The following is a 1,153,433-nucleotide window of genomic DNA, read 5'->3' as shown; positions in this document are numbered from 1 at the left end:
ACCAACTGTCGGAGCTGTATCCTACCGCATCGTAATCGGCTCCTTAGTGTTTGCCATGTTAATAAACAGTTATTTCAGAAAGAATCCCCTAATGTACGCAAAACCTATATTTGCCCAGCATACTAATATGGAGCTCCCCAAACTCAAACCCGCACAACTATCTAGTTTCTTTTGAAGGTGAAAATATGGAATCTTATATTCTCGACAGATATAATTAAAACGTTCGGCTACAATTTGAGGCGTCTTATAGCGCATACGCTTCGGTAGTCCGGGGATTGTTAAAAAAGGGGCCAGATCTATTTTAGCTATTTTTAACCTTTTATGTAGATAATATTCTCTCCTACTGATATCTTTTTTAAAGCGAAACTCAACCAGTTTAAAAGTGTAGCATGATAGTAAGCTCTAAAACAAGGAAGAGCTAAACCTTCCTCTTTTTGAGTAAAAAAAAAGGGCCAAAAGCTTGGATCTGGATCGTTTCGATTTCCAAATAAAAGAGCGCATCTCACCTTCCGAGGCCTCAAAAAAAGCCTTAGCTTGATCAGCAGATTTGAAAAGACGAACAAAAACAGAGGTAGTAAATTCATTTTTATTAGCGATATACGCCCAATGATTGTGAAAGGAAGTTTATCCCAGCGTTTAAGTAATGCACAAGCTTTAGTTAATAAAGGTGCATAGTTTAAAGTATAAGAGTCAGTGTCGTTTATAGTCACCTTAATCACAAGATATTTAATCGGGTGTGTAGCCCAAAAGGTCGTCTGCATAGTTGTTGGTAGTATATTAGTGGAGTTATTAAAACTTAAGGCTTCAAATTTTGCTTGATTAATTTTATAACCCCTGATTGCCGTAAAGTCAGCGATCTTGTTGAAAGCTAGTTGAAGATTATCCTTGTCGCCTCTAAATATAAAACAATATCGTCGGCATATATCTTAAGTTTTGGCGCTACACTTACTGGTGTTTAATAGCTTAATCTTGACGAAGAGCGCAAGCCAATGGTTCTATAAATAGCGCAAACAAGATCGTTGACATACGGCACCCCTGACGATTGGCGCAATTAATTTTGATGTGTCCTGCTGGTGAATTATTAATGACTGTAGCTGCCTTAGCCCCTAAATATAACATTGGTAGCGTACGCAAAAAGCTTACAGCAAATGCAAATTTGCAAAGGATTGCAAAAAGGCCTCTCATTAAACTAAGTCAAATGCTTTTTCAGCATCCAGCATAATGGCAATGGCGTTAATATTTTGAATCAAAAAGAATTCTATAGCTTGTGTCAGAAAATTTGTATTGGAAGTTATAAATCTCCCAAGAAGAAAACCATTTTGATCTCTATGAATGATATGTGGTACTACAGCTGCAACCCTATTAGCGATGATTTTGATAGACAAATTATAGTCGCTATTAAGAAGACTAATGAAGTGATATGAATTCGGATCAAGCACCGATTTGTCTGTTTTTTTAAAAGCTAATCACTATAGACTCTGAAAATGAACTGGAAACACTGCATCCTTGTAAAATCTGATTGAATAAGCGAACCACCTTGGGCGATCGTCAGGGTCAGGTCTTAAATACTCCCTAACCATCCCTCAATTACCTTGTGAGAGCTGCCCAAAGCACCAGCATACATTTTGGCATAATGTTGGTAAAACATCTGAGCCACTTCTGACGGATCTAGTCTAGTATTATTCAAATGGTCTTTTATTGTTTTAATACAATTGGAATTAATTCTATGTTTTGTTTACCAAGCCTGAAAACTGCCTACAAATTTGCTTTCCTCATATCTTTGTTGAAGATATGAGGAGTGGCTCAAAGTTTCTTTCGCAAAACAAAATTTATGAAACCTCTGTTTGGCTTCTGCCAATAATTTCTGCATCTTACTGCTTGGGGCTAGAGTATATCACACTGTGGCATTATCCGCCGTCCTACTCAAGTTAACACATTGTATTTTCTCCTCCTGTTTATGAGCGGCAGAAAAAGCAATGACTTACCCTCTGAAAAATGCTTTTAATGCTTCTCAAACCGAAACTGTAAACCAAATTTACGGCCTCCACATTGAAGCCACCCATAATACCTCTGGCATCTATCCCTATACCTGAGCTGCCACCCTTGGTATCATGGCAAAGTTAGAGTAACAGTATTTACTGTTGCAAAGAGGATGAGTAGCTAAGATAGCACATTCGCTATTATCAACCACATATGCCTGTATAGCAAGTTCATGGTGCTAAAGCCAATGAAACTTTGTGTTTTAAAAACTACCTAGACAATTGTATGTCGCACCACAAGAATAGGAAAAGAGGCTTCCTAACAAACAAGGTATTCAGGGAAGCACACTCACATCTCCATTTGTATATAGTAAGATAAATCAACTGTAGAAAATAATGTTTTTTGGATAACGTGTATATTAAAAAAATGCTTCTTTGATCACATTGTTCGAGGAAGTCTCCATTATTTTGATGGGCTTTTACTTCTGATGGGTGAGCAACTAAAAATGTTTATGGTTTTTCTGTTTTTACAAAGTCATAGGTTGACAAAACACTTCTCAGTTGTGGTGCGAAACATGAAATCATGATGGATCAAGGTTAAAAGATATTTTTTAATACACAAATGTTATCCAAGAATCATTATTAGTTGTTTAACTCTCTAATACACGACAGGGCCAACTGGGACTCAAGATTGCTGCTGGTTTTTAGGACTCCCAAGTGAGTCCCTATTTTTTGCACCTGTGCCTGGATCTCAGGCACTGCTGAGCTGCCAAAACCATAGCACGAAGGCTGTTTTTGATGCTGTGCCTAGGATGGTGACAGTTGTTGAGCTCTCATTTCCTGGGACCTTGGCAATGGGCCAGTTCTCTTCCTTTCCTTCTATGAGAGTGGCGCATGCATGTCGACCACAGCAGCGAGATGATGGCAATCCTCCCAGTGACTATGCCCTGAGTTAGGGGGTGGACGGCTGGGGGAGCATTGAGTATTTTAGCGGCTGGGATGAAGAGACAGACACTGTTTGCCCTTGAATCGTGGTGATTCCAGGCAGGCCTTGGGCATGTCAGGTGCGTGGGGTAACCAGTCCAAGAATGAACTGGATCCTTCCTAATGTTGAGCAGTGCCCCAGGCTATCAGGGTGCCAGAGACTTGCTACTAGGATCCCCCACTGAACTTCAACTACTGCTGGTGGTGCTCTCCAGAACTGCGTGTTACAAGATATTGAATGGAGAGCCTGTGCCTGGCTGCCCTAGAATACTGTTTGACCATTGCAGCAGAAAACTTGAAAGCACTTAAAAGGGTAGTGGAAAAAATGGCCAGAGTGACACGTCTTGTTCTGCACTCCCCAAATTATATCAGGCTGACTGCAAAGACTCCTTATCAGAGTTAGAATGGCTGACAAGCGGAGAATGCACATTGTTGCACTCCCTTTCGACACTACGCTCTGACTTGGTGGAGAAGACTGGGTCCAATGAGGCACTAGTGGTAAAGAGAGACAGCTCTCTGGAAAGCCTTAGCGGTGACATCTGGGGAGTGAAACAAGCTGTGGATGTCACCACGAACAAGTGAAAACCCTGGAGTTTACAACATCCAGCGTGAGTGTGGATATGAGGGAAATGGCCACCATTAAAGAATGCACCACAGAGGCATTGATTAAGTTGGATTTATTGGATGTTGTGAGGCAAGGTGCAGGGAGTCCCACCTGAGATCCCGCAGGACTTTCTCCATGACTGGGTAAACAGTATTTCATGATCTGAGTATGGGGTGATGGTGAGAATTTACAGACTACACACTTGACCAGAAGGGGCACGAACAGGCACAGTAAAGGATGTGGTAATGTCTTGTGGTTGCATAGACTGGATTCTGAATATAGCCCCTTAGATGAGGGCTGTCATGGCTGGAGAAAACGGACTGTTCCAGAAGAGGGTTGTCCCTGCTGGAGCGAACAGACTGTTTCTTTTTGCAGAACTTGGTGTTGATGCTCCAGTGAGAAATGAGGTGCTAATGGCCATCAAGAAGAGCATATTCGGTAGGGGTATCACTGCCTCTGTGGGCTTTCCAATAAAGCTTAAGGTGGACCATCAGGGAAGAAGCATATTTTTGGGAAGACTGACTCTGCAAGAACTTTTCGGATGGGTTGCATTCAGATGCATAATGACTATATATGGATTTGTATAAGGTCCTGCTGACTTGGAATGGAACTTTAGAGGTGGGAGGAATGCTGGGGCGAGGTTGGATTTGGAGAGTCACTATCCAGGGGAATGGGAAGTGAGGCAAGGAGTTTAAGTGGCCCTAAATGTCTGGTAAGTAGATTTTCTTCTGCTGTTGTTCTGCTTTGCTTTTCCTTTCGCTATGATCTGTCAGGCTCAGAGTTTTAAATTTGGTATTTCTTGTTCGAAGCAGTGACTGGTGTATCAAGGATTGAAAAAGTCTTAGTTGACTATCTGGAACATAAAATCATTATTGTACACAGCACTTAATGTGTGCTGATTGTGGCAGGTGGGGCCCACTGGAACTCATTTTTGGGGAATTATTTGTCATCATCGGATGCTGATCTGGACCGAGAGAGAGAGGCAGAAAAAGGGATAGAATGAGAAAGAGAAAGACAGAAAAAAGTGACACTGAGAGAAGGCAGAGATAAAAAAGAACCTGAAAGAGTGTGATAAAGAGACAGGGAGTATGGAATGGCAGGTGAAGAGGTATGAGTTTGAATCAAGATAAGACCGCCTTGGTACTCGCAAGCCCAACTTTCTGCAAAGACTGTGGTGGGCTTCAGGGAAAGACTTTCGGCCCGGGCACCTATTCTTTTCGAAATGAAGCACTGCATCTACAGTGATGGCATTGGCTGTACTTTGTTATATTTGTACTGGATCCAGCTAATCAGTTTGATTTAAACCTAACTTGGCACTATACAAGCGTGGGCTTCAGTGTGCTACGTCAAAAAGGGGAAATGCATAATTCAGAACCAGTCCCCTGTCTCCAGCTGAAGAACCGTGAAACCTGAGCTTCCGCTGCAACACAAAATAGTCTCTGGTACATAGACCACACTTGTCTACGCTCTCTCAGAACACCTTTAGTCCCTAGCTTAAAATGAAAATGTACATTACGTCCTTGAAAATGCTCACTGAAACATTTGCAATAGCACCTTTTTTCAGTAAAAATGCATATTTTTCTTGCCAACGTCTTCAAGGGGCCCATGTACTAAAATATAAATACAGTTTTTATTCCATTTATGTATGTTAACAAAGTTGGCAATGCCATAACCTTCTGTCATACTCCAATGTGGACATGTATTGCTTATTTGACAGATGACACATTTCTTTTCCAATTTGGACATTCTGGCCCAGAAGTTATATCGCTGTTGGCCCCCCTGCCCTGGTAGTGATGCCACCCATAGACCTTGACATGGAAGTAACGTCACCCACAGACTATGACCTGAGAAGTGATATCACGCACGTCTCCAAACCGTCGCCTCCACCCCTGGCCAGGAATTGATGTCACCCCACGTCCGTGTTGACACTAATTCAAAAGTAACTACACCTAAGGATCCTGACACAAAAGTGACTTCATCCATGCTCTTCGCTTCGAAAACTGTATTTTAATTGCATTTATATAATGTAAACTACCCCTAATGAGGAATTCAAGCACTTTATGGCGAGTAGCACGCCTACCCCAAGTATCCCACCACAGAAGTGACCTCGCCTGTAACCCCATCCATAGATCGTAGCCGTAAGTGATGTTACAGGGAGAGATAGCTACGTCTGGGTTCCAGTTGTCGCGTCACACTCACCCTTCCAGACATATCTCCATGCAGGGGAGATGATGTGACTCCAACATCCGGTGTCCAAGGGTCCTAGCACACTCAATCTTCACCCCAACTTATCATGCACTACTCAGGAGCTAACTTTGTAGAAAGTGAGATCAGCGTTTTTAGTCCTTTTTGTAGCCGTTCCACGACTCACTCAGTCTCCTCCTAATCATAAGAAAAATGAAAAAGAACACCTTTCTGCACAAATAAAGAACATGCGGAGAAAGAACAGCCTAAAATTAAGCAGGTGAGTTTTCCTCCCACAGATGCCTTTCCAGAAAGCCTCAATGTATCCTCTGGTGGAACTTGCTGAGAAATACTAACTGAGGCAATCTTTGCACCTCTGCGTCAAGGTATCTTTAGCACCAAGACTTCAGTCTTGGTCCCAGTATTGTCTCTTGCTCCTTCAAAGCTGGTCTCAAATTTGCATCTGAAGTGTGCATTCTCTGTCGGAAAGTGATTCATATGAACAACGTAGGGGCTGTGATGGACTGTAATTAGACATCTACGAACATGAAAAATCTTCTCATTCAGTTGCATACAAATCTTAGGTTAAGGGACATATGTGGAATATCAAACCTAAAAACCACTATCACGAGACATTTATGATTATGGCGTTGCTTCCACCTCAATTCAGCCAATTTGCCTGTTCTAGTTCTTCTACAGCAGACAATTAAAGGTGGCAGACCTACTCCAACTGTGGATGCCCTTTACATCACTGTAATCAGTCTTACTTTTGGGAATGACTGACTTCCTGTTCAGTCCACTTTTGTGAAATGTTTTTGACTCAAGACGCCTTTAGCTTAGGTTCACAAATTGAGATCCAGCTCTACAAATCTTGCTCTGTTTTCTCAAAGCTTTTCTTATGAGTGCGTGACCTCATCTTCCATAGGATCGCAGTGTCTGGCTTACTTACGCTTCTATGGACTATTTAAAAACATTTATAATGTTCATCAACATAATTATACAAATAAAAGATGAACCTCTTCACAACCTCAATAGTCAATCTTTAACTTGCAAATATCTTGAGATGTGCTTACCTTACACCAGACCACAAAAACACGTATTTTTCTGCCTCTACCCAATAGGTTTTTTTTTTTGCTGCAGAGAGCAAACATTAAGCTGGGTATTTATAAAAGTGTTTTTCATTATTAACGCTTGTAGCCCACAAACAATAACTTTATAAAAGTGTTTTTCATTATTAACGCTTGTAGCCCACAAACAATAACAGATGCACGCAACTTACACTGGTCTTGCAAACTGGGGCCTCTGCTAGTAGAAGTATTAGTGGTGTTCTAAAATGCCAAGAATTATTTTCCAATATTCTATCAGTGCAAGTGTTCCACTCTGACTAAGCGTTGTTGTGTTAAGAATGCTCACAATACATATAAAGTATTCCCAACACTATTCCAGTGCACGCAGACCACAGGCTTGGAGCTTACTGTGCCAATAATGCTCAGCACATGTCAAGAATGATCACCATTGCGCATGCTGAGATGTGTCCCATTACTCAGTAATCCTTGAGCCATTTTCTGGTGTGCACCAGCGCTCATTCATTCTTACTGTGTATTTAGATGAATGCCTTTGCTCAGTAATCATTAGCACATGTTTACGCTTGCTGTTTTACTCCGGAATCCTCGGTGAATATTCCGATTTGCACCCTTTCATCCAGAATCTTGTATATGATTTACACTCAGAAGGTTGGAGTTTCGGCTATACATTGCTTCGCTACTTGGAAGGCTTGGCTGAATGTCAAGCGTTTAGAACAGGGGTCTCCAACCCTTTCTGTTACAAGAGCTACTTCTGTTCAATGAAGATTATCCCGGCCCACTAATACTATTAGTGTTGTAATAAGAAACACATCTGATAAGATTGCATTGTAGCACAGTATGCAGTATTAGCATCAGTGATCATTTCAGGGCATCGGACAGGGTTGCAAGAAGCAATGTTAAACAAGCATTGAAAATGCAACAGGTCTCACAATGGTTTGATTTAGAGCTATTGGCATTGTAAATATTAATGTATATGTTGGGGGAGTGAAAGGCAAGGACAACGGGAGGGAGGTAGGGCGGGTGGGGGAAATAAGGCACCAAAGCAATGGAAAGGAACAGATCCCAGAATGTTGGTGCTGAAATATATATACTTTAACCCCATGTAAACAATAAACCCCATGCTGAAAAAATAACCCAAGTGAGAATTAAAGGTAAAGGTGCAAAATAAATAAATAAACGAACAGTGCTTCCTAACTTTTACATTTTTCACTGCGAAAATAGGGAGCATATTTAATCACAATAAAACCAAGACAATTGTGCTCCAGACCCACTATTCGTTCATAAACCCGTTCTGGCTCGTGCAGGTGAAACTCATCCATTTAAACACCCTGTGTAGTTTCACAACATCTGACTGTGAAATCTAATCCTAAATAAACATAAAAGAAATATGTGAACACCCACCGCATAACCTACTGTGCTCACATGCAACTATGTGAAATTTTAAAACACGTCAATGCCTATCTTATATCCTAATTAATTGGATAACTTCTGTAAAACGATTTTAGACAATAAAAGACCATAAATATTCTTTGCAAACTATGGACTGTTGTGTAGACTTAATATGAAATAAGTAGCGCACAGAAAAACAATTGTCACTGAATAATCAGCCTATATATATATATATACGTAAAAAAGTGAAATCACTTCCCAAAAAGTAGATATGTATCACTTCCACGGAAACAAATGTTAACTGAAGCTCTAGGCTTGCTTATCATTGTAGGTTTGCCTAAGTAAGCTCTGTGGTTAAAAACAAGCAACTAACTTACACAGGAGTTTTCCTAAAAATATCAGCCGGTATATATACGTCAAAAAGGGAAATCACTTCCAAAAAATTCGATATGGTTTGTATCACTTCCACTGAAAACAAGCATTGGCAAAGCCAATAGGTCTCACCTTTGGCCCCACTGGCTTTGGCAATTCTTTTTGCCACGTTGAATAGCATGCTTTTGGAGACGCAGTGAAAAAGAAAACAGAAAAAACATACATTGTGCCATCTGACAGCTGTTACCTAACAAGTCATAAACTGCGAGGCAGTGGTGTGCTTAAACGGAATAGAAGGTGGAGACCATTAGGGGCTTTAATGTAATTAACTCACATACTCAGCCACCACTTCAACTAAAGGAAGTGATAAAAAAAAATATATATTGTACATCTAAACATATTTGCATTTTGAGGTGATTTAAAATATGTATGGAGTCAGACAGAGATGGCAGCAGTGAAAAGAGGGAGCAGGCTGCACAAAGGTAGCGCATAATAAAGAGGGAGCATATGGGGCAAAGGGAGAGCAGGGGATGCAAAAGTGCCACCTGTGATGTACAGCCCATTGGTGCTATATGAGGGCTTTTTCCTTCTGTCTATTTGTGTAATATAACTGGTGCTCCTGTAAAATGGTCCAATACCTCCAACAGGCCTCGCCTGTATAATGTGAGTGCTAATATATTGGCTTTGCCAGTGCTTGTTTATAAAACATTGTTTATAAAGTAAAAGAGAAAACATTTCAAAACACTGGAGGAAAAGCAAACACATAGCTTATGTAAGGTATTAAGGTAGCTCAAAATTGTACAGCAAATTCAATATTTACAATCTTTAAAAATAAGGGGGCTTCAGAGATCTGTAATATCTCAGCAACGTGATGTTATGTAATGTTAGGTTGCATGCCCTGCAAGAAGCCAGGGCTATCTGTGTGCGGTGTCGCAGATCACACTTGCCCTGTATGTGGCGTTGGAAGGACGCCAGATCCGGGCGGTACGCAGGGTGACCAGAGATACCGAGACTCTGCTGAGCGGAGCCTAGCGAGGAGCAGGCAGCTTTCGGCACACATCTCAGAGAGACCTGGGAAGCAGCGGGAAGCCATTGCCGGAGCAGCAAACCCTGACCCAGCATGCTCTCTAACAGCCACGGCGGCGAGTCTACTGCAAGGATTGTGTAGTATGTGGCGAGTCCCCAGAGAGGGGCCAGAAACTGCTGAGCAGGACGCACCCATAAAGCACTTAATAAATGCACACCACAAATGTGTCCGTACAGCAGCCCTGATACTGTCTTTAGTAGACATGCAGACGAAAAACAGGACCGTATTAACTACTGTACTCTCTCTTATAAAGGTGCATAGATACATATATTGTACCTTTGTAAAGAGAAGCGTAAATAATAACAAGAACTGACGTGTGGCAAGGCGGGGAGGGGTGCAGACACAGACAAACATGAGCAGGTAACACAGCCCTGTCAGCACGTCCCGGCCCCTCCTGTGTTCAAATGCCTGAACGTAAATTAAACAAGCAATTAGGGGAATAAGCAATTTACGAATGACAGGAGTTGGCCGGGGGCAAGGACTGGCATGTGGCGAGGCAGGAACTGGCGTTTAACGGGCGATACACACGCAGTCACTTTACGGATTTCAATGAAAAAATAAACTAGAATGTAATGCAGACACACACCACTTTGTTAATAAGAAGCAATTCATGTATAAAATGAATCGCACACACACGCCTACTTTACAGTGTAAAGTACAAGAAACACAAAATAACAAGCATTGGCCGCGCGGCAGTAAAAGTAACGCCGCGCGGCCGTAAAAGCGAAAGTCATCGCGATCGCTCTGAAAGTGATCGCGATCGTGATGATGCGCTAAAGAGCACGAGTTTTCAAAGTGTTGCTGAAGGCTAGCGGTTCGCGCGTGTACGCTCGCGTGAACGCAAGCGCTAGGCCAGCCAGCAGCACTTTGAAAACTCACCTCCAAAATGTCTCTCCGAGCCAGCGCATGCGCTGGGCTCAGCGAGACCTAAAAATGTTAACTGAAGCTCTAGGCATGCTTAATATTGTGGGTTTGCCTAAGTAAGCTCTGTGGCTAAAAACAACTTTCAGGGTACATTTGCAATGCAGTAGTGAAGGTCTCATAAGAACACAATGCACCACTTGTGTTTAATTCTTAAATATGTCATAAATTCCAGTTCGGAAGTCTAGTCCGTAGGGAAGGTTACACTTCAGCACAGCAGTAAAAACACGAACTGTCTGCCCAAGATACCCGCCCCCTGGAGGTTGTTTACCAGAACTCTTGAGATGACGTTATATATCTTCAACACCCTGCAGCCAAGTACGGGGAGGCACGTCGCTATTAAGAGGAAGGACGACCGAAGCCACCTTCAGTGTAACGCTCCGTTCACGCACCATTAATGAAAGCTGTTATTGCATGAGAGTCCCAAAGCACGAGATCCCTGAGCTACATGGTTGAAACATTTCAATTTGGCACAACTTTGTTTTGAAAAAGCTTGTCTTACAAACTAAAGTTTTTCAAAATATACTTTTCATTGCGTGACAATATATTATTAAGCAGAGAATACATCTTTGAGCTAAAAAGAGAGAAATATGTAATCTCTCCACTTTATCCAAATAGGCAGCCAGTGAAAAAGACAGACTCATAGCCTCTTAGACATGGCCGCCGTGTTCGTGAGACTCTGTTTTTCTTCCCTGTCATTGACCACTGTCACCCGTACTTGATTAAAGGAGACCGTATCACTCCGCAAATAAAGGATCCAGTCCGGGTGGGCGGGACCTAAAGTGGACAGGGAGGTAACAAGGAGGGACTAAAAAGCCTCCTTCACAAGAGATAGCCAGCGTTTAGCCTAAGCTATGACGCAAGCCAATGGGAAGAAGGGGCGGGGCTTCAAGTCCCCTTCGGAAAACGTATTGATTACAAAAAGCCTCACCAATGCTATAGAATATATCAATTAAATATCAGTTTTAAATACATTTTGGAAATTCAACTATTTTTCTCCAAACATCAGCTTACGAGGTCTAAAAATAGATTGTCTTAGATACAAACTCTTCAACTTTGGTATTCATATATTAAATCAACCTAGAAAAAGGTTAAAATTTGGTAGGAAGGCACACATGAGAGCTGCTTACAGTTAGGCGGAGAGCCACGAGTAGCTCACGAGCTATTCGTTAGAAAAGCTTGCTTTAAAATGTTTCGCTTGGAACCTTTTACTGAGAACTGCAAGTGTTTCCCTTATCATTGGTTTGCACATTTCATTTTAGGATCAAGTGCTGGTATTTTCTCTGCATGCTTCATAAATTTGTTTGATATCATTAGACCGATTTCTAATTATTTTGGGTGCAGCACCTCAGGCGATTACTCGTAAGCAGAAAGGGTTCAATGCTCCAAGTCAATATACCAGTCACTCTATAGTCAGCAGAAAGGGTGCAGTAGCTCAGGTCATCGCTACATGTCCCTCTAAAGTTAACTGAAAGGGTGTTCAACCATATTTGGTTACCAGAGGCCCTTTGCATCTAGAAGCCTTTCATTTTTGCCACTCATGTTGTAAGATTTAAAAAGTAAGTGTTCTCACCGATAAACAAAATTACACCCACATATACATTTGAATAATTAAAAAACTATTGGTACACATACCTTTCAGAAGCTCTTTATGCGTGTGCTTTTAGTTGCTTCTTTCTCCATTGTAATAACAGCTTAATAAGTATTTTTCAAAATAGTCTCTTACATCCAAAGATCATGGTCTCAAACTCCTTGTGATAAAAGTGGATGGCACTTTTGTGTGACACTGCACTCCTGTATGAAATTCAGACTAGTATATTGTGATTTACTTGAGGATGATTGCAACAGCACACTTGAGGTAATACATACTAAAATAAACAGCATTAAAATATAAAAATAAATGCCATTCTAAGGTCAAGCTTCAAAATTGGCAGTCGGCAGAAAAAATCCTGGAAAAACCCCAATACCTTAGCTGTCAGAAGTATGCTGTGGTTGGAGGTTCTCTGCTGCTCTGTAGTCCCAATGATACAAGAGAGAAGAGAAAAAGGCTTAATGTACTTCGAAGGGAAACAATAAGTGGTCTGGTTATGTTGGGTTTGATTCTGTGAGGTACCTACAGTAATAAATGCGGGAAGCCAAACCTCATTTCAGATAGGTGGGAATTTGGTGTCTAATGTGTGGATGTTCCAGTCGTGTTCCTGTGTTTGGGTCTGTAATTGCCTTGTCGTGCTGCACACATATATTTTATGAAATAGTCATTGGATTGTGTAGATTACATGTGTTCTTTTTCAGTTAACCCATCCACAGATTATGTGTCTATAGCTAATGGTAAAATTAAGGTAATTTACTTTATCCTCCAGTTTGCAAATGTAGTAGTTGTGGCATATATAAAATCCCCTGAGTTTGTCCATGAATGTTTAATTTGCTTCCCCTTGTCTTTGAAAAATTATATACACAGTTTAGTTTGAGATTTATTGCTCGTCTGTAGCCAATTTGGGTATATGAAAGGATTCTGCTCTGTATCGAGTGGTTGTTACTCAGTAGGTGCTTATGATTATGTAGTTTTCTCCTTATCAGGTGAAGGACGTTATTTGAGTTGGTGATGAGGAATCATATATATATATTTTTTTTTGGTTGAGTATTGAGGTGTGGCTTTCTGGAATAGTGCTGATCGGTCCATTTCAGATATTTCTGTCACTGCCTTTTCAAGGAATTATTGCTCGTAGCCTCTGTTTATGACCCGCAGATATATTTCCTGGGCTTTTGTGACATATGCTTTGTTTGCTGCAGCTTCTTTGGGCACAAAGGAGCTTACCCCTCGGAGTGTTTCTTATAATATTTTTTAGGAGGCAATTATCAGCATGTAGTATTGAGTTTGTTGTAGTCGCTTTAATGTCAATTTTGCTGTACATCTGGTTGTCCTCGGTATAGATGGTGGGGTCCAGGTAATCAACTTGTTGTTTGGAGATGTTGGAGGTGATTGAAATGACCCATGTTTTGGACGTCAGTTGGCCCACTTATTCTTCTAAGATTTTGAGGGGTCCATGCCAAATTACTAGAATATCATTTATGTAGCGTACTCCCATTACAGGTTTATTGAGGTATTGAAAGCATTCATTCAAAAGCCAATACTTTTCAACCTTGCCCATGAATATACCAGCTTAAGGTGGGTCAAATTGGGGCCCCATCATAGTCCCTTGGTTTTGCAGAAAGATTTCACTGTTCAATGTAAAGACATTATGGGTGAAGCAGAATTGGAACCCTTCTATGATCATCTGATTGCTTTCCCTAAAATCAGCTGATCTTGTTCACTGCTTCAATTCCATCTCTCTGTTTTATTGATGTGTATCGGCTAACCATATCGATAGTCACCAGAATGTAGTCCTTCTGCTAATCCAGATTCTCCAATTTTTGTAGTGCATCCTTTGTATCTCATAAATAGGAGGGTAGGTTTTTCATGAGAAGTTGGAGTTGGTGATATATAATCGCTTCCTTCTATGATTTATCTTCCTTTGCATGGAATTCCTGGGTCATGTATTTTTTATGAGTACTTATAGTGTGGCCATCACTGGATGTTGTATGAACAGGTACTGTCTTTCTTCATATTATAATAGATTGTTCTGGTACCAAGCTTCCAGATGTGTTGATAGCTTCTCTTGTATTCTGTGGGATTCCCTGGAAATTTCTCATAACACATAGTGATCTGTATCCATGTCTGGTTGATGACCAGTTGGTTAGAATGTTACTATTACACTATTGATAAGGTGTGTCTCCATGACTTCTCCATAAGCTGCAATCACCACAAGCAATTGGAAACTATAAAATCCTGACTACGGACAGGTCCCAATATCCAAATAAAGCACTAGGGAGATGTTTCAGCACCATGTATAAGCACCCACATCCTAGGGGAGCAAACCAGTAATTATTCTCCCTACAAGACATTTAGGAATCTCCGTCATATAACAAGCTCCGTTATGCACTTCTTTCCCTCACTCTCCCATTATTTCTACACATAGCACTAATCTAGAGTGCCTGTGCCCTAGTCAAGATGAAGAAGGAATACCTTTGAACATACCACACTTTATCATGCAGTGCATGTATATAAATCTAAAAAATTATAGACTTCATATACAACTATTAGAACCTCTTTATTTTAATATGTATGGTCTCAAGTGGGTTATCATAATCAACAACTAGTCCAAATTCGAGTGCAGTATTACAGCAGAATGCCATCCACTTTTATCACAAGGAGTTTGAAACTGGGAGCATTTGATGTAAATTACTGTAAATGATTGTCATCTACAGCCTTGAAAAAGCCCCAGGCCTGCGCACCAACATGGGGCAAAACACATATTAGCCGTTCCACTTCTATCCACTAATCTATTATCCCCATGGACAAAGAAGCAAGCAAAAGCACACTAATAAAATGCAGTTTTTTTTAACCCAGCAGAAAATGTATTTGTAAAACTAATTTTACATTTATTCAAATGAATATGTGAGTGAAACTTTGATTTTAAGTGATTTATTCATCACCTGTGATATAGTAGGTCCTACCCACTTTCTTGCTGATGCAGTTTCTCACCACTAATACCTGCTCCAAATAACCAGGTGTTTTCTGTGGCACAAAGATTTCAAGACCTTTACTTGTAAAATTGTAATGTAGCTCTGTGTCAAGTAAGCAGCCTTGCAAGGAAAACGGTTTGAGAGTTGTGTCCACTGCTTTCATAAAAAAGTTGAATTAAACATCAGGCATTGCTCCTATGGGCAGGAATAGTGCGTGGAGCTATCATGGCCCACAGTGAATTGTAGAAGGAGGATCAAAGAGCTCCTGGAAAAGTTGTGCCAAGAAGTTGGACAGTTCCAAGAGATGGTGCTCTTGAATTTTGCATCATGTCATGTTCATAAGCATACTCCCTTGTGGCTTCTAAAGTATCTATGAGCTTGAAAAAAGCATGTGCACAGACTCAATAAAAGTGGCAGTGTCTACAAGAACACTGCCTAGGCACAGCAGGCAAAGCTCAGATATAGTAATATTAGTTGCCAACACCCCTTTATTGAAATCTGCATCCTCATTCATTTTACACAATCATGAATCCTTTTAGTTAATTCTTTATTAGTATCTGGAAAAACCTTTTAGTGTTTAATATGCTAGATAGAGATCATGCGTCAAGTGTTACTTGCTTTACCATGTGTAGTGTAGTTTTGAGATTGATACACTGGATCATTACATTGTACATTGTAAACATATTGCTTTATCTTGTAGAAATAAAACCAACATTTCAAATCTCAGCTTTTCCAATTAAACTTATGATTTTTCTATCTATTCTTATTTCGCAATCAAAGAAAATATTTCATAACGTGTACATCTTTGAGGTATATGTTTTTCTGTTTCTGTGATTTGAACCTTGAAACAATAAAGTTCTTAGGTGGGCGTCCCTGTGTACCAGTAGTGATTAAATTTAAGTTGAAGTTGAAGTCCACAAACATCAAAAGGTTAAGAAAGATGATCTAAATAAGTTTATAAAAACACTATGATAATTGCCAGGTATTCTTTTCCAATAAAGTAACTTGTGTTGTATTTTTTTGTAATATTGTTCACACAAAAAAACATTTTTTATTGAAAAATAACACCTGATAAATATTGTAGTGCTGGCACATGCTTATTTACATAATACTTCAAGTAAGCACTTGGTTATCATACAGAATGTGTGCTATTAGTGTAGGATACCTTCTTATCCCTGCCAGATGCTGGATGCAGTGCACCCCATGCAAATAGAAGCTCTTCATGGAAGGTGGAATAATGCACCAAATAGCCTAGAGCTCTGAGAAATGCCCTGGGCTTATCTGCGGTGTGGTTGACTCTTTGGGATCAACCCAAGCAACTAATGACAGAAGGGGTCTGGCTGAAAGACCAGTGTGTATTTTCCAGGCCTAAAAATTGCACTTTTATATATAATTACTGAAATTAGGTAACAGAAGTTATTGTTGACAGGGGAATAATACGGAGTACTACAATGTCCTAACTAGGTGCTACTTTAACATTAACTCTCACTCATGCTGTCATGGGTGAAAGATGTAAATGCAGCATAACTAATTGACCTTTTTGATGAATCTTTAAGAGTTTGTTGATAGGTGACCCTTAAAAATATCATAATTGCACAGTTGTTTGGTTGTCTTTTTTATATGGGTATTTCTTTAAAGCATATGTGAGTAAGGACATTATTTTTGATTTGTTTTCTTCATGTGTTGTCCTATATCATTACATAACGATTATATGAAAGTTTATGGTTGTACCTGTGGTATTGTATTATACTGATTGACATTTTTCACAAGTAAAAGTACAATTGCTTCCATGTGTGTTCATTCTTGATTTAATTACTGATGACTTAGCTGGTCAAATTGTTTTGTTTCATGACCCTGTTTCTCCGAGGAAGATTAAATATAAGTCATGCCGCAGCATTCTGGACCACCTGAAGTCTATGAAGATTAAATACTGTAATCTCATTTGTAGTCTTGTGTACATCATGAAGGTTGTTTCCTCTATTTGCCTGTTGGAATAAGTAAGCTTGCAGCTGTAGCCAGCAGGTTTTTGCTTGCTTGGCTCAGTGATGGGAGTAACTTTCATTGGAAAGCATTGTCAGTCACTCTGAAATTAATCTGTCTCCAGCGTGTCTATTATTTGTTGCCTATTGATTGCAAGGGGCAGTTTTCTAAATGTTCCTGTGGTACTGAAAACTTTTATTTGATGTGGTTTGTTCTGAAGCTTGAGCATGTGGTATGTAGAATACCCACAAGTGCCTTCAATAATGTTTATTTAATTCATATTTTATTGCCTTTCTCATATTGCATAAATTTGTAAATATGTCGTGTGACTATGTGTAATTTTGTATTGTAATATAAACATAGTAAATAGAACTCACTAATAACTAACTGTACAGTGTGTTGTTCAGTACTGTCCCATACATCATACTTTTTTGTGAACAGGAACTTATGTTTGAGATGCTCCAGCTCCAATAATAATGTTCCCTAATATGCTTATGTTTCTAGGAGTTACGGCCTCACAATATCTTATACTGTAATACTTTGACTAAATTAAATTGAACTAGTACTGATTGCCATTTATTTTGCATTGTTTGTTATCTTGCTGATATTGAATAGGATAATTGAAAGGTTTTTACTAACCATTTAATATTTTACTTTTAGTCTATTGGAAACCATGTCTCATTACACAGATGAGCCGAGGTTCACCATAGAGCAGATAGACTTGCTGCAGCGGCTGCGACGCACTGGAATGACCAAACATGAAATGCTTCGTGCTTTGGAGACGCTAGACCGGCTTGATCATGAGCATAATGACAAGTTTGGAAGGAGGTCCAGCTATGGAAGAAGTTCATATGGCAACAGTATCAAAAATGTCCCAGCTTCTTCCTCTACAGCCACAGCTTCTACACAGACTCAACACTGTGGTATGTCCCCATCACCAAGCAACAGTTGTGACACTTCCCCTCAACCATGCACTACCAATCAGAATGGGAGGGAGATTAATGAGAGGCTGTCAACCTCCAATGGAAAGATGTCTCCCACTCGTTATCATACAAACAACATTGTTCCAAGATCCTACAGTTTTGAAGCTTCAGAAGAGGATCTTGATGTTGATGATAAAGTGGAAGAACTGATGAGGTTAGTTAAAACAAAACTTGTATATTACTGCGTAATACTGTCTGACAACTGGCCTCTTATCTAACTAGACTACATATTTTTTTATTTAGTACGAACAGTGGTTAATAAAACTAGCTTGTGGTCTAAATTAATTTCCCTCCTTGATATGTGATTTCCTGCTATCAACCTTAACTTTCTATTTAAAAAAATGTCTATGGCGGTTCTGTTAGTAAATCATTTTCTTGAAGCTTAAGACAGTGTTACTCATAGCCTCCCGAGCAACAGCATACAGCCACTCCTGATTATGTTGTTCTTTTGTATTGGGTGGGTTAGATTTTGAGGAATCTTTTTTTCTTAGTGCATTCTAATTGAGTAACAACTCTTAGACTAGTCAGGTTGGATTTCCAATTCCTCCTAATATTTGCACAAAGCTTTTCTTTCACTATTTAAATCTGTTGCCTGCGATCTCGTACATGCCCTTTATCCAGTATTTAGGTGAGGAAAATGGCATACATTTCTCTCTGAAGGCCTATAATATACCATGGGCTCTCACAGAAAAGAATCTTACTCTTCTTCGCTGGCGTCCGATTGGCTCACCACATTAAGGGGGTGATTACGATGGAGGGCGGACTCGAGTCCTCCTGCCACCATAGCGGTGACTGGGGCCGTCTGCGGTCCCGTACCATGGATTACGATTCAACCGCCACCATGGCGGTCGCATCCAGCCCATTTAACATTGCGGAGGGTGCTGCTGGCTGCAGCACCTGCCGCAATGCTAAAGAGCCATGTCATGCATTTCCTTGCTCTATGTGGCAGGCACTATGCGGTGCCTGCCACTTAGTGCAGGGAAATGTAGGGGGGTACCATGGGTACCCCCCAGTGCACCACCACCACCCCAAATACAAGGGGGGCCCGAAACTGGCCCCCGAAGTCAATCATTGAAATTTGGCGGATGGTGCCTGCTAGGCACCGCCACCATTTTCCACATGCCGGCCGGTCCACCGCGCAATCGGAACAATTGCCTGTGGAGGAACCGTGGTGGGTGGTCTTTGCAACCGCCTGGTAACTGAACGATTCCCACTGCAATCGTAATATGGCGGGGCCAAAAATTGCTGTCCGTTGGCGGAGGGCCCACCACCGCACGGTTGGTGATGGCGGAATCACCCCCTACGTTTTTTGCATTGGCCAGAAGAGATACAAATGATGTCTCTTTGTTTTTACTCTGGAATATCTGACAATGAAGCACTGTGGTTTGTGGTATCCAATCTCAGTTATATCTGCGTTCACTGAATTTAACTGAACATGAGTGATATCAAAGATTGTAGCCTGACTTGTCTTTCTGCGATCCATTAGATCTCGTTCAGATTCTATCACGGGCAGCTCAGATCCTTACACTTTAGTTCCAATTGGCTTACACTGTTTACCTTTGGAAACCCCCCAAAACTATTTTCAGTGTACCAAGGCTGTCTGTTCCACTGGAAAACACTGGAATGCATTATTAAATACTAATTCTGTTTCTCAGGAATTGGATTAGCTAGAAATATAATTAAGCAACTATATTTAATAGTTATTAAAAATTCAATTCAATTATGAAGTCTTATTTTTACTAAATATTACGGGAAGGTACCTTTTATAAATTTACCTTTTTCCTTCCCTGGAGTTACTGAAGACTAATCTTCATTTTGCTCTTCCACTTCTGCCCGCTAGTAATTAACATTTGAATAGGTGTTAATAAGTCTCCTCTGTCACAGTCCAATATTCGTTGACGCCTGGGCAGGGCCTTTCTTTTCTCTCCCCCATCTGGCAGGCTCCCATCACACAGTGGGTCTCTTTTGACATTATAGTGTCAAAGCCTGCCTGACAGGTCTGCTGGCTTTACATATAACACTTGGGGCACACTTCAAAGGATGGAAACAAAATGCCAAAACAATTCTTGTGTATCAACTGTCTGGATGCTGAAAAACTCTGCTTTGTTCTGTTAGATTTATGTTTCTGGGCATATTGGGACCCTTGGCTACTTCAACCTGCATTTTAGTTTTCGATGTGGGAGGACTCTAGGATTACACATATCCAGTCCTCAGAGCTCAAGGTTAGATGTTTGCCATCTTGAAAATGGCCAAAGTTGGTAGGGTTAGCCCCTGGAATATTTACCCCGTCGGTCAGGCCATGCCCAGGGGTCATTCCCCTCAACTAGCTGGAGCAAGGCATAGATCAGGCATGTTAAACCTAAAGGAACCGAACAAGAGGCTTTTTCCTGCAACTGCCCAGCTGATCAGTAGCAACTAGACTTGGACTGAAACCTCCTGTTGGCCTCTGTCTGCCACCCTGTGAGTTTCTAAGGTCCTTGGGTTGCTTTAGAAGTATACTCCTGTGGTAGATTGGGACATTAAGGACTAAAGTCAGAAGGTAAAATCTTTGACCAGGACGAACCTGGTTAGTGTATCCAACCCTCGTTCCATCATGATCGGCGTCCGATTGCACCCAAGTCCTGTTCTGTCGCAACCTTTGACTGTCATTGGCACTTTGTGCTTCTTGGCGTTATTTATAATTAAAACTTTTAAAATTCTAATCTCCAGTTCCTCTTGTTGAATTTTTAGATCAAGCCTGGTCCGCGCATGCGCTGCTCTGCGAGGCATGCTGTATTCAGGTAGGGACTTGAAGCTTCGCCCTTTTTTTCTCATTGGTTTGTATTCTTAGTGTGAGAACAGAGAGACCAGCTTTTGGTAGGCTACCTAACAGGGCATGTGATTCTGCTACCTGTGAAGTAGAATCATCTAAACATTTAGTGCTTGTCGTATTGCTTAAAGTTATCCTCTTCAAAGGTTTCCTGCACTGAAGCACAAGTGGCAGAATATGTTTGTTTAGTACCCACCACTGGCTTTGCAGAGCCGTCTTTACACACTCCTGTACTCATGAATTGGTAAAACATTAGGAGTTTGTGGAACATTTTGAGTGTATTGCAAAAATTCCTGCATGCGGACTGTAGGATCATATTCAAATTTTATGTCAAAAGCATTTTAAAGAAGAGGGTGACGGCACCCAGCGCAGGTGTAAAGCACAAGCATTTAGAATACTCAATTTTGTCACTGCCTGTAATGTAGGTTTAAGGGAAACTATATTGATCTGTTTCCCATGTGCCAAAGGGTGCTCTTTTAACATGCCATCTGCAGCACAGTAAGAGTTTTTTTCTGTATGTGTAATGCTCCCCTCAGCAGGGTTCAGATACGATCTGTAAGCTACAGTAGTTGCCTGATCTTCATTGTAATCTACACAAGTATAGCCTTAGGTACTATGAACAACTCTAAATATTATATTTTATTATCCCTAGTCTGTAAATATTGGTCTCTAACATGTCTGCTTCCAGTCCGTGTAAGATAGATGTTTGCTCTTTTTTCCAATGTTTTCAGAAAACAACTGACAAAATCATACAAGGACTACACTCGCTTAACATATTATGGCAAGTAACCTCTCCCGAAATTAATAAATCCCATCAGGGCTTGTACTTTTCTTAACATGTTTGCAATGAAGTAAGGAGCCTACCTTTACCCTAACTGGATAGCTTGTATACGAGAAAGGTTACATTTAAGTACGTAATTTTGGATTTTTAAAAAATGTATTTGATACCCTACTGTCACTATTCCAGGTGTTCAGTCAAGTCACCATCTGTATGTGTCATCTGTATATGTTATCACCTCGAGATCTACTTGTAAAGTTATGCGTTTCCTACAAATATAGTAAGGCTGTGTATTTGCATCAACAAAACTTCATAATACAGAGACTGAGTCTTCTTATATAATCAGTAAATGTTGGTTTGCTTGGCTACCTCAAAGTACCACATCTAAACCCCAAACCCTACAGAGTTATAGATGTATTATTGTTATAAGCATTATTAGAATGCTGCATAATACAAACAATTCAACCACGTTAATTGTTCATAATATTATTAAGGTTACTCCTATGTACCACTAGTTCATCTACGCTAAAGAGAACGTGTCAGGAGTACCCTGTTGGAGTGACTTGACCCCATACGTTGGTCCTCTATGTCAAGAAGCCAGCCTCTGTGCATTAACAGATGCATCTGTCCGAGTGTGCATGCCTGCACACTCTTCTCGCACATCTATTTTCCTTCCCAGGATGAAGGTTGGGGACAACGGAACTGCATCTCAATCACAGCTCACAGCAGCATTTCATGATGACTCTGGCACGAAATGAACCTCTGATCAAATTCAGCATAGACGCTGTGTAAATAGTAAAATGTCAAGTTTATCCCATTGTGCCAGAGGTGCAAAACATCTTTAATTAGTCTGGTGAGAAATAGTAATCTGCTAAGAGCAAAATTAAAATCAAACAAGGCATTGTAATCTAAATCATACAACCCTTGAACTAAATGTGCAGGTAACAGTGTCTACCAGGAATAAGTGTGTGCATGGCACATTCTCACATTAGAGAAAACACTTGCAAACCACCATTAGAAAAAGATGCTAAATTAAAACGAGAATCTAAAATGAAGACTATATGTAAATCCTACAACACCCTCCCCTTCGTTGGAGAGCCGACTCATAAAAAATAAGCAATAGCAATGACTATATCTAAAAAAAAAGCCTTGCATTTTACATGAAAACACTTTTAACAGCATAAGCAGATGCAGAAAGCTATATAAAATAGCAAATTAAAAAAAGCCCAAACTACTAAAAAATGAAGAAGAATTTAATAAAATCAAAAAGCCAATTAAAGAGTCTAGGAGACATCCAAATTGAAATATGGCATCTCCATAATGTCCATATCGATCTCCAGGGTGTCGTCGGAGCCCAAGATTGAACCCGTATCCTCAGACAACACATCAACAAGGACCCGAAGAACAGGATCTAAAGGACAAAGAGAGTCACCTCCAGTCCATTCAACATAAGTCGAAGACAACAGTGGCAGGAGTGCAGCCACCGTAGAGGAAGCAGATGCCAGGAAACCTAAATTCGAAGGAGCATCCAGCATTGGCAAAGGTGCTTGCAGCAAAGGGAACAGAGTCACTAGACAACACAACTGATGCAACTGCAAATGACATACAAGTTGATTTATGTCCGAAGACTGGAACAACTGCATAGCAAGGCACAATTTAAGAGCACACTCGAAAGAGCACTATAGGAAGTGAAACACAGGCTGCAGTCTCTGAAACCACAGGGGTCAGAAGGACAGAGACCAGTTCCCATTCAGTTCCAATAACAAGGTCTCTCCAAAATACTGCCACATGCATTCACTACACAGGAGGACCTATGGCAGTTCCATTACAATCAGGCCTTGTTGTGGGAAATCATTGCGGAGCAACAATAATAGAACGAAAATAGCAACAAGAAGAAATAGCACTATCGGAATGCCTTCAAAAATGCTTGAAAACAATGGATGTACAAAAGACGGGATAACTCCAAGCACAGTCAGAAAAGCAGAAACAAATCCAGACCCCAACACTTTAGAAAAAAGTCTGTGCCTCCAGCGGTTAGAAGCATTGAAAATATGGTTTACCACCTCACAGAAATGCTGCTGTAATTCAGGCTGCAATAGTGATTGTTCCTCCGACAAGGAACGAGCCACTTAGAGATCAAAAGTTGCCCAGGCAGATGTTAAAGTGACATCTCTTTGAAACAAGGCTTTCAGTCTGCTTAATTTTTCAAAATTAATTTGCGAAATAGGGACCTTCTGCCACAAAGTAACTTCCCCCCAAAAATGTGTGTGAGGATATAAGATATTCATACAGAAAGTCACAACCGTAGAAACAGTGACTACATAGGGGGTACCTGATTTCATCCCACAGTAACTCTAATCACTTAAAAGTAAGTAGCGTCCATTGGAAGGCAACACAAATTTGGGCTTGATTAACTTTATGTTACCACCCTTTAAATAAAACAAAAGTTAGCCATGGGCGCATTAGAGACTCCATGGAGTCTTAACACTTTACAGATGAAGGAGGGACCCAAAGAAGTTCTAAGCTCATGTGAACTAACAAAAACCTCTTTGTTCTCGTGTATGCATCTGTACTGAAAAGGGTGAAACCAAGCTTCATGTAAAAAACATCTACTTATTTCCCCATAACTACCCACTGAAAAATATCTAAGGCGTGACATGAAATGAAACAATGAAATAAGAGGAGTAATGAAGTAGTGGAAAAGTCAGACGGTTGATGGAGTTTCCGCAGCAGCAAAAGGCAACTTTTCTAAACGTTCTCTATTAAGCATATTGTGTGTTGCTTCCTCCCTAGTGATAATTTTCTTCATATGTTTCAAATTATAAGGCATGAAGAATTCAGTTGCATTCAAATATTTCTATTGCACTTGATTTGATTTCAAAACCTGCAATGTCCAGCTCAATTGTAAAATTGATTTTTTGTATGATATCAAATGCAGGTGAAACAATATTATTGAATGAATAAAAATGTGTTGACTGTGTGGTCATCCTGTTACCGACAACTGCCACAGCCTTTTCCAAATTTTACTTATCAATTTGTCGCAGTGTCTTGTTGAGAAATTTTCCATATTTCATTATAAGTGGCATATATAAAACTTTTAGAACATGGATATCTAGAACCCAATGAGGGATAAATGGTCTTTAACTGCTGTTACTGTGGAATGTTCCAACCATTGCTGGCATGATTTTCCTACGCTTTAGGTAGTAACTACACCAAAGTATTTTAACTGAATATACTGGGGGTCCGGCCTGCTTGTTGTAATCCTCTTGGAAGAGTTTAAAAAAATGGGCATTGCAGTCATTGATATCAATGGGTTATATTAACTACCCACCTGAACTAGAAAATGACTAATAGCATGTTCCATTTTGCACCATTTCATTGATCTGTTCTTCTGTGAAATTATTAAACTATTGCCAGGTACCACATTTTGCAACACAGGGAAAGCTTAGTGTTTTTACATTAGCAGTGTCCAAACCCAGACACATGGTCTTTTGTACTGTTTTGTATTAAAAGATTATTTGGCGAGGGTGCAGACAAGCCCTAAATAAGGTATCAGTGCCCTGGACCTGCCAGTCTCATGTACTCTATACGGATTAAAGCTCAGTATTGCACTTTCAATATTCATAACCCTTTAGGGCCAGTTGTCAAACAAATGAATTGGACTAAACCAATTTTGTTAGCGTGAGCATATTTTTCTTCGGTAAACTTATAGTAATATGAAGCCAGATCTTTTGGGACAGAAAAATAAGGGAGCTTCTTTAAATATGATTTAGAACTACCCACAAGTGGTGTCAGGCAGTGTCCCCGCTGTGTATAATTAAAAACAACACATGCAGTGCTAGCTCTATGTAAATAGTGATGTACATAATGATGGCAGCAAACCATTTCACTATAATTTGCAGAATTCAAATGCAAATCCTAATTTTCAACTACAGTGCATTATTGTAAATCAGATAGCATATTTGTAACAGTCATAACATCCCATCCATCAGAAATGGAACCTGGGGTAATAGGTCCTCCATAGCAACTTTAAAGCATGTGGAAAGTGCAATGTTTCTGTTGGACCAAAAGTGTCACAGAGAACTTTATCCCAAACAATACCATAATGGAGAGGAAATGCAGTGTCATGTTGTCACATTATAGGGCCAAATAGAAACACCACCATTTTACATGCTCACATTTTTAAGTTGCCTTCTTTTCTTAGACACAATGACATTTGACACACATTTGCTTTCCTGCCAATGCAGGATAATATTTTCTGAAATAGCTTTGCTTAAATTTCCACTTCATAGGCATATTATCAAATAACATGAACATTCTGTACAAGGGCTAAGTACACTTTTCAAAATGTTGTTTGTTATTGTCCGTTCGGCGACTGAGTTGTCACAATAGAATCAACAATAGCTGCCTGCCTGGGACTTTAGCATGGTAACATGGGTGATGTTTATTATATAATAGGAGGACTATTTCGCTGGCACTGAGAGGTCGCCACATGCCGGAATTCCAGCCTAACTTATTCCTGTTTACCTTTTGCTAGGGATCATGCCGAGCTCCCCACCAAGACCAAGCCACTCTTATGACACTTACCGATAGGTAACGGGGGAGTTAGATTGCCCTACATGGATTTGGCAGATTCACCCACCCGAGGCACACTAAGATAGATAGCGCTAGGTAGGAGTAAATATAACAGTATTTATATGCTTGCATATATTCTCTATAAACAGCACAATGGTTGAATTATTCATCTTCTTTATCATTCTTGTATTGCTGATCACGCAATTCTGTTTCTTTTATTGATTATTTCAGGCACATATTTTACTCAAGAATCACAATGCTTCAGTAAACATTGAAATGTTGTGTTGTGTATTTCTTGTGTATCTCTCTGGGTATGCATGAGATACCAAACAAAAATGTTCTACATCTTTTACCACGATTTCCTTGGGGAGTCGGGGTGTCATGCTCTGAGGTTGCAAATTCCACCTGTTACCTTTACTGGTTAGGGGTACAGATGGTGCACTGCGAGCTAGTAGGACTAAGGCCATCATATCCTGATGGCGTGCATAGAATTAGTCTTGCACAGTTTTGATTTTTATGTTGTTCACAGGAGTGTGGAATTTATTAAAATATCTACTTGTCCATGCAGCGGATTGCTTCATAAAATTTACTTGTCCTGTTACAAAATCCACTTGTCCCTTTTGTGCCATGTAATGCGGTGACAAATTATGGCAGCAATCTCATTATATAAGAGCTCTGATATAGCCTCTCTGATTATGCCTGGGCGCATGCCATAGTAGAGTTTGAATACTAGTAATTCCCTTTTGTTGCCACGTTTCCGCAGATCTACATACTGGGACTGAAGATAGTGGTAAGCAAAAGTTCCATGACTGGAATGCCCTTTTGAGTCTGTTCAAACCTACTAACTTGCATGTTTTAAGGGTTTTTACCAGCTCTTCTCTAATCTTTTTCAATACTGAGAAAGATTGGAAATTTCCGCATGACAATGGCAGACATAAAACTTCTTCCAGGGTTGGGAAAAAAGTGGTTGGAGGGAAAGTGAACTTGCAAACACTCAGATTTTCACATGAGCAAATCTACACATGCACATTTGCTCATGCTAAAATGCAGTTCACAAATATTTTCTAGGAGTACCATTTTTTGGCCTACTTTTGTAAATTCTTGTGAATTCACCAAAGCTGTCTATCTGCACTTAATGCAAGGGCATATACCATGGGTGCACTTTTGAGACTTTCTTTAATCATTGGGCACCCTAACTTAGATCTGGCGTTAACCATGACGTTTTGTGTTTATTGAACTTCTGTCTCTCTGTCTATTTGCAGGCTTTACTGTGAGTAACAGCATTCTGCTCTTTCACAAAGAGCTTATCAGCACACAAAGTAGTTTTGTTCCGTGCCTGAAATTACTGTGGCAATGTGTGCTTTTGAGTGCAAAAACTATTTTTGCTTTTGCCAATGTTTGTTATAACATTGAGGGCCAGGCAGTTCCCATACCAAAACGGTTTTACAAAAATGATGCAAAAACGAGTCATACATTGACGAAATCAAAAGGCAAACCACCAATTTCAGAGCCACTGTGCTTGTTTATTTTGATGTTTCCCATATTCTTATTAAAACTGGTTACACTGATTTTCCATTATGAATAATTTTGGGAAATACTAGCATAAATCAACACGTTTTACTAAATGATGCTGCAAAGAAACGGTACCTAAATGTTTACAGTAGTTAAGCAAAATGTTTTTACTTACATTTTTTGTGAAAACTTTATTTTGAAAGCAAAGAATCATCAATCTTGCTTTCAATTTTCTGCAAATATTTGCATCTAATCGGAGAACATTCTGGGAGCATTATACATAGCCTCATATTTCTAAACTTTTGAAACTTATGTACACATTTTTATACTGGGGGACACTGTCAGTAGTGCAGTCAGAGCATACATTTACTTAGAGAGCTCACCCTTATAATAAAGGCTTTACATTAATGAACCATTAATACAAGTTTGAACAGCATTACCACTTGGACACAAAAATGACCTTACTGCAGACAATGTCCTTCCCTGGTCTATAATATGGTATGTAAACTGGCAGGCATAGGGTTTGTGCTGTAGGTGGTTGGGCTTACTTGTCCTAAGGACAAAATACACATGATATCTTGTTGCCCTTGAACCCAAACAATATGTCCTGGGCGTCAGGCTATATGAATTCCACTTCCCTGTGTCCAAGAAAAACACAGAACATATAAGCCGTACAACAGCATTAATGTTCACCAGGGACAAGTCTCTTTGGACCTTATGTGATGAAGAATGGGGTGTAAGCACCTCAGCTACTAATTCTGAGGAAGTATAATCTGGGAGATAGTGTTCTTTCAATAGTAGAAAGAACAACTGTATTAAATACAATACAGAGGAAGGGACAAAGTAGTGAAAGAAAAATCCAGCAGAAAGACCATGGAGGAATCAGCCAAGTCTGTTTTAGCTAAAAGAATAGTGCAATTGCACCACGCACAGAGGTATGCGAAGAGTCAGAAGAAAACTCACCAATGTTTACAAAATACCCAGAAGCAGTCAATGTAAAAACAGGAACCTCAGCATGCAAAAAAGACCCTCCAAAGGTGGTTGATTACATATGGTTTCATTGCAAGGAGCAGCAGTGGAAAATGTCAAACTCATGTTAAAAACATCCTATGGTTTCATCATTAACTAGTTCGATTGAAAGTTCAGCATCTGAAGGTCTCAGCCATGGAGACGCATCATTAGGAATGCTTATTTCTTTTAGGGAATTTCATGCAGAGTAGTGAGAGGTGACAAGTAACTACTCAGAAACCATTGTGTCCTACTATGGAGAACTGGCCATGTGGTCACAGTTCGAAGTACCTTTTTGTTTTGAAGCATATTTTAATTTGTATTTTGTATTAAGCACGAATACATACCCCATTCATGTGTTTTCTGTATTTCAGTTACAATTATAGACATTGTATGAAACTGCGGAACATTATACTGCTAGAAATTCACTTGGTAATTGGCCAACTTCTTGCTAATACATTAATATATCCTATAACAATTCTTATGTACATGGCCTACCCCTAAGAGTGTTCTTATCCACTCCGCTATGGAATTAAATTCTATTTAGACACTGTTAGGCAGGTATCAGTCCATTCCATCAGGTCACAACATTTTTTTGCATGCTTATATAGGAAAGAAACAATAACTACAAACACTAACTGAAATGTATGCCAAACGGTGTATGTGGCTAAGTGTATGTGTCTTACTTGGGGTACTCTGACTACTGTGCCTCATTGTGTGTGCCCGAATGAGCTACTACGGCCCCCCGGTCCACTCTGTTATCCTATGGTCTTCCAACATCTCATGGTTAATTTAAAGATAATTTTACAGTTCAAAATCATGTTCGAACCTATTCTCTCGCTGTTGGGACCGGAGCATTGCAGCCCTATGTGTCTTGTTGTCCTATCCATTTTCGCTCTCTTCTTCCTCTCCACTAGTTTGTGCGGGTTTCTCCCACATTGCCAATGCCTCCTTCCATAGCTCCGCTATAGGGCGTTGCCTCATTCCACTAGCCTCCTCCCATTGTATCGCTCTCTCCTCGGCCCCATCCCAATTAATCACATTTCGGTTTCAACCTGCCACTTTGAGTCCCGCAGCTGACTTCCATTCCAATGCAATTCTCGGCCTGGCCAGTCCCAAGGCCAGGTCTATCAGTCTATTTCCGAACTTACGCTTGTGCGGTCAGGGGAAAAAAGTCCCAGGAGGCATATCCGTACTGTGAGGGCCAGCTCCCTCCCCAGAGCATCCTTAATTTTCGCTAGGACTGCTTCCCGTAATTCATGCATCAACTCACATTCCCATGTTATATGAAGGAAGTCTGCGTCCGGTTGGGTTCACCTTGGGCACTTACGCACCTCCCCTCCATATGTAACGTTAAGGTGGTGGGACGCCATGTGTATAACATTTAATTGTATGTATTTCAGGCGGGTGTTACGGAATATCCTCTTTGGGTACTGCAGTATTTTCCCCCACTCTGCGTCTGATAGTTCCCCACCCACAACCTTCTCCCACCACCACAAGTTAGTCAAAGGGTCGAGCGATGCCCATTACAGTGTAGCGTAAAACCACTGCCCCGCGGAGCCAAGCGTGAGCAGTGCATGCAGCACTGGGTGGGTACCAGGTTCTTCCCTTCCCTTTTCCCACAGCTGCCCAAAGGCGCGGGTCAATACCTCATATTGCGGGAACTTCCCCAGGGGAAAGCTGCTATCCTGCACTAGTTCCCGGAAAGGTATGTTATCAGAAAAGCAGTCCCCCACGTTCTCCAACCCCACTGCAGTCCAGGGCACCAGTTGTTCGGGCGAAAAAGTTGTCCGAGGTATCCCGTGCGGGAGGCCCACCAGTGGCAACAGTGGGGAGAACCTTAGGGATCCCTGTACTTTAGTGAGGCATCTTTTCCTTTTCTGGAAGACTGTGAATTGTAGCATCGAGCGGTACGGGACAGTAATGAATGAGTTCAATAGTTTGGCCTAGAGTAAGTCAGGTAAGCGCCAGGTTCCGACAGATATACACCCTCTTTATTTACTTCCTCTAACCACTGTGCTAACCATTGCAGCTGGGCTGCTAACATTTAGAGCTCAAAGTTCGGTATCCTCAGTCTGCCTTCTGTCATAGGACGTAGAAGAGAATTCAGCGAACGAAACCACCCTGTGGGCATCAGGATTGGTAGATTTACCAAAAAATAGAGAAGTCGGGGTAATATAACCATTTTAGACAGGGAGACAGTTTGAGTACCTTTAACAGCAAGGACAGGCACAGGTGCATGGTAGGACAAACTAAACTCATTTTTTAACTGCAATCTTCTTTCTGACTAGATCCCCAACTTTAGGATTTAGATGCAAATTTTCACTAGACACGGGGTATTCTTGTTTACTAGGGGTATTCCTGTAGGTCAAAAACATAATCTTGATCAGTGCCTGTCAAGGAAGTGCCCCACTAGATCCATCTTGTATGTAAGACTTTTGCGTTCGGAATACTGGCCTTAGTGACAGCCTCTGAGGCCAGAACAGGAGACACCACAATTATGCATTTTCCCTGAGCCAATGGGCGTTCCTTCAGGACAGCTGTCTGAACTGCAGTCAATAAAATTTCAGTGGAAGTAAAACGCATTTCCAATTTGGAATATAAATGCGATTTATAAGCAGTCAGCACGGTTTCTCCTTCATTGAATTAAACATGTGTGTAACCACTAAAGCTCGCAATTATGTGGATCACAAAGTAGTATTAACACAGGTATGTCAGTATTTAGATTCAAGTATGTTCAGTAGTTCAGTGTTTATTAGAAAAATCTGGACAAATGAAATCCTAAAATGGTTTCATTCGTTGTGCATAATCTGGTATGCCTGGTCTATCAAAAGTTAGAAATCCTCAAGGGGATTGAAGCTTTTTTAAGGATTTTGGTGTTTGCATGAGATCATATAAATGTGGTGCTAGGCTTTTGACTTAATTTTTTAACTCGTATCCCAGAAACAGGACGTTGAGAATGGCAATTTTAGATTTTGGAAAATTTAATTTATAGCCATTGTCAGCAAATCCCAAAATAATGCGATCCATTCTGGCCAAATGTTTGGTTAAATCATCATCTGTGAGGAAAATGTCATCACCATAGGATAACGCTTCTGAGTCATTTTCTTGTGAAACTGATGTTACTCAGGCAGAAAACAGACCTGGACTGTTAATATACCCTTGTGGAAGCTTACAAAACCTTCATTGACCTCCCAGCACTGTGAATGCGGTCAAATTGCAGCTTTCAAGTGCTATATTCTGATAGAAATAGCCTTTGGAAATATCCAATGTAGTTTTGTCGTTTTTACGAATAATGTTGTTCATTAAGTCTATGCTGTGTGGATTTGTTACTGGAAAAGGGTGTGTGTGACTGTTTAGTTGTCTACAGTCTAAGATTATACAATAGGAATTATCTAGTTTAAGCACAGGAAATAATGGATTATTCATATGGGAGGGAACTGTGACAGAATCGCCCTAAAAGGGCATTTATCTTCATGTTTAATAGGAAATTGTTGTGCTTGCACCTACAGGCTGGACCTTATAGGTATAACATGACAAGGTGATTCTTTATCCCAACCTGCCTGATTGCGATATAATGCTGAAGCTTGTACAAGAGCTCATTCTATAGCATTTGCTGCTTTAACATCCGGACAATAACGGAAATGAAAGTTAGTATTACATCCTCCACTTCTGGGACTTTCCTGACACACTCTGTTTGCCAAGCTACCTCAGCTAGGAGAAGGTTGTATAAATTAGTTACATTTTTCCAGAATATTACTGTACTAGTACGCAGTATCTCACCCTCAATTTGTATACCCAAATTATAAAGTCTGTGAAAAGGGCTTAACTATTGATCTGGAGTTTCTACTTGTACGTAGTCATTAGTCGGTCTCCTCACCAGAAACTCTTGTGAACTATTGTGACCTCTGCTGCGCTGTCGAGAATAGTTCCCACCACATCTTGTTCTGATGAAAAGTTCTGTGTATTTGTGGCATATATCATGGAAATTGCGGCCATGTCTTCTTTTTGAATTGTGCTTCTTGTGGAAGTTTCTCTTCCTTTTTTTATGAGAACATCAGAAGAGCACTGTGAGTCAGTTTTCAGTTTCCCATACTCCTCCTGTCTGCGGTCACCTCGTCGCCCTCTCTCTGATTGTTTGTCTGGAGAGTCCTGAAAGGAACGAGACGGACGTAAATCAGAATACTGATACCTATCAGGCTCTTTGAGTGTATCACGGTTATGTAAATTATTACGTTTTTCAAAAGACTCAGGTTGCGGAGATTTAGTCTGTGTTTCAGCTTTTTTTTCTCCCAGCACTTTTTTAGAAGACTCCGATGTCTGCTTGGTAATTTCGGCATCCAATTTGCCTTTGAGTTCTTGCTTATTAGGCCTGGGTCCCAAACTATCACGACTTATAGATGTATATGTTTCAGATATTATTTTAAGGAACTTGCTTCTTGATCAGCTAAGGGAGATGAAGTGAGCCGTTGGCATACAGCCAAGGAAGCTTCCTTCCCTTTAATATTACTTAAAATAATTGTGGACACTGTGACAAAGTTGCTAATGAGTTTCATCCCCAAATCCAGGGCAGGGGCTGCTCCGTGTTCAGCCTGAATCTGTTTAAGAACCTCAGGCAAAATAGCATTTGAAGGAGTACCATGGGTGATGGAGTAGATGGCTTCAAATACAGTAGCTCTTGTATTGCACTCCTGAGGGAACCATACAATGTGGTAGACTCACAGTGAGAATTCAAAATGTATCATGGGGTTCCGTATGGGGAAACACTGCCTCAAGCTGATTTGTTTTTTGTGAAATGTAAAATGGAATTTCATCACTTTTGGTAGGGAATTTACACATAATGGAATTATTAGTATAATGACTAATTGCAGGCAGAGATAACTGAACCTGACCAGCTTGAGGAGCCCTTGCTGGGGCAATAGTTATTGTACTCTTAATACACTGAATCAGACGTCGATACTGTATAACCAAATGGTTTAAAAGAGAAAGTGTATTATGCCTGTGCATTAGGCTAAGGCGTATAGCCTGCTAAGATTGGCCAGGTTGCCCGTTCATTACCGAGAGGACCCAGACTGACATTTTGAACTGTATGTGGTAGGGCACCTTGGAACCAATTATGATGTTCTTGGTAAGTTAATGGTATTTCTAAATATTCATACATATATATGCGGCGTATGCAGCTGGAACTGCAGCCTCAGTGTATGTGTGAAATGTGCATGAATTGCCTTCGACTACAGGAAAATCAAACCAGGAATAAAAAAACTTCACATTTATACACTGTGTATGCCTCAACCACTAAGGTAACTTTTACACCGCTATTGGCGAGTTCATATCTAGTTAAGTTATTAGTTACAGCTTGTCTGCAACCAACAAGAATAATTACTGATTGCACCATATTTAATGAATGGAATTCAAAGAAAGGAAAACACTAGAGGGGACAATCCCTTGAACAAATCAAGCTTGATTAACCTACATACATAAACAGGTGCTTCCTATTAAGCTTAGGAGTATGAAACCTTTATTACCATGGACATCTCCTTATAGAGGTAATAAGGGAAATCTACTGAGGAGACCCACTAAATAGGTACCAGACCTTAATCATTGGTGGCGCCATATTATACAGTTCCTGCAAATCTAGTAGGGCTGTGTATTTGGATCAACAAAACTTCATAATACAGAGACCGAGTCTTCTTAAATAATCAAGAAATGTTAGTGTGTTTGTCTTCCTCACATTACCATATCTAAATCCCTAACCTAACAGAGTTATTGATGTTTTTTGATAATCTCGAACACTCCAGTTCCAGAGGATTTTGTGAAACCGATCTAACCCTTTCGTTCGTTACTTTAGCATGCCCAAGAAATTCAGAAAGAAAAGAAACAATATTGCATTTTCAAATGTTTAGTGAAAATCTCTAATACTTACAAAAAACATGAACTGCTATTATTAGAAAGTTGAGGCGCACACAAAAAACCTCATCATTGTTATAAGCTTTGTTAGCATTTGTCACCCCGAGTGGGAAGGGTATGCCCAGACGTGGGTCTTGTGCTCTTCATGCCACTGGACTCAAGTTAGCCTGGCTGATGAGGGGTGATGCCCCAAAACCGGTCCCACGATGCTTGTGTCCAGTCCAGGGAGGACCTGGCCTGGCAGTTGTGGCTGTACTGTTCCCATGGGAAACCGGGTCAAGACTGATTTGCATATGGCTGGGTCCGAACTGGAATGGCATGGGGCGCAAAACAGCGATAGATTTAGTCCAAGATCTCTGTATTGGGGTGAATGTTTGACATTGTGCAGCATTCTGTCCATCAATTGTTCTTTTTGCATTTGTCACCCCGAGTGGGTCGGGTATGCCCAGACGTTGGCCTCATGCTCTCCATGGCACGGGACTCAAGCTAGCCTGACTGATGATGAGTAATGCTTGTGTCCGGTCCTGGGAGGACCTGGCCATTCGGGCTGGACTGTTCCCATGGGAAACAGGGTCAAGACTGATTTGCATATGGCTGGGTCTGAACTAGACTGGCATGGGAAGCAAAAAAAGATGGATTTAGGCCTATTCTGTCCATCGATTGTTCTTTTTGCAGAATGTTGAAAAACCCAATTCAGCGATGTTAATTGTTCATGATATTACTAAGATTACTCCTATCTACTACCAGTTCCTCTATGCTAAAGAGAGCTTGTTGGGACTACCCTTCTGCCAGGCCTATTGGAATGATCTAACCCTATACCTTGGTGTTGTATGTCAGGAAGCCACTCTTCAATAATAAATGCACCTGCCCGAGTGTGCAAGCCTGCACACTCCTCTCGCACCGCTATCTTCTTTCCCAGGATGAAGGTTGGGGAGAGCAGAACTGGATCTCTGTCACAAGCTCAAAGCAGCTTTTTATGATCACTCTGGCGGAGAGTGAACCTCTCACTAACTTCAGAAAGGATGCTGTTTAAATACCAAAACTGCAAGTTTATCACGTTGTGCCAGAGGTGCAGGACAACGTCTGTAGTTAGTCTGGGGAGATACAGTTGGCTCTTATGGGCAAACATAAAATAAAACAAGGTATTGTGTCCTAAATTGTATGACCCTGGAACCTGTTGTGGAAAATTTACAAAACAACGTTGGACACATTAAATGGCTTTTTAGTTTAGTAATCATGTCTTCTCTGTTTGAGTCATAGTTACTATGTCAGGATATGGTGTATATGCAGTAAATACAGGCTGAATGGGCCCCTCATTATTTGGGGGGTCCCATTCTAACATTCTGGACTACATAAGGTAGTGGACCACCAAACCATGCCTGGTGTTTCTGGTGTCCTATAGGCACTTCAAGGTGACCGTAAGATATATAATTAGCTGGAACATGTGCATGTCTATATGTATAGAAGTTCCCTGCATTTCGATCTACAAGATCAACCTCCACCCATAAGTAAAATATTTCAAATTGTTATGTAGCATGTGCATTTATAACAAATGTACAGCACTCCCATGTTGAGAACACCCCTCACAAGGAGAACTTGTGTGATTGATGTCCTTTACTCCTATCTGATAGAGACTTCTAGCTGCGGATTCCTTACCATTGAATTCCCCAGGCGTCAGGCTGGATCCGGAACCTTTGTGTGAGCAGTACCCCTGCTCACCGTTGGGTGGCTCCATTTGGATCGGCATGACGTTATTAGCGTCAGTTAAGATGTCACAGTCACCTATATAGGCTCCACCCAGGTGCACAGACGTCAGTTCTTTTCTTTTTGCGCCAGTTAAGCGCTGATCCGGAAAAGAGCTACCCCTCTGTCTCTTTTTGCTAAGCTTTTTTAGACATTCTGTCAACAAAATTTTTTTTCTTGTGTGCCGATGATGTCATTTAGACATACAGGATTTAAGCCGTGTGGTGCCTGTCACCCTTCATGGCGGTAACAGACCCCCACCTCGTCTGCTTGTGGTGCCTCGAGCATGACCACAACACAAGTTGTGCTCGGACTGCCAGGCCATGGTGCCAAAGGCCTTGCGGGAGCGTTCTTTGAAGTTTCTTGTGGCCCTGGCAGTTGACACCATTGAGCGCGACTCATCGGAGATCCCCGTCCTATTCAAGGAAGAGGAGGTCGCAGGACCACTCCAGGAGCCCCAAGTCGTCCTCTTCTCATTCGAGGTTCTCGGGATACTCGGGGAAGAAGCACAAATCAGACTTTGTCTTGGCCTCGTCTATCGACAAGACAGGTGAGGAGCATTGACGCTCTAGGCATGGTTTTGCAGAGCCAAAGCTAGTTTCAACTCAGCACCTCCCTCCATTTCCGGGAGCTGGAGCGACCCTCGCTCAAATTAAGTCATTCTACAAGGCCTTGTGTGGAGTATTTGAGCGGGCCAACCCCGTCAGTGTGCCTCAGGGCCCCCGCGGGGTCAGAGGATGTCCCACCTGGTTCCACACGACAACTCCGGCAGGTCTCATGGATCCGGTTCTAGATCCAGGTCGTTGCCAGTCGTGCTAACGCAACCTCCACCGATGTCGGACTTAGTCTATGCCTCTGGAGCCGGTATCCACGGGAGGCGCCAGCCCCATTCTCTTAATCGATGACTCGCAGTCGGATTGACATCGGTTGACATCGACTCCGGCACCAACGGAGCCCAGAGGTTCTTCGTTATTACCTGTGCATTTTGAGGGAGTTTGAGGCATGGGTGAGGATTTGGAGCGGTCCATGGACCCTTTATAACAACAACTAGACGCTCGTGTGGAGCAGTTGGACTGGTATGAGGATCTTGGAGAAGCCAGTGAACTGGACACATCTGCAGATACTGGTATGCTCTCTACACTTAGTGTGGCAACGGAGGAGGGCGCATCTTATGCCATGGTGGTGAGGAGGACAACAAAGGTCCTTGGCCTCGAGTTTCCCTTGGTGCAGGTCAGGCTAATCTCCTGAACGAGGTGCTTCAGCCTGAGGTTCCACGTCTGACCCCCTATTGCCCTTAGATGAAGCACTAACAGATTTCCTTCTAGGCACTTGGGGCCAGATGTACATTTTGCGGCCACAAACGGGAGAACCTCCGGTTTGCGGCTGCAAAAAAGGGTGATAGCATGTACAAATGCTATTTTGCGAGTCACTGAGTCGCAAAATAGAATTTGTGACGCTCGCTATTAGGAAGGTAGACACAAGAATAAACCTTGAGGATTTATTTAACTTATTTTTATCAATTAAATCGTCACCGAAGTGAGCATTATTTAGAAGAACTCAGACAAGACCACAATTCATTATTTTGTGTTCTTTTTATATCAAAAATAAATCTTTTTTTGTAATGTTTCAACACTTTTCATTAATCAGGTATAGAAACTTCATTCAATTTCATCATTGGCAACCTAAACCACTGTCTTCTTTCACAATTTAGGCAGTAGTTATTGACACTTTTACACACATATGCACCTAGCACAGTTGGTCATATGACTTTGAACCAATTTCCACATTTATAATGTATGTAACACAACACATGAAAATTATTATTGTTGAAGAAGTGTCACAGCGTCGACGTTTCGGTCTCTTAACCTTCAATTTCTGAGACCATCATCAGGACTCTAGTTGCACTTCGTATATATAGCGACAACCTTCGTCTGCGCTTATGTATTTTAATCTCCACAGAGTCAGCTCTCTTCGTACCGCTCGCCCAACAAATCCGAGAAGCGCTATTAGGAAGGGGCATCCCTTCCTAATAGCGAGTCAACATGCTATGTACCAGTGTTTTGCGACCGCATTTGCGGATGCAAAACACTCGCAGTTTACCACCTACTTCAATTAGGTGGTAAACCAATGGCAAAGGGGAAGGGGTCCCCAGAGTACCCCTTCCCCTTTGTGAGTATGTTGGAAAATATTTTTTAAGAGCAGGCAGTGGTCCTAGAGACCACTGCCTTCCCTTAAAAAACATGAAACTTCAAATTTCATTTTTCTTTTTTAAGTGCATCCCGTTTTTCTTTAAGGAAAATGGGCTGAATTTTAAAAAAAAAAACTGCTTTATTTAAAAGCAGTCCCAGACATGGTTGTCTACTGAGCCCAGCAGGCCACCATCCCTGGGAGGGCTTGTCATTCCCAATGGGCTCGCAAATTGCGATAGGCTCATTAGTACTCATGAGCCTCGCAATTTACAATACTGTTGTACATGCAAAATAACGCCTCGCAATTTGCGATGCGCTATTTTGCAGGTCGTACATCTGTCCCTTGGTCCAAACCTAGCACAGGGGCTCCTGTGAACAGGACAATTGCACGCCGTCATTGCCCAGCCCCAGGTGACCCAAGATTTCTTAGACAACACCCCACTCCTGAGAGCTTGGTGGTTCAGGCATCTACATCCCATGACACATTCCCTTTCACTCCTTTGGGCTGGAATCCAAGAGGCTGGCCGCACTTGGGAAGAAGATGTTTGGTGCTTGGTGAATACAGCGTGCCTTTTTGTGCTGATTTCCACACTTCCTTAGGGAAACGGTTGCACAAGTGCTGCCACAGGTTCAGTAGGAGCCCTGGCTGTGTTCTCCTAGGCAGGGAAGAATGGGAGAGATGCAGCAAAATTCACCATAATGTGTGGCGTAGACACGACTGACTCGCTGGGCAGAGCGGTTTCATCGGCAGTGGCCTTACTGCACAAAAGCCTGGCTGAGAACATCTGGCTTCTCGGGTGATGTCCAGGCTAATCTCATGGACATGCACTTTGAAGGAACTCATCTTTTGGCCTTGGCCTTGGAGTGCTTCAAGGAATCTGGTGCTGCAGCCAGATCCTTGGGCCACTCGATCACACCTCGTGGCCAGTCTAGCTTTCGCTCCTTTTGTGGCAATGAAAGAGGTTTTCAACCTCGTCAGCCATATCCCAGCCACTGTCCTGTGCAGACTCCCCAAGTTGTGTCAGGACGTGGACGCTGTTCATTCTGACCTCCGAATGGTAGCCAGAAGTAATCGGCCACCGAGCCGCCGGCAGCTGCAGCCTCCAAGCATTCCTATGTGGGTTCTACAAGACCATGTTACTCCATTAGGAGGGAGAATTCAACACCATCTACTTCACTGGAGGTCCATAACGTCGAACAAATGGGTCTTGCAGATCATTCAGGAAGGCTATACTCTTCCTTTTCATTCTTTTCCTCCTCCTTTGCAGCCAACACAAGAACGGCTGATGGAGGATCATCTAGTGTTACTCTGAGAGGAAGTTACAACTCTCTTGGCCAAGGGAGTTATAGAAAAGGTTCCTATTTCAGAAGTAGGCAGTGGTTGCTAATCCCGCTACTTTCTGATTCCGAAAAAGAACAAAGGGTTGCATCCCATTTTGGACCTTCGGACTGTCAATCTCATCCGCAAAAAGGAGAAATTCAAGATGCTCATGTTGGCTCAGGTCTGGAAGAATGCATATTTTCACATTCCCATCCTGCCTGCCCACAGGCATTACATGTGGTTTAAAGTAGGCCACAAGCACATTCAATTCACTGTGCTTCCATTTTGTCTTATCAGCGCCCCTTGGGTGTTCACCAAGGTGATGGCAGTGGTTACTGCTCATCGGCGCAGATCAGGGGTATCAGTCTTCCCCCATCTTGACAACTGGCTGTTGAAGGCGTCTTCGCCTCAGACTGTCTTCTCCCACCTCCAGACTATGTTGGACCGTCTGCATTAGCTGGGGTTTTCTATAAACGTGCCGAAGTCGCACCTAACTCCTTCTCAGACGCTCCCTTTCATCAGAGTTGTTCTGGACTCAGTGCAGTTTTGGGCTTATACTCCCGAGCAGCGAGTCCAGGATATTTAGGCTATGATACCGATGTTTCATCCCCTCTCCTGGACTTCGGTGAGAATGTCTCTGAGGCTGCTGGGACTCACGGCTTCCTGCATCCGGTTGGTAAATCACGCCAGATGGCTTATGCGGGTTCTGCAGTGAGACCTGACGTTCCAGTGGGCGCAGCATTAGGGAAATCTCTCTGATGTGGTTCAGACCTCGGAGGAAACTGCAAAAGACTTGCAGTGGTGGTAGACGAACCAAGATTGGGTCAGAGGCAGACCCCTCTCCCTTCCCCAACCAAATCTCACAGTAGTGAAAGATGCGTCACTCCTGGGATGGGGTGGCCATCGGGGAGAGGTGGAGATCAGAGGACACTGGTCTCCTGTGGAGTCGGGGCTCCACATCTCTTTGTTGGAACTTCAGGTGATCCGACTAGCATTGAAAGCATTTCTTCCCTCTGTCAAGGGGAAGTTAGTGCAAGTGTTCACGGACAACACCACCGCCATGTGGTACTGAAACAAGCAGGGTGGGGTGGGGCGTGGACTTTTTGTCAGGAGGCCCTGCATCTCTGGGCATGTCTTGAACAGCAGGGCATAACCCTGGTGCTTCAACATCTGCCAGGTTCTCTAAACGCTAGGGTGGAGAAACTCAGCCGTCGATGCCAAGCGGATAAAAAATGGCATCTCTGAGCGGAGGTGGCGCACGGTTTCTTTCAGCGGTAGGGAGAGCCTTGGTTAGATCTGTACGCCTCCGAAGAGAACAAGCAATGTCAGCAGTTTTGCACACTGGAGTTCCCAAGGCGGCTATCGCTCGGCGATGCTTTTCTTCACAAGTGGAGTTCAGGCCTCCTGTACACCTTTCCGCCCATACCACTTGTGTCCAGAGTTCTGAAGAAGATCAAGAACGACCGGGCCCAAGTCATTCTTGTGGCTCCATACTGGGCACGGAGAGTCTGTTATCCGAAGCTTCTTCGAATGAGCTGGGATCCTCCGATCAGGCCGCCACTTCGTGAAGATCTCCTGGCGCAGCAGCAGGGGAGGGTCCTTCACTTGAACCTGTCAACTCTCCGCCTCCTTGCGTGCAGATTGAGCGTCAACAGCTGATCGATTTCGACCTTAATCCCGAAGTATGTAATGTTATTTTGGTGGCCAAGCCGCCCTCCTGTAAGACGGTATATGCCTGCCGTTGGCAAAAATGTGTAAAATATTGTACAAAAAGGTCTATTGACCCTCTTTCTGCTTCTCTATCCACTATTCTTCTCCTTGTTCTTACCCTTACTCAGCAGGGCTCTGCTTTGGGTACTCTCAATGGCTATCTTTCTGCTCTGTCTGCCCTCTTGTGGCTGCCGGACCAACTCTCTTTATTCAAGTCCCCTATTGTAAATAGGTTTTTAAAAGGGCTTGTACATATGTTACCACCCCGCCCTTTATCATGCTGCAGTGGGACCTTAATTTGGTCTCACATACCTTATGTGTGCTCCCTTTGAGCCGTTGCACAATTGTCCCCTCAGGCTGCTTACCATCAAGACAGCCTTTTTAGTGGCAATAACATCTGACCAGAGGGTGAGTGAATTGCAGGCTTTGTCATGCAAGCCTCACTACATGATGACATTTGTGGATATGGTGGTGCTTCGTACTCGTGCTTCAGTCTTACCAAGAATGGGGATCCCATTCCATCTGGGTCAATCAGTCCTGCTGCCCACCTTTTTTTGCTCCTCCTCATCCCTCTAAGAAAGAGATGCGTCTCCATCGCCTGGACCCAAAAAGAGCATTGTCGTTCTACCTGTACCGCACAAAAGAGTTCCGGTGGACGACCAACTCTCTGTGGGTTATGTGGAAACTCAAGAAGGTTGGGCAGTGCAGAAGCGGGCAATTTCGCACTGGGTCATTATCTGTATTAAAATCTGCTACACCCTGGCAAGGAAGCAGCCTCTTTAGGGCTTATGGGCCCATTCTACCAGGGGAAACGCTGCGACCACAGCGTTGGCTCGGGGTGTCCCAGTCCTGGATATCTGCCAGCCAGCAACGTGGACATCTCTGCACACATTTCCCAAGCACTACTGCCTTGCCTGGACAGTCGGGCCACAGTGATCAGTCCTGCAGGACTTTTTAGTGTACAAAATCTGTCCGAAGCCCACCGCCAGAATGGTATGGCTTGGGTATCTATTCAGAGGTAAGGAATCTGCAGCTTAAAGTCTCTATCAGATGAACACGTTACTTACCTTCGCTAATGCGTTATCTGGTAGAGACAATATCTAGCTGCAGATTTCTTACAGACCTACCCATGTCTCCTAGTCCTGCTGACTCATTTGATAGGGCTAGGGTTGCTACCTTTTCAGGGCCCTAGTTGTGACACACACAAAAGTCACTTCACTTCATGGCTCTGTGCTTCTGGCATGGGAAAGCGAAAAGGAACTGACGTCCCCATGCCTAGGTGGTGCCTATATAGGTGTCCATGACATCATAACCGATTAACGATGACGACAACGTCATGTGGACCCGAACGGAGCCTCTTGACAGTGCGCAGGGGTACTGCTCAATCAAAAGGTTCCGGATCCAGCCTGGGGAATTCAAAGGTAGCGAATCTGCAGCTAGATATTGTCTGTGCCAGATAATGCGTTACGGAAGGTAAGTAACTTGTTCATCATTACAGGAGCTGCCAACGCCATTTGAAGCAAATTCAACAAACATGAGATTCATTTTTCACAGTGATTGAGGTTGTGCATGTTTTATTTATGAATCGAAATGTTCGGATATAGGGTTTTTTACCAATCATCGTTGGGTTGCTAATTCCAGTTCTACCTCTAATGCAATTAAGTCCAAGGTAGACTAAACAATGTCAGTGGCTTTTTAGTAGGCTTCCGAAGCCTGAGCTACAGATCTATCAATGTAGAATAATAGTAATCATACTAATAACTCTTAAAAATTAGGTGCTAAAGACCTTTCAAAAAGATGCTTCATTGCCTGATTGAAGCTGTTCATGGCTCAAATTGAGTGTTTCAACAACTACATTCTGGTTTGGCATATATGAAAGATCGTGCAGGGAATTTGCTTTTCTAATCTTTTTTTGGATCCACCAGTTTTAGGTACATTTATATTCACAGCCACATTCAAAAGCAAGTTCTCGAACTAATTCAAAGTCTATGGTTGTGGCTGTCAAGTGCTTGAATCATTTGTGGTGGTCTCTTTACCCTACTATTACTACTTTATCTGAGCACAGGAATTCATCTAGATTAGAGACCTGAAGATAAAAATAGAATCCTTCTGTATGTAGTGGAAAGTGCCCTTTATGGCAACATCTGTTTTCTACAGTTAGAGCTTACTTGAAATGGGAGTGTGTAGCACAGATGGCAGTGGATATAAATGTGCCCTTTTCATGTTGACGCATTTTCTTAAAACTGGCTGGAACCTTTACACATGTACCACAATTAGCTATCATATTTAATACTTCGAACAACTGAAAAATGTTCCTTATTTTTTCTATAAACTTTGTTGTTTCTTTAATTACATTCATCAGATGTTGCGCGGGTGTCATATACTGTCTTTAATTTTAATTAACATGCCAGTGGGAACCAGACTTTCAAAGAAACCATATAAACCTTGTTCTTACAGGGTCACCTACAATGTTTTAGAAACGCACATTTCAGCTATTTTTGTGTTTGGTATTTAGATTGTTCATGATTAGGACCAGCAAATTAAAGCCTGTAAAAATCCCAGCAAGCAAGGAGAAATCCCCAGCTCTAAACAGGCTACTGTTCTCCTACACTTGCGATATAACAGGCAATCCTAGTCTCACCTTCCTTCAGCCCCACCACAATTGAGTTTGGTTTGGTGTATGATCTGAGTTTAAACCATCTCTGTCCAAATTTCTGCTCTCAGTAGAAAACCGCCCTCTTGCAAAAAGTGGGGACCTCGCCACATTGATCCGCAAGCAGAGTCGGATGTCCTTAGTTTAGAAGGGTAGCAAAGTCCTAAGATCATGTTCCTCCAGTCAGCGAATGGTAATCTATAGAAGACACAAAATGGAGAACTCTTGTCACAGGTCAGTAAATATAAATATTCTTTGCTAATATACTATTAGACACACTACTTTCCTGGTACCATCAACTGTTTTTACTTTTCTCTATATTTTTACCTTTTTTCATATTTGCTTCCCATAAGTGGGTTATAATGCCTTTCACATTTTTTGCTTCTGTGTGTAGTTTCAGCCAATTCACTTTTTAAATTTGTTTCTGTATAAATTGTCTCATCTGCCACACGTAATTTATTCTAATATAAATTTATGAGACTGTGATTAGAGATTACATGAGGTCACAGATATTTTGTTTTCTCACTGGTATTGTGGAACTAAAGAATCGTTGAAATATAGAATTCTTGATAAAGGAGCAAGTCACCATCCCTTTCTTTGTGAGTTTTTGTGGTTTGACTGGTAAGCCTCCAGTTGATGATGAAACTGACAATTCTATTTGAAGGAAATCCTTCTCCCTCTCGATATCTGTTCTTTCTTTGCCAGTTACAAAAGAATTACATTTTGTAAATAAAACTGTTGCATATTAACACATTTTCTCCATGTACCGTTCGCTAAATAGAAGTTAGCTTCGCTTGGGTATTTATCACTGAGGGGACACATTTCCTAACTAGAACTATTACTTTTCTTGCCTAGGAAGAACATGATGTTGAGTAGACCAGCACCACCCACGGCCTTTTCAACTTCTTTGCTTCTTTCCTGGTGAGAAAAGTTTCTTTTAGGAATGTGATATTAGAACGTTAGGTTATGGTTTCCTAAATATAACTAAGTTTTATTGGTGGATGTCGGCCCTGCAGTGTTCCTGGGTGCCTTTCTCCGTATATTAATTGAAATCTTTGATAGAGCGTAAGACCCACAACATTTGTGTGCTCTCCGCAAAAATCTTATTTTGCGATTTCTTTCAAAATATTTTTTGTGCATCAGTTCTTAAGGTTGCGTGACCAACTTCATTGTTCTATATTCTTGGAGTACTTTAATTATACAATTGCAAAATGTGTTTATGTTTAAAACTTTTTATTGAAACAAAACAAACCATGGGGGAGGGGGATAGGAGGCAGGATACATGGAATACAGTCAAAGAAGAGGGGATGTATCTCCAGAGGGTTGGCAATAGGTGGCGCGGTGGCTCAGAGGGAAGAACACAGTGACTGAACGCTAGAATTGCAAGCTGTGGAATCCCACGCGCGTATCCGAGACCCCAAAGCTGAGCAAGAGCATCCCCCCCCATCAACACCTCAACAGAACACCATCCCCCCCCCCCCCATCCCCCATCCTCCCATTAACAAAACAACAACCCTCCCCCCTCCCCCCCGTCCTATGGTCCCGCATCAAAGCAGCCCTAGCCAGGAGCCCCGCACTCCCCCCCCCTCCCCGGGGGTCCCCATCTCACATGTAAGCTAGTCCGCCGGGGTCACCGGCGGCCTCAGCCTGAGAAGCCTAAGGTACCTCGGGCAGGTGAGCTCCCGGAATTCAGTGGACAGCAGCGCTAGAAAGGGTTGCCATAGCTCTTCAAATTGGTCTACCTCCCCCGCAACCGTAAGCGACAGCTTCTCCATCCCCAGCACGTGCCAGAGCCTATGCAACCAACCGGTGATGGAGGGGACGGTGGATGTGCGCCAGTGGACCAGAATGTTCTGAACCGCAGACCCCAGCGCTATTGCAATCTGCCTACCCCTGCGGGACTTCAGTGGGTACATTAGGGCATTGGGGAGGCCCAGCAGGACATACGCCGGGAGACGCGGCAGCTCTATCCCAAAGTGCTCATCCACCTCGTCCAAGACTTCTTTCCAGTAGGCGGTCAGCACTGGGCAATCCCATAGAATGTGTGTAAGGGTACCTTCCTGCCCGCAGCTCCGCCAGCACCCCTTGTCAGTGTGTTTATGCATTTCATACAGTCTCTCCGGGGTGTAGTACCAGTATGTGGACACCTTAGTGAATGTCTCCGTAAGGCCCGTGTGGTATGCAGAGTGCCGAGCCCGATACGCAATTTGGTCCCATTCCTTGTGGCTGAGTGTCCTACCCAATTCCCTGTGCCAACGCTCCCTCCCCGGGTTGTAGTAGTGAAACGGCGGGGGTTGTAGGTGTTTATACAGATCAGTGATCAGTTTAGCGTCGGAGGTCCGAGTAGCCAACCACCGCTCGTACGGTGTAATTGGACGGGCAGCGGTGGCACGCACCTGAGGCTGGAGGGCCCAATGCCGAACTTGCATGTAGCGCAGTCTGTCCAGCTCCGTCAGGCCGAACTCCTGGCGGAGTTGCTGAAAAGGAACCACGCCCTCCGGACCATAGATCTGGAAGAGTGCCCTGCAGCCCGCCCGTACCCAGTGGGAGAAAACCCCCGGCTCCATCCCCGGGGAGAAGTCCGGGTTGCCCGCAATGGGCGAGAGCGGCGAGGGGAAGGTGGTGAGGCCCCGGGTTTCGCAGACCGCGTCCCACACACGCAGGGGGACCCGCGTAACAAAGGAGGCGTAAAGATTAGGGGGGCGGTGCGTGCGGCGCAAGAATGGGACCTCTTGTAAGGTGCGGCCCGCCACTGCCTGGTCTTGAAAAAGCCAATGTTTGTCGGACTCCCACCTGCTCCACTCCACCAGATAGCGAAGCTGTGCCGCCTGAAAGTACTTACGGAGGTCCGGAATGCCGAGGCCCCCCGCTTCCGGAGCGAGCGTGGAGAGGACCCTCTTCATGCGTGGCCTGCGGCCCTGCCAGACAAAGCGGGAGATGTCAGCCTGCATTTGTCGGATCCAGCCCACCGGGGGCTGGAGCGGAAGGGCTCGGAAAAGATATAGTATCTGGGGCAGCACCGTCATTTTGACCGCCGCGATTCTCCCCAGCCAGGACAGCAGGCCTTTGTTCCATCGGCCAAGCTCGTCCTTGATCTTCCTGCTGAGGGAGGCATAATTGGCCGTAACCATCTCCGATAATGTAGGCGCCAGCAAAATCCCCAGATACGGCACCGTGGACGAGGACCACTGCATGGGGAAGAGCCGTTGAAGATCCCTCCTGGTGTCCGCAGCCAGGGACACGTCTAATGCCATCGACTTGCTCATATTCATTTTGAAGCCGGCCACCCCCGCAAAGGCGTCCAACTCTCGGAGGCAAGCAGGTAGCGACCTCCTAGGGTCATCCAGAGTCAGCAGGACATCATCCGCGTAGAGACTCACGGTGTGGACGTACCGGCCCATCCGGACCCCGACAGCATCCGGATTATTACGGATCCTCTGAGCAAACGGCTCCATGTAGAGGGCAAACAGGAGCGGCGAGAGAGGGCAGCCCTGCCGCGTGCCGCGCTCGATGGCGAAGCCACCAGAGCTACACCCGTTTACCCGCACCGACGCTGAAGGATGCTTATAGCAATTAAATACCATGGTGCGGAACTTATCGCCGATTCCCAGTTTTGTGAGGACCCGCTCAAGATACGGCCAGTGAACTCTGTCGAAGGCCTTCTCCGCATCAACGGACAACAACATCCGCTCCCCCGAGATCCTTGAGGCCTTCTCCAGAACATGCACCACTCTCTTGGTGTTGTCAACCGTCTGTCTACCGGGCACAAAACCAGCCTGGTCCGCCTCCACCAAATCGGGGAGGTGTGGACCCAGCCTGGATGCGAGAATCCCCGTGTACAACTTGAGGTCGACATTTAGGAGCGAGATGGGCCGGTACGAGCCGCAGAGGGCCCGATCCTTCCCAGGCTTCGGGATTACCGCGACCGTCGCCCTCAGGAGATCCGGAGGGATGGCTCCCGGTTCGGAGAAGGAGTTAAACAGCCGCGTAAGGACAGGGGCCACGGTCGTGCAAAAAGTCTTGTAGAAGAGCGACGTGTACCCGTCCGGGCCCGGGGCCTTGCCATGTTTCAGCCGCGCGATAGCCGAAATCACCTCCTCCACATGGATGTCCCGCTCCAGGTGGTCAGCCTGAGCCGGGTCCAGTACCGGGAGGGTCACCGACTCCAGATAGCTATCGGCATCCCGTGGCGGGGAGGGCTCCTCAGCATATAGCGCCTCGTAGAAGCCGCGGAAAGTCTCCGCTACCTCCGCGTCCCCGGAGACAACCCCCCCGTCCGCACCCACCAGTTCTTTCACCACGCTGCGCTGTTGCGCGACCCGGAGCCGGTGTGCTAGGAGCTTGCCACATCTGTCCCCCCCAGTGTAGTAGGCATGTTTCAAGCGTAAGGCGGCGTACTCCGCCCTATCAAGATCCAGAGCCGAGAGGAGCTTCCTCGCTGCCTGCAACTGCCTCCATACCCTCGGCGCTCCCGTACGGCGGTGGACCTGCTCAAGCTCCCGGACTTGAGCTGTCAACTCATCCCTCTTCAGTTGCCGCTCCTTATTCTCGGCTGCAGAGATAGAGATGAATTCCCCCCGTAAGACGGCCTTCAGTGCCGCCCATTGTGTCGCCTGCGAAGTGTCAGTGTTGCTGTTGTGAGTGAGATAGTCCCGTATGACCTCCCCGACGCGTTGTACCACCGATTTTTTGTGTAGAAGTGTGTCCCGGAGGCGCCACGCCCCCCGAGAGGGGGAGGCCGCCGGCCACCGGAAAACGCCGGTGACTGGAGAGTGGTCAGACAGGGACAGGACCCCGATGTCCGCCGCCGTGGCAGCGGCACGCATCGGTCCACTCACCAGGAGGTAGTCCAGCCGTGAGTAGGTGCGGTGTGCGTGCGAGAAGAAAGAGTAGTCCCTATCCGTGGGGTGCAGGGAGCGCCAGAGATCATGCAAGTCCATTTCCGCAATCCGGGCCTTCCCATCCTGGGACAGCTCCCCCGTCTGCGGGAAGCGCTGGGCCGATCTGTCCATCCCAGAGTCAAAGACAATGTTGAGGTCTCCGCCCAAGATAATGTGTCGGTCTGGGGAAGCAGTGACATCCACCAGCGCGGAATCTAGGAAGCGCTCCTGATGCTCGTTTGGGCTATAAACGGAGCCAACTGTAAATGCTATGCCTCCCAGGCGCATGCGATACGCAAGGAGCCTCCCCTTCTGTTCAGCACACTTATGCAACACCTCCCCCCGAAAGGAGCTCGCTAGGAGAATGGCCACCCCCGCTGTCTTGTTCGCTGCCGAGGAAAAGAACTGGGTGGGGAACTTAGCTGATCGCATCCTATGGCAGTCTCGGGGCAATAAGTGTGTCTCCTGCAAAAGGCAAATGTCCGCCTGCGTCCCCTCCAGCAACGACAGGATCGCTCTGCGCTTCACCGGGTTATTCAGACCCTGAACATTAAGGGTCACTACCTTTAGGCCCGGCATTCCTCACAGGGATCGGGAGCGCCATGCAATGGGTAGGGAATCAGCGGGCGGGGCGCGCGGGGCCGCAGCGCGGGACAAGCCAAAACAAAACGGGCATAGACAACATCGGACGGGACCTTCCCAACCCCAAAACAACCCCCTCCCCCACCCAAAACCCACCCTCGGCAACTAGCCATCCCCAAACTCAAACACCCCATAGTCTCAGTCAAGCCCCAAAGGGCAAGTCCGTAGAGAAGAGCAAAGTGGACGTCCGGCCACTCACCTCCCCCCGCTCCCCCCAACCCCCCCGCCCCGTGCCAAGCATGTTAAGAAGCTAAAGACATCTCCCCCCGGAGTGCGTGTTAGGCCGTCAAGGCCACGCTAGAGGAGCCGGTTGAGTCCCCGGCCGCCGCCCTCAGGGCGTCAGCCCTGTCCGCCCTAATGGTAGGGGAGTCCGGGCGCCCTGCACTGGTCGCTGAGCGCCGCCTCGTTGACCTCCGCCGATTCCGTCCCTCCGAGGACCTCCACGACGGCGTAGCTCCCTCCTCCTCCGCTGCCGTGAGCCCCAGGACACCACAAATGTCTTGCAAGGAGCGTAGCTGGTGTAATACTCCGTTCCACCGAAAAATCAGGCGGAAGGGGTGACCCCAAGAGTACGGCGTCTCATGCTCGCGCAAAAAGTCAGTGGCAATCCTAAAGGACCTGCGTTTCTGCAGAGTGATGGCGGAGAGATCCTGGTAAAGCGCCACTGGCCGATCCCGAAAGGTCAGGGGCTGTTTCCTGCGGGCTTCAGCCATAATACGCTCCTTTAGTGAAAAGTCGGGCAGGAAGGCCAGAATGTCCGGCGGGGGTGCCGATGGCTGGCGCTGACGGCCAACCCTATGCGCCCTGTCGATGCTGATGGGAAAGTCCGTAGCCTCCCCCAGGATCTCTCGGAACAGGGCCCGCAGGTAGCCCCCCAGATCGGACCCCTCATCCGCAGTCGGCACGCCCCGCACTCGGATGTTGTTCCTCCGAGATCTGTTCTCAAGGTCCTCAGAGTGGGCCTGGAGCTCCACACACTGTTCCCGGAGGCGAAGAACGTCCTGCTGGAGATGGACTATCTCCTCCGCTCGCTGTTGGCCCTCCGTCTCCGCCGCTTCCACACGCTCACCTAGGCCCTCCACCTCTCTGCGCACTTCTCGGACCTCGCTGGCCACCTCCCGCTTCAGCAAAATGTGTTTAAATTTAATTTCGCTTTTCTTTTCTGATTTCGTTTTGGGTCTACTCCCTGAATGAAAAGGGGATATATTCCCACTGTTTGATGCTAGTCTTTTGCTCGGTGACATGCAGGGGACTAGAGTTAGCAGCTTCTACACACATGGTTTGAGTACAGTACTGTGGAATGAGTAAATTGATGGCATTAACCCAACCTGTAAAACAACATGCAACCCATGCAATGACATGTCAGAATGCATTTTCAAGAAGCTGTTGAATGCAGGGTAGGATTAAGTCACTGCACAACTGGGACATGCATTAGAGGCTATTAGGTTATTCAGTCCCTTTAATTCTGGTCTCGAGTCATCTCCAGACTTACCAGGGACTTTATACATTACCTTGGTTCTCAGATGTATATTTATGTACTTATGGTTTTATGCTGTGAATTGTAGCAGCAGGGACTAGCCTCAGGATTTTCTAGGCTCCAACCCTATGTTCCCATTCTTTGAATTATTTTTTGGTTCCCTACTTTATTATATTCTGAGTACCTGAAGCAAATTTGGGCTACCTTTGGGTGATGATTTAAAATTAAAGAAGTTTATTAACATTGTGCTGCAATCAGATGGTGAACCATAGCAGAATAGCCCGAGAATAAATCGTCATTCATTTATAAAACAGTAAATTACTAAAAGCTGCTACCGTCATCCCACTACTTAAGCAACCCATTTTGGATCATGCACTATCATGGAACTTATAGCTAATTGCCACTCTCCATCTTGGTGGAAAGTCCTGTTAACCATAGTCTAAATCAGTGAAGAAGTAAAGTGGAGACCATTCACAAGCTAGAGTTTACATGGGATGCTCAAGTTGTAAAGAATAACATGCAAGTCCTCTAACAGGGGAATAAAGGGCACCATTCAGAGTTGCAGGTTTAATTTGAGATGCTGTGAGTCCACTGTATTTGGGTTGCGTAGTAATAGGTACGAAAGTCGGATGCTCCAAGGCCGCCTTGCTCAATAGGAAGTCTGAGCTTGCCCAGAGTACTAAGCCAATGCCCAGCACCGCATATCAACTTGATCAGTAGCGTACTGAGCTCCGCTCCTGATATACATATGTATGTATACATTATTTAATGGCAGTCGCCACTGGGTAGTTGTAGTTAGGACCACGTTTCCATAGGAAATTGATTTTTTGGTCTACTAATAACTTTGACACTGTTTGAAGAATCTACATGAAACTTTCTAAAACAAAGTCTCATCCACCTCAGCTCCTTACTGGAAAGTTCCTGGATAATACGAGAAGCAGGACGTGAAAAAAAGGATTGGAGGGCCCAAAAATTGTTTTCCCCATGCAATTTTACGTAGGAACTTCAGACACAGAAAATTAGGCAGAAAGCTAAACCTTGTGCTTTGGTGTAAATCTGTTCAGTAGTTTTTGAAAAATGACGGTGCAAAAATATCTGGACGGTTGGGTTCGAGGGACTCTCGTAAGGACAACTTGAAAAAACATTGAGCGTTCTGATTGAAGGCACAAAATGTATGTCCATTCCATGCTGTGGTTTCGCCGTGGATAAGTCCTAGATCCACGGGCTCAACCCTGCAGAGGGTTGGACCAGGCCAGAAGCCAGGCCCTCCTGCCAACCCCACGTCTTGCATGGTATGGTCATCTTACTTTACATTGGAAAAAAAAATCTCTGAAAAAAATAAAAGTTCAAGTGACGTAATAGTCAGGAATTGTAATAATATCTTAACTTTTCATTTTAAAAAACCTTTGAAATTTACTTAAAAGGTTAAAGGGAGGTTATAGTTAAATGAAAATGTCATTTAAATCATAATGTTTTAAACTAACAAAACCACTGAAATACACCAGTTATAGTTATCTCAAGTATAACTTGTGTCTTACGTAACAATAACATGAGTCCTCGCCTTGCACTGCTTGTGCCCTCACATATTACATCACTCATGACAAGTTCAATGACTGCATTGATAATAACACCATGTCATTGTGTTTTTTTAAAAACAAACTTCTATTAAACTGCTTCTACAATAATTTTGCAACAAATATCCAACAGCTTTTTGATGTGTTTAATTTTGCACTAGAGATTCTATTTATTCTTAATGTTTGAAAACATGGTCTCTCTTTCATATGAAAGAGCTATGCGCCAAGGATTTAAGTGGTGAGTGAAAAAGGTGATGGTGTGGCCATGTATTATAGAATAAAGAAACTTCTGCCAAACATAAGGATATAGCATGTCCTCTCAGAGTTCCTTAATCTTATGAAGGAACTCAGCCTTCGGCCTCATTCCTCTCTATGGTCATAGAACATCTTGGTGACTTGCAATAGCTTTATAATGTTTGGCAGGGGGTACTTTATCTCATATATATATCTAAGTATCTGTAGCATGGGGTTTGTCATCTTAATGGCAGGCCTCAAAAACACTCTGCAGAGCTTTTCGCTTGACAAGGTCCACTAGCATTATGTGACAGTGGATTACCAAAGTTTGCAGCACAGTTCTATAAATTATGCAATAACGAAATGCTAATTATGCTGTATTAATGGCTGTATCTCTTGCAGTATTATTTTTTAATTTTCCTTAACATCTGCAAATTATGTTACAAGTGTGGTAAATCCATAGTTATAAAGGAAAGAAGCAGTCACATAATTGCATAATTCGACTATTCCTGTCCATTATTTCATCAACAGGTTGCTCGTGAATGGTAAACAAAACCTAAAACTAAACATCCTAATTGCAGAGCACATTTTTAGACCTCTCGTATCGCACAGCTTTTATCTGTCTGGTTGTGAAAGGCCTTTTGCAGCTATACCAATACCTTACAATGGCCTTAGAGCCCGCCAGTTGCTTCCATTGGTTATGTTTCTTGTTGCTCTTATTTGCTTGCTTTCTTTATCTATAGCTTTCATTCCTCTTCTTGTGTTTATCGCTCCCATAGAGCATAGCCTCTTATCATCCTTTTGACTGGCTAACTTGTATCCTTCTATTGCTCAATTTTAAGAAACTGCTTTCTTCTTTTTTGTTAAGCACTGCATGAGAGGGCATGACTCACCTCACACCTCCCTACTCTCCCATGCTTTTACAAAGCCCTAACTTCCATTCAAGCAGCAAGCCTGCTGGCTGCATGATGGTCATTTCACTCCTTTGTGCTTTTATACACAAATGAACACGTAACATTTACCTTCCTGCTGCTTGTAAGCAAACAGATACCACAATCTTAGATCCACTCTGAGAATCCCTCCTCCACCCACCAGCAGGTCTAAGCACCCGCAAGGCCTCTCCCTTTCCAACTTCAAAGCGTCGCAGTCTGCCTTTAGGTTCTTTTAACACTTTGCCGGACACTGTCTATTTACACCTAACAACATGCTCTAACAATTATACTGCATCCTTCATGCCCTTCCACCACAGACAGCAATTAAAAATGTATACTCTTTCAGGCCATGTCTTTCACCCACTAAATCACACAAGCAACACAAACAGGCCTCTTGCTTTTTATTACTTTTCCAGCCCTAGCCTATACAACATTATATAGTGCACCTTAATTACATTACATGTACTGCGTGCAGTAACACCTTATTCCAAAAATAAGACCAATGTACAATATTAATTTGTTGTTTCGCAATAAAATACAGCTGCATATTTAATTAATCCCACTAAAACTCAGGACACACTACCTCTGCTACAGAGCATTTTTTCTTTAAAATAGATTTGACCTCCTTGCGTTATCACTCTAACCTACGCCACTGTGTTCTTTGGAAACAACAAATCTTCATCAGTAATATTTCATAACACTTAAGGTGCCGTCTCTTTTTCCAACCCTACCCTTTGCATACACACTTCTATGTCACTCTTTCTATTTGTGCAACAGGTTCAGTCGCTCAAGAACAATCTGTCATCAAGGACATATTGAAAACAAATTGCTGCTTCCGTCTGAATATTTTACAGGACACAGAGATACCATTTCCTTCATTTCACAAGGAACCTTGATACACTTCCTAATGCACGGTGCAAGCCTATATAATTTGTATTGTGATCCGTTATTAACTACCAGATATCCTCTCAGAGTACACAAATGAATATATATATATATACATATATATTTGTGGATACACTTTCCTGAAGTAACACATTTTTTATTACCACAATGTCAATTATCAATCAATGGATGTCGAGATTCACCTTATCATAGCTTAACAATACTGCTACTGTGTAAGATTTTGAGGATGCTTTCATGGAACATGTGCCAATCATATGTGAAGTTACGCTTTGTAATAGATACATTACAGAGATTTTATAAAATTGTAAGCAACTATAAATACTACTATATAATTGCTTAAACATTTGTGGATTATTAAGCAAATGAAAACTGTGCCAAAATGCAGTATATTCCTTATTTTGTATGTAAAAAAAGAATTGTTTAAAAAAAATCTCGTTTTGAATGCATACTATTTTACAATAAAACAGTGTGGCTGTTATGCTGAGTAGTTAAAAGCAATATATATATAAATATATATATATATATATATATATATCTAACAGCATTAACCGCATCATAGCACTTTTAAAACTTTTTTCGCCATGCTGCACTGCAGCAGTGCTGCTGTGTAATATGGCTGAAAAAAACATTAACAAACCAAATATATCTTGCATAGGCAATACCAATTAGCTTTGATAATGCTTGTTTGCCTTGTCATGATTCACGTGAAATTTACAAACCCTTTACTTTTGACCTTATGGTCAATGGCGTCACCAGAACCCCTCAGTGGCAATAGTAGAGCATTCGGTATCTTGCACATGCAGAGAGGGAGAGAGAGAACGAGTGACTGTGTTGGCAGAAGGCCCCATCTGGACCTCTTGGGGATTGACAAGATGAGTGAAAATTCCATGCTGCAACAAGTGGCTGTGTAAATTGTGCGGTCTTGTGGAAACTAGCCTACCTCTGCAGCTCCTGGTGGAAAAGCATTTCCTATACATACCATTTTGTGTGTTAACTGCCAGCGAGTAGTCTAGGTGCCATTCTCCTTTTAACCAAGAGTCTGGTGTTCTTACTGAAGATTGGGGAGATTGCTTGCTTTGGGGCTAGTCTCCACTAACCCTTGCAACTAAGACATTCTACAGGTGTTGGCTTCAGCATCCGCGCCGTGGCCTCCTACTACTCCTTGAGGCGGCTTGCCGTGGCCTCCTACTACTCCTTGAGGCGGCTTACCATGGCCTCTTACTACTTCTTGAGGCGGCTTGCCATGGCCTCCTACTACTCCTTGAGGCGGCTTGCCGTGGCTTCCTACTACTCCTTGAGGTGGCTTGCCATGGCCTCCTACTACTTCTTGAAGCGGCTTGCTTTGGACTTCTACTACAACTCCTTGAGGCAGCTTGCTGTGGCCTCCTACTACTCCTTGAGGGGGCTTGCCATGGCCTCCTACTTCTTCTTGAGGCGGCTTGTCATGGCCTCCTACTACTTCTTGAGGCGGCTTGCTGTGGTCTCCTTCTACTCCTTGAGGCGGCTTGCCGTGGCCTCCTACTACTCCTTGAGGCGGCTTGCCGTGGCCTCCTACTACTCCTTGAGGCGGCTTGCCATGGCCTCCTACTACTTCTTGAGGCGACTTGCCGCGGCCTCCTACTACTTCTTGAGGCGGCTTGCCGTGGCTACCCCCTACACCTTGAGGCGGCTTGCCATGGCCTCCTACTACAACTCCTTGAGGCTGCTTGCCATGGCCTCCTACTACAACTCCTTGAGGTGGCTTGCTGTAGCCTACTACTAAAACTCCTTGAGGCTGCTTGCCGTGGCCTCCTACTACAACTCCTTGAGGCGTCTTGCCATGGCCTCCTTTTAGGTCTCCCTTGATTTTATTTGAGTCAGCTTTGATGTAGGAAATGTATTCATTCCAATGTTATCGAAGTGTCTCGCGACCCATCTGGCTTTAGTACACCTTCTGTTGCGGTGGTAGCACAGACGGCGAAACTTCATCTCTTATTAAACTCATTAAATGAAGTGCCTGCTGCAAACTGTTCATGGCGTTTCCAGGCTCGGAGTCTGACACAAGCGTGTATGCAGTTTTGTTTCCGTTACATTTTTCAGCAGTTTCTGCCTTTGCCTTCATTATGTTAATTTTGACTTCTGTAATTATCTTTCACAGGAGGGACAGCAGTGTTATAAAAGAAGAAATTAAAGCCTTCCTAGCTAATCGGAGAATTTCACAAGCCGTCGTTGCACAAGTAACAGGTGAGAAAAGGGTTCCCTTCTTTGTTATAAGCTCTGCAGACTTTCGACTGTTGTGTATCTTCCTGCATTGCAGTGCAAATCTGTCAACTTAATCAAGATGATATATGCCTTGGATTTCATATCTAATGTCTCTTGTGTCATTGAACTCGCTTTGAATCAGAAGTCTGTTTTCAGGCTTTTGCTTCGCTGCTTTGAATATGGCCATATTGAAACCGAAGCTCTCTTTCTTGTACGTTTACTATTGCGAAAGTCGGGTGCTTAGCGACAGTATAGTTCTTCCACATTTCGGGAGATAATCATTCATTTTGTCACAGTATATTAAAACTCTAACTTTGATTCCAATCTTCCCATCAAATGGTGCACTAAGCCTGTGTAAAGGATGAATTAATATTCCGCCAGATGTCTGCCATAGATTACGATATTTAGAAAGTAAAGTATTTTACTGGATGAATTTTTTTAAGTAAATTATTCAATGATCCTTTTTACACAGTTCTCAAAGTATTGGCAGTTTGCAATGTTCTCAAATGTTGATTGCATGTTGTATAACAGGGTGTACAGTCTGCCCCATTTCCCAAAATGTACATGACTGTGCATTGAATTGTCCCAAGCTTGGCGGGTAAGAGTAGTACACCACCACACTGTACACTAATCAGCCATCTTTCAGATTCACTTTCTTCTGCAATGGAATGAGAATTGTTTCTTGATTGCCCAAAAATATAAACTGCAGTTATAGTTTTCATTGGGGATACCTATGCCTCACTATATTTGACTGGAACCCCCACCTTGCCATTTTATTGCCTGCTATTTGGGATAATAGCAGGCACTACTCTCGTCAACATATTTATTACTCATGAACTTTGTCAGTTGAAATGGAGGTACCGCTATATTGATCCTTTACACTGTTACCGACAAACTACCCCTTTGAAGTCTGAGCAACACAAGAATCTAGGGTATGGATCCTTAATTTGGATCGCGTCTAATCGCACAGACAGCCTAGATTGTTAAGTTTCCTTTTTCTGCTCAGCACAATTCACGTCTTGCGTAAGTGTCCCTCAGAGCTCAGCGATCACCCCTCTTCTTTTTATTGTATGCCTGTCCCAGCTCGTTCTTTTAGGCTTACTTGTTACTACTATGTAAATGATTTCCAGTCATCCTAGAACTGGAAAAGCTCTCTGACCTGGACACCTCCGAGCTCGCTCAGTACCTTAAGGTATTAGACTATTAGATGCTACAGAATTTCTTGAATTCCCACTGCTCAAAAAAAATGTAAGGTGTTTATCTGCAAATCATGTGAATAATATGATTTCCCACCACCACAGTCTCTTTGAGTGTACAATCCCCAACGACCTCGAACAAAGTAAAGATCCTGGGTTTGAATGGCCCTGGTCCTGTCACGACTAAAGTATGCCCTTGGACCTTAATCAGCAGATGACAATGAACCCAAAATGGGATAGCCAGACATGGTCTAAATCTTAGCCGAATTGAACATGAAGCTCTTGTCATCAAGACACTGCATTAGCTACCAAATGGAAGATGAATCACTTTCCGAGCTCTCTACATTAGTCACCATGAGATGCATGCAATCCAGACTGAAACTCTAGAGTTAGAAGAGGAACCTCCGACACGTGAATTTCATAAATCTCAGGTTTCGTTTTATTTTGCTACCAGTAATGGCAGTAGATCAAGTACATGTAGATCAAGTACATTTCAGACTTGTTTAGTCATGCAGTTGTCTCTCCCAAGAACTGCTATGCATTTTTTTATTTTTCCATTTGGTGTACAAGATCTTGATAAAGAAGTGCATTAAACCTGTTAACCCTCAGCAGGTTTTATACAATTTAGACAAGATTAGATATACTTTCCAAAGTGGGGCAGTCATCTCCTTTCCAGTTATTCTAAATACATAGATAAAAATTCTGAGGCATAGGCAATTTTTTTTGTCTTTTTAACTGTTTTAGTTTAGTTAATTTTTGTAACTTTTAAAATTTTGGAGACTGTATTATAAGTTTCTATTAAATATTTCACCCGGTGCATGATTTGGATGCTCAATCTTTGCAGATTCCAAAACATTTTAATTGGACTTTCAAATAACCAGCCTTAAGTAAATGGAAATATCCATCAGGGGTGAAATGTAGTCAGAGAGTTTATTTAAAGAGATGAATTGTGTGATGTTTCTGAATTTGTATTGAGCGTTGACCAGGCACGTTGGAATTGGCAGAGCGTTTCATCGAGACATCTTACCAAAGAATCCCAACTTCTGCTCCTGTAACACCAGTATTCCTAATCCATCGGTCCAGCCTTTGGGGGAGTACTAAGCATTACATTGGACACTGTGAGCAAGCAAACGTGAAGAACATTATTATGTCATAAATTCAGTCACTTTAAACATTTCAAGTCAATAACAACAAAAAAATCACATGGACCAAGTTTTGCTTTCAAGAACCAAAGTTCATAATTACTGTGTTAATTCTTTGATGAGGAACAGTTTATTGTTCTTTTCCTTCTATTCTACTGCTTGCCAAGGTGATTCAAATCCTGGGTTTTCCAATACCAAGATGATACTTATGTATCTCATTACTACGTAACGGCTACTGGTTGAATCTCTTGGCTATGACTTTTTAACACTGTGTAGCCCATTCTTACCCAAACTTAACCCCCCACTTCAATTGTCCATTTCTACATCCAATCTTCCATTGCCCCTCCCTCGACTGCATTACAAACAATAACCGAAAATTAAGTAATTTGCACATAAAATAATAATATTGAATGCTGGTATAATTCATTCTGCTCAAATAGAACTGTAAGAGTTGTTGCTGTGCAGGACACTATGGGAGTCTGCTTGCAGGAATTCTGTCTGCGGTCTCTGCTTCTTCATTAAATGTGTTCTTTATTTCATTATCTTCTAGTTGGCCATTATGAAGAACAACATGTACCCTAACCAAAGTATCTATTGGTACTATCAGACAAATATTTTTAATTTATAAAATGTAATTTCATAAAAAATTAATTACTTCCCCCTCCTTCGTTATACCAATATGCAATTGTTTGAGAGAAAGAGAGAGGCAATATTTTCTCGGGAAAAAGTATAGTTAAGGTTTGGTTAAGTTTGATGGAGATCATTATCGGCCACAACACTAAACCTAAATAGAAAATTAATACGTGGCTTATGGTCCTACCTCAACTCCCACCTACAATCATGTCTGAAAGGTTCAAAACTAATGTGAATCCATGAGTATGTCAATGAATGCTTGACAGTTTTAATAGTTCACTTACTAAGTGAGGAAAGGAGACCAGAATTGAATTTATAATTGTACAGTTGTGTTGATAAATGTTGTCATTTTACAAAAGTGTATGACATTCAGGACATGGGCTTAATAGCGTGCTCATAATGTATTCAGTAACATTTTTTAATTCTCTTTATTTCCCCTATGCAATTTTGAGTAGGATTTTGTATGTAGGCAGTCCACATTGTTTGCACTGTGAAAAGAGTGTTTCTTTTTTGATCTGTGTTCGTGAAGCTTAAGAATGATTAATAATAATTGCTGTGGTGAGCAGCATCGCATTCACAATTGTGGCATTGTATGGCAGTAGTAGGTGATAAAGTTTTTAGTTTGTGTTCGTTATTTTTATTTCTTTTTTTTAATTTCAATACATTACAATCATATTTATCGACAGTGATGTTACAGGCTAGCTGGGCTGAATTATTAAAAGAACACTAGTGAACTGACATAGACTGCGGAATGTCCAATCATTGACATGACATTGAGTCACAAAGTCTCTGTAATCAGCACTAGGAAGAGTAGGCATGTATTATGAGAGCAAATAAGAGATATATATCTCACACGTAAGAGGGTCCAAGGAAGAACTAGGCTACATGATAGAGACTTCTATCCTATATGTCTTCCAAAACCAATATTGCTCACACATTATATAGGGTAGCACTACTTGAAAAAATGTGGACAAACCATGAAGCTGGGCATAACCAGGTTATGGACGAAAACCCTCACTCACCCGAGGGTGACATGCTTCATCATAGGGTTCCTCCAAAACACAGAGACCGCAATGTACCCAGTGTGGGCTAGAACTTTAGCCAAGGGGGAAGGAGCAGGAGTGCAACGCACGTGTTGGTTCTACCAACTCGATATGGTAAGGAGGGGCAGAGTGTAAAAGTAAAAAGTGTGTTTAAAAACTACCTACATAGGGGCAACAATGTATTCTTCCTTCCTATGTGGTAGTTAGTTAAAATGCAAGTGAATATAGGGTTAAAAATAAATACCCTATCTAATGATCAACATGTTTCTGCCCAAGTGACAATGTTGTTCAAGGCATTCATCAGGATCAAAAGACAGTCACTCTGCTGTATCAAGTGTATAAATCATAATGTGATACTTAGGCCTCAATTTCTTGACCTTCAAGCGCATATGTCGATCAATATGATAGGTCAGAAGGCTCTGTAAAATGATAATAAAGCCATGTCTTAACAGTGTTCAAAACTTTCACCCGTGTATACCATAGCCCAAAGTAAGTGTCCAAAAATATAAATGCCTACCTAAAGCATATTATGTATGTGTCAACTCAACCTACTGCAGAGTCTCACACCATGTCGGATATGCTATTAGGAAATCTAAATGTATAAACTTGTTAAAATGATGGATATGGCTCATATTACAGACACCACTGCCTTAAATCACCTAAAAACCCAAAATAATGAGCGGTCACCTAGGACTCAAACACTAATTTGTCTTATCAACCAGTAACTTATAGTAATTGCTACATGCTGTCTGATGGCTAAAATATTTGTATATTAGTTCGTCATCTCTGTGTGTAAATTCTTATATAGAACTCTAAAGTGTTAAAGTATTAAACCCCTGGGATGTAAAGAGTAACCTTTAACTTTAGTGTCAATCAATGGCATTTGGTGCTTGTCCGTGAATCTAAGTTTAAGTATAAAAGTGAGCCGATCAGCCGAACGGTAACATAACTGATAGCTTTTTGCTCCGTTGTCAGTCAATGGTAAGTAGCGTTTGTCCCATGAGTTTAAACTCTAAAGTATATCGACCGTACAAACGGTAACAAACAAAAGTAAAATATCTAATAGGTAGGTTGCGAAACCCACTCTAAGATCATTTTTACCAAAATGTCTAGCACCCGCTCACCTTGTAAAATTATGGTGCTAGTTCCGAAACTCTGGAGGGAGCCCCGAGCACTGCCTTCGCGCTACCATTTATCCAGAAGTATAGTCATGGAGCCCGCACGCCACCCGACGTGCGTGTTACGTCATTGTGACCGTGCGTGCAATTGCCATTGAAACAGAGTAAACATGGGCTCCGATCGTAATCCATTATGTTGTGATCTTAGAGTGGGTTTCGCAACCTACCTATTAGATATTTTACTTTTGTTTGTTACCGTTTGTACGGTCGATATACTTTAGAGTTTAAACTCATGGGACAAACGCTACTTACCATTGACTGACAAGGGAGCTAAAAGCTATCAGTTATGTTACCGTTCGGCTGATCGGCTCACTTTTAAACTTAAACTTAGATTCACGGACAAGCACCAAATGCCATTGATTGACACTAAAGTTAAAGGTTACTCTTTACATCCCAGGGGTTTAATACTTAAACACTTTAGAGTTCTATATAAGCATTTACACACAGAGATGAGTCCAGTCAAGTCAATAAAACACAGAGATGATGAACTAATATACAAAAAATTTGGCCGTCAGACAGCATGTAGCAATTGCTATAAGTTACTGGTTGATAAGACAAATTAGTGTTTGAGTCCTAGGTGACCGTCCATTGTTTTGGGTTTTTAGTTGATTTAATGCGATGGTGTCTGTAATATGAGCCATATCCATCATTTTAACAAGTTTATACATTTACATTTCCTAATAGCATATCTGACATGGTGTGAGACTCTGCAGAAGGTTGAGTTGACACATACATAATATGCTTTAGCTAAGCATTTATATTTTTGGACACTTACTTTGTGCTATGGTATACACGGGTGAAAGTTTTGAACACTGTTAAGACATGGCTTTATTATTGTTTTACAGAGCCTTCTGACCTATCATATTGATCGACATATGCGCTTGAAGGTCAGGAAATGGAGGCATAAGTATCACATTATGATTTATGCACTTGATACAGCAGAGTGACTGTCTTTTAATCCTGATGAATGCCTTGAACAACATTGTCACTTGGGCAGAAACATGTTGATCATTAGATAGGGTATTTATTTTTAACCACATATTCACTTGCATTTTAACTAACTACCACATAGGAAGGAAGAATAAAGTTGTTGCCCCTATGTAGGTAGTTTTTAAATACAATTTTTACTTTTCCTTTTGCACTCTGCCCCTCCTTACCATATCGAGTTGGTAGAACCAACACGTGCTTTGCACTCCTGCTCCTTCCCCCTTGGGTAAAGTTGTAGCCCACACGGGGTACCTTGCGGTCCCCGTGTGTTGGAGGAACCCTATGATGAAGCATGTCACCCTCGGGTGAGTGAGGGTTTTCGTCCATAACCTGGTTATGCCCAGCTTCATGGTTTGTCCACATTTTTTCAAGTAGTGCTACCCAAATAATGTGTGAGTAATATTAGCAAATAAGAGATGACATCATAATAAATTGACATACAGCATTAGAAGTTAAATTCTGAAAAAGTAATTATTTGAATAAATCTGCTTAAGCGGATTGATTTTAAAAAGACCAATTTCTGCCACCCAGTTCTAAAACTGGATAACCTGCTTATCCTAGAGTGAATGCCTCTAAAGTATTTACACTGGTTGTTTGATTGTCTTCCTTATTGTGTTCTGTATTTCATTCATTCATATATGTTACAAATTCAACTTGATTTTCAGGTATCAGTCAGAGCCGGATATCACATTGGCTGTTGCAGCAGGGGTCAGACTTAAGTGAGCAAAAGAAAAGAGCATTTTACAGATGGTACCAGCTTGAGAAGACAAATCCTGGTAATAAAATGAGTGCAAATACTGCTGTACAATTTTGTGTGAAGAAAATGTCATATTGTGGCTCATTATTGTACCAAATGTGCTAAATGGCTAAGGGGACACACTAAAAAATGAGATGTTTGTTGTATGTCATTTGTGGGAAGAATAGGTTTTTTTTACAATTTTTTATTATAACTCATCACTTCCTAATTGCGTTTTACCCATTTTAGTTTGTTGTGTACTATATGGTTCTAAGTTTTTTATTGCAATATAGAGGTTGGAGGTAGTATGGAGCATAGCTCATTGAGATCCAGATCCATGTCACTTTTTCAGTATTCACATGAGATCAGTTTATATGCAATTCATACAAATGGGAGACACTCGTGGGCCAGTGTTGGCATGAAGGATTGTCTTTTTAACCTTTGAGGATTATGATTTTATATCAGATATTTGGCTTTTGAGTAACCTATTTTTTGGATTTTGGCTTTTAAATAACCTAATTGGAGCACCTTTGCCTAATCAATCAGTCAATGGTTAGCCATTGTTATTACTTTGGTTTAATGTAGGACAAAACATTACTAAAAAAGAAGTATACACAGCAAAATACTATGCATAGAATTACAAATATATGCACAAATCAGCTTATTGTGACATGGCCGTTTCACATTTCAAAAATCCGGCCTATGGAATTTGCACAACATTAATGGACAAAGCAAGCCATAGTTTTGACTGGGGCAGTCGCATCAAGGCAGGGAGGCCTCATGATGGTGGAGTGCCCTAGAAAAGAGTTTGGATACCCACATCATTCCCTTTCTCCACCAAGTCTTGCTGCCTGCTGGAACTTTCTGTTGTGTTTTTTTGTTTGACTTCATTTTAAAAGCACAGAAATCAGTTCCTACTGTCCCGGCGCTATGAAAATCCAGTTCTCTACTAGGAGCCTTTCCTAAACTCAATGCTGTGCAAACAAATGATGGACGTAATGCTCAACAAATCAAGCATTCAACTCCAGTCAAGAGCTCTGGGTTAAATCCATCTTCTTTTGCACGCCACGCCACCCCAGTTTGGACCCAGCCATATGCAAATCAATCTTGACCCTTCTCCTCTAGGAAACAAGCCAGCATGAACTGCCAAGTCAAGTCGTCCCTGGTATGGGAACATGCATCCTGGGACCAGTTTATCCCAGGGTATTTGGGGTGTCATTGTTTTTCCCGAAGGTGACAGACAGGAAAAAATCATTTATACCATCTACCCTAAATAGGGCAGACAGTATAAAGTCTTTCCTCCAATGGTCCCTACTCCGTCGTAGCAAGTATTCCCTGGCGGAGACATTGATGGCTTAATTAACAGAATATTTACTGTGTGCCGTTTGCAACGAAGTAACCTGTCCGCCAAACTCCAAGTCAAGCTCTCAGTCATCTAGCTAATGTGAAAAACTGTTTGACAATTGACAAGAAGTATAACTATTGGAAACGGAAAGGGGATTTTGGAAGAGTTCTTGGGAATGTTGTGTAGCTGATGCTGAAGATGTAGAAGTATGTGATAATTATGTAGTTCTCTGTCTGAGGGATGGTGGTTCTCAAAAGAACCCAGTTGCAGTTATTTGGTCAGTGGAGTGCCTGTTGCAGTGTAGGTGGATTTGAACCGATGGTATACCCTCATGAGCAAAGGGTTTCTAACTGTGTAGGAACTTGATACCTACTTATATAAATTTCAGTGGTTATAGTGACCATAAATATGAAATGGGAGTTTTTTGAGCCAATGTAGATTTATTAATTGTTTCAATAGAGGAGGACCTGATGTACAAGGTATGTGGCTGCAAAATGTGAGACAATCTTTGAGTGAAAGCACAATGGAGATTTGGGGATAAGGCCATAACCCAGAGCTGGTCCCGATATGTATGTTATCAGCAAAAACAATGTCAAGAATTCCAATGATAACTGTTATTCAGGTCTGTAAAATGAGTTCCAGTATGTATTACAAAATTAAATGGGGAAGTTCCATGGTTTTAAACATGAAGTTATTCTTAATCAAGAAACAGTCCCTATGAGACAACTTATGACGAACGTCCTTTGAAGTACTACTAAAACTAAACTATGGGCCTGATATTGATCTTGGCGGTCTCACCGCCATCCTGCCGAGGCGGCGATCCTAAGAATTCTGTTGAGCTGATGGCGGTCCACCCACCGTATTTAGATGTTGCGGTTAGAGACAGAAGACCGCCGCGGTCTTCTCTGCTGGCTAGCAGCACTCCGTCGCCATCAGGCCAGTGGGATTGCGCCGAGACAATTTAGATGTTCCCGTTGTACGGGTGACAGAGTCCTGACGTAGTGGGATCATTGTGGCATGACGACAGGTAAGTACTATTTATTTACATCTCAATACACATACGTGTTGTGTATATGTCAATATGTACATAAAGGTAATGCGTACTGCCCATTGTTTCTACATATAGCAATGCATACCAACAACATACACACACCATTGACTGTACACACACCCAGCACAAAAGCCTACCTTAGAATCCGAATCCGGTGCCAATGGGGTGGCTGATCGTCATGGTCAAGTAGCAGCAGCACAGCGAGGACCTGGACAATGGTGTTGAAGACAAAATCGGTGATGAGACCACGAAAAAAGGTGTTTTCACCTCTTTTTCTTTGTTTCCACCAATGCGAGCTTAGTGGTTTCCCTGCCCCAGTTGCCTCGGTGGAAAGGCAGTTCATAATCTGGATGGCCGGAATCTTGGCAGGACTCCCTCCAAAGATGCTCCAGCCTCTGATGACATTAAAGTGGGAGACAGATCCTGGCTAAGTCGGCAGGATCGTGGCAATCTTCCCTCCTATGCCCAGCCAACAACTAAATTAGGTGGGTGGACCGGGCGGGGGCAGGAAGACTGCCAAAAAAGTGGCTGGTGACATTTGAAAGTGGTGAGGTGTAAAAGTTGTGGCTGAGTGCAATGTGGCGATTGAGCCTAGCCAACGTGCCTACCAGGATAAGAGGGATTCGGGGTTATCGTCCCCCGAGAACATTTTGAAAAATGAGTGGGTAAATGGTGCATTTTCAAGCAAATTTGAGAAAACCAGAAGGTTAATAAAACAATTGTGAAAGAGCACATACATAGTAATGGCCCTTAACTACTTTGTAAAAATAAAATAGTATCAGTGCCCTTCCTTGTACCCCGAGGTTGTGAAAAGCAGAAAAGGAGGTTGGGTTCTATGCAACCCCGCTCTGTCCAACTGTCCAAACATGTGCACTTCATCAGGCTGTAACAAATGTAGAAAAGGAAAATATTACACAATTAGCGGTGGTCATTATTTCTTTAAGTGGTATTGTTCCCATTCCATGCCCTCTAATTCTACTACATATGCAAATCAGTCTTGACCTTGCCCCCTCCGCATGGGTCAACACCTGGTGACCCCCACCCTCTGAAACCCACCCTCCCCTATGGTCCACGCTCACAACCTCAGCATCATACCCGACTCTTCACTCACCAGGAACCGCCAGATCAACGCCGTGTCCTCCACATGTGTCAACACCCTCCGCATACTCCGCTAGACCTTCAAATGGATCCCCCCCTCCCGACTCCAGGAAGACAGTCACCCACGCACTCATCACCAGCAGACTGGACTACGGAAACGCGGTCTGTTCCGGAGTCAACAAAACACTTCTCTGCAAACTCCAGACCGTCAAGAACGCTGCAGACAGACTCGTCCTCGACATCCCTTGACATGACCACATCACCTAACACCTCCGCAATCTCCACTGGCTCCCCGTTGAAAAAAGAATAACCTTCAAACTGCTCATACACGCCTACAAAGCCCTCCATAACGCCGGACCCCAATACTCCACGAAATAATCTCCTTCCATGCCCCCAAGAGAAACCTCCGCTCTGGCGCCCTAGCCCTAGCCACGGTCTCCCGCATCCACAGGGCCAGAGCAGGTGGCAGATTTCTCCTACATCGCGGCCAAGACCTGGAACGAACTCCCCCTCTGCATTAGACAAAGCTAGACACTGCAGATATTCAGACAGGATCTCTAAACCTGGCTCTTCGGATGACCACGAACCCCCTCCCCTCCCAGCGCCTTAAGAACCTCATGGGTGAGTAGCGCGCTCCAAAAATTCCTGATTGATTGAAGTTGTTTGAACATTGAGCACTTTTGTAAATAATTAAGCAACATCAATGTGAATATTAGAAAATATGAGTTGTCACTACCTGGGATACCATCATTTCAGTGTAGTAATGCTGTGTAGTGGCACCTGATCCACCTCTTAGAATCCACTACATCAAAATAACCATGACTGAGACTATTTGCATAAGGCAGGTATGTCTAAAGGGGAAGAGTGGGTGAAAAAGAATGGCTTCCAATGCTACCCATAGCAATTACCAGTAGTTTAAACTATTTGCAAGCATTTCTCCCATAACCATAAGCCTACTCCATAACCCAACTCTATCCTTTACTCCACACCTAACATTACCCTGGACCCTAATACTATTCCTTAACCTAACAATACCCCACACACTTACAATTATCCTCGTACCTGCTTCATTCTATTTAATGGTGTTTTCAGAAGTGGTATTCTCAGTAATTAGAATTTTTAATGTATTGACAGCCAAGCCAGGGTAGTGGGTTTCCAGTATTAAGGTTGCTTGAAAATACTCCTACGATCTTTGTCACCACATATATTTTCACATGCAGCAAGCAGGTCACTGTTTCTACCTGGTGACTTTCTAGTTGCAAACTATTGTACTGAGTCTTTCTCCATTTGGATTGTTTAAAGTGAATGAAAAATATCCTAGTAATTGTAAAGGAAAGTTTCATTTCAAGTAAGTACATGGAGGCTTATGCCATCACTTTATTTATTCAACAGCAGCCGTATATATAAAACTGTAGAAAACTACATTTCCCATCATACTTGGGGAAATAGGCAGAAAAAAATCTAACATATTGTCTAATTGGGGCTCAGCCTGAACACGCCCTCTTTCTTCCTGCCACCAAAGCCAATGATAGAACACCTCACTCCTGTTTAGACAACGCCAATCCTGCAGGAACCCATACAATGACAAATTCTAACCAGGACATCAGGCGAATCAACAAGTTTTTTTTAGTGCACATTAACACGGAACATATGAAGGAACCAACCATTGAATGCAATTCAGTTTAGAGAACAATTACATTATCTGGACAAAAAAACGTGTTACTTACACCCGTAGCGGAAATTCCGATAATGTTGGGTGGGCGAAGATTACAGAGCAAACGGTAGGGTTAAACCTTGCCTCCGCGTCCTTTAATAGAATTGAAATTTTCCTTTACAATTTCTGGGAAATTTGCCATTCTGTACCTGGACCCAGAGGCGAGGATTACACCAGTTTAAAGCATGTCTTCCACCAAGGTCGCAATGGAGGAAACTGATTTGAAAGGTCGAATCCGAAGACCAGTCTGCAGCGTTCATAATATCCTCCAAGCGAGGCCCAAGGAAGAATGCTTGTAACGCCTTAGCACCTCTGGTAGAATAAGCTCGGAACACCTTTGTGTCAATACCTGCCTCTTGCCTGGCCCAACGCACCCAACAAACAATGATGGGAGAAGAAACAGCCTTATGAGTCTTGCAAAGATCAATGAATAACTGCCGTTCTCCTTGGGGCTGAAGTTCTTCAGTCACTGACTCATACTGTTTGACACAACAAACAACACACAGCTTAGAGAGAGCCCAGGAAGGCCTGATAAGAGAATTCTGGAATTGCACTTCGGCCTCCGGGACACATGGAAGGAAACACCTTCAGGCGTAAATGCGCGGCCGGTAATGCCCATAGCCCTAATATCTGAAACCCAGTGACAAGAGATCAAATATAGCAATGTAGCCAATTTCGCAGACAACTGTTTCGGTGAAAAGTACTTGTTCCGAGGCCAAGGGAGGAACAGATTCAACACTTTCTTGACATCCTAACGAACCAAATATCTCTGTTCTGGAGGAAGAGCTAGTCGGATGCCCCAAAGAAACTTGTGGCCCAGCGGATGCTCACCGACTGAACAGCCTCTAGCGTGTGCATGTCCTGCAGAAATCGCGGGCCTAAAAGTGTTGACTGACCTGCAAGTCAAGCCTTCCGCTGCCAGCTAGGCCAGGAAGTTCAAGATGTGGACAACATCTATCTTCATGGGATCCAAACCCCATTGCGGACACCAACCCACCCACTGAGACCAGGCCGAGTGGTATCATTTAAACGTATTCTCCTCCCGGGGTAGGAGGGCTGCAGCATTGTGCGAAAGCCCTGGGAGTTGTCAGTGTGACCGGTAATTTTCCAAGCCATAAGTGAGAGGAATTCGTTGACCACCAATGGGTGGGGGTTCCCTGGGGGATCCTTGAGGAGAAATCGTTCTCGGGGTAGACGGATTGGAAAATCCCAATAAAGTTCAAGAAGAACCAAAAACCAACTTCCAAATCGGGGTTACTACCATCAAGTCCACCCGCTGTGTCTGCACCGTGAGTCTCATTATCATCGCGAATGGAGGGAAAGCATAGCCCATCTCCTTGGACCAGTCCTGAAGAAAGTTATTAGTTGCTATTGTGTCTGGATCCGGTCTCCAGCTGAAGTACTGTGAAAGTAGATGGTCTAACGGAGATGCAAAGATCAACCGAGAAAGGGCCCCACTATCCTGATAGAGCATGAAACACCTCCAGGATCAGTTTCCACACTCCCATATCTTTGAGTCGATGAGACTGCCAATCTGCCATTGGTTTGGCAGAGCCCAGAAGGTATTCCGTCACCACCGACATGTGATAGTCGAGGCAATATTCCCAGAAGCTCTACGCAAGGTCTGACAGCGCTCTGAAGCGTGTACCTCCCAATGGTTGATGTAGCAGACTGCTGCTACATTGTCCATTTCTAGAAGAACACAACATTGGGCATGTTCTCTTGTCCAACACCTCAAGGCGAAAGAGCCTGCCATCAACTCCAGGCAACTGCAGAGCCTGTTCTGAGGCGGGACATCTGCCTCCTTTGGTAAACTCCCCACCACGTGCCCCCTAGCCTGAACCACTGGCATTGGACTCTATCGCTGTGTCCGGCTGAGAGACAAAAATGGCTCACCCATTCTAGGCTTCTGTATGCGTGAGCCACCATTGCAGCTCGTCCTTGGCTTTGTCTGAGAGGGTAACATGTTGGGAGTATGTGAGGCCAAGATGCAGGTGCAACGTTTTCAGGCTTTGTACAGCACATAAGTGCTCCATTCAAAAATAGCTTGAATGGAGGAGGACAAAATGCCGACTACCCCGGCGATCTGTCTGAGAGCAGTTGAGGGCTTTGCCAGGGTTCTGCGAACTTCGTTGCAAATTTTGGCAATTTTTCTCGAAGGGAGACCCAAGGTCGTTTCTACTGAGTTGATAACAAATCCCAAGAAGATCAGAGTATAGGATGGGATCAGGGCGACTTCTCGTGATTGATGATAAAACTGAGTGACTAGAGGAGCTCCACTGCGCTCAGCAGGTGCAAGTCCAGAGCCTGGAACACTGGTCCATGATGAGTATATCATCCAAGTATACTATTGTGCGGATCCCTGATGCCCTTAGAAACTCGACTACTGGTCTGTACATCTTGGTGAAACCCCACAGAGCAGAGGAGAGGCTGAAAGTAAGTGAATTGAATACAAAGGTCTGGGACTCACATTGGAATTGTAGGAACCGACAATGTGGTGGGAATACAGGAATCGTCCGGTACGGATCCTTTACATCCAGGCGTGCCAACCAGTCGGTGGGTCAGAGAAGGTCTCGGAGAAGGTAAGTACCCTCCATCTTGAAGTGGCGGTAAACCAGCTACTAATTGAACTCCTTCAGATTGATGACCGGGCGTTGTCCAGCATCCCACTTCTCTATGGGGTTAAATTTTGCTTAGGGAGCCAGAAGGGTGAGGGGTGTTCAAAGATATAGCGCCTTTGGCCAGGAGTTCCTGCTTCTCTACTTGAATAAGAGCCACCTCCCTTTCTGAGAAGGTGATTGGGGGAGGAGGGACCATTTGGAAGAGGAAGCCGTAAAAGTGTATGTGGAAGCCCTGTACTGTTTGCAGAACCCTGGCGTTTGTAGTAAGAGTCCTCCAAGCATGTATTAAATTTACCAACCTGGCAACTCACCGTGGAAGTTGGTGGAGGAGCCTCCTCCCTGGGAACTGCTTCCAGATTCTGTGCCTTCAATAGCCTTGGTAGGGGAGAATCCCCCCAAGCGAGCAGGGTCCTGCCATTGTCCTCTCCTTGACGGCTGACCTCTGCCAGGAGCTTGTGATTGCGGCAGGCCGGACGGCCGGCCCAGCGCCCCTTGCCAAGGCCAGCCCCAGTGAAAACCTGAAGAGGATAAAATGCACTTGATTGACGGTTGCACTTTATTAAGCGAATTAAAGATGGAGGCAAATTTATTAAGCTCTCTAATAAAAGGTTCAACAATGAGCCCGCATGCAAAACCTGCCCTGCCTCAGAAGTAGCTAAATCCCCCAGTTTAGGACGAATTTTGACTAGAAGAGATATGCACCTCCTTTATAGATGTGGCGCAGTTTGCATTCTCCAAGAATGTGACTGCCTGTTGGGCCCATCCAGACAGTACTTCACAGGAAAGAAGGGCGCTGGATGTTTTGGCATCTTTGACCATATGAGATTTCTGTTAATGGCCCGTCAAGTCTAGCAGTTTATCTTGGCATGACCGCCAGGAGCGATAAATGCCCTTCTTGGATCTCCCACATATTTGGTGAGGAACATGGCCATTTTAGAGTCGATCCCCAGTGTATCTGTGACTTTACCCTCCAACGCAGGTCAGGGGCATTCCTCCCATAGGCAGTTGCGAATATCTTACGAAGCTGTCCCCCCACGTATGCGGCGACCTTCTCTCTGATCAGGGGCACCTGAGCACCGAGGGGTCCAATATGTTGGACTTTGCATCATCAGGGGTGCTCTTGTGGGGTCAGGGGGGTTCAGCCTCTAAAGTGGTGTTCTGCGGTCTCCAGGGACGATCCTGATCAGAATCACTTCCGATCCCACTGGGGATCCATCAAAGGCAAAGGGGGAAATGGAGGGGACTGGTATGTGAAAATTCCCTGTAGGCTCAGGGGTTGCGGGAACACCTGGCCCAAGAAGGCCTTCTTTAGTCTGGCAAAGGCATCCAGATCTATTTCCCAGGGCCTGCAGGCACTTGTGCGGGTTCTCAGGGTTTTCAGGCAGCCTAGGAGGTAGGTCCAGGAGTTCTTCTCCAAAGGCGCTACAGCGTCTGAGTCCACCCTGTAAATAGAGGCGTCCACTGCCTCACAAAACTCATCTGTCACTGAGAAGTAGGCTACCTCCTCTTCCTCAGTTTAGGCTCCATCGTGCCCAGATAGTGGAGGTAAGTAGCTCCTAGGGGAAGCATCGATATAGACGGCATTCTAGGCTGAATTGCTATTCAATAACATGTTAACAAATCACTATTCGGAATTGCAAATACATATGATTCGGTATTTGGAAGAGGCGCTTTTAGAGCGACCCTTCAAATACAGAATCAGAATCGGATGTATGAATGTTTTGCGACCAAAATGCAATCTCAAAACATTTGCACTTTACCACCAACTCAAAATTATTTTGAAACGTTAAATTGTTTTCTTTTTAACCCCTTGAGTGCTGAGGACGCAATGGTTACGTCCTCGGCTGTGGCGCTGGTGTGCCAAGGACGTAACCGTTGTGTCTCAGCACACCACTGCCTAATCCCTCTGCCTCTGTAGGTGGAATAGAGCTTCCCCAACCTCCTGTGGTATTATTTTTTTTCAATGCAATGACGATCACCCGCACGTCATTACATTGAAACAAACGAACCAATTGACTTGTTTCAGTTTCACTGTTTTGGTGCTTGTGGGGCTATCTTATCCTCAGAGCACCGAAACACACAGGAGTGGTATCGTTGGAAAGGGGAGAATCTCCCCTTTCCAATGGTACCCTTCTCTAGTGGATCCCTGCTTGACACCAGGGAGGGGGGGGGGGGGGAGTGGCTTCCTTGGGCAAGGGCTTTTGCTCCCCCCCAAATTCATTTGGCCGAATTCAGTCTTTCTGCCCCTCCTTTCCCCCGGGCAGTAGCCCCCAATCTGCCTCCCGGGGGTGCAGAAAGCACACTATACACAAGGGATTTTTAGTACTTAGGGGTGGGGGGGCTGCCCTAAATGGGCACTATAATGTACCCACCCCTCCCAAAAAATTGCCAAAGACTTTCTGCCCCACCTGTGGTACAGATGGGGGAGATAGCAACCAGGGATGATTTTTTTGTTATTATTATAAAAGAGGAGTGGGGGCTGCCCACAATGGACATGCGGATGCCCCCACCCCTCAACACAAATGGGGGACAGTGTTTCTGCCTCCCGGGAGGCAAAAAGCAAACTAGACACCAGGATTTTTTTTTTTTGTACTCGGGTTAGGGGGTTCTATAATGCCCCCACGCCTCCCAAAAAATTGCCACAGTCTTTCTGCCCCTCCGGTGCAGATGAGGGCAATAGCCCCCGAACTGCCCGCCATCACCTACCCCGGCGGGGCAGAAACTCCACTAGGCACCACAGCCGATTTTTTTGTTGTTGAATTTTTTTTATAAAAGAGGGGTGGGCCTACCCACAATGGGCATGCCAATGCCCGCACACCCAACACAAAAAGGGGACAGTCTTTCTGCCTCCCCCTGGGAGGCAGATGGAGGTTATTACCTCTGATTTGCCCCCCGGGGGGGCAGAATTCCACCAGACACCAGGGATTCTTTTTGTTTTAGTACTTGGCGATGGGGGCTGCCCTAAAGGGGCACTAAAATGCCCCCACCCCTCCCAAAAAATGCCACCGTTTCCTCCTCCCCAGGGTGCAAATAGGGGTTATAATCCCCGAACTGGGGGTAGAAAGCCCACTAGGCGCCAGGGATGATTGTTTTTTCTTATATAAAACACAAAAGGGACAGTCTTTCTGCCCCCCAGGATGCAGATGGGGGTTATTACCCCCAATCTGCCCCCGGGTGGGTTTTTTGTTTTGAATATGTAAGGGTGGGGGCTTCCCAAAATGGGCATGCCAATGGGACAGTCTTTCTGCCCGCCCTGGAGGGCAGATGCTGGTTATTACCACCAGGATTTTTTTTGTTTAATTAAAGAGGGGTGGGGGCTGCCCATAATGGGCGATGCCAACCACACCTCCCACTATTAAAAATTAGTCACTGTTTCTATGTCCAACCCAGATGGGGGTAGAAAGCCCAACTAGACATCAAAGATATGTTTATGGGCATGTCAGGGAGCGGCCCCTTGGGCAAGGGTTGCTCCACTTTTGTTTATGAATACAATACAATTTTAGCAAAACAAAATCAAGTTTTTCGCACAGTTCTGTGTGGGGAAGTTGTGGAATCACTGTAAGGTCAAAAATTTCCTACCACCCAGCATTCCCACAGGTCTCCCGATACAAATGCTACCTCACTTGTGTGGGTGGGCCAAGTGCCTGTGACAAGAAAGGGCCCAAAACGTATTGTGGAAGCATCAAACTTATAGATCACAAAACAATCTAGTTTTCAGAAATTACTGGATTTGGTATTTTTCCTTAGATGGCCATTGAGCTTGGCACCAAAAGCGCAGGTGACTCCCTTGCAAAACCAGGTTGCTTCGTAAATATAATTTTGATGTCTCCACAATACGTTTTGGGCCATTTCCTGTTGCAGGCACTAGGCCTACCCACACAAGTGAGTAAAGAAGAGAAATAATGCCTCGGGACTAATAATGTAACCTCTATTTTGGTGACGAGATAGATAAATTATCTCCTCCCTTGAGTTGTATATTTCCTCAAAATAAAACTTTGTTTTTAGTATTTTTTGTGATTGTCAAAGGCAAATCCAACCAAGAAATAAATATATTTTGACCATTTAGGTAAAGTATGTCTCAGTATATTTATTTAATACTTTAGTACCAGTATATAAAGATCAATCTTTTAGATATATATACAGAAAACATTTACAATATGTACAAAACTAATTTACAAGGACAAAGAAAAAATGAACATATATATATCAATGAAGCCCTTTCTTTCAAATAGGATGCCTTTGAAGTTAATTTACTAGAGCATTCCTTTCAAATGAAGATCACTCCTAAGAGACACTTGAGATCCTATAATTATAATCTCCACGTTCTTTATAGTACTCTTAAATGTCTAATTAAGATAATAAACAATCCAATGAGCGACTTCAAAATCGTTGTCGACGCGTTTCAGCCATGTAAACCTTTAGGCCTCATCAGGACTAGGGCACATGTACATATACTTTCATCAAGTTCAACCTATAGGAACAAATTAAATATTCCTTTAGTAGTAAGTACTTACTTTCACATATGTCAATATATACATTATATACACATAGGAACAACGGAATAGGTCATATAACCATGCAATTATGTTCAATTCAAGGCACTGAAGTGGCGGGCCAAAACCAAAAATATTGAAAACCACACCTCATTGTGAATAAACACCACTGTGTACGAATTACATTTTATCTTCAATGTGATGGAAAAATAGAAATATATAGAACCAATTCACCTGTAGATAAATCTAAAGCCTTTCCAAACAAAAAGTAATATATGGCCCCAAAATATATTACCTCTTTTCAACTGATTTTTCATTAAGTTACTAGAGGAGTTTCTTTTCTTCGTTCCCTCTATCTAAGGGCGCTGTAATCAAAGGAGTACCTCATTAGACCAGCCTAACATGAAGCGGACCAAAGCGTAATAATTGAATATAATGGACTTACTGGTGGCGGTCACCATTTTATGGTAATATCCTGTGGGCTTTACAAAATCCTTCAGCCCGAGATCTCTCTGACGATTTCTATAACAAATGACAAACCACACGAACGGCTAGATATAAACCTTGTCACCATGTACATCTACCTACTAAAACATGCTCCGTGAGTGATTGTTACATATCATACCTTGTCGGTTCTCTATTCTCCCACAATTAAACGCCTCTTCTCTCTGCTTGGAAACGGGAGTTCGAGGGGGTATCTTTACGCTCCGCCTCTGTTAAAATATCAGGGAGCAGAAATAAGCTAAGAACTCGCTCGTGATACTTAAAACACCATCTATACCTAGAGGGATAGTATTTTTACCTATCCTTACCTTAATATCTTGACATCGACGCTCGTATTACACACAAGTGAGGTACCATTTTTATCAGAAGACTTAGGGGAATGCTGGGTGGGTGGAGGTTTGTGGATCCCCGCAAGTTCGAGAACTTTCCATCACAGAAATTAGAGGAAAATGTTTTTATTTTCTTTTTTACTAAGTTTGATTTTTGCAAGGGATTCCGGGTAACAGAACCTGGTGAGAGCCAGACAAGTCACCCCATCCTGGATTACCCTCGGTGTCTAGATTTAAAAAATGTACAGGTTTGCTAGGTTTCCCTATTTTCCGGCTGAGCTAGGACCCAAAATCCACACCTAGGCACTTTGCAAAAAAAGGATCAGTTTTCTGTGGAAAAATGTGATGAGTCCATGTTATGTATTGGCCTGCTTCCTGTTGCAGGCACAAGGCCTACCCGCACAAGTGGGGTACCATTTTTATCATAAGACCTAGGGGAACACACAATAGTAGGACATGTGTTAATACCAGTTGCCTTTTTATGCGTTTCTAACCTCCGAAATGTAAGACCATGGGTAAAAGAGAAGACATTTTGAAAAATACTCTCTAATTCACATGCGAGTATGGCTACCCACATATTCAGAGATGTGCAAATAACCACTGCTTCTAAACTCCATATCTTGTTCCCATTTCAGAAATACATAGGTTTCCTTGGTGCCTATTTTTCACTCTTTATATTTTACCAAATGAATTGCTGTATACCCGGTACACAATGAAAAACCATTGCAAGGTGCAGCTCAGTTATTGGCTCTGGGTACCTCGGTTACTTAGAGCCCCATATATCCCCACAACCAGAAGGGTCTCACGGACCTAATGGTACATTCGTTTAAAAAATCTGCCGTAGTTAGAAGAAGTTACAGATGAAAATGTAGGCACAAATGGCTGTTTTTTTTTCAACTCAATTTCAATATTTATCTACTTGTCAGAAATGTATAGCTTTCCGGTATCCATTATTGGTTTCACACCCATATCTACCACTAACTGGAAGGAGGTTAATGGCACAAAAAATAGGAAAAATAGCATATGTCCCAGTAAAATGCCAAAACTGTTTTCTGAAAAAAGTCTGACTGTTCCTGAAAACTGAGAAGAATGTGATTTTAGCACCACAAACCCTTCGTATGCAGACCCCGGCAGGCCACCATCCTTGTGATGACTGCAATTCCTAAAGGGTCCACAATTACGACCTGCCGCATTAATATTCAGGAGATATGTTGATTTGCGACCAACTAGGAATTGCTAAATTAAAATCCATGAGTTTCATACATTAGAAATCATGATTTCCTAATTGCGATTTGCAGAAAATCGCAATTAGGAAATTGGTATTCTTAATATTTGTATATCTGGCCCTAAATTGTTAATTAAAATTGTTGTGCATGGTGTCCCAGTGACAGGAAGATAGCTTGTTAGCTCATGGCCACATTGTTATTTATTGTTAATATTATAGGAGAAAAAGGAATACCAGGCCTAAAGTCTCCATTCATTCTTGTTTTTAGGAGCTACGCTAAGCATGCGGCCTGCCCCCATACCAATAGAGGATCCTGAATGGAGGCAAACACCACCTCCAGTCACTCCTACCTCTGGCACTTTCCGGTTGCGGCGAGGTAGTCGATTTACCTGGAGAAAAGAGTGTTTGGCAGTAATGGAAAGGTATGTCTTGTCAGTTAAAATCTGTGTGTAGTCTGCATGATCTTTGTGATGTGGATCGTATATATTATACTGCAAAATAACCTTTTTTGACAAACCATAAATGTTTTCATATTTCAGCAAATCTTTGAAAACCTATAATGGCAGCACAAGGTGTGTTTGCTGCGCCACAGCTTGAATTCATAAAAGATCAACTCTAGATCAATCTCAAAAGAAATCTTTTCTCACATTATATTTATGTATTCAATCTATTACATTTCATTGCAATTCTTTCCTTAAAAATGTTCTTAATTATGTGCATTCCTTCATTAAGAGCAATAATATACTAACAGATTAGGGTGTAGGCTTAATAGGATCACCCCACTGTATCCACTCTATTTATGGACTTCCTGTGCCTTTTTCTGGTGCAGAAGATAAAAGAAAAGGAGATTCTGAAGTGCTGTGGAGTAGGTGAGGGGATCTAGTTATGTTCTCTTCCGTCAACATATAATGAGTTATTTAATTATTTCATAATGCTGCTTTTGATTTAAAAAGGGGAACTCACAGCAGTAAACATTTAAAATATATTGACAGGAGACATTGCCACATGGTTAGATCTGAAACAGGCGAGCAAGTGACAGGCTTATTACTGACACTTTTGCCGTGTATTTTCAAAAATATAAAAAAATATTATAACTATTGATTAGCCTGTGATGGGGAAGATCTGCGTGCATTCATTTCTGAATGTAAGACCCAAAAATTGAAAACTGATCCCAGGTTGGTATTGGAGGAGGATATTGTATTGTTTAATTGCATTTATATAGTGCTTACTACCCCTGACAAGGCGTCAAAGCTCTTTTGGGTGAGCAGCACACCTACTCCAGGACCCAAAAAGGATTAGTGGTGAATTGGTATAGGGAAATATTAAATTAATTTGAGCGGTGGACATGTGAGTGTTTTATGTTGGTTGAAAAGAATAGTGGAGGGATAGAAGAGGGAGGGGCTTGCATTTATATAGCGCTTGGTACCCCTGATGAGGCATCAAAAGACCTTTTCAAGGAGTAGCACGCTACTCCAGAACCCAAATACGATTAGTAGTGCTTTAGTATAATGAAATATGAAATCAATTTGAGTGGTGTACATGTGAGTCTGTTAGTTGGATAGAAAAGGATTGTGGAGGGTGAGAAGAGGGAAGGGTCTAGAAAGAGTTTATTTGGAGATCCTAGCAGCAGGAGTAGGTTTGGGATTGGGATGAGTAGAAGGGGAGGGAAGAGTCTGAGGGAAGGGTTTTGAAAGGCTTGTTTGGGTGATCTGAATAGTAAAAGAGGTTTGAGATGATGTGAGGGAGGAATCTATGTCGTCAATCCGCAGTCTTTTTCCCCGCGTTGTGTTTCCGCATACCATTACTCCGCAAGTCGGAACAACGACTTGCGGAGGGGGGGGCGCTGGATGTTGGAATAGTATAACTTACTATTCCAACTCCAGTCTGTGTGGACACTAGGGAAGGTGTTGGATTTTAAATCCAGCACCTCCCCAATACCCCAACACCTTTCCCCCCCCCCCCCCCCGCCCCCTCCCCCCCCGCCCTCCACAAGTCATTGTTCCGACTGGCGGAGTAATGGTATGCGGTGACCTATATACATGTTAAACTTAGAAAATTATAACTATAACATGTACATTTGTTAAGCAGAACTAATGAAAATCTATATATTTATAAACAAGGTTATTATACACAGTTACATAAAGAAATACACATATCTAGGTACACGTATATAATCCAAATAACTGCTTATATACACATTGATATGCTGTATCTTTATGTTTGAGTAAGGTGGCTACGTGGGTAGGAAACAATTCTTGAGTAGTCTTCTGAAGATAAGGTAGTTATTTGTGGATATTTTGTTTGGGGGTAAAGAATTCCATAGTTTGGCTGCTTGAACAGAAAAGGATGTGCCACCTATGGGTTTTTTTCTTGTATGGTGGGATTTTGAGGCGAGGTGCCAATCTAGAATGAATGATCCTTTGTTGAATGTATGCCCTGTTCATTAGAGCCACTCTATGCTGGTAGATCCTGAGGATCATTTGATCTCTAAATAAACCGCTACACTAAGACATTGTGGCTTACTTAATTGTTCATACTAACCCTGCATTTTAAGATAGCTTAGATAGTTAGCCCCCTGCAGCAAACGTCTGTGTATGTCCAGTTTCAGGATCTAATCACCTGAAATAACTTGGTTAAGGCACCTCTTGGAAAGACTTTTATGAAATTTTTAACAGGTGCGAATGATCATAAAATAGCTCAGAGGTTTAGCATGCCTGTGGCAAAGCACCGCATTTAACTACTATGTCATGCATATCCAGTCTGTGTAAGGTAGCTCAGTGTAAGATAGCTCAGTGAGTAAATGCTTGGTTGCAGAGACCATTCTGCAAACTGCAGGTTGCAAGTTACAGACCAGTCAGCTAGGCACTTTCTGAAAAAAGGTGCATGCAGTCTGAAGGCATGAGTTTTTAGCCAAGCTTTCAATAAAGTAAGGGTGACAAATGGACATTGGGTAGTAATAAACACGTATAATTAAGTGGCAGAACAAGTTTGTAACTCCTGAACACATTTTAAGGGACATTGTTATCACATACCGTCTATTTCTCCCAAAAAATGTCTGAATAAACTAATGCAAGTTTTAGTATCAATTCACAGATGGCTCAAAAATGAAAAGACAATTTGCATCAGAAGCAATATTTTTCAGAGTCATCAAGAAGCTAGTGTCAAATCAATTTTGACAGATGACAGCAGCGTGGAAGTCGGAGTCGTCTGCTGGGCGTGGGAGCAGTAGACCAATGTGATAAAAGGATAAGCCAGCACCTGCATAGGGACTGGCAGTGGGCACACATGCTGTTAATTCAAAGTCATTCATGTCCTGTGTTGCAGACAAGGGCATGGGTATGTTAGCCAGCTTCCTGAGTGACGTTAACCTTTGAGGTCACACTATTGGTGACTAGCGTCAGGAACAATTTACATGGTCGGACTGGGAAATAAAATAGGGCCAAAGTAAAAGTGCCACCGAAACAGATAGATGAAGAGTTGCCCACATTTGCAAACTAGAGCAGCTTTGAACTCAAAGATGCGCTGTACATCTGTTTTGCAAGGTATGGGAAGCTGAATGCATGTGTACTTCCTGCGCTCAATTTTGTGATCCGAAACAATCAGTAGTAAAAATATGCCCCCAGGAACATAGAAATAGTCCACAAACAGCTAAAACTGGACCACCTTTGAGGCCAGCCCGTCTGAGCCTGGGAACAAAAGGAGGGCTTTGAGGTAGAGAGAGTGTAGCCTTAAAAACAGCCAGGTGATAGAAACAGGTCCGCAGGAGTGATAGGGTGAGATAGCTAATAAAGATCCACAGCACTCTGACCCCCACATGACCTTTCCTTCTAGAGAGAGTCTTACTTGCAGTGTCTGCTGCATCCTCCAGCACTCTTTTGGACGATGCACCAGATACACTGCCAGTCTGTTTCATATTGTCTCTTTATCTCTCGCTGCCTTTTCTCGGTTTTCTTTACTGTCCACAATCCCGCCTTGTCACTTTCTGTCCCAACTCTCTTTTGCCAGTCCACTTTCTGACAGTCTGTCCCTAAGCACAGGTGCAAGCAGGGAAATTATCTGGACATAATGGCCTACCAATAGAGTTCCAAATAAAGTTACAGAATTTGTTAGTTGCGTATGTTGGACATGTTCTTATTGTCCATAAATGTGTGCTACCAATAGACCTGAGAAAGGCATCAATAGTCTTAATTCATAAGGAATGATGGACACGGGATAAATGTTCATATGCCGGCCAATCTCGTTGTTAAATGGCAAAACAAAACCTTAAGCTAAAATACTGCTTAATTTTCAGACCCCAATAATTACATTAATGCATCCAATCCATCTAGATTTATGCCCTTGAGATCTACCAGACTTAACTTGAGAAGACTGCATAATAATATCTACATTTCTGGATGGGTAAATAAGCCAATTGCAGTGGAATCAATGGATGCTCACAAAGTGTTCAACTGAGATTAATTGCCCTTATGTTCCTTGTATTGGAAAAGATGTAGTTTGGACACTAGTATATGTCCTTGGTATGGCTACTGTATAAGTGGCAGCGCAGTGGTATTCAATTGAAGAAGTTCCCTTAGAGAAGGGAGAATAGACAGAATTGCCTCTTTGCCCATACCATTTTTGCTAGTAATGAAGCCTTCTCTGAATGGGTATGTGTGGATTCCCTAATAAGGGGGTGGAAATGGACTAACTGATGGGATGAACAAATTTCCCTTCGTGCATACACCCTTCTGCTGTATATCGCAGCCCAGGAAACCTCCCTAGACAAGGCTATAGTCAATATTTGGATATCATTTCTTCTCTTCCCTTTTTATATATGGAAATGAGCGTCTGAGCTGCCCATGTCCTTCAAAATTGAGTCCACACATTTTAAGTATTTGGGGTTTGGATCTCATTGGACCCTGTCACATTTTATGATGATAATACAGACCCCATGCTGCAAGATCTTGGTGTCAGAAATATTGACTTGGAAGGCCTCTTTCAATGCTAAGCAGTTCTGTCTTTCACTCCCGATATTCTTTCGTATATTACAGAGCAAGCTTTACGACATATCAGAGGTGTATTTTAAAGAGATTGGATGTCTTTAAAGTGCTCTCTTAAATCTATCCAATTCCGCAAAATCCCTTGGCTTCTTCTTGGACAACATGTCAATGAAAGAGCACATCAAGAATACAGGAAAAAGAGCGCTGTAAACACTCAAAAACATAAAAAACTTAAACTATTTATTCCTGCAGATGATTTCAAGATTGTGGTGCAATCTTTGGTCCTCTACAAACTAAAGTATGGTGATGCCATTCTCACTGGGTCACCGAAAACTCTTAGATCAGTTCTTGACATGGCAACCCGGCTCATCTCAGATGTTAAATGGTTTGAACACATCACTCCTGCACTCAAGAGCCTCAACTGGCTTCCCATAGAAGGAAGATGTACCTACAAGACTGCATGTATCATCCACAAAGCCCTTCACTCTTCTACACCCAACTACTTAGAAAACAAGCTGTCAAAAGCAGGGACTACTAGATCATTGAGAAGCTCCAATGCACTTCTGCTCCTACCTCCCAATCTAAAACAGTCAGCAACCAAGTCGCGCTCTTTTTCCGGAAATGCTTCAAGCATATGGAACTCCCTAGCATGTGACCTTAGATGCCACCCTTGCTTCAAGAGAAACCTGAAACTCCTCTCCTCAATAAATACTTTAACTCCTAGTTTACCGAACTTGGTTAATTAGCGCTTCATCAGATCTAGACCCTGTTTCAAGCGTCTGTTTATTTGCTTATGCTGTCTATTAGATCCTCTTGAATTGTGTCTCTAGTTGTTGGTTACTCTACGATCAGCTTTGATGTGTACCATTATCTATTGAATTCTCGCCTCATATGTTCATTGTGTGACTGTTTTACTGTATTATATCATGATCATGTGAAGAGCTCTGACGCCTTCGGGTCTAGCAAGCGCTATATACAATTTATATAAAAAAATAAATGTCCTTGTAAGAATTTTACTATGGAAAGATGCCCCTCCAAAATTACTATGGCAACACTCTATAAAACCACTTTCGATGGAGGGATAGCCCTTCCAAACCTTAGGAAAGGTTGTGAAGTAGTGAATCTGATCGACCATATTTGGTGGGTAGTCATCTCGTAAAATGAGTCAGCATTCTGAATAGGAAACAAAGGTCACAACCATGTCTGATGATCAGCTTGCATAACTACCACAGACTCTATGGCCAAAATATGGAATACACTTTCTAAAGAGATGGACTGGAAAAGTAAACTTGAAACACCATTGTGAGTGGGACTAGACTGAGGCATTTGAGTATCTTAAGTGAGTTTATAAGGTGAGACACAATTGCAGTAGCCATTGTAGAGGACGCGTGGAACACCAATGGGACTTTATTGTTACAGCAGCAACAAACTGAATATGCACTCCATGATACACTGACATTTAATTACTTTCGGCTTAGAAATGAACTCTTCTCTGGGAACAGGAAGTCATTAAAGAAAGTAGTGTTAGAGTGTAGATTGCTAGGACTAGCAGTGGAGTAAAAGACTATATTACCAACATATACCATGCTATTAACTAAAACACAAAAGGAACTGACTGTATTGTATTCCCGATGGGAACTAGACCAGGGCAGCATCGATGACGGTTTGTGGGAAGAGGCCCTCATGTATCAACGTGAGATGTCTATTAGGTCAGACTTTAGACTGAATCAGTTTAACATTCTACTAAGAATTAAGTCACTAACGTTCAACTAAAAAAAATTCAAACAAATTGCAAATGATGTTTATTTAGAGAGATATCAACCGACCATTACCCATCTACTAAGGGGTTCCCGCCTAGAAAAACATACTCAGAATGCCGATGTGAACAAGTAAATTTAACATGGGGAAGGCCACTGGAATAAGAACCTCCCATGATTCTACTCAGGATTTGGCAGTAAACAAGAAGTTTCCAGATATCAAAAAAAATATTCTGCCAAGGTCTTATTTTAGCAAAGAGATGTACTGCACAAAAATATGGGGCAGTCGACACCATGTACGATAGAGAAGTGAAACCGTAATATGGGTTAGTATATGGTGGGTGAGAAAATGGTTTATGTGGGTAGAAGCGGCCCAAAGAAATTCAACATGAAACGAGGCGCTTGGGCATAATACAAATCTCACACTCATGTGTCCAATTGTTCTCTCTAAAGTACACATACGTGGTACTCCAGGTGTATGTAACACTGTCAGGTCAAGCTTACTATGGGTTAACAATGCCCCATGGAGGTTGGGGATGCTGGTATGCCTTGTAGTCACCCATTCATTAAGGCATTGCGCTAGCCGGTAGCCTATTCCTGTATCCGCCACCACTGAATGTTTTGATATGGGTACTAACTTGACCTGACCAGTGTTTCATTTACCTGCAGTACCATGTCTGTATACTTTAGTGAGAATGATTGGAGGCATGAGTGTGAGAGTAGTATAACAAAAGGGTTACAGTTCTAAGGAAGGCTACTGGACCCATGTGGTCCCAGTGAGATGGCGGAAACATGTCAACATGGGGTATCTGGGAACAATGACAATCCCTTAGATCCCCCCCCATTCTTGTTTTTAATATACCACAACATTTGACTCCAGAATATAAAGTTTTACTGATGAATATCACTGCAGGGATTTTTATTTACATGCTGATTTCTGTTGATCTCACCAAGAGGTGAGAAACAAAACGATCACGAGGTCTGTCAACTAGGTCGATCGAGCCCATCTGTCCCCTACCTAACTGTTCAGCGGATGTAGACAACCGTATTATAAAGCATGGCACCTAGGTTGGTGTGTGAGTTTGTCTGAATTCTTCCTGACTAACCAGGCATACTCCATTTTGTTTTTGTGATATGTGTGCAACAAGAAGATTGACTGCAAGGATGAGGGTAATTCTGCGTTGAGTATGTAGAACAGGAAGTATCTCACAGAGGTGATGGGAGTTACACAACATGTTCTTCATCACAGGGTTAACGTATTTAATTGCTTTGTGTACAACAAACATGTTTTGAAGTTAATTATGCAGTGAAGGTTGGACTAAAGAGGCACACATAGTCATGCACTAATCTGGCAAAGCAGCATTGGTCAGAATTTCATGTTCAGGCTAGACCTGGGTGGGAGCAGAGGGAGACTTGTGTTAGGTAAAAAGGTCCAGATCCAAGTAGGAGAGGTCCCTGGTAGTATCTGCTCATGATTGATGCATTTCTTTGATCAGGCTTATTTTCAGTGCTTTGTGGAGGGATGGCAGGGTGGGAAGAGCTTGCAGTGAGGGACAAAGGAAAACATAAGAATCACTCACTGATCTTTTACTGTTTCCGCTGGGCTGTTTTCTATGGTATTATGGTGTGCCGACTGGGACTGCTAGATCTGAGGCTGCATCCAGATGTTCATTGAGGGGTGAGGGTCACATTATTGAGGTATGTAGGATCCATTTTCTTGGAAGGATTTAGAAATAACGTCCAACACTTTGATTTTAATTCTTCATTCTATTGGAAGTGAGTGCATATATGAGGTTTAGGAAGTCTTGGGGTTTTGTTCTGTATTGTGCAGAGTTTCTGAACCTCCTCTATTGAAATGCCAAATCAAGCCAACTGTGTCACTGTAGTGTAGATGTGACTTTACTAAAGCTCGTTATTTCCACCTTATGGTTCCGTTGTAGTAGAGAACCATTCTCAGCCTCTTAGGATGGACATCTGTGTTCTTTACAAATGAAGTAATTTGTTGATTGAAAGATAGTGTCCATGAACAAACACTCAGGTTTTTTAGTCTGTGGGTGTGCAGAGTTGTCATGGTTTCCTTTGATCATAATCCCAATTAGGGAACTGTTTGGACACAGGAAGTTTTGTTTCATGCAATAGAATAGATGCATGGGGCCATTTGTACATTTGCTGCAGTATTTCTGGGTTTTTTCATGGGTCTTTGATGAAAGATTTGTGCATATTCTCGGTTCTTTATCTGGTCTTATGGTCCAAGATAGGTATGCAAAGGCAAGTAAGTCATCCATTGCTGGCTGTAGGAAAGGCAAATATTCACAACCCTTCTGTAACCCAATTCTTCAGTAGTAATAATGTGCAAGCCGGTTAGCGAGAAGGACAGTTTTGAAGAAAATTGGAGGTGACTTGAAAACGTTTTGAAAGAAATAAGTCCAGTTTTACGTGATGGCTGCAGTTTAAAAGAAATGAGCTGAACCATTGTGGCATAGCATCCCAACCCAACCGAAAACTCCAGCCGAGGAGATGAATGTCCTGATAGTTCATATCAAAGGCGCCAGAAAGGTCAAAAGTACTCAAGACGCAACTATGACATTTGTTAGTGACTCTGAAGACACATACTCAATTTTTTTTACATATCACAAAAAGACCAAGGAATATATGGGGACCTTTATGACCATGGCTCTGAAAGAAAGCATACGTAGTAAGTGATGAATAGCGAGTCAATGGGATGATTCCTCATGGCACACAGCTAAGGCCTAGTTACATTGACAAGTTAAGGAATACCAGGTTGAGGAAGATGGGGAAATAGTGGGGTCCAGAATTACCCTGTGGACTGCTTGCTGGAAAGCAGTCGATATACAGAATGCTATGCCTCTACTTCTTGTTCCTCCACAGATGTGATAGTGATAATTAACATTTATGGATTAAGTGCTGTAACGTGTCCATTGATGGTCAGATTTTGTATTGGTTTGGTTATCTTGAAAAACCATAAATAACGTTTTTAAAAAGCTCTATAAAACATTTTCCTGGCAGAGAAGAGTTTTTCCATGATGTCATAATGGTAGGTTTTTGGTACCTCTGCATTTTTTAGAATTACCATCAGGGAGGGTTACTTTCACTAGCATGTTTAAAATGTGCCCCTGCCACTATAACGTCACGGACAGATGATGTGATAATCTGTACCGTTGCAAATAGTCAGAAATAAATGCTTTGGCATTACCAAGGTCTTGATGATGTATTTATGATTGTATGAATGTATTCTGAGGCACTAGAGCAAAAGTGTCCACGGAAGATCTGAAGCCTGCTGGAGTTCTGGTGACACGCTGATGGGAAGAGGAAGGTTCCATGTTATCTCTGAAGCAGACGTGAAGTCTTCACAGGGTTGCTGCAAATATGGCATTAGTCATTGGAGATTGGTCAGTGGGCTGAAATCATTTCCTAATAGATACCATTGAGTATGAGTGTACGGGGCACACCTGCTAATCTTCAGCCTGGTCTTAAAAGCGGATGCATGTTGTGTAACCGATATGCAAATCTTCCTGCCCAAAATCATGTGCCCGATTAAGAAATCATTCAGTTTGCACAAGGCATTCACTTGCCAAGCCTTAGTTTGATGGTTTATGTGTAAAGTCTATTGTAACATGCATCATAGAGCATATAAGGAACATTAAAATGTGGTAATTTCTCCTCGTCTACACCCTATTAAACCAGACCTTATTCATCCTCATGAGATTTGCCAGTCTAGTTTCCAGTGTTGGCTACTGGCGTGGTTTGTTTTTTAGAGATTGCCATAGCCGAGAGACCGTTCCTCTTGTGAATAACGAATGAAGTCTACTGCACAGCAGGACTAGCTCTTACCAATCAAATGTTTCTGCATTATGTATTGCCACAAGGCAGAGCGGAATTTGCCTTTTTTTTTAATTGACGTGGATATACCTTTCCCTTGTGACTTTCTAAAAAGGTTCTAGCGTCTGGTTTGTGAGCCTTATACAGAGTGTAGTATGAATTTATCACAGAATAATTATTTCTTGTGTTCTCCCTCGCTCTCTCTCGCACTCTCCACTCTTTCTCTGTCGCTGTCTCACACCTGTTTTCCCTTCACTGCCCCAAAGCAATCAAGACATTCCCCTTTTTTAATCTCTTTCCTCTGCTCTTGTACAGCTCTGGCACAAGCATGCACCCACATCAAACTCCTGGGCCTTCGCTGCTCCTGCATGGAGGGCCCTGTGCTAACACACAGTTTGATGAACAGCACAAGGCCTCTGACAACATCAATCATAAATATATGTATGTAAATGTGTGTGTGTGTGTGTGTGTGTGTGTGTGTGTGTGTGTGTGTGTGTGTATATATATATATATATATATACGGCTGCCATGGCATTTAATGCACTTTATGTCCATTCAGGGCTCAAATGTGCAATTCAGTGTTTAGAATTCAGGGTTTGGAATCATGACCTTGAATAGTTAATGAATAGTCAAAAATGAACGATTTCGCAATGAATTGCAAAACATAGTTGCTTTGAATATTGATTAATGAACTGTATTATAATGATATTATCAGTTGCATTACGTTGGCGCCTCCATCCGAGATAATGTTTTGGAGTCTCTCTGCTATGTTTATTTAGTTTGAACCGGAAACCCTAAGGGTAAACCGGATATAATTCTGTTGTACAAGATGCACTTTGTAAACAGTCGAAAAAGGCGCAAACGCCGAAACGCGTCCTGTGAAACATTCTCGGTGAATAAACTTATCCGAGAACCCTGATTGAGTGCGGTCCCTTCATTTGCGCGGTGAAATTGAATTTTGGGCTGAACATATATATACATATATCAGCGAACGGACCTCCCAAGCACGGTCCGATAATTTTCAAAAACACTTCCCTTCACAACAGGAATGCCGACGCCGTGTCTTTGCACAAAAAGTTATTTTATTTGTCAGCTGAAATTGCTAGACGCGTTTCGCCTGCCCTGCAGGCTTGCTCACTAACAGTTTGCGTAAAGTTTTGCCACCATTTTTAACATCGTGAAGTTACGTGTCACGTGCAAATTGCCATTCAATGAAAAGTGTAAACAGACTCGTAATTCAGTAAAACAATGTCAGTGCAAGTTGTTAAATGCAAACATTTGCATACATTCACAATATGAAACAGAATAAAACAGTCCATAGCATTAAAAAGAATTAAAATGCTTTAATTACCAACTGTTCTATACATTTTCACTCTTAGTTAAAATCGATAAGAGTTAAAATCGATAAGAGTGAAACTCTCGGGCTTGAACCCTGGTCCGTATATTGCACACGTCTATTCATTCATTGGTGTTTTGTCATCCTAATATACGGAGGCTATGCCACAACCCAATAACATGCACATCTAATATATTGTGCATGCTGTTATGTTCATTTAATTATATCCTGCCTCTGGTGTAGAGCCAAGGCTTCATGTGTCATGCCCTAGTGGGCATAGTTAACACATTTTGACAACTATGATACAACTTGTTAGTATTGCACTCATTATAGTAAACCAGTCTGTTTAAAGGGCTCGTGCTACTCTTAAAACCCAAATAAAATCAGTTAAAAAATGGAAATGGGGGAGACAGCAATATTCAGTTAAAATTATAAATGTGTGTGGGAATCTTCCTCAGTGTTGAGGCCCTCGGGGCTCTTGGTGTTGAGCATAATGATATCATTTGACTCAAGTCGTCACCTCCCCGTTCACTCACTGGAACTGCATAAATTACATAATACTCAAGCCCTTTTGTGTTTTTTCCATGGTGTTGGTCGAAATGTCTTGCCACGGGGTACGTTTTATCACCATTTTTAATGGCTCTTCAGGGCTCGAAAAATCTGAAAAATGTTACTAGTCCTGCAGGTCTAGTACCTTGAAAACTCTCCTCGACCTAACAGTAACCTACTTGACCTCCGTCTCTGAAAGCGGAGCAAATGTGACAAGATAACAAGATTTAAAGGCATCTTTATTGCTCATTTGCTTTGTGAGCAATAAAAAGGCCTTTAAATCTTGTTATCTTGTCACATTTGCTTCGTTTTCAAAGACAGAGGACAAAAGTTAGTATGTTTTCCTACTCGCCAGAAAGGGCGAGTAGGACCTAAAAATAACTCGACCTCATTAAATTTACCTCGCAAATGCGAGCGGTCGAGTGGATTTGTCGAGCCCTGCTCTTAAGTGCTGAAGAATTTGCTTATGTACAGGAAGGATAGTGCTGCCCATGTACCTCAAGCCACACAGGCACTGAAGTACGTAGACAGGGTTTGGGTTTAACAAGTGAATCATGTACGTTCATCGGTGATCTTTGGGATTTTGAGTGGGTGGGATGAAAGGCCCATGATGAGTGGTTCTTGTGAAACCTACATCCTGCCTCCGAGAAATCTGAACATCTGTCGGTCTTATCAGTATCTTCTCAAAGCTAGCGCCAAGTCAGTATTTCGATTGCAGGCTGGTGTCCCCTGCATTTCCTAAACCAAAGTCTTAAACGGGCCTTTCTGCGGCAACTAACTGGGAGTAGTCTCCAATCAAACCAGCATGGCATTACGCCGAGATTTACAAGATTGAATAAGGACCTATTTTCGCCAACGACGATAATATTCTCTTAGATACTCGAACACGCCCTGAGGAAGCCGCGGGCCAGATGGCCGTGTAATGGGGCGAAACACTTGTTGGCTGTCTGTTACTTCCTTGTACACCAACTCATTTTTCCTTTAATGAGTGACAACACCTATAAAAAAACATTTTCACAATGAATCAGGCTTATTGGAATTATTCCTAAAATACTATGATTACTTTTACTTGCCCTGACACCCACCTTGGAACTCGCTTAAATTTAGGGGGCTAGGGGTATCCCCCTGTCAAGGACAAGTAACACAACAAATAATATAATATTTTTCTCATTATCCAACGGATAGTAAGGGATCGGGACTCATCACCCCTTAACCTACAGAAATGTGGTAACCATGTCTGTCAAGTATATCCATTTGGTTTTTGGGGAAGTAGGTTTTAGTAGGCTTCTGTCACATTTTGCTCCTCTGTAGCACTGTGGTCATTGAAGACGGCATGATTATATAGTTTGTAAGGCTTCTCCCAGCTGTGAGAGAGGTGGGCAGCATTGGTCTATTTCAGGGTCCTCCAGGGTAAGACCCAAGAATTGTTCTGCTGATAATTTGGAAACGTGATGAGTTTGAGATGACCTCAAAATCAATGCCAAATGGATAAAACCATCAGTATTTGATTTTGTTTTGCTGTAAATACTCAGTAATTGGACAGAACTGTTGTCTTCTAAGAAGTGTAATATCTTGACATATGGAGCATGTATATGCATTGTGGTGTATCTGGTGCATTAATCTTGCGTTGGTAAGACTTTCTCCTTGTAGCGATAGTTTTGAAATTTTTCCAGAGTGGTTCGTGGCCTACTTGAGTTCTCTGGTGGCCCGCTCTATGGATTTTATCCAGGATGACCTGGGGAGGGGCATTACCAGAGAGTGGAGCAAAGAGGTTTACAATTACATTTTCAATATCTGTACCAGCTGCTCTTTCACCAAGGCCTCAGATTCAATCCTGCCCCTTCTTGAGCGATTTTCTAAGTCTGTGGTTTTTCTAATGTTCAATTCATTTTGAGCTTGTAAGGCAAATCACTAGTCCATGACCGGTGGCTTTTTCTCTTGTAGACATTCTATATGGCCTTCCGCTTCTACTTCTCTGGAACCCTCTGAATCAACACCTGATCTTAGAGCTGCATTTTTTCTCCTAGATAGGACCAGAAAGTGTGTAGTTCATGGAGAATGTCTGCTTTTACTTCCTCTCGTTTTTCGGATTTAAAACTTTGTAGGTTTGCCAGGTGGTCCGATTTCGTTAGTGCCATTGTGGAGAATTCTTCAGTGGGACCTACCAATGACAATGGGATGTTTTCTTTAGTAGATGTTTAAGGAGTTTCAAAGAATCCTATGACTTTTTTTGAGCCTGCTTCTTAGGAGGCATAATCAGGACTTGTGACTGATGTGAGTAGAAGATGCTTTATTTATCCCATGACAATTGGTAGGGTAGTGTAGTAAGATTTGCCGGCTTTACATCAAAATGTTGTTTTCCTACTTAGATTATCAATCAGATCGTCAGTGTTGTCTTTCGTCTGTATCCAATATTAGTTGGGCATGACCAGTACATTTCAGATGGTGGCTGTTGCCAAAATGTTGTCTAATATGAGGTTTTATGGTTCTGTTTATAGTTCGCGATGCGGCAGCAGTGTGATGTGTTCACTGAGATTATTACTGTCACGACTGGAGCTCCACCCAACAGAATTAGAGTCAGTAGGTACCTGTGGTTCCTCTCCCTTTGCTTTTGTAGACCCTATTTGGATCCGAGCAGTTTGGGCATGGATAAACCCAAAAGCACACTGCTGATTGCCCGTGCATAAGGCGACACACAACTGATTGGACAATGTATAGATACATTAGTTGGAGCAGTCTCACTGCCTTAGACACTTTGCAATACAACACATATTCACGTGTGACCAATGCATTGATGCATTAGTTGGAGCAGTCGTACTACAATAGACATGTTGCAGTACAACACATATCTACATAGCAGAGTTGGTATGTTGTAGGGATCCTTCTGGTTACTGACCTGAAGGTCGCGCGTGATTAACTAATTTTGCGTGCCATTTTGCACCAGCACCTATAAAAGGCCACACCTTGCTCGCCAGTGTTGAGTTTGGTAAGGACAGCCAGGAGCTCCTGAAGAACTTACCGGCAGCAGTGATTCCTGGGTTTCGAAGGGCCGTAGCTCGAATTCCTCACCCTTCTCCTTTTCGCAGACGCTGTTCCGAGTCCGCCCTGTAATTTCTGAACCTAAAAAGAACAACAAGCATTAAAAATGCAATAGGTCTCGCCTTTCATTAAGTTAAAGCTATTTGCTTTGCTATACAATACCATTAGCAAAGCAAATGGCTTTAACTTAATCAAAGGCGAGACCTATTGCATTTTCAATGCTTGTTTAAACTATGTTTTCGGGTTACAGCAATTAAAAGTCAATATTATCTTTTTCTTGTACCAATAGAAATATTTTCCTGTTATGTGTACTAAAACTAAAAGAAAAAGGATTTTATACCTGCTGAAAATACACCTGCTTAAAAGAAAGCACTGCCCTATTTGTAAATTGTATACGATTTACTATTTTTTTTTCTACATGTGAATGTTTTATTGCAAGCATAAGCTTGCAATGTAGGTAGCTGAATGTTTCTATTTTATCTTTTTCTTTTTGTAGCATTTGATGGAAAAGAATTAAACAATAAAATAACCATTGCATCTGTTTCGCCGAAAAAACAAAAACGAGAAGATGATGTGGTAGGTGCAAGAACTTATGGAGTAGTTCTCACTCCTTTGAGGATTGGGCTGCTAGGACAAGGAAACGAAAGGCAAAATAGGTTTGTCTTTCATTTTAGGCTTTATTTCTTTTAAAGTTTTTTTTACCAATCAAGCTAGACTCCCTCAAAGTGTCCCTTTCGGGTGCATGAAAGACACTGCTATGGAGATCCACGCGCAGAGTCCTGCACCTCTGCAGTTAGTAAAATCATAATGCCAGGCAGTAATGGATGCCTAATTGCAAATTTGTCTGCGGCAGTCCAGATGCCCAGTCGCCCAACCGTTAAGTGAAATGATTACCAAAGGGTATGATTACATTGAACCCAGGAATCGTCTTAACAGAAGGCTTTCGAGGAGAAGACAATGTGCACAAATCAGTCCATTTCCTTTCAATGCGCTTGAGGTGCGAACACTTTCGTCACAGGGCGGATTTTGAATGGACGTTACGCTGAACATGTATCTGAACCCTTCAAGTTTTGTATAAGGCTTCCCGATATTACAGTACCGTCACTTATCGATGATGTACGGAGGTTAATTGACCGCCTGCTTCTGTGACAAGATTTGAATGAATATTGGTAAATAGGAGTGCCTTTTTTAGGAATAAGAAGCGCAATATAATGAAAGTATTCTACGAGAGATTTAAATGGGCACACGTCGGTCTTTCGGGAGATAGCCTATACAGTGACTTCTAGAAAGTTCGCCATTGAGGGGAAAACACCATGGGCATACGGGAACCGTGGATGTCTGCTGGCTGCTGGGTTCAGTCGAGGGTCACTCTTCAACCAGGTCGTTAATGATTCAGGGAAGCGATGTTCCTTAGCGACAGTAAATTATGCAAGGCGCTTCAATCTGCGCAAGAGGCATTTATTCTCTAGCAGAATCGAGATGTGTAAGGAAATTAGGCGGACAAGTTTCCCATGAAGCTCTGCGCAGATAAAGGCTGCCCTAAGCACCGGGGTTACAAGAAGTACGCTGCATACTAATAACAAGCACTTGCTATGACGTATTTGCTCGGCTTTCTCGCCTGCTAAAAGGTTTCTTGTCTTTATGGGGCCATGTGTTTGGCCCCATAAAGATAAGAAACCTTTTGCGACGAACGCAAAGCAGGCGAGGCCGTCCAAATGGGACGGCCGAAAAAGCCGAGCGAATGCGTCACAAGGAACTCTTTTCCAATGGCTGGCCACCGTTTAGCATAAACGGTGACGCCAGCCAATGGAAAAGAGGGGCGGGGATTAATGCCCCTTACAGAAAATACGTCATATCATTAAATCTCGCCAGCGAGACTGCGCATGCGCGCAGCCTGCACCAGGCGAGACCTAAAAAACGAAGGCAGCTAAGTACAAGTTACTTGCTAGTGCATGCACACTTATTACGGACATGCAGACAAAGAAGAGACTTCAAACAAAAGACTTGCAACATAAATAGCTTCACAAAAGAAAGGGAACCAAGCTGTACAGGACATGAAAGAGTGCTTGTATGTAAGAGTGGAATTTACAAATAGGTTGTATGAGTGAGAGCCAACTCAGTATACCTTTCAAAACTATAACTGGATTCTGGTAACCTCAGTAACCCTTCCTCTGCCACGAGACTGAGCCTGGTGACGAATCCAAGGCCCATGGAACTGTTTAGATTTCTTCTCTGGTGGCTAAACGATAAGTTAGCAACTGGCCTTCTCTGAATCAAGATTGAGCTAACAAGCTTATAGTGCGAGGTACTATTTGCAAAACATTCCTCATAAGACAAGCTAACTAAATGAAATTCACTTTTAAGGTTCTGTTCCCACTTAACACTAGCCTTTTCTTTTCACTAGGTAGTTCCTCACGTCACAGGTTAGTTGGAATAAGACTAATTCACAGAGACCAGACATTCTTGAGACCAGACATATGGAGGCAGTTTCAAAAGCAACAGTCTCTTTCCCTCTATTTCTTGTCCTTTCCTCCCACCGTCCCCCCAAAGTGCTTTCTCTAAGTAGGTTTTCTTAAACCTCACAGGGGTCAGTACAGTTGGGCATTGCAGGATTACACATCTCAACATACACATCTCGACATCTCTCATGCTGGGTTCGACAGCATCAGGTTAGTGCATCTGTTGTCTCATTTCTTGAGTTTCCTTACAATTACGCTATGATGAGCATGGGTGGTTTTATTAAAGAAAATTATTTTCCCGCGTTTTCATGCTGAAATCAGATGTTGCTGGACTGGTTATCTGGCCTACCACTGGAATTCGTCCCTATGTAGGCATTACCAGGTCATTAGCCCAAGGTGGCGGAAAAGGGTCTTTTTGTTACAAGAAGCATCTTTTTCCAATTCCACCACAGGGTTCTACCTCTCCTCCACATCCCCAGTAGCTCGGTCTTCTACTCATGTATGGATCTAAAAAATGTTTTGCAGCTATGTAAGCTTTTTACTGGAGTTTTCTCACCTGTAACCACAAAAAGCGGTCACCAGAGTTCATCATGGATATTATTCGCAGGGTGCTCTCTCTGATATTAGTGCAGGGAAGCACTGGGAGGAGCAGTTCAAAATCCCATTTGCTGTAGCGCTTCCCTCATGGGCGCTGCGGGGGTGGGGGAGCTTCTTGTTCCTACCCCCACACCAGTTGGCCAATACTGCTGTAGCGCCCAACTTGGATAGCGTCTCCTTGCACCTTCAATATTCAGCAGAGATTTGAAAGACTGTCACCTTGCACCTGGCCAGAAATCGTGTAAGTGACTTGAGATCTGCTGCTGTTGGGACAAAGACCAGCATCTAGAGGGATGTAATCCTTCATATGCTCTGAGCTGATGTTCCCAGGTTTAGCAGCTCTGCAGCGTCATTTAGGTCCTGGTTGCAGAGCTCACTTATAGAGCAGCCATCTCAGTCTACATCCAAGCTCCACCCTGACCTGCTTAATCAGGTCTACTGGATTTTAAGTTAGAACACTGGGGCTGCACTCAAAAAGAACGTAAACAGGGTGGCAAAATAATTCTTGGATAGCCACTGCCTGGGTGGTGGAAAACCTTGTTTTGGTCTACAAGACTACTGTCTCTGGGTTTATTGTGGGTATAGGGGCTGTTCCAAAATGAATTTCAATGAAGGTGAGGGAGGACATTAGGATTGACATATTCCACTACCCACACACACCCCTAGCTCTAAGAGCCCATGTTGAGTGTGGCTAATGACTTTTGACATCTTGAAAAGGCCCAAAATGGGTAGGGTTACCTCCACAAACGTTTACACCATTGGTTAGGGCATGCACAAGAGTCATTGCCTCCCATTAGCTAGTGCCAGGCATAAATGTTGCCCCTCCAGGCACACACTTCAGAATTCCCTTGGACCTGAGAAAAATCAAAACCTGCTGTCTGGAAACTGAGATGAGCCCAGTACGACTGGACCTGTTCTTTTTTTTAACCCAAGATGAAGAAGTAGACTCCCAGGGTCATAAGGCTGACTCCCATTTAAGCCACAGAGAAATAACAAGCTACCAGAGTCATTTTTCTGCAACTACACAGATGACCAGTGGCACCTGGACTTTGTCTGAGACGGTGTGAGTCTCAAAGTACCTCCCCGGTGACTTTTTTACTCCTATTGTCTATTGGGACATAAAGGACTAAAGTCTGAAGGTAATTCTTTCACTAAGACAAACCTGGTTGGTGTATCCGACCCGCACTCTGTCATGGTCAGTGTCCAATTGTGTATAAGTCCAGTCTACATCAACTTTATGCTTCTTGGCTCTATTCATACTTTTAAATTTTAAAGATTCATATCTCTGGTTCACCTTATTGTATTTTTGTTATTTTGGTGTTATTTTGTTTATTAAATTATACTCAGTTTTTCTAATTCCGTTTGGGATGTTTATTGTTTTGTATTTAGACTGTATTACTGTTGTGGTACTGCATGAATAATTTGCACACTGCTCTAAGTTAAGCCTGTTTGCTCTGTGCCATCCGTAGCTACTAGGGGGTTGAGCTCAGGTTAATTTAGTGTCTTTGAAGGTTCAGCTGACAGGGGTTGTGGTTGTTCCTTAATGCGGGTGGTCACACACCCCAAATAATAATCCAATATTATATTCTGTTGAAGCTCTAAATCCTATCTTTGTGGCACTAAGTGAAGTTAAATGTTGCCTCTTTTGAACTTATTGCTGCATTCGATGTCCATAATCATAGTTTGAGTATGTTTCTGATCAACTAATAACACCGTCCAAATTATACATTCTCAGATGGCTTTTTCAATGAGATTGATGACTTGTTCATCTATACCAGCTGTTGTAACCCCTTCTCCTGGTGGGTGTACACTATTATTTACAGAAGATAAAACCGTCATAGACAGTGAGCCCCTCTTTCTTCCAAAAAACAGGAATTGATCCTTCATCGTGCATCATCCTCACACTTTCCTGACCTCAAAGGTAGTTGTCAAACTGCTCGGTATCTTCATAGCCCAGATCCCAAACCCTGAAAAAAACATCCTTCCCTTTTTAATATTTTAGTCTCTTGCTTCTAAACATTTTGTATTTCTTGCTCAGTCATTGGTTTTCCTGATTATATTTACCATTCAGGGCAAATTTAGTTTTGCTACGCTTACTGCTTGATTAATTAATTGTTTCTGATTCTGCATACCTGATTATCTTCTAATTATTTGATTCCAGGCTAAATCTGCCAAAATGTCTTTTGACAAGATCATTAATAACAAATAAATTGCTAACTGATTATTTGCTTATTTTTTTCTCGGAGGTTCGGTATTTTTCAATATGTTATGCGCTGTTCAGAACACTCCAGGAAGTTTGAGAATATTCATTTTCTTTATTTTTCCTTTGTTGATTCTTTGCACAATGTTTTTTTGTTCTTCCCTTTATTACTTTTTTGCATTTTACAGTTGGGACTCTTGCTTGATTGCATTGCTCGCCACAATCTCTGTCGACTTGGAAATAAGTCTCTGTTCTTCTATCTTTATCAGTATCTTTGAACATGATACTGCCCCTGGCATGGCACTTCTAGCTGACTTATGATAAGTGGGTGGCTAGGTTTCATTTGAAGTGGTCCTACAGCTTTTGTATCCTCTGCAATGAATCCAGCATTCCTACCACCATCTGCAAATCCTGTTACGGATGCACAGGGTCATTGTGCCCATGTGCTGATGTGGGAGGAACTTTCCATCCTAGATGGGATGATGCAGGACCTGGATCATTTCCTTTTTAATGCAAGAGTTTTTATTGAGTTACTAAGTAAAAGAAGATACAATTGCAACAAGATGCAGGACTCCCAGAAGGTGGTAGCAGTCCAGACTGCAGTAGTACACGAAGACTTTAAATTTCACGTATGATATACACAAGTTTCACATAAATTAATCAAATACAGCATGTAATAACCTGATGACATTAACGCTCTTGGTAGTATTTGTAGTAAAATAGAGATCCTTGTTTAATAAGTCGGTCTCAGAGATACTTGTATTGTTGGATGAAGGAAAGAAAAGAAGAGAGTGTGGAGTAATGCTAGTAGCAAGAAAGGGGACATAGCTATCTGCCAAGTTATGCTGGATGTAAGAGAGCTTTATATTAGTGCAAGCAGTGCCCTGCCAGCGCAAACTGCAATACTTATGCCTGTTGATATGATACTAGCAATTAATTGGACATAACATTGTTGTTAGGGTTCAGATCACAAGTAATATTCTTGCTTGATTGTTAATTTCATTTCATTTCCAAAGATTACTGCTTGAACCAACATATCTAAAATCCATTGCTAGAATTCGCATATTCCAGCCATGCATATGTAATTAACACTCTGCTGGACGACATTCTATGCGTAATGCATTCAGGTTCATGTGGTAATTTTAAAAATAGAGTACCAAATTTTAAGATAATCTTAGAGGAATATCGGATGTGACTGGGGACTTCAAGGCCTTTCTCGAAGTGTAGTCTTGTATGTTAAGCCGTAAGATTTCTAAGTTAGGAGTCATATTAGAAAAGAACGGACCAATGTGATATGGACTTCTTTGAGGGTGTTAAACACTATTCTAGCTGCCTCATGAAGGGCAGCCTTTAGAGGTGCCAGGCTATACTTTGTCTTTGGGAGTTCAATGAAAAGTGGATCACCACAGTTGAGGTGGGAGTGCAGTGCGGTCTTTAGGGCTCTACATTTAAGGAAGCATGAAAGTTTGAGTTGTCCTTGCCAAGTTTTAAACTCTTGTCAAGTTTGTGATGTTCCCAACAAGTGCTTAACTTGCTGAGCCCTCTTGTCACTAGATTGATATATTCAGCCAGCATTTGAAACTTCTCTCTGTCAGAGATTGTGACATGTGGGGAAGAGGATTGTTCGTCAGGATGCATGCATACCTCTCCTATGTGGAAAATTAAGTTGGTCTTTCCCTGTCTAAAATAGTCAAGAAGGTTTTGGTCTAATGGAGTCACTTTTAGCTATGTTATATTGAGCAGCCATTCCAGTTATTGCATCTGTCCTTAAGTTTGTCTTGGATGTAAATCAAATATTCTTGAGAATACCCTCAACAAGCCTGTCATCCATCCAGGTGTGGATAAACATGGATTCCCTCTTTTGTGATATGAGCAGCCACCAGGCACATTTTTTTAAATCTCTGGGAGCTAACTAAATGCTATATGATACTGTTGTGAAAAAATAATGTTTGTGACCTATTGTATACTTTTCCATGTGTCTCAAAAGCATCGGTATAAGCAGAAGGGTCCCTCTGATTTATTTTTGCCATGAAGTCTGTCTGCCTGCATTATCAGTGGTTTGATGTCCTTTGGACATATGAATCTTCTTAGTCTGACCCATTTGTCTGAAGTTATTTCCACCTAGAGACTTTGTAAGACCCTCGGTGTCTGACTGCAGGGCTGTGGTACAGGCACCTTTTAGTGCTCTAGACCCATTTCTTCCTTGAGTTGTCTTCATGCCCCTGGTTATGCTTTGTCGGACTTGTTAACCATTGTGACTTTTGCTTGTAACACCTCCTTAATGTTGTCCAGGTCCTCATCCATTTCTTTAGCAAAGCAGGGTGCTAAACTTGCATCAGTACTTGTGGTATGAATGTTTACCCTGTGCCACAACTAACATTAAAGTAGAATCTATACAGTCGCACTTAATGGATTAAGTTTCATCTTCAGCTAAGCAACTCTTTGGTCATATTATTGCCAGTTATCGGATCTTGACTTACAATGTATTATTCCCTCTTAAGATATTCTGATGACAGATTTTCTATCAAATCTCACATGCGTCCAATTGTGTTTGTATTTGTATTGCAACCGTTCTTCATATTTTTTACTAGGAGAACAGGATTTGTGTGTCATTGGCATAGCTCATTGGGTATAAATCAAAGAAGCGAATGTAGCCCACCGCTCCCGAACACCTTGTGCAATTACAGTGAAATCAGACAGAAACAGAGACATGAAAAGTCTGTCGCTGTGGTTTTTAAGATGAGAATTGATCCACAACGGGCATGTCGCTGAATCCTAACTTCAGCTGGTCTAATAAGCAAAGGGTCATGTTTGATGGTCTTGAAGGCTGAGGAGAGATCCAGTAGAAACAAGGCTGAAGACTTACCTTGATCCCTTTATAAACGAAGATCATCCTAGGCTGAAGAAAGCACTGTGTCAGTACTGTGGGTTGGGAAACATTCTGATTCAGTTGCTGCACTAAGGTGCCAACAACGCATCTGAATCCACTATTCTAGTGATGTTAAATTACCTGCTACCTGTGCTAAGGAAGATGCCCTGATGTGACTTTTGAATCTCTTGTGAGTCAGTGGCAATCTAATTATGGACATCTCTGTGGGGGTTTGGGAAATAGGCTTTCATTTTTTCGAAATTCTAGAAATCATTGGTTTATAGGTACCTGTATCAACTTAAAGATAAGTACTCAATGTCTATGGTTGATAACTAGTATACCATATTTTGTCTCTTCATTGCACATTGTCTAACAGTTGGGCTATGATCCCCCTTTCACTAGTCTTGTATTAGAGCTGTCATGTTTTCCAAAACTAATTTTATTTATGTATTTGAGGGATTTTTGCAGCTTTCAGACCTAGTTAGAAGTGCATTGATTTGCTTCACTTACACCTACTGTCATTTTATTTATTTTCCTACGTGGTTGTGTACATTTGTAGTTCTCGCCTACGCAGGGCGCAAGCACTGCTTTGGAGTGACCTCTTGGAATCACTCCGGATGTTTTTGGGAAACTCGTGCATGTTCTTCACTGTTTCCAATGAGCACTTGTGCATGTACGGCGTTTACCTTGCGGGAGCGAGCAGTGGCGCTATCTGATGGTAATTATCGCGCTTGCGCTTTGGAAACAGATGGCGCAGTTGCTGGCTCCTGCAAGGTAAACGCTGTACATTCACTGAGCCTCGAAGCGCGCCCCCGTGCGCATTGCTTTAACTTTCGCGGCCGCGCTTGTCTTTCAGCACTTGTTTAACTCGTTGGCTCGCCCACCTTCACTTAAAACCCTGTACCCCTGCAGCTACGGGCTCACAGGACACAGCCCAGCTTCGTGGCACCCAGAGTTGCCTGCCCCATGTAAGTCCAGAGTGCTAAGTATAGCCTGGCACGCCCCGGGGCGCTATTATCGTCGCACCACGCCTCTTCTCGGCGGTGTTTGTGTCCAGTGTTGTGAGAGCTCTCCCGCCACGTGCACTCGCCAGCCGAACCTCGACAGCTCGCGACACCCCGCAGTCCACCCCGCCCACCCGACTGTGTATATCTCTTAAAATTCACCTGTAGAGGCTTTCCCAGCTGACTTGTGCAGCTCCCGCGGCCGCGGAGCCGCGCTTGTCTTTCAGCGCTTGTTTTCTGTTTGGCACCGCGAGCTGAGGCAGGTGTTTCCTTTGACGGAGCCACACTTCCTAAATGACCGCCCTTTAGATAAAGGATGTACGGGCGTGTTGCTGATGCCCATCACATTGCTGCCAGGTGACAGTTTGCTGCTGCTTTATAGTCTTAGGTAAATGCAGATCTGGTCCACGCCGGTGCTGGGTGACATTCCCTGAAGAGGCGACCACTGCTGCGATACCCGGCTGGAACCTCTGATGTGGGTTGGTAAAAAGCCAAAAGTTGTATTGAAAAACATTTTTTTTAATATAGAAAAGCCCATCTTTTTTGATAGTGTACCATCGACTTTTTTTAATGTGCTCGCCTACTTTAAAAGGTGTTCTCAGCACAACGCCGTTTGTCGTCTTTATTCTTGTTTCTTTTAAACTTTTTACCCTGGTGCAATAATTTAAGCCGCTCACGCTATATATACTTGTAAAGGCTGTAGCGAGGGTTTGAAATTATGGTATAGTGAGAAAAGTGACTGCAACAATTGTGTAATTATTGCTTACTTTTTAAAACACTACCGCAAAGTTGTGTGCTGCTTTTATTGTAATCATAGGGTGTGATGTTCTTTATTTAGACCCCCACTAATCAAATTATTACATGTGATCTGCATTTCCTGTCTAACTCCCGAGCATGGCGCAGTAAGATTTCATTTAATACGATGTGCACTTATTAATGTATTGCTTTCAGATGTCATTTCATTGTACGCAACCGTAATCAATACGTCCGTAGTGAGTTAGATATTGTTCTTCGTGGTAGCGATATGCATCGGCGCTTTGTACTTCGATTTCACAATTTCCTCTCGCTTTTCAGCAGACGTTCAATGCTTTTGGTTATTGTCTCGTGAGGTAACTTCTAACTCGTTCCCTTTTGTGTAATACGGTCCTGTGGGATCTGTGTTATACATCGCCACTCCCCTCTCCCGCCTCCTGAGTGCAGCTGGGTGTTCCCCAAGAGTCTGAGTGTTCCTGGAGACCATAGCCCCACTGGTTTGTACGTCAAGCAGGCTTTTTGCGATTTTGAGACTGGTAAGCTTCCCGGGAAGTATGCAGAAGCACGCAACGAGCGTTATATATTTTTTTACTCACCTGTAAAGAGAAGCAGCCCCCCTCTCGCCCATTCTTCAGGCTGCAGTGCTTGTAAGCGAGGCCTCCTGTGTGTCTCTAAGAGCCTGGACTCCAGGCCTGTACTATGTGTGCAGCATATGAGCTGCTCAGCTAAAACGAAACATCCTTTGCTCCGATTTTATGCCAGAATTAATGTTGAAGTATTGCCCTTTGATGCGAAATAGAGGGATACCCTTCTCGTTGGAGAATTGCATAAATAAACCGGAAAACTTGGGATCAATCCCTGCTTCCCACTCTTGACAAAATTGTGTGATCCTAGGCAGATATTTAATTTAAGCAAGTTCCTTTTACTTCATTACCACAAATGACAGCGAGTTTAAATGCATGAGCTCGGGATGTGCTCTGCACGAAAACCTCTTGTAGTAGACGTTGTACTTTTCATAAGTAATAATGTTGCTCCATGTTTTAAAATAATCGCATATGAAAGGAGTAAGAACCTAATGGAAATCTTGAATTTTCATCCGTCATCGGATCCTATCTTACCCCATAAAGGAACAATACCCTGTCATAACTGTGGTCATTGCAATAACATCATTAAGGGCAATTTCACTCAACATCCCACACAAGGTTTCAAAGTCAAGTTATATGTCACGGCCACTTGTGACTCCAAAAATGTGATTTATATGCTCAAATGCCCGTGTGGCCTTGCCTACATTGGCAAAACTGAGAGGAAAATCAAGGTCCGTTTGACCGAACACAAAAGCAATATCCGGAACAAGAACTTGAAATCGACCATAGCTACACACTTTCTTGCTGTTAATGACTCTCACTTCACCCGTGACTCTATTTATGGCGTCACCATGTCCTCCAGTGACATCTATGGTTCCTTCTACATTACTTTCTTTTCAGCCTCATGAACATCCAGAGACAACATGGAAGTCTCGAAGTGAGGCTTAGTCGCTCTTAGAAAAAGAATAGTACCTGAGGGAAAAATCTGATGCACAATTAAGGGACACTGTCCATGTTCTTAATGGATCAGATTTATACCAGCAATCCCCAGATGGCCAATGTTATAAAGATGACACTGGCCCTTTGCCTTCTTCTGTTGGTTCGGATTTACTGGCTTTTCTGAATGCTATTGGACTGGATATGTCGCCGAAAATTGATATCGACACAGCCTCTGGCCCATCCCTTTCATGTAGTACTCAAGAAAGCGGCTGAAGTTTTAAAACTTTCTCTTCAGTTAGTGGGCATGCCTTTATTAAAGCATTTATAAAACATGATCTTAACCAGCAGTCAAATGATCGATAGTCCAGCACTACAGATCAGCCCCTGGAGACCTCGCTTTCTTGTCCCTGCATGCATTTCCTAATAGTTGGCGCTTCAAGCCTCTTCCACAAATAAATTGAACCCCAGAGCTTTCCCTACTCATCCTTTCAACAGGCAATCTAAGAAATTGGAAGATGTGGGTAAGAAGACCTTTTCTGCAGGAAGCCTGGTGTTACGCTCGCTGAATGCAGTTTTCCTTTTGGGTCACTACACCCACACACTTTGGGACATGGCAGGATTCGTCGTCCCTAATGTACCAGTACACCTAAGTACCACTTTGCAAAAGTAGTCCATGATGGAAAGGATGCCTCGTACCACATCATCAGAGCTGGTCTGGACCATGAGATCATGCATTACCTTAAGAATGCGTGCTTGGCTGCACTCCACAGGCTTTTCAGCAGATGTTCAAAATACATACATTCATAATTCGAAACAGAACAGCTTTTTTAATACAAGGTAGATACCACAGTGAAAGCTCTGTGACTTTAGTCGACCTGTAGGGATTTTTATCCCTTTCAAAGACCCAAGGCCTTTGGCTGAGGATTTCAATACAGACGGGGCCCCCAGTCTACGCCATCTGACCAACATGAGCAGAATTCTGTAGTCCGCACAGAGGTAAAGGCAAGAGACACAGCCGACAAGCCCATCCTTCTACCTCCTTCGCCCCTCCACCAGGGAAGTCTCAGTAGTTCCTCTATGGAGGAGCAAATGATGTCAGTGGGGAGACAGGTAGCCTCTTTTCTACACTGGCACGCTATTACTTTGGACCAACGAGTCCTGCAATTCATGGAAAGGGATATGCCCTGCTCCTCCATCAAAAACCCCCACCATTCATCCACAACACTCCATTTCTCCAAGAGACTATATTCAAATCCATTGAAGGAGGTGGCAGCCCTTCTGCAGCAGTGGAGTTGCTGCCAGAGCAGTAGATAGGGGAGGTATGCTATTCTCTGTACTTCCTGTTTCCCAAGCACAGTCCTAGACCTCAGGGCCAAGACATGGTACCTGTACAAGGGGAAGAACAGGATGCTGCCCCTGGCTCGGGTTTTGCTAACACTTGAGATGCAAAATTGGATGGTATCCCTCCACCTTCAGGATGCACATATTCATCTATCTATGTTAAGATCACAGAAGGAAGTACCTTAGCATTCTGGTGGGGTCTACTCATTGCCAGTTTGCAGTTCTTCCCTACGGACTAACTTCAGCGCTTTGAGTCTCCACCAAGTTAAAGGCAGTGGTGGTGGCCCTTCTCAGGGGGTGGATATCCCAGTATTCCTATATCTGGATGCCTGGCTTCTCAAGGCTGGTTCGCTGTAGATGGTATTGCACCACCTGCAGTTGACAGCTTAACTGCTGCTCAATCTGGTATTTTCACTTAATGTACCCAAACTGCCGCTGCAGGTCTCCCAGCGTCTACTGTTCATATGGGCAGTACTGAATATTATCTTGCTTAGGACTTTCCATCCTCAGAGAATCTAGAATATTTGGGATATGCTCCCAGTGTTTTGGCAAGGAGCTCGGAATCCATTCTTGACAGTCTTGCATCTGCTCGGTCTGTTGGCGCCTTGCACCCACCTGGTCACATATGCATGTTGGCATCTGAGGTCCTACCAATGGTTCTAACATCCTAGAGATCTAGCAGATTCCATCAGGATTTCCAAAGCGCGATCCATTGGATTTGAGCTGGTGGGAATCGGCCGAGGGAAGTCCTTCTGTCCCCCCAACGACTGTAGCCACAGTGGTGATGAATGTGTCTACCTTTGAGTTGAGCGCACATCTGGGAATCTGGAGATCAGTGGTCTATAGTCACTAGACGAAAAGAACTTACATTTCACTCTGCTAGTACTGAGGGCAATCCATCTGGCACTCAAGGCCTTCCCCCCCATCCCTTCAGGCTCGACCTGTTCAGATTGTGACGGATAACACAACGGCGAATAGTATATAAAAAAACAGGGAGGAGTGGGCTCTCGTCTTCTCTGTCAAAGTGTTGAGACTGTGGATTTGGACATACCAACACAGGTTGTGGCTAGTAGCCGACCATATGGCGTGTCCACTCAACGTCCGAGCTAACAGTCTCAGTCAGTGTCATCTGGCCAACCACAAGTGGTGTCCCCATCTAGAGGTGGTTTAAGACATCTTTACTCTGTGGGGCACGTCTTACGTGGATCTGTTTGCATGTCACAACAACACCCATTGTACAAGGTTCTGTGCCCTTCATTATCCGTTGCAAGAAGCTTTAGAGAATGTTTTAGTTGGAGTGGAAGTTTCTGCTTCACTACATGTGTCCCCATACCCTTGATTCCATGAGTTATGACGAAGATTCACCAGGACCAAGTAACTGTCATTGCCCCAGATTGGCTGTGAAGCGTGTGGTATAGATATCTTCTGCCTATGTGCTCCTCTTCGTATCTCGTACAGTGGACCTTGTCGCTCAGTTGGGGGCCAGGTACTGTACGCCAGTCTCAAAGGGGTTCCACCTTGGAGCATGGAGACTGAGCAGGGCAATCTGATGTCCTTTAAGCTTCCACCAGAGATGGGCGATATGGTCCTGTCAACCCGTCGCTTGTCAACGAAGTTGGTCTTTTGCAGGAGATGGAATAAGTTTGTAGCGTGGTGTGCAGGCATACACACTGAATCCTTGAAAGCGACTTTGTCAAACATCCTCCTGTGCGCATTATCCTTGGCTCAACAAGGTTGTGTAATTGGAATAGCTAAGAGGTAGATTGTGGCCATTTCAGTTGTTTTATGTTTCTCAGGCCAGCCTTTTTTATTGAAATTACCAGTGGTTGTTTTTAAAGAGCTTAACAAACTTATTTCCCGCAGTCCCTTTTGCCATCCCACAGTAGGACCTGAAGTTAGTATTGATGAAGGGGCATAATGTGGGACCCACTTCCCCACGTTTGGGGTGGTGGTGGCGGGGGTACCCCATCCAGATGGGAGCCTCTCACAATATTTTTTTATTTATTAGCATTTTCATATGAAAATACGTAAACCCATACAACAGAACGAGCCAGTGCATAGACAATGTATAGCCAGGAATAAAGACTGCATTTACGGTTCACTGCAAAGCTAGTACTGAAAGCGCCTTCATCACGAGTGCTAGTCATGCAAGCATACAACTTATTTCATTGTGATGTCAATCAAGAAATATACGTCTAAGGGACTGCCGTTTATAAATCTAGAGCCTCGGCTTATATTGTGTGCATTTTCATCAGGGTAGCTACATGAAGAGATTAGTGTAGCAAGTTACGGTGGCCCAACGGGTGACCTCGTGTGCAGCAATGTGTCCCCCTCCGATCCCTGCCGTTCCAGGGCCCAGGTGATGAATGGTTCCCAAATGTCCCTAGGTCTAGAGGTGGGGGCATCAGTTCGCAAAATGTGGTGAGTTGGGAGTGGCTGTAGGTTACGTCCCTTATCCATTCCTTAATGGAGGGCACCCTCCTCTTCCCCCAGTGCACCGCCACCAGCCGTTTTGCAAGCAGGAGAAGTAGAGCATGGAGTTTGCATGTCTTGGGTTGCGTGTCTTTAACATAGCTCAGCAATCCTAGTAGGGGGGTGGGAGTTAGAGATGTGCCAATGATCTGATCTATCATTGAGAAGATTGTGGACCACAATGACGCCAGTCTCGGGCAATCCCATGCCATGTGTAATAATGAGGCGGATTTAAACCTGCAGTGCCAGCAGCTATCGTCGTCTCATAGTCCCATACGTTGTATACCTACGGGCGTCCTGTAAAATCTGTGGAGGAATTTGAAGTGAATCAGATGAAGCTTATAATTTGGGGACAGTTCAGTGAGTTGGCGACAACAGTACGCCCATTGATCTTCAGTCAGTGGCACAGGGAGTTCCACGTTCCAGCCCTGCAATGCTTTGGGCTTTACCAATGGAGCTGAGATCTGCATCTGTGTGTAAAGACGTGTGACGAGTTTACGGGGTGAGGGGAGCATTGCAGGCTTTCTAATGCTGACAGTGAGGGAGGGGGCGCCGGAAAGCTGTCATGGAGGGACCAGCAGGTTGCGTGCAATTTATGATATAGGAAGAGTTCAACAAACGGTACCGTGTGACTTTCATCTGCTGTCGGGGGGGAGAGAAATCTGTTTTCGGGATATAGATCAGCAAACGTGCGGAGGGTCATTTTTTGCGCCAGCGGTTTGCTAATACCATCTTTCAAAGTTGGTAACATAGGGTTATGTGCTAATGGTATCGAAGGGGCATACAATACGGGAGCGCCCGGCCGCTGACGCAGTTCATCCCATGCCCAGCATAGGGTCTCCGGGGTATCAATGCCATCTCAAGGGCGGCGATATGGCTGATACATTGCCACATGTATGGGGACAGGTGCAACTGCATCGGTTTCCACAGCCACATGGGGCTGAAAGGGCGTTTGGTGGACCAAGTGGTGTAGGAACTGAGCCTGAGCGCATAAGGCATATAGCTGCATGTCGGGAGCGCCCATACCACCCTGTGTCAACGGGAGTGTAAGCAGCTTCCATGAAACCCTAGCCTGCCCACCTGCCCAAACCAGAGAGACCATCAGCGATCTAAGGTTCTTAAAAAAGGAGTGCGTGAGATGGATCGGGATATTAGCAAATAAATAAAGGAATTTTGGTAAGATAACCATTTTTGCTAGGGCTATTTTCCCTGCTAGGGATAGCGGGAGATTGCTCCATAGTTTTACCTTCTCCTCCAACCAGACAATAGCGCGTCAGTAATTTAAGGACCATATTTCCTGCAGGTTACGACTGATCCAAATGCCCAAGTATTTGACCGTATCGGTCTCCCATCTCAGTGGGAATTCAGAGGTCACGGGAACTGTATTATCCGTTAATGGGAACACAACGGACTTAGCCCAATTGATGGAAACACCAGCCAGCCCACCGAATCTAATAAATTCTCGTAAGAGGGGGTCTAGGTTTGACAAGTGGTCTGTGATGTATAATGTGACATCATCAGCATATAGTGAAATGAGGAGGCTTTTGGAACTGAAACCTATTCCCCTGGCTGTCTGGTGTTGCCTGATGCGCGCGGCAAGGGGTTCCATCGCAATTGCGAACAGCAGGGGGGACAGGGGACATCCGTGCCATGTCAAATAGGCAAGGGTTACTACAGGAGGCCGTTCACTTTGATACGAGCCGTTGGTTTGGTGTATAGCAATCTAATGAGATTGATCACAAGCATTGGCATAGCCAATAGGTCTCGCCTTTGGGACCTTATAAGTGTTTAGCCATGCAACAGCTGCATAACTAAATACTTGTAAGGTCCAAAAAGCGAGACCTATTCGCTATCCAAAGCGGCCGTGCGGCCGCGAAAGTTTAAGTAATTGCGGTAAAGCGCGCGCCCGCGCACATGCACTGTAGCTCTAGGCTGGCCTGGTAGCACTTTTTGGAGCCCTCACAATAAGTCTCGCCAGACCAGCGCATGCGCTGGGTCAGGCGAGACGTAAAAAGGGCGCTAAACCCCATGCGGGCCAAAATGGCAAATAAATACGGCCATTCGAGCGTGTCGAATGCCTTAGTGGCTTCGAGAAAAACTGCGGCAGCTTGTACATCCGGATGGAGGTAATGCAGCACCGAGAAGATCATCCTGAGGTTATGAGAAGTAGACCGCCCAGCGATGAAGCCCGATTGGTCGGGCGCGCAATGAGGGGAAGCAGGGGTTGCAATCTGTTGGCTATCAATTTGGCCAAAATGTTGACGTCTACATTTATTAGTGATAACGGCCGATATTAATCAAGTTCAGTCTCGGGTTTAATAAAGTGATTATGATTGCAACGCGCATGGTTGGGGGTAATATGGCGGTGGAACGGGCTTCTTCATAGAGTGCCAACAGATGTGGCGCTAGTTCTTCCACATATGCCTTATAAAAGGCGGTGGTTAGGCCATCAGACCCGGGGGCCCTGTCTAGTGGGCAAGCTATGTATGACCTGTGTGACATCCTCTACTCTAATCGGGAAGTCCATGTAGTCTCTGTACCGTTGGCTAAACCAGATCAGCTCCAGAGAGTCAAGAAAGGACTGCATACCCTCTGGGCATGTCTCCTGGGTGGCAGTGTAAAGTCTACTAAAGTCTACAATAGAACGAAGAGAACTCATCAAGGATATGTTCCTGCCCCCGTACAGTAGCCCCCTGTGTGTTAATCAACTCGGGGATGTAGGTAGTGGAACGCGAAGTACGGATCATGCCAGCCAATGTCTTGCCCGGCCTTTCACCCTCTCCATATCTCCTTGCCTCTGCATATTTCCCGAGGAACTTGACTTCCTGCTGTGCCTCCTCATCGTATTCAGTGAGTTTGGCCTTCAATAAAGCCAAGATAGTTAGGTCATTAGAGGAATAAAACTGTGTAGCCATCCCTTTAATTTGAGACTCAAGAGAGGCAAGTGTGCCCCGTATGGCTTTCAACACACCAGCCTGACGGGCAATACATTGACTCCTAATGATCACCTTGAATGCTTCCCAGAGGGAGGCTTCCGTATCCACCGAAGCGGAGTTGAGGGTGAAGTAAGCCTCTCACAATACTTAACTACAAAGAACACATCATTCTGTCCAGCCAGACTACTTAGGCCTTTACACGGGCAGCATCCTTGTAAGAAAGGAAACGTTTCCTTATGCCCATCCAAGGAACAGCCAGAGAAATGGCATCACTGGACGTCAGGCACTGCACATCACCGACAGCACAAGCGTTAGGAGGGTGTCACTAGGAGCAGGCTGAAGTACAATGCCTCAAATAGGCTGATTGCAGCAGGGGCTTAGGGCTCGGGCTGCTGAGGCCGTGCTGTCAGTCAATCGGAGGCCATCTGAGTCACCCAAACTGGGCATACTTTCACTTTGTCTTTGTGTTGCACCAGTGCCTACCTCTGCTAAATGTGGTGCACATTTGTGGGGCTGGTGCCCTGGACCCACAGAGCCTGTGCTTTGAAGCAAGGTGGACAGGAGGCCAGTTGACAAGCCGAGCCAAAGGCAACTTCTCGCAGACTTCCTATTCCCCTTCTGTATTTGGAGTGATGAGGGGGCGCAGCTTGTATTCGTGTAGGACGAAGGCCATGTTTAATCGTATTTCAGAGTTTGTTCATGTGCATATTTTCTGTGCATTTATTTTATTGATCTATTTATTTTGGATTTTTTTTAAGTACTACATGCTGCTAGAGGAACACTGACAGGTCTCCGACTGAAACCTTTGGGGATGGAGAGTCTCTGCACACTGGGGTCTTGTACCCAGACATGCAGAAGGTGTTGATGGCACTCAGTCCACAGATTCCCCTCAGGTAAGGGCTCTCTCTTACTCCCACTCTCAGCAAAGAGAGGCTAAGGATGGGACCAGCACAAATAGTTCTGTGTCAGGCCTGACGCACGCTGCCATCTGCCCTTCGGTCAAGACTTATTTGTGATGCCTTCAGCCAGTCCTGTTAAAGGAAGACTGCATGCCCCAGAATGTAGTGTGCTTAAGGATAAAGTCAGGACTGGCTGACAATGGCCCCTTGGCAGCCATTGCATCCTTGCCCGCACAGATGTCACATTTGATAATAACAAAACGTCTCATGAACTGATAGTGCTTTTCTTCTCAGCGGTAGTCATTTTATCAACTCTGAATGGTGGAATTCATTCACCATATAGAGCGAACCTAGGGCCTGTAGATCGCACTCAGATCACTGCAGCTTCTGCCCCGAATGAATCCACTGCTCCACTGGTTTGCACAAGCGCAGGTAGACACATGCAGCACAGAGTGAAACGAATTACCGAGGCTGGCCCAGGTCACTTCAGAGCGAGTAGCTCGCCAGCCACCTGTAAGTAGCTCGCCAGCCACCTCTAAGTAGCTTGCCAGCTACCTGTAAGTAGCTCGTCAGCCACCTGTAAGTAGCTCGCCAGCCACCTGTAAGTAGCTCGCCAGCCACCTGTAAGTAGCTCGCCAGCCACCTGTAAGTAGCTAGCCAGCCACCTGTAAGTAGCTAGCCAGCCACCTGTAAGTAGCTAGCCAGCCACCTGTAAGTAGCTCGCCAGCCACCTGTAAGTAGCTCGCCAGCCACCTGTAAGTAGCTCGCCAGCCACCTGTAAGTAGCTCGCCAGCCACCTGAAAGTAGCTTGTCTGTGTGCATCCTAAATTAGAAGCTTTTGATTGGTTGTGTCCCTATATTTGAGTGATAAATCATGCAGCATTGGGGATACTTATTACTAATATATAAACTTTGTTTTTACATTACTGCTGCCAACCGCGCCTGAAGCGATTATTTCTACTAATCTTGGTATACTCTAATATAACCCTGTCTGATGCAGTCACTTTTATAACTCTAAATATATTAGTAGCTCGTGATGAGCTTCATTAAACATAAGTAGCTTCTATTACAGAAAAGGTTGGTGACCTCATTCCGAATAGCGCCTTCGGTACTTGCTGCACCGCTGGAAGGTACACCCCTGATTCTGCCCAGGTTGAACCTCTCTGAATTCTGGGACTGGAGCTTACACTTCCCACGCGTGTGCTGTACTGGTTCTTTGTGTGTTTTGCGCTTGTCGTGCCGTTAACTGTGCAGCACTTGTGCACTGTGAGTGAAACACACACTGCTGCTGCTGCCTGTGCTGTGTATGATCTCTTCGAAGCCAATTCAATTGAAGTGCCTATTTATATCATATATTACCCATTGATGTCATCGGGGTGGGATGGAGTGGTACGGTACCCCGAGCAGCCTGGGCGAAATTCACGTCATTTCCTCTGCGGAAATCATGCATAAAGTTTAGCATAATGACATGTTCTTGTTTAAATGCTGATTTGACATTTTCATCAATTTTGTTGTGTGATCATATGGTTTAATCTTGGACATTTTGCACAACAATCGTAACTACGCAAGAGTACGCTAGCGTAAATTACATTTCACCTGGCCTCGTACCGGAACACCGAGGAGGGAAGACCAGGAGCAAGTTGAGTGAACGAGAGGGCCCCTCCCAGGGGACTTTGTAGCCCCCTGTGATTTTGTTTCGCCAAGGATTTGATTTTTAGGGGTGCTTCTTCCCAGATAAGCGGGTTTTGCAGACTAAAGCCGATTTCCTACCAAAGGTGGTGTACACCTTTCATCTCAGGCAGATTATTAATTGGCCCACGTGTTATCCGCCACCCCATCCTACCAGTGAGGAGGAGAGGTTACATAGGCTGGAACCCAAATATGCAGTAAGCTTCTATATCAGTTTCACAGAAGCGATCAGGTCTGATGGCCAACTGTTTGTTGTGTACACAGGCATCAAGAAAGATAAGGTGGTTCAAGAGAGAACTCTTTCCCACTGGATTGTACTATATATAAGGATCTGCTATGCACTTTCGAGGAAACAGTTGCCTTTGGGAATCTAGGCACTTTCCACCCGAGTTAATTCTTCCCCTAGTGGTGTACCAGGGGTAGATATCTGTAAAGCGTTGCCGTGGGCTTCCTTCTCACTTCAGCAGAGCTCTATTGTTTGGATTCAGAAGTAAAGAGGATTGTCACTTTGCCCACTCAGTTTGACAGGATTTCGTCTTTTCAAAAAGTTTCCTTCCGATGGAGGGTATTGCCTGGGATCCTGTTGTCAGGTCAGGAATCGGCAGGTAGAAGTATCCATCCGAGGAAAAAGCTACTTGCCTTTGGGAATGATGTTTCTGGTGGATACTCTATCTAGGCAGATTCCTCACTGATCCCACCCTCCTTCGCTAAAGAAAATTCAAAGGTCTTACAAAATGATGCCAATTTTTTTTTAACTGAGTTTTATATAGCGCAAACCCGACCCGGAGATATCAGGTATCAGAGCACTTTACATGAGCACCAGTTTAGTTACAGATGGACACATTCATTTTTCTTAGGCGCGGGGAGATTAAGTGATTTGCAGAGAATCACTGGATGTTGAGCGTCCCTGCGGAGACTCGAACCCGGTTCCCCAGCTTCTAGGTCGACTGCTCTAGCCATAAGACTACATCCGCTCCCCTAATTTAGTTTGTTGCACTCACCTATTTTCATCTAGACAAGTTATTCTCACCCCCACCTTGAAAGATGTGGTAAAAAACAAGGACTACTGACGGCGGGGTGGCAGGGTGGGTGCTATATGGCCCCAGTGACGTCACTACAACTCCGTTTCAAGCATCTGGTTGGAGCCAGCACTCCTTTTGACACTGGAGGGCTATGTCAGATGTTTCTTAATCTAGTCTGGTGCCTGGGATATCCAAAGGTGTGGAATCTGTAGGTACATAGAGTATTCACAAGAAAGATTGTTACCGAAGGTAAGTATGTTTTTTTGCTAATGCCATTGACAGGTGGTAGGATCTCAGATAACTTTACCATATTGCACCATCTCAGACTGACATGCATTTTATTTCCTTGTGTCATAATTGAGGCAATTTATGTTTGATGTTCTGAAAACATATTTTTTCCAGTTATTTCAATGAAAACCAGTACCCGGATGAGGCAAAAAGAGAGGAAATTGCCAATGCCTGCAATGCTGTCATTCAGAAGCCAGGTAAATACTAGTTTTATATTTACGCAAGTAGCAGAGTGGTGCCATGGATAACCAATAAAAGAAAAAAGTAATTTTTGCAATGCTGTTGATTTATATTTTCTTTTAAAGCCCAGTATTCACTGTCATTAACTAAATTCGGTCTGCTCTCGCTTTACTTTCTCAACTAATTGCTTATGCTTTACATTATAGACTGTCTTCCTCTTCCCTTCTTTCTTTTTTTCTTCCCTCACTCATTCTATATTTCCACCCTCTTGTCCTTTTCTCTCTTCTCCCCCTTTTAATTTTTTTCCCCTCCTACGTTTGTTCTCTAGATTTCTTGTCTTCCTTTCTCCCTTCTTCTGCACCATTTTCTCCTTTAGCTCCTCTACTTCGTTTTCTCTCATCCCCATCTCATTTTGCATGGCACCCTTTGCTCTCCATGCCCAGACTACATTTTGTATACCGTTTCATGCAGTGCTCCTCTGGTCCCTTACTAATAAAGATACATAGGCATGCAGAGAGGCTCAGTTTCATCATTTGAAACGTCAGAATCCCTCATTTAAGCATGCTAATACTTTATCTAAGATTCTTAGGGCCAGATGTACAACCATTCACTTTTGCAAGTCGCAAATTGCGGCGAATTGAGACTCGCAATTTGCAAATCGCAAAGGGGAATGTACAACAGTGTCTCAGACATTGTTTGCGGTTCCCAATGGGGTCGTAAATTGAATGCCTCATTAATATCATGAGGCAAGCGCAATTTGCGACCCCATTGGGAATGGCTAGCACTCCCAGGTCTGTGACTGCTTTTTAAATAATGCAAAAAGAACAATTGATGGACAGAATGCAGAAAAATGTCATGCATTCACCCCAGTACAGAGATCTGGGCCTAAAGCCATCGTTTTTTTGCTCACCATTCCATTCCAGTTTGGACCCAGCCATATGCAAATCAGTCTTAACCCTGTGCCTAATGGGAACAGTCCAGCCCGAACTGCCAGGCCAAGTCCTCCCTGGACTGGAAACAAGCATCCTAGGACCGGTTTCGCGGTTTTACCCCTCATCAGCCGGGATAGCTTGACTCCAGTGGCATGGAAAGCACAGGACCCAGGTCTGGGCATACCGTCCCACATTGTGTGTCTTTTACTTTCTCTCCCCAAGTGTGCCGGGTATGCCCAGACGTGGGTCAAGGGCTCACTGTGCCACTGGATTCAAGCTATCCTGGCTGATGAGGGGTAAAACTCCGAAACTGGTCCTAGGATGCTTGTTTCCGGTCCTTGGAGGACCTGACTTGGCACAGGGTCGAGACTGATTTGCATATGGCCAGGTCTAAACTGGGATAACATGGTGAGCAAATGAATGATGGATTTAACCTAGATCTCCTGACTGGGGGTGAATGTTTTGATTTGTCCTGCATTCCGTCCATCAATTGTGTGTCTTTTGCTTTTTTCAAATAAAGCAGTTTTTTTTAAAATGCAGCCCTTTTCCTTAAAGGAAAACGGGCTACATTTAAAAAAGAGAAATGAAACTTTTCTGTTTCATTTTTTAAGGGCAGGCAGTGGTCCCTGGGACCACTGACTGCTCTTAAAAAATATCTACGCACATACTCACAAAGGGGAAGGCAGGGGTGTAACAAAGGTCCCCGCAGCTCCCGAGCTCTAGGGGGCCCCTTCAGCACAGTACCCTGTTAGCAGAGCTTCTGTGTGGGCCCCATCATGCACTTTGTAGGTGTGACCCCTCAAATTTCGTTACGCCACTGGGGAAGGGGTCCCATGGGGACCCCTTCCTATTTGCAAGTGGTGTACCACCTACTTGAAGTAGGTGGTAAACAGAGTGTTTTGTGGCCGCAAATGCGGTCGCAAAACAATAATACATTGCATACCGACTCACTATTAGGAAGGGACACCCCTTCCTAATAGCGACAGTCGCAAACGCTATTTTGCGAGTCAGTGACTCGCAAAATTGCGTTTGTTCATGCCAGGAAAGTTTTTTGCTGTCGCAAACTGGCCGATCTCTCGTTTGCGACTGCAAAAAACTGTTGTACATCTGGCCCTTAAGGTTGTATAAAACATTCCTATCTCCTTTCTGGCTGTTATGATGTTTAAATGCAGAAAGAAAGATGCACATTTTCGAAAATTGTATGCTGTTTTAAACTATTATATCTAGTATGCTGTTGGGCAGAGCAAGAATTTATAAAAATAGTAGTAGCTAAAACAGAGTGCTTATGAAACAATACTAAACATATTGGTTATTTGGCAAAATAGTTCTAAAGGGTGCTACAAAAAATCTAAGTGGTCTGAATAGTTGTATTGGCACAAGTCTGTGTGATATGTGTCAGTATATCATTAACATCTTTTAACTTGACATGCCCACACACGTGACAGATATCTGAAACAGGAATATTCGTTTGTTACTTTTTTATTTAAAGACTACTGGTCTCCACAACCTTTCCTGCAAATTTTGGTTAACATTGAATAATAGTCAGTGGCGGATTTCCAAACATAGCTTTTAAAATGAAAGCTCTGCATGCAATAAATGCTGCTGAAACGCATGTAACATACGTGAAAATATTAATTTGGTAAACATAGCTCTACTCACGAAGGTTCGGGAGAATGACATAGAAGATGGAAGTAGTTTATCTTGCCAAAGTGTTGAGGGTGAATGCAAGAACTGCTGCCTCTCCAATAGCACTTTCTGAATCGACTTTTCTTTCTAGTCTTCCAGGCCATCAGGCTAGTGAGAAGCAAAGGATAAACCACAACTTTAGACTTAAATCGATTGTGGGTCTGGAGACCAGGAACAGGCAGTATAGATCAGTATGATAGTGAAAAAACATAATCAGGCATATATGAGGAACAGAGCTAGTTCAGGTGGAATCAAATGTGTGGAGGTGATGAATTCTAACAAGAAGAAACTTGGTGAGCGAAGTTAGGGCCATCGCAAAAGGACACATTATTTACTATTCCCAATCTTTACTTCAATGAGGTGGTCCTCTTCAGCAGACAGACAAGCTCACGCAATGCTTCAGCTTGAAGACTGATCCTGGACAGGCCCCTTCCCTCTCACGGTAATACCTTGGACCCGGATCTTCCCCTCCTACTGTTTTTAGTCTGTCTCCTTAACATCCTGTGAGCGGTCCTCCAACTGGAGTGTAGTTTGTTTGTCTCCTTAGATGACCAGTTAGCCACTTCTTGGCTCGCCGATGGTTACAACTGGGTCTCCAGTGACAGGGACTATAGCAGACCTAGCCTTGGTTGTTTGGGACTTCACTTTAATCAGACAATATTTACTCCCTTCTAGGCTTGTTTAAGGACTTATGTGTTTCCTTATGATTTGGATCTGCAACTGGTGGTAACGTTTCTCCAATGGCCATTTCATTTGGATGTCACTTCCTCTACTTAGAGCTCACTGGCTGCAGTGAAGCCACTCATTCAAATCAGTTGCTCTCTGGGAATTTTCTCTGGCTCATAGAACTATTTTGTGTGTGTCCTTAACCTTAGCCACCTTTTAAATCTCCAGTCTGTGAGGGAAGAACCCACCGTTAAAAAGTATTTGTCTTGCTTTACATTCTTTGCTATGTATCGTTCTAGTAATAGGTAAAGTTGATTTTGTTTACCTTGTTCCCGACATTCCAATACCCTCATAGCATACAATGACCTTTTCAAACTGCAATTATGGTCTTGTTAAGATTAGGTCTAGGTTGTTTTCTATTTCTAACCCCTGGGAAATCGTGCTGTCACATGAAGGACTTGTAGCAGTTTTTCAAAGCTCTTAAAATAATAGATGCCAGCCAAAAGTACAGATGTCGCTCCACCTTTCCATGGATGGATGTGGGCCAGACTCTGCTTCACTGTTTTCTGGCTTCCAGCCTGGCCACTTACAAGGTTATCTGGTCCTGCAATAGTTCAGTAGTCTGAGGGCCATTCATTAAGTCACATTGACTCATGTTGTGTCTGGGTTCTGACTCCTGAAGTACACTTGTCTGTAAGAATTTTATGGTTCGAGTCTGTTTTATTGTTTGTATTACAAGATACAACCAAAAAAAGTGCCAGCCGCACATATCCTATTTGGGCCATAAGAGTCGGGTATTGTTACACACTATTACATTGACAAAAAGAAGAGAACTAACAAATAACGAGAAACAGTCCCCTCACTCCCCCTCTTTCCCACACTCAAATGTATACCTTAGACCCTGCAAAGTTACTGGCTGGGTTAGAGATGTTTCCCTTTGGCAATCCTCATCTCGCCGGCAGTGCTTGTACCGGGGCATGAGCCTGGTCTCCAAGAATCAGGCGTCGAACCCTTAGGTTGTTATGGCTGGTCAGTTCGTAAAACTCTTTAGAAAACAGTGAGATAAAGGAGCTCCACAGTTCATGAAATGCCTTTGGGCGATGTTCCGCGGATAGGGTGAGTTTCTTCATCCCTGAAGTCCATCACAGCCTATGCAGCTATGTAGTGTTTGCGGGGAGTGTGGAAGTGCCCCAGTGTGTGAGAATGGCCTGCAGTGCTGCTCTGAGTGCTAGCCCTATCTGGCATCCCTGTCTAGATCTCGGCTGGTATCTGAGGAGGTTAGGTAGACCCAGTATTGTGTGTGAAAAAGCGGGGGAATTATGTGTACATATTCGTATCTATGACCGCTAAAATGTCCTCCCAGCATTGGGTCAGTTTGGGATAGGACCACAAGAGATGTAGTACTGTGCCTGGTGCTTTGCAACCCCGCCAACAAGTCTTGTTTTACGTAGGGTTCATTTTGGGTATCCTAGTGGGAGTAAGAAGTAAGTATGTGGTAACCTTAGTGGCTGTTTTGGTGCTTGAAGTGTTACTCGCTGTGTTGGGCTCTGTAGTGTATCTCCCCATAATTTTGCATTCCCTGCGCAGCTGAGATAAGAACTTCTCATTCATTGGCACTTGTGAAAGGAGGATGTAACCACTGCTCACGGTGGGTTGCTTAACCATTGTTGGGCCTGCAGATAACGGTGGCGTTTTAGCCTCTAGGAAACCATAAGCTGTACTTCAGTGGTCAAACGGGATTATCCTGCTTTCGTCAAAGAGATATCGTATCGGTTTGCACCAATTGCTGCCAGGCCGCGAAAGCAGTGGAGTGTAGGCCCGGAGTGAAGTCTATGTTGCCCTGGATGGGGGCAGGATTGTAGCCCGCTCACCCTGGTTCGCTGTAGAGTCTCATTTTGCAATTATGGCCATCGTGACTGGGTTGGAGTAGAGCCCCCATGCCCTGTGTCTGTAGGGCACCCAAGGGGTCCAAGCTATCGGGTGGTCCATGGATCACCAATGTTTCTTTGATGCACTCTGGTGCTATTCTGTGATATAGTGTAGGTGGGTGGTCTGGATATATCAGATCAACACCCTCCATGATAAGCTAGGGAACTGTGCATGCTAGGGCGCCTCCCATTCCACACAAATCGCAGACGTTCTTCCTGTAGGGTTTTTCGTATGCCCTGTGGAGGGTAAGCGGTAGGTTTAAAACGGATACAAAGACCTAGGGAGCATAGCCATCGTGATGTGGCCTAGCCGAGAGAAACGTAGTGTTTCACTTGAGAGAGGTCCATATTGACCTGGCAGAGTAGTGTCCGGTAGTTAAGTGTGACTGTTTCCGTAATCGAAAAGGCTATTTGTACGCCTAGGTAAGAGATAGATGTTTCGGCCCAGGTCAGCTGCTATTGGGTAGTCGTTTGTGACAGGAGGGCTTGTTGAGTGCCTGAGACTTCTGTAGGTTTATTTTAAACTTGGACGCTTCCCTGAAGAACTGCAATTCTTCCAAAAAGGCTTGCAGGGAGTGTGACCAAGACATTATCAGAGTGCAAACTGATTATGTTCATGGCACTAGCACGGTTTGTTTTTTGGGGGGGTTTTATGTTCCTCATCAGAGAAGAGCAGGAGAAAGATAGTCAGAAAAACGAAAAAGAAAAAGATCAGAAAACAGTGACAAAGGGAGAACACATGAATAAACAATCATTGGCAAAGCCTATAGGTCTAACCTTTGTGATCTATTTGTGTTGTATGCCTCAAGCAAAACAACACCTTTTACGCAGCTGCCTGCATCATTTTGTATGGGGGCGCACCAGAGATGCTTATGCATGGCAAAAAGACGCAGCCATTTAACAAACTATTTAGTTATCAATTGTAGTCGGATAACTAAAAACAAAAACAAAATGCACAAACGCATTTTTTTATGATAAAATCTTTTTTTATTGGCAGGTAAAGTGGATTCACAATTACACAGCAAGTCGCCTACAAACCAGACCGTGCTGGGCACGTAGGTTCTGAATGGGTTCGAGATAGAGCAGTGTATACTACATTATGTCCTTGCAATATAACAATAGCGCGACACAGCATGTCACCTACAACCCATTTGTGACTGGCCACATGTATGGGCAGGGTGACGAGAAGCAGTGGCTTGTCAGTGGGGGTGCAGAGGTCTTCTAACTCTGGTGTCATCTCAAAAAAGAAGCCAAATCTTTTCTACTGACAACGTTTTTACCTTAAGACAATATACCGGTCATATTGAAAATGTATAGACCGCAAACTACTATGGGGATTATCCTTATTCAAGACCAATCCGTGTTATAATATTTAACTTTATGATTTGTTTGGTTCTCACGCATGTTTTTCTCTTTTTTTTCCCCCCTTCAGATCAAATGTTACATTATCCCCTGTCATGTAAAGCGCTCTGATACCCACAAGGGTCACGTTCGCGCTATACAAAACTTTATAAATAAACGAAGCCATTGTCTATGATCCGGGATTTTATTTGTGCCCCAGTTTGTCATCAGCAGTCTGTGTGCGGTGTTCAGGGCCAGTGCTATCTGTTTACCTCTAAGTGTAGCGAAGAGGGTATGTGACTGCGTTAGGTAGTCCCAGAAGAGTGTAAGCGGGGAATTGTGGGATCTCTGTTTTAAAGGTGCTGTCGATGTCTCCCAGAACCTCCTCACAAAAAATATAGTAAGCTTGGAACAGTGCCATAAAAGGTGGAGCAGCGGCCCTGGGTTACTGCAGCCCCTCCAGTACAGGCAATCACACTATGCATTAAATTTTTGTATGCGTGCGAGGGTATAGTACCAGTACGTGATAATTATGTATGCTGTTTCAGTGTGCGCTGAGTTGTGTACCGTATGATGCACCCTGTAGAATATGTCCTCCCATTCTTTGTCTGTGAGGGTACGGTCTAGCTCTGATTCCCAGCGAATCTGGCCCTGGGTCTTGATGTTGCGGGGTGTACTCATCAGAGGAGAGGAGTTGGCCTAACGGCTAGGGCGGTCGACCTCGAATCTGGGGAACTGGGTTCGAGTCTCTGCAATGACGCTGAACATCCTGTGATTCTGGTCAAATCACTTAATCTCCCCGTGCCTAACAAAAATGAATGTGTGGCCTCATGTAACGTAACTGGTGCCTTGTAAAGCGCTCTGATACACGATTCGGGTCAAGTTCGCGCTATATTAAACTCTGCAAAAAAAATAAAATAAATAGATCTCAAAGATGAGCTTTTTAGCATCAACTTTGAGGAATAGCCACTTCTCGAAGGGGGTCATAGGTTGGCTCACCCTCGGGTGTTTCTCAGGATTGAGCAACCAATGCGTCAGCTGTGTGTAAGTAAATCGGTCCTTGTCTAGAAGGGAATAGTGTATCTTGAGCTAGTCAAAAGGGAAAAGACCATCTTGGTCAAAGAGGCGGCCCATTCTTTCTCATCTGCCCGCCTCCCACCGCTTGGCGATACCGGGGATCATGCCCGGGGGGAATTCCGAGTTTGTGAACAGGGGCGCCATAGGAGAGAGGACGGATGAGAGCCCCGACGCCTCCACCACCTAATCCCAAACCATCAGCGCTGGACTGGTCACGGGGGACGAGTAGAGTCCTCAGGCCTGGTGGGTGCGGAGAAGCCAAGCTTTGCGCCAAATGTGTGCACCTGCCACCGATCTGGTCCATGAAAACCCAGTGTTTCTCTGTTATAGGGTGATTTGTCTCCATCAAGTAGAGCAGCTGTGCTGCCTGGTAATAGCGTAGGACGTTAGGCCCCGCCAGGCCCCCTCCTGTTTTTAGTGTTGCAACAGCTGCTTTTGCAGTCTTGGCTTCGTTTTCCTCCATATGAAATGCTCTATCTTCCTTTGGAGGGTGCTGAGCACTCCGGGTACTGGGCACGGGAGAGGATATTCATTTTAACAGCAGCTATTCTGCCCAGCCATGAAAGAGATAATCTTTGCCATTATGCCAGGTCCATGCAAATTAGGACCATTAGTCTAGAATAGTTAGCCTAAGCTGTTTTAGTAAGGCTCTGTGCTAGAGCAAGTCCTAGATAGGGGAGGTCCACGTCAACCCTTGGAAGTTGAATTGTGATCGTAACGTTTGTTCTGTGCTTGGTGTCGCGATGAGATTTAAGATTTGCGAGTTCACACAGAAGCACGATGTGCCCCCAAAATCACGTAACTCTGAGATGATGGCTGGGAGTGAGGATCAAGGGTGTGCGATAGAGAAAATAATATCGTCTGCTGATTAAATGCTGATCTGCCCCAAATGTAATGCCCGACACTTGGGGCTGTCTCTCATTTTCTGCACGAACGGCTCCATGTACAGAGCAAAGAGAAGCAGAGAAAGCGGGCAGTCTTGCCTTGCTTGGTGGTGAAACTGCAAGAACTAACACCGTTCAACCGAACCCCTATGCTAGGGGTGCTATAAATGCTTTAGATCCACTTCTCAAACCGCCTGCCCACCCCAAACCGTTCTAGAGTTGCAAACAAATAAAGCCAGTGCACCTGGTCAAACGCCTTGTCTGCATCCACGGCTAGAAGCAAGGCCTCCTCCTTGGAGCAGTGCACCTTATCAATAAGATGGCACATGTATTGGGTGTTGTCCCCACACTGACGAGAGGGGATAATCCCAGTTTGACCCGGGTCAATGAGGCCTGGCATCGAAGGGTTGAGGCGATGTGCCAGTATGCTGGTAAACAGTTTTGCATCCCTGTTTAGATGGAAGAAAGGGCGGTATGAGCTACACAGCTTGGGATCCTTCCCAGGCTTAGGTAATACAGACATTGAGGCCTGAAGCATGGACTTCGTAAGAGTTCCCGTGTCGGCGAAAGAGTTAGAGGCAAGATAAGAATGGGGACAGTTCCCCCACAGAACAACTTATAAAAAATTGCAGTGAATCTGTCCGGGCCTGGCGATTTCAAAAGTTTCAGTCTTACGATTGCAGATATCACATCCTCTATTCGGATAGGTTGGCCTGCTGCCTCAGTTTCGACAGTGGGGAGAGGTGTGACCGCTGCCGCCATCACATAAAGCTGAGGGTTTGGCACCATGTAGGGGTCCCTCGCATATAACTCGACGTAAATGCCTGCAATTCCTCAGCTATGCCTCTGGCGTCGGAGAGCTTAGGCCCGAGCAAGGCTGGATGGACTAGACTGCGTGCACGTATTGCTTGCTGCGCAGTTGGTGTGCAAGCATCCCCCCCCCCCTTTATTGGTCCCCAGATAGAATTTTTGTTTGAGGTGTAGCATTGTAAATTTGGCTCTATCTTGGTCAAGGCGTATGCCGCCTTTCCTTCTCCAATTCACACCATACCGGAGGTGCTCCGGTACGCTTGTGGATAGATTCCAGCTCTAGCACTGACTTCTCTAGATCCTGTCTCATACTATTCCGCAACTTGTTGTCATGTGCAGCCTTCGCTATAACAGCTCCGTGTGCAACTAGTTTTATGGCCTTCCACACTGAAGCGGGGGGGAACGTGCCAGTGTAATTGTGGGCCAAGTAGTCCACTATCCTCTTCTTAAGTGCTGCTACCGTATCCAGCGAGTGTAGAAGTGTCTCACGCAGTCGCCAGGGTAGAGTCTGGGTGTGGGGAGTGGAAGTGAGCATGGTGAGTGTGATGTGGGCCTGGTCAGATAAATAGCGGGCTTAAATGGTGGAGGCCGTTACCCGGTCCCATACTGAGGAGGAGGCCAGAAGTGGTCTAGACGTGCGTAAGTCTTGTGGGCTGCAGAATAAAAAGTGTAGTCACGCTCGTCTGGGTTTTGCGAGCACCAAACATTGCTCAGCCTGCAATTGACAAGCCAAGCCAGCCCCTCAGGTGATGGGGATCTGGTGTTCCCTGTTTTTTGCCCCGAACTGTCCTGTTCCGCATTCATCACTACGTTGAAATCCCCGCCCACCAGAATTGCTGAGTCTGGGGAATGGAGTATTTTTGCTGGGGAGTCAGTTATGAAGTCTTCTTGTTGCTCGTTTGGGGCGTACAACGAGGCTACAGTGAGATGGAGTGCGCCAACTTGCAATCGGAGGGCCAGTAAGCGGCCTAGGACCACCCCGGTGAAGCGCTTAGAGAGAAGGATAGCTACCCCACCTTTTTTCCCTTTCCCTGATGACCAGAATTGCTGCGGGAATCTTTTGGTTCACATTCGGTGTGTGTCTTTGGGAAGTAAGTGTGTCTCCTGGATCAGGCATATGTCCCCTTGTGAGTGTTCTACTAAAGAGAGGACTGCGGTCCTCTTAACCGGATTGTTAATGACTCGAACATTGAGGCTAAGTATTTTATTCCCCAGGTGTTAGAGAAAGGGGAGAAGCTAAATAGTGTTGGGCTAGTGACTCATTGGACAGACTCGGAGAGACATAGGGGCCCACCTGTCGCAGCAGGTACTTGGTAGGCCATATATGTACTGGGCTGCTCTGGTGTGACCCGTCGGAAGGAGAAGCCCCAAACGACATCCCAAAACCCAAAGAAATACCATTAACAGGTTTAATGACAGTAGAGTCCATCATAGCAGGAAGGAACCAATTGGTGGGGACCGCCCGAGCAGAGAGAGATATCAGGGTATGGCAATGCATCGCAACCCCGCCCCGCTAATCATGATCAATCTATTCAGATCTTGGCACAATACCTCATGGGGGGTTCATCATCAGGTTTGCTCTCGCCAGTGTGGTAGTGCAGCACTTCAGACCTCTTTGTCAAGGGCTGCCGGGACAGTGTCATTCGAGCTGTAGGCCTCGTCTTGCTGTGTGGCGATCCTTATTAGGGTTTTTGTTTCCTGTTGGGGTCCTTTAAGAATCTTGGTCCTTGGGGTCCAGGCCGAAAATCTTACAATTCTCCATCAGGAAACTTAGCTGGTGTATCTTGCTGTCTAGCTGAAAGACAAGATGAAATGGGTGGCCCCAAGAGTAAGCAGTACCATTAGAGCATAGGTGATTGGTGACGGGATGAAACTCCTTTCGTTTCTGCAAAGAGGTAGCTGAACGATCCCGGAACAGCTGTTGCGAATGTCTGCGAAATTGTAGTTTCTGTTCCGTTCTAGCAGCCTTGAGTATCGCTTCTTTCTCTCTGAAGTTGTGAACGTAGACCAGGATGTCTGCTGGCAGACAGGGAGGTGCCCTGGACGAGCCATCCTGGTGGCACCAGTCTATGTTGATGTTGTTCGGCGTGGCGTCACCCAGAATGCTACTGAATAGGACCTGGACATAGCCCTCGAGGTCCTTGCCCTCCGCGCCCGAAGGGACTCCCTGGATGCGGACGTTGTTTTTTCAGGACCTGTTTTCTAGGTCTTCGGCATGGGCCTGCAAGTCAATTTGTTGATCCTGGAGTTGGATGATTTCCTACTGGAGGGCTTCTATTTCTTCATCTCTAGCCGCAGCTCCCTCCTCAAGGGCCGCCACTCTTTCCCCTACTTCGTCAATGTCTTGGCGCGCTTCTTTTAGCTCCAGGGCTAGGTCCTTTTTCACTGTCTGCAGGTCCTCGTGCAGCGTAGCAAACAGAGACTCCAGAAACTCATGGGTAACTGAGCCCTCGGCTCCGTCTCCCCCGCAGGGGTGCTTCGATTCACCCGTCGCCATCTTCTCCTGTAGGGCATCCCCAGTGCCTTTTAGCAGCAAATCGTGGACTGAGCGATCTTTCTTTGTTTTTTGATGTGACCATCACTCTGCTGGTGCGGGGTCAAGGAGCCATTTGGTAAGTGACGTGGAACAGTAAGCACAGGCCGCAGCGAGAGTAGATCAGCGCCACACACCCTCCCCCCTTGACGGGCACCACTTCTGTGGGGATCAGGCCACAAGTTTGTCTCTGTTCCAGGGACCAACAGCCCCACCTAAGGAGTGACCGGGTTGCTGCATTTGGCACAATATACCCCAGGGTTGTCCACGGGGTCGCGAGCTGTTGAAGATATCGGTGAATGAAAGGCTGCCAAGTTGCAGAGGTTAGGGTTCTTCTGAATGCCACACTGCTAGATTAATTGTGACTCACTGTCAGGCACCTCGGCCACACTGGAACTCGAGGTTGCTCTGAGAGCCCACCTCCGCTCTATGGCGGGACAACCGAGGCCCCAGTTTGCAGATGTTCCTGTGGCGCATGGTTCAGGCTGATGGAGGTAGCTAAAGGGGGCCTGGGCCCAGCGACTCGAAACTTCTGTTGAGTGTGAGGCCCAGCACCGGCACGTCCGCTGTGTGCTGGAGCACCAGCGAGAGCTTACCCAGTCACTCCATGGCGTGTGCAGGCCAAGTCTGCCAAAGCGTCTAGCCACCTCCGCATGCTTTATATGTTGTGCTGCTGTCTCGGGCCCCCGCCACAAACCTCTGGGGGCTTCAGTCCCAAGCCGGTCCGAATGCAGAAAGGGTGCTCCTTGTGGGCGCCTCCAGCTTTTTTCCCAGTAGCTGCTGAGTGTAGCAATGTTAGTGGTATGGGGAGGCCGCGCTTCGTGGCCCATTGGGATGTCTCTGGGTCTGGCCTGTGTACGGGTCGCTGGTAGGGCACCTCCTGAAATCCCTAATTCCGTGCATTCCTGGAGAGGGAGCGGGCGGCCTAAGGAGTGCAGGTCGCTGCACTTACTTCATTCCGCCGCTGCTCCTCCATCTCCTATCCGCACCTCACTGCCACCCGGCAGAACATGTGAGGAGAGGCAGCCCTCCGGGAAATCCCCGGGGTGCCCAGATCAGCTCCAGCAGAGGACTCGATTTCTCCTTTCGATGGGCCGATGAGCCCCATGACACAGCCCCCGCCTCGCAGACACTTGTCCCGGCATGCTGTGGCGGGCTCCATGGGACGACACGGCCCGTGTTGGGGGGCAGGCCTCGATCCAGTGTGCCTCCTCACTATTCCTCCGGGCGCTCCGATAGGGACTCTGGGGCGGTCGTCTTTGGCTTCTGAGCCTAGCGTTACTCCCCAGTGGATTTTGGTGGACGTGGGATGCTTTTGGTGTTGCTGTAGGCCAGGCGGGGACTGAGCTCCAGCGAGACACGTCCGCTAACGCCGCCATCTTGGCCACATTCCTAAAAGCATTTTTTAAGTGAGTCAGGAGGAACCGAAGCGAGTGGAAGTAACACAGGGGCATTGACTGACAGGGGGACACAGAAGCAACACGGGGATGGTGGGGAGAACACAAGAAACAAAGGGAGGGCCTCAGAGGCAAAAGGAATGACAGTGGGACATGGAAGCAACATGGGCAAAGGTTGGTGGGCAGATTCAACATGGGGAAGCATAATAGGGTGGAGGGTGGCGAGAAGCATACAGGGACAGGAAGCAGCATAAGGAGGAAGAGAAGCTGGAAACACACATGCAGTCTAAGTGCTTACGCAAAAAGAAAAAGGTTGTTCCCTAACATCAAGCACAGACACCAGGCAAACAGTGCACATGGTAAAGAGGCTATGCTCCATGACAGAGACAAACACAAGGTTGAGAAGATGGTACCCAAATATGAAGCAGGCAAATGAGTGACAAAGGAAGCCAACCAATGGTAAGCATGGGTGGGCTCCAAGCAGCTCTATCTTCATGGTAAGCCACAATGCACCTAGCAACAGACAGCGCGTGTGCTATCTATTAGAATCAATCTAAAAAAAGAACCTGCAAGAGTGAGGTAATGAGACAGCAAGTGTAGGATGGAGTCACGACTATGCAACCCTGGTCTTCCGGACAGCACAGATGGCAGACTCCTAAGAAAAGCTTTAGGCCCCTGCACTTATTATTTTGTTTGGTTATTTATTTTCATATATTAAATACTGCTTAGAGCATTCTTTTTTCAGTTTTCACCATTTTCCTGTCAGTTTTGTACTGCCAGCCAGATCTGCTGCCTTGTTCCTTACCTTGTAGCTTCACAGGTCTTCTTCTTTCCTTGTAGTGAGGAGCTTTTTGGTACTGGTGAAACTAGGAGAACTCCCTGCACCAAGTGCACATATACAGCACAGTGATCCTATGCACGCCGTTAGGCTCTCTACTCTTACCAGTATCACCAGCCAGCTCATGTCGGGGTTCTGGGGCCCCTGTGTCTGATTCAAGCTGTCTTTTCAAACGGAACATTTGGCTGTTTGACAGTTTTATAATGTGGGGTTTTCAATTTGTTGGGCTGGACTCGATGGAGTTTAACCAGCGGTGTGAGGTTAAACCATGAGAGGGAACTCAATCTCAAGGGGGAAACTCTGTTCCCCTTTCCCACCCTGGTGCCCTACAACTCCATCTCCAGTATCCAAGGCAGCTGCTAGAGCCTTTACTTAGTATGAATGAATGAATGAATGAAATTATATTTGTATAGCGCATAGCTACCCTGAGGCCTCCTAGCGCTTGGCAGAGCGGAGAGAAAGAGCGAGGGGGCTTACACTAGAGTGCTGAGAGGAAGAGGTGGGTCTTAAGCAATTTCCGGAATGTCAGCAGATCAGGTTCTCCCCGAAGAATGGGAGGTAGGGTGTTCCAGAGGTTGGAAGCATTTAGAGAGAACGAACGTCCACCCCATCTAGATCTTCGGACTTTTAGTGGAGTAGCAAGGAAAGCCGAACTAGAACGGAGGGTTCTAGAGGGATGATAGGGGGTGATCAAGGACTGAAGAATGGGGGGACCAGATTTCCACAGGGCTTTGTGAGCCAGGCATAAGGCCTTGAAAGGAACCCTGGCTCGTATGGGCAGCCAGTGGAGGAGCCTCAGGGCGGGTCTAGCTGCATGTCTACGGGGGATCTGGAGCAGTTGGCGCGCCGCACAGTTTTGGATGACCTGGAGTCTTTGAAGAGTGGACTGGGGGGCGCCTAGATATAGTGCATTCCCGTAGTCCAAGCAGGACAAAATCAAGGCCTGCACCATGATTCTCCTAGCTTGGAAAGGCAGCAAAGGAAGAATTTTCCTAAGTATCTGCATTAGGCCAAAGCATGTGGCCGAAAGCTTGGTGGCTTGATGGTTAAAGCAAAGAGAATTGTCGAGCCACATGCCAAGGCTTTTAATCTGTGGCTTAGGAATGGGCATGGGACCAAGACAAGGGGGCCAAGTGAGTGATGAGGGGGGTGATGAATTTTTACCCAGGAACATAAGTTCCGTCTTATCCCCGTTTGATTTGAGATGGGAATGGTTCATCCAGTGGGCGACCGCCTCTAAACAAAGACCCAGCGTGCTGGAAGAGCCCTCAGGGTGATTCAATGCCACCACCAATTGGGTGTCGTCCGCATAGGTAATGATTTTTATACCATAAGGGACGACTATCTCAGCGAGCGGGGCCATATAGGCATTAAAAAGTGTGGGGCTTAAGGAAGAGCCCTGAGGAACCCCACAGCTGAGAGGCCAACGGTTAGATGACGTGGACCCTTCGAAAACTTGGAACAAGCGGTCTTTGAGGAAGGACTGGAACCAAGTGAAAGCCCCATTTCTCACACCCAGGTTTACCAGACGTTCCAGCAGGATGTCATGGTTAACAGTGTCGAAGGCTGCACTGAGGTTCCTGTGTCCAGCTGGCCATTCCGCGAAGCATCTTCTTGCTGCCCACACCAGTGCTGCCTACCTTGTTGCGCTGCAGTCCCCCGCCGCCGCCATCTCCATCAGCGGCCGCAGTGTGGGGACAGGGTCGGACTACACTCCCCAGCATCCAGTGCGCCACCGGACCCGCTGACGCTGTGTTCGCGCCACGAGGCGCTTAAAAGAGCGCCGTTGCCTCGATGGAGCGGGTTCCTGTGTCCAGCTGGCCATTCCGCGAAGCATCTTCTTGCTGCCCACACCAGTGCTGCCTACCTTGTTGCGCTGCAGTCCCCCGCCATCTCCATCAGCAGCCGCAGTGTGGGGACAGGGTCGGACTACACTCCCCAGCATCCAGTGCGCCACCGGACCCGCTGACGCTGTGTTCGCGCCACGAGGCGCTTAAAAGAGCGCCGTTGCTTCGACGGAGCGGGTTCCTGTGTCCAGCTGGCCATTCCGCGAAGCATCTTCTTGCTGCCCACACCAGTGCTGCCTACCTTGTTGCGCTGCAGTCCCCCACCGCCGCCATCTCCATCAGCGGCTGCAGTGTGGGGACACGGTCGGACTACACTCCCCAGCATCCAGTGCGCCACCGGACCCGCTGACGCTGTGTTCGCGCCACGAGGCGCTCAAAAGAGCGCCGTTGCCTCGACGGAGGGGGTTCCTGTGTCCAGCTGGCCATTCCGCGAAGCATCTTCTTGCTGCCCACACCAGTGCTGCCTACCTTGTTGCGCTGCAGTCCCCCGCCGCCGCCATCTCCATCAGCGGCCGCAGTGTGGGGACAGGGTCGGACTACACTCCCCAGCATCCAGTGCGCCACCGGACCCGCTGACGCTGAGTTCGCGCCACGAGGCGCTTAAAAGAGCGCCGTTGCCTCCGCGTCGCGGGACGCGCGCGGGCGGCGCCGGGCTGAGCCCGGGCAGAGGGCGGGCCGTCTGTGGCCGTCAGGGGCCAGAGGAGGCCGGGTCGGGCCACCCCCCCTGCGTCGTTTCACTGATGTACTGTTAATAATTATCCTGACCGGTCACTGGAAACCATTCACAGTCGGACTGCCCTACTCGGACCAGCTGAAGACATCAGACGGTATTGTGCACATTAACTCCTTTTCATAGCTCATTAACATGAAACCACGTAAAAGTACAGTGGGCACTTTAGATGCGTATCTACTGAGAGCTGAATCCCTACTCATTCAGGAAATACAATCTACCGAAAAAAGACTCTCAATAGAACCATCACTAAGATCAATCAGACTTTCTGACGCTTCCAGCCCACCCTCACCGACTAGATCTCCCATCAGGACAATGGCCACTATGGACCCCCCAGTCCATCTCCCCCCTACGTCACCGGGCCCAAAAGGAATACTGCAGAAAGTCACCTCTCCACAACCAAAAGGACCCTTAACTCGGGGGAAAGCTAACATTAAACCAAGCACTGGGAGGGGGGCGCACAGAAAAGGCCAATCTGTTAAACCTGGGAGGACACTAACCCATTTAACTACTCATGATATAGGCACTCAAACAGATGAACTAATCCCACTCTCCCACGCTCGATTAGATACCCTCGAAGAAATGATTAAGATGACAGCACAAAATAGTATGAAGGAAATTCAAACAGCTGTTAGCCATGACATATAAGAAAAACTGAGCGAAATGATATCTCTACTCTCCTCGGTTTTTGAGGACAAATTTGCCCAACTTACGAAAACCTTACTCGATGGCAGAACACAATCACACCTTTCAAACACCGTGTTTGCATTAAGTCAATCCAACCCCCAGCAAGCACGAAACCCATCTTTACCAACAGAACACCCAAATAATTCTACTGCAATTACTTCCACCACTGTATCAACAGCAAGACCGCCGAGCAAACAGGGCACACAGGGAGTTATCACACCACACATAGCAATGGAACAATCCGTGACACCTCGCACAATTTTAAATCATGAGAGCAGGGTAGACTTGACTACCACCATAATTCCAAACAAAGAAAGTTTACATCTACCGCCAGCTGCCCGACCATATGTCTTGGTCCTAACAAATGTCCCGCCCCTACAAAAAGATCCCAAAGAAACATGGGTCTCATTAAGGAACAAGGTTGCCAACTGGCTCACTAACAACACCTATTTCCACTCCAGGCATATAAATCAGATCCTGATGGTGAGAAGAGTGGGCTGGATAGGGGACCTTAATAAAAATATCCCTGGAGACTGTATAGTCATAAATTTCAGGTCTCCAGGTCTAGTTCGCTCCCTTCTTAGGATCAATAGGGGAACAATACACGAAACCACTAAGATCAATCTGGTGCCACTTGACTTTTTCTATCGTATCGAGCAAACTAAACCCCACAGAGGGAATGGGTCCATCCTCACTCAAAACAGGTACGAACAACTCTCCACGTTAGATGAGGTGGAATGACAGCTGATACCATCGGATATCCCCATTCCCCCAATCTCCACTTTGCCCCGTCCTACATCAAACGAGCATTCTAGCTTACATCCTGACACAAATAAGACCTCGATCATATCTCCCCTTACTTACCCATTACCAACAGCTCAACCGGGGACCCTCAAACCCCGACCACACCAGTGCTCCTGAAAACATCTCGTTCCAAACAGCTAGATCCTGTAGGGTGGACGTCAACACTCCCACAGAGTACACCCTTGTGGGCAAACAAATTACATCCAGGACCCCTAACAGAAGTATCGGAGAAAGCTCCGTTCTAACCATAACATTTTGGAACATTTCGGGCCTTCTCTCAAAGATCCAGAATGAAGAATGGATCAAATTTATGAAAACAACCGAAATAATTGCTCTCCAGGAGACATGGGTAACCACCCCTATCCATATAAATGGTTTCAAGACTTTTTTTAGTCCAACACTCCCCTCAATATCTGGTAGAGCAAAGGGAGGATTAGCCATCTACGTCTCAAACTCAATATCCACCCTGGAAGCCTACCCCCTTAAAAACGAATCACAGTATCAGATCCTACGAGTTACCATAAACAGAATGCCACCAATCCTAATAGTTAACATCTATAATACCCTTACTGATTCCAGCTTTATGGAGGTTATAAAAGAAATTCGTGAATTCTTACAAAAACAACTCACTCAAAGGAAAGGAAATTACCCTATAATAATCTGGGGGGGGGGATTTTAATTTGACACAATGTAAAAGTACCTTAAACGGAAACTGTGGCTATACGGACCATCAACAAAATTATATCCCCTACTTCGTGCACTCACACAAGGGCTCAATCCTGAATGAGACTATGATCCTTTTGCAATTAGCATTTGCAAACGAACACACTGTACCTCTAACTCCCTTTGCTCCAACTTTCAACGGCAGAGGTCTATCTTCCTGCATTGACTATATTCTAGTGGGGAATATTCGCCCAAAACAGATCCTCGATGTCATTACACACGATTGTGTTTTTAGTGACCATTTTCCACTATCCGTTGCCATTCAAATTACCGCAATGCGAGCAAAAGCTCAAACAACACTTCATGACGATTTCCTTTCCATGTCCCGCTTAAACGGCTATGCACTTAAATGGTCAAACATCGACCCCGCAGAAATTCTAAAAATTGTCATCACCACAGCCCGTCCAGCCTTTGAAGTCTGTCTAACAGAAACTTCATCCCCCGCCGAGATAGTGACCAACTATGAAGAAATAATCTCAGCGGTAAGAAACGCCCTGACAGTGCACCCCAGGGGAAAAAAATCGACAAAGGACAAACCTAAGTTCAGATGGTTTAACCCAGCATGTTCCAAAGCCTATAAACACCTTAAAAGATCTCTAAAAAAAATCCCCAGAAACACGCTCGAGGTTCAAATGGCCAGGCAAACTTACAATAAAACAACAGCATCCAGAAAAAAGGAACTAAAAGAGGTACACTGGACTGCATTACATAATAGTTGCCTAAGTAATGACTCGGTCACTTTCTGGGAGATTGTAAATTCCCCTTTCCTGACGGGCACAAAAGGCAGTGGAACGCTTGAGTCGACCATCTCTGAACAAGAATGGGTCACCCACTTCTCAAAAATATTTTCAGCTCCAACAGATCAATCCCCACAGACATTAATCTTATCACCGGCCAAAACTAACCTTGCAGCGATGAATTTCAATCTTGCCGAGGTGGAGCAGGCCCTGAATGGTAGTAGATCAGGAAAGGCCCCAGGACCAGACTTGGTTCCCATGGACCTCTACAAATCAAACACCGACCTCTGGGCCTCCCTGCTACTAAACGTTCTAGTGGCCCTGGGACAAGTAGGACTGCCAACATCCTGGTCAGACTCGATTTTAGTCCCTATTTTTAAAAAAGGAAATAGGAACTGCCCTACGTGCTACAGACCTATATCCCTACTGGACTCTTTTGGTAAAGCAGTAGGTAGAATTCTTTTAGTACAACTACAAACCTGGGCAGAGACAAATAATATTTTATCTGACATCCAGTTCGGTTTCAGAGAAGGAAGAGGCACCACAGAACAGGTTCTTAACCTCACTCTCCTGAGAGGGAAGTATGTCCATGCAAAGGGTGGCAGCCTTTACATGGCATACCTTGACCTATCGGCAGCCTTCGACTGCGTAGACCATAACAAGCTCTGGGCCATAATGACTAAATTGGGAACTGATATAAACCTAGTCAATTACATCAGAGAAATCTACTTGAATACCACCACAAGAGTTAGATTTGGTACAGGGGGCCAGCTTACGTCATCTTTTGGTGTTGAACGGGGAGTCAGGCAAGGCTGTGTCCTGGTGCCTTTTCTTTTTAATATTTATACCAACGGTTTAGAAGCAGCTCTGCTAAAAGGTAGCCAGGACCACCCACATATCCAACTGCGCCCAATCCCCGCCCTTCTCTATGCGGACGACGCAGTCATAATAGCCCGTACCCCTCTGGAACTACAAAGGACCTTGGACAGATACACAAATTTTATGCACACATTGGGCTTAAACATCAACGCCAAGAAAACCTTTACAATGACTTCAGGTAAACAACTGCGAAAAAGGAAAAATATCTACTCAAGTGACTCTAAAATAGAACACGCTACTACCTATCCCTATCTGGGAGTCATAATAGACAAATCCACCTGGAATAGTGCCGTAGAGAATAGAAACTCACAATTCCTAAAAGCCACAACGGCACTGAGAGTGTTTGCTCGGAGACTGGGAAAAAGAGCATCCAAAGAAATGCTAGACATTTACAACTCAAAATGTCTTAGCGTGGCGATTTACGGGGCAGGGATATGGGGTAGCGCACGAGTCACCTCAATTCAAAAAACAGAGAACTCCTTCCTGAATTTTTTGCTGGCAGCTCCGCGATCCACCTCAACTTTTAACATTCACAGCGAACTGGGCCTCCCATTTATCACAGACGTAATACGAATGCAGCCAATTCTCTTATGGCATCGCATCTGGTCTACACCGGAACTAAAATTCACACAGACACTCATTTTAGATTGTATGAAACTGGAGTACGGATCACGCATTACCTGGCTCACTTATGTTAAAAACTTTCTTACTGACTTAGGACTCGAACACTTTTGTACCAATCCCATAAATACTAAACAAATCTCCAGAAAGAAAATACGTGACATATGCTCAACCCACCTAATAGACCTACGTCTGGCACTTGAATCAAACAAAACTACCGTGCAACCGTTTCTCCACATCCAGACAACAGATCAAATAGAGCCCTATCTGAACTCCGCCTTAACCAACTACGAGAAATTCTTACTGACCAGATTGCGCTTGAATATATTCCACCGCTTAATCACATTCCCTGTGACAAACGATTGGTCAGCCCAATTGGCTCTATGCCCCTGTGATGACTCCTCCGTCCAGTCGACCCTGCACACAATCATGTTTTGTAGATTTTATACCGAGGCAAGAAAGCTACACCTGATTCCTATTTTGAAGCATCTGGGCCTAACCCAATGTAGACCAGCTTTTATGACTCTTCAATTGTTAGAAACAGAAATGTTGGCAACTAACATGGCGAAGTTCCTAAAATTTTGCGTGCGACATAGGGCAAATCTCTAAACGAAATTTCACTCAGACGGCCCCTCGAGTCACATAACCATACCCTACGATGAACTGGGATTAGCCCCCCTTGCACCCTAAACCTGCAATTGGGGGTTTTTGTTTTTCGAGCACCGTCTGTACATTTTTATATTTTTAATGTTTTAAAATTTGTAAGGAATTGTGATGAATTATTTTATATGTATATTTGTATGTGCTTTTATGGTATGCAATTTCCTTACCGAATAAAGCTTTTCATTCATTCAGTGTCGAAGGCTGCACTGAGGTCTAATAGGATGATGGCTGCCGAGCCACCTTGGTCCAGAAGTCTTCTAGCTTCTTCAGTAACTGCAAGCAAGGCCGTCTCTGTTCCCAGCTGAGGACGAAACCCTGTTTGAGACACATGAAGCAGACCGTTGGTTTCCAAGTAATTGGTTAGGGTGGAGTTGATATGTTTTTCGATTAGCTTGCTCAGCCAAGGAAGAAGAGAGATGGGGCTGTAATTGGCCAAGTTAGAATGATCCAGATTGGGCTTTTGTAGGAGGGCTCTAACTTGAGCACATTTCCATACCATCGGTACTGTGCCCGACGTGATGGAGGAATTTAGGGTGTCTTGAAAGACAGGGCCAATTATGTTAAAAACATGTGAGAGGTGTTGAGGAGGAGCGGGGTCGGTGGGAGAGCCAGAGATTACTATGCACATAAGAGTGCCCAAGGATTTGGCATTGAGTAGAGGGAACTCTCCTAGAGAGCTCTTGATATTGGCCATTGTACAAGGAGCTGTGGGATCGGGCCTGTAAGGGGAGAATGGCAGACAAATCAGACTAATTTTGTTGTAGAAATGTTCGGTTAAATCATTGCAGCGCTGTGGGGCTTCCTCCTCTCTGGGGAGTTCCTGTGGTAGGGAAGTTAGAGATTTAGCAATATGGAAAATCATAAATCTCTATATTCAATTTTCCTAGCTTCATCATAGTTCTGCCTCCATCTCCTTTCCCGTTGTCTACATGTCTGTTTAAGTTTCCTTAGTTGAGGGGTAAACCAAGGGGAGGTTTTTGTCCTGGCCTTTTTGAGCGATGATATTTTTGGGACTAGCACATCCAGAGAGTTAACAATCCAAGAGTTGAAATTACTGTTGGCCAACTCTGGATTAGAAGTGACAGAAGGTCTGGTTGTACTGAGAGCCTCTGTCCATTGGCTGACAGATAGGTTGGACCATTTCCTCTCAAGGGTCAAAGTGGACTTGGTTAGAGGTTTAGGACCCCAGGTCTCCCAAAACAGGGGGACTAACGAATGGTCTGTCCAAGGAAGAGGGATGGGGGCCCCAACCGAGAGCTTCTGGTCATTACTGAAGACTGGGTCAAGAAGGTGACCTTTATCGTGGGTTGGGGCAAAACCTTTCTGCTTAATTTGAAGCGCAGATAGGCAAGAGGAGAGCTCAGTGGCCAGTTGGTTTGAAGGATCATCCAGGTGAATGTTGAGATCACCAAGGATTGAGAAGTTTGCTGAAGACACAGCTAGATCTGCCACAAATATGGGGAGAGAGATGAGGAATTGGCCGATTGGTCCAGGAGGACGATAAATCAATAGACCTAAGAAGGTGCGAGTGGATGAGATTTCAAGGGAAAAATGCATACTTTCGCAGTCGGGTGGGCCAACCAAGGAGGAGCGGCAGCTGATATTGTCTTTGTAAATTATAGCTAGTCCCCCACCTCTTACGGTCTTGCGATCGGCTCTTTGTATAAGGTAGCCAGAGGGGAGGGTTTGAATGATGACGGGATCGGATCCCTCGTGAAGCCAGGTTTCGGTAAGAAAGAGAACGTCTGGTTTAAGGACATCTAGCAGGAGATTGATTTCCGCCGAATGTTTAGAGAGGGAGCGGCAGTTCAATAGGAGAAATTTCTGTGGAGGACCAGGAGCGGGGGTCTCCTTCCAGCAAGGCGGAAAGCTAAAGCTACACAGAGGGAATCTAGAGGGGGTGAGAGCAATATCCATAGAGTGCAGACAGTTGGTATTGAGATCTCCTTTTAGGGCCATAAGTGACTGAGTGCTGTAACGAAGAATAATGGGGGAAGTGGCAGGGATCGTGGCCCCTGGTCCCGGACGGGTGCAGACGGGCTTGCCTTTGGCGTGCCGCCGGCGCGCCAGCTGCGCGCGTCCGCTGCGCGAATGATTAGGCATCTGTTTATGTAGCCAGGCAGCGCGAGAGTTCGAGCTGTACCTGACCCGGAAGTAGCCAGCCCACGAGTGACTCCACGCAGCCCTCCGCTCAACGGCACTTGCCGAGTCGGACCGGGGCTAAGGAGCACTCGGGGAGGAAGAATCAAGCAGTGAAGGTGTGCAAAACGCAAGTATACAAGCAGCAGCGTAAGTTAAAAGATGTACACGATAGGAGGTCACAATGCAATTCAATTTCAGTATTAAAAGTTTTAAGATAGGTTTAAAATATTCAAATACCATCTAGGCAGCTAGCGACAAAACCTCTTGCTCAGGCTCTGCGCGCGTCAGTATATTTCCCTGCTTTTAACATACAAGGCTGCAACCTGGTCTTCCATACTTACATTTTATTACAAAACTAATTTATAGATTTGGGTTCCTGAGATATGACTGTGCTTTGTAGAGCTTGTGTAATAACAATCGGGAGGCCACCTATTCTTGAGGATAGATCTGGAACAAAAATGGCATTTGATGACCGTGTGTGTGTGTGCGTGCGTGCGTGCATGTGTGTGAGAGAGACACTTACTTGTCTGTCTGCAACTTCAGGAGCATGATGTACGTAAGAAAATAAAAATTGTCTTTTTTGAAGAATGACATTTCAGAGACCCTTAATTAGAAGGTTATTGTAATTTAATCCTCTGAATGACACTGATGCCCCAGTGGTTGGATTAAGCTCAGTTCCTATCTCCAGCGCTTCCCTTCACCAGCAGGCATCGCCTTCTAGACTCCTGGTGTGCCAGATGATCCGTACGTAACCAGGTAGTAAAAGAACGAGCAGTCTCTCATACGCTGTGTTTTCTCTTGCAGGAAAGAAACTCTCCGACCTGGAGCGCGTCACTTCTCTTAAAGTTTATAACTGGTTCGCCAACAGAAGAAAGGAGATCAAAAGGAGAGCTAATATTGGTAATGTATTGGAGCGTGTAACAATATGTGTCTCTGATGTATGGAGTAGCTTGGGTAAGAAGCACACACCCAGAAGGGAAGAGGGAACAGGTTGAACAATGAGGCTAACCTGAGCAAATGGGGTCTTTGTGTTTTTGTATAGTGCCCCAAGTCCAGGGTAGATTGGTCATGCAGATCTGTTTCTGAAACAAGGTATGGTGAGGATTTTTGAATAATGGCTAAGTGTGTGTTTGATGTGACCTAGAGAGAGAGAGATAGTTCTATAAATGAACAACTGCAGTATGGAAAGCCCAGTGTCTCTGGGTAGGTGATGTGAATTCTGGCAAAGCAGTTGACAACAGTCAACCGGGACACATGGTGCACTCAGGTGTGCGCTTGGTGTGGGATTCGTTTTGCGAATGGAAGAGCGCCTTTACCTTTAGCTAGGGTAGCTGCTCCATTTGAGGCGTCCCTACGACTGATATGGAAAACTGGTGATGAAGGGTTTAATTTAACAAAACAGAGATATCAGTTTTAATAGCACTTGATTGCGATCATATCTGAAGATGTCCCGCTTTTCACCCCTTGGCACCTCTTGCCCCTGCAGCTCTGCCCCACCCTCCCTGTGGGCCTTACCCTCCTCCTCATTGTGACCCCAGTCCCTGTTGCTGTATTCCCTCATCTTTTGTTGTACTGCCCACTGTAATCCTCCACCAGGCAGCGAGCTCTCTGTTGTTTTATAGGTAGGTTTGCCATCTGTGCTCCACTACTATACATACTTACCTGATCGACCTTCAAACATATATTCGGAGGAGCTGTAAATGGGCATACTTGTACAGTGCTCACAACGAAAATTCAAATTAGTTGCATGCCGACTCATTTCTACTCTGCTGTAGTAGGCTCTTTTATTCGGAGTCTCTGGCAGGACTGGAATGCCCTGAAAGCTGACATCTTGTGGTCACTGAGCGCGTCCACTGCCCACTGCTTGTCAGGGAGCGGTCAAATCTGGCTATTCTTGGGGCTGATGTCACTTGGTCCTTTGTCTTTTATTTGCCATTAGTAATCAGGAGATGGTTTAGGCCTTAATCCATTTTATTAATCTCTTTACACTGTGTTCTTGGGCTACAAAGTTGGAGTCATTTCTCTGTCTGTTGGAAGAACGTGATTTTCTTTATTTGAGGATCCCTTATTTTACTTTTTGTCTCCAACACTTGATGCTCCTCTAGGCCTGTTTAGATCTCCGCTTCTACAGCTTTTATAGCGATCCATTCCAGAATGTTCTGTAGTGGTACTGATAGATTCCTCTGCCCTCCCTCGGCATCAGAGGGGCATACACGTGGAAAGCAGGATTGTTGTGTGGAGTCTGCAAAACGAGAAGCAAATAACTTTAAGGGATTAGATATAAGTCACACTCGAGTGACTGCTTGGGTGTTAAGAGTAGACATTAGGAATGGGTATTGTGTGAAACGCTCTACTCCACGACTAGCAGAACTATAATCTGGAAATAGTTTACTAAGAAAACCATGACTACGAAGTCTGGGAGGGGAAATTGTTGGGGGGAGGGGGGCAGTGAGCTCACAAGTGCCTGAAGGAAGAATAAAAGGAGTAGTGGTTGCCATATTAATCAACAGATTTATTATGGAAATGTTTTTTGTTAACGGGGTATTTAATTTCACATAGAACCATATGATTGTGTTTGTACTCATTGTTTGAGATGCATAGAATTGGAATTCCTTAAGTGCAAGTTGTCCATCTAACCTAAATACCTGTTACCTTGTCAAGACGATTGATACATATTTATAGCCGAGTCTTTTAGAGCAACATGTTGTGTATGAGATGGTTAGTGAGTTGGGAAAGTGTTTTCTTGATCTCTAGTTACCTCTGCCCGTGTGACACTTCTGCAAACACGTTCCCAAGTTGGCAAGCCTTGAAATGTCTGCTGAAGTGTCTTCACTTACAGGCAGCCAATCAGATCTCTGGATCACATTTTTGAAGCCCAAAGCATTAGCTGATACATATGTATAAATATTTTTTTCTTCCGCTGTTCAGTCAATACAGAATCCAGCAACCTGTCCTTTTTTGGGGTTGATCGTTCAAGTGGTTTAGCTGAAACCTCATCTAGAGTCTCTTTTGAGCTCCTCAAGCCCTTGTCCAACACTTCCAGGCTATAGAACACCCCTCCCCTATGTTAAAAGGAATTCAGAAATATGCTTTCAGTGAATATATAAGACTAAGTCATAGATAAAAAGTTGCTATAACCCTGTCATAACTCTGTAAAATTAACCTCAATGTAGTAATTATGTAGCTGTGGTTAAGTTGGAGTACTCTTCAGATCCGGCATCGCGCTTGCTCTAATTGGTGGCTATGATGGGCTGTTTCTCTTGCTATACCTAGAATGGGGTAGTAGATGGCCCTTTTTCTCTTCTCACTGCTTGGGCTCCAAAGCCCATGAACCCCCAGGTTTTGTTCCAGAGTTAGCTGGTTTCGAAGAAGGACTAAGGGTGTGATGAACCAAGGACGTGATGAAAGAAAGCCATTTTCTCACTCCTTAGGTGTTGAAACGCCTACAAGCGCCCAGAGAATTGTACAGTAGTGAGCTGGTTAGTACTAGTGAGTACATTCAGATGCCTAAGTCTGTGCATTTAACATAAGGTATAAGACCTGGGTGTTCGACTAGCCTCCTCTCCTACTCACCCTAGGCAGACTTAACCCTTACTCCTGCTACAGCACCAGGATGCCATCGCAGGTAGTAGCATGCTCTAAACATATGCATAACATTATCCATGTGCCTTTCCTGAGCCCGGCACCAGGTTACTTCTCCGCAATCCTACTGGGGATCTAAATAAGATGGTTACAAGGCTGCTGCATGTTAGCGCCCTCCTACGCTACTCAGACCTGCCACCCCCTTTAGGAACCGAGCCTACAAGTACGGAGTCAACGACGGCGAATGAGTTTAAGGCGTGTGGTGATGCAGGTTCAGTTTCTGGGTCTTCTGTTAGACACTTCTTCCTTCATTTCTGAAGAACTATACTGACATGCCGTCCTAACAGTACGACACATTTATTCATAATTCAAGTTCGTTTTCCAATTATATAATGGTTTAACGTGTAATAACGTGAATTAAGCCTTAAACAGTAAAGCCCATGGTTGCTTTTGCAGGATTTCAATAGGCAAACCCTTGTTTTGTTGGCAGCCTTCACGTCTACAGTGGCTTTCCCATGGGATGCATACACTTGGGTATACTCTTGCGGCTGCTGTTTCTGCAGCGTAATGTTGTCAAAATATGTGTTTTATCACTAACAGCAAAATCAGTGTAATGTATCAGAAATGTTATAAGTATCTAAGCTGTTTTTTTAAATTTGAAATGAATAATTTGTACAGAGTAGGGCTTCGATTGTTTGGTAATGATTGTAAGTCTCTTTATTTGGACTAATAAGAAATTTAGGGCCTCATGTGTACAGCCCTTTTCCAATATCAAATATTGTGATTCGCCAAAATTACACAGTTTGCAATCGCAGAAGGGTTTTCTTTTATGCATAAAAGCCATTTTACGAATTGCAATATTCTTCCCAACTTGTAAAACGACTTTTGCCCTCCATTTCGGACCGCAAATAGGATGGAACGTGAAAGACTCCCCGCCTCCATTTTCATTTCTGAAATGAATGAATCAGCGGTTTGTGTCTGTAACTGCGGTCTCAGGCCATTGGTGATTTACAAACCCCTGAGCTGGGCTGATAACTGATTTGCACAGGGGGAGGGGGTTCCCATAGGACTCCTTGTTTTTTGTGAATCATGTTGGCAGCCTCAGTACCACGTGAAGTTTTTCTTTATAAACATTTTTCAGGTTTAGAATGTAATCCATAGGGAGGGTGGTCTGCTGGCCCTCGCAGGCCACCATCTCTGTGATTGCAGCCAATCACAGGGGGTTGCTAATTCCGACTTGCCTAATAATTTTATTAATTAGCCTTCATTCTGCGACCCCCTGCGATTCGATGTTTTGTGAACCGGCCTATTACTACATAAGTTGGTTCGCAACACACTGTTTCATTCACAAAAAGTCGATCCACAATTCGACCACTTTTTGCAAATGCAATAATAATACATGAGGCACTCAATTCATAAACTTGAATTGTGGATGATATAGAACTCTAGTTTTAGTCTGACATCTGGGTTCTTATATGTGTTCATTTGCAGGTTTCTGACTCTTTTATGGCAGTGTGGGAATTACTTTGGAGACTTGCAAGATTTTATTTCATCCCAGTGCCGATTAGGAGACCAGCAATTATTCAACAGTTTGTTAAACCTTTGATATATTGGAATCTTGGATTGCTACAGACTTACTGTTTTAATATATATATATTTTTTTTGTGGAAACCTCTTTGTCTTTAAGGGAAGGAAGCAGACACCAACAATCAGGTCCACCCCGAATTTTACCGTAGTGTTGAGAAAATTATGCAGTAAGAAAAAGCGAATTATGTGATGTAATGCGACACATTTTGTGGCAGCATTACTTAATTATTTTTTTGTTTCTACGTGTTAACACTGTCTGGGCAAGATTTGATCTCATTAGCACAATTTTAACTCAGAAATTGAGCAATCAGCAACTGAAAAGCAATGCATTAACTTTTGCAAAAGGCCTTACACTGCAGGGCAACATATGTGGCAGTATTTTTAGTAACTTTTGCTACTTTTGAGCAAGAAACATTTATTTTGTTAATATATGCAGATTATGCAGCAGACTGTGCATTATGTGGCAAATTCAATTAAGCCATAAGTATGCAGAAAATTCTGTGGCTGCAGAGTCTCACAATTTCAGTGGCCTTGCCGAACGCATTGACACCGAGCAAACACTCAGAATGTGGTATTGAGTGAGTTACTGAAATTTGTGTATATTCTTATTTATCGGTGACTTAGGCATTACCGTAGTACACTCATATCCAGTCGTGCGCAAATGCACACAATTTGTACCATATCTAGGTGCAACATACCACGTAGTACACCTCTTATGTTTGCACCTAATTTTTCCCCCCCAATCTAGCTGTGCTTCATGAGGCGAGCGCCATACAATTAGTCCATTAAAACAGCAGTGTTGCTTTTTTGGTGGAATAAAAAATAGGGCATAGAAGGAGACAAGTAGCACAGAGCCACTGCACAAATCGTGTATAAGCGTTTGTGCACGTTTATGTTTGCATGTGCTTGCTCAATAAAACCAGATCCTTTAGCTTTGTCAGTGCTTGTTATTGTGTTTGATGTCTCTAGATTTTCCATTTCCATCTCCAGTTTAGCATAGGTAGAGAGTGCTAAGTCAGGATTTCGAATGGAATCAAGAAGTGATCTGACCAATCCAATTCGAGAGGGTTTGAGATGTGCAAGTCATTTCTTTATGAAAATCTAGTTTATGGGTCAACGATGTAGGGTATATATCCACCTCAAAAGTTTGAGATGCCTACAAAGCAGTTGTATGTGATAAATTGATCTTTATCAGGGCTGGTCATAACCAGAATTGTACTTCAGTGAAAGATCAACTAGAAGAGGACATCAAAGAAAAAGTACGGCAAAGGAGCACAGACATGTTAATGGCCATGAGAGATCTTATGTCGTTGAAGGGGCTGTTTTAACTGCTGCCTACTGAAAAGTGGGAAAGCGCTCTCCTGCGCCCTGAGCAGAGATTTTATAAAAGAGCCAACAAAGCTGATGAATTATTAGTGACTAGACTCAGGATGGCCAAAACTTAGACCAGGATACCTTATATAAGGGCTGATAAATGTGATCTTACAACTTCCAAGCGGATTACACAGCAGGCCTTCTCTTCTTTCTTCTACTGCCTCTCTGTGAGGGAGGAGGTTGATAGCAAGGTACTCAGTGCCTTCTTTGGCAATAATGACGTTCTTGTCCTGTCTCTGCAGGCTAGTAACGTACTGGAGTAGCAGATAACTGAAGAAATTGTCCTAAAGGTGCTTAGAAAGCTGCAACCTAGTGAGGCTTTGGAACAGGATGATTTCAATAGTGCCTTTTACAAAACATTTTCTACTCCAATAGGATCCCCACGTAACAAAGATATGCAATTCCTTTTTTGAATCAGAAGAAGGTTTCACCTCTATCAGGAAGAGAGAGACATACAATGCATTGATTTTTCACTTGATATAGAACACTATAAGAACCAAAACAAATGTACCCTAATCATAATGGGAAATGTCGTTTTTAGGGCATGGATGGGTCTAAACTTCACAAATGGTGGGAATATTGAAAGATAAAACCATATTGAAATGAGATCCTGAGTTGTGCCAGTGATATGCTGAGCTACTCTATCCCTGCTGATCCTGCAATAACAACTCTAGGTTTGAGACCCCAGAGTATGTAAGTATGGCAAAGGCCAATGGCATACTAATGACCCATGTTACTGATAGTTAAACAAATATAGTGGCCTGCTGGAGAAACATGGACTCTCCTACTTCAGTAAACAGAGCAAGATGTTTATGGTAACGTAGAGTGCTTTTTCCAGTATTTTGCCAATGAATGGTAGGTGATTGATGGACCAGTAGTTGGCCAGGTCATCTGGATCTAATGTATGTTTCTTTTAGAGTGGGAGCATGTCTTGAGAGCTTCTGGGAAGATCCCTTGAGTGAGGGAGGCATTGATAATGGTGAGGAGAGGTGAAAGAATGTCCCCAGAGAGGGTTTTAATGATGGACGAGGGTAAGACATCATCCCTTGAACGAGAGTGCTTGGAGAATGATTGAGAGTTTAGAGAGATTGAAAGTTGTTTTGCAGATTCTGTATCGCCTCAATCCAATAATCCTGCTTCAGTTTGAAGTTATTGTTTTTTGGGGGAATAAATGAGAGATTTGTGCTGTGATCCTTAGAGTCATGCCCTCTGTGGGGCAAATGTTTGTGTGACAGAGGAGGTTGGCTGACAGAGGGAGGTTGTATCAAGGGATGATGGTTAAATTGAAGTCTGTTGGTTTAATCCATGATAGATATTGTTCAGTTTCAGCATTGGGGTTACTTTGTTCCAGAGTGTGCTCCAAACTATCTTGATTTATTCTGGTATTATGCTGTCTGATGTCATTCCCCTAAGGGAGAGGGAGGGGGGGGGGGAATTTACTATTTATGTGGGAAAATCACATTCAGTTACAAAGTCATCCTTGTTACAATATCAGCAGGAGAGTGGTATTACATTTGGATGCAATATTCACTCAGTACTGAGTACAAATCCAGTAGCCAAGATGTTATATTAGTGGTGTAAGTTGTGCATCACCAAGGCATCACATTTAGGACAATAATCACATTCAGGTACAGGTTCACGTTAAGGTGCATTTCATCCTGGGGCAATATCAGTAGGAGCACAAATCACATTTAGATGTAAAATCATCATTAGTGAAGCATCAACAGGAGTCTGAAACTCCATTCCAGTGCATAGATCCTTTGCTTCACACTCTGTGCACTGTAGTTTGGAAGCTATCTTTGGACAGACTGAGATATTCCTCTAGCCTCATCTAAAATGTTAATGATTTTTTCCACAAGCAACAGCTGAGAGGACTCACCCAAACAAACCTTTGGATGACGGTGACCCACCTACAGCCACTTTCTGTATGTGTTTGGTGTTGATGACACGTGCTCCCAGCACTCAGCTAAAGCTGTGCTTAGCCAGCTCTAATAAAAGGCTGGTGGTTATAGGTTGCTTCAGTAGGATACAAACCTGATACAGGCAGATCAAAATGCTGAAAGCAACTGTAACTGTTTTGAAAATCTATATAAAGACGGGCAGTCAAAGATTTTATGAAGCAGTGCACCTTATGATATTTGGCTTCCTTTAGCCATAGACATTGAGTTTATCTGCTTAGATTTTATGAAGCTGTGTTGAGGTAAACAGTCCACCTTATGATATTTGGCTTCCTTTAGCCATAGACATTGAGTTTATCTGCTTAGATTTTATGAAGCTGTGATGAGGTAAACAGTCCACCTTATGATATTTGGCTTCCTTTAGCCATAGACATTGAGTTTATCTGCTTAGATTTTATGAAGCTGTGATGAGGTAAACAGTCCACCTTATGATATTTGGCTTCCTTTAGCCATAGACATTGAGTTTATCTGCTTAGATTTTATGAAGCTGTGATGAGGTAAACAGTCCACCTTATGATATATAGCTTGCTTTAGCCATAGACATTGGGTTTATCGGCTTGCTCCAACAGCAGTCTTGTATCCCTCTTCAACTAGGGTTTGCAATATGTTTGTTAATTACTGAAGACTTATTTTGAAGATTTGAAACCTTTACATTACTGTGTCAGATAATTTAGGGACCTATTTGCTTTTTTCGAAGAAGCAGCAATCCTGGAGAGTCATGGGATCGATGTACAAAGCCCTGGTGGTCATTCCAACAGTGATGACGTGGATGGAAACGACTATTCTGAGCAGGTGAGGATCTAAACCTTCTTCTCACGAGTAACACTTGAATGTTAAGGTATACTCAGAGATTGACATGCTGTCCCAGTAGAATCTGGTCTGTGCTCCTGAACCCAGAACCATGAGTGAAGTGGTTTATTCAGAATTCTAAATACGCAGGGTTAACTATCAAACATGCCCTTCCCACAGACAAAGGGTCTATTTCTTTCATGTTTATTTTTTAAGAATATTTGCGGCTGTTAATAGTGTGTGAGAAGTTTGTGGAAACAGGTAAGAAACATTGCCCTCTTCGTTTGGGCTTTCTTTCTGCAGAGGGTGAAAGGAATCAATCACAGAAATGTGGGTAACAACATTTTGAAACGTAAGGAACTACTGTTTAGCTATTATAATTTAAAGCAAATTCTTTTTTAACTTAAGCAAGATTTTAAAACAAATACTAGATGCAAAATTCTATGTGAAATAATGCATTCAAGGCAGTTGTATTGTTAGCAATTTGTGCAATTTTTTTTAACATTGCTGGAGCTTATGGGGAAAAGGGAAATAATTTGCCCAGCGATACCTCTAGTAACTAAAAAGGAGATGTGTTTTATTACTGGTACTCTGTTAAAAAGACACTGTCAGGTAAGGCTTTGAAGTATTTATTCAGCTTAATAGATAAGCCACCAACTCCTGCTGCTAGGCCGCAGTTACTACAGAGGAAAACTGTCTCACAGAATGCAACCATGGAGACAGAATGTAACAGGCTCATGCAGTACAATTTTGAAAGATCACAACACATCCCCTTTACAGATGAAACAACAATAAGATAGAAAAGAACAAAATTACTAAAAAGAAACCATGTAGATAATTCATAACAATTATGCAAAAATCATTACAGAGCATTGTAAATAGAAATATAATCATACATCAAAAGAATAATGCATTTGGTGAACTAATGAGGACATTTCAAAATTCTCATACCTTTTTGGAAGACGATGTGTCCTAAGAGGGTGAGGTGAAGAGTCTCTAAAGGGAAGTGCATCAGGAGAAGGTGAAACATCTGGACATGATGGAAACATAGATTTATCACCATGAAACTTCACCAATCGAGACATACTCCACTTACCACCATTGTGTACAGAGACAACATTTTTGTATACAGCAACAATAACAAAAGGTCTCATGTAATCAGAGATACCTTTCTTGTGCCAGTGTGGTCTCTTAACCCAAACCCATTCTCCAATTGCCCATTTTACATCTTTAGTGGATTTCTTTTCATCAAACCTTTGTTTATACTAGTCTTGATACATTTTGATTTTATCCCTCGCCTCTTCTTCACACAAAATAGGACCTTCAATTGGAGGTAACCAATTTGGGTTGAGTTTAGAGGAAGCAACTCTGCCACGTAATATCTGAAATGGGGACCTCTGCAAAACACAATTAACAGAAGTACGATGAGCCCACCATGTGTCCCTCAAAATTCCTTTTAAAGCAAGTCTTGATACCACAGCTCTTTGCTCACATGTTTTGACAACTCTGTTCATGCGTTCTGCCAATCCATTGGCTTGAGGCGAATACAAGGCAGTTCTCTGATGAACTTTTCCATACTCATTCAAAAATTCAAGCATCTCTTGTGAAACAAATTGGAGCCCATTGTCAGTGACAATGTACTTTGGAACTCCTTAATTGGCAAACTCATCTTTAAGAAAATCAATTACTGTTCTCGTACTCACTGAACTGACACACCTGGTAGAGACCCATTTCGATGAATAATCCACTAAAAGAATTACAAATCTATCTCCAGGGCTTTATAGCTCAAAAGGACCCATCAGATCTAGGCCTAGTTTTACCCATGGTTCCTTGGGAACATCAACAGGAGAAAGTGGGGTATTGTTGACAATCCGAGATTTATCACAAGAGCTACACTCACTGCACTCCTTAACCACTTTCTCAACCTGTCCATCCATTCTTGGCCACCAATACCTTTCGCGTAAGCGAGACTTAGTAAGACCCTGTCCCAGGTGTCCTTCATGAGCTAGATTAATTAGCTTAGGTCTAAGTCCAACAGGGGGAATTACCCTTTCACCGCGCATGAGTTGCCCATATATATCTTTGGTAGCCAGAGACAGGCACTCTTTTATTCATTTTGAAAAACGTGCTGGTAACGACCTAGAAAGATCTATTGTTCCTCACTGGAATGATTCTTTTCCCAGAACATTAGAAACAACTCAGCGTAATTGCAACAATGCCACGAGGAGAGTGTTAAAAATTCACCGTCAGGTAAGGTTTTGAAGTATTTATTCTGCTTCTCTATCAAGCAGAATAAATACTTCAAAACCTTACCTGACGGTGTCTTTTTAACACTCTCCTTGTGGCATTGTTGCAATTACGCGGAGTTGTTTCTAATGTTCTGGGAAAAGAAACATTTCAGTGATAAACAATAGATCTTTCTAGGCCGTTACCAGCACGTTTTTACAAAATGAATAAAAGAGTGCCTGTCTCTGGCTACCAAAGATATATATTTATTGCAACACTGCTTTTAGATGAGGATATATTCCAGAATTCTAACTTGTAATCACTGAATGTAATGCTGATGCTTGTGCTTTGAATCTGGGGTAAAAAGTATCTGTAAAAGTTTCTGCAGTTTATATATGCGACTGAACTATGTTGTTCTGCTTGCAATTAACACCTAACTGCTGACGTTTACATCAGGTTATGGTTCTTTTCAAATTGACACAACATTGAGTTGCTAGCACTTAATCTTCCATTGACATTTGGTGGCCCTGTCCTTAATCCCAGCATAATTAGCAATTTCATGTCATATGTCTCTTGACCCACTATTGGGGTAAATAATTTCCTGTTGACTTCCTTCAGCATGTAAAAGTCCACTGGCTCATAATTTTCATGATCTGCTAGCAAATATGGCTGACAGCTTTGAAGAGCTCATTTAATAATCGTGCTCAAATCTTGCAAGTAGAGTTTGTGTGAGGACAGGAAGCCCCGAAAACAACTGGATGCTATAGTCTTCCTAACTATTCAGTAGCCACCTTGAGGATGATGATGATGTAATGTTTCTATAGATACTGGGGCCCAAGAATGCATCATTCTTTGAAATGTCCAGCTTGCCAGGGAGGAAATAATGTAGGCATTGTTCAGTTAACCGTCACATGGGAATAATTCTAGGCAAGGTGGAAAAAGCCCCAAACACAGTCAGTGCCATGTGGGAAGCTCTCAGGGGACTTGAGTGTTGTGGGGATAATCTGTCGATGTTTGTGGTCCAGAGGTAATCCATAAATATAGATCCTGTAGTGTATATAAACTGAATCCTAGAATATACAATGGTATTCCCCATGATGGAGTGAGTTGTAAAACATTTGAGTAAGTGATGTGAGGCTATGTTTATTTACTTGGTTGAATATAATGGGAAACATGCATTCTTATGGTATTATTTCCTTAATTAAACTCAATTTAGAAAACCTTAGTTTTGTAATACTGAATGGCAACTATACTTCCTTTGCAAAACATTATTTCCTCCACCCAAGCACGAAGTCCAATTTTCATCTTGTTGCTGACAATATGTGTATGTTCATCTTTTACTGTTTACAGCAACATAGAGGGACCCAAAGTAGTTTTGTGATCCTTTCTAGCTTATCTTGTATTTTCAGTGTTTTTAAAGATGCCAGTAAGGTGGTGAGTAGCTATTACCTGATGAGACGAAGTAGCTCTCGTTAACAACTGCCTCTGAATTGTCTTTCCTAAGTCTACAATAACCTCATCAATTGTATTTAGGTCATAAATTAATTTCTTTTTAGGTAACGCCTCTCAATGTAAAGAAAAAGGATTCAACATTTAACATCGAGAACAGCAATAGCAACAGTAATTTTTTGGTTACCTCTGGTCATATAATTATGGAGGGATAACAATGGAAAGCTGTAGAAAAACTTTACAACTCCTGGTTTATCTCAAAGTGTACCTTTGCAAATTTAAGATGTAGTTTGGCCTAATTTACTAATGTAATCAGATTAACAGTGATAAACTGTTCTAATATTCGTCACTCATAGACTGTCAACCACTGTAAAGTCACTGATTGGCTTTCTTTGCTTAATAAAATGGGGTTATCGTCCTTGGTACTCATATTCACAAGGCTAGTTCTTATCCAAATATCCTTAATCAAGCAATTTGGTATTAAAACTCCCATTTTATGCCAAATAAGGCTTCATTTTTCTACTGTCAAAGGAGTATTTTCAGATCTTGTAAAACCAAAAATCCATAGTTAAAATTCCGATCCCTGTTAGAGACAGAAAAATGATTGAGACTTACTTCTCCCCTCCTAGGCTACATTTAATCATAGTTCTTGGTAAAAAGGTGAAATTAAAATCCAGATCAAAATGCCACATGAGGTTTGACCAAGTGCCTTTTATCATCTAAAGTATGTTGAACTGCCTTTATATTTTTTGCAGCTAATGCCCAGGTTTCCTGGATGCAGTCTGTTTGTTTCATTGATCCATTTGCAAGCTCCCTGGTCTATGTAGCTCAATTTATTAGTTAAACCAGTGACATTTTATTGAAGTATCTAGGGGGCAACGTTTTGTGGCACAGAGAAGATGGTGATGCTATGATGGTAAAGGCATCATTCCACTGAAGCAATTGACAATTAAGAAGAGGTAGATGAAGAATTAAGGCAAATAATTAAAACATCTCAATCTTGGAGGTCACCTGCACCTGCCGTATGCTGTCTTCAACTGCACCAGCTTTCTTGGTCTGCCATGTGAATCTGATGACCAGAAGTAGTGTTGGTCTGTCATGGGATTGTGATGACCAAAATATGTAGTCCTAAATTGGATTTTTGAGTGATGGAACTGTAGCCCCATGAATCTGCTTCTTGAAGGTAGCTTACCTTCTAAATGAGCCTAGGTAACACGACCATAAAAAGTGCACCTGATTTGAATGTTAAAACTATGTATACAATGTGGCTTCCACGGCTAGGAAGCCATCCACAATTACTTGAGAAGGTGAACAGCTTTTAGCCATATCAATTGGAACTTCATGTGCTGTACATGATAGTTCTTACGAAAATTCAGTTCTGACACTAGATATTTCCATTTGGAGAGCTGCCAATGAAAGAAGAATGACCCCTGTTTAAAACATTTCCTTGGGTTCCTTTGGGATTTATCTAGGGACAAATAAGTGAGTTAGAACCTTTCAGTGTCCACTGCTGTGAGGTAATTGCCTTCAGGCAGTTCCACAAGGGAAGATGATGGGTTCGGCTGAGTATCCAATTGCTGTCTCCTATAACAAGTATAATATTCCATGTAAAAGTGGGATTTATATTGTGTGGCTTTTTTATGGAGAAGAGGCAATGATGACAGCTTCCAAGCCTATTGGTTTAATTACTCTCAGCAATGCATTACATAGATAGTTTTTGAAAGGAGGAATATAATGAAACCTTACACATAAGGGGATATTGATGTATGTTGAATGTTTATAATTTATATTAATTATAATATATATATATATATATGCTGATGTTTGGAGTTTAATATGATATTTATTACAGTTGTTGAGTGTGGAAATGACTCACAAGAGGGGACAGATAGCATATTGCACTCTGAGCATGAGAGGCCATGACTCACAGTGGTAATCAGTTGCATATTGCACACCGTACATCTGCATATATGACTTATGTCAGCACATTTTTCATATTTATTTTGTTTAAAAAAGATATTTAAACAAATCCAGAATGCAAGGGTTAAAATTGTGCAGTAAGGTGAAATCACACCGAAGAGGCCTTGTGTCCATTCGTAGAATTATTTCCATGTGTTAACTAATTGCAGTATGCAATCTGTGAGGCAGGTAAAAGTGTTTTTCTAACGTGAAACCTGCTGTACTGCAGTAATAAACTGCAATTCGACCTTCGCAGTGTAATATTAATTGCATGTGCGATTATTAATTTTACACCAGCGGCGTAACACAGTCCCCTGCAGTGCAGGGGTCCCCCACCACCCTCCAGAGGACCACAGATCTTCCAATGGGAGCACCACTCAGCCCAAGGCATATGCATTTACTCCAGTATTGGAGCTTTCAAAGATTCACATGCCTGAATCATTCCCTGTCGTCGAGACGGGAGTCTCGACGACGGGGAATGATTCTGGCATGTGAATCTTTGAAAGCTCCAATACTGGAGAACTACAGTTACAGGTAAGTAACTTGTTTTCTTCTGAGAGATATGGGAGACTCTGGGGCCCCTCATTGCATTCTGCAGGGGTCCCCAACTTTTTGCATTACACCACTTTTTGACACTGGTTGCACTAAACAGTGTATTATTGTTCCTGATGCAGTCCTCACCTTAAGTGGTTTTCCTTAACTTTTTTATCATTTTTATTTGATTTCTCATAAAACAAGAACCTTATCAAGATGCGTACACATAGAACAGACAGTAATCTGGAATCATGCTGCTTCAACATCATCATCGCTAGTCATGTTTTCCAGCTCCTCCCCGTCCGCCCGCCCACCCCAGCGCCCATGTAGGCCAGTCATGTAAGTCTTCAACTTCCCTTTCATCAGTTCTGACCGTTTTCATGCAGATATCTTCGACTGGCCAAATTTAGCAAATCCCTATCCCAGGCGACAGTTGCTGGAGGCTTCCATCGGTTCCAGTGAATGGCAAGGCGACGCTTCACCAATGCCAGCACGAGTGATGCAAATTTGTATGGTAGTTGAAAGTGCAGAGGGTTTGGAATTAAATGTAAGAAGCTATCTCATACAGTTCTCAATGGGGACAGTCGCCACATTATTTATTTTATCCACAACCCCCTGCCAGTCATTCACAAGCATACTACAGCTCCAGACCATGTGGAGGAAGTCTGCCTCCCTTCCCCCACATCTCAGACATGTTGGAGGCCTGGGCAGAAAATATCCTATGGGTTTTCTGGAATTTGTAAAGTGAAGCCTACTACCTGCTTCTTAATGTCTCCAAAAATATGGTTTAGTTATTGCGTTGGTTTTCTAATTCATGTGTGTCTATGTCTATAGATATATACATATATGTTCACTGAAAAAACAATGGTTAAAGTGACATTATAGTTCGGTTAAAATGTCAGTTAAAAGGAAACGTTCTAAACTTAAAAGACTAGAAATTCACCTGTTCTGGTTAACTGAAGTAACTATAACTCGTGTCCTTGCCATGCAGTGTTGTCATTAATTATGTCATTTCAGTTGTCATCAATGATTTCAAAGAACTTGTCATGATTCTTGACATATGTGAGATCGTAAGCAGTGCATGGCATGACCGTGAGCCATAGTTTCTTAAGGTAACTATACATAGTGAATTTTAGTATTATTAGTTTAAAATGTAACACTTTAACTGACATTTTCACCTAACTCTAACATTACTTTAACCTTTGTTTTCTTCAAAGGATGTCTCAGTGTTTTTTAATGTAAAGTAAGATATCATAACCGTGCCTATTATGAGAACACTTAAACCTTTGTCTTTCAGTGAAAATCTAGCAGGTTTCTTTTAACGTAAAATAATATTGTATTACCGTACCTAACTAGGCATACCTTGTGGATTTTGTCTGTCTGCGTCATGGCCCTGCCCCCCCCCCCACACACACACACAAGGGATGGGGTCCCCAGGGCCTCTAAAGACTAGGGAAGGGGGTCCATGAGCACCCTTTCCCTATTATTAGTTATTGGCCCCAGGGGATGGATCCTCCAGGCCCTCTTAAAGATTGGGCAAGGGGCCCACACGCTCTTCTCCCCTATGGTCCCAGGAGATGGGGCTCGGGGAGGGGCGCCGCACACCCCCTCCCAAAAATATCTGTTTTTGGCCCCCTGGAATGGGGGTTCCAGGGCCTTTATGGCTCGGGAAGGTGGGACACATGCCCCGTCCCTTATTATTATTCTTTAGCCCTGGGAGATGGTGTCCCCATGGCCTGTTTGGGCTCAGGGAGGAAAGGCAACACACCCCTCCCTTAAAATGTATGGCACCAGGAGATAGTGTCCAGGGGTCCATTTTAACTCGGGTGGGGGGTAGGAGGGACTCACCTCCTCTCCTAATGTAATTATGTTTGTGCCCAGGAGAGGGAATCCCTGGGGCCTCTTAAGGCTTCTGGAGTGGGCTACTCACCCCTTCCCCTATTATTTAGAACTAGGCACTGTGGGATGGGGTCCTTGAGGCCCATTTGGGCTCAGGGAGAGAAGCTATGTGCTCTTTCCCCTAAAAGCAGTGTTTTTGGCCCCAGGGGATGGAGTCCACGGATCTCGTACGGCTCAGGGAGGGAGGCCATACGCCCTCCCTCCCCTATAATTTCTGTATGGCTCTTGGGGTCCCAGGGTCCATTAGGGTTTGAGGAGTTGGGCCATGCATTCCTCTCCCCTAATATAAAAATGTTTGGTCCTGGGGTATGAGGTCCCTGGTGCCTCCTATGGCTCGGGAGTGGGGCCATGCACCCCCTCCCCTATAAGTAGTGTTGGGCCCGGGGATATGGTGCCTATTTGGGCTCGAGATTGGGGGTGGGGGTAGTGGCCTCCCTTCCCTAATATAAATGTTTTTGGCCCTGGGGGTGATTGGGTCCTTGGGGCCAATAGTGGCTTAGGAAAGGGGGGCCACGCGACCCCCTGACTGCTGGCTGACTGTGGGGGAAAAGGGGGGATTGGATGCCGGGCTTGAACATGGGCTAGGCCCTGTGGCCAATCGCAGTCAGCACACAGCCAAAGGTCGTGCCCGGCGGGGTGGCTTTAAGTATGGAATATAATATTACTTTCTGTAAAAAATAAAAACTAGACATTCACAGAAAAAAATGGTTAAAGTGAAGTTATAGTTATGAATTGTAATTATATCTCAATTTACATTAAAAGAAAACCTTAGAAATTCACAGAAAAAAACCAAAGGTTAAAGTGACGTAATAGGGGAAAATTTCAGTGCCAACATAATGTTTTGAACTAAAAGAAACACAGAAATTCACCAGTTATAGGTAGCAGAGCGAAGTATAGCTTGCGCCCCCACCATGCACTGGTCATGACCTAACATATTACACGACATGCTTTATCATATCATTTATGACATCATTGCTGACTTCTCAAATGCCACATTTGTGCAGCTCTCGCCGGAGTAGCACACATTATCCCTGCTCGCGCTCTAGCGGACAGAGAAACTGCGATTATGCCTGTCCGGCATTAGCAAAGGAAAAAACCTGATCCTGCCGGGTGGGAGAAAAGCTGGATCCCGCTGCACCCAGTGTGGGTGCATGCATGGGATTTGGAGGGGCCATGGTCGCCCTAGGGTTCCCCCGTGCCACCAAAAGTTGTATGTGCCCTGGGTGCGCACTGAGGCACCCCCATTATGCCCTAGGTGATGTGGTCCCCGGAGCCCCTATTGGCTCGGGGGGGTCACACATCCCCCTCCAGTTAAAGAAAGAATACGTTCCCCAGGGATGGGGTCCGTGGGGCAAGTATTGGATGGGGAGGTGGGACCACATGCCCCTTCTCCAATATTTAAAAAAAAATAATAATTCCAGTGCTGGCAGGGGGGACCCTCAACTTTGATGAGGGGACATGTATGGGGCTTTTGACCCACTGAAATTTCCAATGTGCCAGTGATTCAGTAAATCTCCATTCTCTTGAATTTATCCACAGCCTATGGAGTTTTACGGGGCCTGACAGTAAAATATTGTGTTCAGGGGGGCTTGCCACAACAGAGTTTGAAGTTCTCTTCCCTAGGCAACACTACCTATGTATGATGCATCATTATACGCTGATGATCTACTGCTGTACCTCAGGGATGCAGCAGCGGACATTGAGTCGATATCCACGACCTTCAGGGACTTTGAGGAGGTGGCGGACCTTCGATTGAACTGGAGTAAGTCGTACGTCTTACCGTTGCGGCGCAATGTACCACCCCAGACCATGTGCCTGGGCGGTGCACCGCTGGCATGGGCGACGGATGCAGTCCACTATCTTGGCATTAGGTTATGCCACTATGTCACTCCCAACAGGACTTGTTTGAAGGGGGGCGGGCATGTGTGTGTGTGTCGGCGTGTGTGTGTGTGTGTGTGTGTCGGCTGTTAGCCCAGCCACGGAGTGAGGTCCACCGCTTGTATGCGGGTCCGTGCTGGCGCGCCACAAGGGTGCTGGTATTTACAGGAGGAAGACAAGTCTGGCGCCATTGCAGGGTGGTGCTGGCTTGAAGAACGCTTCGACTTCTGGAAAGCGGGGCAGGCTCCATGCCAGGACGGCGCGTCAACCCACCAGGGAGTAACTAATGTTTTACTTGGAAGAAAGGACAAGCAGACCCACATGGGGAATACCGTAGCGCACTACAATGCCCAGAAGGCCACGACGATGGCCACGCCCACTGTGGCAGGTAATTGAAATTCAGAATGTGCGCAAGGAATCGTGCTTCCACTCTTCTTAACAACGCCACAGAAGAAGGGATTAAGAAATTCCTGAAACGCGTTTGGCTAAAGAATGAACATTGATGCCAGTACCTGGATGTTTGTCTGCTTGCAAGCTGTCAAAATAAAAGACGTTTGTTACCTACCTTCCTGATGCGTCACTCCTTTGGGGCTTACCGGTTGGATGGATGTGTACGTATATATATATATATATATATATCTAATAACTTGAGATTGACACAGTACAGTACATCTGATGTGAGAAAAACACTTTTTACTGCTTCCCAGAGTGCATGTAAAAATTACTGTACATCAGAAAGCAACTTTCCTAATAGTCACAAGGCTTTTTCAATTTGATTTTATCCTGGTTTCGGTTAAATATCTTCAATTAAAATAAACATGCATGAAAAGGTGCAATGGTTTAAACCATAAATACAGATGTGGAAAGCGTAGTATACTATTTATTATCACTGTTTAGGGAGAGGAGGATAAGTATGACCCACTCGCGGTTTCACCTCTCATGAGTCAAATCCATGTGCAAAAATAGTGATAAATACCATATTATCAGCTGCGCATCTGTGTGTGTGTGTTTATATATTTGTTTTTTTCAGTGAATATATATATATATATATATATATATATATATATATATATATAGCAGAGAACTCTGGGTAGTTCTTAAGTTAGGTGGAAAGCAGCTCCAGTATAGAGCACTCTTAACACCAGCGACACTCTAAATTTGCTCACCTCAAATGTCTGCTTTTCTATCAAAGTCTGTAAGCATAGGATGAGCACAGTGCCATCCACGCCGAGATAGAAAGGGTCAAAATCTTTTACCATGTCTACAGCAAAGTCTTTAAGCATAGGATTAAAATATATATATATTTATATTCACTGAAAAAAACAAATATACATATAAAGGTTACAGGTTTTTTTTATAGTTATGCTCAGATTTTACTTGTACAAAACCATAGATATTCAGTTATCTGAGCTAACTATAGTTTATACCCCGCAATGCACTGCTTATGACCTCACATATTACATCACTCATGGCATGTTCAGTGAGATCACTGATGACATCATCCAGTGAGCGTAAGTGTTTCGTAAATGCTTCTGAGAATAAAAAGATATATATTACGCTACGCCATAAGTTAAATAACTATTCTTTCTGTGCTACTGATGAGTTACTGTTTGTAACATATGTCATCTAAGTGGCTTTGTGACTGTCTGTATCAGTATGTGAGTGGCTGTATGTCTGTGTAAGTGGGTGTGTGAGTAGCTGTACGGGTGAATAAGTGGGGAGTGTAAGTAGCTGTGTGGGTGAATCAATGGGTGTATGAGTAGCTTTATGGGTGATTGATGGTTATATTGAGTGGCTGTATGAGTGAGGGAGTGGGTTTATGAGTGGCTTTATATGTGTGTGAGTGGCTGTTTGAGTGGGTCTTTGGTTTACTGAGTGGGTATGTGAGTGGCTGTATAGGAGAGTGAGTGACTGTGAATGGGTATGTGAGTGCTTGTATTTGGGTGTTAATGGGTATGTACGTGGTTGTGGGGCTGTGTGAGTACTTGTATGGGTGACAATGGCTGTTTTGAGAGGCTGTATGAATGAGCATATGTGTGAGTGGCTGTCCTGGTGAATAAGTGGGTGTGTGAGTAGATTTATGGGTGTGTGTGGCTGCATGGGTGTTTGACTGGTTGTATGAGTAGCTGTATTGATGAGTAAGTGAGTGGCTCTATGGATGACTGAGTGGTTGTGTGATTTCTCGGATGGGTATGTGAATAGGTGAGTGGTTGTATGGGTGTATGAGAGATTGTAGGAGGGTGTGAGTGATTCTGTGGATTATGCTATCAGTGATGTCATTTGAGATGTCATCCGTGATGTCACTTCCCATGTCTTGAGTGATGTTATATTTGAGGTCACAAGCAGTGCATTGCGGGGGAGTAAGTTATAGTAAGCTCAGGTTACTATAACAGTTGAATTTCACTGGTTTTGTATGAGTGAAATCTGAGCCGAACTATAACGCCCTTGTAACCTTTGCTTTGTTCAGTGAATTTCTAAGGTTTTTAGGTCTTGCCTAGGCAGCGCTTGCACGGGCTCTTCGAGACATGATGTATTCAGGTATGGACTTAAAGCTCCTCCCATTTTCCGCCCATCTTTACAATTGGCTCCTCTTCCTTTCCTTTGTAAATGATGGCTTTTGATTCGTGAATAGGCTTAGTAGTCCCTCCTTAGTACCTCTCTCTCTTCTGTTGTTACCTCCCATAAGGACAGCCCCTATTACATGTGTTCTTACCCTCTAGCTTTCATTAGCAGTTAGGGAGCACTATTTGCTTAGTTCATGTCTTGCAGAAGCAGGCACGACAGAGCGCATAGCAATGGCACTGCTTCTTGTTTGTATTTGCAACGTGCATGCCACTTATTTAAGATACAGCATCACACAGCACTCGCAGGACACAGGCTTCTGGAATTGCAGCCGCTTCTTGTTGTATTTGCAGTATAAATGGCAATGTTTTTCACCTAACCATGTTGCATCACCATGGTGGCCAAAAGAGGTTGCATGGTACCTCTTTTGGCCACATATGGTACTGCACCCTGCAACATGGCTAGGTACAAAACATTGGCATTTATAATGCCAATAATTCCAGGTCCAACAAATGTAAGACCTATTGCATTTGCAATGCTTGTTTAAATTGTGTTTCCTAACTATAATGTCCCTGTGACCTTTGTTTTTTTCAGTGAATTTCTACTATTTTTTTAACATTTTATTTCCTAACTGTAACCTGTAAACTTTGAAACTGGGTTTGTGAGTGGCTGTATAGGTCGTTGACTGGGTGTGTGAGTGGCTGTATGGGTCTGTGTGTGAGTGGTTGTATGGGTTTGTGAGTGGGTGTGTGAAGGGCTGTTTGGGTCTGTGAGTGGGTGTGTGAGTAGCTGTATGGGTCTGTGAGTGGATTTGTGTGTGGCTGTATTTGTATGTGAGTGGTTGTGTGAGTGCCTGTGTGGGTCTGTGAGTGCCTGTGTGAGTCTGTGACTGACTCTGAGTTGTGCTATGGTTCTGTGAGTGGCTGTGAGCATCTGCGAGTGGCTGGGTGGGTCTGTGAGTGGGTGTGTTTTAGGGCCTGTGTAGGTCTGTGAATGGGTTTGTGAGTGCATGTGTGTGTCTGTGAGTGGATGTGTGAGTGCCTGTGTGAGTCTGTGACTATGTCTGTGAGTGGCGCTATGGGTTTGTGAGTTGGTGTGTGAGTGGCTGTGTGGGTCTGTGAGTGTCTGTATGTGTCTGAGTGTCTGTATTTGCCTGTGAGTGGGTATGTCAGTGGTGCAATAGGACTGTGATGACTGTGAGTGGGCATGTGAGTGGCTGTATGGGTGTGTGAGTGGGTGAGTAGTTGTGTGGGTGTAGAACTGGATGTATGAAAGCTGAGTGGGTCTGTGAGTTGGTGTGTGAGTGATTTGAGGGTATGTGAGTGGTTGTGTGGGTGTGAGGATGTGAGTGTGTGTGTGAATCTGTAACTGAGAGTATTCTTTTTTTTAAATTGGGGTTTGTATCCGTGGATCCACCCAAATCCACATGGTTAAAAAGGATTTTGGATAATTCTTGCCCATGAGGGGTCTTTCATAGACCTCTCTATTAATCCTTTTGGGGTCAGGGTAGCTCTACCATGACACCTTTCATCACTTTTAACTTTATTTTCCCCTCTGGGAACCAAGTCCCGATGAACAAAATGGCGGCTGCAACATTCCTGTCAGATTGCTGACTGACAATCACGGCATTGCTGTTGGTGTGTGGATTCCTGAATCTAAGGAGGATCCACAGAAGAGCCACGCCCCTCGATGTACAATTTTGATTTCAGTTAATATCTCAAAAACTACTCAACAGAATTACACCAAATAACAAAAAGGGTTCTTCCTGGACCAAGAGCTACCTTTCTGCCAAATTTGGTGTAATTCAGTCGAGCAGTTCGGGCTGTAGTCATGTCTAAAATCTCCATGGAAACTAACATGGGAAAAACACTTTTTTGACACTCCACCGCCCCCCCCCCCCTTTTTTTTTCTCGGCTCCCGCTTGACGGATTACCCCAAAACTTTCCATGCACAACAAGACTCACCGGGGCACTTTTTGGGGGGACATTTGGTGAAGATTTGTCCAAGGGCACCAAAGATATAGGCAAGTCAAAAAATGCTATTTCTGTGATAACATGGTCCTAATTATAACTACCTACAGGCGACCGCCAGTAGGTAATATATATTTTCAATAAAAAAAAAACAAAGGTTAAAGATTAGTTATAGTTGGGAAAAAAGATCCCTATACAAACCAAGCTAAAACGACACAAACTTGAAAAATTGTAAAATCATTGTTCTAACTTTCATTTCCAATTTACTAACCACCCTCAATTTATTATGAGTAGCACATCTTGTTACATACTCTTTTCAGCCTGCTGAACATGCAACACTAACTATTACTTACCACTCAACCATGCACTTTATTGTGACAAATGACGTCATTTGCGAAGTTAGAAGTGTTGGTATCATTGCTACATGCTAGGAGTGATCTGTGCAAGGGTACAACCAGTGCATGGAAAAGGCATGAGTTATAGTTAATGTAGTGTGGCAAGTGAGGTGACAAGACTGTGTTCAGAGGTGCGCGACTTTTTGTTATTTGAAGGTGGTGCGCAAATTATAAATTGAAGTTGTAATTATAACTTTACAATTTTTATTGTTTGTGTATGGAAAAGGTATGAGTTATAGTTAATATAGTGTGACGAGTGAGGTGACATGACTGTGTTCGGAGGTGCAAAACTTGTAGTGTTGTAGTGGGTCTGTATAGAAACAAAACTATACCTGGGACCGCAGGATGTCAGAATGTAGGGACTGAGTCACCATACCACATGAGTACCTATGGGCCCAAATCAGACTAGCTCATAGTGCCTCACCTGCCCCTCCTAACCTTATCAGAGTAACGGGTGAATTGGCACCCCAGAACACAACTCTTTAGTCCCCAGGGGTAACCGTGGAAACAGATCATCACATTTTGTTGTGTCACTCATGCATATCCATAATAAACAACAGAAAGACACGAGGAAAGTTTACAATGTTTATTGAAACTGTCGTGCTCTATTGTTAAACAAATCTGCTGCAACTAGAAAACATATGCATGCTAGCAAAGAAATTAGCATCAAAAGTAAACTATATACGATGAGAAGCCCTAACATGGTAACTGATGGATCTGCCCTAGCCTATCTTCATTACATGGCTTCAGTGTTTTATCAGAGATCTCTGGGATTAGAACTGGCCCCTATACATGGTATTTGTAATTAGGTAATCTGCATCTCAGGTTGCGCAATGTTCTTCTCAGGACCTTTCCCTCTGCAAGAAGCTCCCCTCTCTGTTTGGAAAAGGCAAGTCTTGATGTATATAATAAGAAGTGGTAAACTTGAAAACAGCAGATGTGGTTGTATGTTGTGTCGAAATGCCAAACTATGTTGCCAACCAATTACTGACAGATAGGGGCCCGATGTTGTTTGACCTTGTAAGTGTTCATACAGAGCCCCAGAGAAAAGAACCAAATAACAAAAAAAAGTGCATTGTGTTTCTTAAATAATATTGTGGCTCAAAAACAAGTGCTGTGTGTAACGTGTGCCAAGCAAGGCAGCCTACAGTTTGCAGTTAGGTTAAAATAACAAAGTGGGCCCAAAAGGGAACTCACATCAATAGTAACTTGAAGGTGGTGCTTAAATTATAAAATGAAGTCATAATTATAACTTTGAAATGTTTAATATTTGTGTATTTTAAGTTGGGATTGAATAGAGAGAATACAGAAATTATCCTTAACCTTTGTTTTTTTTTTTTTTAATTGTATGTTAATGGTTTTTATTTTTATGAAAAATGTGTTTGAAATCGTGGTGTGGAGTGTCGTAAAGTGGAGTGTAGCACAGTACAGTGAAGGAGAGTGTCTAGTGTCCTAGATTGGAGTATTTTAGAGTTGAATAAAGTAGAGTGGAGTAGCATACAATGGAGTACAGTGTTCTCCCTTGGAGTGCCGTGGTGTATCATGAAGTATTGTAGAGTAACAGTGTAGCGGTATGTCGAACATTAGAGTTGAGTATCGTGAAAGGGAATGTCATGAAAGGGAGTGTCATTGAGTAGAGAGGCATAGAGTGTAGCGGAGTGTTGTAGAGGGTAGTGGCATAGAGTGGAGTTCATTGGAGAAGAGTCATACAGTTAAGTATTGTTGAGTGCAGTATGTGTCGTGTAGTAGAGTGACGGAGAGTCTCGTACAGTGGAGTATCATTATTTGCGAGAACACAATGCATTGTAGAATGGTGAGTTATAGTTCGTGTTGGCTGGTTCGCGAGCTGAAAAGAGTTTGTAACGAGGTGCGCTACTTATAATAATTTGAAAGTGGGGGATAAATTGTAAATGAAAGTTATAACTATAACTTTAGAGTTTTTAAAGTTTGTGTGGTTTAAGCTTGGTTTTTATAGGGAGAAACGTTTTCTGAACTATAACTAAGCTTTAACCTTTGTTTGTTCATTGAATTTCAATGGTTTAAAAAAATCCTTTTATAAAAATGTGTTTCAAATGGTAGAGTCCAGTGTCACGAGTGGAGTGTTATGTGGAGTGTCGTTCAGTATTGTGCAGGAGCGTGTTGTAAAGTCAATTGCCATAGACTGGAGTATTCTAGACTAGAGTAGAGTTTAGTAGTGTATTGTACAGTGTAGTAAAGTGTTATATAGTGTAGTGGCATAGTGTATCATATATTGCAGAGGACTGAGGTGTCGATAAGTAGAGTGAGGTGTTGCAGACTGTCATAAAATGGAGTAGTGTGTTTTAGAGTGGAGTAGGGTCAACTATCGTGTCGTAGAGTGGAGTATCATCAAATGGAGTGTTGGAGGGTACAACGGCAGAGTGTGTCATAGAGTGGAGTGTCATGTCATATTATGGATTGACGTATCATAGAGAGACGTTGTGGCATGTCGTCGAGTGTCATACATTGTAGTACAGTGTTGTAGAGTGGATGGGCATAGAGTGTAGTACTGGGTAGAGTGGGGTTGCATACAGTGGATTAGAGTGTGGGAAAATGAAGTGGCGGAGATCAGAATATGGTACAGTGGCATGGAGTACACTGGAGTGGGCCAGTATAGAGTGGAGTCAGTGCGTCGTAGTCTATAGTGGCGTGGAGTGCAGTGAAGTGGTGCAGCATACAGTTGAGTAAAGTGTCATAATTTGGAGTACTGTGTTGTACAGTAGAGTGGCGTGTTATACAGTATTGGAAAGTAATGTAGACTACAGGAGAGAACAGTGGCGTTCTGTGGAGTGGTGTACAGTACAGTGTTGTAGAGTGTGGTAAAGTAGATTGACATACAGTGTTGTAGAGTAAAATGGCATAGAGTACAGTACAGTGGAGTAGTGGAGCAGAGTGGAGTACTATGTCAAAGAGTAATGTGGAGTGAAGTGTTATACAAATAGTTGCGTATTCGTGTAGTGGATGAAAGTATTGTAGAGCTGCGTGTAGTAGAGTGTTGTACAGTGGAATACAATATAGTACATTGTTGTACAGTCGAGTGTAGGGGTATAGACATGAGTATGTAAAATGTCAGAGAGTGGCATATAGTGTAGTTGAGTGTTGTAGAGTGAAGCTGCATAGAGTACAGTAGTGTGTCAAACAGGGATCTGCGTAGGGCGCATTGTTGTATGGTAGCTCAGAGTGGGGTAAAGTATTGTACAGTGGAGTAGAATAACATAGTGTGAAGCAAAGTATAATAGACTATCAGCGTGTCGAAGAGTGGTGTGAAGTGTAGTAGTGTAGGTAGTAAACTGTTATAAATTGGAGTGGAGTCTTGTAGAGTGGAGTGCTGTGTTGTAGACTATAGAAAAGTGTTGTGAAGTGGAATATAGTGTTTTACAATGGTGTGTAGTCCTAGAGTGGAGTATACAGTTGGACAGTGGCATGTGTGGGGATAGAGTGGAGTTATATATGGTGGAGGAGAGTGTCATGTACAGTGGAGTGGCGTACCTTGTAGTGGTGTAGAGTGGATTACCGTAAAGTGGAATAGTGTACAGAGGAATAATGTACATTGGAGTGTAGAAAAGTGGAGTGGCATAGAGTAGAGTGGAGTGGCGTAGAATGAAGTGGGGTACAGTAGAGTAGCATAGAGTGGGGTGGCGTGCATTGAAGTGGCATAGCTTAGAGTCGAGGAAACTGTTATAAACTGGATTGGTGTCTCATATAGAGTGGAGTGCTGTGTAGTACACTGTTGGAAACTGTTGTAGAGAAGAGTACAGGCTTGTACAATAGAGTGTACGGGCATAAAGTAGAGTACAAATTTGGACAGTGAAGTGTTCAGGGCTAGAGTGGCATATAATTTTGTAGAGTGGAGTTATTTAGAGTGGAGGAGAGTACACTGGGGAGGCTTAGAGTGGAGTGACGTACAGTGGAAAAGGATAGAGTTGGGTGGTGTTGAGTGTAATAGCGTACAGTGTAGAGGCATACAGTGGAGTAGCGTAGACTGGAGTGGGGTAGTGTGTAATAGCATATACTGTAGTGGCGTATAGTGTAGTAGCGAACAGTGGAGCGGCATACAGTGAAGTGGTGTTGATTGGAGTGGTGTATTGTGGGTGGTGTAGAGTGTAATAGTGTGTAATGAAGTAGCCTACAGTGAAGTGGTGTTGACTGGAGTGGTGTATTGTGGGTGGGGTAGAGTGTAATAGCATACAGTGGAGTGGGTAATCGTGGCATACCATTCAGTAAAGTTGCAAAGATTGAAGTTGTGCACAGTGTAATAGCATAGAGTGGAGTGGCGTACAAAGTAGTGGTGTAGAGTGGAGAAGTATACAGTAGATTGGCATAAAGTGGAGTAGCATACAGTGCAGTGGTGTAGACTGGAGTGGGGTAAAGTGGCATACGGTGGAGTGGCGTCCAATTGAATAGCATACATTGGAGTGGCGTCCAACTGAATAGCATACATTAGAGTGGCGTAGAGTGGAGTGGCATACAGTGAAATAGCATAAAGCTTAGTGGTGTACAGTGGAATGGCATATACTGGAGTTGCATATAGCGGAGTGGGGTTTTCTGCAGTGGGGTAGAGTAAAGTTAGGTACAGTGTAATAGCGTAGAGTGGACTGGCATAAAGTGGTGTTGTGTACATTGCAATAACAGAGTGGAGTGGGGTAGAGTGTAATAGTGTATAGTGGCGTAGCATACAGTGGAGTGGAGTGGCGTTCAGAGGAGTGGTGTTGACTGGAGTGGGGAAGTATGTAATAGCATGCAGCGGAGTGGCGCACATTGGCGTGGCATCCATTGGAATAGAGCAAAATTAAGTGGCGTAGTGGAGATCCATACACTGGAGTGGCATACAGTTGAATGTCGTAGTGTGGAGTAGCACCTAGTGAAGTGGAGTAGCGTCCAGTGGAGTGACGTAGACTTGAGTGGCATAGAGGGGAGTTGCGCACAGTGTAGGAGCATAGCGAGGAGTGGAGTGGCGTATACTATAGGAGCATAGAGTTGAGAGGCGTACAGTGTAATAGCATAGAGTGGAGTCTCGTACAGTGGAGAGGCATAGGGTGGAGTGGCATAGAGTGGAATACCCTATAGTGGAGTTGCGTACAAATGTATGTACAATTTAGCAGCAGTGTAGATTATGGTGTGCAGATTAGGGCAAAATTGCAACTTGCGCTGCCTTGCGATTCTCCAAATTTAACAATCAACGCAGGTCCACGCATGGTGGCCCTGTGTTACTTTGTAAAACTGACTTAAGTATTGTGTTGCCCATGCGACACCGTACGTGACACAAGGGTAGCACAATCCAATAATACAGCTAGGCCTTGATTATATTTTGGGCCATGGTATACAGCGGTAAGTTTGCAGTATACCCTGGTACATGGCGATGACAAGCCAGTATATAATCATATTGTTTTAAGTACACTTTTGCTTTGTGTTCAGTGTTAGGGCCTTAGATATAGGTAAGAAGTAGGTCCCTACCTATAACCACTTTATTAAAGTGGTAATAGGTAGGGATATTTAATTAAACATTTTTTTAACATTTTTTTTAGATAAGTTTATGGCCATGTACCGCGGTAGTTCCACAAAAGTTTGTGTAGTTCTCCAAAGTACAGTGGTGACAGATATAATTACGTTTAAATGTCTTATAACTTAAAACATACTTACCCTACTTAACTGCAGTACCCGAAAAGGAGGATGTGTGCACCATAATGTATAATCCTACTAAATTTCATGTAAATCCTTTCAGTCGTTCTCACTCTACATCAAATACAATAGTCTATGGAAAATGCACTGGGCAAAAACGTGTTTTGGGACCGACCCCCTTTTATCTTTTCACCCCCTTAACTATTCACCACAAAAACTTACATCCTCTCAAAATGTAGAAAATGGTATTAGTCTGAAACGTTTTGTGGTGATTCATCAAATGGGTGGAAAGTTATTGGGGAGCGAAAACGTGAGGATTTCCTATCTCTGGGAATACAAACTACAGAGTGGCAATCAGATTTTATGTGATTTGTTTCTTTTTATCAATTGCATTTGTTATGTATTGGTTTACATAATCATGTGGCCATAAATGTATCTTGTAGTTTTTCATGTAGTATTTCTGAAACTTTACTTATTCAGTCTAGTTTATTTTTGCATTTTCTTGCTACTTTTGAAAGTATTGGGCCACACAGATATCACTAAGATTTTGGTCCTTATAGTTTCATAACCACTTCATAACGTCACTTGCAGTAGCAAAAAGAATCATCTACATAGTCTCAACTACATTTCTGTGAATTTTCATTAGAATCCGTTCATCCATTTTGCCGCTACGTGACATACAAAAGTCAGTGTAAAATGCAACGAGTGTTTTGGGACCTCCCTTTTTTTCTGTGCGCACCCTTGACCAAATGCCACCAAACTTTCACCAATGTAAAGGGTGCAATAGGTCTGCAAAGTTTTGCAAAGATTCTTCCAATGAGTGCAAAGCTATTAAGGGAGAAAAATCTGAGGAATATATATATATATATATATATATATATATATATATATATAAAATATATATATATATATATATATTTATTTTCCGACTGCAACCACAAGTGCCCCTTTTGTTCTACCTTTTTCTCCTTTATAGACCCTATGCCAGTCATGGTACTATGTGTACTGCTTTATTAATTATTAGCAAGTTTTCCTAAGCACTGCAGAAATATCAATACATACACAGCATTTGTGATATGGTTCAAATAAGCAATGTTCCACATTTATACGGAACTTCAATGATCATGAGTTATCCAGGCTGTATCCGGAATTTGTGTATTCTCCTGTTCATTCTCTATTTGTATAAGTCCGAATTCAGTTAGAAAACTTGACGGAATGGCTCTCATGCCTGCAGTGGGCCATCTGAGAAGCTATTATTTGTTTTGGCTGGGAACGTAAATCTAAATCTCTCCATGTCCATGCCAGACCAGTCAGTGGGTGATACATCAATGAGTAGTTCACCTGGAGGCCTTTTGGAAATGTAGCGCTGCAGTAGCCTGGCCTATTTGAAGGACACCAGTGGCTCTCCGTGTCTGTGGGTGAGACAGGGCCTGCGAGAGGCTTGAGTGCCTCTTGGCATCACAGTCCCTTTGCTGTGGTATCACTGCAATTGTTTAAATAAAAGTTCTGCATGTCTCCCAAAATTAGTAATGTTGCTCAGCATCAGACATTCTTTTTATCAAAATGTACAACTAGCTTGCTGTAGCATCAGTGTAATCATGAATGTAATCACTAAAATGAGGCTGTGGTGCTCTAAAACATTTTCCAGTGCTGAACCCTGGCAAACATCTGCTCAAATTAAGCATGGTGCTGGATTGGTCCCCTCACTGAAGGATGAGAAATGCTTGGTAAGGGCAGCCATTAAAAGCAGTCTTACCGGATTGCTATTTAGTGTGCAACTTTGACTGTAATTTGAAAGAAGGGGCAGAGAAGGAACATGAATTGTTTGTTTTGCTGTCATTAAAAGGGGAAGCAGTCCCCCACATATTGAAAGTTGCCGGCAATAGAATGCCTCATTTGAGTATAATAGGAAATACATGCAGTTCAATGCATAATCTTCCCCCTGCTGTCATGCACTGGCTAACAGCAGTTGGAGAGAAATTTTGGTTGCCTTTGTTTGCTCCATATTAAATTCAGAACCTTTTCTCTTTCGATATGCTGCAGCATATGTAATATTTAAAAAAAAAAAAAAAGTATGCAGCAGCCTGTTGCAGGGATGCAGGACCGATATGTATGAATCTTCCTTGTACCACAAGGGCCCCACTCACCCTGTCCAAGCCAGGCAACTATTCTTCCGCCATACTTGTTTGGCGGTTCAAGACTTTGCTGCTCACCACTTTCCCTCTTTGTCTTAATAGGCATTGGTTGAGTCGGCATCGGCAGTCAGTGATCCTTGTCCTTAGGAGGAGCTGGACATTGGCCAGTGTGCCCACCAACCAAAAGGACCTTCAGGTACTTTGCAACCTTTTTGTGGTGCTTTCCTTGGGCCGGGGATAAGGAGTTTGATTACACTTACATTACAGTCTTAGGTTTGTAAATGTATGGCACCACATATTTGTGGGTGCCTAATAGTGAAATGGCTATCACTGCCACATTTTTATTAATAAATGAATTACATTAATGTAGTGGTAGGGCCCTTTATTAATATTAAAAAACCATGCATAAACTAAAATCTGAATTGTAAAATCTAATCAGTTTATGATGATAATAATGTGTTCTTATATTGTGCTTCATACTGCCCTTCAGCTGCTTATTTGCACTGTATTATAATAATGATATTACTATTGCCCAATAGTAACTGATGCTACTGTTGGCCAGTTTATAGTACAATATGGAACTTGGACAGGTCTCAAATGAGTAATTTGCTATATAATTCAACACCCCTACAATCAAGTGCCTACTGAAATATTTTAGTCCGCTGTGATTCATCACCAGCGGTACTTTCACTGATGCAGTACAATTAGGACAAACATCTCATATCCCAAGTACACCACCGCACCCAAACTACCAAGCTAGTGACCTAATGCACACCTCGCCTTTCTTAAAATGTGTAACCACTTGTCTCCAAAAATACTTAGTAAAGTAGCATTCTGCTGTCTTTTTGGGTACAGCTATGAAAACCGAATCCTCCTGGTTTTCTCTGCAACATTTGACAAAATCGAACTTGGAAGTCTGGTGAACATACCAAGGAGAACTAAGCGAGACAGATTCTTTCTGATGAATTAAAAACACTTTACTAAAATTGAGTCATTCGCATGTGTATTAGAGTGCACAGTGAATTTGGTCTGCATCCATGTCATTTAAATATTGATCCACATGAAGAGCTGCTCAACAGACTAAGGCAGAGTGCATGATATTTTATAGTAGGACATGTAGAAATTTAATGTCCATAGTTCCTTACAGTGACTAGCACCCATAAACTATTTTTCACTATGGCAAGCCTAGATGTTCTATATAAGTAAACAGAATACAGATTAAATGCTATTATTGTATCTCCGGAATAGGACTAGCTAGAAAAATAATTAAGCAACAATTTTTAATAGTTATTACAAATCAAATTCAATGGTGGTCGGATTTTTTATAAATATTAAGGAAAAAGTAACTTTTAGAACGTTACCTTACCCCTGCCTGACATTCCTTGAGGCTAAATTTGCATTTTCTCTTCCACTTCTGCCAGCAAGTAATTAGCATTTAACAATGGGTGATAAACTTCCCAGGAGCAAACAATAGGTTGACCTGAATAGGCAGAGATGACTCCTGTGAACCTGAATATGCTGTGTGGGGGTTGTGAGAATCCTTTTTGACATTACAGTGTCAAATCCTGCTTGTGTGTCAAATGCTGCTTGACAGGTCTGCTGGGTTTACATTTAATGCTTTGGGGCACACTTGAAAGGCAAAACAACTCTTGTATAGTCACTGTCTGGTTTCTGGAAAACCTTACTTTTGTTCTACCAGACGCCTGTCTCTTGGTTTTACATTTAAAAGTGGGGGCATCCTTGAAAGGAAGGGAAACAGGATGCCAAAACAATTTTTCTGTCTCCACTGTCTGCAAAACCCCTACTTTTGTTCCACCAGACTTGTCTTTAGGTTTATTGGAAGCATTGGGGGTACAGTGGCTCCCTCAACCTTGAATTTGGTGTTCGATGTGGGAGAACACTAGGATTACCATAGTACACTCCCTACACAAACCCCAGCCCTCAGAGCCCAAGTTTAGTGTTGCTTAAGACTTTTCCCATACTGAAAATGCACAAAGCAGGTATGGTATGGTTGGCCCTGGGGCTTTTACTCCATTGATTAGGGAATGCCCAGGAGTCATTCCCACCCACTAACTTGTGCCAGGCATGCATCTGGCACCTCCAGACACATACTTCAGAACATTCCTGGTCATGAGAAAGAACAGAAGAGGGCTTGACTTGCTGTCTGTGACCTGAGAAGAGCCATGAAGGGCTGGACCTGCTCTCTCTTGTACTCGGGACAAAGAAGTAGACTCGAAGGTTCATAAAGCTGGCATTCTGTTAAAACTAGAGGGACGGGTGTGGCCAAGCCGAGAATGAAGTAGGGCTGGACTCTGCCGGCTCCACTCTCTACGGCCCTTCTTGCCTCAAAAGCACCCCTCACTGGGCTCCATTAGCAGCCAGAACTGCCTCCAGGGACATCTCTTCACCCGGAGCTGCTCCTGGTACCTTAATTGGGTGGAGGACTCGCCGGCTTTGGGGATCGGGATACAACCACTTGCCACTGCTCAAGCAATTCCCAAGGCTGATGGGGCCTGCCGCAGAGTGGAATTTCCCGAAGGCTGGGGTCAAAAGTGCTATGCATGGCAAGCAGTGTCTCTGCATCATCCAGCGGGCCAGACTTCCCCTACCCCAACCTCTGGACCTTGCATCTCCCACCCGAAGGGCACTCACACACTCCAGGCACTGCCTGCTCATGGCCTTCCCGTTTGCCTGCAGCCCGACGGCAGTGGACCCGATCTCGAGACCGGGGACCACAGGATAAAGGTCTGCTGTGTGGCTTGGGTGTTCCGAGCACCCTTCCAGAACTTGGAGCCACATTGTCTGACGCTGCAGGGAGGGCCTCTGCCACACCTGCAACAGGTGGAAATCATCACGGATGATGCAGATGGGACCATGGGCACAGGGTTGTGACTTCCTACTGCCTGGGGCCCTCCATCAGCATTCCCTAGTCAAGAGGTGGGTCTGACTACCAGCGCAAGCCTTTTCCTGGCAGCAACACTTTGGGGTGGCCTTCTCTCCTTACCTGAGCCCCACATTTTGTTCCTGCAGATCCTAGCCTCCTGTTTAGTCTACCACAATTTGACTATACACCCCTGAAATGATAGACGGCCTCTTTATGGGCCCTAAGTGTGCCTAACCACTCCTGCGCTGTCTCACCTTTCCTCCTCAAAGACCTTTATCGCTTAACCATATACTACTGGGATTTCACCACCTATAATTGCTTTGTCAATGCCATAACGAGGGACTTCCGCACCTACCTATCCAACTCTTCTTGCTCCTCTCTATCATCCCCTCTCTTACGCTAGAACAGACCACCTCAGAGCAAAAAAAGCAGTCACCATGATGAACCGCATCCCCAACGGGGGAGCCGCCCAACTTCCTATAACCTGAGAATAAAAGGTGCATTTCTTAGGTGAAATACTCACAGGGATAGCTTTCCTCACATCTGACTTTAAAACATGCCTCTAAGACCAGGAACAGGGGTAGAGAGTGCATGACCTGGAGTGCTCATCTGACTCCCGGGTGGAAGAGTAGGAGATGCTCTGGCATAGACTGCAGCTACTTGTGGAACAACAGGTGGAAATACAACTAAAGCAGGAGAACATGGAAAACAGGAGCAGGCGCAACAGCATTCGCATTTGTGGCATACCCCGTGGGGCAGATGGAAGCGATATACTGACGTTCACCAGGAACCTGCTGGAGTCCATCAGTGGAGACCCTGATGCCCCGCCCCTGCAACAGTACCAGGCCCACCGAATATCGAACGCAGCTTACCAGACATATTCGGCCCCTCATAGCCTCACAAAAGTCTACTTTTTCACAGACAAGGAAGCCATCATGAAAGTGGCCAGAGGAAAAGCGGATTTGGTCTACAAAGGCTCGACTGTGCAACTTTTTCAGAACCTCTTTCTTTGAAAAAACGCAGAGACTTCCACCCCATTACAGACTTCCTAATGAGTCCACCCCTTTAGCCTCATCTTTAGCTGGAACGGAAAGCAACGTCTACTGCGATCCCTCGCCGAGACGAAATCCACCATGGGTCTCGACTTTGACATCGGGGATGGAGACCCCATCAACCTTCAAACCAGCAGCTGCCAGGAAATCTGCCCTGAATGGCACACCACTTGCCACAGACTCAGAGAATTCAAAACAGCAAACAAGATGTTGGCAGGGTCCAAAGAACACATCATCTGCCACCTCCAAAACATGAAGCGCAAACCACTCGAGCAGGACATTCTGGCCTCCACCAACGGCACACCAGTGAACCCCTAGCCCCCAACTCTGGAAGCAACTGCCCACAAAGTGCCCTCGCAGCAGGGCAGAGAAGTGGAGACGGTCACATATACCCCGCGCCCTTCTAAAGTAACAACCCAATACTTCCCTTTTCCCTCATTAAACTCCCCTCGCTCCTACCCCATCTCCTCTCTGCCAGGAAAGGGTTGCTTTTCTTTATGGGATGGACTCCCACTGCTCCCATTATAGACGACTGGAGTAATGAGACTGGGCCCCGTTGGCCTTATATTAATTAACTTGTTGTTTCTCTTACATTTTCTTCGCCCTGGGCTCTGTTGCTTGGGATATGGGAGTATTTCTTTTTTGGACTTCCCTGCCTTTACCACTTTGGTGGTAGACATTCCTTATGTTACAGTGGGAGACACTAATACCTGCACATTGCTATCCTACAATGTACAAGGACTTAACTCACCTAATGAACGCTGGCAAATCTGGAAATATATGCTACAATATATCCTTGACATTCTTTTCCTCTAGAAAACCCATATCCGGAAACAAGATCAATACTGTGTGAGGCACAGCAAATATCTCCTCAAATTCTGGGCTTCAGCCTCCACAAAAACTGCTGGTGTCGCTAACTTTTGCAAAGCACATCTTAGCCCCGACCCCTGTCAGTTCCAAGAGACCCCAAGGGCAGATATCCAACACTCCCTCTACAACATGGTCCAACCATACTAACACTATAGAACATTTATGCCCCCAACACAGCACAGGATGCCTTCCTCAGAGGAGTTTTCAGAGAACAGTTCGGTATGGCACAGAGAGAGATAATTTCAGCTGGAGATTTTAATATGATATGGGATCCTAACATGGACAGGAGCCACAACTCCCAGGGGACAGGAGCGATGTCATCAGTTTTACTTATAAAGGAAGTTTTGGAGCTTGGACTGGTCGAAGTCTGGCGTTATGAACACCCAGACTTAAAGGACTTTTCATACTACTTGCTTGTTCACACATCATATTCTTGCATTAACTGTCTTTTCACTGCTCACTCACTTTTACGTACTATCAACACCGTCCCTGTCGCAGACATTGCTATATTCGACTATGCTCACATTGCCCTTACCTGACAAAACTGCATACACATGACTGGGACTCCCCCATGCCGTTGCCTCTCCCCACATATCCTTAGAGATCCAGTAGATGGAAACACTGTTTCTGAGTGGATTACGGAATATTTCCAACTTAATGCTCAACCTGAAATCTGGCCTCACATACTCTGGGACGGATTCTGAGCTTCCATCCAGGGAACTATCTCCACTGTGGCGATTGCCAGGGCGCTGAAGCCACAGATATTTGAGCAGTCCCTCAGTTCAGAAATCCAGGCACTACAGAGGATAGATAAGCAACAATCCTCGAAATGAGGCTGTCAACAGCTGGCCATCCAGAGGGGCCAGTGCCGCATGCACAGAACCAATCAGACGGAACGCTCCTTACTGTCCCTGAAACTAAAATATTTGACAAGAGCAACAAGGTGGGCACTCCATTGACATGCATACTCCATCTCCAAAGGATTATGGCCCACATAGCTTGTATCCGCAGTGGCCCATTGACTTCGGCTATCTCTGAGGAAGACAAAGAATCCACCTAGCAGAACTTCTACCAAGAGCTTTCCACACAGGCCACAGAGAACATTACAGTGGCTCAAATTTACCTTAGAGGAATGTGATTGAACACCAATTGCAGAACACTGCAGACAGCTGCTTGACAGACCCATAAATGCTGCAGAGTTATGCTTGACCTTGAAGGCCATGCTGCTAGACAAATCGCTGTGACCGGATAGACTCCTGCATTCTTTTATAGGCTATTTCTCCCACTTTTTTAAGATCATTTACTAGATCTTTTCAACTCTTTTACCTTTCGCTCAAGCTTCACCCCCACCATGTGTGAGGCAGAAATTGTGCTGATCCCTAAGCCTTGTAAACCCACAACAGACTGAACATCTTTTTGCCGTATAGCCCTATTTAATACCAATGCTGAACTATACACAAATATATTGGCTTTAAGACTTGACCCTCTAGTCCCCACTTCGGTAGTTCATGGCTAGGTCAGCTTTGTGGGACATCGCCTGGGTGCCGATAACATCTGGCAAATAATGCATGTGATTCTCTGGCTCGATGCCGAGAAGGCGTTTGATTGAGTGAGCTGGACTTATCTTTAAGCTCTACTCAAGAAAATCGACCTTGGCCCTAAGATGAGAAACAAAAGCCTAGCAGCATATGCCACCCCGTTAGTTGTTATTAGCGTTAATGACAAGCCACATAGCCTGTTATGCTCACTAGGGGAACTAGACCGGGTTAGATCTGTCGTCCCTATAATTAGCTTTAGTGATGGAGCCCCTCGCTATTAAAATACGGCAGTCCCCCCTCATCAGTTGAATCACTTTCGGAGGTAGGCCCCACAAGAATAATCTTTTTGCAGACTACCTCCTCCTCACCCTAACCAACCCCTCTGAATTGTTGCCTGCATTATTAGTGATCATGGAAGAATTCCAAAGAATCTTGGGTTTTAAAATCAATATCACATAATCACTTATTCTCAACCTAACGATCCCCCTGTGGGACGTTTCTTCCTTGGACCTAGTATTCTGTTCGGTACCTGGGCCTTAACATCTCCTCTACCCTCAAGGGATGCATTAAAGCTAACTGGCCAGAATACCGCCAACAGATTCTCGAAGACGTTAGGAGGAGGAAACCTCTCTAAATATCATAGCTGGGGAGCATTAATGTCATGAAAATGAGTATTCTACCAAGGCTTCTTCATTTATTTCAGTTTCTCCCCACTTTCATTCTTACCACTGATAATCTATTGCTCCAAAGTGGGCTTCTCTCCTTCGTATGAGGGGGGTTAAAAAAAACAAATCTCAGTGAAACTTCTAATGCTACCCAGGCATAAAGGCAGCTTGGCATGCCTTAACTTGCTAGAATACTGTAGGGCAGCACACTTACGCTGCTTGTCTGAACAGGTAGTTAGGGACAGCAAGAAACGTTGCTCCCACATGGAGAGTACGGTGGCAAGTCACCCCTTCTGGGACCTGGCCTGGCTGACACGCCTCCTCCAGCCAAAAGTGCATACATAGCCACCCCCACCAAAACAGAGCTTGATATCTGTGATCAAATAGCCGTGAAAAGGGGTCTCACCATTTTTCCCTCCCCTAACACACCAATTGCTCAGAATCCTGACTTCCCGCCAGTGCTGGTTCTGACATCATTTTCAATGCGGGCGCATGGCAAATGCAGGATACGAAGTTTTATCTTCCTGAGGGTTGCCATTAAAAATGTTAACCAATGCAAAACTGAAAAACAGCTAACCGAGTTCACAATTGTACCATTGGGCCTTACAAGCCCCTAATGCCCTAGCTGGTACATACAATTTTACACCATTTGAGAAAATGATCTGCTCATTAACTGCACCAAAGGCCTAATTTTCAATACCTACAGGACATTTCAAGATTGCAAACCCCCCACAACTCATCCCTTTCAGACTATGTGGAATACTGCACTGGAGACCCTCATAACAACCAAACACTGAGAGAGAATTTTGAGCAACCCCCCCCCCTAAAACACATAGAAGCATCCCTCATAGGGAAAACGCATACAAGATAATGTTCCAATGGTGCCTTACACTGACCGCTTTGACTTAACAAAATGTTCCCTACCTCCATCACCCTATGCTGGTGCTGTCACCGGAGGAAGGTGCCTTCTTGCACATATGGTGGTCCTGCATTATGATCGAAACATTTTGGAAAGAAGTCTTCGTCTACCCTGTGGACTCCCTTCTCTGTTTTTGATGGCCTTACTACTGCATTGATGTCTCCCACTGGCCTGTACGGATCCTGCAGATTGATGTACCGCTCTTTTCCCTTCCACTACCCCCTGAGCCCTCTCCCAACTTCTGTCGCCCTCCCCTATGGGTGGGGTAGATGAATGGGGGTGGGGGTTCCCTCCCTTTCTCAACTTTCAACAGATAAACAGGAGTACATAGGCCCCCTCTATTTTTTTCTCGTTCTTCCTTCTCTGTCTGTTGGAGAATATTTTGTCTCTGGTTTGTGAAAGGGAAGTTATGGTAATGTCACATATGATCTGCCGCAATAATGCCACATCTTTGTAATGGGGAATGTGACTCTGAGCGACCCAATGCACTCGCATGTGTCCCTCTGTTGTTTACTAAAACGTTTGGTAACCCCATTGTACCTTTTAAAAACGTGACCGATTTGAGTTAAAAAAAAAAAACTAGAGGGACACAAGGCCTTTTCCTGCACTGACCAGTGGCAACTGGATCTGCATTGGACCCTGCTGTTTGACTTCTGCCAGACACTCTGTGAGTCTCTAAGTACCAACCCTGAGGTCCTGTGAATGCTTTAGAAGTGTAATCCTGTGTTGGTTAAGGACTTAAAGAACTAAGTCAGAAGGTAAAATCTTTGACCAGGACAATCCTGGTTGGTGTATCTGATCTACTGTATCTTCGGTTTGGAATTTTTATTGTTTTGCATTTCGACTTTATTACTGTTTTGTACTGCATAAATACTTTACACGTTGCCCTAATGTTAAGCCTGCCATTGCTACCATGAGGTTGTTCTGAGGTTTATTAAGTGATTTCAAGGGTTCACCCTGACAAGGATTGTGATCATTACCCATTATCATTAAGTAGGTAGACACTCGCCCCAAATAATCCAAGTTTCTACTATATATATCAATGACCTATGTGAGGCTCACACTGGGCTATAGAGGGGTGATTATATCAGCTAAGAAAGTCCCATCCTTCCAGATCATTAGAAAATGGATTTACTACTAGGCGTAGATTTCACTTAATAGTACTGAGAATATATATGCCACCCTAAGTGCAACAGATGGTCCCACATAAAATGGGCCCCATAACGTTGGAAGCAGACTCCCTGGTACATATAGTGAGTGGCGATTTCAGCGATATGATGTAGCTTGACTTGGACAGGACGATGAACCCCACACAGACTTCACTAACATCCACACACTTGGCACAACTCGCCCATGCTCTGGGATTGACAGATCTATGTAGATCCAAACAATAGACAGAAAAACTCTTCGCTTATCTTTCAGGGGTCTACAAAATAATCTCCAGACTAGACTACATTGCCACTGTTGCCAACATCTTGTAATATCACATGCTTGTCTGGTTTTTCCTCTGGAGCCATGACACATGCCTAGCCAATCACATTGTTAGCTGACCTTTTCTACTGTTATATCATTTCACTGCTCACCACGCTTAGGACAGGTTCATGATCTACTGTAGCATCCATGGAAGCTCCCACAACATTTTCGGCTTCTTTTTCAATCATGTACATTAAAATTGTCAATTTTGGATTAGTCCATGTCACTAGAGTTGAAACACTCAACAGGTGTTTTTACAGCAACCGACTTTTTAAATATTTTATTTTGGTTGTACAATCTAGCTTCTCATTGCTATCCAAAACATTAGCACATACCACAGATGAGAAAGCACATTATTTAATTCCTTCTTTCTTGAGAGCGTATACGCACCGTGGAACAGGCTATCCAGCTTGCCCAAAAATTGAAATTGAAGTCTGTATTCTTTCCCTGAGAGGACTCAACAAGAGAATGGGAAAGGGTAGGCGTCCACCTTTAAGCAAACCGAACATTTTTACATTATCCTTTCTTCATTAACAAGACCTTGACCATTTCCCCTAATGATAACAATTGGAGAAAACAGTAGTCAAAATTGACCCAGTTGGAGATCAAATTAAAGAACGCAGAGATTATGGCTGGTGAGAGATTTTATCCTGTGTTTTGAAAAGAATGCAAGCTCAGTAGATTCTCCCACATTGCTTTGGGAATTATGTAAGACAGTAGTTGGAGATAGGGTGGAAAACGTAATTGCTCACAAAAGAAGAAAGGCAAAGCCAAAAATCTGATTACTACAGAGGAAAAGATTCTGAAAATAGAGAGACACCGCTTGACCACCAAGACACAAAAACACTTAAGACAGCTAGAAGTCCTGAGAAAAGAATATCATAACGAGACTCAAGCAACACTGTGTCTTTTTAGAGAAAGAGCCTTGGGGACAAGGCGGGTGCATTTTGGCTTGCTTGGAATGTAGGGAAGACGAACAAACCTAGAGAATGCACAAACATTTGCAACGTATTATAGGAAATAGAACTGAGACTGACAAAAACTGCATTCCTAGGAAAGCTAGACATCCAGGATTTGAGTGACAAAGACAGAGAGCCAGCGGAAAAGGATGGCTTACTCAATGAAATATCAGATGCTTACGAGCAAATGAATGAGGGAAGGACCCCTGGGAACCGTATATAAATGATTACCCTCTCTGGTAGTGTCGCACAGTCTCCACATATTTAATGATGCCAAATAGAAAGGGTGAACCGCTCCCAGATCTCCTACATGCCATCATCACAGTCATACACAAAAAGGCCAATCCTAGAAAGCCTATTTCGCTCCTAAATACGGAAATTAAAGTATTAGCTAAGATACTAGCCTCTCTCATACACAATGACGAAACAGGATTTATGTCTAGTTCGCTCAACCAGACACAATCTTAGAAGAGTGCATAATTGGCTAGACAGAATTAAAGTCACTGGACCCCATAGCCATTATATCCCTAGATGTCTAGATAGCGTTTGACTCAATCGATTGAACATACCTTCTGCAGACCTTCAAGAGATTGTGCTTCGCCCAAAACATTTGTAGTTGGGTAGCCTTGACCAGCAGTGGTGGTTAAAGTCAGTGGAGTCCTCTCAGAAATTTTTAACATACAAAATTAACAATTGGGAGCTGGAAGGTTTGGAAACAACACAAGGAACTGAGGTGTCAGAAGATGGCTTCAGATATTTGGATGTAAATATAATTTGTAGCAGAATGGTATTTTTATAAAAATCTGAAATTCATCCTGCATGAGTTCAGTACAGATGCTCAACAATGCGACACACTCCTGCTTACCATAATGGGAGAGGTGGAGATTTTTAAAGTGATCACAATGCTGAAATTGTTTTGTCATGGAAAGGTAAAACACTATGCACACTTCTTTGGGACGGAGGATAGCTTTACAAATATTGTGCAAGTCAGCATATAGTTGCTGCCCAACCTAAGGGCATACTCCCTGGGCTTCCCAGCTACTAGCCATCAATGACTGTTGGAATGCTCAGAGGAAAGACCCAGCGACCAGTTTAGGAAGAAGCCAAATGGAAATGCATGCATACATACCCCAAATATATAGATATTGGACAAAGGGAAGAAACGTGCTCCTGTTACTGACTGACCACACTTCATGCCTGGGATAGAGTCACAGGATACATGGGTTGGCAGGGAAAGATATTGAGAGAAACCCGTTATGGAAGGGAGAAATAATGAAGGAAGTGGGCAAGTTCAAGGGCTTCCAGCATTAGGATCTTCTAGGGATCACTAAAATAGGAGAGAAGGAGGATGGGGTGAAAATGTTTTCCAAATTGCAGAAAGATTATGACCTGTCACATACTCCAGGGTATAAATATTCTCACTTTCCCTGGAAGCAGTTAATTGGAATAAACTTCCAGACAGTGTCCAGTGGAAATCAGAGTGCTGCTAGGGGCAAACAAATAACAGGAGTGGTCTCGCTCATATCCAGAACCTTAGGAGGGAGACTTGGGGCCCAATGTAATATATTGACTGGAAAGTGGCCCTCATGCACCCGAGAGAGTTAGCCATAGAAATGAGATTGATTCATTTAGATGTTACACAGGGCGTAATATAATAGGAGCAGACTTTACAAAATGGGAAAATCCCACACATCCATATGTATAAAATGGGACATGGAGGAAAGCACCTGTGTGTGTGCAGTCTGCAAACTTGGCTTGCTGCTCTGCGTTGCTTGAAAGATTATAAATATGCCTCTAGATATTGGGCTCAAAAACCTCACGCAGAACGGCGCTAATGAGGACTTGTCCACTGATAAATAAGAAAGAAAAATATGAACTTGAAACTGATGTGACGGAGAAAGCATGTTGTATTCGCAAGACTTGATAGGCAATGGGGGTGTCCATAGTACTAAGGTGTCAGGGAGTTGCGAAACTAGTGCATACACAGTCCATAGCATTATATTTTATTATGTTTGAAAAACAAAAAACATTTATTTTTAAAGGAATAACTGTCCAGGTATCTATAACATGGGTTAAAAGAAGAAAGAAAATCTCCCCATCTCTCTTTCAGGTCAATTGAGATTTTTATTTTTCTCCTGAAAGTTTATAGTTAAAAGCTCTTTATCCTTTGGAAACAAAACCCAAAATATTTATTGCCAATATAATTTCCGTCACAGATAATGGGAAATGTTTTACAAGAGTTTCCATTCGTGTATGGCACATATGATGATAATGCCGTCATCTTAGGCTCCCTTTGCCAGGTTGGTGTTATTTCCATTACTCAAAATACGGGGGCGTTTGATCAGGAAAATATGGATGCACTGTCTGCCTGATGCAAGGTGGCATTTGTGTCTGTCGAGGCCCGTCTCAGTCGGGCAAATCCATAAAGTGGCTATATATGTGACCTCACACGCCTTTTGTTAGCTTTGCTTTCTCAATACAACATCATCTGAACCCCTCCTCAAAACTGTATCGTAACAAGTGTGATTTGGGGCTATGGGGTGTTCACCTTCAAACATCTACTCTGCTTGGTAGTCTGTTCACACTAGTTGGGATTGAAAGATCGTACAGTTTAAGAAAAGTTACCTTTCTGCTGAAACTGGAGATCTTGCTGTGTAGATTCCACCCCATTATCAGCACAAAGAATCAACTAACAGTCTACGTACAGGTCGATCAATGTTCTTGAACAAGAGAGTGGGCCCAGAGTATTCTTGTCATTGGATGGGGGCACTCTGCACATATGAAACACAGGTTCTGCACCACTTTGAAAGTTTGAATAACTTGAGATCGTTTTTCAGTGGTACTGGCATCAGTTCCCACTAGATGGTAATGAAAGCGAGCCAAAGTACCGGTGTTATGGGAATTGTTTTTTTAAATGACACAGATGAATGTATACATGGTTGATCTAACTTACGACTGCACACTATGAAGCCAGGAGTTTGACGGAGGAAGTTTGAGTTTAATGTCATCACTCTGTAAATTTTGTAGGCGTTGCCAGTCTTTCTTCTTATTTATAGCGCGCAAAAGCAATGACCGTGGCATTATTGTATGGCCAATATGAAAACTGTAACAACTGAATAACGACATTGTGTTTTTCTTGCTTTCTTAGGATGACAGCACGAGCCACAGTGATCATCAGGATCCCATATCACTAGCTGTCGAAATGGCAGCCGTCAACCACACCATTTTGGCGCTGGCCCGGCAAGGGGTCAACGAGATCAAGACAGAAGCTATAGATGACGACTGATACACGTGAAAGGGAGGGCTCAACAAAGAAGTATCTTAGATTTAGACGTAGCACCTTAGCAGACTTTCCTTGGTCCTTAATATGTGTTCTTACAGTATAACTTTGCAGTCTCTTGTACGTCAGTTAGCTGTTGAGGTCTTGTTCTGTGAAGATGGCATGGTGCCCTCAGCCCTTGCATATACTCCTGTCAGTATTAACTCCTAACAAATTATAATCCGCCCACCTTCCTTTGCCAGCCCAGGTGGCTATCTTGCTGCTCCATTTCCGCATTCCAAGAACGTGCTTCCAGGTATTCTAGACAGTCCTCTATTGCAAGCTTTAGACATCATTACACTCTTTGTATATCTCTAGACCTCATGCATCACACAGTATACTCTGTACGCCTTTTTCTTCTCCAGCACTGAAAAAAGAATGCAAGCTGAGATTGAGGCACCATGCATGCGTTCGTGGACTGAGAGTAAAACAAACAGTGTCAGTGGATTCGATTTTGAGGAATGTCTAATTTTCAATCACAACAGGGTTTGCCGCCCAATTACCTGCTGACTAGTTCTACTGGTAAGTTTTCATGCTGAGTGGATACAGTTGGCGTCTAACAATAGTGTTTGATGCAACATGCTGTCATCTCACATGCGTGACAGGCTTTTCCTCTGGGACCATGACATATACCCAGCCATTCACATTGTGAGATGACATGTTTTACACTGTTCATTCAGATCACATCTGGATTTTATAGCATTACACTGCTCACCCACCCTGAGGACAGGTTCATGATCTTCGGTAGCATTCATGGAAACTCATACACGTTCGGATTCTTTTTTAATTTTCGGTTAAAATTATGTCTATTTAAGATTTGACTTTGCCACTAGAATTGAAACATCAACAGGGGTTTTAGAGCAGCCATTTTGTTTTTTTATTATAATTGTATGATGTAGATCGCCATTGTTATTCCAAAAATGAGCGCAGCACACATCCTATGAAACAGATGTCACATTGTGTACATCCTTGAAACAAACAGATGAGAATTCATATTATTTTATTCCTTCTTCCTTGAGAGCCTGTCCGCACTGTGGAACATGCTATCCGGCCTGCCCAAAAGTTGAAACAGAAGTCAGTATTCTTTCTCTGAGTGGACCCTATGAGAGAATGGGAAAGGGTAGGAGTCCACCTTTGAGCAATCCAAACATTATCACATTGTCCTTTCTTCATTAACATTTCCCCTATTTGTCCAACCAATATCAAAGCAATGAATAGTCCTTATGATTAGATAAACCAACACAGGTCCTGAACGTATTACCAGAACCAGGTTTTTTTTTTTTTTTTTAAAGTACAAGTAAATAGAGAAGTATCTGACTGCTCTTTCCGATTATGATCTGTGGGTACCAAAAAAGAAACTGGTGAAGGACAAGTTTGTAATGGTTAACAACTGAAATAAGGGTTGTCCAATTTGATTTGGAAGGCACCAGAAATTGCTTCCTAAAAATATGGCACGTAATGCTGCTGAAGGTCTTTCTTCTCTTTCTGAACTCCCACAAAAATGATGGATTGAGTGCAGTCTGTGAATGATTCTGTCCAGTCCTTGTATATTTTAGAACTCCTTCTGCCATCAAGCAGCTGCTGCAGTACTTCTTCCACCTTGTTTCTTGTTTAATTGTAAGGTTTAATAAAGGTACCATTGGTTGAGAAGGATTCCCTCCCGAGGCTAAAACCAGGGCTTTCTAGAGGCTTACAGAATGAGAGGCAAATCCATCCGTGGGCGTCAGTGCATCTTGTCAGAGAAGGCGGTATATACATGCATCTACGTGTCTAATGGTGCATCATGTAAAGGTTCAGGAATTGCTTGATAGCCACCACCTATCCACGTTCACACAATAGGATCAATCATTAACTCTTTGCAATGGGAGCTTAAGATGCCCACTGGCTTGCATTAATGATTATTCAGTGTCTTAAATACTAGATAAGTACTAACCTGAAAATGCAGACAGATGATGCATATATGCAGCCACTGAATAACTAGTCCAGCCTTTTAAAACTTATGGACGTCAAAGTAGCTTGGTTTATAAGAGCAGACCTCAGAGCCTACAAAACCGGTTCACAGCCCTAAATTAGACAGATAAGAGTAATCAGTACAAATTAAACTGCAAACTTGTGCAGACTGACATACGTAGAGTTCATATTCATATTGAGAGATAGCAAATGTGAAATTCCTGTATATTTATACTTAGACCAGGAAAGGAGCTGAGCATATTTTTCTCAGATTATGCAGCAAAGTAGTCTTCTTGAAAAATGGGAATTGTGATGATGATGAGGGGACATCGGTTTAATGAATGCTTTAAAGGAACTGTACTGTTATGAAGATTAACTAAAGGTATTTCTCCTCTACACCTTATTTGCCAATCATACGCAGCACTTTTTATTTTATAAAAATATTTATATTTTGATAATCTGTTTATTCCATCAATTTAAAAAATGTATATTAAAAAAGGAAGAAAAAGTTAATACATTTCTATTTGGTTGTGTTACATTGTAACGAAGAGTTCTGTAGTGTGCAACTTTCATCACATCCATTTATGCCCCGGCATTAATAATTTATGCCCAGGCATGAATGATTTTTGTGTGAAGCAACTACTGAAAAAATGACCTGTTTGTGTCCCAAGAAGGCATTTGCTGAGTCAGTAGCAGCATTCCTCTTTTGAAAGCCCAATTTATAAGACGCCTCCAAGTATCCTCAGAGAGCAAAAGCCTATTCAACTTAGTCTTAGTACAAGCAACGATGATGAAAGCAAAGAGCACATTATATGAAGGTCTTTCTTATGCTAGCCCAGTGGGACCCATTAGTTATAGAGAATGTTTACTATATTTGCCCCTCTCCTATAAAATATGTCAGTGTTTCTTAACCTTTTGACTTCTGTAGACCATCCATTAATCATTAGTGGGATCCGGGGACCCCCTAATAACACATAAATGGAAACCAGGGACTCTGGCCTAAGAAATTTCAATGGTTAGAACCTGGAAACAATACACAAAAATGCAGAAATAAATATTCAACAAAAAAATACACAAAGGATGAAATATTTTATTTAATTCACACAAAAATATAAAAAATCAAATATTTTATTTTATTTGGAAGCGTGGAGCTTTTCTGTTTGATGTACTGTTGTACATTCTGAGGATACTTACTTAACTTTAGCCGCCAATTTCGTATTTGTTCACCCTTACAGAACTGTTAAAATTTTTATTTTGCCATTTTATTTATGTATCCTTTATTAATCTGTAAATATTTTTTAACTTTTTAAGCAACGAAAGACCCTCTGAGTAGGCTTCACGGACCCGCAGGGGTCCACGGACCACAGGTTAAGAGCCATTAAAATTGATCATCCAGTAATATCCCTGGCAAATGACTAGCTCCACCTGTGTGCAGGATCCCAAACAATTTAGTGGCGAATGTAGCGGCATCAACCTTTAAGCTTTCCTATTGCTCTTTCTTTAGCAGGAAAACAATAAAAGAAAGTGGGTAGGTAGGTGACAGCTTATCTTTTACGCAGGAGAAATATGCACTTATTAATTGAAGCCCAGGATGATCCTGCTAGTGGGTGGTTCGGTTTTCCATTCTGTGCAATTTGGATGCTGGAACACTGAACCCTGCCTTCTTTTCTTGAGTTGGGTTGTGCATGTTCTGATTCTTTAAACATTGAGCATCTTTTAGTGTCAAAAGTAAATTGTTCGTGTTCTTAATGTACACCTGATTTCTCTCTAAAGGGATGTATCATGCCTTTTCTAATTTTGAAGTGCCCCTCAAGTGACAAGACATTTAGACAAGGCTTTTTGCAGGTAGTGAAGAGAGACAAGCTCTTTGTTTTTGTTTGATCTGTTTATTGAGTTTTGGCATATATGAAATACATCTGTATGGGAAATTTGCGATACCAGTAAACATTTATAGAGATCATAATGTTTCAAGCAGTGTACCAAAATGCAAACAGTTGATGGCTGTTCTGTCTATATTCATGTAGCATGATGGCTTATGTCCAATACAGCAAAAATACATCACATCAAACAAGATCTGCTGCCATTACCATAAAGGGTCAAATTACCAGTGCCTTTGTCACATACAAATTTGTTCCACATGCATCTTTCCCAATACCTCCTGTCGGCCCTGCCGTAACATCAGGGTTGATGATCAAACTGCTTTAGATAGAACCATAGAACTTTTGTCAACAAATCATAAAGAAAAGGATGGGAGAGCGGGGGCCCAAGATAAGGGGAGGCAATCTGTGCATGCCAAATGCCTGTTTGACAGTTCGTTATGTCCGTGTAAGTTTCATACTGCTGCATGCTGGGTCAGGGTGCATTGTGTATAGCTCTCGTTTCACACCATCTCATTGCCAGGGCACACTACAACCCATGTGCAAACTCGATTAATCAGTGATAGGAATGTCTGGGGGTCTTCCGGGATTATTGCCACTTGAAGTGCTGTCAGGATTGTGTTCCAGGCTGCTAAAATGGGGTACTTGCTCAGCCCAATCGTGTCCTCCCTCAACAAATAGACAGCTTCCGCCTTAGCCCAGTTCTGCATAGATTGTATCCCTGCTTTAAGCGGTGGGGGATCTTCTGCCTTCCATCGACGCGTGATTAGTCTTTTGACCACCGCTAGACCCAGATTCAAGAACCTAGAAGATGCCCCATGTTTCTTATCTCTAGAAATGAGTCCTTCAATGCAAGCCTCCCACACGTACAGTAAAACCCTATCTGTGCTCGTGATTAGCAATTGAATCACGCCATGGCAGTATTCTTGCAACTTGGGGCATGACCACAACATATGCAAAAGATGGGCGTCCAGCGTTTTACAGCGCAGGCAACTAGCATCCATTCTATTAAAGTACTTACTCATTACTCATTTTATCTGGGATTAGATATGCCCTGTGAACTATATAGAATTGTGTCAGCCTAAATCTTGCATTTCTGGGAATAAATGTAGGGCTCTACAACAACAGAGCCTATTCTTAGGATGTACATGGTCGTGCCAGGTCTGGCCCCCATCAATGACGCAAGGGTGTTAAATCAGTCATAGTATGTTCGCGTATTGATTCTGCGAACTATTTTATAAGATGCCGTCCCGTGCCCATCACATGTATATACTGCATCAGGAGATATGTCTGGCGTTCCTGTGATATATTGCCCCAATAACGCCCCAAAGTGGCTATCCAATAGGCATGATTCAGAAATTGCCCTGGGTGAACGCCCTCTTCTTTAGACATAGAGAGAAAGGACCGTAGGGCACCTCCCATATATAGGTCTCCTAATGTGCATATATCAGCATCATGCTATTCCGTGAGTTCCACCGCTCTAACTTTGTCCCTCTCTTTCGCATTCCCACGAATGGAATAGTAGGCGAATATGGTATGACATGTCTTGTAAAATACAAAGCTCTCCGGAAACATTTTTGGGCTATCTGCACCAGGAGAGGACGAGAAGTGTGTGACCTAGTGCAAGGAGGTAAGATAAAAAAGAGCCTGTCCAACGTGAACGGGGGACCACATTCAGCTGTGTCTGTAAGATGTAGTTCCGCTGCCCACTTTGCTACCCATTGTATTTGGTACGCCAAGTAATAATGTTCCATATTGGGTAAAGCTAAACCACCCAGTGCTTGAGGTAAGTACAGATTAGCTAGTGCCACCCTACAGCATGAAGAGAGACAAGCTCTTATCAAGTGAAGAGATAAACATCTCTGAGCAAGTGGCAGATCTGTCCGTATACTAATATTGGCACAGTGTATCTCTACCGGGATCATCACTGCTCTGTCGTAGAAGGCTTTAGCCGCAGACCTAAAAGAAGAATGTAATTCTACTTTTCACTGGTAATATGCTATTCGATACTCACACAGATCAATATAAAAGTACAAGTTAATACTATAAAAGCAGTAGAATAACTGTAAATTCCTGTGTGTGAAGAGTCATCTGTGGCTTAGCGCAAGTTTTGTCTCTGATTGATTACTTCCACCATTTACATAGTAAGCATTGCATAAGAAACGTATGCAAGAGTGTATAGTGGACATGAAGGACAGTGCTAAGGACAATGGAAAGACAAATTGAGCCCGATGGTAGTTGCTTTTCAATCCTCTCCACATTGTACAAAAGTTGAGAACATGATGTAGTTCTTTGTCAACAGCTGCTCTCTTCTCAGGTGCTAGTATTAGTTTAAAATGCTTCCATACTTCGATGTGGAGTCCACTTTGATGAGCCTCAGAGGTATTGTCTTCATATATATAAATCTCAAAAAAATCACAGTGGCTCGTGTCCTGTAAATCCAAAAAGTTGATGCGTTCAGCAGAGTCCGCAAAGAAAGTCACAAGTGAGTCACCTTCTCTAATGTTATTGTCAAAGTATTCCATGCCTGAGAAACTCCTTAGACAAACCTTTTCACAACAGCCAAAAACACAAAATTCCAAGAATATGTGTGTAGGTACCCTGAACCAAGTGGAATGCAATTTGGATGAGTTGATCAAGGACATTTTCTGTAAATTTTTCCCACCAGTCCCCTATTCTGAAAGTGATTATGAGGTTCAAGCAATCTACGACCATAATAATTTTAATTGCCACAGGGTGGCAACACCAGTAGGTTTCATAGATCTGCGTCACCCCTCAGAACAAGGTGATCGCCATGCAAATCAAACTTTCTGCCCTGCTCCATATCTTCCTTTTGCTGCAATTAGTGGTCAGGTTTCTGAATTCATACAGTACAAACTTTTAAATGTACCAGTTTTCAGTCGGAAGACATGCGTTTTCTAGTGTACTTAGAGGTACCCATCAACTAGATGACATATTAAGAGCCAAGGTATAGCCTTAATTTATATTTGGCAAATTCCGGCTTAGTGCATTAGGAATTATCACCTATTGAATTAGCCCTTACCAAACCACTTCACTTTTCCAGTAATTTAGGATTTTGGGAAATACGTAGGAATGTATTTAGTCTCCTTGACCCATCCCAAGACTTAATTCTCCTTGGTAACTGAGTATTATGTATTTAAAACTGATAGATGCCCATGTCTGAATTAGGGCACAAAGACAGTTTTTTAAGGTAGATCTGTGAAACTTGTCTGTTAAATAGCATTTATGTGTACCTGTCCACCTACCTTCTACTCTTCTAATCATACGTGTTCCACATAAGAGGATCAGCAAACCTTGCTATTTTACTCAGTGTTCTTGAATATCAGTATAGATACCAGGATGGAGAAGGCAATGTAACCTACTTGTAATCATAGTTCTCCATTAGTGTAATCTTCACTAAATTAATGGACAAACCGCAATCTTCTCTGGGAAGTGTAGAGGTTGTCCAGCCCCACATTAAGGTCTGTGGGCCACATGTACAAAAGGTTTTAGCGGTCGACCCCTATAAAACCTTTTGACATGCACTAAACCTATTTTGCAAGCCAGTAACCTATTACCAATTAGCAAAATAGGGTTTGCAAGTCTGAATTAGGAAAGGGCATCCCTTCCTAATACTGAGTGGCAGGGGGATGTATGAATGTTTTGTGACCGAAATGTGATTACAAAACATTTGCTGTGTACCCCTTCCCCTTTGCGATTGTGGGCACAAACATTTCTTAGGAGCAGGCAGTGGTCCCACTGACCAGTGCCTACCTGAAAAAGCAATTACCGACCTGGTGGTCTGCTGACTCCAGCAAGCCACCATCCTGTGATTTTGACCATTCCCAGTGGGTTACAAATTGCGACTTGCCTCATGAATACTGATGAGGCAGGTCCATTTGCGACCCACTGGTAATTGCAAACAGTGTCAAACACACTGTTGTACATTTCATCTTGCAGCTTCCTAATTGTGAGTCGCAAAAAGTCACAAGGAACCCACAAAATGTAGCAATCTTACATGTCGTCCCATATGCTTTACTTAGGCTCCAAATTAAACTGCAGTCAACTGGCACATTGGTGCTCTGTGTGATAGCTGGATAGCCATAATGGAACAGTCCACTATGTCCCCTTTGCAAGGCTATGCTGCCTACCTATCATTTTTCTTATAATTTTCTGAAGCATTAATAATATTCAATGTGTGCTGCCTCTACATTGCCAGTAAATAGTTAACAAGTGGTCTTTTAAAAAGATGTTTTCCTTTAGTAAACTTTAGAAAACATATAGATTTTCTAGTGCCTTAAACCTGCACAGGTAGAGCAATTCAATGTTCATGGATTTGGTGAAGGTTTCCTTTATAGCAAACTATGATTCCAGCTAAGGAATTTTTCTATCACTCGCTCCTGTCTATATAATGTAAGAGAAAGCTTCCTATTTACAAAGCCATGGAGATGATCTTTCTGTGCCAAGTGGGCAGAGGAGTTTAGATAATTTCTCCCAAGTATTTCACAATGCTGAAAAAAGAATTCATAAGTCAGAACCATTTTAGATCTGAGGACCGTCAGCTGTATTAGTAGGTGGGGACACTAGTAAAAAAACAATCCCTATTTCAGGATGATTCAAGAATACTGATTTTCACACACCTGTAAATCTGCTCTCATGAAACACATGGTGTTTAATTAGAAGACTAAGCAGCTCAAGTGAGAAAAAAGTAACCTTAGTTTGATGCACCTATCTACCTGTGGATTCCTGACCTCTACACACATCTACAGAAGTCATACCAGTTCTATACCAGGGCATTTCTTAAAAATCCGAGATTTTATGATATCAGGAGATGATGTGTTAGTATGCTTCATACTTTGGGTATATGTGCCAGTAGATATGCAATTTGATGTAGGTTTTTTGAGATTTTCTTATTATTTGAGAAGATGGTTCATTTTAATAGATACTTTGTTTTTGCATCACAGTAGTTTGAAAGGAACTAGAGCTACAGTGAACAATTTACATCCTGGGACAGCAAAAAGCAAGGAAAGCCTCTGTCCAACCAAAACAATTGTGCATTCAAATCCAGATAGCACTGTTTAGCAGAGAGCAAAGACACCGTAAAGATTCCCAGCAGTGAGTGAAAAAGTAGTGACTGCTTTCTTTTGCAGTACTCGCTTTCACAGATAATGTAAATTGCAATCTAAAATTTAGTAGGTAGGTAGATTTAGTCTAATGAGCGCCTCATCACTCCAAACATGTGCCAAACAGCCTTTATGGTATCTCCAGGAGGCTTAATCATCAAATCCCCACCAGTTCAGTCACTTCCATGTTTGTTTGGTGATCATTGTGGAAATCACAGCCTCTGGTAGTAATAGGAGGCAAGAACATCCACATTGCTGAGCTTGGGTGCAAGGCCATGACTCTAAAACTAAAGTTATACCTCTCTATTCTCCAGAGGATTTCCTTGTGCAATATTATTGAAACCACATTTTCCGTTTCAGCTGTCTCTATCCTTTGAAGTAAGGAAAGAAGACCCACAAATCATTTATTATGTAGCCACCATCTTGGTGTAGTGAAGAATGTGGAAGTATACAACTTATCCTTCATGATTCATACAACTGTTTAAGAAAATCACCAACAACACCTGAACTGTTACTTGAGTTATGCTAGACTCCATTTTCTGGAGGAACCTTTCTAGGCCACTTTCTTTTTGTTCCAAGGATTACGTAGATTATTTGTCCACTTTTGTGGTTACATATTTTAGGAGGGTTTACCCTGAATCCCTCTTCTTTAACACCCTTTCCAAATTCGCCTTTTGTGTTCAGTGATCCTTTTGTCCCCTTTCTGTCTCCTCTCCCAATTCGTTTTTTTTTGTTTTTTGGGTGGGCAAAGGTACCTACCCTTCCTTATCTCTCCTTATTGCCACTTCCCCCACACGTCAGTATTATATTTTCTGTAATGCATTGGTGTCCCACCCCTTCCGACTTCCCTCTGCTATGCCTTTTCCCAATTCCTCCTAAGTATTTGTTAATTCTGGGACTTACAAACCATTGTATTTGTTTGTTGGATGTTCTTTGTTCCCCTTTAAACATGCACCACAGGTTGGCATAAATAGTAATCGGACTGCCACATCCGTTTTTTTTAAGCTCGTTCCATTTTGACCGTTTCTCGTTCTTTTTCCTAATGAACTATTCAACTTACTATTCCCTTTTGCTCAGGGGTTATGGTATGTTTTTTTTAATTACTGCCAGATACACCACCAATATGTTTTTTTGTTCAAAATCATATACCGTTGACTATAGAAGTGCGGACCAATGTAAATTTAATAGGGATTATGAAAAATAGATCGGTCTGGGTACCACCACACAGGTCTTAGCTCATTTTGTGCACAGTGAGTCTTCAGTTTATATTCTAGAGCTAGACTTTGGGGGAAAGTATTTCAAATGGTCTAAATGCGAGGGAAAGCATTTCTCATAAGAGCCCACAAACTTAATAATTCGGTTAATAACCAGGTTACTTTTTCTTCATTTGTTATGCAGCATGAATGTAAAAATGATTACTTTTAAAACGAGAGGCCCTTTAGCATGGATACATGGACTTGTGAGCGTGGTCACGTGACAAACATTAAGCCAATTAGGTCAGGGTTACACCTATTCTTGAGCACACACCCCTTAGGTTTATAAAATATTCTTCAAACCTGTACTCCTACTTTATCATGTCTGTACCTTTTGGAACAGCAACTTTAAGCAGGCTCTAGATAGTATTAGATTGCATCAAAAAGTAATTGGGGGGGGGGGGGACATTTGTTTGATTTGAAGAATTTTTGTCAAAAACAAATGAGCGGGGCATGTAGTTTGTGATTACTTGAGAGAAATATATTAAAAGCTCCAGGAACTACCTGTATGTTATGAAAGGGCCAAAGAGCATGCATCCACTGTGACTAGAGCAGGAATGATTTGCTAGGTATTAGAGGGACACTAAAGGGGGGAGGGATTATACTCAGAGTATTGTAACCACAGGACACTACTGTCGGTATTGTTGAGTGTCGATTTAACCTTCGCTTTGTATAAGACAGTATGAGTCACACATATTATTTCTGGGAAACCAAAAGTGAACCCTTCCACTCCATGTTGTTGACTACGTTGCCACATCTCGCGTGCCTGAGGTGGACGTTGTACATGTGTCTCAGTCTGCCGTAAGATATTCAGTCTACCTCAAGGGGTAAACCTGGTATCCGCGTCGTCCAATATACAAGGTTCCTTTAATATATACATATGCGCGTGTGCACCCACACACTGGAATGTATAGCTCGCCTACAGCAACCTCTTCACTTTATCGTTGGTGTAACTCCCATGTCTCTTCCTTCAAATTGGGTGCTGCTTTAAAGACGCAAAACCAGTTGTTCAAAACCTATATGAAGCCGAATGAAAAGCTAAAGCCTTGTTGCATATGAGCCAAATGTGCAAAAAGCTCTATATAATGAACTAACCTGCCACTCATATAAATATAAATATATATAAATATATTCAAACCAGACTGTTCAATAAAATTGTGTATTTGTATTTTTGTGTATGTAAAATTTTCTGCTAAGCAGAAGGAGGATGTAGTATAGGATGACATGAGAAGAGATTTTGTTTTTTAATCGCATTTCTTTGTTACTTATTTTTGTTAACATCCAGCTGCCTGTCTTTGTCTTCTGTGTCTACAATGCTGTTCTCCGAGGTGCAGTAACGTTCTCCCTGTCCAGAGCCCATGGTCTACTAACATTAACAATTACATTGCCCCACTGAGACAAAGTGAAAAGTTGGAACCAAACGAGGAAGTGGGGGGAGGTTATAGGATAGCGTTGGTATTCATTTGGGTTTCTGTTTGTGTTAATGTTACTTATGGTCCCTTGAACTCAGAGTAATTCAGGGCACCCTTTTCCATCTTTGATAACTGTTCATAGGGAAAGTTAAGGAGATAATCAGGCTTATATTGGATACAGTGAAACTCTGGTGTTGGTGAATGCATTGTGGTTCATTTTTTGTATGTTTCATAATTTTCAAAATCTATAAGCACTTTCACTTTTAGCTAGCTGTCTGTTGTTAAAAGACCTGTTGTGGACAATACCAATGCTTACTTCTTATTTAATCGCTTTCCTTCCTCTTCATGTCGTTGTCACACCACTGGAACATAGCTTCTTTACCCTGCTTTTGACTGTATCACTTGTATCCTTCCACTGTGTACATTCAGAGAAGTCTTTTTTTCCTACGCTTTTAGCACTCCATGGGAGAGCATGTGTGCTTTTTCGATCTCTGCCTCCCTATGCACCCCCTGCTCCCTCATTGTTGCTCCCATTCCTGTGCTCATTTGTTACTTTCCCCCGCCCCTGCTGGGGCTCCTCAGCTATTTGTTTTAATAAACTAACCCCCCACCCCGCCTCTGTTCTATCACTCCCATGCGCCCTGTTCATGGCTTCCACTAGTTGGTATGTAGTTGCTAGCCATACAAACACCCTTTGCTCCTCTGTTGCGCCCCTACTTGTTACTTTTTTTTTTTTTGTAAGAGGACCGGTCACGTGCAACTTGCTACCTGGTTTCTCTATGACAGAAATGCCGTATAGTGTATTATTTACTGCTCCAAGATGGGTGTCCGCCATCATGAATCAATACATTGGGAAATTAAAAGCAAAAATGTCTGCTCTGTTATGACATGCACGTACATGGTGATGCAAGTGTGCGCACTCACCATCATTCTGTGGCTGCCCTTGCATTGTGATGCGTATGTTCACATGTGTGATAACTTAGGTGTACATATACATCATCATACTGCTGCTTTAGTTTCTTTTTGTTGATGCTAAAGAATATCAGCAAAAAGCATTGATTTAACAAAGTCAAAAGATAAGACCTATTGGATTTGCCAGTGCTTGTTGTGTTAAGATGGTCCGATGAGCTGATAGGGCCAAATATCAGTGAATCAGCATAAAATAAAATGTTTGGGGGACATTGTATACATTGGTACGAGAGATTTGAAGCAGGAGTACTTGTACATTTAAGTTCTTCATAAGATGATGTTCCATAAACTAAAACCATGGAACGTGTAAAAACTAGGAAATGCTACTAAAACAAAAGCCTTCTAAAATGGACTCTCTTTTTTTTATACAGTTTCAACACTTGGTACTAGCCAAGAAGGCCCCTACATTACATTTCTCAAGAAAGAGTGCCAGCAGTAATTATGGTCCGTAGATAATTCACACTGTGGCTCCGATACTTAATGTGAGTTATATCAACCTTTGACTTAAGCACGGGCACTGTTAAAACCATCAGAAAAAGTCTGCGTGGGTTGTAAACCCTTTACAGAATTTTTGGTACATCTGCATTTCTAAGTCTAGGAAAGGCCTCAAGCTTAGCATTTACTGATCTTATGCAGCGTGCTGACTTTGAACCATCCATATTCATCGACTTGTGTGGAATATATCCTGAATAGTCTGTATGTTTGTAGGCCAAAATGTATTATTTTTGGTAAGATTTAAAAATAATACACCAATCACATAGTGTTCAGCCAGTTGTTTTTCTTGGGTGTCTGTCCATTACACACCCTTCCAGTGGTTAATTTACAGAAATATTTGTTATTGGTTATCAACTCTATTTTAGAATGCCTCACAGAACTAATATCTTATTATGCACAACAAAGCACACATTCACTCTGTGTAGACCAGCATATGGATAGTGTACATTGCATGTTAAAGGAAAGCCTAAATCTGTTAGAGGAAATGTTAGATTGTGCTGTGTGAACGTTACTGGAGTAGGTAATGATGCAGCCATGTTGTCTGAAGAGCTTGTCTATAATAGAAGCTAATGGCCTGAGCTGCAGATGAGGGCACAGAAGGAGGGTGAGGGGTTAACTAGCTTTACCGACTGGCTTTATCAACCCAATTACACTCCTGAATTTACTGTGCTGTGACTCTAGCTATTACTCCTGTGGATTAATCGATCAGCTGTCTACGGTTCGAGAGATTTAGCGTAGTCCTCAATACTAGCACGGACCTGCTTTTGGAGCATCACGATTGGCATTTGTTACTTGTTTAGTTTTTTTCCACAATGTTTTGTGACAAAGGCCCACTTGCCTCTAGGGGTTCAAGGGACCATGTCTCGTGCTTGCCTTGAAGCTGGTACTGGGAACACATCCAGCTAATTTGGAGTCCCGTATTTGTATTCAACATTACACCATTATGAACTTCATTCTTAATTGTAAATATATTTTTTGTGAGGTAAACTAAGCAGTGGAGGACTGGCACAAAACAGTTGCCGCCAATTTCAGCTTAAATGACAAGACCTTTATGAACTCACTTTGTAACCTCCAAATTTCGTTTTTTACTTAACATTGCAGACTGACAAAACCGATGAATATTGAATAAGGTCTCTCAAAGCCCAGTCTCTGAACCGGCATGTGGGCAAAACAGACTAAGAGTAAAGCGGAAAGACCAAAGAGACAAGTATAGTTAATGACACCTCCAAGGGCCGATAATCACTAGCAGCAGTGTTACACATCTCACCACCCCTCTTTCCCAAAACAGCAGGAAGAAAACTTTGGTTAAGATCAGTTATGTGGAAACCATCAATCCCAAAACCTTTAACCTCTGCTAAGAATTATGTAATTGGGACCGCCCAATCATCAGTGTGCAAGTCCAAGAAATCACGGACTGCCTCAAGCTGGGTGAAATTTACCAACTTCACCTCCTGATGCCTTCCATCACCTTGAAATCACATCTTGTGTAGCTTCTGTCTCCTGGCCCAAGTGACCTGGCATTGGGAAGATGTGCATTTTCTCTCCGATATATAGACAGCATGGAGCAGTTTGTCAGCCCAGTTCAGCCAATGACTAACTTCACTCTGAGTGACCTCATTCTGCCCTCTCACAAGGAGCACATACAAAGTATTTCATTAAAGCACTGAGACTATGGCAATGTGTGCTTCTTGAGACCCAAAAATATTTTGGCCTTTAACTATTTTTGTTTATAACCATGAGGACGCAGCAAAATAAGCATTGACCAAGCCAAAAGGCTGGTGGCCAGCACCAGGCCTATGCCAGTGCTTGTTTGAAATGGTTGCAGCACTGTGAGCAAGACCTGCCATCCTTCCTCAAGGATTCCAGGATAGAAATATGTAGTTGTCTTCCTTGCTCTTACAAAGCAAGTTTTTATATCATCCGTTTCTCTCTTAATGAAAGTCATCGTAACCTCTGTCTGGTCTGTTATTGATCCTTCTTTGGACATGTCAGTACCTTCTCTGTTTGTCTTGAACGGACCCCAGCCTCCATTTCCTCTATTCCAGTATCTTATATTCCTTTAGCCCCAGTGGCGTGTGGTGTGAAGAAGTCCCTCTTGCCTTTGCTCATCTTCCTTCAAAGTTATACCAAATGACTACATGTCCCACTTCAGCCAAATGTAGCAATGCACTGAATCTGGCAGTGTGGGTGTCAGAGGCTACCAGTTAGTCCCCTGTGAAGACCAACGTCAAGCTCTTTTCGATCTTCTTTTGTGGACAGACTTTGTTTCTGCTTCAATAGGTCACGGTCTATCATGTCTCGTCTACAACAGCTCTTGCCCCTTGACTTAACTCTGCAGGTACAGCAACAGGCAGTGGGGCTCTGGTTACACCTGACGGTGCATCACTGTTCCTTCCACCTTTGATTCTCCTCTAATCTTGGTGCTGAGGATAAATGACTTAAGACATACCTTTAAGACAACTGCACTTACTTGAAACGAAATCTTATTATAGCTGATTTGTGGCCCTAGAAATAAAAACCCAATAAAGTACAATGCTCTAGAACATTAGGGGCCCATTTCTCAAAATAAATGTTTCTTCCCAAAAAATTACCGAACTTACTGAGACACGATTCACAAAGCTATGAGGAAACAACACGTCCAGGTCACTCATGTATAATTTACGCACTAAAGGGATGTGAATAAGACTGACAGTGTGAATGGTAAGACAATGGAAAAAAGAGGTATCAACAAGGGCATGCAAAGCACAATTTGGGAGGGTTACAAAATAGTAATAGCCTTTAGAGACATACATAGAAGTTTTGAAATGCCCCTGCTCCCCTTATGAGGCCACCATATTTTCTCTTGAATGGACCAGGTGTATGTGTGGGGAAGTGCATAAAGGGATGGCATCATCAAACAGAAATAAACGTTAGTTGTAATTTTCAAACCCAACCCATGCAGAAGTCATCAGTAGTGAGAAAGAAATATCTGTAAAAGCAGATTGATTTTTTTGGTAATACCTTTGTGAATCTTGGAAACTTAAATGAAAGCATTTTGAAAAAGTAAATAAAGTTATATTAATTAGAAGGCCAAGTTTCTTTCCCACCATTTGGCAAGATCTTACCATGTCACGTAGTCCAAGCATAGCAGCAGCATTCTGCCATTAGATATGTATATTTAGTCACTTTCATTAATTATTTGGGTCCTGGGGATAAATTGTTGGTTCCTGTAAAGGGATTGAAGAGTATTAAAGTTTAGAGTATAAAAGAAACCCAAGAGCTTAGGTCCACTAAAAAGTTCCGAAATATATATAAGGGCAAGTTAATCAAGAAAAATTTCGAGTCACCAGAACAAGGCAGTGTTAGAAACATAGGCCCAGGTTTATGAGGCCGTTGCATGCAAGGATATAGCTTCAGTAATATTTACAAAGTCACAAAAGGGGGATTTGCACTACCTTGTGTGGCTTTGTAAGAAATGTAACAGCACAGCTGCTCCCGCTGCCTTACACTACAACTGGGGAAGCGTTCCATGGGTGGAATACGGGCTTTCCCATGCATCATCCATGAATTTTGGCGCCTTCTCAGGTTTACTAAAGCTAGTAAACCTAGGGATGCATCAGAATGATGCATCTATCCCAGTGAGAGATAAGAAGGTAAAATATCTCTATTTCTCTTTATTTCCCCTTTCACATATACTGAATTCTGTCGCACACATAGATGCATTTTCCTATTTCTAAGGATTGTCTTTGTGCAGGAAGGTGTGACTTCCTTCACAAATACAATTCTACCTGTAATGCGGGCACCCTTGCACTCCCTTTCACACAATGGAGCGTTGCTTCCCTGTATTGTGTGAAATATTAGTAAATGTGCCCCATAATTCATAAAGACTTTTCTGGTAGTGGCTATATATTTCACCCAACTTAGGTGTGACTTTTTCTGGAATTTTTGGGACGTAGGCATACTGACTGGCAGAACATGCTTTTGTGAGTGGGCCTCAGAATGATTTCTAAAGGAGTCTTGTGAGAACCCTGCAGCCCATTGTGTAAATGGTATCTTTCAAGAACAGGTCCCCACTGGACTCCCTGGCATTACAAGATGGCCCACTTCCTGGATGGTATTTCAAGTGGTTTACAAAGTAAATTTTCTGGTAAGTCGATAAAATGGCTAACGTGTATGTACGTCCGTTTTTCACAGAAGGTCATGTTTTAGAATAGAACGATTAATCTTGTGTTTAAAACATGAGGTTGTCTTACCTGATCAACTTCTCTCTTGGCCAGATATAAAAAGGAAATTCTTACTGACTTTGTCTCAGAGCTTCGGTGACAAGGACAGCCGTTTTACCGTCATGGCATGCTTGCTTTACATCATGGAGCAGACTTTCAGGATTGCTGTATTTTGTATTTCCCCCATACACAGAGGAAGGTTTCCATATTTCGTGCTGTAGTAAATAACAGCTTTAGACTAATTGAATATAACCTAAAAACGTAAAATCATCAATTCATGGCAGACACCTGCCTCCCGATGATGGTTGGCTGTTAGAAGAAAAAATGACTAACATTGCAGGCAACATATCACTTGCACTCTGTCACAGGGACCAAGTGCTTGCTGCTTGCCCTTTTGGTCTAGACCCCTGCCTCGCTTGCTCAAGCCCTCTAGTTTGTCTGGTTACACCCCAGCTCAACAGCAGTGGTCAGCATTATAACAATCACTTGTTTGTTATATAGACATGATAATGCAATTTAGCTCTTTATGACACCAAAAAGACATCCATAAGGGTTATCATCTAAAAGGCACATTTCAGAAAATGCTTCCATTTGCTTATATTTTACTTTGTTTTTATACCTAGTCACAATTTAATATCACTGATGCAGGTGACTTGTTTTACAAGTGCTAATTAAATTTTTCAGTTCTAAATTGTGACTTTGCACTTGTGAGTTATGCATATTTGCATAATTTTTGTTAGCCCATTTTCACCTTGGAAGCTGTTCAAGATTACTCCTGTCAAGGCTAGGATTGCACCTCTTCCCCGGGTGGGAACGTGCATGGAATACACCGAAAATGTATTGAAGGTTTTTCAGTGGGAAACCTATGTTCCTCTCTAAAGAAAAAGGAAAAAAGTGCAATTGAACTGACACACAGCATTTTTGCATGCGCAGTTGTACACTAAGCACATTTAGGCATGTGGAAATGACTTCGCACAAACATTCATTGGAAAATGTGAGGGGGTACTGCTGGAGAGCTGTGAATGTCACAGTTTTGAATCTAATGGAAATATTTGTAAAGCCCAGAAAGTTCACAATCTACTCTCCAACTGAAAGTGTAAACCTGCGAGTGTAGATTTTCGAGTTACTCTGACAATCTGGCCTGTCGATATAATTTTAGGAACAGATTTATCAAAGCGTTGCGGTTGACATATTTACCCACGCACTTGTGCAATAGACACGGATATGCCTTTCTCGCAGTTGGTTTTATACAGAGTGTTGTGGTAAAGGGGGGAGCCTCAGTGTATACTATGTGTGTCCAAAGTTTCTAATTGCTCCGTTAGAAGTCCAGGGCCAGCTGTACCTTCATCCCCACTCTTTCCCATGCCTGGGAGAATTAATATTGGATTTAAAAGACCAGACCAAGCAGAGGAATTTAAGCATTTGGGTGGTGATTTACCAACGTTTTGACCAAGGGCTTATGTGGCACGGAGCATTGAGTTGATTTACTTGAAATTATAAAAGCCAGCGGCTGCAGCACAAAGTCGCACGGCGCCATGTGAGCCCCCGCACAGCCCTTTATAAACCTAGGCCCGCTGTTAGACAAGGCTCCACCTCCTGCAAGTATGCGTTTCTATAAGTTCCGAACCATTAGTAACATTGTCTTAGTAGATCTGATTCTGCCAAAGCATTTGTGCTCATGCACAGCTGCAAAGGTGCAGTTTGTTTGTATCCATTTGACTGGGGATTATGCCCCCGCTGTACCTTTGCAGTTGCTCATTTCCCAAACATTGACAGACTTAACCCCATAAACATTATTTGATTTCCCTTCGTTCTGCTATAGGGAAGACGTTACTGCACCTTTCTTTGTGGGACTCATATTTATGACAATGTGCTATAACTGTAACAAAGTTCCTGTTCCCATAAGTGATGGACAGAGAAGCAAGTGCGCTATCGTATTGGTTAGGTAACATGAGTCCTGTATCATTGTATCTCCTATTCTGGATTAGTGCCTTCTGGACAGTAGACTGTTCTGTAATTAAAATGTAGTATACTGCTTTTTTGTACAGTTTTGTTTTAATAAAACTTTTTTTTATTTTGTGTTTATTTTAGTATTGTATCTATTAGAAAATAAAAATGTATTACTGAACATAGTTGGTTTTGTTTTATTTACTTGCGTTTCATTCATTGTTAATAGAATGTGATAAATTATATTTTATTTTACGTGCTAAGATCAATGAACTATTCATTGCTTGTCGCCTTGTGTCAAATGCTGACTTCTTTATGTTCTTCCAGATGGCTTCCATTGTAAGCTGTGCTTGATGTATTAAAGTTGATGGGTAACAGTGAATTACGGGGATGTTTTTCAGGGTTCTGAGTGACATCAAATAGACAACAAGAGCAAAGCTCAAGTTGTCTATGTCACTCAGACCCCAAGGTAAAAAAAGTCCCTGTAATTCGCTTCTTACCCATCTATACTTTTAGGTTGTATATGGCCCCCAAAATGATCTACCTCAGCTTTCAAATGTTACAGAGGAGTATTGGGAAAGCCATACATAACATGGCCGTTCCTTTGAGTCACATATTTAAATAAATGTACTTCCGATCACCCACTTCCACCACTGCGCTCACCGAGCTCGGCCAGAGCAGCTTGGAATTCCTTTATGACGTAGCAAAAGTGAGTTACGGGATCTATATCCACCGTTGCTACATCACAGCACGGAATTATCACATTTGGAATGTGGCAGTCATGCTAATGTTTTCAGTGAAAGCCATACATAACAATGCTGTAATGTATGCTTTTCATACAGTAATAAAAATCCAAGCCAAGCAAACACCTTTCAACGTGTGTGGCCAAATTCCATTATCAGTTTTGAGACAAGAGTTTAGCCAACCACAGCCTTGGTATACTCTCAGTCGGTATATAATGCCATTGATAGAAGGAGGTACCTGGCAGCCGCACTTATGAGGTATCATCCAGCTCTCACCTTCTCTGTGAATCACTGTACAATCTTTTCTTATGCAATCATATGGACTTTGACGTTATATTCCACACAGGTTTACCTTGTCCTTCCACCATGTCCATCTTGGGCCATGGAAAGAATGCAGCCCGTCTGACAAACTGATTTTTTGGACGGGGGAACCAGAAGAGTGACCCCTCCATGAAAATAGTATGAACACACTTACCAGATGAACAGCTTCTTGCAATTTAAGTGTCATTTAGGTATAACTGGACAGATACAGCCATCATCACACGTTTTTAATATGGTTTCACTCCGGTCTCTCATAACGTTATAACCATCATACACAAAAGAGTGATCAGTCTTTTATTAGATGGTACTAAGACCTCAGGCTTCATATAAAACGCTTAATATCAATAAACCCTATACAAAGTTCGATTAGTGTAATAGCTTTTATTTGGTTAAATTGGTTATGCTCTCTAATGCCTACTTTGGTACCTGGGGACAATCCGGACACGGGTGGGTGAATGACTATTACAAATCCAGATCTTAGGCCTCCAGATCTGTATTTGAATACCAGTATGTTGACTACTTATGAGATCATAAGGGCAATGTGTAGCTTTTGTAAGCCTTGATGGATCACACTGACATTTTTGAAAGCTGCGCTGTAGTAAGTAATTTTCTTTTAGAGGATGGTCACAGCCTTCCAAACAAGTTTCAAGTAATTGACCAGAACAGCCGGTGGCCATTGTTGAAAAGCAGTGTTTCACATAAATGCGAGTATATTTAGAATAAAAAATATACGTACTTTTTATGTTACTGATTTTCAGATCATAACAAATACAAACAGAATAGTGCCCAAACATTTACAGGTATACAAGGATGATTCACCAGTTCTTATACATAAAGTGCGTGAATAAATGGGCTGTATTAACAGTATAGTTAAGTATTTTCAACCTGGTTCTTTGATTAATGTCAATCTGGCATCTTATCATTTTATTTTGCATAGGGTAGATTATATATAATTTCTGCGTAGATCATTATTCAACTTGTTCTAAACAAAAGATTGTCTAGTTGATATTGGGAGATCTGCTGGAAAATTGAAAGTCTAAAGAATCACTTATTGAACGTTTAATCCATTATCTGCACTGTGCTCCGAGTTCTGTGATCTGGTATGTCCTTCTCTCATCACCCACTTTCGTAGTTCCTGGGTTGCCATGAGACCACTGGTACATTGCGTTACCTCTCTTTAAAAGTCCAATATCACAAATTTGGTGGGAGGCGTGCTCTGCTTGTAATCAATATTAGATCATACTCGGAAGGCCAACCCAACATGTGCGAGAGGGTCTACGCCACATTGCTACTTAGAAAGCTTTCAGGATTCCGCAAGACACCCACATATGTAAGAAACAGACCACTTATTCGTGCATCTGGGGCATTCAAGTATTTCTTTCTTGCATTTTTGTAGGCCCTGTGCGCATAAAATTGTGTTAGTTAGGACTAGTTTCTCTGGACACCAGCCCACATTTATTACGACACCCACATCTTCCTCAGTTCATTAATTTCAGTGATCAGTGCAGAATACCTACATGTCGATAAGTTAGTATTTTGTATGCCCAGTTTTGTAAACCAAGCATAGTGTACGAGTAACCATAGGTATCAGGTCTATTTGGGCAGGGGAAAGTAGCGGCAACAACAACAATTTGGATGTGGTGGACAGTCTCCTCTCTGATATGTAATTTAATCTACTATCAAGGGAAGACATACTATAATTGCGATGTGACATTATATCCTTGGAGGTCCAGGACGACAACCCACTTTCTTCATCCCAAGGAAGTGCTGCCCCAACAGTTATGCAGCACTGAGGATAAATCAACAGAGCCGCATTGCATGAATGTAAATAAAAAAACAATGCAGCATAACATTGATCAAGACATGTGCACCAACTAACTCATTAGCTGCACTCAAGCAAAAAATAAATAATTTAAAAGTCTTCGTTTAGCGAGCCATCATGGCGGATGTGTAGTCTGAACTCCGGGCAGTCTACATTAAATTCAACAATTATCCTGCCCGCATCTCACCCGGGTCCTGTGGCACAGACACCGGTATCTGGGGTGCACCACCTGAGGCGAGGTCCTGAGTCCCCAGCTAATGATGGCTATAGACCGTGGCCGTGATTGAGGGTCGTATGTAGAAGCATAGCAACCTGGGCACGGAAGACTGAGCCCCGTATATGCGGCAGACTGAGGCACTAGACACCCCCACCCCTACCAACTCGACTGGGCCCATGGAAGAGGTGACAAGGAACTGGTGTTGTGGATGGCTCAGCAGGCCTGGGGGCAGGAGACGACACGGGTGACTGAATTGGGGCCAAGAGACGGTGATGAGGCCCAGTGGTAGGTGGGGGCATGCTACAGTGGCCGCGGAGGCCCTCTCTTGAGATCTTGTGTCCGCCCCGAGGGCCGAGCGGAGAGAGCCGCCCCAGACCGAGCCGCAGTTTACCATGTGGGTAACTGGAGATGAGAGACCTGCAGTGATTCTGCGGGCAGCGTCTGGGGCAGTCCGCGAAGTGGCTAGATGGTGGGCCTCGTGGCTGGTTGATGGTGTAGTCAGCCACCCGGCCCCTACGATATTTTGCATCGCATTCACCCTCCTGGGCCGGGCTCAGACCAGGAGGTATAAATAAATGGTGACGTCAGCACTCGTGGCTGGTGGCACGAACCGAGCCTACGAGTGGACGTCTCTCATTGTGTGTGCCCCCACAAGTGTAGGCCTTCCCCCATTGCACCCCCATAGATCTGGTCCCACAGCCCTTAAAACTGGTGACGAGGCAGACGAACGCCATCGTGCACACTGCGGTCCCCTACCGTACTGCTGTCCCGTGGCAGTCGGCGGCGAGCTGCGGCGTTGTCCCATTCAGGTGTGGGCCAGGCGCATACTGAATAGAGTGCAGGTCCATCGCAGAGGTGAGGCCCTGCGGCAGGGCAGCCGTGAACTGTGAGGCCCGGAGGGTGAGGGTGAGGGCGCGTTGGTACCACAGGTACGCTCTGAGAGGAGTGAGCATGAGGGCGCGGCCAAGCCTGTGCACGCTGTGGCAGAGCAGCGTGTTGAAGAGAGGCGTGACCTGCCTGCGTGTGCTGTGAGGACGAGTAAAGTTCATGCCCTCCAGCGCTTATCTGCCACTAGTCAGCAGGCAGGGGAAATACCGGCGAAGTGGAAGGCACGTGGTGTGCGGCAGAGCAGTGAGTCTGGCAAGGAGCACAGGGCCCAGGTGGCTGGTGCTTGCAGAGTGAAGAGGGACGGCCTGGCCTGAGCAACCACGTGGAGGAGACCCTGCAAGCGGCGTGCAGTGAGTGACCGGGCATACATTCCTGCAAAACCATGCGAAGGGGCGCAAGAGTGGGTGCAGCAGACACAGCCAGGAACACCACCAGTGTACCTGCATCAGGGCCAGCAGGGACACCACCGCCATCACCTACAGCAGGAATTTGAGGGCAGAAGGAAGGCAAGATGTCCCAGCAAGCGGAGGGAGGTGCTCCAGCGGCAGTAGAACAAGGCCCGCGTAAAACACTGAACGCACTACCGCTGTTCAACCAACTAGCGGATCCGGCCACGGCCGCGCCCAGATGGCGCAAGTGGATTGGCCAACTGTAGAATTATTTCATTGCAGTGAGAGAAACACATGGGGCTGTCATGCTACACATGGGAGGAGACGAATTATATGAATTGGTTCCAGACCTATCTGACACTGGGGATAGGAAAGACTACGATAAAGCGGTGAGAGCATTAGACCGGTACTTTGACCCACAAGTGAATCCTGATTTTTAACACTTCAAATTGTGCAAGGCAAAGAGAAGAGGAGTCGGTGGATATGTTTTTCGCGAGATTGCGCAAGCTGGCTAGTTCGTGCACTAGGATTGACAAACCGCTAGAGATTAGAGCTCAGCTCATCCAAGGCGCAAGTCATCGGACCTGTGGAATCTTATCCTGCAGCAGCCGAGGATATCTCTAGATGACGTACTAGTCCTGGCAAGATATCACAAACTGGCAGATGCATGCGCCAGAGAGATGAGTCAGCCCTGGCAAGAAGAGCAGCCAGAGTAGCGCAAGGGCATGCGGCCGCGGTCAAAGAGGAACGGGTGGATGCCATCAGGAAGGGACCTGCAAGAGGAAGAGGGAGCGTGACTGGACGCTCAGGAGGCTGTGGCAATTGTGGACTAGACAGCCATCCACCGAGAGAGCGTCCTGCACAGGGGAAACCGTGCCTCAAGTGCAGGAAATTTGGGCACTTTGCGAAGGTGTGTATGAGTGCGTCAAGGGCGCCAGGAACAGGAAACAAACCAAGAAAGCATGGGATGCCCAGACAGATGGTCCGTGTAACTGGGGTTGTGGAGGAGTTGGAACGTCAGTTCCAGAACATGAGGATAACCGAGGACGATGAGGAAGAAGAGGTATTTGTTATCTCATACACTGGCCAGACTACCTCCAGGAAACGACCACCACCGATGTGTCTGCTTGGCATAGGGGAGAACAAACTCACAGCGTTGATAGACACGGGGGCCTCCGTGAATATTCTCGACGCAGCGCAATATGACCTACTCAAGCCCAAGACGCCGTTACAGTGCACCAGAGCTAAGATTTTCACCTCCAAGGAATGATCGACGTGGAGGTCATGCATGGAGATCAATCAGCCCTGACCCACTTCTACGGAACGAAAGACACTGCGGGCACATTGGTAGGCTGTCACTGCGCAGAAGACTTAGGTTTAGTAATGTTTGCGAGGAAAATACACCAATCACATGCTGGCAAGATCATGGAAGAGTTCCCCAGCCTTTTCGAGGGATTAGGATGTCTGAAAGGCGTCAAAATGAAGCTACACAGACAAAACGATCAAACCTATGGCATTGAGACACCGGAGAGTGCCATTCCACCTACGGCTGCTAGTGGAGGCTGAACTGGAGATAATGGGGGTGATTGAGAAGGTGTCTGGGCCCACCCCATGGGTATCCCCGCTAGTGATTGCTCCAAAACAACCAGGAGCCATAAGAGTCTGTGTGGAAATGTGCCTACCGAACACCGCCATTAAAAGAGAACGTCACATTACTCCTACAATAGACGAGATAGTGGCAGACCTTAACGGAGAGCAGTGGTTCTCCAAAGTTGACCTCAATTCAGCCAGTACATCACTACCTTTTCAACCCATGTGGGATTATGGCGGTTCAAACGACTCAGCTTTGGGGTATCCTCTGCGGCGGAGGTATTCCAGGATGCCATTCAAGGAGTGCTATCTGGTCTCATGGGAGTGATAAATGTGAGTGACGATGTGCTAATCTTCTCCAAGATCCGCGAGGAAAACAATGAGAGCGTGAGAGCTACTCTCCAACCGCTGGTGGAGCAGGGGCTAACGCTGCACAGTGAGAAGTGCCAATTCCATGCCGAGGTAGAATTGTTTGGTTACCGGTTCTTGAAGGATGGCTTACAGGTAGACCCCGCAAAAGTAGAAGCAATTAAGGCGGCTACCGTTCCACAGAATCAGTCAGAAATGAGAAGCTTCCACGGCATGGCAAATTATTGTGGCCGTTTCATTCCCCACTTGGCCACACTGTCGGAGCCATTGCGGGCACTAACCAAGAAGGATGTGAAGTGGCAATGGATTGGGGAGGTGTCGAAGGTATTTCAAGACATCAAAGGGGCACTGCTGCAGGGGGCCACGGTGGCGTATTTCAAACCAGGGCACCCCACCGATCTGGTGGTTGATGCGAGCCTGGTAGGCCTAAGGGCAGTACTCTAGATGGAGAGGAAGAGTGGGTGCCATTCGCCTATGCCAGTCGAGCCCTAACTGCGGTGGAGACTCCTTATGCCCAGATTGAGAAAGAGGAGTTGGCGATAAGGTGGGCTTGTCAGCACTTCGATATATATCTCTGTGGCCAACGATTCAACAGACCACAAACCCTTGGTCCCCCTGTTCACAGGAATGGCGAGAAGCGGACCCCCGAGAATCGAGAAGTGGGCGGTCCAGATTCAACATTGCAACTTCGAGCTGGTCTATCGACCCGGAGCCAACATCCCGGCAGACTGTCGCGACACCCACTAACCAACTTCACGAGCCAGCCAGCTAAGGTGGATGACGGGGCAGAGTCATTTGTCAGACACATCACCAGAGAGGCTTGCCCTCGAGCTCTGTCGTAGGAAGAAATTCGGACAGCCACTGAGGATGATGAATGCTTGCTGGCAGTGAAGAAGATGCTACGAAGCCATGCCTGGAAGAACTTTCTGGACGGAGCGAGCAGAAGGATGGAGGAGCACAGAGAAATGTGAACGGGGGTCTGGAAATGCCGAGACTAGTTCAGTGAAAGTAGCCAGGGGATTGTTCTCAGAGGAACCAAAATTGTAATGCTGGGCAAGCTATGGAAATGAACAACTGACCTGGCTCACCAAGGGCACCAGGGGATTGAGAAAACCAAGGCACATTTGCGGACAAAAGTGTGGTTCCCCGGCAAGGACCGAATGGTTGAGGAGAAAGTGCAAAGCTGTCATGAATGCCAAATCACAGGAGGGGAAGCGCCAGTTCCACCAATAATCACTGAACAGTCATCTACAAAGCCTTGGGCGTCAGTTAGTAGGGACTTTAGGAGTTTCCCGGACAGGAGATTGACCCTGGTCATAATCGACAGTTATTCAAAGTTTCCCGTAGTGGAGATAGTTAGATCGACAGCCTTCGAAAATGTCAAGCCTGCACTACAAAAAACATTTGCGCTCCTAGGAATGCCAGTGGTAGTGGGCACAGACAATAGACCACCTTTCCATGGACAAGAATTCCGTGAGTACATGGAGCACCATAACATCCGTCACCAGAAAATAACTCCGCAATGGCCTCAAGCCAACAGTGAGGTAGAGAGACTCATGCGGACAATCAACAAGGCTCTTCAAATTGGGGTGACTCGGCAAGAGGACCTTGAAGAGTGTCTGCAGAGGTTTCTAAGGGTGTACAGGCAAACACCACCTAAAGACCGGTGCCTGGCCCAATTTGGCTATACCCATACATTTCATTCTGGCTTTGTGAGGGACTCACGGGGCACAGGTATTCTTATACATTGTAGGGTGCCCTTCAAGACCATTAGAGTGTAGGCGGATGATCATGGTAGATATGTGTTTGTGGCAGGGATGCTTTACCGGGTACCCATCACACTTGGTAGTGTCTATGCCTCACCACCACTGGGACAGACCTTTATGGACCGTATTGTTGGGTTATGGGGAGAACTGCCTGGTGGTCTGTTATCTCGGGTGGACCTTCCAGCCAGGGGACTCTCCCTTGGTGGCCCTTCAGCTTCATGTGGGCCTGAGACGCCCTCCCTTTCAATGATGACTGTCGCCTTGGCACCCGACATTTAAGACTCTTCTTTATCTGTCTATAACAGAATATTTCTCATTCAACAACAGGATGGTGTCCTCCAGGGCAATGCTATGGGAGGCACTAAAGAACAAATTACTTACCTTTGCTAACGATTTATCCGTAATAGATATAGATTAGTTATGGATTCCTCACCTTAGAATTACTCCCGGGCCCCAGACTGGATCTGGAGAATTTTTTCCACAGCAGTACCCTTGCTCGTTGATAGGTGGCGTCGGTCGACTCCGGGTTAGTCGTTGGCACTGTGGTCGCTGGAATGACGTTGCGGTACCTACTTAGACGCCGCCCTTGCACGCTGATGTCAGTTCTTTACACAACATTCCACATCAGAAGCGCAGAGCCATACAAGACACTGACCACTGGTGCACAGAACTAGGGCCGAAGGTAAGTAACTTCATCTGAAAGAGACAATTAGTTATGGATTCCTCACCTTAGAATAGATACCCCAGCAATACCAACCCCGAAGGTGGGTCTGCGAACCAAGTTCACACCAGAAAGTCCTGGAGAACTGAACGGCCACAGAAGCCGTCTCTCTGGACTTGGCTGTCCATGCAGTAGTGTTTGGTAAACGTGTGCAGTGAAGCCCACGTAGCTGCCTGGCAGATGTCAAAAAGAGTGACTCCTCGTCCAAAGGCAATAATGGCTGCCGTCGCCCTGGTGAAATGGGCACGCATGCAACCCCACTGGAGGGTCCTTTTTCGCCACGGAATAGCAGATTTTGATGCAAAAAACGACAAATCGGGAGATGGTTTGGTTTTGCACGTCCTGACCTTTCTTGGCACCTACATAGCAAACAAAGAGCTAGTCATCCACCTGGAATTGTTATGTGCGATCCAAATAGAACGAAAGTGCACGTTTTGGATCTAAATGGTGGAGCCTCTCTTCCTCTTGAGAAGGATGCGGAGGCGGAAAGAAGGTGGGCAAAGTGATGGTCTGTCCTATGTGGAAAGTGGTAACCACTTAGGTAAGGAAAGAATGCCTAGTGCGAAGGACAACTTTGTCCTGATGAACAGCTCGAAAAGGAGGTTTAGAAGAAAGGGCTTGAAGCTCACTCACCCTGCAGAGGTGATGGCAACCAGAAAGGCAGTTTTAAGGGTCAGAAGTCTGAGAGGACAGTTATGTAGCAGCTTGAAAGGAGCACACATAAGATAAGTGAGAACCAGATTGAAGTCCCACTGGGGCATTACGATATGGGTTGGAGGAAACAAGTGAGTAATGCCCTTAAGGAAGTGATTTACAATAGGGGACTTGAAAAGAAAAGGCTGGTCAGGCAGCCGAAGGAAGGCCAAAATGGCTGAAAGATAGCCTTTGAGAGAGCCCAGAGCAGAGCCCTGCTGGGTGAAAGAAAGGATGAAGAGGAGAACCTCTGAAAGTGGGGTAGAAAGGCTATGCACAGCCTTTGCTGTGCACCATGCCACAAACTTGTTCCATCTGCAGGCATATACCGTTTTGGTGGAGGGAAGCCTGGATGTCAAGATAACATTACGGACTTCGGAAGGAAGGTTGAAACCTGTCAACTGTCGCAGCTCAATCTCCATGCAGGGAGGTGGAGGCTGGACAGGTTTGGGTGGAGGACCGTCCCCTGCTGCTGCGACAAAAGATCCTCCTGAAGAGGCAGTCTGATCAGAGGATCGATGGCCATGTGTAATAGCTCGGGATACCAGACTCTTCGTGCCCAATCCGGGGCCACAAGAATAACTTGGGCCCAGCCGTGCTTGGTCTTCTTCAGCACTCTGGGCAGAAGTGGTATAGGCAGAAAGGCGTATAGAAGACCACAACTCCACTCGCGATGAAAAGTGTTGTCTAGCGAGTGCCACCTTGGAAATTCTAACGCGCAGAGCTGCTGACATGGCGCGTTCTCTTTGATGGCGTATACATTTAACCAAAATTCTCCCTGCTGCTGAAAGAAACCTTGCACCACCTACGAGTGAAGACGCCATTCGTGATCCATCATGCACCTGCAGCTGAGTTCGTCCGCGCTGGCGTTCAGAGAACCTGCTAGGTGTTGAAGCACCAGAGATATGCCTTGATGTTCCAGCCATGTCCAAAGGCAAAGAGCCTCTTGACATAGGGTCCAGAACCCCGCCCTGTTTGTTGCAGTACCACATGACGGGGGTGGTGTCCATGAACACCGGCACTACTCTTCCCCGGACAGAGTGAAGTAATGCCTTTAATGCAAGATGAATCGCTCGAAGCTCAGGAAGGTTGATATGGGGCCTGGACTCCACTGGAGACCAGAGGCCTCTGATCTCCGCCTCTCCCATGTGGCCGCCCCATCCCAGAAGGAATGAGTCTGTCACCACTGTGTGAGCTGTTTGCGGAATGAAGAGAGATCTGCCGTTGACCCAATCCCGGTTCATTAGCGACCACTGCAATTGGCGTGCAGTGCCCTCCGAGATCTGGACGAAATTGAAAAGATTCCCCTGATGCTGCGCCCACTGGATCTTCAGGTCCCACTGCAGAACCCACATATGCCACTTGGCATAGTCCACCAGCAGGATGCATGAGGCCCAGTAGCCTCAGGGTCATTCTGACCTAAACCGGGATAGAGGCTGAAAGACCTGAATCATAGCCCAAACATCCCAGACTCGCTGCTCGGGAGGATAAGCCCAAAACCACGCTGTGTCCAGTACCGCTCCGATGAAAAGGAGCTTCTGGGAGGGAATCAGGTGTGACTTCGGCACATTGATGGTGAACCTCACCGAATGCAGGAGGTTGGCTGTAGTCTGGATGTGGGAGACGACAGCCTGTGGCAAGCCCATCTTCAATAGATAGTCGTCGAGATAGGGGAAGACTGGAACCCCTGAGCTGCGCAGAATAGCTGCGACCACCGCCATCACTTTCATGAACACCAGAGGGGCGCTGGTAAGGCCGAAGGGGAGCACGGTAAACAAAGTGCTTGTGGCCTACCGTGAACCGAAGGTAAAATCGATGGGCCGGACTCCACTGGAGACCAGAGGCCTCAGATCTCCGCATCTCCCATGTGGCCGCCCCACCGCAGTAGTGATGCTTCTGTCACCACTGTGAACTCTGGTTGGGGAATGGACAGAGATCTGCAGCTGACCCAATCCCGGTTCATAAGCAACCACTGCAATTGGCGTGCAGTGCCCTCCGAGATCTGGACGCAATTGGAAAGATTCCCCTGATGCAGTTCCCACTGGATCTTCAGGTCCCACTGCAGACCCCACATATGCCTCCTGGCATAGTCCACCAGCAGGATGCAGGAGGTCATGAGGCCCAGTAGCCTCAGGGTCATTCTGACCTAAACCTGGGATAGAGGCTAAAGATCGGAATCATAGCCCAAATATCCCAACTCGCTGCTCAGGAGGATAAGCCCAAAACCACGCTGTGTCCAGAACCGCTCCGATGAAAAGGAGCTTCTGAGAGGGAATCAGGTGTGACTTCGGCACATTGATGGTGAACCTCAGCGAATGCAGGAGGTCGGCCGTAGTCTGGAGGTGGGAGACGACAGCCTGTGGCAAGCCCGCCTTCAACAGCCAGTCGTCGAGATAGGGGGAAGACTGGAACCCCTGATCTGCGCAGATGAGCTGCGACCACCGCCATCACTTTAATGAACACCTGAGGGGCGCTGGTAAGGCCGAAGGGGAGCACGGTAAACTGAAAGTGCTCGTGGCCTACCGTGAACCGTAGGTAACGTCGATGGTCCGGCAGGACCGGGGATGTGAAAATAAGCATCCTGCAAGCCCAATGCTACCATCCATTCTCCAGGGTCAAGAGCAGACAGGACCTGAGACAGGGTCAACATTTCGAACTTCCCCTTCCTGAAGAAGCGGTTGACATTCCTGAGATCCAAGATAGGGCGCAGTCCCTTGTCCTTCTTGGGCACCAGAAAGTAGTGGGAATAACAACCACGACCTACTTCTGGGGCAGGAACTCGCTCGATGGCTCCCTTGGCCAAGAGAGCCATAACTTCCTGTTGGAGAAGGGCCAAGTGATCCTCTGACATGCAATGGGTCTAAGGTGGCATGGATGGAGGGGTAGTCTCGAAGGGGAGGGAGTAGTCCCTTCAGACTATCTGCAAAACCCACCTGTCCAATGTGATGGTGAGCCAGTGGGGAAGGTGCTGGCGAATTCTGCTGCCCACTTGCAAAACATTGCCCTGAAAGGTTGGACTAGGAGAGCTTGGAGGTTGCTGCAGAGGGGGAGCTGGTGGACTGGCCCTCCCGCGGGCCCGCAGACCTACGACGGTGGATCCCACATCCCCGGCCACACAGGGGCTGGACAGCATGTGCGGGCGCTGGACAGCATGCGCAAAGCAAACACAAGGAGATGATGGACGGAGTGCTGAAACTTTTCAGACACTCACCACCAGCCACAGATCTAGGTTGAATCCATCATCATTCTTTAGCTCACTTTGCCACCCCTGATAAGACAGCTATATGCAAATCAGTCTTGACCCTCTGCCTCATGGGAACAGTCCAGGCCGAACTGCCAAGTCATGTCTTCCCTGGACTGGAAACAAGCATCCTGGGACCGGTTTCGGGCTAACAGCCCTCATCAGCCAGGCTAGCTTGAATCCAGTGGCAAAGTGAACAATGGACCCACGTCTGGGCATACTTTGTCAACTTAAGGCGAACAAAGCAAACACACGGAGATGATGGACAGAGTGCTGAAACTTTTCAGACACTCACCCCCCAGTCACAGATCTGCGTTGAATCCATCATCGTTCTTTAGCGCACTTTGCCACCCCAGTTCAGACATAGCTATATCCAAATCAGTCTTAACCCTGTGCCTCATGGGAACAGTCCAGCCCGAACTGCCAAGCCATGTCTTCCCTGGACCGGAAACAAGCATCTTGGGACCGGTTTCGGGCTAACAGCACTCATCAGCCAGGCTAGCTTGAATCCAGTGGCAAAGTGAGCAAGAGACCCACGTCTGGGCGTACCCTGCCAACTTGGGGCGAACATGCGCAGGCCTGTGGCTCTAGGCCGGACGTGGTGAGGCACCCCTTCCATAGCGGGAAGTCGAGGCACATGGACCTGGCCATAGCCCTGGTATCCTTAAAGCGGTCAAGCGCATTGTCCGCCTTGTCGCCAAACAAGCGACAGCCATCAAAGGGCATGTCCAAAAGCGTAGCTTGGCCTTCACCGAAAAAGCGAGTAGACCTCAACCAGGTGTAGCGTCTAAGGGCAACCGACGTGGAAATCGTCCTGCCTAGCGAGTCGGCGGTGTCCAGCACACATCTGATGGCGAACTTCACTGCGTCTCTCCCTTCACCAGCTGCACAGGAGAGCATGGCCCAGGTCTCCTCCAAGCACTGTGGCAGCACCTGCACAACCGTGTCCCACACTGAGTGGGAGTAACGGACCAAAAGACATGCGGTGCTCACCGATCGCAGTCCCAAGCTGGAGGAAGAAAATGTTTTCTTCCCAAGTTGGTCCAGCTTCTTGGATTCCCTATCAGGTGGTGCATTAGGGAATGTGGCCTTGGAAGTCGAGGCTTCGACTACCAAGCTCTCAGGGGTGGGGTGGTGAGACAGGAAAATGGGGTCGCCCGGGGCCAGGCGGTGGCGTCGGGCGATCATCCTATCCACAGTAGCCCCTGTGTTGGGCTTGGACCAAGTGCCCAAAACGATGTCCGTGAGGGCCTCATTGAACGGCAACAGATGCTTCGAATAGGCTGCTGCCAGCTGAAGCACCTCGGTCAGGAGGTTAGTTCTGACCGCCAGCATAGGAAGCTCGAGGTTGAAGCTCGAGGTTGAAGCCCTCGGCCGAGCTATGCAACATCACTGCGTAGGATGCACCCGCCTCCGTAGCCACGGTAGGCGGAGAAAGCATGCCAAGGTCTGGGGAGATGTCCAGACTACTGGCATCACCCAACTCCTCTCTCCAGTCCGGTTCCTCGAACTTGCCTGCTAGAGGTTCCATAGACCCCTCCCAGTCCTCGTCACCCTCCCTTGGTAGACACTCAGGGTGTTGGGGAGAACAGGGGTACAAAAGTACCAGTTGGCGCCAGTCCCGACGTCGGCCGACATCGGTCCGGCTCCAAGTCTACATCGAGGGGGAGACAATGTCGGCTGGGGAGACAAACGGCGTTGGAGGTGTCATCACTTGATTTGGCACCAGAGGAGGTGTCACGAGGTCGACCGGTGCCTGGATCCTTGAGGGCCCTGCGGTGCCGGAGCCAAAGCCACCGGCATTGAAGGCCTAGAGCCCCCAGCCGAGTCCGCGGGGCCCAAGGGCATGCCAGTGGAGTCTGGCTGCCCAAAGATGGAATGTAAGGCTTCGTAAAAGCTGCGAAGCTGGGCAGGGGTCGCCCCCCGGCTCCTGGAGAGGGAGGGAAGGCTGGAGTCGACCCAACAGGCTCTGCGCTGGCTGGTGCGGAAAAAGAAAGAACTGACATCAGCACGCGAGGGGGGCGTTAAGTAGATACCTATAATCAAGGAGAATGTTACCAGGGTTCATGTGGTTCTTTCCGTCATTTAGTTAAAAAACCCTCATTCACGTAAAACAGGTCAAAGGGCGGTATATCTTGATTCTCCGCCTTAGTTCAAGTACCTGACAGCATCATCATAGGGTTTCTTTCATGCTTCCTCCACCCGGAGGAAACCACTGGATATTACAGTAGTGATCAGAAATCAAAAAGTGTTGCTAAACAAAAAATGCTCTTTACTATGGAAACTCTGACATAACTATAACTATATGAGAGATTTGCATTTAAAGAGGTCCTTGGGGTGGGGATAAAATCTGGACTCTTGTTCACAGATGCTTTGACTGGCGCCTTTGAAGAGGACTAGTTAATCCTGATTGGCTAGCCACACCATGAAAAATATGTTGTGGCAGCCATTATATGACTCCAGAATATGGTACCTCTATCCTGGAAATAAAACAAAAAAAGATATATACATGGGCAGAGTGAGCATGCCCTGACCCAAAGTAGTATGTGATGGGAGGAGGCCCAAAAGGACAGTCCCTTGATTGGCTGGCCATAATATGGATATCATCATGTTGTGGCAGCCATTATAGGACTTGGGGACGTGGCCCCCACTGAAATGCATGTAGTGAAAACCTGTTTTTGAGGGTAACAAAAAAAGGAGCACATATAAAAGTTCACAGATTTTAGTCATAGTATAAACCATTTGTTGGAGGTATTATACTAATTTCAGGAATTATGGTGTGCTGTAAGGTGTTTTTACCCTTTGCAAAGTGCTGATCTTCTGCTGGGATTTGCTAAACCATGTTTGAGAGAAACGGTTCTCTCTTTTTTTCTGATATAGGTTATGTAAAGTGATCTATAACATAGGAGGATAGCTCATTTGCTATACAATCACACTATAGTCTTCACCCATGTGAGAATAAAGCTGAATGTTCAGAGTAAAACATGTAAGTACAACAGCAGCAGCTAGTCAGTTGATTCCCCAATGTTATGCTATAGTTTTACCACAGTGTTTTAACAAACAACTAGAATGCTATTATGTATTTTTATGACAAAACTGTGGAAAACCTGAAACCATATGGGTTGCATGACTTTACAACGCATGCCATTACAACGCATGCTTTTACAACGCAAACATTACAAAGCAAACACAACTAAAACGCATGCTTTTACAACGAATATTACAATGAAGTCCCATAGACTAGCATTATAACTACCATTACAAGGCATACCACATAATTACTGTAAACAGTGGAAAAAATGTTATCAGCCTCTTGTACATTTTTGCTAAAACTGTAACACATGATTTTGAGATATCAATTATAAAAGAAATGGAGAATGAACATTTACTGTATTTATCAAGGTTAAAAAAAATGTAATCAATATAACGATGATAGAAAACAAAGCAGATGCATTACACAAAAGGATTTTTTCAAGTGTCCTTTCTCTATTATTACTAAAACTCTGCATTCAGTGATGTCCCAAAATGAATGCCACTCTAAGAAAGGAAGGAAAAACATTGTGTTTGCAAAACTTTACATATTACATATAGTTTGACAGAATCTGTTTCACAATTAAAAATGCAATCTAAATCATATTTTGTTTTAAATTACCATTCACCACACAAAAACGTATAAATAGAGCCATCCACCATTTTGTGCTCAGTGAATCACTGACTTCCCAGGTTTCCACACGCATCGGAGCACGGAGAAAAAAAAAGAGACAGATTGCTTTTGAACACTGCCACCTACAGAGCAAGTAAGTAAAACTGTTACAACAAACACACATCAGATAATACACTAAAACCCCTGAACATTTGGTAATAATTTGTTTTTATTAGTCCACAGACTTCTGCCTGATTATCTATAAAGACACTCAAAAGTAAATGAATCTTAAATAAATCAACTGGTATTAAAAAAAAAAAAACCATTGAATAATTTTTTTATTTTTAAATAAAATAAAACTAAATTACTGAGGTGGTATTTAAAATTTCTAATAGAAGTATGCAATGGGTTGTCATTTAGATCAGAATTTACCTCAAGGCACATACATGTAAGTGAAGGGGGACAAAATTACGAATCCATCTCTGACAAACGTTTGCCTCAGGCAAGGTGCTGGATGGTGGTGTGGGCAAATTTACTATTCCTACTCTGACAGGTTTTTGCCTCAGGGAAGGTGCTCAATGGCGATGGGGGGACTAAATTGACTATTCCTACTCTGACAGGTGTTTGCCTCAGGCAAGGTGCTGGATGGTGGTGGGGGCTAATTTACTATTCCTACTCCTACAAGTGCTTGCCTCAGGGAAGGTGCTGGATAGTGGTGTGGGCAAATCTACTATTCCTACTACGACAGGTGTTTGTCTCCTGGAATGTGCTGGATAGTGGTGGGGGCAAATTTACTATTCCTCCTCCAACAGGTGTTAGCCTCAGGGAATGTGGTTGATGGTGTTGGGGGACTAGAATTACTAACCCTACTCCAACATATGTTTGACACAATATAGTACAATGAGCCCTATCAGTGCTGCCCTGAAAGAAAATAATACAACTGTACTTAAATAAAAATAAGCATAAACAGTAAATAATAGTCACATTTTGCTTTCTTTTCCAGAATTGCAAATATTTTTCCTTGGAAATTAAAGGCTCAAAATCCACACCATACTACAAACAATCCAAAGAGTTTATGAACATTGAAATAGTCTGACAGGGAAAACATTTATACAATAACCTTTTAATTCCATATGGTATTAAACACTGCACCAATATAAGAAGGGACATGTAAAACCAGTGCTAACCCAATCTCAATAGACAAAATAAAAACATATCTGAATAAGTGTAGTATCATAAAACTAAGCACAGAAAAAAGCATAGTCCTTTTTGCAGGTGTAACGCAAACCATCCATCCGCTGGAAAACAAATGGAAATAATAAGATACCATCATGTCTTCTTTACATTTCTCTACAGATCAACCCATATCACACCACCAGTGTGGAGGAACACATCCTCAATAAAAATCAAATAAACACCATCAGAAGTTGCTTATCACACAAGAAGCCAAACATTGAAGGTAAAATTGAACAAAAAAACAATTATCACCAATAATAACTTTCTTTTTGCAGGTTTCAAGGGAAAATACATTTGTGTGCCAACATAGCATTGTCTAACAATTATGAACTTTGCAAGCAATAAAAAATGTTGTTTTTCAAATAAATAATTTCAAAACATTTTTTGTTGCGGGGTAATTTCATTTTTAAAGCAAAACATAAAAAACATTTTTTTGGCTTTCTTTCAGAACAGAACAAGCTATAGCACACCGCCTATCTGAAGGAACACATTCTCAACAAATCAGAAAACCCACACCATTACCTTAAGAAATTACAATTCAGACAACAGAGAACCCTATTTAAGGTAACATATAACAAAAACTCAACTATCTCCAAAAATAACTTTTTTTTCACAGTCATCAACACAAAAAACATTCCAAAGCCAACATAGCAAAGCCTACGAAATTCCACCATTGTTATCAAAAGAAAATGTAGACTGTGATACAAGTAATCTCAAAACTTTTTTTGCTTGCAGGATAATTTAAAAAAAAAAAAAAAAAATTCATGTACCAAATCACTACAACAATGTTTTCTCTTTTTTTCTTTCTAGATACTAATAAAGAATGGCAGCAAGAAATCAAGCAAACTATATAAACTCAAGCAGGGGAAACAGACTACTGCGTTACAGTGGCTACATCTATTGTAAGGAGAGATTAACTGAGCCCAGGAGTCATTGGAGGTGTGTGCAGTATTATGCGTCCCATTACACAGGCAGAGCGGTTACTCTTGGTGACACTGTTGAAAAGACAACCTATCTGGGGGCGCTAGAGGGCGCACGGCAAGATGGCTGCGCCTTAGTGCAGCTCTACCGGCTATTTTACAATCCGACCACAATCCTGATTCCAGACTTGGCAGACAGCAACATCTAACCTATTAATGAGATATCCAGGGACTCAAGACGAGACTGTGGCAGTGGGCGGCTCCGAATCTTCAGTGGTGAGCTGTTTTCTGTGAAATTAAGGTGCCGCCGCGACAAACAAACATGGCAGCCGCTGCCCGCGCTGGCTCCCCTTTACCTCTGAGGATCCCCTAGAGGCACTGCCACTCAGGAACTTGGCCGCTGGGGTGTCGGAGGAGCGGTGGGAGCCCGAGCAAATAAGAAGATTTCTGCCAGAGGGACCACTGTGAGGCGCTGCCACTGTGGGAGGCCGCCGGGCCTGCGAGAACGTTGCTCGCATGCTGCGCTGAGGCCGCGGTGAGTGATTTTGCTTGGAATGAGGCGGGCTGGCTCTTGGTGAACTACATGCGCTGCTGGTCCCCCTCTGGCTGCGGAGGCGCGACATGGGGCCTAGGTCCAGCTCCTGGACTAATCTGCTGTTGCGGACTCTACTAGAAGGCCTTCCCTCATGACTTGATCTGCTGCATTGGTGTTGAGGTGCAGTTGTGCTGACTCCTGCGATTGCCTACCTGTGCGGCTGATGACTTCTTGGATCTTGTGTCCCTGAATACTCCCCAGCGCGTGGTATTACCTTGGAGGAAGGTGCGCTGCTAGCTGACGTGCAGTGGGAGCTGGGGTGTGCTGTGCACCAGACGTTTGGACGTATGGGCTGCTGACAATACGCGAGAGGCTGGATTGGGGCACCCGGGCTGCAGAGAGATCCACCTCCAAGCCTGGTAAATCTTGGCAGTCTGCTTTGGAGGAGGTCAGTCCAGTGCCTGCACAGATTGTTGTAGTGGCCTGGGACTGTGTAAGCCTGTGGTGACATAGAGATATATTGGCAGATCCAGGAGGTGGTGCCCTTTAGACCTATAGCTCATAGACAATTGTACATGTAAAAGACCCGCTCCACTGTGTGGTGTTTTTCTGTCAGACTGAGTGGTGGTGAGAGGAGATCGCTACTGCTAAAGGGTCCTCCAAGATCTTCAATAACCCCGAAAGCTGCCATGGAGCATCTCAAGACACTGAAGAAGCGACACCGCGAAGCTGCTGATGATCCAGACGAGGAGTAACAGCGAATTACTAGCTGGGCCTGCATAACAGTGATCATGTTGCCCGCCGGCTCTCGATATTATGCTTTGGTGGCCGCTGTAAGCGGGGACGTTCATTGATGCTGGGTAACTTTATATAAAATTCTGTATTATGAGGGGGTTTCATGTTTGGTATATCTCCTGTTGTGCATGTGAGCACTGAGGGAAAAAAAAAGATGGAATGGACCGATGTCTCACAGGCATTGAACATTGACTGTGCTGTCACGTTGACACTATTGACAAGATCGGCCACCTCCCTTCTCACTGGGAGGCTGAATGCACTCTAGTGCTCCCCAATGGGTGTACCCCGATTATTTCTCTCGGTTGGGTTTTCGTTGAAGGGATTGTTTGTATTTCACCTGGATGTCTTTAGCAAGTTGGGGGTGCTGAAGTGGGGTAACTTGGCAGACACTGTACAGTGTAATAGCGGCAGAGTTGGTGGCACGATGGTCCTTTCTGGGATGTATGCAAAGCGGTATCTTGCAATGTATGATGGTTAAATACATGTGTCCAGGTGGTATTATTAAGTTAATGTGCATGGTCTCAACAACCCCAAAAGATCCGTAATGTACTAGCATTTCTAGACAGACAAGATGTGCAGGTCGCGTTTCTATAGGAGACGCATCTTAGTAAATATACAGAACAAAACGTGGGGGGGTCGATGGGCTGTGGTACGTGTTGCTGCATCGTATTCTTCCTATTCTAGAGGAGTGCTGATTCTGATCAGAAGGGGTACTTCTTTCACTGTGATTAAGTCCGAAGCCGATGAGCAGGGAAGGGTGCTTCTGATCCAGGGCAAACTGGGTGGCACAATGGTGCTTTTTGTTAATACTTATGGTCCTAACATTGACGATCCAGCTTTTCTTTAACAATGTCAAGAGGTGTATCTCCTCATTTCCCCCCTCTGTAGTAATATGGGGTGGTGACCTAAATGTATGCTTAGATCCCAGGCTCGATGCGGTGGGCCAGGGGAAACAGGCTGCTCAGGTATTGGTTGAGCTGATGGAGACTGAGGGTCTTCAAGATCTATCGAGGTCCCGAAACCCGGATGGTAGAGAGGGTACATTTGTTTCTACGGTTCTTGGCTCCTGGTCTAGGTTGAACTATTGGTTGGCTTCAAGGGAGGCCCCTGGACTGTTTCTATTAAATACTTGGTTATTACAGCAATCTTCCCTACATCGACATGGGCCACAATTGGGGCTGCTATATCCAACTTTTTCATCAGAAACGAAGGCTCGGTTGATAGTGCGAGCACACTTTGGGAGGCCTTTAAAGTTACAATTAGAGGGGAATGTATTGGGGCGCAAGCTGGTGTTATGAAGGATTTCCGGAATAGAATAAGTAGCCGAGCTGCTAAGATCAGTGAGCTGGAACGTGAATATGAGCTAAGTCCCTCGCCTGCAACTTTGGCGCAAATTAGGGAATTAGCATCTGAACATAATCAGACAGCTGACCAGAAGGTTCTGCACAGGTCTAGGAAATGTAAGGCGCAATACTATGGAGAGGGTGGTAGACCAAGTAGATCTTTGGTGCATAAACTGTCACTTCCTAAAGGACAGGACCATATTGTGGAGATGCTGAATGATGATTCTATCGCTCGTCACACCACCCCAGAGATTAGTAAGGTGTTTGTTGACTTTTACACTAAGTTATATGGGACCAGGCCCTCGGCTCGCGAGGATGAAATTTCTAGCTATCTGGATGACATTGCATTGGGGTGGTTATCTGATGGTCAGAATGAATACCTAATACAACCCTTTGATGTGGAGGATTTAAAAGAAGCGATAATGGCCCTGCCGACCTGTAAGGCGTTGGGTTTAGATGGGCTGCCCAGTGAATTTTATAAAGCTTATATTGAGGTCCTGGCCCCGCATTTGCTTGAGGTATTTGCGGAGGCCTATGAATCTGGTACGCTACCCCCCCACCCTCAGGGAAGCTGTGATTGTTACACTTCTAAAGGTGGACAAAGTTGCAAATAAGAGCGAGTCGTACAGGCCACTGTCCCTAATAAACATTGACACAAAAATATTGGCAAAAATAATTGCCAACAGACTGCAACTTTTTATCCCAAACTTGATCCTGCGTGATCAGTCAGAATTCGTCCCCAAGCGATCGACCGTACTTAACTTACGGACTATATTTGCTGTAATACATCACTTGGACCCTTCTGGAAGCCGTGAAAGCTTTCGACTCGGTACAATGGGGATACATGTTTGTTGTCCTACAGAGGACGGGAATGCCACAGTTTTTCCTAAAATGGGTGCGACTCTTGTATACAGGCTTGGTCGCCTTGCGCGAGTTAATGGGATGGTATTGGATACATTCTCAATATACAGGGGCACCAGGCAGGAAAGCCCCCTCTCCCCAATACTTATTTCATTGGCGCTTGAGCCGTTAGCATGCAAGATCCGACAAAAGCATGCCGAGGCTGCCCTGGGGTTCCAGCAGCAACTGCTGGCCATATCGCTCTATGCGGACGATATGATGGAATATGTTCGTGAGCCGGCCACACAACTGGCATCCCTACTTCCAGAGAACGTTCTGTTTGAGGGATACTCGGGGTTGGGTATAAACTGGGCAAAGTTCACTGTTTTCCCACTGATGGACTGCACCCAGGAGACGGCACTGGAGTACCGACTCTCCTGGTCGGCGGATCCTGTGAAATACCTGGGGATTTGGGTGCACAGAGACCCTGATACAGTGCTTAGGATGTACTACGGATGCGCCATTAACAAGATCGCAGACTAGGTCTCGCGTTGGACTCGCCTGCCATTATCACTGGCGCATAGACTTGCTGTTGTGAAGATGACTATTCTTCCCAAACTCCTCTACCTCTTTGTGAATATTCCAATAACGCTGATTGCAGCTCTTTTTAAAACGTTACAGTCTAGTCTACTGGCATTGGCATGGGCTGGCAAGCAGCCTAGATGTAGTTAGCTAGAACACGCTGACACTGCCATTTGAGCGCGGGGGTTTAAAGCCCCGGATTTGCATTTATGCTACGTGTGTGCGCAGATGCAATTCGCGCATTATTGGCACTATCCGCAGCAATACCTGATGCATTTAGCGGCTGTAGCGGACATTGCATTTCCAGTCTCATTAGCGGCTATGGTCCTGCATGAAGGCGAGGGTGGCACCAGGAAGGAGATCAACCCGGTCAGGTGTACTATTCTGGCGTGGTAGGCTGTAGTAGCTTGGGCAGGGAGGGAATATCTATATGCGCCAGACATGCCAATTACGGCGCACCCCGGCATCTCTGCGGCGCAGGAGCGAGGGACACTGAATGTCCTGCAAAATGCCGGTATCTCGAAACTTGGGGATATGTATTTAAATAAGTATTTTTTATCCATGAATGATTTTATGGCTGGTCAAATGTACAAAGCAATGCATTGTTTCACATATACTAGGTTGCAATTGTCAGTACGTACTCTGTACCCTGAGTTTCCGCAGGACGCTAGAGTGTTGAAAGCGCTACAGGTGATTGTATCGGAGGGGGACAGTAAAGGGTTGATTACCAGAATATATTATGCATCCCAAAGTGAAAATGACTGGTCTAGTTCCTCTGCGCTCAACAATTGGAATAAGGAACTTGATCCCCCTATGTCCTGGGAAAACTGGGAGTCTTGCTGTAAACTGACTGGGCGTCTGACTGCCAACTGTAATCTTCACATTATACATTTTAATTATCTGCTTCAGATGTATTACACCCTTGCGCAATTGCTGAAGTTTGGATGAGGGAGGATGCGAGATGTACCAGTTGTGGGCAGGATAGGGCCAATTACATGCACCTGGCCTGGGGTTGTACTCTCATACACAGATTTTTGCAGCAGGTTGTGAAAGTACTCTCTGAGATGACACTGGAAAAGATTGTATGTATGCTTGAACTATGTCTTTTAGGGCTACTGAAGAAGATTAAGCCATGTAATAGGCGCATTGTTGTTATTTCTACTTAGTTTGCCAAACGCGCTGTTGCAATGCATTGGGGTGGCAGGGCAGCACCCACCTTGACGAAGTGAGTCAGAGACCTAGTATACTGCAAAGAACAAATGGAGATATATGCTGAGGAATTGCCAATGTCTTTTAGGCCCAGGGACTTATGGACCCCACTGACCACATACCTGCAGGAACACCCAGATATGACCTAATTGCTTGCAGAATAATCCACTTGAATTGAAGGACAGGCCTCTGTAAAACCGACTCATTCATTTCACTACTACTATGTTGCAAAAGTAACATCTTCCATTGTATATTCTGCCAATTGTATTTATATGTTTTGAAGTTGGGCAGGGGGGAGAGAAGGGGGGGGGGTGGATAAAAGAAAAAAGCTGCCTCTTATCTGTCATTGTTGAGCAGCGTGGGCACATTAACATTCTGCTTGCTGTATCATGCAGTATAATAAATAAAGTTAAAAAAGAAAAGACAACCAAAAATAACCACTCTGCAATGGAGATTGAAGTTCGACAAAATATTGAACAAATAAAAACCCTTGCATCTACCTCTGATGAACCCTGTGTCCTCAGTTTTGATGGAGGTTTCCCAAAACATATATGTAGCTAGTTCTAGGCTTACTATTCCTAAATTACGTTGTATTATACACAGACAAAAACAGGCAAGTAACCCTCAATGTGTAATGCCTAAAACCTACTCAGATATCAACATACCAGAAGAATTAACAGTAACCTTTACTAACAAATCTTCCGTTTTGTATGACAATAAAAACCCTCTAAAGCGAATACTAATTTTTAGCATCTCCCATAACCTTGCTAAACTAGAGATATTTTGATGATGTATGGTACCTTTAAATCCTCCCCCATCTCTTTCAGCCAAATATACACTATTCATGCCAACATTAACACCATCACTGTTCCTTTAGTGTACAGTTTACTGCCTGATAAGCAAACTTCAAACTACACTGAATTTTTGTCAGTGTTAAAAACTAAAACTCTAAACAAAAGTCCTAGAAAAGTGATTATTGATTTTGAATTATCTAGGATTAATATTTATTTTACAGAGTTTTATATAGCCCGAACTTGTCCCGAAGGTTTCGGTTATCAGAGCGCTTTGCATAGCACCAGTTGCATTACATGAGGACACACTCATTTTTTTTAGGCTCAGGAGATTAAGTGATTTGCCCAGAATCACAGGATGTTCAGCGTCACTGCCGAGACTCGAACACAGTTCCCCAGATTCGAGGTCGACCACCCTAGCCGTTAGGCCACTTCCTCTCCCCTAACCATGACTGAATTATACCCAGAAACCCAAATTCAAGGATGTTTTTTCCACTTGTCACAGGCATATTGGCAAAAAATACAAAAAACATCCTTAGGTGAAGATTACACATCAGACAGTGAACTACAAAATCAACTGAAGAAACTAACAGTCTTACACTTTGTGCCACCCAACTGTGTACATGAATACTACACATCAATTACTGAATCAGACTCCTTTACACGAAACAGCGAGAAATTGGGTGCCTTACTAAATTATTTTGAAGACACATGGATTGGCTATCTAAGCAGGTCGGGTCACAGGAGGAACCTAGATTCCCAATTGACTGGTGGAAGAGTTACGCAACCTGCTTAGAGGGTGGCGCAAAGACTAATAATGCCATTGAGGGATGGCAGAACTCCTTCAACAAATCTATCGGAAAAACTCACCCAAACTTCTATCATTTTTGGGAAACCTTGAAGGAGGAGTAAACTTACCAAGAAATGAGAATAGTGCAATCTAACAGGTAGTCTGAATCCACGTATATCCAATCCCAAACAGGTAAAGAAATGTCAGAACAACTATTGGTACAAATGCAACACTTTACATTGTCAGTGGCTTCAGACTGCCAGCAAAATATTGCAAGCATACTACATTTCTAATACAAATGAACCCCTTCTTCTAAATTACTAGCCTGTTTTAAAAAAAAAAAAAATTGGCTTTTTTTAAATTATTTGTGTTAATTGATTAGGAAATGTCAGAATTCCTACCTGCAGATGTCTTCTCTCTTCAACTTTTGGTGCTGTTTCAATTAATCCTGTTACCAAAAGTGATCTGAACTCCAATAATCCAGAAGCCTTAACCATACATCCATGAATTTTCAAATGGCCCAAATCAAAAATGAAAACACAGACAAGCATTAACACCTGTACCAACAATGTATTAGTTGGTTTAAAAAGCTGTGTAAAAAAACGCAAACCCAAAGCAATTTTTTTTTAAGTCCCGAAAACATATTTTTACCCAGAGGAAACGGCAAAACTAATCCGTACTTAGATCCACATTTGAAACCGAATTTTTTTGGGCCAAACACAGCTTGTTTCTTAAGTTCAAAAATAAAATAATCTCCCCAAAAAATGTGGTCCAAAGAAAAAAACGTTCACCCTTTTGTAAGGCCTCCCATCCCACGAATCCTTTTCCATTTGTTAAACATGTGGTGTGTATTGCTAAAAAGCTCTCAACAGTACTAAAAAAATGTGGCAAAAAAAGGAAAAAAAATGTAAAAATTGCTTTTATTACAAATAAGTTAAAAACAGTATTTTACTGTTTATTTGATATACTTTTTTAAACTTACCTTGCAGTAACTGCAATCGCCCTGACGTAGGCCTATAACAGGTACCTGCATAGGATTAAAAATGGGTTAAAACATACATAAAATCGTGTTTCACACTAACTGCCATATAAATACCTCCCTCTTCTCTCCTTACAATTAATTAAGCCACCTACAACTCTACATTTAAAATATTAAAAGTTATTACCTGACCGCTGCGCTCCCTTGCATCCGATCTGGACAGCGACAGTCCACCGCCTGTAGAAACAGGCGTTCAACCGCGTACTTCAAGGCTAATAGTAAAAAGGACAATTATTAACATTGAATATAATGGAAAAGCGTGGGAAAAATGTTTAAAATCTTTTTTCACATAGTTCAAAATTAAACAAATATTTTTTTTAAATTGTTCATATATGTTTTTTTTTTTAAAGTATTTAATATTTATAACTATTTTTATAATCTCTTTTGTTTTCAATTATTAATAAAATGTATTTAAAACTTGTAAAAAAGTGTAAGGTGCTTCATTTATTATTTTAAGTTTTCTAAAAGTTATTCTAAATTATACATTTGTTTTTGCATATTTTATGCATTATTTTCAATATTTCAATATTAAGAATGCAGCTTAATAAATTAATACTCCGGTGTTAAAATTAATACCGGAGTATTAATACACTAACCCACCCATTACCTCCAATTCCCTTGCATCCCGTGCCTAAAGGGTTATGTTACAAACCCATGCATAATATACATTTATTTTGTAAACTAAATATTTTTAATAAATCTCTAAATAAATTAATACTCAAGTGTTAAAATTAATACTTGATTATTAATACACTTCCCCACCCATAACCTCTAAATTCCTCAAATCCCGTGCCTAAAGGGTTATGTTACAAACCCATTTATAATATAAATAATTTTTTTTAACTATTGAATTATTTTAATTAATCCCCTAAATAAATTCAAACTCAAGTGTTAAAATTAATACTTGGTTATTAATACACTTCCCCACCCATAACCCTAAATCTCTCACATGTCCTTTAATAAAAAAATATTTTAAAAATATATATATTTTAATAATATATTAATAATAATATATTTAAATATTAACAACAAATAAAATAATAATAATCACTTAAACTTACCTTAACACTTACCTCAGCCATAAATGCGTTGTAAAGGCATGCGTTGTAATGGTACCTGCGTTGTAATGGAGTCGTTGTAATGCCTGCGCTGTAATGGTAGTTTCCAATGCCATCTTAATGGAAACGAAGCTGCAAAACAAAAACGTTTTCTTTAAAAATTTACAAAATGAGAGGGTTTGCTGGTCATAGAAATTATGGTTAGTAAGCTAAAATGAGGACACATTTCGTAGAATTTCTCAAATATCACTCTCATCCATGTTAGTAAAACCTTTTGACATGCAGGCTGAAACATGTACTTTCAACACCAGCATTAGACTGTCGTTTAATTGCCTGGTGATCAACTGCAGCATTATCACAAAGCTTTAATGACCAACAAGAGTGCTAATATTCTGAATTTGTGACAAATGTATGGCACATCTGAACACCATCTTGATGGAATCAAAGCTGTAAAACTGAAAGAATGTCGTACTGAGGACAATGGTTTTCTTTTTGTCACAGATATCATGGTTAGTGCTCTAGAAAGCTAAAATTAGGTCACATTTTCTGTGAGTTCTCAAATATCTTCATTATTAATTTCAGTAAAACATTCTGACATGCAGAATCAAACGAACATTCAACACAAGCAAAAGTCTGTCAGTTAACTCCATAGTAATCAACTGCAGTGCTAACATTTTATTTTCAAGACAAAAGTGAGGCACTCCTGAACCATATTTTGCTAGACTAGGAAGAGTTCACTCATGACATGTTAAATAAGCCTGGGCGGAGTTCGTGGAGTCAAAACTGCCCCAGGAAGGTTGATTACTTCAAAGAATAAGATACCTTGATTTCCTGTCTTTTGGAGAGGGGTTATCCAAAATGATTTTTGACACAAGCACGTAAGAGAGCTTGGTTTCGCATTGTGAAAACGTATTGTCCCCTTGTAAAGGTTCTTCTTCTCCATAGAGACTGACTTTTGTTATCGATTCACACCATCCAGTAATCACATCAGACACTTGTTTTCTCAAGATGGGGTATTTGGAGATCTTTAGATGATGGTCTAGTACCCCCACGGTTCTCCTTTAAAAGAGAGAGGTACATCAGGGACCATTTAGTGAATGCTGACAGTCTTGGTAAAATAATCCCTGCCACCCAAATTTTGCAAACAAGGGGCTTGGGGCAAGTATGGAAAGTGCATTGTTTTTGGTTACACCTTCAACATAAAGGTTCTTCAATATTTGTGCATTTCTCTCTTACCTGTCCTACAAATTGTAATTCCTAAAATGTTATCTATGCCATCTGTTGCCCATGTAGTAAAATCGACTTTGTGATGACTATCCAATGGATTTGTTGTCAGATTCTTCAACATAAGAGCAGAATATGCTGTGAGAATGCCACTGCTCCTCTGGTTGACCATTATCAACAAATGGGCCATTACGCACAAGACCTAAAATGACAAGTAGTTGAACAACCATTGAGGACTGCAAAACTCACCAATGTCTCCCATACACTTATGACACTGGAATGCAGATGGGTAGACTGCCTGAACTCTGCCGCTACAGGTCTCAATATCAATGATGAAACTATCTACAGACTGTCTCGACCTTTAGGCTTTAAGCATATATGTTCTCTGTGCAAAAGGACTCTAATTTTGATCACTTTCTAAGATGGCTTACTTGCTGCTTTGATGTGTCGTATCTCTAGGTCTTTATATGTACATTTGTGTAAAAAAGTGTTTTTGTGCTTAGTTTGATCACCGCATGGTTATTTCAGTGTATTTTGCTCCTTTTTCATATGGTTATTGTTCCCTTTTCATATTGTATTTTTTGGGCAAGGTGTGTTTTATGCACTTTCTACATGTTGCCTATATTTCCCGCTATGTTCTAGAGTTGGTTTACAGGGATTCCATCCTTTATTCTCTAAATATGAGTGAGGTATTCCATTGGTTGATAATTCAATTTCACGGCTAAATGGTTTAATCTTATCCTGTTACTATTTGGATTACCTATGTTGCGTTGCTGTAAATGTTGTATAATTTATGTGTGACTGTTTGGCCTATACTGGACTATAATATCCATCTTCCAAGGTTATAGGAGTTCCTTAATTTGGATTGGTTTTCTAATTGTGGATATTTCAAATTGTATGACTTGTGTTTTAACTTTAATCTTTTCTTGTTTCTAAATGGATTACATAGGTTGCTGTTGATCAGAATATTGTATTGCTTTACCCATTCTGAACTTCATTGCCCATCTCTCCCCGGTTACATGTGAAGTTTTACATGCACATTTTTTTGACTGAGGTTTCATTTGATAAGTGCCATTTTTCCTTACCCAGACCGGCCTGTCTGACTACATTTCCTCCCCATCTCTCAGGGGTACGTTTGGTGTCATGCGCGCATGTATTTCCGCACGGCTCTTTGGCTTAAAAGTTTGGACGCAGTGGTTAAGCTACGGGCTTTTTCCACTGTGTTGCATGCCTTCCCGGTTACTTTCCTGAAGGGTTTCTTCTAACCTTGTTTTGTTGAGCACAGTAGATGTTAAATAAGCTAGAGGTTATTTCACCTCGGACACATGGTAACCTTTATGGCTTGTTGGTTATGGAGATGCTTTCTCCTCCCTCAACCACTGTTTTCTTCTTCGCTTAAGCCGCTTTTGAATCTGTTCCGAAACTTTCAAATTGGATGACCAAGCTGACCATTTATCCTTAATTTCATTTTATTCTTGATTGCACCTGAATTTTACAACTTTTTCACTGCGCCATTACACTTTAACTTCTTCACTGTGTTTGATTGTGAATTGTGTATTTAAATAATGTTCTTTAACCCATTGCAGTGTTTATTTAGCTACCTATTGTATTTATTACACTTTGGCTTACCTATTTTGTTTCTCTTTTCTCCAACTTTCCCCGAGTGAACCCATTGGTTGATATATTAATATTACCCTGGTTCTTAGGGTTATTGGGTTGACCCTGACTACTATTATGCACTACCATACCCCAACTACTAATATGCATTACCATGACCTAGGAAGCGGATTGCTCGGTGGCTGGATCAGTGAGCGATAGAAGGCTTGTTTCAGACAAGATATCGAGATCACTAGCCTCCTGAAAGTCATCATACCAGTTGACGTCTTGATAAGGCTAAGAGAACTCATTACCTGCGTCAAAACCATTGTCCTAGTCCATGCCAAAAAGGAAGCTTAGGGTATGGTTTCTTCTTTGTAGAGGCTGTAGATCAAGTGGGGGAAGCGGTACGTAAATTGTTTTCGTGCGCAGCTTCGGTTGAGGTCAGACCAGCACCAGCTCTGAGTTGAGAGTACAATGGGTATCTCCTCATCTGATGTTGCTAGATTCAGCCCTGGTGTCGAAGTTCCAAGGACTGGTGAGGACCTTGGTGCCGGAGGCAAGGTCAGAACTGGAGCCAGAGGTGTTGGGATAGGTTTGAAGGGTCCAATTTGCGCCAGGGGTCCAACCCACCGACGGTACTCGAGATGGAAGGCCTCTCAGCTCCGTTCTGCCCAAAGGCACGCCAGAGGGAGTCGGCAAGATCCGAAGAGCAGAACATGGCTGCGCAGAGCTCTTCAATGTGTTGTGGAGTGGGAAATGCACCAGAACCAGTTGTGGGATCGGCTCGGACGTCTGGTGACTCAAGAAGTGAGATCAAGAAACATGCCCCCACCCGTGAAAGCAAGAGGGTGCATAGTCCTGCTTTGATTTTATTGTGCTTCATCAACTTACGTGGAGAAGTGTGGCTCACTGGTTAGAGGAGGCAGACCTGGAAGCAGAGGTCAGCCCGGGACCAGGGTTCAATTCCCGGCTCGGCTGGGTCTTGAGTCCATAAATGTCCATGGACTCGATAATTCTCGCTCCAGTGCATTCTCGATTCATGGGTTCACACTCTGCGACTCTGGGCAATAGCTTGCTTAATCTCCACATGGGCCCCTCGCGGCGGGATGCCTGGCTTTCACCTTGCGGATGCCCTGCCGGGTTATCTCACAGGGGAATACCAGGACGGGTTCCCTAAGCAAGCGCTTAGAGACCGCTTGGTGATTTGCGCTATATAAATTCCCTTACATTTACATTTACATTTACATTTACATTTACCAAAAGATTTATATCTCCCAAAGACCACCCTCTGGAACGGCTTCAAGCGACTCCCGGAGCGGGTCCCAACCGTAGACCAGTCTTGACATGGATTCTTCTTGTGCATGGTGATGTAAAGCTTCACCTCATAGTCCTGGATGTCCTGCAGACTTTATAACTGTGACTTGACCCCAGGCACCACAGCCACATCTGAAGGGGATCAGTCACAGACATTTGTTTACAATAGTCCCTAGAGGGCTTAAACCCTGTCATTTTTGGGTTTGACATCCCTTGCACACTGAATATTTTTAACAGAGAATTCTGAAGGGTTTCTGAGAGACAAGCAGGTGCTCTGGCTCCGCATCTGATTGCGTGGAAAGATAGGAACCAATGTTATTTCTGGAGCTGAGCAGCATCAGTGTGGAGATGTACGGCTTAAACTTGTGGCGCTTAGAGGTACATTTGAAAAGAGTCTGGATACCGGATTACGTCTGGGGATTATTCAAAAGGTTAGGAATCTGTAGCTAGAAGTCTGTACCAGACATCCAGGTTTTAAACTTCTTTTCTGCTAGAAAATGGGTAGAACCCAGTGATTCATGTCTTAGAAAAGGGAACTGTGTAGGCAGGATCTAAGAGCAAGACTTTTGTTTTTGGAAATGCAGGCAGAACCTGTTTTTCTGCATAGAATTCATGGACCTTTTAAAGGCAATGAGACACATTAAAGAGGTTCGAGAGTCGTCTTCTAGCTTGCATTGGAACGGATCTGTAAATATGACTGTTAATATCTATTATGTTTTTGAGTAGGGCCAGGCCTTGAGGTCAATTATACATGATGTGTGCAGTTCTCCAGAGGAATGATCCCAGTTGAATTTGGTGGGTACAAGTTTGTAGAGATGATGCAAGCCATAACAGTGGGGCAGATCATTTGACTGTCCCTGAAAGAGCACCTGAAGGTGGATGGTATTATTAGAGGTTAAGAACTTTGCCCTAATCACAGGTATTGTAGTAGTTTAGCATAAAAGATAAGGCTTTCTCTGTAAAGGTTGTTAATGGGCGTTTAAAATGTCACTTAGGCTTCATGGCCCACAGTTTTACAGAGACCTTTGACCAAAAGGAGTAATGGCTTATATTTAGGCTAACCTGTTTTAGGTTTAAACCTATAATAACTGATAGAACCCCACTGAAAGGGAAACAGCCCCAATCAGTGTAAACATATAAGCACCGATAAACACCTGCACAACAACAAACTAAAATGCCTTTCAAAGAAAGGAAAGATTAAAGGAAATGCGTTATTTTTATTTCTCACTTAAGGGAGCCACAAAATGTAAGGTTGTTATATAAGGTAGCAGCAGGAAAAACAGGTCTAAGATTCTTCTGCTCAATTTTTGCATGTTTTAGACATGATCTAATTATTTTATACACTGTAGAGAATCTAGTAATATCAAAATCATATTTGATCTTTTTGCAGAGTTTAACCCTTTCACTGATTGGTGAAATGGCTGGTTCATTGATCAATATGTAGAATAACATGTACTCACTTACAAAATTTTAAAACCCTTTGATACATCAGTTTGGTATTGACAGCAGGTCACCTGGCAAACACTTCATGCTTTAAACATTCAATTTGAAGTGTGATAGCAGGTACCTGTGAAAATAGTTCTGTCATCACGCACGGGTGGTGAAAACATGACAAGACTTTCCACACACCAACAAAATTCATAGCTGCAAGGTCTCCCATTGTTTGTGAAATACCTTCAGCTAATCATGGCTTTATACCCAACTGCACTTTACTGCTGGGGGGTTTGAGTCCATAGTTCTAATGATAAAAGCAAACTTACAAATTCCAGAATACAATGTGATGTCTATTGAAAGCCAGAACTGACTTAGAGTGAGACATTTGCCATGGTAACATTTGGTAGCTATGAATGTCTACACAACAGCAGCACCACCTTAATGTAGTCAGGCAGTTAATCAGTGGCTAGCATGCTTAAAGCATCAAACTTGAGGTGTCTTAAAATGAAGGACTACAAATGAATCTGATGTAATTAAAACATGTAAATGTTTCACAAGATATTATGCTGTTGGCATGGTTGACCCTCCCTCCAATGTCATGATATTCAGTACGGAGTAGGTGGATGGCCCCAACTGTGTCCAGGAATTTGTTTTTTTCCTGTGCCTGCTGCTACTGAGTGTTTGTGTGTTCGAGGCCCCCCTGGGCTGCTGTCTTCACTTCTGGTATCCGCTCTGACTGTGTGGTATAACTGTACTTGTATTTGGTATAACTGTACTTGTATTTACTGTCTGCCTTGCTACTGTATTGTTTTTTTTTCCATTCACTGCCCTTCTCCTCCGACCTGCTTTTCGCCGTCCCTTCTCCTGCAGTTGCCTTCCCTGCGGCCCCGCCCCCCTGCCTTCTGTTCCCTCGCCTTTCCCGCGCTGCCTCCCCTGCTGCCCTGCCCCCCGCTCCCATCCGCTGCTCCAACCCTCCTCCCGGCCGCTCCTCCCTCCCACCTCCCTACTTATGGTGGCCGCTGTGCGGCCGCGCCGGAGGCGTGCCAGTGGCAAGCCCGTCTGCGCCTGTCCGCGCCTGGACCGCGCCCAGCACCAGAACTTCTGGCCTCTGCACACTCCACATAGCCAGACCTCGATACGACGGCAGCACCCTCCACGCACTCAACACCGGCCGAGACCACAGCGACGTCAACGCCACCACCCTGATCGACAACCTCGCCAACCTCGGCTTCAGACAGCTCGTCACCGATCCCACCCACGTCGCCGGCCACACACTTGACCCCATCTTCTCCACAAGCAACCACGTCTCCTTCATCCACACCACCGAACTCCACTGGACCGATCACTGCTGCGTCCACTTCACCTACAACAAAACCACAACGCACCACCATGCCCAACAGCTGCCACGGCGCTGCTGGAGCAAAGTCACCGAGGACCAGCTGGCCGCCACCCTCACCCTGAACCCACCCACCGAACCCACTGATACAGACGATGACGCCCACAACCTCAGACAGTGGATCGACGACTGCACCAACACCCTCGCCCCGCTCAAGAAACCCTCCAACAGCAGCACCAGCAACAAAGCCACCTGGTTCACTGGAGAACTCCAGACCTCCAAACGCACCTGCAGGAGACTACAGAAGAGGTGGTCCCACAAACAAACACCGGCCAGCCACGCAGCCCACAAAGACGCCACCCGCAGACACCACCACCTCATTAGGTGTGCCAAGAGATCTGCCTTCAAAACCCGCCTGGACAACGCACACGATAGCAAAGAGCTCTTCAGCATCGTGAAAGAACTCTCCAACCCCAGCGCTAACGCCGACATCCCGCCCTCACAGGAACTCTGCGACGCGCTGGCCACTTTCTTCCACCGCAAAATCAACGACATCCACGACAGCTTCAACACAACGACAACTCCGATAACACCAGACCCCGCCGCATCAACAGCTTGACCTCCTGGACCAACTTCAACGACGACGAAACCCGCAAGACCATGAACTCCATCCACTCAGGATCACCGACAGACCCCTGCCCTCACCACATATTCAACAAAGCCGACGCAACCATCGCACCCCAACTTCGGAAAGTGATCAACATCTCCTTCGAGACAGCCACCTTTCCGGAAAGCTGGAAGCACGCCGAAATCAACGCCCTACTCAAGACGCCCAAGGCGGACCTTAAGGACCTCAAGAACTTCCGACCCATCTCCCTGCTCCCGTTCCCGGCAAAGGTCATCGAGAAAATCGTCAACACGCAACTGACCCGACACCTCGAAGTCAACACCATCCTGGACCCTTCCCAGTCCGGATTCAGAAGAAACCACAGCACAGAGACAGCCCTCATCACTGCCACAGACGACATAAGGGCCCAACTGGACAACGGTGAAACATTAGCCCTCATCCTCCTGGACCTATCAGCCGCCTTCGACACAGTCTGCCACCGCACACTAAAGACCCGCCTCCAAGAAGCCGGAATCCAAGAGAAGGCCCTGGACTGGACCACATCTTTCCTCTCCGGCAGAACCCAGAGCGTCCGTCTCCCCCCCCCCCTTCCGCTCCAAAGCCACCGACATCATCTGCGGCGTACCCCAGGGATCTTCCCTCAGCCTGACGCTGTTCAACATCTACATGGCCCCCCTCGCCGCCCACCAGCACGATCTCAACATCATCTCCTACGCCGACGACACCCAGCTGATTCTCTCCCTCACCAAGGACCCACACACCGCCAAAATCAACCTCCACAAGGGAATGAAGGGCGTCGCAGAATGGATGAGGACCAGCCGACTGAAGCTGAACTCGGACAAGTCGGAGGTCCTCATCCTCGGATACACCCCCTCAGCCTGGGACGACTCGTGGTGGCCGACCACGCTAGGAACAGCACCGACACCCACCGACCACGCACGCAACCTGGGTATCATCCTCGACTCCTCCCTCTCAATGTCAAAACAGGTCAACGCTGTCTCCTCCTCCTGTTTCCACACCCTTTGCATGCTCCGCAGGATCTACAAGTGGATCCCCACAGAAACTAGAAAAACGGTGACCCAGGCCCTCGTCAGCAGCAGGCTGGACTATGGCAATGCACTCTACGCAGGGATCTCAGCCAAACACCTGCAATGACTGCAACGCATTCAAAACGCCTCCGCCCGACTGATCCTCAATGACCCTCGCCGCAGCCACATCACCCCCCACACCTGAGAGACCTTCACTGGCTCCCCGTCGAAAAGAGGGTCACCTTCAAGCTGCTCACCCACGCACACAAAGCCCTCCACAACACCGGCCCAGCCTACATCAACGACCGACTCAACTTCTACACCCCAACCCGCCAACTCCGTTCCACCAGCCTCGCCCTCGCCGCTGTCCCCGCATCCAACGAACGACCGCCGGTGGAAGATCCTTCTCCTTCCTCGCCGCCAAGACCTGGAACACTCTCCCTACCCACCTGCGGCAGACCCATGACCTGCTTACCTTCAGAAGACTTCTCAAGACCTGGCTCTTCGAGCAGTAGCAGCAGCACCACCCCTCCCCCAGCGCCTTGAGACCCTCTCGGTATGTAGTGCGCTTTATAAATATTATGATTGATTGAAGTACATAAGTCACAGGCTCTCAAGTGACCCATACATATTCATCCCATTCATACATACACATGTTCAAACATCTCCACAGACCACACACTCCGTGATACACAATGCAGACCTGTCACAGTGCCCCTAGTCAAAGTATTTTGCTCAAACCACCGTATCTGGCCCTATGGGATCAGGCTTAAAGTAATTGAAGCTGGGCTTAGGGGTTTCTGGTAACAATAAGCTAGTCGCTTTGCTGTCAGTAGCTCACAATGATGTTCACTGATCAGAAGTTGGGGAAAGGATGTGGCCTAATGGCTAGGGCGGTCGACCTCAAATCTGGGGAACCAGGTTTGAGTCTCGGCAACGACGTGCAACATCCTGTGATTCTTGGCAAATCACTTAATCTGCCAAACAAAAATTATGTAACGCAACTGGTGCTCATGTAAAGCGATCTGATATCTTCAGGTCAAGTTTGCGCTATATAAAACTCCAGAAAAAAAGGATGCTCTCACTACAGAAGGGGCTGGAGACCCCTAGTCCAACATAAGTCTATTGTACATGCTGACAACGGTAAGGCACTATATATCATGCATTACTTCTCTCTTAAATTATATATGTGCTTTATAACAATCACTAGAAGAAAAAATAAACCATGTTTTGCAAACACTGGAAAATACTTTTTTTTGTCTATTTTGGTGTAAGGCAGCTGAATAAACACGGAGTTCAAGAGATTTGGAAAACACTGAGAAAATACCATTGAAATCCACCAAACAAACACCAAAAAATGGTCAGGGTACTGATAATATGCCCCAGGGGTGTTTATTAAAAAAGACTTTGCGGATGTTTAGTAGCAGTGTGTCACTCACTAGGACCACACCAACAAGCTGGGAGGAGGCATAGCAATCATCCACAGAGAGCCCATACAGTGCACCACCAATGATACCACTACTCCCATGGAACACCTTAACTTCAAGCTCCACATGGATGATGAGACAGCCATTAGGGCCTGTGCTCCAGCGCCTGCAACACCATCACAGACTTCCTTGTGCCCCTAGCCTGGACTCCAAGAACTACATCTTCCTCGGTGACCTCAACTTCCACCTAGGCAACCCCCAACAACACTACCACCACTGCCCACCTCCTTGACAGTATGAGTGGCCTAGGTTTGACCCAAATAGGATAGGATAGGATAGGATGTATATTTATAAAGCGCAGCGAATGCCGAAGCGTCTTGGCGCTGATACCACCCAAAGGGAGAACATATTCCTCAAGTGCTAACCTCTTGGAACAGCAGTGTCTTTAGCATTTTCCTGAAAGCTAAGTGGTTCTGTGTTGATTTTCACCGTGGGGGAGTTTTTTCTAAAGTCCTGCTGCCCGAACCGAAAAAGCTCTCCCACCCCATCTGGCTTTCCTGATCCGGTTAATTTTAATGAGACTCTGAGTGCTGGATCTTAGCACCCGACCTGTGGTTTAAGGGATGAACAGCTTCTGCACATCCGTGGCACCACCTCCAAAAACCGCCTTGTGCACCAGGCAGATGGCTTTGAACTCTATACGCAGATGAACAGGGAGCCAATGTAGTGCAGCAAATCCCCTTGAGACTGAATGGTCTCTTGGGATGTCCAGCAGCAATCTTGCCGCCGCGTTCTGGAGAGTCTGCAACCTACTTATCAGCGTCTTATTTGTCCCTAATAGTAGAGCATTGCAGTAGTCCAGCTTGGACAGGACCAACCCTACTACTACAGCCTTACGCATCTCCGCGCTAATGAAAGGGAAGATCTTACGTAATGTCCTGATGATGAAGGAGCAGGAAGATGCCAAGCTGTTGACATGTGCTGAGAAATTCAGCTGATTGTCGAATATTACGCCCAGATTTCTTACTTTGGGCACGGGGCAAGGACATTCCCCAGCGCCTGCTGGCCACCAGGATCTATTCCACAGGGGACTACCATGGCCAAACGCCATAATCTCAGTTTTCTCAGTATTAATCTTGAGAAAGTTTTGCTGCATCCAGTTCATAATTTCTGACAGACAACTGTGAAATCCAAGGGCGATGTCCTTGGATTGCTTCGTCGCAGAAACTATGATCTGAGAGTCATCAGCATAGGAAACTATCTGAAACCCATGCTTTCTGATAAATTTCGCCAATGGAGTCAGATAGATATTGAACAGCGTTGGTGACAGTGCTGAGCCTTGTGGGACCCCACATGGAAGCTGGAAATTGTCTGACTGTAACCCGTCCCAAAGCAAGTTCTGCACCCTTTCCTCCAAGAAAGACGAGAGCAGGGACAATGCGGTCCCCTGGATACCGATCTCCCGAAGCCTCTGAATCAACACCGTGTGATTAACGGTATCGAAGGCTGCTGATAAGTCTAGCATCACTAGGATTGCCTTACCTCCGTTGTCCACAATATTACGAATCTCTTCTGCTGCCATCAGAAGGGCTGATTCAGTAGAGTGTTGTGCCCGGAAACCATGTTGGGTCGAGTCAAGTAGATTATTAACGCTTAGATAGTCAGTTAGTGTCTTGTTTAGCTCCCTTTCCATGATTTTGGCTGCGAAAGGTAAGGCGGCGATGGGGCGATAATTCTTTAGAGTGAGAGGGTCTAATGAAGGTTTTTTTTAATAATGGCCTAATCGGTGCACTCTTCCAACTTATAGGATAAATGCCGGATTCAATAACCTGGTTGATTAAAGGGCATAGCTCTCCGGCAATCAGATCTGCCGCAAGGTGCATGACAACCGGAGGACAGGGATCCTTAGGTGAACCTGATTTCGTTAAGGTAATCAATTTACAAGTTTGCTCTCTTGTAATGAGGGGGAAAATACTAAGGCCAGGACTAACCTCTCCGTCTGTTGTCGATAGGAGACGGAGATTACCTCCACTAAGGTGCAGGTTAAGAAGTTCACTATAGATTACCTGCACCTTATCCTGGAAAAACTGGGCCAGCTTCTGGCACATTTCCAAGTTTGGCCGATAGATGTTATTTGAGAGAGGCTTAGAAAGGGCCGTAACTGTTTTAAAAAGCTCCTTGGCAGAATTACCTGCATCCTTAATCCTGGAGTCAAAAAAGGCCTTTTTGGCGGCTATAATTGCATCTCTGTACTCAGATAGAGCATAGTTGTATCTGGCCTTTCCATCATTACTATAATCCCCACTCCAGCGGCGTTCTGCCCTTCTGCATGTGCTCTTTAGAGTTTTCAGCTCCCTGCTGTACCAGGGCGCCGATGGCTTGGTCCGACTTGTACCAAGTCTCTTGGCAGGTACTGCTTCATCAGCCGCTGCCCTAGCCATTTGTTAAAAAACAACGCTGCCTCCGAGTTGTCTCTGCTATATAAGGGACAAGAGTGCCCCAGCGCAGAGATAAGGCTATCAGCATTCATCTGGGACCAGAGTCTAATTACTGTCTTTTGCGCGCGTGGGCGGGGGGGACTGCCTACTGTTCCCGCGTTGATATTGAAGCTTACAGCACTATGGTCGGACCAAGGGAGAGCTGTAACATTCAGCACTTCCAGATCCATATTATTTGTGAAAATACCATCTAGGGTATGACCTCTTGCGTGAGTCGGGCCGTTTACCACCTGGCTAAAACCTAGAGCAGCCAGATTCTCCAACAGTTGGGCTACCTCTGGTTGATTAGTAAGTTCTAGATGGTAATTGAAGTCACCCAAGAGAATGAAAGGATGAATTTGGGATTCCAGAAAGCTCATGAGCTTTACTGAAAAAGTGGATTTAGGCCCAGGCAAGCGATAGATAAGTAGGCCTTGAAATTTAAAAACATTTGCCAGATATATAGTGAAATAAAATGCTTCTGCTGGGAGATCGAGGTATGTTTCTACTCGCAGATTTAGATGTGTACGATGAGCCAATGCTATCCCTCCGCCCCTCTTACCTATCCTGTCTTGCGAAGAGACCACATACCTGCTAGGTAGCGCGATATTCCAGTCCGGACCTGAGGACTTATCACTCCAGGTTTCAGTGAGGAAAATTATGTCCGGAGAATGACTTTCTACCAGATCGTTGATTTGATAACTATTCCTGTGTAGCGAGCGCACATTTAGAAGAATACAGCTTAAAGTATTGGGTTGCCTGACTTCAGCTTGTTTTAATGCGCGACCCCCCACGAACCGCAATACAAATGCTGGACCCTATTGTTCCCTCCCCCAACCGGGTCAAATACAGCCACGTCATTGAACTCACATGACTCCATTGTCCTCTTCAGCATCTCCTGTCCCCACACTGCAACCCCCAAAATGGTCAGCGCCCCCCACCGCAGCTGTAGCAGAATTCAGAGAGCAGCTGGATGGATGCCCGCAACACCTCCAACCCAGCTGCTACCACCAACCTGGAACTGGAAATTAAGAACCTCAACACCTGGATCACCAACTGCGCCAACTGTATCGCCCTCATCAAGAGCAACAATCAGAGGCAATCCTCCAAAACGGCCAGCCAGTACACCCAAGAACTCAGAACAGCGAAACGTGACAGCAAACAGCTGGAGAGCGGATGGCGTGCCAGCAAGGACACTTCTGACAGGGCAGCCTTCAAGACCTCCCTCCACCTCTCCCACCTCCTGCAGAGGGCCACAAAGAAGACTGCCCTAGCCGCACCCAGCAAAACCAGCACCAACAGCAGCAGGAACGTTTCAACATCGTTAAGGAATTCTCTCACCTGGCTGCCAGTGAAAAAAACATCACATCCTCACAAAGCTGTGCGACAACCTCGCCTACTTCTTCCATGACAAGATGGCAACCATCTACAGAAGCATCGAAACCCAACCTACACCCACGAAATTCCTCAACAGATACGCTCCCATTGCAACCACACAAACCACAGACTGACCACCTTGAACACCTCTCCACCCAGGACACCATCTCCATAATAAAATCCATCCAATCAGGAGCTCCCACAGACCCATGCACGTACCTAATCTTCCACCTCAGAAAACAAAGCATCGGCCAGGAACTAATCATCCTGTTCAACACCTCAATCACCACCGCAACATTTCTTGACTCCTGGAAACGCGCTGAAGTCAGATCACTGCTCAAAAAACCCTTCACCAACCCCAAGGAACTCAAAAACTACCACGCAATCTCCTTTCTCCCATTCCCAGCCATGGTACTGGAAAAGACTAACAACAAGCAACTCACAACACACCTGGAGCAGAACCAGTGCCTCCCAATCTGGCTTCTGCAGAAATCACAGCACCGAGACCACCCTGATCGCAGCCACTGACGACATCTGTACCCTCCTCGACTGAGGAGAAACAGCAGCTCATATCCATCTCAACCTCTTGGCAGCCTTCAACACTGTATCCCACCACACACTGATCAAAAGACTCCGCCACATCAGCATCCAAGGGGACGACACACATGAATCAACTCCTTACTCACCGGAGGAACAGGGTGTCCACCTACCTTTTTCCGCCTCTGAACCCAAGGATATCGTGTGCGGTGTTCCCAAAGGCTCACTCCTCAGCCCCACATTCTTCAATGCACACATGACCCTACTGGCGGACATCGTCAGATCTCACAGTCTCAACGTAATATCCCATGCAGATGACACCCAACTCATCCTCTCACTCAAGATGACACTACCACCACCAGAACCGACTTCCACAGATGCATGATAAGCGTCGCCGACTGGATGAAGAACAAGTGCCTAAAGCTGAACACAGACAAGACGGAAGTACTGATCTCGGCAACAACAGCAACAGATAGAAAAACTCCTGGTGGCCATCAAACCCGGGACCTGCACCTACACCCGGCAACCACACCAAAAAACTCATAATCATCATTGATAACAAGCTCACTATGAAATCACAGATCAACGCAGTCTCTTCTGCCTTTTACCTCACTCTGCACATACTACGTAAGATCAAGTGGCTACCCCTGCACACGAGACGCACTGTGACACAGGGAACACTCTCTACATAGGAATCGCCGCACACCTCCTAAGGAGACTTCAAACCATACAGAATGCCACAGCCAGACTCGTCCTCAACCTCCCCCGATGAACCCACATCACAGCCCACCTCAGGAATCTCCACTCGCTCCCTGTACAGAAGAGATGCCAATTCAAGCTGCTGACCCACACACACAAGGCTCTACACAACCAAGGACCTTCCTACATTAACCACCACCTGAACTTCCACCGTCGAGACGATTGCGCTCCGCCTTCCTTTCACTTGCCCACACTCCCCGCATCTACTGAAGCATAATAACAAGTTACTTACCTTCGGTAATGCTGTATCTCTAAGAGACATACATTAGTTATAGATTCCTTACCGTAGAATTACCCCCAGGCGTTAGACTGGATCTGGAGAATTTTTCCGTAGCAGTAACCCTGTGCATCAGTTGGTGGCGTCGGTCGACTCTGTGTCCGGTGTCGTGGTCACCGGGATAATGTTGCAGTGTCTGTTTGGACGCCTCCCCTGCGCGCTGACGTCAGTTCTGACACTGCTTTCCACGCCAGAAGCGCAGAGCCATGCAAGACACTGACCACTGGTGCACAAAACGAGGGCCCTGGAAGGGATTCCCTATCCCTAGAAGTCAGTTCGCAGAACGGGGAGGATGGGTGGGGCGGTAAGGAATCTATATCTACTGTATGTCTCTTACAGATACATCATTACCGAAGGTAAGTAACTTGCTCATCTGAAAGAGACCATTAGTTCTAGATTCCTTAACTTAGAATAGATACCCCAGCAGTGCCAACCCTGGCGGTGGGCTGCAAACTAAGTTCACACTAGAAAGTTCTGGAGAACAGAACGGCCAAAAATGCAGTCTCTCCGGACTTGGCTATCCAAGCAATAGTTTTGTGAACATGTGCAGGGATGCCCACGTGGCTGCCTGGCAGATGTCAATCAACGGAACTACACGTCCCAAAGCAGTAGAGGCTGCCATCGCCCTGGTAGAGTGGGCACACAGTCCTACTGGAGGTTCCTTTTTCGCCAAAGAATAGTACATTTTGATGTATAGGTCAACCCATCGAGAGATGATACGTTTGTGCACAGCCCGACCTTTCTTTGCGCCCACATAACCCATGAAGAGTTGATCGTCCACCCGAAAATCTTTAGTGCAGTCAAGGTAGAAGGACAGCGCACGTCTTGGGTCCAGACGGTAGACTCTCCTCCTCTTTGGAAGGATGCGGAGGCAGGAAGAAGGAAGGTGGGCAATGTGATGGTCTGACCTATTTGGAAAGAGGTAACCACTTTGGGCAGAAAAGAGGGCCTAGTGCGAAGGACTACTTTGTCTGGATGAACTGCAAGAAAAAGAGGTATGGAGGAAAGAGCCTGAAGATCACTCACCCCTGCGAGCAGATGTGATGGCAAGCAGAAATGCGGTCTTCAAAGTCAAAAGATGAAGAAGACAATTATGTAGTGGCTCGCAGGGAGCACACATAAGGAAAGTAAGAACAAGAGTCAAGTCCAACTGGGGCATTACGAAAAGAGAGAGAGGAAAGAAATGAGTAATGTCCTTTAGAAATCTATTTACAATTGGATACTTGAAAAGAGAAGGCTGATGAGGAAGGCGCAAAAAGGCAGAAATGACTGAAAGATAGCCTTTAAGAGTGCCCAGAGCAGAGCCCTGCTGGGCCAAAGATAGAATAAAGAGGAGAACCTCTGAAAGAGGGGCAGAAAGAGGATCCATAGCCTTTGCTGTGCACCATGCCAAAAACTTGTTCTATCTACAGGCGTATACCGTTTTTGTGGAGGGTCACCTGGCTACCAAGATGACATTGCAGACTTCGGGAGGAAGGTTGAAAGCTGTCAACTGTCGCCGCTCAATCTCTACGCAAGGAGGTGGAGACTGGACAGGTTCGGGTGGAGGACCATTTCCTGCTGCTGCAACAGAAAAGGCAGTGTGATCGGAAGATTGATGGCAATGCTCAGGGGCTTGAGGTACCAGACTCTTTGTGCCCAGTCCGGCACGACAAGAATGACTTGGGCCTGGTTGTGCTTGATCTTCTTCAGCGCACTGGGCAGAAGTGGTACAGGTGGAAAGGCATACAGGAGGCCGCAATTCCACTCATGACGAAAAGCGTCGCCGAGCGAGTGCCACTTTGGAAACTCCAGTATAGAAGCAGAGGTTCTGCCACGTAGAGGTAATTACTTTTGATCAGTGGAATATATCCACATAAATGAAGGACTATCAAACACCCTTCTAAACAAACATTTAGAAGTGACAACACTATTTGTTTGATAACAGTTAAGAGATGACCGATCTGTGCTGCTCCACCAGTTACCTGACAAACCACATGTGACATGGTCCGGCTGTTCCATCTGATAGTCCATGACAACCCCTAGTTTGATTTCCCCCCCCCCCCCGGTTTGTTCTTGATTTGGCAAACACCTACACTACATACTGCATATAACTGAAGCCGAAGTAATCGTAAATGTCAAGATTGATATCACCTGACTGGACACACATTCTTCATGTTAATGCGGTCAAATACTGATATGTAACAACTGTACTAACAAATGCCAATAAAAAAAAGTAAAAAAAAAACAATTAAGAGATGACCGATATATTTAAAGTCATATATTGTAAGGTATTGGGGAACCACTTTGTGCTCCTTTATCGGGAAGGTCCATTTATTTACTTACTCCATCCAAGAGGAAGCACATTAACTGGCTTTTTTACGATAACGGATTTGGAAGTATGCATCAGTTTTTTAAGGTAGACAGTTCTTTCTGTGCAAACGACCTAATGTGTTATTTCGAACGCATCTTTGTTAGCGCCAGTTATTTTTCAGAATACAGTTTCCACTTTATGAGAAGGGATCATTTGCGTTTTCCCCTATCCTGAGGAGTTAACCTAACAGGTAAGCATCATTCTGTAATGCCCACCTTACCCAACAACCACAGCTTATTCATTAACTCGGTCATTTAGTATATTCTCCTGACCACGCAGGCAGTGCACCAACATGTTCTTAGTCCTGATGAAGACCCCATTGATATGTTGCCGACTTACACCCATTTCTGGGGGGTCGAAATGTTGATGTGATATGAACAAAGGCGTACGATGACTAACCAGACATACATAAGACAGGATGGAAAACACACGTCTTTTTTTAATGGCATCAACTGTATTTAGACGTTTAGGCAAACTTACGTGTATATGTTAATTATGTTGATTGTGTATTATTGTCTATTGTCTTAGCCCCTGTATCATTTTGAGGCACATTCCTACACATGTGTATATATGTCAAAAAACATTGTCCATAGTCTGTATTTGGTCTAAATGTTCCTATGTACTAAGTACAGACGATATATGACTTTAAATATATCAATATATCAGTCATCTCTAACTGTTATCAAACAAACAGTGTTGTCATTTCTAAATGTTTGTTTAGAAGGGTGTTTATATGTGACATTAATTGATAGTCCTTAGTTTATGTGGATATATTCCATCGATCAAAAGTAATTACCTCTACGTGGCAGAACCTCTGCTTCTATACTGTTGTAATTCCCCAGGTTCTGTATGTTACTGGGACATGCCATTATTATTAATGCCCTTGGAAACACCAACGTGCAGAACTGCTGGCATTGCGCGTTCTCTTCAGTGGTAAATAGATCTAACCAAGGCTCTCCCCACTGCCGAAAGAGACCTTGCACCACCTCCGAGTGAAGACGCCATTCGTGATCCATCATGCACCAGCGGCTGAGTTAGTCTGCCCTGGTGTTCAGGTAACCTGCCAGGTTTTGAACCACTAGGGATATGCCCTGATGTTCCCGCCCTGCCCAAAGGCGAAGAGCCTCTTGACATAGGGTCCACGACCCCACCCCGCCCTGTTTGTAGCAGTAGCACATGGTGGTGGTGTCTGTGAACACCTGCACAAGTGAACCCCAGCTAGTGCAGGAGGTCCGCCGTGGACTGGAGGTAGGAGACGATCCTGGGAAGAGTTTGCCTTCAACAGCCAGCCATTGAAATAGGGGAAGACTGAAACCCCTGATCTGCACAGATGAGTTGTGACCACCGCCATCACTTTCGTGAACACCCGAGGGGCACTGGTAAGGCCAAGAGGGAGCTCCATAAACTGGAAATGCTCGTGGCCTACCGTGAACCGTAGGTAACGCCTGTGGGATGGCAGGACGGGATGTGGAAATAGGCATCCTGCAAATCCAACGCTACCATCAAGTTTTTTGGGTCGATGGCAGACAGGACCTGAGCCAACGTGAGCATTTTGAACTTCTCCTTCCAGAGGAAGCGGCTTCAGGTCTAGGATAGGACGTAGGCCTTTGTGGTTCTTGGATACCAGAAAGTAGTGGGAGTAACAACCACAACCAACTTCTGGCACAGGGACCCTTTTGATAGCTTTCTTGGCCTAGGGAGCGGCAACTTCTGGCGGAGAAGGGCCAAGTGATCCTCAGACATGCGATTGAGTGCTGGCAACATGGAGGGAGGGGTAGTCTCGATGGGGGAGGGAGTAGCTCCTTCAGACTATCTGCAAAACCCACCTGTCTGACGTGGTGTTTTGCCAGTGGGGGAGGTGATGGTGAATCCTGCCGTCCACTTGCCATTGATGGCCCAGAAAGGTCAGACTAGAAGGCTGCTGCAGGGGGCATGGGTGGACTGGCCCACCCGCTGGCTCCCAGACCCGTGTCGCTGGGTCCCACGTCCGCGGCCACGCAAAGGCTGGGTAGCTTGCGCTGCCCTGTGGCTAGATTGGGTGGAAAGTGGTGGGGCAGTCCTTCCATAGCTACAAAAGGGGCAAAAAGCGGACTGAGTGGGGTTAGAGGTTGCCGCGAGGTCCAAGGATCTGGCAGTAATCCTAGAATCATTGAAGCGCTCGACTGCTGAGTCTGCCTTGTCATTGAACAGGTGCCAGCCATCAAATGACATGTCCAGAAGGGTGGATTGGACATCCCCAGAGAAACCAGAAGTCCTCAACCAGGCGTAGCACCTCAAGGCTACTGACGTGGAAACAGTCGGTATCCAGACCACACTGAATTGTGAACTTAGCTGTGTCTCGATACTCTGCCACTGTGCAGGTGAGAATGGCCCAGGCCTCCTGTGGGCACTGTGGCAGCACTCGTGCAACCATATCCCACACCATATGGGTATAACGGCCCAAGAGGCATGCGGTGTTCACCGACCGCAGTGCTAAGCCGGCGGAAGAAAATATCTTCTTTCCAAGGTGGTCCAGCTTCTTGGATGCCCTTTCTGGGGGAGCAGTGGGGAATGTGCCCTTGCAAGACGAGGCTTGGACCACCAAGCTCTCAGGGGTAGGGTGTTGGGAGAGGAAAAGTGGGTTTCCCGGGGTCGGGCGGTGGTATCAGGCAATCATCCTGTCCACAGGAGCCCCTGTGCTGGGCTTAGACAAAGTGCCCAGAAGGACGTCGGTGAGGGCTTCATTAAAAGGCAGCAGGGGCTCTGAAGAGGCCGCTGCCAGTCGAAGTACCTCTGTCAGGAGGTTAGTGCTGACTGCTACCGACAGCAAAAGGCTGGAAAGAAACTGGAGAAAGCACCCTTCAGGAATTAATAAAATCAAATATAGAGAGGCTATAAAGACTTATAAATTTGAAATAAAAGCGGCCAAAGCTCTATTACGAAGACAGAATCACTGTAGCAGCAAATTGTCCACGTGAAATCTTTCGGATTGCCAAATCACTTTTAACTCCTCCTGCGCCCCCCACCGCCTTGGTGGACATTCCTCTACCCTTAAATCAAATTGCGGATTTTTCCTTTGATAAAATACTAAGCATTTATAAGTCTTTCCCTCTGGCGACGGTCTCACAAACTTTATCTCCAACTGACAGGACAGTCTCAGATGGAGAGTGCAGGCTGGAGGTTATTCCACCCCCCCACCCCCCTCTTAGTCTGACCTCCCTCCAAGGGCTTCTTAGCCAACTTAAATCGGGAGCACCATCAAACGCTGCTCTCCCTAACATTTTAAACTCAATTTCTGAGACTGTTTCCCTAGTCATTCTAAATGTGATAAATGCCTCATTGGTAACAGGATCAGTGCCCTCCCGTTGGAAACAGGCAATGGTTAGAGCACTCCTAAAAAAAACAACAACAAAAACCTAGATCCTGACGTGTTGGCAAACTATCGCCCTATCGCACTATGTCACTATTACCAGGAATTGGTAAACTAGCTGAGCAGCACGTAAACCATACCCTCTCATCCTTTTTGGAAAATAATAATCATCTTCATCCCTCACAGACCGGGTTTAGACCACAGCAAGGCACTGAAACTGCACTCTTGACAGTGGCGGAAGAGCTAAGAAAAATTTTGGATGGAGGGGGCTGCGCTGCTCTTATTTTGTTAGATCTCAGCACAGCCTTCAATACGGTGAACCATCAGCTGCTATTTCAAAGGCTTAGGAAGGCAGGTGTTGCAGAAACCGTGCTAAAATGGCTACAGTCCTTTTTAGAGGACAGGTCCTTTGTAGTCCTTGAAGATGAAATCACCTCAAAGCGAATGCCCCTTAGATGTGGGGTTCCCCAGGGATCTTCCCTGAGCCCCACTCTAATCAATGTCTATATGATTTCCCTGGCAGATGTTGTAACACCTTTTGGCATTCAAATCATCACCTACGCTAATGATAGCCAGTTGGTGGTTTCACTTAATCAACTGGATGATTCAGGATCCAGGCTAGCCTTATTTTATGCCTTGAAAAGGTGTCGAGTTGGATGGACAGCTCTTGCCTAAAACTCAATGGAGCTAAGACTGAGCTGATGCACTTAGATAACTCAACTTCGTTGAGCATAAGCTCATTCTGGCCCAGTTGTCTGGGGATACCACCTGTCCCAAAAGGACAAATTAAGATTCTCGGTGTTTGGCTTGATCGCAATCTTGATTTCAAAGAGCAAGCACGCAAGGTTGCAGCCTGTTTTGTGATTTTAAGAATGCTAAGAAAGATCCTTCCCGTGCTACCCTTCACCGCTAGAAGACTACTGGTCCAAGCATTGATTTTGTCAGGCATTGATGATGCTAATGCTTTATATCTGGGAGCCCCACTCACCACCACCAAAAAATTGCAGATAGTGCAAAACGTCTGCTTTTGAATACTTCCAAGCGCCTTTCAGCTAAACCTGCGCTTGCATCACTTAATTGGCTGCCCATACAAGAGAGAATCCAGTTCACGGCCTTGTGTATCACACACAAAGTTCTCTCCGTGAAAGGCCCGCCCACCATCAGTTCCATTATTCAACCTTATCGCCCTAATAGGCCTTTAAGGTCAGATAATAAACTATTGGCGGTAGTTCTAAAAATAAGAAAAATACGAAGCGGAGGGCATCGCTTTTCGTACAATGCCGCAAAACTGTGGAATCTTTTGCCTCTTGGTATTCGCCGCAAGTCAAATTACCTGACCTTTCGAAAGCAGCTAAAGACTTATCTGTTCCCCTAATACTGCCCGTGGTTGAAGCAGCACTGCTACTAGCGCTGGGCTGCCCCCGGGTAGCCATGCGCTCTTAAATGCCTCTTCATTAATTCATACTGTAGGAAGCTTCAGGCCCAAGGCCTCAGCCGCCCTATGCAAAACGACTGCGTACCAAGCACTCTTCTCTGTAGCCCAGGGGGTGGGGGGGGGGGGGTGGAGAGCATGCTATGCTCTGGGGAGGTATCCAAACCACTGGCATCACCCCATTCCTCTCGCCAGTCCAGCTCATCAAGCTTGTCAGCCATAGGGTCTACAGACCACTCAGGGCGATAGGAAACGCCAGAGATCAACAGTGGTACGAAAGTACCCTCCGGAGCCCGTACCAATGTCAGTCCGGGACCTTGTCCGAGTCGGGGTGAGGCTGGGGTCGACGTCGGTTGGGGGCACAAAACTGACATCGGGGGCGTCGTCACTGTAATCGGCACCGGGGAAGGTATCGTGAGGTCGACCGGCACCGATCCGGATCCGGGCATGGATCCTCAGGGGCCATCTGGTGCCAGAGCAGCCAGCATCGACGGCCCAGGGCCCCCAGCCGAGTACACGGGGCCCGAAGGCGCGTTGGCAGAGTCAGGCTGCCCAAAAATGCCATGGAGCGCTTCATAAAAGACTTCGATGGCGAGTGGTGGTTGCTCCGCGGCCGGTCCTGAGACCTTCCTCTCGAACGACGTGGAGCGGACTGCCAGACCTCCAAGAGCTTTCGGGACCACTCCCGCAAAGACTTCGGATTCATGGCCCAGCAGTCAGAGCACTACTTTGGGTCGTGGTCGCGCTCCAGGCACCAGAGGTACACGAGGTGTGGATCCGTGACAAACATCAATTTGTGAAAGGAGTCACAAGGCTTGAAAAAGGTCTGACAATGGGACATCCCTCGTGCTACCAGGAGTCGAAGACTCAAACAGACGTCGACAAAAGTCGAAAAAAGTTTCATAAAAAAATTACTAAGGGGCAATCTCTACGGATCTGCGCTGGCTGGTGCAGAAAAAGAAAGAACTAACATCACCGCGCACGGCGGTGGACGCGGAGTTGAACGACGCCACCTACCGACGCGCAGAGGTACTTCTACAGAAATATTCTCCGGATCCAGTCTGACGCCTGGGGGTAATTCTAAGGTAAGGAATCTAAATTAATGGTCTCTTTCAGATTTGGAAAGTCACTCCTTCTCCTACATCGCAATAAAGACCTGCAACAGCCTCCCCACGCAGCTTCAGACCACCAACCCACTTAGGGGATTCCGTGCAGAAGGGCCCTTAAGACCCAGCTGTTCGAAAGAGCTTCAAGTGACATGCAACCACCTGGATACCCTATCTGTGATTACCTCCGCTATAGAAATCCTAAATTGATTGAGTGTGTGAATTTGTAGCGTAAAGCCTGACAAAGCCAATTAAAATGGGTGTGATTGTTTTCAGTGCCTCTGCAACATGCATAGGCCTGAGATTAGAGTGTAATTAAGTATATTTTCAGAGTTTAAGATAGTGGTGGTGTGGGCTGATTCCACTCGAGAGGGAGGTAGTGATTTGCCTGGTAATGGTTGGTGAAAGAGCTCAAGGACTGAGGTTGGTAAGTTTACTACCCTCGTGCAGATTCTTAACAGTTCTTTGGTCGAATCGCCAGCCTCAGTGATGCTGGCCTGAAAGCAGTGCTCTTTCTGGTAGATACTCTATCCAATCACATATTTGTCACATTGTGAATTGTTACATGGTTCCAACAAATTTACTAGGACTGTGTATCAGGACAACAAAGACTTCAAAATACAGGAACTCAGTTCACACATTTATCAGAGAATGTTGGCCTGGTTCCTAGCTAGCTCAGGGTCCCATCTGGACCCCTAACCTTTCCAGGATGACAGATGGTATTGGAAACCTCGAACATGACCACTCTATAATTCCCCAACAATTTGTGGAAACAGATTTACCCTTTTGTTGGTTTACTTTTGCATGCCAAAGGTAACACAAGATAGATATGACTTAGGTTTTAAAACATGTATTAAAATAATCACATTCTTGCATAGAAAAAGGTTGCTGCAATTACTAGGCAGAAGAAATAAAGCATTGTAACCAGCATTATAAGATTGGCAAAAAAGACAAACAGTTCTACCATTATGACATTACTATGATTATACTGCTACCTAACACTGCCTATATTATCAAGAGCATAGTGTAAGAATAGTCTACCAGATCCCCTGGGATAGCCTAACTGCAAATGAATATAGCTCCTTGGCAGGCAAGCCACATAGGTTATATGATGAAGGTTTCTTTAAGAAGATAACTCTTAGTTACCAGGCTATAAGATGAATATATATGCCCCACCAGGAGCAGCATCCTACTGCTCAGCCCACTCACTCCAACTGACACTCACCGGCCAGGCACTCATCAACAATCCATTACATCACACACACTGGCTGAGCACCAGGTAACAGGGAAACTAGAGAAAGAATGCATTACACCTAAATAAGTGTGTTAACAACTCTCCTGGCCCACTCCAGAACCAGTGGGAAGACTAGGACCCTGTCGTTCTGAATCTTCTTCAGAACTCTGGGTGGGAGAGACAGAAAACGAAAGGCGTACAGAAGTCCCTTGCTCCAGTCCAACCAGAAAGTGTCTCCTAGAGAGAACTTTCCCTGCACATTCGACAGTGGTGAAAAGTTCAAGGCAGTATTCTCTCCACTGCTGGCAGATGCCCTGTGCCATCTCGGGGTGCAATCGCCATTCATGATCTGCCAAGCTCCGTCAGTCGAGCTTGTCCAGAGGCTGAAACATTGTTATCATAATCTGACTATCCTGGACTTGTTGTAAACCTCACTGTATCCAAGACGGCTCCTATGAAAGAAAGTTTCTGCAGCTTGTTAAAAGTTGAATTTTGTGCTTCCATGTATTTTAGAATTGATATTGCAGTATTGTGTTCTGAATAAGCATTATGCTTCCATGTCTCTGGACACAATTTGAGTTTTGGTATAGGCAGCTATTTGCCCTTTGCTGTCATTCCCACTACAGTTCATATGGCTTTTTACAGGCACCATATTTGTAGATTGACCCATTGTGTGGATAAGTTGCAACAGCACCGACTGTGTGGGAAATGAAGATCTGTGCCCCTTTTATTTTTATACTTATCATTTTGATGACCCCACGGATCGGTACGCTACCGACCTGGCCCAATACCTCGCAGCATACCAATTGCACCAGAAGGTCCTTCAAGCAACCCATATTAAAGGACACCTTTTTAACCCTATTTTCTCAAGTCGAACTCTAATTCAACCCTGGCTCAAACTCCCTTTGGAGGATTGGACCCGTGAACTAGAAAAGACATGAGCAAACCAAACCAAGACCCCAATCTGGTCGCAGCTATTAGAAGCTTTTCCACCTGGATTGAGAACTCACTTAATATGGTGCTACCTAAGAAATCAATACAGAAGAAAGCTGGGCCTAATAAGTCCGCATGGTTTTCCCCCAAATTAAGTAACCTAAAAAAACAATTAAAAAAATTGGAGAGGACGTGGAGAAAAGATTTTTCACCTAATAAGAAATTAGAAAACAGGGTGGCCATTGCAACATACAAAGCAGAAATAAAAAGAGCTCAGGCCTCCTACTATGAGGAAAAGATCTTATAAACAGCCAATTCCTCTACAGAAACGTTTCTTATCGTCAAAAAGCTACTCAAAGTCCCCAACCCACCAGCATTACCAGACATGTCGGGACGCCGCTGTAACGAACTTGCAGAATACTTTTCCACTAAAGTTCATAACATCCTTAGGCATTTCCCCCAAACAGACAGTGATTCAATAACCAAGTCTAAGGACTCAGATCAGCACAAGAGGAATCATTATCTGGAGACTTATACCCTGCTTACCCAGGAATCACTCCTACCTATTTTATACTCAGTTAAGAGTGGGTCACCACTTGACCCTGCACCACCCAATGTTCTGAAACTGGTAGCATCTACAGTAACCCCTTCCATTACCAACTTGCTCAATGCCTCACTCGCGTCGGGTATAGTCCCCCATGAGTGCAAAAAAGCAATGGGAAAAGCATTGCTAAAAAACAAACTAATTTGGACCCGGTTGAATTGGGCAACTACTGTCCTATTTCGCTCCTCCCCAGAATTAGTAAAATTGCGGAAAAATGTCAAACATACACTTTCTGCGTTCCTCGAGTCCCATAAATTGCTCCACCCCTCACAAACAGGCTTTCGCCCTCGTCAAGAAACTGAAATCGCTCTGCTAGCGGTGGTGGAAGAATCGAGAAAGATTCTCGATTCCGAAGGATCACCTGCCATAATCCTCCTCGACCTGAGCGCAGCCTTCGACACGGTGAACCATCGTATCCTGGTTCATCGTCTTAGGAATGTAGGAGTGACAGGCACTGCCCTACTATGGCTTCAATCCTTCCTAGAAGAAAGATTCTTCCAGGTATTCGAAGGAGACACTCTCTCAAAACCCATTCCTCTGCAGTGCTGAGTTCCTCAGGGTTCATCCCCGAGTGCCATTCTTTTTAATGTAGATATGGCTCCACTGGCGAATATTGTATCCCCCTCTGGGATCCATATAGTTACATATGCTGACGACATTCAGCTGGTCGTAGCACTGAACCAAGCTGACCAGTCGCCCCCGGACCTTCATTCATGTCTTTAGGAAGTTGCCAAATGGATGAGTTTATCTCATCTAAAACTCAATGACGATAAATCTGAGCTTATGCTGCTTGGCAACCATTTAAGTTTGAAATCAAGTACTATATGGCCAGTTTGCATGGGCCCGGTACCGGTCCCAAAAACCGAGATAAAAAGCTTGGGCGTATATGGTTAGATCAAGACCTCACCTTCAAAGCCCAAGCTAGGAAGACCGCTGCATCGTGTTACGGCCTGCTCAGAATGATCCGCAAGTACTCCCCTTATTACCATGCCAAGCAAAAGAGCTGCTGATCCAGGTCCTAATTCTTTCCAGGATAGACTATGGCAACGCCCTTTGCCTAGGAGCCCCAAACTCAGTTGTCGCAAAACTGCAGATCGTTCAAAATTCTGCAGCAAGATTGCTCACGGGTACGAGCAATCGTTGCTCAGCAAAGCCTGCCCTACGCTCCCTTCATTGGCTCCTCGTGCAGGAGAGAATCTATATCAAGGCTCTCTGTGTTGCACACAAGTCTCTAGAAGGGAACGGGCCTCCGATCATCAAAGCCTTGATTAGACCATACAAGGCTACTAGAAGACTTCGCTCAGATGAGTTACACTTGGCAGAAGTGCCCAGAATTAAGAGGGCCGGAACTGGCGGCCGTCTTTTTTCATATAATGCCGCTAAACTCTGGAACTCCCTCACGTTGTCCCTCCATAAGGAATCTAACCATCTTATATTCCGAAAACAGCTAACGACCTGGCTCTTCCCATAAAGGGACTGCCCACTCTAGTTTCCGCTGCAGTGCTGGGATGCCTCCGGGTAGCGATGCGCTATATAAAAGCCTATTTCATTTCATTTCTTTTATTTTATTTGTCTAGTAGGGTGAGTCACTAAACCCTTTGTCTTTTATGTGATACCACTGCAGTTCATATGAACGGCCTGTGTGTGATGTAACTTTCTTCATAGCTGAATAGATGTAACATTAAGCCTGTTTGGCTTTTTTTTTTTTTCTTTCTTTCCCTTCTCTTTTGAGGCTTGGAGAACATTGCGTCTGCCAGTTGAGCAGCCGCGCGTGTCCGTACCTCCTTTTCTCCCACCGCGCTGCTGTAGCTGAATGTTGCTCGCCTGATTGCTTTCCGTTTTGTGCCTCTAAAGTTGCAGAGTTTTCGTCACTCACAGAGGGGGTGGATGACCTGGGAGCCGCTCGACACCCCTCCTCCGCCCTGCTTCTCATGCTGGTATACTGCCGCCCAGGAGTTGAGGCGCGGCCGCAGAGCGGCGGCTCGCGCCTCCTCCGGGTCAACAGCAGCAGCGCCAGCATTGGCCGCTTCTTTGGTGCGGCGGCTGTTGAAGCTGGAAGACAGTGTTGTGGATTCACCGACGGCCCCAGTCTCCCCCACAGTCTCTCATACAGTTTCAGTCTCCTACACTGCTTCTAATAGTCTGGAGCCTTTTTGCTCTCCTGGAAAGGCCGACGCTCAAGCGGATCAGAGCCTTCAGGTCCTCTCACACAGTCAAGGCGGTTAAGACGGTGAGGTGGGTGAGCGAAGGCATCCAGGGAAACGAGGTAACGGTATTGCTAAAATAAAAGAGGCAAGGTAAGAAAATTGGGAAGAGTGTGACTGAAGAAAAAAAAAAGAGGGCAACCTAAGGGAAAGGGTGAAGTGAGGCGGGAGCCCCAGGACCAGCTAGTGTGGGAGAGTTTTTGGTGCCAAAACCACAACTAGCCCCGGTATAGCTAATTCCATCAGCCTCTCCTGCGACAATTCAGCTTTTCAACACTACCAAGTCTAAGGCAGGAGTATAAAAAGAGGAAAAAATAAGTCTGTATCCAATACAGTGAAGGTCACCCCCTCATTAAGGTCGTTTTTTAGGGTGCAACCAGAGGTTTTACTCCTTACAAAGTAGGGAGCAGAACATAAAGACAGCGACGTTATCGGCCCATTTGAGTTTGAGCATTACAGACTCGATGCAGGATGGGATGCAGACTACAGCATTGTCAGGGGCTGAGTCTGAGATACCCATTATTGCTATTGTTCCTGTCACTGACACGGATACAACCACCGAAATCACCACTACCCCCGCTATTGTCACTGATGCTGCCACCATTGTCACTATCAGTGGAAGTATGAACGGAGCTGGGTCGGTAACAGGATTAGGTTTGGGCTCTTCAGAGCAGATTGGGCCCCCCCCATCTTCACTCCCACTTTCAATGGAAGCCCTATTTGCATCCTTAAAAGATATTAAGCAAGGATTTGCCGTATCAGCTGCCAATCAAGGGGAGATTAGGAGCTTGTGTGAGATTCTAGAAAGGAAAGTAGATCTCCTAAACGCTAGAACTGAATACCTTGAGCATTCGGTAGAGGAATTTAAGTCTAATTTAGGGACAGCAGGGGCAAAAATCCATGAGCTACAAAAGGGTGAGGCATTGATGCATGAAAGAATGGAATTGTTGGAGAATAACTCCCGCAGGAATAATCTCTGCGTTTTGAATACTCCAGAAGGGAAAGAGGGCTCTGATTTAAGAAATTTCATGGTAAACCTGTTAAAGGAAACCCTGCCACTCGGTGGAGTCCTTGACAAAGGAAATACAAAGAATTCACAGGGATCCTTTTAGTTTAAATCTAAAAAAGACCAAGCCAAGGAAAATCCTTATCAACTTAATAACTAACTTGTCATTAAAGTTGAAAACAGTGAGAAGTAAGGGCTTCTCTTTTGAAGTCCGTTCAGATTTGTCAAGAGACACACTAGAAAGACAGTGGGAGCTCGGGAGAAGAATGGACAATTTTAAGAAGATTGGTGCTACGGTGCAACTTAAATTCCCTGCCATTTTGAAGGTAATGCACAACAACAAAATGCACAATATCAGATCAATTCAGGAGGCAAATGAACTGCTGGATAGCATCAGTAAAGGGCCCCCGTAAGCAAATCACCTACTAAGTAAATTTTTGGAAGTTGAGATGAGGGGAACAGTGTATGGTTTCTTAAAAATTAAAAAAAGAAAACAAATATATATACATAAAGGGAAAAGAGAAAGGGGGGAAAGAAAAAATAAATAAAAACGAGGAAATAGGAAAAAAAATGTATAAACACGTATTCAGGGAAACGACATAGGGCATAACCCCTTTTTCTTTTCAAATTAATACTTTGCAAATATTGTCCTGGAATGTTAATGGCTTTTGGGGGGGGGAGGGAGGGAGGGAGGGACGAAAAATCTTACAATATCTCAGAGACTTCCCCACCCAAGTCTTGGTTATCCAGGAGACTCATTTTCTGGAGGCAGAAACGAAAGATATATTATAATCACAAATGGGTGGATTCTTTCGCATGCACCAACCAGACGGCAAGTATTAGGGGGTATGGATTCTTTTTTAAAAAGCAGCTAAACCACTCTGGGAGTGCCCAGTAATTCATGGCTTCTGGCGGTGCGTGCTGAAAGTTATGAATGTGGTGTGGGGGTAGGCCTTGTTGCCTGAGGCAAAGAGATGCCTTCTGAATGTGTGGGAACCCACAGATTTAACCATACACGGGAGGTTGTGGGTCACACTTGGGCAGACAGTGGCCAAACGCAACATAGCGCAACAGTGGGGGGCCGCTGCACCACCTACGTTAAAGAAATGGAAGGACGATATGGACTGGTGTATGGTCCGCGAGAAAACTGTATATGTTGCGTGGGGATGCACCAAAAAATGGTTAACGATTTGGACAAAGTGGAATGTATACCGGGGGGGGATATGTGAACCGCCGGTCGTTTCATCCCCAGAAGACCACTGTACAGTGTGAACTACAATGTATGTAATGTAACTCTGCCTGCTACGCTGAACAGTATGTACTGACGCATGTATAAACTGATGCAAGTATACTATGTGAGAAACGGAACTAAGCTGTATAACATGACCAAGGTTTCTTTATGTTAAATAAAGAGAATTTAAATTAAGAAAAAGCAGCTAAACCACAGATTTTACAATACAAGGGTGACCCAGGGGGAAGATGGTTGATACTGAAGGTCACGGTCAGAGAGGTTCTCTTTACATTAGTTGGTTATTACGGTCCGAATCATGATGATCCCTCTAACCTCCAAACTATTTTTTCGCATTTATTGGACTTCCCTGAGCCGGTGATATGGGCAGGAGATTTTAATATCTTTCTTGATCCCAAATTGGAAAAATCTCCCAATAGTAGAGCAATCACCCCTTCGAAATCAAGTGTATTCCTCTTGGCAATAATGTCCCAAATGGGCCTTAGCGATATCTAGAGAGGAAGGTCAGGGCAACATATGGGTGTATCATATAGGAATTTTAAGTACAAACACAAGTCACGAATTTACTATATACTGATCAGCCACACTCTTAGAGATAGAGTAAAGGACATAACACATCTGCCATCGCATATGTCAGACCACTCTAGTATTTTATTGACGCTAGTGTCTACGAACTCAACAGGCTAGAGTTTGGTCTTTTGACCGCACTCCGCTACTTGAAGAGGATGAGATAAGCTGTCTCTCCTGGGAACAAACCAATTTTTAGAGATCAATCTGGGAACTGCCAACATCACTACAGTTTGGGACACTCTTAAGGCTTTTCTAAGGGGTATATAACCAACAGGGCAAGTTATAGATATAAGAAATATAGAGAAGAGATTATAGTCTTGGAAGAAGAAATGAGAAAAGTGGAGGTAAAATTAAACGCCCAAGAGGGAATCGGTCAGGAGGAAGATCGGGAAGTAAGTAGGAAGCTGAAGGAGCAATTGGAGAGTGTTCTCCAGGGGCGGCTTATGCGTAAGTGGGAGGTGAGCAAGATGGCCCACTTTGAATATGGGGAAGGAGCTGGAAAATGCCTAGCTTGGAAAATCAAATCAGACCAGCTCCGGAACCATATCAAGGAGACCTCAATGGGTAATGGAGAACCTCCCATTTCTTCAGATGATGGTATAGGAGAGGCCTTCCTGGAATATTTCCAGGAGATATATAAAGAGACCTCCACAGAGGATAAACTTAAGGCAAAATCTTGGTTGGAGAATATTACTTTAATACCTATCAGCCCCAAACAACAACTAGACTTGGGGCAGCCCATCACACAGGAGGAGGTGAGGAAAGCATTGGTGAGTGGGAAAAGGGGTAAAGCGGCCGGCCCGGATGGGCTTCCAATCGAATTATATCGATCACTTGGAGAGAGCTTAATTCCAACAATAACCCAGAATTAGCCAACCGATAACATGGAATGACGCTACTGTAGTCCTTATCCTGAAACCAGGTAAAAACCCCTCCAGCTGTGGGTCTTATCGGCCCATTTCGCTTATGAATGCAGATAATGAAATCTATAGAACCATTCTGGCTACTAGATTGGGGGAGGCGGTTGGAGACATTCTTCACCCCTACCAACAGGGGTTTGTGAAAGGAAGACAGCAGACCTCACTTAAGACCTGGTCGGTGCAATAGACATCGCCTCTACTTATTCACTCCCCCTCGCAGCCTTGACTTTAGATGCTACCAAGGCTTTCGATAAGAGTAAATTGGATTTACCTATCGGCAGCCATGGAGAAATTCAATCCGGGAGCAAGGTTTTGCCGTGCTATACAGTTGATATATAAATCTCCATCAGCTAAGCTCCTGTTGAATGGTTGTCTTACAAAGCCATTTGGCATAACCAGAGGAACCCGACAGGGTTGTCCTCTCTCCCCCCTGTTGTTCAATATATATATTGAACCATTTGCACAGAAACTAAGGGATAACCCTGATATTGATTCCTTTAGACAAGGGGATTGGGAGAGAAGGGTAGCCCTGTATGCAGATGACATTCTGATAATGTCAGCAGACCTGGACAGAACTCTCCCGGTGGTAATTAAACTGGCGGAATAGTTTGGTAAGGTTTCCGGATACGAGGTAAATGCTTAAGTCATGACTTGGAATATCCCGCACACTGTCTAACAGACAAGCTGTAGTATGCATTACCTTGGGGTCACAATCACCCAGGATATAAATGAACTGACAGATACCAATCTATCGCGAGTCCTCCGTGACTGCCATAAACAAATGAAGTCATGGGTGCACCTCCCCATATCCATTTTGGGGAGGGTTAATTTAGTTAAAATGTCTATACTGCCTAAGGTCACTTTTCTTTTTAATACAATCCCTCTGCATTTTAATAAAGACATTATAGAAAAATTCCAACGAGAAATAAATTCCTTTATCTGGGTATATAGATCTACCAGAATAGCATGGAAAAAACTAAGGCGTAGGAGAGAGAAAGGGGGGTTGGTGTTACCGGATCTACAATGTTATGCTTGGGCATTTCAACTCACTCACTCTCGTATGCTATTGAAAACGCCAAGTGATAAAGGGAGCGGAGCTATGTTTCTGGCCATGTTGAAAGGGGCAGGGCTGCCAGCAGAAGGGTTTATGTTTAAATTTGGAGATCAAAAATTCTTTAAAAAAATTAAACTTAAGGTCCTGCAGGGTTTTGCCAGATTATGGGTGACGCTAAGGAAGGTGACAGGTCTCAGTTATTTCTCTAATCTGGCACCACTTTGGGACTCCCCAGAATGGCTTCGTGATAGGCTGGCGATCCCACTTAGAGATGCTGGATTTAAAGTAAGGGGTGACTTAGTCAGTAATGAAACATTTATTTTATGGGAGGATCTAAAAAGGAGAGTGAGTAGTGGCCTCTCAAGATTTAAATATATCCAGTTACATAGTTGGGTACAGTCCCAGTTCAGAAAGGAAAAAAGAATTGGTGAGGGATCCAGTTTGGAGCAACAGCTTGTGGAAAGGCCAGTAGGAAAAAAAGGAGGTCTCCTACTGATATTGGGCCATAGAAGAGGAGGTGGATGGGGAATTCAAGCTAGCCGATGAGCTGTGGGGCGAACTGTTGCCTAATGAGCAGTGTGACCATCTATGGCAGGAATCTTTTAAAATCCTCTTTAAGATAGTGGAACCAGCATGGTTGAGGAGAAATCACTTATTCACAGCCCATCGTGCATACCTATCCCCTCTCAGGTTATCAAGAATTGTTAAAGGCTCTCAAATCAGCTGTAAAAATGCGGAATGGTAGAAGCCTCGGACCTCCATATGTTTAGGGACTGTCCCTTCATCCAGGCATTCTGGGAATATGTTAAAAAAAACATTGGAGAGTATACTGGGAGTGACAATTCCAATTGACTTAAAGCTAATAATCTTCGGCTTAAATATCCATTTACCAGGACCAGCTAGACTCCTTTTATTTTATTCAATCTTACTGGCAAGAAGACAAATCTGTAGACACTGGGTAGACCCTGTCCCTCCCAAACACTCGGATTGGCTGACTTCTTTGTATGAAACATCTAAAATGGATAGGGCCAGAGTATGTAGCAGGAAAAAGATCGCATACTGGGACTTGTTGCTGCAGTGGAGGTGATTTTTCTTTGTTTTTTTTGTTTGGTCCAATGATTATGCCAACTGGACACTCCATGGACCAGGCTGGATATGCCCATGGAAAATAGAGCATTGAGAGGGTTCAAAGGGTCTTTTAGACCCATCTGGAGTGATACCTAACCTCCTTATATCGATGGGAAGTGGCTTTTTGGTCTGAAAACACACCCCTTCGGGCTGATGGTATCGACAGAATCCGGGGGAAGAGCCCATGTCATCCTAGCCTATTGAAAAAGGGGAATGTACTGATGGTCTGCACACTATGGGTTTTGGCGAATGAGGACAAAAAGGAAACAAAAGGAAAAAAAGAGAAGGGAAAGCCTGTTTGGCTTGTACTACCCCATTTTGTAGTTTTACACTTTTTACAGTATATTTTCAGCTGCAGAATATTTTTCTGAAGTGGGGGAATTACACTGACAAAAATCAAACCACCACTGAAGTACTTTTCCAAATGGGGTTTTGTAAATACCCCAAATTTCTGAACTCTATACACTATTAACATATGTTAAACACACAGGCGCCCATTGATAAACTGTACTCAGTAGTACTACAATTTAACTACAAAATGATATTCACAAACATACTTTACCATAGGGAGTCTCAGCAGTTAGGGTGGAGATCTCCGTATGTTAAAGTATAGGGAAAAATAAAAAACTTTATTAAAGTTTGAAAAAGATAGTAAAAACATGGTAAATGTTAACGTACATTATTGTCATAAAGTTATTTTAAATGCAGAACAAAACAAATGCTACAGTACTATTAACTTATTTGTGAACACAGTCTTTTATTAGTTTAAATATATTAAACTAAATTAAAATGATTTTCTGAAGTTTAGACTAGTAAAATAAATTTCCACCTAAAGTAAAAAAGATTTTTTTTTTATCATGCAATAATAGTTGAAAATAATGTATAGAAGTATTCAAAATTAATTGTATTGTACTAAAATGCAATGAGGTGTTTTTTAAACTGTTTTATAATTAAGTACATATTTTATTTTTATATATTTTTACATTAAATTATATTTCTAATTATTTTAAATCATTTTTTAATAAAAACCAATCGGATGGGGTTATATTATAAGCCCCTACCTCCATTATTTTCTACGGGAGGGAGTTGCAGTATCAGTGGTTGGCCATGTATGACACTTCACTTGCTGCTGTTTTGTTTTTGGCAGTTGTAAATTAAACTCTGAAATTTGACTCCATCTGTTTCAGGGGGTTCAGACATGCAAGTCTACACTTTGGAGTATCTTTACACTCAGATTTTGTGACTAGCCAAAAGTAGTAAAGTTACCCAAAAGTGTAAGAGTAAATAACATCCGTAAATTACTCACAAGTGTAAGCTACCTTTGTGAATATCTCAGACATTGTCCCAAATGGCCCTGTGAATCGGACCGCTGGACGCTAAACAAGACCTTCCACTAGGAGGTGGAATCGTATTCAAAAACACATCCAGATCAACCTGGAAGTCTTGGCTTTTGACAAAAAACTGGACTTGAAGCTCCTCCTCTTCAGCATTAACCTCCCAGTCTAACTGGCCTATTGTTTCTGATCTAATGTACTTTCTTTTGTAAAGGTTGTTTACAACCATAGCCTATGCTGCTAGCCTCACGTTATAAATGTAATTCAAATAAAAAACAGTATCTTCCTACTAGGCATCAGTGAAAATAGTGGAGAAAAATAACAGCTGTGATCTTCATAACATTTTTTTTTTTTTAAAACAGCATCACAAATTTTGAAACTCCTCTTCCCTATAACTCTTAGTAAAGGAACATGTGGAATGGTATAACTTTACTTACGTTAATTCATGGTGTTTCTGCAAAGATGCCTGATAACTGCTTAAAGGTGCTCTGCTAAGTCATAGCAAGTTATTCTGGTGCAAAGAAATTTGAATTAGTGACTTTCTCCACTGATCTGTGACATTAAAGCTCATAGTGTACTTAAACAGTAACTACATGATTTAAGAAACTGACACATATTTACCAACTCTGACTTTTGTCCTGAACCCAGATTCACATCTGTGAGGCTGTTTTTTCCATTTTACAATAAATGTGGCATGACAGCGCATTGCTTGCAAGATATTCGTTATGTACACAAAATGATCAAAAAGTACAGCAGACCCAACGTTTGATTTCTTTTATTTCCAGTATGATACAATATTACAGTTATGTATTATACAATATAAATCATCAAAAACTTTACAATTCATTACAAGCATCTTTGGATTTTAGCTCTCATTGGGGGCAATCAACATTTAATACACCATTTTATAGAATACTGTTTAATATATACAAACTTATATACAGACAGACCCACCACATTTACAAACGAATGCACACTGGGGTAAAAGAAAAAACATTTTCATGTATCCGATGAAACTGAAGCATTTAGATAACATTCCAGATACAGAAACTTCATTTAACATGGAGACAGAAGATGATCAAAATATCCTTTTACGCACACCACAATAAAATTAGACTCTGCAGATGTACATTTCCTTTCTGCTTTTTGTATATAAATATGTGAACTGTTCTATATCTAACACCGTGTTTTAGGTTTTGTAAAGTAAATGAAATTGTTTGCATGCTGCGATAAGCAGAAAGGCCATTGTCTATTGCATATTATACTATTGTGCAATTATGTGAACCCGGGCAGAAAACCTGCCTAAAATTAGAGAATATGACACAGTTCCCCCAAAGTATTTTCTTATTTCTTAGAATCCTCCAAAGATTAATACAGGCCCATATTATCATCCACAATTTGTGGGATACAAAAAAGTACACTGCAAGGCTTTAACACATTTTAAAAAGAACACATAAAATCAATTTTTTCATAAACCTCCTCCAATTTGCTCTCAAATATGTAGATTATTTAATAAGGCACTATCGACACTGGGGTGCAGTGACAGATATAAGTGTAAACCGCAAATTTATCTAAACTAGCCCCATCTTGGCAGCAAGTGCCACATAAAGAAAATGCTGATCTGAGTGCTCACTGTGAAAAAGAGAAATTGTGATACATTTCCATCTATCAAGAACGAGGTACAATTATATGTCAAACTGCTATATTCCTTACAGAACCATCACATGCACAGATGACTCTGGTGGGAAGTAGACGCTCACACACACAATTAATTTAATTAACTGATGACATCATAAAATGTACGTTTGAACTGTCGTTCTTAGTAGAGCTTAGCAAAGTAAAGCAAAAGTGTCCTCTTACCTAAACCATTACTGTGTTGAGGACTGTTTGATTAAAAAAATAACATTAATACATGACTGCAATACAAATAAACCTGCAGCACAGCTGCTAAAAGAATTCCACCAAAATGGAAAGTCTTCTGAAACCAGCAGCCTTCATAAACACTTAGACCCTGAAGAGTTTGTACTGTTGGCATAGTATACTCTACAGACTAAGTCCAAAGTGACTGGTCTATTTTTGAGGAATGTCTTGCATGGAATGGAAACGTAAGCATCCAACTAGTAACCTACCAATCTATTTAACATGTGTCAAGAGAAGTCAGATAGGTCTCTCCAAGCATCTGCAACTGAATGGTTTAGAGAAAAATTCAAAGCAGCCGCATTGACAAATGTCTCTGGCTACCTGGCCTGACAAGTCTGTAAGGTATGAGACTTACTATTCAAGATGAGTGACAAACATTCTGAATCAGCTGATTTACAAATTAAGAAAGGGAAACAGCATGTGGTGTAAGGTACAGCATCATCTGTGGGCACAAATTGCAGACAATCTTTCCCATACTCCTTTAACAGAAGTCCTCTTAAATGTTTAAAATTTGGGTAATCAGTACACAGCATACATACTTCCAACTTTCACTGAAAATGTAGCTCAACTGTGTGATCTTCTTGGTTCTATGTTACTAAGTGTACAGATGAGAAAATACAAATTGTATTGCAGAAATACTGATCCATATGGGAGTTTCATATAAAACAGAGCACAAAGCTCTGATGGAAAGCATCACTTTTTCAAACTAGTACAAGTTTGAAACGCAGGAGAGCAGTATATGTAAGGTAGTTTTAGATTCATATTTTTATAGGCTTTGCGTTTTCTAAAGCAATATTTCCCAAAGGGACTTGCAATGTACGTCTTTAGCAGGTGATATCAAGCATTAATACTCTCAGACACTGCTCCAACTAGATACAACCTGTTTAAATATTCTATTTTATCAAATAGTACCTATGCCATAAATGCCTAATCTGCAGAACCTTAAACCCTAAAAGTCAGGTCAGTCCTATCTTATCTATTTTAGGAATACGGGGTTCACACCAGTAATAGCAAGTGAATACGACAAGAATGTACCGAACATTGAACCATGCATCATATTTAGTTGAGGAGTTTCATTAACCTGTACCAGACAATTTTACCTTAATTTCTTACTATCGGTTTCCCAAATTGCAGAATCTAAAGTGTTCTCCTGAAGCCTAGAAAGCCGACTGCATAATGACTACTGCAACACCAGAATAAATAACTATTAGTAGTAAAAGGATTAGGCTGCATGTTAGTTCAGTTTTCAACATGATTTTAAACAATTTCATATATTATTTTTATTTGTAAAGCACCAAGCATTGATGGTAGCCATGCTTGAAACACAAAAAATATTGTTAGGAGAATTTGAAATGCCTTTAATCGGTCTCATTTATAGGTCTACGTTTTAAACGTATATACTTTTTACTTGCTTTCAATGAGCGTATAAATTCTGTCTGGAATTTTAATTATAGGTCCTTTATTTATTTTGCTAAATAAGTACTTGCTCTCCACAGAAGCTCATGTTTTCTGCTTCATTTCTATTTTTGAATACATTGTTTTCACATCATTACAAATATGAATTATTGCTAACTAGGGTCTTGCAATGGTGCACTGGACCAGTCAGAGGAAAACTTGCTTTATTGGTGGTTATGAAGGAGCAAACATTTAGAAATCTGCTAAGAAATTTGAGGATGAAAATATGTTTTGTTAAGGACAGACAGTTATTTATAATTAAGTCTTTGAATTCAACAATTAACATACTCAAAGAAAAGTAAAATTCTCTCAAAATATTTTTTAAAAAAATCTGTTTGGCATTTAAAACTTTTTATCAGATGTCTTTACACCAAATTAAAAACACTTTCGTATAAACAACCCAACCCACATGTGCCATCTGGGGCAGAAGTAGGAACGTTCACTAAAGCCTGATTCAACAACATCTGTCTCTCTTACTCCAAATATTCCATATCATATGATGCGCTATCTACACATAAAGGTGCATATACAGACTCTTCTTATCCCCTCAATTAGTGAATCTCAAACTTACTCGCCCACCTTGTGCTAAACTGCCCAGCAGACGACGAGTTTTACTAGTATTTCCTAGTGATAACTTAAGAAATACTGGCTCCGCAATATTTGTTTTCCACTTGTTTCACACATACATGCTACTGACGTTGATTACATGTTTTAAGTTCAGCTGGTTTGATGGGAAGTGTTGCAGGTACCCTTTCCATAGAATCGGATGCAGTTGAAGAACCAATATCGGGAGGTTGAGTGCCATGTGCAACATCATTCATCTTAAAGTGCAAAGTGCATCCCGTATAAAATTCCAGTCTATCTCTGAACTCCAGTCTATCTCACTGCTGCCAGCTGTTCTATATCCACATTATCATGCTACAAATATTCACTTGTGACATTTTTCTGCAGTAATGTAATACTTAACATTTCCATCTCCTTGCACCATTTACTTGCTAAAACTAACACTTACCAGAACAGATATGTCAGATGTGTGACTTTCTATGTGATTTACCACTTTGTAGTTATTATATTTCATTGATTGTGTTCCTATACGTGCCTTATGCATTAATGTTATCTGGAAACAATCAGACTTGTCAGTTCATCACACACCGAAAAGACTTTCCAAAAAGAGACCAGATTGTTAGTGAAATGAGTAGTCTTGGCAGATCAAACGACAACACTAACACCCATACAGTGATGTAACGGATGTTCATATAGCAACAATATCTAATCAGAATGCTACCGCATGGTTAAAAATTGTCTACGTCTTTCAACTTAAATTGTAAATTACAGTCGCTCATCAGTGTGTGACTGATCACATCCACAAGAATATTACAGTCTTAAGAATCAGTATACGACCACCCTAAAGACTAATTAGAAGTTAGAAAGTTAGAGAAAAGCAGTATTCCACCTTTTGCAGCAGATATTGAAGAATTCCATTCATTTTTGTCTGCTGGAATTTGAGCTTGCAATTTCCAGTCACTGGCCATTTCAATTATTTTGGCACCAACAGATTATTAATTTTGCCAGACCATTTGTGATTGCCCATACCCGTGAATTGTTAAACAGATAGGCAGATTTGTAATCTTCTACATCAAAACCCTTCCAAAAAAAGCCAGTATAAAAAATATTAGTTGAATGGAAAATCATAATAATAATGATGTATTCCTTTTGTATTTTATCAAAGTCCAAAAGCACGGCTATCCCGGATATCTTTCTTTCTTACAGTCACTGAAAACGTGCCCATTCCAAAAATGCCTCCTTGAGCTTGAACCTTCTTGTTCTCCATTTTGCTTTTTGTCTCTGGCCCTCATTACATCCTCTTAACAATCCGCCTATGTACTTCATTATATTCAGCAGGCCAATTAATCTGCACTTTATAGCAACTCTGAAATGGATCATACATTTTCCTCTGCAAGTCCCTGCACCATTTCTCCTTGATACTCTTAAAATTAGTCAAAATCTCTGATGAACTTGAACCCCAACCCACATACTCAAACACTCTTAACAACATCAACATGGCTGAAGCACCCACACACATCATGGAACTGACACAGTGGTACATCATCTTTTCATGTTAGACTTATTCTGAATTACTGAAAAGAAATGTGGAAATTTCTACAGATGAGTCCCAATAATTGACATTCAAAAATAGCATTATCACGCGTTCTCTACAACACAATCTGATGTGTAGTGCATACAGCCCTGATAAGAAGTAAAACCTTGAGGTTCGCTAGACATCAATGCCATGCACCAGCATTTCCTTCTCCAATGTAGACCTAGCAGGAGTTCAATGTCAGAAGCTTATATTTCTCAATAGGTGAAACATATATAAATTAAATAGGTGAGATAGAACTGAACTTTGGGGAGTGTGGGAACCACATCCTAAGGTATAGTGTTTGGAGGAGGTAGATTTGTCTACATCAGACTGTTGCTGAACGCCAAGAAAAAAGGACTGAAGCTAACTTCATGCCCAACCATTCATTCTCAAAACATTTTCCAGCAAGGTAAGGACAGATCCATGGTGTCAAACGACAGCGAAAGTTCCAAAAACATCAAGACAGCTGCCTGTCTGCCATAATGAAACTGCAGTAACTGTTCTTGGATATCCAACATAGCTCTCTTTGTGCCTCTACATTTGTTGAAGCCAGATTGCTATTCCGATAAAAGGCTATTTAATTCTCAGGACATGCAACTTATTTCCAAGTATTCCTCTAGCAGAGCTACAATTACTATGCTAAAAAATATAAAGAAGCACTCAGTTTATAATTGCAAGCAATGCTTGGATCAGTAGCCATCTTCTTTGAAACGTGGTAGGGAAAACACAGCCTATTGCATTGCATCTGGCTAGACCCTCCTTTGACAGGAACCACTCACTATTAGACATATGATCCTCTAAAAACAGCTCTTTGAGAAGATATGCAGGTATAACATCATGCGTACAGCCTTTTGGATGTAGCGTAGAAACCACATTTATCAAATCTTTGTTGATAGCAAATTGCTTTATTTTGCTGTACTAAATCAAAGTAGAAAGAACCCTTCCCTTGATCATGACTTTTTTCAGTAATACTACTGAAAGTAGATGACGCTTCGAGTTGCTTCTCCTGACTGTTTTGATGGAAGAAGTCCCCCACAGAATCACCAAAACCCAGTGAAATATGCGGTTTATATTCAGGTCCAGGTTTTTGCATATAGTTCATCAAACTTTTAAGTAATTCCATTTTGAACATCCAGCAGTTGAGAAAGGATTTATGAATCAAGAGGCCTTTGCCGTTAATATTAACTTTTTACTAAACATTGTGTAAGAGTTTTACCAAAAGCTCTGCAGCGGATCTTTACTCTCTTAAATTCCACTTTCTGCCCTCTCTATTTCAGATTTTAAGCTCCTCTGTGAACCACAAGATTCCCAGATTCTAGAGCAGTTACTCTTTTTCCTCTTCAAAGGGGCTACTATATCTAACATTTTCTTAAATTTTGTCCAAAATGTGTGCAGAAATTCCGAAGTCACATGGGGTAAATGCCAAGATATAAGCATCCGTTTCTTTGTGAAGTCTTTAAATTTCACATAATTTTCTATGATTTTCTAGAAACGTGCACAAAGATTTGGTCTGTCAGAGGCATCTCATTCTGGAAAGTTATTAAAATAGAATCTGTTTAGGATTGCTAAATAATCTCAGGATGAACTGGATCAATCAACTCGGATTTATAAAGCACGGCTATTCACCCGTGAGGGTACACAGGTGCTAGGGATTGGGATTAGAATCCAACACAGGCTTGTGTGTGGGTTCACATAATAAAACCTAACTTTTAAAGATATAAAAACTGTTGTGAAATAGAGTTGTCAGATACTCTGTCAAAACCCTTTAATACTTAACTTTTCTTACCTAGAGAGAGCAAACCCTCACAAAACTTTCCAAATTCATCAAGAAACATATCAGTACACTGAGAATGCATTAAAAGCGCTAATTTCTGAAAAGACATTGTCATTTCTTTAAGGAGAAACAATGAGTAAAGCAGATCTAACTCGATCACCAATTCTACCCTGAAAACTTTAGCTTCATATCACCTAGTTTAAAATGACCTGTAGATTGTGAGGGAAACATGTCTGTCATAGCAAATAAACGTTTGTATTTGACTGCTAATAGGTCTGCTATGTTATGTGCATTCCCAACCACTGACTTATACCTACTGCGGCATAAAGAAATTAAGAAATAGTAACTGCATCTTCTAGGACAGACCCAAGACATAATTTCTTCTGGTGATGTTCAAAGTACCCATGTTCCACTCGATACGTTTCGCCCACTTTACATGTGTTTCTGGATTCTCTTTCTGCACCAGATATCGAAATAGTGGGTTCTTTTTACAGTCACCATTCGACTGCTTACCACTGTTGAGGAAGGAGAAGAACCGAGGCCACAGAACATTCTTACTCTGAATGACAGTGAAAGGGAAATGCATGCAGGGAGCTTAAACAGTGAACTAGAGCACCCTATAAACATCCATGTGATCCCCAAGCCCAACATATGATATGTGGGTAAATACCTTAAAATAGATAGGAGTTTGAATGCTGTGACAGGGGAGGCCGTCAAATAATCACTTCTTTAAATAAAAAGGTTGAAAAGATTTGGCCTAGTTTCATCTGTCAGTGACCATGACTTGGAAGATTGAAGCCCTGGTGACCTCGAAGTTAGATTATACTATTACTTTTCTTAAGGGTATATTATGCTAACACACAATTAAAACACTACTAAAGATACATAATCCAGTGAGCAAGCGTATTTCTGCATCCAGAGATCTCAATAAGATTTCTGTCAAATTTTATATTACCTTTTAGTACCCCTGCTTAGTGTTTAAATGCCTACAAGAAGGCGGCTCCAAAAACATGAAGGATAAATATAAAAGGGCATGTATCGCCTTATGTTGTGGTCTTCCAGATCTGCTGTTTGTCCTTCAGTTCAATTTCACTGACTGGGGGCAGGTGGGCAGTACTCGGAAGCACATGCGCGTCTTAGTTCTTTCACATAATCTATGGATTATCTGATCTCTTCTCAAGAAATACACACTTGGGACATTTTTGGGGAGAAACTGCTATGGATATGTAATTGTATCTTTCTGTGTTTTACTCTTCTCACCGATAGGATTTTTATTTTGTTTAATATTTATTTTTCCAGTTTTATGTGAGATTTCTTATATTCACATTGTTGTTTAGGCTCATTTGGTTAATGGATGTCATTTAATGCTCACTGATTTTACTCTGTACATGTGTTTATTTATGTATTACTGATTTTTCAAACAATGATGGAATATCGATCCGTTCATAGTTAATATCTAATGCAAGAGTCTTGCACCAATAAATATATGTGTTGTGTGATCAATTAATTAATAAACATCCTATGCTGGATATCAGGATGGCAATCCACTTGGGCCTTTGCTGCTATTGTGAAAAAGCGGATATCGATATTGAGGAGTTTCCACTACAATACTAACTTTACATATCCTTTACATGGTTAAAATGGGTTGGAATAACCTCCTTTCTAAGACCGGCATGTTCAGACAGATATTTAGGGCAAATATTTTAACAAACAACATCCCATAACAAAGAAGGAGTTTATAGATTTACTTAGTACCATTAACGCAATCACGTTAACTGGTAAATTTGTGCTTGCTGGTATTTTGCAATACTTAAGTAACTATCAGTTACTGTAAATAGTTATTGACAAAAAGTTATTTTACTAAGAATTCGACTGTACTATGTAGATTATTTGGATCCAGTAAAAAGGAAGCTTAAGGCACTTGAATATACCTAGTGAAGACTTTTTAAAGGCATTCTTGATGTACAGTTTTCATATAGAAACCCAAACAGAATTTGTGCAATTAAACAGCAAATGGATATTAAAACTATAAGGCAATGTAATATTGCCCCCTCGTCACAACAGAAAACAAAAATAACGTAATCCGGCACAAAAGGTTTTTTGTTGTTACCATTACCAGGAGCTAGTACTCCAGTTCAAGATACATATATATACAATAAAAAGTGGGAACCGTTGTCTCTCCTACAGTCAAAGGCCTCTAATTGAAATAGTTTAAACAGTGATTTCACAATTGCAGTGGTGTCAAAAACAGGTCCTGAAGATATAGGTAACACGCCACACTTTAAGGACACCGCATGTGATAAATTTACATACAATACATCAAAATAGAAACTATTCACATAGCAAGAAGTCATCTTATAAATCTGGCTTGGGTCCGAAACTACTTCATAAACATCAGATTCAAAGTGTTTTAAAATGTTCCTGTTGCCCCTCTTTAAGTTATTTCAATGTATCTGTTTTGTGTCTACCAGGATGAAGTGGCAGTGTATTAGCTATCCTGGGAGCAAGAGAGCGGCCACCCGCAGGCATAGTAAGATTGTAAATCACAAGTGTTCAACTTTAAAAACAAAAATAAATAAAATAAATACAATGTCACACAGCTGCTCTCCTTGGGATATGTTGGTCTAGAATGCTGAAATGGTTCATTTTTCATTACTAGGTATCATAATTTCAATCCAGGATCAATTCTGTGCAAGAAGGTTGATGTGCAGTGATATTTTACATAAAATCAGGACTTTTTTGTGTGTGTGCACCTCTACAGGTTTGGTGATTAAGGGGAAGGGGTTGTGTAGGGGTGAGAAGGATAAAGGTAATGTGCAAAAGAAGCTTACTAGGTCCTAAAATATTATAATATCCATAAAAGAATGCAGTCCAAAGGTGTATCATCATCATTAAAAATATAACCCAAATGAATAAAATCGAACAAAGCTCTCATTAGATCAAATTGCCAATGATGGAGCAAGTCTCATAAAAAATATGCATCTTTTTTACAGTACTAGAATATACTTTTTAGGGCAAATGCGGCTCTGAAGACCTGCATATCTGGACAACGCACACCTTTCATTATACATCCCTCACATGCAATTGCTATTTCAGGCTATACCTTTTCAATATGCAATGCCAAATCACACCTCCTGATGTTTCCATCAATCTTAGCGCTTGTGAGATAGTTTGCATAGTAGGTTGGTAATACCTTAAAAGACAGATGTTAAGGGAAATGGGGTAGAGGGCATATGACTGTAGTATTAGACACACAAACTACAGTTTTAAAAGGTGGTACTCGATACATTTTTTTTTCCGAGTGAACTATACCCGTCTCACAGAACAGAAAAGCAGGTCCATCATTTTACACAAGATGGAAACTGTTAGTTGCTTTACATTCAAAGCCCCCCCACCAAAATGTCTTCATTACAGGCTATGAAAAGTATACTATGTTGTCAGTGGTTCATACAGGACACCGGTTAAACAACCATGCAGACAATCATGACAAGCACAATCGTCATGAGGGCAGGATACCGGTCTTGGAAGTCCACAAATCCACCAAATATGCCATGTTCCTACTATGTTTGCACCAACCACTGAGGCTCCCTCTCAGCTGGCCCAAGACTTCCTGTTTTCAGACTTTTTCTGGCTCCTGTCATCAGGTCTCAAAGATGGCCCTCCTTCGGACTTCGCAAGTGCTGTCAGGGTCGCCAGGTTGGAAGCAGAGCCGGACAGGTTGCCGCTCCTCCGGTTTTCTGCTGTTGCTCCAACCTGTAAGCGCAGACCAGCGCTGCGCCGCCGTAGAGATCCTGTGGCTTTCTTCAACCGGTCAGGCCTCACAAGAACTCCATAGCCAGGATTGCACTTGAAATACTGTTTTCCACCTACAGAGCCATCATTCTTCCCTTTAGGAAAACAGACAAAGTGCCGATTAGTTTTGAACATTCACTTGTCACTCCATCCGTGTATTAAAATAACATTATCACTTGCACACAGAAATGATCATGATTAATTAACGACAGCTCTAAAGAGTTGGTGACAACAGTCTCTTGATAATTATACATCTACATGATTTATTATACCCATCTCATAGCTCAGTTGTATAGTGCATTGCAGATGTGAAGGAAGTAACAGGAGTGTGAAAGGCAGCTGCATGCAATAACACTGTCAAGCAATTCCTGAAAATACTCACTGAGTTTCACCACATTATCAAAACTCATTAAAAACTGCCAAGTAAAACTAGAAGCAGATGCATCTGACCCTTTTCTAAACTTGCTCCCGGCTCTAAGGCAGTGAGAGCAGGAGAGTGATACAAAGCTTAAAGGTCATACTGTTTGCATAATGTGACCGGTGGCCATGCTCCGCTTCCGTGTGACTCCAGATCTAGCTATAAGGGTTCCCTGTTCACCTTTGCATGAAGAAATTCGTTTTTGTATCAGTGGATTCCTCAGGGACCACAGGCAATTCCAAGATAAAGGTTACAATGCCAATAGCTAAAGATTTCGCAGTCCGTATTGCATTGCAAATGCTTGTTAGAACTTTTGCCCTGTTTGTGACCGAAGCGTTATCCTGCAGATGTGAGAGGGGACTGTTGGTACCTGGATTACTATTCTCCTATGGTCTTATTGGTCTGATCTGGATCTTCTAAGGGGGTGCCCTGCAAGGCAGTGTGAGGCCCACAGCGAGCGACAGCAGGCTGTTACTGATCACTACATTTAGTTAGGACGTAATGATCTGGACATAACTTTGGTGTGCATGGACAGAGTGATAGAAAATGAGGTTACCACAGCGCTGATGTTTGTTAGATAGTTACAGCCCTCTGCTGGTATTCAGTGACCAACGTTCCAAATGCTTGCTTATACAGAAAAAACACAATGTTCTGGCAGGTTGATATCTCCAGAGTAAAGGCCTGAATACAACTGTGGTAACCAGTTCGGCCAAATACTTGCGTAGACCATTCTTATGGATATGTAGAGTTCATATTTAGAATAGGCGTGACGTTACATTTTAAAACTTGCAGATGTAAACAATGAGGATAGTTTGGACCTTGTGTAAAAGAGCTGCAGTACCAACAATGTCTGACGGCAGCACCAGCATTAAGCTTATACTAGCTGTTTTAAAAATAGGTATGGACGGTCTAGTTTATAAAAGAAAGAAAGTTGCTGTAGCGCGGCCACTAAAGTGAAAGCGGACCGCACTGCAAATTAACCCCTTCAGCGCGGCGCGGACTTCCGCGCCACGCTGAAGGTTCCGTGCGCGGGCGGGGCCATGACGGAACGGTTCCGTCATGAGCACAGCGCAACCGACGTGCATGACGGAACCGTTCCGTCATGCGCGTCGAAGGGGTTAAATAAAGAAGCGCGGCTGCCTGAGTGAAAGCGGACTGCTGAGTAAGTTAAATAAATAAAGCAGCGCGGCTGCTAAAGTGAAAGCGGACCGTGCTGCAAATTATAAAAAAATACATAACAATGTAAAAGCAGGCTGCGGCACTGCCAATTAAATAAAGTAGCTTGGCCGCTAAAGCGGGATGCGCTGTAAATTACAAACAAAAACTAACAACAATGTAAAAGAGGGCTGCGGCGTTGTGTGGGTGGAAGAGGGAAAGACCATTAAAGAGAATATTGCTCGCCCACTAAATAACGCAGACCGTGTAACGATCCAAGTAAAAGGTCCAGTCGTTATGAGCGGTAACAAATGCAGACAAGGCGGTACCAAGGAAGGACTAACAAATAGCTCCTGAATCTCTGCAGCAGGTTGATCAATCCACTCTGCCATTTTACTGGAATTGTAGGCTGGACCTTGCAGAGTATGCTCAGACCTGTAGAGGAGACACATTATCTCCAGGAACAAACCTCCTATACCAGTACGGCTAGAAAGGGCCAAAGGACTTGTGATTGGTACTTCCCAGTCCTACCAGTCATTGAAAGCAGTATCGTACGGAAAATTGGGGGCTTTTCTCACTAACAGTAACAGACGAATTGGAAAGGTAGGTAGGATTGAAAAGGGACAGTCACTTTTCAAGAATGGCAGGGTATCAGGGCGCTATACATGAGCCCCTTAGCATTACAGATGGACTAATTCATATATTTTTAGGCACATGGAGATTAAAGTGATTTGCCCAGGATGCGTGAGCCTCCCGCAAGACTTGAACCTGGTTCCCCAGCTTCAAAAACGGCCCCTCAAGCCGTTCAGCCACATCCTCTCCCCCAATTCCTCACGTGATTTGTAAACCCGGTCTAATTTTTTTTTTTTGATTTTCCTACTTTCCTAGCTACAATAAACATGTTTAGCTCAATATGTCACTACCAATTACTACAACCTAACTCTTTACTTCTTCGCCCATTAAAGTCACATTTAAATGTTTGACGTTTTTTAACAAAAAACTACTAATGCGTAGGGCGGCCGTCTAAGTGAAAGAAGAACGCGTTGAAAGTTAAACAAATAAAGCAGCGCGGCCGCTAATGTGAAAACGTGGACCGCGCTGCAAATTATAAAAAAATACGTAACAATGTAAAAGCGGGCTGGGGCACTGCCAATTAAATAAATAAAGCATCCCGGCCGCTAAAGTGAAAGCGGACCACGCTGCACATTTTAAAACAAATACGTAACAACAATGTAAAAGAGGGCTGCGGCGTTGTGTGGGTGGAATAGGGTAAAGACCATTAAAGAAAATAGTGCTCACCCACTAGATGATGCAGACCGTGTAATGAGCCATGTAAAAGGTCCAGTTGTTATGGGCGGTAACAAATGCAGACAAGGTGGGACTAAAAAGCCTATGTATGAATTAGAAGCCAGCCTGTACGAAGGACAATGACACAAGCCAATGACACATATGGGCATAGAGTGGGCGGGGCTTCCAGTGCATACCCTAATACAGCATGCCTCACATAGTGCGCAGCGTATGCGCGCTGCCGCTAGGCTCGACCTAAAAACAGTTACATTTATTAGTGATGATGGAAACAAAGACCGACCTGAAAGCCCTACAGTAGCGAAGGAAGGAATAAAGAGAATCTCATAGCTGAAATAAAGGGCAAAGCTTTACACGGTCAGACTTTATTTTTATTAATCACAGGCTGCGTGTGTGTGGATCTGCGTTCTGCACTGGGGAAGGGGGGGAAGTCTTTGGACGCCCAGGGCTAACAACTGCAAACATTAATGTGCTCGGCTTCAGCACAAGATTAAGAACCACAAACCGTTAATGGGCCTAGGGCTACAAATCAATGAACTGTGAACTTTGGCTCAGATGTGCCATCTGCGGGACCATAAGTGTCTTTCTTGGAGTCTTCTCCTGCATCTGTGGGGACATTAGACACTTAAAGAAAGAAAGTACACAAGCACTGGCAAAGCCAATAGGTCTCGCGCCTATGCAAGAACTATTGGCTTTGGCAATGTGTTTTTGCCATGTTGTACACCAGCGGGGCTGCTGTTCAGCATGGCTCGAAGTTAGTGGTGTAGAGGAGAGTGGTATGGAGTGTCAGAGTGGAATGGCAGACAATGGAGTAGAGTGTCATAAAGTGCAGAGGCAGAGTGTTGTGTATTGGAGTGGCAGAGTGGAGTTGCATTATGTGTCGTACAGTGGACTGGCGTAGAGTGAATTGGCGTAGAGTGTTGCAGAGTTCAATGGAGTACAGTGCAGCGGCATAGAACTCAACGGTGTAGAATGCAGTGGTGTAGATTAGAGTGGTGCATAGTAGTGTGTAGCACTACACTCTACGCCACTGCAAAGTGGAGCGATGCAGAGTGGAGTGGAGTGGTGCAGAGTACAGTGGCGTAGAGTGAAGTGCTGTGGAGTGCAGTAGTGCCGAGTAGAGTGACAGAGCACAGGGGCTGAGAGTGCAGTGTTGCAGAGTAGAGTGTTGTAGAGTGCAGTGATGAAGAGTGGCGTAGAGTGCATTGGCATAGAGTGCAGTGGCGCAGAGTAGAGTGGACTGGTGTAGAGTCTACTGATGTAGAGTGTTGCAGAGTACTATGACGTAGAGTGCAGTATTGTAGAATGTAGGGGAGTAGATTAGAGTGGTGCACAGTAGAGTGTACCACAGCACTCTACACCACTGTAGAGTGGAGTGGTGAATTGTAGGGTGTCAGAGTGTAGTGGCGTAGAGTAAAGTAGCACATGGTGCAGTGGCTTAGAGTGGTGCACAGTAGAGTGGCATAGAGAGCAGTGGTGTACAGTGCAGTGGCGTAGAGTGTAGTGCTGCAAAGTGCAGTGGAGTAGTGTAGTGCTGCAGAATGCAGTGGGGAGCTGCAGAGTGCAATGGTGCAGAGTGCAGTAGTGCAGAGTAGAGTGGCGTAGAGTTTGGTGGCCAAGAGTGCAGAAAAGAGTTGTTTTAGAGTGCAGTGGTGTAGAGTGCATTGGCACAGATGGAAGTGGAGCAGGGTAGAGTGCAGTGACTTAGGGTGGAGTTGAGTAATGGCATAAAGTGATATAGAGTGCTGTGTCAAAGTGTAGTGGTGCAGAGTAGATTATAGTTGCGTGCAGTGGAGTGGCCTAGAGTGCAGGGGTGTAGAGTGGAGTAGTACATAGTAGTGTGTATTGGCATAGAGTGGTGCAGAGTATAGCAGAGAGGTGTAGAGTGCAGTGGTGCAGAGTGGAGTACAGTGGTGTGGTGTAAAGTGGAGTGGTGCAGAGTGGGGTGGCGTGGAGTATGCATGGTGCGGTAGCACACTGCCATTACAGACAGCACATTTGAATTGAAATACTTATGTTTACAGACCTTCAGCTTTACAAATAAAACTATAGAGTGTACAACTGATGTCTGGAAATGGCATCACCTAGTGTATTGATTTGTTTTGACGATATTAAAGTGTTTGTCTCCAACACCCTTCAGAATTAACATAAAATCTGTCTTCGAATGCACAATAATTGTGACAATATAAGATTTACAGACCTGTTTACCGAAAGGAGCACCCGTGGAAGAATACAAGGAGAGGTAGTGTGAAAAGGCCCTGCACCTTGGGAGGGAGGGACTGAACCTGGACAGCCTAAAACAAAGCCAGTAAATAGAAAGCCAGAAACAGTGTTCCAACCCACAAAGCCAATGGTAAGCAATGGGTGGCATGCATTTCCGGGGAGCTTTCCGAATGTCCCAAGATGTCTTTAGCAAACCAGAGAGCTGCGCTCCTAAACCAATCGAGCCTCTTAAAGCAGCATTACTGTCTGGAAAAGAAAGCGGGTTACTTTGGAGGAGGTAAGCCTCCAGGCCCGCATCCCCAGCCCGCGACAGCTGCGAGAGGAGATGCAGGCCTCTTAGGCGAACCCCTGCGCCTGGTGCTGTGCAAGCAAGTAGCGACAATGCACCCGAGGATCAATACATCATTTATTTTAAAAGAAGACGGAGAAAAACGTGCATCTGAAATTCATGTGAAAGGTCCAGGTCGGCCCCTTCCCAGCAGCACCCGAAGCAGAATCCTGGGAACGGAACACTTATGATGTCAGGTTCAACATTATGCTTTCAGATTCATCGCAGGATCATTTTTGTGACTAAACAGTCGGGTTTTCTCAAGAATTGGATTAAACCCGTGCCTTGCCTGCGCCCCCTGTTAAACTGGAACACATGTCATCTCCCACAAGGGATGATGACACGTTGTAAAGTCTCCATTGTGACGCGTCCTTGGTATCAAAGGCTAGTAACCAGGCAGCTGCAGCAGTGCACTCATGGACACCGGAAGGGGAGGATCCCTGCTTGCGGGTGGAACTGGGGACAAAGAGAGGCCGAAGCTGCAGGAGCTTAGCAGGCTCCAAAAAAAAGAAGGGGCAGGGGTGGGCCTCTGGGGACAAGGCGAGTAAACAAACCAAACGAAAAGTGGACTGAAAACGAACTCCAGACTGGCTTGAAATTCAGATTCCCATCCATTTAATGTCTTACCCTTACCTTCCTTTGCGAGCAACTTCCTGCCCTTTACACCTTGGGTCTCCTCTCTTCTCTCGCAATCCCTTGGGCACCTCACTTTACTTTCCCCAGCTCTTCATCCTCCTTTCTTACTTCACTCCTTCCCTCGTCTCTCTTCTATCCTCTCCTCTCCCTTTCCACTTCCTTCTATTCCTTACTTCTTTATCTTCTCTCCCTTCCCTCCATTCCTTTCTTCTGTACCTCTTCTATGCTTTCCCCTTTCACCCCCTTCCTTTCTTTTTCTTTTCTCTTCCCCTCTCCTCTCCCAACCCCTCCACTGTCCCTTTCTACTCCGTTCCCCTTCTCTTCCTTGCATCCCCATTTCATCCTTTTTTCTCATCTGTCCTTCCTTTCCCTCCATTCCTTTGTTATCTACATCTGCTATCTTCTCCTGTCCCTCCCACCTCCTTTCCTCATCTCTCCCCTTCCCTATCTCCTCTCCCCTTCCTTGTTCTCTCCCCTATCTCTCCTATTCCCATTGCCCCTTCTCTTCTCTTCTCTCCCTTCCCCTTCTCTTTCTTGCTTCCCTATCTCCTCTCTCCCCTCTCCCTTCCGCTTCTCCCCACTCCTTTCCATTTCCTCCATTCCTTTCCTCCCTACCACTTCTATCCTCTCCTTCCCTCACTATATCTTCTATCCTTCCCTTCCCTCACTATATCTTCTATCCTTTCTCATCCCTTCCCCTTCCCTATCTCTCCTCTTCTCCCTTTTTGTCCTCGGTTCCTCTCCCTGTCCCTATCTCTTCCCCCCACTCCACTGCTGTTCTTTTAACTTCCTTACCCTTTGCTTCTCTATCTTTCCTCGCCCCTTCCCTTGCTACACTGTCATTCTATCCTGCCTGTTCCACCCTCTTCCCTTCCCTATCCCTCCCCTCTCCCTTCCCCTATTTCTTCCCTTTCCTCCTATATATATCCTATATATATCCTCTACACTCTCCCTACCTATAGCTCCTCCCATTTACTTCCTTATCTGCTTTCTTCTTTTCTATTCTCCCTTCATTTCAATTTCTGTCTCTTCTATCCGTTCTGTTTCTCTGCTGTCCTCCCCTCTCCCCTTCATTCCCATTCCCTCCTGCCCCCTTTACTTCCCCATCTCTCCTCTCCTACCCACACTCTTATCTATCCTTTCGCATTCCTTTCCCTGTCTCTCTTCTGTCCTCCCCTCTCTTTTCTTCTCCATCTATTCTGCCTTCTCCTCTCCCCTTCACTCCACTACCCTGAACTTTTCCTTCCTTCCCTTCCTCCCTTTTCTTTTCTCCCTTCCTTCCCTATCTTTCCTCTTCTCTCCCCTTCTCAATACGCAGCCCCCCTCTGGATACACAGGTGCTGAGTCTATGTTGTAGCCCTAACTAGAGTTTTGATTCGCATATCTCATCTCTCACACCTCCCTCATCACACTGCTAGGTGCTACTCCCCAAGATAAGGGCACCTCTCTGGTCCCTCACGCACAACACACAAAGGCAACACGGTCAACCGCATACTCCTCCATGATGGCGCTGCCGCCCATCAGCACCCGCACACAGGGGTATGAAGGCCAATATAATTATTACAATGCAAAACAACCCTTAACCTTGTGCTCATAACCCTGTACTCTTCAGCCTGTTCCCATAACCCTGTAGTGTACACCCTGTACTCATAACCCTATATCCATAACCCTGTACTCTTCACCCTGTGCTCCTAGCCATGCATGCCTTGCTCTCACACCACCTCCTGCGGCTCACACTGCCAGGCGCTATGCACCAAGCCAAGGTAAGAGAACTTGTCTGTTCACTCAGGACACCAAAATGCTTGCCACATAGGAACACAACAAATGCCACACTGCCAGCCACGCACTTCCACATGCTGTGTTGTGCTACTCACCTGAAAGAGCGCGTCAGTGCTCCACACACAGGCTGGAAGTGCTAAAATAGACGGATATTTCCCCTCGCCACTGCCAGTAGCCTTGTTGGCTACCTTGAAGTGGACTGATTAGGATAGGAGGGCAAGGAATTTAGGGGGAAGGAAAATAAAAGGAAAAAAAAAACGGAACCTCAAACTTGCAAATGTAGTCGGGGATGGGGTAGGGAGAGAAGAGGGAGGGTTTTGTGTGCCCAAGTACCTGTGACATGAGCGGAGTTTAATGAACTGTACATTGCATTTTAAACAAAGTTTGCATACAATGCATCATGTATGTTGAACCTAAGAATGTACAATTGCCAGTGCCATACTGGACTGTTTGCCACCCTTAAGTATACAAAAATATGATGCATGGAATGCTTGAATTAACCTCAGCCACTGGCAATCGCTCAGGGTCACATCCCCATCCATTATTTTGCACACCATGGAGCCTCAGATTGGACCCTACCATATGCAAATCAGTCTTGACCATGCTTTAATGGGAACACTTCAGTCCGAAGTGCCAGGCCAGGTCCTCTCTGCACCAGAACACAAGCAACCCAGGACCAATTTCGCCCTAGGTGGGTCTCATCAGCCACCTACAGCTTGGTTTCATTCACACAGTGTGCAAGGGACCCACGCCTGGGCATACTCATGTCACTTAGAGTGACACAGGTAAGTATACAAAAAAGTGATGAATGGAATGCTTGAATTAATCTGGCCGCATCCCAATCCAGCATTATTTTGCACACCATGGAACCCCAGTTTGGACCCAGCCATATGCAAATAAGTCTTAACCATGATCCAACTTTTACACCACTACAATGCCAAGTGTGTGCCCCTTAGCAGCTGGATAAATAAACAAAATTAGGTGTGTGCAAGGCAAGCAGATTTTTTGTGGAAAAACACAACTTCGGCCCAATCAAAACATGTACTCCTGGCTCCAACATGTAGGCAGAACCAAAGCCCCTCTAGTAATCCTCACATAATTTCCATGGCAGCTGCGCTGTCAAGCCAGTCCGTAAACAAATATAGGCTTGTCAAGAGTATAAACATCCTTTCAAGAACAAGAGAAGTATATTTTAGAAGTTATAGTGCGTATAACATACAGCCCTGCTCTCGGTATCTCGGGTGGGACTAAAGCCCTTTCAGCGTTGAGCGCCTGCATGGTGATGATGTGGTTGGTATACCCTATCATAACGCCACCGCTCTACCATGGAGAGCTGGAACGATCATGCCAATAGCCAGAGAAAAGAGTAACAGGGGACTCCATGTCCAGATGCTCAAACTATCTGCTTTACCTGCACTTTGGGGGAACCTGTCAAAGGCTCCCACCCAACCCCTAAAGGAGGGCAGAAAATGCGAAACATTCAGGGGTTGAAGGAGTTCAAATGTTTACTGCCAGCTTACCGTAGCCAACACTTTACCATAGCCGTGGAAGTCACAGCAATGTCTCCAAAGGATCCCAAAACCATACTCGACCATGTGCACCAGTCCCACAGGAATGACCGCGCTTTAAGATGCTGACCCTGATATTGATTTATAATGTGAGTGGTATTGATTTATATGGTGAGGGGTCTTTCTCTGGTGTGGGAACAAAGATGATAATATCCTCCCACACCGACATTGGTAAATGATCGATTTCATGAGCTTCCAGGCGAACATCTAGGAACCTGTCCATGAGGATGTCTGCATAGGTAGATTTCAACAGGGAGTGCCACTGCTCGCAATCTTCCCTCTCATCGTGCTGCTTCGCACAACCACCAGCTTTTCTTTAGTGAGTGGGGAATCAAGTGTATCTTTTCGTCCCAAGGACAATTTAGGGAGTCATGCAGCAGCGAGGTGGCCAAACACCCAAGTGGTATCAGCTCCTGTGGTTCTACAGACAGATTTCTCCAGGACCGATAACATGTTTCACGGACGCCCACCTGAGATTACACTTTTTTTTTCTTTATCTGGCTGTAATCATAGCTTCTCTTCCATTGGTTTCCAATTCATGCTTGACCCTGTATGCACTGGATACAGACCGCCATAATTCCCACCTTCATAGCCTCCGATTCAATAAGAACGGCTATGCCCCGCTCAATAGTGAAATATGTCTTGTGGGTATCCCAGTTGGATTCCTACTAAGCACATCACCTGGAAGACCTAGAGTGATCAAATCTTAATCTATCCTGGTACTGGATTATTCTGTTGCTGAGTAGAATGAGTAAGCATTTCAATGAGGGTAAGAACCGCAACCTCCTCTGCAGCACCATCATCATTTCTGAGCGTGCACCAACTTCTCCCATTCTTGTGCCCTGCCAAGGCCAGCATCTAACCTATAGCCCTCTTAGTGCATAATTACCAACTTGGGCACTAACCATCAGGCATCCAAATTTGGATAGCCACATCCAACAGGCTCAGAAAAACAAATGTCGGTCCTTAATTTTAGGGGAGTGTACATTACCCAAGAGTTAGCCATATGCCAACATATATCCCACTGAGATCAACTACCTTTTAGGTTACCTTCAAATGGACTCTCGGGCCACCCACAACACAACTCCTCTTAAATTAGTGAAGTACGAGGATGAAAAAAGTGTACTCTCCATTTTGTAGCCCGCTTGGCCTAGGTTTGTGCACATTCAAGAGGGTATTCCGTAGGAAAGTCACTTTAATCTCCCACCTTTGTAAGAAAACACCTTTTTTCTTTTTAAGACAAGCCTCAGGATAGTCTATGTCGTTGTCTGGACTTGGCTACCTTTAATTCAGTTTATCTACCCTAGGTTTAGTAGTCAGTGTGTTAAATATCTCCCACTGACACGCACAATTCCACAATTGCATTGCTGTATCCGAGTGAACCTTGCAAAGCACTGACAATCCACCATCCCTAAACCTGGAAAACATCAAAGCCACAAAACAGCTCTGCCTCCATGTTGGTTTAGGCTAGCTAGCAGATTGTGGAATCTTGCAGGCAGAGCCCTATTGTAGTGTAATCCCTCTTGTGGCTCCAAAGGATGGCGGCTGCTGCTGGGCTTGAAGTAGTTGGTAGACGTGTTCTAGTAACATATTGTACATTAAACCTACCTCCATACTATACAGTGGGACAAGTTGGTTCACTGATCACAGAGTGCACTCTAGAGCATTGCGATTCATCCTTTGTTTGGTGCAGCGGCACAGTGATAGAAGCCATGTAGCAAGCGGAGGAATCACATCCACAGAGCCTCTGAACAGTCTGTAGCATGCAGAGCTCTGCGCTTGTCGCCTACAGGCTACTGTGTAACCAGCGTCTGAGGTGAGCGGTTGCAGTTTTATTTTTAGGCAGCTGAAGAGGCCTGACACCAGTAGTGCTGGAACAGTGGGGTGCTGCCATCACTGAAGTCATTTGGATTGTGAAAATCCTGTCACACAAAGAACACGTGTGACTAAGTATTTAGCAGGAAAGTGTTAAGGGTTTAGTATGTTGTTGGTAATGCATTTTGGAGCACAGTGTCGTAAATATATTACTAAAGTATTGTGTGGTAACGCACTGTTGTACAGAGACCACATTTTCCACTGAAATAGTGACTACATTTGCACAGATATACAGTTAAACTGATGAAACTATATAGAGCACAAATGCAAATGTGTAGACAGCAGGTTTCAGGGAATAATTATAATTTGCGCTTCACTAAGTGTCTTCATTTGTTTCATCCCATTAAGATCTTTTCCATCACCAGTTCAAACTAACACAAATACCCGCTTCATTTGTGTATTCCTGCCCGCTGATATTTTCTATTTACAGGTTTTTAAACTGTGTTGTTAAATAGAAAATTATATCCTACAGCCTTTCCTTTCGCACTGCCTGTACTCCAGCAAGATTGCCACATAGTTCACTTTACAAAATCTATGAACTGGTTGGATGAAAGGCAATATATAAACACAAACAATTGGTACAGAAAAGCACATCAATAAAAACGTCAGCACAGGGTCGTTTCTGGTCTTTTATTTTCAGATGTGCTTGATATGCGATTGATAGAACCAGCCAACGCGTTTCGCCCAAACATGGGCTTCTTCAGGGCAATAAGTTTGTGGTTTGAACTAAATCCTCAGTAGTTGGATCAAGTAAGGAGAATCAGATTCTACTCGACGTGCTGGCTACAGGACGCGTTCCGGACACGGCTCTAATCTAGGAGACAGCGAATACCGAAATATAGTACACCGCACTGCCTAATCACAAAGGACATCTCTCCACCTCGAGATTTCATCACCTCGTCCTAGATCGGTTTTAATCTCCTTACACCGGAGAAAAAAACAGGGTGGAGGGATGCAGAAGCACACATGAACCAACCGACCATGTATCATAAAGGAAGGGGTGGAACAATCAAGCAGAACGAAGCATCCTGCCCGGGAGGGAGCGAAGCGGACACCCTCAGAAAACAAGGGCGGGCCGTGAAGGAATCTGCAGCTAGAATCGTCTCTACCAGATACATCGTTACCGAAGGTAAGTAACTTGTACATCTGATAGAGACTACTAGCCGCAGATTCCTTAACGTAGAATAGATACCCTAGCCATACCCAGAGGGGAGGAGGGCCTGCGAGAGATCCTCCCCAGTAGGAGGAAACACAGGGCCCCAGCAGAGGACGTGTCACAGGGACAAGAAGGGCGGCCCAGAAAAGCAATTCCTCCGCTGTAAACTAAGCCTGCCATCCCCGAATCCAGCTGGAGGAAGAAATGGCCAGCCCCGGGAATGGGGGAAGATTGACAGATGAGTGGGGTACCTGAGGCGCCTCTGGTGAAGGCTGAGGCCACGGGGATGGCGAAGAGCCCTCCCTGGAAGACGCCGGGGAAAAATCCACAAAACGGCGTCCTGTCTCTGTGGAAGAAGAAACAAAAAGTTGACGAACCTCCGGAGAGGAGGGGGCCTCAGGAGGGTCGACGACCCAACGCCGTGGAGTCCGCCACAGGCGTCAGTGTGACATCAAGCGGCGTCGGAGGGAACGCCGAGACGACCTCCTCCACCACTTGCGCCCCAGGAGAATGGCTCCAGTGCGGCGAAAGAACGGCGCCGAAAAGGCGCCGACTCGACCTCCGACGAAGCAGCCGCCTGCGTGGAGAAACGAGAAGGACCCAGGGACGCGCCCCGGCCCCTAGCCAGCACCTGTGGCGCCGCCAGGCCCGACAGCCGTCGCCACCTGAGTGGCAATGGCTCGGCTTCAGGCAAGGCCGCCGCCTGTCCAGAAGACCGAGGGGAACCCGGGGACGGGCCCCGATTAACTCCGGCGACACCACAGGGACCCCCTCGGGGGTTTGCGGCGAGGCAGAGGCACCGTGGGCCAAAAAGGGGAACCCCGCAGGGCCGCACCCTGACGACACCGCATCTCCAAAACACCTGAAGCCAAACCCGTCGGCTCCAGGGCCGGAGCGACCGGTGACACCGCGGAAGGCCCCGCACGTGGCAAGGGATCCGCGGGCGTCCCAGGAGGAGGAGGGGCCAAGTATGCCTGCAGAGTTGCAGCACAGGCCTCCATTTGGGCCCCAGTCGCCCCGGCGCCGGGAAACGGCGGGTAGGGTGGCGACGAATGAGGCCGCATGTCCCGCGGAGAACCCGCGCCCTCCGCAGAGCAGGGACCAGACCTAAGGGACAAGCTGTATGACTTACAGCAGGGCGAGCAACGCCCTAGGGGCCTCGGTGACGGGCGATGTCGGAAGCGAAAGCAGCGATTCATGGACCCTTCCGCGGGGGACGGACGCAGAGTTGACACCGACCTGGACAACCGGGCCGAAAGGAGCTTCATCCGGCGCTCCCACCGGGACTTAGGCTTCAGATGCTGGCAAGCGTCGCAGTCCGTGGAATCATGGTGCTCGCCCAAACACCACATGCAAATCGGATGAGGGTCCGTCACAGACATCTGACGCGCACAAGACTTGCACGCCTTAAAGCCCGAAGGCATTCGCACACTGTCCCACCACGCGAAGTGTGAAAAAGAAGGCCTGAAAGCAGGCAGGGACACAATAAGGATCAGTGTTGCACGCAGAAAAGAAGGAAACTGATGTCAGCGCGCCGGGGAGGGTCTTATGTGACCTCGCTGACGTCATGCCCGTGGACGACGTCAGGACAGAGTCGCGTGGTACTGCCCCCGGCACGCAGAGATGCTAGGGCAAAGAAAGTTTTCCGGGTCCAGTCTCACGCCTGGGGATAATTCTACGTTAAGGAATCTGCAGCTAGTAGTCTATCAGATACAGATAACATGGGGAATCAGACACAGACATTTGTCTGTGACATTCCTCACGAGGTTTAAAACCTTTAGGTTTGTTAGGGGAAATATCCCTAGCACACTGGGAATAATTGCTCAAAAAAGGAATAGACCAAAAGTTGAAAAGATGGCCAAAAAGTGACCAGATAATTCTCCAGATCTGCGCTGCTGGTGGTGAAAGAAAGGAACTGATGTCAGTGCGCTGGGGTGGAACATATGGGCCACTTCCAAAGTGAATTGGTCAACTCAAAAATGGTTGTGCAAAGGTACTGCTCAAGATTTTACGGAACTAGTCTGACACTGGGTAATATTCCAAGGCAAGGAATCTGCGGTTAGAATTCTCTATCAGAAGTAATATGTGTCGTGGTTGACACATTCCCTGATAATGCTTCAATTCTTCAGAGTCGTCTTATTAACAATGAAAAGTTTACACTGTGCAGCCGTCAAAGGGGAAAACATTAACACTTGGCCCTAAGAGGACAACCGCTTCCACCAAAAATGGTTAGTGTTCTTGATCCGTCTTGAACTATAAATACATTTATAACAAGATCTAGCAAAGAGGCAGACTACACAGGGCAAACAATAAACAACTATCCTCCTCATAACGTAGAAAACATTTGAGCAAGGAAAAACGTTTAACGTGTAATATTTACAAACGTCCTTAGCTTTCTTTCATCTGGGGTTTGTCAATTTTAGTTTACTTTTAAATTTGGACTCAGTCAAACTAAAACCACCAGCTCCATGCCTCATGGAATAATAGTCGTGGCCTTGTAGAAAACTACCTCTAATTCTCACATTAGCAAATTCAGTGGAGCATGTTTGTTAATGTAAACTTTCAAAGAAGTCTTTGAACTTCAATATTATTTGAGGACCACTAGTGTAAAAAGAGTCATACACATTCTGGCTAAATCATAGGATTCTTCCTAACTTGGAACTCTCTTCGTGCATCACTACTGCACCAAATGATGGCGGACATCTAGGCTGCTGGGTTACTAATTACCTGCCACCAACTTTATGGCAACCTTTCTGGTTGGAGCCTGTCCACCAAGTAGTGACATGTGAGAGCAGGTTCTTTTTGTTTATAATGATTTTTTAAAAAGGTGAACAAGGTGGTGCAAGCTTCTTAGTTTTCTGGTCTCACAAAATAAACTTAAAAGTATACTGCCACATGAAGAATGTCATGGCAAGCAACACTTCATTGAGATCCCACCAAACAATGACTCCCTACCTACCTTTAAACTTCCAGGACAAATGTTAGACAAGACTTATAAAAGATTACTCTAGCTACATTAACTCACATCTCACCCAAATAAAAGTTATTTGCAATGTCATGGAAATATCTCTCAGCAACCCTGCTGTTTCTTTTCCATGTGCAATACTACAATTGGCCAGAATTACCTTTATAATTTCAACCTAAACTTGAGCATACCAGTTAAGGAAGAGTCTTCTGCTCTCGACAACAAACATTTTGGAGTCTTTTTGAAGGATCCACGAATAGTGATAATTCAAGTTAAACAAAAGCAAAATATTAACTGTTGAATAAAAAGTACATCATACCTGCCGGCAAATCGAGTTCTACACCAACCCATGTTCCCTCTTCGAAGTGTGTTGGGCCAACATATCTAACTGTTCCAGTCTTATTTGAACCAACGGTGACATATTCACCCTCCTTTAGCCAACTTAAGGCTTCAAGTCCTTCCTCAGAGTCAGCTGTCACTCCCACTTGGTCTTCAATATCCTCCAAACCGTCGTCATGCAAGCCTTCTCTGCTTCCTTTGGTTTTGCCACCCTTTACCAACTCGCTTGCACTTAACAAACCTCCCGATTCCTCTCCCAGCATACGAGTGAAAGACTTGAGCTCTGATGTTTTGACCTTTTGGATTTTAAATGGAGAGGGTGCTACTTTGGGCTGGGATAACAAATTGGGATTAAGTTGTGGTTTTGATGCTGTCAGTTCCAAAGATGGAAATGGTTTCAAAGACTCATTTTTGGTCATTATTTGTCCAGTGATAAATTGCTCTTGGGTAGCAGTATGTTCTTTTGTGGTAGACATCAAGGGCTTTTGTGACACCAGTTCATTGTTTGGCACAGGCCTAGAATGAATACGTGTTTCATCTGGTGGCATCAATACATCGCTTGATGTCTGGTCTTTGCTAGATGGAGTTGCCATTCTTAACTCAAAAGTGGAGTCTAATATGTCATTACCAGATACTTGACCACTCTCAGTAGGTTTCACGTGGATAGGCATAGCCACCTTATTAACCTCAGTGTCTGTTTTCCTAGCTTCTGGATTTGAAGTTGCTTCCAGATGTGAAGAAAGTTGAGGCTCGTATTTTATTTGACTAACTGAAGCTGATGGTTCCTCACTGGTTACAGTCATTAGACTGCCAGCAAGTGAGGTATCAGCTCCTGTCATCGGTGCATCAGAAAGAGTTGTTGTAGAAACGCTGTGGGAAAAGTAGCCACTTGAAGATTCACTAAGCGGGCTGGGGGGCCCTTCCTGGAGTTCCTGGCCAGTAGCATCTGCCATTGGTTTTTGCAAAGGCACAGTCTGGATTTTCTCTGGATTCTTATGCTGGGGCGGCACCACAATTTTAGATGTGGTGATCAAATGGTCCTCCTGAGTCACCAAAAAGAAAGATAAAGCAACATCAAATTAGAGTTATTAAAGTGTATAAATGACTAACTAAATAATGTTCTTTCTACATTACCTTCAAGGTTTATGCAATATATTGATAACAAAATGTATGTTTATTCATGCACTGCTTCCAGAATAGCCAAAGGTAATGGACATGAATAATGCATTTTTCATCCATGTTATAACTTGCTTTAATGCAATAGACTACTCAATTATTCCAAAGTCTGACACGACTAGCTAAAAAGGCATCCAGATCAAAAAGGAATCTATGAAACATCAAAAGCAGCAAAGCAAAAACATTAAAACAATCAGAAAACATGAAATGCAAGATTTTGCACGTAAAGTGGAAAAGTAACTTCAAACTAATATCCAGAATATTTATTGTAAATCACTTGACACAAACAATTAATGTCATTCTTTTATGTGAGGGATTCCTCTCACCCCTTGCTCTCTTTCTCTTTGAGCTGAATGATGAGACACAAAAGCTAAAACACTTGCCTATCACTGACAACTGTTAGCTTAATAAAAATCCCAACCTGATGTCTCAAAACCCCTGAGCACTGTACGGTGACAGTGTAAAGACAACTATTTTGGATGTTCCACCTGAATCTTCCATGCATCCCAGACACTGCTCCGGTGCTAGAGAGAACTAATTTCATGTTTCAAAAACTTTATTGGTTTTTGCTACATTTCAACTATGAGACAGACATTACTGTCTACAACATCAACCGAAGAATTCTCTTTCAGCCTTCCTATAGACCTCCATAATTCCCCATTCTCACTTCACTACTCCCCATTTAAGCCCAACTCTCCCTGCTGAGTCACAGCTGATCATTACATTCCAGCAAATCCGTTTGAGGTTGTGTTTGTATTCTTCCTCTTCCCATTTTCTTTGTGGAATTCTGAGAAACTTAAATCTATCAGGGTACGTCAGCACTCAGTAATCCTATGCTACAAGACCCCACATTTACCTAAAAATATTCTTCTTTGTACACTATATCCCAGTTTTGCTACTTCTAGGAAGGAGCAGAGTCTCTGAACCACATTTCAATAGACGGTATGTGAGGGGTTTTCCACAGTACAAGGATTCTTAGTTTCACTGCTAACAAAAGGTGGGAACCATCTTCCCCTTAGATGAGTGGAAGGGAGAAGCCATTTCCAATTGCTGTCCTAGCAGTATTGTTTTGAGACATGAGATAGCTCAGATCCTGTATCTAAATTTATATTATCTAGAACATTAGACCAAAAAACTGTGATTTTTGTACCCGACAAGAGGATATACATTATCGTTGCCCTGTTTTTACAACTCCTCCAGCATGTATCTTTAAAGGTTTGGTTGACAATGCGATTGCTGAAGTTTAATACCATGTACACAGGATCTTAAATAGAACCTCTCTGCCCAGTGCGCATTTGGCACTCATTTTTCAATGTACTTTCTCTGTCCACAAGAACTATTTTCAAGCCTTACTTGAGAATTCTAAAATAAATAGTCCCTTATAAGAATGTGTATTGCCAACTTGCAGTCAAAAAGATAACACTGAAGAAACTTATCATTCTTTGAGAGTAGACAGGAACTTGAACACTTTATGGTTTAAAAGAAGTACAATCTCGAAGTCACCTCAGTTTCAAATCCAAAAAGTGCATGCTATAACAATTTTCATAGTTTTGTCCTCAATTCACAAAGAATTCGAAAGCCCTCCTACTCCTTATAATATGGGTCACATTATAAAATGTAAAAAAAATATGCCAAATAAAATTGGGTAGAGGAAGAAGGGAAACCACTTGGGGATTACCTCACCCTAAGAATTCTGGTCACCCAAGTAGTAAGTCGGGTAATAGTAATATGAAGGCTGAATCAGTGGAAGCACGCTAGTGCACTGGAAAGAAAGAGCGGACGTAACAAAAGATAAGTTATTCCACTCAAACTGCTGTTCCTTCAAAGTAATACTAATTGGCAGTTTCCAAGACATCATTGTGTATCGGAGATACTGCTGAAACTGAAGACTAATGCTGTTCTTCTGTCATAGTAAAAAAGATAAACTTCTGCATGTGGGTGAATAAAAAGGTAAAAAGAATAAAATCTACTTGAATAGGTCTATCATAGTTATCTAGAAAGTCCTACTATAAACCTACGCTCGTAAGGTCACTAGTAAATTCCTTAACTTGAGGCTGCTTTTAATGTAATTCCAAGAGTTCTTTCATGTCACATTCCCTGTTTAAATTAGTCTAATGCACGGCAAGCTGGGAGAGGATTTGCTGCTGGGAAAATTATTTGATTTAGATTCCCAACAGAACACTGCATGTGACATAAAAACCTTCACAAAGCCAGGGGAGATGTATTATGCACTGTATCGGTCAGCACCCAAGATGGAATCAGCACAGGCATCCAGGCTGGCGCGGACAGGACTGCTCGCCTCACAGCAACCCATCACGAAAAAATCTTTCGTTTGCAGAAGGCGACATACGTGCTTAGGCGTCTTTGATGCCCTGACTAATCAAGCCAACAGGGACAAGCTGTAAAGGAACTTGCAGCACAGCGGGTGTGGATATACAAGCACAAATATTTGCTGCTAACAGACTAGAATGAACTCTTCTACTGGTGCAATTCAATTGCTCATTTTAAAGCCCTTGGAATGGTATGATCTTTGAAATTAGCATGCCAGGGTGGAGGGAAGGACAAAAAGCGGTTTGTCCTTATATTGGCGAACCAGAGGGACCAGTTAGAAGAATTGGTGTAATGGTGATGACTGGCATTCAGAGTGCTAAAATTTTTAAAGAGATTTCAGGTTCAGAAAAAGAGCTTCATTTTTAACGCTCTATCCCCGGCATTAAAATATTATATTAAGAAGGCAGATGGTTAAAATTACAACGTTTGGAGGGTGAAAATGCCTATGTGCTGCCGTGCTTAAAAGGAACAAATTCCTCATGGACCTGTAGATGACCAGTACAAATGTTTTTTCCAAAGCCTCTCAAATCATTTGAAGTAAAAATGCCATATCTGCTTCCACATCAAATACTGTGATTAGAACTAAAGAAAACACCATTTACCTTGTGAAACAATACTTACGGTGGATATTACATCTTTTTGCAGATTCCCCACCTTATGAATATCCTCCAGGCATCAGACAAGGTCCAGAACATTTTTCCTAGCAACAGCTCTTCAGCTGTGCCTGGTGACACCATCTCACACGACTTCACCCCCCAGTGTGTGATGGCATTCAGATACATAAAGAGTCTACCGGTGTCAGTTTCAGGAATGTTTTCCGTGGCCCATCGAGGTGTGTGGTAAAGAACCAACTGGGCATGACAATCAGCGACAATCAGAGTAAAAGACAAATCAGCATATCCAGAGATTTTTTTTTATCATTAATGGCAGTAACAAGGGGAGGAGGAGGTAATTTGGTTAAATGGAAACTGGAAATTTTAAAACTTCTTGAAAGTTGTGCTCCAGAATCTCACCCAACACAGTGATATTCTACTTTATTAATTCAGAGGGAATCCCATGGTGACAAAATATCATTGGCAAATGTAAGTAACTCTTTCTTCTGATGGATTCGTCTTCCTGCAGATCCCTCGCATCATGATTCAGTCCCAAAGCAATACCCGCAAGGAGGTGGGACTGAGCATTGCTGATTAATTAAGGAAGTCATGCAGTACAGGCCTGGGAAAGTATCTGTAACTGCGAGCATGAGCTGTAAGTCAATAATATTTAGCAAAGTATGTAAAGATGATCACATGGCTGCACAGCAAATGTCATCCTTCGGGATGCCCCTGCTGAGTGCAAGAGATAACTTCAACATGGACTTTGTAGAATACCAGCCATAGGATCTCTCGAGGCCATGGACAAGAAGATCTTAATGCAAAGGGGAATCCAATGTGAAATCATTCAATTGATAACCACTTTACCATTCTTAGCAAAGCCTGCAAAGAGCTAATCATACCCTTTGTCTTGTCGTGTAAAACACCACACACTTGAGGTCCAGTCTACTCAGTAGCTCCTCTTTGGTGAGGTGAGGAGGGGGGAAAGAAGGTTGGCAGAATGATGGATTCGCCCATGTGGGAGGCAACACAACTATCGCAGAAAAGAAGGACAGGCGTGAAGCACCAGTTCATCAAGCTATAACACCCTTGAATGGTGGCTGAACTAAAAGAGCCTGCAGCTCAAAAACCTTATAGGCTGAAGTAATCGCCACCTAGAAACCGATTTCAGAGACAGAAGCCAAACTGGGCAATTGTGCATTGGCTCAAATGGGGATTCTAAACCCACTGTGAATAGAGTGGGAGTAAATACGTAAAGTATACCTTCAAAAAAGCACACCACAATTGGTAACAAATACAAACGGGTAGTCAGAGAATCACATGAAAGACTTGAAGGAAGCTAAATAGCCCTTTTACTGTAGTGACAACTAAACCCTGCTGGGCAAAAATGAGCTCAAACCGCAGAACATCTAAAAGGTGGAATTGAAAGGGGTTCGGTCTTCCTGCCTCATATCACTCCACAGACCTACTTCACTGACTTGTATAAATGGATTTCATGGCACATTTTCTACCAATCAAGGTAACATCATCTGCTTATCTAGGTAAAAAGAGGGACTCTAGCTGTTACACTCATTCACCAGGCATGCAGGAAAGTCAAAGTATTTGCAAACGTGATGTGAAAGATCTGACCACCCTGTCGTGAGAGCAGTCCACCCTGTGTAGAAGAGGAGGCAGAGTACTGATTTACAACAAATCAGCATATTAAATTTTCTTCGCCAAATCTTAGGCGCTCAGGATGATATGTGCCCAATTGTCCAGCAACTTCTGTAGGACTCTTGACAGAAGTGGGATTGTTAGCAATTGGGCAAAGCACAGAACCATTCAGAGGGAAGTGTAAGACTAAAAACAAAGTAAACTTTCTGCCCATAGCTGTGGCCAAAAGGTCCATGCTTGGCACCCCAATATGGAGATCATTTCTGTTATATCTGGATTAAGCTTTCATTCAAAGCAGAGATCATAGCATCCATGCTCATAAAGCAAGTGCCAGCCCGGTGGGCCTCAAAAGGGAAATGCCCATTGCAGAGCCCTCCCTCACACCCATGTCACCTCCCAGCACAGAATACAATGTTCACATTGCTCTTTGTTCATGAAAGGGATGGGGTTTATGCTATTTTAAAGAACTTGAATGGTACTTCCTGCGATGGACGGAAGGAAGGCCTTCAGAGCAAGGATGACTGCTCACAGCACCACCATATTTGTACCAGGACAGGCCCTGCGCTGAAATGTTGCCCAGATTAGTGCCCCACTCCAGTGAGGAGGGGCCCAGACCTGCAATAGCCTACGACTGCGGGTGACTGAAGAAACACACCACACACATATTGGAGGAGCACACTCACTAGTGCTGATCCAGAGAAAGAGTTATACATTTACATCTGAGCCAAGAGACATTCCTGATTCTGGGCCTCAGCCATGTGGCATCAATAGGATGCACAAGGACATCTGTGGTCACCAGCGTTGGACTTACAGAACTGGTGTCTGTAATACACTCCGAAATTTTCAATCACATTGAGAATATGTGCAGTCCTCTGAGAGGGGGTGGGGCGTGGGGGGGAAGGGAGTCAAAACCTTCATAAAGGTTATGTCTAGCACTGCACACATGTTGGTCAATCTTTGCATAAACATGAGGTAAGACTTCAGGGTATCAATGGGTAAGTCGTACACAAACAACATAGTGCTCTGAACATGTTCTGTGACCAGTGCAGGTGACCCTCCTTTTACCAATAAGTCCAAATTCAGAGATACATGAGCTACTAGACCTTCTCAGTGAAGCTGCCACCACCATGACCACAGCCACCACCAACTTGGTGAATACTTGTGGGGCAGCAATCCAACCAAATTGCACAAGTGTGAGCCAGAGATCCTACAGTGAACCACAGGTAGTGCCCGTGGGCGGGGAAGATTGGCAGGTGAATGCAGGTGACCTGAAGGTCCAGGGACCCCAACCAGTCCCCCGAGTAGAGGCCCACAAGAACCTGACTCAACAACAGCATTTTTTTTTGTCAAACGTGTTTATTAGCATTTTACATGTACTGCGAGACAATGCAGACAGATAGTATATACAAGATAAGCTTACAAAGCGTGGCAGTATGAGGAGCTCAGAATTGACATATCCCAGCATGTTCCCCAAAAGAAAAAGAATCTACAATAACAAGTACAGATTCTTAAATTATACAGGCGAGGAGTAAGTGTATCTTAGAAAGGAAGATATACCTATAACCCGTCTTTTGCGACAGGTTTTGTCTCTACTCCTTCCAATGGGGAACAACAGCATTTTTAACATGTCAGGCCCAATGAATGGATTCAAAAGGCGCCAGCTTAGGATGGGCATCAAACCTCTGTCTTTTTTGAAGCCCAAGAAATGAAGGAAGTAAAACCCTATGCCCTATTCCTCCAAACGCACCACCTCTATGGACTCTTTTTCAGCACAGCAAGAACTTCTGCCTCTAAAATCCAAGTGTGTTCTGGTGGGCAGCCTGGAAGGGTTCACCAAATGATCTAACATGATTATATTCCAATTGGAGGACAAATGAGACACTACATCCACTGGAGGCTGGTGGGGTAGAGAGGAAGAGCAGTCAAAGAGGATTTGAGCCAGCAGAGCCTGAAGTAGATGGCTGGGATTGGAGCCGTTGCTGATTTTGGCATTACTTGGATTACCCCTGACCGCAAGAGTAGTACATCTATTGGTCTTTTTTTGACTCTACTGAGATGGTTGCCACTGATGGGGCTGCTGTGCTCTTGAGAAGCTCTAAAATTTTCGATACAGCTGGTGAAACTGCTGTGCCAGGAATGCATACCGTTGTGTGACTGCTATTGAATCACTCCAGAGAGGAGGTGGCTTCTCTTTGAGTAGCTGTTCTCCATCAAAAGGCATGTCCATTAGAGCCAGTCGTCCTTTTCCCGAGAAGCTTGTGGAGGGCATTCAAGCTTGGCAGTGCATGGTAACACCTATGACCAGGAATAAAGGTGCAGAATAACAGTATCTAAGCTGCACTTAGAGAGGTGTCCAGTACATTGCTAAATCCCCCCCAAATGTTTTCATCTGGCTGGGAAGTCTGATGATGGCCATTTTTGCCAGCTCCATAAAGTATGGACACAGTGGCTAGCAGGCACAAGGTATTAGCCATTAGTGCTGAGCTGACAGAGGTTTTTAGCCTATAGAATTAAGCCTCTTAGATGGTCTGGTGGGGCTGTAGGAAAGGTGCTCTGGTTCTATTTGGTGGAAGAGGCTAAAATCACCAGAATCTTGGGAGAGGCATTGAATGACAGAAACCTTGGCCCACAAGGTGCAGTCTGTGTTGTTGTACAGTTTGTGGATTGCTGAGCCTGAGAAGCTTTTCTTCCAGGCAGCCAAAACTGACTTAAAAAGCACCATAGTGAACTTCAGCAACGATTCTGAGACTACAGAGGATAACTGCAAGATTTCAGTCAAATGTAACCCTTCACCCTCAGTGGTGGGCAGAGACCATTTCAAAGCCTCTACAGCTTTTTGTACCACCAAAGTGAGCAGACCTCATATGAAAAAGTCCTAGTGAGGTATGGGATGTCCACAAGCATTTTGTAATTCTAGATAAAGGCTAGCATTTGCACTGTGATATGGAGGAGGTTGCCAGCTTCTGAGTCATGATTCTCTGTCTAGCTACAGTCTATGTCAGGCAGAGCAAGAGCAACAGAATCTGATCTGAGAAGTTCCTCCATTGGGGTGACCTTTGGGCACCACAAAGCTCCCTGCTAGGGGTTATTAATTGAAACTAGAAGCCACGGACTCAACATAGTCTCCTACGCCAACGACACCCAGCTGATTCTCTCACTCACCGACGAACCCAGTCATCAAGAGCAACTTCCACAACGGGATGAAGGCAGTCGCCACCTGGTTGAAGGACAGCTGAATCAAGCTTAACTCAGACTAGACCGAAGTCTTCATCCTGGACCCCACCACCCCTTCTGCCTGGGACCACCCCCGCCACACCCACGGACGAAACCTTGGTATCATCCTGGACTCCTTGCTCTCAATGAACAGCCAAATCAATGCCGTTTCGTCCTCCTGCTTCCACACGCTCCACCTGCTTCATAAGATCTTCAAATGGAATGAAAGACGAGGAAGAGACAGTCATCGGGGAAATTGTATCCAAAAAGTCTCCAAAAGGTCATGGAAGCACATCGTTTCCTCAAGAGAAAAAAAAAAGGGGACCTCTTTTTTCAATGGGGTAGACAATTAGATCATTCTCAGTCAGGAAATTTGCCGGTACAGTCAGGGGGCCACTCTGGGGTGTCCCTATGGGCCGTGGTCAAAAATAAGTTGGTCTCATCTCAGATCGTCTTCACATGCATTGATGTAGCAGGGTTCTTATGTGGAGGGATCATGGTTGGACCTCTGACACCACATGCAGAAGTTATGTGCTTCTGACAAAGACATGTACACAGCATTTATGGCAAAGTTTATACTCGAGGACCTTAGGAAGTGGTATTTAACTTAGTTGCTGTCAAAAGTGGAATAATTTCTTGTGAAGCACCCAGAGACCTACATTGATGAGGAGCAGAAGAACAGGAACGGACACTAGTGCGCCAGTCTGCACCTTATGCATCTCGATGCAGTCATATCTTGGACATACAAAGTTGCGGCTGATGCCAGACAGTATCACCTGGAGACACACTGGAGAGCCATTTATTGGGGAAAAGGTTTCTGAATCCAGGATGGCTCCTGGGAGATATTCATAAGGTTAGGAATCTGCAGGAAGTATCAATCAGAAACAGATGGTTAAGCACTAAATGCATCTAGGTTTAAGTTGTTGTTTGGGGGTTTCAACCACTACTGTTAAAGTACTAGTAATAGTTTCAGGAAAGAAAAACAATTGTGTTTATTAGTACTGTCAGTGTATGGGCTCCAAACATAACACTTAGATGGAAATATTTGTTCTGAGCAAGACGGCTGCAAACTGTGCTTGCAGAGTGAGTTGAAACACTGCTTGCACATATGCAAGGTGTGCATGCAAAGTTTAAGAGTACTCAAAACTTTTTGTATGAAACAAATAAAATTAGCAGATGTCCATAAGTAGCCCTGATGCACCCAACCACATCAAAACATATTTACAGTGACTTTTGCAGGAGAAAGTCTGAAGATTCCAGGGACATCTTCACAATGCTCAAGTCCAAATGAAAATAAGAAAGATTTGCTCATGTGCTTCTTCAAGATACTTCAGGCACTTCAATATTTTCTTCAGTGAACGTCTTTGCAAATAGGGCACAAGGTGGCTGGTGTAAACTGGATTTGCTCACTGGTGTCTCCTATTTGTTTCAGAGCAAAACTTTCTTGAGTTCCAAAACTTACAGAACCAAGATTTCAAGCAGTGACAGGAGGATTGGAGACGAAGATCCACTTTTCAGAACTGAGTGCAGCAGGGATTATAACCATCAGTTTCTACCATGAGTATATTTTGAATCTTCACAAAGTTAGAACATTTCTTTAGCCTGCAGGAACGAGGAAGGAGTCACAGACAAGCAGTCGAGGAGCTAGATCAGGCACTAATGGGCATGTATGCACCAGTGTAAGATGTCAAGCCCTGGCTGCTCTTCTATTCAACAGTAAAAACTTGAGGAATGGGAGTACAAAGACGTTTGTGCACTGTACATAGAATAATACCCGGAGAGACCAAAGCAAACATGCCAGTAGCGTATTAATTGCTCCAGTGGACAAAAGAAATTGTCTAGGATGTCCACCTCCATAGTGGGAGGATTTGCAGCTCCTCTCTACAATACGGTGCCATCTGCCTCCCCCTGCTGGTGGTGGTCCCATCAAACGGCGGCATACCTGGCCTTACCCCATATGCTTGCTAGTCCTAGTGATCTCTTTATGAGGAAGGTACTTTATGGACTCTTACACCATGGGGATGTGCACCCTAACAAGCCACCAACCAAACAGTTATTTACTGGCATTACTGTGAAAGGTACTTGAATTTACTGGATGTATCCATGTTTTATTTCACAAATTTGAATTCAAACAAAGGCTTCAGTGCTTTTTCTGAATTTCATCCCAGGGTCAGTATACAGCATGGATACAAGTAGTTTATTATTAATAAGTATGTGGTATAAGAGCACATAGGCCCCAATTATGGGTTCCACTGTACTGTGGCGGATTCACCAAATCGTAAATGTGCATGTGAATTTACTGTTATTACATGGTAAATCCGACCCAGTACTGTGCAATTACATGTTAAAGTCATGGAATGGGGAATTACTGTGTGGGACATATTTTTTCGGTTGTAATGCCACACAGTATTCCCAATTCAGCAGGGCTTAAAACATACATTTAGCAACCACTTTTAGCAGGTGGTGAATGTTTGTGGTGACTGCTGGGTGGGATGGAGGTTGTGTTACTAGGGGAGGAAAGGGGAAGGTTATTTCTGTCAGGGAGATCATTGTATGCTCATGTGAAGGTAGCACATAAATCAGGCGCCTGGCCTAAACGATTAAAGGTATCCAACATATTGGAGACATTTGAATCTTTTAGGTAACATACAATGTGCATAGCAGCAAACGGCACACTAGGGCAACCATGTCACACACCCAGATGCACCTCTGCTTGCAATAGAGCATTCCCTGCAAACTGGAAGGCATGTTTCTTTTAATTTGACTCAGAAAAGGTGGGGGACGAGTGGGGCCACAAACGGAAGACACGTTCCAATATTTACTGAAAGATGATTTGTGTGACAAGGAGAGCCATTTGCAGCTTGAAATGCAGAAAGTGTCTGGACTGAGAAGCCGCTGTGATCTACAGCGCGCCTCCTGGCATCATTTGCAGGTTTGATAGATCACGTAATTCCAAGTCATTCGCCATTTCTATGTTCTCACTATCTCCAAATCCACTTCCCTCGCTCTCTGGTTCACCCGCAGAATATGAAATTAACTGCACCGCTTGAAAGTAACAGCCCATTTCGATGATATACTTCTGAGAGGCAAAATTTACTAATCCTCAGAGATCAATATTGTTTGCCAGCTTGTGTACTCTAAAAGATTAGAGACTTTTTTTTAAATTGTCCTTTTCTATTTTTATGTGCAAAGTTCCATATGCCACACTTTGCTTTCTCCTTCCATTTGTTACTACGTCATCGTGAATGACAAAGTAAGTTCTTGTTCTGGGAGAAGCAAAACGATATCAAAGCACAGGTTCTTTTCATGGACTTTTATTCTTGTTTAGACCACAGCTGATTACAACTCTAAGCACACAGATGTGTTGTGAGGATGTGGAAGATAAGCAGACGCCTCTAGGACTTATTTAAGGCAATGCGTGTCCCTATAGTCCGTGTCCTCTGTGTTGCATGCACAGGCCACACCTGTATGTAGTGCACAAAGACATAATGAATGAAATACACTGTCAATTAGGTCATATATGATTTATTATTATTAGTGCATTGGTAATGCACATGGCTGCCCATAGTATTTCCCAACGTTAGATCAGAAAAATGTGAGACACCAACAACGATTAAAAAAGTCAGGTCTTGAGTTTCTTATGAAAACCTTGAGGGAAGGGGCATTCGAATTTGAGGGAAGCGTGTTCCAGAGCTTAGGGCAGAGGTATCTACAAGACCAGCCTCCTTCCCTAACCAGCTTCACTCAAGGAGTGATCGCAAGGCCCAGGCTACATGAGCATAGAGCACACTTAGGGGTGGCCAACTTGTTAATATAGTCAGGAGCCCTCTGGGCAATTGCCTTATACATAATACACAGAGACTTAAACTGCATCGTTTTTCAACGCGTAGCCAGTGAAGCTCATGGAAGGGAACAAAAATTGAAACATAACGAATAACATGACGGAGTAGGCTAGAAGTCACATTTTGCATTATCTGCAATATGTTTAAAAGGGACTTCGAAATTTCCACATACAGCCCATTGCCATAGTCCACTGGAAATACAACAATAATGCGGCGAAATAGATAGGTAGGAAAATTATTTCTAGAGGAAAAATGTAATTAATCCCTCACGAGGACTGTAATTAATGTCCAATTATTTGTTCTAACTTAGAAACCAAAAATGTAGTCTGAAGGAATATTTTTATATTTTAAATGGGACAGTACATAAACTTATATATACACAAATTATATATACAAAAAAACACAAAAACACATCAGTACAGAAATAACATTCCTTGTACCCTAATTCATATTACAGATGAGAGAAATCAAAAACAATAATTATCAATGGCAATCCGTATCAAAAGGAAGAAGATAGCCCTAAGAATAACACAACCGAGGGGACATTTCGACCCTCTTCTTAAATTGGAATGTGCAACAATTTCTTTTCAATTCGTTAAAACTTTTAGAGGGCTTCTTCAAACTATGGAGTCGACGCTTTTCAGCCCATATGTTTTGGGCCTCATCAGGATTGGGGCAGAAGGAAACCTCTTTTAAATCCGTCTGTCTCGTAGACAGTGATCAACAGTGTCTGGAGTCACAAATATCCAAACGTAACTAGTTTGTTCCACTTAAATAAATGTCGCAGCAAAACTTCCAGGGCGGGCATATGAATTCTTAAAGGAGATAACAAGAACTCCAAGGCGCAGTCTAGTAATGTTAATTGACTGTCTGGTAAATCAAAGTACTTCAGCACGACGCGCAAGTAAGTCCGTCTGTACCGGTACAGCTGGGTCTCGCGGAGACATAATTCATGAAATACACTGTCAATTAGGTCATATATGATTTATTATTCTTAGTGCAGTTGTAATGCGCATGGCTGCCCATAGTATTTCCCAATGCTAGATCAGAAAAATTTGAGACACCAACAACGATTATAAAAGTCAGGTCTTGAGTTTCTTACGAAAACCTTGAGGGAAGAGGCAGTTCGAATTCCGGAGGGAAGCGTGTTCCAGAGCTTAGGGCAGAGGTATCTAAAAGACCTGCCTCCTTGCCTAACCAGCTTCACTCAAGGAGTGACCGCAAGACCAAGGCTACAAGAGCATAGAGTATGCTTAGGAACATAATGGGTGACCAACTTGTTAATATAGTCAGGAGCCCTCTGGGCAATTTATACATAATGCACAGAGCCTTAAACTGGATCAGTTTTTCAATGGTAGCCAATGAAGCTCATGCAAGGGAACAGAAATTGAAACATAACAAATAACATGACAGAGTGGTCTAGAAGCCACATTTTGCATTATCTGCAATATGTTTAGAAGGGACTTCGAAATTTCCAAATACAGCCCATTGCCATAGTCCAAGCATGAAGTAATTCGGGCCTGCACAACAGTTCTCTGAGCAGGGACTGGCAGAAGCCCCATCATTTTTTGCAGGCTTTTAAGTAGCCCGAACCGAGTGGCGGCAACCCTGTTGATCTGAGAATCTAACCTAAGATTGCAATCTAGATAAAAACGGAGATGCTTAATCACCTGCTTAGGAGAAGGAATGGGGACAAGAGCTTCAGGTCAATCAGACAGGCACCAAGGCAGAGGTTGATCACCCACCACCAGAACCTTGGATTTATTTCCATTCAACTTTAAGCAATTGTTTTTCATCCAGAGCGTCACTGCCACTAGGCAGGGCCTCAACTCAAGGACACGTCTGAACTTAGTAGAGGATAAAGAAAAGACTATTCAGGCATCTTTGGCATAAGAAAACAAGGTAATGCAAAAAGCCTTTACAATTGCAGACAGGGGTTGAAAATATACATTGAAAAGCATAGGACTCATGGAAGAACCCTGATGAACCCCGTAAGGCAGCTTAGAAACTTAAGAGAAGGAGGTACTTGAGATCACCTAAAAAGTTTGATCCTCCAAAAAGGAGTGAAACCAAAGAAGGACACGACCCCATATGCCCCAGTCAGCCAGCCGCTGGAGAAGATCCTCATGGGACACTGTATCAAACGCTGCGCTGAGATCAAGAAGGATCAGTGCAGCAATGCCGCCAGAGTCAAGCGTTGCTCTTAGGTGCTGAGTGACCCCTACTAAAGCCAGCTCCTGGCAATGGCATGGATGAAAGCCAAACTGCAAGCCATCAAGAAGGTGGTAAGATTCCAAGTAAGATGACACGCAATGACCGATATGTGTACCTAATACTTTAGTTAAAGCCGGGAGGAGTGAGATGGGGTGGAAGTTTTCTGGCTAAGCTGCATCAAGGGTAGTTTTTTTTTTTTTTTTAAACAAAAGGTACCACCTGGTGTGTTTCCAGGAAACATGACCCATGGCTTGTGTCAAAGATATATTGAGCAAATCTATCCAGGTAGAGGAGAGTCACTACCCAATTTGAGTACCCGCAAGGGAGCAGGGTTGGATGGGGATCTCAATTTCATAAAGTCAAGCAGTGACTCAAAACTGTGCAAGTCAATTAAAGTAAAAGACTCAAAAGCAGAACTTGCACCTGATTTAGCGACCACGTCTACTTCTTCGTTGACTGTAATAGGGAGGCCCTTGGCTACCGGGGCCTCTAATGAGGCATAGAGGTTAGCAAATTTATCAAAGAAAGAATTAGCCAATTCATGAATTCTTTAGGAGAATAGCAGATCCTTCGGAACCATATGAGCAGGATCAGACAGGGATTTAGCTATTGGAAAACCTCCTTGGCTGGATTCTTACATCAGTTGATTGTATTACTGAAATAGCTTACATGTGCTTCTCGGCAAGCTTTATGGTAAAGATTCCATGAGTTCAGGTACTTCAGTTTATCATCAATGTTATAATTTCTGCACAATGTGTGTGCTTACACAACTTTTTTTAAAGCAAGAGGCTGGGAAGAGAACCAGGGTACCAGAGACCTACTTTTGGAAGCCACAGTTTTTGGGAGGAGAGTATGAAGTGTGGATTCCATCCAATTATTAGCTTGCCTCACCATATTATCAATAGAGCACTCCAACTTTGGAATTCTAGTAGATATTTGGAGATTAAATGCTAACGGGTCCAACATTCAACCATTAAGATATCAGTCAGCTAATTCTTGAAGCGTTGTAAGGCCAGCAGCTTTTATCACCACAATATCCCTTCAACATAAATCTGTCCAATAAAACGCCTGAAGGATTTTGTTTTTCACTTTGTTAATTTCTTGGGTTTTGGATTGTTTGGCTGTATCCTGTGCTCTCTGGCGTTATTACTGCCCCATTCGAACCAGACAAAGGGCATTCCATTCCCGCTATGCCTTATCTGCAGTACTCCCAGAAAAAACTCATGCTGCAAAGCATGCTCTTAAAGATTTTTTTGACCATAAAAACTATTTTTTTTCTTTTGTTTTGAATTAAAATAAAGATACAACAGCTTCTGGAGGCTGTCTCTAGTAGATTATCTCCAACTCTTGCAGTAAAATGTTTTGAGAGAGATGATACATGGGATCCAAGTGAAAGATTTATTTGGAAGCAACCCCTGCTGTTGGCCTTTCCAGTGCTAAAATGGAAAGCTTTAAACTAGCCACAGAAAGATAATTCCCTGTCCTACAGAACAAGGAATGGAAAACAGAATTTACTGGTGTTGTCAGCACTTCCCTGCAGGAAAGGATGTCAGCCCGGGCAAAACAAGATGGAGGATTCTGTATTCATAATGAGATCTAAGTGCTGTATGGCCTTCAAAAGAGGGTGTCCCGTGTGGGAAAAATGCACCCTGGTCAGTAGAAGCAAATTATAGACGCACCAAGCTCATAACTGAGCCCTGAGATTGCAAGAACAAACACGAAACTCCAAACACGAGGAGAAACTTCAGACTCAAGGTGAGTGGCTAGAGTAAGACTAAGCTACGGCAATACATAGTTGGACACAGAAATGAAGCCAGAAGCTTCAGATGGAACTACAGTGGAGGAAGTGAGATGACGTAGGCTCCATCATGAAGTTGAAGGTGGCTAATCAACCTAGTTGGAAAGCCCTTCACTATTTGCATTACCTGCCAGGAGGAGGCAGTAATTATTATCAAAGTGGAGATTAGGCACTACATAGTATACAGAAGGCTGGATTACACACAAAAGGAAGCCGCACAGCACAGTTGCAAAGAACACAGACTCCTATGAACTAACAAAAAAGGATCAGTTGCTGAAAGTCTGGCAACCAATGTGCTAGTCTTACAGAAGGCCTGGAGGTCATGAAGGAAGTCATAGAAGATGATCCTGAGCTTCTAAAGGTACAGATTGCAGATTGATGACTAGGAATGGAATGAAATAAAATGATAATTCTGAGAACAGGCACAAAAAGGTACAGATTGCAGATTGATGACAAGGAATGGAATGAAATGATACCCCTGAGAACAGGCACAAAAGAACCGGAGACTCAGTCATCCAGAAAAGGAACGAGTAGGGCACAGAACATCACAGGAAGACTCCAAGAGTAACAGTTTGAATCCATACTGTGGTTAAGATTCGCTGTAACCAGCAACCAATTAACTTGGGACGCCATTGTTCTCAGTGATGCCATATGTGAGCACCAAGAGTAATTCAGGGGAGGGGGGGGGGGGGGGGTGGGGGGGTTGCCATAACTGGCCAGCTGCAGGTTTTAATGGTATGTTTCCCAAACCACTTCAGTTTAAATGATCAGACTGTGTGTTTGAACCTTTGCTTACCCTGTCTCACTGAAGAAAATATATGACTATTGGACTTACATACTTGTGTAACGATACATCTGTAAAGAGACATTAGTTAGTGATAGATTCCTTACCTTAGAATATCCCCAGGCGTCAGACTGGATCCGGAAAGTTTTCGTCAGCAGTACCCCTGCGCGTCGGTAGGCGTTGTCGTCGTACGGCTCCGCATATGTCATTGGCGTCGTAGTCGCCGAGATGACGTTGCTAGAGCTACTTAGACGCGCCCACGCATGCGGACGTCAGTTCTGTACACGACTTTCCGCGCCAGGAACGCAGAGCCATGCAAGATACTGACCACTGGTGCATTGAAACTAGGGCCGTGAAAGGGATGACCTTAACCTTAGAAATCAGTACGCAGAACGGGGAGGATGGGTGGGGCGGTAAGGAATCTATCACTAACTAATGTCTCTTACAGATATATCGTTACACAAGTAAGTAACTTGTGCATCTGAAAGAGACACGTTAGTGATAGGTTCCTTATCTTAGAATAGATACCCCAGCAATACCAACCCCGGTGGTAGGTCTGAGAATCAAGCTCACACCAGAAAGTCACGGAGAACAGAACGGCCAAAGAAGCCATCTCTCCGGACTGGACTGTCAAGGCAATAATGCTTAGTAAAAGTGTGCAGCGAGGCCTACGTGGCTGCCTGACAGATGTGTTACAGGGGGACACCACGTCCCAATGCAGTAGTAGCTGCTGTCGCCGTGGTAGAATGGGTGTGCAACCCCACCGGGGTTTTTTTTTTAGCCAGAGAATAAATCTGCTTTGATACACAAGACGACCCAGCGGGAGAGAGTCCTCTTGTGTACAGCCCGGCCTTTCTTGGTGCCTACGTAGACAACAAAGAGCTGGTCATCCACCCGGAGCTGTTGTGTGCGATTCAAATAAAATGAAAGCGCACATTTTGGGTCCAGACGATGGAGCCTCTCTTCCTCCCTGGAAGGGTGCAGAGGCGGAGAGAAAGTGGGCAAGGTGATAGTTTGCCCAATGTGGAAGGCAGTGACAACCTTTGGCAAGAAGGAAGGACGAGTGCGGAGCACAACCTTGTCCGGATGAACCGACAGAAAAGGAGGCTTACAGGAAAGAGCCTGGAGCTCACTCACGCGCCTAGTGGAGGTGATGGCAACCAGGGAAGCAGTCTTCAAAGTTAATAAACGAAGAGGACAGTTGTGAAGCGGCTCAAAAGGAGCGCACTTCAGAAAAGTAAGCACCAGATTCAAGTCCCACTGCGGCATCACAAACGAAATAGGAGGGAACAGGAGAGTAATGCCTTTGAGAAATCTATTAACAGGTGACTTGAAATGAGAGGGCTAATCAGGAAGCCCGAGAAAAACTGAAATTGCAGAAAGGTAGCCCTTAATAGTGCCCAGAGCAGAGCCCTGCTAGGCCAGAGAAAGAAGGAACAAAAGGACCTCTGAAAAGGGGACAGAAATGGGATCCTCAGACTTTGCTGTGCACCAAGCCACAAATCTGTTCCACCTGCAGGCGTATACCGATTTAGTGGAGGGACGCCTGGCTGCCAGAATGACATCACAGACTTCAGGAGGCAAGTCAAATGGAATCAACTGTCGCCGCTCAATCTCCACGCATGTAAGTGGAGGCTGGACAGGTTCAGATGAAGGACAGTCCCCTGTTGCTGCGACAGAAGATCCTCCTGAAGAGGAATTCGGATCGGGGAATCCATGCTCATACGGAGTAGCTCGGGATACCAAACTCTTAGATCCCAGTCCGGGGCCACAAGAATGACTTGAGCCCAGTCGCGCCCGATCTTCTTCAGCAATCTGGGTAGAAGTGGTATAGGCGGAAAGGCGTACAATAGACCACAGCTCCACTCGTGACGAAAAGAGTCTCCGAGCGAGTGCCGCCTTGGAAACTCCAACGCGCAGAAGTGATGACATTGCACGTTCTCCTCGGTGGCGAACAGATCTAACCAAGGCTCTCCCCACTGTTGAAAGAGACCTTGCACCACCTCCGAGTGAAGACGCCATTCGTGAACCATCAAAGAAATGCCTTGACGTTGCAGCCATGTCCAGAGGCGTAGAGCCTCCTGACATAGGGTCCACGACTCTACCCTGCCTTGTTTGTTGCAATACCACATGGCAGTGGTGTTGTCCGTGAACACGTGCACCACCCTCCCCTTGACAGAGGGAAGGAATGCCTTCAGTGCAAGAAGGATCGCCTGAAGCTCCAGAAGATTGATATGGAGCCGGGACTCCGCCGGAGATCAGAGGCCTCTGATCTCCGCCGCTCCCATGTGGCCACCCCATCCCAGGAGGGACGCATCCGTCACCACTGTGTGCTCCGGCTGGGGAAGGGAGAGGGAGCTGCCGCTGACCCAATGCTGATTCGTTAGCCACCACTGCAATTGTTGTGCAGTGCCCTCTGAGATCTAGACGTAGTCGGACAGGTTCCCCTGATGCTGCGCCCACTGGAACTTCAGGTCCCATTGCAGAGCCCGCATATGCCATCTGGCATGGTTGGTTAGCAGGATGCAGGAGGCCATGAGGTCCAGCAGCCTCAAGGTCATCTTGATCGAAACCCAAGACAAGGGCTGAAAGATCGGAATCATAGCCTAAATGTCCCAGACTCGCTGTTCAGGAGGATAAACCCGAAACTGCGCCGTGTCCAGAACCGCTCCGATGAAGAGGAGCTTCTGAGAGGGAATCAGGTGCGACTTCAGCACGTTGATGGAGAACCCCAGCAAATGCAGGAGGACGGCCATAGTCTGGAGGTGGGAGAGGACTGTTTGGGGCGAGCCCGCCTTCAACAACCAGTCGTCGAGATAGGGGAAGACAAACCCCTGATCTGCGCAGATGAGCTGCAACCACCGCCATCACTTTGGTGAACACCAGAGGGGCGCTGGTAAAGGCCAAAGGGGAGCACAGTGAACTGAAAATGCTCCTGCAGGTAACGCCGGTCGGCCGGCAGGACGGGGATATGAAAATACGCATCCTGCAGGTCCAACACTACCATCCAGTCTTGCGGGTCGAGGGCAGACAAGACCTGAGCAAGTGTGAGCATCTTGAGCTTCTCCTTCCGGAGGACGCGATTGACGTTCCGAAGGTCCAAGATGGGACGTAGGCCTTTGTCCTTCTTTGGAACCAAGAAGTAGTGGGAGTAACAACCACAACCTACTTCTGGCATCGGAACGTGCTCGATGAACCCCTTGGCCAAGAGGGCCGTAACTTCCTGCTGGAGAAGTGCCAAGTGATCCCCCGACATGCGGTGAGACTGAGGTGGCATGGCTGGGGTGGTTGTCTCAAAGGGACGGGAGTAACCCCTTCGGACAATTTGCAGAACCCACCTGTCTGATGTGATGGCGCTCCAGTGGTGGAGGTGATGGCGAATCCTGCCACCCACTGGCGTCTGGTGGGCCTGAAACACCGGACTAGGAAGGCTTGGAGGCAGGGGCAGCAAGGGGGGGGAAGGGAGGGACTGACCTGCATTCTAGCCCTGTGACCCGCCTCTACGGGTCCCACGTCCGCGGCTGCGCTGGGACTGTTGCTGCGCAGGCTTGTGGCTCTGAAACGAACGCGCTTGGGCGCCCCTTCCCTGACCACGAAAGGAGCGAAAAGCAGAAGCGGAAGGAGTCCGTGTAGCCGAAAGGCCTAAAGACTTGGCTGTAGCCCGCGAGTCCTTAAAACGCTCCAATGCGCAATCCGCCTTAGCGCCAAACAGGCGAGTGCCATCAAAGGGCATGTCCATCAATGTGTTCTGGACATCCCCAGAAAAGCCAGTCGTTCTCAGCCAGGCGTGGCGGCGTAGCGCCACTGTCGTGGAAATCTCCCTGCCTAGCGAGTCAGCAGTGTCAAGACCACAGCAGATCGTAAACTTGGCTGCGTCTCTCCCCTCAGCAATAGCTTGGGAGAGTACTGTCCGAGCCTCCACCGGACACTGAGGCAGCACCTGCGCAACCGTATCCCACACAGAATGGGAATAATGGCCCAAGAGACATGCGGTGTTCACAGCCCACAGTCCTGAACTGACAGAAGAAAAAAAAATCTTCTTCCCAAACTGCTCCAGTTTCGTGGATTCCCTGTCCGGTGGTGGGGGAAGGGAACACGCTCGGGGATGCAGAGGCCTGGACAACCAAGCTCTCAGGGGTAGGGTGTTGGGAGAGGAAAACGGGGTCACCCGGAGCCGGGCGATGGCGTCTGGCCACGTTCTTATCCACAGGAGCACCTGTGTTGGGCCTGGACCAGGTGCCCAAAAGAACGTCCGAGAGTGCATCATTAAAGGGCAGCAGCGGCTTCATTAAAAGAAGACGCCGGCCGAAGCACCTCTGTCAGGAGGTTAGTCCGGACGGCCACAGTAGGAAGCTCGAGGTGGAGAGCCTCGGCTGCCCTACGCAACACCATAGAGTAGGAACCACCCTCCTTCGTAGCCACGGTAGAAGGAGACAGTAAGCCAGGTTCAGGAGTATAATCCTGGTCACCTGCATCCCCCGGATCCTCATCCCAGTCCGGGTCTAACTCGCATTGTGCTATGAGAAGGTCTTCAGACCCCTCCCAGTCCTCCCCGTCCTCCACAGCCTGCCGAACAGGTGGTACATAAGGAGGTGGGTGAAGAAAGGGAAAGAAATTCCTAAACGGCGTCGGAATCGGCATCGGTCAACACCCTTCCGGCCCCGTCTCCACGTCGGGGAGGAGGCCAGGGACGGCGTCGGCCGTCGCCAGTGGCGGCGCCGTCGATGGTGGAGGTCGTACTGGGCCAACCGACATGAACGGGGATCCATGCGGGTCTCTCAGCATCGAGACCGAAGTCGTCGATTACGTCGGGGCCGGCAATGTCGAACGAGGACCCCCAGTCAGGCCCCAAAAGCACACCGGCAGGGCCGGAGGGTCCAAAGACACGTGCGATGGCTGACAGGAACTCCTGCAGCTAGGCTGGAGTCATCGATGGACCCGGAAAGGGCGGGTAGGCCATCGGCAACAGCGGAGGCTCCGCCGGAGCCGCAGGGGCGGCGCCACCTGCACCCTCAGCCACGTTGCGCGACCGGCTAGGCGAAGAACGACGGCGCTTCTTCGACTTATTGTGCTTCGCCTTACCTGACTCCGGGTGCGAAGACTCGGAATGGTGGTGATGGCTCCGCGGCCGGTCCCTCGACCTCCCACGGGACCGGGACCTTGAACGGCGCGGAGCCGACTCCCGGGCCTCTAGCCAGTTTCGGGACAGCTCCCGCAAAGTTTTTGTAGCCATGGCCCTGCAGTGGGAGCATAACTTGGAGTTGTGGTCGCGCCCCAGGCAGTAGAGACATTCGCAGTGCGGATCCGTCACCGACATCATGCGGGGACAGGACGCGCAAGACTTGAAACCGGGCATCCCTATGCACCTGGAGTGGAAGTATTAAAAAGAAAGTGACAAAAGTCCCAAAAAGCTCAGTCAAAAAATGACTGGGGGTACCGCTCTCTCCGGATCTGCGCTTGCTGGCGCGGAAAAAGAACTGACGACAGCGCGCGTGGGCGCGTTTAAGTAGCTCCAGCGACATCATCTCGCCGACTACGACGACAACGATGTACACGGAGCCGAACGACGACGCCCAACGACGTGCAGGGGTACTGCTGCCAACAACTTTCCGGATCCAGTCTGACACCTGGGGATATTCTAAGGTAAGGAATCTATCACTAACGTGTCTCTTTCAGATCAGCAATGCATTAGTTAACTTACTCAAATAGCATTCTCAAAAGGCAGCAAGAGAGGGATCTGCATTCTAGTCACATGTGCTTCCTATAGTAAAAGTGTGTAATGAGGGGGTAGGACAGATTGGTCAATGAAGACAAGAATGTGAGTAAACTGAGATTGAGGATATTGCTGCATCTAAACTTTCTGAAGGCACTCCAGAAACACACCCTTCCATTTTGTGTGAAAGAAGCCACCACCTCGACGCTAGATCCAGTGCACCCATCAAATCTCAAGTGCTCGCACAGAATCTTTCCTCTCTTAGCTTCTCTTCGGTGGAGTGTGCCTGCTACAGTCTGCTAGATATGATGGGCAAACAGTCTATTGTTCTTCGGGGTAGAAAAATCTAACCCAGCAGACAGAGAGAAGAAGATAACTGCATAAACAGTTATATTTTTATGTACTACAGTGCAACAAGATAAATACATTGATCTATTGGTTTTCGTTTGAATATAGGTCATAAAGGTGTCCAACACAAGCAAGGATGCTAGCGTGAAACGACTCTAATTTTCATAAACTTCGCCACTGCATTTATGTTATCCAAGACTACAATCCTATATTAGGCAATTACATTGTGGTCTTTTTGCGGACTTCTTCCACTCATGGAAAAGTTTTCTTCAGAAAAAAATGGCTTCTCATACAAAACCTCAGAGTGCAACAATTTGCAGGTGACATAGGTGGATCTCCGGCTAGGCAGCAATCACAATGAAAAGAAATGTAGGTTATAAAAACAAGCTTTCCTCTGAAGCATACTCCCATAGAGTAGAGTTACTATCAGTCACTGCAGGCCACAGACCAGTAGAGAGAAGCTTGCCTTTATTAAACGAACCTTACCGGCTTGATCTTTAAAGCATTTTCATCAATACTTGCTGACTGCACCATAATTCGTGGAACAGGCTGCAAAAGAGTAGACACAACATTTCTTAATATGAAATAAGGGCATGCCTACTGCTAAAGAGAACATTAAGACACTAAGCATGAAAATGGCAACATTACAGTCTATGTTAGTGTTACCCAAACTGTAGGTCGCGCACCGATTGCTGGTGAGTCGTGAAAGTCCAAGCAATAGATCAAGGAATCTTAAAATTCTGTATTTATCTTGTCACATTCGCTGTGCTATAAAGACACAGGTCAAATGGTGGGCATGTCTTCGGTCAAATTGCTGCTTATATTGTAACATGGAGATTGGTGTTTATAAACTCTCACTTTGCAGTCAGAGAGAGAAAAGTAAAGTGACTTATGAGACAATCTTGCTGGGGTACATAGAGTATGAAAGGAATTGATGGAGGGTGTCATTTTTTCTAACACACAACAAAATGAAATCACTTCCTAAAAACGGTCACATCTCCCCCATCCTTTATCGTCTGCATTGGTTGCCTGCAAAGCAGCGCATTCAATTTAAGGCACTCTGCCTCATCCATAAAATTCTCTACTCCTCGGGCCCTAAAATTCTGCAAAATCTAAGTTCTTTATATGTCCCTACCCGGGCTCTTCGTTCTGCAGATCTGCTCCTGGCCCACATTCCTAAGATCCGGAGGAGTAGAGCAGGAGGTCGATCTTTCAGATATTTGGCCCCGAAACTATGGAACACAATCCCGCTCGAAGCTCGTGTTATCACGAATCATTTGTTTTTCGGGCAGAGAATTAAGACCTGGCTATTTGCCACTCTTTAGCCCGACTCTGTGGCTCATCCTACCATTGGCCTGGTTGCTGAGTATCTAGTCCGTCTGCAAAGCGCTGGGACGCCCCGTTGCTGGGGTAGCCATGCGCTATATAAGCCACCTTAACATAACATAACATAATTGTAAATTAACTGTACACATTCAGCAGTTAGGAAAGCCAAAATTATTTTTTGTAATTCTGAAGTGTGATGTAAGCAAAGATTTTAATGAACAAGTTACTTACCTTTGGTAATGCATTATCTTGTAGAGACTATCTAGCTGCAGATTCCTTACCTTTGAATTTCCCAGGCGTCCGGCTGCATCTGGAAACTTTTGCTGAGCAATGCGCCTTGAGCGCACACCGTTGGGTGGCTCCAATCAGCTCTGCTAGATGTCGTCAGCGATGACGTTGCGTTACCTATATTGGCGCTCCCAGGCACTCAGACGTCAGTACTTTTAGTTTTTTCCACGCCAGAAGCGCAGGGCCAGAAAGTAACTGGCGTAGTTGTGTGCAAAACTTAAGCTCTGAAAAGGGGGAGTAACCGTAGGCCTACAAAATTGGTTCGCAAAGCGGGGAGGCATGGGATGGGCAGTAAGGAATCTGCAGCTAGATAGCGTCTCTACCAGATAATACGTTACCGATGGTAAATAACTTGTTCATCCGAGTGATCGCCGGGATGATGTTGTGGCAGCTACTTAGACGCCGCCCTTGAGCATTGACGTCAGTTCTGTACACAAATTTCTGTGCCAGGAACGCAGAGTCATGCAAGATACTGACCACTGGTGCATTGAAACTAGGGCCTTGAAAGGGATGACCTTAATCCTAGAAATCAGTTTGGAGAACGGGGAGGATGGGTGGGACGGTAAGGAATCTATCACTAACTAATGTCTCTTACAGATATATTGTTACTGAAGGTAAGTAACTTGTGCATCTGAAAGAGAAACGTTAGTAATAGATTCTTTACCAACTCCCGTGGTGGGTCTGCGAACCAAGATCACACCAGAAAGTCACTGATAACAGAACGGCCAATGAAGCAGTCTCCCTGGATTTGGCTGTCAAGGCCATAATGCTTAGTAAAAGTGTGCAGCGAGGCCCACGTGGCTGCCTGACAGATGTCTTGCAGGGGGACACCACGTCCCAATGCGGTAGTAGCTGCCATCGCCCTGGTGGAATGGGCGCGCAGCCCCACTGGAGGGTCCTTTTTAGCCAGAGAATAACAGGCTTTTATACACAAGACAACCCAGCGGGAGATAGTCCTCTTGTGGACAGCCCGGCCTTTCTTGGCACCTACGTAGTCAACAAAGAGCTGGTCATCCACCCGGAACTGTTGTGTGCGATTCAGGTAAAATGAGAGCGCACGTTTTGGGTCCAGACGATGGTGCCTCTCTTCCGCTCTGGAAGGGTGCGGAGGTGGAAAGAAACTGGGCAAGGTGATAGTGTGCCCGATATGGAAGGCAGTAACAACCTTTGGCAAAAAGGAAGGACGAGTGCGGAGCACAACTTTGTCCGGATGAACAGACAGAAAAGGAGGTTTACAGGAAAGAGCCTGGAGCTCACTCACGCGCCTAGCGGAGGTGATGGCAACCAGGAAAGCATTCTTCAAAGTCAATAAACAAAAAGGACAGTTGTGAAGCGGCTCAAAGGGAGCGCACATCAAATACGTAAGAACCAGATTCAAGTCCCACTGTGGCATCACAAAAGGAATAGGAGGGAAAAGGTGAGTAAAGCCTTTGAGAAATCTACTTACAACAGGGGACTTGAAAAGAGAGGGCTGATCAGGAAGCCTGAGAAAGGCTGAAATTGCAGAAAGGTAGCCCTTAATGGTGCCCAGAGCAGAGCCCTGCCGGGCCAAAGAAAGAAGGAACAAAAGGACTTCTGAAAGAGGGGCAGAAAGGGGATCTACAGCCTTTGCTGTGCACCATGCCACAAATTTGTTCCACCTGCAGGCGTATACCGATTTAGTGGAGGGACGCCTGGCTGCCAGAATGATATCACAGACTTCAGGAGGCAAGTCAAATGGAATCAACTGCTGCCGCTCCATCTCCACGCAAGGAGGTGGAGGCTGGACAGGTTCGGGTGGAGGACCGTCCCCTGCTGTTGCGACAGAAGATCCTCCCAAAGAGGCAGTCGGATAGGGGGATCCAAGCTCATACTGAGGAGCTCAGGATACCAAACTCTTCGAGTCCCGTCCGGGGCTACAAGAAAGACTTGGGCCCGGTCGCGCCTGATCTTCAGCACTCTGGCTAGAAGTGGTATAGGCGGAAAGGCGTATAATAGACCGCAACTCCACTCATGACGAAAAGCGTCGCTGAGCGAATGCCGCCTTGAAACTTCAAACGCGCAGGTGATGACATTGCACCTTCTCTTCGGTGGCGAATAGATCTAACCAAGGCTCTCCCCACTGTTGAAAGAGACCTTGCGCCACCTCCGAGTGAAGACGCCATTCGTGATCCATCATGCACCTGCGGCTGAGTTTGTCCACCTTGGCGTTCACAGAACCTGCCAAGTGTTGAACCACCAAGGAAATGCCTTGATGTTCCAGCTATGTCCAGAGACGCAGAGCATCCTGACATAGGGTCCACGACCCCGCCTTGCCTGTTGCAGTACCACATGTCGGTGGTGTTATTTGTGAACACCTGCACTACTCTCCCCTTGACAGAGGGAAGGAATGCCTTCAGTGCAAGTAGGATCGCCTAGAGCTCCAGAAGGTTGATATGGAGCCTGGACTCCTCCGGAAACCAAAGGCCTCTGATCTCCGCTTCTCCCATGTGGCCGCCCCATCGCAGGAGGGACGCATCAGTCACCACTGTGTGCTCCGGGTGGGGAAGGGAGAGTGATCTGCCACTGACCCAATGCTGGTTCGTGAGCCACCACTGCAATTGTCATGCAGTGCCCTCCGAGATCTGGACGTACTCGGACAGGTTCCCCTGATGCTGCACCCACTGGAACTTCAGGTCTCACTGCAGAGCCCGCATATGCCATCTGGCATGATTGATCAGCCTCAAAGTCATCCTGACCGAAACCCCGGACAAGGGCCGAAATATCGGAATCATAGCCCAAATGTCCCGGACTCGCTGTTCGGGAGGATAAACCCGAAACTGTGCCCTGTCTAGAACAGCTCCGATGAAGAGGAGCTTCTGAGAGGGAATCAGGTGCGACTTCAGCACGTTGATGGAGAACCCTAGCAAATGCAGGAGGTCGGCTGTAGTCTGGAGGTGGGAAACAACTGCCTGTGGCGAGCCCGCCTTCAACAACCAGTCGTCGAGATAGTGGAAGCATGAAACCCCTGATCTGCGCAGATAAGCTGCGACCACCGCCATCACTTTTGTGAACACCCGAGGGGCGCTGGTAAGGCCAAAAGGGAGCACGGTGAACTGAAAGTGCTCGTGGCCTACCGTGAACCGCAGGTAACGCCGGCAGGACTGGGATATGAAAGTAAGCGTCCTGCAAGTCCAACGCTACCATCCAGTCTTGCGGGTCTAGCGCAGACAAAACCTGAGCAAGTGTGAGCATCTTGAACTTCTCCTTCCGGAGGGAGCGATTGACGTTCCCAAGGTCTAAGATAGGACGCAGGCCCTTGTCCTTCTTTGGAACCAGGAAGTAGTGGGAATAACAACCATGACCCACTTCTGGCATCGATACGCACTCGATGGACCCCTTGGCCAACGGGGCTGCAAATTCCTGCTGGAGAAGTGTCAAGTTATCACCCGACATGCGGTGGAACTGAGGGGGCATAACTGGAGGGGTAGTCCCTTCGGACTATCTGTAAAACCCACCTGTCCGAAGTGATGGTGCCCCAGTGGCGTTTGATGGGCCTGAAACACCGGACTAGGAAGGTTTGGAGGCAGTGGTGGTGGTGGACTGACCTGCCCGCTGGCCCTGTGACCCACCTCAGCGGGTCCCACATCTGCGGCTGCACTGAGACTGTTGCAGCGCAGGCCGGTGGCTCTGAAACAAACGTGTTTGGGTGCCCCTTCCGTGGCCACTAAAGGAGCCAAAAGCAAAAGCCGAAGGAGTGTGTGTGGCCGAAAGGCCCAGGGACTTGGCTGTAGCCCACGAGTCCTTAAAGCGCGCCAACGCACTATCTGCCAAAGGGCATGTCCATCAGAGTGTTCTGGACATCCCCTAAAAAGCCAGTTGTCCTCGGCCAGGTGTGACGGCGTAGTGCCACTGTTGTGGAAATCGCTCTTCCCAGTGAGTCAGCGGTGTCCAGGCCACAACGAATCGTGAACATGGCTGCATCCCTCCCTTCAGCAATAGCCTAGGAAAGTACCGTCCGGACCTACTCCGGACACTGAGGCAGCATCTGCGCCACCGTATCCCACACAGAGTGGGAATAATGGCCCAAGAGGCATGCGGTGTTCACAGACCGCAACCCTGAACTGGCAGAAGAAAAAATCTTTTTCCCAAACTGCTCCAGTTTCTTGGATTCCCTTTCCGGAGGTGCGGAAGGGAATGCACTCGGGGACGCAGAGGCTTGGCCAACCAAGCTCTCAGGAGTAGGGTGTTGGGAAAGGAAAATGGGGTCGCCCGGGGCCCGGGCGATGGACCACGTTCCTATCCACGTCTGAAAGTGCGTCATTAAAGGGCAGCAGCGGCTCCTCAGAGGAAGCCGCCGGCTGAAACACTTCTGTCAGGAGGTTAGTCCTGATGGCCACAGTAGGGAGCTCGCGGTGGAGAGCCTCGGCTGTCCTACGCAACACCACTGAATAAGTACCACCCTCCTCCGTAGCCATGGTAGAAGGAGACCGTGCACTAGGTTCTGGAGAAAAATCCAGTCCACCTGCGTCCTGCAAATCCTCTGCCCAGTCTGGGTCTAACTCGCATTGGGCTGCTAGAGGATCTTCAGACCCCTCCCAGTCCTCCCTGTCCTCCGTAACCTGCTGGGCAGGCAGGAAAGAAGGAGGAGGATGGAGAAAGGGATAGAAATTCCCCATCGGCCTCGGAATCGGCATCCATCGACACCGGTCTGGCACCGTCTCCATGTCGGGGTGGAAGCCGGGGACGACATCGGCCGGGGGCCGGATGATGCCGGCGGTAGACGTCGACGGAGGTCGTACAAGGTCAACCGACGTCGGCTGGGATCCATGCATGGATCCATGGGGGTCTCACTGCGCCGAGGCTGGAGCCGTCGACGATGCCAAAGCCATCGAGGAAGAAGGACGAGAACCCCCAGTCGAACCCACGGGGTCCGAAAGCACGCCGACGGGCCATATAGGTGAGCCATGGCTGGCAGAAAGTCCTGCAGCTGGGCCGGAGTCGCAGACGGACCCGGGAAAGGCGGGTAGGCAGTCAACAACTGCTCAGGCTCGGCCGGAGCCATGGGGTGGCACCACTCGCACCCTCAGCCATGTTGCACGACAGGCTAGGGGAAGGCGAAGAGTGATGGCGCTTCTTCGACTTCTTGTGCTTCGTCTTACCTGATTCCGAGTGCGAAGACTTCGTTGAACGATGGTGGTGGTTCCGCGACCGGTCCCTCGACCTCCCATGGGACCGGGACATTGAACGGCGCGGAGCTGACCTCCGGGCCTCAAGCAACTTTCAGGACCGCTACCGCAAAGTTTTCGGAGCCATGGCCCGGCAGTCGGGGCACGACGAGGGGTCGTGGTTGCGCCCCAGGCAGTAGAGACACTTGCGGTGTGGGTCCGTCACCGACATCATGCGGGGACAAACTTCGCAAGATTTGAAACCGGGCATTCCTACAGCACCAGGAGTCGCTAGACTAAAATAAAACAGACAAAAGTCCCCAAAAACTGAGTCTAAAATTGACTGGGGGTACCGCTCTCTCTGGATCTGCGCTTGCTGATGTGGAAAAAGAAAGAACTGACATCAGTGCGTGAGGGCGGAGTCTAAGTAGCTGCCGCAACGTCACCCCGGCGATCACAACGCCTACAACGGACGCAGAGCTGCATGACGCCACCTTCCGACGCGCAGGGATACTGTTCACGAAAGCTTTCTGGATACAGTCTGATGCCTGGGGGTAATTCTAAGGTAAGGAATCTAACACTAATGTGTCTCTTTCAGATTGTCCCGGCAGTAGTGCTTGGCAAACGTGAGCAAGGATGCCCACATTGCCACTTGACAGATGTCCAGGACAGGGACACCCCCGAGCCAAGGCTGTAGTTAGAGCCTTTCCCCTGGTGGAATAGCCCCTTAATCCTCAGGGGGCTGCTTCTTAGCCAGGGCATAGCAGATCTTAATGCAGAGAACGACCCAGCAAGAGATGGTCCTTTTCTGCACTGCCCGCCTCTTCTTAGTTCCCACGTACACTACAAACATCGGTCATCCACCTAGAACTCTTGTGTGGTCACGGTAGAACGAAAACGCGCTTTTTGGATCCAGTAGGTGGAGACGCTGCGCTTCCTTAGAGGGATGAGGGGGAGCAAAGAAGGTGGGCAGTGTGATGGATTGACCCAGATGGAATGGGGTCACAACCTTTGGCAAAAATTACGCCCGGGTGCAAAGCACCACTTTGTCTGGAAAAAAGATCATGTAGAGAGGTGTGCAAGACAGCGCCAGCAACTCACTCACCATTCGGGCAGATGTAATCGCCACTAAAAAGGCTGGCTTGATGGTAAGCAGCCGGAGGGGACAGTTGTGTAAAGGCTCGAACAGAGCACACATAAGATAGGTGAGGGCCAAATTCAGGTCCCACTGCAGCAAACAAAGGGTGTGGGCAGAAACAAAAGAGCCAACCCCTTCAGAAACCTATGTACAATTGGAGACCTAAAGAGAGAGGGTTGGTCTAGCAGCCGCTAAAAAGGGGATAGAGCAGAACAGAAAGGTAACCATTGAGAGTACCCAACGCAGAGCCTTGCTGGGCAAGGCTTAAAATGAACAGAAGAACAGTGGAAAGAGAAGCAGAAAGAGGGTCAATAGACCTTTCTGTACAGTATAACACAAATTTCTGCCAACGGCAGGCATATACCGTCTTAGTGGCGGGCAGCTTGGCTGCCAAAATAACGTTGCATACTTCAGGAGGAAGGTCAAAAGCCATCAACTGCCACCGCTCAATCTCCATGCATGGAGGCGCAGAGTTAACAGATTTGGGTGGAGGACCCTCCCATGCTGCTGTGACAGAAGATCCACCTGAAGGGGAAGCCTGATTGGAGGACCAATGCACCTTTTCAGAAGCTCTGGATACCAGACTCTCTTCGCCCAGTCAGGAGCCACACAAATGACTTGGGCTTGGCCATTCCCGATCTTCTTCAGAACCCTGGGCAGGAGTGGTATGGGTGGAAAGGTGTACAGCAGGCCTGAGCTCCACTCATGACAAAAGGCGTCACCGAGCGATAGCTGCCTTGGAAACTTCAGCACACAGCATTGCTGACACTGAGCGTTCTCTTTGGAGGTGAACAAATCTAACCAAGGTTCTTCCCACTAGCTGAAAGAGACCTTGCGCCAGCTCCGACTGGTGACGCCATTTATGATCCGCTAGGCATAGACAGCTGAGTTTGTCCGCCCTGGCATTCAGCAGGGTTATGCCCTGCTGTTCCAGTCATGTCCAGAGACGCAGGGCATTTCGACAAAGGGTCCATGACCCCACCCTACCCTGCTTACTGCAGTACCACATGGCGGTGGTGTTGTCCGTGAACACCTGCACTAACTTCCCTCTGTCAAGGGGAAGAAGTGCTTTAAATTTTTCGAATCGCTCGAAACTCCAACAAATTTATGTGGAGCCCCTACTCTGCCAGAGACCAGTGTCCCCTGATTTCCACCTCTCCCAAATGGTCGCCCCATCCAAGGAGTGACACATCTTTCACTACTGTGTGATCTGGTTGGTGAAGGGAGAGGGGTCTGCCTCTGACCCAATCGTGGTTCATCTACCACCACTAAGTCTTTTGCCGTTTCCTCCGAGGTCTGAACCACATCAGAGAGAGTACCCTGATGCTGCGCCCACTGGAGCTTCAGGTCCCACTGCCGAGCCCACATACGCCATTTGGCGTGATTTACCAACCAGATGCAGGAAGCCATGAGTCCCAGCAGCCTCAGAGTCATTCTCACCGAAATCCAGGATAGAGGCTGAAACATCGGTATCATAGCCTGAATATCGGCTGCTCGGGAGTATAAGCCAAAAACTGCACTGTGTCCAGACCAACTTTGATGAAAGGGAGCGTCTGAGAATGAGTCAGGTGTGACTTTGGCACGTTTATAGAGAACCACAGCGAATGCAGGAGGTTGGCCGTAGTCTGGAGGTGGGAGACGACAGCCTAAGGTGAAGGCGCCTTCAACAGCCAGTTGTTGAGATAGGGGAAGACTGACACCCCTGATCTGCGCTGATGAGCCGCAACCACCGCCATCCCCTTGGTGAACACCAGAGGAGTACTGGTAAGGCCGAAGGGGAAAACTGAAAGTGTTCAAGGCCTTCCTTGAACCGCAGGTAATGGCTGTTGCCCAGCAGGATGGGGATGTGAAAATATGCATCCTCCAGGTACAACGCTACCATCCAGTCTTCTTGGTCTAGAGCAGACAAGACCTGAGCTAAAGTGAGCATCTTGAACTTCTCCTGCTTGAGGAGGAGACTGACGGTCTAAAGATCTAAAATGGGCTGCAAACCTTTGTTCTTCTTTGGAATCAGAAAGTAGCGGGAATAACAGCCACTGCCAACTTTTGAAACCGCGAACCTCTCTATAAGTCCCTTGGCCAAGAGAGCTGTAACAATTTCAAATGATCATCCGTCAGCCGTTCCTGATTTGGCACAATGGGGGGAGGAAAATAAAGGAAAGGCAGAGATTAGCCCTACTGAATGATTTGCAAGACCCACCTGTCCGATATTATGGACCACCAGTGGGAGAGATGATGATGGATTCTCCCGCCAACTGGAGTGGTGTGGTGTGGTTTTGCAGAGTCAGATTAGGAGTGCTTGGAGGCTGTGGCTGCTGACGGCAGGGTGGTCGACGACTTCTGAATTCCATTTCTAGGTCGGAATGAACCGCGTCCACGTCCCTGCATGGCTTGGGAAGCCTGCGCAGGATGGTGGCTGAGATAGGGCTGACACGGCTGGAAACCCCTTCTGTTGCCGCAAAAGGTAGACTGGTCACGAGGAGTAGAAGAGAGGCCCAAGGATCTGACCATAGCTTGAGAGTTCTTGAACCTTACTAGGGCCAAATCTCCCTTTTCCCCAAAAAGACGGGTTCCATCAAAAGGCGTGTCCATCAAATTTGCCTGAACCTCGCCCTAGAAGCCAGTTGTCCTAAGCCAGGTGTGGCGCCTCAAGGCCACTGTTGTGGAAATTTATCTGCTCAGTGAATCCGTCATATCAAGGCCACACATAATGGTGTATTTTGCTGCATCTCTCCCATTCTGAACTGCCTGGGAGAGCACAACTCGGGCCTCCTCCGGGACTTGTGGCAGCACTTGCGCAACCGTCTCCCAAAGGGAGTGGGAGAAACGGCGTAATAAGCATGCAATATTCACCGACTGCAATGCCAGGCTGGAGGAAAAAAACATCTTACCAAATGAATCCACCCTCTTGGATTCCCTATCTGGAGGGGTGGAAGGGAACGCACCCTGGGATGTGGAGGCCTGCACCACCAAACATTTGGGTGTGGGGTGTTGGCTGAGGAACTTTGGGTCGCCCGGAGCTGGACGATGGAAGAGTGCAATTGTCCTATTCACAGGAGCCCCTGTGCTAGGCTTGGACCATGTGCCTAGAAGGACATCAGTTAGTGCTTCATTAAAGGGCAAAAGGGGTTCAGAGGTCTAAGCCCCAGGTTGAAGCACCTCGGTCAAGAGATTAGTGCTGACTTGCACGGAAGGCAGCACTATTCCGAGGACCTTGGCTGCCCTTTTAACCACCATAGCATAAGATGCTGCTTCCTCCGTAGCCACAGTTGGCGGAGAGAGCATGCCAGTATCTGGAGACGTGTCCAGTCCACTGGCTCCCCCAAGATCCCCATACCAGTCCAACTGCTCTGCAGAGTCATTGTGGTGTCCTAAAGGGTCCATTGACCCCACCCATTACTCTCCCGAGCCTAACACATCTTCAAAGTGTTCAGGTGACAACATAGAACCCCTGTGTTCACTCAGCGCCGGAATCGGCATTGAGCGACGTTGTTTCGACTCTGTGTTGTCGGGGATAAGGATGGGGCAGGCACCACTGGTGGTCACCGCGGCACAGACTATGGGTCCAACACCGAAGGAGGTCGCCATGGCACGACCGGCATCGACACGAATCCGGGATCTGATCCCAGAGGCCCGGCCGGAGCAGAGGGTGTGGAACCTGATGGGGCCACTTCCGACCCTGCGGGGCCCGAGGGCTCACCAGAGGGGTTGACCCATTCAAATACACGGCTTGTAAAATTCTCTAATTTGAGTAGGGGGTGGTCCGGCTCCCGGAAAGGGAGGGACGTGCAAAGTCGACCTTTGCTCTGGCTCCGCAGAGTGTCCCGAAGATCTCGAGTGGGACGAAGAGGACTTTGGGCTCCAGGAGCAGTCGCGCAACCTCCTCTTCTTCGATCGGGACTGGGACCACTGTGGAGTCTCGCTGGATGGTGTCGCGTACCGGGCCGCAAGGAGCTTCATAGCATGCTCACATAAGGCTTTCGAAGCCAAAGCCCGACAGTCCGAGCACGACTTCGAATCGTGGTTGTGCTAGAGAAACCAGAGACAGACAAGGTGGGGGGTCGGTAACAGACATCACGCGGTGGCAGGCACCGGACGGCTTCATCTAAAACATCCTCGCACACGAAATTAGAAAAAAATCTGAATTCCCTTGGATGAAGCTAACAGAATCCATTCTTGCCAAGATGTTTCTCTTAACACTAGAAGAGCCACAAAGGAATAGGAATGGGAAGAAATGTTCTGACACCCTGGTGCAGGCACACGCATTTGGTGACAATGAGTCAACTTGGCGCAAGGGTCAGAAGACTCTACACTGTGCTACTGAAAAGGTCGTGGAATGGTTGGGGAATAAAACAAATTAATTAAAAATGGGCAGGTCTCCAAGCTGTTTTTGGTTCACACAGGTATATAATCAGTTTATCCTGTAACATACAGTCCGGACCTGGATTGTCACCTGCTAGCAGTGGGCATCTAGCAACCCTAAGCGCATTTGTAGGGTGGTTAGTTTTTATAGTAGAGCTTTAAACTAGGGAGGGTATGTCGATAGTATGTTTCAGAAATCTCCCTCACGCATTATATACCTTAACACTATTTCCTTCTGCTAAGTTCTGCCAACCTTTCTTTTATTTCAGTAAGTTGAGCAGTATTAAGTATTTTTATTTGACGAAATATTGGGTACATAGTAATAATATGATTTACACTGTGTGTCATATAAATAAATAATAACAGTAAATAGTGAATGTCTGCAGGCCTATTTGAGTAGGGAGTGATAGCTGCGAGATATTATATGCAAGGGTCCATTTGTATTCCCCAATAAGCTGGATGTGTTATGTTAAAACCTAATCTAGAGAGATCCGTAATGGGTAAGATGAGGTTCAAGATCCCTTTGTTGTTCAATGGATGCCTAAGGAGTTTTTGTCTGGTTAGACAGGCACCCCTGGGTTTGTTTCTGATAAACCCAGGGATGCCTAGGTTAGATTCTTCAGGAATTAGGTCCTCACGTTCAGCAATAGGTAAAGGTTCAATATGAATCTGGGGATCCAAAACTCATAATATTTCCTAAAGATTCCAGAATTCGGTCCAAAGCCAAAATTGGTTAGGTCAGAATGGTATCATGAGCATTACGGCAAAAGTTTTCATTTTCAAAAATTTTGTGAGAACTGTGAATCAATGGAGTTGGCAAAAGGCATAGAGTGAATTAGCATTATCAATCCCGATGGAAATGATCTTCCAACTTTCTCCTATATAGGAGAAGCAAAAGCATGAATGTCAACCATCACAAGCAAGTTGATTTGAGGTAATCTCAACTGTTAAAGACTAACTTGAGAAGCACCCATATCATCCGATATTTGGAAGAGAATGGTTAAAATTGTCTGATGTTGATCATTTGGATATTTTGTTTCCTCTCCAGATGAAAAGGCAGGAATGACCAATGCCGGAATGGTTACTTGATGTAGGGAGTGGCTTTGCTCCTGCCTGCTTGCTCAAATACAACAGAGTTGCTATATTGTTAATGAGGACTGCAATAACTTGTCTCTATAGAAGAGGAAGAAAATTTAATTTCAAGCAATTTATGTGCAGCTTCATTTGGGTGGGTATAACAATTTGCGGGCTTTTAGTTTCTGGCAGTGAGACATACAAAGTCCACAATTTCGACAGGAACGATAGTTGTCAGGAGAGGTAGCTGGATTCTGGGGGCAGAAGTGTGTGCAGTTTTCTTTAAAGAGTGGAGTCCTCAACCTTTTTCCTAGAATAAGGCAGTGTTGGTGCAGTCCTGGCAGATACAGAAACCGTGTTCCAAATCTTGCGTACACAGAAGAAGAAGGCCTGCTGCCCAGTTTTCTTCTTTTTTTCATACATTTTAGTCTCCATTCTGATGGTGCCCTGGATGCAAGTGTGCCAATAACCACCAGAGGTGATGACCTTGTCTGCAAGGTAAACAGGGGTACTGGTTATCATGGCTTTGTGAATGATGCAACTACATATGAAGATGGTGCGAGCTGGCAAGAGGAACCAATGGAGTTCTATCAGGATCGATGTGATGGGATCATGTTTCTTTGGGCCCTGGCGGAGATGTGCTACAGTGTGTAAAATGCCCTTAAAGGGAGCCAATGTGAAGTCTGGGAGGCCATGGAGAAGGGTGTTACCGCCATCCAAATGAAAAGCACTAGGGCCTCACTAGTTTTGATGTCCTTTTCTGGAAGAAACATTTTCACTTTCTTTAGAACAGAGAGCTGGTACCAGGCTTTTTCCTACGGGTGAGATGGGTTTCCATGGTTTAGTGCGTTGGCGTTTGGTGAAAATTGAGGTTTGAAGCCGTCAAGGTTCATGAACAGACACTGAACTTCTGGTGAGGTGCAGGCAGCCTCCACTTCCAATCCGCAAGCTATACATCCAATATCAGTAGCTACATGTTGTTTGCTCCTGGGATAGGCCGTGTAAGGATTTGAACTAAATTAGTATCTTTCGCAGCTTTCGACACTGTGTCCCACGCCAAACTCATTGAAAGATTACATGACACATGCATCCAAGGCCCAGCCATCAAATGGATATGCTCCTTCCTCACAAGGAGAACTCAGCGAGTCAGACTCTCCTCCCTACACATTCGAGTGCAAGGACCTGATCTGCCGAGTCCGCTTTCCCCCCCCCCCCCCACACCCTCCCAAGATTCATCCCTCAGGCCCACCCTGTTCAACATCTACATTACACCACTCGCAGACAACATCAAATCCCACAGCATCACAATTATCTCTTACGCCAATGACACCTAGCACATCCTATCCATGTCAGACAAATCCCCCACAACCAGGTCCAACTTCACTGAATGCATGATCCATGTAGTCGAATGGATAAAAACCAACTGCCTGAAACTCAACACTGATAAGACAGAAATGCTGACCTTCAGAAACAAAAGCTCCCCATGGGAAGACTCCTGGTGTCCATCAGAGCTTGGTCCAAACCCATCACCCTCCAACCATGCACAAATGCTGGGAATCATATTAGATGACTAACCCAACATGGTTGCTCAGGTGAAAGCAGTTCGCTTCGCCTGTTCTCACATGCTACACATCCTTAAAAAAATCTTCAGATGGATTCCCAAGAACACCAGACGCATCATCACTCAAGCCCTAATCACCAGAAGACTTGACTATTGCAATGCACGCTATGCCGGAATCCCCAATCACCTCCTCAACCGCCTTCAGCCCATCCACACCACCACTGCCAGACTTGTCCTAGACTTCCCCTGGCGCACCCATATCACACCAGCGATCTCCACAGGCTGCCAATTCAAACTCCTCTTTCATGCATAAAAGACTCTGCACAACATTGGACCAGCATTCCTCAACTCCCGCCTCCACTTCCACCAGACAGACAGACACACACACAGCGCACACACACAGGAATAGCCTTCTCGTACCTCCCACCCAAAACATGGAACAACCTTCCTCTATACCCAACCGCCTCCTCCTCGCTTATGGAATTCAATAAGAAACTGAAGACTTGGCTCTTCAACGAACCTTCACACCTGCTTTATCACCCGGATACCCCTCAGGTGATTTGTGGTGCTTTACAAATTCACATAACACATCTAAATGTACAATGCTGCACTGTGGTTCATGTGATTAGGACTGGTTATACAGAAAGGCAATACTGGCAACTGTTTGTGGTGCCAACATCAGGAGGTACCACACTGCTTCTACAAGCAAGAATGTGAAACTATTATCATAGGGGGAAGAAAAAATCCTTACACCATCCCAATATTTAATTTTTAAAAAAGGAGGGCATTCACAACGTGTTTAACAGAGTCTGGGCATGCCTTTCAGAAAGTTGAAATTGAACTTGAAGGTTATAATTGGTGCATGTCAACAGTGCTGCCCCCTAGTTTCCAATAAATCTGGATATACATGTACAACCTTACAAATGGTACAAAGTCATTATTTTTAATTGCACTGAAAAAATATGTAAAAGGCAAGCTGCCACCTCTCAGAGGTGGAAAGCAGCTAGTACATAAATGTTCTTTCTTGAGCATGTGAATTCCAACCAGGCAAGATAAAAGCAGCCTATAAAAGTGATGTAGACAGTGGCAGGCGGAGCCCATTAAAAAGCACTTTCAAGTCATCCAAGCGTAATTTTATAACCCATAATCTTTTCACATATGATGGTAAACAAAGGACTTAAAAGTCTGCGACTGTCCAGATACTCAGCACTTTAATGACTCTGGCACAGTATAAAATGCTTAACATGTGTAAACTATTCTGGAAAGACAGACAATGACTTGGGTCATATTTCTAAACAAAATATATAATGTTAACACAATTCTAATGGTTGTAATTGGCACATAATTTGGTTGATTCAACTCAAGAGTTGGAGGATTTACAATATCTTTTAACAAGTATTCAAAGTTTATAAAGTTCAAAACCCTTTTTCGGAGTGTGGTATAATTTACTAACAACTCTATTTCTTAGTGTCAAATGCATCAACCCGATCATGGGCATACCATTGGTAATTAGGTCTTTTGCTGTGAGCCATGAATGATCATCTTTTATTGCGATTTGGAGCAGACCGCTTTCTGATTCCAAAACGCAATATTAAAAGAGAACGTGATATATTTCCAAATATGTGGAACCCCTACTGGAAGCAACAAATGGCGAACTCCAGTAAAGGTAAGACCCCACCCAATCACAGTAAGAAAACACACACAGTTATGGAAACCCAATCCATTGAGTCACTACTTGTGAAGAAATGGCCACAAGTGGTAAATTAATTGGTACTGGTGAAATCTGTCTGTCTAGGAATATAGTTGTCTAACGTATCTATGCGTACCCTGCCATCGCCATTTTACATAGGCCTTTCTAAAGCATCTCACCTTGAGGTTAGACTGGATTTGAATCATGGCACTGGAAGCATGATTTTTGAAAATTGTTATAGGTGTAGAAGCCTTTCTCCCATTTAGATACAATGCTTGCTATGGTTTTCTGTGTTTCTAATGATCTGCATACGTGACGAACTCTAATTTTCATCATTTGAGAAGTGAAATTGTAGGTCATTCCACCCTAATTTAAAAGTGAGCGTAGTTTTCTGTAAACGTGAGTGCAGTCTTGGCCCAGGGAGAGCCTCTATTTCACGACTATCTGGGGGACCATTTCCCAATCTTTTTTTTTTTTTTTTTTTTTTTTTAAAAGTTTTTATTGAGCAATAATTCGGTTACAAGTACGCCATTTCCCAATCTTGATGATCAATGCTTCTCAGTAACTACATTTTGCAGACTCAACCTAGATGCAGATTACATACATTTTCTCTGACATGTCTTTGCCCTGCCTGATTACATGAGAAAAAGATGCTAAAATGAGTCTTTAGCATGCAATTTACCCTCCCCTCCCAGTTGGTACTAAGGGCATCATTAGGATGGCGGGAGGACAAAGTCCATCCCGACTTGAAGAGGGACCGCCCGCCATAAGGGCGGGGGACCCGTGGGGGCAATTAGGATGCACCCGCCACAGTGGCGGGCGCATCCCGCATATTGAACATTGCGGTGGGCAGTGCTGAAAGCACCGCCCGCCGCAATGCTTAAAATGCATGTTGCACATTCCAATGCACAACGTGACAGACACCGCACGGTGCCTGCCATGTTGTCTATTGAAATGCAGAGGGGTACCATAGGTACCGCCCATGTGCACCCCCCACCCCCAGAGTCCCTGGGGGCCCGCAACGGGCCCCCGCAAGCAATTCCCGCATGCCTTTCCGTGGCGGCAATGCCGCCACGGAAAGGCATGTTTCCGCGCCCATAGTAATATGGCTGGCGGTGTCTCTGACACCGCCACTATATTAAACTCTTTGCCGCCCGGTCGACTTGTTGACCGGGCGGAAAAGCGGCGCCGCGGTCCCCCCCGCCATAGTAATATGGCAGGGGGAATGGGTGGCGGGCGGGAACGGATCGCCACCGCCATGCGGGCGGTGGCGATCCGCCCGTGATCCTAATGGGCCTCTAAATGTGTGTTACCATTTCACCACAGTATATTCCTCTGAATACTCTGTCCTTTCCAATGTTGCTCTGGAACACATCACAGCAAGAAGAAAGGGTAAGCAAAGAGGATAATAGCAGGTATCAGGGACTTTTTCACTAGATTGACAGCAGTGAGGCAGGTTCTAATCCAGAAGCTACATCCGTGAGACTTGCAGCAAAAATAGAGAGATGGAGGAAATGTGGTCAAGCAAAAAACAGGATGCCATTGCATGAAAATCAAGGAGGGGCGTGAAAGCGGCAGCACAGTTAATGACGCCCCTGCAAGAAAGGAGAACATTACAGAGGCAGAAGGGGAAGGTAGGTGCCGTGACGGAACTACGGTATTTCAAAATCCAGAAGAAAACAGTGGTTGGTGAAATGCACTGTTAGCAGAAATAGCTACTGGTGGTATGTAGAAGTGATGTTATCCCTGCTTGGAAAATTGAGTAAGGAAGATCAACATCTCCTCTGTGTTGAGCACAAACATCAGCCTGAGCACTGCATTATGAATATTCTGCTGCTGCTACTGACAAGCCATTAAAGATGGTCTCAGGGGTAGACTGTACCCCCAGAACAGCAACGATCACTTGAACCAATGTTTAAACAACTAAGCTCTTCACATCAGGGCAGACTTTTTAGCTGTCCATACAGCCAGCAACATTACTAAACATACCCAATCTTCAGTGGATGTTTCAGGATCACACCCTTTGAAAGAATGTGGCTGACTGTGCTTGCAGGAAGCCCTCATTCTGGTTCTAGAGCGCATTCGGTACTACTTTCACGTATGGATTTAGCTTAAGAGAGTACTAAGTGGGGAAAAAATAAGGTTGGTAGAAATGTCTCTAAACTCTAAAGGAGATGAAAACATTAAATCAAACGGACACGCAGGATCTATAGTAAATGAGATGGGAAGAATTTTCTAAAAGATTCTGCAGTAGGTGTTCCTTTAGTCTTCTACATGCCTAACAAGCTACTTATCTTCAGTAACGCTTGACCTGGTAGAGACTATCTTGCCGAAGATTCCTTATCTTAAAACATTCACCAGGCAGCAGACTGGATCCAGAAAATCGTGAGCAGTACCTCTCCACACCAGTAGGTGGTCCCAAACGACTCTGAATCAGTCGCACTGGATAGTACATGCACGGTGCCTATATAGGTGCCACCCCAACGTGCCTACCTCAGGTTTTTATGTGACTATTTTCACGTCAGAAGCAGAGCCATGCCAAGGTGTTGTGAACAGTGTGCCAGAACTAAGGGCCAACAGGACCTCTGTAGGTGAAGTTCAGGTCGCAGATTGGGGAGGATGGGAAGATTGTTAAGGAATCTACAACTAGACACTCTCAATACCAGATAAGGCATAACTGAAGGTGAATAACTTGTTCATCAGAGAGAGACGTGTATCCGCCAACTCCTTACTAAACCAATCCCTCTCCGGAGGTGGGTTTGAAAACTGACTCAAACCAAAAAGTCCTGGAAGAGCGAATGGGCAAAATGCCCGTCTCAGGGGAGCCGACTGTCAAGGCAGTAGTGTTTAGTAAATGTGTGCAGAGAAGCCCACGAAGCAGCCTCACTGATGTCCAGTACAGGATCTACATGAGCTAACTCAGTGGTCGCATTTTTGGGTCTGGTGAATGACCCCGCAAGCCCTCAGGGGTTGCTTCTTGGTTAGTGTGTTAATGCAGAATACTATCCATCTGGAGATGGTCGGCTTCTGCACTGCTTTCTCTTTTTTGGACTGGTGAACACCACAAAGAGCTGATTGTCTTCCTGGTGTTCTTTGGTGCGATCGATATAGAGTGACAATGCTCTTTTTGGGTAAAGACGGAGTCTCTCTTCCGGTGGAGGATCGAAAAAGGTCAGCAGCACGATGCTTTGGTAAGTCAAAATGGAAAGGTGTCATCACCTTTGGTAAGGCAGAGGCACAGGTGCAGAGAACAAGTTGATCTGGGAAGAAGCTGGTGTGTGGACATTGAACAGACCGATTGTAACTCACTGACCGGCCTAGCCGATTCGATGACCACCAAGAAAACTGTCTCGAGTGTCTGGCAGTGGAGAGGGCAACTATGCATGGGTTTGAAAGGAGAACATGTCAGGTAAGTCAAAAACAAATTAAGGTCCCATTGGTGCAAAACAAAAGACTTTGGTGGGAACATGTGTTGAAGGCCTTTTAGAAATCTTGTCAAGGGTGACTTGAACAGAGAGGGTTGATTCATCAACCCCAAGAAAACCTACATGACTGACAGATACCCCCTTTACTGTGCCCTGAGCAAGTCCTTCTGGGGCGAAGGACAAAACGAACACTATCACATCGGACAAAGATGCAGATGGATTATCAATATTGTAGTAAGTTCCTTCTTAGGCCCACTGTGGTTCTCCCTTATTTTAGCCAAACTGCACATTTTAGGACACATTTGCTTTGCACACCACACGCAACACATTTATTTTAGTACCACAAAATTATTTTAGAAATAGGCTGCACATGGTAGTATTCAGTTCGTCTTCTTGGAATTTAGTCTGAACATGTCTTAGAAGGTCGAACAACATTGTGCTATGTTTTTGTGTGCTCAGTTAGTAACAATAGCCTAACATTTAGAGACAACATGGGCACAGCTGCTGTTTTCCAACACAGCACTTCTTATTGTATACATGGAGACGTACCCTTTGAAAAACAGAGAGGAGGATTCATGCAGAGGGGAAAGGTCTTGGAACGGGCACATCAGCCTTGCGTAAACTGGGGTTTACTCCTACAATGATGCGGACCAACTAAGTACAATACCAGATATGGGGTTTGGTGCTAACCCCAGAGATCAATAATATAGTTCTGGCCCCACGTAGTGAGGGTAAGCTTAGACAGACTTATCAGTCACCATGATAGGGCTTTTCATTGTATACAGTTTGCTTGTAATGCTGAATACTTTGCTTAGCTGTATATGGTTTCTAATCGCAGCAGAACTGCTCCATAATAGACAGTGGTAGTTTAAATAAATATTGGAAACTTTCCTAGTGTCATGAAGATCATGAACACCGTCCACTCCAGATCCCTGGAAGACCCCTGCCCACACCACATCTTCAACAAAGCCAGCAGCAACATCGCACCCCATCTCCGGAAAACCATCAACATCTCCTTCGAGACAGCGACCTTCCCGGAGAGCTGGAAGCATGCAGAGATCAACGCCTTACTCAAGAAACCCAAGGCGGACCCCAAGGACCTCAAGAACTTCCGACCCATCTCCCTGCTCCCGTTAACGGTGAAGATCATCGAAAAGGCCATCAACAAACAACTGACCAGCTTCCTCGAGGAGAACAGCATCCTGGACCCGTCCCAGTCCGGGTTCCACAGCAACCACAGCACCGAAACTGCCCTCATTGCCGCCACCGATGACATCAGGACCCTGCTAGACAACGGAGAAACCGCGGCCCTGATCCTCCTGGACCTGTCAGCCGCCTTCAACATGGTCTGCCACCGCACACTACGAACACGCCTCTACGACACCGGAATCCAAGAGAAGACCCTGGACTGGACCTCCTCCTTCCTCTCCAGCAGAACACAGAGAGTCTGCCTCCCCGCCTTCCGCTCCGAAACCACAGAGATAATTTGCGGCGTACCCCAAGACTCATCCCTCAGCCCAACGTTGTTCAACGTCTACATGGCACCACTCGCCCACATCGCACGACGGCACAACCTCAACATCATCTCCTACGCCGACACCCAGCTGATCCTCTCCCTCACCAAGGACCTCCACACCGCCAAAACCAACCTCCACGAATGAATGAAGGCCGTCGCTGACTGGATGAGGAACAGCCGACTGAAGCTGAACTCGGACAAGACGGAGGTCCTCATCCTCTGATCCACCCCCTCGGCCTGGGACAACTCCTGGTGGCCGACTGCACTAGGAACACCCCCAACACACACGACCACGCACGCAACCTAGGGGTCATCCTCGACTCTACCCTCTCCATGACGAAGCAGGTCAACGCCGTCTCTTCCTCCTGCTTCAACGCCCTCCGCATGCTTTGCAGGATCTTCAAGTGGATCCCCACCAAAACAAGAAGGACGGTCACCCGGGCCCTCGTCAGCAGTAGACTGGACTACGGAAACGCACTATGCAGGAGCCCCGGCCAAACTCCTGTAATGGCTTCAACGCATCCAGAACACCTCCGCACGCCTGATCCGCGACATCCCTCGCCGCAGCCACATCACACCCCACCTGAGACCTACACTGGCTCCCTGTCAACAGAGGATAACCTTCAAACTCCTCACCCACGCACACAAGGCCCTCCACAACATTGCACCAACGTACCTCAACAGCCGACTTAGCCTCTACACCCCCACCCGCCAGCTCCGCTCCGCAGACCGCGCCCTCGTCTACCACATCCGAAGAGTGACCGGCAGCGGCAGATCATTCTCCCACCTCGCCGCCAAGACATGGAACACCCTCCCCATCGGCCTGCGGCAGGCGGCAGACCGAAGACCTTCAGAAGACTTCTCAAGACATGGCTCTTCGAACAGTAGCAGCTCCCCCTCCCCCCCCCCCCCAGCACCTTGAGACCCTCACGGGTATGTAGTGTGCTTTACAAATGAAATGATTGATTGATTGATTGATTGAGTGTCTTTTTTGTTTATTATTGACATGCATGAATGAGAACGAAAGGTGATGATCTGTTTGCACGGTTCCCTTGGGGACTAGAGAGTTGTATTCTAGATTGCCAAAAGATTGGGAAAGAACGCGACTGGTAGCCTATACAATAGCCACAAAAGGGGCAAAAAGAAAAGGGCAGCAGACATGGAGCCATGGGGAGCCCCAACAGCAGTTGGCAGGTGTCTCTGCTCTTGTTAAAGCAGTCAACAACCAAATCAGCCTCGTCATCGAACTAGTGAGTGCTGTCAAAGGGCATGTCCACATGGGATGCCTGGACATCCCCTGCTAAGTCAGTTGATCTCAGCCACGTATGGTGGTAAAGCGCCACTGATGAAGCAATGGCCCTGCCCAGGGAGTCTGCTGTGTCAAGCCCACATCTGCTGATGAACTTAGCTGCATCCCTGCTGGCTGCAATAGCCTTGGTCCTGATGGTTGGGGCTCCTCAGAGACCATGGGCAGCACCTGCGCAACTGAGTCCCACACTGTGTAGCTATATCGGTCCAAGAGCCATGCGGTATTCACGCGTGGCAGTGCAAGGCTGGTGGAAGAGAAAATCCTTTCCCCAAAAGCATTCAGTCTTTGGATTCCCCTATACGGTGAGTGGTAGAGAACACCCCGGGATTAACCTTGAGGCCTGCACCACCAGGCTCCACAGGGGACGGGTGGGAGCAGGGCCTAGACTAGTGAAGTTGTTCCTGCACCTCGTCCGATGACTTGGACCAAAGATGCTAAGTCAAAGACTGCTTCAATTTCTTGGTCTCCTTTTTCTTGTGAGACTTAACCAGCGAGAACTTCAACTTGGACGATGACCGACAGGAATGCCTCCCAAGAGCGAGCCTGGGAACTTCTGCGAGAGCGGTACCTGGAGCAATGCAGAGCCATCTGTTTTTGAGAGGCCAGGAGCTTCATTGCCTGCTCACGGATGGCTTTGGAGTTCATTGTACGACAGTCTGAGTGGGCATGGAGTCATGGTACGGCTCCAGGAATCACAAGCAAACCAGGAAGGGGTCTGTCACAGACATTTGCTATTGACAGGTTCCACAGGGTTTAAAACACAAGTTTCTTAGGGGACATCTCCAAATCACACTAAGGGCAAAAAGGTCAACATAATGTCAAAAATTTGTTAAAAATTGACCGAGGTAGTTCTTCTGGATCCGCACTGATGGCGCAGAAATAAAGGAACTGAGGTCACCAAGTTCAAGTGGCAACTCTATAGCCACCTAGCACATTACATTCGGTCCAGTTGACGCTGGTGTGAAGCCATTCGGCACCACCTCCCAGCATGCAGAGGCCCTGTTCAAGGTTTTCAGGATCCAGTACGACAACTGGCACATAATCGGAGGTAAGTAATCTGCAGCTAGAAATCTCTATCAGATATGACTGTGCTTAGAACTTTAAGTGGGAAAGAAAGCATATCACCTACCAAGAAAACACATGAGCACTACATGGAGCCAGAAAGCTGATCTTATAATACGAATATATCAAAATAAAATGCACTTATTGCAAAAACTGGTAAAGCAGATAAGCACACATCAAATTGTCAATCGCTGTAGTTCTGGAAAGCAGGATGGAATTATCATTTACAATAAGGCACAGGTATCTTAGGGAGCATAAGTTGTGGCTCTGGCTTGAACTGGAACACCCCAATGTGACTTCAAAGGTAGGGAGGATTTCCGCACATACTCAAGGGTAGCCATCATAAAATAAGGCATCATTCAAGGAACATAACTGCACATGTTGCACAGAGGTCCACTGCTGTCCACAGAGTTGCTGGTGACCCACATACACCCATTCGAAGATGTCCTGCCATCTGTGACTGGCAGTTGGCAGCCACTTTAAGCATCCCTCTCACGTCACCCTTCTTGGTCTCCTCTTCACCCTCCAGAAAAGTGAAATGTTTGAATGAGATCACCAGCCCTGAAAAAAGTCCTCGCCTCCATAAAATGTTTGTTCTCCACTCAGCTCAATGGACACACTCTCCAAACCAATTCTCTCTCTACTTTGAAACTCGAGGTATGCTGAGCCTAGAAGTACTTAAAGTGGCAACACCACAACACTAGTCCTTCACCACGCTCATTCTCACTTAAATGGTGCTTGCACTATGGAGATGATGATATATCCAACATTTCTAGGGGCACATTAAAACTACCAGTAACATCGAGCACGTCGAGCACAACGCTCATCAGCTCAGTTTCCAGCAGTAACTTGATTTGATTCTGACAAACCTAGTTTGTAGGCAACTTATGCTAAACATGTGCAAAGGAAAACTTGTTCCCAAACCAGAAAAAGTTGTGGCATAACGTGGAAAATTGACATTAATATGCAAAATAAATGATACTGCAATGAAGAATGCCAAAAAATATATAAATAAAATGATGAATGAAATGCTTGCATTAATCTCTTACCCCAAGCGATTGGCAGTGGTTAGACTTATTGCAAGCATTCTTCCGATCACCTTTTGCTGATACTGCACCACCATCTTGTTAATATATATCAGCAAACAACATCCTCATTTGTCTTGTATAAAGTATTCTCTTCATCTCTAATAAAATAGTCATATAAAAGGCCAAACTGTAGACACTGCTAATACTTTACATTTCAGAAGAGAAAGATAAAAATGTAATACTTACGTAATTATGTTCCTATGTGGGAATTTGAACTGTAGTGTTTCAGTAATGCACTTCACTGAACTTATAACGTTTCCCTTCACATGACACTGTTAGTGTGGTGTATAAATTAAATTTTTTCACCTTCAAGGGATTAACTTCTTTACTGTTTATGTGACGATAGGGAGTATCTGCCACAGGAGGAAACAAAGTGTTTGAGTGCCATGCTCCGGCACAAATTAAACATTGATCTAGGAGGGACATAACGGTTCCTTCTCTGTCACTGTACTGACACCAATACCGACTGGGCCAAAGAAAGGATAAGTCACTTTCATGGACAGCTTGGGAAGAGATGGGGCCAGATGACAAAGCATTTTGATTATTACTATTTCATGTCCTTGGTGGCAAGTTAAGGCAGTGCTTGCTCCAAACATCTTTTACCACCATATTATGGAGTATTCTGGAGGAGGTAAGTGATAAAAAGTTTGTGCACATTCGCTGTGTGGAATTGTGTTGAAGTAGTGGTGCATTCTGCTGTTTTATATGCTGGATTTCAATGTGATTTTGTAGTACTACAGATGTTGTATTACATTTCGACTATTTTGTTGTGATGTGCAATGTTATGCTCTGTGTTGTTATGCTTGGTACTGTGTTATGTTCTGTTGTTTACTTTAGATGTGCGATGCGGCCATGTCTTGATTTAGAGATCCCAGCACTCACTCTACGGGATACACCCTACTGCCTTCCAATGTGGCACATCTCTCTGCTGCAGTGGAACTTACAACTGGCACAAAGACTCAGTATGCTGGGAGGATAGAAGGCACACACCTATCACTCTGATACTTATAAGGACTTTCTAGAACTTTTGCAACTCTTTGGTAGACAAAGACTAAGAAATAAACAAGTGGCTTTCAATGATATGTAATGTTTTGAAAAAAGGGGGTATGAAATAAAACCCACCTGACTGTGGTAGATCGAGTGAGGGTTCTAAGAGTGAGGTATGAATGGCAGGTGTGGAATGGGAGTGTTGCATGTGAGATGCTCCAGAGTGTGAGAGTTGGTGCCAAATGTGTAGAAGAGAGATGTTTTGATTTATTTAAGCTTGCACTCCGCATTAGAAGTCCTTCTGAAAGTACCAGTCTGTGACCCCCCCCCCCCTTCTTTCTGTAGGGCTGAAGAGATGTACTTTGCTAACTTTATCATATGTCTACTGTCCTAGTGGGATGAAGGGATATCTTTCTGATGTTCCACTATTTACTGGACTGAGGGCAGCCTTGACTTTGTTGCCCAAAACGACTGTAGATCACAAATCCCCATGCACTGCACTCTAAGGAACCTGTGCACTAATTTGTTCAGTCCTGATCCTGGTACAAGCACCCACTGCTGCTGAAGGACACGCTCCACTAGCAGCCCAAGTAACACTCATGAGATGCCATCGTTACCCACCCGGAAAATAGAGACAATACCATCAACCCAGCCACTAAGAGGATATCAGCTACGAGTACTCTTCTTGAACTGTTGACTGCGTTCAAAAGCACCGACTTCACAATGATGACATATGCTGGCTCAGCTCCTTTCTGAGCACACATAGCAATTAAGCTAGGTTACAATACACTGCATCACCTTAACATGTGATGGGGTTCAATACTATTACTGCACCTCTAATCTTAACGTGAAATTTCAATTTTACCCGGGGTTTCCAGTTCCCAGAATGATATTCATTACTTTCTGACATTCAATAGACACACAATCACATAAAGCACATTGGGCATGAACAACAGTGCTCAGGGTTGTACACAGCAGCCTTGTTATGAAACATCCTGAAAGTATAATTCAAGCTTCTGGCCACAGCCCTTAGTCATAGACACCATATCTGGATCTCTCCAACAGGAAAGCTAGACACTGTTGGCCATTCAAAGGAAATGAAAATACAATAACTGCTCCAGTGTGTAGTACCAAGCTGTCAAACAGTAGCTGGTCCCACTGGAAACAGCCAATGTGTACCAATCCAAGAAACTTAATTGGTGACACAGTACTGTTTTGTTGATTTAAAGAGAATCAGTGTGCTGGGACACTCGTTGAGTAGCTGTGTGCTATACAAAAAAAACAGTAATTCATTCATACATATTGCTCTGCCATAGTAACATACACATTCGATAATGTGGCTAGGAACAGCAAGTTTACATGATTTGATACCAACTTGTTATAATGTGCAGCTTTTCAAGTGAGTACAAAAAATGGCAATACGTTTAAACAATTCGAATTACACGTTTTGCCAGACACTACACAATTTTATACTAATGTCTCGGAACACTAAAAGGATTCTTATTTTGGATTTTAATTACATTTCTTCATCATACCTGCTGTGCAAGCGGAGATGTCAGCTTGCCCTTTTTGTCGTCCCGCACTGGAAAGAGAGATTTAAGCAGCTTTGGCATCTGAGGCACTAAGGACTTTACAGGAGTTAAGTAAGATGCAGCTAGACCACCAAGTCCTGTTAATATCATCCATTAAAAATAAAAATTAGAAAGCGGGATGGAGAAATGGAAGTGCACAAGGTGGAAAACAAAATCAATAGACTTATACAATGATATTTAGTGAAAGGACAATAATATGCAGCATAAAGGTGCAAAATACACGTGCATAGAAGAAACAGATTCGCAAAGTGGAAGATGAAACAATAAAAAGGTAATAGGAAGTAAAGAAGCAAAAAAGAAAAATGTGAAGTGGAATACAATTAAAAGTTAGTTACCGGATACAAATATTTTCTAGTGCAGGACTCTTTCTTAGACTTAAGTGTTCGTTTAGAATACTATGAATGGCCCCTGAAGAGTATATAAGTTACTTTGGGGCGGTTTTAGAAAAATCACATGGTGTGGGGGAGGGAGCGTCATGAGTTTTTGGGGGACATTTTAAAATTTTGTTTCTGAAAAAACAAAACAGGTTTAAAGTTTGAGGGCTGGTCCCATCATTTTGACCACCCATCAAACTGTTAATACATTGACAGAAACTGCAATGATTCTGTCTAAGTTGAGAGAGGTCTGTGAGGCATGCGGACATCTCTAAAATCTGAGTACCTTTAACTTAATAAGGGCGATGATGTATTTTACGCTGTCATCCTGATGGAATAAATACAGTACTCCAAGTATAAATCAGGTCCTTTATCTTGTAGACATTTACACAATTTGGAGCTGAATTTAATCAATAAACTTTAACAATCAAATATTTCAACCTTTTATGTTCTCTGAGGACAGTAAAATGCCCAATAGTAAGGCACCTTAACATCCTGCAAATACAACGAGGGTAGTGTAACTATTATTACAATGAAAAAAGTATTGCTTTCCGGCCAATGAAGCTATGAGGAAGGAAAACCGCTTTCACATAAAAAAAAAAAATGAAAATTTTGACGGCCACCCGAAAATCAGCTGAAATCAAAATAAACCTACATAACGTCTGTACAACTGTAGCATAGCTACGGGGCAAAACCAGATGCGTGACACAGACCAGACGTGCAGCTGCAACATTGCCTTGGGTGACTCGAGGCTTTGGAAAGACTTTGGGCTGGAAAGTGAGGTGATTAGATTCTGGTATTATGTACTGCCATTAACTATCTGCCACTAGATATTTTACATTTTCCACCATTCACAAGCAGGAAAGTGGCTTTACATCCGAATTTATCTGTCTTATGAATGTAACAAAGATTTCTCTTAGCATCCGATAAGCAATGACTCAACAACAGACAGAATGCTACAAATGCAACAAACTAATGTGAAAATCTGATAAAAAGCAGAGCAATAATCTTGCTTGGTGGACGCCTATGCACAGATTTTATTGCTACACCAAAAATTGTCAAGGTTCATCGCAGACAAACTTATTACATACGCCAGGTTTTCAAACACTGGCTGTCTTCGACCTGGGTCTTTCAGTCCTTGGTTCGAGAATTTGCCAATCTTCTCTTGGCTCAGCCTAGTGGTGTACTGATCCCTCACCTATTGTTAACTGTCTCAAAGTATTCTTCCAACTCCACTCAAGTGCTTTCCTATTTCTGCCTACTCCTGCTGGCTCTCACCTGTGTGTCTTGCGCTAATATGCCAACGCTGTATGTTTGCACAATACACCCGGACCTATTGCCTCTGCCAATGCAGGTCTCATGGTCACAATTTAAAATCCCGGCGGGTTCACTCAGCCTTTCATCCTTCAGAGGTCAATAAAAGGAGTACTATTGAGTTGGGTAACCATAAATATCTGTTATTCAGTACCAAGATATCTTGGGTGAACGTGCACTCCTAAAACACCATAAAGTCAGATGCTGCATAAGTTAGGAACATACAGCTAATCAGAGCACAGCGCATGCAGTGATCACGCACTCTCCATGCTGGAAATCTGGAAACATTACCCACTGGCTGCATTGTGTCCCAGCAAGGTCGAAGTCCACCTATATTATCCATTAAACAATTATTTATGACTCCTAAGGCAGCAACTCACATTCCTCACCATACAAGGATCACCAGAAACATATTAGTTACAATAAAACACAGATCGATTGTAAATTGAGACAGTCCTCAGACCCTATGTCTGTAACTGATATCCTTGCCACAATGTGTAATTAAACAAACTGTTCCCGTTTTGCCAAACACCTCATCTCCTGTTTTTTCAAGGTATTTCATGCCCAAAAACATTTTGGCGAGCCACCATCGGAGCTCATTGGTACCTTGAACCCAACTGCAGGGAAAGGAGAGGGACCCTGCCCAGAGGGATTCACATTTGTGCAGCAAGGAAGGTGAGCAGACATCGCAATTGATTGGAAGTTTTGCTGAATCCATGGGGCGGAGGTTCTTCTTGAAGCAACTGTCACAGAGGGTTAGAGACTACATTAGAACCTAATTTTAAAGCATTTGGTGTATGGCAAACTAGGGAGAAGCATAAAAAGATAACCTGAGCGTCCTGCCACTGACATCTGGCATAGTACCTATTTTATATGTCCTAGCTGAGTAGTTGTAAGGTAGCCTTGGAGGCGATACCGCAAAAGTCACCTTTTTTTGATAGACAGCATGCTAGGAAAGGTGAATATTTATTGTATAGTTCTTTATGGCTCCCAGGGCGCTATGTTTGTGATAGAGCTACCCTGATTAGGCGGAGTAGGCACCTCAATCTCATATTTTTTAGTCTGAAAGGGTTTCTCAGTGCCACTGTTTTTTTTAACACCGTTGGTATCTAAAAAGAGTGACAGGTGTTGGTCGCTTGGACTGCTGGGCATGACACAGATGATATGTTCATTAAGGGAGAAGAAAACTTTGCTGCATCAAGCTCGAGAAAAACATGAACTGCTGACTATTTTAAAACAATCAAGAAGAGGGTGTAGGCTGTAAATACCGCACCTGACAGATGAATAGTATCTTTTTATAGAAATTCATATAGTGCTACGAACCAAGGAGCACTCCCCTCTAAGCTCCTCAACCAGGAACAAGTCCTATCACAGAATTCAACACAAGAGGGTTCAGCACTATTTAGACAGTAAATGAAAATTACAGACAAATGTCGAAGACGTAGATGGAATTTTCTTTGAAAAATTATTTTCTTTATTTCATATTTTCATGTGCATGACGAATCATAGCCAACGCGTTTCGTCTCCTAAACAGAGACTTCTTCAGGGCTTCAAATATCGATGTAAGTTTGTTCTCTGTACAATTCAAACTAATAGTTGAGAGTTCCAGTGTTTCAAAAACCTTCTTATATAGTGAATTTTATCAGAATAACGTGGTGGCCCGTAATTGTAATCACGTAATTTTCAAATAGTCAAACGAACTCCAGAGCGTTGGTATATTTGGATTCACCGCTCTGCAAAAAGTATTATCAGAGAGGCATGGTGGCCCGTGATTCTCAGTGACAATGGTTCCGAAATAACTTTGTAAATGATGCAGCTGATTTTGAAGATGGGGCGGGCAGCAAGGGCAGCCAATTCGGGTGTTATGATCATATTTCTTCATGTGCTGGCCGAGATGTGCTTCTGCATGTAGAATGCCCTTAAGGGGTGCCAGTGCGGCGTCTGGGAGGCTATGGAGGAGAGCGTTACCACCATCCAGATGCAAGAGCACAAGGGCTTGAACAGCAGTTCTGAAATATTTTTAGAAGAGAGCTGGTACCAGACAGTCTCTGTTTTTTGCCAATGTTCCTTGAGGTTGGTGTCCAGGAAGAATCCATGTTACTAGGCATTTGGTGAATATTGGGGTTCGAGGCAGTCATAATTCATATCACTGAGCCAGGTTTATACCGCTTCTTGTTCGTGGAAATGACAAGAAGTCTGTTCTGCTTGGGTTGAGCTTCATGTAGATGTTGGACATAAAGATTTGGACGATGGGCTGGCAGTGTTTGAGGCGTTGGATGTCTGAAACAGAGGAGACTTTCAAGTAGAGTTGTGGATGATCGGCATATAGGTGAATATTGATTCTTTCATATGCAAGAAGAGCACCACGCAGCAACTTACAGAGGTTGAAGATGACAGGAGACATATTAGAACTCGGGGCACTCAGCAGGTGATGGGGATCTTTTGGGACCTGGAAGTGCCCATATTAACAAATTGGTATTGGCTGGAAAGGCAGGAGGAGAACCAGTAATATACATCACTGGTGAATCCCATTGGAGACTCCAGGGTGCATATGAGCTGGACTATGTTGAATGCAGCTCAGAGTTCTCTCCTTCACTTGATGACAAGGCATTTGACTCCTTATTACTCTTATTTATGTTTCAGTACTTAAGCGAATGAGCATGAGAGAAGGTCTGGAGTACTGTATTTTACTTTTATGTACCCCGCCCAGTCCTGGATTCAGAAACACAAATCTTAAGAGGAACATGGCAGGAGTCCCAATGTGCGTGCCTGTCCGGTTAGCTCCTGCAATGGAGCCACTGGCAAGCATAGTCACAAGGGACCTTGAATAGCTGGGAAACGTCATTTAATTCCCTTATATGCCGATTGTGGTATACTCCAATTCAGAGGCCCCTCTCACCACATCTCCCTGATAACTAAGAACTGAACACTATTAAATGATTCTCTGGATTGACGATAAATTTGAATAAATCCCAGGTGATCCGTATCCCTCCATGCACCACAATAACGGATTTCACCCTGGTGTGGTGCGATGATGCAGTGAGATATTTGGGCACCAAACTGTGAGGCAATGTAGAGATAGTCATAGCACATCGCAAGCACTTTTGCTATCAATGGCCAAAAATCTCTGGCCAAAAAAATGCCCTTTTTACCTCAACTGTTGTACCAATTGCCAATACACTTATACCATTAACAAAGACATTTGTTACTACTCAGCGAACTGTGCTTCTGAGGTTGATATGGGCTGGCCACCAACCTAGAGTAACTGGGATACTAACTTTTCCTTATTCTAAAGGTGGCTTTGCGTACCAAATCTGAAACATTACTATTGGGTTGCTCAAGCCAAATATTCTTTCAACGGATATCACCCAGAAACCGGCCTCCCATCCTTTGGCACAGAACAATATATGACAGCACCTACTTCACAGTGTGATCCATGACTCGATCACAGTGACAGTTCAATACAATACAATGGACTTTACAGGGTATGCGAATAATACACTAACTGATATAGTAGGTGTAGAGAAGTTCTATTCCCTTGCTCTACCAGTTTCTAATAATTAGCTTTCAGCGGATATGCCGGAACCAAAAGCTCAGCAGCAGCTAATAAGTTTAAGGATCTCTAAACTGGGAGATCTCTATGTAGATGGAGTTTATACTTTTGAATCACTGTTAAAAGGGGGGGTGCATTGCCACTTGATAATTTTTCAATTGTCAGGCTTAAGCACACCTTGGGAGAATGTTTTCCACTTTTCCTACCAGAACTTGACCTGACCTTAACTCATTTGGTGATATTCCCCAATTCTTAAAGTCAATCAGACTTCAGAGTTCAATAACCAAGGCATGAAGGATGATGTGAAATGGAAGAGAAAACATCGTGGGAGGAGGTGTCAGTCACTACATGGTACAAAACGGAGAAAATGTCACTAACTCATTAGATTAGTGCACTTTAAACTTACGCACAGAGTCTATTAAACTATGGCAGGCCTTAATGTAATAGGGCTGATTGCAGACCCAACTAGTCACTAGCGTCAACACCTCGGATTATATTAACCAGAGATGAAACTGTCCACAGGTATTGGATTACTGGAATTACATTTTTAACATGCTTTCTAAGATAAATTCTGAGATGGCAACCTCTAAACCTTTGGACCTACTAGCGAACATTAAGGATATCCAAAAAGGAGTACACAGGTACACAACAACGGCTTGTCTTTTAGCCAAAGAAGAGAAGCAATTCAAAGGTGTAGAAGCCCTATACTTAAGGCGGTAGACCATCTCTCAGATTTAATACACTGTAATCAGTGCTTAATTTGTAAAATATTAAGTGCCAGGGCTCTGACCAGGAGGCCACTGCAGCTTGCACCATCCATCACCCCTGTCATCGCTGCCAAAACACCTACTAACCATCTCTCTCGCATGTAAATGCGACAGTTCAGATTATTCTAGGTCCCCAAAGCTAAAGGAATGTCTGGGGAGGCAGGTATTAGTAATTTTTGTAATGTATTTTGTTCCCTAAACAGCTCTTATACTGCTCCCCTCTAAATTACATGAGCAGCGTCACCTTGTGGCAGACTGCCTTAAGTGTGGTGTTGACAATTAGTTGTTGGTGCTTAGCACCGGAAAGCTCCGGCTCAAATTAAGCACTGCCTGGAATGAAAATGGAGACATCTAGTCTTCTATGCTGCCTCCTACATCTAGCCCCAATAATGCCTGAAGCCCACTCAGAAATTATCTCTTAGAGCTAAGTCCCTATACATAAAGGGAGGTAACGTTATTTCATCTTGGCTGTCAGGCTGAAACCTGACATATTACTGTAGACCCCTGATATTTCCAAATATCAGTGTGGCATTAATCATCTTTAACAGCCACAACACATTCGCTTATAATCAGCAAGCAACTTATGAGTGGAAAAAAAAGATGTTGCATCATAAAGGTGCACAAGGAAAATGCCACTTACCAGTATGCATCTGTTCTTGGCATGTAGAGCTGTAGATTTGTATACTAGTGCATAGATCGACATCTGGTGTTGGGCTCGGATGTTTGCAATTTGTTTTTGTCTTGGAAGAAGTTCTTTGTAGTCACGAGATAGGTGACTCCTCCTTAGGACCATAGTGCGCATGGACATAGACTCCACCCTCAGATTGTTTTTTCACCATAGAGGGTGATGGTGGAGTTTGTGAGAAACAGAAAAGATGTCCATGTGTGATGTATGTAAGTAAGATAGTACTGGAACAGATAGAGGTAGGAGGGTGGCGTATACAAATCTATCAGAGGCGGCTACTCCATAAGGGCGTGGGGGCATCGCCCCACTGATCTCTCGCAGTGTGAAAAGCAGAAACATAAAATGGTAAAACTACCATTTTATGTTTCTGCTTCTCGCACTGCTAGAAAACAGAAGTACCTGGAGTGCCGGGGGGGGGTCGCGGGGGGCGGTCCTGCTCGAGGGCAGAGGGGGGGGGGGGGAAGTGGCTTGCCCACAATTGTGGGTACTGACTGTTTGTTCGGCCCCTGGACCGAAAAAAGCAGTCATGCGCACTCCCCAGTTTTCCTCTATGTAGGCTGCTGCATGCAGCCTACATAGAGAAAATGGCCCGGCTGGGGCGCTCTCCGCTGCGCCTCATCAATCACAACGCTGTGATTGGCTTAGGGCCAGCCGCGGAAGAAGGCTGCCTGCTTCCTGTAGGAAAGCAGCAGATTTTATTTTATTTTATTTTTTAATTATTGTTGTCCCCCCCCCACCCCCTTGCAACCTGCCCCCCTCCCTCCCGCGAGCATGCAACTTATTACTACGAAACCACCACAGGGCCTCGGCTGGAGCCTGCAGCAGACAGGCCTGGCTACCGTCAAAGCTCTGGGGCGGAGGGTGTGTCGTGCACTTGGTTAATGGTTAAGCCTCAGACTGTCGCCGAGGAGGTAAAAGTATGTTCCCAGAAACAAAACTGTGTTCTGCTGTCACCCAATGCACCCTCGAGAGCTGCAATCATTTGACCATTGAAATCCAGTTCTCACTACTGGATTAACCTCGCTTCTACCCCCAACCCCTGTGGTTTTGGTGCTACAACTACTGTGATCAGAAAGGCTGCCCAGTCCAAAGCTGATTCTAAGAAAGGCTGTAAAATGATCAGTACAATTAATAATAACAACTAGGATAACTCCACAATAATCAGCGTAGCAGAGGCTGGCACCCGTGAAGAAATAAAAACGTGCTGTGTCTAAAAACTAAACCCTGGGTGCTCATTGCCAAGGTTGCAATGGTTCGGGCATGACCAGCATGCACGACTGGTCTGCGACTGTTATTTTAAAGGCTTCTTCTACGCAGGCCTCTAAAATAACACGTGCTCCTCAACGTCTCCAACTAGGGCCTGCAGGGCCCCTCGCTGGGACGCACGTCTCATTCCTCTTCCCGGGTTTGCTGCGTTCTTTCACCAGCCGCTATGCTTTCCTTCCCCTTCCATCTTTACTCCCTATTTACATTCATTCTGTCAGTAAAATAGCTCAGCGAGTTAACCGCTCGGCGCTTTGTGAGAGACCTTTGTACCCTCTGCAGTCACTTTGGGTTCAAATCTGACAAGACGAGCTCTGGCCTTCATCCATCTGAGCATGACCAGTAAAACATTAAAGGCTTGCGCATTAATGAATAAGTTACTTACCTTCGGTAACGATATAGCTGTAAGAAACATTAGTTAGTTAGATTCCTTACCTTAGAATATCCCCAGGCGTCAGGCTGGATCTGGAAAGATTTTCGTCAGCAATACCCTTGTGCGTCGCTAGGCGTCGTCTGCGGCTCCGCGTCCGTCGTCGGCGTCGTGATCGCTGGGATGACGTCGGAGTACTTAGACGCTGCCCTCGCGCGCTGCCGTCAGTTCTGTACATAGCTTTCCGCACCAGGAACGCAGAGCCATGCAAGAAACCGACACTGGTACCGTGAAACTAGGGCCCTGAAGGGGATGACCTTAACCCTAGATATCGGTTCCCAGAACGGGGAGGATGGGTGGGGCGGTAAGGAATCGAACTAACTAATGTTTCTTACAGATATATCGTTACCGAAGGTAACTAACTTGTTCATCTGAAAGAAACACGTTAGTTAGATTCCTTACCTTAGAACAGATACCCCAGCAATACCAACCCTGATGGGGGGTCTGCGAACCAAGATCACATCAGGAAGCCTTGGAGAACGGAATGGCCAAAGAAGCCGTCTCTCCGGACTTGGCTGTCCAGGCAGTAATGCTTAGCAAAAGTGTGCAGCGAGGCCCACGTAGCTGCCTGACAAATGTCCTGCAGAGGGACTCCCCATCCCAGGGCAGTAGTAGCCGCTGTGGCCCGAGTGGAATGGGCCCTCAGCCCCACAGGAGGTTCCTTCTTAGCCAAGGAATAACAGGCCTTAATGCACAAAACGACCCACCGAGAGATGGTTCGCTTGTGCACTGCCCGCCCCTTCTTAGCGCCCACGTAGCCAACAAAGAGTTGGTCGTCCACCCGGAACTGTTTCGTGCGGTCCAGATAGAAGGACAGCGCTCGTTTTGGGTCCAGACGGTGGAGCCTCTCTTCCTCTTTCGAGGGATGCGGAGGCGGAAAGAAGGTGGGCACTGTAACAGAGAGGAAAGGAGGCTTAGAAGATAGAGCCTGGAGCTCATCCGTCTAGCAGAGGTGATGGCAACCAGGAAAGCAGTCTTAAGAGTCAGAAGATGAAGAGGACAATTTTGAAGTGGCTCAAAAGGAGCACACATCAGATAGGTTAACACCAGGTTCAAATCCCACTGAGGCATTACGAAAGGGACAGGAGGAAACATATGGGTAATGCCTTTAAAGAATCGAGCAACAACAGGGGACTTGAAAAGAGAAGGCTGCTCAGGAAGCCGTAAGAAGGCAGAAACAGCTGATAGATATCCCTTGAGGGTGCCTAGAGCAGAGCCCTGCTGGGCCAGGGAAAGAAGAAAGAGGAGAACCTCAGATAGAGGGGCGGAAAGGGGATCCACAGCCTTTGCTGTGCACCATGCCAAAAATTTGTTCCACCTGCAGGCGTATACCGTTTTAGTGGAGGGATGCCTGGCTGCCAGAATGACATCACAGACTTCAGGAGGCAAGTCAAATGGAATCAACTGCCGCCTCTCAATCTCCACGCATGGAGGTGGAGGCTGGACAGGTTCGGGTGGAGGACTGTCCCCTGCTGCTGCGACAGAAGGTCGTCCTGAAGAGGCAGTCGAATCGGGGGATCGATTGATAGACTGAGTAGCTCGGGATACCAGTATGTTCGTGCCCAATCCGGAGCCACAAGGATGACTTGGGCCCGGTCGCACCTGATCTTCTACAGTACTCTGGGCAGAAGTGGTATAGGCGGAAAGGCGTACAACAGACCGCAACTCCACTTGCGACGAAAAGCGTCTCCGAGCGAGTGCCACCTTGGAAATTCCAACGCGCAGAACTGATGACATTGCGTGTTCTCTTCGGTGGCGAATAGATCTAACCAAGGCTCTCCCCACTGCCGAAAGAGGCCTTGCGCCACGTCCGAGTTCAGACGCCATTCGTGATCCATCATGCACCGGCGGCTGAGTTCATCTGCCCTGGCGTTCAGAGAGCCCGCCAGGTGTTGAACCACCAGAGTGATGCCCTGATGTTCCAGCCATGTCCAGAGGCTCAGAGTCTCCTGACAAAGGGTCCACGACCCCACCCCGCCCTGTTTGTTGCAATACCACATGGCGGTGTTACTGTCCGTGAACACCTGCACTACACTTCCCCGAACAGAGGGAAGGAATGCTTTCAGTGCAAGCCGGATCGCCCGCAGCTCCAATAGGTTGATATGGAGCCGGGACTCCGCCGGAGACCAGAGGACTCTGATCTCCGCCTCTCCCATGTGCCCCCCCCATCCCAGGAGGGACGCATCCGTCACCACTACGTGCTCCGGTTGGGGTAGGGAGAGGGATCTGCCACTGACCCAATCGCGGTCCGTGAGCCACCACTGCAACAGTCTTGCAGTGCCCTCTGAGATCAGGACGTGGTCGGACAGGTTGCCCTGATGCTGAGCCCACTGGGACTTCAGGTCCCACTGCAGAGCCCGCATCCGCCACCTGGCGTGATATACCAGCAGGATGCAGGAGGCCATCAGACCCAGCAGCCGCAGCACCACCTGACCGAAACACGGGATTAAAGGCTGAAAGATCGGAATCAGAGCCTGAGTATCCCGAACCCGCTGTTCCGGAGGATAGACCCGGAACTGCGCCGAGTCCAGAACCGCTCCGATGAAAAGGAGCTTCTGGGAGGGACTCAGATGCGACTTCGGCTTATTGATGGAGAACCCCAGCAAATGCAGGAGGTCGGCTGTAGTCTGGAGGTGGGAGACAACTGTCTGGGGCGAGCCCGCCTTCAACAGCCAGTCGTCGAGATAGGGGAAGACTGGAACCCCTAATCTGCGCAGATGAGCTGCGACCACCGCCATCACTTTCGTGAACACCCGAGGGGCACTGGTGAGGCCGAAGGGGAGCACGGTAAATTGAAAGTGCTCGTGGCCTACCGTGAACCGCAGGTAACGCCGGTGGGCCGGCAGGACATGGATGTGAAAATATGCGTCCTGCAAGTCCAACACTACCATCCAGTCTCCAGGGTCTAGGGTAGCCAGAACCTGAGCTAAGGAGAGCATCTTGAACTTCTCCTGAGGTCCAAGATAGGGCGTAGGCCCCCTTTACCCTTCTTGGGAACCAGAAAGTAGTGGGAATAACAACCCCGACCTACTTCTGGGCCAGGAACGCGCTCGATGGCCCCTTTGGCCAAGAGGGCTGTAACTTCCTCCTGTAGAAGTTGCAAGTGATCCCCCGACATGCGGTGGTACTGCGGTGGCATGGCTGGAGGGGTCACCTCGAAGGGGAGGGAGTAGCCCCTTCGGACGATTTGCAGCACCCTCCTGTCCGATGTGATGGTATGCCAGTGGAGCTGGTGATGGCGAACTCTGCCTCCCACTGGCGTGAAATAGGCCTGAAAGCTCAGACTAGGAAGGCTTTGAGGCAGATGCTGCTGGGGCAGATGTGGCTGGCCGTCTCTTTCCCCCTGCTCCGCCTCGGCGGAATCCACATCCGCGACCGCGTTAAGGCTGGTTCTGCGGCCTGTGGCTAGACGGACGTGTGGGGGCGCCCCTTCCTTGGCCACGAAAGGGGCGAAAAGCGGAAGTTTGCAGGCGCTTGGCTGAGAGGCCCAAGGACTTGGCCGTAGCCCTGGAGTCCCTAGAGCGCTCCAGCACACTATCCGCTTTGTTGCCAAAAAGGTGACAACCATCGAAGGGCATGTCCATGAGGGTGCTCTAGACATCCCCGGAGAAATTGGTGGACCTCAGCCAGGCGTGGCGACGAATTGCCACCGTGGTCGCAATTGCCCTACCTAGTGAGTCCGTTGTGTCAAGCCCACATCGTATCGAGTACCGTGCTGCATCCCGCCCCTCAGCAAGAGCCTGAGCGAGCCGTGTCCAGGCCTCCTCCGGACACTGGGGAAGCACGTCCACCACCATATCCCACAAGGAGTGGGTGTAATGGTCCAAAAGGCACGTGGTGTTGATAGACCGCAACCCCAAACTAAGGGAGGAAAACAGTTTCTTCCCAAACTGTTCCAACCTTTTGGATTCCCGATCCAGAGGAGCGGACGAAAGGCTGTCTGGGAGGTAGAGGCCTGGATAACCAGGCTCTCAGGGGTGGGGTGCACCGACAGAAAGCTGGGGTCGCCCGGTGCGGGGCGTTGGCGCCGGGCCACGTTCCGGTCCACAAGAGTGACTGTGGAGGGCTTGGACCAGGTGCCCATCAGAATGTCAGTCAGTGCTTCATTGAACTGCAGCAGAGGCTCCGAGGAGCTTACTGGCGGTTGAAGCACTTCAGTGAGGAGGTTAGTCCTCACGGCCACTGCAGGGAGCTCCAGATGAAGGGCTTCGGCAGCCTTGCGCAGCACCACAGAATAGGTAGCACCCTCCTCCGTAGCCACGGAGGTAGGAGAGATGAAGCCAGTGTCAGGGGAGGTGTCGAGACCACTGGCATCCCCCAGCTCTTCTGCCCAGTCCTGATTAAACTGGCACTGCTGTGCCAGAGGGTGCTCAGACCCCTTCCAGTCGTCTCCGTCATCCGACTCCTGGTAGACAGGCTGAAAGGTCGGAGCCGGGCGGTAGATGAATTGCTCATCCATCTGCCCCGGACCGGGGCTGAACCTGGGGACGACGTCGTCCGAACACGGCGCCGGGGGCGGCACCGAAAGGGCCCGCGCCGGGGTCATAAGGTCAACCGGCGTCGATGGGGATCCAGGCCTGGATCCCATGGGGGCCTGCGGCGTAGGGACCGAAGTCGACGACGGCACTGGGGCCGCCGGCTCGCTAGGCCTCCCAGTCGGACCTGCGGGGCCCGAAGGCGCGCCGGCAGACCTCGACGACGAAGCGAGACTCCTCATGGCCACGAGGAAGTCTCGGATCTCGCTCGGAGTCGCATTAGGCCCAGGGACCGGAGGGTATGGAGCCGCTCAGGTGGTGCCACCCGAACCCTCTGCTGAGTCGCGCGACTGGTGAGGGGAGTCGGAAGAGCGATGTCGCCTCTTCGACTTCTTACTCTGCCTCGACTTACCAGAATGTGAGGACTTCGACCCCAACGAGAGGTGATGGCTGCAGCTCCGCAACCGGTCCCTCGACCTCCTCCTCGACCGGGACCTTGAGCCGACTGCCGGATCTCAAGCAGCTTGCGGGACCGCTCTTGCCTAGCCTTCGAGGTCAAGGCCCGGCAGTCAAGGCACTACTCGGCAGTCAAGGCACTACTCGGCATCATGGTCGGCCCCAAGGCAGTAGAGACACCGGCGGTGGTGATCTGTGACCGACATTAGGCGGTGACAGGCGTCGCACGGCTTGAACCCGGGCATCCCTACCGGCACCAGGAGTCGAGGTCGACTCGAAAGAGGAACAAAAAAAGTTCAAAAAGTTTAGTCAAAAAGTGACTAAAGGGTATGCTCTTCCCGGATCTGCGCTTACTGGTGCGGAAAAAAGAAGAACGAGGGCGGCGTCTAAGTACTACGACGACGTCATCCCGGCAATCATGACACCGACGACAGATGCAGAGCCGCAGATGACGCCTAGCGTCGCGCAAGGGTATTGATGACTAAAATCTTTCCGTATCCAGCCGGACGCCTCGGGATATTCTAAGGTAAGGAATCTATCGGACGTGTTTCTTTCAGATATCTTCTATTATTACAACATGAAGAACTACGCGAACACAAAGTATTAATATTTTTCATTCCATTATCTCCTCTGGACCCTCATTCCTCCTTTCTTCTTCTCCTCAGTTGCCACCGTCATCTCCATTCTTCCCTGCTTGCCACCTCCCCTGAATCATTAATTTTTGTCTACTTTTTACAACTTTGTTCACTTCTTTAATTTCCTTTGGCTTCTGAGCCACACTAATCTGCTTCATTGTCTACCCTTTCTTCTTTCCATCCCTCATCACTTATTCTTGCTATTGATCGTTTTTAATGTAGCTCATTTCTTATGGCCCCTTTGCTTCTTTCCTTCGCCTCTTCTTCTCTTTTACGTAGTTATTTTTTAATTCTCCTTATTTTCTTCCCCCCTCTTCACTTTCCTCTCCCACTACCACCTTATTTCCTCTTTCGCTCCCACCCAACTCCCCCACCACCACCGCAGTCCATCTCGCTTTCCTTTCTTCGTCCTTTTCTACAGAAGGGTTCCGGAGACTTTCCATCTGTACTCAGTGAGGCGCGCGCTCCGCTCTCCTTTCCCCATCTCTTCCCCTCACCGGTTTTCCTCCTTGGTGTGCTTGCTTCCGTTATCTGGAGGTAATTACCTGGCATTCCGAGAGCCTCACTGGCTGATACTCCTGGTCTGCTGCATGCTTTGAACATTTTATTGTGCCGGGTAAGATCATTTACACATACTCCAAATGGTTGGCATCGCTGCCCCTGTACCCATCAGTGCAAGGAGGAGTTACACACTTATTCTAGTGGAGAGTGGAGCGATGCCATGCTCTCATGCCAACTTCCAGACAACTCTAGAAAGTTCTAGAATTACCCTGTGAGAGGTGAGTGTTGAGCGGGTTTGATGCTAGTGGCCTGTTTGCTAGTCTGTCTAAATTGTTCCAGTTCACAGAGGTTTGGTATTGTTAGCTGGAATCAACCCGATGGTTGACAGGACTCTAATCAGCGCGCTCATAAGACATGATTACTGTGCCATATTTACACGCCGTAGTGTGCTGGAACAATTGTCAGGGTGCGGGTGCTGCCATCAATGTTGCGTAACTAAAATCATAGGGAATGTAAAAAATCAAAAGGTAGCACAAAAATCAAAAGGTAGCACAAAGCACCTGTGTCACAAATGAGTTACATTTGTTCAGGAATGTGGTAAGGGTGTAGTATGTAACTGGTGGTGATGCATTTTTTGGGCACACCGTCTCAATTATATTACTAAAGTATGGTGTAGTAGCCCACGGTCATTCACAGATAGCACATTTCCATTGAATTGGCACCTACATTTTCACAATCATGCACTTCTGATATTATAAAGCAACAATTTGCCCACTCTTTTTAAAAACAAAAAAAAGAACTTCCCCAAACCTGCATTATGATAGGCTCCGATCACTTCGCTTGCGACATAACACTTAACAGCTTCTACGCCTCGCCACTTTCAAATGTCACAAGCCGCCACTGCTGCAGCTCTACATGCCAAGAACAGATGCATACTGGTAAGTAGTATTTTCCGTTCGAGGCATATGAGCTGTAGATCGTATACTTGTGCATAGACTATACAGCAGTTACCTCCCTAGCAGTGGCTACCTGTATCTGTTGCAGTGGTTTGAAAAAGTGTTCTTAATACAGCCTGTCCCAAACTAGCTTGTTGTTTAGCTTGCATATCTACACAATAGTGTTTTGTGAAAATGTGTGGTGTAGCCCAAGTTGCTGCTTTGCATATGTCATCTAGGGAAATGTTTCCTAAAAATGCCATAGAAGCCCCTAGTTTGCGTGTAGAACGTGCTCTAGGGGCAATGGTTAATGTGCGTTTTGCTTTTTAGTAGCATATCTGAATGCATTTAACAATCCACCTGGCAATTCCAGCTTTTGATATAGGATTGCCTTTATGTGGTGGTGAGAAAGATACAAAAAGTTGTTTAGTTTTCCTAAATGTTTTTGTCCTTTCAATGTAGTAAAGGATGGCTCTTTTGACGTCAAGTGTATGAAGAGCCCGTTCTGCTACTAAGTCTGGTTGAGGGGAAAAGACTGGCAGCTCAACAGACTGGTTAAGGTGGAAAGTAGAAACTACTTTTGGTAAGAATTTAGGGTTTGTCCTAAGAACCACTTTATTGTGATGTATTTGCAAAAATGGTTCTTGTAAGGTCAATGCCTGGAGTTCACTAACTCTCCTGAGAGATGGGATTGCAATAAGAAAGGCTACTTTCCATGTGAGAAATTATAACTCACATTTATGCAAAGGTTCAAATGGGGGACCCGTGAGCCTGGAAAGGACAATGTTGAGGTTCCACTGAGGAGAATGTGGAACTCTGGGAGGAATTATCCTTTTAAGGCCTTCCATGAATGCTTTGATGGCAGCTACCCTAAAAAGTGACAAACGTGTTGTCTGTTTTGTAGGTAAGCGGCTATGGCGGCAAGATGTAATCGTATAGATGTATATGCTAGATTACATTTTTGTAGATGCAAGAGATAACAAATAATGTTTTGGATTGAGGCATCTAGTGGATTGAATACGTTATTACAGTAAATAACTAACCTTTTCCATTTAGCCGCATAGCATGCTCTAGGACGTCTAGCTTCTTTAATGTATTCATGCAGTCTGGCGGGAGGTTGAGGTAACCGAACTCTAAGATTTCAGGAGCCAGATCGCTAGGTTCAGTTGAGCTGGATATGGATGCCTTATTTCTCCCTGGTTCTGTGGGAGGATCTTCGGAGAAAGGTGTAGCTTGTGATGTGGAACTACTGAGAGTCCCAACAGGGTTGTGAACCATGGTTGTCGTGCCCATGTGGGAGCAACCAGGATCATTGTGAGAGACTGTTTGAGCTTGCGCACCAGTAAGGGAATGAGCGGGAGAGGCTGAAAAGCGTACGCAAATCTACCTGATCAATTAATCTAGATCTCATTGCCTTTGGCCAATGGGTGTGTATAACTGGAGGCGAAGCTTGGGCATTTTGCGTTTAAATGCGTGGCTAACAAGTCTATGTCTGGTTGGCCCCACATCTGAAAAAACAGATGAAGTTCCCATTCGTGGATCTGCTGTGTCTGACGACTGAGCAGATCCGCAATCGGATTGTGTTCTCCTGGAGGATGTTCTGCTAGGAGGTATATTTTTTGAGGAATGGCCCATCTCCATATGCTTTGCGCTAGGCGTAAAAGCTGTAGAGTGTGTGTTCCCCCCTGTTTTTGTATATAATACATTGCTGTCATATTGTCAGTCTGCAAGAGGACAGCTTTGCGTAGGAGGTGTACTTGGAATGATTTTAGAGCAAGAAAAATTGCCAGTAATCCGAGGTGATTGATGTGGAGCTGTTTTTGCTGATGGGTCCACATACCCTGAATGGTGTGGTTTAGGAGATGAGCTCCCAAGTCGGTGAGCGATGCGTCTGTAGTAAGCACTATCTGTGGAACCGGGTCTAGGAAAGGCCGCCCTTTGGAAAAGGTTTTGTGTGTTCCACCACTGCAGAGAGCGATGTGTGCGGCTGTCTACCAACACCAGATCTGTAAGCTGACCTTGAGCCTGGTTCCACTGACGTGCTAGACACTCCTGTAAGGGACGCATTTGGAATCTTGCATGAGGTACTATTAAAATGCAAGAGGTTATAATTCCTATTAGTTGCATAAACACTTGAGCTGGTAGTGAGTGTTGAGGTTGAAACCTTGTTATGAGAGTTTGCATGGTTGCTATCCTGACTGGATTGAGGTATGCAAGGGCTTTGGAAGCATCTATTGTGGCGCCCAGATACTGTTGGGTGTTAGACGGTTGAAGATTTGACTTGGTGAGGTTTATTGTGAATCCCAAGTCGTGCAGCAGCTGGATTGTTTTGTGTGTGTGGTGCACACATTCTCTGCGTGACTTGGCTTTTATAAGCCAGTCGTCGCGGTAAGGAAAGACATGAATGTGTTGTCTTCGCAAGTGAGCTGCTACGACTGCGAGACATTTTGTGAAGACCCTGGGTGCTGTAGTTACCCCGAAGGGGAGATCTTTGAATTGGTAGTGCTGATCGTCTACTATAAACTGTAGATATTTCTTGTGAGCAGCGTGAATAGGAATGTGGAAGTAGGCGTCCTTGAGATGTAAGGTGGCATGGAAATCGCCTTGTTGGAGTAATGGGAGGACCTGTTGGAGAGTGACCATGTGAAAGTGGTTGGATTGTATGTACAGGTTTAACAGTCTGAGGTCTAATATTGGCCTGAGAGTACCGTCCTTTTTACGAATGAGAAAGTAAAGGGAGTACACCCCTGTACCTTGATGGTGTATGGGAACCAGTTCTATTGTGTACTTTTGCAAGAAAGAGAGAGAGAGAGAGTGAACCTCTTGTTTGAGAAGCGGGAGATGTTCAGTGGACATGGGACGCTGTCTGGGTGGTGTGTGGAGGTGAGTTCCAGGCAGTAACCGTACTGGATAATTTGCCTCACTCACCTGTCTGTGGTGATGGAATTCCAGACAGGTAGGAACTGTGATAGTCTTCCCCCAACTGGAGTGGAATGTTCGGGGGGGGAAGTGGTAGGAAGTCACTGTTTTGTGGTAGGGAAGGAGCAGGTGTTATTACCGCAGCCTCTTCCCATGGTGTTATTGCCTCTGTACCCCCCTCTAAAGTATCCATTGCTAGAGGAAGATTGAGTGGGGCTTTTGTATGACGAAGAGTTGTCTGTGCCAATGGTTTTTGAGGCACCCCTATAAAAGGAGCGACGAAAGGCGCCTCTAGTTGTTGGTGACTGTAGGGCCCCCATAGATTTTGCGGTCTCAGTGTCTTTCTTCATCTTTTCCAAAGATGTGTCTACAGCAGGCCCAAATAGGTGTTCTTGATCAAAAGGCTGATTACGAATTTGAGATTGGACTTCCTGTTTAAAACCAGATATGCGCAGCCCCATGGGTGCCTGTGCAGTAAAAGACTTGTATTAATGGATCGGGATGCTGTGTCCACTGCATCAAGAGCACATTTAATTGAAGTGTTAGTAATGAGCTTTCCCTCTTGTATAAGGCCGTTAGCTTTTGCCTTATATTGCTCTGGAAGATGTTGCATTAATGTTTCCAGTTCATCGTAATGTGCCCTATCATACCTGGCTAGTAAAGCTTGGGCGTTAGCTATGTGTCAGTAATTTGCCGCCTGTGATGCAACTCGTTTACCAGATGCGTCCAGTTCTTTAGATTCTTTATCTGGCAGAGGGGCATCACCGGTTGTCTGGGAGTTTGCCTGTTTACGGGCATTTGAAAACACTAGAGAATCTAGAGGGAGCTTTTATCAACCCTGGGGTTGAGAACCCTGCCCTGACTGGGTCTTAAAATATATCAGGGGCATGTGTAATCATGCCCATGAGCATGGGTAAAGTACCTGTTGCCCTTTGTGTCCATGTAAAAGTCTCTAGCAGAAAATCGTCGCCGGAAGGGGGCGAGTGTAATTCTACCCCTGCTCTGTCTAGGAGTTGTGCAAAACCTATGTTGTCATCTGGAGGGGATGGCTTAGATGGATATGAGTCTGGCTCAGGTATATCTGGGGCCTCCTCATAATACACCCAGGGGTCAGATGGTGGAATACTGTTGGTGTCATAATGGTCATCATCCCCTTGTCGGTCTCCCTCCCCATCCCCCAAGTCATCCTCATCATCCTGTGGTGGAGGTAAAGCAGGGGGTAGTGGAGAGTGTGCTGGAGAAAGTGGCACAGTTGGAAGTGCTGGAGGGGGAAAGGAGGGTCTAAGAGGTGAAGTTGCCATATCCTTTCTCTTTAAAGGCAGCTCAGATACTTCTGAGGTGTCCAGTTTTCTTTTCCTAGGTGGCAATGCTGTCACCTGACCTGTAACAGGGTCAATATGTAGAGTTTTTTGTTTCGGACCCGGTGGATCTGGGTGAAACAGTTCTTCGGAGCCCTTATCTTACTTCGGCACCGAGGATTTTATTTCCGAGAGGTGCTTTGACTGAGTGTCTGTAACTTTGGGAGGGGTCTTGGTCTCCTTACACTTCGGTGGAGTTTGAGTCCGAAATCATCTTCGGTTCCGAAGTTTAATGGGATTTCTTCGGGTCGGGGTGCTTGTTCTTGGCGTGTTTCGGTGCCAAAAGGCTCGACGTCGAAGCCTTTGGTGCCGACGTGTCGGGGCGTGGCACTGCCTCTATTTTGGACCTTTGTTTTGGTGCCGGGATGGTTTGTTGGTACCTGTACGCAGCTCTGAGTCGCCGGAAGGCTTTACTTTGGGCTTTGGAGCCGAGGGCAAGGCATCGGAAGCATTATCCCGGTGTGAACCTGAACCTGAAGGTGAAGGTGTTACCGGAGTCTTATGTTGAGTTTTAGTTCGGGCAGGGTGGTCAAGATCAGTACTCACGGTCCGTTGCCCTGGAGTAATAGTTTGATCCTCGGCATCTGAGTCGTCTTCTTCAGAGACGCGGATGACCTCATCTTCCGGTTGCTGTTGTTGTGGAGCCTCAGGACCTGCATCGAAGATGTAATCCGGCGCCGAAGCTGTTGGTCGAGACATTACGTGGCGTCAAGCTCGGCGATCCCGTATAGTCTTTTTCGATCGGAAGGAGGCACAGGCCTCGCCGTCTTTGTCTTCGTGTTCTGGAGAGAGGCAAAGGTTACAGACCTCGTGGAGATCAGTGTGTGGGAATTTAGCACCACACAGGGGGCCTTTTTTTAAATGGAGTTCTTTCCATTGACTGCAGGGCCCGATGGCGCAGACTGGCCCAACGGCCCACGTGAACGACAAGAATCGAAGTTGTGATGAATACTTTGGATGCGCGTTGAAAGGTAACGCGATCAAAACAATACCGTTGAGCAGTGAGGGATTGTGCGTCGAAGGGGGATCGAGTACGACACCGGCCCGGAGCGCAGCAATTTACATCCGAACCCGATGGCGGAAAAAAACAATCCGAGGGTGGAGTCAATGCCCATGCTCACTATGGTCCTAAGGAGGAGTCACCTATCTTGTGACTACAATGAACTTCTTCCAAGACAAAAACAAAGTGCAAACATCCAAGCCGAACACCATATGGCGATCTATGCACAAGTATACGATCTGGAGCTAATATGCCTCGAACACACTATTTTCCCTTTGTTCTAATACTGCATTTGTGGCTGGGCTATACTGAAATAAGTTATTATTGCTTTGACCGCTGCCACACATCTATGGCTAGAAATATTTACTATGTAATGTGTGCTTCTCGTTTTCCTTTTTTAGCCCTTTATTATGGCATATGTAACTGCAATTCTCTAAAGCATGGTTTTTATTATGTACAGAATGTGAAATATGTTGACCTAAGTTTGTGTTGTAATTGTAACCGATAAGAGACAAATCAAATATGAAAATAAAAAGTAAACCATTTTGCTGTATCCGGAGTATAATATGAAACCCAGACCCAGTCACCTCAATTTTCATTTAAAAATCAGCATGTTTGTCTAAAACACTAAAATTATTTTTTTGATGGAAACTGGTATCAACGTATCACATTCAGGTTCTTCATACAAATTTTTTGTTGTTTAGAAAACAAAGTTTCCTAGGTTTATCAGAGTACCACAGTATTTGGGCAGCAAAATACAGCATACTATTTATTTAAATTTAAAAATGGAGGGTTACATTTAAATCTAGAAGCATTCAGATGATAGGAATACTGTTTTAAATTTGCAGCAGAAACCTTTCCCAGCTCATGGATAACCATTCATCAATACAGATGACCATGATGATAAAAGTGAGTTTCCCGCACACTGCAAAGCCAAGTGTACTGTAAAGCTTACCTGGATCTTGTGTCTGATTTTGCTTTGGCAAATCTGACAAAGGGGCACGAGTCATGCCTCTGTTGGAGTAAGAAGAAGCTTGAGATATATCTTGCTGGCTTTCCCATCGACCCTGAAGGAGCAGAAAAAAAGCCAACAACTTTAGAAGTTCTGGATTAGAGCTCACACCAAATAACTGCTTATGTGTATAACAGTGTTATGAAAAGCCACTGGCGGCAGCTGGCAAGATCAAAACCAGATTCCCAAATATGGTAAACCATAATAAAAGACAGTGCATTGCCACTTCTCAAAATATCAACAACGATGCTTCAGTAGCTTTGCTGAAAAGAACTGCTTGTTGCAATGGCGCATAGTGGCAAATTCACTTTTTCCTTGCCCACCACAAATTTATGTAGTTTCTAGTCCCTAATTCCTACTGTCTTTTTTAAAACCGTTAAGCAAAATGCATGGTTTATATTTGACTAAGTGACAAAATACTACATTCCAAGCTGTCAACATTAAAATCGGACTTACTAACGCAACTGCTTTGTGTGCCTAAGGACATATATACAGTGTGTGCATCTCTTGTATATTAAAATTCCATGAAAGAGTAGGTTGGGTCTATGTTAAGTACACAGCCGTTGCAAAAGATGGGTGTAAATGGTATTGAATAGTTTCCTGATCGCAAGAGGTCAACTGGAATCTCGGAAGTACAACTCCTAAAAGGAAGAAGGCAAGTACCAAGTGCAGTAAGGGTAAACAAGGCCTGGGAGAAGCTCTCCTGAGCTAGGTGTCCCAGAGTAATCAGACCAACTCAATTGTACATCAAGATCCTTGGTCGTACAACATGAGTAGGGACTTTAGATCAAATATTTTCAAACTGAAATCATATCTGGAAGGAGGACAGAAAATGCCAGCGCACAGCATCATTTCCTTACGATTTGTTAGCAGTCTAGTTTGTGGCTAGGCCTTTGTAGTGGGGTACAGAAGAGTGCATCAAGGCACAGCAAGATGATAAAGTTAGTTATCCTTCTGATTGATATGTTTCTTAGAAATTTTCTTGAACTCTAAAAATTGCATACTTTATTGGTGGCGGTACTAGATCCACAGCTACAGGAAATGTAACTGCACCAAGCCAGCACATGAACTACGCAGGTGCACAAATACAAGATGCCAGCACAAAACACATTCAAATAGCAAAATACGTGATCATTATCAATTTATATTTAGGGTATTAACATTGCCAATTTTTCAGGGGATTAAGAGTGATTAGCTAGGCCAATTACTTGCCTGATAGGAAAATCTAAATTTTATGCATTTGGAATAATAAATACTGATGTTTTAAAAGTATTATAGTAATACAGCCTGGAGCACTGATCTGTCAACAGCAACCACGCTATGTCTCTGTGTCTCTCTGCCACGTCTCCCATTAAAGTTAGGATTAGTGCTCTAACACTAAATGCTAGTGGAATATACCACCATCCCACACCTTATCCACAAAGTAAGACAAAATGCAGGAATCAATCAATTGTGAAAAACTCATCAGTGAGGCTCACAATTATTTTTGATTAATAAGAAGTATTTAATTGATGCTTCCTCTGGGTCTAGAAGATCTGGTACAAGTAATACACACATAATACACAATAAATTGATTTAACAGCCACGTTTGGGATCCAGGGTGGAAGCCTACAACGGTGATGAGGATGTCTTTTTGGCTACAGCTCTTCCTCCACAGAGTGACACAGTGTAGGGAGAGTAGGATGTCAAAGAGAGTCTTCCCTGAACTTGATCAGCAAGCGGAGTGACCCCATAGTGTTCCTCTACTCTACACTGACGGTTGTTATTCCAAGCCAGAAATGCAACAAGTTAACTACAATAGAATGTGCATCAATGTAGAATAAAAATGAGATGTGAAGGTGGATAAAGAGGAAGCAGCTACTACAGCTGTGTCGCTAAAAACCCAACATGGCGAGAGCACAAACATGAGCCTCTTAAACAGGGGCACCTAACCATTCATGTATATGCACTCTAAGGAAGTGAAGACTGCTTAATGCTATGTTCTAAGTCCTCCAACTGGTATGCCCAGATGAGGGTCTTGTGCTGTCACAGAATCCAAGCAGGCATCGGTCTTCAATTCATGTGGACGTGGGCTGGTCGTTCTTGCAGGAACTTTCCTTTTGGAGTTCAGGACCAAGGCTGAATTTTCTGGTGTTCCTTCCAATCTGGGGTTGCGTAGTCAGGAAAAGATATTAACTAGAATGTGACCTTTGCGAGACTCAGTTGCATTCAGCCCTTCACATTGCTGTATTGTGACGTCTTGGGTACACAAAGTACAGATGCAAGTCCTGTACTTCGGATCCAAGTTGCACCTCAAGCAAAGTTCAAACAGCCTGAAACCAATCTGGGATTGCTTGTGTTCTTGTTCAGAGGAGGCACTGGCTGGCACTTCGATCTGGACTGTTCTTTTTGGAGCAGGAACAAGACTGATTGCATATGGTTGGTCCTCATCTAGATTGGCACCATGGGCATAAGAAAAGATGGACTAAAATGCAGCCTGAGCACCAGTAGCTCAAACTCTTACAAGTAACTCACCCATCACCTTTTGCCTTAGACTGTTTACATTCACCAGGAAGGGCCAGTAGGCACCATCCACAACCTATGCTGCAGGTATAAAAAATCTTTTTTTTTTTTTTTTTTAAAGGGCCAACGCTTATTTTCTACTGATCAGCTGCCATCACTCATCAGTCATGCAATTGCCTGTATGTGGGGACTGCAGTAACACAAGTTGGATGGCGATTCACTCTGGGTAAACACACCCCTATCAAACAGATTTGAGCACTATAAGTAGGAGCACTATTTTAGTAAATTATGTGCCATGCCTAAAAGATGACATTACTTGTGCTTCCTAAACAGAATTAATACTAGGTACACTATACGGATTAATCAAGGAGAATGGCATAAGTTACTAAGACCTGGACAGTCGACACTGCACAATCTAATTATGGAACCAGGTAAGGCAACCAAACATAAATAATTTCTTTGAACTCCAAAGCTTATGCTAATCATGTTCTATTTTTGCTGCCTGCACCAGTCCGCAGTTAAGTTCTGCTTTCATATCTTTTGTACAGACCAAAGCTTAAATGTATCTAAGATTAGAATACCTTTTCTCAACTAAAGCACCCAGGTTTTTTTTCTCCAAGGATCTGCTCCCATTCTTTTTTACCGTAGAGATATCTGGAACTACTCACACCACCATTCAAAAAACTCAAAATGACTTCAAGTTATTCATTTGATTACAGCACTACTGAGTATTGATACATTTCAGAGATTCCTTTTACTTTATAATCAATTTTCTTTTTAAGACTATGTCACAGTGACTCTCAAAATGTATCCTGACAGTCCATGAAGAGCATTGATAATGCATCCATTATTAAATTCTTCCATCAGAGGCTGATAACAGTTTCTTAATCACAAATAAACCCAAAATGAATAAGCAGGTTGTCAGAATGTGTTTTTCGGGATATGAGGTTCGACAAATATTGTTATTTCCCCCCAAAAAAAGAAATCTTTTTAGAAGCACACACCCAAAAACTGATGGGATGGAAAAATCTGAAACTGGGCCAAAAGTGAAGTTCAAATCTTGATCCTTCATTTCACATATAATTTTTTCACAACTACGGAGTCGAACACCAACACTAAAATGTTTTCAACTGTATTAATTGTGCTCAGACCATCCAAGGTAGAAGCTACTCACTGTATGATTGAGATCAAGACCATGATATATCAGGAAATGAGAAGGTGTAGGTGGTATTTGGAATGGGGTGGGACTGCAATACCTCTGCCCCACCTATTGTGGAACTGGCACATTGTTTAAATCTTCTGTGGTCTTTCCAGATTAGAAAAGATAAGCACATTAATGTAATTACAATGTGTGTTTTGGATGGACACTCAAGACTTACTTCAAAGGTACTGCTGGAAGCCATATGCCAGTCAAATTTCTTATGAAAGTTTTCAGACTGTCATTCTCGAAGTTCCAGATATTCAGATCACTTAGGTGTAAATACTTTTATTTTACATTTTGTGCTATTTGGCAAGTTTTTTTCTGCCTAAACTATACATGAGCAAAACTTAGTATTCTTCTTTCTTTGGTCTCAATCTTCTTTTTTCTGCTGTAACGTTTGCCAGGTTGGTCAAATGAGTTATGACGTTTGCTGGTGCTGCCACCTTCAAGTCTGGAGCACATTTAATAGTGGGAGACAAGGTCCTGATATATGGCTTGGTCTTCTAGAGGCGATAAAGGAGCTACCGGGCCATCACGCTACGAGTCAAACTGGAGGAGAATGCAGCCGCTTTGTTTTTTTGCACAGGCTTCAAAGTAGCATTTTTATTCTTCTTAGCAATACCATTTTTATGTTTCAGATTAGTGAAGATAGTTTTTTATAGATCCATGAGGAGTAATTAACAGTGCTGCACCAGGAAATTACTGCCTAAAGCGGTCCAGATTGAAGCAGCGCTTTTACACAACTAATGGCCTACCTGTTTTCTGGAATAGACAATTTCTTTCTTTACATTTCGGCAGCAATAAATAGATGAAGTAGACTATATAGCTATGTGCAGTCAACACAATTGTAATTTTACAACACCAACTGTCAAAATCATCATACCTGCTCAAAATATTTTGTATTTTCTTTTTATTTAACCAAATTTTATTAGTATTAGAATTGGAAACACACAATCAACAGTTTGCCTACACGGAGGGCGTAGAATACAGAGAAAAGAATGCCCAGAATGAGTCTTTATAAGCCACTATATTGCCACAACTTCCCCATACCTTTTCCTGCTTCTGTGGACAGTCTCCAGACTGGTAAACTGTTTCTCCAAGCTTACCGCACCAGTTCATCGCAGGTCGCCAGGGGAGGAGAGGAAAGAGAGCTCCAGCAATCTCTCTTAGAAAGCACGGTCCAATAGCCCAGTAAGGTTTGGTCTCCCCGTGCTCCCTCAAAGCCACCAACAATTCCCAGCAAAGCAATTCTGGGAGACAGGTCCATAGGTTCTCTGAGCACTGAAGTGAGTAGCTGAATGTTTTCTGCCAATATCGTTGAATTCGGGGGCATCCCCTTACTACATGAAAAACCATGAGCCTTGTCTGCCTGACATCGGAAGCAGGCGGGCGTTGGTAGTTTGTTAACCAGCCACAGTCTGATAGGTGTGAGATAAGTCATGCCACTTCAAGGTGAAACACTGCGTTGTGTCACCCCCACTCAAGCAGTCGTTTACTACCAGAAGGTGGGAGGCGCAGTAGTACAACTGGATGTTTGCCATGCCCATCCCATTGTCACATGGTGATCAGAGACGTGCTATAGGCCAGTCTAGATGGTCCATTAGTCCACAGGTAGACCCATATTTTTGTGAACAATGTCTGGAACCAACGCTGGTATATCCACAGGGGGGTATTCTGGGTCACAAATTCTGTGGGGTAGCAATAACATTTTAAATAGCGCTATCCTGCCCATCACATTAAGGGAGAGTTTGACCCAGGCAGCTAGTGACATTATCAGCTTGGACATAAGGGTTTTCAAATTGAGGGTCCAGGTCAGGTGTGGATCTTGTGTTATGGAGACACCGAGATAAGGGAAACTAAGCCTTCGGATGGGTAATGGGTCTACCAGTTCATTTTACTGTCATCGCACCTCAGGGAAACCAGGAGAGATTTAGACCAGTTGACCTTTAGGCCAGATCCTTAACCATAAAGAGTCAGCATCTGAAGAATCAGGGACCTGTTCTAGAGGGCTGCGAGAGTAACAGGAGGACATTATTTGCATAGAGAGCTACATGGTCCTCTAATGCCAACCCCTAGTCTAATCCCCATACCTGTGCATCACTTCTCACTCAGACTGCCAGGGGGCACCACAGCTAGGGCGAATAGGAGGAGGACAACAGTCATCCTTGTCTGGTGCTCTGACAGATCTGGAATGTTGCTGACAGGGTCCCATTAATCCGAACATGTGCTCTTGGATATACATAGAAGATTCAGATGTAAGACCAAAAGCAGGGTCCGAACCCCGTCTTTTGCAAACCTTCAGGAAAGTCCAGTCTACCAAGTTGAAGGCCTTCTCGGAGTCTACTAACGTCAGTGCAGTTGGATCTTTCAGTTTAGAAAGCTATGTCAGTGCCATCTGGACTCGAATGTAGTGTCTCGTACTCCAATGTGGTATAAACACATACTGATCCAGCCATGGAAGCAGCGTCTGGAGTATATTAGCCAGGGCTTTATTGTAGATTTTAAGCTCAGTGTTGATGAGTGCTATTGGTCGATAGGACGCACATCGCTTGGGGGTGAGAGGATATTCTGATTTATGTAACACCACAATAGTAGCTAGGTTTAGTTCCCGATTAAAATGCCCCTTTATCATCACCTTTTGGTGAATGGACAGCAGGTAGGCCTTAGGAGTGTTGAGCTGATGATAATACTCCAGGGGTTATATTTTGTATTTATAACCATTTCTTGGCAAAGGAACAATCATTCTACCCGGAACCTAACTCTCCCATCCACATAGCCCCTAAGAAATAATTCGGACTGATCTTGCAAATGAGAAAAAACACAATATTGGGGGTACTGGATTTTAAAATGTAACTATATTCTCCACATGCTCTCAATTAAAATTTTGGGGAGGAGAACTATAGGTGCTGCCCGGCTATGGTTTTCCATGCATGATACCACTGTCAAGTGAACAAATTGCACCACATCATCTTTGACTTATTCCCTTTAACCTAGTGCTTAATTTGAGCCTGTTGTTTCTGGTGCTTGGCACCGGCACTTAAATGTTAACATTGGCGCTTGTGACAGGCTTCCACAAGGTGGTGCTTTCTGGCTAATTTAGTGATTTCTACAACAACAGTTAATTAGTATTATAAAAAATGACTATTACGTGTCGCCCAAGCCTTTCTTATAGCTTTGGGGGCCTGAAATAATCCGAACTGTCACACTTGTAAGAGTGTGATGGTTAATATTTGTGTTGTTCCTATCATTGGCAGCATAGCAGGGTCAATGTGTGGTGCAAGCTGCAGTGGCTTCCTGGCGAGAGCCGTAGCACTTGATTCTAAAACTTTATTAATAGTTTTTTTACAAATTAAATACTGCTTTAACCCCTCAACTTTCTTCCCGTATTTCTCGGTCTTCTTTAATCATTTCCATTTAACCCCATCCCTTCTCCCAAACTCTACACAACCCTTTGAATTTCTTCTTTTTCTCTCTTCTATGTTCCCTCTATGAAAGCATAATCAGAGAATTGTCATATTTTTATAAATACTTCACGTGATTCCATCACAACACAATACTGGTGTTCAAAGAAATTAAATACCAATGTGCAATTAACAAATACGACAACCATGAGATTCATCAATCCCAGAGCAACATAATCTTTCTCTCAAGACTCAAATAAAACAAAAAAAAAAACAATACCCTGAAATGAATGATGCCATTAATGCAACGCTACCGACAAAGTACAACTATATATCCCTTTAATAAAATGATTACATCCAAAGTACAAACAGCAATATCTACTCACAGCACAACTACAAACATATACTGTTGTAATGCACTGCAGTAGTCCCTTCTGCAGGAGTGCTAACTTCTATAAATAAAATGAAACTGCAGGGCTGTGGAAGGCATGTTCCCAACTCATAGAAAGTAGTTTGACTAATGCATATTAATCTGCTTATATCACTGTCTTAACCTTGGAAGGGAAAAATGCATATACATTCTCAGCACCGTGCAATCACATTCGGCACATAATCAGAATGTCTGATTCCACAAGGGTGACATTAGGACTTGCCCTACTAAGCAGTGAATGTTAAAAGCAGCAACTCAAACTCCAGTACACTGTGTACTGCTTACTAATGGACAGTACCAGCTCAGAGTGTCGCAGTAATAACATTAATAAGAGATTAGATATGTGCGGCCATGAATAAATAAAAGCTGTTTAAGGCAGCGATGGGTGGCGCGACATCATGGACAAGCAGTCCAAAAGTTGAGTGGTTTGCAGAACGATAAGGTGCTTTAAAAAATTGGTAATAAAAAGCCAAATCGTTAACTCATTCTTAACCTATTTTATATGAATAACAAAATCAGTGCAAGACAGAGCCTTTCAAGCCACACAAACAAATGGATTATGAAGACAATAAAAGTAATTTGTTCCAGTAACTATATTACTAGATATATACTATATTTAATACTGCTTCCCTGATTGTCCTATCACATAATTTAGCAACACACAACCAATCTTCTGCACAGCTGGGTGTGAGCCTTTTCACACTATTAAATACTCCGCTACTGCCAAAGCATTTTGTGCCGGACTCACAACACCGGGCTGGGACAGTCTTACATCTACTCTTATGGACCTTCTCCTGCACTCCTGGAAATCTACGACAGGGGCCATTTTATGTAAAGGGTGCACGGCCCTATCTGAGTGACCATTCACCTGCAGCATGGTGCCCAAGGCTCAGATTAGGCAAGTGTACTCTACTGTTGGCTAGCCCCAAGGTAGCCGCAAATTTGATCCTGCCCTCGGGCAGTGCATTAGTGAGAGGCAGGCTGGCTGTTTGAAGAAGCTGATCGGTATTTCACAGTGCAGGGAGCAACCTGCCTGCTTTCAAAACGGGACATGGGTCCTCTGCAGTGAGTGACTGTACAAGCTTGCAGAGGAATGTCTGGAGTGGTCCATGTGGCCTCATTGCCCCCTCCTTGCAGCTTGTGTGCACAGTCAATGCCCCTACAACTGGTCTCTTTGCATCTCCACCCACATCCATAATATACTGCAGACACAGAGGAATAGTGTTTCTTTTCCTCATTAGCATGGGGGTAATTCCCTGTGCTAAAGAGGGAATGCTATCCGCGCACCATTGTGATCTGTATTACAGAAGTGGCCATGCAAGCATTTGACGAACCGTATAAAATACCAAAGTAACCGGTGGGGTGCAGGAAGATGATTCACATGTGAACAGATCCTAATGGGCAAAATACATTTGTAGGGATTTCCCACAACGTGGAGAATCCGCTTGAGCAAATCATTCAGAAAAGTGAATTGGTACAACTACATGATTATTATTTTATTTTTTTAACTAATGGAAAAATATTCTCCCAAACCCCGTTATGGTAATAATCTAGTCGCTTCAAGGCTGGACTATGACAATGCAATCTACCAGGCAGCCCAAGAAAGGCGTTCCAGCTTATCCAGAATTTGGCAGCCTGGTTAAGGTTTAAGGAGGATCTGGCCTAGCAGCTTGGACTGGGCTGTTACCATTGGGGGCAGGGTCAAGACTGATCAGCATATAGCTGGGTCCAAACTAAGGTGGCATGGTTGGTGAAAAACTATGGGTTGGAATGCGGTGCGAGTGCTTGCCAGTGGCTGACATTAATTCAAGCCTTCCATCAAACATCTTATTTTTGATGTCATAAGATCTACCAGCAAATTATAAGGTCAAAGAGGGATCCGTATGCAAAGGTGTTGGTAGGTGGAACTGTGGGAAAGCTGAACATCAAATCAATGTAGAGCCTTCGAATGCCCGGATTTGGTCTGCCTAAGAAGACATGGTGGCAGTATTAACTGCTTCATTAGAGACATATTCACGGTGGCAGTGCGGTCAGTTTCAGGGCTCATATCCTCCCTCCGCAGCACTCTTACGCTACATGTTGCAGCATGAGATGTTGTGTCCTAGATTCTGCTTTCAAATGTTTGCAAAATTTGAATTAGAGCCACATCACAGTCAGAGTCGCCCTCCTATTATTTATCTCAAGAAGTGTCGCTGTTTGAATGTCACTTTAAAAAAACAAAAAAAGTAAAAAGGTAAGTCCTGTACTTGCTGTGCAGTAGGATATAAGGTGAACCTTACTGAAAAGGTCATAAACAGTGTGAGATTGCTTGCGTTCTCATTCAGAGGGGGCCTAGATTGGCAGTTCTGGGTGCACTGGTCTTAATGGAGAGGACAAGGCTGATTTGCATGCGACTGGTTCCTGCCTGAGATGGCACAATGGTCAAGAAAAGATGGACTGCAATGTGGCACATAAGTGTCAAACATTAAATAAATATCTTCACAACAGTTGAGTGAAAAAGGAACAGTTGGTACGGTTAATTCAGAAAGCCTGAAAGAACCGAAAAATAACATTTAATAGTGCCCTATGGAAGGCCTTGCTGAGCTAAAGATTAGACACATAAAAGGAAGTCCAGTAGCTAAGGATCAATTTTATTAACTCCACACCAGACCACCAAATTGTCCCATCGCCCGGCATAAATAGATTTTGTGAAGGGCTCCTGGTCGCAAGGATGATGTTTACCAAATCAGGCAGCAGGTCAAATGCATTCAGTTGCTGTTGTTCAATCTCCATGGATGTAGGTGTACATTCCACAGATTCAAGAGGAGGGCACTGCCCTGTTGCGGAGATAGAGTATCTTCCTGAAGTGGTACCTGATCGGAGGGCAGATGCACAACCTCAGAAGTTCCAGGTACCACACTCTCCTGTCCCAATCTGTACTCTGTCCAAGACCGCTCCAATAAACTGAAGCCTCAGTTAAAGCGTCATGTACAACTATAGCTCATTAATAGTGAACTCCAATGAAGTCAGGAGTTTTGCTGTCGTCTGGAGGATGTCTACAATGGACTGTGGGAAGCCCGCCTTTAACAGCCAGTTATCAAGGTATCCATTACTTCAAAGACAGGCTGCAACCACTGCCATCACTTTCTGCACACCCGAGGGGCACTGGTGAGGTCGAAAGGGAGAACAGCAAACTAGAAATGCTCCTGTATTACCTTGAACCGCAGGCAATGTCTGTGGGACTGCAGGAGGGGTATAGTAAAAATGCATCCTGCAGGACCAAGGACACCATCCAGTCACCGGAGTTCAGGGCTGAGAGGATCTGGGCCAGCGTGAGCATTCTGAATTTGCCCTTTCGAGCAGGGCATTCAGAGCTCAAAAGTCCACAATAGGTTGGAGTCCCCAATCTTTTTCGGACCATGAAAGTCACGAGAGTTAAAACACTCTCCCCTTTCAGAGCCTGGTAACCTTTCAATAGCACTCTTGGAGTAAAGCTTGCATCTCCTGCAGGAGAATGGACGGGCGCTCTTCTGAAATTCTATCTGATGTGGGGGGGGGGGGGATGTCTGGTGAGGAAAATATAAAAAGTAGGGCACAGCCAAGCTAAAAGATTTCTAAGACCCATCTCTCACACGTGGTTTACTGCCACCCTAGGAGGAAGTGCTGGATTGTGCCCCCCACTGACCGGATCTGCACCACTAAGGGCAAATTAAAGTGGTTTGTAGCTGTTGCTGTAGGGGACGGGGAATAGGAGGACCAATGCCCCAGCTGCTAGTGTTTCCTGCTGCTGTGATAGAATGTATAAGTAGGGGATACATCTGCAGAGTGAACTTTACATCATTCCACACAGATATTAAACAAAAATATCTGTGAACACCCACTGTGGAAATATAAAAGTTAAAACCCTATTTATTCTTCACTCCACAGTTTATTTCAACTCAGCCAAAAGAAACAGAAGCAACATCTCTTTGATACCCAGAGATGTAATGGCTTCAGTAAAGGCCAGGAACACATTTAAAATCTGTTGCTTAACATAGTAGGTTTACCACATGTACAATCCACCTTAACTAGCCATGAGTGATTAATTGATAGGTGCATTTGTAAATGACAGTTACCAACCTACATTCTGGTCCTACAGCCATCCTATGCTACTGACGATCTCTATGGACATTGAGACCTTAGGAGTAAATTCTCACTCAATACCCTTTCTTGCTGCACACTGCTAAAAACCTATCTCTTCCTTGCTCCTCGGAACTAAATCTGTACATCTGAGTTTATCCTGTTCATTCATTCCATTAATCCGATGTACATCTGCTTGCTATTTAATGTAACCCTCTTGTTCCATCTACAGTACGTTAATATCTTTTATGTGTTGCAGTATCATACAACACACAGATACATTTCGGCCAGGACTGGACAAGGGCAATACAAAGGTCAATGTTTGATAGTTTTTAGCAAACAGTTGTCAGCGGAAATATGGGTACATACTCAGTGTTTTGTCATGATATGTTATTTACAATGCCTAGAAATATGTAGTGGGTGCAGGGGTTTCTTATGCTTGTAGTTCAGACAGGAAACCAATTAGGTTCCAGAGCATGCCCCAAGAATATCTGATATCCCCAAATTGTAAATATAAAACTCTTCATGGGATACCAGTGAATAATTAACTTTAGACATTAAAATACACGCCAGCGTAAGTATTTCGATAATCAGACCTAAAATGTAGCATTACATGAAGGCTCATCACCTGTGGCAACTGACCATTTAATGCATGACAAAAAGGTGTCCAACAGTATAAAACTATTTAATGGATACATATTATTAGCTAATCAGTAAGACATCAAAACCTCCAAGCTTTCACATAGCTTTATGCTCGGAGTAAGAGGGGTTGAGCTTTTAAAGAGGACAATCATACAGAAAGGGGCATGAGGAGGAAATGAAATCTGAGACAAGCAGGCCCAAAAACATTTTCAAACAAGAGAGCTCTATGACAGGCATATGATAAGATGTACACAGACCTCTGGAAACTTTCACTAGTAACTGACACAAACTAGAATACAGACACATGACTACATAAAGTACACATGCGTAGATCAATCCAAGTAAATATAGTTTTTAATGTTAGTGTCAATCCACCTAAAATACTTGCCTTGTTGCTGCTTAGGTTCTGTTGCGTGGATATATCTTGACGACTTGATGATAACTGAAAACAATGCACACAGTCACTTTAAGAGTTCATTTAACGTGGGCAAAAACACAGCACAAGGCGGCAGGGATACGAATAAAATACCTAACAAGTCAGTCCCTTGTGGAACATCACTAGGAATACAGATATCACACTTCCCGTCTCTCTATCTTAAAAATATAGTTTTACCTTATCTGCATTCTGTTTGCTTTATCTGACAAGTGCAACGCAAATTCTTCCAGCGTACTGTAGTTTTCCCAAAAATAATTTAAATCCGAAGATTGTGTAGCTTAAAACATTTCTGAAACGCAGTGCAACCAGTTTTCTGAATTATACTGAGAAAAGGCAGACACTATAACCAATTATCTTACTGAATAATGCTTGGAAACTGTTCAAAGGGGATGCTAGATTGAGATTAAACATCTGCATATTGATTCCTGGGAATGGCTCTCTACACTAAAGAGGAAATCTGCAACGCTCCACAATGAGTGCTACTTAGCTGCGCAAATATAAGCCGTAGGGCAAAGACATAAGTGGATGAGTCTCTTTAGAAAGCACCACACTGTGCTAAACGTGTTGCCCTAGTGCAGCCTATGCATGACCTTGGCCCAAAAAAGACTTTAAATTAGATGTTCTTCATGCCTGACTGTCTTTACTAGAGTACAGCGGCAAGCAGTCTCTATCCTTTCATCCTCTGTATTTGTTTACCTGGAATCATCTGTCTATAAGGTCACCCAAGATATCACCTCCCACATCTCAACACGACATACACTCATGTATCCCAAAACAACCTCGAACAAAGACCCAACAACCTCATACACCCACAACACCCTAGCCCATAGAAAACACTTAAATATAAAAACACTAACCCAATCTTACTGCCTATTCCTGCCAAAGGAATTAAATATCAGTCTGCAATAAAACAGCCATAAATGCCCTCCTCCTCCACTTTATACTCATAAATAATTTGCAACCAGGTGTTAATCACACTGCTACTCAAGCGTCCTTGTCCATTGAATATACCACTTTCCCTCACATAATCCACACTAACCATGAAGAGGAGGAGCTGGTCCAAACAAAGAAAAACCACACTCCTGGATACCACCAGACACATCGCTGACGCCCATGCTCAGCCTCCTCACAAAACATTAGTTTAATTTCAAAGCATATTACTTTCATGACCTTATCCCGCACTGCACGTTTATTCTTAACGTCTCACCATAATCCCTAAATACAGTCTACCTCCCCCATCACCACATCCAATCAAGTCTCTCTGCAGTGACTACTTTCAACTCTCCAACATTTGTACTATGCTCTTCACATTTATCAGAGCTGTCCTTTCCCTCCTCCACCACAACCTTCACTTTACTACTACTACTGTCAATTCTGCCTTCTTTACTATAATCACACCATCAAAACTCATCCGTAAACATAGGATGGACTGGATTGGGGCCCAGAGTAATTACCAGTGGCTGAGATTAAAGCACTCAAGCCATCACTTTTATTTTTGTTTTCCTCAGTCCATCCTGTGCATCGTCAAGCATGTTCAACTTACATTTCATCCAGCAACTTGCAATCACCTCATGAATTCTCTCCAGTCTGACCTCCCTTAAGCATCATTCTTGAATCAGTGGTCATTACCCACAATGCTTTAAAACGAAAGTGATACAAAACCACTGCTCATGAAACGCCTCCATCTGTCGGCCAATATTTCACTAGTTTTAAAATCTTGATACGTCTGGTGTCCAACCATACCAAAAATCATCTCTCCACGCCAGGACAGTCTTGACTATCAGAGCGCGTTATAAATCCACATATAACATATAATAATCGGTTTGCCCGCTTTCATCTGGGTTCAGGATGCTCCCATATGGGATTTAGCTACCACTTTCAACTGTGGTTTAAACTTCACCTTCTATGGCCATCATGATAATTTCTCCACCAATAAGAACTTGCTTGATCTATTGGCTACTTTCTATGAAGTCAATTTCTCTACTCATATCACAAAAGTCATGATCCTGTCTTCCACTCTAGTATCACAGAATGCCGGAGTGTGATGCAGAAATGGACAGTCCTGTGGTTGCTTAATATCAACTCTGCTAAACCGGTGTTCAAGACTTAAAGGCAAATAACGCAGCCTGCCTGAACTCCATAACTGAGGCTCTGATGATACACTCCATCTCAGACATCCACAAATTGTAATCTCCTCAATACCGCACAATCACTCTGCATTATTAATATTTAGGGTTTTCAGTCTACCGGGATTACGTCAGAGCTCAATTCCTGAAGAGCATACAATCAAATAAAACCATCAAACTTTTATATTGGCCCCAAGTTAATCTCGGGCAACCTGTGCTCTAAAGTAGACGTTATCAAACTTGTGTACCCCACCCATCTCCCAACAACCTATCTACATCTTACTGTACATCACTATATGATATGGAAATATTCTTATTTATCACTCTATATATCACTGGCAACCATCTCAAATGGCTATTAAACTGCTCAATGGCATGGTCAATCTTTATCGTGACTATGTAGACAATTTCTAGGAGAAATGCAAGATTACGAACCCAAAACAATAGTTGCCCAGAAAACATACAAAAATAATCTGATTCTTGCTTTAGCCCAACAATGACTGCCCCTTTGGTATGGCATAACATCCCTTATCATACACTGTGCTTTTTATGCCCATAATCCTTATCTATGTTCGACCATCAAACTTAAACATCTTAAACATCCATTTTTCATCACCATGCCTTTGTCAAGGACAGAACATCAATCCATAGTAACATTTAATGCTACGCGTCTGTGCCAAGATTTCTGAATAATAAGTAACACTGACAAAATCGCTCTAGTTACTGTAGCACAATATTGCACATTATGGCTGAGAAGGCAACCAGAAGGTGTGGGGAGGAGTCTGGAGACTGATATCAGGTTTTGCTCACGGTAACCTTGACTCCTGAGGCTTGAGCCGGGAGACAGTTTGTAGCTGTGCGCTGCGCATTTCCTCGCTGCTGCTAATTCTGCTTTGATACTCGTTTTTAAACATTGCGTCCTGTGATGGTTTTTAATTTAATATCGTTTTTTTAACTCCACTTTCGCTCTTACCTCATTTTCACTGTCTCGCCTGACATTGGAGGGGGGCATTGAGGCGAGTTGATATTGTTGGTGGAGGAGGGGTGTGGAGTAGCTTAGGCGCCATCTTGGGTGGGTGTGTGTCGGTGCACTAGTCACTTTGTTTGGTGCCCTTTATATGCCGGCACTACGGCGGCCGAGCAGCGGGCGCGCCGCTGGCACGCCTAAGGCAAGCCCGTCTGCGCCCGTCCGTCGCTAGTCGCCAGGCACCCTGCTCAAATTTCTACCGAGCAGTTATTCGCGTGCAGAGCTGCTGGGGTTGGAGGCACAGTGCCCTACGTTCCGCTGGACACCCCAGGCTGCTCCTTTCAAGTGCAAACTATGTATGTTTCAGTTAGCTGGTCTGGACAGAATGCCTTCCGCTCCTGTGGTTACTGATTTTAAATTCCTTAGTTTTAACTGCAGGTCTCTTATGAAGCATCATGCGGAGGTGTTTGATTTACTTCATGAGGAGGCCCCTGATACAGTATTTCTAACTGAGACCTGGCTTTCCCAGGACTCAGTAGCTGTACCCTAGCTCGCCCTTCCTCAGGGCTATGTGTTGAAGACTGTCAACAGAGAGGGGGGGCGTGGTGGTGGCATCGCCATAATTATCAAAGATGTCTATAGTTGCAGCTTTGTAAAAGATTCTATCACGGGCTGTGAAATTGCTAGGTTTAAAGTTATGTTGACCCCTAATTTTACCATGTCAGGTCTTTTAGTTTACCGCCCTCCGGGGCCTGCGACTTGTTTTAAGGAGGACTTTCTCACTAAGATTGCTCTCTACGCTGGTAGGGCAGCAAACTTTACCATAGTGGGGGATCTTAATCTCCACCTTGAGTTGCACGAGAAAGCGGAGATCTCCAATTTTCTAGCGGATATGGAGGCTTTTCAGCTGGCTCAATGTGTTATCGAGAGTACCCATGAGGCAGGGCACTTGTTAGACCCTATTTTTTCAAATCTTCAATCTATACATGTTGTTTCCCCAGTTCCACTGGCTTGGTCGGATCATTATCTGGTCTCTTTTTCCTTACAATTGCAGGGGAAAGTAGTCCCCTCTCGCCCAGCCCCCATAATGAAGCATCCTTGGCACAAATTAGATCTTGGCCAACTGTCAGCCTGTTTGGCAGAGAGTAGGCCCCCAATGCCATGCGATGTGGAGGCTTCAATCTCTTGCTTCCACGAATGGGTTGGCCATAGCTTAGACGCCTGTATCCCAGCTCGTCTGGGAGTAAAAAGCAGAGGGTCCTCAAATTCCTGGTTCGACGCCTCTCTCGTTTCAGCCAAAAAGGGCTGTAAGCACATGGAACGTGCCTGGAGACGTTCTTATGACGACTCAGCTAAGCGGGAATACCGGGCCGCCATAAAACAATATCATCGTCTTATTAGAAAGGCTCGGACTGAGTATGTGGCAAAGGAAATCGTGGCCAGTACTAACCCTTGCAAGTCGGTATTTGCCCTACTTAAGAGTATGAGAAATGCTGGATCTGTGGTCGCTTCTCCGATTGCTTCTAACTAGCAGTGTAGTGAGTTGGCCGGCCACTTCCTGGCTAAGGTCGAGCAGATCTACTTAAACCTGCCTTTGGTGGACCAATGTGTGGGGAGTGAGGCTCTCATCACCTCTGGCCCCTTGGTGGGTAGCAGCTTAACTTCTTTTCCATCTTTATCCTCCGATGAGTTCACTGTTCTCTGTCGGAAGATTAAGTCTGGATCCCCAGTCGACCCTCTCACTCCTGCTCTATTTTGCCAACTCCATTCTGTGATTTCTCCCTGGGCTCGGGGATTGGTTAACTTATGTCTTTCCTCTGCAATGGTTCCCAGAGCGTGGAAACATGCTAAAGTTGTGCCACTGCTTAAGAAACCTTCCCTGGATCCCCGGGAACCGGCTAACTACAGACCCATTTCCCTTCTTCCCTTCCTGGCCAAGGTGACTGAGTGCCATGTTAATGCTGTTCTTTCAGAGTATATAGCTCATAATGCTATTCTTGACCCTTCGCAACATGGGTTCCGTGAGCATCATGGGACTGAGTCTGCTCTGTGAACAGTGTCGGAGGCTATCAAGGACAGTCTGGATAGGGGTGATTCCGTGGCTCTGGTCCTATTGGACCTTAGTGCCACCTTCGACACCATTTCTCATGCGATTTTACTAACTCGCTTACGGGAAATTGGTGTCGAAGGTGAGGCCTTAGACTGGTTTCGCTCCTTTCTGAATGATAGATCGTTTCAAGTGTCTATGCCTCCGTTCTCTTCCCAGGAGCATGCCCTGCCTCAGAGAGTTCCGCAGGGCTCAGTTCTTAGTCCGCTCCTGTTCAATCTCTATGTTCGCCCCTTGGCTGCGGTAGCTAAGAGCAAAGGCCTTGCATTGGTGTCATATGCTGATGATGCCCAGCTGCTGATCTCCTTCTCTAAGAATTGCAATGACAACTTAGAGAAATTTAAGGAGGATCTCTTCGCTGTGGCGGACTGGATGGCGAGTAATTTTCTGCAGCTAAACGCCAGCAAATCTGAGATATTATTGCTCGGGAAGGACCAAGATATATGGTCCGATGGATGCTGGCCGGAACGTCTTAAACCTGCACCCTCTCCTAAGAAAGTCGTAAAAAACCTTGGGATATGGTTTGACCAAGGCTTGACTTTTGATGCGCAGTCCAAGACTGTGGCTGGGGTGTGTTTTGGGCTCCTTCGTGGCCTAAGACCCGTGATTGGCTTTTTTCCACCCGAAGTACGTCAGACCATAGTCCAGGCCTTAATCTTGTCTAGGCTGGACTATGGGAACGTACTTTATTTGGGCGCCAATAGAACCAGCATTCAACGTCTGCAGCGGGTTCAAAACGCCGCTGCGCGTTTGCTGGTAGGGCTTCCTAGGTCTAGTTCAGTGACGGCTTTGCTCCCTAAATTGCACTGGCACCCTGTGGAAAAACGTGTTCAGTTTAAGGCTCTCTCCATGGCCCACAAAATCTTATCGGGTCAGGCCCCTTTGAGCCTGGCCAATCTTTTAACGACTTACACCCCCAGCCGCACTTTGAGATCGGCGGGCTGTGCTTTGGTCTGTGTCCCTCGCATCCATAGGGCCAGAGCTGGAGGTCGCTCCTTTCGGAACCTTGCCGCCAAACTCTGGAACTCTTTACCGCTTTCTATCAGATCTATTCAACAGCATTTTCCTTTTCGTAAAGCGATAAAGACTTGGTTGTTCTCTGGTCCTGCTGAGCCTTTATAGACTGTGTGGCCTGCTGTGTCTGTCGTTGGTGTCTGGTCCTGGTCAGGGTCAGGGTCGCGCTGGGACGCCCCCTTTGCTGGGGCAGCCATGCGCGTTACAAATTGAACTAATAATAATAATAATAACCGGGCTGATAAAATTGGCCCATGACTGCATAGTAACACCATCCACATTCCCAATCACTCTTCATGTCTAAACTTTTAAAACACTAAAAATCATTCATTGCTCTGTATTAAGAATATTGGAAAGAGGATTCAAAATTTTGAAGACTGAAAGTTTGCTTTACCTTTTAAACGAACGTAAATTACTTTTCACAATGACAGCACAGTCACTGTCTTAAAAGTATTGTCAACCTGAGTGCAATAGATCTAGTAATAAATCCTATAATTCAAACTTAACCCATGCACAGGCCGACTTGCATAAGGAGTTAGAAACACAAATACCCTCTAAACCTACTGAACAAGAAGAGTACATAAACATATAGTGTCAGTATGGGGAACACTTACCCGATGTACATTAGGAGAGCTGAGGCTCCTACGGTTTAGCTTTCCCTTTCCTGTTAATTGCTCCTTCACAGCCACCTCCTGTTAACAACCAGAAAAACAGATGAAACCTACAGGAAGCCTTACTGTTAAAAGTACAAAGTGAGAGACAAGGACATTTGTATACATTGTGGTATTAGTACTAATACCTATCTTCTGCCAGGGACACTTTAACAGTATGTGTGGAGCGTACTGAAGTCCTAGAAGTCAACTCGTTTTATGGGATTCTGCCAGAATATGAACTACAAAATATCACTGAGCCAAAATATTGAGAACCGAATAGATCCGGATAGTAAGTGTATGTAGGTAGGTATAGGTTTATCATACTTAAATAAGCATGTATGTATGTTGATAGTTTATATATCTTCAAGGTACCTAAATGTGGAATATTTAGGCCTTGATATTCTGGCTCCCTAACATTTTTGTCCTCGATATTCTGACAAATGTTGCTCAGATGACCACAGTGATTTGCTTCCCCCCCCCCCCCATTAATAACAGCAGAAAGATGGCTATCATAGCCATGCTTAATATAAATAAAAGGGCCTGCAGCACCATCATAAGAATTACATTTATAAGGACAAGCAGTCTGAAAAACATTATTGAAAAGTTAAGTGCATATTCTCATGATTTTATTGATCATTAATGGGACTGTGGTCTCCAGACCTGGTTTCGACGTACACCTAGCACGGAACAGCATACCTGTGACAAATCTTCTTTTACAAAATTGACATGAATACAAGCCTTGGATCTAAAAGACGGAGGAGCGTATGTTGGCAGACTCATCTGAAAAAACAATTTAATGCGTAAACCCATATAAAGAAGCTCCTTGGAGACACGATCACCAGTGCAGTTTTGGACAGCCAACACCTAATTCAGATATTCCCCTGCAAAATCATGCCCTCTCCCCGTAGCAATGCCCCAGGCATTTATCTAAACGGGTAGCTACTGCACTTGCTGAACAACAGTGTGACTGGAATAACACTGTAGTACTGGTACTTGTGCCGTTGCTGGATGGCTCTATCTAGGGTCAAGGTGGACTCACTTGCCCTATAATTTAGACAATACCACTGTTACCGACTATGATGAGTTTTGTGATTCTTACTAACACCATACAGAATCCATGCTTGGAATTTGAATTCCTGTGGAAGACTCTGGTGGGAACGTGTTCAGTGCAATTCTGCAGAGAACTGGGTAAACAATAATAGCTACCCAAACTATTGGAGTGGAAAGTCACAGGGGAAGCCAATCAATTGTGTTAGTCGAAGTTTTGTACTAATCATGATCAAGCATGTCAGAAGTTAGTTTGGTCAGCAGAGGAGCTAGATGGAAGATGGAGAGACACTGAGGCACCAATGATGTGGCGGGGCAAGGGTATCATGCAAAATGACATTCACAACATATATTTTACAAATTTTCGGCAAAATCACAAGTCTTTGTTTCAAGTTTAGTGAACAATGGACAAAGCAACATTCGGCATGTGGTTACTCCATTGCATGAATACCCTGGTGAGTTTGCACGGTCTTGGCAAGTATCAATACACACACCACCCTCTGAGATTCCAATATGGGATGACCCCCTACTGAATACTGTTACATGTCCTAAAGCCAGCAAGTGCATTAGTTGGAGACAGATTTGTGTCTGTAAGAGGATTAATAAATCAGCAAAATCTTGCTTGTTTCCATGCCTGTGGAGATTATTTCAAGATCGCAGCAAGAGATATTATTGAGCCTTTTGTACAGAATTATAGCTTTTGCAGAGTTTTGGTGAAATATTTTTCCGAATAGCTGGATAGCTGGAGGTTAGATTAGCACGGAATAGGGCTTCGGCTAATGATGTGGGGTTTTTTGGGGATGCTTTCCCCAGAAAAGGTTTGCCAGCAGAAATTTGTTTCATACAATAGAGGGCATCCTCAGTTGGAAGAAATGATGGACATTTTAAGTCGATGTGATATTGTACAAAGAAGAACTGCTTCATATCAATGGGTAAGTTGAGAGGATTAATGGAGTTGTGAAGGCATCCATTCACTCACCAGTAAAGGCACATTTTCATGCCTATAGGAGATTGCTGCTCTCCTTTACGGGAAGGGCGCCATTTGAACTATAGACAGAAGAGTGCAATGCTCAAACCGTGTCCATCCTGGTCACCTGTTGGGGGAGTTACAGGTTGAAAGAAATGGCATTTGCAGTTTTTGTGACGAAAATTCCAATGTTATCAAAAAAGGATGAAGTTGTATCTGCATTTATGCAGCACAATGCACTATACAAGAAGGTGGTGATATAAAGGTTATATACTGGGTTTATGACAAACACTTCATGTTAAGTGTGAAGGCTGTTCTACGACATCCCCACAAGAATTAGTTAAGGTTTGGTGGAGTGCAGAGTGGTTGAAAGATGATACGGTTAGAATTTGTCAAAAGTATCAAAGAGCAATAAATTGGTGGTGACTGTGTTGTTTGAGCAGCAGGTGTTAGACATTCCAGAGAGAGTAGATTTCCTCCGAATTTTCAAACACTTTAATCAGGTAATTTATTATTTTAGTTTTTGTAGTTATGTGTTTTGGTTAATGTGGGAGTCATTTGTCTTTTTCAGATTTTGTTTTGTTATGGATGCAAAAATGTTGGAAGAGATACAGGAAGTTAAGTCCCAGACAATGCGGACCATGTTTTGCTCAATTTGGATACAGGTGTATTGACGTATCTCGTGTTTTGGGTAATACAACCTGGAGTTTTGTGGTTCTTCCTATCACATGATCAACAACTTAACAGGTATATTTTGATCTTTTCCACCATATATTTGGAGCCGCCATCTTAAACGGCCTAGTATATCAGGAACTTACAAGAATGTGCTAGTGAATTGGACGAAATAAATTACTTGCCAGTAAAAGCAGTTTTGTAGTATACCAATACTATGTATTAAGTGCTTGTGCTGTGCATCGTCTTATGTAGTGGCTGGATTCGAAATGTATAATCTGATTTTCTCTTAAACCTACTCTGTTCTCAAACGTATGTGTTTGATAACAGGCTATTCCTGCAGATTGGATTATAAGTGCTTCCTGCACTCACTGTTAATAACTAAACCAGCTGCTTAATTCTGCAACCCATGTAGGCAGTTCCATAAATATGTTAGGCCAAATAGTCACCCATGAGGAGGATTTAAATTGACACAAAGCTGAAGGACTGCAAACACACCCCTCTTCACGATTCACCCACCAACTCCTCAATTCTAACCCGCTCCCACCAAACAAGTCATCAACTCACTAGTAAAGTTCTAGGCAGTACACAGAATGGGTTATTTTACTTAACACTTGGTTAGCAGTCAGCAAGACAATGCCAGAGTTAAATGGAGAGATGCTCATACTCATTCATTTAAAAACAAAAAAGGATATATAAACATTTGTGACAAGTTAGCTACATGAACTCTTGTATTTAGGAAATGCTTCTGTGAATGTCATTAGCCTGAATTTAGAAATCTACCCTCCGCTACCTTGGGAGAATACACACTAAGCTCACATTGCAGTTTAAATATCCTACCAGCTGGTTAGAGTCAGCCCAGTGTTGGGACTGAAGGGTCTCCCCTGCACTGTGCAAGTGACTGAACTGATCTGAGGGTGTTCAGGGCTAAGCGCTAGTAGCAATGGTAGTTTCTCTTTTATGGCACGATTAACCAGGGTGCTTCAGGACAACACCCCAAGATGGATGACTCACCGTATTCCTTTACTCTGCCCAATAGCGGTCCCAAAACAGCTATCAATGAATCACCAATTGCATGGACTCCTATTGACACTACTAGACACAGTGCTGTTTGATGGCTTGATCTCAGCCATGAACAGTGTCCTGGATTTGATGGCCGAAGGCCCACAAGCAGAATGAGACTGAAGTGCCAGGTAAGTTAGGTAAGAGACTGAATAACTGCAGTAATTGGACTTGTGCAATAGGCAAGAATTGACCACACCAGAGCTCAACAAGCATTGGCATGACCAATAGGTCGTGCCTTTGGGCCCTTATAAGTGTTTAGCCATGCAGCACATTATCACCCACAGGGCAGATTTCTGTAATGGAACTAGTACTTATGTAAAGTTCTTTGATACCTTAATGCAAAAAATAAAAAGGAATGAAAGGAGAAATGCTTGCAGATTTCTGAGGTGGGGGAGCAAAAAGATGCACTCTGTAGAGTTACGATGTGCCTACCTGCTGTAGATGTTTGTTTTCTCCACAACAGTTAGGGTAAAATGCTGATTGCTAACGCTCTTCTGTTTTGTTTAACCAGAAGCACGATCATCCGGTCAACAAATGGTTACGCATCATCACAATGTAGCCATTTACTGAAACCCCACGAGGATCGTTCCCTTCCTCCCCAAGACATGAGTGGTCTTTAAGGAGCTTTAACTACTGTAGCAGCTGCTTGTTGCCTTCCAGGGTAGGCTTGTTGGCCAAGGCCCGCTCATTAGACGGTGCTGACTATTCCACTGAAAAGTAAAATGTCACCGTAATTGATTTTGTTTCTGTTCCTTTGTGTTTTAGAGAAAATGAAAGCGCACTCTTGTGGAGGTGGGGTGGAGGCGAGGGGATGCGCCTTCTAATGAAAGTGGCAAGGTCTGGAAATGAAACCTGACCCAAAACAGATGGCAGCCTGCGCGCCGCTGCTGCTGGCTCCTATTATATAATGCCAGTACCAAATCAGAAAGAGAGCACAGTATAGAAAAATCAGGAGCCGAATTGAAAGGAGGCGAAAGTGAGTTATCCCAGTGTGCAAGTGAAGGTGGGGCTGGAGTATGCTTTATCTTGGTACCGAGTAACAGATGTTTATTGCCAACCAAATGAATGTTAATTAGTCCGTCGGCCTCTAGTAGGATGAAAGGCTGAGCAGACGCGCTGGGGTTCGAACCTGCGGTTGTGAGGTCAAACATAAGATTAATAGGGTGCTTGCCTTAAAGTTAAGATTGCATTATATAATGCCAGTACCAAATCTGAAAGCGAGCACATTAGAGAAAAACAGGAGCCGTGTGTGTAAGCAGAGGCCTCACTACCTCTGCTTCAGCCGTCACTGTCAAAACTCGATTCTGCTGCCTTCCTCCTTCTACAAGTCAACAGCAATGGGCCTAGCATGACAGCGAATGCACTAGTTTCTCATTGCAAACAGAGCTTTGGCAGGGCTGTGCATGTGGCATGTGAAGGGAGAGTTGGTTAAAAAGAATGGCGCGAGAGAGAAGCGGGGGCGAGTGAGCGCAGCGAACACGAACGCAATAATTAAAAACAGATGGTGACATGACCCTAAACAGATGGTGCCCCTGCTCGTAACTGCAAGCCGTGGGCGGAAACATTTACTGGGAAAGGTGGGACATGCAGCCGCCTTTGCCCAATTGCGTGCTGTCTCTTTAGAAAGACACACGCAAATGCCTATTGAAATAATGCAGAATAAAAAACACACGCATGAGCGTGTGAAAAGTCCAGTGTGATTCCAAGAGGTCGTTTTCCTAGAACAGCGCATGCACGCTGGGCTAGGCTCGACCTAAAAAGCAAGTAATAAAGGTGTCTCCACAGAACATATCCTGCCACATCACTTAAATGCAATGAGTGAGGTCTGAATTCCAATTTTTAGGGCAAATCCACAAAATGATGGAGCCTATACCATGATTGAGGAAATCAGTGTCCACCATCAATACGCCCCTTGTCGAGGAATGGTTGAGAAGAGTGTGTGGTTTTGTCTACAGCAGGAAACTGACTAGTAAATAACAACAAAAGTTGTTTTATAAAAACTAGTTGTCTTAGGTCACACACTCCAGCCACATTCTCCCCCATTCGGGACTCTCTGGCAAACTTTACAAGTTCATGAAAATGAGTGCAAAAATCATGAGACCAGAGGACTATACAGATTTGCCACTAGATATCCTGGGGCCCCAATGACAGCACTATGCTGATGTTAAGAAAACATAACTGGGAAATTGGAGCAAGGTAAAAAAACTATTTAGGGAATACAGTGACGAGAGCTATGGCAGTAACTTGACCCTTTGTGCCCGAATGTGGTGGCCAATCATTCTAGGGGGAAACGAGGTACAACTAATTCCATTGAGAGGTGTTAAAGTTGTCTAATGGTTGCTTTTCATTTCTTTACTTCTCCTGCTTTCATGCCTCCATTCTGAATAATGCGGAGAAGAGAACTGTGAACACCATGAATGAAAGTGCTCCGTCCAACATCTCCTTATGTTTGCTTTGTTCGCAATGAGTTGGCAGGTTATGCCCAGACGTGGGCCCCTTGCTCACTTTGTCACTGGATTCAAGGTAGGCTGGCTGATCATACTTTGGGCCTATACTTCAAATGCTACTAGTGGGCATGCAGCACGGATTGTGCCACCCACATAAGGATGATATGTAGGTGAAAGATAGAAGATTCATGTGTGTAAATGCCATGGTAGTGACTACCACTTTATTTCATACTGTGGGGATTGCTCCTCTCAAAAGGTAACATGGGGGATTCATTGAAATTCTTTCCAGCTGTAGACACATGGTGTTTAGAATCAATGGATTAGTAATGACAAATCCTCTTATGTAGTGAAAGTGGATTTGACATTACGAATGTGGAAATCTCACTTTGGGGAAGTGGGCATTTCTATGCTCATGGCTCTGTGTGTGCCTGTCAGCCTGTCTCCAATCCACATCTGGGAGCTACAGGGAAACTGCAGACCTCTGGGTCTAAGGGGCTTGTCTGTGTAGGATAAGGGGGGTTGTAATTGCCACCTGCATTTCAAGGGGGAGGGCCCTGGCCCACTAAAGATATTGATCAAACCTCCCAGTGCAGTATGAAAAACAGGACAGAATTTAGAGGGAGCCTGGGCATTCCCAAGGTGGCCGTTTGAATTAAACCCTATATCAAAGGCACTTCTTAGTATAAGGATGAGGACCCTGGCCCTAACATATCAGTACGCTAATGGACCAGAAAGAAACTTTGTTGGAGTATAGGCTGCTGAGCTGGAAGGATTGCCACTCTGCTGGGCTTGACTGCTTCTAGGAACTGTTGTCCTGCTTTGCTGAGCTGCCCTGCTACCGGCTGACCTCTGCCCATCCAAAAGTACCATACATGGCGACTCCAAGGGCTTGTTGGCAGGCCTCTTGTTCTTCTATGAGGTCTCAGGGCTATCAAAGACATCATCTCATTTGGTAACATGCATTGGCGTGTTCATTCTTTATACTACAGTGAGGAGCGGGCGCTCAACCGACCTGCGCTCCTGCTACCTACATCAGTGTGTGCATTTCTTAATCACAGAGAGGAACTCAACCGACTCACCCTTCTGCTCCTTGAATCAGTGTGTGCATTTGGTTGGAGATCACAACAAGGAGCGGGCGCTCAACAAGCTCGCGCTGCTGCACCTGCTCGATCGACTCTTCACTTACAGCAAGGGGCGGGCGCTCAGAAGGCTTGATCTCCTGCTCCCTGCATGAACAGGTGTCTTCGCCATAGGACAGCAAGGAGCGGGCGCTCAGAAGACTCACCCTCCGGCTCCCTGCCCCTGCGAATGGCCTGCACTCAATCTAAAGGTATTGTAACCCCTGGCAAAACGGTCCTCGCAGCTGTCTCACAACTGCTTTCAGGTCCCTACGGACCCCATAGTCCCCAAATAACAATCCTTTTTATGACTATAAGTGGGGGCTCCCTCATTGCTGTTCCATGTGGGCTTAAACATTACCAAATACCACATAAAGGAACCAATTGATTGTAGCCAGTTGTTCCGTGTTGACTTAAGCATTACCGTCTAACACGTAAAATTAGCCCAATTGATTTTAGCACTGTTGCTTTTAACCTGAGTCTTGTGAGATTCATATTTTGTGATTTATTGGATTTTATAGCTTTGGTCTGATTGATTTGACATAAAAATCGATTATTTTCCTAATTTTGTGTAGAGGCTTTGTAGCGTAACAATGATCTACTGTGTGTGTGTGTGTTGCACAAACACTTAAAACATTGCCTCTTAGAATAAGGCTGTCTGCTCTGCGCCAAGCTACCAGAGGGTGAGCACAGCTTATCCCTGGTGTGTATCTGACTTGCCCTGACCAGTGAGTTCTGCTTGGCTTAGGAGCCTACCATAGCTAACTGAAAGCCCCTTGTCTAACAGCAACTCTATGCTATGTGGTGGGGCTGAAAGTCTGCCTACACTATGTGCCCAACTGCAGTTAACCATGGAGAAGTTGTGTTCAGGTGGCGACCCAGCTTGAGTCTCCCCCAGCCGCAGGTCTGCGCCATCTTGGATGGCTCTGCTTCCAGTCGCAGCCGGAGAGGAATTTTTGCAGATTCGCTGGGCAGCGAACTGGATCCTCCCTGTACTAGCAGCCTCTCACTGGTGTACTGGTCTCTTGGTCGACCCCTTTGTGTTCCAGACTCAGCAGTACAGGCTTCTAGCAGCGGTAGGCCTGCGTAGGAGTGGAGAAACATGTCCTACGCGTCTGCCATCTTAATTACGCCCCTCTACCCTTTTGATCTAAAGGCGAAGGCAGATCCCATTTAAGCGGCAATCATTTCACTCCGCAACTACAGTTTGTCCTTAGATATGCATTCCTAAAATCAATAGTATTTCATAGGAATGTAATGCTGCATTTAGTGACTCAACTTGATTTCTTTTCAGATCTGCTTGATATTTGAGCTACTGTGTTTCTTATTCACACACCCACATTTTCAAATGTGGAAACCATTCCACTCCATGGTATGTTTAATTTGAGGCTTTTTTTGCAAGAATGCACATAACTATCGTGATTAGTATTTTCCCACAGTCAATGGTATAGTAAAATACACAAATTAATGTTTAACAATTTCAGAGCTGCCTGGAGACAAAGAATAAAAAACGTAAAACTACACGTACAATGTTTTAGTGCTCAAGTCTATACAATAAAAATTACACCACAGTTGAAAATAAATCCTATTAAAGTAACTAATTCCAGCTAAAAGTGTTTTTCTGTTCCTCTTAGAGTAAGGATATTTCACTTTTGCTAAACTGGACAATGGCATATTGCAATGTACAATAAGTTGTTCAGTTAAGACCATAAGAAATTGCAAAGGACATTGCTCCAGAGTCAATGCCAAGGCATTTGTTTAACCTTCGACACTCTCAGCAGAGTTCTAGAATGGATCACACTAACAAAAATCATGTTGAAAAGAAAACCACACTAAGAGAATTAATCACACTAGCCTTGCTGGAGAGTATCAGAATATACGTGAAAGAACTCATTTCGAAGATATAGTTTGTTGCACAAAATGTAGGATGCTCTTTGAATAATTGAAAAAAGCTATATATTGTACTTTGCTAATTTGAGATGCCACATGCTGGCACTGCTACAACTCAAATAATTTAACATACTGTAAAATATTTTATTCTAGTTATACTGCATATTCCTAAAAGAAGAACTGCCGGAATAGTTAGCTCTTTGCACGGATAGTCGTCCTGATAAGTCACAGAATCTGGGCCACATACAATCCAGGAGAAGAAGCTCATATGTTTAATGATATGGAATCACAGGTCTTTCATTGGAACCACACAACAATAAATAATCAGTATTTACAAGAACAGGTGAGTTTTGAACCTCTCCTGGGGGAAGGCAGGGCTTTGATGCAGATGAGAATTAGTGGTACTACGCATTAAAACGCAAACCTGTCTCATAGGAGTGCATGGAGACTGGCTTGTTATGAAGCATCGGTTGGGTCCTTGATAGTCATAAGTTGAAATTCGGTCACAGTGGTTTATGCTATGGCTTTTTTTGCAGAAGAGAACCTCATTCTGAAAAACTTTGTCCACACTTCTACACTGATGCTATGTTTTCCATTAAGAAATGCACCTCTCTGTGAGACAATCTGCTATCTTTCTACAAAATTACAATCTATAAAATTATGTTTAATGGACAGATGATGCCAATTGATAAATTTCAGACAAAAACAGCCAATCTGTTTTGTTAGTCTTAGACCTTCAAGGTAAATTAATCTCATAGGAAGCTAGTGTTTTTGCATTTGGATCGCTCAAGAGTGCCATCTTTCTTAGCTCTAGTATAGGAACTGATTTCAGGAAACACCTCAAAATAGATAAATTGCTTTACAAAGATTATTACAAATGTTCTAGTTTTAAAGGAGATTGTCACCTACCCTAATTTAGCATGTTCACTTTGCTACTGGTAACATGGGTATAGTATAGTGCTTGGAAATAATATTTTACAATTTCCTAGCTGTTCTGAAACAAGTGTATTTTATACATTTATTATGGACAACTAACATTTAATGAACAAATTCACATATTTCTTTAACTGAATTATTAGATCTGCATTACTAGTAGACATTTCTAAGAGGACTCCCCATGTCATTGTCAATGTGGTGAAAAGGAGACTACTAAGCACGGTTAGGTTCCAACTTGTAACCACTTTTAAGTTACAGGCAAGTGGGGTCACAGAGTTCCCACTGGGATGGCAATGCTTAAGATCAAACACTTGCAAAGCAGATTGGGTACTTTAATACCTTTTAATCTACCTGAACATATATAGCACAACATATTTTAAGAGATTTACATTTCAAGAAGATAAAGTCTGAGAGCATGTAAACTGCTCAGGCAAGTTAAATATAACTGTCCTTTAATAATAAATATGCATTTGAAAAAGAGTAAAACACTTGAGAGAATTCCAGTTTTTAGGCTTTTGGATGATATCCAGAATAAGCTCTAGAGCTATATTCTGAAAGATAAAAACATGCTTAAATCAAGCTACAACATATGACTCTCGAAGAACTTCTGAGACAAGAAGGTGAAAATCAATCACATTCATCAACTGTATACTTCAATTCTAATTACAATTTTATGGTACATCAACTTTTCAAAATACTGATTCGGTACAAAGAACGATAGTCACAATTTTGATTACTAGGATTAGATTCAAAATCCACTTTTATTTTCTTTGAACAGAAAATTATATCTCAATTGCGCAACATCTTTTTAAGATAATCAAGCACAATTATTAAAAGTCTCCAATCAAAGGAAACTGTAAAACTAATTTAATTAGATTATTTCAATGCTGGTAAATTATCCAGCAAGGTGAAAAATATTAAAAAATGTGATGGTTTAAATAAAGAAAATCACTATCCACTCTATAATCATAACAATGAATAAGTTACTGCACAGTGTTTGCGTTAAAATCAGTGGCAAATAAATCTTATTGTTTAACTTTATCATTTTGATTTATCACATACTGATAAAAGAAGATTTATCCCATACCGATAAGAGAAAATAATTTCTTCAAAGATAGTGGTACTGCAAGAGCATAATATGTCATGAACAGCAGATAAGAGTAAAGCTTCAAATCAGTGCCCAGAACATATTTCCCTAGGTTTCAAATTATATAATTAAATCAGTCAAAAGTTAATATTAAAGTGCCAAAACTGGCATCAGATTTCATCCTGGCATGACAGCACCGGATTGTACAAAATATGGAACGGGTTTCATAGTTTGTTTTCCTCTGTAACGAATGGCCACACATTCTAATCCAGAAGAACCTGTTCTTCTTGAGGGATTCGCTCCAATTGTCTAAACTCAGGCCCTGCAAGAGAGATACATTTCCTTTTCAATGTCTTCCATGAACGTACACCATGACGGCACTTGTTGGTTGGGGTTGAGGTGATCATTTTAGGAGGAGCAGATACCCTATGATGCATTGTTCCAGTTAAAATGTATGAATAAGGGCTTGACATCTTTGGTATACTGTAGGCTCTGCATCTGCCTATCTGATTGTTCTTCTTGAGTTGGGGAAGGCAGGGTTTTCTTTGTTCCAAAGTGTAGAGGCACCTATGGAGCCTTCCTAGAGGACTAATCGCCTATAGGAAAAGAAGAAAAAATGTTAATCTTGGTTTTTTTTTCCTTTTCTGAAAGGCACCATAGTGCACCATCTGACAAATTTGGCATCTGCTGTTACACATTGTTTGCTGTTAGTGGATTAAAATAAACACAAATACTGGAATTCCCAACTTCTCATCTTCCTAAATGGACGCTATAAAATACTGCAAGACATAACATCAAGAAACCAATGAGGATAATTCTTCCTCCACGTTGAGCTGCACATGGAGGAGAAGCTGATGCGTATTTACAAAGTCCTTCCTGGAGAGTCAGATTTAAAAAGGATAAGATAATAGGAGTGGATAGTATACATCCCAAAAGGTTTAGGGAGCTTAAATAAATCTGAAAACCTATCTACCAAATGTAATTTAACTGTTCACCAGAAATGGGAAACACACTAAGGACTGGTGGCTGACAGATCAAGTCCTAGGGCACATATCCATAGAATGCTAACAATTGCAGGCCAGTCATGCTGTTATTATATGAAACAGAAAACAAATTTGATAGAATTGCTTATATAGGACAAAATAGACCAGTAGCTTGCTAACAGTGGATAACACAAACAACAGCGCATGATTTCTAAGAGGAAATTAGCCAGACATTTTATTGAGTTTGTTGGCTTGGAAACAAGGAAAATAAAGGCAGAGATGGAGAGACATGAGACATCAAGAAACAAATGAGGATAATTCTTCCTCCATGTTGAGCTGTACATGGAGAAGAAGCTGATACTTATTTACGAAATAAATTGTCTTCCTGGAGAACCATATATTTAAAACGGATAAGATAATAGGAGTGGATGGTATACACCCCAAAAAATTTAAGAAGCTTAAATAAATCTCAAAACCTAATTACTAACTGGAATAAATTGTTCACCAGAAATGGAAAACACACTAAGACTGGTGGTTGACAGATCTAATCATAGGGCACAAGCCCATAGAATGCTAACAACTGCAGGCCAGTCATGCTGTTATCATGAGACGGAAAAGGAATTTGATAGAATCACTTACATAGGACAAAATAGACCAGTAGCTTGCAAACAATGGATAAACTACAACAGCATGATTTTCTAAGAGCAAATTAGCCAAACATTTTACTGAGATGGTTGGATTATAGACAAGGGAAATAAAGGCAGAGATGTAGTGATCTTTTAGGACTTCTAAAAGGTTTTGATGTTGTTCTACACAGAACACTTATAAACAGGTTGAAAAGCATTGATGCTAGGGCGTAGAATCAACTGAGTAAAAAGCGATACCAGATAAATGAAGGTTTTAAGTGAAGAAGACCAGTGGGGCACGAACAAGATACATAACATGGATCATTGCTCTTATGGCACGTATGAAAAATATTGGAAAAAATATAACCATAATACAGAACAAATGAAGAGTGATGCCAAATGTGCTTCAATGGTTCAAGAGAAAGGAAATGCACTCTGAGAACAAAAATCTCAAGAAGAGATGCTGAATTGAAGATGAAGTTTCAAAATTCAAACCGAAGAAAACCCTTGATGTATCCAGTAACCTCTCAACAGGAAATACATCTCAAAGGAGTTGTTTGGTAAGAAAGCGAGGAACATGGAGCTTCCTGTGGAAAGATCAGAAGAACAGAATCCATATATTCCTGGTAGGCCTCAGATTTTGGTAAGTTCTCAAGGACATATCTTTAGAAGAAAACACAGATTCAACAGAGGGCAAAGAAGTGCAACACTCCTAAAAAGGTTGAAAGTTAAAGCCACAAATGGATTCAAGGATTCACCCATGTGGTTGAATGGCATGACAGGAGGTATGACATAAAATATGTATTTAAGAAATCATTTTCCAACAGTTTCATTTTCCTAGAGCTAGAAGCCAAGAAATGTGAAAAAGAGAGGTTTGTTGAACGAATACCAAGTATGTTTTTCATGGAAAGTGACTGTACACTGTTGAGGTTGGTGGTCTAGCAGAACTCACATTAAAAAATTCTATATTTCCTTGCATTTTCCCACAAAAATAAATGCCAGTATTTACCAACTGAAAGGTACAAATTCATCATACAAAAACTTGTGTGGCAATAAATACCACCTAAAAACTTGCATTTCTTAGTTTCAGGGTGTATGGTTACGCAAGCTGGAATTTTTGCTGCAATAACTTGTAGTATTTGTTATGGGCACAGTACTGTATGCAGGTCATTTCCTTTGAGAGCAATACATCACAGATAGTGCAATCAGCTGGTAAAGATTGGAATGGAAATTGAATACATTGACAGTGCCCAGGAATTACAAATGAAGGGAAATATCATAAACATTTTAAGACCTTGCTGCTTGAACTTGTAGAGGAGAGGAATGTTGAGATTTGAGATGTAGTTCTTGGGTGTGAAGACAGTGAAGCAGTAGCAGCCACAAAGGCGGATATAAATATGGCTAGTGAAGGACCAATTCTTCAAATAATTATTTAAAAAATAAATTGGAACAAAATACACCAAACAACCAAGTACAAGGAGAGAAAAGAAAAAAATGGTTTACTTATCTACTACTGTTGATTTCGGGGTTTTGAGCTGTAATGAATTGAAAATTTAGAAAACTAGTTTGAGTGGGTTTACTGTGAATGCCAAGTATGATCACAAGATAACAGCATGGCTTTGTTGCGCTGTTGTCCCTAGATCCTGGTATGGAGGTAGTGATCTACTGAGGCTTTGACATCTGAAACTGAATGGACAGAGTTTGTTGCGGACATTTGTGGTGGTGAAGTGAGAGAATGGTGTCAGCTGTACTTTTTGGGATAGTGGAGGCTCTAATCACCTTTAAAGTAACCTTCTCAAATGAGAGCCTGGCCGTCTTGTGAAGTGGCTGTGTTGATTGAAGAGTGTGATAATACAGCCTATTTTAGGGTCACTGGAAACTGCCCTCTGCTTAGTAGCATGCTGTGGGCTTACAAGCGTTCCTGTTGTGGCTCTTGTGCTGGGGGACAAAGGCTTACTCAGCATTGAAGCTTGCTTCTGTGCTGGAGGTCGATCGAGATCTTCCTAGGGCACTGGGGAGGCCTTCCAACATCGAACTGTTGATCACTGTGGGTGCTTCCAGCTGTTCATGCTTCTTTAGCGGAGGTAATTTGGTCAAGACATGGCACCTTCGTGGCTCTCTTCCTTCCCATGGAGGTCAGACTCCTTTCAAGGTTGATCCAGAGTGCCAGGGGGAGTAAGGGTCAGAAAAGTCTTCACTTTGTAGAGGGTGTTGCAAAGGGTCCTCAGTGTCGGGGCCTAGAATCTTGAATGTGGTTCTTGTCCTGGATGCAGCTTTCGTTGGACTAACGATACTTCATCTCCACCGTCGAAGTCCTCAGGGGACACCAGAATTGTGATTCTCTCCAAGAGGGTTACAGGGGTACTGGAGGGCTCCTCCCACATCGTCTAACTGAAATCCTTCAACTTCCTCAGTGACCACACTGAATGGGGAATCAAAGTCCTAGTGCTGCATAACTACGTAGCGTGCCCGTTTTTTTACCATTTAGTGCTAAATATTTTTCTTGCAAAGGGAAGTGCTGCACAACTAACAGGCGCATTCGTTGTAGACAGAGGCAACAGACGCAATGCTGGTCCGGCCACAGAAACGTGCTATTGCAAGAGAAGCAAAATTTAAGTGGAATGTTTTCCCTACCCTCCTACCTCACCCCTACTCCAAAATGAATCTTTCTCATACGACCTCTTCTATTTCAGCGACTGATGTTCTATAAATTCTGCTCAAAGCCTTTTGGAGGTCATCGTTTTTCCAGTCGTCTGGCATCTAAACTTCCCTTCAATGCATGAAGGTAATGGGAACACTTCTGAAGCAGATGGTTTAAAAAATGAAATCCGAGGTAGTCTGTGTCTTGCTGCATAGTGAGCTTCTGGGGAGGAATCACCTCAAAACTGAAACTCTGCTGAAGAACAACGACTTGTGATGTTCTTCTGCAGCCTCTAATATATTGCAGCATATGCTACAAACCATACTGCTAATGACGTGATACACCTAAGTTCTATGGTAGAGGTGAATGTCTTTCTGGCACCTGTAAGCTAAACTCTTTTTTAACATATCTAAACACATGGATGGCATGTCCTGACACTCTATCCAAACAAAAATGAATTCCTGTTCTCACTCAGGAAACGTAAATTATAAAGAAAGAATTCAGCGGGCAGTACCCCTGGAAACAACACTCTTTGTATGAGCCACCATCTTGCTTGAATTCTTCATCAACTGAGTTGCATCATGCCCATGCTTCTGGCTAGGTTCACCTAAAACAACTTGATTTAAACTACAAGACTAAATTATCTATTCTCAGGGTTTTCACCAGGTTGTTAAATTTACAGATTCTGTCAACCCCTAGATCAGAACTTTTAACTTTAGTGGAAGAGAGAGTGATTTTTAGAGATATAACATACCTTCCCAAGCAAACTTTAATACCAAAAGAATGTGCTACTCTGTCTGGTTCACACATCCCTTAATTTGCAAATGCTGCAAAGGAGAGTAGTGTATTTGTGAGAGGCCACATGACTGAAGCTTCTTTAAGGATGCATGGCCCTCAAACACAAAAAAAGTCTTGCTTTATCACTGGGCCCCCACCTAGTGGTCCTGGATAACCAGTGCAGTGATATTACGAGGAAGGATGACTATGTTGTGTAATAAATCAGAAAGAGTAATATGAAACGTAGATGATTTAAACTGTCTACGTGGCTTACTTCCTCTGTACCCAGTGGGTACTCAAAGTATTTACACTATACTAGTGTTAACTATTAGCCTATAAACTAACATTGGGTGAGGGATAGCAACTCAGTACTGCCTACGTACAACAAGTTTACAAATGTGAACTGAGGGGAGACGCTCTCATACCCTTCTCATTAATTCAATGTCAACAGGTTTCAGCACTCTGATTCGGGCCATCAAGGGTCTCGCTCATTCATCCAGAAAATAAGTTTAGCACTCTGTTTACGGTTCTTGGCCATGGTCAGAATAGTGCAGAGATTTATAAGGCTGTCTGCTGTGTCCGCATCCCATGTAGCAACTGTTATTTAAACCTACAGAGATGCACTTCCTTGGTAGCCAATCTGCCAAAGTCGTCCCTATCGCGCGCCTGAAGTTAGCTTTGTACATGGTGGTAACTAATTTCTGGTACAAAGAACTAAAAAGCATATCAAACATTCTAACCGACTGGCAACTGCAGTCAAGAATATATATGAATATATATGCATAATCCACCAAGCTACTCATCATCACTAATCACCACACCTCCATAAAGTACCTAGCCTATTTGGAGGTACACACCTGATGAGAAGCAAAGAACACTTTACTTGATTTCTCAAAGAGAGCTAAAAAATGTAACCAAGCATTCTCTACAAAACGTGAAACTATCTTTTGGAGAACAGCTTCCCATACCCACGGCTCTGCCATACTTACAGGAAAGTATATTCCCTTTCATGATCCCCGTTTCCTCATCTATCCTGGAATGGTGGGTACATACATTTCAATGGACTGTGCTGCGGCACTAAATTAGTAAGGACTGTGCTGCAGCACAAAGTTAGCATGGCTGTGCTGAAGCTATTTGCCAAATGAATAATGGATTAATGCAAATTGGCCTAAATGAAGGGAGGTAGCAAAGTTCACATTTAGAGAGTGAGGGGAAAAAACGATTTTGTTCTTATCCATTTCAGATCTACTTAGTGATCCACCCTGTTGGTGGGACATAGGTTTTCCTACCCTGTTCATTGGTTAGTTGAACAACTGGCAATTATTATTCACAATTGAGGTTTACATAATTTGTCTTCAGTGTTTGTGTCCCCTTACACTATGTCTGAGGCAAAGGGCAAGTGCTTCGTGCAGATTGCAATGTAAACAAGAGTTACTCCCACACTGTAATAGTTTACATTATGTATAATTGTGGCGAAGAAAGGTACGGCAGACTTTGCAATGCATTCTTAGACTGCGTTAACACACCTGACGTAAGCGATCCAATGTGAGAATGTTCTCCACTGCTAGCACGCTGCGCAGATATTTCTCAATATACTCCTCGGCGTCAGCAGATCCTGCATTATCCGCATTTGCTGCCATTCTAGCAAGTGCTTCCCTGTCCTCCGCACTCTGAGCATCCTGAAAATAGGGAACAGAAGTTAAGGAACATCATGTCACCAAGCGAGTTTATAATAGAACCTTTAAAAGCCTATTTTGAGATGAGCTGGAAAGCAAGTGTTCTCCAACAAAAGTTACTAACCTTTGGTAACACTCTTTCTGGTAGAGGCTCTAACCAGCCGTATATTCCTCACCTTTTAAATATTCCCCAGGTGTCAGACTGGATGCAGAAACATTTCAGCAGCAGCTCTGCGCTCAGGTAGGTAGTGCCACAGGTGTGCACTGATGCCGCTCCGGATATTATGTGCAGAGCCTATTTAGGCGTCACTCCCGCATGCGAACGTCAGTTGCTTTCCAGAGTGTCTGCACCCCCTTATGCAGAGCCCCCAAATCAAATTGTGGTTACCTGTGTGCAGATCCCTACACTTGTGATCTTATTGAGAGGTAGATGCCAATCACAGAACGGGGAGGAAGGGTCAGCGACGAATCTGCAGATAAACAACTTCAGAAAAGAACAATGCCCATGTCTGCAACACCAGCTTGTCTGGGAAGAAGGTGGTGTACAGCGAGTTGACACAGAGCTTGAAGCTCACTCACATACCATGCTGATATAATGGCGACGTAAAACACTGTCTTGAGGGTGAGAAGAATAAAGGGGCAGCTGTGAAGTGGCTTGAAAGGAGTGCCCAACAGAAAGGTAAGGACAAAGTTAATGGCACTGTGGCATGACAAAGTGAGAGGGAAGGAACAAATCTGTCCCAATGACAGACTCGTACAGTTTTTGTCGAGGGATGCCTGGCTGCCAAGATGACACCAACCACCTCAGGAGGAAGTCACAGGTGTTCAGCTTTCACTGCTCAATCTCCAATCATGAAGGTGGAGGTTCCAAAGGCCAGAGTGTGGAACTCTGCCATGATGCTGCGACAGCAGATACTCCTAGAGGGGTAGTCTGGTCGAAGGACAGATGCTCAGGGGACACCAGAGAGGACTTGAGCCACCCAGCAAAACGGCACGAGAATAGCGCCCCAGCATACAGTTGACATTCACTGATCTGACCACCAGGCTGATGGATAAAAAAAAACCCTCTTCCTGATAATCGTCACCCGTTTCATCTTCATATCGGAGGGAGTAGTCAGAAATGTGTTGGGATTAGTCTTGCTTGTAGATGCCTGCACCACAAAGCTTTCAGGTGAGGGGTGCCGAGATACAAATGCATGGTCACCCAAGCTAGGGTGATAGCATCGTGCAGTTTGGCTGCTGACCAGCGGGGATGGGGAGCTAGAGGTCAAGGACTTTGGATACCCTATGCATAATCATGGCGTAGGAAGCACTCTCCTCAGTGGCAGGGCCAGGTGTTGAGAGGAGACAAGACTCAAGATAGTTATCAAGGCCATTAGCTTCTGCAGGTAGTCTTACCAATTCTTCTCTTGATAAGGGTGGCCATTAGCCCAAACCTGCGCCAAATAGGGAATTAAGGGTGTGCTCCTGTTGCTGTGGAGGCAGAGCAAGCAGAGAAATAGAAGCCTTAACAGCAGCCAGGTGACTTGATTGAATCAATGTCAAACAGTTGCAGACTCAATGTACGAGAGGACAGTTGGGGCCTCCTTTTCTAGCATCAACTGAGTTGGCATCAGTGTTGATACACTAGTAACTGGCGTGGACATGGCACTGTAGGTGGAGTAGAAAGTGGAGTGGGAGGCGGCCTGTTAGGAGGCTCCAAATGGTGCTGTGGGCGAACCCGCCGGTGTTAACCCAGGTTGAGACCCTCTTGGCTCCTTGGGGCCCGCAGACATGCCAGAAGGAGTTGGTAAAGATACAAAGAGTCGGAACATGGCCTCACTCAACTCTTCCATCTCCTTAGGAGTGTCAGACGACTGCGTAAACTCAGGTGGTGCTAGAGCAAAGTTGCAGGGTCTGCACCGAACTCGAACAACTTTAGGAGCGATCTCGAGATGTTTAGAGCCACACCTCGCAACTTCTCTGAGGAGTTTGAGTGGCAGGAAGAAGCTAAGTCCTGCTAAGATTTCTAGTGTTTTTTCTTTCACTTACCCAAAAATTTGGATTGAGAAGAAGACCAACATGGAACAACTCAGTCGACGTCTGAATCTCGAACTGGACCAGATTTTCGACTTGGAATAATCTTTTACAGAGTCTTCTAGTGCTTGGAGATGTAGAGTTTCACCTTGTAGTCTTGTATAGTCTTCCAGGTCATCAACGCGCAGACGCTGCAGGCCTTAGAGAGTGGCTGGACCCCAGGCACTATGGACACATTTGGTGAGGATCTGTTACAGACATTTGTTTGCAACAGTCCTTACAGGCTTAAAACCTGTAGTTATGGGAGGTGACGTGTACCTTCCACACTGTGAAACAATTTTTTGATCGAGGTCAGGGTCTCTGAGAGATTAGGTAGCTCCGGATCTGCATCTGGTGGTGAGGAAAGAAAGGAACTGATATCAGCATGCAGAAACAGTGCTTATATTAGCTCAGCACATCATATATGGAGCAGACTGGTGTCAGTGTGGAGCTGCAAGCTACCACCACCCGACATGCAGGGGGTACTGCTGAAAGGTTTTTGGATCCAGTCTGATGCCTGAGGAATATTAAAAAAGTGGGGAATCTGGAGCTAGAAGTCTCGATCAGAAATAGTGTTTTATTTGGTTAAGGTACGTAATGTGATCAAGTTGTTACTAAACATATCTAGGAAATACATTTTTGGGACCGGAGTATGAAGGTTTAAGCTTCTTTTTCAATGTCAGTTATCTTTATACATGAGTTTGTGTTTGAAACCACATGAAAGCAATGAAGAACACTTTTATAGATGGCAATATGTCACTCCAATTGCAATTTAGAACTTTCTTTCCCATAATCAGAATATCACTGGGGCACCTCTTTTCAAGCTGACTTGATTCAGCGTATGGCATAATGTAAATTGTCTTACAGCAAATTGCCAGTTACAAATATGCAACTATTAGTATGGCAGCTTGTGGTCAATGTGTGTGTGTGCCCGGAGTATGTATTTTATTGGAGTATATTTCAGTTTAAGGAGAATGTTGTCTGTAGTGATAGAGTGGACTCACAGAGGACTGTGGTACACCAAAAGTTGGTGTTTTTGTCTGTGAACCTCTATTATCTGCTACAGACATTCAAAACAAAGCTCTACAAAATATGGGATCCCATTAGCAAGTGCCAAAACCTCTACACTAACGTAAAAGAATAATGAAGAAATGGGCACTGCTGAATTTAACATTGCCAAAGAACGTTTATTGAATCAAAAATACTCTGAAAATGTTGACAACCTTTATGCCTACGGAAATGTCAACCAGATAATGATTCTAGCGGTGGCAAGAACTATATCGAGATTGTAGTACATGGAGAAGGCAGAGGGCCCTTTTGAACCTTTGGTGGATTGGAGATGGAATTGCCTGGTGGATTGGGGATGGAATTGCCACAAGCAAGCATGTGTGGAGTGCATGTGGCTGCGTTCCACCGTCCTTAGGAGCTCTTACACTCAATTGACACCCAAGCACATAGTCGGGTACCAGTGTGCTCAGCCAACTTTAACATTTCCATGGAGCCACTAGGAAATGTAATACACAAGCTTGATATAATGTTCAGAATTTCAAAATATTTGTAAATCAGCTCATCTTACATCCACTATTAGGCATTTACAAGCTCAGACTGTACTTAAGATTTTCTTGTCTGCAGCAAGCTGAACAATGATAAGACAGATTAACCGCAACAAAACACAGTGTTTCTCAGGGTAAAGCCCCACCTCCGAATTCTACAAACCGCAAACTGTGGCAAAAGAACTCTGGTTACAGGTGTAACAGGGAACTCTGGATTTTGACTCTTTCACAGTTATATATGGTGTGTTCACAATTGAAATCATCAAAACCTCCAAGGTGCAAATGGAACCATAGCCAACATCATGCAACAGTGAAGTCACCAAAATGCTGGCAATAGCATTATGTGCTTCATGCCCACAAGCCTTCAAACAGGATTAGTCTATTTCTCTTTGGAGGATTTTATCATCGCTCCAAAGATGCCGGACTACCTGATCTCAACCCTTCCATTTCCTAGGACAAAGCCTGGAACGAGAGGTAAATTCAGCAATATGTAGCACACACTATCAATCTTTACTGTTTTCATGAGTGATCAATCTCTATGTAAATTGTGACAATCTCATTAAATTTATTAATGAGAATTTCTGGGACTGCACTTGAGTAAGTCAGATCATTAATTTATGATCATAGCCAACAAATAAAAAATGGAGGCAGTTCATTGGCATGCCAAATCTCGGACTGCCAACCCGAATTGATACTTTACATTTACACAAACCGAGCGGTACAGGTAGTTCAACCAACTGCAAAATCAGATTATGAGAATGATATCTGGATCCAGATCCCACCAAGATGAGAACTGTGCAGTAAGGCTGGCATCACCAAATGCCCAACCAATTATTCCATGGGATGAGGTAAAATATTTCCTCAGTGGGACTCAGACAGCGATTAAGAACTTAGGTGCAGCTTAGACGGAGGTGATGCTTTGTTCTTGATCCACAGCACCTGCGGCTTGCCCACAGACCAATAAGAATAACGAGTCTGGGAGTCATCTCGGACTCACTCCTAACCTTCCCCTTTTGTACCTATAGGCAAGGTAATGGTTTATAGCACCACCTTCCAGAGCGGAGGCGAGCTTACTTTTTCACTTGTATTTTGGGCCAGCAATAACATGTTTTTCAAGGTTTAAATGTGTGTTCTTGCATTTTTGCGTGGCCCAGTATTCCTCCAAAATAGCACCAATGTTATCAATGAGAACATACACTAAAGCAGTGAAAGAGTGTCGTCAGACATGAAACAAACATGAATTCACCATTACAGTGACAGGAAAAATGAAGATTAGTAAAAACAAGCAAAGCAACTAAATTTGTAATCTTCCTATTTGTGCTGTAACTATCATGGTCCTGCATGGTGGTGGAGAAAGAGCTATCCATAATATAATTAATTTACAGATGAGACTATTGGTACAGCCTCAGTGTTCCTCACTTGCTTGTCGTGCAATGTAATTGTACTCTAGCTTTCCAAAATGCCTCTCATACAAAATTTAAAGGGTGCCCAAACAGGTGCCAGACTGAACTATCTGAATCTGAAAAAGCTAAATTACACAGAAAAACTGCTCTGGCTTGCCAGTGGCACCCAGCACAGAGAACAAAGGGAAGACTATCTGCTGAAGCCCCCAACCTCCTCTGATTAAATGGCTTTGAGGAAACTCCAATGCACCAAAGTAGATCAGGTGTCAAACCCAATGGTCCAGGGAGCTAGGCATTGGCACACCTAGGTCAAACTCTATTGACACAACAAAATCATCTGTACCACCGACCTGGTAAAGAACGCTTTTCTCTGTGGCACAAAAGGCCACAGTGACTGATAAAAAACACAAATACTGCATGACCCAGAATAATATAGGCCCGATTCCATTAACAAAAACCAAGAACAACCTATCCCAAGGAAAGTAGCACAGTCCAACAGATACATCTATAAAAAAACAAAAAGACAAATAAGTTCAGGTGTGGTACAATCCAAACTTATACACAGCTGTTAAAGACAATTGGGCATTGCAAGCTCCAGCACACTTCAACAAAAACCCTGAAGGAAGCTGACGAATGTTGGGATGATTGTCTAAATCTCCCATAGCAGTCATTCTAAATTTACTTCATACTCTTCACCGCAATGCTAAAGATTTACCATGAAGCCATTTGGTTTAGATTATCGAGGACAAAACCAACCTCTGAATACAATTTAATCAAGTTGATTCAAATATACCAGATTTCAACTAATATGACATTCTATTGAATGCGCAATCTGTTTATCTAATATCAATTCTCATCCCTTCATGACGGTTTCCCTATGTAGTGTTCTCCTGCTCTTCTGCATCATGAGTCTACTAGGTCTTTAGAAGCTGGGTTTCAGCCTGTTTGTTCTGCCTTTCAGTCAGCATTCCTACAGAATTGTTTCAAATCCTGTCAGCCAAGATAACTGTTTCAGAATTGTAATTCAAGGTTGCCAATAAGACAAACATTTTAGATAGAAAGCCATGCTACCGCAATATACCACTTAAGGCTTTGAATGTAGAACCATTCAGAGAACTGGTAACCAGTATTAACATAGATCCACAGAACATGCATTTCCTGGGAAGTGATCACGCATGCTCTATGACAAAGCACTCCAGTGTTTGTCACATTGTCTTTCAAGATCTCCGTAGAGAGGTAAACACTAAGATCAAATGAATAACCAATTTCTATCATTCTTAATTTACCATGTTATCTTGGAAAAATAGCTCACTAACGATAAATGCTGTCTATCAGGTAAGAGACTCAGATTTTCTTACCAAGAATGCAGAAAATAGATCACTTGGAGAAGTCACCCCTTTTCACCCATTTCTTTGGAACATAGCAGGGCTTAATTTCCATGAACAGTGCTTCTTTACATGTGTAATGGGTAAGATTAATGAGGTAAGAAAACAGAGTATACAAAACGAGAGCAGTTTTTTTAAAATTTCATGATTTGCTTTTGTAAAATTAAGCCTGGGTAGATGGCATAAATGCTAAAGGCACTGGAAGAGATGACTGTGGGGGTTAAGTAGGTCTATATATACAATAAAATGCCTTTGACTGAAGGAGGAAGGGGACATAGGGTAATAGGAATGGGGCACTGGGTAAGACCTTCCACACATTTTTTTTTTAGGTCTCGCCTATGCAGAGAGCATGCACTGCATAGGAGGACCTTTAGCCGTCGCTCTGCTCTTTTTTGAAGCACATACTCGTGCTTGTGGCGGCATCCACCTTGCGGGAATGAGCAGCGGCGCGCATGCTAATTGGCTATTGCTCGCTCCGCAAGGCGGATGGTGCCACAAGCACAAGTGTGCTTGAAAACAGTTGCTGTCACACGTTTAACTTTCAGCGCGAGGCGCACGCGCTTGTTTATAAACCAGCAGCTGTGTGATCTGGGGCACATTTCATTTATTTTTTCTTGGCATAGTTACTGGCCTGTACATTTTGGAGCACTTGGGCTTATTAACAAGAAATGATGCATATTATATGAACGGGATGCCCTTTTGCTCCTTCCTAAAACAAAAAATGCTGTATTAAGTGAATCCAGCTAAGCAGACAGTGAGTGTTTGGCTGTAGAAACGGAAAGGCTTGTGAAACATGCACCAGCTCTTCTAACGCCACGCCGGTGTGTGCCTGGACACGTTGGCACTGCTTCAATCCTTTAATTGCAGGGCTGAACCCAGTCTGGTCTTGAGAACGAAGTGCGGGAGCAGGAGTGGTTTTTGCAGCGACAGAGTTGCCTGCCCTCCCCACCCTTTTTAAATGCTCCCAGGAAAAATCTGTCGGTCCCTGTTCATCTGTCTGTCTGTATCTCTCTGCCTGGCTCTCTTCGCCCTCTCCCTCTTCTCTCTCTCGCCCTCTCCCCCCTTCTCTCTCTTGCCCTCTCCCCCTTCTCTCTATCGCCCTTTCTCTGTCGTATCTCACTATCACTGTCACTGCCTTTCGCTGTGGTGCTGTCGCTCTCCCTCTTTACCTCTGCCTGTTTTCCCCTTTTTAAGATCCTTACACATTAGGGTGTTCTCCCCCCCCTCCCACACACACACAGCCCCAACGCCCGCCATTCTTTAAATGTTCCCGATTCAGAGAAGCCAGAGGTGCTTATTGGAGCCCTCAAGAAACTGGCACAGTCAATCCTCGGGGTCCATTTGACATTGTTTTTTTCGGGGAGAGGGCGTTCAGTCAGAAGGTTGTGGACTACATCAAATCAATTACCTGGCCTGGAGCCTAACAAGAAGGGTACTTTAATGCTAAACTACCACCATGGGAGCAGTCAAGGATTCTAAAACTCATTTTAATTGACCATGGCAGCCCATCAACTTCAAAAAAATATTCAGAACAATGAACCCTCTCCAAAAGCAACAATTTATGCAGCACATGCATAAGAAATGGATACTACAAAGCAGAAGGTAGGAAATAAAACAAGCATTGGCATAGCCAATAAGTCTCGCTTTTGGGACCTTAGAAGTATTTAGCAGCACAATATCCTTGGTGCAACAACATCAACTGTTGCATGGCTAAACACTTATTAGGTCTGAAAGTAGAGACCTATTGGCTATGCCAATGCTTGTTTACTTTGCTATGGTCGTGGATATTTCCACATCTAACCATCACATTCCTTCCTATTGAGTGTGGCTGACATTGTTGCATTTTCGTTTTTACCTCAGGAATATTGGAGACAATTTCAACAGTAACACCACAGCCTGGAATAGTACTTCGATGGGACATTCTTTTTAAGAAACTTTGAGCAAATCCCTAAAAGAAAACAAGAAAAAAAACAATTTAATAATAAAAAATCTTTATAAAGCGTAATCGGTTTCACAAAGAGAACCCAGATATTTACCTCGAACAAGAGTTTTGCAGTGAAACTATTTCACAGACTATGCAGTAGATTGACATCTAGTGGTTGGGTCTGGAAGTGTAATTAAGTAGATTATTATTATTTTTTTACTTTGGGAGTTGACCAGAGTGGAGTCAGAACTATGATATAATCAATAAGCTCACAATGCCACAATAAGTGACCTCCATATTAGAATTGTTTTGTACAATATACTTTTTTTGCACTAACTCTCCTACCTCGGGGAGACAGGAGGGTCACGTGACGCTAGAGACGTTTCAAGCTGCAGAAAACTGCAGTTACAGATAAGTAGATGTTTCTTTTGCAGTATTAACCTATATTCAAATTTTGCACAGTAGTGGTGAGTTTGTAGGAAGTTGGTACATAGGTTTTAAAAAATATATAAAACTTGTTATTGAAAGATTTTGATAAAAGTACAAATCAAACTTGGCACAGAAAATACTGGTCACTGCACTCTTGATCCTTATTTCACAGTTTTGTTTTCCACAATATGTCAAACAGGAACACTTTAATACAGACATGAATCCCTCCCGCCAAACCCCAATGTACATACAATGTTATTATAGTCTGACCTACAATGGCTTCCCTTTCGCATAATACTAATTTGTAAAGGTAAATATTGATGTCCATTTTGCTGCTGCATACAAAGATTCTTAATGGAAATGTTACCAATGAAAGATAAGTTGTTTCCCTTATTCCTGGAGCAATGTCCCCTTGGTTTAGATGAACCTCCAACATCTTATTTGCCATAAAGTAAGCTATTTGCATAGCCTGAACTATCCAACTAGCGATTGTCCTTTTGGTTACGACTGCTCGTACAATTTGTGGACCACATGTGGCATAAAATTGGCCTGTTATCTTTAATTTGCCTAGCATTCTGAATATACTACATAATTGCTCTCCTGATGTCTAGAGCAAGTAATTTTTGTTTTTCAGCTGATGTTTGAGGTTTTTGAAAATATGACCGAGTAATAACCTCATTTATATGACTAGGAGGGACTACGATGGGGATTAATCTTGGATGTGTCCTCATAACCACCTTATCTTTATGTATTGTCAGGTAGGATTCTTCTACCAATAATGCTTAGAGTTCACCAACTCTTCTTTCGGATATGAGAATTAAAAAAACTACCTAGAGTAGGTTTGATTAATAGTTAATGTTATCTTATGCGCTGGTTCTAAAGGTGGTTTCATCAAACCAGAGATAACCAAATTTATGTTCCACTGCGATGCTTTGAAAGTAGGTGGTGTTTTTGTCGGTTTTAAAATTCTTCTAACAACTGGTATCAAGAAAATGTTTAACTGATTTCTTCTCCTTGTGTACGGTGTAATTACTGAAAGATGCAAGTGTAGTTAAGAATAAAATCAATTTAAGTATCTCCCGTACCTGACAAGCACTGTCCCGTTAAATGCATTATTCAGACAACTGATTTTGGAACACAAATTTGGATATCTACACTGCTTAGTCACATAGTAGTTCCTTACAGATGGCTTTCTAGCTTTGTTAATGAAGTCCATGAAGGCATATTTAAATGTTGGAATTCTATGATTTCAGAGGCAAAGCTGCTAGTTGCAGACTGTGGGTATTTTTGAAAGATCTTTCCCCCTGTTTCGTTAATATGTGTTTCTCTGCAGGTATGAGTTTTATATTGTTTTGTGCCTAATACACCAGATGTAAAAAAACATGTTTCTCTGTTTTGCTGGGCACTATTAATTCTATCATAATTTTGAATGTCTTGACTTTATTACCTTTTGTATTTGTGGGATTGATGGAGATACACAAGCAAATGTCTTGACCCATACTATCAAAAGTTGATTTCCCTTTGTTGATGGTAATGTCTGAAAGGTTTAGCTTTTGCATAATGTGCTTTCTCTTGCAGTGTATTAATTTGTGTATGATCTGGGCCACGTTCTCAAAATTGCATCTCCTATGTTTATATTTAGCTTCCAATCGTGGGATGTCTCTATTTCCTGGTTCAGAAAATCAACTCAAATGTTTGCCTCTCCTGGTACAAGGTTTGCAGGCACTGTTGTGTTGAGTGGATAGGACATTGTCCCGCTTTCCAAGTTCGTTTTTCTTTCCAAAGGAAACATTGCTGTGGTTTTGTCCTGTAATATTTGCAACACATATTTGATTTGACTTTGAAAAGCTTTCAAAGCTGTAAATATCTTCAGTGCTTTATGTGGTTTGGTTACCCCTTTCTCTATCCAATGGTCCTTGATCTTTAGAATGGAAAGGGGAACCACCAAACCAATTGTTTTGTATCTGTTGTGGGGGTGGCACTTTGAAATGCCTGCCCTACAATATATTGTTTCTGTTTCACCAATTCAATTCTCTCTCTGCTCCACTCATTACAAGTACTGAATTCTCCTATTCTCCTTGCACTTGTGATCGCAGACTATTTAACCAATTTAGAATTGGTGTTGTCAGTCTGCATTGGCAATCAACAGAATGAACACTGCCATTTTACCAATATACCTAGTAGTTTCCTTATTGTTCTTACTTTTAGACATGTCTGGTAAAGCAGAGCTTGTTCGGGCAGTACTAATACCCTCTTTGGTGTCAGAAAAGTTAGTGCTAACTTAGTGTTCAGTGATGAATCTAAAAAGGTCTTCTCCCTTTAGGGTGTTGTGATTTTCTTTAATAATGACTGTGCACCCCAAAGCTTAAAGTATGTCTAGTACTCCCGAGTGTCACTTTTTGATTTTTTTATTATTTACATTGAAAAAAGTGTCACCATATAATCAAATAATAACTTTCACCAGAGACAAGTAAATAGATCGCATTTCTACCTGGTCATATTTTTATTGTAGTTCGCTGCCCCCTATGCCACAGCATGACAACACCAATGCAGGGTCTTGCAGCATTAGGCATTCTCTTTTTCCTCTTCGATCATAATGTTTCTTGCGATGTTTCCGTGGTTGGCATAGTTTCTCACACTTTTTAGGGCGTCCTCTTCCTTCATAGATTTGCTTTTCGACCATGGACAAGACCTGAATGTATCTGTAAAGATGCCCTTTTAGTTGCATCTTCCTGTGCATCTATTGGTGTCAGTCTCCTGCTTTGCCAGTAATGTTCTTCTTGGCTAAAATTATCTATATAGGATCCAGAGCTGTGCACAATGGAACCATGCTCTGATGGTCTCTTCTTTCATGTCTGTAAGTGCTTTCTAGTCCAGTCATCTAGATCTCTGAGGGCTCTGCTGAGAGGGGGGGCAACTTTGTCTCACTTGAGGTATCTAAGAAACCAGCATTTGGTAGATCTACGCATTGGCCAGCATCAGTGCAATAAGGGAAGAAATTGTCTACCTCTTCATTATCATCTTCGAGCAGAACATTTGAAACCACTGAATGGAATAGGAAACTGATTTGAACAAGGCTTCCAATCTGTGACAGTTCGGGTGTGAAGAGAGAGGCTGTGGGTTATTCAAAGCTCGAGGCTTTGCATTGGTAATTGTACAGCGAGACATAGGCCTTTCTTGGGCCGACAACTTCTCTGGAGCGATATTAAGCATCGAAGTCTGATCTGGTGCAGGCATTGTGGGGTTCAGGGCTAGACACAGGGCAATCAAAACCAATGATGTCCATGGCGTAGGAATGGAGACAAGGGCTGGCATAGGTAGAGAGTGAGGCGGAGGCCCAATGGTGTCAGACCAAATGAGGTCCATTGTAGATCTGTAGTCTTCCGATAAAGGGCTCTACTTGCTGTGTGGTCAATAATAGCCTAGGGAGTTCATGACATGACCACACTTGGAACAGGATTGGAGTCAGAAAACCGAAGGAGAGTTGGGTCCTTGGAGTACCGTCTGTGCGACTTATCACTGGAGCAATGGTAGCGAGACGTGGACTAGCCCCGTTTGGAAATCTGCGCTTGTTGTGCGACTTGCACCTCGATTTCTTGTTCAACTTCCACTTACTGGACAAAAAGGGACCTGCAGAGATTCTGAGACCTGGAACGGAAGCACGCCCCAACTTGCAATGAGAGTGGAGTGTGACCTACCTTGCTTTGTGTTTGGCAATGTACAGCTTTGCCTCACACTCCCTGGCAACCTGTGGGTGCATTTGGGAGCATTTGCTGCATGACTTTGAGTCATGTTCAAACTCTAGACACCAAAAGCAGGGATTGGGTGGATCTGTGACAGGATTCTGTTTACCGCCGTCACTTCATGGCTTAAAGCCTCTGGTTTTTGGAGGGGACATTTTCGTAGCAGAATGCCTAAACTGTAAATTTGGTATCTGCAAAAACCAGTGAACTTGACAGCAAAGACAAAGGAACTGACGCAACGGGGTGGCACCTATACCCAGCTTTGCACCATCACTTCCAGAGGAGAGCAAAAAGTCACCACAGAGCCCAGCGGTGCCACAAGCTGGTGCGCAGAAGTTACTGCTATGAAAAGTTCAAGTTACAGTCTGGAAACTGGTGAATCCAAAATGTATGGAATCTTAAGAGTTAAAAGTATCCATCAGAATTGCACTTTTACATCCCATTTGACCAAGGGCTTTGCATCAATAAAGTAGAGATGTCAAATATTTTAATGACAAATATTTTAATGACAATCAGCTCCTTTCCACCTAATGCTATAGCCGCTTTACTCAAATACAATATAGTCTCCCCTACTTCCAAAAGCCTAAATATTCCTCGTATTACCATGTTGCAGTACACAGAATAAATTGGCACTCTCTAAGCTCTGGCAACAGGAAAGCTACTGCATTTGGCATGATTGTGGAGGTCTTCACATTGCATAATTACTTAGTGAGAGATCCCATCTAGCACAATACTTCCTACACTCTGAAAACCCTTGCAGCAGTTAGTAGGCATTTACTTTAACAAGACTATTGAAAATAATACACAAACTGCAAGTCAGTTAAGTGAGAGGCCTCAGGGGTTTACAGTCTTCATGATGAAAAGATAGCTCCTGCGGTGCCCACTATGATAGCTACTGATAGCAAATCTAGAATAGATGGCACGATGTCAGGCTGGCAGACAACCTCCCCTCCATACACCGATCTAGTGCTCAGGAGTGATGAGCACTGTAGAAACGATTACACACAGGGAAGAATCCAGGCATATCAAAGTAGCTCTCACTCCAACCAGAAGCAACAATGCAGTGGCATGCATGCCGCTGTCTAGCTAAACAAATATATATTCTTCCAACTGAACAACAAGAACACAAACACAACAAAGTATCTATTTAGTGGGAAGGAGCATAGGGGAGTGAGAAATATGCAAATAAAGTAGTATGACTGAAACACGGTTGATGTTTAGGGGTTTAAGTCTGTACATACCTGCCTGCCATAGACACTGACACAAATGCGCTTGCGGAGTACTAAATGCATTTCTGCTGGATGACTGAGCTGCACGGTCACACGCACAATCAAAAAAACTCTTTCATCTGCTGCTGTTCCTTTGCTAAGCTGAACACAATTGTGAACTGTACAGTCCCAAGAAGCTTCTGCTTTAACCTGCAAAGAAAAACAATATATGGTTAAAGGATTTGCTGTTACTGACCGATACATCAAACCCTTACCACCTCAGATGTGTGCCTCTTTTGCACTCAACTTGATCTTTACTTTCCCCACAAGAGGCACCCGCATTGAGCATTTCTTTGACTTTGGAACAGAAAATCAGTACTTTGTTTCAACTCTACCTCTATGCTTAGTTATTTATGCTACAACTTTGTAGGCTTCACAAACCCAAGGTGAATCATGTTACGGTAAATGTTGGGGAAGGATCGTTACCCATATGCTTTTGCTTACATTCGTTCTCACATTTAATAGTAACAGAACCTTAGAATGTACTAGCTTTAGTAAAAGGCTGTGCCCATTATCAATCATTGTCAGGGTTCCATTACACACTGTGGCTGAAAAACGATAAATACAAAGATCCATCTTTGCAGACGAAGATCAAGCTATATCACTTCCTGAAATTTCATCCGGGTGAAAGAGCATGTATGTTCACTTTTACTATTTCTATGATGTTGGCGAAATGACATCAGGAACAACCACTGTTTACAACAATCAGACTCTAGTCCAGTTGGTGCTCAGTGAGTAATGAGAACTACTTGGAATGAGGAATGTTGATTCCAATATGACAGAGGGCACTCAAGAACTTTGGAAACTAACAGAGGCCAAAATTGTGGCCAAGCTACTGGCGAATCGTCTGCTCCCTTATCTAACGAACTTGACCATCCGGATCAATCTGGATTCATGCCAGGACGGAATACTACGAGCAATCTTCGAAGGGTGCATGGTGTCATTGGCCGTGTATGCACCCTAGAGGAGGAGGCCATACTACTGGCACTAGACGCTCAGATGGCGTTTGACACCATAGCATGGGAGTACACGTTTGCTGTTCTCAACCCAAATTTAAGGGATGGGTTAAATTGTATTTTCACAACCCAGGGCTCATGTCTCAGTGAATAATCCCCACTCCACCTCATTCCCCCTGTGTCGTGGCACTAGACAGGGATGCCCACTGTCGCCACTCCTTTTCGCCATGGTTCTAGAGCCGTTGGCGGTTTGGATAAGGGGAGACCCAGGTATTAGAGGCATGCGATGGACGAATGATCACGAAGATTGCATATCACTATATGCAGATGATATTTTGCTCTACCTCGCCTCACCAGCACGCTCATTACACCGAGTACTTCATATCTTTCACATCTTTGGGGCACACTCTGGGTATCAAATAAACTGGTCTAAATCTCAGATGTATTCACCTTTGGGGTGAGCCGCCCCGCAGTCCTCGAGGATATACTATCCCGGTGGCTTCCCAGGGTTTTCTTTACTCACTGATTTTTATCACTATCAATGCCACATTGTTTTTTGAACGGAATCTGCAGGGGCTGTTGCAGCGGTTTCGCTCGGACGTCACATATTTGAAAACTCTCCCTCTTACGCTGTTTGGTCGTGCGTCTTTATTCAAGATGCTTGCTTTGCCGTGTTTTCTTTATGCGCTACATAACACTCCCATCCCGGTCCCCAGTTCCTATTTTTCGCAGATTGATGCCGCAATAGGGGACTTATTGTGGGACAATAGACAGTCTCGGATAGCCATGGCCAAGCTAACGATGGGTTGGTATGATGGAGTTATAGATCTGCCGGATCTGCGCCTTTACTACCAGGCTTCACAGCTGACGGCCATTAACCAATGGGTGTTCGGGAGACATGATGATCCCAGCTTTCGCACTGACCACTGGTTGTTGGGGAAAGGGGGCTATAATAGAGCTTTGTATACAAACCATAGGAAATTATTCCTGACCGGCCCGACAGCGCGTACGGTGGAGGTGTGGCATGGGGCACAGAGACAGATGGGCTGGCGGGGACGTCTTTCGAAGGCTACCCCCCTGTGGGAACCGGACATTCTAGGGAGACTTAGTGCTTACGCGGGGTTTGATAAGTGGGAGATGATAGGAATTTCCACAGTGGGCGATCTGTGTGTTAAGGGCAAGAAGGCATCGTTTTCGGATCTCCAGACTAAGTACCAACTAGCACCGTCTAAAAGGTTTCGCTACCTACAGATCAGCCATGCTATTGACTACGCCCTCCCTACGGATACACCCCTTCCGGACTCCTCTCCCCTAGAGGATAGGCTTTTGTTGGACCCTATGAACCGCAAGGCTATATCTTTCACATACAAGAAATTGATCAACAACCGGGTCGACCAGATGTTGAAATTGAGGGCGTCCTGGGAGGCCGAATTGAGAGAAGTGGCCGATGAGGACTGGCGAGAGGCGTTGTCCTCACCCCGAGAAGTGGCTATCCCGATGCGTCTTCGCCTGGTGCAGCTTAAAATTCTTCACTGAGTGTATTTTGATGCCACACTGCTCCATAGGCTTGGTAGGCGACCTGACGCACTCTGCCTCCAACTCTGTAATCAGACGGGAACATTCCTGCATATCCTATGGGGCTGCCCTCACATACAATGATACTGGACTGACGTTACCAGACAACTGACTAGGACGTGTGACAAGACTATCCACCCGACGCCCACATTATGTCTCCTCAATATCTGGGAAGCAACAGACCTCACGCAGGCCGAACAGTCATGGGCCACAATGGGGTGGTGTATAGCTAAACGGAACATTGCCCAGAAGTGGGGAGTGGACACTATACCGTTGATGACAGATTGGGCAAAGGACATGGATCACGCTATGATGGCCAAAAAAACAGTGTTTAAAGGGAGGGGTTGCCCGCGTAAATGGGACTACAAGTGGGGGAACTGGAATAAGTATAGGGGGGAGATATGTGTCTCTCAGACGATAGAACTAAGGAGGGAAAGGCTCCTGTGGAGAGAGGGGCGAGCAAGTGATTTGATTGCACACGCGGTGGGCAATCAGGAATAGGCAAATATGTATGCAGTCTCCTGACCCGGCGACATGTAAGTGCTCTCCATGCGGATTGAATGGCAATTGTTGGATTTTGATACCCTGGACTCCAGCTGGCTTGATGAACGCTGAGATCGATTTGTAATCTTTTGTACTTGCTTGCCTAAATTGTCAATGTAATTGTCTCTGCTGCTGCCTTTGTTTCTAATACAAACTGTTTCAATAAAAGAACTCTGGAAACTATTTATTTACCACTTTAAATGGACTATTACCTAAAGAAGTCACACCACATTAACCCGATGAAGCATGCCAAGGTTTTGTAGCCGCTGTATTTCACCTTAACCAAAGGTCCACAACCTTCACCAATGCTACTGAATGCCTGTCCTCTAGGTGTTATCACAGTGAGACACACTAACCTCACTCTCATGGTGTTTAGCTATCTGCAGTTCATAGAACTCCTCCTCGTCTTCAGCAGTGAGAGTGGCGTCCCATCCACCAGCTTCTGGCTCATCAAGGGCATCCTGGGAGCTAAAATCATCCGCTAGTACAAAGGAGAAAGTATTTAAGTTTCAATAAATGAATAATGCTCTGGTTGGCACCAGAACAAAAAGAATCTTCTTTATCAATGTAATGTAGTCGGCCACAAGACTGACACTTCCGCTGTACTTGTCATTATTAATGCAGATCAGATCCTTCTTTGAAAGGGCATACAAGGACGACACTGAGGGCGAAACAGGACCCTACAGCTTCACAAACTATGGGTTGCACCTCACAACACATCGATATGATAAAATCCTTAAAACCCTTTCAACCCCTCAAAGCCCCCTCATCCTTCATATCAGTTAAAGTCAGCTTTTGCCATCATGCTGTTGACAAGTGTTAGTCACCTTGTCACCCGTACTCACTAACTGGGTCTATTGCATCAATTGTGCGATCTGTAATCATCTCATTAGTTGCATCCACCACTTGCTCTATCCTGACAGGACAGAAATCTCTGGAATATCAGAGGGTTGAAGTCATTAATTTGAAAGTGCTTTGTCTGAAAAACCTTTATTTCTAAATCCTAGGATGGATTCAAGGCAAACTGAACATTCCAAATCCACCTCATAAATCACCAAAATGCTTGAAAACAAATATGTAGCAATGACCTATTGAAAGCATACATTTTGGTTTAGAAGCCTCTGTATGGTAATACAGGGGGTGTTTTAGGTCTTGCTGCAGACTGCTTTAGGTGCCTGGGAGATATGATGTCAAATACTTTAAAAAGTGCAATACAAATAGGCACAGACAGAAAGTGGGTTCTGGCTTAACCCTGTTCAGCTGTAGGCTTTCAAGTTTTTCATGGTTTGTCCTTACTTGGAGGAACTGTCAATCGTGGAAGGTTACTTTGTCCCATTACTATTCCCACCAGGTTTGTTGAAGGGCTTCAGGAACTAGTTCTCCAAGTAGTCTCTCTCGCTTTCCAACAACTCAATCTTATTTCTCTACAATTTCAAGTCAGACCCTCCTGATCCTGTTATGGCAACAAACAACTAATGAGTTATACTGAATACTAAACAGAAGTAGTGTTTCGTTCATTGAAGTGGCTGATAGTACCCGTCAATATTAGGGTGACTTCTTTAGCACATACATGAGGTGCATTCAGAGGCATGAGGACTATCACCTACAACCCAACACTGAGCTATTTAAGACCTAGAAAGTAAGTGTGAGAGAGTGTTGTGTGTGTGAAGCCACTCCCGCTCCATGATATGCTAAAAACAAAAAGAAAAGTCATTTAACAACATCTGCTCCATTCCCAATCTCTGATATACTGAGAGCCAGAGGCAGTGGGGGAGCTTTAGTAACGGCCTAAGATACTGCAGCTGCTACAGGACGAACTTGTGTCTGAGGCGAGGGACCTCTAGAAGTGGCCTAAAGACCTGCAACCTGCATTAGTAAAGTGCCGATTGTAACTTTTCAAAGTTTTGAGGTCATGTGAATGTCACATTGGGCTGATGGTTTTTCTATGTGTTTTCTATGTGTTTTCTGCTTATTTCAATATCATGTCTGTGAAGAGTAAGAATATGGTAATTAGTGGGACGAAGCACAAAATATGAACAAGTACTGCCAAATCATCTAAGCCATGCTTGTATTTTAAGTTACAATTCAGACAAACTGACTTTGGAAAAGCTTTTTTAAATATGAAATATCTGTTTGTTTTGTAAATCCTTGTTTCTTTTAGAAGTTGTGACCTACAAGACTGCAATATGGACAAATAACTTTGTGGGGTCTATACCATCCCATTCACAAACTATGCTGAGAACTATAAAACTCTTATTCAGCTGACCATGCTGGACCTGTGTTTGTTGATCTCTGTACATACACACATGCAATCTCTATCATTTTTATGTGTGATCACTGAGGGTACTGAGTGCTTTATCACTTCTATCTAGTTTTGGATGGCTTACCATGTACTCTAAATATGATGCTAAACTCATGGAGACTAGCTGATGTTTCGGTGTTGCAGTAATTACATGGCTTCTGAAAATATTGAAATACTCTATATAAACTGCATGTATTGAATTGTTTGCAACATATATATTGAACACGTTATTGAGTAGGTCCACAGTGAACCACAATTTCTTACGTTACTAGTTGGAAGGGTCCCAGGATGCTTGTTTCCGGTTCAGGAAAGACCTGGCTTGGCAGTTCGGGCTGGACTGTTCTCATGAGGCACAGGGTCAAGACTGAATTGCATATAGCTGGGTCTGAACTGAGGTGGCAGAGTAAGCTAAAGAATGATGATGGATTCAACCCAGATCTGTGACTTGGGGCGAGTGTCTAAAAAGTTTCAGCGCTCTGTCCATTATCATCTTGTGTTTACTTTGTTTGCCCTAAGGTGGCAGGGTATGCCCAGACGTAGGTCCCTTGCTCACTTTACCACTGGATTCTAGCTAGCCTGGCTGATGAAGGGTGTTACCCAGAAACCGGTCCCAGGATGCTTGTTTCCGGGTCAGGGAAGACCTGGCTAGGCAGTTCGGGATAGACTGTTCCCATGAGGCAGAGGGTCAAGACTGCTTTGCATATAGCTGGGTCTGAACTGAGGTGTCAAAGTGAGCTAAAGAATGATCAATCAGGTGTTTATTAAGCGCAACTACTCAACCTAAGGGTCTCAAGGCGCTGGGGGGGTTGCAGGTTCCAGTCCATCAAGGAGGGGGTCTGTCGAAGAGCCAGGTTTTGAGGTTTCTTGCGAAGATGGGGAGCGGTGTTGTCTGTCTGAGGTGGAGCGGAAGGTTGTTCCAGGCTCTGGCCGCGCAGAAGGAGCGGCCTCCCGATCTAGTCTTTTTGGTGCGGACCACGGCATAGGACAGCTGGGCTGATCGTAGGGTCCTTTGGGGTGCGTGGAATTTTAGTCGGCTGTTCAGGTATGCTGGTCCGGTGTCGTGGAGGGCCTTGTGAGCGTGGGTTAGCATCTTGAAGGTGACTCTAGCTTCGATGGGGAGCCAGTGTAGTGTGAGCAGGTGCTGGGAGATGTGGCAGTGTCTTGGCAGGTTGAGGACCAGTCTTGCAGTGGCGATTTGGATGTTCTGTAGCTTGCGGGTGAGGTTTTTGTTTATTCCGGCATAGAGTACGTTGCCGTAGTCAAGCCTGTTGGTGACCAATGCGTGAAGGACGGTCTTTCTGTGTTCGAGGGGAATCCATTTGAAGGTCTTACGTAGGAGGCAGAGGGTGTGGAAGCAGGAGGAAGAGACAGAGTTGATCTGGCGGTCCATTTTAAACTCTGAGTCCAGGATGATTCCCAGGTTGCGTGCGTGGTCCGGGGGGGGCGGGTGGGATTCCGAGGGCGGGGGGCCACCAGGTGTCGTTCCAGGCGTCGGGGTTTGGGCCCATGATGAGTACTTCCGTTTTGTTGGTGTTTAGTTGTAGGCAGCTGTTTTTCATCCATTTGGCGACGGCTGCCATGCCTTCTCGAAAGTGGTGTCTGGCGGTGGGTGTCTGGCGGTGTTGGGTTCGTTGGATAGGGAGAGGACGAGTTGGGTGTCGTCTGCGTATGACACAATGTTGAGTCCGTAGGTTCTGATGATGGGGCGGGCGGAGCCATGTAGACGTTGAAGAGCGTAGGGCTGAGGGAGGACCCCTGGGGGAATCCGCAGGTGGTAAGTGTAGGGTCCGAGACGAAATGGGGGAGTCTGACCTGCTGCTTTCTGCTGGAGAGGAAGGAGCGGATCCAGTCGAGGGCCTTGTCTTGGATCCCTGCATCGTGGAGTCTGCGTATTAGGGTGCGGTGAGAGACTGTGTCTAACGCCTCTGAGAGGTCGAGGAGGATGAGGGCTGCTGTTTCTCCTTTGTCCAGTAAGGTGCAGATGTCGTCTGTTGCAGTGAGGAGGGCGGTTTTCGTCCTGTGGTTTTTTCTGAAGCCGGATTGGGAGGAGTCGAGGATGTTGTGCTCTTCGATGAATGTGGCGAGTTGGCTGTTGATGGCATTCTAAATGACTTTAGCTGGGAACTTGAGCAGGGAGATGGGTCTGTAGGTTTTGAGGTTGTGGGGTCCGCGAGGGTTTCTTCAGGAGGGGGTTGATCTCAGCGTGTTCCCAGTCGTGGGGGAACGAGGCAGTTGCCAGGGAGCAGTTGATGGTGTGGCAGAGCATGAGTGCGATGGTGTCGGCGGCTCTGTTGAGAATATGGTGGGGGCAGGGGTCCGTGTGGGACCCGGAGTGGATTGACTTCATCGTATTCAGTGTGTCTTCGGTGGTGAGGGCTGTTCAGTTGTCGATCGCTGGCTTCAGGGTGTCGGGGGTGGTTGGTGAGGGTTCAGTGTGTTGGTTGTCTTCGTCGAAGTTGTCGTCGATGCTCTTGATTTTGTGGTGGAAAAAGGTGCTGAGTTTGTCGCAGAGGTCTTGTGAGGGAGGGATGTCGGTGGACTCGCTGGTGGGTTGGGCGAACTCCTTGATGATATTGAAGAGTTCTTTGCTGTTGTGCGCATGAGTGGAGATTCTGTCTTCAATCGCTTTTTTCCTCGTTTTTCTGATGAGTTAGTGGTGGGCGTTGCTGGCAGCTCTGTAGTTGTTGTGGGCTTCTGTGGATTTGGTGTTCCTCCAGGCCTTTCCGACGATGGATTGAACCCAGATCTGTGACTAGGGGCGAGTGTCTGAAATGTTTTAGCACTCCGTCCATTATCTCCTTGTGTTTGCACTGTTGGAAAGGTGGCTACTTTAGCTATATTGTTGATGAAATTTCCTCACTTAAGATGCACCCCCCTGAATTCTGGCGGCAGCTCTGCTTGGTTTAAAACTCACTAATAAACAGAAAACTTTTTCTCCAAAGAGTCTTTGGCTGCGGAGACGCATAACTATTAGCATGTTTTGAGTTTTGCTGGATGAGATCCAACAGAGGCTGTGTAGCATCACACCAGATAACATGCACCATTCAACATTGGTTGCATTTTCTCCACTGTACAAACTGGATCTCATTAAGAAGAGGGGTGCAGATGTTTGGTGCTCTTTCTGTGCTTCCTACCAAATCCATGATGAGAAGGCAGGGGACTATTTTTGAGGATTTCTTGAGAACCATCTGCACTTGGACTTAAGAGTTCTTGTGGGAGGGCATGAAGATTTCTGCTTTGATTTCCTGGATGGGTTCGGGAGCATTTGATTTGCATGTGATTACCTTGTGTTCATATGCCTAAACATCACTGCATCTCCTCACATGACAGTCTGTGAATGACATGTCACGGGATTGTTTGGTGCAGAGTTTAAACCCAAATGACTTTGAAGGTGACATTTCATGAAATACTTGGTTCAGTACATAGAAGAAAAATGACATAGCCACAGAGAGAACATCAGCAACTCTAGACCTTGTCAAACTATCATCAAAAATATCAAATAGTAAATCACATGGCATCTATGCCTACCAGCCGAGGTTCATGCACAGTTCACTTTACCATGTTTCTAAATGGTCTCTAACACTCTAGCTGTTCGATAAGTGCTATGAATCACAAAATCCCCTTACATTCACTAACTTTTAATTTTCAAACAAAGTGAAGGTAAATATAACATTTTAAAAAGGGTTCTTATGCAACACTAAGCTCTTTTCACTGTACTGAATTTCAAGTTGTAATATAAAGAAGGGGACAACTAAAAAGGAACTGTAGAACACCTCACTTTACATGATACTTTGGTAAATGGATGAGTCACTGACTGAAAAGAAATCCACTATCTCATTAGTTAAACATATTTTGAGCTCCAAAAGTGAAAAATAATTAGCAGACACAAAGATGTTTAAAACTCAAGTATTTTGGGTTATGAGACAAGCAATGTAGATAAAATACAATTGTATGAATCAATGGAAGTCAAATGGACAGCCCACTGAGAAGGACATTTCCATAGTCTACAGTTTGAAAAATCAGACCAGTCAATGAAAATCAGAAAATGATAACTATATAGGTCGGTTTGACTTTCTTTGAACCAAAGCAATCAAATTTGAATCTCTTTTCAGCAAGGCATCTGAATACAGAGATTCCAGACTTTAGCAACTGAAAAGGGTCTGACATTAATCTGTGGAGGTCCATTCGCATCAACTAAAGACATGACCCCTTTACACTTCCTTCCAATCAGTCTTCAACAAACTGACTACTTCCAGTAAACAACACTATGACAACAATCCAGCAGCAGACATGGCCCAAGATGTTAAGACTAGTCTCAGACCTGCCTGAATAGCTGTGCACAGGGATATAGATAGTACATGGTGATATTTGAAAAGTTAAGCAGGGATAACCGGTAAACAATTCTCAATAATTGCTTTTTTTCACCAAAAAAGAACATGGAATAGTAAAATGTATCAATAACCAAAACACTAATGTACATTTTTATTTAGTCTTCCACTATACATCCATCTAATCAAAATGTTAATACAACTTTAAAGATTCTAAATCCCTCCTAAGTAAGCCTGTTTATAAATGGCCTACCGTTTAGATCCAGGAAAGTAACTGGTATATGGGTTTCCATTCCAGAAACTGGAGTCCTAAAACATAAGAAATGGAAGCAATGGTGAGTAAATATGATTTAATTAAAATGTATGCTAAAACACATTCACTTAACAACATAATGTAACTCTTGAAATTCAATCATGGCCAAAACGTTTGGGAACGGTCTCAATGGTGGTCAATTAGCGGCCTGCATTGCCTCCCACACGTTTAAGACAAACTCTTTATTTAGCACTTGTAGGAAATTGGATTTTTTATTGAGGGGGGCTAAATCTTTCACAAGCAACAACCACAACAGTGACTAAGTTAACCTGTGGTTAACTCTGGTAGCTTGGCACAAAGCACCCAAGTTTAACTTAAAGGCACTGTGTCAAGTACTTATGCAGCACAAACAGAAATAAAGTGAAAACACACCACAAGAGTTTTCCCACACCAATTAAAAAATATAGAGTAAAAATAAATAAAATGAGACCAAAATGACAAATATCTAATCAGTAGAACTGGAAATATGCAATTTTAAAGGCTTAAGTGAAAATAGCGCCAAAAGAAGCAGAAAGCGCCAAGTGTTTGTATCTGGTGACGGGACAAAGTCACAATCTTAAGCTGACATCGATGGAGTGCAGGCCAGATACAGTGACCAGGTTAGTCCCGCTGAAAAAGTTACCTTCTCAAAGTCCGGTGAGCAGAGTTCCAAATGTAAGGATTTCACAAGAGGAGCGCAACTGCTGCCAGTCAAGGGTCCAGGACCTGGAAGGCACCTCTTGGGAATCAGGAACTCACTCCAGTAGAGGCTTGCAGGGCTCAGGCAGGTCCAGTTGAAAGTCCAGGCAGGGCCAGTTCCAGGAGATCAGCTTGGCCATTGCAGGGAGGCCTCTGGAGCTTGTGGTTTTCCTGCAGCCAGAATAGGAGGTCAGCCAACTGACCCTGAGAGTCTCTCTAGTAGTGCTGGGGTTCAAGGAAACGGTCATCCCTCCATCATGCAGCAAGGCCGGCCTCAAGCATCAGGAAGTCTTCTGAAGAACATGGCAAGTCTCAAGCAGCAGGGCAATCTTCTGAGAAAAAAGGCTGGTCTCAAGCAGCAGGGCTTCCCTCTGAGAAACAAGACAGGCTTCAAGCAGCAGGGTAGTCTTCTGAAAAATAATGCAGTCCTTCTGAAGTCTTCCACAGGTCCAGGAGCGTACTGAAGAGTTGGTCTGAGGGTCCACTATTTATTCCTGGTGCCAGCTTTGAAGTTTAATAAACTTCTGAATGGAAGAGCAATTAACAGGCCCAGGCCGCTGGAAACTCCTAGAAATCCTCAAACAGTTTAGGGCAGGGAAATGACAACTTTGTAAAAGTGTCATTTTCAACACTGAAATCTAAAATCTGACTGACTTTACCATTAAAAAGGATTTTAAATTAAAATTCATTTGAATCCAAAAATGAAGTTTCTATCTGCTCCCAATCAAAAGTCAGCACTTATTACATGCAGGAAGGTAACCCAATGTTATCCTATGGGAGAGATAGGCCTTACAATAGTGAAAACCTTCATTTAGGAGTTTTTCACTACCGGGACATGTAAAACGTAAAAATACATGTCCTACTTTTTAAATATAATGCACCCTACCCTATGGGCTGTTTATGGCTTACTGTAGGGGTGTCATGTATGTATGTATTAAAAAGAACGGTTTATACTTGGCAATAAGTGTATTCAGTCAGGTTGAATGTGCACTTTAAAACTGCACGCAGGCTGCAATAGCAGGCCTGAGACATGTTTTAAAGGGCTACTTAAATTCGTAGCGCAATAGGTGCTGCAGGCCTACTAGCAGCATTTAATTTCCAGGTCCTAGGTACATGTAGAACCACTGTACTAGGGACCTACAAATAAATTAAAAATACCAATCAGGTGTAAACCAATGATACCATGTTCTAGGACAAGAGCACAAGAACTTTGCCACTGGCTAGCAGTGATAAAGAGCACAGAGTCCTAAAGGCCAACAGAAATGGGTTAAAAAATACAAAGGGGTGAAGGCAAAAGGTTTGAGAGTGACCCTGCAGAGAGGGCCACGTCCACCAGCACTTAATACCAGAGACAATGCCATTTCTAAGCAGTGTAAATATCCGGTTTTACTATTAGCCAACCAAATTCCTTAGGCCCATGGTTGAGTACATAAGTCACTAATCTTTCTAGTAAACACACACACACAGACACAAATATATTCTTCTCCTTAATTCTACAGTTCGTTTTATGGTACGGAAAACATCTTCATTATTTGCAGTAATGAATACAAAAGGAATACTCTAAAGCAAACCTTTGCAAAAACATTCTTTACTTGGACTATTTTATTTAGATTTAGAAATAACATGCTAAGGATACAGGAAAATAATCCGCCAAGACTAGACCTTAGAATACTATGGGTTTGGCGAGTATACAATATCATCTACCCCTCAGTATTTATTATCAACGGGCGAGTAGTATGGCAGCTGTGTATAAAATGAACAGGTTCTGCATTTTCTTTAGCAGTCTATTCATTTGTGTTACCTCTGGCAGGGAACAAAATAAAGACGAAAACAAGAATATAATAAGAGCAAACCCATGCCTGACTGCTTAGCAGCAGAGTAGAAACAGTGATATTGGCTGTGATGCATAATGTGTAAGGGAGCCTCTACCTTAGAGAGTACATAATAATCTGCTAATTATTGTTAAAATGAACAAGAAAGGTTTAGGATATCTGGAGTAGATGCATATCCTGCTGGAGTGAAAAAACCTCAAACTCTTGCAAAGAAAATATCACAAACGATCATGAAAAAACTGAAAGGTTGTGAGTCAACACAAATAAAGATCATAAACAGCATCAACGAGAACTAATGAGGAAAGGAAACCTGCCAAAGCCAACAAGTTTTTTTTATCAAAGCAGAACGATAGACTATTCTGGTTCTATGCTGTTTGGTTCCTAAGAGTGCCTTATTTTACCTCAATCCAAGTGAAATTAAAATACTGAAATTACTAAACATCTTTTTGTGATAAGGTAAATAGGACCATTTGCAAGGCAGAATTCTTCCTTACTCAATTTTGTCAATTTCATACTTAAAAGATTATTCACAGCACTTGCTGACTGAAGAGTTCTTTAACTTTAAAGCCATGCCCACATTAATAAAGCAGTTTTACGATTTTGAGTCTCTATAAGCAAATGACTCAGGTTGTTTCTATCAGCTAATTTTGGGATGAGACTATCTGAAGTGCATTTTTCCTTAATAGCTTAATTCACAAATGGAAAAAATAACTGTGTCCATATGCAACAAGTAATGAAAAAATAGTTTGCAATGTGGCTCGTAGATTTCATGTTCATCAGCCCCAATAGTGCAGAGTGTGGCTTATAAACCAATTCATTCCCTGTGGGCAGAAAGGAATGTGAAAATTGGGATAAGATTCTTGTTTGTTGATGGCAGCACATATCGTACACAACCCAATGTAATGCACTTAAAAGTACTCTTAATTATTATTATTGCTTAACAGATGGCTCCATTTAGAACAGCTATTCAGAATCTACCCGAGAGCTATTCTTCAATACATTTACAAATACCACATTACAATGTTTATTCCTACCATATACAACAAACCAACTCATCCTAGGACAGTTTTTATAATGCAGTACTGTCACCTCCAGTGACCTACAGGCATGTAATGAGACAGATTGAGCTGGCTTATATCTGTAGTGAAACTTGCGTCTTTTGTGATTTTCTGAATTTAAAGTGGTTTCCCGTTTTCCTTAAAACTAATGTGTGTGCATTTCAGAATTTCGTTGCTGCCGCCGTGAAAGGGCACATACATAGAGACGCTACAAACAAATGGAATATTTCCTTTGGCAATGAAATGTGTGTTACACTTATAACCCAACTTCATGGTGTTCAATCGACCTTAAAAGCTCAAGGCGGCCTTAAGGGTATTTAAACCTGTGTGACCTGCCGGTAGAAGGAGCTCAGTCTACTGAGCTTTTATTTATTTTTTTTAAACCCGGTATGAAATTTCATTGCCAGTTCTGTAAAGGAAAATCATTTATATAAACCTAAATTATAAAATTAGCGTTCCAGACGGAAGAGTTACTTACCTTCAGTAGCAATATATCTGGTAGACACACAGTCTAGCCACAGATTCCTTAACTTAGAATAACCCCAGGCGTCCGACTGGATCCGGAAAATCTTTTTCCCCAGCAATACCTCTGCACGCCAGGAGGCAGCGTCGCCTGGCTCCGTCCTGACGTCGTCCACGGAAGTGACATCAATGGAGCCTTATAACCCCCTCCCGGCGTGCTGACGTCAGTTTTCTACAGGAAACTTTTCCGCGCCACACGTGGAGCCATTGAAAAAACTGCGATAGCATAGGAATAGTGTGTGAAGAAGAGTAAAATCGTTGAAACAACAACGATAGGTAACATGAAAATGAGAGCCAAATGATTTGGAATGAGAGACAATAGGAAGTTGAAAAAGCACCCAGCATCCGGAGGGACTGAAGGGAGCTCACAGAGCACTTGTTGCAAGCAAGAGCCCAACAAATTGCCAAGTCGTGCCCCAGTTTGAGGGTGTATTGGCTGCGGCACAAAAGACATGACAAATCAGGCACAGCTTGTCACCACAGGAGGGAAATAAAAAGAACCACAACATCGAAGCAACATGGTGCAAGACTAGGGACTAGAGGTGAACGACCACCAAAAGTGTACTACACACCCCCTCCAAACCAAAGAGAACCCAATCCAACTGACTGCCAGAGAGAGAAGGAGGCACAGGCGTGGGTGGTGGGAGGGAAGAAAAAACAGAATAACTCCACCCGTGAAGAACACAGGTGGTGCAACATGAGAAGGCAGTGAAAAGTACGTACATAACCCCCCAAAAATGTGGACGGAGAGGAGAACCAAAGGGCTCGAAAACCCAACACCACCCCTTACGCCAAAGCAATGGTGCGAAAACACGCCGCCAAACAAACACTAGGACGGAGAGGGGGCCGAAGGACCCAGGCAGGAGAACACACCTACCACCCAGTGAGGTGCAAGAGCACACCTCTGGAAGACCAATGCCACTAGAAAGGTGGGCTAGGTGTGAAAACACCATATGAAAAGGCCTTCGCAGAGTGGGGAGGATGGGCGGGCGTTAAGGAACCTGCAGCTAGACTGTGTCTCTACCAGATAAATTGTTACCAAAGGTAAGTAACTCTTCCATCTGAAAGAGACATCTAGCTGCAGATTCCTTAACTTAGAATAGATACCAAAGCCATACCCCATGGGAGGAGGGTCTGCGAAACAACCACCAAGTTCCAAGAGGACAGATTTGTCAAAAGGCGGACGAAACACGGTGGGAACCGCAATGCCAGGACAACCGACATTAGACCCAGGAAACTCCGTAAGGAGTGTGAACAAGGGACGGTAAAGACACCAAAATCCGACGAGGGACGGTGTGAGACCTCTACTCGCCCAGACACAGACGAAAGGAAAACAGAACTAGAAAGTTCAGTGCCAACATAAGAAGCAATGAAGTGAGACCTTCAAAGAAGGATCCCAGCATTGGTCCCTATAATCCAAGGGGAACGATGTTCCAAAGGGCAATACAACATGACAACGGTAGGGCATACCGCCTGAACATACACCACAGTGGAAGCCACAAGAAAGTGGGGACAGTTGGAAGACTGTTCGGCCAAGAACAGGAGCCGCAACACAAGGCCCGTGGGTGTAAGAAAAAACCCATCAAATGTGTACTCCCTAGGACAAGTGACAACAGTGGCAGGGCCGAGCTCAGAGCCTAGTGCCAACAGAGACAGAAGAGCAACCATTGAGCAAAAGCTCAGGAGGTAGGCATGCAGCCAAACAAATAAAAAGGCACCACTGTGAGGGGGTAACCTGCAAAGCTATGAACACACAGAGGACTCTATTACGAAGGAAAGAGTAAGCAAGAAGGTCTGACACGAAGGCAAAAAGAGCCTAGTATGCGAGCACCCCAGTGGGGTGTAGAACCTACGATATACACACAAAGAGACAGGAATGTTGCAAAACATACGTGAAGTGACAAAACCCTAAATAGGGGAGTCACTCAAGCGGCACCCCTGCACTAGTGAGCGGCATAACAGCTAAGAACGCAGAAAAACAACAGTTCCCCGAGGGGGAAGAATCCTGGTCTCCCGTGAGACAGACAGAATCAGAAACCACAAGACTGCCAGTAAAGGATTGAGAAAAGGCACAGACAGAAGCCTGTCACCAAAAGCATACACCGCCATAGACCAACACCGTCTACCAAAATGGAGAATGTCGAGAAGAATACATGACCAGTAATGCTACCTAAATAAGCACCTGTGCCAGAATGGGAGTAAGAAATCACACCCAGAAAAACATCAGGGGTGGAGCACAAATCCAGTGGCAGAAAGGTATAGACAAAAGCCACTCCTTGAGAACTAAGAAATAAGCACAGGACAGGAACGGAAAAACCGGACCCGGTGTCCTGCAAGAAGCAAGGAACCAGAGACCTTGCCAGGGAAGCAGGGTAGGAGGCAACACACACAGCCGAGACAGTCGGCGGGAACGTCTCTTACCTTAGGCAAGGACCCCGACAGTGCTTGAGCCACAAGAAAAGACCCAGAGCATAATAATGTATGCACCAATAATGCAAGTATTCACAGAATACAGAAGAGACTGATCCGGAACGGAACAGAGGAACCTGCCCCCCCCCAGGGGCGCATGTCCACCTGTAGACAGGCAAGACGTGCACAGCAAGGCTGTAAGAACACGCCAGGAACGAACAGGCGTGACAAAACTCCCAACGAAACAGCAGGGAAGGACGTCCCTACGGAGGCGGGGATGTATTACGGACCAACCGTAGACATCCAACTGAAACCCCTGGAGAGAAACCAAGCCCAAGGATTTCACCAGAGGAGACATCCTACAACAGTAGGAAGAGTCACCTTGCGGCAAAAGTTCCTGGGCAAGGAATAGCAGCAATGTAATTGCCAACAAATACCCCACATAGGGTAAGGCACAACCCTACAAAAGAAGGGTCCCTCTTAAGACATGCTCGTAGGCAGAGGCTCAAAAGAAAGGTAACACAGCTATCTAGCTGTACCAGAAGAAGGAAATATCACGGCTGAACAGCCACACAACCCAGAACATCAGTAACCCACAACGGGTAACGGAAAAGAAAGTGACGGCACCATCACGAATCCAAAAATCCTCCATGAGGATTAAAACCTGGGAAGACAATCAGACAGGAGGCGCCAGAACGCCAAATCAGCATGGGCGTCAAAAAGAGTGACCCCATCAAATGGTGGATCTCCGAGCCGCTCCTGAACATGTTCTGGGAAAACGCCATTGCGCAACCACACGTGGCGGCGCATGACAACCGACCTGGCCATAGCACAACCCACAGAGTCCATGGTGTCCATGGCAGATGGAATCGAAAGGTGCGCCATATCATGGTCATCACCGATTAGGCGGGCCAGATCGGCACAAGAGCTCTCTGGCAAGAAGGGGAGGAGCTGCTCGACAGCGTCCCAAAGGGCAAATGTAGCCCGGGCAAATACACACACAACGTGTTGAGGGACCGGAGTCCCGAGCTGGCGGATGCAAACACATTGCGGCCACATGACTCCAACCGTCGAGACTCCCGAGTGGGAGGAAGCAATGGAATAGGAGTGATAGAGAGTTGCCTGAAGCACAAGTCCTCCACCTCCAGGATGGAGGGTCAAACAGGCGGGGTCATTGGGATCCGGCCGATGGTGATGTGCCACAGCACGATCCACGGGGTCCTCCAAAGAGGGCCTTGCCCATGCTCCGAGAAGGATGTCAAATAACGACTCCGCAAATGGCAACAATGGCTCCATGTTCCCTGTGCCCTGGTGGAGAAGATCCAGCTAAGGCTCCGAAAGTCCAGAGACTGAGGGCGGCTGCATACGTAAAATGGCTGCAGCCCTGCAAACAGTTCTGACAAACGTCCCACTAGCCTCCGTGGCCCCGTGAGGCGGTGACAGCAAGTCATCAGTAGGTGACTGACGCAAGCTAATCCGGCCACTTAATAGAGACTCAGCAAAAGGATGAGTAGGCCAATGCCCCACTGGCGCCCGCTCTGGAGAGCGTCGAAATTACTCAGGGGGTGGTGAATCCACCGGGACCACATCCTCCACCAATAAAGCCGGAGACGGTACCGGCGTCGAACAGCATCCAGGCGACGTCGAGCCGGCGTCGGCGACCACTGAAAAGGCCTCGACTGGCAGAGTGGAGCAAGCGTCGCTGACCTCCAAAAAGGCCTCGACCGTCCGAGTCGAGCCGACATCGGCGACCTCCGAAAAGGCCTCGACTGTCAGTCGAGCCGGCGACCCCCGATGTGGAAACCTGCGGGGAGAGAGTGAGCCAAAGCGGTGTCGTACACCGAGTCGCAGCCCCCTCCAGCAATGCAGCAGGGAGCCTCAGAAGGCTGTGCGACGGCGCTATGGAAGAGCTAGATATCATGGGATGCCTGTCCGGGCCGCGTCCCGACATTGCGGCGATTCTGGAGTCAGAGTCAGGGCACTCGGTTAGAGCCGAGGGAGAACCCGCCGGAGGAGTCACGACCTGAGACCCTACCCCACCTGTGAGGCCCGAAGGCATGCCAGGGAGGGGGGGCAAAGCAAGAAAGGACTGCAGAGCCCTGCAGTAGTCCTCCATCGGAGGACGGGTTGCCCCAGCACCCGGAAATGGGGTATATGCGGGGTCCGACTCCTGGGGGCCAGAGTCCGGCAAAGACCGTGAGCTATGGGCCCCAACATGATGTCGACGTGAAGCTAACGACTTCCGCGACTTCCATTTGTGCTTACCAGAGGTAGGCGAATGACGGCAATGATCCCGGGACCTCCCTCGAACAGGAATGTCGTGTGAGGGCTTGCCCCGCGTCTCTGACTCCGCTGTAGAAGAAGACCGGTGTCGCGAGGGGTCTGTTCGGGACATCCGTGCAGACAGCAGCTTCATGCGCCGTTCCCGCAGGGCTTTCGGCCGCAGCGGTCGACAAGCGTCGCACTCCACGTAGTCGTGGTGCTCGCCAAAGCACCACATACAGATTTCGTGAGGGTCCGTCGCTGACATCTGTCATAGGACCGGCACGGCTTGAAGCCCGCAGGCATCGAACACACTGTTCCTTGACGCAAAAGGGCGTCGAGAAGGCCCAAAGATAACAAAAACAGGCCAGAGGTATAACTTTCCCGGATCCGCTTTAGGATGCGGAAAAAAGAAAACTGAAGTCAGCACGCCGGGAGGGGCTTATATGGCTCCATTGACGTCACTTCCGTGGACAATGTCAGGACGGGGCCGGGTGATGCCGCCTCCCGACGTGCAGAGGTATTGCTGGGGAAAAAGATTTTCCGGATCCAGTCTGACGCCTGGGGATGTTCTAACTTAAGGAATCTGCGGCTAGATGTCTCTATCAGATATAGTATATCATTTATTGAATCTACCAGGAGGCAACTGACAAGTAGAGTTTTCCATGTAGGACATAGTGAGGGATGAACCAACACACAGACGGTAAGCTAAAGTACAACACATACATTCTATTTTAGCCATATTGGAGAGAATAAGCATGGATCCGATCTGGTGCAGAAATGTGAAGCATGGGGAACAGCGTAGTGCAGAGAGAATTCATCTAGTAATCTAAATCCCTGTAATATTATCCAAACCGCCACGTGATAAAGAGAATGGAGGATCTTTGAAGGTAGAGTTGCAAGGCCCATTTGCCACACAAAATTGTGCAGGACGTCCTTAGCAGAGGAATATGTTCTATTAAAGAACATAGACAGGCAAAGTTATCCATTTCTACAGGAGCTAGTGAGGACTTAAGAAATTATTGAACATGTGTCTTTGAGGAAAACCTTTTCATGAATGAAGACAAACACTGATCCTTAACCATAAGACTTACAGATGCTCCTGGATTCAAAAATATCTATCCAGGAAATCAGTTTCCTCACAAAGTATGCATTAGTCAGACAAAAATGTAAAAATGTAAATTGATACTTGTATAGCGCACTACTCACCCGCAAGAGTCTCAAGGCGCTTGTACGAATACCGCTGTGGAAACCATCCTGGCTTTCCTTGTGAGGCCTCCACTCCTGGGCACCCCCCAAGGTGGAGGCCAGGCATCCTTTAGCGTTGTGGGGGCCGTTGTGGAGATTAAGCAAGCTATTGCCCAGAGTTGCAGAGTGGGACTCCATGATTGGAATAGGCACCGAGGCGAGAATTATCAGGTCCGTGGAATTTTGAGCCCAAGACCCGCCGGGGCGGGGAATTGAACCCTGGTCCCGGGCCAGACCTCTGCATCAGGGTCTGCCGCTCTAACCATTGAGCCACACTTCTCCACACAAAGCCACAAGCATGAAGGAATAATACAGGAGATGAAACAAGCACGACCAGAAGTTGCACTGAGGATTAGAATCCCACAGATTGACACAGAGGCAAGCCATTAAAATAGTGTTTGATGACCTTATTAGTCAGAAAGACGTGTCGCATAACAAAGCGATAACTTACAACGTAGTACACACAACTTGATTACCTTTACAAGGAATGTTTACATCGCAGCTTAGGTGGCAAGTAATATTTGTAACATCAACGTGTGTTTGTATTTTCAGAATACAACAAACCACCTAACTTGCAATGTAAAATATATTATGTTTATTAATGGGGATAAAACCCTATACCCCTACTTATAAACACATATACATATATATATACACACATATATATATATATATATATACACACACACACACACACACCCACACACACGCACACACACACACACACACGCACACACGCACACACTAACATTAAAAATATATCTCTTGTTTTTAAATTACATTATAACTACCTATACCCACCCCATAAACTTAAAAGCCCCCTAATAACTTTAACACTACCCATTCCTAAGCCATAAAAACTCCTTACTACCCTGTAATACTACCTGTCCCTTAACCCTGAAAACCCTTCATAATTCTTTAACGCCACCCATCCCTGAACCCTAAAAGTAAACCCTAACTACTGTTTAACACTACCCATCCCTGAACCCTGAAAAACCCTTCCATCCAATTAAAAGTATCCTAAAAAACCCTTACTACCCCTTAAGCGGCATAATACTATAATAAAACAAAATTTATATTTGTAATTTAGTGAACAAATGTGTGTGCAGGTGTAAATTAGTTACCTGTGTGGTAAAGTACTGTGCTGTAAAAGTACAAAGAAAACCGCTTGTGGTACTTACCTGTCATGACAAAAACAGGGTGGTACTGAGGGCGTGGCCAGCAGCATGGCCGGCTAGTCGCACTTGCCGGAGCTCCAGCAGCCCGACTTTTATCCTGACAGTATCCTGCCTTTCTAGTCACGGACCAATGCCAGTCTGCAGATCCTTTTATTCCTGGCAACGCTGACGTCTGCCCTGCGTGATCAAAGTAGAGTTGTGGGGCACGCGGCAGGAGAAAATCCGAGTAGTGTCTGAGGTGTACCGCGGCTGCCCAAGATGGTAGAGGGGGCGCCGTAGCTGAAGCCTGAGCGTCTGTGCCAAGTGTTGACACCCAGACTGGAGCCTCCCTCACGGCCCACTGTGGGGGAACGCTAGGCGTCGGCGAGACACTGCGGGACGGCCGCGACATTTACTCCGGGGCCGGAAATCCCTCCCCCTTGATGAGGGAGTCGTTAGGATTCAGGCCTAGCACGTAAGCAGGAAGAAGAGACCATGCACGGGAGATGCAGAGGCAGATCCAACTGATCGGTGGCCTGGCCGCGCCCCCTGGACCGGGCGGCGATCCCTAATCGGTTGGGGTGCGCGGTTGCTGGCCTAGCAATGGTCGACCTCTTGCCAAGGATCGCCACGAAGCACCTCAGACAGGAGAGCAAGGAAAGCACAGCAGACTATAGCCGCCCCCCAGTGGCTGCGACGAGAACGGACGGGCACATGTGAAGGGGGGCAGCCAGCGAGAGTGAGATGCTTTGGCCCAGCTGACGGGCGCTGCTAAACATTGGGTCAAGAATTGAGGGCAATCCCGAAATTGAGAGAACCAGGCCCTCATCCTTAACGAGGAACCCATGGCTCCAAGGGCCCGCATGGAGCGCGAGTGAAGGCGGGCTGTGTGCACGCAGACGAAGGCTGGCTTTGATACCCCCTCTCCCCCCGGGGGCCCGCTGCGGAGGGGGTGACGCATGCACGACTGTGGGTGGACATCGCGAGTGGGAGTCGCTGGGCCCCACTGCCCTCCCCCGTCCATACTCCAGGAGTATTTGGAGGGCCCTATGCGGCCACTGCTGGGCAATTAATGAGTGGGCTATAACCCTGGCATTGGATTGGGGGCTGCACGAGGAGGTTGCCCCCGGCTGACGCGGGAGGACGGCTGCCTGCCTACCGTGGTGTGGGGTGCCGCCAGATTTAGGCGTGGGAGCCAAAGAACACAGTCATACTCATGCTGAGCGAGGCCCGAGCCCCATTCAACACCGCGGGGCTGGGTGGCAAGAAAGCGACAGGTGGAAATAGTGCCCTCCCCCGCGCCATTTGGCGGCGGCCACAGGGAGTTTCCTCACTAAATCCTGGATAAGTGAAGAGGCAGACTTACCGCCCGAGACAATAATGGCGAAGGACAAAGACCCCAAGCCTCAAAAACAGGGAAAGATGGACAAGTACACAAAGATACTTCCGCCGCCGGGGAGGCCCTCGGACCCCCGGATAACTCTGCCGTTCTCCAGGCGATTTATGCCTCCAGACGCCATAGAGAGCAAAATGGCCGAAATAAGATCGGAGGGCTTCTTCCTGCGCCACGACATGCACAACATTGCAGAAAGGGTGACCCAAACAAACTTGTGTCTCCGAGGGGGAAGATCAGATGAATACCTTGGACTCCGATATCAGTGCACTGATAGAGACTATGAGGGAGATTGCATGGAGAGTGGACGAGGCGGAAAATAGAGCAGGGAGAAACAACCTTCGCTTTATTGGAATGCCGGAGGGACAGGAGGGCTCGGACTCCGTGACATTCCTATTGACATGGCTGCAAGACTCCCTCCCTGCGGTAAAATTCTCACCCTGCTTTGTCATTGAGTGGGCTCACAGGATGCAGAGCGCAAAGCCACCGCCAAGGGTTCCCCTGCGCACACTATTAGCAAAATTCCTCAACTATCAGGATCGTGACATTATACTTAGAGAGTCGCTGCGCATAGGGGAACTTAAGCTGGCCAATGCCAAGATCATGATCTTTCCCGACTACTCTAGAGAGGTACAGAAAATTTGATGAACATTCGACTCGGTGAAGGTCAAGTTGAGGGTCACGCAAGTGCAATACATGCTTCTCTTCTCGGCCAAACTCAAGGTCATCTTTCAAGACCTAACACAGTTCTTTCAGACCCCTGAGGAAGCCTGGGCCTGGATCAAAGAGTGCCCTAGGCTGCAAAGGTCAGCGGAAATCAGTGAGACACAGGACAAAGAAGCGACGCCGAGATGGGAACCCAGGCCACAAAGGATTAAAAAGAAGAGGTTATTTAAACAAGGACACAGGTAGTGGACGGGGACTCTGGTGACCGGCGCCCTGTGCGGGTGGGCGTCTCTGGTGGAGACTCTACACAGACTTAACTCAGAACTAGATACTCCAATCAGGGAGATAGCACCCGCACAGATCAGTCAGACAAAGAATCCCTAGTAGACACCGATCACTCGCTTCTTGAGGAAATCGACCGCATGGAGACCCTAGTGAAACACAAGTTGCAGAGGGCACGAAACGGCAGCAAGATAAAGGTGGCCAGGAAGGCTGAGATATATGCACGGGCCATGAGCAGACACATGGCTCAAAGGCCACAGGAGCCCTTCCCCAGACACTAAGGCTCAGGAGTTGCCGGAGTGGAACATTACATTGAAAAGTCTATATCCTTTATTGTTGTGGGGTTTAATGTTTAGGAGGTAGAAGGGTAGGTTGGGACTACAGACTCCTCATACTGTACCTATGCCGAGTTGTCATGTTGACTGGTCAGAAAATGTGCGAAAGGAGTGGGAGGAAGTTGGGTGGAGGGGGTAGGGGGCAAGTTATTCCACAGTTTGGAAGTTTATAATAATTCTAATGTACTCAACAGCAGGAACCTTAGACTCAATAGGCAGGTTCACCTCGCTGACATGGATCGTCAATGGGTTGGGCAGCAAAATAACGAGAGGGTTAGTCAATAAGTATGTTAAGATGCTCAAAAACCCAATGTCGTTTTTTTGCAGGAAACCCACCTGCGCATACGCACTATGCCTTTATTGGCCGAGGACTCTACACCACTCTGGCGCATGCAGGGTTTTCCCCAGGGGTGCGCCCGGTGGCCATATTAATTAGAAAAACCTTCCCCTTTCACACGACAAAAGTCTGGACTGACCCCCAACGGGACTTATGTCGCCGTTCAAGGGACATGGAGATGGCGCGAATTTACACTAGTCAGCGTTTATGCCCCGCCACGATTACAGGCTCGCACTATGGCAGCGGTAGCCAAGATACTGCTGGACTCAGGCCCCTCTACACATCTTATTGGTGGCGACTTTAATAACGTTGTAGATCCAAGTCTAGACCGCACACCAACAGCAGCAGGAACTCTAGTCCCCACCCCATTGGCAGACTTTGTGAGGTCGCTAGGGCTGACTGACCTCTGGCGCAACTACCACCCACTAGATCGCACTTACTCTTTCTTCTCAGGGGCTCTCAGGGTCTTCTCTAGATTGAACTACTTCTTCGCCCCAGCAGGTAAAATCCAGATGATCGACAAGATAGACTACCTGGCACAGGGCATTTCAGATCACTCACCGTTATGGCTCACAGTGCAAGGAGGGAGGCCAGGCAACGTCCGGAATGGAGGCTGAATGCCTGGGAGCTCCAGGACATGATGGTAGCGGGAGCCATTAGAGCAGAGACAACAGGGTTCTTCCAAGAAAATGAAGGCTCAGTGTCCTCGGCTGCCACTTTATGGGAGGCTTATAAGTCAGTACTTAGAGGCAGGATACAAGATGTAATTGCACGCAAACGCAGAGAGGATACACGACAGATAGAAACCTTGGAGCGCAGATTTTTGGACTTGGAGAGGAACATCACCCCAGATACTGACACGGTCTTAAGACAACTAGTGATCACACGCGGGGAGCTTCGCGCACTGATGGAACGGGAGGTGCAGACTCAAATTCAGGCCACACACCATAGGCTTTACGAAGCCGGGATAGGACGGGACGGCTCCTAGCTTGGCTGAGTCGGAAGTAAAGGGAGGCGAGCTGGTTGAACCAAATACAAGATGAAGACACCCGACAGCACACACCATAGCAGGTGCCTTCACGCGCTTCCATGCGGACCTCTACGGGGCCAAACCATTAGTCAAGGAGACACAAATAATAAGCTACCTTGACGACATAGATATGCCCACTCTGCGGCGGAATGACAGAGATGCCTTCGAGGCAGAGCTCACCCTAAGCAAAGTGCACAAAGCCATAGCCTGACAAAAATCGGGGACAGCACCAGGGCTAAATGGGGTTCCAGTCAAATGTTTCAAGCAAAACCTGAGCTTATTGGCCCCCCTTTTAATGAGCATATTCTTGGCGGCACGGGAGGAACAGGCGCTGCCGCTAGACCTCTGCCAGGCCACAGTGGTAGTTATAATGAAACCTGGTAAACCCCCAGAAAAATGCAGCTCTTACCGCCCTATTTTGTTACTAAATGTCTAAACTTAGATCTTAGCTTCTATCCTAGCGACGAGGCTTTTATCAGTAATCACCTCAATGGTGCACCAAGACCAGTCGGGCTTTATGCCGGGACGAGCCATGCATCTCAACCTACGTAGACTGACCAATTGGCTAGACACTGTGAAAGAGAGGCCTACCTCGCAGATGCTCTTATCCCTTGATGCAGAAAAGGCCTTTGGCACGGTCCACTGTTTGTTCATGAGACAGGTCCTGATAAAGTTGGGATTTGGACCGGAGTTTAGGTCATGGGTGGAGCTCTGGTATACAAACCCCAGAGCACAAGTCGGAGTCAATGGGATCAAATCAGCAGACTTCCCAATCCAACGGAGGACCAGACAGGGCTGCCCCCTCTCGCCCCTGCTATTCGCGTTGGTCCTGGAGCCATTGGCATGCCGGATCAGACCCCATCCAGGCCTAGGGGGCTTCCAGGATGAGGGGGGCCAGCTAAGAGATGAGCGAATCTCCCTATATGATGATGAGAACTTGCTTTACGTCACCAGCCCAGACACGATACTCCCACTGACATTCCGACTAGTAAAGGACTACGGTAAGCATGCAGGATATAACATGAATTGGGGGAAATTGAGTCTTTATTCGGTGGGAGGCCCCCGTAGACTTGCGCGCAATACCAGAGTGCCTCCGTGTCACTGAAGAAGGTTTTAAATACATAGGTCTATTCATCTCTTCGAATGTGGCAGACTGTCTCACCCACAACATTAAGCGTGTCCTGGTTGAATTTCGGGAGGACATGGTCAGGTGGAGTTGTCTTCCTCTGACGCTGCTAGGTAAGGCAACCATCTATAAGATGATCACGCTTCCTAAATTATTGTACGTACTTCAGAATACATACTGTAAGATCCCAGAAACGGTATTCAAGGCAATAAATGACAAGCTTTGCACGCTCTTGTGGGATGAGGACACCCTAGAGTGGCACTACAAACGCTACAGCGTAGTTAGTATAACGAAGGCATAGCTTTGCCGGATATTCAACCCTACTATAGGGCCGCACACCTAATAGCCGTTAACGAATGGGAACATGCTCCGGGAGACCACCCAACATACCCCCTAGAAAGGTTCCAATTTCAGAAACATTCCCATTTACATTACATATATATGGGGGTGAGAGGCTTGCTTTCAGCAACACAGAGGACGATCGAAGCCTGGAGAGGGGCGGAAAGACAAATGCATTGGGACAAAAAACTGACCAGGTCAACACCGCTGTGGGAAGGTAAACAGCTTCCAGAATTAGCAAAACTACGGGGCTTTAGGAACTGGGACACAATAGGAATCACAACACTAGGAGACATATTCAGGAAAGGGGACTTAATCACTTTCACAGACCTCCAAGCAGAATATGGTCTGTCAACTACACAGCGGTACAAGTACAAGCAACTCCAGCATGCTTGGAGAACACAAAAACCTGATCTTACAGACATCGCGGAGTACGCACCACTGGAAGGGCGACTTTTGGAAGAAAAGATACCCTCAAAGGTGGTTTCCTGGACATATAAAACGTTGATAAATAATATACCCGATAGATTGCTGGCCCTCAGAAGTCGGCGGGAGGAAACCACAGGCCCACTAGAAGACATCGACTGGGAAGCAGCACTGATGCACCCAAGGGAGGTAGCGATTAAACTCAGGTTGCGACTGATACAGTTTAACGCAATACATAGGGTTTATTATGATAGAGTGCGACTTCACATGATGGGCAGGGCAGAAACACCTGATTGTCTACGCTGCAAAACAGACCACGTTTCCTTCTTACATACCCTATAGGGGTGCTCCCTAATAAATAGATATTGGTAACGAATAATACAGGAACTAAACAACGTACTAGGAACCCAGATCCCAATGGATCCTAAATATATCCTCTTGGGCATCCCCACCGACATTGACGTCCCCAGATACAAACTCTACTGAGCAACTTAGGCCTCATAGTGGCAAAGCGTGACATAGCCAAGTACTTGGGAAGGGCAGACTTACCTACCAAGGCAGAATGACAGGCCTGCATGGACCTTTACTTGGGGGCTGAAAAAACGATATGCACGGCCAGAGGGTGCCCTAAGTAGTTTAGGAAGATTTGGCAACCGTGGCTGAATCATACGGCCTAGAAATGATAGCGGCTGAGACGCACATAACACAACTCACAGCGCAAGACTCACAATAGTTAGGCAGCGTAACACGGGCCCTAGAACGTATAAAGTGTTTGGACCACTCCCGGAGCGAGGTGAGGGCAGGAGGGAGAGGAGAAGGAAGAGTTACCACATGAATGTACCTTTGGTTGTGTTGATGGCAGCAATTAATGAACATGATGTTGAGCCTGTCCTATTCGAAATGTACTTGCTGGTGTTTTCGTTGTTTGTTAACCATAACAAAAATGAAAATAAAAACAGTTTAAAAAAAAAAACAAAAAAAAACAGGGTAGTACTTACCTGTGTTGTAATAGGTGTATATCTTAGAGAACGGATTAACAATTTCATAAAAAGGTAAGCAAACTAATTCCATAGTGTAGAGCCAACTAATAAAATCGCAGCCACATCAGCACATTGGCATATTTTGATCTCCTTATTGGGCAAAGGAAAGTTCAATTAGACAAAAACACACAAAGAAACTCTTCTTGAAAATACACCAAAGCAGCAGACTCATGAGCCAGAACGGATTAGGTCATGTTAAAGTTATAGGAGTAAGGGAACTACTCTAGAGACATCTGTTCAGTTTTGAAGACTAGAAGATAGAAATTAACTGCACCAAGAACACAAATTGTCATTTAGGCAGGTGATAAACAAATATAATACATCTCAACAATGGCTACGTAAAAATAAGCAGGCAACATAACTTTAGAATTACTGAGTCAATGTGAATGGCCTTACAGGACACTGAAGACTCCAATAAAATAATAAGTAAACAAAGCTTGTGGATATAAGTGATGGCCCACCTTCAGCCAACAATGGAAGGAGCAGCAAATGAGATATTGATGGATGCAGTGCCTGAAAGTCAAATTGTCAGTACGATTCAGAGCAAATTGCCTACCACTCATGGACTGGAAGGAAAGTTTTCAGAGGAAAGAAAAGGGCTTTAGTTTCAGCACTCATTTGTGCACGACTGACTGACTCCTAGAACATCGGGGTGGAAAGCGGTCACCCTTATACCTTCACTCCAAAATGGTGACATATTAAGACACTGAACGGAGGTCCCTTCCCTAAATGTGAAAATATTGCAGGGGGAAGAATGGTGAATCCAAGCAGGGATTAGTTTGTCCTCTGGCAAAGCATTGCATCGGAAAATGTCCAACCTAAAAGGACAGATATGAGATGAGAGAAAGAGTCCTAGCATTTTCAGAAACCATCACAAAGTAGTCTGGTGAAGAATGTCTTCAATGGCAGAAAGTCTCTTGCAAGAAGAGGAACCATCCCCTTGAGTGCAATCTGAATCCTCCAGGTAGTCCGACCCAATTAAACAGACGTCAGCATACAGATAATCGTGCACCCTCAGAGTTGGGCAAAAACTCTAAGAGCTACATATACACAACAGTGAGATCCTGTAATGGCAGTGTTAGCCTCCCACTACAGGTATAACACATTTTATGGAGGAGCTACGGGTTCACCCGTTGGCCAATTATAAAGGAATACTACAGATATGTGGCACAGGATTCCGTCTGTTCATATTAGACTCATTCCCAACAAAGCAGAGCCTCCCCTTAGGAGGCAATTTAACACTTTTTTTTTAATTAGGTGATTATTGATGATAGTAAATAAAGAAAACGCCCCTTAAAGGTTTTGCAATAGAACACACACCATTGCGTGCACAATCTCTAATTGGAATTTGGTTTTTGTGAACTGGGACAACATAGCAATAACTATCATAATACAAGGCCTACACTCTAAGAACCAAGTCTAAAGAATCTTATTTTTACTAAAGCTTCTTTAGAATTGGTCCTTAGAGGCCTATTTTTTTATTTTTATTAGTTATGTTATCTATTTAAAAGGTTGTGATGCACTTTGTTTTAATACTTTCTTCAAGAGATCACCTGCACAAAAGGCTAAAGTTACATATTAGTGTTCTTAGTATCCGCTATTTGTTGCTTAAATAAAACCCCCTATTTGCAAAAAATCCATATTTATTAATACAGCACAATAGGAAACTCAGTGGGGGAGAGGGTAAACGGGAGTAAATCATCCAAGAACCACAAGAATTTCAACCACAATGTGCTTTAGTTATACTGTGTTTCAAGATTCTCAATTACTTGTTTCAATACCAATGCTGCAGTGCTTGCTTTGAAGAATATGTAAAAGAGGTCGCAAGGCACCTGCCTTCAGGAAGCAGGGCTGGTAGCAGATCAATTTATGCCTAAATAAACATTGGGCACTTTACATGGGCCTGATGATTATTTCCAATAGTTTGTCAATTCTCTTTGCACTGCAGGCTTATCAGCACTACGTTGCTCCTATTTTGGTGCACCAAGGCAGTATTACTGGAAGATATATAAAAAGAGAAGAAAACTCATCATGGCGAAAAAAGGCAGATTGTAAAAGGATAGTGGTTTATTGCAGTACCTTAAAAATGCAAGGTTAATTTGAAAGGGAAGTGGAGCTGATCTGAACTAAGACACTGTTTCAGATGAAGTTGCTTATTTGGAGGAAGGAAAAGGAGGGATGAAGGAGGTCCTTGAAGCAAGTGAAAACTCCCAGCTAGAAGCGAGAAAAGGGGCTTCCAGCTAAACAGATGAGCTGCTGGATAGCTGAGGGCCTGGCCACATATCGTAAGTTCAGCGCTCACAGACTGCTTTTAATCAGGAAAACAAATCGCTGGGCAGAAACGTTATACAAATAACACATCCATGTTCTTTTGCCAAGGTTTACACAATTACATTTTCCAACCATTACTTCAGCTGCCATGAATTGTATTATATTGACAGCCTGTTAACAAGCCTTTTATTGTAGTTGTTCTGTGACTGATTTTTTCAGTTGCTTAGTATTTGATTGCATAGATTCCCTGCACTTTTAACTGATCTAGAATTTGTACTTAGTGCATGGTTTGTTATTTATTTTTACCTCCCTGGTTCATCACTGGAGCGGACCACTGTTTTTTGCTCCACTGGCCAATTTACCTGCTTTCAGAGCCTTCAGAGATGTATAGATGGTCAGCAATTGTTTGCCTTTTTGCAGACCTGTGCCTACTTTGTGCTTCCACCTGTTGTACATATGCCTAGCAAGAAACTTACCACTCTGCTGGTGCACCAGGAATTCCGCTTCCCGCGGAAGGCACCAGAACAGCATTTCTTTCCTCAGTTAGCGTCAGTCTCATTTCTAACAGCTGAGCTTCCCGATCAGCATCATCCTCGGTTTTATCTAGAATCAGCAGGGAGGAACTCACAGTTACTAATGCAAGGCAAACTTATGGATTTCTGAAAGAAACAAAAAACAATGTTTACTATGCACAATTCAGGGCACAACGTATACTGAACAGATCACAAAGTGTCAATTATGCTTAGCATCCATCCAGACATTAAGGAAGTCATTGAAGGGCATTGGAAGGTCTTGTAGCACAGTTGAGATGGAATGGTACCATAGGTGGACTGATGCAAACAACAGCCTAGATAATATGTATTAACAACGGTATTTCAAAGTTCATGATTTACAGTTAAGCAAGTTATATATTGCAGCTTTAGATACACAGCAACTAAGCGCTATACAGAGTAGATTGTACAATGAGGGTGTAAGTTGGTGTGAGGAGTAAGTGAATAGGCAAGAGACTGGAGCACACAGTGACTGCAGTAAGGGGGAAGTGGATACAGAGGAGTGGATCATGGGCAACTATGAACCGGCTTATTGTTCAAATGGGTGACCGTCTCGGTGAGGTGCAACAGCACAGTAAGCATCAACCACAACTCTGTTTTAGCAAGATTATCCATCGTCATGCTAGTAAAATATGTCTTTAATCAGACGCTCTTTCACTTAGCAGAGAGAGGGGTTGGTTAGATGAAACATGCAGTAATCCAGTACTAACACAAACGGATTCAAGTCGGGGGATCTGATACAGTTGACCGACTCAACATCCGTCCTAATAAGAAAATGACCAGTATACCCCTCCCTACCTGCTTCTGTGTATTTGCAAGTGCAATAAAGGGCTATGAATAGTCCTAGTTTCAGATGTTTGAAAGGGACTCTCGATGCTCGGGGGGGTCAGCGTAGGACATACAATTGTGGTTATACGCTCATGCTTTTATAAGGAAAGCAGATATTTTGGAAAGATCATCAAAATTATGTTCATTTGATATCAATATGATTGAAGGACAGGAGGAGTATGCCTTCATAGAAATCAGTGTAGCGGTAAGTGATTTTTGAGCATTCTGAGGAGAAACAGGCATTAAGGGTACAGTTTGAAGGATACAAACTGTTGCCCAAGAACCCATGACACTCAATTTTATGAGTTTCAACCATCATTGTATGGTAGTATGATGAAAACAGAATGGAATATTAGCCTACATTATAAACACTCCCTTTAGATACCTTTATTTCATTGATTTATTGGGTGACAAATGTGGCTTGTATTTCTTTGGACTGTTCTGAATAAAATAACGTTTCTAAGACCAGAAAAAGCTATCATTCTGCAAGTGCAGGCATCCAGAATCAATATATTTCAACTTCATGTGCCTGTTTCTCTTTAGTGGGCCCGGAGGGGGTTCACTTTCGGAATTCCAGCGTGCGTCTAAACTGGATGATGTCTATAGGCTAGAAGAAACCCTTAATATTTTGTAGCCCAGGGGAGTGCAGCCCAAATGTAGCTCAAACTAATATGTTTACAGCACAGGGCCACTATGTGGAGACTCGCACTGCATTCGACAACTCTTATCACTGCCCTTGTGAGTCCATGCACCATGGGCCAAACTGCGAAAACTGTAGAGCCTGCATTGTGCTGGATGGGAAGAATCACTGTCCACATGGATTTTTAATGAAGCCTAGGGTCACTCTATTCTTCATCACACGGCTGACCGTCGGAGTCTTATGAACCCCTTACAATTAACTGAGGGCAAGATCCCCAGAGGAAGAGTCATAGTGGAGGAATGGGAAAATGAGGGCTTTTCCTCAGAGGTTTTGTTCACGGAGAGGACCCGGACCTGCCCATCTCAGATTGGCATCTGCTTAAGGCATATAAGACAGATTTATCCAGAACAGTTAGATGGGAAGTGGGTTGGAAGTAAAAAGCAGGAATGGGTTCAGAACGGAGAAAATTCACCAGTCCAGGGTTGGTCATGGAGGGAATAGTGTATCCAGACTGTCTTTCCATCTCTTCCAGAGTCAAGTGAGTTAGATACTTAGAAGAGATGAAGCTGATGCTACTGAGGGAAAAGGGACTTTGTCATGGAGGGATATATCCCGACAGCCTTCCTTTCGTTTTCACAAAGAGAATCACCAGTGAATGTTAACCCCAAAGTTTACTGCATTTGAAACTGGCTTTCACTGCAGACAAATTATTTGTGAAGGTGCCCACTTCAATTTTGATTTAATAAAGTGAACTGGGAGAAATGTATTGACTTCAAACTCTCTTACACGAAAGTGGTTACCATGTTCAGTAACCATGTGTCTGATGTTATATTCTTCCATGCTCACGTTAGGACACTGTTCTTGCCCAAGGGATGGAAAAAGAGAACCGGCATCGCTGACAACCATGTCCTCGAGGTCATGTCCTCAGTTCTAGATTAATAGAGTCATTTTTTGCATTAAAGTGGAGGAGTGGACAAGGATTCTTTTTTTTATTAAAGTTGTTAGCCTTACGTTTACTGGTAAGAACTGAAAAGTTACTGAGGTTTGTGTTGGGATCCATGGCATTCACATCCCTTTAAGAGGATTTGAGGTAAGTTTAGCATTTATGAAATGTAGGTACTCTGAAAGTGGTAATATGAGCTACATGTGTGCAGCTATCATCACTGGAGATATAGTATGGATTGGGAAGTATTAGAAGGAGTATGAATTCCCAATTCCATAGAACATGAGTGCTAAACAAATACTATAAATATGTACATATCAATTCTTTCTACTCCCCTTTCGCTTTCACACAGGGTTCTTGCCATACGACTCATGTTTTATGAACTGTCTGACCTTACTGGTCTATTATTTTATTGCTCTATTCTCCCTCATCCACTGCATAAACTCCAAGTTATTTTTTGCTGTATTGCCCTAGGTTTTCATGTGAAGTGTTGTGTTACCCCTGTGGTTATGGCCATCCTATACAAACACCATAAATAAATTAAAGAAATACTAAATTGATGGCATCTGAAGATCCCTCAGAATGTGATCTTTCACTGGCACATCAAAAAAAGCAGCCCATACTGGAATGAAGGAATGGCAGTTACCATGCCATTGCCGTTATCATCTGCAAGGCATCGGCTACATGCATGCTCGTTGACTTCCATGGCCAATACATGCTGCATAGGCTAGCTGGGTTGAAGCTAATGCTGGAGAGGTACCCCCCTAGTGCAGCCCCCACCCCCCAAGGGGCCCGCAACGGGCCGCCAAAGTAAACTCCACATGTCTTTCAATGGCGGAATCTCCGCCATTGAAAGGCATTCCACCGCACACATCATAATATGGATGGCGGTGCCTGTAAGGCGCCGTCACCATATTATAGGCCTTTTCTGCCCGGCAGGCAATTGTGATGATTGCCTGTCGGCGGAAAAGCGGCGGATGGTCTTTCCGTCCGCAGCAGTACCCCCCGCCATGCTAATGTGGCGGGGGGTAAATGGCCGTCCGGCGGGGAGTTTTGGCAGGCGGATCACCAAAGCCGGTTGGGCAGTGGCGATCCGCCCGCCATGATAATAGGCCCCTAAATGTCAACTAGCTTCCATCTTATCCCACACCTATAATACCTTGATGCCACTACCATCAAAGATATTCTCCGACAGCCATCCACATTTTGTGGCCGCCACTGAACCTAACATTCTTCGTCAGGACTATATCTTCTAGGATAAGTCTGCAAAGCAGCAATCGTGATAAATGAATGTCAAAGACCACACCAGCCCCTGTCTGCCACTCCACCATCAAATAAGGGAAGTCTACCAACATGAAGTAATTTAGAACACTCTCAAACAAGGGAACCCAAAACACCTTTCCAATAGTTGTCAGACTGCTGGCACTCTGTGTATACTAATGGCAAGAGGCAGTCCACAATCCTCCTCAGAAACACAGACAGCAGATTATACATTTAATGGAAAAATAGGTAAAACCACTAGCATACATGAGTAACTGACAACATGTAAAAAGGATGTGCAAAAACCACATTGAAATCAATCTGACTACAACAATACCATGTGGTCTCACGCAAACAGTTCTTGGGCTATTCAGTTACCATTTTCAACGCAGGGATCGTCATGATCCAGTCTAACAAACAAGCACTTACCTGGTTAAAGCTTGCCATTAGTTGCCTGAAAGTCCAATACATAGCTTTGTCACAGAGAAATCATGTAAACACAACATTCCCCCGGACCAGAGTGAACAGATGTGTTTAGGGCCAGGAAGTGAAAGATGGGTGTAGAGAACATGGAGAGCCAGGTCTCTGGTAAAAGTAGCATCTTGCTTGTGCGTGGTGATTAGGTCTCAAATGGGGAAAGCTTGCACTACTACAAAGAAAACATTAAAAGCAAGAGCTGTAGTGTCTTCTTAGCTAGCGGAAATTAACAGTAAAAAAAGTGGGTGTGTATATGGCGATTGGTATTGGTGGTGAATATTTTCTGTATGCAGGTGACGTAGTGCACAGGATCATGCAATTAAAGTTAACTCTGGTAGAGACAAATGTTTTGACCTTTGGCCCATTCCAGAACCAACCAGGGTATTGGCTCTGATTCAGAAAACCAGGGTCTGTATTATACTATGCGGCAAGGTTTCCTTGTTTGTGCCGGGCACACCATTTAAAATGTGCACCCTGCACAAATAAGGAGAGTGCCCGGCATGAGACGGAATGTGCTGCCCCCAGGGAGGCCACGAACTTGTGCTTGCCTGGGGCAGCCCATTCAAGAGAAATACGGAGCAGCTTTGAAGCAGCTGCTCCTTGTTTCATTGTGCAGGCGGCAACTCGTCTGCACTTTTAAGGGGATTTAGAGATCCCCTTGCAGGCGGGTGCAGTAAGAGACTGCACTCACCTGCAAAGGGATGTCTGGGGGGTCCATAGGACCCCTTTTACCCCTCCAGAGGGCTTCCAACAGGGGGCGCACTGACAGTGCGCCACCTTTTAGGAGGCACGTGACAGCTTCTTTGCCTCTGCATCCGCGTCTATAATACGACGTGGGGGCAGAGGCAATGGAATTCCCTCATTTTCATGGGGTCACGCCATGCAAACGAGGGAACACCCTTGGTGATAGTGCTTGTGCTACATGCTTGCCAGCGCTGCCTGTATCACAGAAGGGGCCGCACAAAGCAGGTGCACATACCCGTTGCACACTCAGGGCACTTTCCTTAAGACAGCACCTGGTGAGGACACCCTAAGAAGCATGGATGGCTCTTAATAAGCAAAGGCTAGTTAAGGGGCAGGCCAGTAAGTGACCTGAGCTTTTATTTGAAGGTACTAGCCTAGCAGTCAATCAGAACCGATGCCGCTTGTGGATATTATAAGGGGGGAGGGGAGAATGTTCTGCTTGAGAAAGCAATGAGGCCTCAAAACCAAGGCACAACTAAGCACTGAGTTTAAGAGTCAATTCATGACTTGTTGAAAATATCAGAATACACCAGGAGTATTTTTGGGCTAATGTTACAGGAGCGTGGTTTTGTGAAAAGAAGTCAAGGGGGGACAGGAAATTGAATTACACAGTTGTTCAAGAACACAAACATTGCAGAAACACCTGGTGAATAACAAGGTCATCCATAACAAACATCAAATGTGAGGGGCTCCGGTTTGAATTTTATTAAAACGCTTTTTACTGAAACGCCAAAATAAATTTATGTTTCCCATTAATTTGCATAATTCAAAAAATTTCTGTTGAGGAGAACATCAGGCCCACTTATGCTTCATGGAATTAACATTGCTTTCTCAGGGCCACTAACCAAGAACAAGTATCGTTGAAAAAGTAACTGTCGGGGTACCTTCAGAGACTTTGTAGGATTCACACAGGTAAAGAATATGCATGAAGAACTATCAAACTAATTTGAGTTGAGGTTTGTCAATGAACATAAAAAGGGGAAAAGTCGAATACTATAAGCACTTGAAGGGAAAAATAAGTGACAATATTGTCACCTCTCTCTCTCCCTCCCTCCCTCCCAGGCACGTGCTTCTCGTCCTCTGCCAACTCCTGCCTTGCGATTAATCAGCATTCTTTACCTGCCATTTTATACCAAACATAAAATAACAACCAACATTAAAACAACAGTTCTCCTACCTGGTTTGCTGACAAGTTTTTGCAGCTGCTGATCGAGGTACTCCTGGCGTTTGGTCAATACATTCAACCATTTTCTCCGTAATCTCTCAAGATCGCGGTCCTGTGTAGACAAATAAGCACATTAAATACAGCATAAAGAAATACAGATACTCATTTGTTTATACATTTCAACAAGCATTTCACCAATCTACTTAAAAGCAGGTAGCAAGATATCACATGTAGTATATGTTTAATTATTACACTCAGCTGCCTGTCAACACCACCACTCAAAAACAGACAGTGCCGGTCTTAAACCTGCCTGTGAAACTGATTTGTGGAGCTGCTAATGTCAATAGGAAAAGTAAAGTTACAAAACAGAAATAGTAGCATTAGGTTTTCTGCATAGCACTCAATACAGCTCTTTCAACCTCTCTAATCACTAGAAGTAACGGGTGTTATTTACAGACCTTGAAAGAACGGAACATTTAGTTACCTTTGCCAGGATTTAAGCTTATGACTTGCGTAACACACCATAGTCAGCAGCATGCGCTTAAATCACTAAGTTTGTCAAATTACCACAAAATTCCTCTAGACACATGAAAGAAAGGGCGGAAAAGCCACCTGGGTGGTGATCCAACCAGGCAGGCACACACTCCAAGCACCAAAGACCTCTTCTCATTTCCACTGGAGCCATGCACCCTTTCATGGAATATGCACACGACAGTCTTGGAGCGCGCCATGGCCCAAGAAGACCTTCCTGTGTGATTTAAGTGTGTTCCGGAGTACACATCATCAATCTCTGACCTCTGGTAGTAGCGATGTGTCCAATCAACTGTTTGCGAACAACTGTTGTTTTAAGAAGACAACAACAAAGGTCCACTGTGTCAGCCAATATCACACATCAAGAGACTACGATACATATGAGACAGATAAAAATTATAAAACAGCCCTGTAGGGGCATCCAATACTCAGTGCACTTGTAGTAGAAAGAAAGCTCCTGACCATCAGAAAGAAAGAGATGGGCTTATTTTGCTGTTCGGAGCCTCACAACGGGACGTACTAGAATTAAGTGACATTCTGGAAGATTCACAAAATATATTGACCATGACCAACAAGAAACAAGCTTCTTAAATGTTTTGTCTCCTGGTGGGCACCTAACCATGAGCCAAGCAAAGCTGAGCCATCCTGGGGTCACCAGAAATTGGACTATGGCAAAGAGAAATCAAAGTACTACCAAGAAATACCTTTTTTCCACACATATGTGCTAACTTCTCTTCCTACAAGTTTGCAGCATCAACGAAACGGGAGATGGTGAAATCCTGCTTTCTGATGGCCACACACTGCCCTATTCATTTCAACAGGTGGTAGCTCCTAGTTGTGTGTTAAAATGAGTTTGGTCACTTTCAGCTAGAGCCATCTCTGGTTTTATTTTACTAGTTCATCAAACTTACATTTTATTAGCAATACTCTGCAGAGGAGTCCAATCTGACCTGCACCCTAAGATGTCTGCCGAGGGACCGACCCCCCCCCCCCCAACAATCTGCAACACATAATGAACCTTCCCAAGAACCTCCAACCACGCCCACTATGGAAAGTTAACATGAAAAAAGGAGGCACAGGGGGATGAGCTACCATCTGCCAGATTGGTACATGTTATCTACAATTCAAGGCTACAGCACCAAGTCTCAGCATCTCCTAACGTGGGAACAGAACTACACACATAGATAGGTATGTGAGGGCAGAATGCCTATTCATTATTAAGTCGAATAGTAACCTTGAACAGAAGAGAAAATAATAACGAAATACAGTGTTCTGCTGAGGCAAGCAATACTGAAAAACTAGGCCTAGTACGAGCACAGCCTAGGCAGCCTAACAGGGATTACTAAATACAAAATGGGGTCACATTCGCTAACTGAAGCCTGCACATTATAGGGATAACTCAGTAGGTTGCATAACGTGAATACAAATGGCGTCTACTTAGCCACACATTGCTAACCTAATATAGCATGAAACTAGTGCATTGCGGGAATGGGATTTTGAAACCTAACAACCATGAAAAGACTACAACGGATTTAGAACTCGGCTGCCAGACTACTCTTGCATATCAAACCCGAGACCACATCTCACCTGCATTGAAAGCCCTGCATTGGTTACCGGTTGCCAGGAGATCCACGTTCAACCTACTTTGTATCACCCACAAAGCAATATCTGGAATGGGACCGCTCTTCATCAGGAATAAAATCACCAAACACATTCAACAAAGGAACCTCCGCTCTAAAGGGGCATCTCGCCTCAAAATCCCAAGATACAAGAAAAAAAACATGGGTGGCACATCCTTCTCTGTTCAAGCAGCCAAACAATAGAACTCTTTACCCCCAAAGTAAGATCCACCGACAACCACCTTATCTTCAGAAAACTACTCAAGAATTGGCTCTCCCCCCCCACATAAGCACCATACGCAAACAGAATTTTACAGCAAATCCCTCTGTAAATAAGCATTTATTTTCACTATAGATATGTAAAAGCGCTTCAACACCCCATCGGCATAAAAAGCGCTATATAAATACAAACCTTTTTAGGTCTCGCCTGGCGTAGGCTGCGCGCATGCGCAGTCTCGCGGGCGAGATCTAATGATATGGGGATTTTTTTAGCAAATGTCATTAAGCCCCGCCCCTCTTTTCCATTGGCTGGCGTCACCGTTTATACTAAACAGTGGCCAGCCATTGGAAAAGAGCTCCTGGTGACTTATTCGCTCGGCTTTTTCGGCAGTCCCATTTGGACGGCCTCGCCTGCTTTGCGTTCGTCGCAAAAGGTTTCTTATCTTTATGGGGCCAAACACATGGCCCCATAAAGACAAGAAACCTTTCAGCAGGCGAGGACGTCCAAGTGGGACGGCAGAAAAAAGGCGAACGATACGTCATGGCGACCGCTTGTTCAATAAAGCTTCGACTTCACTTGCGTGAAAAAATACATTGTGTACCTGCTTTCCTAAAGTAACGACTTGTATATAATCGGCATCATCGTATTGCGTCGTATTTAAGTTACGTTGTATTGTACCAAAATTGCATCGTAAATGAAAACTCTGTTTGCTGTGAGGTATTTACTATCTGCCGCCCCTGAGCGTGACCTGAAGTCCCATCCCCTCTCTACGCGCGCTCTCGAGCTCCATTAGTTGTAGGTAATGCCTTGAATGGCCTGAGGGGCCCGGGGATGCACCGGGACACACGGCAACAGCCAATAGACATGCGCCCTGACTGACATAGTCGCTGACCCCGCCCATGCACAAACCGCATCTGCGCACTACCCCTGACAGCAGTTGTCAGGCTAATCGGCACAAGCAGATCAACTCGGTCGAGCGCGTGCCTCTGTGAATACGAGCCGTGCGCTCCTGGGAACCATACTCTGAGCCGCGCCTCGGGAAGCTTGCTGTGGAAAATTCTGCAGCCCCGCACTGGACCCGCTACACGGAGAGTCCGCCCTAGGTCGCCAGTCTACACCTCCTACATCTCATGTCACTGGACAGAAGATCATTATATTAGCACCATTTGTATCGAAATAGATACAAGCCCCTTCTCCTCAATCCTACCCTTCCAACAGACCGATCCGCAGTCAGCAAAGATCAGGTAGAGCACGCACAGCGCAGGTTGAAAGATACCACAGCATCAACAAGTCGTATTGTAAACACACTCGCAAGCCAGTGCATACGTCCTCTGGACTTCACCGTGCGCCTTGATAGCCATGGCGCTTTCACACCATGCTCCGCGTGCAGTTGGTACCAAAACACGACGTAGACACACAGTCTGACCGAAGTAATTTTCAGGCACAACAGCAACTCAAGAGACAACCCGTGTTCATTCCACTGAGTTGTTTACTACATGAAAACCACAAGCTTTCTAAAGAGCACATAACTAAGCAAGTAACAATTGGGCAATGAAAGGCAAAGTTGAACAGTTAGTTGAGATATTCCAGGTCGCTTTTCTCTAAAAGGCACGCCACTCAAAAACACAGTTCATCTATGTGTTCAATACGGATGAGTGGAAAACTCTATTTGATTTCTGATTTTTATTTTGGCGGGAAACACATGGTGAGACATAGGAAAGAAGATACCATTATAATGATGTTCAAATCGTTTCACTCCATTTACTGGATTTTGGTGGGGTGGTGTGTGTGTGTGTGTGTGTGTGAAATTTTATTAGAAATGTTATTAGAGTTGTGTGTATTTGTGTCTTTATTATTATATGTACATATGCATTTCTAAGTATATATGAAAGGTACATACATTCAAGATTTTACTAATAATTGCAAAAAATATGACGAGAATATTTTTACACTTTACTCATATTGCAAGGGAAATATAGTCTTTCGCGCAAACAGAACAGAATGCCCAGGCATTATCTGCAATTAGAAAACCCTTCTAGCAGCTACTGAGTGCAAGCGTTGAAGGTGTCCAGTGCGATAAACGTTTTGCCCCCCACACCCAGGGCTTTTTTTTTTTTTTTTAATTCAGCATTTTTGCAATGTTAACAACAAAAAAAAATACAACCAACAGAAACCTGCCAGTCAGCATTATAATAGCGCCACATACAGTATGCTACTAGGTGTCATACAGAAAAGAACATATTGCAATAGTCATCATGTCAATATCAAAATAGGGATTACAATCAAGTAGACTGGATACAGGAGACCAGGGGGCCAAATCACACGGCTTCAGCGCCCAAAGAGAACAACTGTGGAGGAAGACATGGGTAATATTCAAAGCTGTTACAGTGTTACAGGCAGTGCCCCAGTGGCATGATGAAAGAATGCACGATCTTGCCGTATGCGACGTTTCCCTACCACCACCCACCTCCTAGGGATCATTCACTCAAAATATCACCCTCCGATTCCCTGCTCTGATGTTCCCGAGCCCAGCTCACAAATAGATCCCAGATGTCGCGAGGCCGGGATGCAGCCGGCAGCAACTCCCAGAACGTGTTCAGTTGCGTGTACCCATACGTTACATCCGCCAGCCAGCCTTTCACTGTGGGCACCCTCCGTCTACCCCAATGGATCGCCACTTGTCGCTTCGCAAACAATAGAAGCAACGCATGCAGCTTGCGCGATGTTGGCGGAGTGTCTCTAACATATCCTAGTAGCCCAAGCAGAGGGGAAGGGACGTCCGAGCGATCCATAATCTGGTTTACCAATGTAAAAACCTGAGGCCAATAGCCTGCCAATTTCAGGCAGGACCATGCTATATGTAAAAAAGAAGCTGCGGCAGACCCACATCTCCAACACTCATCTGTCTCTCTAAGCCCCATTCTGTGCAGGCTGGTGGGGGTTCTATAAAACCTATGCAAGTATTTAAAATGTATTAGACTTAACTTGTAGTTTGGCGAAAGATCAGTAAGCTGCCAACAACAGAATTCCCACTGTTCCTCAGATATCACAGGTTGGAGCTCCTCGTTCCAATACAGCATGGATTTAGGCGCCACCACCGGTGCCATGGTTTGCATATTGCGATATATACGAGTTACCAGCTTACGGGGGGACAGGGAGCTCACCACCGCCTCCAAGGCTGTAAAGACTGGCGGCGCGTTAGGGAAGTCTCCAGAGAGTACCCGGCATGCCGCTCGTAGTTTATGACACAAAAATAATTCGGAAAAGGGCACCGTACCTCCCTCCTCCGGCGCCGGGGGGGATATGAACTTGCCATTAGGGAAGAGGTCTGCAAAGGTGCAAAGATGCAGCTTCTCAACTATGTGTCCGGCCACCCCATCAGCAACACAGAGCAGCATCGGGTTATTCCACAGAGGGAGCGAGGGGGCATACTGTAGTGGGACCTTTGCTCTCCTACGCAACTCCTCCCATGCCAGCGTCCCCGCCGTGTCTACATCTACTCTAGGGCGTCTCGCTGTGGCACATATCGCCACGCTCAGTGGAAGGGGCGCCACCACACCTCGTTCCACTGCCACGTGAGGCTGAAAAGGAGTCGGTGGGTCAAAAAATGCAGAAACTGAGCCTGAGCACAGAGGGCATACAGCTTCATATCCGGGGCTCCCAGGCCTCCCTGTCGCAATGGCAGCGTTAGTATGTCCCAAGCTACCCTAGCCTGTCCGCCTGCCCATACCAGCGTTACCAGGTGTGATCTTAAAGTGGCAAAGAAGTGCGACGTAAGCGGTATAGGTATATTGACAAATAGATAAAGGAATTTGAGTAGTATAATCATTTTAGTAAACGCAATCCGCCCTGTAAGAGACAGGGGCAGGGAAGTCCATAGCTTCACCTTCTCACTCAGCCACATCATCGCCCTGCCATAGTTAAGATTCCAGATCTCCTGAAGGCTCCGACTGATCCAAATCCCCAAGTACTTGACCTCCTCCGCCTCCCAGCGCAGGGGGTATTCGGAAGACACCTCTGCGGTGCTGTCCATAAGGGGAAAGATGACCGACTTAGACCAATTGATGGAAATGCCCGCGAGGCCCTCAAATCGGACAAATTCCCGCAATACGGGATCCAAGTTGTCCGCGGGATTGATTAGATAAAGGGGCACATCGTCCGCGTATAGCGATATGAGAAGATTTCTAGAACTGAAACCTATACCCCTTGCTGTATGATGTTGTCTGATTCTGGCCGCTAACGGTTCCATAGCTATAGCGAACAGCAGCGGGGAAAGAGGACACCCCTGCCTAGTGCCCCGCAAGATGGAGAACGGTTCAGACACCAGGCCATTCACCCGCACCCTGGCTTTGGGCAAAATGTAGAGCAAGCGGATTTTCTTAAGTAGCAGTGTGCTGACACACCCAGGGCTTTAAGTGGGCCGGGTCCTGCCGGTGTTCAGCACCGGCAGTTTTAACAAGCATTTGCAATGCAATAGGTCTCGCATTGACGCGAGTTTGAGCTATTGACATTGCAAATAACAATGCCTTTTATTTATGTTTTTAAAAAGAAAACAAAAATAAAAGGCATTGTTATTTGCAATGTCAATAGCTCAAACTCGCGTCAATGCGAGACCTATTGCATTGCAAATGCTTGTTTCTTCTTCTATCCTTCTGCTATCATTCCAAATCCAAATAACTGACTAACCTATCCACCACTTAAAATTACTTTCATGTTTCACAATACTAATTCAACACTAATTGTCTATGGGTCCCGGAGTAGCGTGCTACTCGCTGAAAAAGCGCTTCGATGCCTCGTCCGGGGTAGTAAGCACTATATCAATACAATTACAACTTACCTTTTTTTTATTAACGACGCTTTATATTGAAAAGCAGTGCCTCGGATTGGTCATTTCCTGACTGGGCTAACCATTTTTATATTTGATCTAGTGGCGATCTTGACATCACATCTCATGTGCCAGACCACAAATGACCGCCCACAGCTACCCATGGCGAGTCGAGGAAGCTAAAAATACTGTTTATAGAATGCAGACCTAGTATTCAAAACTTTCTGGCCTGGAACAAATAGTAATGCATAAGAAACTGCCATGGGCTCCCTGTGTGTTACCAAATAAAAAATGACATGGAGAAATTATAACAGAATCAGTAAAAAGGCAACCTCTCCATTTGTGAAAACAAAATTCGTCAATATTTTAGGAGCCCTTGGGCCTGATTCACAAAGTGCCTCGCAGACGGGAAAGGGGGGGGGGCGGGGGGTTGGGGTCTGCACCCTCTGGGCGTAATCTCCGCTTTGAGGTTCCGCAATTTGGCCCCGAGGACGCAGACTCCCACCAACTGAATCAGACCCACTGTGTGCAATGGAAAAATCCCTGGGACGCTTGGCCGCGGTACTTATACAGTCAGAGCATGTAAAACATCTGTCTGCGCACTGGCAGCGTTTCAAAATGCAAGACGTTTTAGTGAGATGAAAGGCGCTGTAAATCAGCCCACGTTGTTACAGACAGGATGAGGACACGCGGTAACCACACTTGGAACCCTCCGCGCACTTCTCATCAACGTGAAACAGGAAGAAAGACGCCGAGAGAGGGAAGGTGACGCAGAGGACGAACAGGATGACGTAAGAGGCTGCTAGTCTGACAAACTAAACTTTTCTGTTCAGAAATTAAACTATCGATTTAAGAATTCTTGAATCCTAATGCGTTGCACCTGTTTGTACTGAGTAGGACATTCTTGTATTCCAAGGTCGGTTGGGGCAGGTGACCGCGTGATGCGGTGCCCAGTTGACTGCCGGACATATTGCAGTTTTCAAGATGGATGGTTATTGAGGCAGGGGAAAAATATTGTTTCCCATCAACAACAAGAACGCTGGACTCATTCCCTCCTCTAAAGTGGTTTAGCGGAAATAATTTTCGTAAGCGCCGATTTTCATTTTCCACAGCCAGTGCGCTGCGAGAACTTCTGAGGTGTCAACATAGTGTTTTTTTTCTGTAAATCGTGCAGGAAATTCTAATTTGAGGGAGGATGTCGCCTTACGGCTGGAGATGCCGACTTTAAAGCTGGGGAACCAGGCCCGAGCCTGGCGTCTGCTCAACATCCTGTGATTCTGGGCAATCGCTTTATCTCCCCCTGCCTAACAAAACTAATGTGTCATTGTGTAACGTGACTGGTGCTCATGTAGAGCGCTCTAATACCTTCGTGTCGAGTTCGCGCTATATAAAAATGCAACAACAATAAAAGTCTGGAATCATACCCAACTCTAGCAGATACAGGTTTACTTCCGGTTTGACGGTGGAGTTAGACCAGAGTGATGTGTGCATTAATTAGATAGGGTTGTGTGTGAGCATGGCTGAATGGAGTTAGCCATTTAGGCTGCTGATTTCTAGACGGGGCTAGTCTTGTGACCACCTGGAAACAGTCCAGCTCAGCCAGGACTTGGCCAACCCTCTGGTTCAGTGACCAACATCACTTTTGGCTTCACTGCTAGCAGTACAGCCCCCTGCACTGTCAAGCAGAGGCTCTCCTGACCCTGCAGCCCCAGAAGCGCATGCGCAGTCTGCCAGTATCCGGAAAAGGACCGATGGGAAGTACGCTGTGGCATCCAAGCTGTGGTTGTAATGACCGACTGTCTCTAAGGAAGTAGGGATAAAGCACAATCACAGCAGCGAAGTCTGGCTAAGGTAACAAGCAGGGCGACAAGGCAACAGCAACAAATAGACAAGGAGGTGCAAGCAAGAGTAAAGTGAAATGCAAGAGAATCATCCTTCGAGAAGTGAAAGAGGAGTGAGTTATTCTGGCCAGAATCTGGGTGCAAGCCCAGAAGCACTCGATAGCCAACAGCCCAGGGCCCTAAATCCATGCCTCGCCCGCACTCCCAACTGATGCAACACCAGTTCCATTGGTGACTCAAGGGGAGATGGGAGTAGGACAAGGGTGGTCTGTGGCTTCTGGGATAACCTAGGCTAGGAAATATGCGTCAAAACTATGCATGAAGCAGAACGCGACTTGGGCCACTTGGGTGACGAGTGATGAGCGGGAACGCATGATCACTCCCAGGTTCTGATTTCTATGGATGTCCCTGGAGGGGGGTAGAGTTCCTGGGGCCAGGCAGTTATCGTCTGGCAGTTTTCCAACATGTCAAGTTAGGATCCGAGTTTTGGATAAATTCATTTTTAGACAAGTTCAGTTTTAGGAGCTTTTTTCAGCAGCTAATGCTCCAGCCCTGCGTTGCCTAGGTAAATTAGGTTTGACAGTTTCCGGATGATCTGTGTGTTCTCAGCATACGTGTAGTAGTCTACGTTATGAGATTTTATTGAGCACATATTTCACCCAAAGGTCTCAGAGCGCTTGACAATCATGGGAAACGGAGAAGGGAAAGAAGAGGAGGGAGGCCCGAGAGAAAAAAGGAGACTTAAAACAGCATTGAAGAGGAGTGGAGAGATGTTCAAGTATAAAGGTACATAGGCATGGAGGAAAAGAGCGGATGTGAAACGACGAGTGAGTAGATACTAGACCTGTCTGAAAAACTTTATCAGGAGATGAAGTCTGGATATTTCCTTGGATGGAGAGCTCCTACAGTCTTAGTGGAATAGATGCTGGTGGATTCTGACAAAGATGGTGGACAAGTCTATAAGCAGTAGTGTAATAATTTCATTTCCACAGCTGTCTTCAGGCCATCCCAGTTGGGATCAGGGCTGACAAGTGTTCCTATGTCAGAGTGTAAGCTTGTCTGATGCTCAGTGGGCAGGCTGCTTTCATCCATGGGCATCAAGATTTGCGTAAAGGATGCCATTTCAAGTTTTCCTAAAAACTGTCTATTGGAGACTGATCCATATGTGGCTTGGGCTTCTGAATCATGAGGGTCGGTCTGAAGTTACTGACCACGCTCTCGCTGTTAGTCTTCAGGAGGCTTGGAAGCACAATACCAAATACCCCAAAAATAACCACAACATCCCCAAACGAAACTCACGATTCATTACTATCCATTGGGGCAATTCAACTTAAGGCTCAGCAGACTGAAAAAGCTATAAATATAAGGCCCTTCAGCTCAATCTTTCATGAAGAATTCCCCCACTCCCTCTGCATCAAGTAAGACACAGACAAAGAAATGCCCCATCCTGTCCTTATCTTAAGTGCAATTTATAGAGCGCACTGACACCAAAGGCTTCCTGGCGCTTTAAGACAGAGTGAGTGAGGGAGAAAGCGTGAGTGGCGTGGTTTTAACCAAGGGGAGGGAAGAGGTGGGTTTTTAGTGATTTCCTGAAGTTCAGGAGAGAAGGGGTGGATTTGATGGAGGGAGGGAGGAGATTCCAAAGCCCGGGAGCCAGGTGGGAGAAGCGGCGACCACCGAATTTCTTGGTTTTAGCTTTGGGGGTGACTAATAGATGACGGTGAGCTGATCGGAGGTTGCGCGTTGGACGATGAGGAGTAATTAAGGATTTGAGAAACGCGGTGGTTCTTTGGCACTGGAACAGATAACTAGTCCCAGAAATGACATGTTCTGAAGAAGTGTGGCATATATTAATTATAGCTGGATAATCTGCTTACACTAGAGGCCAGCTGTATCCTTCAAAACCTTAACAAGACCAGAAAGTTACCCTACTTTCCTGGTTACACATCTGTAGGCTGTAGGACTCAAAACAGACCCAGATGAGGAGGAACTGAAATGGACTAAAAGTTAGCAGCTTAAGATAAAAACACACCGAAGAAGAGAGAATGTCTAACAAGTGATCCATTTATGCCAGCCAGGGACCAGCAAACAAACTCATGACTGAATTTGGCCTCTTACATTGGACTCATCAAAAGAAGAACTACTCTCCTAGGATTCTCACATGGCTAGCTGGACACCCAATGTCAAATCCTCCAAGAAGCTAATAGAGGATGAATGTCTCTTAGCCAAGTGCACCCTCAGGCAGAGAAACAACTGCACAATGACAGTATTTACAGGGTTGATGAGTCTCAAGGTGGCATACTAATGTGTTATTAAGAAGCCCAAAAAATGACTTGCACTTACAGCAAACCTTCGAGCTGCCTGTCAAGAAAGTCACCCATGACAGTGAATCTTGAAAGCGCATTCAAAGTCCGACAACAGCAGCTGAACAAGGAGGCAGTAGAATAGGAACAGATCAGCAACTCAGACTCCCCTTTGGCACACCCAAGAAGTGTCAGAGCAAATCCACTCCAGTATTTCTCCGAGGTGACACAAACTCCTAATTGCAGTCCGTCAATCATCATACAGGCCAGTGGGCTCTAAATTCAAGACAGTCTTTGACATCATAATCCTCACTGGCCACTTCTTTGATTCCTTTATGTGGAGCACCGTACTCCTAATCCACAAGAAAGGCTTGCGAGCTATCCTTCACTATTACAAAGAGGTACACTGTAACTACAAACAAAGCTGGTCCAGGAAGAGCCTTCTTCACCACCTGCCCCATACAAGGTAAAAGAAGCTTCCAAGATCTCTGCGCACCAGGCAGGCTTTCATAAAACCCCACACTGTGCCCACTCCAAATGGCATGCGACCCTCTTACATGTGTACCTGCAATGAAGTAGCCAACGCACGTTGTATTGTGGTCGATGTTGGCTGCAGCTTTTATTTTCAGGACATGCACAAATAGCTCTTCTACTACAGTGACCTGGTCATAATTTTATGACCCTGGCCATAAATCACTGCTGCGGACTGTCACACATTACTTATCATAAATCATTTGCACATCTTATAGGTTCATAAATCATCCCAGGATAGTTCGGTATTCTGCTCCTTTTGTAGTCATAAATCATTTATTGCCGGTTTTTGGGGTCATTAAGTGTTCTGTTGGTTTTTCACTCAGCCTGCAGGGTGGGAGGGGTGGGGGGGGGTTTGTAGCCTCTCCCCGGAGTTAGGCCACAGCTCGCTACTTTGTTTGTCCCTTTTGTGCCTCCCGTTTGCTACCCCCTTTTCCAGCCACCTCACCCTGCCGTAAGGCATCCCCAAGTGAGTGGCCCTCCTCCTACACACAAGTCTGCTGGTGTGACTCCATAACAAACTACTGTACCCCCTCTTATTCACCTCACCTGACGTCCTGCACTGCGACAATGCTGTTCCTTAGGTGTGGGTGAGTGTCTTTTCTTAGATCGTCGTATGCACTGCTCCCCGAAGTGAGATAAGTGAGCTGCGAGGGTGGAGCGGTGCCTTATAACCCCCTTCCTCTGTCCTTTTGCTTGGCGGCGGGATAAAAAAATTACCTGGCCCCTCCATTGGAAAGGTGTTTTGGCCCCTCTTTTGGTGCACTATCTTGGGCGGGGGACTAAGTGCAGCAGGTAGCCGCCATTTGTCTCTGAGCATGCCGTAGCAGCCCAAACTGGATTTTTCTGGGCCCTGGCGGCTGTTATAGGCCTCTGTGATAACCCCTGCATTGTGCCCACTCGAAATGGCATGCAACTAACTCTCTTACATGTGTACCTGCAATGAAGTAGCCAATACGCGTTGTAGCATTGTGGTCGAGGTTAAGTTTTTATGTGCCTGAAATGTACAAATAGCTCTTCTACTACAGTAACCTGGTCAAATTGTATGACCCCAGCATAAATCACCATTGCAGACTGTCATACATTACTTATCTTAAATCATTTGCACATCTTATAGGTTCATGAATTATCCCATGACAGTTCGGTATTCCTCTTCTACTGTAGTCATAAATCATTTCTTGCCGGTTTTTGGGGTCATAAAATGTTCTGTTGGTTTTCATGCCACTTGCGTGTGGCGGGGCAGCCTCTCCCCAGCGTTAGGCCTCAACTCGCTACCTTGTTTGTCTCTTTTGTGCCCTGCCATCTGGCGGGTTTGGGCTGCAGTTGCCCTCTCAGTTTGCTACCCCCTTTTCCGGCATACTCACCCTGCCGTAAGGCATCTCCAAGTAATTGGCCCTCCTCCTACACACTGGCCAGCTGGTGTGCCTCCATAACCAACCACTTTACCCCCTCATATCCACCACGCTGTAAGGGAGGTTTACGTGTTCCAGCGGCACCCCCCTGACTTGTCTTTTTTTTTTTACGTGCAGCCTGCCATTGCCATCGCTTCCAATAGGTTGGCCAAAAACACCTGCATCTCTTCCTCCGATAGGTGAACCCCATCCTGTGCATAGAGCTCTGTGTGCCCTGGAATAATGAGGCCGTGCCTGATGCTCTCTAGGCCATTAATCCTACAAAACTTACAGACAGCAATGTTCAGATTCCTCCTTGAGTTTGACTGCCTTTAAGACTCCATGCCTCACCAAGCTCGCCTGGAGATCAACTCAGACCATATGATGGTGGTGCTAAAGAATCACCTGGCCGTCTCAGTTAGATCCGACTGGATGGCATGGAGGAGATCTTTCCTCCCCAGCTCTGCGAGGTCGCTCCCTCCTAGATGAATTATCAAGACGTCAGGGTGCCATGCGGCGGCCACCTGCAATTCCTTTAGAGTTGCTGACAGCTAGTTCCATTTCATACCGGGGCGGTCCCACCATCGGATGCATGTGTCGACCGGCCTGCCCTTCTGCTTAAGACCACCGTGCAGCCACCATGTATGCATCCGGGAGACAAATGAGTGGCCTACCACCCATACCAGTCGAGGGCGCCTTCCTGCTGATAATCACATCGTCAGGTGGCACGTCGCTCCGTGGACAGTACCCCACACCCCCGATCTTCATATTGTTATGTCAACATATATCCTGTAAGCGTTGGACCGCCACCTGCCCACAGCTTTGATCCCAGGCTCGGACATCCCCAGCTGAGCTGCAGAAGTCGCTGCCCCAATCCTAAAGGAATGTGAACCGAAGGAGGCCATCGGGAGCCCTGCCTAGGACCTGGCGCATGACCGCTGTGAACTGAAATTTACTTAGGAAGCTCCCATCGCTGTGTTTGAAAAGTGGGCCCTCCTCTGTGGGACGTAACACCATGTAAGCTAAGAGGCAGCAGACTGCGCAATACCTGGGGTCGTCGATGCAGTGCAGCCGCACCAGCGCTGCTCTGCCTGCCTGATCTGTTTTTGACCTTCTCAACAGCAGCTCTACCTTCGCCGCTCCGAGTTTGACGTCAGCTGCCTGCAGGCATGTGATCGCCGGGTCACTTTTTGCTGGTGCCAGAGTTTGCTGAGCCTAAAAAATGCCCTGAAGAATGCGGTCACGAAGGCCGCCCTGAACAGTGTTAGTTTAAATGGGTCTCTTGCTTCTTTCCCCAAGGTCAATTTAAAAAAAAATGTCTGTGGGTTGCGGGGTGTCCAGGTTCTCTCCCTCTGTGCGCTTCCGCCCCTTCATTGCTGACCTGATGTAATGGGTGGCGGTGGGGTTGCACCCCGTAATTATCTTTGAAAAATGTGCCATTGTGACAGGTGTGCCTGCGCCCAAGCTTTGGACCTGTTCTCTGTGCATGCCCATTGTATAAATTGCTTAACTGCCTTTGTTGTCTCCCCTGCATTCCCTGTGTCTGGAGCCCCCCCCCCCCTCCCCACCTGCATCACAGTTCCTGCGTACTTCCTGTAGCACTTGGCCGCTTCTGGGGAGAGCACCTGGTTCACCAGTACTGACAAGTCTGTCCTGCCAGGGCCCATAAATGCTCTGGGAAGGGGGTCATCTTCCCTTATGCTCACGGGGCTATCTCCCTGAATCTGCCCATCTGCACTTGTGAAAGTGCGTCCGGCATTGGCGTTCTCCACCCCCGGTATGTGGCATGCCTTCAGTTCTATATCCCCCGCCAGCTGCAATTTCACCAAATGACGCATTAATCTAAGTTTCTCAGTGCACTTGTCCGTGCCTTTGTTAATCACTTGCACCACCCCTTTGTTGTCTGACCAAAGTGTTAGTTTCATGTTCCTCAATTTCCGTTTCCAGGCAGCCAGTGCCACCACAATGGGGAACAGCTCCAGGAATGTGATGTTGCTGGTGATACCAAGCTCATGCCAGTTGCTTAGCCACAGCCCAGCACACCACTTAGTTCCCAAGATTGCCCCAAAGCCTATGATGCCTGCTGCGTCCGTGAACAAGGGTATCTGCCTGGCTGTCAACCAGCACTCTCCATAACAGTAGCCCATTAAAGTCTGCCAGGAATGTTTCCAACATGACCAGGTCCCGCTTGACACCAGCCCCCAGCCGGACGTGGTGTTTCTGCATGAGCCCGGCTGTTAGCTGCGTTAGGCACCTGGAAAAGACCCGGCCCGCTGGAATAACTCTGGCTGCGAAGTTAAGCTTACCAATCAGCCTCTGCAGCTCGCAGAGGGTTGCGTTCTCCTTGCCGCACATGGACCTTATCTCCTCCCTGACTTCTTTTACCTTATCCACAGGCAGTCTGGACGTTCCTGCCACCGAGTCTGACTCAATCCCCAAGAATGTGAGTTTGGTTGTGGGCCCCACCGTTTTCTTTGTTGCTAGGGGTACTCCCAAGTTCCTATCTACATCTTGGATTGCGGCCAGTGGCCCCCCGCACTCCGCCAACTTGGCCGGACCCACAAACAGGAAGTCATGGAGGTAGTGCAGCTTGTCTCCAATGGGGTGGCGGTCATGTAAGGCCCACTCTAGGAAGGTGCTAAATTGTTCAAAGTACGGGCAGAACACAGAGCATCCCAGTGGCACTGCCTCGTTAAAGTAGGTTGCCCCTTTCCATTAGAAACCTAACAAATGGAAGCTTCTTGAGTAAACCGGGATGAGGCAGAACACTAACTCAATGTTTGCTTTTGCCATGAGGGCTCCCCGACCCTTTGCCCTTACTAAGTCGATGGAGTCGTCCACCGTTGCATAACCCACTGAACATGCCTCTGAACTGATCCCGTCGTCAACAGACTTGCCCTCAGGGAAAGATAGGTGGTGATTAAGCCTGAACTGGCCTTTCTCCCTCTTAGGTACTTCCCCAAGGGGGAGATCACTAATCCCTTAGGCAGGGGGAGTGGCAGGGGGCCCTCAATCCTTCCTAGTGTCTTCTCGTTTTCCATTTTTTTGGTGAACCACATCCTGGTGACCCAGGGATGATTTCAATTTTTTAACACTGCCTTTGGGTAGGGGGCCCTCAAATGGGATTACAAATCCCTCCTCAAACCCACTCACTAGCAGGGCAGCGTCCCTCTTATTGTGATATCTGTTGGCTAGCCTCTTCAGCTGGAGTGTGTTGATGGGGGATCTGGTTAAACTGTAACTGCTCCTTTCTTTACGACCCACCCCTGGGTCTGTGCTAGTGCTTCTTCTCCCCTCGCTGCTTGTTGCTCCTGGAACCTGCCGCTGGGTGTACCCCCACCCCCGCAAACTGAACATATGTGTTCGAATTTGAAAGAGGCTCCCCATGTGCACTTGTTGGATTCGTACTTCCAGCAGATGGCCGACGACCCGCTGGTGAGTGGCGGTTTCCAGCTGTTGTGTGTTTTAGGTCTTATAGGGGGCGTTCCGAAAGGGCTGCTCGCCCCTCCCTACCCATGTCCTGACCTTCTTTGCTACCAACATTTTGTGGATGAACCCAGAAACGTCCTCCTCGTTCCATTCCATTTCGGGGTGTATCTGTATTTTTTGTCTAAAACCTTTATCATATTCCCACCATGCATCCCCGGGAATTACCTATGTGCCCTGTGTATATTGGCTTCATACAGCCAGAGGTCCACTGCACTGTGTGGAAATTTTTCTACAATAACGCAAGCCATGAATCTAAATGCATCTAACCAGTTGTCGAAATTCCTTTCTTTCTTCTCTCTTCTCCTTTCCCTCCTATCTTCTTTTTTTTTTATGGCATATGGTCAGGTCCAACCCGTCCAACTGCATCTCTGATAATGAGAAGAGGTCAATAAATTCCTTCATCCATACCCTTTCGTTTACTGCTAAGGAGATGAGGCTTGCTAAACCGGTAGCCCTAGTGGTCATTGATGGTTGCCCAGGAGATGGCCTTGCGTATGCCTTTGAGGCTTGCCCTGCTCACGTCTGGTTGCTCGCCCTGCTTGGGCTGCCCCATGCCACTATAAAGGGACACTAGTCCCCCACTTATCCCCTGTGTACATTGGCAGCCTAATCGCCTGGTTGCGCAGGCCTCACCGGCAAACCCTGCCATTGTAGGCGCTCCTTTCACGAGTAACCTGGATCCACTAGGTGCCATGGGAGCCCCGATACTCCCCCCTGTGGCTGTGTGTCTGTAGTGTCCTGAACCTGTGCGCCTAAGCCATTGAAAAATCAAGGTGCAAAAGATTTTAAGCATTCTTGCACTATTGTGTCGATATGCTTACCACTTGTCATGTTGCTGACTTCACTGTCAGGACACGCCGTCGCTGGGATGGCTGCAGGCGGTGGGTCAGACCTCTTGCGCCCCTTCTTTGGCTCAGTTTTCTTTGGTGCTCTCCAGGAGGCTTTCTGTCGCTTCCTGGGTGTTGGCAGGCCGCTGGCACACGTTGGTCCCACCATTTGCTGAATGCTCAGCCCTTCACAGGTGTCCTTGTCCAGGTGTGACTGCAGCCAGCTCGTCCCGTGCACCTCGGATGCCGCCCTGATTTGTTGCAGCAGTTCTCCCAACTGTCTTGGTTGTTCGCCTGTGCTCTGGCTCTCCATGATGTGTGCTAGTGGCTGGGAGGCCTGCATGTCTATTTTTGCTCAGAGGCTGGGTCGCATGACCCGCTGATCGAACTGTCTCCAGTACCTTGTGCAGCTCCTTGAGGTACCCCTTTATGTTGTAGGGTTCAGCAGGGTGCTGCCGCTCTCCTTATGCACCAAGGTGTATGCTCAATGATTCTTTTTCACCTTCCCGCCTTTCTTTGATTTCCCTGCTCCTGCCGCGTATAAGACTGTCCCTTTAATCACTCCAGCAAGGAGAAGGCGAGGGCTTGGACTGTGCCTGCTCGCGATTCCCTTCTTGACGTTCTGTGCCGGTGGGCGGCCCATTCATGCTTGCCTTCTTTTGGCAGGGAGTTGGGCACTCAGTCTTGCTCCACCTGCTTTGCCGCCTGCACCAGTGCTTCTCATTGGCCCGAAATACTCAATAGGAAAGAGGGTGGCACCGTTAGGCTCTCCACTCTGCCCCAAGGCTCCACTGCCTTCCGACCAGTCTTGCTTTCCCTGCCTTTGCTGCTGCTCACCGGATAGTCCTCAGCAGCTCCGCTCAGCAGAGGCGTGGGGCCGTCGGCTCTCAGTTAAAAGCGCGGCACTTGAGTGTTTGAGGCTGGCGGCGAAGCTCAGGATTGCTCGAGGAATACTCTGCCTTGATTCCCCTGTCCCCGCTGCCACACATCTAGCTAACCCTCAGCGGCTCCAGATCGGCGGAGGCATGGTGCCGTCCTGCCCTGGATGGCTCGAGCTGCCCTCCGCACAAGAAACCTGTGGGCCTGTCCGATGTCCACCACACTCCAGGTGCTTGAGGAGCTGATAGAGGCGCTCTAGGAGGGACCAGCTAACCAACGGCCTGCAGGGCAACCAACCACCGCTTCTCTATGGCTTGGATCGTTTCAACGTCGCTAGACTCTCCTGCTGGTAGGTCTCTTCTTCCTGCAGTCTTCTTGTTAGATCATCGTGTGCACCGCTCCCCAGCTCCCCGAAGTGAGATAAATGAGCTGTGCCGGGGGAGCGGTGCCTTATTACCCCCTCATGCTGCCCCTACGCTTGGCAGAGGCTTCCCCCCATTGGGGGGGGGGGGGGGTGTCAAAGGGGGAGTTAAAAAAAAAAAATACCTGGTCCCTCCATTGGCCAGGTGTTTCGGCGCCTCTTTTGGCGTGCTATCTTTTTTGAGGGGGCTAAGAGGGGAGGGAGGTGAGGCCATGAGGCCCCGCCCCCCATTATTCTCTGGACGCACTGTAGTGGCCCAAACTGGATTTTTCTAGGCCCCAGTGACTGTTATGTCGCCAGCCCGGGAGTCCCCCTTCAGGGGCAGCCTCTGCGAAAGTCACTCACTTACAGACCACTGATTTGTATTTGGTCACATGACTGAGAAACATGTGACAAAAGAGCATCATTCCTTGTTTTTAATATGCATAATAGTTCAATGTAGAAATATGTAGAAATATGTAAACTAAAAAAACAATCGGCAGAGATTAATAAATAACTTGAGATAACTTCATTACAAAATGATGTCGATATTGGAGAAATACCACGATGACTGCGGATTTGAACTTTCCCTAATTTCGCAGTCACTCTGACCTACAATGAAATAAAAGTCTAACAAGCATTATTAGACTAGGTGCATAACACAGTCTAACTATTTTGCACAAAGACCTCCAATGAACAATATTCCTACATAGACACTTCCCAGCAATCTCATCAGCAGAGATTTAAATATCCTAGTATGGCTAATATGGATCAGGATGCAATTAAAGTTTATGGAAAGGAGGACTTTGAAATAATAGTTGGAGATTGGTATATAACCCTAATTAGTCCAGAGAAAGACTCTAAAAGCTTTTTAACCTTCTGTCCATAGATTCATGATGACTTCATCAAAGCTTATAAAACATCAGTCTGAAAAGTGCTGTTGAAAAGATCTTATAACATGAAAGCACATACTTATTACACAACAATACACCACAAAACAAATTCACTAAAAAGTAATATAACACATGTAATGATCTGCGTAGAAATGAGTGTATCAACATTAAGCCTTCCCAACAATGGCAAAATATTGTGATGTTACCAGTATGTATCTAGAAGAAACTTACAAAAAATGAGTAGAATATTATGTGAGATTACATGCTAGTCCTACTGTGGAATGTACGAGCAAATTGGTAACAGTCTGATGTGGCTAGCTGAGTAAAGGATATACTGAAGAAGAGGATTTTAGATCCATGATCACCAAGCTCTCAATATATTTTTCTTTCCTAAGATACAAAAGACAACCTGCTAGATGCAATAAGGGATCAGTCAATCGATAATTCTTTATTCAGTTTAAAACAATAAACCATAAAAGAAAAGTAGTACATTACAGTTAAAATCCTGATGGATAAGACAAGCATTGAGTGCATAATAGGCTTCACTAGTGATCAAAACCAAGCAACAGTAAAAAAAAAAAAAAAAAAAAAAAAGAAAAATACCACTAAAACCATTATGTCAACCTAAAATCATTGAGTTTCTCATTCTAACAGCACAATTTTAAAAATCAGGCAACATGAAGGCAGGTTTGAAAGTCAGTCAACATTTGTGAAAGTAACAGGGTAGGCCTCGCTGGGTAGGCCTCGCTTGCCTAAAATTCCACTCAGCAAAAAGTGGCTTTAAGAATCTTTTAAGCATATTGAAGTAAAAAGGACAAACAAAAATAGACAGAGGGAAGGAATGCTTTTAGTGCAAGTAGGATCGCCCTGAGCTCCAAAAGATTGATATAGCGCTTGGACTCCGCCGGAGACCAGAGGCCTCTGATCTCCGCCTCTCCCATGTGGCTGCCCCATCCCAGGAGGGACGCGTCCGTCACTACTGTGTGCTCCGGTTGGGGAAGGGAGAGGGATCTGTCGCTGACCCTACGCTGGTCCGTGAGCCACCACTGCAAGTCCTGTGCAGTGCCCTTCGAGATCTGGATGTAGTCGGACAGGTTTCCCCAATGCTGCGTCCACTGGAACTTTAGGTCCCACTGCAGAGCCCGCCATGCCATCTGGCATGATAGATCAGCAGGATGCAGGAGGCCATGTGGCCCAGCAGCCTCAGGTTCTTCCTGACCGAAACCCAGGACCAGGGCTGAAAGATCAGAATCAAAGCCCAAATGTCCCGGACTCACTGTTCGGGAGGATAAACCCGAAACTGCGCCGTATCTAGAACCGCTCCGATGAAGAGGTGCTTCTGAGAGGGAATCAGGTACGACTTCGGCACGTTGATAGAAAACCCCAGCAAATGCAGGAGGTCGGCCGTAGTCTGGAGGTGGGAGACGACTGCCTGGGGCGAGCCGCCTTCAACAGCCAGTAATGGAGATAGGGGAAGACTGAAACCCCTGATCTGCGCAGATGAGCTGCGACCACTGCCATCACTTTCGTTAACACCCGAGGGGCGCTGGTAAGGCCGAAAGGGAGCACAGTGAACTGAAAGTGCTCGTTGCCTACTGTGAACTGTAGGTAACGCCGGTGGGCCGGCAGGATGGGTATATGAAAATAAGCATCCTGCAAGTCCAACGCTACCAGCCAGTCTTGCGGGTCTAGGGCAGACAAGACCTGAGCAAGCGTGAGCATCTTGAACTTCTCCTTCCGGAGGAAGCGATTGACGTTATGGAGGTCTAAGATAGGACGCAGGCCCTTGTCCTTCTTTGGAACCAAGAAGTAGTGGGAATAACAACCACGACCTACTTCTGGCGTCAGAACGCGCTCGATGGCCCCATTGGCCAAGAGGGCCGCAACTTCCTGCTGGAAAAGTGACAAGTGATCCCCCGACATGCGGTGGTACTGAGGTGGCATGGTTGGAGGGGTAGACTCGGAGGGGAGGGAGTAGCCCCTCTGGACTATTTGCAGAACCCACCTGTCTGAGGTGATGGTGCGCCAGTGGGGAAGGTGATGGCGAATCCTGCCACCCACTGGTGTCTGGTGGGCCTAAAACACCGGACTAGGAAGGTTTTGAGGTGGCGGCGGCTGGGGCGGTGGTGGATTGACCCACCCGCTGTGCTCGGGACCCACCACGGCGGGTCCCACATCCACAGCTGCGGTGAGACTGCGGCTGCGCAGGCTTGCGGGTCTGAAAGGAACGCGCTTGGGTGCCTTGACCCTGATCACGAAAGGAACGAAAAGCAGACCCCGAGGGAGTACGTGGTGGCGAGACCCAAGGACTGGGCCGTAGCCCGAGAGTCCTTAAAGCGTTCAAAGGTGCTATCCGCCTTCAAAGAGGTGTGTGCCATCAAAGGACATGTCCAACAAAGTGTTCTGGACATCCCTGGAGAAGCCAGTAGTTCTGAGCCAAGCGTAACGGTGGAGTGCCACCGTTGTGGAAAGTGCCCTGCCGAGGGTATCGGCCATGTCAAGACCACAACGGATAGTACATTTAGCAGCATCTCTCCCTTCGGTAATGGCCTGGAAGAGAACCGCCCGTGCTTCCACAGGGCACTGAGGCAGCACCTGTGCCACGGTGTCCCACACAGAATGGGAATAGCGGCCCAACAGGCACGCAGTATTCACCGCTCGCAACCCGGAACTGGCAGAAGTGAAAATCTTTTTCCCAAACTGCTCGAGTTTCCTAGACTCCTTGTCCGGAGCAGCAGAAGGGAATGCGCTCAGTGAGGCAGAAGCCTGGACAACCAGACTCTCAGACGTCGGGTGTTGTGTGAGAAAGCTGGGGTCGCCTGGCGTGCCACACCCTTATCTACAGGAACCCATGTTAGGTTTGTTCCAGGTGCTCAACAGGATGTCAGTAAGCACCTCGTTGAAGAGCAGCAGCGGCTCCGCGGAGGACGACGGTGGCTGCAGCACCTCGGTCAGGAGATTGGTCCGGATGGGTACAGAAGGGAGCTCGAAGTCAAGAGTCTCAGCCGCCCTACGCAACACCACTGAAGAAGTCCCAACCTCCTCCGTAGCCACGGAAGAAGGGGACAGTGTACCAGGGTGTGGAGAGAAATCCAGATCCACTGGACCCTCCATGTCGCCTTCTCATTCAGGCTTATCCTCGCATTGAGCTGCAAGAGGGTCAGGCCCCTCCCAGTACTCCCCTTCATCCACCGGTTGTTGAGGAGGCCGGTAAGGACAAGGTGCCCGGGGAAATGGGACAACCTCCCCACCAAGAATTGGAATCGTGGGGTAAGAGACCAATCCTGGTTTGGCGGCGTCCGCGCCGTGCCCGGCGGAGGCGGCGCCGAGGCCGGAGCTGCAGGGTATGGTGCCGGTGTAGCAGAGGCCAAAGGCGGCGGCACGGGAGCAGATCCACCCAATGGGTCCACGGGGCCCTACAGGACTTAAACCCGGGCATCCCTACTGCACCAGGTGTCGAGTACACGACAAAACAAGTTGTCAGAAACGAAGTTAAAACTTTTAACTAAGGGTACCGCTCTCTCTCGGATCTGCGCTGCTGGCGCGGAAAAAGAGAACCGACGTCAGCATGCGTGGGCCCGTCTAAGTAGCTCCGACGATGTCATCTTGGCGGCGTAGCCGCCAGCGACGTACGCGGAGCCGTACGACGCCACCTACCGAGGCGCAGGGGTACTGCTGACGAAAACTTTACAGATCCAGTCTGACACCTGGGGATATTCGAAGGTAAGGAATCTATCACTAACGTGTCTCTTTCAGATATACTTGGATATAATAAATAATTTAAAAAAAAGGTTAAGACCTTGACCTACCGTCCCTTTACCAGGCTATAAACCATACTGCACGTCAGACAAAATCATGGTGCTGAACGACCCACATGGTAAGTCGACTCAATAGAATACTCCCTATCACCTTGACTGTGAAATAAATCAGAGATAATGCGGTAGCAAAGTCATCCCGGTTACCCTTTTTAAAGGCCAGAACAATGACCGAGTTAGACCACGAAGGAGGAATTTGATGTCTAATGGCTGTGTTGATATAAAGTGTTAACCTCTTCAGTGCCCCGCCCTTTCCACGCCCTGTGCCGGGCGTTTCATTAGCGGGCGGGGTTCATGACGAGATAGTCTCGTCATGGGCACAGCGCAACCACGCTCCATGACGAGACTATCTCGTCATGGGCACTGAAGGGGTTAAAAGAGGAGTCCATAGGTCAACATTAGATTTAAACATATTGATTGGTACAGCATCTGGACCGGGGCTTTTTTTATTGAGAAGGTTAATGATTTCATTTCTAACCTCTTCCCAACTAAATTTTAATGGCGAAATCGAGGAGGAAAACAACAAAGTGTTAGCCTGACCGCCGGTGAAGCTATCACTGATAGGGGTGTTATAGGTGGAACAAAGTGACTAAGTCAAGAATCCGGAGTGATAAGCTGAAAAATAAGACTCCTGGCAGACAGTTCGAAGAAGGGGCGGTTGATAACTTCCCAAAACTTGGTGCAATCTTTAGAGGAACATGACACAAATTAAAGTACCCCCTTGCATAATTTTCTTTGGACTTATCTTGGATCAAGGTGTGCAGATCACAACGGTTGAATCAAAGTTCTCCTTTCTATTGGCAAGGCGTGAGATTTGCAAGTTGTGGAACTCTGAAAATCCCCCACTCTTTTATGAGGGTCTTAGAAACGTTATTTATATATCTGAATCGGACATAGCATGTGATCCAAGAAGTAGAGAAAAAAATCTGGAATCCGTTGGTAAGGTGGAGAGAGAAGGAAACGCGAGTCCTATGATTATGCCACCTATACTGTTGGCCAAGTTATCTCCTATCCTTGGGCAGTCTTAGTTTGTTAAGGAGATGGAAGTGGAAACAGTAGTATGCTTGCAGGCCAATACTCTACCTATTCCTCCTATGGTGAACGGTTTGGTTTCCCTTTGTAAGACCTAGAGGGTTTAGAGTCTAACCCGGCAAGAAATTTGGCAAAATGAGGACAAAAAAAATAAAAAAAGTAACATGACTCCATCAAGTCTGCCCATGCTTCCTGCTTAAGCATACATTTCCCTTGCTTAATGGCAGGATTTTATTCCCGACCGTGGGAAGCTACTCTGTGTTTTTTTTTTGTTATACAGGTTTTTGTATAGCGTGCGGCTACTCGAAAGAGTGTCCCGACGCTTTGAATTGCACACTAATCTCAAAACACAACAGGAAAAATGAACAAAAAACAGAAAAAGAAGAACCCGGATAGGACCTGAAACTAAGAAGTGAAAAGCCAAGTTTTAAGCCCCTTCCTAAAGGCCAACAAGTTAGGGGTGCTGCGCAGGGACACAGGCAATTTGTTCCACAGCTGAGGCGCTAATAATTTAAAGGAGCGGCCACCGATGCGAGCTCTCTTCACGCGGGGCACTGCAGCAAGAAACAAGGCTTCAGACCTAAGCGATCTGGCAGGACGGTAAAAGGACAGCCTTTTCTGAAGATATTTTGCTCCAGATGTGTGCAAGGCTTTGTGTGCCAGGGTGAGAGTTTTAAAAACTATCCGCTTCCGGACAGGAAGCCAGTGCAGAGCCTCCAAAAGGCCCGAGGCTCTGGCACGGCGAGATAGTCCAAAAATAGCACGTGCTGCCGAATTCTGAACAACCTGTAATCGTTGAAGCAGGTATTCTGGCAGGCCGAGATAGAGGACGTTGGAATAGTCTATTCTCGAGCCTATCATCGCCTGCACCGTTATCTTCCTATGTTCCTCCGATAACAAGGGAAGGAACTTGCGAAGCATCCGGAGTAAGCCAAAGCAGGTGCCTGTGAGACCGATTACCTGCGAGCGTAGTGTGAGGCCATTGTCGATCTTAATCCCAAGGTTTTTAGCTACCTGGGACGAACTTGCTGGTGGAAACATGTTCTCAGGCCACCACACTTTCCAGTCCGGGTCCGAGCTGCACCCAAAAAAGAGGACCTCGGATTTATCCGAGTTGCACTTGAGGCTGTTATGATGGAACCACTGAAACACAGCCTCAAGGCAACCCTGGATCCTACCTCCATCGAAGTCCGCACCCCTCTCACAGGTGAAGAGGAGCTGGGTGTCATCGGCATAAGAAACGATCTGGGCCCCGAAAGACTCCGCCAGGGCCGCCAGAGGGGTCATGAAGATATTAAATAGAGTTGGGCTCAGGACAGAGCCCTGAGGAACACCGACACCCAATGGCGACATCTCGGCGGAGCAAGCAGAAGCCCAGACCGATTGTCGACGGCCTGCCAGGAAAGATCGAAACCACTGGAGCACCGTCCCTCGAAGACCAATCTCTGAGAGTCTAGCAAGCAGACCCTCATGAGGGACGGTGTCAAAGGCCGCCGACAGGTCTAACATCACCAGCATCGCTCTCCCACCCGAATCCAGCACCTCCTTTATCGCCTCCGAGACTTCCAGGAGGGCTGTTTCGGTGCTAAGATTGGCGCGGAAACCCGACTGTGTAGGGTGCAGTAGGTCGTGGGCCTCCAAGTAACCGGCAAGCACCTTCTGCACGTGCTTTTCAATGACCTTCGCCAAAGCCGGCAGGAGCGAGATAGGTCTATAATTCGCTAACACCTCCACATCCAGACCAGGCTTTTTAAGCAGAGGAATAATCATTGCCTGCTTCCAGGACTGGGGAACCACACCCTGTGCAAGAGAACAGTTCAACAGGGGGTTCACGAGTGGATTAATGACAGCTGCCATTTTAGCCAGAAATTTTGCGGGGCAGGCATCCCGAGGGGAACCTGACTTTAGTCCCACCATCAGGTCAAATGAAGCTGTCAGCGAGAGAGGAGGGAAAGCTGCCAAGGCCACACCGGCGTTCGGTCGGGTAACAGCGGCATTCTCCGCCCGACCTGGTACCTCAGGATCCAACACAAGGAAGGAGTCCTGGATCCGCTGGATCTTAGAGGTGAAAAAATCCGCAATCGCCCTGACCCAAGGCGCAGGAGGGGGGGTCTGGGCAGGCGCTGCGCGAGAGGCTGTAAACTCCCGCACAATGGCGAAAAGCTCCTTACAGGAGTTGGAAGCGGCTTCAATTTTTCTAGCAAAATAAGCCTTCTTCTCCGCGAGGATGTTCCGATGGTACGCTTTCGCCAGAGACCTGTAGGTGAGTTTCGCCGTCGCGTCATATTTCACGCGCCATGCTCTTTCCGCTACCTTGCATTGCCGACGAGAGGCCGCCAATGCTTCCGTAAACCAAGGGGCAGAAGCACCTTTTTCGGGTTTGCGGAAGGGTCTCAGAGGAGCAAGATCATTGAGCCTCTCAGAGAGCCAGACCTGCAAACGCTCCACATCCTCCTCTAAGTTCCCGGTTAAGGCACAGGGGTGATCGGCGCAGGACTGTCCCAACAGTTCCGGAGTAATCCGGTGAAGTGGCCTGAATCCCACGGCAGTCTGCCGGGGGACACCGGCAGGCTTCCCAGCATCTGCGAGATAAAATCTCACCAGCCTGTGGTCAGACCAAAGCACCTGGGTGGGGGCCAACATCTCTATAGGGGTCGTAGAGAAGGTCAAATCCAGGGTATGTCCCTTCTCATGGGTCGGCCCAACATGATAGGGAACCAGGCCCATAGGGGCTGTGACCTCCAACATTTTCATCGCATCGGGATCCGTTTCCACGTCCGTATGGACGTTGAAGTCCCCGGCGACAATGCAATGTTCTGATGTAAGTAACAAAGAAGAGGTCACAGACTGGAACTCTTCAAAAAAAGAGCCCATGGGCCCTGGCGGCCGATAGACTAGAAGACCCTTCATCGATTGGTGTGGTGAAAGGACAATGGCGAAGGCAAGGGATTCGCAATCCTTGATCGCGTCCGATGGAATGATGGTGCAGGTGACCATTTTGTTGACTATTAATGCCACCCCACCTCCACGCCCCTTCGGCCTATCCTGCCTGAAGATGTTATACTCGGGCGGGATAGCAGTGGCAATATCTGGGTTGGACGCCTCGCCGAGCCACGTCTCGGTGAGCATTAGGAGCAGGGGTTTTTCTGACTCTAGCAAATCAAAAACATCCAGAGCGTGCCGGCCCAGAGATCGAGTGTTGAGCAGTAGGCCCAGATGTTTAGCGCAAACCGCCGCCTTCTGTGGCGCATCGCCAAGATGTTTCTGCGGGCGCCAGCCACACTCAGGGCAGCAATGCTTGCCCTTGTGGCGAGCAGGAAAAACCGTCCGGCAGAAACCATTTGTGTACTGCCAAGACCGAAGTTCCAGACCCGAGTAGTGTAGCATAGTGCTCAAAAAAAGCAAGCTAACTCAAGCCGAATGGCCGCGTCCTGCCCGTCGCCTCAAACGCCTCCGGGACGCTGACGGGCGCAGACGGGCAGGACTCTGGCACGACTCCGGCTAAGCGAACGGCGTCCCGCTGCGCGATACCGCTGCGCGGACGGGTCCGCCTTAAATAGGCGTTTCCCACAACCACTCGAGCGTCGGGACGCTCCAAGATGGCGCCCGCGCCCACACACACTCAGCCCAACCAAAGATGGCGCCCGCAAAATAAATCCGCCCCGGAACCCGGACCCACCAAATGGCGGTGTGTTTTCCTGATTTAAATGCAGGTAAGAGGACAGGAAGCCCAATATAGCGGCAGTAAAAGCAGGGGTTAAAAAACCAAAATGAACAAAGATGGGCAAAAGGGAGATAAAAAGACCAGTTGTCCGAGCTAGATGATAGCGCGACCAGCGCTCGTGTAGCAATCAGCAGAGAGCCTGAAAAACGAGTCCGCCTTAAATAGGCGTCTCCCACATCCACTCGAGCGTCGGGACGCTCCAAGATGGCGCCCGCGCCCACACACACTCAGCCCAACCAAAGATGGCGCCCGCAAAATAAATCCGCCCCGGAACCCGGACCCACCAAATGGCGGTGTGTTTTCCTGATTTAAATGCAGGTAAGAGGACAGCAAGCCCAATATAGCGGCAGTAAAAGCAGGGGTTAAAAAACCAAAATGAACAAAGATGGGCAAAAGGGAGATAAAAAGACCAGTTGTCCGAGCTAGATGATAGCGCGACCAGCGCTCGTGTAGCAATCAGCAGAGAGCCTGAAAAACGAGTCCGCCTTAAATAGGCGTCTCCCACATCCACTCGAGCGTCGGGACGCTCCAAGATGGCGCCCGCGCCCACACACACTCAGCCCAACCAAAGATGGCGCCCGCAAAATAAATCCGCCCCGGAACCCGGACCCACCAAATGGCGGTGTGTTTTCCTGATTTAAATGCAGGTAAGAGGACAGCAAGCCCAATATAGCGGCAGTAAAAGCAGGGGTTAAAAAACCAAAATGAACAAAGATGGGCAAAAGGGAGATAAAAAGACCAGTTGTCCGAGCTAGATGATAGCGCGACCAGCGCTCGTGTAGGCTTTTGCTTCAAACCATCTACTAGAGAGTGATGGTTGTATCTATAAGAAGCGAGGCTCAAACTCACCATAGTACAAATAAAGAGGATGAGATGATCTTATCCAAGGTACTTTCATCCAAACAGATACAAAAACTCCAAGGTGCAGTCTCTGAATAAAATCAAGACGAAATTGACAGGACATAACCTTCTCCCACCGAATTCTGTATCTAGTCATTGGCACATACCCACCTGCACAAGGCGTTATCAGAATGAGCAGAATTGTTTGCCCAGGAAAAGGTATGATGCAATGGGTAATGGTTGCTTCTAGAATCCCAGAACACTTTGAAATCAAACAGTGATGGTATTAGGCCAGAGGAAACAAAAATAAATTCAATGTTAAAAATCAACCTACGCCGAAAGAGGTGGGCACAAATGGGGTAGAATTTAGCTTAACAGACTGAACAAGGTCCAAGGATACATTTTTCTCAGAATGGCATTGAGTGAATAACCTTTTGTAGAACGTTGGAAATGATGGGCAACTGGTAGCGGAGGTGACCAGTTACATGTTTTATAAGCAGGACAAGTGACACACAAACGAGTATTAAAATCGGCCAGCAGTACAAATGATATAATACACTTGAGGCAATGGGTGTATTTATCCAACAAGCCTCTCAACTTGGAGGTGCTATTGTGCCAAACATGGGTAGGATTAGCATTTTGAAGATTTCCCAGTAAAACACTGCAAGAATTAGAAAAAATAGGACACACTGCAGTCATTTGGAAGACCCGGAGTCTAGTTGTTAAGACCAGTTTCCAGGGTTCTCCAAAGTAAGTCCTGGAGCGCTGGTTCATACAAGATTTTTAAGATAACGCTAAAAATCTGTCATGAATTCCTGTGCCGACTTGGCCAGATAATTCCTGCTGGGGCCAAAAATGAACTTGTGAAGTATGTCATTCTCCCCCAACAAAGTGACTTGACACAGTAGTGGAATTGCTGATGGCTTTAAGGTCAGGCGCCTCAGGGTCAGGCGCCTCAGAAGTCGCAACTCAAGTTATTGGGATGGGCAGAAGAAATATGCAAACAGACCACATGCAAAGGAGCTGGCCCTGCAGATAAGCCACAAAATTAGTATTGGTCAACTGAGCCCCCTGGGGTGACAGACAACCTGGTATGAATATCTTCTAATTTGGTAGGTCTGATATTGTACACTGCAAATGAGTTAATAATTAAATTCCACAATTTGCTAAAATAACTGGTAACCAGATCATCAATTAGTTCTAATGTCACATCAGCACTAATATGGATTGATTAAAAAAATCTATTAACTTTTTTTTCCTAATGGAGACTGTGGCTGATTTGCTAATCAAATCATTAAAGTGTTGAATTTAAGTGGAACTATCCATGACAAAATTTAAAGTTGAGAAGGAAATCCTCCAGTGTGTCCACACTATGAGCGTGTGGTCTAGTGTTTTCCCAATTGCATGCCCCTAATGCCCCCTCAACATCACATGCCGGTTTCTATAACCTAATCTCAAATTGACTCCATGCAGCATACTGTTCTATACACAGCACCTACTATTTTAAATACTCCTGCTACAATATGTTCACATTGAAATATCAACTATAAAAAAATATAATCCAGCCACTACCACAGCCTAACAACATAGTCCTTTTTATTGATGCTTCTGTGGTGGTGTTACGTTTATTTGTGCATACATAAGCAAAGAGCAGTTGAATCAGTGTAGCTCCAACACATGCAGAGATCACAAAGATCATTTTACGGAAAAAAGAATATATAGAAAATCCCCATCTCCCACATTCTTTCCTCTGTGACAATCCTTTACCTGATAGCTGTCCATATCATCCTCTTCATCCTGTAGCATAGAAAATACATTTGTTACAATACTGGCATCCACAAAGACAAAAGTGCACAGTTAATATGTTCACATATGCCTGATAATGTGTATACTGTAGGTTCTCAATGCATTCCTAGCTACTGCAGGACCCTTCTGAAAATAAGACTGCAGAAATTCAGGCAGATAAAAACCTGTATGAGGTGGATTAGTCTTTCCACGCGATCAGTGATTCAGATTGTCACAACAGCTATCTATTAAGCATTGGAGATGTCACGGCATATGCATGTAGGTTCATAAGCAGGGCAACAGAAACGTATCCACAGTCTCCTACCTTTGAAAACATTTTGCACATTCTATTTCATGGTTTTCTGAACTACAACATTTTTTTATATACAATTTGCTTAACAAGACAAACACAAAAGGTTAATAGATATGAATTTCAACAAGCTAAATCAATTACTTTGGTGTATGTTTTTACTTTTACATTGCAATGTTTTATCTGCAACATTTTTGTTTTTGCCACAGTCAGTGCTACAACCGCCATTGTACTTTCAACTCAACAGGAATGATGATTTTATTTAGCACAACACAGCTCTGGAGCGAGATTGGGCCACATGTTTGATTATCTGCCACAATTAACCATGCTTGATTCATGAAAGTATAGCCCACATAGTTCACCCCAAGCTTTGAGAAGCTACACCCATCCCATAAAGCCGACAGCATTAGTAAACGCCGCTGTTACTACCAGCTCCATGCCAAGGGCAGCACTTACCAAACAGCATGTTTTAATAATTTCCATTACAGAGATGCCTTTCAATTTGAAAGTAAATTATTGATTAGCTGCAATTGACTGAAAGTTTTAATGCAATTTGATACTAGTTGCTGATCCCTACGAACGCAATGCATTTCTTGGGATGGAGCATCCTGTCAAAGCCTCAGGCAGATTGTCTGACAAAAGGGAGATTTCCTACCTCTCGCAGGCAATTTAAAGCCACGATTTTAACATTTGCATGGTTAAAATCCTGATGCACAGAAATATTGGACTAATCGAAGCATCAGAGAAACAAATTAAATTAATATATTTCCTCATAATTCACAGGGAATTTTTGCCGTCACAGATAAAATAATACACAGTCACCTAGAACTGAGAAAGGAATAGAAGACTTTTCTGGTTCTGCTTACAGTACACTAAACACCACTAGTCTCACCAGTCTACACAATACAACACTAGTCTCACCAGTCTACACAACACAATACTAGTCTAACCAGTCTACATAATACGAGACTCAACACAATACTAGTCTCACCAGTTTACACAATACACTAATCTCACCAGTCTACACAATACAACACTAGTATCACCAGTCTACACAACACAATACTAGTCTCACCAGTCTACACAATACACGAGTATCACCAGTCTACACAATACACCACTAGTATCACCAGTCAATACAATACTAGTCTCGCCAGTTTACAGAATACAATACTGGTCTCACCATTCTAGACAATACTGGTCTCACCATTCTAGACAATACTGGTCTCACCAGTCTGCACAGTACAATACTAATCTCATCAGTCTACACAACACAGTACTAGTCTCACAAGCCACCATAACACAATAGTGGTCTCACCTGTCTACCCAATCCAATACTAATTGCACCAGGGGCGGCTCCTCCGCAATAGCAGAGGAGCGTCGCTCCACAAAAATAAAATGATAATAAAACAATATCATTTTATTTTTCTGTGACTGGCTGGCATGCCTGGGTAGGGCGGGACAGGGCCATGAAAGGGAGGAGTGGTAGGTGCAATGCAAGTGCGCATTTAGGTTTGGCCAGCTGTCTTAGACCGGCCAAACAGACATACGCACTTCTATTGCTCCAACCCAGCTGTGTTCAGAGCCGTGTTGGAGAAAAGTGGCATGCTTCCAGGCAGTATCTGAGTGGCAGACCAGGCAGCTCAGACCACCCTGGCGCTGCTCTCATAGCAGGAGAGCTGCGTCTGGATTAGGTGTGGAGTTTGTGCTTTCTCAGAGACTGCTGGGATTGAAGGATCGAGGCGTACGTCGGAGGCAGCGGCAGGGAAAGTTATGTTTTAAATAAATCATTATTTGCCCCTAAATTCACTCCACTTTCGTTTTGTGGCAGCCACCACTGAATCTCACCAGTCCACACAATACAATACTAGTCTCACCAGACTACACAATACAATACTAGCCTCACCAGACTACATATTACAATACTAGTCTCACCAGTCTAAACAATACAATGCTAATCTCATCAGTCTGCACAATGCTAGTCTCACTCGTCTGCCACTGTGGCACTGTTCTCAAAGAATAAAGAGGATTTGATTAAGAATACATTTCAGTATGTCTCGAGCGCATAATGCTGGTGTGGAGATCCTACCGACACTATCTGTATGGCGGGAAGGGTTACTGAAGACTGCTGCCTAATACACAGGAAGCTCTGCTGGCCTGGGATAGGGCCACTAGGACGCTTGGGTGGGCACACAAGATTACCAGGGAAACACCTCTCTGGAAAGGGACATGGCTGAAAGAGGTGGTGAAGCTGCAGGGCTTTGGGGCCTGGGATACTATAGGCATCATAACAGTGGAGGACATCATTGAGAACGGGGATATCATGCCCTTCTCTACAGTGCAGCAGGAACATAATTTACAACCGTCCCAGAATATGCCCCACTAGAGGTGCGGATACTGATGGAGGAGTTAGGAATGGTGCAATCTCCATCACATATAAGAAGGTCAATAACAATATATCAGACATGCTAAGCAAGCTACGGGAAAGATGGGGGTATGATGTGGGTGACCTCGAGGATACAGACTGGGAAGTGGCATTAAGGAACACTCGCGAAGTGGCCATTAAATTGCGCTTGTGCACAATTCAATTTAAGATACTCCACTGGACCCACTAAGACAGCCAGAGGCTAAATAACATGGGGAGAGCCTCCACACTGCTGTGTTTGGGGTGTGCTGAGGCGGTTGGTTAATTTCTGCACACACTTTGGGAATGCCCAAGCATTCAGGCTTATTGGCAGACAATTGCTCAGGAATTCTCTGACATACTGGAGGTATTGCTCCCGATAGACCTGAGGCTTCTGTTGCTGGGGATCTCAAACGATGTTAATGTCCCGTGCTTCAAGCTTGTTTTTAGTGTCCTTGGCCTGGTGGTGGCAAAAAGGGATCTGGCTAAATACTGGGGTGCGCCAGAGGGGCCTTATGTGCCTGAGTGGCGAAAAGGAATGGACCTCTACATAGCAGAGGAAAAGGTGATATATGGCTGCAGGGGATGTTCCTGGAAATTCTACAAGATATGGGGATGGTGGAGAACAGATTATGGGTTGGGCTCGGCAGAGGGCAGTCCCGGTCCGACTCCTGGCTTGACTGCCAACTAGACTAATTGCTTCATGATGTGTGCAAGTGTCCTAAAAGTACTCTCCTACATTGACTGTGTGTTTGGTTGCTCCAAGTTCTACTTTGCACAACTTACTGCGATCAAATGTACCATTCATATGTACCCGAAAACCATGGCGCATGTTACGTGTGACTATATTCTTTTCCTTTATTATATTGGTTTAAAAAATTAAAAAATACAGTTCAGTAAGCATAAATAAAGAGGAAATGCAGACAAATTTACCTGGTGGTTTTCATATCCTTTTTGAGATTTGAAATGCCTTACTTTCGGACATCCAACTCCAATCGACAGTATAGTGTCTTCTATTAGGGGCAAAGTCCCAGAGTCTTGAACAGACCTCACGTCCACCTGGATACGCCGTGACTGTCCCTGTAGAAGATGCATTAGTTTGAATGTTCATCTGGTTACATTATGTACTATGCGCAGCCATTCCTAATTTTTTTTTAATCTTAAATTAAATCAACTATTCATTCAAACAGACTAAATTACATTTGGAGAAACCAGTAGTGTTATATTTCGAAATATAAAGATCCAATTAGCTCTCTCACTCTCACGCAACGTGGAGTCCACGAAAGTCAGTCACATTAACAGAAATTGAAAAAACATAAAAGAGAAATTTGTCTTGAGCGATTCAAAAGTTGTACTAGAATAATAAAACCAGCCAGGAAATACAGACTACAATGTAGCTTATTTACACATACCTAGGGTTGTTCTATGCGAAGTGTCGAATCAGAAAGAAATCTACACATGCATAAAACAATAGGACCATAAAAAGTTTATTTCGCTTTGCTCAAGATTGATATTACTAGACATGGTAATATAAGAGAAAGAGTCAGAAATTAGAAATATAATCACTAGTTCATGGCTAGCTGACAGGCACAAAAGTTGTTAAGTAGTCCTGAAAATAAAGGAAGAGTGGGCTGTAAGGAAAATGCTACTTACCCAGTATGCATCTGTTCTTGGCATGTAGAGCTGTAGATTCACATGCTGTGCATAGCCTGCCATCTAGTGTTCGGTCCGGATGTTTGCAAGTTGTTTTTCTTCGAAGAAGTCTTTCCCAGTCACGAGGTAGGTGACTCCTCCTTTCAGTGATAGTGCGCATGGGCATCGACTCCATTGTTAGATTTTTTTTCCCCGCAGAGGGTGATAATGGAGTTATTGAGAGTAGTAGAAAGAGATGTCCATGTATATATGTATCTAAGTAACACTTCACTACAACAGGTATAGGTACCCAGGGAGGTGGGTGGGCGCATGTGAATCTACAGCTCTAAATGCCAAGAACAGATGCACATTGGGTAAGTTGCATTGTCCGTTCAAGGCATGTGAGCTGTAGATCACATGCTGTGCATAGACTATATAGCAGTTATCTCCCAAAGCGGTGGCTAACCTGTAGCTGTTGCAGTCGTTTGAAATAGTGTACATAAAACTGCTTGCTGTTTTGCCAACACATCTACACAATAGTGTTTTGTGAATGTGTGAGATGTAGACCATGTTGCAGCTTTGCAGATGTCATCTATGGGTATATTTCCTAAGCATGCCATATAAACCCCTAGTTTGCATGTGGAGTGCGGTCTAGGGGGAATTGACAATGTTAATTTTGCTTTTGCATATCATGTTTGAATGCACTTGACTATCCACCATGCAATACCTGATTTTGATATGGGATTGACTTTATGCGGTGGAGGAAAAGCTACCAATAGTTGTTTTGTCTTACGGAAAGGTTTTGTCCTTTCTATGTAGTAGAGTAACACTCTTCACTTCTAAGGTGTGCAAAGCACGTTCTGCCACAGAATCTGTTTGAGGGAAGAACACAGGCAACTCAACAGATTGGTTGATATGAAAGGCAGAAATGACCTTTGGTAGAAATGTAGGGTTGGTCCTAAGAATCACTTTGTTTTGGTGCACTTGTAAAAAATGGTTCTTCTATGATTAGTGACTGAAGCTCATCTACTCTCTCCTCAGTGATGTGATAGCTATGAGGAAAGCTACCTTCCAAGTGAGAAATTGCAATTCACATGTATGCAATGTCTCAAAGGGTGGACCCATCAGGCTGGTAAGGACAATGTTGAGATTTGACACTGGGGCAGGTGGAAGCCTTGGAGGTATGATTCTTTTAAGTCCCTCCATAAATGCTCTGACAGGCACTCTAAAGAGAGACAGGTGTTGTCTGTTCTGTAGGTAAGCAGCTATTGCAGCAAGATGTAAGCGTATGGAAGAGTACGCTAAATTGGAACACTGCCGATGTAATAAGTAGCAAATGATGTTTTGAACTGACGCGTCCAGTGGATCGATTTGATTGTTATTGCAGTATATTACAAATCTTTTCCACTTTGCTGCATAGCATGCTCTTGTGGTAGGACATCTAGCCTCTTTGATGATGTTCATGCAGTGTTGCGGGAGATTAAGGTAGCCAAACTCTAAGATTTCAGGTGCCAGATCGCAAGATTGAGATGACTGGGATCTGAATGTCTTATCTTTGGGAGTGAGATGTCGTTTTTGGTGAGCAACTACTGAGAGTTCCAACAGTGTTGTGAACCAGGGTTGCCGGGCCCATGTGGGAGCAACTACGATTAGTGTCTGGGACATCTGTCTGAGCTTCCAAACCACTAATGGAATGAGTGGGAGAGGCGAAAAGACGTAGGCAAATATCCCTGACCAATTCATCCATAGTGCATTGCCTTTAGACAATGGGTGTGGATGGCTGGATGCCAAGCTTGGGCATTTTGCGTTTAGGTTTGTGGCAAACAGATCTATGTCTGGAAAGACCCACATTTGGAAGAATGGGAGGAGAACCTAGGGTGGATTTCCCATACGTGAATCTGCTGTCTTTGACGACTGCAGATCTGCAATCTGATTGTTTACTCCTGGAAGGTGTTCTGCAAGGAGATACATTTTTGTGACATATAGCCCATTTCCAGATGGTCTGTGCTAGTTGTGACAGCTGGAGAGAATGTGTCCTCCCCTGTTTTTGTATGTACTACATTGCTGTCATGTTGTCTGTACGGATCAGGACAGCTTTGCCTACTAGATGTACTTGAAACGCTTTGAGCGCTATAAAAATAGCTAGCAGCTCTAGATGATTTATGTGAAGCTGCTTTTGCTGCAGGCTCCACATGCCCTGAATTGTATGCATCTGGAGGTACACTCCCCAACCAGTGAGCGATGCGTCTGCTGTTAGCGCTATCCATGGAACGGGGTCGATGAAGGGCAGCCCTTTTGAAAGGTTTTGTGTATTCCACCACTGCAGAGAGCGATGGGTGCGGCCGTTCACCAAAACTAGATCTGATAAGAGACCCTAAGCACTCCTGAAGGGGACGCATCTGGAGTCTTGCGTAAGGGACTTTTAGAATGCAAGACACCATCATCCCTAGTAACTGCATGAACACTTGAGTTGATAATGAGTGTTGAGGCTGAAACTGAGAGATTAAAGTTTGCATGTTGCGGATTCTGGCCGTATTGGGATAGGCCAAAGCCTATTGTGTATATATTGTGGCTCCTAGATACGCTTGTGTGTTGGATGGTTGTAGATGGGATTTAGACAGATTTACTGTGAATCCAAGAGCGTGGAGCAACTGCACTGTTTTGTGAGCGTGACGTAGACAGCTGTTTTGTGAGTTGGCTTTTATGAGCCAGTCATCTAAATATGGGAAGACGTGAATGCGTTGTCTTCGTAGATGAGCTGCGACTACTGCCAGGCACTTGGTGAAAACCCTGGGTACGGTAGTTACTCCGAATGGGAGCACTTTGAACTGATAGTGCTGGCCTGCTACTATGAACATGAGGTACTTGCGGTGAGCAGGGTGTATTGGGATATGGAAATAGGCGTCCTTTAATTCCAGAGTGGACAGAAAATCACCTTGTTGAAGGAGCAGGAGCACTTGTTGAAGTGTGACTATGTGAAAATGGTCCGACAATGTATAGAATTAGTTCTCTGAGGTCTAGTATAGACCTGAGAGAGCCGTCCTTCTTGGGAATTAAGAAGTACAGGGAGTATACCCTGGCCCCTTGATATTTTAATGGGACTGGTTCTATAGCTCCTTTTTGCTTTAGAAGGGTAAGATGTTCTTGTGACATTGCATATGATCGTGGAAGAATGTTTGGGGGAGTGTCTAAGTTTCAGGCAGTTACCATATTGGGTCATTTGAAGAACCCATTTATCAGAGGCGATTGTGTTCCAGACAGGGAGAAATTGGGAGAGACGTCCCCCGAAAGGAGTGGAATGATCGGGGGTAGTGGAAGGAAGTCACTGATTGTTATTTGCGGGGCAAGTGCATGTGGAGTTGCCTCTGCCTCTTCCCTTACCATTGTTTCCTCAAAAACCTCCTCTGAAATAGCCTCTTGATGAGGGTGATTGGTTGTTGCCCTTGTAAGAGGAGGAGGAATTCTCTGTGGATATATTCTTGGAGCCAGCCCTGTAAAAGGAGCGACAAAAGGAACCCCTATTTGTAAGTAACTGCAAGGTCCCCAAGGACTTTGCAACATCGGTATCTTTTTCCATTTTTTCCAGTGAGGCGTCAACTGCTGGACCAAAGAGGTGTTCTTTGTCAAATGGTTGGTTGAGAATAGAGGCTTGCACCTCAGGTTTGAAACCCGAGATCCTCAATCAAGCATGCCTGCATAGCAGTACGCTGGTGTATACTGCGCGCGCTGCAGTATCTGTTGCGTTTAGGGCGCACTTGGAGGTATTCGTGATTAGTTTGCCCTCTTGAATAAGATCGTTAGCCTTAGATTTATGTTCATCAGGCAGAAATTGCATGAGCTTTTCTAACTTATCATAATGAGCCCTATCATTGCTGGCTAACAAAGCCTGAGCACTAGCGATGCGCCAATGATTAGCCACTTGTGACGCTACCCTTTTGCCAGAGGCATCAATTAATTTAGACTCCTTATCAGGAGGAGGGGCCTCACCAATGGTCTGCGAGTTAACTCTTTTGCGAGCATTGGAAACCACAAGAGAGCCTAAGGGCAGCTGACCTTTGATGTAGGCAGGGTCAGTAGGTGCGGGTTTATATTTTCTCTCAACCCTATGAGTGACGATTCTTGCCCTTACAGGGTCTTTAAAAACGTAATCTGCATGTTTAATCATCCCCTTAAGCATTGGCAGTGTATGGGTAGTTCTTTGAGAGGAACTTAGGGTCTTAAATAAGAAATTCTCCTCTAAAGCCTCTTTACGTAGTTCCACCCCATGGGAATGAGCAGCCCTGTTAAGTAGCTCAATGTAACCTATAGTGTTGTTGTGTGGTTAGGATCTGGACGGATACAAGTCAGGGTCATTATCCGTGTTTGGGTCAGTGTCATAGCCCTCCCATGGGTCAATATCCTGTGGCCTATCCTGATCCCCATCCCCTTCATCCTGTGGGTCAGGTGATAGTAATGGTGGTGAATTTGTGGGTGTTATGAGTAAGTTGGGATCAGTGGGCAAAGTAGGTGGAATATAAGGTGGTGAAGGGTTAGTACCCACATTTTTTCTCTTCAAAGGAATGTGGTACTCCTCTTGTTGGGCCATCTTCCTTTTTTCAGGCAATTTGGCATGGATATGTCCAGTGTCTAGGTTTATAACCAGCTCTTTCTGTTTCGGATCCAAAAGGTGGAATGTCAGACAGAGGCTCCTTTGGTGGAGTCTTTTCTTCTTTGCTTGTAGTTTTCGGCCTCGAAAGCTTCGGCTCCGAGCATTTCGGTTCCGAAGATTTAGTCTTCGATAAAGGTGGGATGTGGCCCATGACATGTTTTGATTTCGATGCAGAGGATTTTGGTTTGGCGCCGGCATGGGGCCGACTCGAGCCCGAGCCGGAAGGTTTGTCTTTGTGTTTCGGCGCCAGGCCCGGGATGGGGCGCTCAAAAGTTTTTCTCGGTGCCCACCTTGGCCCGCAGGCAGAGGAAGGACCAGAGCCTTTTTGGTCTTATGTTGCTGGGGCAAGGAGGCTTCTGTACTCATGGTACGCTGACCCGGTGTAGCTTGCTCCTCTTCCATGTCGGAGTCGGCCTCAGACACGGAGACGTGTTCTGCTTCCTCGGCTCCTTGAGCTTGTTGTTCGTCTCGAGAGGAATCTTTTCCGAAGATGTCCGGTACAGAGCCACCTTGATGTTGCATCTCGTGACGTGGAGCCAGACGGTCACAAAGCGTCTTCTTCGATCTAATTGATCGGCACGTGTCCTTGGCTTTCTCGTCATGTTCCGGGAATAGACAGAGGTTGCACACTTCGTGCAGGTCGGTGCGCGGAAACTTGGCGTGACACCCTGGACAGAGTTTGAATGGAGTCCATTCCATCGACTGCTAGCAAGCCCGGTGTGGGTAGGCCTAATGGCCCTCCACGAGTTTTCTGATCAAAGGTCTTTGTGTCGAAACGATAGGCGGAGAATGGGAAACACGATCGAGAAACAATACCATCGAGGGTAGTGGATTGCGCGTCGGAGGGAACCAGAGAAACAGTGCTAAACCGGAGTGCAGCAATTCACATACGAACCAGATGGTGGAAATAAACAATCCAACAATGGAGTCGATGCCCATGAGCACTATCACCGAAAGGAAGAATCACCTACTTTGTGACTGAAAAAGACTTCTTCGAAGAAAAACAAAGTGTAAACATCTGGACCCAACACTAGATGGCAGGCTATGCACAGCATGTCTATTTCTTCGGTGTGGGGTGTTGGTGGTTTAGGAAGTAATGGCACCCTGCTGCTTCTATGTATAGTAGGCTGGGTATCTAGTACGTACGGTGCTGACAGGTAGGGAAAACACCATATAACCACTAAGTATGTGATGGATAGGATCCTGCACAAAGCTATGAACCAAAGTCCTATGCACACTTATAAGAATTCTTAATGAGAGTTCATAAAATCATAGGCGCAAAAAAGTAAAGTCCAAATGGATCTGTTCCTTGTCTTTTATTCCATGAAACATCAAAAAGCAACCAGCCAACACGTGTTTCGTCACAATGGGAATTATCCCACGACTTCTTCAGGGCTGTACTTCATATGTGTAGGTTCTTATAGATCACTCCGTCGGTGATAATTCCGAACCGGCAGGTCAAATAAATGATGAGCCTGCGAGGGAATTAAATAAGTGTGTGTCAAAGGAAGCACCTAAGGTACCGTGCTGCAATGCGAGAGAAGGGTTAGATAGACCGCTTCGTAAATTCCTTGCGCTTCAGCGAGTACGCGGAGGTCTGCAGCGGCAAAGGGTGCGTTCTTTGTTCCGGATGTGGACACACACCAATCTAATTCGCTCGCAGGATCACCGTCACTTAGGTGCCTCCTCTGATACACCCCATTTTAATTCGATCGCAGAGCCACCAAGTCTTTATTTATTTGACCAGCAGGGTCGGAATTACCACCGGCGGAGTGATCAATAAGAATCTACACATATGAAGTACAGCCCTGAAGAAGTCGTGGGATATGTCCCATTGTGACGAAACACGTGTTGGCTGGTTGCTCTTTGATGTTACATGGAATAAAAGACAAAGAACAGATCCATTTGGACTTTAATTACTTTTTTGCTCATATGATTTTATGAACTATCATTACTAATTCTTATATTTGTGCATAGGACTTTGGTTTAGGCACAGCATGTCATCTACAGCTCACATGTCTCGAACAATAGATTTTAAAACAAGTACAGTACCTCCAATACAAAAGCTATAAAATAAGGTAAAATCATAAAGAATGGACTATACCGACCAAATGAACTCATGTGAACTCCAGAGAAATGGAAAAGCTTGTATGTTATTGGTATTGGCAGAGCTTATCCGAATTAGGTATGGCATTGCAGTCCTGCTTAGAATGTGTGTTTACAGAGCACAATTTACTGAGGTGTCAATGTCCCTTTCTTAATGCAACACAACCGGCCAGAGATTAAATAATCAGATACATGCTAGGCTGTAGCTGCTGATCTGCAAGCTGATGAAGGGAATGGAAAGCACAAAGTGTTGTATTTGACAGGCACGGCTGGCCTCAAGCAAGGCACAGAGAGCAAGTAGCCGCAGTAGCAGGCAGCACACTGTATGTTGCTAAAATGATTCTTGCTGGCACCAAACTCACAGTTGCACATCCACCACTTGTGACACGAGGGCTGGCTGCTATTGCCTGGACTAGGCAGGCATATAGGTGGACCACTTGTCACATGCCTCTCCTTAGTGGGATGCACACAGTATATGATAGTGCACACTGCAGTTGCCGGCTGATCTGCTCAGCTGGCAGGGGCTCATCAATGAGCTAGAGGCATCGAAAGGCCAGTAGATGTTTGCCAGCCTGTACATTCAATAATTGTTTCCACACTTCTTAGTAGTAGTAGTAGACCCTAGTATGTCAATGGTGCTTCACATGCTGGGTGCAGTGTGTAGGAGAGTAGGGTCTGCTTTCTATGTTCACCCCCACTTTTTGCTTTTGCTTCACTGGTTTTCGACTTAGATGTGGCTGTGGGCCTGCTAATCATACCCACAGCCCAGCTGTTCTCTCTCTAAATTCACTATGCACTTTAGGTGCATAACCCAATTGGTAAGGATCACCTTTTTGGACCCTGTACAGTGTACCTTAGGTACCCAGGGCATAGGTGTACCCTAGACCTACCAGGGGCTGCAGCATGTATTATGCTACCCCTGGCTGGCCTTCCATTATGACACAACTGGCTGATCACTCAGCTGGGGCAAGGTCGTGTAATCACCCCTTGCTTAGGTGTAGTATTCCTATACCTACCTTATATATAGACACATGGGTAACCTATCAGTCACTCCTATGGCAGGCCTTAACAATCCTGGAGGCAGAGTGCTTGGTAATATGTGAGATGGTGCTCTAGCATGAGCTGAGCCTGTCTGCAGCTTTCGGAACCATGTCCTTATAGCTGTTCTATGATATCGCCTACCATATACTCTTAAAGTGCCTTATAATCCTCGCGGTTATGGTAACTATGGTTTGGCTTTATCAAAACATGTCGTGTAAGGTGTTTAACACTTTGGAATACTACCCCCACACCATTTCTGGTGGTGAGGATAGTATTCCTCCCTTCTAGAGGGAGAAGACATGTTGAAGACCTACTACCTGGTTAAAGTTAACCAGAGCCCCAGCATCACAAAATGGACGCTGCTGCCACAGACACGAGTCTGACCTCCTGCTGCTGGGAGACCTTCCAGCGAGGGAGGCTTGGACAATAGGTTTCCTGCCTTGGGAGGTGCTAGCACCACCCTAGACAGGCCTTAGTGTATTGGGGCAGGGAGGGATGAAGGACACTGCCTGGGGCACACAAGGTGTCCCATGCATAGTCCAGTTCAAACCGGTGCTGGGGCACTCCAGCCCCAGTCCTGGCGCGAAACTGGACAAAGGGAAGGGGGTGTAACCACCCCCCTCCCTGGTCCCACCCATAGGAGGGACCTAGCAGGTAACCCAGCCCCCCAGATTAGTATAAGAGTGGGAGCTGAGTCCCTAGGACTTTAGATTATCCTGAATCTGCATCTTGAACAGAAACTCTGGACCTTCGACATTCTACTACGGAAGAAGACTGAAGAATCTCCCTTGTGGCCAAGGAGTGACCACCCTGGGCATCCAGGCACCATCCAGCGACCGCTGCTTGCTTTGCGACTGATCCTACGAGGGACGACTGCAGAGACTGACCAGCGCCGCGACTTCCAGACACCTCTGAACCAGATCCACATCTACAGCAAAGCTGAGACCCGTGGAGGCGACGAGGGACGTGGGACTGGCGGCTTGGGAAAAGTGGCTAGTAACTGACTAGCGCAACTTCTGAGGCTTCCTCGAGGCTGTGCTTGGGGAATTGAGAAGCCCCAATCCCGAGCACCATCTGCAAAGAAGATCAGCTCCCCACACTTCACGTGTTCTCCGTGGGGCCCTTCTGCACCCGAGTTGCTCGACGTGTTGTCCGGTTGCTGGCCCGTTGGCTAGTGACCTCTGTGACGACGAACCTTCAATTTTGCCTTGCTGGTCCGGCTCCTCCAGACTGGCACCCGCTCCCCTGTGAAAGGGAAGCACCCCAGACCTTCCTGATCTGCGACAGAAGCAAGTCCTCCATCCTGCGTGGGTTACGCTTGCCAAGGCTTGTTGGGTCCTAACTCGACATAGACGCCGCCGACAGCAAGAGCCTTCGTGGGACAGCTCGCCTCCTGGTTCTGGTCGTCCTCGACGCCTCCTGGTACCCGTGGCTGCTGCAACAAGCTTCACCTCTTCACCTGCATCTTCACGACATCGCATGGTTCCTTCCTGGTTCCTTCCCGGCTCCTGGCTGGTGACCTAGACTCTGTCCCCTCTGCTTGCAGGTATCCTCCTTCCTGATTCCATCCTTGGAATCCACCGAACACTCTTCACTGTCAGCAACTTTCTTCAGGCATCCATAGGAGTCGACGACGAAACCCGACGCAAGTTCACACCTATGCACCCGCAGCCCGTGGGCTAGGTAACTTGAGTACTCCGGTGCTCACAAGGGTATCGACTATCCAAGTGTCTAGTTTCCAAGTCTCTAACTCCTAGTTCCTTCCGAAGTGTCCTAAAACTCTTAATTTCTAAATACTACTATTTCTATCGACTTTAACGCATTACGCGTGAGTGTTTCCACTCTGCACCTGAATCCCGTGGGCCTCCCACTGCCTAGCAACTGATAGGATAGTGTAGCCCCAGCGATTCCCTAGGCCTAGGCCTATCCTGTGTTCGTGACAGTGGTTCTTATACCACTTACTTAGTATATGGTTTCCGTGGCCCCTAGGGCCTAACTGTATTACTTACCTGTGTGACTTATGTATGCTTAAATAAGACTGTTGTACTTACCTCGAATCTCATAAAGAGTGCTGAGGGTGTTTTGACTAGAATAAATACATTCTATTTTTATAATATATCTGTTGTGGTGTCCTTTCATTTGGTATTCAAGGGATTACAAATGGTATAACAGCTGGCTTCACATGCCATACAGAGTTTAGCCTAAGACTGCTCTTGTCCATGCTACCACTAGGATAGCTGGTCTATAAGGTTGACTTTACAACCAACCACCATAAGGGTTGTTTGGACTGATACAAGGTGTACACTAGAACTAGTGACATCATATATCAGGCCAACTTCTCACATTGGTGAGCAGCAGTTGGGATCTGAGCTTGCTGTTGTAATACCATTGCAATCTTGAGATATCAAATTGAAAGATCACAAAGATATTTGTAAGGCACATATAACATAGCTTATAAATACTTAAGTTCTACTGAACTTAGTTGTTGTAGGTTGAAGGGCCTAGCACACCCTGACTACAACTACTAGAGAGGTTTAGTAGGTACAACTAGTGTAGGTAGGTGCACACACCACACCCTCACTAGATCATGTCTCTGAGAGGAGATCAAGTTGATTCTCTCTTGGGAGGGGGATATCCTAGAAAGATACCCTAACTTTTCAGGAGATGAGACAATTGTGTACCTCCAGAAAGTTAAAACAGGGTTCAAACCCTACCCTCATTTATCTAGTGGAGATCTTAGAAGTGTATGATGCTCAGAGAGCCTCCCAGGATGGTGCCTTAGGTACCAATGAGGGCCTGCCCTCTGCAGAAGATTCCCCTCACAATACTGATCAAGAAGACTTCAGGGACTTCAGAAGATGAGGTAGACAGCCAGGTACCAGTTAGGAGACTTAGCCAGGCTAACTTAAGTCTACATGGGAGTCTGACTGGGGTCCCCCCATTCAGACCCTCAAGTGGACTTAACCAGAGAAGCAGGAGAGGAAGATCCCCTTCAAGGGAATCTATCCACTCCCATGTCTCTAATATCTCCAATGCCTCTTCTCACAGGGGAATGACTTCTCCACAGAGAAAAGAGCATCAGGCCAGAATGAGGGAAGTCAATCTGAGGATTGAAAGGGAAGAACTTGCCCTTGCCAAAGAGAGACTTGCTCTTGCCAGAGAGCAAAAGTTAACTGGGCTAGGACTTTACAACCAATCATCATAAGGGTTGTTTGGACTGATACAAGGTGTACACTAGAACTAGTGACATCATATATCAGGCCAACTTCTCACACAGTGGACCCTAGGATGTCAATGGTGCTTCACACTGTGGGTGGAACAGACCCTAGGATGTCAATGATGCTTCACATACTGGGTGCAGTGGACCCTAGAATGTCAATGGTGCTTTACATGCTGGGTGCAGTGGACCCTAGGATGTCAATGGTGCTTCACATGCAGAGTGCGGTGGACCCTAAGATGTCAATGGTGCTGCACATGCAGGGTGTAGTGGAACCTAGAATGTCAATGGTGCTTCACATGCAGAGTGCGGTGGACCCTAGGATGTCAATGGCGCTTCACATGTTGGGAGCAGTAAACCCTAGGATGTCAATAGTGTTTCACATGCTGGGGGCAGTGGATACTAGAATGTCAATGGCGCTTCACATGCAGAGTGTGGTGGACCCTAGGATGTCAATGGTGCTTCACATTCTGGGTGCGGTGTACCTTAGGATGTCAATGGCGCTTCACATTCTGGGTGCGGTGTACCTTAGGATGTCAATGGCGCTTCCCATGCAGAGTGCGGTGGACCCTAGGATGTCAATGGTGCTTCACATGCAGAGTGCGGTGGACCCTAAGATGTCAATGGTGCTGCACACGGTGGGTGCAGTGGACCCTAGGATGTCAATGGTGCTTCACATGCCAGTGCAGTGGATAGTGGGCTGTCCATAGTGCTGCACATGCTGAGTGCGGTGGACCCTAGGATGTCAATGGTGCTTCACATGTCGGTGCAGTGATTAGTGGGACGTCAATGGTGCTTCACATGCTGGGTGTAGTGGACCCTAGGATGTCAATGGTGCTTCACATGCCAGAACAGTGAATAGTGGGATGTCAATGGTGCTTCACATGCTGGGTGCAGTGGACCCTAGGATGTCAATGGTGCTTCACATGCCAGAACAGTGAATAGTGGGATGTCAATGGTGCTGCACATGCGGGGTGTAGTGTGCACTGGGATGTCCATAGTGCTTCACATTCCAGGAGGAGAGGATAATGGGATGCCAATTGTGCTGCACATGCAGGAAGCAGTGGACACTGGGACACCAATAGTGCTTCACATGTTGGGTGCAGTGGATACGGAGACTGCAGTAGCACTTGACAAGCCATGAGCAGTGAATGCTGGATTGGCGATGGTGCTTTACAAGCCAGAGAGTCATAAGTATAATAAAACTAGGATAAACTTTAAGAAATTCAGTCAATGCAACAATTGTTCCCAAACAGTTTTTAGTACCGATCTAATCCAGAAAAGGCCCCTATTTCCAACAACTTACAAAATAGATACTAAAACACCACTACATTTGCAGAGAGCACTGGAACATCATGTAAATAAATGGTTATGTGTGTTAAGTTAGATTACGTCTCACAAAATCTTTCTGTTCAAAGTACGCAAAATACCTACCTGTCTGAGCTGGAATATGCCACCTGTCTGCACATCTTTAGCAGGAATGACTTCAACGGGGCAGTATTCTCCATTCTCATTCAGTTCCAAGATTTGGACCCAGAGTTCCACCTTTCGAGTAACCTCACTCCATCTAGAAACAAAGGTATACACAGGTTCAAACAGAAAACGCTAAGCACTACTGTGCTGTACAAAACCATATATCTATTTAAATAACGTGATTTTGGTGGGAGTGTGGAGACCAAAGAATGGATTTGGACACAGTGATAAGTAACTACAGATCCAGATCATTTGTTTTAAAGTATTTGATTAAAATGCTGTAAACAAGCCAACATCAAAAAACGTTACAAATTCTTGTGTGAGTTTTAGTTGCATTTCCTGTGTTAAAAATGTATGCAGATGATAAACAATTATAAAAATAAATTGTCCAAAATGCATAATAGGACTGTTACAACATGGAAGGTTACTGAGTAGTGAAGAGCATTGAGCCTGATCTACTAGAACTAATACCAAGCATGCTCCAATACCCCAAAACATAAATGATAGCCTTGGCTTACTAAACAGTTGTGGTACTCTTTCACGCCCCTGTGATATTTTAAATTTAGTTGCCATTTTGCTTTACTTCTTGTGCAAACAAGTTAGCAATTACGACTCAGTGAAACTTCCTCAGGAACAAATTTTCAAGCAACCTATCATCCACTTCTCTAGGATCTCTAGCACAGACTTCTCCTACTGGACGGAAGAATGGCTAGATCTCTTTAAATTCAATAACAACAAAAAAGAGGCCATAAATACAAGAAAACTTATACAACTTTTGAGTTCCTGCATCCTGCCAGCTATGTGGCTTTCCTGTTCTTTAGGTAAGAATACTTTTTTGTGAATAGTGGTCATGTTCTCCCCTTCAGTACAAGGGTTTCCATATATGGTAGTAAACACACAAACATTTTCAACGTATCCAATTAAACTTTGCTGCAAATGTGATACTCATTTTAATATTTATGTGGATTTAACGTAAATCAATAGATATCTTTCAAGACCATAAACTCAAGATCCCAGCTGTCTGTGCCCGCTGCCTACCTTAAAGAAAAATATCTGGTTCAGGTACCTTAAGCCAAAACAGATCACAAAATCAGAAAAGATGGATTTATTTGAGACTGGTAAATTCATTCTTATTAGCGTCAAAAGTAATCCCTCTGGTGTGGTGCTGCTGAACTATAAAATATCTGGTGTACTGCTGAACTTTAAAATAATACTGGCACCCTTCAGTTCAAAAGATGCACCTATTTCAAAGTATTGATCTTCTTTGAGAAATAAATCACAGCACAAGTCCACAGAGCCTGGTGTTTAGAATTGGACCCTCTTCCCAAGTGTGGTGATTCGTCATTATATATTCCTAATCTTTTGTACTTTCATCACTACCAACAGTATATTCAGGTACCTGGTTGAGACAAACAAATCTGCAGCGATTTCAATCTGTACCTTTTGCTCAGTCGATCTAAGTTTCAAGATAGGTGTGTTACACCAAATAAATGTCACTCCACACTATTGGGAGAGCACCACAAATGTATACACATCACGAGACAAAAATAAAATGCCACTTTATGACTAAGTCTGAGGAGCCCAGCCTCAAGTGGCACATGTAAAACCTATAGATGAGCACAACAAATTCTAAACAGTCATTTCAGCAGACACACATGTATAACACTGTGAAACCCCCAAACCGGTCCTAGGATGCTTGTTTGGCAGTTCGGCGTGGACTGTTCCCATGAGGCACAGGGCCAAGACTGATTTGCATATGACCAGGTCTGCCCTGGGCTGGCATGGTGAGCAAAAGAATGATGGATGTAACCCAGATCTCTTGACTGGGGGTGAATGTTTTGATTTGTTCTGCATTCGGTCCATCAATTGTGTGTCTTTTGCTTTTACGCATTTACAGGCACACCTCAGACCACACTTTTGATTTAATGGTTCTTTGCAGATGTGCATCTGTGGAATGCCATTAATGAAGAGCTTTTCATGAGTCCTGAACTCTTGCTTCAAATGAGACAACTTATCTGAGGCCATCAAGTCTTAACTCATCTTCCAGCACGGTTTAATTTCAGAGCATTCCATTTTAAGCCTTATTTTCACAATTTGTCAGATAATTTGGTTCTGAATCAAACTTGGATAACACTAGAAGATTGAGTGTTATTTTCCTTTATTCCATCTGTCATCGTATGATCTAATAATACTCAGTAACTGGTGATTTGCTGTCACATTCCGATTTCTCACATTTATGCACCTACAGATGTATTCTTATTTCCTAGATGGATTATCACTACATTTCCACAAATGTTAAAAGTAGATCTCCTATGTGTCCTGAAGAACTTGTGCCCGATTATATTAAATGGAAGTGGTTAGGATGACTGATTTCTCCTGTTGAAACTGCACTGGCCCCAATAGGTCTGTATACAAGACAAAAGATGAGTTCTGGAAATTAACTAGTGGCAGGTAGCCAGGCCTGTGGAATAGAAGGTGGAGGGATCCTGGAGAATGCTTTATTTAGGCACAAGTCATTTCAGCAAGAAATGATGTACGCAAAAACACAATTTGGGACATAGTACATCTTAAATTGTTAGGTGTGTAATTAGCGATTAGAGTTGTATGGAAGATGAACAATGAATGTTGTGTCTGTTTGGTCAATGTATTGTATGCTGTGTTACACAGGGACGAGGCTGCCATGAATGCATGTGGGATGGGGATCTGGGTTTGAGCCATCTCTCTATGATGAAGATTTTATCAAGTTGGTGCGTGGGGATGCCTGTGGCATGAGTTTTAAATACGTGTTAAGTATCTAAAAGCTGTTGGAGGACTCGTTTCTGGCAGTTCTCCCTACCTTTTTGGGGATAGGTCCTTGCTTCAGCCCCGTGGGTGTTCAGATTTGGAATTTCTTTCCTAAGAGGTAAGACTAAACACTGAACACATTAAATTCTGAATGTTATTTGAAGCAGTGCTGTTTTAGTCCCTTGTTTTACAACTGGCCCTACTACTTCAATAGCAATACCGGTAGCGTGTGAGGCTATTTAAGCAACTGGATTAAGTGGATAATGTTGATCCTGCCCATATTCTGAATGATGGCGTCGAACTTTACTGTGACCACCCTGAAGAGTCTGACATACATTCCAGCAGTCTATGTCCCTATTTGAGAACAAACCTCTACACCACAATCACTTGGGAAGCAACATCTCAGGAGGCTTGTGGGGAAGAAAGTAAATTCCTTGTGATACAGAAATATCATAATATATGCATTAAGGATAAGCTACTTACCTGTAATCCTAGTTCTCTTCCAGGGGTATCCTCATCAAAGTCATAAGCACTGAATATTCCCGCCCATGTGCGGGGACCCCGGAAATAATAAAAATTATATATGAAAAACATATATATACACAGCTCTATATATATATATATATATATATATACATATATATATTTTTTCTCATATCAATGCAGCTACCGTCTAGGAGGCTAAACAATGTAATTACACACAAAGACTGTATTTGCCAATATATATAAAAACACAAGAGGGCAAGTAGCACTTCAACTCTTCAATTTTTAATGATTAAAGTACTCATAAATAGCAAACTGCAAATAAAGTAGACATTGTTTGAGTACAGGCTGCATTGTAAACCACTGGATTCAAGATAGCCTGGCTGATGAGGGTTATGGACCCGAAACCGGTCCCAGGATGCTTGTTTCCGGTCCAGGGAAGACATGGCTTGGCAGATCGGGCTGGACTGTTCCCATGAGGCACGGGGTCAGACTGATTTGCATATGGCCATGTCTGAACTGGGGTGGTGGATTGAGCTAAAGAATGATGATGAATTAAACACAGATCAGTTGACTGGGGGTGAGTGTTTGATTTGCTCAAACACTCCATCCCTCATCCCCTTTGGTATCACATTGTAAACCAATAGCATAGAAAATCAAAGCATTTTCAACAGAAACTGGCACTGTGCCTTTAAGGCATCCATGACCCCTAGCTTCCCATCATGCCTCAGGGGTGAGTTAGGTCAGTTGTTCTTTGCATAACCCTGAAGGTCAGGGCACAAAGAGATCCTTTAACACTTTAGAAAACATCTCATTTACCTGGTGGGTTGCTTATGACTTTGATGAGGATACCCCTGGAAGAGAACTAGGATTACAGGTAAGTAACTTATCCTTCTCTTCCAGAGGATCCTCATCAATAGTCATAAGCACTGAATAGAAAAGCAAGCCCATCAACCACCTGCAGGAAAATGAGAGTAAAAATGACCCAACATATAATAACAGCCGAAACCAGCTGTTGAACAGATTCCTCAAGGAGGCCTGTCCTACTTCAGTGTCTGTTCTGGTGTCTGAATCCAGACAGTAGTGCCTTGTAAATGTATGGACGGACCTCCAAGTTGCCGCCTTACAAATTTCAGACCTGGGCACATTATGAAGAAAAGCAGTAGTAGCCGCTTTTCCTCTGGTAGTGTGTGCTTTGGGAGTAAACCCAAGGGGCTTCTGTGCTAATTGATAAGCTAGTTTCATACATGAAACTATCCATCTGGAGATGGCGCGCCTTGAAGCTGCAAAACCAGTTCTGATCGACCCATAGTTAACAAAAAGTTGATCAGATTTTCTCATAGAGCTGGACCTATCCAGATGGAATTTTAAAACCCTATTCAGGTCCAGAGATTGTAAGGTCCTCTCAGCTGGAGTGGAGGGATTGGCAATAAAAGGTGGGTAGAGATATGGTCTGATTCACGTGAAAATCTGACACCACCTTAGGAAGGAAAGAGGGGTGCGTTCTCAACACGACCCTATTAAGATGGAAAACTGTACAAGGTTCGTTAGAACAGAGAGCCTGTACTTCGCTCACTCTGCGAGCTGACGTGATCGCTACCAAGAAAGCCGCCTTCCAAGAAAGATGTTGCAAGGTTGCTTTGTGTATGGGTTTGAAAGGCGGACCCATCAATTTTGATAGCACCAGGTTTAGCTCCCAGGATGGTGAAGGAGGCCGGACCGGAGGGTAGACCTTTAAACCCTGTAAGAAATCCTTAACAGACTGTAACTGAAATAAAGAAGGCTGAGAAGGTGAGCGTCTATCTGCAGTTATCGCTGCTAAGTGCACCTTAATGGAAGAAAACTTCAACCCTGCTTTCGTCAGATAAAGTAGGAAAGGAAGGATGACCTCTTTCTGACCCTTGGTTGATTACAATTGTTTTGCACACACAACATATAAAACCGCTTCCACTTGCATGCATACAAATGCCTCGTGGACGGTCTTCTTGTTTCCTTCAAAATGGACATGCAGTCCTGCGGTAGTCCTAGGTGGCCATACTGGAGGACCTCAGGAGCCATGCTGCCAAGTTCAGTGAGGGAAGGTTGGGGCGATGAATCCTCCCGTTCATCTTGGACAGCAGGTCCGGTCTGCACGACAGCTTCCTGTGAGGGCATTTTGATAGGTGCAGAAGGTCCGGGTACCACCATTTCCTCGGCCAGTCCGGGGCAATCAGTATCATCCCCGTGCACGAATGAGACAGCTTGGTCACCACCTTCGGGATTAGCGGAAGAGGTGGAAAGCCGTACACAAATTCCCCTGACCAGTCTATTAAAAGGGCATTCCCTTTCGCTCCTGGTCGGTAGAACCTTGAGGCGAAGTCTCGGCATTTCGAATTTTCGTCGTCCGCGAAGAGGTCGATGGTGGGACGACCCCATGACTGGAAGATGTCTTTGACGACCTCGTCGTTGAGAACCCAGTCTTCTCTGTCTTCGAAATGATGACAGAGAGCATCCACTCTCATGTTCTGTTCTCCTAGCAGGTGGACTGCTGTGACTGACAGATTCCGTGCCAGGAGCCAATGCCAGAGTGTTTGAGCCTCCAGTGAAGTATGCGTGGGCGAGTTCCCCCCTGTTTGTTCAGGTAGTACATTGTGGGTGTATTGTCCGTCTGTACTAATACTGAGCTTGCCTGAATCAAGGGAAGGAAAGCTTTGAGGGTTAGGTGAACTGCTCTCAGCTCTAGCATGTTGATGTGATAGGATTGCTCTTTTGGAGACCATAGTCCTCGAGTCTGGAGAAGACCCATGTGGGCCCCCCAACCCTGCAGTGAGGCATCCGTGATCAGCGTCTGAGCAGGCGGAGATTGATGAAAAGGAATTCCGACTTGCATATTTCCTTTCCTCATCCACCAAGGTATGGAAGCTTGTGCCGTGTTTGATAGACTTATCTTTTCGTCCCAGCGAGCGGTCTGTTGGTTCCACCTGTCCTCCAGATACTGCTGAAGAGGACGCATTCGTAATCTGGCATTGGGAACAAGGAAGATGCAGGATGCCATCGACCCTAGCAGGGAGACAATCCAACGTACAGGCAGTTTTCTGTTGTGTAGAACCAGCTTGCATTTCTGTTTGAGGGAACACTGTCTCTCCTCTGAAGGAAACACTTTTCCTACCTCGGAGTCTAGCAGAGCTCCTAAGAAATGTATTTTCTGCGTTGGCTGTGAAGTTGACTTGGCTAAATTCACATGCAGGCCCAGCCGGTGACAGTCCAAGAAATGACTCCTCAAGCTGTCCGGAGAAGGACCTTTGAACAGCCAGTCGTCCAAGTAGGGGTACACGAAGATGCCCCTGTGACTCAGTGCGGCTGCCACTACCGCCATGCACTTCGTGAACACTCAGGGGGCTGACTTCAACCCGAATGGTCTGTAATGCTGATTGATCCGGACGCGAAAGTATGCATCTTGCAGATCCAGCGAACACATCCAATCCCCCTGCCTGAGATGGGGATATATTTGATGGAGAGCCAACATGCGAAACTTCTCCTTTTTGATTGTTTGGTTGAGTGTCCGCAAGTCCAGAATGGGTCTGTATTCTGCAGTTTGGCCCTTTTTTTTTTTACCAAGAAGTATCTTGAGTAAACCCCTTTCCCTCTTTGAGATACTGGCACCCTGTTGATGGCTGACTTTCTGAGAAGGGTAGCAATTTCTCTCTGCAAGAGCTTTAACTGGTGACACGATGGTGGAACTGGAAGGACTGAGGAGGGATGGTGTCAAAAACGTAGAGAGTACCCATTCTGCAGCGCAGCTAACACCCACTGATCCTTTGTGATAGCTCGCCACTCTTCGAGATGATTTGCGATGCTTCCCCCCCACTGGAGTGGTGAACGGCGATGGGGGAAGTGAGTAATCATTGCTTTGTCTGCGTCTTGGCGGAGTTATTGCCTTGACGCCGATTTCCTCCCCCTCTGGAGGAACGTCAGCCCCAATACTGCGATCTTTGCTGGCCTTGCTGATCCTGATTTTTCTGCCAATGAGGAGTTTGAACCCTCTGTTGGGAGGACCGCCAATTGTAAGGTCGGAATCTCTTGCGGAATTCCTTCTTCTTTTCAAGGCCCACTGCCTTCAATGTGTCCAGCTCTGTCTTCATTCGGGCCATCTCTTCATCCGTGTTAGTCCCAAACAGAGAGGAACCGGAGTAAGGAAGATTGAGGATGCGTGACTGCGCTTCTGGCTTGAGCGCTGTAAGTCGGAGCCAAGACGTTCTTCTTGCGCATACCTCATGAGCATAAGCATGAGCCGAAAGGGTAGCTCCATCCGCCGCAGCACTGATGACCTGGTTAGACACCAGACTGCCCTCCGTTAGGATTTCCTCAAAATCTTTGCGATCTTCCTGTGGCAACTTTTCAGTGAATCTCTGTAGTGAGTCCCACAGAGATCGGTCGTAGCGACCCAGGAGCGCCGATGCGTTGGAGACCTTCAACATGGAGGCCGAAAAGCCACAAACCTTCCTTTCCCAGGAATCTTGCGTTTTACTCTCCTCATCTGGTGGAACAGTAGAGGAGGATGCTACCGCATGGGTGTTCTTTGCCGCAGCGATTATGACTGAATCCGGGGGAGGATTGGCTCTAAGGAAGAACGGGTCGTCCTCTGGTGAACGGTACTTAAAGATTCTCGCTGGAGCGGACTTAACACTCGCCGGTGTGAGAAAGATGTCCATCACTGGCTCTATAAGGTCTGGTACCAAGGGAAGCAGAGGCTTATATGCTGCTCTTTGGTGTAGTCTCAAAAATCACAGAGGACTTACTTTGACGAGTAGGCTTAGGGATACTCAGCTTTACCGCCCCTCTGCCAAGAATGTCCTGAAAAGTGTAGATGTCATTCACCGGAGAGACCCTCGACGGCGGACTGTCTGTCAAAGTAGGCGAGTAGTCTCTGTGGGACGTACGAGTGGAAGAAGAGGACTTGAGTCGGGGATCTGTACGCTCTCCTCCTGTTTCTTGATCTAGACCACCTCCTGTGCAAGTGCACAGGGGTGCGGCTGCGAGCTCTAGCTCTTGAAGGAGATCCTTCTTTATGCACTGCTTGCATTAGACGAGCCAATGGAGATCTGTGAAGAGGGCTCGAGTAATGTTGCTCCGCCGTGACCTTATCAGTGGCCCAGTGATGCAACAGCCTGTACCATTGCGGTGACAAATGGATGGAAGGTGATCTGCGCCTCTCTCCCCCCTCAGGTGACTGCGCAGGAGGGGGGGGAGAGTTCACCTCTTCATGTCCAGACCTGTTTGGTGTTTCTTGGTGTCCCCCTGACACTGGGCTGCTGGAAGTCGAAATCACCACCTCCGGGGACGTTGACCCTCGTTCAGAACTGCGGGAGCCTGAAGGTGACGATGATAGGCTCACTGGAGGTGAGGCATCTCTGGAAGGGCGCCTTGACGTTGATCTGGAGCGTCTGTGCGCCAACTGTCGTCTCAACGGAGACGTATGCCTCGACGTTGACTTTCTTCTCTTAGACGGTGGACTTGATCTTGCAGTAGAACGTCCTTTCGACGTCGAACGTCTCCCTGACGCCGATTGAGTGCCATGCTTCGACGTTCTCTGCCCCCTCTCAGAAGACTGCTGCCTCGACGTCGACCAGCGTTTGGCTGCCGGTGACGGAGACTTCTGCCTCGACGCCATAGATCCTTGTACCGATCTCGGAGGCATTTTCTGTTTCGACGTCGATGATGTAGAAGGGCGGATCGACGTCGAAGTGCTTTGACCTGACTTCGGTGGCGACTTCTGCTTCGTCGCCGAAGGAGATGTCCTGTGTCTCAACGTCGAAGATCGTTGGACTGATCTCGACGGAGACCTGTGCCTCGACGTCGATGATGAGGCGAAGACGGAGTGATGTGCCTCGATGTTGATCGCCGATGAAGAGGCGACGATGGAGCGATGTGGCTCGACGTCGAGCGCCGATGCGACGACGGAATGATGTGCCTCGGCGTCGAACGCCTAGCCGGTGTCGATGGAGACCTGTCTCTCGATGTCGAGCATCGCCTGGTTGACGTCGACGGAGGACCTGTTATCTTCGTCGACGAGGATTTCGTTGTCGATTGATGATGCGCCGGCATCATCGAAGTCTTCGACGCAGATTTCTTCGTCGTCGACAGCTTCGACGTCGATCCCGACGCCGACAGAGAACAGGTCAGGACTTTTCCTCTCGACGTCGACCGAGTTCTCTTCTTCTGCTGCCTCACAGGAGACCTACCTCTTTCAGAGAAGCCGTAAAGTCGAATCCTCTCCCTATCCTTGATGGTCCTTCTCGACAACTTCTTACAATGATGGCAGTTGTTAGAAGAGTGAGACTCAGGGAGGCAGAGAATACACACAGGGTGTGTATCTGCTCTGGCTTTCTTCTTGCCACAGGAAGGACAAGGATCGAATAAAGAAAACATTTTTAAAGAAAATGAACCTTTTCTGGGACACAAAAAAGGTACCACTCTCACTCTAAGGCAAAAAGACGTTGAATGAAAGCACAAAAAGTTGAAAATTATCAGATATTTTTTGACAGAAAGTCAAAAAAGGAAGAGCTGAAAATCGAGGGTCCTGGCTGAAGGAGCCTGAAAGAACAACTGACATAACTGTCACCCCTGAGGCATGATGGGAAGCTAGGGGTCATGGCTGCCTTAAAGGCACGGTGCTTGTTTTTGTTGAAAATGCTTTCATTTTCTATGCTATTGGTTTACAATGCAGCCTGTAGGCTAACAAGGTCTACTTTATTTGCAGTTTGCTATTTGAGTACTTTGCTCATTAAAAAACAGAGTGCTACTTGCCCTCTTGTGTTTTTATATATATTGGCAAATACAGTCTTTATGTGAGTAATTACATTGTTTAGCCTCCTAGATGGGAGCTGCATTGATATGAGAATATATATATTACCTACTGGCGGTCGCCAGTAGGTAGTTATAGTTAGGACCCTGTTTCCAAAGGAAAACCGCAACATTCTATTTTGAATAACTTTGGCGCCGGTCGACGAATCCTCGCCAAATTTTCAAAATAGGTGGGGCGCTACGCTCCGCTCCTACCCTGAAAGTCTCGGGGGGGATTCGTCAAGCGGGGGCTGAGATAAAAGGGGGGTCCCAAAACGCGTTTTTCCCATGCATTTTTTCATAGGACCTTTAGACACAGCTACAGCCCGAACGGCTGAACAGAGTTCCTTGAAATTTGGCAGAGAGGTAGTCTGCAGGTCAAGGAAGTGCCTTTTGTAGGTTTGGTGTAAATCTGTTCAGTAGATTCTGAGAAAATAGCCTTTAAATCAATATATATATCTGAGCCAGCTTACGGTGCGCTTACGGTGCGCTTACCGTACGCGTACGGTGACGTGCGCGATTCTGATTGGCTGTTCGATCTAAGTAAACATTCGAATCGGTCGAAACCAGGAAGCGGCGGCCGCCATTTTCTCTCTCGCACTCTGAGGGGGGCTGCAAAAACCAAGACAAAAACCATCTACAGGGGGAGTATATTCAGTTCTTAACCACCCAGCATCCATATATGTGTCCCCAAACAACCCCCAAGGCCAAAAAAACTAATTTATTTTTTTTCGAAAAATCGCCGATTACGCTTACCGTACGCGTACGGTTAAAAATGAAAAAAAAAAAAAAAAAGATTATCCACATTTTCCCCACCCCGTGTGCAAATGGTGCCCGTAGGACACCATTTGTGCATGGCATAATTATAAATGGAAAGTACAAATGAATAACTTTCACAACGAAGCGCATAATATGTCCCCCATGTGCGCACGGTGCGCGAAGCGCATCGTGCGTACATGGCCCATCCCGCGTAACGTGGGCACGCGGTGCGCGCAGCGCACCGCGGGACCACCGTGCGTGCACGGCACTAACTGCGTAAAGTGGGTGCGCGAAGCACACCGCGTGCTCACTGTGCGCGCACGGTGCGTGAAGCGCACCGTGTGCGCACGGGTCGAACTGCGTTAACTGGGCGTGCACGCCACGAATGGCGTAAAGTAACTTAGCATTTAAAAAACCGTACAAATTCACTGAAAAAACCATAGGTTTCACACAAGTTATAGTTAGCTGTACATTTCACTCGTAAAAAACCAATGAAATTCCCCCGTTATAGTTAGTGCAGGCAACTATAACTCACGCGAGGGCGTAATCAAAATCAAAATATACACGCGGTCATAAATTTCAAAATATAATTTCAATTGATCTAATGGTAATGGATTGCTAGAATAGTAATTCAAAATTGATGAATAATAATCATATGAAATGTAAATAAGTGATATATATATGTATATCTAAGCAATGAATTCATAACATGATTGAAATGTAATGATCGTTCAAAGATGGCCGCCGCTATAATGATACAGGTGTCTGCATCACTGTACCTTCTTCTATGTTTATTTGAAAACGTTATTTTCTATCTTCATGAATTGTATGAAAACTTTATTTAAAAAAACCCATCATGTAACTGTTGAATAGACACTGACGAAGGCGGTGACGCCGAAACGCGTTTGTCTACTCGTATGCAGTCGAGACGAAAATAAATGGAAATTTGCTTACTTAACGCTGATGGCTTTGAGTGCGCTCTATTGAAAGAGGTTCCTGAGAAGTGAGAAACCTGGGTTTTGGAATTTATTTGCGCGTTCCTCCAAGCGCTGAGCATGCACCCGTGACGCTGAGGCGCAACGGCTGGTGGACTCGTGTTGGTGATATATATATATATATATATGTTTTTCATATATAATTTCTTTCTAATTTCCAGAGTCCCTGCACATGGGCGGGAATATTCAGTGCTTATGACTTTGATGAGGATTCCTCTGTGTTAGACCTGTCAGCCCTTTGGGTGGTCCCTCCTCATCATTATTTATTTTGTCCCACTTTTGCCTCAAACCCTGTTAGTATTTTTCCTTTTTGGGAACCACCAGACTTTTTAGTGTTGATGCAGGGTCAGGGAGCCATTTTCCCTACCCCTGGAACTTCTGTCTGAGGGCCTGAAACACAAAATGGTGGCCACCCATTGTCACCTGAGACATAGCTGGAACCTACTAGTACCTTCCAGAACATTCTAGAACCCTGTGACAGTGTGAGGCAGGTTTAGAATGTTGGGAAGCCAGCTCAGAGTTGGCAGTTGGAGTAGGCAGTTGGCACCTGACTGGTGAAGGGAGAGCAGCACAACACTGAAGGAGGAAGGAGTGAGGCAGCAGGGGTGGAAACTTGTGCCTGGAGTGGGGTCCAGAAACCCACCCTTGATACTAGTCCCTACTGACTGAGCCCAGCCTAGAGCCCTGTGTGGGATAAAGTCAAGAAGAACCAACTCAAGGACCTGAACAGCCGGAACAGGCCTTGAAAGTAAAGAACAGCAAGTTCCTGACCTGTCTATTGGTATCTTCCTGGAGTCCGACGCCGAGAAGCCTAGAGACCTGGGGCCGGAGGTGAAGAAGCGGCGCTGACTGGAAAGCAGACGTCGTACCCAGAGCCGCCAGAGGTCGAGAGAGGGCGCCGATGGAGGTCGTGGAGACACCAGAGGTCGAGGAGGAAGTCACCTGAGGTCGAGTGTGCGGCGTCGACGGGGGAGTGAAGTCCGCCCTCCGGAGTCGCCGGAGACCGAGCTGAATCGTGCCGGAGGTCGGGAGTGGAGATCGCACTCCGGAGACACCCGGAAGTAGGGAGATCGTGTCCCTGTGACGCCGGAGACCGACATCGAATCGAGGCTGCCCAGCGACATCGAGCCGAGGCCGCCCGCCGACATCGATCCGGAACCACCTCACGGCGTCGACAGGAACTGACATTGAGCCGAGGCCGCCCGCCGACATCGATCCGGAACCGCCTCCCGGCGTCGACAAGAACGGACATCGAGACGAGGCCGGCTAGCGACATCGTACCGGAACCGCCTCACGGCGGAGTCGGAAGTTCATAAAGAGGGCAGTAAGTGGAATAGAGGGCGCCTAAGGCCCTGTGGAGCCCTCAGAGACCATCCTAGGGGGTAGAGAGGTGTTAGGACCAGCCTGGGAGTGCCAGGGGTGGACTGAGACTGATACAGTGACCTGTGTGAGGGGTTGTGTAGTTTGGGAGAGCCAGATTCCTAGATTACCCTTGATCTACCTCAGTTTTAGCCTCAGCCTTATCCAAGCTAGGTGAGACACCCTCAGGCCATCCACATAACCACAAGCTGTGATTGGGCCAAATCAACCCTTAGTACCTCACAAATGTGACCCGATTTGAAAGTGGGCTGATGGCTTATATTTATTGAGAGTATTGTATTCTTTGTATTTATCCTATTTATTGTCTCACAGTATTTATTCCCTCGCAGTATTTATTTGCCTATGTATTTTATGCACATCTATTTATTCATTGATTATTTATGATCTGAGCTTATTTATTTGACCTACCCTTTTTACAGAAGAAGCTTTGTGTACTGTAAGTGTGTTATTATTTATTTAACCTGCAACTAAGAGAAAACAAGATAAACACAGATATATTTTCATAAATTTTTACGGTATAGTGTCGTTTTTGGAACGGATGCACGCATGGTTATTGTGAGGGTGTGACGTACGCTTAACACGGTGCCTGACCCCCGACCGCTCGAGCCAAGCTACCCCTTGTGTTGGGAAAAACCGGGTGACTGCTAACCCGGTTGCCCGGGGTTTTCTAACACCCTGTGTAGGAGAGTAGGGTCTGCTATCCTATGGTCACCCCAAATTTTTGCTTTTTGCTTCACTGGTTTTTGACATATTGAGGCTGTGGGCCTGCCAATCAGACCCCCAGCCTGCTGTTCTCTCTACTAAATTACAACTATGCACCCTAGGTGCATAACCAATTGGAAGTGGATCACCCTGTCAGCCCCTGTACCAGTGTACACTAGGTACCCAGGGCATTGGTGTACCCAAGGCCTGCCAGGGGCTGAAGCATGTATTATGCCACCCCAGGCTTGGCCTAACAATTTGACACAACTGGCTGATCACTCAGCTGGGGTAAGTTGGTGTAATCACCTCTTACTTAGGTGTAGTATACCTATACCTAACCTTAAATGGGACACCTGGTAACCTATAAGTCACTCCTATGGCAGGCCTTAACAATCCTGAAGGCAGAGTGCTTGGTTCCATGTGAGATGGTGCTCTGGCATGAGCTGAGCCTGTCTGCAGTGGTCGGAACAACTTCCTTCTACTGTTTCCAGATCTCGTCATACCATATACTCTTAAGTGCATTATGAACCTCGCGGTTAAATGCTATCTTTGGTTTGGCTTTATCAAAACATGTCGAGTAAGGTGTCATACGAATTGGAATACTAACCCCTCGCCAATTCTGGCGACGAGGTTAGCATTCCACCCTTCTAGAGGGACACGACATGTACAGTACCTGAAACCCGGGTAAAATCAGACATAGCCTCAGCTCCACAAAATGGATGCTGGCACCACAGACACAAGTCTGCCCTCCTGCTGCTGGGAGTCCTTCCAGCTTGGGAGGTGTGGACAAAGGGTTTCCTGCCAGGGGAGGTGCGTGCACCACCCCAGACAGGATTTTGTGTATTGGTCAGGTAGGGCTTGAAAGAAACCAGACATGCCTGTGGCTCACAAGGAGCCTCGGTGCATATGCCAGTTCAAACCGGTCCTGGGGCACACCAGTCCCGGGCCTGGGGCGAGCTGGACAAAGGATTGGGGGTGTAACCACCCCCCTTCCTGGTCCCACCCATAGGGAGGGACCTAGCAGGTAGTCCGGCCCCTAGAATCCGCTTAAAGGTAGGAGCTGTGTCCTAAGACTTCAGACATCCTGGAATCAACTTAACACTAAGAAGAAGACGGGAACTTCGACGCTCTGCTGCACAGAGGACTGAAGCCAATCTCCCCTGTGGTCAGGGAGTGACCACCTTGCTAACGCAAGCACCATCCAGCGAATCAACGTCTGCTTTGCCGCCGCCTCCCGCCGGAGCCCGAGCCCAGAGACTGACAAGACCTGGACCTCCAGACATCTCACCGCCCGATCCACAGTCCCTGAAAAGAGGAGACCCGTGGAGGCACCGAGACACGTGGAGCCAGCCATCTTGGAACGACTACGACAAGCTGACAAGTGCAACAACCGAGGCTCCCTCCAAGTTGTGCTTTGGGATCTGAGAAGCCCAACACCCGAGCAGCATCTGCACCAAAGGTGAGCCCTCCAGCATCTCCACGATCTGCGTGGGGCCCTTCTGCATTTTGCCACTCGACGCGCCTAACCGGTTGCTGGCCCGCTGGCTAGTAGCCATCTTGGCGACGAACTTCAAGAAATACACCGCTGGTCTGGTTGCTCCAGACTGGCCCTTGCTCCCCTCCAAAGGAGCAGTCCTTCTGACCTTGCTGGTCAGAACCATCAGCTTATTTCATCTCCTACAACAATTGCTTTTGCCAAGGCTTGTTTGCTTCGATCAAGTCGCCGACAGCGAGAGCCTGCGTGGGACAGCTCGTGAACCGACTCCTGGACGTCGTCGACCTCCAGGGACCACGTGGCTGCAGAGACAAGCTACACCTTTCTTCCTGTTTGCACCCGACATTGCCTGGTACCCACCTGGTGCCACGCTGGTCACTGGCTAGTGACTGTGAACACTGTCCCCTCTGCTTACAGGTCTTCAACATCTCCGATCCACTCTTGGATCCGCTGCATCTCTCCCGGACCGACCGCCTGCAGCATCTTTGTCTTCAGGCTCCACGGAACAGATAGAAGAAACCCGACGCACTTCGAGGCCTATGCACCCGCTTCCTGTGGGTGAGGTAAAGCTGGCACACCTGTGCCCAAGTGTAGTATTACATCTCTAGTGCCTGTGTTCCAAATCTTGAGTTCCTAGTCCATCCGGAAGATCCTCTTTGCAGTAACTTTGTACTTTTTACGCACCCATTGAAACCTATGGGAGCACGCGTGTGACTATTTGCACTGCACACGCCACCCGTGGACCTCCTGGTCACTAACTGAAGTTAGCTCCTTGTAGGCCCAGCGATTCTAGAGGCCCTAGGCCTTTTCCCTTTTCTGTTCGTGGTACTTATACCACTATTTTAGTATATGGTTCGAGTGGCCACCAGGGCCTATCCATATAAAGTGCAACTTCTGTGTATTCTGTGAGAATCTTGTTTGACGATTTGTGCTCCTGTGCTCATAAAGAGACTAGGGGTTACTTTGAGAAATAAATACATATATATTTTGAATATATATCTGTGTAGTGTCCTTTCATTGGTATAAAAGGGGGGTTGCATTTGGTAAAACAGCTGGCTTAACACGTTTCACGAGTTTAGCCTCAAAGACTGCTTAGCCTACGCTACCACTAGGGCAGCTAGTCCGAAAAGGTTGACTTACAACCACACCATAAGGGTTGCTTGGCATGGTACAAGGTGATCACTTTAACTAGTGAGCATCATATACCAGGCCAACTTCTCACACCCTGGAAGAGAATATGGCTGTATTCCTGTTTACAATACTGCAGTACAAAGAACAATAATGATCTAAACACCCGTCATACTTACATAACTTTTTCTTTTAAGCAAAATGGCCCAAATTGCTAGACATGCAATAAATATTTTAAGAGCAACATGTTGTGATAAACGTTTGTAATTTACAATTAACTGGTGCTGTAAAGATGTAATCATGAAGTTACCTGTCTCGGAGACTGCGGGTCTTTGCTTGAATTATTCCCAGGTCCCACAGAGCAGGGTTCTTTCGAGGATCGTTTGGTTTATGACCATACACTTCTATTGCCAAGGCTCCTTCAGCAAGATAATCAATGAAATCTTCAGAAATAGTTGCAGAAAACTCCTTTAAAGACAAATAATGTGATGGGAAATGCGTTAAAAAAAGTTAGACAATCACTTACAAGTCAGGTTACAACTTAAGCTGCTTAGCTGGTTACAATTATTCAAAGAGCACCCATCAACATTTTAGCGGATTTTTAGATTTGCCCAAATCTCTCAATGCATTATGGTTTTAGGACAGTTCACTGCTTTCTTTCTTCAACTAGTTAACCAGGTTTTATAGATGTGCTGTGCCATGGTACATCCTGTTCGATAATTATCTAGCAGTATCAACTATATTTGCGAATGTAATAGTTGTTATGCTACCTAATGGAATGGTAATCTGTATCATGCCTTAATGTTCAATAAAGGTTTTTGAAAAATAAAAATAAAAAACAGGTTTTATAGGACTCAAACAGGATCCTATAATTCATGTTGGAACCCATTTTGTTTTAATCACTGCTGACATTTCAGCCATAGAAACCCCTGGGATAAAGTGCATGGCAGTGATCTTGCCACTTTCCCCACAATGTTTGGGAACGATTTCAATAAATCTAAAAGACTGTAGCATTCAAGCAGTATACTATAGTTACTCTGCTCTTTTAGATGAGCAAAAATTACTCCTGCTTTAGCTCATCACGGTAGATATATATAGTAGACAATGTCTCCTGATTTATGACCTGTCAAGGAAGAAAGGGTTTCTATCTCCAGGTTCCTAAACTCAGATGCAACTTTTTGCAGGGACATGAAAATATCCAAAAGGTTAAAAACTTGACTGAAATCACTTCAGGGAATTGAGTGCATGTGTTTTTCTTGGGGATCTCCCGGTGCATGTGTTTTTCTTGGGGATCTCCCAATGGACAGTAATGTGGATCTGTTTCTGTAAAGATGTGGTGTTTATGGGGATACTGTAATGAGAACATCTGCCTTTCATCTGAAAGACTGTGCTGTTAAGCTAGATCCATTGGCATTCTTAATCGTAGAAAGAAGTTTTAGCAGTTAGAAATACACACTCATCCTACTTATATTAGAAATATCATGCAAGAATCAAAAGCACTGGCAAGATCTGCGTTATGGAAATTACCAAATTATAGCGGGTGAATGACCAAGATTAATTTCGTCAATTCAAAGATAACATAACGGTGCAATTTAATTGTCGCTATGTGTAGAACCAAATCATTCGTGGTGGAGGGATGATGAATCAAGTATATCAACGGCACGTCTCATGCGAATTTTATTTCTGATGCTTTGCGGATTCTGACTTTCATGCAATTAACTGAGACTCCTTGTGTTTCAAGATCGTCGCAAAACAAAAGTATAACAATTTTAATGGTGCCGGTCATCTCAGAAGGCTTCCAGTGCATCAGTATCAACGGTCCCAGATATCCCGATGTGGTTGCCCATCAATGATAAATTCTCTTTTTCAAAAGCACACACTTCAAAGTCTTCAATAATATAGATGGGCAAAACAAAATGAATGATCATTGTGAGACCAAGTCTAATCTACCACCACAACAACAACTGTTGACACATATAACAAAAAAATTATGGAGAAAATGAGCTTTCATAAATTAGTTTAGATAAGCAAAACCAACACATCTTTTACCGAAACGGATTGTTTTCAAAAATGTTTAAATGAGGAAGATTCAAGAACTCAAGAGAAACCGTTCTATGTCATGACCAAAGACTTCGATTATGCATTTATCTTTCTCAATTTATTGCTCAGCAGCCCCAAATTAACATTAACTCTATAACAATTAGGACTACTTATCCCATGAATTTAAGGTACAGATTTAACTGTCCCCCAATTACGGTCCTCCAAATCCATATAAGACAAACCCCAAGGAAAAGCATCTTTTCTTTCCTCGCTGCTCTGTGATCAGATGACTGATTTTTCTTGTGTAATATGCCTATAACTGAATTGTTACGATGGCAGTACGATACTGTGCTTCTACTATAGGTTTCACTTACATCCATTGGTGTGGCAGGTTTTGGGCACTATTAACAGAGCTTCTCCCCTCTAGGAGGCAGGTACCATACACAGGCTGAACACCGGGCACAGGCAGGAAGCCCTGAGGGAGCTTAGCCACATTCTGCACTTCATTTTAAGAGTGGAGTGAATGGCTGCGTGTGGATGGGCAGTGCGGTAATGCTCATACACCAGTAGGTGGCACAGAGAAATGGGGCCAGATGTTTGGTGTATCTCGATGGTCTCTTGTTCTGGGAGATCAAAGAGATGCTGAGCTGCAAGTATTGCGCCGATATCTCTTGAAAACATACAAATACAGCTGGCCAAGGTATATCAAATCATCCTGCTACCGATTGGGGAGCATTCTGAATTGGTCTGGTGGCCTGGGCTTTGAGCGAGAAGAAGAGTGTGTAGGCAGGCAGTTGTCGAGTCCTGCCCAGTCTATCCAGGGGTAGTTTTGGAGTGGCAGAAGTATCTGTGAGGTAGACTCTGAATCAATCCTAACATTACAGGCCATATTTGCCCATGTACATCACCATTGTCAGTACAATTAAAGTGGCCATAGCTACAGAACAACATGTCGAGAAGAGATACGAGAGGAGGTGCAAGAGGGGCAATTCATATGGTCCTTGTATGAAGAGTTTGTGGATGCCACTTATGCTTCACTACGGAGGGGATTCTCTGATGCACTGTAGTCGCTGGGCAGGCAAATACTGCCACTAGCATCCAAAAGCACTTCGAGGATGGAGGGCCTTCTCCCCAAGAGAACCCCAGTGCATTCAAAAAGCCTTTAGTAAGGCTACGGCCAAAGGAGAGTTGATGACAATCCGTCCCTTGGACGTCTTTTAAACACTTAGGCAGGTCTACTTGAAAATAGATGTGCAAACTCTTTTAAGAAGTTCTGGGGACACGAGTATCCTGGGAGTACTCGGAGAGGATAAACGTTCCCTGCAACAGGGAGGCCTCAATGACAGGGAGAAGTCAAGAGACCCTGACAAGGGTGAGGAGTCAGGTGAAAAACCTGGACCCAGGAGACTTGACGACACAAACATTCCAGGACAGAGGACAAGCCAGCCAAGGGGGTCATGGAGCTCAAGAAACTGCACAAGATGTTAGACCCGGAGGATATATTTCATCCAAGGTCTGTGGAGTGCATGTAGGCAGGCAGTTGTTGGGCACTATCCAGCGGCAATTTTGAATGCAGAACGGCCAGATGATTTTGCGAGGAAGGCTCTGAATCAACCTTAACAGTACAGTCCATATTTGGCCATATTCATCTCTATTGCCAGTATAATTAAAGTGGTCATAGCTTCTGAACAACCTGCGGGGAGAAGAGGTAAAAGAGTGACAGTTCAAATGGCCCTCGGATGAACAGTCTGTGGACGTCACAGAGGCTTCACTACACTTCTCTGATGCACTGGAGTCGCTGGGCAGGCAGATATTGCTATTGGCTGCAAAATGCATTTCGAGCACAGCAATAACAAGTGGACCAATAGGTAAGCAGTAGAAAGCCCTTGGATAAGGAGGTCAGAGGTTGCCTCAAGGCACAGGGCAGATATATCCGGGGTGGATCATGAATATTATTGTAAAGTCTTGGTGGGATAATCCTCACCTCAGTGTCCTAAACAGAATTGAAAAGTTTCTCCCAATTGCCAGGGAATTTCACATTCTAATTTTCTTATAGCTTTTGCATGACCAAATACAGAGTGGGCATGACAAACTATGATTACAGAAACAGTCACTCAATCCCCTTAAGACTCATTGAAGGCAAGATTGATGCATAATAAACCCAACATGCCAACATTAATTTACCTACTTATGCCAGTGATTATTTGTGAAGATTACAAAGATGCTACTGCAGATCAGGTAGCATCAGTCATCAATATTCGCTTAACCCGCTGTGACATCATTAAACATCTGTATGTGGCCCCTTCCTCGAATCTTTACACAGTATATACAGGGATGTATAATCCTGCCAAAGGTAGTCATCAAAATTGTTCTACTCCACAAATGCATATGAAACTAGATGATAAATGAATTATAACTTACTTTGCAGTGATCAAACACAACCATGCACTGTGGTTCCTTGCTGACAGGAGATGATGTGGTGGGGTCTACCTCGGGGGCCACGGTGACAGCTTCCGGCTGGTCCCAGAAAGTGTATGTGCAGAAAACAAAGTTGGAGAGATGTTGAGGCAACCCTGTTGCTTGAAGTATTTTAATCTTGTGGGAGAATGAACAAGGGAAAGGAGTTAATTCTCATACAATTCCTCATATGAGCAGACATGAAAACTATAAGTCTTTATAGATGTCACACACCTTTACATTTTACATCACAATTGAATAATTCCTTTTTATTGCATACATATACAAACCAAGTATTTACCATACTGTGAAATTCTTCAGCATTACAAGATATTTAAAATCTGTCGGGTCTCTACCAGGGTGGATAGGTCGTGGTCCTTACTCCCTTTGTGGTTACCGGGCGCGGGTGGGTGAGCGATTTTCAGTGAGCGAAGCGCAACTTGGGGGGGGTGGTGGGAGGGGAGGTGGAGATCCGAGACTATACTATAGATCAAAGAATGTAATTGCTTGGTTTGTTTTCGGTGTTCTGTTTTTCTTTACCAAAAAACACAAAACGAATTGTCCTTTGCGTTGTAGCTCCATGTAACTCTGTGCGGTAGTGGCTTCTGGGGTTACAGAGCACTGCCTCTTATGTGCAAATGACAAATAAAATCTGTTGTTAAAATCTGAACATAACTGCACATTGTTGTTAATATAGTATATCGAAGGCAATATAGAGAGCTGGGTTCCAATATTGATTCAATTCACCATTGGATCCAGTTACTGTAATGATCAATGATTTCCCATTTCCCCTTAATAACAGGTTCCCAATCCACTGACGTAGTATATAACAAGATCAGCATTATGCAAAATGATAACTGATCCCTGAGTGGTGCTATGGTTTCCTGTAAGAAGGAAGGATAAAAGAAGGTTCCATCTTGGAAAAATTTGCATGGTCGATGAATAACTGAGGTTTTGGTACAAAACTGGATAGTTACATTTGTCAAAAAGAATCTCACTTATAATTAATTTATCAGAGTGCTTAGAGCCCTGAAGACTCCTTTAAAGGGACACCAGAGTCCTAGTTTGCATCCCTTCAATCACTTAAAGGCAGGTGACGGGACACAAGCAATTATTTTGTAGAAATACTGGTGCCTGGTAAACCGACTTGACCAAAAGTACAAAAAATATAAGACTATGCTACTGGCCGCTCCATGTAACTAGTACTTAAATATTTACACAATTACCTTTGGTTAGAAGGTAATTCATTTGCCATCACTACAACACATCTTTTTCTTGAGGTACTCCCAGCACTTTTCTACAGCATAACCGGCACTAAAAACTAAACAGCAATACTCCTGAAGAACCATCCCTTCTTCAAATGGCGTTATCCTCGCGAAACCATCCTCCATTGAATGACCTCCAAACATATAAGTAACCAATACCAACAGGAAAGGGCCTAGTGATAGACCAAGCAAATCATATGCAGCATTTATGAGAAAAAAAAATTCTGAGTGAAAGGACCCTAACAAAGATGATCCAGTACACTAATTCTTGATGAATTACTTTCAGATGACAGTAAAAATGAACTGCTGACACTTTCTTCATGCAAAGTCCAAATGCAGGATTGTGCTATTGTAACCATTTAGCAGAGAACATGATTCTGCAGCTCCCCAAGGCCATTCTGGGGCAGGCAGCACTATAAAAATAAGTGGCTGATTGAACAGTTATGCCCTCTTTTCTCTCGTCTGTGTATGGAAGCATTGTTATCATAAATAAGACAAGAACCGAAACACTTCATGCTCCTTACAAATAATTCAAGGTGGCCCACCTCCTCTCTCCATTTTGAAATGCGTAACATTAAGTACTTGTATTGTATTGTATTGGCATTTGTATAGCGCTTACTACCCCTGACGAGGCGTCGAAGTGCTTTTCAGAAAGTAGCACGCTACTCAGGGACCCATAGAGGATTAGTGTTGAATTAGTCTAGTGAAACATGCAAGTACATTTTAAGTGGTGGATGTGTTAGTCAGTTATTTGGATTCAGAAGGATAGCAGAAGCATAGAAGAGGAAAAAAGGTTTGTATTTATATAGTGCTTCTTACCCCTGATGGGGTGTTGACGCGCTTTTTTGGGCGAGTAGCACGCTACTTCGGAAATCCATAAAGGATTAGTGGTGAATTAGTATGGTGAAATATGAAAGAAATTTGAGTGGTGGATATTAGTCAGTTATTTGGAGTGAGAAGGAAAGCGGAGGAATAGAAGGGAAAAAAAAGGTTTGCATTCATATAGCGCCTGTTACCCCTGATGGGGTGTTGAAGCGCTTTTCTGGCAAGTAGCAGGCTACTCTGGAACTCATAAAGGATTAGTGTTGATAATTAGTGTAGTGAAATATGAAGTAATTTGAGTGGTGGATATGTTAGTCAGTTATTTGGATTGAGAAGGGTTGGGGAGGGGTAAAAAAGGGAGAAAGGTTTGCATTTATATAGCGCTTGTAACCCTGATGAGGTGTTGAAACGCTTTGTTGGCAAGTAGCAGGCTACTCTGGAACCCATAAAGGATTAGTGGTGAATTAGTACAGTGGAATATGGAATTAGATAAGTGAACATGCTAGTCTGTTATTTTGATTGAAAATGATAGTGGAGGGATAGAAGAGTGAAGGATTTCTTTTTTTTAGGTCATAGCAGTAGGAGGAGGCTTTTGGATGAGTAAAAAGGCTTTTTGGAGGGGAGGAGTCAGAGGGAAGAGTTTAGAAAGGTTTGTTGTGGGGGATTGGTATAGTAAAAGAAGTGTCAGATGATGCAAGGAGGGGTAGAGTAGGTGAGAGTCAAGAAAGGGTTATTTTGGGGAACATAGTTGTGGTATGGGGTTTGGGATAAATGAGAAAGTGGGTGTAGAGGATGTAATGATAGATGTACAGGATGAGAGACAGGGTAGTGCCTTGGAAAGAGTAGTAGAAAGAAGTTTGAGATGAGTCAGAACATTGGGCTAGAAGATATTTTGAGAGAAGTATAGGCTGAGAAATAGGGTAGTGCATTGGAAATGCTAAATTAGAAGCAAGTGATAAATTTATAGATCCACAAGTACATTGAAAGTATATAGATGCATAAAGGAAGTAAGTATATGCAGATTAAAGATATTGATAGAGGTACATGATGAGAAATTGGGTAGTGCATTGGATATACTTTTTCAGGAGAAAAGTAACAGACACACAGATCCACGTACATGGAGTTACATAGATGCATAATGGAAGCAAGTACATGTAGACCAAAGATGATTTTGTTGTTTATATAACAACATAATTATTCTACATGTTTATACAAATCAATACACAAAGATAGGTACATATCTATAGTGAATTTAATGCTTATATACAGAGGGACACATATTACTGAATGGGAAAATGGGCAGCATTTCTGGCCCTGGTCCCGACCAGTCTCGAACAGGCTCAAACAGGCACTACCCTTGTCCTCTTCACCCATAGCCTCAAGGCCCAGGCTGAGATACCCTAAGCCTTGGCCCTTTATAGCTCTAGTAGTCAGGTGACCCCTTCAGCCAATGGGAACCCTAGCCCTAACACTATCCAATCACAACACTACCCCTACAATCTAGCACCAATAGGAGACCAGGACCTTACACAGCCAATCTTCTTAGCCCTAGTCCAAGCACCCAATCAGTTTCAAAAACCCTGATCTCTACGTCCAATAGAGGCCCTAGCCCTACCAGTAGTCTCAATCCTAGTCCAGGCAACCAATGGCACAGGAAGCCCTAGTCCCTACTTCCAATAGAAAGCCTAACCCTACTCTTAGTCCCACACCTAGTCCAGCAACCAATAACACCAGAAGCCCTAATCGCTACTTCCAATTAAAGGCCTAACCCTAGCCCTTGTCCCAACCCTACATTGATTGAATCACAGACCCAGAAACCAATCAGAACCGTAATCCAATAGAAACATCAGATACAACCACCAATCAGTGTACACATGTACCAAACAAAATCAGACTATATAAGGTCCCAGCTACCTCAGACAAGGTTCGCTGGCCAGGGAGTTGGAAGCTGCTCCTCTATTCAAAAAATCTCCTAGGAGACAGACCGGCTCAATCCACACTTTGGTAAGGCCCTGACAAACTTGTCCTCCAACAACACTATTTGTATAAAGCTTTACTCCCTCTCCTGGCCAAAAAACGAAGTGCACAGTCCCCATTAAACACAGTTTAAACAGCTTACAGCAGATGAATGCTGTCTCAGGGTGAAGGGGGAGGCTGGTTTCACTGACTTGTTAACACAAAATGGTCGCTGGGAGTGCGCTGCTTAACATACAGGTCTCAGCACAGAGCAAAGGAGACATTTGGAGGGAAAAACTGATAGTCACGGGGAACGAGAGGGAAAAACTACAGAGTTTGGACTGCAAATCCCACAATTCAACAGGTTAAATGGAAGCAGTCACGGGCAGGAAAAACCACAAGTTTAAGAACAAAAAAATGGGATAAATTACGCACTCACTGGCAGGTTAAAACTACAATTTTAAATTGTAACAACCACAGACAAAGACAGGTAAATACATATAAAAAGTAAAAAATAAGATGATGCAATCACAGGTAGGGAAAATCATTTTTTAAAAACTTTTTTAGGAAAGTGACAGCACTAGTCTGCCTCCTTACCACTTCCTGGACTATGCTCACTGCAATCTGGGCACAGGTAGGCTGCAACTCACAAGATAGGGGAGAAGGGGGAGAATGATTGGGGTGCACCCAGCAAAGCCTTAAGGGGACAGGGCAGGTGTGAGAGGAGGGCTCAGATTTGCTTGGAGCTGGGGAAAACCAATAGCAGTCCTAGGTCTGCTGGACTGGGGGTGGGGCTGGGACTGGGGAGCAGTTCTATTCAGAGGCTTAATTCCACACTTTGGTAAGACCCTGACAAACTTGTCCTCCAGCAACACTATTTGTATAAAGCTTTACCTCCGTTCCTGGCCAAAAAACGAAGTGCACAGTTTAAACAGTTTACAGCAGATGACTGCTGTCTCAGGGGGGGAAAGGGGTGCTGGTTTCACTGACTTGTTAACACAAAATGGTCGCTGGGGGTACACTGCTTAACATACAGGTCTTAGCACAGAGCAAAGGAGACTTGCTGCTAATGTTAAGGAACAATGGTAAGCCCTACACACAAATGAAAGTTGCATGGTTTCTGCCAAAAGTTATTCTTTGTCAGGACCGGAGGCAAGGATTATGCCTTCTTTCGTCACTTTATTTTCAATAGCAGCCATTATTTAAAACATAATCAACTACATTTCCCATGAACACTTGGGAAAGAAGTAGAAAAAAGTGCCGTGCCGAGATAAGAGCTTCTGTTTTTTTTTCTATGTATATTTGAAGTGTTCTGCTTACTGTATAATAATTATCTGTAGGTTGTGCTCTCTTGCCATTGACATCGCGTTTACTCGCTGAAGGCGCTTCGCCGAGTTACTGTACGATTTGTTTGTTTTAAACTGTTGGTTATTTTGCCCGTTTTGCGCTTTGACCGCGGGAGCGTTCTGCGCTCCTACGCGGTCGTGACTGGTGCGCCTCCTGCAGTTGGGACCTCCCGCTGCTACAGGGCGCTGGAGGCACAGCGGGACCACTGCGTACAAGTTGAATTTCCTCAGAGTGGATCTGACTGTGCGCCGTAGGTCTGGAGCCTTGCCGCCTAAGGAAGACGCCCCAGGAGGGTCTGCACAGCCGATCGGCCCGCTCCCAATACAATGAAAGGCCAATCGCACTGATTCTTACTGATGCTCTGCTGTGGAGTGAGCACTCTGCAGCAGAGTCTGCCACACCTCTGCCTGTTAGACCTATTGAAACAATTATTTGCCAATGCTGGTTACAAATCATGACTGTGCCCTACTAGGAATCCCTTCTAAGATCTCTGCACTCCCCACTGGGATGCTCTAATCTAGAGACAGAAAGGCACGGAAATGCTTGACATTTGGCTCAAACATACAAAGTAATTTATAGATGGTTTGGGGTGGGAGGGTCTGAAGACTATGGCAGACCACTATAAAAATGCCTGTATAATCAGGTATCCAAGATAACACTTAAATGTATGAACGTGAGGTATAATAAATAAAAATGTAAATTTAATGTTTCCGTTTATACCTTCGGACATCTTTTCTGGACAGAAGGTACCAAAAGGGTCTTGAAAGGTTGTGATCCTGCAGGCTTTTGGCCAAACAATGAACGGTCTAAGAAGCAGAATGTATCTGTCTCAATGGTATCTCAGAGCAGGCTGAACAACAATAACAGATATTATACGGGTCTATGTTGGAACAGAGGAAACATAGGATGAGGAATAGGGAACCATCAAACTTTAATGTCACATTTGTAAAAGATTTAGCACCTTCAATTCATGTGTAGATGTGCATACTGTCTCAAGCTAACTACTGATGTTACCAAACAGAATATACAAGAGATGCTATAAGAATTCCTCCCAAAATGGTACTTCTTGAAATCTTATAGTCATCTTGCTTTGAAGATGCAGTGTTAATAAGACAGTCCACTAATAACTTACCTTGCACACAAGCTTTTGCTCCTGGGCTTCATTTTCAATTGATCCGTCAAATCCATCATCACCTCCGCCAATCCGGTCCTTAATATCTCCGCTGACACGTACCACTTCCACATGAAGGCGTCCTGAAACCTGAAGAGCAGAAACCGAAAGATCAAGCAGTGGCTATTTTCAAACAAAATCCATCAAATTTCAACTGGCCTCCGAGAAATTGCATGTGCTTGAGTACCAAAAGTTCAACAAACACTGCTCAATAATTTCACAGTTTCAAAAACACTTCTGAAGTCCATGATACACAGTTTTACACAAGATGTGCCAGGTAAAATGTGAAATAGCTCACAACCAGATCACTAAATATGGAATACAATTAGAGCCCACGAGCAGTACATATGTGCCTCAAAATACTGACAAATGAGTCTGCCTTTAAAAGAAAAGGACTTTGAACACATTTAGGACTGCTTCATGCACAGAAAGACAATTTCACATTTCACACTATGACTGTGATTGTGAATGTATTTTCAGATACTATGCAAACCTAACGTGTACAACAGGTAAAGCCAGTAAATAGCATGTTTGACCTCTTCCCATGCCAAGTGTAACTTAACCCACCTAGATGCCTAACGGAAGCGACCCTAACTCCACTAACCAATACGTTTTCTCCACGAAACTCCTCTGCATTACGGTGCTCTGATGTTTCCCGACTAGGCTCTTGCTCTAGAAGGCTCTTTAACGTTGACATGCATGCATATTCTAACTGGGCCCAAACATACATTCTCCATCACTCATACACACACTGACAAAAAAAAAGGACGTGTTCCAAGGAACTTTTCTGCATTGGAACAACAATGCATTATTCCCACATTCAGCCTGATCAATGGACATATACATGAACAAAGTCAGCATATCATAAAAAAGCCAAATTTGTTATAGAAAACTAAAAAAACAAGCATGTGTACCATGAATGCACAAAAAGAATACAATTAGAATGGTCAACTCCCCCTAATGGGCGCTATATAACTGAACTGAACTGTCTAGTTGTGACCTTTACCAGATGACAAGCTGACCCTTCCCCCCTCACTCACCGAATGTATCAGGAATGTGAAACACTCCGGTGAGGATGAAGTGTACAGATATAAGAAGCCACCAAAAGTAAACAAGCATGACCTTAGGGTCACATTTTAACCACATTTGGCTGTCAAACATAGTCCACAGGAACAGCATACTGTATATTTTCATATGTTTTTATGCATTTCCTTGCCTACACTGTCTTCTTGCTCTACTCTTTAAACAAAATGCTTATTTGCAGGGCTTCAGTCCTGTGTCGTTTTATATAAAGTCTGGCTTAAGGGCAGCTCCATTCCACATACATGCCAATAGATCTGATTCAGGTGGGGTATTCCTGATTTGTTAAACAAAAAATGGCTTTATTTGAACTGTCTTTTGCTAAAGATTGCCTCTGCGTCAAAAGAAGTCAATGTGGAAAATACAGTTCCCTGAATTTTGTTTCAAAATCTCCCACTTTCCTGCTCTAAAATGTTGACATGTATGATTCCATTAAAACAAGCTGTTTGTTAGGCTTTTCTATTATGTCTTGTGCCAGAAGCCCCCAGCGTCTAAAAAGATAGACAAAAAGATATGCAGACAGAAATATAGACATGCAGACAGACAGACCGGTATGCAGGCAGACCGGTATGCAGGCAGACCGGTATGCAGGCAGACCGGTATGCAGGCAGACCGGTATGCAGGCAGACCGGTATGCAGGCAGACCGGTATGCAGGCAGACCGGTATGCAGGCAGACCGGTATGCAGGCAGACCGGTATGCAGACAGACCGGTATGCAGACAGACCGGTATGCAGACAGACAGACAGACAGACAGACAGACAGACAGACAGACAGACAGACAGATAGACAGATAGATAGACAGATAGATAGACAGATAGACAGACAGACAGACAGATAGACAGACAGATACTAAGCTGCACTCACCAGGTTAAACCAGCATGAAAAGTGCTATTAACAGCAAAGATGCAATGAACTCTGCACCAGAAAACTAGATATGTTGTGCTGTAAGAAGCAACCCATTTCCTATATGCTCTAGAATGGACCACAAACTGCCTCCTTTCCTGTGTACCCTGAGTACCACCAGTGTCTCCTAAATGAGAGAGAAAGTCTCTCCAGGCCACCCTTACATATAGGAACTTGGATTTCACTCATGAAGATGTTTGTGGGATGGAGAAGTATAGACAGGCACTCCATGACAAATGCAATTAATGTAAGGCTGTTTCTAGCATATTCAAAATGTAAAGAATATTTCTGAATTAACAAAATGCTCAAATAGTATTTGTGATAGTAGTTCGAGATTAGGTCTCGCTAATCCGGCTTGTAATAGGCAAGTCTCATGCGGTCTGCTGATCGACGGTTCCAGTGGTCAACAATCGTTTCTAAATACTGCCAGCGCAGCTGAGGACATACAACTGGGCATCACCTGATGAAGACCCAAGCAGTATCCGTTCGGTGCGCTATCAGTCATACATACCTCTCCTTTCTGATTGATGATTGGAACACCATATTGCAATTTCACATCATAGAACAAAGATTCCAGGAAAACATTGGCCACACCAATGAGACTGTGGTTTTCCTGCTCATCATAGAAGGGATCAGCTCGCCGAAAATAAGACCTTATCACCTTCAGTAAAAAGAATGATGCCACATTAGTAAAAGAAGAAAAACAAATTCAGCAGTAATTGTTTCTGCTTGTGCCATAGACAAACCCTTGAAATAGACACACCAATATGTCATCAAGTATCCCATAGAACATATTTCAAATGAGGCCGCAGAATTAATTCCAAATCAGTAGATGACTAACAAAGGAGGAGATGCCCTTGGTCGCATGCGTGAAAGAACACATTTCCAAACCTTTATGGCATATGTCAAAACATAACCCTTTAAGTAATGTTTCCATTGCAGACTCATGCTTTTCACTCAACCCCTCTAGACTCCTCTACAGAAAGAAAACCATCTGCACACCAAGGTAACTAGCAAATGCACCGTCCCCCTACAGATCTCAATCAGACTGAATATACAAGACTTGGGAGCGAAGACAACCGGCAATTCTCTGATCCGCCCACTGAAATCTTGGACACTACCCCATTCACGCCACTGGCATCTCCTGTTCAAGAAAGGTTCTACTGCTTTGTCTTGGACTGTCTGGAAGGCTGGAGTAGGTACAACCCAATGCCTAAAATGATTATGCTAGTAAAGTGCTTGCTACAAGCCCAGAAAGAGAAATCATCTTAATCACGGTCGAACATTGTTCTTAATGTTTTTTTTAATAAACAAATGTACACAAAAACACCCACCCACCCTCAAGTGAGGCCTCTGAAACTTAGTAGATTCTGATTGGTTTTGGAGTCATAATTTTCTTCAAGTTCCTTTTTAGGTCTGGCTTGACAGTTCTCATGTTGCCAGACCTTACGTAGTCAACAGAAAAAAAGTGTTTTCAGAAGTACTAAGAGAGGGACTTAGGTTACCCCATTGCCCAGTAGGAGCGGACCCCCCCCACCCTGGGGGCAATCCGCTGTGAGGCTAGCTGTCTGCCGTATCTGGGAGTGCATATCTACCGCACCCAACAAGATTTGTTGGAGGGGAATGTAGGGAGGGCGCTCAGGGGCCTGGCGGGCAGTATTGGATTCTGGAGCACCCTATCACTATCGGTAGCCGGGCGGGTAGCGCTCCTGAAGATGGTGGCGCTCCCACGCCTGTTGTATTTCTTCCGTACGCTCCCTATTTGGATACCGGTGTCGCTCTTCCGTAAGCTCACAGCTATGATCACGGGCTTTATCTGGGGATCGGGCAGGCGGCGGGTGGCGCTGGCCACACTGCGACGGCCCAGAGCCGAGGGAGGGCTTGCTGTGCCTGACTTTGAGTGGTATTATCTGGCTGCCCAACTACAATGGCTCACGCAGGCAGTGGCTAGGGAGTTCAGAGGCCCCGAAGGCCCACAGGGCAGAGTGATCCCGCGCCATGTGCTTTCTTTTATTGTCTTCCAGCAGCGCCTCGAGCTGTCGCAGCTAACGCTTGAGGAGCGAACGCTCCGGTTGTGTTGGAATCGTAGCTTGCGAAGGGTCGGCATTGTTCACCCCGTATGCCCCGGAGATCCCATTGGGTATGTGCACGGCCCTCCCTCATGGAGGGGATTGGTCGAGGCTGGCTCACTGGGAATACCTGGGGATACAGATGGTGGGGGACCTGTACCTCAATGGGGCGCTCCAGCCGTTCCAGGGGCTGCAGGATCCCGAGGGGAGACTATTTACTCCACGCGGCCCTGGTGCGGCTTTACAAAAACACTGGAATGTGGGACTCTCTGAACCGCAGACGGCGGCCGGTTGTCAGTATGTGGTCATGGCTGCGGGCACAGTCAAGGGCATTACCTGCCTCTATCAGAGAATGGCAACGGAACACCTAGCCCCTTTGACAGCGTTGAAGGATAAATGGGAACTGGACATCGGGAAGCCCATCCCGGACCTGACGTGGCCCAGGTTGCAGAGGAGGGCCTGGAAAAGTACACGTAATGCCAGGTTTAAATTGGTGCAGTATTTCATCTTGCATAGGGCATATCTGACGCCAGCTAAATTATATCAATATTTTGGGGGTCCCACCCCGCAGTGCCCTAGATGTGGGGAGGAAGGAGCTGACTTTAAGCATATGTTTTGGTCCTGTGGTGTTCTAAGCGACTACTGGGGGGAGGTCATTGCTTGCTTGACACAAGTGACGGGGCGGGAATTGAGGGTAGAAATGGGAGTTTGTCTTCTGCTGTGGTTTCCCCACACGCCGCGTACGAAAGTTACGAGCAAGTTTTGTGACTTAGGCCTTGTGGTGGCTAAAAGAGAAATTACCTTGCACTGGAAATCGAGATCTGGCCCCAGCGCTGCGAGGTGGAGAACTACCTTCACCAAATGGGTGGGCAGTGAGAGTGCGCTCCGGCTGCAGCTAGCATTGCGGGAAAATGATGAAAAAGCATTAGCCATGGCACATGCATGGTTAGCGCTAGTGGCTGACCTCCGGGGGTGGGGTGCAGAAGCGGAGGAGGACACCGACGCGCTGGAGCGGCCTGCAGCCGTATAGCTGTGGAGAGGCGGTTGATGGGTCACGTATGAGGGCAGGAGGGCTTCCCTTCCCCTTTTTGCTCGGCGCCAGCCCGTGGGGGTGAGGAGTAGCCTGCGGCCGATAACACGGCTACTTACGAGACAGAATTATCCCGGCACCTGAGGGTATGGCACACTGACATGTGGGTGGGGGGAGGGAGATTTGGCTGGGGGGGTGTTTGGGGTCATGGCTTTGGTAACCAGAACTGGCTTACAAGATACTACGTGCTGGTGTTAATGTTTGAGAGAAGGCCAATGATGCTTTGGTTCTTGCAGATGCCAGTTGTATTTGAGATATGCAATAAAAATTGTTTTTGCAAAAAAAAAAGAGAGGGACTTAGGTTTCACCACATGTTGGTTACTTTGAGCATAGCAATTAATTTGGCAGACGTTATGTGCTTCCACTGAAACAGAGTGGATGTACTGAACTTTTTGCACTCTGGGAAATCTTGCGCTCAATACAGCAGGGCAATATTGGTTATCTTGACAAGCCAATGATCAAGTCTAAAGGCCTAGTCTGTCTATTATTAAAAAATGACAATAAAGGTGGTAGTCTGATGTATTTATGGTGAAAAACAAATGTTAAAGTTAATAGGCATATATTTAGGAGTGGATTGAGAATTACTCTGTAGTTAAGCCTGGCGGGAGACATTTTCTTACATTGAATTTCAAAGATTACTGTAGCGCACAAGAGTTTTGTGTCGGTTATCCTTCTAGAAGAGCTGCACTCTGGCAATCCTAGTCATGTGCTTTTGAGAAAGCAAGTAGGCCTGATTTACATATTGTGAAAAGCATATGTTGTAGGCAATAATCTTCAATGGGTGGATTGTTATTGTACTGTGCTAAAGCTTGTAAGCAGGTATTCTGTCACAGGGAATGTCATCATTTTCTGTAATAAGCACAGGTTTTAAGGTGTTGCACAAATTGAACGGAATTAACTTTTTTTAAGAAATCAAAAAATACCTTTCCTATGGAAGCTCTGGCTCAAGGGAAACAACGTTTACCACAAAACTTTTTCCCCGCAGGTAAATACAATGCGGTCGTTACAATGACTGCGTTGTAATTTCGCATACCATTACTCCGCAAGTCGGAACAACGACTTGCGGAAGGGGGGAGAAGGTGTTGGGATTTAAAATCAAACACCTTCCCTACTGTCCGCACAGACTGGAGTTGGAATAGTAGATTATACTATTCCAACATCCAACGCCCCCCCCTCCGCAAGTCGTTGTTACAACTTGCGGGGTAATGGTATGCAGAATTACAACGCGGTCGTAACGACCGCGTTGTAATTCCGGGAAACAGCCACTACAACGCAGCCATTTCCATGCATAACATTAACCACGCATACGTGGTTACCACGAATAGCCTTTACCAGGCGTACCTTTACTACGAAATATGTAGTAAAGGCATGTGTGGTAAAGGCTATTATTAAACAAACATTGGCATAGCCAATAGGTCTCGCCTTTGGGACCTTATAAGTATCTAGTTATGTAGCAGGTCCCAAAGGCGAGACCTATTGGCTATACTAATGCTTGTTTACAAATTAGGCACTGGTGCTCGCTATAATTCTCTGGCCAATGCGAACAGCTGCTTTCAGGAGACCTCATTTCCGTGGCAGAGTTGAGTTGAAGTGCCATGAATGCTGCCATCTCATTGGCCGCGTCAGAGCAGCGTTTGAATGCCCGCCTGAGCTAGGCTTCGAGCCACTCACTGACAAAGTAGTCAAAGCACTCCGAGGCTTTGGACACGCACAATCGCCGTTGCTTCATTCCTCCTGTCTGAACAAAGCACCATCCTTTCCATTTTGAGACACATTTTCAGCACGTCGTCTGCCCAAGGCTGCCAAATGGATGAAGGATAATTGGACGAGCAGATAACTGCATTGCAGAGAAATGAGGGCAACATTCAAGGAATGTCAGCAGCAGATAACAGCACAACTCTCGCCTCAAACATACTCAAGCCCCTCACATCTGCATACAGCTGCCACAGAGAGCCGTAGTTATAATCCAGAAATCCAGGCAGGATTCAGTAACTCTAAAATTAAAAGTAAAGCGCGGGTGCCGCGATTATAGCAAAAGTAAAGAAATAGATGTTTTTTTCTATTTCTTTACTTTTGCAGCAATCGCGGCACCGGCGCTTTACTCATGGTTAAAGGTAAAGCACCGGTGCCGCGATTGCTGCAAAAGTAAAGAAATAGAAAAAAACATGTATTTCTTTACTTTTGCTATAATCGTGGCACCCGCGCTTTACTTTCAAAATTAAAAGTAAAGCGCGGGTGCCGCGATTATAGCAAAAGTAAAGAAATAGATGTTTTTTTCTATTTCTTTACTTTTGCAAATTGCGGCACCGGCGCTTTACTCATGGTTAAAGGTAAAGCGCCGGTGCCCGCGATTGCTTCAAAAGTAAAGAAATAGAAAAAAACATCTTTTTCTCTACTTTTGCTACAATCGCGGCACCCGCGCTTTACTTTTAATTTTAAAAGTAAAGCGCGGGTGCCGTCATTATGCGAAAGTGAAACAAGACAAGCACGCAAAGGAAACCAGCATTGGCGGTGTGGCTGTGAAAATGACACGGCTGCGCGGCCCGCGAAAGTGTAAGTGATCACGATCAACGGAGGAATGGCAGCTGCTCACGTGCACGCAAGCTTTAGGCCAACAAAAGCCTGTGGCAGCACTTGGAAAACCCACCTACTAAATGTCTCGCAGAGCAGCACATGCGCTGGCTCAGGCGAGACCTATTTCCGTCGCTATGTGGAGGCAATTGGCGTTGTTAGAGGAAACAGAAAGAGACTTCCGCTTCCTCTTTACGACGTGCAACATCACAACGGAGGAGCTTGAAGAGGAGAGGTCGAGGAAAGGTAAGGGGGATTTTCGTTTTTAAAAATAAAAATGTAAGGCATGAGGGGGTTGTGAAGAGATGGGGAAAATTATTAGGGTTAAGAGGAGGGGTATTTGATAAAAGGGTTTGTGGGTGGGAATCGGGAGCAGTTTATAGAATTGGGGCAGGGATCGGAGATAACCTTTACCCAAAAAATGCCATTAACATGCATAGATTTACAACGAAAATCATTGTAAAAATATGTGTGGTAAAGGTTATGCGTAGTAATTGCATTTGCGTTGTAACGCATGCGTGGTAAAGGCATGCGTTGCAACGGAATGAGTTGTAACGTCATACAACTGTAATTCCCTGGGGGGAAAATGACAGCGTGAAAACAAGGTATATTCCTGGCTCAATCATAACTACTCTGGCCTGACCACCACCAGTGTAATATGTAACATTTACACTGTGTGTGTGCGTATACATATACATATATTTATATATATATTTCGCTTTCCGCCAGTCCTTCAGATTGATCCAAAACCACGGACCACAAATACAGTGTTCTTCAAATCTTTATTTGGATGCCGTCATTACGCGTTTCAACTCTCAAGGAGCCTTGATCACATGACAATGTTGCGGTATATTTTCTTTCTTTTTAAAGTGACAATGTGCTTTACGTGAGTTTACAGAAAACGTCAGTCATGGCAATGGAAGAAATATTAGATTTAGTAGTTCATGCTTTCTCATGGTGAATTTGCATGTATAAAATGACTGTAAAATATTGTATAAACACGGTGACAATAGAATTAGCAGCGAGCCTTTTGCAGTTTGTACTTAAAAATAGCAAATCACATGTTGTACAAAAGTAAAAAGTAGGCACATAAATGTATAATATTTTTGTTCATCATGCTAACATGCTTTTTCAGACAATGGATGACGTCTTACATATACTGTGCTTAATTGCAGACAATTAATTGTATCCCTTCGTCTTATAGTTGCTTTCCCCTCCTCTTAAATAAATACATTTGTCATTGTTCCAGTTTTCACATAAATGCAATTGGTTAAAAAGACCATGGCATGCTTATTTTTTTGTAAATCAAAGTTCTTATATATTACCAATTGTGATGACCGTTAAAAAGTGTTGTGCTAAATTTTCATGAATAAAAAAAAGGAGTGCTGATATGCTGAATGCGGATGTGAGTGACTTAGTTTAAAGCGGTTTGTCATTGTCCCCTTATCAGCTAAATGATGTTCGTATCAACTCAATAAAATTTAGACAATCTTGAGTTCAATGTTAAAGTTTGTATCAGCATGGTTAAGCCTAATATGATAATTTAAATACCCTAGGAATTTTTATGTCGTGAGACAGGTTTGTTAAATGTCGTATTTTGTCAGAATCGATTGACTTTTCGTGGGTGAATTATCTATTCCATAATTTGTATAGTCGCCCAGCTAGGCTGTAGTGGATATAAATAGTGGGTGTCTATTTTGTTTGTACATACAGACAAATTATGTCAAGTTCTATAAATATATAAATACATAAATATATATAAATAACTTAAAACATCTGATACAAAAATTAAAAAGTTGTATTTCATAATTTAGAACCTGTAGCAGCGGTGATATTCATTTATTCTCATTTGATGTTACTGTGTCATAAACTAGATGCAGGTGTGTAAATCATCTGTGATGTTAAGTCCTCCTGGCTGTTTCAAATCCATTTCTAGAATACATCTAGTTTCTAACCTGTGTAATTTTTCCTCCCTGTTGCCTCCTCTTCTACTTGCAGGCACTGAACTATGAGGAAATATTTTAGGTCCTCGCTTTTTGAACTGTGCCAGTCCCTGAAGTGTCTGGCAACAGGGTACGTATTGTCCTGATTGTTGATCGCTCGCAAATGCTGTAAAATGCGCTTGGAGTTTTGTGCTCCCAATGTATTGTAAGCCATACGGACATATCAGGACCTAAACTACAAATTCTGCTTTGCAGGTTAAAAGTTTCTGAATCTTGTGCTTCTTAGGACTGAAAGGGTTTGTGTAAGTTGTTGTGTTGACCCCATGTTGGCATCGTTTGCATACTTTGCACTTAAAAAACCCTTTATGTGTTGCTAGCCAGCTGCAGCTTTCTATTATCTCTGGGCTTGTCTTGACCAATTTATCTCGCATAGAGGGTGCCCTACTCTGTGTGATTGAAACGTTGCTCAGTAGAGAGGTTCCTATTATGGGGTCATCTAACACCAAAGGCCAATTGCACTTTAAGATACTGCGTATTTCCTTATGTTGTTGGCTAAATTCCATAATAACTCTGAATTCTTGTTCAATCGCTTGTGTGGAAATGGCCGACTCAGTGAGTAATTCTGTATTACGTTTACCCTGAATCAAATCTGATTGCGTAACTGTCACGGATTTCGCAATTGCACTATCTATGGTTTTAGGTGAATAGCCTCTTTGCAGGAACCTCCTTATGCTTTCCTCTTGAGCCTGTTTGAGAGATTCTGGATCATGATTTACTCTTTGCAGTCTTAGTGTGTGTATATCCAGTGTGTGTATATCGAGACAAAGATCCAAGTGCAAGCGTGCACTAAAACAGATGCAACGGACTCCAATATATAGCTGGTGCTAGTAATTCAGTTTTATTTTTGTGCTCGTGCTGCCCATGGCGCATTTCGGCCACGTCCTATGGCCTTGATCACATGACCACGCTAAGTCTGTGTGAACATTTTTAAGGGAACAACACACCCCATGTGATTTTACAATGGCAATGGAAAACATACTGCAGTTTTGCTGGTACAATAACATAATGGTAGCTCCTAACGAGAATTGTAAACAAAAAAGGCATGTAAGCAACCAGACTAAGTGTCTACATGGTCAGTGTGTTCATAGTAAATACAGACATAATGTCTACTTTTTCGATTCATTCATAATTGTTGTACAGTTATAGATATCGCAATACGTACAATCATACAGTACAATTATGCAGTGCAAGTAATATGCCATAAGGTGCTTAATAATATAAAAAAAAAATATATATATATATATATATATATATTTATTTTTAGTTACACAGAGGCCGTCACCACTGTGTAGTTATAGTTAGGACCAGGTTCCATAGGAAAGGCTTGGTTTGGTTTGCCACTAACTTTGCAGCCGTTTGATGGATCTTCACAAAACGTTCCAAAAAAGTTTCATCCACCTCGGCTCCTTCCTAAAACATTTTGGGGTGATCTGTCAAGCAGGGCCGACAAAAAGGGGGTGGTCCCCTAGAGAAGAGGTGTGGCGCAGTGGCAGGGTGCCTGACTCCAGAAGAAGGGAGCTCACTTTTCGATCGCCGGCTGCAGGTAAGCCCATCACCATGTGACTCTGGGCAATAGCTCGCTTAATCTCCCCGACGCCCCCAGCGCCTTGTCACACTCGGGTAATTGTTTGCGCTTTACAAATACTATTTTCCATTTCGTCCCAAAATGTGTTTTCCCCATGCAACTTCCAATAGGAAAATTGCACACCAATACAGGACAACTGCAGTGATTTGGTGTAAATCCATTCAGTACCTAAAGAAAATAAGATTCAAAATGTATGTACATATACAAATGCTGTAGTACTGTAGATCTGGGAGATCCAAATATTACATTTGATTGGCTGCCTCACACCAACATAGCAGCAATTTTTGGACTAAGTCCCCGTGTCCTTAAACAAAAAAGTTAAAACCCATATTGACTGGGCTTAAGTGATGATACCATGAACCACTAGGCCTGGATCCCCCCTCCAGGCCATTTAAAAAAAAAATGTATGAGGACGGCATGTGCACCACCATCCCCCGAGCCAATGAATGGCCCCGGGGACACCATCCCTCGGGGCCTTTGTAATGAAATATTTTTATGAATAAGGGAGGGAGCATACTGCCCCCCAACCAGTAAATGGCCCCAGGGACCGCATCCCCCAGGGCATGATACCAATTAAAAGTTCTAATGGGGAGTGGGGCGTGGGACCACCTCTCCCAGAGCCATTTCATGGCCCGGGGGGCCTTTATTTGGGAAGCGAGACGTGCGCCCTTGCCATGCACTGCTTATGACCTTACATAGTACATCACTCATGACATGGCGAGAAAGCTGTTACAGATAATATAACTAGTGAATTTCAGTGTTTGTTTTTTTTGTTTAGTTTAACGGACATTATGACCCAACTATAATGTCACTTTAACCTTTGTTTTTCAGGGAATAAATATATACAGATCCACAAAGGGACTTTGGGTCAGCTCTTTTTTGCCACTGGTATGAATGTCATTTACACGCTGCTTTCATCCATGACAGCATACAGTACGAGACAATGGGTAAGGCTACTACATCCATTCGTTTTCTTGCTTTGGGAGGGATGCCGTTTATCTGATCACACATGTACCTCCTCGTGAAACTGAGTGTACTTCAGGGTCAGGACTTTGGTCTTCAATTTGATCCTTTTTTAGGTCTCTTTTCATGCGTTTCCTTCACTTTTTATTTTCATTGTCAAAACATAATACAGCTCCTTGAACAGTGCAAAAGGACTGATTACACCCAGGCAGCCACCACCTCTTAACCAGGTAACCGCAATGGAATGGAATTCTCCACAGCGTATCATTGTTTTACCATTCCAAGATAACCAACGTGTTTGTTATGAATGTCGCGGTCATCCGGGAACTTTTAAACAATGATGCACTAAATACAATCCAGCTGCAAGATTGCCACTCACTACTATGTTTAATTTCATTTGTTTTTGCAAGCATATGCCAAGCATATGACAATCATGTTCATGCAGCAATATGTTTGCACTTTCCACTGTTATTCTTATAATTTACCTTGCACATGTTCTTGAATGTATGTGTGATTTATTATAGTTCTTTAAGTGGGTAAATGTAAGAGCGAGTCAGTAGGTGGATGAATGGATGCACAAATCTAAGAATGAGCGCCAGAATGCTTGTGTGAGGACTTCTTGAGTGCTTAACCCTATCAATAACTGAAGACGTACTTACTTTTATAAGCCTGACCAACTGGCATTGCCAATGCTTGATTTTCTTTTGGGCAATAGAGAGATTGCCTGCATATAGTGATCAATCGCCCTTAAGTTCCTTTATGTCCATTCATCATCAGAGTTCACCATGGACGCCTAGTTTTCCTATGCTCTGTTCATGTTCTTTTGTAAATCCTGGGGATGGCAGCAAGGGGGCCGTTATTCTCATATAATGCCTCCAGGTTATGGAACTAACCATCTGACTTTTCGGAAATCTCTTAAAACATGGCTCTTTCCCTAATGCTGTTTGTGGTTCTCTCCGTATGTGCGGTTACTAGCGCTGGGATGCCTTCGGGTAGCTACGCGCTTAAGAAATGCTATATTCATTCATTCACTTACAATATGTGTATATCTTGGCTCTGGGAATAACAAACAGACAATGCAGCATGTTGGTGAAGGTGACTTACCGGGTTGTCTTCATCGCAGGCCTTCCACTCTTGGTAAAGATCGCGCATATCCACCAATCTGTTTTCTAGTTTCTCCAGTGACCAGATCTGTTTCCCTTTCCCCTTCCTCCTCACTTGGATCGCGGGTTCACTAAGCATAGCACCACGCTGCGACAAACAAAACCATGTCAAGGATTTTTAAAAGCGGCTTATATGAACTATAAAATTAAATACTAAAATGGTCTCAGGAGCAATAGCTATTAAACGGCTATTAAGGGTTACTGATGACCAGTTTTTAAAAATATATATTGTATTTGATGTCTTTACATAGTGCAACTTCACCTACGATCATTGCAGAGAGCTTTACATAAGTAACAATGGGTAAAGGTATGGATTAATGGATTACCAATATTGCAGTTATCAGAATATCTTCACAATAATATGGGAGTCATATTACAACTTAAATTAGAATTTAGCATCAAAGGAAGATTTGAGACATACAGGGTATTATGTTACAGAGGACAGATAGGAGTAAAATCAGTTGGAGAAGGGGAACGAGAAGAGGAAACAAAATAAGGAATACATGTTTCGGGACAAATTAAATAGAAGAGGAAAGACCTGGGGATCAGAAGAGGAATGAGACTCGGTAGAGGACAGAGTTTAAACAGGTAGGATTCTAGTTGGTTAAAGCTTTGAAGGAGATCTTCAAGATGACGGGTCTTCTGGTGGAGAGTTTCAGACAGATCAAGCTGCATCAGAGGACTGGGAGCAGCTAATTTTAATGGGCAGTTGATTTATGATGACAGAGAATAAACTATTTTTGCAGAAATGTGCTATTTGATGGGTTGTGTTACTGTGGCACAGGGACCCAAATCCAGACTGGACCTCACATGATCAAAAGGCTTTAAACTTTGCATTTAGCATCAGTGCACTATTTGTATATTCAATACCGTAATGGCTATATGACCAGAATAGTCTGTGCACGGATAATAGGAATTCACATTGTTTTGGAACTTATAACAAACTGGTATCTTTTACAACTGTGCATTTGTGGAAACAGCAAAAAATACATGGGTCAAAATAAATATTTCCAGGCCGTTAGAAGCCTGTGGATTAAACACACTGGTAATCTGTACAACTTTCCAATACAAAATTAATTTGAAGCAAATTTGGTTAATCTGCAAAAAAATGTAAGGAAGTAGCCACTTTAAAATATGTCTGCAAACCTTCCATTCTTAAATGTTTTACTACTGGTGAATATTTAGTGCACCATCAGATCTTGCTACGTCATGCAAACAATTGCCACAATTTTAGAAGCTTTTGATATTTTGCGGTTTCTAAATGTAGTCATTGTGGTCAAACTGCACATGTTCATGTTCTCAGGGCTTAGGTTAAGAACATAGCTAGAGTGAAGAATGAGGACACTCTTGAGGATTGAGGTGATGGAAGCCCATAAAATTATTATGATAAATGTGAACACATTTTTGATTGGGAGCGATTCCAAGGAAAACTTTTAAAGTGCTAATATAACATGACGGGAAGTGCAATTGCTAAAAATTATTTCTCAATTCTTGATCAAATCAATACAAATTTCCGAACACTTGAATGCAAAAAAATTAAAAAGAATAATCATGCTAACCTATTGAGAAAATGAGTACCTAAGTCTTTATATAAATCTAAGTTCTGAATGAAAGTGCGTGAGCACTTGGAAATTAAAAAGTGCTAATTTCTTGAACAAAATACACTAGATCATTAGATTGGACCCATAGAAAAATATCTGGCTAAAACCTTCGTTTAGAAAAGTTATGGAAGCATTATCCCAAAGTGTGTCAAACACTTGAAATAACATGTGGCAAACTAAGGAAGAAAAACTTGCTAAATAGTTGAAAAACAAGCCCAGTCTCCTAAAAGAAATTGTCAAATTTCAGAACGAAAACTAGCAAAAATAGCAATTCTCTTACAAATACATGCCAAATGCATGGGCAAGAGACTGTTTCCCAATGCAAACGCCATTAGAAAACGCCGTTAAACATGTACCAGGTAGTGAAGAGGCCAAAGGTGTAGTGTGGCACTGCGGTGCCATCCATCTGTTTCTGTGAGCTAGAGTAACAATGTGCCATGATGCTCTGTTTGTGAACAGGGGAAGTGTTCTCACCCAAATGAGTTGAATTCAGCTCTTCAAGGAGATCCGCACTTAAAGTGCACATACAAGAAACTGAATACCAGCTGAATTACATTTCCTACAAAAGCATTTCACCCCTTACTGTCAATCATCAATAGTTTTATGCAGTTTTTATCGGCAGCGTGCCTCCAATCTTTCTATAAGACGTGCTTGGAATTGACAGGAAATACTTGGTCATCTTTTAGTCATGTATCATTCTGTCATGCCAGTCATTGTCACCAACGGGTTATTATTGTGACAGAAGGGCCTACATAGATCCTAAAATCCCATGATAATAGGGTTTACGTCTCACCTCAGTGATGCTGTTGAGCAGTGATGCTCACTCTTGAAGGTTCCCCAAGGTTGAGAGGAGGAACTGAGCAGGGCAGGTGTTCTCTGCATTCACCTTTTCCACCCTAGATCAAACTCATCTCACTCCCTCTTGCAGCCAAAAACTAGTTCAAACCTACTTTAGTCTTTCTCTTGGGCATCACAGGCACTAGCCTGCATGGCGGGCAGCACATGATCCATTCGGTTGGCACTAGAATCATCCTACTGAAAATTTGAGCAGTGACACCTCTTGGACAATGTAAAGCTCCAACAGTCACAGAGCTAGAGATCAGACCCAGCATTGCAAAGCAGCTCCCAAATACACAATCCCTAACTGGACATAACGGATGGTTTACAAACAGCCTGGCAAGCGCTGGCAGTTATTTACGGATAATCATCCGGCCCCAAAGTAACTGTGAGTAGAGTTATTCTTCACATCTCAGATGTGTACCTTTCCTGTGTAACAATAGCCAAAGCTTTTCTGCATTACTCTGGAATTCTAAACAAAACCTACGGACTGCTCGGTTTCAGTGAAGTTTGTTGATGAAAATTAAGTTTCACATTTCTGTTGATGACCTTAGAACTGTTGTCCAAACCTTAGTGCCACATTGCTTTGCTGGCGAGAATTCAGTCTTGACTGTGTTTGACATTACCACTCTTAAATCCATAGGGATATTCTATTCCGCAGTCAGAGCGCTGGTGGGTTGCTTCACTGTCTTCCTCTGGCAGAATACATTTTAAGTGAAGTTGGGTAGTTTATAAAGCAACATCACCTGACTTCTAAGTCTAAAATTGTCGAATCTCTCAAGCTACTCTTAAAGCCAATCAATACGAAGACTGGCCTACTGATAACGCCTGCAGTTGCTTTCTGGCACATCTACTTCCTTGTGGAACTCTTTACCCCTTGGTGTTCAAACTGTACCAAACTACCATCTGTAGGAAAGTGGGTTTCTGTTGCAGTACACACACTTGCCCCCACACTTTTTGCCAGACTACTGATGCACTTTTTCTTGGTGTGCCCTGGGTCCCTGCCAATCAGGTGCCCAGGGCATGTGTTCCTTCCCCAAAAATAACCCAATTGGCATCTCTGGCCACAGGTCAGCCCCTGGTAAATAGTACCACAGGTACCCAGGTCACTGTGACCAGGGAAGACCTCTAAGGGCTGCAGCACTTATTGTGCCACCCTTAGAGGCCCTGTACCTACACACACACACACCTACACACACACTTTGCAGCCTGCATGGTTTGTTGCAGAACAAAGAAACAGGGATGTGTGCCATGCCTACAACCCACTGTCCTGGCATAGATCAGTCACCCATCTAGCTGGGTGCCCTATGCCAGTGGTGAGGGTACAGGTGCATGAGCCCTGTACCCCTACAGTGTCTAAGTCCATTCTTAGGCATTGTAAATGCAGTGCTGCCATTAAGAGGATATGGTGCTGGGAGCTTGTCATTACGAACACCACAGCACCGTAATGGCTACACTGAAAACTGGGAAGTTTGGTATCAAACTTCTCAGCATATTAAACACACACTGATGCCAGTGTGGGATTAAATGAAAAATGCACACAGAGGACATCTTTGAGATGCCCCCTAAAAAACGACCAGCCTCTGGTGGGTTTCCTGACTGGTACACACCAGCCTGCCACCACGAGACATGTTTCTGGACCCCTAGGGTGGGAGCCTATGCTCCCTGAGCCCAGAAACAAAGCCTTTCCTGGGAGGAGGTGTTCACACCTCCCCCAGGCCAGAAGAGCCATCTGTGGCAGGGGAGCTTCAAAGGCCTGGCAGCCTTTGTAATGCGACCCCCAGCCTCTCCTGCTATCAGGAGCAGGCCCCCTTCCTGTCTCCCCTCCCTTTCGGCAGGAAGACAGGCAGGAAAAACTAGCCAGCCCAGGAGGTGTGCCCACCTCTGCCAACTCCACCCCTCAGGTGGGGGAGGCGAGGTGAAGCCCACTCTCCAGTGCTCACCATCTTGCAGATGACAGGCACTCCCCAATCAGGACTAGGGATTGTGCTCATTCCCCCACGTGGGGTGAGCACACCAAGGGTGTAGTCACCCTAAGGTCAGTAGCCCATTGGCTACTGACCTCAAGACCCCTAACACGCCCCCAAATACAGTATTTAGGGGGCAGCCCTGAACCAAGAACTCAGATCCAGCCTACCTACAAGAAGAAATGGAGGACGATGAGCCGTGCAGAGCTAACAAGAGGACGACGCCCACTGACTTGGCCCCAGCCCTACAGGTCTGTCTCCCCTCGAACCTGCTCCTGCAAAATCCCGGCGTGTCCAGCATCCAGCAACCTCAGAAACCCCGGAGGACCTGCCTGCCTTCACTTCCCGGACTGTTTCTCCCGTGAACACTGGACGTATTTAAACTGCTGCTTCTGGTGCCAGCCAGAGACCGCAAATACAGCCCACTCTGCACCCGCCAAACCCGGCCCGAGCACGAGTAGAAAAATAACATGAGGAGGTCACCCCGATGATCCTGACCCAAAGTCCGGCGTCCCCTGACCTGCCTCAAGCCTCCAGCCGACGCCTGCAGCCTAAATCCAGAAGGCCCCCCCTAATCGCACCAGGAGCTGGTAAGAAGATCAGACCCTAAAAGGCACCCCTGCACCGGACGCCCCACGGCCTTGTGTGCCCAAACCGACGGTGCCTAGCCAACCCTTAACTTCCCAACTTACCTATCCAAGTGGTGGTCACACCCACAAGTCCTTCGTCTCCCTGCCTGCAGTGCTTTTTCAACCTAGAGGTTCTCCATAGAAAACAGGGTACCCGATGTCGAAACAGCACTCTGCAACCGACCGCCCCAGTGCCGCTGAGGGTGCACTTTTTGTGCTACTTTGTTTCCCCTTTTTGCCCTGACCTTAACCCTAGGAACTTTGCTCCCACAACCCAGTGGCCTGCTTGCCAGCAGCCACCAACCGGAGGCCCCCTATCCCCATTGGATAACATTGGGCCTCAACACTCTGTACCTAGTGCCACTGAGGGTGCAACAACAGTGCATCACTGACCCTGGGAGACCCCTGAGCCTAACCCCAGAACCTTAACTCCCACAGCCGTTTACTTACCTGTGAACCGTTAACCTGTTTTCCTCCCATAGGAGAACATTGGCACTTTTTCTCCAAAAAGTTTTTAAGTATGGAGTTTTGAAACCTAAAAATATTCCTTAAAAATCTCACAAATAACCAAAACGTGTTTACTCACCTGTTTTTTTTTTTAATTGACATGTTTTTATTAGGGTTTTGCATTCGTTACATTGCATCACAAGAAACATTCACTGGTAAAAGCGTTAATCATTGTCCCAGAACTTCATGGACCTTTTCGTAAGTTATAGTGTGTGGATGCTGCAGTCCATTGATTGTTGAGATCTTCTGAGAGGGCTCGAAGGATCTGCCCCCTATAGGTCGGTCCTATCTGGCTCCCCTGCTTATCATCCCGATAGTGCCTGCAACTTCCGTCACGAGCAGGGTCAACCTTACCTCCCTAGCTAGGTCAGTGCAGTGGTCTCTTCCGTCCCCGATTCCCTATCATGTCATGTAACTAGGACCTCGGCGTGTAACCGCCAACTGGGGCTATTGCCGCCTACGGGGCGGCTTGGGAAGGGCCTTTGGGTGGGAGTAAGGCCCAGAAACTGGGTAGGGGGGGGGGGGGGGGGGAGGGAAGGAGGCAGTGTGTGAAGGGTGGGAGGGGGAAAAATGGGTGCGGGATCGGCGAGTGAGAGGGTTCCGTGGTAGATTATGTATGGACTGGTGGTACTGACATGCGGTGTGCTCTGGGGTACGTCGCCAGGAGGGGGGGGGGGGCGGGCCCACCGTCCGGCGCGTAGCGGGGGGCTGAGTCCATATTCGCTCGCATGTCAAGGTAGGCTACTTGACTTATGGGTTGCCTGTGTCCTCCGCCGATCCGGGGCGGTCGGGGGAGGCCGGCGAGTCCTGGGGGATGGGTTGTGTCATGTCCGGGGCTTCCCCCGTCGCGCATGTTTGCTTAAAAAGGATGAGGAGCTGTGCCCACTCCATGGAAATCGGGCGTTTGCGAGCGCCCTTCGCCTCCTCCTCTCGTAGCAGCTCCTCCTCTGCTGCTCCCCATTTAAGCACCGCACCCACCCATGCCGGACCGGACGGTCCCTCTGGGGCCCTCCAATGCATTGCTATGTTCCTCTTCGCGAGGAGAATGGCCAAGGAAATAAACTTCCTTTGTGTCCTCGCGGATTTCCTCCTTGGGGTTATTCCCAGCGCACATTCCTCCCAGGTGGAGGCGGTCTGGATGTCAGTCGTAGCTCGAACGGCTCGGTGTATTCCTCCCCAGAAACGTTGTGTGGAAGGACAGGCCCAAAACATATGTTTGAAATCGGCGTTCACTTGACGGCAGCAGGGACTTTCGAAGCGTGTATCGGGGTAAAACCGGTGGAGTTTGTCCGGAGTGAGGTATGCCCGATGTAGGATGTTGAATTGAATATTTTTGAATCGCGCGTTCCTGGACACCTTTTTGGGGGACTCCAGGGCCTTATGCCATTCCGCATCATTAAATACTCTGCCTGCATCGTCTTCCCACGTTTCCCGAAGTTTGTCCAGGGATACGTCCGTTAGCTCCCGGATCGCTTTATAAAGCCAGGTGATGAGGTGGCTGCCTGCTCCCATCCGCAGCACTGTGTGTAACACCGGATGCGTCGGGGGTTCCCTGTCTTGCGGGTGCCAGAAGCGGCCGCCACTTTCCAGCAATTGTCTATGTTTCAAGAATTTCCCCTGAGGAAGGTCATACCACTCCATCAGTTGTGCGTACGTCCTCAGTTGTCCCTCTTGGAACAGCGCTTCCACCTCTGTGATCCCATGGTCCGTCCACACTTGGAGGGCCCTCGCGGTGTAGTGCCCATCCCGTTGGGGGAATCCCACAAGGGGGAGTAGAGGGGAATAAAGTGGCTGGTCCTTTGACATACGGTGGATCCTCATCATGCATTTGCGCGCTATAGCAACCTGAAGCGGGTGCGTGCGCGTCGGTTTAGATCCCGGCATGAGCAGTCTGCGGATCGTCGGCAGAGGCAGTCTGCCTCCCTCCGTGATCGTCTCCCCTACGTGTCGCTCCACCGTCCAGTGGGACAGCCACTGGAGCTGCGCCACGAGGAAGTACGACTCAAAGGACGGCGCTCCCAGGCCTCCGGCTGTCGTGGGGAGGTACAGCGTGCGCAGCGCTACTCTATGTCGGCCGCCCCCCCATATCAGGGCTGTCAACAGCTTGTCGAGTTCCCGAAAGAAAGAACGCGGCGGGATGACTGGGAGGTTTGCAAAGTAGTAGAGCATTCTGGGGACCATGATCATTTTTTCTAGAGCAACTCGCCCTATAGGTGCTAATGGTAGCGTCTTCCAAAACCCCACTGCCGAACGCAGGCTCGTTAGTGCCCCTCGGTGGTTTCCTTCGAAGAGGTCCCTGGGGGAGTGGTATAGGCGTACCCCCAGGTATCTGGGGGCCGTCCCATGCCACCCGAGCGTCCGATCGCCCAGCGTGATCTCCAGGGGTTCCGCGTGGGTGCCCAAAGGGAAAATGGATGATTTTTCCCAGTTGACTTTGAGTCCCGATATTTCCTCGTATTCCCGTAGTGTTGTCCAGATTGACGTGAGGTCGGCTGATATATCGCGGACGTATATCAGTAGATCGTCTGCGTATAATGACACACAGTGGGTGACGTCCGCTATGGGTATCCCCCACGCCTCCCCCTCCCGCCGTAGCCGTATGGCCAGGGGTTCCATCGCCAGGGCGAAGAGGAGAGGGGAGAGAGGGCATCCCTGCCTGGTCCCACGAGTCACCGTGAATGGCGCCGATACCAGTCTGCCGAGTCGCACTCTGGAGGTGAGGCCCCCGTATAGCAGCTGAGTGTAGGCCAGCAGCGTAGGCCCGACGCCCATGTGCCTCAGGACCTCAAATAGGTAAGGCCACAGTAGGGTATCAAACGCCTTCTCCAGATCCAGGACCAGACACGCCGCCCGCGGATAACGTTCTTTCGTCTGATCCTGGATGTGAAAGAGGCGGCGCAAATTGTGTGAGGTGTTACGCCGGGGAACGAATCCGCATTGGTCCGTATGTACCAGTGTGGGGAGTATTTGACTATAGCGGTCTGCCAAGACTTTCCCTAGGATCTTGCAATCCGTGTTCAGGAGCGTTATTGGTCGGTAGGAAGCCGGGAGCACGGGATCTCTGTGCGGCTTCAAGAAGGTCACCACTATCGACGTTCGCATCGATTCCGGGAGTATTTTGCGGGCTACTGCCTCTTCGTATATGGAGACCAGTCGTGGCGCCACCAGTGTCACGAACTTGTGGTAGTATTCAATCGGGAAGCCGTCCGTGCCGGGCGCCTTCCCGCGCGCTAGGGCTCTAATCGCTTGCTTTACGTCTGTCGGTTTGAGTTTTTTGTCTAGGTCCTTCCCGACCGCGGGGGGGATCGTGGGCAGGGACGAACCGTCTAGGAAACCGATGAGGTCTCCCAAGGGTCTAACCCGTGGGGACCGGTACAGGGCCGCGTAGTACGCGTGGAAGATGTGTAGGATATCCGTCTGTGAACTTTTGAGTTGCCCGTCCGGAGCCCGGAGTTCTGTGATTGGGTGTGGTGCTGCGTCCTGTCTGGCTAGCCAGGCCAGGAGAGATCCCGCCCTGTTACCATCTTTGTGTGTCCGCGTCGCCTATGCCCGAAAGTTATATTTGCGCAAGTCTCGCAGCGCTGTTGCGTGGGAGGATTTGGCCGCTGCTTGTTGCGCCGCAGTGGCGTCTCCCTGATCCGCCCTCTTGGAGAGTTCCGCGAGCTGGGTTTCCGCCACCTGCAATGTCCTGTCCAACACTCTCCTGACCCCGATTACTTGCTGAATGCAGTGGCCTCTAGCGCTCACCTTAAATGCGTCCCATTCAGTGGACCGCGTGGATGCCGTGCCGTCGTTCTGTCTAAAGTGGCCCTGCATATAGTCTTCAAGATTTTGGCGGAAGACCGGGTCTGTGAGGCATTTCCGGGGCATCCTCCACGTGGGGATCGAGGGGTGAGGGGGTCTCCACCGGAGAACTGCGGTATGCGCATCGTGGTCCGACACTATTCTGCCTAGGTAGTCCGACTCCTGTACTAAGGGTAGGAGCGACATTGAGCAGAGGAATCTATCGAGACGGCCCCTCAAATCGTGTGGGATCGAATGAAAGGAGTACAGTTTCGTGAGAGGATGGCGAGTTCTCCAGATGTCTGCTAGTATCCATCTGTCCGCCCAGCTGCGGAGGTCTGCGGCCTGCTTGTATGCTGATGAGTGGGTTGGTGGGGGGTGTGAGCGATCCAGGTGTGGGTCTAGGGTGCAATTGTAATCCCCTCCCAAGAGCCATGGGACCGATGTGTGGTGAGCCAGTGCGTGTGTAAGTTTGCCCCAGTATCCTTCCTGTTCTATGTTGGGGGCGTATATGCTCCCTATCAGTAGTTGCTGACCCTCTAATAGTCCCGTCAATATTGCATAGCGGCCCTCCCTGTCTACAAGTCTGCTCTGTTCCTTAAACGGCACCCCCGGCCGGACCCAAACTAGCGCGCCCCTAGCGAATGCAGAGTAGGTCGTGGCACATATTATGCCTCGCCACTTTTTCTGTAGCCGGTCTGCCTCCCCCGCCGTCAGATGCGTTTCTTGTAAGAGCGCTACCTGGGCCTTTTGTCTCTTGATGTAGGCATAAACTGAATATCGCTTGCGGGCGGTATGCATTCCCCGGACATTAAGTGTCAGGAATTTTATGTCCGTGTTAGAGGAGTTGTGAGACGTGTTGTGGGAAGTCATGTGAATACGTCCGTGTTGTATTGTGGAACCCACAGTCGTCCCGTCTGACCCCCCGCCCGTCTCCTACCTTCTGTTTGCGTACCACATCGTCCATAAGGGTTGCCTTGCCCGCTTCGGGAGTGGTGGGGAGGGAACACATAGGGTAGGGGGGTGAACTGCAACAACGGTGGGAAACAGTCCCAATGCTGGGGGCGCATCGTGCAAAGCGATGAGTCCAAACTGGTTGCTGTAGTGTAACTTTAGTTCGTAACCACGTGGGTAGTGGATCTGGCGGCTGCCAACTCCCGCTCTGGCGGCTGCTCGTGTATCGTTGATGTCTATAAATGTCCTGCCCGGTGTTGGGCTCAGTGGTTGTTCTGTTCCATGCGGTCTGTAGGACCGTGCGTGCTCGCTTCGTTGCCGACCCGCTCTGTGGGTCTCTTGTCAAATGAGTGTGTCCGCTGTCTGGGGGGTCACCACCGAGGGGGTCAACGAGCCATCCCGCGATCCCGGCGTTGCACTCTGTTCGTCATCCGAGCTAAAGATGTGAGGGCCACGCTCCGAGTCCGATCCTTTGTCCTGGGGACTCAGGGTGGCCACCGCCTGGAGGGCCCTCCGACGTTCCGCGATAATCTGTGCGAGGTCCGGGGAGCTGGCGGTGGTAGTTCCGGTCCGCACGCTAATCGGCGCGGAGGGGGTCCTCCGGGTCTGGCGGCCCAGGCGCCCAGGTGTCATTTTCGGGCGAGGGCCGGGGCCGTCCCCGGATTGCTGTGCGTGCTGTTCCACCCATGACGCCGCTTCTCCCAGGTCCGTGAAGAAGTGCGCCTCCCCTCCATAGGTGATCCTGAGGCGGGCCGGGAAGAGGAGCGCATATTGGATGTTTTTCAGGTGCAGGGCGCGCTTCACCGCCAGGAAGGTGGCCCGTTGCTGCTGGACCGCACGGGAGTAGTCAGGGAACAACATAACTTGTTTGTCCTCTAACTGCAGTCGTCCCCGCTGTCTGGCTGCCCGGAGGACAGCGTCCCGGTCCTGATAATGAAGGAGTTTCAGCAAGAAAGGTCGCGGGGGCATGCCCGGTTGTGGCCGGCGGGCTGGCACCCTGTGGGCCCTTTCCACGGAGAAAAACGCGGTGAGAGTGTCTGCGGGCGTGAATGTGGCAATCCAATCTGAGATGTATTTGACCGGATTGGGTCCTTCGATTCCTTCCGGCAAATTCATGATTCGGATATTGCTCCGTCTGGAGCGCCCTTCTAGGTCATCTGTCTTATTCTCCAGAGCCTTTATCCGAGTTAGTAGGTCTTGGAGCGTGTTGTCATGTTTCTGCACCTGCGGTTCCAGCGTTTGGAGAGAGTGCGCGCCTTGCGCGACCTTGTCCGCTAACTTCCTGTGGTCATCGCGTAGGAGGCCCAGGTCTGACGCCAACTCGCCAAACCTCCCCTCCATTGCCACTCGGGATTGTTCAATGGCTGCCAGAACCTGGTCCAGTTTCTTGGATGTGGGGTCTTCCTTGACGGGCTCGGTGCCCTGAGGGGGTCTCGCCGGCGTTGGCTCGGTTGTTCTGGGCTGGTGTGGGGCTGGCGGCATCCCTGCCGTTTTTTGACGGCCCATTATGCAGGGGGGGGGGGGGGGGACGCTCCCCGCGCAGGCGGATATGTCCGCTCACCGGTGTCCACACTCTGACTGGCCCCGTAGTTGCGTCACTCCAGGGAGCTGTCACCTTCGGGCCACGTCCCACCGCTCCTTTAGAAGGCACGCCCTGTAATCCTCAGCTCGTGGACATGCCTGGCTCACGGGACGTCGGTCATTTCACGATGTTCTGGGGCCTGCTCTGTTCTACGTGTGGAGGTGCGTAGTCCGTGATTGCTGGTCCCCAGGAGAGACAACCAAGTTCGTCTCTTTGAGGCTCAGGGATTCCCCCGCCGAGTCACACGCCCCCGGTTGGCCATCCGCAGCCCGTCTGGTCTCGTTGCGCTAGCGCCGCCGGCCTCAGAGACTCCTCGTATTCCCTGGCCCGTCGGTCCCTCAGTGTCGGGGAGGCGTGCACGGGTGGGCCAGTCCTCGGCTGGTCCTCCGCAGCCCGTCCGATCTCGCTGCACTAGCGCCGCCGGCACCAAGGACTCCCCACATTCCCTGGTCCGCCAGTCCCTCTGAGTCGATGGGGTGTGCACGATTGGGCCAATCCAGCTATTGTGCGCTTCTAGGGCTCACCTCTCTTTTCCGCTGGTGTCCCCGTCCAGGTCGTCGCGCATCTCCTGTCGGCCGGTCACCGGCGTCCGCTTAGGTCGTAGACTGGGACTCCCGTTTCGGGTCCTCAAGGATAGCGGGCTGTTCCTCCTCACCCCTGCTCACCGCTCCGCTTCTTGACAGCGCATGTGGGGGGGGGGGGGGGGAAGGAGTCCCCCGGTATCTCCCTGTAGTGCGGTCCACTTCGCAAGGCTGTCAGCTCTCCGGCGATTATCCAGCGCGGCTTCCCCCGTTGCGCAGTCACTGGGGGGAGGGGATCCGCGGTCTCCCGCCTTTCCGCTCTTGGAGCCGTTGGAGCTCCCGGGTCGTCCCCTCGGAGCCTGCCCCGGCCCCACCGTCGCTGGGCACTCACATGGGCTGCTGCGACCACCAGCCGGGTCAATCTCGGCTCCTGGGTCGCCTCGGTGCCTCAGTCTCGCCGCCTCTCCTTTCCAGTCTGTCCGCCATTTTGTGTGCGGTCTGCTTGCGTCCGCGCGCCGGGCTCCCGGCACCGCTCCAGCCCCGATCTCAGGGGTCCGACGCCGGTCAGGAGTGTCGCCACCGTTGTTGGGCACTGTCCGTCACTTTACAGGGTCGGTGGACGCCCAGGGCAGGTAGGACTGTCCATTACACGGGCCGCCGAGCCGGAGCTTCAGAGAGAGGAGTCCGCCATCTTGGCTGGCTCGGCCACGCCCCCGTGTTTACTCACCTGTTTGCAGGAAATGTCCCAGTGCTGAATCTAGGTATCCAGCACTGAGTTAGAAAAGTAATGTGAAAAGTAACTTACCAGCAATTTACTGTAACAGCCCATTCATTTCAATGTACTGCTCCAAAAAGTTTTTAAGTGTGGAGTTTTGAAATCTGAAAATATTCTTTCAAATTCATGCATATAACCAAAACGTAATTACTTACTGTTTCCAGGAAATGTCCCTGTGCTGAATCTAGGTATCTAGAACCGAGTTAGAAAAGTAATGTAAAAAGTAACTTACCTGCAATCTACTGAAAAAGCCTATTCATTTCAATGTACTGCATTTACTAAGTGTTGCATACTACTGCTCCCCTGTAAATCAAAGTACAATTCCTATTGCATTTTTCAACTGTTCTTTATCCAGCAATTCATTACTGAAAAGTATTCAAGGCTTACCTGTACCAGGCTTGCTTGGTTCTAAAAATAAACAGTATATTTGTATACAAAAACAATTGGCCTAGAGTTCAGTTCTTGAGAGTTTGAATTCATTTACTGACTGAGTGTGTACATCAAATGCTTAACATTGTCCTCTTATACTGCCTTACTGCTCGACCAAGCTACCACTATTAGAGAGTAAGGTTCTATCTAACTTTAAACTTTGCCTACCTTTTGGGACTCTTGGACTCTATACACACTGTACCTCACTTTGGTGCAGTATATATAGAGCTATTTCTTACACCATCCTTTCAACAAAAAACTGAAATCAGCTTTCAGTCCAGTCATTAGTAAAGTTCCTTGAGATGTCTATTTTTGCATTTTAATTTCTGTTCTTCCATTTTCCATTGTCCGTGCTTTATATTTTGTAAACACCTAAATTGCCTGGGCCATGCTCAAAGAAAGTAAAACATTTTTTTTTTTTTTATGTTTTTATAAAACTAAAAACTTATCTTTAGCAATCTCAAGCATGCTGGGTTTTAAGGCACCAGCATGTTGAAAATGTCCCAAAGGCTGGTAATATCGTAAACTGTGAGCGCTGCTGCAGAGATGGTTACAATGTACATATATCTGAAAAATCCTGAATGGAATCAGTCTTTCGAAAATGAAAGTACTTTGAAATTCTGATTTCTCTGTAGGGTACGCCTTAATAACTAGAGTAGAGGGATTCTTGTTTATCTGCTAATGCAGTTCACTTGGTTGGGAACCAGTGGCAGAGATTTGAATGCAATATGCACCTCAAAGGTTCCAAGGTCAGCAAAATATCTCTGTGGTCAAAGCACTACTGCAGACAACCATATGCAAAATACAGCTCCAGGTCTCAACACACTGTCATGTTTCAACACAGAACAAGGAGTGATGCATATATTTTTGCACGGTGCATTCTACTGTTACAGTGACTCCACTTTTTCTCTGTGCCATTCTATTACTGCTGCCAGGTGTACGATCTCACTTTCTACTGCCCCCTTGCACCACCTCCCTTTTATAACATAATATGCACAATTCATAAAATCCCATCGCTTCCAAACATTTGCCTATGTTGCTTATTTATACATCACAGCTCAGTAAAGCACTCTCGTCTGAAGATGTGGAGCTTAAACCAGCAACATATTTTGATAAACACTTATTTAGGCAGTAACACAAAACTTTTGTTAAGAAAAACTGCTTCTAGAGTTCTTTCTATACACCACACAATTATTCTACTACAAGGTCAGCCAAGATCTCAAACAGCATTGTTGTCAAACCAACTGGATAAGGCTTTCATGAATCGTCCTATTACCTTCCTGTTAGCATTGAGGCTTGATGCTGGGATCTGCAGCGTGATCTTGTACTCGGTCCTCTTGTCCATCTCCTCCGCGATGAAGCTAGCCTCCCGCACGTAGAGATTGGCATTGACAATCTGCTCTCTGAGCTTCCTCAGGCTGTGGTTTAGCATCGCCTCTCTGGAGAATAGACAAACATCAATGCATCCATTGCATCACGATACATAGGCAGAGGTATAGACTTCCTTAACAAAAGGCATCAAGTGCCCAATGGCTTACACTGATTGACAGATGTTCTAGCATCACAAAATGGATACACAGATGCCTGCAACAACTTGCTTATTTATGAAACAAACCACCCAGTGATGGGTTCAAAGCAGAAGATGATACATCTCTTACCTATACTTTATTGTACAGCTGGCTCTACATGTGTGTGTAATACAACAGCATTTTCACTTACATAAGGCTCATAAAAATAGCCTCTTCCATTACTATAGATTTCCGTGATTCAAAGCCATTCCCTTAACATCAAGTTAGAGTTACTACTGTTAAATATGTACGTCTTGCTTCCAGAAATAGCATCTAGGAATGCTAGTCACACAGCATGAAGACAGACTGTAAGGCTAACTTTGCTTTTATGAACTCTTTGAACATCTTTTATTTTTAAGATTTTATGTTGAAAATACATTGCAAAAGTAAATGTTAAGGAACACAACATTTATACACAATTACTTCAGACTTCATTGTGTAGAATATACATGTAACAGAACCATCTGGGGTCATGAGATAATTCGCATTCTATTCTGCAGATGTATGCCATAAGCAAGGGACACGGTTGAAGGTTGTCAAAAAGATGTGGCAAAGGTTGATAAATGCGGTAAAAAGGGGTTGCACACCTGCAGCAGTCTTCCCAAATACATCCTCATAGATGTAGTTCAGTGCAGTCCATTGGCTTGGAGTTAGACTCTTTCTAAATTCACTCACAAATTCAAGTAGAACCGGTTCTGGATGTCTCTTTAAATATTTATATTTCATACTTTTCTTTCTTGTCAGAAGACAGCAGTCTACTGTATAAATGTTAGTATGACTGTAACATCTTTACTTGCAGCCCATTCACAAATGGCACAGATTTGTGTTAAAAGGCCCAAAGACTCCGGAACTGTTACCCTTAAGTATGTTTATTTTAGGTAACATGTCCTAGGTAAAATAAAGACAACAAACACGCCTGCTAACCACTCCTCTCTGACCTCATCAGCTTCGCAAGCCTGTATTTTAAGTCTAACACGCTCACAAAGGTTCCAAGGTAGCAGGGGAAGAAAGGCATAACATTTCTTTTTATTATTTATCCATAGTCAATGTACTCAAAGGTTCAGTACACTAATTGAGTCAATAACCAAAGTAACAATGAGAACCTAATCTTCACGTTTCCTAGGAGGGGGATAAGTCAACCATAAAACAAACTTAGGTCAAAGAACTTTTAAAACTTTGCAAACATTTAACTAATAGATTACTTCAAATACAATCTAGGGTCAATGTTATCAGTGCACCTATTAATCCTCTGCTTGAACCAACTTGGCCTTCTCATTCAACCCAATAACATTGTTTACCACATTTGTGCTGATCACACCCAGATACCCCTCCCACCTCAACGTCCTACCACACTAGCTCCCCTCTGACCCCACCACGCTGCATCTCCCCCCTCCACCCATCAGGCTCTAGTCTCCGGCCAACGGCGAATCCCCAGGCTTCACCCCCTCCTCGCCGCCCGAGCTAACACTCAACCATATCGCTCTGACACTTTCCAACATTGAACTGAATCTCTCAACCGTTCAGACGGAACGTTTGAAAATCAGAAGACTTCACCGCTCTGAACAACAAGGCCCTCCTCAATCAGAATGGCTCCGCCTGCCCTTGCCTCACTCGCCACTCCCAACATAACCTCTGGAAAACTATTCCCCTCAACAACAGGTCTTCTAAGCCGCATCGTGCTAGAAACGGTCTCTCCCCCTCTGCCACTACGGACCTATGCAACTCTTACCTTCCCAAATCCCTGGTCCCTGAACGCACCCCCCATTTCTCCAACATCCCAGTGATTTTGGGAACGAGCAGAACCCCCTCCTCTCCCATCTCGCTCAGACCCCCAAACCAACTTATAACCATACACTCGTGCACTACCGCCAAAGCCAACCCTAAGCCCCTATAATGCATGCTCGTTAACTGCCATTCGGCTGTCCGACATGCAACTGAAATATCCGAAACCGTCCTTAGTGAATCCATCGACCTCGCCTTCCTTACAGCAACCTGGCTTAATGACCACTCAACGGCCATCCTTGACCTACTCATCCCTCCGGGCTACTCCATCATTAGGAAAGACAGAACAGACAGAATTGGAGATGGCCTAGCTATTGTTTACAAAAATGAACTGCAACTCTCCTGTGTTAAAAAACTCCGGACACTTAACCTTTGAATACCTTGGCGCCAAACCCACTATTCAGGGTTCCCCCCCCCCCCAATTCGCCTACAAAACATCCACAAACCTCCGGGTGATTCCCTTCCCTTTGCTGAGGAACTATCTGACCTTCTTTCTCAATCCTCTCTCTCTCCAACTCAAAAAACCTCTTCCTTGGAGACTTTAACATCCACTGGAACCATACTGCTGACCCCACAGTCACCCATCTCTTTAATCTTCTAGAAATCAATGGCCTTGTTCAACTTTGTCACACGCCCACCCACACCAAAGGTGCCACTCTCGATGCCATCATATCCAACAATGACCTGGCTTCCATCTCCAGCATACTTCCCATTGACTGGTCTGACCATCACCTCATCCTGTTCAAGATCGAATCCACTCCCCTCCCCCCCCTATTAAAAAACACCTACCCTTGAAATGGACCAGAAACCTCAACCAAATCCCTCCTGGCGAACTTGAGTCTAAACTACAAGCTCAACTTCTTCTCACCCCTCTCTCACAAGACGCAAATGAGCTCACCGAACTCTTAAACAAGACCGGCAGTGAGGTCATAGACCTCCTTGCCCCTCCCAAACTAAAAAAGCAAAGAACCAATCCATCTAAAACTTGGTTTAACTCTGATCTCAATAACAAAAGGCTAACACTTAGACTGACTGAAAGATCTTGGAGACAAAACCCCTGCGCCGCCCACCTTGCCTGGCTAGATCATCCTATAAAAAACACATCTTCAAGGAAAAGGCCTCCTTTTTCTGAATACAACTCGATCGGGCAAAAAACAGACCCAGAGAACTATTCAACATTGTTTGCAACCAAACTTCCACAGCCCCACCTTCCCAAACTTACTACCTCAACAAATAGATGTGAGGAAATTGCCAACTTCTTCTCGGATAAAATTGCCAAAATCGATCAGTCCTTCCATCTAACTGAGATCCCACCCAAATCCCCTCTCGTCGCTGACAATACACTAAACGATCCTCCCGTCTTAACTCTGTCTCCTTACCCTTCCACTCCCCCTCTCGCTACTACCCCCCAGAACACTGCCTTTCCCCCTTGCAACTAAAAAACTATGCATCTTGGTCTAATTATGACCCCGTGACTGAGCTCGAAGTCTTTAACATCATAACCAAACTTAAACCGTCCTCACACACCAAAGACCCTATCTCCTCCAGTCTTATCCAGAATCTCAACCACATCATCGCCCCTTATTGGACCAACATCATCAACACTTCCTTCTCCACAGGTTGTGTCCCGGACTCACTTCAACTCAGTCAAATCACGCCTATCTCAAAAAATCCCACCTCAGACCCAAATGACCTGAACAACCTCCGCCCTATCTCTAACCTACCTCTTCTGTCCAAAGCCATGGAAAAATGTGCTCTGCTTCAACTAGATAAACACATTAACAACTTCAACCTGCTAGACCCCTTGCAATCCGGCTTCAGAAAAGGCTGCAGTACGGAAACCGCCATGCTAAATATAATCGATAACATCTACTCTTCCCTTGACAACGATGAATTCTGCCTACTCATTCTCCTTGACATCTAGGCTGCCTTTGATACAGTCAACCACAACTCCCTTCTCAACTCACTCAAGTCCTACTTTGGCCTTAACGATAAGGTCCTTAAATGTTTCACCTCATTTCTCCAACACAGAACACAACAAGTCAAAATGAACGACTGTCTATCCAACCCCTCACCAGTTTCCCTAGGCGTCCCCCAAGGATCTATTCTCTCCCCTTCACTCTAACCTATTTATGGAACCTCTTACCCACATCCTGAAACAAGCAGGAATCAACTACCACCTCTATGCTGACGACACACAATTGTACTATAAGATTAGGTCTCACGCTGATGTACTTCATCTTAACCATACCTTAAACAAGATCCAACACTGGTTCCACTCCAACCATCTCAAGCTCAACCCCAAGAAAACTGAAATCATCCTCTTCTCCCCTAAAAACAACAGACTCCCCATCCGAACCTGGGTCTCTGACCTCAATGCAGTCAACTGCTCGCTCTCTTTGTCCAATTCAGTGAAATCTCTTGGTTTTACCGTTGACAAAAATCTAATTCAACGAGCTCTCTTCATTCTCTGTCACCTGAAGAAAATCAAACCCTTCATCCCATCTGAAGATTTCAAATGGGTCGTCCAATCCCTGGTACTCTCAAAAATAGACTATGGGAACGCTATCCTCACAGGAACCTCCAAAGTCCACCTAGCCCCACTTAGATCTGTGCTCCACCTAGCAGCCAGGCTGATTACTGGCTATAAACGTTTTGACCACATCTCCCCAGCCCTGAAGGCTCTCAACTGGCTTCCCACCGAAGGTAGATCCTCCTACAAGACAGTATACATCTCACATAAAGCCCTGCACCAGAGTGCCCCGCTATACCTCACAAACAAACTTTAAAAAGCGGGCATCTCCAGAACGATGAGGAGCACAAACACTTTCCTCCTCATCCCCCCCTTATTCAGAAAGAAAACCACTCAATCTCGCTCCTTCTCTGGAAATGCGCCGATCGTCTGGAATGCCCTCCGAAAGGAATTGCGATGCAACCCCTCCTACATTGCCTTAAAAAAAGACCTTAAACTGCACCTCCTTGGCAAATACTGGGGTCCTTAATCAGACCTCTGACCTCCTCCGACCCTATCCTCCTCCACTTCACTCCCTCCCCTTCACCTCTCCCCTCCCCAGTCTAACTCCCCCACCCTACTCCCACCTCCCTTCCCTCCTCCCTCTTAAAACCCCGCCCGGCTGACCATCCCCCCCCCATCTGTTTTTCCCCCACCTATCCTTTTTTCTCAAATTTCTACCTCACCCACTGCTCAGCCCTGAATCTCCCCCCCCCCACCACTATATAGGTAAATGTATCTGATCTTGCTATGTCTCTGTTTATTAGACATTAATGGAAAGTTTATTTTATATATTGTTTATACTGTGCTTTATGTAATCCTGTTTTTACGCACACGTAAAGAGCTCTGATACCCCCGGGTCTAGCCAGCGCTATATAAAATATTTCAAATAAAAAAAAAAATACAATAAAATAAAAGTTTCACCTAGGGCTACAGAAAGATCCATAAATAAGGAAAAGTCAAGAAGAAGCCCTGTCACATGTTTGGTGCTGTGCAAAACAACGCCACTTTCTCATTCTATTCAAAAGAGAAATGTCTTCTTCAGTTACGTCCAGAATTCCTTCCAATCAGTTTTCCAGCCTTTTGATCCAATGCAAAGCCTCACAGATTACAGCTAGTGAGAGCAACCGGACAATTTTCTCTTTCATCTCCTCTAATCATCCAGCAACACTCTTTCACCAAATGGCACCAGTGAAAAGGCTTACTTTAACCTTTGCCTTCATCGTGAGAGCCTCACCCTCCGTATGTATGTATATGGTATTCCTATAGCAGAGGAGTGCAGTACAGGGTCAAAGACAAGCATACAGTCAACGAGTAATAGGAGAGGAAGCTGGGTTGTGGTGATGTAGTGTTCTTTAAAGATGTGACTCTTCAACTCTTTCCTAAAGTAGAGTAATGCTGGGGGGTTCTGATTGATACAGGGATATTGTTCCGGATCTTGTGTGAATAGATGGCACAGGCCTGCTGTCTTGTTTTTTCTTTTTCAGATCTTAGTGTGCAGTCTGATTGTGTCCTGGCTGCAGGTGTGCCAAGAACAACCAGAGATGGTGAGCTTGCCTGCAAGATAACCAGGGATGCTGGTCATGATGGCTTTGTAAATGATGCACCTGGTTTTGAAGATGGTGCAGGTCGGCAAGTAGGGCCAATAGAGTTCAGGATAGGGTGATGTGATATTTCTTCAGGCTGAGACGTGCTGCAGTGAGTAGGATGACCTAAAGTGGAGCCTGTGTGGAGTCTGGCAGGGCATTACAACTATCCAGATGCAGGTACAAGGGATTGAGCAGCAGTTCTAAAATAAATTTCTAAAAGAAATGGGGTCCCTTTTTTCAGAAGAGAGAACTAGTACCAGACCGTCTTTTTTGTTTTTGGCAGAAATCGCAGCCAAGTATATTATCCAGGCAGCGCAGAGCTCAGACCCATGTTGCATGCATCATCACTGATCTGTGGTCCTCAGATTATATCAGCCCTGCAAAAAGTCCAACACTGCTTCCCAAATATGGAGACAAGTCATTCCAAGGCTAACTACATCGCAAATAAATCAATGCATGGCTGTGGTCCTGCATACCTCGCAAACACTGGCCACATTTAGCAGCCCACTGAATGTCTGAGGTGGGATCTAGTGGGCTGTCTAAAACAGCGTAGCCATCCATCTCGCCATGTACAAAGGATTTGGTGGGAATTACTTGTACAAGGGTCCTACAGCTCAAACTGCATATAATTTAAATTGCATAAAAGAATTGAATTAAAACTTCTCAAATGCCAAAGATGGATGAAAATCATCTGTTCTAAATCGCCTATGGGCCAACCAAGTGTCATGCCTCTCAAAAACAGATAGTTTTATATCTAGCGCTTTTAACACAGCTATAAATTGAGAGGCGGGTGCTATGCAAAGACATCAAACAAATACATTTTTAATCAGCCAGTACTGAATCAAGACATTCAAAGAAGAGAACTTGGAAGCCTCAGAGTACCTGAAGGTAGCTGAACCCTATATATTTACAGGCTTACCATATTAATACTTACTGAGCACATACTGAGCTCGCACATAGGGGCCTCGATGTGCAAACCAACTGCAGGAACAATAACCATATTTTTATGAGCACCCAAGGGAAACGGATATGAGAACCAGAGTTGTTACTGATCAAGGTGCTATTTTTGTCACACAATCTTCCTGTATCGTCAAAGATTGTATCAATATAAATGGCATAGTTTCTGTGGAGATCAATAACTAACAGCGGTACCACCTGTTAGCACGATACTTTTCCACACTTAGCTGATTGCTAACTTTATGACTGCAGCAGACATTAGCAACCTTAACCAGAAGAAAACATGTTCAATTAATGTCACTCGTGCCCGGTACTTCCTGGATGGACAGTGCTTTATTCCCTTGCCCCACACTCCCTCTTGTGCACAGTTATGTCTGCCTTTTCTGCACTCGAATTTTATTTCATTTCTGCAATCATGTTAGAACGTTCTGCTTAACTGTGTTTTATCCACCTTGTGTTTTTTCTTAGATTAAATGTCTGTGCATTTTTTTCTTTGAAGTAATTTCTTCCAGAGGACATTGTCCAAGTCCTGAGGTGACACACTGAGGCACCGTGGATGCATGTTGCACTGCACAGTTCACCTCACCTGCACAGTCAGTCTCAGCTAAGATAGCCTGCAGCACATCAGCTACCACATGATATCTCGTCTCCTCATGTGATGACTTACGCTGTAAACTATGCGCTGGAAAGAACACCTTAGCTGTGAGTACATTTTATGAAACGATCATTCACTCTCTGCAAGCTGGTGTTAGGACAACTATGGAGTGAGGATTGTGGAGCTAGGATGAGCAGTTGGAAGAAATTGAATTTCTACAAACGCTGAAACGTTTATCGCTTTTGGTAAATTCCCATTGATTATGGCCTACAAATCGATGCAAATGACACAAACTTGGAAACATTTGAATGTTCAAGCTGCTTCATGCTTGAGGTAGCCTTTTCCCTTTTTTTGTGTTTTAAACTAAGACGGTTTCAAACAACATTTCAAAAGATGCTAAAGTGCAAAGTCTTGTCAGCAACAACTCTTTTGCTTGTCGTTATTCGACTGTTACCATTTATAGTCACAATATGCATTTTTCAGAAAGGTAAATGCTATTCACCAGTATGCATCTGTTCTTGGCATGTAGAGCTGCAGAGCTACACACTGTGCATAGATCGCCATCTGGTGTTGGGCCCGGATGTTTGCAGTTGTTTTTCCTCTTGGAAAGTCTTTGGAGGTCACGAGGTCTGTGACTCCTCCTTTGGATCGTATTGCGCATGGGCTTCGGCTCCATCCTCAGATTGTTTTTCGCCAGCAGGGAAAGCTGGAGAGTAGTGATAACAGTGAAGATGCCCATGTGTGTTGTATCTAAATAAGATAAACTGGAACAGATAAAGGTAGCCGGGGAGGCGGGTGGGCGTGTGTAGATCTGCAGCTCTATACCAAAGAGATTCCCTTTTGGGTTTATTCAAAATACTCCAACGGTAAAATCATATACAATATATAATGAACCCAAGACAAGAAATCTAAAGACTATAGCACCACGAGAATAGGATATAATCTTTTTATTAAAAATTCCTATATCACAAACTGTATTCCAATATTGTATCCAAGACTGCTTAATGTATTGCAGTAATCGTCAGTAAATAGAGTTCATATAAAAATACAACTATAATTATACATTCACAATAATTCATGTTTAACAATTCTAATCAATAGTTGCACATAATTAAATCTAACAAAGTAAAACACTTCGAAATAAAAATAAACAATACAGTAAAAATAAGATATAAAAACAGCAAATATAATTGTGTCCTCTTGTCGACGCGTTTCAGTGTAGTATATAGTATGCAACACCTTCTTCAGGACCAACCCTTTAAAAACCGCTCTCACTATCAAATACAATCAATACAGGAATGGGACTTCGTGATCGATATCCTAAATGGCCAAAGGGGAGTGTATCAATTCACTTCATCCCTATTGTTACACTTGTATCTTCTTATGGTTACTCCTCAATTTTTATTCTCAGATGTTTTTGTGTAAAAACATCTGAGAATCCCGTGAGACGAGACGCTACGCGTTCTGCAAGGAACTGGCCTCTGCTTGAATTAAATAATAGCAAGAGAACCATCGATATCGTGAGGAGCAATTAAATCGAACTGCATTGAAAACAATTGGAAAGGCTAAGAATGAAATAAACTTTTACTACGGTTCAAACGGGTTTACGAATTATGAAACGCTTTGTACGAATAAATGTGAATAAAAATTGAGGAGTAACCATAAGAAGATACAAGTGTAACAATAGGGATGAAGTGAATTGATACACTCCCCTTTGGCCATTTAGGATATCGATCACGAAGTCCCATTCCTGTATTGATTGTATTTGATAGTGAGAGCGGTTTTTAAAGTGTTGATCCTGAAGAAGGTGTTACATACTTTATACTACACCGAAACGCGTCGACAAGAGGACACAATTATATTTGCTGTTTTTATATCTTATTTTTACTGTATTGTTTATTTTTATTTCGAAGTGTTTTACTTTACGTTAGATTTAATTATGTGCAACTATTGATTAGAATTGTTAAACATGAATTATTGTGAATGTATAATTATAGTTGTATTTTTATATGAACTCTATTTACTGACGATTACTGCAATACATTAAGCAGTCTTGGATACAATATTGGAATATAGTTTGTGATATAGGAATTTTTAATAAAAAGATTATATCCTATTCTCGTGGTGCTATAGTCTTTAGATTTCTTGTCTTGGGTTCATTATATATTGTATATGATTTTACCGTTGGAGTATTTTGAATAAACCCAAAAGGGAATCTCTTTGGTTTTGAATACTTTACATACCCGGTCCCTTTTGGTTAAACCTGGGAAACTCTCTCTTTTTGTACCTAGATCTGCAGCTCTACATGCCAAGAACAGATGCATACTGGTAAGTAGCATTTGCCGTTCGAGGCATATGAGCTGCAGATTACACACTGTGCATAGATAATATAGCAGTACCCATCCTTAGCAGCGACCACAAGTATCTGTTGCAGTGGTTTGAAACAGTGTCTTGAGTACAGCCTGGCCCACACTAGCCTGTTGCTTAGTTTGCACATCTACACAATAGTGTTTAGTGAAAGTGTGTGGTGTTGACCATGTAGCTGCTCTGCAGATAACATCTAAGGGAATGGTCCCTAAAAATGCCATTGAAGCCCTTATCTTACGTGTAGAGTGGGCTTTAGGGGGAACAGATAGCGTTCGTTTTGCTTTGTGGTAGCAAATCTGAATGCATTTGACAATCCACCTAGCTATCCCTGATTTGGAGATGGGGTTGCCTTTATGTCGTGGTGAGTAAGACACAAACAGTTGTTTGGTCTTACGAAAGGGTTGTGTTCTCTCGATGTAGTAGAGCAAGGCTCGTTTGACATCTAACGTGTGGAGAGCTCTTTCTGCAATGGTCTGTGGTTGCGAGAAGAAAACTGGCAGTTCCACAGATTGGTTTAGGTGAAAGGGAGAAATGACTTTAGGGAGGAATTTTGGATTAGTACGGAGAACAACCTTGTTATGGTGCATTTGGAGAAAAGGTTCTTGAATGGTAAGGGCTTGTATCTCACTGACCCTTCTGAGGGAAGTGATGGCTACAAGAAAGGCAGTTTTCCATGTTAGGAATTGAAGTTCACATTTGTGTAGAGGTTCAAAGGGAGGCCCCATTAGTCTGGTGAGAATGATGTTTAGGTTCCACACAGGCGAGGGTGGCACTCTGGGGGGAATTATTCTTTTGTAGGCCTTCCATGAAGGCTTTTATGGCGGGTACTCTAAAGAGTGATAGATGTTGCCTGTTTTGTAGATAAGCTGCTATGGCTGCAAGGTGCAGTCGAATAGACGTGTAGGCTAGATTGCATCTTTGTAGGTGGAGTAAATAGCCTATGATATGTTGAACGGACACCTCTAGGGGATTGAAGTTATTGTTGTGACAATAGACCACAAAACGTTTCCACTTGGCTGCGTAGCAAGCTCTAGTGGTAGGCCTTCTAGCTTCTCTAATGACGTTCATACAGTCTGGGGGAAGATTTAGATAACCGAATTCTAGGATTTCAGGAGCCAGATCGCAAGGTTAAGCTGAGCTGGGTCCGGGTGCCTGATCTCTCCATGGTTCTGGGTTAAGAGGCGTGGAGAGAGGTGTAGCTTTTGGTGCGGTACTATGGATAGTTCCAACAGTGTGGTGTACCACGGTTGTCTGGCCCAAGTTGGAGCTACTAGTATGAGAGTGAGGGAGTGCTGTTGTAGTTTGCGCACCACTCATGGAATGAGTGGGAGAGGCGGAAAAGCATACGCAAATTTGCCTGACCAATTCATCCATATTGCATTGCCTTTGGACAATGGGTGTGGATATCTGGCAGTGAAGCTTGGGCATTTGGTGTTTTCGTTGGTGGCGAAGAGGTCTATCTGTGGATGCCCCCACATTTGAAAGTACGGGTGAAGAACTTGTGGATGGAGTTCCCACTTGTGAATTTGTTGCGTCTGTCTGCTTAGCAGATCTGCCATAGTGTTTTGGACTCCTGGGATATGTTGGGCTAGGAGAAAGATTTTTGGGGGTATGGCCCATCTCCATATGTTCTGTGCTAGCTGAGAGAGCTGCGGAGAGTGTGTGCCGCCTTGTTTCTGTATATAGTACATGGCTGTCATGTTGTCGGTGCGGACTAAGACGGCCTTGCCTGAGACATGAGTTTGAAAGGCTTTTAGTGCTAAAAATATGGCTAGTAACTCCAGATAGTTGAGGTGGAGTAACTTTTGTTGGTGTCCACCTGCCCTGCATGGTGTGATGTAATAGGTGAGCTCCCCAGCCGGAGAGCGATGCGTCTGCTGTCAGTACTATCTGAGGAACCGGGTCCAGGAACAGTCGCCCTTTGGAAAGATTTGTGGTGGTCCACCACTGCAGAGAGCGATGGGCCCGACCGTCTACCAACACCAGATCTGTCAGTTGACCCTGGGCCTGGTTCCATTGGCGCGCTAAGCACTCTTGGAGAGGACGCATCAGGAGTCTTGCGTGGGGTACTATGAATATGCAAGAGGCCATCATTCCTTAAACACTCGAGCTGGAAGAGAGTGTTCTGGCTGAAATTTGGCACGGAGAGCGTGAATGCTTGCTATCCTGGCCGGACTGGGGTAGGCTAGCGCTTTTGCAGTGTCTATGGTGGCACCGAGATATAGCTTTACGTGGGATGGTTGCAGATGGGACTTCATGTGATTTATTGTGAAGTCCAGGTCGTGAAGTAATTGGATAGTGGCTTGGGTGTGTTGTACACATTGGTTGTATGAGCTGGCTTTTATGAGCCAGTCGTCTAGGTATGGGAAGACATGAATGTGTTGCCGTCTCAGGTGTGCTGCCACTACCGCTAGGCACTTGGTAAACACCCATGGTGCTGTGGTGACTCCGAAGGGGAGCACTTTGAATTGGTAGTGTTGGCCACCCACCACAAATCTGAGAAATTTCCTGTGAGCGTTGTGAACAGGAATGTGGAAGTAGGCATCTTTGAGGTCTAACGTGGCCAGGAAGTCGTGTTGGGAGAGCAGTGGAAGTACTTGCTGGAGTGTGACCATGTGGAAATGGTCTGAGTGTATATATTGATTTAGGGGTCTAGGATGGGCCTTAGAGTGTCGTCCCTTTTTGGTATGAGAAAATATAGGGAGTAAAGTCCCATATTTTGTTGATTGGTAGGCACTGGTTCTATCACACCCTTTTGTAGGAGGGAGAGTACTACCTGCTTTAGTAATGTTAAATGTTCCTGTGACATGGGGCGTTGTTTGGGTCGAATGTTTGGGGGGGTAGATGTTAGTTCGAGGCAGTATCCTGACTGATTTATTTGAATTACCCATTTGTCTGAGGTAATAGTAGTCCACACAGGAAGGAAATTTTGGAGTCTGCCCACGACCGGAGTGGGATGGTCTGGGGGGAGTGGAGGGAAGTCATTGGGAAGGGGTGGAGGCAGAGCGGGAGGTGTTTGTCTTGCCTCTGCCTTTGTTATTGTTGCCCCTGTAGCCGCCTCTTTGGTAACCCTTGTAAAGGTGGATTGGGTAGGGGCTTTATAGGAAGTGGAAGCGGTGTCAGAGGAGTAGCCTATGGATGTGCTCCGAATGGAAGAGCGGCGAAAAGAGCGCCTGGGAGGGTGCGATAGAAAGGCTCCCATAGATTTCGCCGTATCAGTGTCTTTCTTCATTTTTTCGAGGGCCTCATCTACTTTTGGGCCGAACAGATGTTCCTGGTCAAAAGAGTGGTTCAGGATGGAAGCTTGCACCTCTGGTTTGAAACCTGAAATCCTTAGCCAGGCATGTCGACGGAGGATGATGCTGGCGTTAATTGCCCTAGAGGCGGTGTCAGCTGCATCTAGGGCACAGCGGATGGAGGTATTGGCGATGGTTTTGCCCTCCTGAATTAACTCATTGGCTCTATTTTTATATTTGTCAGGGAGGTGTTACATTATGGCTTCTATTTCGTCATAAAGTGCCCTGTCATATCTTGCCAGAAGCGCTTGTGTATTTTCGATGCGCCATATGTTGGCAGCTTGGGATGCAGTGTGCTTGCCCGATGCGTCCAAGAGTTTTGACTCTTTGTCAGGTGGTGGTGCCTCGCCTGATGCTTGGGAGTTTGCCCGCTTTCGTGCTGTAGACACTACTAGGGAATCTAGTGGTGCTGGCCCTCTGATGTAGGCGGGATCTGTAGGGGCGGCTTTATACTTTTTGTCTATGCGAGGGGGTTAATGACCCTGGCTCTGACTGGGTCTTTAAAGACGTCCGGCGCGTGTTTGATAACTCCTTTGAGCATGGGCAGTATGGAGGTGGCCCTATGTGTGGTGTCGAAAGTATCAAGGAGGAAGTCCTCCTCCACGGGGTCGGTATGGAGATCCACACCGTGGTAGTGTGCAGCCCGTTGGAGTAGGTGGTTGAACCCCAATGAGTCTTCTGGTGGGGATGGTCTCGAAGGGTAGAGATCATCCTGTGGGACGTTAGGAATGTACGGAATGTTATAGTCGTCCCATGGGTCTGGGGAGCCTGTAGGAGTGGGGTCCCCTGTAGGTTGGTCATGGGGTTCGTCCCCTATGTCATCATAGACATCATCATTGTCATCATCCGGAAAGGGTGTGGGGGAATGATGAGGTGGAGGAGGTGGAGGAGGGGGAGTTGGAGGGGGTGGAGGAGGTGGCGAAGGTATTCTCATAGGGGAGGTAGCAAAGTGTTTCCTCTTTGGAGGTGGAGCTGGATCAGGCTTGTCCAGCTGTCTCTTTTTGATGCTGAGCATCAAATGTCTGGTTTCAGGTTCCTTGACCAGTGTTTTTTGCAATGGATCAGGCGTAAAAAGTTCTTCAGAGAGTGAGTTGTCCGTCGGCGGCGAAGGCATCGGGGCCGTTGTTTTTTTTGTTTTAGAGTCTGCGCTAGTCCGCTGTTTCGAACTATGTGGCTTGGAAAGGGATGGTTGGTTACTCGGTTCCGAGATGGTCCTCGGCTTCGAGATATTGGTGTCGGTGGCCTTGTGTTTTTTGCTCGGTTCCAGGGACGGTGTCGGTACCGAGGAGCTGGTGCTGGTTTTCGGCGCCAAGTGTTTCAGTATGGAGCTTGGTGCCGAGGAGGAGGCCATTTTATTTTTCGGTGTCGGAGGAGTGTTTCTCGGCACCGACGGTGGGCTGGCTCGAGCCCGAGCCACCGGAAGGCTTAATAGGCTTCTTTACTGGTCCCGAAGGTGCCGTGTGGGAAGCAGTGTTCTTGGTCGTGCCTAGGCTTGGAGGCAAGAGCGTGACCGAAGCCTTTTTCAATGCCGTCGAGGATGTGGAGGGGGGGGGGGGGGGGGGGGGGGGGGGGATTTCGGTACTCACGACCCTCTGTGCCAGAGTGATGTCCTCCACATCTGAATCGTCGGCTTCGGAGGCGCTGACGAGGCCCTCGTCGGTGTGCTGTCCTTCTGGAGCGTCGACGCCTTCCCCGAAGATGTCGTCTGGGATCGCCGTCGACGAGTGTGCCATAGTTCTTCGTGTCCTTCGGTCTCGAATGGTTTTCTTGGACTGGAAGGATTTGCACGCCGGACAGTCTCGAGCCTCGTGTTCAGGGGAGAGGCAGAGGTTGCATACTTCGTGAAGGTCGGTGTGAGGGAATTTGGACCCATATCGAGGGCACTTCTTGAAGGGAGTCCTTTCCATTAGCCAGGACCGGAGCTTGGGTAAGCCCGAAGGCAGTCGTCAACGACTGGAATCGAAGGTCTTGATCGATGAGAGCCGCGTCAAGTGTGGAGATCGCAATCAAAAACAATACCGCGAAAAGGGGTGAGGATTGCGCGTCGATTGGGTAACTGGGAAACGTTCGGAACCAGAGCGCGAAGATGACATCCGAGCCCGATGGCGGAAAAAAACAATCTGAGGATGGAGCCGAAGCCCATGTTCAATACGATCCAAAGGAGGAGTCACAGACCTCGTGACTTCCAAAGACTTTCCAAGAGGAAAAACAACTGCAAACATCCGGGCCCAACACCAGATGGCGATCTATGCACAGTGTGTAATCTGCAGCTCATATGCCTCAAACAAATAATTTTATTATGGGTCAGGTCGGTGTTCTTGAACACATTATTGGGCAGTAAAGACTCAAACCAATTGACAGATGCACTGTGATATCAAATGATATCTGTGGTACCAGAAGAGATGGCTCTCCTACATTTGCAAGAACAAAAAATTCCATCATTAGCTGGATCAATGAATCTGTACGCGGGCAGCTCAAACTCAAAGAAATGTGCTTGGGAAACTGAGACCTTCCCAACAACTGCTTTTCATGTCAGAAGACCACTACGGAACAAGCACTGCCAAAGCCAGTAGGTCTTGCCTTGGCAAGCTGATGAAATAAGTTTTTGTTTCCATTTCATTGCAGGCATGTGTTGTAAAAGCAAAAACAGAAAAAAACACGCCGCTGTCTACACATGGAGGCCATAGACTTGCAATATAAATGTATATTAAAAAAAGATTTAAATGCACCATCTCATATAGGAGTATGGGTGTTTTGTACTCATCCCAAAAGCTGGTACAGAAGGATTATGCTACTTACCCAGTAGGCATCTGTTCTTGGCATGTAGAGCTGTAGATTCACATGCTTTGCATACTCCTGCCATCTAGTATTGGGTCCGGATGTGTTCATGTTGTTTTTCTTCGAAGAAGTCTTTCCTAGTCACGATGTAAGGTGATTCCTCCTTTCGGTGATAGTGCACATGGGCACCGACTCCATTGTTAGATTGTTTTCCCACAAGAGGATGAGAAGGGAGGAAGTAAGTGTAGTACAGAGATGTCCATGCTTATGTAATGTAAATAACGCAAAATTGCAACAGCTACAGATGCCTGGGCGCATGTGAATTTACAGCTCTACACGCCAAGAACAGATGCTTACTGGGTAAGTAGCATAATCCGTTCGAGGCATGTCTGCTGTAGATACACATGATTTGCATAGACTATATAGCAGTATTCTCCCAAAGTGGTGGCTAACCAGTAGATATTGCAGCTATTTGAAAAAGTGCTTTTAGCACTGCTTGGCCTACATTGGCTTTTTGACATGCTAACACATCCACACAGTAATGTTTGGTAAAGGTGTGTGGTGTGGACCATGTTGCTGCTTTACAAATGTTAGCTATGGTAATGTTACGTAGAAAGGCCATAGATGCTCCTATTTTACGAGTGGAATTCGCTCTAGGCGGTATAGATAAAGTTTGTTTAGCTTTAGTGTAGCAGGTTTGAATGCACTTGACAATCCATCTTGCAATACCAGATTTAGAAATGGGATTGCGTTTGTGAGGTGTAGCAAATGCAACAAACAGCTGTTTTGTTTTGCGAAAATGTTTTGTTCTTTCAATGTAGTACAATAGCGCTCTTCTGACATCAAGAGTATGAAGAGCTCGTTTTGCTACCGAATCAGGTTGAGGAAAGAGCACAGGCAACTCAACCGATTGGTTAATATGGAAAGCAGAGACCACTTTGGGTTGGTGCAAAGAACTATCCTATCTCTATGAAGTTGAAAGAAGGGTTCCTCTAATGTTAAAGCTTATAGCTCACCAGCTCTCCTCAATGAAGTGATTGCAATGAGGAAGGCGACTTTCCATGAAAGAAACTGTAGTGGACAGTGGTGTAAAGGTGGACCCATGAGCTGTGTAGGCACAGAAAGGCTTTAATTACTGGAACCTTGAATAGAGATAGATGTTGTCAGTTTTGCAAATATGCAACTATTGCTGCAAGATGCAAACAAATGGAAGCGTAGGCTAAACCAGCCCGCTGTAAATGCAGAAGATTGACAAATTATATTTTGAGTAGATGCATTTAGAGGATCGATATTGTTATTAGTACAATACAAAACAAAACGTTTCCATTTAGCTGCATTGCATAGCATAGCACCACTGCTTCTCCAAAGGGCAGATAAAAATCGATCTAATCTTCCACACAGAAAGACCAGATAACTGGACTGCCACGTTCAGAACACAGCTACCCATCTCTAAAACTATGACCACCCCGCACAGCTGCAAACTGATGACCTCACTCACAAACCGCTCGATATGGAGCGGCAACACTTCTGTGACCATATACACGAACAGCGTTACAACAAACAAATGATGGACGGAATGCTGACAATGCAGACATTCTCCCCCAGTCAAGAGATCTGGGTTAAATCCATCGTTCTTTTGCCCACTACGCCACCCCAGTTCAGACATGGCCATATGCAAATCAGTCTTGACCCTGTGCCTCATGGGAACAGTCCAGCCCGAACTGCCAAGCCATGTCTTCCCTGGACCGGAATCAAGCATCCTAGGACTGGTTTCTGGCTATCAGCCGTCATCAGCCAGGATAGCTTGACTCCAGTGGCGTAGTGAGCACGGGTCCCACGTCTGGGAATACCCATCCCACTTAGGGCGAAAAGCGTTACAACATCGCCCTAAGTGGGATGGGTATTCCCAGACGTGGGACCCGTGCTCACTACGCCACTGGAGTCAAGCTATCCTGGCTGATGACGGCTGATAGCCAGAAACCGGTCCTAGGATGCTTGATTCCGGTCCAGGGAAGACATGGCTTGGCAGTTCGGGCTGGACTGTTCCCATGAGGCACAGGGTCAAGACTGATTTGCATATGGCCATGTCTAAACTGGGGTGGCGTAGTGGGCAAAAGAACAATGGATTTAACCCAGATCTCTTGACTGGGGGAGAATGTCTGCATTGTCAGCATTCCGTCCATCATTTGTTTGTTGTAATGCTTTTCGCCCTAAGTGGGATGGGTATTCTCAGACGTGGGACCCGTGCTCACTACGCCACTGGAGTCTAGCTATCCTGGCTGATGACGGCTGATAGCCAGAAACCGGTCCTAGGATGCTTGATTCCGGTCCAGGGAAGACATGGCTTGGCAGTTCGGGCTGGACTGTTCCCATGAAGCACAGGGTCAAGACTGATTTGCATATGGCCATGTCTAAACTGGGGTGGCATAGTGGGCAAAAGAACGATGGATTTAACCCAGATCTCTTGACTGGGGGAGAATGTCTGCATTGTCAGCATTCCGCCCATCATTTGTTTGTTGTAATGCTTTTTGCCCTAAGTGGGATGGGTATTCCCAGACGTGGGACCCGTGCTCACTACGCCACTGGAGTCTAGCTATCCTGGCTGATGACGGCTGATAGCCAGAAACCGGTCCTAGGATGCTTGATTCCGGTCCAGGGAAGACATGGCTTGGCAGTTCGGGCTGGACTGTTCCCATGAGGCACAGGGTCAAGACTGATTTGCATATGGCCATGTCTAAACTGGGGTGGCGTAGTGGGCAAAAGAAGGTTGGATTTAACCCAGATCTCTTGACTGGGGGAGAATGTCTGCATTGTCAGCATTCCGTCCATCATTTGTTTGTTGTAATGCTTTTCGCCCTAAGTGGGATGGGTATTCCCAGACGTGGGACCCGTGCTCACTACGCCACTGGAGTCTAGCTATCCTGGCCGATGACGGCTGATAGCCAGAAACCGGTCCTAGGATGCTTGATTCCGGTCCAGGGAAGACATGGCTTGGCAGTTCGGGCTGGACTGTTCCCATGAGGCACAGGGTCAAGACTGATTTGCATATGGCCATGTCTAAACTGGGGTGGCGTAGTGGGCAAAAGAACGATGGGTTTAACCCAGATCTCTTGACTGGGGGAGAATGTCTGCATTGTCAGCATTCCGTCCATCATTTGTTTGTTGTAATGCATATACACGAACGGCACAGTCCTGATTCGATCCAACAACGAGAATCTAGAGGCCTTCGACTCGCTCTTCCCCTCGCTGCGAATCGCCCCCTTGCACATGCCCCTATCCTCCCCGCCCTACTCCGTACCCCTGGCCAGCCTTCCGTACCAGGAGAGACGATCAACCGCTCCCACGTCTTATACCAGAACAATCACCCTTCCTACACGAGTCACCACCTGCACACCCGCCCCCACGAATCAAGAGCTACAACCTTCTGCCGAACCCCACCCTCCTCCCACCGATCACCCCAACCTTCAAGCTAGGAACGATCCTCACCCACAATCACAGACCTCTAGACACCTCACTCATGCTGTGGACAATAGGATGGCGAAAGCGCGTCATGACCCACTGCTCCTCCTGCCTATGGTCCCCAATACGGTCAGCTCCTCCACCAATAGGCCCCACAACACTGACATGCCCACCCCCTCCTGAGACGCTCCTGCCCAAGCCGTCCTTACCACCCCTCACCTCCCCCTCGGTAAACATGGAGCAGCGTCTAGCCCTCCTAGAAAGCCAGCTAGAACCGATAACCCTGGGCCTGAGTGAAATCTTAACTAACCTCGACTTGGCCCGAAGGACTAGGCTTACTCCGCAACGGACTCCCCCTCTGACTAGCTCCACCCATTTAAGACCGGACAACTTACCACGCCCGAGTGAGCTCCCAACCACCCCTGCGACCCAGACACAGAGACCCAGAGAAACCAAAACAGAGTACCGAACTCAGAGACCCAGAAGAACCAAAGCAGCCATGTCCTCAAAGAAGGCGGCGGAGCTATGTTTAACCTACGACTCTCCCTCCACAGCCTCCCCTAAAGCCAAGATCCAAGTGATCACCGGTTTCGGAAGGGATCACCGCACCTTGAATTCACCAAGACCCCCGGCCCTCCTCACTTCCTACGCAGGGCCCCAAAGAGGAGTCCACTACCAACTGCATGCTCATAAACTGTAGATCAGCAGCCAAACATGCAACAGAACTAGCAGAAACCATCCTCTCCCATGACATAGACATCGCGTTCATCACAGAGACTTGACTAAACGAGTTCTCCGCACCAAGCCTAGATATGTTTGTGCCTCTAGGCTTCATTATTATCAACAAGGACAGAAAAGACCAAAGAGGTGGAGGCATATCAATCATACATAACAACATTGCCATTGTAGAACTGGACACCTTCAATTACAGCACCATTGAATGTCTTACCGCTAACATCAAGACAAACTACAACAGAGCAATTCTCTGCCATCTTCTATATCATCCCCCAGGCAACACTTCCACATTCGGGGAACACTTGTCTGATCTGATTGCTCACTGTGCACTCGGTGACTCAAACAACCTAATTCTTGGTGACCTCAACCTACGCTGGAATGAGGCAAACAATTCTCTAATTCGAACCCTTAATCTTCTTCAGGACAACAATCTGACCCAATTCTGCTCAGAAGAAACGCACAATAAAGGAGCAACCTTACATGCCATTATCGCTCAAAATTACAGTTACGATTGACCACGTCCTCCCCGTGGACTGATTCGACCACCACAATATCCTATTTCATATCAACCAAAAGGCTCTACTCCAGCCCCCCCGCAAGACCCCTCCAAATGGTCGAGAAATCTAACGCAGATTCCCCTAACGGACCTAGAGGAAAGGATACGCTCGCTCCTCCCCAGCTCCTAAGATCACCTCTCCGCAACTGAACTCACCTCGCATTACATCACAAATATGACGTCCATTCTGGATAAAGTAGCCCCACTAAAACAAAAAAAAAAACAGGAGCACTCCATCGAGATCATGGTTTAACACTGACATCAACTCCGAAAGGCGACAACTAAGAGCCAGAGAGAGACTATGGAGAAGCAACCCTTCCGACATACTCTGCAAGCAACTCTAAGCAGCTCGCTGGAAGTATAAAAAAAAACACATCCATAACGAAAAAAACTCATTTTTCTGCACCACGCTGGATAATGCAAAAAACAGGCTGCGGGAGCTCTTTAACATCATTAAGCAACAAACCTCCAAGCCCGCTACCTACTCAGTGCAAGCTTCCAAAGAGCTCTGTGACAACTTTGCAAACTTCTTTGAGGACAAGATCAACAAGATCGAGCTCTCACTGGACATCAACTTTAATCCCCTCTGCAAGAACATCGCGCCTGGGGACTTCACATCCAAGCCCCCTTCAAAATCCTGGAAATCTTTCATCCCTATACAGGAAGCGGAGATAGTCAACCTGATCTCCACATTCAAGCCCTCCTCACACGCTCTAGATCCTCTCCCTTCACAACTGACCAAAAAGCTTAAACTCTCCCTTGCCCCACTCTGGTGCAAGATCATAAACAGCTCCCTGAGATCCGGAGTCGTCCCTGACTGCCTCAAAGTCGGGCAAGTCACGCCACTGCTAAAAAAACCCAGGCCTAGACACAAAAGATCTGAATCATTTCAGACCAGTTTCTAGCTTACCTCTTCTATCAAAAACCTTAGAAAGATGTGTGCCCCTGCAACTAACTCAGCACCTGGATAGCATCAACCTCCTCGATGCCCACCAATCGTGTTTTAGAAAGGGCTGCAGCACGGAAACCGCGATCCTCACGTCATTGATGACATCCACAAATCACTGGATGCGGACAAATGCTGCCTTCTCATTCTCCTAGACCTATCTGCAGCTTTCAACACGGTCGACCATAAACTCCTCATTAAGGTGTTTCAAGAAAGGGCAGGTCTAGATGAGGTGGTCTTACAATGGTTCTCCTTCCTTCACAACCGCACCCAAAGAATACAAATCAAAAACTTTTTGTCCGACCTAAATCCCCTCAGCAGGGAAGTCCCCCAAGGCTCAGTGCTCTCCCTGCAACTTTTCAACATTTACATGGAACCACTCGCAACCCTACTCAGAAAAGCCAACATCCCCTTCCACCTGTATGCTGACGGCGCACAGATCTTTCTGGATACCACCTCCATTGATGACATTCAGAGACTCAACAACACGCTTAGAGAAGTCCAACACTGACTGTCAAGTAACCACCTTAAACTTAATCAAGACAAGACTGAAATACTCCTCATCTCAAACAAAGAAGAGAATCCACAAATTACGAAATGGCTAAATGCGATCGATGCACTCAACCGAAACATCACCCTGGAGAACTCTGGAAAATCACTAGGCATCACTTTAGACCCAAAACTGAACATGACCAAACACATTAAGAACTCCACCAAGAGCACCTTCCTCAACCTGAAGCTACTGAACGAAATAAAGCCTTTCATCCCATCCAAGGACCTTAAACAAGCCACCCAATCACTGGTTTTAACTAGATTAGACTATGGGATCGCAGCCCTCTCAGGCACATCAAAGGCACCCCTTGCTCCCCTCAAAACAACGCTAAATGCAGCAGCTAGAATGGTCACAGGAGTGAAGAAATTCGACCATATCTCACCCGCACTCAGAGAAATAAAATGGCTCCCAGTTGAACTGCTTGCCAGTTTCAGAACAGCCTGCCTCACCCACACAGGCCTTCACACAGGCAAACCTGAATACCTGGCCTCCAAACTCAAAAAAGCCTGTAGGACTAGGACCCTCCGGAGCTCGAACACTCTATTACTCATCCCGCTGAAAGCAAGCAAACAAAAAACCGCGGCCCGGCCCTTCACAGGCTATGCGTCCAAAATCTGGAACGCTCCCCCCACCCCCCCCCCCACATCAGAACTATCCCCTCCTTCGCAAAATTCAAAGGACAGCTCCCAAATCTTATCCTAGATCGGTCCCTAAAGAAGGGACATGAGCCGCAGAAGCGCCGATGACATTACTCCCTGGATGGGAGCGCAACCCTAGACTATGACATCTGGCGAAGGCACTACAAGTCTTCCCCTGGTTACTTAACCCGCTGAAACTCACCGTCCATGCTTGATACTTTCACTGTATTTTTGTTACTTTTATTGATACTTTCTTTTTTTGATAATCAAGTTTATTGTATTTGAGAACAGCAATAAATTCATTAACAACATCACAGACACAATAGACACGCACAATGCAGATCAGGAGAATGACAGAGTTTCAAAAAAGTCCTGTGGTACAGAGACCACCAGCTTGTCTACATTCACAGACACTAGCCACGGCGATCTCATGACCGCACCAAATGAAACCATTTGCCCCAGATCTTGCCGAAGAGTTCGGGCCAACCTCTAGCCTCAAAAAGGGACTCCTCTTTGGTACCGCACCAGTCCATCCCCCTTCTCCAACTCCGAACTGTCGGGGGTGTAGTCTGGGACCAGAGTGCCGCAATGTCACGCTTTGCCACTGCCAGTGCAGTTCCCAAAAAACGCTTATCAGCCCGGGAGCCGTCCAACACCCCCAGGATCAAGCACAGCGGGTCATGGGGTATCTCCCACCCAAGGGCCCGTGTAAGCTCAAGCTCAAGCTCCACCTCTGTCCAAAAGGGCGTGAGGGCCGGGCATTGCCATACCAAGTGATAGAAATCAGCCGGGGCCTGTTGGCAGCGCGTGCAGTATGAGGAGGGCCGCAAGCGAGCTCTAAACAAGTGCGCGGGAGTGAGGTATGCTGCATGCAGATAGAAAAGCTGGACTAGCCGCAGCTTGGAGGAGGTCGTCAGCAGCTTGGGGGCTGTGGAAATATGGATTTTTCTGGTCAGTTATGTCCCCTATCTTGGACCCCAACGGTTCTATGTGCATGTTACAAGTACATGTATATCCCCTCCAGTTCCAGTCATGAAGACGCAAACACATGTGCGTCCACCGTCAACATGTCCTCTGTCAGATCCGCCATGAATAGGCCGGATATTCCATTCCTAAGTATGAAAAGCCACCGGCTTTATATGGTTCACCTATGCCATTTTACAGTCCAGGCAAGTAGGCCCTGATTCTGTCATCAAACTCTTCTTGCCTTCTGCCTCTGAAAACTCCAGTCTGAGCCTGCATCTGTGACCATGAACTTTGTCTCATTCTCTGCGCGGCTCACGAAGCCTGACATCAGCCTATTCTCTGCCAAGAACTGTATTTCACCTTCGAGTTATCTGCTTCACCCCTCAGCCGATGCATTCCTGTCTAGTAGTTTAAGTAAACATTCTTCCAGCTGTGGAAATATGGATTTTCCCGATCAGTTATGTCCCCTATCTTGGACCCCAACGGTTCTATGTGCATGTCACAAGTACATGTATGTTCCCTCCAGTTCCAGTTATGAAGACGCAAATACATGTGCGTCCACCGTCAACATGCCCTCTGCCAGATCCGCCATGACTAGGCCGGATATTCCATTCCTAAATATGAAAGGCCACCGGCTTTGTATGGTTCACTTATGCCATTTTACAGTCCAGGCAAGTAGGCCCTGATTCTGTCATCAAACTCCTCTTGCTTTCTGCCTCTGAAAACTCCAGTTCGAGCCTGCATCTGTGACCATGAACTTTGTCTCATTCTCTGCGCGGCTCACGAAGCCTGACATCAGCCTATTCTCTGCCAAGAACTGTATTTCGCCTTCGAGTTATCTGCTTCCCCCTCAGCCGATGCATTCCTGTCTAGTAGTTTAAGTAAACATCCTTCCAGCTACCGAGCAAAAGGCTCGACTTCTCTGTCCTCATGCAAGTAATTCATAGCCCTGTTACCATGGAATATTCCTACCCCCTCGCTTTCAGTGTAGACATTTAGACGCTTGTACACGCACGCACAGTCAGTATAGAATAGATTCTGTCCGAGAGTCCTTCTTTTGTGGATAACATAGTTCTTTAAACATAGGATGTTAGATATGATTTGGGATTAGGTTGACTTGACCCCCCAGACTTTTTGTCTCCACATGTAGAGCTAAATGTCAAGTCCCCTTCACCCCCTAGTTGCACGTCAATCACACGTCATACTGCTGCGCGCGCATCTATGCCAAGTATTATCTTATAGATCCACCTATAGGTGACATCATAACCAATTATGTTCCTTTTTACTCCTTATTACACCCATTTTTTTGGTTACGCAGATAAGTCGTCATTTTCCTTATCAATTGTTACGCCTATTGCATTCGCTTCATTGTAATGTATGTACTATAAAGGTTACTCCATGTCAATAAAGTATGTACTTCACTTCCTGAACCTCCGTGGTGATGGAACTTGGAGCAACCGATTATAATCGATCATTGGAATAAAGCCCATTCCGAACCTCTAATACCACGGATTCTGCCTCTCATTTTACTGAGCTATTTAATTATGTTTCTGTATCAAATTAAGTCCAGGTAAAGGAAAATTATTTACCACATGAATGGCGCCCGAACAGGGACACTTTCTCATCTCACGCGCCGGCGGTGAGTTGCAGGCCCGGTCTCCTGCCACAGCTGGACGGACAATAACGCGTACCAGCAGGATTTCCTGTATCTCCCTCCGGTCAAGCGGGGGCGACTGAGACTGCGATCAACACCCAGACGAGGCGGTGAGAAGTGCGAAGTATCCCGACCAGAGCCTAGCTGAGAGAGCAAGATCCGAGGTATACAGAGACCCACCAGTTCGAAGTCAAGCCCAGGGTCCGACGAGTCGAGTCGAGTCCAGTCCGGTTCAAGTTCAAGTTACCGAGGCCTTCCGTTTCCGAAGCTACCCGGTGAGTACCATTGCTGGGGAGGCATTTCTGACGTGCACATAGGTTGTGCCGGTCAAGACGGGTTTGGGTACACAAATCCGGTCTGCACTGTTTTAGCAGTGTATCTGTACTGTTTAGCAGTATATCAAGTATTCCGAAGTATCTAGTTATTGTCAAGAATTAAGCTTGGTGATTAGTTATGCAGACGATCATCATTGTTGGTTATTTTAAAGGTTAAAAATGTTTTAATGTTTAATGTTTAATGTGTTAAACGTCCTGCATATTGTGGTATGAATGGTTGTTCATTATTGTGCTTTTGTATTAAGTGTGTTCAAGATTAAGTATCGGATCAGTTGTCAATATGCCGCTCTTTTCGAAATTAAGACAGATCACTACTAGAAAAGGGGTTCTCGAAGAAGCCGTCCCTATTCCTCCTAGGGACACTCCAGGGCACTTCATGTATCACAAACATGGCTTAGACGCTATATTATTTCTTGATTTATGGGTAGACTACACCAAGGGATTACCAGAAAGTCAGAGGTGGCCCGCAACGGGAACCTGGGATGCAGAGTGCATCATGAAAGTTGAGGAAGAGTTATGGAAAAGGAAAGTCAGACAGTCACAGAAAGACGCCGTTGAGTTATGGCGTAAAGAATCTCATAGACGCACAGAAAAAGCACGTAGACAGGAAGAAAAGAATAAAGAAAGTTCAAATAAAGTTCGAGAAAATCTATTAATTGAGGAAGGTATCCGAGTGAAATCAGAACAAGTAGACAGACAAAGAAACGCCCTTATGAATGGTATGTATCCCCTTCTGGCCGAAGGATTACCTAAGGCTACTCCAGAGATACCGAAAGACTTGCCACCCCCATTGTTCCCAATAAAGGTACATCCTAAGGGGCATCCTAGAACAGCAGAAGATGTTTTTCTTTCCTCATATTTAGATGACGCAGCTCCCGAATATGCTAATTCCGCCCCGCATAGACCGCATACCAGGGAGGTCCAACGCCAAGAGCCAGCACCCGTATCCCTACAGCAACAAATCGAGTCACAAGTTCTGGCAAGCACATCTGTTTCTGCATCCGCTCCTACAGCTACTTCTATAGCTGTGTCCACACCTGTAGTTGCTGTGTCACGTTCGACGAATCCTTTCACACCCGACACCCCAGATGGGGCCACGGGAGGTGCTACCAATATCTTTTCTACGCCACCCAGAATAAATAAACTTACTTTTCAAGAGTCAGCACATTCACGTACACCCAAACTCATAAGTGCCCGTACGCTGAAGGAACTTCTTATAGATTGCAGATATGACACTGTGCCCGGTAAAGAGGACGAAATGACCCTGGCATCATTGCGTATCAGACGAGCCGCAGTGTATTTAGGAAAGTCACCAGGAATGACTGCGCATCTAGATAAAATATATCATTTTGTCCAAACAGGGCGGGATCCAGAATGTATTAACAGAGCTATGGAATACCAGAAAGTAGAGATACAGGGGGAACTGTTACGTTTCCTCATAAACTGTGTGATCAGAAATCAAGACCGACCGGGGGTAGACCCGGAAGCAATGCAAATTCTTACAAGATGGAGCCAGAATATATCAGAAGGGAGACATGATAAACAAAATTGTATAATAGCCATGTGCCGAAAGATCCGTAAAGAAATAGAACGCCTACACGAAGAGAGATTAGAGGTAGACGAGTTCGAACAAAGCGAGGAAGAAGGGTCAGGACTGCCCACAGGACAGCCAGACACCATAGCCTATGTAGGTAGAGGAAGATCTTGTAATAATAATAGACGTCTTACTGACTCAATACGTCCGATATGTCCAGATAATAACAGGAATTTCCAAATACCTATAATTAATATAAGGTCTAATGAGCATTCGTTCCAAACCGCCGACAAACTACTCCGAGAACGAAGGGGTTATCATTTTCTCAATTCTATGGATGAACAAGATTTAGCCAGGGCAGCTGTCCATTGGGTGGACAGTCCCGGAAAATATAGTGATGATACAGTAGTACGCACATTTTTGAATCTTACCCCAGATGAACAGAGGTTAGCTGGGATTTATATGATTCAACAACTCATTATACTATATCGAAGTCAGCATTCGGACCCTGGTCCCTTACCTGACATATTGACTGAATTGCTTATGAATAAATGGAGAGGTGCAGGTACTAAATTAATTAAAGAAATTCTAGAATCAAGAAAGCAGTATATTCTTTTTGTATGCGCAGAGCATGTCTCGTTGCCCGTCAAGGAAAGAACCACGTATCACATGGATAGACAGAATCCCTTACGAGAAGTGCACCCAATAAAAGGCGAGGACAACGAGTTCAAGCGCGTATTTGTATATACGCCCATATCGAAAATAGAATTGTTACAAATGAAGAAAGTGGTACCCAGTCATGACAAAGATCCAGCGGGTTTTCACCGAGAAATTAAAGACATGTTACTCATGGGAGAGTATACCTATCCCGACATTATGACAATATTAAAGGTATTGATGCCTGCTGGTATTTATGAGAAACTCAAGGAAAAAGAGTGGGAGGTAGGAGACCAAAAGATAGAATGGTCAGTGTTAGAAGCGGAAGAAAAGGCCCGAACTGCAGGAGCAGGACTTGGGGATAAAACTAAAGCACTGCCAGGTTTATTAGTACAGGTACTGCCACGTTTATTAACTACGAAAAAGGAAGATTGGGGTACAATTTCAGCATGTAAACAGAAGCAAGATGAAGACACTAGTGATTACTATGCCCGATTTGAAAAATGTTTTGGTATAAATAGTGGCATAAAAGCAAGTAGCGAATCATACCCACATCTGTTTGTAACAAAATTAGTAGAAAATGCCCTGCCACCAGTAAAGAATAGAGTATTAAAATTCGAGAGTACCTGGCAAGGTAACACTCCATCACAAATGTTACAAATTGAATATGCTACTTACCAGTATGCATCTGTTCTTGGCATGTAGGGCTGCTGACATTCATATCTGTGCATAGATCGCCGCCTAGTGTTGGGTCCGGATGTTTGCACGTTGTTGTCCTGGAAGAGTCTTCGAAGTATCCTTGGATAGGTGACTCCTCCCATGGACTACAGTGCGCATGGGCATCCTCTCCATCCTCAGATTGTTTTTCGCCATTGTGGCAGTGATGGAGTAGATACAGAAAGTGATGACCATGCTTGCAATAATTCTGAGAGCTGCAGCTGCGACAGGCGCCGGGGAGGAGGGAGGGCGATATGAATGTCAGCAGCCCTACATGCCAAGAACAGATGCATACTGGTAAGTAGCATATTCAGTTCGAGGCATGTGGGCTGCTGAATTCATATCTGTGCATAGAATACATAGCAGTGCCCTCTATTGGCGGCGGCTACCCGTGCCAGCTGCAGCGGTCTGAAAAAGTGTTTTGAGAACAGCCTGTCCTACAGCTGCCTGCTGTTTTGACTGCACATCTACGCAATAGTGTTTTGTAAATGTGTGTGTAGTGGACCATGTGGCTGCTCTGCATATATCATGCAGGGGAATATTTCCTAGGAAGGCCATGGAAGCCCCCAACTTGCGTGTTGAGTGGGCTCGTGGTGGAATAGTTAATGTGCGTTTTGCCTTTTGATAACAGATTTGAATACACTTAACTATCCATCTGGCTATCCCTGCTTTGGAGATGGCGTTACCTCTGTGGTGTGGGGCAAAGGCAACGAATAGTTGTTTTGTCTTCCTGAAGGGTTTAGTCCTGTCGATGTAGTACATGAGGGCCCTCCGTACATCTAGTGTATGTAATGCCCGCTCTGCAACAGTTTGTGGGTTTTGGAAGAAAACGGGCAGTTCAATAGTCTGGTTCATGTGGAACTGCGATATTACTTTGGGCATGAATTTGGGGTTGGTACGTAGTACGACCCTGTTGGCGTGAACCTGAATAAATGGCTCTTGAACGGTTAGTGCCTGGAGTTCACTAACTCTTCTTAGGGAAGTGATCGCTACCAGGAAGGCTACTTTCCAGGTAAGGAATTGAATCTCGCATGAGTGTAGAGGTTCAAAGGGTGGACCCATCAGGCGTGTGAGGACCAAGTTGAGGTTCCACATTGGAGCCGGTGGGTGACTAGGTGGAATGACTCGTTTGAGTCCTTCCAAGAATGCTTTGATGGCAGGCACTCTGAATAGAGAGAGGTGCTGCCTGGTTTGCAGATAGGCTGATATTGCGGTCAAATGGACACGTATAGAGGTGTACGCCAGATTGCATCGGTATAGGTGTAAGAGGTAACATATGATGTCGTGGATGGATGCGTCCAGCGGGTTAATGTCATTATTACCGCAATAAATGACGAACCTTTTCCATTTGGCTGCATAGCAAGCTCTTGTAGTGGGTCTCCTGGCCTCCTTGATGATGTCCATGCAGTCAGGTGGCAGATTGAGATAGCCAAACTCTAGGACTTCAGGAGCCAGATCGCCAGGTTCAGCTGTTGCGGATCTGGGTGCTGAACCTCTCCATGGTTCTGCGTCAAATGCGCGGGTTTGATCCGCAGCCTTTGATGCGGTACCACGGAAAGTTCGAGGAAGGTGGTGTACCACGGCTGGCGTGCCCACGTGGGAGCAACTAGGACGAGTGTCAGGGAGTGTTGTCGGAGTTTGCGAGCCACCAGCGGTATCAACGGTGCTGGGGGAAAAGCGTACGCAAATCTGCCGGACCAGTTCATCCATATCGCATTGCCCTGCGACTGCGGATGTGGGAATCTGGCGGCGAAGCTTTGGCATTTTGCGTTTTCGCTTGTCGCGAATAGGTCTATCTCTGGGTGACCCCACTGCTGGAAGTACGGTTGGAGTACTGATGGGTGTAACTCCCACTCGTGCATCTGGTGGCTGTGTCTGCTGAGCAGATCCGCCATCTGGTTGTCCTTGCCGGGGAGGTGTTCTGCCATGAGGAACATGTTCCTCTGAATGGCCCACTTCCACATGCTCTGAGCCAGATGAGACAACTGTGGAGAGTGTGTCCCTCCCTGTTTCTGTATGTAGTACATTGCGGTCATGTTGTCCGTCCGGATCAACACGACCTTGTTGCACAGATGTACTTTGAAAGCCTTCATGGCCAGGAAGATTGCCATCAGTTCCAGAAGGTTGATGTGCATCTTCTTCTGTTGTGTCGTCCATAGTCCCTGCACTGTGTAGTGTAGTACATGAGCTCCCCATCCCTGGAGAGACGCGTCCGCTGTCAGTACTATTTGTGGAACAGGCTCTTGGAACGGTCGCCCCTTGCAAAGGTTTTGTGGATTCCACCAATGCAGAGAGTTGTATGCCCGACCGCTCACCAACACTAGGTCTTTCAACTGTCCTTGAGCCTGATTCCACTGACGTGCTAGGCACTCCTGAAGTGGGCGCATATGTAATCTCGCGTGCGGGACTATGAAGATGCAGGAGGCCATCATGCCTATCAACTGCATAAACACTCGCGCTGGAAGCGAGTGATTGGGTTTGAACTTGGAGATCAGCAGTTGTATGCTGTTGATCCTCACTAAACTTGGCTGAGCTGAGGCCGCCAGAGTGTCTATAGTCGCGCCCAGGTACTGTTGTACGTGTGCGGGCTGGAGATGGGACTTTGGGTAATTTAGTGAGAATCCCAGACTGTGAAGAAGGTGAATGGTGCGGGACATATGGCTTGCACATTGCTGGGCCGACTTCGCTTGAACGAGCCAGTCGTCTAGGTAGGGGTAGACGTGTATATGCTGCCTCCGTAAGTGTGCTGCCACCGTAGCTAGGCACTTCGTGAAAACCCTGGGCGCTGTTGTCACGCCGAAGGGAAGGACTTTGAACTGATAGTGCTGCCCCTGAACAGTAAACCTGAGGTATTTTTTGTGTGAGGGGTGGATGGGTATGTGGAAGTACGCATCCTTGAGGTCCAGTGATGCTAGGAAGTCTCCCTGCTTGAGAAGCGGAAGGACTTGCTGTAGAGTGAGCATGTGAAAGTGCTCTGAAAGAATGTACTGGTTCAGGGGTCTCAGGTCTAATATAGGCCTGAGCGACCCGTCCTTTTTTGGAATTAAGAAGTAGAGGGAGTAAACCCCCGTGCCCTGCTCGTGGATGGGTACGAGCTCGATAGCGCCTTTTAGAAGCATACTTTCTACCTCTTGCTGTAAGAGCGTTAAGTGCTCTGAGGACATAGGACGGTTTCTTGGTGGTATTGTGGGTGGAGTGGAAGTTAACTCCAGACAGTAACCGTGTTTTATAATATCTTTGACCCACCTGTCCGTGGTGATGGAGTTCCACGTGGACAGGAACCGTTGTAGCCTTCCCCCGACAGGTGTTATGTGGTCGGGAGGAAGGGAGAGGGCGTCACTGCTTGTTCTTGGGGGAGGACCTGGTGTTGCCGTAGCCACGTCCTCTGCCCTTGGTACTGGAGCCACGATAGCCACCTCGGGTGTTCTTATCGTAGGTGGTCTGCGTATTACCCTTGTTATATGTTTGTTGTGACCCCTGTCCTCTACCTGCCCCCTTGTTTCCGGGGCGACGAAAGGAGCCGCTCCGAAAGGACTGAGTTTGTAGGGCGCCCATGGACTTTGCAGTGTCCGTGTCCTTTTTTATCTTCTCGAGGGTGGTGTCAACCTCAGGTCCGAACAAAAAGTCGGGGTTGACGGGCTGATTAAGTATATTGTTTTGTACCTCAGGCTTGAATCCTGAGATACGTAGCCAGGCGTGACGTCGTAGGATGACGCTAGTGTTGATGGCCCTGGCAGCCGTGTCTGCAGCGTCTAGTGCACATTTAATGGCAGCATTTGTGAGTAGCTGTCCCTCTCTGATAAGGATTTCTGCACCTTCTTTGTAGGGGTCAGGGAGGTGCTGAAGAAGTTGCTCCAGTGTGTCATAGTGCGCTCTATCGTAGCGAGCGAGGAGCGCTTGAGTGTTAGCTATGCGCCATATGTTTGCAGCTTGTGCGGCAACTCGCTTGCCGGAGGTCTCTAGCACCTTGGACTCTTTGTCCGGGGGAGGAGCGTCACCCGTTGTCTGCGAGTGTGCCCTCTTGCGGGCATTCGCCACAACGATGGAGTCGAGTGGTAATTGGCCTCTGATGTAAGTAGGATCCCCAGGTGCTGATCTGTATTTTTTATCGATCCTGGGGTTTATCACTCGTGCCCTGGTGGGTTCCTTGAAAATGTCAGTGGCTGGCTTGAGGACCCCCTTCAACATTGGCAGAGTCTTTACATGTCTTTCTGAGGATGCAAAGGTGTCCATTAGAAAGTCATCTTCGATGATATCAGAGTGAAGCTGTACATCATGGTTGTTTGCCGCACGTTCAATCAGAGCGTTGAACGCCGCAGTATCCTCTGTGGGTGATGTTTTTGGCCCATATAGTTGTGTGTCCTGTGCATCAAGAGGTGCACTGGGGTCTGCAGGGTCGCCCCAAGTTTGGTCAGGGTCCTGCTGGTCATCAGGGTCCGTGTCCACATGGTAGGGGACTTGTTCATCCAAGTAGTCCCCCAATGCATCCGTGTCGGAGCGTGTGGGGGAGGCCCGGTGTGGATCCTGGTAGGGTGAATAGAAGGGTTCATACAGGAGAGGTTCTGAGTCCACAGGCAGCTTCCTCTTTAGCGGGATCCTGAAAGGTTCCAATGGCGGTTCCGAAGTTATCCTTCGGCCGTGGAGAATCATCCTGCCAGTGTCGGCGTCGATGACGTGTGACGGAGACGGCTCGACAGGTGCAACCGCAGTTTTGGTGACCTGTGTCCTGAGTTGAAACGCCTTCGGGATTGTGGGTGGAGGCAAGCCGAAGGTAATGCTGGTCGGCACCGACGAAACCGCCGGAGCCGAACCGGAACCCGACGGGTCCTGGAGGGCGTCCTTGGATCTGCAGCCTGGCATCGCGCCAGGCCGTACTCGGGGCGCCTTAGAGGTCGTGGCCCCCGCCAGGGTCGTCGAGGCGGCTGCAGATATCTTCTGCGCCCGTGGCGCATCGAGTCGAGGTGCGGAGATCACCGTCGACGTCTTCGACACGTGAGGTTTTGGTGTCGTCGAGGGAGTGCTGCGAGGCGTAGCAGGCGGGACGGCCCTCGGTGTCGGTGGCGTCGACGCCGGTAACCGGGCAGGTTTGTCGGCGCCGATGACCTTCTTCCGTTTGTCGACTCCCATGTCGCCCGTCTCGAGTTCGGCACCGAAGTCTCTCTTGGTGCGGTCGGTGCCGACCCGGTGCGCTGGCGTCGAAGGTGTTGAAGGCCTCGATCCGACTAGCGCCACTTTCAGTTTCGGTTTCGTAGGAACCTGAGCAGCTTTCGGTTTCGGTTTCGTGGAAGGGAAACCAGCTGGCTTAAGCGGTAATGGCTGCCGCTGAACGTCCGAGGCCGGGCCCGAGGGCGGGGCCGAAGGACTGCGTGATAGGTCTCGGGTAAGGCCCGAAGGCGATCCCTCGACCGGAGCCATAGTCTGTGGCGCTGGTGAAATTTCGGTCTGAACAGGTAGGCCTTGTTCATCATCGGAGCTACTCTCTTCGGCTCCTAAGGCCTCCTCGTCGTCTCCTACCTCGGTGTCGTCTTCACCTCTGTGGAAGAGTGACTCGTCGGCCTCGTCCGATCCGGGTTCGTGTTCGTGTTCGGAAACGGGACTGGAGGGTAAGACTTCTACTTCTTCGACGTCGTCAGCCTCGTCGAAGATGTCAGCTGGGGCCGGTGCCGCGTGCTGCGCTTCGAGCCTCGCCGCTCGACGATTCCGCAGAGTCTTCTTTGAACGGAACCGGGCACAGGCCATACATGTCGATTCGTCGTGGTCCGGCGAAAGGCATTTGTTGCACACCGGGTGGACGTCGATGTGTGGGTACTTCGCATTGCATACCGGACACCTTTTGAATGGCGTCCTGGATTCCATCGTCGAAGTAGGGTCGATGGACAGGCAAATGCGAACAAAGTCGGTGCTGAAAGTTAGTAAACTAACAAAAAGTATCGAAACCCGATCGATAAACAGTACCGACGCGAACTAAAGGCCTTGTGGCCTCGACAAAAGTTTTTCCTAACTTGAGCTAAGATAGCACATCCGAACCCAATGGCGGAAAAAAACAATCTGAGGATGGAGAGGATGCCCATGCACACTGTAGTCCATGGGAGGAGTCACCTATCCAAGGATACTTCGAAGACTCTTCCAGGACAACAACGTGCAAACATCCGGACCCAACACTAGGCGGCGATCTATGCACAGATATGAATTCAGCAGCCCACATGCCTCGAACGTTACAGTACCATCATAATAGAATTAGAGAGGAACAAGAACATGAACACAGACGCATGAAAGACACGAAAATGAAAATGTTAGTTTCCCAGACAGTTCCAGCTGAAGGACATAAAAAGGGTATGACACATTCCGATTCAGCAGGACCTGTAAAAGGGACATGCAATTATTGTAAAAAGCCAGGTCATTATGTACACGATTGTCCAGTTTTAAAACATAATATCGCCATAGGTAAAACACAAGAAAGACCACGGCCATTTAGACAAGAGCAGAATGAACAAGGAGCTCTGCAACATGCCCAGGCCATGCCAGCCGCACAACAGCCAATACAGTTTGTGCCAGCTGCACCACCGTTGCCTGTTGCTGCCACACAGACAACAACACGACAAATGTATCAGACCGCACAGTATGAATATCCTGAGTATCAGCGTTACGCATGAACTAGCCTAGAGAGGGAAGTTGATTTACCCCTTATCGAGGTTCCTGTAGATCAAGAAGGACCTTATGTACATAGTGAATTATTAGGCCAAGATAGGAAATTTTTACTCGATACAGGGGCAAGTCGAACAACTATAAAACATAGTGAAGTTCCAGGGGCACCCCTCTCAGGCTCACAGAATATTTCCCTTGGTTTTTCAGGAAAACCTATTGTTAATGAAGTGTCACAACCTCTGCCACTTACGATAGGACCTCTGACCCGAACTACAGATTTATTGCTTACTAAATCATGTCCAGAAAACTTGCTAGGAATAAAAACATTGAAAGCTCTAGGAGCCATAATATGTTGTTCTCCGGAAGGAGTAAGGTTGTTTTTACGTGATTTTAAAGGTCACTATGTGTCTAGAGACATGGATCCCCGACTGCAGACTTTACCTACACGTCTATGGGCACAAGGCCCTACTGATGTTGGTTGCATGAATATTACACCATATAGAGTCACATTAAAGGCAGGAGTGGTGCTACCACGAATGCGACAATACAAGTTACCACCAGATGCTGTAGTGGCTTTACTACAAATCATTGACGAGCTTATTGCCCAAGGAGTAGTTGTAGAAACAGACTCCAATGTATGTAATTCACCGATAATTCCGATTCTTAAACGAACAGATCCTAAGGCCCCGCCAGTATATCGATTGGTTATTGATCTGCGCGAGTTAAACAAATGCATTGTGCCACAATTTCCTGTGGTCCCAGATATCTCGTCATTACTGACAGCTATTGATTCCGAAGCAACATTCTTTACTGTAATTGATCTCAAGAATGCCTTTTTCAGCGTCCCAATAGATCCGGAAAGCCAATATTTGTTCGGATTTAGTTTAAATGGACGAAGCTTTAAATTCTCACGCGCACCTCAAGGATTTACAGAAAGCCCCAGCATCTATAGCCAAGCACTGAAACGAGAACTCGATAGTATCCACATGCCAGTTAACACTGCTCTGCTTCAATACATCGATGATCTGCTGATCACCGCGAGAAGCGAACCGGAATGTGAAAAAGCATCACTGACAGTTTTACAATTTCTAGCCGAAAAGGGACACAAGGTGTCCCCTTCTAAGCTGCAATTCTGTGTCCAGCGAGTTGTTTATCTTGGACACTCGCTGTCCAAGGAGGGAAGGCAGCTTACACCCGACCGCATTCAGTTAATAGCTAACATGCCAATACCCAAGACACAAAAGGAGGTACGGGCTTTCATAGGCCTCACTTCATATTGTAGGCAGTGGATCCCTCAGTATGCATTTCTAGCAAAACCACTCATTCAGTTGACAACACAGGAGGCAGCCACATCGACTGTTCTCCCTTGGACTCAAGAACATACACAAGCTTTTGAAAGCCTAAAGAAAACTTTATGTCAAGCACCTGTTTTAGCAACACCATGTTACAGAAAACAGTTTACACTTTTTGTTACAGAACGCGAAGGTACTGCCTTGTCAGTACTCACACAGGAACAAGCAGGAGCACACAAACCATGTGCTTATTTTTCTAGTACATTAGATCCAGTAGCTCAGGCTTTGCCTGCATGCCTGAAATCAGTAGCAGCGACAGCTTTAGCAATCAGACAAAGCGATGCCATAGTGTTAGGACATCCATTGACAGTTCAAGTACCACATGCAGTAGAGGTCCTTGTAAATAGAACGCAAACACAACACTTGACTATAGCGCGACTTACAGGGTATGAACTTACATTGTTTCAGCCACATATAGAAATCAGACGCTGTAACACATTGAATCCTGCCACACTTTTGCCAGTAACCGGAACAGACCCACTAGCTCATGACTGTATTGAAGTTATTACTATAACGACAAAACCCAGACAAGACTTGACAGATGTCCCATTGTCAGATCCAGACCTGACGTTATATGTAGATGGTTCATGTATGAGAACAAGTACAGGAGAGTTAGTGGCTGCTTACGCAGTCACCACAGATACTGAAGTCATTGAAACTAATCGTATAAATACTTTGTCAGCTCAAGCCGCAGAGCTCATCGCTCTGACACAAGCCTGTATTCAAGCCACAAATAAAAAAGTCAACATATACACTGATTCACGTTATGCATTCGGAGTTGTACATGACTTCGGCGTGCTGTGGCGAGAGAGAGGTTATTTAACTTCCCACGGTGCCCACATTCAGCACGGACCCCTCATTCATGCCTTATTAGATGCAATACATCTACCCACTGCAATATCAATTATGAAATGTAAGGCTCATACGAAGGTTACTGATATCATTTCCCAAGGCAATGATCTAGCCGACAGAACAGCTAAACAGACTGCTCAAACTCAAACCCTCGACATGACAAAGACAATAGTCCCGACACCGACACATTGTATGACAGTTAAAGATCCTACCCTTGACGTAATTGACATACAGACACATGCTACACCAGACGAAATAAAGAAATGGACTGAATTAGGAGGGATCCAAACGGACCAGGGATGGATGATGAAGGAAAAGTCTGTATGGTTCCTTCCTGATTCAATGGTCCAAGTTATAATTAACACTATACATAGTCCAGCGCATCTAGGAGAAAAGGCTATGCTAGACAGCATTCAACACATTTGGTTCAATAAACATTTACGAGCAGCAGCCAAACAAAAGGTCCGTACCTGTATGATCTGTTGCCAGTTCAACCCAGGAAAAAGCGTTCCCGTAGAACAGGGTGGATTTCATCCTCCTGACCACCCTTTTGAAGTCCTCCAGATGGATTATATCCAGATGGAACGATGTCGAGGATTCAAATATGTTCTCGTAGTTGTCTGCGCTCTGTCCCGTTGGACGGAGGCATACCCGGTTTCAGATTACACTGCCCCGACTACTGCCAAACAGTTGGTTCGAGAATTCTTCCCACGATACGGTTTACCACGTGTTGTCTACTCAGATAACGGCCAGCCGTTCTCATCCGAACTAATGAAACACGTTTCACTTCTGCTAGGATATCAGTGGAAATTCCACTGTGTTCGACACCCCGAGGCAGCAGGTCTCGTAGAAAGACATAATCAGATACTGAAAATCAGACTGTCCAAAATATGCAGAGAGAAAGGTGTCGACTGGATGGTAGCATTACCAGTTGCACTCTTTTACATGAGAATGGTAGCACACTCTCGAACAGGGCTATCCCCGTATGAGGTGATCTTCGGCAGACCACCAAATATGTGGGGGACGCCCATACCACGCAAAATAACTGATATTGACTGTAATATGCTGACAGATTACTTGGCTTCCTTGGTGTCTGCACTACAATCTTGTCGTTCACAGGTTGCTGCAGCATTTCCCGACAACACTGAGGTGAAACCCCATGACGTAGTTCCGGGTGATTTCGTGTTTGTGAAAAATTTCGACCGAAAGACTCAGCTGGAGCCCAGGTGGAAGACACCCAAGTTGGTTCTGCTAACCACAAGAACAGCCGTGAAGATCGAGGGCCGCAAGGGCTGGATTCATTCAAGTCATATCAAGAAATTTCATGGACAATCCTCGGATATAGACATTGTGCCCTGCACTCCCTCACAGACTGATTCAAAACTTCCTTTGGTTGAAAAGACTGAAACTGAACTCTATAAAGTTAAATTGAGGCCTAGAACGTCAGACGATTTGATTGTTTAAGTCCTCTCCTAGGTGAAGCGGTTGAATCTGTCTCTGACATGTATCCTCTAGACCTGAATCATGGACAGTCGCGAAAAATGATGAAACGACAGGCGTATTGTAAATCACTGCGTAGCCATTGCATAGTGACATTAATAATCTTGTTTTTCTTGAGTCTTTTAATAATTACTGCAAGCATATTGTTGCACATATATTACCCTATTTCTAGACAGGTTTATAATGTTACTGCTGAACATTCTTTTAGTGACTTACCTCCGCATGAATTGTCTTATAGACTTGCGCTGCGCAATAACACTTTCATTAGTATGTTACATCATTCCCATCAGACTAGTAATGCCACTAATTGTTGGGTGTGTGGCCGACTCCCTCCCTATCAGAATTATGAAGGAGTCCTGCCTTTCTTTCCACATCCGTTTACACATAATGGATCCTGTGGAGCATGGTTTAGTTTAATCAATTCCATAGACTCAGACACAGCAGTTTACCAAGATCATTGGGTATGGGGAAATCTGAACCTAGTTTTACTCAAGGTCTGCTACCCTGACAAGGAGGGTCGCCCCAAGAGAACAGGAACTGATCTAGAAAATGAAGTATATGGATTAGGTAATTTTACACCTAATCTCATGATTCTAAATATCGTATCTGAAGTTGAACTAGTCTTGCCCACCATGTCAGTATTCCCAGCGAAGGGTGAATTATGTGTAAGAAAGGTCGGTTCCATACATATGGGCCATAGTAAATGCACTACTATAGTAGAATTCAGTGATCGAGGCAAATCTTCATTTAGAGCTTATCGCCACTCCTACTTTATATGTGGTCAGACTGCATATATGCGTCTACCTCTAGACTGGGATGGTACCTGCTACATTGCATTCCTTTTGCCACCTGTTTTCCTAGCTCCTCCTGATTATTACAGAAATATTCATTTAGTACACAACAGAGAGCGGAGAGATCTCCCAATTGTCGATTACACTGAAACAGCATGGGAAAAATACACAGATTTCAATAAAGGCATCTTTCCTTATATAGGTACTGTTACTAATAGTAAACTGATACGTAGATTAACTAGAACCCTTGAAGCAGTAGTGAATGAGACTATTTCCGCCTTAGGTAATTTAACGGAAGAGCAGTCTGCTATGCGGATTGTTGTGCTTCAAAATCGTCTTGTTCTTGACGTCATCCTGGCTGATAGGGGCGGAGCTTGTAGGGTCATCGGATCAAGCTGCTGCGTATTCATACCAGAAAATTCGCCATCTGTATATAAAGCCATCACTCGCCTTCATAAGATTGTAAACCAGATACACCAGAACCCAGGCACTTGGACTTGGTCCAGTTGGTTTTGGAGTGTGATATCGGCCTGGGGATGGAGAGTTTTATCCTTCCTAGGTATTGGCCTTCTCATACTATTCAGTTGCTGTCTATGTCTGCAATGTGGACCAGCGATTTGTGGTCTGTGTACCACATCGTGTATTCCACCACCAAGATTTCGTTCGTCCCGGAAGAAGAAAGAAGAACAAATGATGTTATATTAACAGATCAATGGATTGATGAAGATGGATATCTCTTAACGGGCAAGTAGGGGACAAGGAGGGAATGTGGAAATATGGATTTTCCCGATCAGTTATGTCCCCTATCTTGGACCCCAATGGTTCTATGTGCATGTCACAAGTACATGTATGTTCCCTCCAGTTCCAGTTATGAAGACGCAAATACATGTGCGTCCACCGTCAACATGCCCTCTGCCAGATCCGCCATGACTAGGCCGGATATTCCATTCCTAAATATGAAAGGCCACCGGCTTTGTATGGTTCACTTATGCCATTTTACAGTCCAGGCAAGTAGGCCCTGATTCTGTCATCAAACTCCTCTTGCTTTCTGCCTCTGAAAACTCCAGTTCGAGCCTGCATCTGTGACCATGAACTTTGTCTCATTCTCTGCGCGGCTCACGAAGCCTGACATCAGCCTATTCTCTGCCAAGAACTGTATTTCGCCTTCGAGTTATCTGCTTCCCCCTCAGCCGATGCATTCCTGTCTAGTAGTTTAAGTAAACATCCTTCCAGCTACCGAGCAAAAGGCTCGACTTCTCTGTCCTCATGCAAGTAATTCATAGCCCTGTTACCATGGAATATTCCTACCCCCTCGCTTTCAGTGTAGACATTTAGACGCTTGTACACGCACGCACAGTCAGTATAGAATAGATTCTGTCCGAGAGTCCTTCTTTTGTGGATAACATAGTTCTTTAAACATAGGATGTTAGATATGATTTGGGATTAGGTTGACTTGACCCCCCAGACTTTTTGTCTCCACATGTAGAGCTAAATGTCAAGTCCCCTTCACCCCCTAGTTGCACGTCAATCACACGTCATACTGCTGCGCGCGCATCTATGCCAAGTATTATCTTATAGATCCACCTATAGGTGACATCATAACCAATTATGTTCCTTTTTACTCCTTATTACACCCATTTTTTTGGTTACGCAGATAAGTCGTCATTTTCCTTATCAATTGTTACGCCTATTGCATTCGCTTCATTGTAATGTATGTACTATAAAGGTTACTCCATGTCAATAAAGTATGTACTTCACTTCCTGAACCTCCGTGGTGATGGAACTTGGAGCAACCGATTATAATCGATCATTGGAATAAAGCCCATTCCGAACCTCTAATACCACGGATTCTGCCTCTCATTTTACTGAGCTATTTAATTATGTTTCTGTATCAAATTAAGTCCAGGTAAAGGAAAATTATTTACCACACAGCTACCGAGCAAAAGGCCCGGCTTCTCTGTCTTCATGCAAGTAATTCATAGCCCTGTTACCATGGAATATTCCTACCCCCTCGCATTTAGTGTAGACACTTAGACGCTTGTACACGCACGCACAGTCAGTATAGAATAGATTCTGTCCGAGAGTCCTTCTTTTGTGGATAACATAGTTCTTTAAACATAGGATGTTAGATATGATTTGGGATTAGGTTGACTTGACCCCCCAGACTTTCCGTCTCCTCATGTAGAGCTAAATGTCAAGTCCCCTTCACCCCCTAGTTGCACGTCAATCACACGTCATGCTGCTGCGCGCGCATCTATGCCAAGTATTATCTTATAGATCCACCTATATATGACATCATAACCAATTATGTTCCTTTTTACTCCTTATTACACCCATTTTCGGTTACACATATGAATCGTCATTTTCCTTATCAATTGTTACGCCTACTGAATTCGCTTCATTGTAATGTATGTACTATAAAAGTCATTTCTTGTCAATAAAGTATGTACTTCACTTCCTGAACCTCCGTGGTGATGGAACTTGGAGCAACCGATTATAATCGATCATTGGAATAAAGCCCATTCCGAACCTCTAATACCACGGATTCTGCCTCTTATTTACTGAGCTGTTTTATTATGTTTCCGTATCAAATTAAGTCCCGGTGTAGGAATTTTATTTACCACATGAATGGCGCCCGAATAGGGACACTTTCTCATCTCACGCGCCGGCGGTGAGTTGCAGGCCCGGTCTCCTGCCACAGCTGGACGGACAATAACGCGTACCAGCAGGATTTCCTGTATCTCCCTCCGGTCAAGCGGGGGCGACTGAGGCTGCGATCAACACCCAGACGAGGCGGTGAGAAGTGCGAAGTATCCCGACCAGAGCCTAGCTGAGAGAGCAAGATCCGAGGTATACAGAGGCCCACCAGTTTCCGAAGTCCCAAGTCGAGTCCAGTTTCCCACGAGTCGAGTCGAGTCCAGTCCGGTCCAAGTTCAGTCTCCGAGGCCTTCCGTTTCCGAAGCTACCCGGTGAGTACCATTACTGGGGAGGCATTTCTGACGTGCACATAGGTTGTGCCGGTCAAGACGGGTTTGGGTACACAAATCCGGTCTGCACTGTTTTAGCAGTGTATATGTACTGTTTAGCAGTATATCAAGTATTCCGAAGTATCTAGTTATTGTCAAAAATTATGCTTGGTGATTAGTTATGCAGACGATCATCATTGTTGGTTATTTTAAAGGTTAAAAAATGTTTAATGTTTAATGTTTAATGTGTTAAACGTCCTGCATATTGTGGTATGACTGGTTGTTCATTATTGTGCTTTTGTACTAAGTGTGTTCAAGATTAAGTATCAGATCAGTTCTCAATATGCCGCTCTTTTCGAAACTAAGACAGATCACTACAAGAAAAGGGGTACTCGAAGAAGCCGTTCCTATTCCTCCTAGGGACACTCCAGGGTACTTCATGTATCATAAACATGGCTTAGACGCTATATTATTTCTTGATTTATGGGTAGACTACACCAAGGAATTACCAGAAAGTCAGAGGTGGCCCACAGCGGGAACCTGGGATGCAGAGTGCATCATGAAAGTAGAGGAAGAGTTATGGAAAAGGAAAGTCAGACAATCACAGAAAGATGCCGTTGAGTTATGGCGTAAAGAATCTCATAGACGTACAGAAAAAGCACGTAGACAGGAAGAGAAGAGTAAAGAGAATTCCAATAAAGTTCGAGAAAATCTATTAATTGAGGAAGGGATCCGAGTGAAATCAGAACAAGTAGACAGACAAAGAAATGCCCTTATGAATGGTATGTATCCCCTTCTGGCCGAAGGATTACCTAAAGCTACTCCAGAAATACCGAAAGACTTGCCGCACCCATTATTTCCAATAAAGGTACATCCTAAGGGGCATCCTAGAACCGCAGAAGATGTTTTTCTTTCTTCATATTTAGATGACGCAGCTCCCGAGTATGCTAATTCCGCCCCACATAGACCGCCTATCAGGGAGGCTCAACACCAAGACCCAGTACCCGTATCCCTACAGCAACAGATCGTGTCACAAGTTCCGGCAAGCACATCTGTTTCTACATCTGTTCCTACAGCTGCTTCTATAGCTGTGTCCACACCTATAGTTGCTGTGTCACGTTCAACGAATCCTTTCACACCCGACACCCCAGATGGGGCTACGGGAGGTGCTAGTAACATTTTTTCTACGCCACCCAGAATAAATAAACTTGCTTTTCAAGAGTCAGCACATTCACGTACCCCCAAACTCATAAATGCCCGTACGCTTAAGGAACTTCTTATAGATTGCAGATATGACCCTGTGCCCGGCAAAGAGGACGAAATGATCCTGGCATCATTGCGTATCAGACGAGCCGCAGTGTACTTAGGGAAGTTACCAGGAATGACTGCACAGCTAGATAAAATATACCATTTTGTCCAAACAGGGCGAGATCCAGAATGTATTAACAGAGCTATGGAATACCAGAAAGTGGAGATACAGGGGGAACTGTTACGTTTCCTCATAAATTGTGTGATCAGAAATGAAGACCGACCGGGGGTAGACCCGGAAGCAATGCAAATTCTTACCAGATGGAGCCAGAATATATCAGAAGGTAGACATGATAAACAAAATTGTATAATAGCCATGTGCCGAAAGATCCGTAAAGAAATAGAACGCCTACACGAAGAAAGATTAGCGGTAGACGAGTTCGAACAAAACGAGGAGGAAGGGTCAGGACTGCCCGCAGGACAGTCAGACACTATAGCCTATGTAGGTAGAGGAAGATATTGTAATAGTAATAGATGTCCTATTGACCCGATACGTCCGATATGTCCAGACAATAACAGGAGTTTCCCTACACCCGTAGTCCATATAAGGTCTAACGAGCATTCGTTCCAAGTCGCCGACAAACTACTCCGAGAACGAAGGGGTTATCATTTCCTCGATTCTATGGATGAACAAGATTTAGCTAGGGCAGCTGTCCATTGGGTGGACAGTCCCGGAAAATATAGTGATAATACAGTAGCACGCACGTTTTTGAATCTCACCCCAGATGAACAGCGGTTAGCTGGGATTTATATGATTCAACAACTCATTATACTATATCAGAGTCAGCATTCGGACCCTGGTCCCTTACCTGACATATTGACTGAATTGCTTATGAATAGATGGAGAGGTTCAGGTACTAAATTAATTAAAGAAATTCTAGAATCAAGAAAGCAGTATATTCTTTTTGTATGTTCAGACCGTGCCTCATTGCCCATCAAGGAAAGAACCACGTATTACATGGATAGACAGAATCCTTTACGAGAAGTACACCCAATAAAAGGCGAGGACAATGAGTTTAAACGCGTATTTGTATATACGCCCATATCGAAAATAGAATTGTTAGAAATGAAGAAAGTGGTACCCAGTCATGACAAAGATCCAGCGGGTTTTCACCGAGAAATTAAAGACATGTTACTCATGGGAGAGTATACCTATCCCGACATTATGACAATATTAAAGGTATTGATGCCTGCTGGCATTTATGAGAAACTCAGGGAAAAGGAGTGGGAGGTAGGAGACCAAAAGATAGAATGGTCAGCATTGGAAGCAGAAGAAAAGGCCCGAACTGCAGGAGCAGGACTTGGGGATAAAACTAAAGCACTACCAGGTTTATTAGTACAGGTACTGCCACGTTTATTAACTACGAAAAAGGAAGATTGGGGTACAATTTCAGCCTGTAAACAGAAGCAAGATGAAGACACTAGTGATTACTATGCCCGATTTGAAAAATGTTTTGGTATAAATAGTGGCCTAAAAGCAAGTAGCGAATCATACCCACATCTGTTTGTAACAAAATTAGTAGAAAATGCTCTACCCCAAGTAAAGAATAGAGTATTAAAATTCGAGAGTACCTGGCAAGGTAACACTCCATCACAAATGTTACAAATGTTACAATACCATCACAATAGAATTAGAGAGGAACAAGAACATGAACACAGACGCATGAAAGACACGAAAATGAAAATGTTAGTTTCTCAGACAGTCCCAGCTGAAGGACATAAAAAGGGTATGACACATTTCGGTGATTCAGCCGGACCTGTAAAAGGGACATGCAATTATTGCAAAAAGTCAGGTCATTACGTACACGATTGTCCAGTTTTGAAACATAATATCAGCATAGGTAAAACACAAGAAAGACCACGGCCACCTAGACAGGACCAGAATGAACAAGGAGCTCCGCAGCATGCACAGTCCATGCCAGCTTCACAACAGTCTATACAGTTTGTGCCAGCTGCACCAGCGCTGCCTGTTGCTGCCACACAAACCACGACACGACAACTGTACCAGACCGCACAGTACGACTATCCTGATTATCAACGATACGCATGAACAAGCCTAGAGAGGGAAGTTGACTTACCCCTTATCGAGATCCCGGTAGATCAAGAAGGACCTTATGTACATAGTGAATTATTAGGCCAAGACAGAAAATTTTTACTCGATACAGGGGCAAGTCGAACAACCATAAAACGTAGTGAAGTTCCAGGGGCACCCCTCTCAGGCTCTCAGAATATTTCCCTTGGTTTTTCAGGAAAGCCTATTGTTAATGAAGTGTCACAGCCTCTCCCACTTACGATAGGACCTCTGACCCGAACTACAGATTTATTGCTTACTAAATCATGTCCCGAAAATCTGTTAGGAATAAAAACGCTGAAAGCTCTAGGAGCCATAATATGTTGTTCTCCGGAAGGAGTGAGGTTGTTTTTACGTGATTTTAAAGGTCACTATGTGTCTAGAGACATGGATCCCCGACTGCAGACTGTACCTACACATCTATGGGCACAAGGCCCTACTGATGTTGGATGCATGAATATTACACCATATCGAGTCACATTAAAGGCAGGAGTGGTGCTACCACGAATGCGACAATACAAGTTACCACCAGATGCTGTAGTGGCTTTACTACAAATCATTGACGAGCTCATTACCCAAGGAGTAGTTGTAGAAACAGACTCCAATGTATGTAATTCACCGATAATTCCGATTCTTAAACGAACAGATCCAAAGGCCCCGCCAGTCTATCGATTGGTTATTGATCTGCGCGAATTAAACAAATGCATTGTGCCGCAATTTCCTGTGGTCCCAGATATCTCGTCATTACTGACAGCTATTGATTCCGAAGCGACATTCTTTACTGTAATCGATCTCAAGAATGCCTTTTTCAGCGTCCCAATAGATCCGGAAAGCCAATATTTGTTCGGGTTTAGTTTAAATGGGCGTAGCTTTAAATTCTCACGCGCACCTCAAGGATTTACAGAAAGCCCCAGCATCTATAGCCAAGCACTGAAACGAGAACTCGACAGTATCTACATGCCAGTTAACACTGCTCTGCTTCAATACGTCGATGATCTGCTGATCACCGCCCGAAGCGAACCAGAATGTGAAAAAGCATCACTGACAGTTTTACAATTTCTAGCCGAAAAGGGGCACAAGGTGTCCCCTTCTAAGCTGCAATTCTGTGTCCAGCGAGTTATTTATCTTGGACACTCGCTGTCCAAGGAGGGAAGGCAGCTTACACCCGACCGCATTCAGTTAATAGCTAACATGCCAATACCCAAGACACAAAAGGAGGTGCGGGCTTTCATAGGCCTCACGTCATATTGCAGGCAGTGGATCCCTCAGTACGCATTTCTAGCAAAACCACTCATTCAGTTGACAACACAGGAGGCAGCCACATCGACTGTTCTCCCTTGGACTCAGGAACATACACAAGCTTTTGAAAGCCTAAAGAAAGCTTTAAGTCAAGCACCTGTTTTAGCAACGCCATGTTACAGAAAACAGTTCACACTCTTTGTTACAGAACGCGAAGGTACTGCCTTGTCAGTACTCACACAGGAACAAGCAGGAGCACACAAACCATGTGCTTATTTTTCTAGTACATTAGATCCCGTAGCTCAGGCTTTGCCTGCATGCCTAAAATCAGTGGCAGCGACAGCTTTAGCAATCAGACAAAGCGATGCCATAGTGTTAGGACATCCATTGACAGTTCAAGTACCACATGCAGTAGAGGTTCTTGTAAATAGAACGCAAACACAACACTTGACTATAGCGCGACTTACAGGGTACGAACTTACATTGTTTCAGCCACATATAGAAATCAGACGCTGTAATACATTGAATCCTGCCACACTTTTGCCAGTAACCGGAACAGACCCACTAGCCCATGACTGTATTGAAGTTATTACAATAACGACGAAACCTAGACAAGACTTAACCGATGTCCCATTGTCAGACCCAGACCTGACATTGTATGTAGATGGTTCATGTATGAGAACAAATACAGGAGAGTTGGTGGCTGCTTACGCAGTCACAACAGATACTGAAGTCATTGAAACTAATCGTATAAATATTTTGTCAGCTCAAGCCGCAGAGCTTATTGCTCTGACACAAGCCTGTATTCAAGCCACAAATAAAAAAGTCAACATATACACTGATTCACGTTATGCATTCGGAGTTGTACATGACTTCGGCGTGCTGTGGCGAGAGAGAGGTTATTTAACTTCCCACGGTGCCCACATTCAGCACGGACCCCTCATTCATGCCTTATTAGATGCAATACATCTACCTACTGCAATATCAATTATGAAATGTAAGGCTCATACAAAGGTTACTGATATCATTTCTCAAGGCAATGATCTAGCCGACAGAACAGCTAAACAGACTGCTCAAACCCAAACATCCGACATGACAAAGACAATAGTCCCGATGCCGACACATTGTATGACAGTTAAAGATCCTACCCTTGACGTAATTGACATACAGACACATGCTACACCAGACGAAATAAAGAAATGGACTGAATTAGGAGGGATCCAAACGGACCAAGGATGGATGATGAAGGAAAAATCTGTGTGGTTCCTTCCTAATTCAATGGTCCAAGTTATAATTAACACTATACATAGTCCAGCACATCTAGGAGAAAAAGCTATGCTAGACAGCATTCAACACATTTGGTTCAATAAACATTTACGAGCAGCAGCCAAACAAAAGGTCCATACCTGTATGATCTGTTGCCAGTTCAACCCAGGAAAAAGTGTTCCCGTAGAGCAAGGTGGATTTCATCCTCCTAATCACCCTTTTGAAGTACTCCAGATGGATTATATCCAGATGGAACGATGTCGAGGATTCAAATATGTTCTCGTAGTTGTCTGCGCTCTGTCCCGCTGGACGGAGGCATACCCGGTTTCAGATTACACTGCCCCGACTACTGCCAAACAGTTAGTTCGAGAATTCTTCCCACGATACGGTTTACCACGTGTTGTTCACTCAGATAACGGCCAGCCGTTCTCATCCGAATTAATGAAACATGTTTCACTTCTGTTAGGTTATCAGTGGAAATTTCACTGTGTCCGACACCCCGAAGCAGCAGGTCTCGTAGAAAGACATAATCAGATACTGAAAATCAGATTGTCCAAAATATGCAGAGAGAAAGGTGTCGACTGGGTAGTAGCGTTACCAGTTGCACTCTTCTACATGAGAATGGTAGCACACTCTCGAACAGGGCTATCCCCGTATGAGGTGATCTTCGGCAGACCACCAAATATGTGGGGGACGCCTATACCACGCAAAATAACTGATATTGACTAATATGCTGACAGATTACTTGGCTTCCTTGATGTCTGCACTACAATCTTGTCGTTCACAGGTAGCTGCAGCCTTTCCCGACAATACTGAGGTGAAACCCCATGACGTAATTCCGGGGGACCTCGTCTTTGTGAGGAATTTCGACCGAAAGACTCAGCTGGAGCCCAGGTGGAAGACACCCAAGTTGGTTTTACTGACCACAAGGACAGCCGTGAAGATCGAGGGCAAGAAAGGATGGATTCATTCAAGTCATATCAAGAAATTTCATGGACTTCCTTCAGATGTAAACAGCCCACCTCGTGTGTCCTCACCAATTGACTCAAAACTACCTCTGGCTGAGGCCGACGGTAAAGAACTTTATAGACTAAAATTAAGGCCTAGGCCGTCGGACGATTTGATTGTTTAAGTCCTCTCCTAGGTGAAGCGGTTGAATCTGTCTCCGACATGTATCGCCTAGACCTGAATCATGGACAGTCGCGAAAAATGATGAAACGACAGGCGTATTGTAAATCACTGCGTAGCCATTGCATAGTGACATTATTAATCTTGTTTTTCTTAAGTCTTTTAATAATTACTGCAAGTATATTGTTGCACATATATTACCCTATTGCCAGAAACGTTTACAATGTTACTGCTGAACATTCTTTTAGTGACTTACCCCCGCATGAATTGTCTTATAGACTTGCGCTGCGCAATAACACTTTCATTAGTATGTTACATCATTCCCATCAGACTAGTAATGCAACTAATTGTTGGGTGTGTGGCCGGCTCCCTCCCTATCAGAATTATGAAGGAGTCCTGCCTTTCTTTCCACATCCATTTACACATAATGGCTCCTGTGGAGCATGGTTTAGTTTAATAAATTCCATAGACTCAGATACAGCCGTTTACAAAGACCAGTGGGTATGGGGAAATCTGAACCTAGTTTTATTCAAAGTCTGTTACCCTGACAAGGAGGGTCGCCCCAAAGGAACAGGAACTGATCTAGAAAATGAAGTATATGGATTAGGTAACTTTACTCCTAATCTCATGGTCCTAAATGTCGAATCCGAAGTTGAACTAGTTTTACCAACCATGTCAGTATTCCCAGCGAAAGGTGAATTATGTGTAAGAAAAGTTGGTTCCATACATATGGGCCATAGTAAATGCACTACTACAGTAGAATTCAGTGATCAAGGCAAATCTTCATTTAGAGCTTATCGCCACTCCTACTTTATATGTGGTCAGACTGCATATATGCGTCTGCCTCTAGATTGGGATGGTACCTGCTACATTGCATTCCTTTTGCCACCTGTTTTCCTAGCTCCTCCTGATTATTATAGAAATATTCATTTAGTACACAACAGAGAGCGGAGAGATCTCCCAATTGTCGATTACACTGAAACAGCATGGGAAAAATACACAGATTTCAATAAAGGCATCTTTCCCTATATAGGTACTGTTACTAATAGTAAGCTGATACGTAGATTAACTAGAACCCTTGAAGCAGTAGTGAATGAAACTATCTCCGCCTTAGGCAATTTAACAGAAGAGCAGTCTGCTATGCGGATTGTTGTGCTTCAAAATCGTCTTGTCCTTGACGTCATCCTGGCTGATAGGGGCGGAGCTTGTAGGGTCATCGGATCAAGCTGCTGCGTATTCATACCAGAAAATTCGCCATCTGTATATAAAGCTATAACTCGCCTTCATAAGATTGTAAGCCAGATACACCAGAACCCAGGCACTTGGACTTGGTCCGGTTGGTTTTGGAGTGTGATATCAGCCTGGGGATGGAGAGTTCTATCATTCCTAGGTATTGGCCTTCTCATACTATTCAGTTGCTGTCTATGTCTACAATGTGGACCAGCGATCTGTGGCCTGTGTGCCACATCGTGTATTCCACCACCAAGATCTCATTCGTCACGGAAGAAGAAAGAAGAACAAATGATGTTATACGAACAGATCAATGGATTAATGAAGATTGATATCTCTTGACGGGCAAGTAGGGGACAAGGAGGGAATGTGGAAATATGGATTTTTCTGGTCAGTTATGTCCCCTATCTTGGACCCCAACGGTTCTATGTGCATGTTACAAGTACATGTATATCCCCTCCAGTTCCAGTCATGAAGACGCAAACACATGTGCGTCCACCGTCAACATGTCCTCTGTCAGATCCGCCATGAATAGGCCGGATATTCCATTCCTAAGTATGAAAAGCCACCGGCTTTATATGGTTCACCTATGCCATTTTACAGTCCAGGCAAGTAGGCCCTGATTCTGTCATCAAACTCTTCTTGCCTTCTGCCTCTGAAAACTCCAGTCTGAGCCTGCATCTGTGACCATGAACTTTGTCTCATTCTCTGCGCGGCTCACGAAGCCTGACATCAGCCTATTCTCTGCCAAGAACTGTATTTCACCTTCGAGTTATCTGCTTCACCCCTCAGCCGATGCATTCCTGTCTAGTAGTTTAAGTAAACATTCTTCCAGCTACCGAGCAAAAGGCCCGGCTTCTCTGTCTTCATGCAAGTAATTCATAGCCCTGTTACCATGGAATATTCCTACCCCCTCGCATTTAGTGTAGACACTTAGACGCTTGTACACGCACGCACAGTCAGTATAGAATAGATTCTGTCCGAGAGTCCTTCTTTTGTGGATAACATAGTTCTTTAAACATAGGATGTTAGATATGATTTGGGATTAGGTTGACTTGACCCCCCAGACTTTCCGTCTCCTCATGTAGAGCTAAATGTCAAGTCCCCTTCACCCCCTAGTTGCACGTCAATCACACGTCATGCTGCTGCGCGCGCATCTATGCCAAGTATTATCTTATAGATCCACCTATAAATGACATCATAACCAATTATGTTCCTTTTTACTCCTTATTACACCCATTTTCGGTTACACATATGAATCGTCATTTTCCTTATCAATTGTTACGCCTACTGCATTCGCTTCATTGTAATGTATGTACTATAAAAGTCATTTCTTGTCAATAAAGTATGTACTTCACTTCCTGAACCTCCGTGGTGATGGAACTTGGAGCAACCGATTATAATCGATCATTGGAATAAAGCCCATTCCGAACCTCTAATACCACGGATTCTGCCTCTTATTTACTGAGCTGTTTTATTATGTTTCCGTATCAAATTAAGTCCCGGTAAAGGAATTTTATTTACCACAGGGCCATAAGGGCATCTCTCCAGTCCGCCTCGTCCAGGGGACCCAGCCACCCCTCCCAGCGAGCGCGAAGGCGGTCTAGGGTCGCAGGGCCATTTTTTACAAGACAGCGGTATATCCGTGACACCCCCCTCTACCCAGGTTCCCCATCATCACTTGGGCCTCCAGTGGACTGAATTCGGGGAGGGATGTGGGGGAGGGGATATGGACCCGGAGGGCATGCCAGAGTTGTAAATACTTATAGAATTGGGAGGAGTGGAGGGAATGTCAGTGCTGTAGGTCTGCGAATTATCTGATGTGGTCCCCCACCCAAACGTCTCCCAAGAGCGAAATCCCTATGAGATCCCACCTACGGAAGTCCTGTAAAGAGGAGACCTCTGCCAGCCATGTCCCACTCCACAGGGGCGTCTGCCTGGTCAGTCTCAGATTCCACCCTACATGTCTCAGCGCGGCTCGCCAGGCCACAATCACCACCCGGGTAACAGGGGGAAGATCCTGCGGCACCGGACTTCCATACAGGTAGGCCTGGAGCCATGGAAACTCCATTGCCCCGAGTTCCACTCGGTACACCGGGTCGGACCAGCCGCCCGCGAACCAGTCGTGGATCACAATGAGCCGTGTGGCCAGGTAGTAGAGGTGCAGATTGGTCACCCCCATGCCCCTATTGTATGGTGGTATGCGGCAGTGCGCCAAAGACATCCACGGCCTCTTTCCTCCCCATAAGAAGCGGATAAGGGTCCCATCCAACTCCCGGAACCAGCTCCCCGGGAGGTACAAGGTAACATTCTGCAATATGTATAGGAAGCGGGGGAGGACCATCATTTTAAAAAGGGCACTTCTTCCAAGAGGGTTGAGAGGAAGAGATTGCCACTTCCGAAGGTCCGCCTTCGCCCTGGCAACTAAAGGTGTGATGTGCAAGGCCGATTCAAGTTCTGGATGCAAGGCGATCCACACCCCCAGGTACTTAAAGGATTGCAGACGCAGGGGAATGGATGTTTGCCAGTCGAAGCACGCACGCGAGTGGCGCAAGGGGACCAACGTAGATTTGGCCGGGTTGAGCCGGAGCCCAGAGACCTGTTCATAGGCCTCAAGAGCTTGCAGACATTTCAGGCCAGAGCCCTCGGGGCCCTAAGGCTATTTTGTCAATTTGGGTCTGGTCCCAGGTCCAACCCCGGATGAGGGGATCCTGTCGGACGAGGCACGCCAGTGGCTCCATTGCCAGGGCAAATCGAAGCGGGGAAAGCGGACAGCCCTGGCGAGTGCCCCTCCGGACAGGGAAGAGTTCAGAGAGCACGCCATTGATGAGGACTCTAGTCCGAGGCGCGGAGTACAGGACCCGGACGAGACCTCGGAACACGGGTCCAAAACCCACCCGCTCCAACACATCCTCCAAATACTCCCAATCCACCGTATCAAAGGCCTTCTCGAAGTCTAAGAAGAGCAGGGCCAAATACGGGGTGAGATGGTGGCAGTGGGCCAGAGCGAGATGAAGGCGGCATATACAATGCCTAGTACCCCGGGCCGGCATAAAGCCGCATTGATCCGGGTGCACCAGCGTATGCAAGTGGGGCCGGAGTCTCTGAGCCACCACCACCGCAAAGAGTTTGACATCCGTGTTGATGAGGGAGATAGGGCGGTAATCCGCACAAGTGAAGGACGGCGGCTGCGTCTTAGGAAGGACGACAATAGTAGCTATGTCCGTCTCTGGCGGGAAGGATCCCACCTCGATGACGTGGTTAAACAGCTCTAACAAGTACGGGACCAGAGTGTCTCGGTAAGTCGCGTAATACTCTTGGGGGTAACCGTCAGGCCCGGGCGTTTTGCCAGAGCGCAGCAATGAAATGGCTCCCTGGATCTCCTCTGCTGAGATAGGACGGTCGAGAGATACGGAGTCCGTCGGGGAAAGACAGGGTAAGTGGGTCCCGGTGTCCGCTAATAGGGATGCGAGGGAAGACCGAGGGGCCCGGGCAGTATAGAGCTTCGTGTAGTAGCTGGCGATTGCGCGGGCAATGGCCAGGGAGGTGGTGCAGGAAGCCCCCCCCCCCCTTCACCCCGGATCTCCGGAATAATACGGTTGACCCTAGGGTAAGACACCAAATTATGCAACAGTTTGCCATTTTTGTCACCGCGACCGAGGAGCCCCAGAGCATTTTGGCGGACTCCATGGAGAGCTGATAGATCTCGCCACGGATCAGGGTAAGTTGGCGAGTGGAATCGGCAGCATCGTGCTCCGTTTGGGCACTTTCCAATCGCGCCGACAAGGTCTCCAACTGAGCGAGCCGGGCGGATTGTTCCGTACGCTTGCGTGACCTCTACCCACCCCCCGTATCACCACCTTGCCGGCCTCCCACAGGGTCCCCGGAGAAGAGACCGAGCCCGCGTTGGCAGAGAAGTAGTGTTTCAGTTCCTGCCCGAGGGATTCAACAAAATGCGCATCTTGCAAGAACCAGGCATTCATCCGCCATACTGTGCGAGTACCATTAGAGGGGGCACCGAGACGGAGAGAGACAGGGGAGTGATCGGAGATAGCCCTCGGCAGAATCGTGGCCCTGGACACCAACTGACAGTCAATGGCAGATAGTAGAAGCATAACGATGCAAGAGTGCGTGTGGTGGGCCGCTGAGGTGTGCGTATACTGTTCCCTACGAGGGTTCCATATTCTCCAGGCATCACAGAGGCCCAGGGCGGAGGACCAGTCAGATAACCGTTTCGCCGAAAGCAGACGAGACACCGAAGGGGTGCCCGTCGTGTCGCGGGAGGGCTGCAAGACCGCATTAAAGTCCCCCCCGCCCCCACCACCATCAGACCCCCAGGAAGGGAAGTGAACACCGAAGTAAGATGACTAAGAGTGGAAGCCATGCTGGCGGGGGGAATGAAGACACACAGAAGATTAAAGAGATGCCCCTCGATCGTGCCCGTCAGGGCCACGTAGCGGACCTGCGAATCAGAAAAAGCCTGTGTCAGGGTGAAAGGAAGTCCCATTCGGAGCAGTATGGCCACCCCCCTGGAGCCCCGTGTGAAACCAGAGTGCCAAACCCTGTCAAATCCGTACCTGGCAAGGAAGTTACACTGGGAACCCAGGAGGTGCGTTTCCTGCAGGAGCAAGATATCTGGGGCATGGGGGGCGTGGCTTGGATGCCGCGCAAGATGGCCGGCTAGGTACGGAGCTCCGCCGCATCGATCACCTCACGGCGTATTTTTCCCGATGTAAACGGGACCGCTATTGAGCACCGTCGCCGGATTTGGCTGGCGGAACATTAACGGAATCAGCGGAGCAGCTTTTCACCGCTTGTGGAGCCGTTTTCGCCCCTCTCCGCGATGAATTCCCTGCCCCTCACGGAGCCGCCATTTTGAAGCTCTTCCGAACATCGGAGCCTCTGCTGACAGGAGCTGTCACTACACGACGTGCCACTGGACACCAACGAACTTTCAGACACCGACTTCACTTCAGGGGTGAGATTTATATATATTGTGCAAGACGCCTTTACTGCATTTTTTCTCTCCTCCTCCACATTAGAGGAAACGTCCAAATACGCAGTTTTACGGCGCTTCACCCCTGACAACTGGATGTTTCCCGCCCTAACATGCTCACTGCTCTGAAATACTTTTTATCCTAAATTTCTTCCTCATGGCGCTATGACAACAACGTTCTCTGAGACTTTCTGCCCGTTTCTCCTGCGCCTCAGCTACTTCAGGATGCTCCTTCCTGTGCTTCCATTTTAGTCATCCTCCCCTTTTTGTACTCGTTATTTAGCACACTCTAATTCCCTGTCGCCTTTTCCACTGAGTTACGTCTGGGTGCTTCACCCTCTCTTTGGAGATATTTCTGGAACATTTCACATGCACCTTTAGTCGTCTCACAGGGAATTGAGACTATATTGTCGCACGTTCATTTCTTTCTATGGTCAACTTACGCAAACCTAAATTTGTCTTCACACCATCGGGGAGTACTTCAGGAGCATCTTCATCTGGTACAAATAGAGCCACTGCATCTGCGAAAATGACGACTCCAAAATCATCATTGGCTCATACTAACACCAGTAAGTCTTCCCCACCCGCTCCGGCGGGCAAGCGCCTCAAGCAAAATTCTCCTACGCCAGAAGACAATCCTTCACATTCTTCTACTGACCAAATTCTAGAGGAATTGCGTGCGCTGCGCCCATTTATTGAAAAAACGAGTACAGATATGCAGCTTTTAAAGGATAAATGGGAAAATATGGATGCCCGTCTTTCTACTGTTGAACAGCACCTTCCTGAAGTTCAGTCCAACACACAACGTATAGTCTCTTTAGAAAGAACGGTCCTCTCACTCCAAAAGCATACAGAGGATTTGGAAAATCGAAATAGGAGGAATAACCTCCGTATTTACAATCTGCCGGAAAATCTTGAGGGGGATAATCCAGTAACTTTCTTCACCACTTTCTTGTCGAAACTTCTGGACCTACCACCTTCCACCTCCATTAGTATACAAAGAGCCCATAGACTAGGTGCCAGAACGGGCTCCTCCTCAAAACCTCGTGGAGTCATCATTTTATTTCTGAAATACACAGATCTTTTATTGATTCTCTCAGCTGCGAGGAGTAAAAAACAAGTGTCTTGGCAAGGTCAACGAGTATATCTATCTCAGGATGTCTCTAACGTCACTGCCTCCAGACGTAAAGAATTTCTGGCTATGCGTCCCTCTCTGCGCGCCTTGGGAGCAAGATATGGCTTGTTTCATCCTTGTACTCTCAGAGTCACCTATCGAGAAAAGACTTGGTCATTTCAGGAACCTGGAGAATTAAGGAACTTTCTTCTTCTACACAGTGAAGAAGGGATGGACGCCTCCTCTTCTGCTTCGACCAGTGGCTGAAATTGGATTTTTATTGTTTAACTTGTTTGTCTTCCTAATGGCTTGTCTTTGACTTCATGTATTCTCCTTACTTCTCATCTCAGTTCTTACACTCTCTTTTCGTATCTCTTCTCTCCTTTATCTGTTTCTGGCATCTCCTATATATCCCTCTATTTTCTTTTTCTACTTTCTGGACTTTTGTTTTTACGTCTACATGTTATGTATGTTAACATTTTTTCCCTTTTTTCCTCCCCAGACGGATATGTATCGGTTACTCCTCTCAACACCTTGTCCCATTCCATGTTCCTTTTGTGCGGTCTCGATGTGGTTCTCCTCCTGATCCTGGTCCGTACGTCTCGTAAAGCATCACCACCTCCCCACCTTCCCTATGTGTATTTTTTCTCTTTCAGGTATGTTTAATACAGTCATCCTTCTGGATTTGTACTGTCTTCTATGCATTCTCTCTTTTCTTCCTTCTTCCTTCCCCACTGATCTCCCTTCCCTTTTCCCATCCCTCTCCTCCTCCCTTTTCCTTTTTCTTCTTCCTTTTCTACCTGTTCTTCCTTCTTCCTTTTTGAAGAGTTTTATGGTTAATACTTCTATACAGTTTGAATTATTATTACATGTACAGTATGCTTTTGCAATTCTTGATTTAGATCAGTTTAGTAAGCTTTCACCTTCAAAGTTGTTTCATGGAATGTGAAAGGATTTAATCACCCTATCAAAAGGCAAAGAGTACTCTCCCACCTTTCCTCTTACAATCCAGATATCGTCCTTATCCAAGAAACTCACCTATCTGACATCGAATCTTTAAAGCTAAAGCGACTATGGGTTGGAACTGTTTTATTTTCTCCTGCTTCTCAAAAAAAGAATGGAGTAGCCATTTTGATTCATAAGCGACTCCAGTGTAAAGTAGTTCTAGAAGAAAAGGATGACGAGGGACGCTGGGTCTTAGCTAAACTACTAATTAACAATATCCCACTTTCGATATTCAATGTTTACGGTCCCACATGTTTTGACTCCTCTTTTTGGCCCTCCATTACAGCAAAATGTATTCAACATAAAGATGATGCTTTTCTATTGGGTGGAGATTGTAACCAGATCATTGACCCATTTTTAGACCGAAGATCCTCTGTTCGTTTCTCCCCTCATAAACCACATAAACAATTCCTTGACACTATTACCCAAACTCATCTTGTAGACTCATGGAGACTCACTCACCCAGACGTTATGGATTTCTCCTTCTTCTCTCCTCCTCATGCTTCCTTCTCCCGCTTAGACTATATCTTTCTCTCTTCATCTCTTTCTCAACACCTTATTTCTTCTTCTATTGAACCGATTGTTATCTCTGACCATGCTCCTATTATTACTGTTTTTGACCTTCTTCCTCCTACTCCTAAATCTTCTCGCTGGCGCTTCAACCCTTCTCTTCTTACTGATCCTCTTTTTTCCTCCTCTTTTCGTGCTTTTGCTTCTGAATTTTTTCATCTTAACTCTACGCCTGATACCCTACCTCATATTCTTTGGGATTCCTTCAAGGCCACAGCCCGAGGTTTTATTATTGATTTTGTCTCTAAAAAGAAGAAAAAATTCCTTCAAAAACGTAAAGTCACCCTTGCTCATATTAAATCTCTGGAACATCAATTCTATACTTCCTCTGATAAGATTATGTCTCCTGAATTGCTTAAGGCTAAGATTGCCTTTAACAAACTTACCACAGACTCTGCCTCCTCTTTTCTTCTCCGGAGCAGCGCGCGATTTTATGGAGGTCGAAATAAATCAGGTAAACTGTTAGCTAACTATTTAAAATCTCGTAAAGAACGTACTAATATTGATTCTATTTATTCCCCCTCTAATGTACTTCTTCATACCAATGCAGAAATTTTGGAACAATTCCACTCTTTTTATGAGACTTTATATACTCCGGAAAACCCTCCCACCCCAGAGCTTATTCAATCCTACTTTGACAACATACCTCAACCAGATACTTCCCACCTTAATATTTCGGCCGTTGATTCTGATCTTACGATTTCGGAACTGTCCTCTGCTCTATCCTCCCTCACTAAGGGGAAAACCCCAGGACCTGACGGCTTCCCAGTTGAATTTTACCTACATTTCTCAGACCTTCTTTTACCCCACCTTCTATCTCTATTTCAGTCTTTTTGTTCTACTGGATCAGCCCAAGGCTCTTTTCAGGACGCTACCATATGCCTTATCCCTAAAGATGGTAGAGACCCTAAGTTCTGTAAAAATTATCGACCTATATCTCTAGTTAATGTTGACTATAAAATTTTTGCGAAACTATTAGCTCTTCGCCTTGACCCGCTCCTACCACATCTTATAGGGAAAGAACAATGCGGCTTTGTTAAAGGCCGCTTGACCTCGGATAATTCTAGACTCTTCCTTAATGTTTTAAGTAAAGCCCCTTCACTATCGATTCCCCTTGCAGCCATTTCAGTAGATGCTGAGAAAGCCTTTGACCGGGTCGACTGGTCTTTTCTTCTGGCCTCCTTAAAATGGCACGGCTTTAACCCCAAATTCATATCTTATATTTCTTTGATATATTCTATGCCCAAAGCATCTGTTCTCGTTAATGGTCAACTCACTTCCCCATTCACACTCCAACGTGGTGTTCGTCAGGGCTGTCCCTTATCACATCTTTTATTTATTTTAGCGCTTGAACCTTTCCTTACCTCCATACGCAATAATCCATCCATCTCTGGCTTCCCGTACGGTAAACGTCATCTTAAATTGTCTGCATATGCTGACGATATTCTTTTATTTATTTCTAACCCGCCTACCTCAGTCCCCGCATTACTAGACGAATTTCAGAAATTCTCCTTGGTCTCCGGTTACAAAATAAACTCGGACAAAACAGAGATTCTTCCTTTAACCAAACTTTGTCTCCCCCACTTTTTCACGGCTACTGGCTTTGCTTGGAATTCTACAAAAATTAAATATCTCGGTGTTCTTTTTTCTAGCTCTATATCCTCCTCCATTCAACTCAACATGAATGCAGTCATATCTAGGATAGACTCATTACTCACCTCTTGGAATCCACTATTTCTTTCCTGGTGGGGCCGTCTTGACTCCATCAGAATGATGATTGCCCCTATTTTGATTTACTTATTATCCATGCTCCCACTTCGTATTCCAAACTCCTATTTCCGTCGCATTGATTCTGCGTTGTCCAAATTTCTTTGGAAGCAGAAAAAAGCCCGCATATCGCTTTTCAACTTACGTAAATCTAAACTTAATGGTGGTACCAATTTTCCAGACTTTCGCCTCTATCATAAGTCCTTTTCCCTTCGACAGGCTTCCCGCTGGGTATCTCAGGAACCCTCCCCTTTTTCTCCCCTCTGGCTTTCTGTTGAACAGGAACTACTGCTTCCGTACTCTTTCCAAGAAGTAATTCGTTTTACCTCTAAAGCCCCATGCCTTAATCCCCTTTTATTCAAGCATACTTCTTCTCTTCTGCGCCCTTTTTTTTTTTTTTTTTTTTTTTTTTTTGTTTTTCAAAAACCTTTATTGTTCCATCGAAGAGTACACCGCTATTCAGCCAACAACCCGGAGGCAGGCAGCTAGTATTCGAGGCGGAACTCCGCCCAAGCATTTGAGATCGTACTTTCAAACGGCAATACAGCATTTTACAATGGAACGAACAGAACAGAACTAATAAAGAGCCCGAGTCGAAGGAAAGCAAACAGTAAATGATCGAAATGACATAATCATCTTCACGCTGCGCCCACAGCCCGCCCAGACAGAACAAGCGGCAGACAACCCCTCTCAGCGGACGAACCCCATATCCCAGATCACTTATGCCAGGCGGATCACCACTTACAGCACCCCACAGTCGAACTCCAACCACTCCACGTCATTTAAGCCACGATCAGCCCGCTTGGTCATCTTCCAACGCTGTCGTACTAGCCAACCAGTCTACCAGTGGCTGCCAGATATCTACAGGCCGCGAGCGCTGCGGCAGCTGGTCCCAGTATGAGGTCAGCTGCTCCCTACAGTACACCGCCGATCTTATCCAGGCCTTCACGTTTGGCGGCATTGTCTTCTTCCAGTGTAGCGCTACCTGACGCTTAGCAAGTAATAATAAAATGGCCACAAGCCTACGTGAGGTCTTGGGCACATTTCTAACGAATCCCAATAGGGCCATAAGTGGGTCCGGCCCCAGTACCATCCCCACGATCTGCCCCACGGCATTGAAGACTGCAATCCAGAAGTCACGTATGGGGCCACACACCCAGACAAGGTGATAGAACGCGGCATCCTGCGCACCGCATCTCCAACAGCACGCATCAGACCGCAGACCCATCCTACACAATTGAATGGGCGTCCGGTAGGTCCGGTGCAGATAATTGAAGTGTACCAACCGCAGCCTGTAATTAGGGGATAGGTTTTCAAGTTGGGAGCAACAGTACTCCCACTGCTTCTCGGTAATAGATATACCCGCTTCAAGTTCCCACGCGGATCTGGAATCAGTGTGCGCAACCGGAGCCGTGCTTTGAGTAGCTCTATAGATCCGTGTGATCAGTTTGCGCGCGGAGGAGTTCGAGAGTACGTCCTCCAAGGCCGCAATCGTCGGCGGAGCCTCTGGAAACATAGGGTACCTGCCCTTGCAGGCGGACCGCAGTTGATAGTAGAGAAGAAGCTCCGAGGCAGTCGGTTCCGGCGCTGCCGCCATGTCCCGCACTGTGAGGAAGGTATCGTCCGGGTACAAGTCTCCCGCAACCTTCAGTCCGCAGGCCTGCGCCCGCCGCGCCACTGCCGCGTCCGTCAATGGCCCCAATAGTGGATTATCCGCGAGGGGCATACTCGGCGCATATAAGTCATCCACGCCTGCACGTTTGGCAATGCTTGACCAGGCCCAGCGCACCATCTCAACAGTGTCAATGTCGTCCCTGGAGCGTCTGTAGCTCTGATATGCCGCTGCACGAAGGGGGCAGGGGGCCGCAACATCCATCTCGATGGCCACGTGCGGCTGGTAAGGGATCGGGTGCTGCCAGTAGTGCAGATATTGGGCCTGAGCACTGTACGCATATAGCTCCATGTCCGGGGCCGCGAGTCCCCCCTGACGGAAGGGAAGTGTGAGGAGGTTCCAGGCCACTCTGGGCTGCTTACCCGCCCAGACCAGTTCAATCAAGGCGGAGCGGAGCCGGCGAAAGAACGACTTAGTGAGTGGCACGGGGATGTTTACGAATAAGTAAAGAAACTTAGGAACGACCACCATTTTAGCAATTGCTATGCGGCCCATCAGAGATAGTGGCAGCGCTTTCCAGCGCTTCACTTTGCACTCCAGCCATTCCACGGCCACCCCAAAATTGGCCAGCCATATGTCCTGTATCGATCGGCTAAACCGTATGCCCAGGTATTTAATCTCATCAGTGACCCAGTCAATCGGGAATTCCGTGTGGCATTGACTCGTACCGTCCGTCAGCGGGAACATCGCCGACTTTGACCAGTTGATATCGATACCCGTGAGGCCGCTGTACCTTGTCAACTCACGCATCAGTGGGTCTAAGTTTTCCGATGGATCCATCATATATATGGTTATGTCGTCGGCGTACATAGAGACCAGCAGGCCACGCGACGTGAAGCCGATACTGCGATGAGTGTGGTGTTGGCGCAAACGAGCCGCCAGCGGCTCCGTCGCAATAGCGAACAGCAGTGGCGACAAGGGGCAGCCCTGCCGAGTGCCTCTTGTTATGGGGATCGGGGAAGACGTCTGACCATTGACCCGTACCCTAGCCGTCGGGTGATTGTAGATTATTCCAATACGCCTGGCAAAGGAGGGGCTGAAACCCATGCGAGTGAATAATGCCCGTAGGAATTTCCACTCGAGTGAGTCGAACGCCTTAGTGGCGTCAAGCAATGCGGCCGCGGCCTGTACCTTGGGATCCAAATAATGCAGGAGCCCAAACAGCACTCTAAGATTGTGGGAAGTGGACCGCCCCATCACAAAGCCCGACTGATCGGACAACGCTATCTGAGGCAGCATAAGTTTCAGGCGGTCAGCGAGTAGTTTCGCGTAGATTTTGGCGTCAAGATTAATTAGCGAGAGTGGGCGATATGAGTCCGGGGTAACAGGATTCTTGCCAGGTTTAAGCAGCGTAATGATGAGGGCCTCTCGCATCGAGGCAGGGAGGATGCCAACCTCCATCGCTTCCTCAAAAACATTATGCAGGTGAGGGACCAGTAGGTCTGCGTATTCCTTGTAGAAGGCTGCCGTCAGCCCGTCTGGGCCTGGTGCCTTGCTGAGCGGCATAGCGGCTATAACCGCTCGAATGTCCTCCTGCGTGAAGGGGAGGTCCATGTATTGTCGGGCACTATTACTGAACCATGCAAGAGCTATGGTGTCCAGGTAATCACTAATAATAGTGTCGTCAGGGGACACCTTAGAGGTGTACAAGTCCTTATAGTAGTCTGTCATCACCGCCAGTATAGCCGGAGGATCTCGAATTACTGCACCCCCCGACTCCTGTATCTCAAGAATATGCTCCGACCCGCGTGGCGGGCGCAGCAGATTTGCTAGTGTTCGGCCAGCTCTATCACCCTCTCCATAGCGCCTGGCCTGAGAATCTTTGGACAAGAACCTGACCTCCCTCTCGGCCTCCTCTTGATACTCGGTCAGTTTCGTCCTGAAGTCTGCACTCGCACCACCAGACGGGGTTGCCACCATCGCAGCTTCAAGCCGAGCCAGTTCAGATTCCAACCCGCCGAGAGTAGCTCTAATGGAGCGTAAAACCCCAGTTTTTAGCGCCATGCAGTGGCCTCTTGTCACAGCTTTACAGGCCTCCCAGAGCACGCCAGGTGAATCTACTGAGCCCACGTTTAGTGCGAAGTATTCCTCCAGTTTTTCCCGCAAAGAGTGCTGGAAGACCTGGTCGCGCAGAGCCCGGGACGGGAATCTCCAACTAAACGGCTGGATGTACTGCGGCGGGGTGGATATCGTTAAGCAAACCGGGGCATGATCAGAAAGTGACCGCGGCAAGTGAGTCACCTCTAACACCGATGAGTGCAGATCTCTGGACAGCAGCCAGAAATCCAATCTGGACCAGGCCGCACGATGAGCTGTGATACACGTACCGGCGCGGGTCTCAGGGTGCAGTGTCCTCCAGGAGTCCACCAGCCCTGCCTCTTGCATAATATGGCCAAGCGCCTCCGACGCCCTAGGGTGATGTTCCCGAGTGGTGCCCTGCCTATCTGCAGTATCTGACAGTACCACATTATAGTCTCCTCCCCACAGTATCGCAGCAGGTCCACAGTTCCGCACCTTATGCCACAATCCCTCGTAGAAATCTGGATTATCGTCATTCGGGCCATAAACATTCACCAGAATCACTCTCGCGCCGCACAGCGAACCTACCAACAGAACAAACCTGCCCCCCACGTCCCTGATTTCCTCATGCGTCCTCCAGTGAAGCCCTTTTCTGATAAGTATCGCCACCCCTCTAGAGTAGTTAGAGTAGTGAGCGTGAACTACCTCACCCCATCGGTTGTGTCTGAGCAGCTGCGCAGCATTGTCCGTCAGGTGCGTCTCCTGCAGAAGGCAAATGTCCGCACCCTTCCTAATCAGAAAGGCCTGTATCAGTCTCACTTTCCGCCTATCATTCATACCCCGTACATTCCAGGTAATACACTTTATGCTATTCACCGCACCATACATGTTGACAGATTTCGGGCAAGCCTCAAGCATACACCTACCCCCCAGTCACCCGGCCAAGTCACACCAACTCTCGAAGCACGCATTTCCAATCCAGCGGGTACCAATATATGAGGGCGGCAATGCCACAGCAATCCGTACGCCCGCCAACAGGGCAGGGAACCTCCACCAGGCACCAAGCAGGGAAATAGAACTCGAGCAGGCCACGGACCCGCCGCTCGTTGCATCGATTCCTGCAGCCCGTCCCTGTCAGACAACACACATCCCACCCGGCCAGCTGGGCAGCCTGCCCGGTAAATGCCAGTACACCTCTTGCTAGATGACTGTCGACATGACAGCGCGCTGCGCACAACGTGCGATTCAATAGCAGTTTTCGCCACCTCCGACCCGGCTCTGAAACTTAAATAAAATACAACAAAAACCCCCAGCCCCAGCCAAACCCCTAACCCTCCCGCTCCAACCCCCCAATCAGGTTGTGCAATGAACTCCCTGGACCCCCTCCCAACTACAACAACTGTAACTACAGTCTCTAAATGTGAACAGTGAATGGGAATCATCCCTTGAGGTACGCAGGTTGGCCACCTACAGGCCCTGTACTTGTGACAGGGCGATCGAGCGCGAGACTAGTGTACCAGCTCAAGGACCATCCCCCCCCAATCCCGCAGCCCTGCTCAGCTCCCTCATAGCATCCGAAATTGGAACTCCAGGGAAGTAAACATTCTCAATATGGCCCAGCACAGCGTAGACAGGCGACACCCAGCGATTTAACAAGGAGCAAACAGGAGTAGTCATTCAACGTCACTTAGCCTATCAACTGCCGGTGTCTGAGCCTTTTGGTCCTTTAACAGTTGTTTGGCATATTTCATAGCCGCCTTAGCGTCAACAAAAAAGGATGGCTTACCGGGACCTTGGACCCGGAGTTTAGCAGGGTAGATGAGGGAGTATTTGGTGCCCGCCTGTTGAAAAAGTTTCTTCGCCGGCAAAAATTCCCTCCGAGCGGCTTGAACCTGCATCGTATAGTCCGGGTATAGTGCAATGTGGTTGCCCCTGTATTGCAAGTCCGATATGTCCCTTGCCATTCGTAAGATCACGTCCCGGTCCCTATAATTCAAGATTCGTGCAATAATAGGCCGGGGCGGTGCACCGGGTTTAGGCCTGGGCCCCAGTGATCTGTGAGCCCTCTCGACCAGGAACATCGGAGACAATCCCGACCCAAACAGATCCTTACACATTTGTTCGACAAAGAGCTCCATGCTGGTTATGTCCGTCGTTTCCGCCACACCCGTGATGCGGACGTTGTTGCGCCGCGAGCGCGCCTCTAAATCCTCATTTTTCTGCTGAATGAGTGTTAGAATCTTCTCCATGCCCCTAAGTTGGCCGGCAAGGCCGGTCTGATTTTCCTCCGTGTCGGCCACACGTGTTTCGAGCGATTCCACTCTCCCCTCTTGTTTGTCCATGCGGGACGTGATACCGTCCATGCGGGCAGCCAGCGCATCCATTTTGCCATCGATGCCATGTAAGCTTGTTTTCAGTTCCTGAAACATGGCCTTAATGTCCGCCTCTTGAGCACCACTCTGGTCCGCTCGAGAAGATTCGGCCTCACGGAGGTCTGGGTCTGGGTCCGGCGGCTTCTGCTTGGACTTGTCGAAAGTGATTTTCGGCTGCCGCGTGTCCGGTTTGCCCATGGCCACTCACCAGCCGCCACCAGTCGCCGACCCTCCGCGTCTCACCGAGGGCAGCAGGTCGGTAAGTCACAGTATGTAGGCTGAATGGCTGGGTCTCCAATAGCGGGGCACGCACCCTAAGCAGAGCAGGCGGGGAGAGTCACAGCGCAGGCCGCCGGAGCAGGACAACCCTAGTACAGCCGTGCACTTTCCACTTCACAGGTCAACGCTCCAACCTCACCACAGTATTGTCGGTGCATGTACGGCAGCCGGCCTCGTCTCTCCGATCGTCTCCCTGGAACCTTCGACCATGGGACTTCTGCTTCAGGCAAAATGGCCGCCGCTGCGATCAGCCGCCCGGGCCCGTCGCCGTGCGCCGTCGTGCGATCCAGGGGCGGACGTTCGGCGGTCTTCCACACCAGCCGCCGCCTCCTCAGCTTCACTCCGACAGCCGTAGGGGGTGAGACCTTCGCCGGGGTGCGCTTTTCTTTGGGCGAGCGAACAGCCTCCGCCTCCGCCTCACCCCTCGTAGGTTTCGGGCACTCCACACGCAAGGCCCCGGCTCTAGCGAATGGTGTAGGCCGCCACGACTCCGCGCCGCCCGCGGGCCGCTCTCCGTCCACAAGCCGCCGACGGGGTCAGAAAAGCCAGAGCACAGGGCGGACACCCAGGACTACCGTCTCGGGCGGGGAGGACCGAGCTCGCACCCCAGTTCAGCTAATAATTGAAGGATTTCTGTGCTCGATCGGCGGAGCTGCGGTTTCAGGCAGCCATTCCGCTCGGCAGCCAAGCCACGCCCCCCTTCTCTTCTGCGCCCTTTAGTTTCACCTTCCTCAGTAACGCAGGAATCCTTCCTACTATTGCCTATATGGTACAATTCACTTCTATTAATTAACAACCGACCTATTGCATGGCCCTCATGGAGAGCGAAAGGTATCATTTGGATACGTCATCTTTTTGATGGGTCATCCCCTTGCTCATTTCCTGCATTTCGGTCTCAATTCCACTGCCCTCGTTCTTTTGCAAAGAAATTCCCTATCCTTATGGAAACCATTCTAGATCGTTATTACTCTCTCTCCTCTGAAGATCTACCTACCTCATCTTCCTCTCTACTCACTGTCCTTTCTACAACTCCTAAAGCTTCCATCATTTACCGGTACTTTTCAGCCCCCAATCCAGATCGTCTCAAATCAAAATTAGAATTGTCCTGGGAGACAGACTTACATTCTTCATGGCCGACTTCTCTCTGGGACAAAATATGGGCTCGATCCTTGAAGATTTCCCGTACTGCCTCTCTCACTCAATCCCTATTTTTCTTTTACCACAGACTATACCTTTCTCCTCTTTCTATCTCTCGCTTTCAACCTGATGCTGTATCTAATTGTTGGACCTGTAATGCCCCTTCTGCGGATCTTTTCCACCTCTTCTTCTTCTGTCCTTCAACTCGTATTTTCTGGTCTCAGCTATTCTCTCGCCTTTCTCGCATTTTCAACCTCTCTATTCAATTTTCTCCTTCTTTAGTATTTCTTGGTAGCCTTTCAGAGGATTTAGACCTCCCCCCACATTCTCGCGGTCTTTTTGACCTTATGCTGGCTCTGGCATTACAGCATATTGTCTCTAATTGGAAATCTCTGAACAAATTGTCTCTCAATTGTTGGTGGAATCTTGTATGTCACTCACACAGACTTGATGTTGCCTTTGCTTCCTCCTGTAAACCCTCCCGAAATGTTGAATTTTACTGGCTACCTCTTACTCTATACCTTGATCAATCCGCCAAAAAGAGTTACTCTCCACTATCTTCAGATAATTTCAAGCCCCCCTGAACACATGTACTCTTGCCTGCAGTTTTTCATGATATTTTTCAGTCTCAATATGGTAATTATTTAGCTTTATATTGACCTTCTTCATACTTCTTTTTCATTCATGCAATTACTCATATGATGGTTTTTTACTGTACTTTTTGATTGCCATTTACTGTATTTCCTATTATTGCTTACCCATCTTCTACGATAAATACCATGTTTATGTTTTCTTCTCTCCTCCCTTCCCCCCCCTCCTTCCCTCCCCATAACTTATAATGCTTTGTTTTTCATTGTGATATTGGCTGCTTCTATTTTCTTTGTCCCATCTTATACCTTTTTTCTCATATTTGCTGATGTCACCTTATTGTAATACTTATTTTTCTCTAATAAAGCTTTCAAACATAAAAAAAAAAAAGATATCTGGGGCATGCCGCTGGGCGCTGCGAAGGACCGCAGTGCGCTTGATCCGGTCCAGTAGACCGTTAACGTTCCAAGAAAGGATGTGTAAGGCTCTATGTAAAGTAGGTGCCATCGCTAAGCGTAGTGTGTGGAAGGGAAAGGGGTTGCTCGAGCACCCCCGAATCCCAAGGGACGCCAGAGTCCGCGTCTAGGGCCGCTACAGCGGGGGCTGGTGGATCTCCTACCCACATCACGGGCAATTGTGCGTGGGTGTCTGCCAATAAAAACAAAAAACAGCGGCCCGTGGGCGGCCAAAAACAACAAACCATCGGAGGACCTCGGTCCTCCCCCCCCCCCTCCCACTCCCCCCAACCCCCCATCCTACACTTCTGAAAATGAAGCATCTGTCGCCCTAAAAAGAAGAACAGTGCTAAGGCAAACTAGAGGCTAAGCATAAACGGTTAGCAGAATAGGACATGGTGGAGATGGACCCCCCCCACCTCTTGTACGGATATAGACACACCATCCATTACCAATACATCCATAACCACCTACAGTGGAAGTTGCGAGAAAGTCCCAGGAGTTAGAGAAGTAGGATGAACGTCCTGTGCGAGCCCCGGGACCAGGCCCCCCCACCCCCCCGCCAACACAAGGGGAAGAGGAAGCGACAAGAACTGCTCGGAGTCAGAGACCAATACCGGCTGCGCTCACTGGGCCCCACCGCCTCTGCTTGAATTGACGAAGGAGCAGTTATACACCGGAGGGGCAGAGGCCATTTAGGAAGCCGGAAGTGTCAATGCCCGTCAGGCTGCCTCATCTTCATCAGAGCCGCGGAGCGCCAGACTCCTGGATAAATCATTGTCAGATATCGTAGGGCCTCCATTGGTCCCAGCCCTCCACTCGGGTCCGGTAGTGGTGTAGGGGGGCCCAGGGAACCTAAGCCCCGGGGCGAAGTCTGGGCACAGGGCCGCCCGGGCGACACACCCGGCGACGGAGATGTTCCCTCTCGACGGTCCTGTTTCTTGCGGGATCTGGTCCGACGTCTCTGTGGCCGAGGCGCATGCAGGAGCGGCTGTGAAGGGGTCCGATGCACAGGGGAGGGGGCCCACCGAGCCAAGAGAGGCCGCTCCTCCGTGAGCCAGGTCCAGGCCGCCTGTGGGGTATCAAAGAAGAGCGTTTGGTTGTGAAACAGGACGTTAAGCCGGGCTGGGAAGAGAAGACCTTAGCGTAGACCCAGGCTCCGGAGTTTCCGTTTTACCTCGTCATAGGTTTGCCGCTGAGCCTGCACCTCCCTGGTGTAGTCCGGGAAGACCATAACCCGGGTATTTTGAAACTGCAGCGAGCCCAGTGCTCTAGCCGCCCCTAGGATAGCGTCTCAATCCCGGAAATTGAGAACCTTTAGGATTATGGGACGGGCAGGGCCCCCCGGCGGGGGCTTAGGCGCCAGGGAGCGGTGGGCCCGCTCGATGACAAACCAGGGCGAGAGGGAGTCCTTGGGCATCCAGGAACGCACCCAGGTTTCCACAAAGGTGTCCACTCGACCCTGCTCCACTCCCTCCGGAAAGCCCACGAGGCGGAGGTTGTTGCGTCGCGACCTATTTTCCGCATCTTCAGCCCGGCGGTGGCGCTCCGAGGTCTGGGACAGAAGGCACGCCACCTGGGTCTTAAGTTGGCCAATGTCGTCCTCCGCTGTAGAGATATGGGCCTCCGCCTCCGAGACACGGGCCGTCGCATTACGCAGATCTTGGCAAAGGAGGGCCATATCAACTCGCACCTCTCCTATCTTATTTTCGACAGATGTTTGCCAGGCACCTATCACCTGCAGGATGGCGGTAAGGTCGCTCCCGGGGGCACCCTACTCGCCGGGTGCCGCACTGCCAGGGTCCTTTCCTGATGTGGTAAAGCGGTCCATTTCCGTTTGGGTTTGGAGGGCCGAAGCCTGCTGGGTGCGACTCTTGCCCATGGCCACCGGGGTCAGATCCCGTCAGCGCAGGCCCGGTGGGCCACCAGTCTGCAGAGGAGGAGGGGGAACTCCAACACCCGGGCCGTCGATGCTCAGGAACGGGCGCCCAATAGGCCCCCCCGAACTCGGGAGGGACAAGCCCAGTTCGGTGACTCCGGGCAGCCGGTCCAAAGCTACGGGAGCACCCCTAGAGTCAAGGGCACACCCCCCAACAAAGCGGTTCAGGGTCTTGACAGGGGCAGGATTGCGCGGCGCTCCGGCAGCGACCCAGGGGACCGCGAGCCAAGCGAGCGAGTCCAAGGAGACCGGGGAGCCCACTCCGGATGACACCCGGCTCCCGTGGGCGCGGCGGCGCCGCACCAAGTCTCAATGGGGGGGGGACACCAGGCCAGTCGACGCCGGGCCGTGGGAGTCCCAAAAGGTGGAGATGGGGCCCACTGAACCGCGGCAGCAGCACCCGAGCCCCCAGGGTATGCAGGGATCAGCAGTGGCACTGCCCGGGCCCAGAAGAAAGGTCCAATCACTGCAGCAGAATACAGGGGGTGAGAAGATGGCGCCCCCTCCACAGGTGCGGCCCAGGTCAAGCCAGCAGTGAGGCCCCCAGAGGTTATGCAGGGCCCCCGCCCTGTAGCACGTAGCTCAGTCTTACAAATCTACCCCCGGAGGGCGCACAAATATGCCAGCGCCGGGGGAACAGCTCCCAGTCTGAAGTGGTCTCAAGGCCTGATCACCATCGCGGGCCCGGGGGCCTACAGTGATGTGAGGAGAAGTATGTCCGCTCGCCGCTGCCCGAATCGGCAGTCGAGGATCCCCGCCCAGCCGCCTCCAACACCGCAGCACTGCCCCGCTCACCTCCGGGCCCCAGATCAAGGGGGCCGCCTCATCCGCCGACACACAGGAGGCAGCGAGGAAGTTCCCACGGTCGCGTCGCCAGAGGGGGAGCACCCGTGGCGCCCCCGCTGCCCGATCCGGCAGCCGGTCCCCACCTCCGCGACCCAGGCGGCGCAGACCCCCGCCGCGGTCCACAGCGGCCAACAGTATGCAGGGCCTCCACCCGGGGAACACGGTGCAGAGCAGCGCCGCGGATAGTCGTGAAGCGGGGGCGGGACAACCCCCGCCACCGCTGATAGGTCCGTCTCGTTGCCCCGCCGTCAGCGGGCCAGGAGTCACTGTCGCGGAAGCCGGGAGTGAGGAGCCGCCATTTTGCCCCGGACCCAGACACAGTTAGCCTCCGAGTGAGGCCTCACCGACCGCAATCTGTGGCGGCGCCGGTTGTCCGACAACACCGGCAGAGGCAGGAGCGCTGACCCCAGGTACGGGTGGCTGGATGAGGGCGAATGGCAGCGGATCACAGAGCGGATGATGGAGGAGTCCAGAGCACTCTTAGAGTGCAACTGCCATCTTGACGCGCCTAGCCACGCCCCTGTATTGATACTTTCACCGTATTTTTGCTACTTGTATTTTTGGTCTTTTGCAATATGACTGTTGTAAAGCGCTCGGATACCCTCGGGTCTGGCCAGCGCTATATAAAACTTCAGAAATAAAATAAATAAGCATGCTCTGGTAGTAAGCTTTCTTTCTTCTTTAAGAATGGTCATGCATTCTGGTGGCAAGTTAAGATTTCCAAACTCTATGACTTCAGGAGCCAAATCGCTAGATTGATCTCCTTGGGATTTGGATGTCTGACTTCTCCGTGAATCTGTGTGAGAAGACTGGAATTGAGATGTAGCTTTTGAGGTGGAACTACTGACAGTTCTAAAAGTGTCGTGAACCACGGTTGACGAGCCCAAGTGGGAGCTACTAGAATCAGTATGTGTGATGTTTTTGAGCTTCCGAACCAGAAATGGAAAGAGATGGAGAGGCAGAAAAGAGTAGGCAAATATCCCTGACCAATTCATCCATAGGGCATTGCCTTTGGATACAGGGTGTGGGAACCTGGAGGCAAAGTTTGGGCATTTTGAGTTGTCCACTGTGGCAAACAGATCTATTTGTGGGAATCCCCATTGTTGAAAGTATGGAAGGAGAACCTGCGGATGAAGTTTGCGCTTGTGAATTTGTTGCCACCTTTTGCTTAGGAGGTCGGCAATCAGATAGTCCACTCCTGGGAGGTGCTGTGCCAGAAGATTGACCCTGTGATGAATTGCCCAATGCCAAATTGTTTGAGAGAGGCGTGACAGTTGCAGAGAATGTGCCCCCCCCCCGTTTTTGTACATAGTACATTGATGTCATGTTGTCGGTGCAGACTAGGACAACTTTCCCCATGAAGTGAGACTGAGAAGCTTTCAGTGCAAGATATACAGCTAGAGCTCTAGATACTTGATGGGCAGACCTGTTGTCCCATAGACCTTGAATTGTCAAGTTGTGAAGATGGGCACCCCAACCTGTGAGGGATGCATCGGCTGTTAGCATGATCTGTGGAACAGGGTTGATGAAAGACCGCCCTTTTGATAAGTTTGGTGTGTTCCACCACTGCAGAGCATGATGGGTGCGGCGGTCTACCAACACTACATCTGTTAATTGACCCCCAGACTGATTCCACTGACGTGCTAAGCACTCCTGTACAGGACGCATGTGCAATCTAGCATGAGGCACTATCGCTATGCAAGATGCTATCATCCCTAGCAGTTGCATGAACTTTCTGGCTGCTAAGTATTGATTGGCCTGAAACTGTATTAGCCGAGATTGAATATTCTGAATTCTGGCTGCAATGGGAGAGGCTAGAGCTGTGCAAGTGTTTAGAGTCTCTCCCCAAATAAGACTGCATTTGTGAAGGCTGAAGGTGAGACTTTTGAGCATTGACTGTGAAACCCAATTGGTAGAGGTGGTCTAATGTAGTCTGAGTGTGGTGTAGACACTTTTGGTGTGTCCTGGCTTTGATGATCCAGTCGTTCAGATATGGGAAGACTTGAATCTGTTGTCTTCCGAGATGTGCCACTACTACCGCCAGACATTTTGTGAATACTCTAGGAGCAGTAGTTACTCTGAACGGGAGAACTTTGAATTGATAGTGTTTTACTGCTATCACAAACCTGAGGTATTTGCGATGAGCTAGGTGAACCGGAATATGAAATTATGCGTCTTAAGTCTAGTGTGGACATAAAATTGCCTTGCTGTAGCAGTGGAAGGACCTGTTGAAGCCTGACCATGTGGAAATGTTCTGAAAGTATTACAGATTTCCTTAGATCCAAAATTGGTCTTAAGGAGCCGTCCTTCTTGGGGATTAAAAAGTAGACAGTACACTCCTGAACCTTGATACTGTAATGGAACTGTTTCTATAGCTTCTTTTGTTAAACTAGCTTGTACCTCTTGTTTGAGAAGCTGCAGGTGTTCTGACGAGAGTTTGCGAGTGTGAGGTGGAATGTTGGGAGGATTGCTCGTGAGCTCCAGGCAATAATCATGTCAGATAATGTCTAGCACCCATTTGTCTGATGTTATGGATTGCCAAATAGGGAGAAATTGTTGATGACCGACTTGTCCTTCGAAGCAGAAGGTTTCAGCTCGGAATCTGACTTTTATTTTGAAACAGAGGATTTCGGCTCCAAACTAGATTGGTCTTTCGGAGCAGAATGTTATGGGTCCGAAGACGATCGGTCTCAGCTCGATCCAGAGCTGGAAGGCTTGACTACTTAATTTGTTGCCAGGACTGAGGTCGGTGCCGACCATGGCCTGAAGGCAGATGTGGTGCTGAAGCCTTATGTTTAGTGTTAGATAGCTTATGAGGTACGGGGTTTTAGTACTCACGTCCTACTGGAATGTCTTCGGACTCCAATTTGATCTCTAGGTCGGAATCTGATTCTACAACCGATAAGGCCTCCTCTTCATCTGTAGCCGTCGCTTCTTGTTTGGATTCTTCTCTGAAGATATCCAGAGTATGCTGAGTGCTTTGGCTCTGCATTTCTCATCGTCGAGCCAGACGATCTCGAAGGGTCTTTTTCGATCTGAACGAATGACAGGCCTCACAATCTTCTTCCTTGTGCTGCGGTGAGAGCCACAAGTTGCAGACTTGGTGTAGATCTGAGTGAGTTTTTTGAGGGGCACCGAGGAAAGAATTGAAACGGGGTCTAGTCCATCGGCAGAAGAATGGACTGACGCGCTAGGCCCGAAGGCCGCCCACGATGTTTTCGATTGAAGATAAGAGACTTTCCCGATCAAATTTATGGACGGAGAGAGGGAAACGCGTACAATAATACACTGCTGAGGTGGATTGCGCACCAAGGGGAACCCGCAGGATGGTTTTGAACCGAAGCGCTGCAATACACATCCTTACCCGATGGTGGAAAAAAACTAACAATGGAGTCGCACTATCACGAAAGGAGAAATCATCTTACCTCATGACTAGGAAAGACTTCTTCCAAGAACAACAACTTGCAAGCATCTGGACCCAACACTAGATGGCATGAGTATGAAAAGCATGTTCATCTACAGCACATATGCCTCGAACGCCCTTTTTAGGATCAATGCACTTCACAGGCCTTTAAGACACTGCTCAAACATACAAGGATAACTAAAAAATTAAATACAAAGAACACAAGCACTGTAAATTATTTGGCCTATCACACGGAGAAGCAAAATGTGAATGACAGCTCAACAGATCAATGAATGAATGGAGAGACCTAAAGCCTCTCTAGGTGTATGTATGTGCACCATTCTTGATGCACACAAGCGCAGCACCATCTAGATGCGCACAGCACCATCTTGATGCACGCATGCACAGCAACATCTTGCTGCACACATGCACAGCAACATCTTGATGCACACACCTACAGGACCATCTTGAAGCACACATTCACAGAACCATCTCTCGTAAAAGGCGCACCTCTCTTCCGCCCACTGTCGCAGGCGTTGCTGGGCATTGGGCGAAGAGAATGAGAATCGATCCATGCTACGGTACTGCTGCTGCTTCTCCGGGGAGAGTCGCCGGCGTAGCTGGTCCAGCTCATGCTCATACATGACCCTTTGACGCTCCAGTGCTGTCCGCTTCTCCTCCTCGTGCTGCTGTTCCAGGCTCTGCAGGATGCTCTGCATCGGATCTGATGGACAAAGAGTGAACAGTGCTCTTAGTTCCTTCACTGCTCTCAGTGTTAATTGTTAAACACTACTACGAGCCACTACTGATCTCAGAGCAAGTGCAGCATAGTGTCATATGGTTCATTTGCAGCATATCACAGAATACATCAGAGCACAACACAATCACTCACACAATTGGTTATTTAAAGCTTTATACAGTGCAAACTAGACCCAAAAGTATCAGGGTGTTTTAAATGAGAACTGTTATAATACACAAGCAAGTGAGTTTCATTTAATTACACTTTTCTCAGGACAAGTTAAAAAAATTCAAGGCTCACCAGACTGTCTTCTGTTCTGTTAAGGCAGTTCATAGTTAAGTTTCCCTTTCATGAATTATTTCTGGGTCTCTCTGTACCAGACCAGGTGGTGGGACCACATCTGGAATGATGATACTGGAGCCCAAGGAATGCAGGATGCAGACATACATTTTGCTCCTCTGCTATGCAGGAATGCCACGGCACTACTGCCAGCCCAGCACAGGCTCACCTACAGCCAAAGTGTGTTGATTGAGGTAGTAATCCAGCGGAATCAAGTTTCACCTCTCGGAAAACAGGTTGTCTTGTTAAAGTAAATCTTGATATGTAATTTGATCGTGGGGCGGGTTGTGGGCCATCTGAGGGCTGTTATACTATCTGCATGAATAAGTGAGTTTACAGCTGGGCTAAAAATGTTAACCAGGTACCATTTATATTAAATGTATGGAGTCCCTGACTTGATGGCCACAACCCGAGGTAATTAGGAAAATTAAATTCCACAAGTGGTGATTAACCTTCCTGCTCAATGGAGTATGGTACCTGCCTGCTCCCAAGATGGCCACGGTTACTGGATCAGGGCAAAAAGGAGGCAGGGAACTCTGGGTAGTTCCCAAGTTTAGGTGGAGAGCAGCTCCTTTATATGGACCACTCTCCAACACCATCTGCTCACCTCAAATGTCTGTTACTCTAGCGAAGTTTTTAAGCATAGGATTAGCAAGTGCTATCCACGCCGAGCTAGAGAGTGACAAAGCCCTTTGCCATTTCTACTGCAAAGTCTTTAAGCATCGGATTAGCGCAGTACCATCCATGCCGATCTAGAAAGGGACTAAATATTTTGCCATTTCTACAGCAAAGTCTTTAAGCACAGGATTAGCAAGTGCCATCCACGCAGAGCTGAAAAATGACAAAAGCCTTTCACCACTCCAGGCACACAGTATTACAGTTTTGGATTGGAAAAATACTATCCAGGCTAACCTCGAATGAATGAAAGCAAACTCTGACATGTGTTCTGCTCTAGTTAAGTCAAGACAATAGAATTTCAGGCTTAGAGTGCTGCATAAATTATGCAAAAGATTACTGCTGCCCCATCTGGCTCTCCCGACAGCTCCAAATGTAGGGCTGGCAGGAGTCGCTCCATTACTTTGTTACTCTGCTGGGGCAGGAGCAGCCTATTTCAGTGCTTCCATCTGGACGGGAGCAAAGTTGTGTTACCCGGACAGGAGAGCGCAAGCCGGGAATTATCTAAAGCTGTAATGTTGTACCTGGAGTGGTAAAAGGTTTGAGTCATTTTTTAGTAGAGTGTGGATGGCACTTGCTAATCCTATGCTTAGAAACTCTCCTAGAGAAACAGACATTTGAGGTGAGCACTTTCAGAGTGTCGGTGGTGTTGTAGGGCGGTCCACATAAAGGAGCTGCCCTTCGCCTAAACTTGGAAAGTACCCAGAGTTCCATGCTTCCTTTTTTGCGTAATTTATGCTGCACTCTAAGCCTTAAAGGGTTTTATCTTGAGATATATATAGTTAGGACCTAGTTAGAGGATTGTTTGTTGGTCTGTTAATAATTTTGGTGGCATTTTATGAATCTTCACGAAACTTTCCTAAAAAAGTTCATTCATCTTAGCTCCATCCTAGAAAGTTTTGGGATGATCTATCAAGTGGGGAGAGAAAAAAGAGGGGGTCCCAAAAAGCATTTTCTCCAAGCAATTTTCTGTAGGAAAATTTGACCAAGCTACTGCCAAAATAGCTGAACGGAATTATGCCAAATTTGGCAGTAAACTGCATCTTTACCCAGAAATTGTGCTTTTTGTGATTTGGTATAAATCCGTTCTGTAATTTTTGAGAAATTAATGTTCAAAATATGTTTGGTTTGCAGGACTCGTGTGGAGTCCTCCGAGCATGCAACTTTAAATAATAGAACAATCTGATTGCCTGAGAGGGCCTCTTTTCCCATAGGCTGTCTCGCCCCTGTGGAAGCGAAAAGATCTTGCAAATTCCGCGGGAGCTTGTGCTCATATTGGCTGCCCACAACATTCGCAGGAATGTTTTGGCTGTCATTTCAAGCCATGGAAACGCATTCTTTTGTACTGAAAATAAAAAAATAAAAAATAAGGTATAAGGGGGCAGGGTAGAGGTAGCCTGATCGCCCTGGAACTGGGGGGATGAGTCCCAGAGGGACTCCCCCGGGGATCAAATTTTTAAATAAAGTTTTCTTTGGGTTGCTGCAATCCAGAGGTACTTATCGGGAGCCAGCGAGGCTCCCGATAAAAGTCCCACAGGAACCACGCTTGCTCATGCGGGATCAGAAAAACGTTGAGGAAAAAAAGGGGCGCATGTGTGTCTGTGGTGGATTGGCCGCGTAAAGGCAGTTGACCCTCTGGCTAATCCATGCCGTGCATAGCCAAAGGACGTGCGTGGTGAACTTCCGCGGGAGTTTGGGTGTAGGGCCTGGTCCCAACCCCATGCCATGTACAGTGGTGGACATCTTACTTTACATTAAAAAAATTAGAAATGAAAAAAACTAATGTTAAAGGGACGTTATAGTTGGGGAAAACATTAACTTAAAACATACCGTTTTCAACAAACCACCGAAATTCACTAGCTGACACATTACATCACTGATGACGTTCTATGACATCATTAAAAATATCACAGCGACTTCTGAAATGATGTGGCAGCACTATGTTTGCCGGGGGCACTTTCTGCCAAATTTGATGTGATTGCAGTCAGTCATTTTGGCTGTAGCAGTGTCTAATTTTCATATGAATAGTTAATTGTAATAACGATAACTGGTGAATTTCAGTGGTTTTGTTAATTGAAAACTATATGTTTATATGCCTTAACTGACATCCCTTTAACCTCTCGTTTTATCCAGTAAATTTCTGAACTTAAAAAAAAAATATGTAAAATACGATATTATTACAACTATAATAACTATAATCAAATACATATTTAATAAATTCACACATTACACTGTTCAATAATAGTGATTGTCACAAAATGTTTATAACAAAGCATTAGTTTAAAAAAATATAAAACTTGCCTTAGTGTTTAACATTTTCCAGGCCACTAAATGCAAACATAGAATCAACCACAAGGGGGCCCAGCCCTTCAGCTCAACAGCATACAGATCCAACTCGGGAGTGCTTAAAAAAAACTATGTTATGCTCTTCTGGGGGCATGGATCCAATGATTCATGAGACTTACTGTGTTATTTTTTTTTGGGGGGGGGGGGGGGGGGGGGCTGCTGCACTCCCTGCAGTCTCCCACAACAATAAAAAATGGTTAGTAGAAAGGGCACAACCAGGATTTAAAAAATGACTAAAAAGCCTTGCAGGGCATTTATGCTGCCACTCCTTGCCAGAGCAGTGAATGATAAATAGGCTCCTGATGCGAATTTATTATGCTCCCCCTTTTTTGAGGGGGGGAGCCCCGGTGACACCACACTTTTTAATAATGTTTTTAAGTTTACCCTCCATCTTTGGACAATGTATCCTTCCAAAAGTGGCTGATCTAGCAGCCTGAGATCTTCTAGCCGGGTAGATGTTTTCAAACATGGAAGAGTAGGAACGGAACAATTGGTCCTATCTTTTCAGAGCCCAGAACGTACTTCTGTAATTGACTTGCTTTGGTGATTTAGTCTGATGCATAAAATATGAAATACTATATTCGGTCAACACTGGTTTATAAAACAATTGACAAATGAAGATCATAAGAACGGAAAGACAAAGGTGCAAAAGTAGCAAAATAATACTGCTTGAAGTCTGGCAGTCCTAAACCACCTTCCTTTGATGACGTCTACAATAGGGGGAGCAAAAGATGAGGCAATTTATTAGTCCATATGAAAGCATGGCATTCGAGTTAGTTCTGATATATATATATATATATTTTTTTTTTTTTTAAACAGAGTTTTGTATAGCGCAAACTTGACCCGGTATCAGAGCGCTTTACATAGCACCAGTTGTGTTACATGAGGACACATTTTTTTTTTTTTAGGCATGGGGAGATTAAGTGATTTGCCCAGAATCACAGGATGTTCAGCGTCATTGCCTAGACGAACCCGGTTCCCCAGATTGGAGGTCGACCGCCCTAGCCGCTAGGCCAACTCCTCTCCCCCATATTAGAAAGTGGACAGAGGATCCATTAAAAAAAAAAAAAATGAAAAGATTTTATCCTTTCTATTAGAGATTTATAGTTCAAATCATATCGACAGAGGGTGTTGCAAATATCCCTAAATACTATTTCTGGTTTGAATTGACTAAATGGTAGTAAATCAGATGTGTAAGTGTCTAAAATGCAGTTACATAACAGAATATCAGTTAGTGCTTCATTAATCTTATAACAGCCTAACTCTTGAACATCGGGAAAATTTTCTGAAACTCTCCGTTAAACAGCTGTCCCTGGTCCCAAAACAAGCATGAGGTTCTCAATATCGAGCTTAATTTTACACATTCCATTAACTGGGGCATTGATTTGATTATCCTTTCTAATGGCACTTGCCAATGGTTTTAATAACAAAAGCTAATAAAACAGGGGACAGTGGACATCCCTGCCTGGTTTCTCGGCTGAATTTACTCATTCCTGCTTCGGTGGAATTTATAATTGAGCACATGATCCTTCTTAAAGATAAGTTAATGTGGTGATAATTTGAGATGGAAACCCCAAAGCTTTTAAAATGAATACGTTTTTGACTATTAACCAAATCAAAAGTTTTTTCGACTTCGAAGATGCACATACGAGCTGGAATATGTTTGGTGCTAAGAAACTCTAGAGCGTCACCTAGATGTGTGTTAGTAGACAACTGTCTTCCTGCTATTAAACCGTTTTGATCCTTATTTAGCAACAATTCTGCTACCTGATTCAATGTATTTGCCAACAGTTTTATTATTTTATAATCAGAATTAAGCAAAATGCTTGGTCTGTAAGAGTTTACATTGTCGTAGTGTTTGTTCTTTTTGAAGAAGCTTACAATAATCGCTTATAAAGATCATAACCCCAATAAAGATCATACATGACTGAAACAGCTCAACCAATGCTTCGGGTGGTCTTATAGTGCGGCATATATTGTGGCAAATGTGAAGCGAGAGCCAACTATTGACCCAATAGTCCAAGACCATCTACCGTCTTTATCCATCCGGGAAGCTGAAATCCCGATCTGCAGATACTTAATATAAATACCCACACCTATATTGACTGCAGACAAGGAGGAGATACTTTCAAACCCTGACCATGTCTGAAACATATGAAAATTGTCAGATTTAGAGTGCTTTTTAGGGATTTCTTGAATGAAAAATTATATCTAGGACATGTCCTAACATGCATTTTTCAATGGCTTCTGTTTTACGATTCTTGTTTAGACCGTTAGCATTGAACGAGAAGACCTTCAATTCATCCCTCTGTATGCTTCCAAAATCAAGAATGCCTATCTTGCTCAGCAGGCCTGCAAACCTTACGATCGCATACAACAAGAGACCCATCATGACATATAACCCAGATGCCAAAATCAAACTGAAAAAATCACAGCTATAAAACAGGGGCTTAAAGTGCCTGTGCTCTGAAGTGCTAAATGTGCAAAAGTACATATTTCGCCTTCATCTCGGACCAAATCAAAAACTACAAAAAAAATTTGGAGCTTAACTTGTAATAAATAATAACCGGTCCGCAGTCCCCCATCAGTTTCCCTCATCTTATCGAGAGCAGTTAGAAGAATTAAGGAGCGTAAAGATGCAAAATGCATTAAGTGCAGAAGTGCAAAAAATGCAAAAGTGCCTGGCACAAAGTGCAAAAGTGCATTAAAACAATGTACTGCATAAAGTGTCAATTACAGATCATTTCCACCTAAAGCAAGTACAGGTCATCTCCCCACAGTTATTCCAAAGATGACATTTCTCTTAAAACTACGATTTTTCCAATTTTTTCAACTGCAATTACTCCACTGCCCCGCCCACCCAGTCCTCCCTGCCACCCTCCAACCCAACCCCTCTCCTCCTCTCCCTGATCTCCTTGAGAGGTGATGCCTGCTCTCAGTCCCTGGAGATAAGGGGTGCTGCTTCCTATCACTGGTGCCATGGAACTGCACCCAGGCATTCAGAGGGAGGCCAACCCTATCACCCCATTAAACAAGCATTGACATAGCCAATAGGTCTCGCCTTTGGGACCTTATAAGTGTTTAGCCATGCAACAGTTGCATAACTAAATACTTATAAGGTCCCAAAAGCAAGACCTATTGGCTATGCAAAGCGGCCTTCCGGCCGTGAAAGTAATCGCGGTAAAGCGCGCTGCGCGCGCCCGCGCACATGCACTGTAGCTCTAGGCTGGCCTGGTAGCACTTTTTGGAGCCCTCTCAATAAGTCTCGCCAGACCAGCGCATGCGCTGGGTCAGGCGAGACCTAAAAACAATCATACAAATATAGATGAAATGCGGAGAGGGACTATGAAGAAAAAAGCCCTCCAGCTGATCAACATCCTCCGAGATCATCTCATGATACAACCCAAACCAAACACAGCGTATCTACTGCTATTAACCAACTGAAGAATTGTGTAATGATTTTAAAAAGATTTGTGCCTGCTCAGAGGTGAAGATCTGGAAGCTACCCTTATACGAGTTATCAGAGCTAACTATAACTTGGTTTTGTACATTTAAAATAAAAATATTACGTTGTCACTGAAATTCTCACCTAACTTTAACGTTACTTTAACCTTTGGGGGGAGTCTATCAGGGAGAGAGAATGTCTACGAAGAGGGCAAGTTGTCAACTTGCCCACCATTCACGTTTTCAATTGTGAGCGCTGGGGCCCCAATTCATTTAAGTAGGTGTTCAGCATGGGGGTGAATCAAGCGGAGGGATATCTCAGGCCCGAATCGGAGCTCTCAAGGTGTAAACTCGCACCTAGTGGCTGCCCTGTACTTTGGCGCACAGGTTACTCCTGCTGAGAATGGATTAATCCATGTGCAGAAACACTGCGTTAAGAAAGAATAAACACTGGGGAAAGGGACAGTAATTACGGGTCCTGCGTGTTATTCCTCATTTCAGCCAAACAATCTGAGGATTGCACAGCATTGGAGGTGGAATACTGTCCAGGAACGGTAATATCAGTGCTGGGATTCCCACGTGCCCTGTACCATGCACCTTGGACTGTGGGCCTTGGTTGAAGGCGCTCTCCTAATAGTGGAAGCCTGCACAATGCCAGGTTCATCGCCAACAAATGAAGGGTTATGGTTGGCCGGGGATTGTTCATGGGTAGAGAAGATGTTTTTTGGTGGGGGGTCGAGAGGAGTGTTGGCCTCGCAAAATGCAATCAATGCTCACAAGTTTGTTGGCATTCATAAAGATATTGCTGTTCATTCCCCATCATGGAAACACACACATGTACCCCTTACCCTCGTACTTCAAGGTCCTTTGAGGAAGGGGGTGCTAAATACAAAAAATATGGGAGGAAAATGACGCACAAACGCACATTTTACGCACAGTTCACCTTTGTTTAATCAGAGATTTTCTTTCCACTTAATGTGAAACAATACACTTGTAATTCGCATTAAGGGTGAACAATTATTCCACACATAGGAGTAAACCTTCCCAACAGGCCCTTCTTGGGCAGGGTTTTTAGTTCTCGCTTGACCCGGCGCATGCGCTGGTCTGGCGGGACTTATTGAGAGGGCTCCAGAAAGTGCTACCAGGCCAGCCTAGAGCTACAGTGCATGTGCGCGGGCGCCACGCTTTACCGCGATTACTTTCACGGCCGCACGGCCGCTTTGCATAGCCAATAGGTCTCGCTTTTGGGACCTTATAAGTATTTAGTTATGCAACTGTTGCATGGCTAAACACTTATACGGTCCCAAAAGCTATGCCAATGCTTGTTTTTTTTTTTTAAACGGAGTTTTATATAGCGCGAACTTGACCCGGTATCGGGTATCAGAGCGTTTTACATAGCACCAGTTTCATTACATGAGGACACATTCATTTTTGTTAGGCACTGGGAGATTAAGTAATTTGCCCAGAATCACAGGATGTTCAGCGTCATTGCCGAAACTCGAACCCGGGTCCCCAGATTCGAGGTCGACCACCCTAGCCGCTAGGCCAAGCCACTGCATCTGCACTCAACAACACACTACAATACAGAAGAGAGAGGTCTCTTGACATCAGCCACTCCTTACCATTATTGCCAATGGCCTTCATCATCACCTCCATCTGTGCGTACTCGTAGTTGAAGTTGTTCTCGCTGGACACTTCGCTGGACGTGTCCCCATCGGCGTCCAGCTGTTCAAAGCTGTTACTGTTCCTCATACTGTTTTCTCGCTCATCGTCTTCATGCTCAGATTTCTTTTTTTTTTTTGGCAAACTTATCCTGCAAAATAATTGGAAGGAAAATAACACAACGTGGTCAGTTCTCATCCAAGAAATGAGTTCCGCGTCAGACACAGTCTGGCGCTTCACGAACATTTTCAAGAATGAGATGTGGAGAGGAATCCACCCACGGTCAACACTCGAAAACCTTCATTAAAAGTACTGAGAAGCGACTCTGAGCCCAGCCAGGAGTTGGAAGAATACGGAAGGGCACAATTTAGAATACGTTTATAGAATAACAAATACATGAGCTGCCCTAACTCACTATGGTATCTCAACAACCACAGCCTCCTAAACATGAAATCTGCTCTCTCCGTGTGATCACGACCACACAACAGGACCGGCAGCTCATACGAAGATCTGGGACTCTCCCAATCATACATGTACAACACTGGCGTCCTGTCAATGCTCAAGTCACCCTTGTGACTCTCTACCTCGCTCATAAATGCATCCTCAGCAAGGCCTCAAAACACCACAGCCACTAAACCCAGGACTACAAATCCAGACAATCCCTGCAGCGTTCGAACAAAAACCTACCCAAGATAAGGTGTAGATTCGAAAGTAGAGGCTTCAATTTCAAAGAAGCCAGGCTGTGTCCCAAGATCAACTACGATGAGGCCGCACACCCTGCCTTTTAGCAAAAACTCAAAATCAAGCATTTTTGTGGCTCCTCCTAGCAAGGACGCAGCTTCAACTGATGTAGAATTCAGACCTGGACTGTAGCCCACTGCCGAGGGCAACACAGGTTGTTAATGGGAGTCATAGGTGCGAGCTGCAGGCGAGGGTCTATACGAGTGCAGCAAGGGCCTATATGAGGGAGAGGGCCTTTAACAACTGGTATAGGCCCCGCAGGATAGCCCGAAGCAAAAGACCTATTAAGTTACAGGAATATTCCATCCACCAAGGATACAATGTTCTAAATTAAAAGGGGAGAAACAGATGAACAGAGGTTAGAATGTTGGCGCTCTGGGCTTCTATCAGCCATTAAGAGTCCTGGGCCTCTTCATTGTTTTCAACATGCCAATGGTCTAGTATATTATACTGACCCCAACATATGGCACTAAAAGCCACTTGTAGACAGTCCATAGCGTGTGGCTGTAGGTGCATGAATAGAAGACGAAATAAGTGCCAAGTCTAACCGAACGTAGACTTTGCCACCGTACATTAAAGACTTTAGGCTGTGACGAAAAAACTGGGCATAGCTGTCAGGAGGTGGGACTCCTTTTTCAGAATGGGGATAGGGAAGCGCCAAATGTACTTTAAATTCAAAGTGTTTACTATGAAATTGTTTTACTTATATTTTTTAACCATTTTTCTTCAGTATGTATTTCCTCTCAATTGTTTCCACCCACTATAGTCTTCCCTTTTTGTTTTCCCCCTTCTTTCTTCCTTCCTGCACCCGCTCCTTTATTTTAGGTAGCGCATGTTGCATTTTTCCTTCTTGCATTTCATTCTTTCTTGTAGGGCTTTTAGTAATTTTGTTACAAATTTTTCCGACCAATGGTGCATGAATCCCTTAGTCTCCTTCCCTTTTTTTTCCTTATTGTGGTATCCCCCCAATACCTCCTCTTTTTACTCTGTCTTCTTTGTCTGCCTGATCCTTCTTTTCTGCTGTGTGTTCCTTTCCACAGCAAATACTCCTTTTTTCCAGTCACTGTTTATTCTCTTTTTTTAAGCATCTTGCAAACTCAGAAACTGCACTGTAGCCAATAAGCATTTAAATTGTTTATGTATGTGTCACTTTAAAAATGTTACATTTTCAAGAGACACTTTTGAAGTGTTAAGGTAATACCGGAGGGCTGTAATGTGTACACCAAATATTCCTTATTGTGATGAACTGCAGACCGTCCTTGGCGGCCTTTTAGCAGTCGGGAGTTACTTGGAAAGGGAGCCAGAAGAGGCTGGGAGACGCGCACACTTAGTAAGTGCTAAACACTCACGGGTGTGAAAGATCCATTACACGTTCACACTCACCTGTGCACCGGCGGCCTGGTGCTCCGGAGTGGGGGTTCCTCGCGCTCTGGATCTGAGAAGAGAGTGCAGGCCTGTAGCGAGCGCAGGCAGGGAAGTGACTGCAGGCAGAACTTGTCAGGACCAGGCACACTTCTGTCTGCTGCTGCCAAGCCGGCATTCTTTACAGCCACGTCTCTGCGATCTGGACTTGCTGCAGGCGTTAGACTCGCAGGAGGAGCACGTATGCGAGGGCGTCGAGCCTCTCTCGCATAACGTCAGATATACTACCATTATATACCCTGAAAACCTAGGTAGTCAACTACGTGCGGGACGAGAGGCGAAGCAGTGGTGTTAGGGCCCTAATGCAAGCAAGGATATTGTGCCTGAGGCGCACGTTCGCGTGCGTTCCACAAGGTGGCGCTGTTTCCCTAGTTTGTGAATATCGGATTACAGAAGTACAGTTGGGTTCTATACGCAAGTGAATAGGGCCAAACTCAGTACATTGCATGACGCCAGTTCTTTCACACACCAGACCCAGTGATGTTTAGCCTAATATAAAAACAGTACCGAAATAACACACTAAACTCGGACATAATCAGTACACAGCGGCATTAAGGGAGGAGACCTCGAGATCAAATGGATACAATCAGTTAGGGACATTCAGCCAAGCACTTCTCGTAACAAGACACAGCACCCTTCATCTTCCGTTCTAACAGTGGCTGATGCACCAGACAGGATGAAAAAGCACACACAAAGACAAGGAACACCTCCCATGAATAAGTGAAAGTCACCCCCACAAGACAAAACAATGAAAATAACGCATGCAACCTCACTGTGCAGACTCTGCTCTGCACAGTGAGGCTGCATGCGTTATTTTCATTAACCATTGACCTGACCCCCATATTCCCTCAAGTATTCAGTACAGACTCATTCCCTGAGACGGGGCACTGCGGATCCGCCCTGCGGCTCTGAACTTGGGGTGCGGGGGTCCGTACCTGAAGAAGTGGTTGTTCCCCCACAGGATCCGGTCTCCGTGGTACAGCTGAGTCGGGCCGGTGACTGCGGAGCCGTTCACGAAGGTTCTGCGGAAATCAAGCACCCTTGTTAGAAGCTTAAAGGCCATGTATTGTGCTCCGGACACTGGGTTCACTGCAGCGGAGCACTGCACACAGACGGGGCTTTAGAGCAAGACCCGTCAGCCGTGCTTCCCTCATCACGGAAGCACGGCGTCCGACCGGGACAGCCCCTTCAGCTCTCTGTACACACTTTATACCCCAGCCCTCCCTTGTCTTCGAATTCCCCATTAATGTTTGTTCAAAATCCTTTCATTCCCCCGCTAATCATAGGCTCGCACCCTCTAAACTGGGAGATTCAGCGGGCAGGTAAATACTCACAAGGAAGGAAGTATTCTGATTATAAGGGGCAAAAACAATCACTCCAGAATAAAACAAAAATATGAGCATGGGAACTGCATGAATAGGTTGACCTGGGTCTCAAAATCTAATTTAATCTGCTAAAATGGCTGAGTGAGTCAAATGCTGCCTGCTGACATCTGAAGGGCACGCGTTGGAATCCCAGTGAGGCAAACTCAGCCTTGCATCCTTCTACGGTAGATACATTAAGCACCGTTACATTGGCGAATGTGTTCTATCGCCGTCCTGTTAGGCAATACATGTATAAAGGCATGCAGCATTATATCATGGGTCGCTCTTTTCATGGTTCATTTGTCCTGCTCGTTTCAACGAAAATCTTTCAAACATCAGATGAGCTGCTTGAAACTCCCCATAATAACAAATTATCAAGAACGTTGGCGGGAGCACAGTAACTTGCTTAAACCGGTTGCAGCGATGCGGTAAACTCGTGTTCTGCCCTTTGGTGTCACCAGGGTGGACGCCACGTGTTAACAGATTACCGATGCTTCCCTGCTGACTTCGCATCCACGGATACAGAAACTGTTCCTCGTCTCCATAAAAACATATCAAAGAATGAAGGCGCGGCTGAGTTAGAAGGAAGGCACAAGAGATGCCCAGCCCCACCTCTGGGACCCGAGTGAGCGCTGTGCTCACCCCAAGGCTTGGTCGGGGACTTCTTGTGATCAGCTTCCAGCTTCCTCCGTCCTCCACGGAGGCTTGTTCCAGTTTCTTGGATGGTTACAAGTCTTTTTTTAAATTATCCAACATCAGTTTTGTTTCTAGTTTTATGAATAACATGTTCTTAATAGCGCCACACACAACACTTCTTCAATTTCTAAGCACTGTAAATAAACATGTTTCTAGTACCCAAGTGTGGCTCAATGATTAGAGCGGCAGACCCTGATGCAGAGGTCTAGCCCGGGACCAGGGTTCAATTCCCTGCCTCGGCGGGTCTTGGGCTAAAAAAAAAAATAACACGGACATGATAATTCTCGCCTCGGTGCCTATTCCAATCATGGAGTCCCGCTCTGCAACTCTGGGCAATAGCTTGCTTAATCTCCACAACGGCCCCCACAACGCTAAGGATGCCTGGCCTCCACCTTGGGGGTGCCCAGGAGTGGACGCCTCACAGGGAAAGCCAGGATGGGTTCCACAGTGGTACAAGCGCCTTGAGACCCTTGCGAGTGAGTAGTGCGCTATACAAGTATCAATTTACAATTTTACCCACTTTACCGACATTGGAAGAATAGAAGGCTGACCCCCCTCGTGAGGTGTTGCCTGGTGACCTCCAGAACCCAGCCTTTTGTCAGCTGAAAGAGTTCAGCTCACTGAGATATTATTCTCCACTTGCACTGGTTGCCATTAATAATAAGTGAATATTATTTTCACAGAATATTCCTATCTAGCTGTTCCCGGTCTGTCCTCCTGCCAGTGTTTCAGCAGGGGTCGCACGTTAGCCCGGGAGAGCCGGAGACCGGTCATGTTTTCAGGACAACCACGGGGGTAATTTTACATACACTGAACCTAAGTCAGAATACTGCACATCATTCCGGGTTGCCCCTAACTACTACGGCTGGCATGACTCCGCCCACGTGGCTTTACTAAACCATCTGCCAATTTAACCAGCACTGACGATAATCCCCGTTATTCCCAAATCTGGCATCTTCTAGAATGTAGGCAAGGAAGGAACCGAGAGGGAGGCAGAACACACGACTGAATTACTACTACTACAGCTCTACTTGCAACACGTTGTAATCTGATAGAATTGCACACACCTACAGGAGGGCCAGATGCAAACCGTCATAAACAGAATGTCACCCTTAGACTTACACTGAGGTCAAATGAGCTCGTTCAAAAACATTCGATATAAAATCAACTGCTTGTGATTGGTTGAAGAGGCCATCTGCTTAGTGCTTCTAATTTTTTCTTTCCACTTCGCTTTATTAGCACAAGCTTAAAAAATGGCATAAAATGGAAAAAATGTGACCCACAGATGGCCAAAGGCTACTGGGTCTTGAAGCACAGAGTTTGTAAACGTACAAAAGCCCTGGTGTGGGTTTGTGGAGTTTTTTGTTTTTTTAAAGATGAGTGACTCGCAAGAAGAAATGGATTCTCAAAATCTAACTAAAAATTCCCTAATATATTCTGGGGTTTGAGCGTATCAGCAGAAAACCCAAGATTTTCCATAGCAAAAAATTATGTTTTTTATACTGAGGGGAGGGACCAGGTTGAAAATGTGGCGAAAGAGGAATTGTAGGTGATCCCTTATGAAAACTGCCCCAACCGCTGGAAAGTCCAAAACAAGGAACCATGCACTCACCCAGATAATGAAAAAAAACTGCATTCGGCGCCCACAGCGACAGCACTGACGTAACAGAATTTAGAAAACGTCCGCCACTCCCCCACTATGAAGAGCTGTCTTGCATTACCTGGTGTTCTTCTTGGGTGTCAGTATCACCTGCGCCTCCGAGGCGATGTCTATGATGCAGTGCTCAGGCAGGATCCCCATCCCACACAGCTGGATGTCTTGGGAGTCATCGGACCCTATCAGCGTGTGCTCCTGTGGAAGAGGTGCATGAGGTCAACAAAAGGGGACAGGGACAACTTCACAAAGGATATCACAGGTGTACATGTGCCCCTGTGGAAGAGATTCAGGAGGTCAACAAAAGGGGACATGGACAACTTCACAAAGGATGTCACAGGTGTACGTGTGCTCCTGTGGAAGAGGTCAACAAACGGGGACATGGACAACTTCACAAAGCAGATCACAGGTGTACGTGTGCTCCTGGGGAAGAGGTGATGAGGTCAACAAAAGGGGACATGGACAACTTCACAAAGGATGTCACAGGTGTACGTGTGCTCCTGGGGAAGAGGTCAACAAAAGGGGACATGGACAACTTCACAAAGGATGTCACAGGTGTACGTGTGCTTCTGGGGAGGAGGTGATGAGGTCAACAAAAAGGGACATGGACAACTTCACAAAGGATATAACAGGTGTACGTGTGCTCCTGTGGAAGAGGTGATGAGGTCAACAAAAGGGGACATGGACAACTTCTCAAAGGATGTAACAGGTGTACGTGTGCTCCTCTGGAAGAGGTGATGAGGTCAACAAAAGGGGACATGGACAACTTCACAAAGGATGTCACAGGTGTACGTGTGCTCCTGTGGAAGAGGTCAACAAAAGGGGACATGGACAACTTCACAAAGCAGATCACAGGTGTACGTGTGCTCCTGGGGAAGAGGTCAACAAAAGGGGACATGGACAACTTCACAAAGGATGTCACAGGTGTACGTGTGCTCCTGGGGAAGAGGTGATGAGGTCAACAAAAGGGGACATGGACAACTTCACAAAGGATGTCACAGGTGTACGTGTGCTCCTGGGGAAGAGGTCAACAAAAGGGGACATGGACAACTTCACAAAGGATGTCACAGGTGTACGTGTGCTCCTGTGGAAGAGGTCAACAAAAGGGGACATGGACAACTTCACAAAGGATGTCACAGGTGTACGTGTGCTCCTGTGGAAGAGGTCAACAAAAGGGGACATGGACAACTTCACAAAGGATATCACAGGTGTATGTGTGCTCGTGGGGAAGAGGTGATGAGGTCAACAAAAGGGGACATGGACAACTTCACAAAGGATGTCACAGGTGTACGTGTGCTTCTGGGGAGGAGGTGATGAGGTCAACAAAAAGGGACATGGACAACTTCACAAAGGATATAACAGGTGTAACGATCTCAAGCAACAATGACGTGGTTTATTAATTATTCAAGGACACGCTTAACTACTCTTGCTGGATAACCAGATTCCTTGATGTTATTTTGCTTTTGAAACTACTTTTCAAACCAGAACACGCAGGAATAAATTAGGTGACTAGGATATAAGGTGCAGATGAAAAAGGGTCCATGTTACGAGATGGGAGGTCTTGTAACAACGATGCCAATCATTTGGGTCAGTGCATGACCTGCTCTGGTGAGGAGAATTTAAGAAGACACATGACTGGTGAGCCTGATGAGATACCTCAATCTTTGTTGTAGTAGGCAACATGTATGTACTGGTAAGAGAGATAAATCATGCTAGTAGAGGACGGACTGATACATGTATACCACAGCTGGTTTACTTCTTTGAAGCGTGTTTAGGAGGGATGACCCATGAATGATTCCATACATGCGGAAGAAGTAATGAGGACATCTCACAGGAGACCACTGCAGACAGAGATAAGTAGTGCAAGGAAGGTTTTATGTATCCTAAGAAGATGAAGAAGAATCCTGCAGCTGATTATTCTTAATATAAGGAAGACATACAATGCCTAAAAGACACTCTTACATTTTTCAGGCTAGTATTGGCCATCGCTTTTTTTTAAAAACACGTTTCATCCGAGTGGCCACCAAACTTCTAAAACTCAATCAGGAACTTCACTAAGCCTTTTCAGGGCCATTTTACTGTTCAATTCTCAATCTCTTCTCATTAGGTAGAAAACCACCACTTTAAAAACAAAATGCTTCACTTGCTTGCAGTGCTTCATTTGCAAAAGTGTGAGTGCTGGTGCCCAAAGCTCGGCTCGGCGGGGGTATTATAAATGGGTGTCTCGAATACCAACGCTGCGTAGTGCGGAATTCAGCTCAGGCCTCTCTCATTCACTACAAGACTGCTGCCCCTTTATCTCAATCCTGCCAATCCTCACTTTCTACTTTTGTGCCAGTTTTCCAGTCTCTCTCTCTCTCCTCCTTTCCCGTTGTGTTTTTCTCTCTGCTGCTCGCAGTCAATATCTGATGAAGAAACATAAGTGCTGGTCCCCAAAAAATGAGTGCTGGTAGGCCCCACCAGCAACCACTGGCTCGAATTAAGCACTTTTGCATGTCTATTGAAAACAAGTAATATGTTTAGTCTTGGAGTAACATAACTTCTCTTTGGTGAGAGGGGAGACTTGTTGACAGTCTCTCTCCAAGTTATTATGTATTCTCTAATTTATCAGCCACTTCCTACATAACAACAGATCAAACTTGCATTAAACATGTATGCAAGGTGAGAATGTGTACCCTGAGACCACACTCCTTGCTTAGAAAATTTCAAATGCTTGAAGCCTACACTGGGCTAAATTATCTAAAGCACTGACTTTTATTAATGATTTGAGATTGGCCAGACTGGTTTAAAAAACTGGAAATATTCTCTAATTTTCTTCATTTGCACTTCACATAATTACCTTTAAGTAGTAGACAAGAAGTTCATTGAGTGCTGGATCAGCATTCAGGTTCACCAAGAAGCATTTATTGTCTCCGACTTTAATTCCAGAAGACTGAAGGGATATCCCCAAGCTTTCAAGTTGTTTCTGACGCTCCTGTTGATGAAATAAACATTCTATATTTTAATTAGGTTTAGTTTAAGGTACATTAGCAGTTTTACAATGCCACTCAGGTCAATACACGCAGCAATTGCACAGTGCAGGACAGAGCAACAGCTGCAAAAATTTACATCTTTATCACAATTCTGTAGGAAAGAGAAGTCTAGAAAGATATAAATGAGCCTTTTGGGTATGAGTCGTAACTCACACATTACAGAGGGCAGGAGATACTAGCCCTGGTCTAACAGGAAGTGTTGATGAGAGTCTTTCTTCTGGGAGAATTTGAAGAGGCATACTGAGGGAAAAGCCCTTGTGGGGTGGATTCCTTTGTTTGACAATCATAAGAAGGGTCTCAATCCCCTCCATTGTTCAATTTTGTCATTCAAATGTATAACAGTAATCGGATTATTCAGTGATGGGAGTCCAGAGGCCAGCAGATATAGGCAAGTTCGAAACATAAGGTTTGGCAATCACCAATACCAATTGGTGGCTTCTTCTGGTAGATAATGTGAGTGGGTGACACCTGGCAGTGACCAAGGGCATTCTGTGGAGGAGGGCGGGTGATACAGCAGCTGGATGAGTCAAAACACTCTTATACGCGCAAATCTCTCCAGGCGCATATTGCATGGACAAGACCTCGTTTTTCCAGAAGATTTCTTTTTTTCGCAATTGATAATTGTGGGTGTAACTATATTACCACTGAGTTTATTTTAACATGAAAAGATGCATTTTAGTTCAACAAAGTCTTATTTTGCAAGGCACTCACAAAAAAATAAGAAGTCAGAAGCGGCTTTTTAACTAGAAGACCTCAAACTCCTCCTGTACATTATAATCATCAAAAACATTACTGTATTTCTGTGTAAAAATTAAAAAAGGGAAGAGTGAATAAAGTTAGCCAGCATTTAATAAAGGTCAGCTTATGCACACCAGAAAGCCGATCACTCCACTCCTGTGATACATAAGGTTTAGTGATTATCAGTAGTTTCACCCACATGTCTGAATTTCTTTAACTTGCAGGTAAAGCCAACTTTGAGCTAAGACCTTCACCTACTTAACCAAATACAATTGTTCCATGGCATGGACTTCCTAATTACCTGTTTACGCCCTCTGCATGGCTAGGTCAAAGTATGCTACCTAGTGCTTTCCTTTTTCTGGCAGATCCTCTGCGTTTCTCCCCATGAGCTTGGCAAACGAATACGTTCATTGCTGGCTTTCCATTCAAATCACATTTGAGACATTAAAGCTGGGCGCTCTATTTTTCGAGAGTGACTGTCCCTTATACTAGGACTGCAAAGTTCTGTCCAGTTCCCCATAACTGTGGTCCTTTGCCTTAATCATATTTGTGATATATATTCAGTGTAAATGTACCAAGTGTCAACTGCATTCATACTGGGTACAGGCACGCTTTGACTTGGCAGGCGAGTGCTGGAGTCCACCAGGTCATGAACACATTTATGCTGGGATAGCAATGTCCATTGTTGACATTATACCAGACCATACATTTCTGACCCCTCCCCAAAACAAGATACGTCTGGTGGGTTGAGGAGGTAACATCACAAAACAAAATGATGGACGCTCACCCCCAGTCACAAATCTGGGTTTAATCTTTTGTTATTTTGCTTGCCACGCCACCCCAGTTTGAACCCAGCCATATACAAATCAGTCTTGGCCATGGGAACAGTCCAGCCCGAATTGCCAAGTCAGGTCCTCCCTGGACCGAAAACAAGCATCCTGGGACTGGTTTCGGGGTATTACCCCTCATCAGTCAGGCTACCTTGAATTCCGTGGTGCAGAGAGCAAGGGACCCACATCTGGGCATACCCTTAGCCAGGAGGAGGTACCCAGGAGTTAGCAGGGATTCCCCCAACCAAGTAAAACTCATCCCGTATCCTTTTTTCTGCTTGTGATGGTCATCCCCATGTAAAATGACCTCCCCACCTGCAGCAATTCCATATTCCTAAACCAGACAAATCAGGTCTCAGTAAGGATAGCAGGGCACCATGCCCCAAACACAAGGAGATCAAGTCTGGGGACAAAGTTATCTCCAGGATTGGTGGTGCTGCAACAAATTCAAAAGCAGCACCACCACGGACTGGACTGGACTGGCCTGCTCCAGCAAATACTGTGCTCAAGGTTACTCATCATGGTGGAGGTCCTGTACACCCGCACATTACAGAAGAAGACTGTAAAACCAGCAATAGAACTGCTGCAGCACTTCCCTCTCCCTACCAACCAGGTCTAATTCTCAGATGCCTCCAAAGGTGCCTTCCAGCTATACCTGTAGAGAGAAAGAACAATTTACCTGCAAGCACAAGTTACCTGCTAGCACAAGGAGTTGGACTGCACCTACCCCAAGGGAGTGACACGAGCCAACATGGACAGTCGGACTGGAAGGACAGTGGGGAGGACAACTCCGGGTCATGGAGCCACTCCAATCACCTTCAAGCACCAAGAGAGGTGAGCCTGCTTCCTAACCGATCCTTACCATTTATGTATGTAGTATTCATATGGTGGGAATGCAGCAGGGCGCTGTATGCGGTCAGAGGCAAAGACATAGTCAACGAGTTAGAGGAGGAGTAGCTCTGTTCGAAGAGTCTAAGTGGACTGTCACTGTGTGGTGATGTACTGTTCTTTAAAGAGGTATGAATTCAACTTTTACTAAATTCAGATACTATGTGCATAAATCGAGGCTTCTTGCCATTTTGTTTGTGCATCTTCGCCTCCAGTCTGATGGTGTTGTGGCTGCAGGTGGATTGAGCCTCACAGGAGCTGGTGACACTTGAGTTCATGCTCATGATGGTGGTGTTCTTTTTCACTGAGAGGCAGGAGGCAGTTCCAAGTTCAGTTTCATGTACTGAGTACAACACCATATCCATGTCTTCTATAGAAAATAGGAGCCATATGAAGCTGCTTCCGACGGCAATAAAGGATGTTTGGGTTTTCTGAATGAATTATACGCCTTCCTGTGTTCGCGACCTTATTATATTAGATTATATTTACAAACCTCTTATCTGTGAAGTGACTGGCTACTGTGTTCATATCTTGTAGTAGTAACCGAGGGAACCTGAACAAGAATGGGTTTAGGTTGCACTGGAAGAAGGCAATCAGGTATGTTAATGCAGGAGCCGAGGCTCTTACCATGAAAAGCTACAGCTACTAAAAACATCAAATAGAAATATAGCGCAAGCGACAGGCAAAGAGCATCATTAAGACTACAGACGTGGTCACGTCTTCTGCTATTCATGACTTACTATGCAGCAGCAGCATCCTAAAAGTGCTAAACGAAGCATATCAGAGCATATGGACACCTCCTATGGCTGAGCATATTAATTCGTGCATTCTGAGCCCTAGTGAAGTGAATTACAAAGAGAATCAACAAGACAAACCTTGCTACTGTCAGGGGACGTACATTATGAAGATCTACCACAGAGACACAAATCTGCAACTTGAGGAAATACAGTAAACCGGATGTCCCATCTCTCTAGGTCACACCAAGAAATAACACGGACTCCAGAATATAAATAATGTGAGACACAAAAGGCTGAGGAGACCTGATGCAGATCTGAACTCCACGCGTGGGTCTCTAGCCCATGCCAACTGTGGTCCCAGGAAGCATGTCTGCCAGGCATGCAGTGTGCACCGCAGCACCTGGGGCAAGTGCTGCAATGGAATCAAACCACAGAAGCCCCTGAACACAAGAACTCATCCAGCACATTCTTTGAGGCATGCACATTCACCTAACACTGACTTCAGCTCTGTTATAATTAGATGTAAACATGTTCCAAAAAGTAATTTGACCAATGTGGCGTTAGGATCATTTAGAAAGTTTAATAAGGGTCATCAAGTTAGGAGACCACCTGCTTGATCCTGAACCATTTATTTTTGCTTTCTGCGTTTGCATCTATGATCCAGACCGAGGGCACAACTATGATTGCGCTCTTAGATGAGGAGGGACATGGTTATGCACGACTCCTGAACGAAGAACTTGAACAGTGGTCTCATGAGAAACAGCTGATCCCATGGTTTCAATCGAGGTTCCAAAGAAATTGCCATATTGAGAATAGTCTGCTGACTCTGATCTGTTTAATAGAGGACTTTGCCCGGTCAAATACCCCGTCACTATTTGCGGCATTTATTGATTTCACTAATGCTTTTGACAACGTCCCAAGAGCTCACTTATGGGCTAAGCTGCACGGCTGGGGGATCCCGCCCAGTCTCTTGAAAGCACTCGAGTCCTTGTATAGTGAGACCTGGGGGAATATCAAACTGGCCCACTTCAGAGAAAATCTACACAGATGAAGGTCTCACGCAAGGATGCATCCTTGCTCCTTTATTATTTAACCTCTTTGTGGTGGATCAGTAGTAGATCATGCCCCGGGGGCTAGCTAACCGGAAGGTCCAAGTACTCCAATACGCGGATGACATGGATATGCTTGACCAAACCCAAGTGGGTCCACAAAGCACTCTTGATGCCTTGGTCTGATACTGCAAGATGAACTCAATTAAGATCAACCTAAACAAGACAAAGGGCAGTAATATTTGGTAGTAATTAATTATAAATGGTTCATGGCACATGGAGGGCATGAAAGTGGAGAGAGTGAAAAGTTTCAAACATGTCGGTGTGCACTTGGATGAAAGAGGCGGCAAAAGGGCACAAGAAGAGGCTTTTCAAGGGCTCAGCAATGCATCAATTATGTGCAATGAGGCATCTAAAAAGGAGCTTGGCTTGCCCACACCTGGCAAGCACTACTACCCGTGGGGCCAGTATAGTGATGCCTACAGTCTCCTACGGCACTATAATGTACAAAGACAACCTATTCGATCTGTTGCCTAAACAACAATGTGCACAATATAGAAATATCCCAGAGTGCACTATCCAAGGCCAGGTGAGGCTGGAGTTCAACATCTGTAAGCAAAATCTGGCGCTGCGTACCAAATGGGTGAGCTAACTGCCTAAAATTAAATAAATCTAAGACTAGTATGCTAAAGAAGCTGATATGGAGGAGAATACAGGAACTGAACTCTGAGTGGGGGGAGGGGGGTGTTCCGAAAGAAGGGCCTCCGAGCTCTAGAAGCAGAAAACATCAACTCGGATCTTCAGATAAATGCCACGGCTAAACTTGTAATGAAGAACGCGGGCACGTGGCTTCCCAGTCCCTGCTATACTCCCATTCCCCTCTTCAGAGTTTTGCTGCTGGTTAGGATCCCCCATTTACGGAGCACGTACTGTTACTTGGTTCGCGGGTTGCCTTGCGGGTGTGGTTTTTTGTGTTGTTCTGTTTGACAAAAGGAAACCGCATTGTGGGCTAGGAGTTATGCGGCCTACGCCATTGATTTTACCTGATTTGCCAATCTGCTCCGCCGAGAGACTCTCACTGTATGTATGCTATATGCCTTTTGCTACTCTAGCGGCCGGCCGGATGGTTGTAGGCCCATGCCTGTAATTTTTTCATCGTGCAATAAACGGTTCCAAAAAAAAAAAAAAAAAAAAAAAAAAAAAAAAAAAAGAACGCAAAACTCCTATCAGTGGCACAAGATCTAAAGGCCATAGGGAATAAGAAACATGGCAGCTGGCCAAGGAGCTACATTCCCAATCTACCAGAGCTTGCCGCTCCCCATTACAGCTATGAGACGGGGGGGGGGATGTGGCCTGATACCTTTAAGATGCTACTTGTTTGGTCGTCGAAATGGAGAAACGAGTAAGCAATGCAGACTGTGAAGTAAATTAGAGGAATCGTTGCTGCACGAGATCTGCACCTGCGAGAGTCTAATACCGTTGAGGAAGTTTTGGCTACGACCAATGTTCCGCATCTTGAATGTGAGATTCCGTAGGGGTGCTATCATTTGCTGTCTCAGACGTAAATCAAGCCAGTTATCAGGCCGCTTCATGCAGTGCGTGAAAACGGCGGCAGACCAACAGAATCTGGTGGGCCACACTGACACTGATCCCTCAAAGAAGAGTTCCGAATAAGATGTAGCCGGCAGCCCGGAAATCATTTTTATTTAGGAGTGAATCGGGCCGTTATGGGTGACTGAAAATTAAAGAGAAGGGGGAACGAGGGTGGGGCTTAGGAGGCCAGGGGCACCATGATTTTAAAAGTTCAAGGCCTGGGGTTTAGAGGGGCGGGGCGGTGTGGAATAAGGGGATTAGTGCAATATTTACTGCAGGCAAATGCTGGGTATGGTAAGCGTCAGGGAACCTCTGTAGTGCAATAGAGGGACACGTGCAATAATCAATAGAGGCTGATTAGGTTTGTGCAATGAGTGAAGATATTTTGAGTATATTAATGGGACTAATTTACACTGGACAGCTTTTCAAGAAGGGGGAGTTCCCCCTTGAAGGCTCTCTAGTGGGATGAAATATTTTAGGTTCCGTTGTGTGTAGGCCTCTGGAGAACTGTCTCTGAGAGAAATGACCTGTGTGTCCCCTTAACCTTGAAGGTTTGTCTTCCTTTTAAGACTGTTACGCTGGACCACCCATCAGGCAGACCCGTGATGTTTGAAACGGGCCAAACCTCCAGCAGTTACATTCACGATCCCCCGGACCTTAGTTTTAAAAAGACCCCCAAGGACACTTTGAGTCAAGCTGGAAAATTGTTGCACCACAATTTCTCTCCAACCAGAGATTTGCCTGAAGAGTTGTTACTCAAAATATTTCATTTTTTTCGTGGGCCAATGTATCTAAATGTATCAAAATGTCTGGTGCTTGGAATGCAACATTTACAAATGAACCAACCTACAGAAAGGTATGTTTGAAAAGGAACCAATCAACAACGCTTTGACATACCACGTAAAACCGAGTTTAGTTCCATTGACATGTGCCTCTATCTTTGAATCTAATAATTCTGGTACCAATATCCTCATAGTGACCCAGATTTTAAAGTTTTATCAGGAATTCTGGATAAAAAAGCCAGGTTGTGCTGCTGCGTCGCTACCATTGCAATAATTCTTATGAACCTCAAAAGCCTGCTGCTTAGAGGTGTACTAGCAGACCAATGAAAGTACCTTTTAGAATGTTTCTGTAAAATACTGTATAATGCAGAAATTCATGAACTGCAAGTACAAGCACACACCCAAAATTCAACAAAGTAAAACAGATTTTCGAAAGACTCCATTTTAACACTGTTTCAGTCACAAGGTATTGATGTGAATCGCAATGATGCATTGTAGGCGCTATATCAAAAAAAGAAGAAGGGGGGACCTAGGAGCTAATAAAGGTCCAGTATCCATGCTCCTAATGCCTTCATTTAAACAACAAGAGGACACTATTCCTATAGCAGGGTGCAAAAAGTCACCGATGCATGAGGGTGCAAAAGTCACCCATGTAATCAAAGAAAAAACAGAAAAAGAAAAAGAGAAAAAGAATCCTAGGTATAGAGGACCCATAGGTAAGGGGGAAAAACATTTATGAGAGTATTTATGAATGTGTTGTAAGATTGTTAGCAATTTGCTCAGTACATTCAGTACTTTGGTTTGATGACGACGTATCTCTGTCTGTCTTTACAGCCCGGTTATATGCGGGCGCCCATTGCCCTTGCCAAGGGGAGAAACGTTTTTCAGTGCTAGGTAAGCACTCCCTTTATTATAGATATCTTTGTGTGTTAGCAGCCCAGCTACATTACTTCGGCGGGACCGCTACCCGAGCATGGTATCTACTAGCTAATATAGCTTATGCACGGAGTAAGGTCTCGTTATATTGCCTATGACAACGTATATGACTGGGACTTAATGGAGTACCAACAATTAATTTGTTTCGTGTGTTTGTTCGGTTTCTTAACTTTCTTATGTAATTGATGTGAACACAGTGTTGGCACACTATGAAGCATCAAGTTGTACTGATGCCCATATTTGTGGTTTATTTCGTCTTTTCTTTCCTAGGCACGGTCAGGAGCAGTTTCCACCATACAGCTGTAGCCATAGCGAGGATGTACAGTTTCCTGCTCTGCCCTGACTGAAGAAGAGAGGGTATTTTAATGTAACGTATATTGGCTCACGTGCGCTTCACTTTTTTGATGATTTTGGTCCTGAAGAAGCGCCAACGACCTTTATGGCGACGCAGGCGCGAAACATGTTGACCTATGACCGCTGACACCCGGGCATAGTGTGCCTTTGGGGCGATGTTTTATTTAGCAGTTTTTTCACTGCAAAGGGTAAATTGATTATAACTACGCTGCAGGTTTACCCATTATTTTTAAAAATGTTGTATCACCTTGCACGCACTTTCCTTACCCTCAGTAGACCCTCCCTTTACACACCCTCATGCACCATCCGGCAGTCCTGAAAAGATCTCCGAGAAAGTGACCCTTCGGGGGACCCGTAGGGAATTGCAACGCCGGCCCTACAAGGTGCAACTGCCCGATGATGAAGCATGACATCCCTGGGGGTGTGTGAGGGCATTAAAGGACAAAGAATTTTTTCCCCCTTACCTATGAGTCCTCTGTACCTAGGATTCTTTTTCAGTTTTTTCTTTGATTACATGGGTGACTTGTGCACCCTCATGCATTGTAGGCGCTACCTCCTTAACACTGCTTTGTACAGGAGCTAGGGACGAATTCTGCAACATAGTACTGTTTGACCAGTACAATGCATTAACTACTGAGTCATAAGGCTCTTATACTAATCCATGTATCTCCAACCTTCTGTGTATTATTTATTGCCTTATAGAGGTCCCTTTCGGTAGGATGCATTCCTGATTACATTAAAAAAAAAAAAAAAAGGTTGAACAAACCTGTGCAATCTCCTCCGTTTTCCGTAACTTCTCTTCCCAGGTCACAGTCATCTCTTGTATAAGTTTTTCGGACTCATGCAACCGTTCATTTAGCTCTGGTGCCTTCATGGACTGCAAAGATAGGCAAAGAAATCCCATTACCACAAGTTGCAGTCTACATCCACCGCATTTAAAAACAAATAACTATGCAACAATGGAAGACAGATTAATTTAACCCTGCCCAAGTAAACACGTGTGTTCCCAAACCATGAAGCTAGAAAGTTTGATTAAACAGGAGAAATAAAACAGTTTCAACAGTGGTGCAAATCAGACATAAGAGAAGTTTACGCTTCAGATTCATATGATCATAGTAGAAATGGTGCAAGCGTTTTGCGCCCTTCCTTGCAATCAAAGAACAGAATAGTGAGGCGTTCGCTTCTGTAAAGGAGACCTCATCAGTTTTGTCCACACACGAGTGAATTATTTTATTTTTTCTTATATATAGAGCACAGTGCAACAGAAATTTGCTTTAGGTGTCATCAATTTTGTTAAACTGTCTCATTTTATTCAGGACCAAAATGCCCCTCTGAATTAATTGCTTGTGAATTAGGCCTGGGGTCAACAATTCTCGGGCTCGAAGCACCTGGAGAACGCATAATAGAACACTGGAATGTTGGGAGCCCCATTGAAGACAATGGAGTTCTCCGGGATTCTAATGGCCGATAGAAGCCCGGAGCTCCAACATTCCAATGTTTGTTCACACCTTTTGCTGTGCACAAACGCTTCACGAAGCCCAAATGTTTTTCAATCCCCGCGGACTCAGTGAGGCCTTCGGTTTATTAATTCTAATATTCTGCCCTCTAGGGGCGGAATGTTCTAATAGCCTTAGAGTCCTCCGTAGCTGGGCTATAATGGCCATTAAAGTCCAGCTCCCTTGTTAAAGTCCCTCGCCAAGGAGGCCTTTAATGGCCGGTATAGCCCTCTACAGCGGTCTATAGTGGGTTTACTGAAGAAAGTGTTACTGCACCTGTAGGACAAAAACCTTTGTTTTCACACCACAATACCTCTGCTTTGGTGAGTTGTTCCCTGAGTTTATCAACCTCCTCCCGAAGCTCGCGTATGATTCGCGCGTTGGGATCTTCGTTGACTACAGCGTGGTTGACTATGCTCTTGGCTCGGTCAGCATACCGGAGCGTGGACAGTGTCTCATCATAGTTATCGGCAGCAGGGCTAACAGTGGCAACCATTGCAGTTTTACTGTTACCCCCAAGACTGTCCTTTAAAGGAAAAAAAGGTTAAAAAAAAATCAGAATACATAAAATATCTACTGTAATAATCAGCCCATCCAAAACCACTGCAAATTTACTGAGTTGCACATGAATAAATCTGCGTTTTATTACAACTACATTACCACGACTAAACCTTAGAAAGAAAGGTCCACCATTGTGAACAAGGCATACATTACAGAAGCAATGGCTGAAGGACTTTCAAAGCCACTTTTTCTACACTCCCTAAATTATTTTCTACTGTAAATGTAACATTATTCTGAACGACGTCTACTCATCCTATGACTGATTTAGTAATGACTGCGGAGAGAACCTACTACATAAATATTTTGACAAACTGATTTGATAAACAGGAATCCTTCTACCTTTTCTTAGGAGACTTAATTTTCACCAGTAACAGGTGTATTCCCGATACATCAAGAATAGAAAAACAGAGGTTGAATGGACTAGGACTCTTTGCTGGCTGGGATAGGCTTTGCCCATGACTGAATTTAGTGTGAACTCCAGGAAGGGATGTATTTGGAGGGGACTTGTTGGCATTGATGGAGAACCCAAGGCTGTGGAGGAGGGACATGGTAGCCTGGGTGTGTGACACTCATTGGTTCTTGCTTGTGTGCTTAATCAGCCATTTGTCCAGGTAGGGGAAGAAATGGACGCCTCCCGTTCTTAAATGTGCAGTGACCACTGCCAGGCATTTTGCCAAGACCCGAGGGGCGGTGGTACACCAAATGGTAACCATTTGAACTGGTAATGACAGCCACTTCTCACGAATCGCAGGTAGCGTCAGTGGGCAGGATGGAACGGAATATGGAAGTAGGCATCCTTGAGGTCTAACACGGTCATGATGTCCCCTTGCTAGAGCAGAGGGATGACATCCTTTAATGTTACCATATGGAAATGTTTGGACAGGATGTACCTGTTGAGTAGCCGGAGGTCCAGGATTTGCCCTGAGGGAGCCATTCTTCTTAGGATTAAGGAAGTGGAGACAGAAATCCCCTTTGCCCTGTTGGTGGGGGTGGGGTAGGAGTACTGGTTCTATAGCCCCTTTTTGAGGGAGTGCTTGAGCCTCTTCTTCCAGACAGTTGAGATGCTCTCTGCTGAGGCTGTGCTTGTGGGGTAGGATGTTGAGAACAGCTGTGAGAAGTTCTAGACAGTAAATGAAGCAAACCACTGCTAAGACCCAATTATCGGATGTGGTTTCCTGCCTGTGTGGAAGGAAATACTATAGCCTCCCTCAGACAGGTGAATGATCGGGGGCAAGGAGTGTGGAGATGGAGAGAGTACATTTTTACTGGCAGAGGGTCCTTTGCAAGAGCCCTCTTTCCCACATCTCTGGTGTTACAGACTCTGTACTATAAGCCTGCTGTTGTTGTCTCTGATAGGAGGTAGGCTTGGTAGAGGTGGTTTTGGAGTTTCCCCTGTATTGATGCCGCTGAAAGAAACTTCTAGGTTTGGAAGTTTGGCAGGCACTCATGGTCTTGGTTGGGGCAGTGTCTTTTTTTGAATTTTTCTCGAGCATTTGGTTAAACCTGGGGCCCGAAAAGTTGCTCCCCATCAAAGGGCAGGCTGAGCAAATGCGTGATACACTGTGGACCCCCGCGTGCACATTTTCTGTCCTTCCCATGACGGGCCGCGCTGGTCTCTCCTCGTGTTTGGTCTCTCTGTGCTTTGCCTTTCTTCCCAAGTGATAGCCTCATGCCTGCAGTCCTGATGCTGCTGTACAGTTAACCTTTTAGATTAGTTGTAATTCAGGGTGAGAAATGAGTTATTGTAGCAACCCCGGTTCAGTGCTTTAACGAAAAGCCGGTCACAATATGTGTCTCTATTGTATCACTTTTTTTAGTTACGTGATTGCAACCACGTGCATTTAGTATAAATCACCAGCGGGATCGGTATATTATGTTTCACATTGCCGATTTTGTGGGTACTGTGTAGAGCTTTACTTGCAATGTTAATACACCACATTTACCTTATTAGCTCGATAAACAATGTAAATTATTCCGCCCAAGATTCACGAGATTGCTCAGCCGGAAGGTTTATGTTTTACACATGCATGGCCTGTTGCCATGTTAAGGCGTGGTTACTCTGGCCGCTCTTGTTGTGGGGGCCCTGGGCGAGCCCCCTCTGAGGCTTGCTAAGGAGCTGCGAAGCGCCGCAGAGAAACAAGGATGAAGAACTCGCCATCCTGTCCTCCTGGAAGTACAATGTGTGCGCCGAGCAGCCTTTAGGCGCTATCTCCACCCTGGCGCAGAAGACAGCACAGGCATTGCCTCCCCGGCCTCTGTTCATTCGAGGCGCTGTGTTCCCCGCTCTTGTTGTGGGGGCCCTGGGAGAGCCCCCTCTGAGGCTAGCTAAGGAGCTGTGCAGCGCCGCAAAGAAACAAGGATGAAGAACACGTCATTCTGTCCTCCTGGAAGTACAATGTGTGCGCCGAGCAGCCTTTAGGCACTATCTCCACCCTGGCGCAGAAGACAGCACAGGCATCGCCTCCCTGGCATCTGATCATTCGAGGCGCTGTGTTCTCTCTGGTTTTTTTTCGATGCTGTCACGGGGGAGGATAGGGGGGTGATTTTTGAAAACACGTGAATTTAAATCGTTTTGTCCCACGCCTATGAAGTAAAAGCTTTTCAGATGCGAATAGATTAGAAACTCTTGTGTTGTCCGACGAAAGAAACTTCGAGAAGCCAAATCCGAACGCATTTTAGCTAATATTAAGACTTTAGAGCTTGATTATCATGCTTCTAAATCTGAGATTTCTCTTAAAAAGCTTATTGATGCGAAAATTTCCTTCAATAAGTTTACAACTGATGCTGCCTCTAACCTTTTGCTAAAATTTAATTCCAGGTATTATGGAGGTAAGAACAAAATGGGAAAACTTTTGGCCAATTACTTAAAGATAAGAAAGGAGCGTACAAAGATTGAGTCCATTAAGACTTCCACTGGGAACTCTTGCTTTAAAGATAAAGACATTCTCTCTGAGTTTGTGAAATTTTATGACAATCTTTATACCCCCGAACACATCCCGGAGACTACGGATCTTCTTTCATATTTTCATTCGCTTCCCTCCCCCCCGGCTTCTCAAGTTGATTTTTTTGCCCTAGAACAGGACATTTCGCTTTCTGAAATCTCTCATGCTGTTTCTAAATTGCGGCACGGTAAGTCTCCAGGCCCTGATGGTTTCACTATTGAATTTTACAGCCACTTCGCCTCTCTACTTCTCCCTAAACTATTATTATTATTCCGATCCTTCCTTGCAGCGGGTTCTTCCAGCGGCTCCTTCCAACAGGCTTTAATCTGTTTAATTCCCAAAGAAGATAAGGACCACTCATTATGCAAAAATTAGACCAATTTCACTAGTCAATACGGATTATAAAATTCTGGCAAAAATTTTGGCATTGCGCATGGATCCCCTTTTACCCGATCTCATTGGCCCTGAACAATCAGGCTTTGTCAAGGGCCGTCTCTCATCTGACAATGCCCGTGTTTTTCTTAATATACTTAGCAAGGCTTCCTCTTTGTCACTTCCCTTCGCGGCTATTTCTTTAGACGCGGAGAAAGCCTTTGACAGGATTGGATGGGATTTTATGTTTCAGGCCTTGCGCTGGATCGGCTTTTCTTCCAAATTCATCTCTATTATTTCTTTACTCTATTCTAATCCCCAGGCTTCCATTTTTGTCAACGGGATGACCTCGGATTATTTCTCGTTACACAGGGGAGTGCGACAAGGCTGTCCTCTATCCCCCCTACTTTTTGTTTTAGCCTTGGAACCCTTTCTTACTAAAATTCGTCTAGACAACAGTATTTCTGGTTTTTGGTTCGCATCAAGTTAAACTCTCGGTCTATGCTGACGATATTCTTTTTTACTGCTGTGATCCTGTTTCCTCTATTCCCTCTTTTCTCCAGCAGGTGTCTTCCTTCTCCGCGGTCTCTGGTTATCGCCTAAATGCTGATAAGTGCGAGATTCTACCTTTAAACCCTATTTGTCAAAAGCATCTTTTTTCCCCAAACGAGTTTCTCCTGGCAACCATCTAGGATCAAATATCTGGGTGTTTGGTTCGCTCCTCTCTTGTCTGATACACTCAAATTTAATTTTGATTATGTCTTCAAGAAAATGGACACGGCTATTCAACGCTGGAACCCGCTCTTTCTGTCTTGGTGGGGTCGGCTCAATTCTATAAAAATGATGTTATCCCCTCTTCTTCTTTATACCATTTCCATGCTTCCAGTACACATTCCAGTTTCCTTCTTTAAACGGATTGATTCCTTGTTGCTGAAATTCTTATGGAATGGCAAGCGGTCTCGGATAGCTTTGGCTTCATTGCGCAAGGATAAGGCTCAGTCTGGTGTGCGCTTTCCGAATTTCAGAGAATATCATCGAGCTTTCTCTTTGAAACAATCGACCCGTTGGTTCTCTTCTGATCTTCCGCACTATCCGCCCGTCTGGTTAAGTATGGAATCTTCCTTTCTATCCCCCTTTACCTTTCGCGAGTTCTTATCCTTCACGTCTTCTTTAGTTCGCTTTCGTACGCCTGTTATTTCTCATTGCCGCACTCTCCTTCTCCCTTACATAATATCATCTTATCCCTCCCTCCTTTCCATTCACAAACAACCGATATGGCACAACTCTCTTTTCAAAATTCGTAATCGCACCATCTTTTGGAAGACATGGCATTCTCGAGGATTGTGTTGGATCTCTCAATTAATTTCCCAAGATACCCCTCTCTCATTCCAGGAACTTCAATCCTCTTTCTCACTGCCCTCTTCTGCTCGTTCGCAATACAATGCCCTTCTCCCAGTCCTGATCTTATATCTTCGCTCTTTGGCGCCATCTACCGATATTCCTTTGGACCGCAAAGCTACTACTTTATTATTGGAGACGTCTCCCTCAGCCTCTGCTATTTATAACTCTTTCCGGTACTCCACTGACAGACTAAAATCTAAAATCGAGAATGCATGGGAATTGGATCTTTCTCAGGGTTGGCCAATACCTTTTTGGGACAAAATATGGGCTAAGCTTCATAAAGCCTCTAGAGCTGCTAATACTACCCAAACCTTATATTTCATTTATAACAGAACTTTATGTACTCCACAAGCTTTATCCCGTTTTTCACCTGACACATCCCCTATTTGTTGGTCCTGTTCCTGTCCCATCGCAGATCTCAAACACATGTTGTTTGAATGCCCTCCTATCTCCAAGTTCTGGCACCTAGTATGGACGCAAATACAAAAGATATTTCAACTTCAAATTCCCTTTTCCCCTTCGCAAGTTTTTCTAGGTTCCCTATCACCGACACTCGCACAATCTCCTTCCCATTATCTACTACTTGACCTTCTAGTTGCTGTGGCTTTCCATACCATTACTTCTAATTGGAAACAGGCTGCAAATGTCTCCTACCAATCTTGGTGGAATGCAGTTTGCTTCCATCATCGCCTAGATACTAATTACGTATCTCCCATTTCCCTGGCAATTAAACGCGACCTGATTTGGCTCCCTTTGGTATCCTATCTCTCCTCCTTTGCTCCAGTGCACGCTTCTCCAGATCCTAACACAGTTGAGGTGCGTAAGCCACCATGATTTTCTTCTTTCTTTAATGCCTTTTTTGTTATGATATCACGTTCTACTATACTATATGGTATTTTTCATTCCTATACGTAGGCTCTGTTCATGTAAGCTTCATGCTTGTTAGAATTGCTTTTAATGAGAGTTTCTATTGAATTGCTTATTTTTTGTATATGTTTATCATGATGATTATACCCCGTTCCCCTCCCTTCTCCTTCCCTTCTTTATTTCTTCAATAAACTCAAACTTAAAAAAAAAAAGAAACTCTTGTGTTGTCACTCAAGTGAACTCAGATCTTTCATGAAGTCACAGATGTGCATTCAAAGCTCTCTCTGCTACTCACTCTACTACTCGCGCTCACTACTCTACTACTCTCTCTCTACTACTCTACTACTCTACCCTCTACTACTCTAATACTCACTCCCTCTACTACTCACTCCCTCTACTACTCTACCCTCTACTACTCTACCCTCTACTACTCTACCCTCTACTACTCTACCCTCTACTACTCTACCCTCTACTACTCTACCCTCTACTACTCTCTACCCTCTACTACTCACTCCCTCCCTCTACTACTCTACCCTCTACTACTCTACCCTCTACTACTCTACCCTCTACCCTCTACTACTCTACCCTCTACTACTCACTCCCTCTACTACTCTCTACCCTCTACTACTCTCTACCCTCTACTACTCTCTACCCTCTACTACTCTCTACCCTCTACTACTCTCTACCCTCTACTACTCACTCCCTCTACTACTCTCTACCCTCTACTACTCTACCCTCTACTACTCTACCCTCTACTACTCTACCCTCTACTACTCTACCCTCTACTACTCTCCCTCTACTACTCTCCCTCTACTCTCCACTTCTCACTCTCTACTCTCTACCTCTCTCTACTATTCTCTACTCTCTACCTCTACCTGTCTACCTCTCTACCTCTCTACCTCTCTACCGGTCTACCTCTCTCTACCTCAACCTCTCTACGCGCACACAACACTAATCCTTATGGGTTCCAGAGTAGCGTGCTACTTGCGCTTCACAACCCCATCAGCGGTAGCAAGCATATGTATACGAATACAAACCTCTTTCCCTCTTCTATCCCGCCACCTACCCATCTCTACCCAAATAACTGAATAACATTTCCACTACTCAAATTACTTCATATTTTACTATACTAATTTTCAACACTATTCCTTTGTGGGTTTCGGAGTGGTGTGCTACTCGCCAGAAAAGTGCTTCAAAACCCATCAGGGGTAACAAGTGCTATATGAATACAAACCTTTATTCCCCTTTTATCCCTCCGCTATCCTTCTCACTCCAAATAACTGACTAATATCCAACACTGAAATTACTTTCATATTTCACCATATTAATTCACCACTAATCCTTTATGGGCTTCCTGAATAGCGTGCTTCAACACCTCATCAGGGGTAACAAGCGCTATATAAATACAAACTTTTTCATCCTCTATCCTTCTGCTATCATTCCAAATCATTGACTAACCTATCCACCACTTAAAATGTACTTGCATGTTTCACTATACTAATTCTACACTAATCCTACAGCACTGCAGTCCAGTGCCTGCACTTCTCCAGGAATAGCATACGCCGAGCTGCCAAGTGACTCTTCATACGTCAGACACCATGGACCCAGTCCTGGGCTTTTCTTTCACAAATCACTTTAATGAAGTGCATTAGTCTGACTGGCTCAACCGGAAAGTCTACAACTTACATTATGCCTTTCAATAAAAACCCAGGGCTAGAAAAGGGACTTAAGATAGATTTAACAATTTCCGCTACACGCCACAATTTGCACACGTGGACAGCCGCAAGGTGTATTTTCAACACACATTAGGAGTTTTCTTTGTGGAAGATTTAATAAATTTGACTTGATTGTCCGCTTTAAAAGACATAAACGTGGTTTGGTAGTTTGTAAGCAGGTTAACATTTTAAATTATTTTTCTGTGCTGGACTTTTAAGTGTTTTCGTTATCCAGTGCTTGTTTACATTTACAGTAGAGAATGAGTTACATGCAATAAATATCGGTTATGGCCCATGAGGGAAAGAACAGCACTTTCACATGCCGATTGTTACAGTGGTCATTCATGGAAGTGCGGCATTGCTTGCCATGGCAAACGTGGGATGGGGTGGAAAAGGTGGAGAGGGCGGAGAGAGAAAGAGAGAGGGGAGAGCGAGGGGAGAGAGAGAGCGAGGGGAGAGAGAGAGAGCGAGGAGAGAGAGAGCGAGGGCAGAGAGCGCGAGGGCAGAGAGGGAGCGAGGGGAGGGAGGGAGCGAGGGGAGGGAGAGAGCGAGGGGAGGGAGAGAGCGAGGGGAGGGAGAGAGCGAGTGAGAGCGAGTGAGAGAGAGTGAGTGAGAGCGAGTGAGAGAGAGCGAGAGCGAGTGAGAGAGAGCGAGTGAGAGCGAGCGAGTGAGAGCGAGTGAGAGAGAGTGAGAGAGAGAGGGGAGGGAGAGAGAGCGAGCGAGTGAGAGAGAGGGAGAGAGAGAGGGGAGGGAGAGAGAGAGGGGAGGGAGAGAGAGAGGGGAGGGAGAGAGAGAGGGAGAGAGAGAGAGAGAGAGAGAGCGCGAGCGAGGGCAGAGAGAGCGAGCGAGGGCAGAGCGAGGGCGCGAGCGAGGGCAGAGAGCGCGAGGTGAGGGAGGGAGAAAGGGAGAAAGAAAGAGAGAGAGAGAGAGAGAGAGAGAGAAAGAGAGAGAGAGAAAGAGAGAGAGAGAGAAGGAGAGAGAGAAAGAGAGAGAAAGAGAGAGAGAGAGAAAGAGAGAGAGAGAGAAAGAGAGAGAGAGAGAAAGAGAGAGAGAGAGAAAGAGAGAGAGAGAAAGAGAGAGAGAAAGAGAGAGAGAAAGAGAGAAAGAGAGAGAGAGAAAGAGAAAGAGAAAGAGAGAAGAGAGAGAGAGAGAGAGAGAGAGAGAGAGAGAGAAAGAAAGAGAAAGAGAAAGAGAAAGAGAAAGAGAAAGAGAAAGAGAAAGAGAAAGAGAAAGAGAAAGAGAAAGAGAAAGAGAAAGAGAAAGAGAAAGAGAAAGAGAAAGAAAGAGAGAGAGAGAGAGAGAGAGAGAGAGAGAGAGAGAGAGAGAGAGAGAGAGAGAGAGAGAGAGAGAGAGAGAGAGAGAGAGAGAGAGATGCAGCTCCTAATTTCCATTCCTTACGGATCATGATTCCATCGCTCTCCAGCACAGCTGATTTAATGTTTAACAATTCCACATACCTAACCCTGGTCACTTATTCTAGGGATCTGGTATAGGAATGCCAGAGCTGGCCGAAACAATCCCTAACAAGCATTAGCAAAGCTAACAGGCCTGTTCATTGCGAGCTGGCTGCAATAACTAATTCTTATTTGTATTTTTACAGCAAGGATATCCCACACAAATAAATATATATCTATCAAGAAAACATGCAGCACCTAAACGTGGCTACCATATGCTTGCATTAAAACAATTCATATTTGAATCCTGGGGTAGCACCCAATAGACCCTTGAGGGCTTGGGCAAGTGTAATTGTAATAGTAGAAAGCCAACAAGGGATTTTATTCTAGGAAGATTCAATTCTATTGTACAGTGCAAAGTACTCTTTATGTGAGCTCAGGATTGATACTCAACCAAACGTTATTCAATTAAATTCAGTCAAAGATATATAACAACACACACGGGGTATTTTTGAAGTGAAAAAATCACTGGCTTTTTATGTAGAAACAATTGATAAAAAGGAGTACAGAAAACAAGTAAATGTATAATGTGACACGAAGGGAAAAACAACTTAATATTATCCACAATTCATGACATTATAGATATCCAATCCAATAAAGTAAACAGAGATCTATCTCATATTTGGAGAACAATCAACTGTGCATGTATGCTGTGGAAATGGATAATACAGTCGACGTTTCGGTCTGTTGGGGCGTCAATCAGTCAGACCATCTTCAGGACAGTTGAGAAATTCAAAAAGAAGACTCCTGCATAAATATGGTATCAATTAATTACAAAGAAAAACCATAAAATTCTCTTTATAGTTGATAGAGAAAGCAGAGGGATAGCCCGTGTGTGAGAAAACAATCTTGTTTAAAAAATCATTGTGGAAGAAACACCTTATACCAAAGAATAAAACAGCGTTGTTGCATTACCGTAAAATTCAGTGGAAAGGGTTGGAGGAATACGTTAATATTAGTGTGCGCTCAAATGAGACTAACACAGAGATGTTGCGCTTACTCATGAGTTGTTGTATGAACTAGAGGAGTAATCACTTCCTCATTGGTGATTGATTGTACTTCATCTATAAAGCGGAAAACAATTATAGGGTGGTCATGGTTAGGCCTTTTAATGAAAAAACGAGTGTTAATGTTAATTTCTGTCAATTTATATAATTAAAACATACCCGGTCTTAGTTGGGTGAGTATATACCATATGAGTGCCCGTAGCGAGATGGGCAACAATGGAATACAGAATTCTGACTGTTCTGATCTTGTAAGGCAGCGAACAGTTACTCACTGAATTCCATGAATGGATCAATTCCAGAAATCCAAACCTGCAATTCACACTTGATTTCAACAATCAATGCATGAATTATCTCGACATCTCAATTAAGGCAGGGGAAGACAACATGCTTTATACCACTCTATTCACTAAGCCTACGGCACGCAACACGCTCTTAAAATATGACAGTCACCACCCACAGTCATTGAAGGATGGACTCCCATTTGGACAGTTTCTCCGTTTACGGAGAAACTGTTCCAAAAGGGAAGATTACTTTCTTGAGGCTAGGAAACTTAAAGAAAAACTGCACTCAAGAGGGTACCCAAACAAACTTCTTAAGAAATCTCTAAAGAGAGCCTGGTACAATGACCGTAATGCCCTTCTTGAAGTCAAACAAAAGACACCGGAGTCTTCTTTTTGAATTTCTCAACTGTCCTGAAGATGGTCTGACTGATTGACGCCCCAACAGACCGAAACGTCGACTGTATTATCCATTTCCACAGCATACATGCACAGTTGATTGTTCTCCAAATATGAGATAGATCTCTGTTTACTTTATTGGATTGGATATCTATAATGTCATGAATTGTGGATAATATTAAGTTGTTTTTCCCTTCGTGTCACATTATACATTTACTTGTTTTCTGTACTCCTTTTTATCAATTGTTTCTACATAAAAAGCCAGTGATTTTTTCACTTCAAAAATACCCCGTGTGTGTTGTTATATATCTTTGACTGAATTTAATTGAATAACGTTTGGTTGAGTATCAATCCTGAGCTCACATAAAGAGTACTTTGCACTGTACAATAGAATTGAATCTTCCTAGAATAAAATCCCTTGTTGGCTTTCTACTATTACAATTAAAACAATTCAGTCAAAAATCATTCTGTGTGATTGTGCTGCTGGTGATATTCGTTTTTAAATGACAAGCCTTTTAATTACGCCATGCATTCCATTTACTTTATTTAAGGAGACAAGAATAAATCATCACAAAGCACTTAAAACGCAGGCAGCTACAATGCCACTTAAACACTTACGCCAACTTTAACTGGGAGGTAGAAAATAAATCAGCATCTAACTGGGCACTCCGAGTGCAGACAAAATGAATAGCTGTCCTTTAAATTGAATATAAAAATAAATTAATTACAACTCTTTGAACCAGACTGGTTACTGAACAGAAGGGACTACTTTCAGGTGGGTGTGTACACTGCACATGGGCTTTGTTCAATCACTCAAAGTGAAAGGAGCCAATAGGTAAAGTAGAACTGATGCATTGAACCGTGCAATGGGCTTTGACGGGCGTAAACAAAATGTGAATGACAATTTATCAGGCCAATAGATGAAGCCCACTGATCAAAGGCATTTTTATTTAAAAAAATTGAAAAACCAATAGTCTGGTGACAAACCTAAAGCGGTTCCCGAGTTTAACCATAACAAGAATTGGCAAAGTCAATACGTTTTGTCCATGCAAGATCCATCGGCTTTGTCAATGTTTTTTAGACATGCTGCACAGCAGTGCAGGCTGCTATGAAAGATGACGGGAGTAAAGAAAAAAAGCGCTCTGACGGCCAGCCTGACCGGGTCATAGTGTTTTTTTCCCCTTTAAGCCATTTTGCACAGCAGCATGGGCTTCTGCGCAATATGGCTTAAAGGAAAGGGAAAAAAGCCCTGTGATGCGACCAGCGTTGACCGCATCATATTGCTCCCCCCCTTAAGACATGGTGCACAGCAGTCCGCGCTACTGTGCAATGGCGGGCTGCTGTGCATTAAGTCTACATAACGGGGGAAAGCAACATGGGTGAAGAGGAAGAAAGCAGCATCAACAGACAATAGGAGGGGGAGTGGTTGAAAGCAACACTAGGGGAGGTGTGGGGGAGGAGGGAGCAACAACAGACAGTAGGGGGGTGGGGACACACATGAGTGAGGGGCAGGAGAGGAGATGGACTGTGGAGACTCTTGACAAGAGCATGACAAAAAGCAAAAAAAAAAAAAAAAAAAAAAGTACCTTCAGGACTGCGCGGCCGGTGGAAGGCCACTGGCCGCAAACAGGAATCTGTACTAGGTCCTTACTCCACGGCAGGGACAAACACTGAAGCCCCAGGAGGAAGCAGGCGTCACGGGCCAAAAAAACAGCCCCATGAGGAAGCAGGAGGCAACGACGAGGAAACAAGAGTGACGTGGAAGCCTACAAGTAATGGGCGGGTTCTAAGCCTGTTTTAAGCTTTTTTAAATAGATCTGTGATGCAATGTCTCAGGCAAAACCTAAAAAGCAGACTTTGTTGATGGCATTGCCTACTGAATGCTGTGTCAGAAGACTGCTTTATTTCAGCCTGTCTTGCATTTCGATTTACGACTAGTTGCATTGCAAGATAGAGTCCATATCCGGTGTATATTCTGATGGCTTGAAACAAATCACACATTATCAGCATGAAAACTAACAAAGGGAGCAGTTTTTAGCCACTGCTTGAGAGTCGGAACCAGTGGGGCTGATACAATTTTCAGAGTGGTGGTGCTGCCATCAGTGTCGTGCCACTGAAGTTAAAGGGATTGTGAAAATTCCAAGCATCACACAAAGAACAAGTATAAACAAGCATTGGCATAGCCAATAGGTCTCGCCTTTGGGACCTTATAAGTGTTTAGCCATGCAACAGTTGCATAACTAAATACTTATAAGGTCCCAAAAGCGAGACCTATTTGCTATGCCAAGCGGCCCTGCGGCCGCGAAAGTGAAAGTGATATCGATCACAAAAGTGAAGGTAATCGCGGTAAAGCGCGGCGTGCGCGCGCCCGCTCACATGCACTGTAGCTCTATGCTGGCCTGGTATCACTTTTTGGAGCCCTCTCAATAAGTCTCGCCAGACCAGCGCATGCGCTGGGTCAGGCGAGACCTAAAAATGAGCAACGGCCATTCAGTAGGAGAGTAGTAAGGGTGTGGTATGTAGCTGGTAGTGCATTTTAGTGCACAGTTGCAAACATATGACTAAAACATGGTGTGGTAGTGCACGTTCACTTCCAGACAGCACCCTTTTCATTGAAATGGTCACTAAATTTGTACAGATTTGTAGTTTTACAGACAGCACTATACAGCGCACAAATGATAATGTGTGGAAATCAGGTTTCATTTAATATTTATCGTTTGTGCATCACCAAGTAAAGTGTCTTGGTTTGTTTTGATCCTATTCATTTTTTTTTAATCACACTTTAGAATTACAAAAGAAAGTGATGTTTGTGCTTTCCTAACTGCTGAAATATCTGCACAGTTCAAGTTTTGTTGTGTTAGAAAAAAATATGACCATCCTAAAGCCTTTCCTTTCATACTCTGCAAAATTGTTAAATAATTCCCATCACAAAATCCTCGGTTTGCAGTAGAAGGAAGAAAAGTAAACACCAACCTCCATGTTAAAAGAATAAGCAGTAATTTTTCAGAAGACAGAGCCCGACATTTGCCCTCTGTAACAAGATAACATTTCAAGGCATCTTTACTGCTCATTCACCTTCTGAACTGCAGCATGGTACTTTTTGGGTGGTGAAGCACTCCCGGCACCGTTACCTCCAGTGCCTATAGTCTGAACGAGTCGAGTAGCCTCATGGAGCCCCCGCTTGCTCCTCTCATAACCCCACCACCCCGGGTGGAAGCCTGAGGCCATAGGAACAGTCTCTGCTGTATCCAAGCTCCATGTAATGCCCGGTGGCGATGGTTCCTCGGTGCTCAAGGTCACCCTCCTCTAGACCGGGGAGATACTTACCTGGCCACACACATCTCTCCAGGAATAAAATGATATTCCTCATTAATAATGCTTTAATTCCCGACAGAGCTCGCAAAAGGAAACTTGTGTATCTATCATATATGTCCATTTCTAGAAGCATTTTTCTTACCGAGGCTGTGCTCCAGTTTGTGAGTGCTCCAAAGAGCAAAATGTTAAAAATCAATAGTAGGAAATAGCATTTTATATTTTTTAAAAATGATAACAAAAATCTGCTTACCTATACTTGACCAGACAAAATGCTACTGTAAAATATAGGACTACCTGCAAGACATGTGATGCATCACATCTGTGTGCTATATTCGTGATACCATGTACCACTCCACTAATGTAACTGTTGAAAATTGAACAAAACGTATTTGAACCCAAAAAAATCTAGAGCTTGGATTTAGTTTATTAAGTGTCAACTCGGCACCGAGTCAAGGCTGGGAGGTGGGGGGAGTGGGGGTGGCGAGAGAGAGTTTGTCTTTCTTTATAGTCAAAGTCAAAGTCCATCCAGGCCGACAGAGCCCTTCATGCTTCCGAGATCAATATACGAGCTCCATTCCACTGATCAGTGTCCACAGTGCTTTGCAACTGAAAATCTACAGAACGCAGGAAGCGCTCTTCAGGCCCTTTCTGACAGATCTAATGCCGAGGAGGACTGGTGCGCACAGCCGCTCCACCCTCCTGCAGGGCTCCAGCGAGAAGCAGCGCCTCGAGGGCTTGCTATGCGCTCACGTTTTCGGAATGCAGCCTACCTGCGGGCGTCGGCGGGCTTGTATGCTGCGTGCATTATGCTCCAGGAACAGACAGGAAGGCCCAGTGAGGCGCATTCTGAAAGGAATCCCTTTAACTGTTTCCTCCCCTGGCCGGGATGAATGAAAGGGATCACTGCATCCAGGGCTTTAAGTGGAATGAAAAAACTGGGGGGGGGGGGGGGGATGTCTCTCAAATGGGCGTGGCCGACGTTAAGGGCGTGGCTTAAAAACGTGTAAGTGAAAAATCTGTGCTTAGCCTAGTGTGCCGCCCAACTTGTATTTTGCTGTTCCTGTCATTGCATCCAGATATATGAAACCAACAAGTAACATCATGCCTACAACAAGCCAGGACTATTGGCTTTGTCAATGGTTGCTAGTTGCATAAGATAAATAAGCAGCAACTATGGCTTGTACATAATATTGAAAAAGCTTCCACTTAAAGCCCTGGTGACACCACGACAATGTTGCTGCGCCTGAGTTTCAAAAAGAGAAGGGAAATCCAGAGAGAAAATGACTCTCTTTAAAGGGTTTCCCCTAAAACTCTCACCTGGCAGACGTCATGCTGTAACTTCTCCACTAGTGAGAAGTGAGCAGTGTGAGCAACACGCACATCAATGTGCCTGCTGTCACTACAATCTGGAAAAAAATGGACCGCCTGTGCCAGGGCACAAACAGAGCCCGATAGAGACCAGTTTCGAGGCCTCCTTAAAAAACTACTGGTGCTCAGCACCGGTGAGACCTGGCCCACTTAAAGCCCTGAATGCATCCCTAAACCAATTACTAAGCATCTCAGACCCATGTGGAACGCGCCAATGCAAATACTTGGGAGACTAAGTCACTGACCCCTTTTTTTTAGGTCTCGCCTGATCCAGTGCATGCGCTGGTCTGGCCGAGACATTTAGTAGCTGCTTTGAAAAGTGCTACCAAAGCGGCCACCAGCTTACTGTTACGCGCACAAATGCACACGCTGCAGCGCGTGCATCCCTAGCGTGCTTTAGCGCGTCATCGCGATCACTTTCGCTTTCAGAGTGATCGCGATGACTTTCGCTTTTACGGCCACGCGGCGTTACTTTTACTGCCACGCGGCCAATGCTTGTTCTATTTTACAATCTGTTCAGAAACTTCTTTTATACATTCTGAACAACACTTCACATATGTGATCCTGTTTACACAAGTGCCTTTTTTAAATTATGCACGGCACCCGTGTGCGGCACAGCAGCGTGCTACTTTTATTTCTATTTTCAATGCGGTCCCTGTGTGCGAGGCCGCTGCCACAACCAACCCCCCCTGCATTTGAGGAGCAGAGCCCCACCTCCAGCACCACGAGCTCTGTGTGCACGGCTTGCCAATGGCAGGAGTGGCAGCTCCCATCTCAGGTACTGGGTGCCATTCGCCGCGCTGGAATTCTCTGGGACCACAGAAGCACATTTTTGTGCTTGTTGCCTGGCATATTCAAGCAGGTCGATTGTTTGAATGCCACATGCGTAATCTCACTCCCCACTCGTATCTTTGTTTCTCCCGCCCCAAATCACCCTCCTCCCGCTGTTCCTTGCCTTTCCCCCACCTTGCTCTTTCTCTCCCCCCTTCTGCTGCCCGTCCTGTTCCCCAAAAAACCTTCCATCGTTTCTTACTGTTCTCCCAACCCGCTAGAAAAACAACATTGGCTGTGTTTTTATAACATTTATTTTGCAGCTTTATATAGTGCCAATTAGATTCGAATGTATTGGACCACTTTACGTGATCACCAGTTACTTGCACATGGTCCCTCCCTTTCACCCACTGCTTGAGGTGAGTTTATAGCAGACTGATTTCAATCCTCACGCCCCTGTCGTCATTTTCAGTTCTCCTCACCCTCCCATTGTTTACAATTCTTAATCCACCTTCGCTTCGTTGGTTTAACTTCTCGCACCCACCCGGCTATCCCCCTCCCGTGGTTGAGCCAACTTGACCCCAATAGCTATAGCACGAGCCGAGCCTGGAAAGCATCGCTATCTAACAGGCTACTTCCCAACCGCATACATTTATTAAAATTAATAGTGTAGCTGCAGATCTTCACCAGTAGTTGGATTTTACACCTCTGGCTGTTAACATCTGTCCAGCGCTCACTGGCAAACACAACCGGCTCGACGGGGCACAGCACTGCTTCTCCATCGGAAATAACATCATAGAAGGGTGTCCAAAATGTGAACAGAGGGCAAGACATGGGTAAACTGGGCTCCATCGCCTTTCGCAAATACAAGTAAGTATTGCTCCAAAAAGGCCACAAACAGGCTGGGAGGATCTGTAGCTGTTACAGTCACCTGAAAAGGCAACTGGGTATTTAAAAAAAAAAAAAAAAAACATATGCTTTCCGGCACGTTCAATTATCATTTTTGTAATATAACAGACAGTGCACACAATTGTTGAAACAGACTCTTGCTGCCCGCTATTGCCTTTTGTGGCGCTGTAAGAATACATCTCATCGTCCCAGGGGGTCTCACTAAAGTATCATTCAGTTGCTAATTACATCAGACGCCCGTGTTGGCAGCTTTCAATACACATTAATGTAATACTTCAATAATGTTTCGCCGAGGTTGTGCAAACTGTCAGTCTGGTTTGCCTCCCCGCCCCCATTTCTAGTGGAGAAGCTGCATTCAGTGAGATCATGCCATTGTCTATTCCCAAACTCTCAACTTTTGCCAATAAATCTACCTGTAATTCATAACGGTAGAAGTCTGCCAAGTAACAGGAGAAAACTCATACAAATAGCACTGTTGCCATGGTGATTGCTGATAGCTTTTAAATTAAGTAAGTGTTTTTATAACATAACTTAAACACATTGGCAGAACCTATAGCTCTGGCTTAACACTTACAAGGTCCCAAAGGCGAGACCGATTGCATTGCAAATGCTTGTTTTTTTTGTTTTTTTTAATTATCTAGCATCTGTTGCCACATTCACACGAACCAACTTTTTTGGCACTAGGCGCACACACTCTAAGAAACTGGGAGAAGGCCAGAATTAAAGATCACCCATCTTGGACCTGTCCAGATCCCAAACATTATTGACAACAGTGACCCACTTCACCCGTTCCAGAGGAAGGGACTCAATGCAGGCGCGCAACACCCATTGGGCTCACCGGGCTTCAGCCCCCCCCCCCCGTGTGTGTCAGCCTGGGCTGAGACAGCTTTGCAGACTGGCGACCGTCTAATTGCAGCCGCACCAGAGTACTTCACAGGTCTTTAAAAGACCATTTACTTGTTAATGAGGCTTTTGTTGTGTTTTCACCCCTTCTTAGAGCCACTCTGCCTATGGCTGGAAGAATTACCCCCCCCCCTCCCCCCCCGAAATTAGGCTCTAGTTGCCCGCCTGACTCAATGTGACCATTGGTCAATAAGGTCACAATAGATCTCAAAACGCCAGCAAGCGTCAAAGCAACGTTCCAAGATGGTTATTGTTGGTGACTGTTAGTGATGCGGAACTGGGGGAAAGAGCATTGTGTTTTTTTCTTCTTAAGTAGACGGACCCTTTAAGAACCCAAGTCCCAGTGTGGTACCCCGGCACAGACATCATCATCTAGATCACTCCCATGTGGGTTTGGCCGGTAGGGTGCCAGACCCATCCCCTCCTAGAGGGAAAGTGTTGGAAACCGGGCAACCGGGTTAGCAGTCACCAGGTTCCCAGCACAATGGTAGCTTGGCTCGAGCGGTTGGGGTCAGGCACCGTGCTAAGCGTACGTCACACCCTCACAATAACCATGCGTTCATCCGTTCCAAAAACGACACTACACCGTACAAATAATGCAAGTCAAATTGAAAATATATATGTCTTTATCTTATTTTCTCTTAGTTGCAGGTTTCATAAAATAAATACAATACAATAAGATTTTCCTCAAAAGAGCAGGACAAATAAATAATACTACATTGGAATTTCAATAAATAGGTTCAGGTCATAAATAAGCACAGAATAAATAGATGGGCAATAAATACAGATGGCAAATAAATACAGTCAGACAATAAATATAGTGCAGGAATAAATAGTGGATGACAATAAATAAAGCACCTCAATAAATAGGGTAAAACAATCAATGACAGTTAACAGTTTAAATCATTTACATGAGGTCACTTGGTCTTACTTTGCCCATACACAACTTAAGGACACTTGGATGGCATGGGGGTGTCCCACCTAGATTGATCAAGGCTGGGGCCTAAGCTGAGGTAGAACAAGAGTAATCTACAGATCTGGCCCTCCAAACTGCACAGCTCTTTATGTAGGTCACTGTACCAGTCTCAGTTCACCCCTGGCACTCTCAGGCTGGTTCTAGCACCCCTTTAGCCCCTAGAATGGTCTTTTAGGACTCCACAGGGCCTCAGATGCCCCCTCTACCACTTACTGCCCTTTTTAAGATGATCAGCTCCGCTCGGCTCCGTGTCGACGCCGTGAGGCGGTTCCGGATCGATGTCATTGGGCGGCCTCGACTCGATGTCGCTGGGCGGACTCGACTCGATGTCGCTGGGCGGTCTCGACTCGATGTCGCTGGGCGGTCTCGACTCGATGTCGCTGGGCGGTCTCGACTCGATGTCGCTGGGCGGTCTCGACTCGATGTCGCTGGGCGGTCTCGACTCGATGTCGCTGGGCGGCCTCGTCTCGATGTCGCCTTCCGGCGTCGCAGGGACTCGGACTCCCCACTTCCTGGTGTCTCCGGAGTGCGATCTCCACTCCCGACCTCCGGCGCGCTTCACCTCAGACTCCGGCGACTCTGGAGTGCGATCTCCACTCCCGACCTCCGGCGCGCTTCACCTCAGTTTCCGGCGACTCCGGTGGGCGGACTTCACTCCCCCGTCGACGCCTCACCTCGACCTCAGGTGATTCCCGACTCGACCTCCGGCGCCTCTCCACGACTTCCGTCGGCACCCTCACTCGACCTCGGGTGACTCTTTACTCGACCTCCGGTGCCTCTCCACGACCTCCGTCGGCGCCCTCACTCGACCTCTGGCGGCTCCGGGTACGACGTCTGCTTTCTGTCAGCGCCGCTTCTCGACCTCAGGCCCCAGGTCTCCAGGCTTCTCGACGTCAGGACTCCAGGAGGACACTGCTGAACAGGTCAGGAACTTGCTGTTCTTCTTCTTTAAGGCCTGTTTCAACTTTTCAGTCCTTTAAGATGGTTCTTCTGATCTTGATCCCACACAGGGCTTTAGGTTGGGATTGGTCAGTAGAGACTAGCATCAAGGGTGGGTTTCTGGACCCCACTCCAAGCACTGGTTTCCACCTCTGCTGCCTTACTCCGACCTCCTTCTATCTCTGTCCTCTCTCTTCTCCAGTCAGTTGCCAACTGCCACTCTGAGATGGCCTCCCAACATTCTAAACTACCTCTCACTGTCACAGGGTTCCAGAATGTTACGGAAGGTTCTAGAAATCTCCAGTGGGTTCTGATGATGTCACAGGTGACAATGGGTGGCCACCATTTTGTGTCTCAGGCCCTCAGACAGAAGTTCCAGGGGTAGGGAAAATGGCTCCCTGACCCTGCATCAACACTAAAAAGTCTGGTGGTTCCCAAAAAGGAAAAATTATAACAGGGTTTGAGGCAAAAGTGGGACAAAATAAATAATGATGAGGAGGGACCACCCAAAGGGCTGACAGGTCTAACAGAAAGGAAATCAAGCACCTTCTAACATTCATTCGGGCCAGAGCTGATCTTCAGAAGCCCCAGCATTCCTTGGGTAACCCAACGCCACAGGCCCTCGGTCTAAAGAATAAGTGCTAAGAGGTCAAGTAAAAGGCAAACATGTTCTATATAAAAAACATAACTTTCCCAACATATTGCTTTGGCCAGCAATGTGGAAGGGAGCATGGCAACTAAAGAAAAGACTAAGTGGCCTTCATGGAGCCAAGGGCCAGTTCAACAGAGCACACCTACCTTGAGCAGCCAGGTGAGCACAGAGTCACGATATGGGACAAATTTGTTCTTGTTCTTGCTAGCACTTTGGTCTGCAAGGGCAGAGATGACCAACCCAAGCGTGGTGAGGGACCTGCAAGAGGAAGAGGGATGAACAATCAAAGTTACATAGCAAGAAGAAAAGAGAAGACGAGCCAGGGCCAAGGCCATGAATCACAGGAGAGAACAAGGGAAGCCAGAATCTGTACCCAGCATATCACAGGACATGAAAGTGAAAGCCAGTTTCTGCACCAAGAGCATCTCCGAGAATACAGGGGAAGCCAGGTCCTGCACCCAGCGTATTACAGGCGATCACAATGGAAGCCAGGTTCTGCACCCAGCATATCACAGGAGCTAACAAGGGAAGCCAGATCCCGCACCCAGCGTATTACAGGCGATCACAATGGAACCCAGGTTCTGCACCCAGCATATCACAGGAGATAATAAGGGAATCCAGATCCTGCACCCAGCGTATTACAGGCGATCACAATGGAAGCCAGGTTCTGCACCCAGCATATCACAGGAGATAATAAGGGAATCCAGATCCTGCACCCAGCGTATTACAGGCGATCACAATGGAAGCCAGGTTCTGCACCCAGCATATCACAGGAGATAACCAGGGAAGCCAGAATCTGTACCCAGCATATCACAGGACATGAAAGTGAAAGCCAGTTTCTGCACCAAGAGCATCTCAGAGAATACAAGGGAAGCCAGGTCCTGCACCCAGCGTATTACAGCCGATCACAATGGAAGCCAGGTTCTGCACCCAGCATATCACAGGAGCTAACAAGGGAAGCCAGATCCCGCACCCAGCGTATTACAGGCGATCACAATGGAACCCAGGTTCTGCACCCAGCATATCACAGGAGATAATAAGGGAAGCCAGATCCTGCACCCAGCGTATTACAGGCGATCACAATGGAAGCCAGGTTCTGCACCCAGCATATCACAGGAGATAACCAGGGAAGCCAGATCCTGCACCCAGCGTATTACAGGCGATCACAATGGAAGCCAGATTCTGCACCCAGCATATCACAGGAGATAACCAGGGAAGCCAGATCCTGCACCCAGCGTATTACAGGCGATCACAATGGAAGCCAGGTTCTGCACCCAGCATATCACAGGAGATAACCAGGGAAGCCAGATCCTGCACCCAGCGTATTACAGGCGATCACAATGGAAGCCAGGTTCTGCACCCAGCATATCACAGGAGCTAACAAGGGAAGCCAGATCCCGCACCCAGCGTATTACAGGCGATCACAATGGAACCCAGGTTCTGCACCCAGCATATCACAGGAGATAACCAGGGAAGCCAGAATCTGTACCCAGCATATCACAGGACATGAAAGTGAAAGCCAGTTTCTGCACCAAGAGCATCTCAGAGAATACAAGGGAAGCCAGGTCCTGCACCCAGCGTATTACAGGCGATCACAATGGAAGCCAGGTTCTGCACCCAGCATATCACAGGAGCTAACAAGGGAAGCCAGATCCCGCACCCAGCGTATTACAGGCGATCACAATGGAACCCAGGTTCTGCACACAGCATATCACAGGAGATAATAAGGGAAGCCAGATCCTGCACCCAGCGTATTACAGGCGATCACAATGGAAGCCAGGTTCTGCACCCAGCATATCACAGGAGATAACCAGGGAAGCCAGATCCTGCACCCAGCGTATTACAGGCGATCACAATGGAAGCCAGATTCTGCACCCAGCATATCACAGGAGATAACCAGGGAAGCCAGATCCTGCACCCAGCGTATTACAGGCGATCACAATGGAAGCCAGATTCTGCACCCAGCATATCACAGGAGATAACCAGGGAAGCCAGATCCTGCACCCAGCGTATTACAGGCGATCACAATGGAAGCCAGATTCTGCACCCAGCGTATTACAGGCGATCACAATGGAAGCCAGGTTTTGCACCCAGCATATCACAGGAGATAACAAGGGAAGACAGATCCTGCACCCAGCGTATTACAGGCGATCACAATGGAAGCCAGGTTCTGCATTCAGTTTATTACAGGACATGAAAAGAGAAGCCAGGTTCAGCACCCAGCAAATCACAGGAGAGCACAAGGGAAGCCAGATCCTGCACCCAGCATAACACAGGGGATCACAAGGGAAGCCAGGATCTGCACCCAGCATATCACAGGGGATCACAAGGGAAGCCAGGATCTGCGCCCAGTACAGCTCAAGACATGAGGGAAGCCAAATCCTGCACCCAAATTCTTAGAGGAAGCCAGGTTCTGCCCGTCTTAGGAAATGACAAGGAAAACCAGGTTATGCACCTAGTGTATCACAAGGGAAGTCAGGATGAGCATTTCAAGTAACGGGAGGTGAGCCAAGGCGCACAGCAAAGTTTGGAATGAGGACAGTATGAAGGTGAAGAAGGTTTATAGGAAATGTCGGTGATGCACAAGGCACGACACAGACGGATGGCCTGTTGTCAGGAAACTGATCCTACGGCCAGGAGGGCATTGCATGGACATCCGGGACATCAAGCAACATGAAGGCAAAGTCAAAGCAAGACAACATGGATTGTGGTTTTGTTGCAAACTGGGATAATCTGCAGGCAAGACAGGGCTGTTATTTATTAACCCTTTCTAACCATGCAATAGATGTCTCAAACGAGAAAGAACTGCAAGCATCACACTGATGACCGGTAACGAGGGACCCGATGGCACACACAAAAGGATGGTAGCATGAATCCCTTGAATGAAGAGACAGACACACAGACACACACAGACACACACACACACACACACAGAGACACACAGAGACACACACAGAGACACACACAGAGACACACACAGAGACACACACAGAGACACACACAGAGACACACACAGAGACACACACAGAGACACACACACACACGTTGTATCCCTCAGCAGGATCTCAAATCCTGCTACATTAGGACAATACCAACTGGAGACGTATTACAGGCAGCAACAATCGCATGACATTTACTCTCCCTTCACAGATCTTTCCAGTGAAAAGCACGTACTTGTTAATGTTGCTTCCCTCCTTCAGTCGCTCCCCTGCGGCGCCAGTCTTTGTGGCTCTTTCGCTGCCGGCTAGATCCACCAGGCTCAGCTTGCTCACTTTCTCGCCAGATGTCTAGAGTGAAAACAGAATAAAAAGGGTGGAATTCACTTTACATATGCCTGGACATTACTACACAACAGTCTCATCAACCCACTGCGAGTGAAATGCATCAAAGATGGACAAAAAGGAATAAACGTTGAGCCAACAATGGTGCCAAAGATGTGAATAAAAAAAACCTGATAAATCATAACAATATCTATCAGTGCAGTATCTTCGACAAGGCACTGAAGTGCTTTGTGCCAAAAAAGTATTAGAAAAAGTCAGCAAATTGTAGAATTCTAGTTTGGTCGCTCATGTGTCAGTCTCTCCGCGGCAAGGTACTGAATATATTCTCAACCCCACGCCCACTCAAGATGCACAGGGCCGCCTTGCTGACAGTTCAGGAAGATTATCTAATTCCATTTAGTTTTACAAAGGATACAGAGATCAGAAAGTCACTTCTAGAAATTTTCCTTCATCTCCACTAAAGTGTTGAGCGATAACTTGGACCTGAAATCTGGGAAGCATGACTGACCCAAGCTTCTGAAGCAAGGCTGTCACAACTCTTTGGTCGTCTCAATGCCAGGGTGTCTCGCTTTCAAGTACAAGCAGTCTTCCAAACAGACTTACTAATTTAATGAGCTTTATAGACCTCAAGGATGAGGTGCAATCGATCACGCGTTGGTTCTGCAATACGTGTATTTTGATTCATCAGAATTTACAACAACTCCTGCAGGAGGGCTACATATTGTATTTTTGGGAACCTGTAACATCCCTCTTACAAGACTAGAGTTCAAGAATACTCATCCTAAACGCTCATCTCAAGTTTTCCTTTAAGCAAACGCAGAAAAGTGGCGTCACATAACTTTAGGAAATGCGGAGGACGCGTTTGCTGCTTTAACACCATTAAACAGATTCGCAATCTAACAGGTAAGTAACTTTGCTTTCTTGTGTGAATGATGCATACTGATTATAACTGATCTAAAATTCGAGAGAAATGGGACAGTATTGGAATGGGATTTTGATTGGACTCCTGGTAAGTGCAACTTGACCGGCGTATTCAGACATTCATCCTTCTGGGGATCTGATGCATGCAGAAACCATGCATCAGGTAGCACCAATGGGAGTGCTGCAGAAGCAGGCGATGCCCTCTCTTGTGGGCATCACCTGGAATTACCAGTGGGAACTTGTTCTATGTGAAACCACATTACATTGGCATGATTGATAAGGGTTTAACACACTTGCTTTGTATTTTTAAGTAAAATAAACATTCCATACATGTATTCACACCACATTACTGTATTCCAGCGCTTTATTAAGAGCGGTCAATCCGTGAGCTAAGGACATGAAGCACACAGCCAGTTTAGGAATGTTTTGCCCAAAACCATTTTCAAAAGAGTGCAGCTGTTCTTCAGGAATCCAGGTGTGGCTCTAGTGTGTGACAGACAGTTTCCGGGCCAGACTCGCGGCCCTCTCTGTAGAGGGGTAAAATATACTCCGTGCATCTGGGAGAGGAAAAGTCCCCAATAACAAGACATCTGCGCCAGGGTGACCTCGCTGTGGAAATGATTGAAGCGTCACTGGTGTCAACTGGGAAAAGTAGGCATGAGGAATTACTGACTAAACGGGAAAATACGGACATACAAAACTCTTTACGGAATGGTATGGCATCTTCGAGTCCACATCACATCCCACAAGACCTTTGCCCCATCACCTGAGCAAGCGCTGTAACCTTTTACTGGCTTGGCCCATGCTCCGCAGGAGACACAGTGCTGAATGAGGTCCAATGGCTACATTTCTGACCTTTGCACCCGGAAACCCAGGTCCCAGTCCAAAACACTGGCCCAGACTGGGAGCTTGTGTGGTATTTCCATACCTCTTGGTGCCATAGGTGAATCATACGCTTAATGAGAATATGGCAAAAGTGACGGAGGGTGCTCGCAACTCACGGTTACCACACGCGCCCTCCACACTGAATCCTGGTTTCAATAATCCATATGGACCTCACGTGCCTTGATGAACTACATACACCACCCCACACCCGCGCCACAGTAGAAATATTCTCCATGCAGCACTATGCTGCTTCTTTGAGCTAGATGGCGCTGTCCCATGCGAGTAAAGTGCCTGACACTTTGTCTACATATTGCTGAATTTACAACCCACTTCTACACAATAAATGTCATTGTTCAACACAAAGGAGGTCCAATGAAATGCCGCACCCCAAAACGCCGAGAAGGCTGAGGTCTTATTTTACATCGAACTTTGGAGGAACACTTCCATCAAATGAATGATAAAACGCGCTGTTCTTTTCTAGAAAATAAAAATGAATAAAGCCGGAAAAACAAAAGATAATCAGAAAAACTAGTAGCTAATGTCAAAGTGTTATTGAGCAGTTTGTCAAAATAGTGGTTTGAAATGTCATCTTTGCGTTTCGATGAAAGTGAAAACAATGTAAAAGTTACGAGAGCAAAAAGGGAAACAACATTCCCACCTGTGGCGACATGCACTTAGCAGCAGGGTAAAGGTACCCAAAAGATAAACTAAAGGTTTATGAGGTCACTGCAGGGACCGCGTGACAGCCGTCCCAACATGGGACAATTTACAGTCTTTACGCGGAGACCCCGCCATAAATCGGCCCCATTCTCTGGACAGGGAATTGTAAGACGTCAGAGTAGGAGCAGGCCAACACAAACACCATCTTTAGACACGGGCAGTGCTGGCACGGAGTAAACCGCACCAGAGAGCGGCAATAAAGTGGATTCCTGTGGACCCTCCAAAGGCCCGTCGCCCCCCGCGAGCCTGAAAATCACTGAAAAGCCGCTTTCCAATAAATCCAGCCCGGCCCTTGTCTCTTCCCAGCACGACTTTTGTCATCACCCCCTTTTGAAGCACGTCTGAATGAGGGATGTTCGTCTCCCCGAAATGCCAAGGCTATGTCCCAACAGTAAATTTACTCCCGTCAATGGGGCCAGGGCGCGCAGCTGGCACCGGGGGGGCTGGTTTTAGAAGCCTGCACTAGCCACAAAGGAATCAAAGCCAGCGGAGAGGGCTACCAGCCCGGGCCTGGACCTCGTGGCGAGGAGGACGCCGGGGCGGTGCCTTGGGAAGCTGTCGCGATCACCTCGGTCGCGGATTTATGAGTGGCTTGAGACCCCTTTCTCTTTCGCAGATGCGAGTATCAAGCTGCAGCTTTCATCTCTTTGCAAGCTGATGAACTGGGACAGGACAGAGAGGATTGGAGGAACCCCCACCTTACCCCCCCCCCCCCCCCCTTTAATCACCCATCTAAATCAGAAGGGATCTTTTCAGGTGTCAAGCACCCTTCGCACTCCCGCTGCGGTCAAGGACAGAGATTTTCTACAAAAATGATATCACGCTCCATCGCGTGCCCGCCGCACACGTACGCGGACTGCGTAACTACACGTAATGAGCAAGGCCTTCCGCCATATTGGCAAAATACCAACACACGAGTTCTCACCAACTTTCCTCCACAACTCTTTATGTGGTCAGTTTAGAACACCAGCATACCTTGGCGTGGAGAGTGTAGAAATGATGGTCCGTTCAGCCACAGCCTTTTAAGTGTCTTTATTTGAAGATTTAAGTAACAGAGAGACCCCATCCACAGACGCAGCACAGACCCACCGCAGCTGCTCTCAGCCAAGCCTTCAGTTTCTCTCCCAAGAATCCCGGGCTCGGTTGCCACGCTACGCATCACTCCTAGGTCACAGAGCCAGCTGTGCAGGTGGTTCTATAACCTAGGATACCACATCACCTCCCCATTTATAATACATTCACATTGAACTTGTAACCCCCTTACACACTTCCAAACTAAAGAAAATAACACTTTACATAAACAAAACAGACTAAACATCTGTAAACAATAAACGAAATATGCATCATTAACAATAAATATAGACAGTCATGAAACCGTACAGCTCTTTTCTTTACGCGTTGAGGTCGCGTATTAGATTCCTAGGTAACCTCTTCTCCACAGAGAACACCTGAACCCAGCTCAGAGCTGCATTTGAATATCCTATAAAGATTCCAAATTTTATTGTCATCAGTTTTCACCGCATTCCTGAAGAGCTTTCTCACTCTACACATCTTACTGCACTTGGAACTTTTTCCTGGAGATTTAATTTTTATCCAATCACCTACTTGCACTCTCGCTTCTTTAACAGCTTTCCTCTTGTCGTACAACACCTTGGACTTCAATTTCTTTTTTTCTTCTCTTGTTTCCCAATCTATTAATTCACCATCTCCCTTTTCTCATTGACTCAAGCAGGGATGGCTTCAAAACTAGGCATCCTCCCTTTGAACAATCGAATGGAAACACTCCTGATGTAAAATGTGGTGTCAGCCTGTATTCTCTCACTTTCTTCCTCAAAATCTCTTCCATGTTAATTTCACACACAAGAGACTGCTGCAAACTTTCCTTCAACACCTTAATAAAGCGTTCCACATCACCATTAGATTCTGGATGATATAGTGCAGTTTTCTTAGGTTTCGCACTTCTTGTCCTCAAAAATTCTTCTACCACCGCTGAAGTAAATTGGACTCCGTTATCAGGGAGAACACTGGAGGGAAAACCCTCCATCTCAAACAGTTCTTCTAAGAAACCAATCATCATATCTTTTGATTCAATAGAATTGACCACTTTTATCTCAGGCCACCGCAAAAACATTATCCAAACTTACATACTAATCATGTGAATTTACCTTCACCGGCCAAGTATGTCTAACGCGATGTCCACCCATGGTCCAGAGGCTCGTTCTCTAATGACCATTGGCTGTGCCCTGCACGTTAGCACTTTGTCACATCGCGCACAATCCATGCATTCTCTAACCTCACTTTCTATCATCAAGTCTATAGAGGGCCGCCAATAGCATTCTCTCACTCTCTCCTTGGTCTTTGATATGCCCATATGGCTCGCATGGGCATTTTCTACTAAAATACCCCTTAAATCCACAGGAGGGACAAGTTTGTTTCCTCTTACAAGTACTCCACCCACCACAGAAAGCTCACTGAGAACTTCCCAAAAGCCTAGTATGTCTTTTTCACACTTGCCTTTGACCACCCAACCTCCTAACACCATTTTTACCTCACTTTATAAACACACATCGTTTTTCAACATCCTCTTCCATTCCTCTTCTTGTATGATACCTTCAGTCACAACACAAACGTTTACATTTTCATCATAGTCTTCATCAGCAAAGCTTTCTTCTAGAAACGACTCTTCTTCCTCTAAATCAACATACAACCTCGAGAGACAGTCTGCCTGCAGGTTACTTGCACCAGATACATACATTAATTCAAACTCAAACTCCTGAAATGCAATGACCCATCTGCGAATGAGACTCGAGATCTGATCAAGACCTTTCTTCGTAAAGACCTCCTTAAGTGGTTTATTATCTGTCTTTATTCCAAACATTAGCCCCCAAATAAACTTTCTTAGCTTTCTTGCAGCCCAAAAGACTCCCAGAGCCTCCGTCTCAATAACTGAGTAGTTGACCTCTGCATCTCTTAGGCGACATGAGATAAAAGCAATAGTTCTATACACACACTTTGATCTCTGCTACAATACAACCCCCAAACCCTTAGAGCTTGCATCCGTCATGAAAATAATATCTTTTACATCAAGACTTCTAAGATCTGAGGCTTTCTCCAAGGCAGACTTCACATCTCTAAATTCCACTTCACACACACCAGACCATACAAACTCTTTACCCTTCTTCAACAGTGAACTGAGGGTCACCGTCCTTTCAGCAAATTTAGGGACAAATTTATAGTTGAACTCTGCCATGCCTACAAATGTGACAAATTCATCTTTGCACTTTGGAGATGCCAGATTTTTTATCGTATCAACTAACGCTTTCTAAGGGCAAATTCCAGAACTAGTGACGAGATGCCCTAAATATTCTATCTCAGAAACAGAATTTGCATTTTCCTAATTTAAGTGTCTAACCACACTTTACCAGTTTCTCCAACACTTCACATAAGCTTTTGTTGTGCTCTTTCACAGTTGAGCCCACCACCAGTATATCGCCTTGATATATTTTCACTCCCACCACGCCCTTTAATATTTTCTCCATCGCCCTCTGAAGTACAGAGGCAGCTGATATAAGCTCAAACAGCATTTTTAAAAATGTAAATGTACCAAAGGGAGTGGTAAGGGTGGTCAACTCTTGTGATTTATCAGTCAGTTTTATTTGGTGGAAAGCTGAACTGAGGTCTAAAGAATAAAATATTAGGCACCATTCAACATCCTGAGCATCTCACTAATGTTGGGAAGTAGATAACGATCAATCACGACAGCCTTATTAAGCTTCCTCAAATCTACACATAAGAGAGCTTCACCATTGGCTTTGCGAGCTATATACCTCATCTTTCTCTACAACCACCTTAACAGACGCGTCATCACACTTATTTGCCAGTAAGGCCTCTTTACGAATGACTTCCACACATGCTTTAGAGCATGGGTACTCACAAACTTTCTCTCGGGGGCCAAATTTACAGTGTGGTTTGTGGCTGAGGGCCGCACCGGTGGGGGCAGGGGCAGTGGGGGAGGAGGCGGGGCTAGAACAAAAAAAAACCTATGACCATGAGGTTGAACACAGGCCCCTGCAGCGGGCGCCTTCGTCCACTGAGCCACCAGACACGGCATTCACACATCTTTATCTATCTATCTATCTATCTATCTATCTATCTATCTATCTATCTATCTATCTATCTATCTATCTATCTCTCGCTCCATCTCCCTCCCTCTCTCTCTCTCCCTCTGTCTCCCTCACTGTGTCTCCCTCTCTCTGTCTCCCTCCCTCTCTCTCCGTCTCCCTCCCTGTCACCCTCCCTCTCTCTGTCTCCCTCCCTCTCCCTCCCTCTCCCTCTCCCTCTCTCTGTCTCCCTCCCTCTCCCTCCCTCTGTCTGTCTCCCTCCCTCTGTCTCCCTCTTGTCTGTCTCAGTCTGTCTCCCTCCCTCTCCCTCCCTCCCTCTCTCCCTCCCTCCCTCTATCTCTCTCTCTCCCTCTGTCTCCCTCTCTGTGTTTGTCTCCCTTTCTCTGTCTCCCTCCCTCCCTCTCTCTCTCTGTCAGTCTCCCTCCCTCCTTACTCTCTCTCTCTCTCTCTCTCTCTCTCTCTCTCTCTCTCTCTCTCTCTCTCTCTCTCTCCCTCTCTCTCTCTCTCTCTCTCTCTCCCTCTCTCTCTCCCTCCCTCCCTCCCTCCCTCCCTCCCTCCCTCCCCCTCCCTTTCTCCCACTGTCTCCGTCTCCCTATGTCTCCCTCCCTATGTGTCCCTGTCTCCTTCTCTATCTCTCTCACCGTCTGTCTCCCTCCCTCTCTCCATCTCCCTCCCTCTGTCTCACTCCCTACCTCTGTCTCCCTCTCTCCGTCTCCCTCCATCTGTCTCACTCTGTCTCACTCACTCTGTCTCCCTTTCTCTCTGTCTCCCTCTCTCTCTCCGTCTCCCTCCCTCTCAATCTCTGTCTCCCTCCCACTAATTCTCCATCTCCCTCCCGCTCTCTATCACTCTCTCTCTCCCCCTCTGTCTCACTCACTCTGTTTGTCTCCCTTTCTCTGTCTCCTTCTCTGTCTCCCTGTCTCCTTCTCTCTCTCTCTCTCTCCGTCTGTCTCCCTCCCTCTCTCCATCTTTCTCCCTCCGTCTGTCTCCCTCCCTCTGTCTCCCTCCCTCTCCCTCTCTGTCTCCCTCCCTCTCCCTGTCTCCCTCCCTCTCTCTGTCTCCCTCCTTCTGTCTCCCTCTCTCTCCCTCTGTCTCCCTGTCTGTCTCCCTATCTGTCCCCCTCTGTCTTCCCCCTCTCCCTCTCCCTCTGTCTTCCTCCCTCTGCGCACTCTGTCTTCCTCCCCCTGTCACCTCACCTGCTACTCTCACTCCCTGCTGCCCTCCGTAACCTCACCCTGCTGTCCTCCTCACCCTTTGACACCTCACCCGTGCTGAGACAGCTTCCGAGAACACACACAGCCGCCGCCGCACCTAAGTACTTAACAGGTGTTTTAAAAACCATTCACTTGTTAATGAGGCTTTATTGTATGTCACCTCTTCTTAGCGCCCCTGCATCAGGGGCGCTAAGAAGAGGTGAAATTCAACAAAGCCTCATTTACAAGTTAATGGTCTTTAAAAGAAATCGCCCGGGCCCCAGAAGCTCCACGCTGCTGCAACCGGCGATGTAAAAAACACACAGGTAGGATGTCTGGAAGGTCCGCGGGCCGCCACGGAAGGCTTGCCGGGCCGCCGCCGGCCCGCGGGCCGTACTATGAGTACCCGTGCTTTAGAGTGTTCTAGTGTCTTTGCTATGGTCGAAACCTCATGCAGAGATGGATTGCCAATCTCCCACATTGTTTCCTTAGCCTTTTCCAAAACGCATCCCAGCATGAACGGATCCCTTGGACGTTCCTCAATTAAGCCTCCAAAGTTACACATTGACGCCAGTTTACCTAACCGGTTATATGCTGCTCCACAGTCTCGTTTTGGCGTTGCATTCTCTTTCCAGAGAGGTATTGTTCAAACATGGTACTCAACTTAGGGAGATAATGCAAATCAAGCTTTTTCATAGCAATATCGTTTTCATTTGAATCTGCTACATCGTCCCCAGACAATTCTGGAAGGTGTTCAAACACTTCTTGCCCTCCTCACCCAAGACAATGTAACAACAACAAGGTCTTCGTTTCAGACAATTCTGGAAGGTGTTCAAACACTTCTTGCCCTCCTCACCCAAGACAATGTAACAACAACAAGGTCTTCGTTTCCACACTCAGAGAGGCACCACACACTTTTGCATAGTGTGGAACATCCTTCTTCCATTTTGACCACTTTATAGGTGGTTCCCCAGGAGAGCTCAAAAAGAAAGATGGTGTAGGAACGTTATGCATGCTGGTTTGTCCTAACCACAGATATTATCTTGAAGAACAAAAAACGTTGTCTTGTCAACCCAAAAGGTAACAAAGGTAACTTTATAGGAAGTCAAAGCATAACTTAATAAAGGAGAGTTGGTGTACTATTAACTGCCTACAATGTCTACAGAGTACCTAAGTGAAAGGTGTACTATTGACATGTGCAGAAACAAACAGTGCATGTGTCACCTGTTGACCACTCAGACTTCCAGGTGAGTCACTCATTCTTGACTGTTGCCACGGTTGGTACTGCTTTACCCAATATGGTGTGCGTGTCACCGAAGCTTATTTGAGAAGCACGTTCCACATCCAAGTATGGAAAGGTGTGCGTCTCACCGAAACACACTAGGCTAATGCCTCATGCGACCACTTATGGCATCACCAAGACACGCTGGGATAACTCCTGATTTAAGATGGCCGCCGTGCGTCTTTATGCGACGTAGTTGCCGCTGCGTTCCAGCTATTTTTCAATACCAGAGTGACTACATCATGGAAGTGCGAGAAGCACTCGATTGTTGTGCTCGGTGCGCGCACAGTGGGACTGGCTTCACGAGCGCACGCAATATCGCTTGAGACCAACTGCTGTCTCAATATGCACAGTAATTTATAAAAATTACAAAAAATAATATCTTGAATACTTGCTGTGTTTGGGTCTTTGATGATCGTGACAGGTTGTGGTCCAAATTTGTGTCTTCAGAGTTCCACAAATATAATTTCCAACTTTTACATTTCTTCTTGGGTGGCGCAGGTTACATGTGGAACGGTCGTCGCCAGTGTAGAAAAGATGATCCGTTCAGCCAAAGCCTTTTAAGAGTCTTAATTTGAAGATTTAAGTAACAGAGATACCCCATCCACAGACTGAGCACCGATCCACCGCAGCTGCCCTCAGCCAAGCCTTCTGTTTATCTCCCAAGAATCTCTGGCTCGGTTGCCACTCTATGCATCACTCCTAGGTTACAGAACCAGCTGTGCAGGTGGTTCTGTAACCTCGGATACCACAGAGTGTTTTAGACAGGATAGGATGAGCTGGGTTACCTAAGAATTGAAAATAATCCCGGCTTGTCACTGACTGTTCGAGTTGCCAGGAGGCTTAATGAGTAATCTTATTAATTACAACATCTAAGTAACGGCAGAGCTGAATCACTGGTACAGGGGTATCATGACTAGGTCGTAAAAAATGAGAGCTAACAACCACAAACTAGATATTGCCAGACAAGTACTTGTTAACATACGTAACAGAGAGGTACTTCAAGATGAAAGAAAGTGTGCACAACTCAGTTCTATATTTTGTCTTCAATAGTGTTAAGAAATCAGGTCTCAGAGACATGACCTGAGGAATGGTAGAGAAGACCAGGAGAACAGATACAATTGTATGGGTCGCGATAAGGAGCTGTAAATTGCGAACCAACCTTTTGCGACCAATAATTTATCTTGCCGACCAACCTATGTATTAATGGGTCGGTTTAAACGAAGGAATCAAAGATGGTCGCAGCACGACCTGCTTAATTAATATTTGTTTAGCAGGTTGCAAATTGCGACTGCCTCCAACTGAAGATCTTCACAGGGATTATGACTTGCAAGGGATAGCAAAGCACCACCCCTGTGAGAGTATATCAGAATGGAATGTTTAAAGAAGTCGGAGTTCCTTACAGTAAATGGGGGTACTTTATGAAAAAAAAAATGATGTACATATATACACACACACAGACATAAATATATATATATATATATACACACACAGATATAAATATATACACATATATACAGACATAATATATATTTATACACACACACAGATATATATATATATATAGACACATACACACATACACACACACACACACACACACACACACACACACACACACACACACACACACACACACACACACACACACACACACACACACACACACACACACACACACACACACACATATATTTATATTTCCATTTAAAAAAACTTCAGTGAGAGCATGCAGTGGGGTTCCCTGGATCACTGTCTACTACCCATTAAGCTTCTACCATCCCATTTGAGAATCGGGGACCACCCCAACTTGGGAGTCATTAACTTGTCAATGGTGTGCAACCAAAATATCAGTCGCAAACCATTGATACAATTCCAAAATGTAAATTTGTAATAATTTCTAAACTTATTTAGGGATTCAAAAAAACGTTTCCAAATCGCCAAATGGATTTAGTAAATTAGAAAAAGCATTTTACTGGCCGCAAACCCTCTGACTTAGCGAATCTGTTAGTTTGCCACCAGTAAAATGCCTTGTACATCTTGGAGTAATTTCTTTCAGGATCCCTGGTCTGACATGTTTGTAATCCTTTATTTTTACATGATTGTGTAGCCGGGACTCATGTAGCCCTCTTCGATCTAGATTCTGGTGACAGAGAAAAAGTGGACTGGCACGATGAGGCTTGAAGGAACTGGAGACGAACCCACATGACTTGGCAAAGTGGGGGAAGCTGCCATGCTCAATTCCTGCCGCCTCTGCTGCCAACCACATTGCTATGTCTCAGGCCCTACGATCCTGTGTAGAAGTGCTGAGTCTGGGGTAGAGTCAAGGAATCCCTGCGTGATGGTGACTCGCGGCCATTGATCCTGGAGGTGGAGCTGTGTTGTCCTGCTGAAATCAGGCAACTGAGGCCTAGCAAGCCAGACTGAGGGCTGTCTGGCCCAGTTCAGAAAGGTGTGGAGATGCTGCTCTCTAGCTGGGACTTGATGACTCAAACCAGGTACCGTGGAGAACTATGTTCACCCCTGAGGAGACAACCCATGAGGGATGATTCCCAGATTGAGGCTAAGAGGATTAGCAGCGCAGGAGTTGAGAGTGTAGTTAGGATGTCACTGTGCCCTAGATAGGAAATGCGGTCTATCGATCTTTTACTGCCAGCCAAGATAATGACGTATAACGCATTGAGAATACAATAAGGTTCATTCCTTCTCAGAATGTTTTTAGCATTTCAAAAAGTAGAGAAAAATAGAAATGTTAGAGATATGTTAATTTATTTATATTTAATAGGAAAATATTCATCAGTCTCCAAGGATGGACATCATCTACTTGGAGCATAAAGAAAAAATAAACCATGTCATGGCTGAAGACATTTTCATGGGCACATCCTTTCCCTTAGATATGATCGCATCTTAACTTCTTTCATAAACAGTCCTGAAGAATAGCTAGGGCAAACACCACAACAATATCCTTTGAACTGCACTAGCCCACGACAGAAATGGCCCCTCATGAAAAGATCCCATTTAATTTTCAAGGAAAAGTGTTGGTGTAATAATCTTGTATATTTAGTGAAAGCGGGGTAATATATCGCAAAGTCCAGGTCAGCTGTATAACCCAATGAATACATAGCTATGCGGTTCAGGACTCATCGAGACCTGTGACTGGCCCAGCCTTGCAATAACCACAACCCCTGTGATCCCTTTACATGTGGCACAAGTCTTCTGTCTAAAAGGATAAAAGGCTGTTGCACCCTCTTATGGTCACAGATGGTAAAGGGTGCAGACTACATTTTTCATCATTCTGAAAATCAATAAAATGAGAACCATCTGAGTAATAATTGCCAGTATCCAGCACTATGAGAAGTAGTGAGGTGTGAACAATATTAATGGTAATATTTCATTTATTGAGAGTTTTAAAAATACATAATATACTAACAGGTTAGAGAATTGTATGTAAGAGCATGAAGAACGGAGTGAGCATGGGGCATGAAAAATAGGAAAGAGGAGTTTGACACAATGGACCCAAAACACAAAGGATCATGCTGGACTGTAGAATGCATTAGGCTGGATTTTTCAGGATTGACAATAGGGTTTGTTCAATTTCTGAGGTTAAGCTGAAGAGAGATTTCCAAAAGGTTGTCACTTGCACTTCTTACTATGGTTTTCCGTAGAATTTGAAAACAAAGCATGGAGGGATTTGAAGATCTTGAGAGACGCGTCAGACAGTATCTGGAGATCCCTCTATTCTAGTGATCGGGACCAGAATTGAGAAGCACCGTATGGGTGGCCTATGGTTTTAAATTGGATGCAGACATCTGTCAGAAGCAAGCAAAGCTCCTTAAAGACAGATAACGCATGTTAAGAGAGAAAATGCTTATGAGTGTTTCTGCTTTGTTTTGCATGTGATGAAGCCTGGTGAGAACATAATGAACCTCCAAAGTACAGGGCATGAGCATAATCCACGCAAGACAGGATAATGGCATGAATGATCGAAGCAAAGCGCTAGGTTTGCAAGAACACAGAGTTTTGTTTAATCAAACTGATGTCATAGTTTCAGGGCTCAAAAAGTTGGGCTTATTACTTTATCAAGGTGTTTGAAGATTTGAATATGATTTTGAGGTAATGTGCAGGGCCCTCCTGGTGTAAGCATTACCCCCAGAGTCTGGCCACTGGAATAGGAATAGGAATGGGCAACATTAGGTGTGCAAAGGAGAATGATTTTAGTGTTCACACTGGCCTTTAAAGGCCAATTAATGTGAGCCATCCAGCTTCCGGAGAGCATTTAAGCAGGAGATTGAATCGGAGTGTCCGCTGATGGAACCACAGCAAGCTGGGTGCCATACCACATACATGGGGAAAGTTAGGCCATGGCGTCTGATGAACTCTGAGAACACGTGTGTGCAGGCCGGCCCTGAGCAGTGAACAAAGTAGGGGAAAGTGAGAAGGCCAGCACAATGACTGTTAGGACCTATCTTGACATCCGCAATCCGGGCCGTTTCGACGATGGTGCACCAATCATCGAGGCACCAGAGAAGGATAGTGAGTGCCTAGTAGGATAAGAACTGCAGACAAATCTTTGACTAAAGATTCAACACCGTCTAGCAGGTTGTTGGGTTTGAAACAGTCAATTTATTTGAATGTAAATGTACCCATTAATATCGCGATATGGGCCAGACTGAAGATTAGTTGGTAATTGGTAGGTGAGTTCTTTTTCAGTAAGATTTTCTAGAAGTGGCGCGATAATGACTTGCTTGACACCCAATGGAACTAAACCCGGAGCCACCACCTTGGTAATTCTGTTGCAGTTCTGATCAGGCAGGGGATATACCCCCTGGAGAAGAGGTATAAACTAACATGGTAAAAGATGGACGTGATAAAAGAGCTACATATTAGAGGGTTGCATAGTCTGGAGGATTTCAGACCCAGAGATCTCATTCCATCACTGCACCATCACATTTCAAACACTTCCCATATCCCAACTCACTGACACTAGCCCCGCCACACTGGTTTTTCCAAGAATCCAGTACGCTGGGAATCCCCTATTCAAGGAAAATTGTTCTGTAGCCGAATCAGTCCTAATTGAGGTAACATGAACAACAGGAGCTTTTGGATAACTCTATGGGTTACCAATTAAAAAATAGTTAATAATGAGCCGAAGTCAGTCACCTGACAATAGCCCTTTCAAGTTACAGGCACTGGTCTAACTCTCCTGTGATTTGAAATGCAGCTGCCTGTTGGGAAATCTGAACATTTCTCTACAGTCCAGGAATGCCAATTTAGGCCCAGGTGGCAGGATTCATGATTGAATGTGGGGCTAATTAATGCCTATACAAATTACTTCCATTTAGATTCACTGAATGCAAATTTTGGGAATCCTAAATGGAAATTTTGGGTACCCTAAAAATCCAGCATCGATCAGGCACTTCTGGATTTAAACATCTGCTGACTCGAAGAATCTCTCTAACTTCCACCCAGTCACCCGGTTACCCTTTCTTGCCAAAATGCTATAAATGTGTGTAACTTATTAACTGCAACCATTTGTACAGAATAACAATTTACTTGATGAGTTACTGCCTGGCTTTAGAGCTGGCTGCAGTACTGAAACTTTAATTTTGCACATTATTGGCGATGAGGAATGCATTAAGAATAATGCAACTTTTCCTTGATGACACTTCTGGGTCTATTTGCAGCATTTGACACCATCAGCCATCATATTAACCATATCTGCACTTTAAAGGAATGCATGGGCTTTGAAGGCAGGGTTTAAACTGGTTTAAACTATACCAAACGAATTGCTAACAAATGGTTCAAATTCATCACTCCTTCTCCATCCCAGCTCTGTTATTACCCATGTTCCTCAGGGATCGGTGTAAACCCTGCTCTTTTTAATCTTTACCTTGAAACTCTGGGAGAGGTTATTTGTAAGTATGGCATCTCGTATCTCCAATATGCAGATGATACTCAGAATTACCTGAACATCTCCTCTGTCATTAACATTACATTGACAGCTTCGGCTCTAAGCAGTATATAGTCTTGGCTGGCCATCAATAATCTCAAATTCAATCAGAATAGGACTAAGTTCTCACTCATTCAGTCCAGCCTGACTCCTTCATAGACCAGAAATGGCTGGATTCCACCAAAATCGTATGCTGCACTCCGTCACTGAGAGCACTAAATCATTGCCCGGCTCTGTCCCAAGAAACTCATTAATTCCACAGCTTGTAATCTCCAGCTCAGTCGTGCAATGGGCTAAAAATGTTCTTCCCAGAACATGATCTCGAAGAGGTGATTCAAACCCTGAACTATCCATGCCCTGTACTATCCAAGACAAGACTATGGGATTTCCGTGCTCTTTGGAGTTGTAAAATTCACCTTGTCCCTCCTAAAGTTTCTTTATTTCTTTCAGCACACCTGCTTTTGGGAATTGGTAGCGTTAATCTCATTACCCTGTACTACACTCCTTAAACCGGCTCCCCTCATGACAGCAGATGTAAACGCCACTACCTGGCTCCGAAACGTAAGCTATCTGGTGGTTTTCGCAAATTTGGAAACTTCTCTTAGAAATCTTAATATTCCACACAAAATGCACCCTGCATCAATCGTTGTCCGTTTGTGCCACCAAAGTCTAGGATTCCCTTCTGCCTGCTATTCGCACCAATACTTCTGTTCCGACATTCAAAAAAGAACTTAAGAAAAAGTTACTTACCTTTGATAACAATCTTTCTGGTGGATACTCCATCTACCTGCAGATTCCTCATCTCTGGAATATCCCCAGGCGCCAGATTGGTTCTGGAAATTGTGCAACAGCTCTTCTACGCCAGTAGGGGGTGTCAGCTCACTCTTTGTGTCAGTTGCAGTGCAGTTGTGACACCACTAGAGTCACACTACCCTGGCACCTGTATTTCTGCTCCTCGTCTATTTTTTCAAAGCCCTTCAAGGGAGCAACGTGAACAGATTCGATTGAACATGAACACGCAGAGTAACAGGACTAAATTGGAATCTTATTACAGATGCCCATGACCACACTTCAAAAAAGATCAGTGAGGAATCTGCAGGATCATAAGTAGCCATCAGAAAGCTTGTAATGAAAGGTAAGGAACTTTTCCTCCTGATGCACAGTTCTACCTGCAGATGCACTGGACTCAGATTGAAAGAAATGCCCAGAACAGAGATGGCTGGAGAGTCTTGGTTGATGGCCCATACTCCAGGAGGGATAGTTGGCATAATACCCCGTTGTAACTTGAGTAAACCTATGCACACATCTTGAAAAGCGCTTTAATACCTTCAGATCTAGCTAGCACTATAGAAAACTAAAAAATGAATGAATAAATAAGTAAATAAGTAGCATAGACGTTTTTCATATATCAATCCTATGACATTCCTGCTTTGAGAAAGCAGGCCTCTAAGGGTTAGAACTGTCATTTAATGCACTGAACGCCTCCTGAGAAGCATGGATGCTCACATCTGGAAAACAGAAGAGCAGAAATACTCGTAGCTTAGGCTTTATAAGTTCCCATTGGCCATTTAAAGTTATTTCTTACACAGCGCAGAGTGGATATTATTAATTGCTTATTTCATGTATTGCTTTTCTACATGCTTGCAGCTCTGCAAGACTTTACATAACCAATTTATACTATTATACAGTTTAGCAGTAATCATTTTACCAACCTCAGACCAATGAAACGATGAGCAGAAAAAGCTAAGGTTAAAGTCAAGGCCTGCAGATTGCATTCAAATTTCTGCAGCAGCTGCAATAACCTTTTAACTATTTCACCAGTGAAACCCTTTGTGCACAAAAAAACACAAACAAGCAGATATATACAAGTCTACATTATGGCATTTGAAATGGATAGAGCCATTGAAATCCATTAAGAGCCCATACCACAATATTAAGGTGAATGAAAGAATGAGAAGCCTACACCTGTGTTCACAGTATTGGAAGATTAGTCAAGGCAAAAGCAGTAAACACAACTAGCCATTTAAGGGTAAGTAAGGAGCATTCCCAGAAGGGGTGCCTTGCATCGGTTGTTAAATATGCCAACTGGACCTGTGCGAGGTTATGCATAGGCAGGAGTGTACTGTTGCAAGTATGGGACGGCTGGCACATCCATGAGGTGGGTGTGGATGTAGGTAGATAAGGAATATTGAACCGGTGGAGCAGTGGAAAAACAAACCGGGAAACAAAGTTTGGGATGCTAGAAAGTGAACATATGAGCAACGCCATTAAATCGGGGGTTGTGTGGAAAATGGAGGGCACGTTCGTAGGAAGAATGAGGACAAACAAAAATCATGACCACCATAGGGATGCAAAATCTGCAAGAGGACAGAATGGGACTGGAGATAGGACAGGCGTGAAGGCCCCTGAAAGTGGGAAAAGGAAATTCAATAGGAAGGACACTAAACAGTGAGTAAAAAACGGCGGAGTTAAATAACCATATTGTCTGCAGTGAAAATCAATCAACGTTACACTAAGGACTGGGCGCCTACATTTAGGGCCCCAATATATTTCTCATTGTACTTGTTTGTGATAGTTCAATTGACCTAGAAAGACAGGAAGACTATTATTATAGAATTTCCAAAGTGATAATAACAAATGTCATATGAGATAGCCGCAGGAGAAGGAGGCAAGGTGCTGACTAGGATTGATTTGCCATCTTACTGGCAGTTCTTACTGAGAAAATTCCTTTTGCTGAATTGTTCAAAGGGATTCAAGTATGACAAAACCTGACCTACCTTAGGTGTGTGTCAAACTGGGGAGGGGAGGGAAAGGTGGAGAGAGTTGGGATGGCAACATTCTTCAGAGTGGAGGTTGGAAAATCTCCTAGCTGGGGACATGGACCTTTCAACTGGCGAGAAGAGGTATTTACCCTTATATACTAACGCTACTAACGGAGTCTCAATTCTCCCTGAATTAATATGTTGCAAGCAATCTTTATTTGGGTACACACTTATTGTACCAGTTAACACCCAGTTGGGGCGGAGCTATTAGGGTTTTACTGGGTGGTAACCCTGCATGTATCTTTGTTTTCTGTAAACACATTTCAGGACAGTTCCACTCGGCATGGCTTACCCCAGACTGGACATCCACCAGAGTGTGCGTGAGGATGATGTTGAAGACGGCGTGAGACCGGCTGCTCTCTTCGTTCATGTTGGTTGCAGCCACTGTTCGCGACTTGTTGCCCTCAGACATCAAAGACTCAATGTCCTAAATAAAGACAACACGCAAACAATTAGCTGGATCGAGTGGTTGTTCACTTGCCCATTCATTAGCCTCACCGAGGAGCTTTAGCATGGTGAGGAGATGGATTTCTTAAGTACCCCCACACATGCTACAGCCGAAAGGACTAAAGAAATTCTACATCTTTTTAAATGAGCAACGGTCTGGTTCTTCAAGAAACAACGTAAATGTTTCACTTGAACAATACCACTAACAACCCATTAGCGTTTTCAAGCAATGTTTACATAAAATGAAATTCATAAATTCCTGGATACCAAAATCACAAAGAATCCAGAGACATTTCTCATTTCATCCCATACAATAATCAAGTGAGTGGACTTGTCTGCAGATATTAAAATCCAATTCCTGTTGTGAATAGGCTAATTCACATTCTCTGCTGCTTTCCTTTCACAGGACACTTTAATGTCATCCGTTGGCCAATGCTGGAATGTTTTGAGGCGCATCATGACATCTTGTCACTTTATTCAGCAAATTCAGCTGTAGATTTGCCCTGTGCAGAGGCCACTGGTAGACTGAACCATCTAAGCACACTCTGCTCCAGGGGGAAAATTTCAACAAAACTGACAATTTTATTCATCACACCATCAATCACTAATTTAAATCTATTCAGCTCAAACACCATTCTATTTTCAATAGCTACCAGCTAAACACAAATCTCCATAGCAATTAATTGCAGTTCGAAAGCTAAATCCACTTTTCAAAACAAGACACACAAACAACATCTACAGTTAGGCTTTCAGTAAACTGATGTACGAATGACCATGTGTTCAGTGTCAGTTATGTAATCAATGGTGTGATAGGTCGCAACACAAGTGATCTCGTCAGTGTTGGAATCTGGTGGTTTATGTGAGCTCATGAACAACGAATAGTAGAGTAGTCCTGTGGAATGGTTTTGTGCATTCACTCATCAAGAACTCCTTTTTGGAGCTTGAAAGGAAAATGCAACATGTGGGTTCTCCCTTCTGGACCAATCAGCATGCAGCTTTTCAAGATTAAACCCAAGTGGACATATTTTGTTTTTGAAAGGTTTGTGGAACTTTGTTACACCGAGTCAACAATGGCCAAAAAAGCCTTTTCTTTGGCTGGAAGCATGTACTAGTATCGGGCGCACATTCGCTCAAGGACCCTTGTGATGTCCTTAATAGTACGAGCGCAGAATTCAGGATCAGAGCAGGGTTATAGGACAGAGGTCTACATAAATGCCTTTATCAAGAAAAGATGACTTTGAGAGAACAAATGTACACATTACCTAGAAAGCCCTTGACTTTTCTGGGATGGGTTGGCGGACTATTGGGGTATGCCAACCTTCTCAATGGCCACAGGAATATTTTCTCAAGATCGTTGTCTGCAGCCTTCACAACAATCCACACACATCAAGCAATATCACAAAATGACAGACAAAGTAAACTGTTCTGCTTCAAACAGCCAAAGAGATGTCATGTCAGTTAAGGAGCTTTCTAATGTATGATGAGTTCACTGATATAAGCCACATACCTGCATCAAATTATTAAACCTGCTGGACAGACACTTCATTTACACCTAATTTGCAAAAGCACGCAGGAGAAACTGGTCTCTGCTTGCATGAAAAAATGACTGCAATTCTGCTAAGCGGTTTATTGTTTTCTCCAGCTTAACTCAAAACTTGCTCTGTAAATTAACAAGTCACATTTTGATACCCTCCCCATAACTTCGGCCTACCTGTCCAATCTGTACAAGACTTACACAAATTAACCACAACCGAAATCACTTCTTTTTTGCCCGTTGCGTTTTCAAAGCGGACGGCGGGTCGAGAGACACAACGTCGTATGGGGGCCTGACATGGAGTGATTACCGCGGACTTCGTTCAACTCTAGGAGTGTCACCTATCATAGTGAACACAAGAAATTAGAACCTGAACTGCACTACGCATAGTGGATACTTAATACGCCGAGTTCTGATTAACTGTTGATTTTTGAGGAAAGTGGGAGACAAACTGAAGTTTTTCTATGATGATACTTGCAATCAAGGAATGATTACGTACATACTTGAAGTGTATGATATAATGATCTTGGGACTTCAGTGGTCATTATAAGATTGGAGTATTTGGATTACTGCCCGGAGGAAGCCCTATTCAGGGCGAAACGCGTTGGCTGCACTTTGGCTGTATTATTCCATCATCTTACGCCATATCATGTCCAAGTATCCATTAAAGGATCATAACTAACATCATTGAAGAGTCCAGATTGATTAGTCTATTGTGCATTTGTGCATTTTTAAATATTTATGTTGCCTCTCTGTGCTTTTTTAAGTGCACTTCTTTTTTTAAGTACAGTGACGATCTGTCAAACAGCACAAAGCAAAAATGTTTTTTTATTGGGACCGACATAACTTACCATAACAAGTGCTGTCCTCACCTCTGTAATACATACACACAAATGTATATATATTCACCTAGGATTACATTTACCAGCACTTTTCGGAATTAGAGGGAAAAAAGCTGTAGAAATTCCCCACTTGCTGAAGTTCGGGATTACAATATCATACTAAAAATAATTTATGGTAAAAACTGCAAGAGAAACCAGACAACTTTAAAAAAGTTTATTTCAGTTATAATGTCTTGCCATTTAAAGGTTGGTTCGTGGCCTTCAATATTTGTCAAAATGCATCTGGGCCTCCTTTCTGAAAGCCACGTCTGATTATTGCACCCCAAGGCTCAAATAACATTAACTGCCACGCTAAGTTCCCTTTTTCCTTCAAAGCTCATACATGGGTAGTAGAGTATTGCCAATATGTCATGGCCTCATACCTCATACCTTACCTTATAATCAGAAACAGCCAGTTTAGAAAGACCGTCGACGTAGGGACCCAAAACCTTGTGTTCTCGGACTTTTAGGGATTGCCGACTCCTGATAAAAACAAAGAGGTGAAAAGTCAAATTCCCTGCCAATATGAAACTCCAGAATGAAATATTTAGTTTGATGAGCCCGTGTATTTATAAATCTCCTGAATATAATCCTCTTGCTATTATTTCCTTTGTCAAATTTTGAGGATTTTCTGCAGCTCCTTAGACATGATGGACCTCAATGAAGCTTGGCCAAAGGAAAAATCCATATGATATGCAGTTAAGTCTTACAAATAATCTCTGGAGCTGCTAGATCTGCAGTGAACGGAGTGACCGGGTTTCCAGGAGATTTTAGAAAATAAAACGTCGGCTGCCTTTTCAACAACTAGGCGAACATTGGTATGGACCATGTGTATGGCAGAGAACTAATAAATGGAAAACAGTTATGCACTAGTGTGACATCATAGAAGGAGGTATGCTTCTTCAAATGCCAGTAAAGTCACTGCCTGCCCAATATGTTAAAGATCTGGGGATCTAGGTGTTTTGCTCACTGAAATGTTTAATTGTCCCCTAGTTACTAGACATTCTTACTTCATGCATTAATGGGATGGAACATTTATTGTACTTATATGAAACTTTGGTAATATTTATTTTGACTTTCACCTTCATAAAATAAAACTAAAAGCTAATCAAAAGAATTATTTTAAAAGAAAAAAGTTTATTGAAAACCAGTATAATTTAATGCTTAAATACAACAAATCAGTCAAACCAGAACCCCACAATAAAACATTTTTATTCATCTGCCAGTTAAAATTTACAAATTAATTTATCCATTGACAACCCAATTAAAGATTTAAGAGGGCCTTGGTGCAGCAACTCAGTGGGTTCAGTGTCTACTGCTGCCATTTGTGGGTAAGGTACGTCTACAAGATTACGTCTGTCATGATGTGTAACAATAAAAAATTATTTAAGCATCATATGGTGTGACCAATACGAATGGTCAATATGGTAGATCACAATAGCTATTCGTCAAATCACTACTACCATATTTTCAAGTGTCGACTTAATTCCTATTTACAACTCTGCTCCATGTACTGCCATCAGCAATGAAAGGCTCGAAGCTCTGCAATTCCTCAAAGTTCCCTCATATTTCTGCACTGCCCGTCTTTGGTGACCAAAAATATGGCCAATCCAGGTTCATACAACTATGACCTTTCCTTCTACCAGGTGCCTTTACTTTGTGGCCAAATATGCAAAAATGCCTATGGTTAGGACCAGAGCATGCCCACCACTGTCCATGTTGTCATTGGTCATTTGTAAGAAATAGTAATCCACAGAGCTACTGTCGGTGTGGTCACTCAACCTCCCCGATGGATGAGCGCAACGGTACAGTGATGACCTGGAGAGTAGGCAGAAGGCGTAAGAAACGACAGACATTCCGTATCCCAACATGATCAACATCTGCACAAGTCAACTTGTGAAGTGCCAGGAAGAGGGTTCAGTGAGTTACAGTTTGGCGCTAGAACTGGATTCTAAGGTCAAGAGATTGATTTCTTGCAACACTAACTTGAGGACCTTTATTTAGGAAGTAGTAACACCTATTAACTGCCGCACTTAAAACCAGGAGGAAAGTGTTATGAGGCATAATATACAAAATGTATATTACAATTCACACCTGCCCACACCATCATACTGTTACCTCCTGTACCTGGAGTGGTATGCAGACCATAAATAGCAATATTTAGAATCTTGCAGCACCATCCTGCATTTAAAAGTGGGATACTGAATTCTTAACAGTTATCCAGTGTCCAGCAAGGACTGGGACTCATTCCCCACGACTACTCATTGTATGCGAGCATGCTCGTTCAATTTCTTTTTCTGATTTTTACTTAAAACAAACAAAGTTGAACACTATAATCCAAATACATAAACTGTTTTCACACAAAACATTAACATACCTTCCTGGACTCGGACCATTCAAAAAGTATGCTTAAGAGGTTGACAAAAGAAGGAAGGAATTCCTGTGTTCAGCTGCCAGGATAAATTTAACAGGAGGAGGGAAAATACAAGCAAAACAGAAGGTGTGAATCTCAAGAGAAAAGTAGAGAACATGCCTCAAAGGCTAAAGAAAATAACCTATAATACTCGCCCGCATTGGAAGCCATATTCCCTGGTTTAAATACATATGTAATTATGTTTTAAGGAAAAGTGAATGAGAGCAACTGATGTAATGTGTTCACATATTTTCCAAACGCCCGGCGCATGCCCTAGGAACGGAGCATTTCCTAATTTCTCATAGGAAAAAAACAACTGTGAAGAGCTAAAGACTGTTCTAAGTTTCTCCCGTGCCCATAACCAAAATGGCATAAGTTTAAGAGCTTTCCATTAACAGGAGCCAAAGCAGAGTCTCACTGCACTGGGCATCTGCTGCTGAGAAATGGAAAACTGAAGCTTGCACTTCAAAAATGATATATCGAAGGAAAGAAACCAGGCTAAAGAAGAGCCGAAATGCTGTTCATCGTCTGATGAAAGTAACCCATATTAAAGAAGGGAGAGAGAACACCATGAGCAACAAACCAGCAAAACACTCCCTTTAGAAAGTTGGCTCCATTTAAAGGTTGCAGACATGAGGGGGTGGGAGGCCAGATCTCTTTTGTAGGAGAGAGATCAAATCTAATTAGTGTTAATATATGCTTTAAAAAAAATGTTTCTTTAGCGACGGCTGATATATGTCGCCGGCAGGAAAGTGTCAAACACAAACAAGCCACTGACCCACACTGCTCATTAAATGATGCACACCACACCATAATCATATTATGTGAATACATTTGTTTGGTGGCCCTGAAAAGGGAAAGCATTCACTTCACTGACTTATACAGCTACACCAATTATCCTGCTCTAAAAGTGTAGAGGTTTTGCGAGAAAATACCACGCCTGCTCCTCTCGACACTGTTCCTGCGAAGCAAGATTCTGTCGTTATCATCCAAGGTGATAGAATGAAGTGTCTAAGGTATTCGAAGAGGAAATTAGGAGATCATTGATCATGTAACACTCTTGGTTGGGGGGTTTCCTTAGTGAATGAGGCATTGAACATGGACCTTCATCAACAAAGGAAAAAAGAATTAAATGGTCAACAGCGATCGAAAACCATGAGAGCCTGGCGAGAGCCCATGAAGAAGGAAGATAAGGCTGCCTCTGCCTAGAGGTGGGCGAGCCCCTGAAAGCTCGAGCCTGAAGCCTGGCTCTGGCTCAGCTCGAGGAGCTGGAGGAACCTCGAGCCCTTAATGAGCAGAGCTTTCATGTGGCTTCTGCCTGCCTTCCTCCCTCTACACAGGATATAGCGTTATGGCCAGAGCTCCTGACTTTGGAACTGGGGAAACAGGTTCAAGCCGCGGCTGAAAAATCCTGTGATTTTGTGCAAATTCCTTAATCCTCCATGCCTATAAGCAAAGAATATGACATTGTGTAATGTAACTGGCGTACATGTAAAGCGCTCTAATATGGCCTTTGGGTGGAGTTAATGCTATATAAAAAAAATACACAAAGGTCAAAACAAAGCCTTTACATATGGGAAGACATCAGATACTCATTTCCTGGCTGATTTGTACAAAATGAAACCAGAAAAACCTGGATAAATCGTGGCTTCGATGCTTAAATTGTGATTTCTTGGGAAAATATTTTATTTCAACAATACTCTTTTTTTCTTCATACTTTTAATAAGTACTTACTTGTCAGTGCAGTGCTATAATGTGATGTACTAATCTCAAAAGCTTTACATGTTGAAGTAGAAATGTTTTACTTATCAAGTAAGCATCTGTTGTGGCACGTAGTGCTGTAGATTCACATGCTGTGTATACTGCTGCCATCTACTGCTGGGTCAGGATGTGTGTTTTTTCAGAGAACTTTTTCGAGTCAGGAGGAACCGTGACTCCTCCTCTTGATGGTAATGTGCATGGTCATCAACTTAATTATTAGATTGTTTTCCTGCAAGGTGGGTGAGGATGGAATCTGAAGCGGAGCGATGTGAGAGATGTTCATGCAACGAAAGAGGGAAATGAGATAGAAAGATGAATGCAATGTCCACAGGCGTCTGGGGAGGAGGTTCGACGCATGTGAATCTACAGCGCTACATGCCACAAACAGATGCTTAGTAGGTAAGTAACATTCTCTGTTCGAAGCACGTGTGGCTGTAGGTACACCTGATGCGCATAGACTGTAAAGCAGTCCTCCCAGAAAGTAGTAGCTAACCTATGGAAGTTGCAGTAGACTAAATGTACAGAGGAACTACCTGGCCAATATTAGCTTGTTGGTGAGAAAGTCCATCCACACAATAATGGTTTGTATAAGTATGCGGTGTGGACCAGGTTGCTGCCTTACAGATGTCAGCTATAAAGAAGTTCCCAGGAAGGCAATAGATCATTGAGGATCCTTTTTTTCCTGAGTGGAGTGGCTCTAGAAGGAATGGGCAAGGTCCTTTTAGCTTTATCATAGCATGTCTGGATGCATTTTACAAACCATCTTGCAATTTCCGATTTGGATGGAGCCTTCCTTTTGTGGGGTCTAGAGAAAGCAACATGGATTGACAAAGGTGGAACTGTGAGACCACCTTACAGAGAAATCTGGGGTTGCTGCCGAGGACAACCCTATTCCTGTGTATCTGAAAGAAAGGTTCTTCCAAGGTTAGTGCCTGAAGCTCACTGACACGCCTGAATGAAGTGATGGGGAACAGAAATGCTACCTTCAAAGAGAGAAAACTGGAGGGGATAGGAGTGGAGGGGTGCGAACGGAGGGCCTTGGAGTCTTGTCAATACAATGTTGAGGTTCCATGTCAGGGCTGGTGGAATCAGAGGAGGAATTACTCTTTTGAGACCCTCCATAAAAGCAATAATGACTGGAATTCTGAAAGGATAAATGTGTTGCCTGTTATGAAGTTAGGTGGCTACAAGAGCTAAGTGCAGTTGTATGGATGTGAAAGCTAAACCACAAGTTTGCAAGTTAAGTAGGTAGCAGACAATATCTTGCACTTTGAGTGCTAAAGGGTAAATGTGTTTTGAATGACAATATTAGGCACATCTCTTCCACTTGGCAGCATAACAGGCATGAGTAGTAGGCCTGCATGCTTCTTTAAGAATGCTCATGCATTCGGGTGGAAGATTAAAGAACCCAAATTCTAGGACTTCAGGAGTCAGATCGAAACATTGAGAGACCTGGGGTCTGGGCACCAGATTTCTCCATGGTTCTGCGTGAGAAGGTCCAGCCTGTTGTGGAGCCTCTTGTGCAGAATCATTAAGGGTTGCAGGAGGAAGGTGGACCATGGTTGGAATACCCAGTTGGGAGCCACCAGGATGAAGGCAAGTGATGTCTGCTGAAGCGTCCGAACCACAAATGGAAGTAGTGGGAGAGGAAGAAAAGCATAGGCAAATATTCCTGACCAACTCATCTATAGAGCATTGTCCCTGGATTGTGGGTGTGGGAACCTGGAGGCGAAGCTTGGGCAAGAGGTCTATCTCCAGGGGTCTTCAACGTTGGAAGTGTCAGACAGACCACACCCAAATGCTCCAAGCTAGGTGATCGAACTGGGAAGATCTGGTGCCCCCTTACTTCTCAAGATAATACATGGTAGTCATGTTGTCCGTCTTGATGAGGACTACTTTGCCAAGCAAGTGAGGAAGGAAAGCTTTCAACGCAAGGTAAGCAGCTAGTAGTTCCGGGTAAGAGACCCTGGTGCCTGGGTTCCCGCTGGCATTGAGCTGTGGTAAATAAAAATTCCTTTACCGGGACTGAATTTGATACAGAAACATTATAAAATAGCTCAGTAAAATGAGAGGCAGAATCCGTGATATTAGAGTTTCGGAATGGGCTTTATTCCAATAATCGATTATAATCGGATGCTTCAAGTTCCATCACCACGGGGGTTCAGGAAGTGAAGTACATACTTTATTGACAAGAAATAACTTTTATAGTACATACATTATAATGAAGTGAATACAGTAGGCGTAACAATTGATAAGGAAATTGACGTTTGGTCTGCGTAACCGAAAATGGGTGTAATAATGAGTAAAAAGGAACATGATTGGTTATGATGTCATACATAGGTGGATCTATAAGATAATACTTGGCCTAAATGCGCGCGCAGCAGTATGACGTGTAAGTGACGTGTAACTAGGGGGTGACGGGGACTTGACATTTAGCTCTACATGTGGAGACAAGAAGTCTGAGGGGTCAAGTCAACCTAATCCCAAATCATATCTAACATCCTATGTTTAAAGAACTATGTTATCCATAAAAGAAGGACTCTCGGACAGAATCTATTCTATACTGACTGTGCGTGCGTGTACAAGCGTCTAAGTGTCTACACTGGAAGCGAGGGGGTAGGAATATTCCATGGTAACAGGGCTATGAATTACTTGCATGAGGACAGAGAAGTCGAGCCTTTTGCTCGGTAGCTGGAAGGATGTTTACTTAAAATACTAGACAGGAATGCATCGGCTGAGGGGGAGGTAGATAATTCGAAGGTGAAATACAGTTCTTGGCAGAGAGTAGGCTGATGTCAGGCTTCGTGAGCCGCGCAGAGAATGAGACAAAGTTCATGGTCACAGATGCAGGCTCGGACTGGAGCTTTCAGAGGCAGAAGGCAAGAGGAGTTTTGATGACAGAATCAGGGCCTACTTGCCTGGACTGTAAAGTGGCATAAGTGAACCATATAAAGCCGGTGGCCTTTCATATTTAGGAATGGAATATCCGGCCTATTCATGGCGGATCTGTCAAAGGACATGTTGACGGTGGACGCACATGTATTTGCGTCTTCATAACTGGAACTGGAGGGAACATACATGTACTTGTGACATGCACATGGAACCGTTGGGGTCCAAGATAGGGGACATAACTGACCAGAAAAATCCATATTTCCACATTCCCTCCTTGTCCCCTACTTGCCCTTCAAGAGATATCAATCTTCATCAATCCATTGATCTGTTCATATAGCATCATTTGTTCTTCTTTCTTCTTCCGGGATCTTGAATGAAAATCTTGATGTGGAATGCACGATGTGGCACACAGACCACAAATCGCTGGTCCACATTGTAGACAGACAGCAACTGAATAGTATGAGAAGGCCAATACCTAGGAAGGATAAAACTCTCCATCCCCAGGCTGATACCGCATTCCAAAACCAACTGGACCAAGTCCAAGTGCCTGGGTTCTGGTGTATCTGGCTTACAATCTTATGAAGGCGAGTGATGGCTTTATATACAGATGGCGAATTTTCTGGTATGAATACGCAGCAGCTTGATCCGATGACCCTACAGGCTCCGCCCCTATCAGCCAGGATGACGTCAAGGACAAGACGATTTTGAAGCACAACAATCCGCATAGCAGACTGCTCTTCCGTTAAATTGCCTAAGGCGGAAATAGTCTCATTCACTACTGCTTCAAGGGTTCTAGTTAATCTACGTATCAGCTTACTATTAGTAACAGTACCTATATAGGGAAAGATGCCTTTATTAAAATCTACATACTTGTCCCATGCCGTCTCAGTGTAATCGACAATGGGGAGATCTCTCCGTTCTCTGTTGTGTACTAAATGAATATTTCTGTAATAATCAGGAGGAGCTAGGAAAACAGGTGGCAAAAGGAATGCTATGTAGCAGGTACCATCCCAATCTAGAGGTAGACGCATATATGCAGTCTGACCACATATAAAGTAGGAGTGGCGGGAAGCTCTAAATGAAGATTTTCCTTGATCACTGAATTCTACTATAGTAGTGCATTTACTATGGCCCATATGTATGGAACCAACCTTTCTTACACATAATTCACCCCTCGCTGGGAATACTGACATGGTGGGTAAGACTAGTTCAATTTCAGATACGACATTTAGAATCATGAGATTAGGTGTAAAATTACCTAATCCATATACTTCATTTTCTAGATCAGTTCCTGTTCTTTTGGGGCGACCCTCCTTGTCAGGGTAACAGACCTTGAGTAAAGCTAGGTTCAGATTTCCCCATACCCAATGATCTTGGTAAACTGCTGTGTCTGAGTCTATGGAATTAATTAAGCTAAACCATGCTCCACAGGAGCCATTATGTGTAAATGGATGTGGAAAGAAAGGCAGGACTCCTTCATAATTCTGATAGGGAGGGAGTCGGCCACACACCCAACAATTGGTGGCATTACTAGTCTGATGGGAATGATGTAACATACTAATGAAAGTGTTATTGCGCAGCGCAAGTCTATAAGACAATTCATGCGGAGGTAAGTCACTAAAAGAATGTTCAGCAGCAACATTATAAACATGTCTAGAAATAGGGTAATATATGTGCAACAACATACTTGTAATAATTATTAAAAGACTCAATAAAAACAAAATTAATAATGTCACTATGCAGTGGCTACGCAGTGATTTACAATACGCCTGTCGTTTCAACATTTTTCGGGTATTTTCTCTACTCAGGTCCAAGGGATACATGTCAGAGACAATTCAACCGCTTCACCTTGGAGAGGACTTAAACAATCAAATTGCTCGACTTGGTGGGCCTAAGCTTTAGTTTGTAATTTTCAGATTTGTTCGGTTCAACAAAAGGGAGTTTTGTATCAGTCTGTGAGGGAGTGCAGGGCACAATGTCTATATCCGAGGATAGTCCATGAAATTTCTTGATGTGGCTTGAATGAATCCAGCCCTTGCGGCCCTCGATCTTCACGGCTGTTCTTGTGGTCAACAGGACCAACTTGGGTGCTTTCCACCTAGGCTCCAGCTGAGTCTTTCGGTCGAAATTCCTCACAAAGACAAGATTACCCGGAACAACGTCATGGGGTTTCACCTCAGTGTTGTCGGGAAAGGCTGCAGCTACCTGTGAACGAGAAGATTGTAGTGCAGACATCAAGGAAGCCAAGTAATCTGTCAGCATATTACAGTCAATATCAGTTATTTTGCGTGGTATAGGCGTCCCCCACATATTCGGTGGTCTACCGAAGATCACCTCATACGGGGATAGCCCTGTTCGAGAGTGTGCTACCATTCTCATGTAAAAGAGTGCAACTGGTAACGCTACTACCCAGTCGACACCTTTCTCTCTGCATATTTTGGACATTCTAATTTTCAGTATCTGGTTATGTCTTTCTACGAGACCTGCTGCCTCGGGGTGTCGAACACAGTGGAATTTCCACTGATATCCTAACAGAAGTGAAACGTGTTTCATTAATTCGGATGAGAACGGCTGGCCGTTATCTGAGTAAACAGCACGTGGTAAACCGTATCGTGGGAAGAATTCTCGAACCAACTGTTTGGCAGTAGTCGGGGCAGTGTAATCTGAAACCGGGTACGCCTCCGTCCAACGGGACAGAGCGCAAACAACTACGAGAACATATTTGAATCCTCGACATCGTTCCATCTGGATATAATCCATCTGGAGGACTTCAAAAGGATGATTAGGAGTATGAAATCCACCCTGTTCTACGGGAACGCTTTTTCCTGGGTTGAACTGACAACAGATCATACAGGTACGGACCTTTTGTTTTGCTGCTGCTCGTAAATGTTTATTGAACCAAATGTGTTGAATGCTGTCTAGCATAGCTTTTTCTCCTAGATGTGCTGGACTATGTATAGTGTTAATTATAACTTGGACCATTGAATCAGGAAGGAACCATACAGACTTTTCCTTCATCATCCATCCTTGGTCCGTTTGGATCCCTCCTAATTCAGTCCATTTCTTTATTTCGTCTGGTGTAGCATGTGTCTGTATGTCAATTACGTCAAGAGTAGGATCTTTAACTGTCATACAATGTGTCGGTGTCGGGACTATTGTCTTTGTCATGTCGGGGGTTTGAGTTTGAGCAGTCAGTTTAGCTGTTCTGTCGGCTAGATCATTGCCTTGGGAAATGATATCAGTAACCTTCGTATGGGCCTTACATTTCATAATTGATATTTCAGTGGGTAGATGTATTGCATCTAATAATGCATGAATGAGGGGTCCGTGCTGAATGTGGGCACCGTGGGAAGTTAAATAACCTCTCTCTCGCCACAGCACGCCGAAGTCATGTACAACTCCGAATGCATAACGTGAGTCAGTGTATATGTTGACTTTTTTATTCATGGCTTGAATACAGGCTTGTGTCAGAGCGATAAGTTCTGCGGCTTGAGCTGACAAAGTATTTATACGATTAGTTTCAATGACTTCAGTATCTGTTGTGACTGCGTAGGCGGCTACTAACTCTCCTGTACTTGTTCTCATGCATGAACCATCTACATACAAGGTCAGGTCTGGATCTGACAATGGGACATCGGTTAAGTCTTGTCTGGGTTTTGTTGTTATTGTAATAACTTCAATACAGTCATGGGCTAGTGGGTCTGTTCCGACTACTGGTAAAAGTGTGGCAGGATTCAATGTGTTACAGCGTCTGATTTCTATATGTGGCTGAAACAATGTAAGCTCGTATCCTGTAAGTCGCGCTATAGTCAAGTGTTGTGTTTGCGTTCTATTTACAAGAACCTCTACTGCGTGTGGTACTTGAACTGTCAATGGATGTCCTAACACTATGGCATCGCTTTGTCTGATTGCTAAAGCTGTCGCTGCTACTGATTTCAGGCATGCAGGCAAAGCCTGAGCTACGGGATCTAATGTACTAGAAAAATAAGCACATGGTTTGCGTGCTCCTGCTTGTTCTTGCGTGAGTACTGACAAGGCAGTACCTTCGCGCTCTGTAACAAAAAGTGTAAACTGTTTTCTGTAACATGGCGTTGCTAAAACGGGTGCTTGACATAAAGCTTTCTTTAAGCTTTCAAAAGCTTGTGTGTGTTCCTGAGTCCAAGGGAGAACAGTCGATGTGGCTGCCTCCTGTGTGGTTAACTGAATGAGTGGTTTTGCTAGAAATGCATACTGAGGGATCCACTGCCTACAATATGAAGTGAGGCCTATGAAAGCCCGCACCTCCTTTTGTGTCTTGGGTATTGACATGTTAGCTATTAACTGAATGCGGTCGGGTGTAAGCTGCCTTCCCTCCTTGGACAGCGAGTGTCCAAGATAAACAACTCGCGGAAACACAGAATTGCAGCTTAGAAGGGGACACCTTGTGCCCTTTTTCGGCTAGAAATTGTAAAACTGTCAGTGATGCTTTTTCACATTCGGGTTCGCTTCGGGTGGTGATCAGCAGATCATCGACGTATTGAAGCAGCGCAGTGTTAACTGGCATGTGGATACTGTCAAGTTCTCGTTTCAGTGCTTGGCTATAGATGCTGGGGCTTTCTGTAAATCCTTGAGGTGCGCGGGAGAATTTAAAGCTACGCCCATTTAAACTAAATCCGAACAAATATTGACTTTCCGGATCTATTGGGACGCTGAAAAAGGCATTTTTGAGATCAATTACAGTAAAGAATGTGGCTTCGGAATCAATAGCTGTCAATAATGACGAGATATCTGGGACCACAGGAAATTGTGGCACAATACATTTGTTTAACTCGCGCAGATCAATAACCAATCGATATACTGGCGGAGCTGTAGGATCTGTTCGTTTAAGAATCGGAATTATCGGTGAATTACATACATTGGAGTCTGTTTCTACAACTACTCCTTGGGCAATGAGCTCGTCAATGATTTGTAGTAAAGCCGCTACAGCATCTGGTGGTAACTTGTATTGTCGCATTCGTGGTAGCACCACTCCTGCCTTTAGTGTGACTCGATATGGTGTAATATTCATGCAACCAACATCAGTAGGGCCTTGTGCCCATAGATGTGTAGGTAAAGTCTGCAGTCGGGGATCCATGTCTCTAGATACATAGTGACCTTTAAAATCACGTAAAAACAACCTTACTCCTTCCGGAGAACAACATATTATGGCTCCTAGGGCTTTCAACGTTTTTATTCCTAACAAGTTTTCTGGACATGATTTAGTAAGCAATAGATCTGTAGTTCGGGTCAGAGGTCCTATCGCAAGTGGAAGAGGCTGTGATACTTCATTAACAATAGGTTTTCCTGAAAAACCAAGGGAAATATTCTGAGAGCCTGAGAGGGGTGCCCCTGGAACTTCACTACGTTTTATAGTTGTTCGACTTGCCCCTGTATCGAGTAAAAATTTTCTATCTTGACCTAATAATTCACTATGTACATAAGGTCCTTCTTGATCTACAGGAATCTCGATAAGGGGTAAGTCAACTTCCCTCTCTAGGCTAGTTCATGCGTAACGCTGATACTCGGGATATTCATACTGTGCGGTCTGATACATTTGTCGTGTTGTTGTCTGTGTGGCAGCAACAGGCAACGGTGGTGCAGCTGGCACAAACTGTATTGGCTGTTGTGCGGCTGGCATGGCCTGGGCATGCTGCATAGCTCCTTGTTCATTCTGATCTTGTCTTAGTGGCCGTGATCTTTCTTGTGTTTTACCTATGGCGATATTATGTTTTAGCACTGGACAATCGTGTACGTAATGACCTGGCTTTTTACAATAATTGCATGTCCCTTTTACAGGTCCTGCTGAATCGGAATGTGTCATACCCTTTTTATGTCCTTCAGCTGGAACTGTCTGGGAAACTAGCATTTTCATTTTCGTGTCTTTCATGCGTCTGTGTTCATGTTCTTGTTCCTCTCTAATTCTATTGTGGTGGTACTGTAACATTTGTAACATTTGTGTTGGAGTGTTACCTTGCCAGGTACTCTCGAATTTTAATACTCTATTCTTTACTGGGGGCAGGGCATTTTCCACCAATTTTGTTACGAACAGATGCGGGTATGATTCGCTACTTGCTTTTATGCCACTATTTATACCAAAACATTTCTCGAATCGGGCATAGTAATCGCTAGTGTCTTCATCTTGCTTCTGTTTACAGGCTGAAATTGTACCCCAATCTTCCTTTTTCGTAGTTAATAAACGTGGCAGTACCTGTACTAGTAGACCTGGTAGTGCTTTAGTTTTGTCCCCAAGCCCCGAACCTGGACCTCGGGCCCTTTCTTCTGCTTCTAATGCTGACCATTCTATCTTTTGGTCACCTACCTCCCACTCTTTTTCCTTGAGTTTCTCATAAATGCCAGCAGGCATCAACACCTTTAATATTGTCATAATGTCGGGGTAGGTATACTCTCCCATGAGTAACATGTCTTTAATTTCTCGGTGAAAACCCGCTGGGTCTTTGTCATGACTGGGTACCACTTTCTTCATTTCTAACAATTCTATTTTCGATATGGGCGTATATACAAATACGCGTTTAAACTGATTGTCCTCGCCTTTTATTGGGTGTACTTCTCGTAAGGGATTCTGTCTATCCAGGTGATACGTGGTTCTTTCCTTGACAGGCAATGAGACATGCTCTGAGCATACAAAAAGAATATACTGCTTTCTTGATACTAGAATTTCTTTAATTAATTTAGTACCTGGACCTCTCCATTTATTCATAAGCAATTCAGTCAATATGTCAGGTAAGGGACCAGGGTCCGAATGCTGACTCTGATATAGTATAATGAGTTGTTGAATCATATAAATCCCAGGTAACCTCTGCTCATCTGGGGTGAGATTCAAAAATGTGCGTACTACTGTCTCATCACTATATTTTCCGGGACTGTCCACCCAATGGACAGCTGCCCTTGCTAAATCTTGTTCATCCATAGAATCGAGAAAATGATAACCCCTTCGTTCTCGGAGTAGTTTGTCGGCGGTTTGGAACGAATGCTCGTTAGACCTTATGTTAATTATAGGTATTTGGAAATTCCTGTCATTATCTGGACATATTGGACGTATTGAGTCAGTATGACATCTAGTCTGATCCCTATTACAAGATCTTCCTCTACCTACATAGGCTATGGTGTCCGACTGTCCTGCGGGCAGTCCTGACCCTTCTTCCTCGCTTTGTTCGAACTCGTCTGTCTCTAATCTCTCCTCGTGTAGGCGTTCTATTTCTTTACGGATCTTTCGGCACATGGCTATTATACAATTTTGCTTATCGTGTCTCCCTTCTGATATATTCTGGCTCCATTTTGTAAGAATTTTCATTGCTTCCGGATCTACCCCCGGTCGGTCTTGATTTCTGATCACACAGTTTATGAGGAAACGTAACAGTTCCCCCTGTATCTCTACTTTCTGGTATTCCATAGCTCTGTTAATACATTCTGGATCTCGCCCTGTTTGAACAAAATGATATATTTTATCTAGATGCGCAGTCATTCCTGGTAGCTTCGCTAAATACCCTGCGGCTCGTCTGATACGTAATGATGCCAGGATCATTTCGTCCTCTTTACCGAGCACCGGGTCATATCTACAATCTATAAGAAGTTCCTTAAGCGTACGATCACTTACGAATTTGGGTGTACGTGAATGCGCTGACTCTTGAAAAATAAGTTTATTTATTCTAGGTGGCGTAGAAAAAATATTGGTAGCACCTCCCGTGGCCCCGTCTGGGGCGTCGGGTGTGAAAGGATTCGTCGAACGTGACACAGCAACTATAGGTGTGGACTTAGCTATAGAAGTACCTGTAGGAACAGATGCAGAAACAGATGTGCTTGCCGGAACTTGTGACTCGATTTGTTGCTGTAGGGATACGGGTGCTGGATCTTGGCGTTGGACCTCCCTGGTATGCGGTCTACGTGGGACGGAATTAGCATACTCGGGAGCTGCGTCATCTAAATATGAGGAAAGAAAAACATCTTCTGCGGTTCTAGGATGCCCCTTAGGATGTACCTTGATTGGGAATAATGGGGGTGGCAAGTCTTTCGGTATCTCTGGAGTAGCCTTAGGTAATCCTTCGGCCAGAAGGGGATACATACCATTCATAAGGGCATTTCTTTGTCCGTCTACTTGTTCTGATTTCACTCGGATACCTTCCTTAATTAATAGATTGTCTTGAACTTTGCTTGAACTTTCTTTACTCTTCTCTTCCTGTCTACGTGCTTTTTCCGTACGTCTATGAGATTCTTTACGCCATAACTCAACGGCGTCTTTCTGTGACTGTCTGACTTTCCTTTTCCATAACTCTTCCTCGACTTTCATGATGCACTCTGCATCCCAGGTCCCCGCTGCGGGCCACCTCTGACTTTCTGGTAATCCCTTGGTATAGTCTACCCATAAATCAAGAAATAATATAGCGTCTAAGCCATGTTTGTGATACATAAAGTGCCCTGGAGTATCCCTAGGAGGAATAGGGACGGCTTCTTCAAGTACCCCTTTTCTAGTAGTGATCTGTCTTAATTTCGAAAAGAGCGGCATATTGACAACTGATCTGATACTTAATCTTGAACACACTTAATAAAAAAGCACACTTAATGAACAACCATTCATACCACAATATGCAGGACGTTTAACACATTAAACATTAAAACATTAAACCTTTAACTGAAACAACAATGATGATCGTCTGCATAACTAATCACCATGCTTAATTCTTGACAATAACTAGATACTTCGGAATACTTGATATACTGCTAAACAGTACAGATACACTGCTAAAACAGTGCAGACCGGATTTGTGTACCCAAACCCGTCTTGACCGGCACAACCTATGTGCACGTCAGAAATGCCTCCCCAGCAATGGTACTCACCGGGTAGCTTCGGAAACGGAAGGCCTCAGTAACTTGAACTTGAACCGGACTGGACTCGACTCGACTCGTCGGACACTGGGCTTGACTTCGGACTGGTGGGTCTCTGTATACCTCGGATCTTGCTCTCTCAGCTAGGCTCTGGTCAGGATACTTCGCACTTCTCACCGCCTCGTCTGGGTGTTGATCGCAGTCTCAGTCGCCCCCGCTTGACTGGAGGGAGATACAGGAAATCCTGCTGGTACGCGTTATTGTCCGTCCAGCTGTGGCAGGAGACCGGGCCTGCAACTCACCGCCGGCGCGTGAGATGAGAAAGTGTCCCTATTCGGGCGCCATCATGTGGTAAATAAAAATTCCTTTACCGGGACTGAATTTGATACAGAAACATTATAAAATAGCTCAGTAAAATGAGAGGCAGAATCCGTGATATTAGAGTTTCGGAATGGGCTTTATTCCAATAATCGATTATAATCGGATGCTTCAAGTTCCATCACCACGGGGGTTCAGGAAGTGAAGTACATACTTTATTGACAAGAAATAACTTTTATAGTACATACATTATAATGAAGTGAATACAGTAGGCGTAACAATTGATAAGGAAATTGACGTTTGGTCTGCGTAACCGAAAATGGGTGTAATAATGAGTAAAAAGGAACATGATTGGTTATGATGTCATACATAGGTGGATCTATAAGATAATACTTGGCCTAAATGCGCGCGCAGCAGTATGACGTGTAAGTGACGTGTAACTAGGGGGTGACGGGGACTTGACATTTAGCTCTACATGTGGAGACAAGAAGTCTGAGGGGTCAAGTCAACCTAATCCCAAATCATATCTAACATCCTATGTTTAAAGAACTATGTTATCCATAAAAGAAGGACTCTCGGACAGAATCTATTCTATACTGACTGTGCGTGCGTGTACAAGCGTCTAAGTGTCTACACTGGAAGCGAGGGGGTAGGAATATTCCATGGTAACAGGGCTATGAATTACTTGCATGAGGACAGAGAAGTCGAGCCTTTTGCTCGGTAGCTGGAAGGATGTTTACTTAAAATACTAGACAGGAATGCATCGGCTGAGGGGAAGGTAGATAATTCGAAGGTGAAATACAGTTCTTGGCAGAGAGTAGGCTGATGTCAGGCTTCGTGAGCCGCGCAGAGAATGAGACAAAGTTCATGGTCACAGATGCAGGCTCGGACTGGAGCTTTCAGAGGCAGAAGGCAAGAGGAGTTTTGATGACAGAATCAGGGCCTACTTGCCTGGACTGTAAAGTGGCATAAGTGAACCATATAAAGCCGGTGGCCTTTCATATTTAGGAATGGAATATCCGGCCTATTCATGGCGGATCTGTCAAAGGACATGTTGACGGTGGACGCACATGTATTTGCGTCTTCATAACTGGAACTGGAGGGAACATACATGTACTTGTGACATGCACATGGAACCGTTGGGGTCCAAGATAGGGGACATAACTGACCAGAAAAATCCATATTTCCACAGAGCAGTACAAATCCTGTAAGTGCACGTCCCATCCCGTAAGGGAGGAGAATGTTGTAATGGTCCTCTGTAGAACTGGATTGAGAGAAGGCCACCCTTGCAACAGGTTGTTGGTGTTCCACCACTGCACAGCACAACAAGTGCGGCGGATGATCAACACTAAATCGCCCCAATGACCAGCCGCTTGAGACCACTGGTGCGCCCGGCACTCCTGCAACGGATGCATGTGTAACCTGGCATAGGGGACTATGGCCCTACAGGAGGCCATCATGCCTTGGAGGCACATGACTGTCCTGACCCTGACTTGGTGGCCTGGTTGGGAGGTATTAGTGCCTAGAAGGACTGTATTCTGGAAGCATTTGGATAAACCATGCCAACTTCTGAGTTGAGGATTTCCCGGGGACAGGGCTGTATCTGGAACGGTTGGACATGGGATTTTATAGCAGTGATGGTAAACCCCAGTTGGTGAAAGAGGTTTATTGTGAGCAGAGCGTGTTCACTGCAGTTTTGACGAGTGGCACTCTTGATGAGCCAGTCGTCCAGATAGGGGGAAGACATGAATACCTTGCCTGCACATATGCACAGTCACTACTGCAAAGCACTTGGTGAACATCCTGGGTGCAGTGGTGACCCCAAAGTGGAGCCCCTTGAACTGGTAATGCTTTCCGCTGGAAATAAGTGTCCTTCAGGTTGAGAGCAGCCATGAAGTCGCCTTGTTGTAGCAGCGGGATGACAACCCGAAGAGTAACCATGTGGAAGTGCTCTGAAAGAATGTATTTGTGCAGAATGAGTCAAAGGGAACCATCTTTTTTAGGAATGAGAAAGTAGAGAGAGTATACTCACAAGCCTTGCTTCTGGGGAGAGTTTCTGTTAGTGAGGTGGAATGGTGGAAGGTGTGGAAGTGAGCTCCAGACAATAACCATGGTGGATATTATCCAACACCCACTGGTCGGAGGTGACGATCCGCCAAGCTGGAAAAAAACCTTTGGAAGCGCCTCCCGATAGGTGTTCTACGATCAAGGGGGAGGAGAGGCAAGTCCGGGCTTAGTGGTGATGACCGCTCCTTTGGGGGAGAGACCTTACCCCGGTCTTGAGTTGTTGCCTCTAAAGGACCCTCTAAAGAGTGGGCTGTTTGGCCTGTGGACGTTCGTGTGATGTGGAGGCCTCAGAGGAGGTGGTCTTTGAGCCTCCACAGTAAGGCGTACAGTTAACGGACCCGCAAAGAATAGGTATCTGTAGGGCACCCATTGCTTTAGGTGTCTACCATATCTTTCTTTATTTTTTCCAACATCTGGTCAACCTGCGGTCCAAACAGATGTTGGCCTTCGAACGGCAGGTTGAGCAAGTTGTGCTGGGCTTCCAGCTTGAAGCCAGAGATACAGAGCCAGGTAAGTCTGCATAAAAGGAGTTGACCCCTCTAGCGCACAGCAGATAGTGGTGTTGGAGATCTGCTTTCCCTCAGACACGATCTCATAGCCCCTCTTCCTGTGCTCCTCTTGGAGATGTTGGAGGAGCTCTCCATCTCATTCCAATGGGCATACCTAGAGAGCAGCCCAATGGTTGGCCAATTGCGCAGCTAATATCTTACCTGCAGTATCTATCCGTTTACTCTCTATCTGGTGGAGGGGCATTACAAGTAGCTTGAGGGTTAGCCCTCTTACATGTGGTGGCGACCACTACAGAGCCCGGCGGTAGCCGACCATGAATGTTCAGGGGGTCAAGAAGGGCAAGATTTGTATTTTTTGTACACCCTTAGGTGTGATAATTATGGAGCAGATGGGTAAGATGTCTGGGGTGTGCCGCAGCATGCCTTTGAGCATAGGGAAGTACTGAGCAGAGCGGTGGGTGCAGTAGAGAGTCTCAAAGACAAAGTACTCCTCCAAAGGCTCAGTGTGGAGATTCACCTTGTGGAAGGAGGCAGCCCGATCAATCAGTTCATGCTATGATGTGGGGTCATCAGGAGGGAAGGAAAGTGCAGGGTACAGGTCGGGATCTTTGTTTCACTGTTGGGACAACATTATAGGTGTCCCAAGGATCACCCAAGTGTTGAATGTATCCCCTCCCCCTGGCCCCTAATGTCTGAGTGACGTGAACCCAGAGGTGTGTAAGGATGGGGGATGCCTGGAAAGGTGGACGGATAAGGTGAGCATTGTGGAGAGGGGCGAGGTGGAGGAGGAGAAAAGGGCAAAGGTGTAGAAGCCTTGACTGCCTTCTTGCACTGTTTGGGAGGAGGAGGAGGCAAGTCCAAACTTTCTAACAAAAAACACAATAGCTGATCCTTCAAGGGTTGAGCACCAGACCCTGGAGGGTGGGCTAGGATCCAGTCTATATGGGGGGAGGATGACGAGATGTTTCTGCCTGGTGCCGATCTTGTCTTAAGCTTGTGGAAGATTGGTTCGACTGCGCCAGAGTAGGGGCCGGTCTTCGATGTCAGTGCCGATGTTTTCAGCTCCGAGGGCATTTTTGATTTTGACGCCGAAGGTGTTGGCGTGAGGTGGATGTGGTTGCCGTCCAATGGGCTGGCCTCAACAGTTTTTTCAGTATCAAGCAGAAGCAGAGTGTTACGCTCGAAGGTGGTGGTCGGTGCTGAGCATAACCAGAAGGCAGTGGTGGTCCAGCAGTCAGTCTCTGAGGTTCCAGAGTGGCAGGATGATCCTTATACTGAATATTTCTGAATGCGAGCGGTTGAGAGAGGGAGGGAAGTCTGTACTCACAGCAGGCTGCGCCAGAAGCAAGTCCTCAATCTCCAGATTGGAGCCAGAGCTGTCAGCGGGGGAAAAGGTTCCCTCATCTGCTGCATAAGGTTGTGGGCAATGTTCCCCATTGAGGTCCTCTGAACCGAAGAGGTCCAGTGTGTAGTCTCCTCTCCTACAAGACATCTCGAGACATCGAGCCCGACGGTCTCAAAGGGTCTTCTTGGATTGCAAGGAGCAACAGGCCTTGCAGGCATCCTCGTTGTGTTCGGGAGACGGACATAAATTACAAATCTGATGGATCTCAGTCCGAGGGTTTGCGTGGCAGCAAGGACAGTAACAAAATGGCGTACATTCCGTCACCGTCAAGACATGGTGGAGAGACGCAGATGGTTGATGGAAGGAGGCCCCGAATGGCGAAGGCTCATGTGGGCCAAAGTTGACCCGAAAGTCGCCCAGCGAAGCTTAAACAGACGATCCGAGAGGAGAGAGAAAAAGGAAAACAATACAGACGGATGGCGACCAAACAGTGCACTGCGACCGTGTTGTACCGGAGCACATGTCCAAACCAGACGGCGGAAAAAAAAAAAAACAGTCCAACAATGAAGTTGGTGACCATATGCATTACCAGGGAGTGGAGGAGTCATAGTACCTTGTGACTTGAAAGACTTCTTCGAAGAAAAACAACTTGTACATATCCGGGCCCAACACTAGACGGCAGGAGTATGCACAACATGTGTACCTACAACCACATATGCCTCAAATATATACTTTTTCGAATATTGAAGCAACTTTATCATATTTTACCCCACGTTTGTTGTGTGATTTACATAGCCATAATTTTCAGGGCTCAGCTCGTGCACTGGCTCTAAAATCCGAGCCAGACCCTTGGCTCGGCTCTGGTTCGTCTCTCGATGTACATTTATTGGTTTGCCCACCTGTGCCAGATCTCCTTATCTACACCCATCCTCGAGCCCATGTGAGCTGACCTTTCTAAACAAAGTTATCCATGTTTAGAATATTGGCTTGCGAGCATAGCTGTGCAGGGCACATACAACTGCACAGAAATAGTGTCAGCAGCATGAGGCTGCAGAGAAGTAGTTAAGTGCCAATAACTATGGAGTCGCAGACCCAGTAAAACACTCCAGCAATTCGCATTTACTCCTGTTCCATATAGCACTCTAAGAGTCCAGAGAACCTGGGGACATTGACACAGAGGAGAGGCAACGTTTACTAGAGGAACCAGATTTATTGTATCAGTCAAGCTGGCAGAATTCCCTTCAGGATGGTAGCCTCAGTTACCAGGGCCAGTGTCTGGTGCTGTGGGCAGAGGAAGAATATGCAGGTAGCTACAGCAAGACCTACAGAACAGTATTGGACTAGTTAAGAGAGTATAAAGGCTATATGGTAGCAAAATGTATTTTTATTTTATCAAATACAATATTCCATTACTTGCAACGCACAGAGCTTAGAACTATAAACATTCTAAATTCAACACATAATAACCTCAACCAACAACAACAAAACAGTTATCCCGCATTTTAAGTTCCATATTTTCCATTTAGAAAGCCAACATTTAAAGACATATCCATAGATTGCTCCAGTCCTACAGTCTAGAGCAGTCACCTGAAATGATGAATGCCAAAGTAAAGAAGTGTTATATCTGTAAAAGCGAGAACTACTTGTGTGTGTATACCATCTGCCAGTGTTCTGAGCCCCACACAGGTTCCGTGGCAGCATTTGACTGCTCAGATCCCAACCAAGACAACACTCCCATGGGAGCAGTCCAGACCACACTCCTCAGATGAGCAATTTCCTAACAAGCCCCATATATCCCTAAGCCTTGAAGTTTTTGGCTGTAGTGAGGCATACGTCTATACTCAATCGTTGCAAACAGCTATATGTCCTAACCAATCCTGCAGCAAATGAGCCGCGTTCCTGAACCACGCTATACAACTCTACATTCAGCTAGAAGTGTGGCCAGCACAGCCAAACTCCTGGTCAATTTCAGCACATGCTTGACAAGCCCCAGCAGGACAAGGAGCACACTGACTGATGCCATAACCTACCATTTAATCCAGGTTTGTCCATATACTTGGACTCAGTAGTCTTGTACTGCTATGAAGCACCAGACTAGATGAATAAATCAGCACATGCCTCTTGGCATGTCCTACAACAAGGGCTTGCTGAAGGAACTATTTTATACAACAATACTGGTGTAAGGTAAATGCGATGCAAAAATGTATGATCTGAGTAACAGGGGAGCCTGGAGATAAAACTAGCTGTACTAAGAGACTATAAACATGGTCCATATGATCCTTATTTACCCATTATCCATTCACCTTTTCTTATTATGCAAGAACCGTATCAGAATGTATTTTATCTTTGTACAAATAAAGTACAACAGTTTGTTTCATGGATTGTTGTATGTGATGAAACATCTTTACAAAAGTTCTTCTGATCGCCTGAAACAAGTCGAGTTTACCCAATTCTGACTAAATTAGGGATAAAGCTAAGAATTCACACTGCCTTTCTTGTTGGTAATACTATCTCAACCTAGGCACATTCACGTTTTTCCTCTTAACAAAATAATTTCGGCTTTAAAGAAAAAAAAAATAGCAACAAAGCCTATTTTCCAGAGGACTAAATTAGTTATTTGAGGTAAGTCGCTGTGAAAATACTTAAATGGGGGAGGGGGACATAATAATGGTGAGGCCCACTGATTTGGGTGGGTTAGAGGCAAACCTATTTGAAGAGAACTATTTTGAGAATAAACTTGAATAAAGAAACCCCTAACACAGACTGCATAAGCCATGCTTGACTACCGTTCCTTCGTAGCCGCACTCCACTCTTACCCTTTGGGGTCCAGGAGGTCCCGGACTTTCTCATTGTAGATCTCCATGTAGGACACTTCCACTTTAAAACTGAGCTCCTCCGTCTCCTTGGTCTGCGTCCTCTCAAAAAGGGTACTGCAAAGCCGAGGGATGAGTCCCGGCTGGTCAGCTGTGCCCATCATCGTGTAGGACTTTCCGGACCCTGGGGAAAAAAATAAAAATCAATGAACAATAATTAGTCACATATCCATAAATGGCATATGTGAAACTTTTGTACCAGTTGGTTTGAAGAACCACTAGATTTGAATTTCGAAATATTTTCTTTCACAGAAAGTGGGAGACTGATGGATTACTTTGGTAATAGACCTGGAGAACAGCGGGATGGTAGTGTGAGTGTTAAGGCAAGAAAAGGGAACAAGGTTTTGCACCAGTCCTGACGGAAACATGCTGAATAAAGAGTATTTCAGGCCCCATAACCTTCTCATGGGAAGTTTAAAAAAAACACTTATGCAGCAGTTGTGGTAAAGGCTTTTATGCTATATTAGTCATATAAACTGGAATCATAAAAAATAGGAAAAATAAGGGAAGGTTATTATAGCCTTATAGCCCGCGGCAGCAGGCTATACCGGCTATTAAAGGTCCGCTCCCGAAGACGAGGGACTTTAACAAGCCCTGCTACGAAGGGCTATAAGGCTATTAGAACATTCTGCCACTAGAGGGCAGAATGTTCTAACAAATGAAACAAAGGCCTCTCAAAGCTCGAGGGGATTTAAATCCCCTCGAGCTCCGAGAGGCCTTTGTAAAACATTAGCAGCCCGTAGAAGCCTGGAGCACTCCATTGTCTTCACTGGAGCTCCCAACATTCCAATGTTCTAATATAGCCTTATAGCCCACGGTAGCGGGCTATACCGGCTATTAAAGGCCCGCTCCCGAAAGCGAGGGACTTTAAAAAGGGAGCGGGACTTTAATAGCCGGTATAGCCCAGCTACGAAGGGCTATAAGGCTATTAGAACATTCTGCCCTCTAGTGGCAGAATGTTCTAACAAATAAAACAAAGGCTTAGTGAGCCCGAGGGGATTGAAATCCCCTCAGGCTCCCTGAAGCCTTTGTTCACAGCCAGAGCTGTGAACAAAGAAACATTGGAATGTCGGAGCTCCGGGCTTCTACCAGCCATTAGAAGCCCGGAACACTCCATTATTTTCAATGGAGCTTCCAACATTCCAATGTTCTAATGTGCATTAGGTGTCAGGGGCATACGCTGAATGTTATTTTGTGGTCAATAACACCAATGAACATCTTCATCATATTTTTTTTACTAGCTCAATAGAATATATTAGCCCCCACAACAAATGAAATGTAATGGATGGAAGCAGGAGACCACATACAAATATGTCAAGACCAAACTTCCCAAGTACAATACATAAAATCTGCAAACTATACAGCAGATTGTGGAAAACATGGCGAACCCATAATTATGCTGTAAATACCATAGCCACATAAATCACATCATTCTGGTCCAGACCACTGTTTAATGAACATTTTATTCATGAAAGGGAAACAAAACTAAACATTCTGAATCCAAGCAATGCACATTGTTAGCTGCAACTGGAAGAGAACAGCTTCAACACCCCCTCTCTTCTACAGACACAATATGCTCTTAACACTATAAAGGGTGTTCTTTTCCAAAACAATGCTTTCTTAACTACATAATTAAATACTGTTCTCTTCTTTTTACCACATAACTCCAAAGAGTGTGGCGTCCAGTATTTCACTAGCTGTTTTCAACAGGCATTTCCCTGCGATACCCATTATGTGTCATACATTTATATACACAGATGCATCAAAAAAGATCCATTTCGCTGAGGAAGGAATGCAGCACAGTGTTGTGTGATTTATATCATCTATGAAACAGTTAAGTATTCTCTGGGGTGTATATTTTGGTCCCAATTGGCAAGAGGCTGGTGCGGTCATTCATATGCACCGGATGTACTTGGGTGGAGTGCACTGACCGCCTGCTGTGACTCATAAGTGCATCACCAGTCTCTGAAGCCAATCAGACATTTACTCTTCTCGATAAAAAGTCACCACAGTGACCCCACAGAGTACTTGAAATATATGGGGAGACTAGGACCATGGGAAGAGGATAGTTAATGCCCTTTTAATGTCAACAAATAAACGCTTGCTGAGGTTTCGTGCGAATTTGGTTCTCAGAAGGATGGAAATGTTCACCCTGCGTAATTTTATTCATATATACATTTTGCCAACAAACTGCAGAAGACGTTTAGTGAAATCTGCCAACTCTACCTCTGCTTTCAACCCCAGTACAGTGGGACAATTTAGCATTTGAATTGTAAACAGTTTTTCAAAACAGTAAACCTACTAATTATGCAAGTCGATGAGCGTTTTGCTGATAAGTCAGATTCTTGCAAACCAGATCTTTTGGTAACCGCCTTGCACGAAGGTGTATACAGAGATAGGAAGCACTGATGATGAAACTGCTGCACATTCGAGATTGTAGTCCGTAAGTTAAAGCAAGATCTGGTTGGCACCGGCTATCTACAGGTGGCGCCTAAGTTTTGGCCTTATGGCTCTAGCTAGTAAACAAAAGAAAAAGTATGTATAGGAGCACTCAATCATTTATACCACAATCAAAATGTAACTGAAATGTAACTCAGATGAGCATTTTTTTGTCACCAGATCTATTTATTAAATGTTGCGATATACATACTTCAACACACAGTGTGGTGCAGTTTCAATAGGTATGCATCAGTACAGTATATCAGTGATGTATCCCAGGGCGACTCTACTGCGCCAAAACCAGTGCAAAATTAATATCACCAGGAGCCGGGGACCCTTTAATCGCAATCTAATCAATTAACCTTAACCAAAGGTCTGCTAAGGCTCCTGGAGTCGTGGTGGACGTGTGCGTATAAGGGGTGGTAGCAGTCGGATAGGGGGTTAAGAGATGCTACCCGAGTCGCTTGTTGCTTCTGTATGGCAGCCCACACACTGGTGTCGGGACACAAGTGAGGAGGAGGGGGTGGGGGGCCGGGCAGGGGAAGAAGATGGCCAGAGCACTGTATAACAGGCCCAGATGTAGCAACCACATTGCCGCCCTCCTTCCCAGGCTATAACCAACAGTCCAACCAACATCCATGACTCAGTTGAGCATTTAATGCTTGTAAATGTATTCCTTACAGTCATTACACACAGATGCAGCCAACACATGTTTAGCCCCAAAAGGCTATCTCATTTAAGGAAGATAGAATACAAGAAGAATTGGAAATTGTAATGGACGCTAGCCATTATGTTGGCATCATAAGGTAGTGAATGGTAGGGGGGCATTCTTTCATTGCCCCAAAAAAAGTCTATGAATGCGATGGTAACAGTGATGGTGCATAAGTGACATAGTTCCTCCTTAGTCAGAAGGCTGAAATAAAGCAATGAAGGCGTTCCAAACATCTGTAAAGGATCCTTTGTGCTCCGTAAGTCCCAGAGGAAAGTACAAGGTTAAGGCTATGATAAGCCTATATCATCTGTTCATTTCACGGCTCGGGCGTGCGTAGCGCCCTACACTGGAGCATTATCAGACGAGGATAAATGCTGAATCACCTTTTTGTGTTATTAGATTAAAACTCAACACCTGGCCTAGTTAGTAACTTTCAGCATGGACCAAGATGGGCCATTTCTAAAATATTCATCAATTATGCTTATTATTAGTAGATGCCACCAAGAATATGCATTCTAGAACGTTCATTAGTTTGATGTTGGCACCTGGGGTTGTGAGACCTACAGTGACATCATTCTTCGGATAGCCTCGGGAATCCCAGGGATTCTGCCCAATCATATTACTTATTAACAGTACTTACCAGTCTGTCCATAGGCAAATATACAGGCGTTGTAACCCTCAAAGGCATTTTGAAGAATGTTCTCCCCAAGGCACTGAAAAACAACATCTTGACCTAAAAGGCAACAGGTATAATAGGTTAGACAATATGAACTGTAGGCACAGACATTTTAGGTTACAAAAAGTATCATCATGCCCCAATACTTTTAAGGGGACAGGTAAGAAAATATTATTTTAACAAAACTGTAAATACTTGTAACCAGCTGAGGAAAGGGAAGATTTGCAAACCAAATCGTTTTTGCTGTCACAGGCAGACCTCTGCGCATGTGTTCCTTCCCCATGATCCCTTTTCCAAACCTTGATTGGAATTTTTCCTCATTAATTACGTCTACCACTTGTATTTTAGTCCCTCAATCTGCAAACCTTATATTACACCACAAATGTCATGTTAACATACCATAGTTTATAAGCCTCCATTGAGTGCTTTGGCAAAGGCATTAGAGAATTTCCAAATATATAAAATGAAGGAACTAATCACTCGTAAAACCACCAGATAGATGCCTCTTAAACCAGATGCCAATATTTCACAAAACAATCATATGAGCCCACTTTCAAGGTCACCTGAAGGTTTGGAAGGCATATGAGATGGAAAGCTTGCGGTGAACTTGAGTAGATTGAGTGATTTCAGCTTTGTCCAGACTCCTCCTCTTCATAGCCGACAAGCAGGAGGGTTTTATCTAGTCTAAAGGGTTCCTCAGACAAGACCTTGAAATAAGTAGTGCACCCGTCCTACAAGTCTAATTTTAATCAGTGCAACTGCAGTTATCGGGATCCCATCTCCGGCAGACTTATCAGCACATTTCCTCCATTCCTTGTGCTTCATCTGTTCTCCCCACACAGCAGTTTCTGAATCCCACCTGATTAACATCAGTAGCTCTTCATCCTCTGGCTCAAGATCTTGTGATAAGAGATGCCCCTGAAACATGATCAGTCCTCTCTTCTTGCCTGGGCTGAAGATCTACCAAAGTTGGTGACCAAAGTTGGTCAGCCTCTCCGCTTTGCTCACAAAATGGAAGAGGAAGCCCACTACAACCCTGCTGGGAACCTTCAAACTTTTCTTGAGAAGCAACCATAGAGTCAACATTCCCCCTCCATGGCAACAGCTGTCACCTCTATCTCCTTATTTGTAGCGCAGAGCCCTACGAGCCCACATTTAGACTCTATGGCAGCCACCTATCTCTATATGACCAATAATTTGTAACCTGGATATGGAAAACTCTGCAATAGCCTCTGCCACAGCCACGTCCCAGCTTCAGACGTGATGACACAGGCACATAAAAGCAACATCCCTGCACACAAAAGTCAGGGTATTATGAACATTTACCAAACTGTCAGAAGCGGGGCGACAGATCATTTGAGAAAACAGACTGCAAAATTCAGAATGGGACCTCTTCACATATGAAAAGGCCACTCACTCCAGGAAGGAGGGGGAAATCAGTGATGAATCTGCAGTTATAGAGAATATTCACCACAAAGAACGTTACCGAAGGTTAGTCGTGTGTTCTTCTGATGTGTGCTTCTAACCACAAATGTCTCACTTTTTGTATCAATACCAAAACAGCACCTCTAGAAAGGTGGTGGGCTGAGGGTGGGCTTTAAAAAGGAAGTCAGGCATGACCAAGCAGGTGAAATGACCCTCACTGTGGACGTGCAAGTCGATAAAATAATGCCTGGTGAAGGAATGGAACCCACGTAGCAGCTTGGCAGATATCCAACACCAGAAGGCCTTCTAGCTACAGTCGGTGTGTAGAGGCCTCGACCCCGGTGGAATGAGGACTTAGTCCTTCTGAAGGTTCCTTCCTGGCCACAGCACAGCTGGGTGTAAAGGACAATACGTAATGGTTTGTAACATCTACATTGTCTATAATGCATTCTGCTGCTATACCGCTAGAATGTATGCGTTGTAATGGTTGCGTGGTAAAGGATGTTTCCCATATCGCTAGCTCAGAACGACTTGAAATATGTTCAATAAATATATCTGGACAAAGTCAGTCTCTGGACTGCCTTCAGTTTCTTCACATCCACTAAGCTGAGAAAGAGTTGATCGTACACCCACCCAGTGCCCCTTAGTCCTATCAATGTAGAAGACACACGCCTGCTTGGGATCCAACCAAGTGAGTCCCTCCTCCTTAGAGGGATGCGGCAGAAAGAAGAACGCCGGGAGTGTGATGGACTGTAATACATGGAAGGAAGGTACCACCTTCGGGAGAAAGGATGCCCGAGGCCGAAGCACCAACCTGTCATTACAAGTGCCCCCTGTGAGACTCAAGGACTCCATACATGCAACTTGGTGCAATACTCAGTAACTCAGGTCTGATTGGAATCCGCCTGATGTAATACCTGGGGTATTACCGGTGGGTCCCTAAGGATCCCGATCCCATCCCGTTCCCCTTAGTTAATCCTCATCTCATATCCGGTATCTGACCTGCAGTCAAAGGCTGAGGGTTTCCATCTACTGTCAGCAGCCGAAGTCCGCAGGTGAATACACGGAGTAACTCAGGTAGAATCAGTAACTCCTACGATACCCACTGGATGTATAATGGCCCTCGTCATCGAGGCCCTCGTGTCCAGTTCCTTCTGTGTTATTGGCTTGCCGGCCCCCTACCTCCAGGCCGGCTGTGCGGCTTGCATTCACTTCTTACCACTATGCATGGCGGCCTCCTCACTGCCACTGTCAGACACAAAATAATTTGGTTTTCTCAGATTTACTCGTTTTAAAACAAGCTCAAAACTTGTCACCAACACATATTCAACTTCTCGCAGCTGGGACACTTCTGGAACAAGGCCCGCCTAACAGCCCAAAATCCATTCCATACATTATCTCGACCACCACACTTAGGAGGAAAAAACAAAAAAGAGCAACACATCTTTCTGAAACGTGCTATCCCACATCAGCATCGGATTGACACGTTGTTCCTACATGAAATAATGCTTTCCCAATAAATGTGGGGTGAGGGATTTTGCAAAGACACAGCCTCGGGTGAGCTGTGGTCTCACACAACCAAAGAGGAGCTCTGCGGTGATGCCCAAGAGAACACATACAATAGAAATGCGGCTTCCCACAGGACACGGGCCTGCATCGACCCAGCTCTCCAGTTAGCCATGAAGAGCGGGCTGTGTCATCGTCGAAGCAATCTGCAGGCTCGCCGGTTTTACAGGGAGGATGCGCTCAGGTGAACCCAGAAAGCACGAAGCGCAGCAAAGCCGCATGGGGGTGACAGACAGACAGACTGGCCGGTGTCCCAGACAGGTTAATGAACTGTGACAGGCGCGCAAACATGCGAAAACAGCCTGTATGTCATCGAATGCCATTAAGAGATGTTGGCCAAGGAGAGCAAGTATTGCATGAGGCGAAGACCTCTCATCAGTGGGTCGGGGTACGGGCAGAAACAAGCATTGGAAATGCATTCGGTCTTGCATTTGTTTGAGTTCGAGCTAATAGCATTGTAAATGGCAATGTTTTATCCCCATGTGTTATGGAGTGTATGTATGTGGTGTGCAGTGGTATTATATGAGTTGCATTGTATTAGTTGTGGTATCGTGTGAGGTGGATTTCTGTAGTGGAATTGTGTGGTATGGTGGATAGTAATTAAGCAGTATTGAGTGTAGTGTAATTTTATGGAGTCGGATTGTGTGTTATACGGAATGGTAACTTGTTTTGTGGAGCAATGTGTTTTTTAAAGGACACTGACAAAAACCAATCAGAATCTGGAGGCGGGCTGAAAGAAGTGGGACTAGCATGTCTGCCATGATTTTTCGACACATTCTGAGGTGGTTCCTTGGAAGAAAAACCCAATCAAGAAGACAATCAGTCATCAATCCAAAAATCAGATGCAAATACAAGACTGCTTCAATGGTGACCCACCTCTTAAACAACAACCCCTCCAAGAAGGACCTAAAGCGGTGGTCTTTGAACATGTGCTCCAGCGAAGAAGAGATGGCAACCTTGAAAACACATTGCAGAGAAAGGAAGCCAGGATGATTTTCAAATAGCACAGTGCATAATGCACTGAATGAAATGTAAGAGCATACTCTAACAATCTGGCTTCTGCATGACCCCACGCTCACCATAATGAACCGCTCAAATGAACCAATATTTACAAAGATAATAACAATCCTTATCCCCAACAGTCTCCTTCACATGAATGAAATCAAACAGGATAATTTGCGCAGAATGTGTCCATAAGCATATGTCAAGCATGCAGGACAAACACATGATGATCAGTTTCACAACATATGGAACGGATGCCATCTTCCTTTAGTATTCACCGCATTGTTTACAATGAGGCACCCCTCACAAGTATTTCAGTTCGGTGTCGCACAACCACTGAAACAGGAACAGTTGGCAAACAATATCAAAATGAAGGCTCGAAGACGGGATAGTGAGCTAATATTAGTGGCAACGCACACAGATACTCTGCAGCCTTACACAAATGTATAGCAGAAGACACTTGCCGTCTAATACTTTGCAGCCTTGGACATTAGGGTAGAGGACACCTGCCACCTAAATGAACTGTTCTTGTTCCCCAGGCAAAGCTATGCACCTGTGCGAATTCGAACAAAGAAAAGTGGATGAGAACGACAAACTATTTCCCCTAAACACACTCGGAGTAAAAAGAGCAGCGGTGAGCAATTGAAGAAATATCAAATGGATGGAGTGGAGCGAAGGAACAGCTTACCATCAAGAAGCCAGGTATGAAGGTTGCCGGCTAGCCAGTGATGCAGAAAGTTCTACTGAACAGGAGACCAATGTATTTGTTCAGACAAACTTCAAAAGGCACCAACAAAACAAGCGAGAGGCGCTTAGAAGACAGTGGCAAGGGAAGTGGTTGAGGCTGAAGGAGTGGTGGGGAGATGAGAAACTGGGACAGGAAAGAAAGTTCGATCAACAGTGAACAGCGGGAGGGGGGAGTTGATTGGGGGAGGGGAGAATAACCAGCTGTCAGCTGAGCACATTCAGAAAGGCAACAAATTAGTCTGCCAGTCTGAAATAAAGAAATGAAAATACGTTGTAGTGGTTTGCGGAGGAAAGTGGCGCTGTTCATAAACAATTAAAGGCACACTTAAAGTGAAAGCGGCGTCATTCATAAACAAATGACGGCGCACTTAAAATCAAAGCAATGCGTTCAAAAATAAAAAAGGCACGAGGCCACACTACGTGTTAAAGCGCAGCGCTCACCTCTGCCACTCCTTACATTTCATTGGAAAGCGGTACAGTGGAGAAAAAATAAAGAAAGGTGGACTGCTATGCCGCTCCTTAAATTTAAGGTGAAAGCGGCACTGTGCAGAAATGAATAAAAGCGTGTGCCATGCTGTGCAATAGGCGGAAGTGTGTTGTTGTCATGAAAGAAAAGGAGCAGAAGCAAGCCACCAAACTAGGCCTGACCTAATAAGAAAAGAGTACTCACAGAGTACCATAAATAACAGTGAAAGTAAGAACACATGTAGCAGGGACAGTCCTCATGGGAGGATAAAAAGTCTAAAAAGAGAGAATACTAAGCCTATTCATGAATCAAAAGCCAGCATTTACAATGGGCAGTAAGATTAGCCAATTAAAAAGATAGGTGGAAAATGGGTGGAGCTTAAAGTCCATATCTGAATACAACATGTCTCGAAGAGACAGCACAAGCACTGCCTAGGCTCGACCTAAAAATATGCACAGGAAAGTGTTAGACGGACCGGGAGGGTCGGCCGAGGACAAGGGGAGAGGTCTCCGGGGAGAGCCGTCTCCAGCGATCGACCAGATGAATAACTTCCCCCCCACAGATATACACCACACAAGGATAAGGTTTAGCGTTCTTTATAGGTGATTTCTTAAGGTACGATGAAATGGTACAAGGAGGTCTGGACTCAGGGGTCCCCTCGATTCGAGTCTCTTGGTTTGGGGGAAAGGGGGTAGCGGGACAGTCTGGTTACCAGTCTGGTAGCTGAGATGGTATGGTGGATAGCTCACAATCCTCGAGCTCGGTGTTCTAGCTTGGACGGGCCGCGGCAGCGCCAGCAGGTCCCGGTGAAGATGGTCGGTACACGGTCCGCGGCAGCGCCAGCAGGTCCCGGTGAAGATGGTCGTTACACGGTCCGCGGCAGCGCCAGCAGGTCCCGATGAAGGTGGTCGTTACAACGGTCCGCGGCAGCGCCAGCAGGTCCCGACGAGGATGGATGATGCAGAAGGCCGCGGCAGCGCCAGCAGGCCGGACGATAGTTCACAAGGCAGGGCTACGGCAGCGCCAGTAGTCCGTCAAGGCTGAGTTCTCTCGGTGTCTCTCGACTCCAGGATACAACTGCCTTCCTGCTCTGGAGCGGCCCTAGTTATAGGTCTGGCGCCCTTTGATGTCCGGACCCTCGCACTTGGAGGTGGGGGTCCGGGATGAGGGAGTCCAGACACCCAGCGGGGGGGTGGAGCCAGCGCCTGGGGGAGCTGGAGGGTGATCGGCACCTGGCGGGGGAGAGCCCTCGACGCTTCTTTCTCCCATTGACCTGCCAAGTGGTCCGTTCACCTCCTGGGTGGATGGTGGTGCCGGGATGTCGGGGCCGGCCAGGCCCTGGGTTAGGGTCGAGCCGGGGCCATGCGGCCTCGTGGCGCAGCGCCCAAGATGGCGGCTGATCCGGCCGGGGGAGCCGGTAGTGGTTCGGCCCCATGATACATGGCTGTCCGGGGGCAGGAGTTCCGTTGGGAGACGGGGTGCGGGTTGCTCTTGGGGGTAACACCTGGGAGTCCGGGGCTTGGGCCCTGTCATGCGGGGAGGGAGCAAGCCCTTCATGTGGCCTGTCCAACAGAAAGCAAATGAGCAGGGAAGGGACAAAAGTGAGCAGTGGTGGATGGATTAGCTCTAGGGTGAGGAGCATGGAGTACATGCATGAGGAGGGAAGAAGGTGAACAGCCATAGACAGGAAAGAAATGATACAGGGTGTAAACCCCCAATGGCAGTTAGGAGATGAAGGTGAACAGGCAGACCGAGGAGAGTAGGCAGGAAAAGGAGTTGGTGCAGGAAAGGTGAGCAAGCAGAGATGGGGCAAAGGTGAGCAAGCAGAGATGGGGCAAAGGTGAGCAGGCAGAGATGGGGCAAAGGTGAGCAGGCAGAGATGGGGCAAAGGTGAGCAGGCAGAGATGGGGCAAAGGTGAGCAAGCAGAGATGGGGCAAAGGCGAGCAAGCAGAGATGGGGCAAAGGCGAGCAAGCAGAGATGGGGCAAAGGCGAGCAAGCAGAGATGGGGCAAAGGCGAGCAAGCAGAGTCAATCAGAGGGGGCAAGTAAGCAATCAGAAGGACGCATTTGGAGGAGGGAGTATGCAATGAGAGGCGAGGCGGCGAGCAAGTAGAGGAGCTGGCTTAAGCTAGCATGTGAGGGCAGCAAGCATGCAAAAGGGGATGCGGAACAAGCAGGCACAGGGGATGCGGAACAAGCAGGCACAGGGGATGCGGAACAAGCAGGCACAGGGGATGCGGAACAAGCAGGCACAGGGGATGCGGAACAAGCAGGCACAGGGGATGCGGAACAAGCAGGCACAGGGGATCCGGAACAAGCAGGCACAGGGGATCCGGAACAAGCAGGCACAGGGGATCCGGAACAAGCAGGCAAAAGGGATGCGGAACAAGCAGGCAAAAGGGATGCGGAACAAGCAGGCAAAAGGGATGCGGAACAAGCAGGCAGGGGTGGAAATCGGGCCGAGGAGGGGGCGAGTGGAAAGCGGGCCGAGGAGGGGGTGGGCGTGGAAAGCAGGACGAGGTGAGGGGCGCGGAAAGCGGGCTGAGGACCATGGTGGCACGTGGAAAGCAGACCGATGATGGGGGTGGCACGTGGAAAGCAGACCGATGACGGGGGTGGCACGTGGAATGCGGGGGGAGGGGGTGCGGAAAGCCGGCCGAGGGGGCGCGGGGAAAGCCGGCCGAGGGGGCGCGGGGAAAGCCGGCCGAGGGGGCGCGGGGAAAGCCGGCCGAGGGGGCGCGGGGAAAGCCGGCCGAGGGGGCGCGGGGAAAGCAGGCCGAGGGGGCGCGGGGAAAGCAGGCCGAGGGGGCGCGGGGAAAGCAGGCCGAGGGGGCGCGGGGAAAGCAGGCCGAGGGGGCGCGGGGAAAGCAGGCCGAGGGGGCGCGGGGGAAGCAGGCCGAGGGGGCGCGGGGGAAGCAGGCCGAGGGGGCGCGGGGGAAGCAGGCCGAGGGGGCGCGGGGGAAGCAGGCCGAGGGGGCGCGGGGGAAGCAGGCCGAGGGGGCGCGGGGGAAGCAGGCCGAGGGGGCGCGGGGGAAGCAGGCCGAGGGGGCGCGGGGGAAGCAGGCCGAGGGGGCGCGGGGGAAGCAGGCCGAGGGGGCGCGGGGGAAGCAGGCCGAGGGGGCGCGGGGGAAGCAGGCCGAGGGGGCGCGGGGGAAGCAGGCCGAGGGGGCGCGGGGGAAGCAGGCCGAGGGGGCGCGGGGGAAGCAGGCCGAGGGGGCGCGGGGGAAGCAGGCCGAGGGGGCGCGGGGGAAGCAGGCCGAGGGGGCGCGGGGGAAGCAGGCCGAGGGGGCGCGGGGGAAGCAGGCCGAGGGGGCGCGGGGGAAGCAGGCCGAGGGGGCGCGGGGGAAGCAGGCCGAGGGGGCGCGGGGGAAGCAGGCCGAGGGGGCGCGGGGGAAGCAGGCCGAGGGGGCGCGGGGGAAGCAGGCCGAGGGGGCACGGGGGAAGCAGGCAGAGGGGGCACGGGGGAAGCAGGCAGAGGGGGCACGGGGGAAGCAGGCAGAGGGGGCGCGGGAAGCAGGCAGAGGGGGCGCGGGAAGCAGGCAGAGGGGGCGCGGGAAGCAGGCAGAGGGGGCGCGGGAAGCAGGCAGAGGGGGCGCGGGAAGCAGGCAGAGGGGGCGCGGGAAGCAGGCAGAGGGGGCGCGGGAAGCAGGCAGAGGGGCGCGGGAAGCAGGCAGAGGGGCGCGGGAAGCAGGCAGAGGGGGCGCGGGAAGCAGGCAGAGGGGGCGCGGGAAGCAGGCAGAGGGGGCGCGGGAAGCAGGCAGAGGGGGCGCGGGAAGCAGGCAGAGGGGGCGCGGGAAGCAGGCAGAGGGGGCGCGGGAAGCAGGCAGAGGGGGCGCGGGAAGCAGGCAGAGGGGGCGCGGGAAGCAGGCAGAGGGGGCGCGGGAAGCAGGCAGAGGGGGCGCGGGAAGCAGGCAGAGGGGGCGCGGGAAGCAGGCAGAGGGGGCGCGGGAAGCAGGCAGAGGGGGCGCGGGAAGCAGGCAGAGGGGGCACGGGAAGCAGGCAGAGGGGGCACGGGAAGCAGGCAGAGGGGGCGCGGGAAGCAGGCAGAGGGGGCGCGGGAAGCAGGCAGAGGAGGAGCGGGAAGCAGGCAGAGGAGGAGCGGGAAGCAGGCAGAGGAGGAGCGGGAAGCAGGCAGAGGAGGAGCGGGAAGCAGGCAGAGGAGGAGCGGGAAGCAGGCAGAGGAGGAGCGGGAAGCAGGCAGAGGAGGAGGGGGAAGCAGGCAGAGGAGGAGGGGGAAGCAGGCAGAGGAGGAGCGGGAAGCAGGCAGCAAAGGCAAGGTGAGAAGTCAGAGAAAGGGGAGAATAAAATGGGTAAGCAAGAAAATGCATACGGTGTAAAGGCAAAGAAAGAGATGCAAGCACAAGAGAGGATTAGAGGAAACCAGGCACTAGGCAGAGAAATACGGGCAGAGATAGTAACATACCGGACAGGAGGTGGAGGAGAACAGGTAACGACAAGTAAAAATCAAGGGAACTTTGAGGGGGTCATCATCCTATGGTCATGCTAATGTGGAGGTGTCCAGACACTGTGAAATGTGCTATATGTAAAGTGGTAGACTACAAGGATAGTAATATTGCAAACAGAGAAGGGCCTCCAGGTGCTAATATACAGAAAGAAATGACTGACTTGAATAGCATAGTAAAACCAAAGGAAATTTTGGTTTGGTTTGGTTTTTGCTTTGTTCGCCATAAGTTGGCAGGGTATGCTCAGACGTGAGTCCCTTGCTCACTTTGCCACTGGATTCAAGCAAGCCTGGCTGAAGACGGCTGAAATGCCAGAAACCGGTCCTAGGAAGCTTGTTTCCAGTCCAGGGAAGACATGGCTTGGCAGTTCGGGCTGGACTGTTCCCATGAGGCACAGGGTCAGACTGATTTGCATATGGCCATGTCTGAACTGGGGTGGCAGAGTGGGCTAAAGAACAGTGATGGATTAAACCCAGATCAGTTGACTGGGGGTGAGTGCTTGCAATGTTAAACACTCCGTCCATCATTTCCTTTGGTTTTTGCTTTGAATAGCATAGTGGCAGATTATTGCTACTGTAATGTTCTACGCCTTCATTTGGAAAGGACAACCAGAGGAAAAGGGATCAAAGGCTGTCACCTATGCCACTGCCTTAATGAACGCTAGCTGTGCTACAGCCATGCCCAGACCTATCTGGATCACTGCCATGCACACACCTAGCCGTGCCACTGCCAGCTGTCCCAGTGCCATGCTCATACCCTGCTGTGCCACTGCTAGGCCAGCTCCTGGCTCTATCACCGGCATGTTAACAACAACCCCCTTGTGCCACAGCCATACCCACTGTTAGCAGTCTTACTAACCTCTCCACATTACCACAAGTATTCTAAAATCCTGTCACTCCAACTTTACTCTGGGCTACTTTAACAATGCAAAATGCTACTGGGCACTTTTATGTCCAGTTTTTAGGTCTCGCTTGTATGTGCATGTGCTGTCAATTGGTGATAATCTATTTCGTCTTTAATTGGCATAATTCTCACTCTTCTTTGTTGCCTTTTAATTCTGCAGCACATGTGAGGTGTCACTTCCTTTTTTTGCGTGCAGCATGGACAAAGTACAGATTGATTTATCTTAATTAGTGTCCGTCCGGTCCTCGCACTGTGATTGAGGAAAAATTTCTTCTATTTCTTGGCATTTTTATACATCAAGAACTGGACCTGACTCAAAGGTATTCGAGCACTTTACACGAGCACCAGTTACATTACACAAGTTAACATTCATGGTTTTTAGACATGGGGAGATTAAGTGATTTGCCTCATATCACAGGATATCGCGCCAATGCCGAGAATTTAATCTGGTTCCGCAGTTCCAAAGCCCGCAGAGCTCTGGCCGGATGTAGATCCACATCCTTCTTCCCCCCTCCCACCCACTCCCGCTCTAGTTTGCTTCTTAGGACTGCTTGCATTAGGTTAGGAAACAAGCACTGGCAAAGCCAAGAGGTCGCATCCATGTGAGATCTATTGGCTTTGTCAATGGTTTTTAGCCGTGTTGAAGAGCAGTACCTGCTATGCAGCATGTCTAAAATTGTAAATAAAAAAAAAAAGGCGCTATGAAGCAGTCAATGCTGGCTGTGTCATAGCAACTTTTTTTTTTTTACTTTAAAAAATGATGAACAGCACACACAGCTGTACAACATGGCTCGAAATACAAACCATTGGCTTATTCAATGTATCTTTGCCATGTTGTACAATTGAGTGGCTGCTTTGTAGAATGGTTGAAAGTAAAATGTTCAAACATTAATGTAATCCCAGAGTATTTTGGTGCATGCACTATTCTAATTCAGATATTTTTTCCAGTCGCCGTGGTCAGCATTATTGAGTCACAGCAGCTCGGTTGGTTGAAGTCCTTTTAGACATACATCAGCGATAATATTTAATGTTTCAACCCATTCATATGTAATACATCGACTGAATTCAAATACCGCAATCAACCTATTGATATTGGACCAACTAGGTAAACCTTCTCTACTCTTAAATCCACTAGTTAAACATTGGAATACCTAACAGCATCAGTTATAGCAGAACCCAAGTGACTCAAGACCCTCACAGACTTGTATCACCAACACAGCGCCATATGGGCCTTTGTTCCTTTTGTTAAAGAGTAATACAAGATAGCCAACCCGTTCAGGGTGATATAGTCCCTCTTCTATTTTCATAGTGTTTCATGCGGCTCCAAGAGGGCCTGCCTCCCTCATAGGTCGTGATATATTTCCTCCCCTCGGAACGACTTGAGCAAGTGCTCCAGTGGACTCTACAAGGGGGTCCAAGTCCCCTCCTCACCCCTACTGTCTGCTTCTTTGTTCCACAACCACCCACTTCCTGAAACTTCTGTCATTGATTGAGCGTTAACTCTTCGGTATAGTCGGGTTCTGTGGGCCTCCTCATAGGTCTTGCCTTTACCACTTCTTTACCCATTCATGCTTGTTCTCGGTGTTCACTCATCTGTCTTTGGCGCACATGTGCTTTTGCTGCTCAGGGATTTCCCAGGCTCTCGACCACACAACACCCCACGCCTGAACCCAGCATCTAGTCTTCTATTTAGAAACTCTGGTTCTCCAGGCCTCAATCACGGTCCTGCACACTCAATGAGCTAAGCAGCTACTGTTTGAGTGACGTTTTACTCTTCTGGATCCTTAATCATTGGTGCATCACTAACTTCCTGCTCTACCGTCACCTTCGTGGCCAGACTCCAAACGCATCAGCCATGGACCTCTCTACATCAAACAAAGCACCGACGGTCAACTCATTGGCAATGGGTTGTTCCGAGGAGAACTCAATAAGCTCTCCCCCGGGGGGAGGAGCCTAGCGCGCAACCAAGATGGCCGCGTAGGCACAGGGCTCCCGAGGGCCTCCACAACCTCTCACGTCTATCCTGAACATATCCTGATTCTATTGACGGGCTTCTAAAGGCCAACCTATGCGGAGGTGATACCCGTTGTCCAAATTCAAATCGGACTTCAGGAACCGGGATAGCATCGATTTCAAGTCTGCGGCCTACTCCTGACCTTGCCCCGGATTCGAGTTGGCATGGTGCCCGGGTAGAAAGTGAACAACAACGGCCTGCAGGACCCGGGCCGGCGCGCACCCCCTACTTTCACTTTCGGGTCTCCTCGCTGAGACTGACGGAGGGACCCCGGATTGTCAGCATACATTGATTGTGGGAAGATCGGGTCCCCTGCCTGAATCTTGGACCCTAGTCTGGACCGCCTTTCGTGATCGCCGAGGCTCCCTAGATCGGCTCTCCGAGGGTCACTAATCGTGTTGGTGGACGATAACCTTGGCGACCATCAGACAATGGCGGCTAGATTGGACAGCGACAAGCAAAAATCCAAGACGACTAGGCGGGGAGCTCATACCCAAGCTAATAACATGGACCGCTATACCCAGCCAAAAGGATCTCCTAGTGGCCTGCATAAGTCACCGGAGAGATCCAAGGATGGCCCGGGATCGTCTACGGAGTTAACATTGCAGGACGTCATGGGCGCCATCGATGAGATGAAAGCAGCAGTCGGCCAGCAATTCGACACCTTGGCCCATAAATTGGACACGGTTTTGATCGACGTTAAACTTGTCAGAGCGGACCTTTCACAAACGAATGAGAAGGTCAAATCCTTGGGTCTGACAACGTCGAGTCTGGCAACGGACGTGTCTGACCTCCAAACCGAGGTTCGCAAGCTGCGGACGTCCAATGATTTGTCTGTCCGTCGGCTGGAGGATTTTGAAAGTAGGGCTCGGCGGAATAATGTGCGCATAATTGGGGTACCGGAGAAATCGGAGGTCCCTGCGGCTGACCTCTTCGTGGAAGACCTCGTGATCAACCAGCTCGCACCCAAGGGACTGAGTAAATTCTTTGCGGTCGAGCGGGCCCATAGAGTTCCGGGTGGTAAGCCGAAAACGGGCGCTCCCCCACGGCCACTCATTGCCAGAATTTTTCATTTCAGGGACAGAGACGCTATCCTGCAGGCCTCGAGGGTGAGTGGGCCTACGAAGTTTGAGAACACTAATATAAGTTTCTACCCGGACTTTACACAAATCGGTCCAAAAGCAGCGACAGGGGTTCATGGGTGTTAAACGGCGACTGAGAGACATGGACCTGAAATATGCGATGCTCCTTCCGGCCAGGTTGCGAGTTGAGTTTGAGGATCGGACATATTTTTTCGATCGGCCGGAGGAGGTAGGAGATTGGCTTGATACCCTGCCCCAGCTACGAAGTCGAGAGGGACCGACCGAGGAGAACGGAGTGGGCCTGGCTGGACAGGAATAGACTTTGGTTCCCGGTGACTGAACATTGGGATGACACTTCCATATTTTGTTTCGATGTTTTTACTCAGTGCCTTATCCTTAAATGCCCGGGGTTGTGGGGTGCTCAGTGAGGCTCTTTCCTCCTCTGGGGTTCCCCCTTTTTGTAGCTTAGTTAATGCTAGGGCGACAGGCACACTGCAAGTTGGGGGGGCTACATGGGCTCACGCAGGGGTGCAGGGAGGGGGGGAGTTGTAACGGGAATGTTGGAGGGGAGGGGGGGAGTTGGGGACTGTTTGAATGTTCTACAAGGCAACGTAACGCTATACGACTGGTGGTCGGGTTCGTGTACTCTGGGGGGGGGCGGAGCTGTGCGCGGGGTTGGGATGGGGGGTAGGGGATTAAGAGTACTTTCGTGGAATGGCTTGGGGGATAGGATTAAACGTGGAGTAGTGCTGCAGTTCTTGAAACGGCTGTCGCCAGACATTGTCTTTCTGCAGGAAACGCATCTCATTGGGAATTCTTGCCATGCTATGAATAGGCGGGGGTACCGTCTTGTTGCTCATTCTGGTTTCACTTCTGGCTCGCGGGGGGTGGGCATCTTGATTAGAACCTCTCTCCCGTTGGAGGTAGACGACGTGATTCATGATGCTAGAGGGCGGTATGCTGCACTTGTAGGCCGATGGGAGGGCAGAACCGTATCGCTTGTTTCTGTATATGTCCCACCGGGGTTGCAGGCCATAACTTTCGCTGATTTGGTGCGAATGGTCTTGGGGCTCCCGGGGGGTGTTCTGGTGATGGGGGGCGATTTTAATTCTGTCATATCCGGTAGGGCGGATCGTCACCCTCCCAGGGACCTCCCGGGGGCACAGGCCTGGCTGAGTGGGTTTATAGATGCCCTCGGGCTGATGGATTGCTGGAGACTGATGCACTCGGGGCAGGCGCAATACACTTTCCACTCCGGGGCTCATGGCAGTTTATCAAGACTTGACTATGTCCTTATGCCGGCGGCCCAAGCTGTGATGATTAGGGAAGTAAGACATCTGGCCCGGGGTATTTCTGATCATTCCCCACTGCTGTTGCACATTGAGGTCGTCCTGAGGTCGGCTGAGGGGAGGGTAGCACCGATTAATCCCTGGTACCTGCGTAATCCCTGGTACCTGCGTAATCCTAAAATCCGGGCGGACCTGGTCAAGTCCCTTGAGCGCTATTTCAATGAAAATGTGGGGTCAGTGTCATCTGCTGTCTCGTTGTGGGAAGCCTTCAAAACAGTGATCCGTGGGCAAGCACTTTCTCCAATTTCCCACTCCAAGAAAAGCAAGACTGAAGAGGTGGTTCGCCTTGAAAACGAAATAGCCAAGTTGGAGGGGGACCTGGAGATGGGTGTTACGAATGATAAGTTGCATGTTCTCAGTCTCAAGCAGCTTGACTATAAAGCGTTGGTTACTGATGCTGCCAGAGTGATGAGTAGGGAGCTACAAGGGCGCTTATACGATGTGGGGGATAAGGCTGGAAAATTGATTGCATGGTTGGACGAGAAGGAGAGAGCGAGTCGAGTGGTGCCGGTTATTGAGAGAACAGATGGCGTGCGTGTGACTGACCCTGTGGAAATTGTTGACTGTTTCGCGACTTATTTTCGCGAGGTGTATTCTCCAGTCTCGGATGGCCTGGAGGATGACTCATCTGTTGCTGAGAGATATTGCGTTGCCGTCTTTGTCAGAGGCAGACAGGGTACTGATGGATGCGACGTTGTCGCCTGATGAGATTGCTTTGGCTATTCGCTCGGTCGCTTCTGGCAAGGCCATGGGTCCCAACGGCCTTCCCATTGAACTGTATAAGCTGCGCCCGGACAAGATGGCGCCTCATCTCTGCGACATGTTCCTTGAGGCACGTGACGTGGGCTCCCTCCCCTATGATCAGCGCCTCGCTACAATAGTCGTGATTCACAAGGAGGGGAAGCCACGGGATCGGTGTATTTCTTACAGGCCCATCTCATTGTTAAATGCTGAGCCTAAAATTCTGGCTAAGGTTTTGGCTAATCGTCTGGTTAGGGTCGTTGGCGACTTGATCCATCCGGACCAGTCCGGTTTCATACCCCACCGTAATACGGCTCCGAACCTGAGACGTCTTCATGGAGTGCTCGCCAGAGCGGCGTAAATACGTGAACCGGCCGTTTTGGCGTCCTTGGATGCCACAATGGCATTTGATACCCTAGAATAGCCGTATCTTTGGGCGGCGCTCGCGAAATTTGGTTTTGGCCCCGGGTTTATCGGTTGGGTGAAGTTGCTGTATGAGGAACCGTTGGCTAAGGTAGTGGTGAATGGCAGAGCGTCGGCACCCTTCGAGTTGGGAAGAGGCACGCGGCAGGGTTGTCCATTGTCGCCCCTTCTCTTCGCACTTGCATTGGAGCCTCTTGCTGCCTGGTTACGATGGGAGCCCTCATTGCGCGGCATTAGGTGGACGCCTGAATTTGAGGACCGCATCTCTCTTTATGCGGACGACATTCTCCTGTACCTCACATTTCCTCGGCAGTCTTTGATTGTACTAGTCGATGTTCTGACCTCATTTGGTCGTAACTCCGGTTTGGTCATCAACTGGGCCAAGTCATGAGTCTATGTTCTCTCCGGGGATGCTCCTCTCCTCCCGCGTGGCTGCCCTATCCAGATTTCGCAGTCTGGGTTTAAATACCTGGGGGTATTCATATCCTTAGACCCTGTGGCCCGTTATGAGCGGAACTTACTCCCCCCACTCCAACGACTGAGGGCCGACGTCTCGAGGTGGCGACGGCTCCCGCTTTCGCCGCTCGGACGCGCGGCGTCGTTTAAAATGATGTCGCTACCACGATTCCTATATGCACTGCAAAATACACTCGACGTCATACCGGCCCGCTACTTCCGTGAGGTAGAGAGCTTGCAGAGGCAGTTGTTTTGGGACGGGCGATCGCGAATCGCTCTTGCAAAATTGACACTCCCTTGGTATGATGGGGGTATTGCACTCCCCGATATCAAGCGATACTATTGGGCGTCCCAATTGGCGGCGGTGAACCACGGGATGTACGGACCGGCCCTGAACCCGGCGTTCGAGATGGATAAAATGCTATTGCCTGGGGGGGATTATAATAGAGCACTCTATTCGAAGTCACCTGGTGTGCAGTTGACCGGCCCAACCAAGATAGCGGTACGTGTGTGGCATTCTGCTAATGCCGCGATGGGTTGGAAGGACCGCCTGACTCGAGCGACCCCACTGTATGCTTCAGAAGGGCTGGGCTGTTTGTGGAGAACTAAAGGATTTGAGAAATGGGATATGATTGGCATATGTAAGGTGAGTTATCTCTGGGTGAAAGGGGAGTTTAAAACGTTTGAAATGCTGAAAGCGGAATATAAGCTGAGCGATAGGGAGTACTTCCGGTATGCTCAGGTCCGTCATGCGTTGTGCTCGGTTTTCCCCGATGCTACTGCTATCCCGGAAAATTCCCCACTGGAGGACAGGGTGCTCGATGGCTACGTGCCTGACAGCACAATCTCCTTGATCTATAAAAAACTTATCAACGACCGGGCAGACCTGTTGACCCACTTGAGGGAGATCTGGGTGGCTGACGGTTTGGAATAAGATGATGAGGACTGGGTCTCGGCAATAGCCTCCCCGAGGGAGGTGGCAATTCCGGCCCGCCTTCGGTTCGTACAACTAAAGATACTCCATAGAGTGTATGTCACTGGTCCCCGCCTGATGCGCATGGGTTTCTCCGTGGATGGGATGTGTAAGCGTGGCTGTGGTTCACTGGGTACTTTCCTTCACGTTATATGGGAATGTCCTGAGGTGGCTCGCTTTTGGCGTCGGGTGCATGCTGTAATGGAAGAGGTCACTCATGTTGCTCTGCTTCCAGAAGCTAGGAGATGCCTGCTGAATGAGTGGGAGCCCAACGATTATAATGTGGCGCAGACGCAGTGGGCGACTTTGGGAAATATGGTGGCTAAACGAAACATCGCACAGTTGTGGGGTTCCCAGAGGTCGCCCACGGTCTCGGTGTGGAAGGAGAGTATGGATTGGTGCATGTTTCGAGAAAAGACGGTGTATGTAGCGAGAGGTAAGCCTAGGAAATGGACTGGGGTGTGGGGTCCGTGGAATACTTATCGCGGAGACATCTGTGCCCCTCCACTGGCTATTGTATCGGATGTCCCTTTGTCCCCCTAGCTGACCATTCCTCATCCGTTCGGTTATGAGTAGGTTACAGTTTGATTTTTCTTCTGTTCCCAGGCCCCCCCTCCCTTCTCTGCAGTAGGTCATTGATTTCCTACCCCGGGGAGCGCGTCCCGATATTCACACTGCCTATTGCCTTGTTTGTGTGTAATGTCTATCAGTTTTAAATCGAAAATTGAAACCGTATTTAATATTGTCACTCAACCACTGCTTCTGCCTTCATTGGGAGTAATGATGGACTGACGGGATCATCGGATTGACCAATCTGTATAACGGTGGAATGATACGTCTCATGCTAATTAGTGGCCGGCCCAAGGGGTTGTAGGCCCATGTCTGTAACTCTCTGAAGTCAAATAAAGGTTTCTTTAAAAAATAAAAATAAAAAAAATAAAAATAAGCTCTCCCCATACTCTCCAACCTTGCTCATTCCTTTCAAACTGAAGTCCCTTCTCAGCCTGCCCTCTTCATGCATAGACCTGCACAGTCAGCACATTAGTAACATGATGCTAGCGACACAATGCCCTATTCTTGTCAGCCTCTTGCAGCTCTCCACTGGCATACGAGAGCTTGCCCTGCATGCATACAAGGCATTCCCTGAGTAGCCACATACGCATCCTGACCAAGCAATCCCTTCTCTTTGGGAGATATTTGCCCTTTTCCCTGAGCCATGAAGCAACAAGCACTCAGAGAGCCCAGATATGTTGTAACGCACTACAGAAGGCTAAGATCATGTTCATATGTACACACCCAGGCAGCCCACACGCACAGATGGCCACACCAGCAGTAAAAGCAAGCTATATCATACGTATAACATAAGGTAGCGTGCAGAATGGCCGAGTCCACCATTGTGTACGTCCTCCTATCCAGACTGCTCTATTTGTTCCAGCTTCTGATTTGAACTAGAACCGTACTTGGTCTTGGTTGGAAAGTTTCACAAACACAAGTGTACCTCCCATTGTGCTTTTGTTAGGCTGGGGCCATTGTGTGGACCTGTACGTCATGTCGAAGTGACCCGCGACAGAGCAAAGCACACACAGGCACTAGGAGGGGAACAAAGAGCAGGGAAGCCAGGTGCCGACAGGTAAGTACACTGATGCTCGACGAGCAGCTGTCTGGCGGAGCTTCCGTAAGCTCACTGCAGGCCAGGGCCAACAATAAAGAGCACTCAAAAGAGTTTAACAAACACTGCTTTTCACATTCAAAAGAGTCAAGGTTACCTGCAAACTTGTCTTTAACATTCTCATCCATTGACCAGAAGCAGTGATCGTAGGCAAACACCTGTCAGAAAAGAAACAAGTGAGTAACAGCGTGAGTACACGTTAGAGTAGGGCCTGCAGCTTCCTTTAAAGAATCTGAAACTAGAGCTCAAGATTAGTTTCACAAAACTGGAGTAAGACTCTGAGAAATATCTCCCAGACTAGAGACTCTGAGACAAATAGAAAGAAAAGCACAAGCCCAAGAAACAAGCAATCCGCTCCAACCACATGCGCAGACAACGGATACTTAACACGACAACATTTGGTTTTTTGAGGAAATACACTTGTTTTCACATGCATTGCAATCAACATTTATCCTGTACAGTCTTCAAAGTTAATGATGATTTCAATGTAGCCCGGTTTGTGGCTGACCCCTTCCAAAGTCTACCACAGAACAAATACCTGGCAGCATTTCTAGTCACTGTGCCCTTTCTTTCCATAGGTAAGAAGCACATGTACAAAAGCCACAGCCAACGCTCCTTCCAAGATGCAGAGTCCACGTCACAGTTTTCACATTCTCCACCATAGCGACTAAACTCCCCATGTACCCAGCCTATAATGTCCCTTGACCAAAGTGTTACTTACATCGGATTCAAAATATCCCTTGCACCCTGTATATAATCCACCTTGTGCCAGCAGCCAAAAAGACAACTAGACAATGTTGCAAGCCCTAAATGCACTCTATGGCTGCACCTGGTACAAACTGCAGTTTGCAACTGCATGGGGTATAAAACATAGCTTGCAGGTGCATGGGGTATAAAACATAGCTTGCAGCTGCCTGGGGTATAAAACATAGCTTGCAGTTGCGTGGGGTATAAAACATAGCTTGCAGCTGCCTGGGGTATAAAACATAGCTTGCAGTTGCGTGGGGTATAAAACATAGCTTGCAGCTGCCTGGGGTAGAAAACGTAGCTTGCAGCAGCGTGCGGTATAAAACGAAACTTGCAGCAGCGTGCGGTATAAAACCTATATTGAAACTGTGTGGGGTATAAAACGTTGCTTTCAGCTATATAGGCTATAAAATGTTGCTTGCAGTTGCATGGGGTATACAATGTAGCTTGAAGCTGTGTGGGCTATATAACGTAGCTTGCAGCTTTGTGTTCTCTAAAGTATAGCTTGCAGCTGCGGGGTATAAAATGTAGCGTGCAGCTGCGTGGGATATCAAACGTAGCGTGCAGCTGCGTGGGATATCAAACGTAGCTTGCAGTTGTGTGGGATATGAAACATAGCTTGCAGCTGTGTGGGATATAAAACGTAGCTTGCAGCTGTTTGGGGTATAAACCTAGTTTACAACTGCATGGGGTATAAAACGTAGCTTGCAGCTGTGTGGGGTATAATAGGTTGCGTGCAGCTGCATGGGGAATAAAACATTGTTTACAGCTGTGTGGGGTATAAAACATTGCTTACAGTTGTGTGGGGTATAAAACCTAGTTTGGAGCTGCATGAGGTATAAAACACGGTTTACAACTGTGTGAGGTATAAAACATTGCTTGCAGTTGCGTTGGGCATTAAACCTAGTTTTCATCTGCGGGGGTATAAAACGTAGCTTGCGTCTGCGGGAATATGAAACGTAGCTTACATCTGTGTGGGATATCAAACGTAGCTTCCCTTGCAGCTGTGTGAGATATAAAACGTAGCTTGCAGCTGCATGGGTATAAAACGTAGCTTGAATCTGTGTGAGATATCAAACGTGCTTGCATCTGTGCGAGATATAAAACGTAGCTTGCAGCTGCATGGGTATAAAACGTAGCTTGCATCTGTGTGAGATATCAAACGTGCTTGCATCTGTGTGGGATATCAAACGTAGCTTGCATCTGTGTGAGATATCAAACGTAGCTTGCATCTGTGTGAGATATAAAACGTAGCTTGCATCTGTGTGGGATATAAAACGTAGCTTGCAGCTGCATGGGTATAAAACGTAGCTTGCATCTGTATGAGATATCAAACGTGCTTGCATCTGTGTGAGATATAAAACGTAGCTTGCAGCTGCATGGGTATAAAACGTAGCGTGCATCTGTGTGTGATAAAAGGTAGCTTGCAGCTGCATGGGATATAAAACGTAGCTTGCACCTGTGTGGGATATAAAACGTAACTTGCATCTGCGTGGGACATAAAACGTAGCTTGCATCTTTGTGGGATATAAAACGTAGCTTGCATCTGTGTGGGATATAAAACGTAGCTTGCATCTGTGTGGGATATAAAACGTAGCTTGCATCTGTGTGGGGTATATAATGTAGCTTGCAGCTGTGTGGGGTATATAATGTAGCTTGCAGCTGTGTTTGGTATGAAATGTAGCTTGCAGCTGCATGGGGTATAAAATGTAGCTTGCAGCTGTGTTGGGTATGAAATATAACTTGCAGGTGGATGAAGAGAACGGGCAATGAGGACATAAAATCGAGGGGACTTCAAGGGGTCATGATCACATGGTCATGCTATTGGTGAAGTGCAGCGACTCACTGTAAGAGTACGCTATATGTATGTGGTAGGCCACAACGGCAGTAATACTGCAAACCAAGAAAGACCTCCAGGTTCTAATATACAGAGGGAAATGACAGACTAGATTGGCATGGTGACAGATTATAGTTAATGGAACTTTCTACACCTTCATTTATAAAGGTTAGTCGTTGGCAATGAGATCAAAGCTATTGCTTTTGAGCTCAACCAAGACTATCAGCTGTGTTTCAAATATGTTCACCCTCGACTGTGCCACAGCACCGACAGCTCTCACCTGTGCTACTGCCATGCCAGCTCTCAACGGTGTCACTATCATGCTCAAACAAGCAGGGCCACTGCCATGTTCACACTTAGATTTACCACTACCATGCCCACCGCCTGCTGTGCCGCAGCCATGCAAGCTCTCAGCTGTGCCACGGCCTTGCTTACCACTAGCGGTGCCACTGCTGAACCAGCTTCTGACAGTATCACCTCCTTGGGGGTTTAAAACAGAGCTTTCAGTTGCACCCAACCCAAAGCCCCTAAACCCCTCTCTCCAGTTCAATCCTGTACAAAATGAACCTTGAAGTTGAACTCCTTGAATCAGCTGTTCATAATCCTGAAGCCCAGCCTACTGCGCCATTTAGAGATTGCTTTCTTGGTTTAGCTAGGAGGAAACTGATAGAATCTAGCTCTAATCACTAATCTCTTGCTAGAATCTAGCTCTAATCACTAATCTCATGCTTTGCGGTTCTTCTGATCTTGGATACCAAAAAGGGAGACACACCAGAAGCGTCCTGGTCTTTACCTGGCATGGAGAACCACAGGGATGTCAGAAGCACCGAGGACAGTTTCTTTTAAATGCCAGCATTCCTCTAGAGTAAGTATTACATTCATTTTTCTGTTTGGGGTAGCTGAATCCCTGTCCTAGGCAAAGCAAGGTCATGGAGGGTTCAGAAAAGATGAGTTTGGAATTTTCTTCTGAAGTTAAGGGGGTGATTTCGTTGTAGATGGTCATAAAAAGTGTCTCAGCCAAGAAGGCCAGATCCAACCGACTGGCTTTCATGGTCCAATGCGCACCGATAGATGCCCCTTCTTGGAATTAAGCTGGACTTACTCACTGACCGAAAACTCCTCTTTAGGAGAAACTGGTGTGATGCTACTGCAGACCTGGAGATGCACCCTGGAATGTTTTTGATAAGAATGTGGTAATATGCATGCCAAAAACCCACCAGACTCAAACAGTCTCTTATTTGCACAGCTGCGATAATGCAAGACATATTTACATTATTAGCACTGTGCATTTACAAATGTTTTCAAGAAGTAGAGCTGGTCAGAGATCTAAGAGGTACTTGGTCTTTTGGGAACAATGAAGTAGCACAGATATGATCACTTCCTCTAAGCGGTCTTTGAGCAGGAGTTACATTTCCTGACACAAGTGTAGAAGAAACTTTGAAACATAAATTTTGGAACAAATGAAGAATGGGTCAAGGGCGAGGAGAGAGATTCCTCATTGATAGTATGAAGACGCGAACTCTAGTTGAAATAATTGGCCACTGCCTCCTATGGTAAACGTTTACCATGAAACATTTTGCCCGCGGGGAATCACAACGCGGTCGTTACAACGATCGCGTTGTGATTCCGCATACCATTACTCCGCAAGTCGGAACAACGAGTTTCCCTACTGTCCGCACAGACTGGAGTTGGAATAGTAAATGAAACTATTCCAACATCCAGCGCCCCCCCTCCGCAAGTCGTTGTTCCGACTTGCGGAGTAATGGTATGCAGAATCACAACGCGGTCGTTATAACGACCGCGTTGTGATTCCCTGCGGGCAAAAAGACTGCGGGATTACGACACATATTCCCTCCTAGTGGTGGAAAATGATTATTCAATCAGCGTTAATCTGCTTCCTTGGATGCATGGTGAAAGCAAGTGGAAGGGTTTTGGGCTTTGAATGAAGCCGCTTTGTCAATGGTGGTAGACTTAAAGCTTTCAAAACCAGGGAGATTTCAGATCTCAAGGCAGGTATACTGGAGATGCTTGACGGCTTGAATGACTGGTGCTTAAAGATTGAGATGTCTTAGAAAAAAATGCTAAGTGAGAAAATATAGGATTACCAATAAACTTTATCCAGCATACCACGATGCAAAAATTAGGCTCTCGAACACGCATTTCTGCATTTGTAGAACACACAGGCCATCAACACAAGAAGCACCATCAATCATATCCTAAGCAATTTGTGGCTGCTGCATCATAGCTTCTTTGCCTTCAGCGTGCAATAAACATACCTCCAAAGTAATCTCGGGAATGTAACTGCAAATGAGTCAAACGCTTCTTTGCAAATTTCAGCAAACAATTCTATATGAAAACGTTATGTGATAGAGAGAACCCTACCTCGAAGGACTTCTCCCCTTGGACTCCCAAGCATTTGATTATTTGCCCAGACCAGAAGAGAATAAATATATAACTCTGATAGGCATCATTCATTTATAAGTTACCTTGGGTCCTGGAACATGAGAGTACTGATTTCTTTGGTAATGCAGCAAGTGGCCTACTTTACACTTTAATATTGCACTGTAACTTGTTTTGTTCATTTATGTGCACAGTACTATAAGATACTCTTCAATTAGTATTGAAGGCTTTTAACAGCTGTTTTTTGTTCTTGTCATTGTTACTTCTTATTTGCTCTTCGTGTGTCACACAACTCATCTTAAACAATATAAAAATAGTCTAGATCTTAAACTGAATAAAGGTACCGTAGATCTTCAAAGAGAATAAAGTTAGTCTAGATCTTAAACAGCATAAAGGTAGACCAGATCCTAAACAGAATAAAGTTAGTCTAGACCTTAAACAGGATAAAGGTAGTCTAGATCTTAAACAGAATAAAGGTAGTGCAGATCTTAAAAAGAATAAAGATAGGCTAGATCTTAAACAGAATAAAGTTAGTCTAGATCTTAAACTGAATAAAGATAGTCTAGATCTTAAAATGAATAAAGATAGTCTAGATCTTAAACAGAATAGAGTTAGTGCAGATCTTAAACTGAATAAAGGTAGTGCAGATCTTAAACAAAATAAAGGTCAGTCTAGACCTTAAACAGCATAAAGTTAGCCTAGACCTTAAACAGCATAAAGCTAGCCCAGATCTTAAACAGAATAAAGATAGTCTAGATCTTAAACAGAATACATTTAGTCTAGACCTTAAACAGCATAAAGCTAGCCCAGATCTTAAACAGATTAAAGTTAGTACAGATCTTAAACAGAATAAAGTTAGTATAGATCTTAAACAGAATAAAGGTAGTCTAGATCTTAAACAGAATAAAGGTAGTCCAGATCTTGAACAGAATAAAGACAGTCTAGATCTAAAACAGAATAAAGGTAGTCTAGACCTTAAACAGGATAAAAACAGTCTAGAAAAAGTAATTTAGTGCGTAAGTTACAGCTAGCATGATGTCTTCATAGACGAGTGATGGTAAAGATGGTGTGGTTTACTAATAAATTAGCTGAATCACGTCATTGTCAAGCTTATGATACTTTTACTACAATAAATTGTGGATTTTGAAAGTATGTCAAAACCAATAAAGAACTATTTATTCCTTTTTTTTTTATTTAGGAGGATAACAACATAGAAAGGCAAAGTTAAGAGCAATCTGATCTTTAATGAGCAAGCATGTATAATAATTCGCAAAGGAAAATAAAACATTCACTTTATAACTGAAAGTAAGAAAAAATATCACCATTTTTGTGGAAAAAAAATCAAACCTAGACTTCCCCCTCAGCTATAGCCTGTTTTGGGTGGAACCCCAAGAAATTCCTGTCACCACTGCCCGAAAAAAGGAGACATTCATTCTGCCAAGAACAAGTAAGCATTAATCATGCAAATGCAATTACATTAATGATCAAATATACTCGGGCAATACAGATGTCTAAGAAAAGCTGGACATGGTTGATAGCTGGAATGGCAGATCAGATTAACTCAATAAAATAAACCATCCAAACTTTTTTTTTTTTTTAAAACATGCATGTGGTGATCAAGTGAGAATGATCTGCTTCGATCCTTTGAAACTAGAACAAGTTAAGGAGTCTTTGTTTCCTCATTTAGAGAGACAAACAAGTTATTCACATTCGGTAATGCTTTTCCTGGTGGATACTCTAACAGCAGATTGCTCACTGTTAGAATAGTCTCCAAGTGCCAGACTGGTTCCAGAAGATTTCATAACAGTGCTCCTGCACACAGCTAGGTGGCTCCATGCGGCTCAGAGTAGACTTTGTTTGACCCTGAAGTGAAAAAGCAAAGCTGAATACAAGCGCCACCTCTATGTGCGGACATCAGTTTTTTGTTTGATCCTTTCTGAGCCCTCAGACAGCGAGAACAAAACAATTGGATGTACCAGTGGTCAGATCACTATTTTGGGGCATTCTTAGGTAGTAAACAGAGGCATGAGGACAAAACTTCAAAAGGCAGCAGAGCTGCTTGTATTGAAATATCAGGATCATAGATGAATGCCTTGCACCCACTGAGACGGAAGAAAAGCCTTGAAATGCACTGTATGTAAGAGCTCCTAAAAAAAGGAGCCTCTGTGAAGGAGTCAGGAGTGACTTTGGCTCATTGATCGAGAACTCAAACTATGTCAAGAGGTCGCTCGTCATCTGGAAGTGGTTTAAGACTTACTGTGGTGAGCCCGCATTCAAAAGCCTGTAGTCAAGGTAGGGAAAAACTGGTATCCTGAACCTGCAAAGATGGACAGCAATCACCGCCATCAATTTTGTGAACACTTGAGAGGCCAAAGGGGAGCACGGCACACTGAAAATGCTCCTGGCCACCCATGAACCACAGGAAATGTCTATGGGACTGCAGGACGGACACATGAAAGTACATGTCCTGCAGTTCCTAGTTTACAATCAGGTCGCCTAGATCCAAGGCAGACAGAAACTGGGCCAGTGTTCGCATTTCAAATTTGTTCTTCCATGGAAAAGCATCCATAGGGATAAGATCTATAACAGGGTGCAGGCCTCCGTCCTCCAGCACAGGGAAACAGCAGGAGTAATTGCCCATCCCTATTTCTCGATGGCCTGTTTCAGCAGTAAGGCTCAGCTCTTGGAGTAAGAGAGATAGGTGCTGCTCTGAAAGCCATTCTGATGTGGGTGGAAGCAGAAAGGTATAGCTCTGCTGAACGATCTGGAGGACCCATCTGTCGGATGTGACAGATTGTCACCCTGGGAGAAAATGTCCAATCCTGCCTCCCATTGGGTGGTTGTAAGCTGCTAAGGATGAACTTAACTGATTTGAAGGCTGATGATGCAGGGTAGGGGAGCTAGAAAGATCAGTGCCTCCGGTGTCCTGCAGCTCGACAGCAACTAGAGGACTGGGGTAACTGCAGCGGGTGAGTTCGGGGCCTGGAGTTTCCTACATGCCAAACTTCTGGTGTAGCATGAGAAGGGCTGGAACATCAGAGACACCTGTCTGGCAGAGGACGGAAGATCCAAAGAACGCACTGTGTCCAGGCTTTCCTTGAAGTTCTCCCAGGCAGAATCTGTTTTTTTCCAAATATGTATGATCCATCAAAAGTCATACCCATAAAGGATGCCCACACATCTTCAATAAAACATGTGGGTTGCATCCACACAAGGCAGCAGAGCAGCAGACTACCCTCCCCAAGCAATTTGTTGTATTTATACCAGCCTGAATCACTTTAACTACATCCTGACCATCTTGAATGGTTTGAACAAAGGAGGCTTTAAACTCCTCTCAGACCAGAGGCAAGATTTCGCTGGCGATGACCCAGAGGGCATACGTGTAATGGTCTAGCAGCCAAACTGCGTTGGCCCACCTCAGGGCTTGGCTGGCCGAAGATAGCATCCCCATCATCACCATTGTAGTCACCGAGTGGTGGCAAACTCTGGTCATAATTGTAAGGAAAAAGCTGTTGGGGCCTCTTAGGACAGCTCTGTGGTAGTGGGAGTGTATTGTCTAAATTGGTAAATGCAACAGTCCATATTATATTGAGACAGTCCAGTAATTTTCAATCAAATGTCCATGTATTTATTCAGTCTTTTCAATTTTCCAGGTAAATTTTTCTAGACACAGCTAGATCTTCAGTTCACAAAGCAAAACAGCCAACACGTGTTTCGTCGTGCCGTATGATGCACAATCGACTTCTTCAGGGCTGCAATTCCAAGAAGAACATGATTACTCAAACATTCTATTTTGTGACACAAATTTATCAAAGTGGAATATGGATTACAGAAATATAATCCACTACCAAAGTATTGTTTCAATAAAGGTAGGCACAACCAGCACCGAAGTATAACCGAAATCCAGTGAAGAACGCAGAAAGCTATATCAAATCACCATAGCCATGATTTCCAGAGAGCAGAGAATGATCAAACGATAGAGCTCCTAATCACCTGATAAGAAGGATTCTTTATAAATTGCACACAATAGGGTATTCTTCACTGGATTTCGGTTATACGTCGGTGCTGGTTGTGCCTACCTTTATTGAAACAATACTTTGGTAGTGGATTATATTTCTGTAATCCATATTCCACTTTGATAAACTCGTGTCACAAATTAGAATGTTTGAGTAATCATGTTACTAGTATTTGTATAGGTTACTTATACCACTTGGATGGCCCTATTGCCCTTCCGGAGTTTTATTCTACTGCCTTTTCTGCATGGATCTGGCACTGGTCAATGAATGTAGCTATAGCGATATGTTGTCATTATGTTCGATACATGCAGACTGGCATATTGAGTTGTGGTTCACATTGAATCAGTGGGTTAAAAATGTAGTCATGTATCTCAGAGATCTGTGTGTCGCATATATTAAGGTGCGAGTCGTGGAATTTTGACGTTGTCGACTTCTAGCCATAAAGGGACTTGGTTGTTATGGTGACATTCCATAACCAACTAAAAATGTTTATTGTTAATGAGAATTTTCTGAGGGACAACATTCTAAAAACAAAAATGAAATAAAAACACAGAAAGCGGATACCAGTATTAACTATTAACACAAACTTATCAAGGTAGTTATGAACAAAGCAGGGGAAATCAGCGGATCATCTCATTTCCAAAAAAAGACATTAAAAAACCCAAATGGGACAACTGATAAAATTATTGATGAAATACCATAATATCAACCAACGGGTGCACAGTGCTACAGAAAAGTTGGCATATACCTGAAATAGAATCACAGCTCGTCGAAGAAGTTAAAGACAAACCCTCAGATCACATTCTGAAAATCATCAAACTTAAAAAGTGCCTTATGTCCCAGAGAAAATAGGGCCAGAGCAAACAAGATGCATTTCCATTCAACTTTAACAAACCAAAAGATTCCTTGTATAAATGTCACACATGTTCCATATGTCAGTTCAGACTTAAGACCAAAGTATAAACTTATCCCAATTACAGGAAATCTTCGTTCAGAGACCATCATATGACAAGCGAAATCACCCATGTTAATGCATCCATGCTATTGTGCCCCAACATGTTAACATCATCACATCTCTAATGATAAGAATGCAAGAGAATCACAGGAACATCAACGAAACGGACCCCAAATGAATACTGAATGAACACTATTTACAAAAACATGAACACAAGAGACTTCCATTTCTGTGCCAGTGAAAACACTCAAAAGGACACAAGAGGCGATCAAGAACTTGACTTGCTTAAGAATGAAAGGGTACGATCTTGGGACTAGAGACAGTTCAACATGGCTTAAAAAATATACAGAAATATGTATTATTGACTTCTATAATATGTACTGTGCGACATATCAATTGTAGGTTCTGAACATTGTTTTTTTACTCCACCAATTTAATTTAGGATCTAACAGTAGGTTTTCTTGAATATAACAGCTGTACACAAGTACAATATGCGGTGCCATAGTGAAAGAGTTTTGCCTCGTTAGACGAAGTTACAGGTGTTTCCACTTTTAATTCCTTACCTTCTTAAACTAGGTCCATGGGGTTTACATTTGTTCTGACAATCGTATAGCTTTGAGGCGCACAACTTTTCTACACACAAAACTAACATTTATTTGTAATCATTTCTAACTGCCCATTTCGTCATTAAGGCTAGAAACTCGTATTTCCTTTTTAGATATGTAGCATGACTGTAAGGGTAATTAAAACACGAGGCCATAAAGCACTGCTTCCTGTTCAATCTACATATAAGAAAACCTATTTTGATGCAATTATTCTCAGGGATTATAATTACTGTATGGCACTTTGTTTACTTTGAACGTAAACATTGTCAGTTCAAGTGAAGTACATAATGAGTAAAACATATCAACTTGGGTGCAACAGCAGTGTGGCCAAAGGACACCAGTGACAAATTACACCAACTGTCACAAATAATGCACAGTAACACCTGGATGCACTGCATCCCCCCTGCCACCCCCGTTACTCCCTCTACCTGAGGGAGTTCTTTACACTAATGGGTAGAAGGGAGGGCTGGACCCAGGAGTAAGTATTGATAGAATGTGGTAAAGGTGTCTGCCTCCTCTAGAAGGCACTGGACAGCATATGGTAAAGGTCTCCATTTTCTCTATCAGGCACTGGACAGGATATGGAAGGGTCACCATCTTCTATTAGAGGCAACACAATGAAATTACTTTCTGCTTACTCACTGGATGCATCCTCGCTTTATTTCTTTCTTAGGCAAACATAAAAGGGGTGAGTTGACCAGGGTGCGAGACATTTGATCCAGGAGGATTGCAGATTGTTGTGCAAACTAATTTTAAAGAGTGCTACAAAGGACATCTAAACGTAATATTGAGACTCTTTAAAGGAAATGTGAAGGGATGAAGACAGTGTGCTCTATCATTGCCACTCCACAAACCCACCTCACTCCCTGCACTGAATCTGTGCCCCTGGGCCTCCCTGCTGCAGGACCAACGTGGTTTTCCAGATACGCCAACTAATCAGACAATATGCATTTCAGGAGGATTTCCATCATAATTATGATAGGATGATGTGCCACTGGCAGCTAGAAACAAATGGAGCCTCCTGGGGGTGCAAGAATATACATGAATTTGTGGATTCCTAAATTAAATATTGTGCAAAAGTTAAAATGGCACATTTACTAAATTACACTGCAGTGTGAAAACAGACCGTTGCGCGGATTGTCAGAACGCACAGCCTTTCAAGAACCTACAAACTTCAGCTTTGAAAGGCTAACACTAAACACATTACACCAAGGTGGAAACCAGCAGTGATCACCCCGGTTAGGTTAAGAATGTACATATAGGAGCAAAAAATGTGGATTCTTTTTTAGCATTGTCTAGTCTAAAATTTTAATACATAATGACAGAAAAATAGATCCAAAAGGTACAAAAAATACATGCATTGGTTTAAGAAAAATTACTGTACACTTCTGGTCGATCCCTTCAAAATATTTTTCCCCATTGGGATTTTGTCTAACGTGGGAGAAGAGGAATACCACTCCACTAGCACTCTCCTTTCTACCTCCCAGAGGAAAATAGTTTATGTGGGACATATAGAAAGTCGCATTCCGAAGAAAGCAAGCCAGCAGGAGCTCAATTATAGTTATGAGATGTGTGCCTCTTATTGTCCGCATCCCAGTTGTAAGTGGTCTTTAGTTTTGGGTGGTCTTTAGTTTTGGGTGGTCCTTGTGTTCACCGTGGTGGCCCTTTGGAATCATCTCTCTCAAGTAAGAAATAGCCCTCAACAAGATTAAGTACATTTCCTAATATTATTTGTGTTTCTCACTAGGAAGTACTTGAGGATTTAAGACATTAGCCCTTAAAATATTCATCTTTTGGATTATTCTAAGCATAAGAGAGCCTTCTTGAACTAAATGTTGCCTTGAGAATAGAGTTGTTCTTATAAACATGAATTTGCATGCACAGTTCCCACCCTGTTGGAATCGCATTCTAGCATTTTTCTGCTGCAGTGCATCAATCGCGCTCGCTTTTATGACGCCTTCCACTTCTTCATATAGAACACAACAGAATTCCCCAATAAGCACTAAGAAAGCCAGTGGTCCCAAGTTTAACGTCCTAATGCCAGCTGATAGAATATCTGCACAGCTGTTCCTGCAAGGGTTGCAGCTAGGCAGCGGTCGCACCTCTAGAGGTCCAACACCCATGTCTTGTAGAAATCGCAGTGGTTGACAGCATCAAGTATGAGGGCTGTCCTAGCGCACTGTAAAAGCCACAATAAAAGTTGAGTTCCAGTGTGAAGAACATTTTAAGAATTAATGTATACAGCAGAGAACAGGCAGGAAGCATCAAAATTGTTGATGATGGGACTGGCAAAACAAATTTAATAGGGTCAGCAAGACCAGGAGGGGCAGACCAGTGAGGGATTCTCCTCATGGTGGGGTAGGAGCTGCACTGAGCCTTTCATACACTGGCACCCTCTGGCCCCCATACCCCGTTCTGCTCACTCACAGGCCTACGTAGAGTCCCTCTTTACCAAGGCTGTTGCCAAGAACGAGATCATTGGACTGGACTCTTGGGGCTGGAAGCTTGAGGCTCCGAGCACCTGGGTGGAAAGGCATATGTGGTGGAAGGGAGCAGCTACGGCAAAGTAAAGAACTGCGGGTGACACGTTCGTGAGTGTGGGGGGAGGGGGGAGTGGTAAAAAGCAAGGGGGTGAGGCTCGGGGATAGTATCGCCACCAGGAAACAGTGGGAGGTTCACTGACATTGAACCAGATTGCTTCAGTGAACTAGTGCAATCAAATATGCGACTCTAATTTGATTACAGATTTTAATTGCATTCAATAAAACAATTCACTAATTAACTCGTTTCCAACATATTTTAATGTTAATTTAAATGTCAATGATCAGTAAAGGCATCCGTTCATTTGTAACACTACTAATTGAATCACTTTGGAATTTAAGTAGGTTTCATGGATATTAATTTAGTGCATAGTTACTGAGAAAGGCAACACTTCGATTTCTACAATACAGCATAAACTAAACACATTCCAACTGTGGCTTTAACAAATAAAGTCATAGGGGTTAGCTATAGGCTTTTAACCGTTATGGCCTAACCCCTGCACACCAAACACTCAACCTACACCCTCTACGCCCACCCTAAAACTCTATACACTATACCATAAATCCTCAACTTTGTAATGCCTAAGCCCTATAGCCTTCAAACTCTTAATCCATCATCATCATCAATCATCAATATATCTTTATTCGGATATTAAAACATCCAAGAAAAGAACAATACATTTACACATATCACAATACAATAATATGGGCAACTTATCGTAAAAAAACCCTTGACAATAAGACAATTCTAGTGGGCCTGTCTAGGGCCTTAATAACAGGTATGCACAGGGGCTTCTTAAAAGGCAGTCAATTTATGGCTTTTTTTTTTTTTTTAAAGTGCCGGGTGCTGAGACTATAAAGTGCGAAATGCCATCACAATACAATAAATAAAATGCAAGATCAAAGCCTACATAAAACAGTATATTATAAAAAAGTACTATAACATATTAAAAAAGCCATATAACATCCCAAATGCTCTTTACACCTCATGTCTAGAATTCCTCAGTTTTGCAGCTAATCTTAAAAAATTCACAGTACAAAACAAGGTAAGAGGTTCAGCAGAGAGTTTCAGGTATAAAAGTGCTACCCTAACTTGGGTAAATTTATTCACTTTTAGGATGGTTTTTAAAAAAACAGCCCGCGGGTATTCATAGAATGGGCAAAAGAATACAAGATGGAGGGTATCCTGTGGAGATCCCAGATCGCAGCCACAGGGACCCTTTGATCCAATATCTTTTGTGAACCCTGCGGGGACAGCTAAAATATGGTGTAAAAGGTCCAGTCTGAATCTGGACATTAAAAATCTATCATTTTTGTTATAAATCTGCGCCAGGTAAGGTTCTAAACCTACAACAGATTTCGTTAGTATGTGTGCACGCACTGATCCTTTCAATATTTCACTATCTTCCCGGGCGCAGGCTAGTCGCCTGAGATATTCTGTTTTTATAGCTACTTTTAATTGGGGCGTCAGAGACGTGGGCTCCTCAAAATAACTAGCAAAGCCCAGCCACTTCAACTTGTCCTTCACATATTTAAGCCATGGTATCTTGTGACCTTTGTCCCTATTAATACAGTCTGTGATAATATCTCTACTGAGACTAGCATCGGGATTGGTCCAGATTTTAATCCAACACATTAATGGTTTGAAACTAATTCTATCAGAAATGTAAGGGAGCCCTAGCTCCTCATGGACAATGTAAGCCGGGATGCTTTGGGGCACTTGCAAAATCCTCCTAAGAAACGTATTCTCCTCCAACTGTATCTTGGAAGTGTTTCTAAGACCCCAAACCTCGCTCCCATACATAATTTTAGAGCAACAGATTGAGTTATATAATTTCAGTATTTCATTCAATAACCAACGGCCTAATCTTGTGGCTCGATTCATAATTGAGCCCATTATACTCAAATGCTGTTGACATTTTTCTGAGATTAGTGTGTTAAAATTGAGGTGTTTGTCGAAGATTATCCCTAAATAATTAAAAACCTCGACCTTCTCTAGTTTGTGACCCCCAATTTTAAAAGTAAAGTTCCTCGTTGGTTTTTTCCCTACTTCCATAATGTAGGATTTTGTTAAATTGGGGGATAAGTCTAGTTGTGCCATGAACCCACAAAAACCGTCAATGAGAGACTGCAGTCCCCTCCCTGTACGTGAGAGGAGTACTGCGTCATCCGCATATAAAAGGACAGGGATGCTTCTGTTGGCCACTCTAGGACAATCTACCCCCAATTCTCTCAATGCTTTGTCCAGACCATTTATGTATAACGTGAATAAGAAAGGCGCCAAAATACAACCTTGTCTCACACCCCCGGTGCAAGCGAAATGGTCCGTGAGGTTCCCCTCGTTACTGTATCTAACCTGGGCTGTTGTGTTCATGTGAAGTGTTTTTAAGATGAATATCAAACTTGGATCCACCCCAAGCAGCTCTAAAATCTCCCATAGTTTTTCTCGGTTAACCCGGTCAAAGGCTGCTGTCAGGTCCATAAAGGCTAGAAAGACTGTCCCTTCACCAGCCACGGTGTACTTTGCCACCAGATTATATAAATTGAGGCATTGATCTGATGTGGAACGGCCCGTTCTGAAACCATACTGGGTGTCTGTGATAATTTCGTTTTCCTCCGCCCAATCCATTAAACGGTTTAGGATTACCTTCCCTAAAACCTTTGCTGACACGTCAATTAATGAAATCGGACGATAACATTGAGGATCACTTTTATTGCCCTTTTTAAATAGGGGGACAATACTAGCCGTTGACCAGGACCTGGGCATTCCCCTTTCCACTGCTGTGTTAAAAACTCTTGTGAGTATCGGAGCCCACAAGTCAACCTGAGATAAAAATAAGTCAGGGGGAATTCCATCTGGGCCAGGGGCCTTATTCCTTGTCAGGGCGTGTATTCCATCTTTAATCTCGCTCACTGTGAATTGCACCCATGTGCTCGGTAAAGCGCCCACATCTGAAATTTGTTGAACAATGGCGCTGCCCTGATTATACAACTTTTTAAAATGAGAGACCCACACTTCTTGCAGGATATTGCAAGCGACCTTCTCATTATTCGGGGGCTGGAAGCTGCGATCATTAATCACCCTCCAAAAGCTCGTCATGTCTCTCCTCTCAGCAGCCTCCCTTAAATTCTCCCAGGCCTCATATTGGATAGTGTATTTCCTCTTCTTTATGGCCAGTTTATATTGAGCCCTACAATCCGCTATCCTACTCCTATCCTTAGGCACCTTTTTAAGTGCTTGTTTTAATTCTTTTTGGGCTCTGGAGCATGCTTTATCAAACCATTTTGCCTTCAAACTCTTAATCCATTTACCGGTACCCTTTAGCCAAAGCTCTTGATCCTTTCACACTACTCTAAGTCAATAGATTTTTTTTTAAACGCCCTGGCAAGTGTTCCTTTAAGGAAGCATTTATTTTTAGAACTAATAATTAAGACTTTTTTCACAGAAGTGTCGCTTTTGACGTTTCACTTGTCTACCCCATGCCCATTGGACATTGGTCACAGTTTCATTTGACGGATGTACACAAAAGCTTGCTTTGGGCTCTACGGAGAGGGATCAATAAACCTATGCAGTCCTATGCAAAGCATGATGCGGAGTACCATGGAAAGCGGAAATTGCCTTCACCCACAGTGCCCGGCACCAAAAGGCACGCCGGTGGGCTGATGCAAAATGTGAATGACACTGGCCACAAAGTCAATGGCTGATTTTGCCCTCTTTGCAGTGCTAATTAGGCTGATCTGTAATTTGACAGACACTTCAAGCAAGCAGTTGCTGAAGGGGGCTGCCCCAAAGCCCCTCTGTATGATACTTGTGTATTATGCATCCTTTACAATCTGACAGTACAGCTAAAGCGGGCTCTTACACAAGACCTAAAAAGGGGTCCTTTCTAGACTTTGAACCTCTGTTACGATAGGAGCAGTAGGCCTGTTTACAAATTAGCCCACCCACCCTTTTCTGGAATAACCTAGCACACCCTAGAATGATTCTGGACATATTAGACATTGGTTTGCGTTCAGTATCAGTACACAACGTTTATCTGTATTTATGCACACAGGCATCTTACCTTAGGCTGGCTCCTGCGTTCCAGAAGGGCACAATTGATGAGCAAAGAAAAAGGGAAGAAATAAAAAGAAAGACGTTACCAAAGGTGCACCCTATATTAACACAGCCACAGAATAAATCCTCATGATTGACGCACGGCGTACATGTTAAAAAATAATGACCAGTGATATTACGGACTATGCTAACATTGGTGTATGAGTGCTTCACTAATTGCCTGGAGTCTTTCCACTTTTCTGATTTGCCGTCACTTAAAATGTGTTTGATATATTCTTGCTCAATTGTTCAATACTTAAAAAAACTCCAATTCACCAATTAAATCCGCAATTCCAGTCACAAAAAAACAAATTCGTATGTTATTTTCACAAAATCGGAGATGGGTGTTGGTTTAAAAGGATACATCTTAAAGGAAGGCATCACTCATCGATTTTGTTGAAGCAACTGAGGCAAAAGGTTGTAGTTTCTGTAGTGGTGTAACAAGGTCCATGGCATCGGATGCAAAAAAGAAAACGGGCCAAATCCCTTCAGGTTGGAAAGGAAAAGGCACCCGTTACAGGGGTGCAGTAGGCCTCTCCTACCTGTGCCCTGATGCCAATGCACCTACTGTACCAATAACAGGCTCACCCCTAAAAGAGGTGCAAAAAACCTCCCAGGGGCTTTCCTACCACTGCTGTCTCAAGGCACAAACAACCACACTCTTCCCTGTTCTTCTCTAGCACATCTTTCTTCAACTCCTCTCCTAACTTCACTCCTCCCACACAGACTCCCCAATCTACCACTAACTACAATGTGTTATCCTGCACTCAGTCCTTCCTCTCATTCTTTTCTTCCTTCCCCCCTTAAGACAGACTCGCAAGCACTATGCCTTAGTGCTTTCACTTCCACTCTTATTTATTTATTTATTTATGCGATTTTTAAAGCGCTACAATTACCCATAGGTGTCTCGGCGCTAGGAGCTATATCTGATACCAATAAAGTAGAACTCTGGGGCAGTTTTAGAGTGATTTATGAACAGTCGTGTCTTTGAGAAAACAGCCATGTTTTTAGCTGCTTTCTAAAGATAATCAGCGTAGGACTTGATTTTATGTTAAGAGGAAGGGAATTCCATAATTTTGCAGCTGCGATGGTAAAGCATCTGTCTCCCCAGTTAACTTTCCTTGTTCTGGGTATATGAAGCAGATGAGCAGTGTTGGAGCGAAGCGTTCTGGAGGTTGATAAAGGCTTAAGTGAAATCCTAAGAAATTTTGGTCCCATGTTATGTACTGCCTTGTAGACAATACAAAGGGCCTTGAATTTCGTCCGACTTCTGACCGGAAGCCAATGCAGTTGGTCCAAATGTCTAGAGACAGAGCTAAATTTTGGAATGCCTAATAGAACTCTGGCTGAGGCATTTTGTATCATTTGAAGTTTGGAAATGATTTTTTTTTGAGCATTGAGGAAGAGGGCATTACAATAGTCAGTGCGTGAAAACACCAATGTCGAAATTAGTGTTTTTCCTGTAGTTGTAGGAAGATATGGGAGAAGTTTCTTTATTTTCCTTAAGATGTTGAATGATGATGAGACTACAGCGTTCACATGATGATGGAAAGAAAGTTTGTCATCAAATATTACTCCCAGGTTTCTTACTTTACTGACTGGTTGAGGTGGAGTCCCCATTTCCTCCGGCCACCATAAAGGAGACCACAGAGGCTCAATCTTACCAAAGAGCATGACCTCCGTCTTTGATGAATTAAGTTTTAGACAGTTGGAAGCCATCCAACTGCTAATAGCCCTCATACCATCTTTGAAGTTTGCTGCTATCTTAGAACCGTTTTTATGTATGGATAGAACCAACTGGGTATTGTCGGCATATGTTGTTAGGTTGATGTTATAAGCTTTTATTACCCTCGCTAAGTCCGAGACATAGATATTAAAAAGGGTCGGACTTAGCGAGGAACCCTGTGGAACTCCACAAGGATGGCTAAAAGTGGGGGAGGTAAAAGTACCTAACTTAACTGCCTGCTTGCGATCAGCCAGGAAAGAAGTAATGAGATCTCTGGCTTTGTGTTTAATACCGATGGCCTCGACACGGCCGATCAAAGTAGAGTGATCGACCGTGTCGAAAGCCGCCGATAGATCTAGCAAAATCAAGACAGCCTGTCCTCCATTATCCATGGTGGTTCTTATTTCATCTGCAGCCTTAATCAAGGCAGTTTCTGTTCCATGTCCTTGTCGGAAACCGAACTGAGTATCGTCCAATAGGTTGTTACTTTGAATATAATCAGACAGTTGTTTGTTCATGACCGATTCAAAGATTTTGGCTGGAAACGGCAGAGATGCAATAGGGCGATAGCTAGATGGTAATGAAGGATCAAGCGATGGTTTTTTAAGAAGTGGTTTAATTATAGTATTTTTCCAGATTGTTGGATATAGACCTGTTGAGAACATAATGTTACAAATGTGTGTCAGTGGTATTGTAATGGTGTCTGGAATAGCGTTGAGTATAGAGGGGTGACAGGGGTCCAGTGGGGAGCCAGATTTAATTGACAGAATTAATTTATAAATATGGTGCGATTGTGTCTTAGTGAATTCCGTTAAAACTGTAGGATTCACGTTTGATTGTGTATTGGATGATTCGGAAATGTTCGGATTTGGGGAAAAGTCCTTAAATATAGAAGTGACCTTTCCAGAGAAAAAGTCAGCCAAAGTGTTACAAAGAGTTTGAGATATTTCGGTGGGTGGATTGGGTGGTTCAGCAAGATGATTTACGACTTCGAACAATTTCTTCATGCTGCATTTGGCTTGATCTATTTGGGTGGTATAGTAAATATTTTTCTCTGTGGCTATTCTCTGCTTATAATTATGGAGTGCAGCTGTATATGTTGTTTTGTCTGATGAGTTATAATGTTTGCGCCAATGGCGCTCTAGATTACGGCAATATTGTCGTTGTAATCTAAGTTGTTCAGTGAACCAAGGGGCCGAGGGGGTCTTCCTAGTGTGTTTGACTGTTCTGGATGGAGCTAATGTAGAAAATGCCTCTTCGAGAATAGAAGTATATCTAGTGGCTGCAATGTTAGGATCAGTTTCAGTATCTGTACCCATAAAGGCCTCAGTAAGAATCTGTGCAAGCTGAATGTAATCCAAATTTTTCCAGTCTCTAGTAATTAGGTAGGAGTTCTGAGCTGTACTTTTAAGAGCTGTTGTTGTAGTTTTAATATCAAATAAAATAACAGAGTGATCAGACCATGTTAAAGGTAATGTTTGATTGATGGTAATGTGTGGATTATTGGTAAAAATACCATCAAGGGTATGTCCTGCCTTATGTGTTGGAACCGTTATCAGTTGTTTCAGTTCCACAGAAAGAAGATCATTAATGAGCTGGTCAGTGTCTTTATCAGTTAGGGATTCAAGATGAAAATTAAAATCACCCAATATGGTGAAATATTTGTGTTCCACAGCTAGTTCACTGAGTTGATGAAGTTGTGAAAGAAATGTCGTACGGGAGCCTGGGGGTCGGTACCTGTAAGTGTTTGATTGGTGGTGAGCGTCACAGTAAAGGCAAGTGCCTCACAGCTCGTGTGTTTTAGATCAATAGCTTTAATGCGAAGGCTGTTGCGATATATTATTGCTATCCCTCCACCTTTATGCGCTGAGATACGATCCTGCCTATGGACACAATAATCTTCTGGCATGGCAGCTTTAAAATCTGGTCCTGATGCATCGTCTCCCCAAGTTTCAGTAAGAAACACGAGATCGATAGCATAGGTGCTAAGCAGTTCTAGTATGTCAATTTTATGGCATGGAAGCGAGCGAGCGTTAACAAGTGCCGCTTGTATTGGTTTCTGAGATATCGGTGTTTCCGATTTGTATTTTTTACAGAGAGTACAACAAAACGGCCCTCCAATAGGATCAGCAAATAAACATGTCTCCTACCATTATCTTCCTATTTCAATTCCTCAATCCTCTATCTCCAGCTGCCTGTCTAGAAAACCACAATCTAGTACATTTTCAACCCATTCCCTTACAAACTTCCTTTGTCGAAATGTCCATCACTTAAGATGTCGACCGGTCTGACTCTTCAAAACGTATACACCACTGCCTGACACTTCATCTAATATATGTCACTCTACCATATCATCCACCCCCACACATACTTTACCAAAATTTCAAAGCTCTCTGAAGACTTCGTAGACCCCTATTCTCTAACCTACACTATATGAAGATGGGCTTCTACCAAAAACCTCACTATGGACTCGATCTCCTCTACTCTTCTCCAATCCCTGCTCCAGCTCCACAATCAATTAGACAAACTCTGGGTTTCACAATCTCCCTGGATTCTGCAGCCACACAATCCTGTGAGTCAATAGGAACAACGGCACATGCCCAAATAGCCAACAGATGGTCACCCAACCAGCGCATCATCACCCTACCCTCAACTAAACCTACTTTCACAACCGTTATTGCTTCTCCAGCAAGACACAGCACTGGATAGTCTCACACCATCTGCTGACATTTTGGGTACAGATACTAACGAGTGAACATCCATCTCCCACCACTTACTTCAACAATGGCCTGCCACACTCAAGAAACCACTGCATTCCAAAATACAGCAACTACCAGCGACGATGATGATGATTGCCCCCAGGGAAATGTGCAAACTCAGAACTGGAAAGTTCACCCAAACGTCTGCAGTTTTGCGGATCTAAGAATTTGCTAGGTGTAGGGTGAACTTTGGATCGCACCCAGACTTTATCTTATACGTACTGATCAAGGTGAGATCCTTAAGTAAAACACAGTTGACACTTATGAACCGGTATTGGATTCCAAACAAGACCTTCTCTTTATCATCAAAACTAGTCTGGGAGAAGATGCCTTGCCGAATATACAGGTCATTCCTAAATAACCCTATCTAAACAATAGCTAAATCGGCAAACATTGTGTAAGAAGGACAGTGGTCCATACAAAATGGCATAATCACAGACTACACAACAAAGGACTGAGTTCACCCATCCCAACTTTCTCTGCTGCCTACCCGCCCATTCACAGATCCCCCCTCGCAACAGCATGTTTCTAGACACCCTTGTGGATTCAACGTTATCATTCCCAGAACCTACTTATCTTGAAGGAATTCAACACCTGGCTCCACAGAATAGAACTACATGACACTACATTTCTCATATCCAACATTGAAGCCCTTGACCTCAATCAACTAGTCACAGCATCAACTCACTTCTGCAGGCCATACACTTGAGGAATCATTAAGCCTTAAAGGCCTCATGTCAGTGACATGAAACTTCTCCACCTGGATCTATCATCACATCTTTAATGTCAACCTTTCAAGCAAAAAACCAGCCCCTTACACAAATACACATTGACAAGACTGCATGAAAAAATGTTCATTGTACAGATTTTATAAAGACCTACTGAAATGCTGGACCCTCAGATGACAGGTAATTAATTAACTCCAGGAACAGCTCTGGGAGAGATGAAATAGACAACACTGTAACATAACTAGAACCACAGAAACACAATAGAGTAAAGACATCATAGCACTCACAGTGCATTTTGGATGTTCCATGCCAAACTAAGAAGTGCTTCAAAATCATCTGAGTTATGTAACCACTAATGTAAATTAAACTGTGATAACTACTAGAGCTTTGCAATTGAAGGCTGATCATTTAATTAAAAAAACAAAAGCGTGTTGTCTCTCCTCCAATCATCAACAATCAGAACACATATCTCCTGCACAAAGCAAGTCAACCAAAACTCTGAATATTCAACATACTCTCCATAAAAGATACCCAGGACACAGAGTCTGACATGGAGAGAACATGCTTCCTAGAGTCACCCCACACTAGAGAGGAAGAAGCTGAGAGATATATCGGGGGCACTGGCATCCATGCAAAGAGGGAAAATGCCAAGCCCCAACGGATTCCGGGCCAAATTATTGCAGCATTTGGGGAACCTGGTGGGACCCCATCTCTTGGCCATGTACAGTGACTCTTGTAAACTGGTATTGCTCCCTCTGGACCTCCGGCATGCTCTGATCGTGGTAATCCACAAGGAGGGCAAACTGCAGGATGATTTTGTGGGTCATATCAACCAATCTCTTTATTGAACATGGAATCCAAGCTTCTGGCCGCCACACTGGCAAGCAGACTAAATGGGGTGATAACTACATTGATTGCTAAGGACCAGATGGGCATTATGCCTGGTCGATCAATAAGACAGAGCCTTAAACAAGTGCATGTCTGGTTAGATGTGGTGAGGGGAACGCCCCACAAACAATCCATTAGATATTGTCTACATAGATGCTGAGAGGGCATTCAACATGGTACACTGGCTTTGCAGTACTGAGGTGTTTCGGTCTTGACCCATGTTTCTGTAGCTGGGTGCCCCTTCTCTATGCCGAACCCATGGCAGTGGTGGGTGTAAATAGTTCCACTTCAACCATTGGGCCACTGGACTAGACAGGGATGCCCAATCTCCCTTCTCTAGTTCAACTTCTATATAGAGCCTCTGGCCAACTAGGTCAGGGATTTGAGTCGTGAGGGAGAGGGGAAGCAGTGGCAGAGGAAGCGGATATCCCTCTATGCGGATAATGTCCTGCTGTACATCACTGACCCTGCTGTGACTCTGGCCTACCTACTCGAGAGGGTGAAGGACTTGGTGAATACTCTGGCTACAGGGTGAACTGGGGGAAATCAGTACTTTGCAAAGTTGAGAACAGTGTGTTTTAGATACTTGGGTATACAGCTCACAATGGATTCTGATAGGTTTCTAGGTTTCTGGGGCACAACTTGGAGCTCAAACTGGCGAACCTCCATGGGCTGTGGCCAGATGGAGGAAGTTACCCCTGCTGAATTTGGGAAGGGTAACTATCCTAAAGATAATAAACCTTCCAGAACTCCTCTATTTTTGCCCATCCAGATGCCAGAATCCTATTTTCTAGGACTGGACAGAGAGGTCAGGTGGTTACTATGGGATGGAGGAACGTCTAGAATAGTGCTGGTCACACTGTCGCTAGGATTTCACTTCCCCCATTCCGTGCGTATTATTGGGCCTTCCGGATCTAAACTTTCAATGACTGGGTGCATGCCCCGGAGGACGATCGCATGGTCCATTTATAGAGATGCTCTTTGGCGGACCAGTCATGGAGGTACTACTTCTCTGGTGGACTGGACAGATCAGGGCTCTGGGCCTCGATGCGGGCAGAACTGGTAGCATGGGGAAGTGCCAGGTGGCACATGAGATGGAAGGGCCGGGTGGTCAAGACCACGCCCCCCTGAAAAGGTGGTGAGCTGCATGAAGTCGAGAAACTAAAGGGTATTACCCGGTGGGATTTGATTGGAATCGCTACTCTTGGTGGTGTGATTGAAAGGGGATTGGTGAAGTCCTTTGAGTATGAGAGGAATATGACTTAGCAGGTACGCAGTATTATAAATACGCACAGCTTAAACATGCCTTGATGGTGGTGAAGGTAATTTGTATTGACCTTCCAGATCCGTCCCTTTGGAAAATCACTTGCTAGGTGGCCCACTTTGTGAAGGAGCAGTCTGTACCATCTACAAGGTCATTCAAAATAATACACTTAACTATTTGGGGAACCTCCAGAGACAATGGAATGGGATGTGGGAGACATGGAGGATGTGGACTGGGAAGCAACCTTGACGCATCCCAGAGAGGTGGCTATATGTGCGTGGTTCTGCCTAATTCAGTTAAATAACCCTCCACAGAGTCTATATAACCAGACAGACTGCAAAAAATTGGGGAAAATCCCCATATCGGACGGTCTCCACTGCAGAGCCCCTGAAGGGACATTTATTTTCAACTTATACAAGCTGGGGGTGCCCTGAGATTCACACTTACTTGGGAGGATATATCAAGGAAGCTGGGCAACATATTGGAAGAGAAGCTCCTATGTCTGCATCAGTTTATACTTCTGGAGGTCCCAGGTAATGCACCAGCCAGGAAACTGATGTTCTGTTCCTTGGGACTTTTGGTAGCAAAGAGACATATTGCATATGTTTGGGGATGTGCGAACGCTTCCCTCCAGAGGCCGGTGGACAGTGGCTAAAAAGGTAGTGTACACAGCCAGGGGCTACCCCCGAACACACCATGATATGGGGCTGTTGCTGGTGTACTACTGACAAGGAGCTGAAGACTCTGCGGCTTTCCAGGTGGCAGCCCCCGACGGGGTGCAGATACACACAGAGCAGAGATTGGACACCGATACTCCTCCTTTACACGCTCCCTCCACTTGATTTGGAGATGTGAAACTTTATGTTCTTGTGCTCCTCCCCTGCCACTCTGCTGTCATGTTTTCACTGCTCTATGTGTTGTCATTTACAGCAACCAAAATGACAACCAAAAAGTTCTTTAAAATTTTATATAAAAAGGAGATATTTGCAGAGTGTGGCAGAAACATGATCCCACCATAGTCTAGCCTATGCAATTTAGTAGACAACCCAAACATCTACACACAATTAAATAAGTCAATAGTGATCACAAACTCTATCCGGTCTCTCCAACCACAGATCAACCTAAGGACAAAAAACACATCCTTAACCATTAGAATCCTATGCAGGATCTTACCTCACCTGGGAAACTCTTACAGTGCTTCGGCATCTACAACCCTCATATTGCCACGCACTGAATATGCCAAAGGTGTCTATAGTAGGCTCCAAGTACAAATGATTAACAAATTAAAGGAGATCCAAACTGTTGCATCAAGACAAGTGCTAAACCCAAGCAGGTGTGACCACATCACCCTTGCGAACAAGGCACCTCACAGACCACCCTAGTGATTGGATGAACCATCCTTTGTGGAGACCAATAAGTTTCGACCATGGTCCTGAACAAATTAAGGATTACTTCAGCCACCTCCAGTTTAAAAGGGCTTCTTCCTAAATATACTAAATTCAGAAGAACCATCAAACAGTACATGCATGTGGCTTCCCTATCTCTCACCCTCCTGCTAGGATCCTCCCATTACACTGGGATAAGACATGACTCCTATCTGCTTGCTTAGGTACTGCAACACTCGATGTACAGTTAACGCCCTTTTCCAATCCCTGATGCGCTTCACCCAGCATGCAGTTTATTCTCGTAACTACAACCTTTGAATCATGCCAACTGAAGGGTGCCCAGGAACCCAAAGCAAATCGGAAGCACTCCGCAACCTGACCAGAGGTACAAAGTGCTGTACAAATCAAACAAATGGAGTAGCTATTTAGTCAACCACTAAGGTGGTGCTTTGGCCCTCTTAAGAAGTTAGAAAGCTCTCTACAAACACAAATACAGCACAATATAATATAATTTACTCTACAGTAGATGGGGATTTCCCACTTTTATTTACTTGTCATTAAAGCTGGTCGACCGAACCTGGAGTCTGAAAGCACGTCAACTGTGTGCCCAATAGCACAAAACAAGTGACTCAATGTTAATCCCCTTTGATATTTCATTGATTTAAAACCTATTTTCAAATTAGTGATGCCTTGGAGCACAGCATTGCTCTGGAATGTTGCTACAACTTTTGATTCAAAAGGGTGGGCGCACCACAGAAAATATTTGCTTACCCACATCTGCCTGCTGTGTCCTGATTTAGAGTGCATGCTCTGGATTAATATCTGCCTGGAGGAGGGGTGTAGAGTGATCAAGTGGGAACCTTGACTTAAACACAAGCATGAAAAGTTCTGCAAGTTAGCCTATAGTTAAGTGGTATGTTTACGAGTCCGTGGCAGCCAGAGCATAGTGGCCTTAAAGCGTACTTGGTCTCCGGGACACAATTTACTCATCAATTCTGAATGGTGTGAAAAGTGCAACTGTGATCCCCTGTTTACGTCTAACTAGCTGCAGTTTTTAACCTTTGATTTCCCTGGACCCCCACTGAATTATTACTGAAATCTAAGTACCCCCAGTAAATCATTATCGGGAGCCAGGGAGCCAAAAATGTCTACGATTTTAACCTCAAAACAATATAAAACAAGCATTTGCAATGCAATAGGCCTTGCATTTACGCGAGTTTGAGCTATTGGCATTGTGAATGACAATGCCTTTTATTTATGCTTTGGGTTTTAAAACATAAATAAAAGGCATTGTTATTTACCACATTAATAGCTTAAACTCTCGCAAATGCAAGACCTATTGCATTGCAATAAAGGGCCTTCCCAACCGCTTTTTAGACTGTAAATATCAGAGGAAGAAACCAGCCTGTGACGTCTTCAAAGTAGTGATAAATGGTGCTTTGAAGAAGGTGTGTAAGTGTTGTAAATTACACAGACACAAAGTGTGAAGTGAGAGTTACATATGATCCGAGCTATAAACACTAACAAAGCGCTCCAACACCTTTCGCTCTGCGATTACACTGTCGCAGCTCAGGAGGAAGAGCGGGGGGGGGGGGGGGGCTATTTCCTGCCCTCACCGTGATTTGAGTGTGCAATGTGGCAGTGCGTAATGTCATTGCTATCTTACATAAACACTCCAGCTGTAATAGGGCACTTGGTTCACCTCCTGGTTCAGGGCGGGCTGTGCTTTATGGCGGTGGTATTGGTGGCGGTGGCACTGGTGGTATTGGTGGCGGTACTGATATTGGCAGTATTGGTGGTGGTAGTATTGGTTTTGGGGGTATTGGTGGAGGTATTTGTCGTGGTGGTATTGGTAGAGATGGTATTGGTAGTAGTGATGGTGGTGGTATTGCTGGTGGTAGTGGTATTGGTGGTATTTGTGATGGTATTGGTGGTGGTGGTGGTATTGAAGGTGGTGGTATTGGTGGTAGTATTGGTGGTATTTGTGATGGTATTGGTGGTGGTGGTGATTTTGGTGGTAGTGGAATTGGTGGTGATGATGGTATTGGTGGTGGTGGTATTGGTGGCGGTGGTGTTAATAAAACAGGCTTTTGAAAACAACCAGTCCGGTAGCTTTAGTACAGATGACATGTAACACAGATGTGCTGTTGTCAGCTTCAGCCCTTTAGCTCAGGATTATGTGCTACCAGGAATTCAAATGACTTAATTCGCTAATCATTTTTAAATCTATTTTACTTGGGGGATTGAAACCGACATGAGATCATGCCCGGTTAAAGTGATTGAAAGCAGGCACCCGTGTTACAGGGGCGGCCTTGCTGCTTAAAAAAACAGGTTTCAGCTGAAATAGCACATGTCCGGCCTGCAGTAAGAGAAATTCAATAAAGTAAATAGTGCTCACAGACTAACAGTTCCTGTGTAACAACCGAAGTAAAGGGTCCAGTAGCCAAGGGAGGCTACAATGAAGACATGGCCGTACTAAGGAAGGACTGACAAGCCTATTAACGAATCCGAAGGCAGCATTTACGGAAGACAATGACACAAGCCAATGAAAGATATAGACGGAGAGTGGGCGTGGCTTCTCTCCCATACTTAACTAAAGAAACCGGTATAAACAAAAATACACAAATTATTTTTTTCTTCACAAACAAAAACAGAAAAATCTAAATTATAATTTTAATGGAAAGGTTGGAGTTTTTCTAAATTCCGTTTAATTATAAAAGATGAAACAATATACTAGACTACAGCTTTGTCTTTTTTGTTCCTAATTCATGCTCTCTTACTGTCAGTACTTCAATTGAGGCCACCCAACAACCATACTATATTCTGCTTGCTGTACTTTTGCTACACCAATTAATGAAACTAATCTGATCACCTTACTCTTTAGCCTCCAAATTTCATTTCAAATTCCTTCACATTTACAAAACATTTGAAATTGTTCAATTTTACATCTTGATATATACTTTATTAATCTGCTAATATTAAATTTTCTAAACAGATGCAGATCTCCCCCTCCCAGTAGGAGTTGCGAACCCCCTTGTTAACTACTATTCTATAGGGTTATTGGTGCTCTATAGGGAGTGACACAGGGTCGTCATACAGGAGAAAAGCCACCCACAACTCATTTCACTCTAAAGAAAGTATCAATAAATGGAGGAGTAGAGCATGGGACTCGGGGTATTATTCCAGCTGTAGGAGAGTCATCCATTACTAGCAAAAATCAAGGAGAGATTCAATTCAAACCCATTTACAAAGCGCACAGCTACCTCCGAGGAGGCGTCCCGGTGCTAGATGTAGAACAAAAGAGGAGATTTCTGGGATATTATGCTCCCGGACCAGGGAGATAGCAGTGGACTTGGGGTAAAGCAACCAGGTGACTCTGTGCAACTGAGGACACAATGCTCCAGAGTCCGGGACTTATTTATTGTAATTTTTTTTTTATTTTATTTTTTTTACACGATTTATCGTTTTCAGGTTCTTAGTTCAGTTGGGTCAGCTTAAGCAAACCAGGACTACAATTGCCAGAAGGTATTAGAGAGTTAAAACTAAAACTCTGGACTTGAGGACCAGGTCCTTTGGTGAAATGAAGTCCTTTAGTAACCTTAAGTTGGGGCCAGTTTCTGGGAAGGTAATTTCATGTAGTCAACTGGTGAAACACAGTCAGACGCCAGACTGCCTCTAGAAGCAACAAACTTGACCTCAGTGTGTTAAAAACCCTTTCAGACGGCCATGGGGCACACTGGAGTTACTGGGCCAAACCGTGGTGGGTGAGGCCTTTTACGCTTGATGACCCAGGGCCCACCCTACTATGGATCCTGCTCAACTGGGCCAAGTACCCCTTCAACACTTGACTATCAGTGGTAGCTGTGGTCGGTCAGTCAAGCCTCCCTTGGTGGTGGGCGGATGGGAGTGTGGGGGGACTGGTGTAGATACAGGTTCCTGAACAACTCCTAACTCAAAGTGCAAACAGATCAAACAATAAATCAATGTCCAGCCAAACACTTGCTTTTATAAGAAAATTTGCATTTTATTTCTAACTCTACAAATGCACAGAAGTACAACATTCAGAATCAACACCACACTCCCCCTTCAGGTGGAGGCTCTGGTAGTGTTCAGGCTAATCACTGTCTCACCCTCCTTCGTTTAACATGTTCAGGGGTTATTGGTTATATCAAGGAATCTAAACGAATAGGCCATCTGTAAGAGTTCTCTCTTTAAGAATTTAGTCGAAAGTCTATGGTGCCGCAGCACAATTAGCAACAAGTCCACTGGAGCTCGACTATCCCAGTTCACATCTTACCCACTCTTCCAGCATGGGACAGTTTAGCGGTGAAGTGGGCGCCTTCAACGCACACCCGCAAGTCCTGCTGAGTTCAAAGAAGTCAGGCTGCTCGTGGCCCATGCAGCAGCACCCAGTGGGGTAGGCTCTTTGTCATGAGCAGCGTTGCCAGAGAATTCTTAGAAGCCGGAGTAGCCCCCTGTTTGTGAAGATGCGGTAAGTTGACTTTGCTCAATGGGGTGAAGGGAATCCTTTCTTCAGCTCCTGACTGGAGCCAACAGGGGTGCTACACTGTCCAAGGCATCTCTGGCAGTCCTCAGTGGTCACTCAGTAAAAGTTTCCTCGCAGTACGTGGCAAACCGCGGATTGTAGTTTCAGTCTCTCTTTTGGGAAGTGGCCTCAATCCTTTGGCAACGTCGGTATCGGTAGCCCCCCCTGGCATATAGGGTTGCCACGGTACGTGGTTATATGGGCACAGGTTCTTCCAGCACAAGCGCCACGGTCACAAATCTTGGCCCTCCTCGACGTGGTAACTTTATTGGTGGCCCCCTCTGGCATACCGAGCCAACGGAGTGTGACGGTACAGGCCTAGCAAGATCATGCACGTCGCTTAGCACATGGTCCCATCTAAAGTGGCCCTCTCCTGGCATATGGTAGTCACCGAAAACAATCCTGCACACGGTTGATGGCGCAATTGGTGCACAGCTGAATCCTTAATAAGGGAGTCCTCACAGTAGGGCTCCCCACTAGACCTTGCTCCCTCCAATACTCTCCTCTTCCTCACAGGGCGCAATGATCTTGGCAAGCAGGCAGGAGCTGGTGCTCCAAGTTCCAGGGCAGGTGATCTCGATTTCCTTGGGTGATGTCCCCTCATTCATCAGGGAGACTAGCAGGCTTTGGCCCCCAGTTCTGGTCACAGGCAGAAGTCTTGCAGAACTTCCCCTTCTCACTCAGCCTGCCTGGCTTCTTGGCAGATTACACATTTTTTGGGGACTCAACCTCCCCTTCTATTAGTCTTTTTCCAGAACACCAAATATGGGGCCAGATGTACGACTGTGGAAATAGCGCCTCGCAAATTGCGATTTTTTTGCGACTCGCAATTTGCGAGGCGGTATTTCCAATGTACAACAGTGTATTTCACACTGTTAGCGATTCCCAATGGGGTCGCAAATTGAGAGGCTCATGAATATTAATAACCCTCACGCAATATGCGACCCCATTGGGAATGGCAGGCCCTCCCAGGTATGGTGGCCTGCTGGGCTCAGCAGACCACCATGTCTGGGACTGCTTTTAAATGAAGCAGGTTTTTTTTTTTTTTTTTTAAAGCAGCCCGTTTTCCTTAAAGGAAAATGGAATGCATTTCAAAAAAGAAAAATTTGAAACGTTTGTTTAATTTTTTAAGAGCAGGCCACTGCCTGCCCTTAAAAAGGGAAGGGGTCTTCTGGGGACCCCTTCCCTTTTGCGAATGCATTACCACCCTATTGAAGAGGGTGGTAATTTGCAAGTGTTTTGCGCCCGCAATTGCGGACGCAAAACATTCTTACATAGGGTTGCGCTCTTTATTAGGAAGGGAACGCCCCTTCCTAATAGCGAGTCGCAAAACCCTATTTTGCAACTCGCAAAATAGGGTTTGTACATTCCCCATGCTGTTTTTGCATGCGCAAAAATGGTCGTACATCTGGCCCATGATTTTGAGTCTGGGTCTTGGAAGTTTTATGTTGGAATTATGCTTCTTCTGAAGTGGGCACTTATCCTTTTCTTCAAGAAAGAGGTCTGTCACAGCAGGCACAACTCTGAAGCCGATTGTCCACAGCACAATTCATGGAAGTGACCACAGTTCACACCTGGATGTCTGTCACAGTAATTTGTGCATCAAAGGTTAATCTCAGACCCCCAGCCCTTCGATTTCTGATTCCATTATCTGCCCCCATCTACCTTCATGAGATGTACCCAGGCCCCTTCCCTGCGATCTGTTAAAGAATCGAAGAGTAGTTTTTTGAAGTGTAAAGGGAGTCTCTTCCTTTTTCCGCCCAGCCTGTCCCCACCTAGCTCACAGGAATGCAGCAATACAAACATTATGTCTTCACTAGGCAGGTCTGGGCTTCCCAAAATGGGTCCTCCATGTAATGTACCATTGCAGGCACATCCACAGCACACACACTGCCCAGCACTGTTCCTCCATACATTGCACCCTTGCAAGTACACATGCATTCAGCATACACACTGTCTGCACGCATTGTACAGGATCGAAGCTTTTCTATATTTAACCAGGGTGTGCTCTTTACAGAGACACTGCTAGCACACACTCTCACTATGTGCGGGCTACATAACACTTAATGTACTGTACTACACGCAAGCATGCATGCATCCAGCACATGCTGTTACACACACAGCACTACATGCCTCATGCAATGTATTCCTCTCAGACATACAAACACCCAGTAGATATACTAGCCACACAGTCACTGCACAGCACTGCTCCGACCATGTACTATACCCTTCCTAGGCACACAAACAACCAACGCACAGTCACTACTCCTGCGGTGTGCAGCACTCCACTCCCGGTACAACAAGACTGCAATTCGTGAGACCGGTCATGTCATGGCGCACACGCATGATCCTTGTTCGCCCATAACAATAAAAAAATTAGCATTAGGGATCCAGACAACAGTACTGTTGGGCACTCAAGGCACAGGTACATGTCTTTACCATGCAGAGGACTTTTTCTGTCCCAACACAGTACATGGCACTAGGGTGCAAAATTTCACTTTATCAAGGGCAGGGAAAACCTTGCAACAGCCCTGTGTTTGCTATCTTAGATAACAGTGGACAAAGTGTTCTTCACAAATGTACTTTCAGAGGAGTGGGTGCCCATCCAATTACTGAAACCACATTAACCCCATCGACATCAATGCAGGGACATCCGAGATGTCTCCACAGGCAACCAGATGATTAACTGCAAGGTACACAGCACAGGTGCAAATGCACTCTCAATCAACACAACCACTTTTTTTAGACCAGCCAGACCTGGGAGTTTGACAACAAACCTTTTAAGGGCCGGAGGTGGGTCTGTGGAGAAAACTGGCATTACCGGATTCTGCGGCTAACCCAACACAAAGTTCAGGTGTAGGGTGTGGCAACAGAACAAACACTGCCATCATAAAACACTAAATGTTTTTTGAAAGAATCTCTTGGGACTTTCTCTTCAGAGTCGGGGCAAGAATTAAAAAACAGACATAATACGGGAAAGAGCATACAGTATAGTCTAATGTCATGGGCCATTTTTGCATTTATTAAATACATACATTTAACAGCTGTACTTATATTCCAAAAGAGAAGACAGCAACAGGTCTGGTGACAGCAATAAAAGCAGCAACTAGTTGTCCTTGCTGAAGCAGTAGTCTAGGGGTAGCCTAGCAGTGGTAAGACTGTTCGCCTATTCTAGTGCCTGTCGCAATGCCTAGCATAGCACCATCTCACATGCAAATGTTTCTAGCTACAGTTTTGCATCCTCAGGTTGCATTCTATCTCAAAAGGCCTCCTCTTTATTTCCAAAACACTGCATGAAAGATTCCCCTTTTCTCTTATTTCGTAAGACCTTCTCCTTACTTTATTTCCTCTCTCAGAGCACAGTCTACTTTGCCACATGCAGGGACGCCTTAATATTCATTCCTGTATTTTTGTGTAATGCACTCATTACATTAAAAAAATGTTTAGAAAAACATCTCTCCTTCTTTCAAAGCCATATCTTCAGTCTAAAACACCTAATCCACCCTTTTTCTTCTATTAACCCCAACCCATCTGCATGAACGTCAGTGCTCAATCTCAGCCATTGGTTGCTGGCCCATTTTGGGTATTAGTACCTATTTTTACGCATCATACATTTACCGACAGCAAGAGCGGGCAGAACACAGAAAGGGAGAGATGTAAAAACCGTCACAAAGGAAGAAAGCTGGAACCTGCAGGAGTAAGATAAAAGGAGCAGTGTGTGTCTTGTAGTGGGTTGAAGAGGCATGAGGTGGATTCAAGACTACGCAGCCTTAGTATTCAGCGCAACGACATTTAGCATCACCGGCCACAGGCTTCCGAGCAGCGCTTTGGCACCAGCACTCATTCTTTTACAAATTAAGCACGGTTGAACTCACATACCTTCCTTCCACCAATGATCACACCCTAGGAATTTAATCTACCACAAAGAAACTGGAGTAAATGCATAGAATGATTGTCTTAAGAGCCTAAAACAAATCTGTATAACCAGCAACTACTGGATTAATCACCCTGGGCGGAATGGTGCCAGGTGTAAAGAGTTCCAATGCCTCATCAGGGGTAGTGATATATAAATGCAATTACAACACAATGCAATACAATACAACGTAATTAATCAGAAAAAAACGTGCACTTTGTCTGGAAGCTTACAGTTTCAAACGGATCCTGATACCCCATGATTAGGCTTCCATAGACAGATATAGAGGACTGGTTTGTACAGCATATTTCTCAAAGTATAACGTGGCACTCGACTCCAGTTTAGTACCACCAGAGCTGGGAATGGAGAGACAACCCCTGAGTGGTCACTTCAGCCCCCTCTCAACTTGGAGGGGCAGAAAAGGCTAAAACCAACTGTGCAAAACTAAGGAAAAGTAGTTCATAATAAAGATGTCGTTTTGGAAAAAGCTAATTACTTACTCAATGTGGCAGTAAGATGAAGGGGATACCAAGAAGGTTACACCAGAGACTAAGAAAGCTCTGCCATGCTTCATTTTTTCTGGTGGTTACAGAAGGAGGAAGTCAGGACTTGGTCTTGGTGACCGGATGTTATTGTTTATTGTTGGAAGTGGTCCTTTTTGCAGGGTTAAACCCAAACTTTTTGCATTCTTCCTCCTATTTTTCTGATTCTCCGTTTGTTGGTTTTAGGACTCTGGGAACTTTACCACTGCTAATCTGTGCTAAAGTGCATGTGCTCTCTTCTCTGAAACATGGTATGATTGGATTACGCCTGTTTGAGCTATTTAATTTACTAATAAATCCCTTGTAAAGTGGTATCCCATATACCCAGGGCCTGTAAATTAAATGCTACTAGTCGGCCTGCAACACTGCTTGTGTCACCCACTGACGTAGCCTTACAAACCTATCTCAATCCTGCTACTGCAGGGCCTGCGTGCACAGTTTCCTGTCACTTTGACTTTCATTTAAAACTACTTGCCAAGCCTTACGCTCCCCTTTTATTACACACAGGTTACACCTAAGGTAAGCCGTAGGTAGCCCTTTGGGCAGAGTGCTGTGTAAGTAAAAGTGTAGGATATGTGCCTTATTTTGTGGCATGTCCTGGTAGTGACAACCAGCCTATTTTCTTTCTCACAGCTGTGAGATCTACTCCTCTCATAGGCTATCAATGAGAATTCCCTTATATATATTTAAGTGGTAATTTCTGATCTGAAAGGAGTAGCGTTGCCATGATTAGTAGGTTTAGAATAGTAGTGATCAATCCTGCTTACTGGTGTAGTTCGATTTTACATTACTATTTTAGATATGCTGCTTGTAAAAAGTGGCAAACACAACAAGATGATGGACAGAGCGCTGAAACTTTTCAAAAACTCACACCCAGTCAAGAGACCATAATTCTTTTGCTCACCATGCCACCCCAGTTTGGGCTTCACATATGCAAATCAGTCTTGACCCTGCTCCTCATAGGAACAGTCCAGCCCTCTCTGCCTGGCCAGGCCCTCCCTGGACTAGAAACAAGCATCCTGGGACTGGTTTCGGGGGCTGAGCGCTGTACCGCAACCCAGCTGAGAATTCCTTGTGGAGTGAGGGCCTCACCCAGTTGCCTGGCAACCTCAGCATGCACTTATCAGACTTTCCCTAAGGCCACAGGACCGTCCGTTTAACACCATATCCCAACCCCGCAGGCACCTGTGAACTGGGCTCCGTGTGCGAGGCTGCAGACGATGGAGGAAGGGACGGCACGCGGGTTGACTGTAATTCCCTTAAAGGGAGCGCCCACACTTGTTTTTAATGCCGTGATCACACCAGCTTTTAGAGACCCGAACGGTCTTGACCTTGTTGAGTTGCTCTCCTCCCTTTTTGTCAACGTGGGCCGTGTGCGAGGCCCACTAGTACCGCCATAATGAAGTGCCGACCCACCCGAATCACCAGAGTTATCGGAGCCCGACTCTACTGTCAGCAACACAGGCCCTGGAAGTGAGGTCCACCGACATCCAGAGCGGCTGCTTTTCAACCAGGCACTGTGCCTGCAAGGTCCCGGCGATTCACTCTTGACCTCACAACACAGAGGGCAACTGGGGGAAACTTACTTGCCATGCTGGTCCCCGTGAGGTAGATTCGAAGTGTCCTCATTCTCTGAGGTTCAGACGGCCAAGGGGAGGATCTGTAAAGTTACAGTTAAACCCCCGAGTAGAAGAGCAGGCAGTTTTCCAACCTTTCAAGAAAGGGGCTCGTAACTCACACACAATTAATTAATAGGACTGCTAGAGCGGAGTATTGCTGGTAACCTGCGACTGTGCATGTCGTGGAAAGTAGTGGATATATTTCTATTGTTGAGATCACGTGTCATTCCCTACACCGGACACAATTCTGAGAACTGTGCATTTTCAAAAAAAAAGTATACAGATGATTGGTAGGTCTTTGTGGCCCTTATGCATCTACAGTGAGAACTTGACAATTACATTCGGTATCGCTATCGTTTTGGTCTTACTGGGAGTAAGGTATTTTGCAAATTCACTGTAATACTTGACAATTGCATAATCTGCAAGCTAAATATTGAGTCATTTTGTGTTGGTCTTGTTTCATGTACAATATAGTGACCTATTTTTACGCAACCTTGTGTGGAGTTTCCTTTGTGGTGTATTCATTATGTTGCTGTGTGTGTGTTGTTGTAAAAACGCTTTAAACATTGCCGCTGATAAATCGGACTGCTCTGCGCCAAGCTACCAGAGGGTGAGCACGGGTGATCTTTGGTGTGTAACTTACTTGCCCTGACTGTAGTGGTGAGTTCTGCCTGTCGTAGCTGCATACCCTAGCCAACCAGAAACCCCATTTCTAACATTCATCAATAGACTTTTACTTAGAGTAAGAGAGAGAAAGGCAAAGTAATAAAAACAAAAGAGGAAGAGAAGGCTAAGAAAACACTGATGAATAGAGAAAGGTGGAATGAAAAACAATATAACAGTGAGATAGAGAGCCAGGAAGTGGAAGACAGAGGCAGGACTTGAAATCAAAGCTAAGTAGGTTAGGTATTCACCAAACCGGGCATTCTGCAGCAGCAAACTCCGGGCACCTACACTTAGGTTTCCTGTTTTTAACAAATTAAGTACTTGTCAAGAGGACCCGCCTGCACTAATCTACAGTGACTATATTGATCTACCGATACACGCAAACAAACCTCTGCACTCATTTGACAGAAATAAGCACTAGGGACCTCCAGATACTGGAGAAGGTACATACTGGCTAGACTAGAGGTCCAGTGGGCTTTTCCCCTGTCAATTTGTGAGTATCTACGAAACCCTAAAGAGGCGAGCCCCAGTTTCCTTTTCAGAAACCACCAAACAGGCACAGCGGGTCCCTTCAGCTAATGCCCGGTTAACAATACTTTATGTAGCATTGTAAACAAAAGAAAAAGCCTTGGGGTAATCAAAATTACAGCTGCACAACTAATGGTCAGCCATTAACCTGAATTATGTCCAAACAAGCCACTAACATGGCTACTAACCTTTCGTTCAATGGCCAAGACAGTAAACCACAAAGCATCTGTTTTGTCTTCAGAAGTCCTACCTCAGAAAAAAAGCAGGGAAGAGGAAACGTGGAAAATGCCCAATACACACACCAAAGCAGATGTATGGGAGCCACCCGCTGGGTTGCCAATTTCACATTTTTATGCATTTTCTCCAGAAAATTTTCAGCCTGACGGCTATAAATGTTAACAGTGCCCATCTCTTAAATAGACATCTTGAGTTTTAGAATGGTGTCACCCCTACTATCTGATGAATATTTTTCAGACGATTTTAACTACTCACTAGATCATTAGGGCGGCGGTTTTAGCCCGCCTCGTGCTTCACTGCTCTAAAAAGGTCTAGGAGACGTCACGCTCACGAGCCCCAACAGGGCTTTAACATCTTTATGAAAGGTTTATCACGGGTAATCGCCTATAAAGTGGCTTTTTTACACCATGACATTCTGAGACGTTGCTTGGGCCCTCTGAAGCTTAAAACTAATTATCTTACAGAATATCTTTCAGAGTGAAAAACCAAATGTCTTGCATTTTCTTGATTCTGTGTGGAATCCCTCAAAATAAGTTGTTTAGGTTTCCCATGGTTAGCATTCTTTCTCCCAACAAGGAGAGGAGTTGGTTGAAAGATATTTCAAGGTTCACGGCCTATTAGTAAATACATCAAGGTAACCATAGGATCTCATTCTACATCATCGACTATACATGTACAATGACCCTAACCACAACTAAAAGTGCCAGTTTCAGTGGAGTGTAAGGTTGATGGGGTGGATTCAAGGTGATAGGAATGCATCCTGGATTCATGTCGAACCATCCTTGGACCCACTTATAAATTGCAATGTGCAAAACAGGTTATGTCATTAGTCCTTTAATAATATTGCCTCTTTAGATTTCTTGCATTTTTTTTTACCCTCTCTGACATTAAGGTTTTCGCTTTTCACTACAAACTTTTTTGGGGGGTTTGTTTGCTGTGCCACTTACAATGTACTTATAGGGAGATCAAATACCCCAAGTAAACAGTTCCAATGTACAGCACGTGTTTTAGAGAGAAGCACATGAACGTTATTACTGTTTAGTAGTAGTAGTAGTAAAGTTACATAGACATCTAAAGCCAGCAGAAATAAGGTCCAGAAAAAGGCAAAACATCTGGGGCAACCAAGTAGAAAATGTGGGTTTGCTACAATCACGACTGGCATCATCAGCAGGAATAAAATATACAAGCCAGGCTCCTGTCTGTAATTCTACACACTGAACTGAAGCACAATCACCAAGGGTTAGATGCACAAGCTGTAATATGATCAAAAACCTAGTGATTTGCAAAATAACAGGTTTTTCTTTTACTGCCAATTTGCTTTTTCGTATGTTTGAAACCCATACCGATTCGCAATTAGGAAAGGGCATCCATTCCCAATTCATATTCTGCCTCATTAATATTCATGAAGCAGGTTATTCTGCTGCCCTCTGAGACTGGCATTTGGTGATGCGACCAATTGGTGCTTAGGTTATTTAGGGGTCGCAGCTGCGACCTTTGCTTGCCCTTTCATACCCCTAGCACTGTCTTTGCGACTGGCCTCAGTGGTGGCAAATTCAGTGCCAGGAACACAGGGGCAGCAGAGGCTCTACTCACTTTATTTTCTGTCAATTCTTTATTATTTAACATAGTGAGTAAATAAAATATATGTATTCACTAATAGTGTACTAAAAATGGAGTACAATAAGCTGGAATATGCCCTTCTTTATCAGCTGAGGTAAGCAAAAAATGCTTCTACATGTATGGTGTGTGCATGCTTGTGGGTGCGAGTGTGTTTGTGTGAGAGAGAGTGCATATTTGTGAGTGAAGGTGGAGATCAAAGGGTGTGTGATGTCACTTCCGCTACCCCTCGCCTTTCGGTGAATTGAGGTCCATGAAGACTGGCCTCAAAAAGTAGGTGCATAGCTTGGAACCACTTTTTGCGACCAGTCTCTGGATGCTTCTGGCACCAAGTGCCTCCACTTGCACTGCTCAAACCACGCTGATGTTGTCATTTAAGAAATGTTTGCAAACACTCCAAAGTCTAAAGCAAATGAACCATTACTAGCGATGCTTTGGGTGATTGAGTCCTTAGTATGGTGCTCCTCATTGGGGTATTCCTCATTTTCACTCACAGGCAGCATCCCTTCTTCCCACGGTGTCAATGAGTCAAACGCACAATTGTTCGGACGCTTGTCTATAGTGCGGTTATAGAGTGCGCATGCGCCCGGTTCGAAATCCCGTGGGATTAGCCAGTGCAAACAGCAATTTCTGAAACAACTACAAAGTGTTCGCCTGGGATGAGCTGGGCCGCCTGCCAGTATCTGGTGGATCACACAGCACTTTAACTTCACCGTGCACTATCCCTGCGGCTCGTGGCTTTAGAAAGCATTCTTTCGCACGGCGTTCTCTGCATGTTTTTTTAATGGTCGCTTTGTCTGTGTTTTTACAGCATGTTTACAGCTCCTAAAGAATAGAACGATTCTGCCCAGTGTAGGAAAATGGAAGTAGATGCCTGAAGCATATCCCGGTAGGGAGCTCAAAGAGCCTGGGTTGGGGCCAAGTTTCAATTTTAGTGCCCTGTAGATGAATATCTTCATCAACAAAGCTGAGCAAACTTCTGACTCATTGTGCATGCGTCTGTTTCACTAGCAGGCCTCCTAAACACAAATCACGCGCATTCTCAAAATAAAGCTCTTAAACACAAATATGAAAAGTAGGGAGTGTGAAATGGCGTCCTTTTTCTCACGAAACTTCGAGAAATTCCATGGAACTTTCCCAAAGTTCCAATTTTTGAGCGAAATGATGCTTTCCTTTATCTAGTGTAATTTTGTTTGAAACCCAAGCATGCACCATGTGTAAAGAAACAGTCTGACAAGGTTCCAGCAGGGCCCTGGGTCAAACAGCGAGACATTTTCCACGTGCCCTGCTGGAAACGTTAGAAACCTTTTTTTTTTTTGTGTTACTTCACGAGGTGCACTTGCTTTAAAAATAAGAGTTTCCAGAAATCATGTAAACCATATTTTGGGGATTTTGTGCCACACGAAATTCAGGAATTTCACTAGTTCGATGCAGTAATTAAAATTTAAAAAATGCCTAATTAATAGTAAATAGAATATGCAGGACGTCACTGCAATCCTTCTTCTTAGCACCACTTCATGGCCGGGAGAGATTACCCCATAAGGGGTTTTAAAATAGGCTCCGATAGGTTTTCCTGGGAAAAACATATACGTTTTCTCTCAGACTATCTTTATGGTTACCTCTCAGGTCACCATGTGAACACCATCCAACTTATTTTCCATTTTAACTACTCTTTTCTTAGAGACCTCTTGTGATCCTACACCTATATTATCTCTTGCCACCCAAGGTTCATCTAGTCACCACATGCTTACCTGACAACACTTCTGACACTCATCTTCAACCCATATTAATATCTAGTTTACTTACTGGTACTCTTCATTATTCAGAGTCGCGGCCTTCCTCGTAATAGTCACCTCCGAGCACCTCAATGTGTTCAGGGCACAACATTCGCTCATAGAAAAAATCTCCACCCAACATGGCGGCCTGCCAGGAAGTACCAGTCACCTGACCTATAAGGGTTGGGCAAACCCTACCACATCCTGTAATACCAAACAAAGCACAACAAACAAAGAATAAATGAATAAAAGGAAAGAAGCAAAGAAGACCAAACAACTAGCGCAGCGAGTAGAATGGACCATTTTTGCTTTTGTTTGTCCTCCAATTCCCAAGTGCGGGATGGAGGGAACAGGACTGCGACGAGGAAGGCTGTGACTCGGCGTAATGAAGATAACTGGTAAGTAACTGATTGATTACACTCCACCCCCATCTTCCTCAGCACAGTCACCTCTGAGCGTATACCAAAGCGCTAGACGAAACAAAAAAGAAAACAAACACCCACAAAGAAGCCAGGAAAACTTTATTTGCGGATGGGCACAAATCAGTGAACTGCAGTAACAGCTGAACCAAAATCTTTAGAACAACCCCCCCCCCATCCTCAATGTATAATGGGAGATGAAGGTATGAGGGGAAGATCAAGTTGTAGCTGCAAAAAACATCATTCAACGAAGCGCCCTTAAGAGAGGAAGCAACACCCCTGGTTGAACGCCCCTTAATCACAGGAGGAAGAGAAACCCCCAAATGAAGATAGGCAAAGGAAATGGCCGACCTAACCCAATGAGAAATAGTAGCTGTCGTAGGGCAATGACCTGCATGCAAACCCCAAAAATGACAAAAAAAATCCACCTGGTGAAGAGAGGCAGTTTGCTCTAGACAAATAACCAGAGCCCTTGTAAAATAAAGAGAAAGAAGCAGAATTTCCTCTGCTGTAGAGGAGGTAGGAAAAACGGCAGGAAGAACAATATCATGGGCCAAATGGAAAGGAGTGAGAAGAAAGGCCGGGTCAGGGCGAAGAACCACCTTTGTCTACAAAAACCTCAAGAACGGAGGATGACAAAGCAATGCGCAAAGCTCCCCCCAAACGCCTCCCTGAGGTGATAGCCACCAGAAAACACACATTAAGGGTAAGAAACTCCAGAGAAACAGAAGGCAGTGGCTCAAACGGGGACTTCTGTAAGGCATTAAGACCCAGAGAGAGATCCCACAGGAGAGGAAACTACCGGCCTCCCAAGGTAAAAACTCAGAAGAAGGCAAGGGACCCTGGACTCAAAGGGGAGGAGAGAGGCCCACCTGATAGCTTTGATGGCGGCCCACTGGCTACGGAGACTAGAGACTGATAATCCCATTAATAACCCATCCCAGAGGAACTCAAGAAAACTCCCTCACAAAATTCAGGGACAAATCCGCTAGATGAACACCAATCTGAGAAATTCTTCCAGTGCCTTTCATGAACCCGAAGGGTACGGACTTTCTTAGAATTCTAAATGGAAAGTGCCACTTCCGAGGAGAAACCCAAACTAACTATCCTTCTCCTTTCAATTTCCAAACTCCCAATGCAGCCGTCTGAGTGCATGGTGTGACAGATGAGGAAACCAGAGTGGAGAAGGGGACAGCGGAAACATCCAAGGAGGAGCAATGGCCAAACTTTGCAGGAGGGGGTACCATGGATGACGAGGGCAAAACAGGACTACCAACAGCACCACTACCCTCTCCCTCCTGATTTTCACCAAAACCCTGCTGAGAAGAGGAAAGGGGGGAAAGGCAAATAGAAGATCCCTGAGGCCACGGGAAACTCAGGAGTCCAACTTCTAAGCCTCCTGCAAGGAAGAAGAGTGCAAAACCTAGGTAGAAGATCATCCTGTGGGGAAGCAAAAAGATCCAGCGACAGTCTTCCGAACCTCGCCAAAATCTCCCAGTTAATCAGAGGAGACAGGGACAAAGACACCAAGGAAGGGAGTAGGCGACTCAGCTGATCCGCACGACCATTCTCCCTCCCCAACAGATTGATCGCAGTCAGACCCAAAAGGTTGGCCTCTGCCCAAACCTCAATCTGATCCACCAGGAGACCCAAAAGAGGAGAACGAGTTGTCCCCCCTCTCTCCCCAATGGGTCAAATTGGTCCGGGCCACCCGATGGTCTATCCGGACCTGAACCAACTTGCCTTTGAGAAGAGAGACAAAGTGCAGAAGAGCTTTAAAAACTGCAGCCAGTTCCTTCAAATGGGAAGACATCCAGGTCTCAGGGGTGACCAAAAGAGTTGAAAGAGTCCCGAGGGTAGCTCTCCCAACCCCAATAGCTCGAATCAGTTGTCAAGAAGGGGAACCGTCCCAACTATGATCCAGTGGCGAAGGGATCTGTGTGATGACGCTTAAGTGGTCAACTCGCTTATCCCCCGAAATCAGAAAGCCTTGCGGATGCATGGGGGCAGGGAGTAGCACGAGCAGTCAACTATTATCCGTGAAAAGTGGTCTCAGCTTTCTAGGTATATTGCAGTATATGGTGGTGGCAAGGTGCCCAGCAGTTGTCAGTTCAGTGGGTGTAGGGCGCTGACGGGCAGGCTGAGTAATTACTAACTCAAAGTTTGGAAAACCCTCAGTTGAGTGGAATCCAGGAGAGGGGGTGGGAGTGGCCATTGGCAGGAACCTTCCAGCACCGATCTCGAGCCCTACAGGCGTCTTAGGTGCTGGTGGTAGTTCAGGAAAAGGCTGCCACCAGCAGCCACCGAGGGCAGCAAGCCGCAAGGTCCGAAGTCGCAGACCCCATCTGCAGGGACTGATCAGCAACATGCAAAAGTAATGAGGAGGAGGCAAGAATCTTCGGTCCTGGCTCCACCTATAGAGAGCATTGTCCAGGCCAAGGTTCAATTCCCCATTTGGGGTTGGGGCCATGCACAGACATGAAGCACTCACCAGAGGTGCCGGCGCGAGGCAAAATTCAAGCCGCCCTTGGTGGATTGCTGTTACCCGGCTTAGTCCCAGGCCCACAGTCTGTACCACCCAGGTGCCCACGAGCAGAGATGGGAAAGGGGGCCGCTCCTCAGAGGTCCAGGAAAGAATGCCTGCTGCAGCGCGGCAGACCGTACTGCCCCACAGCGAGCGATCGCATCGGCGCTTTGGTCTTCGCCAAGCTCCTGGAGCCCCCGTTTTTAGTTTCAGCAGGGGAAGTAGGGCACAGAAGCCATCAGAGGAGTAGAGTGTAGCAGTCTACAACCGGGACGGATTAAGCAGAATTATTCAGAGGTTCGGGAGCTTTACGAAAGAGTACCTGCCATGTTGGCTGAGGTAGCCACGCCCCTCCAACAAATATATATTTTTTTTACATCAAATTTGTTTAATCTATATAAAAGCACGATGTTTTGTGCACTTTAAAACATTTTTTTACTGCTCTAATGTTATTTCCCTAGGTCGAGAATTATACTGGGCTTGGACAAGAGACCACATGGACCTTGTCCTCTAGAGTATCCACTGGCTCCCAGTAAGGGCAAGAAGATTACAACAGGGAGTTCTGTAGCTCACCCACAAGTGTGTGTGTTGAGTGTGACTCCTACAAATCAGCATGACTACCCCATATGTTCTGAGCTACAGCGGACGAGCCACCCCGCGAAAAAGCACTGAAACACGAAAGACAGCTCCTTCACTGATGCAGACTAATACATTTATTAGAGATTTACTTCAGAAATGCTCCTCAAAGGCTTCCTTGGCAACGCGAAGCAATAATCCGCGAAGTCTAGGCTGGGTCCTTCCTGTTGATTTAAAAAAAATCCTTGTAAATTTAAGGAAAGCGGGAGAAAGCGCAAGCAAGAGAAATTGGGAAAGTGAACAAAAGAGAGAGAAGAACTCTATCCTATAAAGCGAAAGCATGCTTACCATACCATACCCTAAAGCTTTCACACAGTATGTATTATGCATTTAAAAAATGGGTGCAGACACCACCAAGAGCCACGACACCCCTCCATATCAGACAATGCCATAATACACAATAGGAGTCTGTAACTGCATGCACACCACTCGAGGTTTGCAACCACAAAGCACACACTCAGTCTAACTCAGCTATGGAATCTCATTTCATACCTGTGATCACTTAACCAGGTATTGTTATGATGCAAACATGCTGTGGCTACACCTGTGTCTTGAGACTATTCCTCTACAGTACCCGAGTCATTAAGTCACAAGTCAAACACCACATTCGTCAATCACCTACACACCTGTGCACAAGGAACAACAACAAAAGCCATGTGGCTTTGCAAAGCAAAGCTCTTCACACAGCACAACGTGTTCCACACACACCAAACACTCATAACTGCAACAGAACATATTAGACAGTTCTCCAACATTGCTCTCTGTCCAACACCAAAATCACATAGCTCATGCCAAATTCCTCCCTAGACAACAGACCAACAGTCCCCAGACGGTCATCCTTTAAGGTACCAGCAAAACACTATAATCAGACCTTCTTGCGCACACATGCACTGCATAGCATCAAAGGCCAGCAACAGAAAACCCCTAGTCGCCATGCAACCGAATTAAAAGCAAAATCCTATTAGCCAAAAATGTACACTGGAAAGGATCCATTCAAGGTGAAACATTAAATCAATATTTACCATCGCTGAACTTTAACTACAACGTACGCATCATTGCATTTATCAAATACAAACAACACCTGGGCACTAAAACTCAAGATGAAGTACTACAAGGCCATGCAGATGGCCGAAATGTGTCATGCAATTGCTAATTACTTAAATGCGTTATGCAAATGCTAATTACCTATAAACACTTGAGGCAAAATGCAATAGGCTGCTCAATAGAAAGTGAGGTTAGTTAAATTAAAAAAACTCTGCATGACAGGCTTCCATTTGAGTATGCGGGGCAACAGTCACTGATTTTTCATAGAAAAATACCACTTATGTGTTTTGGAATGAGATCATGGTGGAAACGCGATGAGCGGGCCGGCCAGTTGAGCACAGCTTTTCTCTAACTTTGCTTTTTTTTACCATTGCAACATGGCTGCTCATCAGTGCGTCTTAATGGATATTGGCTTTATTTGCCATCCAATACTCCTCTGGTGTCCATTTGTTCGGTGCTCTTGACCCAGGGGTAGATCTATTGCCAGTTAGTGCACCGTACATCATTGCATGGTCTAGGACGAGTCTGATCAGCCACGTTTTCTATTGTCTCTATTTTACAGCTATTTACGGCCATTTTTAAAGACCATCTCTTCTGAGAGGCTCTTCATTTACTTCCGTTGTGTGGCCAAGACACCATCTCATGCTAAGTTTCTTCAATTCAGATGCCCTGGTCTGATGTTTACATATGTCTAGCACAATTGTTTTGTGATATTTAGCGATGTTGATTTTTATTAACCCCTTGAGTGCCCATGACGAGATGGTCTCGTCATGGGCCGCGGTTGCGCTGTGCCCATGACGAGACTATCTCGTCATGAGCCCCGCCCGCTAATGAAACGCCCGGCACAGGGCGTGGAAAGGGCGGGGCACTCAAGGGGTTAATCCTACTAGCTCTCTAATTTGGCGGTGATGATTTGCATTTATCGACATCTTGAATCTAATGTTTTTGGACTGCTAATCTGCACAAATGTATAGCTGGTCTGATATTTACATGCTGCACTCATTGAATTTATTTGCACTTTACTGCCATCTTTGCACATATGCCCATGCTATTAGATATTGTTGACTTGACACCTAACTTATTTTAATATGGGTTTTATGGTATTGTATATTTGTATCCTATTGGTGGTGATGATTTGTACTTTTATGGATATTTTATATCCGAATAAAGACGATTGACTGACTGACTGACATATGTCTAGCAGATCAATACTCCCAATGTCGGTCTCAAACCATAGTCCAAAAGTACACCTGCCTCAAACCAGCCTTCAGGTGCCTTAGTAATTTCAGTATCCTTCACCAACTGCTCTGGTGTACTGTTAGCGGTCACTTTTCTCTACCATAAACAGACTTTGACCCATACTATTGTTAGTTTGGTGGTTGCCGGATTAATTTTTGTCTTCTTCATTCAGTGCAGACTGTACCAACAATCTTTACGTGGATACCTTCGACATTCAGCATTTCCCCAATATTGGATGGGGGCAAGACACCCCAAAACCATTTGACAACAGCAAGAACCTCCAACGCTTGAAATGCGCTGGGGTTTGTCTGTGTACATCTGGGAATCACTATTACATGTCCGTGGGTGGATTGTGTTGCAGGCGCTCCAGTCCAAATGCAAAAGGCCAGCATTCTTAAAAAAAGCTTCAACCAATGCAGAGGAAAAACAGTCCTCTTTGCATCACTAACAATCACCTACAATAGGCGGTCAAGAATGTTGCTTTGTTTGATGTCTCCTGGGGTTCTGAACCCCTCAGTGGCATCATTCATTTGTTGCCCCCTTAAAATACTTAAGGTAAGAGATTCTTCACCTGAAATGCTAAAGGTGGTGTCTGCAATAGACTTCCATCAAATACTAATCCAGATGCACGGATGACGTGGCGGGCCTATGATCCATGTAAGGTACGCAAGGAGTGGCTAACTCCAGGGTGGGAATACTGTGATGATGGATGGAAACTGAGTGAGCAATGAAACGTCTCAATAGAGAACTGGATATTATAAACTATTGTGTTGCATTAGTATCACAAAGCACTTTTCTACCCCTGGCAGGCGCAAATCGCCCATTCTTACATTGTAACCCAAAGTATTGATCCAGAAACAAATTGATGCCATTCTTTATTTCTCTGATTTGACATGCGGCGCAAGTCTAGTTCCAGGGATCGGAGGTGCACATTTACTGCAACAAGAGCCTCTCAACCACGAGGTGCTCCACACAGTACAGAGCTGAGTGTTGTTGGTTTCCGCTGACACCAGGATGTAGAAACCAGAATGTGATGGGGCGGATATGAAAGTGCAAATTGGACGATACAATGCACATTATTTTTCCACATCACACAATTACACAAATTGGAATTTTAGGGTCGAGAAGATGAAGTAAATGGCCCAAACAAAGCACAAGTTGACCACTAAACTATTCCTCCTCCCAATTTCGCAGACGCTTGTTTTGGGAACGGCGATTGAGACAGCATGGCATACAATTGTTTTATCTTTATCTCCCAAAGGGATTCCTTCTATTTTATTACAAAACAATCTTGGGTGAATCTCCGACAGCTGGAGTCACAACTGCAAGAATGCAATTTCCTGGTTTCCAAGTTCGAGTAGGGAAAATGACTTCAGACATGAACTGTTCGAGTCTGTTTTGCATTTTCCTGATTGAGAAAGGGTCATCTTGCAGCTTAGTTGCATATAAACTGAAACCTCACACCTCTGACACTAATGCAGAGAGAGCCTGTGAGACCGCAGAGCCCCCATGACTTCCTGTGTTAAAACCAAGTCCCTTTAAAGTCTGGTAAGCTTTAGACTTCTGCACATCTGCTATACGGTAAGTTTGTACTTGGTACCAGATGTTACTTACGAAAGTTTAACCACTTTCCCTACCCAAGTGAAAAATAAACGTACAGCTAAGTACAAGGTCCGCCTACCTAAAACAGCAGATAATCGATGAAGCCCGAGGCAGTTCAAGCCGCTTGTCTGTGAACCACTGGATTCCCACAGACATCACAGAGTAAAAGGATGCAATAAATATCCTGCACAAGGCACAGAGGTAAGATCTCCTCTCGTTTGTGGTCTGCTACTAGTTTGTTATACGGCTGGAAGTGGATTTTGGTGTGGTCAGCATATTTACATGTTGTACAGGTGGCAAGGGAGGGATGACCCCTGTGAACGTCATGCGCTAGCTACCTTGTATGTCAACTAAATCACAGACATGATCTAGGTAGAAAATGTGTTTATCAGTCAATTAAAACCATAAACACCGACAGCACATACACAATAAAGCATGCAACTAGATCAAATCTAAACAATGTATCAATCACTAACCAACGGTCCTTCATGTTTCAGAAGCAGCCATTAATACGGAATGTGCTGTGCATACAGTGGACAGATTTCACATAAAATACAAATGTGCCAATCAAACAAAACCAAAAAGAAAAGCCGGCATAGGGTATGCAGTGTGCAAATTTGCTGCTTTAGCAGAAATACTTATGTGCGATGAGCAAATTTGCATCAGTAGTGCAGTTAAACAAAAACCAGATGCAATGATGCGGAGTTGGTACTCGGCCTGGGAAGCACTAATGTTAATTTTCCCAGCAGCCCGACACGGCATGATGTAAACAGGGGTTCTTGTCGGAGAACTTTCTTTTCATATGGATTACTTTGCTTCCTGGATTACGGCAGCAACCAGCTTCCCTATGGAAAATGTGAACAGTAAAGGATATTCTACAGTTCAAATGTTTTACTGCCTCCATTTCACATTTCGAGTCACTTTGCAAATCCTTCCGTATTTCAACAGCCTTTCTTGCTATGGCTAGTCATGGTCAGTTTTTCTGATTCCATTTTTGAAATTATTTGCAGGTTTGTCCCCATTTGGAAGGAACAAGTCAGAGGCACTTTAAGTCACTGAAATCTGGATCATCTTTAGATGCCAGCCCCGCGCATCTTTCATCTGGCTGCTGACTACATCAGGACCTGTGAAATCATTCAAGTGTGCACTGCCCCCATGAAACAGAAAAAGGCATTTATGGTGCAACTCTTCAAGAAACCATATACTGGCCCACACCAGTTTCAGATATTTCAAAGTGATCTCCTTTTTTTTTTTTCATTATTATTATGTATGAGGCGCACATTTGCCGGAGCTTCATGGCACTATAAGAGCCAAAAGAAAAAAGAGGAAGTTACAAACTACTGATTAGAAGGATCCTAGGGGTCTAGCTAGCGAGGCCAAAGAGAATTTAATTTTGAGGACTTGTGGGGAGGAAGCATGGAGGACACTATGAAAGATGTCCATGACCTTAAAAAGAATTTGCTTCTCAATAGCCAGCCAATATAAATGGCTGAGAATGGGAGAGCAAGGATGAGCGTGGGCTGCCTTCAAAGAGGCGGGCAGCGGCACTGGGGACCAGCTAAAGCTATTTCAAGGACATTTCTGCTAGTCCCAAGTAGCAGGCCTTGCCATAGTCCAGATGGGAAAGCACCAAGGCTTGGATGACGGCACATGGTAGTTCAGGTCAATGAAGTGAAGGATCTGCTTTACCAGTTTCAGTTGTCAGAAAATGGTTCTGGCCATGGAGCTCCAACAATGAATCGGAGTCTATTTGAAAGCCCAAACTGCAGGCCAGGACCCCATGCTATCTGGCCATGCGTATCGATGCAGCTTTAAAACCTTCTTACTGGTGGATCAAGGGTTGAATTTTTGCCGACTTCAACAAAGTGATGGACATCCAATGCCGGACCACTGTGGGATCATGCACTGGTCTCTCCTGCGGGACAATATGGGCAGGTTCCGCAAGTTTCCATTGCTGCAGTTTGAATAGCAACAGAATTGTCGTATACACATAGAACTACACATCCAGCTCACACTAATGCTAATGCGAACAGGGTCATATAAATGCTAAAGAAGAGCAGAATTCATATAGACCCTTGTGGAACTCTACAAGATAACCATCGTGGCTCTGAAGTGTGAGGTGGTAAGAATATTGCTTGGGTCTGTGCAGAAAGGAATGTTTCAAACCATTGCACTGTCAGGGTTTTTTAACACCTCCATAAGGATAGAGCGATCAATGGTATCAAACTCAGCTGAGCCGTTTAATAGGACTAGAGTGTGTGTCTCTTCTGTTCTCCTTTTCTCAATGCGCTTTAGATCATTAATTGGGGGCGGGGAGCGCAAGTCCCACCACAAATGTGGTCCTACGATTGGTTCAAGAGCAACCTTGTAAACGATGCAGTGTATGGTCAGTGCCGATATTAACTTGCTGTTGTTCAAATAATGTCTCAAACACCTTGGCTAAGAAGGAGAGCTGTGAAATTGGGCGAAAGTGATTCAGGTTTGTATAGGGTGGAGATTTTTTTCTTTTAATGTTTTAAAGTGGTTTGATCATTGCCTCCTTCCATTCAACAGGGACCTTCCTCTGTCTCAGCGAAGAGGACGATTATTTTGACTACCAACGATGGAGCAAGTACTTTCATCATATAGGCTGGACAAAGGGTCTAGCGTTGAGCCGGAGGGATCGACATGGGTACGTGCATCTCACAGTTTCACAATTGAGGTTTGCTTGAACGGAAAAATACAAGGAAAACCAAGTGCAACTAGAATTGGTGAAACAGTGGTCAATCAGCAACTTTTTACTAACATCCACTCTTCTAAAATTCTTAATGTTTATCAAGTGGGATTCAAACCTCATCATGACAGAGGTTACTCTTCTGTCCATACTCAAACAACTCATGGTCAGAACGGACTGAGGAGGAGTTTCTTGAGCTCTTTGCTGCTTTTGAGCCCTCGTCTCATGCAACACACTTAGAGCACTTACATGCGTTCGATGTAAGGTTCAGGTTTTTGGACTGGATTTTTCGTTCCCAGCTGAATGCTTGCAAGAAATCTCCCTACCACCTTTCCAGTCTTCTGTAAGACCTGTTGTGTCAAGTAGGGCTCGTCACTATGGCTGACATTTTTCAATTAAAATGAACCGCCTTGGGGCCACCAAATTAGATCATTTGGCTTTCCAATAATGTCATATTTTGCCAACTAGATCACTCTGAGACTGGACTCTAATCTTAAAATAGCTCTAAATTTCTCAACTATTTGTTGGCTGTTGCTCACTGGATGAGTTGCAATTTTTGTAAACTGAAGTGCTCGTTGTCGGTGGCTCGGCACTGCTTGGACATGCACCCTCTTCCGTTTCCTGCTGAAACATTTCTGTTCCATAAAAACTTGTCTTTTGTGCCACAAATCAATAACGTTCCTTCCACCTATGTTTTTAAATCTAAAAATGCATATGAAGCTACTGCCTCTCCTCCCAATTGATCACAGTATGCCGTCATCCAGGCGGTGAGTACTGCAAATCTTAATATCACTTGGACCCCGCAGCATAGTTAATGAATTCTCGTTTAATTCTAGGCATTCTGGGCTCTACGCCATTTTCCAACATTTATCCAAGAGTCTCTGGTTGCATGTGGCCAAATATTCCTTTTTTTTCTATTCATCTGTCTCAAGATGATTCATCATAATGGCCCTACTTTCTTCCTTCAATAACCTTTTGCCGCCTATACTCCTTTCAATCAGTCAATCAATCAGGGGATTATAAAGCACGCTACTCACCCGTGAGGGTCTCAAGGTGCTGGGTGGGGGGGGGGGGGAGGGGGAGGGGCAGTCGAAGAGCCAGGTCTTGAGGCTCTTCCTGAAGGTGTGTAGAGTGGGGGAGCATCTGATGTTGACTGTGAGCTTGTTCCAGGTCTTGGCTGCGATGTAGGAGAAGGCTCGTCCGCAAGCTCCGTTTCTGCGGATCTGGGGGGTCTCTGCAAGGGAGAGGTCGGCGGAGCGGTGGTTCCTTTTGGGCACGTGGAAGGAGACTCTTTCGTTGAGGTATTTGGGTCCAATGTTGTGGAGGGATTTGTATGGACGCCTGTCAAGGAGTCCATGGTCACCTCTGCAAGATTCTTGCTGGTTCCCAAGAAAAGGAAAGTGTGTCAAGTTGGTTGGACTTCACGTCCAAGCAGTGTTGGAATGCACTTCCCCTACAGCTTTGAGAAATCACAAATCACCTTCTTTTGTATTATCTGCTAATACATATCTTTTCAAGCTGTTCAAGGATCTGCCATTCTATGCCACTGTAGTAATCAATCCTGCCGTAAAAAAGTAATCGTGCACTCAACTAACCAACCAATACACAAAATAAAAATACAATAAAACAAAGAATAAAGGATCACGTTTTTAACAAATTTGGGTTTTGGCCACGGTCAGCTTTTTCTCGAGAACGTGCCTGACCCTACGAAAAGAGACGTCATTTCCCCAGTGTCTGCCGGCGGAAGCTGCTGCTACGTGAACTGTGGAGCGCTGCTGGGAGAAGCGGCGTGAAACAATGCGGGCATTAACAGGCCCCGATGACGCAAGCCACCCGTGCTGCGGTGCCTCGGAGCTTCCGGCCTGCTGGCAGACCCTTTCAGAGGGCAGATGCTGGTGGGACCTCGTAACATATAGTTTCCGAAACATGCCTTTCAGAGAACGCCGCGAGGGCAGCGCTACGCTGAGGAAACAAAATCCAACAAGCAGGCAGGCTTTAACCGGAAATCACCGTGCACGCGGCTGCTACATCGAGCATCGCCGCGGGAAGTAAGTACTAAATACATGTTACTAGTACAGCCCCATGCATCCTCGTTCAAGTGTTCACCATTTGAGGTAAGATGCAGCGCCTTTATTAATGGGGCCAACTGGTGAATGAGGTCACAATTAGTCGCAAAATCCAAGCCTACAGCACAAGGAAGTAGCCAGCCAATGAAAACACACCCACTTGAACCATATCTTTATTCAGAGTATGCAAAATGCCAGCAAGTCTGACTCTACATAGGAGGGTTTCCCTCTCTCTATCTTTCACCCTCCTTTCTTGTATACTAAAATCCTTCAATCCTTGTACCCTTTTGTCAATTCATCCAATGATCAGTTAAATCCCTTTTCCGTTCCATCCATCCAAATATGCATCCATTCACCCCTTCGTGTATTGTTTTTCTTACTCATTTGTCCAATCATCATACTTGCATCCATTCACCCTTTCACCGCTCCAACCTTTCACTCTTTCATCCGTTTGCCCCTCCATCTATCCCTTTTTATCCTTTCCCTCCATCCTTTCACTCCATTTGCACTCTTCCATCCATTCATTCTTTCCCATTTCATCCTACTTTTCGCATTTCATTTTACTGTTCATCCTTCATTTTTCCTCCTGCTCTTTCCTTACATTTATCTCATGAAAGCGTTTTCTGTTTCTCCCGCTCTCTGGGTTGTCTCACACGTTCCTCAATCCATCTTATCTCTTTCTCTACTTCCTTTGCTGTGCAGGTCACCCCCCCCCTCCCCCTCTCTCATGGTAGTCCTGATCACTTATTAGGACGGAAGACTAATTTAAGTATTATATTGGGGTCCAGTTCACAAGCCCACTAGTCCCCCGCTCGAGCTGCTTCAGTGGGGAGTTCACTACGGCACTGCGGTAGCATCAAACAGCGGAGCATTCTGAGCGCCCCCTGTTGGTGATTGGTGGCCATGCAGGACTGGGAGAAGGGTACACCCCTTGTAGTCTTATTACAATCCCTAAAAACTCCCTAAGGGCACAAAAAGTGAGGATAAAAATCCCAAAACTGAAAGTAGTGTGCTTCCGATAAATGATGAAAACAGAACATATCTGCTATGTGAGCACGGGCACGCGTGGCTGTCGTGTTTGGAAGCAGTGTTGGTGGTGGAACCAATCCTTTTCAGGCACCAGAGGTAGGTCACAAGCAGGAGGCAGCATTTGACGACCCATACATGTGGCCGAAAGGTGGGAACAACACCAGGCCTCCTGAACAACTAAAACACCCGAATAGTCGTACTCAAAGCAATATGCTCATACAGTTCCGCACAAAAAACTACGTCAGATAACTTCAAACAGGACCAGGAGTGAGGCCCAGCTCTGTTCAGCATCTGCATGAACAGCCCAGCTGTCAGGTCAACAGAACCGAGACCAACAACAATCTTCTGGTGCTCAAGGTGGACAGGAACAAACCCATTGATGACCACAGAGGGGAGCAGAAACAGGACGGTGCCCATTACCGACTATCATATAAAAACAAACAGCGAAGTTCTAGAATCACGTGAGAGAATTGAGAAGAAACGCTTGCCTTACAAACACTAGGCAATGGGGCAACAATCCTGTTCCAAGTAGAGAGGAAACATCTGGCTCTAGACAAGTAGACAGAAACAGACCAGCAACCAAAATTAGACCCGGCAAAAATGTTCAAACCTAAAATGAGGTCATGGAGCCATGGTCGAGTCATGGAAGCCATCTTTTCTCTGAAAGCGCCCCCAAAGCCTGCAGCCTAACAGGGAAATGTCATAAGTGGGGGAATGGCCAGTCTTGCCTTGCGTTTCCCAAAGAAACAGAAGAACTCAGATGCACAGTACCCTAATGTGTTAGTGAAAGAAAACCAAACAGACAAACTACCGGAAAATCCAGACACAGACATCTGCAGAACAATAAACAGAAACCGCACTCTAGCAGAATATTTTCTTGCTGTAAAAAAATCCTAACCCAAACTAATATAAACAAGTATCGGCAAAGCCGATAGGCATGGCATTGGCCGCCAGCCTTCTGACAATTCATGTTTTGTCCTGGTTTTTGCAAAACGTTATTGCTTGGGAATCTGCAGGGCCCTCTTCAATCCAAACAAAATCATTTGCTACAGGCAATAACGTTTTTTGGGTCTCACACAATACACACTTTACCATAGTACTCCCTGGCACAGAAGGGAACTACGTTGTGCTGGTTGTGTTCCTTGTAAAAGGGAGCATGCTGTAACAAGTAGTGAAGTTAACCAATGGCTGAAGTGGGACGATACACTGCACCTTAATGCATGCTAGAGTGGGTGGAAGAAAAATGTGACGCACCAATCACAGAACAATGGATGAAGTCTGGCCGAAACCCCTTAAAGTAGCTATGTTATACATATAATTTTAGTCAAATCAAACTGTCTTGGCAAACACAAACAAAACACTCAATCAGTCTGGCATTAGCAGTAAGCTTATTTCCTTTGGACGAGAGGGAGAAAGAAAAACTGAGGGAGAAAGAAAAACTGAGGGAGAAAGAAAAACTGAGGGAGAAAGAAAAACTGAGGGAGAAAGAAAAACTGAGGGAGAAAGAAAGAAAGAAAGAAAGAGGGAAGGAGAAAAAAAGAAAGAAAAAAGAAAGAAAGAAAGAAAAAAAGAAAGAAAGAAAGAGGGAAGGAGAAAGAAAGAAAGAAAGAAAAAAAGAAAGGGTGAATGAAAGAGGGAAAGCAAAAGAGAAAAGAAAGCAATAGAGCGAAAGCAATAGAGAAAAGTAAAGAAATTAAAGAAGGAAAGAAAGAAGGATGGAAGAAAAAGTAAAATGTGTAACTTAATACAGGGCAGTTTCAAATGTACACCAGTGATCGAAGTGCAAGTATGGGAACTGATGCTATGCGCAAATGGGGAGGGGCGAGGTCAAAGGTGCGGCTAAAAAACCAAAATATTCTAACTTTTTTGGGTCTTTCACCTTCAGGTAACTACATATAAAATAACGCACCGCTTAATTGAACAAGCATTTGCAATGCAATAGGTCTCACAATTGTTAAAGTTAGAGCGGTTTGCCTTGAAAATGACAATGTTTTTTATTTTTGTTTTTTTATTTGCAGTGGAGTAATTATATTTGCATAGCGCTATTGCCATTGGTATAAAAAAGCAAAAGTAAAAAAAAAACAAATTGCTCTAACTTTAACAAATGCTAGACCTATTGCATTGCAAATGCTTCATTACCTAGCCATGTTGCAGGGTGCACCCTGCAAAGTTGTACTGCACCCTGAAAAGTTGGAGTTATTGGCATGTTTTTTACCTATAAACACTAAATCAACCCGGGTCTGGTGCTGTATCAACAAAAAGAAGGAGAAAGTATACTTGACTATTCCGACATCTCTTGTTAATAGAGAACCCTTCTAGGAACAGAACCCATCAATCACAGAGGAATAGTGTGTTTTTATCATCATTTGGGTCTGTATATCTCGATACAACGTACCAAGTCCTGGTGGAACGACCTGGTGGCGTGTAAAGAGAGATGGCATACAAGGGTTGCTGTCAGATCTCCAATGATAACAAGAATGTGATGAGTCCTCAAATTTGTGAATGGGGTCCTAAAAGTGCAGCAATAAATCATAAAGGTTACAGTAAAAATGGCTAGTGGAACTCAAAAGTGCTTTAATTAGTAGAGTGCCTCTGCCACTGTTAAAAAGCAATATGGCAATTTAGCATAAATAATTTGTCATTATGCTCATTATCCATAGTATTCCGGTCGACATGTTTCTGCCCATGTAGATCTACACAGTATCAAGGGCATTCATCAGGACCTCAAAATGCTGCTACTATGTGAAGAAAAATTGTGAATCAACTGAAAATGAAAAGTTCACAGACAATCCTACCGCACCGGTCAACTCTATACAGATGTCGAACCCGGATACCCAAACATTTTGGGTGATACCCTCACCTCAACCTGGTCTGTGCTCAGGGAAGGGGGCCCCGCTCTATCCGTCGGTACCCAGACCGCCTCGGGGTACCGACGGATAGAGCGGGGCCCCCTTCCCTGAGCACAGACCAGGTTGAGGTGAGGGTATCACCCAAAATGTTTGGGTATCCGGGTTCGACATCTGTATAGAGTTGACCGGTGCGGTAGGATTGTCTGTGAACTTTTCATTTTCAGTTGATTCACAATTTTTTTTCACATAGTAACAGCATTTTGAGGTCCTGATGAATGCCCTTGATACTGTGTAGATCTACATGGGCAGAAACATGTCGACCGGAATACTATGGATAATGAGCATAATGACAAATTATTTATGCTAAATTGCCATATTGCTTTTTAACAGTGGCAGAGGCACTCTACTAATTAAAGCACTTTTGAGTTCCACTAGCCATTTTTACTGTCACCTTTATGATTTATTGCTGCACTTTTAGGACCCCATTCACAAATTTGAGGACTCATCACATTCTTGTTATCATTGGAGATCTGACAGCAACCCTTGTATGCCATCTCTCTTTACACGCCACCAGGTCGTTCCACCAGGACTTGGTACGTTGTATCGAGATATACAGACCCAAATGATGATAAAAACACACTATTCCTCTGTGATTGATGGGTTCTGTTCCTAGAAGGGTTCTCTATTAACAAGAGATGTCGGAATAGTCAAGTATACTTTCTCCTTTTTGTTGATACAGCACCAGACCCGGGTTGATTTAGTGTTTATAGTGTTTACAATTAAGGGATACGCAACCTGCAGGTCTTTAAAATCTTTCCCTTGGACCTCCCCCGATGTAGTCTTGTTGTTACTATGTTTTTTACCTAGCCATGTTGCAGGGTGCAGTACCATGTATGGCCAAAAGAGGTCCTGGCTAGGTTATAAAACATTGGCATTTATAGTGCAATAACTCAAACTCAAACAAATGCGAGACGCAGTGACTTGCCAAACCTGCAAGTCCATACGTGAATAGATGGACCAAATCACAGAAGGACGCCGTTGCAGGTAGCCCACGATTTAAAAATAAATAAACAATTGCATTAGAACGTTGTAAGTGGTTACTTTTACATATACTTAATTTTAGCGCTTTTTTACACTGTAATCGGATAAAATTATATCCATTTTAGGAAGATGCGGAGACCGTCGATTGGAGTATGGACATGAGCGGGAGATGTTTTCAATTTTTTTGATCCAAAGATGCTGAATCATCTGAACTTTCGTTCCAAAGTTTCCCAGAGAAGAGAATACTACAATGAACGTTCACATTGAGGAAGGGATGTACGAGCTGTCCGTACATGCATGGACACACCCACCAAAGCAGCTTCCGCGCAGCCTGCGGCTGATATACAGGAAGGGGCACAGGAATCTTTCGGACAGCTGCATAGATTATTAGGAAGTGTCCCTTCCACTTCTGGTGGGGAGGGGGAGTGTGATGAGGAGGTGCTGTTGCAGGCTCAAAATTCACATTACCCGTGCGACTCTGGGACAGCTCCATTTAGAGAAGGATTAATACACAGCACTGTATAGAGTGATGTCCGACGGAGACATACACCTCCCTGCTATGAACATGCCGCCATATGGAACTTGCACGGACAACTCGTAGGGCGGACCTGGCATTGTGGGGACAGCATCCCCCGGCTAACCCAAGAAAGCCATGCAATATCAATGTTCAGATGAGGATAAAAGATGATTTTGCCTGCTGGTTCAGAAACGTAATGTACGTATAGATTACATTTCATGCCTAAGGTACCATAAGAGTTTGGGGATGCGCGCCTGTTGCTGGAATGGGGCGAGGCACACGCTTTGAAAATAAAGGTGCACAGCCGCCATTGGCTTGCTAACAGAGACGAAACGGAAGACGTGTGGCCGCTATTGTTAAAGTGTGCTGCGCTGCCAAGAAAAAATTAAACTGTGCAAAACTAGAGTTGGGCGAGCCGCGCACAACAAAACAAAAGTTCCCAGGTAGACTAATCTGTTGGACTGGTGTGGGTAAGACCCCGAAATACTGAATTTAGGGGAGTGTAGGGTAGTAGCCAATGGGATAATTACCCCTGGGATGAATACATCCCCTGTATGACCACTTTCAGAGAAGAGGAGGCATAATCCTGACCCAGAGTTCCTAGTTTCACAAAAACCAAGATGGTGAAGCCCTTCTTCAACTTTCCACTTCAGGTGGACCACCTTAGGGGTGTGCCAGGTCTGTAAATGTGATAAGTCTAATTTTCCACCTGCTCTGGTGCCAAATGGGCTCCAGTGCAGGGGGTGGCGTTCCCCAGGTCTGGGGGAAAGCCAGGGTCGCATATCAAAGGCAGCAGAGGCTTTGAAGCCGCTGGCCTTGATATGCTAAATCACTAGCCATCTTGCTGGAGGTGTGATCACCTTATGCCGGAGCAGGCCATGTTTCTGGCCTCTGAGAGCGCGGGCTCTCATGTACAGGGGGTCATAAAGATGTCTGTGGAGGCAGGTTGGACGATACCAGTCGGCCAACACCCTAGAGGACTAGTAGGTTTTCAGGGGGCACCTCTAAGGTGCCCTCTGGATGCATGTCACAATAAATCTGATACTGGCATCAGTATAGATTTATTAAGACAAGATGTTTCAGACCAAACACCATCATTTTCCGTGAAGCCATTATGTAGCTGGATAATTCGTAATGCCCAGTGCCCAGTACATACCTTTAAAATGGCTTCCTGATCACCTGCAATGTCTTAGCAATAGAACTAGACATCACAGGGGCACATCTGCTCATGCAGATGTGTCCTCACATGTAATATAATGCCCCCTGTCTTTATGGCTCAATGGGCAGCTGTAGGAGGTGAGGTACATAGAACACATGCAGTGTACTTGGGTATTGCACCAAAGAGTGTGCAAGGTCGTGTTTTCAAAAGGGCTTGCATACTTTCACGCATCCAGCAATGACAGTCTGCATGTAACTTGTGTGGGTCCCTTTGGGATGCATAATACATGTTGCAGCCCATAGGGACCCTCTTTAGTACCCATGCCCAGAGGACCATAGGTACCATTCACAAGGGACTTATAAGGGTGCTAAAGTCCTTGCCAATTGGGGTACAAATGAGCATGTTTGTAGTTTTTAGGGAAAGAGAACTGGCACTAGTGCCTGTTTAGCAGATTACCATTGCACATTTAGTCAAGAACATCAGTAACAGTGGGCAAAAAGTGGGGGGTGACCATGTCATAAAAGGACACTTTCCCACAATAGGAGCTAAACTTGTACTCTTCTTATTACTGTCTCCTCGCGCACCTGCTCTCATCACCCATCTCCTAACATAAGCCCTGCTTGATCTGGGAACCTCTGATATCTGCCTCCTACACCACTTGTTATAACAATAGCTTCTCCTCTGATTTTTCATATCATCTGTAAGCCACCGCGTTAAAACGGGAAGGTCCCTTTTCATGGTATACTGGCAGGTACGCCCGACCTGAGTGCCTACATGCATGTGAAACCAGTATCCTGATTTTTTGTTTGGACCAAATATCATACTAATCTAGAGTGTGCACAGAGGCTTAGCCCCTTCCCTGGTAATGGGAGGTCCAGGCTCTGCTTTGTGTCTGTGACCTGGCACGTTGAATAAAGCATGCACTTACAGTAGGCATAGGACTACCATCCATGCCCAGGGTGAGATACAACGCGGCAGTGGCAGCATACTAAGTTTCTTTGATTCATTAGTGTGACCAGATGTTTTTCTTTCTGTCCTGGAGCGTAGGAACTACAGACCCCTCTGGTGTGATGTTCCCCAGTTAGGTGGAACCTTGCGCTAATATCCTATGGTACCAGTCACGTGGATGCACGTTCAGTGAGTGTGCAGCACATGTGTGCTGGTGGGACTGTGCCTGCTATGACTGAGTACCGGGACCAGAAGGGATTCATTTTACCAGGCATAAGAGGAGGACAGCTTCCACAGACAGTGGGAGAGTATTGCCTGTATTTCAATGAGGAGCTGGACAGCAAAGGGTGGTTATTAATTCCTCCTGAGTACTTACTTCAATTTGGCAGATGGTAGGGGAGGGATTGCAGATTCTGCTATTCAGGGGAGGATATTTCAAGGAAGACTCTTGACTTTGGTCAGTCTGAGCCTGCTGCTTCTGCATGTTGGATGCCAGCCAAGCGCAGAGATCGCCCTCTTCATTGTGCTCACTTTCTGGATACTCCAGCACGGAGCAAGGCCCACTACTAGCTGCGTTGAGAGTCACCATCTTGCACAAAGGGTGTGTCAAAGGAGCAGCCAGAAAATGACATGTGAAAGAACCAACCAAACTGGTTCTAAAACCTTAGACAGTGGATACCCAGAACCTGCCTGGAAAGTGAGTATAAAAGTGGCATACAATCTACCACACTTTGTTACAGTTCCAAGTTCCTCTTGACCAAGAAAGGGAGTGCTCAGCAGAATACCGGAAGATCTGCTGTTTGACCAGGGCTCATGTCAGCCTAGCAGCCAGTCTCTCAGAGGTGAGGGGACATCACCTGAAGTGTGCACTTTCTTTTGGAGGAGCTAAAGGTCTGCCTAAGTGAATGAATAAGCTTTATTTCGATATAAGTATATCTTAAAAGCACATACAATTATAAAAAAGTAATTAATAAAATCACAAAATTTAAGTATAAAATAGTAACATCACCAGAGTTCCTAGGCAGATAAAATTTAAAAACAATACATATAGCATAATAAATAGGACAATTGCATTATAAAAGATAACAAAGGACAGAATGACAGAATAATTAATCCGCATTACGTTTGGGCTGCGAGGGCTTTAGATCTTAAAAGCCAGGCCCACCTTAGGAACTTAGAGAGTGCGCAAACATACAAAGATCTGGTATCAGATTTGAAGATGCGCAAAGCTATAGTGTAATCTCTTGTCCCAAGTTCTCTGCACAAAGGTTTAAGCCAATATGTCCTTGGGTTTTTATACTCCGGACATGCAAATAAAATGTGTGCGATTGATTCAGGCCTATTCTCACAAAAAGGACAAAAAGGTGATGTTTGTAAGGGAGGTTTCCAGCGTGCGGTTAGTGCGCGCACTGGAAGTGTGCCAACCCTGAATTTAAAATAAAGTGCGTGATCAAAAGGTTTTTGAATAATATCAAGGTAAGGCTCATAACGCACTTCATCCTTGAGCCTTAAGAACTCGATGGTGCATCTAGAACCATGAGAGCTTGAGATCCTCTTCGCAGTGACCCATCTCCAATAAATTAGCTTGAGTTCAGATTTAGGTGGAGAAGTTCTATTCACCCAAGCATCTTTTAGGCCAAGATCGAGCAGTAAAGTCTTGACATCCTTTAACCAATTAATTTTGTGCCAACAAGGCATGGAAAGAATTTCGGACAGACCCTCGGCATACTTCGCTAACTCCGGAGTACGCCATAGCCGCGCCCATAGGAGAAGGGGGCGAACTCTTGACATATCTCTCAAAGCCTGGCACCCTAAATCCATTAATAAGGGTACAACAGGTGTGCTCTGGGGTAAGGCCATTAATTCCTTGAAAAAGCTCGAGTCGGATTTGGCAAGCTCGTCAATATTATACATGCCCCATAATTCAGCTCCATAAAGTGCTGAACTTACACCTCTAGCTTTGTATATCTCTAGGGCGGGTGCTATTGGTCTCGAAGAGGAAATTCGATGCTCTCTGAGGAGGGCACCAGTAACTCGCTTATGATTTAGGAGCATCTTGTGTATGTGTGTTGACCATTGCATAGTATCGGAAAGGCGAATGCCCAGATAGTAAAAATATTTTTCCCTGTCCAAATTGACTGTGTTTAATACGGGGGGCGACCTAACTTTTTTGGAGGGTTCAAAATTAGGTATTTAGTTTTGGTGGAATTAATTATGAGCCCTCTATTGTTGCAGAAGGTTTGAAAGCTGTCTAGTAGAGCTTGGAGACCCATGGGTGATTTAGATAGTAGGAGAGTATCATCAGCAAACAGCAGAGTTGGAATATGTTCACCCGCCAGGGATGGTGCATCGGAAGGAACTTGCAATAAATGCTCCACTACGCCATTCACATAGAGTGAAAAAAGAGTAGGGGCAAGAACACATCCCTGGCGGACACCCCTGTTCACTGGAATTCTCTCCGTTTTTTGACCCTGGGGACCCCAGCGTACCTGAGCGAAGTTTCCCTCATGCAGTTTGACTAGAAGGGCCAGTAAGTAGGATGGAATCTTCATACTGGCAAGGACGTTCCAAAGAGTAGAACGGGGGACTAGGTCAAAGGCTGTTTTAAGACCTATAAAGGCGAGGTAAAGGCTACCCTTTCCAAGAAAAACAACCTTCCAGTAGATAAGGAGCAGTCTAAAAACTTGCTCTATTGTACCTGTCCCGATTCTGAAGCCCGCCTGGTAATCTGAGAGGATATTGTTGTCATTTATCCAGGATAATATCCTTTCCAAGATCACCTTCCCAACAACCTTCTGGGTTGAGTCTAACAGGCTAATAGGGCGGTAATTAGCAGGGTCGTCCCTGCCACCCTTTTTAAAAATCGGGACTACCTCGGCCCCCTTCCAGGATTCCGGGACCGAGGCGCCAATGACAATGGCATTGAGTAAAGTTGAGAGAAGCTTCCCCCATCTAACTGGGTCTAGTCTAAGTATATCCCCAGGGATACCGTCAGGTCCTGCTGCCTTCTGGGGGACAATGGATTTGATGGCATTAACCACTTCCCCTTCGCAAAAGGGATTAATAGACGCTTGACCCTGGGACGGGAGAACCTCCAAGCAGGGAAGCTCCCCCTCACTCTCAGGTCGAAAAGAATAGAGCTTGGAGAAGTGTTCAAACCAAGCCGCACAGGGAATGTTACAAGTAATAAGATCTTGAACGGGTCTATTCTTGGTCCTAATTGTGCTCCAGAAGAGACCAGAATCCCGCTTTAGGGAGGCCTCCTTTAGTGTCTGCCAATACGAGTCTTCCCAGGCCTTTTTGGAGTCAGTCACACAGAGCCTGTACTCTCTCCTAGCCAGCTGGATCTCGGACGTAGCTCTTCTTTTGATGGCCCCGATTAGGGCAGATTTCTTCCGCCTGCAATCTTGTGTATACCAACCACCTGATAGATTCTGCTTGGCTCCCCCAGTTACTTGTCTACCTGTACCATTTGCTAAGAATAGGGTCCCCAATTCTTTAATGAGGCCTTGGAAAAGAGTGGAAACCTTGGCATAATCGGTCTCATAGGAATGAAGGGAAGCCAACTCTTCTTGTGCTATACATAAGATTGATCCAATCGACTGGACTTTCTTCGCGTCAAGCATCACTTTGTGCCATTTAAGGCGTCTCTCACAATTTGAGGGACATACTTCAAGAGTTGACATAAAAGAACCGGCTGGCGGGATTGTGGGACCAGTCAGTCCCTCCCAAAACGGATAAATGCTTAAAGATAGCTGGTTGTGGTCGCTATCAGCAGCCGAGATTACTTCCATGTCTTGGACGTATGGCCACAATTTGAGATCTAGGAGAATGTAATCTATCCTCGAAGAATGGTCTATCCTCTTATAGGTATGAGCACCATGTGAGTCCGTTCGAGTTCTGCCATTAGCCGCCCTTAGACCAAACTCTAGGGTCATGGAGTTCATAAGCATAACTGGCTTTGACCATCTCCTAATGGGAGGCAATGATAATAAGGGAATGCCTCTTTTAGCGTCGTCCTCCAAAAGCTCGGGGGAATCTAAAACTGAGAGGGGCTCAAAGGAGCAATTGAAATCTCCTGCTACCAGAATGTGAGATGCATGATTACACTTACGCAATTCACATTCAAGAGATATGAGAGTTGATGGCAGGGCTCCCCTGCTTGAGCCTCTAGCATAAACATTGAATAGAACAAGAGACTTGCTTCCCTGAGCTCCCTTGATGGTGATCCTAAGTATGTCAGGAGAAATATGGCAAGCCTGCCTGACAGTGCATCCCATGGAAATGCTAACCCAGATAAGGAGACCGCCAGACGGGCGGCCTCTCCCAGACGAGGATAGAATGGCCGGCTCAAAGAAGGTAATGTAACCCACCATATGGTGGGGCACTGTACTCCAAGTCTCCTGAAATATGCAGATGCAATAGGGCGTGATCAAGGAATTCCAAGTTGGAAGATCTAGTTTGCTAGAAATACCAGCAACATTCCAGCTTAGAATCAATAGAGGAGGATCAATTGTAGGCGAATCACAAGGGGGTAGTGAAGTTGTGGGATTAGGGACGCCGTGGGGACAGTTGGGTAAGGGGACCAAAGGGAGATGGTTTTTGTACTGGAGATACGAGCCGGGCTGTGGCCCCTGGTTAAGGTCATGAGATAGAAAGGAGTTAGGGGGAGAATCCCCAGTCAATTCAGAGATAGACTCTGCTTCATCACTAAAAGCTTCGTCTACAGAGATACAGAAATCAACCAACGAAGGGTTTCCATGTCAATAGGAGTCATACTGGAAGTGAGGTGCATAATGTCTGATAAGGGGGGGAATGGCAGGGTCAGTGTGATTGGTCAACTGGGTCCCATCTTGAGACCCAACATAAGCTGCATGGAAAGAAGGCTGGGTGCTGGAAATAAGAGAAATCTGAATAGAATTGGCTAAGATCGAAACAGCCTATGCCATTCAAAGCAGAGCCAGGATGATGATTACAGATAAACCTAGGGACCCGAGGATCCCTGAAATTTACAAGGATGCAGTCCCCAGATATGTTTTTACGTCTGTTGCCCACCCAGGAGACCCTTCTAACGTGAAGAACATGGCCATCCAGGTGTCCCGGAAGCGGCCTGTTTTTATTCAGCCAATAGGTTGTTTTATTTTTTAGCTCGGAAAAAGATTCAAATTTACCAGCTTTGAGATGAGGAACTCCCACTAAGACAGCCACATAAGGTAGACACTCTGGAGGTAGGTTAATGTGTGGTAATGCTTGCTGAGTGTGGGCAGTAATAGTATTCGAGTGACCTGATACAGAGTTCACACTAGATGAATTAGGTTGGCTCTTAGTAGATTCTGACTCATGAGTCAACGCTTCTACACTATCACAGCATGTGGTTTGACCATAAGCTAAAGTGTCTTTATTCGTGGAGTTGTTGTTCCGGGAACCTGAAGATGGTGCAGGATTGTGACATGATGTAAATGCTACATTCTTGGGCCTGGTACTTGGGATGGTATTCGAGTTGAACAAGATTGGCTGGGAGGTGGGCTCACTTGGTGTTTTTAAAATAGGTTCTGCAGTAACAGGATTGCCTTGTCCAATCTTCGCATGCAACTTGATCAATGATTTAAGAGAGAAGAAATTATCAAGAGAGGCCTGTTCGAACCTCTCAAGCCTCTCGGTCAAGGTCTTCACTCTTTGCATTAAAGGAAGTGTAAAGGATTTGAAGAGAAGTTCAATTTGGTCAACTAGAGTAGCTTGGGACTCAGGGCCGTGAGCACCCAAGTTAAGAGATGGCTGCTCAGCAGATAGTGAATCAGGGGCTAGATTAGTAGGGAACAAAGGGGATAAGTGATTTCTTTGGGAGCAAGGAGAAGGTAACACTGGTCGGCCAGATTTAGAATTGGTATTGTTACATAACTTAGATTTGTGTTTCTTGGATACTTTTTGGCGATCCCCCTTATGACCACTACCTACTCTTTTCCTTTTGCTAGGGACAACTATTGGCCCTGCGATATTAGAAGCATCAGGAGAATGAGCAGTGGCACGGGCTAAAACTAAGTTAGAGGACGGCTCAGGGGGCTCTAGATGAATTGCCTGCGATGGAGAGCGGGAAGAGTCTAAGTGTGGAAGAGGTCCGTGGCTGGGGGAGCTATTGATAAAGGTGACCCCACTAGACTCCGTGCAATGATTAATTCCTGAACTAGGCGCGATAACCTGGGCAGAACCTGGCACAGGGGAGACTGCTATTGCTATATTACCCAGCGACGAACGCTTAGTGTTTAGCTGGTCAAGAGATAAACGGCGTTCCGTAATAGCTATTTCTTTTTCTAGTACTGAGCAGGCGCGTATAATAAAGTGATCTAGAGTGCCGCTAACGGTGCTTCCGCCATGCCCACCACCCTTTCCTGAACGTGTAGACATAGCCATAAACATAAGTGAGGGGGACGAAATAAAATCAGAAATACAAGTAATGACTGAATGAATGGTTAACAGGCCGTTTAACCAGAGGCAGAACAATCATACAGGAAGACCAAGAGGGGTGGCCCAGCCAGGCCTCCCTAGGCCCCTGACGGCCACAGACGGTCCCGCCCTTGTCCCGGGCTTCGCCCGGGCTCGTCCCGCGCGCGTTACGCGCTGCGGAAGCGGAGGATAGATTATATAAGCCAATGGGCGGGAGGTCCGGTGGGCGGCCCTAGGCACAGCTGAAGTATGCAGAGGGTGCCTGGGAAAGGTAGTTTTCTTCCCTCCTTCCTTCGTCCACACGGCCCAAGCAGAGACCAACAGCGGGAGCTCAATGCGGTCAGAAGAGCTCGGCTGTAACTCAGCAGGTAACAATGATTCAACAGGAAGCAAAAAGATACTCCAAGGCGAAGCAGGTCTGCCTAAGTGCCTAGAAGCCTGACTGCTAAGAGTGTGCGTCTGGCCCAGTAGGAGGAGAGACAGTCAAGGAGAAGAAGCCCAGCATGTTGCTGGTGCGATGAGCACCAAGAGAAAACAGACTACCACAGAAAGAGAAGCCAGGATCATACCATAATGTGAGAGGGGGGGGCCTGTGTGAACTGCGTCAAGATTTGCACGAACAAGAATCACTGTGTTGTCCAGCAATCTGGTGTGAGCACAAGAGAATGGTGTCGCCTCTATTAACTTGGGGAAGAAGAGCCACATAGCTACTGAAGCGAAAAACCCCAACTGGCTCAGATACTGCAACTACTGAATATAAACCATCACAGCTGACTTGCCCATTACGTCTGTATGTAGACAATTGTCCTGCTCGCTAAGTGAAGCCTCCACTGCTGAAGTCGGGTACAGCTGGGCAAACCTAACATGCTGACTCCAACGAGCAGGCCCCATCACAACCTAAGGTCGCTGCTGAGGCACAAGCAAAAGAAAAGCCACTGCTGAGAGGTAGAGTATGTGACCCACACCTGCCACATATTTGGAACTGCATCACCAACCAGTAAGTAAAAGCAGGGCTTAGTCTGTGCCCAGAACAACAAACTAGAATGCTAGAAGACTCTGCTGTGTGAACATAAGACTTTTTGCCTGAGTGAACAAAAGAAAAAAGTGATGTGAACTAAGTAGGGCATTAGATCAGCAGATTCTCTTGAAGTCATCTGCACATGTGGCCAATCAAGGCCTATGCCCATAGCAGAGAATGAGCACAGGGGAATGAGGGGGCCGATTAGTGTCTTAATGAATATGCTAACTAACCCTGTACTTACAATTCCTATTGAATGGTGTAGAATTGCTGTGAGTTTAAAGTATTTTCTTTTCTCTTAAAACAGGAGCACAGAACAGAACTGGACAATATGATATTGAATTTGTTGGTTTGCTGTTGAGTTCAGAGTTCTTGTAGCCCACACAAACCTCCCATAGAAGCCTTTGCCTGCTTGCTACCCTCAGGGTCAGGTGTGGAAAGGGATGTACTTGTCTCAGTTTGCAGAGCCAAAATAGACCGAACCCTTGGACACAAATAGTAAAGTACCTCAAACACCACAGTTGGGGCCCAGTAGGCCCAGTCTGTCCGGTGGACCACCCCCCCTCTCCGAATGACATCTGAAGCAGTGATACAAGTCTTCTTTCCTTTTCGTTCCCCTAAAGTCTTTCCCAGCCTCAAATTTTGCACTGGCCATAGGACACTGGATTGCACTTTGTTTTGAACCAGACGCCCTCTAAGGTAGAAATCTTCTACTTCACAACCACATCAGCTCTCACCTATCTAGCTTCTCCCATCTCCTTCTCTCTTTACGTCTTATCAACCTCTCACACAGCTAGGAACATTGAAGTAAAATGTAACTTTATCAAAATTTTATCCTGAGTTTTATTACCACACCATTCATCATAATTGGAGTGCAGACAACATTACCTTTCAACTTTTAACCAAAAAGAGAACAAAATTGCGCCAATTATTTTAAAAACCTCTCCCTCTACATCATTGTATAAGGATGTTCACCAGGATGAGAAGGGATCAACCTCTCTCTATGCCATAGTCCTCAGTTATACATAGGAAGTGTTTGCCTCCAATTGATCAAACATTTGTAGTTCCTCGATGTGTGACAATCACAGACATTTAGGGCAATCAATCAATCACAGAATTTGTAGAGCGCACTACTCACCTGCGAGGGTCTCAAGGCACTGGGGGGAAAAGGGGGGGCGGGGGGCACTACTGGTCGAACAGCCAGGTCTGGAGTAGCCTCCTGAAGGTCAGCAGGTCTTGGGTCTGTCGTAGGCTGAGTGGAAGGGAATTCCAGGTCTTGGCGGCGAGGTGGGAGAAGGATCTTCTGCCGATGGTTGTCCTTCGGATGTGTGGGACGGTGGTGAGGGAGAGGTCGGCGGAGCGGAGCGGAGCTGGCGGTTAGGGACGTAGAAGAAGAGTCGTCTGTTGAGGTAGGCTGGGCGTTGTCTTGTGGAGTGCCTTGTGTGCGTGGATGAGGAGTTTGAAGGAGATTCTCCTGTCGAAGTGGAGCCAGTGCAGCTTTCTCAGGTGGGAGTTGATGTGGCTGTGGCGTGGTACCTCGAGGATGAGGCGTGCAGAGGCGTTTTGAATGCGTTGCAGTAGTTTGATGGGCTTGGCCGGGGCTTCCGCGTAGAGGGCATTTCCATAGTCGAGTCTGCTGCTGACGAGGGCCAATATAATGTAGGAAGTAGTGCAACCCAAGGCACCAGATCCTGGAGAACGCACTTTCCTGCTGGACCAGATCATGAGACAGTTCTTTCAGGGGAACTATTTACCATGGTCATCTGCCAAGAGGTGGAGGCGATTTCCCCCCAAAACACCACTTTTCAATCGTTTTTTAGCTGCTGGATGGAACACACCCGGGCACTAATAATCTGAAGGGTCAGAAATAAAGCGGCGGTGCACTTGGTCTGAATCTCCACCTTACAATACTGAGGTGATACGTCTCAACAGAAGCTCAATAAGATAACATTAGATTGCAAGATGACCATGCTTTCAGATTGGATCCACAACACTTGATCCATTCCTGCCAGGAAGGATGTCAGGCAAGGGAAGGACTGCATTCTTTATCTTATCTAAGGAGCGAAGATGCACAAAACTAATCCGTTCACGAAGATGCCGAGTTAAGTTCCACTGACAATTCACTACAATTATTGAGCAAACGCAGCCACCATCAGCTTAGCCCGATAAAACACTAACCACCGATACAGGTTAGGTGCCTCAGGCTTGGCAACAGCACAACAGAAAATTATTCAGAGCCTCTTGCAACCGCCCAGTAATCTTCAACGAGCTTCATTCTAATATTCATCGGCTTTGTTGCGTTTCACTATGGTGAATAAACCCATCACAAATGCCTTAAAGGACACACAGTAAAGGGCAGGCTTAGTTTCAATGCCATCGACCAGGCAAAATGCATGTTGCCCATAAGAATCATTTGCAATTTGTTCTCTCTTGTAGTTTTAAGTTATTTTTAAATCGTTTAAACATTTATGCTGCCCATGACTGCAGTGAAAAATAAAAACTAGTGAATGGTGTGTAATTTAAATTCTAAATTCAACAATTTGGCTTTTTCCTTCGCTCCCACCGCCCCTTTCCACACTCTTCTCAAAGACCAGAGTTATAATATAACGGAAGAGAATAACCATGCTACCTTGAAATAGGTTTCAAGATCCGGAAATGTTAAGCACTACTTAGACCCTTGGTACACTGGATCAATTAAGGCCTTCCGCATTTGAAAAAATTATACCTCCCTCCTAAAAGTTTAATTTCAAATGGTACGCAATCAGGTGTAGATAGGTGGAGTGGTCTGTCTGTCCGACCTTCAGTTAGCCATGTACTTGGAAAACCCTTAAAATTAGCCAGATGGTGAGGCAGCAGCCCAGAAATATGTGGGTCACACATTTGAACCTCTGCAGGTTTTCTCAGCATTTCAAGGTAGCAGGAATAGATGGAGACAGTCTCAGAAGAGATGTTAAGAATAATTTTTCTGAGATTATCAGTTTATGAGCATTTATAGACTCCGTTTTCAGCTCCATTGAGGGCTGCAACCTAGCCTTGAGGCTTGCACACTGATCTCCAGAGATGTGACTTCTGCTGACTCAGCATTTCATCCACCCAATGCTAATAATACGAGTGCTACCAAGCAGGGTGATGGCACCGCACAATATCTGAAAGCATTAAGAATTTAAATTTACGATAATTCATTATTAGGATTATTTACTACTAGGATGCAAATGACATTATGGACATAGAGGGGCAAATTGAGATTCTAGCCAAGGATGAAATATAGGAGTAAGCCAAAGATACCTGCCAATTATAATGTTATATTCTGATGGGTTTTCACATTGTGGGTAGGTGGATTTTATATTGAACCACAGATTAATGTTATACAGCTGCGAACATATTGATTAGTATAGCCATAAGCTTGATCACCTCGTGCATTCATGTGCTGTTTTATAAATGAGGCTCAAGTCGCCTCACCTTTGCAGACTGAGTGCCTATGATGGTTAACTTGTATTTTATTTCTCTACTGTCAAGTGTTAGTATTCATTCCACCAAATGTCCTCTCTTCTCCTCTAAATGAAAGGACCATTGCTCAGGGGTTCCAGGTCTCCGATGGTTTGTGCTTATTTAAAATGACAGGCAGGTAAAAACACTATAAAATAATCTGAACTATTAAAACAGAAACATCTGTAATCAGTTTCCTACTTCATACAACTCAGAAGGATCAAAAGCACAGTCTCTCATAAGGGATTCAAATTTGAGGCATACAAGTTGAAAATTGTTCTCCGCAGTAAGCATTCAACTCACTGAGCTATCTCTAGGCTTTCACCCCAAATTCACAGAAGTAGCAGGCAAGCTCTCCGTTCCGTGACCCATAAGCGTCAATGTGAACAGAGAAGTAGTCTGCAAGACCTTTACTTGTGATGGGGCAGAAGAGGATTGGCGCGGGTACGTTTAGCATCCGCTTAGCACCTTGTCTCCAGTCGATTGCACCTCTATGAACATATTTTCATTTTAAAAATGTATGTGCTTACATTGTGAATGTGATCATGAGCAAACTAGGCTACCTATGCCAGCATGTGGTTTTCAAAATGGATTCTTGGTCACACTTCGTGACTCCCAATCTTTCGGTGCTTCTAAAATGTCTTGCTGGTAACCAAACCTCCCCAGCCAAATCAATTAATACAAACAACAGCCTGTATTGAACAAGGGAGTCTGTTAATAAATACTTTCAATAGTATCACTGACACAAACAAAAACCACAGAACCCTCATGTGGCAGGAAGAGGAAAACAAGCAGAAGCTTCAACACAGCCAGGCTGATGTGACCATGCGAGATGTTCTGCAAGCTGCAACATTATAATTGTTCTCAAAGAATAACGAGGCACAACTATTGGGGTTATCTAGAGCTTTCACTGTTGAAATTCAGTCCTAACAAGATGGCAGCTATTGTAGTCAGACTTGTAAACTTTGGGGTTATCTTGTTGAGATGGCTCAATCAGGTGAGAGTTGTCCAAGTCTGTGTAAACTTGATGGACAGAGGTGTGGCCACAGGGACTGAGGCAGACCCTACGCCAGTGTGTAACCCCTGCTCTGTATTTTTAATGCAGAACCTGCATGGACCCTGCTTTGGACCAGTGAGGTTTGGACCCATGGACTCGCAGGAATCCTCCACCACTTCCCAGCCCCTTGAAGGCTCACTGGCTGACCTCGTGAGCAGGTAGCTGGTACGCGCACCTCCATGAAGATATTGACATGGACGTCTCCTTGTCCTGCTCCCCAGAGCCATGTGGTGTGGAAATAGATGTAGCTTGGTTGCAACCTCCCACTCTTCTCAGAAGCCAACTGGACCTCTTTAATCAAAGAGAGGCACTCAGTCTAGCATCATCACCACGTGGTACTCAAGGTGTACAATCTTGCCATACACACTTTGCCATATTATCTCCAGGCGAGGAGGGTCACAGACCCTGCAACAATGGCCAGGGTTGGAAATGGACTATAGAAGTGGAGAACTGAACTGCTTAGGGTGCAGTTCAATCTCCGTTTGGTGGTTCTTACTTACTCAAACAAGCACTGGCAAAGACTAGATGTCGTGCCTTCCTGACCTTTTGGCTTTACCAATGCTGTGCAGAATTGCCTAAAAGCTGTGGATTTGCTTTCTTAGGGATGCTAATGATGAGATGGGTGTGTGGTTTCTCTGGTGAACGAGGTTTTGATGAAGCGTTGCAGGAAGAAGACTGGCAAATGGAGGAAGACGCCATTTACTGTGAAGTTGGCAGGAAGGTGGGACCAATATGAATGCCACGTATGACTATGTGAGAGTACGGTGAGAAGTGTGGGTACGCAAAGGCCGTCTACAGTTTTTCAAGCTCATGAGGGAAGAGAAGGTGAAGAGGAATGTATGATGGAATGGTGCGGAATAATGACAAGCTGCTGTTGGTGCCAAAGCACAAGGCGGCTTGTGCATGTGAGATGTTCGATGTTCATTTTCATTAAGGAACGGTGGAAGCGTGAACAGTTGCGCCTCATGTTCAGCAAGGATTCACCCCTTCCATAGCCCAACAGTTCAAGAGGAGCACAAGCAAAGACGCCAATCTTTCAGACTAGATCACCAAGCGACTGCCTAGCACCTAATCTAACTCATGGTGCAAGTAGCTTTATTGTGTTGTAGTAGTGCTATTGTGTTGTGAAATGTTGAATATTATAAAAAGAAAAGTGAAAAACAGGATATATTAAGGGTGAAGCTAGATGTTGAATTCTATTTACTGTGTAGTCATGTGGCCATTGCTACACGGGCACAGTGCAGGATGTATTATAGATTTATGTTCTCATCTGAACAGCAATTCCCTCGGATAACAGTTTCAGCGTTTGGTGGAGCACTGTACAGTTACTCTTGGGATAAATGCAGCTGCGGCCCGTGCAGGTAAGAGCAGTTCACCCTGGTTGCTCATCGCCACCCAGAAGACCTTCACGCTTGCGGAGGACACAGCACCCTGTAGCCTACAGATCACTGTCTGCCACCTAAGGGAACCCCAGAATATGATGTTAGGGTCCCTTCATTTTATTGTCTAAAAATGTCAATTTTCACCTATCGATGTATCTATCATGCTCTGAGCTGCACAGTCCCTAATACTGTAAAGATATTGCAGAGAAGAGTCCATAGATCCTTTACTATACTCCAAGATGCCCATCTTGGTGTCAAGTCGACCCGACGCTCCTGCCAGACCAGACACTTTCCCAAGAGACCTCCTGCAACTTCAGCACACTAGCCTTGATGGCACCCTCAATCTTATCCTCTGATGTAGGTCATGATACACAGCCTTCACTGGGTTCATGTGAGTCCTTCCCGCACTCTGAGGGAGAACATCTTCCCTCCCTTTAGGGAACTCATGCACAGATGGGACCCAGACCTTACAATATTCTTTGATGTCTCCTGGTTTCTCTTGTCTTTTCTCTGGGATATAGCATGTATCACCAGTCAATGCAGTAAAACTCTGGCTGTGGGACCGAGAACTCCATTAAAACTTTACCTTGTTGTGGGAAAAGCCAACATTATTTGCCCACAGTCTTGTGGTACTCACAGTGGCTTACTGTCAAAGCCAAGGGTATCTACCTTCTACCAGGTGTTAGATTAAACCTCCGAAGTATTGAAACAGGCCCAGCATGTTTCCCCCTGCCTCTTACAACAGTGTCAGGGTTGACAAGGCCCTCATCCCTCAAGATGACACTGTGGTCGGTTGTGGCCTGCACACATCTTTAATATGACAGTGCGGTCTTCCTCCAAGGACCCAATCTCTAGTCTTATCCACAGCATTGGTAGCATACGGCTCCCGGGGTGCTGCCATCTTTGAGCCACTCCCGGTGAGTGGGCCTTCTTGCCGCACGCTCAACACGATACACGTTTCGGTCTAAGGGATGTCCGTGGGTACCCTTCGCACAGGGCAGATGATGCTGTTCCCAGAAGTGGTTCCGGCACCCAGTAAAACCAACAATGTGCCCAGAAAGAAGCCCATGTCGGTACCTCAGGACAACAGCGACAAACTTTCAAGTCAAGTGAAACTTGCTCTTTTATAGCTTGGAATACCCGACTTCAGCCGTATCCAAGTCAATAGGATACAGTCGTTAGTAAGTATTACTCAATTTAATACTAAAAATATAGAATCCGGCCCTTCAGATCGCCTCAGGGGTCCCCAGCAGGAGCGCTTCGGTGGCCGGGAAAAGAGAGTCAACTCTCAGCACACATTTGATGCACAACGCTCTCTCCCCTCACCATGGTGGTCTGGGCACCGCTTTGTTTTGCCATTCCTCCATGCTTTCGGTGTCTTACAGCTCCTGAGGGCGTGTGAGGTGGCATGTTAGCGCTACATTAAACATGTAAACTAGGTTAGCATCAGCAGCCAGCGCGTGATCTCATTCCCTTCCTGCCTGATGTCACCGGATGGACGAGCGGTGCCAAGAACAAGGGAGCCCGACGGGCAACCAGACACATTTTACTCAAACAGAAACAAAAACGCATCATAACTAAGCACTATGCTGTTGTGTCCGGCAAGAAACTTTGCTCTGCCCACTTCACCGGCGTCTGTCCATCCTTTGGGTTCCCTGCTCAGTCTTTGCCTTGGTAAACAGAAGGCGGGACGTCCCCGTAGGGTGGGGGTTGGGGGGGGGGGGGGAGGGGGGCAGGGCTGGAGCGTCCGTCCTGCAGCGGCTTCCATTTATTGTCTGCCGCCGGATCAGGAGGAGCATTAAGCGCACAACTTCAAAGGCAGCCCGGACACGTCACCGAAGGCCCGGCTCTCCGGGCGCAGCACCGCGCGGGGCTACCTGGGAGCAGCAGAAACGCACACTGAAAGCATGGTCCTAGGACAGGTGACGGGCATGTGCTTCTAGAAGCAGACCCAGGGGTGGATAGCAATGCTAGGAAGGACAAGGCCACCCTCTCGCGCAGTCTGAGCCTGTACTACAGCCCACCGGCTAAAGGGGGCGCTGCATGGGCGAGGCCTTCACCTCGGCTTCTGGCGTCTGCTGGAGACAGAGCCAGGTGAGACAGCAGGCCCAGAGACTGGAGCTGCACCGAGAGGGCCCGGGCTGCACCGAGGGGGGCCTGGGCTGCACCGAGGGGGGCCTGGGCTGCACCGAGGGGGGCCTGGGCCGCACCGAGGGGGGCCTGGGCCGCACCGAGGGGGGCCTGGGCCGCACCAAGGGGGGCCTGGGCCGCACCAAGGGGGGCTGAGAGAAAGCACATAAGATTACTGGTTTCTTGCTACTTCAGAGCGTGGAAAATCCAGTTTGGGACACTTGAGCTCAAACGCTTTCATAACCGACCCTTTTCATATCATCTACCTGCCATTTCTGGTGTTTTGTAGAGCACTAAATATCACCTTGCGACTTCTACTCAGCACTAGCCCGGCCAACGGGGAATGAATTTCTAGATCCCTCTAGTGAAAGAAAAAAAGAAAAAAATAGCTAATCAGCTGTCGGTTCTCGTATACTTTTCGGCATCCTTAATAAAATTACAAATTCAATCAAAACTTTCATTTGAAAGAACGTTTACGTTTTGAGAAGAAAACTTAAAACATTCCAGATTTGCCAACAATAGTTTAGCTCGGCAATGTTCGTGCACCACTCATGGCATCGCTGATTATACCTCTGGTGACATCACTGAGGACACCAATGATGCGAACACAATTTGTAACTTTTTGTTAATGAAGCAGGGTAATTGTATACCTTGATGGTCTCTTAAAAATGTTTTACTGTGGATGGAAAGTGTTTGACAATGTGATTCGCACTAACATGAACTATGACCACGCCCCAATTCTAGGGCCCGTGGCTGGTAGTACCACACTATATTAATACCCTGCAGCCATGTCTTGTATTCTATAAGGCATGGAAGGGCACAGCCTGCCACCAGGCACAGGACATTCTTGAGGTCATGCCCTCTGTGTAATACACAGAATACCTTCGCATATTACACCAGGGACGGCTCCTCCATTAGGGCAGAGGAGCATTGCCCCACTGCTTTCTCGCAGTGCGAGAAGCAGAAACATGAAATGGTATGTTTCTGCTTCTCGCACTGCAAGAAAGCAGAAGGGTAATGCCTGGTTGGGGGCGGGCGAGACGGGGAGGAGCGGCTTGCCCAATGCTGTGGGCCCTGACTGTTTGGTCGGCCCTCCAATCATGCGCACACTCCCTTTTCTCTATGTAGGCTACATGTAGCCTACATGGAGAAAATGGCCTCCCCATAGGCGCCCGGCTGGGAGTCGTCTGCACCAATCACAACAATTGATGGACGGAATGCAGAACAAATCAAATCATTCACCCCCAGTCAAGAGATCTGGGTTAAATCCATCATTCTTTTGCTCACCATGCCACCCCGGTTTAGACCTGGCCATATGCAAATCTTGACCCTGTGCCTCATGAGAACAGTCCTGCCCGAACTGCAAAGCCAGGTCCTCCCTGGACCAGAAACAAGCATCCTAGGGCCGGTTTCGGGGTTTCACCCCTCATCAGCCAGGATAGCTTGAATCCAGTGGCACAGTGAGCCCGGGACCCATGTCTGGGCATACCCAGCTCACTTAGGGCGAGAAAGCCCTACTATACATGCAAGACACGAGGCATGTGCTCTGTATATGCAAGACACGAGGCATGTGCCCTCCTGTATATATAGGACACGAGGCAAGTACCCAGCTGTACATTTAAGACACGAGGCATGTGTGCTCCTGTACATACAAGACACGAGGCATGTGTGCTCCTGTACATGCAAGACACGAGGCATGTGTCCAGCTGTACATGCAAGACACGAGGCATGTGCCCAGCTGTATATGCAGGACACGAGGAATGCCCAGCTGTACATACAGGACACGAGGCATGTGCCCAGCTGTACATACAGGAAACGAAGGCTGTACCCAGCTGTACATACAGGAAACTAAGGATGTGCCCAGCTGTACATGCAAGACATCAGGCATTTGCCCAGCTGTACATGGAAGATACGAGGCATGTGCCCTCTTGTACATGCAAGACACAAGGCGTGTGCCTAGCTGTACATATAAAAGACACAAGACATGCCCAGCTGTACATTTAAGACACCAGGCATGTGGCTAGCTATACATATAGGACATGAAGTAAGTGCCCAAAATGTTCTTCTAATCTGCTGTAACAAGGGGCTGATCAGGCCGCACCGAGGGCCCGCAGCTAATCAGGCCGCACCGAGGGCCCGCAGCTAATCAGGCAGCAGCGAGGGGCCACAGCAAATCAGGCAGCAGCGAGGGGCCGCAGCTAGTCGGGCTGCACCCAGGGGCCGCAGCTAGTCGGGCTGCACCCAGGGGCCGCAGCTAGTCGGGCTGCACCCAGGGGCCGCAGCTAGTCGGGCTGCACCCAGGGGCCGCAGCTAGTCGGGCTGCACCCAGGGGCCGCAGCTAGTCGGGCTGCACCCAGGGGCCGCAGCTAGTCGGGCTGCACCCAGGGGCCGCAGCTAGTCGGGCTGCACCCAGGGGCCGCAGCTAGTCGGGCTGCACCCAGGGGCCGCAGCTAGTCGGGCTGCACCCAGGGGCCGCAGCTAGTCGGGCTGCAGCTAGTCGGGCTGCACCCAGGGGCCGCAGCTAGTCGGGCTGCACCCAGGGGCCGCAGCTAGTCGGGCTGCACCCAGGGGCCGCAGCTAGTCGGGCTGCACCCAGGGGCCGGAGCTAGTCGGGCTGCACCCAGGGGCCGCAGCTAGTCGGGCTGCACCCAGGGGCCGCAGCTAGTCGGGCTGCACCCAGGGGCCGGAGCTAGTCGGGCTGCACCCAGGGGCCGGAGCTAGTCGGGCTGCACCCAGGGGCCGGAGCTAGTCGGGCTGCACCCAGGGGCCGGAGCTAGTCGGGCTGCACCCAGGGGCCGGAGCTAGTCGGGCTGCACCCAGGGGCCAGGGGCCGCAGCTAGTCAGGGTGCACAGAGGGACCGCAGCTAGTCAGGGTGCACCCAGGGACCGCAGCTAGTCAGGGTGCCCCCAGGGACCGCAGCTAGTCAGGGTGCCCCCAGGGACCGCAGCTACTCAGGGTGCCCCCAGGGACCGCAGCTACTCAGGGTGCCCCCAGGGACCGCAGCTAGTCAGGGTGCCCCCAGGGACCGCAGCTAGTCAGGGTGCCCCCAGAGACCGCAGCTAGTCAGGGTGCCCTCAGGGACCGCAGCTAGTCAGGGTGCCCCCAGGGACCGCAGCTAGTCAGGGTGCCCTCAGGGACCGCAGCTAGTCAGGGTGCCCCCAGGGACCGCAGCTAGTCAGGGTGCCCCCAGGGACCGCAGCTAGTCAGGGTGCCCCCAGGGACCGCAGCTAGTCAGGGTGCCCCCAGGGACCGCAGCTAGTCAGGGTGCCCCAAGGGACCGCAGCTAGTCAGGGTGCCCCCAGGGACCGCAGCTAGTCAGGCTGCACCTAGGGACCGCAGCTAGTCAGGCTGCAGCCAGGGACCGCAGCTAGTCAGGCTGCACCCAGGGACCGCAGCTAGTCAGGGTGCACAGGGGGGCTGGAGCTAATCAGGCTGCAGCAGCTAGTTAGGCTGTGCTGAGGGTCTGCAGCAAACCAAGCTGCAGACCCTCAGGGGCATGTGAACCTGATACCAGGATACCAGGAAGCGCAATTCTATCCCCTGTACATGCGAGGCAGAGAAATCTGCAAACTTATACGGGCAAACACGTGTGCAATATTAAAAGAACGGGCATGAAGCAAGGACATATTAATGGGCCACATGTGAATATTCACAGTGCACGATTATGCAGAGTTTGCCTGTGTGCAGAATATATTCTAAGCGATGTGTTGGGAGTCTAAAGTGCGAGATTCACATCAGGTTCACATGCGTGTTACAGCAGTGCATAAAAATTATATATGGCCCTTTAATATGTCCTTGCTCCACACCCGTGCTTTTAACATCACGCACGTGCTGGCCCGCATTAGTTTGCAGACTCTTCGGCTTCGTATGTGCAGAGGATAGAATTGCGCTTCCCTGTATTAATTGACCATATGTTTACAGGCATCACTTAAGTGCGCATGCGTGTTACAAACACTTACTCAGTGTCACAGCCGTCATTCTATTACGGGCCACACTGTGTTTTCTTCTTTTTAGACCACAACCGCTCGGTGTGTGTCTACGGATGCTGAATTAATCCAGATCCTACACAATACATTCCATAGGACCCTTTGATTAATTTCGGTAAACGTGAATTCCCAATTGCATTTACACGCCTAATCCTTCATATGCTTGGGACACACCTGAATTCTTGTTTTCTGATTGTTTGACAGGCTGTCAACTATTGCTCATCTATCTCTTGTCCTGATGAAGACCCTCCTTTGATGCATGTTAAGCTGCGCTAGTTCCTAGGGTTGAAACGTCGACGTTACAGTCACGCTAGTCCACGCAGTTGCACAGGCCCCAACACAAAGTCATTCTTGGGTCGTGTATTCATGCATTAAGAACATTGGACAGTATTACATTACTATTGTTGCTAATACGGGTTGCCTATTTGTATAATATATGTATAGCACATTTGCCACATATCACGCAGTCACTTTTTGCACTTTAATCACTTTATCATCCTTCTTTGTATTGTTTTATTGACAGCCATGTTCAGTAATTTATGTACAATACAAAATGCTTTGTTTGACTAAAAATAAATAAATAATAACTGTCCTTGTGGTGTGTTAAAACAGTGCAGGTTGGTTCTTCAATAGGGACGTTGAACCTTTCAAAAAAATCATAGTTACTTCACACAAAAAAATTGAATGTTGTGGATACAGTGATTTCACTTGTACAAAGCAATTGACACCTTCCCGACAGAACTACATGGAGGGGGCTGCACAAAATAAAACTGCACGAAGGGGCCTAGAGAGAAAGCACGGATTACCTGTCCCGAGAAACTTTCAAAGAATAGAAAATCCAAAAGCGTTAAGAACCGACCATTTTCATATTATGTATCTGTCATTTTTTGTTGTTTTGTAGAGCACTAAATATCACCTTGCGATTTCTACACAGAACTAGCCCGGCTAACGGGTAATGCATTTCCAGATCACTCTATTAAAAGTAGAAAAAAACATTTAATAAGGAAATTCAGGTTCTTGCATACTTTTCTGTATCCTTCATATAAAATATTACTAATGCAATCAAAAAGATTTAGTGGGACGCTAAGCTCTGCAGGCATAACCAAACTCCGACCGCACGAACTACAACTTCCACATTCATACAACCAGCTGTGAAGGGTTAGTTTAGTGTCGAAAGAGAAGATGCAATGAACACCTCAAGCCTACAAGCAAGATGCCCGATCACGAAACCCCACACACTGCCTAAACAAACAACTTTTTCCTTATTTTTTTCCACATACCCAATACCCATTATAGCATACTACGATCTTCAACTTCGTTTGAATAAACAAATAACCGACAGGGACCGTGGCGCTTGGGTGGCATTGACAAGTCATTCATCCTGGTTGGTTTTCATGTCAACTTAACACCTCAATGGCCTCACAGAGCCAGAACACAGTTAGCAGCTTTGAAGCCTCTATATGTATAAAGATGTAAGAAGGACTACATTCACAAAGGGGTTGGGATTATTTTTGCGTGGACTGCACACACTACAGAACTGAACTGTGTGGAGGTGCAGAGGCAAAAGATAAAATAATCTGCAACTGTAGATACATAACATCGCGTCAACGTTGGGTACAAATCATAAGAGCTGGACGGGTCAATGTTTGCTCAGAAGAAGGTGACTGGTGAAAGTTGGACTGTGGGTGCACGGTCAAGAGGTGCACAGGTCAGGGCCCTGTCCATGTGGGCTGCTGCAAACTGATACATCGCGTCCAGAAGGCCAACGTTAAGCATTATACGAAGGCAGGAGAGGCACAGGTAGATGAGCAAAATGAATCAGAAAAAGTATGTTAAGAAAAATAAATGGTGGAAAGCCAGTAATCGTGTGAGAACCCTTCCTCTGAAGCACTTATGATATTGTGCTATTATAATAATCGGCTTTTTTTAAAACTATTACGTAAGCGGTCGAATTTCAAAATTTGTGAAAGTTGAAATCACACACAAAATTGCATGGGTTTCACAGCGCAATTTAATTGATGACTGTTGTCTTTAAATTGGCTAGATGGGCAACTAAATAATGAGATGAGAGAAATTGGTGCATCTCCCCAACAATAGGAAGCCCATTCTTCTACAAAAGACAAGAGAAGCTATTACCAGTAATTTAGATGCAAAGATGGATGCTTCCCTAAACACATTATTTAGACCTACAACCAAATAAGGAAAATTTGCTTAATCTACCCAATACCATCTAATGCAAAAGCCCTGAAGAATACAAACAATATACAATGAAAGCATTGGATCCGTTCATGGTATGTTTTAAAATGTTTTCTCCCCATAATTATTGGGAATATGAAGTCAGTACTCTAGACCCTTTAAAACATGCATCATTAGGAGCGCTAGGTGGCGCTAGCCAAGATGGCCGCGCCGAGGTGAAGCTCCGTGTTGCTTGTCCCCTCGCATCCGTTCTGACTCCGCTGCCGCTCTCCTGGGCGCACTCTGCTTCATGCCACCTGACTCTGAGCCGTTGCCCTACCCTCGCTGGAACTCCTGGCCGATTTGGAGCCACGGGGAATGAGCTCTGCCACCTGGGAGCGGCACCGTTGAAGAGGCGCGCACTCGGCCGGCGGCGCTTGTTACGAGCGCCCGCGGCGCCACACGAGGGGTGAGGGCCGGAGACTGCTGGCGGCTGACCGGTGGCAGGAGGAGCTCGCGGAGAGGGGCCTCGGTCTGCAACGCACAACGGGTGAGTCGGGGGGCGGCGGATCCTAAGCGCCTCCCCGGACCACCTCCAGCTGCGAGGCCCTGATCGACGGGCGGTTCGGCCCGGGCGGTGGGGGCCCACTCGTGGGATTAGACCCAACCTCGCCGCTGCCGACACCCGCTGCCTCCTTGCGGTTTGGACTGCGGACCAGTGCATCCTCCGGGAGACGGCCTCCCTTTCCCCTTCTCGCCCTCCTGCCCTGAACGCCTAGATGGGGGAACTGCTGACGGCGGGGTGACTCCCGCGGGGGGCGCGGTCCCCCCCAGACCTTGTGGAAGGCCTCCGCGCGTGGAGCGGTATCACTTCCTTGCACCCACGGCAGCGACCTGAGGGAGGCGCGACGCTAGACTGCCCCCACCTGGCACCATCTGTCTGAGGGCTGCGGACGGAGGGGCCCCCCCCCTGCACCTTGCCCCTCATCCTCCTAACCCGGCGAGGTTGCCCACGGAGCTGTGTCTGGGCTGGAGGGGGGCGCTCTCTGGCCCTTGCGTCCCGGGGGGGGTCTGGCTGTTGGCCCTGAGCTGGGGCAGTGGCGGTGTTCCACGTTGCTGGATTGACCCTGCGGATTGGGGCAGTGGACTGCATTGGCGCGGCCGGTGTGTCGCGGCTCGCCTGGGGGCCGCTTCTGGGAGCTGCCTACGGCGCGGGACCGGCGGCGGAGCGGTGCTGCCCGGCCCCGGATCCGGAGGGTGAGACACGTGGGCCCGCCATGGGCAAAGAAAAAGGCCCCAAGCCACCGGCGGCGTCCCATCAGACGAGGATTGACCGCTTTGCGACCTCGGACCCACCGGGTGCCGGCGGAGGGGAGGTGCCCGCCCCAAACAAGGACTATGGGGGGAGGGGTGGGGGAGGGGGGTGGGTGGTATGGGGGGGGAGGGGTGGGGGGGTTTGAGGGGTTGGGGGGGTTTGCTGTCCTGCTACGCCGTTCCTTCCCTTTTGTGTTGGCCCGGGTGATCCACGACCCCCAGGGGAGGGGAGTTGCGGTTACCGGCACGCTTGAGGGCCGGCCGATCAGCCTCTTGTCGCTTTATGCGCCTTATCCCAGACCGCATCCTGGCTGGCAACTTTTCCGCCGGGCACTATTGTTCTTGGGGGGGATTTTAACGCAGTCTCTGCCCCACGCCTTGACTCCTCGGGTCCGGTCTCGGACTCGCGGGCGAAGCAGCTGGCCGGTTGGACGGAGGCACAGGGCCTGTGCGACGCATGGCGACTCTGGCACCCACACACGCGGCAATACACACACACACCTCGGCCGCCCACCACACTCAGGCGCGTATTGACGCTATCTTTGTCCCCCCTGCTGATTGTCTGGGCATCCAGGACATCCGTATCCTCCCCAGGGGGATATCCGACCACTCTCCGCTTCTTCTGGGTCTGGGCCCCCCGCCCCGCGGGGCTCGCCAAATGTGGCGCTTTAATGCATGGTTCCTGCAGGACAAGACGCTCCGTAAGGAGGTGGGGTCCGCACTGGCACGCTACTTTGGCGACAACGACGGGTCGGTCTCTTCGGCGGGCACCCTTTGGGAGGCATGTAAGGCCAAGGTTAGGGGGGTCGTCAAGGCACAGGTGGTGAAACATCGCCAGTCGCAGCTGCAGCAGCTCACCGCTTGTGAGGCTCGGGCGCTGCGCTTGGAGCAATCCATTTCTGACTCTGGTGATCCGGCCGAGACCCGGCAGCTGCGGCTCCTCCGTGAGGAGATTCATCAGCGGTCGCTTGACGCGGCCAAGCTTCTTTGGCAATCCTCGGTGGCGAGGGTGTACGGATGGGGCGACAAGAATGGGGCGCTCCTGCATCGGTTGGCCACATACCCCAGGGCATCACGCATCATCCCGGCGGTGGCCGATTTGGACGGCACGCTTCAGTCTTCCTCCGTGGCTATAGCGGAAGCTTTTGCTCAGTACTACTCACAACTCTACCGGGCCCGGGCATCAGATCTGTCCCTGGCTTCACTGCTCGCCGCTGGTGATTTGAGACTTCCCCGGCTGAGGCCGAGTGATTGGGAGAGTCTGGAGGTGCCCATCTCTCCCGAGGAGATCGGGGGACGCGATAGGGCGCACGTCCGCCGGGAGGACCCCGGGCCCGGATGGTTTCCCCCAGGAGTTTTATGCCACCTACAAGGACTATTTGGTCCCACGGTTGGGTGCCCTGTATGCGGAAGCGGTTGAAAGAGGCTCCTTCCCCCCGGAGGCCGACATAGCCACGATTGTGGTTCTGCCCAAGTCCACTCCGCCGCCCAGTGACAGGTCGGCCTACCGGCCGATCTCTCTGATCAACACCGACATCAAGCTGTACGCTGCGGTCCTGGCCCAGCGGCTCCGGCCCTTCCTGTCGTGCCTGGTGCACCCGGACCAGTGCGGCTTCATGCCGGACCGGGGCACTCGCCATTGCCTCCGCCGCCTTCATGTGGCACTGGCACACCGCCATCGCATATCTCCCTACCTCACTCTCTTGCTTGCCGATTTTGAGAAAGCCTTCGACTCGGTGGGGTGGCCCTACCTGTTTGATGTTCTGATCCACATGGGTTTCGATCCCAAGTTCGTTGAGATGGTGCGGGTCCTGTATGCGCGCCCTCGCGCCAGAGTGTTGGTTAATGGGGCGCTGTCGCGAGTGTTTCGGATCGGCCGGGGTACGCGGCAGGGGTTCCCGCTCTCGCCCCTCCTCTTTGCGCTTGCAATGGAGCCCCTTGCTGCCCTGATCAGAGCGGACCCTCTCATTCGGGGATGGGATTGGCCGGGCCTTGAGGCAGACAAGATCGCCCTTTATGCGGACGACGTTCTGCTGTACCTTGGTGACCCGGCACGCTCGGGCCCTCGGGCTCTCCACATTTTGGGCCGCTTTGCCCGCGCCTCTGGCCTCCACCTAAACTCGCACAAGTCGGTCCTCGTACCTCTCCACCCCTCCCGGGAATGTTTTGATTGGCAGAACCAGATTCCCCTCCGCCGGCTGTCTTTCAAATACCTGGGCATCTGGGTCTCCCTCCTCCCGGAATTGAGCTGGGCACTCAATGTGACCACCCCCTAGTCAAGAAAGCCAAAGGGGACCTCGCGCGGTGGCAATCGCTCCCGCTGGGGAGGGTGGCGCTCTACAAAATAATGATTCTCCCCCGGTTCTTTTATGTATTGCAGAACACTCCTGTGTCCTTTCCAAGGCCGTGGTTTCGCGAGTTGGACGGGATGGCCACCAGATTCCTCTGGGGTGGTGGAAGGCCACGGCTGGCCCTGTCGATAGGTCGCCTCCCCTCCTTTGATGGGGGACTTGGCATGACCAACCTCTATCTTTACTACCTGGCCACCCGGCTCCTGGTCATTCACGACTGGTTTGGGGGGGGAGGGGGGGGGGGTGGTCTGATCCGGCTTACAGGGTGGAATTGGAGGCCCTGGGTTTTTCCTGTATTCAAGACCGCATGTACGGTGCCCCTATTCCCGCCTCCTGCCCAGACATCACCAAGGCGATTTTCCTGGCTTGGCGGGCGGCGCTCCGCCACACCAGGTGGACCGGGAAGTTGACGCGCGCCACCCCCCTCTGGCATGGGACATGGTTGCGGGAGGTTGCGGGGCTGGAGGGTTTTAAGCCGTGGGATTTGCTCGGCATCTCCCAGCTGGGGGACGTCTGGAGGGGTGGACGCATGTGCTCGTATTCGGAACTGCAGGCACGCTTCTCTCTCCACCCGTCCCAATTTTATAGGTACCTCCAACTGTGACACGCTATACGTGCATACACCCCGCTGGACATCAGGCTGCCGGACCATAGCCCCCCGGAGGCTCAGGTTCTGATGGGTAACCTAGGGAGGGGGGGGGGGGGTGTATCCAGAATATATCGCTCTCTTATTAACAATGCCCCCGCGCCCCAGGAAGGTCTGAAAGAGCGGTGGGAGGACTGGGTGGGTCCCCTGGACGAGATCGATTGGCGGGACGCCCTTATGGCTCCCAGGCTGGTGACGACCTCTGCCAAGCTGAGGCTTATTCAAATCTACTACCTTCACACGGCCTACCTCACACCAGCGCGCCTGCGCCGTGCGGGCCTCTCCGCAGCTTGCCCCCGCTGTAGCTTTGACCCGGCCGAGTTCATCCACATGGTGTGGTCATGCCCGGAACTGGAGGGGTATTGGCATGGCATAGAAACTGATCTGACGGAGGTCTTGGGGTGGGAAGTGGCGCATAACCCTAAACACATCCTACTGGGCATCACTGACGGCCTAGATGGCACGCGTGCTGAGAAAGTGTTTCTTATGACGGCGTTAATGGTGGCGAAAAGGGATATTGCGGCGGCATGGAAACAGCCGCAACCACCCAGTCTAACCAGGTGGAGCGCCGGAGTGGACTGGTGTGCGGCGCAGGAGCGGACTCTTTACCAAGCACGGGGCTGCCACAAAAAGTACCGTAGGGTTTGGGGGAAATGGTTAGGAAATGTATTGTGACTTTGCGGCGCGGGGTGGGGGCGGGGGGAGACGAATTCGGGGGGGGCATGTTTCCCAGACAGGGCTAGTGTATGCTGATGGCTTGAAAGGCTCACTGTTTTTGCTGCATATGACAAAAATAAAAAACTTGTTTATCAAAAAAAAAACATGGATCATTAATCCAAGTCTTTATAGAACCTTCAGCAGACTTGAAGATCTTGGTGAACTAGCGAGCAACCAAAAACCTAAAGTAGCTCAGCAAAATCTCAGGGAGTTTGCAAGACATCTCTGAGCAGAACCCCCTCCTCCACAACCACCAGTCTAGATTGAGACCAGTGAGGAGCACAGAAACAGTCTTGATACATTTATAGAGAAACCCATCTCTTCTGTCTTGAAGAAGACAAAACATCTTACTCTTCTCAAAATCCCTGCAGTCTATGCCATGGTGTACAACAGAATCCTCCTGGAAAGGATGGAGAACTGGGCAGGGCTATCTGGTTCTGCCACAACATGAATCGCATCCTTTTTCTCCAGATGTAGTCAAGAGATAACAATTAGTGGAATCTAAGCCTTCATATGTCCTCTGTCAAGCATTATTCACCTGGGCCCACCATTCTATTGCCTGTTATTCAACATGTCTATTTAGCCTTTTGAACAGCTTCTGGAACACCACCAAGTGGACTTCCAAATGTCCAGCGATGACACCCAAATCCACTTTCAGCCAGAAAAAAGCCTCAGGCTTGTATCACCTCATGTCTTGACCAGGTCTTCTACTGGATGAAGGGCAGCTTCTTGTCCACGAAAAAACACTGGGTAGAGGAGTTGGCCTAATGGCTAGGGCTGTCAACCTCAAATCTGGGGAACTGGGTTCGAGTCTCGGCAAAGACACTGAACATCCTGTGATTCTGGGCAAATCATTTAATCTCCCCGTGCCTAACAAAAATGAATGTGTCCTCATGTAATGCAACTGGTGCTATGTAAAGCGCTCTGATACCAGATTCGGGTCAAGTTCGCGCTATATATTCCTCTGTTAAAAAACAAAAAAACAAAAAAATCTCAGACTTTTAGGAACCCTGAACTCGAACCTGTACCCTTCTCCTGCCCTCAGGGCTTCAGAAAAACACACATCTGTCTTACCAAAAGTCAGAAACCTGGGCACAAGTACCAAGTCCATACTGTGGCTTTCAGGGCTCAACACGTCAACCTTAGGTAAAACTTTCCTGCTCTACCATATCAGCCGGAATGTGGAGCTCATGGGACCTTGATCATGGGTGGCCTCTCTTACTGTAAAACCATTTATACAGGGCCCTCAAAGTACCCCATCGACAGGCTCCGAAGACTGCAAAACAGGCATCCAGAATAGGACTAAACCTGGGCCAACGTGACCACACCAAACCAGCAACAAGCAAAAGCCTTGCACCAGCTACTCTATAAAGCAACAATCGGGTTCAAGATTATCTGCATGGACCACAGTGCCTACTGCGGGAAAGGACCAATCTGCCTATGGCTAATTTTCCACACTACATACCAGCCAGCAGCCACTGATCCAGGATAGCACACCTCATAACCCATGACGTTTTCAAATGAATGAAGAATAGAGGCAGCTCTGTGTAGCGTGGGAAACTATGTATGAAACATGTTGTGCCCGAGACCCGAGCCACCCTGCGTGCCCTTCAGAAAACTACTGAAAACCAATCTACTCAGACTTCACCTACAACTGAACTTCACACTACAAGGTGTCGCCATCAGGAAGTCAGTTCCAACACCCCACTACCTCACAGATGCACACTTATATAAAGCATGAGGACTATGAAGTAACTGCAGGGAAAATGCAAATAAATGCATGAATAAATAAACACATGCCTGCGGACCAATGTAAGACACAATCAATCGGGGGAATTGTAAGCGCACTACTCACCCGTGTGGGGCTCAAGGCGCTGGGGCCTTGACGCAACACACACAGACCTTGACACAACACACATAGACCTGCAGCAAAGTTTTAATATGGATTATTTTTACATTTTTCAGCTTTCCTTTACCGAGGACAGACAATTCACATCTGAACTACACCGGACACATAATGACACCTTTTATTCCAAGGCTCTGCAGTGTAATTAGGGGGCACCTCACTCCAAGTGATTGCAGACAGTATCTACAGGCTTGATTTTTTGCCCCTAGAAATCATTGGTTTCAGGTGTGTGTTTGTCTGAGTTCAATATCTAAAAAATAAGACTACAGCACCCAGGATGCATTATGGCAACACACAAACGCTCAGGACCTGGAGGGAGATGGTCACCCTACCACATCAAAGTGACTAACCGGGCACATTATACAATAAAGCCGAGCATACAAAACGAAAAAAGTGTTTCCATTTACACCACAAATGCTTTAGATGGTTTTGCAAATTCTCAATAAATGAAACACCTAACACTAGTGCCAACATGAAAAGTTGCGTTTTCACTATTAAATTATATTCTCCCTTCTAAAAGTATTTCAGAAGTAATTGTGAGAAGTGCATTACAACAACAAAGAATAACACATTAACAAAACAGAGAAGTATTGGGACATGAAAGACACAAAACAACCTCTGGCCTGGCACCTTCTCAGCTAAAACTTTATACACCCAATAAAACAACACAAGCACTTACATCAACTAAAGCACCCCGCCTTTACCACACCCTATGTTGTGTCTGGCTAGTCTATTACACAAGGACTGGTTTTAAATGCAGGTTCACTCAAGGGATTTATTGCTTGTTAAGTATAGACCAACATATTTTACAACACAGAAAGACGCATCCAAAAAACAAAAAAATATATATATATATCATCCATTAGCCACATCAGAGCATACTGAGCAGGTTATATTCTGACATTAAAACTAGTCAAAGTCACTTGGCAAGTCAAATTAACTTAAGAACCATGGAAGAGTTAGCCACATTCACCTCCCGTCTCTCAGTATTAATGCTCTAATTAAAAGAACTATAAAACACTAAAAAGGAGGCATGTCTGCTCAAGCACGTATTCCCAGCTGGGGCTTGCCCTTTATATCCCTGCAGATACCGACCTATTCTGGCTGGGCTTTGGTTATCTTCCACCTGGACTATGCAAAGGACATGCTCTTGTAGTGGTTGCAGCCATTTTCATGCAGCACAGTGAGAAGTCTTTGCACCTTGGTGTCTGCCGCAAAGGACTTCCTTTCTTGCTCCCTTCCCTTGTCCGGCATGTCTCCGACCTTACAGAGGTCTCCTCTCTCTGCCCACCCCCTTCTTTCTTCTTGTTCCACTTTCTTGATCTCCCCATGTGTAGACCAAGCAGCCTCTGGTCTCCCGGCTGTCTCTCCAGTCTGGCCGACCTATGATTTTCCGTGACCTCTTCTTTCCTCGGGTTCGGATTTTCCTTTTCAGCCAGGCATCTGAGCCCCTACTTCTCACTTTCTGCTATATTTTTTGCCTTTATTTTCAGTTTATTTTATTCAGCGTAACCGTCCCTCCCTTTGAATTTTTTACACAAATACAGCCTCTCTCCTTACTCCGTTTCCCAATGACAATCTAGGTCTTTGCCCATCCTTTTCACCCAATAACGGACTCCTCCTTTCAACCTTTGTTCTGGATCTTCATGATTCACAAGTAAGATTTCTGACTGGCAGAACCAACTAAACCTTCGTTACACGCCAATTCAATCAATACCGTGACATAATAGAGCTTGCCATGGTAGTCTACTACACCCCAAGCTTTTAGAGCCTATTTTGCTTTATGACGGTAAACATTTTGCTATAACATTTCTATTTTTGCCATCTGAAATCATTCAATACTCTTTATTTCCTTCTTGAAGTTTAAACTCTGATGTAATACTTTCGAGCTAGTGTAGTAAGTGGATTGTAATGTATTTTAGAGTATTTGCATGTTGTAACTTTAAGGAATGTACGGATGTAAGCAATGTAAGAAACAGTCTGATTCTAGAATGTTGGTAGACATTCAGATGAAGACTGGGTTTCTGATGTGGCAAGTCGTGGGTCACCTATATCAGAATAAACCTTTATTTATATCACCTCAAGTCAGCGTTCCCGTTACATGATTTGGCTCTGAATATAAAGAGGGCTTACTACATGATTTGGCGACGCGCTGGGATTGTTTTACTTCTTCAGTTGGGTAGAGCGCTTCCGATCCTGTGAATCGCGCTTAACCGAGAAGTTAAGAAGAAAAGAAAAAAAGACCCACCGACCGCTTCACCCTGTTTAGTTTGGAGTTATTTTGGTCTTCAAATTTGTGAGTACATTACGCATTAAAATATTTTTTTCTTATCTCAACGATCTTCTTACCGGCATAAACTCAGCGTTATTCAAACGTCAACTCCATTCTATGCCACGAGCTCGCGATCGCACTGTCCATTGTCTGCTGCCTATTCGCTTTGACGCCGCTTCGTAAGGAAACACCAGGAAATGACGGCAACGCGTGGTTGCATCATCACGTTTTAGCGGCCATTTTGGAGGATTGGGATTGTTTTAATCCAAACATATTGGTGCCACGTTGTTCCGATTTACTTTTCTCACTCGTTTTTTTTTTTAGTTGCTATCGCAATCGACACCAGTTATAAAGCAATACAAAGGCAGCGCAGTGTATTAATTTCTTTGTACATACATAAGCAAAGCTATTTTTATGAACGATGGCTAATTCTAACGAAAGCATTTTGACCCCACCATGCTTTTTGAAGATTGCAGATAAGCCGCGCACTCCCTGGCACAAATGGTTAAGAGTATTTACAAACTATTTGGAGGCAATAGATGGCTTGGACTATTCTCCATCAAGAAAAAGGGCTATTTTATTTAACCATCTAGGTGATGCGGGATAACAATTATTTGACAGTTTGCCTATTGCCCAACCTCCATCATCTGATGATTCCTGGAATGTTTATTCTGAAGCCTTAGCTCGTTTGGGTAAACAGTACAAAAATGAACCCTCAGTAATGGTTGAAAGGCATGTGTTTTTTTAAACGAAAACAGTCAGCAGAAGAATCCATTGAGGATTATTCAGCAACATTAAGGCTTCTTGCTTCAAAATGCGAATTTGGTTCTTATCTGGATACTGCACTTCGAGACCAATTAGTTTTTAACTGTTACAACAAAAAAATACAAGAGCGTATATGAACGTGTAAAAATCCCACTTTGGATGAGGTCATGATCATCGCTAAGAGCATTGAGTGTTTTCTTACATCGTCGAAAATTTTTGCGGAATCTTCTAAGTCACTCAGCGACACCAAGGTTATGAACATTGATACTGATAGTAATCAAATTGAGGTTAATGCGGTTACGAATCGTTTTAAGGACAAAAAAGTGTTTGAACACAAGCCTAATATTTTTTGTTATAGGTCTGGATCGAAATTTCATGTAGGTAATAATCCAAAGTGTCCAGCTCAAGGCAAGAGATGTAATAACTGCAAAAAGATTGGTCACTTCTTCACTATGTGTAGGTTACCCAGGGACAAAAGCAAAGTGAACTACATTTACACTGATGATGAAATTTGTGATGCTTTAAATGTATCTTCCTTGTCTATACATGTTAATTCCCTGGATGGTAAGAAAGTGAAAGGTCCTAATTGTAAAGTTTTAATCGGGGAAAATGATATTGATGTAATGGCAGACTCGGGTTCGCTGATCACTATTTTAGATGAGAAAACATTCTATAGGTTATGGCCAAACACTAAATTAAATTCTACCGACGTGAATCCCAAAGCATTTGGTGAATATGACATTATTATGCGAGGTTATTTTAATGACAATTAATTTTAAAGGAAGAGTCATTAACACAAAAGTTTATGTTGCCTTAGACGGTAGAGACATTCTAGGATGGCGTGATCAAGCAGGTTTGGGAATACTGTTGAAACCTGGTCATCCTGAACCTGTAGTACTTGGTGATTTTCCTGTGTTATCGATTGACGATAACAGAACACATGACCCTATGCTTACTAAATTATTTGAGAAATATAAATCTGTCTTTAGTACTGAAATCAGTCTAGTCAAAAACTTCGAACACACCATTAAATTAAAAGACAAGGTTTTTCCTGTCATTCAAAAAGTACGCCCTATTCCTCTCTCTGTTAGGGGTGATCTTAAAAAACACCTAGATCAATTGTGTTCAAGATATTATTTGTCCTGTGGAATCATCAAAGTGGGTTTCTGCTGCAGTTGTGGCACGTAAGCACTCTGGCGATATTAGTTTATGTGTGGATTTCAGGATTCTCAATCGTAACATTGTCGTGGATGCCCATCCTTTACCTAAAATTCATGATATGCTTGCAAAATTAGGTCGCAGCAAATTCTTTTCCACTATTGATTTACGCTCGGCATATCACCAAATCCCTTTGTCTGTTAAGTCTCAACCTCTAACTACTTTTGTAACTCCGTTTGGTGTTTACATGTATAAGAGACTTCCTTTTGGTTTGGCATCTGCTGCTAGCGTATTTCAAAGATTGATGGATAAGATTTTTGACAACTGCTTGGGTATTCAAGCTTTTCAGGATGATGTTTTGGTTCACTCTGAAACATTAGAACAACATTACATTTTACTTGAAAAAGTTTTGCAAAATTTACAAACAAATGGTATGAGCAAATGCAAATTTCTTACTCAGGATGTAGATTACTTGGGTCACAATCTATCAAGTGAAGGTATTAAACCAAAAAATTCATTGTTGGATGCAATGAAAAACGCACCTGCTCCTTCCGACAAAGATTCTTTGAGAGCATTTCTTGGATTGAGCGAGTACTATGCTCGCTTTGTTCAAGGTTATGCTCTGGTTGTACAGCCTCTTAGGAATTTATTTAAAAAACAGGCTAAATTTGAGTGGTTGTTAGACACAGATCAAGCTTTCAAATCAGTTAAACAATTAATTGTCAATGCACCTGCAATCAAACCATTTACGTATGGTATTCAAAGCATTATTACCGTTGATGCCAGTGCCAAAGGACTAGGAGCTGTTTTGAGTCAGATTGTTAATGGACAGGAGTGTACGATAGCTTTTGCTTCTTGTACATTAACTTCTGCTGAACTCAATTACAGTACTATTGAGCGCGAAGCTTTAGCTTGCACTTGAGGAGTAGAACATTTTTGCATGTATATTTGGGGAACAAAATTTCAGCTATTTACAGATCATAAACCATTAATGTATATGCTTGGTGATAGTTCCTCCAATAAAGCATCTTCGACTGGTGAGGTTATTAGCTAAACTTCAGGAATTCAATTTTGATATTAAGTATCTTCCTGGTGGCAAAAATATTCGAGCAGATTGTCTTTCACGTATTCCACATCCTCACAGTCAAGAAATTGTTGATGTTGATGATGAGCTTGAATGCGTTTTCTCTGTTGAAGATGTCGTACAAACCTACAAGATCACTCAGGATGATTGGTGAGATGTTTTCAACAAGATGATTGTTTGCAAAATGTCAAAAAGTTCCTTGTCAATGGTTGGCCTTTGGATCAAAGTTTACCAGTAGAAGAAAAAAACTTTGCACAAATTGCTTCTTTATTATCTTGCTTCAATGACATTTTAATGCGACAGGATAAATGTATTCCTCCCAGGGGTGTCAGAGATAAGATTATTTCTCTAGCTCATGAAGGACATCCAGGTACCACTGCTACTGTTAACAAGATTAAACAAATGTATTAGTGGCCTGGCATTGACAATCAAGTCAAAATTCATGTTAATCAATGTCCTCAATGCCTTTGTTCTGACAAACATTGGAAGTCCTCTAATTCTCCTCTTTGTCCTGTCCAATGGCCTTCCGCAGCATGGAAAAAAATTGGTTAAGACTAGTCGGGCCCATTTTCTGTTTTCAATTTGGAAAAAAAATACCTTATTGTGGCTGTAGATTATTTTTCAAAGTGGATATATTTTTCTTTTGTCAAAAATGTAGATTCTGATACTGCCATATTATTTTTGCAACACTTATTTTACACTGAAGGAACACCCGACGACATTTTAACTGACAATGGTTCTCATTTTACTGCTCGTGATTTTGATTTGTTTTTTAACAAGTTAGATATCAAACATACCCTTGCTCCTTTGTATAGTCCATCTACAAACGGACTTGTTGAACGTGCCAACCGTTTGTTAAAAGATGCTGTACAAACAGCAGTAAACAATGGATTAAATATTCCCTCTTTTTTATTCCAGAAAGTTTGGAACTACAATACCACACCACACACTACCACAGGAGTTTCTCCTTTCACGTTGTTAAGAGGCCGCATACCAACCTCTAAACTTAATCCCTCATGGTTACTTGAGAAATCTTCTCATGTTCCTCTTGATTTAAACAAAATTAGGGATAGGGTAATTAAAAAACAAGACAGTTACAAACATGACTCACTCGCACGCTGGCGATATTCGTCCGCACATAGACGAATATCGCCAGAGTGCTTACGTGCCACAACTGCAGCAGAAACCCACTCTGATGATTCCACAGGACAAATAAAGCTCATTTCTACCATCAGCAAAGTGTTGACTGGCAGTAAAGTTGGGATGGGCACGAGATGCACTTGAAAGACTTGTCCTTGCATAATCCACTAATGATTTTGCTACTCGTGAGTCATGGACCAGTGCGAATAGGGGGAAACTCATGACTTCACTTAGTCTCTGCCATTCACTTGTATTTCCCTATGTATCCATTTAACTGATTTCCATACCTTTGATCTACACAAATACAGGAATAAAACCTGGCACAGTATTTGAAAACAGGAAGTATTTAAATGATTGGCTAGCTTAACAAGACAAACTGACAGTCAGGTTTTAGACTCATCTGACCTAGACATGACACCATAACAAAAGGTCTCAATGTCAGACTATTTACTGCACAGAGAGGACCTAGTCTTAAAAAATTATTCTTACAACTGGATCCGGCAAGAGTCTTGGCACAATGTTACCAGCAAGCCTTTGTCTAAGATAGTACAAAGGGCAGCAACTTAAAAAAGCCTGAAGTTACACACTGCACTCGCGGCTGGCATCAGTGACCTGGTTATGTATTCCCTATGGTACGGTGTAAATGCATATATTTTTCCTCTGTAAACTAAGGTAAAACCAGAGTGCAACTCAATCCAAGGCCAGAGGCGATTGCGAACCCTCTACGGATGCCGTGGACAATCAGATGATGGTTTGGCACAAGAGGTCTTCCCACTTTTGTAGTTCGGAATGGGAAGTGGAACTGTGGGACTCCTAGTGACTATCAGACACATCGGAGGGCTGCCACTCTCATCACACGGCCAAGGGTAATTCTATCAGAGAGCGAGTTAAGCTCACCCCATAAAGGTGGGAGTAGTCCTGCCTGGCTGTCCTCTTGGTCACACCCTTAAACCCCTTGCCTTCTCATCATTGTACCCTGTGGTAGATTTACAGACTTCAATGTCAAAGTGCTGTCCATGGTGCTGAACTCCCAGAGGCTAATAGTAATTTATCACTTGTGAAAATTTCGCAGTGGAACGAGGGACATCACTAATTGATAATGTCTACAATACGCTTTGAATGGATACGGCTAGAGATTACCTCCATTCCTTCTATTTTTTCTGATCTATGATTTTCAGTGTCTACTGAAGTGTTTTTTAAAAGTTTATTTTAGGTAAAATCAATTATTGGACATTCATATTTATTGAGTGAACCATAATTATGCACCTTACTCATTCTGCACACCGCCTCCTTAGTACTGGGCCCCGACAGCTCCACCAAGTAACTATAGAGAGCCAATAATATGCAGGATCAACTTTCCATCTCAAACCAAGTACTCTTTGTTCTGGGCAGTAGGTGCACACGCAGGCTCACTTCTGATGCTAGTGGGTGGGCCATGCAACATCAGGATTTAGGGAAAACGCTGACAAGCGCAAAAGCTTATGAGGCTAACCTCACTACCATCAAGCACTGAGGCCACTAACACAGTCTAGAACTAGGATTTTGTAGCTGCCGAGATCTTGGTGAGAAAGTGGAACTGGTACCACAATCTAAGAAAGAACGTTCATCTCTTTAGTCCAACTACCATGGACCAAAACCGAACACTCGTTCACCAACCTGCACTTCGCGAGCAAAGTGAGCATCCAAGGCCAGAAAACGAGACTTACTTCATGGTAGTACTGGGCTGAACAGCCTCAAGGTACTACTCTCAGGCCCTGAAACTCCCATCATACTCACTCTCGTAGATTTCAAATCCAGGCAGTTTTAGACAACACTGGATCTTGATGACACTGCAGCTGAAGAGAGGGCAGGCCCTCTTAATACCATGATCGGTGGTGCAAGGCACTGCAGTGGTGCACTCAATGCTGTCGTCATCACCGTGATTTCACGGAAAGTCTTTTATAAATGGATCTGACAGAAGTAAACGAGAAACAAGAAATCTGGCAAATACAGCGAGTCAAAAAAATAGTCACAGGGCACACGGTCTGATAAGTGCACAAGTGGCACAATAAGTCAAAATTTGTAAAAACGTCAACATTTTGAAATATATTGACATCACAGGCACAGCGCACTAAGAATGGAAGAGTAAGCAGACTTGCAAGGTAACTCTTCAATGGGCTAATTGGAAAACTAACAAGTGAATATACCACCCACCAAAACTGTCCAACAGGTAACAACACACTGCTTTTCACGCCAGCCTCCCAACCTCAGTTTAGCATAGGTTAAAGGCAACATGGCCAGAGTGGAGAATAAACTACTCATTCAGCCCCATTTAAAAATTCAGACTGTCCATCATAAGACACGAATACAACAGCTAGCAGTGCATACCATTAACAAATCACATTCTAGGATGACCTGCCTCTAGACACTTGCGTTTTAATGCTTTGTGAAAGGTGATTGACTATAAAATTCTGATATCTTAATCCGTCCTTGTTTGTCACTGCACCCCAGAACTGCTGGGTAAGTAAGATGGTACTTAAAGCAGTAGTGGCTGCTACCGGACCCGGGTGGTGAAGCGGGCAAACGAAAAAAAAAAAACCACACACTTCCCTGATGAAACGGCCGCTGCCTCTCCTCCGTTCCCTGTCCTCTTCCTTCCTGCAGTCCCAGCCAACAACAGGAAGCACCCACCTCCCAGCCTCCCCATAGCCAATCACAACGCTGCAATACACGGTTGTGATTGGTCTAAGCGACGTGGATCGCCGCACAGACGGGGAGAGTTTGCATGTTCCTCACCAGGTGTGTAATGCAGCCTGGTGTGGGACATGCAAAGTTGTCAGGTCTGTTTGGGGCAGCCCGAGAGGGCTGACCAAGCAGTTCGGAGCACTTCAGGAATGAAAACCACTCCTCTCCCTACTCCGCCAGCCCCCCCGCCCCACCGCCACTGAATTAGATAGGAATGATAAAATGATAATAACAATAGTTATCATTTTATTTTTCCCTTTGTTTAGTGGGGCAATGCTCCTCCGCCTCAGCGGAGGAGCCGTCACTGACTTTAAGGGAGGGGGGGGGGGGGGGGGGGGGTCTTGTGTTTGGAGGTAGCTGTGGAATCCTACCATCTTCTCAGCCATAACCCAACTTTCCGTGCACCCTTGGCAAGGCATTACAAAGAACACAGTTGAATGAGGGGGCAACACCATCTGCAGGTTCGAGCGAGAAAGTTAAGGCCTGCTACAGACGTCACCGTGATGAACGAGGGGAAGGAGGAGGAGGACCACTCTTCTCTCCAGGGGTACTGCCTGCTGTTGAGTGTCAATAGCACTCGCCATGTTGACGGGAAGCACAATGCAACCAGAGGCATCTCAGGCTGTTTGTTGATCATGTGCATATGGTCCAGACATGACCATCGAAAGTGCGTGGGAGAAGAAGCTAAGAATCTACAGTGGGTCCAGCTTGTGGCCTCTGGTGCATACCCAGGGCAAAGCGATCTGTGAGGGGAGTAAGTCACACATCAGTGTTAACAAAGGATGTTGTACACCCTTTGCCTTACCTTCCACTACCGAAAATACAGTTCTCTACATCCTTTTGATACTAGGGATAATATATGTAGCTTTTGGGGTACCGCCAACGAAAATTCAGTTAACAATATTTTAGCACACTAGGGAGACATGGATACTATTTACACAACCTTTGTGTTGCTCAGGCTGTGCTTACATGCTGTGCATCCGGGCTCTTAACATGTCTGGGCAGGAGGCCTTGACATACAATAAAGCAACAATGTGATCTACATCAGTGGTATGGACGTCTGTATGCTTAAGCATTTCAAAAATATATCGTGTCAGTCAAGGCACAAATCTTGCTCCTCTGATTTAATTTTAAACCACATGGTGCCCTAACACGAAGCAAAATGATATATGATTTACTGATAATCTGAACATACTTTCGACAAATTAAAATTTTATTAGCACTTGGAACCTCCTTTGATGTATTCCTTACTTCTCACTCTTCAATCTGGAGGTGAAGTAACAGGTCTGGGTCTTCACCAGAGCTCTCCGGACTCAGAGCAGGTTGTGAGTCAACCAGGCCTGCTTTGGCAGCATATGCTAGTTAGACAATCCATATTCGCATTAAACAAAACAGGTCTAGGAATCTGACCCTTATAGGGCACATATGTAGCCTCCATAGAGCAAATGCAGGAAATCAAAGTCGACACATACCTACGGAGTTGTCTGGATGATGTTTTAAACTGATAAAAAGTCCACATCCTGGTGTTCAAGTCAACCGCGATGCATGACTTTTATGAAAAGAGACAATTAGTAATTGTTGCTTCCAATATAATATGAGTCACTGTTCAGTTTCCATAAAAGCTAGCCCCAAAGTGCTAATCTGTGCCAGGTTACTCGGGCACCTACTATGGGAGGATTATAGATTGGTTGCCAGCAGAGAACTAGTGTTCCTGACACAACAATATTGGTTGGCAATGCACATCAGAAAGGGGGATACTTTGAGCACAAAATTACACATGTTCAGTAAAGAAAGATTTAATTTGAGGATCTGTACCCATTCAGTCAACTTAACGGGTCTACTTTTTTCAATGATCAATTGAAGCCATTTTGACCCAGTCTGTTGACGCTGGGTTGTAAGATTGAAATAATGGCAACTATGAAGCAGAGAACCTTCTAATACAGTTCAACACTTTGTACATCCCACTTTGAAAAGACTGTTGACTTTGTAACACATGGAAACCGCCAATAACCCAAATACCAGCAAACTCACTGTGCTGTCACAAGAGTCAACTACAACCTTTGATTGTACAAAATCAATGCTCAGAGTCCCCACTTACACCAGTCACAGCTCCAGCATTTTACTCTCACTTGATTATCAATCCTTCGCGCTCATGTCCCCAGCTTTAAGAACATAGGCGCATCTTTCTCTACCTGCACCCCAAACTGTAGTAGTTTATAGAACCTCAAAAGACCTAAAACAGTTTTCACTTCACGACTTATGATCTCCTGAGGTTCTGAATGAATCACTATGGGGCGAGGAGATACACTTTCACAAAGCCTTAAAAAAAAAGTAGTATGCTTTAGGCAAAATGCACACCAGGCGCCACAGAGTTGAAATGATCAAAAAGCCAATACTCGCAATGCTCAGAATCATGCTAAAACAGTTCAACACCAGAAACAACACTGACTACTGGCGGGAATGGCCTCAACTAGGCTTCATTTGCAAGCGACTTATCTTCAACGGCTAGATGTGGTCAGCAAATTCATCTAGTAATTGCACAGAAGGCAGACAAAGCCACCAACCATGGGTCAGTCCAAACCAGTTCTGGATGGTGACTGACTAAAGCCTTTACTTTAGGTGTTTAATTAATGGCTTGGAGGTTGAGAGGACAGAATTTAGGAATAGAAAACACTCTCAACATAGTAACAGAGTAACAGTAAGCACGTTAAGTGGCTTTGATAAGGAATGAAAACACCTTCCAATGTAAGCATCCATTTGTGCTCAATTCCCAGGGACTGAACAGTTCAGCTCATAACACTGTTTATTTGGGTATGAAGCTAGTAACCCAGAAGCCACAGGCACTATTTAGAGCAGGGAGCAGACAATGCACACAGATCAGAGAAAGCAGCATTCATAAATGACTCCCCAGGAAGGATTCCATTCACCTACCAGACCGATTCCCACAAACCACACTCGCCTCCGCCCAACAGAGAGACGCGTCTTCAATAGATGTATAAATCACCGACACATGTGATGAAGGAGAAGCACCACGCTTCCAATGCCCCCTTGACTTTTGGTAAATCGAAAAGACCAATGACTGCACTTTTTTTTTTTTATGGTTAACAATGGTACTGTACTTGAATGGGCTTTTCAGCATAAACTCACTTTGTGCGAGCACAGTTAGGAAGTATTGCCCAGTTGCAACTATTTAGTTCAGTTACACATCTACATTAATAGAGGGTTACACTTTTTTCAAAAGTGTAAGAATACAAAAACAAAAAAAGCTCCGAATAAAAACAAAACAAAAAAGCATTGTCACAGTTACAGACGACTTGGAAATGCTCAGCGAACTACGATTTGGCAATTTCAGGTTCAACTGGCATTCTGATTTTGAAACAAGTCTTGGTGATGGTTCCATAACAACTTTTGACTTTTAAAATTTCAGTACAAGTTTATGAATTTTGCAAAGATATACTACTTCATTTTATCTAGGAAAAAACAACAGCCTTTCTTAGGCCTGGGCGTAGTTCTGCTACCCGGAACTTCGCCAGTGACCAAAAAACTCTGCCGCGCTACGGAGTTCTGCAAAGCGGCAGAGTGCGTTTGGTCATGCCATTCACGTTGATTTTCAGCGCCGGGTGTTTGACCCGCGCTGTAAAATCAGCACGAACACCATCATGGGCAGAGCAAGAGGGCTCTGCTTCTTTTCCTGCCGCTCAAGTAGATTTTCTACCTGAGCGGCAGCTTTCTCAACGCTAACAGAAGGTTGTCAGCGCGAGTGGTCACGACCATCCACGATTGCCCGGGTTGAGAAATATCACCTAGAGATGGATTTTCCTAGCGCTTGCCAACTGGATTTTCCTAGCGCTTGCCAACTGGACGTTGGCGATCGAGGAAATAACTGCTCTGCTATGTGGAGTGGAGTTTTTCGGAACGCAAATGGAGCGGAGTTCACCGCCCAGGCCTACTTTTGCAACATCTCTGCCTCAGACAGAAACTGCTTTTTGTCAACACAGGCTTCATAAGTTTGCTTTCTATGGACCCAATTGAGAACTGATCCCTCGAATTGAACGTGTGGAACATTTTCACCAGAGGTGTCGGAAATACATTTACACTGTGGATCAAGGTCTGCAATTGACTGATGAAGACTTCTCTACAGAAGCTGTTGGAAACCAATGATAATGCATTAATTTTGTATCAAAGAAAAGGTCTTGTGTTGGGCTTGTGGCCTCTGCAGAGGCCAATAAGACTCAAAGGAGATATCCCCGTATAAAGGCTGATCATATTTAGAGAACGGTCACGGAACACATCTCTTTAGCTGTTGTATGCCACTTCGTATGTTCAAAAAGTTTTTTTATGCCAAGGTCTGATACATAAATTAAAATGTCAAAGAGTTTAAGATTTTCTGCAGTGCAGAACTTCTGATGGAGAAGAACAGTGTTTTGCAGCCGTAGAAAGGTACAAAGTGGCCTAAGAGCTCAAACTTGGAAAGTCACATTATGAACCCAAGCTCTCAAGCAATCTTACAGAAGTGTTACTACACCTGAATAGCCCCGACCTATCTCGTGACAAAAAAATACAGAGAATCCAGTTTTGAACTCCCTGCAATATTTTTTGTTTAATTGCTTATTATTACTTTAATCCTATTTGGAAAAGACCATCTAAATGACAGTGTTTTATTACCCTAACCCAAAACATTATCACTACCCATTTCCCAACATTTGTTTTCACCAGCCCTTATACTTTACAATTTCCCTAGGGCTTACCCCTATTCATACTCATTTCCTAGCCTATACATTTATTCTGAACCCCACCCTAACCCTGTGACCCTTAAATTATATATAAACCTTACAAACACCCCTAACCTAGCCCAAAACAAAATCTTAACTTAATGCCTACTGTTACCCAAACTCTTCCTACTTTACAAATAATATTTCCCCATCAACTATAACAGAATTATTTTTTGTATTTACTTTTGTCTATGTAGTCTATATGTTTTGAGGTGCTCTCTGTTAATAGATTTGTTGACATGATCTGTTTTTGTATAATCTGCAGGTTCACAACTTCAAACCTCAGAGAGGCTCACTCATCCTTTTAGACTTTTGAGATTGATAAACTAATACCACAAAATTTAATAACACTTGTTATTACCTATCTCTAAGTTATTCACTTTAAAGAATAAGTTACTAACATTTGGTAACGCCTTATCTGGTAGAGACATCATCTACCACGATCTACAGGATATTACCTTTGAATTACCCAGGCGTCAGACTGGATCCGGAAGACTTTTCTGCGAGCAATACCCCTGCGTGCCAAATGGGGGTGTCATTGGCTCCGCGTGGTTTTGTTGGCATCATCCGCGCTGGAGGGGACGTCTGCGTTACATATATGGGCAACCTGGGTATGCTGATGTGAGTTACTTTTTCAAGACTTCCCAAGGCAGAAGCGTGGACCAATGAAGTGTACTGACGTTGGTGTTTTTGAAAATGAGGAACCTAAAATGGATGAGCCCTGACCCTAGAAACCTGTCACAGTCCGGGGAGGATGTGTGGGTCGGTAAGGAATCTGCAGCTAGATCATGTCTCTACTAGATAAGGCGTTACCGAAGGTTAGTAACTCATCTGATAAAGACATCTAGTCGCAGATTTCTTACCTTAGAAAAGATACCCCAGCAATACCATCCCCGGGGGGAGAATATGGACAAGTTTAGAACCGAAAGTCCGGCAGGACAGAGCAACCAAAAGGGCCGTCCCTACTGACTGGACTGTCTAGGTAGTAATGTTTGGTAAAAGTGTGCAGGGATGCCCACAATGCTGCCTGACAGATGGCCAGGACTGGCACTCCAAGTGCTAACGCTGTGGTAACAGCCTTGGCACTGGTGGAATGAGCCCTTAAGCCCTCAGGCGGTTGCTTCATTGCTAGAGAGTAACAAATCTTGATGCAGAGGTCAACCCATTGCGTGATGATCATCTTCTGCACCATCCAACCCTTCTTCACTCCAGCGTACCTCACGAAGAGTTGGTCATCCACCAGGAACTCTTTTGTGCCGTCAAGGTAGAATGACAACGCTCCTTTTGCGATTAAGCAGAGGAGAAAATAAAAAAGTCTGGCTGGCGGCAGGAGGGGAAAAGCAGCACATGAGGGGGTGAGAAACATGCAGAAAGGAGGCGGGGGAGAAACATGCAAGAGGAGAGAGCAGTACACAAGAGAGAGAACAACACTGAGTGAGTAAGCGAGCTCGGAGAAGAGTACACAAAGGAGAAGGAAGCCAACAGGTTCCTGCTCATGGAGTGCTGATAGAAAAAGAAAGAAGTTCCTGAAATGTGAATCATAGAAGAATATGAGTCAGCAAAGCAAAAGGACAGTAAAGAGGCTATGCTCCTAGGAAGGGACAAATACACGGTGTACAAGGCAAGCCATTGAATATAAAGAGAGCAAATGAGGGTGAAAATAAAGCCAACCAATGGAAAGCAAAGGGCAAGCTGTAAGATCTAGTAAGCCCACAATCGGTCTTTCACAGCCAAACAGATTGAACTGTCTTGAAGGTAAGAACTAAAATCAGATAAAAACCTAACCTGAGGTTCGAACAGAGAAACATCAATACATAATCAATAGCCAATTAAACTGAATTAAAAAATACAATAAAACCATGAAAAATGCAAGCAAAAATAAATTTTTAAAATGACTGCATCATGGATCAACCGAAATAAAAATTACAAATGTCATGAGTAAAAATTAATGATAAATATGTAATATTAAAATCAAAGGGATAGCAGTCGAAATGAAAAATTCGAGGGAAAAAGAAAAGCAATCATGATGTTCTAAAAATGGTAAGAAAACAATGTGAAAAATAGCAAAAATTGACGCTAAATTGTTAATGCTAAAAATTCAATAAGATAAATAATTTTTACATTTTACAGCAAAATATAATGGCAATATAACATTACCTTAGAAATGGATCTAGAATGAAAACATGGAAAACTATAGAAAATGCTACTAAGTGACCATTAAAATATTGGGCAACATGTACACGCACCTGCTGCTGACTTGTTACCATTTGGGGATGGATAAAAGGTGGCTGCTTCCCAGGTGAACAATTTTAAATTCACAAAAGTGTTAACTTTCTTGGACCTCAAAATTCACCATGGGGGGCAAACTTAGAGGCAGCAGCTTAATGGGGTTCCACAAACCTGAATAACTTGTAGAAAGTCTTACTTAAAAACAATCTTACTCATAAATTTTGTATAAAAAGCTTGGAGCAAGGAAAATCCACTCTACATGCTGCCACCTGATGCAGGTGAACTGACTTAAATGTCTCCCAGGTCGAAGCTGGATCTCTGGTTTGTAATTTAAACTTGTGGTAAAAGATACATTCTCTTTAAGTCTTCAGGTTTTAAAGGCAGATCTCCGGGCACCGCATCCACTTGTGACAAAAGGTTCTAAGGAAGTCACACCGCAATTGCTCTGTGCATCCCAATCCACCCTCACAACTGGATAAAGACCACTTCAAGATTCCAGCACACCAGTCAATTGGCAATCCTACACAGGTCATGATTTCCCCTTGGTAACATGTTAGCAGAATGAGGAAATGAAAGTCCTTTGTGATTTATTTACATGCAACCAAAATCCCACAGAGACACTTGTGTAGAACCCAAGCAAGTGGTGGGCATCCTAAATGGAAGAGTCGTTTCCCACATGACAAAAACATTTACAAAAACTCCAGTTTGCAATAAAAGAAAATGAAGAAATTACACATTTTCATGTGACAGAAACTACACGCCCCCCCCCAACCCCCCTCAACAGATCCTTGAAGCCAAGTCCCATTCTCAGTGAATGGGCTTGTAATAGAAGGGCAATTAACAGCTTTCAACAAGTAGAGTTGATCCCTTCATGACTACCACTCCAGCCACAGCTATTCCACCTACTTCAGCCTATCAAGATAAGTTACTTTGTCTTCACTCCGCATCGTGGACATTTCATTATTTATACAAATGGAGCAGGACTTAAAGTGACTTAAAATAGCAAATCGGTCCTCTCACCCAAAAATTTAAACAGGTTCTAGATCGACACAAAAATATTTTTAGGAATCACAGTACACTTTAGATTTGGAAAATTAGATCTGTAGCAGCCACCAATACAAAATCTCAAGTTTAGGGTTTAAAATACCAGGAGATATGAAACCACAATTACTTGCATCTTTCTGGGTGGCTCACTAGATAAAATAGGCATTTCCAGATAGTTAATACCCTCATGTTTTTGCACTCTGCTGTTGATTGGCCGCTCCAAAAGTATAAACTGAAGTAAAAGGCAAGGCCCGGCCACATGTAGTGAGGAAGGGCAATTAACAGCTATTAATGCCGAACAATAGGTGGGCAATAAGACCATTAGCACCCATCCACAACTGTATTATTCCCAATCGACTAAGCAGGTCTACTCTCTCAGCCTACTCCATGTCTCTCCACTGCCCCTAGAATGCATTCAAGGAACAGTTATGTCATGTCAATCTGTATAGCGCACTAATCACCCGGGAGGTTATCCAGGCACTTGTAGTCAGTGTCAGCATTACCGTTGGCTGAACCAATCTCAGCTATCAATGCAGTAATTTATAATAATTAACGTTCACCTATCACTCTATACACATTCATATGACTGAACGGTCAGATGTACACAATGTACATGAACGTTGTTAAACATTATAAATGTTGAAGTGCCAACCCAGTGTTTGGATGTTCTGCTAGAAGAGACCCGTCTGCAATGGAAGTGAATGGGACATCATTTCAAAGAGACCACACAGTAAATGAGCCGGTTTGGCAGGCCTCAGACCACAGCAGAAATCCAAAACAAGTGTGCAGAAAAAAGCGAAAAGGCTGGGGATATTAGCCGAGCGGATAGAATTTCTCGCATTCTTTAGTAAAGGTCTGCATAGTAGATTCCCAACTTTTACAACTTATTCTTCATATTTCTAGACTCTTACGAACCCCCTTGAACCCATTCCGGCTCCCTCCTCCCCTTCCCCTCGGGGAGGGGACCGAGAGAATTGGAATGTTACCACCTCGGGCCGAAGAGACATCGAGGGGCCTTGTTGAACTGCCATTCCTGCCACAGGTTAACTAGGGGGGTGTCAGATTTGTCACATGACCATAACCCCAAGAAGACTGTGCTACAGAACCTATCTCGTATCCTCGTTTCACCCCTTTCTTTCCTGTTTCTTTCTTTCTATTATCCTTTGCCTAATTTCCCAGCAAGTCAATGTAGAGGGGATTAGCTAAACATATATCTTAAGTACCTGTAATCATTGCATACATACTACGTTTGGCTAACCCCGTGACAGAAATGCTAATGTATCTGTTTATAAAAAACTAATAAAATACTTTGAAAAAAATGTTTTACAAAAAGAACTACTATAAAATTCCAGTCTTCCAAAGGCTTTACTATCCTTCTTCATGCTCTGCACCGTCACAACGGCTGCACTCTTAACAAGTTCTATAGTTGGGATTTACCAGCTCTGGTGAAACGAGTGCACATTTACACCAATGAGTACATAAGAGAGAGAAAACAGACCTCGTTGATGTCAATGGAAAAAAGCCTCTAGATTTTGGTGCCCCCCAATAATCACACTTAAAAGTAGGGACATTCTGCTCCATTTGATTTGTGTAGTTGGATTATTGTAAAGCAGAATTATAAAATGGGTACCTGGTTGTGTTAGTGTATATCAAAAAGGGTCTAGAAACTGACCCACCTCACAAAATATTTAGTCTGGGGATTTGAATATATCATATTCAGGGAGAAATGTCAGATCAGCCTTTATTTTGGTCTACATCTTAAATTAGGAAAGCGGTTTAATTTCACAGAACCAGGGAATCGAGAACTTTGAAATAGTTTACATAAAACCACAAACCTAATAAAGGAAGTTTAACATCTGTAAAATTGCCCCAACCTAGACTCCAACGTAATATTGGACATCTATGCACACAAACCACAATTTACTCAAGATGCATTCGCGCGAGTGGAGCTCCAGGACCTACTAGTTTACGGTTAGCCTTGTTTCAATACAATGCAGCATGTCGGGGTGAGTGATTAACTCCACTTTATTCAGATATGTTATTTTTGTCAGAGAAGCTCACTTTTATACCCTCCTTTATGAAGGGAGAGGAGTGTGTGATCTGAGCAGTTACTAATTGCTCTTGTTCAGGCCATCTCAAAAGTCTTTGCTAAAGTCTTGTGAAATGAGCTTGAAACTTGGGTTTATAGCTACTCCACTGCTGCATTTATATGAAAACAGTTTCAGGGCAAAGGGTGGATCTTTGGATCACACATTCACAGCTTTGTTTTTGATTCATCGAGAGGTCTACCCACAGAGGCTCACTGACAGATTATTTTGGGATTTTTAGGGATTTTAATTGATCAATAATTACCTACTGAAATTGATTTATAAAGAAATGCCATTATGACTAAACCAACATAAGGTATTCTCAACAAGAAAATCAGTTAACTTTAGATGGGCTAGAATAATGCAACTTTTAAGACAGCTTCCTCGAAGGAGAATTTTCGGACCAACAGTCCACCCGCTCTCATTCATACTGACTTTATCCCACCCATGTCTGTCCCTAAACATTCACTTGACCATAAACCTATTAGTAACGATTATCCTCTTTAATAAACTATTTGCAAGTCACATTGATTTCCATGCCCCGCACTTGCAATCTGGCTAAAGTAAAATTTGTATTAAATTTATCGTTGAACTGGATAATATGTCAAAAAAGGCAAGTCCAACTCTCTGCTTTGTTTTATGGAGATTTTTGGTTTCCTTTAAACACAAGAGACTCTTGTTCATATAAGGCACTGCAGACCATCAAGGCCCAGTGAATAGCCACCCTGACGCAACCAAAGTGATTTTCCCATTAAACAAACCAAAACAACTGCTTCCTCTAAGGAAGGCAAATGCAAAATATTTCCTCGGCTTCTACAAGTTCAAAGCACTGCTTTAACCAATACCCACAATAAAGTCTGCTTTGGGGCCATCATCTTGGGCTAATGTTCCTTCTAAAGAAGGCGGCTTACGTTTTATTAAGGGGATTATGCTTGCTGAAGAAGAGTATGGGGTGCGAAAGCAACATCTGAAGATGTGGGACCACTTAATCTTTTATGTCTCTTGTGTGCCTGTAGGGCAACTATGTGCTGCATACCTTACTCCCAGCAGTATGTAGGGAAAAGTGCACCGTGAGTAAATGTGCCCGCTTGATGGTTTACAGGCAACTAATTCAATACGAATACAGGATAGCCGCCCCTGAGGTGGCGGACTCTTTAGCGGTTATCTATGCTAGCTATTATGTAGCTACAAGAGATCTATAGGATTATATTAAGGTTTCACTGTCACCTTCTAAATAAAATTTAAAAATCACTATTTCTTTGGAAACGAGTAGCCATTTAAAGTCCGACTCCCTTAGGAGTAGATGCACCTGAACCTCTTCTGTACTGCTAACAGCTCGCTGATCTGAAAGGGAATCTGGGTAAAAGGAATTATGAGATTCTGCATAATTATGGGTTTCCCGCATCTGCCACTTAATCCTTCATCTGCTACTTACTCTGCAGATTCCAACAAAAAATACATTTCGTGTCTAGCTCGCACAGATCAAAAGTTACTAAAATGCCGCAACATGTGTTCCCGGGCAACAGCAGGTCCTTTGCAAAAGATAACGCGTCATCTTCCAGTTGCTTATAGCTTTGTCTATTGGTTAAACTGGTACTAATGGTGTCAATTCTTTGCCCTGACAGCGTTACCTTGGGTACAAATGACAAAATAATAAAGTAATACAACCACAGAAATTGGCTCATTACGCCACATAAATTGTATTTTCTTACCACATAATTTGGTGCACCATGCAGCAAGTTTCAAGTGGCCCTGATTGCAATTATTCGGCAGCACGTAGCCTGCATAAGGAATATGCTACTTACCAGTATGCATCTGTTCTTGGCATGTAGAGCTGCAGAGTTGTACACTTAGCATAGATGTTTGCAGTTTGTTTTTCTTCTTGGACAGTCTTTGGAAGTCACGAGTTTGGTGACTCCTCCTTCGGTCCGTACTGCGCATGGGCTTCGGCTCCATCCTCAGATTGTTTTTCGCCAACAGGGAAATGATGGAGCTTAGTAATAGCAGTGAGAAACCCATGTGTGTTGTATCTAAATAAGATGTACTGGAACGGATACAGGTAGCCGGGGAGGCGGGTGGGCGTGTACAACTCTGCAGCTCTACATGCCAAGAACAGATGCATACTGGTAAGTAGCATATTCCGTTCGAGGCATATGAGCTGCAGATTGTACACTTAGCATAGATTATATAGCAGTACCCAACCTTAGCGGCGACCACCGGTATCCGTTGCAGTGGTTTGAAAAAGTGTCTTTAGTACAGCCTGGCCCACTCTAGCTTGCTGCTTGGAATGCACATTTACACAGTAATGTTTTGTGAAGGTGTGCGGTGTTGACCATGTGGCTGCTTTGCAGATGTCATCTAAGGGTATATTCCCTAGAAAAGCCATAGAAGCCCCTAACTTTCTTGTAGAATGGGCTTTAGGCGGAACAGATAATGTTCTTTTTGCCTTTTGATAGCAAATTTGTATGCATTTTACAATCCACCTAGCTATCCCTGATTTAGAAATGGGGTTGCCTTTATGTGGTGGAGAGAAGGAAACGAACAATTGTTTAGTCTTCCTGAAGGGTTGCGTTCTTTGTATGTAGTATAGCAAAGCCCTTTTCACATCGAGTGTGTGTAAGGCCCTTTCTGCAACAGATTGAGGTTGCGAGAAGAAGACAGGTAATTCCACCGATTGATTGAGATGGAAGGGGGAAATGACCTTGGGCAGAAACTTCGGATTTGTGCGAAGTATGACCTTGCTGTGATGTATTTGTAGGAAGGGTTCCTGTATAGTGAACGCTTGTATTTCACCAACCCTTCTAAGGGAAGTGATAGCTACGAGAAAAGCTGTTTTCCAGGTGAGAAACTGTAGCTCGCATTTATGCATTGGTTCGAAGGGCGGACCCATTAGTCGTGTAAGAACTAAATTTAGATTCCATACAGGGGAAGGTGGTGCCCTGGGAGGAATTACTCGTTTAAGGCCTTCCATGAAGGCTTTAATAGCGGGCACTCTGAAGAGTGATAAATGCTGTCTGTTTTGTAGATAAGCAGCGATCGCTGCTAGGTGTAGGCGTATGGATGAATATGCCAGGTTACACCTGTGAAGATGGAGCAGATAGCATATGATGTGCTGTATGGATGCATCTAAAGGGTTGATTGTATGGTTACGGCAGTAAATTACAAATCTTTTCCACTTTGCGGCATAGCATGCTCTAGTGGTAGGACGTCTGGCTTCCATGATGATGTTCATGCAATCAGGGGGAAGGTTAAGGTATCTGAATTCTAAGATTTCAGGAGCCAGATCGCCAGGTTGAGCTGAGCTGGGTCCGGGTGCCTGATTTCTCCATGGTTCTGGGTTAGGAGGCATGGGGATAGGTGCATTTTTTGATGTGGTACCACTGACAGTTGTAGTAGCGTGGTGTACCACGGCTGCCTGGCCCACGTCGGAGCTACTAGAATGAGTGTGAGGGAGTGTTGTTGTAGCTTCCTTACCACTAATGGAATTAGTGGGAGAGGTGGAAAGGCGTATGCAAATCTGCCTGACCAGTTCATCCATATCGCATTGCCCTTGGACAATGGGTGTGGGTATCTGGCGGCGAAGCTTGGGCATTTTTTGTTTTCGTGGGTGGCGAAGAGGTCTATCTGAGGATGCCCCCACTGTTGGAAGAATGGCTGAAGAACTTGTGGATGCAGTTCCCATTCGTGTAGTTGTTGCGTTTGTCTGCTGAGCAGATCTGCCATGGTGTTTTGTACGCCTGGAACGTGCTGTGCCAGGAGAAAGATGTTTTGGGGAATTGCCCATCTCCATATGCTCTGGGCTAAGCGGGAGAGCTGGGGAGAGTGTGTCCCCCCCTGTTTTTGGATATAATACATTGCAGTCATGTTGTCTGTGCGAATGAGGACTGCTTTGCCCGAAATCTGTTTTTGGAAAGATTTTAGGGCTAGAAAGATCGCCAAGAGCTCCAGATGGTTGATGTGGAGCGATTTTTGCTGTGGCGTCCATAGACCTTGCATTGTGAGGTGTAGGAGGTGCGCTCCCCAGCCGGAGAGCGATGCGTCTGCTGTTAGAATCACCTGAGGAACCGGGTCCAGGAACGGCCGCCCTTTGGAAAGGTTTGTGGTGTTCCACCACTGCAGAGAGTGATGTGTGCGGCCGTCCACCAACACCAGATCCGTCAGCTGACCCTGGGCCTGGTTCCACTGTTGTGCTAGGCACTCTTGAAGTGGACGCATGTGGAGTCTTGCATGGGGCACTATGAAGATGCAAGACGCCATCATTCCTATGAGCTTCATGAACACTCTTGCTGGGAGAGAGTGTTGGGGAAGGAATGTTTTGCGTAAGGCTTGAATGCTTGTGATTCTGGCTGAGTTTGGATAGGCAATACCTTTGGAGGTGTCTATAGTGGCCCCGAGATATTGCTTTGTGTGAGATGGTATGAGGTGGGACTTTTGGTAGATCACCGTGAAGCCTAGCTGGTGGAGCAGTTGGATGGTGCTGTTTGTATGTTGCACACATTGGTGGTAGGACGCGGCTTTTATCAGCCAGTCGTCTAAGTAAGGGAAGACGTGAATGTGTTGACGTCTGAGGTGTGCTGCTACTACCGCTAGGCATTTGGTAAACACTCGTGGTGCGGTGGTGACCCCGAAGGGGAGAACCGTGAATTGGTAATGTTGCCCGTCCACCACGAACCTGAGGTATTTCCTGTGAGAGGGGTGTATTGGAATGTGAAAGTATGCGTCTTTCAGATCCAAGGTTGTGAGAAAGTCTCCCTGACAGAGGAGCGGGAGGACTTATTGTAGGGTGACCATGTGGAAATGGTCTGAATGTATGTAGGCATTTAGAGGTCGGAGGTCCAGAATGGGCCTGAGGGTCCCGTCTTTCTTTGGTATTAAGAAATATAGGGAGTAAACCCCTAGATTTTGCTGATCGATGGGGACCTGCACTATAGCGTGTTTTTGGAGGAGGGAGAGTACCTCCTGTTTGAGCAGTGTGGAATGTTCTTGAGACATTGGACGGTGCCTTGGTGGGATATTGGGTGGGGTAGATGTTAGCTCGAGACAGTACCCTGACCGAATGATTTGGGTCACCCATTTGTCCGATGTTATGGACTCCCATGCGTGGATAAAGTTTTGTAGTCTGCCCCCGACCGGAGTGGAATGGTCTGGGAGGAGCGGAGGGAAGTCATTGTGTGGGCGGGGTGGCAGAACGGGTGGTGTTAGTTTTGCCCCTGCCCTTATTGTTGTTGCCTCTGTAACCACCCCTTTGGTTGCCCTTTGAAAAGGTATTTTGAGGAGGGTACTTGTAGGAGGTAGAGGTGCTATCGGTGGAGAAGCCTCTGCCTGTGCCACGAAAGGAGGAGCATCGAAAGGAACGTTTAGAGGCTTGTGTTTGGAGTGCCCCCATAGACTTTGCTGTGTCTGTGTCCTTTTTCGTCTTTTCCAACGCTTCGTCTACCTTTGGCCCAAAGAGAGTTTGTTGGTCAAAGGGGTGATTGAGTATGGACGCCTGGACTTCAGGCTTGAACCCTGAGATCCTGAGCCAGGCATGGCGACGAAGCAGGACACTGGTATTTATGGCTCTAGAAGCAGTGTCGGCTGCATCGAGGGCACACTTAATGGAGGTGTTTGTAATTAGTTTACCCTCCTGTATTAGCTCATGAGCCCTACGCTTGTGTTTCTCGGGAAGGTGCTGCATAAGAGCCTCAAGTTCGTCGTAGTGTGCTCTGTCATAGCGCGCAAGTAGCGCTTGTGTGTTTGCAATGCGCCACATGTTTGCAGCTTGAGAGGCGGTGCGTTTGCCAGACGCGTCTAGGAGTTTGAATTCCTTGTCTGGCGGTGGGGCTTCTCCTGAGGACTGGGAGTTAGCCCGCTTTCTAGCTGTAGAGACAACTAGGGAATCTAAGGGAGCAGGGCCCTTAATGTATGCAGGGTCTGTGGGTGCCGCCTTGTACTTTTTCTCTATTCTAGGGTTTAGTACCCTGGCCCTGACAGGGTCTTTGAACACCTCTGCGGCATGCTTGGCGACACCCTTAAGCATGGGTAAAATAGATGTGGATTTGTCCTGTATGTCAAATGTATCCAGTAAGAAGTCGTCTTCCACTGGTTCAGTGTGCATGTCCACCCCATGGTAGTGTGCTGCTCTCTGCACTAAATGATGAAACCCTAAGGAGTCCTCTGGAGGAGACGGCCTGGATGGGTATAGGTCGTCCTGAGGTATATCGGGTACATCAGGGTTATTGTAATCCTCCCATGGGTCTGGGGTCCCCGGTGGAGTGGGATCCATTGGGGCGTCCGCCGGGTAATTGTCCGGGTCCCCGCCGTCCGGATCTGGGGACGGGGTCGGAGAGTAATGAGGTAAAGGTGGCGGAGACCTGGGAGGGGGAGGGGGTGGAGGAGGTGGAGGAGGTAGGGGAGGCGGTAGTGGGGAGGGCACTCTGAGGGGAGAAGTAGCAGAGTCCTTCCGTTTGGGCGGTGGAGGAGGAGCCGGAGTATCAAGGCGTCTTTTCTTGATAATTAAAGTCAATAGCCCAGTCTTTGGATCTTTGGACAGAGTCTTTTGTAAAGGGTCTGGTGTAAACAGAGCCAATGGTGCCGAATCGTCCGTCGGCACCGATGATTTCGGAACCGAGGGCTTCGATGGTTTCTGTGCGCCATGCTTTTTTGGGGCCTCCGGTTTTTTCGGCGTCGAGGGAGTTTTCGGCGCCGGAGCGTCGGTGCCGACTGATTTGTGTTTGTGTTTGGTCGGCGCCGAGAGTCCAGGCTTCGGCACCGGTGGCTTCGGAGTCGAGCTGGATATTACTTTGTTCGGTGCCGGATGCTGTTTTTCGGCACCGGGCGTCGGCTGGCTCGATCCCGAGCTGCCGTGAGACTTTGGAGGCTTCGACACCGGGCCCGAAGGTGGGGTGATAGAAGCTTTGGTCTTGGTTTTGCCCAGGCCGGCAGGCGAGGGAGTAACCTGAGTCTCTTTGGTTTTGGGCGTGGGGGTGGGAGGGGGCACAGTACTCACGACCCGCTGCGCCGGTGTGATGTCCTCCACGTCGGAGTCGTCGGCCTCGGAAGCGCTGACGACGTCTTCCTCCTGCTCGGTGTGTATTTGCCCCGAAGCTTCGGCGCCGTCTCCGAAGATGTCCGGTGGAGCTGCAGACGATGAGTGCGCCATGGTGCGTCGAGCTTTTCGATCCCGGATGGTCTTCTTCGATCGAAAAGACTTACAGGCGGGGCAGTCTCTGGCCTCGTGTTCTGGAGAGAGGCAAAGATTACACACCTGATGGAGGTCGGTGTGGGGAAATTTAGACCCACATTTTGGGCACTTTTTGAACGGAGTCCTTTCCATCGGCCGGGACCGGAGTCGAGGAGGGCCCGAAGGCCGGTGCCGATGTACGGGATGGAGAAAGTGCCGCTTCGAGAAATGAAGATGATGATGAAGAAACTCGAAGAAACGAGGATTTTCCGTCGAGGCTGGAACCGTAGAAGTTCGAAGCCGGAGCACGAAGTATCACATCCGAGCCCGATGGCGGAAAAAAACAATCTGAGGATGGAGCCGAAGCCCATGCGCAGTACGGACCGAAGGAGGAGTCACCAAACTCGTGACTTCCAAAGACTGTCCAAGAAGAAAAACAAACTGCAAACATCCGGGCCCAACACCAGATGGCGATCTATGCTAAGTGTACAATCTGCAGCTCATATGCCTCGAACATATATTTTCCAAAAACAGACTTGAAAACAGACAACCAAAAATCAACCTTCTAACAAAAAATGTGATAGGCAAGTATTCCTACGATCAAGAATTTATGTCCACACATGTTGGGACTATAGATAGAATTAGTAAATGACCCAGTGCTAATGTACGTTGGTAGGATTTAGGAATTTTAATTCAGGTCAAAATTCTGTTGGGGAAAATGCATTGAAGGTTGATATATCAACAGTCTATGTTTGGAAGTCTGTTTTTGGAAGTCTGTTTTTCGCAAGGGCTATTGAACAAACTGAGGGAATTACATCTGTTAATTGCCCACCCACGCTATTATGCTGTAAGGCAGTGCAATGAGGGGTGACGATAACCAACAGTCATTATTGCACTGCAGGTAAAAAAGGAGTACGGCTACTAGAACTACAGCCCCACAAACGGAAGAGGACGGCTATCTCATGGGGCGAAGGGGCCGTCAAATCTAGCGGTCTGCGGCGGGCTGCGAGGACCTGCTTCTGAGGCCTACGAGAAGCTTCTGCTCTCTCTGGGGGCACAGGGCAGTCGCACTCGATTAACCCACTTGCTCTACCGAGTACCTCATGCTTTCTAGGGGTCTGGGTGGATGGGTGAGGGACTCAGGTCAAGGGGGACTTTAAAGCATCCTGCCAAATTCAAAGCCATCCTTAATAAGACGGTCTCAGTGATATTTGGCTATGAATCTCAAGAGGAGGTGTTGGCGGCTGAGGGCACGCGAGGTGTTGGCGGCTGAGGGCACGCGAGGTGTTGGCGGCTGAGGGCACGCGAGGTGTTGGCGGCTGAGGGCACGCGAGGTGTTGGCGGCTGAGGGCACGCGAGGTGGTGGCGGCTGAGGGCACGCGAGGTGGTGGCGGCTGAGGGCACGCGAGGTGGTGGGGCCTGAGGGCACGCGAGGTGGTGGCGGCTGAGGGCACGCGAGGTGGTGGCGGCTGAGGGCACGCGAGGTGGTGGCGGCTGAGGGCACGCGAGGTGGTGGCGGCTGAGGGCACGCGAGGTGGTGGCGGCTGAGGGCACGCGAGGTGGTGGCGGCTGAGGGCACGCGGGGTGGTGGCGGCTGAGGGCACGCGGGGTGGTGGCGGCTGAGGGCACGCGGGGTGGTGGCAGCTGAGGGCACACGGGGTGGTGGCAGCTGAGGGCACACGGGGTGGTGGCAGCTGAGGGCACACGGGGTGGTGGCGAGTCGCGTGAGGCGGTGGCTGAAGCGCGCGAGGCGGTGGCTGAAGCGCGCGAGGCGGTGGCTGAAGCGCGCGAGGCGGTGGCTGAAGCGCGCGAGGCGGTGGCTGAAGCGCGCGAGGCGGTGGCTGAAGCGCGCGAGGCGGTGGCTGAAGCAGGTGAGGTAGTGGAGTCACTATGAGCACCCGCTTACCAAGGATGGCTGAGTATGGGAGGATGCTGCGGAGTCCTACCTTTCCTGCAGCCTCTGTTTTTTTGGATGTATGATATGTGGTCTGTCTCAGGTGATGCACAATTCTGCGTGAATTAGAATTCAATTTAAAGCAGCCTGATGTATGTCCATTTGTTGCATAACATTAGTCTGTCGTCAATGCGGCTCTTTCTTGCAATATCACCTTTATTTTTAACTGCCGATTTGAATCCGATGAACCCACATTCTGGACAGAGCATTAGCGATAGAGCGCGATTTTGCTCTTTCATTTGCAGGGGTGCAATTATAATCATGAGTAGTTCCCACCCACACATATATTGCTTTGCCGTGTTAACATTTGGTTATTAGATCGTGTAATGTAATAACGTGTAAAGTGAAGTGATAGTTAGATTTGTGTACCACGTGGAGAAATTGACATTAAAATTATGTGTTTTTCGATGAAAGCCTAAATGTGCAGAGTTTTATATGTGACGAGAAATAATTAGTTTGCTATGTAACGAACTGATTTAAATGTGCACTGCAATAATAATCATGTAAACGTGTGTTTAATGAAGTTTCATGTTGTTTCTTAGGTTAGCCAAATTTTGTAGGCCGCATTGGTGTTTTTCGCTGCGCTCTCTAGATGGGTTTGCTAGCAGAATTCAAGTGTGTGTGGAATCTGTTCTGTCTCACATTTCTGTTGCAGGTGGAGAAATTCATCTTGTAAGTTAGCATAACGCTTTTGTTTCAGGAGCTCGGCTTACGGAGGAGAAGATACATTTGAACAAGCGATAATGATAATGTGGGACGGTGTTCTTTCTCAATGGAGAAGTCCTGGGAATCAAGGTCATGGAGCAAGAGCCTGGGAGCACTGTTGCTGCATGGAAATCTACGAAGGGGTGGATGGGATGATCGTGTGATGTGATGATGGGTGTGACTTACAATTTTTGTATTGGGGTTAGGGACAGAGTCTGGTGACTTCTGCCGTTCCACGAGAGGAAAAAGCATCTTAGAACGAGCTCTGTAGCTTGGAGTGGTGTGGCTCACTGGTTAGAGGCAGCAGACCCGGAAGCAGAGGACGGCCCGGGACCAGGGTTCAATTCCAGACGCTGCAGGGTCGTGGACCGGGGCCAGCGGACTCGATAATTCTCGCCTTTGTGCCTACTCTAACCAGGGATCACACTCAGCAACTCTGGGCATTAGCTTGCCTCATCTCCACAACGGCCCCCCACATTCGCCGGGGGTGCCTGGTTTCACCTTGGAGATACCCAGGAGGGACCATCTCACAGGGATAGCCAGGACGGGTTCCCCAGCGGTCTACAGCGCCACAGGGCAGCAGTGCGCTTTACAAGACACATACATTTACATTTATGCTACTTGACCCATTGAACGTGAGTGCACTTCTTAGGAAGCCTTCATGTGCTGACAGCTTTTCTGGAACTTGCCTGGGAAATGCTAAGTACCAATGTCACGATAGTAGTAGTGTAGGGACAGACTGATGCTCTTTACTTACGAACCTCCAATGAAGAAGGCTATTGATGTCGGCGCAGTTATTTTCTGCATGCTTATATTGGAATTGATCGTGTTGTGCATGCTGCACCGGCTACATTTCGCTCATAGATTTGGTTTGGTAATAGTGCCCATGAACTTTTACACCCTCGTTTTGAGGTGTCTGTATGTTCAAATTTTCTTGGCTTCGTAATAAACTTACAAACTTTGGATTTGGAGTCTGTGTTCCTTCAGTAACATGGGCGACTGTAATGGTAATGTAGGATTGGCTAATGATTTTTTCTACCCTCCACACCTTCAAGCATGTAACAAAGAGCCATCGACCAGGGGTTCCAGAGTAAGTCTAGAACGTGGTGAAAGGCAGAGCGGCTGTTTGAAGCCACAGGTGCGCCCGTCACCGCAGGAGGCAAACTGCCCTGTGTTTCAAAGGGAGCAGGTGTAATTTGCGACTGCAACGTTGTATGGGGGTGCCTGGGGAGGGGGCCCTGGGACCTCTGTACCCACTCAGGAGTGTCCCTAGTAGCACAGAATCAATGCGCCTCCCAACAGCTTCCCTGCCACTGATTCTGCCTCTGTGGTACAAGGTGGGCGCACGGGTAAAGTGTTCCCTCATTTGAGGGGCACCAGGAGCCCATGCAAATGAGTGACCACCTCCTCGTTATGGCGTCAGCACTAAATGTGCACCACTCAGATCCGTGTTATGGAAGGGGCTGCACACGTATCCATGCCACCTTCATGGGTACCAAAATGCCCGGGTGCCAGAAATGGGCACAAACGCCTGTTGCACCGTTGGGCACTATTTGTAATATGGGCCCCGGTGACTTGGAATTCTTAAACTTATCATGCATTACTTTCAATTATTTTTGTCTTCAAGTTACTTTATTGCATTGAACTTTTTTTATGATCAATACATTGCTTTTGACGCAACAATTTGCTGTCACTCGTCTGTGTGAACGAAACACTGTAATAGTCACTCAGGAGGCCAGCCAACAGAAGCCACACGCACCCTGGATTCACCCATGCGAGTGGACTCCCTAGCCCATCCTCAAACAAAGATGGAACCCGCAATTCTGGAATTCACCCATCTGGAAACCAAATGCCTAAAAATAGATGTCCCTTTACGAACAGCTGGGATCGGCACAAAGATGCTGAAGTCATGCTAAGCCGAATGGGTGGTTTAAATGACTCACTTCAGCTGGCACGGAGCGGGCAGCCTTCGCACCTCGCTGTCCCAACACTCCCGTCCCTTCACTGGCCCGAGGCTTCCCAGACTGATGGAGGCCGGCCAGGGTACCACCATCAACACAGAGCGGAAGGGCGGGGCTTCGGGGGCTGTCTCGAGGTGACAGCAGGATAATGCGCGCGCACAAGGCGACCTGCGACACCGATCACACACCCATACAACTGAGATGGGAGGGCGCATCTGGGGAGAGGAGGGGTATCAGTTTAACTGGATTCCTGTAATCTGCAGCGAAAGGCGGCCGTCCATTGGTTCCACCGACGCACAGCCCAGGCCTCGGAGTCGGTCCATTCGGACCGATGAGCTGAAATCCGAATTACACCAATGAGATCAAAGTTTAATCTCGCGCTTTCTTAAAACGCGTCTTCAAGTGGTGCCCAGTTGAAGGAACATCACCCCAGACCCAACCGGATATTATCACGTTTAGCCCACGCCGGGTACTTTATGCGGCTCCAAGCTGGCTTGGTTTTAGGAGAAGTGCTCCGTCACCCCCTGGGGCCAGCCCACGCGCTAGAAAACTGTGACTAAGTGAGTCACTCTGGCATTTTTTTAGTGACTGGTGCGCCCAAGATGATGCAGAAAGGCTAAAAACAACAGCTTTTTCCCTTTTTCATTAGGTGACGTTCAACACAGACCGAAACAGTCCCAGCTGGCACAAGGATCGGCAAAGCCAATAGGTCTTGCCTTTGGGACCCACCGGCTTTGCCAATGCCCTCTGGTGATGCTCTACATGCCCTGGCTTTCTCACTGATGCTGTGCAGGATTATCACAAAAATAAGTAAAAAAAGCGCAATGACACACCCGCTGATGGTGGTGGCATCATTCCACTGGAGTGCGCACGTGTGGGTAACCACAGAATCCGTATGTACAGCGGAATGAGGTGGGCTCCATTTCCTTCCATTTTTATTTAACGAGTCAAGATAGCAGACGTCACTTGGGTCAGTAAATAAAAGATTCATTTAGTACAAAAGTGCAGTTTTAAAAAAAAAAGTGGGGTTGGAGGGGTTAACATATGAGCAAATGAGAAGAGGAGGAGGGGGCAAGGAGAAGAAAAGCATCAACCGAGAGAGAAAGAGAGCAACACATGGGCGGATAAGGCACATAGTGGCAGCTGGTGTTGTCGAAAAATGGCGATGGGAGGGGGTTGGGGGACGACTGACGACAAATGACAAAATAAACGAGTAATTGCAATGCAATCGGTCTTGCCTTTGGGACCTTATATGTATTCAGCTATGCAGCACATTAGCCTGGGTGCTGAAACATCTACTGTTATTTAACATGGAGGGAAAGTAAGCACCAAACTGCGATTCTGGTATTTTACTGACCTCTATTGGTCGTTTTCTATCACGAAAGTTAAATAGAAGCAGTTGAACAAGCTGAAATCAATTATGGTATTTTACTGACCTCTACTGGTCATTTTCTATCAAGAGTTAAATAGAGGCAGTTGAACAGAAAAAAAAAGTCCCCTAACGGAAGCAGACAAGTCCTAGGGCTGACCTCCAGAGCCCACAAAGTACATACACGTATAAGTATATACTAAAGAATATACAAGAGGTCTCGAATGCTCGACCTAAAAATACCTGCCTGAGCGCTCTGAATTTGCGCTCCCAGTGAGACTGGAAGACTGTGCCTACTGTCTCCAACCCAGCAACGCAGCTCGGGTTGGAGAGCACTTCCGTGCGTATGACAGTTTGGCCGGCCTGAGACGGCCAACCAAAGAGTCATGCACAATGATCACAGTGCGCTTACCAGTCCTCCTGCAACCCGTTATCCGCATGGCCCTGGCCCAAGGATTCGGCATAAAAGGAAAAATAAAATGATAATATAACGTGTTTATTATCGTTGCATTTTTCCTTTACTGCCGTTTTGAGGCAGCTGGTGGGGGGGCGATGCTCCTCCGCCATAGCTGAGGAGCCGCCGCTGGAGGCACACATGGAGAGAAGAACACAGAGCATGGGGGAAGGTAGAAAAAAAGCACACAAGAGCAAGAAACACAAGAAAGTGACAGTATAACAGGTAGCGGGGGAAGCACATGACTGAGAATATAAAGCGCAAGGTGGTAGGGCAGAGAAGTAAACAAGAGAGGAACACGGAGAGTGTGAGGGCACACAGGGGAGAGAAGGAGAGAGCTAGAAAACACATGCACTTTCATGGAGTGCGTAACCAAAAAGAAAAAAAAGTTCTATATAAGCGAGCAGTGGAATGACAGAAGTCAGCCAATCAAAGAGACAGTAACGAGTCTATACTCAAGGAGAGGGACAAACATAAGATGGAGAATCTGGGAAGAGGAAAGCCATCCAATAAGAAGCAAGAGATCAGGAGTGACTATAGAGCCACCCAATGGTAAGCAATCAATAGAAGGGATGCAAGACCCTGCAAGTTGTTGGTAGCCCACAATAGTTTTTCTACAATCAGACCGCTTGCACTGTATGATAGGTTCCCCCTAAAAAATTTATACATAAATAAATAAAATTAAGAACCAAGCAGTCATGGAATATTATGATCTTGCTAGTAAATAGCCTAGACAGTCTTCTGGGAGTCCGGAAGTGGGGACCCACCCCGTTCATCTTTAAATTTGCCCTCATTGATCTTCTAAAAAAAAAAAAAAGAATAGCTAATGAAGGCTACAGACATCCTCATGAATAATTTTTCCTGCTTGAGAAGACTTTTTCCAATGGGACCTGGAAGAGAGCGCAGTCTCAGTACTTATCGCTCGTCTGGTGTCCAGACGATGCCGTTTCTTCCCTCCTCATTAATACTGAAGTGGGCATCTAGAGTACTGATACGGGATGTACTCCGGCTTAGCGGCCTCACCCTGCCGCACTTAACGTGGGGCTCTCTGTGGGACACATTTACCTAAGGAATCAGTTTAGAAACTACTACACTCATTTGTGCTGGAGGGAGTAGATTATGTTACAAGCTTTTGTATAACGTATATTTACACAGTCCACATAGCAATTTTGGAATCTGGGTGCCATTAACGGATCTGGGATTTGTGTTGACCGGGAGTTCTACTGACATTGTACACTTCCAAATAAGAGTACTGTGCAGTTCAGAGGTGAGCCGTATTGTATAGTGTTCAAATTGTGTAGTGTTTTGTAAATTACTATGAGCCCAAAATAGCGTCTCAGTGCGCTAACCAGGACAGAACTAGTTTCCTGAGTAAGGGGCGGCTCCTCGGCTATGGCGGAGGAACATCGCCCCACTGCTGCAACCCAGCAGAGGCAACAGTGAAAAACCAAATGATAAAATAATTATATCATAATTTTCTTGTTCACCGCTGCCTCTGCTGGGTAGCCAAGTTACAGGACTGGGCCGGACCATCCTCATGAGCTTCAGGAGCAGGGCGGGACTGGGAACCAAAACCGGCCCAGGCAAAGTGCTTCGCCAGCACCCCCGGGGGTATGGGGGTGCGGCCAAGCTGTTTACCAGGACCGCTTTCTGATGATTTTGTTACAGCGGCCGATATTGCAGCTATGCTGCAAAAACGGCACTGTAACAAATTTGGCCACCAGGGGCCCAAAACGGGACCCCAACCCTGGTGGCCCATTGGGGAAATGCCCAGTGCCCGCTATGGCCAGTCCGGCCCTGTTCAGTGGGCACTACGAGGTGCGCATGATGGTTAGGACAGCCGTTTCATGCCAGCTGAACCGTCATGTGTACTTAGCATTTTGCCATCCAGCTGTGTTGTACAGTCAGGTGGAGAAAAGCCACAGGCTCCCAGTCCCTGTCCGAGCGCCGAACCAGGACACTCAGACCAATCCCACCGCTTCTCTCATGCTGGGAATAGCATTCACAGCATGAGAGAAGCGTTGGGATTGGCATCTGGGAGGCTGCGCAGTGTGCACCAGTCGAGTATTGGGAGAAGAGGGAGATGGAGCGGCGCAGCGTCCTTTTAAAACACATATATATATATGCATACATATACATACATATATATATTATACATATATATACATACATATATATATACATACATATACATACACATACATACATACATATACATACATACATACATACATATATATACATACATATACATACATATATATATATATACATACATATACATACATACATGTATATATAAATAATTTATTTGTGCCCCCTAGTCGCCCTACCTAGTACCATCGGGAGCAGCCGCCACTGCTAAAATGGTGAGACCCCAGTAGATATTGTAGTAAGAGCTGAACCACAGTCGCGAGCTGACTACAACCGCATGACCTACAGCGCGAGGCCCGCAGCCAGGGCCATCTGCTTCCGAGCATCTGCTGCCTGCTGGTATGTGAACTATCAGAAAGAAATGTGTGGGTGCTGGACGGTCCAGGAACGCCACAGAGCTCAAACAGCAGCCTGGGCTACGAGGACCCTCCGACGCCTGAAACCGAGTGAGGGAAGATATCAAAACGCTTTAAACCTACCACGAAACCACAGAAAGTACAATGTCCCCCTCCCTCCCCCCAAAAAATAGACCATAAACGAAACTGCAGGTTCTCTTTTAAAGTTGCCCACGCTTTGTGTTTCGACTGAGCACGTTTTTGTCGTGGAAGACAACGCCACATCCATATGGGGGGGCGCAGCAAGCGACCTTTGCACACCCTGCAGCCACCTCCCCTTTGTTATCTGCCAGTCATAAACCTTCCTACCAGCAGCAGCAGTTTGCAGCATTGCCACCATGAGAAATGAAGACGCGCGAACAATGCGGTAATGGCTTCCGCACAATCTTGAAGGTGCGGCAAGGGCCTGCGCGAGGAACCGCGGAGCCTGGGCTGCAGCTGCTATGAGGCGGGGGGCAGATGGGCGAGCATCAACGCCTGCACTGATGTCGGGGTACTCGAGGCTGCAACCTTACATCCGGCTATACTCCTGCCTTCATATCTGCATTCCCGAACAACATGACAACTCTGACAGCTAATGCCACACACAGAATAGCAGACGTGCAGGAGATGAGCAAACATACGAGCCATGAGTCCCACAAGCCCCACGAGGACCAGGTCCATCTACTATTCAAGATGCCAAGTGACATCACCCGTGCGCCCTCCTGTAACCACACCACTGCTAAAACTCGTGGGTATGTGCACATCCAGGGCTTGAAGTGGAAGGCTCCTCTCGGGCCCTGTGCGCATGTCCTTAACTTTGCAGACAAAAACACTCCTATTTCTCAACAGCGACGGAAACACCCGTCTGCTGTAATTGAAAGGCAATAAAAATGTACACAAACAGGCATCATTCCAATTGCCAACACAGTAACCAAGAAAATGTTTAAACTACGAGGGCTTACGCAGGGCAAGGTATAACAAACAAGCATTGGCATAGCCAATAGGTCTCGCCTTTGGGACCTTATAAGTGTTTAGCCATGCAACAGTTGCATAACTAAATACTTATAAGGTCCCAAAATCGAGACCTACTGGCTATGCAAAGCGGCCGTGTGGCCATGAAAGTGATCGCGATCAAACATCAAAGCGGCCGCGAAACCGAAAGTAATGGCGGTAAAGCGCGGCGCGCATGCCCGCGCACATGCACTGTGGCTCTAGGCTGGCCTGGCTCTAGGCTGGCCTGGTAGCACTTTTTGGAGCCCTCTCAATAAGTCTCGCCAGACCAGCGCATGCGCTGGTTCAGGCGAGACCTAAAAACACCAAACTGGGCTTCGGTATGGGGGGGGGGGTCAGAATTAGGGAGTATTTGGCCGACGAGGATTTACATGCAATGTGTTGTTTTCGGTGTTTTGAATCAACATTGCAAATGACACCGGTGCCCAAACCAGGGCAGCTATGAATGGCCCGTCACCTCTGGAGCGGTAACACTGATGGCTCAGCATGACACCCACCAGTACTGGCGTCAAGATGGTAAGGCCACTGTGTGTAGGTGCGGCTGTGTACCACAATGGCCCTATGTGCCCTGGTGACATTAACCACAGTTCAAGTCACCCCCCCCCCCCCTTCTTGAATGTTCCTCACCCTAGCCCTCCCACAAGGTTTCTTACATTGAGTGCAAATGCATCCTCAACAGCTAAACAGCACTTCTGAAGGTCTGTCTATATAGAGACCACAAAAAGTACACTGTGCCAACTTTATTCAGAGTGAGTGAACAGCACTTCTATAATATTATGAACAGAGCTGCCGTAAGTAGAACCTGGTCTTGGAGATGGTGCATGAATGCCTCGCTGAGGCTGCAATGGGACTCTTGGTACCCCTTTCCAGCGGTATGAAACCTGGGATATGGTGTAGGAATGCCTCGTTGAGGCTGCAATGGGATTCTCCGTGCCGGTTCCTAGAGCTTCTGTCTTGGAGATGGTGCATGAATGTATCGCTGAGGCTGCAATGGAACTCTCCGTGCCTGTTTCCAGCGGTATGAAGCCTATGATATTGTGCACGAATGCCTCACTCAGGTTGCAATGGGACTTTCGCACCTGTTAGAGCTCCAGTCTTGTAGATGGTGCATAAATGCCTCGCTGAGGCTGCAATGGGACTCTTCGTGCCTGTTTCTAGAGCTCCGGTCTTGTACATGATGCATAAATGCCTTGTTCAGATTGCAATGGGAGTTTTCGCTCCTGTTTCTAGAGCTCCGGTCTTGGAGATGGTGCATGAATGCATCGCTGAGGCTGCAATGGAACTCTCCATGCCGGTTTCCAGCGGTTTGAATGCCTCGCTCAGGGTGCAATGAGACTCTTTGCGCAAGTTTCTAGATCTCCAGTCTTGGAGATGGTGCATGAATGCCTCGCTCAGGCTGCAATGAGACACTTTGCGCAAGTTTCTACAGCTCCGGTCTTGGAGATGGTGCATGAATGCCTTGCTCAGGCTGCAATGAGACTCTTTGCGCAAGTTTCTAGATCTCCAGTCTTGGAGATGGTGCATGAATGCCTCGCTCAGGCTGCAATGAGACTCTTTGCGCCTGTTTCCAGCAGTATTAAGCCTGGGAGACGGTGCAGTAAAGCCTGGTTGACGCTGCAATGGGACTCTTCGTGCCCGTTTCTAGAGCTCCGGTCTTGTACATGATGCATAAATGCCTTGTTCAGATTGTAATGGGACTTTTCGCTCCTGTTTCTAGAGCTCCGGTCTTGGAGATGGTGCATGAATGCATCGCTGAGGCTGCAATGGAACTCTCCATGCCGGTTTCCAGCGGTTTGAAGCCTGGAAGATGGTGCATGAATGCCTCGCTCAGGCTGCATTGAGACTCTTTGAGCCAGTTTCTAGAGCTCCGGTCTGTAGATGGTGCATGAATGCCTCGCTCAGGCTGCAATGAGACTCTTTGCGCAAGTTTCTAGATCTTCAGTCTTGGAGATGGTGCAAGAATGCCTCGTTCAGGTTGCAATGGGACTCTCGGTGCCCGTTTCCAGCAGTATTAAGCCTGGGAGACGGTGCAGTAAAGCCTGGTTGACACTGCAATGGGACTCTTCGTGCCGGTTTCCAGCAGTATGAAGCCTGGGAGATGGTGCAGGACTGCCTAGCTTAGGTTGCAATGGGACTCTTTGCGCCTGTTTCCAGCAGTATGAAGCCTTGGATATGGTGCATGAATGCCTCGCTGAGGCTGCAACGGGACTCTTCGCACCCCATTCCAGCGGTACGAAGCTTTGGAGACAGTGCAGGAATGCCTCGTTGAGGCTGCAATGGAACTCTCCGTGCCGGTTTCTAGAGCTTCTGTCTTGGAGATGGTGCATGAATGCCTTGCCAAGGATGCAATGGGACTGGACTATCCGTGCCTGTTTCCAGAGGTATGAAGCCTATGATATTGTGCACGAATGCCTCGCTCAGGTTGCAATGGGACTTTTCACACCTGTTAGAGCTCCGGTCTTGTAGATGGTGCATGAATGCCTTGTTCAGATAGCAATGGGACTTTTCGCGCATGTTTCTAGAGCTCTGGTCTTGGAGATTGTGCATGAATGCATCGCAGAGGCTGCAATGGAACTCTCCGTGCCGGTTTCCAGCGGTATGAAGCCTGGGATATGGTGCATGAATGCCTCGCTCAGGCTGCAATGGGAGTCTTCGCACCCCTTTCCAGCCATATGAAGCCTAGGAGATGGTGCAGGAATGCCTTGTTGAGGCTGCAGTGGGACTCTCCGTGCCGGTTTCCAGCTGTATGAAGCCTGGGAAATGGTGCAGGAATGCCTTACTCGGGTTGCAATGGGACTCTCCGCGCCTATTTCTAGAACTTACGTCTTGGAGATGGTGCATGAATGCCTCGCTGAAGCTGCAATGGGACTCTCCATGCCTGTTTCCAGCGGTATGTAGCCTGGGATATGGTGCATTAACTACGGAAAGCCCAGACTTGTTGTTTCTTACTGAAACTTGGACTAATTCCAACTCTGGCCCTGATATCATTCATACTCTTCCGCCGGATTATCTAATACAAAGGTTGGATAGTCCAACAGGGGTAGGAGGTGGAGTAGCCATCATTTATAAAAATCAATTTGACTTGTCGAATTTTTGAAGCCCTTTGACTGGTTGTGAAAACCTAAATTTTTCTGTAGGTTTCACTCCTTTGCTCTCTCTCAGGCATCCTCATATACCGCCCCCTGGACCTTCGGCTCAGTTTCTATCCTCCTTACCTGAAGCAATCACCAATTTAGCTACCACAGCCTCTAATTTCATTATTCATGGGGATTTGAAAATTCACTTTGATGACCCGACATCTACAAGTGTTGTAGAATTCTCCGACGATCTTGCAGCTCTCCAACTCCTACAAAGAGTACCCTCTGCCACTCACGTGAAAGGACATCTTCTTGACCCTGTCTTCTCGAATCAGCCGGAGCTGCACTGTCAGAATCCCATACCCATTCCCTGGTCTGATCATTACCTAATCTCCCTCGATTGGCTCCCTAAGGTGTCTATCCCTTCCGCTCGGCTGGTAAAGAAAACTACCCGCTGTTGGCGGAAATTGCATCTAGAAGATTGGAACCTCTCTTTAGATGGCAGCGTACCCTTAATGAACCCAAATCCGGAAGTGGCCAATGACCAATTCAATCATTGGATGGAAGACAGTTTAGATTTAGTTCTCCCTAAAAAGACCTATAAAGTAAAGGTAGTCCCTAATAAATCGGCCTGGTACACCCCTCTGTTAAGGAAATTAAAACAGATCTGTAAAAAGGCAAAGAGAGCGTGGAGAAAAGATTTCTCCCCCTTCAGGAGAAAAGAATATAGGGACACAGTAAAAGCCTATAAGATTGAAATTAAAAAAGCTCAAGCTGGCAATTATAGCGAAAAAATCTCTTGTGCAGCAAACTCATCCCGTGAAACCTTTCGTATTGTCAAGGAACTCACACAAGGTACAGCTGGCCTTGATGTCCTTGAGTTTACTGATTAACGCTGTAACGAGCTTGCGGACTACTTTCACAACAAAATTCACTCAATTCGAATTTTGTTCACTGAACCCGATTTAAACCTCCATTCCGAAGCAACTACTGCCAGTAGGGAGACTCACCTACTGGAAGCATTTCCTCCCTTGAATAAAGAAACATTCCTCACCATTTCGGCCCTGGTCGCGAGTGGATCACCTCGAGATCCTGTTCCCCCCCAAAATTCTCAGATCCGTAGCCGGTTCGGTCGGTCCATTCCTCATGGACATGATTAACTCTTCTTTCTCTTCCGGAGTGGTTCCTCCCTCATGGAAGAAGGCGTTGGTAAAAGCATCGTTGAAGAAGTCCGGCTTAGATCCAGACTGTCTTGCTAATTACCGTCCTATTTCGCTCTTACCTTGGGTCGGTAAAATCGCGGAGAAGTTTGTCAACATGGTCCTCTCCAAACACCTGGAAGTGGGTAAACTCCTACATACAACCCAAACGGGATTTCGCCCCTCGCAAGGGACCGAGACCGCCTTATTGGCCGTCGTAGAGGACTCAAGAAGAATCATGGATGCAGGGGGATCCTTAGCCGTGATATTGTTAGACCTCAGCGCGGCATTTGATACGGTGAATCACCGTATCTTAATCCATCGACTTAAGGAGTTGGGTGTAACAGGATCAGCGCTCAACTGGTTGTGAACCTTCCTGGAGGATAGATCCTACCAGGTTTTTGGGGGTGAGGCCATTTCAAGTCCCAGACCTTTGTATTGTGGAGTGCCTCAGGGGTCATCCCTGAGCCCAACTCTTTTTAACGCCTATATGGCCCTCCTTGCAGAGATTGTCTTGCCTTTTGGGGTGCATATACTTACGTATACTGATGACACACAATTAGTGGTGGCATTCAATCATAAAAGCGGCCCTTCAACCAGTTTGGGTCCCTGCCTCGAGGAGGTGATGAGAGGGATGTGCCATTCCCATCTTAAATTGAACTGTGATAAGACTGAGCTTATGTTGCTTGGTAATCCCTCCCCCCTCGAGATTGCTTCCATCTGGCCAGCATGCATGGGCCCGTTGCCAGCTCCCAAATCAGACATAAAGAGCTTGGATTTCTGGCTTGACTCTGAACTTCACCTTAAAACTCAAGCCAGGAAGGCGTCGCCTCTTGTTTTGGCATCTTAAAATTGTTGCGTGAAGTGCTGCCTTTGCTTCCCTCTTTAGCAAGGAAGCTCGTAGTCCAGGCGCTTGTTTTATCTCGCCTGGACTATGGTAACGCTCTTTATCTTGGTGCCTCCGGTGCGGTTTTTAAAAAACTCCAAATTACGCAAAATTGTGCTGCCCGGACTCTTGAGGGTTTCCCTAGCCGTCAATCAGCCAAACCCGCCCTTAGATCCTTACACTGGCTCCCTATCAAGGAAAGGGTTCATTTTAAAGCTCTGTGCACCACTCACAAGATGCATGGGGGTAAGGGACCGAATATTATTTCATCTTTTGTCCAACCCTATAAAGCTCAAAGACAGTTATGCTCTAATGATCTTCATCTGGCGTCCGTTCCCAGAATTAGGAGGTCTAGAAGCGGCGGCTGCCTCTTTTCTTATAATGCTTCCAAACTTTGGAATACCTTGCCGCTGCATTTGCGTAAATAATCAGACTACTCCATCTTTCGTAAGAAGCTTAAGACCTGGCTCTTTCCACACCGATTGCCTTGGTCTATTGCGGTTTCAACCCTAGCGCTGGGATGCCTCAGGGTAACCACGCGCTTTATAAATGCTATTTCATTTCATTCATGAATGTCTCACTGAGGCTGCAATGGGACTCTTCGCACCCCTTTCCAGCAGTATGAAGCCGAGGAGACGGTGCAGGAATGCCTCGTTTAGGCTGCAATGGGACTCTCCGTGCCGGTTTCCAGCGGTATGAAGCCTGGGAAATGGTGCAGGAATGCCTCGCTGAGGCTGCAATGGGATTCTCGGCGCCTATTTCTATAACTTACGTCTTGGAGATGGTGCATGAATGCCTAGCTGAAGCTGCAATGGGACCCTCCATGCCTGTTTCCAGCGATATGAAGCCTGGGATATGGTGTATGAATGCCTCGTTTAGGCTGCAATGGGACTCTCCGTGCCCGTTTCCAGTGGTATGAAGCCTGGGAAATTGCGCAGAAATGCCTTGCTCAGGTTGCAATGGGGCTCTCCGTGCCCGTTTCCAGCAGTATTAAGCCTGGGAGACGGTGCAGTAAAGCCTGGTTGACTCTGCAATGGGACTCTCCATGCCAGTTTCCAGCGGTATGAAGGCTGGGATATGGTGCAGGAATTCCTCGTTTAGGCTGCAATGGGACTCTCCGTGTCTGTTTCCTGGGGTATGAAGTCTGGGATATGGCGCAGAAATGCCTCGCTCAGGTTGCAATGGGACTCTTCCAGAAGTCCAATGTCTGAAGGCAGCTCTGCAGGAACCTACATAAAGGTCTCTGCTAACAGTACGTAAGTGACCAGACACCACTGTAGAAACAAGTGGCAGCGAAGGGCAAGGCAGACGCTCTGCCTCAGCAGGGGGTCATTTGGCTAACAATTTACGTTCAGTTTATAGGTCGTTGTGCGAGGTTGGCTAAAACAGATCAGAACGGACGTCAGTTAACTCCTCAGCTCACAGATAGACGCAGTGGGCGAGTGTGTGTGCACAGGAACTCCGCGGAGGCCAATCAAAGGCCAGGGCCTGCAGATTTGAGGCTGTGTGCAGCTCGCCTCCAGCATGGCCGGCTGCCAGGCAGCAGCTGGAGGCCGCCGAAGAGGCACTTCCGTCGTCCTCGGGGTAGGAGGTGACGTGGCTTTGAATAATTCTGTTAATGAGTTGTCAACCCCTAAGGAAGTGCACATTCTAAGCATTCACAAGCAGCAGAGCCCCCCTCTACTCTGAGGCACATTTTAACGCCAGTCTTCTAAAGGGAGGGATATCCCGAGACCTGTTTTACTGGCGAGCCGGAGTCAATGTTTGGTGTAAACAGGATTACCCAGCACCGGTGCACGCGCACGCAAACACGCACGGTAAATGAAGCAGTTCACATCCGGCAACCAACCTGAGCAAACACCTTGACTGGGGCCGAGGTTGGCAACATCCGGAAAGAAAGAAGACACCGACTCGTGGATCTAGTTAGGGTGTACGACACAGTCTCCACCAATCAAAATGATCTGCGTGGGGAGAACAGGCGGATTCCGACAGACATGCGTCTGTAAGTGACGATTCACTCTTGCACAGTTCAGGAGCAGAGACTTTCACATCGACAAGTCCGAAACCTCTAGGACGCTCGAAAGGGGAGCCAGGCACAAGATACGTATTTCACCGATGGAAGGAGAGTGCAACGGCATCAACCACTACTAAACCTTCAAGCGTCATCTATCAAAGAGAACACCAAGCGTCAGAGGGTGCCCGGGTCATCCCGATAGGTTCTGTTCTATTGATGACGTTCAAGGGTAGCGGAGAAAAGCAATACAAATACTTGCCGGGATAAGGTCCCATATATGTGTCTGCTGGTCTCGTAAAGTGAGGGCCACAATAATTATGCGGCAACGGAAGACTGAATTTTGCACAGTTTTTATCAAATTAATTAGTAATCAGAGGCAAACAGAGCTGTGTATTGCGGCATATTTTTTAACACCACTTCACAATTTGGGGCATTTTTAACACACACTGGTATAGTTTTGGCAAGTGTAATCCTTTCCTTAGTACCAGTTTGCCACCTAAATACAGCAATCAGTAGCTAGCAGGCGACCAGCTACCGTTTAAAAGGAGTTTAGCATTGTGTGGCACCAAATATAGCAATTTTATCTGTAAGATATTAAAAGAAAAACAATCTTTTAGTTAAAAGTTCCATATTAGGTAGCAAATAGTCGATTATGTGGCAACAGCAGAAAAGCCTTAATTAAGCGGAAAATGCCACAGCACAGAATTGTTTCATTCCGGTGACTCAGCTTACAGTCCTTGAGCTCCATAACGACACACCAAGCCACATCCTGCAGTAGTCTACTCTCCTACAACTTTCAACTCCATCCATGTCTAACTACATCTACTCCGCACCTCCTTGCACACTTTGCCACACTTGAGCCTTCCACTTCCACTGTTTTATAATAAACCCATGCTTGGTCCCAGAGACCACATCTTGCCGTTCCCCTATAGACACTCCTGTGGCCAGCACTAGTTCCAACATCTGCGAGTCATGGCACCTGCCCAGGGTCCCTCTCTACTCTAATAAGTGCAGGTCCCCTTATATTCAGTTTACCACCCTCCACATCTTGTGGGTCAGACAGTGCAAGCTTCTCCACCATATACAGCTGTTGTGGACAGCTCAGCAACTGGACGATGTTCACATATAGTCACAGCAAACGTGGCACTGACATGGGTGAGACAAGCGTACCAGCATGCACCAACTACTCCATGCTGACTTTAAAAGGATGGCTATGTGGAAGGGTCAAGGCACAAAGGAGTATTCCACTACAAACCTGATGTGCAAGGATACCCCATGCATCACAAAATTCAGCATGATTTACCATCAAGCGCAAGCAGGACATACTATTCTTAAGAAACATATGTAAGTTCTTAGTCACTTATTATAATCAGCTTTTATAAATAATAGTTATTTACAAATTACCACGCTGAATTTTATAGCACTGGAATAAAAATTGATATTTGTAGCCTCTAGGAGACCAGACGGAGGTCAGCACCCTGCTTCTGAGCTACTCACGAGTCATGCAACGACACAAACAGGACAGAATATGAAAAAAATAAGTTGCCCAAAGAGAAGTCACCATAAAAAAAAAAAAGAGGACTGGGAGGATGGGTGAGGGAAAGAGAAGCGGCACGACCTGATGGGGTTCAAAGGAGCATCACCGGCTATGAAGAGAAATATCCACAGGAGGACAACAAAGAGCCCTTCTGCAATGAGAGCAGGCAGCAGCTTGGAATGGGCAAATATTCACCATTAGTAAAGACCAAGGGTGGTTGAGACCATGGTGCAAGGAAAGGCAAGGAAGTGTCCCACTTAAAATATGGGGATGAGTGGGGCACATTGGGACTGCACCGCCCTTGATCACTAGGAGGGTAGGTCACGATGGTGCCCATTCTTGGGGAGATAAAGAAGTATCACACGAGGGGCATGAGAAAGGAGAATCACCTGTCAGGGTACAAAGGAACACCATTGACGAGGGGTGAACGCTGTAGCACCCAAGGACGGATAAATAAAAAGCACTACACAACGAAGGGTGGGAGCGGAAAAGACACAACACACCACTTGTAGGAGCAAAATAATACCACATGAGGGCATGCATAAAGATGCACCACCCAGAAAGAGACAAAGGAACACCTCGTAGATATGAAGGGCATACTTCGTAGAGACCAAGGAACACCTTGTAGATACGAAGGGCATACCTCACAGAGACGAAGGGCACACCTCGCAGAGGCAAAGGGCACACCTTGCAAAGACAAATAGCATACAGCCCATGAGGAGATAAAGGAGCCCTATACATGGGGAAAGGACAGAGACATACCTCGCAGAGACAAAGGCATACCTCCCACGAGGAGCCGAAATAGGACCACACAAGAGGAGAGGACAAAGGATACCACGCATGAGAGGACAAAGGAGCCCCACAAGAGGAGAGTAAAATGGCATACCTCACCGAGACGAAGGAAATACCTCACAACGACAAACAGCATACCTCCCTTGAGGAATGAGAGGAGCCCCATAAAAGGGGAAAGAACAAATGCATACCTTCCAGAGACAAAGGCATACCTTCCAGAGACAAAGGCATACCTTCCAGAGACAAAGGCATACCTTCCAGAGACAAAGGCATACCTTCCAGAGACAAAGGCATACCTTCCAGAGACAAAGGCATACCTTCCAGAGACAAAGGCATACCTTCCAGAGACAAAGGCATACCTTCCAGAGACAAAGGCATACCTTCCAGAGACAAAGGCATACCTTCCAGAGACAAATGCATATCTTCCAAAGACAAAGGCATACCTTCCATTGGACGAAAAAGCAGCCTCACACAAGCAGAGAGGACAAAGGATGCTTGACAGAAACCAAGGTATACCTCCCATGAGGACACAAAGGAGCCCCATCCAAGGAGAGAGGACAAGGGCAACCCAATGCATTCTGGGAGTTCTAATCCTGGCTAAATCAGCCACATTAAAGTCCTACGTTTTAATTGTTAAAAGTAGTAAACAGTACACTGGAAGGTGACGTTCCTGATAACCAGGGCTCACCCAGAAACTTTAATCCAAGGAGCAAAAAGCAGGAAAACATTTGAGGCCTCAAAGCAGAACCACTCAGAAAAGCACCAATCGTGCGAGTGGATAGGGGAGCGAGGTGCGAGAAATGACAGACGGAAAGAAAAGAAGCAAAAACGTACGAGACAACCAAATATTTAAAAACTAAAAGCAGGTTTTAGGTAAAACAGGGTTAGGGCTACTGTGCTGAAGGAAAAGCAAGGGGCTGCTTCCGAAAAGTAACACGTAACCAAAGAACGCGCCACCCACCACTCCAACAATCTTACACAGGCAATACACGGGGATGGACGGGGCTATGAATAGTATGCAGTGCCCCAAAATGTGCTTTTCCGGACTCTTCCTTCTTCGGCAGGTAAAGGAAGAAGCACCGTACTCCCTTTCATTGCTGGCGTAGAGCTTAAGCTCTTGGTTGTAAGCTGGTCCCAGGCAGGACACTAAATGATAATTAAGTAATCCCTCAGGCCACTCTTGCCTTAGGACGAGCACTGGTTTGGAAACACCGACACACATCTTATAACCGATTAGATAAATCAGAAAAAATACCACACACACAACTCTGCATCAGAAGTACCCACCTAGACTAACACTTATTTAGAAAATATTCACGACCCTGCATCAAGTGATGATACTCTCAGAATGAAGCGACAAAATAACGCTGAGAAAAAAAGGCGCTATGATAGTAAAGGAAAGGTTGATAGCGCTATATATATGCACGTAAAGTAGAAGAACATATACAAGAGTGGATGTGGCCTAAAGGCCAGAGCCGCAGACTTTGGAGCTGAGGAACCATGCTAAGCATCCTGTGATTCTGGGCAAATTACTTATACTCCCAGTGCCTGCCAAAAACATGGTGCTCATGCAAAGCGCTTGAATACCTTAGGGTCGAGTTCGCGCTATATAAAACCGCAATAACAAGAGTGAGTGTCACACGTGCGCCCGACTGAAGCAGCGCAGCTGGGTTGGGTCCTTGTGAGTCGCTGGCCGCACTCGCCTCCTCCCCAGCCTGTTCCATGAACCGGGCGGACACCTCACCCCCGAGGGGAGGGCGCTGTCCCTCGGCGAGACTTCAGACGGCGCTCGCGCAGACCGAGGAACAACGCACTGCCCGCCAGATTATGAGGGAGAAACTCCCCTGCGCCTGCGAATCCCTCCTTCGACAGCCGCAGTGAAAGGGTGCAAGCTGGCACGGTATTAATGAAAGCTCGCGGAGGGGAAAATAACAGCCAATAAAATAAACGGAAAATCCCTTGGATGCGTCTAGGATCACAAACGATGACAGTTTGCGCTGCCACCGGCCGAACCGTACCATTTTGTTTCCAAATAGACTTTAAAAACACACTCAAAAAAGGATTGCGGTCAAACCCCGCACAGCTGCCAGTTTTAAAGGAAGCCCCCTCCTTGGCAGACGCTCTACTGAGAGCGAAGAGACGCACCGTGAACAGAGGACCAGGAACAAGTGACCTGGAAAGTGATGGAAGCGGAAAGATGCTGCCGGGCCCGTCTGCCTCCCCGCGGAGGAGCAGCCGAGGCAACCCGTGGTCCTGTCTACTGAACAGCGACCAGACGGCCCTATTCTGGGGTGACACGTGCAACCTAACTCCCCTTTCGCACAGAGCTGGGGTGCGGAGCATGTAAAGGGCCTGCACTGTTAGCCATGGAAAGACACGCTCACTTCATGGGAAGACACGCTCACGTCACTGCCACGTCAAGGCGCTAGCCAGGCCGTCAAACGCTGGTGGCTGTAAACAAAACAGAACTCTACAATGAAGGCATGAACAGGACCTGCATAAACCTGCCGGCCACCGCAGGTCACTTTTCATACGTTTCCAAGAACTGTATAAACTATTCAGCTATCCCAGGTATTGTCATGCTGTACTTAGTTTGCAAAGTGCTAAGATAACACAACAGCCTCAGTGCGCTAGCAGTCATGTGGGCCCTACTGTACGAAGGAGAATCGAAAGGACATACGAGAAGAGAGAAATTAAATAATAAGACTACGAAACCACTTTCTAAAAGTTAGATGGTTCTTGATCAAGCAGAAGATCTTTGGGCGAGAAGTTCCACAATGTTGCAACTGTCGCTGAGAAAGCACAACCCCCTCCCTGCATGCATCTTCCTGAATCGTGGACCTCAGGTAGTTTAGAATGATCTGTTCACACACAACACAGAGCAGACTTGGAACTTTGAATTGAGACAGGCTGGGCAATGCCCATGCAATGAACAAAGGCTGGCAGCCAGATATGGGTTCCCAGTGCAGGCAAAACACATGTTCTTCAAGTGAATGAGCGGCCATGTTCTGAGAACACTGTGGTCTCTGAGGGGGTAATTTGGGGAAATGATCTACCCATAATCCAGTCCTTAAAATGGCCGAAGCAATGGTGACTTGTTCTAAAGAGGGACAGAAGGAAAGAACCTTACATAGAACTTTAAGGTGAAAGAAGAAGGGTTCCGGCACAAATCTGGGCAGACAAGGTCAGCGTGCGGTCCAGAACGAGTGCTAGGTTCAGGACAAATTCTCATGTCTCCAAGCTAAGTCTAGTGCTAAGAATTCCATGGCCCCTCCACAGAGGGCGTTTGATACCAACCAGTTTGTGCACATCCACCCTCTGCCTGTGCTCATGTGTGGTCTAAGCCTAATGGAGGCGGACAGAAGATAGAGTTGATGCCAACTTGCATATAAAACGTGAAGCCAAATGACCCAATACATTAGAGCTGTGTCACTGGTGCTCAATTCCATAACTTTCCTATTTCAGGAAAACTCTAAAACCTTGGTGTTTCTCCAAGATTGTCCAATTACTGCTGGCCTTGCTCTGCTCACCCCCCCCCCCCCCCCAAGAAACCCTTGGGTGACATGTGGCTAGCTAAATAAATATCAACATAGCATAGATAACAAATGTGTATATTCAAATCTGTTGGCAGCGGACTTTGGCTTTTCTATATTGCTGGTTCAGACATTGCGTTGAATGGTTCTGGCTACTGTGGAGGCTTTTGTGCAGTTGAGCTACACAGCCCAGGTGGATCAGAGCTTGGGGCACCAGAGAAAGATATCCTTGTATGTGCAGCCTATGTCCACAATGGACTCTTGTTGGTCTTGCTCCTCTATAGCTGTTCATTGCGGGCCAGAAGAAACATTCTGGCCCTGTGGTCTCAATAGCAGAAGAACAGAGGAGGGCAGGAGCGGTTTGACTTTGACCTATCTATCTATCTATCTATCTATCTATCTATCTATCTATCTATCTATCTACCTACCTACCTACCGACCAACCATTTGTAGAGTGCATAGCTACTCGTGGGCGCTAGGAGTGTGACACAGGCCGATTAGAGAGTTCTAAAGGCAGCCACTGTCGAATAGCCAGGTCTTTAGAAGTTTTCGGAATGGGAGTTCCTGTTTGGCTGTCCACACAGTGTAGGGGTGGGTGGGAGTCCCAAAGTTTGGCTACGTTGTGTCTGAAGGACCGCCCTCCGCATCTCGCTCTTTTAATGAGAGGAACCAAGGCCCAACAGGCATGGGTAGGTCACAAGGTCTGCTTGGAGTATAGGAGGAGATCAGGGGTCGAGAGATCAGGAGGCCTTTGTCTAGGAGTGCCCTATGAACCATTCAGGGGGCTTTGAATTTGATCCTCTGGGCAACTGGTAGCCATCGGAGGGAGATCAGGGCTTGCCAGGCTGACTTGTGCCTAAGAATATTTTGCAGGATCCGAGCAGCGGTTTTCTTATAAGCCTCTTTGGTGCTCCCCTGTACAGTGGGTTTCCATGGTCCAGGTGGGAAAGAATGAGTGCCTGGACCGCTATTCTTTTTGCGGACCAGGGTTGCAGGTGTATAATTTTTCGAAGCATCCGATGGTGCCGTGTCAAGTTGCCGCTAGCTTTTTTGCCTCGGGATCCATGGTCAGGGAGTTGTCCAACCATACCCCCAGACTCTTTATAGCCGTCATGGGGGGCAGAGGGGTGGGTGGTACCCAGGCAGACCAGCCATCCCAGGGATGTATGGAGATTGGGGGAATTGCCAAGGATCATGAGCTCCGTTTTGTCCCCATTTAGTTTGAGGCAGGAGCTGTTCATTTAGAAAAGAAGGTGAAACTAATTATGGGAGTGGATACTGGGGATGGTGACTATTGATCGGTATTGAACGAGCTCATAAAGAACATTGTAACAGAGATCAGACAAAGACAAAATTAAATCAATGATTTAACAGGGCTGTCCTGGAGTTTCAGGGTTATTAGTTCCACGGTTAGAGGGGAAGCATCGGCTGCTTTTCCAGTTGATGACCAAATCCACTTTTTTGGCTTTCTCTGGAGTCTATATAAAAGTTACCATTAGGAAAAAGTTTGAGCATCATGTTAGGCAATTCAGCTACAATGCACATGCAAATTTCATGCAAACTGTGGGCACTGAATATAATGTAATGTTGGTTCTGGAATGATATCTTTCGGTTGCAGCCTTTAATTGTATGCATGGCTGAAGAGGAACCCAAGTCAGACACTTTTTTTTATTTTATCATTTACAAAAAGAGAGAGAAAATCTTTTCAATTATTTTCTAATAAGGATGCTTTGTGTTTTTTTTTTAAAAAAAAGATCAATCCTTGAGATTGTAACAGGGAAAATGCAACATGAGTTTTCAAAAAAAGGTATGGAACAGGTGGAGTTTAAGTGAAGTTACCACAATTAAAATAATTAGTTTGGTTAGAGTGGGGTCCATACTGAAGAAGGTTAGAGACGTGTTGAGGAGTTAGCTGTAGGGAAATAGCTGTAAAGGTCCTGCCATGATGCCAGTTAAAACAAGCTTTGGCAATGCCATCTTTGCACCTCTGCATCCAGTCATCCAGCTACTGACTCATTCTTGCAGTGACTGACACAACCACAGTAAACTACACACAAATTAAATAACGTGCAGGATAAATTAAAAGAATAAAAGTTTAAAAAAAAAAACATGCTGCCATTTAAACATGGTATTCATATCCTTGCAAGAACAAAATTAAACATAACAGTATTGTTAATTACTTTCGAATGTTTTATAGTGGTTTGAAGTACCAACATAGCCGCCAACATGCTGGCCATCTTTGCATGCTAAAACAGTTAATATTGAGAAAGTCAATGTCAATATGAATAACGATACATTCATGTAAAAAAACAAAATCGCATCTTTATTAACGAATTCTCCCATTATGAACTTGTCCATCCCGACTCAGAAATACGTAGTTAGGCAGCCTTGAGACTTAAGCCAGAGGGACTGACTGACAGGTCATAGGTGGGGTGGCACGTAGCCGGCAGCCAAATGCACGAACAGGAAATCCCAGATCAATCCTACAGATAAACACAGCAACACCACAATGGTCAAGGGAGATTGGCCCAAATAAAGCACACATGGCTGGAGGGATAAGCGCGCTCCCAAAAGACCATTAAGTCAGATGTCATATAAAGTAAGGAACATATAGCCACTCAGGATGCAGCACACGGTGCATGTAGTGATCATGTGCTCCCCATGCTGAAAATCTGGGCACGTTACCCACAGGCCGCATTGTGTACATTCAAGGCAGAGGCCTACCTGGATTCCCTATCAGATACATTAATTTACGACTCGAGACAGCAGTTTACATTCCTTACCAAAAAAGGATAGCCAGAACTGTTTGGCACTCAATGAATTGCAAAAAGCCTATTTCAAATCGTATTAAGTTGAGACAGTCCTATGCTACCCAGGCTATTCTACTTCTTTGTCAATCTGCCCCTGATGGTGCCCCAGGCCACATTTCGCACTTTAGACAAACTCTTGTTGGAACTCATTTGGGGCGGAGGCAGACGCAGAGTAAGTCTCAAGAAACTGCAGTTGGCATCGAACCAAGGAGGGCTGGGTGTCCCTGATTTCGGGGCATATTATTATGCCGCCCAATTACAATGGCTGTCTTTCTGGACAGCAGGCCGGAACCTACAAAAAATAAACTTTAATGCACAAGAGATAGAGAAGGGTACACTACATATATAATATCCCACTGCTAGGGATGCCAGTCATGGGTGGTAGAATTACAATGGCTAGGATACAGGATTGGATAGATGCGGGAGTAGCGGATGTGGGTCCATTCTTCGGGGATGGTGTACTCCTAGATCACGATACATTCGTGAGAAACACTGGGGCTCCTGACCGACTTTACTTGCTACATGCGATGACAGCGCATTACATCAAGACGACATGGGCACCCAGATAGCAAAGGGGATGATGGACGGAGCGCTTGAGCAAATCAAACACTCACGCCCAGTCAACTGATCTGGGTTTAATCCATCATCATTCTTTAGCTCACTCCACCACCCCAGTTCAGAGATGGCCATATGCAAATCAGTCTGACCCTGTGCGTCATGGGAACAGTCCAGCCCGAACTGCCAAGCCATGTCTTCCCTGGACCGCATACAAGCATCCGGGGACCGGTTTCGGGTTCATAACCCTCATCAGCCAGGTTATCTTTAATCCAGTGGCAAAGTGAGCAAGGGACCCACGTCTGGGCATACCCTGCCAACTTAGGGCGAACTAAGCGATAGCAAAGGGGGTGATGGACGGCAGTTCGGGCTGGACTGTACCCATGACGCACAGGGTCAAGACTGATTTGCATATGGCTGGGTTCAAACTGGAACCGCATGGTGAGCAAAAAAACAATGGATTTAGACCCAGATCTCTGTACTGGGATGAATGTTTGACATTGTTCTGCATTCTGTCCATCAACTGTTATTTTGGCATTCAACATGGGCACCCCAGCGTAGCGAGCCTCCACAACATGACCTGGTGCATCTTCTGTATTACATGGGGAGGGGTGGCCACCTAGTGAAGTGGCTATATACGGGCATACGAACACAAGCTTCTATCCGTCTTGCGGACCTCCGTGAGAAATGGGCAGGAACTACAGACACGGTAATCACAGACAAGGCATGGGAAAGTATTTTAGAACACCCCAAGCGGGTCTCCCGGAATGCCAAGTTTATACAGTACATGGTTCTCCATAGAGCGTATTTGACCCCGAAGCGGATACACGGTATGTTCCCCGAGGTGTAGGGAGGAGGAGGCTGGATTTGTTCACATGTTATGGGCTTGCCCACACCTTGGAGAATATTGGGGACACATTCGTAATGTGCTGGGAGAAATCACGCTTCTCACATTGACAGACAATATTCTGGAGGGTCTATTGGGTCTACGCAAGCGCACCAAAGCCCAGAAGGTTCAACTGCGTTTCCTAGATCTAGCACTTATATTAGCGATTAGAGCAATTACTATGAGGTGGAAATCCCCGAGGAGCCCCCCACTACATTTATGGAAGGAGGAGGTACTCAGATGGGGCAGCGCGGAAAGCGCGGCACTTAGACGAGAGGAAGCGAGGGAGTTGAGAAAACGTCCCATCTCCATGGACTGGGACATCATGTTAGAAGACCTCACACAATTGGATATCCCACTTACATTTCTTGATCCACTCCCCTAATTCAGTCTTTCACTTACCATAAATCCGGTGACAATTAGGGTAAACTATGAGGGAAGGCCCATGGTACGCCAGAGAGATAGGTTGGTATCCAAGATCTTTCAAGGATATGATATGGAATAAATGGAGACACACGGGCAGGCCAGGAAGGGGGGGGGTGGGGAAGGGAGGGGGTAAGTAACTAAGTTTAGGGAATAAAAGTATAACTACATGCCAAGGTACATTGAAGATGTTAATTATTCATAAGTATGATTCTACACGTTACATTTATTGCATTGTAATTCCCATGCTGTATAAATGATGCCTTCGTCTCGACGGCGAGCCTCTCGACGTCGAGCGATGTCGTCTCGACGGCGATCTCCTTCGCCTCGACGGCGATCTCCTTCGCCTCGACGTCCTTCGCCGGTGTCTCCGCGTCGATGTCGTCGACGTCGATCTATGAGTCGACGGCGAAGGAGACGAGCGGGCTCGCCTCGACGGCGAGCGGCGCTGTCTGCGGGGCGCAGTACGACGTCGATGGTGTGTCGACGTCGACTGTGAAGCCTTCGACGGCGACCTAGTCCTAGGTCTCGCCAGCCCCTCTCTCGACGTCGAGGACGCCGAGATCCAGAGCCCTGGATCGACGGCGAACACACCGGTGCTGTACCTCTCGCCGTCGACGTCGTCGTCCTCGACGTCGAACGGGATCTTCCGGCCGGTAGGCGTCGTTTCTGCTCCTTTTTCTGCCCAGAGGTCCCTCCAGTGGCTGAAGCATGGGTAGAGGATGGGGAAGGAGATCCTCCATGCCCAGAAGTCCCACCTGTTCTCTGCTTCTCCTGTCCCTGAAGGCGAATCTTCTCTCTGTCCCTCAGGGTCCTCTTGGAGAATTTCTTGCAGATGTCACATGTAGCAGGGACATGTGAAGATGATAAGGAGAGAATACAGACATCATGTGGGTCCGTCTTGGCCATTTTCCTCCCACACTCAGGGCATTTATCAAATAAAGCCATGTTAAGAGTGGGTCAAACTAAACCAAACTACAGGATGCAGCAGAGAAAGGCTCTAGACATCGAATGAACAAACTTTTATCTTCAAAAAACCAATTGGAGTCCAAAACATCCACCCAAAAGGGTAGAGCTCAATGCTCCCGGGTCCTGATAGCAGGAGCCGGAAAAAAGAACTGACAGTAACTTGCTTTGGCTGTGCATCCTGGGATACCGGGGGTCTCTGGAGAGTTCCTTAAAGGCACGGTATCCTTTTAGCAGACACATAATGACAGCCTATAGGGCTTGTATGTCCACCCCTTCCTCTCTATTGTTTAAAGGGATTTTGGTGAAGGGAGTGTGATACAATAAAGGAACATGTCAGATGTGAATAAAAATGACATTTAAACTTTATTTTGGCTTTTGTGTTCACTTCAGATGAAGTGCTGGCCAGTGCAGCCATATTGTTATTAGGCTGTATTATTTTGTCTGTCTCTTAAGTGTGTTTGCAGGTTTGCAAATGCAGGACAGCTTAAGAGATATTTTGATTGCTCCGGGGTCCCCGCACATGGGCGGGACTATTCATAGATTATGACTATACACAGAGATCCCCTACTACAGAAATGATAGATACGAGGATTGAAGTATGTATATATTTACTTATGGAGAAAGATGGGCCAGTGCTGTACTTAAAACGAAAATGGCAGGAATCTTTGTTATACTGGAATGTACTCAATGATGGCACAAAAAAGTTTGTAAAAAAAAAAGTTGAGACAGTCCTCAGACTATATACCTGTAACTGTTCTCCCGGCCACTCTGTTCAATTAAATAAACTGTTCCTGTTTTGCCAAACACCTCTTGTCTCTTGTTTTTTCCAAGGTATTTCATATCCAAGCAACAAAACAATAACACGACGGACAACCGTATTCTGTAATGGTCTCCTAGTTTAACCCCTTCAGCGCGGCGCGGATTTCCGCGCTACGCTGAAGATTCTGTGCGCGGGCGGGGCCATGACGGAACGGTTCCGTCATAAGCACAGCCCAACCGACGTGAATGACGGAACCGTTCCGTCAAGCGCGTCGAAGGGGTTAAAAGAAATGGCCATTTGAGATGTGGGTGCACTGCAGATTAAATGAGTGACCTATTAGCACTGCCTGGAGAGCTGCACTATCCTATTAAGAAACACTAAAATGAAAAGAAAAATACAACAATGAAAGAGGAATTATAAAAGAAGAAAATGAAATCTAAAGGACTGATCAACCAGCTGCGACACTGAAGCGTAATCATTTTCAGGTAGATGTACACAAGTAATCAGAAGATTGTGTCGTTCAAAGAACAAGTAAGCCAATGTTGATGTGGACTGAACCATTACCCCATGCAGTAGACTGTCATGGATGGAAGCAGAGTGTAAATGATAATCAGACAGACAAATGGCGTAACAGAGCTGACCTAAAGGCCTTCTATGCAACTATATGGACATGTGCTTATGTATCTGGGAGCATGCATTATGCAATGATGATTTTTAATACAAGATCCTGGCAGCCAAATAAGAAGGCATTCTAGCATTTCATTTAACAAAAAATAGAGTAATAATCTATTGTTAAATACCTACTGACTTTAACATATGTTTTTCACTCTCAATATACCATGCCTACTGCCTTTATTGTAACCTTTCATTATAAACAATCAGGCCCAAAACCTTTATCATTGACTTGTCACTATAACTTACTCAAACCTATTGTGTTGGTCATAAGCATTCCCACAAGGCAACCATCAGGTATACTGTAACAAAATCACAAACATGTACCAAATACTGCTTTTAAAACAATGTAAAATCCCAACTAACAGAGCCTAATGAGGATTATGCCCCATTGTTTTTTTCAGGTGGGTCACCAACACCAAAACCCATGCTTAATACCGTAATGTGCGAGATTCCATGTAACAAAATACTAGACTACGGACTTTAGCACGGTGCAATAACCATCCACCCTTAAAAGTCTACGACATGATTTTCAGAATAATTAAATATAGCCTAATTGCTTTGTCAGAACTTTTTATTATAAACATATGACACCTAAGGAATCTGACGTAACTTGTCCGAGTGAAATGATAAACTCTCTAGCCTTTACCTAATGGCTTGACAATATATACAACAAAGGTGTACTAAAGTGCGCATAAACTTGAAACCATAAGGCATGCATTTATGCAATTACACTTTGAAAAACAATATACAATCCCTTTTAACAGCCCCTAACAAGAAGAGGAAGGCGTGGCCGGCATAGGCCCCGCCGCCATTATGGTGGTCGGCCGTGCCCCCGTATCTTTCCCGTTCCGTTGGCCCCCGCATTGGCTGGGGGCCGTGCCCCGGAAGCGATCGGATTGCTTCCGGGTCATGGAAGACTCCGCCGCGCCCCGGAGGTGATCGGATCGCTTCCGGGGCGCGGGGGATCACCTCACCAGGAACCAGTTTTAGCTGGTGGATGTGCGGTAGTATAAAGCCGGGGGGAGTGCGAAGGGCAGTCTCTTTGCTCTCCGCTCCCCTCGGCAGCACACCCGTCGCGTGTGCCTCCTCCCTCGGGAGGACCTTTAACCTTTTTTCTTTTTTACTTGAGGCCTCTAAGCCGCAAGGATGGCCCTCTCTTTTCCGCGTCGGGTCCCAGGACTGTGTGCTGCTTCTTCAAACTGTCCTCCGAGGAGTGCGGCGGACGGGCAGACTCGCGGCGGGGACATGGGCGGTAGCATTGCATCGCGTTGGGAATTCTGGGCAGACGGCCGTGCCGGTGCTAGCATCCTTTCAGGCGGGTTCCCCTCGTGGACGGAGGTAAGGTGTCAGGGGCTTGGGCGGGTTTCGGGCAGCCTCTGTTGGTCAACGTGTGTGGTTTTCCTGTATTCCTTGGTATTGGTAGCGCCATCGGCCCTCGGAGGCTGCCCAGAACTGCTCACAAATTCTCGGCCCATGTTCCCTCCAGCGAGCGGGGAACGGTGCGATTAAGGCGTCTGGGGTCATAACGGCACGCATAGCGGGGTAGTGGGCTAGTTTAAAGTTCCCGCCTTATTGCGTGTGACCGCACCGGGCGCTTGGGGGCACTGCGCGTACCGGTGGTGAGGGCCCTGTAATTAGCTCTGGGGTCTTATTAGCGGTGCACCCTCGGTGACTGTGGCGCAACACTATTTTAAGAGCGAGTGCCACGAGATTAGAATGGGAGAGCATGCGCAGCATAGGGCTCCTCCGCGAGCAATTTCTGGCAGTGTGGACACCGTGCGTGCTAGTAAATAAGTAGGGATTTGGGGACTGTGACCCAACATCTGAGGGCAGTGTAAACACCGTGGCACGAGATAGGAAGAACAATCTGCACTAGGCATGTGTTGCAGACTCGCCCAGTTCGAGCACAAAAGGAGTGGCAGCGCGCGTTTCGGCAGGCACAGAACAGCGTGAGCAAGTTTCAGGAGACGCTATTAAGTACCAAGTGGATTTGTGTAGAGTGCCATCACATTAGAGTACAGAAGGGGCGTTAGCAGACACAGGGGGGAGAATGCCCGAAAAAGGACACAGTAAAAGGCGCTAGGGTGTAGATACAGACCTCGCACAGCTTTTGAAGCTGGTGCTTGTTTATTGGAGCGCCTGTTTTTTATCAGCTGAGTTGAGAGAAGCGCTGTGGCGTAGTAGGGGAAAGCTTATCTTTGGCAGACAGGCCGCAAACAGACACGATGTAGCGGTCATGATACATTCAATTGGATAAAGTATTACCGCACGTGCACTCGCACTTTTATTACGACAGTAAGTTATGTTGGAGTTGCTGCTGCCTCGCTGAGTGCACGTTAACACGCTGGGGCAGAGGAAAGCAACTCTGCGAATGTGAAAAGGCCCCATGGGTGTGATGCTGGTGCTTTAAACACGGGGTCTACCTTGGGCGCGTGTGTTTATAACTACGAGGCGTGACAGAAAAGCAGGGCAACAAACACGGTATTTAAGGCGGCCCCGGGCACAACCTCCCTGCATTGTCTCAGAGTGTGAAGCGGGAGTCCCAGAGTACAGTACAAGTCCATCACCCCCTACTGTGGTGACAACAAGGCCTACATCCGTGTTTATCATCACGCTTGCCCCAAATGACGTGTTATCGTGGTACATTAATTTTACTGACACGATACGAGCGCGCGCACCTTCAGTGCTCTGTCCTGACAGACCGGCCAATAGTTTGTCCAAAGGCAAGATCGCACTGTTTACTTTTCATGAGTCCAGGGAGCAATCGGGCTTGGTTAATGAGGAGCGCGAGGAAGCAGCAGGAATTAGTGCTAAACTTTCGTCTTGGCATTCACCTCCGCCCCCTCGTAGGTGACACCATTTGATTGCTCACGAGCCACCTGTACTTAGAGGCTACTCGAGTCCAGGCTTGGACTACAGTAGCAAAGCGTAGTGGACGGCGTTTCTTTAATAGGAACGGGTGAGAAGTTATTGGTCATTTTATTGTAATATTAGTTATTAAAGCAGTGCTATTATTCATTGTGATGTTCAACGTCATTAATTAGAACGTTGACGACATTAATCAAGGCATTGTAATATGCTAGCCTATATAGAAAGCTATGCCATCAGTGGTTGTTGCACTGTGAGGTCCTCGGTAAACTCAGATCTCGCCAGGAATCTTCATTGTTATGTCATGTTCATGTATTAGTAGAGTGCAGAATTGCAATGTAAGTGCATGTTTGGTGACGCCTGGCAATGCAAACCAAAGACAAGTGTTGACGAAAGATTAATGGAAAAACGAGCTTTCACAAGTCTTTTAAAATGTCAGAGTTTAGACTTAGCTAGTAAAGAAGGGGTACATAGTTAGAAATGTTTTAAGTTTTTTGCTCTGGGGACAACAGATCAATTGAGTTGGGGTAATCAAGTCTAGGCTGAACTGGATAGGACCGTGATATAGGGTTTCAAGAATAGACGTGCTTTTCTCTCCTGGTTGTGCTTAGATGAAGGGAAGGTTTAATCGCATCATTGTAATAAGGATTACTTTTGAGGGGTAACTATTCAATTGAAGTATCGCTGTAGGGCATCCTATCTGAATATGCATCAGACATCAGTTCTCTGTGTTTCAAGCCCTTCATGCAGTCTAAGGCGATATACATCAGTCCTCAGTTATTTGTTTTCCAAGCCATTCATTCCTACAGCACGGATGGTGACCAACCCACTTGCAAACCATAAACCATTTCGGAGCTGCTCTGCAAGGGTGGCCATACAATTAATAGCTGGGGCTTGCACTATTAATTATGGAAGTTGCGGGGGGAATACCAATACTGACGAACGCGCTCCCGTCTCCTTACATAAGTGGAGTTATGGGGGTTTAGTAGGTTGCAGAGCTTGTAGGGTATGGTCGACTACAGCGCAATAAGCATATTGGTGGCCCCAGATGCCATTGTGAGAAGGTTTTCGAGCTGCTTATAAGTGTAGCTCTTCAATTATAGGAAAGCCTGATGTTTATAATTTAAACGTGTAAAGAGCGGCAACTGGTGGGGTAAGAGAAACGTCCAGTCTTATACAAGTACTTACCTACACCTACTTCCTACATGAGTAAACTCTTTTGAATACGGTTATTGCACCTACGTATTCGCATGCATCACATAGGGGAAAGAAGGTTTTACACCTGGTTGCCATGAGTGTCTGCTCTAGGGTCCATTGAACTGGCTCTATGCTAAGTGCTCCCACTTTAAATACCAATTACATTGGTGCAGCGGGTACAACAAAGGGTGCCATAAGTGTTCTAAATTGTAGAGTGGGGCCCGGTGGTTTAGGGGACTATAGTGGCCTGTGTTTGCCCTCAGGGCCACAGTTTCAGATCCCTATGGGTCCATCCAGCCTGGTCTCATTCAGAGATGGATAAAATGAGTACCATTGAGTTGGGTAGCAATAACAGTCTCTGATTCAGCAACAAGAGATTTTTGCAAATACATGTTAGCCTACGTAACATTTGGGCACCAGAGTGCCAGCCAGTGGCATACGTGCACATGTTTCTATGCAGGGATTACTTAGATACTCGCCAGGAGGCAATTTAATGGTAATGCTGTGCATGCAAGCTACATACTACATAGGCAACAATTTTATATGGTTGATCAAGTGAGGCAGCCACGACTAAATCTCACGCCGCCTGGTGCTAGAAGCCCACGTTCAGCCAGCGATCACACTTCCTACCTCTTCTGAATAGAAAACTAGGAGGAAAAGGTGGGCGCTCCCATGATGGCTTGTGACATCATGCATGAAAAAGTGTGCTTTGGCCGCGTCACAGGGAAGGCAAGTAGGGATTCGGCATGGGTGGGTTACGATTGAGTCTGGGCCCCTTTACAAAAATGCGAGTGAGAGATGTCGCCACATAGTATGTAATATCAGTACGTCCCATGCCTTGCTGTCACGCAGTATTGAGTACTTAGGCACGTGTGTGCGGTTACACATACAAGTAGGGGACGGCCGAAAAGCTCCCAGACACCCATTGCAACGACACCTCTAATTTAGAAACCCGTTCGGTCACAAGGAGGGTGCAGCAATATATGCTGGTGGTTGTCACATGGTACTGGGCACCCATGTGCTCTACCTGTAGGTATGTATACTGCTAGGTTATGGTGTCATACAATAGCTCTGCACCCAGGTGCCAGCACACTGGTTCATGGGATATCGGTGTTGTGCCACTCGCTACCGGTCCGCCCTATATACCTGATCAAGCGTTAGAGGCCTAGGGGTTGTCACACGGTATCTCTGCACTCGGTTCTGCGATACACTGTACCTACCTCTCGCGGCTTGTGCATTTATAGTGTGTGGGATGCCTATGATATCCTGCATTTGTTTGGTGTCACACATTGTATCACTATCTTTTACAAGAACACTAATCATCTGTGTTTGATTTTCATTTATGTATGGCTGGATCCAGGACGGTTAAATGGGAGGCGCTCCACACCACAATGACTGCAAGATGTGGGCAGGCAGGTGGACCGAAAGATCCAGGACTGGAGTGGCCTGTCACACAGGAAGGGAGACAGCGACACCTCATCACGAGGAAGACACAACAACGACGAAAGTCGATTCTCTGGACGCCAAGTTGGAACGTCAGGCGTGTGTTTTCGGCCATTCGTATGTCTCCCGTCTAAGTAACCTTTTTATTTCAGGAAATGGGACAGCCCACGCAAAGCGCTGAGGTTTCAGGGGCTCCTTTTTTGGGGCACGGGGGGCTGCGTTTCGACAGGTTCAGGGAGCGGATAGGTCACATGCTTGCTTCCATGGGCACTCCCCCCGAAGCTATCAGTTTACATTTTGGTGGTAACGACTGGGTGCACCTACATAGGAGGATCCTGATTGAAACAGTACTGTCAGAGTCAGCATGGCTGGCCAGGCGCTGCCCAGGTGCGGTTATTGTGTGGTCACACAGGAGGCCAAGGTTTCAGTGGCGGGAAGGGGGAATCGGGGGGGGCTCTCAATCACTCGGTTCAGAGGATCAATAATAAATAGACAAGCTGTTTAGGGCACCGAGATTACAAGTGATTGCTCAGGGGTGCATAAAAGGGGGACGTCTGCTACTGGCGAGATGGGGTTCACCTCTATAGATTGGGGAACGAGATATTCCTGGGCAACATTTTAGCTTGGCTGGACCAATTTCAATGGTAAGTATGACATTGGGTTTTTGGGGGGGGGCCTGATAGTCGGTCAACTATGCAGGCCTGTGCGGTAAGGTCATCGGTTGGACAGACTAAATTGACTAATCTTTGGGGCACCTTATTAAGTGGGGCGCCCAGAGGGGGGGGAAATGTGGCTCTCATCACACTCCAGGGGCAGTTACAACCGGTTGGTTGCAACGGTGCGGGGACAAACGGGGGTTACGCTTTCCATTGGCTGGTTGGCCACCCCGCACGCGGGCGTAAGTAAGCTGCGCTGTCTGCATGGCCCCTTTATGGAGTAAGTCTTGAACGTATGGGGGTTGCCTGGAAGGAACTACTTCCGGGTCAGCTGGGCCCCCTGCGCACTCTGGTTAGGGTGCGCGGGACAATTTGAATTAAAGGGGGAGGGGCCAGCGTGTTGACCTTGCCGTAGGCCCAAGAGGAATACGCAGAAATGTGATCAGCAATATGTTTAGACTAGGATAGGTTCAATTATCACGCACACCAGGGGACTATACCTTGTCACAATTGTGGAAACTGTAATAACATTATCTTGGGTAATAAGATACAACATCCAACAAAGGGCTACAACATCAAGCTTTTTGTTTCAGCGACCTGTGATTCCACGAACTTAGTGTACATGTTAAAATGTCCATGTGGTCTGCCTTACATTGGCAAAACTGAAAGAAAAATAAAAACACGGTTGAATGAACACAAGAGCAACATTCGCAACAACAACTTGAAATCTACTGTGGCTGTACATTTTAATGAACACAAACATAATGTTAGTCAACTGCGCTTCCTAGTGTGTGAAATTGTCCCAGTGAAAGAAGGACGTGACAACAGGAAATTTTTGATTCAAAGAGAAACAGCTTGGATATACAGAATGAACTCCACTGTACCTTTGGGACTCAATGATCGTACTGAATTTAGTTGCTTCATCTGAACTTATATATGTGCCTGTTCCAGTGATTGACTTTCTGTTCTTTAAACTTTGTTTTCTAATTTGAGTGTGTATCACTTTTTTTATCTGAAAGAAACGCCCTCACTCTTTTATTCCCATTTCATTTTTATTCTTATTCTCACATTTATCCTTCAATTTCATGTCACAAAACTGAGACCTGCCAGTCTCTTTTTTTCGTTCTTATTCTTATAACCTCATTTAAACAATTTTAGTCACTCTGGATTCTCATTTTCACATTCACCCTTTTCATATTCACTGTTTCATGTTTTAACTCTGAGACCTGCCACTCTCATTTCGTTTCACTTTTATTTTTTTTTCATTTTCATTCGAATAACTTTATTCAAATCACCTTATTCTAACAACCTTCAGTTACCGCGGATCACACTTAGCCTACATCACACACTCTGATTATCTTTGGGACACACTCACACTATATTTTCTCATTTTCTTTCTCTTCTACTTTTTCATATCGAACACTGTCACCTTTGGACATCATTTTGTCCCTACTAAAGCGTTAGTTGTCCTTTCAAAGATGGCCGCCACACTTTTAGTCCACTTTCTCTGTGTATAACCCATCGACACATAACAGCACTTTTCCGCATCTTTCTGAGCACTCGGACGATGCTCGTTTAGCGTCTAACCAAGGTAACCTTTCGTAATGAATATCAGAGTGGTCATATTTTGTGGAATTGGGGTCTATCCTAACTCTGGATTCACAATCTTAACCTTATATTAGTTTACCCCTTGGAGCACTTTTCGGCATTTTCTCGGCGTTTTTTGGCACCAAGAGCTCACCGCAACGATTTAAATTCATATCGGTACATTTGGGTCTATCCTTTAATTCTTTAACTGGTTTAACTTTTACAGCTAAGTCAGTTTCCTTCACTGGTGATTATTCCAGCGTTCACTTTACTACTTTACACTATGGACTCATTAACGGTTTTCACATTATGTGTTGATTATTTTTCTTAGTTTATTACGGGGTAAGCCACATTGACTCCTATTTCTTTCTTAGGATTCCTCCTGACGAAGGGTTAATACCCGAAATGCATTGGGGATTTTCCTTTGTTATCGTTTGAAACAACATGTGATATCTCAAACCAAACGCAAAGAATGCTTTAACGTGATTAAACGAACATGATTTAAACCCTATTGATGTTACAACATTTTCAATTTGGTAACTTCGTTACCCATCAGCGCTGTGCTAAAAGAGGGACACTACCCTTGAGGGATTAGTGCAACATTCATTGTTAGACTAGGATAGGAACATTATGTATTAGAGCTTGGTTAAAGCTAGGAATGAATCAAATGTACCGAATCCTGTCTAGTCATTTCATTTCTGCGTAATTATATATTTGTGTGCAAATATGTTTGTTAATAAAATACGATCGGGGGTTGACGACCCCCTATTCCAAACAAAAATGATTGTATTGGTTTCTGTCACAATAGAAGGGAGGAGGGGGCGGTAGGCCGTACCGGACCATAGAGGAAGGCGGGGCCGGCATAGGCCCCGCCGCCATTATGGTGGTCGGCCGTGCCCCGTATCTTTCCCGTTCCGTTGGCCCCCGCATTGGCTGGGGGCCGTGCCCCGGAAGCGATCGGATCGCTTCCGGGTCATGGAAGACTCCGCCGCGCCCCGGAGGTGATCGGATCGCTTCCGGGGCGTGGGGGATCACCTCACCAGGAACCAGTTTCAGCTGGTGGATGTGCGGTAGTATAAAGCCGGGGGGAGCGCGAAGGGCAGTCTCTTTGCTCTCCGCTCCCCTCGGCAGCACACCCGTCGCGTGTGCCTCCTCCCTCGGGAGGACCTTTAACCTTTTTTCCCCACCCACCATCCCTGAGATAGATGTTTGTTGAAGTGAAATATGTTAGTGTGTTTTTTCCACAGGGTGTCAATTACGAAGAAAATGTGGATGTAAATGCCTTTTTGTCGTGTTTTAGGTGGTATTTCAGGTCAGGCGGTAAGGTCATCGGTTGGACAGACTAAATTGACTAATCTTTGGGGCGCCTTATTAAGTGGGGCGCCCAGAGGGGAGGGACATGTGGCTCTCACCAGACTCCAGGGGCAGTTACAACCGGTTGGTTGCAACGGTGCGGGGACAAACGGGGGTTACGCTTTCCATTGGCTGGTTGGCCACCCCGCACGCGGGCGTAAGTAAGCTGCGCTGTCTGCATGGCCCCTTTATGGAGTAAGTCTTGAACATATGGGGGTTGCCTGGAAGGAACTACTTCCGGGTCAGCTGGGCCCCCTGCGCATGCGCACCCTGGTTTGGGGGCGCGGGACAAATATGGAGTAAGTCTTGAACGTATGGGGGTTGCCTGGAAGGAAGTGCTTCCGGGTCAGCTGGGCCCCCTGCGCATGCGCACTCTGGTTAGGGTGCGCGGGACAATTTGGATTAAAGGGGGAGGGGCCAGCGTGTTGACCTTGCCGTAGGCCCAAGAGGGAATACGCAGAAATGTGATCAGCAATATGTTTAGACTAGGATAGGAACATTATGTATTAGAGCTTGGTTAAAGCTAGGAATGAATCAAATGTACCGAATCCTGTCTTGTCATTTCATTTCTGCGTAATTATATATTTGTGTGCAATATGTGTGTTTGTTAATAAAATGCGATCGGGGGTCGACGACCCCCTATTCCAAACGATTGTATTGGTTTCTGTCACAATAGAAGGGAGGAGGGGGCGGTAGGCCGTACCGGACCATATGATCACGGTGAAATTCTACTGCCAAGGTTTGTCAGTGTGGGTGTCAAACACCAAAACCCTGGCCTACTATGGTAATCTGTAAGATTCCACGTAACAAAATACCCACCTATATCCCGTAACATAATGCTATAACAATCAACAGTTTAAGGTTTACTGGCTTTAACAAATGCTTTTCATGGTCAATTGTCTTTTTTATAACGTTCCATAATAAGCAGACCGGATCCATGGCACTGGACATCCTGTTTCCCAGTGCACCAACTGGGCCTACAGCTCGTCACCCCAACCAATTCAGGCTTACAGATTTAAACGTAAGCTTTTCAGCAAGGCAGCCGCCAGAGACTCAGTCATGAAATTAGAAAGGTATACAAAATTACAGCTGGCTAAGCAACATACTGTTTCTCCAAAGAGGGCCTAACAAGGATTCTCACACAGCAAACCTATATCGAACGTTTATCACACAGGGTAATAAACACAAACCATGGCCTCTTCTGGCAATCTGTGACATTCCAAGTAACACAATACCAATTTGCAGTCTTTAATATAGAGTAAAAACTATCCACACAAATGGCTACTGACTTCAACAAATGTTTTTCACAATAAATCTGTCAGGCCTAATGCGTTTGTTATAACATTTCATAATAAACAGAACAGGCGTACAGCGATGCTCACTGGCTTGCTGCCATAACACACTCAGTCCTGCTGTAGCGAGTACAAGCTTTGCCAAGAGCAAAAAAGTGCAAAACAAGCAGAATTTGTTTCGGATGAAGCGAATAAACGCAGCTCCGTCAAATTCAATACTCATGGGAACCAAAATGTGGATAGAGCCCGAGCCCCTCTCCACAGCACTTCAAAAGCGAATTATTTGTTATTCACACATGGTCACGCAACAGTTGCACTGTCAAGCCAGACATTCAAATCCATGTAGAATAGTGTAGCCCTGAGTATCCCATACTGGCCTCAAAAACAAAACAGCACTCTGAAGTCTAAACTTAATGAGATAAGCGGAGGATGCTGGTACTGCAATGCATTCCTCATGACTACCTCATCCCATCTGTGATGCTGCCAGACAGAATCAAACACTGACTTTAAGACGACTATCTGCCTCAAAGTAGCTTCTCTAAAGTATGCTGCTGAAAGACCGCGATCTGTCCTTCGCCCCCCAGGGAACCCCAAGAGCGGAGATGGAGACCCAGAATGAAGTGTCCACTTCGATGATGATTGGCTCTACCAATGCGTCATCTAACTAGATGAGATGATGCCCATTGGACCATAGTACCGAGGTAATTGATTGAAAGAAATTACACACCAAGAACAAAACCTCCTTTAAAGACATGACCACTTGTGTTTATTTGAACATGTTTGATACAGAATATTGATTCAATGCCAGCAACTGGGATGTTGCACAGCCGCCTGGGTGCAGTGCACACTGTATTAGACACCTTAAATGCAGGTATATTCTTTAAAATATTAACTGACAGCAAATGACATTTGGCCCGGCTGGGGAGTACATGTCTGTGCTAAGCGTGTATATTTTTAAATACAGATGAAAGAAGTGCGCTCTTGCAAATGGGGTGGTACTCACAGGGACAGCGGAGCTGCACTGCCTTCATTTGAAAGCAGGAGTACCTGCCTCAGCTGTCAGGGATGCAATACTTTTAATGGGAGTGTAAGGGCCCTTGTAATAGCAAACAGGTACTCTGAAGTAGAGTATTCACGTTGAGGTCCAAGTACTCACTCCCTGGATTAGTAATGCCTTTTTCTTTTGTCTGGGTGGTAGGACGTTACTCGAGGTTTGGACCTTCCTTGCCTCGGTTAAGTGGAATTGTATGGGTGTGGAGTGTGTCTTTCTTTTTAATTTAAGATACTGTTGTATATATATTTGCTTGTTTCATCACACTGATAGAGCATGCAAAGAAACGCGTTGAATCTGGTTTCATTTGTGGCATTGCTCTTTTTAATCTTAAATACAGATTTTCATCAGATTGGTAGTGTTTTTCAACAATATGATGAAAATCTGTATTGAAGAATAAAAAGAGCAATAACACAAATGAAACAAGATTCAATGTGTTTCTTTGCATGCTCTATCACTGTGATGAAACAAGCAAATATATATACAGCAATATCTTACATTAAAAAGGAGGACAAACTCAACACCCGTGCAACTCTGAAATAGAGTACCTGCACTTTTAAGTTTCCATTTCACGCACTGCATTCAACTAACTAAGCTGCAAGGTACACTTTTTTTTTTTTTTTTTTTTAAGAAGACCGGCCATTCTGCTACGCTTCCGTTTGCATGCCTGGTAATCTACACAAGACAACGACACTATGTACATTGTGCCTAATCATATTTGCCGCCGAGGTGAAAGCATGTTCCTGTGATAAGTGCAACATTTCCTGGGTTGCTTTTCGAATAGTACTGTGAAACCATATCACTTTTGAGCCAATGTATTTTAAAATGCTGCAGTCAGACTGGCAGACTGTGCCTGCCCGGTGTACAATAAACAGCAATTCACCCAAAGAGGCTCCCTAGTTCAGCACAGTTAAGCCATCTACAAAGACGTATTCTTTGGGGGTTCATCGGATGCACCCCTTTTCCAAGTTAAGCCTGAAAAGACTAATGGAACACTGAAGGCGTATAGATTACCAGGACAGATATCTGTCTGCTCATGAGTCTTGGTCTCCTGTTGCCCTCTCCAGTTAGTCTTCATCCCTCCACCAGCTGCCGCCATTTTCCCCCACAACAAAGCGGCAATGCAGAGGTGTCAGTAACATACTATGGATTCATCGTCGCTGCACTGGGAGACGAAAAAAGCACACAGAATATCCGATCTGAGAAGCCCAAGTGTGTACTAACATCTGGTGTCACTATAGACAATCATTTGGAGGTCTTTCTCAGATGCAATTCACACAAGTGCTGGACAATTTAAGAATGCAATGTGACAAGCAAACCATGTGTCAACAAGCACAATTAAATTATTTATTTTGTTTTTATTTTTGAAATTTTATATAGCATGGAACGAGGCCCGAAGGCATCAGGGCGCTTTACAACAGTAGCAGGATAACAAGTGTCCAGCGAGTTACAGTTACAATAATTACATTCAGACATTCGCATCGGTAGATGCGGGCAGGACAATTGCAGCAGATTGGTTAGAGGTCGTACACAGTTCAAGCATTGATTAAGATGGTGGGGGGTCACATTCCAAAGGTAGTTCGTATCCTGGTGGAGAGAGTACTTAAATATGGTGGGGGGAGATTAACCAAGGTGCCTGTCAAATAGGAGAAGCTTGAGGTCCTCTTTCAAGGTGACGAGGCAGGTGATTAGGCAGAGGGAGGGAGGGAGTTCCAGATTCTTGTGGCACTAAGAAGGACTGGTGCATGTACCATTCTTGACTGAAGGTGGGGGGGGGGGAGGGGAATTGGGTTCCAGGAGCAGGGATTGGGCATTTCTGAAACCCCTATCCCCTATTAACTCCAGAGATTTTCAGTCTCTCGTTTAGATGGGAGGGTGAAGAGGAGGGCAGCGCTCTGTGGGTAATGCAGGAAGTTTTGAATTGGGAAGCCATTGGAGGGTAAGCAGGGCTGGGGAAATGTGGTCAAGTTTCTTGAGCCCTTAAACTAATTGAGCTGCTGCATGTAGTGTTTTTCTCAGTGGTCCTATGTGAGCTTTGGGAATGCCGGAGAGAAGGGCAATTCCATAGTCTAGTCTGGAGAGAACGAGACTGCACCACTATTTAGACGTCAATTGTCTGATGCCCCAAAGCTGCCTAAGTTGGTGTTTTGCGCTTTTGCCCATGGCTGCAATGTAGCTGTGAAGTTTGAGATTGTCAAATGTGATACCAAGTGATCTAGCGCTCTGGACAATGGCAGGGCAGAAAAATTAGCCAACCATTCCTGTACTGGGGTTTTCGCTTTCAGAGGAGAAGTCAAGAGAAATTTTGTTTTAGTTGAGTCAAGTTTGAGATGGTGGTTAGACATCCAGTTTTGAATATTTCAGAGCGCAAGTACAAGGAGAGCCATATCTTCTGGGGATGAGATTTTCATGTACATTTGAGTGCAGTCGGCGTAGAGGTGGAAAAGAATCCTAGAGTTTCTGAGATTCACACAGTGTTTTTAGATAGAGATTAAAGAGTGTTGGGGAGAAGATCAAGCCCTGAGGGACTCTGATGTGGTCTCAAGATCGAGTTGCTGATTTTCACAATTTGGGAATGGTTGGTTAAGTATGAGGAGGACCAGCTAAGGAATGCGCCTCGATGCTCCATGCATTGTTCAAGAGAATGAAAGAGAACCAGATGGCTGACAGTGCTGAAGGCAACTGACAAGTCCAGGAGGACAAGGAGGCAAGAGTTACCAGAGTTCAGGGTTCTGAGGAAGTCATCGACTATTTGAAGGATCGTAGTTTCTGTAATGTGGCCCTGGCAGAAACCAGACTGGAGAATGTTTGTTCGAATGTGTGAAGAGAGTTGGGAAGCTATGCAACTTTCAATGACATTGCCTAAAAATGGAAGAGTGGAGACTGGCCGCTAGTTGTTCAAGTTCTCTTGATCGAGAGACTGTTTTTACAAGAGAGGAAAGACTTGACCCACTTTTAGTCGTTCGTGAAATATGCCCGGTTTGAGAGAGGCTTTGACCATATTGGTCCATGTGGGGATTAAGTGTATGGCAAGAGATTTGCTAATAGAACCATAAATGGCATCCTGAAGGTGGTTCGTGGGTTTCACTTTTGAGATTGTTCACTGTAGGTCCTGCTTGGAATTTAGGGAGAAAGAAGACCATAAACGTAGCGCCTTGCACTATAGAATCTCAGTTTCTGGGGAGTATCTGGTGCGTAGCAAGGTATGGAGGTCTCTAACTTTTGTATCATAGAAATTCTCAAAGTTGTTTCATCGGGCCACTGATGACTCAGGAGTTCAAATGGTGGAGAGGTTTGTAGTCTGTGCGAGAATCTCGAATAGGCGCTTTGGTCTGTTCTTTACAGAATTCACGAATATGCAAGGATTTGGCTCAAGGATTCGGTCTTTGTATTGTGTTGGCGCTTTGTGAAGCTTGTTCATACTCGGGTGATAGTTTCCATTCTTTCTCACATTTCCTGATAAGCTTTCTTTCTTGAAGCAATACCATCAAAAAACATGCCGCATAACTTGCCTTTTCTTGCCGCATAATTTAGGGAACCCTACATGTCACATTATTTGGTGCTCACCTGCCACATAATTCCAGTGGCCCTGAATAGGGCTGTCCTACTAGCCAGAGAACCGAAGGCTAAACTTTCATTGTTCACATTCGGCCCTACGGCAATGTTGCAAGTCAGGGATTCACAACAAAACTATAGCAAAAACCTCTAACTTTATTAAAGGCATACTGCCTGTTACTTCTCAAAAACAACGACCGATCTACGTCACATTAATAACTGTGTACCACACCAGAGAGCGCCAAGGCTGTGGAAGGGACTGTACACAAGACTGTCCTCTGCTCCTGAACAGACGAATAACCTACTGAGATCATCGTTCCTCTGAGCATGCAGGAGCCGTGCCTGTGGGGTTGGGGCGGGGAGGGGTGTGTTTTGGGGAGGGTCAAGATGACAGCGCTGATGCGCCGTCTCCAGCACATTATGCCATCTTCAATCAGAATCCCCTTTCCTTTCGCTGGGACATCTGCCGGATTCAAGGGTCTGTGAGACGCATCCCATTGTTTTTAACACACGTAGCACTTCAGTGTATTTGCATATGCAAATCACAGCCCTCCACAGACACAATCAGCATTGAATGGCTTCTTTAGCATCCTTTGTCTCCTGAGACAATCACGGTGCGAGGAGGAAGCAGACACGCACGACAACCCCCACCCTCCCCCCGGGGCTGAGCCCTTCACCCACTGACCCAGCCTAAGAGTCGAACCCTGGGGCAGACCCCTCCACCCCCGCCCCCAGTCGGAGGCCACCTATTGGAAGACGGCATGCAGCCAGACACCTTCACTCGGCCGCACATCAACTGCCACGGAAAATGCACCCGTTCAATCACTGCACCAGAAACGACGGCGAGCATTCGAGATAAGCTCAAGGCCTCACAGACCACGTGACAGGCACTTCGGTAGACGGCCAACAACACAGGCCAGTGGTCCTTCAGACGTCCTGCTGCCTTCAGGCCAACACCTTGGCTGGGCCCAGCATTCCTCGAGTGCCTGCGCCGCTCATGCTGTTATCACATGTGGCCTGCGATCACCTGACACGCGAGCTCTCAGACCCTCGCGATCTGGAAGAACAAAGGCCTCCCACACTCACGGGTACAAAAAATACCAAAGTCTAAATATATTAGAGTTTCTACTATGAGGTAAAACAGTTTCGGTAGCTGCTATTTAATGTAAACCTTTTATAAATATATTAAAAGGTAAGCTTAATTGATCTTGAAATTCAAGAGCTGTCGCAGAGATGTCAAGAGACCAACTCTAGACATCGTGACCTTTCTAGCACCAAACGCATCTCTCTTTCTCCTATTATTCCTTTAAACGACCGATTGAAACTACGGCTCGCTCCCATTAAGAAAGTGAAAGTATTTTTCCTGTTGCTGGAGTCAGTTATTACTGCAGATCATTGGAGACGGTTGTACAGACGCGGCACATAAAGCTCCTGAAATGAGCGCGCACATTAGAGAGCATAAGCTGCTGGCCACGGGTTCAAACTCCAAATGGGTGATCTCCGGCTTCCTTTCTTCAAACCCTCATCAAAGGAGCACCCTTAGATTCATAACCGCATGTGGTAAAGCACCGGGAGACACAGCATCTCGTCGCATAGGCTCCATAATAGTTCCTAACAACAGAATTATAGATGAATGCAACTTATTTCATCAGACACACATTTAACTACCTTCCCCAGACTGAATATATGCAGACTTTGTTTTCCTAAGGTATGTTTGTAGGTAAAAGTAGTGATAGTAGCAACCCTCTCCAATCTGCCCCCAAAGGACTATTGGGGACATTTTGCAGTGGGGGCACAGGCTGCCAGAGTAGAACACCCCCTGCCCTCTTTTTTTCCCTCTGGTGTCTAGAGGGCTTTCTGCTCCCTTTTGGAGGAAGGGCAGAAAGACTGTTCCATTTTTTCTTGGGGGTGGAGGGGCACTTGCTCAAGCATGGGATGGCACTCCCATTCCCAATGTCTTGTGGGTGAATCCATGTTTGGGTGTCGAAGTCCTGTGGTGATCCCCAAACAGGGTTCCACTTTGGACTTGTACCGCTGGGTACAAAACATTGTCCCCTTTCCAGCGGTACCTCTCCAGCACAGCACAGATCGGTGCTCGGGCGGAGCAGAGTTATGTCCCAGAGCACCAATAAAAGTGAAAGCAGACCGCCCCTAGTGGAACAGTCTGCTTTCCCTTATGTTACAGTGACAAGCTTAAAACCAGCATTGTCAAAGCTATTAGGTCTTGCTCTGGACACCGATTGGCATTGCCAACAGTTGTTTGGTCACCAGTGTGAGCAGCCGGGCATAGTGGCCATCTTGGAAAGGTTGCTCCTAATGCTCAAGAAAAAACATTACAAGATGGATGCTGCACAGGTGCATACATCGGCCGCGACCATCTTGGAATGCGTTAAAAACATTTAAAGATGTTCAATACAGCAGCAGATAGCATTTGGAGTGTGAGGGAGCTATGGAGGTCAAGCGGGGGAAGAGAGGCGGGGACTTATGTTTTTTAATAAAAAAAATAAATGGAGAGGTCTCAGAAAAGGATCACAGGAACAGGGACAAATACAACGAGGCAGAGAAAATAATGTCTCATGCACTCTAATGCAATGTCCTGGCGCCAGCAGTGGAAAGACAACTCATCCAATCAAAACATGTTGAGACCGAAATGCTCTTTACTTGGGACAAACACAAATTTCAAATAACCCCCCAAAAATATACTGACTTAACATTCATTAAATCAACCTCCCAAATGAGTCAACTGCAAGGAAAGATGCACCTGAAGCTGCTGTCTGCATCCAGGGATTTCTATTTTTTCTTTGTTTGGCATCTCAATAAATGTATAGATTCAGATTTGGCTATAAGATGTTTTACTAGGTGGCCAACGCGATTTGACTCATGCACCGACGTCTGCGTGGACCACAAACATGATTAGAGTTTTACATCTTTCTTGCAGGGGATCCTGCTGAGAACTTCATTCCAAGATGGCCACAGCTCTGCTCTTTCTCAGAGTCCCTTTTTATGTTGGACTTGTGCGACTCTTGCAAACGTTTTGTTTCTAGATGTTCTTTAAAGAGCTTTGGGTCAGTCCCCTTCAGATATTCGCTCGCTGCAGACACTGCAGTCACCGTCTGCAATAGTGATTTTTTTCATGGATGAGCCCACAGTAGTATTTTAGTCTCACAGTTTTTCTAGCAGCGGGTTGTGTGTGTCCTTCCGACCATTAGAGAAGAAGGTCTGGGTTTTGACGATGCAGGTGTCAAATAGACTTATTACAAACATTATACAGATGGGGATAAAGGATCCACCCCTTCCAACCAATGCCTTCTGCCAACATGCCTCTTGCAGCCACTGGCTGGATGCCTTGTCAATCATCTCTTGGGTCAATCCAATGGAGTATTCATCACTCACCTAAACCTACTGGTTTTTTTGAGTGTGTTCTTTCTCCTCCACTCGAGTATTTGCACTAAATTGCATGAGGGCTTACTTTACAACCATTGCCCTCTCTGCTGTCTCCACCACACCTGTCAGGTCTATTTGTTTTGTCAATTAATCTTTTTCCTGTGGCTCTAATTTTTCCAATGCTTTTGTGCCAGTCCTTCCAAGGTTAAAAACAAACGTTGGCAAATACAACCGGTTTGACTCTTATTCAGCATGGGCAATCTTGATACTAATGTCAGAACTACTGGCTTTTCTAATGTTTGTGTGTCTTTGTGTCAGAAATCAAAGGTAATATTGGCAATGCTTGCACAGGGTTGGTAACACATGTGCGGCCAACTGGCTAAGCTCCTTCAAACAAGTTTCTCATTGGCTACCTGTACACTCTTCTTCCAGCACCCTCCATCATTCACTACAAATGCTGGAAGCGTGACCAGAAAAGGTTCCTACAACAAGAAGCTTTTGGATTACACGAGCCTAAAACCTTGCGAAACACGACTGGCCAAAGCTATAGGAGATATTGGGCAAATATGTGCACAATGTAGCATCTAAGAGCACTTGACAGAACCAATTCCCTCACGGTTCTGATTAAACCAGAGGGGCACCTGATTCAGCCTCCATTGTAAGCCACGGCTCCCAAAGCAATTTGTTGAGCGGTGGATAGCAAGAGACCCTAGCAGTGAGGAGGTATAGCTTTCCAGTGGCAAAAGGGAATAAGGAGACACCGACCAGTCATATTTCCAGCACCCGAGAACCAGCAAAAAGCAGCATGATTGTGAATGTACCCAATATTACAATATCTCTCCCTTGGAAACCAGCACCCTGCTCATCTGGAACCTATGTTCATGAATGCCACAGGATTAAATAAAATGTACTCTTTTAAATTAGGTAACATTTCAAGACTGGGACAATAGAAATACAAAGAGAATGCTGGAGTGCATGAAAAAGGTAAGAGGTCATAGAGAGGAAAAGGCAAAACGGAGGACAGAAAAAGACAATATGCAAATGAGGGGGTGGGGGAGTACAGAAGGACAAGGAGAGGGGCAGAGAGAGTAATTAAATACTGGAAGGGAGTAAGAGAGGCTACAAAGAACTGAGAGAGGGTTGGAAGAGCCTAAAAGGACAGGTCGGATACGTCTGTCTATGGCAGCGGCCTAATAACAAGCATTTACAATGAAATGGTCTCGCCTTTTGCATAAGATGGAGCTATTGGTATTGTAAATGACAAACTTTTTTATTTATGGGTTGGTTTTGAAAACCGATAAATAAATGGCATAGTCATTTACAATGCCAATAGCTTTAGCTCTCGCAAAGGCGAGACCTATTGCATCTCTACACACACACACACACACCGAGCCCCACACACACAATCCTTTAGTGAATATGTAGTGTTGGAAGGGGTCCACAGGGGGCACAGCGGTGGGGAAACGAGTGGGACAGAGGGCAAAAGGGGCACAAAAGGGGAAAAAACGAGTGGCGCAGAAGGGCACAGAAAAACGAGAGGAACAGAGGGCAGAAAGGCACAAAAAACGAGGAAAAACGAGTGGCTCAGAGGGCAGAAGGGCACAAAAAAACGAGTGGAACAGAGGGCACAAACAACGAGAGGAGCAGAGGGCAGAAAGGCACAAAAAAAAGAGGGAAACGAGTGAAACAGAGGACAGAAAGGCACAAAAAAAAAGTGGAAAACGAGTGGCACAGAGGGCACAAAGGCACAAAAACGAGTGGCACAGAGGGCAGAAGGGCGCAAAAGACGAGAGGAGCAGAGGGAAGAAAGGCACAAAAAAAAAAAAAGAGTGGAACAGAGGGCAGAAGGGCACAAAAAAAGAGGGAAAAACGAGTGGCACAGAGGGCAGAAAGGCCCAAAAACGAGTGGCACAGAGGGCAGAAAGGAACAAAAAGAAAGAGGGGAAAACGAGTGGAACAGAGGACAGAAATGCACAAAAAAAGAGGGAAAAACGAGTGGCACAGAGGGCAGAAAGGCACAAAAGAGCCACACACCGACCCACACACACACAATCATTTGGTGAATATGTAGTGTTGGAAGGGGTCCACAGCGGCGGGGAAACCAGTGGGACAGAGGGCAAAAGGGGCACAAAAGGGAAAAAAACGAGGGGCACAAAAAAAACGAGAGGAACAGAGGGCAGAAAGGCACAAAACACGAGGGAAAAACGAGTGGCACAGAGGGCAGAAGGGCACAAAAAAACGAGTGGAACAGAGGGCAGAAAAAACGAGAGGAGCAGAGGGCAGAAAGGCACAAAAACGAGTGGCGCAGAAGGGCACAAAAGACGAGAGGAGCAGAGGGCAGAAAGGCACAAATAACCTGCCTCGGTGAGGAATCTAGCTGGGCGTGCGGGGGATGGTCCACTCGTTCTCCGGCTGAAGCGCCAGTTACAGGACATGCAGCCGGACCCCTACTCCGCGGCCCTGTAGAAAACAGCACGTGCAAGAGATGCCATGAGCGAAAGACTCGCCACGGCGTGCGCGCAACACTCAGGCGGCTAGTGATTGGCCCACGCCTGCTGCCGGGGTCTTGCAATTGGACTGTAGAGTCACACGTGACCAGGGGGAGTCACACGCTTTCCGGGAACCCGCAGGTAGCAGGAAAGAAGCATGGAGGGTCCGGGGCAGCGGAAGCAGCAGCGGAGGGGGTGAAGAGCATCACCGAGAAAGGCAGACCAACAGCAAGTGAGTGCAAGGGAAACAGAAAATGATATTTTGAGAGGGTGAAAGGGACCTGCCGCCAACGAGACTATTGTTGCCGGGAGACAGACCTGGGCACGAGCCGATTCTGGTCCGGGCACACTGTGAAGCGCGTTCACAGACCAGAATCGGCTCGTGCTCGGACCAGAATCGGCTCGTGCCCAAGTCTGTCTCCCTTGAGAGGCATCACGGCAACAATAGTTTCTCGTTGGCGGCAGCGCTTCGCGCTGCAACGCCAGCGAGACCTAAAAATGAGTGGGTATAAAATGAGAGAAGGAAAAATAAGAGATAAAAACCGGTGAGAAGGACGACCAAAAGACGGGGAGTAAGGGGATAGCACAGAGAGGGAATGCGGAGGTAAGATCAAAAAGAGAAGAGACAAGAGATGGCAGGAGAGAACAAGGACACCGAGTTGAGAGAGGGGAAGAAACATGGAGGGGATGAAGGAGATAAACAAGGGTGTGGGAGGAGGGAGAGAAAGAAGGGAGCGTGTGAGGAACGAATGGCGTAGAGTCAATTATGTCAGGAAGAAGAGAGTAGGAAGATATGGTGGCGAGTTGAGCGGGAAATTAAACTGGGAGAGGTGAGAGGCTGAGACAAGAGAAGAAAGGGGGGAGTCTTAGTCTTAGGAGGGAGAGGCTTGATGGGACCATGATGAAAACAGAGGAGCAAAGAGGTAGAAAAGACGGGTGTAAGAAAAAGGATGGCAAGAGGAGGATGAGAGAAAGGATGGTGTGTGAAGAAAGTGACAAACACATGACAAGAGAAGTATAAGGGCGGGACTTATAAATGAGGTAAAAATACGAGTATAGAAATAATTAAAGGGCTAATTCACAGTAAGGTTTTTGTATGAGTTGGTCTAGGCATACTCCTTACTCACCTCAATTACCAGGAGTAATTGCAGCTAATCCTGGAAAAACATTTTACTAAGCCACAGAGAAAGGAGCAAACATATGTGTGTGCGTGCATTATATAATATCTCTATCTATCTATTATGGGGGGCACTTTACAGCACTTTTCACTCCGCCACCACCTTGACCTGACACTCCACCATCTGGCCACCCTCTTCATAGGTCACCCCATGTGCCCCTGCCACAATTCTTCCTGTGTGCTCTGACAATGCGTCCCAATGAAGAGCTCACACTTGACTATGGATCTCTTTTAAATCTACAAACTTCCACAAATGAAGAACTTGCGCTGTGGAAGTGGGCTGGCCTGGTTCATCCGATATGGTAATAACTAAAGAACAGGTTAAAGCAGGGACAACGAAATAAGAGAGATGAATAATCATGCAATTAACAGTACATTATTCACTCTCACAAGCAAGGTACACTCCTCATCTGGGTCACAAATACCTGCCAGGAAGGCAACACGGCCAACATGTTGTCTTATGCGACAACCAAGACCAGCATGTACCAGTGTATGGCTATGGGGGATCTGCACAACAGTCCTGCAGAAGAAAAGGACTTCCTTCTATGCCATGATCACAGCTGGCCTAAACCACAAAAGGGATCACAAGGTGTTAGAAGGATTTTATAAAGTGCACATACACCAGTTGGTTTCTTGGCGCGGATTCTAGGAGATACCGATCCCAGTGGGAGTTTATTCATAGGCCTGGATATACAACCATGTTTTGAGGGATTTTCTGAAGCTCAGTAGTTCGGTACATGACCTAATTTCCAGAGGAAGGGAATTCCACAGTCTGGGAGCCAGAGATGCAAAGCTGCAGCCCCCTTGTCGCTTCAACTTAAAGGTAGGAGTTGCCAAAAGTTGGAGGTGAGCCGAGCGAAGGTTGCTGAGGGGGTGTACCTTGAGATGAGGCTATCTATGAATTTGGGGCTCCAGCCTTGTAGAGATTTAAACACCAAACAACCTTCTTTGAATGCGCAGCGTTAAGGAATGGGGAGCCAGTGCAGCTTCCTCAGGAGAGGGGTGGCATGTAGCCACCTAGGTTGCTGTTAAATCAGTCTGGCTGCTTGATTCTGTACCATCTGTAACCGTTTGGTTAGAAAAAGTGGCAAACCTAGGTAGACTGAGTTCGTATAGTCTAGGTGTGACAGAACCGTGGCTATCATGACCTGTATCAATGCTGCTTGGGTGAGTAATCTTTTGCAGCTGGAAAAAGCAAGTAGAGATCACAGAGTCAATTTGTGATTTTGGAGACAGGTCATTATTTATTGTAACACCAAGGCTTTTGGCAGAGGAGGAAGGGGTTGGGGAGGGTCCTATTTCCATTGGCCAATAGTGTGGGCTCCAGAAATTGTGGCTGCCCCCTGTCAGGACCAGTTCAGTCTTGCCTGGGTTAAGCTTTAAATGGTTGTAGTCCATCCAGTGGCGGATGAACAGCATGGTAGATTGAAATTCAGAGGCTGATTGCGGTGAGTTGTCGAAGGTGAACATTAATTGTAAATCATCGGCATAATTAAAAGGTGCCCACTTTCCTTTCCTTCAGGGACAGGATCAGAGGGAGAAGGTAGAGGTTAAACAAGTGAGGGGATAGCGAGGAACCCTGCTGAACCCCACACGTGGTTCTTAACTTAGATGCTGTCAACTGGGCTATGCGGACTGACTGGGAGCGATCTTCCAGGAAAGAGCTGATCCAGCCAAAGGCTGAGCCCTGGATACCAGCCTCCCTGACACGATCTGCCAAGATGCCATGGTTGACTGTGTCAAAGGCGGCCGAAAGATCTAACAGCACCAGGGCCTGAGGAGTACCTCTGTCAGCCTTCTCTCGCAGGGAGTCCAGTACTGCCAGTATTACTGCCTCCGTTGAGTGGGCAGACCGGATTACAGCTAGGTGTGAATCGAGGTAGTTGGTTTGTTCCATAAAGTTGGACAGACACTTCGCCACATGGACCTCCAGTACCTTAGCCAGGTACGGGAGCAAGGAGATAGGGCAGTAGTTTGACAAGATCTGGTGGTCTGCCCCTGGTTTCTTCAAGAGGGGAACCACAATTGCCTCTTTAAAGGCCTTGGGGACACAACCCTGGGATAGGGAACCATTCAAAAGAGCGAGGGCTGGACCCGGGATAACGGTGAGGGCATCTTTTAGGACATGTGGTGGGCAGCAGTCCGTAGGGGATGCAGATTTTACTTTGGACAGAAGGTTCTGGAAGGCCTGGGTGTTAATGGCCGGAAAGGTTTCGCGAGAGCAGGGGTTCCCAGGCATAGGGGAAGATATTTCCTGAGAGGTGCATGTGGGAATACTGGCTTTAATGGTGGAGATCTTTTCAATAAGATAAAGTTGTTCAGGGAGTCACAGCATGCTTGAGTGGGTGTAGGTTTAAGTAGGACTCCGTTTGAGTTGGACAGTTCATTTGCAATTGTAAAGATTTCCTTAGATGTTATTGGAGGTCGGGATTCTAGAGGAGAAGTGGGCGGATTTAGCCATTAAGATAGTGTTTTTATATTCTTTCATTGCCGTCCGGTAGGTGTATTTTTCTTCTGGTGAGTAATTTTGTCTCCACTTCCACTGCGCAGGCTCCTGCACCACGCTCCATGTGCCTGGTTCGCAGCCAGCGCATAACTGGGCAGAGCAGGAAAGGCAGAGCGGTGATCTCAGGATCTCATCTGTTCTGCGGCCTAAGATAACATAAAAAGGCCTCAAAAACATTACACAGCATAGATGCACAAAGTTAAAGCAGCAGAAAAACCAGGAATCAGCATCAGAAATGCAAGGGCTCTCTGCTAGGGATGGGTACTTTGAAAAAGTGCACCGCTGCCTGATCTTGGTTCTTCTATGTCCTACACATTCAAGTGCTGCGCACCCACAAATGCCTAGCGCCCCCCAAAAAAGCATCAGGCTCAACAACACTCAGGAGTGGACTTTAACAATGTTGTTGTTTGCCTTATTCGGGATAAACAGTTAAAATGCTGATCCTGTCTATGAAAGAAGTGGATTTTTTTGATTCCAGAGGTGGAGAATCGAGTCAGTTGTCTGAACCCCTTTGCGACAAAGAGAAAACAGGAAATATCTGTCCCACGTTAGTCTTTAAAAAATATGAAAGAGCTTCGGATGTGAATTTGCCAAAAAGTGCAAGAAACTGCCATGGTACTGTGATTAGCTAATACTAAGTGAAGGACAAAGTGCTTTACAGCACATACACTTTCTATGTACAGCTGATAAGCTAACTTCAGTATCCAGCTTTCCTGATGGAGCTGTGCTGCGGAAGCTTAATATATATATGGTTTATCCTTTTTTCAACTGCATACATTTTGCTCATTTTATTTTATTGACATTTGTATTTTCTAATTGAAAGATGCATTTTTTTTTAATAGTAAACTTTATTGCATTTATAGTTATCAATGCCAACACAAACTTACAGCGGGCGCAGATCAACACATTAATCAGGTGAGATATAAGCAAGTTATCAAGGCTGATGCTCACAAAACACAGATAGTACTAGTCCTCCTATAATGGTCGATCTATTCTATCTCTTACGCATTCGGATCACTCACGGGGGAAGGAGATTGAACCCTTTACCCCATACTCTGCCAAACAGCTCTGGACAACCTCTAGCCGCAAAAAGGGGCTCCTCCTGGGCTCCGCACCAATCCACCCCCCGCCTCCAGCGCCGCACAGTGGGTGGTCTGGCTTGGGACCACAATGCGGCAATGTCCTGCTTCGCCACCGCCGTTCCCAGTAAGCGTTTATCTGTCCGGGATCCGTCCAGGCCATCCAGCACCCCTAGCAGCAGGCGCAGCGGATCGTGGGGAACCACTCAACCCAGGGCGGAAAGATGCATTTTTATTATTTTTGTTTTCTCTTCTTCCTTTCTTCCCGGTTGACGTGCTCCCCTATTTTTCAGTAGAAGGCAAAGTTACATGGATTGCTGGGACGCAGGGTTGTCAGACGCCCCACAGGTGCTACTAACTGGATCAGACTTGAAAAGTAAAACCGGGTCAACAGAGGAAGCCGGTGTGTCAGCACTCTGCCACTCGCACAACACAAGCCCCTGGAGATGGATGCCTCGCTTAGAATGGGATGATGACAAGTTGTGTTTACCCTGCGAAAGCCCACACCGCCCAGTGCACGGTGACCCCTTCCCGCCACCTGTCCCTGACAAAGGCAAGCGCATAGGTAAACTGAACCTATGATGTGTGGCCAATGAATATACAAGATTCAGCTGAGAGCGCGTGGGAAGAAACCCCACCATTTGGGCAGCAAAGAGACTGTGCATGGGGAACCCCACCATTTAGGGCTGCACCTCTATAATCTGGCAACGCGCATAGTTTTATTCTCTGAGAATATAGACAATTTAAATCCTATGCGAACAACCATTTCTAACCCTATTTATTTGGGAGAAATCCACTAAACTCCTGTTCCAGGTTCACATGTTACAAGTGCACAATACCAATGTAGACAACAGGGCGCGCGAACCGTGCAAGATGTCTGCAAGAGAACTGTTGAGAGAAGCGGGAGCCGAGCCACACTGACAGGATCAAGACTCATGACCCGGTCCACATCATGAGAGTACATACATACGGCAATGATCAACAGCAGCAACACGAGTTAATGTACACGCGGCAGCACAGTAAACAGAGAACTGCTGAATGAAAGGGTGGTGTGATCACTGTACAGTGTCTCAATTTGTCCTGCAAAACATGGGGTAAAAAAGGAAAAGTGGCTGCAAAGAAGCGAGCACATCTTAATGTGGGGCAGCTTTTCTGGGTACAGCAAGAAAGCATCACATTTCTCGGTATCTGAGCTGGGATCTTTACACAGCATCTATAGAGGCGGAAATAAGATCAGAAGCCATACAGGCTATGTATGCGCTTACACTATCGCAGGACAGCCAAGCAGTATGGTTGGTGATAGGTGCAAATACAACGCAACAGCACACGGAGCTTGCTTTCCAAAGAGACTTTTGTTCAGAAGGTGGGTAGGTGGAGGGCAGGGGGATTTCAATGTATCCACTTCAAAAACGTAAAAAACCATGCAAAGTTTTAATGAAATGAATCAACGATGTCATTGGTGGCAACCGAAATCCCAAAACAATTTACACAAATATTTCTAAACGTAGGAAACACGTATCATTGCTTCCAACAAGTCTGAAGTCTTGTAGCAAAAAAAAAAAAAAAAGAAAAAAAAAAAAAAAGATTTGGGGAAACTTTAGTTTACATGCAAGATGAGCAGTGATAAAAAGAAACAATTGGCAGAGACCATGTGAAGTACAGATTTTCAACACATTTACAATACAGAAAATGTACATGGAGGAATCGAAACAGTGCTAATAACATAAGACCACAACTGATGAAGCTAAAGTACCAACATTGAACACAAGAATACACTAATCAGGAAGATGCATTAAGAACCCCCAAAGGGCAGTCACTGCTATACAGAGGATGGCTGTACAACATATGGATACAACACAATTTGAGTCAACACATCACAGGTTAAGATCGATAATACCAGGTCTGGTGGAAATTTGGTGCTGCGACTCCAAACCACATGGTGCGGTAATTCGCTTCTGTAAATACTGCACAATTCTACGTTTTGGGCTACGAACCTGGGTGCAATGCAGGAACTGTCCTGATTTCCCAGTTCTAAGGTGTGCAAACCCGAAATGTATCCCATACAATTTGTGCCAGGCTTTACCTGGTGCAAATCAAGAATCGTGCGGCAAAACCTTTTGTGGTGCACATCTGCACCGGAAGCGCAATTTGGGCCCAACTCGGTAGGAAGGTCTAAATGTGCTACTCTGAAGTGCTGGCGTTTTAATGTTACCATCAACAATAGATTCATTACAATGGAATAACAGTATTCATCAGCAGTATAGAGGACTCCGGTACCGACTGGAACACGTACATATTATACATTCACTCTAGGCACATAGCTTACCTTGCATCTCCTTTCGAAAGATTGGTGTTCGCAGGATACAGCACGACCTGATTGTTCTCAACATCCACCACACATTTAGTATGTAGTTCATGTTCTATGGAGAAATCAAAAGCAAACCGGTCACTGTCTGCCCTTAAAAGTTACACGCCTTCTGTACATTTTTCAGTGTTTTACTTCGGAGTCTTCTAGAACGTCTAGCTTTTCCTGACCGTTTGACCCAACCAGAACCAACTCTTTTCACTTTGACAAGTTATCTCAAACCTCCAAGACATTAGCATTTTAGTAGTTTTAAAATCATTTCTTGTAGCACAGTCATGTCCAACCAAGGCCAAAAGAGTGTTCTACAATGCAACTCCCGATTCAAAGAGACTACGTCTCACCAGGGAGCCAGGCACATATGGAGAGCGGGATCTCTCGTGATTTCTGAAGGAACATCTCATTTTCTCTTGACCAACAAGGCATCTTATCTTGTATGAGGGTCTGAATCAAAAACAAATGGAAGCTTTGCCTTGCCCAGGGATGTCCATCTGGAATTTTGCAGTGATTGTGGCTATACTTTGGCTTTAATTAGGGAGGGGGGGGGGGGGGGGGGAGGGTCACCGCATGGTGACTTGCATAGTCCAAGCGACTTCACAAGAATGCCAACTAGTAGCTTCTGGCTTTATCTAGCCAGAGTGATTTATTTTGAACAGAATCATTGTTTAGCAACAGCATCATTTTAAGAGACTTATCGAAGAGCCTCATCTGCTGAATTTCTACATAGGATTGAGCCCATTTTAATATTTCCAAGTTGGATAGAACAAGTTTGAATATTTACATAAGCAGGTTATACTTCTGGAGAATTTAGATAAATATTATTGAGGTATTTCTCTTTCATGAAGCTGACCAGAGGGGCACCAGATCAATTTACATTATAAAATGGCAGCCCCCGTGGCTGCTGTGGGGCAGGGAGCCCTTCAAGGGGGACCCATTCAGCTCAAAGTCGAAAAATATCAGTGAGATATGGGACACTGAGGGGCCCCTCATCACATTCTGGAGGGGGGCAGATCCATCACATCATTACGGCACTGTAACGTGAACGCGTGGCAAGAGCACTCAAGGGGGTTCACATAATTCTGGGGTATCATGAAATAAGGACCCTGTGAGACGACCACAAAATCAATTCTCAGGGTATTTCAGGGTCCTTGCAGAGCAAGCAGTCTTAAGATTCAAATAATTTAAAACAATAAAAAGATTTAACTAACATATAACTGTTTTTATTTAAAAATGAGATAATAAGAAAAAAGTAAACAGATTTGTATAACCCATTTTCTTTTTCAGACTTCTAAAGTGGAACAGATCTGCCACACGAGAAGGAGAAAACACAAAATAAAACTCTGCAGGCACAGCATGGGTTATAAGGTCAAACTCAATACTTACCTGTACATTAAAAGTTTGCAGTCATATGTGTAATAGTACCAGGGAAAAAGAGCCAACAAATAAATAAAATCAAGTCCATCACACCCCTTACAATAACAAGAATTGTGCTTTTATCAACACTAAATTCGGTGGAATAAGATATTGAAAACAGCTTCTATGCCTTTAGCTGTGATAAGACAAACTATACACATTGTTTTCAGAATGCACACTGAGTATAGTCTGCTGCTCCTGGACGGAAAATAAAACTGCAATTCGTTTTCCTGATAGATGGTTATAGGGACGTCTGGTAGATTTGCAGGTTTCCTATGCATGATCCTGATAGGAAGCTGATCCAGGCCCAGGGTTGATCTGTTTGGTGGCACGTGCACAGAGGCAACTTTTAAGGAAGCCATTAAAAGAATCCTAGGAAGCGCTTTGTGTAGGTAGTACCTACAGTATAAACTCTTCCCTCCTCTATCCTATTCACCCAACTATAAGACTCACACGTCTACAATTTCCACAACTTTCAACAACAATTTATATTTCTCCCTACTAATGCACCAAAAAGCGCTTGAACGCCTCGTCAAGGGTAGAAAGCGCTTTATAAATACAATTACAATATAATTACACATTTCTGGTGTTTGTTAGAAACCTGTATGGGAAACCAAGCACTAATGTGTCTTTGTTGACATGCCTGCAAAAATAGGCCTCCACCAATGCATCCCAGAATATAACACCCCAGCCTGACCACAATACAGAGCTTTTTTTCCTCCAAGTGCTTAACTGTTAATCCAGGAGAATTAGAAAAGTAAACTCCTCTTCTCTGTCTGAGGTACTTCCCTAGAAGGGAAAGCGGAGACAGAAAAAAAGGATAATTACAGGAAAGTCTCAGCATGTTAACTAAAGCTCTCACGAGAGAGGAAGTGGTGGTTAAGTTTTGTAAGATAATGGATTATGAAAAGGACTATTTACACCACATTATGTAGTAGCAAGAGTGCGGCGAGTCAATCATTCTTGAAGACTTTGTTGCCTTCACAGAGCCAATAGGAATACAAACAACGGTGTACATGCTTTTATAGAGTATAAGAAAGGCAGTACTGACACAACTCAAATATGGAGACCGCACACTGCTCAGGCGCACATACATGCTCCTGTGCGGCCAAAACTCCAGCGCCATTCTTTACACAATCAAGAGCTCATTCATGGGACTGAAAGAAGCCAGTCCAGGTGTTGGGACAGAAAGTATCCTGCGCTCTGGAGGGCAAACTGCCTCGCCCTGTGATTTTTTCAGGGGCGGCTCCTCCATGTGGGCGGAGGAGTGTCGCCCCACTGCTTTCTCCCAGTGCAATACCATTTTATGTTTCTGCTTCTCGCACTGCGAGAAAGTAGACTGCAGGGTTCGGTTAGGGGTGGGCATGTCTGCTGGAGGGCAGGGGAGGAGTGGCTTGCCAACTGTTGTGGGCGCTGACTGTTTGGTCGGCCCCAGGGCCGACCAATCCAGCCATACGCACTCTGCATTTTCTCAATGTAGGCTGCATGCAGCCTACATAGAGAAAATGGCCTCCCCAACACGCCTGTGGGGTCGGTGTCCAAGCCAATCACAACGCTGCAATTGCAGCGTTGTGATTGGCTTAGGGGCGGGAGGCAGCCTGCAGCTCCTTCCTGCTGTACAGAGGACGACGCAGATTGACGACACGGGACGGGCTGGCAAAAGTAAGTTAACTTAACTTTTTTTATTAAACTCCCCCCTCCCCCTTCAAGCGACCCCTCCCACATGCGAGTGATACCGGCTGCGACTGTTTTTTAGGCCGAAGCCTACCAGACAGTGCAGCTCTCTGGTTCGAAAGTCTTATTGGGGACATGTTGATCGCTAACTTGGAAAGAAAATCTGCCCTTTTTGTTTTGAAACTTTTATTTTCTTGCTTTGTCTTTCAAGTCGCTCTCTTACACTTTCATAAAGCTTCGCACTTCAAGCCCCTCTCCTTTAGTGTGTTTTAACTTCACGCTGCGCTTGTGCCATTTTGTAGGTGTGACCATGCTTGGTGCGCGTGCCTAGAAAATGGCGAGGCAAGACGCATAGGCTTTCCCCCGCCATTTTATTAGCCATGATGCACAGCATCATTCACAAAGTCAATAGGTGCCAAAGGAGCGGCCTACTGGCTTTGCCACTGGTCCTTTTCTATGCAGTCAGTATATTTTTCATTTTAGCACCAGTGAACCTGCCGATAATACAAGCTCAGTGAGCACTGTCTCCATTTACTCGGCTGAGATCTCAGAGCTGGGACTTGAATGCACCTGAAGTGCACACGTCTATAAGAGAGGGGCCGCTGTCCTCTCTATCTGAGCTTTGTGGGACTAGCAGGGATCGATGTGTGCTCTACAGTATAGTAGTAGCCCTTCATTTATTTCTCAGTTTCCATCAGAAAGAGATACTTGTTGACCATAACCTTGTATAAAATTCTCCCTTGACCAGGTCTTTCACAAGAGAGGAGAGAGCGCGAGCAAAGTGCGAGAGCGCGAGTGTGTGCGCGCGCACGCGCACCTGTGCTGTGGTTTGAGTGTATCGACACTGTGCATGCTGGCAGGAGTGCATTTCCGAATCAATGAGTTGGCAACCTAAAATGGTGGAGGGCTTTGGGGAGAGGCTATCCAGGTCTCTAATGACTGGTCAGCATTTCCTTCTGTACCCCCACTTCCAATTACACTGCAAAGGGGATACATTGTCCCGTGTGTGGTGGTTTCACAGTGTCTAAACCTGTATCAAGATAAATGGCTGACTCTGTGCCCAATAAACATCGAATGTCTGGAACAAGCCCGAGAAGAGCGGATTATCCCCTGGTCTTGCATTGCTGGAATCTGACAGCAGCAGAGAGGCCAGTGGGCACCAGCAGACTCTGTCCAGGCTCCAGGCCCTGGATGCGCCATATCATTTGGTTTAGCTTACAAGGCTTAAGAAGGTTCTTCCTGCCCATTTAAGAAGGTTTGAAGGCATTGCTAAGGCCTGAAAAGTTTTAGCAGCTGCATCAAAGCCTTGTAAAAAAGTATTACAACTCTGAGCAATAGCACATGTCTTAGGAGCATGGACCAAGGTACATTTCTGTTTGAAAGGCACCAGGGTGAACTGAGTTCGCACTGAACATTAGTGAAATGCCGAGACTCTGCACTGAACTCTTAACCCTCTGGGGCCCGTGCCCAGGAGCTCGCAATATGAACTGGTACCAAGTAAATGGTCAGTAACCTTTTATACTAGCCCTCTGCTCGGAAATCCAACTTACAGAGTCAGGAACTGATCACAAACACTCCCAGACTCTCCACTGACCTCCCTGGTATAGAAAACTAACAGGTAATGAACGCACAGGCCTTTGGGAGTTGGATCTCTGCCTAGGAAGAAGCTAGATTGTTCTGACTTTTTCTAAATACTCGTATTTTATGTGTACTACGTGTCACGTGTACTTAAGTACTTTTCCTTCACGCAAACATAAATAGGTAAATATTTAACCGAGAACTACTGCAGCGGGGAAAGAGCACAACCACTTGCGGAAGAAATACAGGTATTTAAATCTAGGCTGCTAGAGGTAGTACAATTCTCTCACTACTCACAGTTCCACAGATGTCTCTTGCTATGTCAGCGCTAAGTCGCGTTGTCTGGACAAAACCAAACGCCCCACTGAGCACTGCGTGGGGTAAATACCCTTTAATGTTTCACTCCAAGTATTTAAAATTCAAACAGCTGTAGGAGGATAGAACTATGCAAGGATGGCGTTTCCGTTTTTAACACAACCAAGACCTTATTAAGCACAGCCAGGATCATTGCACGGCTCTATCCTCCTACAGCTCTGTTATTTATGGTTGCAGTCAAGGCGCTTTTTGAGTTATTGAATTCTGTGATTTTTAGGTCTCGCCTGACCCAGCGCATGCGCTGGTTTGGCGAGACTTATTGAGAGGGCTTCAAAAAGTGCTACCAGGCCAGCCTAGAGCTACAGTGCATGTGCGCGCGCGCCGCGCTTAACCGCGATTAATTTCACTTTCGCAGCCGCAGGGCTGCTTGACATAGCCAGTAGGTCTCGCTTTTGGGACCTTATAAGTATTTAGTTATGCAACTGTTGCATGGCTAAACACTTATAAGGTCCCACAGGCGAGACCTATTGGCTATGCCAATGCTTGTTTTAACAATGGTTTTAGAACGATACCCCTGATGAAGGGCACCGTCCCGAAATGCATTGGGATTTACTAAAATTGAGTCACAAAAGGGATTCACAAAGAATGATCCATTAAAGGGACAGATGTCTATGTACGAAAAAGATTCACAAGTGTGATGCAACACAATGTTTCCAATAAAATGAAATTAGGGATCTAATCGCTTACAATTTGCTGTAGATGCCACGTTTTCACCAGGTGCCTACCCTAAACTACAGGCATGGACCATGCCCCAAAAATTCTACAGCGTGTACAAAGAAATTAATTCATCAAAACAAACAGTTACGGGAGCAAAAATTAACAGAGATGGCAAATTAACAAAGATGGCCAGCTGACTATACAGGATAGAAAAAGAGTTAACGACTTTACTGAGAATTGCAGAAAATCAAACAACAAACACACTAAGATGGAACAAACCAAAACAAAATAGAAGGCAACAAAGAAAGAGGAAGAACCAAATGAGAGCCTCGTGATTACTGTAGCACTATTTATGGCACTTTGGAGGACCCAGGAGAATACGCAGACTATTGGCTTCCACCATCACAGAGCAAAGCAACAACCTTGAGAAGTTTCAGGGGGGTTTCTTTTTACTTGAAATGCAGTCTGTGTGCGCTATGTGCAAGAACTGGACAGAAAGCCGAACGAACTGGTGTTGTCTATGCCAGTTGAGGATATGAAACTTTCAAATCAAGCTTGAAAACTAAAGAAATGACTTCATCACAAGAATAAAATGAGAAGAGCAGATGTACAAGGGTTCTCACACTATGGAACGGAGCACAAGGTAAATTCTTGTAGCACGACTGTTGGTGCCAACAAATGACTGGACTCATGCAAAACTATTTTTAGGGCATTCAATGTTGTAGGTGTGAGAAAGCCATCTAGTGTGCCACCTCTTAATTTTATATCAAGCTCTGGAATTGTGACATCTGTTGGGACACTACAGAAGGTTTTGCTTTGCTAAAATGGTAACTGTAGGTCTACCTCACAAAAGGGAAAGACACTAGGCTGCCAATGAGTACTGGTAAAATATGTATAGCTTGGCTTTTGTGACCCAACGGTAGTAGTGTAGGACAGCGGTTCTTAAGCTCTGAACTGCGACACCTACTCCAGTCCACAACTGTTTAGAAAATGTAATATTAGCAAATTAACGCATGACATACACATAGAAAGCAAAATTACAAATTCTAATTTGGGGGCTAAAAATTAAGTTGCTATACTTATCTTGAGTCCTAGTAGCAGTGCAAGTACAGTAAACACAATTTAATGTGGACTATTTGTTGTTTCAATTGACGCAATGGTATACATACAAACAAAAAGAGCGTATGAAGTAGGAGCAAAAAAATTACAAAGTGATATGCTGCAGTCTAAAATATTGCTCCATCTTTCAAAATAAAAAATAAAGCTTCAACCTTACCATTAAAATTTCGATTTTTTTGTTTGCATTTTTTTAAAAAGGTAAAATATTTCATACTTTGTGTATTTGTGCTGTAAGTTTGTTTCCGTACTTTATGTATGGTTTAGAGGTTTAAATGGTAGACAATGCTCCGGTGGGAATCCCCAACTTCCTGTAGGGATTCATGGGGGGGGGGGGGGGCACATAAATCGAAAGGTTAAAAAAAATGGCGTGTAGGTCCAACTGTCCTGTAGCCTAGGGGTACCTTATGGAAACTTTTGTTCTTAAAGATCCAAGTGCTGCATGGCCTGTAGAACGGTGCTGCAACACTGCTAGATTTGGGTACCCCAGGGCCATATTGTGAAGATTCCATCTGACAGGATTCTGTTTCTTTTTGGAGGTTGTGATTGTTCACTATTACTGTTGTGAACTCGGCGACAACCAACTATACGGAATATTGCAGTTGTGCTGTAGAGTGCTTGGTGAAACAGCACGCATCAGTCATCTTAGAGTCTGCACTAACCTTCAACAGCAGAAACCTTGAACCATTCGGAAAATGTAACTCGAATAATACATTAAGATCTTCAGTTTCATGAAGGCGAGCAATCCCCAAAGTTACAGTGATTAAGTAACCTGACCTTTTGCACCAATGGGAGATTTGGAAAAGTGTGTGTGTGAGATAGGCAAACAAAGAGGTATCCCCACCACTTGCTGGAGAGACCGGTTTCATTTCCACTGCTTAATGATCCTGCCCAAGTAACTGGCCTTTTCAGCACTACCAAGTGAATACTTGGGTGACAGTGGCTTGGTAGCCGGCATGTAAGTGTATTTCACAGCTGTGACCCAATCGCTTTCAAGAAAGGGTTCACTGCAGGCAGTTTACTCTACGTGGTGGGACATTCACTCAAGAGTATTATGTAACTGAGACTGGTGAAAATTGGCTGAGGACAACAGACAACTAGATGGGCAGGGGGTTTCCAGATGACACACACAGGTGTTCTTTTGTATATCAGATTGTCAGACGGAAAGGTTTTCCAAGATTTCGTTGTCATGTAGGACAACGCGTCTTTCTTCGCTGACATCATTGATGCGCAAGCTATTAATTAGCTAGAACAGAGTTAAAAATCAACACACTGCAAGTCTTTCAAATTTGTTAGGAAATGAGGTTCCTTGTTCAAGAAGGTTCTGTGGGCAAACACAAAAAGAGTATGCAAGAGGCCAAAGGTAAACAGGAGTCTGTAGAGCGCTGGAATAATAGGTTTAAACACAGAGTGTTTACCAAAGTTAGAAGATGCAATTTGAATTTACTGTAATCTAGCCACCTCAAATTTGGGAAGTCGAATGTAGGCTCCATGGCAATTACCGTTCTTAGAGTATACGTCACTTGATGGGGGGGGGGAAATAAAAATAGATCTGAAGACTCAAAGGAATGGGAACATGATAAAATAACTTCTTTGTAACCCCGTTAACCCAAGCTTATCAGAAACAACAGTTCCAATATTACGAACGAGTTCAATGGTGACGGGACATGGGCCAGCTGGAGGAGACCAATAGCTACTTAATAGCGAAGACCTTTGTATTTAAATGATTCCGTTTGAGCCCTTTGGAGTTTATCCAATCCCCAAGCAACAGCATGGATCGCTTTACATTCATTCTTTATTGCGGAGATCAAAATTCATATGGAGCAAAACTTGGGTATCATCTATCTACATTTAAAATCAAAATCCAAAGATCTGATCTGCTCTAACAGGGGTATCTTGGATGAAATTTAAAAAAAAATAGTCATGACCTTTGCAAGACACCTAAGATGACAGAATGAGCCCCCTCAGAACATTCTTGGATACCGCGAGCAGAAAGTGGTAGAGTGTATTCGAAGTGGACTGAGATACATTGATTGAAGGCAGGTGAAGCTGGAGGGCAGGGGGAAGTTTCTTAACAACATGGCTGTCTTCTGCACTACTGGATTTTAATTGCCAAAGTTACATTTTATGGGAAAGGTTTGGTGCTAGCGGGCACTTTCACAACACAGGAGGTGGAAGTGTGGGGACATGTTAGGAAGTGGATTAGAATTACCAATGGCATGCTACTTCCCTTTCGGAAATACACTCGTGGTCTACTGGCACCTCAGACTCAGCATGGATCCCGGAGGAGAAGATTCCTTGGTTGAATCAAAGTCTTCTTGCAGCAAAGGAGCGCTGGAAGAAGTGTTCATCCCTCTGACAAACAGGTTGTGGGTGTGAACAAACTCCTCCCTAACCCTTTCCAACATCAATAACCCTGGAACAAGTACATTTGCACTTGCTCAGCAGATTTTCATATGGGCACATGTACAACTATCATAGGTTTCCAGGCCTACTTCTTAGACTCTTCTTAAATTCCTGAATGGCTTTAACCTGTACCAAAGCAAAGTCCTAGGCCTGCAGCTGCACTTTGAAAACTTTCTTACAACATGGGTTCATACTTATTTTACCCTACCCCTATTGGTTTTACACACATTCCTCCTAATGTTTTCAGAAAAATATTGCCCTTTATTAAACATGCTTAATTAAATGATGCTTTAGGGAAATTAAATTTGAGGTTGTCCTTAAAAGTGGACTATCGTTTAGTAAAATTGAAACATTTGTCCATTGTCTCAAATTGCAAATATTTCTGCTGGGAACATTTTATTTTGAAAGCAAACAAACTGCACAACAGTTTGGCAAAACTGACAAAAACCGTTGTCCATTTTTTCACGACGCTATTATTTTGGGGTATATAGTTTGCTTTTAAAATAAAATCACCAATCGTGCTTAAATTCTTCTGCATGTATCTGTGTAGAATAAAGGTGCATGCATTCTGGGAGGATGATTATAAACATTCACTTACTGTTAAATGTTGAAAACATATGTACTTATTTTTATATTTGAAGCACTTTCATCAGTTGAAGCGGGGTTACACCTCACTGTATTTTCTTAGGGCGCTCAACACAACGGTACAGGCTTTAGGTTAGTAAACCATAAAAACTCCTGTGAACATCTTGCACATATGGATGCAGATAATGCCTTACAGACTATCCAGTTTGCACAACCATGGTGTGGCACTGTAAACTGGCACCCAAAGGGTTTGTGATGCAGGGGTGGAGTCTAGGTATCCCGCGAAAAAAACATACATGCCGATTTGTTGTTCTTGAGCCCAAATATTATTTCCTGGGCATTGCAAACAGGCACTCCACCGCCCTGACCACAATATGGAGTTTAAAAAGCAGCAATTACCACATATCTAGGAAACATTTCCAGGGGCATGTGTAACTCAACAGGGCAGGTGTGCGTTGGTGACAAAATCTAGATAAGTTGGAAGAATAATAATTACCCTTATACAAAACATTTTCAGAATAAAGAGTAAAAAAAAGACATTATTCTGGGTGAAGGCTAGAATAAGTAAAAGGATATGGGTTCGAAACAGATTAGCTTTGGGTCAGGTTCAAAGGTGAGGAAGTGAAAGAAAAATATTAGAACTAAATGCATTTTCAACCCAAATGATTCTCATCCATATCTATTTAACACATAGATTTTTCCTAACCATGTACACACAGCCTTTTTTTTTAGTTTATCAAACTTAATTTTTTGTTACTAATACTATTGATTGGCTCTCTCTCATTACTGCCTTTTTCATGGACATTAATGGACATGCCAAGGTGTTCGCCTACAGACTGTGCTCCAACCCGTCAGGTCTTTGAATCATCTAGCCGCATAATTCATTGAGAATGTGTTCAAAAGCATTGCAACATCTTTTCCCTGATCCTGAGCAGTGGCCACCAATGCCCATTGTTATGGCCATTGCGGTGTTATTATAAAAAGTGATCTTAAATCAGTGTTTAATACTGTCAGACCTCAAAATTCTGCATCCTTCGTACGCTGGATTAATTTTAATTATCTAAAGGGAAACACCAGATTAAACGCTTTCAGCAAACTGTAAACTGATTAAACAAATGTCGACCAATATAATGCGAACAAAGTGGCACTGACAAGTTAAACTATTAGGTAAGTAAGAAAAGGCCATAGAAACCCTTATTCAGTTCTACTGATGGAGAGGTTGGACCAAGGCAAACAGACCGGAAGTTCCACTAAGATATTAAGCGCACCCACAAGAAGGACGACCTTGGTTCAGGCTTCCACTAGGACAGTCACTTCCGCAACCCGACTGGACTCATGGGTAATCAAGGGCACATGTATGTTCTAAGACTGGACAGGATTAGGCTTTCTACATTTCAATGGAACCGTTTCAGGCATCCTACATTTTTCATAATTAATTCTAATATTTCAGTATTCATGTGTTATTTACTTGCAGACTAACAAAGTGAGCTAGCTTCCACAGCAACAGAGGCACATAAAATACGAGCAGAGTTTGGAGATTACTGATGTTTCAAATGACAGTATTTATAGTTAAAACACCGTACACCTGAAATCTGGCGTCGATTCTCCTCAGTTATGGACCACACTTGATAATAGCCATGCAAGAATAGTTTGGCAGAGAAAATAAACATTTTAGCTGAAATCAGCATCCAAGGGCTACCTACCCTCGTTACAGTTTTAAATCCTAATAATACGGCGGTCCAATACATTATTTAGGGACCTAGAAACACTGTTTATTGAGCCTGGGTATAGTCCTCTGCCTAAGGCTGATCAACTAATGTAGCAAATCCCCATTTTTGCAAAGCCCCAGATATTCCCTTTTCAGGACTGTAGATTTGCTGGCTTTAGAACTCTGTACGCTTTACCACTGCTGAACAGTAGTAAAGTGCTTGTGCTTCCCCTCTGAAACAAATGCTGTACTCTGGGACTCCCCTATACTCTGGGACTCCCCTATACTCTGGGACTCCCCTATACTCTGGGACTCCCCTATACTCTGGGACTCCCCTATAACTTCACTGTAGACTGTGCCTAAAGGCTGCAGCTGACTAAAGAGGACTAGACCTTTCAAGGAGACCTAGCTGGGGGCAGAAGCCAGCCCTGAAGAGCTATGGGCTGCAGGACTGACCAGAGGAAGCTGACCACTATCTCTAAAGGTAATATCCCCGGTTCCACTCCACTCCACTCGAAATTGCACTTAGGTCCTGGTCCACTGAAAATTGTGGTTTCTCCACAGTGCTTGACTTGTTCTAGGCGCTTTCTATCTTAAACTTTAAAAATGGATCTCTGCGGTTCCCCTTTCTGTCCATTAAAATTTCTCTGTTAATTTAGGGAATTTTATTGTTTTGTGTTCATTACTTTAAAATTATTGGTATTGCTTGATCTTAGTCCTCGGAACGCCTGCTGCTCGGTCATTGCTACCAGGAGTTAGGAAGAAGATCTTGCAGAACAATTTTTAGACCAAACTAGAGCAGGTTTATTGAATGCGTAGGAGTTCCCCTCCTCTCCCAAATTAATAACCCCATTTCTGGCAATTACCATAGGGGCTAATCTTTGTAAACCTTATTCGTCAATTTATTTAAGAGTGTTTTCACCCATGAATAAAAACAAAAGTGCTTTTTTTAAATTTATTTTTTTAACTTTCTATACTTAAGAAATATATTGGGTTTTTTTCTTCAATATATGATGCTACAATTTTTTCAGGCATTAGCTCAGTTTCAGTTTACAAAGAACATAGCAGTAGCCATGGCCAGCTAATTTATCATTCAGATCATCCCTCGTTTGGACCTTCAACAAAAGGCACCCGATTCACCCTGAGCTAATTTTTAAAGTTACATGCAGTTTTAGGTCTCGGCTGGTGTTGGAGCACGCATGCGCTCCTTGCCTCGAGACTTCTAGTAATCAGCTTAGTTTAGAGAAGGGGACTCGAGGCGCACCCCTCATTTTCATTGGGTAGCGTCAGCGTTTATGTTAAACGCTGGCTTCCCATTGAAAAGGAGGGTTTTAGGTTGCCTCCCTTTGGCTTTTTGGGACGGCCTACTTGGACTCCCTCGCCTGCTTTCGCCCGTCGCAAACGTTTTCTTATCTTTATGGGGCCATGTGTTTAAACATATGGCTCCATAAAGACAAGAGATCACCGCCTGGAGCTTCATCGGCTGTTGGCTCCTACGTCACCGCGAGCCGCGCTGGGATTGGCCCAGCGTCGCAGGTTGCCTAGCAGCGGAGGGGGGCTCGTCTCTTGCGAGCGCCACTCCAAGATCCAGGAAGTGGAATCCCAGCGTGACGTCGGCACCAAGAGCGGACTTGCACTCTAACTCGTGCCATATCAAATGCTTGTTATTTAAATATGCTTGTCAGTTTCTTCTGTTAGCTCACGCGGGCTCCACCAGTTTATATTCTCTAGCACAAGCATCTGTCTCTATGCCAAGAGGCTGTGTGTTTGTTCGTACAAGCGTGACCGGCCGATCTAGGCTGCCCTGAGGGTGAACCAGTTGTCTTCCGATTGGTGATCGGTTGTTCCAAAGAACTTGGTGCCGTTTTCCTTCTAATGAAAGGGCTAAATTCATTGTCGGGTTTTTTTTGCGGGTAGTTTCTAGAGGGTTGTTATAATTTAGACTGACTGAGGTGCCTTAAAACGATTCAGTTATTCGTGAAAAACCTTGTAGGCTAGCCTGGTTACTGAGGCGGGAATGCTCTTTGGTCTTGGCCACGTAACCGTTTGCAGGTAGCACACAAATAGCTTGCTCCGTGAAGCGAGCCCGTGGGCTTTGGCTGCATCTTCAGGTCAGTTTGTTTCAAGGGGAGACCCAGGGCCCGCCGTGAACAAATCCCCTGTCCACCGTCCAACACAGTGCAACGTCCACTGAACGGAAACCTTGAACTACTTCTCTGTGCGCCGAAAACAGGGCGGAAGTCATATTTGTAGTTGCTGTGTGAGTTGGCTGGAAGTAAACTAAGTTTTGTGAATTCCAAGCGGCAGCCACATAGTGGCTATTCCTTCGTGCCGCAGTGAGCATCGACACGGTCCCCTGGGGGGCATTTTATCATCTCCTGTGCATTCTTCATTAAATGCAGACAATGAAACGTTCATATTTCAGGGTTAACGACGGCAGCGTTTCACGGTGGTCTTGCAGCAGTTGTTGCCTTTTTTAATCCTTTGTTCCCATTCTTCTCTGTCTGAACATAAAAGAAAGGCGAAACGACCTTGATCGACCATGATTTATGCTCTTTCCGCCAACTGTCTTCTTCCTAGAGTTGCTTGTTTTCCCTCTTCCTGTTTTCAACGCCTCTTAAAGCCAAGAAGCGTTTTCTCAGATTTATTTCGGCTAGCCAACTATGGGATTGCTCTTGGTATTTGCGTGACCTCGGTAGTGTTGGTTTTTCAGTTTGCTGAAGGAAGTGTGCTAAAAGAAGCAAGTGGCTTGTTTGCCAGAGATGGGTTGTCAAGTTGTTGGTCAATATTGTTTGAGTTTAAAGTGTGGAGGCTGGTTGTTTGATTAAACAGACAGCTGAACACACTTTAGATCGAACGTCTGATTCCGTTAGTAGCTTTGTTCTTCTAGTTCCCTCTTTGTATTTCTAAAACATCAATAGCACTGTTTTGTACACTTACGGGTTCTACCCCTAACATAAACAAGCATTGAAAATGCAATAGGTCTCGCCTTTGATTAAGTTAAAGCCATTTGCTTTGCTAATGATATTGTATAGCAAATGGCTTTAAGTTAATGAAAGGCGAGACCTATTGCAGTTTTAATGCTTGTTTGCTAGGAGGTCCATCTGGGCTTACTACCATATCCAAAGAAAGGGTCACTATATATACTGATATTTCCATGTTTAAATCTGAAATACAAAGATTCAGAGTGTTCCCTTCCGGTGTTGCTATGTTCCGTTATTATCTGCGTGTGCAATGTTGTCTTCCACTGTTCATTTTAAGTTTAAAAACAGATCTGGGGGGGGGGGGGGGAGGCGGGGGGGGTGGTCCAGATGAGGGATGCGTTTCTCCACTTCTCTGCTGGACCGCCAGCATAAAAAACCTCTATTGTGGAGACAAAGGACCCGGAGAGATGACTGCAGAGACTGGGTCCCGGTTGGGAGGCTGCCGACACCAAGTGGGGTACCCACCCGGCTGATCCTGCACTGACTCTTCGGTAGCCATGACCGCTCTATCCAAGATGGTGGTGGCCACGCACAAGAGGAGGCTGCAGTCGCATCACTTGGGGAGCGGAGTAACAGGGTTGAGAGGAGATGGCTGCCATGCCCAAGACCTGGTGTGGATGGGCGGCCTGGCCCTAAAGACCTGGATCTGGAGAGACAGCGCTGATAAGCCGGCCGGGCCTGGAGCAACACCAGGAAAGGTTGAGGCAACCGGGAGGTGCCCAGGCGCAAGTCAGCCGGGCCCCAAGGACTACGCGCCAAAGAGTGTGGTAGCCCCAGATGACCGGGCCCTCTGGTGGAACATCGGAGTCAGCAAAGGGAGAGGCAGACCGGAGCTGATACCGGTGGAAGATCCTCATCCCCAGACCAGAGGACAGAGGCGGCTTCTGGGAGTGAGTGCAAGAGGCATGACAACCAACAACAAAGTGACTGGAACACTAGGACACGGTTCCCCAGTTGATGTCACAATTGGTGAGCATTCAGGATGGACAGCCCTTTAGCTCCATCATGTACTGAAGGGGTGCCCTAGCCGTGTGGCTGAGTAATCGGCCGACCTCGTGCCTTAGGTGGCTGGGACGATAGACGTAGTCTCCCCCACACGCCTGAGATCACATGAGAAACTCTCATTCTGAGATGCTGAGTCCCCGGAGTTGAGCCCAAAGGGTTATGTAGACTGTGCATAGGATTGACCCAGCAGCAAGGGAAGGCAGAGATCCCAGGAAACAATACAGGCCCCCACAAGGGGTACTTGGAGCACGGTGAGAGAGGTTGGAGGCTTTGGTTAGTGAAGGACTGCATCTGCTAGGCACCCGTAATCGGACTTCAAACAGAGACCTAGTATGACAGCGGCAAGAGATTTTTTTTTTTTTTTTTAAATATCCCAGTAGTAGCATAGGTAATAGAAGAAATTCCACTAAGCAAGGAAAGGATGCAGTACCTTATGTGGCTAATAGAGGTCCCTTTACAACTCCACGTGGACACCTAGTAACAGCCTGTGGTACTCCACCCTTTCCTTGCTTTGTGAAATTTCTTTTCTTAATGATGCTACTGCTGGGATATTTTTAAACAAAAAATAAATCTAACATACATTATCATTAATAATAATAGGGGAGCAAATTAAATTGGCACTGAATTGAACAGGAGAGGTTGGGATGATATAAACACAGGGCAACAGCAGCTGGTAGAACATGGTGAAGTCCTAAGTTCTCCTTTATACATATGTTATAAATATATAAATAAACCCGTGTATGAGCGGATCGGCCTTTTAACCCCTTCGCTGCGGCGGGAATTCCGCCGCAGCGCTGGGGGGTGTGGGGGGGCAGCGCGGTGGCGCTGTGCTCATGACGGAGCCACTCAGTCATGAGCCACGGTTGAGCTGTGCTCATGATGGAGTGGTTCCGTCATGACTCCGCCCAGTTGCATTGTCCCCCCCGCACAGGCGGGGAAACAGCGCCGCGTGGGCGGAGCGGCCGCCAACGGTCACGGCATGACGGAACCGCTCCGTCATGAGCACACGGCAACCGTGGCTCATGACGGAGTGGTTCCGTCATGAGCGGGGAAGGGGTTAAATCAAATTGTGTAGTAAAACATATTTCTGCACTAATAAAGCTAATCGACACACTTTAAGCAGCATCCAAACTTCTTGGTGAACCGCTTCACCATTATTGGTGGTGCTGCTGCAAAATGAAACAAGCATTTGCAATGCAATAGGTCTCGCATTTGCGAGAGTTTGAGCTATTGGCATTGTAAATGACAATGCCTTTTATTTATGTCTTTTGAAATCCTGCAAGCGGTGCATACAAACGCACTTTGTACTTTAGTCCTTGCTTACGAAAAGCAAGGCTGGCAGTAAAAGAAGCGCATTTACTGCCAGCCTTGCTTCTTGTATGCAACGACTATAAGTATAAAGTGCGTGTTTACGCACCGCTTGCAGATTTTCAGAAAACATAAATAATAGGCAGTCATTTACAATGTCAACAGCTCAAACTCTTGCAAATGCGAGACCCATTGCATTACAAATACTTGTTTTTTAATGTAGGCCCTTCTGATTTGCTATTTTACATTGTTCCCTGTATGCACTTGAGGATTAGACACTAAATGTGCAGATTCTAAACAGCTACATTCTACATACATATATCAGGGCCTTAGAGTAGTGCACTTAGGAGACACGTGGATATCACGCCAAAAGCTACGCAGTCTGCACGCATGAATAGCAGCATACTCTAAAGGCCCCAGAAAGAATCCCCAGCATAGCTTGCATGCCAGTGCACACTGCAGGTGCTGGAGGGTGAAAACCTTTGCAGGAACTAAACAGCCCTCTTTGCTCCACCTACTTTAGCCAACTTTTTACACTCCGAAATCAGGACATGCAGTCATCAGCAAAAGTGGTGTACTTTATAGACAACAAAAGCAGCAAACACTGTAGCTAGCAAGAACACTGCCCTTTGGAGGAATTAACATCACAATACCTCGGTTTAAGCTCTGTTCAGCTCTCAGTAAGGAAGAAGTTACTTCTCTGTAACATGGACTTCAAATGTCTACAGGTGAATTAATCTACTACTCTCCTTCGCCATTATTTAAAGGGGTGTCCCCAGTATATGTTAAGTGACTAAAATGCAGACCAGTCAGATTTATAAAACATCAGAAGCACAATCCCTATCCAGCCCACTTCCTCTCCTCATTTAAAAACATCAGAAGCACAATCCCTATCCAGCCCACTTCATTCCTCTCCTCATTTAAAAACACCAGAAGCACAATCCCTATCCAGCCCCACTTCATTCCTCTCCTCATTTAAAAACACCAGAAGCACAATCCCTATCCAGCCCCACTTCATTCCTCTCCTCATTTAAAAACACCAGAAGCACAATCCCTATCCAGACCCACTTCATTCCTCTCCTCATTTAAAAACACCAGAAGCACAATCCCTATCCAGACCCACTTCCTCTCCTCATTTAAAAACACCAGAAGCACAATCCCTATCCAGCCCCACTTCATTCCTCTCCTCATGTAAAACGTAAGAGTCACTGGAACTGCTTCCAACTTGTGACACAACTCTCTTCGAGTTACAATAGCACATTCTAGGACAAGAAAGACAACTGAGTATAGAGGGCTCATTTGACCAAACCGGAAAGTGTGGGTCAATTGTAACTGGCAACAATAAGTTCCTGGTCACACAGCTTAAGTAGGGAAATACTATGTAAGTTCAGTACTAAAGCAGTGACAGCTTTTCCTGTGGGACCCTTCAGACACACCGACAGAAAATGCTTTGTAGAGGTAAAGTGCCTGCATCGAGCTTCATGCCGTATTCACTTACTTCCACAGGGGGGTCTTGCAGATCTCACCCATGTGAAGGTTAGTGAGACTAGGTGTACGAGCATTGCATTTCCTGTAATGTGCTTTTAAACCTCTTAGGGCTGTATGACCTTCACAGAACAGAAAAGCAGAGTGCAGTACAGTACAGTCATCTGTTTAGTGCTTTGGATAACGTTGCCCTCAAGTAACTTAACTTTTACTGTAAGCTGGTAACGATCTCTCTCATTGCCACCTTCTCCCCAGACAAATATAATAGCCACTAACAATTTCAAACAAAGTTTCCTGCCTGCTTTACAAACAAGCATTTGCAATGCAATAGGTCTCGTATTTGCGAGAGTTTACGCTATTGGCATTGCAAATGACAATGTCTTTTATTTATCTGTTTGGATTATTAACACATAAATAAAAGGCATGGTCATTTAGAATGCCAATAGCTCAAACTCTTGTAAACGCAAGACCCATTTCATTTTAAAGAAGCGGCCGCCATTGTCCCGGGCTGCTTGGAAAGTGAAAGCGCAAATGGCGCGCTGAATCTTGCAGGAAAGCATGTCGTGCTTGCAGCTGGAGAAACTAATTAAAGAAAATAGTGCTTACAGACTAAATAAGATATAAGCCACATCATTTACCTTTAATTGTCACACAAATTAGTCATCTCTGCCACATAATTTGGTCGTCCTCTGCCGCATGCTTTTAGTGGCCCTAATTGAACACTAGCGTGTAAATGGAGTGTAGGATTCCGTGCGTAACAACGTCACACCACCCTGCACACATGATCACATCACACCATCAAAACAACACGTCAGACACACCCTGTGACTGAAACCTGAACACAACCAGTTTGGCGGAAGACAAATAACACAAAATAGCACTGACGCACACACACAACTAAATGAGTGCAAACCCGGAGCCCCTCACAGCACTGAAGAGCCAAAAGGGACAACTAATCCGACTGTGGGACTAGGTGCCATACTGGGGTGACTGAACGATATGATCCACCAGGAGTTTTAGTTTCTCTGCACATTTACAAGGCATCCGCGTGGTACAACGGAAGAGTGCCATTCCTCTGACAACCTGTCATTAATGGAATAAAGCCTACAACAAAGCAGAAGTCGATTGTCATTCTTTCCGAACTTATGGGGTGGGTTGCGGGGACAGAACAAGGGTCCATATACGCCATACATACATACATGGCAAACAATAATGTATGATTGTGCATAATGTTACAATTGTTCAAATGCAATAAATTTAAAAAAACTGAACCCAGTGAAGCACAACATCAGGTTTGATGGTGCTGAAAGGTGAAAGGAATCCACCTTGCCTAGGGTTAGAACTACGTTCCTCAATACCTTTCAAGCAACTGCTAGTACTTATTGCAATTGCTTAACAATAAAGTTCATATATTAATTGCAAAATATCCTTATCAATAACATATGTGCCACCAATAAATACAAATATGGAAGTTTTGATAGAAGTATGAATGCTACCAAAAACGAAAATGGTTAGGACAAAGGTGCACTCAGATTTGTATATTCATTTAAACGTATTTTACAGATTGGAACGTATAACAGAGAGCAGTACATTTGGAATGGATAGCCGAGAGCAGGACATTTGGAATTCAACAGTTAGCCCAGTTAATGGCTGACTTTGTGAAGGCAGGTGAGGCAGCTCTAGTGTAGCGACCCCCTGGGCGCCCAGAAGCCTGTCAGGCACCTGGGGGGCAGGGACGGACACCCGTGACAGGAGTCCCTGGACTGGCTTCGCTTTTATCTGCTGTCACGGGGCTCCCTTCCCAGAGTACCGGTCCCACTCCACCCATCGAACTCTGCTCACTGCCCCGGCAACTCCCACGGATGGGAGCAGGGACAGCCTAGTAGTGCAACCGAGGGCTCTCGACCAATCAGGGGCACTGAAACATGGCCTGAGGCATGGAAAGACAGCTGCGAGAAGCCCTCCAGAGGGAGGGGGGTCTCTACACAGCATCCGATTACCGCCAGCGAGCCGCCAACTGCTCCATTTATTAGCACGCACCTGTGAAGTGACACCGCAGGTCAGAGCGAGGGTGAGCACGCCTCATTCTGTGTGTGTGTGTGGGGGGGGGGGGGGGGGGAGGGAAAGTGAAAGCGCGACATGCGCGCGCTGTGTAGAAACGCCAGAGGGAGGGAGGGAAAGCGAAAGAACGCCATACCCGCGTTGAGGGTGCCGAGCCGTACGCGTGCACATCTGCTGTCTCTTATGCTAACGCCATCAGTCCTACGCGTGCACCTCTCCTGTCCCCCTTCGGCACAGAATGCGGCAACAATAGACCTCACCAAGGCAAGCAGCGCATGCGCTGCGTCGCTAGGCAAGACCTAAAAACTAGTTTGCAGAAAGGAACTGATGGCACTTTGTAAGCAGGAGGAGCGAAGTTATATCAGCTGAGACCATCTGGACATTTTCTTCTACGTGTGACCCATATTTCAGAGTGCAAAAGTGGGCGCTTGCTTAAATATTAAGCGTGGCGCCCGTGTTAATCAAAGCGGGTGCCGTGCTCAAACCTAAAACGCGGCGCCCGGGGATGGGATGGGGATGAGGGGCTGGAAGCCGGGGGTAATTGTTAACATGTCTTGGAGCACATAACAAATGAAATGCGCAGCCGCCGAACCTGAAGTGTGCCTGGAGTTTAAAAAAACAACACGAAGCGCGTCTTAAAAACACTGTGGTTTAAATAAAAATATATTCTGCCATGAGCAGTGTTTTCAAGGCGCGGCCCCCATTTTTGAAGCAAAACACATAAGATAAAGCACAGCCTGGTTGCAGGAAAGTGTGTAGTGCTGGCGTAGGAGGAACTCATTTACGAAAATAGTGCTCACAGACTAAATAAAACTTACTGAGTAACAACACAGTAAGAGGGTCAGTCCTCATGGGAGGTTACAAAAAGAGAAAAGGCAGCACTAAGGAGGGACTACTAAGCCTATTCACGAATCAAAAGCAACCATTTAGAAAGGGCAGTAACAGGAGCCAATTAAAAAGATGGGCAGAGCTTCAAGTCCATACCTGAATACATCATGTCTCGAAGACACAGCGCAAGCGCCACGTTGGCACCGTGCCTGACCAGCTCACCATCTGCTTCCAGCCAAGTTGCAGAAGTCGGAAGGGGGCTGAGAGGCGAGAGCGCTGGTGGCCTCAGTGTGAGGTAGTTGTAGCTATTGCAGATGAGAAGAATAAACCGCAAATGTGCGATAAAAAACGTACAGAACCGAGTTTAAACTGGGGGCTGATTTTTGCTAGATGGATTCACAGGAGCACTGAAGGGGGCTGGTTTACAGGCCGGACATGGAGACTGTGGAAGCGCCATCTTAAAAGTGAAGAGCTGCTGCTACCTTCCGATGATCCGGCCGCCTCCGCTAGACCGTGAGCAACATAGGCAACACGGAAAATGGGAGGAGTCGGGAGCAAAAGCAACACACCGGACAGCGATAGCGCTCAAGTATGGAGACGGGAGCAGCAAGATATACGTAAAGGGATGCGAGAGCAGTTGAAATTATGTATTTCGTAGCAAAAGCGTTAGTGCAAACCCTTACAATATAATCAGACTGAGTCACTGCCATTGACATTTTAAAACACCACTTAAGATACACAAGCCATCGCCACAGTTCAAGGTGGGCGCCGTGCAAGCAGCATGCTAATACACAAGCCATCGCGAAACGAAAAATGGATTGCACACAAATACAAGTTAATTAAAGAAAGTGGAAAAACACATGTAGCAGGGGCAGTCCGCAGGGAGGATCTAAAACAATAAAAGGCGGGAGTAATTAGATATGCTGATCAAACAGAAGCATGCAACTATAAAAGGAACGAGTAGGAACATATGAAAAAAAGAGAAGGGGTTTCAAGCCACAGCATTCCGTCCATCATTTGTTGCAGTTACACTTTTCACCCTAAGTGCAACGGGTATGCCCAGACGTGGGTCCCTAGCTCACTGTGCCACTGGATTTAAGCTAGCCTGGCTGATGAAGGGTGACATACCCCGAAACTGGTCCCAGGATGCTTGTTTCCAATCCAGGGAGGACCTGGCTTGGCAGCTCGGTCTGGACTGTTCCCATGAGGCACAGGATCAAGACTGATTTACATATGGTTGGGTCCAAACTGGGGTGGCGTAGTGGGCAAAAGAACAATGGATTTAACCCAGATCCCTTGACAGGGGGAAAAGGTTTGAATCATTCAGCATTCCGTCCATCATTTGTTGCAGTTACACTTTTTCGCCCTAAATGGGACGGGTATGCCCAGACGTGGGTTCCTTGCTCGCTGTGCCACAGGATTCAAGCTAGCCTGGCTGATGAAGGGTGACATACCCCAAAACCGGTCCCAGGATGCTTGTTTACGGTCCAGGGAGGACCTGGCCTGGCAGTTCGGTCTGGACTGTTCCCATGAGGCACAGGGTCAAGACTGATTTGCATATGGCTGGGTACAAACTGGGGTGGCGTAGTGAGCAAAAGAACAATGGATTTAATCCAGTACTCTTGACTGGGGGAGAATGTTTGAATCATTCAGAATTCCGTCCATCATTTGTTGCAGTTACACAGTGTACCTTACAGCATGCCTTGCAGAGCAGTGCATGCACTACCCAGGCTCGACCTAAAAAGGCATTGAAGGAGACAGTGTACTGAATTGGAGATAGTTGAAGATTTTTTGATTTATTTATTCTACAGTATCAGTAAACTAATAAATATTTAGATACATAACTATATAGAAAGATATACATGAATATTGAAAACAAAGGGATATTAAGTTGTATTATATAAAGTCCCATATGTACATGTATGGATAGTTAGAAACTGACTTTTAAGTGGCTCTGTACATAAAGCTAATTTATTTAGGTATTTATATTTAAATTATATAATTTTTAAAGTTTGTTCATATATATATATTTTTTTTATTTTATATTTTCCCAAATATTTCAGCAGTGAAAGGTCATAAGCAGTGCATGGTGGGGTACAAGGTATAGTTAACTCTGCTAACTATAACTGGTGAATTTCTGTCGTTTTTGTGTGTTCAAAACGTTAATATTGTCACTGACATATTCACCTAACTATAGCGTTACTTTAACCTGGGGAGGAAGAGGGTGTCTATGTGTGTCTGTGTGAGGTGTGTGTGTGTGTGTGTGTATCCATAAGTATTATAAACATTTGTTAAGCACACATAAGAATATCAATATATTTTTAAACCATAAGTAGTATATATACTTATGCTAAGAAATGCACATATCTAAATACATACATATCAAATTATAAATTTACATACACAGGCATATGCTGTACATTTTTATTTTGAGTATGGTGGTCGTGTAGGAAAGAGCAACTTGAGTAGTCTTCTCAAGGTAAGATAGTTATCCATAGAACTTATGTTTCGGGGTAGTAAATTTCATAGTTTGGCGGCTTAAACAGAGAAATATTTTACCACACATGTCTTTTTTTCTGTTGTATGCTGGGGTTTTGAGGCGAAGTGCCAATCTGGAGCGTAGATTCCTTTGTTGTATGTATTTGGTGATTATATTCCTGATGAAAAGTGGTCCTGTTCCATGTATTGCTTTGTGGGCAATACCAAGCAGGTTGAAGCGGACTCTTCTGGCAACCGGTAATTATTGTAGGGGAGTTGAGGGCTTACGGCTTTACATGAGGAGTAGTCTGGCAGCAGAGTTTGGAATTCGTTGCAGTCTTTTCATAGTTGATAAAGATGATCCATGGTAGAGTCAATTGGTGTAATCAAGATTAGACAGTACAAGAGAGACAGTAGCTTGATAGTAGGTCGAACACATGCAGCAAGAAGTCCAACATTTCCGAAAGCAACAAGCTGCACTACAGGATCATACCGAAGAATTTGAGAACTGCTCTCGCAGAAACAACATGCGCATCCGCTGAGCACCGATTGGGGCCGAGGGCGCAGACATCTCGGACTACATGAATGCCCACTTTTGACAGATATTGGACTCACAGTCTGATGTGCAAGGTTCATAGAGTGGGCCTCTCGAGGGTCGAAGGATGCCATCCGCCTGACATTCTTGCCTGTGTTCACTACTTCCAACTGAAAGAGGCCATGCTGCGCAGGGCGATGAATGCTGAGCCTGTCCAATTCAGAAGCCATAAACTAGTGCCATACCAGGACTTGTCTGCACTAAATCTCCAGAAACGCAGGGCCTTTCGACCGGTTACAGCATTTCTCAAGAGCAAGGGGATCACTTACAATTGTGGCCACACATTCCGCCTCATTGTTTGCTGAGAAGAAACAATTCAACAACTTAAAACCCTGGTGGAAGCCCACCGATTCTTAAACATCCCGATGAGGTGGAGGGGGGCTAACCATGCAGACCCCCTCAAGAACAAGGAGGGACAGCGCAACCAATGAATGACTGCTCCAGCATCGCGCAAGGGCCTCCACCTGGACCCCAATACCATTGCCCTGGAGCAACAAGCAGTCAAGACAGTCCCTCTGGTAACCCGGAGAGATAAGACCCGAACTAAGACCCATCCCAGTCCTGCGGCTGACAGGGACTCCCTGCCAAGATGGTGTGGCTGTATTTGGCTCTTGGGGTGGAGGCAGCGGGGTGGGGGCAGATGACTCCGCTACACGTCATCGGATATTGACTTACCCTGATCCTTTCTTGGAGCAACCCTCGGCACCTACCTGGCTACCACCGGATAACCAGTGGATTCACTTGTGTATGGTTTATTATAGTCTATGGTTGGGGTTTGCGTTGGTTTGTACTTATTCTGTTATGGGGACCCAGGAGCATGCAAGGGAGCCCTCAAACAACCACACTCCTAGCTTTGTGCAACACCCGTGCTAGGATACCACACTCGGGCATACACCAGAGCTTCCGACCTACTCTACCCTTGACCATGATGAATTGAAGATTATTTCCCTTAACGCGAAAGGGCTTTAACAGCCATGTCAAAAGTAAGGTAATTCAGTCTTATCTTGAACATGCTGGAGGGGTTGTTTGCCTACTACAAGAGACACACCGAGCCCCTGGTGACTGGCAGACTGAAATCACATCTCTTCTAATAGTAGTTCTCCTCCAATCCTACAAAGAAAGGGGAGTTGCCATACTCTTCTCCCGCTCCTTCAAAGGGAGGGTGGGGTGCAAAGTCACAGAATTGCGAGGGTGACTGTTAGCATACCAAGTACAAATCGGAGACATGGCCTTCACCCTTGCCTCCATATATGCCCCTTAAGATAATCCAGGGCAATGAACACCGGCCATAACAGACAATATGGAATCCCCAGACAAGACAGTTTTGATAGCGGGGGCCCTCAATCTAGTAATGAGTAATGACCTTGATAGGGGAGGACAGCCCTGTAGACACTCTGGAGCACTCTCACGTTAGGGAGCGAGCTGCCTTCAGGCACTTGGATGGTGCAATCTAGGTCGATTGGCACGCCCGCATACTAGAGACCATACCTTTTACTCCCAGGCACAGAAGATGCATACTTGCATTGATTATTTTCTGGGCACATAAGGCGTGCAAACGCATATCAAAGCAGTGAAGATTGAACCTATAACTCTGTCCAACCCTGCCCCCTTGATCTTTGCGCTTCGGTTGGCCCCTTCATATTAGATTAGTCACCCTTTGTGGCTACAGGAAAGCTTTCTTCGCTAAGGGAAAGCTTGCTTCACGTCCTGACTAAGTACACCATATTACGCGGATGATTAGTGACTTCCTAGCAGTTCATGATACCAATCGTATTTCCATAGTTACCCTATGGGAGACTCTGAAGGCAGTCGTCAAGGAGAGGTCATTGCTATCTCTGCAGCTGAAAATAAGCAGCTTAAGGAAAAGAGGGGGGAAACTATAGGGGAGGGTAAGAGATTTGGAGGCCATCCATAAAAGGACAGGGGCTCCAAAGATCTTGCGTCAGCTGGAGACTGCGGGTTTTGCAGCTCTGTAGTTTAGATCTAAATAGGCCAGAATATGCGCTGATCCACTTAAAACACTTCTACGGGGGTGGGGAGTGGGGGGGACAAATGAGGTAGGTACTTGGCCAACAAGTTATGGGCTAAGCAACAGACTGAGAGGATGGATGTGGATGGATGCCCTCTTTCAGCCGGATGGTAGTGAAGTCACAGAGGATACAGCAATAGCAGCCACCTTTACGGATTTCTATACGTCTCTCTACGAGGTGTAGGACTTGCAGACTCGCGGTCATATCTGCGGGAAGCTCGCACGCCTCGGCTGACTACTCAACAGACTGACTCCGTTGATCAGCCTATTCACATAGATTATGTCACTGCGGCCACAGCACAGCAGAAACCTCGTAAATCCCTGGTCCCAGATAGCTTCTCTGCTCTTTTTTATAAAACATTTTGCTAGGCTCTTGCCCCTATCCTCACTAGACTCTTTAACTTGCTGGCGGATATGGGTACCCTCCCTCGCTCCATACCAGAGGCATCCATCCCAGTCATATCCAAACCTTGGAAGATGAGCAGCAGTGTGGCTCATATCAGTCCATTTCACTTATGAACGTGGATGCCAAAGTCTTCACCAGCATTTTGGCAGCACGTTTAGGACTCCTTATGCCGGGCCTGATAGATCCCGATCAATCATGGTTTATCCCCAATACCAGTGCGGAGACAACACCAAGAGAATCCTCCATTTATTGGTAAAGGCCAAACGCTATCGGTGGGAAATGATTTATTTAGCCGTCGACAGATGAAGCGCTCAATCGGGTGTATGGGCCATATCTATATGCAAAGCTGACCCATTTTGGCATCGGGGATACATTTTGTGCCTGGATCCTTAGCAGCTATGACGATCCTCGAGCAGCAGTACGAGTTAATGGGGTGCGATTGACCTCCCCCTCCATTGGCAGCCTATTGAGAGCTGTGGCTACCGTACATCTCACTGCTCTCTGCAGAATTCCACAAATTGACATGCACCAAGTACCTGCGCTTGCTTGCAATTGAAGGAGTCCGGTGATGGGATGAGACTGAGTAGGAAGATGATGGAGTGTGGGGCACAGGAGAGTCGCGCCACGCTTAAACACAATATTCCAGAGTGAGTATAGGGGTGAGGGGAAGGGAAGAAGGTGGGGTGGTTGGGGTGATGGTTTGATTGTTTCTGTGCAGCACCCCACGAGAAGGGTGTTCCTGCGTTTTGTATTTTTTTAAAAATTTTGCACTGTATTAATAATAAAATAGATCTGAACTATCAAAAACAGATCTGAATATATCTTTTCAAAAATGTCTTTCTTGCTATTAATGATGCTGCTGCAATTTTCTTACTTCTGCTTTCTTTCCTATATTACATACAAAGTGCACGATAACTCAAACCATCAGCCATGTTTTGGTCTCGGTAGACCCCTTACTTGTATACGCCACCTGTTCAAGTGGTGTACTAGGCAGGGCGGGTGTTACGAGTTATGATGTGCGTTATAGGTCGCGTGCGTTATAGGTCGCATGCCACAACGGTCGAATTTCGGTGCTTTTTTCGGTTTTCTCTTCACTGAACCACAGCTAACCTCTAACTGTGGTTTTCTGCAAATACCACGAGAAAAGCATTCCTTGGAAGGCAGGATTTCATCAGCGGATGGCGTTTGACGGCAGAGTGCTCCAATCACCTGGATGTTTACTCCCTGCATTATTAGTATTAAAACAAAAAATTAAATATGCTGTCAGTTGATTGATTGGTGAACTGCTATAGGTGATCCACAGAGTTCTAATGCACAGCTAAACTGCTAATATTCTATAATTAATACAAAAGTGATACACTCCTGTAATCCTTCTGCCAGAATAGGAGCTGGTGATGTTCGTATACCCCCACGTCTTCTCATAGCATCCCAAAGCTTCCTCTCCACCTCTTTCTCTCTTGTACTATTTCCCATTTCTCGCGTAGATCTCTCTTGTTTTTCGGCAGCCGTGTCCTCTTTCTCGGTATCCTCTGATCTCCCACTTAGCTCTAGCTCTCACTGCCTTCTCTGTGCACCTCCTTCCAACACTATCCTTTCCTCTCTCCACACCCCTATACCAACAGAGCCCCCTCTCGCCATGCATGCTCATGCCACTCCACCCACTGTACTCTCTTGGCACAACTCTCCTCTTACTTGCTCAGACATGGCAGAACAGTGTGAGGCTCCCATGATGCCGACCCCAAGGGGGGGGGGGGGGGGGGGAGGGGGGCTAGATCCAGAAATCGAATAACGTTACAGCACAAGGATGGACAGCAATAAGAGGAGCCTGGTGTGCTGGCTATGCAGTGGGTCTGTTGGTGCATACATCTGTCCCATTGGGGGTTCGAGGGCATGCAGAGTTCTGATGGAGGGAAGCCAATAGCTATTACTTCACCCTTGCTACTGCTCATGGTGGCACAGGATGCACAGCTGACAGGGTATCTTGCCCTGCAGCCTGCCGGGTGGAGTAGGATATGGACTACAGGAAGAATGCCCATCCTACAAACCCAGAGAATCTCAAGGGACTGAGAACCTGGACAAGAAACACAGACATAACTAACTAAAGGAGGTACAAACGGCCAGCCAAAGTAGAGGTCTTAAAAGATGTTTATTCCAATATTACAGCCCACTGGTGAAGAGAGAGTTGGCGCAGTCTCCAGCTTGAAGAAGCGACCTTGTCAAAGTACGAACACCATTCTACATCATAAAGGCAACATTACATCATGACACCTGGCAACGGAAGGGCATGATGCTAAGAACACTACACACCATGCCCCCCTCCCCTTTTTAGGTCTCGCCTGACCCAGCGCATGCGCTGGTCTGGCGAGACATTTTGTGAGGGCTCCAAAAAGTGCTACCAGGCCAGCCTAGAGCTACAGTGCATGTGCGCGGGCACACCTCGTTGCGCTTTACCGCGATTACTTTCGCCGCTTTGATGTTTGATCGCGATCACTTTCGCGGCCGCACGGCCGCTTTGATGTTCTCCGTGAGGCTTCAATAGATTGCAACAGTTAAAACAAGCATTGGCATAGCCAACAGGTCTCGCTTTTGGGACCCTATAAGTGTTTAGTTATGCAACTGTTGCATGGTTAAACACTTATAAGGTCCCAAAGGCGAGACCTATTGGCTATGTCAATGCTTGTTTATATATATTATCTGACACATTTGCAAAAAAACAAATTTTGAAGAAAACAAAATATATAGAACACAAAATTAATAAAAGATCCTAAAGCTCACAGAACATAATCCTCTAATCTACCAGGTAATTCTTTTTGCCTCTCTATCAACACATGCTTTTATGAAACTTTTGTTACAGCACTTACTTACTGCATCTTGTGTTTGTAACAAATTGTTTGTTACCGACAAATTGACAGATAGCACTAGATTGCCATCATCCTGACACAGGTATATCAACATCATTAAATCACAAGAGTCATAATTTACACTTTAAAACAGTTTCTCCTGGCCTGGTTTTACAACTACCACAGAACCCTCATTGCACCAGCCTCTTTTGTGTAATAACAAAGCACTTCCTGGCACTCTTTTCACCTGAACAGGTGGCGTAAACTTAGATGCCACTTTGAAACGTACATTGAGGTTTAACAATTCGAACCCAATCTCCCTCGTGAACCACTTTGGGTATAACTCGGTGTACCTTGTCATGGGGAACTTAGAGCGAAGGGGTGTGGGGTGGAGGCAGGGAAAAAAACATCTAGGAGGCTGAAGACTGATCACGCTAGAGCGCGAAAATGGGAAACCCTCTTCAGAGAAGACCCACATTTCCAAACCTACATCCGCCACATGAAACGCCAAGGGGCCAAGTCACTGTTCAGTACGTAGTATGTAGCATGCACTGGACTGTGATTTACATAAGCCCCATCTTTTCTCGCCCGTAATTCACCACTATAGACTCAAGTCCTGCCTCTCTTTCCACAGTTGGCAAGCACAACAACAATAACCTGAAACAAATGTTTGACCAGATGCTTCTAAACACCGACAGTCCCCCGGTAAGCATTTCACTCATTTTAAATCCTCTGGGACTCTACAGTGATTACAACAATATTAAAAAGTCACATTTTTACAGACAAATTGGGCACTCCTTTGAAACCCTTTGTTTTATGAGGTGCACTATGCGGTATATGAAGTCTAAATCTGCCAAGAGAGAAGGCATAATCTGGTACAAAAAGGTATGTTTCTCCTTAAAAAAAAAACATAAAATCTACAATCTTCTGAGATTTTCTCGTTGGAGTTCCCCATGAGTATGTAAATAAGTCTGCAATAACTGTAGGTTTGCAACCACACTCTTACTTCCTCAGTTATAGCTAGTCTATTTTTAGAAAGTAGTAGACTTCAGATCACGAGGATGACGTCACAAACAAGAACATTAATGACTAGGCAATGAGTGAATGAGTTAACAATGTTTAATATGAAGTGGACAATGCTTTAAAAAGTAGGACGCAAAAAGGGCCATTGTTTATTATATTTATATTAGATATATTTATATAGATATATCTCCTACCGAGTCCTTTTCACAGGGAATAACTTATTGTGAAAGACTGCTTAAAAACAGTATTTATTTTTTAATACTCAAAACACTGAACGTTTATGCTTGGCTTAAGGTGCAATAGAATAAGTTATCACTCTTGTCATGTGTTAAAGAGCCTTTCTTGCCACACTGGTATGGTAGAAATCCTTCTTATCAATTATGATGCATTATTTTGTACCCTTTCTGTGACAAGGGATTGTCCATGCTTCGAAGAGGACTTGGGTCACATAGACAATGTGTGGGATAGAGACAACAGAGTACAGAGGGAGCAACCCTGTGCCCGCAGTACCAGACATTAGCATAGCGGGCAGCGCGGGATCAAAGATTAATGAATGAGATCGTTTTAAAAGACTGCAGAGAAGTAAAATCAGGCCTAGAGTGAAAGGGTATCCAGGAGACATGTAACATAGCCTGATGAGGATTTTCGAAGGAAAAACAAAGCACACTACAGTACCGCCTCTTTGCAAGCAGGCAGCGGTCTCCGATGCACATGTTGCTGCAGCTGCTGGAAGCACATACATTAAAAGGAAGACTAAGGGCACACTAGCTTGATTAAGAAAGATCTTAGCAAATACAAACAAAAATTCTGCTTACGGAAACCAAAATTAACAAGTACTAGTATGGTAACTATTCCCTAAGGATGGTGCCCTTGTCCTCAGATATTTGTTTTATCCGTTGTAAAGATCTCTGTTAAAATATCATGCCACTCAGCCTATCCAGATGTCAAAAAGAATATCCGTCCAACACCATTGGGAGGGGGAAGGAGGGGTACAAATAAATACTAAAATGCAGAGGGCCTAGCTATTCCTTCTGCACCATCGTTTTGGGTGCAATCATACGTCATATTGTCATGTCATAGGTGTAAAGATGCTTTCTCTGGTTAAATTCAAATCTACTCCCAACACATAGGCAGGTTACACGACCCACCCCGCCCCCCCCCCCACCAGTATTCTCTTTTATTTACACACAACACGCCAAGACCCTGTGCCCGGGATGGCAGAGAGATTCCCATAGCTTGGCATAGAAATGACAGTGGGCAAGTAAAAACTCGGACATAAAAATTGGAGACTAAGGCTTCAGGAACACTTTTTTCATCTGTGTAGTGCGTGTTTCGGGAGACCAGACAGAGCAGGCGAGCACAGATTATGAGAGGTCTTTCTTTCAGAAATGCGGTTTACAGTTCCTTCTAAAATCGAGGATTAATGGGGCCTGTCGGATATGATCGCTGGGGCCCTTCCAGAGCATGCCTGTTTCAGGGTGTAAGACTTTCTGAATCTGTCCAGCATGAGCGGAAGTTGACCTTTTAAAGTTTTGTTTCTACAAGAAAGTTTTTAAAGCTAGGTATTCAGATTTGTTTATTTGAATCGCATTACAGGTGAAGTTCTTTACCTTACCTGTGCACAAAGGACATTACAGTACAATACTTCCCAGCCGGATGGTTTAGATCAAACAAAATTAAAATAACCCGACCTTGCGTAATGTAATTTAGCATTCATGTAACGGGCTCCAATGTCCTTGGGCCGAGTTGGCGCTATATAGAACTGCCAATCAACTATATATGCTAAATGTGCAGTAACTCTGCGTCCTCCCGCTTTCCCCCGGGGTGTCAACGATGCCATCTGGACTCTGCCAGCGCCAACACAGGCCCTGGGGTTCAGCGCTGACAAGGTCGATCAGAAACTGAGGCATGAGGAGGTCAAAGATAGAAACAAGACATGGAAATGTGTCTGGAGACGAGGTGTGCGCGTAACGTCCGCAGGACGCTGCGTGCTAGCAGGGCACGTTCACGCAGGGCACTACGGGTGTACGTGTTACACGCCAGGGACACTGGCTTCGGAATTCGACTGACCCCGCTTCAGCTCGCGCGCTCTCCACGCATTCATGGAGAGAAAAAATGTAAACAGACCTGATGATGGCGGGCATAACTCCACGCTTCAAGAAACTCAACAAATGAGCAGCCGCATTTGATAAACAGAAAGTAAAAATAACGCCGCAAACACAGCTAAGACATGACTGCCAGGCGCAGAGCGTTAAACCGGACATCAGATACAAGAACAGCAAAGCAAGAGCGCTATTTTCATAGACTGCATTTGCCAGGGTTTCACTTTCAACCTCATAGTACTTAATGGGGGCCGTAATTACACCCACACAAGTTACATTTTAAAGATGTGGACATTACCGCTCACAATATGAAGTCATGCTACATGGATTACTTCCCAGTGCATTCGAGGCGGGTCCTTGAGTGGATGCAAAAAGTGCCATGACTCAGGGCCACATAAGCACTATATCCATCAATCAATCATTCAGTATTTGTAAAGAGCTGCTAATCACCCGTGAGGGTATCCAAGCGCTAGCCATAACCAATATTACAGATTTTTGCTCCTTCAACAACAGAAAGTCATCAAATTACTAGACTAAAATGCAGACTGATCAGAAAAAAAGATGTTGCAAAAATGCAAAGCGTCTGAATAACCCCTCACTTTCTGCCAGTCGGGAGTCGGACTCACACGGTCTGGTAGTTCTTAAGAACCAATGTAACTCGGAGACAAGTAGGCAATCCTTGTAACAAATGCTACTTCTTCTACCTGGAGCCTGGGGAAGTACTAGTCCAGGGGATAGCCATCGCGCGCGGTCCAGGCTTTCTCGAGAGGGATACTGTGGGGAAAAACGCTCAGATACTGTTCAAACTAGAACGGCATGAAATGAATATCATGTCCTGACAGTTTTATAACTTTAATATAAAATGTAAGAATTGTATATACAATAAAAGGTTCAATGGCTGGAGAAAAAAACCCTTTCTTTCGCCTCACAGCGAGTTACATTCAACGCATGTCATGTGGACAGCGTGACTCATCCAAGCATGCATGAGAACTCCCTCCACCCCCACGCATTAATACCCTCTGCGGATTCAAGCCAAAGGATGCTGCAACTGCAGGGTGACACTGTTGCAGATCCTGGTGTGCAGGGTGCATTTTTTTCTTCTTCCTACTGGCAGGCTCCAGCAAGAGCGCGATAAACGAGGCAGTGTTCTACATGACCCAGCACTCCCCACAGCAGGGGTCCTCAAAATTGGGGTCGCACAAAAGGGGGAAGAAGAGCGTTGTATGAGGTAAGGGTGGGCATGACTGTGGTAGATGGAATGGGTCCACCTCAGGGAAATACACAGAGATGCAAGAGAGTCCATGCATTGTAGCTAGCATGCTAGTTTTGGGGTTAGAGAGGTCTCCTCTGGTAAGCTGCAGGGCGTACCTTAGGCTCTTCCCTCTCACCCCTGAAGGCAGGCACAGAGAACTTTACTTCATTTCCATTAACAGATGGTGGTGAGAGCGCTGCTCTTGGCAGTGCCTCTCCGGTCTTGCCAACACCCCATTCCTCACGCACTTATCCTCATAGCAAAGTAAACAGCTGGGCCTTATTCTTGAACTGACGGGCCACCATCTCAGCATGCAGGGAAGTCTGCCGTCTTCACTCATTCTGTCAACATAAGCAGTTTCCCCGCCTTTAATTGAGAAGTAGATTGAGAAGCCTTGTGAAGGCCAAGGTGGCCATCCCTCAAGCTTTCCGGGCTGGATGCCGAGTGAGCCACCTTAAAAACTGAACATACACTGTCCAGGGGGCCTGTGACGTATCAGCATTTGTACAGATGGGTAATTGAAGGAGGAGGAGCGGTAGCACAGAGTGTCCTCCCAAACGCAGTTTAGAAACAATTTTACCATAAGAAATGATAATGAACAGAAATGTGAAAATGGACAGAGTCCCCAATCCGGCAAGCCTTTAATGCAGTCTGGCATTTTTAGTGCTCGCCAGACTACATTATGGTCAGTTCTCCATGTCTTGACTTTGGTCAAGACTCGTGGGAGGACAGCCATTCACCTATCCCACCTATTCCTGGTGTAACCCTTCCACTGGCCAGAGGAAGTGAAACATGGACACATTCTGCCAGCTCACAGAGCTAGTTAATATCCTCTCTCAGTGGCAGCTGAGGCAGTGCCAGCCAGCCACTCAGAACTGGTGCATCGCCTGAATTTTAGGGGGTCAAACACTCCGGCTCAACAGCCCAATTTGTCAAAGTTCATTATGCTCCCCAGATAATGAACATCCAATAACGTTCTCAGAGTTTTGATCACATGGTGACATCAGGCATCCCGTATTGCCACTAGGACCTTTGGATTCAACTTATTTTTAATTAGGGTGTGTGCTTTTTCAGTTCCACCTTGCAGTGCTATTCTTTTACTGCATCCTTTTTTAGGGAAAGGCCTGATGGTTGAATGCTGACTAAAAATGGTACGACCCAAGACTCAGACAGACTCTTAGTCAATCACATATTTGTGAGTGGTCTTCTTCTGCCAGAGTTGATCGATGGGGATAGACACTCAGCATATAGTCTTTCTTCAGGTGTAGCAATGGCCATAGTCTTTGTAAAGGTTGTGTCCCATTTAATGACACAGACTTAGCTCCACAACCTTCGTCAGACACAGTGAAGTGAGCACAAAGGATCTTTCTCTATTTCACTGAGAGTTTTGAAGGTCATATTATGTGCAGGATGGTGTTTGGAACGAGAGAGATGGGTGAACCGTGCACTCGCATACAGCGGAAAAGGGGACATGAGAAACAGCTGTCTCAAAACCTCTGAAGTATTTCACAGCAATCCACCATTTTAGGACTTCACATATATACCCAATCTCTCAAATACATTCCAATCATGCAGCACACACTCTCCAAACCAGGAGACCTGAAAAGTTACTCCCATTTCAGACGACACGCACACTTACCAGCACCTAGGGCATAAAGCAGCCTCCACAACTGCAGGTAAAAAGGCTTGAGCCCCCAAGTCCACTAATCAACTGGTACCAATAGGAAGCATGTCATGGCCTGGACGTAAAGCGTTCCGTCAATCAGATTAAAAGGAGCACTTCTTCGGGTGGATCTCTAGCAGAGTCGAACAGTCCGCTAGTGAGCCACACCCAATGATCGCATAGAGCGCTTGCCAGAAGAGACAGGGCATGAATCACCTCTGCAGGAAATACAGCAAATGTTGAAATCAGGAGCATGACTGCACAGTAATACTGTGCCACGGACCGTCTGCCCGACATGGACAATTCAGTACAGTAACAAGGTCCTCTAAATCCATTCAAAAGCGCAAATCCTCAGCGAGGGAAATGCATGGCAGCGTCCTCGCTGCATTAGAGTCCAAAATGCAGCATGGCGAGCGGACTGCGCTTGAATAAACGTCACAAATGAAGAAAACATACAGAAACTACATAGAACCCATACATGTTTAATGAATGTATAGCGCTTAGCTTGTTTATTTATTGCACATCTAAAACGCAACATTCATCCCAAGGGATATCACAGCGCTAGAATACCTCACCCAAATTGGAAAGACAATCGTCATCAAGGCAATTCAGTCCTGAACAGTCATGTTTTCAGTTTCTTCCTAAACCCCATATGGTCGTCAGTGAGGCATAGGTCAAAAGGAAGTTTATTCCAATGTACGGCCGCCTGTTATAAGAAGTAGCGACCTCCTGCTCTCACTTTCTTTATGAGTTTGGTTTTTGTCAGAGCAAGATTGTGAGACATCAGTACTTGCGAGGGGACATAAAATTCAACTTTGTCCTGCAGAATTTTGGGACCAAGTTTGTATAAAGGTCAATGCGCATAGCACAATAGTTTGAATTTAGCTCTTTGGCGCATAGGCAGCCAGTGTAGCACCTCCAAACACTCTGATGCCGAACTGTACTTATTCTTGTTACACACCAACTTGGCTGCTGCATTTTGGGTCACCTACATCAGAGAGAATAAGTAATCAGCCATACCAACAATTAGCACATTCCCATAGTCTAGTCTACTAGTTAACAAGGCCTGAACAACGGTTTTTATCCAGTTGGCCGGGATCCATATAAAAAGTCTCCATAATAGTTTTAGCATGACAAAGCATTTACCGCACAGTACTTTAACTTGGTCTTGCATGGTTAGTGCATTGTCTACCAAGATTACCAGATTTTTTAGAACCCGTTTTGGTTCTGGTACAGTGCCTAGCGACTGGGACCACCAGGATGTGCTCCAGACTAGGTGTGCACCTCAAAAGAGTAGTATCTGAGACTTCTATGCATTCAACTTCAAACAATGATCTGTCATCCAATTTGCAGTTTCTGAGAGACAGTTGATTAAATTACCTCTAGTGTCCTCATAGCTTTCTTCTATAGCTATCAGCAACTGTGTGTCATGGCCAACGGAGTGACATATGCATGAAAGAGGGTCGGACTCAACGATGCTCCCGGTGGGACACCACACTTGATTGTTTTTGGGTTGGAAGAACAGGAACCCAATTGTACTCTCGGAGTTCTGTTATTTAGAAAGGAGCTAAACCATTGAAGGGTTTTGGAATGGAGTCCTTTTTCATGTAATGTTTTCATCAGGCGACTATGAGAAACAGTGTCGAAAGCTGCCGACAAGTCTAAAAGGATCAGGGCGGAATCTTTACCCTGGTCCACCAGTAATCTAATATTATCCAACACCGCTAGTAATGTAGCCTCAGTACTATTCATTGCCCTAAAGCCTGTATTATTAAGGATCTAGGAGATCATTAGTCTCTAAATAGTCGACAAGTTGCTTGTGAATCAATTTCTTCGAGAACCTTGGACATTTAAGGAAGTTGGGAGATTGGTCGATAGTTTGAAACATTAGAGACATCCATACCTGCTTTTTTGTTAACTGAAATACAATAGCTTGTTTCCATACATCCGGAAACATAGCTGCCTCTATCGATTGGTTAAAAATTTGCATTACGCAAGGGTACAAAACTGGTGTTAACCAGAATTAAAAGAAGTGTGGGCACGGATCCAGCAAAGATCTCGATTTTACCTCTGTCATTACCTTTGCTACTTGCTCTTCTGTAAAAGGAGCAAAATTCCCTAAGTGAGAGGGTACTTCAGAGTGGGGATTCATAACTTCCCAATTAATATCCTCCAGTATTGGTTGGGTTTTAAATGTAGAGTAAATTCAGGAAACTTCATCGTAGAAAAAGTTACAAACTTTCTTGCAGTTAGCTTCCGAAGGGGTCAATGATTGGGAAATGCCGGCTGGCTTGGAAAGTTACTTCACAATTTTGAATAACTCTTTAGTTGAATTACTATTTTCTTCAATTCTTTTTACAAAGTACAATTTCTTTGTATTTTTGAGGGCTTTACGATACTTCTTTAGCTCCTCTTTATATATTAGCCTGTCTCCACTCTCTTTGGTTTTTCTCCATCTGTGCGCCACAGATATGCATTTCATTTTCATCAATCTAAGTTCTGGTAAGTGCCACTTTTTAGATGGTGATTTCCTAATTAGTTTGCTTTCTTTCCCGGGAGCACACTGATCCAATACATTGCTTATTTCTAAATTTAAAATCTGTGAATATTTAATTTAAATGGGTGTATATTACAGTAACTCAAATCAATTGGCTCAAACATTTTTCTAATAGAATGGCTTAAATAGAACCGTTTCGAAATTAAGCATTTGTATTGTTCGTGAACTTATTCTGAATGATTCAGATGAAATCTAGATTTGGTTCAAAATCATGCTTTTAGACTTTTTTTTTTTCAACTATGGGAATCCCCAGTGACTGCCCTTTACGCACTACTTCCTCAAACCGCTCCTCACTTCTTCCATCTCCTCCTTCTCCTCTTCCACCCTTCCCATTGTTGGCTGTTACAGGAATTTGGCCTCTTGCTAAGGGGGTGGAGCAAGTTGCTCCCAGTAAACATTTTTAGGATTTGTTTTTGGGGTGAAGTCAGTTGAATAAAGGCAGCTACACAATGGAGTGGGCGGTGAAGAACATAGTGGCGCCAGACGACATAGTGCACTAATTGGATGATTTCATGTTCATGGGGCCGCTGGGCTCCCTGACTTGTGGGCAGGCCCTCCAAGGAATTTGTGAGCCGACACAAACTCTAGAGATGCCGTTAGCAGAGGGCACAGACAACTCATTTTTCCTTCCTCAGTATAGATATAGATTCAGCGACCGGGATCGGTTGGTTAATTTACAACCAGGTCTCTGGTTTTCGGGAATCCCTTGATGCTTGCTTGTTTGTTAAAAAAAAGTCACTTCACCACGATGCACATCTTGGTGGGCCAATTGAATTTCGCGCTCATGGACATTCCAATGGGGAGGGCATTCTCCAAAAACATTGCCAGGTCTTTGAGCCAAACATTACCATACATGTCCGCCCCCGGAAGTCAGAGAGGACATGTTTATCTGGAAGGAGTTCCTTGAGAACTTCAACGGTACACTTCTGTAGCATCAGCTGGCGCAATCTAACAGAAAACTGGCCCTCTACATGGATGCAGCGGGAAGTGTGGGTTTCGGGGCAGAATCCGGCACCAAGTGGTATATACAACAGTGTCCAGCAGAGTGGGTCTCATTTGGTGTCACTAGGAACATCACATTCCTTGAGCTATTCCCCATCTTTGTACTACTTTGGATTTGGGGGCCGCTCTTGCCCAACAAGATGATAGTATTCTGATCGAAGAGCATGTCTACAGTAGCAGCTACCAATAACCAAATCGCTTATTGCCCTTTTTTTTTTTAAAGATTGCTCAAGGACCGAATCCGCAGTTGCCTCACTTCTAATATGTATTTCTTTGCCAAGCATGTCCCTGGGGTGCAGAACACGGTAGCAGACACCTTGTCCCATTTTAAGTTGGCAGAATTCAGAGCACGTTAGCAGAGGTCAGACAAGGTAATAACAGAATTTCCTCAGGACTTGTGGAAGCTTGGTGCCCCATTGTCCCAGAACTGATCATGGCCTTGCTCACCCCCAGGACTAAACATGCGTATGAGGTGGCATGGCAACTGGATGATGCTAGTTTTGAGGGGGGCGATTCATCCAAATGGTTCCGCCCCAAAGTGGTGTTGCAGTTCTTAAAGGCGCCTGGGCAATTCTGTGGTTTTAGTCAGAATGCAGCTGTTGGCAGTCACTTTCTTTGCATGCTGGAAGGGCGGAAGGGACCAGACGAGGGATTTTAGGGATAGGAGGGCGTTAAAGGGATGGGAGCTCCGGTGGCACAAGATGACAGGAGGCCAATAGCTGTGGCAATACTGTCACGTATCATTGTCTAACTGCCTAGTATATGTTCATTGCCATATGAAACCCTGCTCTTTAGCCTGGCTTACTCCCTTGCATTCTTTAGGGTGCTCAGAATTTCAGAGCTGGCCACAGCTTTCAAGTTGATTCAATACGTGGTGGTTTGCACCTTGGTCGTGATTTTGGCAGGAAACTCCCTCCGTAAAGGGAAGTGGGTGCATCTCCTCGAAGATCCAGGCACCGCCTGTGGCCCAGATGCAGAAATATCTCAGCTGCAGGCATCAGAACCTGTTTGTACATGCTGATGGCATCCCACTTACGCAATTCCAAGTTAGGCAGTATGTAAATATGTTAGCCTGCCTGGGTGAGGATATGGACAGATTCACCTCTCACTCCTGCAACTACAGCAGCAGCGTCAGGATTGACTCCTGAGGCCATAAAATGGGTGGGCAGGTGGAAATGTGCATGTTTTGATTAATATGTCAGATCTCATCTGGTTTGAGGACCCCACGGGTACCACTCCTCTTCCCTTCTCCGTTTACCTGCAAGGCAGGTTTCGGTAACAGTTCTCACTGCAGCCTTATATCAAAGCCTGGTGAACGTCTGCTGGTGCGGTCATTCCTTTATCCGTAGAGCAGGCAAATAGTTTCGTGGCTCCAGCTTGGAGAGCACGCAGCTCGCGTGAGTGAGTGCCGGTCAGAGCTCTGAACGAATCAGTGAGAAACCTCAACTACTGGATACACAAGATACTAGCGGGCTCAACCATGACCACTATCAGGCATAACTTACTCCAGCTCTCTATGGCGGAGCTGTTGCACAGGGATGGGGTGCACCTATCTCACAGGGGCCATGACGTCTTCAGACAATCTTAGGGGCCACAGCAAAGGCAATCCAGGTGCGTAAGGGAGAGTTCACCAGTGACTCATCACCCTGTGGCGGTTTTCGAAACACAACACAGCAGGGCAACATGGAAAAATTGTACTGGTTTTGCCCCCTTGTAGGGGGTGTTGATTTCAGGGGCACGGGTTACTGGCCTGCTGGTGGTCTTGGACCTTTCTGCCCTACCCCGACTTGTCTGGAGTGGATGGCAAAAGGGGGACCTCGCCTGGTGACGGGTACCCCGGCAGGGACAGAGCGGTATATGGTGCCCTGGTGTTGTGTATTTAGGATCTTTCACATTCTTCTGGGAGACAAAGGGGAAACTTGCATTCAATGGATGATGTAGACAGGAGTTCCTCAGGTACCCTTGGGTGAGAATGTCTATTGTTGGCACCAATGTCTCTGCAGGAGATGTACATTTTAAGAATTGGACTGACATTATTGCATTTCTCGGGTGGTTGCACTGCAGTGGGGAACCTTGGAAAAATGTGCTTTATTCAATGTATAATGCAGGAGACAATTGCTGTACAGTCGGTGTGCGGCTTCGCCTTATCTTGTTTCTTTCTATTCTCATATCCAATGTCCACGTTACTGCAGTTTTCATTCCTTCTTGGAATGTTTGTGAATTAAAGAGCTACGTCTTGGTAAAACCACATAATGGCATGCGCACAGCTCTTCCTTAGACAACTACGAAGGGGGAGTGTGTGCCTTTTGAGCGCACTATGAATACAAACAATGTGTATGCATTCAGAGAAGCAAAAACTTTACAATACATTTTGTGCCTCTAAATTAGAAGGATCTACAGTGCTCTACAAACTCCCCCCCATTTCATCCAAGTTTCCATGTTCCCAGTAAGCATTTTTTATATTAGTTTTGGGGGTGAAATCAGTTGATTAAAGGCATCTGAGTGTACTGTTGATAATGCAGGTAACTAAATGGTCAAAGGGCAAAAAGTCTACAACTCTGTACACCAGCTGCCCCACCCCACTAGATTTTGTTCCAACCCATGCTGTTTATCATCCTTTTTTCTGCCCCCGATGTAAGGGTTACACTTCCATGACGGCAAATATCTTTCGATGTCAAGGATGGATGCTGCCGACAGAAAATAACAAGTTATGCTCAATGTCTTCTTCCTTTTCATCCATGGGGGATGTTTGGGCTGGGTATACAGTTTTCTGCTACAGGAGCGGTCTTGGGGTTTGCCTTCATGTGACTGCACGCAGCCACCAGGCCATGCAAAGCATGCTGAGGCAGGACAAGCCCACTCTGTCAAGCAACATATGAATTGGGGAAAACATACCCCACCGTGATTGGCTGGGACAGTAAACTTTTAGGATGCACCCACTTGCTGCCAATACAGTGGAAAGTAAATTTAAACCAGAGCTCTATTCCAGCACCCTGGAATACAAAACAATCACCACACGCCTGCCTCGACCCAGATTACGGGCTTCTTGGGTGATGGAACTGCAAACTGCCTGCCCTCTGGGGATTAGGGGTAAACTCCCTGGGGCCCCGTAGAGTTCAGCTGTTTCACTCTGCTGCTGTAAGGCTGCTTGGAAGCCCCACCATGCTCGAGGAATACAAAGAAGACCCCCAGCGCAACAAGATCACTATACCTCTCAATAAAGATAGGGGGACTACCGAAGCATCCATTCTTCAATTGTAGTTGAACCTCCAGGAATGGTAACTAACTGATAAGCAGGCTTTGTGAACCCCATCCCCTTTGTTAACATTCCACCCCACAGCTTGCATTTCTCGCCACCAGTCAATCTCCATTCTGGGTGGCATGGATGTATCTACATCTGTTTAGGCTGGGTGCTGGAAGAGTAGTCCCAGATTCACACTTTGGGGACTATGGATCTACAGTGATCCACTAACCAATTGGCTTGCATTCTAAACCGTATAGTTGGGTATGCAACTGAACCCAGTCACCACGACGCTCATCAGGTTCGCTGGCCCTTGGAGAGCTCCACTGGCTACCTATAATGCAAAGGGTGCAATTTAAGTCCTTATGCCTGTTTTTTAAGGCAGTACATGGCCTTGGTCCCTTACCCCTTCAAGAGATCTTCACTTGGTATACACCTACGAGATGTCTTCGTTCCGCCACTGCTCACTTAGTGAAAGTTCCCAAGATTCGTAGAGCCAAGGCAGGGGGTATGGCCTTTAGCTTTGCTGCAGCTAAACTATGGAATAACCTCCCTTTGGAGCTCAGACAATCCAATGACCTTCTACAGTTCAGAAAACAGATTAAAACATGGCTGTTACCCAGAGCCTGTTAGCTCTGGAATTGCTCCCTCTGTATTAAGCTTTGCTCCCTTCTCTACCATTTGATACCGAATCTTGTACCATAGCACCGAGGTACCCGTTGGGTGTTTGTTGCGCTTTATAAATGTTGCATACAATACAATACAATATAACTTGGGATCTCTGAATCCTGCGGGATACAAAGAGAAAGTGGAATGTGTGGGGAGAAAGAATTGGGGAGAAATGTAGAAAACCCTAGGAGCAAAAGTATTCTCAGCTTCGTATAGATGTACATCCCCAAGGCCTGTTCGTCGTCCACAATTGCCTAAAATGATATTGGTCACCTCAGTAAACACACTCGTATACGGGAGCTCCAGAATCACTCCACTGCTGAGATTACTTGCCATTCAACAAGTGTCATGCTCACTTAGGCTGGATGAATGTGTCTCTTTAACCCTCACAAATTTCACACGGAGTGGCACGAAGCAAAGGTAATGTTCCCAGCCTTGCATTGCTATCTTGATGGCGTGTGGTTTCTATTCTATTCATGAGGTTTTCTAGAGCGCATAGCTACTCAGACGAGCCTCCCAGCGAGGGGACACCATTCAGGTCCCTTATCATGGCTGAATATACTGGCTGAAAAGAGCAGTTTTAACTATTTTCTGAATTTTGGTTCTGATTCGTTTTTCCTTTTTTGCTATGGAAAGGCATTCCAGACAGTAGCGGCCGGCATGGCTCGCAGGTTGGGGGGGGCAGACATGGGGAGGTGGGGATCAATAATTAAAAATAAAAAAATTAAACCTACCTTTCCGCCGGCCCGGGTCCCGTGTCTTCCCTGCTACTGCTCTCCTGTAACAGGAAGCAGGCAGCCTCCCTCCCCTAAGCCAATCACAACGCTCCAGCGGAGCATTGTGATTGGTCGGCACGCCGCCTGGCCAGGGGGTGTAGGGGATGGCATGTTCTCCATGTAGGCTGCAATGCGCATGACTGGTTTGGGTGGCCCAAGAGTGCCAACCAAACAGTCTTTGTGCATTAACCCCTTCTATGCCACGCCCTTTCCCCCTCCTGTGCCGGGCGTTTTATTAGTGGGTGGGGTTCATGACGAGATAGTCTCGTCATGGGCACAGCGCGACCGTGCTCCATGACGAGACTATCTAGTCATGGGCACTGAAGAGGTTAAGGAGTGGGCAAACCACTCCTGCCTTGCCTAGGTAGCTCCGCCCGCCCACAATGCGCAAAGAAACATTACATGGTAATAACCTAAAGTTCCAAACCCTTTCATATAGAGTAACATCCACCTGATTACTCACGCTGTTTACTATGTCAGACCTCGGCGTGTAAGTGCTGCAAATATGGTTCATTCACCGAAGAGACTAAGGCCTTCTAGTTTTACACGTTTTTCTTAATTTTAAGAGCCCTACAACCGGAAAGGCAAATAAAATCACGAGTTTGAGCGCAATTACTTGCCTTGTGCATGATCAGAGTTCCTAGCCACCTACTGGTCACTAGAAGACGACTGGACTGCTCATTTCATTACCCCTGAAGAGTCAAACTTATAGAGGATTTAACCCGGTTATCCCGTTGGCACACAGATACCCAACAGAAATCACTAACTAATCCAAGACCCAGGGAGAAATCTTCACATAGCAATACTATCCATCGATCCAAATAAACAGAATGTCTACCCAAACAGGCACCCAACAACAGCTTTACCAATTTTGGGTGCACTTACTTTCAATGTCACAGCGAAAAACCCTCGATCACAAAGTACATCTTGCAAACATTTCTTCAAATTTTCGCTCTGTGCAAAGTGCTGCAACAATCATTATACGCTAACTTTTGGCATGATAGCCGTTCGGTTGCTCTTTTTCAAACCTCCTTAACTTCCACAAGCTGACAATGTGAAATCCCATGCAGGAAGACAATCAGCAGAGCACAGACAGAAACCACGTGAGTCATGATTCAAAGCCAAAAACCCTTATTCTGAAAAGAAGCTGTGACTGGAACTCGGAACTCAAAACAAACACCAGCAGAATGAGTTTGTGCAAATAAAGAATAGCCACAAAAGATCTGAAACCATTAACTACAGCACTAAAACCTCAAGCTTTCAAAACTGTTGAATGCCTGCTGACGTTTGTTAAAAGGAAACAACGCAGACAGGCTTCAGGTTCTGCTTAACAGAAAAGGGATACTGAAAAAACAATATTTCTGAAAAGTAGGGACGAATGATCTTTGGCCAACGCCTGCTGAAGTGATGAAGTATACACCCTCTTTGGTTTGGGTTTGAGGAAACTTTCTATTTGTTTTTTATGCTCATTTGCTTTGATAGAAAGCTTGCACAAGAACAAGAATAAAAAGAAATACTCTAAGAACTGGAACATGTATGTAATAAATAGATTTCTTTTTTTAATTTACTCCTCCCATCACTCTCCCAATTCAAACTTGACACAAGAAAAAACACAAAGTACAGTGGACATAAAGGGTTAAAAAAAAAAGAGTCCATACTGAAGCAAAAACAACAATTTGAGATTATATTTAAATAGTATTGCGCAATGATCATGCATCACTTTTTCCAAGAAGGAAAGCTTTGAATGTTCTACTAATTAGATAGACACATTAGTTTGGGACTTTCATAGATAGTGTATGCCTTTCTTGGCACTAATTAAGCTACATCAGAGAATACTGAAACCCTGAACCTCTCCGTTTAGAATGAGTTTCCAAATGAATCAGTACCGAAGCAGCTGATAACTGAAGCGTCATCATTTTAGCCTCACAAACCTCTTTCAAAGAAACTCATGAGTAAAACCACATTGTGTGACTTGGAGAGCCACATCCTCAACATCAATCTGTATTCACCAATCCGCATTTCTTCATCAAGAGTAGAGTATGATATTGTGTGAACACAAACTCCAGTTGCATTCATAATGGAGCTAGAAGCTAATTTATTCTGCAGGTTACTTCCCCAGTCTGAAGGCTCCAAGACCAGCTCCTCACCAAGAGCCCATAGTCTGCTTATCCGTAAGGTATATTTTGAACCGATATTAACTTTCCTGGTTCAGATACTGAGATAACACCACCCTGAAGAGGTAATGTTTTCAAAGTGATGTCATGATAGATTGATCCCACAGAAACAAGGGCAGTACAGCAAAGAAATTCTGATTTGTAATTTCGTATCATAGGTGCAGAGTTCACAAAAAAGAACTTGGGAACAAAAAACAAAAAACAACAATTCATTCAGAGGCTTACATCTACAATTTGCATGGTTCCCCTAATTTTGGGAATTCACAAAACTGGCAGGCAAATGCCTTTGAAAAGTACAACCTTGACAATTTATCGAAAAACACCTCAGCAGTTTCCTACAACCTTAGAGACAGACAGGTATGGTTAAGGGAAATTAACACTTATTCCAATCTTTCTACACATGGAAAGGCAGATTCACACTACATACACCTGGCTTTTGCACTTGTATAGCTAAAGGGGCACTTAGGGGTGGGAAAAGCATAGCAAATGTTTAGGAATGCACATCAAGACTGAACAATTAGGGTGTTCCCAACATTTGCAACCCCCCCCCCCCCCGCCCTCCCCTCTCGATCCCCCTCCCCCCATCGCTTTCTAAGTAGTACCTATGCTTCCAGCCCTTGGGAGTTGAGGCAGCAGCAGACAATCCAGCCAGGACCGGTTTTCCGCTGTTAGAAGTGCAAACTGCACAAAGAAAGATCCTCGGATGCTGATTAAGTAAATAGGAATTTGCCCCCTACAGTTGTAGATGTCATTTTCTGTAAACATCTGTCCCGTGCAGGGGTGCACTACATTTAAAGAATCAGCCCCACAGAGATCGGTACACGAGAATTGCAGAGAATGACAAGTACTCACACTTCCAAACGAAGAGCACCCTCTTCTACAGGAAGTGTGCACACTCCAGTGTCAGGCATAGCCTGTGAAAGTAAACACACAACTGGTGATGGGAGGAATGCTGGCAATTTGTCTAACCACTGGCAATCGCTTGGGATAGCATCCCAACCCATCGTTCTTTTGCCCACCATGCCACCTCAGTTTGGACCCAGCCATATGCAAATCAGCCTTGACCCTGCTCTTCCTGGGAACAGTCCAGACCGAACTGCCAGGTCTTGGTTGCTTCGGTTCCAGTTCAGGGAAGACCCGTCTCAGAAGTTCGGGCTGGGCTGTTCCCACTGGAATTATAGGTTGGAATGCTACCCGAGAGATTACCAATCGCTAGCATCCTTCCATCTTCTCTTGTGTGTTTGATGTAATGCCCTAAGTGGCCAAGGTTATGCCTAAACATGGGTCCCTTTCTCACTGTGACACTGGAGCCCAGCAACACCCACCTGAAGAGCCCCAATCAGGGCAAAAACAGTCTTGGGTTGCTTGTGTCCCAGTTCAGAAAGGACTTGGCAGCTCAGGCTGGACTGTTCCCATTGGAGGAGAGTCCAGACTGATTTGCATACAACTGGGTCTAAACTGAGGTGGCACGGTGGAAAAAACGAAGCGTTGTAATGCTACCCTGAGCGGTTGCTAGTGGTTAGACTTATTACAAGCATCCTCCATCATCTTTTGTGGATGTGATAACTTGTGAAAGCAAATTAAAAAAAAGGGTCAATCAGTAAACTGGATATCCCAGTGCACTACTGTGCATACCTGTAGGGATTTAATTTCTGAATCGGTGTCCTGATGCGCTACTGTGCTCTACCTAATCGTGCCTCCTGACACCAATGTAAAAAGGCTGCCGGCACCTCTTTTGAACAATAGAAACAGAAGTGTGGCTATTTCAGAAAATTAATATATAAAATGTGTAACTCCTATTTCTCACCATACTTCCCTGTAAGACATCGTTTGACACCTGGATGTAGCAACTGCAGAGCCCCAACACTTGCTACTTCTACTACCTTCCTGTACTTTGTAATAAGCCCTCTATTGCCCAGGAAACTGCATGTACACATTTCCCAGACAACAGTTTCCTCCACCATGTCTGTAATATATTTAGGAAATCTTAATAAAAACTATTTGAAAATAAAGAGTTTCCTGACAGCAAATTCACATTTGTATTCTTTACTTTCTATCAAGCCCACATTCCAAAATCGGATTGTGTCTAATCAGTGTTGAAAACCTAGATTATGTCTAGGTTACAATTTTCAAACACCATCTCTATTCCCCCTGCCAGATCCACGCCCTCATCCCTGCTGGCTGACGCTTACAATACCTGAAAATACATAAGTAAAGGTGACTCTTCTTCTTGACCTTACTCCCTGACTACCAAAGTACCAGTACAGATTGTAATAGTCCCAGAACACAGTCCACAGCACATTACAAGACTGTCAGAAACAAAGAGGCATTCACATACACACAAGCATGAACACCCACTCACGTGCATGATATCAAGCCCACGTTTCTTGAAACTACAAATACACAAACTCCAAGAACTTGGTCTAAGGCTCCTCCAAGCACTGCATTAGGCATTCTGTAAAATTGTACATTATGTTGTGTCTCACTCATCCATGCGATCATTCTGTAAACATGTATTATTGCACATGGTCACACTCGATGTCTGGCCACTCCGCGAGAGGATGCGTTTGCTGTTATTTCTCTGCAAAAATATGTATTGGTGTCTTTGGTCTCAATCAAGTTTCCCTGTCCATTTACCCCACCATCTGGGTATATGTATTCCTCCACTTGTCGTTCTAAATAATGCATTTTTGTAGAGGTGCGTTTAGTACAAAAAGCATGAGAAATCTTAACTTAGTTAAAGTTGTATCTACCAACTCCAGTCAGAGGTGGGCGTTCGTGCCATTAACTCCAGTAGTACCCGTCGCTGTAGTCGCAACCCCAATGACCTAAACAGGATTTCCTGAAAGGCCGTGCCTTTCGCCGCAAGTGCAACAGAGCAGCATAAGCAATGGGTACTTGGGTGAGGGCACATGGACAAGACATCTTATATTACTCCAGGCGAACTGTCAAGAAAATCACAGGGATAACTTCACATCATGCGCTCTTTGAATCCACTTCAACAGTGACATCACTCCGTTGACGTGAAAGGAAGTGACTTCACCCAGGCTTTGATACTCATGAAATCTAAGCACGTGTTTTTAAATAACTCTTTAAATATATGTAAAAATAAATCCAAATATCACAGAAAAATAGCAGACTTCTGACTAGAATGGAATTCAAGGAGTTGAAAACGAACCTCTTGTGACACCAAAACAGGACAGCTAGTAATAGTTACTGTGGCAATGAATATCTGCCATTGGTTCTTTGAGGAGGCAGCAGTGCACAAAAGCGCCTGTACCTCTGCTCCTGGGGATGCCAGTCTCCCCAAAGATGCCTCCCTGAAAGCCACAGGTCCTGGCGATGCCTCCCTGAAAGCCACAGGTCCTGGCGGGCACTAGGAGACCACACAGGCTGCTGGTGCATAAACACCCATTAGCTGGGTTACTTATGTCCCGTAGATTGACTGGATAAGCCCTTCCTGCAGGGGTAGTACAGGTAATAGAAAGGAACAGGACACCGGCTGAGCTGTGACATTACTTCTGTGAAGTATTAGACTAGGAAATTAAACCCTTACAACAGGAGGACACGGGCCTCCAGGTAAAATATCTCTGTCTGCGATTTCCCTTTAATGTATTATCTTACATTACCAGATATATTAATTTTAGCTACTGCAGCCAACTTACTGAGAGAAGCACGATTGGTGTAGGGTTATCGTACTGTGAACTGAAAAAACGTGGCTTAATCGCTATTTAGAAGCGGTTCTTTACTCTCTTACGCATACACACAATCGCCACCCTACAGTCCTCCACATTCCATCCTACTAAACCATTTCACAACAGTCAGCGATGCGACAACAAGAGCATAGGGTTTGCAAGCCTGCTCCCTTGCAATAAAAGACAGGAATGTTTCCTAAATGTTTTTCTCACAATCATTACACTAACAAACAAACAGAAGGCAAAAAGGCACAAGGGATTTGAGATTTTCCTCCTTGATTGCAACAAAATGATGACAGCACGGCTGCAAACTCTGCGCCATGCACCCTTCTGCTCGCAACGTTAAATGGAGCTTCTCGGAGGGAACCGATCCTGCAGGGATGCGTTACCCCTGCAGCCAGGGTCACATTTCCACGAATTGGCACAGTTAATAGCTGCCGTCCCTGTGTTGTCGTACAATAAACACTTTAGTATGCCAGCAGAGCATTGATCTTTTAATAGGGGCCATTCTACGTCTGCAAAGATGACATTTACTAAATTGGTTGTTTGCAATATTTACAGGGAATTAAAAATGCATGACTGCGGCTCCAATACAATCACAAAGCTATTGCTCTTCCAGCAAATAAAGATGTGCCTTCCTTAGAACTATGCTGCGTGCCCTACTGTAAGAATAAAGAGACAGAGGCTCAACTCCCACTGTCAAACACAGTTCGAACACCACCGGAGTCGCTGGGTAATGTTCAAATACACGTCCTTTACTATGGGTAAGGCGCGACAATGGTGGTATTCATCAGAGCCTGAGCTCTAGCATTAGCTAGAATACAATTCTGACAATGCAATGCCCATTGAAGGCCACAAACTAGGGCAGAGTATGGCTACTCACCCCATTCAATTGCACCTACCACTGCGGCATGTTCTCTAATGCGCTTACTCCTGCAGCAGGTTTTCAGGAGTGCTTACCCCTGCAGCAGGGTGTCGGGTGTGCTTACCCCTACAGCAGGTTTTCTAGTGCGCTTACCCTACAGCAGGTTTTCTGGTGAGCTTACCCCTACAGCAGGTTTTCTAGTGCGCTTACCCTACAGCAGGTTTTCTGGTGAGCTTACCCCTGCAGCAGGGTTTCTGGTGCGCTTACCCCTGTGGCAGGGATGCTGGTGCGCTTACTCCTATGGCAGGTTTTCTAGTGCGCTTACCCCTGCAGCAGGTTTTCTAGTGTGTTTACCCCTGCTGCAGGTTTTCAGGTGCGCTTGCTTCTACAGCAGGTTTTCAGGTGCGCTTACCCCTGCAGCAGGTTTTCAGGTGCGCTTACCCCTGCAGCAGGGTTTCTGGTGCGCTTACCCCTGTGGCAGGGATGCTGGTGCGCTTACTCCTATGACAGGTTTTCTAGTGCGCTTACCCCTGCAGCAGGTTTTCTAGTGTGTTTACCCCTGCTGCAGGTTTTCAGGTGCGCTTGCTTCTACAGCAGGTTTTCAGGTGCGCTTACCCCTGCAGCAGGTTTTCAGGTGCGCTTACCCCTGCGGCAGGTTTTCAGGTGCACTTACCCCTGCGGCAGGGATGCTGGTGCGCTTACTCCTATGGTAGGTTTTCTAGTGCGCTTACGCCTGCGGCAGGTTTTCAGGTGTGCTTACCCCTGCAGCAGGTTTTCAGGTGCGCTTACCCCTGCAGCAGGTTTTCAGGTGCGCTTACCCCTGCAGGAGGTTTTCAGGTGCGCTTACCCCTGCAGCAGGTTTTCAGGTGCGCTTACCCCTGCAGCAGGTTTTCAGGTGCAAATACCCCTGCAGCAGGTTTTCAGGTGCAAATACCCCTGCAGCAGGTTTTCAGGTGCAAATACCCCTGCAGCAGGTTTCTAGGTGCAAATACCCCTGCAGCAGGTTTCCAGGTGCAAATACCCCTGCAGCAGGTTTTCTAGTGCGCTTACCCCTGTAGCATGTTTCCTAGTGCGCTTACCACTGCAGCATGTTTCCTAGTGCACTTACCACTGCAGCAGGTTTTCTAGTGCGCATACCCCTGTAGCATGTTTTTCTAGTGCGCTTACCACTGCAGCATGTTTCCTAGTGCGCTTACCACTGCAGCATGTTTTCTAGTGCGCATACCCCTACAGCAGGCTTTCAGGTGCGCTTCCCCTGCAGCAGGCTTTCAGGTGCGCTTCCCCTGCAGCAGGCTTTCTAGTGCACTTACTCCTGCATCATGTTTTCTAGTGCGCTTACCCCTGCAGCAGGTTTTTAGGTGCACATACCCCTGCAGCAGATTTTCTAGTGCGCATACCCCTGCAGCAGGCTTTCAGGTGCGCTTCCCCTTCAGCAGGCTTTCAGGTGCGCTTCCCCTGCAGCAGGATTTCTAGTGCACTTACTCCTGCATCAGGTTTTCTAGTGCGCTTACCCCTGCAGCAGGTTTTTAGGTGCACATACCCCTGCAGCAGGTTTTCTAGTGCGCTTACCCCTGCAGCATGTCAGCCTCAGCTTTTCAGACAGAGGTAGACGAACGGCATTGAACTGTAGCTACGACACTTCTTTTGGCAGCCTAGCCCAGATCAAGAGGTAATAAGGAAAGAGGATGCAAGAGATAAGCAGTACAGTGCAGAACAGTTAGAGACAGAATAAAGAAAATTCTAAAAAAAAACGTGAAAATGAATCATCCACATACTAAGAAAAGAAAAAAAGATCAATAGAAAACAATATTTCAACTGAATTATAAAAGATGATCGCCTCCTAATAAAGGGTTTATGGTTGTGGCCTTATTGTCAGTGACAGCGCGTAAGTGTAAACTGTCTTCAAGGGTCTTTTCAACGAGATTGAACACTCTAGGCCGGGGGGGGGGGGGGGGGGGGGGGGGGGGGAGTTGGACAGCATGGAGTGAAGGTTGGGTCCACTGCGAGCCTTACACTGGCACTTGGACGCTTTGATGGCGTTCTGTACTTTCAAGTGTTAGGAGTGTACGATCCATGGAAGCTTTTGAGATCTCAGCTCAGATCAACGTTATTTGCAGTGAAGAATTTGAGGTGAAGTAAAGGCTCCACGAGGGAACGGGTACCGACAGAGGATAAAGGAGGTGGCAACCTCTTCTGATCAATGCAGCAGTCTCTCCCAGTTGTCTCTTCTGTGGATTTGTTTGTGGATCAAATGTCTCTCCAGCTGAAGCAGATCATGTATGACAAAGTCCTAATTGAATTGATAGCACTGACTGGTACTTGCATCTAAAGAGCCAAAAGATGACGAAAACGCTCCAGCTAAAAGGAAGTACTACAAGGTGGAGGACCCCAGACCACAATAGCGCTCTTTCTGAGCCGTCTGTTGTGAGTGCTAGAAAGTCTTGGGCAGTCACTGGGCGGTGGACAAGTTGCACTGGCCTCAGCTGGGCTCCACAAGTTGCTTTCGAGCAATACTCAATGATTTACATGTTTTCAGAGCTTTCTGTATGTTTATCTTTGCAAAACAAACCAGGTGAGTGTATCCGGTGCTCACAAACAATTAAAGTCTCTGCAACCAAATGACAGTCATGAAACTGAGTTGGGCGGCACCAAAGAGAGCCCACTTGCTGCCACTTATGGACTCACAGAGGTCAACGTCGGCTTGTGAGAAAGCGGTGTTAGGATTTCTGGTGAAAGAGTCTTTAGCACAGAACCAGGACTAGGACTGAACAAATGTTCAGCTTCCTCCCCCCTCTCTTCTCCCTCCCACCACCCGCACCCCCATGGCCAGAAGGCCAAGATTCCCATAGACATGTCATCTATTCATTACAGAGCACTGGTTCTGAAGCACTCATCCTGGAACCAAATTTTAACCAGACATGGCCGTATGCCGTACGGTCGGGATGTGTTTGAGGAAATAATCAGAATGTTTATATACTATCATGTTTAAAAAGGACTGTGCTAATGTCATGGTAATCTGAGGCTGATGTCACTAAATATTTTCATAGAGTTGGTGCACTATGGGAAATATGGAACATGCACCAGCTTTCGGCTGGTGCCACCAAGGTGCATATCAGTCTGCAGGTCTCCTTTTTGGGAAATATGGAACATGCACCAGCTTTTGGCTGGTGCCACCAAGGTGCATATCAGTCTGCAGGTCTCCTTTTTGGGAATTCTGGAACATGCACCAGCTTTTGGCTGGTGCCACCAAGGTGCATATCAGTCTGCAGGTCTCCTTTTTGGGAATTCTGGAACATGCACCAGCTTTTGGCTGGTGCCACCAAGGTGCATATCAGTCTGCAGGTCTCCTTTTTGGGAATTCTGGAACATGCACCAGCTTTTGGCTGGTGCCACCAAGGTGCACATCAGTCTGCACGTCTCCTTTTTGGGAATTCTGGAACATGCACCAGCTTTTGGCTGGTGCCACCAAGGTGCATATCAGTCTGCAGGTCTCCTTTTTGGGAATTCTGGAACATGCACCAGCTTTGGGCTGGTGCCACCAAGGTGCATATCAGTCTGCAGGTCCCCTTTTTGGGAATTCTGGAACATGCACCAGCTTTTGGCTGGTGCCACCAAGGTGCATATCAGTCTGCAGGTCTCCTTTTTGGGAATTCTGGAACATGCACCAGCTTTTGGCTGGTGCCACCAAGGTGCACATCAGTCTGCAGGTCTCCTTTTTGGGAATTCTGGAACATGCACCAGCGTTGGGCTGGTGCCACCAAGGTGCATATCAGTCTGCAGGTCTCCTTTTTGGGAATTCTGGAACATGCACCAGCTTTTGGCTGGTGCCACCAAGGTGCACATCAGTCTGCAGGTCTCCTTTTTGGGAATTCTGGAACATGCACCAGCTTTTGGCTGGTGCCACCAAGGTGCACATCAGTCTGCAGGTCTCCTTTTTGGGAATTCTGGAACATGCACCAACTTTGGGCTTGTGGCACCAAGGTGCATATCAGTCTGCAGGTCTCCTTTTTATCTGCAATCTAGAGAAAAAAATGCTAATGTGTGCGCTCTGTTTTCAGAAGAAACAAGATTTGGTTCCGTGTTTCACAAGGAGAACACCTATCTGATGACAAAAGTAGGGCTACAGAATGCAAAAGGTTTGTTTGCAAAGAAAGGAAAAAATTGGTTGTGTGTTACTTTCAACTTTATCTATGGATAACTGAACCGTAAAGATGCTTAAATTGGGGCTCCGCTATTGTACCTGGTACCAAAGTTCCAATTTGAGCAACAGACTGAAGCCCATATCATGCTAAACTTAAAAAATTAAAATACCCTATCCCTCGTGGCTTTATGTGCTGGCTTTCCATCTGTAGAAGTATCATCCTCAAGATGATGCGTTTGGCGTTTTATGCATCTAAATGGCATAGCTCTAAAGTATCTGTGGGGAATTCGCCAGGTTTGCACTGCAAATTGGACACAGATTTTACAATCGGACTCTCCCCCGGTTCAAATATAAATATTGAAGTTAGTGCCGCAGGAGATGCTCCGTTCGAGCCCTAAACTGGGGAATAACCTCACGCCCAAGGACTCCAGGGTAAGGAGCAGTAGACTTGGTTCTAGGGTCTGTGTACAGAACAAGTCTGAACCCAAAGTCGGCATCACATGTACCCAGCACTGGCAGCTCCCTGCACACTCATTATTAATTCAACAAAAGGAGATCCGTCAGGCACAGGCGGGGGTTATTTATAGGCTGCAGTTCGGCGTAAACTTGCGCCGCCTCTCACGCACTCAAACAGGTTATTTCCTTTATAGGGAAAAAAAGAAATTCAAGGGACAAAATAATGAACTTCTTCCCGACAAGACTGCACACAAAGCACTACACAGAAAAAAGGAGCACGTGTGTTTTTCAGCTGGACCCACTAGATTATATTTACAAAAAGAAAACATTTTCGTCATATTGCTTCTTGTGGGTGGCTTTACTGAAACTCTGACAAGAAGTCTGGCGTTCCCAGCTTCAAGCAAGCGACTGGTCCCCAAGCTTTGAGTGACAAGTTCAGAGCTCCAGGATAGGAAGGCAGGTCTGTAGCAGAAAGGAGGATTCTAAAAGCGAGATGCAAGTCGCCTGGGAGTGGCCTCCCCGTCCGGCTCGTGCTGCAGCGGAGGTGGCTCTAGAAACTTCCAAGCTTGCCTGTGCCAGTGACCTGCATCTTGAACATGGACGCCTCGAGTGATGCTGCAATGCCCACACGTGAGCTGACGTGTTCGGGCACAATGCCCTCTGTGAACGTTGGTAAACTCTGAGGATGAATCCGGCTGTGGGTTCGGGCACCATCATTTAAAGGTCTCGGAGTACCACAAGTACAGAACGGCAGAACGTAAGCGCTACAGCAGGGTTTCACAAAAGTTTAATTGACGCCTTAAATCCCCCCAAGTTTAACGGAGCCGTGTTACCTGCGGTTTCAACATTACTTATGTGGCTATGGTCAATAACTGACTGGTCTGCCCACGTGCTCATGCCAGCCTACGCTGCTTCCCAGGCTGGCGAACCCCCGCTCTGCACTAGAATACACACTATGCACCAAGCTACGCATATCTGTTCCACTGAACCCTTGTTTACATAAGCTAATTAAAATGTGTTTGCACTCAGTCTCAACACAGCATACCTCTGGAGCCGCGACATTTTACCAGGCTGTGGGGCGTTCAGTGCATTTCCGAGAGGTTTAATTTTCCCACTTAGATCCTTTCAAGGTGCCCCTACAGGTGACCTCCTGTGAGCCAGGCCGACCTGCTCCCGCGAGCCATGCTGACCTGCTATGTGCCAGGCCGGCCTGCTCCCGCGAGCCATGCTGCCCGTCCTCTACAGAGAGGCTTTACTAAGGTGGCTACATTTTGCAGTGGCACCAGCTGTTAATATAGGCACAAGGGGCCCCTGACATGCTGCATCTGTGGGCGTCAGCATATGTCAGGGTTGGGTGCTCCTGTACTTTGCTGTAAACATTGCGTAATGTCATCTTTGTCTCGTGCCCATGTGTCCTGGAAGTGCCAGCACCCTGGCAATCAGTAACGCGCATGTAGAGAAGAGAGGTTTGCAATCTGACCCTTCAGATTATGATGCGAAGTACATAATCTGGGCTGGAGGCACTCCAGATTTGTAGAATAACCACATACATTTACATAGAGCAGAATTTATTTACATACGTAATGATTATCTTGATTATATGGCATGTGTCCGCCGCCTTCTCTAGAACTTCAAGTATGAAGCTGACTTATAGTCTGATAACACAACTAGGTGGGCGGAATTTGCGAAAGGGCCTTTCGGGAAATATCGCGAAAAGGCAAACCCCCCCCCCCCCCCCCCCCCCCCCCCCCCGTTTTAATAAATCACGTGAAATTTCGCGTGACAGCGGAGCTTTTGTGCTGATTAATGCGTTACTGAATTTGACCTTCAACTCGGGCACCTGCTTTATTTCTGTAAGACTTACAGATATAAATAAAGCAGGTGCCCGAGTTGAAGGTCAAATTCAGTACAAGTGCTTCCTGTCAAGGTTTAATTTTTGTGACAGGAGCATGTGCCAGAATGAATCCTGCCCTGCATATTTATCTAAGAAGAGATGCCACCGTTTTGTGCAATACCTCTACTCAACTGGTGTACTTTCTACTGGCTAATCAGTAAGTGCTACCTCGTTGGGTAAATGTATAGTGCTTTTCCTACACTACAGCTGCGTAAAGGGCCAGACGAGTTGTCTCCAGCGACCATGTGTGTCTGTAACTTTTAAGGGTGGGCGACAATTTCCATTCCCTCGCAGAAGTTTCGACATTTTCACGTTCCGCGCGGAACGTGAAAATGTCGAATTTTCGCAATTTCCGCGAGCGGAACAGAAATTGTCGCCCACCCTTAAACACAACCAACTTCTCCTAGGATAAAAAGACACCTCAATAGGAGCTATTCTGCTCCGATAGGATCCCTGTGTCCAGAGGTCCACATGCGCCAGGATCCACCGAGCAGGTCCTCACAGTCCGCGACGAGCCAGCTATGGCCTTCAAGCACCGGGGCAGCGAGCGGGACTGCGCACCATGTCCACCCAGGACAATGTTCAAAGTTTGCACATTACGAACTGAGGGAATAATGACATCATGCAGGGTAAAGGGACACTGCAGTGTCCTTCGATTAGGCTTTCACTTTCTCTGCTGCATCCAACTCCTTGCCTCTAAAGGACTATTTTTGAATTAATAACTGAGCCTTCGGCTCGAGGGCTTTTATAATGGATGGTAAATTGCAGCAACATTTTGCGTTGCTTTGCGGTACATGGGCACCAGTGCAAAGCTTCAGCAAATGCTTCACAGGTTGAACCACCATCCTGGAGGTGAACTGCACAAACGGGGCATTTGCTGTGCAATTCTTGCACTAACCCTGAGACGTGTCTGGGCAACCGCTGTGGGCGATGCATGCTACACTGGGCCTCAATAGCTTTAACTGGCACCCAAATGTGATAAGTTAAAGTCTATATATATGAAACAAACTGAAGTACGGCAACTGCTTTTTTGTTTTTAAACACCAAATCACTATTGATGTCCTTGATAAATAGCTCTGCTAGACCAATACTTGTCACGTCACTCACTCCTCCTACTGAATGGAAAAACTCATCATACATTGGCAGTGGGCGGTATTAGGCGGCTGTAAATCTTCCTGCCTGCACAAACCAGGCCTGCACGTTACTACATCCAGAAGGACCCCTCAACAGTATCCGAAGATCCAGCCCTGAGGATATCTTTGGAAATACTTAGAACTTGGATATAAAGGACTCACTGGGGAACCCAAGTCGTCTAAACTGTTCGCATGTTTGCGACCAGCGCTTTAGAACTGTAGTATTGCAGCTTAAGAACAAAAGTGAAACATGGAACAGTGCGAAAGGTTTGCGAAAGGTTTGCCTTTTTCATTTTGAATTCAAACTTGTTCCATTGAAATTCTCTCCTGATGGGAAACCTGGGATAAAACGAATTTCAAGCCACAAATCTAACAACCTCCATAGGGTGTTGCCCAAGTAAGAGGAAAACGTATATTACGTAGCTAAAGGAAAACTTGAACAAAGCCATCACAAACGATACAGTGACCGCTATTAAAGAAAGAGGCTGTATACTGGAGTGTTCCAACTTCAGCAAGTACGTGTGACACTGAACACAAGTGGTCTGTTAAATACTGCAGCATGAATACAAAGTGCCCTCCTAGAGACTATTGTTAATGTTTGCAAATAAACTACAGCCCCTGCTTGTTCTACACCCAAAGGACGGCCTACCAATAAGGTGAAACAAGGACAAATAAAGAAACAGCAAACATTCCAAACAAAGCAGTGCGTCACATTTAACAGATTGCCAGATAGTTCAGCGCGGCAGCCAGGCAAGGCTGACATCTGTGTATAATCCTCAGGTCACATGCTGGACAGGCCAACGGAGCTTCCCGTCCTCTGCAATCGATTACACGAGGACCAAGGAGTCTGGTATTTGTAAAAACTCTTGGTCAACTACAGAGAACCCATATAAAAAGCGATGTGCACTGTATAAGCACTTTACATGCTGTTCTAGGTCTCTGGATAGGGATAACCCGTCATTAAATGCCAGCACAGCCTGAGGAAGAAGGGCTGTAAATCTAATAGTACATGGCACTCAGAGTGGAGAATGTTCTAAATTAAACAGGGTGAAGCAAAAGACAACAGTTGGAATGTTAGGCCACATTTCTCACTCAAATGTGGTGTCAAGGGTAATTTAAGTTTACTTTGCAACCTTTGTGTAAACGAAGCATATGCCCTGTATAGTAAGATACAACTGTGTAAGAGCAGCAGCTGTATTATCACACTTCCTTAACTATGAACAGCGACACACGAAAACGTACATTTTGCTGTCCCTTTAATTACGCTGAATAGGATTTTATTTTCCAGAATTCCCCCCACTTTAGTACTTTATGTAGATACACCCAGGTGTTAAATACTGCTGGTGAATCACAATACTAGAGTAAGGCATTGTATTGTAATTGCACTTTTATAGCACTAACCTACCCTGACAACAAATTGAAGCGCATGTACTGTGGAAAGTAAGGTTAGTAGTTAATCCACTGGTTGTTGGTTGTTTGTTATTGGGATTAGCTGTGCGTCCTCAAGGAAACAATTCCATGCATTTACTGAAGTTTCTTGGCAGTAGATTAAATCAAAAGGCGTTTGATGTGATCATTAGACAGGATACATGAGTTAATGCAAATGGTTGGTGGGATAAATGCATGCATGCATTGAATTCTTGCTGACACAGAAGAATGACATTAGAGCGATATATCTGTGTTGTATGGCATTGATTTGAATAGAAGGAGGTAATGGGTGTCCTCAGGAGGGAGTGCATATCCTGAAGGATAAAAGGGTAAACCCCGGTGGGCAATAGTGCTACCTTTAAAACGTGTAAATGCGGTGAGCAATCTACAACTAAAAACTCTATATCTCCAATTCTGAAGTAAGTTCTAAGTTGAAACAGAAACTGCCAAATTAAAGGTTGTTGAGCAGAAATAAGAGGGTGTCTTCAGCTGCTAAATATCCACAACTGCGTGTTAAAATTCTGGTACTGTTGGAGTTTTGCTGTGGGGATTTTTTTTTCTGCGCGTATAATTAAACAGCTTATAAAGGTTTTTAAAAAACTATGGTGCTACATCAAGAAAGCAACGAAACGTCCTCCACGACCAAGTGTTGAAAGTAAACAAACACGCCCTCGCAGCTGCAGACTCCCTCTGGAGCAATCACAGAGAATCCTTAATTAGGAGGCCTTCCCTCTGGCATACAACCAGCCCAAAAGAAGCACTACAAATTTTATTTGGAGACACTTCAGACAACAAGTTAGAATGCAACAGAACACTTGCAAGAACCATTAGCCGCCATTGAAGAATACTTCACTGGTCAAAAACTGACAGCATAAATACCGAATACCAGCACAGATCAGACCACAAATGCATAGTGGTTACAAGTTGTCAAGGTAGACTTTGGAGAAACAGAAACACTTTCTTCTGCACTGTCCAACGTACACTTGGCCCATCTATTTCCCCATAAACCGAAAAGAAAATCAAGTATTTGCAGTTACAAGTGAAGTAGGAAAACTCTGTCAAAAGACCCAATTAAACAAATCTGCACTCATTATCAAAAAGACACAGTGTATAAAACATGGAAACTGAAACTACCACTGTTGGCAAGACAGTGAGGTTTAAATAATTTTACGCTGTTACTTTGTCAAAACGTGTTTAACCTGTACCAGCTGGTGGTTTGTATTGCATAAGGTGAGGTGGTATGCACGTTCTGTTGGACTGTGGAAGACAGAATCGTAGTTAAAGAAGGATGTCTTCCCCCTGAAGAAAAAGGGGCGGGGTGTGATGTTGTAGGAGGGGGGAGGTGTGCCTTATATTGAAGGAGGAAGAGAGTATACCTTCTTCATTATGATAAGTGGTGGGTCCGTGTTTGGCTGGGAAAGTTTTTGGGAAGAAACAGTAAAGTTGTACTTGCCCCCCAAAACATTCCGAGCTGTGCCGTTCTCGTCAGATAAGACAATGCGTGTCCCAGGGAAGAAGCGGTGCTTCCTTAAAAACGAGTTGCGGAGTGTTAAAAGTTATTGTCAATGTTTACTCTCATTCTAAACTAGCTGCCAAGTATGTCCCAGCAGCAGGGACGTCCAGCCTGGAAACACCCCCGCCTTCTCCAGCACTCGAAGCCAGTTCTCCCTGGGCTGCACGCCCAGGTGCCGGCAGGTAGAGCGAGCTCACTCCCAGCTCCCCCGCCTGCAGTCAGTCCGAGCTGTCAGTGCCGGGCTGCACCTTGCCCTGCCACCCTGGGAGCTTCCAAGAGTTTTCAACCAGGGGTGCGGGCTGCTGCCTGCCTCCCCGAAGGAGCTCCGCTCACCTCGCTTGTTCATGGGACGGAGCCGCACCGCCACTTTCACGTTGGAGCCGCTCATCCTCGTCCCCGCTGTCTTCTTTCCACCCCCTCGGCTTCCGTCTCCTTCTGGGATGGAGAAAACCCACCCGGAGCGCGAGAACAAGAGTGGGCGGGGCCAGAGGTGAGAGGCGTGGTCTTGAGAGAGGGACGTCACCGATCAGGGGCGGGTTATGCAAAGAGACAAGACGCTCTCTGTAATACGATCTGTCGTCACGGGGTATCGACCGCTCTCTTAAGAAAGCAGCGGTGTCAAATGTGGCGGCCATTTTGGAATGGGATAGTTTCCTAAAAACCTAACTCGACAAACTAAAATAGAATTCTTTCAAACAAAGAAAAACTTACTTCATCAAATGAATTATCTATTACAGACAAAATTAGAACTGAACAAATGGTTTTTGCCCCTCGGGCAGATGGGTACCTGCATATTTCTCAACAGGATGTTCATCTTGATGATGATGATGGGGCAGCCAACGATATGGAATCGCAAAGGGATTATAGGTGGTATGAGAAGTATTGGAAATAAGCATTGACAAATCCAATAGTCCCGCCTTTTGACTATGTCAGTGTAGACCTATTTGCTTTGCCACTTTTTGCCGATTTTATTCCGGATTTGCAAAAAGTAAAAACATGCTTGTTTGCTAAAGCTGAGCAGCTTCAGTAAAAAAAATAAGCACTTTGAGCTATTGGCATTGTAAATGACAATGCCTTTTATTTATGTGTTTTGAAACCCTGTAAGTGGTGAGTAAACAAGCACTTTGTACTTATAGCCCCTCTTTTACTGCCATTAAGCAAGGACTATAAGTACAAAGTGCGTGTTTACGTACCGCTTGCAGGCTGTCATTTACAATGCCAATAGCTCAAACTCTTGCAAATCCGAGACCTACTGCATTGCAATTGCTTGTTCTTTCTGGTACTTGCAGTCGGTTTTGCCCATTACAGGTTCAAGACTACAAGAACCAAAATCAAAGGAAAATATATATTTATATCTCAGCTACTCACATATGAAATAGGGAAAGGTGTTCTATGTTTTTATATAGCACGGTGCTTTCACTGCTGTGGCCTTTTCCGATGGGAAATTACGGGTCTGGATAGGGGGTGGGGGTCCTTGTGCAGACTAGACTATGTATGTAGAGGCAGCTGCATGCACGTGCAGGCAAGAACAGGCATGTAGAGGCAGGTGCACGCATGTACATGCAAAACCATGCATGTAGAGGCAGCTGCATGCATGTCCAGGCAAGAACATGCATGCAAAGGTAGGTGCACACATGTGAAGGCAGCTGCGTGCATGTGCAGGCAAGAACATGCATGTAGAGAAAGGTGCACACATTTGTATGCAAGAAAATGCATGTCAAGGCAGGTGCACGCATATTGAGGCAGGTGCACGCATGTGCATGCAAGAGCATGCATGTAGAGGCAGCTGCATGCATGTACAGGCAAGAACATGCATGTAGAGGCAGGTACACACATTGAAAGGCAGGTGCACACGTATGGAGGCAAGAATGTGCATTTAGAGGCAGGTGCTCGCACGTAGAGGCAGGTGTACGCACATAGAGGCAGCTGTACGCACATAGAGGCTGGTGCACTTGTGTTCATGCAAGAGCATGCATGTTAGAAACAGGTGCACGCATGTAGGCAGGTGCATGCATGTACAGGAAGGGTCATTCATATACAGACAGGAGCGTGCGTTTATTGCAGTTTATAAGCAGGGGGTGGGCAGAGGCATGTATCTGTAGGCATGCATGTATGATGGACAAGGGCACGCATGCGCAGACAGGAGTAAATATTTACTGTCAGGACATGAATAGGCAGACAGTAGCATGCATGCGCAGACAGGGGTATACATGCATGGGCATCAGGTTCTATGAACTGGCAGGAAGGTACATATGTGGTCAGAAGCGTGTATCTCTGGGCTGTAGCACACACTATGGTAGGTAGAATGTTGCTTGGTGTGACAACTGTGCAAACACTTCGGTGGTGAGTGTGATGCTCAGAGCATGTGATCATGCCTCAGCGAGCTCCATGCAGCAGCTCTATGAAGCGCCTTGACTCCAGAGCTGTTTGCCTCCCAGTGAGCCTTGCTTGGTGTGACAAGTGTGCAAACACGTCGGTGGTGAGTGTGATGGTCAAAGCTGGTGGTCATGCATCAGCGAGCTCCATACATCAGCTCTGAAGTTACATCTGAAATGAAGCTCTTTAACTCAGGCGCTGTGTGCCTCGCAGTGAGTCTTGCTTAGTGTGACGACTGTGCAAACGTGTCTGTGGTGAGTGTGATGCTGAGAGCTTGTGATCACGCCTCAGCGAGTTCCATGTAGCAGCTCTATGAAGCGCCTTGACTCCAGCACTGTGTGACTCGCACTGACAGTGGCAGCCGTGTGCTTGGAGCAGCCAAGGTTTGATGTCCTCTGGGAGTCAAGGTGGCCTGGGGCATGGCTGAAGCTGGCAGGAAGGGCCCCTTGTTGGCTTCTTGGAGGGAACAGGAAGTGACTTTTCAAGGGTGTGTTGCAGTTGTGTTTCCATCCAGAGCTCCGTTTCTTGTGAGAGCAGCGGGGGTGCTGGGAAGCCCAATCCCATGAAGCCCATGTGGGGGTGAAACAGAAGTGGAGAAGTGGGAGAACCAGGAAGAGGTGGCTGTCTATGGAGGCACGCAGGGACACACTAGAGCCCTGGGTGGATGCTCACAGTATACGCACAGACTGTGTGTGTGTGGGGCACAGGGGGGGATTGGGATGCCCACGGATTTAGGGGAACCGTAGAGGTAAGAAGTGGGAGCGAGGCTTAGGGGAAATAAAGTGCCTCCCCGTACCATGTGTGGACCTCCATATCAGGAAGGAACAGAAGACAGACGGGGTCAGTGAGTCCGGTACGGGGTCAGTAGGACAGGAACAGTTAAAAGCAGGTGTCCTGCCCTTTTCAAGAGCAGCCAGTGTGGCTGGGGGGTAACAGGGCTGAAATCACGAAGGACTGTGGGGCAGAGACAATACAGGAGGTCGGTGTGGGGAAGCATAAAGAGAGTTTATAAGAAAATAGTCATGATTACAGCATATTTATGCAAAAGGAAGCACTTCACGATCACACCATGTGCGTCTCCATGTGTACGTGCATCACAAGAAGAACAAATTCAGCACCTTTACCTGCAATATAAAAAGAAAATCCCTCACTTTAAAATAATACGATAATGACGAGAGGTACATTAAAATCAGAATGGAGCCTGACCAGTTTAATACAAATGAGAGTAGTCTGAAGTTGAGGAGTAGGCGTGTCTTCCCTGCTAGCACTGGAGCAGTGATATGTTGAAAACGAAGGTACAGTACGGGTGGCTGAAGTCAGTTTGATGTACCAAACACTGCTTGCTAGAGCCACCTCGAACCCACCCGCTGTGGAACATTGAATAAATCCAGTTCTATTACAGATAAGCGTGCACATTTTAGGGAGCCAGCGGAGTACTTTTTACAGTTGTACAGCTGAAGCATTGGGCATGCTGAACCCTCATCAAGAACAAGAGCCCTGCGCTGTAAACAGACACCTTCAAAGCCCCAGCCCTCGTCTCCTGACCCATCCCAAGAGCGCACATAATCGTAAACAGCCTTGTTAAACGTACCCACTGTGGAAGCTATAAAAATAATCCCATGAGTGCACATAAGCGTCTTGTAGTTCTAAAGCATGAAGTGGGAGCGCGTGTCCTATCTTCAACAGCAGCTAGGAGAAATTAATTTAAGAAAATAGTGCTCACAGACAGTAAGTGAAACAAACTGAGTAACAACACAAGTAAGAGGGCCAGTCCTGATGGGAGGTAACAACAGAGCAAACACAAGGAGATGATGGACAGAGCGCTGAAACTTTTCAGACATTCACCCCCAGTCACAGATCTGGGTTGAATCCATCATCATTCTTTAGCTCACTTCGCCAGCTCAGTTCAGACCCAGTTATATGCAAAGCAGGGCGGTACCAACGAGGGACTAATAAGCCTATTAACAAATCAAAAGCCAACAGTTACAAAGAACAATCAAATCTGCCAATTAAAAATATGGGCGGAGAATGGGAGGAGCTTCAAGTCCATACCTCAATACAGCATGTCTCGAAGAGACAGCGCAAGCGCTGCCTAGGCGAGACCTAAAAAGCATTTGTAAAGCCAATAGGCTTAGCTTTAATGCCCGAACCATACACGTATAGTTTTCATATCTGTGTTTGCACGCAATAGCTAGATCTACAAGTGATGCAAAATCAATAGGCGCGAATCCCAAATTGCCATGCTTCTAACAGAGTAAGAGTTGAAAGTTTTATTTCATATATTCATTGTGTAAAATATCGGGGATTCACTTATACATATTCTATATTACCCTTACTTTTCGAATATTAGTCAGGTTTGTGCCTATCGCTATAACACTAAATTTATTATATTTATTTATTTATGAGAGCTCTGCGTCACTTTACGTGGTTTAAAAGTGATGCAGGGCCCCCGCAAGTGGGATAAGGTATGGGGGGCATGGAACAAATTCAGGGGAGGCATATGTGACCCACCACCGACGCCACATGATGACACCTCTGATTCAGATTGATGCAGTAGATGTGGGGGCGGCAATGGGAACGGTTGAAGCCGGCCATGGACTACATTACCGATATGTTGTTTCTGTCCGTGGTGTAAATTGGGATGTTGTATTGTCGAATGATACAAACAAAATGTCTACTCAAGTGTCTTGTTGTTTTGTTTTTTATCAAAAACAATAAAAAGTTTATAAAAAAAAAAAGTGATGCAGGGCTCTCATAAATAAGCCCCCTAATGGCTAACAACATCCACTATAAATCATTGATGACTGCACATAGTTATAGCGATAGGCACAAACCGGACTAATGTTCGGAAAACTAAGAGTAATATAGAATAGGAAAACTAAAGATTTATGGAGCCCCGCAAAACCACCCTGCGTGGCTTTGAGTGGTCTCATAAATCATGAGTAAGGCAACGCAGAGCAAATCACTGCATTGCCTTACTCTGCGCCACGGAGGCGTTCCATGGGCATTGCGTTGGGTTATCTCACATAACACCCATGGTATTTGACGCTGCCCCAGATTTACAAAGTGATGTAAACGTCTGAAAACGTCAACTCCGTAAGCCTCCCGAGGTGAGGTGTAATGAGAAAAATATGTGAATTTCTCCTAGTTTTTCCCTCTTTCCGTGTGCTGCTTTTTGCAGCACACATGGAAAGGGGACAACACCTTGTAGGATTGTTTTTGTGCAGGAAGGTGATCCTTCCTGCACAAAAACAATAATGCCTGCAATGGAGATAGGCTGCCAAAACGGCACCAGTGCAGGCAGAAAGGACTGGAATGCACAGTGTTGCTTAAATATGGTGCATTGCTGCCCTTTCACTTTGGAGTAGGGCAGGCAGCAAGGTGCCTTGCTGCACTGCCTTACGCCAAAATGCCATAAATAAGGCCCCATAGGTTTTCACTGGGTAGCAAAATTTACAATCGAAAGAGGTGAATAGTTTAGACACTGTCAGAATGTCTCTTCCCAGGGAATAGCTTCATTGGTATCAGAGTGATGTTTTTGCTAAAGAAGCCACATTCTTTAGAATGTAAATAATGACTTGCAAAATCAGCAAGTCTTGATTTTCTGCATGCCTCCAGGAACAAATTGTAGTACTTTTGACTAGCAATAGAAACAATGTTATGCTAAAGGTAGTGACTGTGTACCAAGACTATCAAGTATCAGTGGGAAACAGCTCTTTGGAAGATGGCTTTACTAACTTATTGCCGTAAACAAGGATCTTTCAGCAGCTCTTCCAATGGGGATAGTTGGAGCAGCCACAAGAGTAAAAGAGACATGCCACTGCCAATGAACCCTACTGGCCCTTTCCTAGGACCCTCGCTGGTTTGGAATCCAATCTACCATTTACATCAACAACAAACACAACCACCATTTTTTCAACAGAACTTTCCCCACTCCCCTTTTTTAGGAAGAGGTTGGGGCAGAGGAAAATGAAGAGGGTGATACAAACGAGTACAGTGGCAGGACCAACCCGAACAACAGACACAAACACAAATGCAATTGAGGAGCAAGACGAACCTACGAAACTAGTGGTGAATCTGTCTACAAAAACACTCACTCCCATAGAACAAAAAGTGCTGGAAAAGGGTTTTGGCTTTGTGCCTACCCCACGCGAAGACATCTTTAATTCAAATAAAGAACTACATTACTTCTTCAGGAAACTAAGACTTCGAGTGTACTTCCGGGACAAGACCTTACCTGAGACAGGAGATTCAGAGTTACACCCACCTTCTAGGTTTAATCCCCACAAGGGGATGACACCCTGCAAAATCCCCACTTTTGAACAGCTGTCATGAAGGATGTGAATAAATTGAATACTGACAGACCCTTCTACAACATGACGTCACAGCAAGAGACCGCAGTCAGAAACTTGTCGAATGATGATTCGATCACTATCAAACTGGCTGACAAAGGAGGAGCCATTGTGATACTTCAGACCAGTGACTACAACCAGGAATGCATTCAGCAACTATCCAATGACAGATACTATCGTCAGATAACTGCAGATCCAATAGCAGCACTATTGATCAGAATTCAAACCCTTGTTAACTCAGCTGAGTCACAAGGATGGATATCTAAAAATTAAGCTGAATTTCTGGTAAATACCAACCGAAAGACACCCTACTTCTATACCTTACCCAAAATACATAAGGGAATTATACCTCCACCAGGTAGACCCATCTTATCAGGGATCAGATCTCACTTGGAACTATTGAGCACATTTGTTGATCATTTCCTACAACTGGTCGTGAAAAAAATTCCAAAATACTTGAAGGACACCGGAGATGTCCGTAATCTGATCACAGAGAGGGACCACCTTGATGACGTCACATTTTTGATAACCCAGGATGTGGAAGCCCTATATCCTAACATTACTCAAGAAACTACACTCACTGTTATAGAGACATGCCTACGAAGTGAAATGTGGACTTTATAATCGATTGTGCAGCCATCGCGCTGAGAGAGAATTTCTTTCAGTTTCAAGACCTCTTGTTCCATCAGGTCCAGGACAATTCGATGGCGAGTACCATTGCCCCTAGCCTGGCCTGCCTGTACATGGCCGAGTTTGAACACCAACACATTCTTAACACAACCCCTTACCAGGAAAACATCAAACTATGGCGCAGGTTTATAGATGGCATTATCATCTTTTGGAGTGGAGATCTCAACAGCTGCGAAACCTTTTATGAATTGATCAAATCGCTTAACCCTTTCTTAAAATTCACGAAAACGGTTTCAGATAAGGAAATCACTTTCTTAGATCTCTTGAGCAATATCAACAATGGACACCTCACGACTACCACTTTTAAAAAACAAACCGATTACAATAATTTGCTATTGTATGACAGCCACCATCCGAAAGCCTTGAGGGACAATCTCCCATTCTGACAATTTTTACGTTCATGCAGAAATGGCAGCGCAACTACGGATTGTGACAAATAAGCAAGAGCACTAAGCAAGAACTTGGAAACTCTCCACTACCCCCAATGATCATCAAAAAGGCACGCAAAAGGGCAAAAAACAATCAAAGGGAAGCATTGCTTAAGCCCAGAATTAGAGAAAAAGAGGACGCAATCACATGCATCACGACTTTTACACCCAATTCCAACAGGATCAAGAAACTTATACAGAAACATTGGCGCATCGTGAATTCTGGAACTATGAACATTCCCCAGCCACGTTCTGCGTATAAACATACTAATAATCCACAAGATCTTTTGGTGCACACCAGACCCAAAGCAAAATCAAAACAAGAACAAAGGACTCTATGGGATCGACCATCAGTAACAGGACATTTCCCGTGTGGCAACTGTGGGATTTATCCCTTAACAGAACCAACAAAGACAATTATGATAACTCCAACACAGGACTGGACCCAAAGAATCCATGCAAATTGCAACACCAAGTGTTATGTTTCATATAGGTACTCCAATATAGGCTCAGGTAGTCACCTAACCTCTCACCTATATTCTCCCCTACCATTATACTACATAATGGTTCTTGGGACTCACCTTTTACCTATTTATGGTACTGCATACAGGACGTGGGGTTTTCCCTGAAAACTAGCCTCATCCATCATGCATGAGGATTCTTGGAAACTCAGCAGAACTACCATCTCCTGCATAATAACTATGTACAAGAGTAATTCCTTCCGTCATCCTAAGTCCGACATGACACAGCAAGGTAGAACCCTTGAGGGTACCACTTTGGGTATACAAACACCATATCTTGCTGAGGTAGTCAAACGATAAAAGGACTTCCATGCCGACACACTGACGCGAGACGCTGAGGTTTGTGCATGCAGACACTCCAGCTCGCAGTGGTCTTGCATCCCTTGCGGGATGTCCATCTCGAGACCAAGACGGGATCCCACAGTCTCTCACTTCAGGTAATAGGGTTGACTTTATCCTAGAGGGATTCTTGGCTTTACACCCACATACATGCTAGGTACACTTAGGTACATCTAGTTAGGGTCGCATCGTAGGAGTACACATTTATTACTGTGTCAGAAATAGCTGGGTCAGGGAGGAGATCAGACGAGGTTGATGATGCTTAAGGGGGTGTTTATTTAGTGTTACAACAAGAACAAGGACTTTAGTGCATCCGTAGATATTCTTCAGAAGTACGGTGGCCTGCTGGGGAAGTTCTTCCTCTTTTGTAGTCAGTCTTGGGCCCCTAGTATCGTTCTCCGTTTCAGGCTCGCCACATATAGGGGAAAATGAAGAGACCAATATGAGGCAGGGCTCACTCTATCTTGTGTAACCAAGGGGGGGGGGGTAGTGTGGGGGGTATAACGCACAGCAGGACCCACAATGTGAGGGAAGGGTAGATCCCAACACCAGAGAGAGCGGTCAGAGAGTAGACCCAGGAATCGGCAGCCCACTCTTTTCAAGGGTTCTCCCCTGAGCGTCTGTTCTCCCCATAGGACCCCGTAACCCCTCCCCGCGTCTCAGCCCATAGAAACGGGAACGCACCTGTTGGAGCCACGACCCTCCGAGGCCGTAGCGGGGCGATGCGTCCTCCTCGTAGCCTTTAGGAACTTCTCTCTCCGCTCTGCCAGCAGCGCTTCGCTCTCCTCCGACACCCGGGTCCTCAGCTTCCTGGTTCCCGTCACCTCCACAATGGACGTCCTCTTCCGGGTTAAATGGCTCTGTGTTCGTGGACGGCGTCTCCGAAGGGGGCGGGGTCTTCACTTTCCTCATTCTCCTTAAAGGGCCAGTCCATAGACGGAATACTCGCGGTCTGAGATGCTCTTCTCCCGTACTCGTCAGGGGGCTGAGAAAAAGGGAAAGAATTGGGGCACGGAGGTGAGTCCTGCTCATTGTTTCTGTAGGAGGGTGGGGACATCCGACACACTGTCATGTATACTATATACTTGCCTGTATATACATTGTTTTAGAAATCTACCATCCTTTTACGCTGTTAGTGCTTCTAATAATTTATATCTGTTTCTGTCTAATGGTTGTTTCAGCACACCTATTTTACATTAAAATGACGCTGGTTCAATAAATGCTTATTGAAAAACGTCCCCACCGTTTATTCTGTGTATCTCTCTGAGATAAAGTGAGCATGAGTGACTGAGCGAAAAGTATCGCACTGTTTCCACGATCCTGAGGGATCAGGGTTGTCATATTCGATAGTTGCCAAGAACTATTTACTCCTTGGTAAGAGGGGTTTCTAGTGGCACTGTGAGCTAGCTGGTATACAGGCTTACATACCTGGTAGAGGTGACTAGAATCAATCCGTACACCAATCCTACAGTGTATGTTGTCTAAACACGCAGATCCTATATAGGTTTATAGGAACTACACGACACAAGAATTTTATTTATTTGATAGAATGTCCGTGCAAACTTCGATATATTGGAATGACCACCAGACCAATGAAAACACGCATCCTCAAACACCGCAGCAACATCCACTATGAGAGAAGCTCTACCAAAATGAGTAGTCATTTTTTAGAAAAACTGCATCCCCCGGATGATCTCAAATGGACTATTCTTGAAGCCAGAAATCAATGGAATGAGAACATGCTTTTCCAAAAAGAACAACGTTGGATTTTCCGTCCCTCCACTTATAGAGATGGATTGAACAATGAAATCCCTTGGCATGAAATTGACCTGTGAATAGCACTTCCTATGTCAAGCTCTCATATTGCCACAACAGCTACATATAGTTGCTATCTTGAAAAGATCCAAGCTAGTTACATTGTGAAACAATGCTATGAATTGGGATCATAGATTTACTCGTCACAACAAACAGATCCCCAGAAACATTCTGTTGAAATAGGGAGACACATCGTGTCCATAGACTAATACTGTAACATACAAAACACACATAAGTGGGGACCCACGCTAATTAACAAATGGCTGACAAAATCAAACGGAGAAGAAGCTGCATTCTACTCCAGGGTTGATATTTATTCTCCCAAATGAATCCATAAATCATTTAGTAGCCTCGACTTGCCTTAAATATGAATCCCATATTCTGAACAAAATATTATGAAACATAAAGAAAAAAGAAATGAAAGAGAAATAACCACAATATGATTCTAAAAGAATATACTTAAACATTACTCTCAATGTTCTTTACACAACTTCATCAGTAGAGAATATTTTGGGGTTGCTAGACATGCTGCCAATTTTCTCAGGTATAATCCCACTCATACCGTCTAGGCGTTCCAAAGCTTGTCAGCTTGGGGGCGGCTCACAAGAGCCTTTTAACAGTGAAAGTGGGTAGGAGCGCACTGCTTGCATATAACAGCGCCATTGCCCCATACTGTCTTGGTAGTTGTAGTTCAGTTTTTCACACAAAGTTCATAATATTTTTCAGCTACTGCTGTCTTTTGAAATCGTATCTCTAGACACCAGTGTTTCGGGATTCATCCCTCATCAGTAGAGAATATTTTGGGGTTGGTAAATAAACTACCAACTTTCTCAGATATAATCCCACTCATAGCGTGCAATCGTTCCAAAGCTCGTCCGCTTGGGGGCGGTTCATAAGAGCCTTTTATTAATGAAAGTGGGTAGGAGGGCCCTGCTTGCATGTAACAGCTCCATTACCCCATAACGTCTTGGTAGTTGTAGTTCAGTTTTTCACACAAAGTTCATATTGTTTTTCAGCTAATGCTGTTTTTATAAATCATATCTCTGGACACCAGTGTTTCGGGATTCCGCCCTCATCAGTAGAGAATATTTTGGGGTTGGTGGACAAACTGCCAATTTTCTCAGGTATAATTCCACTCATAGTGTGGAGGCGTTCTGAAGCTTGTCAGCATGGGGTGGTTCACACAAACCTTTTATCAGTGAAAGTGGGTAGGAGCGCACTGCTTGTATGTAACAGTACCATAATCCCATATTGTCTTGGTAGTTGTAGTTCAGTTTTTCACACAAAGTTCATATTATTTTTCAGCTAATGCCGTCTTTAGAAATTGTATCTCTAGACATCAATGTTTCGAGATTCCTCCCTCATCAGTAGAGAATATTTTGGGGTTGCTGGATATGCTGCCAATGTTCTCAGGTATAATCCCACTCATAACGTGCAGGCTTTTCAAAGCTCATCAGCTTCGGGGCGGCTCACAAGAGCCTTTTATCAGTGAAAGTGGGTAGGAGCGCACTGCTTGCATGTAACAGCGCCATTACCCCATACCGTCTTGGTAGTTGTAGTTCAGTTTTCACACAAAGTTCATATTATTTTTCAGCTAATGCCGTCTTTTGAAAATGTATCTCTAGACACCAGTATTTCGGGATTCCTCCCTCATCAGTAGAGCATATTTTGGGGTTGGTGGACAAACTGCCAATTTTCTCAGGTATAATCCCACTCATAGCGTGGAGGCGTTCCAAAGCTCGTCAGCTTGGGGCGGCACACAAGAACCTTTTATCAGTGAAAGTGGGTAGGAGCGCACTGCTTGCATATAACAGTGCCATTACCCCATAGCTTCTTGGTAGTTGAGGTTCAGTTTTTCACACAAAGTTAATATTATTTTTCAGCTAATGCCGTCTTTTGAATTCGGATCACTAGACACAAGGGTTTCGGGATTCCTCCCTCATCAGTAGAGAATATTTTGGGGTTGCTAGACATACTGCCAATTTTCTGAGGTATAATCCCACTCAAAGCGTGCACGCGTTCCAAAGCTTGTAAGCTTGGAGGGGTTCACAAGATCCTTTTCATCAGTGAAAGTGGGTAGGAGCGCACTGTTTGCATATAACAGTGCCATTACCCAAGAGGGTCCTCGTAGTTGTAGTTCAGTTTTTCACAGAAAGTTCATATTATTTTTCAGTTAATGCCGTGTTTTGAAATCATATCTCTAGACACCAGTGTTTCGGGATTCCTCCCTCATCAGTAGAGAATATTTTGGGGTTGGTGGACAAACTGCCAATTTTCTCAGGTATAATCCCACTCATAGCGTGGAGGCGTTCTGAAGCTCGTCAGCATGGGGTGGCTCACAAGAACCTTTTATCAGTGAAAGTGGGTAGGAGCGCACTGCTTGTATGTAACAGTGCCATAATCCCATATTGTCTTGGTAGTTGTAGTTCAGTTTTTCACACAAAGTTCATATTATTTTTCAGTTAATGCCGTCTTTTGAAATCGTATCTCTAGACACCAGTGTTTCAGGATTCCTCCCTCATCAGTAGAGAATATTTTGGGGTTGCTAGACATGCTGCCAATTTTCTTAGGTATAATCCCACTCATACCGTCTAGGCGTTCCAAAGCTTGTCAGCTTGGGGGTGGCTCACAAGAGCCTTTTAACAGTGAAAGTGGGTAGGAGAGCACTGCTTGCATGTAACAGAGCCATTAACCCATAGCGTCTTGGTAGTTGTAGTTCAGTTTTTCACACAAAGTTCATATTATTTTTCAGCTAATGCTGTCTTTTGAAATCGTATCTCTAGACACCAGTGTTTCGGGATTCACCCTTCATCGTTGGGAATATTTTGGGGTTGGTAAATAAACTACCAATTTTCTCAGATATAATCCCACTCATAGCGTGCAATCGTTCCAAAACTCGTCAGCTTGGGGGCGGTTCATAAGAGCCTTTTATTAATGAAAGTGGGTAGGAGCGCACTGCTTGCATGTAACAGCTCCATTACCCCATAAGGTCTTGGTAGTTGTAGTTCAGTTTTTCACACAAAGTTCATATTGTTTTTCAGCTCATGCAGTTTTTTTAAATCGTATCTCTAGACACCAGTGTTTTGGGATTCCTCCCTCATCAGTAGAGAATATTTTGGGGTTGGTGGACAAACTGCCAATTTTCTCAGGTATAATCCCACTCATAGCGTGGAGGCGTTCCGAAGCTCGTCAGCATGGGGTGGCTCACAAGAACCTTTTATCAGTGAAAGTGGGTAGGAGCGCACTGCTTGCATGTAACAGTGCCATAATCCCATAGTGTCTTGGTAGTTGTAGTTCAGTTTTTCACACAAAGTTCATATTATTTTTCAGTTAATGCCGTCTTTTGAAATCGTATCTCTACACACCAATGTTTCGGGATTCCTCCCTCATCAGTAGATAATATTTTGGGGTTGCTGGACATGCTGCCAATTTTCTCAGGTATAATCCCACTCATAGCGTGCAGGCTTTCCAAAGCTCATCAGCTGCGGGGCGGCTCACAAGAGCCTTTTATCAGTGAAAGTGGGTAGGAGCATACTGCTTGCATATAACAGCGCCATTACCCCATACCTTCTTGGTAGTTGTAGTTCCGTTTTTCACACAACGTTCATATTATTTTTCAGCTAATGCTGTCTTTTGAAATCGTATCTCTAGACACCAGGGTTTCGGGATTCCTCCCTCATCAGTTGAGAATATTTTGGGGTTGGTGGACAAACTGCAAATTTTCTCAGGTATAATCCCACTCATAGCGTGGAGGCGTTCCGAAGCTCGTCAGCATGGGGTGGCTCACAAGAACCTTTTATCAGTAAAAGTGGGTAGGAGCGCACTGCTTGCATGTAACAGTGCCATAATCCCATAGTGTCTTGGTAGTTGTAGTTCAGTTTTTCACACAAAGTTCATATTATTTTTCAGTTAATGCCGTCTTTTGAAATCGTTTCTCTACACACCAATGTTTCGGGATTCCTCCCTCATCAGTAGATAATATTTTGGGGTTGCTGGACATGCTGCCATATTTCTCAGGTATAATCCCACTCATAGCGTGCAGGCTTTCCAAAGCTCATCAGCTGCGGGGCGGCTCCCAAGAGCCTTTTATCAGTGAAAGTGGGTAGGAGTGCACTGCTTGCATTTAACAGCGCCATTAACCCATAGCGTCTTGGTAGTTGTAGTTCAGTTTTTCACACAAAGTTCATATTATTTTTCAGCTAATGCTGTCTTTTGAAATCATATCTCTAGATACCAGTGTTTCGGGATTCCTCCTTCATCAGTAGAGAATATTTTGGGGTTGGTAAATAAACTACCAATTTTCTCAGCTATAATCCCACTCATAGCGTGCAATCGTTCCAAAGCTTGTCAGCTTGGGGGGGGGTTCATAAGAGCCTTTTATTAATGAAAGTGGGTTGGAGCGCACTGCTTGCATGTAACAGCTCCATTACCCCATAATGTCTTGGTAGTTGTAGTTCAGTTTTTCACACAAAGTTCATATTGTTTTTCAGCTAATGCTGTTTTTTTAAATCGTATCTCTAGACACCAGTGTTTCGGGATTCCTCCCTCATCAGTAGAGAATATTTTGGGTTTGGTGGACAAACTGCCAATTTTCTCAGGTATAATCCCACTCATAGCGTGGAGGCGTTCCGAAACTCGTCAGCATGGGGTGGCTCACAAGAACCTTTTAGCAGTGAAAGTGGGTAGGAGCGCGCTGCTTGCATGTAACAGTGCCATACTCCCATAGTGTCTTGGTAGTTGTAGTTCAGTTTTTCACACAAAGTTCATATTATTTTTCAGTTAATGCCGTCTTTTGAAATCGTATCTCTACACACCAATGTTTCGGGATTCCTCCCTCATCAGTAGAGAATATTTTGGGATTGCTGGACATACTGCCAATTTTCTCAGGTGTAATCCCACTCATAGCGTGCAGGCTTTCCAAAGCTCATCAGCTTTGAGGCGGCTCACAAGAGCCTTTTATCAGTGAAAGTGGGTAGGAGCGTACTGCTTGCATGTAACAGCGCGCGCCATTACCCCATTGCGTCGTAGTAGTTGTAGTTCAGTTTTTCCCACAAAGTTCATATTATTTTTCAGCTAATGCTGTCTTTTGAAAATGTATCTCTAGACACCAGTATTTTGGGATTCCTCCCTCATCAGTAGAGAATATTTTGGGGTTGGTGGACAAACTGCCAATTTTCTCAGGTATAATCCCACTCATAGCGTGGAGGCGTTCCGAAGCTCGTCAGCTTGGGGCGGCACACAAGAACCTTTTATCAGTGAAAGTGGGTAGGAGCGCACTGCTTGCATATAACAGTGCCATTACCCCATAGCTTCTTGGTAGTTGAGGTTCAGTTTTTCACACAAAGTTAATATTATTTTTCAGCTAATGCCGTATTTTGAATTCGGATCACTAGACACGAGGGTTTCGGGATTCCTCCCTCATCAGTAGAGAATATTTTGGGGTTGCTGGACATACTGCCAATTTTCTGAGGTATAATCCCACTCAAAGCGTGCAGGCGTTCCAAAGCTTGTAAGCTTGGGGGGGCTCACAAGAGCCTTTTCATCAGTGAAAGTGGGTAGGAGCACACTGTTTGCATATAACAGCGCCATCACCCAAGAGGCTACTGGTAGTTGTAGTTCAGTTTTTCACAGAAAGTTCATATTATTTTTCAGTTAATGCCGTGTTTTGAAATCATATCTCTAGATACCAGTGTTTCGGGATTCCTCCCTCATCAGCAGAGAATATTTTGAGGTTGCTAGACATGCTGCCAATTTCCTCAGGTATAATCCCACTCATAGCGTGCAGGTGTTCCAAAGCTTGTCAGATTGGGGGCGGCTCACAAGAGCCTTTTAACAGTGAAAGTGGGTAGGAGCGCACTGCTTGCATGTAACAGCGCCATTAACCCATAGCGTCTTGGTAGTTGTAGTTCAGTTTTTCACACAAAGTTCATATTATTTTTCAGCTACTGCTGTCTTTTGAAATCGTATCTCTAGACACCAGTGTTTCGGGATTCATCCCTCATCAGTAGAGAATATTTTGGGGTTGGTAAATAAACTACCAATTTTCTCAGATATAATCCCACTCATAGCGTGCAATTGTTCCAAAGCTCGTCAGTTTGGGGGCGGTTCATAAGAGCCTTTTATTAATGAAAGTGGGGAGGAGCGCACTGCTTGCATGTAACAGCTCCATTACCCCATAACGTCTTGGTAGTTGTAGTTCAGTTTTTCACACAAAGTTCATATTGTTTTTCAGCTAATGCTGTTTTTTTATATCGTATCTCTAGACACCAGTGTTTCGGGATTCCTCCCTCAACAGTAGAGAATATTTTGGGGTTGGTGGACAAACTGCCAATTTTCTCAGGTATAATCCCACTCATAGTGTGGAGGCGTTCTGCAGCTCGTCAGCATGGGGTGGCTCACAAGAACCTTTTATCAGTGAAAGTGGGTAGGAGCGCACTGCTTGTATGTAACAGTACCATAATCCCATATTGTCTTGGTAGTTGTAGTTCAGTTTTTCAGACAAAGTTCATATTGTTTTTCAGTTAATGCCGTCTTTTGAAATCGTATCTCTAGACACCAGTGTTTCAGGATTCCTCCCTCATCAGTAGAGAATATTTTGGGGTTGCTAGACATGCTGCCAATTTTCTCAGGTATAATCCCACTCATACTGTCTAGGCGTTCCAAAGCTTGTCAGCTTGGGGGCGGCTCACAAGAGCCTTTTAACAGTGAAAGTGGGGAGGAGCGCACTGCTTGCATGTAACAGCTCCATTACCCCATAACGTCTTGGAAGTTGTAGTTCAGTTTTTCACACAAAGTTCATATTGTTTTTCAGCTAATGCTGTCTTTTGAAATCGTATCTCTAGACACCAGTGTTTCGGGATTTACCCTTCATCAGTAGAGAATATTTTGGGGTTGGTAAATAAACTACCAATTTTCTCAGATATAATCCCACTCATAGCGTGCAGTCGTTCCAAAGCTCGTCAGCTTGGGGGCGGTTCAAAAGAGCCTTTTATTAATGAAAGTGGGTAGGAGCGCACTGCTTGCATGTAACAGCTCCATTACCCCATGACGTCTTGGTAGTTGTAGTTCAGTTTTTCATACAACGTTCATATTGTTTTTCAGCTAATGCAGTTTTTTTAAATCGTATCTCTAGACACTAGTGTTTTGGGATTCCTCCCTCATCAGTAGAGATTATTTTGGGGTTGGTGGACAAACTGCCAATTTTCTCAGGTATAATCCCACTCATAGTGTGGAGGCGTTCTGAAGCTCGTCAGCATGGGGTGGCTCACAAGAACCTTTTATCAGTGAAAGTGGGTAGGAGCGCACTGCTTGCATGTAACAGTGCCATAATCCCATAGTGTCTTGGTAGTTGTAGTTCAGTTTTTCACACAAAGTCCATATTATTTTTCAGCTAATGCCGTCTTTTGAAAATGTATCTCTAGACACCAGTGTTTCGGGATTCCTCCTTCATCAGTAGAGAATATTGTGGGGTTGGTGGACAAACTGCTAATTTTCTCACGTATAATCCCACTCATAGCGTGGAGGCGTTCCGAAGCTCGCCAGCTTGGGGTGGCTCACAAGAGCCTTTTATCAGTGAAAGTGGGTAGGAGCGCACTGCTTGCATGTAACAGTGCCATAATCCCATAGTGTCTTGGTAGTTGTAGTTCAGTTTTTCACACAAAGTTCATATTATTTTTCAGCTAATGCCGTCTTTTGAAAATGTATCTCTAGACACCAGTGTTTCGGGATTCCTCCTTCATCAGTAGAGAATATTTTGGGGTTGGTGGACAAACTGCCAATTTTCTCACGTATAATCCCACTCATAGCGTGGAGGCGTTCCGAAGCTCGCCAGCTTGGGGTGGCTCACAAGAGCCTTTCATCAGTGAAAGTGGGTAGGAGTGCACTGCTTGCATGTAACAGCGCCATTAACCCATAGCGTCTTGGTAGTTGTAGTTCAGTTTTTCACACAAAGTTCATATTATTTTTCAGCTAATGCTGTCTTTTGAAATCGTATCTCTAGACACCAGTGTTTCGGGATTCCTCCTTCATCAGTAGAGAATATTTTGGGGTTGGTAAATAAACTACCAATTTTCTCAGATATAATCCCACTCATAGCGTGCAATCGTTCCAAAGCTTGTCAGCTTGGGGGCGGTTCATAAGAGCCTTTTATTATTGAAAGTGGGTAGGAGCGCACTGCTTGCATGTAACAGCTCCATTACCCCATAACTTCTTGATAGTTGTAGTTCAGTTTTTCACAAAAAGTTCATATTGTTTTTCAGCTAATGCTGTTTTTTTTAAATCGTATCTCTAGACACCAGTGTTTCAGGATTCCTCCCTCATCAGTAGAGAATATTTTGGGGTTGGTGGACAAACTGCCAATTTTCTCAGGTATAATCCCACGAATAGCGTGGAGGCGTTCCGAAACTCGTCAGCATGGGGTGGCTCACAAGAAACTGTTAGCAGTGAAAGTGGGTAGGAGCGCACTGCTTGCATGTAACAGTGCCATACTCCCATAGTGTCTTGGTAGTTGTAGTTCAGTTTTTCACACAAAGTTCATATTATTTTTCAGTTAATGCCGTCTTTTGAAATCGTATCTCTACACACCAATGTTTCGGGATTCCTCCCTCATCAGCAGAGAATATTTTTAGGTTGCTAGACATGCTGCCAATTTCCTCAGGTATAATCCCACTCATAGCGTGCAGGTGTTCCAAAGCTTGTCAGCTTGGGGGCGGCTCACAAGAGCCTTTTACCAGTGAAAGTGGGTAGGAGCGCACTGCTTGCATGTAACAGCGCCATTAACCCATAGCGTCTTGGTAGTTGTAGTTCAGTTTTTCACACAAAGTTCATATTATTTTTCAGCTACTGCTGTCTTTTGAAATCGTATCTCTAGACACCAGTGTTTCGGGATTCATCCCTCATCAGTAGAGAATATTTTGGGGTTGGTAAATAAACTACCAATTTTCTCAGATATAATCCCACTCATAGCGTGCAATCGTTCCAAAGCTCGTCAGTTTGGGGGCGGTTCATAAGAGCCTTTTATTAATGAAAGTGGGGAGGAGCGCACTGCTTGCATGTAACAGCTCCATTACCCCATAACGTCTTGGTAGTTTTAGTTCAGTTTTTCACACAAAGTTCATATTGTTTTTCAGCTAATGCTGTTTTTTTAAATCGTATCTCTAGACACCAGTGTTTCGGGATTTCTCCCTCAACAGTAGAGAATATTTTGGGGTTGGTGGACAAACTGCCAATTTTCTCAGGTATAATCCCACTCATACTGTCTAGGTGTTCCAAAGCTTGTCAGCTTGGGGGCGGCTCACAAGAGCCTTTTAACAGTGAAAGTGGGGAGGAGCGCACTGCTTGCATGTAACAGCTCCATTACCCCATAACGTCTTGGTAGTTGTAGTTCAGTTTTTCACACAAAGTTCATATTGTTTTTCAGCTAATACTGTCTTTTGAAATCGTATCTCTAGACACCAGTGTTTCGGGATTCACCCTTCATCAGTAGAGAATATTTTGGGGTTGGTAAATAAACTACCAATTTTCTGAGATATAATCCCACTCATAGCGTGCAATCGTTCCAAAGCTCGTCAGCTTGGGGGTGGTTCAAAAGAGCCTTTTATTAATGAAAGTGGGTAGGAGCGCACTGCTTGCATGTAACAGCTCCATTACCCCATGACGTCTTGGTAGTTGTAGTTCAGTTTTTCATACAACGTTCATATTGTATTTCAGCTAATGCAGTTTTTTTAAATCGTATCTCTAGACACTAGTGTTTTGGGATTCCTCCCTCATCAGTAGAGATTATTTTGGGGTTGGTGGACAAACTGCCAATTTTCTCAGGTATAATCCCACTCATAGTGTGGAGGCGTTCTGAAGCTCGTCAGCATGGGGTGGCTCACAAGAACCTTTTATCAGTGAAAGTGGGTAGGAGCGCACTGCTTGCATGTAACAGTGCCATAATCCCATAGTGTCTTGGTAGTTGTAGTTCAGTTTTTCACACAAAGTTCATATTATTTTTCAGCTAATGCCGTCTTTTGAAAATGTATCTCTAGACACCAGTGTTTCGGGATTCCTCCTTCATCAGTAGAGAATATTGTGGGGTTGGTGGACAAACTGCCAATTTTCTCACGTATAATCCCACTCATAGCGTGGAGGCGTTCCGAAGCTCGCCAGCTTGGGGTGGCTCACAAGAGCCTTTTATCAGTGAAAGTGGGTAGGAGCGCACTGCTTGCATGTAACAGCGCCATTACCCCATACCGTCTTGGTAGTTGTAGTTCAGTTTTTCACACAAAGTTCATATTATTTTTCAGCTAATGCCGTCTTTTGAAAATGTACCTCTAGACACCAGTGTTTCGGGATTCCTCCTTCATCAGTTGAGAATATTTTGGGGTTGGTGGACAAACTGCCAATTTTCTCACGTATAATCCCACTCATAGCGTGGAGGCGTTCCGAAGCTCGCCAGCTTGGGGTGGCTCACAAGAGCCTTTTATCAGTGAAAGTGGGTAGGAGTGCACTGCTTGCATGTAACAGCGCCATTAACCCATAGCGTCTTGGTAGTTGTAGTTCAGTTTTTCACACAAAGTTCATATTATTTTTCAGCTAATGCTGTATTTTGAAATGGTATCTCTAGACACCAGTGTTTCGGGATTCCTCCTTCATCAGTAGAGAATATTTTGGGGTTGGTAAATAAACTACCAATTTTCTCAGATATAATCCCACTCATAGCGTGCAATCGTTCCAAAGCTTGTCAGCTTGGGGGCGGTTCATAAGAGCCTTTTATTAATGAAAGTGGGTAGGAGCGCACTGCTTGCATGTAACAGCTCCATTACCCCATAACGTCTTGGTAGTTGTAGCTCAGTTTTTCACAAAAAGTTCATATTGTTTTTCAGCTAATGCTGTTTTTTTTAAATCGTATCTCTAGACACCAGTGTTTCAAGATTCCTCCCTCATCAGTAGAGAATATTTTGGGGTTGGTGGACAAACTGCCAATTTTCTCAGGTATAATCCCACTCATAGCGTGGAGGCGTTCCGAAACTCGTCAGCATGGGGTGGCTCCTAAGAACCTTTTAGCAGTGAAAGTGGGTAGGAGCGCACTGCTTGCATGTAACAGTGCCATACTCCCATAGTGTCTTGGTAGTTGTAGTTCAGTTTTTCACACAAAGTTCATATTATTTTTCAGTTAATGCCGTCTTTTGAAATCGTATCTCTACACACCAATGTTTCGGGATCCCTCCCTCATCAGTAGAAATATTTTGGGGTTGCTGGACATACTGCCAATATTCTCAGGTGTAATCCCACTCATAGCGTGCAGGCTTTCCAAAGCTCATCAGCTTTGAGGCGGCTCGCAAGAGCCTTTTATCAGTGAAAGTGGGTAGGAGTGTACTGCTTGCATGTAACAGCGCGCGCCATTACCCCATTGCGTCTTAGTAGTTGTAGTTCAGTTTTTCACACAAAGTTCATATTATTTTTCAGCTAATGCTGTCTTTTGAAAATGTATCTCTAGACACCAGTGTTTCGGGATTCCTTCCTCATCAGTAGAGAATATTTTGGGGTTGCTGGATATGCTGCCAATTTTCTCAGGTATAATCCCACTCATAGCGTGCAAGCTTTCCAAAGCTCATCAGCTGCGGGGCGGTTCACAAGAGCCTTTTATCAGTGAAAGTGGGTAGGAACGCACTGCTTGCATGTAACAGCGCCATTGCCCCATGCCGTCTTGGTAGTTGTAGTTCAGTTTTTCACACAAAGTTCATATTATTTTTCAGCTAATGCCGTCTTTTGAAAATGTATCTCTAGACACCCTAGTGTTTCGGGATTCCTCCCTCATCAGTAGAGAATATTTTGTGATTGGTGGACAAACTGCCAATTTTCTCAGGTATAATCCCACTCATAGCGTGGAGGCGTTCCGAAGCTCGTCAGCTTAGGGTGGCTCACAAGAGCCTTTTATCAGTGAAAGTGGGTAGGAGTGCACTGCTTGCATGTAACAGTGCCATTATCCCATAGTGTCTTGGTAGTTGTAGTTCAGTGCTTCACACAAAGTTCATATTATTTTTTAGCTAATGCCATTTTTAGAAATTGTATCTCTAGACACCAATGTTTCGGGATTCCTCCCTCATCAGTAAAGAATATTTTGGGGTTGCTGGACATGCTGCCAATTTTCTCAGGTGTAATCCCACTCATAGCGTTCAGGCTTTCCAAAGCTCATCAGCTTCCAGGCGGCTCACAAGAACCTTTTCGCAGTGAAAGTGGGTAGGAGCGCACTGCTTGCATGTAACAGTGCCATACTCCCATAGTGTCTTGGTAGTTGTAATTCAGTTTTTCACACAAAGTTCATATTATTTTTCAGTTAATGCCGTCTTTTGAAATCGTATCTCTACACACCAATGTTTCGGGATTCCTCCCTCATCAGTAGAGAATATTTTGGGGTTGCTGGACATACTGCCAATTTTCTCAGGTGTAATCCCACTCATAGCGTGCAGGCTTTCCAAAGCTCATCAGCTTTGAGGCGGCTCACAAGAGCCTTTTATCAGTGAAAGTGGGTAGGAGCGTACTGCTTGCATGTAACAGCGCGCGCCATTACCCCATTGCGTCTTAGTAGTTGTAGTTCAGTTTTTCACACAAAGTTCATATTGTTTTTTAGCTAATGCTGTTTTTTTAAATCGTATCTCTAGACACCAGTGTTTCAGGATTCCTCCCTCATCAGTAGAGAATATTTTGGGGTTGGTGGACAAACTGCCAATTTTCTCAGGTATAATCCCACTCATAGTGTGGAGGCGTTCTGCAGCTCGGCAGCATGGGGTGGCTCACAAGAACCTTTTATCAGTGAAAGTGGGTAGGAGCGCACTGCTTGTATGTAACAGTACCATAATCCCATATTGTCTTGGTAGTTGTAGTTCAGTTTTTCAGACAAAGTTCATATTATTTTTCAGTTAATGCCGTCTTTTGAAATCGTATCTCTAGACACCAGTGTTTCAGGATTCTTCCCTCATCAGTAGAGAATATTTTGGGGTTGCTAGACATGCTGCCAATTTTCTCAGGTATAATCCCACTCATACTGTCTAGGTGTTCCAAAGCTTGTCAGCTTGGGGGCGGCTCACAAGAGCCTTTTAACAGTGAAAGTGGGGAGGAGCGCACTGCTTGCATGTACCAGCTCCATTACCCCATAACGTCTTGGTAGTTGTAGTTCAGTTTTTCACACAAAGTTCATATTGTTTTTCAGCTAATGCTGTCTTTTGAAATCGTATCTCTAGACACCAGTGTTTCGGGATTCACCCTTCATCAGTAGAGAATATTTTGGGGTTGGTAAATAAACTACCAATTTTCTGAGATATAATCCCACTCATAGCGTGCAATCGTTCCAAAGCTCGTCAGCTTGGGGGCGGTTCAAAAGAGCCTTTTATTAATGAAAGTGGGTAGGAGCGCACTGCTTGCATGTAACAGCTCCATTACCCCATGACGTCTTGGTAGTTGTAGTTCAGTTTTTCATACAACGTTCATATTGTATTTCAGCTAATGCAGTTTTTTTAAATCGTATCTCTAGACACTAGTGTTTTGGGATTCCTCCCTCATCAGTAGAGATTATTTTGGGGTTGGTGGACAAACTGCCAATTTTCTCAGGTATAATCCCACTCATAGTGTGGAGGCGTTCTGAAGCTCGTCAGCATGGGGTGGCTCACAAGAACCTTTTATCAGTGAAAGTGGGTAGGAGCGCACTGCTTGCATGTAACAGTGCCCTTATCCCATAGTGTCTTGGTAGTTGTAGTTCAGTGCTTCACACAAAGTTCATATTATTTTTTAGCTAATGCCATTTTTAGAAATTGTATCTCTAGACACCAATGTTTCGGGATTCCTCCCTCATCAGTAAAGAATATTTTGGGGTTGCTGGACATGCTGCCAATTTTCTCAGGTGTAATCCCACTCATAGCGTTCAGGCTTTCCAAAGCTCATCAGCTTCCAGGCGGCTCACAAGAACCTTTTAGCAGTGAAAGTGGGTAGGAGCGCACTGCTTGCATGTAACAGTGCCATAATCCCATAGTGTCTTGGTAGTTGTAGTTCAGTTTTTCACACAAAGTTCATATTATTTTTCAGCTAATGCCGTCTTTTGAAAATGTATCTCTAGACACCAGTGTTTCGGGATTCCTCCTTCATCAGTAGAGAATATTGTGGGGTTGGTGGACAAACTGCCAATTTTCTCACGTATAATCCCACTCATAGCGTGGAGGCGTTCCGAAGCTCGCCAGCTTGGGGTGGCTCACAAGAGCCTTTTATCAGTGAAAGTGGGTAGGAGCGCACTGCTTGCATGTAACAGCGCCATTACCCCATACCGTCTTGGTAGTTGTAGTTCAGTTTTTCACACAAAGTTCATATTATTTTTCAGCTAATGCCGTCTTTTGAAAATGTACCTCTAGACACCAGTGTTTCGGGATTCCTCCTTCATCAGTTGAGAATATTTTGGGGTTGGTGGACAAACTGCCAATTTTCTCACGTATAATCCCACTCATAGCGTGGAGGCGTTCCGAAGCTCGCCAGCTTGGGGTGGCTCACAAGAGCCTTTTATCAGTGAAAGTGGGTATGAGTGCACTGCTTGCATGTAACAGCGCCATTAACCCATAGCGTCTTGGTAGTTGTAGTTCAGTTTTTCACACAAAGTTCATATTATTTTTCAGCTAATGCTGTCTTTTGAAATGGTATCTCTAGACACCAGTGTTTCGGGATTCCTCCTTCATCAGTAGAGAATATTTTGGGGTTGGTAAATAAACTACCAATTTTCTCAGATATAATCCCACTCATAGCGTGCAATCGTTCCAAAGCTTGTCAGCTTGGGGGCGGTTCATAAGAGCCTTTTATTAATGAAAGTGGGTAGGAGCGCACTGCTTGCATGTAACAGCTCCATTACCCCATAACGTCTTGGTAGTTGTAGCTCAGTTTTTCACAAAAAGTTCATATTGTTTTTCAGCTAATGCTGTTTTTTTTAAATCGTATCTCTAGACACCAGTGTTTCAGGATTCCTCCCTCATCAGTAGAGAATATTTTGGGGTTGGTGGACAAACTGCCAATTTTCTCAGGTATAATCCCACTCATAGCGTGGAGGCGTTCCGAAACTCGTCAGCATGGGGTGGCTCCTAAGAACCTTTTAGCAGTGAAAGTGGGTAGGAGCGCACTGCTTGCATGTAACAGTGCCATACTCCCATAGTGTCTTGGTAGTTGTAGTTCAGTTTTTCACACAAAGTTCATATTATTTTTCAGTTAATGCCGTCTTTTGAAATCGTATCTCTACACACCAATGTTTCGGGATCCCTCCCTCATCAGTAGAAATATTTTGGGGTTGCTGGACATACTGCCAATATTCTCAGGTGTAATCCCACTCATAGCGTGCAGGCTTTCCAAAGCTCATCAGCTTTGAGGCGGCTCGCAAGAGCCTTTTATCAGTGAAAGTGGGTAGGAGCGTACTGCTTGCATGTAACAGCGCGCGCCATTACCCCATTGCGTCTTAGTAGTTGTAGTTCAGTTTTTCACACAAAGTTCATATTATTTTTCAGCTAATGCTGTCTTTTGAAAATGTATCTCTAGACACCAGTGTTTCGGGATTCCTTCCTCATCAGTAGAGAATATTTTGGGGTTGCTGGATATGCTGCCAATTTTCTCAGGTATAATCCCACTCATAGCGTGCAAGCTTTCCAAAGCTCATCAGCTGCGGGGCGGTTCACAAGAGCCTTTTATCAGTGAAAGTGGGTAGGAACGCACTGCTTGCATGTAACAGCGCCATTGCCCCATGCCGTCTTGGTAGTTGTAGTTCAGTTTTTCACACAAAGTTCATATTATTTTTCAGCTAATGCCGTCTTTTGAAAATGTATCTCTAGACACCCTAGTGTTTCGGGATTCCTCCCTCATCAGTAGAGAATATTTTGTGATTGGTGGACAAACTGCCAATTTTCTCAGGTATAATCCCACTCATAGCGTGGAGGCGTTCCGAAGCTCTTCAGCTTAGGGTGGCTCACAAGAGCCTTTTATCAGTGAAAGTGGGTAGGAGTGCACTGCTTGCATGTAACAGTGCCATTATCCCATAGTGTCTTGGTAGTTGTAGATCAGTGCTTCACACAAAGTTCATATTATTTTTTAGCTAATGCCATTTTTAGAAATTGTATCTCTAGACACCAATGTTTCGGGATTCCTCCCTCATCAGTAAAGAATATTTTGGGGTTGCTGGACATACTGCCAATTTTCTCAGTTGTAATCCCACTCATAGCGTTCAGGCTTTCCAAAGCTCATCAGCTTCCAGGCGGCTCACAAGAACCTTTTAGCAGTGAAAGTGGGTAGGAGCGCACTGCTTGCATGTAACAGTGCCATACTCCCATAGTGTCTTGGTAGTTGTAATTCAGTTTTTCACACAAAGTTCATATTATTTTTCAGTTAATGCCGTCTTTTGAAATCGTATCTCTACACACCAATGTTTCGGGATTCCTCCCTCATCAGTAGAGAATATTTTGGGGTTGCTGGACATACTGCCAATTTTCTCAGGTGTAATCCCACTCATAGCGTGCAGGCTTTCCAAAGCTCATCAGCTTTGAGGCGGCTCACAAGAGCCTTTTATCAGTGAAAGTGGGTAGGAGCGTACTGCTTGCATGTAACAGCGCGCGCCATTACCCCATTGCGTCTTACTAGTTGTAGTTCAGTTTTTTACACAAAGTTCATATTATTTTTCAGCTAATGCTGTCTTTTGAAAATGTATCTCTAGACACCAGTGTTTCGGGATTCCTCCCTCATCAGTAGAGAATATTTTGGGGTTGCTGGATATGCTGCCAATTTTCTCAGGTATAATCCCACTCATAGCGTGCAAGCTTTCCAAAGCTCATCAGCTGCGGGGCGGTTCACAGGAGCCTTTTATCAGTGAAAGTGGGTAGGAACGCACTGCTTGCATGTAACAGCGACATTGCCCCATGCCGTCTTGGTAGTTGTAGTTCAGTTTTTCACACAAAGTGCATATTATTTTTCAGCTAATGCCGTCATTTGAAAATGTATCTCTAGACACCAGTGTTTCGGGATTCCTCCCTCATCAGTAGAGAATATTTTGGGGTTGGTGGACAAACTGCCAATTTTCTCAGGTATAATCCCACTCATAGCGTGGAGGCGTTCCGAAGCTCGTCAGCTTGGGGTGGCTCACAAGAGCCTTTTATCAGTGAAAGTGGGTAGGAGTGCACTGCTTGCATGTAACAGTGCCATTATCCCATAGTGTCTTGGTAGTTGTATTTCAGTGCTTCACACAAAGTTCATATTATTTTTTAGCTAATGCCATTTTTAGAAATTGTATCTCTAGACACCAATGTTTCGGGATTCTTCCCTCATCAGCAAAGAATATTTTGGGGTTGCTGGACATGCTGCCAATTTTCTCAGGTGTAATCCCACTCATAGCGTTCAGGCTTTCCAAAGCTCATCAGCTTCGAGGAGGCTCACAAGAGCCTTTTATCAGTGAAAGTGGGTAGGAGTGTACTGCTTGCATGTAACAGTGCCATTATCCCATAGTGTCTTGGTAGTTGTAGTTCAGTGCTTCACACAAAGTTCATATGATTTTTCAGCTAATGCCGTCTTTAGAAATTGTATCTCTAGACATCAATGTTTCGAGATTCCTCCCTCATCAGTAGAGAATATTTTGGGGTTGCTGGATATGCTGCCAATTTTCTCAGGTATAATCCCACTCATAGCATGCAGGCTTTTCAAAGTTCATCAGCTTCGGGGCGGCTCACAAGAGCCTTTTATCAGTGAAAGTGGGTAGGAGCGCACAGCTTGCATGTAACAGCGCCATTACCCCATACCGTCTTGGTAGTTGTAGTTCAGTTTTTCACACAAAGTTCATATTATTTTTCAGCTAATGCCGTCTTTTGAAAATGTATCTCTAGACACCAGTGTTTCGGGATTCCTCCTTCATCAGTAGAGAATATTGTGGGGTTGGTGGACAAACTGCCAATTTTCTCACGTATAATCCCACTCATAGCGTGGAGGCGTTCCGAAGCTCGCCAGCTTGGGGTGGCTCACAAGAGCCTTTTATCAGTGAAAGTGGGTAGGAGCGCACTGCTTGCATGTAACAGCGCCATTACCCCATACCGTCTTGGTAGTTGTAGTTCAGTTTTTCACACAAAGTTCATATTATTTTTCAGCTAATGCCGTCTTTTGAAAATGTACCTCTAGACACCAGTGTTTCGGGATTCCTCCTTCATCAGTTGAGAATATTTTGGGGTTGGTGGACAAACTGCCAATTTTCTCACGTATAATCCCACTCATAGCGTGGAGGCGTTCCGAAGCTCGCCAGCTTGGGGTGGCTCACAAGAGCCTTTTATCAGTGAAAGTGGGTATGAGTGCACTGCTTGCATGTAACAGCGCCATTAACCCATAGCGTCTTGGTAGTTGTAGTTCAGTTTTTCACACAAAGTTCATATTATTTTTCAGCTAATGCTGTCTTTTGAAATGGTATCTCTAGACACCAGTGTTTCGGGATTCCTCCTTCATCAGTAGAGAATATTTTGGGGTTGGTAAATAAAATACCAATTTTCTCAGATATAATCCCACTCATAGCGTGCAATCGTTCCAAAGCTTGTCAGCTTGGGGGCGGTTCATAAGAGCCTTTTATTAATGAAAGTGGGTAGGAGCGCACTGCTTGCATGTAACAGCTCCATTACCCCATAACGTCTTGGTAGTTGTAGCTCAGTTTTTCACAAAAAGTTCATATTGTTTTTCAGCTAATGCTGTTTTTTTTAAATCGTATCTCTAGACACCAGTGTTTCAGGATTCCTCCCTCATCAGTAGAGAATATTTTGGGGTTGGTGGACAAACTGCCAATTTTCTCAGGTATAATCCCACTCATAGCGTGGAGGCGTTCCGAAACTCGTCAGCATGGGGTGGCTCCTAAGAACCTTTTAGCAGTGAAAGTGGGTAGGAGCGCACTGCTTGCATGTAACAGTGCCATACTCCCATAGTGTCTTGGTAGTTGTAGTTCAGTTTTTCACACAAAGTTCATATTATTTTTCAGTTAATGCCGTCTTTTGAAATCGTATCTCTACACACCAATGTTTCGGGATCCCTCCCTCATCAGTAGAAATATTTTAGGGTTGCTGGACATACTGCCAATATTCTCAGGTATAATCCCACTCATAGCGTGCAGGTGTTCCAAAGCTTGTCAGCTTGGGGGCGGCTCACAAGAGCCTTTTACCAGTGAAAGTGGGTAGGAGCGCACTGCTTGCATGTAACAGCGCCATTAACCCATAGCGTCTTGGTAGTTGTAGTTCAGTTTTTCACACAAAGTTCATATTATTTTTCAGCTACTGCTGTCTTTTGAAATCGTATCTCTAGACACCAGTGTTTCGGGATTCATCCCTCATCAGTAGAGAATATTTTGGGGTTGGTAAATAAACTACCAATTTTCTCAGATATAATCCCACTCATAGCGTGCAATCGTTCCAAAGCTCGTCAGTTTGGGGGCGGTTCATAAGAGCCTTTTATTAATGAAAGTGGGGAGGAGCGCACTGCTTGCATGTAACAGCTCCATTACCCCATAACGTCTTGGTAGTTTTAGTTCAGTTTTTCACACAAAGTTCATATTGTTTTTCAGCTAATGCTGTTTTTTTAAATCGTATCTCTAGACACCAGTGTTTCGGGATTTCTCCCTCAACAGTAGAGAATATTTTGGGGTTGGTGGACAAACTGCCAATTTTCTCAGGCATAATCCCACTCATAGTGTGGAGGCGTTCTGCAGCTCGGCAGCATGGGGTGGCTCACAAGAACCTTTTATCAGTGAAAGTGGGTAGGAGCGCACTGCTTGTATGTAACAATCCCATATTGTCTTGGTAGTTGTAGTTCAGTTTTTCAGACAAAGTTCATATTATTTTTCAGTTAATGCCGTCTTTTGAAATCGTATCTCTAGACACCAGTGTTTCAGGATTCCTCCCTCATCAGTAGAGAATATTTTGGGGTTGCTAGACATGCTGCCAATTTTCTCAGGTATAATCCCACTCATACTGTCTAGGTGTTCCAAAGCTTGTCAGCTTGGGGGCGGCTCACAAGAGCCTTTTAACAGTGAAAGTGGGGAGGAGCGCACTGCTTGCATGTAACAGCTCCATTACCCCATAACGTCTTGGTAGTTGTAGTTCAGTTTTTCACACAAAGTTCATATTGTTTTTCAGCTAATGCTGTCTTTTGAAATCGTATCTCTAGACACCAGTGTTTCGGGATTCACCCTTCATCAGTAGAGAATATTTTGGGGTTGGTAAATAAACTACCAATTTTCTGAGATATAATCCCACTCATAGCGTGCAATCGTTCCAAAGCTCGTCAGCTTGGGGGCGGTTCAAAAGAGCCTTTTATTAATGAAAGTGGGTAGGAGCGCACTGCTTGCATGTAACAGCTCCATTACCCCATGACGTCTTGGTAGTTGTAGTTCAGTTTTTCATACAACGTTCATATTGTATTTCAGCTAATGCAGTTTTTTTAAATCGTATCTCTAGACACTAGTGTTTTGGGATTCCTCCCTCATCAGTAGAGATTATTTTGGGGTTGGTGGACAAACTGCCAATTTTCTCAGGTATAATCCCACTCATAGTGTGGAGGCGTTCTGAAGCTCGTCAGCATGGGGTGGCTCACAAGAACCTTTTATCAGTGAAAGTGGGTAGGAGCGCACTGCTTGCATGTAACAGTGCCATAATCCCATAGTGTCTTGGTAGTTGTAGTTCAGTTTTTCACACAAAGTTCATATTATTTTTCAGCTAATGCCGTCTTTTGAAAATGTATCTCTAGACACCAGTGTTTCGGGATTCCTCCTTCATCAGTAGAGAATATTGTGGGGTTGGTGGACAAACTGCCAATTTTCTCACGTATAATCCCACTCATAGCGTGGAGGCGTTCCGAAGCTCGCCAGCTTGGGGTGGCTCACAAGAGCCTTTTATCAGTGAAAGTGGGTAGGAGCGCACTGCTTGCATGTAACAGCGCCATTACCCCATACCGTCTTGGTAGTTGTAGTTCAGTTTTTCACACAAAGTTCATATTATTTTTCAGCTAATGCCGTCTTTTGAAAATGTACCTCTAGACACCAGTGTTTCGGGATTCCTCCTTCATCAGTTGAGAATATTTTGGGGTTGGTGGACAAACTGCCAATTTTCTCACGTATAATCCCACTCATAGCGTGGAGGCGTTCCGAAGCTCGCCAGCTTGGGGTGGCTCACAAGAGCCTTTTATCAGTGAAAGTGGGTAGGAGTGCACTGCTTGCATGTAACAGCGCCATTAACCCATAGCGTCTTGGTAGTTGTAGTTCAGTTTTTCACACAAAGTTCATATTATTTTTCAGCTAATGCTGTCTTTTGAAATGGTATCTCTAGACACCAGTGTTTCGGGATTCCTCCTTCATCAGTAGAGAATATTTTGGGGTTGGTAAATAAACTACTAATTTTCTCAGATATAATCCCACTCATAGCGTGCAATCGTTCCAAAGCTTGTCAGCTTGGGGGCGGTTCATAAGAGCCTTTTATTAATGAAAGTGGGTAGGAGCGCACTGCTTGCATGTAACAGCTCCATTACCCCATAACGTCTTGGTAGTTGTAGCTCAGTTTTTCACAAAAAGTTCATATTGTTTTTCAGCTAATGCTGTTTTTTTTAAATCGTATCTCTAGACACCAGTGTTTCAGGATTCCTCCCTCATCAGTAGAGAATATTTTGGGGTTGGTGGACAAACTGCCAATTTTCTCAGGTATAATCCCACTCATAGCGTGGAGGCGTTCCGAAACTCGTCAGCATGGGGTGGCTCCTAAGAACCTTTTAGCAGTGAAAGTGGGTAGGAGCGCACTGCTTGCATGTAACAGTGCCATACTCCCATAGTGTCTTGGTAGTTGTAGTTCAGTTTTTCACACAAAGTTCATATTATTTTTCAGTTAATGCCGTCTTTTGAAATCGTATCTCTACACACCAATGTTTCGGGATCCCTCCCTCATCAGTAGAAATATTTTGGGGTTGCTGGACATACTGCCAATATTCTCAGGTGTAATCCCACTCATAGCGTGCAGGCTTTCCAAAGCTCATCAGCTTTGAGGCGGCTCGCAAGAGCCTTTTATCAGTGAAAGTGGGTAGGAGCGTACTGCTTGCATGTAACAGCGCGCGCCATTACCCCATTGCGTCTTAGTAGTTGTAGTTCAGTTTTTCACACAAAGTTCATATTATTTTTCAGCTAATGCTGTCTTTTGAAAATGTATCTCTAGACACCAGTGTTTCGGGATTCCTTCCTCATCAGTAGAGAATATTTTGGGGTTGCTGGATATGCTGCCAATTTTCTCAGGTATAATCCCACTCATAGCGTGCAAGCTTTCCAAAGCTCATCAGCTGCGGGGCGGTTCACAAGAGCCTTTTATCAGTGAAAGTGGGTAGGAACGCACTGCTTGCATGTAACAGCGCCATTGCCCCATGCCGTCTTGGTAGTTGTAGTTCAGTTTTTCACACAAAGTTCATATTATTTTTCAGCTAATGCCGTCTTTTGAAAATGTATCTCTAGACACCCTAGTGTTTCGGGATTCCTCCCTCATCAGTAGAGAATATTTTGTGATTGGTGGACAAACTGCCAATTTTCTCAGGTATAATCCCACTCATAGCGTGGAGGCGTTCCGAAGCTCTTCAGCTTAGGGTGGCTCACAAGAGCCTTTTATCAGTGAAAGTGGGTAGGAGTGCACTGCTTGCATGTAACAGTGCCATTATCCCATAGTGTCTTGGTAGTTGTAGTTCAGTGCTTCACACAAAGTTCATATTATTTTTTAGCTAATGCCATTTTTAGAAATTGTATCTCTAGACACCAATGTTTCGGGATTCCTCCCTCATCAGTAAAGAATATTTTGGGGTTGCTGGACATGCTGCCAATTTTCTCAGGTGTAATCCCACTCATAGCGTTCAGGCTTTCCAAAGCTCATCAGCTTCCAGGCGGCTCACAAGAACCTTTTCGCAGTGAAAGTGGGTAGGAGCGCACTGCTTGCATGTAACAGTGCCATACTCCCATAGTGTCTTGGTAGTTGTAATTCAGTTTTTCACACAAAGTTCATATTATTTTTCAGTTAATGCCGTCTTTTGAAATCGTATCTCTACACACCAATGTTTCGGGATTCCTCCCTCATCAGTAGAGAATATTTTGGGGTTGCTGGACATACTGCCAATTTTCTCAGGTGTAATCCCACTCATAGCGTGCAGGCTTTCCAAAGCTCATCAGCTTTGAGGCGGCTCACAAGAGCCTTTTATCAGTGAAAGTGGGTAGGAGCGTACTGCTTGCATGTAACAGCGCGCGCCATTACCCCATTGCGTCTTAGTAGTTGTAGTTCAGTTTTTCACACAAAGTTCATATTGTTTTTTAGCTAATGCTGTTTTTTTAAATCGTATCTCTAGACACCAGTGTTTCAGGATTCCTCCCTCATCAGTAGAGAATATTTTGGGGTTGCTGGATATGCTGCCAATTTTCTCAGGTATAATCCCACTCATAGCGTGCAAGCTTTCCAAAGCTCATCAGCTGCGGGGCGGTTCACAGGAGCCTTTTATCAGTGAAAGTGGGTAGGAACGCACTGCTTGCATGTAACAGCGACATTGCCCCATGCCGTCTTGGTAGTTGTAGTTCAGTTTTTCACACAAAGTGCATATTATTTTTCAGCTAATGCCGTCATTTGAAAATGTATCTCTAGACACCAGTGTTTCGGGATTCCTCCCTCATCAGTAGAGAATATTTTGGGGTTGGTGGACAAACTGCCAATTTTCTCAGGTATAATCCCACTCATAGCGTGGAGGCGTTCCGAAGCTCGTCAGCTTGGGGTGGCTCACAAGAGCCTTTTATCAGTGAAAGTGGGTAGGAGTGCACTGCTTGCATGTAACAGTGCCATTATCCCATAGTGTCTTGGTAGTTGTATTTCAGTGCTTCACACAAAGTTCATATTATTTTTTAGCTAATGCCATTTTTAGAAATTGTATCTCTAGACACCAATGTTTCGGGATTCTTCCCTCATCAGCAAAGAATATTTTGGGGTTGCTGGACATGCTGCCAATTTTCTCAGGTGTAATCCCACTCATAGCGTTCAGGCTTTCCAAAGCTCATCAGCTTCGAGGAGGCTCACAAGAGCCTTTTATCAGTGAAAGTGGGTAGGAGTGTACTGCTTGCATGTAACAGTGCCATTATCCCATAGTGTCTTGGTAGTTGTAGTTCAGTGCTTCACACAAAGTTCATATGATTTTTCAGCTAATGCCGTCTTTAGAAATTGTATCTCTAGACATCAATGTTTCGAGATTCCTCCCTCATCAGTAGAGAATATTTTGGGGTTGCTGGATATGCTGCCAATTTTCTCAGGTATAATCCCACTCATAGCATGCAGGCTTTTCAAAGTTCATCAGCTTCGGGGCGGCTCACAAGAGCCTTTTATCAGTGAAAGTGGGTAGGAGCGCACAGCTTGCATGTAACAGCGCCATTACCCCATACCGTCTTGGTAGTTGTAGTTCAGTTTTTCACACAAAGTTCATATTATTTTTCAGCTAATGCCGTCTTTTGAAAATGTATCTCTAGACACCAGTGTTTCGGGATTCCTCCTTCATCAGTAGAGAATATTGTGGGGTTGGTGGACAAACTGCCAATTTTCTCACGTATAATCCCACTCATAGCGTGGAGGCGTTCCGAAGCTCGCCAGCTTGGGGTGGCTCACAAGAGCCTTTTATCAGTGAAAGTGGGTAGGAGCGCACTGCTTGCATGTAACAGCGCCATTACCCCATACCGTCTTGGTAGTTGTAGTTCAGTTTTTCACACAAAGTTCATATTATTTTTCAGCTAATGCCGTCTTTTGAAAATGTACCTCTAGACACCAGTGTTTCGGGATTCCTCCTTCATCAGTTGAGAATATTTTGGGGTTGGTGGACAAACTGCCAATTTTCTCACGTATAATCCCACTCATAGCGTGGAGGCGTTCCGAAGCTCGCCAGCTTGGGGTGGCTCACAAGAGCCTTTTATCAGTGAAAGTGGGTATGAGTGCACTGCTTGCATGTAACAGCGCCATTAACCCATAGCGTCTTGGTAGTTGTAGTTCAGTTTTTCACACAAAGTTCATATTATTTTTCAGCTAATGCTGTCTTTTGAAATGGTATCTCTAGACACCAGTGTTTCGGGATTCCTCCTTCATCAGTAGAGAATATTTTGGGGTTGGTAAATAAAATACCAATTTTCTCAGATATAATCCCACTCATAGCGTGCAATCGTTCCAAAGCTTGTCAGCTTGGGGGCGGTTCATAAGAGCCTTTTATTAATGAAAGTGGGTAGGAGCGCACTGCTTGCATGTAACAGCTCCATTACCCCATAACGTCTTGGTAGTTGTAGCTCAGTTTTTCACAAAAAGTTCATATTGTTTTTCAGCTAATGCTGTTTTTTTTAAATCGTATCTCTAGACACCAGTGTTTCAGGATTCCTCCCTCATCAGTAGAGAATATTTTGGGGTTGGTGGACAAACTGCCAATTTTCTCAGGTATAATCCCACTCATAGCGTGGAGGCGTTCCGAAACTCGTCAGCATGGGGTGGCTCCTAAGAACCTTTTAGCAGTGAAAGTGGGTAGGAGCGCACTGCTTGCATGTAACAGTGCCATACTCCCATAGTGTCTTGGTAGTTGTAGTTCAGTTTTTCACACAAAGTTCATATTATTTTTCAGTTAATGCCGTCTTTTGAAATCGTATCTCTACACACCAATGTTTCGGGATCCCTCCCTCATCAGTAGAAATATTTTGGGGTTGCTGGACATACTGCCAATATTCTCAGGTGTAATCCCACTCATAGCGTGCAGGCTTTCCAAAGCTCATCAGCTTTGAGGCGGCTCGCAAGAGCCTTTTATCAGTGAAAGTGGGTAGGAGCGTACTGCTTGCATGTAACAGCGCGCGCCATTACCCCATTGCGTCTTAGTAGTTGTAGTTCAGTTTTTCACACAAAGTTCATATTATTTTTCAGCTAATGCTGTCTTTTGAAAATGTATCTCTAGACACCAGTGTTTCGGGATTCCTTCCTCATCAGTAGAGAATATTTTGGGGTTGCTGGATATGCTGCCAATTTTCTCAGGTATAATCCCACTCATAGCGTGCAAGCTTTCCAAAGCTCATCAGCTGCGGGGCGGTTCACAAGAGCCTTTTATCAGTGAAAGTGGGTAGGAACGCACTGCTTGCATGTAACAGCGCCATTGCCCCATGCCGTCTTGGTAGTTGTAGTTCAGTTTTTCACACAAAGTTCATATTATTTTTCAGCTAATGCCGTCTTTTGAAAATGTATCTCTAGACACCCTAGTGTTTCGGGATTCCTCCCTCATCAGTAGAGAATATTTTGTGATTGGTGGACAAACTGCCAATTTTCTCAGGTATAATCCCACTCATAGCGTGGAGGCGTTCCGAAGCTCTTCAGCTTAGGGTGGCTCACAAGAGCCTTTTATCAGTGAAAGTGGGTAGGAGTGCACTGCTTGCATGTAACAGTGCCATTATCCCATAGTGTCTTGGTAGTTGTAGATCAGTGCTTCACACAAAGTTCATATTATTTTTTAGCTAATGCCATTTTTAGAAATTGTATCTCTAGACACCAATGTTTCGGGATTCCTCCCTCATCAGTAAAGAATATTTTGGGGTTGCTGGACATACTGCCAATTTTCTCAGTTGTAATCCCACTCATAGCGTTCAGGCTTTCCAAAGCTCATCAGCTTCCAGGCGGCTCACAAGAACCTTTTAGCAGTGAAAGTGGGTAGGAGCGCACTGCTTGCATGTAACAGTGCCATACTCCCATAGTGTCTTGGTAGTTGTAATTCAGTTTTTCACACAAAGTTCATATTATTTTTCAGTTAATGCCGTCTTTTGAAATCGTATCTCTACACACCAATGTTTCGGGATTCCTCCCTCATCAGTAGAGAATATTTTGGGGTTGCTGGACATACTGCCAATTTTCTCAGGTGTAATCCCACTCATAGCGTGCAGGCTTTCCAAAGCTCATCAGCTTTGAGGCGGCTCACAAGAGCCTTTTATCAGTGAAAGTGGGTAGGAGCGTACTGCTTGCATGTAACAGCGCGCGCCATTACCCCATTGCGTCTTACTAGTTGTAGTTCAGTTTTTTACACAAAGTTCATATTATTTTTCAGCTAATGCTGTCTTTTGAAAATGTATCTCTAGACACCAGTGTTTCGGGATTCCTCCCTCATCAGTAGAGAATATTTTGGGGTTGCTGGATATGCTGCCAATTTTCTCAGGTATAATCCCACTCATAGCGTGCAAGCTTTCCAAAGCTCATCAGCTGCGGGGCGGTTCACAGGAGCCTTTTATCAGTGAAAGTGGGTAGGAACGCACTGCTTGCATGTAACAGCGACATTGCCCCATGCCGTCTTGGTAGTTGTAGTTCAGTTTTTCACACAAAGTGCATATTATTTTTCAGCTAATGCCGTCATTTGAAAATGTATCTCTAGACACCAGTGTTTCGGGATTCCTCCCTCATCAGTAGAGAATATTTTGGGGTTGGTGGACAAACTGCCAATTTTCTCAGGTATAATCCCACTCATAGCGTGGAGGCGTTCCGAAGCTCGTCAGCTTGGGGTGGCTCACAAGAGCCTTTTATCAGTGAAAGTGGGTAGGAGTGCACTGCTTGCATGTAACAGTGCCATTATCCCATAGTGTCTTGGTAGTTGTATTTCAGTGCTTCACACAAAGTTCATATTATTTTTTAGCTAATGCCATTTTTAGAAATTGTATCTCTAGACACCAATGTTTCGGGATTCTTCCCTCATCAGCAAAGAATATTTTGGGGTTGCTGGACATGCTGCCAATTTTCTCAGGTGTAATCCCACTCATAGCGTTCAGGCTTTCCAAAGCTCATCAGCTTCGAGGAGGCTCACAAGAGCCTTTTATCAGTGAAAGTGGGTAGGAGTGTACTGCTTGCATGTAACAGTGCCATTATCCCATAGTGTCTTGGTAGTTGTAGTTCAGTGCTTCACACAAAGTTCATATGATTTTTCAGCTAATGCCGTCTTTAGAAATTGTATCTCTAGACATCAATGTTTCGAGATTCCTCCCTCATCAGTAGAGAATATTTTGGGGTTGCTGGATATGCTGCCAATTTTCTCAGGTATAATCCCACTCATAGCATGCAGGCTTTTCAAAGTTCATCAGCTTCGGGGCGGCTCACAAGAGCCTTTTATCAGTGAAAGTGGGTAGGAGCGCACAGCTTGCATGTAACAGCGCCATTACCCCATACCGTCTTGGTAGTTGTAGTTCAGTTTTTCACACAAAGTTCATATTATTTTTCAGCTAATGCCGTCTTTTGAAATAGGATCACTAGACACGAGTGTTTCGGGATTTCTTCCTCATCAGTAGAGAATATTTTGGGGTTGCTGGACATACTGCCAATTTTCTGAGGTATAATCCCACTCAAAGCGTGCAGGGGTTCCAAAGCTTGTAAGCTTGGGGGGGCTCACAAGAGCCTTTTCATCAGTGAAAGTGGGTAGGAGCGCACTGCTGCATGTAACAGCGCCATTACCCACGAGGGTCCTGGTTGTTGTAGTTCAGTTTTTCACAGAAAGTTCATATTATTTTTCAGTTAATGCCATGTTTTGAAATCATATCTCTAGATACCAGTGTTTCGGGATTCCTCCCTCATCAGTAGAGAATATTTTGAGGTTGCTAGACATGCTGCCAATTTTCTCAGGTATAATCCCACTCATAGCGTGCAGGCGTTCCAAAGCTTGTCAGCTTGGGGGCCGCTCACAAGAGCCTTTTAACAGTGAAAGTGGGTAGGAGCGCACTGCTTGTATGTAACAGTACCATAATCCCATATTGTCTTGGTAGTTGTAGTTCAGTTTTTCAGACAAAGTTCATATTATTTTTCAGTTAATGCCGTCTTTTGAAATCGTATCTCTACACACCAATGTTTCGGGATCCCTCCCTCATCAGTAGAAATATTTTGGGGTTGCTGGACATACTGCCAATTTTCTCAGGTGTAATCCCACTCATAGCGTGCAGGCTTTCCAAAGCTCATCAGCTTTGAGGCGGCTCACAAGAGCCTTTTATCAGTGAAAGTGGGTAGGAGCGTACTGCTTGCATGTAACAGCGCGCACCATTACCCCATTGCGTCTTAGTAGTTGTAGTTCAGTTTTTCACACAAAGTTCATATTATTTTTCAGCTAATGCTGTCTTTTGAAAATGTATCTCTAGACACCAGTGTTTCGGGATTCCTCCCTCATCAGTAGAGAATATTTTGGGGTTGCTGGATATGCTGCCAATTTTCTCAGGTATAATCCCACTCATAGCGTGCAAGCTTTCCAAAGCTCATCAGCTGCGGGGCGGTTCACAAGAGCCTTTTATCAGTGAAAGTGGGTAGGAACGCACTGCTTGCATGTAACAGCGCCATTGCCCCATGCCGTCTTGGTAGTTGTAGTTCAGTTTTTCACACAAAGTTCATATTATTTTTCAGCTAATGCCGTCTTTTGAAAATGTATCTCTAGACACCCTAGTGTTTCGGGATTCCTCCCTCATCAGTAGAGAATATTTTGTGATTGGTGGACAAACTGCCAATTTTCTCAGGTATAATCCCACTCATAGCGTGGAGGCGTTCCGAAGCTCTTCAGCTTAGGGTGGCTCACAAGAGCCTTTTATCAGTGAAAGTGGGTAGGAGTGCACTGCTTGCATGTAACAGTGCCATTATCCCATAGTGTCTTGGTAGTTGTAGATCAGTGCTTCACACAAAGTTCATATTATTTTTTAGCTAATGCCATTTTTAGAAATTGTATCTCTAGACACCAATGTTTCGGGATTCCTCCCTCATCAGTAAAGAATATTTTGGGGTTGCTGGACATACTGCCAATTTTCTCAGGTGTAATCCCACTCATAGCGTTCAGGCTTTCCAAAGCTCATCAGCTTCCAGGCGGCTCACAAGAACCTTTTAGCAGTGAAAGTGGGTAGGAGCGCACTGCTTGCATGTAACAGTGCCATACTCCCATAGTGTCTTGGTAGTTGTAATTCAGTTTTTCACACAAAGTTCATATTATTTTTCAGTTAATGCCGTCTTTTGAAATCGTATCTCTACACACCAATGTTTCGGGATTCCTCCCTCATCAGTAGAGAATATTTTGGGGTTGCTGGACATACTGCCAATTTTCTCAGGTGTAATCCCACTCATAGCGTGCTGGCTTTCCAAAGCTCATCAGCTTTGAGGCGGCTCACAAGAGCCTTTTATCAGTGAAAGTGGGTAGGAGCGTACTGCTTGCATGTAACAGCGCGCGCCATTACCCCATTGCGTCTTACTAGTTGTAGTTCAGTTTTTTACACAAAGTTCATATTATTTTTCAGCTAATGCTGTCTTTTGAAAATGTATCTCTAGACACCAGTGTTTCGGGATTCCTCCCTCATCAGTAGAGAATATTTTGGGGTTGCTGGATATGCTGCCAATTTTCTCAGGTATAATCCCACTCATAGCGTGCAAGCTTTCCAAAGCTCATCAGCTGCGGGGCGGTTCACAAGAGCCTTTTATCAGTGAAAGTGGGTAGGAACGCACTGCTTGCATGTAACAGCGCCATTGCCCCATGCCGTCTTGGTAGTTGTAGTTCAGTTTTTCACACAAAGTGCATATTATTTTTCAGCTAATGCCGTCATTTGAAAATGTATCTCTAGACACCAGTGTTTCGGGATTCCTCCCTCATCAGTAGAGAATATTTTGGGGTTGGTGGACAAACTGCCAATTTTCTCAGGTATAATCCCACTCATAGCGTGGAGGCGTTCCGAAGCTCGTCAGCTTGGGGTGGCTCACAAGAGCCTTTTATCAGTGAAAGTGGGTAGGAGTGCACTGCTTGCATGTAACAGTGCCATTATCCCATAGTGTCTTGGTAGTTGTATTTCAGTGCTTCACACAAAGTTCATATTATTTTTTAGCTAATGCCATTTTTAGAAATTGTATCTCTAGACACCAATGTTTCGGATTCTTCCCTCATCAGCAAAGAATATTTTGGGGTTGCTGGACATGCTGCCAATTTTCTCAGGTGTAATCCCACTCATAGCGTTCAGGCTTTCCAAAGCTCATCAGCTTCGAGGAGGCTCACAAGAGCCTTTTATCAGTGAAAGTGGGTAGGAGTGTACTGCTTGCATGTAACAGTGCCATTATCCCATAGTGTCTTGGTAGTTGTAGTTCAGTGCTTCACACAAAGTTCATATGATTTTTCAGCTAATGCCGTCTTTAGAAATTGTATCTCTAGACATCAATGTTTCGAGATTCCTCCCTCATCAGTAGAGAATATTTTGGGGTTGCTGGATATGCTGCCAATTTTCTCAGGTATAATCCCACTCATAGCATGCAGGCTTTTCAAAGTTCATCAGCTTCGGGGCGGCTCACAAGAGCCTTTTATCAGTGAAAGTGGGTAGGAGCGCACAGCTTGCATGTAACAGCGCCATTACCCCATACCGTCTTGGTAGTTGTAGTTCAGTTTTTCACACAAAGTTCATATTATTTTTCAGCTAATGCCGTCTTTTGAAATAGGATCACTAGACACGAGTGTTTCGGGATTTCTTCCTCATCAGTAGAGAATATTTTGGGGTTGCTGGACATACTGCCAATTTTCTGAGGTATAATCCCACTCAAAGCGTGCAGGGGTTCCAAAGCTTGTAAGCTTGGGGGGGCTCACAAGAGCCTTTTCATCAGTGAAAGTGGGTAGGAGCGCACTGCTGCATGTAACAGCGCCATTACCCACGAGGGTCCTGGTTGTTGTAGTTCAGTTTTTCACAGAAAGTTCATATTATTTTTCAGTTAATGCCATGTTTTGAAATCATATCTCTAGATACCAGTGTTTCGGGATTCCTCCCTCATCAGTAGAGAATATTTTGAGGTTGCTAGACATGCTGCCAATTTTCTCAGGTATAATCCCACTCATAGCGTGCAGGCGTTCCAAAGCTTGTCAGCTTGGGGGCCGCTCACAAGAGCCTTTTAACAGTGAAAGTGGGTAGGAGCGCACTGCTTGTATGTAACAGTACCATAATCCCATATTGTCTTGGTAGTTGTAGTTCAGTTTTTCAGACAAAGTTCATATTATTTTTCAGTTAATGCCGTCTTTTGAAATCGTATCTCTACACACCAATGTTTCGGGATCCCTCCCTCATCAGTAGAAATATTTTGGGGTTGCTGGACATACTGCCAATTTTCTCAGGTGTAATCCCACTCATAGCGTGCAGGCTTTCCAAAGCTCATCAGCTTTGAGGCGGCTCACAAGAGCCTTTTATCAGTGAAAGTGGGTAGGAGCGTACTGCTTGCATGTAACAGCGCGCACCATTACCCCATTGCGTCTTAGTAGTTGTAGTTCAGTTTTTCACACAAAGTTCATATTATTTTTCAGCTAATGCTGTCTTTTGAAAATGTATCTCTAGACACCAGTGTTTCGGGATTCCTCCCTCATCAGTAGAGAATATTTTGGGGTTGCTGGATATGCTGCCAATTTTCTCAGGTATAATCCCACTCATAGCGTGCAAGCTTTCCAAAGCTCATCAGCTGCGGGGCGGTTCACAAGAGCCTTTTATCAGTGAAAGTGGGTAGGAACGCACTGCTTGCATGTAACAGCGCCATTGCCCCATGCCGTCTTGGTAGTTGTAGTTCAGTTTTTCACACAAAGTTCATATTATTTTTCAGCTAATGCCGTCTTTTGAAAATGTATCTCTAGACACCCTAGTGTTTCGGGATTCCTCCCTCATCAGTAGAGAATATTTTGGGATTGGTGGACAAACTGCCAATTTTCTCAGGTATAATCCCACTCATAGCGTGGAGGCGTTCCGAAGCTCGTCAGCTTAGGGTGGCTCACAAGAGCCTTTTATCAGTGAAAGTGGGTAGGAGTGCACTGCTTGCATGTAACAGTGCCCTTATCCCATAGTGTCTTGGTAGTTGTAGTTCAGTGCTTCACACAAAGTTCATATTATTTTTTAGCTAATGCCATTTTTAGAAATTGTATCTCTAGACACCAATGTTTCGGGATTCCTCCCTCATCAGTAAAGAATATTTTGGGGTTTCTGGACATGCTGCCAATTTTCTCAGGTGTAATCCCACTCATAGCGTTCAGGCTTTCCAAAGCTCATCAGCTTCCAGGCGGCTCACAAGAACCTTTTAGCAGTGAAAGTGGGTAGGAGCGCACTGCTTGCATGTAACAGTGCCATACTCCCATAGTGTCTTGGTAGTTGTAATTCAGTTTTTCACACAAAGTTCATATTATTTTTCAGTTAATGCCGTCTTTTGAAATCGTATCTCTACACACCAATGTTTCGGGATTCCTCCCTCATCAGTAGAGAATATTTTGGGGTTGCTGGACATACTGCCAATTTTCTCAGGTGTAATCCCACTCATAGCGTGCAGGCTTTCCAAAGCTCATCAGCTTTGAGGCGGCTCACAAGAGCCTTTTATCAGTGAAAGTGGGTAGGAGCGTACTGCTTGCATGTAACAGCGCGCGCCATTACCCCATTGCGTCTTAGTAGTTGTAGTTCAGTTTTTCACACAAAGTTCATATTATTTTTCAGCTAATGCTGTCTTTTGAAAATGTATCTCTAGACACCAGTGTTTCGGGATTCCTCCCTCATCAGTAGAGAATATTTTGGGGTTGCTGGATATGCTGCCAATTTTCTCAGGTATAATCCCACTCATAGCGTGCAAGCTTTCCAAAGCTCATCAGCTGCGGGGCGGTTCACAAGAGCCTTTTATCAGTGAAAGTGGGTAGGAACGCACTGCTTGCATGTAACAGCGCTATTGCCCCATGCCGTCTTGGTAGTTGTAGTTCAGTTTTTCACACAAAGTGCATATTATTTTTCAGCTAATGCCGTCTTTTGAAAATGTATCTCTAGACACCAGTGTTTCGGGATTCCTCCCTCATCAGTAGAGAATATTTTGGGGTTGGTGGACAAACTGCCAATTTTCTCAGGTATAATCCCACTCATAGCGTGGAGGCGTTCCGAAGCTCGTCAGCTTGGGGTGGCTCACAAGAGCCTTTTATCAGTGAAAGTGGGTAGGAGTGCACTGCTTGCATGTAACAGTGCCATTATCCCATAGTGTCTTGGTAGATGTAGTTCAGTGCTTCACACAAAGTTCATATTATTTTTTAGCTAATGCCATTTTTAGAAATTGTATCTCTAGACACCAATGTTTCGGGATTCTTCCCTCATCAGCAAAGAATATTTTGGGGTTGCTGGACATGCTGCCAATTTTCTCAGGTGTAATCCCACCATAGCGTTCAGGCTTTCCAAAGCTCATCAGCTTCGAGGAGGCTCACAAGAGCCTTTTATCAGTGAAAGTGGGTAGGAGCGCACTGCTTGCATGTAACAGCGCCATTACCCCATACCGTCTTGGTAGTTGTAGTTCAGTTTTTCACACAAAGTTCATATTATTTTTCAGCTAATGCCGTCTTTTGAAATAGGATCACTAGACACGAGTGTTTCTGGATTTCTTCCTCATCAGTAGAGAATATTTTGGGGTTGCTGGACATACTGCCAATTTTCTGAGGTATAATCCCACTCAAAGCGTGCAGGGGTTCCAAAGCTTGTAAGCTTGGGGGGGGCTCACAAGAGCCTTTTCATCAGTGAAAGTGGGTAGGAGCGCACTGCTTGCATGTAACAGCGCCATTACCCACGAGGGTCCTGGTTGTTGTAGTTCAGTTTTTCACAGAAAGTTCATATTATTTTTCAGTTAATGCCATGTTTTGAAATCATATCTCTAGATACCAGTGTTTCGGGATTCCTCCCTCATCAGTAGAGAATATTTTGAGGTTGCTAGACATGCTGCCAATTTTCTCAGGTATAATCCCACTCATAGCGTGCAGGCGTTCCAAAGCTTGTCAGCTTGGGGGCGGCTCACAAGAGCCTTTTAACAGTGAAAGTGGGTAGGAGCGCACTGCTTGCATGTAAAAGCGCCATTAACCCATAGCGTCTTGGTAGTTGTAGTTCAGTTTTTCACACAAAGTTCATATTGTTTTTCAGCTAATGCTGTCTTTTGAAAGCGTATCTCTTGACACCAGTGTTTCGGGATTCCTCCCTCATCAGTAGAGAATATTTTGGGGTTGGTAAATAAACTACCAATTTTCTCAGATATAATCCCACTCATAGCTTGCAATCGTTCCAAAGCTCATCAGTTTGGGGGCGGTTCATAAGAGCCTTTAATTAATGAAAGTGGGTAGGAGCGCAGTGCTTGCATGTAATGTTGATGATGACCTCAGCTAGGCCTACCAGTGCAAGGGGTTCGCCCTTCTCTGCACAGAGTCCTCAGACCAATAGGAAGAAGTTGGCACAGAAACTGGAATAGAAAATACAAAGTTTAATAAACCTCATGAGGTGGAACTACATTCACACAGCACCCTTCGGTGTTGAGTGAAGTAGCACACTGAACAGAAGAAGCATGGTCCTTTTATACCCACACAGGGGCTGAAAAAGGTGGTACAAGTACACATGAGAAGAGTTATGCACATAGATGGTCATACAGAAACTGCACAGTCAACAAGTAGGAGGAGTAATAAGTTGCTGACATCAGTTAGAACAGCCTGACAGTTCTATACTAGGAACAGGTGCATTCTACTAGCTAGGCTCATTTAAGCATGTGCAAGACTCTGGGAGAGGGAAACAGCAAATGGCCAGCACATAGCTAACTAAAATGGCTGCCAAGCACAAAATGGATTTCAGCTCATGCAAAGAGATTAATGCAATCTTCAAAAGACGGTCCTTTTAGCATGAGCTAAAGACATTTCCCATAATCCAGTAGGAAAACAAAAAATATGCACATTAATTTTTTCATAAATTTATCAATATCCAAATTCATTGCTAGGTGGGCATTTCTCATTCTAAATATTGTTAAGCTGGTATGTATAAGGTATAAGCAGGAGTACAAAGGGAACAGAGAATTGGGTCATACAGATAGCAGGAGAGAGTAATTACTATTATCAGAAACAGAACTATTAGCTTTCTAGTCCTAAGCAAATCCTAGAACCATCCAGTAAAAACATTTTCAAGGCTCCTATGCATTTCAGTGACCATCAATTTCAATATCAAAATAGCCAACAGTACATATCTAATAAAAACATTTCCACTAGACTTTTCCAGTGTTTCCTTTATGAGGGCTAGAGTATTAATGAAGGAAAGGGTAAAGTAACATTTATCAGCTGCTCAGATGAAATTTTTTCTCGCAGAATAAACATTATTCCCAATACAATTATGAAAGCAGTCAGACATATTATTACAAAAATGATCCTGGATCCAGGGGACCAGGAGGACCACACAGGACCATGAGAATTAGGACGAAGAGCTGCAAAGGGTTGCTCCTCCTCAAAAATGGGCCGACCAATGGGGTAAATTTTCAACAAAAAAGAAAAGGAAGTCCTTGGGAAATTAAAGCCGCTGTACAACCAACCAGAGGGGAGTCTTCTCCCTGTGTCCGTTTGAGCCTCACAGGCAGGCTCTTGATGTTCCCACGGTGGAGCTGCACGACTCGCAACTTAGGAATCATGGCCTAGTTTCAAGGGAAAAGTTTCTTTTTTCAGGATAGGGCAATCACCCACCAGGGCAAATGCTCTCAGCGATCCTGTCCAGTGTCTCAGGCAGTGCACCAGTTTTCTTCATTTCAATCTAACAGGCACCAGAGACACAGCACCTGTACCCTGAACTCAAGTCCTTCCCTAACTCCTGTATTGCTCTGCTGGCACACTGCTCTTTCGTTGGGGCCATAGATTGCATTCAGTGTGCCCAGGTATCTCTTGACCAACAAAGGTGAAAACTTTACTGCCACTTTGGGACCAGGATTCAGAGGCCTGATGCTAGGATCTCTGAAGCAACCCTTGTTTCAAAGGGGGTTACCTCAAGCAAAAACTTTCTTGCTGATCTGGTCGGTTTGTGACTCTCAGCTGGGCATCAAAAACTTGATCCACGATTTCTCCTTTCTGATTTGTGACCCCGTCTTTTGCCCAAGACAGTGGCAGGGGTACACACTTCACATCCCAGTGCTTCCGGCCTTCTACCTTCACTGAGGTCCTGGTTGCCAGCAATGCCTGTGCTGGTTACCTTCACTTTGACTTCAAGCTGGACTGGTGCTGACTCTCCAAGCTGGATCTGATGTCCGCGCCCCTCTGGCAATGGTTGTAAGGCAGCAAATATCTATTGGTGGACAGAACAAAAGGTCTTTAGACAAGGCACAGAAATAATCTATCAACATAGAGGATAGTCTCAGAATACTTCCTAGTCTAGGGACGCCCCATATATTAGCAAGGCACCCAAGAACCACTTTTATCTATGTGAGAGTAAAAGAAACAACAGCCTGGACCTATTGGCATGTATAAAAGGAACTCTTTGGTGAACTGACAAGAGTAATACGTCACCCAATCCCAAGCAGCCAAGGAAGTCTGTGTTCATTTACTAAATTCTGAGGAAAAGAGAAAAAACAATACAGACATACTCCAAATCCTTACATCTGTATATTCCTACATTAATCATCTAAAGACCCTCAAGAAAAAAGGAAATGTTCTACACTTTTACTCATAGACTTTGCATTACTTGTACAGAACTGCAGACACTTCTAAAATGATTTCTCTTAATAAAAGCACCTACATTGTATGCTTAGGACCATGCTCTCATGTTATAGGAGCAACAGGAAAATCTAAAACTGCTACTTTAACAGGGATTCCTATTACATAAAGAACTAAAAAACTTCAACATAATGGGTACATTTTCTCCAGCAGAACATCTTGTGACACACAGACTCCTATAAAACAATATTTTCCTCAAAAATGTTTGCTAAGGATCACATAGGCATCTTCCCTGCATTCTACTTTTCACAACCCAAACTATGCAACATCAGCTCTAGTTAGGACTGTCAGTTTATTTACACAGACTAGCTAATAAAAACTAGCAATGCCCTTGCAAAACTGTATGTAGCATGAGAATAACAAACAATAGTGGTGTTATCACCTGAGAATTTTAGAACAAAAACTACCCATAGCTAATTCCCCTTAAAGATCAAATAAGGAAACCACAATCTAGACTACTCATCCTTTCATAATTTCATCAGACAGGATGGGTAGTAACATAGCAAATGTATTTATTAATTTTATTAATGCTAATAATGTTTAAAACAGTATTACTGAATAGCCAATTAAATGTCTCATGGCTATTTCACAGACAGTTTAGACAGGCTCAAAAGAAATTAAGAAAAAGAGAGAGAACACATACATTTGCCTACCCTTAATTTGTAGAGGAGCTAGCCTCCTCCCCCCCATTTTTGACAGTAGGAAACCTCTAACAGGTTTCATTCTGTCAACACTATCAACCCCAATTTGTAGCAACTGGGCATAAACAAACTCCGAGGAGCTAAATAGGACATTCAGCTAGCTAAAGAACATATTCCTTTAGCAAATGTACAAGTGTAACACGAGGGCACATGAATTCAAACTAAATCCTATTGCTTCCTTAATTCAGCCCGAAAAGCATTAGTGCTATACATATGACAGAGTCATTGTCTTAATAAAAGCTGACATATACCATTATTATTATGCAATCTATTCATGTCAGTGAACAAAAACGTGCTTTTGCCAAAAAAAAGTAAGTAAAACCTCTTTCTGTCCCTGCCCTGCCATTTCGTCTTTCAAATGTCGAAATGTCAAAGCAAACGTTGCGCTGAGCCCTGCAGGCTTCCAAATGTAGGACTTCGGCCTTTAACCTATGCAGCTGTCCCATCGTGCGTGCAAGGTTTCCATGGGGGTGTCCCAATTCAAAGTGGCCCTGGAAACGGAAAGAGCAACAGCAAAACCCACTTCATTCCTGTCTACCAGCAATTCAGAGGTAAGCTTAATAACTTCTGCCAGTTTTTTTGTACATATTTATATTTGTAAGCAGTGTGCCGAGTGCTTGTCTAGCAGTATAAATGTCAGCTATTCATTCTATACTTACATATGTGCATTTACTGGAGCCTAAGGCAGTTTAAACGCTGCTCTGATTGGAATAACCTCATTTAAATAGTGAATTTTACTCAATTTCGACTTTGATGTTTGGGGCACTTAAAAATGAATATCCTACAATGTTTTTGCATAATAGTCATCCGCAGAATGTCCTCTACATATCCCAGAGATGTGGCATCAGAAATGTATAATGTATACCCTTATAAAAATGAGTTTTGTACGCCGGGTAAAGTGACATTTCACATGTAAGTGACCCCCTATTGCTGTATAGCATGGCTTAAATTCAATTTGGATGCTAGGAGGTCACAGCATCATTATTAGGCATTATAAATATTACAAAACAAATTTAATGCACCTATTTTAAATAACATTTTTTATATAATCAAAATAGTATTTTTTTTTTTTTAATAAATCTAATCATTTTGATGAGTCCACATATGAAAAGCGAGCTGCATCCCTTGCCTATCATATTTAAACGCATTCATTCACAGCCCTAAGAACAGAAACTTAACTTGAAAGTCTGCGCCACTTTTAAAAGACAGTCATTATTATTTAACATCAAAAACCACTCTTATCCTTATTTAAAAAGGCATTAAGAAAATAAATCCCTACTGTCAATCTGTCCTCTGTTTATCAAAAATAATGAAACTATATTTCTAACTTTTAAAACAGCAGTCTGAAATGCAGGATTTTACACCGTGTTTGACTTCAGCTGTTTTCTGTGGCTGGAGTCAGAAATACCCACGTGCTGACACAGCTGCTTGACACGTAAAGGCGTCAAATTCACACGCCTTTCAAGTCAGCCTTGCCAGCCAGCAGAAATCTGTCGTTCTGTAATGTGTATTTTGGGTCAGCAACAACCAATTCACTCAGATAATGTAAATGCCTTTTAATACCTAATACAGAAGGATAAATGCTGTGACATTTTGTATCTTAACTTATCTATTGCAAAACACACAATTTCGTTTTTTTAAGCTTTTTTATTCCTATTAACCCCTTCGATGCGTGTGACGGAGCGGTTCCGTCATGCGCATCGGTCGCGCTGTGCGCATGACGGAACCGCTCCGTCATGGCCCCGCCCGCGCAACGAACCTTCAGCACGGCGCGGTAATCCGCGCCGCGCTGAAGGGGTTAAATGTGGATTCTAATTTTATCTTTAACATTGTGGCAATTTGCACACATGTATAGTGTCTTACTCTGTCAATTTAATGATAGCGTGCAGCTATTTAGCATGCATTATATAATTCATTGATGGATTCTTTCAAAATGTATTTCATTTTAATGATATTTGGCATAACAGAATGATGACAAAAAAAACATTGAGCTCATTCCAGACATTTTCAAAACAGTGTCATATACTCAGAACACATAATACAGGGCACTTAAGGCTAGCCATTCTTGCACCAAGAGCGCAATCGCTACTTACAAGTACCACTAATGACAAACCACAGACATTTAAACACACATTTAACCCACAGATCAACACTTAGGACAGAAACAAAAGACAGCCCACAGACTGTACTTAAACCAAACCATTTGTAAATACTAGTTGTAAGTCATATTCACTAGATTTGGCTGGCAGAACACCAAGTTAAAAAACGCTCTGCATATCACCACTTATGAATGTTACTAAGTGCACAGACCAGGATGCTTTCTATGTACAGATTTAGTTCCTCGGGGTGATAGTCACCAAAGAATAAATACTTTTTTATACCTAAACCTAGTTAAGTATCCCCTCTAGGGGAGCCGGCTAATTATATACAAGTTTAAAAATGGTACATCCAAGAAAGCAACACATTCATAAATTCACCTGGGGGAAAACAAAAAGACCATCACGCATGTGCTTACAATTTACTGCTTTGTTCTTCAGCTCTAATGCTGTCACATAAATGTTCTTTCGCTGTTCTTTTTCAATCAAGGCTTGCTCACGCTTCATTCGTTCACGCACTTCTTTCTCCCACATTCGTACACAATCAAACATCTCTTGCGTAGTCTTTCGCTTAAACATACATTGTTCTACATACTCAATCTTTCGTAAATCAAAGGACCCTTACATAGGCCAACGCAACTCAGGATCCTTACGAGTGTATTTATTCCATAATGCTCTATACATTATAGAAGAAAGACCATACTTAATATACATATCCCTATTAGGCGTCCCCTCCGGGGGCCCGGTTGTGCTTCATCTAGTCTAAAATTGGTACCACTACAAAAGCTACACATCCTATGAAGTGTGCTAAAAACAGGCATGCCAAAAATAGTGCAGAATATGCAGTATTATAATCAAAGTAGCACTTAAGGTACATTTAGTACGATGTGCCGTTCAAATCAATTCAAATAGAGAAAATTCTCCTCATTACCTGCCTATATAGATTGCAATCCATATATAAATCTCATGACAAACCAAGTTGGCCAAAACCAGTTCCAAAATCCAAAAGCCACAGTAAGTGTTACTAAACTACCTTACCAATCCCAGGCACCAAAACCAACAGCAAGCGCCACAGAGGGACACTTACCAATCACTTGGTGTCCAGGTTCCAACTGCCAAGTTCTAAAATCGACCAAATGGTCACTGCACGGCGAATCAACAGAAGAGATCTCAGTCGAGGACCGGCACCACCTGGATGGTCAGATCAGAAAGAAAGGAAAAACGCCGTGGTTGCCAAGACTCGGGTCTCATCGGACAGCGATCGCGTCCAGAGCGAGATTCCAATCCTTCGTCGCGACCAATCCTTTGGGCATCCGAGTCACCGATGAGCCCCAGTAGTTGGGCGCCAATTTGTTGATGGTGACCTCAGCTAGGCCTACCAGTGCAAGGGGTTCGCCCTTCTCTGCACAGAGTCCTCAGACCAATAGGAAGAAGTTGGCACAGAAACTGGAATAGAAAATACAAAGTTTAATAAACCTCATGAGGTGGAACTACATTCACACAGCACCCTTCAGTGTTGAGTGCAGTAGCACACTGAACAGAAGAAGCATGGTCCTTTTATACCCACACAGGGGCTGAAAAAGGCGGTACAAGTACACATGAGAAGAGTTATGCACATAGATGGTCATACAGAAACTGCACAGTCAACAAGTAGGAGGAGTAATAAGTTGCTGACATCAGTTAGAACAGCCTGACAGTTCTATACTAGGAACAGGTGCATTCTACTAGCTAGGCTCATTTGAGCATGTGCAAGACTCTGGGAGAGGGAAACAGCAAATGGCCAGCACATAGCTAACTAAAATGGCTGCCAAGTACAAAATGGCTTTCAGCTCATGCAAAGAGATTAATGCAATCTTCAACAGTAACAGCTCCATTACCCCATAACGTCTTGGTAGTTGTAGTTCAGTTTTTCACACAAAGTTCATATTGTTTTTCAGCTAATGCTGTTTTTATAAATCGTATCTCTGGACACCAGTGTTTCGGGATTCCTCCCTCATCAGTAGAGAATATTTTGGGGTTGGTGGACAAACTGCCAATTTTCTCAGGTATAATCCCACTCATAGCGTGGAGGCGTTCTGAAGCTTGTCAGCATGGGGTGGCTCACAAGAACCTTTTATCAGTGAAAGTGGGTAGGAGCGCACTGCTTGTATGTAACAGTGCCATAATCCCATAGTGTCTTGGTAGTTGTAGTTCAGTTTTTCACACACAGTTCATATTATTTTTCAGTTAATGCAGTCTTTTGAAATCGTATCTCTAGACACCAGTGTTTCAGGATTCCTCCCTCATCAGTAGAGAATATTTTGGGGTTGCTAGACATGCTGCCAATTTTCTCAGGTATAATCCCACTCATACCGTCTAGGCGTTCCAAAGCTTGTCAGCTTGGGGGCGGTTCAAAAGAGCCTTTTATTAATGAAAGTGGGTAGGAGCGCACTGCTTGCATGTAACAGCTCCATTACCCCATGACGTCTTGGTAGTTGTAGTTCAGTTTTTCATACAACGTTCATATTGTTTTTCAGCTAATGCAGTTTTTTTAAATCGTATCTCTAGACACTAGTGTTTTGGGATTCCTCCCTCATCAGTAGAGATTATTTTGGGGTTGGTGGACAAACTGCCAATTTTCTCAGGTATAATCCCACTCATAGTGTGGAGGCGTTCTGAAGCTCGTCAGCATGGGGTGGCTCACAAGAACCTTTTATCAGTGAAAGTGGGTAGGAGCGCACTGCTTGCATGTAACAGTGCCATAATCCCATAGTGTCTTGGTAGTTGTAGTTCAGTTTTTCACACAAAGTCCATATTATTTTTCAGCTAATGCCGTCTTTTGAAAATGTATCTCTAGACACCAGTGTTTCGGGATTCCTCCTTCATCAGTAGAGAATATTGTGGGGTTGGTGGACAAACTGCTAATTTTCTCACGTATAATCCCACTCATAGCGTGGAGGCGTTCCGAAGCTCGCCAGCTTGGGGTGGCTCACAAGAGCCTTTTATCAGTGAAAGTGGGTAGGAGCGCACTGCTTGCATGTAACAGTGCCATAATCCCATAGTGTCTTGGTAGTTGTAGTTCAGTTTTTCACACAAAGTTCATATTATTTTTCAGCTAATGCCGTCTTTTGAAAATGTATCTCTAGACACCAGTGTTTCGGGATTCCTCCTTCATCAGTAGAGAATATTTTGGGGTTGGTGGACAAACTGCCAATTTTCTCACGTATAATCCCACTCATAGCGTGGAGGCGTTCCGAAGCTCGCCAGCTTGGGGTGGCTCACAAGAGCCTTTCATCAGTGAAAGTGGGTAGGAGTGCACTGCTTGCATGTAACAGCGCCATTAACCCATAGCGTCTTGGTAGTTGTAGTTCAGTTTTTCACACAAAGTTCATATTATTTTTCAGCTAATGCTGTCTTTTGAAATCGTATCTCTAGACACCAGTGTTTCGGGATTCCTCCTTCATCAGTAGAGAATATTTTGGGGTTGGTAAATAAACTACCAATTTTCTCAGATATAATCCCACTCATAGCGTGCAATCGTTCCAAAGCTTGTCAGCTTGGGGGCGGTTCATAAGAGCCTTTTATTATTGAAAGTGGGTAGGAGCGCACTGCTTGCATGTAACAGCTCCATTACCCCATAACGTCTTGGTAGTTGTAGTTCAGTTTTTCACAAAAAGTTCATATTGTTTTTCAGCTAATGCTGTTTTTTTTAAATCGTATCTCTAGACACCAGTGTTTCGGGATTCCTCCCTCATCAGTAGAGAATATTTTGGGGTTGGTGGACAAACTGCCAATTTTCTCAGGTATAATCCCACGAATAGCGTGGAGGCGTTCCGAAACTCGTCAGCATGGGGTGGCTCACAAGAACCTGTTAGCAGTGAAAGTGGGTAGGAGCGCACTGCTTGCATGTAACAGTGCCATACTCCCATAGTGTCTTGGTAGTTGTAGTTCAGTTTTTCACACAAAGTTCATATTATTTTTCAGTTAATGCCGTCTTTTGAAATCGTATCTCTACACACCAATGTTTCGGGATTCCTCCCTCATCAGCAGAGAATATTTTTAGGTTGCTAGACATGCTGCCAATTTCCTCAGGTATAATCCCACTCATAGCGTGCAGGTGTTCCAAAGCTTGTCAGCTTGGGGGCGGCTCACAAGAGCCTTTTACCAGTGAAAGTGGGTAGGAGCGCACTGCTTGCATGTAACAGCGCCATTAACCCATAGCGTCTTGGTAGTTGTAGTTCAGTTTTTCACACAAAGTTCGAAGTTCATATTATTTTTCAGCTACTGCTGTCTTTTGAAATCGTATCTCTAGACACCAGTGTTTCGGGATTCATCCCTCATCAGTAGAGAATATTTTGGGGTTGGTAAATAAACTACCAATTTTCTCAGATATAATCCCACTCATAGCGTGCAATCGTTCCAAAGCTCGTCAGTTTGGGGGCGGTTCATAAGAGCCTTTTATTAATGAAAGTGGGGAGGAGCGCACTGCTTGCATGTAACAGCTCCATTACCCCATAACGTCTTGGTAGTTTTAGTTCAGTTTTTCACACAAAGTTCATATTGTTTTTCAGCTAATGCTGTTTTTTTAAATCGTATCTCTAGACACCAGTGTTTCGGGATTTCCCCCTCAACAGTAGAGAATATTTTGGGGTTGGTGGACAAACTGCCAATTTTCTCAGGCATAATCCCACTCATAGTGTGGAGGCGTTCTGCAGCTCGGCAGCATGGGGTGGCTCACAAGAACCTTTTATCAGTGAAAGTGGGTAGGAGCGCACTGCTTGTATGTAACAATCCCATATTGTCTTGGTAGTTGTAGTTCAGTTTTTCAGACAAAGTTCATATTATTTTTCAGTTAATGCCGTCTTTTGAAATCGTATCTCTAGACACCAGTGTTTCAGGATTCCTCCCTCATCAGTAGAGAATATTTTGGGGTTGCTAGACATGCTGCCAATTTTCTCAGGTATAATCCCACTCATACTGTCTAGGTGTTCCAAAGCTTGTCAGCTTGGGGGCGGCTCACAAGAGCCTTTTAACAGTGAAAGTGGGGAGGAGCGCACTGCTTGCATGTAACAGCTCCATTACCCCATAACGTCTTGGTAGTTGTAGTTCAGTTTTTCACACAAAGTTCATATTGTTTTTCAGCTAATGCTGTCTTTTGAAATCGTATCTCTAGACACCAGTGTTTCGGGATTCACCCTTCATCAGTAGAGAATATTTTGGGGTTGGTAAATAAACTACCAATTTTCTGAGATATAATCCCACTCATAGCGTGCAATCGTTCCAAAGCTCGTCAGCTTGGGGGCGGTTCAAAAGAGCCTTTTATTAATGAAAGTGGGTAGGAGCGCACTGCTTGCATGTAACAGCTCCATTACCCCATGACGTCTTGGTAGTTGTAGTTCAGTTTTTCATACAACGTTCATATTGTATTTCAGCTAATGCAGTTTTTTTAAATCGTATCTCTAGACACTAGTGTTTTGGGATTCCTCCCTCATCAGTAGAGATTATTTTGGGGTTGGTGGACAAACTGCCAATTTTCTCAGGTATAATCCCACTCATAGTGTGGAGGCGTTCTGAAGCTCGTCAGCATGGGGTGGCTCACAAGAACCTTTTATCAGTGAAAGTGGGTAGGAGCGCACTGCTTGCATGTAACAGTGCCATAATCCCATAATGTCTTGGTAGTTGTAGTTCAGTTTTTCACACAAAGTTCATATTATTTTTCAGCTAATGCCGTCTTTTGAAAATGTATCTCTAGACACCAGTGTTTCGGGATTCCTCCTTCATCAGTAGAGAATATTGTGGGGTTGGTGGACAAACTGCCAATTTTCTCACGTATAATCCCACTCATAGCGTGGAGGCGTTCCGAAGCTCGCCAGCTTGGGGTGGCTCACAAGAGCCTTTTATCAGTGAAAGTGGGTAGGAGCGCACTGCTTGCATGTAACAGCGCCATTACCCCATACCGTCTTGGTAGTTGTAGTTCAGTTTTTCACACAAAGTTCATATTATTTTTCAGCTAATGCCGTCTTTTGAAAATGTACCTCTAGACACCAGTGTTTCGGGATTCCTCCTTCATCAGTTGAGAATATTTTGGGGTTGGTGGACAAACTGCCAATTTTCTCACGTATAATCCCACTCATAGCGTGGAGGTGTTCCGAAGCTCGCCAGCTTGGGGTGGCTCACAAGAGCCTTTTATCAGTGAAAGTGGGTAGGAGTGCACTGCTTGCATGCAACAGCGCCATTAACCCATAGCGTCTTGGTAGTTGTAGTTCAGTTTTTCACACAAAGTTCATATTATTTTTCAGCTAATGCTGTATTTTGAAATGGTATCTCTAGACACCAGTGTTTCGGGATTCCTCCTTCATCAGTAGAGAATATTTTGGGGTTGGTAAATAAACTACCAATTTTCTCAGATATAATCCCACTCATAGCGTGCAATCGTTCCAAAGCTTGTCAGCTTGGGGGCGGTTCATAAGAGCCTTTTATTAATGAAAGTGGGTAGGAGCGCACTGCTTGCATGTAACAGCTCCATTACCCCATAACGTCTTGGTAGTTTTAGTTCAGTTTTTCACACAAAGTTCATATTGTTTTTCAGCTAATGCTGTTTTTTTAAATCGTATCTCTAGACACCAGTGTTTCAAGATTCCTCCCTCATCAGTAGAGAATATTTTGGGGTTGGTGGACAAACTGCCAATTTTCTCAGGTATAATCCCACTCATAGCGTGGAGGCGTTCCGAAACTCGTCAGCATGGGGTGGCTCCTAAGAACCTTTTAGCAGTGAAAGTGGGTAGGAGCGCACTGCTTGCATGTAACAGTGCCATACTCCCATAGTGTCTTGGTAGTTGTAGTTCAGTTTTTCACACAAAGTTCATATTATTTTTCAGTTAATGCCGTCTTTTGAAATCGTATCTCTACACACCAATGTTTCGGGATCCCTCCCTCATCAGTAGAAATATTTTGGGGTTGCTGGACATACTGCCAATATTCTCAGGTGTAATCCCACTCATAGCGTGCAGGCTTTCCAAAGCTCATCAGCTTTGAGGCGGCTCGCAAGAGCCTTTTATCAGTGAAAGTGGGTAGGAGTGTACTGCTTGCATGTAACAGCGCGCGCCATTACCCCATTGCGTCTTAGTAGTTGTAGTTCAGTTTTTCACACAAAGTTCATATTATTTTTCAGCTAATGCTGTCTTTTGAAAATGTATCTCTAGACACCAGTGTTTCGGGATTCCTTCCTCATCAGTAGAGAATATTTTGGGGTTGCTGGATATGCTGCCAATTTTCTCAGGTATAATCCCACTCATAGCGTGCAAGCTTTCCAAAGCTCATCAGCTGCGGGGCGGTTCACAAGAGCCTTTTATCAGTGAAAGTGGGTAGGAACGCACTGCTTGCATGTAACAGCGCCATTGCCCCATGCCGTCTTGGTAGTTGTAGTTCAGTTTTTCACACAAAGTTCATATTATTTTTCAGCTAATGCCGTCTTTTGAAAATGTATCTCTAGACACCCTAGTGTTTCGGGATTCCTCCCTCATCAGTAGAGAATATTTTGTGATTGGTGGACAAACTGCCAATTTTCTCAGGTATAATCCCACTCATAGCGTGGAGGCGTTCCGAAGCTCGTCAGCTTAGGGTGGCTCACAAGAGCCTTTTATCAGTGAAAGTGGGTAGGAGTGCACTGCTTGCATGTAACAGTGCCATTATCCCATAGTGTCTTGGTAGTTGTAGTTCAGTGCTTCACACAAAGTTCATATTATTTTTTAGCTAATGCCATTTTTAGAAATTGTATCTCTAGACACCAATGTTTCGGGATTCCTCCCTCATCAGTAAAGAATATTTTGGGGTTGCTGGACATGCTGCCAATTTTCTCAGGTGTAATCCCACTCATAGCGTTCAGGCTTTCCAAAGCTCATCAGCTTCCAGGCGGCTCACAAGAACCTTTTCACAGTGAAAGTGGGTAGGAGCGCACTGCTTGCATGTAACAGTGCCATACTCCCATAGTGTCTTGGTAGTTGTAATTCAGTTTTTCACACAAAGTTCATATTATTTTTCAGTTAATGCCGTCTTTTGAAATCGTATCTCTACACACCAATGTTTCGGGATTCCTCCCTCATCAGTAGAGAATATTTTGGGGTTGCTGGACATACTGCCAATTTTCTCAGGTGTAATCCCACTCATAGCGTGCAGGCTTTCCAAAGCTCATCAGCTTTGAGGCGGCTCACAAGAGCCTTTTATCAGTGAAAGTGGGTAGGAGCGTACTGCTTGCATGTAACAGCGCGCGCCATTACCCCATTGCGTCTTAGTAGTTGTAGTTCAGTTTTTCACACAAAGTTCATATTGTTTTTTAGCTAATGCTGTTTTTTTAAATCGTATCTCTAGACACCAGTGTTTCAGGATTCCTCCCTCATCAGTAGAGAATATTTTGGGGTTGGTGGACAAACTGCCAATTTTCTCAGGTATAATCCCACTCATAGTGTGGAGGCGTTCTGCAGCTCGGCAGCATGGGGTGGCTCACAAGAACCTTTTATCAGTGAAAGTGGGTAGGAGCGCACTGCTTGTATGTAACAGTACCATAATCCCATATTGTCTTGGTAGTTGTAGTTCAGTTTTTCAGACAAAGTTCATATTATTTTGCAGTTAATGCCGTCTTTTGAAATCGTATCTCTAGACACCAGTGTTTCAGGATTCCTCCCTCATCAGTAGAGAATATTTTGGGGTTGCTAGACATGCTGCCAATTTTCTCAGGTATAATCCCACTCATACTGTCTAGGTGTTCCAAAGCTTGTCAGCTTGGGGGCGGCTCACAAGAGCCTTTTAACAGTGAAAGTGGGGAGGAGCGCACTGCTTGCATGTACCAGCTCCATTACCCCATAACGTCTTGGTAGTTGTAGTTCAGTTTTTCACACAAAGTTCATATTGTTTTTCAGCTAATGCTGTCTTTTGAAATCGTATCTCTAGACACCAGTGTTTCGGGATTCACCCTTTATCAGTAGAGAATATTTTGGGGTTGGTAAATAAACTACCAATTTTATGAGATATAATCCCACTCATAGCGTGCAATCGTTCCAAAGCTCGTCAGCTTGGGGGCGGTTCAAAAGAGCCTTTTATTAATGAAAGTGGGTAGGAGCGCACTGCTTGCATGTAACAGCTCCATTACCCCATGACGTCTTGGTAGTTGTAGTTCAGTTTTTCATACAACGTTCATATTGTATTTCAGCTAATGCAGTTTTTTTAAATCGTATCTCTAGACACTAGTGTTTTGGGATTCCTCCCTCATCAGTAGAGATTATTTTGGGGTTGGTGGACAAACTGCCAATTTTCTCAGGTATAATCCCACTCATAGTGTGGAGGCGTTCTGAAGCTCGTCAGCATGGGGTGGCTCACAAGAACCTTTTATCAGTGAAAGTGGGTAGGAGCGCACTGCTTGCATGTAACAGTGCCCTTATCCCATAGTGTCTTGGTAGTTGTAGTTCAGTGCTTCACACAAAGTTCATATTATTTTTTAGCTAATGCCATTTTTAGAAATTGTATCTCTAGACACCAATGTTTCGGGATTCCTCCCTCATCAGTAAAGAATATTTTGGGGTTGCTGGACATGCTGCCAATTTTCTCAGGTGTAATCCCACTCATAGCGTTCAGGCTTTCCAAAGCTCATCAGCTTCCAGGCGGCTCACAAGAACCTTTTAGCAGTGAAAGTGGGTAGGAGCGCACTGCTTGCATGTAACAGTGCCATAATCCCATAGTGTCTTGGTAGTTGTAGTTCAGTTTTTCACACAAAGTTCATATTATTTTTCAGCTAATGCCGTCTTTTGAAAATGTATCTCTAGACACCAGTGTTTCCGGATTCCTCCTTCATCAGTAGAGAATATTGTGGGGTTGGTGGACAAACTGCCAATTTTCTCACGTATAATCCCACTCATAGCGTGGAGGCGTTCCGAAGCTCGCCAGCTTGGGGTGGCTCACAAGAGCCTTTTATCAGTGAAAGTGGGTAGGAGCGCACTGCTTGCATGTAACAGCGCCATTACCCCATACCGTCTTGGTAGTTGTAGTTCAGTTTTTCACACAAAGTTCATATTATTTTTCAGCTAATGCCGTCTTTTGAAAATGTACCTCTAGACACCAGTGTTTCGGGATTCCTCCTTCATCAGTTGAGAATATTTTGGGGTTGGTGGACAAACTGCCAATTTTCTCACGTATAATCCCACTCATAGCGTGGAGGCGTTCCGAAGCTCGCCAGCTTGGGGTGGCTCACAAGAGCCTTTTATCAGTGAAAGTGGGTATGAGTGCACTGCTTGCATGTAACAGCGCCATTAACCCATAGCGTCTTGGTAGTTGTAGTTCAGTTTTTCACACAAAGTTCATATTATTTTTCAGCTAATGCTGTCTTTTGAAATGGTATCTCTAGACACCAGTGTTTCGGGATTCCTCCTTCATCAGTAGAGAATATTTTGGGGTTGGTAAATAAAATACCAATTTTCTCAGATATAATCCCACTCATAGCGTGCAATCGTTCCAAAGCTTGTCAGCTTGGGGGCGGTTCATAAGAGCCTTTTATTAATGAAAGTGGGTAGGAGCGCACTGCTTGCATGTAACAGCTCCATTACCCCATAACGTCTTGGTAGTTGTAGCTCAGTTTTTCACAAAAAGTTCATATTGTTTTTCAGCTAATGCTGTTTTTTTTAAATCGTATCTCTAGACACCAGTGTTTCAGGATTCCTCCCTCATCAGTAGAGAATATTTTGGGGTTGGTGGACAAACTGCCAATTTTCTCAGGTATAATCCCACTCATAGCGTGGAGGCGTTCCGAAACTCGTCAGCATGGGGTGGCTCCTAAGAACCTTTTAGCAGTGAAAGTGGGTAGGAGCGCACTGCTTGCATGTAACAGTGCCATACTCCCATAGTGTCTTGGTAGTTGTAGTTCAGTTTTTCACACAAAGTTCATATTATTTTTCAGTTAATGCCGTCTTTTGAAATCGTATCTCTACACACCAATGTTTCGGGATCCCTCCCTCATCAGTAGAAATATTTTGGGGTTGCTGGACATACTGCCAATATTCTCAGGTGTAATCCCACTCATAGCGTGCAGGCTTTCCAAAGCTCATCAGCTTTGAGGCGGCTCGCAAGAGCCTTTTATCAGTGAAAGTGGGTAGGAGCGTACTGCTTGCATGTAACAGCGCGCGCCATTACCCCATTGCGTCTTAGTAGTTGTAGTTCAGTTTTTCACACAAAGTTCATATTATTTTTCAGCTAATGCTGTCTTTTGAAAATGTATCTCTAGACACCAGTGTTTCGGGATTCCTTCCTCATCAGTAGAGAATATTTTGGGGTTGCTGGATATGCTGCCAATTTTCTCAGGTATAATCCCACTCATAGCGTGCAAGCTTTCCAAAGCTCATCAGCTGCGGGGCGGTTCACAAGAGCCTTTTATCAGTGAAAGTGGGTAGGAACGCACTGCTTGCATGTAACAGCGCCATTGCCCCATGCCGTCTTGGTAGTTGTAGTTCAGTTTTTCACACAAAGTTCATATTATTTTTCAGCTAATGCCGTCTTTTGAAAATGTATCTCTAGACACCCTAGTGTTTCGGGATTCCTCCCTCATCAGTAGAGAATATTTTGTGATTGGTGGACAAACTGCCAATTTTCTCAGGTATAATCCCACTCATAGCGTGGAGGCGTTCCGAAGCTCTTCAGCTTAGGGTGGCTCACAAGAGCCTTTTATCAGTGAAAGTGGGTAGGAGTGCACTGCTTGCATGTAACAGTGCCATTATCCCATAGTGTCTTGGTAGTTGTAGATCAGTGCTTCACACAAAGTTCATATTATTTTTTAGCTAATGCCATTTTTAGAAATTGTATCTCTAGACACCAATGTTTCGGGATTCCTCCCTCATCAGTAAAGAATATTTTGGGGTTGCTGGACATACTGCCAATTTTCTCAAGTGTAATCCCACTCATAGCGTTCAGGCTTTCCAAAGCTCATCAGCTTCCAGGCGGCTCACAAGAACCTTTTAGCAGTGAAAGTGGGTAGGAGCGCACTGCTTGCATGTAACAGTGCCATACTCCCATAGTGTCTTGGTAGTTGTAATTCAGTTTTTCACACAAAGTTCATATTATTTTTCAGTTAATGCCGTCTTTTGAAATCGTATCTCTACACACCAATGTTTCGGGATTCCTCCCTCATCAGTAGAGAATATTTTGGGGTTGCTGGACATACTGCCAATTTTCTCAGGTGTAATCCCACTCATAGCGTGCAGGCTTTCCAAAGCTCATCAGCTTTGAGGCGGCTCACAAGAGCCTTTTATCAGTGAAAGTGGGTAGGAGCGTACTGCTTGCATGTAACAGCGCGCGCCATTACCCCATTGCGTCTTACTAGTTGTAGTTCAGTTTTTTACACAAAGTTCATATTATTTTTCAGCTAATGCTGTCTTTTGAAAATGTATCTCTAGACACCAGTGTTTCGGGATTCCTCCCTCATCAGTAGAGAATATTTTGGGGTTGCTGGATATGCTGCCAATTTTCTCAGGTATAATCCCACTCATAGCGTGCAAGCTTTCCAAAGCTCATCAGCTGCGGGGCGGTTCACAAGAGCCTTTTATCAGTGAAAGTGGGTAGGAACGCACTGCTTGCATGTAACAGCGCCATTGCCCCATGCCGTCTTGGTAGTTGTAGTTCAGTTTTTCACACAAAGTGCATATTATTTTTCAGCTAATGCCGTCTTTTGAAAATGTATCTCTAGACACCAGTGTTTCGGGATTCCTCCCTCATCAGTAGAGAATATTTTGGGGTTGGTGGACAAACTGCCAATTTTCTCAGGTATAATCCCACTCATAGCGTGGAGGCGTTCCGAAGCTCGTCAGCTTGGGGTGGCTCACAAGAGCCTTTTATCAGTGAAAGTGGGTAGGAGTGCACTGCTTGCATGTAACAGTGCCATTATCCCATAGTGTCTTGGTAGTTGTATTTCAGTGCTTCACACAAAGTTCATATTATTTTTTAGCTAATGCCATTTTTAGAAATTGTATCTCTAGACACCAATGTTTCGGGATTCTTCCCTCATCAGCAAAGAATATTTTGGGGTTGCTGGACATGCTGCCAATTTTCTCAGGTGTAATCCCACTCATAGCGTTCAGGCTTTCCAAAGCTCATCAGCTTCGAGGAGGCTCACAAGAGCCTTTTATCAGTGAAAGTGGGTAGGAGTGTACTGCTTGCATGTAACAGTGCCATTATCCCATAGTGTCTTGGTAGTTGTAGTTCAGTGCTTCACACAAAGTTCATATGATTTTTCAGCTAATGCCGTCTTTAGAAATTGTATCTCTAGACATCAATGTTTCGAGATTCCTCCCTCATCAGTAGAGAATATTTTGGGGTTGCTGGATATGCTGCCAATTTTCTCAGGTATAATCCCACTCATAGCATGCAGGCTTTTCAAAGTTCATCAGCTTCGGGGCGGCTCACAAGAGCCTTTTATCAGTGAAAGTGGGTAGGAGCGCACAGCTTGCATGTAACAGCGCCATTACCCCATACCGTCTTGGTAGTTGTAGTTCAGTTTTTCACACAAAGTTCATATTATTTTTCAGCTAATGCCGTCTTTTGAAATAGGATCACTAGACACAAGTGTTTCGGGATTTCTTCCTCATCAGTAGAGAATATTTTGGGGTTGCTGGACATACTGCCAATTTTCTGAGGTATAATCCCACTCAAAGCGTGCAGGGGTTCCAAAGCTTGTAAGCTTGGGGGGGCTCACAAGAGCCTTTTCATCAGTGAAAGTGGGTAGGAGCGCACTGCTGCATGTAACAGCGCCATTACCCACGAGGGTCCTGGTTGTTGTAGTTCAGTTTTTCACAGAAAGTTCATATTATTTTTCAGTTAATACCATGTTTTGAAATCATATCTCTAGATACCAGTGTTTCGGGATTCCTCCCTCATCAGTAGAGAATATTTTGAGGTTGCTAGACATGCTGCCAATTTTCTCAGGTATAATCCCACTCATAGCGTGCAGGCGTTCCAAAGCTTGTCAGCTTGGGGGCGGCTCACAAGAGCCTTTTAACAGTGAAAGTGGGTAGGAGCGCACTGCTTGTATGTAACAGTACCATAATCCCATATTGTCTTGGTAGTTGTAGTTCAGTTTTTCAGACAAAGTTCATATTATTTTTCAGTTAATGCCGTCTTTTGAAATCGTATCTCTACACACCAATGTTTCGGGATCCCTCCCTCATCAGTAGAAATATTTTGGGGTTGCTGGACATACTGCCAATTTTCTCAGGTGTAATCCCACTCATAGCGTGCAGGCTTTCCAAAGCTCATCAGCTTTGAGGCGGCTCACAAGAGCCTTTTATCAGTGAAAGTGGGTAGGAGCGTACTGCTTGCATGTAACAGCGCGCACCATTACCCCATTGCGTCTTAGTAGTTGTAGTTCAGTTTTTCACACAAAGTTCATATTATTTTTCAGCTAATGCTGTCTTTTGAAAATGTATCTCTAGACACCAGTGTTTCGGGATTCCTCCCTCATCAGTAGAGAATATTTTGGGGTTGCTGGATATGCTGCCAATTTTCTCAGGTATAATCCCACTCATAGCGTGCAAGCTTTCCAAAGCTCATCAGCTGCGGGGCGGTTCACAAGAGCCTTTTATCAGTGAAAGTGGGTAGGAACGCACTGCTTGCATGTAACAGCGCCATTGCCCCATGCCGTCTTGGTAGTTGTAGTTCAGTTTTTCACACAAAGTTCATATTATTTTTCAGCTAATGCCGTCTTTTGAAAATGTATCTCTAGACACCCTAGTGTTTCGGGATTCCTCCCTCATCAGTAGAGAATATTTTGGGATTGGTGGACAAACTGCCAATTTTCTCAGGTATAATCCCACTCATAGTGTGGAGGCGTTCCGAAGCTCGTCAGCTTAGGGTGGCTCACAAGAGCCTTTTATCAGTGAAAGTGGGTAGGAGTGCACTGCTTGCATGTAACAGTGCCCTTATCCCATAGTGTCTTGGTAGTTGTAGTTCAGTGCTTCACACAAAGTTCATATTATTTGTTAGCTAATGCCATTTTTAGAAATTGTATCTCTAGACACCAATGTTTCGGGATTCCTCCCTCATCAGTAAAGAATATTTTGGGGTTTCTGGACATGCTGCCAATTTTCTCAGGTGTAATCCCACTCATAGCGTTCAGGCTTTCCAAAGCTCATCAGCTTCCAGGCGGCTCACAAGAACCTTTTAGCAGTGAAAGTGGGTAGGAGCGCACTGCTTGCATGTAACAGTGCCATACTCCCATAGTGTCTTGGTAGTTGTAATTCAGTTTTTCACACAAAGTTCATATTATTTTTCAGTTAATGCCGTCTTTTGAAATCGTATCTCTACACACCAATGTTTCGGGATTCCTCCCTCATCAGTAGAGAATATTTTGGGGTTGCTGGACATACTGCCAATTTTCTCAGGTGTAATCCCACTCATAGCGTGCAGGCTTTCCAAAGCTCATCAGCTTTGAGGCGGCTCACAAGAGCCTTTTATCAGTGAAAGTGGGTAGGAGCGTACTGCTTGCATGTAACAGCGCGCGCCATTACCCCATTGCGTCTTAGTAGTTGTAGTTCAGTTTTTCACACAAAGTTCATATTATTTTTCAGCTAATGCTGTCTTTTGAAAATGTATCTCTAGACACCAGTGTTTCGGGATTCCTCCCTCATCAGTAGAGAATATTTTGGGGTTGCTGGATATGCTGCCAATTTTCTCAGGTATAATCCCACTCATAGCGTGCAAGCTTTCCAAAGCTCATCAGCTGCGGGGCGGTTCACAAGAGCCTTTTATCAGTGAAAGTGGGTAGGAACGCACTGCTTGCATGTAACAGCGCTATTGCCCCATGCCGTCTTGGTAGTTGTAGTTCAGTTTTTCACACAAAGTGCATATTATTTTTCAGCTAATGCCGTCTTTTGAAAATGTATCTCTAGACACCAGTGTTTCGGGATTCCTCCCTCATCAGTAGAGAATATTTTGGGGTTGGTGGACAAACTGCCAATTTTCTCAGGTATAATCCCACTCATAGCGTGGAGGCGTTCCGAAGCTCGTCAGCTTGGGGTGGCTCACAAGAGCCTTTTATCAGTGAAAGTGGGTAGGAGTGCACTGCTTGCATGTAACAGTGCCATTATCCCATAGTGTCTTGGTAGATGTAGTTCAGTGCTTCACACAAAGTTCATATTATTTTTTAGCTAATGCCATTTTTAGAAATTGTATCTCTAGACACCAATGTTTCGGGATTCTTCCCTCATCAGCAAAGAATATTTTGGGGTTGCTGGACATGCTGCCAATTTTCTCAGGTGTAATCCCACCATAGCGTTCAGGCTTTCCAAAGCTCATCAGCTTCGAGGAGGCTCACAAGAGCCTTTTATCAGTGAAAGTGGGTAGGAGCGCACTGCTTGCATGTAACAGCGCCATTACCCCATACCGTCTTGGTAGTTGTAGTTCAGTTTTTCACACAAAGTTCATATTATTTTTCAGCTAATGCCGTCTTTTGAAATAGGATCACTAGACACGAGTGTTTCGGGATTTCTTCCTCATCAGTAGAGAATATTTTGGGGTTGCTGGACATACTGCCAATTTTCTGAGGTATAATCCCACTCAAAGCGTGCAGGGGTTCCAAAGCTTGTAAGCTTGGGGGGGGCTCACAAGAGCCTTTTCATCAGTGAAAGGGGGTAGGAGCGCACTGCTTGCATGTAACAGCGCCATTACCCACGAGGGTCCTGGTTGTTGTAGTTCAGTTTTTCACAGAAAGTTCATATTATTTTTCAGTTAATGCCATGTTTTGAAATCATATCTCTAGATACCAGTGTTTCGGGATTCCTCCCTCATCAGTAGAGAATATTTTGAGGTTGCTAGACATGCTGCCAATTTTCTCAGGTATAATCCCACTCATAGTGTGCAGGCGTTCCAAAGCTTGTCAGCTTGGGGGCGGCTCACAAGAGCCTTTTAACAGTGATAGTGGGTAGGAGCGCACTGCTTGCATGTAAAAGCGCCATTAACCCATAGCGTCTTGGTAGTTGTAGTTCAGTTTTTCACACAAAGTTCATATTGTTTTTCAGCTAATGCTGTCTTTTGAAAGCGTATCTCTTGACACCAGTGTTTCGGGATTCCTCCCTCATCAGTAGAGAATATTTTGGGGTTGGTAAATAAACTACCAATTTTCTCAGATATAATCCCACTCATAGCTTGCAATCGTTCCAAAGCTCATCAGTTTGGGGGCGGTTCATAAGAGCCTTTAATTAATGAAAGTGGGTAGGAGCGCAGTGCTTGCATGTAATGTTGATGATGACCTCAGCTAGGCCTACCAGTGCAAGGGGTTCGCCCTTCTCTGCACAGAGTCCTCAGACCAATAGGAAGAAGTTGGCACAGAAACTGGAATAGAAAATACAAAGTTTAATAAACCTCATGAGGTGGAACTACATTCACACAGCACCCTTCGGTGTTGAGTGAAGTAGCACACTGAACAGAAGAAGCATGGTCCTTTTATACCCACACAGGGGCTGAAAAAGGTGGTACAAGTACACATGAGAAGAGTTATGCACATAGATGGTCATACAGAAACTGCACAGTCAACAAGTAGGAGGAGTAATAAGTTGCTGACATCAGTTAGAACAGCCTGACAGTTCTATACTAGGAACAGGTGCATTCTACTAGCTAGGCTCATTTAAGCATGTGCAAGACTCTGGGAGAGGGAAACAGCAAATGGCCAGCACATAGCTAACTAAAATGGCTGCCAAGCACAAAATGGATTTCAGCTCATGCAAAGAGATTAATGCAATCTTCAAAAGACGGTCCTTTTAGCATGAGCTAAAGACATTTCCCATAATCCAGTAGGAAAACAAAAAATATGCACATTAATTTTTTCATAAATTTATCAATATCCTAATTCATTGCTAGGTGGGCATTTCTCATTCTAAATATTGTTAAGCTGGTATGTATAAGGTATAAGCAGGAGTACAAAGGGAACAGAGAATTGGGTCATACAGATAGCAGGAGAGAGTAATTACTATTATCAGAAACAGAACTATTAGCTTTCTAGTCCTAAGCAAATCCTAGAACCATCCAGTAAAAACATTTTCAAGGCTCCTATGCATTTCAGTGACCATCAATTTCAATATCAAAATAGCCAACAGTACATATCTAATAAAAACATTTCCACTAGACTTTTCCAGTGTTTCCTTTATGAGGGCTAGAGTATTAATGAAGGAAAGGGTAAAGTAACATTTATCAGCTGCTCAGATGAAATTTTTTCTCGCAGAATAAACATTATTCCCAATACAATTATGAAAGCAGTCAGACATATTATTACAAAAATGATCCTGGATCCAGGGGACCAGGAGGACCACACAGGACCATGAGAATTAGGACGAAGAGCTGCAAAGGGTTGCTCCTCCTCAAAAATGGGCCGACCAATGGGGTACATTTTCAACAAAAAAGAAAAGGAAGTCCTTGGGAAATTAAAGCCGCTGTACAACCAACCAGAGGGGAGTCTTCTCCCTGTGTCCGTTTGAGCCTCACAGGCAGGCTCTTGTTGTTCCCACGGTGGAGCTGCACGACTCGCAACTTAGGAATCATGGCCTAGTTTCAAGGGAAAAGTTTCTTTTTTCAGGATAGGGCAATCACCCACCAGGGCAAATGCTCTCAGCGATCCTGTCCAGTGTCTCAGGCAGTGCACCAGTTTTCTTCATTTCAATCTAACAGGCACCAGAGACACAGCACCTGTACCCTGAACTCAAGTCCTTCCCTAACTCCTGTATTGCTCTGCTGGCACACTGCTCTTTCGTTGGGGCCATAGATTGCATTCAGTGTGCCCAGGTATCTCTTGACCAACAAAGGTGAAAACTTTACTGCCACTTTGGGACCAGGATTCAGAGGCCTGATGCTAGGATCTCTGAAGCAACCCTTGTTTCAAAGGGGGTTACCTCAAGCAAAAACTTTCTTGCTGATCTGGTCGGTTTGTGACTCTCAGCTGGGCATCAAAAACTTGATCCACGATTTCTCCTTTCTGATTTGTGACCCCGTCTTTTGCCCAAGACAGTGGCAGGGGTACACACTTCACATCCCAGTGCTTCCGGCCTTCTACCTTCACTGAGGTCCTGGTTGCCAGCAATGCCTGTGCTGGTTACCTTCACTTTGACTTCAAGCTGGACTGGTGCTGACTCTCCAAGCTGGATCTGATGTCCGCGCCCCTCTGGCAATGGTTGTAAGGCAGCAAATATCTATTGGTGGACAGAACAAAAGGTCTTTAGACAAGGCACAGAAATAATCTATCAACAGAGAGGATAGTCTCAGAATACTTCCTAGTCTAGGGACGCCCCATATATTAGCAAGGCACCCAAGAACCACTTTTATCTATGTGAGAGTAAAAGAAACAACAGCCTGGACCTATTGGCATGTATAAAAGGAACTCTTTGGTGAACTGACAAGAGTAATACGTCACCCAATCCCAAGCAGCCAAGGAAGTCTGTGTTCATTTACTAAATTCTGAGGAAAAGAGAAAAAACAATACAGACATACTCCAAATCCTTACATCTGTATATTCCTACATTAATCATCTAAAGACCCTCAAGAAAAAAGGAAATGTTCTACACTTTTACTCATAGACTTTGCATTACTTGTACAGAACTGCAGACACTTCTAAAATGATTTCTCTTAATAAAAGCACCTACATTGTATGCTTAGGACCATGCTCTCATGTTATAGGAGCAACAGGAAAATCTAAAACTGCTACTTTAACAGGGATTCCTATTACATAAAGAACTAAAAAACTTCAACATAATGGGTACATTTTCTCCAGCAGAACATCTTGTGACACACAGACTCCTATAAAACAATATTTTCCTCAAAAATGTTTGCTAAGGATCACATAGGCATCTTCCCTGCATTCTACTTTTCACAATCCAAACTATGCAACATCAGCTCTAGTTAGGACTGTCAGTTTATTTACACAGACTAGCTAATAAAAACTAGCAATGCCCTTGCAAAACTGTATGTAGCATGAGAATAACAAACAATAGTGGTGTTATCACCTGAGAATTTTAGAACAAAAACTACCCATAGCTAATTCCCCTTAAAGATCAAATAAGGAAACCACAATCTAGACTACTCATCCTTTCATAATTTCATCAGACAGGATGGGTAGTAACATAGCAAATGTATTTATTAATTTTATTAATGCTAATAATGTTTAAAACAGTATTACTGAATAGCCAATTAAATGTCTCATGGCTATTTCACAGACAGTTTAGACAGGCTCAAAAGAAATTAAGAAAAAGAGAGAGAACACATACATTTGCCTACCCTTAATTTGTAGAGGAGCTAGCCTCCTCCCCCCCATTTTTGACAGTAGGAAACCTCTAACAGGTTTCATTCTGTCAACACTATCAACCCCAATTTGTAGCAACTGGGCATAAACAAACTCCGAGGAGCTAAATAGGACATTCAGCTAGCTAAAGAACATATTCCTTTAGCAAATGTACAAGTGTAACACGAGGGCACATGAATTCAAACTAAATCCTATTGCTTCCTTAATTCAGCCCGAAAAGCATTAGTGCTATACATATGACAGAGTCATTGTCTTAATAAAAGCTGACATATACCATTATTATTATGCAATCTATTCATGTGAGTGAACAAAAACGTGCTTTTGCCAAAAAAAAGTAAGTAAAACCTCTTTCTGTCCCTGCCCTGCCATTTCGTCTTTCAAATGTCGAAATGTCAAAGCAAACGTTGCGCTGAGCCCTGCAGGCTTCCAAATGTAGGACTTCGGCCTTTAACCTATGCAGCTGTCCCATCGTGCGTGCAAGGTTTCCATGGGGGTGTCCCAATTCAAAGTGGCCCTGGAAACGGAAAGAGCAACAGCAAAACCCACTTCATTCCTGTCTACCAGCAATTCAGAGGTAAGCTTAATAACTTCTGCCAGTTTTTTTGTACATATTTATATTTGTAAGCAGTGTGCCGAGTGCTTGTCTAGCAGTATAAATGTCAGCTATTCATTCTATACTTACATATGTGCATTTACTGGAGCCTAAGGCAGTTTAAACGCTGCTCTGATTGGAATAACCTCATTTAAATAGTGAATTTTACTCAATTTCGACTTTGATGTTTGGGGCACTTAAAAATGAATATCCTACAATGTTTTTGCATAATAGTCATCCGCAGAATGTCCTCTACATATCCCAGAGATGTGGCATCAGAAATGTATAATGTATACCCTTATAAAAATGAGTTTTGTACGCCGGGTAAAGTGACATTTCACATGTAAGTGACCCCCTATTGCTGTATAGCATGGCTTAAATTCAATTTGGATGCTAGGAGGTCACAGCATCATTATTAGGCATTATAAATATTACAAAACAAATTTAATGCACCTATTTTAAATAACATTTTTTATATAATCAAAATAGTATTTTTTTTTTTTTAATAAATCTAATCATTTTGATGAGTCCACATATGAAAGCGAGCTGCATCCCTTGCCTATCATATTTAAACGCATTCATTCACAGCCCTAAGAACAGAAACTTAACTTGAAAGTCTGCGCCACTTTTAAAAGACAGTCATTATTATTTAACATCAAAAACCACTCTTATCCTTATTTAAAAAGGCATTAAGAAAATAAATCCCTACTGTCAATCTGTCCTCTGTTTATCAAAAATAATGAAACTATATTTCTAACTTTTAAAACAGCAGTCTGAAATGCAGGATTTTACACCGTGTTTGACTTCAGCTGTTTTCTGTGGCTGGAGTCAGAAATACCCACGTGCTGACACAGCTGCTTGACACGTAAAGGCGTCAAATTCACACGCCTTTCAAGTCAGCCTTGCCAGCCAGCAGAAATCTGTCGTTCTGTAATGTGTATTTTGGGTCAGCAACAACCAATTCACTCAGATAATGTAAATGCCTTTTAATACCTAATACAGAAGGATAAATGCTGTGACATTTTGTATCTTAACTTATCTATTGCAAAACACACAATTTCGTTTTTTTAAGCTTTTTTATTCCTATTAACCCCTTCGATGCGTGTGACGGAGCGGTTCCGTCATGCGCGTCGGTCGCGCTGTGCGCATGACGGAACCGCTCCGTCATGGCCCCGCCCGCGCAACGAACCTTCAGCACGGCGCGGTAATCCGCGCCGCGCTGAAGGGGTTAAATGTGGATTCTAATTTTATCTTTAACATTGTGGCAATTTGCACACATGTATAGTGTCTTACTCTGTCAATTTAATGATAGCGTGCAGCTATTTAGCATATATTATATAATTCATTGCTGGATTCTTTCAAAATGTATTTCATTTTAATGATATTTGGCATAACAGAATGATGACAAAAAAAACATTGAGCTCATTCCAGACATTTTCAAAACAGTGTCATATACTCAGAACACATAATACAGGGCACTTAAGGCTAGCCATTCTTGCACCAAGAGCGCAATCGCTACTTACAAGTACCACTAATGACAAACCACAGACATTTAAACACACATTTAACCCACAGATCAACACTTAGGACAGAAACAAAAGACAGCCCACAGACTGTACTTAAACCAAACCATTTGTAAATACTAGTTGTAAGTCATATTCACTAGATTTGGCTGGCAGAACACCAAGTTAAAAAACGCTCTGCATATCACCACTTATGAATGTTACTAAGTGCACAGACCAGGATGCTTTCTATGTACAGATTTAGTTCCTCGGGGTGATAGTCACCAAAGAATAAATACTTTTTTATACCTAAACCTAGTTAAGTATCCCCTCTAGGGGAGCCGGCTTATTATATACAAGTTTAAAAATGGTACATCCAAGAAAGCAACACATTCATAAATTCACCTGGGGGAAAACAAAAAGACCATCACGCATGTGCTTACAATTTACTGCTTTGTTCTTCAGCTCTAATGCTGTCACATAAATGTTCTTTCGCTGTTCTTTTTCAATCAAGGCTTGCTCACGCTTCATTCGTTCACGCACTTCTTTCTCCCACATTCGTACACAATCAAACATCTCTTGCGTAGTCTTTCGCTTAAACATACATTGTTCTACATACTCAATCTTTCGTAAATCAAAGGACCCTTACATAGGCCAACGCAACTCAGGATCCTTACGAGTGTATTTATTCCATAATGCTCTATACATTATAGAAGAAAGACCATACTTAATATACATATCCCTATTAGGCGTCCCCTCCGGGGGCCCGGTTGTGCTTCATCTAGTCTAAAATTGGTACCACTACAAAAGCTACACATCCTATGAAGTGTGCTAAAAACAGGCATGCCAAAAATAGTGCAGAATATGCAGTATTATAATCAAAGTAGCACTTAAGGTACATTTAGTACGATGTGCCGTTCAAATCAATTCAAATAGAGAAAATTCTCCTCATTACCTGCCTATATAGATTGCAATCCATATATAAATCTCATGACAAACCAAGTTGGCCAAAACCAGTTCCAAAATCCAAAAGCCACAGTAAGTGTTACTAAACTACCTTACCAATCCCAGGCACCAAAACCAACAGCAAGCGCCACAGAGGGACACTTACCAATCACTTGGTGTCCAGGTTCCAACTGCCAAGTTCTAAAATCGACCAAATGGTCACTGCACGGCGAATCAACAGAAGAGATCTCAGTCGAGGACCGGCACCACCTGGATGGTCAGATCAGAAAGAAAGGAAAAACGCCGTGGTTGCCAAGACTCGGGTCTCATCGGACAGCGATCGCGTCCAGAGCGAGATTCCAATCCTTCGTCGCGACCAATCCTTTGGGCATCCGAGTCACCGATGAGCCCCAGTAGTTGGGCGCCAATTTGTTGATGGTGACCTCAGCTAGGCCTACCAGTGCAAGGGGTTCGCCCTTCTCTGCACAGAGTCCTCAGACCAATAGGAAGAAGTTGGCACAGAAACTGGAATAGAAAATACAAAGTTTAATAAACCTCATGAGGTGGAACTACATTCACACAGCACCCTTCAGTGTTGAGTGCAGTAGCACACTGAACAGAAGAAGCATGGTCCTTTTATACCCACACAGGGGCTGAAAAAGGCGGTACAAGTACACATGGGAAGAGTTATGCACATAGATGGTCATACAGAAACTGCACAGTCAACAAGTAGGAGGAGTAATAAGTTGCTGACATCAGTTAGAACAGCCTGACAGTTCTATAGTAGGAACAGGTGCATTCTACTAGCTAGGCTCATTTGAGCATGTGCAAGACTCTGGGAGAGGGAAACAGCAAATGGCCAGCACATAGCTAACTAAAATGGCTGCCAAGTACAAAATGGCTTTCAGCTCATGCAAAGAGAATAATGCAATCTTCAACAGTAACAGCTCCATTACCCCATAACGTCTTGGTAGTTGTAGTTCAGTTTTTCACACAAAGTTCATATTGTTTTTCAGCTAATGCTGTTTTTATAAATCGTATCTCTGGACACCAGTGTTTCGGGATTCCTCCCTCATCAGTAGAGAATATTTTGGGGTTGGTGGACAAACTGCCAATTTTCTCAGGTATAATCCCACTCATAGCGTGGAGGCGTTCTGAAGCTTGTCAGCATGGGGTGGCTCACAAGAACCTTTTATCAGTGAAAGTGGGTAGGAGCGCACTGCTTGTATGTAACAGTGCCATAATCCCATAGTGTCTTGGTAGTTGTAGTTCAGTTTTTCACACACAGTTCATATTATTTTTCAGTTAATGCAGTCTTTTGAAATCGTATCTCTAGACACCAGTGTTTCAGGATTCCTCCCTCATCAGTAGAGAATATTTTGGGGTTGCTAGACATGCTGCCAATTTTCTCAGGTATAATCCCACTCATACCGTCTAGGCGTTCCAAAGCTTGTCAGCTTGGGGGCGGCTCACAAGAGCCTTTTTACAGTGAAAGTGGGTAGGAGCGCACTGCTTGCATGTAACAGCTCCATTAGCCCATAACGTCTTGGTAGTTGTAGTTCAGTTTTTCACACAAAGTTCATATTGTTTTTCAGCTAATGCTGTTTTTTTAAATCGTATCTCTAGACACCAGTGTTTCAGGATTCCTCCCTCATCAGTAGAGAATATTTTGGGGTTGGTGGACAAACTGCCAATTTTCTCAGGTATAATCCCACTCATAGCGTGGAGGCGTTCCGAAGCTCGTCAGCATGGGGTGGCTCACAAGAACCTTTTATCAGTGAAAGTGGGTAGGAGCGCACTGCTTGCATGTAACAGTGCCATAATCCCATAGTGTCTTGGTAGTTGTAGTTCAGTTTTTCACACAAAGTTCATATTATTTTTCAGTTAATGCCGTCTTTTGAAATCGTATCTCTACACACCAATGTTTCGGGATTCCGCCCTCATCAGTAGATAATATTTTGGGGTTGCTGGACATGCTGCCAATTTTCTCAGGTATAATCCCACTCATAGCGTGCAGGCTTTCCAAAGCTCATCAGCTGCGGGGCGGCTCACAAGAGCCTTTTATCAGTGAAAGTGGGTAGGAGCGCACTGCTTGCATGTAACAGCGCCATTACCCCATACCGTCTTGGTAGTTGTAGTTCAGTTTTTCACACAAAGTTCATATTATTTTTCAGCTAATGCCGTCTTTTGAAAATTTATCTCTAGACACCAGTGTTTTGGGATTCCTCCTTCATCAATAGAGAATATTTTGGGGTTGGTGGACAAACTGCCAATTTTCTCACGTATAATCCCACTCATAGCGTGGAGGCGTTCCGAAGCTCGTCAGCTTGGGGTGGCTCACAAGAGCCTTTTATCAATGAAAGTGGGTAGGAGTGCACTGCTTGCATGTAACAGTGCCATTATCCCATAGTGTCTTGGTAGTTGTAGTTCAGTTTTTCATACAAAGTTCATATTATTTTTCAGCTAATGCTGTCTTTTGAAAATGTATCTCTAGACACCAGTGTTTCGGGATTCCTCCCTCATCAGTAGAGAATATTTTGGGGTTGCTGGACATGCTGCCAATTTTCTCAGGTATAATCCCACTCATATCGTCTAGGCGTTCCAAAGCTTGTCAGCTTGGGGGCGGCTCACAAGAGCCTTTTAACAGTGAAAGTGGGTAGGAGCGCACTGCTTGCATGTAACAGCGCCATTGCCCCATACTGTCTTGGTAGTTGTAGTTCAGTTTTTCACACAAAGTTCATAATATTTTTCAGCTAATGCCGTCTTTTGAAAATGTATCTCTAGACACCAGTGTTTTGGGATTCCTCCCTCATCAGTAGAGAATATTTTGGGGTTGGTGGAAAAACTGCCAATTTTCTCAGGTATAATCCCACTCATAGCGTGGAGGAGTTCTGAAGCTCGTCAGCTTGGGGTGGCTCACAAGAGCCTTTTATCAGTGAAAGTGGGTAGGAGTGCACTGCTTGCATGTAACAGTGCCATTATCCCATAGTGTCTTGCTAGTTGTAGTTCAGTGCTTCACACAAAGTTCATATTATTTTTTAGCTAATGCCGTCTTTAGAAATTGTATCTCTAGACACCAATGTTTCGGGATTCCTCCCTCATCAGTAGAGAATATTTTGGGGTTGCTGGACATGCTGCCAATTTTCTCAAGTGTTATCCCACTCATAGCGTGCAGGCTTTCCAAAGCTCATCAGCTTCGAGGCGGCTCACAAGAGCCTTTTATCAGTGAAAGTGGGAAGGAGTGCACTGCTTGCATGTAACAGCGCCATTACCCCATTGCGTCTTGGTAGTTGTAGTTCAGTTTTTCACACAAAGTTCATATTATTTTTCAGCTAATGCCGTCTTTTGACATCGTATCTCTAGACACCAGTGTTTCGGGATTCCTCCCTCATCAGTAGAGAATATTTTGGGGTTGGTGGACAAACTGCCAATTTTCTCAGGTATAATCCCACTCATAGCGTGGAGGCGTTCCGAAGCTCGTCAGCTTGGGGCGGCTCACAAGAACCTTTTATCAGTGAAAGTGGGTAGGAGCGCACTGCTTGCATGTAACAGCACCATTACCCCATAGCGTCTTGGTAGTTGTAGTTCAGTTTTTCACACAAAGTTCATAATTTTTTTCAGCTAATGCTGTCTTTTGAAAATGTATCTCTAGACACCAGTGTTTTGGGATTCCTCCCTCATCAGTAGAGAATATTTTGGGGTTGCTGGACATGCTGCCAATTTTCTCAAGTATAATCCCACTCATAGCTTGCAGGTGGTCCAAAGGTCGTCAGCTTGGGGGTGGCTCCCAAGAGCCTTTTATCAATGAAAGTGGGGAGGAGCGCAGAGCTTGCATTTAACAGCACCATTACCCCATAGCATCTTGGTAGATGTAGTTCAGTTTTTCACACAAAGTTCATATTATTTTTCAGATAATGCCGTCTTTTGAAGTCATATCTCTTGACACCAGTGTTTTGGGATTCCTCCCTCATCAGTAGAGAATATTTTTGGGTTGCTGGACATGCTGCCAATTTTCTCAGGTTTAATCCCACTCATAGCATGCAGGCATTCCAAAGCTCATCAGCTTGGGGGCGGTTCACAAGAGCCTTTTATCAGTGAAAGTGGGTAGGAGCGCACTGCTTGCATGTAACTGCGCCATTATCCCATAACGTCTTGGTAGTTGTAGTTGACACGAGAACTGCACCCTCCCAAGTAACACGTCTTAGACGTATTACCACGCCCACTGGGACCCATCGTGATTGACGTTATACTGCTGTAAGGAAGTGGTGACTACACGTCAGTCCTGTGATTTCTATGGATGGGTAGTGAGGTTTCTGCTGCTCAAAGTCTGTTGGGTTAGGTCTTAACAAACAAATCCATAAAATTGGCATCAAAGGGAAATATAAACAGCCACCACCCCACGCTGTTGATTTACAATTGCAAGAAATTGCTAAAATCAAATCAAATCAAAGGTTAGTTCCCTGAGCAATGAGAATCAGTATAAGTCTCTATAACATAAATATTTCAACCATAGATTCATAGAAAGTGGAATTGTCCAATGTGCATTCATTCAAAGTCTTCATTTGAAATTTCTGTGGTCTCTCATGGGGGACTTGTTAAATCACAGATTCCATTCTTGGATCATACAGCCATACAGCCAACACGTGTTTCTGTAGTAATCACGTCGGTACACAATGAAGTAGAGTCAATACGTTTTATTGACAATTGAATGCTGCGCAGCAGCCAGCTCCCTCAGCCCTTCAATCCTGAACCAGTACAGTTTTCAAACCTAAACATTCAACTTAGAATTCTTGAGTCCAGAACATTGTGGGCTCAAGAATTCTAAGTTAAAGCAAAACACTACATTATCCTCTCCCTTTGAAAAACACAAAAAATGAAAATAAATAACTGAACAGGTAAAGAATACATTAAAGCAAGAAACTACAATAAAAACATTAACGATACCTAGCAGGAAGAAAACGTTGTCTAGAACTCCTGCGCAGACCTTGCACATCCGGCAAAGGCAAAACTGCCCTACCTTTGTCACACAAGTTTTTCTTAACACTCGGATTGACTTTCACCACTCTTGAAACATTCCACCAGTTTTTTGAATTCACTCTCACTGCATTCCTGAAAACCTTATCAGCAGTGAAAGGCTCAGAAAATTTAGAATTTCCTTTCTTAGAATGAATAGGAATCTTTATACGCACAACATCTCCGACAACCAAAGGTTGATCAACAGATCTTTACCTTGAATCAAAATATGTCTTCTGACGTAACTGGGCTTTGAAAACATTTTCTCTTACAACATCATCCACATCACTCATAGAATCCAACTTAACCCACTTAGACATCCAACCTGGGCAGACTTTAGAACAAGGCTTCCTTCCTCTTAGAAGCTCATAAGGAGAAACTTTTGTAGAAGAATGCGGAGTCGTGCGATAAAACCACAACATTGATCTCACAGCATTCTGTACATTGCATCCACCAGCCAAAGCTCACTGAACACAATTGTTGAGAACCCTATTCATCCGCTCCACCAAACCATTGGTTTGAGGATGATAAAGTGCACTTCTAGCATGCACAATACCACCCTGATGTAAAAAGGATTCAAACTCTTGACTGGTGAATTGTACACCATTATCACTGACAATTGTGGATGGAAACCCTTCACGGAGGAAAATATCCTTCAAAAAATCAATGATATTCTCAGAATTAGGTTCATCAACAAAACGTACCTCTGGCCATTTAGAGTAATAATCAATTGCAACAATCGCAAATCTTGAGTTACTAGGAAGCACATTAAATGGTCCAACCAAATATATTCCTATCTTCTCCCAAGGTTTGTTTGGTAGAACAATAGGCTGCAAGGGAGGAGTATGAACTTTTAAACTCTTATCCGAACCAGAACAAATCACACAACCCCCTACAAACAAATCCACATCATTGTCCATCTGTGGCCACCAAAAACGTTCACGAAGTCTCCTCTTCGTGAGGGTTCTACCCAAATGACCTTCGTGTGCTCCTTGCATCAACCTCGCTCTTAACATACCAGGAGGGACCAACCTATCTCCGCGTACAAGTAAGCCATCCTCAATTGAAAGTTCAGGAGCAACTTTAACGAAAGATTGAAGAGAAAATTTTACATTCTTTTCCCTAGGCCACCCTTCCTTTACACACCTAATGACATCACCCAATAATGTATCCTTAGAAAGAAAATCCCTCCATTCAACTTCACTCACAGCACACATTTCATCCAAACCCACAGAGGCTACAAAACACTCCTCTTCATCCTCATCCTCCATATCTAGCTTTGATTCAACAGGGTGCCTAGAAAAGTAATCTGCACAAATATTCCTACAACCTTGAATGTGACTAACCTCAAAATCATATTGCAATAGTTTAGTAGATAAACGTGCTATCCTGGGCGTATGTTATTTGATTTTATCCCCAGACAAAATTGAAACAAGCGGACTGTGATCAGTTCTTAGCTTAAAATGTCTACCCCAAATGTACGGATTAAACTTCCGAATTGCCCACCAACATGCAAGCAGTTCCTTTTCAATTACCGAAAAATTAAGTTCAGATCTACGCAAGACTCTTGATGCAAACCCAATGGTATGCTCAACTCCATTAACCATCTGCGTGAGAACAGCTCCCACACCCAAACCACTCGCATCGACAGTGACAACGCAAGGGACATCTGGAATGAAGGGTTTGAGAACTCTTGGACTGATAAGTTCATTTTTGACCCATTTAAAAATTTAATCACATTCAGTGTCCCATTTAAAAAGAACATTTTTTTTAAACATGTTTGATAACGGTTGACACTTTGTCGCATGACCAGGCACAAAACGCGAGTAAAACTCACATAAGCCAATGAATGACTTAAGTCCCACTTTATCCACAGGAGGAGAAGAATCTACTATTGCCTTAACCAACCCTGGTCTTGGTTCAACTCCTTGTTCTGACAGAACATGTCCTAGGTATTCAATCTTCTTCACCCTGAAAACACACTTTTCTTTCTTTAACACGAAACCCCCTTCGCGCAAAGCCTCCAAGAAACAATACATGGTCTCGTCATGCGACTCACATGTTTCACCATGAACCAAAACATCGTCCTGAAACACAATAACCCCTTTGATCCCTTTAAGTAAATTAGACATGATTCTTTGAAACACCGCCGCGGCAGAAGCTAAGCCAAACGGCATCCTACAGTATTGAAAAGTTCCTATGGGCGAAACAAAAGCAGTCAAATGCCTTGAGGCTGGATCAAGAACAACCTGATGATACGCTGACGCTAGGTCTAACTTACTGAACCACTTCGACCCATTGATTAAAGACAACATCTCTGAGATATTAGGAAGGGGATGAGAATCTATCCAGATATTTCTATTTAAACTGCGTAAGTCAATGCAAACGCGAATCTCGCCATTTTTCTTCTTTGCCACCACTAACGGAGAAAGCCAAATAGAAGATTCCACTGGTTCTATAATCCCCTTCTTACAAAGACCAGAAAGCTCTTGTTCAAGTTGACTCCTGACACTAAACGGTACATTTCTGAGCCGATGTTTAACTGGAATAGCACCATCTTTCACCTTAATGGTATGCATAAACCCCTTGACACATCCAAGCTCATTACCGAAAACGTCAGGAAAATGTTCAGATAAGGAGTCAATGAAATTATCAACATGAAGAATGGATACTTGATCTTTTGTACCTGGTCTCAATACCATTTTGAATAAACCTTGATGAAACCATCCAAGAATATTCAACCCTTTGATGGCCACGTAAATCTTCCCAAAAATCCTCCTTCCTCTGAAAACTAAAGAGTCTTCAAAATAACCTGCTAATTCAATGGTTCTCCCTTCATAAGAGACAGGCGATCTGTCTGGAGGAAATAGTGAACGCACTCCCCAAACTTCTTTAAACTTTTCCTGAGTTACCATTGTTATCCTTGCTCCGGAATCTACCAAAAGACAAACATTTTTACCACCAATCTCCACATCCACATACGGAGCCACACACTCATCTTGTACACTACAAACTTGACTCGCATCCACAACCACAACCACCATGTCTCTCAGATCATCCTGAATTTTCCTTAATTCATCACATTTTGGTTCACACAATGAAATATTTGCAAGGAATTTACAGAAGAAGAAAGAACACCACTACTCATCCTTCCATCCTGTGTGGTTGAATAACTCCTCCTCACATTTTGGCAGACCTTAGCAAAATGACCCAATTTTCCACACGCCCTACAAGTTACACTTCTAGCAGGGCAAGCGCGTCCGGACTTAAAATGCGGAAAATTTCCACACTTAAAGCAAATATTTGTTTGTTTGAAAAACTTATTGTCACCACGATAAAAATGTGCGTTCTTGTTTTCTTTTGCTCTTACAGCATTAATACACTCTTCTTCTTTGTCGGTTGAAATTGAGGCTTTTCCATCAAGTTCTTTGACAGACAACTTTGAAAGTTCTATGCTTTTTGCAATCCGTATCGTTTCCTCTAACGTGGGATTTCCAAGCGACAATAACTTTTGTTGTATACTTTTGTCGTTGCACTTACAAATGTACTGATCTCTTATCAATTGGTCTCTGAAACCTTCATACTGACACTCAGCACTAAGAACACGTAAAGCAGAAATAAAATCTTCAACTTTTTCACCTATTTTCTGTTCCCTTTTTAAAAATGTATGTCTCTCAACTACCAAACTGGGTTGAATGTCAAAACGCAACTCTAGTTTTTTGACTGTTTCTTGAAACTCATCAATATCTCCTTCCTCACCACCCACATGTATTAAAGGAGGCAAATGTTTAAAAATCTCCCTCCCTTCAAATCCCAAGACATTTAATAAAAGACACTTCTTTCTTTCTGCCCTATACCGTGAACCACCAATGGCGCCAATATATGTTAAAAAAGCGTCATACCATTTTTTCCACAAAATGGGTGGATCCCCAGGTGTTTCCAGAAAAGGTGGAGGGGGAGAAACAGATTGCATATTTCCTTATGCTATACAGGAACTAAATGTGACCCAAAAAAAAAAACAATTAATATTCTTATCCAAAACGTACTCTAATATGTGCCACCCTTATTATTACGTTGTAGCACCCTAAATATCTATATTTTCCTTTGATGTTGCTACTACTATTTATACATTACCACTTTTGTTCTACACAACAAAAACACTTTTTATTACTCTCTACAATTTTTTAGAACAAAAAAAAAAAATTAAAAAAAAAAATGTACCTACTTTTCGGAATTATTTGTGCCCTATAGTCCATCAACACTCTTCTCTTCTAGAATAAGCAGTACTTTATGGATCTAATAAGGTGTACATGCCACACAACCCCGAATTTTCCACTAAAACTGCAATGTTAGAACTCTTTATGGTGTGCGTGTCACCGTTCCTTAACACGCAAAAGAAAATAATAGTTATGGTGTGCGTGTCACCGTTCTTCAACACCAAAAAAAAATGTACACTTTTTTACTCCTGCCAAACTTCAATGTATATATAATCACTGTGAAAGCAAATTTGATCTGTCACATCAAGGCGATACTTGCACAGCGTTGGTACTTGAAAACCGAGTCCGCTGCAACCACTGCGGAACACACTATATCCTTTGTTTCTTTTTTTTTTCTCTTCGTCCGCTTTTCGTCACTGGATGTTCCTGTCGGCAATTTCCTTCACCGCGTTTCTATGGCAATGACGCTTCATCACCACACGCTTCCTTTCTCCGGTACGTGCTCTCCCAAGATGGCGTGCGACGCAGAGCAACAGCTAGAACACCAACTCCCATCCACTTCGTGACGAACCCAAACGGCGCCTCCGCAATCCTCCGGCAATCTCAACCAGAACTTCAGCGGTCATACGTTTCCTTGAGGTAAGCTTCGCTGCTGCCTTTTTTTCCTTTTTATTCAGACCTTCACATCCGCTTCCGAATTTTCTTACACGATGCTTAACGATGTTTCGATGCTTAACACGTTGTGGGTTCTGCAGCATCCAATTTCCCAGATCGTCGCCATACAAATCTGTAGTAATTACGTCGGTACACAATGAAGTAGAGTCAATACGTTTTATTGATAATTGAATGCTGCGCAGCAGCCAGCTCCCTCAGCCCTTCAATCCTGAATCAGTACAGTTTTCAAACCTAAACATTCCACTTAGAATTCTTGAGTCCAGAACATTGTGGGCTCAAGAATTCTAAGTTAAAGCAAAACACTACAGTTTCGTCTATGGTTACAATTTCCATAAAGACTTACTCAGGGCTTAAGCAACTGTTACTGTAAAGTGGATCCTTAAGTCATCAATGTCTACAAAAAATTCATTTGCCTTTTATCAGTGAAAGTGGGTAGGAGTGCACTGCTTGCATGTAACAGCGTCATTATCCCATAACGTCTTGGTAGTTGCAGTTGACACGAGAACTGCACCCACCCAAGTAACACGTCTTAGATGTATGACCACGCCCACTGGGGCTCATCGTGATTGACGTTATACTCCGGTAAGGAAGTGGTGACTACACGTCAGTACTCCGACATCACGGAACACTGGATACATTCACCTTATGAGGAACAGCAATCGGATCCCTATCGGCCATCCTGGATTAGGATTTCCCCATTAGGGTTTTCTAACCTCCTGCAGCTGTGTCTAATTTGTACCCCACACATAGTTACCTGATCGTATAACTTCCCCGCCACCCACGACAGCCACTACCTACAGGCTGACATGAGGAAGGAAGGTCAAGGTAAACTTTCCAGTAGTGCTCACTGAAGTACAAAGTGATACAAGTTTGGATATCTATACCTTATTGGATTTGGTATTACCACTAACTTCGGAATACTTATATACCTTGTGACTATTCTGCTAAATCTTACTTTCATGCCTGGTCCATACCAGTTTTCTTCCCGTAGTCTACACACGGTCCTATGTCTGACCTAAGTGACATCTTTACTCCGAATTTCTGATTTCTGATGACATTACATGTATATGTTTTTGACCACTAAGGAGTTTCAATATGAGATTCATAGCTATTATCCTGTGTTTTACCACCAAAGCTTTCTTGCATTTAACACGTGGCACCTTGAGTATGAATTAATATATAGGGCAAAATAATGTATTTGTGTTGGCAATCTAATGACTAATTTTTAACAACTATAAGAAACATACAGTAAGTTTGTAGCTCTTAATACTCACCGTGTTCTGACACGATTTCTGGAAGTACGGAGCACAGACACAACTCAAGTATATTTATAGCAATGTGATTAAGTAAAGTGGGAAAAGATAGGCTCAGACTCACTTTACTTTCATACACAATCCATTTTCTTCTCTTAGGTGGAATTCACCCTACTGCGTCAACACAGGTGCAGTATTGGATACTTAAATAGGCACCCATGAACATAGTTAGGGCCTACACACTTTTATAAATAGGGTAGGATTTACTCCTAGGTCCTGATGAAATGCCAATTGACCATCCAAGCAAACAGGGCATGGAACATGTTGAGCGCACAACACTTCCCACTTCTTAACTATTAAGGTCCATTGCGACCATAAAATAGCACCTTGCTTTTACTGTGTCATGGAATGCTCTCCCACTCTCCCTGAGGCAGGAACATAACCACCTCAGATTTAGGAAAAAACTAAAAACCTTACTTTTCCCCTGAGCACTCCCCCACATAACTTCCCACCCTACAGGACTGTGTTCACTAGCGCCGGGATGCCTAAGGGTAGCTGCGCGCTCTACAAAACCCAAAATCAAATCAAATCAATCAAATCAAATCAAATCATTACCTTAGACTCTTTTAATCACAATTCCCTTTTCACCACCCCATACTTTTGTTTGACCTCTCACATACACGCATCTTGCGGCATATAAGGATCAAAAAGATCTCTGATAGAGAGCCCCCAGGAACATCAGGCATTGCAGCACCGGGCTGACGAGGAGCGCCCAATGATGAAGTATAACACCCTTTTGGGTGTGTAAGGGCTCCATGATTAGACCATTCAGGTCCCCTGTGACTCTGATGATAAGACCAGTGATGCCATACAACACAGGATTGAGCATACCTCACAAGAGGAACTACCCCATATATCTGTTCAACTTATTACGCTGTGAGGAGGGTGGGTGTAGGACCTCAGTAAAAATATATCTCCTCGTCCCTCTTTTGATTATAGAAAGTGACTGTGTACCACCATTTACATATCAAAGGTACAGCATATGAAGTTTCATTTGATTTTATGAGTGATCGTGGCTCTAGTGCAGTTTTCTTGACTGACACATGGCTCACAAAATACTGTGAGCCTGACATTTTGGCCGCTTTGCCCCCAGCCTATGGGTTAATAGGGTTGGATAGGGAATTCCAACATGTTGGGGGTATTACCATTATCTTTAAACAGTCCCTGAAGTGTAGCTTTGCTTCAATAGCCATAGCTGGATGTGAGGCGGCGCTTTTCTCCCTACCTTGTTCAAATAAGTTCGCCTTTTCAGGGATCCTGATCTACCTGACACCAGATGCTGGTGCTTGCTTTATCTCTTCTGTGGGAGATATTCTTCCCCCTCTGGTTTTACATTATCGTAACTTTACAGTGGTTGGGCATATCAATCTTCATTTTGAGGATCTGACATGTCCTTGAGTTTCAGCAATGGTAGCGGACTTAACCAGTCTTCAACTACATCAGCTGGTCTCTTGGCTTACACATAAGTGCGGACATACGCTGGATCCTATTTTCTATAATCTTGCTGATCTAGTAGTTGGGCCTCCATTGCCTCTGCCCTGGTCCAACCATAGGACTATTCCCTTTTGGATTCCTTACAACACTTTCTGTAAGGTTCCCTTCGGATTGAAACAAAAAACTAGGAGATGGGCTAAGGTTACCTCTCCAAACTTCACTACAGTGCTTGCTATGAATCGTCCTATATTTAATAGTTGCCTCACTATAGCCGACATGCAGGTTGGTGACTGGATTTTGGGAGCTCTAGAATCCATTGCACAAATGGTAGAGAAAATAGCACGCAGAACAAGATCCACTGCTGATTGGTTAAATGAGGACTTGGCTATGCTTAGGAGGAGTTGCAAGCGCTATCAGCGCATCTGGCGTAGGACTTTTGATCAGACCATTAGGGAGGCGTACAGTTCAGCTAAAAAAACCTAACGTAGTCATATTAGACAGGTGCGACTTGAATTTTAACCGAATAAAATTGAGATGGCTCAAAACTCCTTTAGAGAATTTTTTTTTCTATTGTACAAGCATTAACATCTCTGGTCCGAGTCTCGGTAGCTACACCATCATCTGAAGAGAGCTGCGACAGGCTGGCAAACTGTTTCTCGGACAAAGTTGCCCCCATTTACTCTTCTTTTCCAGAGGCAGCGAGAAATGTCTCTTGTTATGATACGTGGTTTGAGCCTTTTAATGGAAATAATCGCTTGCCCCAGTTCAAACCCATTGATGTGGATGAGATAAAAGTGTGCATGTCTTCGATTAAGTTGGGCCCTCCTTTTGGCCTGGCTGCTCCCAGTATTTTGGAATGTGGAGCTACTGAACTTCTTCCTGTATTCAAGGAATTGCTTAACAGATCTTTTGAGGTGGCCGAGGTACCTCTAAATTGGAAACAGGCTCTGTTGTTCCTTTACTGAAAAAGCCTTCTCTAGATCCTGCTAAACCTGAGAATTATAGGCCAATTTCTCCACTTCCTTTTTGATCAAAAGTGGCTGGAAAAAACATTAACTGGCAACAGTCTGGTTTCATTGAGGAGATGCATCTCTTACACAGAATACAATCTGGCTTCCGCCTCCGGTATTGTACTGAGGCTGTTAGCTTCAGAATCCAAGCGCCAGATAATGGACAGAGGACACACGGCAGTTCCACTACTTCTGGTTCTAAGTGCGACCTTTGACAATGTATCCCACGATCGCCTTTTAGAGCGGCTGTGTGGTTCGGTCTCAGCCCTAAAGCCTTAAAGTGACAGCCATCTTTTCTGTTTGGTCGCACTTTCCAGGTCCTTTAATAGCCTTTCTGTTCTAAGGTGGTTCCTCTGTCTCAGGGGGTTCCACAGGGATCCTTGTTGAGCCCTACCTTATTCAACCTGTACATCTGTCCCCTATCAGATATCACCGTGCAGCATGGCTTTGAAATATTATCTTATGCCAACGATACCCAGCGGATTGTCACCTTGTCATATAACTCTGCTGAGTCAGCCGACTCTCTAAGGGCTTGTTTGTCAGAAATGTTTTATTGGATGGACCTTAATTGCCTGAAGTCATATGCAGGTAAGACAGAGGTCCTGATCCTCAGCAAGCCGCCCTCAATATGGTTCCAAGCCTGAAGGCCGGAGACTCTGGGCCCTTTTCCTCAGCCTAAACCCAAGGTTAAAAACGTGGGTTTTTGGTTTGACGATAAACTCACCTTTGAGAGTCAAATCACAGCCTGAGCGGGCAAGTGCTTTGGTATTATTAAATCTCTCAAAAGCTTTATTCATCTTCTGCTTGTTTCGGCCCAGGCGTTAGTGGTCTCTCGACTAGATTACTGTAACATCTTATATTTGGGAGCTTCTCAGGCTAAGATCAAGAGACTTCAGTGTGTTAAAAATTCAGCGGCTCACCTTCTGCTTAACCTCCCTAAAGCGTGTATCTATGGGCAAGAATCTTCAGAAACTGCCCTGGCTCCCGGTAGAGAAGCTTCTCTGTTTTGAAGCCCTTTGCTTCTGTTATAGGACTCATAGGAGGATTGGGGCGGCCTACCTGCATCCTCTTCTCACTTCCTAATCTCCTAGGAGGTGCCTCAGGTCCTCAGAGGCACTGTTAATGCAGGTGCCCAAAGTCAAGAAAATTCGCTCGGGTGGAAGATCCTTTGGCTTTCTGGCATCTAAACTTTGGAATTCTCTACCGTCGCACCAGAGGCAATCTTTGTCAGAATCTCAGTTTCGGAACAATTTGAAGACATGGCTTTTCTAGACTGGTTCCTTTCTTTACCTGCTACTGGTTGAGTTCCTTCTGAGCTCTTATGGGAGTAGCTATGTGCATTATAAGACTCTAAATAATTCACTTCATTCATTCATTAACAATTGAGCCCTCCAATAAGACTTTCAGAGCCTGTAGGTACTGTTTGCTTCATTTGACACTTCTTTGGCCAGAATTGCGTTTAACAGTGTCTGTATGTGGGTCTTGACTGACACTAGCAAAAGCTGCCATCCCTGTTAATGTTACAGACACAAAATAGCAGGGTCTGTAAATACACTGTAACAGCTGCCTACAAACTGCACACTGAATGTTTCAAAGAATACATGTGTGCTACTTCCATGGCAGTATGTCAAATCAGAAAGAATAAATACAGCAACAAGAACATGTCATCAAAGATTACATAAAGGAGCCAATTAGCGCACTTTATAAATTACATTCAAACGCAAGATCATAACTGCTTCGATAAAATAATTCAATTCAAATAACCAAATTATTCATTAATGCATTTTTTTTAAAGTATTACTAATGTTTCTATTTCCAAGAAAGGTCACAGCTGTACTCCCAAAGCAAAAACAAAGGACCGTCTAATATAAATATGAAAAAAGTGTTCAGAATACATACAACACTTACAAAGATAACACCAAAGAGCATGTTTGAAGCACCGATAATGTGACATATTTGAGCAAAGTAGAATGTCACCTGCCTCAATGAGAAACACAAGCAAAACAAAAGGCATGCTAAACACACAATAACATTTAGTTTCATACAGCAAAGTAAATGTTTCAACAAATAAGTTTGGGGGACAGCAGAACCCAGAGATGGTGTCATCACAATAAAGCTCCTGCAAGCAAAGAGAGTATAGAGACATTAGCAGTGAGTCCAACACCGACGTGGCTAATGGCAGACATTCCAGCCATCGAGCCATTCATCTTTGCAGGCCCCCAAAATGGAGATTATGAACGATTCTTTTACCACCAAGCAAGACAAGAGACTGACAAATCAATAGACACGTGTTATACTCGCCCGAAAGAGACGGCGAGCACCTATATGTTCAGAGATGAACCTGAGGATATCCGGGCCCAGATAATTCGAGGATACTCATTAGCCAAACTGCAAATATAAATTCTCCAGGAGCCTGGCAAGTTAGTGACATTCCCACCCTGCCGGAGCAGGTCCAAAGAACTTTCCAGAGCCCATGCGTCACACATGGGCGCGGTCCTTATTAAGTCCATTAAAAGATAACCAGTAAACATTGTAGCAAAAGGGACAGATGAAAAGAAGGGCAAGGGAAGCAAGTAGCCCCACCGGCAGTGGGGGTGGTGTGGCAGCGTGGTGCTGCACCCAGGAGGGTACCTGGAGTTAAAGATGAGGTGAACTGCCTGCCTCACAGAGCCCCTAAGCCCACTTTGTTGGCCATTGAAGTAATGGATCCAGACCAGGAACCACCGGACATGGACGATGACTCAGAGGGAGAATCCTCTGTCTAGTGGACAATTTGTACCAGAGACACTCCCAGCTAAGAACTGCCACAAAGTGCCGGATCCTGGTAGAACGAAATTCTGTCACGGCAGTCATAGACACTGGGGCATCTGTCAACGTGATGACTTGCCAACTGTTCAATACTCTGAAAGTCCCCCAACATTGAAACCCAACCATGTGCAAGTATGCGCCTACCGGCATGGCAATTCCCTGCAGCTGGCGGGAGTTTTTATAACAATGCTGAAGCATCAAGGACAATTCAAAGATATCAAAGTGCACATGACCCACGAAGGTCAGGGAATGCTGCTCAATTGTCAGATCAGTGACGTAACGAAACGCTCCGAGCCAGTCAGGAGCTCTCAGGCCAGGGACCCGCCATACCGCAGGGGCTGCGGGGCTATTGTTACACCTCTGTTACCAATACGACTGTTATAACCCTGGACGGTGGAGTTAATAGTTGGGCTGGGTCTGCTGGCAGTCTCTCATAGGTGGCGGTCTATCCACTATAAAGTTCCCTGCCATCAGTACGCCAGGGAGGTTTGTCCTATTTTAGGTGGGTTTCCTGATGCAGACTCCTGTCAGGATACGCAACATCGGGCCCACTCAGCGTTCAGTTTTGCCAAAAGTGCATCCACTGCTCCTTCTCTTTCACACCTCCCTCTTCCCTCTTGCTTCCTATCTCTTCCTTTTTATTATTTCTGACCATCCTATCTTTTCGCCATGCTTTTCTCAGCTTTTTTCTTTCTATTCTTTGTCACTTTCATCTCCTACTTTTTCTCTCCAAACCCATCAATATCTTTCCATTGTGCTTTTCCTCTCTCCTGTGCAGTATTTCTCTCCTTTTCTCTGCTCTTCTTTTATACTATCTCCTTTGTACTTCCTTCATCCAGTTTCTCACCCTTTCCATTCCCTACCTCTCTTTTCTCTCTTTCTCTTTTATGCCCCACCCTCTCTTCCATTTACAGTTTTGTTTCCAGCTGACCTTGTCCTTCTAGCACCTCGTGACTTCCTTCCTACATACTTTCTCGCTGTGTCCCTCGATTAGCGCTTCCAGTGCTTTCTTATCTATCACTATGCTTTCCATCAATCCTGTACAGACCTGGGCCATGGGTGAAGGGCCTACCGGATTCACAGCTGGTTTGTCCCCAGATAAATTATTAAAAAGATCTGAACCATAAAAGAGCATGGGCTCTGCAAAATATTTACATTTTAACATTTTAAAATAATATTCCATCAACACAAGTAAAATTAAAAGTGGTGTACATCAATAAGAAGCACTATTTACAAGGAGAATTAACCATATTAAAACGCTTTAGGAAAAAGCCAAGGCCTCATTATATCAAGCAGAATAAATATGCCACCAAATACTAAGTATATTTTATGAGTAAAGATATTCTAATTGCACCAAGATTGAAGAAAAGTACGTTCACATTGATTAGTGTGATGGTAAATGTGAGCTTTACATGTCAAATCATCAATGTATAAAGAGTTATCAGCTTGAAAGGTTTAATCCCTGACATAGAGTTGGATTGTAATTATGGAATATGCAGAAGTGGACCATGATCCTTAATGAATGAACATAGATCCTGTGAGCAGTCTGAGAAGGTAGCACTGTTTGGGGATACGGCAGTGGCTGATCAGACCAGTGTGAGCGATTTACACATAACTAGAGAATTTCAAACTCTGTGCTCACAATCCAGCACATCACACATGCACTGAACACTGGCAACCAACTCATCTAAAGGGAATACTGATCTCCTCTTCCTTAGTGTTTCCTTTATCTAATTTTCTTCCTGTGTGTCTCCTTTACCCATTGTTTCAGTGGATTTCTCCTTCTGCATCATATCTCCCTATTTTGCAAAGTCTTAATACTTTTCAGCAGCCTTTTCTCCTTTCCCTTTGTTGTCTTTCACTGGCTCTCTCTTTTACTTTTTCACTCTCTTTGTGGGTTCCCAGTCTCTTCCACCCATTTTCCTATTTGAGATCTTTTTTACCCTACATTTATGAATCTCTTTCTTTCTTTCAACACTTTTTATCACCTCTCTCTGAGCTTGATTCTTGATTCTGCCTCCCTAGGGCCCGTACTATTACTCTCTGAGGCTCTGCTTCCTCCATCCCACAGCGGCTTTTCTTCGCCACATCTCTCAATCGATTTGAAGGGATTTCTTTCACTCTCTCCTAGGTTGTCTAATATTACCTTTCTCTCTATGCTCCTATGCCCTCCTCCCTCCTCCCCTCTCTTTATCTATCCCCTGACACCGGTCCACGCAATGCAATCTACCAACTCTTGCATCTTTAATTTTCTCTGCACAACATACGTTGATTATGTTCAACAGAAAGAAAACATATTGATTATCAGTGATTCTTACAAAACTCAAAATTCATATGCTCTTTCTCGTGGCTTATCTGCCTTTCTCCCTCTTCCTCAAGTGGGCCTTGTTTGCTCTTTATGTGGCTCTCTGGCTTTCTCAGACTCCTTTTATAGTTTCTCTTTTTTGGCTCTCTTTTACCTTTTTAATCTTGTTTTCTTTCATACGCCAGAGTGTTTTTTTCCTCTGTGCAAATTAATACTTTTCCATGGCTCTAACCCCGTTCTCTTTCTCACATGTACACATTTGTGCTCTTCAAAGATGACTTTTCTCCTCTCTGTTTATATATTCACATCTGGGGTTGCTTTAAGAATTCTCAGGTTTGCGGACTTATATTTTCGTGTTACTCTCAATCACTGGATACCTATTTTATTCTCCTTTGGAACTCTCTGAAAATCCTCTTCACCTAAAGGCATCTTTTATAATAAAATGTTTTTACATTGTGCTTTGTTCTGCATTTCTACAGCTTCAAAGGCATTACTGTACTAATTTACCAACCTCAGAAAGATGAAACTATGACTTGGCATAGTTGAGATTCAAATTCATGAGCAACAGATCACAAAACATGTCTTCTCTTTTGGTCTCACGGTATCTTCTCTCTCCCTCGCGCAGGCTTCTTCTTCTCTTCTTAGTTCTCTCCCTCTTCGTCTCTCTCTCTCTCTTTCTCTCTCTTTCTCTCTCTTTCTCTCTCTCTCTCCCTCTACCTCGCCTACTCTTATTCTTTCCTTTTATCTCCTTCTCATTATCTTGCTCCCCCTGTGTTTCACTTTATGTTTTTCCTCCTTCGCTTGTTCTCCATCCTTTATGCTCTTCTTCTTCTGTCACCTCATTTTTTTCTGGCTTCTCACATTTATTTCCCCTCACATTGCTGCACTTCTCAATCACATTTTTCCCTTCTCACTTTTTCTTGCTCTGACTGACGCGCTCTTAGCTCTAATTTCATCTTCCATTGTGTCCCTTATATTTCTTTGTGTGTAAGGGTCTCACTTTGCACTTGAGAAGGAAACTATAAAATAAGATTGGAATCTCATACCGGAGTAATATGTTAAATAACTGCAAGGGCTGCATCACCTCATGGATAGGCATGATTCTAATATAACACTGCAGATAGGTTTTAACAACATAATGCCATCCGAAAAATACAACTTGCAGCATTTTTGCATCTACGTTCAAATATGCACTGGCCGGCGCTTTGTGTGCTTGGGGTCTCTGCAGTGTTTACAATAGAGCTCAGGTCAAGGCACCTTTTTCCAGCACAAGTGTTGCACCCAAGTGAACTGCTGTGAATCTAAGCACATTTATAACACTTTGTTATTGAGCCCTGCCATCCTCTCTAAAAATGGAAAAGACTTGAGGGACTGCATGGACAGACAACAAACTTTAATTTAATGGCAAGTAAGCTTCTAAGTTTGTTGAACAAGAACAGAAGCACTCTCTTTAGTTCATCTTGGCAAATCACTTAGTCTTCCTTTGTTGTGTTTATTTCAACTTTCCACTACTGGTTCATTTTTATAAGTTCTTATAGCTTTTAAAGGATAATATGCTTATAGCAATTCAGCTTCGGAGTGGTGAGTGACGAACAGCAAGCATCGCATCTGCTGAAAGTGCTTACCCTGCCTTCTCAGCATCTCCTCTAAAGGAATGTATGATGTTAAAATGCATACATTTACAACGCATGCCTTTACAACACAGTTTTTACATCGCAACATCCTTTGCAACGCATTCTTTTACATCACATGCCATTACATCGCATTTTCAAAAACTACCTTTACAACGCATTCCATTACATCACATTATACCTTTGCAATGCATACCATTACAATGCATACCATTACATCACATTTAAGGTAAGTGTTGGATAGTATAGGGGTAAAAATTACTATTCTAACTCCAGTGAGTGCAACAGTAGGGTAAGTGTTGGATAGTGTAGGGGTTCCAGTGAGTGCAACAGTAGGGTAAGTGTTGGATAGTGTAGGGGTAAAAATTACTATTCTAACACCAGTGAGTGCAACAGTAGGGTAAGTGTTGGATAGTGTAAGGGTACTATGCGTTGTAATGGTATGCATTGTAATGACTAGTGATGTAATGCCTGCGTTGTTGTGACATGCGTTGTAATAACATGCGTTGTAGTGACATGCGATGTAATGGCTGCGTTGTAAAGACATGCGATGTAAAGGATGTTGCGATGTAATGACTGCTATGTAAAGGTAGTGCGATGTAATGACTGCGTTGTAAAGGGTGTTTCCCCCTCTAGTGTCTTCATTCTGAATTGCTCTGTCATTGGATTGCTGATGCTGCAGTCACTCACTTATAAAGCACTACAACTCCTGATAAGCAGCCAGACCACCATCGAAATATAGCCTCACTCTCAGAAATAATCTACAAATTAAACCACTGCTCATGTCAGATGCTTATCTGTGGCCAGTATGTTGCTTTTCTGCCTGCTCTTACTTCTCCCTTCCAGCTTCTCTTCGGCGAGTAGAAACAGAGAGATTGGCGCAGAGGAGATATGAGGAAAACACTGATCTGAGCAGCCAACCAGTAAAATAAATGCAGTCTACACAGGCAAGGCCCCCCCCCCATCCCTAATCCCGGTGCCACTGTACTCTCAGCAACACTGATAGCTCTGCCCATGATTGCGTAACTTCCAATGAGTCCCAGCAGAGTCCTGTTCCTGGAGCTGCAAACATTCTCCTGCCCGAGTCAGCTCTGTGCTGCCTCGTCCCTTCTCAGATGAGCATTGAGGGCCCTGTGGAGAATGCTCTTTCTGAGGGCCCCCATCCCCATCCTTGTGAGGGGCCTGGCGGGCTATAACTAAAGAGAAACAAGGTAAGTTGTTACTTTGTTTCTCTTCGGTCCTGGGTCAGCGCATGGAGCTCCAAGCAGGCTGCACACTGCAGCTACTTTAGAGCAAATCACACACAGCTCTGCATAGATGAGCTGAGGGGGCCCTCTACACGTACTGAAGGCTGGGCCCCCCCGCACTGCGGGGGCTGCGGGGGTGTCTGTTACGTCAGATGACCCAAGAGTTAGTGCAGTTCACATTTCATGACCACCACACCCAGCTAGAAGGACTATCTAAAGGATTAGAAGGATTCCCAGGAACTACTTAACGGATCACTGCCTTCAAGGCAAAGAAGTCCATCTCCATATTGACCCCATGGTACACCACTCTGCCGTGCACCACTGACGGGTGGCATTTCACCTCCGCCTGAAGGTGGAGGAGGAGTTGAGGAAACGAGACATGATGAAGGTGGTAGAACATTCTAGCAGATATCACAACAAGGTGTGATGTCCTAATTAGCCATTGCACCATGTTGTGATTTCTGATTTCTCACTGTGGGAGGTCTGCCCTGGCTTACCTCCACCCCTCCCATTGTGTACATGGTAGAATGTCCCACACCATGGGTCTCTCTCATTATCATACCCAAGAAACCCAAACAGCTATCTATGTGGACATGAGGCAACCAACATGGCTATCATGTCCACAGTAGATGAAATCGTTGGTGAACTTAGTGGAGCATGCTGGTGTTCTAAAATTGATTTAGACCTAGGCTACCACCAAATCTTCCTGGCACCTGAGCTGAGGTACATCACCACGTTATTGACGCACAAAGGCCTGTGCCACACCAAGCAGTTGAACTTCAGGATCTCCTGCCCAGCCGAGGTGTTCCGAAATGTTGTCAGAGAAGGGCTAGCAGGGCTGCCGGGGGTTCTTAATGTGAGTGATGATATTTTGATCCACGGCAAGATTTCAGAATGCCGTTAGCAGAGGCTGTAGATGGCGTTAGAGCAGCTGCAAAACAGAGGGCTGACTCTGCATAGAGACAAGTGTGAATTCCTGAAAAATTCCAACAGTATCTTCAAATACCAATTTTCTTTGGCGGGAGTAACCACTGTCCCGGTGAAGGTGAAAGATGTGGTTAAGGCCCTGTCATCCATCATTGAACTGTCTACGGCATGATAAACTATTGCTGGAGGTTAATTTGCAATCTCACAACTCTCACCATCCCTCTCTGAGCTTTGCTTAAGTACACCAACCCATGGGTCTGTGGCGAGATGCAGGAGAAAGCTTTTTGTTGATGAAAGAAGCACTGTCAGTTGACCGAACGCTGACGTATTTTGGCCTGGCAAAGACTACGGAAGTGTCAGTTAATGCCAGCCCGCTCTGGTCTTGGGGTAATCCTACAACAACAACAGCGGGGTGGAGAGCGGGCCCTAGGAGCATACGCCATCAATGCATTTACACCAGCTGAACAGCGCTTCTCCCAGATTGAGCAAGAGGCCTTAGCGGCCGCCAACCACAGCTCATCATAATGGGCCAAGGGGTCTTACCCCCTCATCTTTTCCTAATAAGAAGGGTGTCTCTCAGACACTCTTCTTGTTCAGAACAGGCATCCTGGTGCTGTACTTGCACTAAGTGTTCAGACACCTGGCTACCTAAGCTGAACTTTAGCCTGGCAAAGTGCCCCGAGAGCCTCCTCCTCATGACGAGGGGGAGCATCAGTGATAGCCTTGGACCTGGGCACTTCAGTTTTAAACCTGAAGTGCCCAGGGCCTGGTGTCTATCATTGACAAATCAGCACAGAGTGGGGTGGGCTCAGTGAGTCTTGACCCCATCCCACTCTGTGACGAGGTAGGGACTGCCATCTACTCTCACAGGCGGACCAAAGGTCAGCCAGTGAGAGGAGGCGGCAGACCCAACTCTCCTGAGACCTCCAAGGCTTCTCTTCATGAGAAGTGCAGCAGGTAAGTGTTATGGTTTTATGTTAATGTTTGGTGCATGCGTGCGTGTGTGTATGTATGAATATTTGTGAGTGACCGTTGTGAGTGGGTGTGTGTAAGCAGATGTGTGAATGAATTGGCGTAAATGAATGTGTATGTGTTCATGCGTGGCTCACCTGTCTACCTCCGTGTTCAAATTACCAGCCGCCACTGGCTGTCACCATTTTCATCTGTATGTGTAGGGACACACATTTACCATTCATACGGACTACAAACCACTCATATCACTCTTCAAAGGGTCGGCCTCCAAATCCTCACCCGGCATCAAGAAGTGGGTCTTGAAACCGCAAGAATATTCGTTTGCCCTGATATGCTGGCCCGGAGCCCACAATCAACTACATATCTCTGCACTCCTGAGAAGCTGCGCTGCAGGATGAGGAGGAAGCCTGTGACACTGAAGAATACGTATGGTTGGTGATTGACAGGTCAATCCTCCTCCCGCTATCCCTGAAGGTCATCGTAGAGGCCACCAGGATGGATGACTGCTTTCAATTGACCTTTGCAGCCATCCGTTCCAACACTGGGAAAGTTTGAAGTGGAAACTGTCCCTGCAGACGCTAGAGGCGCAACAAGTTTTGATGTCCTTCTTCAATGTCCAACAGGAGCTGGCTGCGTTGGAGGATGGTTGCTTACTGAGAGGATACTGGTTGATACTGCTGGTGATTCCCCAAAGTCTAGCACCCAGAGTCATCCAGCTGGCCCATGTAGTCCATGTAGGCCACAAAGTGGTGGCGCGTACCAAAAGCCACCTGTGGAACAAGATGTGGTTTCCTCTACTGAAGAACGATGTTGAGAAGGTAGTCTGGGTGTCCCGTGTACCAGGCAGTGGGAACTGCTAATGCACCAGTCATAATCCAAGGCATTCCTCAGCAACCATGTGTCAGCTCCAGGGCCAATTTTAGCAGTCTCCATGTTGGGCGGTACCTTCTGGTGGTAATTGATGACTTTTCAAAATTCCCGGAGGTGGACAAAGCGAACAGCACAGAGACTGATGATGTCATAACCAAGTTAGAGAAAATGTTAGCTACCCATGGGTTAGTCCAAGAACTACGTACTGATAATTGTCCCCATTCCAGGCTCAAGAAATTGCCAAGTATTCACAATCACTAGGAGTTCACCATATCAAAGTGATGTCTTGCTGGCTCCAACCTAACGGGGAAGACAAAGGTTCAAAAGGTTCATGCGCGCTATTACCAAGTCTATTCACATTGTCCATATTCAACATCATCACCTAGAGTGGATGTTGTACTTATTTGTACAGGAGTACAGGCAAACTCTGGCAGAACTTCTAGTCAGTTGTGTTTTGGGCGGCCCATCTTTGTTGTCATTCCTCATCATCCAAACTGGGCCCCCAAGCAGGTGGATGCCGAAGCTGTCACAGCCAAAAAGAATGACACCATGAGCCAGAAAAGGAGAGCCCGCTCGGCCAACATTAAGGCTGGGGATTTAGTGACTGAACAGGATCGTAATCCCGGGAGCAAATTCCAGCTTCCTTTTGAGCCAGAACCATAGAATGTAGTCCAAGTCAAAGGTAACAAGATTACTGCATAGCAAGACATGGTAACTCATAACGTGAGCTGATTTAAGAAATTTGTATGGTCACCGAAGGGACGGCTGCTTGATTGACTTTCTTGAGGAAGTAGTGCCGGGAGTGATGCCAAAGGAGAAGTCGAGGCTTCCGATGTGAGACTAAGTTGTGATTCGCCAGCAGCCTCAGGACCTGCAGGGACAACGGGAGTGTGAGTCAGTGGGGTCGAGGAACCCCTAAATAGTCCAGTTTGCAAGGCCCGCAACATCCCCATTATCATCTGAGGGCTAAGCTCAGGGCCTCATCTTGTTGTCAGGACTATGTAATGTCCTAAGCCGTCCATTATGTTTGTTTTGTTGGTTTGTTTATTTTGGGAGTAATGTTGGCTATATACCAGTAGGGCATTACTATGCTTGTGCGGCAGATGTTAGCCCGTCCTCCCATGCCTGTGTGGTCTGGAATGGTTTGGCTCGCTCCTGAGGTCACCAAAGGTATATACAGAGATGACAAGCAGGGGAACAGTTTTAGTGGAAGAGCAAGTTCAGTAAAGTATTTTCCATATTGAAACCCAGTGTCCCTCACTTATTAATATTCACGCCGGGACACTTTCTAGTAGCCGTGCGCGTTATAAAAAGAGGTTAACATAACATAACATAACAATATCATTGAAGACCGTCCTTTCTCACGACTAAACAATCATAAGCCTAGTTAGATTCCATGAAATAAACAAGCACGCTCCCAGCTCTTCAAGCAAGATCAAAACTCTGCTCACATGTAGCAATAAAATAAAGCCCAATGGTATTACATACAAACATGAGTACACTGTGTTTCCTGGAAGCAAGATGTAAGGGGGTTAAAAAGAAAAGCAAAAGCCCAACCCAGCAGGACGGGGAGGAGCAGGTGAGCAACTGAAGAGCTTGGGTAGTGGTGGGGATTGGGGTGAAAAATGCATTAGAAAAACAGACTTGGTAGGTGGTAGCAACAGATGAGTTGAGGGATGAGCAACACAGAGAGCAGGGGGAATTTCAGGGGGTTAAGCAGCTCAGGAGTGAGAGAATGAAGAAACACATGCACTCTCATGGAGTGCTACAAGAAAAAGAAAAAATAGTCCGATGAAAGCGAACAATGGAAGGATACAAGTCATCGAATCAAAAGGATGGTAAAGAAGCTATTCTCCAGGGCGGGCACAAGTGGAAGGAAATCAGTCGAAAAAGAAGCAAGCAAATGAGAGTGAGAAGAAAGCCATCAACGGTAAGCAATGGGCACAGCCAAAGCCTACTGTAGGCTCTGGTATGGTGCACTAGCGGTCTTTTCACTAAACTTAAAAAAGTACTCTGGGTCCCATAAATTGGGGGCCAATGATGGCAGCAGAAAGGGAGTGGAGTCACGCTGGGTGGAGTCTTAGCAAGCGGAGTCTGGCAGTCATTTTCTTTTTTTAAATCTGCCGCAAAGTAATTGCCAACAATGGCAAATGTGATAGTAAACCTATTCTGATTTGCTTAGTTGATCACAGATAAGAGTTTAAAATATCTCAGAGGTTAAGGCACCTGCTACAGAGATATTTGTGTACCCAGCAATTTCCAGGGTATAATAACAGTAAGATAATTCTGGTGGATAATGCACTTGCTGGAGAACTATGTGCAAACTAGTCACAGGTTTGGCTCACCATAGAATAGCATAACAAGCTAATGTGCCTTCTGCAAAGCACAGCATGTAACATGCTGGTCACAGATTTATATTTTATGTAGACAGTTCCGTGTGTTAAACTTTATTTCTGCAGAGACCCGTGTGTTACCTGCAGATTGCAATTTATAACCTTTGTAGAAAAGGCCAGTAAGTTATGAATCGGCATCAAGTAGATACAGGAAACTGTAAGACATACATTTTGAAACTTGCTTTTGTTTCTTAACCCTTCTTTATTCTAAGGGTGCTAACAATGATTCCTATGGGTAGTATTTAATACCAGAGCTATATACATGGATGTTAGTTTAATTACTCATATAGACAGATGTATCTGGCATTCTGACACTGAATGAACATCTCTTAAGTATAGAGGTTGGAGAACAAAAAACCATCATCCAAATCATAGTTTACCTCTATAGTACTTTAGACACGAGTTTGAGTGTCTATGTTTCCAGCAAGGCCATTGGGAAAGAAGGGCTTAAAGCCCTTATGAAGCCAAGGAACCCTCCTTTCTACCCAGTCACCTTACAAATGCAAATCCTGAAGGCCCACTCAGGAATTCATCCTGCCGATGACGATACAATGAGTACAACTGTGTAATCCACATTTGTAAAGCGCAAACAATCACCTGTAAGGGTCTCTAGGCGCTGGGGGCCATGGGGAAGATTAAGCAAGCTATTGCCTAAAGTCACATGGTGCTGGTCTAAGCTGCCTCTGGCGCCGGGGATCGAACCGTGATCCCCAGATTCCGGAGTCAGTCGCCCTGGCCACGAAGCCACACCTCTTCCCTGTAGGGAAATGATAAGGATCCCTTGTCTATCAAGAGACCTCCATTGTGCTCTACAAATACACCTGTCATTAAGAAAGTAATTTATTAAATTTTTTCTATCTAAATATCAGCGGTTTTGCAACATTTAACCATCTTTTCAGTTTGATAGGACTTTACCACTTTAAAACAGAGTACTGAATCAATCAAACATATAAGACCCAAAAGGATTCTTTTAACCAGTAAGTGAGTGCAATGGACATTTTTAAATTCTACGTACTTCAGTGTGTTCATGAACCTGCTGTACAGACTCTCCAATACCCAGACAGATGGAAAATTTAGGGATGAAATATCATAATACACACCTTAATGTGAACCATTATTGCGCAAGACCTCAAGTGTCAATCCTCGATTAAAAAGGAAATATATACAACGTAGCAATTCAAAATGAGAGTGATTTTACACCGATGAAGATTGCTTTGTTTTGAATAATTCTAAAAAAAAATCATTTTATCGTACTTCAGCGTTATGACCCTGTTAGACTTTTAATTAGGATCATTATTTTCAAAATATTTGCAGCCATCAGACGTTTTTTAGATTTGGAGATTTAAGTTTAACTTAACATTGAGTTACCCTCTTGTGTGCCCTGGTCTGAGTTCATTCAGTTCAAGTTACACAAACATTGGCAATGCCAATAGGTCTGGTTTTAAAGGTACCTGTATGGTAATGTGAAGCATTACAAGAAGATAGCATGCAAATGGATATGTATTTGTGAGGAAATAAAGAACTGTAGAATAATTTTGGTGAAGGTTAAAAGGTCAAGAGACAATTACACCTTCAAGCCAGACATAAAAATCCATGTAAGTTAATGTCTGCCCTCCGTCCATCTTTGCTGCTGCCAGAGAAAATTAACATACATTTTCTAGTTATCGAAGACACCTTGATAGCTTGAAAATGTCATGTGTCTACCTCTGAACGTTCAAGCTCAGGCACTTGGATAAATAAACAAAATGATCACACTTGTGTGGAGGGCAAGCACTTTTTTGTGGAAGCGCACAACTTCAGCCTAATCAAAACATGTACTCCTGGATCCCAACATGTGGGCGGAGCAAAAGCACCTCTCCTGGTGATTCTCACTGGCGACAACTGCGCGGTCAAGGCTGAACATGAAAATGCACACATTTGGTCATACAGAAAATATTAAATAAACTCTGTATAGTCAAAATTAATAGCAGTAGTTTGTTTAAACAAAAGGTGTTCAATGTTTACTGTTTAATTACAACTGACAATTGTGCAGGACAGGCCTTCTACAAAGACTTTCAAAACAAAGCTTCAAAACGAAACATAATGTCTCATTCTCTTTTTGGTCTTTTTTCCATGACGCGGGGGTGTCGTAGCCCAATGGACGCCCCTTCGTCAAGAGCCACTGGGTTTCTGTTGGGGGTTGGGCCGCCAACCTCATCCCTGAATGCTTCTCCACGCTTTACATTATAGAATCAGGAGTCAAAAAGGAGTATATGATTATATAATTGGAGTGAAATAATGACTCTATAATTACCTGTGACACCGGTTGAACAACGGTGCCCACCCTAGATAATCCCTGGTATCTACTGATTGCCACAATATGTCACAAGATTTCCTGTTTTCACGTTTCTGTTTCCTTCGTGCTGTGCCAATCAGACCCACTCAACCACAAACAGGATGGTTAGTACATTCTCCTCAGACAAGTGATGTAGACTCACATGTGTAGCCATGGGGTCTCGACTTTAATAATGCACTCAGATTATTATGTTATGTTATGTTATGTTAAAGGGATTTCAACAGCCAATAGCTGCCCCAAAACGGGGCTTCCAAGCGCTAACCTACTATTACATCAGCACAGCATAGAACATACCACATAGCACCGCCCAGATTAGCGCAGAGGAAACCCAGGCTCAAAGCAGCCAGGGCTTCAACTGCTTTCTGGAACTCAGGTGGTTTGGACTCTTCCTTAACTGCAGAGACAAAGTATTCCATAGGACCGGGACCAATGCTCAGTAGGAGCGCCCTCCAGATCGCGTTCTTTTAGTGTGTGGAGAGGAAATCCCTGGTAGGCTTATATGGTTGCATCAGAATGGCCATACTAGGTACTCCTTGCTTGTTCATCGTCTATAGGCTATGCACAAGGCTTTGAATTGAGTGCATTTCTCAGTTGGAAGGCAGTGAAGTTTGTAAAGGAAACTTGAGACAAAACAACAGAATTTAGGGAGATGGAAAAGTAGTCTAGTGGCCGCATTCTGGACAATCTTAAGCCAATTTATAACAGTTCACTTGGCACCCAAGTAAAGGGTAATGGAATAGCCCAGTAGCGGGATGATTAAAGACTGTGCAATCATTTTCCGTACTTGGGGATGAAAAAATCCAATAATCTGTTTAGGACTTCTCCGAGTGAGTCTCATAGAGATGCTGTACAAGCACCTAGGGAGATACTGTGTCAAAGGCGGCACTTAGATCTAAAAGATTGAGTGCAATCGAGCCACCTTCGGCAGCAGCACTGCGCAGGGACTCCATCACCATCAAGAGAGCTGGTTTTGTGCTTTGAGATGGTCTAAAACCGAACTGTCTAAAATGTGATACCTATGGACATTGTTTCATATATTCCCATTCCCTTCTCATCAATTTTCTTTCTCTATCAGGGAGTTAGCAACCTTCTCTCCCACCTTGAAGAAGTAGTGCCACAGAAGCCAATACACTGTATGGGGTATTTTTGGACAGGGTTCAGCCTTAATGTCTCCCATCAAACGCGTCTTGCTTGGAGACGTAGTGCACAGGATTGATTGCGAAGCGTGCTATATTCTATGGGGAGTGTTGCATGCATGAGATGCATGGGGCATGCAACTTGTACAACAATGCAAGCATTCATCACCAGCTGCTTCGCATTAGACCGTGGTTGCATGCGACATTCCAGACAGAATACATACAAGCCGCTTTAACATTTACATTGGTAAACTACTTATACCAATATTCCCACTTTGCTTGTTGCTTGTGAAGCAGAAGTCAGATCTGCTGTTTCCTTTTGCTGCGCGTGTAGAGAAAGCCCATGATCTGAGATGGATCTCCACAGGTGATGCCTGAAGGCACGATCATTCTACCTGTGTTCCTGCTAACCCTTCCCTCAAGTGTTGATTGTGCCTAGTGTATTACGGACAGTGAAGCAAGCATTGAAAAGAAATGTCTTAGTGTACGTTGGTGACTTGTGGCCTGCTCCAGTGTCACTGCATATATGAGCCCACTCATTTTCTCATGACTCATGAGCATACCCTGGTGACTTGTGAGAAGTGGTAGAGTCAGACATTACTGAGTGAGGGCTGGGCATTTCCACTCCATTTACTAACCGGACTCGTCCTCTGCCATTCTCTAAACAGAGGGCCACTGTGAGATGTCCAGGAAATTACAGACTATGGCCTCAATATGAGTTGAGACCAAATGGCTCATTCCAAAGGTTTTTGCCTATAGACCTTTCACCAGGCATGAACTACTGCATATTATGTGGGGAAATAGCTCACACTTTGAATTTATGTATCCCCAGATAGGCCAAAAGGTTCAATTAGAGCCTTATTACGAGGATTAAAATTCTGAATGATGCACACATGATAAATACTTTGCAGTATTGGTACTTATCAGTTGTACAATTTGCTCATAAGACTTTTCACAACTCAAAAAGTAGGCCTAGGTACACACCGTAGACTACGGGAATCACTCACTTTATGGTCAAGTGCAGCAAAGTTCTCATATATGCTTTTTTGAATCAGAGGTGACATGACAGAGTTTATCTGCACACATGTATGTAAGTCACTGCAATATCACACAGCCCATATTCTGGACAGTGGCGTGTGGGGAAAAAAGCATCAAATCTACAATAGCCAGCCAACGACTACTAAAACCCAAAGCCGGTGAACTTGCTCCTACAGTTAAAATGAATGTGCAATATGATCTCACCTCAATCTCCGACTTCACCACTGGTTGCCTGGGGGACAAGAAGATTGTTGGCAATAGAGTAATTTTAGAAATTTCACTCCTTGGTTGTCAGGGATGTGTCTCATCTCAAAGCCAGGAACTTCTGTCTAGCAGGTTAAAAGTAGGCAAGAGCAACTTAAGGCAATTCAGATTCTTTTCACAATCCCTCACTCTTGCACTGGTTTTCAACCCAAAACATCTCTATATAATTTGGGGTTCCTTAAACGAAATATTTCTTCCCCATTTTGTTTGTCCCATAAATAATTTTCAATGTAGTCATCATCGAGACGTATCAGTGGTAAAGGAGATATCTCGGTCTCTAGTGAAACACTATTGAGACAATGCAAACTCAGGCAAAAGCATAGCTGAAACACGTTGATAATATTGAGAGAAACCTCTAAAAATGTCGTGCCACCATATTAAACCTGGACCACATTGTCGACAGTATGTAAAGTCTTTAACACTAGTTGGAATCTTGGTAATTTGCAGGTGTACTCGTCACAACACTCTGCTTCCACAGTAGCACAGACACCGCTCTTTATAGCCGGTATGTAATCGAGAGCCATTCTTTTCTGCAATATGGCAGTCCTTATGGGCAGTGGGTTGTTTCTACTTTCAAGAGCCTCAGCAGTAGAGCTGGCCACTTCTTCTAGCACTCTAGCCTCTCTTCTTGTTTCTTTTACTCAAAGACACATCCGTCATTTGGAACATGATTGCAAAAACCTTGTCATTCTCTTTTGTTCTTCTTCAAGGTAGGGGGGAAACAGGTAAATGTCTAATGGGTGGAACAATATAGCCAAGAAACCAATCACATAACCAGTCCTTAGGGAGGCCTCGCGCAGGCTAGGTTGCTGCAGATGGAATTGAGCTCCTTATTGGTTCATCCTGCTATTTTGGGGTGAACAAGACCCCCAGAGGAAAAAGAGTGCAACACATGAGTGAAAATTGGAAAAGGTCCTTGCACAGGCGTACAGTCACATTGCACGCACTGTGCCCCAGATATGTAATGTCCTTTCCTTCCGCCTTTTTCAGCAGTAGCTAGATGGATGGTGGGGTTGGGGAGGGTGTGTTCTTCCTGCTCTGGTATAAGCACAGTTAGATCATGAGGGGCAACACAAGTTTGTGCTCTTCACATTCAGGGATGAAAAGTTGAGGTGGGTGTAATTCAGTACATTTTCCTACACTTGAAATGGTTTTGGGACATGAGTACAACCCCTCAACTGGGGTATAATCTTCCAGGACATGTTAGGCATCAGTCTAATCTGTTCATTTTCAGGAATCAGCTTAAAACATGGCTATTCTCCTGCCCATCGAAATCAGCAGCTAGCCCTGAGAAACTGATTCTTTTCAGGAGGAGCAATTAATTGTTGGTTTGAGGAAAATTTATCTTTTAACCTAGGTTTATCCTTCAATTCTGTGCAATAGATGTTAGCGCCAAGGTGCCTCTGGCATTTGAGTGCTCTACAAATCGCTCAATATCAATAAACCCTGCAACCAACTTTACATCATTCATTTTAAAGCCACATACATCAACATGAAACATAATATCTTCATTAGGCAGAGGGGTGTCAGTGAGGTTAGTTTGGGGATTGATAAGGTGGGCAGTAGCTATTAGACAATCATGAGGGCCTCCATCCTGTGAAGTGGGGAGCAATGAGGCAAGCTGCAACACAGGGTATCTTATGAATGTAATATGGGAAGTGCAGAACAACAGAATGTCATTCTTTTTGTCCATTGGCAGGTTCTGTCTGTACATTGGCAGGTGTTATCTGTTGGTACTGAACAACAGGGCAACAAGAGAGTGCGGGACTGCAAAAGTAATGGTTGAACCAGAAATAATAGTTTCAGAAACCTCAGCCAGGTGGCAGCAGCTGCCACTGCACACAAGAATTGGGGTAACTCAGCAGCTACAGTATTTAAAGCAGAGGAATAATAAACAATCATTTATTTAAATCACTATAATTGTGCATTAATACCCTGACGACAAAGGCCTCCCGTACTGAACAATACAAAGTAAATGAATAAATAGGAACACCTAGCAGGAGCTGTAGCCAATGGGAAGTCTTCATCGTGCAACATTATTATTATTATTATTATTACCACTTATAAAGTGCACGGCTACCCCCAAGGGGGTGTCCCGGCTCTAGCAGCAGCAGGGATAGCTGCTTTCTCCATGGACATTTCTAACATTGGTTTAGACTTATTTGGTATCCCTTGTGGTAATGATGATGGTGGTTTGATCGAGGGGCTCGGGCCCCACACCTTGACTACCCACTGCCTGACAGTAGGACAACATATAAACAAAGTGGATTTTTTCTCTACATTTGTCGCATTGAGGGGTGGGGTGGACTGATCTCCAATAATGTTTAAAGTGATTGATGAGACCTTCCACCAACTTTTCAAACACTTTGAATGCGAAGAACCTATGGATGGCACACCAGTGGAGTGGCATCACATACTTTACTATTGCAGGGGACCTGAGATCACTAATATTTTCCATGTATATGTATCAATATTTGCCTGTATTTGTGTCTGTCCGGTAGGAAAGTTCTTATGATGAGCTAATCTTGTTTTGAGGGACATCTATCCATTGTACCTCCCTTTGGTTTCTAGAACTTCATATTCACGGGGCATTGTGTATTTTAAAATATAATGTGTGAGTTTGCATTCCTGGGCTGTATTTCCTAGGTCCCAGGTGGTTTATGGGTCCCTACTGTGTGTTAGACTGTACTCTGTGATACTTATTTATATTTCTTGGATTTAATATTTAGTGATGTCCTTTGGTTTGAATTCTGATTTGGCAAGAGGTTAACATAGGACACTAATGTGTTTCTGAATTGTGCCTGATACCATTGGAGTAAGAGAGAACTGAATAGAAAGTGACCAGATGAGCACGCCTTAGTTGTGTCATTGTCCCTGATTGGTGAACGCAGTTGCATTCAACTGACGGATCCCACACAATAAACAGAGCTCACAACAAAGGGTATTTGTAAGGCAAGCTGTTTCCTCTCTCCTGTTGAAGACATGGGCCATCTGCCCATCTACCCAAGGGTCGAAAGGTAGCAGCATCCTTGCCATGTTTGAGCTTCCCATGTTGCATGGGGGATAGCAATAGCCAAGTTAGATAACACCTTTCTTTTCCATGCATCAGTAATGTCTCTGATCAAAGAATACAGGAATAAATGCTGAAATAAATCTGTTCGGAGTGGGAGACAAGAACACGTGTAATTGCTTTAGGAGAGTGCTTTTACCGCATCTGTGCAGCGTTGCGCCCTTGAGCCTCTCTTCCCGTTCCATCCTTTCACCAACCCACACACCCTTCCCGGAGCGCAGAGGTAGCACTTAAAAAGTGATGCCTTAGGACACTTCAATCTTCATTGCTTGGCAAGCCTTGCCAGAGTGAGGTGAGCCCTCAGTGTGCTTTACCGTGGTGTTTGCTGGTGGCATCTAAAGTCAAGCTTCAATCATCTTGCGTGATTAGTCAAACTAAGTTTTTAAACTTTTTTTTCGGACTACCTATGCTTAAGAAGAACATCTCCTGTCTGGTTAGGATACTAAAAGTGAAGTGTTCTTGTCAGATTCACGTTATTGAAAGTTGACATGGGATGGTCTAATTGGCGTTGCTAAATTTAAGGTGCTCCTGCCTGATTGGCATTCTTAAGGTTTAAGTGTTACTGTAGGTCTGGGAATAATAACATTGAAGTGCTTCTGTTTCGTGGATAGCACTAAATTTGAATAACTCACGTCTGATTGGTGGTGCAAATGTTGAAGAGTTCCTGACTCACTGGTGTTAGTAAGTGTGGAAGTCCTCAAATGTGTAGCGTCTGATTCCGAAAGGCTTAAGTGCTCCTATCAGATGGGCGATACTAAGTTTGAAGTGCTCCTTTCTGAGTGACGTTACTACTGGTGATACACCCCTGTGTAATTAGCATTACTAAGGATCAAATGCTCATGTCTCATTGGCAGTACTATGGTTGATTTGTTTCTGCCTGGCAGTATTGAGGTGAAAGTGCTCATGTCTGATTGATGCCAAGGTACAAAGGTTAAAATGTTCCTGTCTGGAGCTGCTAATGTCGAAGCACCCCTCTTGATTCACAATACTATTGGCGAAGTCCTCCTGTCTGGTTTGTGATACAAAGAGTAAATATTTGCTTCCTGATTGGCAGATTTGAAGGTGAAGTGCCACTCTTTGATTGGCAGTATTGCAGTTCATTTGTTTGCCTGGTTATTTGCACTAAAGATTATATTTTCCTCTTTGAGTGGTGATACAAAGATGGAAATCCTCAAATGTGCAGCGTCATGACTGCAATCTTTTGTCTAAACTGTAAGATAACCAGAATGCTAGTAATGTATTGATATGTGTAGTACTTGGATAGGTATTCTTTAGGAATGAATATGTATTTGTGTGGAAGCTCAGAAAGGTAGAACAATGTTGGTGTAGGTTAAACGGTCAAGTTGCACTGTTAAGCCAGACCTAAAACTCCATGTATGTCAGCGACTGCCCTCCTCACATCTGTGCTGCTGCCAGAGAAAAGCGCCATAAATGAGACACTATAATGACATTACAATGTCATGTGTGCGCCCCTGAAAGTTCAATGCCAGGCAGCTGGATAAAAAAAAATGGCCTCACATGCATGTTGGGCAAGAACTTTTTTGTGGAACCACACAACATGTGCTCAATCAAATCATGTCCTCCTGGCTCCCAACATGTGGGCGGAGCCAAAGCCCCTTTTCTAGTGATTCTCACATAATTGTCTGGTGACAGCTGTGCTGTCTAGCCAGACAATAAAAACTACGACATGTTGCATGCATGTCAACATTTGGAAACAGCCAAGAAGAAGATTTATAAAATAGAACAGGGGACTTTAAGTTATCCTTTAACCTGAATGTGATTGAAACCATTTTTGAAGGTGAAAATGTAAAATAAAATTTTTAGATAAAAAATCTCTGTATTCTCCCACCTAAATCACACGCTATGTCACGTATCATGTTCTACTCCAAAATTTCAGCTTTTGTTACTTTTTCTGCTCCTAAGCTTACGCTAGAGAACTTTGCTGGATCCACTTTTGAATTATTGCATCTAGTTTGTTTTCCTTTAAATGTAAAACATCTCTTAAGTTTCCACTGCTTTGTGTTTTGTGCATATGTTGAGTTTTGTCACTCATGTTTCTTGCATTTTCATTTGGCGCATATTGCTTTCTTGTTTATGTGTCCGAGTGAGCATAGGTACGTGTGTGTATGTAAAAGGTTTTCTAAATGAGTTAGAAACAGACCAATTAAATTTTGGCTATGGGGTGAAATACATTTTGCACCTGTATTCTATCATGCCGCGTTGCCATTGAAATAGTCTTTTTTATTAAATATTACTTTCCTATACATGGAAAGTGTAACGTGTTTCCAAGCAAAATGCCGACAGTATAAATGTATACTATTAGTGTAAACAGCAGTCATTTAAATAGCAACACTTATAATATTGTTTACCACGCGGTTCACTTTTTGACTATTTTTCCAAATCAGGATTGTTGTTATCTTTCTTAAAAACCTGCCGCAAAGTATTGAGATACAATTTCAGACGTAAGTAACCCCTTCAAATTGTTTTCATTTATTTAGGCGTAAAGACATTTAGGCGTATTTTTACAGCTTGAGCAGACACTACCCAATTGATAGTCTTAGTTTTTTACCTTAAACTTTGCTCTCAAGAATCAGACTCCCAACATTGCACTGAGACAATATGTTCCAACTTTGCAAACCAGTTTACAATATTTGGGGATTTTTTCGCTTTTCTCAAAATATTTCTGATCTGGAAGTTGAAATAAAAAAGTAATTAGGCCTCCTGAACTAATTTGGGGAAACAATACCCAAATATTCTACGATTGGATCCAGATGAGTAAGTTAGCTATTCGAGTGACAGCATAAAAACTTTTGTTGTCTGGCAGCCCAGGCAAAGGTAAGGAACTTAACTTCCATGTCTGTGTCACTGTCATCACTCTGGGCCGGATATAGAGTTTAGTGGATGTGGGATATCTGCCAGAGTTAGAAGTTCCATCTGCACTGTTTAAGGTGTATATACACTAATAGCTTCTAAATAAGGGGGTGGGTTTTCTGCAGCATTTTGGCGGATGCCCCACATCTTCCAAACTCTAAATCAGGGGTCTCCAACCTTTCTTATTTATTTTTATTTATTTTATTTATTGAGTAATATATAGCGCTGGCTAGACCCGGAGGTATCAGAGCGCTTTACATGAGGAAGAAGCATTGTTTCAGAACATGGTTACAAAGTTACATCAGTTACTGGAGCGTAGATACAGGAATGATATGAGTACAAAAGCATAGCATGAACATGAGGTAAAAAAAAATAAAGGCAAGGGGAGAGAAGATTAGGGGACAGAGGGAAGGAATAGGGAAGGTAGACGGAGAATAATGGAGGGAAGAGGAGGGTGTGGGAGGCACAACGGGAAGAAGAGGAAAAGCAGTGTCTGACGTCCGACTGGGTAGATGATGGCCGAGGGGTGAACAAGAGCCAAATTCCTCTATAGCTGCGTGGGACAGCTCCACTGGTCATCGGCCAAAGGTTTCTCGGGCACCGCAGTACATACAGAAAGGTTATAGTTTATGCCTGGGGGGGCATTGTCCAAAAGTTCCATCGAGCACACCGGTCACGGTGAACGGTGCTGTGCTCCCAGCGGTAATGGGATAAAAGCCCAGGCCTCCGCTGTGTGAGACTTCCTTGTGGCTGTGGACTCTCTCAGAGGTGTCTCTGAGACTCCACAGCATAAATACTGGATCCCTCCCCAACAAGGGGAGAAGGAGTGCTTTAGAAAGGGGCCCACTCATGGTGGCCATTATTAGAAAATTGGTGTCAGATGTCCCCAGAGGCGGCCATCTTAGGGTCAGGCATTGGGCACAGCTCGGTAAACTCCTCGCATCTAATCTTCACACTGCTCCTCTGTGGTCCCAGAGGCCTCCTGCTTGTGACCTCCCTCTTATCTGGTGCTTCCTGGGCCTCTGCTACTGGGGTTAGCCTGCTTTGGTGCCTAAAGGTAGGCTGCAATGTCCCCCATTAAAGTGTTCTCAGCATCATTGTAGCATTCCTTCCCTGCTAATGCCTCTCTCCTGGTATATCCATCGGGCCTCCACAGCTTCTGTCCAACCCTGCAGGCACTCCGCAATCGCCAGTGATCCTGGCTTACCGTCTCATTCAGAGCTTCCTCATTAATGTGGACTCAGGCCCAGATTCACAATATTGCCTATCATGGAAGTCTCCAGGGCCACTGGGTACAGTCTCGAGTACCCCTCCCCCCCACCCCGGTCTCTCGTGAGATTAGGGGTCACAATGCTTATGTTCAATGAATATCATCCCGAGCTCTGAATATTAGTGTTGAAATAGATACCAGGTCAGACATGGTTATGTTAGTGGCCCCTTGTTGGACGATTATCGGCCGTGGCCACCTCAATGCATCAGGCAGATTTACCTACAGGAATGTAAAAAAAAGGCTTTATTAATGTGGAATGCGTCTACATCAGGCACACATGACAGCCACAGCTCCAATGTCCCTGGCAACAAGGTATCAATATTTGCAATAAGTCTCCCCAACACTGCCCGATTTTTATCACACAATTATCAGCTTTAAATATATTTTGGAAATCCATTTTTCTCAAAACATCACTTTTTGGGCATATGTTTCTATCCAGAATACATGCTTTTACGTTTTCGTATACATATAATTATTCAGTCAAGCAGAAGCTTCTACTTTAGGAGGCAGGGATCATGGGATGTACACAGGAGAGCTACTTACAGGAAGCCGGGAGCTACCAGTAGCCCACAAGCTGCTCCTTGGAGAAGCCTGCTCTAAATCATGTCCTATGTTGCTTCCAGCTAGTGGGAGCAGTGGGGCTTTGACTGCAGTGTCTCTGGAGCTGCCGTGCAGTCCCTCCTGATGGAAAGGCGAGAAGGACTAAGTTAATTGCAGAGTTTGAGCTCTTGCAGAGCAAGCGCTGACATCTCCTTTACTCCATGATGAACACCGTTCTCCAAGCTGTCATGACTCGGGTTGTAATTTCAGGCATGCCAATAGAATCACCTCAATTCTGCCTCCTTTCACTTTAGCCCTCTGCACGTCATCGGCATCATTTTACCCTGGGGCCAATGACGGAAGAAAACCCAGGGACATTTTAAGGAATTTTGGAGGCCCCTGTGTGGATCAGCTTTGAATTTATGATCTAGTTTCAGCTTTTTATGCCCTCTTTGGCCAGGTCACTGGTAGTGCACAGGCACACTGCTCCAAATTCTAAGTGTGTTCACATCTAATATTCAGAGAAAGTGAGGTGTGTTTTCAATATTGTGACACAGCAGCAGCTCACTAATATTACTGCAAATAAATGTATGTGACACCCTCCCATTTCTCATATGTGAGGTCCTGTTTTTATCTAAAATAAACTTTTTTATGGATGTTGCATGACGTAAAAATACACCATTGCTGTGCGAAATGTCCTTAATAGAATCTCACACTTCACCCACAGTAAAAATAAATACAATGAAAACACTATTTAAAACAAACTGTTTAAGAATTATTCAAGGTCATCAGGGCAAGCCTCTCTGCAGAAAAGAGCTGTCACTATCAAGGGGGGTGGGGCGAAGAGGGGCACCTGAAAGACTGGGGGACGGGGGAAAGTGGGGGGGCAGGAGGGGGGGGGGGCTGGGACAGAGCCTACTTTGCCCATGCCCTAAAATGTCTCTGAGAAAACCAAAAGAAAAATGTAATTGTTGGTTGACCGGACATATATTCCTGTGAATGATACATATTTTATACTTCCAGTCATTTGAAGTAAGGGGAGCATTTTCTTGCAGGTAGTTACTGTTCGCCATCCTGAAGTGTTCTGACATCGAGCCTCAGCAAGGAAGAGAAGTAAATAAGGAGACCTCAGTCCAGGAGCCCTGGGATTTGGGTCCCTAGTATTAGCACCTGGGAAACACTTATACCGCATAATAGGAGTGATTATAGACCTGGGGGCAGATTTACAAGCCCCTTGTGCCACTTTTCCCATGTTAAAAGTGACGCAAAAGTGGCGCAAGGGGCTTGTAATTCTGCCCCTTGGGGTCTCCCGAAATGTAATAGAAATATTTAGAGTGGTGCTAAAAGTGAGGAGTTCACATTTGAAGCATTGATAGATTACAAATACCGCTAAATATTTATGAAAGGCCTGAAACTGACACTAGGAGAAGCACACATGATAAGGACCCTCTTCTGGGCACAGGGGAATGGCTGAGAGGTCGAGCAGCACACACAGAGGTGCTCTAGTGAAACAGAAAGGGCTCCTACTCTGGCACCCAGAGGAAAGCAGGGGCCATGTTGGACATGGAGCTTTCTGCAGAGAGGAAGGAAGAGACACATGCAAGGGACAATGACACTACTTGTGTCACAATATGATAGTGGAGGTGCCATGCATTTCACTGTGGAGCAAGGAAAGCTCAAATACATAAATAAAACATTTTAAATTACAAATGTATTAGCAAACTAACCACATCTGTGTTGCTCACATAGACGTGTCATTGCAACACAAGAGCTATGTTCAGGGATTCTGCCAGCCTTCCCTCTGCTGCCACTCAAGGATGGGGCGGTTCTGGGATGCGTGGAGTAGATGTGTCGTGTCTAGCAGTGCTTTAAATGGGCCGGTACTCACCGGTACTGAGTACCGGCACTTCTTAGATTTATCACTCTGAGCACCGGCACTTCACTACTGCCGTGGAGAGTACTGGTGGTACTCATAGAAAGGTAGGCTCATTGGCAGTGCTGGTGAGCAGGAGTGAAACGTGTCTCAGGCAGCAAAGCCACCTCTTCAGCAGCCCCGATCTGAGCCCCAGCTGAGCTATTCAGCAGGGCTCATTTGAATAATGTCCGGGTGCTCACCATCACGCTGTGCTTGACAGAGCATGGACCATTCAGTCCCTGTGCTGTCAATCACATTCACACTATCCTGTGCATTCCTGCAAGCACAGGAATCATGTCAGTGCCCTGGCAGTGGCCATCAGGCTACGGCCAGTCCAGCCCTGGTGGCAATTAAAAAAGCCATGGTAGGTTAAGAGAAAAGATGGCTTTTATCACACCTTAGTCTTTTGTGTGTCTACTATGTTTGTATGCCTGTTTTTGTGAGAAAAAAGTGAGAGAATGAGAGAGAGAATCCAGACACTCTCAGGGTTGTTTTTAAAGAAAATGGGTGGCACTTTGTTTGTACATGTCTTCTCCGCGACAAAGATTCATAAATAACGTAAAGGGAGGGTGGGTGTCTGAGTGAGTGAGTGGATGAGTGAGTGGATGGATGAGTGAGCAAGGGTGGATGTATAGATAGATGAATGGATGAATAGATGGATGGATGAGTGAAAGCATGCACGGGTGAAATAGGGTGGATGATTGGATAAAAGGGTGGCTGATGGATGGATAAGCGAAAGATTGGATGGATGAATGAAAGGTAAGGAGGATAGATGAAAGGGTGGATGATCGATGAGTAAAAGGAGGAATTGAGTGAAAGGGTGGATGGAATAAAGGAGTGAAAGCGTTGATGGATGAGCGAAAGGGTTGATGGATGGCGGAAAGGGTGGATAAAGAGATGGATGAGTGAAAGTATGAATGCATGCCAACCACAGAGACAGGAAGGCCATCCTTTTAAAATTGGCAGCTCTTAATGCTTTACTCCCTAGCTGTGATATAGACTGCCACTCCTGGCCAGACAGGTTGCTATTAGTTTCACGTGTTACTCTACCTAGGACGTTCTCGACCAAAGGGGATTCATTGAGTTTAGTCAGCTGAGAGTTCAAATTGACCATCCCACTTAATTTGGCTTGATACAAAGCGATCACCTGCTTAGTTGGGGCGCCACTTGATGAATGATTATATCTATTTATAAAATGTACAATCTGTAGATACTAACATAAGCCAGGCTTGTTGTGTTCGCCGTATCTATTTTGTACCTCTTGCCAGGTAATTATTTTATTATTCAGAAAAAAAGAGCCCCAGCTCTTCTAAGCCACAATCCTTCCAGTTTTTAAGATGACTAGAATGGATTTGAAGACCCAAACTTTACATTCCGCTAACTTTAAATAGTGGAATCCGGACGAGCCGACTTGTTTAAAAAAAGATTGCAATCTGGAGGCAGAGTCCTGTAGCATCTTGTATCTAGTCCTCTTCGGCACTTTAGATATTTTTAAGAATATCGGCATTTGCGAGCCAGATTCATGTACCATTTTGTTTAATTATCCATCTGGTTCCAACAAACAAGCTATAAGATCTAGAATCGCTGCCTCGTAATAAGTTCGAATCTTCGACAATGCTAACCCACCCTGATTAATTTCTAGCTGTATTATTGCTAGCTTGACCCTGGAAGCCTTTTTACTCTAGACAAATTCCCTAAACATTGACTCTAGCTCTTTAAAATAATTGGAATTGATTTTCAACGGTACGTTTATAAAAAGACACACGAGTATGGGAAGTATGGACATTTTTATTAGGGCTATGCGGCCTATTAATGTTAAGGGTAAAAGTGACCAGTTGTCCAGTAATACTTTGATTTTATTCTGCATTGCTTGGTAGTTTAAATTAAATAATTGCTCATAGTGATTAGAGACAAATATTCCCAGGTACCGTATTGGTTCCGATTTCAAAGCCTGATATTTCAGATTTAAGGGGAGAAAATCACAGTCGGTATTTAAAGTTATAATCTCTGGTTTTGTTTTGATTTATTTTATAGCCCCCCAATCAACTCAAATTGGCTAAATTCTGTTAATACCCGGTCCAGATTCAGGCTCTCAGGGCTTAAATATAAAACAATATCCGCGAACAGCTTTAATTTCTCAATACCTGGAATTAGAGCTCTAATTTCCAAATTGTCACGGATATTTATGGCTAGGGGCTCGATAAAGAAGGTAAACAGTAAGGGGGACAGCGGACACCCTTGTCTGGTCCCACGATTGATATTTACTGTCCCTATTTGATTTGCGTTTATCACCACCTGGGCCTGGGCACCCTGGTAGATGTTCCTCAACATATCTAGGACCTGGGCAGGGACACTAAATTTACCCAGACCCAAAACAAAGTGCGTCCCTATTAACCATGTCAAACGCCTTTTCGGCGTCCACCATCATGATGAGCGTTGGGGTACCATTATTGTTAAAAAAGTCGAGGGCCTGAATTAAGAACCCGGAATTTGAGGACATTGACCTTATAGCGACAAACCCGGACTGATCTCTATAAATCAGTTCCTGGGCTAAGGAAGTGAAACGTTGGGCCCAGACTTTCATCTGAATTTTATTATTGGCATTTAGAAGACTAATCGGTCTGTAAGAATTAACATCTTTGTGGTTTTTACCCTTCTTCACAAAGCTTACAATTATAGACTCTTTAAAATTTGAGGGAACACAACCCCCCACTTCATATTATTGAACAACTTCGTCAAGAAGGGGATCAATTCCTTGGAAAATGCCTCATAAAATTCTATATGCATTTAAAATGAGTGGATTATGGTCCGACATAAATCGCGGGGCTGTATCAATGGTACAGTCCCGAATCAGAGATGAAGAAACAAAAAAATAATCCAGCCTTGCGAGAGAAAGGTGCGGGGCTGAATAGTACGTATAGCCAGGTTGATTAGGTTTTAGAGTAGCCCACACATTACTAAGCCTATGGGTGTGCATTAAATTTGTTAAGGCCTTAAACACTTTTGGCTTCCTACCAGTATATTTCCACTGGCTGCTAGCGCTCCAATCGCAAGGTAGACTAATATTAAAATCGCCACAGATGATAACTGGGAGAGGTCAGTGAGCTAATTCTCCCGAGATCCAGTCTATTACCCCAGGATCACCTGCATTGCTTCCATAGATGGAACATAAAGTAAAGGAGAAATCAGATGATAGACCGCATTCTACTATGACCCATCTTCCGAGGGCGTCAGATTTACCCGTGTAGCTTTAAGTGGAGAATTCTTTTGAACCAAAATCTCTACGCCTTTCACCCATGCTCCTTGAGATGTGGCCCCAAGTACTCTATACCCCAATGAATTCAGAAGATGTCTCTGCGATCCCTCAATGTGGGTTTCCTGGAGGGGGACTTAGTCAGCTCCCAGCAAGCGTAGCCTTGTGCCACCTTCTGCCTCTTCTGAGCATCATTCAAAGCGCAAATGTTCACTGATGCTATTCTCCGGTTGGTTATCTATGTTGATGTATGACCATGTTTCCCGAGATTAAACAACATCCAGTTTCCATATGCAATACAGTTAAAATAAATCTGAGATATGTCAAGAGCAGTCCACCCTTCTGGGCATAGCATACATCATTATCTTGTTTACAATACATCAATATTTTCTTTTTCCCTTCTCCCACACCTATATATATATTATTTAATTTCTTTTTTTTCTTCTTCTTTTCTCCTTCCCCTGTACATTTTTCACCACTCTGTTTATTTTCTAAATACCTAAAGTATTCAAAAAGGTCACCACCAATAGTTTTCCCACGCTGTTCTATTTGAGAAATATCCCTCTCCCACCCGCCCACCCCCGATAATAGAGCAATCAGGATTTCCCTGAGTGATGGTGATCAGATGTGGGTTCCTGCCACCCAGCCAAGCCGTGTTTGTTTTCTAAAAAAAAATTATAGCCGGCAGTTATGAAAGAAATATTCCCACTGGAAAGCCTGGCGAGCCCCCCCGCTTGTCCACCCCCAGTAACATAAGGTGAAAAAAAGGAAAGAGAGAATGGACAAGGAGAGGGGACCAGCATATACTGAGACTGTCAATCTTTATGAAAATCAACCCGGGTGCTGCCTATCTATTCCCTTTTTTGGCCTTAACTTCCCCAAGAAACTCTTCTGCCTTTATCTCTGATAAAAAGATGCGAGAACACCCATTCACTATAACCTTCAGTCTAGCTGGGTTCATTAAGAAAACCTGGGCACCCTGCTGTTGAAACGGGGCGATTAGCTGACGTAGGCGCCTCCTTCGCTCTGCTGTGGCATGGCAAAGATCAGGTTTAGCGAAGAACAGCACCCCATTAGAACCCTTCTGGGAACTGGGACGGGCCTGATCATAGACTAACTGCCTGAGCAAAACAAAAAGTTCCCAAAAAACACCAGAAAGGCCCTGGGCTTGTCTCCGCTGTAGCTGCTGCCATCATGTAGCTTCCTCAAATTTAATGGGAAGCGATGTGCCCGCTGGATCTCATGATCCCAGGTCCAGTTAGAATGTTCAGGGAAGGCGTCTCACAGCAGTTTAACAATAGAGCGCCGTGGACCATCCCCCTCTGCCCCTTCAGGAATCCCTTGTTGGTGAAGGTTATTCCGGCGTTGTCTGTTTTCCTCCTCCTCCATCTTTGTCATTAAATCTGTTAGACAAGCGCTTGGGAAGACCTTTTTTCTTTTAAAGCAGTTACTTCAGTTTCTAAACTTTCTGTACGGCCTTCCACCATGGTGACCCTATCCCCGATGTCAGTACAGATTTTACTTAACTTTCTCATGCGTCCTTGCAATTTGTTAGCGGCCCCCTTGGAGAGGTGGCTGTCAGTGCGGACCTTTTCCTGAATCTGCTTTATAGAGACCAAGATGGAAGTTAGAGAGGACTCCTCCGTAGTTTGGGGGTGCTGTTCCTATGCTCCCTCTGTGTGAGGGTTTCAAAACCTCCTCTCCGTGAGAAAAAGAAGGCTGGGTATCTGAATAATCCCACTTCAACTGGCTACGGCTTTTTATCTTATTGTGTACCCTCTTTCAGCGCTGAACAGCCCCTGTGTCTTTAGAGGGATTGGTATTGTTATTAGAGACATATTCGTCACTTGCGCTAGTTCAACAATCCTCTGTTGCAGATTCAGAGCCATCAGATACAGAAAAAAAATTATCGCCAGTTAAATCAGGAGTCTGAGGAGCTATCAGCTCCGGATCATTTTCAGTAATTTGGGAGTGATTTGCAGTTTTGATTTCAGTAATCTGAAGGTTGGATTCCGGCTCTTTACACCTGGAGACTTGAATGTGGGCCTCAGAGACGGGGGCAAGCAAGGTCGTAAGATTCGTGTTGTTTTTGAAGGGGGTCGGGGGGCCTGCCGACTCAGTGATATCAACGGCACCATTAAAGTTCTCTGTATCAGGGGTAGGATTTTCTTTTGTATGTTCACCCAGTTTCGGTGTGTTAAAGATCTCTTTTTCCATCGCAAGCAAGTGTTCGTGCTCTCCCCCTGGAGGCAGGGCGATTTCCGTGATAGGGGCCGGTATTTTTTTGCTGATAAGATGTTTAACAATAGAGGGCTGCGAACCCTCCTTGGGCCCTCCTCCTCCCTCGAGTCTCCCTGCTGTCTTTTTTGCACCCCGTCTCACATTTACCTTTCAGTGTAGCGTCCGGTGCCTCGGCGTCTCCCGGGCCGGCGCAAACTGCTGTGGTCTTAGCTTTGGAGCCTCTCGCTCCCCGACTCGACATGCTCCGCCTTCGCTCCTGCTGAGCCCTGATAGTCGTCTCGTTGTAAATCAGGCGCACGATGACTGATCGGCGGGCAAATGCGTCCCAAGATTTTCTCCCCGGGGACTCCACACCCCTGCGTCTGGCAGCTCCAGCTCCGGAAGAGCTTTGACAGCAGAGCCGGTTTTCCCATTACGTTCCCGGTGCCTTCAGACACAGCATGCCATGTCCAGGTAGCATAGCCGACTGTCGATACGCTCCTACACGGCGAGGGCAGCTGAGCATCAAGAAATCACACTTGCTCATCCACAATCCACTCATTTTAAACTTAAAGGTGCTGGGTTCCAGTGGAGAAACCTAGGCCCGGAGCTTCGAAAGAGCGCTCTTGTATGGTACCGGATACCAGATGTATATGAGAAACTAGATCCAGGAGTTCCTTGAGACAAACATAGTGTCTGCACTGGTCATAGATGTGTGGGACACATTGAAAGTATGCATCCGAGGTGAGACCTTACGGTACTCCATAAGAAAAAACAAACAAGAAAAAGCACAGATCTTGAAGCCACAGGATAAAATGGCCAAGGCGGAAGCAAAATTAACTAAGGCTGTTCAGCTGAGGGTGGAAATTGAACCAGCACAGCTTGAAGTGGTAGCCATTAAAGCCGAAATTGAGGCGATACTCGCAGAGAAGGTCGCTGCAAAATGGGCTTCTGCTCTGGAAAAAACCTACAAGTGTAGTGAACTTATCGGTCATCAATTAGCTATCCGAACCAGAGAGCAGGTCTCCTCCAATGAAATTCTCTCGATATAATGTCACTACGGGGAAGACCATGAATTACCCTATTAAAATTCAAGGGGCATTTTGAGAGTTCTATAAGAGCTTATATACAGAGGAGACTATTGGCTCACCAGATACAGCATTTACTAGTCATTTCTAAAATATTTCATACTGTAAAAAAAAAGACAAAACAAAAGTCATTTGATCTCAACATCCTGTTTCCCTTACCCCCTTTGCTACTGCTCTTTTTACTGCTATAACCCTTCCCAAAAACAGCCCCCCCACCCAGCAAGCCCCCCCTCTGGAAATGTGGACAACCACACTAGCCACATCTCGCCCCCCCCGACTTCTCTGTTGGGTGTCATGAAACTATCCCGTGGGTGACCCCCTCCACTTCCAGCAATAGAGAACTTCAACAATGCAATATATGTCGTTTCATTTTGAAGAAAAGATCTACATTAGAAGGCCCTGAGCATCCTCTAAATTTGAGAATATATGAAATTTCCCCCTCACAAGGACACGCAGCTTAGATTGTTGGGCTATTGATGCCTGTGCGCCTTGAGCTTTAAATAGGTAAAGAAGTTTGACAAACTCTTTGCGCCTACGTGCAGCTACAGCTGACATGTCAGAAAATATACTACAATTCGAGACCTCGTTAATAGAGAATTGCCTCTGCTGTATTGCCTTAGCCAAGATCCTTTCTTTAATACGATAGTCAGCGAAGTTGACCAAGATGGTGTGTGGGATCTTTGGATTAGGCAGGGGATGAGAGGGAACTCTAAGGACTCCAGCGAGCTCGGGCAAAACCTTCTGCTTAATAAATGATTCGACCCATTGTAATGTTTGAGATCCCTCACTCCCCTCGGGAACCCCAACTAATCGTAAGTTCGAATGTTGTGAGTGATTTCAAGTTCCTCGAGTTTGTTGTCTAAAATATTCTTATCCTTGGTGGCTTTGTTTACTCTCAGAAGCATGGAACTCATTTGGTCCTCCAACTGGGCAATCCTTGACTCCGCTTCTTGAAGTTCTGCTGGAAAACAGGCCAAAGCTTTTTCGATTTTCCCAAGGCGCAAATGGAGAGAGGCTATTTCGTTTTCTCTGGAGCTCTTCATTTCTCTTATCTCTTCTAGGATCAGATTTAACATGGTCCTCATATCCATCTGTTTAGTGAGGGCTCCTTCCATTAAAGATTCTGCAGATTCTGACGTGTACTGTTGTACTTTCTCTTCCCCCTTTTGACTCCCCGGGGGTGGCCCGGCAGTCCCATATTGCTTGCAACAGACAACTGGGGCTTGTTCTGTAGCTGTACCTGGGCCCCTGGTAGCATTTCAGTTGATTCTACTGCAGAAGTCAGGAGGAGCTGGGTATGCAGTCGGAGGAGAGTGCGAGTTGAAGTGGAAGGTACAGCCTGGCCCACCAAAGTTTGGCCGGATTACTGTGCTGTCAGATCAGCTGAGGAGGGAACCTGTCCAAGTGCCTGGACCTGTAGTAGTGAGGGTATAGATAAGATCTGTCTCAGGCTGTTATGGATGTCCTCTATCCGTTCTTCCGTCAGCTGCGGCGATTGGGCTGTAAATTTGAGGTGAGCCGCTTGGGGTATTTTTTTGGAGAATAAAGGAAAGTCTTTAGTGCTTTTCGCCTCATCTTTTTGGGCCCTGCTGTAGATTCAGCAGCCTGGTTTTTCTCCATAGTTGCAGGATCTTCCATTTGCTTCTGCATCGTGAGAGCTCAACCTTCCAGAAGCAGCTCAGGAGGCTCTTCTTCGGAGCTCTCAAAACTTAAGTTGAGGCCAGGACGGTTGGCAGTATGTTCTGCTCTGGCCACTGAAGATAGCGCTTTGGCCTGTGCCAAGCGAGTTTTGGCTTTCAGTCCAGCCACTGAATCGACTTTGGCAACGAGATTAACCTGTTTATGGTGTTTTCCCATTTTTCTCCTTTTTCTTGCTTTCTCCCTCTATATCCTTGGATCCTTACATTTGGTTGAGACCCCACATCAGGGGGCCGATTCTGATCCTGGACTTTTATTTTACATACAAATCGGATCCGTATTTTTTTCCATACAAATAGTACAAGTCCCTTCCAACCCGTGTAGTACGATTCGTACGGGAAAAATACATACAGATCGGCCTGATCCTTGCAAATCGTATCGGGAAAAGCTGTACGACACGTACTTGTAAAAAAGACCATACGATTTGTAAAAAGGCTGTACAACCCGTCAAGTACGATTCGTACCAGGTTGTCAGCATGCGATTTGTATGGAAAATGGCCTGTATACGGGGCACGACTCGTACCGGGCTACGAAGCGAACCCCTATACGCCTCGTACCCTGGTATGACTCGTTCTGGGGGTACGACTCGTACCGGGGTACGGGTCGTATAGGGGTATGAGGCATACAGGGGTCCCCCCACATGCGAGGCGTGTGTATGGTGCGTACCCCAACATTGCGCATGTACGCACCGTACATATGCGATTTTGGGGTCCGCACCGTACATACGCACTTTTGGGGTACGGTGCGTACACAAGTGATTTTGGGGTACGGTGCTTGTACGGTGCGTACACGACCAGTACCCCTTCAGCGCGTATATACGCACCGTACCCCACTTTCCGTGTCATCGGTACGCACCGTACATACGCACCGTACCCCTGTATTCATGGGGTGTATGACACGTACATGGGGGGTCCGTCTCGTACTGTTTTCGGGGCATACAATGTTTTCCTGGCACTTTTTGGCTCCTGTAAAAAAAGAGCCGTACGGAGTTGTATGGGGAAAACGCTCCATACCACGATTTGTACAGCGTTTTTCCAGGATCGGAATCGGCCCCCAGGTATTCAATACCCCTTAATTTAAAAGGAGCAAGTTGGAGTCTTTAATTCTGGTTTCTAAAGGAGAAAAAACACCTAACTTAAGATGCGGCAAACTCTCTTAAAACCTCTTCAAGACCAGACAGTCTCACTCGACACAATGCTCCTTCCCATTCCAGCTCCCAATCCCCAGTCCTGTATTTAGGTCCAGGTGCTCTCCCGGGCAGGCTCACCTCATCTGCAACGAAGCAGCCTCTTCCAAAGCTCACCTGCCCACTCTCCGGCACAGTCTGCAGTTCTCCGTGGCAGCGCGCGGTCACGTCCTGAAACTCCCTCCAACCAGTGGCGTCACTAGGGTTGGTGTCACCTGGTATGGGTAACTCATGGTGTCACCCCCTCACGACTTACCGCATGGACCTGCTCCGCTACGAGTCCGCCAGTGGACACAGTTGGCAAATAACGGGACCATACAGAATCCTTAGTAACGTTTGTAAATGTAGGTCCTATATTTACAAAATGTGCCTGTTAACAACGGTGTGATAATGACTCATTCATCAGGTTGTACAGTGGGCTACCTGCTAGTCAACCGTTTATTGGAATTTATAATATTATAGGTATGGTACTTTGTACTGGTGTGGTGTTCCCACTATCCAGCAACAAGATATATCAGTGGTCGAAGTGGGGGGAAAAAAGTAGGGGAACTGTGGGCGGAGAATCAGAGGGCGGGAATAACCCAAGGATTGGATCAGTGGGCGGAGCCAGAGGCGTGGCCAGAATGCGCAAACATCCCAATTTTTTGTATTTGTTTGCTTTCACTGCCCAGTTTTATCAACCAATGGATACACATGATTATTTAAGGTTATAATGAATTATTGACAGTAAAATGTATTCACAAAGTGGGATATACTTCTAATCACAGAATGTCTCCAAATACGATAAAAAGCACAAGCCATTTGTCTCCGAGCCATGGAGTTTCTGTCATCAGCACTTCTCCCTTTTCCACAACAGCAGTTCAAACATGAATGGCTAAAAATCCTAGTTTGCAAATGTTTTCTAAATAATAATGGCTCTGCCATATTTGCCTCATAATGCAAGATCTGCAGCATGATCTGACCATTTCAACTAATAAATTGTTTGCAGCTCAAACGTATCAAAAGTTAATAAAAAATGTGACTTGTGTTGCTGCGGAGTAGATGACAGTTAATAGCTCACTGTTCTATGTTAGGATTTTAACTTATAAACTGCAAGTAACAAAAGGATCTCTCTGACAAAAGCAGTAGCCCACTGGCCTATTTACATTATGTGCACTTTGTGATCTGCATGGTGCATGGTACATGTTCTTTGCAGCAGGTACATTAACCCTCTGAGCTACCTTTCCATGAGTCAAATCTTCCATTAGATCTCTCTCGAGGAAGAACATCAATCACCAGAGTCATCATGACATTTTTATTGTTACCGAAAATTGCTGGAGGCCAGGAAGGATGCAGCAAGCGCTTTTAAAACCATAATAGACTTGCAAAAATTATGCCTCCACCTAAAGTCAGCACCTGGTGCGGTCACACCGGTTGCACCGCCCTAGATCTGGCCCTTCTCAAGGGTCCTGTGATCTCAGTGACAGGGTCACTGTTGTTCTAGGGTGTGCTGCTTCATAGGCCTGCCCGCAAGACTGGAGGTGAACTTCAGTATGAATAGTGGTGGACAAGCCTTGAAGGGTAACTTACATTTGTCATGCTAGGGTGCACCTGCTGGTGCTACGAAACCAGGGATTCTAATGTCTTGCGAAGCCTTCTAAGGTCTAGCATGAGATAGTGCTGTCTCAGGAGAGTGGTCTGGTGGACTGGTTATTAAGGCTGAACCTGGTTCCCCAGTTCCAAATTCAGCAGCTCTGGCCATAGTGCCACATCCTCTCCCCCACTGAACACCATACTGCCCCACTGAGAAAATCTCAGACTGCCTTCAACTACAACCCAATTGTTGCCAGCTATAAACACCTGAATGCGGCTCAATTTAAATTACGCACTGGGCAAGAGCGATATGTGGCCTACAAGTAAAAAGTGACAGCATCCTGGAAAAAGCAAACAATCATAGGGAATGCAAAATTTTGCAAACCATGTGAAATGTAAGCAGGAACATGGTTACCTTAACGCTTTTACACTCACTGTTCAGAAATCAGTGAGTGCTTTTGCCTGAAAAGTTAAGGACATGACAACAGGGCCCTGAATGGACCCATTCCAATGTCCATTGCGAATATCCTTACAAAACGTAATCAGTATGGTAAAAATAAGACAACATTCCTAGATGCAGAGCAGCAGTACAAATTTTGTTTTTCAATCCTCACATTGCAGTACCTCCAGGATTGGTGCACTAGTTCCAAGCCCTGGGAAAACAAGGCCAAGACAACAAAAATAGCGCTTCACTGGCAAACTCTGTAAAAGTGGCGCTAATGTGTTTGGGTGTGAATAAAATCAATCTGGCCAGTTTCCTACCACTCTGTCTTACTTTATTTAGTTATTTATTTTGCATATTTTTAAACTTTTATTCCCGATGCAGCACTTTGGAATTAAATGTCAGAAAAATACGACATTGATTTTCCAGCAAAAGTGATTTTCTTGTTTGGATCCATTTCACAGGGGAGCAAATAAAAGAAAGGAGAGGAAAGAGATTGAGAACCCCGTCTTGCAGCCACTGTCTTCAGTAAGAGAAGAACTGCCGGGCTAGCAGGCGAGAGGCCTCAGCTTGTACACAGAGCTGCTGTGCCTGAAAGTCGTCTTCGCAGGCCTCCCGACGGCTCAAAAGATGGGCCCACAACTCGGTGATCAGAGGCAGGCAACCTCGCTCCGCACTGTCTTCGCCTTCCTCCTGCTGGGTGTCACCCCATGTGAGGGTGTCACCCGGTGCGGTCCGCACCCCCCGCACCCCCATAGTGACGCCGCTGAGTAGAACTTGCAACCGTTTCTTAGGGAGAAGCAACACACTGCATACCTTGTTACAGCAAAAGATGTTTATCAGAGGCAGGCGTGCAATGCCCATTTTGGTCCATTTTGGTCCAAGGGCTTCAGCCCCCCCGCCCCGTCGTGTGTGTCAGACTGGCTGAGACAGCTTCCCAGGCACACACACAGCCGCACCTGAGTACTTTGCAGGTCTTTAAAAGACCATTTGCTTGCTAACGAGGCTTTGTTGTGTTTTCACCCCTTCTTAGAGCCCCTGCATCTCCACTCTGCAGATTGCTGGAAGAATCAGCCCCCCCCGACATTTTTAGTAGTCCCCCTCCCCCCGAATTTTTGGCTCTAGTTGCGCCTCTGATCAGAGGCATGTTGGCAGTGTTTCCTATGAAAGGAAAAGACATGCCAGGGGCAGTATCCTTTCTCCTGGACTCAGCTCATTATCTGCATTGAGTGCGATTTAATATCTTCTTGGTGCGCCGGCAGCAGTCCAGCCCGTCTTCGGCAGTATCTTGTACGATAATCTAGGGAAAGGACCTCTCCTGACAAATGGTAAGGTGGCATTGTTTTTATACTATTTCTTATCAAGGATTGAAATTTCTGATATTTTTTCTTTGGAGCAGGCTGTATGGCCCAGACCTATCCTGAAGATCATATAAGGGAAATGCTGTCAATTCAGACTACACTATTTCGGCTCTATGTCTGTGTTTGTTATCATTTGAACTTGACATTGTAATAGCTAGACACTTGTCCCAGACTGATGTCGCCTTCAGGTGTTATACCTATGTCATTGTCTGAATGAATGAACACTTTCACAGTTCTTGGAACAATAAGGACAGATGACATCTGCGTCAATGGCAGACATGACAATTATGCTGCATAAATTAGGAAAAATGGCGGCTCCCATTACCGAAGATAGAGTTGGAGGCTACTCAAAATTAGTTCGGACCTTAGGGGCTTTACGTCACAGCGACTGTAGTCTATGCAAGTTACAAACGTCATTGGTGCCCTGCTACACAACAGACAATTGTGAATGCCCCATCTGATTATCCCAGGCCAGCAAAGATGTTCTCCTCAGGCTGACTACAGTTGGTTCTTTCCACCTACGGTCGCCTAACTCATTGCCTCTACTGTGTGGTCCAAATTAATTCTTTTGTAGTGTTTCTATTCCCTCCAAATGTTCCTGTATTTGTGCAGGCGGCCACAAGCTTGGTAAATGGGGTTTCAAGGCCCATGCTACTTCTTCCACCTCTCCATTGAAGGCCCCTGTAAATTTCCAAGACTGCGCTATTCCATGCTTGGCCGGCACTAAGCCTAGTCATATCAGTGCTCTTTTATAGCGATGTCCTTCTATGACAGAATTCTTTTAATTGATTCTACAAATGCATCAGTTCAAATTCAGTCAATTCATACCAATCATATTTCTTATTTTGCTTGCGAATGGCCAAAGGCGCTGGACGTAAGGCTGCAGGGGGTGCCGCAACACTCCCCAAATGGCCATACTCTAGTTCTAAAGGTGGATGAGCAATGATGACTTTAAATGTGCGTTCAAAGACAGCGGTCAAATGTCGGGCTAGTTTCCTGACAAATTTCTGCCTTTTCATTTAACATCAAGATTGGTGTGTGCTTGTCATTCTCTGACTGAAAACTGAGAGGATTTTTTTAAAGTGAACTATGTGACAGTCTTGCTGGGGTACAGGGAGTGTGACACAAAAAGCTGTAGCATGTCGTTTGTTTTCTAACACACAACAAAATGAACATGAAATGAACTACATGTACCTAAAAATATACCCAGCCGTTAGGAAAGCCCAAATGAAGCGTTTTTGTAATTCTAAAGTGTGATGGAACCAATAATTGCAATGGGATCAAACCAAATCAAGACTCGTTATTTGGTGATGCCCAATTGATAAACATGCGCTGAAACCCGATTTGCACACATTACAGTTTGTGCACTATATTTAGTTTTATTAGTAAGCCTGCAGGTCCATGCATATCGCGTGATCAATGGAACAAGTGCCGTCTATAAATGACAGTGCACTACTGCCCCATGTTTAGTAATACATTTGTGGCAGTGTGCTCCAGAATGCACCACCAGCTACATGCCACACCCTGACCACTCTCTTGCTGAATGGGCGTGGCTCATTTGCTAGCCTTGTTCTTTGTGTGATGCTTGGATTTTTCAGACTCCCTAAGAGTTCAGTGATGTAGCATTGACGGCAGCACCCTTAGTCTCAATATTGTTCCAGCGAGCCACCTTTTCAGGGTCCGAAAGGGTAGACTTCTCCATAATCGGATAAACATTTTTTATTTCATCACAAGTGAATATCAGATGGAGTGGACGTAATTTAGCATCATGATATTAAAATGACTGCAAACCCACACGCCGACACCGATCTCAAGAGTAGATCTGTTCAACGGCCATTAGTCCTATTCCTTACCATCATATCATCATAATTCGCAATGCCACATGCCACCAGTTCATTTCTGTTTTATCACAAATTAAAAATGTAAAGGCCATTAGCAAGTTTTACTCAGAGGAGCTATTATCACTTGGCAATGATCTTGATTACAATCAATTACATTTCATTATTACACTTTGATGAATTGGCGGTACGACGGGCGAGATTATATTGGTCTTTGTAGATGTGCACTCCTCAAAATTCCATCCAGTAGCTTCCCTAGTCTCTCATTTATTGTTAAAGAGCGACTCCGATTTGCGTAGAGACTTTGGGCCCGATTCACAGAACTAACTTAAGACAAAACCCTAAACTTACTACCATTTTGGTATTCACAGAATGCACTTACTGCTTTTGGTATTCACAGAATGCACTTACTACTTTTGGTATTCCCAGAATGGATTTACGACTATTAACTTTACGTCCGCACTCGGGCCGTAAATTCCGGCCCGGAGGAGGAGCTTCCGGCCCGGAGGCGGTGCTTCCGGGCTGGAGGCAGAGCTTCCAGCCCAGAGGTGGAGATTTTGGCCATGGCTAAATCTCCGCCACTGGCCGGAATTCCCACCTCCGGGCTGGAAGCTCCGCCTCTGGCCCGGAAGCCCCGCCTCCGGGCCAGAAGCTCCGCCTCCGGGCCGGAATTTCCGGCCCGAGTGCGGACGTAAAGTTAGTAGTCGTCAATCCATTCTGTGAATACCAAAAGTAGTAAGTGCATTCTGTGAATACCAAAAGTAGTAAGTGCATTCTGTGAATACCAAAAGTAGTAAGTTTAGGATTTTGTCTTAAGTTAATTCTGTGAATCGGGCCCTTTCTGTCTCCGCCGTGCCTCTCCATTGCCAGCACACCACTCAGTCAAGTTATAGCTTCAAAGAATGAGTGTGGCTTTAATGCGTGTTAAATAATTCCTTTCTAAACTTTAGGGGAATACTTTAATATTCTTGATCGTCCTTGCTTGTAATTGTGCAGAGTTAGGCTCCTTTCATCTTTTTTAAGGTCGTACATGTGCTTGTTATAGATGTCTTTAAGTTGTACTTGCTGTTTTCAAGGGAGATTGTGCTTGTTTTGGATTTCAGACCCGGCAGCAGAACAGCAGCAAAGCTTGAGCTGGAAGGCCTAAGAGCCAGGGTTGCCACCTGACAGTTTTCTACCAGCCCCACCAGTATTTTGATGTCCTGACAGGGACAAAAATAAGCAAAATCACCTAAAGGCAGTATTTAAAGCCTTTATCTATACATACTTCAAACAGAAAATATAAATAGAAAACACTTTTAAATGTGCTCTAGAACTGTGTTACTGATTAATGACTAATACGTAAAGTAAACAAATAAAGAAAAGACGTGTTAGAAATGTATACATATGATTTTGTTTACAGCCTATGGTGGGTATTTTTCTCTTGGAAAGGTGGCAACCCCATGAAGAGACCGGAGGTGTCTGTGCCATTGATCGAAATGGTCTTACATACGACAACATGAGGTACCCATGGGAGTGAGAGTCTGGGGTCTCCCAAGGGAGGGTGACTTGATGATGGGTGTGGAGAGAAGCAAGTGAGGCACAAAGTGATGAAACAAAGAGGATGGGGCATTTGGGAGATGATGGCGAGTAGGTCACCTCCAAATAGAGAGGAGCAGAGTAAGTGGAGGGATCCAAGGAATGGGGAGGGGCTCTTGGCAATTACAAGGCAGAATTTGTGGGGCAGGCGGAGTGGGCATCTTGGGCACAAAGTAAGGTTGCCATAAGGGTACATAGACTGGACACCTATGGTGGTAATAAGGGCCACCTTTGAGGGCAGAGAGTAAGGTGCTTATTGGCTGGGGCATGGAGAGGAGGTCTGTGCAACAGAGTGGACGCTAGTCAAGAACAGTACATCCTGGGGAACAGCAAAGGGGAACCTGTGCAACAGTTGATAAGAGACAGAGAGAGGTGGCAACGGGGGGCGCTTGTGAAAGGAAACGTGGTGGGAGCCTTGAGATGCAGCATCTGGAACACGGTGGCACTGAGAAGTGGCACCTCAAGGGACCAATGATGGCTCAGGCAATAAGATGGGGAAATTGCCAGTGAAGGGCATGTGGGGCACAGATGGAGGGGGATCTAAAGTGGGAGACTTGTGGTGGAAGCACGGCACCATGGGGGCAGTTGACGGGGCAAATTGGATAGGGGCTGCGGATGGCGCTTATGGTAATTGTTGTCGGGTGGACTGGAGACTGGGCGTCAGAAGCTCAGAAGGGTTGCGTGTCTGTAAGCATGTAGAGATGGCCGGGGGCGCCAGGGGTGAGACAGGAAGGCATGTGGGGTTCATTTGGTGAGTGCCTGTGGAGTTGGGGACACATTGAGAGATCATCTGGGGAAAAGATGGGGGCACGTAGGATGAAAATTTGAGATGTAAGTACAGATGAGATATCTGTGGCAGATGGCATGCGGTTGGTGCTGGGGCATGAAGAGGGGGCAGTTCGTCGCTGGTGCAGTGAAAAACAGCATTAGACTTTTACAGTAAGCGATTGGGGAGTAGGCTTGGGTAGGCGGCATACTAAGCACAATAGGGTATGGGAGCAAGGGGAAAAGTTGATGTGAGCATATGGGAGCACTCATTGTGGACAGGAGGAAAAATTTACTTTTGAGGCACAGAGTAAAGTTGTAATTGGTGTTGGCATATAGAGGGGGCACTATTGGTACAGTAGGCCAGGAACAGATCAATAATCTGGGAGATAAAGCAGCAGTTCGGGTACAGGTTGAGCCCCTGAAACAATGAAGGCAAACAGGGTGTGGCATTAAGAGATGCCCTCCCGGGCACAGAGGGAAAGTGGGCCTCAGGATCAGCTAATTAGGGTGCAGGTGCAGGGGGCGCCTTCAAGGGGGAAATTATGGTAAAGAAGCACATTGCCTAGAAGCACTTAGGGGGGCCTCTGGAATTGGTTACAGAAGGAGGAGGGGGTGCCTGGGGTACTTAGAAAAGGCAGTTGCCCCCAATCCAGGTTTGCTTTGGGTAGGGGCTAACTGGTACAATACCTGGGGGTGCTTGGACCGAGCTACTGGAGTTGGATACACAGAGCCTGGGGGGGAATTGGCGCTGGTAGCACTTGAAATGGGCATTAGGGCTGCTGGCATGTTCAGTGGGGATAGAGAAGCAGAGGGCACCTGAGGGTTCCAAGATGTGCTAATAGTGAGGGTGCATCTGGGGCACAGGTAGATGAGTTGTCCCTGCCAGGATCTGAACCTGGGAATTTCTGGTTACAGGGATGTTAGCAGCAAACTTTAACTCACTGAGCTATTATTTCTTTAAATGCACCATATGCCATGTATGTTCAAAAATGTCGTTGAGGCAGATCCACCAACACTTATATAGTTGGCCTTGAATCCATACTAGTATGCCAGTGGCAAAGAGCCCTTTAATGTCAACCATTTCCACAAGCTGTTGCTGTGAGACAACTTATAAGACCCCCTTTAAATTTGTGCTCAAATCTAATTAAAACTTGAAAAATAACATGGCAAAGTCTGCTCTAAAATGCACCGTTTTCAGACACTATAATTGTAAAGACCAGCAAACCCTCTTTAAAGTTTTCTTCGGGTCGTATCCAGTTTTAAACAATGTTATTGGCCAACTGTGTCTCAACACAAATCACTTGACAAGATGTTTCCAAAGATAATTTGGGGGATAATCTCCAAGTCCCCTGTGAAGTTGTTGGTAAGTAAATTCCAGTTTCAAGTAATGCTGCGCATCTAATATACTTAAATCAAAATTTCACAAGAATTGACAACTAGAGCTTGATGAAGGTGGATCGAAGACATGTCCGAACAATGGCTACCGCGGCCCACATGACGTTTTGCACTTTGGCCCTACAAAGGCATCTGACAGGCGTATCAGGCTGGGTCTGTCTCATGGATAAGACCGTAAAACTGGATTTGACTCATTCTCAACCCTTCATGGCATCAAGATTTCTTCTCGTATTTCTTCTTCCCCTGTCTATTGCTGACCATTGTATTCCTGTTATGCATGGCTGGCCATGGATATGGAGAAGCCCAGAACAGTTCTTCACTCCCCTTGGTTCCAGAATCCAGGTTAGTGCTTTATAATATAAGCAGAGAGCAGCATGTACCTTAGCGCCATTAGTCAGAGAGGACTACCTTAGCCTTCGTGCCACCATTCAGGAAGGAGCACTTCAACCCTGGTACCACCAGTCAGAGAACACGACTCCACCAAGACTCCACCAACCAGAGATGAGCACTTCAACCCTGGTACCAACAGTCAGAGAAGACGACACCACCAAGACTCCACCAACCAGAGATGAGCACTTCAACCCTGGTACCATCAGTCAGAGAAGAGGACTCCACCAAGAAGACTCCACCAATCAGAGATTATTTATTTATTTATTTATTTATTTAGCGACTTGTAAAAGCGCCTGGTGACCCAAGGGCATCCCCGCGCTATAAAAATTTGCTGTCCAGATGAGAGGGAGGAAAGAAGGGGGATGACGTTATTTAGGGAATAAAAGTGTTTTCAATTTTTTTCTAAAAATCAGATAATTGGATTCCAGATGAGCTCTTCAATCTTGCCACCACCAAGTTGTGAGAAGTGCTTTAACCTTCACGCCATCAGAGAAGAGCACTTCACCCATAGCCCCATATATCAGAGAGAAACACTTCAGCATTAGTCCCATGAATCAGAGAGCGGCACTTTAACCATAGTTCTGTCGGTCAGGGCAGTTTTATACAGAAAACCCTCAAAATGCCAGTGCCTGGATACCATCACGGGTGACAAGAAGCGCTCTACAAATCTACTGATTGATTGATTGAATGTCTCTGAGATCCATGGAGAACATTCCCAGCACATCAGGAATAGTTTACGTACCTGGTGTGCTGGGAGGTTTCTCATGCACCAGAACTTTAAGGGAACATTTGCAGCACTCACATGTGTAGCGGTCGTTCCACCGTGATGCCATGGCACGGTGGACCTGCCGCCACAGGCATTCTCCTCTAAACAGCTCTGGCGTTGCCAGCTAGAGCCACTTCTGGAATGTAAGTCATGCCTCTCAAGTGGGGAACTGAAAATGTGCAGGTGCAGACCAGTGCAGCAGAAAACCCTTGAAATCCAGGGAAGACTGCAATGGGGGAATCACTATCTAAGGTTGGGACTTCCTGTTGTTATTTACCACAGAGTGGGGCCATCCTAGCTATTTGAGAGCCAACAAGAGGGAAACTAGGCGTGACACATTGCTGGAAAACGCTAATATCATGGACTACAATTCAGGGTTGAGACTAGTTTTGTTTACACATTTCTAATTAGTTCAATTCTGTTGCTGTTTTGTTTATTAAAGCAATGGGTCCTACAATCTTGAAACCTTTTAATGTGAGAAACGTGACGCGGTCAGTGCCCTGACAAACAAGGAAATGTTTGTGCAAAAGTAGCAAAGTTGACATTCTAGCGCTTAAAGGAAAAAACAACAGTAAAAATACCAGTCACGGGAAATGCTATTCAACAAACACACAAAGAAAAGGTAAGTGGGGTCTGCCAATGAAAACATACTACAGAAAACATGAGGTGATAGGGGGACACAAACAGGGCAGAGCACAAACACCCAGAAGACCCAACATCATTTGCAGGTCAAAAAGCAGTCCCAGGCTACAAGTGCCAAAGAAACAAGCAGTGGCAACAACAATCGTGTTTCCATTTTCTTTAGTAAAAAAGATTATATCAACCTTCAAACCAAACACAGCACAGGCAGTGCAAAGTCAGTTCTATCAGCTATCTTTTCGTAAAGATTGATCATCTACTGGATTAAAATTGAAATATCACTTTTTACAGATTTCTTAGAAATTGGTTAACCTGTTTTTGGTTATCCAAATTTTGGACAATTAAGGGAACAAAAAGCACATGTATAAAACATGATGTGCCCAATACCACACAATGCGGTCAAGTGGGGGAGCCAGGATTCGAATCTGGGCCTTGCAATTTTGCAACCAGCTGCCCTGCCAAAGGCACTGTCCCTGTTTGATCTTAAGGAAGAGGATAGTTGAAGAGCCATGGAGAGGCCAATGCGAGGAACCTATCTAGGGATACAGATTGGTGGGGTGGTGTTACCAAATAGGACAGAGGTAGCCAGGATGCTGAGGCTTATGGGACACAGGGGGTGGCCAGGGGTTGTACTGGGAGCTATGAAATCTTTGAATTGGATCCAGGAGTGGGGAGGAGGGCCTAGGGGAGTGTCAAAGCAGACAGAGGCAGAAGGGGCAGGCTAGTACTGGAGTGTTAAATGGGACAGCCACGGCCCGTGCAGGTAAGAGCGGTAGGGCAGTGGGGTCGGGTTGGGGCGAAGGGATTTTGAGAGACGACCATGACCCGAGAGGATATATGAGAGTGTTGAATGGGACACAGGCCGACGGGGTACATGAGAGTGCTGCATGAGACACAGGCCGAGGGGTTACATGAGAGTATAGAATGGTACACAGGCCGAGGGGGTACATGAGAGTGTTGAATGGGACACAGGCAGAGGAGGTACATGTGAGTGTTGAATGGGACACATGCCGAGGGGGTACACAAGAGTGCTGAATTAGACACAGGTCGAGGGGGTACATGAGATCCCTGAATGGGACACAGTCGGAGGGGGTATATGAGAGTGTTGAATGGGACACAGGCCGAGGGGGTACATGAGAGTGCTGAATGGGACACAGGCCGAGGGGGTACATGAGAGTGCTGAATGGGACACTGGTCGAGGGGGTACATGAGAGCCCTGAATGGGACACAGGCCGAGGGGATATATGAGAGTATTGAATGGGACACAGGCAAGGGGGTATATGAGAGTGTTGAATGGGACACAGGCCGAGGGGGTATATGAGAGTATTGAATGAGACACAGACCGAGGGGGTATATGAGAGTGTTGAATGGGACACAGGCCAAGGGGGTAGAGTGTTGAATGGGTCACAGGCCGAGGGGGTACACGTGAGTATAGAATGGTACACAGGCTGAGGGGGTATATGAGAGTGTTGAATGGGACACAGGCCGAGGGGTACATGAGAGTGCTGAATGGGACACAGGCCGAGGGGGTACATGAGAGTGCTGAATGGGACACTGGTCGAGGGGGTACATGAGAGCCCTGAATGGGACACAGGCCGAGGGGGTATATGAGAGTATTGAATGGGACACAGGCAAGGGGGTATATGAGAGTGTTGAATGGGACACAGGCCGAGGGGGTATATGAGAGTATTGAATGAGACACAGACCGAGGGGGTATATGAGAGTGTTGAATGGGACACAGGCCGAGGGGGTACATGTGAGTATAGAATGGTACACAGGCCGAGGGGGTATATGAGAGTGTTGAATGGGACACAGGCCGAGGGGGTACATGAGAGTGCTGATTGGGACACAGGCCGAGGGGGTACATGAGAGTGCTGAATGGGACACTGGTCGAGGGGGTATATGAGAGTGTTGAATGGTACACAGGCCGAGGGGGTATATGAGAGTGTTGAATGGGACACAGGCCGAGGGGGTACATGAGAGTGCTGAATGGGACACTGGTCGAGGGGGTACATGAGATCCCTGAATGGGACACAGTCGGAGGGGGTATATGAGAGTATTGAATGGGACACAGGCAAGGGGGTATATGAGAGTGTTGAATGGGACACAGGCCGAGGGGGTACATGAGAGTGCTGAATGGGACACAGGCCGAGGGGGTATATGAGAGTATTGAATGGGACACAGGCAAGGGGGTATATGAGAGTGTTGAATGGGACACAGGCAAGGGGGTATATGAGAGTATTGAGTGAGACACAGACCGAGGGGGTATATGAGAGTGTTGAATGGGTCACAGGCCAAGGGGGTATATGAGAGTATTGAATGGGACACAGGCCGAGGGGGTATATGAGAGTGTTGAATGGGACACAGGCCAAGGGGGTATTAGAGTGTGTTGAATGGTACACAGGCCGAGGGGGTACATGAGAGTGCTGAATGGGACACTGGTCGAGGGGGTACATGAGAGCCCTGAATGGGACACAGGCCGAGGGGGTATATGAGAGTATTGAATTGGACACAGGCAAGGGGGTATATGAGAGTGTTGAATGGGACACAGGCAAGGGGGTATATGAGAGTATTGAGTGAGACACAGACCGAGGGGGTACATGAGAGTGTTGAATGGGACACAGGCCGAGGGGGTACATGAGAGTATAGAATGGTACTCAGGCCGAGGGGTACATGAGAGTGTTGAAAGGGACACAGGCCGAGGGGGTACATGTGAGTGTTGAATGGGACACAGGCCGAGGGGGTACATGAGAGTGTTGAATTAGACACAGGCCAAGGGGGTACATGAGAGTGCTGAATTAGACACAGGCAGAGGGGGTACATGAGAGTGTTGAATGGGACACAGGCCAAGGGGGTACATGAGAGTGTTGAATGGGACACAGGCCGAGGGGGTACATGAGAGTGCTGAATGGGACACAGGTCGAGGGGGTACATGAGATCCCTGAATGGGACACAGTCGGAGGGGGTATATGAGAGTATTGAATGGGACACAGGCAAGGGGGTATATGAGAGTGTTGAATGGGACACAGGCCGAGGGGGTACATGAGAGTGCTGAATGGGACACTGGTCGAGGGGGTACATGAGAGTGCTGAATGGGACACAATGCCGAGGGGGTACAGGAGAGTGCTGAATGGGACACTGGTCGAGGGGGTACATGAGAGTGCTGAATGGGACACAGGCCGAGGGGGTACATGAGAGTGCTGAATGGGACATAGGCCGAGGGGGTACACAAGAGTGCTGAATGGGACACAGGTCGAGGGGGTACAAGAGAGCCCTGAATGGGACACAGGCCGAGGGGGTATATGAGAGAATTGAATGGGAAACAGGCAAGGGTGGTATATGAGAGTGTTGAATGGGTAACAGGCCGAGGGGGTATATGAGAGTATTGAATGAGACACAGACCGAGGGGGTATATGAGAGTGTTGAATTAGACACAGGCCAAGGGGGTACATGAGAGTGCTGAATTAGACACAGGCAGAGGGGGTACATGAGAGTGTTGAATGGGACACAGGCCAAGGGGGTACATGAGAGTGTTGAATGGGACACAGGCCGAGGGGGTACATGAGAGTGCTGAATGAGACACAGGTCGAGGGGGTACATGAGATCCCTGAATGGGACACAGTCGGAGGGGGTATATGAGAGTATTGAATGGGACACAGGCAAGGGGGTATATGAGAGTGTTGAATGGGTCACAGGCCGAGGGGGTATATGAGAGTATTGAATGAGACACAGACCGAGGGGGTATATGAGAGTGTTGAATTAGACACAGGCCAAGGGGGTACATGAGAGTGCTGAATTAGACACAGGCAGAGGGGGTACATGAGAGTGTTGAATGGGACACAGGCCAAGGGGGTACATGAGAGTGTTGAATGGGACACAGGCCGAGGGGGTACATGAGAGTGCTGAATGAGACACAGGTCGAGGGGGTACATGAGATCCCTGAATGGGACACAGTCGGAGGGGGTATATGAGAGTATTGAATGGGACACAGGCAAGGGGGTATATGAGAGTGTTGAATGGGACACAGGCCGAGGGGGTACATGAGAGTGCTGAATGGGACACTGGTCGAGGGGGTACATGAGAGTGCTGAATGGGACACAGGCCGAGGGGGTACACAAGAGTGCTGAATGGGACACAGGTCGAGGGGGTACAAGAGAGCCCTGAATGGGACACAGGCCGAGGGGGTATATGAGAGTATTGAATGGGTCACAGGCCGAGGGGGTATATGAGAGTATCGAATGAGACACAGACCGAGGGGGTATATGAGAGTGTTGAATGGGACACAGGCCAAGGGAGTATTAGAGAGTGTTGAATGGGTCACAGACTAAGGGGGTATATGAGAGTATTGAATGGGACACAGGCCGAGGGGGTATATGAGAGTGTTGAATGGGACACTGGCGAGGGGGTATATGAGAGTATTGAATGGGACACAGGCCAAAGAGGTACATGAGAATGTTGAATGGGACACAGGCCAAGGGGGTATATGAGAGTTTTAAATGGGAGTGTGTGATGCAAGGGTTGTGTGAGTTTTTGACGGAACAAGGATGCTCCTGGGCGCGTTAATGTCAAATGGGCTGGACAGGGAGCTTAGTGGCGCCCTGGACAGGATACTGTCCGGTGGAAGGTATGTTAGTGCCACTTATGGAAGGACCAAATGGGACGCAGGTGGGCAGACACAGGTATGGAAGTGCTGAAGGACACACAGCCCGCAAGGGGGGCAGGACCAAGCACAGTGGGGTGAGAAGATGACTCAATAGATACAGGCAGTGGGCAAGCAGAGTGGTGCCAACACCCTTCATCCATCCCTGAACATTACTTCCTCTGCATGAAGTGGACCAGTGCACCGCCATGGAAAGGAATGAATGCCTCGCAGTCCATGCATTGCAAGAGAAGCACTTCTTTTCTTTGGATATCGAAGGATATGCAATGGAATGAAAAAAATTTGTGTTAATAATCCATCAACTACTTTCAGCCAAGTGGTCGATTTCTAGGCACTGTCACCCACTAGGCCAGACAGTAATAAAAAGGCAAGTCAGGTACCCCTGTTCACAGCACCAATAAGACCTCCTCTGGGTTACTGTGTCAGCTTCAGAAATAATGTCTCTAGAGCAAAAAAGGTAAAGAACTCAAAGGCCAGAGATGAGCCAAGATTATTAACGTAGGAAAGATGAAGAGATGAGTACGTCCTGACAGGATTTGAAATATGGATTTGCCTGAGTGGGAAGGGCGCTAACACTAAAAGAGGCACATGAAAATGAGTGAATGAAAATGTAGTAATGTTGGTCTAATGAATCATTGTATTGGTAACAAAAACTGGTTGCAATTTTTGACCAGTATTTTTGCGACAAGTGTTGAATTTTGCAAACAAACTTATGTACTTTTATGTACGTTTGTGAAATTCCGAATCAGAGTAGTTCACAAGCCGACCTACCTAATTAATATGCATTAGGTAGGTCCCAAATTGGGACTCAGTTCGATTGGACACACTTACAGGGAGGGTGGACTGTAAGGGTCGGCAGACTATAATGTTTGTGATTGCATTCAAATAAATACATGTTTTTTCCCCAAAATCAGCCCAATTTTCTTTGCAGAAACGGCTGTTTTGAAAAAATAAGATTAAAAAAAGGTTTCTGTGAGAGTATGTAGTGGTCTCCTGGACAATTGCGTACTGCCACAGAAACTTTTTCAACAATTCACTATGGGAATGGGTAACAAAGGGTACCAGAATTCGGATTGCAAACGATTGATCCATCTGGTACTGATGTGGTATTTAAAGGAAATGCCTAAAACAGACCATTTCCAAATATAGAATAATTATCCAATGGCAAACCCATTTTATGAGTCAGTAGAACTTTACCAACTCCTAAAATGGGATTGGGGCATGGCCAAGCTCTCTTTTGCAGCTACAACCTCCAACTGTGACGGTAAAAAACTCCCAGCCCTCTAACCCTAAGTCCGCAACATAAGCGCGTGATCTCCTGAAAGTTCCCTCATTTTGCCTCCAAATACTAGCTTTTAAAGCTTCAGCTTGGCACAACGCCGAAGGCAGATGTATCTATATTGGAGCAACATGAGGGTGATTTCTGTCTCCAAAAACCTTGGAAAATACCATCAATAGAGTGTGTTTCTAAAGCACATGATGATTTTTAGATTTCATTTGTTGAATATAGCTTTTGGTTCCCAAATGAAAACTATATGTAAAAACGTGTACAATATAGCATGTTGTAAAACATGTACAGGAACATAATCTATAAACATCCATACGGTGTTTGGTGCTCTTCATAGAGAATTGCTGGGGACGTTAGTGCCCAGTTTTGCGTAATAAAGTCCATATAGCCGGTGTCTCTGGTCAAGAGAAAAAAAATGTAAAAATAACTTTGCTCATGATGTGGGTGTTCTCTACGTAGGGATTTCGGTCAAAAGCTGTAGCAAGTGGTACAAGTAGTGCGTCTGAAAACACACCGTGTAAGAAGCACCTTCTAATCTATACCATGCGCATTCTTAGGTGCGTCTTCCTTCTTCTGGGTTTCTCAGAGAAGGTCCAGACCACCACTGCCCTTGTCAGGTCTCACCTAGATTAAGGAACTGACTCTAGCCAGGGGCTAGCTTCCCCTACTACTCCTAAGACTGCAAAGAGTCCAAAATGCTGAAGCAAGACAGTTCTGAGACCAGGGCTCGAGTCGGGGTACCACGCGGGTGGACGGCGTCCCCCCACTTATTTTACCAGGTTTTTAACGGGTGGATGCCGTCCCCCCTGCCCAAAAGCTGGACTCCACTCTTTGGCCTCTCTGGAGCGAGATCAGAGCTTATTCAGAACGTCTGTCTACCTGCATTCACTGCGGGGGGATTAAACGCAGCCTCCGCGAGGTAGGGTGCAGACCACCTTTCATCTAAAGGCATATGAATACCCATGAGATTCCTGTTGTGACGTCACTTCCGGTGACAGCGTCCCCCCACTTCTTTTTCACTTCCGGTGACAGCGTCCCCCCACTTCTTTTTTTAGGACTTGTGCCCTGTCTGAGACCTTTACCTATGGGACCACATCACAGTAGTCCACCAAGCTCCTCATTGGCTGCCTATGGGCAGATACTGTTTAACATGCATTTATATATTTATTAAACAGCAGGTAACATTTCAAACAGAAATGCATTATGCATTAAAGGCGCCCTTCATTGGCCACCGGGTTTTCTGTGACAAGGGCTTACCATTCCTCCAAATAAAACTGTAGATCAATCTATCAGTAGGTGTGTAGAGCACAACTTGTCACCCATGGGGGTATCCAGGCGATGCTTGACAAAAAAGGAGGGAGGGAGGGTCCCAGGGATATTTTAGAGACCAGCAAGGATTACATCCCCAATCAATACAAGCAACAACAAAGAAAGGGGAATGGCCGCGGAGAACCGTGCCTCCGCGTAGCCGCAGGTGACCGCCGCTCCCCCCCCCCGTAATGGAGCCCGGTGAATCTCCTCACCTGTTTGCTGCGTCCTGGCGTCCTGGCATGCTGGTTCCTGGAGCGGGTGTTCTCTCTTCCTGTGTTCTCTCTTCCTGGTCAGCGTTTAACGATGCGTTTGCTGATGCGTCCTGGGTTTGAGGGGCTGGTTTGCGGGGCCGGGACAGGGCCGTGACCGTGCCTGTGAGAGGGAGCAGAGCCGGCTCAGACGCGTTCTGCGTTGCAGGACACCCATAGCAGTTACTACCCAGTTTTCAACCTTCTTTCCTACATTTGTTTTTGCCATACATTGTGTATTTTCATTCTATTTTGACGTACTCATGTATGTATGTGGTATTTGTACAGGACGAGCCTAGCTGTAAAGTAGAGAGGCAAATATACAGTCATCACAGGATTGGAAGCATACCTGGAATTTGAGAGTGGAAAGGAGCTGTTACTGTAGCAATGTAGTGTTCGTTAAAAGCAGGGGTGGCTCCTCCGTTACGGAGCGCCACCCTACTTATCAAATTGCCCCCGAAGATGAGAAATAAAATAGTAATAAAGCTAATTAATTCCCAATTTATTTTTCAAAACCCCATTCCGAGCTGAGCGTCAGGACAGGGGGTTGAGGTGGGGGCGGGGGGGATTTCAGCTAGTCAGGCAGCAGGAGAAAGCAGTGATGGGCAGGGCACTTTTAAGTTTAAAGTGCGCATGTCTCTTTGGCCGGTGTTCTAAGGAGCTGTGCTCCCCCATCTGTTGTCTTGTGATGGCCAGCCCAACATGCGCATTTTAAACCACTCTAACCAAGCGGTCTAGCTGGGTTAGAGAAAGCATAGGGCTCCAGAATCCTTGGGAGCGCCAGGGGATGCTGCTCCCTCCAATCCTGGTGCTGCTTTCATGCTGCATGAGAGCAGCGCCAGGATTGGTAAGTGCAGTTTCCTGCATCCTGCGTTGGGGCCTGCCTGCCAGGAGACCGGAGCGAAGAGGGCATCGCGCCAGTAAGGTAAGTGTAGTTATTTTTTCAACTTATTTTATTCCTTTTATTTTCCTACCACCTGCTCCACCACCCTCTGGACATGAGCAGTCCTGTTCCAGATTCCGAGTGCAGGGTCTCAGGAGATGGTGTCCTGGTTGTAGGTATTGCGAGAGTGACCTTGACAGTCGGACTGGAGATGATGCCGGTCATGATGGCTCTTTAAGTGATGCAGCTGGTTTTGGAGAGTGTGATGGCTTGTAAGGGAGCCTGTGGAGTTCCATCAGGGTGGGGGTGAATTGGTTACAGTTCATTTTTTAAGCTAAAAAGGAACAACAGACTGATGTGTGTAGCTTCATTGCTACGCCTCTAAGAGAACTCTACGAATGAATACATTAAACAACGTGGGCCTCTCCGCATACCTTTGTTGGTGCTAGTAAAGAAAAGTATGCTACCAAATATCAGTACCTCCAAAACAATATGGGCAAATCCCATCGCCGTTTCAGCAGCATGAATCAACTAATGGGATGTGATTGCCATCTAGTGGCTAACTGAAGAAAGGCGCTCTGCGTTCCAACAATAAATCCAGATATATATCATTTGTTTTTGGGAACTGTGATCCAGGAGGCAGAGTTAGTAAGTGTGAAGAGGGGGCATAAAAAACCCAACATGTTTGTTAAGTATTTAGGTGTTTTTCACGTTCCGGTTACTGCATATAAAATAATGCACACACCTTAAAAAGAAAAAGAAATGCAAATTAAACTAATTGGTGAGAAATACACCCTTTTACGTTATGAAACCCCAGTTGGTTAATGTGATGACTGCAGAGTTATGTGTGTGTTGTGTGTGACTAGAGACCCACATAACTGAATCCTGATTGTCGGAGAGTAGAATAGCGGCTTGTGTATTTACAGAACTCCAAGGTGTCAGCCTGTAACAGGAAGCAATGTGTAGTCATTACAATAAAATGATTTACACACAGTATAAGGGAGAAAAACCGTGAAAGCAGATTTAGTGCTTAATGTAGAACAAGTGCTTTAAAATATATATTTTAGTAATCAGACTGTACTTAGTGCAAACATTTCTTATATTTGTCTACTAAAAGGACACACTCCAGAACTCAGTTGGTAACACCCTTACATTACCTCCCGCGATGTAGCTTCAAAATATTTCTATCAATAAATGCCTATACTGCCTCCCAAGCAGTTTTTACATTTGCCAATTTTCCAATTGCCAGTGCTTAATTTAAGCGGTGGTTTCCGGTGTTCGGCAGCGGCACTTAATTGTCAACACTGGCACTTGTGGAAGTGTGCCACAAGGTGGTGCTGTCTAGGATTACCACAACAGCAGTCAACTGTTAATAAAGTATATGTTAAAAATTACTATTACCTGCCACCCAAGTCTTTCTTTTAGCTTTGGGGGTCTGAAATAGTCCGAATTGTCACACTTGTAGGAGTGTGATGGTTAGTAGTTGTGGTGTTACTTTCATTGCCAGCACAGACTGGGGCACTGTGTGGTGCAAGCTGCAGTGGCCTCCTGACGAGAGCCCTGGCACTTGTCTTTTTTTTTTTTTAACAAATGAAGCACTGCCAAGTGCACATATTTACATTTCTTTCAGGCAGCAGGCACTTTGGTGAGGCTAGGCTTATTGCTTCTTTAGCTCTCTGTTGCTCCCTCAGATACACAGCACAGGACCCCCACCCCCTCTTTTTCAACTTGTGGCACCTCAAGGTCGCCATTAACCTGGCTGAGATGGTTGTTTTTTATCAAAATGCATGCAAGCTGTTTTTGTAAGATTAAAAAAACATGTAAGTCATTTCCTCATGGATCCCACTCACTTCAATCTCTAACTAGAGATTCTGAATCAGTAATGTGAGGAATCGTTATATTTGTTTAGACTTTATGAATAATATACAACACATTGAAAACAATAAACAACAAACAGCAATCACATGTTTTGGATGATACCACATTGTGATAATGCCCATCCTAGTGCTCTTTCCTCCCGAGTGCCTGCCTTCCTACCTTGGGACATGCCCCTGTGCACCTGTGCACCTGCTGACCTGACCCTCCTGAGATGGGAGCTTGACCTCTTTCCTCCCGTGTGCCTGCCTTTCTACCTTGGGACATGCCCCTGCTGACCTACCCCTCATGAGATGGGAGTTTGAGCTCTTTCCTCCTGTGTGCCTGCCTTCCTATGTGGAAATATGGATTTTTATGATCAGTTATGTCCCCTATCTTGGACCCCAACGGTTTCATGTATAAATCACAAGTACATGTATGTTCCCTCCAGTTCCAGTTATGAAGACGCAAACACATGTGCGTCCACCGCCAACATGTCCTCTTTCAGATCCGCCATGAATGGGTCGGATATTCCATTCCTAAGTATGAAAGGCCACCGGCTTTATATGGTTCATTTATCCCATTTTACAGTCCAGGCGAGTAGGCCCTGATTCTGCCATCAAGCCTTTTCCTGCCTTCTGCCTCTGAAAGCTCCGGTTTGAGCTCGCATCTGTACCCATGAACTTTGTCCTATTCCCTGCGCGGCTAACGGTGCCTGACTCCAGCCTGTTGCCTGCCAAGAACTGTATTTCACCTTGTGATTATCTGCTCCGCTCCCTATCCAATGCATTCCTGTCTAGTAGTTTAAGTAAACATTCTTCCAGCTACCGAGCAAAGGGCCCGGCTTCTCTGTCTTTATGCAAGTAATTCATAGCCCTGTTACTATGGAAGATTTCTGCCCTCGCATCTAGTGTAGACACTTAGACGCTTGTACACGCACTCACAGTCAGTATAGAATAGATTTTGTTCGAAAGACCTTTCCTTTTGGATAACATAGTTCTTTAAACATAGGATGTTAGATATGATTTGGGATTAGGTTGACTTGACCCCCCAGACTTCTGTCTCCACATGTAGAGCTAAATGTCAAGTCCCCTTCACCCCCTAGTTGCACGTCAATCACACATCATGCTGTTGCGCGCGCATTTCTGCCAAGTATTTCTGCTGACATTGCGAAATTCTTTCATGGAACCACCCTATTGTGACATCATACCTGATGACGTTCTTTAAGTTACGCCCAGTTACACCCACTTTAGTTACGCATGTATGTGTTATCAATTGTTACGCCTCCTGCATCTGTTTCACTGTAATGCCTATTGTATAAAAATGATTACTTGTCAATAAAGTTGGTCCTTCACTTCCTGAACCTTCGTGGTGATGGAATATGGAGTCCATCGATTCGAATTGATTTTGGAATAAAGCCCGTTCCGAACCTCTAATACCACGGATTCTGCCTCTTATTTTACTGAGCTATTATTATAGATTTTCCGCATCAAATTAAGTACCGGTAATTAAATTATTTACCACACATATGGCGCCCGAATAGGGACACTTTCTCATCTCACGCGCCGGAGGTGCGTTGCAGGCCCGGTCTCCTGTCACAGCTGGACGGACAACAACGCGTACCCACAGGATTTCCTGTATCTCCCTCCTGCCGAGCGGGGGTAACTGAGGCTGCGATCAACACCCAGACGAGGCGGTGAGAAGTGCGAAGTATCCCGACCAGAGCCTAGCTGAGAGAGCAAGATCCGAGGTATACAGAGGCCCACCAGTTTCCGAAGTTTCCGAAGTTTCGAGTCGAGTCCAGTCCGGTCCAAGTCCAGTTCAGTTCAGTTCCGAGGCCTTCCGTTTCGAGCTACCCGGTGAGTACCATTGTCGGGGAGGCGTTCTGACGTGCACATAGTTTGTGCCGGTCAAGACGGGTTTGGGTACACAAATCCGGTCTGCACTGTTTCAGCAGTGTATCTGTACTGTTTAGCAGTACATCAAGTATGTCTAGTATATAATTCAGAATTACCTAGTTAGTATCGAGTATTATGCTTAGTGACTAGTTCCCTAAATGGCCATCATTGTTTGTTTATTCAATGTTAAATGTTAAAAATGTTTTAAATACGTTCTGTATATTGTGGTGTGAATGACTGTTCATCATTGTGTTTTGTGGTATTAAACGTGTTCAAAAATAGGTATCAGATAAGTTCTCAATATGCCGCTCTTTTCGAAATTAAGACAGATCAAAACTAGAAAAGGGGTACTCGAAGAAGCTGTTCCCATTCCTCCTAGGGACACTCCAGGGTACTTCATGTATCATAAACATGGCCTAGACGCCATATTATTTCTTGATTTATGGGTAGACTACACCAAGGAATTACCAGAAAGTCAGAGGTGGCCCGCAGCTGGGACCTGGGATGCAGATTGCATCATGAAAGTAGAGGAAGAATTATGGAAAAAGAAAGCTAGACAGTCACAGAAAGATGCCATTGAATTATGGCGTAAAGAATCACATAGACGTACAGAAAAAGCGCTCAGACAGGAAGAGAAAAGTAAGGAGAATTCAAATAAAGTTCGAGAAAATCTATTAATTGAAGAAGGTACTCGAGTAAAGTCAGAACAAATAGACAGACAAAGAAATGCCCTTATGAATGGTATGTATCCTCTTCTGGCCGAAGGGTTACCTAAGGCTACTCCGGAGATACCAAAAGACTTGCCACCCCCATTGTTTCCGATAAAAGTACATCCCAAAGGGCATCCCAGAACCGCAGAAGATGTTTTTCTTTCCTCTTATTTAGACGACGCAGCTCCCGAGTATGCTAATGCTGCGCCACATAGACCGCCTGCCGAGGGGGTTCAACGCCAAGACCCTCCTCCGTCTGTACCTACGCAACAGCAAACTCCGACACAAGTTCCGGCAAGCACATCTGCTTCTACATCTGTATCCACACCTATGGTTGCTATATCACGTTCAACGAATCCTTTCACATCCAGCACCCCAGGTGGTGCTACCGGAGGTACATCAAACGTTTTTTCCACACCACCCAGAGCAAATAAACTTTCCTTTCAAGAATTAGCCCACCAACGTACGCCCAAACTAGTAACTCCCCACACGCTCAAGGAACTTCTAATAGATTGTAGATATGACCCTGTGCCCGGAAAAGGGGACGAAATGATGCTGGCATCATTACGTATCCGACGAGCTGCAATATATTTAGGGAAGCTACCAGGAATGACTGCACATTTAGAGAATATATATCACTTTGTCCAGACAGGGCGAGATTCTGAGAGTATTAACAGAGCCATGGAGTACCAAAAAGTGAAAATACAGGGGGAACTGTTACGTTTCCTCATAAACTGTGTGATCAGAAATCAAGACCGACCAGGGGTAAATCCGGAAGAAATGCAAATTCTTACCACATGGAGTCAGAATATATCAGAGGGGAGACATGATAAACGATCATGTATAGTAGCTATGTGCCGAAAGATCCGCAAAGAAATAGAACGAATACACGAAGAAAGATTAGCAGTAGACGAACCTGAACAAACCGAGGACGAGGAAGAATTAGAACTGCCCACAGGACAGTTAGAAACCATGGCCTATGTAGGTAGAGGAAGATCTTGCAATAATACTAGATGCTTTACTGATCCGATACGTCCGATACGTCCAGATAATAGCAGAAAATTCCAAACTCCTATAATAAATATAAGGTCCCCCGAACATTCGTTCCAAGCCGCTGACAAATTACTCCGAGAACGAAGGGGTTATCATATACTCGATTCTATGGACGAACAAGAATTAGCCAGGTCAGCCGTTCATTGGGTCGATAGTCCCGGAAAATATAGTGATGATACACTAGCGCACACGTTTTTGAACCTCGCCCCAGATGAACAGCGTTTAGCTGGTATCTATATGATTCAACAACTCCTTATATTATATAAAAGCCAACACTCCGATCCTGGCCCCTTACCTGATATATTGACTGAATTACTCACGAATAAATGGAGAGGTTCAGGTACTGAGTTAATTAGAGAAATACTAGAATCCAGAAAGCAGTACATTCTTTTTGTATGTCCCGAACATGTCTCACTGCCCATCAAGGAAAGAACGACGTATTATATGGATAGACAGAATCCCTTACGCGAAGTCCACCCGATAAAAGGTGATGACAATCAGTTTAAACGTGTGTTTGTATACACACCCATATCCAAAATAGAACTATTAGAAATGAAGAAAGTGGTACCCAGTCATGACAAAGACCCAGCGGGTTTCCACCGTGAAATTAAAGATATGTTACTCATGGGAGAATATACCTACCCCGACATTATGACAATATTGAAGGTATTAATGCCTGCGGGCATTTACGAAAAACTCAAGGAAAAGGATTGGGAAGTGGGAGACCAGAAGATAGATTGGACAGCATTAGAAAACGAAGAAAAAGCTCGAGGTCCAGGTTCAGGGCTTGGGGAAAAGACCAAAACACTACCAGGTCTACTAGTACAGGTACTGCCACGTTTATTAACTACGAAAAAGGAAGACTGGGGTGCAATATCAGCCTGTAAACAAAAACCAGATGAAGACACTAGTGATTTCTATTCCCGATTTGAAAAATGTTTTGGTATAAATAGTGGAATAAAAGCAAGTAGCGAGTCGTATCCACATCTGTTTGTGACAAAATTGGTTGAAAATGCCTTGCCCCAAGTTAAGAATAGAGTATTGAAATTCGAGAGTACCTGGCAAGGTAACACTCCGTCACAAATGTTACAAATGCTACAGTACCATCACAATAGAATTAGAGAGGAACAAGAACATGAACAAAGACGCATGAAAGACACGAAAATGAAAATGCTAGTTTCCCAGACAGTTCCAGCTGACGGTCATAAAAAGGGTATGACACAGTCCAGTGTTTCAACAGGTCCTGTAAAAGGGACATGCAACTATTGTAAACAGCCAGGTCATTATGTACACGATTGTCCAGTCTTAAAACATAATATCGTCATAGGTAATACAAAAGAAAGACCACGGCCACTTAGACAGGATCAGAATCAACAAGGAGCCCCGCAGCATGCACAGTCCATGCCAGCTCCGCAACAGTCTATGCCAGCTCCGCCACCGCAGCCTATTGCTGCCGCACAAACAACGACACGACAGATGTACCAGACCGCACAGTATGACTATCCTGATTATCAACGATACTCATGAAACAGCCTAGAGAAGGAAGTTGGCTTACCCCTTATTGAGGTCCCTGTAGATCAAGAAGGACCTTATGTACACAGTGAACTATTAGGCCAAGATAGAAAATTTTTACTTGATACAGGGGCAAGCCGAACAACAATAAAACGTAGTGAAGTTCCAGGGGCAGCCCTCTCAGGCTCACAGAATATTTCCCTTGGCTTTTCAGGAAAACCTATCGTTAACGAAGTATCCCAGCCTCTTCCACTTACGATTGGTCCCTTGACACGAACTACAGATTTATTACTTACTAAATCATGTCCAGAAAACCTGTTAGGCATAAAAACTTTGAAAGCTCTAGGAGCTATAATATGTTGTTCTCCGGAAGGAGTAAGATTGTTTTTACGTGATTTCAAAGGGCACTATGTGTCCCGAGACATGGATGACCGACTACAGACTTTACCCACACATTTATGGGCACAAGGCCCTACAGATGTTGGTTGCATGAACATTACACCATATCGAGTCACACTAAAGGCAGGAGTGGTACTACCACGAATGCGACAATACAAGTTACCCCCAGATGCTGTAGTGGCTTTACTGCAAATCATTGACGAGCTTATTACCCAAGGAGTGGTTGTGGAAACCGACTCCAATGTATGTAATTCACCGATAATTCCGATTCTTAAACGAACTGATCCAACAGCCCCGCCAGTATATCGATTGGTTATTGATCTGCGCGAATTAAATAAATGTATTGTACCACAATACCCCGTAGTCCCAGACATTTCTTCATTACTGACAGCCATTGATTCTGAAGCAACATTCTTTACTGTAATTGATCTCAAGAATGCCTTTTTCAGCGTCCCAATAGATCCGGAAAGCCAATACTTGTTCGGATTTAGTTTAAATGGACGAAGCTTTAAATTCACACGCGCACCTCAAGGATTTACAGAAAGCCCTAGCATCTATAGCCAAGCACTGAAACGAGAACTCGACAGTATCCACATGCCAGTCAACACTGCCCTGCTTCAATATGTCGATGATCTGCTGATCACCGCTAGAAGCGAACTCGAATGTGAAAAAGCCTCACTGACGGTTTTACAATTTTTGGCCGAAAAGGGGCACAAGGTGTCCCCTTCTAAGCTGCAATTCTGTGTCCAGCGAGTTGTTTACCTTGGTCACTCGCTGTCCAAGGAGGGAAGGCAGCTTACATCAGATCGCATCCAGTTAATTGCTAACATGCCAACACCCAAGACACAAAAGGAGGTGCGGGCCTTCATAGGCCTCACTTCATATTGTAGGCAGTGGATCTCGCAGTATGCATTTCTAGCAAAACCACTCATTCAATTGACAACACAGGAGGCAGCCACATCGACTGTTCTCCCTTGGACTCAGGAACATACACAAGCTTTTGAAAGCCTAAAGAAAGCTTTATGTCAAGCACCTGTTTTAGCAACACCATGTTACAATAAACATTTTACACTCTTTGTTACAGAACGCGAAGGTACTGCCTTGTCAGTACTCACACAGGAACAAGCAGGATCACACAAACCATGTGCTTATTTTTCTAGTACATTAGATCCCGTAGCTCAGGCTCTGCCTGCGTGCCTGAAATCGGTGGCAGCAACAGCTTTAGCAATCAGACAAAGCGATGCCATAGTGTTAGAACATCCATTGACAGTACAAGTACCACATGCAGTAGAGGTTCTCTTGAACCGCACACAAACACAACACTTGACTATAGCACGACTCACTGGTTACGAATTAACATTGTTTCAGCCACATATAGAAATCAGACGTTGTAGTACATTGAATCCTGCCACACTGTTACCAGTAAATGGAACAGACCCACTTGCACATGATTGTATTGAAGTTATCACTATCACGACGAAACCCAGACAAGACTTGACAGACGTCCCATTGTCAGACCCAGACCTGACGTTGTATGTAGATGGTTCATGTATGAGAACAAATACAGGAGAGCTAGTGGCCGCTTACGCAGTCACAACAGACACTGAAGTCATTGAAACAAATTGCATAAATACCTTGTCCGCTCAAGCAGCAGAGCTCATCGCTCTGACACAAGCCTGTATTCAAGCCACTAATAAAAAAGTCAACATATACACTGATTCACGTTATGCATTCGGAGTTGTACATGACTTCGGCGTGCTGTGGCGAGAGAGAGGTTATTTAACTTCTCACGGTGCCCACATTCAGCACGGACCCCTCATTCATGCCTTATTAGATGCAATACATCTACCCACTGCAATAGCAATTATGAAATGTAAAGCTCATACGAAAGTTACTGATATCATTTCCCAAGGCAATGATCTAGCTGACAGAACAGCTAAACAGACTGCTCAAACTCACACACCCGACATGACAAAGACAATAGTTCCGACACCAACACATTGTATGACGGTTAAGGATCCCGCTCTTGACGTAATTGACATACAGACACATGCTACACCAGATGAAATAAAGAAATGGACTGAATTAGGAGGGATCCAAACGGATCAAGGATGGATGACGAAGGAAAAATCTGTGTGGTTCCTTCCTGATTCAATGGTCCAAGTCGTTATTAATACTGTACATAGTCCAGCACACCTAGGAGAAAAAGCTATGCTAGACAGCATTCAACACATTTGGTTCAACAAACATTTACGAGCAGCAGCTAAACAAAAAGTTCGTACCTGTATGATCTGTTGTCAGTTTAACCCAGGTAAAAGCATTCCCGTAGAACAAGGTGGATTTCAGCCTCCTGATCACCCTTTTGAAGTCCTCCAGATGGATTATATCCAGATGGAACGATGTCGAGGATTCAAATATGTTCTCGTAGTTGTCTGTGCTCTTTCCCGTTGGACAGAGGCATACCCGGTTTCAGATTACACTGCCCCGACTACTGCCAAACAGTTAGTTCGAGAATTCTTCCCACGGTACGGTTTACCACGTGTTGTCTACTCAGATAACGGCCAGCCGTTCTCATCCGAACTAATGAAACACGTTTCACTTTTGTTAGGCTATCAGTGGAAATTTCACTGTGTCCGACACCCCGAGGCAGCAGGTCTCGTGGAACGACATAATCAAACTCTGAAAATTAGATTGTCCAAAATATGTAGAGAGAAAGGTGTCGACTGGGTAGTAGCCTTACCAGTTGCACTCTTTTACATGAGAATGGTAGCACACTCTCGAACAGGGCTATCCCCTTATGAAGTGATCTTCGGTAGACCACCAAATATGTGGGGGACGCCTATACCACGCAAAATAACTGATGTTGACTGTAATATGCTGACAGATTACCTGGCTTCCTTGATGTCTGCACTACAATCTTGTCGTTCACAGGTAGCTGCAGCCTTTCCCGACAACACCGAGGTGAAACCCCATGACGTAATTCCCGGGGATTTGGTGTTAGTAAGGAACTTTGACCGGAAGTCTCAGCTGGATCCTAGGTGGAAATCGCCTCAACTCGTACTGTTAACAACGAGGACAGCCGTGAAGATCGAAGGTCGAAAAGGCTGGATACATTCAAGTCATATCAAGAAATTTCATGGACTACCGTCCGATGTAAATGACACACCTCGCGTGTCTTCACCGATTGACTCAAAGCTTCCTTTGGTTGAACTGAATGACAAGGAACAATATAAACTAAAACTACGGTCTAACAAGTCAGGCAATTTGATTGTTTAAGTCCTCTCCAAGGTGAATCGGTCGAATTTGTCTCTGACATGTATCCCTTAGACCTGAATAGAGAAAGAAACCGAAGGATGAAGTTGAAACAACATGCGTACTATAAATCACTGCGTAGTCATTGCACAGTGACGTTATTAATTTTATTTTTCTTAAGTCTTTTAATGATCGCTGCAAGTATATTGTTGCACATATACTATCCTATTTCTGAACATGTATACAATGTTACTACTGAACATTCTTTTAGTGAATTACCCCCGCATGAGTTGTCCTATAGATTTGCGCTGCGAAATAACACTTTTATTAGTATGTTACATCATTCGCATCAGGTTAGCAATGCTACAAATTGTTGGATATGTGGCCGACTCCCTCCCTATCAGAACTATAAGGGAATTCTGCCTCTCTTTCCATATCCGTTCACACACAATGGCTCCTGTGGAGCATGGTTTAGTTTGATTAATTCCCTAGATTCGAATTCTGCAGTTGATAAAGACAACTGGGTATGGGGAAACCTGAACTTAGTTTTGCTTAAAGTCTGCTACCCTAACAAGGAGGGACTTCCCAAAAGAACAGGAACTGATCTAGAAAATGAAGTATATGGATTAGGGAATTTCACGCTTAATCTCATGATCCTGAATGTCGAATCCGAAGCTGCACCAATTTTGCCCGCCATGTCAGTATTTCCAGTTAAAGGTAAATTATGTGTAAGAAAGAATGGATCCATACATATGGGCCATAGTAGATGCACCACTGTAATAGAATTCAGTGATCAAGGCAAGTCTACATTTAGAGCTTCTCGCCATTCCTACTTCGTATGTGGTCAGACTGCATATATACGTTTGCCTCTAGATTGGGATGGTACCTGCTACATCGGATTCCTTTTGCCACCTGTTTTCCTAGCTCCTCCTGATTATCACAGAAATACTCATTTAGTACACAATAGAGAACGGAGAGATCTCCCAATAGTCGATTACACTGAGACAGCATGGGAAAAATACACAGATTTCAATAAAGGTCTCTTTCCCTATATAGGTACAGTTACCAATAGTAAGCTGATACGTAGATTAACCAGAACCCTTGAAGCAGTAGTAAACGAAACTATTTCCGCCTTAGGCAATTTAACAGAAGAGCAGTCTGCTATGCGGATTGTTGTGCTTCAAAATCGTCTTGTCCTTGACGTCATCCTGGCCGATAGGGGCGGAGCTTGTAGGGTCATCGGATCAAGCTGTTGCATTTTCATACCAGAAAATTCGCCATCTGTATATAAAGCCATAACTCGCCTTCATAAGATTGTAAGCCAGATACACCAGAATCCAGGCACCTGGACTTGGTCCGGTTGGTTTTGGAGTGTATTATCTACCTTTGGATGGAGGGTCCTATCCTTCCTAGGTATTGGCTTTCTCATATTATTCAGTTGCTGTCTATGCCTACAATGTGGACCAGCGATTTGTGGTCTGTGTGCCACATCGTGTATTCCACCATCAAGATTTCATTCATCACGGAAGAAGAAAGAAGAACAAATGATGCTATATGAACAGATCAACGGATTGATGAAGATTGATATCTCTTAAGGGCAAGTAGGGGACAAGGAGGGAATGTGGAAATATGGATTTTTATGATCAGTTATGTCCCCTATCTTGGACCCCAACGGTTTCATGTATAAATCACAAGTACATGTATGTTCCCTCCAGTTCCAGTTATGAAGACGCAAACACATGTGCGTCCACCGCCAACATGTCCTCTTTCAGATCCGCCATGAATGGGTCGGATATTCCATTCCTAAGTATGAAAGGCCACCGGCTTTATATGGTTCATTTATCCCATTTTACAGTCCAGGCGAGTAGGCCCTGATTCTGCCATCAAGCCTTTTCCTGCCTTCTGCCTCTGAAAGCTCCGGTTTGAGCTCGCATCTGTACCCATGAACTTTGTCCTATTCCCTGCGCGGCTAACGGTGCCTGACTCCAGCCTGTTGCCTGCCAAGAACTGTATTTCACCTTGTGATTATCTGCTCCGCTCCCTATCCAATGCATTCCTGTCTAGTAGTTTAAGTAAACATTCTTCCAGCTACCGAGCAAAGGGCCCGGCTTCTCTGTCTTTATGCAAGTAATTCATAGCCCTGTTACTATGGAAGATTTCTGCCCTCGCATCTAGTGTAGACACTTAGACGCTTGTACACGCACTCACAGTCAGTATAGAATAGATTTTGTTCGAAAGACCTTTCCTTTTGGATAACATAGTTCTTTAAACATAGGATGTTAGATATGATTTGGGATTAGGTTGACTTGACCCCCCAGACTTCTGTCTCCACATGTAGAGCTAAATGTCAAGTCCCCTTCACCCCCTAGTTGCACGTCAATCACACATCATGCTGTTGCGCGCGCATTTCTGCCAAGTATTTCTGCTGACATTGCGAAATTCTTTCATGGAACCACCCTATTGTGACATCATACCTGATGACGTTCTTTAAGTTACGCCCAGTTACACCCACTTTAGTTACGCATGTATGTGTTATCAATTGTTACGCCTCCTGCATCTGTTTCACTGTAATGCCTATTGTATAAAAATGATTACTTGTCAATAAAGTTGGTCCTTCACTTCCTGAACCTTCGTGGTGATGGAATATGGAGTCCATCGATTCGAATTGATTTTGGAATAAAGCCCGTTCCGAACCTCTAATACCACGGATTCTGCCTCTTATTTTACTGAGCTATTATTATAGATTTTCCGCATCAAATTAAGTACCGGTAATTAAATTATTTACCACACCTACCTTGGGACATGCCCCTGTGCACCTGTGCACCTACCCCTCATGAGATGGGAGCTTGAGCTCTTTCCTCTGTGCGCCTGCCTTCCTACCTTGGGACATGCCCCTGTGCACCTGCTGACCTACTCCTCATGAGATGGGAGCTTGAGCTCTTTCCTCCTGTGTGCCTGCCTTCCTACCATGGGACATGCACCTGTGCATCTGTGCACCTACCCCTCATGAGATGGGAGCTTGAGCTCTTTCCTCCTGTGTGCCTGCCTTCCTACCTTGGGACATGCCCCTGTGCACCTGTGCACCTACCCCTCATGAGATGGGAGCTTGAGCTCTTTCCTCTGTGCGCCTGCCTTCCTACCTTGGGACATGCCCCTGTGCACCTGTGCACCTGCTGACCTACTCCTCATGTGATGGGAGCTTGAGCTCTTTCCTCCCGTGTGCCTGCCTTCCTACCATGGGACATGCACCTGTGCACCTGCTGACCCACCCCTCATCAGATGGGAGCTTGAGCTCTTTCCTCCCGTGTGCCTGCCTTCCTACCTTGGGACATGCCCCTGTGCACCTGTGCACCTACCCCTCATGAGATGGGAGCTTGAGCTCTTTCCTCCTGTGTGCCTGCCTTCCTACCTTGGGACATGCCCCTGTGCACCTGTGCACCTACCCCTCATGAGATGGGAGCTTGAGCTCTTTCCTCTGTGCGCCTGCCTTCCTACCTTGGGACATGCCCCTGTGCACCTGTGCACCTGCTGACCTACTCCTCATGAGATGGGAGCTTGAGCTCTTTCCTCCCGTGTGCCTGCCTTCCTACCATGGGACATGCACCTTTGCACCTGCTGACCCACCCCATATCAGATGGGAGCTTGAGCTCTTTCCTCCCGTGTGCCTGCCTTCCTACCTAGGGACATGCCCCTGTGCACCTGTGCACCTGCTGACCTACCCCTCATGAGATGGGGGCTTGAGCTCTTTCCTCCTGTTTGCCTGCCTTCCTACCTTGGGACATGCCCCTGTGCACCTGCTGACCTACCCCTCATGAGATGGGAGCTTGAGCTCTTTCCTCCCGTGTGCCTGCCTTCCTACCTTGGGACATGCCCCTGTGCCCCTGCTGACCTACCCCTGATGAGATGGGAGCTTGAGCTCTTTCCTCCCGTGTGCCTGCCTTCCTACCATGGGACAGGCCCCAGTGCACCTGTGCACCTACCCCTCATGAGATGGGAGTTTGAGCTCTTTCCTCCTGTGTGCCTGCCTTCCTACCTTGGGACATGCCCCTGTGCACCTGTGCACCTGCTGACCTACCCCTCATGAGATGGGAGCTTGAGCTCTTTCCTCCCGTGTGCCTGCCTTCCTACCTTGGGACATGCCCCTGTGCCCCTGCTGACCTACCCCTCATGAGATGGGAGTTTGAGCTCTTTCCTCCTGTGTGCCTGCCTTCCTACCTTGGGACATGCCCCTGTGCACCTGTGCACCTACCCCTCATGAGATGGGAGCTTGAGCTCTTTCCTCTGTGCGCCTGCCTTCCTACCTTGGGACATGCCCCTGTGCACCTGCTGCCCTACTCCTCATGAGATGGGAGCTTGAGCTCTTTCCTCCTGTGTGCCTGCCTTCCTACCATGGGACATGCACCTGTGCATCTGTGCACCTACCCCTCATGAGATGGGAGCTTGAGCTCTTTCCTCCTGTGTGCCTGCCTTCCTACCTTGGGACATGCCCCTGTGCACCTGTGCACCTACCCCTCATGAGATGGGAGCTTGAGCTCTTTCCTCTGTGCGCCTGCCTTCCTACCTTGGGACATGCCCCTGTGCACCTGTGCACCTGCTGACCTACTCCTCATGTGATGGGAGCTTGAGCTCTTTCCTCCCGTGTGCCTGCCTTCCTACCATGGGACATGCACCTGTGCACCTGCTGACCCACCCCTCATCAGATGGGAGCTTGAGCTCTTTCCTCCCGTGTGCCTGCCTTCCTACCTTGGGACATGCCCCTGTGCACCTGTGCACCTACCCCTCATGAGATGGGAGCTTGAGCTCTTTCCTCTGTGCGCCTGCCTTCCTACCTTGGGACATGCCCCTGTGCACCTGTGCACCTGCTGACCTACTCCTCATGAGATGGGAGCTTGAGCTCTTTCCTCCTGTGTGCCTGCCTTCCTACCATGGGACATGCACCTGTGCACCTGTGCACCTACCCCTCATGAGATGGGAGCTTGAGCTCTTTCCTCCTGTGTGCCTGCCTTCCTACCTTGGGACATGCCCCTGTGCACCTGTGCACCTACCCCTCATGAGATGGGAGCTTGAGCTCTTTCCTCTGTGCGCCTGCCTTCCTACCTTGGGACATGCCCCTGTGCACCTGTGCACCTGCTGACCTACTCCTCATGAGATGGGAGCTTGAGCTCTTTCCTCCCGTGTGCCTGCCTTCCTACCATGGGACATGCACCTGTGCACCTGCTGACCCACCCCTCATCAGATGGGAGCTTGAGCTCTTTCCTCCCGTGTGCCTGCCTTCCTACCTAGGGACATGCCCCTGTGCACCTGTGCACCTGCTGACCTACCCCTCATGAGATGGGGGCTTGAGCTCTTTCCTCCTGTTTGCCTGCCTTCCTACCTTGGGACATGCCCCTGTGCACCTGCTGACCTACCCCTCATGAGATGGGAGCTTGAGCTCTTTCCTCCCGTGTGCCTGCCTTCCTACCTTGGGACATGCCCCTGTGCCCCTGCTGACCTACCCCTGATGAGATGGGAGCTTGAGCTCTTTCCTCCCGTGTGCCTGCCTTCCTACCATGGGACAGGCCCCAGTGCACCTGTGCACCTACCCCTCATGAGATGGGAGTTTGAGCTCTTTCCTCCTGTGTGCCTGCCTTCCTACCTTGGGACATGCCCCTGTGCACCTGTGCACCTGCTGACCTACCCCTCATGAGATGGGAGCTTGAGCTCTTTCCTCCCGTGTGCCTGCCTTCCTACCTTGGGACATGCCCCTGTGCCCCTGCTGACCTACCCCTCATTAGATGGGAGCTTGAGCTCTTTCCTCCCGTGTTCCTGCCTTCCTACCTTGGGACATGCCCCTGTGCACCTGTGCACCTACCCCTCATGAGATGGGAGCTTGAGCTCTTTCCTCTGTGCGCCTGCCTTCCTACCTTGGGACATGCCCCTGTGCACCTGCTGACCTACTCCTCATGAGATGGGAGCTTGAGCTCTTTCTTCCTGTGTGCCTGCCTTCCTACCATGGGGCATGCACCTGTGCATCTGTGCACCTACCCCTCATGAGATGGGAGCTTGAGCTCTTTCCTCCTGTGTGCCTGCCTTCCTACCTTGGGACATGCCCCTGTGCACCTGTGCACCTACCCCTCATGAGATGGGAGCTTGAGCTCTTTCCTCTGTGCGCCTGCCTTCCTACCTTGGGACATGCCCCTGTGCACCTGTGCACCTGCTGACCTACTCCTCATGTGATGGGAGCTTGAGCTCTTTCCTCCCGTGTGCCTGCCTTCCTACCATGGGACATGCACCTGTGCACCTGCTGACCCACCCCTCATCAGATGGGAGCTTGAGCTCTTTCCTCCCGTGTGCCTGCCTTCCTACCTTGGGACATGCCCCTGTGCACCTGTGCACCTACCCCTCATGAGATGGGAGCTTGAGCTCTTTCCTCTGTGCGCCTGCCTTCCTACCTTGGGACATGCCCCTGTGCACCTGTGCACCTGCTGACCTACTCCTCATGAGATGGGAGCTTGAGCTCTTTCCTCCTGTGTGCCTGCCTTCCTACCATGGGACATGCACCTGTGCACCTGTGCACCTACCCCTCATGAGATGGGAGCTTGAGCTCTTTCCTCCTGTGTGCCTGCCTTCCTACCTTGGGACATGCCCCTGTGCACCTGTGCACCTACCCCTCATGAGATGGGAGCTTGAGCTCTTTCCTCTGTGCGCCTGCCTTCCTACCTTGGGACATGCCCCTGTGCACCTGTGCACCTGCTGACCTACTCCTCATGAGATGGGAGCTTGAGCTCTTTCCTCCCGTGTGCCTGCCTTCCTACCATGGGACATGCACCTGTGCACCTGCTGACCCACCCCTCATCAGATGGGAGCTTGAGCTCTTTCCTCCCGTGTGCCTGCCTTCCTCCCTAGGGACATGCCCCTGTGCACCTGTGCACCTGCTGACCTACCCCTCATGAGATGGGGGCTTGAGCTCTTTCCTCCTGTTTGCCTGCCTTCCTACCTTGGGACATGCCCCTGTGCACCTGCTGACCTACCCCTCATGAGATGGGAGCTTGAGCTCTTTCCTCCCGTGTGCCTGCCTTCCTACCTTGGGACATGCCCCTGTGCCCCTGCTGACCTACCCCTGATGAGATGGGAGCTTGAGCTCTTTCCTCCCGTGTGCCTGCCTTCCTACCATGGGACAGGCCCCAGTGCACCTGTGCACCTACCCCTCATGAGATGGGAGTTTGAGCTCTTTCCTCCTGTGTGCCTGCCTTCCTACCTTGGGACATGCCCCTGTGCACCTGTGCACCTGCTGACCTACCCCTCATGAGATGGGAGCTTGAGCTCTTTCCTCCCGTGTGCCTGCCTTCCTACCTTGGGACATGCCCCTGTGCCCCTGCTGACCTACCCCTCATGAGATGGGAGCTTGAGCTCTTTCCTCCCGTGTTCCTGCCTTCCTACCTTGGGACATGCCCCTGCTGACCTACCCCTCATGAGATGGGAGCTTGAGCTCTTTCCTCCTGTGTGCCTGCCTTCCTACCTTGGGACATGCCCCTGTGCACCTGTGCACCTGCTGACCTACCCCTCATGAGATGGGAGCTTGAGCTCTTTCCTCCTGTGTGCCTGCCTTCCTACCTTGGGACATGCCCCTGTGCACCTGTGCACCTGCTGACCTACCCCTCATGAGATGGGAGCTTGAGCTCTTTCCTCTGTGCGCCTGCCTTCCTACCTTGGGACATGCCCCTGTGCACCTGCTGACCTACCCATCATGAGATGGGAGTTTGAGCTCTTTCCTCCTGTGTGCCTGCCTTCCTACCTTGGGATATGCCCCTGTGCACCTGTGCACCTGCTGACCTACCCCTCATGAGATGGGAGCTTGAGCTCTTTCCTCCTGTGTGCCTGCCTTCCTACCTTGGGACATGCCCCTGTGCACCTGCTGACCTACCCATCATGAGATGGGAGTTTGAGCTCTTTCCTCCTGTGTGCCTGCCTTCCTACCTTGGGATATGCCCCTGTGCACCTGTGCACCTGCTGACCTACCCCTCATGAGATGGGAGTTTGAGCTCTTTCCTCCTGTGTGCCTGCCTTCCTACCTTGGGACATGCCCCTGTGCACCTGCTGACCTACCCCTCATGAGATGGGAGCTTGAGCTCTTTCCTCCTGTGTGCCTGCCTTCCTACCTTGGGACATGCCCCTGTGCACCTGCTGACCTACCCATCATGAGATGGGAGTTTGAGCTCTTTCCTCCTGTGTGCCTGCCTTCCTACCTTGGGATATGCCCCTGTGCACCTGTGCACCTGCTGACCTACCCCTCATGAGATGGGAGCTTGAGCTCTTTCCTCTGTGCGCCTGCCTTCCTACCTTGGGACATGCCCCTGTGCACCTGTGCACCTGCTGACCTACTCCTCATGAGATGGGAGCTTGAGCTCTTTCCTCCCGTGTGCCTGCCTTCCTACCATGGGACATGCACCTGTGCACCTGCTGACCCACCCCTCATCAGATGGGAGCTTGAGCTCTTTCCTCCCGTGTGCCTGCCTTCCTCCCTAGGGACATGCCCCTGTGCACCTGTGCACCTGCTGACCTACCCCTCATGAGATGGGGGCTTGAGCTCTTTCCTCCTGTTTGCCTGCCTTCCTACCTTGGGACATGCCCCTGTGCACCTGCTGACCTACCCCTCATGAGATGGGAGCTTGAGCTCTTTCCTCCCGTGTGCCTGCCTTCCTACCTTGGGACATGCCCCTGTGCCCCTGCTGACCTACCCCTGATGAGATGGGAGCTTGAGCTCTTTCCTCCCGTGTGCCTGCCTTCCTACCATGGGACAGGCCCCAGTGCACCTGTGCACCTACCCCTCATGAGATGGGAGTTTGAGCTCTTTCCTCCTGTGTGCCTGCCTTCCTACCTTGGGACATGCCCCTGTGCACCTGTGCACCTGCTGACCTACCCCTCATGAGATGGGAGCTTGAGCTCTTTCCTCCCGTGTGCCTGCCTTCCTACCTTGGGACATGCCCCTGTGCCCCTGCTGACCTACCCCTCATGAGATGGGAGCTTGAGCTCTTTCCTCCCGTGTTCCTGCCTTCCTACCTTGGGACATGCCCCTGCTGACCTACCCCTCATGAGATGGGAGCTTGAGCTCTTTCCTCCTGTGTGCCTGCCTTCCTACCTTGGGACATGCCCCTGTGACCCTGTGCACCTGCTGACCTACCCCTCATGAGATGGGAGCTTGAGCTCTTTCCTCCTGT

General features: G+C 45.3%; 2 protein-coding genes across 13 annotated transcripts in view; one reads left to right on the top strand and one right to left on the bottom strand.

The window, feature by feature from the left end:
• The window catches only part of HMBOX1 (homeobox containing 1), a 395,810-nt gene extending 207,560 nt beyond the window's left edge, over positions 1-188,250 (top strand). Inside the window, exons 4-13 of one of the 12 annotated variants that reach the window (XM_085613049.1) lie at positions 17,809-18,285; positions 45,192-45,257; positions 57,119-57,204; positions 64,067-64,177; positions 78,786-78,939; positions 116,184-116,266; positions 140,979-141,074; positions 149,376-149,467; positions 172,211-172,304; positions 185,617-188,250. In XM_085613049.1, coding sequence (XP_085469175.1) covers positions 17,809-18,285; positions 45,192-45,257; positions 57,119-57,204; positions 64,067-64,177; positions 78,786-78,939; positions 116,184-116,266; positions 140,979-141,074; positions 149,376-149,467; positions 172,211-172,255 — 1,210 coding nt within the window. In that variant the 3' untranslated portion in view covers positions 172,256-172,304; positions 185,617-188,250. Of the gene's footprint in view, positions 1-17,808; positions 18,286-45,191; positions 45,258-57,118; positions 57,205-64,066; positions 64,178-78,785; positions 78,940-116,183; positions 116,267-140,978; positions 141,075-149,372; positions 149,468-172,210; positions 172,305-185,616 lie in introns of all 12 variants that reach the window. The other 11 variants (XM_085613050.1, XM_085613048.1, XM_085613053.1 and 8 more) reach the window with 11 other exon arrangements.
• Positions 188,251-277,006: 88,756 nt separating this feature from the next.
• Positions 277,007-989,980, bottom strand: KIF13B (kinesin family member 13B). The gene is made up of 40 exons (XM_085613040.1): positions 989,865-989,980; positions 928,381-928,474; positions 771,259-771,271; positions 754,192-754,252; positions 734,779-734,871; positions 730,931-731,111; positions 708,346-708,433; positions 705,381-705,515; positions 687,088-687,200; positions 684,060-684,171; positions 663,398-663,610; positions 662,355-662,465; positions 653,489-653,623; positions 650,717-650,847; positions 647,871-647,957; positions 644,733-644,923; positions 636,078-636,291; positions 560,140-560,302; positions 545,220-545,366; positions 534,346-534,495; positions 531,812-531,940; positions 525,254-525,427; positions 521,103-521,260; positions 504,206-504,338; positions 491,061-491,207; positions 487,396-487,425; positions 456,481-456,580; positions 450,337-450,463; positions 429,390-429,445; positions 422,863-422,987; positions 419,406-419,582; positions 413,924-414,016; positions 405,523-405,675; positions 387,702-387,779; positions 380,826-380,879; positions 368,107-368,218; positions 346,430-346,563; positions 319,429-319,491; positions 295,258-296,320; positions 277,007-279,625 (listed from the first exon to the last, which is right to left on the bottom strand). The coding sequence occupies exons 1-40, from the start codon at positions 989,917-989,919 to the stop codon at positions 279,330-279,332; spliced, it is 5,889 nt and encodes a 1,962-aa protein (XP_085469166.1). The 5' UTR covers positions 989,920-989,980; the 3' UTR covers positions 277,007-279,329.
• Between the last annotated feature and the right edge of the window lie 163,453 nt (positions 989,981-1,153,433).

The sequence above is a fragment of the Triturus cristatus genome, chromosome 6 (genome assembly GCF_964204655.1).
Source record: "Triturus cristatus chromosome 6, aTriCri1.1, whole genome shotgun sequence".
Classification (NCBI taxonomy): domain Eukaryota; kingdom Metazoa; phylum Chordata; class Amphibia; order Caudata; family Salamandridae; genus Triturus; species Triturus cristatus.
The sequence above is the reverse complement of the archived record's forward strand: the minus strand, read 5'-3'. Positions and strand labels throughout refer to the sequence as shown.

Excerpts from the sequence above, each read along its gene's own strand:
- KIF13B (XM_085613040.1), bottom strand. The coding sequence starts at position 989,919 with ATGAGCGGCTCCAACGTGAAAGTGGCGGTGCGGCTCCGTCCCATGAAC. Across the intron at positions 705,516-708,345 it reads TGGCTGTTTCTGATTATAAG|GACATTGAGTCTTTGATGTC; the intron begins GTAAGGTATGAG and ends GTCTTTATTTAG. Across the intron at positions 636,292-644,732 it reads GAAGGCCATTGGCAATAATG|ATCCGATGCAGAGCATCCTG; the intron begins GTAAGGAGTGGC and ends TTTGTCCATCAG.